Source organism: Pristiophorus japonicus, chromosome 11 (assembly GCF_044704955.1).
Source record: "Pristiophorus japonicus isolate sPriJap1 chromosome 11, sPriJap1.hap1, whole genome shotgun sequence".
Classification (NCBI taxonomy): Eukaryota; Metazoa; Chordata; class Chondrichthyes; family Pristiophoridae; genus Pristiophorus; species Pristiophorus japonicus.
Window position 1 is genome coordinate 128,811,694 of NC_091987.1, and position 851,429 is coordinate 129,663,122.

General features: G+C 45.2%; 7 protein-coding genes and 2 long non-coding RNA genes across 20 annotated transcripts in view; 3 read left to right on the plus strand and 6 right to left on the minus strand.

The window, feature by feature from the left end:
- fndc3a (fibronectin type III domain containing 3A) overlaps positions 1 to 8,134 on the minus strand; it is a 294,181-nt gene extending 286,047 nt beyond the window's left edge. Inside the window, exon 1 of the mRNA XM_070894043.1 lies at positions 7,990 to 8,134. The gene's annotated coding sequence lies outside the window, so the exon portion shown is untranslated. The remainder of the gene's footprint in view (positions 1 to 7,989) is intronic.
- Positions 8,135 to 130,249: 122,115 nt separating this feature from the next.
- On the minus strand, positions 130,250 to 131,608 carry LOC139275846 (cysteinyl leukotriene receptor 2-like). Its single transcript, XM_070893056.1, has one exon. It carries the CDS (start codon positions 131,567 to 131,569, stop codon positions 130,616 to 130,618), a length of 954 nt encoding a protein of 317 aa, XP_070749157.1. The 5' UTR covers positions 131,570 to 131,608; the 3' UTR covers positions 130,250 to 130,615.
- An 11,987-nt stretch (positions 131,609 to 143,595) lies between these two features.
- On the minus strand, positions 143,596 to 145,714 carry LOC139275847 (cysteinyl leukotriene receptor 2-like). The gene has a single exon (XM_070893057.1). It carries the CDS (start codon positions 145,673 to 145,675, stop codon positions 144,722 to 144,724), a length of 954 nt encoding a protein of 317 aa, XP_070749158.1. The 5' UTR covers positions 145,676 to 145,714; the 3' UTR covers positions 143,596 to 144,721.
- Positions 145,715 to 252,870: 107,156 nt separating this feature from the next.
- rcbtb2 (regulator of chromosome condensation (RCC1) and BTB (POZ) domain containing protein 2) lies at positions 252,871 to 323,712 on the plus strand. 4 transcript variants are annotated; one of them, XM_070894045.1, is made up of 12 exons: positions 252,871 to 252,970; positions 255,720 to 255,886; positions 257,053 to 257,203; positions 265,665 to 265,831; positions 268,016 to 268,174; positions 270,830 to 270,937; positions 273,644 to 273,786; positions 275,108 to 275,298; positions 302,532 to 302,658; positions 304,389 to 304,522; positions 318,331 to 318,461; positions 320,182 to 323,712. In XM_070894045.1, the coding sequence occupies exons 2-12, from the start codon at positions 255,761 to 255,763 to the stop codon at positions 320,320 to 320,322; spliced, it is 1,578 nt and encodes a 525-aa protein (XP_070750146.1). In that variant the 5' UTR covers positions 252,871 to 252,970; positions 255,720 to 255,760; the 3' UTR covers positions 320,323 to 323,712. The 4 variants fall into 4 exon arrangements, with proteins under 4 accessions (XP_070750146.1, XP_070750147.1, XP_070750149.1 ...); XM_070894046.1 differs by having other exon boundaries at positions 320,228 to 320,310; XM_070894047.1 differs by lacking the exons at positions 252,871 to 252,970; positions 255,720 to 255,886; positions 257,053 to 257,203 and adding an exon at positions 264,399 to 264,682.
- LOC139276287 (uncharacterized) lies at positions 258,120 to 260,497 on the plus strand. Its single transcript, XR_011595895.1, has 3 exons — positions 258,120 to 258,443; positions 258,573 to 258,735; positions 258,870 to 260,497. It is a non-coding gene; the product is annotated as an uncharacterized lncRNA (long non-coding RNA).
- Positions 323,713 to 326,531: 2,819 nt separating the features above from the next.
- On the minus strand, positions 326,532 to 783,143 carry rb1 (retinoblastoma 1). 9 transcript variants are annotated; one of them, XM_070894049.1, is made up of 46 exons: positions 782,944 to 783,143; positions 735,762 to 735,888; positions 725,917 to 726,020; positions 722,429 to 722,563; positions 717,184 to 717,222; positions 717,031 to 717,095; positions 695,672 to 695,755; positions 687,371 to 687,481; positions 676,118 to 676,263; positions 672,512 to 672,589; positions 656,591 to 656,700; positions 654,856 to 654,933; positions 653,495 to 653,572; positions 644,774 to 644,851; positions 643,648 to 643,725; positions 638,902 to 638,979; positions 636,318 to 636,395; positions 634,949 to 635,026; positions 633,599 to 633,676; positions 620,940 to 621,017; positions 619,003 to 619,080; positions 612,817 to 612,894; positions 610,643 to 610,720; positions 607,225 to 607,302; positions 599,824 to 599,901; positions 594,369 to 594,446; positions 586,015 to 586,092; positions 584,638 to 584,715; positions 582,677 to 582,754; positions 581,394 to 581,471; positions 576,091 to 576,178; positions 574,054 to 574,170; positions 573,897 to 573,953; positions 572,304 to 572,335; positions 572,130 to 572,212; positions 552,090 to 552,292; positions 377,270 to 377,388; positions 376,921 to 377,072; positions 372,970 to 373,121; positions 369,130 to 369,234; positions 367,309 to 367,422; positions 366,560 to 366,723; positions 360,824 to 360,854; positions 359,845 to 359,987; positions 359,597 to 359,649; positions 326,532 to 328,930 (listed from the first exon to the last, which is right to left on the minus strand). In XM_070894049.1, exons 1-46 carry the CDS (start codon positions 783,006 to 783,008, stop codon positions 328,857 to 328,859), a joined length of 4,233 nt encoding a protein of 1,410 aa, XP_070750150.1. In that variant the 5' UTR covers positions 783,009 to 783,143; the 3' UTR covers positions 326,532 to 328,856. The 9 variants fall into 9 exon arrangements, with proteins under 9 accessions (XP_070750150.1, XP_070750155.1, XP_070750154.1 ...); XM_070894054.1 differs by lacking the exon at positions 695,672 to 695,755; XM_070894053.1 differs by lacking the exon at positions 638,902 to 638,979.
- Positions 469,005 to 471,682, plus strand: LOC139276290 (lysophosphatidic acid receptor 6-like). The gene is made up of 2 exons (XM_070894059.1): positions 469,005 to 469,257; positions 469,341 to 471,682. Exon 2 carries the CDS (start codon positions 469,566 to 469,568, stop codon positions 470,601 to 470,603), a length of 1,038 nt encoding a protein of 345 aa, XP_070750160.1. The 5' UTR covers positions 469,005 to 469,257; positions 469,341 to 469,565; the 3' UTR covers positions 470,604 to 471,682.
- LOC139276291 (uncharacterized) lies at positions 682,132 to 683,807 on the minus strand. Its single transcript, XR_011595896.1, has 3 exons — positions 682,793 to 683,807; positions 682,516 to 682,677; positions 682,132 to 682,277 (listed from the first exon to the last, which is right to left on the minus strand). It is a non-coding gene; the product is annotated as an uncharacterized lncRNA (long non-coding RNA).
- Positions 783,144 to 817,946: 34,803 nt separating the features above from the next.
- On the minus strand, positions 817,947 to 844,406 carry itm2bb (integral membrane protein 2Bb). The gene is made up of 6 exons (XM_070894060.1): positions 844,190 to 844,406; positions 834,909 to 835,043; positions 828,269 to 828,460; positions 827,758 to 827,868; positions 822,842 to 822,992; positions 817,947 to 818,526 (listed from the first exon to the last, which is right to left on the minus strand). The coding sequence occupies exons 1-6, from the start codon at positions 844,274 to 844,276 to the stop codon at positions 818,438 to 818,440; spliced, it is 765 nt and encodes a 254-aa protein (XP_070750161.1). The 5' UTR covers positions 844,277 to 844,406; the 3' UTR covers positions 817,947 to 818,437.
- Between the last annotated feature and the right edge of the window lie 7,023 nt (positions 844,407 to 851,429).

The following is an 851,429-nucleotide window of genomic DNA, read 5'->3' on the forward strand; positions in this document are numbered from 1 at the left end:
GGAGGAGGCCAGCATTACGAGAGCGGAGCAGGAGTACCAGGGCGGCGGCTGCTTGAAGCAGCGGCAGTCGGGTGAGTGGAGCAGGCGCAGGATTACAAAGGGCGGCGGCAGCTTGGAGCAGTGGCAGTCGGGAGAAGGCCAGCTGCAGCAGGGGCAGAAAGTAAACAAAGAAGTAAAAAGAAATCGAAGTGTGACCTCACAGCCAGGCGGGGTAAGTGATTGGCTGGTGGATTGGTGAGTATTTTATCTTTTTCTTTTCTTTCGGTAGGAAACATTTGGCATTGTTGCAAGTAAGAAAGAATTGGAAGTAAATATATGTGACCATTATTATCTAAGGAGAACCAGTTCATTAGATCAGCTGTTTACTGAGTAGTTGATGGGTGTGTTTTGCTAAGGTTTAGAGTTTAGTTCTACTTGATAGTTGTGAGGGTAACTAAAAGGATGGCAGTACAGCTCAGTCACGTGGATTGTACATCCTGTGGCATGTGGGAAATCCTGGATGCTTCATGCAGCCAGCACGACCACGTGTTCAGGAGGTGTCTCCGCTAGCTGCACCAACTCAAGCTCCGTGTTTCAGAGCTTGAGCGGCAGCTGGGGTCACTGCGGTGCATCCGCGAGACTGAGAGCTACATGGATAGCACGTTTCTAGAGCCGGTCACCCCACAGCTTAAGAGTGTGCAGGCAGATCGGGTGTTTGGGTGACCCCTGGACAGAAGAGGAGGACTAGGCAAGTAGTGCAGGAGTCCCCCGAGTCCATCTCGCTCTCCAACTGGTATTCTGTTCCGAGTGCCGGTAGGGGCGATGGTGGCTCTGGGGAATGCAGCCAGAGCCAAGTCCACGGCACCACAGGTGGCTCAGCTGCACGGCTCGGGGGAGGGGAGGGGAGGGGTGAGGAAAAAGAATGAAAGAGCTAGGGGGATTCCATAGTCAGGGGAGCAGACAGGCATTTCTGCGGCCGCAGACGTGACTCCATGGTATGTTGCCTCCCTGGTGCTAAGGTCAAGGATGTCACTGAGCGGCTGCAGGGCATTCTGGAGGGGGGGGGCGGGGATGAGGGTGAACAGCGAGAGGTCGTGGTCCACATCGGTACCAATGACATAGGTTGGAAGAGGGATGAGGTACTTCAGGCATAGTTTAAGGAGCTAGGAGAGAGAGTAAAAAGCAGGACCTCAAAGGTAGTAATTGCCGGATTACTCCCAGTGCCACGAGCTAATAAGTACAGAAATAGGAAGATAGAGCAGATGAATACATGGCTGGAGAGATGGCGCAGGCGGGAGGGCTTTAGTTTCCTGAGGCATTGGGACCGCTTCTGGGGAAGTGGGACCTGTACAAGCCAGACAGGTTGCACCTCAACAGAGCCGGGACCAATATCCTCGCAGGGGGGTTTGCTAGTGCTGTTGGGGAGGGTTTAAACTAGCTTGGCAGGGGGGTGGGAACCTGAGAGTAGATTCAGTAGGGAGGGGAGAAAAGCTGGAATTAGAAAGCAAAAATATAGAAAGTGAGTTTGAAGGAGAGAGGAAACAAGCAGGAAAAAAGGGTAATAAAACAAATTTAAAGGCAGTTTCTCGAAATGCACATAGCATTTGCAACAAAATAGATAAGGCGACGGCACAAATTGAGACAAATGGGTATGATCGGATAGCCATTATAAGAGACGTGGTTGCAAGGTGTCCAGGACTGGGAATTAAATATTCAGGGTACTTGACAATCTGGAAGGACAGACAGAAACAAAAAGGAGTGGGGTAGCTCTATTGATAAAGGATGAAATCACTGCAATAGTAAGAAACAATATTGGCTCAAATGATAAGGGTGTTGAAACAGTTTGGGTGGAGATAAGGAACAATAAAGGGAAAAAGTCACTGGTGGGTGTAGTCTATAGGCCCTAACAGTAGCAACTCAGTTGGTCAGAGCATAAACCAGGAAATAGTGGGGGCTTGTAAAAAGGGAACAGCAATAATCATGGGTGATTTAACCTCGATATTGATTGGACAAATTAAATTCATCAGGGTAGCCTTGAGGAGGAGTTCATACAGTGCATAAGGGACAGGTTCCTTGAGCAGTATGTAACGGAACCAACCAAGGGGCAGGCTATCTTAGATCTGGTCCTGTGTAATGAGACAGGATTAATAAACAATCTCCTAGTAAAGGATCCCCTCGGAATGAGTGATCATAGCATGATTGAATTTCAAGTTCAGATGGGCGAGAAAGTTGAATCTCTAACCAGCGTACTAAGCTTAAATAAAGGAGACTATGAAGGTATGAGGGCAGAGTTGGCTAAAGTGGACTGGGAAAATAGATCACATTGTAGGACGGTTGATGAACAGTGATGTACATTTAAGGAGCTATTTCACAACCCTCAAGAAAAATATATTCCAATGAGGAGGAAAGGGTGTAAGAGAAAAGATAGCCATCCGTGGCTAACCAAAGAAATAAAGGACGGTATCCAATTAAAAACAAGGGCATACAAAGTGGCCAAAACTAGTGGGAGGACAGAAAACTGGGCAGCTTTTAAAAGCCAGCAAAGAACGACTAAAAAAATGATTAAGAAAGGGAAGATAGACTATGAAAGTAAACTTTCAGAAAATATAAAAACAGATAGCAAGAGTTTCTATAAGTATATAAAAAGGAAAATAGTGGCTAAAGTAAAGTAGACGAGACTGGGATATTAGTAATGGGGAACATGGAGATGGCAGAAAATATTTTGTATCAGTCTTTACGGTAGAGGACACTAACAATATTCCAACAGTGGATAGTCAAGGGGCTATCGGGGGGAGGAACTTAATACTATCACAATCACTAAGGAGGTGGTACTCAATAAGATAATGGGACTAAAGTCAGATAAATCCCCTGGACCTGATGGCTTGCATCCTAGGGTCTTAAGAGAAGTGGTGGCAGGGATCTTGGATGCATTGGTTGTAATTTGGCAAAATTCCCTGGATTCTGGAGAGGTCCCAGCAGATTGGAAAACTGCAAATGTAACGCCCTATTCAAAAAAGGAGGCAGACGAAAAGCAGGAAATTACAGACCAGTTAGACTAACTATTGTGGTTGGGAAAATGTTGGAGTCCATTATTAAAGCAGTAAATGGACATTTGGAAAACCAAAATTCGGTCAGGCAGAGTCAGCATAGATTTATGAAGGGGAAGTCATGTTTGACAAATTTGCTGAAATTCTTTGAAGATGTAATGAACAGGGTGGATAAAGGGGAACCAGTGGATGTGGTGGATTTGGACTTCCAGAATGCATTTGACAAGGTGCCACACAAAAGGTTACTGTACAAGATAAAAGTTCACAGGGTTGAGGGTAATATATTAGCATGGATTGAAGATTGGCTAACAAACAGAAAACAGAGAGTCGGGATAAATGGTTCATTCTCTAATTGGCAATCAGTAATGAGTGGGGTGCCGCAGGGATCAATGCTGGGACCCCAACTATTTACAATCTATATTAACGACTTGGAAGAAGGGACTGAGTGTAACGTAGCCAAGTTTGCTCACGATATAAAGATGGGAGGAAAAGCAATGTGTGAGGGGGACATTAAAAAGCTGCAAAAGGACATAGACAGGCTAAGTGAGTGGACAAAAATTTGGCAGATGGAGTATAGTGTTGGAAGTGTGAGGTCATGCACTTTGGCAGAAAAAAATCAAAAAGAGCAAGTTATTATTTAAATGGAGAAAGATTGCAAAGTGCCACAGTATATACAACGGGACCTGAGGGTACTTGTGCATGAAACACAAAAGGATAGTATGCAGGTACAGCAAGTTATCAGGAAAGCCAATGGAATCTTGGCCTTTATTGCAAAGGGGATGGAGTATAAAAGCAGGGATGTCTTGATACAGCAGTACAGGGTATTAGTGAGGCCACACCTGGAATACTGCGTGCAGTTTTGGTTTCCATATTTACGAATGGATATGCTTGCTTTGGAGGCAGTTCAGAGAATGTTCACTAGGTTGATTCCGGGGATGAGGGGGTTGACTTATGAGGAAAGGTTGAATAGGTCGGGCCTCTACTCATTGAAATTCAGAAGAATGAGAGGTGATCTTATCGTAATGTATAAGATTATGAGGGAGCTTGACAAGGTGGATGCAAAGAGGATGTTTCCACTGGTGGAGATGGCATGATATTGGAATAAGGGCCGCCCATTTAGAACTGAGATGAGGAGAAATTTCTTCTCTTAGAGGGTTGTGGATCTGTGGAATTCGCTGCCTCAGAGAGCTGTGGAAGCTGGGACATTAATAAATTTAGACAGAAAGAGACAGTTTCTTAAACGTTAAGGAGATAAGGGGTTATGGGAGCTGAGTCCGAGATCAGATCAGCCATAATCATATTGAATGGCGAAGCAGGCTCGAGAACTGCATGGCCTACTCCTGCTCCTATTTCTTATGTTCCTATGTCCTCTCCCCATCCCCGTTCCCCATCACGCTCCCCTGTCCCCTCTTTCTTCCCTCCCTCCTCCCCAGGTCTCACTCTTTCCCCCCCTCCCCCCAAGGTCTCACTCTCTTTTCTTCCCCCCCCCAGGTCTCACTCTCTTCCCCCCCCCCAAGGTCTCACCTCTCTTTCCCTCTTTCCCCCCCCCCCCAGGGTCTCACTCTCTTTCCCCCCCCCCCCCCCAAGTCTCACTCTATTTCCCCCCCCCCACTACTCTCACTCTCTTTCTCCCACCCCCACTACTCTCACTCTCTTTCTCCCACCCCCACTACTCTCACTCTTTCTCCCCCCCCACTACTCTCACTCTTTCTCCCCCCCCACTACTCTCACTCTTTCTCCCCCCCCACTACTCTCACTCTTTCTCCCCCCACTACTCTCACTCTTTCTCCCCCCCCACTACTCTCACTCTTTCTCCCCCCCCACTACTCTCACTCTTTCTCCCCCCCCACTACTCTCACTCTTTCTCCCCCCCCACTACTCTCACTCTTTCTCCCCCCCCACTACTCTCACTCTCTCCCCCCCCCACACTCTCACTCTTTCTCCCCCCCCACTACTCTCACTCTTTCTCCCCCCCCCCCACTACTCTCACTCTTTCTCCCCCCCCACTACTCTCACTCTCTTTCTCCCCCCCCCCACTACTCTCACTCTCTTTCTCCCCCCCTCCACTACTCTCACTCTTTCTCCCCCCCCCCACTACTCTCACTCTCTTACCCCCCCCACTACTCTCACTCTCTTACCCCCCCCCACTACTCTCACTCTCTTTCCCCCCCCACTACTCTCACTCTCTTTCCCCCCCCCACTACTCTCACTCTCTTCCCCCCCCCACTACTCTCACTCTCTTCCCCCCCCCACTACTCTCACTCTCTTCCCCCCCCCACTACTCTCACTCTCTTTCTCCCCCCCCCACTACTCTCACTCTCTTTCCCGCCCCCACTACTCTCACTCTCATCCCCCCCCACTACTCTCACTCTCTTTCCCCCCCCCCACTACTCTCACTCTCTTCCCCCCCCCCACTACTCTCACTCTCTTCCCCCCCCACTACTCTCACTCTCTTCCCCCCCCCACTACTCTCACTCTCTTTCTCTCCCCCCCCCACTACTCTCACTCTCTTTCCCCCCCCCACTACTCTCACTCTCTTCCCCCCCCCCACTACTCTCACTCTCTTCCCCCCCCCACTACTCTCACTCTCTTCCCCCCCCCCCACTACTCTCACTCTTTCTCCCCCCCCACTACTCTCTCTTTCTCCCCCCCCCACTACTCTCACTCTTTCTCCCCCCCCCCACTACTCTCACTCTTTCTCCCCCCCCACTACTCTCACTCTTCTCCCCCCCCACTACTCTCACTCTTTCTCCCCCCCCCCCACTACTCTCACTCTTTCTCCCCCCCCACTACTCTCACACTTTCTCCCCCCCCCACTACTCTCACTCTTTCTCCCCCCCCCCCACTACTCTCACTCTCTTTCTCCCCCCCCCCCCACTACTCTCACTCTCTTTCTCCCCCCCCACTACTCTCACTCTCTTTCTCCCCCCCCCTACTCTCACTCTCTTTCTCCCCCCCCCCACTACTCTCACTCTCTTACCCCCCCCCCCACTACTCTCACTCTCTTACCCCCCCCCACTACTCTCACTCTCTTTCCCCCCCCCCCACTACTCTCACTCTCTTTCTCCCCCCCCCCACTACTCTCACTCTCTTCCCCCCCCACTACTCTCACTCTCTTCCCCCCCCACTACTCTCACTCTCTTCCCCCCCCCACTACTCTCACTCTCTTCCCCCCCCCACTACTCTCACTCTCTCCCCCCCCCACTACTCTCACTCTCTTTCTCCCCCCCCCCACTACTTCACTCTCTTTCTCCCGTCCCCACTACTCTCACTCTTCCCCCCCCCACTACTCTCACTCTCTTTCTCCCCCCCCCCCCACTACTCTCATCTCTCTTTCTCCCGGCCCCCACTACTCTCACTCTCATCCCCCCCCACACTCTCACTCTCATCCCCCCACTACTCTCACTCTCTTTCCCCCCCCCACTACTCTCACTCTCTTTCCCCCCCCCACTACTCTCACTCTCTTCCCCCCCCCACTACTCTCACTCTCTTCCCCCCCCCCACTACTCTCACTCTCTTTCTCTCCCGCCCCCACTACTCTCACTCTCTTTCCCCCCCCCCCACTACTCTCACTCTCATCCCCCCCACTACTCTCACTCTCTTTTCCCCCCCCCACTACTCTCACTCTCTTCCCCCCCCACTACTCTCACTCTCTTCCCCCCCCCCCACTACTCACACTCTTTCCCCCCCCCACTACTCTCACTCTCTTCCCCCCCCCACTACTCTCACTCTCTTCCCCCCCCCACTACTCTCACTCTCTTCCCCCCCCCACTACTCTCACTCTCTTTCCCCCCCCCCCCACTACTCTCACTCTCTTCCCCCCCCCCCACTACTCTCACTCTCTTCCCCCCCCCACTACTCTCACTCTCTTCCCCCCCCCCTACTCTCACTCTCTTCCCCCCCCCACTACTCTCACTCTCTTCCCCCCCCCACTACTCTCACTCTCTTCCCCCCCCCACTACTCTCACTCTCTTTCCCCCCCCCCTACTCTCACTCTCTTCCCCCCCCCCACTACTCTCACTCTCTTTCCCCCCCCCCCCCCCCAAGTCTCACTCTCTTCCCCCCCCCACTACTCTCACTCTCTTCCCCCCCCCCTACTCTCACTCTCTTCCCCCCCCCACTACTCTCACTCTCTTCCCCCCCCCACTACTCTCACTCTCTTCCCCCCCCCACTACTCTCACTCTCTTTCCCCCCCCCCTACTCTCACTCTCTTCCCCCCCCCCACTACTCTCACTCTCTTTCCCCCCCCCCCCCCCCCAAGTCTCACTCTCTTTCCCCCCCCCCCCAAGTCTCACTCTCTTTCCCCCCCCCCCAAGTCTCACTCTCTTCTCCTCCCCCCCCCAAGTCTCACTCTCTTCTCCTCCCCCCCCAAGTCTCACTCTCTTCTCCTCCCCCCCCCCCCCAAGTCTCATTCTCTTCCCCCCCCCCCAAGTCTCACTCTCTTTCCCCCCAAGTCTCACTCTCTTTCCCCCCCCCCCCAAGTCTCACTCTCTTCCCCCCCCCCCCCCCAAGTCTCACTCTCTTCCCCCCCCCCCCAAGTCTCACTCTCTTCCCCCCCCCCAAGTCTCACTCTCTTCCCCCCCCCCACCCCCCAAGTCTCACTCTCTTTCCTTCTCCCCCCCCCAAAGTCTCACTCTCTTTCCTTCCCCCCCCCAAAGTCTCACTCTCTTTCCCTTCCCCCCCCCCCAAGTCTCTCTCTCTTCCCCCCCTCCCTCAAGTCTCACTCTCTTCCCCCCTCCCTCAGTCTCACTCTCTTTCCCCCCTCCCTCAGTCTCACTCTCACCCCCCTCCCTCAGTTTCACTCTCTCTCCCTCTCCCCCCCCTCAGTCCCTCTCCCCAGTCTCTCACTCTCCCCCTCAATCTCTCACTCCCTCTCTCCCGTCTCTCCCTCTCAGTCTCTCACTCCCTCCCCCTCTCCCCAGTATCTCGCTCGCTCGCTCGCTCGCTCTCATCTTCACTTACCCGCATTAGCAGAGCCCGGCCGAGTTGCGCTCAGACGCCGCGCAGGCTGGAGCGGGCTAGCCCTCGATGCCGCCTCATCGCCTGGGCGGTGAGTCCGCCGCTGGCAGCGCTCGCGCTCTCCGGCCGGCCCCAACCGTCAGTACTATAGCCATCTTCCACCATGCGCTTGCGCGCCGCTCGGTCCGACCTGGCCCGGGGACCGCCAGTAAAACCTGGATCAGGGAGTCTGGAACTGGAAGGAATTGCTGCTGGGAGCAGTCAAAGCCCTTAAAGAAATAAATTGTAATTAAAAAGCGCCTTTCCGGACCCCAGGATGTCCCAAAGCACTTTACAAACAATGAAATGCTCTTGAGTCACTGTTGTAATGTAAGAAACGCAGCAGCCAATTAATGCACAGCAAGCTCCCACAAACAGCAATATGATAATGACTAGATAATCTGTTTTAGTGATGTTGATTAGTGAGGGATAAATATTGACCAGGACACTGGGGAGGACTCCCCTGCTCTTCTTCGGAATAGTGCCAAGGGATCTTTTACGTGCACCAGGGAGGGCATCCGCAGGTTAATGTATCATCCTGAAGATAGCACCTCCGACAGTGCAGCACTCTCTCAGTACTGCACTGAAGTGTAAGCCTAGATTTTTGTGCTCAAGTCCCTGGAGTGGGAATTAAACCCACAACCTTCTGACTCAGAGGCAAGGGTGCCACTGGCTGACACAAATGACCAGATCCGTTTTAGTGATGTTGACTGAGGGATAAATATTGGCCATAACATAAGAACATAAGAAATAGGAGCAGGTGTAGGCCATTTGGCCCCTCGAGCCTGCTCCGCCATTCAATAAGATTATGGCTGATCTGATCATGGGCTCAGCTCCACTTCCGAGCCCGCTTCCCATAACCCTTCACTCCCTTATCGCTCAAAAATCTGTCTATCTTCGCCTTAAATATATTCAATGACCCAGCCTCCACAGCTATCAGCCACTGGGAAAGTTGTCGCTAGAGTCCTCCTCAACTGTCTTCTCCCTGTGACCGAGAAGCTCCTCCTGGAGTCACAGTGCGGATTTCGTCCCCTGCGGGGGACAACGGACATGATCTTTTCAGCGCAACAGCTGCAGGAAAACTGCAGGGAGCAGCACCAGCCCTTAATAATGGCCTTCTTCGACCGTACAAAGGCCTCTGACACTGTCAACTGTGAGGGTCTATGGAGCGTCCTCCTCCATTTCGGATGCCCCCAAAAGTTCGTCAACACCCTGCTCCACGACAACATGCAGGCCGTGATCCTTACCAATGGATCCATTACGGATCCAATCCACGTCCGGACCAGGGTCAAACAAGGCTGCGTCATCACCCCAACACTTTCCTCAATCTTCCTCGCTGCCATGCTCCACCTCACAGTCAACACGCTCCCCGCTGGAGTGGAACTAAACTACAGAACCAGTGGGAAACTGTTCAACTTTCGCCATCTCCAGGCCAGGTTCAAGACCATCCCAACCTCTGTCGTCGAGCTACAGTATGCGGACGACGCCTGTGTCTGCGCACATTCAGATGCTGAACTCCAGGACATAGTCGAAATATTTACTGAGACGTACGAAAGCATGGGCCTTTCGCTAAACATCCGTAAGACAAAGGTCCTCCACCAACCTGTCCTCGCCGCACAGCACTGCCCCCCAGTCATCAAGATTCATGGCATGGCCCTGGACAACGTGGACCATTTCCCATACCTCGGGAGCCTCTTATCAACAAAAGCAGACATTGATGAGGAGATTCAACACCGCTTCCAGTGCATCAGTGTAGCCTTCGGCCGCCTGAGGAAAAGAGTGCTCGAAGATCAGGCCCTTAAATCTATCACCAAGCTCATGGTCTACAGGGCTGTCGTAATATCCGCCCTCCTGTATGGCTCAGAAACATGGACCATGTACAGTAGACACCTCAAGTCGCTGGAGAAATGCCACCAACGATGCCTCCGCAAGATCCTACAAATCCCCTGGGAGGACAGACACACCAACATTAGTGTCCTCGACCAGGCCAACATCCACAGCATTGAAGCACTGACCACATTTGATCAGCTCCGCTGGGCAGGCCACATTGTCTGCATGGCAGACAAGAGACTCCCAAAGCAAGCGCTCTACTTGGAACTCCTTCATGGCAAACGAGACAAAAGTGGACAGAGGAAACGTTTCAAGGACACCGTCAAAGCCTTCCTGATAAAGTGCAACATCCCCGCCGAAACCTGGGAATTCCTGGCCAAAGACCACCCTAAGTGGAGGAAGTGCATCCGGGAGGATGCTGAGCGGCTCGAGTCTCACCGCATGCACAAAACAAGTGCAGGCAGCGGAAAGAACGTGCGGCAAACCAGTCCCACCCTCCCTTACCCTCAACGACTATCTGTCCCACCTGTGGCAGGGACTGTGGCTCTCGTATTCAGCTACCTAAGGACTCATTCTAAGAGTGGAAGCAAGTCTTCTCGATTCTGAGGGACTGCCTATGATGATGATATTCAATGACAGCCTCCACGGCTCTCTGGGGCAGAGAATTCTACAGATTTGCAACACTCTGAGAGAAGAAATTCCTCCTCATCTCAGTTATAAATGGGCGACCCCTCATTCTGAAACTATGCCCCCTAGTTCAAGATTCTCCCATGAGTGAAAACATCTTCTCTGCATCTACCTTGCCAAGACCCCTCAGTAGCTTATGTGTTTCCATAAGATCACCTCTCATTCTTCTGAATGCCAATGAGTATAGGCCCAACCTACTCAACCTTTCTTTATAAGTCAACACCTTCATTTCAGGAATCAACCTAGTGAACCTTCTCTGAACTGCCTCCCATGCAAGTATATCCTTCCTTAAATAAGGAGACGAAAACTGTATGCAATACTCTAGGTGTGGCCTCACCAATACCCTGTAGAGTTGTAGCAGGACTTTTCTGCTTTTATACTCCTTGCAATAAAGGCCAACACTCCATTTGCCTTCCTGATTACTTGCTGTACCTGCATACTAACTTTTTGTGTTTCATGCACAAGGACCCCAGGTCACTCTACTGTAGCATATTGTAATTTTTCTCCATTTAAATAATTTGATTTTTTATTTTTTCTGCCAAAGTGGATAACCTCACACTTTCCCAAATATTTGTCCAGTCATTTAGCCTGTCTATCTCCCTTTGCAGATTTTTTGTGTCCACCTCACAATTTGCTTTCCCACCCATCTTTGTACCATCGGCAAACTTGGCTACATTACACTTGGTCCCTTCATCCAAATCAGGGAACTCCACAGCGAGCACCCAGGCATCGTGCTAATGAAGGCCATTGCCCGGTCACATGTATGGTGGCCAGGAATTGACTCAGACCTGGAACACTGTGTTCGCAGGTGCACGACGTGTGCTCAGCTGGGAAATGCCCCTAGGGTGGCCTCCCTCAGCCCGTGGCCCTGGCCCACCAAGCCATGATCACACATTCATGGAGACTACACGGGCCCGTTTATGGGAAAAATGTTCCTGATTGTTGTCGATGCATACTCGAAATGGATCGAGTGCATCATATTGAATTCGTGCAAGACATCCACCACTGTGGAGAGTCTGCGCATGGTATTTGCGACCCACGGCTTGCCAGACATCCTAGTTAGCGACAATGGCCCGTGCTTTTCTAGCTATGAATTCCAGGAGTTTATGTCGGGTAATGTTATCAAACACGTCAGGACAGCGCCGTTCAAGCCGACTTCCAATGGCCAGGCGGAACGTGCGGTTCAAATCATAAAACAGGGCATGCTCCGGATTCAAGGACCCTCTCTTCAGTACCGCCTATCGCGCCTCCTGCTGGCCTATAGGTCCCGCCCACATTCGCTTCCTCATTCATCCTGCTCTGTCGGACATTGTTGAGGGCAAGCGCCAGTCCCAAATCGAGTGCCATGATCGCAACTCAGTGGGGAGATGCATAGAAATCAATTACCCTGTATTCGTTCTTAATCACGCATTGGGACCCAAGTGGCTTGAGGGCACTGTAATAGCAAAGAGGGAATAGGGTCATAGCGGTCAGACTAAACAATGGGCAGATATGCCGCAAACATCTGGACTAGGTAAAGAAAAGGTTCAGCATGGACACTGAGGAACCTGAAATAGACCATGGGATGTCAACCACACCACTGCCAGTGAACGAGCAACAAGGACATTGAACAGCATGCACAGTCCCTGCGGCCAGCCCGGACAGGCCGGAACCAACTCAGGCAACAGAGACGCAAGCCACGGCTCAACCACCAGAGCCACAACTGCGGCGCTCCACGAGAGAGCGTCGACCGCCTGAAAGACTCAATCTTTGACCCAAAGACATTAGCGAGGAGGTGATGTCATGTTTGTAACCTTCACATAACTGTAACCAATATGTAACAACACTGTACACTGTATACAACTGTGAAATACACACCTTGACCACAGGGGGTGAACTTGTGGGAGACACTTCTCACCTGGTCATCCAGGTACTTAAAGGGAGGTCCCACGCAGGCTCAGCACTCCTTGGTCTTGAGAATAAAGGTGCAGGTCATGAGTGACCTTGTCTGCAGTATATGCTTCGTGTGACTTTATAATAGAATGCAGAGACACTGCAAAGATGGCTAAGTTAAGCAGCATGCAGCACACAACAGTGAACTGATTGACAATCTCAGGGGAGTATAGCAAGTAGCCTCCGGAATGGTATTACTACAGCCCGTAGACCATGAGCTTGGTGGCAGATTTGAGGGTCTTCTCTTTGATCACTCTTTTCCTCAAGCGGCCGAAGGATGCACTGACGCACTGGAGGTGGTGTTGAATCTTGTCATCAATGTCTGCTCTTGTTGATAAGAGGCTCCCGAGATATGGGAAATGGTCCACGTTGTCCAGGGCCGCGCCTTGGATCTTGATGACTGGGGGGCAGTGCTGTGCGGCGAGGACAGGCTGTTGGAATACCTTTGTCTTACGGATGTTTAGCGTAAGGCCCATGCTTTCGTACGCCTCAGTAAATACGTTGACTATGTCCTCTGTATGTGCACAGATGCAGGCGTCGTCCGTGTACTGTAGCTCAATGACAGAGTCTGCGGTGGAGACAGCGAAGGTTGAACAGGTTCCCACTGGTTCTGTAGTTTAGTTCCACTCCAGTGGGGAGCGTGTTGACTGTGAGGTAGAGCATGGCAGCGAGGAAGATTGAGGAAAGGGTTGGGGCGATGATGCAGCCCTGTTGACCCCGGTCCGGACGTGGATTGGGTCTGTAATGGATCCATTGGTAAGGATCACGGCCTGCATGTCATCGTGGAGCAGGCGGAGGATGTTGACGAACTTTTGGGGACATCCGAAACAGAAGAGGACGCACCATAGGCCCTCGCGGTTGATAGTGTCAAAGGCCTTTGTCGTGCTGCAAAAATCATGTCCATTGTGCCCCGTAGGGGCGAAATCCGCACTGTGACCCCGGGAGGAGCTCCTCGGCCACAGGGAGAAGAGGGTTGAGGAGGACTCTAGCGCCAACTTTCCCAGTGGCTGATAGCAGGGAGATTCCTCTGTAGTTGCTGCAGTCAGACTTGTCCCCTTTCAGTTAAAGGGGAGGGCCGCTGCAAAATTTGCAGCCACTTTAGTGGCAAACACTGGGCCACCAGGAAGGGTTTCAGCCAGGCCAGCGGCCTGGCATCCAAGAGAGGGTGCCAGGCTGCCTGTTGGCGGCCCAGCCGAACCCGTGGCCATAATTGGCAGTTGGCCAATAAAATAATTAACATGGCGGCCGCGGCAGTGCGCCCTCCCCTTTAAGGATGGCCGCGCCGCAATGGCACAGAGTGTGTACCCTCAGCAAAAGATGTCGAGGGCATTGACCTGCGGCGTGGCCGCTCCTGCGTGGTAATTTTGAAAAGGGGCAATTTCCCGGTGGAAATTTTGCAAGGGGGTTGCCGCCAGTCAAAAAGGGGTCGGCACGTGCGCAGGAAAAGGGGTGGAGCGGCCCCGGACATCTGAGGTAGGGCAATTTACAAAATGGCAGCCCCTCCGCGGAGAGTCGGCAGCTATTCCTCGCGGCCCCATGGCCGCCACTTTCAAGCGGCCAGAGGCCTTATTGGGAGGGGTAATTTTGGCACTAATTGCTTTGGACTTCCCAATATTTAATTGGAGAAAATTTCTGCTCATCCAGTACTGGATGTCGGACAAGCAGTCTAACAATTTAGAGACCATGGAGGGGTCGAGAGAAGTGGTGGTGAGGTAGAGCTGGGTGTCGTCAGCGTACATGTGGAAACTGACGCCGTGTTTTTGGATGATGTCGCCAAGGGGCAGCATATAGATGAGAAATAGGAGGGGGCCAAGGACAGATCCTTGGGGAACCCCAGAGGTAACGATATGGGATTGGAAAGAGAAGCCATTGCAGGTGATTTTCTGACTACGATTAAATAAGAATGGAACCAGGCAAATGTAGTCCCACCCAACTGGACGATAGTGGAGAGACCTTGGAGGAGGATGGAGTGGTCATCCGTGTCAAAAGCTGCTGACAAGTCAAGAAGGATGAGGAGGAATAGTTTACCTTTGTCACAGTCACAAAGGATGTCATTTGTGACGATTGATGAGAGCAGTTTCAGTACTGTGGCAGGGGCGGAAACCGGATTGATGGGATTCAAACATAGAGTTCCAGGGAAGAAAGGCACAGATTTGGGAGGCAACAACACATTCAAGGACTTTGGAGAGGAAAGGGAGGTTGCAAGCACAGTGGGTCAAAGGTTGCTTTTTTGAGGAGATGGGTGATGACAGCAGATTTGAAGAAGAGGGGGATAGTACCTGAGGAGAGAAAACTGTCAATAATGTTGGCTAACATGGGAGCAAGAAAAGGAAGTTGGATGGTCAGCAGTTTAGTGGGAATAGGATCAAGGGAGCAGGAAGTGGGTCTCATGGACAAGATGAACATGGAGAAGTCAAGAGGGGAGATCAGCGAAAAACTGGAGAAAGATGTGAGTTTAGGGTTAGGGCAGGGGGAACTTCAGAGGAAATTTGGCCCGGTGGGCTAGAGGAAGGAAGGGAACTCGCAGAGGCAGCTGATTGGATGGTCTCAATCTTTGAGACAAGGAAGTCCATGAGCTCCTCGCACTTGTTGTTGGAGGTGAGTGTGCTGGAGACGAGTGTGGTGGAGACAGGGTAGAGGGGTTTAAGGAGACGGTTAGCAGTAGAGAATAGTAGCCGGGGGTTATCTTTACATTCCAGAATGATCCTGGAATAGTGAACAGTTTTGACAGACATGAGTAGGACCCGATAATGTTTTATGTGGTCCAGCCAGAACTGGCGGTGAATGCCTAAACCATTGTCTGCCATATCCGTTCAAGTCTAAACATACCATAAAGGCTAACATACCAATTGCTTTCCTAATTGCTTGCTGTACCTGCATGATAACTTTCAGTGATTCATGTACAAGGACACCCAGGTTCCTCTGAATACTAATATTTCCAAAATACACACCATTTAAAAAATATTCAGCTTTTCTATTTTTACGACCAAAGTGGATAACTTCACACTTCCCCACATTATACTCCATTTGCCATGTTCTTGCCCACTCACTTATCCGTTGCAGCTTCTTTGCACTCTTCGCACAACGTACTTTCCCACCGAGGTTTGTATTGTCAACAAACTTGGATACATTACACTCTGTCAACTCATCTAAATCATTGATATAGATTGTAAATACCGAAGGCCCAAGCACTGATCCTTGTGGTACCCCACTAGTTACAGCCTGCCAACCCAAAAATAACCTGTTAATTGATACTCTCAGTTTTCTGTCCGTTATGCTGAATTTAGGGAGCTAGGAGTTAAATTAAAAAGTCGGACCTCAAAGGTAGTAATCTCAGGACTGCTACCAGTGCCACGTGCTAGTCAGAGCAGGAATCGCAGGATAGCTCAGATGAATACGTGGCTTGAGGAGTGGTGCAGAAGGGAGGGATTCAAATACCTGGGACATTGGAACTGGTTCTGGGGGAGGTGGGACCAGTACAAACCGGACGGTCTGCACCTGGGCAGGACCGGAACCAATGTCCTAGGGGGAGTATTTGCTAGTGCTGTTGGGGAGGGGTTAAACTAATATGGCAGGGGGATGGGAACCTATGCAGGGAGACGGAGGGAAGTAGAATGGGGGCAGAAGCAAAAGATAGAAAGAAGAAAAGTAAAAGTGGAGGGCAGAGAAACCCAAGGCAAAAATCATAAAGGGCCACATTACAGCAAAATTCTAAAGGGGCAAAGTGTGTTAAAAAGACAAACCTGAAGGCACTGTGCCTCAATGCGAGGAGTATTCGTAACAAGGTGGACAGGCAGCAATAATGAGTATGATATAATTGGCATCACGGAGACATGGCTTCAGGGTGACCAAGGCTAGGAACTCAACATCCAGGGGTATTCAACATTTAGGAAGGATAGGCAGAAAGGAAAAGGAGGTGGGGTAGCGTTGCTGGTTAAAGAGGAAATTAACGCAATAGTAAGGGAGGACATTAGCTTAGATGATGTGGAATCTGTATGGGTGGAGCTGCGGAATACCAAAGGGCAGAAAACGCTAGTAGGAGTTGTGTACATACCACCAAACAGTAGTAGTGAGGTTGGGGACAGCATCAAACAAGAAATTAGGGATGTGTGCAATAAAGGTACAGCAGTTTTCATGGGTGACTTTAATCTACATATAGATTGGGCTAACCAAACTGGCAGCAATATGGTGGAGGAGGATTTCCTGGAGTGTATTTGGGATGGTTTTCTCGACCAATATGTCGAGGAACCAACTAGGGAGCTGGCCATCTGAGACTGGATGATGTGCAATGAGAAAGGACTAATTAACAATCTTGTTATGCGAGGCCCCTTGGGGAAGAGTGACCAAAATATGGTAGAATTCTTTATTAAGATAGATCGTGACACAGTTAATTCAGAGACTAGTGTCCTGAACTTGGGGAAAGGTAACTTCGATGGTATGAGACGTGAATTGGCTACTATAGACTGGCGAATGATACTTAAAGGGTTGACGGTGGATAGGCAGTGGCAAACATTTAAAGATCACATGGATGAACTTGTACATCCCTGTCTGGAGTAAAAATAAAATGGGGAAGGTGGCTCAACCGTGGCTAACAAGGGAAATTAAGGATAGTGTTAAATCCAAGGAAGAGGCATATAAATTGGCCAGAAAAACATAGAAACATAGAAACATAGAAAATAGGTGCAGTAGTAGGCCATTCGGCCCTTCGAGCCTGCACCACCATTCAATAAGATCCTGGCTGATCATTCACCTCAGTACCCCTTTCCTGCTTTCTCTCCATACCCCTTGATCCCTTTAGCCATAAGGGCCACATCTAACTCCCTCTTAAATATATCCAACGAAACTGGCATCAACAACTCTCTGCGGTAGGGAATTCCACAGGTTAACAACTCTCTGAGTGAAGAAGTTTCGGTCCTAAATGACTTACCTCTTATCCTAAGACTGTGTCCCCTGGTTCTGGACTTCCCCAATATCGGGAACATTCTTCCTGTATCTAACCTGTCCAATCCCATCAGAATTTTATATGTTTCTATGAGATCCCCTCTCATCCTTCTAAACTCCAATGAATAAAGGCCCAGTCGATCCAGTCTCTCCTCATGTCAGTCCAGCCATCCCGGGAATCAGTCTAGTGAACCTTCGCTGCACACCCTCAATAGCAAGAATGTCTTTTCTCAGATTAGGAGACCAAAACTGAACACAATATTCCAGGTGAGGCCTCACCAAGATCCTGTACAACTGCAGTAAGACCTCCCTGCTCCTATACTCAAAACCCCTAGCTATGAAGGCCAACATACCATTTGCCTTCTTCACTGCCTGATGTACCTGCATGCCAACTTTCAATGTCTGATGTACCGTGACACCCAGGTCTCGTTGCACCTCCCCTTTTCCTAATCTGCCGCCATTCAGATAATATTCTGCCTTCGTGTTAATGCCCCCAAAGTGGATCACCTCACATTTATCCACATTATACTGCATCTGCCAGGCATTTGCCCACTCACCTAACCTGTCCAAGTCACCCTGCAGCCTCTTAGTGTCCTCCTCACAGCTCACACCGCCACCCAGCTTAGTGTCATCTGCAAACTTGGAGATATTACAATCAATTCCTTCATCTAAATCATTAATGTATATTGTAAATAGCTGGGGTCCCAGAACTGAGCCATGCAGCACCCCACTAGTCACTGCCTGCCATTCTGAAAAGGACCCGTTTATCCCGACTCTCTGCTTCCTGTCTGCCAACCAGTTCTCTATCCACGTCAGTACATTACCCCCAATACCATATGCTTTAATTTTGCACACCAATCTCGTGTGGGACCTTGTCAAAAGCGTTTTGAAAATCCAAATACACCACATCCACTGGTTCTCCCTTGTCCACTCTACTATTTACATCCTCAAAAAATTCCAGAAGATTTGTCAAGCATGATTTTCCTTTCATAAATCCATGTTGACTTGGACCGATCCTGTCACTGCTTTCCAAATATGCTGTTATTTCATCTTTAATAATTGATTCCAACATTTTCCTCACCACTGATGTCAGGCTAAGCTGCCTGCAAGAAGCAGCAAACCTGAGTACTGGGAGAAATTTAGAAATCAGCAGAAGAGTACAAAGGGTTTAATTAGAAGGGGGAAGATAGAGTATGAGAGGAAGCTTGCTGGGAACATAAAAACTGACTGTAAAAGCTTCTATAGATATGTGAAAAGAAAAAGATTAGTGAAGACAAACGTAGGTCCCTTGCAGTCAGATTCAGGTGAATTTCTAATGGGGAACAAAGAAATGGCAGACCAATTGAACAAATACTGTGGTTCTGTCATCACGAAGGAAGACACAAATAACTCTCCGGAAATACAAGGGTACCGAGGGTCTAGTGAGAAGGAGGAACTGAAAGAAATCCTTATTAGACGGGAAATTGTGTTAGGGAAATTGATGGCATTGAAGGCCAATAAATCCCCGGGGCCTGATCGTCTGCATCCCAGAGTACTTAAGGAAGTGGCCCTAAAAATAATGGATGCATTGGTGATCATTTTCCAACTGTCTATCGACTCTGGATCAGTTCCTATGGACTGGAGGGTAGCTAATGTAACACCACTTTTTAAAAAAGGAGGGAGAGAAAAAACGGGTAATTATAGACCGGTTAGCCTGACATCAGTAGTGGGGAAAATGTTGGAATCAATTATTAAAGATGAAATAGCAGCGCATTTGGAAAGCAGTGACAGGATCAGTCCAAGTCAGCACAGATTTATGAAAGGGAAATCATGCTTGACAAATCTTCTGGAATTTTTTGAGGATGTAACTAGTAGAGTGGACAAGGGAGAACCAGTGGATGTGGTGTATTTGGACTTTCAAAAGGATTTTGACAAGTTCCCACACAAGAGATTGGTGTGCAAAATTAAGACACATGGTATTGGGGATAATGTACTGACGTGGATAGAGAACTGGTTTGCAGACAGAAAGCAGAGAGTCGGGATAAACGGGTCCTTTTCAGAATGGCAGGCAGTGACGAGTGGAGTGCCGCAGGGCTCATTGCTGGCACCCCAGTTACTTACAATATACATTAATGATTTAGATGATGGAGTTGAGTGTAATATCTCCAAGTTTGCAGATGACACTAAACTGGGTGGCAGTGTGAGCTGTGAGGAGGACGCTAAGAGGCTGCAGGGTGACTTGGACAGGTTAGGTGAGTGGGCAAAATGCCTGGCAGATGCAGTATAATGTGGATAAATGTGCGGTTATCCACTTTGGGGGAAAAAACACGAAGGCAGAATATTATCTGAATGGCGGCAGATTAGGAAAAGGGGAGGTGCAACGAGACCTGGGTGTCATGGTACATCAGTCATTGAAAGTTGGCATGCAGGTACAGCAGGTGGTGAAGAAGGCAAATGGTATGTTGGCCTTTATAGCTAGGGGATTTGAGTATAGGAGCAGGGAGGTCTTACTGCAGTTGTACAGGGCCTTGGTGAGGCCTCACCTGGAATATTGTGTTCAGTTTTGGTCTCCTAATCTGAGGAAGGACGTTCTTGCTATTGAAGGAGTGCAGCGAAGGTTCACCAGACTGATTCCCGGGATTGCAGGACTGGCATATGAGGAGAGACTGGATCAACTGGGCCTGTATTCACTGGAGTTTAGAAGGATGAGAGGGGATCTCATAGAAACATTAAATTCTGACGGGACTAGACAGGTTAGATGCAGGAAGAATGTTCCCGATGTTGGGGAAGTCCAGAACCAGGGGACACAGTCGAAGGATAAGGGGTAAGCCATTTAGGACTGAGATGAGGAGAAACTTCTTCACTCAGAGAGTTGTTAACCTGTGGAATTCCCTACCGCAGGGAGTTGTTGATGTCAGTTCATTGGATATATTCAAGAGGGAGTTAGATATGGCCCTTATGGCTAAAGGGATCAAGGGTATGGAGAGAAAGCAGGAAAGGGGTACTGAGGTGAATGATCAGCCATGATCTTATCGAATGGTGGTGCAGGCTTGAAGGACCGAATGGCCTACTCCTGCACCTATTTTCTATGTTTCTATGTTTCTATGTTAACCAATCCTCAATCCATGCTAATATTTTACCCCCAATCCCATGAGCCCTAATTTTGTGTAATAACCTCTTTTGTGGCACCTTATCAAATGCCTTCTGAAATCCAAATACACTACATTTACTGGTTCCCCACTTATCTACCCTGCTAGTTACAACCTTTCATAAATCTCTGTTGACTCTCCCCAACAATTTTATGATTTGCTAAGTGCCCTGTTACCAATCTTTAATAATAGATTCTAGCATCTTCCCTACCACTGATGTCAGGGCTAACTGGTCAATAGTTCCCTGTTTTCCTTCTCCCTCCTTCCTTGAATAACGGGGTTAGATTTGCTACCTTCCAATCTGCAGGTGAGTGCAGTGCCACCCAGCTGGATGATGGAGGAGAGGCTTTGAGAGAGGATGGTGTGGTCAACTGTGTCAAAGGCTGCAGACAGGTTAAGAAGGACGAGGAAGGATAGTTTCCCATGGTCACTGTCATATAGAATGTAATTTGTGACTTTGATATGGTCCGTTTCAGTTCTATCGCGGGGCGGAAACGTGATTGGAAGGATTCAAACATGTAGTTCCATAGTTGGATGGGCATGGATTTGAGAAGCAACAGCATGTTCAAGGACTTTGGAAAGGAAAGGGAGGTTGGAGAAGGGGCGGTAGTTTGCAAGATCAGAGCGATCAGGGGTGTTTTTTAAGGAGGGGTGATGACAGCAGATTTGAGGGGAGAGGGATAATATCTGAGAAGAGACAACCATTAACAATATCAGCTAACATTGGGGCCAGGAAGGGAAGTTGAGTGGTTAGAATTTAGGTGGGAATAGGGTCAAGGGAGCAGGAGGTGGGTCTCATGGACATGATGAGCCCAGAGAGGGTATATGGGGAGATAGAAGAGAAACTAAAGAAAGATGCGAGTTCAGGGCTCGGGCATGGGGGAACTTAGAGAGAGTTAGGCCTGGTGGGCTAGGGGAAGAGAAAAAAGTGGCAGAGGTAGTTGACCGGATAATCTGAATCTTAGTGACTAAGATGTCCATGAGTTCCTCGCACTTGTTGGAAGAGGCAGTGGAGAAGGGTTTAAGACGACGGTTTGTAGTGGAGACAACAAGTCGGGGATTATCTTTGCATTCCAGGATTATCCTGGAATAGTGAGGAGTTTTGGCAGAGAAGAGCAAGACCTGAAAATGCTTTATGTGATCCAGCCAGATCTGACGACGAATGCTTAAGCCAGTTGTATGCCATTAATATTCAACTCTAGGAGACGTCAATCAGATCTTTTTAAATTGCTTTTAAATTGGCTTCAAATTTTACTTGTGAAGCATGAGTTTCAGGAAACAGACCAATGAAATCTTCTTCTTAGGCAGTCCCTTGGAGTCAAGGATGACTTGCTTCCACACCAATATGAGTTCTCAGGTGACTGATGAGTCCAATGCAGGACCTACAGTCTCTGTCACAGGTGGGGTAGACGGTGGTTCAAGGGACAGGTGGGTGGTGTGCTTGGGTTGCCACGCACTCCTTCCACTGTTTGCGCTTGGCTTCCGCTTGCTCCTGGCGAAGAGACTCGAGATGGTCAGCGCCTTCCTGGATGCTTCTCCTCCACTTGGAGCGGTCTTCGGCCAGGGATACCCATGTGTCAGTGGGAATGTTGCACTTTTACAAAGATGCTTTGAGGATATCCTTGAAGCATTTCCTCTGCCTACCTAGGACTTTTGGGAGTCTAGGATCGGGCATGTCCGTCCATCGGAGGAGGAGAAGGAAGATGGGGCAGCAATATCGCCAGACCAGCTGCTTATATTGCTGCCCTAATATTATGATGGTTCACCTAGTGTGACACATAACAAATTAAACCCTGCGGTCTGCTCACAACTCCGGCACCAACACCGCAGCTACCACTCGCCACCCCCCCCCCCCCCCCCCCGCCAACCCCGGCTCCGCCACCAACCTTTACACTAGTCTGTAACAAAATAGATGAATTGATGGCACAAATTGAGACAAATGGGTATGATTTGATAGCCATGACAGAGACGTGGTTGCAAGGTGACTAGGACTGGGAATTAAATATTCAGGGGTACATCACAATCCGGAAGGACAGACAGAAAGGAAAAGGAGGTGGGGTAGCAAGAAACGATATTGGCTCAAATGATAAGGGTGTTGAAACAATTTGGGTGCAGATAAGGAACAATAAGGGGAAAAAGTCACTGGTGGGCATAGTGTATAGGCCCCCTAACAGTAGCAACTCTGTTGGTCAGAGCATAAACCAGGAAATAGTGGGGGCTTGTAAAAAGGGAACAGCAATAATCATGGGTGATTTTAACCTCTATATTGATTGGACAAATCAAATTGGTCAGGGTAGCCTTGAGGAGGAGTTCATACAGTGCATAAGGGACGGGTTCCTTGAGCAGTATGTAACGGAACCAACCAGGAGGCAGGCTATCTTAGATCTGGTCCTGTGTAATGAGACAGGATTAATAAACAGTCATCTAGTAAAGGATCCCCTCGGAATGAGTGATCATAGCATGGTTGAATTTCAAATTCAGATGGAGGGTGAGAAAGTTGGATCTCTAACCAGTATACTAAGCTTAAATAAAGGAGACTATGAAGGTGTGAGGGCAGAGTTGGGTTAAGTGGACTGGGAAATAGATTAAAGTGTAAGACGGTTGATGAACAATGGTGTACATTTAAGGATATATTTCACAACTCTCAAGAAAAATATATTCCAGTGAGGAGGAAAGGGTGTAAAAGAAAAGATAGCCATCTGTGGCTAACTAAAGAAATAAAGGACCGTATCCAATTAAAAACAAGGGCATACAAAGTGGCCAAAAACTAGTGGGAGGACAGAAGACTGGGCAGCTTTTAAAAGCCAGCAAAGAACGGCTTAAAAAATGATTAAGAAAGGGAAGATAGACTTTGAAAGTAAACTAGCAGAAAATATAAAAACAGATAGCAAGAGTATCTATAGGTATATAAAAAGGAAAAGAGTGGCTAAAGTAAATGTTGGTCCCTTAGAAGACGAGATGGGGGAATTAGTAATGGGGAACATGGAGATGGCAGAAACTATGAACAAATATTTTGTATCAGTCTTTATGGTAGCGGACACTAACAATATTCCAACAGTGGATAGCCAAGGGGCTATAGCAGGGGAGGAACTTAACACAATCACAATCACTAAGGAGGTGGTACTCAATAAGATAATGGGACTAAAGGCAGATAAATCCCCTGGACCTGATGGCTTGCATCCTAGGGTCTTAAGAGAAGTAGCGGCAGGGATTGTAGATGCAGTGGTTGTAATTTAATAAAATTTCCTGGATTCTGGGGAGGTCCCAAGAGAATGAAAAACTGTAAATGTAACACCCCTATTTAAAAAAAGGAGGCAGACGAAAAGCAGGAAACTATAGACCAGTTAGCTTAACATCTGTGGTTGGGAAAATGTTGGAGTCCATTATTAAAGAAGCAGTAGCAGGACATTTGGAAAAGCAAAATTCGGTCAAGCAGTGTCAGCATGGATTTATGAAGGGGAAGTCATGTTTGACAAATTTGCTGGAGTTCTTTGAGGATGTAACGAACAGAATGGATAAAGGGGAACCAGTGGATGTGGTGTATTTGGACTTCCAGAAGGCATTTGACAAGTGCCACATAAAAGGTTACTGTGCAAGATAAAAGTTCACGGGGTTGGGGGTAATATATTAGCAAGGATAGAGGATTGGCTAACAGAGAACAGAAAGTCGGGATAAATAGTTCATTCTCTGGTTGGCAACCAGTAACTAGTGGGGTGCCGCAAGGATCAGTGGTGGGACCCCAACTATTTACAATCTACATTAACGACTTGGAAGAAGAAACTGAGTGTAACGTAGCCAAGTTTGCTGACAATACAAAGATGGGAGGAAAAGCAATGTGTGAGGAGGACACAAACAATCTGCAAAAGGACATAGACAGGCTAAGTGAGTGGGAAAAAATTTGGCTGATGGAGTATAATGTTGGAAAGTGTGAGGTCATGCACTTTGGCAGAAAAAAAAAATCAAAGAGCAAGTTATTATTTAAATGGAGAAAGATTGCAAAGTGCCAGAGTACAGTGGGACCTGGGGGTACTTGTGCATGAAACACAAAAGGATAGTATGCAGGTACAGCCAGGAAGGCCAATGGTATCTTGGCCTTTAATGCAAAGGGGATGGAGTATAAAAGCCGGGAAGTCTTGCTACAACTATATGAGGTATTGGTGAGGTCACAATTGGAATACTGCGTGCAGTTTTGGTTTCCATATTTACAAAAGGATATTCTTGCTTTGGAGGCAGTTCAGAGAAGGTTCACTAGTTTGATTCCGGGGATTAAGGGTTTGACTTATGAGGAAAGGTTGAGTAGGTTGGGCCTCTACTCATTGGAATTCAGAAGAATGAGAGGTGATCTTATCGAAACATGTAAGATTATGAGGGGGCTTGATAAGGTGGATGCAGAGAGAATGTTTCCACTGAAGGGAGAAATTAGAACTAGAGGGCACGATCTTAGAATAAGGGGCCGCCCATTTAAAACAGAGATGAGGAGAAATTTCTTCTCTCAGAGGGTTGTAAATCTGTGGAATTCGCTGTCTCAGAGAGCTGTGGAAGCTGGAACATTGAATAAATTTAAGACAGAAATAGATAGTTTCTTAAATGATAAGGGGTTATGGAGAGCGGGCAGGGAAGTGGAGCTGAGTCCATGATCAGACCAGCCATGATATTGAATGGCAGAGCAGACTGGAGGGCCCATATGGCTTACTCTGTTCCTATTTCTTATGTTCTTATCTCCATCAAACATGCATCCATCCATTGCACATCTGCCCAATGGGTCTCGTCTTGTATCAACATTCATCACGCAACAAGTGAAAACATAAGTTGGCACTTGGGATACAATAATGGGCAAGATATGGAAGTGGTGCAAATCAATACATTTTATGTGACATTCTAAAAAAAGGCACAGGCATCTTCCACTTCGCTAATATGAAGTTCGGGACCTGGAACGTCAGGACTCTCATGGACAATTCCAACAGCAACAGGCCGGAACGTCGCATCGCCATTGTTGCCCGGGAACTTAGACGTTTTGACATTGACATCGCTGCCCTAAGCGAGACCCGGTGGGCAGGGGAAGGCCAGCTCAAGGAACAAGGCGGAGGTTACACCTTTTTCTGGAAAGGAAAACCAGAGGAAGAACGCTGCCTTCATAGAGTCAACTTCGCCGTTAAAATGAACTGGCCGACCACCTCAAAGACTCTCCCTGCGGGGTTAACAAACACCTCATGACTCTTTGCATTACCCTATCCCGGAACCAATGCGCCACAGTCATCAGTTCGTATGCCCCAACACTCGATGCAACGGATGAGGCTAAAGAGGGTTTTTATTCCAAACTCGAGACATCCCTGTCCCGCATCCCCACGGGCAACAAATTGATCCTCCTGGGTGACTTTAATGCCAGGGTCGGCAAAGACACAGCCCTCTGGGGAGGCGTGATTGGCAGAGAGGGGGGTAGGGAAAGCCAACTCCAGCAGTACCCTACTCCTGACAAAATGTCTAGAACACAAACCCCTCATCACCAACACCCTGTTCCACCAGAGGGACAAATACAAGGCATCGTGGCAACAACCTTGCTCCAAACACTGGTACCTGCTCGACTATGTCATCGTCCGAGCCAGGGATTGCAAGGATGTGCGCATCACCCGCGCCATGACAGGAGCTGATGAGTGCTGGACAGACCATCGCCTAATCCAATCCATCATCAATATAAACATAGCCCCAAAGCAGAGGGGGCAGCAGAAGCAGTGCCACAAAAAAGTTAATGCCTGGGCACTTAAAGGTCCAGCTAAGAGAGCCCTATACAGCCAGCGCCTCACAGCTAATCTGGCATGCCTTGATGACCCTGAGATGTTGAATGCTCACAACGGTTGGTCTGTCCTCCGGGTCTCCATAACCAGTGCCTGTGAAGAGACACTTGGTTTCTCAACCAGAAAAGACCAGGACTGGTTTGATGAAAATGATCAGGAGATCCAAGAACTAATAGATCGTAAGCGCAGAGCATTTCTGAGCCTCAAGCAACAACCCAACTCCGGAGCTGCAAAGCAACGTTACAGATGGCTCAAGGCTGAGGTCCAACAAAAAACCCGGGACCTAAAGAACAGCTGGTGGATGGAGAAAGCACAGGAGATACAACAACTGGCCGACAGCCACGATATGCGAGGATTCTTCATTGCAGTCAAGGCCACCTACAGTCCAAACTCCCAAGGCTCCACCCCACTCCTGGCCAAGAACGGGGAACCACTCATCAAGGCCGCTGGAAGGAGCACTTGAAGATCTCCTCAATCGAGACTCTGCCTTTGACTCAACTCCATCCCGCAGTATGCGACTCGCCACCACTTCAGTGAAACCCCAATGCTGCACGAGATAAGCAAAGCCATAAAACAGCTCAAGAATAACAAGGCGGATGGAATTCCTGCTGAGGTGCTAAAGTATGGCGGAGGGGCGCTGTTGGCGTGGATACATGACCTCATCTCTCTCATTTGGAGGAAGGAGAGCATGCCGGGAGATCTCAGAGATGCAGTGATCGTGACCATCTTTAAAAAGGGGGACAAGTCCGACTGCGGCAACTGCAGGGGAATCTCCCTGCTACCAGCCACCGGGAAGGTTGTTGCTAGGATTCTCCTCAGCCGAGGAGCTCCTCCCAGAATCACAGTGCGAATTTCGTCCCCTAGGGGCACAACGGACATGAGCTTTGCAGCGAGACAGCTGCAGGAAAAATGCAGGGAACAGCGCCAGCCCTTATACGTGGCCTTTTTCGATCTTACAAAGGCCTTTGACACTGTCAACCATGAGAGCTTATGGAGCATCCTCCTCCGTTTTGGATGCCTCCAAAAGTTTGTCAACATCCTTCGCCTGCTCCACGACGACATGCAGGCGTGATCCTTCCCAACGGTTTCATTACAGACCCAATCCACGTCCGGACCGGGGTCAAACAGGGCTGCGTCATCGCCCCAACCCTCTTCTCAATCCTCCTCGCTGCCATTCTCCACTTCACAGTCAACAAGGTCCCCTCTGGAGTGGAACTAAACTATAGAACCAGTGGGAAGCTGTTTAACCTACGCCGCCTCCAGGCCAGGTCCAAGATCACCCCAACCTCTGTCGTTGAGCTGCAGTATGCGGATGACGCCTGCGTCTGCGCACATTCTGAGGCTGAACTGCAGGATATAGTCGATGTATTCACTGAGGCATATGAAAGCATGGGCCTTACTCTTAACATCCGTAAGACAAAGGTCCTTCACCAGCCTGTCCTCGCTGCACAGCACTGCCCCCCAGCCAACAAGATTCATGGTGTTGTGTCCTTACACTCTACTGTAAATCAACACGAGGCACATACTGGAGACAAGATCACTCTGTGACCTGTACCTTTATTCATAGGACTAAGGAGTCCTGACCCTGCATGGGACCTCCCTTTATATACCTGGATGACCAGGTGAGGAGTGTCTCCCACAAGTTCACCCCCTGTGGTCAAGGTGTGCATTTCTTAGGTGTATACAGTGTACAGTGTTGTTACATGAAGGTTACAGTTACATGAAGGTTACATACATGACATCACCTCCCCCCCAACGTCTTTGGGTCAAGCGGTCGACGCTCTCTCGTGGAGCGCCGTAGTTGGGGCTCTGGTTGTTGAGCCTTGGCATGTGTCTTTGTCACCTGTGGTGATTCCAGCTCGTCCGGGCTGGCCGCAGGGACTGTGCATGCTGCTGAAGGTTCTTGCTGCTTGTTCACTGGCATCTCATGATTTTCCTCAGGTTCCTCAGTGTCCATGCTGAACCTTTTTTATACTTGGTCCAGATGCTTGCGGCATATCTGTCCATTGTTAAGTCTGACCACTATGATCCTATTCCCCTCTTTACCAATTACAGTAGCCTTAAGCCACTTGGGCCCCAAAGCGTGATTAAGAACAAATACAGGGTCATTGATTTCTATACATCTCCCCTTTGAGTTATGGTCATGGCACTCATTTTGGGATTGGCGCTTGCCCTCAACAATGTCTGACAGGACTGGGTGAATGAGGGACAGCCGAGTTTTAAGTGTGCATTTCATGAGTAGTTCCGCTGGCGGGACTCCCGTGAACGAATGCGGTCGGGAACTGTAGGCCAGCAGGAGGCGCATCAGGCGGCATTGAAGGGAGGGTCCTTGAATCCGGAGCACGCCTTGTTTTATGATTTGGACTGCACGTTCCGCCTGGCCATTGGAAGCCGGCTTAAACGGTGCTGTCCTGACATGTTTGATGCCATTACCCGACATGAACTCCCGGAATTCATAGCTAGTGAAGCACGGGCCGTTGTTGCTAACCAGGATGTCTGGCAAGCCGTGGATCGCAAAGACCGCACGCAGACTCTCCACTGTGGTGGATGTCGTGCACGAATTTAATATGATGCACTCGATCCATTTCGAGTACGCATCAACAACAATGAGGAACATTTTCCCCATGAACAGGCCCGCATGGTGAATACGTGACCATGGCTTGGTGGGCCAGGGCCACGGACTGAGTGGGGCCTTTCTGGGGGCATTGCCCAGCTGGTCACATGTCGTGCACCTGTGAACACAGTGTTCCAGGTCTGCATCAATTCCCGGCTACCATACTTGTGACCGGGCAATGGCCTTCATTAGCACAATGCCTGGGTGCTCGCTGTGGAGTTCCCTGATGAATGCTTCCCTTCCCTTCTGGGGCATGACTACCCGGCTGCCCCATAGTAGGCAGTCGGCTTGGATGGAGAGTTCATCCATCCATCTGTGAAACGGTCTGACCTCTTCAGGGCATGCTCCGTGTGCGGGCGCCCAATCCCCAATCAGGACACATTTCTTAATCAAGGATAGGAGGGGATCTCTGTTTGTCCAGGTTTTGATCTGGTGGGCTGTGATGGGGGAGCCTGCGCTGTCGAAAGCATCGACAGCCATGACCATCTCAGCGCTTTGCTCCGCTGCCCCCTCAGTGGTCGCCAGTGGGAGCCTGCTGAGCGCGTTAGCGCAATTTTCGGTGCCTGGCCAGTGCCGTATGGTGTAGTCATACGCAACCAGCGTGAGAGCCCATTGCTGTATGCGAGCTGATGCATTGGCATTGACAGCTTTGCTGTCGGACAACAGGGATGTTAACGGCTTGTGATTCGTTTCTAACTCGAACCTTCTGCCAAAAAGGTACTGGTGCATCTTTTTCACCCTGTAGACACATGCGAGTGCTTCCTTTTCAACCATCCCATATTCCCTTTCTGCTTGGGAGAGCGACCTGGAAGCATAAGCCACAGGTTGGAGTTGGCCCTCATCATTATTCTGCTGCAACACGCACCCAACCCCATAGGATGATGCATCGCATGTCAAAACCAATTTCTTACAGGGGTTGTACAGGGTCAACAGCTTATTAGAACAAAGCAGGTTCCGCGCCCGATTGAAAGCCCATTCCTGACAGTCCACCCAAAACCAATTGCAACCCTTACGCAGGAGCACGTGTAGCAGCTCCAACAATGTGCTTAAGTTCGGCAGAAAGTTCCCGAAATAGTTTAATAGTCCCAGAAACGAACGCAACTCCGATGTGTTGCCGGGCCTGGGCGCACGACGGATCGCCTCCGGTTTGGATTTGGTAGACCGGATCCCATCTACGGCAACCCTCCTGCCCAAAAACTCGACCTCTGGGGCCAAAAACACACACTTGGACTTCTTTAGTCGCAGGCCTACCCGGTCCAGTCGGCGTAGCACCTCCTCCAGGTTGTGGAGGTGTTCCTTGGTGTCTCGACCCGTGATAAGGATGTTGTCCTGAAATACGATTGTTCCGGGGATGGATTTGAGCAGGCTTTTCATGTTCCTTTGAAAGATAGCGGCTGCTGAATGAATGCCAAATGGACACCTGTTGTCAACAAAAAGCCCCTTGTGTGTGGTGATGGTGGTCAGTAGCTTGGATTCTTCGGCCATTTCTTGGGTCATGTAGGCCGAAGTGAGGTCCAACTTGGTGAACAGCTTGCCGCCTGCCAGTGTGGCATAAAGGTCCTCCGCTCTCTGTAAAGTCCTGTCCCTGCAGTACAGACTCACACCAGGCACATGCTGAAGTCAAGGTCACTCAGGACCTGCACCTTTATTTCACAGCTCTCAAATGCCACACTTGTCTGAGACCTGTCTTTACATACCTGTGTGGAATCCCTGCTGGTAAGGAATGCTTGTGGTTACAGGTCATTATTAGTTACAGTCATGTATAGCATGGTAAGATACAGTTAGCGGGTATTGGTCTTGTAGTGACACTCGGTTGATGGTGGCCTTGTAGTCGCCACAGACCTTGACCGAGCCATCCATTTTTAGGACAGGGATGATGGGGCTTGCCCAGTCGCTGAATTCAACGGGCGAAATTATGCCCTCTCTTAGCAACCTGTCCAACTCACTCTCAATTTTCTCCCGCATCACATATGGCACAGCTCTGGCTTTATGGTGCAGTGGTGTGGCGTCCGGGGTGATGCGTATTACTATTTTTGTACTTTTGAAAGTCCCGACACCAGGTTGAAATAGTGACTCAAACTTTTGTAGGACCTGTGAGCATGAACTTCGCTCCACAGATGAAATGGCGTGCACATCCCCCCATTTCCACTTCATCTCGGCTAGCCAGCTCCTTCCCAAAAGCGCGGGATCATTTTCCGGGACAATCCAGAGTGGCAACCGGTTCTCTGATCCATTATGTGTGACCACCAACATTGCACTGCTTAGCACTGGGATGATCTCTTTGGTGTACGTCCGTAATTGCATGTCAATGCTTTCTAGTTTGGGTCTGCTAGCTCTGAGTGGCCATAGTTTCTCGAATTGTTGGACACTCATAAGTGACTGGCTGGCTCATGCGTCCCGCTCCATGAGTACCGGGATGTCGTTTAACAGTACTCTCATCATCATAGGTGGCGTCTTTGTGTATGAGCTGTGGATGTTTGCCACCTGAACCCGCTGAACTTCAGCGTCCATTGCTGTGTCCCAAGCATAACCCTGCCTTGCAGACCCCTCTTGTGGTTCATCCGCTTCGTAAACCAGCCTTGCTGCAGGCTTCCTGCACATTCCGGCTAAATGTCCACTGAAGTTACAATTTCTGCAGACAAATTGTTGAAACTTGCAGGTTTTCGCACCATGTCTGCCCCCGCACCTCCAGCATGAGCGGAGATTGTTGTGAACAAAGCGCTGTTACCAGGCATTCCTCTCTGATTGTCGCTTTGATTACTCTTGAGCACTCTGTTAGTGGGTGTCAATAGCCCCATCCCGGGACATATTGTCCCTTGTGATGGTGTAGATGTCTGTTCAACCTGCCATTGTCTCTGTTGAGGACCCAATCTAGAGTCTGTTACTGCCTGGTTGGTGTCGAATTGCCCTTGCCTGCCTGCAGGGTTCTGAGTCGCGTTTACCATGTTAACTCCCTGCTCCATCGCCACGTTGGGAGCAGAGTTGCGCGCGTATATGACCTTGGTTTCCTCCTCCCCCGCCATGAAGGTTTGAGCCATCAACGCCGCTGCTTCCAAGGTCAAGTCCTTGGTCTCAATTAGCTTCCTAAAAATCCCGGCATGACCAATGCCCTCAATGAAGAAATCCCGTAACATCTCCCCCCTGCAGGTGTCTGTGACCTTACAGAGGCCGGCCAAGCACCGAAGGTCTGCAACGAAGTCCGGTATGCTCTGCCCTTCCTGATGTCAGTGCGTATAGAATCAGTGTCGGGCCATGTATATACTGTTCGCCAGTTTGAGGTGCTCACTGATCAGTTTGCTGAGCTCCTCAAAGGTCTTGTCCACCAGCTTCTCGAGTGCGAGCAGGTCTTTCATCAGCGCGTACGTCTTAGGTCCACAGCTGGTCAGTAGATGCGCCCTTCACTTGTCAGCCGCTGCCGCTCCCAGTCAGTCCTTCGTGACAAAGCTCTGCTGGAGCCTCTCAATGAAATCGTCCCAGTCCTCACCAACACAGTACCGTTCTTCTGTGCTACCAGTGGCCATTCTCGTGAGTCGTTGATTCCCGTTTCTCGTCGCCAAATGTTGTGTCCTTACACTCTACTATAAATCAACATGAGGCACATACTGGAGACAAGGTCACTCTGTGACCTGTACCTTTATTCACAGGACCAAGGAGTCCTGACCCTGCATGGGACCTCCCTTTATATATCTGGATGACCAGGTGAGGAGTGTCTCCCACAAGTTCACTCCCTGTGGTCAAGGTGTGCATTTCTTAGGTGTATACAGTGTACAGTGTTGTTACATGAAGGTTACTGTTACATGAAGGTTACAAACATGACACATGGCACGGCCCTCGACAACATGAACCACTTCCCATACCTCGGGAGCCTTTTATCAACAAAGGCAGACATTGATGTGGAGATTCAACATTGCCTCCAGTGCACCAGTGCAGCCTTTGGCCACCTGAGGAAAAGAGTGCTCGAAGACCAGGCCCTCAAATCTACCACCAAGCTTATGGTCGACAGGGCTGTAGTAATACCCGCCCTCCTGTATAGGCATGGACGATGTATAGAAGGCACCTCAAGTCGCTGGAGATATATCACCAATGATGTCTCTGAAAGATCCTGGAAATCCCCTGGGAGGACAGGTGCACCAACATCAGTGATCTCGCCCAGGCTAACATCTCCAGCTTTGAAGCATTGACCACACTCGATCAGCTTCACTGGGCAGGCCACATAGTTCACATGTCAGACAAGAAACTCCCTAAGCAATTGCTCTATGCATTGCTCCTTCATGGCAAACGAGCCAAAGGTGGGCAGCAGAAACGTTACAAGGACACCCTCAAAGCCTCCCTGATAAAGTGCGACATCACCACTGACACCTGGGAGTTCCTGGCCGAAGACCGCCCTAGGTGGAGAAAGTGCATCCGGGAGGGCGTTGAGCTCTTCAAATCTCAACGCCGCGAGCGTGAAGAGGTCAGACGCAGGCAGCGGAAGGAGCGTGCGGCAAATCAGTCCCAACCCCCCTTCCCCTGACGAATATCTGTCCCACCTGTGACAGGGTCTGTGGCTCTGGTATTGGACTGTTCAGCCACCAAAGGACTCACTTTAGGAGTGGAAGCAAGTCTTCCTCGATTCTGAGGGACTGCCTATGATGATGATAAAAAAAGGAAACGTAACGATATAAGATTTTTGTCAAACACCCATGTGCATACCCTTGGTGAAATACAATTTCTTCAACTCACGCTTCCTTCTTCTTTTACATGGTGATCCCCTGTGATCAGCAAAAGTAGAGGCAGGCTGCTCAGATCACGGTCCTGGCTGCTGAGATGCTCTTGGCCGATGACCTCTGGGTTTTAGAGCCCCCGAGGACCCTGCCAAAGACTGTTCCACCTGCACATGTGCAGAGGCAGATTCGGGCATTGGGAGTTGAGGCAACATGTTGGGTACTGGCTGGGAGTATGGACGGCGGGTGAGAAGTGGGTGCGCTTTGAGTGGCGTTCCCACATCCATGTTCCCATTTCCCATCATCCCTCTCCTGGATCAGCGCCACAACACTCCTACCACTCTGCTGGAGAGTACCTTGGTGCAGATTAAATGATGCGTTGTAAGGCCACAGATAAGGGGCTCAATTTTCCCCAATGCCATTTTTTGGGGGCCCAACCCCCAAAAAAAAAGTTAACGTCTCCCCGTTGTGATTTTTGAAATTGGCACCGTGTAGCCTGTCCTTTAGCTTTGGGGGTGGAGCCTAAGGTCTGCACCAAAAAAAATAGGACCCCCCACCTTCTGTGCATGCACAAAATTTTTTTACATTTTCTACGTGATTGCTATGGGCGTGCATGCCCAGTACACCTCCCGGTCTGCATTCAGCCATTTTTAAAGAGCCAGTTGTGTGAGAACTTTAATTCTGAGTGGAAAAAAATCAGAGCTGTGATATACAACCTGGCTCAAGGACCAAGAATTTCTCACAGAATGAAGTGGATGCCCTGGTTACTGTAATTGAGGCCAGATGGCACGAGCTGGACACCAGCAGAGGTCAAATAAAAGTTTCACCAAAAGAAATGAAGAAACACTGGAACCAACTTGCAGAAGATTACTGTGCAATGATGACCACCCCAAGGTCCAGAGGCCAGTGCAAAAAGAAGTGGTAGGACCTTGGTCAAGCAGTTAGTGTCAATAATATTTTCATTTATTCATTGGAATTGCAATTGGAAATGTGACTATCTGTATGTCGCACCCAGCAGAAAGACACCCTCTCTAAAAAGTTCTATTTTCATATTTGCAGAGGAAGGTCCCCCACAACAAAAGAGAGAGAACTGGAGGAGGCCTGGCAAATCTGCACCCACTGACACCATTGGAAGAGAGGGTCGCTGCTTTGATGGGTCTGCCTGGAGAAAAGCAACCACCACTGCACAAGCTGGGCCCACACTCGAGGGAGAGGGTATGTCCTGCAAATTCCAGAGTCTGGCTTTCCTAAATGCTTCGGTTGATGCAATGTACTATTATTCATTGCGGTCCTTGAAATGAGCCTGCTGCCTGCGCTGTGTGAGCCTACTCCTGCCACCCACCCTGCCCCCTCTTCTGTTCCTAACCATTTGTCTGTTCTGTTAAATTTTACAGAACTTGAGGCCAACCCTGACGAGGCTGAAGCCAATGCAGAAGAAGATTCCGACGCGGCTGAGCCTGAAAAGGAGAACATCTTCCAATCTGACCTTCCAGACCAAGAGCATGTGCTGAGGGTGAAGCCCCCACTGTTGTACTCTGCAGGAAGTGCTGGTACCGCCCATTGAGGTGTCAGCCCCTTTCCTGAGTGGTACAAGTGTTGGGACATTTCATGGTTTCACACTGTCCGAGGCTGGGGGTCCCAGTGGGGTGCAGCGAGGCACACCCAGGGCCCCACCGTCTGAGGCTGCAGGTTCCAGTGGGATGCAGCGAGCCACATCCAGGGTGAGGAGAGGAACAAGAGCTCGACAGCGCTGTCCTGAGATGCAGGATGTAACAGATGTGGTTCAGATCATGGCAATGAGTGGGGAGAGCATTGACCTTACGTGATCACTCCTGGACACCATCAGTGGGGTGGGTGATGAGTATCAGGACTGTCGGGAGAAGTAACAACACTCTCACGAGAAATGGGGACACTGCCCGGGCACATGGGGGAGGAAATATCTCAAGTAGTTGATACACTGTCAGTGAACATGAGGAAGGGAATGTCACAAATAGCTGATACACTGTCGGTCAACATGAGGGAGGGAATGGCGGAGGCAGCTTCTGAATAAGGGAACACGCCCTGACCCCGCGGCCATTGATGGAATCAACTGCCACTCCCAGTCCAATCCCCAGACCAGCCTCTGACGAGGCCCAAACCGGGTCTTCCACATTACCGGCTCCCCATGTCCCCCAACAAGAAATGCGCATCACCCGAGATGCTAGAAAGAATAAGCTTGGTACCAACCCGAGAAAGGCTGCGCCACTGCCTGTGGGCAGGGGTGGAGTCACCGAGACCAAGTACAGCAGGTGGTTTTAGAATAAGGTGGAGGAGAGATGGGTGCAGCCATTCTTTGCTGCTGTTGTTGTTATTATTATTGTTGTTACTGTTGTGACTGTTCTCAAATTAAAAGTTTCTTGTAAGTGATGTAAATTTACAAGTTTAAAAGTTTGTAAATGATCTTAAAGTTTGTAAGTGATCTTAAAATTTGTAAGTGATCTTAACTGAATTGTTTAAAGTTTGATACAAGAATATTTGTATTAAAGTTAAGTACAAACATTTTGAATAAAATATAGTTTAAATTATAACTGAATCATTTACATTATTTGTTACATTATTAACACAACTTTTTGAATTAAAGAAGAATCATTTGCATTATATGTTCCATTATTAACACAACACAACAGTATGGAACAGGTCCAAACAGTAAACATGGTCCATTTGGAATAGTTGCCGCTGAGCCTTCAGGCAGCAAAGCGTTCATGGATGAGCTGCTGGCACAAGGCTTGAGCAATTGTTAAAGGGACACGACGGCACGCCCTCCTCTGCTGTTGTGCTCTGGGTTCAGGTGGTTGCATGCCTTCCTCGTCCTCCTCCTCCTCGTCATCTGCATCTTCCTCCTCATCATCAGCCACTCTCACCTCAGATGGGTCTTCTACTAGCAGCTGCTCTTGCCTTATGATGGTTAAGTTATGCAGCATGCAGCAGACAACAGTGAACTGACTGACAATCTCAGGGGAGTATTGCAAGTAGCCTCCAGAATGGTCCAGGCATCGGAACCATTGCTTTAAGATGCTAATGCTGCACGTCGCAATGTGTGACATGTTCTATTCCTGCTCAGCTTCCGTCCGGGTTACGCGTAGGGGCGTCATGAGCCAGGTAGTGAGGCCGTACCCTTTGTCTTCCAGCAGCCAGTTCTGCCCTTCTGAAATATTGCAGATATAGCGCTCTCGTGCAGGATGAAAGCATCATGGGTACTCCCAGGGAATCTCGCATCAACTGCCATGATGCGAATGCATGTCATCACGCATGAGCTGCACGTTCTGGAGTGGAAGCCTTTTCTGTTCCTGTACATCTCAGAATCCTCCAAAGATGCTCGCAAGACGGTGTGGGTACAATCAATGCAGCCCTGTACCTTGGGAAAGCCAGCAATCCTGGAGAAGCCCACAGCTCTGTCACGCATTGTCTGGGTGGTCATGGGGAACTTTATGTAGTCATTCCTCCGGGAATATGCTGCAGCAGTCACCTGATATATGCTGCATGTTGAGAAATGGCACACAAATCCCCAGTTGTGGCCTGGAATGATCCAGATGCATAAAATGAAAGTGCAGCTGTAACCTTTACTTCAACTGACAAAGCAGTCCTCCTGACGCTTCTAGGGTGCAGGTCTGCTTTTATTAACTCAAAGATCTCGGCTACAACTTCTTTGCAGAAATGCAGCCTTCTCGCACAGTCTGCCTCACTCAGGTACCAGTATGAACGACTGTCTTGATATATCCGATGTGGGTAAGGCCTCCTGCCCATCATCTTACATGCTGAGGTTCCTTAGCTAATGCTGTCTAATCAATCTTCTCCTCCACAGCACCATCATGCAGAAGGTTTGCACAAGGTAATGGCATTGTCAATATTGCCCCCATAATTAAATTGTAGCTTTGCAACAACCTCAAAACAGCAGGACAAAGCACTCACACCTTTCCTCTCTCTCTCCAAAGTGGATGCCCGAGTATGGGTCACACCCTGGTCTGCGCATGCGCAATAGATTAGCTTAGAATGGGAAGCTAGGCATTCAATGAAGACATTTAGGGCAACAAAGGGGACCGAGGAGAGGAAGGGATAGAGCAGGGAGTGGTGGGAGAGCAGAGAGGGGACGTGGAGGAGGGGTAATAGAGAGGGAATGGGGAAAGAGAGCAGTAAATGGATAGGGAGGGAGAGCAGAGAGGGGGTGGGGAATCACAGAGAATGTACTGGAAGGGAAGGGGGTGTTACTTCTCTTTCCTGAAGGACATTAGTGAACTGGTTGGGTTTTTACAACAATCCTGCAGCTTTCATCCCCACATTTCCTGGCCTCATCTCACAAATTACCACATTTATTGAATTCCATTACATACTTTGCCACGGTGGGATTTGAACTTATGAACCATGACTAGGCTGGGTTGGACATCTGTGTCATTTGTACAGTGTCTGATGTCCTATTGCCAAATTATTTCTGTGGCTCTATGGTACAACTACACCTTGGTTTGTGCTTTCTTTTAAGAGTGTCATACATCAAAACAGGCCATGTTGTTGGATCAAAATGTCTGATGCTCAATTGTAGAAAGTGTCCACTTGGGCAGGTCAGGAAAACGAGTGATTGTCTGTCGTGCTGAGTGACACTTACTCCAGTAAATAACTAACCGGTGAAGGGCAAACGTGCTCATTGACACAAGGGGAAGAACGTGTGTTGCCGGTAATGTATATGAGACATGCGTGGCACAAATATAGAACATACATCCGAACCAGCACACAACACAGTTTGTTCCAAGTACACCCTGGAGGGCATGATTCATTGTGGCAGAAAGGTATAGAAATCAGCTTGGAAATTTCCACTTGTTTACCTGCCCCCAACACTCTGACTCATCAGTGAGGTTTGTGAACACGTAAAATACATCCTTGGAGGGGTTTGAAAATCTATTATCTCGTCTTACACAAAATTAGATATTAAAGCCCAAGGCTTCAATTGCTGCAAAATTTGAGAAATAAATGAAATTGTAATGTCAGGTAATTTATTGACAAATATTAAGATGCCCAAAATATGTGTGACAAACTATACTATGTAGCTGTGTCCTCCTAAACTGATCTGGGAGGAAAAGAAAACGAAGTGCCACGTCACAGCAAGAGGTTCGGGGACGTCGGAGCGGCCTATAAAGGCCCAGCGGCAGTCGAGAGGCGGGAGTTCGGGGGCGTCGGAGCGGTCTATAAAGGCCTGCTGGTGCAGCTGCAGCAGGGAGAGAAGGCAAAAAGAAGTAGAAAGAAATCGAAAGGTGACGTCACAGCCAAAGGGATAAGTGATTGGTTGGTGATTGGTGAGTAGTTTTTCTTTTTCTTTTCTTTATCAGCAAGTAACCTTTAGCATTATTGTTGCCAAATTAAGTTCATCTAGGGGCTAAGTCATGGCAGGAGAGCTTGGACATGTGTTATGCTCCTCCTGTACTATGTGGGAAGTCAGGGACGCTTCCGGTGTCCCTGACGACTATATATGCGAGAAGTGTATCCGGCTGCAGCTCCTGACAGGCCACATTGTGGCACTGGAATTGCGGGTGGATTCACTCTGGAGCATCCACAATGCTGAGAATGACATGAATAGCACATTTATTGAGTTGGTCTTACCGCAGGTAAAGGTTACACAGCCAGACAGGGGATGGGTGACTAACAGGAAGAGCAGTGGAAGGAAGGTAGTGCAGGGATCCCCTGCGGTAATCCCCCTGCAAAACAGATACACCGCTTTGGGTACTGTTGAGGGGGATGACTCACCAGGGGAGGGCAGCAGCAGCCAAGTCCATGGCATCATGGGTGGCTCTGCTGCACAGGAGGGCAGGAAAAAGAGTGGGAGAGCTATAGTGATAAGGGATTCTATTGTAAGGGGAATAGATAGACGTTTCTGCGGCCGCAACCGAGATTCCAGGATGGTATGTTGCCTCCCTGGTGCAAGGGTCAAGGATGTCTCTGAGCGGGTGCAGGACATTTTGAAGGGGGAGGGTAAACAGCCAATTGTCGTGGTGCATATAGGTACCAACAATATAGATAAAAAGTGGGATGAGGTCCTACAAGACAAATTTAGGGAGCCAGAAGCTAAATTAAAAAGTAGGACCTCAAAAGTAGTAATCTCAGGATTGCTACCAGTGCCACATGCTAGTCAGAGTAGGAATCGCAGGATAGCTCAGATGAATATGTGGCTTGAGGAGTGGTGCAGAAGGGAGAGATTCAAATTCCTGGGACATTGGAACCGGTTCTGGTGGAGGTGGGATCAGTACAAACCGGACGGTCTGCACCTGGGCAGGACCAGAACCAATGTCCTAGGGGGAGTGTATGCTAGTGCTGCTGGGGAGGGGTTAAACTAATATGGCAGGGGAATGGGAGCCTATGCAGTGCGTTGGAGAGGCAGTAGATCACTGAGGCAGGCTTATAAAAGGCCCAACGCGGCGGCAGTTCGGGGAGTGCATTGGAAAGGCGTGGCTTGTGCAGCTGCAGCTGGGTGAGAAGGCAAAAAAGAAGTAGAAAGAAATCGAAAGGTGAGGTCACAGCCAAGGGGGTAAGTGATTGGCTGGTGATTAGTAAGTAGCTTTTCTTTTTCTTTTCTATTTCAATAAGTAACCTTTAGCCTTGTTGTTGCCAAATTAAGCTAATCTAGGGGTTAAGTCATGGCAGGAGAGCTCGGACACGTGTTATGCTCCTCCTGTACCATGTGGGAAATCAGGGACGCCTCCGGTGTCCCTGACGTCTACGTGTGCGGGAAGTGTATCCGCCTCCAGCTCCTGATGAAACGCGTTACGGAACTGGAGCTGTGGGTGGATTCACTCTGGAGCATCCACGATGCTGAGAATGATGTGAATAGCACATTTAGTGAGTTGATATTACTGCAGGTAAAGGGTCCACAGCTAGATAGGGAATGGAAGACCAACAGGAAGAGCAGTACAAGGAAGGTAGTGCAGGGGTCCCCTGCGGTCATCCTCTTGCAAAACAGATACACCGCTTTGAGTACTGTTGGGTGGGGATGACTCATCAGGGGAGAGCAGCAGCAGCCAGGTTCATGGCACCGTGGGTGGCTCTGCTGCACATGAGGGCAGGAAAAAGAGTGGGAGAGCTATAATGATAGGGGATTCGATTGTAAGGGGAATAGATAGGCATTTCTGCGACCGCAACCGAGACTCCAGGATGGTACGTTGCCTCCCTGGTGCAAGAGTCAAGGATGTCTTGGAGCGGGTGCAGGACATTCTAAAAAGGGAGGGAGAACAGCCAGTTGTCGTGGTGCACATAGGTGCCAATGATATAGGTAAAAAAACGGAATGCGGTCCTACGACATGAATTTAAGGAGCTAGGAGCTAAATTAAAAAGTAGGACCTCAAAAGTAGTAATCTCAGGATTGCTACCAGTGCCACGTGCTAGTCAGAGTAGGAATCGCAGGATAGCTCAGATGAATATGTGGCTTGAGCAGTGGTGCAGAAGGGAGGGATTCAAATTCCTGGGATATTGGAACCGGTTCTGGGGGAGGTGGGATCAGTACAAACGGGACGGTCTGCACCTGGGCAGGGCCGGAACCAATGTCCTAGGGGGTGTGTTTGCTAGTGCTGTTTGGGAGGAGTTAAACTAATATGGCAGGGGGATGGGAACCTATGCAGGGAGACAGAGGGGAATACAATGGAGACAGAAGCAAAAAATAGAAAGGAGAAGAGTAAAAGTGGAGGGCAAAGAAACCCAAGGCAAAAATCAAAAAGGGCCACTTTACAGCAGAATTCTAAAGGGTCAAAATGTGTTCAAAAGACAAGCCTGAAGTCTCTGTGCCTCAATGCGAGGAGTATTCGGAATAAGGTGGATGAATTAACTGCGCAGATAGCAGTTAACGGATATGATGTAATTGGCATCACGGAGACATGGCTCCAGGGTGATGAAGGGGTATCTAGGAGTATTCAGCATTTAGGAAGGATAGACAGAGAGGAAAAGGAGGAGGGGTAGCGTTGCTGGTTAAAGAAGAAATTAATGCAAGAGAAAGGAAAGACATGGGTGGAGCTGCAGAATACCAAAGGGCAGAAAACGCTGGTGGGAGTTGTGTGCAGGCCACCAAACAGCAGTAGAGAGGTTGGGGACAACATCAAACAAGAAATAAGGGATGTGTGCAATAAAGGTACAGCAGTTATCATGGGAGACTTTAATTTACATATAGATTGGGCTAACCAAACTGGCAGCAATGCGGTGGAGGAGGATTTCCTGGAGTGTATTAGAGATGGTTTTCTTGACCAATATGTCGAAGAACCAACTAGAGAGCTGGCCATCCTAGACTGGGTGATGTGTAACGAGAAGGGACTAATTAACAATCTTGTTGTGCGAGGCCCCTTGGGGAAGAGTGACCATAATATGGTAGAATTCTTCATTAAGCTGGAGAGTGACACAGTTAATTCAGAAACTAGGGTCGTAAACTTAAGGAAAGCTAACTTCGATGGTATGAGACGTGAATTGGCTAGAATAGACTGGCGAGTGATACTTAAAGGGTTGACGGTGAATAGGCAATGGCAAACATTTAAAAATTACATGGCTGAACTTCAACAATTGTACATCCCTGTCTGGAGTAAAAATAAAACAGGGAAGTTGGCTCAACTGTGGCTAACAAGGGAAATTAAGGATAGTGTTAGATCCAAGGAAGAGGCATATAAATTGGCCAGAAAAAGCAGCAAACTCGAGGACTGGGAGAATGTTGTAATACATCAGAGGAGGACAAAGGGTTTAATTAGGAGGGGGAAAATAGAGTATGAGAGGAAGCTTACTGGGAACATAAAAACTGACTGCAAAAGCTTCGATAGATATGTGAAGAGAAAAAGATTAGTGAAAACAAACGGAGGGCCCTTGCAGTCAGATTCAGGTGAATTTATAATGGGGAACAAAGAAATGACGGACCAGTTAAACAAATACTTTGTTTCTGTTTTCACGAAAGAAGACACAAATAACCTTCCGGAAAAACTAGGGGACCGAGGAGGAGTGAGACGGAGGAACTGAAGGATAAAGCGGGAAATTGTATTAGGGAAATTGATGGGATTGAAGGCCGATAAATCCCCGGGGCCTGATAGTCTGCATCCCAGATACTTAAGGAAGTAGCCATAGAAATAGTGGATGCATTGGTGATCATTTCCCAACAGTCTATCGACTCTGGATCAGTTCCTATGGACTGGAGGGTAGCTAATGTAACACCACTGTTTAAAAAAAGAGGGAGAGAGAAAACGGGTAATTATAGACCGGTTAGCCTGACATCAGTAGTGGGGAAAATGTTGGAATCAATTATTAAAGATGAAATAGCAGCTCATTTGGAAAGCACTGACTGGATCGGTCCAAGTCAGCATGGATTTATGAAAGGGAAATCATGCTTGAGAAATCTTCTGGAATTTTTTGAGGATGTGACTAGTAGAGTGGACAAGGGAGAACCAGTGGATGTGGTCTTTGGACTTTCAAATGGCTTTTGACAAGGTCCCATACAAGAGATTGGTGTGCAAAATCAAAGCACATGGTATTGGGGGTAATGTACTGACGTGGATAGAGAACTCGTTGGCAGACAGGAAGCAGAGAGTCGGGATAAACGGACTCAGAATGGCAGGCAGTGACTAGTGGAGTGCCGCAGGGCTCAGTGCTGGGACCCCAGCACGTTACAGTATACATTAATGATTTAGATGAAGGAATTGAATGTAATATCTCCAAGTTTGCAGATGACACTAAACTGGGTGGCGATGTGAGCTGTGAGGAGGATGCTAAAAGGCTGCAGGGAGACTTGGACAGGTTAGATGAGTGGGCAAATGCATGGCAGATGCAGTATAATGTGGATAAATGTGAGGTTATCCACTTTGGGGGCAAAATCACGAAGGCAAATTATTATCTGAACGGCGGCAGATTAGGAAAGGGGAGGTGCAACGAGACCTGGGTGTCATGGCTCATCAGTCATTGAAAGTTGGCATGCAGGTACAGCAGGCAGTGAAGAAGGCAAATAGTATGTTGGCTTTCAATGCTAGGGGATTTGAGTATAGGAGCAGAAAGGTCTTACTGCAGTTGTACAGGGCCTTGATGAGGCCTCAGCTGGAATATTGTGTTCAGTTTTTGTCACTTAATCTGAGGAAGGACGTTCTTGCTGTTGAGGGAGTGCAGCGAAGGTTCACCAGACTGATTCCTGGGATGACGGGACTGACATATGAGGAGAGACTGGATCAACTGGGCCTTTATATACTGGAGTTTAGAAGAATGAGAGGGGATCTCATAGAAACTTATAAGATTCTGACGGGACTGGACTGGTTCGATACGGGAAGAATGTTCCCGATGTTGGGGCAGTCCAGAACCAGGGGACACGGTCTTAGGATAAGGGGTAGGTCATTTAGGACTGAGATGAGGAGAAACTTCTTCACTCAGAGAGTTGTTAACCTGTGGAATTCCCTACCGCAGAGAGTCGTTGATGCCAGTTCATTGGATATATTCAAGAGGGAGTTAGATATGTCGTTAACAGCTAAAGGGATCAAGGGGTATGGAGAAAAAGCATGAAAGGTGTACTGAGGGAATGATCAGCTATGATCTTATTGAATGATGGTGCAGGCTCGAAGGGTCGAATGGCCTACTCCTGCACCTATTTTCTATGTTTCTTTGTTTCTAAAGAACAATTTGGTACATTCCGCAAGTGGATAATACACTGTACAATCTTACTTCAATGTCACTTAATTTGAATTACTGGATGATTAAAACTTGACTTGTGCTAAAATGTCTCCAGTGTTATTTTACCCCAGTTGCTTAATTCAAATTACTGGATAAGTCAATTTTTTAATGCAAATAAAAACAATTAACAGGAGTAGACTGTGGGTAGTTTTATGCACAGAGCATTAGTTAAAATGTTTTCACTCTTCAACAAACCCTTTCTGTGGTTTCATTTTGTCGGTGTTTCATTTTAGAAGGAAAGTAGCTTTACAAATAACACTTGGTCCATGTGATCTCCTGGACTGGTTTTGATTGGTCGACGGGTCAGAGAGCAGTTTTCCACAGTATTTTTTTCCCTCTTTGGCCCTGGGTTTTTCACAGTTTTCTTTGCTTCGCCCAGGTGATCACATGGCTGCGGAGAGAAATGTCCAGTTACGATACTCCAGCATGGGGCAGGCTTGATGGATCAGTTGCCCTTTTCCTGCCCGTCATTTTCTTTTGTTTCAACAGTTCATATTGTAGCCAGCATATCTAAGGCTGCATTTTACATAATTAAGTATATTTCAATGTGCTGCAGTGAACTTCAGGACTCTTTATTTGCTGCTCTACTCCCCTTGCTTTCTTTCCTCATCTGTGCACTGTATCAATAAAATAATTCAAAAGTGAAAAAAATTGAGAGCCGCTGTTCGAAAAATACTTAAAGATGTTTTTGTTTTTCATTTGCTGCAGTTTCTGCACAGTTGATGTTTGAGGATATCATGTAACATCCCATAATCCCAGTCCTCTCTGTGATGTACTGCCAACCAGTGAATACAGGCCCAGTCGATCCAGTCTCTCCTCATATGTCAGTCCAGCCATCCCTGGAATCAGTCTGGTGAACCTTCGCTGCACTCCTTCAATAGCAAGAATGTCCTTCCTCAGATTAGGAGACCAAAACTGAACACAATATTCCAGGTGAGGTCTCACCAAGGCCCTGTTCAATTGCAGTAAGACCTCCCTGCTCCTAAACTCAAAACCCCTAGGTATGAATGCCAACATACCATTTGCCTTCTTCACTGCCTGTTGTACCTGCATGTCTACTTTCAATGACTGATGTACCATGACACCCAGGACTCGTTGCACCTCCCCTTTTCCTAATCTGCTGCCATTCAGATAATATTCTGCCTTCGTGTTTTTGCCACCAAAGTGGATAACCTCACATTTATCCATATTATACTGCATCTGCCATGTATTTGCCCACTCACCGAACCTGTCCAAATCACCCTGCAGCCTCTTAGCGTCCTCCTCGCAGCTCACAACGCCAACCAGTTTAGTGTCATCTGCAAACTTGGAGATATTACACTCAATTCCTTCATCTAAATCATTAATGTATATTGTAAATAGCTGGGGTCCCAGCACTGAGCCCTGAGGCACCCTACTAGTCACTGCCTGCCATTCTGAAAAGGACCCATTTATCTCTGCTTCCTGTCTGCCAACCAATTCTTTATCCACGTCAGTACATTACCCCCGATACCATGTGCTTTAATTTTGCACACCAATCTCTTGTATGGGACCTTGTCAAAAGCCTTTTGAAAGTCCAAATACACCACATCCACTGGTTCTCCCTTGTCCACTCTACTAGTTACATCCTCAAAAAATTCCAGAAGATTTGTCAAGAATGATTTCCCTTTCATAAATCCATGTTGACTTGGACCGATCCGATCACTGCTTTCCAAATGCGCTGTTATTTCATCTTTAATAACTGATTCCAACATTTTCCCCACTACTGATGTCAGGCTAATCGGTCTATATTTACCCGTTTTCTCTCTCCCTCCTTTTTTAAAAAGTGGTGTTACATTAGCTACCCTCCAGTCCATAGGAATTGATCCAGAGTCGATAGATTGTTGGAAAATGATCACCAATGCATCCACTATTTCTAGGGCCACTTCCTTAAGTACTCTGGGATGCAGACTATCAGGCCCTGGAGATTTATCGGCCTTCAATCCCTCAATTTCCCTAACACAATTTCCCGCCTAATAAGGATATCCTTCAGTTCCTCCTTCTCACTAGACCCTCGATCCCCTAGTACTTCGGAAGGTTATTTGTGTCTTCCTTCATGAAGACAGAACCAAAGTATCTGTTCAACTGGTCTGCCATTTCTTTGTTCCCCATTATAAATTCGCCTGAATCTGACTGCAAGGGACCTACGTTTGTCTTCAATAATCTTTTTCTCGAGAAAATTTCTATAGAAGCTTTTGCAGTCAGTTTTTATGTTCCCGGCAAGCTTCCTCTCATACTCTATTAACCCACTCCTAATTAAACCCTTTGTCCTCCTCTGCTGAATTCTAAATTTCTCCCACTCCTCAGGTTTGTTGCTTTTTCTGGCCAATTTATATACCTCTTCCTTGATTCCCTTAATATCCAAAGATCTATCGATCTCTGTCTGAGCCTCCACAGCCCTCTGGGGTAAAGAATTCCAAAGATTCACCACCCTCTGAGTGAAGAAGCTTCTCCTCATCTCAGTCCTAAATGGCCGACCCCTTATTCTGAGACTGTGAACCCTTGGTTCTAGACTCCCCAGCCAGGAAAAACATCCTCCCTTGCAACTACCGTCAAGCCCTGTAAAAATGTTGTACGTTTCAATGAGATCATCTCTCATTCTTCTAAACTCTAGAGAATATAGGCCTAGTCTCCTCATAGGGCAACCCCCCCGCCACCCCACCACATCCCAGGAATCAGTCTGGTGAACCGTTGTTTCACTCCCTCTAGTTGCAGCCCACAAATGACCAGATTTATTGAATTTGGTTTCACGACTTGTTTTGCTGGGATTTTCACTCACCACCTCTAGGTTGCTAGTGCAGCACCATAAACACTAGGCTTCCTTCGTGACCCCTCTGCACTCCCTCTGCTTCTCTAGCCCTGGACCTGTCCTCACTCCCTTTTCTCCACCATCAGCAACTGCTTGCTCAGCCGTTACCTTACAACTTTCTGGAACACTCTGGCAAGTATCTTTGTTTTGTCACTTCCTTCCCTGCTTTCATAAACATTTTTATTCAACCTACTCTCCCCATTCCCCTTCCTTCCCTCATGCTCAGCCTCAGGTCCACTGTTAGAGAGGCCTAGGTGCAGGAAGACCACTAAGGAAACATGGGGCGAAGCCCTGGAGTAATTTTGTCTGTTCCTGGAACAAGGGCAATACTGGCAAAGCCGCACTTATTGCCAATCCCTAGTTATCCTGAGAATAGGGCTGTCAACTGTGGTTGGAGGTATTCCTGCAGATTTGATCATATGACATTCTGACCACGTGACATCTGCAAATATTATTGCATTTACCGTATAAATGTTGCGAGTATCTTTGCTTGTGGTTTCATGGCAGCAGCTGTTGTGCGAGAAGATCTGAGTACCAAGAGGCCCCCTCCATCTGGTACTCGAAACTTCTCGCATAACAGCTCCTGACCAGCAGGTGAAGAAGAAAAATAGAGAAAAAAAAGACTTGCATTTATATAGCGCCTTTCACGACCACCGGATGTCTCAAAACGCTTTACAGCCAATGAAGTACTTTTGCAGTGCAGTCACTGTGGTAATGTGGGAAACACGGCAGCCAACTTGTGCATAGCAAGCTACCACAAACAGCAAAGCGATAATGATTAGATAACCTATTTTTTTATGATGTTGATTGAGGTATAAATATTGATCAGGACACCGGGGATAACTCCCCTGCTCTTCTTCAAAATAGTGCCATGGAATCTTTTATGTCGACTTGAGAGAGAAGACGGGGCCTCGGTTTAATGTCTCATCTGAATGACAGCACCTCCAACGGTGCAGCACTCCCTCAGCACTGCAGTGGAGTGTCAGCCTAGATTCTTTTGTACTCAAGTCCCTGGAGTGGGACTTGAACCCACAACTTTCTGACTCAGAGGCGAGAGTGCAACCCACCAAGCCACAGCTGACACTGCGGAGAAAGCGAGAAAGGGAGTGAAAGAGAGAAAAGGAGAGCGGGGAAAAAAATGAGAGAGAAAAAAAAAATCATCAGTCTGAAAAGAAAATGAATACCCAAAAATAACTCTGGTATGGGGGGTGGTGGGGGCTCTGTGGATAGAATTATACATTCCGTCATCTACTCCCCCCCCACTGACCAGAATCTTAGAAAACAGCCCAGGCCAAACAATGCCTCAATTACGTCTTCATCCTGTAACATACACTTGATCAATGGGTCTAACCTTAATATAGTTTGATGCGCATTTAAAACCTGTAGATTGTATTTATTTTTAAAATTCTCCCCTTTGCTTCACTCTGTGAACCCTCTGGACTACCCCTTGCTAAAAATTCCATTTCAAATCAGTTAGTCTCCCAAGCCACAGTCAGCAGGACTGTAAAGTTGGATAAAGAAAAAACCAGACCCTTAGTGACCAGCATCACTAGAAACACAGAGAATGGGAGAGTAGTGTGGATTACTCAACGAAACAGCGTTTCACAGAGCTTCGGGCAAATCAGCACAATGATCAGGAACTGCTCCACAATGTTACTCAGTTACACCCACTGCACGGTGACGTGCGTGGGGACAGGAATGACGACAGGCACAACATAAATTAGGATAGATTACCCATTTCTGAGTTGCCGATAATACATGTATATGTGCAAATATTCTGGGAACTAAATTATTAAAGGGTAACCCTGCTCGTTAATGAGACAGTTAAATCAGTGTTTTAGCAATTGATACACCTGTATTGATATACACAGTGAAACCTGCAAATTACAGACACCTAAGGGGCTGGCATCAGCTGTCCCTTTTATTGCAGGTATCCTTATTTTCAAAATGGTCATTGTATGTAGTGTAAAAATTATCCCAATCTTGAAGAACCAACTGAGATTACGATCAGCACCTAATCAGCTGCAACAATGTTAAGAACTGGGGCTAGAACCTCCACTTTTTTTGCCTGCTTAACGCCCGCTTAACGCCCATTTTACCGCTGAAATTATGTAAGAGCCATATGTTCTTATGTTCTTATTAACGTTGGGGAAGTCCAGAACCAGGGTCACAGTCGAAGGATAAGGGGTAAGCCATTTAGGACCGAGATGAGGAGAAACTTCTTCACCCAGAGAGTGGTGAACCTGTGGAATTCTCTACCACAGAAAGTTGTTGAGGCCAATTCACTAAATATATTCAAAAAGGAGTTAGATGTAGTCCTTACTACTAGGGGGATCAAGGGGTATGGCAAGAAAGCAGGAATGGGGTACTGAAGTTGCATGTTCAGCCATGAACTCATTGAATGGCGGTGCAGGCTCGAAGGGCTGAATGGCCTACTCCTGCACCTATTTTCTATGTTTCTATGTTTCTATGTTTCTATATATTGCCCATTTTGGCACAACTGACGGGCATTTTTAGGAAACTTATCACCAAGCTTTACTTTCCCCATGTGCTTAACGCCGGGAAAAAATATTACCGCCTACCCACTTTATTTGGGTGGAATCAGCAGAATGGGTGAAATCAACACCCATATCGCCCAGTGTTACTTTCCGCACAGAATTAACGCCGAGATTCAATATGAACTCCTGCCTACTGTTTTTTGTTGTAAAGAGCATATTTACCCAAACTAGCGGCCATGGAGATCGCCCATCGTCAATTTCACACACATATCGGCCACAATATCGCTCACTCAAAAAACCGCCCACAAAAAGTGGAACTAACTGGAACGAAAGTCAAAGGTGTGTGTGGCGGGCATTTGTTAAATCCCACTCTTATGTGAGGAGCTGATATCTGAAAGATTTGCCTGAAAGAGCGCTGATGTGAGTGACAACGCTGACACACTGTTGTGTGTGTGCAGCTCAGACATCAATGGTGCCCATCATCTTGGTGCCAGTTAAAGTTTACGTTGATTGATGTTAAGTTGTATTTAACCCTTTCATGTTAAGGGATCACCAGTGTGTAACGGTCCAGCTGTCTGAGACAATGCACAACAAGGTTATGCTCAATAACAAAAATTTAATACCAACATTGGACTGAAATCATAAGTATCACAGCCAATAACACCCAAACCCACCCACAGCCCACTTTTTCCACTATTGACATAAATCACATGTTCAACATGTCCAGCAACACAGAATACAAAGGCAAAGCGTGGTCCCCAGCCTCCATATATTGCAACAAATTGCATACACCCAGATGAAGATATAACACAGCCATCACCTGCGCACATGCACCTCACTTTCCTTCCTCCCTCTCCTTCTTCTCCCCACATCTACCCCTTCCCCTCCTCGTTCCACGGCGCCTGGCCGAGGAGCTCCTCAGGCAGTACCTCATTGGGGGGGGGATGAAGGCAGATGCGGTCATTGCATTGGTATGCGAGCGGGGGATCCTGCTTCTGCAACATTCTCTGATGCAGAAGCAGGATCTTGGTTATCGCATTCAGGGACCGCCATGCGCGGAATATACTCGGTCATGGTGGCCAGCTGTCGGGATGTGCCCCCCAATGCTTCGATGAGCTGGTTACCAATGTCTACAGTCCTCCTAGACAACTGTACCATCTCTCCGCTGTCATGTTGCCCTCGTGGAACAGACCTGGCGTGTCCATGAGGTCTCCGCGGGGTCGGCACTGCCCTGTGGAGAGGTGCTTGGGGCCGGTACCTCCAGAGGTGGGAGGTGGGAATGACCAGAGGACCACTAGATGGCCTTGGGGTGGAATGGCTTCTGGAGTATGGTGATGCAGGTTCTTCAAAGTCTGCGCGCTCTCATCCGTCGAGAACAGACCCAGCGGATTGACATGCAGCCTCTTAGCGTCCTCACAGCTCACACCGCCACCCAGTTTAGTGTCATCTGCAAACTTAGAGATATTACACTCTATTCCTTCATCCAAATCGTTAATATATATTGTAAAGAGTTGGGGTCCCAGCACTGAGCCCTGCGGCACTCCACTAGTCACTGCCTGCCATTCTGAAAAGGACCCGTTTATCCCGACTCTCTGCTTCCTGTCTGCCAAGCAGTTCCTGATCCACATCAGTACATTACCCCCACTACCATGTGCTTTGATTTTGCACAACAATCTCTTGTGCGGTACCTTGTCAAAAGCCTTCTGAAAGTCCAAATACACCACATCCACTGGTTCTCCCTTGTCCATTCTGCTAGTTACAGCCTCAAAAAATTCCAGAAGATTCGTCAAGCATGATTTCCCTTTCATAAATCCATGCTGACTTGATCCGATCCTGTCACCGCTTTCCAAATGCGCTGCTATTTCGTCCTTCATCATTGATTCCAACACTTCCCCACCACCGATGTCAAGCTAACAGGTCTATAATTACCCGTTTTCTCTCTCCCTCCTTTTTTAAAAAGTGGTGTTACATTAGCTACCCTACAGTCCATGTTGATAGACTGTTGGAAAATGATCACCAATGCATCCACTATTTCTAGGGCCACTTCCTTGAGCATTCTGGGATGCAGACTATCAGGCACCGAGGATTTATCGGCCTTCAATCCCATCAATTTCCCTAACACAATTTCCCGCCTAATAAGGATATCCTTCAGTTCCTCCTTTTCACTAGACCCACTGTCCCTTAGTACCTTCGGAAGGTTATTTGTATCTTCCTTCGTGAAGACAGAACCAAAGTATTGGTTCAATTGTTCTGTCATTTCTTTGTTCCCCATTATAATTTCACCTGAATCCGACTGCAAGGGACCTACGTTTGTCTTTACTAATCTTTTTCTCTTCACATATTTATAGAAGCTTTTGCAGTCAGTTTTTATATTCCCTGCAAGCTTCCTCTCGTACTCTATTTTCCCCCTCTTAATTAAACCCTTTGTCCTCCTTTGTTGAATTCTAAATTTCTCCCAGTCCTCAGGTTTGTTGCTTTTTCGAGCCAATTTATATGCTTCTTCCTTGGCTTTAACACTATCCTTAATTTCCTTTGTTAGCCATGGTTAAGCCACCTTCCCCGTTTATTTTTTACTCCAGACAGGGATGTACATTTGCTGAAGTTCATCCATGTAATCTTTAAATGTTTGCCATTGCTTATCCACCGTCAACCCTTTTAGTATCGTTTGCCAGTCAGTTTATTCTCGCCAATTCATGCCTCATACCGTCGAAGTTACCTTTCCTTAAGTTCAGGACCTTAGTTTCCGAATTAACTTTGTCACTCTCCATCTTAATAAGGAATTCTACCATATTATGGTCACTTCTCCCCAAGGGGCCTCGCACAACAAGATTGCTAATTAGTTCCTTCTCATTACATAATACCCAGTCTAGGATGGCCAGCTCCCTGAGTGGTTCCTCGACATATTGGTCCAGAAAACCATCCCTAATACACTCCAGGAAATCCTCCTCCACCGCATTGCTCCCAGTTAGGTTAGCCAAATCAATGTGTAGATTAAAGTTGCCCATGATTACTGCTGTAACTTTATTGTACACATCCCTTATTTCTTGCTTGATGCTGTCCCCAACCCCACTACTACTATTTGGTGGTCTATACACAACATCCATAGCGATTTCAGCCCTTTGGTATTCCGCAGCTCCACCCATACCGATTCCACATCATCCAGGCTAATGTCCTTCCTTACAACTGCATTGATTTCATCTTTAACCAGCAACGCCACCCCGCCTCCTTTTCCTTTCTGTCTATCCTTCCTAAATGCTGAATACCCTTGGATGTTGTGTTCCCAGCCTTGGTCCCCCTGGAGCTATGTCTCCGTGATGCCAATCACATCGTGTCCGTTAACTGCTATCTGCGCAGTTAATTCATCCACCTTATTCCGAATTCTCCTCGCATTGAGGCATAGAGCCTTCAGGCTTGTTTTTTTAACACACTTTGCCCCTTTAGAATTTTGCTGTAATGTGGTCCTTTTTGTTTTTTGCCTTGGGTTTCTCTACCCTCCACTTTTACTATTCTCCTTTCTATATTTTGCTTCTGCCTCCTTTTTATTTCCCTCTATCTCCCTGCATAGGTTCCCATCCCCCTGCCATATTAGTTTAAATCCTCCCCAACAGCACTAGCGAACACTCCCCCTGGGACATTGGTTCTGGTCCTGCCCAGGTGGAGACCATCCAGTTTGTACTGGTCCCACCTCCGCCAGAACCGGTTCCAATATCCCAGGAATTTGAATCGCTCCCTTCTGCACCACTCCGCAAGCCACGTATTCATCTGAGATATCCTGCGATTCCTATTCTGACTAGCACGTGGCACTGGTGGCAATCCTGAGATTACTACTTTTTAATTTAGCTCCTAGCTCCCTAAATTCATCTCGTAGGACCTCATCCCGTTTTTACCGATGTCATTGGTACCTATATGCACCACGACAACTGGCTGTTCACCCTCCCTTTTCAGAATGTCCTGCACCCGCTCCGAGACATCCTTGACCTTTGCACCAGGGAGGCAACATACCGTCCTGGAGTCTCGGCTGCGACCGCAGAAACGCCTATCTATTCCCCTTACAATTGAATCCCCTATCACTATCACTCTCCCACTCTTTTTCCTGCCCTCCTGTGCAGCAGAGCCAGCCACAGTGCCATGGACTTGGCTGCTGCTGCTTCCCCCCTGATGAGTCATCCCCCTCAACAGTACTCAAAACGGTGTATCTGTGTTGCCGGGGGCTGACCGCAGGGGACTTCTGCACTACGTTCCTTGCACTGCTCTTCCTGTTGGTCTTCCATTCCCTATCTGGCTGTGGACCCTTTACCTGCGGTAAGACCATAAGAACATAAGAACATAAGAATTAGGAACAGGAGTAGGCCATCTAGCCCCTCGAGCCTGCTCCGCCATTCAATAAGATCATGGCTGATCTGGCCGTGGACTCAGCTCCACTTACCCGCCCGCTCCCCATAACCCTTAATTCCCTTATTGGTTAAAAATATATCTATCTGTGACTTGAATACATTCAATGAGCTAGCCTCAACTGCTTCCTTGGGCAGAGAATTCCACAGATTCACAACCCTCTGGGAGAAGAAATTCCTTCCCAACTCGGTTTTAAATTGGCTCCCCCGTATTTTGAAGCTGTGCCCCCTAGTTCTAGTCTCCCCGACCAGTGGAAACAACCTCTCTGCCTCTATCTTGTCTATCCCTTTCATTATTTTAAATGTTTCTATAAGATCACCCCTCATCCTTCTGAACTCCAACGAGTAAAGACCCAGTCTACTCAATCTATCATCATAAGGTAACCCCCTCATCTCCGGAATCAGCCTAGTGAATCGTCTCTGTACCCCCTCCAAAGCCAGTATATCCTTCCTTAAATAAGGTGACCAAAACTGCATGCAGTACTCCAGGTGCGGCCTTACCAATACAAATCCCTATACAATTGCAGCAGGACCTCCCTGCTTTTGTACTCACCAACTCACTAAGCTCACTAAACGTGCTATTCGCGTCATTCGCAGCATCGTGGATGCTCCAGAGTGAATCAACCTTCAGCTCCAATTCCGCAACGCAGTTCGTCAGAGGAGCTGGAGGTGTCCCTGATTTCCCACATAGTACAGGAGGAGTATAACACGTGTCCGAGCTCTCCTGCCATGACTTAACCCTTAGATTAACTTAAATTGGCAACAACAGTGCTAAAAGTTACTCACTGATATAGAAGAGAAAAAAGAAAAACTACTTACCAATCACCAGCCAATCACTTACCCCCTTGGATGTGACGTCACCTTTCTATTTCTTTCTACTTTTTTTTTGCCTTCTCCCTGTAGCTGCACAAGCACGCCTCTCCGACGCACCTCCCGAGCCTCTCACGGCCTTTTGTAGGACTCTCGCCGACCCCGGACTCACACCGCAGCGACGCATCTCCCGACTGCTCAGCTCACGGCCTTTATAGGTCTCTCGCCGGCCCCGGACTCACGCCTCAGCGACGCACCTCCCGACTGTTGAACTCGCGGCCTTTATAGGCCTCTCGCCGACCCCAGACTCACACCTCAGCGACGCACCTCCCGACTGCCAAGGAGGAGAGTGTGGTACAGCGACCACCCCCACCAGATAATGGCCGAGCAGCCCAGGAGGCTGCCTGCAGCGGAGGCAGATGCTGGGCAGCACCAGCCTGCAGAGTTGGAGGAGGCAGAACAGCAGCAGGGAGCAGCTAATGAGCCACCTCGCATAGCAAGACGGCCACACAGAAGTGGGGGCAAGAGGGCATATCCCGTCTTCCGCCATCAATTTGCATATACTGATATGAGTGATGATCAGTGCCTCCAGATTCCGGAAGGATGTCATCACTGAGATCTTTAATCTCCTGCAGCCGGTGTTGGAGCCGCAGACACGGGTCAGGACAGCCCTGAGCATGGCATTTAAGATCACTATAGCCTTCAACTTCTATGCCACAGGGCTCTTTCCAAGCTGCCACTGTGGACATCTGTAACATTTCAGTTTGCAGCCTACACAGCAATATGTGTTCACAGATGCTCTTTATAGGAGGAGGGCCGACTACATCTCCATCTCCATTACCAGGGAAAAGCAATTGGAACTCCAGACTGCGTTCATGCGCATTGCGCACTTCCCCAGGGTCCAGGGGGTGATTGACTGCACCCATGGAGCTCTCAGGGCACCACACCAGGCTGCAGAGCAATTCAGAAACCGCAAGGGCTTCCTGTACCTCAATATACAACTAGTTTGTGACCACAACCGCAAGATAATGCACGGGGATGCCCGGTACCCTGTCAGCGCCCACGACTCATTCATTCTGCGCCAGAGCGGTGTGCCACGCATCTTCACTTGTCCCAATGAACATTGCGGCTGGCTCCTGGGTGTCAAGGGCTACGCGCTGAGCACTTGGCTCATGACTCCTCTGGGCAACCCGAGAACTGATGGGCAGGTCACGTACAATGAGAGTCTGACGGCTACCAGGGTAATCATCGAACACACTATAGGCATTCTGAAGCAGAGGTTCCGTTGCCTCGACCACTCAGGGCTGGGCTGCAGTAATCACCTGAGCGTGTCCCCAGATTTGTGGTGGTGTGCTGCATGTTCCACAATCTCACCATCATGAGGGCGCAGACATTAGAGGACGATGCAGCAGTAGCAGCTGTGCAGGAGGAGGAGGAGGCCCATGAAGAGGAGGAGGCTCAGGAGGAGGAGCAGGAAGTGGGTGGGCAGTCAAGCACAAGGTGGCACCCCATCCTAACCCTGCAAAGGAAGCACAATGCCATCTTATAGCTGCCCACTTCACATCAGTCAATATCCACTTAAGCCATGGGCCAACCTGTGAACCCTCTCAGAAATCATTCCCAAACACTGAAACATAGAAATATAGAAATCTACAGCGCAGAAGGAGGCCATTTCGGCCCATCATGTCCGACAAAGAGCCACACGGCCCTCGGTCAGCAGCCCTGAAGGTTACATATTGACCTAGGAACAATGAAGCAGTCCGCCCCACACAACTGCGATACCCCATGTATCGCAACATTTTACACTCCACCCCACTTGGTGCCTTGCGATTTCCTGGGAGAGGCAAAAAAACAGATAAAAACCCAGGCCAATTGGGGAAATAAAAATCTGGGAAAATTCCTCTCCGACCCAGCCAGGTGATCGAAACTAGTCGAGGAGATCACTCTGGCCGTATTAGATTCCATGATGTATTTACCATCGTGTCTGCGCCAGCAAACAAGAGGTTATCCAGTCTAATCCCACTTACCTGCTCTAGGTCCGTAGCCCTGCAGGTTACGGCACTTCAAGTGCACATCCAAGCACCTTTTAAATGTGGTGAGGGTTTCTGCCTCCACCACCCTTCCAGGCAGTGAGTTCCAGACCCCCACAGCGTAAAGAAATTTCCCCTCAAATACCCTCTAAACCTTCCACCAACCACCTTAAACCTATGCCCCCTCATAATTGACCCTTGCACCAAGGGAAATAGGCCCTTCCTATCCACTATGATTATACAATTCAGCACAGACCGGGCACCGAAAACTGCGCCGATGCACTCAGCAGGCTCCCACTAGCCACCACTGAAGGGGCTACCGAGCATGCTGCTGAGATGGTCATGGCTGTTGAAGCTTTCGGAAGCGAAGGCTCACCCGTGACAGCCCGTCAGATTAAAGTCTGGACAAATAGAGACCCGCTATTGTCTCTAGTCAAGAAATGTGTCCTGAATGGGGACTGAGCAGCCACGTACAGGGCATGCCCTGAGGAATTTAAACCATTTCACAGGCGCAGGGATGAACTCTCGATTCAGGCCGATTGCCTACTGTGGGGAAACCGCGTAATCATGCCCCAGATGGGCAGAGAGGTGTTCATCAGAGAACCCCACAATGAGCACCCGGGCATTGTCATGATGAAGGCAATTGCCAGGTCACACGTTTGGTGGCCAGGGATAGACGCAGATCTGGAACTTTGTGTTCACAGGTGCAACATGTGTGCCCAGCTGGGCAATGCGCCCAGGGAAGCCTCCCTTAGCCCCTGGCCATGGCCCGCCAAGCCTTGGTCACGCATCCATGTGGACTACGCAGGTCCTTTCATGGGGAAAATGTTTTTGGTTGTAGTAGACGCCTACTCCAAATGGATCGAGTGTGACATTTTAAATTCATGCACATCCTCTGCCACGGTAGAAAGTCTACGGGCAATGTTCGCCACCCACGGTCTACTGGACATCTTGGTCAGCGACAATGGCCCGTGCTTCACAAGCACTGAATTCCAGGACTTCATGGCAGGCAATGGAATTAACCATTTCAGAACGGCACCGTTCAAGCCGGCCTCAAACGGCCAGGCAGAATGAGCAGTGCAGATAATCAAACAGGGGATGCTCAGAATCCAAGGGGGTTCCCTACAAATATACTTATCACGCCTCCTGTTGGCCTATAGATCCCGACCACACTCGCTCACAGGGCTGCTAATGAAAAGGACGCTCAAAACCCGGTTATCCCTTATACACCCCACCATGAAAGAAATTGTCGAGAGCAGGCGCCAGCCACAATATGACTACCATGACAGGAATGCGAGGGCGCGATGTATTGTTGTAAATGATCCTGTTTTTGTCCTCAACTACGCTGCAGGGCCCAAATGGCTTGCAGGCACTGTGATTGCCAAAGAGGGAAATAGGATTCTGGTAGTTAAACTTACCAATGGACAAATCTGCCGCAAACACGTGGATCAAACAAAAAGGAGGTTCAGCAACCCCATAGAAGAAGCAGAGGAAGAACACGATGTAGAGTTCACTCCACCACAGGTGACCGAACACCGGAACCAAGTGGAGGAGAGCCCAATCACTGTGGGCAGTCTGGATAGGCCTGAAGCACCGCAAACAGCAGACACTTAGGCCAGCGCCCAACAACCGGAGCTCCAACTCAGGCGGTCTACAAGAGAGCATAAACCACCAGAGAGACTTAACCTGTGATCCCAATAAGACTTTGGGGGGGAGGTGATGTCATGTATTCAACCAGCATTGTAACCCATGTATAATCTGACCTAAGTTGTACACTGTGAGAACAATGACCACTAGGTGGGAGACACTCCTAACCTGGGCCTTCAGGTACAAAAGGGGAAGCTCCACCCACCTTCATCACTTGGAGTGCTCAGGAATAAAGGACAGGTCACAGACTTACCTTCTCTCAAGCATGGGCCTCGTGTGCATTTATACTGTATAGTAAGGACCTATCAGAATAACTGCTGGATCAGTAATGGGAAGTGATGCAGAGCAAATAAGAGAAGTTAGCATAGGGAAAGCATCCAAGCAACAGTGATCACAACATAATAAGGTTTAAGATAATGAATGAGAAAGACAAAGACCAAAGTAATGGATTAGAAAAAAGCTAATTATGAGGAGTTGAGGATGGAACTGGGGAAGGTAAACTGGAAAAAATATTGGGCACAGTGTATGTGTCGGATCAGGTTCGCAGGGGTTTTGGGGCAGGGTGGAGGGAATCTGGACCAGAGGAAGCCTAAATGTTTCTTGGTGTGGACCTCTTGCAGCCTCTTCTTTCCAGCAGGTCTTGACTGGCCTTCCTGGAGCGCGAAAGGATGCAGGCAGGGCGGTAGTGATGCAGCGCTGCACAATGTCCCATTCTGGAGGGGGTGCAGTGCAGATTCACCAGAATGATACTAGGCCTTAAATGGTTAAATTATGAGGACAGGTTAAACATACGAACATAAGAAATATGGCCCTCGAGCCTGCTCCGCCATTTAATACGATCATGGCTTGCCTTGTATTCCATTGAATATAGAAGGTTGAGGGGTAATCGAACTGAGGTCTATTTCCTCTGATGGGGGAATCCAGAACAAGGGTGCCAGGCCACTCAGGAGGGAAATCAGGAAGTACTTTTTCACACAAAGCTGGTGGGAATCTGGAATTCTCTCTCCCAAAAGGCTGTGGATGCTGGGTCAATTGGAGCTTTCAATACTGAGAGTGACAGATTTTTATTAGTTAAGTGTATCGACCAATATGGAGAAAAGACAGGTAAATGGAGTTGTGGTACAGACCAGCCTTGATCTAATTGAATGGTAGAACATTCAAGAGGACCGAAATTGCTCCCCCCCTGCCCGAAACGGGGCGCACGCACCGCATTTGACTGTCCGTTACCGTCGACATGGATGCGGTGTTAATAAGATAGAAATTGCCCTTTATTGTTGCTGAAATGGAGAGGAGTGTTAATTCCAGGTGGTAAGGGCTGGTTTCAGTGGTGTGCCTGCGGAGTGGAGTTTGGACTATGAAATTCCTCTCTTATCTATTTGATGCAAACCATCATGCTAATGATGCAGCTGCTCCCAGGCCTTCTTAAAGGGCAGGTTTTGCAGCTGTGTCTTGAGTTCGTCTTGACTTTTCTTTGCACAGGATGGCCGCTGCCTTGGAAGCTCTCGTGCACTCTGGGCAACAGGCCATGGAGCGTCTGACTGCTTTCGTCTCTGATGGCTTCCAGAGTGTGGCTGCTGTCATGCAGTCTCAGCTGGACACTACGCGACATCTGACTGCTGCCATTGTGGCTGACTCCACCACGGTCTACCGGGGATCTAACGGTGCCACCACATCCCGCCGACCCGTGCTCCGGCAGCTTGGTGGTGGAGATGGGGTGCTGCCCTGGGGAGTGGTGTTGGCTCCTCGGACCAGGATACTGATAGTGCCTCTCTGGTTCACATCAACCCTGAGCCCAGAGCTGCCAATGTGCAATTGCTGCCAACCATGGCTTCGCCCCAGCTACTTCCGACTGAAGGCGCACAGGAGGATGCGGCCCAGTCTTCAGCTGGCCCTTCCAGGGCCAGAGCTGGTTGAGGGCGTCCGAGAAGGACATCTGCAGCCTCCTCTACACACACACAGCCGCCTTCCTAAAGCCATGCAGCAGCCACAGGGGAGACAGTGCAGCGTACTGTAAGGATAGGTCTGCGTAAGCGGGGTAAGAAGGAGTTAGACGCGGGTGATAATGGATGATGTGAGTGTTTTGGAGACCCATTGTTTGGGTTGCAATAAATCTTTATTTAGTGTTTGGAATTTGTGATCAGGTCTGTCATGTCTTTTCCTGTTTCCAGTTGGGTCCAGGGCAGGTGGAAGTTCCTCCCTGCCGACCTCCGGGCCTCCCGCTCCTCGCCGACCTCCGGGCCTCTCACAGCCGAGTGCGTTGTTCCGTTTGCTGCGTTTCCGACATCTGCCCGCTCACAGCTCTTGTCCGGGCAGGTAAGTGATTGGCTGTTTGATTGGTAAGTTTCTTTCTCTTTTATAATCAGATAAGTTTAATTAGAGGGATGGCAGAGCAGCTCAGTCCTGTGGAGTGCATGTCCTGAGGCATGTGGGAAGTCCTGGACGTTTTGTGCGCCCTAGACAGCCATGTGTGCAGGAGGTGTCTCCAGCTTCAAGTATTTGAGCTCCGCGATTCGGAACTTGAGCGGCAGTTGGAATCAATACGGTGCATCCGCGAGGCTGACACCTAGCACGCTTCAGAAGGTGGTCACCCCGCAGCTTAAAAGCATGCAGGCAGAGGGGCAGTGAGTGACCACCAGACGGAGGAAGAACGCTAGGCAGGTAGTGCAGGAGTCCCCTGGTGAGTCCATCTCGCTTTCCAACCGATATTCTCTTCTGAGCACTGATGAGGGCGATGGTGCCTCTGGGGAATGCAGCCAGAGCCAAGTCCAAGGCACCACAGGTGGCTCAGCTGCACAGGGGGGAGGGACAAAGAATAAAAGAGCTGCAATGGTAGGGGATTCAATAGTTAGGGGAATAGAGAGATGTTTCTGCGGCCATAGATGTGACTCCAGGATGGTATGGTGCCTCCCTAGTGCCAGGGTCAAGGATGTCACAGAGCAGACGCAGGGCATTCTGGGAGGAGAGGGTGAACAGCTAGGGGTCGTGGTCCATCGGAACCAATGACATAGGTAGAAAGAGGGATGAGGTCCTGCAGGCAGAATTTAGGGAGCTAGGAGAAAAGTTAAAGGGTTGGACCTCAAAGGTAGTAATCTCCGGGTTACTACCAGTGTCATGTGCTAATGAGTACAAGAATAGAAGGATAGAGAGGATGAACGCGTGGCTGGAGAGTTGGTGTAGGAGCGAGGGCTTTAAATTCCTGAGGCATTTGGACTGCTTCTGGGGGAGATGGGACCTGTACAAACCGGACGGGTTGCACCTGAACAACATCGGGACCAATATCCTTGTGGGGAGATTTGCTAGTGCTGTTGGGGAGAGTTTAAAATAGCTTGGTGGGGGATGGGAACCTGAGAACAAATTCAATAGGGAAGGAAGTAAAGCTGAAATTGCAAAGCAAGAATGTAGAAAGTGAATTTGTAAGACAGAGGAAACAAGGGTTAGTAAGTAGTAATCAAGGAGGTCTTCCTGTGCTAAATGGTATATACTTCAATGCAAGGAGTACAGCGAATAAGGCGGATGAGCTGAGAGCACAGGTAGATACTTGGGCGTATGACATTATAGCCATTACAGAGATGTGGCTGAATGAGGGGCAGGTTTGACAGCTCAATATTCCTGGTTACAGGATTTTTAGACAGGACAGAGAGGGGGGTAAAAAGGAGGTGGGGGATATTGATTAAAGAAACTATTGCAGCTGTAAGGAGGGATGATATGTTAAAGGGATCATCAAATGAAGCCATATGGGTCGAACTGAAAAATAAAAAAGGGGCGATCACACTGCTGGGACATCGCCACCCTAAGCGAGACCCGGCAGGCAGGGGAAAGCCAGCTCAAGGATTAAGGTGGAGGTTATGCCTTCTTCTGGAAAGGCAAACCAGAGGAAGAAAGTCGCCTCCACGGAGTCGGTTTCGCTATCAAGAACGAGCTGGTCAACCGCTTCAGAGACTCCCCCTGTGGGATTAGCGAACGTCTCATGACTCTCCGACTCACCCTATCCTGGAACCAGTGTGCCACAGTCATCAGTGTGTACACCCCAACACTCGATGCAACAGATGAGACCAAAGAGGGTTTTTACTCCAGCCTCGGAAAATCCCTGTCCCGCGTCCCTACGGACGACAAACTGATCCTCTCCGCGACTTCAATGCCAGGGTCGGCAAGGACACAGATCTCTGGGGAGGCATGATCGGCAGAAAGCGGGTAGGGAAAATCAATTCCACTGGTACCCTGCTCCTGACAAAATGGCTTTGACCATCATTTTCCAGTCCTTTTTGAATTCAGGCATGATGCCGGAGGACTGGAGGACTGCTAATGTGGTACCCTTATTTAGACGGGAGAAAGGGATAGGCCAAGTAATTACACACCTGTCAGCCTAACCTCAGTGGTGGGAAAATTATTGGAAAAAATTCTGAAGGATAGATAAATCTACATTTGGAAAGGCAAGGATTAATCAGGGGCAGTCAGCATGGATTTGTTAAGGGAAGATCGTGTTTGACGAACCTGATTGAATTTTTCGAGGAGGTAACCAAGAGGGTCGATGAGGGTAGTGCGTACGATGTAGTATATATGGACTTTAGCAAAGCTTTTGATAAGGTCCCACATGGTAGACTGGTCATGAAGGTAAATGCCCATGTGATCCAGGTCAAAGTGGCAAGTTGGATCCAAAATTGGCTTAGAGGTAGGAAGCAAAGGATAATGGTTGATGGATGTTTTTGTGACTGTAAGGATGTTTCCAGTGGGGTTCTGCAGGGCTCAGTACTGGGCCCCTTGCTTTTTGTGGCATACATCAATGATCTAGATTTGAATATAAGGGGTATGATTAAAAAGTTTGCAGATGACACTAAAATTGGCTGTGCTGTTAATAATGAGGAGGAAAGTCATGGACTGCAGGAAGATATCAATCTACTGGTTAGGTGGGCAGAACAGTGGCAAATGGAATTTAATTCAGAGAAGTGTGAGGTGATACACTTTGGGAGGACGAATAAGGAAAGTGTATACACATTAAATGGTTGGCCACTTAATAGTGTAGATGAACAAAGGGACCTTGGAGTGCTTGTCCACAGTTCCCTGAAAGTAGCAGGCCAGGTGGATAAGATGGTTAAGAAGACATACGGAATAAGAACATAAGAACATAAGAATTAGGAACAGGAGTAGGCCATCTAGCCCCTCGAGCCTGCTCCGCCATTCAAAAAGATCATGGCTGATCTGGCCGTGGATTCAGCTCCACTTACCCGCCCGCTCCCCATAACCCTTAATTCCCTTATTGGTTAAAAATCTATCTATCTGTGATTTGAATACATTCAATGAGCTAGCCTCAACTGCTTCCTTGGGCAGAGAATTCCACAGATTCACAACCCTCTGGGAGAAGAAATTCCTTCTCAACTCGGTTTTAAATTGGCTCCCCTGTATTTTGAGGCTGTGCCCTCTAGTTCTAGTCTCCCCGACTAGACCTCTCTGCCTCTATCTTGTCTATCCCTTTCATTATTTTAAATGTTTCTATAAGATCACCCCTCATCCTTCTGAACTCCAACGAGTAAAGACCCAGTCTACTCAATCTATCATCATAAGGTAACCCCCTCATCTCCGGAATCAGCCTAGTGAATCATCTCTGTACCCCCTCCAAAGCTAGTATATCCTTCCTTAAGTAAGGTGACCAAAACTGCATGCAGTACTCCAGGTGCGGCCTCACCAATACCCTGTACAGGACCTCCCTGCTTTTGTACTCCATCCCTCTCGCAATGAAGGCCAACATTCCATTCGCCTTCCTGATTACCTGCTGCACCTGCAAACTAACTTTTTGGGATTCATGCACAAGGACCCCCAGGTCCCTCTGCACCTCAGCATGTTGTAATTTCTCCCCATTCAAATAATATTCCCTTTTACTGTTTTTTTTCCCAAGGTGGATGACCTCACATTTTCCGACATTGTATTCCATCTGCCAAACCTTAGCCCATTCGCTTAACCTATCTAAATCTCTTTGCAGCCTCTCTGTGTCCTCTACACAACCCGCTTTCCCACTAATCTTTGTGTCATCTGCAGATTTTGTTACACTACACTCTGTCCCCTCTTCCAGATCATCTATGTATATTGTAAACAGTTGTGGTCCCAGCACCGATCCCTGTGGCACACCACTAACCACCGATTTCCAACCCGAAAAGGACCCATTTATTCCGACTCTCTGCTTTCTGTTAGCCAGCCAATTCTCTATCCATGCTAATACATTTCCTCTGACTCCGCGTACCTTTATCTTCTGCAGTAACCTTTTACGTGGCACCTTATCGAATGCCTTTTGGAAATCTAAATACACCACATCCATCGGTACACTTCTATCCACCATGCTCGTTATATCCTCAAAGAATTCCAGTAAGTTAGTTAAACATGATTTCCCCTTCATGAATCCATGTTGCGTCTGCTTGATTGCACTATTCCTATCTAGATGTCCCACTATTTCTTCCTTAATGATAGCTTCAAGCATTTTCCCCACTACAGATGTTAAACTAACCGGCCTATAGTTACCTGCCTTTTGTCTGCCCCCTTTTTTAAAGAAAGGCGTTACATTAGCTGCTTTCCAATCCACTGGTACCTCCCCAGAGTCCAGGGAATTTTGGTAGATTATAACGAATGCATCTGTTATAACTTCCACCATCACTTTTAATACCCTGGGATGCATTTCATCAGGACCAGGGGACTTGTCTACCTTGAGTCCCATTAGCCTGTCCAGCACTACCCCCCTAGTGATAGTGATTGTCCCAAGGTCCTCCCTCCCCACATTCCCGTGACCAGCAATTTTTGGAATGGTTTTTGTGTCTTCCATTGTGAAGACCGAAGCAAAATAATTGTTTAAGGCCTCAGCCATTTCCACATTTCCCATTATTAAATCCCCCTTCTCAACTTCTAAGGGACCAACATTTACTTTAGTCACTCTCTTCCGTTTTATATATTGGTAAAAGCTTTTACTATCTGTTTTTATGTTTTGTGCAAGTTTACTTTCGTAATCTATCTTTCCTTTCTTTATTGTTTTCTTAGTCATTCTTTGCTGTCGTTTAAAATTTTCCCAATCTTCTAGTTTCCCACTAACCTTGGCCACCTTATACGCATTGGTTTTTAATTTGATACTCTCCTTTATTTCCTTGGTTATCCACAGCTGGTTATCCCTTCTCTTACCGCCCTTCTTTTTCACTGGAATATATTTTTGTTGAGCACTATGAAAGAGCTCCTTAAAAGTCCTCCACTGTTCCTCAATTATGCCACCATTTAGTCTGTGTTCCCAGTCTACTTTAGCCAAGTCTGCCCTCATCCCACTGTAGTCCCATTTGTTTAAGCATAGTACGCTCGTTTGAGACACTACTTCCTCACCCTCAACCTGTATTACAAATTCAACCATACTGTGATCACTCATTCCGAGAGGATCTTTTACTGGGAGATCGTTTATTATTCCTGACTCATTACACAGAACCAGATCTAAGATAGCTTTCTCCCTTGTAGGTTCTGTAACATACTGTTCCAAGAAACAATCCCGTATGCATTCTATGAATTCCTCCTCCAGGCTACCCCGTGCGATTTGATTTGATCAATCGATATGTAGGTTAAAATCCCGCATGATTACTGCCATTCCTTTTTCACATGCCTCCATTATTCTCTTGATTATTGTCCGCCCCACCGTGAAGTTATTATTTGGGGGTCTATAAACTACGCCCACCAGTGACTTTTTCCCCTTACTATCTCTAATCTCCACCCACAATGATTCAACATTTTGTTCATTAGAGCCAATATCATCTCTCACAACTGCCCTGATATCATCCTTTATTAACAGAGCTACCCCACCTCCTTTCCCTTCTTGTCTATCCTTCCGAATTGTCAGATACCCCTATATGTTTAATTCCCAGTCTTGGCCACCCTGCAACCACGTTTCTGTAATGGCCACCAAATCATACCCATTTGTAATGATTTGTGCCGTCAACACATTTACTTTATTTCGAGTGCTGCGTGCGTTTAGGTAGAGTGTTTTAATACTGGTTTTTAAACCATGATTTTTAGTTTTGACCCCTTCTGCAGCCCCCTTATATTCATACATATTGTCCCTTCCTATCACCTTATGGTTTACCCTTACCCCAGTGCTACTCTGCTCTGTTGCCTCCTGCCTTTTGCATTCTTTCTTGGGGTCCTGTTCATCTGAGCTCTCACCCACTCTAACTAGCTCAGAGCCCTCTCCTGGGTTCCGAATACTCCTCGCATTGAGGCACAGAGCTTTCAGGCTTGCCTTTATTGCTTGCCTTTATTGGCTGAGGCATAGAATACAAGAGCAGGGAGGTTATGCTTAAATAGTATAAAACACTGGTTAGGCCACAGCTGGAATACTGCGTGCAGTTCTGGTCGCCGTATTATAGGAAGGACGTGATTGCATTGGAAAGGGTGCAGAGGAGATTTACAAAGATGCTGCCTGGAATGGAGAATCTTAGCTATGAGGACAGATTGGATAGGCTGAGTTTGTTCTCCTTGGACAAGAGGAGGCTGAGAGGAGACCTAATTGAGGTGTATAACATTTTAAGGAGCCTTGTTGTCAGCCAAAAGGGACGTTAGGGGTTTGTGATCTGTCTCCGGCTCAAATTTCTTGCCAAACAGGTACTGGTGCATTTTCTTTACAGCATATACACATGCGAGCGCCTCCTTTTCTACCATACCGTAACCCCTTTCTGCCTGGGACAGACTCCTGGAGGCATAAGCTACCGGCTGTAACTGACCCTTGACATTGACATGCTGCAACACACATCGACACCATAGGATGACGCATCGCACGTTAACACAAGTTTCTTACATGGGTCGTATAGTGTTAACAGAGTGTTGGAACATAACAAATTGCATGTTTTATTAAAAGCCCTTTCCTGGCTGTCCCCCCCAGACCCATTTGCGACCTTTGTGTAGGAGCACGTGTAGCGGCTCTAGCAGCGTGCTCAATTTGGGAAGAAAGTTACCAAAATTGTTCAGGAGCCCCAGGAACGAACGCAGCTCTGTCGTGTTACAGGGTGTGGGTGCTCACTGGATCGCTTCCGTCTTGGACGCAGTAGGGCTGATCCCGTCTGCTGCTACCCTCATCCCCGGGAATTCTACCTCTGGAGCTAGGAAGACGCACTTCGCCTTTTTCAGTCGCAGCCCTACCCGGTCCAGTCTGCGTAGCACCTCCTCCAGGTTGTGGAGGTGTTCTTCAGTATCGTAACCCGTGATGAGGATGTCGTCCTGAAAAACTAGCGTCCCTGGAATCGAATTGAGGAGGCTTTCCATATTTCGTTGGAAGATCGCGGCGGTCGAGTGAATCCCGAACGGACATCTGTTGTACTCAAACAACCCCTTGTGTGTCGTGATGGTGGTCAGCTTCTTCGACTCACTCGCCAGCTCCTGGGTCATGTAAGCTGAGGTCAGGTCCAATTTTGAAAAAAGTTTGCCACCAGACAGCGTCGCAAAGAGGTCCTCCGCTCTCGGTAGCGGGTACTGGTCTTGGAGTGACACCCGATTGATGGTGGCCTTGTAATCACCACATATCCTGACCGACCCATCCGCCTTGAGCACTGGCACGATCGGGCTCGCCCAGTCACTGAATTCGACTGGCGAGATGATGCCTTCCCTCAGCAGGTGGTCCAATTCGCCTTCTATCTTTTCCCACATCATGTACGGCACCGCTCTGGCCTTGCGGTGTACTGGCCTGGCATCCGGGTTTATGTGAATCACTACCTTGGCCCCCATGAAAGTGCCGATGCCGGGTTGAAATAGTGAGTTAATTTGTCCTGGATCTGTGAGCATGATACTCGCTCTACAGAGAAAATTGCATTGACGTCGCCCCATTTCCAGTTCATGACTGCAAGCCAATTCCTCCCCAGTAGTGCGGGACTGTCCCCTGGGACAATCCAGAGTGGCAACCTGTTCTCCGAATCTTTGTGGGTCACGACTACCATGGCGCTGCCTAGCACCGGAATGATCTGCTTTGTGTAAGTCCGTAGCTGTGCGTCAATCGGCGATAATTTTGGCCTCCTGGCCTTGGATGCCCACAACTTTTTGAACTGTTTGATACCCATCAGAGACTGGCTGGCCCCCGTTTCTAGCTCCATTGATACTGGGATGCCATTGAGGAGCACTTTCATCATTATCGGTGGCATCCTGGTGTATGAACTGTATACATGCTCCACATGAACTCGCTGAACTTCAGCTTCTAGCGATTTCCCCCAGCGTTCATTTCTGCAATTTCTGCAGGTATTTTGCTCATCTCTGCAAACTCCGGCTGAGTGTGTGCCTCCACGCCTCCAACATGAGCTGTTGTTAGAAACAAAAGATCCCTTGCCAGTCGATCGTCCCTGACTGCCCCTGTTATTGTCCTTGAGTGCGCCATTAACAGGTGTTGATGGCCCTATTACTGGCTGCATTGTCCCTTGCAATGGCGTGAATCGCCGTTCAGCTTGCCATTGTCTCTGTCGAACTCCCCCTCTGGGTTCGACTACATGTTGGGGCATGCCCGATTGCCCCTGTCTGCCTGGAAAACTGTGTGCTGCTGTTGAATCTCTGTCCCAACCATTCCTTAACACAGTACCTCTCGTCTGTTCTGCTAGTGGCCATGCTCGTGTGGTTTAAATCCCAGTTTCTCGTCGCCATTGATAGGTCCTTAATATACAGTATAAATGCACATGAGGCCCATGCTTGAGAGAAGGTCAGTCTGTGACCTGTCCTTTATTCCTTAGCACTCCAAGTGATGAAGGTGGGTGGAGCTTCCCCTTTTGTACCTGAAGGCCCAGGTTAGGAGTGTCTCCCACCTAGTGGTCATTGTTCTCACAGTGTACAACTTAGGTCAGATTATACATGGGTTACAATGCTGGTTGAATACATGACATATTCCTCTCTTGTTAGGCTTCTTATGTACTGGGTAAGAAAGGAGTCCTGTACACGCTGTAAAATCTCCGTTCCCTTTCCCCCTTCCACTATCTCTTCTTGCCAGTTTATTTGGGGATAGCTGAAATCTCCCATAATTATTATTTTATAGTTCTGCTCATCTTGTCTCACTCTTCTATGTCTCTGAGACATAGAAAAAAATCAACGTCAATGGCACTATATAAATGCAGGTTGCTGTTTCCTGGGGAATATTCACTTGCATGATCTTATTTTGATGGTCACAGACAAGATGATGGGATGGAAGCCCTGTGCTTCACAAAGGTAAAGGAATTGTATGCAGGAGCCTTTCAAGTCAGTGGTTGCACTCACAGCCTGAGTTAGAAGGTTGTAGATTCAAGCACCACTCCAGAAACACAAGAACTTAAGAATTAGGAGCTTTAGCGCAGAATATAGATTTGCACTTCAGTGCAGAACTGAGGGAGTGTTGCATTGTTGATGCTGCCATTTTTTGGATAATACATTAAACCAAGGCCCTGTCTCAGGTGGTCATAAAAGATCAGCCTTGATGCCCAGCCCCAACCACCGACACAGACGCCCATGATCCTCAATCACCGAAACATAGGCCCTGACACCCGACCGACACACTGACCTCCGACCCAGGCCCCCATTCTAATCACTGACCATTTTGGACAAAATGACATTGGAGTCATTTTGTAAAACAAGACCCCCATGTCAAGGCTCTTCGCGTGAAGCGCTGCTGGATAGGAGTGTGGCTCGCAGAATCCATCCCATCGCCGACTTGTGCTCTAGCAACACCTCACTTCAGAAACAAAGCTTTGCAAACTTGCTCCTGAAAGGTCAGTGCACTCAGCTTCTTGGAGGGAATTACCACCTGACAGAATGGGGGTAATTTTCACTTTGAGCAATAGTGTAAAATGGGCGATATTGATTCAGCCGCCCGTTATATATCTCGATCGATTTTCATTTCCATTGAAGTCAAATCAAGAGAGATATATAACAGGTGGCTGATCAGATATCGCCCGTTTCACACTATCGGCCTTTCTTCCTTTTACACCACTCAGCACTAGATCGTTTATCTTCTTTTTGGTGCTTTTATTAATTCATGATCAGAAGAAAGAAAATTAAGTAACTCATAATTCGAACCTTTACTTCATTAGTCATTCATCATTCTTCAGTTGTATCATTAATTGTAATAACATATATTCTCACATACATTTTATGATATAAATACAAAATGTTCACTTTCTTAAAGGAAATGACAACCATGCTGAGGGAATTAATGTTTAAAAGGGCATTGCAGTAGAGTAAACTGCCACCTCACTGACTCACTAGCATGATGAACGAGAATGGAACTTGAGAATACAGGTGAGTCACAGGATGAATAATGGGAATGGAAAGTGCGCTGTATCTAGGCAAAGTCCTATAGTCAAACACAGTGGCACATTGTTTACTGATTGCATGTGAAAATTGAAGTATATTAAATAGCAATATTCATTTTGTAGGTTTAAAGAACTTGCACTCATTACGGGTTGGAAGAACATTTTCCATACTGCAGAATTATATTATGTTTTATTACTGTAATGAGGGGTGGGGGGAGGGGGTGGAGGAAGGGAGGAAGAGGATAGGCCAGGAGCTTGAAGGGAACGGTGGGGGGCAGGGTTGATCATCAATGGGAGGCCTTCAAAGAGGAGATAACTCAGGTAGAGAGTAGACACATTCAGTCAGTCAATCATAGGCAGTCCCTCAAAATCGAGGAAGACTTGGCTCCACTCTAAAAGTGAGTTCTCAGGTGACTGAACAGTCCAATATGGGAATTACAGTCTCTGTCACAGGTGGGACAGGCAGTCGTTGAAGGAAAGGGAGGGTGGAGAGTCTGGTTTGCCGCACGCTCCTTCTGCTGCCTGCGTAGACCCATTACCATAAGGATGAAAGGATGGGCATCGAAAGCTAGAGCTCCCTGGATAAATAAAGATATAGAGAATAAAATGAAACAGAAAAAGGAGGCTTATGATAAATGTCAGGTTCATAATGCAATAGAAAACCAAGCTGAACATAGAAAGTACAGAGGGGAACTGGAAAAGCAACTAATAGGGACAAAGAGAGTGTGACAAAGAGATTAGCAGATAACATAAAAGGGAACCCAAATTTTTTTAATAAATATTTAAATAGTAAAAGGGTAGTCAAAGGAAGTGTGGGGCCAATTAGGGACCAAACAAGAGATCTTTTTGTGGAGGCAGACGGCATGGCTCAGGTACAAAATGAGCACTTTGCACCTGTCTTCACAAAAGAAGAGGATGCTGCCAATGTCACAGTAAAGGAGGATGCAGTAGAAATATTGAATAGGATAAAAATAGATAGAGAGGTATTTATAAGGTTGGCAGCACTCAAAGTAGAAAAGTCGCCTGGTCCAGATGGAATCCTAGGCTGCTGAGGGAAGGGTGGAAATTGCAGAGGCTCTGGCCACAATCTTCCTTGTTTATTGGGGTGGTGCCAGAGGACTAGAGGATTGCAAATGTTACACCCCTGTTCAAAAAAGGGGAGAGGGATAAACCCAGAAACTACAGGACAGTCAGCCTAATGTCGGTGGTTGGAAACTTTTAGAGATAATAATCAGGGACAACATTTATTGTCATTTGGAAATATGCGGGTGAATAAATGACAGCCATCATGGATTTGTTAAAGGCAAATCGTGTTTGACTAACTTCATTGAGTTCTTTGATGAAGTAACGGAGAGAGTTGATGAGGGTAGTATGGTTGATGTTGTGTATATGGACTTTCAAAAGGCATTTGATAAAATACCACACGATAGATTTGCTAGCAAAATTGAAGCCCATGCGATTAAAGGTGCAGCATGAATACGAAATTAACTAAGAGATAAAAAGCAGAGAGTAGTGGTGAACGGTTGTTTTCAGACTGGAGGGAAGTGTGCAGTGGTGTTCCCCAGGATTAGTGTTGGGACCACTGCACTTTTTGATATATATTGGGTATACAAAGTTTGCAGGAGACAGAAAACTCAGAAAAACAGTAAATAGTGAGGAGGATAGTAATAGACTTCAGGGCAACATAGACAAATTGTTAAAATGGGCAGGCACATAGCAGACACAATTTAACACAGAGAACTGAGGTGATACATTTTGGTGGTAAGAATGAGGAGAGGCAATATAAATTAAATGGTACAATTTTAAAGGGGTGCAGGAACAGAAAGACTTGGAGGTGTATATACACAAAACTTTGAAGCTGGAAGGATAAGTTGAGAAGGCAGTTAAAAAGCATATGGGATCCTTGGCTTTATAAACAGAATCATAGAGTACATAAGCAAGGAAGTTATACTAAACCTTTATAAATCACTGGTTAGGCCCAAGCTGGAGTATTGTGCTAATTCTGGGCACCAAACTTTAGGAAGCATGCTAAGGCCTTAGAAAGGGTACAGAGGAGATTTATTAGAATGGTACCAGGGATGCAGGACATCAGTTATTTGGAAAGACTAGAGAAGCCGGGGCTGAAACTCAGCTCTCCAAAAAGGCCATTTACCGCCAGAAAGCAGTGGCCAGGGGTGGAGTCGAGTGGCCGCTGACTTCCGGCCCAATGGCTGCCAACAGCAAAATTCACCTCGGGGATTTTTCTGGCTGCTGCTGACCGTCCGAAGTACATCATCATAAGAACATAAGAAACAGGAGCAGGAGTAGGTAATATGGCCCCTCGAGCCTGCTCTGCCATTTAATACGATCATCAACTCAGGTCCACTTCCCTGCCCGCTCCCTATAACCACTTAATCCCTTATCGGTTAAGAAACTGTCTATCTCTGTCTTAAATTTATTCAATGTCCCAGCTTCCACAGCTCTCTGAGGCAGCGAATTCCACAGATCCACAACCCTCAGAAAATAAATTCCTCCTCATCTCAGTTTTAAATGGGCGGCCCCTTATTCTAAGATTATGCCCCCTAGTTCTAGTCTGCCCTATCAGTGGAAACATCCTCTCTGCATCCACCTTGTCAAGCCTCCTCAATCTTATACGTTTCGATAAGGTCATCTCTCATTCTCTGAATCCCAATGAGTAGTGGCCCAACCTACCCAACCTTCCCTCATAAGTCAAACCTCTCATCTCCGGGATCAACCTCGTGAACCTTCTCTGAACTGCCTCCAAAGCAAGTATATCCTTTCATAAATATGGAAACCAAAACTGTATGCAGTATTCCAGGTGTGGCCTCACCAATACCCTGTATAACTGTAGCAAGACTTCCCTGCTTTTATACTCCATCCCCTTTGCAATAAAGGCCAAGATACCATTGGCCTTCCTGATCACTTGCTGTACCTGCAGACTAACCTTTTGTGTTTCATGCACAAGTACCCCTAGGTCCCACTGTACTGCAGCACTTTGCAATTTTTCTTCATTTAAATAATTAACTTGCTCTTTGATTTTTTTTCTGCCAAAGTGCATGACCTCACACTTTCCAACATTATACTCCATCTGCCAAATTTTTGCCCACTCACTTAGCCTGTCTATGTCCTTTTGCAGATTTTTTGTGTACTCCTCACACATTGCTTTTCCTCCCATCTTTGTATCGTCAGAAAACTTGGCTATGTTACACTCAGCCCCTTCTTCCAAGTCGTTAATATAGATTATAAATAGTTGGGGTCCCAGCACTGATCCCTGTGGCACCCCACTAGTTACTGATTGCCAACCCGAGAATGAACCATTTATCCCGACTCACTGTTTTCTATTAGTTAGCCAATCCTCCATCCATGCTAATATATTACCCCCAACTCTGTGAACTTTTATCTTGTGCAGTAACCTTTTATGTGACACCTTGTCAAATGCCTTCCGGAAGTCCAAATACACCACATCCACTGGTTCCCCTTTATCCACTCTATTCGTTACATCCTCAAAGAATTCCAGCAAATTTGTCAAACATGACTTCCCCTTTATAAATCCATGCTGACTCTGCCTGACCGAATTAAGCTTTTCCAAATGTCCAGCTACTGCTTCTTTAATAATGGACTCCAACATTTTACCAACCACAGATGTTAGGCTAACTGGTCTTTTGTCTGCCTCCTTTTTTAAATAGGGACGTTACATTTCCAGTTTTCCAATCTGCTGGGATCTTCCCAGAATCCAGGGAACTTTGGTAAATTACAGCCAATGCCTCCACTATCCCTGCCGCTACTTCTCTTACGATGCTCGGATGCAAGCCATCAGGTTCAGCGGATTTATCCACCTTATCTTACTGAGTACCACCTCCTTAGTGATTGTGATTGTGTTAAGTTCCTCCCCCCGCTATAGTCCCTTGACTATCCACTGTTGGGATATTGTTTGTGTCCTCTACCATAAAGACTGAAACAAAATATTTGTTCAGTTTCTGCCATCTCCATGTTCCCCATTACTAATTGCCCGTTCTCGTCCTCAAAGGGACCAACATTTGCTTTAGCCACTCTTTTCCTTTTTATATACCTATAGAAACTCTTGTTATCTGTTTTTATATTTTGTGCTAGTTTACTTTCATAGTCTATCTTCCCTTTCGTAATCATTTTTTTAGTCATTCTTTGCTGCCTTTTTTAAAGCTTCCCAACCGCCGATCCCCCGCACCACCATCACATCTTCCGTGAAATTTAGGTCCAAAAATCCACAATCCGCTGCGCGGTGCCCCCGACAGCTTTTTCTGTCGGTGCACCTTGCTTTCACTCTGTGAACCACGGCAGTGCGGCGGCCCTTCAAGGGGAGGGCACACTGCCGCGGCTGCCATTTTTTTTTGTTGGCCGACTGCCAGGTTGGGCTGACAATGAAGCCCCCGGGTTTGGCCGGGCCGCCAACAGGCAGTCTGGCACCCTCTCTTGGATGCCAGGCCACTGGCCCGGCCGAAACCCTCCCTGGTGGCGCAGTGAACCAAAGTTTCTAAATGCCGAAGGCTCTCCCCTTTAAGTGAAGCGGAGTGCGTGGTGATGCACACGCGTCGTGACGTCATCTCCACTCCGCTGCTGACTGACAGCAGCAGAGTCTCCATCCCGCCTCCACTTCCGCCCCTCTACAGTACTTATCGCCCCACTTCCTCCCCCATTATGACCGACTTCCGGTGTGCCGGGAAAAAAAACCGACAAAGAGCTGAATTTACCTCAAGAGTCAACCTCATCCCGCTCGGCGGAAAAAACCTGCAGCAAAAGGTGCGGCCCGTTTCGGGTGAAGGTAAATTTCAGCCCCGCTCTGTTTGTTCTCCTTAGAGCAGAAAAGTTGAAGGGGATATTTAATGGAGGTATTCAAAACCATGAATGGTTTTGATAGAGTAAATAAGGAGAGATTGTTTCCAGTGGCAGAAGGGACGGTAACCAGAGGACAAAGATTTAAGGTAATTGGTAAAAGAACCAGAGGCAAGGTAAGGGGAATATTTTTTTACGCAGCGAGTTGTTATGATCTGGAATGCACTCTCTGAACATGAAAGTCAAAAGGCAATGGGATAAATAGTTGACGGGTAAAAATTGCAGGGTTATGGGGGAAAGGGTAGAGAGTGGGACTAATTGGATAGCTCTTTCAAAGAGTCAGTGCAGACACGATGGGCCGAATGGCCTCCTTCTGTACTGTATGATTCTATGATTCTTTCGACTCGGAGGCGAGAGTATTACCATTGATCCACAGTTGAAACATATATTACTTAAAAAAGCAATTGAATTAAAAAAATATATAATGATGTATTAGTTGAGGAACACCAGACATTGTCCCCTGGTGAACCACATTATTCAGATTTTTTTTTACATGTTGCACTGGAAGATTATTTAATATAGTCGATTCTCTTGGGCAACTGGTGCACAGACAAATAAGTTATTGTATTCCCATTTCCCATAATAATGTTGTTCTATAGTTAAACTTCCCCGAAAACACGTGGGTTCAACTGTTTTCTGGCTTCAGACCATTGTGTGATGAAAGAAAATAATCCTTACATAATTCAGCAAGTAGCGACTGCCAAGAAAGTTGACCTTGAGTGTGAGCCACAACAAATTTGTTAAAGTACAGGACCATCCCGCTACAGGCAGTATGCTGTGATCGGTGCCAAGTTAGTCGGTCTCAGTATGAGTGTTACAAATAGCCTCAGCAACCTTGGGTTAGGGAGGTGAAAAGCAACCTGGATCCTTAGCCTCAATTCTTCTCATAGAATCATACAGCACAGGAGACCATTTAGCCTATTGTTCCTGTGCCGGCTCTTTGAAAGAGCTAGTCAATTCGTCCGACTCTCCCGCCCTTTCCCCCATAGCCCTGCAATTTTCCCCCTTGTATTATTTATCTAATTCCCTTTTGAAAGTTATTATTGAATATGCTTTCACCACCCTTTCAGGCAGTACATTCCAGATCATAATAACATGCTGTGTAAAAATATATTTTCCCCATGCTGCCTCTATTTCTTGGGCCAATTATCTTAAATCTGTGTCCTCTGGTTATCCACCCTCCCGTCAGTGTAAACAGTGTATCCTTATTTACTCTATCAAAACCTTTCATAATTTTGAACACTTCTATTAAATCTGTTCTTAACCTTCACTCTAGTGATATCTGTGGAAAATGCACAGATCCGATGGGAACAGATCGGGCTCGGCTGTGATGTGCTCCATAGTCAAAAAAACTTGCCGCGACTCACTGGCTAGGTTCACAGATGAAAGATCTCAACCAGAGCAAGGTGGTAGAGGGTGACTGGTCCTCATATCACCATGCCCAGCATGGGATCATCAGAAAAGGCGGAAGGGACAAAATTGTCAGCAAACCGACACAAAGGATAAAAATCATGTGATATAAGGAACAGGAGCAGGCCATTCAGCTCCTCGGACCTGCTCCGCTATTCAATTAGATCATGACTGATCGGTACCTCAACATCTTCATTGAGGCGTACGAAAGCATGGGCCTTACACTAAACATCTGTAAAACAAAGGTCCTCCACCAACCTGACCCCACCACACAGCACTGCCCCCCAGTCATCAAGATCCACGGCACGGCCTTGGACAACATGGACCACTTTCCATACCTCGGGAGCCTATTAGCAGCAAGGGCAGACATCGACAACGAGATTCAACACCACCGCCAGTGCGCCAGCGCAGCCTTCGGCCGCCTGAGGAAAGGAGCGTTCAAAGATCAGGCCCTCAAATCTGCCACCAAGCTCATGGTCTACAGGGCTGTAGTGATACCCGCCTTCTTGTATGGCTCAGAAACGTGGACCATATACAGTAGACACCTCAAATCGCTGGAGAAATACCACCAACGATGTCTCCGCAAGATCCTGCAAATCCCTTGGGAGGACAGCCGCACCAATGTTAGCGTCCTCGCTCAGGCCAACATCCCCAGCATCGAAGCACTGACCACACTCGACCAGCTCCGTTGGGCAGGCCACATTGTTCGCATGCTTGACACAAGACTCCCAAAGCAAGCGCTCTACTCGGAACTCCTACATGGCAAGTGAGCCCAAGGTGGGCAGAGGAAACATTTCAAGGACACCCTCAAAGCCTCCTTGATAAAATGCAACATCCCCACCGAGACCTGGGAGTCCCTGGCCAAAGATTGCCCTAAGTGGAGGAAGTGCATCCAGGAGGGCGCTGAGCACCTCGAGTCTCGTCACCGAGAACATGCAGAAACCAAGCGCAGGCAGCAGAAGGAGCGTGCGGCAAACCAGGCTTTCCACCCACCCTTTCCTTCAACCACTGTCTGTCCCACCTGTGACAGAGACTGTAATTCCCATATTGGACTGTTCAGTCACCTAAGAACTAACTTTTAGAGTGGAAGCAAGTCTTCCTCGATTTTGAGGGACTGCCTATGATGATGATGACTGATCCGTACCTCAGCTCTATTTACCGCCTTTGATGCATATTAGAAACATAGAAACATAGAAAATAGGTGCAGGAGTAGGCCATTCGGCCCTTCGAGCCTGCACCGCCATTCAATGAGTTCATGGCTGAACATGCAACTTCAGTACCCCATTTCTGCTTTCTCGCCATACCCCTTGATCCCCCTAGTAGTAAGGACTACATCTAACTCCTTTTTAAATATATTTAGTGAATTGGCCTCAACAACTTTCTATGGTAGAGAATTCCACAGGTTCACCACTCTCTGGGTGAAGAAGTTTCTCCTCATCTCGGTCCTAAATGGCTTATCCCTTATCCTTAGACTGTGATCCCTGGTTCTGGACTCCCCAACATTGGGAACATTCTTCCTGCATCTAACCTGTCGAAACCCATCAGAATTTTAAACGTTTCGATGAGGTCCCCTCTCATTCTTCTGAACTCCAGTGAATACAAGCCCATTTGATCCAGTCTTTCTTGATATGTCAGTCCCGCCATCCCGGGAACCAGTCTGGTGAACCTTCGCTGCACTCCCTCGATAGCAAGAATGTCCTTCCTCAAGTTAGGAGACCAAAACTGTACACAATACTACAGGTGTAGCCTCACCAAGGCCCTGTACAACTGTAGTAACACCTCGCTGCCCCTGTACTCCAATCCTCTCGCTATGAAGGCCAACATGCCATTTGCTTTCTTAACCTCCTGCTGTACCAACATGCCAATCTTCAATGACTGATGTACCATGACACCCAGGTCTAGTTGCACCTCCCCTTTTCCTAATCTGTCACCATTCAGATAATAGTCTGTCTCTCTGTTTTTACCACCAAAGTGGATAACCTCACATTTATCCACATTATACTTCATCTGCCATGCATTTGCCCACTCACCTAACCTATCCAAGTCACTCTGCAGCCTCATAGCATCCTCCTCGCAGCTCACACTGCCACCCAACTTAGTGTCATCCACAAATTTGGAGATACTACATTTAATCCCCTTGTCTAAATCATTAATGTACAATGTAAACAGCTGGGGCCCCAGCACAGAACCTTGCGGTACCTCACTAGTCACTGCCTGCCATTCTGAAAAGTCCCCATTTACTCCTACTCTTTGCTTCCTGTCTGACAACCAGTTCTCAATCCACGTCAGCACACTACCCCCAATCCCATGTGCTTTAACTTTGCACACTAATCTCTTGTGTGGGACCTTGTCGAAAGCCTTCTGAAAGTCCAAATGCACCACATCAACTGGTTCTCCCTTGTCCACTCTACTGGAAACATCCTCAAAAAATTACAGAAAATTTGTCAAGCATGATTTCCCTTTCACCAATCTATGCTGACTTGGACCTATCATGTCACCTCTTTCCAAATGCGCTGCTATGACATCCTTAATAATTGATTCCATCTTTTTACCCACTATCGATGTCAGGCTGACCGGTCTATAATTCCCTGTTTTCTCTCTCCCTCCTTTTTTAAAAAGTGGGGTTACATTGGCTACCCTCCACTCCATAGGAACTGATCCAGAGTCTATGGAATGTTGGAAAATGACTGTCAATGCATCCGCTATTTCCAAGGCCACCTCCTTAAGTACTCTGGGATGCAGTCCATCAGGTCCTGGGGATTTATCTGCCTTCAATCCCATCAATTTCCCCAACACAATTTCCCGACTAATAAGGATTTCCCTCAGTTCCTCCCTCTGACCCCTTTTATATCCGGAAGGTTGTTTGTGTCCTCCTTAGTGAATACCGAACCAAAGTACTTGTTCAATTGGTCTGCCATTTCTTTGTTCTCCGTTATGACTTCCCCTGATTCTGACTGCACTAACCTTTGTCTTTACTAACCTTTTTCTCTTTACATATCTATAGAAGCTTTTGCAGTCCGTCTTAATGTTCCCTGCAAGCTTCCTCTTGTACTCTATTTTCCCTGTCCTAATCAAACCCTTTGTCCTCCTCTGCTGAGTTCTAAATTTCTCCCAGTCCCTGGGCTCACTGCTATTTCTGGCCAATTTGTATGCCACTTCCTTGGCTTTAATACTATCCCTGATTTCCCTTGATAGCCACGGTTGAGCCACCTTCCCTTTTTTATTTTTACGCCAGACAGGGATGTACAATTGTTATAGTTCATCCATGCGGTCTCTAAATGTCTGCCATTGCCCATCCACTGTCAACCCCTTAAGTATCATTCGCCAATCTATCCTAGCCAATTCACGCCTCATACCTTCAAAGTTACCCTTCTTTAAGTTCTGGACCATATTACTTGATACCTTAATCGAATAAAAATCTATCAAGCAGTCTTCAAAATTTCAATTGACCCCTAGCATCCACAAGAGTTCCAGATTTCCACTAACCTTTGTGTGAAGAAGAAGTGAATTCATGACTTTGCGCTCCCAGGCAATGCGGGTGGGAGATTCAATTATAAATTTGTAACTACAATTCTCTGATCCACATGCCCGGCAGGGAGCTCTGGTTTCCCTTTGTACCTAGGTTTGTGCTTCTCTTTCTGCCCTATCATTAAGAATTGAAATCATTTCCTTTGCCTTCCATCCTCTCCTTTGAATTCAATTTATTCACACAGAGCACAAAAAAGGGATACCATGTTGCTGTTGCTTTTTCCTTGCTATTAGTTCAGCATGGACAATCCTACCCTTTTTTTCAGGATTTAAATTTTTAAACTTGACAGAATTTATCTCCGACAGTTAAGTATCAAATTGTCGAAGGAATACATCAGCTTTGTTAGGTAATGGTATCGGGGGATATGGAGCAAATACGGAAAATGTCACTGTGGTGCAATCAGCCATGATCACATGGAATGGTGGAACAGGCCCGAGCAGCGAAATGGCCTACTCTTGTTCCTAGTGTTCCCTAATCAAAATATTGTCTTACTCACCATATCGGCAGTGTTGAGCCAGTTAAGAATAGAGTACATAAGGTCAGTCACTGCAAAAATATAATTAACATGGCAAATTTGCAACCATTTGAGATGAATAGGATCCCTTCATCAAGTGAGGAAACTTCTCTGTGACTCTCGTCAATTTTACCTGGAGTCTCCAGGAATTGAAGATTAATCTCCAGGACAATCCTGGAGAAAAATCATCAGGACGTTAAAAAAAAAATGTGTTCTTTCTAAAATTTTCTTTGAAAAATTTTGCTTCTTAGTTCTAAAAACCATCGGAGATGGGGAAAAGGGCTGTGTGTCTTACGTCGAGAATCGTCCAGTTGAGTAATGACAGTTCGCTTCTCAATTGGACATGGGAAGACGGTGTGCCACAAGGATGGATGTGTTGGTAGACCAATGGTGGGGTCGGGGCAGAGGGAGCAGGAGGTCATGTGATGAAGCCTCCAGGAATAGGTCCAACCACGGTTAGCAACCCGAACTGCTGGTGCTGCATTGGTTAATGCACCGACTTCTGCTGATCAGGTGTGCCAACCTGAGCAATCTGCACTCCCATTGAGTGAGACTCTGCACTGAAGCCGGGCCCCTCAGAATTTACCTCTTATCGTCTTATTGTGTATCGCTTTGGTGTGTCTGTTTCTTTGAAGTGTGTGTCCGTGTGATTGGTGCAAGGAGCCATGTGAAAAGGATTACTTCAATAAGAGCTCTGTGCATTGCCTGATAGAATGTGGTGATCACATAAGAACATAAGAAATAGGAGCAGGAGTAGGCCATATGGCCCCTCGAGTCTGCTCCACCATTCAATAAGATCATGGTTGATCTGATCACGGAATCAGCTCCACTTCCCTGCCTGCTCCCCATAACCCCTTATCCCCTTATCGTTTAAGAAATTGTCTATCTCTGTCTTAAATTTATTCAATGTCCCAGCTTCCACAGCTCTCCGAGGCAGCGAATTCCACAGATTAACAACCCTCTGAGAGAAGAAATTTCTCCTCATCTCAGTTTTAAATGGGCAGCCCCTTATTCTGAGATCATGCCCTCTAGTTCTAGTCTCCCATATCAGTGGAAACATCCTCTCTGCACCCACCTTGTCAAGCCCCCTCATAATCTTATACGTTTCGATAAGATCACCTCTCATTCTTCTGACTTCCAATGAGTAGAGGCCCAACCTACTCAACCTTTCCTCATAAGTCAACCCCCTCATCCCCGGAATCAACCTAGTGAACCTTCTCTGAACTGCCTCCAAAACAAGTATATCCTTTCGTAAATATGGAAACCAAAATTGCACGCAGTATTCCAGGTGTGGCCTCATCAATACCTTATACAGCTGTAGCAAGACTTCCCTGCTTTTATCATCCCCTTTGCAATAAAGGCCAAGATACCATTGGCCTTCCTGATCACTTGCTGTACGTGCATACTATCCTTTTGTGTTTCATGCACAAGTACCTCCAGGTCCCGCTGTACTGCGGCACTTTGCAACCTTTCTCCATTTAAATAATAACTTGCTCTTTGATTTTTTTCTGCCAAGGTGCATGACCTCACACTTTCCAACATTGTTCTCCATCTGCCAAATTTTTGTCCACTCACTCAGCCTGTCTATGTCTTTTTGCAGATTTTTTGTGTCCTCACACATTGCTTTTCCTCCCATCTTTGTATCGTCAGCAAACTTGGCTACATTAGACTCAGTCCTTCTTCCAAGTCGTTTATATAGATTGTAAATAGTTGGGGTCCCAGCACTGATCCCTGCAGCACCCCACTAGTTACTGGTTGCCAACCCGAGAATGAACCATTTATCCCGACTCTCTGTTTTCTGTTAGTTAATCAATCCTCTATCCATGCAAAAATATTACCCCCAACCCCGTGAACTTTTATCTTGTGCAGTAACCTTTTATGTGGCACCTTGTCAAATGCCTTCTGGAAGTCCAAATATACCACATCCACTGGTTCCCCTTTATCCATCCTGTTTGTTACATCCTCAAAGAACGCCAGAAAATTTGTCAAACATGACTTCCCCTTCATAAATTCATGCTGACTCTGCCTGACCAAATTTTGCTTTGCCAAATGTCCAGCTGCTGCTTCTTTAACAATGGACTCCAACATTTTCCCAACCACAGATGTTAAGCTAACTGGTCTATAGTCTTCTGTTCAGTCCCCAGACATGCTAGGTTTTATCACATTGCCGGATTCTCCAAAATTCTTGGAGCTATCAGATGCACCCATGTAACCATCCAGGTTCCTAAATACAATGATATGCTTATAATACCCAAAAGGGGATTCAAGTCCCACTCCAGAGACATCAGCATATAGGCCCCAAGTTTTGGCCCGCATCGAAAACGGCGCACCTCCGAGCTGGACACCTGTTCTTCGCGCCTAAAAATGCGCTAGAAAAAAACTTCGATATTCACCGGCTCCTCGGAGCTCGATCTCAGCTTGGCGCGGCTCGCTCTTCACAGCGGGGGGCGGAGCCAAACACTCGCGCCGATTCTGTAAGTAGTGGGGGGCGGGTCCAATTTAAATGAGCCAACGTGGTGCCGGCAACCCTGCGCGTGCGCGTTGGAGCGTGTGCGCAAGCGCAGTGTCAAACATACATTGGCACTCGGCCATTTTTAAAAGGACTCGGCTGCCGTCGAGCCACTGACACTGCCCCTTAAGCGTGGCCGAATGGCCTCAACCCCCTTGAAAAGCTGCGTGCGTCTGGTGTTGATCCTTCGGCTGCCGGCCAGCCACTGATGCCGCTCCTATCCCATGGCCGAATGGCCTCAACCCCCTTGGAAAGCTGCGTGCGTCCGGTGTTGATCCTTCGGCTGCCGGCCAGCCACTGATGCCGCTCCTATCCCATGGCCGAATGGCCTCAGCCCCCTTGAAAAGCTGCGTGCGTCCGGTGTTGATCCTTCGGCTGCCGGCCAGCCACTGATGCCGCTCCTATCCCATGGCCGAATGGCCTCAGCCCCCTTGAAAAGCTGTGTGTGTTGGTGTTGATCCTTCGGCTGCCGGCCAGCCACTAACAGAATGAAGGCCTGCCTGCAGCACAGCAGCTCAGCTCGAAGGCTGCTTGCTGCCGCTGTTGGGGCTGCCGTCGAGACACTGACACCACACCCCTGCCTGTCTCCAACATGGAAGGCCTGCCTGAAGCACAGCAGCTTGAAGCTTGCTGATGTTTCACACAGGTAGGAACATGGTTTATTTAATCTTTTCTTTGCTTATAAATTTTTATTCAGGTTGGATTTATTTGGATAATATTTGTATAAGTATAACTAAGGATTGATTGTAGAATTTAATGACTTCCCTTCCCCCCCTCCCCCTCCCCCATTCCCTACGCCTAATTTGTAACCTACGCCTGATTTTCTAAAGTGTAGACAAGGTTTTTTCGAGCGTACAAAAATCTTCACTTATTCCATTCTAAGTTAGTTTGGAGTAAGTTTTCACTGACGAAACTTTGAAAACAGGCGTAAGTGGCCGGACACGCCCCCTTTTGAAAAAAAATTATTTTCCAAAGTGAAACTGTTCTAACTGACTAGAACTGGAGCAAACTAAATGCCGAGAATTTGAATTTCTAAGATACTCCGTTCTACACCAGTTGCTCCAAAAAATCAGGAGCAACTGAGGCCGAGACTTGGGCCCATAATCTCGGCTGACTCTCCAGTGCAGTACTGAGGGAGTGCTGCACTGTCTGAGGTGCCACTTTCGGGTGAGACATGAAGCCAAGGTCCCATTGCCCTCTCAGGTGGATGTAAAAGACCCCATTACACTATTTGAAAAAAAGTAGGGGAGTTGTCCTGGTGTTCTGGTCAATATTTATCCCTCAAGCAGTACCACTAAAAAGAGCTTCATTGGTCATTTATCTCAATGCTGTTTGTGGGACCTTGCTGTGCATAAATTGGATGTTAGGTTTTCCAACATTACAATAATAACCAACTTCACAACAACAACTTGCATTTACATAACGCCTTTAATGTAGTAAAACATCCCAAGGCACTTCACAGGAACATAATCAGACAAAAATTAACACTGAGCCAAAAAAAAAGTTATTAGGACAGGTCAAAGAGGTAGGTTTTAAGGAGTGTCTTAAAGGAGAGAGAGGTGAAGAGGTGGAGAGATTTAAGCAAGGAATTCCAGAGCTTAGGACCTAGATGGCTGAAGGCACGGCTGCCAATAGCGGGGCAAATGAAGTAGGGGATGCATAAGAGGCCAGAGTTTGAGGAATGCAGAATTCTTGGAGGGTTGTAGGAAAGTAATTTATTGGCTGTGAAGCACTTTGCGACATCCTGATGTCGTGAAAGATACTATATAAATTAACGTTCTTTCTTTCAGTCTAAGTATGGTTCCTCAGTGATCAAGGTTACTGCCAGGAATAGATAATCACATCCTAGTACCAGACACTCACAGCAGCAGGATACAGATACTATGGTAGGCATGGCGATACTGGGATCTGAATGGAGCGTACTACTGACATCCTGAGACAGCGCTGGTCTAGAAGTGTGTTACAGTACATCCCTTTTGAATCACCAGGATCATCATTGACTGATGCGCACTGCATTACAAACAGGTTTAATCACGGAGGGGAAGGTAACCACAATGTAGGGTCGAGCAAGAGCCAGATAATGAGTGAGAGGATATCACTGCAGAAGCAACTTTGTGGCCATGAACGCTATCCTGCCAGGTTCTCATATAGAACAATGTGAGCTAAATGACCAAGCGGACCTTTTAACCAACTGGGAGAGAACAGCCCAAAGACAACAGGGATGGCTGCTAATGTGACGGACTAGAATTAGTACTAATCCAAGGTCAGTGCTGAGTGCAGGAATCACTTTAATTGGAGAGTGCACCAGTTGTGAAGCAGTAGCCCCCAATGTTAGGAGCAGTACATAGAGTGGGTGTTCCTTCAGTAAGTGGCACTGTTCTCTGGGCTGAAGGGGTTTCTCCAGTGAGTCGTTGGTCTTAATCTGTTCATTGAGTTACGAGAAGCTGGTTGAACTGATTGGAAACTTTAACAGGAAAAGGTAAAGTAGATTAAGCTTAGTCAGAAAAATAAATTGTGGCAACGAACGATGATGACCTCTGGATTATGCTTGACTAGATATTGGGCAATAAAAAGTACATTCCTGTTGTGTCCTTAGATGCTCTAGTAATGACTACACAAGGCAATGTGTTGTACTTGAACTGTAGTGACCTTAGTCCTTTATTAGTTAACTCCAGAGTGAGGATCACACCTGGTGGCCTGCCTTTTATACTAGGCCAGGCACACCTGTACAGGTAACCTACAAGTCTCCCACTGCTGTGCCCTCTGGTGGCACACCTTGTGATAGTACCAACAGTAGCCATGTAGGATACATGACATCACTCTCCCCCAAGCCTTTAGTGCAAATCGCCTCTGCATTGACTGTGCTCTGGGCTTATTTCTATGTGAGCTCTGTCTGGTTGACCCTTGGCAGGTCATTTCAATCTTGGGTGAGTGGTTCGTGCTAGTGGTTGCTGTTTGTGCGTGTGTGTGTCCCTGACCACTCCATCTTCCACCCCCAACACCCCCGCCCCCCCACATTGATTATGGCGGGGGTTCCTGGCATTCATGGACATTCAAGTTCAGGAAAATGGGTTTTGCATTATATTTGTGGTTCCGTGGTGTGACAAGTACGTTAGATGCCTTATCGATGCAGTGACCGGTATGTGAGGACAAGCTAGTTCCGGAGCTGCTGGGTTGTGTCCCTGCAGTCTGGTGGTGGCTCAGTGCCCAGTGCTGTCAGTGGGAACCCGGTTGGCTCGCGTAGCCTGCTCTCAGGGCTGTTGCCTTGGTCCCTAGCGCTGGGCCGGTTCACAGATGCCTGTGACCTCCCTGCCCTTTCTTTGCTCCCTGGGTTGCTGCTGCTCCCTGAGGAGCTGTTGTCTAGCAGTGCACAGGGAACTGCTGACTCGCTGGCCTGGGCGTTGTTTGGTTTGGGATCCAGGCTGGTGCCTGTTTCCTTTGGGGGAACTGTGGCGGGTGACCCTACATCTACGGGTGCGGTCTTGGTGGCGATGGGGTTTGGGGACTGCGCCTTAGTGCAGTCTGCTCCTTCAGGCTCGTGGCAGCTGGTGCCATCGGATGCCTGAGAGGTGAAGCCGATCAGGGGCATGGTATCGATACCGGTTCCATTGCCTTGCTGAGGTCGCTTGCTCTGCAGCTCGTGTGTGTTGGCTGTGATACGTCCTTAATATACAGTATGAATGCACACGAGGCCCATGCTTGAGAGACCTGTCCTTTATTCCTTAGCACTCAAGTGCAGGAAGTGGATGGCTTTTCCTTCTATTTCTGAAGGTCCAGGTTAGGAGTGTCTCTCACACGTTCACCACCTAGTGGTCATTGTTCTCACAGTGTACAACTTGGGTCAGATTATACATGGGTTACAATGCTGGTTGAATACATGACATCACCTCCCCCCCCCAAAGTCTTATTGGGATCACAGGTTGAGTCTCTCTGGTGGCTTATGCTCCCTTTTAGAGCGCCTGAGTTGGGGCTCCGGTTGTTGGGCGCTGGCCTGAGTGTCTGCTGTTTGCGGTGCGTCAGGCCTATCCGGACTGCCCATAGTGACTGGGCTCTCCTCCCTTTGGTTCCTGTGTTCGGTCACCTGTGGAGGAGTGAACTCTATATTGTGTTCTTCCTCTGCTTCTTCTATGGGGTTGCTGAACCTCCTTTTTGTTTGATCCACATGTTTACAGCAGATTTATCCATTGGTAAGTTTAACTACCAGAATCCTATTTCCCTCTTTGGCAATCACAGTGCCCGTGAGCCAGTTGGGCCCTGCAGCGTAGTTGAGGACAAAAACAGGGTCATTTACATCAATATATCGCGCCCTCGCATTCCTGTCATAGTAGTCATATTGTGACTGGCGCCTGCTCTCGACAATTTCTTTCATGGTGGGATGTATAAGGGATAACCGGGTTTTGAGCATCCTTTTCATTAGCAGCTCTGCGGGTGGAACCCCTGTGAGCAAGTGTGGTCAGGATCTGTAGGCCAACAGGAGGCCAGATAAGCGTCTTTGTAGGGAACCCCCTTGGATTCTGAGCATCCCCTGGTTGATTATCTGCACTGCTCGTTCTGCCTGGCCGTTGGAGGCCGGCTTGAACGGTGCCGTTCTGACATGGTTAATTCCAGTGCCTGCCATGAAGTCCTGGAATTCGGTGCTTGTGAAGCACGGGCCATTGTCGCTGACCAAGATGTCCAGTAGAACGTGGGCGGCGAACATTGCTCGTAGACTTTCTACCGTGGCAGAGGATGTGCTTGAATTTAAAATGTCACACTCGATCCATTTGGAGTAGGCGTCTACTACAACCAAAAACATTTTTCCCATGAAAGGACCTGCGTAGTCCACATGGATGCGTGACCAAGGCTTGGCGGGCCAGGACCAGGGGCTAAGGGGGGCTTCCCTGGGTGCATTGCCTAGCTGGGCACACGTGTTGCACCTGCGAACACAAAGTTCCAGATCTGCGTCTATCCCTGGCCACCAAACGTGTGACCTGGCAATTGCCTTCATAATGACAATGCCCGGGTGCTCATGTGGAGTTCTCTGATGAATACCTCTCTGCCCATCTGGGGCATGACTACTCGGTTTCCCCACAGTAGGCAATCGGCCTGAATCGAGTGTTCATCCCTGCGCCTGTGAAATGGTTTAAATTCCTCAGGACATGCCCTGTACGTGGCTGCCCAGTCCCCATTCAGGACACATTTCTTGACTAGAGACAATAGCGGGTCTCTATTTGTCCAGACTTTAATCTGACGGGCTGTCACAGGTGAGCCTTCGCTTCTGAAAGCTTCAACAGCCATGACCATCTCAGCAGCATGCTCGGTAGCCCCCTCAGTGGTGGCTAGTGGGAGCCTGCTGAGTGCATCGGCACAGTTTTCAGTGCCCGGTCTGTGCCAAATTGTATAGTCATAGGCGGCTAACGTGAGTGTCCACCTCTGTATGCGGGCCGATGCATTTGCATTTATGGCCTTGTTGTCGGCCAAAAGGGACGTTAGGGGTTTGTGATCTGTCTCCAGCTCAAATTTCCTGCCAAACAGGTCCTGGTGCATTTTCTTTACCGCATATACACATGCGAGCGCCTCCTTTTCTACCATCCCGTAGCACCTTTGTGCCTGGGACAGACTTCTGGAGGCATAAGCTATCGGCTGTAACTGACCCTTGGCATTGACATGCTGCAACACACACCCGACACCATAGGACGACGCATCGCACGTTAACACAAGTTTCTTACATGGGTCATATAGCGTTAACAGATTGTTGGAACATAACAAATTGCGTGCTCTATTAAAAGCCCTTTCCTGGCTGTCCCCCCCAGACCCATTCACAACCTTTGCATAGGAGCACGTGTAGCGGCTCTAGCAGCATGCTCAATTTGGAAAGAAAGTTACCAAAATAGTTTAGGAGCCCCAGGAATGAACGCAGCTCCGTCGTGTTACAGGGTCTGGGTGCTCTCTGGATCGCTTTCATCTTGGACGCAGTAGGGCTGATCCCGTCTGCTGCTACCCTCATCCCCAGGAATTCTACCTCTGGAGCTAGGAAGACTCACTTCGCCTTTTTCAGTCGCAGCCCTACCCGGTCCAATCTGCGTAGCACCTCCTCCAGGTTGTGGAGGTGTTCTTCAGTATCGTAACCCGTGATGAGGATGTCGTCCTGAAAAACCACCGTCCCTGGAATCGACTTGAGGAGGCTTTCCATATTTCATTGGAAGATCGCGGCGGCCGAGCGAATCCTGAACGGACATCTGTTGTACTCAAACAACCCCTTGTGTGTCGTGTTGGTGGTCAGCTTCTTCGACTCACTCGCCAGCTCCTGGGTCATGTAAGCTGAGGTCAGGTCCAATTTTGAAAAAAAGTTTGCCACCGGATAGCGTCGCACAGAGGTCCTCCGCTCTTGGTAGCGGATACTGGTCTTGGAGTGACACCAGATTGATGGTGGCCTTGTAATCACCACATATCCTGACCGACCCATCCGCCTTGAGCACCGGCACGATCGGGCTCGCCCAGTCACTGAATTCGAACGGCGAGATGATGCCTTCCCTCAGCAGGCGGTCCAATTCGCCTTCTATCTTTTCCCACATCATGTACGGCACCGCTCTGGCCTTGTGGTGTACTGGCCTGGCGTCCGGGTTTATGTGAATCACTACCTTGGCCCCCATGAAAGTGTCAATGCCGTGTTGAAATAATGAGTCAAATTTGTCCAGGATCTGTGAGCATGATATTCGCTCCACAGAGGAAATTGCATTGACATCGCCCCATTTCCAGTTCATGACAGCAAGCCAACTCCTCCCCAGTAGTGCGGGACCGTCCCCCGGGACAATCCAGAGTGGCAACCTGTTCTCAGAATCTTTGTGGGTCATGACTACCGTGTCGCTGCCTAGCACCGGAATGATCTCCTTTGTGTATGTCCATAGCTGTGCATCAATCGGCGATAATTTTGGCCTCCTGGCCTTGGATGCCCACAACTTTTCAAACTGTTTGATACTCATCAGGGACTGGCTGGCCCCCGTGTCTAGCTCCATTGATACTGAGATGCCATTGAGGAGCACTTCCATCATTATCGGTGGCGTCCTGGTGTATGAACCGTATACATGCTCCACATGAACTCGCTGAACTTCAGCTTCCAGCGATTTCCCCCAGCGTTCATTTCTGCAATTTCTGCAGGTATTTTGCTCATCTCTGCAAACTCTGGCTGAGTGTGTGCCTCCACGCCTCCAACATGAGCTGCTGTTGGAAACAAAAGGTCTCTTGCCAGTCGATCATCCCTGCCTGCCCCTGTGATTGTCCTTGAGTGCGCCATTAACAGGTGTTGATGGCCCCATTACTGGCCGCATTGTCCCTTGCAATTGCGTGAATCGCCGTTCAGCTTGCCATTGTCTCTGTCGAACTCCCCCTCTGGGTTCGACTACATGTTGGGGCATGCCCGATTGCCCTTGTCTGCCTGGAGATCTGTGTGCTGCTTTAACAATGTTGAATCTCTGTCCCAACCATTCCTTAACACAGTACCTCTCGTCTGTTCTGCTAGTGGCCATGCTCGCGTGGTTTAAATCCCAGTTTCTCGTCGCCATTGATACGTCCTTACTATACAGTATAAATGCACACGAGGCCCATGCTTGAGAGAAGGTCAGTCTGTGACCTGTCCTTTATTCCTTAGCACTCAAGTGCAGGAAGTGGGTGGCTTTCCCTTCTATCTCTGAAGGTCCAGGTTAAGAGTGTCTCCCACACGTTCACCACCTAGTGGTCATTGTTCTCACAGTGTACAACTTAGGTCAGATTATACATGGGTTACAATGCTGGTTGAATACATGACAGGCTGCTTGTGGCCACACTCCATGGTGCATGTCTCTGGTCCCCGGGACATCGGCTACAGCATTGGGTAGCTCGCTGGACCTGTGTGCTCCCGATGGGTGTCTGCCTGCTGCATTGGCTGCAGCAGTTGAAACCCTACATCGCACAACTTTTCATTACTTATGCTGGACACACTGTGGGTCCGCTTGCAATCGCGCGACTTTTTCTCGCTGGTTGCATGTACACAGTTTAGATCATCAACTACACATTTTACATAATCGCGCGACTTTTCCTTGCTGGTTGTGTATATACAATTCAGATTATCAGTTGCATAATTTACATGATCAATTACACTTTTTTCCTCTGACTTACAATTACTATTACATTGCTTAAGTGTGTGGAACTGTCCCTTTAATTGTGGTGGGTTGCAGGCCTCCTTTAAGAGAACCTTGCTTTCTTTACCCCAATCCGCTTCCCCGTTTGGTGCCATGTGTTGCTCCATCAGCGCTGTACCTCATGGTCTGGCCGCGGCCATCTTTGTCTTCAGCGCCTCACCTTGGCCGCCATCTTTCCTCCGTCCACAATGTCGACTGCGGTGATCCTCCTCCCCACCGGGTTCTTCCTCCGAAACTGGGGAGTCACCTTTGGATCCGATGTTATACCTCCGTAGTCCTGCCACTGGAGCCTGGAAGGTGCGTTCGGGTCGTCTCAGCTGGATCATCTCTGCGCAGTCATGCTGAGCGGTCTGTGCCTCGGGTGCTGTGCTGGTCTGCTCTCCGGGGCCGGGTCCACTCTCAGGTGAGGGCTTGCTCTGTCTCTGAGCGCAGAGGACTTCCCATTTCCACCTTTTGCCAAGCAGTGTTGGTCCATCACCTGCAACAATCCACAGAGGTAACTTGTGTACCGCGCCATCATGGAGTACCTTTACATTCGCGCTACCAACGACTGGGATAATTTCATCAGTGTAAGTATGCAGCTTTGCCTGAACCGGGACCAACTCGATTCAGTTTGATTATCCCATAGCTTCTCAAAGGCTCCTTGATTCATCACTGACTGGCTCGCCCCGTGTCCACTTCCACGAAGACTGAAACACCCTCTATCTCGACTTCCCTCTTCAGCGGGGAACACTCGGTGGTGCAGGTAAACATGATATGCACCTCCCCGTGGGACTGGGCTGCCTCTCTGCCTATCGATTCATAATCCGCGCTGGATTCATGGCCATCTGCAGACTCTTCATCGACACAGTGAGTCCTATTTCTCTTACACATCCACTGGAGGTGGCCCGTTGTGCTGCAGCCTTTGCATACATAGTCTTTAAAGCGGCACTGGTGAACCCTGTAATTCCCTCCGCAACGCCAGTATGGTGCTACTCGATTAGCCCCCCTTGGCGGACTCTGAGTTAAAGGACTCGGGGCCTGTTCTCTCTTCCCTGAGAGGATTCGCACTCTACAGTCCAGCCTCTAAACGGCGCCACTCTGTACACAGTACCTGCCGGGTTTGAGTCCTGAGGGTGAGACATCTGCCTAGAGCCGCAGGTTGAGGTAATGAATGATTGACTCACAGAGATGGCCTTCTGCAGTGTGACTGTGGTATCGGCCGACAGTAGCTTGTGAAGAAGGCCTTCATGGCCAATTCCAATGACAAAAATGTCCCGCAGCACTTCGTTGAGGTGGTCACCGAACTCACACGATCCCGCCAGCCTTCTGCAGCGTACTTCGCGATTTCCTGGCCTTCGGGCCGTTGGTGGGTATAGAACCGGTGTTTGGCTGTGAGGATGCTCTCCTTGGGCTTGAGTTGCTCATGGATCAGGGTTACGAGCTCCTTGTACATCTTGGTCATTGTCTTCGCTGGTGCCAGCAAGTCCCTGACGAGGCCATAGACAGTGGGCCTACAACTGGTTAGCAAGATAGCTCAGCGCTTGTCAGCCAGTGTGGCCGGGTCATCTCCTGCCAGGTCGTTTTCTGTGAAGAAATGTTCTGGCCTCTCCACAAAGGTGTCCAATCACCATTGACGAACTGCTGCAACGTACCAAGGGTAGCCATTTTCGCGTGAAAGTTCGTAATCTCGTCGCCAATTGTTGTGTCCTTAGATGCTCTAGTAATGACTCCACGAGGCAATGTGTTGTACTTGAACTGCAGTGACCTTAGTCCTTTATTAGTTAACTCCAGAGTGAGAATCACACCTGGTGACCTGCCTTTTATACTAGGCCAGGCACACCTGTGCAGGTAACCTACAAGTCTCCCACTGCTGTGCCCTCTGGTGGCACACCTTGTGATAGTACCAACAGTAGCCATGTAGGATACATGACAATTCCTAATTCAAACATAACAGAGACTTTCATTTTGGAAGGAAGAATGAGGAGAGGCAATATGAACTAAACAATACAATTTTAAAGCAGGTTCAGGGACAGAGAGACCTGGGGGTATAGGTAGACAAATCTTTGAAGGTGGCAGGACAAATTGTTAAGGCTGTTTAAAAAAGGCATATGGGATCCTGGGCTTTATTAGACATAGGCCCCGTAACTGGAGAAATGTTGTTTTGCAGTGAGTTGTTATGATCTGGATTGCACTGCCTGAAGCAGATTCAATAGTAACTTTCGAAGGAGAATTGGATAAATACTTGAAAAGGAAACATTTACCGGGCTATACGGAAAGAGGAGGGGAGTGGGACTTAGTGTATAGCTCTTCCAAAGAGCCGGCATAGGCATGATGGGCCGCATTATTCTTTTAACACAGACTTCTTTGTGTGTGTACAGGTATTCTTCAGAGATTTGAATAAAGAAATAACTTGCATTTATATAACACCTTTCACAACCTCAGGATGTCCCAAGATTACAGCCAAGATTTTGAAGTGTAGTCACTGTTGTAATGTAAGAAATGCAGCATCCAATTTGCGCACAGCAAGGTCCCACAAACAGTGATGATAATGACCAGATAATCTTATAGTGATGTTGGTTGAGGGATGACTATTGTCCAGGACACCAGTAAGAACTCCTGTGCTCTTCTTTGAAATAGTGCCAGTGGGATATTTTATATCCATCTGAGGGGGCAACAGTGCAGCACTCATTTAGTACCGTACTGAAGTGAAGTGTCAACTTAGATTTTGTGCTCAAGTCTTTGGAGTGAGGCTTGAACGCACAGCTTTCAGACTCTGAGGCAAGAGTACTACATACTGAGCCACTGCTGACATCATAAGTTGCCACTATTAAAGAAGCTTTGTACAGATAACTAAAAAAAACTGCAAGTGCTTGAAATCTGAAAAAAAAAGTTTGCAAATATACAGGAAGTCAGTCAGCAACTGTAGAAAGTACCTACAGGTCAACATTTCAGTATGAACTTTCCTCAAAGCTGAAAACTGGCCAATAAGAAAAGTCCCAAAATAATGTTGAGGGGAGAGGAAAAGTTCTGATGAAGAGTTATTGCTAAAACATTAACATATCCTTCTGTTTTACAGATACAGCACTTGCACATACCATTCTTAGTGAGGTTTTCCCCATTTTTGTTTTTAAAGCATGTCCCAAGGGCATACTGCCTTCATTTAAAGTGACAGGCCTTAATTTACTATTAATCAGCATCACTGCAACTTGTCGTAAAGTTTCTGCTTCGGATAACATATCTCCATCTCTCTTTATCCCATCTCGGTCTGCGAGCTGGGAACTGCAAGTGCGGGCAGCGGGGGCTGGGAGCTGCAGGAGCAACACGAGGGAGGACAGAGTGCTAGCCGGTGAGGAAGAGCTGCCATCACAGGGCCCGCAGAGGCAGCCGAGTAACAATACATGAAACAAGGGGAATAAACTCGGCCCCCAACTCAACATGTTAAAATACTCCAAATACCTAAACCGACGAAAGGTCATCGAATTGAAACGTTAGCTTTGTTTCTTTCCCCACAGATGCTGCCTGACCTTGCCGAGTATTTCCAGCATTTTCTGTTTTTATTTCAGGTTTCCAGCAGTATTTTGCTTCTGTGTTAAAATATTCACTAGAACCAGCAGGTGGCGCTCCATACAGCCAGTTTCTGCAGGAAGCGGCCTCTGCTGGTGGAGGAAGGTGTTGCCGTAGATACCTGAAAATTGCTATTACAGCGCCGCCTACTGGAAAACTATAGCGATTTATGGACCTTCTAATCTGAAAATCTCCATGGGAAATGCTCACAGGATCAGCGATTGACCCTCCTCATGTCTCCTTCTTTTCTTCAGGGTAAATTTATGGCCAGTTACGCTCCTGTGCAGCGCCTTGCAAGGCTTTCCTACGTTAAAGGCGCGATATAAGTGCAAGTTGTTGTTGACCCACATACTGTAGAGGGAGGGGTACTAGTCCTGGTTTTGGAAATATTGGGGATAGAGAATCTGTGATGTGAAGGGGGATGGAGGGCATAGTGCGGTGAGACAGTTCCTTAAGTACTTCTAAGTACATTTGCCCACAAATGACTTTGAATGTCTAGCATGGCTTTCACAATCTGGGTAAGGGTTGAGGAACATGAGGCAGGACTCTGAACTGCCAGGTCTCCAACGCTTCTGACGGCTGCAAAAAGCTCTGCAGGAAGTGGGGATGACGCTTCTTGTACCCGGGCCTCCTCCTTGGCAGCCACACTAGAAAAGGCAGGATAAGTGGGACGACGCCTGGCACCCTAAATCCTGCCACTTTCGCCTCCATTGTTCCCACTGCCCCCCCCCATCACCTCCTCTCAATGAATGAAGTAGGCCTACAGGCCAGGACAAATGCCTGGCAGAAATGAGACCCATCTGTTCTTTGAAAGTCAGTGGCTCTGCTGGGTGGTCCTGCTCACTGTCTGGCTCAGCTTGCCTCTGGGACACTGTAGCAAGTTGCCAGAGAAAAATTCACCCCTTCCCTGGCTCGAGCAGGTGCCCCAGTTTTGCGGAAATGACCTACCCAAAATATGCAGATTAGGCTGCCGCTGGGTCTTCGGATGGGGTCAGATGTTGGGGTATCACTCTGTCTGCACCACTATGGCCCACCAGGAATTTTGGGGCTATTCAGCAAAATTCTGAGGCCTCCCACTCGGCGGCAAAGAGGCATCAGCACTCCGAACATCATGAGCAGGAACTTACTGCCCCGTTCTGGCCCCCACATTCTGGTTCCAGGATTCCACTGTAGCCACAGCCATTTTGCTTGGGTCCTTGGAATAGGTGGCCTGGATGGCTGCCTGAAGAGGGATTTAAATCGGGAGCTGGCAACATCAATAACTCCTCCATACTATTTTAGAATCATAGAATAGTACAAGCACAAAAGGAGCCAATTTGTGCATATCAAGCTCCCACAAACAGCAATGTGGTAATGACCAGATAAACTGTTTTTGTTATGGGCGACATTTATTGCCCATCACTAGTTGCCCTTTGAGAAGGTGATGGGCCTTCTTCTTGAACCGCTGCAGTCCATGTGGTAAGGTACTCCTACAATGCTGTTAGGGTGTCCCAGGATTTTGACCCAGTGACGATGAAGGAACGGTGATATATGTCCAAGACGGGAGGGGAACTTGGAGTTGATGGTGTTCCCATGCAGCTGCTGCCCTTGTCCTAGGTGGTATAGATTGTGAGTTTGGTACCTGGTTTCATCTGCTGTTCATAATTGCAAGGCATTTCAACCAGTGTTTGGTGCTAATACACACGTAAGATATTTAATACACTATAGAAAAACCAATACTACCTTGTTTATCTGTCAACAATAGTAACGTGTATTTATATAGTGTCTTTAATATAGTTAGACGTCTCAAGGCACTTCACAGGTGTGTAATCAGATGAAATTTAACACCAAGCCCCACATAAGAAGATATTAGGACAGGTGACCTAAAACTTAATCAAAGAGCTAGGTTTTAATAAGTGTCTTAAAGGAGGAGAGAGAGGTGGAGAGTTTTAGGGAGGGAATTCCAGAGCTCAGGGCTTAGACAGCTGAAAGCATGTCCATCAATGGTATTTATGAAAAGTAGTACGATATGTGTTTCTTTGCTAGTTGCACGCACTGTAAAGCATTCTACTCCCTTCATTCATTCATCCAGCTCTATAACCAGGCCTTAACTGATACTTCAAGTTCAAGGTTGTTCCATATGATGATGTTCACAACCTCCATTCAAACAACTGACCACAATATCCCTACCTAATATTGTCATGCCAGCGTAGGCATTCCTACTAATTATAAACTGGTAATGGGATGGAATTTGGAGAGTCTGTTTCTTTGGGAAGTTGGAGGGGCTCAAGTGTCTCTAGAAACTAGGGCAAGGAAGGCGAGAAGTTGGAAATAGAAGACAAACTGACTGGGGAAACAATGGTCTGTTGAAAACCATGGGCATTTGACTTTTTTCTTTTTTTTAAGGTTACAAATCTAACAATTGTGAAGTATAGGATTGTAAAGAGATTAGGTAATGTCGACCATGATAAGCTGCTTCACCTTGTCCAGAACAATAGAACCAGAGGACACGGCCTGCACTTGAAGGGGGATAAATTCAAAATGAATCTGCAGAAACAATATTTCAGTGGTAAATTTATGGAACAGGCTCCCTCGGGAGCTAGTGGAAATAGTATTGATTAATTCAAATGCAAATTAGATAGATTTCTTTCAGAAAAAAAACATTTTGGGATACAATATATGAATCCACTGAGTAAGTGAAGCATGCTTGGGAGGAATCTGCTTCCAGTGCCTTTTCAGATCCTGACCACTGCCTGAGTGAAAAAAATTCTCCTCTAGATCTTTTGCCCATGATTTTAAATCTATGACCTCTGGTTATTGACCCACTCGCCCCAGTGGGAATAGTTTTTCTCTGCCTATTCTATCAAAACCTCTCATCATCTTGAAAACCTCTCTTACATCAACCATCTCTGTTCCAAGAACAGTCCTAACACTTCCAACCTCTCCTCATAACTGAAGTCACTCATCCCTGGTCATCATCATAGGCGGTCCCTCGTATCGAGGATGACTTGTTTCCATGCCAAAAAAGGGATGAGTTCACAGGTGTTCCAATGAAGGACCTAAAATTCCAGGTCTCGAACCACATCCTGTAGATTGGAAGATCCTGTGCGTGGATTTTTTTTAACGTGTGGTGGCTGTTGCACACCAGCCAGCACACGGGCTTGACAGAGCTAGGTCTTGGTCCAGTGGCAAGGGTTAACCAGGACGACTAGAGACCAGCTCTGCTGCACAGACCAAGCGCGCACACATATCGCAGTGTGGACTGGCCCATGCTGCCGATGGCCCGTGATGCCCCTGGCCCCGAACTCCCTGGTAACATCCTGGTAAACCTCCTCTGTACCTTTTCTAAGGCCTTTACATATTTCCTGAAGTGTGGTGCACAGAATTGTTCACAATATCCCAGCTGAGGCTTAATCACTGATTTTAGAAGTTCTAACATGATCTCTTTACTTTTATATCCAGCCTGACCTCGCCGGACAGCACTGCTCCCCAGTCATCAAGATCCATGGCGCAGCCCTGGACACCGTGGACCACTTCCCATATCTCGGGAGCCTCCTATCAACAAGAGCAGGTATCGACGATGAGATCCAACAGTGCGCCAATGCAGCCTTCGACTGCCTGAGGAAAAGAGTGTTTGAAGACCAGGCCCTCAAAATTGCCACTAAGCTCATGGTCTACAGGACTGTAGTAATACTTGCCCTCCTGTATGGCTCAGAGACATGGACCATGTACAGTAGACACCTCAAGTCGCTGGAGAAATATCACCAATGATGTCTCCGCAAGATCCTACAAATCCCCTGGGAGGACAGGTACACCAACATCAGCGTCCTCATCCAGGCTAACATCCACAACGTTGAAGCACTGACCACACTCGATCAGCTCCGCTGGGCAGGTCACATAGTGTGCATGCCAAACACAAGACTCCCAAAGCAAGTGTTCTGCGCGGAGCTCCCTCATGAACATAAGAACTTAAGAACATATGTTCTTATGTTCATGGCAAATGAGTCAAAGGTGGGCAGTGGAAACGTTACAAGGACACCCTCAAAGCCTCCCTCATAAAATGCAACATCCCCACTGACACCTGGGTGTCCCTAGCCAAAGACCGCCCCAAGTGGAGAAAGTGCATCCGGGAGGGCGCTGAGCACCTCGAGTCTCAACGCCGAGCGCATGCAGAAATCAAGCGCAGGCAGCGGAAAGAGCGTGCGGCAAATCAGTCCCACCCACCCCTTCCCTCAATGACTATCTGTCCCACATGTGACAGAGTCTGTGGCTCTCAAGGTCTCTCTGTTCATCTATACTTTTCAAAATCGTGCCATTTATAGCAGACTGTCTTTCCACATTTGTCTTCCCAAAGTGCATCACTTCAAACTTCTTCACATTTAGCTCCATTTGCCATGCTTCTGCCCATTTTACCATCCTATCTATGTCATCCTGAAGCCTATAACTATCCTCATCAAGATCAACTACTTTGCCAAGTTTCGTATCATCATCTGCAAACTTTGTAATGCTGCTCTCTACACCCGAGTCTAGGTCATTTATAAAAATTGAAAAGAGTAACAGACCCAAAACTGACCCTTGAGGAACACCCGTGCAAACCTCCCCACAGTCTGAAAAACATTTGTCCACCACAACCCTTTGCTTCCTGTCACTGAGCCAATTTTATATCCATACCACCACTTACCCCTGAATTCCATGGTCTTCCATCTTCTTAATAAGCCTTCTGTGTGACATTTTGTCGAATGCCTTTCTCAAAGTCCATATATACAACATCTACTGTACTACCTTGATCAACCTTCTCTATTACCTCATCAAAGAAATCAATCAAGTTATTCAGACGCGTTATCTTTAACAAATCCATACTGGCTGACTTTGATTAACCCATGCCTTTCCAAATGAAAGTTTATTTTGTCCCTGATAATGGTTTCCAATAACTTCACCACCACTGATGTTACCTGACTAGCCTATAGTTTCCCGGTTTATCCCTCGCCCCTTTCTTTAATAGTGGTGGAACATTACCAACCCTCCAGTCCTCCAGCACTATTCCTGTATCTAACGAGGATTGAAAGATTATGACCAATGCCTCTGTGACCAGTACCTTTGCTTCTTTCAGCAACCTAGTATGCATTCCATCTGGACCAGGTGACTTACCACCTTTCAATAATGCTAAACTTTAGTATGTCTTCTTTATCTATTACTATCCTGTCTATTACTTCCCTCTCCTCTTTAAGTGTAACCTTCATATCATCCGCTTCCTTTGTAAAGACAGATGCAAAACACTTATTTAATACTTTCGCCACATCCTCTGCCTCTACATGAAGATTTCCCTTTGATCCTTAAAATGACAACTTTTGCCCTGTAACTGTAAAAAAGGAATTGATTCTGAAAAAAAATTAGCAGAACTCAAGTTAGGTAGGTCACTGGGTCCAGTTGGCTTGAACCCTAGGCAGTTGATTGATGTCAGAGAAGAAAAAGAAGAGGCTCTAGCCACAATTGTTTAGTCCTCCTTGAATATACAAATTGTGCCATTGGACTGGAGACTGGCTGATGTAGCACCTTTCTTCAAGAGAGAAGAAGCGGAGAAGCAGGGCAACTGTAGATGAGATGGTCTAATGTCAGTACTGGATAAACACTTTAAGATAAAATTAGTGAGCTTTTAGAAATGTTTAATAAAGAACAGTCACCACAGATTTATGAAAGGCAAATCACGATTGTCAAATTTCATAGAATTGTTTTGAAGAATTGGTTGAGCGGATAAGTAAAAGGAATGCAGTAGTTGCAGTCTATATGATGTTTCAGAAGGCTTTCAATATTGTGCTTCAGAGGTAAAATCCAGGTGTATGTGGAAATGTAGGAGCATGGATAGAATGTTTGTTGATGAACAGAAAACAAAACGTTCGAGTAAATAGATGTTGCTTGGACTAGAGAAGGGTTGGAAGTGGTGTATCCCAGGCCCTGGTGCTGGGTCTATTTTTGTTTTCAGTATTTCAAAGTGATTTGGACTCGGCTATAGGGGGCACAATCTTGAAATTTGCTGATGGCACAAGAACAAGGGATTTAGCAAACTTTGAGGAGGATTGTAAAGGACTTCAGCAAGTGATAGACTGATTAGCGGATAGTTGGCAGATGCATTTCAATATGGATATTGTGAGATAATCCGTTATGGAATAAAAAAAAGAAATGGAAGCATACATTCAATGGGAAGGAGCTCAAAAGGTATGGATGAACAGAAAGACCTAGGGGTTCAAATGCATAATTGTAGCCACCCAGGCTGGTGGGACAGGAGTTCCCCTTGCACCAGGGGGCCAAAACTGAGAAATGAGCAGTTGTCTACTGGTGCAGGAATTCTTTAGTTATGTCTAATGGTAAACGGTTACATTCCATTCCATAAAGTGCCCATGAGCAAGTAGTCCTGACCACACATACCCACTGAACTAGCCCAACAAGCACATTGTTACCCTCTGTTTGATATCATCCACAAAGCACATGCTTCCACTTTGTGAGTGCAGCCTATTGTCTAGTCTTGCACTTCTTCTAGATGGCAGAAAGAAGTGCAGTGGTCAGCTGATGGATGATACATGGGCTCCTGCTCTTCTTCTGTTGGAACAGATGATGATCTTGCTGTTTCTGATGTCACCTTTGATACTATAGTGACTGCTTTCCAATCAACTTGGGCCACTTGATTGCATAGCTGAGTGGCATCAATTTCAGTCAAACCTCAAAGATAGCTTCCTCACACAATAATTGTGAAGAGATTGGTGAGGTGGACTACATTTGAGGCGCCCTGACATGGCTATGTATTTGATCGCTCTGCATTCCAAAGCATGAGTCAATGAGCACCTAGCGTGCCAGTGGCTGCTGGTGATAACACCGTTATGAAGTTTTGTGATAAGTGAGCCACATTTTTAGATAACTGGAAATTCGAAGGCATATCATGGAGGTATATGGGTTGCTTGTGATTCAGAGAATGATACGGCACAAAAGGAGGCCATCCGGCCTATCGTGCCTGCTCTTTGAAAGAACTGTACAATTAGTCCCACTCCCCTCTTTCTCCAAATTTTTCCATTTCAAGTATATATCAACTTCTCTTTTGAAAGTTACGATTGAATCTGCTTTCACCACCCTTTCAGCCAGTGCATTCCATTAGTCGCTGTGTAAAATAAAGTTCTAATTCCCCCTCTGTTTTTTTTGCCAATTATTTTAAATCTGTGTCCTCTGGTTATCGACTGTTTGGTCAGTAGAAACAGTTTATCCTTATTTACTTTATCAAAACCCCTCATGATTTTCAACACCGCTATTAAATCTCCCCTTAACCTTCTCAGCTTGAAGGAGAACAATCCTAGCTTCTCTAGTCTTTCCATGTAATTGAAGTCCCTCATCTCTGGTGATTGTGTGAGAAAGGCTTGAGGTTTTCCAACTGAACATCGTGCATCCAATGCCAAGAAGTAGTTGGTTGAGGTGAAAGCGAGTGTCACCGGTGTAGCATTGCTCGAAGCAATTACATTCAGGGAACACTTTGGTAAGCTTCTTCCTCCCACTTAAGAACATAAGAAAGAACATAAGAAATAGGAGCTGGAGTAGGCCATTTGGCCCCTCGAGCCTGCTCTGCCATTTAATAAGATCATGACTGATCTGATCTTGGTCTCAGCTCCACTTCCCTTCCCGCTCTCCATAACCCTTCCCTCCCTTATCATTCAAAAATCTGTCTATCTCCATCTTAAATATATTCAATGACCCAGCCTGCACAGCTCTCTGGGGCAGAGAACTTCACAGATTTATGACCCTCTGAGAGAAGAAATTCCTCCTCATCTCAGTTCTAAATGGGCGACCCCTTATTCTTAAACTATGTCCCCTAGTTCTAGATTCCTTCACGAGTGGAAATATCCTCTCTGCAGCTACCTTGTCGAGCCTGGCCAAGGCACTTGCCTGGATAAGATTCAATAACAAATGTAAATGGTGGGGCAAAGAGATGGACATCTTCACCCTGTCCCTAGTTAGGGAGGGAGGCCGCAGAGTGGAGGCCCCGACCTGCGTGAGAACACCAGTGGCAGGTCGGGGCCATAAAAGGAGCGGAGGTGCGGCGGTCCGGGAGCAGCGTGGAGGCATACTACTTCAGGGAGTAACGCGAGCTGGTGCAGGAGGGTGACGGCAGCGAAGGGATACGTCATCAAGGTCCAGGTCGGTGATTGGAGCATGGGCAGATAAAGCAGGAGCGGCGAGGTTGGGGCAAAGGAGCGGCGAGAGATTGTAGAGGGACGTGATCGGGGCCTAGAGGAGGCATGAGTTCAGGGCCAGGGGCCCAGGGGCAGCATGGGCCAGCCCACACTACGATATGTGCGCACACTAGGTCCATACAGCAGAGCAGGTCTCCAGTCATCTTGGGTAACCCTTGCCACTGGAACAAGACCTAGCTCTGTCAAACCCGTGTGGTGGCTGGTGTGCAACGGCCATCACATGTTAAAAAAATCCTCGCACAGGCATCTTCCACCCTTCAGGATGTAGTTCAGGACCTGGAATATTAGGTCCTTCATTGAAACACCTGTGAACTCATCCCTTTTTTGGCGTGGAAACAAGTCATCCTCGATACGAGGGACTGCCTATGAGTGAGTGAGTGAGTGAGTGAGTGGGTCCCTCTAGTAAGACCCAAGTTTGTGAAGGCCATACCGTTAACCTTTACTATAGTTTTTATTTTTGAGTTACATTTTTACAAATGGATAACATTGTACTTTTAATATAAAAGTAGAAAGCAACATTATAATTGCAGTAAAATATTGCAGCATTCAAGGTACAGATACAAAGTGCACACTTATGAAACAAATATTTTAGTATTTTACATAACTATATATGCCAAAAGGGTTCAGACATTGAAAAAAACTTTACTTGATATGTGCAAACATCAATTTTGTAAGATAAAATATACCACTCAACATATCGATGTCATCATCATCATAGGCAGTCCCTCGGAATCGAGGAAGACTTGCTTCCACTCTTAAAATATGGGTCCTTAGGTGACTGAACAGTGCAATATGAGAACCACAGTCCCTGTCACAGGTGGGACAGATAGTCATTGAGGGAAAGTGTGGGTGGGACCTGTCATGTATCTTACATTATTATATATAACTGTATCCTAACATGCTATACATGACTGTAATAAGATATGATCTGTAACCACCAGCATAACTTACCACCAGGGGTGCACTTGCAAGAGACAGGTATATAAGGACAGGTCTCAGGCAAGTGCAGCATTCCAGAGCTGTGAAATAAAGGTGCAGGTCCAGAGTGACCTTGACTTCACTACATGCCTCATGTGAATCTGTACTGAGGGGACAGGACTTTACAGTGGCGACGGGTTGCAGGATTACAGAATCCACAGAATGGCGAACAACGGATAAGGTGAAAAGTACAATGCGGGAGACAATTGGGAGGACTTTATAGAAAGGCTCCAGCAAAGCTTTGTAACCAAAGACTGGTTAGGCGACGATAAGGCAGACAAGAGAAGAGCCCATCTCTTGACCAGCTGTGGCTCGAAAACATACGCTTTAATGAAGGATCTGTTGACACCCGAGAAACCAGCAAGCAAGTCGTTTGAAGAATTGAGCACACTGGTAGAGACCACTTGAAGCCAGCGAGCAGCCTACACATGGCCAGACACAGGTTCTACAACGACAGACGCTGTGTGGGCCAGAGCATACCCGACTTCGTGGCGGAACTTCGGAGGTTGGCTAGTTTATGTGAGTTCTCCGATGAACTGAGGAGAGAAATACTGAGAGACTTTTTCATTGACGGAATAGGCCATGCAGGCATATTCAGAAAGCTCATAGAGACCAAGAACCTGACCTTAGAGACAGCAGCACTGGTTGCACAGACATTCTTGGTAGGGGAAGAAGAAACGAGGTTGATTTACAATGCAGGTACGACAACTAACGAAATATCGGAAGAAGAAGTTCACAGCACTAAACAAGCTGTAACCCTACACACAGACAAAACCGGGAGAATAGGCTCTCGACAGCAGGCAGAAGCCATCAAGGGCCACAGGAACGGCCGTTCACACCTCATCAACCCACAATGCGAGCAATCAACTACAAACTGAGAGAAGTTCAAGAGAGATCAGCCAGACGCAGCTCATTCTTTGGGAACTCTTTGAACAATGGAACAGGTCTGTGCTGGAGGTGTGGGGGTGGGCACTTGGCAAGGGGATGTCGATTTCAGCAGGCTGTTTGCAGAAATTGTGAATATACAGGGCATTTGGCCCGCATGTGCAAAAAAACGGCAGCTCGGCTGGTATACGAATCGGATGGGTCGGAAAGTGGACCAGAAGATGGTGGGGACAGTACCCGGGACACCGGTGTACAGCGGGTCAACACGATCAATGGCCGCTGCTCCTACAACAGGACGCCTCCTATAATGATGAGGGTCCTACTCAACGGGATATCTGTCAACATGGAGCTGGATACGGGAGCGAGTCACTCTCTCATGGGCGCTCAACAATTTGAACCGCATGTGGCCGCATAAAAGAGACAGACCAAAACTCACAAGGGTCGACACCACACTAAGGACCGATACCAAAGAAATCGTACCAGTCTTTGGCAGCGCCATGCTCTCTGTCACACACAAAGGGACAGTGAACTGACTTCCCCTGTGGATTGTCCCCGGAGACCCCCCAGCACTGCTGGGGAGAAGCTGGCTGGCAAAACTAAACTGGAAATGGGATGATGTCCATGCCATGTCATTAGAGAAACAGACCTCCTGCTCAACAGTTATAAAGCGATTTGAACATCTCTTTCAGCCAGGTGTGGGCACTTTCAAAGGGGCCAAAGTCAAAATATACATTACACAGGATGCTAGACCGGTCCATCACAAGGCCAGAGCTGTACCCTATGTGATGAGGGAAAAGATTGAACACGAACTAGACAGGCTTCTGCGGGAAGGCATTATATCACCTGTGGAATTTAGCGACTGGGCAAGTCCCATCGTCCCAGTCATGAAGCCTGATGGATCCGTACGAATCTGTGGGGACTACAAATCTACCATAAACAGAGTCTCCTTACAGGACCAGTACCCGCTGCCCAGAGCGGAGGACTTATTTGCCACATTGGCTGGAGGTAAACTTTTCTCAAAATTAGACCTCACATCTGCGTATATGACGCAAGAATTGACCGAGGAATCCAAGCTACTCACCACCATCAACACACATCGAGGCCTTTTCATGTACAATCGATGCCCATTCGGCATCAGGTCGGCAACTGCCATATTCCAGCGTAACATGGAGAGTCTGCTCAAGTCCATCCCGGGGACGGTTGTATTTCAAGACGACATACTTATCACGGGCAGAGACACCTACTCCCATCTCCGTAATTTGGAGGAAATACTAAAGCGGTTGGATCGGGTAGGCCTACGAGTCAAGAAATCCAAGTGCCTGTTTCTCACACCCAAGGTTGAATTTTTGGGCAGAAGGATTGCAGCTGATGGAATCCGCCCAACAGAGTCCAAAACAGAAGCAATTCGCCTGGCACCCAGGCCCCGAATGTCTCAGAACTGCGTGCTTTTCTCGGGCTACTCAATTACTTTGGGAACTTTATGCAGAACTTAAGCACGCTGCTGGAGCCTCTCCACGTGCTACTCAGGAAGGGGTGCGATTGGTTTTGGGGGGACGCCCAGGAACGCGCCTTCAATAAGGCACGCAACCTTCTGTGTTCCAACAGTGTTTTGACTTTCTTTGATCCAGGTAAAAAGCTAGTTCTCACATGCGATGCGTCAGTGTATGGGGTCACGTGCGTTTTGCAACATGTCAACAGTGCAGGCAAATTACAACCCATAGCTTATGCCTCCAGGTCACTTTCGCGGGCAGAGCGCAGGTACGGAATGGTAGAGAAGGAGGCGCTCACGTGCGTGTATGGTGTCAAAAAGATGCACCAATACCTTTTCGGGGCCAAGTTCACGTTAGAAAACGACCACAAGCCCTTCACGTCCCTCCTATCCGAGACAAGGCAATAAACGCCAACGCCTCGGCGCGAATTCAACGGTGGGCACTCATGCTGGTGTCCTATGACTACACAATAAGGCACAGACCAGGCACAGACAACTGTGCCGACGCGCTCAGCAGGCTACCCCTGGCGGCCACGGAAGGGTCTGACGAACAGGACTGTGAGATAGTCATGACAATCAATGCCTTTGAGTCCACAGGTTCACCCATGACGGCTCACCAAATCAGAGCCTGGACAGCCAGCGACCCCACGTTATCCTTCGTAAAAAGATGTGTCCTAACCGGTGACTGGGCAGAGGCTCGCGATGCCTGCCCCGAGGAATTAAAACCCTTTCACAGGTGCATGCATGAGCTATCACTATAAGCAGACTGCCTGATGTGGGGCAGCTGAGTAGTCATGTATCTGCGAGGCAGAGAGGCATTTGTCCAAGAGCTCCACCGCGAGCACGGGGGGATCGTTCTCATGAAGGCCATAGCCAGATCCCATGTCTGGTGGCCTGGTATTGACGCAGACTTGGAGCTCTGCGTCCGAAGGTGCACCATTTGTGCCCAACTCAGCAATGCCCCCAGGGAGGCTCCACTGAGCCCCTGGCCCTGGCCTACCAAACCGTGGTCGCGGGTGCACGTAGACTATGCAGGCCCATTCATGGGCAAAATGTTTCTCGTAGTTGTGGATTCATTTTCAAAGTGGATCGAATGCACCATTTTAAACTCGAACACAACCTCCACCACTGTGGAGAGCCTCGCAACCATGTTTGCAATGCACGGAATCCCTGACATATTGGTCAGTGACAATGGTCCGTGCTTCACCAGCGCAGAATTCCAAGACTTTATAATTGACCACGGCATAAATCACCTCAAGACGGCACCGTTCAAGCCGGCCTCCAACGGCCAGGCAGAGAGAGCAGTGCAAATCATTAAACAAGGCATGCTTAAAATCCAAGGTCCCACGCTGCAGGGTCGCCTGTCGCGACTGCTGCTGGCATACAGATCTCGTCCGCACTCACTGACTGGGATCCCCCCCGCGCAACTGTTGATGAAAAGGACTTTAAAAACAAGGCTCTCATTAATCCTCCCAGACATGCACAAAATCGTTGAGGCAAGGCACCATAAGCTGACTGAGTACCATGACAGAAATTCGAGGGGGAGATGGAATGAGATAGGGGACAAAGTGTTTGTACTAAACTATGGCAGGGGTCCCAAATGGCTTGCAGGGACAGTAACGGGCATGGAAGGAAACAGGCTACTGGTAGTACAAATGGACAATGGCAAAACCTGCCGGAGGCATGTAGACCAAGTCAAAAGCAGATTTACCAACAACACTGCGGAACCAGAGGCAGACTACAATGTGGAACTCGCACCACACCTGGTGGACAGACAGAGGGAACAACCTGAGGAAAGGGCAATCCCAACAGACAGCCCAGGCGAGTCAACAACAATCACAACAATCGAAACAGACAGCCCAGGTGAGATACCAGCAACCACACCCAAAGAAAAACAGACACCAAGGCAAACAACTGAACCACAACTCAGACGCTCCACACGAGAGCGTAGACCACTTGGGAGACTGAACCTATAAAGACAATAAGACCTTGGGGGATGGTGATGTCATGTATCTTCCATTATTATATATAACTGTATCCTAACATGCTATACATGACTGTAATAAGATATGACCTGTAACCACCAGCATACATTACCACCAGGGGTGCACTTGCAAGAGACAGGTATATAAGGACAGGGCTGTGAAATAAAGGTGCAGGTCCAGAGTGACCTTGACTTCACTACATGCCTCATGTGAATCTGTACTGAGGGGACAGGACTTTACAGGACTGGTTTGCCATACGCTCTTTCCGCTGCCTGCGCTTGATTTCTGCATACTCTCGGCGGTTAAACTTGAGTTGCTCAGCGCCCTCCCGGATGCACTTCCTCCACTTAGGGCGGTCTTTTGCCAGGGACACCCAGGTGTCATTGGGGATGTTGCACTTTATCAGATAAGCTTTGAGGGTGTCCTTGTAACGTTTCCTCTGCCCACCTTTGGTTCGCTTGCCGTGAAGGAGTTCCGATCATCATGTATTTCAGCAACATTAGCAGTAATTGAAACAAGGTAACTCTGGTATAAACTCAATGGATTTCTGGATCACAGCACATTGAACTGAACCAGGCATCAACAAACTATGCCAGGCTACAAGGTGGATCAGTGGTGGATGCCGCAATATAAAGTGATGGGATGTGGATTCATGCTTACAATTCCCAGCTGGTGTGATCCTGTCTCATTTGAGCCAACAGGGAGAAACACAAAACACTTTTGCCCATTTGGATGAATAAAATTCTAGCATGCAGCTACGGAGTGTAATTGGGCAAAAGCTGGAACCAGCTTCCTTGCCTGGCTTGGATTGGTGTGTGGTATCGAAAAAACAATTATTGATGATTCAAGATATGGCCATGGTCAATAGGTGATTTAATAATGGCCAATCAGTGACTCAATTACAAGAACAACTTCCATTAGTACAGCACTATTAAGGTAATAAAACAACCCCAGATGTTACATATAGGAGAGAGACAGATCAAGGAATGGAAGATTTAGGAGAGTGGCTGAAGGCACCTGAAAAAAATGAGTTTTTGAGAGCTCGGCAGAGTTAGGGACGAACTCCAGAGGGTGGGGCCAATACAATTGAAAGCTCTACTTGAAAGTGAGGAGTGCTGCGAGGGGAATGTAGTCAGAGGACCCGTGGATGTGGGCTGGGACACAAGGCTGAATGAGATTGCAGAGGTAGGGTGAGACAAGGCCCTGGAGGGATCTGTAAACAAGGGCAAGGATTTTGAATTTGGTGCATTGTTATACAGAGCCATTGGAGGCCAATGAGGTCAGAGATGATGGGTCAACTAGACCTAGTGCAAGACAGGATGTCGGAGGTGGAGGTGGAGTTTTCAGAAAGAGGAGACTGGGAGGCCAGCAAGGAAGGTGGTTGAGAAGTTGAGTCTCGAGGTATCAAAAGCATGGATAAGGGTTTCAGTGGCAGGTAAAAAGAAAGAAGAACCTCAGGATGTTGTTCCACATCCAGTGAAATACTTTTGAAGGGTCAAAGTGTAATAAAAAGGCAAGCATGAAAGCTCAGTGCCTCAATGCAAGGAGTATTCAGAACCCAGGAGAGGGCTCTGAGCTAGTTAGAGTGGGTGAGAGCTCAGATGAACAGGACCCCAAGAAAGAATGCAAAAGGCAGGAGGCAACAGAGCAGAGTAGCGTTGGGGTAAGTGTAAACCACAAGGTGATAGGAAGGGACAATATGTATGAAAATAAAGGGACTGCAGGAGGGGTCAAAACTAAAAATCATGGTTTAAAAACTAGTATTAAAACACTCTACCTAAATGCACGCAGCATTCGAAATAAAGAATTAAACATACAGGGGTATCTGACAATTCTGAAAGATAGACAAGGAGAGAAAGAAGGTGGGGTAGCTCTGTTAATAAAGGATGGTATCAGGGCAGTTGTGAGAGACGATATTGGCTCTAATGAACAAAATGTTGAATCATTGTGGATGGAGATTAGAGATAGTAAGGGGAAAAAGTCACTGGTGGGTGTAGTTTATAGGCCCCAAATAATAATTTCACGGTGGGGCGGGCAATGATCAAGGGAATAATGGAGGCATGTGAAAAAGGAACGGCAGTAATCATGGGGGATTTTAACCTACATATCGATTAATCAAATCGCACGGGGTAGCATGGAGGAGGAATTCATAGAATGCATACGGGATTGTTTCTTAGAACCTACAAGGGAGAAAGCTATCTTAGATCTGGTCCTGTGTAATGAGACAGGAATAATAAACAATCTCCTGGTAAAAGATCCTCTCGGAATGAGTGATCACAGTATGGTTGATTTTGTAATACAGATTGAGGGTGAGGAAGTAGTGTCTCAAACGAGCGTACTATGCTTAAACAAAGGGGACTACAGTGGGATGAGGGCAGACTTGGCTAAAGTAGACTGGAAACATAGACTAAACGGTGGCACAATTGAGGATCGATGGAGGACTTTTAAGGAGCTCTTTCATAGTGCTCAACAAAAATCTATTCCCGTGAAAAAGAAGGGCGGTAAGAGAAGGGATAACCAGCCATGGATAACCAAGGAAATAAAGGAGAGTATCAAATTAAAAACCAATGCGTATAAGGTGACCAAGGTTAGTGGGAAACTAGAAGATTTGGAAAATTTTAAACGACAGCAAAGAATGACTAAGAAAGCAATAAAGAAAGGAAAGATAGATTACGAAGGTAAACTTGCGCAAAACATAAAAACAGATAGTAAAAGCTTTTACCGATATATAAAACGGAAAAGAGTGACTAAAGTAAATGTTGGTCCCTTAGAAGATGAGAAGGGGGATTTAATAATGGGAAATGTGGAAATGGCTGAGACCTTAAACAATTATTTTGCTTCGGTCTTCACAGTGGAAGACACAAAAACCATGCCAAGAATTGCTGGTCACGGGAATGTGGGAAGGGAGGTCCTTGAGATAATCACTATCACTAGTGGGGTAGTGCTGGATAGGCTAATGGGACTCAAGGTAGACAAGTCCCCTGGTCCGGATGGAATGCATCCCAGGATATTAAAAGAGATGGCGGAAGTTATAGCAGAAGCATTCGTTATAATCTACCAAAATTCTCTGGACTCTGGGGAGGTACCAGCGGATTGGAAAGCAGCTAATGTAACACCTCTGTTTAAAAAGGGGGGCAGACAAAAGGCAGGTAACTATAGGCCGGTTAGTTTAACATCTGTAGTTGGGAAAATGCTTGAAGCTATCATTAAGGAAGAAATAGCAGGACATCTAGATAGGAATAGTGCAAGCAAGCAGACGCAACATGGATTCATGAAGGGGAAATCATGTTTAACTAATTTACTGGAATTCTTTGAGGATATAACGAGCATGGTGGATAGAGGTGTACCTATGGATGTGGTGTATTTAGATTTCCAAAAGGCATTCGATAAGCTGCCACACAAAAGGTTACTACAGAAGATAAAGGTACGGGGAGTCAGAGGAAATGTATTAGCATGGATAAAGAATTGGCTGGCTAACAGAAAGCAGAGAGTCGGGATAAATAGGTCCTTTTCGGATTGGAAATCGGTGGTTAGTGGTGTGCCACAGGGATCGGTGCTAGGACCACAACTGTTTACAATATACATAGATGACCTGGAAGAGGGGACAGAGTGTAGTGTAACAAAATTTGCAGATGACACAAAGATTAGTGGGAAAGCGGGTTGTGTAGAGGACACAGAGAGGCTGCAAAGAGATTTAGATAGGTTAAGCGAATGGACTAAGGTTTGGCAGATGGAATACAATGTCAGAAAATGTGAAGTCATCCATCTTGGAAAAAAAAACAGTAAAAGGGAATATTATTTGAATGGGGAGAAATTACAACATGCTGCGGTGCAGAGGGACCTGGTGGTCCTTGTGCATGAATCCCAAAAAGATAGTTTGCAGGTGCAGCAGGTAATCAGGAAGGCGAATGGAATGTTGGCCTTCATTGCGAGAGGGATGGAGTACAAAAGCAGGGAGGTCCTGCTGCAACTGTATAGGGTATTGGTGAGGCCGCACCTGGAGTACTGCATGCAGTTTTGGTCACCTTACTTAAGGAAGGATATACTGGCTTTGGAGCGGGTACAGAGACGATTCAGTAGGCTGATTCCGGAGATGAAAGGTTTACCTTATGATGATAGATTGAGTAGACTGGGTCTTTACTCATTGGAGTTCAGAAGGATGAGGGGTGATCTTATAGAAACATTTAAAATAATGAAAGGGATAGACAAGATAGAGGCAGAGAGATTGTTTCCACTGGTCGGGGAGACTAGAACTAGGGGGCACAGCCTCAAAATACGGGGGAGCCAATTTAAAACTGAGTTGAGAAGGAATTTCTTCTCCCAGAGGATTGTGAATCTGTGGAATTCTCTGCACAAGGAAGCAGTTAAGGCTAGCTCATTGAATGTATTCAAATCACAGATAGATAGATTTTTAACCAATAAGGGAATTAAGGGTTATGGGGCGCGGGCGGGTAAGTGGAGCTGAGTCCACAGCCAGATCAGCCATGATCTTGTTGAATGGCGGAGCAGGCTCGAGGGGTTAGATGGCCTACTCCTGTTCCTAATTCTTCTGTTCTTATGTTTTTGTGTAAGTGTAGTCACTGCTGTAACGTAGAAAATGTGGTTGTCAAGTTGCACACAGCAAGGTCCCACAAATTGCAATGAGATTAATGATCAGGTAATCTGTTTTGTCAGTTGAGGGATATATGTTGGCCAGGATATTGGGAGAACTCTCCTGCTCTTCTTTGAAATAGTGCCATGCGATCTTTTACATTCACTTGCGAGAGCAGATAGGACCTTGGTTTAACGTCTCAGCTGAAAGACGGCACCTCCGACAGTACAGCACTATCTCAGTACTGCACTGGAGTGTCAGCCTGGATTATGTGCTCAAACCTCTGGATTGAGGCTTGAACCCAAAACCCTCTAACTCAGAGACTGTGCCAAAGCTGACATTTGGGCTATGATGGAGGCAAAAGCAGGCAATGATGTCCGTTAGAGAGGTGTTGGGAAGCCTTTTGTTTAATGATATGCAAGACCTTGTAATAACCCAATAAGACAACAGGAAGTTCCAATCAGCAGGGTGAAACCACGTGCAGTAGGAAAGGTAATTACAAAATATAAAGCAAGTTCAGTAGCCTAATGGAAAAGTGCTATTTATAATCAGCCTAATGGAAAAGTGCTATTTATAATCCTTACCATCACTATGATTCTCAACACCAACCCTCATATCACTTCACCTGAAGGCATGTCAAAAGCGTGATCCTCATATATAACATTACTTTCACATTCAGCTACAATTCTGTATATGAATTGCAACATGATCTGGATCTCATAATTTTGTTGTGTTATGTATACAATAGCTGGACAATTAATTCATCCATTTAACATTTTATATTTACATATACTTTCTCTTTTCCCCTACTGTCTATCTTAGCCTCTATCCAATCTCTTTTAGCTGGCAGAATTCACTATGTGCTCATGCTTCCAATATCAACTTCATACTCAAGTAAGAGCTGTGGAAAAGTCACTTCTTAAGTACATTCACATTTGGAACATAAGAATTAGGAGCAGGAGTAGGCCATGCAGCTTCTCGAGCCTACTCCGCCATTCAATGAGATCATGGCTGATATCTAAAAATCTAGCGATCTCTGTCTTGAATACACTCAAAGACTGAACCTCCACTGGGGTAGAGAATTCTGGAGGTTCACCACTCTCTGAGTGAAGAAGTTTCTCCTCAACTCAGTCCTAAATGACTGACCCCTTATTCTGAGACTATGACCCCTGGTTCTAGACTCCTCAACCAGAGGAAACATCCTCATAACATCTACCCAGTCACACCCTGTAGGAATTTTGTACGTTTCAATGAAATCATCTCTCATTCTTCTAAACTCTTGAGAATATAAGCCTAGTCTACTCAATCCCCCCCATCCAAGAAATCAGTCTCATGCACCTTCGTTGCACTCCCTCAATGGCAAGTATATCCTTTCTTAGGTAAGGAGACCAAAATTGTACACAGCACTTATATAGGGCCTTGGTGGTTGCAGTAAGATGTCTTTACTCTTATACTCAAATGTAATAAAGGCTAACATACTATTTGCTTTCTTAATTGTTTGCTGTATGTGCATGTTAACTTTCAGTGATTCTCACCATTTAAAACATACTCTGATTTTCTAGTTTTCCTTCCAAAGTGGATAACTTCACATTTCTCCACACTATGAGCCCAAGTTTCGGCCTCAGTTGCTTATGATATTTTGGAGCAACTGGTGTAGAACGGAGTATCTTAGAAATTCAAATTCTCGGCATTTAGTTTGCTCCAGTTCTAGTCAGTTAGAACAGTTTCACTTTGGAACAGAATTTTTTTTTCAAAAGGGGGCGTGTCCGGCCACTTACACCTGTTTTCAAAGTTTCGGCAGTGAAAACTTACTCCAAACTAACTTAGAATGGAGTAAGTGAAGATTTTTGTACGCTTGAAAAAAACCTTGTCTACACTTTAGAAAATCAGGCGCAGGTTACAAATTAGGCGTAGGGAACGAGGTGGGGGGGGGGGGGGAAAGGGAAGTCATTAAATTCTACAATCAATCCTTAGTTATACTTATACAAATATTATACAAATAAATCCAACCTGAATAAAAATTTATAAGCAAAGAAAAGATTAAATAAACCATGTTCCTACCTGTGTGAAACATCAGCAAGCTTTGAGCTGCTGTGCTTCAGGCAGACCTTCCATGTTGGAGACAGGCAGGGGTGTGGTGTCAGTGTCTCGACGACAGCCCCAACAGCGGCAGCAAGCAGCCTTCGAGCTGAGCTGCTGTGCTGCAGGCAGGCCTTCCTTCTGTTAGTGGCTGGCCGGCAGCTGAAGGATCAACACCGGAGGCATGCAGCTTTTCAAGGGGGCTGAGGCCATTCGGCCATGGGATAGGAGCGGCGTCAGTGGCTGGCCGGCAGCCGAAGGATCAACACCAGACGCACGCAGCTTTTCAAGGGGGTTGAGGCCATTCGGCCACGCTTAAGGGGCAGTGTCAGTGGCTCGACGGCAGCCGAGTCCTTTTAAAAATGGCCGAGTGCCAATGTATGTTTGACACTGCGCTTGCGCACACGCTCCAACGCGCATGCGCAGGGTTGCCGGCACCACGTTGGCTCATTTAAATTGGACCCGCCCCCCACTACTTACAGAATCGGCGCGAGTGTTTGGCTCCGCCCCCCGCTGTGAAGAGCGCGCCGCGCCAAGCTGAGATCGAGCACCGAGGAGCCGGAGAATATCGAAGTTTTTTTCGAGCGCATTTTTAGGCGCGAAGAACAGGCGTCCAGCTCGGAGGTGCGCCGTTTTCGACGCGGGCCGAAACTTGGGGCCTCTATTCCATTTGCCATGTTCTTGTCCATTCACTTAGCCTGTCTATATCCCCTTGAAGTGTCTTTGCATCCACCTCACAACTTACATTCCCACCTAGCTTTGTATCATCAGCAAACTTGGATATATTACATTTGGTCCCCTCATCAAAATCACTGATATAGATTGTGAATAGCTGGAGCCCAAGCAGCGATCCTTGCGGCACCCCACTAGTTACAGCCTGCCAACCTGAAAATGACCTGTTTTTTCCTACTCTGTTTTCTGTCATTTAACCAATCCTCAATCCATGCCAGTATGTAACAGAACCTACAAGGGAGCAAGCCATCTTAGATCTGGTCCTGTGTAATGAGACAGGAAAAATAAACGATCTCCTCGTAAAAGATCCTCTCGGAATGAGTGATCACAATATGGTTGAATTTGTAATACAGATTGAGGATGAGGAAGTTGTGACAGAAACGAGCGTACTATGCTTAAACAAAGGGGACTACAGTGGGATGAGGGCAGAGTTGGCTAAAGTAGACTGGAAACAAGGACTAAACGGTGGCACAATTGAGGAACAGTGGAGGACTTTTAAGGAGCTCTTTCATAGTGCGCAACAAAAATATATTCCAGTGAAAAAGAAGGGCGGCAAGAGAAGGGATAACGAGCCGTGGATAACCAAGGTAATAAAGGAAAGTATCAAATCAAAGACCAATGCGTATAAGGTGGCCAAGGTTAGTGGGAAACTAGAGGATTGGGAAAATTTTAAGCAACAGCAAAGAATGACTAAAAAAGCAATAAAGAAAGGGAAAATAGATTACGAAGGTAAACTTGCGCAAAACATAAAAACAGATAGTAAAAGCTTTTACAGATATATAAAATGGAAAAGAGTGACTAAAGTAAATATTGGTCCCTTAGAAGATGAAAAGGGGGATTTAATAATGGGAAATGTGGAAATGGCTGAGACCTTAAACAATTATTTTGCTTCCGTCTTCACAGTGGAAGACACAAAAACCATGCCAAAATTTGCAGGCCACAGGAATGTGGGAAGGGAGGACCTTGAGACAATCACTATCACTAGGGGGGTAGTGCTGGACAGGCTAATGGGACTCAAGGTAGACAAGTCCCCTGGTCCTGATGAAATGCATCCCAGGGTATTAAAAGAGATGGCGGAAGTTATAGCAGATGCATTCGTTATAATCTACCAAAATTCTCTGGACTCTGGGGAGGTACCAGCGGATTGAAAAGTAGCTAATGTAACGCCTCTGTTTAAAAAAGGGGGCAGGCAAAAGGCAGGTAACTATAGGCCGTTTAGTTTAACATCTGTAGTGGGGAAAATGCTTGAAACTATCATTAAGGAAGAAATAGCGGGACATCTAGATAGGAATAGTGCAATCAAGCAGACGCAGCATGGATTCATGAAAGGGAAATCATGTTTAACTAACTTACTGGAATTCTTTGAGGATATAACGAGTATGGTGGATAGAGGTGCACCGATGGATGTGATGTATTTAGATTTCCAAAAGGAATTCGATAAGGTGCCACACAAAAGGTTACTGCAGAAGATAAAGGTACGGGGAGTCGGAGGAAATGTATTAGCATGGATAGAGAATTGGCTGGCGAACAGAAAGCAGAGAGTCGGGATAAATGGGTCCTTTTCCGGTTGGAAATCAGTGGTTAGTGGTGTGCCACAGGGATCAGTGTGGGATCACAACTGTTTACAATATACATAGATGACCGAGAAGAGGGGACAGAGTGTAGTGCAACAAAGTTTGCAGATGACACTAAGATTAGTGGGAAAGCGGATTGTGTAGAGGACTCAAAGAGGCTGCAAGGAGATTTAGATAGGTTAAGCGAATGGGCTAAGGTTTGGCAGATGGAATACAATGTCGGAAAGTGTGAGGTCATCCACCTTGGGAAAAAAAACAGTAAAAGGGAATATTATTTGAATGGGGAGAAATTACAACATGCTGTGGTGCAGAGGGACCTGGGGGTCCTTCAGCATGAAACTCTTTTTGAGTTTATCTGTGAACATAAAAAGACATTAAACCGTGCCACCCGCCCTGGATGACACAGCAGACATTTACAAGGCCCCTTTTTTTTTCTTCTTTTTTTTTTGGGGCGCTAAAATCAAATTTTTTCCAGTGCCCCCTATAAAAGGGGAGGGGGACACTAAAAGCACCGGCAATTAAAACAAATTAAACTTTAAAACGTAAAATCAAATTAAAATTTGGTTGCCGGGCGTGATGATGCACTCCAGTCCCTCCGGTGCCTACCTCTCGCGGAAGGCCGCGAGCGTACCGCGTGCTCCATCTCCAAGGACACCCTGGACTGGATGTAAGAGCGGTCCTTCAGCATGAATCCCAAAAGGTTAGTTTGCAGGTGCAGTAGGTAACCAGGAAGGCAAATGGAATGTTGGCCTTCATGGCAAGAGGGATGGAGTACAAAAGCAGGGAGGTCTTGCTGCAACTGTATAAGGTATTGGTAAGGCCGCACCTGGAGTACTGCGAGCAGTTTTGGTCACCTTACTTAAGGAAAGATATACTAGCTTTGGAAGGGGTACAGAGACGATTCACTAGGCTGATTCCAGAAATGAGGGGGTTACCTTATGATGATAGATTGAGTAGACTGGGCCTTTACTCCTTGGAGTTCAGAAGGATGAGGGGTGATCTTATAGAAACATTTAAAATAATGAAACGGATAGACAGGATAGAGGCAGAGAGGTTGTTTCCACTGGTGGGGGAGACTAGAACTAGGGGGCACAGCCTCAAAATACGGAGGAGCCAATTTAAAACCGAGTTGAGAGGGAATTTCTTCTCCCAGAGGGTTGTGAATCTGTGGAATTCTTTGCCCAAGGAAGCAGTTGAAGCTAGCTCATTGAATGTTTTCAAGTCAAAGATAGATAGATTTTTAAGCAATAAGGGAATTAAGGGTTACAGGGAGAGGGCGGGTAAGTGGCGCTGAGTCCACGACCAGATCAGCCATGATCTTATTGAATGGCGGAGCAGGCTCGGGGGGCTAGATGGCCTACTCCTGTTCCTAATTCTTATGTTCTTATGTTCTTAAATTACCCCCGATGCCATGAGGCCTAATTTTGTTCAATAACCTCTTGTATGGCACCATATTGAATGCCTTCTGAAAATCCAAATACACCACATCCACTGGTCCCCCCTTATCTATTCTGCTAGTTACAACCTCAAAAAACTCTAAGGGCTGGATTTTACACTTTTGTGTAGATCGCCCAAAAATGGGCGTTATTTCTGGCGTAGACGATAAAAATGGGTTTTCAGATCGCCGGCTTGTTGCCCATTCTCAAAGCCCCTCGTCTCCATTTTTGAAATTGGGCGTTACCGCGAGCGATACGAAATGGGCGTTAGCGTTAAATCTCTTTGACCTTCTGCCGTAAAGTGTCACCGTCCTTAGCTTTTGTCGTGTATATGTTGTGTGTAGTGCTGGACTCACCTTGTGACCCAAGCACCCCCTTCTCCTTTAATAACTTCATTTGTGTTTTGCAGCTCAGCCAGCAGCACACCCCAAGGCAAGACCACAGAGGCCAGAAGGTGGGGGCGCGGGGCCGGACTCGCCAGGTGATCCTACATCTGGTGCTGAGGAGCTCCGATTCTCACCCGTCAATCCGCTGGGTCTGTTCTCTACGGATGAGAGCGTGGACTTCAAGGATCCTGCATCGCCAGGCTCCACCTAAAGGCCATCTAGTGCTCCTCCGACCATTCCCGCCTCCACTCTGGAGCACCTCGCTACAGGGCACCCCATTTGTCTCCAGGACGGCGCCGACCCCATGGAGGTTTTGTGGACGCGGCAGGTCTGGTCCACGAACACCACATGAGAGCGGAGAGATGATACAGTTGTCCAGGAGGACTGTAGAGATTGGTGACCAGCTCCTCGATGCATTGGGGAGCATATCCCGACAGCTGGCCACCATCTCTGGCACCATGACTGAGTACATTCCGCAGATGGCGGAGGCCCTGGAGGTGGTAGCCGGGAACACTGCTGGCACAAGCTTCCACCCCTAGGTTCCGCACCACCAGTGCCAACGACACGAGAGGCAGGACCAAGATCCTGCTTCTGGATCCGAAAATGTTTCCACCTCGGCACCCCCACTCCCTCCCGTACCCGTGCAACCACCGCCTCTGCCTTCATCCCCCCAATGAGGCATCACCTGAAGAGCTCTTCGGCCAGGCACCGTGGAGCGAGGAGGGGAAGGGGTGGAGGTGGGGAGTAGAAGGGGAGGGGGGAAGGAAAGTGAGGTGGATGTCCGTAGGTGATAGCTGTGTTGTATCTCCATCTCGCTCTATGCAATTTGTTGTAATGTATGAGGGGAGGGGGCCACCCTCCTGCTTTGCATTTGTATTCTGTTGCTGAACATGTTGACCATTTGATTGATGTCAATGGTCGAAAAAGTGAGGTGGGGGTGGGGTGTTTTTGCCCGTGATACTTATGATTTCAGACCAATGGTCATATAAAATGTTTTTTATTGACAAAACTTTGTTGCGCATTGTCTCAGATAGCTGGACCGTCTCACACTGGTGATTCCGTAACATGAAAGCGTTCAATAAAACTTAACTTGAATCAACTTAAACTTTAACTGGCACCAAGGTGATGCCCACCATTGATGTCTGAGCTGCACACACAACAGCAGTGTGTCAGCTTTGTCAATTACAGCAACGTTCTTTCAGGCAAATCGCTTATTTATGAGCTGCTGACGTAAGAGTCTTGCAGCTATGTAGCCACCATGGGCCCTTTTCTGCGGTCTGGAGAGGGGCGTGGGCATGGTTGTATAGTCAGCCTGATTGTTTGACCCTAGCTCAGCGTCCAGCCCCTCTTCTTCCTCTTCCTCTCTCTCCTGAGGTGGACCATCAGGCCCTTCTGGCAATTCTTGTCCCCTCCTGATAGCCAGGTTGTGCAGCACTGAGCACACGACCATGAATTTAGCTACTTGCTCAAGGTTGTATTGTAGCTCCCCTCCTGAGGATAATGCGTCGAGGCATCTAAAGCGCTGCTTAAGCACAGTTATTGTTTTCTGGACCACATTGCGTGTGTCTCTGTGGCTCTGGTTGTTTCGCTTCTCGGCCTCGGTGTAGGTGTCACGCAGGGAGGTCATCAGCCAAGTGGCTGGGCCATATCGGTTGTCACCAAGCATTCAGCATTGTCCTTGTGGCTGACACTTAAACATGTCAGAGACAGCGCTCTCACACAGGATGTGAGCCTCATCGAAGCTGCCCGGACATTTGGCATTCACTGCCATTATTATCTGGTTGTGGTCGACAACTAGTTGGACCTTCAGGGAGTGAAATCCTTTTCTGTTACGAAAAAGCTCTGGGTCCTGAGAAGGTGCCCGCATGGCGATGTGAGTACACTGTTTTGCTCCATGCACCCTGGGGAACTTGGCAATGTGGTAGAATGCTCCAGCCCTGTCAGTCTGAGCCTCCATGGTCATGGGGAAGCTGATAAAGTCCATCCTACATGCGTACAGGGCCTCCGTGACCTGTCTAATGCAGCAATGTGTGGCATGGTGAGACAGAGGGGCAATCTCGACCGCGGAGACCCGAAAGGAACCAGACGTGTAGAAAGACAGTGCCGCGGTGACCTTGACCTCAACGGACGGTGATGTCCTGATGGCAGGTTGCATATCTGGCAAATTTCAGTGATCACCACTTTGTGGAAGTGCAGTCTCCAAAGGCAGGTGTGCTCAGACCCGTCAAGGTAAGACCTCTTCTCCCTGTAAGTGCGGGTTGTGTATGGTCTGGACCTCCTGCTCAGTCTGGCACATCTTAGATTGGGCACATAATGATGTGCATTAGACGTTGTGCCATTTGCACTCTGCAGCATCTGCATGTTAATCGATGCAGGCTGACAAATGGCTGGCCCCATTCTAATTAAATATAATAGCGAATGATCAGAAGCAATAATTTCCACACTAAAAGACACCTACAGTAAAACCCAATCGTTCAGAGTCTGAAAAGATGTCTATTGAGATGGTTACTTCATCTGAGAAGAAACATAGAAACATAGAAACATAGAAAATTGGTGCAGGAGTAGGCCATTCAGCCCCTCGAGCCTGCACCACCATTCAATAAGATCATGGCTGATCATTCCCTCAGTACCCCTTTCTTGCTTTCTCTCCATACCCCATGATCCCTTTAACCATAAGGGCCATATCTAACTCCCTCTTGAATATATCCAACTAACTGGCATCAACAACTCTCTGCGGTAGGGAATTCCACAGGTTAGCAACTCTCTGAGTGAAGAAGTTTCTCCTCATTTCAGTCCTAAATGGCTTACCCGTTATCCTTAGACTATGTCCCCTGGTTCTGGACTTCCCCAACATCGGGAATATTCTTCCTGCATCTAACCTGTCCAGTCCCGTCAGAATTTTATATATTTCTATGAGATCCCCTCTCATCCTTCCAAACTCCAACAGGCCCAGTCGATCCAGTCTCTCCTCATATGTCCATCCTGCCATCCCGGGAATCAGTTTGGTGAACCTTCGCTGCACTCCCTCTACAGCAAGAACATCCTTCCTCAGATTAGGAGACCAAAACCGAACACAATATTCCAGGTGAGGCCTCACTAAGGCCCTGTACAATTGCAGTAAGACCTCCCTGCTCTTATACTCAGCTATGAAGGCCAACATACCATTTGCCTTCTTCACCGCCTGCTGTACCTGCATGCCAACTTTCAATGACTGATGTACCATGACACCCAGGTCTTGTTGCACCTCCCCTTTTCCTATTCTACCGCCATTCAGCTAATTGTCTGCCTTTGTGTTTTTGCCACCAAAATGGATAACCTCACATTTATCCACATTATACTGCATCTATCATGCGTTTGCCCAATCTGTCCAAGTCATCCTGCAGCCTCTTAGCGTCCTCCTCACAGCTCACACTGCCACTCAGCTTAGTGTCATCTGCAAACTTGAAGATATTACACTCAATTCCTTCATCTAAATCATTAATGTATATTGTAAAGAGCTGGGGTCCCAGCACTGAGCCCTGCAGCACCCCGCTAGTTACAGCTTGCCATTCTGAAAAGGACCCGTTTATCCCGACGGTCTGCTTCCTGTCTGTCAACCAGTTCTCTATCCACATCAGTACATTACCCCCAATACCATGTGCTTTAATTTTGCACACCAATCTCTGGGTGGGACCTTGTCAAAAGTCTTTTGAAAGTCCAAATACACCACATCCACTGGTTCTCCCTTGTCCACTCTACCAGTTACATACTCAAAAAATTCTAGAAGATTTGTAAAGCATGATTTCCCTTTCATAAATCCATGCTGACTTGGACTGATCCTGTCACTGCTTTCCAAATGCGCTGCTATTTCATCTTTAATAATTGATTCCAACATTTTCCCCACTACTGATGTCAGGCTAACCGGTCTATAATTCCCCGTTTTCTCTCTCCCTCCTTTCTTAAAAAGTGGTGTTACATTAGCTACTCTCCAGTCCATAGGAACTGATCCAGAGTCGATAGACTGTTGGAAAATGATCACCAATGCATCCATTATTTCTAGGGCTACTTCCTTAAGTATTCTGGGGTGCAGACTGTCAGGCCCTGGGGATTTATTGGCCTTCAATCCCATCAATTTCCCTAACACAATTTCCCGCCTAATAAGGACACTGCTGTGATTAGTTCAGAACAGTTCCCCTTTTTTAGATGGTGAAAGTGACCCTGGGCGATATACTGAGCATTAGTTTCGGCAAATGTGATCTTTACACAAAAAAATGTGGGCGGTTGGTATTATTGAATCTCGGCATTTATTAAGTGTCAAAAGTAACGCTGGACGATATTATGGCCGTTGGTTTCGCCCATTCAGATGATTCCGGCCAAAAAATGTGGGCGGGCGGTATTATTTTTTTCCGGCGTTACGTACATGGCGAAAGTAATGCTCAGCGATAAGTGTCTGAAAAATGGGCATCAGTTTCCGTTTTGTGGCTAAATGGATGATATCTGGGCATTACGTCTCATTTCAACATTAAAATGGACATTAAGTGGGCATTTTGCATGCAAAAATAATGGAAAATCTAGCCCCGGAAGATTTGTCAAACATGAGAAGTAGTATAAGGTGTCCCACTTACATGCCTATTATGAACTGACAAAACATCAAATCTATAGCCAGTGTGGTGATAAGGAATCATCTGAACTGGTACAGAATGAAAGCTACTGCTTATACCAATTCAAATTGTAATGTGTTTATTGTACATATCCAAAATAGGATATGCCATTTCCCAGGCACTTTTATAGATACTATATCATTGCAATTTGTTCCTATGTTCCTACAAAACCATCCCATGATAAAACATCTGAAGCACCTCAGTCAGTCACATCTAATCTGAAGTTAATTCATCACCTGGTCGTGATTGGCGGAGTCACCGACCATAAAGCTCTGTAGCAGGACTATGGATTGAATTCATCCTCATACACTAGTTCTGAAATCTTTCCACAGCCCTCTCTGATCTTGTTACAACATATAATTCTCAGGTTTGATTCGATTGCCTCTTTTACTGAGGGTCGTATTATTGAACCATTCTTGCCTATTTAGATTTTTTCTTTTTTTATTCATTCCTGGGATGTGGGCATTGCTGGCAAGGCCAACATTTATTGCCCATCCCTAATCGCCCTTGAGAAGGTGGTGGTGAGCCACATTCTTGAACTGCTGCACTCTGTGTGGTGAAGGTATTCCCATAGATCTGTTAGGGAGGGAGTTCCACGGGAGATCTCATATTGAAATTGGTCAACGTTACGTTAATGGGAATAAGAGTCAAGTCCAAATTACAAGGAGTTTTAGATGAATGGTGCTCTGAACTAAGCTGGTCGTAGTTCCTTGTTTCTGAGCAGCTTCAGCAAAATATCCCTATAGGACAAAACCAAAATGTGATGGGCCCGATTACAAATATTGGACCACATCTTTTCATCCTCTTTTCATCCTTTTTCTTCATTTGTTCACAGAACATATCAAAACATTGATTGAGAAAAGTCCATTCACAGTTCATTAACTAACTCTCCACATACCTTATGTAACTTGCCATATCATGAACCAATTACCTCAATTGCTAAGGTAAGGTATTGCACAATGTCTTTTTCATACAGAGGACATTGGGTCAATTGAAATTTTTAAGTTTTTTGTTGCGTAAGAGTATCAAGAGATATGGAACAAGGGTGGGTAAATGGAATTGAAGGACAGATTTGACATGATCTAATTGAACAGCTGCACATGCGCAGAGAGCTAAGGTGTCCACCTGTATCAAAGCCATAAGGTCCATTCTAGAGATGAGCACATAATCCAGGGTGACACCTCAGTGGTGCCGTCGTTTGTATGAGACATTAAACTGAAGGACCGTCTGCTCCCTCAGGTGGATGTCAAAGATCCAATGACACTATTTAAAGAGTAGGGGAGTTGCCTTAGCCCATGTTTTTCCCTCAACAAACATCACTAAAAACAAACAGATCATTTATAGAGGTCAATTATCTCCTTGGTGTTTGAGGGATCTTGCGGTGCAGAAATTGGTTACTGCATTTCCCTACTTTACAACATTGATTATACTTCAAAAAGTGCTCTATTGGCTGTGAAGCGCTTTGGGATGTCCTGAGGTCATGAAAGATGCCATATAAATGCATTTTTATTGTGTAGACACCTCTGAACCCAAATTAGGTTAAATTTGTATATTTGTGAATAAACTTGAAATTCTTCTTGATTCAATTTTCTCTTACTCCTTCCACAAAGGAATGACTTACACTGGTGTAACAAGGTCAAAAGCACTGGCAGCCTTCCAAAATGCTCATTCCTCGTGTGTGAATGCAGGGCTTGATTGTTGGCAGGTTATTTAACTGTGATGGGTAGCACTGCTCACCACCATATATCTACACTACAAGCACACATTTACAATTGAGATCACTGTGTACCTTCACAATATTTTCTCCCTCCACTGCCGAGAGGGAATTTAGTACAACCACGAATGTACGGCGACACATTTCACATTTTCAAGTCACTTCAAATCTGATTCCTGTGCTCTTTAACATCCCTACTGAGGGATTATGGACTTTTAATACTTGTTTTTAAAAGAGGACAACTAAAATAATGGACTTGGAACCCTTGATTACTTGGTCAAAGAACACAGAATTATCAACTTGAGCAAAATCAGAAAGCTAGGAAATTAGGTAATTGAAATGTCCTGAAAAGGAGAATGGATTTGTTTACTACTTACTGGCAGGGTGTAGTTTTGCTAAGACAGTAGGTATGTCAGCAAGACAGGCCTCGGTAAGTTTCATGACCTGAGGAACTGATAAGAAACAATGTTCACAGTTGCAGGAATAAAATCTGCAAAAGGACATAGACAGGCTAAGTGAGGGGGCAAAAATTTGGCAGATGAATAATGTTGGAAGTGTGAGGTCATGCATTTTGACAGAAAAAAAAATCAAAGAGCAAGTTATTATTCAAATGGAGAAAGATTGCAAAGTGCTGCAGTATAGCAGGACCTGGGGGTACTTGTGCATGAAACACAAAAGGATAGTATGCACGTACAGCAAGTGATCAGGAAGGCCAATGGAATCTTGGCCTTTATTGCAAAGGGGATGGAGTATAAAAGCAGGGAAGTCTTGCTACAGCTATACAGGGTATTGGTGAGGCCACACCTGGAATACTGCGTCCAGTTTTGGTTTCCATATTTCCAAAAGGATATACTTGCTTTGGAGGCAGTTCAGAGAAGGTTCACTAGGTTGATTCTGGAGATGAGGGGGTTGACTTATGAGGAAAGGTTGAGTAGGTTGGGCCTCTACTCATTGGAATTGAGAAGAATGAGAGGTGATCTTATCAAAACGTATGTGATTATGAGGGGGTTTGACAAGGTGGATGCAGAGAGGATGTTTCCACTGATGGGGGAGACTGGAACTAGAGGATCTGATCTTAGAATAAGGGGCCGCTCATTTAAAACTGAGATGAGGAGAAATTTCTTTTCTCAGAGGGTTGTAAATCTGTGGAATTCGCTGCCTCAGAGAGTTGTGGAAGCTGGGACATTGAATACATTTAAGACAGAAATAGACTGTTTCTTAAACGATAAGGGGATAAGGGGTTATGGGGAGCGGGTGGGTAAGTGGAGCTGAGTCCATGATCAGATCAGCCATGATCTTATTGAATGGCAGAACAGGCTCGAGGGGCCAAATGGCCTACTCCTGCTCCTATTTCTTATGTTCTTACGTTCTTACGTTCTTATAACTAGGCGCAAGGAACTGATAAGACATTCTTTAGTGTAAGAATTGAAAATAACCCAAATATGGTATTATGTTCAACAACAACAACTTGCATTTATATAGTGCCTTTAACATAGTACATCGAACAACAGAGGAGATATTAGGGCAGGCGACCAAAAGCTTGGTCAAAGAGGTAGGTTTTAAGGAATGTCCTAAATGAGGAACGAGAGGTAGAGAGGTCGAGAGGTTTAGGGAGGGAATTTCACAGCTTAAGGGCTTAGCAGCTGAAGGCACGGCCACCAATGGTGGAGTGATTAAAATCAGGGGTGCGCAAGAAGCCAGAATTGACAGAATGCAGATATCTTGGAGGGTTGGAGGGTTGGAGAATACAAACAGCAGGTTTGAAGGGACATGTGATATATCCTTACAACATCACTAACAAACACACTCTACAAGATGACTCTTAACCAGAAAACTATCATGTAACTTTTCCACATGACCCTTTTATTATTTACATCAGTAGTTGCATTTCCACAGTAGTCCACTAGGGGGAGTTATATTACACTTCTCCCTCCTTATTGAAGACGTAATCATAACAAAAGAATCATTATACATAACTTGCATGGTTATACACAACAAAAATATGGACTTATTTTTCCATGTTTACAAATCAAACTTAACCACTGGTTCTCTGTTTCAAAGAGGATACTTTAGCTCTTGAACAGAACTTCCCAAATATGGTGTCAAATTTAGACTCATTGTAGGCTGAGCCTGAGGAGAGTTTTTCTCCAAGGATAACCCTGGATCTGCAGTTTGACTCCAAAACTTCAGACCGTTTGTCTGCCTGACTTGGACTCAGACTTAAATTCTGACTTTCTCTTGGACTTGTTTCTAGTACATCTGATGTAGGATTTGCTACTGGTACTCTACTTGTAACAAGACTATCTGACTCATCAGAAATAATCAAATCCTTCCAACTTTCAACTCCTTCCACATCTGTAGGTAAGATATGATCAATGTGAACAAACCTAACCTTTCCATGATCAAACATCTTGACCAAATAAGTGTGAGGATCACATATCTTCACCACTCTACCTGGTAACCACTTTAACCATTTTGGTGATGGTTCGTCACTCTAACCTTCTGATTCAATTTCACACTTCTCTCTCTTACTCTACCTCTATCATGATTCTCTTTCTGTCTTAATTGTTTCTCTTCTACTGACTGTGCCAAGTTTGGCTTTAACAATGAAAACCTGGTTCGTGGTTGTCATTTGAGAAACAACTCTGCTGGTGTTCTACCAGTAGTTGTATGAGGAGTATTATAATAAGTAATTAGAAAATGTGCTAGTTTGTGATCCAACAACAACCGTCGTTTCTTTGGATTTGGAACAAACATTTGCTTGATGAGGGCATGTTTTACTATTCATACTGTGTGCTCTGTTGCATCATTTGAAGCAGGATGGTATGGTGGAAGTTTGGTATGTTTCACACCATTTCTGCTCATGAACTGCAAATTCTTCTGAACAAAATTACAGCCCATTATCAGACACAATTTATTCTCTTTTGGGTGTAACTTGTGATGGGGATGGCAACCTAGACATAGCATCAGCATTACCATCTGACTTAGGTACAAATAATGGGTGTTGCCCAATTATTTAGATCTACCTTAGAAATAATGTTCTCAGTTTCTAGTCTTTTGAGTTCTTGCTCAACTTTCTACTTGGGTGCGTATGGTACAGGACGTGGCTTGAGTAAACTGATCTTGCGTCCTTCTGCACTCTGGCACTCGCCTTGAAGTCTTGGATCGGACTGCCTGTTTCACAGAACACCTTCGGATACTGCTTGATGACATCATCTTTCGATGCAAATTTCATTTCTACATGAAAAATCTAATTCCAATCCAGCTTCAGTGATCCCAACCAATTTCTACCTATCAAGGCAGGCTTGTCTCCTGCCACAACTATGAGAGGCAAGCCCTGAAACTGATCCTTGTGTTTCACCAGTACGGTGATGCACCCTACAACAGGAATTTGTTCTCCTGAGTAGCCTTGCAGCTCTATCTTCGATTTCTCCAGGGAAAATCACACAACTTATTGAGATATAGCGATTCCAGTACTACGGGATGCACCACTGTCATTTTCCATGGGTATCCTGGTATCCTGGTTCCTGCAATGTCTACTTGGATGATGATACATCATGAATCGCTGTTAGATACCTTTGTTGACCTGTACCTCCAGAACCTCCTCGTCCTGTTGCTTCTCTTCAATGCTATTTAGTCTCTAATTCTAGCATTGTTTACTCTTCAGTCGGCATGCCTTTGCAAGATGCTCAGTTTTCTTGCAAAAGAAACACTCTTCCTTCACATATGGACAGCTTTGAGCAATGTGTTGCCCCAGGCACCGATAGCACAACTTCAATGCGCTCTTAGCATGGCCAATTGCTGAGGCCTTGGGACCTTTTACTTTTTACCAGCAGACGATTCACCTCGGTTGTCTGACAACTGGAAATGGCTCAAAATCCTCGGGAGTATTGGTCAGCCAAATCCTTCGATATATCTGTCTGACAAGCTAAATCAAAAGTCAAGTTAGGGGCTGTCAACAATTTTTTTCTGATTGCTTCAGATTTCATCCCACAAACAAAGCGGTCACGCAATGCTCGGTCCTGAAAGTTTCTGAAACGACAGTGAATGGATAGCTTTTTTAAAGCTATAATGTACTCACTGATTCTCGTGTCAATTAATTGATCTCATTTTCCAAAACGTTAACTTTCAGCAATTTCCAGGGGCTCAGGATTGTTGTGCTATTCTCTCCATCAGTGGCAAGCGTTGCATTACCACAGTAGTCCACTAGGTGGAGCAGTAGTCCAGTAGGGGGAAGCTATATTACAGGAAACATATAAAGTAGCCCATTCTGCAAGGGTTTTCAAAAGAACCACATATGATGTTGGAACAAAACAATGTAAGAGAGGAACCTTCTTATTCTCCCAAGAGGAAAAGGACTTGATCAATCCTTCGGTCTGGAGCTGTACTTGCTAGAAAAAGGATGTATAAGAAGCTACTACTTACTTTGGGTGAAAACTCCAATTAAATTGTTTAAAGTTAGAAAATAACTAGTGTCTCACTTGATCCTCTTTTCTGAACATGAGAGGAGAAATCCTGCATCCGATCAGTCTTACAGCAATAATTAGACATGCAAATGAATTGTAGGAGGGAGTCAGGTTTGATGCACCAGGGCGAGAGTGCCTCCGAGTGGGATCCTTTGTGAGTTTTTCAACTTGCCCCTGAAGGTCTCTGCTGCAAAGTAATATAAAAGAGGGTCCAAACAGGAATTGATCACTGCACCACACAGGGTAACTACCACGGTTTTCTGAAAAAAACATGTGTTTTCTGTGTTCCCCTTTGTGGCAAGGTGAACAGTTCGTACAATGTGATAGGGCAGAAAACTGGTTAGAAATATAACCATTACAATAATAATCATGGCAATAGCTTTTCTGTGGGAGCTATTTTGCTTGTGATGCTTTGCCTTTGAGGTTAGCAAGGTTTTAACAACAAATATGTAACAGATGGTGATAGTAAAGAAGGGAATAATGCAGCCCACGACCAGGGAAATTAAATTCATGACATATATATTAGAGTGAGTCTCATCTTTGGGATCAAAGCATTTTGTTACATTATTTTCATTTGTGTAACTACCGTTTTTCAGAAAAGGACTGGCTAGTACTCCCACAAACACCCATATTGAGATGCATATGATTTGCACATTTTTGATACTTCTATACTTCAAACCTTTAAATGGATGAACTATGGCAAAGTAGCGCAAGATGCTCATCAGAGTCAGAAAGTAGATGCTGCAGTACATGTTCAAATACAGGGCATAAGAAAGGAATGCGCAGAAGTGATTAGAAAGGTTCCAAGTTCTGCCTTGCCAATAATAGTGCACGCGCCAAGGTAACGTGCACACAAACAGCAGATCTGCGATTGCCAGGTTCACCATGACAACGCTCGATGCAGTCTTCCTTTTGTATAGCTTTAGGAATACATATAAACAGAAAATATTTTCAATAGATCCCAAAATAAATACAATGATGTAAGTTGGCGGGTAGGCGTTAGTTTTGAAGTCGTCGATGTCCCCACACGAGTCACTGTCCGGGAATTTGGTGCCATTCATTCTCTTCTTTGAGGAAATCTGCGCACTTGGGCGTTTCTGGAGAAGGAAACCACTAAATTTAGTGACAGAAAATGGAAAAGTTAAACAGATGTACACATCGCCTTGATTTAAAATTGTGAGTGTAACATGCTTTGATTACATTCACAGCCACTTGAGCATAATTAATGGCATTATTCTTCCTTTCATTGCCATCTTTCAAAAGTCAATGTTTAGGTTGTTTTGATATTTTTATGCAAAATAAAAAGTACACAGTCCTATTAATGGCTTCCTGGCTTTGTAACCTTAGCCCGCTTCCATCAAAGGACAGGAATAAGAGTGAAGGTCATAAAATGTTGTCCAAATTAAACCATGTTCTGTGAATCACCAGACTCTGCATCTCCCTCCAGAATGTCCGTTCCCTTGTAAACAAAGCCCTTGTCGTCCATGATTACATTGACATCATGGCCTTGACAGAAACTTGGCTCATAGGTGATGACACCTTCCTTCTTACTAAAGCCTCCTGCCTGCCTAGAACTTCCACCACCTGCCCTGCCCTGCCCAAACTGCCTAGATGGTATTGTAGCACCAAATCCCACCTTGGTCTCTCCCAGTTACTCCTCTGGTACCTTCTCCTCCTTTGAGTACATCACCTTGTTCCACCTTTCTTGCCTTCTGATCATTCCCCCTGGCATGGCCCGCACCTCCAGTCTATTAAGTGTAAGGACGCAGATCTGAACATTTATGGCGGATAGCTGGTTTAACTATTCATCACCAGATCTGTCTGGGCCTCATAAAGCGCTATTGGGTCTTGCTTTCCTCTGCCAAAATTGTTCACTACTCCCGGATTCTCCTGGAATGCAAAGTTAACCTCCATCTTCTCTTCTCCACTATCAACCCTCCCCCCCTGCCCTTCTCCATCCTCAAATAAGGAGAATTAGGGTTGTTAGGACATGGAATGTCCAACCATAAACAATGGCAGTAGAAGAATCCATAACAGCTTTTAAAAGGGGAGTGATAAATACTTGAGAAAGAAACAGTTGACAGGAAATAGGGCACGGGAATGGAAATGGGATAATTGGACAGCTCTTTCAAAGAGCCAGCATAGAAACATAGAAACATAGAAAATAGGTGCAGGAGTAGGCCATTCGGCCCTTTGAGCCTGCACCACTATTGAATATGATCGTGGCTGATCATTCACCTCAGTACCCCTTTCCCGTTTTCTCTCCATACCTCTTTATCCCTTTAGCCGTAAGGGCCATATCTAACTCCCTCTTGAATATATCCAATGAACTGGCATCAACGACTCTCTGCGGCAGGGAATTCCACAGGTTAACAGCTCTCTGAGTGAAGAAGTTTCTCCTCATCTCAGTCCTAAATGGCCTACCCCTTATCCTAAGACTGTGTCCCCTGGTTCTGGACTTCCCCAACATCGGGAACATTCTTCCCACATCTAACCAGTCTCGACCCGTCAGAATCTTATACGTTTCTATGAGATCCCCTCTCATCCTTCTAAACTCCAGTGAATAAAGGCCCAGTTGATCCAGTCTCTCCTTATATGTCAGTCCAGCCATCCCTGGAATCAGTCTGGTGAACCTTCGCTGCACTCCCTCAATAGCAAGAACGTCCTTCCTCAGATTAGGAGACCAAAACTGAACACAATATTCCAGGTGAGGCCTCACCAAGGCCCTGTACAACTGCAGTAAGACCTCCCTGCTCCTATACTCAAATCCCCTAGCTATGAAGGCCAACATGCCATGTGTCTTCTTCACCGCCTGCTGTACCTGCATGCCAACTTTCAATGACTGATGAACCATGACACCCAGGTTTCGTTGCACCTCCCCTTTTCCTAATCTGCCGCCATTCAGATAATATTCTGCCTTCGTGTTTTTGCCACCAAAGTGGATAAACTCACATTTATCCACATTATACTGCATCTGCCATGCATTTGCCCACCTCTCTTAACCTGTCCAAATCACCCTGCAGCCTCTTAGCATCCTCCTCACAGCTCACACCGCCACCCAGTTTAGTGTCATCGGCAAACTTGGAGATATTACCCTCAATTCCTTCATCCAAATCATTAATGTATATTGTGAAGAGCTCGGGTCCCAGCACTGAGCCCTGCGGTATTCCACTAATTACTGCCTCCCATTCCGAAAAGGACCCGTTTATCCCGACTCTCTGCTTCCTGCCTGCCAACCAATTCTCTATCCACGCCAGTACATTACCCCCAATACCATGTGCCTTGATCTTGTACACCAATCTCTTATGTGGTACCTTGTCAATGGCCTTTTGAAAGTCCAAATACACCACATCCACTGGTTCTCCCTTGTCCACTCTACTAGTTACATCCTCAAAAAATTACAGAAGATTGGTCGAGCATGATTTCCCTTTCATAAATCCATGCTGAATTGGACCAATCCTGTCACCGCTTTCCAAATGTGCTGCTATTTCATCCTTAATAATAGATTCCAACATTTTCCCCACTACTGATGTCAGGCTAACCGGTCTATAATTACCCGTTTTCTCTCTCCCTCCTTTTTTTAAAAATGGTGTTACATTAGCTACCCTCCAGTCCATAGGAACTGATCCAGAGTCGATAGACTGTTAGAAAATGATTACCGATGCATCCACTATTTCTAGGGCCACCTCCTTAAGTACTCTGGGATGCAGACAATCAGGCCCTGCGGATTTATCGGCCTTCAATCCCATCAATTTCGCCAACACAATTTCCCGCCTAATAAGGATATCCTTCAGTTTCTCCTTCTCACTAGACCCTCGGTCCCCTAGTACATCCGGAAGGTCATTTGTGTCTTCCTTCGTGAAGACAGAACCAAAGTATTTGTTCAATTGGTCTGCCATTTCTTTGTTCCCCATTATTAATTCACCTGAGTCCGACTGCAAGGGACCTACGTTTGTTTTCACCAATCATTTTCTCTTCACATATCTATAGAAGCTTTTGCAGTCAGTTTTTCTGTTCCCGGCAAGCTTCCTCTCATTCTCTATTTTCCCCCTCCTAATTAAACCCTTTGTCCTCCTCTGCTGAATTCTAAATTTCTCCCAGTCCTCAGGTTTGCTACTTTTTCTGGCTAATTTATATGCCTCTTCCTTGGATCTAATACTATCCTTAATTTCCCTTGTTAGCCACGGTTGAGCCACCTTTCCCGTTTTATTTTTACTCCAGACAGGGATGTACAACTGTTGAAGTTCATCCATGTGATCTATAAATGTTTGCCATTGCCTATCCACCGTCAACCTTTTAAGTATCATTTGCCAGTCTATTCTAGCCAATTCACGCCTCATGCCATCGAAGTTAGCTTTCCTTAAGTTTAGGACCCTAGTTTCTGAATTAACTGTGTCACTCTCAATCCTAATAAAGAATTCTACCATATACTGGTCACTCTTCCCCAAGGGGCCTCGCACAACAAGATTGCTAATTAGCCCTTTCTCATTATACATCACCCAGTCTAGGATGGCCAGCTCTCTAGTCGGTTCCTCCACATATTGGTCAAGAAAACCATCCCGAATACACTCCAGGAAATCCTCCTCTACCGCATTGCTGCCAGTTTGGTTAACCCAATCTATATGTAAATTAAAGTCGCCCATGATAACTGCTGTACCTTTATTGCACACATCCCTTATTTCTTGTTTTATGCTTTCCCCAACCTCACTACTACTGTTTGGTGGCCTGTACACAACTCCCACCAGCGTTTTCTGCCCTTTGGTATTCCGCAGCTCCACCCATACCGATTCCACATCATCCAAGCTAATGTCCTTCCTTACTATTGCATTAATTTCTTCTTTGACCAGCAATGCCACCCCATCTCCTTTTCCTCTCTGTCTATCCTTCCTAAATGCTGAATACCCTTGGATGTTGAGTTCCCAGCCTTGGTCACCCTGGAGCCATGAATCTGTGATGCCAATTACATCATATCCATTAACTGCTATCTGCGCAATTAATTCGTCCACCTTATTCCGAATACTCCTCGCATTGAGGCACAGAGCCTTCAGGCTTGTCTTTTTAACACACCTTGCCCCTTTAGAATTTTGCTGTAATGTGGCCCTTTTTGTTTTTTGCCTTGGGATTCTCTGCCCTCCACTTTTACTATTCTCCTTTCTATCTTTTGCCTCTGCCTCCCTTTTATTTCCCTCTGCCTCCCTGCATAGGGTCCCATCCCCCTGCCGTACTAGTTTAACTCCTCCCCAACAGCACTAGCAAACACTCCCCCTAGGACATTGGTTCCGGTCCTGCCCAGGTGTCGACCGTCCATTTTGTACTGATCCCACCTCCCCCAGAACCAGTTCCAATGCCCCAGGAATTTGAATCACTCCCTTCTGCACCACTCCTCAAGCCACGTATTCATCTGAGCTATCCTGCGATTCCTACTCTGACTTGCACGTGGCACTGGTAGCAATCTTGAGATTACTACTTTTGAGGTCCTACTTTTTAATTTAGCTCCTAGCTCCCTAAATTCGTCTCGTAGGACCTCATCCCGTTTTTTACCTATATCATTGGTACCTATGTGTACCACAACAACTGGCTGTTCACCCTTCCTTTTCAGAATGTCCTGCACCCCCTCCGAGACATCCTTGACCCTTGTACCAGGGAGGCAACATACCATCCTGGAGTCTCGGTTGCGGCACAGGCACAATGGGCCGAATAGTCTTCTTCTGTGCTGTAAAATTCCATGGTTCCAACATCCTTTTGACCATTCATGCTCCAATCAACACTTGCTGAATTCACAGATGAAATACTGAGAGCTGTTTACACAAATTATGAAAGCGTTTAAAACTTGTGGCATATGTGGAACATATTTGATTGTATCTCTGGCTTAAAATATTTGAACAAGAGACTTTAAAAGCCATGAGCCTAAATATGGAAGTGGTTTGTTTATTAATGTATCAACCATCAAGCCATTTAAAAAAAAAATTAGATCACACTTGGCTCTGACTTTTCAGCCTGTAATCTGGTGTTTGTAAAATCATAGATTAGCCTTGTATTCCATTGAGTATTGGAGATTAAAGGGATATCTAATGAGAAGTTCAAGATGATTAAAAGATTTGATAGGGTAGATAGAGAGAAATATTTCCTCTGGTGGGGGAGTCCTGAGCAAGGGGGCATAACCTTAAAATTAGAGCTAGGCCGTTCAGGGATGACGTCAGGAAGCACTTCTTCACACAAAGGGAAGGAAAAATCTGGAACTCTCTCCACCAAATCACTGTTGAGGCTGGGTCAATTGAGAATTTAAAGACTTGAGATTGATAGATTTTTGTTAGTTAAGGTTATTAAGGGATATGGAACCAAGGTGGGTATATAGGCCCCAAGTTTCCACACGCGGCAAAACAGGCGCCCCTCCGAGCTGGGCGCCCGTTTTTCGCGCCGAAAACGGCGCCTGAAAAAAAACGCGCTATTCTCGAGCGCTTTGCAGCTCAATGTCTGCTTGGCATGGCGCCCAGGGGACGGAGCCTACCACTCGCACCGATTTTGTAAGTAGGAGGGGGCGGGTACCATTTAAATGAGTTTTTTTCGTGCCGGCAACCCTGCGCATGCGCGTTGGAGCGTTCGCGCACGCGCAGTCTGAAGAAAACATTGACACTCGGCCATTTTAAAAAGTGCTGCAGAAAAAGTGAAAATTTATTTATTGAACCCTTGCAAAGGCTTGTATTTTAATTTTCTTGATATTTCTGTGTGTGAGGGTGAGGGAGTGCATTCTGTAATTAAAGATAGACTGTGATAAACGGGACACATGCACTTGTTTGAGACTATTCAAATTCTTTGTAGCTGTTCAATTTTTAACATTTTTTAATAAAACCACATTGCCCTTCCATGATCAGCACTGAGGCTTCTTGCAGCTTTCTTCCCCTGCTGTCCGTCGGGCCTGACGGCAAGCGGCTGCCTCAAGTAATGAGGCTTCCTGCAGCCTTCTCCCTGCCTCCCCCCCCTGCCGTCGGGAACGGCTGCCTCAAGTAATGAGGCTTCCTGCAGCCTTCTCCCTGCCTCCCCCCCTGCCATCGGGAACGGCTGCCTCAAGTAATGAGGCTTCCTGCAGCCTTCTCCCTGCCTCCTCGCCCCTGCCGTCGGGAACGGCTGCCTGCCTGCTCCTCCCGTCGTCGGGACCGACGCCACACCGCTGACTGAAATGCCTGCCTGAAGCACTTTCACACAGGTAGGAAACATAGAAACATAGAAACATAGAAAATAGGTGCAGGAGTAGGCCATTCGGCCCTTCGAGCCTGCACCGCCATTCAATGAGTTCATGGCTGAACATGCAACTTCAGTACCCCATTCCTGCTTTCTCACCATACCCCTTGATTCCCCTAGTAGTAAGGACTTCATCTCACTCCTTTTTGAATATATTTAGTGAATTGGCCTCAACAACTTTCTGTGGTAGAGAATTCCACAGGTTCACCACTCTCTGGGTGAAGAAATTCCTCCTCATCTCGGTCCTAAATGGCTTCCCCCTTATCCTTAGACTGTGTCTCCTGGTTCTGGACTTCCCCAACATTGGGAACATTCTTCCTGCATCTAACCTGTCTAACCCCGTCAGAATTTTAAACGTTTCTATGAGATCCCCTCTCATTCTTCTGAACTCCAGTGAATACAAGCCCAGTTGATCCAGTCTTTCTTGATAGGTCAGTCCCGCCATCCCGGGAATCAGTCTGGTGAACCTTCGCTGCACTCCCTCAATAGCAAGAATGTCCTTCCTCAGGTTAGGAGACCAAAACTGTACACAATACTCCAGGTGTGGCCTCACCAAGGCCCTGTACAATTGTAGCAACACCTCCCTGCCCCTGTACTCAAATCCCCTTGCTATGAAGGCCAACATGCCATTTGCTTTCTTAACCGCCTGCTGTACCTGCATGCCAACCTTCAATGACTGATGTACCATGACACCCAGGTCTCTTTGCACCTCCCCTTTTCCTAATCTGTCACCATTCAGATAATAGTCTGTCTCTCTGTTTTTACCACCAAAGTGGATAACCTCACATTTATCCACATTATACTTCATCTGCCATGCATTTGCCCACTCACCTAACCTATCCAAGTCACTCTGCAGCCTCATAGCATCCTCCTCGCAGCTCACACTGCCACCCAACTTAGTATCATCCGCAAATTTGGAGATACTACATTTAATCCCCTCGTCTAAATCATTAATGTACAGTGTAAACAGCTGGGGCCCCAGCACAGAACCTTGCGGTACCCCACTAGTCACTGCCTGCCATTCTGAAAAGTCCCCATTTACTCCTACTCTTTGCTTCCTGTCTGACAACCAGTTCTCAATCCATGTCAGCACACTACCCCCAATCCCATGTGCTTTAACTTTGCACATTAATCTCTTGTGTGGGACCTTGTCGAAAGCCTTCTGAAAGTCCAAATATACCACATCAACTGGTTCTCCCTTGTCCACTCTACTGGAAACATCCTCAAAAAATTCCAGAAGATTTGTCAAGCATGATTTCCCTTTCACAAATCCATGCTGACTTGGACCTATCATATTACCTCTTTCCAAATGCACTGCGATGACATCCTTAATAATTGATTCCATCATTTTACCCACTACTGATGTCAGGCTGACCGGTCTATAATTCCCTGTTTTCTCTCTCCCTCCTTTTTTAAAAAGTGGGGTTACATTGGCTACCCTCCACTCGATAGGAACTGATCCAGAGTCAATGGAATGTTGGAAAATGACTGTCAATGCATCCACTATTTCCAAGGCCACCTCCTTAAGTACTCTGGGATGCAGTCCATCAGGCCCTGGGGATTTATCGGAATTCATTCCCATCAATTTCCCCAACACAATTTCCCGACTAATAAGGATTTCCCTCAGTTCCTCCTCCTTACTAGACCCTCCGAACCCTTTTATATCCGGAAGGTTGTTTGTGTCCTCCTCAGTGAATACCGAACCAAAGTACTTGTTCAATTGGTCCGCCATTTCTTTGTTCCCCGTTATGACTTCCCCTGATTCTGACTGCAGGGGACCTACATTTGTCTTTACTTGCTCCATTCTAAGTTAGTTTGGAGTACGTTTTCACTGTGGAAACTTTCAAATCAGGCGTCAGTGGCCGGACACGCCCCCTTTTGAAAAAAAGTGAAACTGTTCTACCTGACTAGATGGTATATTTAATCTTTTCTTTGCTTATAAATTTTTATTCAGGTTGGATTTATTTGTATAATATTTGTATAGGTATAACTAAAGATTTATTGTAGAATTTAATGACTTCCCTTCCCCCCCCTCCCCCCCCCACCTCATTCCCTACGCCTAATTTGTAACCTGCGCCTGATTTTTTAATGTGTAGACAAGGTTTTTTCAAGCCTACAAAAATCTTCACTTGCTCCATTCTAAGTTAGTTTGGAGTACGTTTTCACTGTGGAAACTTTCAAATCAGGCGTCAGTGGCCGGACACGCCCCCTTTTGAAAAAAAAATTCAGTTCCAAAGTGAAACTGTTCTACCTGACTAGAACTGCAGAAAACTTAAATGTGGAGAATTCCGATTTCTAAGATACTCCGTTCTACACCAATTGCTCCTAAAAATCAGGAGCAAATCATGTGGAAACTTGGGGCCATAGAGTTAAGATACAAATCAGCCATTGATGGCAGAACAGGCTTGAGGGGCTGAATGAACTACTTCCTCTGTTCCATATGTGTTGACTTGCACACAAACATTTGGGGAGAAGGAATGAGGGGCATTGCACATGCACACATGCAAATCTGAGTTGAGAACCAACACTACCAAAGGGCAGGCCCAGTTATTTTAAACCTCCTACAAGCATGTTTGCCAAGTTCAAAGGAGAATATCGGATTCAGAAGCAGTTAATTATATATTCTCTGTGCAGAACTCTTAATGTTAATATAACCATTATTTTTTTTATTCGTTCATGGGATGTGGGTGTTGCTGGCAGAGCCTGCATTTATTGTCCATCCCTAATTGCTCTTGATAAGGTGGTGGTGAGCCTTTGTGGCGAAGGTACTCCCACAGTACTGTTAGAGTGGGAGTTCCAGGATTTTGACCCAGCGACGATGAAGGAACGGCGATATATTTCCAAGTCAGGAATGGTGTGTAACAAGGTGATGGTGTTCCCATATGCCTACTGCCCTTGTCCTTCTAGATGGTAGAGGTCGCGGGTTTGGGAGGTACTGTCGAAGAGGCCTTGGCGAGTTGCTTCTGTGCATCTTGTAAATGGTACACACTGCAGCCACGGTACACCAGTGGTGGAGGGAGTGAATGTTTAAGGTGGTGGATGGGGTGACAATCAAACGGGTTGCTTTGTCCGGCATGATTTCGAGCTTCTCAAGTGTTGTTGGAGCTGCACCCAGGGGAGTCAGGAGGTGACACACTCGTCGCAGAATACCCAACCTCTGACCCGCACTTGTAGCCACAGTATTTATGTGGCTGGTCCAGTTAAGTTTCCCACAGGACCCACAGGGTGTTGATGGTGGGAGATTCAGAGATGGCAATGCCATTGTATGTCAACGGGTGGCGGTAGACACTTGTTGGAGATAAGGTAGCAGGACAGGTCGATAAAGTAGTTAAAAAGGCTTTCCTTTATTAGCCAAAGCATAGAATACAAGAGCAGGGAAGTTATGCTAGAACTGTATACAATACCAGTTAGGCCACAGCTTGAGTACTGCGTGCAGTTCTGGTCACCACATTATAGGAAGGATGTGATTGCACGAGAAAGGGTGCAGAGGAGATTTATGAGGATGTTGCCAAGACTGGAAAACTTTATCTATGAGGAAAGATTGGATAGGCTGGGGTTGTTTTCCTTGAAACAGAGAGAAGATTTAATTAAGCTGGGACATTGAATACATTTAAGACAGAAATAGACTGTTTCTTAAACGATAAGGGGATAAGGGGTTATGGGGAGCGGGTGGGTAAGTGGAGCTGAGTCCATAATCAGATCATCCATGATCTTATTGAATGGCAGAACAGGCTCGAGGGGCCAAATGGCCTACTCCTGCTCCTATTTCTTATGTTCTTACGTTCTTATAACTAGGCGTAAGGAACTGATAAGACATTCTTTAGTGTAAGAATTGAAAATAACCCAAATATGGTATTATGTTCAACAACAACAACTTGCATTTATATAGTGCCTTTAACATAGTACATCGAACAACAGAGGAGATATTAGGGCAGGCGACCAAAAGCTTGGTCAAAGAGATAGGTTTTAAGGAATGTCCTAAATGAGGAACGAGAGGTAGAGAGGTCGAGAGGTTTAGGGAGGGAATTTCACAGCTTAAGGGCTTAGCAGCTGAAGGCACGGCCGCCAATGGTGGAGTGATTAAAATCAGGGGTGCGCAAGAAGCCAGAATTGACAGAATGCAGATATCTTGGAGGGTTGGAGGGTTGGAGAATACAAACAGCAGGTTTGAAGGGACATGTGATATATCCTTACAACATCACTAACAAACACACTCTACAAGATGACTCTTAACCAGAAAACTATCATGTAACTTTTCCACATGACCCTTTTATTATTTACATCAGTAGTTGCATTTCCACAGTAGTCCACTAGGGGGAGTTATATTACACTTCTCCCTCCTTATTGAAGACGTAATCATAACAAAAGAATCATTATACATAACTTGCATGGTTATACACAACAAAAATATGGACTTATTTTTCCATGTTTACAAATCAAACTTAACCACTGGTTCTCTGTTTCAAAGAGGAAAACTTAGCTCTTGAACAGAACTTCCCAAATATGGTGTCAAATTTAGACTCATTGTAGGCTGAGCCTGAGGAGAGTTTTTCTCCAAGGATAACCCTGGATCTGCAGTTGGACTCCAAAACTTCAGACTGTTTGTCTGCCTGACTTGGACTCAGACTTAAATTCTGACTTTCTCTTGGACTTGTTTCTAGTACATCTGATGTAGGATTTGCTACTGGTACTCTACTTGTAACAAGACTATCTGACTCATCAGAAATAATCGAATCCTTCCAACTTTCAACTCCTTCCACATCTGTAGGTAAGATATGATCAATGTGAACAAACCTAACCTTTCCATGATCAAACATCTTGACCAAATAAGTGTGAGGATCACATATCTTCACCACTCTACCTGGTAACCACTTTAACCATTTTGGTGATGGTTCGTCACTCTAACCTTCTGATTCAATTTCACACTTCTCTCTCTTACTCTACCTCTATCATGATTCTCTTTCTGTCTTAATTGTTTCTCTTCTACTGACTGTGCCAAGCTTGGCTTTAACAATGAAAACCTGGTTCGTGGATGTCATTTGAGAAACAACTCTGCTGGTGTTCTACCAGTAGTTGTATGAGGAGTATTATAATAAGTAATTAGAAAATGTGCTAGTTTGTGATCCAACAACAACTGTCGTTTCTTTGGATTTGGAACAAACATTTGCTTGATGAGGGCATGTTTTACTATTCGTACTGTGTGCTCTGTTGCATCATTTGAAGCAGGATGGTATGGTGGAACTTTGGTATGTTTCACACCATTTCTGCTCATGAACTGCAAATTCTTCTGATTGCAGCCCATTATCAGACACAATTTATTCTCTTTTGGGTGTAACTTGTGATGGGGATGGCAACCTAGACATAGCATCAGCATTACCATCTGACTTAGGTACAAATAATGGGTGTTGCCCAATTATTTAGATCTACCTTAGAGATAATGTTCTCAGTTTCTAGTCTTTTGAGTTCTTGCTCAACTTTCTACTTGGGTGCGTATGGTACAGGACGTGGCTTGAGTAAACTGATCTTGCGTCCTTCTGCACTCTGGCACTCGCCTTGAAGTCTTGGATCGGACTGCCTGTTTCACAGAACACCTTCGGATACTGCTTGATGACATCATCTTTCGATGCAAATTTCATTTCTACATGAAAAATCTAATTCCAATCCAGCTTCAGTGATCCCAACCAATTTCTACCTATCAAGGCAGGCTTGTCTCCTGCCACAACTATGAGAGGCAAGCCCTGAAACTGATCCTTGTGTTTCACCAGTACGGTGATGCACCCTACAACAGGAATTTGTTCTCCTGAGTAGCCTTGCAGCTCTATCTTCGATTTCTCCAGGGAAAATCACACAACTTATTGAGATATAGCGATTCCAGTACTACGGGATGCACCACTGTCATTTTCCATGGGTATCCTGGTATCCTGGTTCCTGCAATGTCTACTTGGATGATGATACATCATGAATCGCTGTTAGATACCTTTGTTGACCTGTACCTCCAGAACCTCCTCGTCCTGTTGCTTCTCTTCAATGCTATTTAGTCTCTAATTCTAGCATTGTTTACTCTTCAGTCGGCATGCCTTTGCAAGATGTTCAGTTTTCTTGCAAAAGAAACACTCTTCCTTCACATATGGACAGCTTTGAGCAATGTGTTGCCCCAGGCACCGATAGCACAACTTCAATGCGCTCTTAGCATGGCCAATTGCTGAGGCCTTGGGACCTTTTACTTTTTACCAGCAGACGATTCACCTCGGTTGTCTGACAACTGGAAATGGCTCAAAATCCTCGGGAGTATTGGTCAGCCATATCCTTCGATATATCTGTCTGACAAGCTAAATCAAAAGTCAAGTTAGGGGCTGTCAACAATTTTTTTCTGATTGCTTCAGATTTCATCCCACAAACAAAGCGGTCACGCAATGCTCGGTCCTGAAAGTTTCTGAAACGACAGTGAATGGATAGCTTTTTTAAAGCTATAATGTACTCACTGATTCTCGTGTCAATTAATTGATCTCATTTTCCAAAACGTTAACTTTCAGCAATTTCCAGGGGCTCAGGATTGTTGTGCTATTCTCTCCATCAGTGGCAAACGTTGCATTACCACAGTAGTCCACTAGGTGGAGCAGTAGTCCAGTAGGGGGAAGCTATATTACAGGAAACATATAAAGTAGCCCATTCTGCAAGGGTTTTCAAAAGAACCACATATGATGTTGGAACAAAACAATGTAAGAGAGGAACCTTCTTATTCTCCCAAGAGGAAAAGGACTTGATCAATCCTTCGGTCTGGAGCTGTACTTGCTAGAAAAAGGATGTATAAGAAGCTACTACTTACTTTGGGTGAAAACTCCAATTAAATTGTTTAAAGTTAGAAAATAACTAGTGTCTCACTTGATCCTCTTTTCTGAACATGAGAGGAGAAATCCTGCATCCGATCAGTCTTACAGCAATAATTAGACATGCAAATGAATTGTAGGAGGGAGTCAGGTTTGATGCACCAGGGCGAGAGTGCCTCCGAGTGGGATCCTTTGTGAGTTTTTCAACTTGCCCCTGAAGGTCTCTGCTGCAAAGTAATATAAAAGAGGGTCCAAACAGGAATTGATCACTGCACCACACAGGGTAACTACCACGGTTTTCTGAAAAAAACATGTGTTTTCTGTGTTCCCCTTTGTGGCAAGGTGAACAGTTCGTACAATGTGATAGGGCAGAAAACTGGTTAGAAATATAACCATTACAATAATAATCATGGCAATAGCTTTTCTGTGGGAGCTATTTTGCTTGTGATGCTTTGCCTTTGAGGTTAGCAAGGTTTTAACAACAAATATGTAACAGATGGTGATAGTAAAGAAGGGAATAATGCAGCCCACGACCAGGGAAATTAAATTCATGACATATATATTAGAGTGAGTCTCATCTTTGGGATCAAAGCATTTTGTTACATTATTTTCATTTGTGTAACTACCGTTTTTCAGAAAAGGACTGGCTAGTACTCCCACAAACACCCATATTGAGATGCATATGATTTGCACATTTTTGATACTTCTATACTTCAAACCTTTAAATGGATGAACTATGGCAAAGTAGCGCAAGATGCTCATCAGAGTCAGAAAGTAGATGCTGCAGTACATGTTCAAATACAGGGCATAAGAAAGGAATGCGCAGAAGTGATTAGAAAGGTTCCAAGTTCTGCCTTGCCAATAATAGTGCACGCGCCAAGGTAACGTGCACACAAACAGCAGATCTGCGATTGCCAGGTTCACCATGACAACGCTCGATGCAGTCTTCCTTTTGTATAGCTTTAGGAATACATATAAACAGAAAATATTTTCAATAGATCCCAAAATAAATACAATGATGTAAGTTGGCGGGTAGGCGTTAGTTTTGAAGTCGTCGATGTCCCCACACGAGTCACTGTCCGGGAATTTGGTGCCATTCATTCTCTTCTTTGAGGAAATCTGCGCACTTGGGCGTTTCTGGAGAAGGAAACCACTAAATTTAGTGACAGAAAATGGAAAAGTTAAACAGATGTACACATCGCCTTGATTTAAAATTGTGAGTGTAACATGCTTTGATTACATTCACAGCCACTTGAGCATAATTAATGGCATTATTCTTCCTTTCATTGCCATCTTTCAAAAGTCAATGTTTAGGTTGTTTTGATATTTTTATGCAAAATAAAAAGTACACAGTCCTATTAATGGCTTCCTGGCTTTGTAACCTTAGCCCGCTTCCATCAAAGGACAGGAATAAGAGTGAAGGTCATAAAATGTTGTCCAAATTAAACCATGTTCTGTGAATCACCAGACTCTGCATCTCCCTCCAGAATGTCCGTTCCCTTGTAAACAAAGCCCTTGTCGTCCATGATTACATTGACATCATGGCCTTGACAGAAACTTGGCTCATAGGTGATGACACCTTCCTTCTTACTAAAGCCTCCTGCCTGCCTAGAACTTCCACCACCTGCCCTGCCCTGCCCAAACTGCCTAGATGGTATTGTAGCACCAAATCCCACCTTGGTCTCTCCCAGTTACTCCTCTGGTACCTTCTCCTCCTTTGAGTACATCACCTTGTTCCACCTTTCTTGCCTTCTGATCATTCCCCCTGGCATGGCCCGCACCTCCAGTCTATTAAGTGTAAGGACGCAGATCTGAACATTTATGGCGGATAGCTGGTTTAACTATTCATCACCAGATCTGTCTGGGCCTCATAAAGCGCTATTGGGTCTTGCTTTCCTCTGCCAAAATTGTTCACTACTCCCGGATTCTCCTGGAATGCAAAGTTAACCTCCATCTTCTCTTCTCCACTATCAACCCCTCCCCCCCTGCCCTTCTCCATCCTCAAATAAGGAGAATTAGGGTTGTTAGGACATGGAATGTCCAACCATAAACAATGGCAGTAGAAGAATCCATAACAGCTTTTAAAAGGGGAGTGATAAATACTTGAGAAAGAAACAGTTGACAGGAAATAGGGCACGGGAATGGAAATGGGATAATTGGACAGCTCTTTCAAAGAGCCAGCATAGAAACATAGAAACATAGAAAATAGGTGCAGGAGTAGGCCATTCAGCCCTTTGAGCCTGCACCACTATTGAATATGATCGTGGCTGATCATTCACCTCAGTACCCCTTTCCCGTTTTCTCTCCATACCTCTTTATCCCTTTAGCCGTAAGGGCCATATCTAACTCCCTCTTGAATATATCCAATGAACTGGCATCAACGACTCTCTGCGGCAGGGAATTCCACAGGTTAACAGCTCTCTGAGTGAAGAAGTTTCTCCTCATCTCAGTCCTAAATGGCCTACCCCTTATCCTAAGACTGTGTCCCCTGGTTCTGGACTTCCCCAACATCGGGAACATTCTTCCCGCATCTAACCAGTCTCGACCCGTCAGAATCTTATACGTTTCTATGAGATCCCCTCTCATCCTTCTAAACTCCAGTGAATAAAGGCCCAGTTGATCCAGTCTCTCCTTATATGTCAGTCCAGCCATCCCTGGAATCAGTCTGGTGAACCTTCGCTGCACTCCCTCAATAGCAAGAACGTCCTTCCTCAGATTAGGAGACCAAAACTGAACACAATATTCCAGGTGAGGCCTCACCAAGGCCCTGTACAACTGCAGTAAGACCTCCCTGCTCCTATACTCAAATCCCCTAGCTATGAAGGCCAACATGCCATGTGTCTTCTTCACCGCCTGCTGTAACTGCATGCCAACTTTCAATGACTGATGAACCATGACACCCAGGTTTCGTTGCACCTCCCCTTTTCCTAATCTGCCGCCATTCAGATAATATTCTGCCTTCGTGTTTTTGCCACCAAAGTGGATAAACTCACATTTATCCATATTATACTGCATCTGCCATGCATTTGCCCACCTCTCTTAACCTGTCCAAATCACCCTGCAGCCTCTTAGCATCCTCCTCACAGCTCACACCGCCACCCAGTTTAGTGTCATCGGCAAACTTGGAGATATTACCCTCAATTCCTTCATCCAAATCATTAATGTATATTGTGAAGAGCTCGGGTCCCAGCACTGAGCCCTGCGGTATTCCACTAATTACTGCCTCCCATTCCGAAAAGGACCCGTTTATCCCGACTCTCTGCTTCCTGCCTGCCAACCAATTCTCTATCCACGCCAGTACATTACCCCCAATACCATGTGCCTTGATCTTGTACACCAATCTCTTATGTGGTACCTTGTCAATGGCCTTTTGAAAGTCCAAATACACCACATCCACTGGTTCTCCCTTGTCCACTCTACTAGTTACATCCTCAAAAAATTACAGAAGATTGGTCGAGCATGATTTCCCTTTCATAAATCCATGCTGAATTGGACCAATCCTGTCACCGCTTTCCAAATGTGCTGCTATTTCATCCTTAATAATAGATTCCAACATTTTCCCCACTACTGATGTCAGGCTAACCGGTCTATAATTACCCGTTTTCTCTCTCCTTCCTTTTTTTAAAAATGGTGTTACATTAGCTACCCTCCAGTCCATAGGAACTGATCCAGAGTCGATAGACTGTTGGAAAATGATTACCGATGCATCCACTATTTCTAGGGCCACCTCCTTAAGTACTCTGGGATGCAGACAATCAGGCCCTGCGGATTTATCGGCCTTCAATCCCATCAATTTCGCCAACACAATTTCCCGCCTAATAAGGATATCCTTCAGTTTCTCCTTCTCACTAGACCCTCGGTCCCCTAGTACATCCGGAAGGTCATTTGTGTCTTCCTTCGTGAAGACAGAACCAAAGTATTTGTTCAATTGGTCTGCCATTTCTTTGTTCCCCATTATTAATTCACCTGAGTCCGACTGCAAGGGACCTACGTTTGTTTTCACCAATCATTTTCTCTTCACATATCTATAGAAGCTTTTGCAGTCAGTTTTTCTGTTCCCGGCAAGCTTCCTCTCATTCTCTATTTTCCCCCTCCTAATTAAACCCTTTGTCCTCCTCTGCTGAATTCTAAATTTCTCCCAGTCCTCAGGTTTGCTACTTTTTCTGGCTAATTTATATGCCTCTTCCTTGGATCTAATACTATCCTTAATTTCCCTTGTTAGCCACGGTTGAGCCACCTTCCCCGTTTTATTTTTACTCCAGACAGGGATGTACAACTGTTGAAGTTCATCCATGTGATCTATAAATGTTTGCCATTGCCTATCCACCGTCAACCTTTTAAGTATCATTTGCCAGTCTATTCTAGCCAATTCACGCCTCATGCCATCGAAGTTAGCTTTCCTTAAGTTTAGGACCCTAGTTTCTGAATTAACTGTGTCACTCTCAATCCTAATAAAGAATTCTACCATATACTGGTCACTCTTCCCCAAGGGGCCTCGCACAACAAGATTGCTAATTAGCCCTTTCTCATTATACATCACCCAGTCTAGGATGGCCAGCTCTCTAGTCGGTTCCTCCACATATTGGTCAAGAAAACCATCCCGAATACACTCCAGGAAATCCTCCTCTACCGCATTGCTGCCAGTTTGGTTAACCCAATCTATATGTAAATTAAAGTCGCCCATGATAACTGCTGTACCTTTATTGCACACATCCCTTATTTCTTGTTTTATGCTTTCCCCAACCTCACTACTACTGTTTGGTGGCCTGTACACAACTCCCACCAGCGTTTTCTGCCCTTTGGTATTCCGCAGCTCCACCCATACCGATTCCACATCATCCAAGCTAATGTCCTTCCTTACTATTGCATTAATTTCTTCTTTGACCAGCAATGCCACCCCATCTCCTTTTCCTCTCTGTCTATCCTTCCTAAATGCTGAATACCCTTGGATGTTGAGTTCCCAGCCTTGGTCACCCTGGAGCCATGAATCTGTGATGCCAATTACATCATATCCATTAACTGCTATCTGCGCAGTTAATTCGTCCACCTTATTCCGAATACTCCTCGCATTGAGGCACAGAGCCTTCAGGCTTGTCTTTTTAACACACCTTGCCCCTTTAGAATTTTGCTGTAATGTGGCCCTTTTTGTTTTTTGCCTTGGGATTCTCTGCCCTCCACTTTTACTATTCTCCTTTCTATCTTTTGCCTCTGCCTCCCTTTTATTTCCCTCTGCCTCCCTGCATAGGGTCCCATCCCCCTGCCATACTAGTTTAACTCCTCCCCAACAGCACTAGCAAACACTCCCCCTAGGACATTGGTTCCGGTCCTGCCCAGGTGTCGACCGTCCATTTTGTACTGATCCCACCTCCCCCAGAACCAGTTCCAATGCCCCAGGAATTTGAATCACTCCCTTCTGCACCACTCCTCAAGCCACGTATTCATCTGAGCTATCCTGCGATTCCTACTCTGACTTGCACGTGGCACTGGTAGCAATCTTGAGATTACTACTTTTGAGGTCCTACTTTTTAATTTAGCTCCTAGCTCCCTAAATTCGTCTCGTAGGACCCCATCCCGTTTTTTACCTATATCATTGGTACCTATGTGTACCACAACAACTGGCTGTTCACCCTTCCTTTTCAGAATGTCCTGCACCCCCTCCGAGACATCCTTGACCCTTGTACCAGGGAGGCAACATACCATCCTGGAGTCTCGGTTGCGGCACAGGCACAATGGGCCGAATAGTCTTCTTCTGTGCTGTAAAATTCCATGGTTCCAACATCCTTTTGACCATTCATGCTCCAATCAACACTTGCTGAATTCACAGATGAAATACTGAGAGCTGTTTACACAAATTATGAAAGCGTTTAAAACTTGTGGCATATGTGGAACATATTTGATTGTATCTCTGGCTTAAAATACTTGAACAAGAGACTTTAAAAGCCATGAGCCTAAATATGGAAGTGGTTTGTTTATTAATGTATCAACCATCAAGCCATTTAAAAAAAAAATTAGATCACACTTGGCTCTGACTTTTCAGCCTGTAATCTGGTGTTTGTAAAATCATAGATTAGCCTTGTATTCCATTGAGTATTGGAGATTAAAGGGATATCTAATGAGAAGTTCAAGATGATTAAAGGATTTGATAGGGTAGATAGAGAGAAATATTTATTTGTATAATATTTGTATAGGTATAACTAAGGATTTATTGTAGAATTTAATGACTTCCCTTCCCCCCCCCCCCCCCCCCACCTCGTTCCCTACGCCTAATTTGTAACCTGCGCCTGATTTTTTAATGTGTAGACAAGATTTTTTCAAGCCTACAAAAATCTTCACTTGCTCCATTCTAAGTTAGTTTGGAGTACGTTTTCACTGTGGAAACTTTCAAATCAGGCGTCAGTGGCCGGACACGCCCACTTTTGAAAAAAAAATTCAGTTCCAAAGTGAAACTGTTCTACCTGACTAGAACTGCAGAAAACTTAAATGTGGAGAATTCCGATTTCTAAGATACTCCGTTCTACACCAGTTGCTCCTAAAAATCAGGAGCAAATCATGTGGAAACTTGGGGCCATAGAGTTAAGATACAAATCAGCCATTGATGGCAGAACAGGCTTGAGGGGCTGAATGAACTACTTCCTCTGTTCCATATGTGTTGACTTGCACACAAACATTTGGGGGAGAAGGAATGAGGGGCATTGCACATGCACACATGCAAATCTGAGTTGAGAACCAACACTACCAAAGGGCAGGCCCAGTTATTTTAAACCTCCTACAAGCATGTTTGCCAAGTTCAAAGGAGAATATCGGATTCAGAAGCAGTTAATTATATATTCTCTGTACAGACCTCTTAATGTTAATATAACCATTATTTTTTTTTAATCGTTCATGGGATGTGGGTGTTGCTGGCAGAACCAGCATTTATTGCCCATCCCTAATTGCTCTTGATAAGGTGGTGGTGAGCCACCTTCTTGAAACGCTGCAGTCTTTGTGGCGAAGGTACTCCCACAGTACTGTTAGAGTGGGAGTTCCAGGATTTTGACCCAGTGACGATGAAGGAACGGCGATATATTTCCAAGTCAGGATGGTGTGTAACAAGGTGATGGTGTTCCCATGTGCCTACTGCCCTTGTCCTTCTAGATGGTAGAGGTCGCGGGTTTGGGAGGTACTGTCGAAGAGGCCTTGGCGAGTTGCTTCTGTGCATCTTGTAAATGGTACACACTGCAGCCACGGTACACCAGTGGTGGAAGGAGTGAATGTTTAAGGTGGTGGATGGGGTGACAATCAAACGGGCTGCTTTGTCCTGCATGATGTCGAGCTTCTCGAGTGTTGTTGGAGCTGCACCCAGGGGAGTCAGGAGGTGACACACTCGTCGCAGAATACCCAACCTCTGACCCGCACTTGTAGCCACAGTATTTATGTGGTTGGTCCAGTTAAGTTACCCACAGGACCCACAGGGTGTTGATGGTGGGAGATTCAGAGATGGCAATGCCATTGTATGTCAACGGGTGGCGGTAGACACTTGTTGGAGATAAGGTAGCAGGACAGGTCGATAAAGTAGTTAAAAAGGCTTTCCTTTATTAGCCAAAGCATAGAATACAAGAGCAGGGAAGTTATGCTAGAACTGTATACAATACCAGTTAGGCCACAGCTTGAGTACTGCGTGCAGTTCTGGTCACCACATTTTACTCGGGCTCCTTGATGCCACACTCGGTCAAATGCTGCCTTCGATGTCAAGGGCAGTCACTCTCGCCTCACCTCTGGAATTCAGTTCCTTTGTCCATGTTTGGACCAAGGATGTAATGAGGTCCAGAGCCTAGTGGTCCTGGCAGAATCCAAACTGAGCATTGATGCGCAAGTTATTGATGAGTAAGTGCCACTTGATAGCACTGTCAACGACACCTTCCATCACTTTGCTGATGATTGAGAGTAGACTGATGGGGCAGTAATTGTCCTGATTGGATTTGTCCTGCTTTTTGTTGTCAGGTCGTACCTGGGTGTCAGCTGTGACTCAGTGAGTAGCACACCGATCTTTGAATCAAAAGTTGTGGGTTCAATTTCCACTCCATGGGACTTGAGCACATAAATCCAGGCTGAAACTCCAGTGTAGTACTGAGGGAGTGCTTTACTGTTGGAGGTGCCATCTTTTGGATAAGATGTTAAACTGAGGTCCTGTTTGCCTTCTCAGGTGGATGTAAAAGATGCCAAGGCACTATTTCGAAGAAGAGCAGGGAAGTTATCCCCCGAAGCCCTGGCCAATATTTATTCCTCAATCAACATAACAATAACAGATTTTCTGGTCATTACAACAGTGACTACACTCCAAAATAGTACTTAATTGGCTGTAAACTGCTTTGAGATGTCCGGTCATGAAAGCCACCATATAAATGTAAATCTTTCTTTCCTTTCTCCAGCATGGTTGGTGGTAATCAGCAGGAAGTTTACTTGCCCATGTTTGACCTGAAGCTATAAGACTTAAATGTTGAGGACTCCCAAGACCACTCCCTCCTGACTGTATATCACTGTGCCACTACTTCGGGTGGGTTTGTCCTGCTGGTGGGACAGGACATACCAGGAATGGTGGTGGAGGAATCTGGGACATTGGTTGAAAGTTATGATTCTATGACTATGTCAGGCTGAATCTTGACTAGTCTGAGGACAACTCTCCCAATTTTGACGCAAATCCCCAGATGTTAGTGAGGAGGACTTTGCAGGGTCGTCTGGGCTGGGTGTGCCATTGTCGTGTCCGAAGCCGGTGCCAAGGTCGATGCTGAGTAGTCCATCCGGTTTTATTGTTTAGTGCAGTTTGCTACAACTGAGTGGCTTGCGAGGCCATTTCAAAGGGGAGTTAAGAGTCAACAACATTGCTGTGGGTCTGCAGTCACATGTGGGCCAGACCAGGCAAGGACAGCATATTTTCTTCCCTAAAGGACATTAGTGAACCAGATGGGTTTTTACGACAATCCGGTAGTTAAATGGTCACCATTACTGATACTAGCTTTTTATTGCATATTTATTTAATTAAATGAATTTAAATTCTTCAGCTGCCATGGTGGGATTACTAATCCAGTAACATAGCCACTCTACTACTCTTCCTAAATCATTTATTGAGTAATAATGTTAACTAATTATGAGAATTTGTGAATGTCATTCATAACACTGTTGAAACACAACATAGAAACATCTTCACTCAAATTAAAAACTTTTATTACTTTCCTTTTATCACAAAGAGTACTTTAATTCTGTGTATTGTGTCACGTAGTCTCCCTCTGTTGCAAGAAGCAGAGTTGAATAAATATGTTATGTGTATGTGTTTCAAAGTGAGGTTTTCTCTCTCATCAACTTCCCAGAAGTTTTTGCGAGGGGGGCTTTGTTGGGTACCTTTTCCGAACAGTATTTTCATTGCGAATCTGCACTCTGGGGATTAACCAGTACCCCCAATTACAATAATCTTTTTCACTGGATTTTATAGAATACCACAGCAGAATCTTTGCCCACAATTTTTCCCCACATAAGCACCTCATCTAATTTCACATTCCTGCTCACTTCTCATATCCTTTAATATTCCTGTTTATTCAAGCAACTATCTTAATTTCCTTTTACAGGAACTTACGGGCTTTGTCTCTGGTTGTAGATTGGGCTAGAGGTGCTGGAAGGAACAAGTGAAAATAAAGCAACATTTGTTGAGGGGGGTAGTAAGAGAAGGAGGTTGAGTTAGCACATGTGGTACTGTCATAATCTGTAACTACATACCCAACATATTTCTCACTCTACCATTACCATCAAGCCAGGGGACCAACCCTGGTTCAATAAGGAGTGTAGCAGAGCTTGCCAGGATCAGCACCAGGCATAGCTAAAAATGAGGTGCCAACACTGGCATCTACCCAACAATGTGGAAAACTGCCCAGGTATGGCCTGTCCAAAAAAAGCAGGACAAACCCAATCCAGCCAAGTACCACCCCATCAGTCTACTCTTAATCATAAGCCAAGTGATGGAAGGTGTCATCAACAGTGCTATCAAACGGCACTTACTCATCAATGACCTGCTTGCCGACGCTCAGTTTCGGTTCCGCCAGGTCCACGTGGCTCCAGACCTCATTACAGCCTTGGTCCAAACATGGGCAAAAGAGCTGAATTCCAGAGGTGAGGTGAAAGTGACTTCCCTTGACATCAAGGCCGCATTTGGCCAAGTGTGGCACCAAGGAGTTCTAGTAAAATTGAAGTCAATGAGAATCAGGAGAAAATGGTGTGATTGTTGGAGGCCAATCTTCTTAGCCCCAGGACATTGCTGTAGGAGTACCTCAGGGCAGTGTCCACAGCCCAACCATCTTCAGTTGCTTCATCAATGACCTTCCCTCCATCATAAGGTTGGAAGTGGGGATGTTCGCTGATGATTGCACATTGTTCAGTTCCATTCGCAATTCCTAAGATAATGAAGTAGTCCATGCCCGCTTGCAAGAGGACCAGGGCAACATCAAGTGAAAAATAGCATTCTGACCACAAAAGTGCCAGGCAATGACTATCTCCAACAAGAGCGAATCTAACCACGTCCCATGACATTTAATGGCATTGCCAGAATCGAATTCCCCATCATCAACATCCTGGGGGTCACCATTGACCAGAAACGGAACTGAACTAGCCACATAAATACGTTGGCTACAAAAGCAGGTCAGAGGCTGGGTATTCTGTGGTGATGACTCACCTCCTGACTCCAAAAAGCCTTTCCAATATCTACAAGGTACAAGTCAGGAGTGTAATGGAACACTCTATAGTTACATGGATGGGTGCAGCTCCAACAACACTCAAGAAGTTCAACTCCATTCCGGACAAAGCAACCTACTTGATCAGCATCCCATCCACGACCTTAAACCTTCACTCCCTCTACCACCGGCGCACATTGGCTGCAGTATGTACCATTTAAAAGATGCACTGCAGCAACTCACCAAGGCTTCTAAGGCAGCACCGCCCAAACCTACAACCTCTACCACCTAGAAGGACAAGGGCATGGGAACACCACCTCCAAGTTTCCCTCCAAGTCACACACAATGGTGACTTGGAAATATATCACCATTCTTCATTGTCACTGGGTCAAAGTCCTGGAACTCCCTACTGAATAGCACTGTGGGAGTACCTTCACCGCACAGACCGCAGCACCACCACCTTCCTAAATTCATTCACAAGATGGGCAATAAATGCTGGACTTGCCAGCTATGCCCACATCCTGTGAATGAATGTAAAAAAATCTGAACCAGCGGAGATGCACAAGCACATTCAAGGAAATGAATGAGGAATCAGGTTCAGAGTAATATATTTAAGGCCTCCATAAATGCAAGAGAATGTCCTGAGGACATACTGGTCAGAAAGCGTTAGTAAATGGAGAATGGTCAGGGAGTGCCAGTCACCAAAATTGGAAGATTACAGAAGGTTATCTAGACAATCAAAAAATGTAGTAAGACATGGATTTGAGAAGTCTAGGTAAGTTAACCAAATATTCACATTGATAACATCCTCTGAAGCATTTTACCCAATGTTGATTTGAAGAGTTCAGAAGCTATCAGGATTGTTTCAGAAGCAGTGGGTTCGTCCCCATGAATACGGACTGTATTACAACAGGATTTTTTGGTTTCGTGTGGCTAGAAAAGATAAGTTTCACACAATTAGCTAACCTTTAATTTTGATGCCTAAAATCAGGAGGAAAACCCAAGTGATGCATAGTACACAGATACAGAATTGCATTTCTGACTGATTCAAATGTGCTCCTGTGGACTTGGTTTCACCTGTTGCGGGCATAAGTCTCCAATGATGGAGCAGACAATTTCTGTGCTGTATTCCCACAACTTCCATAATTTTTGTGAGACATCTTAGAACATAAGAACATCAGAAATATGAGCAGGAGTAGGCCATTTGGCCCCTTAGCCTCAACTCCACTTTCCTGCCCGCTCCCCATAAACCTCGACTCCCCTAGCGTTCTAATTATTAAAATTCTAAACACATTCATTATATATACAAATAGCAAACAGAGGGAACCTTCCCCAAAAAGGAAGTCAAATACGCAATTTCGACCTTTTTAAAACTATGCAAGAACAGTAGGGCTGGAATGAGGTTTGAGAACCTGTGCTTCCAATGAATGCAAGTGAATGGGGAACACCCACATATTCAGCTATTTTTTTTTAAACACAAATAGTGTTGCTCATATATAATTGACTCTTAACTCTGTAGGTCTTCCACTCTATCTTTTTTATTAACTTCCTCTATCCTTCATTATGTTTGCCTTTGTATTCCACAGTGTGCCTCTTTCTCTGTATGTCTCTGCACACTTGTTTGTTTACTATCTCTCTCTCTCTCTTTCTGTAAGTTTCTGCTTTTCTCAGTTTACTACATGAATCTCTCTCTTATCTGTACACTCTCTACCTTACATACAGACCTGAACCAGACCGGGGCCCAGCCTTCTGATAATGCCAGGAGTGGTATCTGCTCATGATAGAGGGAGTGGAGGGGCAGTTGGAAGGAAGTAAGTTCAACCTGTCAGGGTGCAGAAGGCTGTGACCTGAGTGGAAGAAGGGCTGAGAATATACCTCTACCCTAGATCAAAGGATCTTCCTGTGAGTTGTCATGCTGGATTCAGATCTATGGCTCTCTTTAGTCCTGGTGGATCCAGAATCCTGGGCAGGAGTGAGGCCAATAGTGGTGGACTGGTGCTTCGTAACCACATGATCAATACAAAATAAAAACATAAAAACTAAAATTTTCCACATATTTCTCTATCAGGTACAGTTCAAAAGTATTGATTAACAACATATTAAAAAGCTGTCAATTACATGGCGACCAAACCAGTACGGTTACTTCTCATTGCTATGTCATAATAGAAAAAGTTGTCATTTTTACTTTTGTGATGTTGCATCAAAGATCTGAACATTTAATACTCAGTAGATGGTGCAAAAAATCACAAGCATTAAAATTGATGACAGTATACTGTTGTTCAATAACTTTTCTGTGACGAGAGCAATGGCAGGGAGGTAGAGATGAGGGCATCTAATATGACATCCTCACCAAAACTCATCATCATCATCATCATCATCATAGGCAGTTCCTCGAACGAGGATGACTTGCTTCCACATGAGTTCACAGATGTTTCAATGAAGGACCCGATGTTCCAGACCTGAACTCCAATTGAAGGGGTGGAAGATGCCTGTGCGTTGATTTTTTTAACGTGTGGTGACCGTTGCACACCAGCCGCCACATGGGCTTGACAAAGCTAGGCCTTTATCTAGTGTCAAGGATTAACCAGGACGACTGGAGACCTGCTCTGTTGCATAGACCTAGGGCCCAAGTTTCCACAAGAAAAAAAACGGGTGCCCCTCCGAGCTGGGCGCCCGTTTTTCGCGCCTAAAACGGCGCCTAAAAAAATCCTCGGTATTCTCCACCTACTTACAGGTCCTCTGGCCCTTGGCGCAGCCAGCACGAGCTGTGGGGGGGGGCGGAGCCAGGTCCCGGCGCTGAAAACAGTGCCGGGACCTCGGCACATGCGCGCTACAGTCGGCACGCAAGTGCAGTAGCTCCAGGCGCCGAACTGTGTGGGAGGGGCCCGAAGCATGCAGCCCCTAGCCCTGGCTGAATGGCCTCACTGGGGCTGCGTGGATAAGGCTCCTCCCACGGCCAGCTCCTGCTCCCCGCCCCCGACAAGACCCGACACCCGCTCCCCCCCACCCGCCGACCAGACCCGACCCGACACCCGCTCCCCCCCCCGACCAGACACCCGCTCCCTCCCCCCGCCGACCAGACCCGACCCTACACCCGCTCCCCCCCCCACCCCCCCGCCGACCAGACCCGACCCGACACCCGCTCCCCCAGCCGACCAGACATCCGAGCCCCCCCCCCCGCCCCGACCCGAGACCCGAGACCCGCTCCACCCCCCCCGACTGACCCGCGCTCCTGTTCCCCGACCCGACCCGCCCCCCCCCCCCCCCCACACTGGACCCGACTCCCGACTCCCGACTCCCGGATTGGATCCGATCCGACCTGACCTCTCCCTTCCCCACACCCCCCCCCCGGTCTCTCCCCCCCCCGCTCTCTCTTCCCCCCCCGCTCTCTCTCTCCCCCCCCCGCTCTCTCTCTCCCCCCCCCGCTCTCTCTCTCCCCCCCCCCCCGCTCCCCGCTCTCTCTCTCCCCCCCCCGCTCTCTCTCTCCCTCCCCTCTCTCGCTCTCCCTTCCCTCTCTCTCTCTCCCTCCCTCCCTCCCTCTCTCTCTCCCTCTCTCTCTCTCCCCCTCCCTCCTCCCCCTCTCTCTCCCTCCCTCACCCCTCCCCCTCTCTCTCCCTCCCTCCCCTCTCTCTCTCTCCCTCCCCTCTCTCTCTCTCCCTCCCCCTCCCTCCCTCCCCCTCTCTCTCTCCCCCTCCCTCCCCCCTCTCTCTCTCCCTCCCTCTCTCTCTCTCTCTCTCCCTCTCCCCCTCCCGCTCAGCGGCACGAACGGCTGCAGAATTCTCCCTGGCTGAAGCACTTTCACACAGGTAGGAAGATGGTTTATTTCATCTTTTCTTGGCTTATAAATGTTTATTCAGGTTGGATTTATTTGTATAATATTTGTAGAAGTATAAATAAGGATTTATTGTCGAATTTAATGAGTTCCCTTCCCCCCCTCCCCCTCCCCCCCACCTCGTTCTGGACGCTTAATTTGTAACCTGCGCCTGATTTTTTAATGTGTAGAACAGGTTTTTTCAGTTCTACAAAAATCTTCACTGGCTCCATTCTACTTTAGTTTGGAGTACGTTTTCACTGTGGAAACTTTCAAATCAGGCGTCAGTGGCCGGACACGCCCCCTTTTGAAGAAAACTAGAACTGTTCTACCTGACTAGAACTGCAGAAAAAAAAATGTGGAGAATTGCGATTTCTAAAATAGTCCGTTCTCCACCAGTTCTCCTAAAAATCAGGTGCGAATCATGTGGAAACTTGGGCCCCTAGTGTGCACACATATCGCAGTGTGGGCAGGCCTGTGCTGCCCCTGGGTCCTCGGCTCTTCTGGGCCCCGTACCCTCATTCACCGCACCTCCGTCACGATCTCTCACCACTCCTCTGCCACAAGCATTCGCCGCACCTCAACCACGATCCCTCACCGATCCTCCGCCACAAAAACACTCGCTGCACCTCCGCCACGATCTCCCGCCGCACCTCCGCAACAAACATCATCGAACCGCCATCACGAGCACCCAGCAAAGCTCAGCCACGATCCTTCATCACTCCTCCGCCCCGATCACTCATCGCAAGTCCACCACGACCTTCCCGCTCCTCTGCTGTACCAGGGCCCCGACAATGTTCCTGCCCACGCTCCAAACGGCGACCTGGGTCCTGATGACATCACCCTGTCGCCCACTTCAAAGCCGTTGCACATTTGTGTCGGCTCGCACTGAAGCTGCAGTGGCATGCTCCAACTCTTTTTATAGCCCCAACCTGCGGAGATGTTCTCTCACAGGTCGGGGTGGCCCACAATGTTCCACTGTAACGAACTGTTGTCCAAGTATTATAGTAGTGAAAGATATTTGAATGATTTCATTGGTTCCCTTCTTCTTTGTAGTTGCTTTATTGGTAGCTGCTTGCTGACTGCAGATCCTTGATCAATAGTTTTCATGACTGCTTGCTGATTGTTCATCGATAGGTTTCCAACCTGTTTAGCTGTGATCTTATACAGTTTTCTGAGTAAGAAATTTGAAGAATCAGGTGCAAACATGGCATGCATATGCATGTGATAGGTTTGAGATCTGACTTATTGCATTTGATAATATATTAAGCCTCACAAAAGACAAATATCTATCTATATTGAAACAATGAGAGGAAAAGGAAACACAAATTATGTAGAATTACTGAATTACTTTATGTATTTCTTACTAACACATGAAAACATGAAACAGGATAAGGCTATTCAGGATTTCCAGCCTAATCTGATGTAAACGCCTTTATGCATAGTGTGGCTTAAAGTCCAAAATATTATCAAAATGTAATCTAATTATAAATAGTGAGTGTGTGAGTAAGAGGGTGTGAGAGTAGAGTATGCACAAGACGAGTGCATGTATGCCTTTCAAGAATGATGGTCACAGGTACTTTAAATTAAATAGAGGAGGAAAGTAGCTCATCATTCAGTGTTATAGATGCAGACTATAGATCTACTCCCTGTGTAGTCATTGTATGGTTGCATAAGATGGAGACTTGTTACCTGATGTACTATCAATAAGGTTTACACTGTGTATATACTATGCTGGAACCACTAGAGGGTGCAACTGATGGAGACCAGGGTTTTCTGCCCCTGTGGCAGAAGCTGTCCACCAGAGGGTACTGCAGTGGGAGACCTGAGGGTCACCTGCATAGGTGTGCAGGGCCCAGTATAAAAGGATGCCCATCATGCTTGTGCCTCACTCTGGAGCTACAAATAAAGGACCAAGGTCACTACAGTTTGAGTACAACACATTGCCTCGTGAAGTCATTCATAAGTGCATTACAGACATAACATTCAGGATGTATTGTTACATTAAAGCTGCTGTAGAATTTGCCATTCATCCACATTTGTTTTCTGCTGACCCAACAATGCAAACAGCTGGACATGAAAATTTAACCCATTAAAAGTGATGTTTATAATAAATTATATTTAGCATTGAAAAAGGGGGATTTGAATGAAAATGTGGGCAACATTACCTTCTTAACATAGCCTGAAAGACTTAAACATTTAATGAAATAGATTAACATGATTGCTTATTTCACATTTACTTCACATTTACCTTATTGGCTTCATTAAATGAATGGGTGAACCCAATCTATTACATGTGCCTGGAAAGCACTTTTGGTAGTATTCAGTGCACCAGAGTCTGACAGGTGGTTAACTGTTTTTACGCAAAAAGGGACTGAAGAGAGCGCAGTGGATGGATACCTGCAGAAATGGCACAGCCCGAGGGTACAAGGTCACTGATGCTTTTTCTTTCCTCCATATCCCACCTCCCCTTCCTGCATCAAATCTCAAATCACCTGAGAATTTTCACATAATAGACGTTTATAGACATAGAAACATAGAAAATAGGTGCAGGAGTAGGCCATTCGGCCCTTCGGGCCTGCACCGCCATTCAACAAGATTATGGCTGATCACCCACCCCAGCACCTCCCCCCCATGCCCCCTCCACACCCCCCAGGCCCTCCCAGCCGCAAGGACCACATCCAACTCCCTCCCGAACACATCCAATGAACTGGCATCAACAACTCTCCGCGGCAGGGAACCCCACAGGCCAACAACTCTCCGAGTGAAGAAGTCTCTCCCAATCCCAGCCCCAAACAGCCCACCCCTCAATCCCAAGAGCATGCCCCCCACCGGCTCCGGACCCACCCAACACCGGGAACACTCCCCCCGCACCCAACCCGCCCCGTCCCGTCAGAATCCTTCCCCAATGCCGAACACCCCCGGATTTCGAGCCCCCAGCCCCGGCCACCCCGGAGCCACGCGTCCGCAACGCCAACCACACCACACCCACCAAAAGCCATCTGCGCAGTCAACCCGTCCACCCCACTCTGAACACTCCCCGCACCGAGGCACAGAGCCCCCGGGCCCTCCCCTCCAACACACTTCGCCCCCACTAGACCTCCGCTGCAATGTGGCACCTCCTGTCCCTTGCCCTGGGTTTCTCCGCCCCCCAACTCCACCATTCTCCCCTCCATCCCGCGCCTCCGTCTCCCCTCAACTTCCCTCTGCCTCCCCGCACAGGCTCCCATCTTGGGGGCGGTAACCTTCTGGGGCAGGTAATTTTAGCCCCCAGCGTGGAAGTCCCGTTCCCGCCGCAGAATTGGCTTTACCACCCCTCAATGGAAGTGGAGTGCAATTTCTCACACTCCACTTCCTTTGGGGCCAGTTACCGGGGCACGGCTGGATGCTCCTGTGACAGTTTGAACTGGTGCTCTCCATTCTCCCGTCCTGTGACAGTTGGAACTGGTGCTCTCCACTCTCCCGTCCTGTGACAGTTGGAACTGGTGCTCTCCACTCTCCCGTCCTGGGACAGTTTGAACTGGTGCTCTCCACTCTCTGTCCTGTGACAGTTGGAACTGGTGCTCTCCACTCTCCTGTCCTGTGATAGTTTGAACTGGTGCTCTCCACTCTCTGTCCTGTGACAGTTTGAACTGGTGCTCTCCACTCTCCCGTCCTGTGACAGTTGGAACTGGTGCTCTCCACTCTCTGTCCTGTGACAGTTGGAACTGGTGCTCTCCACTCTCCCGTCCTGTGACAGTTTGAACTGGTGCTCTCCACTCTCTGTCCTGTGACAGTTGGAACTGATGCTCTGCACTCTCCCATCCTGTGACAGTTGGAACTGGTGCTCTCCACTCTCCCGTCCTGTGACAGTTGGAACTGGTGCTCTCCACTCTCCCGTCCTGTGACAGTTGGAACTGCTGCTCTCCACTCTCCCATCCTGTGACAGTTGGAACTGGTGCTCTCCACTCTCCCGTCCTGTGACAGTTTGAACTGGTGCTCTCCACTCTCCCGTCCTGTGACAGTTTGAACTGGTGCTCTCCACTCTCCCATCCTGTGACAGTTTGAACTGGTGCTCTCCACTCTCTGTCCTGTGACAGTTGGAACTGGTGCTCTCCACTCTCCCGTCCTGTGACAGTTTGAACTGGTGCTCTCCACTCTCCCGTCCTGGGACAGTTGGAACTGGTGCTCTCCACTCTCCTGTCCTGTGACAGTTTGAACTGGTGCTCTCCACTCTCTCTCCTGTGACAGTTGGAACTGGTGCTCTCCACTCTCCCGTCCTGTGACAGTTGGAACTGGTGCTCTCCACTCTCTGTCCTGTGACAGTTTGAACTGGTGCTCTCCACTCTCCCGTCCTGTGACAGTTTGAACTGGTGCTCTCCACTCTCCCGTCCTGTGACAGTTTGAACTGGTGCTCTCCACTCTCTGTCCTGTGACAGTTTGAACTGGTGCTCTCCACTCTCCCGTCCTGTGACAGTTTGAACTGGTGCTCTCCACTCTCTGTCCTGTGACAGTTTGAACTGGTGCTCTCCACTCTCCCGTCCTGTGACAGTGGGAACTGGTGCTCTCCACTCTCTGTCCTGTGACAGTTTGAACTGGTGCTCTCCACTCTCTGTCCTGTGACAGTTTGAACTGGTGCTCTCCACTCTCCCGTCCTGTGACAGTTTGAACTGGTGCTCTCCACCCTCTGTCCTGTGACAGTTTGAACTGGTGCTCTCCACTCTCTGTCCTGTAACAGTTTGAACTGGTGCTCTCCACTCTCTGTCCTGTGACAGTTGGAACTGGTGCTCTCCACTCTCCCGTCCTGTGACAGTTGGAACTGGTGCTCTCCACTCTCTGTCCTGTGACAGTTTGAACTGGTGCTCTCCACTCTCCCGTCCTGTGACAGTTTGAACTGGTGCTCTCCATTCTCTGTCCTGTGACAGTTTGAACTGGTGCTCTCCACTCTCTGTCCTGTGACAGTTGGAACTGGTGCTCTCCATGCTCCCGTCCTGTGACAGTTGGAACTGGAGCTCTCCACTCTCCCGTCCTGTGACAGTTGGAACTGGTGCTCTCCACTCTCCTCTCCTGTGACAGTTGGAACTGGTGCTCTCCATGCTCCCGTCCTGTTACAGTTGGAACTGGTGCTTTCCATGCTCCCGTCCTGTTACAATTGGAACTGGTGCTCTCTACTCTCCTGTCCTGTGACAGTCTGAACTGGTGCTCTCCACTCTCCCGTCCTGTGACAGTTGGAACTAGTGCTCTCCATGCTCCCGTCCTGTTACAGTTGGAACTGGTGCTCTCTACTCTCCCATCCTGTGACAGTTTGAACTGGTGCTCTCCACTCTCTCTGTTGACTTGATCTTCAATTTAAATGTGGCAAGTAAGAGTTTGATCTTCCGTTTATGGTCAAGAGGAATGGAAATCATGGATTGAGATGATTTCCAACGGGAACCTGATTTTGCTCAATTATTTGAATGGTCTTTGTTATACAAATGAGATTATAAAGGCATGGAATTATTGATTTGGTGGATTTCCTTTGGTGTTTTATCACTTAAAGAATAAGCCTCTGGCGTTCCTATAGCTCTCCTGGTTTGTCAGTCTCACATTAAGCAACATCCACAGATTTTCCAAATTTGCCATATGATTCAGAGAGCAAGTGAGTTTCAAATAGGAAGCAATAACTGTTTGGGGACATGAGGGTTTTTAAAAATTCATTCTCAGGATGTGGCTTTCCCTGGCAAGGCCAACATTTATTGCCCATCCCTAGTTATGCTTGAGAATGTGATGGTGAGTCTTCTTCTTGAACCGCTGCAGTCCATGTCGTGAAGGTATTCCCACATGTCGTTAGGTAGGGAGTTCCAGGATTCTGACCCATTTTAAAGGGCCTTCTTCAGGGCGTATGTAGGATGCTTGGCATTTCCAGCTGCAATTTGTCTAATAGTAAACTATCCAACTGCTAGTTAATGATTTTAGTTTTTTTCATTTCAGCAAATCGAGCTGCCTATTTTATAATTTTCAAGGCAGAGATTGACAGATCTTTGTTAGGTAAGGGTTATCAAGGGTTAAGGATCAAAGGCAGGTAAATGGAATTAAGCTGCAGATCAGCCATGATTTAATTAAATGACAGAACAGTCTCGAGGGGCTAAATGGCCTATTCTTGTTCTGAAAATACCCTTTCCGGGTTTTGTTATTTCTTGAACAGCTAGTCTGTTTCAATTGCAACAGCAGCTGGCTGTGAAACAGAGCCAAAGGGGCCATAAAATGAATTAGTTTATGACATATAGTTGAGTTTAATTGCAGTTAGTCGCTTTACAATATTTAAATTTATTCTAAGTTTGTACTTTCAAATACAACTTGATACCAAACATCGTTTTGGTTCAAAGCACTAAGCAGATTTCAAAACGTAAGAGCAGGAAAGAATTGAGGGGTTTGGTGTGGTGCCAATCTGGATTCCTGCCCTCCTACATCCCTCCTTTCTCTCATCATTCACTTAACAGGGTGATAAATTAATCAGTGGTCACCACAGCCATTCACCGTGCACCACTGGTGGCTGCAACTCATTTCTTCCACTCCCGATGCTGGTAGGTGAGCAACTGTGTTAAAGTTTACAGTGAGCTAGTTGAGGAACTGTGTATGGGTTTATAGTGTAGCCTCCCTGATAAAGTGCAACATCCCCACCGACATCCCCACCCTAAGTGGAGGAAGTGCATCCGTGAGGGCGCTGAGCACCTCGAGTCTCGATTCCGAAGGACTGCCTATGATGATGATATAGTGTGGTAGGTAAGGAACTAGCATATCATTCCCACCCCCTCTCCTTTACTTCTCTATTCTTCCTGAATACATTGTAGCCAGCAATGTTGCCCTTGTTTGAGTCAGATTTCTGTTATTGCCACTATATCATGTGGCAACTTGTGCCTGCAACTCACCAACCTTACTTGACACATACTGTGCGTTTATACACAAACATTCCAAATACGCCTGCGTCTACTTAGCATTGCTCTCCTGACTGATGCCTCCTATTTTTGGACTACTCGAGTGAAAATTGAAACTGGGGAGAAAGGTTCTCTGTAATATGATTGATTGAGAACACAAGTAGAAATTAATCAATTAGAAAGGAGTAAAACAGGCGAGTCATGAATGTATGCAATGTGATACCAGCATTCAAACACTGAACACTCAAATGAAATTCATGTGCATTTTTAATGGAGGCTTAATCCATAATTTTAAAGCCAGATAAACATTTAACCAATAAGGAACAAAACTATCTGACAACTCGTAGATCACAACATTTTGCATAATAAACGCATAATGTTGTTATAATTATAATATAATTATAATTATTATAACCTATTTTGCCTGATGGTTGACTCCTTTCCAACTTTGATACCTTATTTGGGAGACATGCAGCAGGCTACTGGGGAAGGAAAGATGGGGGAGCGGTAAGCGGCTCGGGGCAGGACTTCCTACACCTGACGCGGAAGTCCCGTCCCTGCTGCGAAATTGCAGTTACCGACCCTCAGAGAAATTTTTTTTAATTCTTTCATGGGATGTGAGCACTGCTGGAGGCCAGCATTTATTGCCCATCCCTAATTGCTCTTGAGAAGATGATGGTGAGCCGCCTTCTTGAACCGCTGCAGTCCGTGTGGTGAAGGTACTCCCACAGTGCTGTTACGGAGGGAGTTCCAAGATTTTGACCCAGCGATGATGAAGGAACGGCGATATACTTCCAAGTCAGGATGGTGTGTGACTTGGAGGGAAACTTGCAGCTGATGGTGTTCCCATGCGCCTGCTGTCCTTGTCCTTCTAGGTGGTAGAGGTCGCAGGTTTGGGAGGTGCTGCCAAAGAAGCCGTCGTGAGTTGCTGCAGTGCATCTTGTAGATGGTACACACTGCAGCCACGGTGCACCAGTGGTGGAGGGAGTGAATGTTTAAGGTGGTGGATGGGGTGCCAATCAAGTGGACTGCTTTGTCCTGGATGATATCGAGCTTCTTGGGTGTTGTTGCAACTGCATTCATCCAGGCAAGTGGAGAGTATTCCATCACGCTCCTAACTTGTGCTTTGTAGATGGTAAAAAGGCTTTGAGGAGTCAGGAGGTGAGACACTTACTGAAGAATACCCAGCCTCTGACCTGCTCTTGTTGCCACAGTATTTATGTGGCTGGTCCAGTTAAATTTCTGGTCAATTGGTGACCCCCAGGATGTTGATGGTGGGGAATTCGGTGATGGTAATGCCGTTGAATGTCAAGGGGCGGTGGTTAGACTCTCGCTTGTTGGAGATAGTTATTGCCTTGCAGTTGAGTGGCACAAATATTATTTGTCACTTATCTACCCAAGTCTGACTGTCATCCAGGTCCTGCTGCATGTGGCATAGACTGCTTCATTATCTGTGGAGCGCAATCTCACGCGCTCCACTTCCTCTTGGGGCGGGTCCCGGGGTGATGTTGGGACGTGATCGGCAGCGCTACATGGATGCTCCACATTGCACTGATGCTGTTCAACGCCCCTCCCTTTGCTTAAAGAGAAAGGCCGCTGCGCATTCTGCACGGCCTCTGATGGCCTCCACTGGGCCACCAGGGCAGCGTGGTGCCGAGGCCGCAGCCCAGCACCCAAAACAAAGTGCCGGGCTGAACGAATGCGGCCGAACGGGTGAAGAAGTCGGGCTGACTGGTGAGTCACAAAATGGCCAAGATGGCAGTTTGGGGCGCTCGCAACCTCCCCTTTATAACTTCTACCCCGCGAGCGGATGTTGGCCCGGTTCACAACCCACAAGGCTGGCGATGACACCGCTCACGTCAGCTTCGCAGGGCGCAGGACAAAATCCGCCGCAGGGCGCAAAGGGGTAGCCGCGCACAGCGATGTCATCGGCGGTTTTGCGTTGACTTGGGACGCTACCGGCGAGGCGCGGTGCTACCGTGGCAATGCCTCCGCTAACTTCCGCGCAATTTCACGGGCAAAAAGTGTTTTGTGCCCCATTAGCACCCCCGGAGGCGTTAACGGGCGTCACAAAAAGGGACAATTTCGATCGCAATGTGTCTTATTAGGCAAGTGAAGTACTTGACGCATTCTTTCCTCATTAGTTGCCACTTATTGATTATACCTTTTCAATATGATCACGGGCGTAGTTATACTGCACATTTGTTGAATGCAGTGCGATTCCGGGTGTGGATTGACACACAGAGTGGCAGCATAACTCAGGTGGCCAGTCTTGATCACACTCTCAAACTCACTACATTAAGCGGTGCGAGAAGAACTTCGAGGATACCGTCTCACGCCACTTATCGAGTTCACAGCTTGCCACAGAGTATAACCCCAGTCCAACACCAAGTGCCGAGGCGGCTCATTGGAAACTTTACATGGAATCTCTGTGGCGGGAGGAGAACAATGAACAGTTAGTTCTCTTGGTACTGTCCTGAGTTAGCTGACGGGGAAAGGGCTTCGCTCTGGCACTCGTCTCTATAACTGGAGTTAGCAGATACCAGTGTTACATCAACTCAAGTTTTTCCAACTCCCTTCACTGAAAGAGTAACGCTAACATCGTCTATGAACTAAACGTAAAACTCAAGTTATTTCAACAAGTTTAGTTTGAACAAATAACTTTAAAACAAATTACTTAGGGACTCAATTCTGCCTGGGTCTTTAAAAAAAAACAAGAGGCAAATTTTGATAGTTAACAAATTTTCTTCAACAAAGCAGAGGAAAAGAGTGACAATCTTACCTGCCCGAAAACAGCCTTCAAAGTGCACTGTACACGGCAGTGCCAATTGGACGAAACCAGCAGCAGTCTAGGTGGAAATGACATCAACAAATGCTTTTGAGTCATCAGCAGCAGGAGGCTAAATATGTGACTGAACTATTTATCAAAAAACACAACAACTTTATTTCAAATAAGCCAGTTTTCCTTGTATGATGCTTTAGGGACTCTTGTCTGCAGATGTGCTGTAGAAAGTTCTCTTGTTTGGTTTGTACAGTTACCAGCAACGCAATTCGACAGTATTAATCAGCTACCTTCAATCTTACAGGGCTGGACATGAAAAGCTGTGAAATGATAGCTTTGGGGTGGTCCTTCGCAAGGATTCGGTTTGGAGCCCCTACATGTTACTGGACAATGATAGTAAATACTACCAACGTAAACTGTGGTCAAACCTGTACAGGTATGATCGCGAAAAGTAAATGCAGCAACTTCACGCCATTCATATATTTCGATGGCGCGTCTCTCGGCGAGATACTGTAATCGCGCAACTTTTGGAGGGGCAGGGCATAAGAACATAAGAAATAGGAGCAGGAGTAGACCATACGGCCCCTTGAGCCTGCTTCGCCATTTAATACAATCACAGCTGATCCGATCATGAACTCAGGTCTTAACAGACAGTTTCTTAAATGATAAGGGGGTAACATGTTGACTTATGAGGAAAGGTTGAGTAGGTTGGGCCTCTACTCATTGGAATTCAGAAGAATGAGAGGTGATCTTATCGAAATGTATAAGATTATGAGGGGGCTTGACAAGGTGGATGCAGAGATGATGTTTCCACTGATAGAGGAGACTAGAACTAGAGGGCATGATTTTAGAATAAGGGGCCGCCAATTTAAAATGGAAATGAGGAAAGATTTCTTCACTGGGTGTTGTGAATCTGTGGAATTCGCTGCCTCAGAGAGCTGTGGAAGCTGGGACATTGAATAAATTTAAGACAGAAATAGACAGTGTCATGTATCTCACATTACTGTATATAACTGTATCTTACCATGCTGTACATGATTATCTGCACTGCTCATTCCACCTGGCCGTTTGAGGCTGGCTTGAACGGTGCCGTTCTGACATGGTTGATTCTATTGCCTGCCATGAAGTCCTGGAATTCAGTGCTTGTGAAGCACAGGCCATTGTCACTGACCAAGGCATCTGGTAGAACATGGGCGGCGAACATTGCCCGTAGACTTTCTACCATAGCAGAGGATGTGCTTGAATTTAAAATGGCGCACTCAATCCATTTGGAGTAGGCGTCTACTACAACCAAAAAAATTTTTCCCATGAAAGGACCTGCGTAGTCCACATGGATGCATGACCATGGCTTGGCGGGCCAGGACCAGGGGCTAAGGGGGCTTCCCTGGGTGCGTTGCCCAGCTGAGCACATGTGTTGCACCTGTGAACACAAAGTTCCAGGTCTGCATCTATCCCTGGCCACCAAACGTGTGACCTGGCAATTGCCTTCATCATGACAATGCCCAGGTGCTCATTGTGAAGTTCTCTGATAAACACCTCTCTGCCCATCTGGGGCATGACTACTCAGTTTCCCCACAGAAGGCAATTGGCCTGAATCGAGAGTTCATCCTTGTGCCTATGAAATGGTTTAAATTCCTCAGGGCATGCCTCGTACATGGCTGCCCAGTCTCCATTCAGGACACATTTCTTAACTAAAGACAGTAGCGGGTCTTTATTTGTCCAGACTTTAATCTGACAGGCTGTCACAGGTGAGCCTTTGCTTTCAAAAGCTTCAGCAGCCATGACCATCACAGCATCATGCTCAGTTGCCCCCTCAGTGGTGGCTAGTGGGAGCCTGCTGAGTGCATTGGCGCAGTTTTCAGTGCCCGGTCTGTGCCGAATTGTGTAGTCATAGGCGGCTAACATAAGTGCCCACCTCTGTATGCGGGCCGATGCATTCGCATTTATGACCATGTTGTCGGCGAAAAGGGACGTTAGGGGTTTGTGATCTGTCTCCAGCTCAAATTTCCTACCAAACAGGTACTGGTGCATTTTGTTTACTGCATATACACATGCTAACGCTTCCTTTTCTACCATCCTGTAGCCCCTTTCTGCCTGGGACAGACTTCTGGAGGCATAAGCTACCGGCTGTAACTGACCATTGGCATTCACATGCTGCAACACACACCCGACCCCATAGGACGATGCATCGCACGTTAAAACAAGTTTCTTACATGGGTCATATAACGTTGACAGTTTGTTGGAGCATAACAAATTGTATGCTCTATCAAAAGCCCTTTCCTGGCTGTCCCCCCAGACCCAATCGTGACCTTTGCGTAGGAGCACGTGTAGCGGCTCTAACAGCGTGCTCAATTTGGGAAGAAAGTTACCAAAATAGTTCAGGAGCCCCAGGAATGAACGCAGCTCCATCGTGTTACACGGTCTGGGTGCTCTCTGGATCGCTTCCGTTTTGGACGCAGTAGGTCTGATCCCGTCTGCTGCTACCCTCCTCCCTAGGAATTCTACCTCTAGAGCTAAGAAGACGCACTTCGTCTTTTTCAATCGCAGCCCTACCCGGTCCAGTCTGCATAGCACCTCCTCCAGGTTGTGGAGGTGTTCTTCAGTATCACGACCCATGATGAGGATGTCGTCTTGAAAAACCACCGTCCTTGGAATCGATTTGACAAGGCTTTCCATATTTCGCTGAAAGATCGCGGCAGCCGAGCGAATCCCGAACGGACATCAGTTGTACTTAAACAACCCCTTGTGTGTCGTGATGGTGGTCAGCTTCTTCGACTCACTTGCCAGTTCCTGGGTCATGTAAGCTGAGGTCAGGTCCAATTTTGAAAAAGGTTTGCCACCGGATAGCGTCGCAAAGAGGTCCTCCGCTCTCGGTAGCGGGTACTGGTCTTAGAGTGACACCCGATTGATGGTGGCCTTGTAAACGCCACATATCCTTACCGGCCCATCCGCCTTGAGCACCGGCACGATCGGGCTCGCCCAGTCACTGAATTCGACTGGCGAGATGATGCCTTCCCTCAGCAGGCGGTCCAATTCGCATTCTATCTTTTTCCGCATCACATACAGCACCGCTCTGGCCTTGTGGTGTACTGGCCTGGCGTCCGGGCTTATGTGAATCACTACCTTGGCCCCGATGAAAGTGCTGATGCCGGGTTGAAATAATGAGTCAAATTTGTCCAGGACCTGTGAGCATGATATTCGCTCCACAGAAGAAATTGCAGTGACATCGCCCCATTTGCAGTTCATGACAGCAAGCCAACTCCTCCCCAGCAGTGCGGGACCATCCCCCGGGACAATCCAGAGTGGCAACCTGTTCTCCGAATCTTTGTGGGCCACGACTACCGTGGCGCTGCTTAGCACCGGAATGATCTCCTTTGTGTATGTCCGTAGCTGTGCGTCAATCGGCAATAATTTTGGCCTTGGACACCCACAACCTTTCGAACTGTTTGATACTCATCAGGGACTGGCTGGCCCCCGTGTCTAGCTCCATTAATACTGTGATGCCATTGAGGAGCACTTTCATCATTATCAGTGGCGTCCTGGTATATGAACTGTGTATGTGCTCCACATGAACTCGCTGAACTTCAGCTTCCAGCAATTTCCCCCAGTATTCATTTGGCCTCGTAGGGCTTACATCGGGCTCATCCTCCTCGTACCTAGCTGCAGGCTTCCTGCACATATGCGCCAAGTGACCGCTGACATTGCAGTTTCCGCAGGTATATTGCTGATACCTGCAAGCTCTGGCTGGGTGTTTGCCTCCACACCTCCAGCATGAACTGGAGGCCCCGTTGTTGGAAACAAAAGGTCCATTAAGCGCACCATTAACAGGTGTTGATGGCCCCATTACTGGCCGCATTGTCCATTGCGATGGCATGAATCGCCGTTCAGCTAGCCATTGTCTCTATTGAATTCCCCCTTTGGATTCGACTACATGCTGGGGCATGGCCGATTGCCCTTGCCTGCCTAGGGAACTGTGTGCCATATTAACAATGTTGACTCCCTGGTCTTTTTCCGCATTTGAGCCAAGATTTTTGTCATACATCATTCTGGTTTCTTCCTCCCCTGAGATAAATGTCTGGGCTATCATAGCCGCCGCTTCCAAGGTCAAGTCTTTGGTCTCAATCAGTTTCCTGAAAACCCCAGTGTGCCCGATGCCCTCAATAAAAAAGTCTCGCAGCATCTCCGCTCTGTATGCATCTGGGAACTTACATAGGCTCGCTGGTCGCCAGAGATCTGCCACGAAATCTGGAACGCTTTGCTCTTCTCGCCACCGGTGCGTGTAAAACCGGTGTCTCGCCATGTGCATGCTGCTCGCCGGTTTAAGGTGATCGCCGATCAATTTACTGAGCTCTTCGAACGTCTTGTCTGCCAGCTTCTCTGGCGCTAGGAGGTCCTTCATCAGGGAGTACGTTCTGGATCCACAAACCGTCGGGAGATGAGCCCTGCGTTTGTCGGCCGAATCCTGTCCCAACCATTCCTTAGTGACAAAACTTTGCTGTAGTCTCTCAATAAAGTCGTCCCAATCATCACCAACACAGTACTTCTCTTCTGTGCTGCTCGTGGCCATGCTCGCGTGGTTTAAATCCCAGTTTCTCGTCGCCAATAATATGTCCTTACTATACGGTATAAATGCACACTAGGCCCATACTTGAGAGAAGGTCACTCTGTGACCAGTTACCTTTATTACCAAGACCTCAAGTGATGAAGATGGGTGGAGCTTCCCCTTTTATACCTGAAAGTCCAAGTTAGGAGTGTCTCCCACAAGTTCACCCCCTTGTGGTCAATGTTCTCAAGGTGTACAACTTAGGTCAGCTTACACATGGGTTACAATGATAGTTGAATACACGACAGTTTTATAAACACATTATTAAAGGGGAGACCCTATTGAGGTGTATAACATTATGAGGGGTCTAGATTAAGTGGATAGGAAGGACCTAGTTCCCTGAGCAGAGGGGTCAACAACCATGGGGCATAGATTTAAAGTTATTGGTAGGTTTAGAGGGGATTTGAGGGGAATTATTTTCATCCTGAGGGTAGTGGAACTCACTGCCTGAAAGGGCGATAGAGGCAGAAACCCTCACCACATTTTAAAAGTACTTAGATGTACATTTGAAGTGACATAACCTACAAGGTTATGGACCAAGAGCTGGAAAGTGGGATTAGGCTGGATAGCTTTGTCGGCTGACGCGGACATGATGGGCCAAAATGGCTGCCTTCCGTGCTGTAGATTTCTATTAAGAGCAGGAGAATAACTAAAGAAAAAGTAGGGCCTATTAGAGACCATAAAGGTAATGTGTATAGAGGCGGAAGACGTGGGTATCATTCTTAATGAATGTGTGGCTGTTTTCACAAGAGAGGGGTTTTGCAGACATTGCAATGAGGGAGGAGGAGTGTGAAATATTAGGTGAAATAAACATAGTGAGAGAGAAAGTATAAAAGGGTTTAGCATCTTTGAAAGTGGATAAGTCCCCAGGCCTGGATTAAAGGTATCCCAGGCTGTTAAAGGAAGTAAGAGAGGAAATAGCAGAGGCTCTTACCATCATTTTCCAATCCTCTGTGGTGCTAGAGGGCTGCTAATGTTGTACTGTCGTTTAAAAAGGGATAGACCGAGTAATTACAGGCCAGTCAGTCTAATCTTGTTGGTGGGAAAATTATTGTAAAAACTTCTGAGCGTCAGGATAAATCTTCAATTAGAAAGTAACGGATTAATCAAGGACAGTCAGCATGCATTTTTTAAGGGAAGGTCGTGTCTGACTAACTTGATTGAATCTTTTGAGGAGGTAACGATGAGGGTAGTGCATTTGATGTAGTCTATATAGATTTTAACAAGGCTTTTGATAAGGTCACACATGGCAGACTGATCACAAAAGTAAAAGCCCATGGGATCCAAGGCAAAGTGGCAAGTTGGATCCAAAATTGGCTCAGAGGCAGGAAGCAAGGGTTTTGGTTGATGGATGTTTTTGTGACTGGAAGGCTGTTTCCAGTGGGGCTCCGCAGGGCTCAGTACTAGGTCCCTTGCTTTTTGTGGTATATATCAATGATTCAGATTTGAATGTAGGGGACATGATTAAACAGCTTGCAGATGATACAAAAATTGGCCATGTGGTTGATAATGATGAAGAAAGCGATAGACTGCAGGAAGATATCAATGAACTGGTCAGGTGGGCAGAACAGTGGCAAATGAAATTCAATCCTGAGAAGTGTGAGGTAATTCATTTGGGGAGGGCTAACAAGGCAAGGGAATACACATTAAATGATAGGACACTGAGAAGTGCAGAGGAACAAAAGGACCTTGGAATGCATGTCCACAGATCCCTGAAGGCAGCAAGACAGGTAGATAAGATGGTTAAGAAGGCATACAGAATACTTGCCTTTATTAGCCGAAGCATAGAATACAAGAGCAGGGAGGTTATGCTTGAACTGTATAAAACATTCATTAGGCCACAGCTAGAGTACTACATGCAGTTCTGGTCACTGCATAATAAGAAAGATGTGATTGCATTAGAGAGGGTACAGAGGAGATTTACGAGGAAGTTGCCTGGACTGGAGAATTTTAGCTATGAGGAAAGATTGGATAGACTGGGGTTGTTTTCTTTGGAACAGAGGAGGCTAAGGGGAGACCCTATTGAGGTGTATAGAATTATCAGGGACCTAGATAGAATGGATAAGAAGGACCTATTTCCCCCAGCAGAGAGGTCAACAACCAGGGGGCATAGATTTAAATTGGTAGGCGGTCTGGAGGGGATTTGAGGGAAAATCTTTTTACCCAGAGGGTGATGGGGGCCTGGAACTCACTGCCTAAAAGGGTAGTAGAGGCAGAAACCCTCACCACATTTAAAAAGTACTTGGATATGCCATAACCTACAAGGCTACGGACCAAGAGCTAGAAAGTGGGATTAGGCTGGATAGCTCTTTGTCGGCCGGCATGGACATGATGAGCCGAAATGGCCTCCTTTCATGCTGTAAATTTCTATGATTCTTCTATGATTCTATAACACTTTGCATTGAAACCCCCTTTCAGGTTCCTCCACAAAACTAACCTGAGTTGCAACCGCTTCGGGTCGTTCCCATGTTCCAGCCCAGAGTCCAATTCCACACACAATTATCACCGGTACGTTTTTATCGTCGCCAACATCTTGGCTTCCCGTGGTTGCAAACATTGCGAATATGCAATCTCCAGAGAATACAACCGCTACACCAGGAAAGACATGCCGATCCAGGCCGACTTGAACAACCTATCACCAATCCATCTCAAATCTAGAAGGCCATTTTGGACTGTTGCCGAAGTCTTTAAGTGATCTCCCCTCAACCTTGATGGCCGATGGCCAAATGCTTATAAGAACTGCGACATACAGAATGGATTCCTTATAGAGGACCCCACAGTACAATCTGTAGAATCAAACCTTCCTCGCAAACAGTGGACCACCATCAACTGCCTCAGAATTGGTCATGGTAGATGCTGCCACCTTCTCCATAGCTGGAAGATTAAAGCATCTTAATCATGCGACTGTGGAGCTTCTAATCAGACCCTGGAGCACATCAGTGAGCACTGCCCTCAAAGGAAATTTGCAGCAGTCTACAAGATATCCACGCTGTTACACCGGAAGCTTTGGCCTGGATATCCAACTTGGATATTGACGTTTGATTTGCTTTTCCACTACCATACGAAAGAAGAAGACTCACAACCAGCCGGCCTGATGCAAATGAGGCTGGCCCTCAAAATGCATCAGGCTTGCCGACTGCACGATCTGGTAGTCAGCCGGCGTGTTATCGGGTGTTCAGCCCGTGTGCTATCGAGCGGTTAGCCAGCATACTATCGGACAGTTAGCCTGCTCATTCCACCGATCAGCCACCCGTTAGTTGAAATTTACCTCTTGGAATCCACAGTCTAACAAAGGAATCATTTTTCCCACATACAGCACCATGTCATTGCAGATCTACAGATGAGTGTTTCATCCAAAAATTTAATTGCATTGCAAACAGTGTAAGAAATATGGAAAGGATACTATAATTCTTTGTAGGCTGATTCTATCTTTGCTGTTTTCTAAGCCTTTGTGCCATCAGTATCTTGCTGTCACTTCTTACATCAAGTAATTCTATTTCTGTAAAGAAACTGATTTTTAGTTTTAACCTAAAAGTAATGGCCTGATAGTGTGGTATTTATCATTTTTTGGTGAATCTGATGAGCATCTCATGAGATCTCCAGTACATTGCTATAATTAACTGATAATTGTTAGTTGCATGGCTTGTTTTCCAACTCACTACACATATTTTATGGAGAGCGCAGGTTGATAAGAAGTATTGTGGGCTTATAGAAACCTTTTTTTCTGTGAACGCGGGTTAAAAGAGTTGGGAGAAAGTTCCAACCATAGCAATCATAGCCTTGCCTATAGGGATATGGTTGACTCCAAATACTTTTGGTATCCTGGCAGCATGTCAGAACAGTGCTTTCACTCACTGGTGTTATCATTTGTCTCAGGCCACACAACTCTTTGTTGGTGTATTGGGTCATCATATCAATGACAGAGGTCGTAACAGAGGTATAAAATCAGTCATCTCAATCTGTGGTTTTGAAACTTCTCCAAATTCATGAATCTAAATGATTATTTCCCTTTGAAACCACTAATGGCTTTAAAAAACCCACAATACAAATTACTTATAATTTGCACTCCATGTACCAAGGCTACTTTGCATGCAATTACAAATTATATGACTAGATGGAGGCCTATTGTAATTGTCTCAAACAGAATAAAACCATTGTACAAATCCTAAAATAAAACATTCAAACCACCACTAACCACACTGATATAAATAGAGTGTCAGGTGTTAAGCCTACCTTTCAGGTTCAGGCCACATGATAGGAAATAGAACAGTTTGTAAAACGGTTGAATTTTAAATCCCATCCAGCAACAACAACAACTTGTATTTATACAGCACCTTTAACGTAGTGAAACATCCCAAGGCGCTTCGCAGGAGTAAAATTTGACATCGAGCCACATAAGGAGAAATTATAGAAACATAGAAACATAGAAAATAGGTGCAGGAGTAGGCCATTCGGACCTTTGAGCCTGCACCGCCATTCAATAAGATCATGGCTGATCGTTCACTTCAGTACTCCTTTCCTGCTTTCTCTCCATACCCCTTGATCCCTTTAGCCGTAAGGGCCATATCCAACTCCCTCTTGAATATATCTAACGCACTGGCATCAACAGCTCTCTGTGGAAGAGAATTCGACAGGTTAACAACTCTCTGAGTGAAGAAGTTTCTCCTCATCTCGGTCTTAAATGGCTTACCCCTTATCCTTAGACTGTGACCCCTGGTTCTGGACTCCCCCAACAACGGGAACATTCTTTCTGCATCTAACCTGTCCAGTCCCGTCAGAATTTTATATGTTTCTATGCGATCCCCTCTCATTCTCCTAAACTCCAGTGAATACAGGCCCAGTCGATCCAGTCTCTCCTCATATGTCAGTCCTGCCATCCTGGGCATCAGTCTAATGAACCTTCGTTGCACTCCCTCAATAGCAGGAACGTCCTTCCTCAGATTAGGAGACCAAAACTAACACAATAACTCACCAAGGCCCTGTATAGCTGCAGCAAGACCTTCCTGCTCCTATTCTCAAATCCCCTAGCTATGAAAGCCAACATGCCATTTGCCTTCTTCACCACCTGCTGCACCTGCATGCAAACCTTCAATAGCGGATGTACCATAACATCCAGGTCTCGTTGCACCTCCCCTTTTCCTAATCTGCCGCCATTCAGATTGATAGAGAATTCAAGCAGGCTACAAGGGTCTGTGAGAAAACACAGACCCCAGTCACAGACTCCTGCCTACGTGAGAGATAGCACGATGCCTTAAGCATCAATCAACTTGACATTTCAGGACTTTAGGCTGGGAGCCAATTATGGGTTAACAACACAGACTGTTGAACCAGTTGAGCCAATAAGGTCAAAGGAGGTGAGCTTACTATTGTAAATTGATCCAGGTATAAGTACAGCCATTTTAAGCCATGTGCTTCAGAACAAAGAGCTGGAACCCTGCCAAGGTTCTGTTGCTGCTGCTGGAATAAAGTTACGCTAAACTATCACCGGAGTTCGAATCTCATTGAAAATTAAGAGATCTAACAATTTTGGCATCACGAGCAGGATCGCTGAGGGAAGAAACTGAATTCTGGACATCGGACCTACATACTGAGGTAAGGACTCCTTTTTATAAAAGTCCTCGTCAATTGTCTAAATTCACCTTCCCTTCTATGCGATTCCGAAAGCCTCCAGTTTGCGAACTCTCCGGTTGGTAATCGACTCGAGGTCTCATAGACGTCTAAACTTTAGCGGTGTGTTAGTTAATTCATCACCGACCCACTGATTCGGTTGGAAAGCCTACAACTCGAGACCCCAGTAAAGAAATTAATACTATGGCAGCAGGAGATAAGAGCAAAGAATTGCCTACAACTGTTAAAGGCGGGCGGGCACCACCTGAGGTTTCGATAGACGAAATCCTCGAACAGTTGAAAGAATACATAGAGCAACAATTTGACTTATCTAAAACCTGTATTAAGATCGAATGAAAGTACGGTATCTCCAAAGGACAATGGTCCTTGGACAAGATCAAAAGGGTCTGGGGAAAAATGACCTGTATGAAAAATAAAGAACGAACCAGATGGTCCCTAGCCGTTATGGGACAGGTCCGACAGTGGAATGAGATTATGACGCTATCCCAACATGATAGGGACATGACCAGTACAAAGGACCAATTGCAAACAGTTTGTGAACAACTGAGACAGAAAAAACTTGAACTTGAAAAGTCGGAAGCGGAAGTTAAAGATTTTAAAGGTGAAATTAAAGAATGGAAAAAATCATTAGGTCAAGAGACAGTAATAGGAAAAGGGAAATGTATCGGTCAATTCTCAGGGTATCCATGTTTGGATAAATTAAAAGCGCAAACCCAAAGACACGACCAAGGAATAGATACGGATTCTGAGTCCTCCGACGATACAGGGTCGGAGGATGAAGAATTAGGGATGCGCTTTGCCCCGATTAAAAAAAGACAAGTTGTAGTCAAATCAGAAGAGACTGCGGATGAGGGCGGAACCAAAAAAACAAAGAAAAGGGTGTATTAAAAATACTTATTCATGATCTGGCAGACCCAGAAAAAATTGATAAATGGTCCAAGGAGTTGCCCAATCCAAAGAAAGAGGGAGTGAAAAAGTGGGACCAATTGGGCCGCTTAAGAAATATATATCAACTTCATCCCTGGGACGGAGTGCAAATTTTGACCATAATGGTGCCAAAAACACAAGGAAGAAAATTGTACGACAAGGTAGAAGAAGCTTTGGGGCAGGATGAGCAAGAATTAAATACAGGGTGGGAGGCGATTAAACACTGGCTGCAAGCCTTCAGTCCAGCTAAGACAGACTGGGGAAAAATTGCAGCCTGCCAAAGGAACAGAGGAGGTCCTGGAGTATGACGAGCGGTTTAGATGCACGTGGCTAGAACATTCGGGTATGAATAATACGGATGAGGAAATGGATGAACAATTGTTTGGACCCCTGAAAGCAGCTTTCGTGTCAGGTCTAAAGCCAGAACTGTCCAAAATGTTTAAGGCGGTGTTACCGGACTGGGAAGGTAGAGGAACTACCTTTGTAGCGTTGGTGGATCGATGTAACCAATTAGACAGGGATATGGGAGCTAAAGTCCGAGCTGTGCAGGCTATGGGATGGAAATCCCAGGATTCCGATAAACAGTCATTTGGAAAATGAACCGGAAAATGTCATTATTGTGGGAAAGAAGGTCACTGGGCCAAGACGTGCAGGGCAAAACAGCAAGGTCATGGCTGGGGAAGAGGACGCAGCCAGGGATACAATTCAGCCAACAAACCAGGCTTGTCACAAGATAACGACCTCATGGAAGCATTTAAGCGACTGACAATACAACAACAGAAGGAGTTACTTGGGATAGCAAAAAATGATTAGAGCCCGCCCTGGCCCCACTCCTTGCACTAATACAGGGGAGATGGGCTATATATAACTGTGAGGGTGGGCGATAAGGATGTGGACTGTCTTTTAGAGACAGGGGTGGAATTAACATGCAATACGGAGACTCTTTGCCGTTGGATGGTAGGGCACGTACAGTCTATGGAGTTGGGGGTCATAAAATGGAAATTAAAAGGACAACACCGGTACTTATAGGGCTGGGTCCACATGAACTAACCACGCCGGTCTGGATAGGCCCAGTAGATCAACCCCTTTTGGGAATGGACGTCCTAATCCAAGTAGATTCATCGTTGCATTTCGAGGATGGTCGGGTGACATGGTCAATTAGAATTTTGAAGAATGAAGAATTGAAGGAACACCCGATATGGGCTAAAGATAAAAATGATTGTGGCCTACTCCAGATGGAGCCTGCGTCATTTACCGGGACCAAGCCTCCATGCACTAAACAGTATCCTATCAGTCCAACTGCCATTGCGGGAATCCTACCTGTTATTCAGCAATTGGAGAAACAAGGGGTGCTTATTAAAACGCATAGCTCCTCCAATAGCCCCATGTGACCGGTACAGAAATCTAATGAGACTTGGCGTTTGACCGTCGATTATAGGAAAGCTAACCAGTGTATTGATCAAAAAGCTCCTTTGGTCGCAGATCCTTCCACCATTTTTAATGTCCTCAAACCGGAACATAAATATTTCTCGGTTACAGATATGGTCAACGGATTTTGGTCGGTGCCTCTGGCACCAGAGGTTCGACACTGGTTTGCTTTCACGGTCTAAGGACAACAGTATACTTGGACCCGGTTACCGCAGGGTTTCCACAACAGCCCTATGGTATTCCACATGGCTTTACAAAGCCATTTGCGAGAATTACCTCCCCTGTGATCCACAGTCATCCAACATGTAGACGATATCCTGCTAGCTTCAAACATGGAAGAACAGCATGAACAAGATTTACGAGCTCTGCTGGACCACCTTTGGCTGAAAGGACATAAAGCCAGCATTGACAAAGCACAAATATCCCAAGAAGAGGTTGTATGCCTGCAACAAAAGATTTCACAAGGAAAGAGAGAACTTACCCAGGATAGAACTGCAACCATTCGGGCTGCTAAAAAAAAACACCACTATTCAGGAACTACGGTCTTTTTTGGGATTGTGTAACTTTAACAGAAATTGGATTGACTCCTTCACACAGCTTGCTCAGCCACTGAATGATATTTTAAAGGGGAAACGTGCCTCTAAAGAAGCCACCACCCTCACTAAGGAACAGCAAGAGGCCTTCCTGAGTTTGAAAAAGACCTTGTGTTCGGCACCGGCTCTGGGAATCCCCAACAGTGGTAAGCCATTTACCCTGTTTGTCCATGAGAAAGAAGGATATATGACAGCTATACTGACACAAGAACATGGGGATCCGCAAAGACCTATTTGCTATTATTCGGCAAAACTGGATGCAGTAGCCCTCAGATGGGGAAGTTGCCTAAGGGCCATGGAAGCTACATGTCGAGCAGTAATGATCACTGCGGGTCTAGTCCTCGACCAAAAGCTGATGGTCAAGTGTCCCCACACCGTACACGCTTTGCTGTCTATGAATAGAATGTCTCAGGTAACGGCAGCTAGATGGACCCGCTGGACAGCAGTTTTGGAAGCTCCTAATCTCAATATCGACCGGGCCAGCCCGGTTACGCTTGCAACTATGCTCCCGATGTCAGAATCAAGGGAGCAAGAGGGGGGAAAATGTGAAGAGCATGACTGCGAGCATGACTGCGTGGAGATTTTAAAAGAAACAGAAGAAGCAGCCTTAGCAGCAGAGGAGTCTCTACACAATCCAGACCTCATCCTGTTTACAGATGGTTCCTCCATTGTGGACAATGGTACCAGAAAAGCAGGATGGGCAGTTACAACCTTATATGAGGTAGTGGCAAAAGAATGATTACCCTCAGGAACATCAGCACAACAGGCCGAGTTACGGGCCCTGTCAGAAACATGTCGAATAGCAGAAGGACAGAAAGCTAATGTATACACAGATTCGTGTTATGCTTTTGGAGTCGCTCACAGCTTTGGTCTGTTATGGCGGGAAAGAGGATTCCTCACTGCTGCTGGTACACCTATCCGAAATGGAAAAGAAGACCGAGACTTACTAGAGGCCATACAATTACATCTGGAAGTGTCCATCCTGAAGTGTAAGGCCCATACCAAGGAAAATACCACAGAGGCACAGGGAAATGCCCTAGCCGACCAGGCAGCTAAAGATGCCGCCTCACAGGGCACTCCTCCAGAAGAACCAACACAGATGTGCAGATTGAAAGCACTCAGGACTCTGACACGAGACCTTCAAACAATGCAAGGCGAGTGCTCCTGAGAAGAAAAATGAACATGGATTGAGGCAGGAATTAAGCTATGCGAAGACAAAGAGTTACCGACAAGCCAGTCGCGCCACAAGCGCTTATGCTTTTTTTTAGCCCAACAGATCCACTCATGGGGACATTTGGCCTCACAACAGATGATGGCATGGTTCCAGAAAACTGGTGGGGTCGGGGATTTAAAAAACACGCCCAGCTGGTAGCAGACCATTGTGTGGTCTGCCAGAAAAATAATTCTGGACCCATCACGGTAATGCCCCAACTGAGGCCCCCTGCCCCTGTCGGACCATTCCAGCATCTGCAGGTTGATTATATATCTCTTCCTTCATGCCAAGGATACACTAACATTCTTGTCATGGTTGACAGATTCTCTCGATGGGTAGAAGCTGTCCCAACTAAAAGAGCCACAGCCAATCACACTGCAAAGATCTTGTGTAAGGATTACATTCCCCGATGGGGAGTCCCGAGCAGATTGACTCAGATCAGGGAACACACTTCACAGGTGTTGTCTGCCAAGAAGTCTGTAGGTTACTGAACATTACGTGGGATTTACACTGTACTTATCACCCACAATCATCAGGACAAGTAGAGCAAATGAATCGAACTCTGAAACAACGGCTTGCCAAATATCACCAAGAAGGAACACCATGGCCCCAGGCACTACCAATAGTGCTATGTAGCATTAGGACAACCCCAAACAGAACTACAGGTCTAAGCCCATTTGAAATTATAACAGGAAGACCCATGTCGCTGCCAGGAACTATTGATTTACGCAAAGCTGATGTTCACTTAATGAGTGACACTTTGTTATCATACTGTCAGAACCTAACCAATGCTATTAGTTCTGTTTCCCGACAGGTATCGGCAGCTTGGGGTAATCCACCCGAAGGAGGACATGACATCATCCCGGGAGTCTGGGTGTATGTGAAAAAGTTTCATAAAGAACCTTTGGGTGCCAAGTGGGAGGGACCTTACCAAGTGTTATTGACCACCCAGGCAGCTGTTAAAGTCCAAGGAAAGAAAGCCTGGATCCATGCCTCACACGTTAAACGAGCACCCGTAACTGAAGCTGAAATCTGATAAGGACAATTACTTCTTGCCAAAATGTATACATTTACTGTACTACTGACTGTCGGTATTCTGGGCATTTGCCTACTTCCTACTAGCCGACCCTCTGCACCAAAGGGAAATAGTAGAGTACCCAGGGAATTACATGTAAATACGTTTTTACATATGTCATATGTTTATGCCAAACAAGGTAACATTTCTAGTTGTTGGGTGTGTGCGTATATTCCTATTCACTCAAAGGGAGGGATTCCCTTGAGGCCAATTCCCTTGAATATCTTGGAAATGGCTGAGTGGATAATTAATCAAAACAAAACAGGCAATGCGTTTCAGGATATGGAAGACTGGGCACGTAAATGGAAGTCAGCAGGTTACAATCTGACTACCTTTGAAGGGGGGTATCAACTGTGCTACAATAATTCCAAACGGCCCCATTTTTTGTTATCACTAATACAATGGGGGTAGGAAGACCGGGGGAATCAGTCTGTCTGATTAGAAACATGAAGGGAGGCCAAAATATGGGGTACAGTAACTGCTCCCGGAATTATAATGTAATCAAGCCACGGAACCGTCCAAACTGGGCCGACGTGGGAGTTCTTAACGTAACAGGGATTCTGAATAAAACAGATGGAAAAGCCTGTACAGGCCCCGGAGTGTTGCTGACAAAGAAACAGCTAACATTCATTGCCTATAATGGTACCTATTGGGTGTGTGGCCACAAGGCCTACCCTTGGTTGCCCCAGAATTGGACGGGATCCTGCTATTTAGCCAACATTGTGCCATATTTGTATCATATAAAGTCACTGTCGGAACATTTACGCCGTCCTAAGAGAGCTATCACAGAAACAGAGAGGTTCTTTGCCATTCTGATCCCTGGGTATGGGACCGCCAAACTGGCAAGGGAATCCATTAACATGGCATCCGTTGTGAAACGGGTAGCCAATGATACTTCAGAGGCCCTAGTTAAAATCAATGCAGAAATGGTAGCAATCCGCACAGTAGCCCTACAGAATAGACTGACCCTTGATTACATCCTGGCTGAAAAGGGAGGTACTTGTGCCCTACTCGGAACTGAGTGTTGCACATATATCCCAGATAGCTCCGAAGAAATTACCCACTTAGCGGAGCATATCCAAAAGGAGGTAGAAAAACTTAAGCAACCCCCATCATTCACTTTGTGGAGCGGGGCCACTGAATGGCTAGGTTCAATAGAAACTTCATTGGTGGAAGGTTTAGTTCTATTCATTGTAATTATTTTACTTTTATATTGTTTGTTTATGTTGATTAAATGTTGTTGCAACCAGGCGGCTGTAGCTGCTGTCCCGCAGGTGAGACACCTTGCAGGTCCCAGCAGACCGTCTGTACGTGGCACAGGGGTATGTTATGTTTAAGGGAAGGTTGTTTACTGGTTGAATTAAGATATTGGGCCCAAGTTTCCACACGATAAAAAACGGGCGCCCCTCCGAGCTGGGCGCCCGTTTTTTACGCCTAAAACGGCACCGAAAAAAAAATGTCGCAATTCTGGAGCGCCCTGCAGCTCCTTGTCTGTTTGGCATGGCGCCCAGGGGGGGCGGAGCCTACACTCGCGCCGATTTTGTAAGTGGGAGGGGGCGGGTACTATTTAACAGTTTTTTTCCTGCCGGCAACGCTGCGCATGCGCGTTGGAGCGTTCGCGCACGCGCAGTGTGAAGGAAACATTGGCACTCGGCCATTTTTGTAGTTCTTTGTAGCTGTTTAGTTTTTGAACATTTTTTAATAAAAGCACATTGCCATCAGCACATCAGCAGTGAGAAGGCTGCAGGAAGCCTCAGAAAGTTGAGGCAGCCGTTTCCCGACGACCTCCCCTTTTGCCGTCGGGAAATGGCTCCTCAATTTCTGAGGCTTTCTGCAGCCTTCTGTCTCCTTCCCTCCCGCCATCTGGAACGGCTTCCTTCCCCCCCCCCCCCCTCCCGCTGCGTTCGGTTGGTCGGTCGGGCCCGCACTCCCCCCCCCTTCCCCCGCTCGCCCGCCCGGAACGGCTCCCCCCCCCGCCCCCTCCTCCCTGCGTTCGGTCCCTCCCCGCCGTCTGGAACGGCTTCCTTTCCCCCCTCCCCCACCCCGCGTTCGGTTGGTCGGTCGGTTCCCTCCCGCCCGCCCGCCGGCCGTCTGGAACGGCTCTTTCCCCCCCCCCCACCCCGGTTCGGCCGGCGGTCGGTTCCCTCCCTCCCGCCGTCTGGAACGGCTTGCTCCCTTCCCCCCCCCCCCCCCCCCGCGTTCAGTCAGTCGGTCGGTCGGTCAGTCGGTCGGTCGGTCAGTCGGTCGGTCCCCTCCCGCCCGCCCGCCGGCCGTCTGGAACGGCTTCCTTCCCCCCCACCCCCCCCGCGTTCGGGAACGGCTGCCTTGTTTAGTGATGCTTGCTGCAGCATTCTCCCTGGCTGAAGCACTTTCACACAGGTAGGAAGATGGTTTATTTAATCTTTTCTTTGCTTATAAATTTTTATTCAGGTTGGATTTATTTGTATAATATTTGTAGAAGTATAAATAAGGATTTATTATAGAATTTAATGAGTTCCCTTCCCCCCCCCCCCCCTCGTTCTGGACGCCTAATTTGTAACCTGTGCCTGATTTTTTAATGTGTAGAACAGGTTTTTTCAGTTCTACAAAAATCTTCACTTGCTCCATTCTACTTTAGTTTGGAGTACGTTTTCACTGTGGAAACTTTCAAATCAGGCGTCAGTGGCCGGACAAGCCCCCTTTTGAAGAAAAAATTCTGTTCCAAAGTGGAACTGTTCTACCTGACTAGAACTGCAGAAAAAAAAATGTGGAGAATTGCGATTTCTAAGATAGTCCGTTCTCCACCAGTTGCTCCTAAAAATCAGGCGCAAATCATGTGGAAACTTGGGCCCATTAATTTGGATTAAATTGGAATGAGGTTAATTAACCTACTAAAACCAGACTTCCATTGTGGCCATGATGGAATTTGGGTTGGTGTAAATTTGTGTGGAAGCTACTAATCCGGACATGTGATGAAACACATCAACAAATTTTAGAAGGAAACTCCATTAACTTGTATGAAATTATTTTGTAGAATGTTTAACCAGTGATACCTGATGTTTTATGATTCAGTTTGTGAAAGAATCAAAGGGGGGATTGATAGAAAATTCAAGCAGGCAACAAGGGTCTGTGAGAAAACACAGACCCCAGTCACAGACCCCTGCCTACGTGAGACATAGCACAATGCCTTAAACATCAATCAACTTGACATTTCAGGACTTTAGGCTGGGAGCCAATTATGGGTTAACAACACAGACTGTTGAATCGGTTGAGCCAATAAGGTCAAAGGAGGTGAGCTTACTATTGTAAATTGATCCAGGTATAAGTACAGCCATTTTAAGCCAAGTGCTTCAGAATAAAGAGCTGGAACCCTGCCAAGGTTCTGCTGCTGCTGCTGCTGCTGCTGCTGCTGCTGCTGCTGCTGCTGCAGGAATAAAGTTACGTTAAACTATCACCGGAGTTTGAATCTCATTGAAAATTAAGAGATCTAACACAGTTAATATTCTGCCTTGATGTTTTTGCCACCAAAGTGGATAACCTCACATTTATCTACATTATACTGCATCTGCCATGCATTTTCCCACTCACCTAACCTGTCCAAGTCACCCTGCAGCCTCTTAGCCTCCTCCTCACAGCTCACACTGCCACCCAGCTTAGTGTCATCTGCAAACTTGGAGATAATACTCTCAATTCCTTCATCTAAATCATTGATGTATATTGTAAATAGCTGGGGTCCCAGCACTGAGCCCTGCGGCAACCCACTAGTCACTGTTTGCCATTCTGAAAAGGACCCATTTATCCCGACTCTCTGCTTCCTGTCTGCCAATCAGTTCTCTATCCACGTCAATACATTACCCCCAATACCATGTGCTTTAATTTTGTACACCAATCTCTTGTGTGGGACCTTGTCAAAAGCCTTTTGAAAGTCCAAATACACCACATCCACTGGTTATGATGGAGCGTCTTGAAGGAGGAAAGAGGGGTAGAGAGGTGGAGAGGTTTAGCCAGGGAATTCCAGAGCTTAGGGCCGAGACAACAGAAGGCACAACCACCAATGGTTGAGTGATTATAATCAGGGATGCTCAAGAGGGCTGAATTAGAGAAGCGCAGATATCTCGGTGGGTTGTGGAGCTGAAGGAGATTAGAGATAGGGAGAGGCAAGGCTATGGAGGGATTTGAAAACAGGATGAGAATTTTGAAATCGAGTCATTGCTTAACCAGGAGTCAATGTAGGTCAGCGAGCATAGGGTTGATGGGTGAGCAGGACTTGGTGTGGGTTATGAGACAGGCAGCCGAGTTTTGGATCATCTCTAGTTTACGTAGGGTAGAATGTGGGAGGCCAGCCAGGAGTGCGTGGAATAGTCAAGTCTAGAGGTACCAAAGGCATGGATGAGCGTTTCAGCAGAGGATAAGCTGAGGCAAGGACGAAGACTGGCAATGTTATGGAGGTGGAAATAGGCGGCCTTAGTTATGCTGCAGATATGTGGTTGAAAGCTCATTTCAGGGTCAAATGTGACAGTGTGGTTCAGCCTCAGACAGAAGTTGGGGAGAGGGATAGAGTCAGTGGCTAAGGAACGGCGTTTGTGGTGGGAACCGAAAAACTATGGCTTCTGTCTTTCCAATATTTAATTGGAGAAAATTTCTGCTCATCCAGAACTATATGTCGGATAAGCAATCTGACAATTTGGAGACCGTGGAGGGGTCGAGAGAATTGGTAGAGAGATAGAGCTGGGTGTCATCAGAGCACACGTGGAAACTGATGCTTTGTTTTCAGATGATGTCACCAAGGGGCAACATGTAAATGAGAAGTAGGAGGAGGCCAAGGATCGATCCTTGGGGGACACCAGAGGTAACGATGCAAAAGCAGGAAGAGAAGCCGTTGCAAGTGATTATCTAGCTTTGGCTAAATAGATAACAATGGAACTAGGCAAGTGCAGTCCCACCCAGTTGGACGATGGTGGAGAGGCCTTGGAAGAAGGACAGAGTGGTCAATCGTGTCAAACGCTGCAGACAAGTCAAGAACAACGAGGAGGGATAGATTGAACATAAGAACTTAAGAAATAGGAGCAGAAGTAGGCCATTTGACCCCTCGAGCCTGCTCCGCTATTTAATAAGATCATGGCTGATCTGATCATGGATTCAGCTCCACTTCCCTGCCCACTCTCCATTACCCTGTATTGCCTTATCACTCAAAAAGCTGTCTATCTCCACCTTAAATATATTCAATGACCCAGCCTCCACAACTCTCTGGGGCAGAGAATTCCACAGATTTACAACCTTCTGAGAGAAGAAATTCCTCCTCATCTCAGTTTAAATGAGTGGCCCCTTATTCTGAGACTATGCCCCCTGGTTTTAGTTTCCCCTATAAGTGGAAATATCCTCTCTGCATCCACCTTGTCGAGACCCCTCATTACCTTATATGTTTCGATAAGATCACCTCTCATTCTTCTGAACTCCAATGAGTATAGGCCCAACCTATTCAACCTATCTTAATAAGTCAACCCCCTCATCTCCAGAATCAACCTAGTGAACCTTCTCTGAACAGCCTCCAATGTAAGAAAATCCTTCCTTAAATACGGAGACCAAAACTGTACACAGTATTCTAGGTGTGACCTCACCAATACCATGTACAGTTGGAGCAAGACATTTCTGCTTTTATACTCTATCCCCCTTGCAATAAAGAACAACATTCCGTTTGCCTTCCTGATTACTTGCTGTACCTGCATACTAACTTTTTGTGTTTCATGCACAGGGACCCCCAGGTCTCTCTGTACTGCAGCACTTTGCAATTTTTCACCATTTAAATTGTAATTTGCTATTCTATTATTTCTGCCAAAGTGGATAACCTCACATTTTCCCACATTATACTCCATCTGTCAAATTTTTGCCCACTCACTTAGGCTGTCTATATCCCTTTGCAATTTTTTTGTGTCCTCCTCACAATTTGCTTTCCCACCCAGCTTTGTATCATCAGCAAACTTGGCTACATTACACTTAGTCCCTTCATCCAAACCATTAATATAGATTGTAAATAGTTGAGGCCCCAGTACTGATCCCTGCGGCACCCTACTAGTTACTGTTTGCCAAACAGAAAATTACCCATTTATCCCGACTCTATCCATGTTAATATATTACCTCCAATCCCGTGAACTCTAATCTTGCGCAGTAATCTTTTATGTGGCACCTTATCGAATGCCTTCTGAAAATCCAAATACACCACATCTACTGGTTCCTCTTTATCCACCCTGCTCGTTACATCCTCAAAGAACTCCAGCAATTTGTCAAAGGTGATTTCCCTTTCATAAAACCATGCTGACTCTGCTTGATTGAATTATGCTTTTCCATTATTACGCATCCTTAATAATGAACTCCAGCATTTTCCCAACGACAGATATTAGGCTAACTGGTCTATAGATTCCTGCTTTCTGTCTGCCTCTTTTTTAAAATCGGGACGTTACATTTGCAGTTTTCCAATCTGCTGGGACCGCCCCAGAATCTAGGGAATTTTGGTAGATTACAACCAATGCATCCACTATCTCTGCAGCCAGTTAGAAACATAGAAACATAGAAAATAGGTGCAGGAGTAGGCCATTCAGCCCTTCTAGCCTGCATCGCCATTCAATGACTTCATGGCTGAACATGCAACTTCAGTACCCCCTTCCTGCTTTCTCGCCATACCCCTTGATCCCCCGAGTAGTAAGGACTTCATCTAACTCCCTTTTGAATATATTTAGTGAATTGGCCTCAACTACTTTCTGTGGTAGAGAATTCCACAGGTTCACCACTCTCTGGGTGAAGAAGTTTCTCCTCATCTCGGTCCTAAATGGCTTACCCCTTATCCTTAGACTGTGACCCCTGGTTCTGGACTTCCCCAACATTGGGAACATTCTTCCTACATCTAACCTGTCTAAACCCGTCAGAATTTTAAACGTTTCTATGAGGTCCCCTCTCATTCTTCTGAACTCCAGTGAATACAAGCCCAGTTGATCCAGTCTTTCTTGATATGTCAGTCCCACCATCCCGGGAATCAGTCTGGTGAATCTTCGCTGCACTCCCTCAATAGCAAGAATGTCCTTCCTCAAGTTAGGAGACCAAAACTGTACACAATACTCCAGGTGTGGCCTCACCAAGGCCCTGTACAACTGTAGCAACACCTCCCTGCCCCTGTACTCAAATCCCCTCGCTATGAAGGCCAACATGCCATTTGCTTTCTTAACCGCCTGCTGTACCTGCATGCCAACCTTCAATGACTGATGTACCATGACACCCAGGTCTCGTTGCACCTCCCCTTTTCTTAATCTGTCACCATTCAGATAATAGTCTGTCTCTCTGTTTTTACCACCAAAGTGGATAACCTCACATTTATCCACATTATACTTCATCTGCCATGCATTTGCCCACTCACCTAACCTATCCAAGTCACTCTGCAGCCTCATAGCATCCTCCTCGCAGCTCACACTGCCACCCAACTTAGTGTCATCCGCAAATTTGGAGATACTACATTTAATCCCCTCATCTAAATCATTAATGTACAATGTAAACAGTTCTTTTAGAACCCTAGGATGCAAGCCATCAGGTTCAGGGGACTTGTCTGCCTTTAGTCCCATTATTTTACCAAGTACTACTTCTTTAGTGATAATGATTGTATTTAGTTCCTCCCTCCCTATAGCCCCTTGATTATCCACTACTGGGATGTTTTTAGTGTTATCTAATGTGAAGACCAATACAAAATATTTGTTCAACGTCTCTGCCATTTCTGTGTGCCCCATTATTAATTCCCCAGTCTCATCCTCTAGGGAACCAACATTTACTTTAGCCACTCTTTTCCTTTTTATGTACCTGTAGAAACTCTTACTTTCTGTTTTTATATTCTGTGCTAGTTTACTTTCATAACCTATTTTCCCTCTCTTTATTATTTTGTTCGTCGTTCTTTGCTGGCTTTTAAAAGTGTCCCAATCCTCTGGCCTCCCACTAGTCTTGGCCACATTTTATGCCCTTGTTTTCAATTTGATACCATCCCTTATTTCCCTAGTTAGCCATGGATGGTTATCCCTTCTCTTACAGTCTTTCCTTCTCATTGGGATATATTTTTGTTGAGAGTTATGAAATATCTCCTTAAACGTCTGTCACTGCTCATCAACTATCCCACACTCTAATATATTTTCCCAGTCCACTTTAGCCAACTCTGCCTTCATACCTTTGTGGTTTCCTTTATTTAAGCTTTGGACGCTGATTTGAGATCCAACTTTCTCACCCTCCAACTGAATTTGAAATTCAACCATGTCATGGTCACTCATTCCTGGAGAATCCATTACTAGGAGATCATTTATAATCCTGTCTCATTACACAGTACCAGATCTAAGATAGCCTGCTCCATGGTTGGTTCCGCAATGTATTGTTCAAGGAAACTATCCCAGATACACTCTATGAACTCCTCCTCAAGGCTACCCTGGCCAATTTGCTTTGTCCAATCAATATGAAGGTTAAAATCACCCATCATTATTGCCGTTCCTTTTTTACAAGCCTCCATTATTTCTTGATCTATACTCCGTCCAACAGTGTATCTATAGACTATGCCCACCAGTGACTTTTCCCCCTTATTATTCCTTATCTCCACCCAAATTGATTCAGCATCTTGATTTTCTGAGCCAATATCGTTTCTCACTAACGCACTGATCTCATTCTTTATTAACAGAGCTACACCACCTCCTTTTCCTTTCTGTCTGTCCTTCCGAATTGTCAAATACCCCTGAATATTTAGTTCCCAACCTTGGTCACCTTGCAGCTATGTCTCTGTAATGGCTATCTGATCATACCCATTTGTGTCTATTTGTGCCGTCAACTCATCTATTTTGTTACAAATGCCGTGTGCATTCAAGTAAAGAGCTTTGTCACAATCACAAAGGATGTCATTTGTGACTTTGATGAGAGCCGTTTCGGTACTGTGGCACGCGCAGAAACCGGATTGGAGGGATTCAAACATGGAGTTGCGGGAAAGATGGGCACAGATTTGGAAGGCGACAACATGTTCAAGGACTTTGGAGAGGAAAGGGAGGTTGGAGATGGGGCGGTAGTTTGCAAAGACAGAGGGGTCAAGGGTTTTTTTTGAGGAGAGGGGTGATGACGGCAGATCTGAGGGAGTGGGGGACAGTACCTGAGTAGAGAGAACCATTAACAGTATCAGCTAACATGGGAGCTAGAAAAGGAAGTTGGGTGGTCAGCAGTTTGGTGGGAATTGGGTCAAGGAGCAGGAAATGGGTCTCATGGACAGGATGAGCTCGGAAAGGTTATGAGGGGAGATCGGAGAGAAACTGGAGAAAGATGTGAGGTCAGGACAATAGCAGGGGGACCCAGAGGAAGTTTGGCCCGATGGGCTAGGGGAAGGAAGGGATGAGGCAGAGGCGGCTGAATGGATGATCTCAATCTTAGAGATCATTTATTGTCGGAGGTGAGGATGGAGTCCGGGGAGAGGGGTTTAAGAAGACGGTTAGCAGTGGAGAATAAAAGCTGGGGTTTACCTGTGCATTCCAGAATGGTTCTGGAATAGTGAGCAATTTTGGCAGATGAGAGCAGGACCCGATACTTGGACTTAAGGGAGCGAAGATCAGGGCTATACGAGGGTGAATGGCATGGGTGAGAGAGTCATTGTTTCAATAGGGACTAGGGCATAAAAAGTGGTGGTGAGGATGTGATTCAGCAAATCAGTAGCTGCAGAAATGTCGTGGTGAATGGATGGCCTAAGGCTGAACAGTTGGGAGTTCATAAGTGCAGTTGTAAGAGAGTCGAAAGAGTTTTTTTTCCGGGGCGGACACAGAAGGAGGTAGGGTTAGGGGCCGGGGTGTGGGGGGGGGGGGCTGCGGGGAGGAAGGGGCGGTGGAAAGGGGATTGGGTGAAGAGTGGTACAAGGAAGTAGTCAGGGATGGCCTTATCTCTGATTGACATGATGGGAGTAGCGAGGCCATGAGAGATGGCAAGGTCGAGGGGGAGGCCCTGAATATGGGTTGGGGAAGGAGAGATTAAGGGAGGATAGGAGGCTAGTGAACTCAGAGGAGAGAGAGCATGATGAATTGAGATGGAGGTTGAAATCACCAAGGATGAGAAGTCACTTGGTGCAGAGGCTGAGGGAGGAAAGCAGTAAAGAAATATTGGTAATACATTTTTTTATGGTACTTGGGTGGTCGCTAAAGAATGAGAATTTAAATGCGAGGTGAAGGGGGTGGAATAAGGTGAGATGCTCAAAGGAAGAGAAAGAGCCGGAGGGGTAGGGGGACAGACCAAGGTGCGATTTGCTGATGAGAGCCACACCGCTACCATGGCGATCTGAGCAGGGCAAGTGGTGGAAGTTATAGCCAGGTGGGGAAGCTTTATTTAAGGGTAAGGTATCATCGCCCCTCAACCAAGTTTCCATCGGAGCCATGTTGTCGAGGCAATCATTCACGATAAGGTTATGGATGGCAAGGGCCTTGCTCGCAAGTGAACGGACATTCTGGAGGGAGATGCGGAGAGGGTCAGTGATGGCTATCCCACTGCCAGCATCCACTGGGTCAGTGCAAGGGGGGAGGGGGCGGAGGGGGGGAATGGGGGGTGAGTTGGATGGGGAGGATATTAGCAAGATTAGTCCCCAGTGGGCGCGCTGGGCAGGAAGGTTGATGGGAGAGTTGGATGGGACTGTTGGGGTTGCTGCTCATAAGGAGGCAGTGCAGAGTGCCTCAATGGGCCCTTCATAGGATGCCGAGGAGCACAGAGGGAAGCTGTAAGCTTATTTAAGAGGGAGTCAAGCCTGGCAGGAGAGTAGTAAGGTCGAAGAGTATTGAAGGATTGGGGTAGGGATTTGGGAGGAAAGAGTATCTGAGAGAATAGAGATGAAAGGAGGCATGATGATAGGAGAGAATGGTCTGGGAGGGATAAAGAGAAAGGAAATGGGGAAAAAGTGGAAAAGTATTTAATGGCTCGGGTGTGGGGCAGCAGCCAAAGTGCGCATGTGAATGGACACAGGAAAAGCTCAGGTTACATAGACCTGTTTAAATGTAGTCGTTAATGGGATACAATAGTAGGGAGGTCCCTATAATTGTGTGTATTTTTAGGTTAACATCTTCCTGTGCTATTATTTTCTTACCCATTTCCAGTTAAGCATGTTGAGTTCTTTTTGAAATATTGCTCTTTGTTCTGATCATCCTTTCTTTGACAGCTCATAATTTATCAGTTTATTCTTTGAATATTTGCTTTTTTTTTAGCATTAGGTCCTTGCACCAAACATCTTAGCTATTAATTACAGACTGAATGTTTAGTTATCTATTGTGTTACTAAGTCACGCACAGCAGGAATGTCCCAGTTTCGATCCTGTAGCTGCTCTATAGTTGGCCTCAGGCAGGGAAAGATCAGGCAGAGTTTTCACTTCTAATACTATCCAGCAGCTCATAGAGTCATACAGTACAGAAGGAGGCTATACGGCCCATTGTTCCTGTCCAGCTCTTTGAAAAGGCTATCCAATTAGTCCCACTCTCCTGCTCTTTCCCCGTGGCTCTGCAAATGTTCCCTTTTCAAGTACAAATCTAATTCCCTTTTGAAAGTTATCTTTGCATCTGCTTCAACCACCCTTTCAGGCAGGGCATTCCAAATCAATACAACTCGCAACATAGATAAAAGAATTCTTCTCATCTCCCCTCTGGTTCTTGCTATAAAGTGGTCACACATGTAGTCACGGGTGTGTTTTTAAATATTTCTTCATGGGATGTGTATGTCCCTGGCAAGGCCAGCCTTTATTGCCCATCCCTAATTACCTTAATCATTTCAGAGGGCAGTTAAAAGTCAAACACATTGCTGTGGCTCTGGAGTCACATATAAGCCAGACCGGATAAGGGCGACAGATTTCCTTCCCTAAGGGACATTAGTGAACCAGATGGGTTTTTACGACAATCCGATAGTTTCATGGTTACCATTACTGATACCAGCTTTTTATTCCCAATTTATTTAATTAACTGAATTTAAATTCCCCAGCTGCTGTGGTGGGATTTGAACTCGCGTCTCTGGATCATTAGTCTTCTGCCCAAACCTGACCTCAGAGATTGAAAACCAGTTTTGTCGTGTAAGTAGACACCTTTAGTAATGACTCCACAAGGTAGGGTATGATACTAAAACTGTGTAGACCTGTAGTCCTTTATTTGAAGCTCCTCAAGTGAGGACACCAAGCTGTGAGCTCCTTTTTATAAGGTAACCCTTAGGTCTCCAGCAGCAGCACCCTCTGGTGTACAGGTAAGGTGTGTACAGTGTAAGGGTACATTCAGTGTTACATAATAGTGTTACAGACATCACACAATAAACAAGCATGCATATATAACAACACTCCCCACTAAGCATTTTTAATATCCTTATTGTCATGACCTGGGGAGGTGATCAGTAGTGGGCTATGGGAGGTTGTGGTGAGGGTTGTGTGGGGTGTGACCTCTGTGCTTGAGGCTGGCCTCATACGTTTCCCCTCCCTCACACACAGACCATGTGGGTGTCACTGTTGTGGGATCCCTCAGGGGTGTAACCACGGCAGCAGTGGGTGGGGTGTATACACTGTGATGTGGGTAATTGTGTGGTGGTGGGAAGGGCCACAGAACTGGGTGGGCTCCTTGTCCACCAATGGGGATGAGGGTCAAGTCACCCCAGGGTTTGCCAGGGAATCTGGAGGGTATTGGCCTCACGCTCCTGGTGTTGGCCCTGGTGGCCAGGAGTTGTAGGGCTGGTCTAGTGCAGGTTGCCATTGGTGGTGGCTGTGCTGCCCATTGACCACTGTCCCTGTAGTGGGTCTGCTCCCACTGGGTGTGAGTACATCCTTCAAGGGCCATCACATTTATTCCAAAGGTCCAGGCTACATGGTCAGGTAGTCTGCTGGACCTGGGGGTCTCCCACAGGGGGATTCCATTAGCATCAGCATAGTCCCTGTAGCACCCAATGTCCTTTAACAGTGTCCTACCAGTATACATGACACCTTGGCTCTGATCACACATAGTCGAACCTGCATTATACATTATGGCATTTGCATCACTTTTGGGTGTCATGGTCTCACCAGACATGGTTACATTAGGCATTTCAAACTCTCTCCCATAATTATCAAGCATAACAAACTTGTTCTTAACCTTACTGACACATGCATTCATCTCATTTGTCACATTGGTTACAACAGCATCACAATTCATGGTTACATTTCATACATTTTCATACTTGCACCCTTTTATTGCATCTTTAGCTTTAAAGTCCTCGTCCTCATTTAGTTGAAATTGTCCCTTTAAATTTCTTTGAATACCGGTCTTCTTTAAGAAAGCCTTCCAATCCGATTGGCCGCTCAGTGCCACGTGTCGCTCCTCCAACGCTGCCCCTCGTGGTATGGCTGCGCCATTTTGATTTCAGGTTCTTCTCCTCACGGTGCGGCCGTCATCTTCTGGCTCTCCTTCAGGTAGGCTGTGGTGGTCTTTTCTTCAGCAGGTTCGACCCTGGATACCAGGAATCCATTTCTTTTGACTATGTTCACCTCTTGGAGTCCTGCCCCAGCCCGGAAAGTGGAGTTTGGAACTTCAGTCCTGGAGATTTTGCTGTGGTGTTGTGGACTCATCGCCGCCCAGTTGAGCTGGATGGTGGGATCTCTAGACGCGGCGATGGATCCATGTTTGATGTCGATTGCTGGAGCCCAGAGGCCGTCACCACTTCGACTGATTTGGACCGGGTTCATCCAATTCCTTCGCAACAGCATGGGACTATCGCCGGCAATGATCCACAGGGGGAGTTTGTTCAACACGCCGCCCTGGGAGACCTGGACTTCGGCGCTGCCAATGATTTGGATTTTACGTTTATTGTAGGTGAGCAGCTGCGCTTGAACAGGAGACAGTTTTGGTCGATTGGCGGATTTATCCAAAATTTTTCAAAGGTCGTTTTGCTCATCACAGACTGGCTCGCCCCTGTGTTGATCTCCATGGAAACTGGGACCCCGTTGATGTCTACTTCCATCGTCCACGGAGAACTTTCGGTGGAGCAGGTATAAACTCCATACTCTTCTTCCAGGGTTTGAGCAACTTCACCTTCATCTGTGTCAGAGCCCAGTTGATCAACCAACTCATCAGAGACGTGGTGAGTACAGCTTTTCCTGCGCATTCTTTGAAGGTGCACTTTCTCTTTGCAGCCTTTGCATGCATAGTCTTTGTAGCGGCACACAGCGCCAGCATGGGGCCATCCGGTTTGCCCCATGTGGCGGGCTCAGGGTTGCTGGACTCGGGCCAGCCTTCCTGCCTTTCCAAGTATCCATGCGGTGCACTGCGCTCGCCGGTTTAGAGTCCTGGGTCAGTATTCGCCTGGAGTCGCCGGCCGAAACCATGTAAGCCTGGCTCACTTGAATTGCTTTCTGCAAGGTGACAGTGATGTCGGCAGAGAGCAACTTGTGCAGGAGGCCTTCGTGGCCAATTCCAATGACGAATATGTCCCTTAGTGCTTCATTAAGGTGGTCTCCAAAATCACACGGTGCAGCTAGTCTTCTTAGGTGTGCGGCATAGTTAGCAATTTCTTGGCCCTCGGGTCGTCGGTAAGTGTAGAACCGGTACCTGGCTGTGTGAATGCTTTCTTTCGGTTTTAGTTGTTCCTCTATGAATGTTACAAGTTCCTCATAGCTTTTAGTGGTTGTCTTCGCTGGGGCTAGGAAGTCCCTGACGAGACAATGAATGGTGTGCCCACAACTGCTAAGCAAGATGGCCCTGCGCTTGTTCGGTCGTGTAGCCGGTGTGTTCCCATTCAGGTCGTTGACTATAAAGAAATGTTCCAATCTTTCCACAAAAGCGTCCCAATCCTCCCCCTCTGTAAATTTCTGAAAGTTGCTGAAATTAGACATGCTGAGCGTGTAGTTCGTGACCTCATATCCTCATCGCCAGTTGTAGTGTATGTAGACACCTTCAGTAATGACTCCACGAGATAGAGTATGATACTAAAATTGTGTAGACTTTTAGTCCTTTATTTGCAGCTCCTCGAGTGAGGACACCAAGCTGTGAACTCCTTTTTATACTGGGCTACCTGCAGGGTGCAGGTAACCCTTAGGTCTCCAGCAGCAGCACCCTCTGGTGTACAGGTAAGGTGTGTACAGTGTAAGGGTACATTCGGTGTTACATAACAGTGTTACAGACGTCACACAATAAACAAGTATATATAATACAAGTTCATTGCTTATTTTTTGTTCCTCTAAATCTCTTTTTTCCTCCTGAATATATATGGGTAGGTACTTCAATCAGCAAGGTTCATGTATGAATACTAAACTTAGGGAACGGTAGCATAGTGGTTATGTTACTGGACTAGTCATCCAGTAATCCAGTAAGACCTAGTTCTGTCAAGCCTGTGTGGTGGCTGGTGTGCAACGGCCACCACACGTTAAAAAAATCCATGCACAGGCATCTTCCACCCTTCAACATGTAGTTCGGGATCCGGAATATTAGGTCTTTCATTGAAACACCTGTGAACTGATCCTTTTTTGGTGTGAAAGCAAGTCATCCTCGTTTCGAGGGACTGCCTATGATGAGTAATCCAGAGGCCTGGACTAATGATCCAGAGATAGGAGTTCAAATCCCACTATGGCAGCTGGTGAATTTAAATTCAGTTAATTAAATAAATCTGGAATTAAAAAAACTAGTATCAATAATGGTGACCATGAAACTACTGGATTGTGGTTGAAAACTCATTTAGTTCACTAATGTCCTTTAGGGAAGGAAATCTACCATCTTTACCCGGTCTGGCCTATATGTGACTCCAGACCCACAGCAATGTGGTTGACTCTTAACTGCCCTCTGTGGTTCAAGAAGGTGGCTCACCACTATCTTCTGAGGGCATTTTGGGTTGGGCAATTGCCAGCGACACCCACATCCTATGAAAGAATTATTTTTAAAAGCCTCTAACTGTGGAGAATACTACAGCATGATCTTTCCATCATCCAATGTGTACACACATTCACTTTCCAGCAGGTGAGATCAGGTGTGGAAATCCTGGGTGATAGAGGCATTAAAACCAGTTGTAGCTCTCAATTGCTACTCAGATTGAGATCAACTAACTGGGAGATCGAACCTAGGACCTCACTGATCTGTATGGCTCAGTTCCACCAGTGTACTACCCCAATAAACCATCAGAGGAGCTTCATTTTTCTGCTGTGATTTACCCTTCAAGTCTTGTTCCCCTGCTCCCCTGAAGGTCTAGTGGGTAAAGGCATTGCCCACTACAGCATCAGCAGAAGATCCCAGGTTTGATTCCCAGTTTGTGCTGAGCTAATTGACCTCAAGCCCTCCAATGTGGAAGCGAAGAAGATCGCCCAGGGTTCCAGCTCATGATTGATAGCTAGTCACCCCTGCTGGAAAGTCAATGTGCACATGGACATTTGATGAAACAGGATTGGACTTTTTTTTGGTGCCTGCACAGTTGAACTCACACCTGTCTCGGCTCGGATATGGAATATGGTAACTTTGGTGAGACACCAGAGACCTTCCGTGGAACCACACCTTAGAATGAGTCATTACTTGCAGGAAAGTTGGGGAGAAGATTGAAGGTAGGAATAACAGAGCACCTATGTGTACATGGTAGGTGATAAAAATTAGTCCTCAGCTATGTTATCCTCTGAGGTCATCTGCCAAACTGATACACGAAGAAAATACCACATGTGTGGGAAAAAAAGATTTGCATTTATATAGTGCCTTTCACAACCTCAGGACATCCCAAAGAGTTTTACAGCCAATGAAATACTTTGAAGTGTAGTCACTGTTGTAATGTAGAGAATGCGGTAGCCAATTGCACAGCATGGTCCCACAAACAGTAATGTGCTAATGACCAGATAATGGGCGAGAACCTCCACTTTTGAGCTTATCGCCCAAAAATGGACGTTATTTCTGGCATGGGCATTAAAAAAGGGTTTTCAGATTGCCGGCTTCTCGCCCATTCTCAAAACACCTAGTTTACATTTTTGAAAATGGGCGTTACCGCGAGCGATATCAAATGGGCAGTAACGTTAAATTTTTCTGACCGTCTGCCGTAAAGTGTGGTGGTCCTTAGCAACGGCATGGCAACACTCGATTCCCGCGATTCAGGAGGTCAAGGGTCTGCGGAGAAGAGGAGAGAGAGAGGGAGCTCAGAGGCACTGAAAGCGTGTGTGGCTGTGGTGTGTGCTTACTTAGCTGTTGTGGGACGAACGACAGAAATTCACCAGAAGCAAAAAGCCCACTAATCACCAAGAACATAGTTGGCACTGAGTTTTTGTCCAACCAAAAAGATATAACATGGAAGGGATGGAGGAGGCCCTGTAGCTGGTAGCCAGGAACACTGGTGGCAGAGGGCTCCCAGTGGTCCCGGAGCGCCGCACTGCACCCCAAGTTGTCGCACCCCGATTGCCAACCACACATGAGAGCCAGCAGCAATATCTTGCTTATGGCTCGGAGCACGCTCCCACCTCGGGACCATCCTCTCCCATATCTCTCCAAGCAGCACTTCATCCATCAGCTCCCCCCGCCCGCCCCCCGCCTGACAACCTCCTCAGCCAGGCGGCTTGGAGTCAGGAGGATAAGGGTAAGGAATAGAGGTGGGGAGTATTGTGTTCCTAACACAAATGAGGCTGCACACAGGGAGGTTAAAGTAACAGTGACCTCAGTCTTTAATAAGACACTCCAGAGTGAGGAACAGGCCTTAGGGGCCGACTTATATACAGTGCTCCCAAGGGATGCTGGGATCCCTTGGGACTTCAGGGGATGAACTCCCTGGTGGTGGAACATGGGAGTGCATGCTTTACAGATACACAACGTCACTCCTCCCCCAAATTCAAAGTGAAAACTATTGACAAGGTGAGGCGGTCAGGAGCCTTTCTTTTCCTGGTGGACCGCCTCGGTACAAATGTCTGTTCTGGCGTGTTGGCTGTGCCCTCGCTGGGTTGGCGTGTTGTTGGCCCTGCAGGGCTGCTAGGTGAGCCTGGCCTTGCTGGGCTGTTGGGCATGATGGGTGCGATTTCCTGGTCAGGCGTGGTGTCGTTGATCCTTTTGGGTGTGTGTTGTGGGCTCGAAAAAGGTGGTGTCTGCTGTGGGTTGTTCAGGGCAGTCTGTGAACCGCAGCCTCATTTGGTCCAGGTGCTTTCTGCAAATTTGTCCATTGTCTAGTTTGACTACAAACACCCTATTCCCTTCTTTAGCTATCACCGTGCCCGCGATCCACTTGGGACCATGTCCATAGTTTAGCACATACACAGGGTCATTCAGATCAATTTCCCGTGACACAGTGGCGCGGCCATCGTTTATATTTTGTTGCTGCCGCCTGCTCTCTACCGGATCATGCAGGTTGGGGTGAACCAGTGAGAGTCTGGTTTTAAGTGCCCTTTTCATGAGTAGCTCAGCCGGGGGCACTCCTGTGAGCGAGTGGGGTCTCATGCAGTAGCTGAGCAGTACTCAGGACAGGCGGGTTTGGAGTGAGCCTTCTGTGACTCGTTTAAGGCTCTGTTTGATGGTTTGTACTGCCCGCTCTGCCTGTCCATTGCAGGCTGGTTTAAACCGGGCCGAGGTGACATGTTTGATCCTATTGCGGGTCATGAATTCTTTAAATTCGGCACTGGTGAAACATGGTCCACTGTCACTGACCAGTATGTCAGGCAGACCGTGGGTGGCAAACATGGCCCTTAGGCTTTCAATGGTGGCGGTGGCGGTGCTTCCTGACATTATTTCACATTCAATCCATTTTGAAAAAGCATCCACCACCACCAGGAACATTTTACCGAGAAACGGGCCCGCATAGTCAACATGGATCCTCGACCATGGTCTGGAGGGCCAGGACCACAAACTTAGTGGTGCCTCTCTGGGCGCGTTGCTCAACTGAGCACATACGCTGCATTGCCGTACACAGGACTCTAAGTCAGAGCCGATACTGGGCCACCTCACGTGGGATCTGGCTATCGCTTTCATCATTACTATAACCGGGTGTGTACTGTGGAGATGCGAGATGAACGTCTCCCAGCCCTTTTTTGGTAGTACTACGCAGTTACCCCACAACAGGCAGCCTGCCTGAATAGACAGCTCCTTTCTTTCGCTGCTAGAACGGCTTGATTAGCTCTTGCATTTCAACGGGGATGCTGGCCCAGCTCCCATGCAGTACACAGTTTTTTTACTAGGGACAGCAGAGGATCTTGGCTGGTCCAAGTCCTAATCTGGCGGACCGTGACAGGTGATTTATCATTTCAAACGCTTCCATGACCATCAACCAGTCTGAGGGCTGCGCCACCATCAACAAGTTTGCAGGCTGCGCCATTTCCACCCCCGTGGTGGGCAATGATAGCCGACTGAGAGCATCTGCACAGTTCTCGGTGACTGGCCTGTGGCGGATGGTATAGTTATAAGCTGATAGCGTGAGTGCTCACCTTTGTATGCGAGCTGATGCATTAGTATTTATCCCCTTGTTTTCAGCAAAGAGGGATGTGAGGGGCTTGTGAACGGTTTCCAGCTCAAATTTGAGACCAAACAGATACTGATGCGTTTTCTTTACCCCGAACAGACACGCTAATGCCTCTTTCTCAATCATGCTGTAGGCCCTCTCGGCCTTGGACAAGCTCCTGGAAGCATAGGCGACAGGTTGCAACTTCCCTGCAACGTTAGAAACATAGAAACATAGAAAATAGGTGCAGGAGTAAGCCATTCGGCCTTTCGAGCCTGCACCGCCATTCGATAAGATCATGGCTGATCATTCCTTCAGTGCCCCTTTCCTGCTTTCTCTCCATACTCTTTGATCCCCTTAACCGTAAGGGCCACATCTAACTCCCTCTTGAATATATCCAATGAACTGGCATCAACAACTTTTTGCAGGGAATTCCACAGGTTAACAACTCTCTGAGTGAAGAAGTTTCTCCTCATCTCAGTCCTAAACGGCCTGCCCCTTATCCTAAGACTGTGTCCCCTGGTTCTGGACTTCCCCAACATCGAGAACATTCTTCCCGCATCTAGCCTGTCGAGTCCAGTCAGAATCTTATATGTTTCCATGAGATCCCCTCTCATCCTTCTAAATTCCAGTGAATAAAGGCCCAGTTGATCCAGTCTCTTCTCATATGTCATTCCAGCCTTCCCTGGAATCAGTCTGGTGAACCTTTGCTGCACTCCCTCAATAGCAAGAACGTTCTTCCTCAGATTAGGAGACCAAAACTGAACACAATATTCCAGGTGGGGCCTCACCAAGGTCCTGTACAACTGCAGCAAGACTTCCCTGCTCCTATACGCAAATCCCCTAGCTATGAAGGCCAACATACCATTTCCCTTCTTCATCGCTTGCTGTACCTGCATGCCCACTTTCAGTGACTGATGAACCATGACACCCAGGTCTCGCTGCATCTTCCCTTTTCCTAACTTTCCACCATTCAGATATTATTCTGCCTTCGTGTTTTTGCCCCCAAAGTGGATAACCTCACATTTATCCACATTATACTGCATCTGCTATGTATTTGCCCACTCACCTAATCTGCCTCTTAGTGTCCTCCTCACAGATCACACCGCCACCAAGTTTAGTGTCATCTGCAAACTTGGAGATATTACACTCAATTCCATCATCTAAATCATTAATATATATTGTAAAGAGCTGGGGTCCCAGCACTGAGCCCTGCGGCACTTCACTAGTCACTGCCTGCCATTCTGAGAAGGACCCATTTATCGCTACTCTCTGCTTCCTGTCTGCCAACCAGTTCTCTATCCACGTCAGTACATTATCCCCAATACCATGTGCTTTGATTTTGCACAACAATCTCTTGTGTGGGACCTTGTCAAAAGCCTTTTGAAAGTCCAAATACACTACATCCACTGGTTCTCCCTTGTCCACTGTACTAGTTACATCCTCAAAAAATTTCTGAAGATTTGTCAAGCATGATTTCCCTTTCATAAATCCATGCTGACTTGGACCGATCCTATCACTACTCTCCAAATGCGCTGCTATTTCATTCTTAATGATTGATTCCAACATTTTCCCCACCACCGATGTCAGGCTAACTGGTCTATAATTATCCGTTTTCTCTCTCCCTCCTTTTTTAAAAAGTGGTGTTACATTAGCAGCCCTCCAGTCCATAGGAACTGATCCAGAGTCGATAGACTGTTGAAAAGTTATCACCAATGCATCCACTATTTGTAGGGCCACTTCCTTAAGTACTCTTGGATGTAGACTATCAGGCCCTGGGGATTTAACGGCCTTCAACCCCATCAATTTCCCTAACACAATTTCCCACCTAATAAGGATATCCTTCAGATCCTCCTTCTCACTAGTCCTTCGTACCCCTAGGACATTTGTGTCTTCCTTTGTGAAGACAGAACCAAAGTACTTGTTCAATTGGTCTGCCATTTTTTTGTTCCCCATTATAAATTCACCTGAATCTGACTGCAAGGTACCAACACTTGTCTTCGCTAATCTTTTTCTCTTCACATACCTATAGAAGCTTTTGCAGTCATTTTTTATGTCGCTGGAAAGCTTCCTCTCGTACTCTATTTTCCCCCTCTTAATTAAACGCTTTGTCCTCCTCTGCTGTATTCTAAATTTCTCCCAGTCCTCCGGTTTGCTACTTTTTCTGGCAAATTTGTATGCCTCTTCCTTGGATCTAACACTATCCTTAATTTCTCTTGTTAGCCACGGTTGAGCCACCTTCCCCATTTTATTTTTACTCCAGACAGGGATGTACAATTGTTGAAGTTCATCCATATGATCTTTAAAGGTTTGCCATTGCCTATCCACCGTCAACCCTTTAAGTATAATTTGCCAGTCTAATCTAGCCAATTCGTACCTTATACCATCAAAGTTACCTTTCCTTAAGTTCAGGACCCTAGTTTCTGAATTAACTTTGTCACTCTCCATCTTAATAAAGAATTCTACCATATTATGGTCACTATTCCCCAAGGGGCCTCGCACAACAAGATTGCTAATTAGTCCCCTCTCATTACACATCACCCAGTCTAGGATGGTCGGCTCTCTGGTTGGTTCCTCGACATATTGGTCTAGAAAACCATCCCTAATACACTCCAGGAAATCCTCCTCCACCGCATTGCTACCAGTTAGGTTAGCCCAATCAATATGTAGATTAAAGTCACCCATGATTACTGCTGTACCTTTATTGCACACATCCCTTATTTGTTGTTTGATGCTGTCCCCAACCTTACTACTACTATGTGGTGGCCTGTACACAACTCCCACTAGCGTTTTCTGCCCTTTTAGTATTCCGTAGCTCCACCCATACCGATTCTACATCATCCAAGCTAATGTCCTTCCTTACAATTGCATTAATTTCCTCTTTAACCAGCAACGCCACCCCGCCTCATTTTCCTTTCTGTCTATCCTTCCTAAATGCTGAATACCCCTGGATGTTGAGTTCCAGCCTTGGTCACACTGGAGCCATGTCTCCGTGATGCCAATCACATCATACCCGTTAACTGCTATCTGCGCAGTTAATTCGTCCACCTTATTCCGAATATTCCTCGCATTGAGGCACAGTGCCTTCAGGCTTGTCTTTTTAACACACTTTGACCCTTTAGAATTCTGCTGTAAAGTGGCTCTTTTTGTTTTTTGCCTTGGGTTTCTCTGCCCTCCACTTACTTTTCTCCTTTCTATCTTTTGCTTCTGTCTCTATTTTATTCCCCTCTGTCTCCCTGCATAGGTTCCCATCCCCCTGCCATATTAGTTTAACATCTCCTAAACAGCACTAGCAAACACTCCCCCTAGGACATCGGTTCCGGTCCTACCCAGGTACAGACCGTCTGGTTTGTACTGGTCCCACCTCCTCCAGAACCAGTTCCAATGTCACAGGAATTTGAATCCCTCCCCTCTGCACCACTGCTCAAGCCACGTGTTCATCTGAGCTATCCTGCGATTCCTATTCTGACTAGCATGTGGCACTGGTAGCAATCCTGAGATTACTACTTTTGAGGTCCTACTTTTTAATTTAACTCCTAGCTCCCTAAATTCGTCTCGTAGGACCTCATCCCATTATTTACCTATATCATTGGTACCTATATGCACCACGACAACTGGCTGTTCACCCTCCCTTTTCAGAATGTCCTGCATCCGCCCAGAGACATCCTTGACCCTTGCACCAGGGAGGCAACATACCATCCTGGAGTCTCGGTTGTGGCCACAGAAACGCCTATCTATTCCCCTTACAATCGAATCCCCTGTCACTATTGCTCTCCCACTCTTTTTCCTGCCCTCCTGTGTAGCAGAGCCCACCATGGTGCCATGAACCTGGCTGCTGCTGCTCTCCCCTGATGAGTCATCCCCCTCAACAGTACCCAAAGCGGAGTATCTGTTTTGCAGGGGGATGACCGCAGGGGACCCCTGCACTACCTTCCTTGAACTGCTCTTCCTGCTGGTCTTCCATTCCCTATCTGGCTGTGGACCCTTTACCTGTGGTAAGACCAACTCACTAAACGTGCTATTCACGTCATTCTCAGCATCGTGGAAGCTCCAGAGTGAATCCACCCGCAGCTCCAGTTCCGCAACGCGGTCCGTCAGGAGCTGGAGGCGGATACACTTCCCGCACACATCGTCGTCAGTCCCTGATTTCCCACATGGTACAGGAGGAGCATAACACGTGTCCAAGCTCTCCTACCATGACTTAACCCCTAGATTAACTTAAATTGGCAACAACCGTGTTAAAAGTTACTCACTGATATAGAAGAGAAAAAAGAAAAACTACTCACCAATCACCAGCCAATCACTTACCCCTTTCGATTTCTTTTTACTTTTTGCCTTCTGTCCCCGCTGCAGCTGCACTGGTACGCCTCTCGCCGACCCCGGACTCGCGCTGCTCCAAGCTCCCGCCACCTCGACCGACTGCTCGAACTGCCCAACTCCCGCTGGCCTTTCACCTGTTGTAATACACACCCGACTCCGTACGACGACGCGTCACATGCTAGCACAAGTCTTTTACACGGGTTATACAATACAAGCAGCTTGTTGGAGCATAAAATGTTTCTGGCTTTCTCAAAAGCAATTACTTGGTTTTTTTCCCCATACCCAGTTCTCACCTTTGCGCAATAACACATGTAGGGGCTCTAAGAGGGTGCTTAACCCCGGTAGGAAGTTACCAAAATAGTTCAGAAGTCCCAGGAACGACCGCAGCTCCATGACGTTCTGTGGCCTGGGCGTGTTCCTGATAGCCTCTATCTTGGCGTCTGTGGGCCGAATGCCGTCCGTCGCGATCTTTCTCCCCAAAAACTCCACATCTGTTGCCATGAAGACGCATTTCGACCTCTTCAGCTGCAACCCTACACGATCCAGTCACTGGAGGACCTCCTCCAGGTTTTGTAGGTGCTCGACGGTGTCCCGACTCATGACCAATATGTCGTCCTGAAAGACCACCGTGTGTGGTACCGACTTGATTAGGCACTCCATGTTTCTCTGGAAGATCGCTGCAGCCAACCGAATTCCAAACGGGCATCTGTTGTAGATAAACAGTGTCTTGTGCATGTTGATGTAGGTGAGGCCCTTCGAAGATTATTCCAGCTCTTGCGTCATGTAGGTCGAAGTCAGGTCGAGCTTGGTGAACGTAGTCATGTATAGCATGTTAGGATACAGTTATATATAATAATGTAAGATACATGACATCAATTTGGGGGATGCCCAGAAACGCGCCTTCAATAAGGCACGCAACCTTCTGTGTTCCAACAGTGTTTTGACTTTCTTTGACCCAGGTAAAAAGCTAGTTCTCACATGCGATGCGTCAGCGTATGGGGTCGGGTGCGTTTTGCAATGTGTCAATAGTGCGGGCAAATTACAACCCATAGCTTATGCCTCCAGGTCACTTTCGCGGGCGGAGCGCGGGTACGGAATGGTAGAGAAGGAGGCGCTCACGTGCATGTACAGTGTCAAAAAGATGCATCAATACCTTTTCAGGGCCAAGTTCGCGTTAGAAAGCGACCACAAGCCCCTTACGTCCCTCCTATCTGAGAGCAAGGCAATAAACGCCAACTCCTCGGCGCGAATTCAACAGTGGGCACTCATGCTGACGTCCTACGATTACACAATAAGGCACAGACCAGGCACAGACAACTGTGCCGACGCGCTCAGCAGGCTACCCCTGGCGACCACGGAAGGGTCTGACGAACAGGACTGTGAGATAGTCATGGCAATCAATGCCTTTGAGTCCACAGGTTCGCCCATGACGGCTCGCCAAATCAGAGCCTGGATGGCCAGCGACCCCACGTTATCCTTAGTAAAAAGATGTGTCCTAACCGGTGACTGGGCAGAGGCTCGCAATGCCTGCCCCGAGGAATTAAAACCCTTTCACAGGCGCATGCATGAGCTATCACTACAAGCAGACTGCCTGATGTGGGGCAGCCGATTAGTCATGCCTCTGCGAGGCAGAGAGGCATTTGTCCGGGAGCTCCACCGCGAGCACCCGGGGATCATTCTCGTGAAGGTCATAACCAGATCCCACGTCTGGTGGCCTGGTATTGACGCAGATTTGGAGCTCTGCGTCCGAAGGTGCACCATTTGTGCCCAACTCAGCAATGCCCTCAGGGAGGCGCCACTGAGCCCCTGGCCCTGGCCTACCAAACCGTGGTCGCGGGTGCACGTGGACTATGCGGGCCCATTCATGGCCAAAATGTTCCTTGTAATTGTAGATGCATTTTCAAAGTGGATCGAATGCATCATTTTAAACTCGAGCACAACCTCCACCACTGTGGAGAGCCTCGCAACCATGTTTGCAATGCATGGAATCCCTGACATATTGGTCAGTGACAATGGTCCGTGCTTCACCAGCGCATAATTCCAAAACTTTATAATTGACTACGGCATAAATCACGTCAAGACGGCACCGTTCAAGCCGACCTCCAATGGCCAGGCGGAGAGAGCAGTGCAAATCATTAAACATGGCATGCTTAAAATCCAAGGTCCCACGTTGCAGGGTCGCCTGTCGCGACTGCTGCTGGCATACAGATCTCGTCCGCACTCACTGACTGGGATCCCCCCGCGCAACTGTTGATGAAAAGGACTTTAAAAACAAGGCTCTCATTAATCCTCCCAGACATGCACGAAATCATTGAGGCAAAGCGCCGTAAGCTGACTGAGTACCATGACAGAAATTCGAGGGGGAGATGGAATGAGATAGGGGACAAAGTGCTTGTACTAAACTATGGCAGGGGTCCCAAATGCAGGGACAGTAACGGGCAAGGAAGGAAACAGGTTACTGGTAGTACAAATGGACAATGACAAAACCTGCCGGAGGCATGTAGACCAAGTCAAAAGCAGATTTACCAACAACACTGCGGAACCAGAGACAGACTACAATGTGGAACTCGCACCACACCTGGTGGACAGACAGGTGGAATAACCTGAGGAAAGGGCAGTCTCAACAGACAGCCCAGGTGAGATACCAGCAATCACACTGAACGAAACAGACAGCCCAGGCAAGATACCAGCAACCACACCCAAAGAAAAACAGACACCAAGGCAAACAACTGAACCACAACTCAGACGCTCCACGCGAGAGTGTAGACCACCTGAGAGACTGAACCTATAAAGACAATAAGACCTTGGGGGAGGGTGACTGTCCACTCAGTACAGATTCACGCGAGGCATGTAGTGAAGTCAAGGTCATTCTGGACCTGCACCTTTATTTCACAGTTCTGGAATGCTGCACTTGCCTGAGACCTGTCCTTATATACCTGTCTCTTGCAAGTGCACCCCTGGTGGAAAGGTATGCTGGTGGTTACAGGTCGTATCTTATTACAGTCATGTATAGCATGTATAGCATATAAGGATACAGTTATATATAATAATGTAAGATACATGCCAAACGTCTTGCCTCCCGCCAGCGTCGCAAATAGGTCGTCTGCCTTAGGTAGCGGGTATCGGTCCTGTAGCGAGAAACGATTAATAGTTACTTTAGAATCGCCACAAATCCTGACCATGCCATCACTTTTGAGTACTGGAACAATCGGGCTGGCCCATTCGCTGAATTCCACTGGGGAGATGATGCCCTCGCATTGCAGCCTGTCCAGCTCGATTTCTACTCTCTGCCTCATCATGTGAGGTACCGCTCGCGCCTTGTGGTGAATGGGTCGTGCCTCTGGGACCAAGTGGATTCGCACCTTCACCCCCGGAAAAGTTTCCAATGCCTGGCTCAAAAAGGGAAGGAAATTTGTAAAGAACCTGGGTACATGAGGCCTCATCAACATGTGATCGCGCGTGGATGTCATCCCAGTTCCAGCAGATTTTGCCCAGCCAGCTCCTTCCAAGTAGTGTAGGGCCATCGCCTGGGACAATCCAGAGTGGCAGTTCATGCACCGTGCCCTCGGAGGTGACCTTGACCATGGCGCTGCCCAGGACAGTGATAAGGTCTTTGGTGTACATTCTCAGTTTCGTGTGGATGGGGCTCAGGGCTGGTCTGAATGCCTTGTTGCACCACAGTCTCTCAAACATCTTCTTACTCATGATGGATTGGCTACCACCATGGCTATGGGTAAGCCATTCAATTTTACGTTTAGCATTATAGGTGGACATTTCGTCGAAAATGTGTGCACCCCGTGTACTTCAGCATCTGCCTCCTCTCTCTGAGGCTCAAAATTGCTTTGATCCATCATGGACCGATCTTCCTCTGCCACGTAGTGGTTAGCAGGTTTTGCAGAGCTTGCAGCTTGTTTGCAAGCTCATTGGAGGTGCCCCATTGTTCCACAGCTCTTGCAAACATACCCTTTGAAGCAGCATGAATAGGCTGAATGGAAGCCTCCACAACGCCAACAAGGTGTGAATTGCAATGCATTCATCCTTTGTTGGGGACTCTGAGCCATCTGGGTCACCTGAGGCCAGCTGGCAGTTGCAGACTCGTGGGTTCTGCCCTGTACATTTCTGCTCGCAAACACAGTTTCAGTTAATTTATGAACATTGCTAGCACTTGTGTGCTGAGAGATTTGTTTGGTGTTATCACTGGTGGACATAAACCCCTGTGCTATTGCAATGGCCTTACTGAGGGTCAGTGTCTCTACAGGCAAAGGTTTTCATAGGATGGCCTCATGGCCAATGCCCAGTACAAAAAAGTCTCTGAGCATTTGCTCCAGGTAGCCATCAAACTCACATTGTCCTGCAAGTCACCTTAGCTCGGCGACGTAGCTCGCTACGTCTTGACCTTCATATCACTGGCACATGTAGAACCGATACCTTGCCATCAGCACGCTCTCCCTCGGATTAAGATGCTCCCGAACCAGTGTACACAGCTCCTCATACAACTTATCTGTGGGTTTCACCGGAGCCAGAAGATTCTTCATGAGGCTGTAGGTCGGTGCCTCGCAGACTGTGAGGAGGACCGCTCTCCTTTTTGCAGCGCTTCCTTCTCCGTCCAGCTTGTTGGCTACAAAGTACTGGTCTAGCTGTTCAACATAGGCTTCCCAGTCATCACCCTCCGAGAACTTCTCCAGGATGCCCACAGTTTGCTGCATCTTTGCGTTGGATTCGTATTCCCGTCGCCAGTTGTTGTGTTCCTAACACAGATGAGGCTGCACACAGGGAGGTTAAAGTAACATTGACCTCAGTTTTTAATAAGACACTCCAGAGTGAGGAACAGGCCTTAGGGGTCAGCTTATATACAGTGCTCCCAAGGGATGCTGGGATCCCTTGGGACTTCAGGGGATTCACTCCCTGGTGGCGGAACATGGGAGTGCATGCTTTACAGATACACATCAGGGAGGAGAAGCGCGAGAGCGGGGGAGTGGGAGGGTTGATTTGTACAGAAGTACTGATGATTTCCGACTAATGTTCGGTTTAAATGTTTTTTATTTAACAAAACCTTGTCGCACGTTGGCTCAGATAGCTGCACCATTACACACTGGTGATTCCTTAACATCAAAGGCTATAATCACACTTAACTTCAATCATCTTAAATGTTAACTGTCACCAAGATGATGCCCACCATTGATGTATGACCTGCACACCCAACAGTGTGTCAGCCTTGCAAATAACACCAACGTTCTTTCAGGCAAAGCAATCATTGATGAGCTCCTGACGTAAGGCTCTTGCAGCTATCATGCCACCATGGGCCCTTTCATGCAGTCTACAGGGGGACGGGGGCATGGCTTCAGTGTCAGCCTGATTGCCTGGTCCGATGTCAGCATCTGCCTCCTCTTCCTTCTCTTCCTCTCTCTGGTGAGGTGGACTTTCAGACTCATCAGGCAATTCTTGTCCCCTCCTAATAGCCAAGTTATGTAGCATGGAGCACACCACCACAAATTGAGCTACCTGCTCAGAGTGGTATTGGAGTTCCCCTCCTGAGTGGTCCAGGCATCTAAAGCGCTGTTTCAACATTCCAATGGTTTTCTCCACAATATTGCGAGTTGCTCTGTGGCTCTCGTTGTATCAGTTATGTATGCTAAACTCACCAATGAGTAAGACTTGCCACCAGGAGGCACACCTGTGGGAGACCTAAGGGTCACCTATGCACCCTGGGCAAGCAGGTATAAAGGCAATCTACCATGCTGCTTCCTCACTTTGGAGTTACATTAAAGAGACCACGGTCACAATGGTTTGAACTTACAACATAGTCGTGTGGAGTTATTCTGAACTTAACTGGCGACGAGTTACAGATCACGAACTTTCACGCGGTAATGGCTGTCGTTGGTATTCTTGAGAGCTTTGTTGAGGGTGATGATTGGGAAGCCTTCGTTGAGTGTCTTGACCAGTACTTCATGGCCAATGAGCTGGACACGGCTGAGACGGCGGTCAAGTGCAGGGCGTTTCTCACCGTATGTGGGTCTTCGATATATGGCCTCGTCAAAAATCTGCTGGCACCGGTCAAATGAACAGACAAGACTTACACAGAGCTGTGCACGTAAGTTCGGGAACATCTCAAGCCGAAGGAGAGCATCCTAATGGCCAGGTATCGCTTTTACACGCACCATCGCTCCGGGGGCCAGAACGTGGTGAGCTTTGTCGCCGACCTAAGACACCTTGCGGGACAGTGCGAATTTGCCGGATTTTGGGGGGAAATGTTGCAGGACGTTTTCGTGCTTGGAATCGACCACGGGGTCATTCTTCGCAAACTGCTGTCCCTAGATCTGAGCAAGGCCCACGATAGCCCAGGCTTTCATATCCACGAGCGACAATACGAAACAGATATCTTCACAGCATTGAAGTTCACCGGCAAGTACTGTGCATAAAGTAATGCCTTCAGCAGGCAGAACTGTACATGGCAGGGCCTACACAACCGCAGAGGCCAGGCCTAGGGTGACTCAGAGGCCGCTGTGGGGTGTGAATGCGTATCCATGTCGGCGCTGCGGGGGCAGTCATAGAACCCATCAATGTCGATTCAAGCACTATGTGTGCAAGGGCTGTGGAACAATGGGGCACCTCCAGCAAATATGCAAATGACCTCTGACTCACCACGTGGCAGAGTCAGCAGAGGACGACCGATCCAGCGCGGATCACGCTGAATGAGCAGGAGAGGCAACTTAACCTGAGGATGAAGAGGAAGTGTATGAGGTACACACCTTCACCACCAAAAGCCCTCCGATAATGTTAAAAGTTAAACTCAACGGCATTCCAGTCTTCATGGAATTGGACACGGAAGTGAGTCAATCAATCATGAGCCAGAAAGCTTTTGAGAAACTGTGGGGCAACAGGCACAGAAACCAAAACTGAGCCAGATTCACACAACGCTGCGCACTTACACCAAAGAACTCATACCTGTTATCGGCAATGCGGCAGTGAAAGTATCGTACGACGGAATGGTGCATGATTTACCACTATGGATTGTACCAGGCGATGGCCCAAAAGCTGTTCGGCAGAAGATGGCTAGGAAAGATCCGATGGAACTGGGACGACATCAAAGCACTGTCTTCGGTGGATGACACCTCATGCGCCCAGGTGCTAAACAAATTCCCGGCGTTATTTGAGCCAGGCATCGGCAACTTCACAGGTGCCAAGGTGCAGATCCATCTTGTTCCTGGGGCATGGCCCGTCCATCACAAGGCCCGAGCAGTCCCATATATGATGCGAGAGAAAGTCGAGATCGAGCTGGACAGACTTCAACGAAAGGGAATCATATCGCCAGTCAAGTTCAACGAGTGGGCTAGTCCAATTGTGCCAGTGCTAAAGAGCGATGGGACGGTCAGAATCTGCGGGGTCTACAAGGTAACGATCAACCGAGTCTCGTTACAGGACCAGTACCTACTACCCAAAATGGAGGGCCTATTCGCAACGCTAGCAGGGGGAAAGTCGTTCACCAAGCTAGATCTAACCTCTGCTTACATGACACAGGAGCTGGTTGAACCGTCAAAGAAATTGACGTGCATCAACACACACAAAGGACTGTTCGTGTACCACAGATGCCCCTTTGGGATTCGCGCGGCTGCGGCCATCTTCCAGAGGAACATGGAGATTCTGCTGAAATCAGTTTCATGCACCATGGTATTCCAAGATGACATCTTGATCGCTGATCGCAACACCACCAAACACTTGCACAACCTGGAAGAGGTTCCAAAGCGACTGGACAGAGTGGGACTCAGGATGAAATGCTCCAAGTGTGTTTTCCAGGTGCCAGAGTTCGAATTTCTGGGGAGAAAGATTGCGGCAGACGGCACCAGACCCACGGACTCCAAGACAGAAGCCATCAAGAATGCACCCAGACCACAGAATGTGATGGAGCTGCGTTCGTTCTTGAAACTCCTCAACTATTTTGGTAACTTTCTACCGGGATTGAGCACTTTGCTGGAACCCTTGCATTTGTTGCTACGCAAAGGTGACGACTGGGTTTGGGGTAAATCTCAAGAGACAGCCTTTAATAAGGCCAGAAACCTGCTATGCTCTAAAAAGTTACTCGTATTGTATGACATATGTAAACGTTTAGTACTAGCTTGTGATGCGTCGTCATACGGGGTCGGTTGTGTTACAGCAAGCAAATGTGTCAGGCAAACTGCAACCGGTTGCATATGCGTCCAGAAGTTTATCCAAGGCTGAAAGAGCTTACAGTATGGTTGAGAAAGAAGCGTTAGCATGTGTATACGGGGTTAAGAAAATGCACCAATGGCTATTTGGTCTCCGGTTCGAGCTCAAAACCGGCCGCAAACCGCTTACTTCACTGCTCTCAGAAAGCAAAGGTATTAACACCAATGCTTCGTCCCACATCCAAAGGTGGACACTAACATTGTCTGCGTATGATTATGTAATCTGCCACAGACCAGGCACTGAGAATTGCGCTGACGCCCTCAGTCGGCTACCATTGCCCACTACCGGGGTGGAAATGGCACAACCCGCAGACTTGCTTCTGGTAATGGATGCTTTTGAGAGCGAGGGGTCACCCGTCTCGGCTTGCCAGATCAGGACCGGGACTAGTCAAGACCCTGTGCTATCACTAGTAAAAAGCTGCATCCTTAAGGAGAGCTGGTCGGCGGTTCCCAGGGAAATGCAAGATGAAATTAAGCCGTTGCACTGATGTAAGGATGAATTGTCCATCCAATCGGATTGTCTCCTATGGGGTAATTGCGTGGTTTTGGCAAAAAAAGGCAGGGAAACATTTATACACGACCTACACAGTACCCACCCAGGCATAGTCATGATGAAGGCTATCGCCAGGTCGCATGTTTGGTGGCCCGGCATTGAATTGGAGTCATGCTTACACCAATGCAACAATTGCTCACAATTGAGCAACGCACCCAGGGAGGCTCCACTGAGCCTGTGGTCATGGCCCTCCAAACCTTGACCAGGGTCCACGTAGATTTTGCCGGCCCTTTTCTAGTAAAGATGTTTCTAGTAGCAGTGGAAGCTTACTCCAAATGGATTGAATGTATAATAATGTCATCATGTACGAACACTGCCACCATTGAAAGCATCCGGGCCATGTTCCCCACCCATGGTTTGCCCGACGTCCTTGTTAGTGACAATAGATCGTGTTTCACCAGCTCGGAATTCAACCAGTTCATGATCTGCAATGGCATTAAGCATGTCAGGTCTGCCCCATTTAAGCCCGCATCCAATGGTCAAGCAGAACGGGCAGTCCAAACCATCATGCAGAGCTTGAAACACGTAACGGACGGCTCTTTGCAGACCCGGTTACCTCGGGTCCTGCTCAGCTACAGGATGCGCCCCCACTCGCTCACCGGGGTTCCACCTGCAGAATTGTTAATGAAGAGAGCACTCAAAACTAGGCTCTCCTTAGTCCACCCGGATCTCAATGATCACGTAGAAACCCGGCGGCACCGGCATAACGTGTACCACGATCGCGCAGCAGCCTCGCGTGACATTGAGGTTAATGATCCTGTGTTTGTTCTCAATTATGGTCATGGTCCCAAATAGATTGCTGGCACTGTTTTAGCCAAGGAGCGGAAAGAGTGTTTGTTGTTAAACTGTTGAATGGGCAAACTTTCAGAAAGCACTTGGATCAGACCAAACTGCGATTCACTGACAACCAAGAACAGTTTGAAGAAGACTTTACCATCTATGATCCACCAACACATACCCAACCAGCAATCAACCTCACTATCAACCATGAGGATGAACCCACCATGCCCTACAGTCCGATCAGACCAGCCGCGCTGCCGTGCAGCAATGATCCGACCAACTCACCCATGCCAGGACTTCAACTCAGGCGATCGACCATGGAACACAGAGCTCCAGATCACCTCAACCTGTAAATAACTTGTACATAAGACTTTGGGGGGGAGTGATATTATGTATGCTAACCTCACCAATGAGTAAGACTTGCCACCAGGGGGCACACCTGTGGGAGACCTAAGGGTCACCAATGCATCCTGGGCAAGCTGGTATAAAAGGCAATCCACTATGCTGCTTCCTCACTTTGGAGTTACATTAAAGAGACCAAGGTCACAATGGTTTGAGCTTACAACACAGTCTTGTGGAGTTATTCTGAACTTAACAGTATCGCCTCTCGGCCTCGTTGTGGGTGTCATTAGCCAGGTGGCGAGGCCATATCCTTTGTCCCCAAGCCTCCAGCGTTGACATTGTGGCTCATTGTTAAACAAGTCAAATACAGTGCTCTCACGCAGGATGTGAGCATCATGGATGCTGCCCGGAAATTGAGCATTCACTGCCAGTATAATTTGCTGCTGGTCGAGAAGCAGCTGGACATTCAGGGAATGGAATTCCTTGCAGTTCCTGAAAACCTCAGCATCCTGAAAAGATGCCCACATCGCGATGTGCATGCAGTCTATTGTTCCCTGCACCTTGGGGAAGTTTGCAATTCTGGAGAATCCTAGAGCCCTCTCACTCTGTGCTTCCCTGGTCATGGGGAAGCTGATCAAGTCCCTCCTGCGTATGTACAGGGCTTCAATGATCTGTCTAATGCAGCGATGTGTGGCATGCTGAGAAAGTCCACAAATGTCGCCAGCTGCTACCTGAAAAGAATCTGAGGTGTAGAACGATAGTGCAGTTCTGATGGTGCTGGCAGGCTGCAGATCTGCCCTTATCAGCTGGCATACCTCAATGATAACTTCTTTGTGGAAGCGCAGTCTCCGAAGGCAGGTGGTGTTGGGCAAGTCGAGGTAAGAATGTTTCTCCTTATACTTGTGGGGGTGTAATGTCTGGTCCTCCTCATCTGTCTGTCACTTCGTACATTGGGCACATAATGTAGTGGAGCGTTCCTTTGGCGATGTCAAGTCTGCTGCATGTATTTGGTCACCAAGAGAGGGTGAGAAAGGACAGGCTCCATTGCAGTAGTTCTCTATTTTCCACGGATTGCTCACAAACAAGGAATGTCCCGACAAACACACCTCTTCAATTCCAATCGGTCAGTGTGGTCAAGATGTTTTTAGAGATGTTCACATCAACTCCAATGACCTGCAGAGTACATTCAAACTCCACCGAGGTTGAAGCACAGCAGCCTTTTAAAGGACGCGACACAGCATGGCGTCCATAACGCTGTGATTCATCCTGGTTAGTTCCACTTTTTGTGGGCGGTGTTTGAGTGAGCGATATTGTGGCCGATATGCGTGCGAGGTGGTGAAATTGACGATGGGCAATCTCCATGGCCGTTAGTTTGGGTAAATATGATCTTTACGACAAAAGTAGTGGGCGGGCGTCAATATTGAATCTCGGCGTTAATTCCGTGTGGAAAGTAATGTTGGGCGATATTATGGGCGTTGAATTCGCCCATTCTGCAGATTCCGCCCAAAAAAAGTGGACGGGCGGTCATATTTTTTCTCGCCATTAAGCACATAGGGAAAGTAATGTTCGCCGATAAGTTTCCGAAAAATGCCCACCAGTTTCCATTTTGTACCAAAATGGGCGATATATGGGCGTTGTACATCATTTCAGCGGTAAAATGGGCGTTAAGTGGGCATTAAGCAGGCAAAAAATGTGGAGGTTCTAGCTCAATCTGTTTTAGTGAACTTGGTTGATGAATAAATAGAGCTATGGATTGCCGTGACACGGTGGGAGTAGTGATTCTAGACCGATTCTAGAATGGTCCCAGCAGATTGGAAGGTAGCAAATATAACACATTATTCAAGAAGGGAGAGAGAAAGAAAAGAGGGAACTACAGGCCAGTTAGCCTGACATCAGTCGTTGGGAAAATGCTGGAATCTAGTATTAGGGAAGTGGTAATGGGGCACTTAGAAAGTCATCGTATGATTGGGCAGCTACCCCAAAGGACAATGAATGCTGAGTCATTTAGTATAACCTTGGTCGCCGTTTTGGAGCGTGGGCAGGAACATCGGCAGGGCCCAGGTACAGAGGAGTGGGAAGGTCGGGGCGGATGAGCAGCGAGTGTTTGTGGCGAGATGCGGTGAATGTTTATGGCGAAGGAGCGGCGAGAGATCGTGGAGAAGTTGCGACAGATGAGGGTATGGGGCCCAGAAGAGCCGAGGGCCCGAGGCAGCATGGGCCAGCCCACATTGCGATATGTGTGCGCGCTAGGTCCATGCAGCAGAGCAGGTCTCCAGTCGTCTTGGTTAATCCTTGTCACTGGACCAAGACCTAGCTCTGTCAAGCCCGTGTGGTGGTCACCACACGTGAAAAAAATTCACACACAGGATCTTCCACCCCCTCAATTGGAGTTCAAGACTGGAACATCGGGTCCTTCATCGAAACACTGTGAACTCGTGGAAGCAAGTCATCCTCATTCGAGGGACCGCCTATGATGATGATGATTCAAGGCTGAGATAGATAAATTTTGGGATTCTGGGGGAAACAAGAGAGATGAGGATCAGGCAGGAGTTGAGGTCAAAGATCAGCCATGATCTTATTGAATGGCAGAGCAGGCTCGAAGGGCCATAAGACCTACTCCTGCTCCTAATTCTATGTTCTTATGTTCTTGGAAGGACAAAGGCGACATCAGTAGGATGGAGCCAGCAAGGAGCATCGACGAACCGCTGTCGAAAGCAAGCAAGTGAAGTCCAGAAGCTATTTGAGGAGTAGAGAGTTCGAGGTTGGAGTCAGTAGCGGTGCAGAAAAATGAGGGTGAAGTTTGTAGGTTACCGTAGATCAAAGCAACAGAGTCGGGATAAACGGGTCCTTTTCAGGGAGGATACATATTGCTTATGTGGAGGATAAACATCAACACTGGTTGGGCTGAACCGCTTGTTTCCATGTTTCCAAGGTTACAGGACATCAAAGGAGGATAGTTGCACCTACCTAGGTTTTAAAAACCAGCAAAGGACGACTAAAAAAAAATAGAGAGAAGATTATGAGAGTAAACTAGCAAGAAATATAGCAAGAAAGCTAACTTTTTACTTCCAGGTTGTCCCTAGGGCATCAGTAATATCAACAAATCTGCTGTCAATATAAGTATTATGCAGGTGATCAACTCTTTGTTTGCAAGAAAAAACAAGCTTCATCACTTGCTCCATGTGTTGTGTATGGAGAAAGAGTCAGACTGAACACTGTGAGCTCAAAGTAAAGTGTGACCTTAGTCTTTTATTGCAGGTCTCCAGAGTGTCTCTCCAACCTGTGAAGCCTCCTTAAATACCTGTGCTCCCAAGGGATTATGGGATCCCTTGGGACTCCAGGGGATGAGCCCTCTGGTGGCTGTACAGAGTAAATACAAGTTTACATAGAAACAACACTCCCCTCCACCCCCTCAAAGTCAATAATGTAACTATTTACAATGTGAGTCGATCTGGGGCCTTTCTTGCCCTGGTTGATCGTCTCGGTATGAAAGCTGGTATTGTTGGATCATTTGTTGGACCCTCGCTGGGCTGCTGTGCAGCTGGCCTTGCTGGGCTGCCTGGTGTGTTGGGCCCTGCTGGGCTGCTGTGGATGATGGGCTCTGCTTCGTGGTCAACCGTGGTGCCGGTTGCCACTGGTGTGTATGTTGGGGGATCAAAAAAGGTAGGGTCCAAGGTGAGTTGCTCAGGATAGTCCGTGAATCTGAGTTTGATTTGGTCCAAGTGTTTCCGGTGAATGAGTCCATTTGAAAGTTTGACCCGAAACACCCTGCTCCCCTCTTTGGCCACGACAGTGCCGGGAAGCCACTTGGGACCTTGTCCATAATTTAATACAAATACAGGATCATTGATTTCAATCTCGCGTGACACATTTGCGTTATCATGGTATGCACTTTGTTGAAGCCGCCTGCTCTCTACCTGTTCATGTAGATCAGGGTGAACTAACGAGAGCCTTATCTTAAGTGCTCTTTTCATGAGCAGTTCAGCAGGTGGGATCCCAGTGAGTGAGTGGGGTCTCGTGCAGTAGCTAAGCAGGACTCGGGATAGGCGAGTCTGCAGTGAGCCTTCAGTTACCCTCTTCAAGCCTTGCTTGATGGTTTGCACTGCTCTCTCTGCCTGATCATTGGATGCTGGTTTAAACGGGGCAGGTGTGACATGTTTGATCCCGTTACAGGTCATGAATTCTTTGAACTCAGCACTGGTAAAACATGGCCCGTTATCGCTCACCAGGTAGGCCATGTGTGGCAAACATGGCCCGCAGGCTTTCAGTAGTGGCAGCGGACGTGCTAGCCGACATTATCTCACATTCAATCCACTTGGAGTACGCGTCTACAACCATTCGTCCCCTTTTCGTAGTAAGACATGCAGTGGTTCTAACAGTGTGCTGAGATCTGGTAAGAAGCTACCAAAGTAGTTCAGGAGTCCCAGAAACGACCGCAGCTCCGTCACGTTCTGTGACCCCGATGCGTTCTCGATTGCCTCCGTCTTCGAGTTGGTGGGCCTGATGCCGTCCGCCGCTATCCTCCTTCCCAGCAACGCCACTTCAGGCGCCAGGAAAACGCACTTCGATTATTTTAACCTGAGCTCCACGCGGTTGAGTTAACTAAGAACCTCCTCCAGGTTCTGCAGATGCTCGACTGTGTTCCAACCTGTCGTCCTGGAAGACCACGGTGTGCGGGACCGACTTCAGTAAACTTTCCATGTTTCTCCGGGATATCGCTGCCGCCGATTGGATTCCAAACGGGCATCTGTTCTAAACAAAAAGACCTTTGTGCTTGTTGATGCAGGTGAGGGCCTTCGATGATTCCTCCAGTTCCTGCGTCATGTAGGCTGAAGTCTGATCTAGCTTCGTGAACAGCTTTCCTCCTGCCAGCGTTGCAAAGAGGTCGTCGACCTTTGATAGTGGGTATTGGTCCTGCAGGGAGAAATGATTGATAGTTACTTTGTAATTGCCACAGATTCTGATGGTGCCATCTATCTTGAGGACTGGACGATAGGACTGGCCCACTTATTAAGCTCGATCGGGAAAATGATGCCTTCTCTTTGCAGCCGGTCTAGCTCGATCTCTACCCTTTCTCTCATCATGTACAGTACTGCTCTCGCCTTGTAATGGATGGGTCATGCCCCCAGAATTAGGTGCATCTGCACTTTTGCTCCTTGGAGTTTCCCAATGCCTGGTTTGAACAGCGAAGGAAATTTGTTTTAAGACATGGGCACACAAAGTGTCGTCAGCGGGCAATAGCGCTCGGACGTCGTCCCAGTTTCAGTGTATTTTTCCCAGCCAGCTCCTGCCGAGCAGCGTGGGACCATCGCCCAGTACCACCCAGAGTGGTAGCTTGTGCACCACTCCATCATAGGAGACCTTTACGGTAGCACTACCGACTACAGGAATCAGTTCTTTCGTATAAGTTCTTAGTTTCGTGCAAACTGGAGTTAAGACTGGCCTTGAGGCCTTATTGCACCACAACCTTTTGAAAGTCTTTATGCCCATGATGGACTGGCTCACGCCTGTGTCCAGCTCCATTGACACCGGGAGTCCATTTAGTTCAACATTCAGCATTATCGGGGGACAATACGTGGTGAATGCGTGCACCCATGTACCTCTGTCTCCTCGATCTGAGGCTCAGGTTCGTCGTGATCCTCCGTGGATCTGTCCTCCTCTGCAACATGGTGGTTTGCAGGTTTAACAGGCTTTGCAGCTCGCCTGCACACTCGTTGGAGGTGTCCGATTGTTCCACAGCCCTTGCAAATGTATTCGTTGAATCGGCATGAATGGAAATGATGATCACCCCCGCAGCGCCAACAAGGTGTTAATGGCCTTGCATTCATTGATGGTGGACTCTAAGACATCTGCGGATGTGTAGCTGCAGGTAAGTGTGACCTGCCCTGTATGTTACGATTCGAAGACAACATCACTTTGTTCACAGTACTTGTAGCAGCATTTGTGTGCTGAGAGATTTGCTTCGTATTGTCACTGGTGACAATGAACGCCTGGACTATCGCTATGGCCTTACTCAAGGTTGGGGTCTCTACAGTCAAAAGTTTGCGAAGTATGGTTTCATGGCCAATGCCAAGTACAAAAAAGTCTCTGAGCATGTGCTTCAAATGTCCTTCACTGCGCTGACACACTAGAGGCGATTTTGGACCTCGTCAGCGATGTCTGCCCTTGCTGATAGTAGGCTCCCGAGGTATGGAAAATGGCCCACGTTGTCTAAGGCCGCGCCGTTGATTTTGATGACCGGGGGGCAGTGGTGTGTGGCGGGGTCAGGTTGGTGGAGGACGTTTGTCTTACGGATGTTCAGTGTAAGGCCCATGCTTTCGTATGCCTTGGTGAAGATGTTGATGATGGCTTGGAGTTCGTCCTCTGAATGTGCACAGACGCAAGCATCGTCCGCATACTGTAGTTCAATGACAGAGGATAGGGCGATCTTGGATCTAGCCTGGAGGCGACGAAGGTTGAATAGTTTCCCGTTGGTTCTATAGTTTAGTTCCACTTTAGCGGGGAGCTTGTTGAGAGTGAGATGGAACATTGCAGCGAGGAAGATCGAGAAGAGGGTTGGCGCAATGATGCAGCCCTGCTTGACCCCGGTCCGGACATTAATTGGGTCTGTGGTGGATCTATTGGTCATGATCACAGCTTGCATGTCGTCATGGAGCAGGTGGAGGATGGTGACAAACTTTTGGGGCAGCCGAAACGGAGGAGGAAGCTCCATAGTCCCTCATGGTTGACAGTGTCAAAGGCCTTGGTGAGGTCAAAGAAGGCCATGTACAAGGGCTGGTGCAGTTCCCTGCATTTCTCTTGTAATTGCATTCAGCAAAGAGCCTTCAATGCCTCCAGCTCAACCTAGCTCTTGCAGGTGAGGTCATTTCAAACTGCTGCTGCTCATTTTCAGCATTGCTGCAGTTGAGTCAGACATCTCAGCAACTGAGGCACCTTTGTGTAATGGCTGGTGCGAATCCTGCTTCAAGGGAGAGGGCCACACGATTTAATAATGTGGCGCTAGACTTTGGTGGGGGCAGTGGAGAGAAGGAGGGAGTCGCTGTTCCCTCCATCTGGAAGGAGCCCATCTCCACAGGTATTCAGGACCATGTGGCAAGAGGTGGCCGAGAAGGTGTCGGCCAGCACGGTGGTAGACAGAACCCTCACACAGTGCCGAAAGAAATTCAACGACCTCAGTCAGGTGGTGAAGCTGAGTACATGCTTCTAGACCTCCTACATATCAGCCTCTGAAGCTCTGTCTGTGCACACTGGGCAAACCATCACTTCCCCACCAAGCATCTGCAGCTACTCATCCTCATCTTGTGCCTTGCCTACATTCACAGCTATTCAACCATGGCAGGCGTAATGTATGCACCTATGAGTATGCTCACAGGTTTGTAGAGCTGTTGCAAACTGAACCCCATCCGGACAGAATTCCTTGTCGGCGTCAAACCCTGAAACCTTCCTCGGGAGCTGGCGCCTTACAACTTGAGCCACCTCCGTGAAATCCCCTCCCGCCATTCACTTCTGCACGGAGGGATTCCTGTACGAGCTGCTCTTGAACACCCTCCATTTTGCCATCCTCGTCTGCCGTCCGGACATGCCATGGTGCACCATCTTGCAGTCTGGAGGAGGCAGGGGTTGTTCAGTAATAAAATTGATTCTGTGTATGTATAAATGTTGAAAGTGTAGATTAAACGAAAAGACAGTTTTGAAAGATTCAAAATGGAAGCTCACAGATCTCCAGCATGGTGGTTGTGTATTGTCTTAATTGGAAAGCCCTTAATTTAATGGCCAGTCCAGCAGACACACGAGTGAGGAGAGCCAATAAGGAACTGCCCTGGAACCAAAGTCCAATCCTGAGGCTTTCGGAGGAACAATGGATTTAAGGGATATAAAAACCCAAGGACAGACTGCTTTTTCTCTCCTTCTCTCCTGAGCACATGGCAGAACTCCTGCTGAAGACCAGCCGAAACAGCAAGCCGTGTGTTCAGCCAGCCAGCCAGAGGAAAGTGATGTTTACCTTTTTATAAATCATTATTGTAACATTGTATCTGTTGTAACTAAGTAAGATTCGTAGGGTAATGACGACTGCTGATAAATGTGTGTGTGTTGATAAACTGTTCCGAATTGTTTTAAAGGAATCCTATCGCTGTCAATTTAATGCCAGAGATTTAGAAATCTTACACTATGCATGACTTGGCCTGGAGGGTGTTGCACGGGGCTGTCATGTGCAATAAGTTTTTTAAGTCGGTTCACGGATTCCCAGGCTGCCCGCAATTTCTGCGGTCTGGAAGAGTCCGTGTTCCATGTTTATATAATATATGTGAGGTTGCAGCCCCTCTTCCATTATTTGAAGGGGCTACTCCTCGATTTTTGGCTGCACTTCAGTCCTACCCTCCTGATCTTTGGTCATCCTGTGCAGAGGGGATCGGGCAGGTCGGAGGGCCTCCTGGTAGAACTGTTCCTGGGCCTGGCCAAGGTGGCCATTAACAGGTCCAGGCAAAGGGCGGTCGAGGGGGTTGTTCAGACCTATTCTCTCCTCTCTTCCACGGTTACGTTCATGCCTTGCAGAATTGAGTGGCTGCCTCCTGTCCGCCGGCTTCTCTGGCACTAGAAGGTCCTTCATCAGGGAGTTCGTCCTGGATTCACAAACTGTCAGGAGATGAGCCCTGCGTTTGTCGGCCGAATCCTGTCCCAGCCATTCCTTAGTAACGAAACTTTGCTGCAGTCTCTCAATAAAATCGTCCCAATCATCACCAACACAGTACCTCTCATCTGTGCTGTTAGTGGCCATGCTCGCTGGGTTTAAATCCCAGTTTCTCGTCGCCAATGATATGTTCTTACTATACAATATAAATGCACATGAGGCCCATACTTGAGAGAAGGTCACTCTGTGACCAGTAACCTTTATTAGCCAGCACTGACGTGATGAAGGTGGGTGGAGCTTCCCCTTTTATACCTGAAAGTCCAGGTTAGGAGTGTCTCCCACAAGTTCACCACCTAATGGTCAATGTTCTCACAGTGTACAACTTAGGTCAGTTTATATATAGGTTACAATGACAGTTAAATACATGACATCACCTCAAAGTCTTAATAGGATCACAGGTTAAGTCTCTCTGGTGGTTTACGCTCCCTTGTAGAGCGCCTGAGTTGGGGCTCCGGTTGTTGGGCGCTGGCCTGAGTGTCTGCTGTTTGCGGTGCCTCAGGCCTGTCCGGACTGCCCACAGTGACTGGGCTCTCCTCCGCTTGGTTCCGGTGTTCGGTCCCCTGTGGTGCAGTGAACTCTACATCGTGTTCTTCCTCTGCTTCTTCTATGGGGTTGCTGAACCTCCTTTTTGTTTGATCCTCGTGTTTGCGGCAGATTTGTCCATTGGTAAGTTTAACTACCAGAACCCTATTCCCCTCTTTGGCAATCACAGTGCCTGCGAGCCATTTAGGCCCTGCAGCGTAGTTGAGGACAAAGACAGGGTCATTGACGTCAATACATCGCCCCCTCGCATTCCCGTCATGGTAGTCACATGGTGGCGCCTGCTCTCAACAATTTCTTTCATGGTGGGGTGTATAAGGGATAACCGGTTTTGAGCGTCCTTTTCATTAGCAGCTCTGTGGGTGGGACCCCTGTGAGCGAGTGTGGTTGGGATCTATTGACCAACAGGAGGCGTGATAAGCGACTTTGTAGAGAACCCCCTTGGATTCTGAGCATCCCCTGGTTGATTATCTGCACTGCTCGTTTCGCCTGGCCGTTTGAGGCCAGCTTGAACGGTGCCGTTCTGACATGGTTGATACCATTTCCTGCCATGAAGTCCTGGAATTCAATGCTTGTAAAGCACGGGCCATTGTTGCTGACCAAGACGTCCGGTAGAACATGGGTGGCGAACATTGCCCGTAAACTTTCTACCGTGGCAGAGGATGTGCTTGAATTGAGAATGTTACACTCGATCCATTTGGAGTAGGCGTCAACCACAACCAAAAATATTTTTCCCATGAAAGGACCTGCGTAGTCCACATGGATGCGTGACCATGGCTTGGCGGGCCAGGACCAGGGGCTAAGGGGGGCTTCCCTGGGCGCATTGCCCAGCTGGGCACACGTGTTGCACCTGCGAACACAAAGTTCCAGGTCTGCATCTATCCCTGGCCACCAAACGTGTGACCTGGCAATTGCCTTCATCATGACAATGCCTGGGTGCTCATTGTGGAGTTCTCTGATGAACATCTCTCTGCCCATCTGGGGCATGACTACTCGGTTTCCCCATAGTAGGCAATCGGCCTGAATCGAGAGTTCATCCTTGCGCCTGTGAAATGGTTTGAATTCCTCAGGGCATGCCCCGTACATGGCTGCCCAATCCCCATTCAGGACACATTTCTTGACTAAAGACAGTAGTGGGTCTCTATTTTTCCAGACTTTAATCTGACAGGCTGTCATGGGTGAGCCTTCGCTTTCGAAAGCTTCAACAGCCATGACCATCTCAGCAGCATGCTCAGTTGTCCCCTCGGTGGTGGCTAGTGGGAGCCTGCTGAGTGCATCAGCGCAGTTTTCAGTGCCCGGTCTGTGCCGAATGGTATAGTCATAGGCGGCTAACGTGAGTGCCCACCTCTGTATGCGGGCCGATGCATTTGCATTTATGGCCTTATTGTCGGCCAAAAGGGATGTTAGGGGTTTGTGATCTGTCTCCAGCACAAATTTCCTGCCAAACAGGTACTGGTGCATTTTTTTTACAGCATATACACATGCAAGCGCTTCCTTTTCTACAATCCCATAGCTCTGTTCTGCCTGGGACAGACTTCTGGAGGCATAAGCTACCAGCTTTAACTGACCCTTGGCATTAACATGCTGCAACACACACCCGACCCCATGGGACGACACGTCGCACGTTAAAACGAGTTTCTCACATGGGTCATATAGTGTTAACAGATTGTTGGAGCATAACAAATTTTGTGCTCTATCAAAAGCCCTTTCCTGGGTTCCCCCCAGACCCATTCGCGACCTTTGCGTAGGAGCACGTGTAGCAGCTCTAACAGCGTGCTCAATTTGGGAAAAAAGTTACCAAAATAGTTCAGGAGCCCCAGGAACGAACGCAGCTCCATCGTGTTACGGGGTCTGGGTGCTGTCTGGATCGCTTCTGTTTTGGACGGAGTAGATCTGATCCCATCTGCTGCTACCCTCATCCCCAGGAATTCTACATCTGGAGCTAGGAAGACACACTTCGCCTTTTTCAGTCGCAGACCTACCCGGTCCAGTCTGCATAGCACCTCCTCCAGGTTGTGGAGATGTTCTTCAGTATCACAATCCGTGATGAGGATGTCGTCTTGAATAACCACTGTCCTTGGAATCGACTTGAGGAGGCTTTCCATATTTCGTTGAAAGATCGCGGCGGCCGAGCGAATCCCAAACAAACATCTGTTGTATTCAAACAACCCCTTGTGTGTCGTGATGGTGGTCAGCTTCTTCGACTCACTCGCCAGCTCCTGGGTCATGTAAGCTGAGGTCAGGTCCAATTTTGAAAAAAGTTTGCCACCGCCGGATAACGTCGCAAAGAGGTCCTCCGCTCTCAGTAGCGGGTACTGGTCTCGGAGTGACACCCAATTGATGGTGGCCTTGTAATCACCACATATCCTGACCGATCCATCCACCGTGAGCACCGGCACAATCGGGCTCGCCCAGTCACTGATTTCGACTGGCGAGATGATGCCTTCCCTCAGCAGGCGGTCCAATTCGCCTTCTAACTTTTCCCGCATCACGTAGGCACCACTCTGGCCTTGTGGTGTACTGGCCTGGCGTCCGGGTTTATGTGGTCCCCATGAAAGTGCCAATGCCGGGTTGAAATAGTGAGTCAAATTAGTCCAGGACCTGTGAGCATGATATTCGCTCCACAGAAGAAATTGAATTGACATCCCCCCATTTCCAGTTCATGACAGCCAGCCAACTCCTCCCCAGCAGTGCGGGACCGTCCCCCGGGACAATCCAGAGTGGCAACCTGTTCTCCGAATCTTTGTGGGTCACGACTACCGTGATGCTGCCTAGCACTGGAATGCTCTCCTTTGTATATGTCCGTAGCTGTGCGTCAGTCGGCAATAATTTTGGCCTCCTGGCCTTGGATGCCCACAACTTGTCGAACTGCTTGATACTCATCAGGGATTGGCTGGCCCCCGTGTCTAGCTCCATTGATACTGGGATGCCATTGAGGAGCACTTTCATCATTATCTGTGGCGTCCTGGTGTATGAACTGTATATGAGCTCCACATGAACTCGCTGAACTTCAGCTTCCAGCGATTTCCCCCCAGTGTCCATTTGGCCTCGTAGGGCTTACATCGGGCCCGTCCTCCTCGTACATCAACCTGGCTGCAGGCTTCCTGCACATACGCGCCAAGTGACCGTTGACGTTGCAGTTTCTGCAGGTATATTGCTGATACCTGCAAGCTCTGGCTGTGAGTTTGCCTCCACACCTCCAACATGAGCCATTATTGGAAACAAAAGGTCCATTACCAGTCGATCGTCTCTGACTGTCTCTGTAACTATCCTTAAGCGCACCATTGACAGGTGTTGATAGCCCCATTACTGGCCGCATTGTCCCTTGCGATGGCATGAATCACCGTTCAGCTAACCATTGTCTCTGTTGAATTCTCCCTTTGGGTTCGACTACATGCTCGGGCATGTCCGATTGCCCCTGTCTGTCTGGAGAACTGTGTGCCGGGACAGGGACAATGTTGATTCCCTGTCTATTTGCTGCATTTAAACCAAGATTTTTGTCAAACATCATTCTGGTCTCTTCCTCCCCTGAGATAAATGTCTGGGCCATCAAAGCCGCTGTTTCCAGGGTCAAGTCTTTGGTCTCAGTCAGTTTCCTGAAAACCCCAGCGTGCCGTATGACACTCAATAAAAAAGTCTCACAGCATCTCCGCTCTGCAAGCATCTGGGAACTTACATAGGCTCGCCAGTCGCCGGAGATCTGCCACGAAGTCTGGAACATTTTGCCCTTCTCGTCGCCGGTGCGTGTAAAACCGGTGTCTTGCCATGTGCATGCTGCTCGCCGGTTTAAAGTGTTCCCCAATCAACTTACTGAGCTCTTCAAAAGTCTTGTCCACCGGCTTCTCTGGCGCTAGAAGGTCCTTCATCAGGGAGTACGTCCTGGATCCACAAACCGTCAGGAGATGAGCCCTGCGTTTGTCGGCCGAATCCTGTCCCAGCCATTCCTTAGTGACAAAACTTTGCTGTAGTCTCTCAATAAAATCGTCCCAATCATCACCAACACAGTACCTCTCATTTGTGCTGTTAGTGGCCATGCTCGCGGGGTTTAAATCCCAGTTTCTCGTCGCCAATGATATGTCCTTACTATACAATAGAAATGCACACGAGGCCCATACTTGAGAGAAGGTCACTCTGTGACCAGTAACCTTTATTAGCCATCACTGAAGTGATGAAGGTGGGTGGAGCTTTCCCTTTTATACCTGAAAGTCCAGGTTAGGAGTGTCTTCCACAAGTTCACCACCTAGTGATCAATGTTCTCACAGTGTACAACTTAGGTCAGTTTATACATGGGTTACAATGACAGTTAAATACATGACATCCTCAGTCGTTGCTACTCCTGCTCCTCCTCCTCCTCTTGCTCCTGCTCCTCTTGCTCCTGCTCCTCCTCCTCCTCAGCTGGTGCGGCTGTGCCTGCTGGCAGTTGCTGTGCCCTCATGATTGTCAGGATATGCAGCATGCAGTAGACGACGACGAAAAGGGACACTCGCTCAATCGAGTACCAGAGGACTTCTCCTGAGCGGTGAAGGCAGCGAAATCGTCTACTCAATGGTGTTCCTGGTGGCAGCATGGCTTTCATTGTATGAGAGCTGGGCAGGAGTGTTGGTGTTGTGGAGGGGAGTCATGAGCCACATGGAGAGCAGATAGCCCTTGTCTCCGAGCAGCCAGCTGTGAGCTTGATGTGGTAGCTGGAAGAGATCTGGCATAACGGCTGGTACATGATGAAGGCAACGTAGCTGCTGCCAGGATAATGGACATTGACGTTGAGGATTTGACGTGTGTGGTCACACACCAACTGCATATTCAGTGAGTAGGTAGCCTTTGCGGTTACAGAATACCTCAGAATTGTTATGTGGTGCCCGCAAAGCGACATGAGTGCAATCCAGGGCACCCTGTACCATGGGGAAGCCCGCTATCCTGACAAAGCCACATGCACGCTTGTGCTGTTTCTCTCTGGTCATGGGGAAGGAAATAAATCCCTTCTCCTTCTAGATAGAGTATCTGTCACCTCGCAGATGGGGCAATGGACAGCAAACTGGAAGATGTTGGAGATGCCTCCTGTTGCTCCCTGGAAAGATCCATTGGTGTGGAAATTGAGCACGATGGTGACCTTGACTGCCATTGAGAGAGCCGTCATCACCCTGCTCTGAGGTTCGAGATCTGGTTGCAGGAGATGGCAGAACTCAGTGATCACATCCTTGCTGAAGTGCAGCCTTCTCAGTGAAATTGATGTATCAGAACTGCTGCCAGAATACGCTGGAGGGTTAGGTCTCCTGTGGCCAGCCCTGTTGGGTCTTTTCTCTCTGGCCACATTTTGCTGCCTATTTCCCTGTTCTGTTCCCTGACCTTCTTCGTTCTGCTCCCTGTCCTGCTCCCTGTGCTGCTCCCTGTCTTTCTCCCTGTCCTTCTCCCTGTCTTGCTCCCTGTATTTCTTTCTGCCTTTCCAAGTGCATTTGTCTCTGCCTTTGTCTCCGCATAAGTAACCTCCAACGGTGATGTCGGTGCAGGAGGTCAAGTGCCAACACAGCTTCCATGAAACGATATCAATGTTGTCCTTTCAAATCTGCCTTCAATGAAACAAAGGAATAGTTAAGAAGCAGAACAGTCATTGAGGTGAAAATCGCTCAAATCTTTCCACCAGCCACTCTGCCTATGTGTTAACAAGCTGCACAGAGTAATGGCCGACAAAAATTGTTTGCAAAGGTGGTGCCTTTAAATAGCCCTACTCCAGCCGGCTCCCATCTGCAACTTGACAGCTGAAGCTGTTGATGTCAGCGCCAGGCGGTAAGTGATAGGGCGCGGCCGAATTTCTCTTCCGGGGCAGTACGCACTGCGATGACGTCATTACTGCCAGGCGCAAACAAGCGGGGCGCTACCTCTTAGCGCCTCTGCAAAACCCCTGTGCAATTTTGTGGGTGGCGCTGTTCTCGCAGGTGGACAGGAGCCCAATTTCGCCCCTGTGTGTCCTCCTCACAACTTACTTTCCCACATAGCTTTATATCATCACCAAACTTGGATACATTACACTTGGTCCATTCACCCAAGTCATTGATATAGATTGTAAATAGCTGTGATCCTTGTGGTACCCCATTAGTTACAGCCTGCCAATATGAAAACAACCCGTTTATTCCTACTCTCTTTTCTGTCCATTAACAATCCTCTATCTATGCTAATATATTACCCCCAATCCCATGAGCCCTAATTTTGTGTCAAAGCCTTTTGCGTGGCACCTTATGGCATGTTTATTGAAAATCCAAATACACTACATCCACTGGTTTCCCCCTTATCCACCCTGATAGTTACAACTGAAAAAAATTCTTGTCAAACATGATTTCCCATTCATAAATCCATGTTGGCTCTGCTTATAATATTTTGATTTTTTAAGTGTCCTGTTACAACTTCCCTAATCATAGATTCTAGCAATTTCCCTACTACTGATATTAGGCTATCTGGCCTATAGTTTCCTGTTTTCTCTCTCCCTCCTTTCTTGAATAGTGGGGTTATGTTTGCCACCTTCCAATCCATGGAGACCATTCTAAAATCTAGGGAATTCTAGAAGATCAAAACCAATGCATCCACTATCTCTGTAGCCACCTCTTTTAAAACCCGAGGATGTAGGCCATCAGGTCCAGGGGATTTTCGGCTTTTAGTCCTATTAATTTCTCCAGTACTATTCTTTACTAATATTATTTTATTTTAAGCTCCTCATTTTCATGAGAGTCTTGGTTCTCCACTATTTCTGGAATGTTTTTTGTGTTTTCTACTGTGAAGACAGATACAAAGTATTTGTTTAATGCCTCTGCCATTTCCTTATTCCCCATTTTAATTCCTTCTGTCTTCGCCTGTAAGAGACCCACGTTTACTTTTAACATAAGAAATAGGAGCTGGAGTAGGCCATTTGGCACCTCAGGCCTGCTCCGCCATTCTATAAGATCATGGCTGATCTGATTTTGGCTTCAACTCCACTTTCCTGCCCGTTACCCACAACCCTTGACTCCCCTGTGGTTCAAAAATCCGTCTATCGCCGCCTTGAATATATTTAATGACTCAGTCTCCATAGCTCTCTGGGGTAAATGTTCTTAGTGGTTGCAGATGCGTACTCCAAATAGATTGAATGTGTGATAATGTCGGCAAGCACGTCCGCTGCCACCATTGAAAGCCGACGGACCATGTTTGCCACACACGGCCTGCCTGATATCATTGTAAGTGACAATGGGCCGTGCTTTACCAGTGCCGAGTTCAAGGAGTTTCTGTCCCCCAATGGAATCAAACATGTCACATCTGCCCCGTTTAAACCAGTGTCCAACGGTCAGGCAGAACAAGCAGTTCAAACAATCAAGCAGAGCTTGAAAAGGGTAACTGAAGGCTCACTGCAGACTTGCTTATCCCAAGTCCTGCTCAGTTACCTCAGTCGCTCACTGGGGTCCCTCCCGCTGAACTGCTCATGAAAAGCATCCCCTGAAATCCCAAGGGAATCCCAGCATCCCTTGGGAGCACTGTATATAAGCTGGCCTCTAAGACAAGGCTCTCGTTAGTCCACCCTGACTTACACGACCAGGTGAAGAGCAGGCGGCTTCAACAGAGTGCATATCATGATCGTGCAAATGTGTCACGGGAAATTGAGATAAATGATCCTGTATTTGTGCTGAACTATGGACAAGGTCCCAAGTGGCTTCCTGGCACTGTTTTGGCCAAAGAGGGGAGTCGGGTGTTTGTGGTCAAACTCTCAAATGAACTCACCTGCAGGAAACACTTGGACCAAACCAAACTCAGATTTACGGACTATACAGAACAACCCACAATAGTCTCCACCTTTTTCGACCCTCCAACACACACACAAGTGGCAACCGATTCAGCAGTTGACCACAAAGTAGAACCCATCACCCGCAGCAGCCCAGCAGGATTCACCACCCCCAGCAGCCCAGCAAGGCCAGCTGTGCAGCAGCCCAGTGAGGGCATAACAAATGACTCATCAAAACCAGCATTTGCACCGAGACGATCAACCAGGGAAAGGAAGTCCCCAGATCGATTCACATTGTAAATAGTTACTGTTGTGTATCTGTAAAGCATGCACTCCCATGTTCCGCACCAGGGAGCTCATCCCCTGAAGTCCCAAGGGAATCCCAGCATCCCTTGGGAGCACTGTATATAAGCTGGCCTCTAAGGTCTCTTTCTCACTCTGGAGTGTCTTATTAAAGACTGAGGTCACTGTTACTTTAACCTCCTTGTGTGCAGTCTTATCTGTGTTAGGAACACAATAACTGGCGACAAGAATACGAATCCAACGCAAAGATGCAGCAAACTGTGAGCATCCTGACGAAGTTCTCGGAGGGTGAGGACTGGGAAGCCTATGTCGAATAGCTAGACCAGTACTTTGTAGCCAACGAGCTAGACGGAGAAGGAAGCGCTGCAAAAAGGAGAGCGGTCCTCCTCACAGTCTGCGGGGCACCGACCTACAGCCTCGAAGAATCTTCTGGCTCCGGTGAAACCCACAGATAAGTCGTATGAGGAGCTGTGTACACTGGTTCAGGAGCATCTTAACCCGAGAGAGAGCGTGCTGATGGCGAGGTATCGGTTCTACACGTGCCAGCGATCTGAAGGTCAGGAAGTGGCGAGCTACGTCGCCGAGCTAAGGCGACTTGCAGGACAATGTGACTTTGATGGCTACCTGGAGCAAATGCTCAGAGACTTTTTTGTACTGGGCATTGGCCACGAGACCATCCTACGAAAACTTTTGACTGTAGAGACACCGACCCTCAGTAATTGCGATAGTACAGGCGTTTATGTCCACCAGTGATAACACCAAACAAATCTCTCAGCACACAATGTTCATAAATTAACTGGAACTGTGTTTGCGAGCAGAAATGTACAGGGCAGAAACCACGAGTCTGCAACTGCCAGCAGGCCTCAGGTGATCCAGATGACTCAGAGTCCCCAACAACGGATGAATGCAAGGCAATTCACACCTTGTTGGCGTTGTGGAGGCTTCCATTCAGCCTATTTATGCCGCTTCAAAAGGTATGTTTGCAAGAGCTGTGGAACAATGGGGCACCTCCAACAAGCTGCAAGACCTGCAAACCACCACGTGGCAGAGGAAGATCGGTCCATGGTGGATCAAAGCAATTTCGAGCCTCAGAGAGAGGAGGCAGATGCTGAAGTACACGGCGTGCACACATTTTCAACGAAATGTCCACCTATAATGCTAAACGTAAAATTGAATGGCTTACCCGTAGCCATGGAACTGGACACTGGCGCTAGCCAATCCATCATGAGTAAAAAGATGCTTGAGAGACTGTGCAACAAGGCATTCAGACCAGCCCTGAGCCCCATCCACACGAAACTGAGAACGTACACCAAAGAGCTAATCACTGTCCTGGGCAGCGCCATGGTCGAGGTCACCTACGAGGGCACGGTGCATGAACTGCCACTCTGGATTGTCCCGGGCGATGGCCCCACACTGCTTGGAAGGAGCTGGCTGGGCAAAATCTGCTGGAACTGGGATGACATCCGAGCGCTATCACATGTCGATGAGGCCTCATGTACCCCGGTTCTTAACAAATTTCCTTCCCTTTTCGAGCCAGGCATTGGAAACTTTTCCGGGGCAAAGGTGCAGATCCACTTGGTCCCAGAGGCACGACCCATTCACCACAAGGCGCGAGCAGTACCTCACATGATGAGGGAGAGAGTAGAAATCAAACTGGACAGGCTGCAACGCGAGGGCATCATATCCCCAGTGGAATTCAGCGAGTAGGCCAGCCCGATTGTTCCAGTACTCAAAAGTGATGGCACGGTCAGGATTTGCGGCGATTATAAAGTAACTATTAATCGTTTCTCGCTACAGGACCAATACCCGCTACCTAAGGCAGACAACCTATTTGCGATGCTGGCAGGAGGCAAGACGTTTACCAAGCGTGAACTGACTTTGGCCTACATGACGCAGGAGCTGGAGAAGTCTCCAAAGGGCCTCACCTGCATCAACACGCACAAGGGATTGTTCATCTACAACAGATGCCCGTTTGGAATTCGGTCGGCTGCAGCGATCTTCCAGAGAAACATGGAGAGCCTACTCAAGTCAGTACCACACATGGTGGTCTTTCAGGAAGACAAATTGGTCATGGGTCGGGACACCGCCGAGCACCTACAAAACCTGGAGGAGGTCCTCCTGCGACTAGATCGCGTAGGGCTGCGGCTGAAGAGGTCGAAATTCATCTTCAGGCAACAAAAGTGGAGTTTTTGGGGAGAAAGATCGCCCACAGACGCCAAGACAGAGGCTATCAGGAACGCGCCCAGGCCACAGAACGTCACAGAGCTGCGGTCGTTCCTGGGACTCCTCAACTATTTTGGTAACTTCCTACCGGGGTTAAGCACCCTTTTAGAGCTCCTACATGTGTTATTGCGCAAAGGTGAGAACTGGGTATGGGGAAAAAACAAGTAATTGCTTTTGAGAAAGCCAGAAACATTTTATGCTCCAACAAGCTGCTTGTATTGTATAACCCGTGTAAAAGACTTGTGCTAGCATGTGACGCATTGTCGTACGGAGTCGGGTGTGTATTACAACAAGCTAACGTTGCGGGGAAGTTGCAATCTGTCGCCTATGCTTCCAGGAGCTTGTCTAAGGCCGAGAGGGCCTACAGCATGATTGCGAAAGAGGCATTAGCGTGTGTGTTCAGGGTAAAGAAAATGCATCAGTACCTGTTTGGCCACAAATTTGAGCTGGAAACTGATCACAAGCCCCTTACATACCTGTTCGCTGAAAACAAGGGGATAAATACGAATGCCTCAGCCCGCATACAAAGGTGGGCACTCGTGCTATCAGTGTATAACTATACCATCCGCCACAGGCCAGGCACCGAGAACTGTGTGGATGCTCTCAGTCGGCTACCATTGCCCACCACGGGGGTGGAAATGGCACAGACTGCAAACTTGTTGATGGTGGTGCAGCCCGCAGACTTGTTGATGGTCATAGAAGCGTTTGAAAATGATAAATCACCTGTCACGGTCCGCCAGATTCAGACTTGGACCAGCCAAGATCCTCTGCTGTCCCTAGTAAAAAACTGTGTACTGCATGGGAGCTGGGCCAGCATCCCCGTTGAAATGCAAGAGCCAATCAAGCCGTTCCAGCGGCGAAAGGACAAGCTGTCCATTGAGGCAGACTGCCTGTTGTGGGGTAACCGCGTCGTGCTACCAAAAAAGAGCAGGGAGACGTCCATCTCGGATCTCCACAGCACACACCTGGGTATAGTAATGATGAAAGCGATAGCCAAATCCCACGTGTGGTGGCCCAGTATCGACTCTGACTTAAGAGTCCTGTGTGCGGCAATGCAGTATTTGTGCTCAGTTGAGCAACGCGCCCAGAGAGGCACCACTAAGTTTGTGGTCCTGGCCCTCCAGACCATGGTCGAGGATCCATGTCGACTATGCGGGCCCGTTTCTCGGTACAATGTTCCTGGTGGTGGTGGATGCTTTTTCAAAATGGATTGAACGTGAAATAATGTCGGGAAGCACCGCCACCGCCACCATTGAAAGCCTGAGGACCATGATTGCCACCCACGGCCTGCCTGACATATTGGACAGTGACAACAGGCCATGTTTCACCAGTGCCGAATTTAAAGAATTCATGACCTGCAATGGGATCAAACATGTCACCTCAGCCCCGTTTAAACCAGCCTCCAACGGGCAGGCAGAGCGTGCAGTACAAACAATCAAACAGAGCCTTAAACGAGTTACAGAAGGCTCACTCCAAACCCGCCTGTCCCGAGTACTGCTCAGCTACCGCACGAGACCCCACTCGCTCACAGGGGTGCTCCCGGCTGATCTACTTATGAAAAGGACACTTAAAACCAGACTCTCGCTGGTTCACCCCAACCTGCACGATCAGGTAGAGAGCAGGCGGCAGCAACAAAATGTAAACGATGGTCGTGCCACTGTGTCACGGGAAATGTATCTGAATGACCCTGTGTATGTGCTAAACTATGGACATGGTCCCAAGTGGATCGCGGGCATGGTGATAGCTAAAGAAGGGAATAGGATGTTTGTAGTCAAACTAGACAATGGACAAATTTGCAGAAAGCACCTGGACCAAACGACGCTGCGGTTCATAGACTGCCCTGAACAACCCACAGCAGACACCACCTTTTTCGAGCCCACAACACAGACCCAAAAGGATCAACGACACCATGCCGGACCAGGAAATCGAACCCATCATGCCCAACAGCAAGGCAAGGCCAAGCTCACCTAGCAGCCCTGCAGGGCCAACAACACGCCAGCCCAGCGAGGGCACAGCCAACACACCAGAGCAGACATTTGTACCGAGGCTGTCCACCAGGGAAAGGCTCCCGACCGCCTCACCTTGTAAATAGTTTTCACTTTGACTTTGGGGGGGTGTGATGTGTCCTTGGGAGCATCCCTTGGGAGCACGGGAAAAAAGTCCCTGACACAAATCCAAAAGCAACACACCTTTAAGGAATGTAGCGGTGTGCATCAAGAAATATGCATCATCCAAAAAAAAAACAACTCTTGGCACCGCTGAACGGTTGGACTATTTTTATTGCGGAATGTCGCTTCCGGCCCGGGGCCTTGGTGGTGAGCAGCTCTGATGACCCACTTAGGATTACTGGCCAGCAGCGCAGCGGAAGTGAGGGGAAGCGGTGCAGTGATGGAAACCGCGGTAGGATAATTGGGCGAGCAGCAACCATTACTCATAAAGCTGGTGGCCACTCCACTCTGCAGCATGGTCGCCGATTTCTGGTGGTAACAGGCCTTAAGGTAAGGGGCAATTTCGACCCCTTTATGTCTTCCTCACCACTTGCTTTCCCACCTAGCTTGTATCTCCAGCAAATTTGGCTACAGTACACTCAGTCCCTTCATCCAAGTCATTAATATAGATTGTAAATAGTTGAGGCCCAGCGCTGATCCCTGTGGTACCCCATTAGTTACAGTTTGCCAACCTAAAATGATCCATTTATTGCAACTTTCTGTTAGTTAGCCAATCCTCTATCCATGTTAATATATTACCCCCAACACTATGAGCTCTTACCTTGTGCAGTAATTTTTTATGCGGCACCTTATCGCATCTACTGGTTCCCCTTTACCCACCCTGCTCATTATATCCTCAACGAACTCTAGTAAATTTGTCAAACACGATTTCCCCTTCATAAAACCATGTTGACTCTGCTTGATTTGTTAATCGTTTCCTTTTTACACACCTATAGAAACTTTTACAATCTGCTTTTATGTCTCTTTCTGGTTTACTCTCATTCTATTTTCTCTCAAAATTTGCTGAATTCTAAAATTGTCCCAATCTTCATGCTTACTACTCTTTTTGGCAATATTTTAAGCCTCTTCTTTTAATCTAATACTACCTTTAACTTCTCTTGTTAGCCACACTTGGACCACTATACCTGTTGGGTTTTTATTCCTTAAGGGAATGTATATTCATTGCGAATTATGAATTATTTCTTTAAATGTTTGCCATTGCTTATTGACCATCATATCTTTTAATCTAGTTTCCTAGTCTATCTTAGCCAACTTCTCCTCCTATCTATGTAGTTTGCTTTGTTCAGATTAAAGACCCTAGTTTCAAAATTAACTAAATCACTCTCAAACTCAATATAAAATTCTATCATATTATGGTCACTCTTCCCCAGAGGCTCCTTTACTACAAGATTATTAATTAACCCTGTCTCATTGCACAATACTAGATTTAAAATAGCCTGTTCCCCAGTTGGTTCCTCGACATTCTGATCTAGAAAACTACCTTGAATGCATTCCATGAACTCGTCCTCCACACTATTACTGCAAATTTGGTTTGCCCAGTTTATATGACTAAGTCCCCCATGATTACTGTATTACCCTTGTTACATGCACCTCTAATTTCCTCATTTATACTCTGTCCGACACTACAACTATTGTTCGGGAGCCTATAAATTACTCCTGCCGATGTTTTCTGCCCCTTGTTGTTTCTTAGCTCCATCCAAACTAATTCTACATCTTGAGTTTCCGAGTTAAGATTCTTTTTCTCTTTATCCCATCCTTTATTATCAGGACACCCGCCCCCCTCCAATTTTCAATTTTGCCTACATCTTCTAAAAGTCAAGTATCCTGGAATATTTCGTTCTCAACCCTAATCACTCTGCAACCATGTTTCCTTAATGGCTATTGGAGCAAACTCATTTATTTCTATCTGTATTATTAATTCATCTATTTTGTTGCGAAGGCTTCGTACATTTAGATATAGTGCCTTTAGCTTCAACTTTTTACTATTTTTCCCTGCTGTCACCTTAGTCACCAATGCCCTATTACCCTTGTTAAGCTCTCTGTTCCCCTTCCTTATCCACTCTGCTTATTTTCACCCAAATTGCTACTTTGCTCTACAATCTTGAATTTTTCTTTACTGCTTTTGCTTATTTTCACCCAAATTGCTACTTTGCTCTACAACCTTGAATTTTTCCTTGTTGCTTTTGAATTTACCATTTCCTGAATCCTCCCACCCTCCCTTCATTAGTTTAAAGCCACATGTACAACTCTAGTTATTCGATTCGCCACGACACTGGTCCCAGCCTGGTTTAAGTGGAGCCTGTCCCAACAGAACAGCTCCCTCTTTCCTCTGACCTGGTGCTGGTGCCCCATGAATCGAAACCCCTGCCTCCCACACCACTTTCAGTCATGCATTTAACCTTCTAATTGGTTTGTCCCTATGCCAATTTGCGCGTGACTCAGGTAACAATCCAGAGATTATTACCTGTGAGGGTCTGCATTTTAATTCGGAATCTATCTCCTCAAACTCTCTGAGCAGAACCTTTTTCATAGTTCTGCCTGTGGATAAAATGTTGTGTACATATATAACTATTGCTTTGTGTAAATAACTGAGACACCATATGGTTCAGCTATTAGTTTGAATTTATAGTTTGTTCGTTCCTGAAGCACTTCCTTATATGCTTTATGGATTTGTTAATAATTAAATTCTGTGCTCTTAATTATTTAAATAAAGTACATACATAACATTTCCTCCTATGACGTCAATGTCAGTTTGTCACTGCACTGCACTGACTCCTGATGGCACCTAGCTCTCATAAAAATGGCACTCATTCCCTATCTCTCTGGGACAATAAGCTGGCAAGTAGCCACACTGTCTCTCACACACAAGTTCTAGATGTTCCCATGGCCTTTATATGTCTGTCAGAGGATTGTTCACACCAAGTTGATAATTGAACTGCTGACGTTACAAGGGTCAGCTTCAATTAAAAAGTTCAGTGGTATACATATTTTTAATTCATAATCCAATATTCTCCATCATAGGTAAGCCTATATATAATAAATCAGGGGTTGTGCTAGTGGGTTGCAGTGTTATTATGGAGCAGTCCAGGCAGGATTGGACGATTGATCGATGTGCCCTTAAAACCAGGTTTTCCTGTTACAGCCCAAACTAGTGTATGATGTCAGTGTCAGACGTTTAGAAACATTTCTCCAAGCAATAGAGTTTAAAGGGGTTGGTCAACACCAAGGTGCTAGGATCTATCCTTAGCCCCCTCTTATCATTTACATGCTGAGCAGAAATTTCCTCCCAACTAAATATTGGGAAGACTGAAGCCATTGTTTCCATTCCCTAGCCATCAACTGCATCCCCCTCTCTGGCAACTGTCTGAGGCTGAACCAGACTGTTTGAACCTTGGTGTCGTATTAGACCCAAGATGAGTTTCCGACTGTCATGTTTATAACTACAATGTAACACCACTGTATTACTGTATACACTCAACTCAGATGCACACTTGACCACAGGGGGTGAACTTGTGGGAGACACTCCTTCCCTGATCACACAGGTATATAAAGGGAGGTCCCACGCAGGGTCATCACTTCTGGAGTCCTGTAATAAAGAGCAGGTCACAGAGTGGCCTTGTCCCTGGAATGTGCCTCGTGTGGTTTCATGCTGTAGAGTAAGGACTTTACATTGGCGATGAGAAACGGGAATTCACGACCCACGAGAATGGTCACCGGCAGCACAGATGAGCGGTACTGTGTTGGGGAAGACTGGGACGATTTTGTCGAGAGGCTTCAGCAAAGCTTCGTAACTAAAGACTGGCTAGGGGATGCAGCGGCCGACAAGCGACGGGCTCCTGACCAGCTGCGGGCCAAAGACTTATGCGCTCAAGAAGGACTTACTGGCACCCGAAAAGCCGTCGGACAAAACCTTTGAAGAGCTCAGCAAATTAATCGGGGAGCACCTCAAACAGGCGAGCAGCATACACATGGCTCGACACAGATTCTACACCCACCGATGTCGTGAAGGACAGAACATACCGGACTTTGTAGCGGACCTCCGGCGTTGGGCCAGCCTCTGTAAGTTCACAGACGCCTGCAGGGGGGAGATGCTAAGGGACTTCTTCATCGAGGGTATCGGTCATGCGGGAATTTTTCGCAAGTTAATTGAAACCAAGGACTTGACCTTGGAAGTGGCAGCGTTGTTAGCTCAATCTTTCATGGAGGGGGAAGAAGAGACGAAAATGATTTGCGCGCAATTCTGGATCAGGGAGTCAACATCATAAATGCTACTCAGAGCTTCGCAGGCAGGCAGGGGCAGTCCGACATTTACCAGGCAGCAATAGATCCCAGAGCAGGATCTCAACAGAGACAATGGCAGGCTGAACGGTCGTTCACGCCATAACAGTGGACAATGCGGCCCAGGATGGGGCCATTGACACCCACTAATAGGGTACTTAAAAGCAGTCAAAGGGACAGTCAGCGCGGAATTCCTGGCCATAGTCACTTTGTCCCCAACAATGGAAACTTTAACTCATGTTGGAGGTGTGGGGGAAAACACCCAGCCAGATCTTGCAGATTCCAACATTTTGTCTGCAGAAACTGCAATCTCAGTGGCCATTTAGCTTGAATGTGTAGAAAACCTGCAACCAGACTGATATATGAGACAGATGGACCAGAAAAGGGTTCTGTGAGGCAGGATGACTTTTGGGGCAAATCGATGGACGCCGAGGTTCAGCGGGTCCATGTGGAGAATATTCATAGTTCATACACCAAAACGCCACCAAGGATGATGAGGGTTTTGTTGAACGGTATCCCAGTACGCATGGAGCTGGACACTGGGGCCAGCCATTTACTCATGGGCGTTCAGCAATTCGAGAAGCTATGGCCACTCAAAGCCAGTAGACCCAAATTATAGAATGTATTGAGACACAATTACGGACTTACACCAAGGAAATCATTCCGGTGCTAGGCAGTGCAATGATGGCTGTCACACACAATGGGTCAGTGAACCGGCTGCCACTCTGGATTGTCCCGGGCAATGGTCCCGCACTGTTGGGGAGGAGCTGGTTAGCCGAGATGAACTGGAAATGGGGGGATGATCACGCAATGTCCTCGGTGGAGCGAAGTTCATGCTCACAAGTCCAACAACAATTCGAGTCATTATTTCAACTGGGCATCGGGACTTTCAAAGGCACTAAAGTTCTGATACACATCACGCAAGGCTAGTGCACCACAAAGCCAGAGCGGTACCGTATGTGATGCGGGAAAAAATCGAGTGCGAATTGGACCGGCTGTTGCGAGAGGGCAACATCTCGCCTGTTGAATTCAGCGACTGGGCGAGCCCCATCATTCCCATTCTAAAAGCGAATGGTTCTGTCAGGATCTGTGGTGACTACAAGGCCACCATCAATCGGGTGTCCCTAAAAGACCAATATCCGCTCCCAAGAGCGGAGGACCTCTTCGCCACGCTGGCAGGCGGCAAGCTGTTCACCAAGTTGGACCTCACTTTAGCCTATATGACCCAGGAACTGGCCGACGAATCTAAACTACTGACCACCATCACCACGCACAAGGGACTATTTGCGTATAACAGATGCCCGTTTGGCATTCGATCAGCGGCCGCGATTTTTCAACGTAACATGGAAAGCCTACTTAAATCCATTCTGGGAACAATCGTATTCCAGGACGACATCCTCATCACGGGTCGAGATACCGGGGAACACCTCCACAACCTGGAGGTGGTGCTACGCCGACTGGACCGGGTAGGCCTGCGACTCAAGAAGTCTAAATGTGTGTTTTTAGCTCCCGAGGTTGAGTTTCTGGGCAGGAGGGTTGCTGCAAAACAGAGGCGATTCGACGAGCACCCAGGCCCTGCAACACATCGGAGCTGCGTTCATTCCTGGGACTGTTGAACTATTTCGGAAACTTTCTGCCAAACTTGAGCATGTTGTTGGAGCCGCTACACATGCTCCTGCGTAAGGGTTATGATTGGTTTTGGGGGGGACTGTCAGGAACGGGCTTTTGATCGGACACGAAACCTACTGTGTTCAAACAAGTTATTGACCCTGTACGACCCCCGTAAACATTTAGTTCTGACTTGTGACGCATCGTCCTATGGGGTTGGGTGCGTGTTGCAGCAGGGTAATGCTGAGGGTCAGCTACAACCTGTGGCTTATGCCTCCAGGTCGCTCTCTCAAGCAGAACGGGGATATGGCATGGTTGAGAAGGAAGCGCTTGCATGTGTTTATGGTGTAAAAGAAATGCATCAGTACCTCTTCGGTAGGAAGTTTGAATAAGAGACAGACCACAAGCCACTCACATCCCTGTTGTCAGACAGCAAGGCTGTCAATGCCAACGCATCAGCTCGCATACAGCGGTGGGCCCTCACGCTAGCTGCTTATGACTACTCTATCCGGCACCGGCCCGGCACTGAAAACTGCGCTGACGCACTCAGCAGGCTCCCACTGGCGACCACCGAGGGGGCAGCTGAGCAAAGCGCTGAGATGGTCAAGGCTGTCGATGCCTTTGACAGTGCAGGCTCCCCCTTCACAGCCCGCCAGATCAAAATCTGGACAGATTCCCTCCTATCCTTGATTATGAAATGTGTCCTGACTGGGGATTGGGCGCCCGTACACGGAGCATGCCCTGAGGTCAGACCATTCCACAGGCGGATGGATGAGCTTTCCATCCAAGCCCTCCATCCTACTATGGGGCAGCCGGGTAGTCATGCCCCAGAAGGGCAGGGAAGCATTCATCAGGGAACTCCACAGCGAGCACTCAGGCATTGTGATGAAGGTCATTACCCGGTCACACGTTTGGTGGCCTGGTATTGATTCAGACCTGGAACACTGTGTTCGCAGGTGCACGACCTGTGCCCAGCTGGGTAATGCCCCCAGGGTGGTCCCGCTCAGCCCGTGGCCCTGGCCCACCAAGCCATAATCACGCATTCACGTTGACTACGCGGGCCCGTTCATGGGGAAGATATTCCTCATTGTAGTAGATGCGTACTCGAAATGGATCGAGTGCATCATCCTGAATTCATGCACGTCATCCACCACCGTGGAAAGCCTACGTGCGATCTTTGCAACCCATGGCTTGCCGGACATCCTGGTTAGTGACAATGGCCCATGTTTCACGAGCTATGAATTCCGGGAGTTTATGTTTGGCAGGACTGCGCCGTTCAAGCCGGTCTCCAATGGTCAGGCGGAACAGGCAGTCCAAATCATTAAGCAAGGTATGCTCAGGATTCAAGGACCCTCCCTACAATGCCGCCTATCGCGCCTCCTGCTGGCCTATAGATCCCGCCCGCACTCGCTCACGGGGGTCCCGCCCGCAGAGCTATTCATGAAACGACACTCAAGACTCAGTTGTCCCTCATTCACCTAGTCCTGACCGACATAGTTGAGGGCAAGCGCAAGTCACAAAACGAGTACCATGACCGTAATTCAAGGGGGAGATGTATAGAAATAAATGATCCTCTATTTGTCCTCAATCACGCCATGGGGCCCAAATGGCTTGATGGTACTGTAATTGGCAAAGAGGGGAATAGGATCATAGTGGTAAAACTCAACAATGGCCAGATATGCCGTAAGCATCTGGACCAAGTAAAAAAAAGGTTCAGCATGGACACGGAGGAACCTGAAGAAGACCATGAGATGGAGCTCACACTATCGCCAGCGAAAGTGCAACAAGAGCAATCGGAAGAATGCACAGTCTCTGAGGTCAGCCCGCTCAGGCCAGAGGTGACAGACACTCACATCAGCGTCCAACAACCAGAGCCCCAACTTCGGCGCTCCACAAGGGAGCGTAGACCACCTTACTATGATCCTAGTAAGACTTGGGTGGGGAGGGGGGGGAAAGGTGATGTCATGTTTGTAACTACAATGTAACACCACTGTATTACTGTATACACTCAACTCACATGCACACCTTGACCACAGTGGGTGAACTTGTGGGAGACACTCCTTCCCTGATCACACAGGTATATAAAGGGAGGTCCCACGCAGGGTCATCACTTCTAGAGTCCTGTAATAAAGAGCAGGTCACAGAGTGGCCTTGTCCCTGGAATGTGCCTCGTGTGGTTTCATGCTGTAGAGTAAGGACTTTACATCGACCATATATCTGCGCCATCACTAAGACTGCCTATTTCTACCTCCGCAACGTCCTTGCCTCAGCTCATCTGCTGCCAAAACCCTCATCCATACCTTTGTTAGCTTTAGACTAGACTATTGCAACACACTCCTGGCCAGCTTCCCACATTCTACCGTCTGTAAACTTGAGGTCATCCAAAAGTCTATTGCTATTCACCCATCAACCCTGTGCTGGCTGACCTACATTGGCTCTCGGTTAAGCAACACCTCGATTTTAAAATTCTCATCCTTGTTTTTAAATCCCTCCATGGCCTCATCTCTCCCTACCTCTGTAATCTCCTCCAGCCCTACAACCCTTTGCAATATCTGTGCTCCTCTAAATCTGGCCTCTTGAGCATCCCCGTTTTCAATTGCCCTATCATTGGCGGTCGTGCCTTCAGCTGTCAAGGCCCTAAGCTCTGGAATACCCTCCGCCTCTCTATCCTCCTTTAAGATGCTCCTTAAAACCTAGCTCTCTGACCAAGCTTTTGGTCATTTGCCCATATACCTCCTTATGTGGATCGGTGTCAAATTTTGTTTTAGAACGCTCCTGTGAAGCGCCTTGGGACGTTTTACTACATTAAAGGCGCTATATAAATACAAGGTGTTTTTGTCTTCCTGTATTATCAAACACAGCTAACATCTTCTGGCCATTGTTTGGAATCTGTTGAAAACAACTGCCCATGCTGCATTTTAAAGACCTGTCACCTGAATCTGCAGGTTCAGCCTAGCAGGAGGCTGTCCTGAAAGGCCAATACCTTTTAGGCATCTGTTGCTCAGATAACATTTTAAAATTGCTAATGTCCAAGTCTGTCCTCCAAAAGAAATGGCGATCATGGTGAGTGTTTTAGCTTGCCAGCTCTGGTCATTGAATTTCATACAGCACTGTTCAGTGATCCATGGGGGTCATAAAATTGGCACTTAGAGCCAGTGCCATCTCCTTTCAGGCAGCTTGGCCTTCCTGCTACTGAGCAGCCTGTTCCTCCTCAGCTTCACGAGGGCCTACAGATCTCCCTCTGAGAAATGTTTCCTCGCTGCTCTCTCCTCAGTGGACGTTTCTGTGAAAATGGAGATGCTGTTGAGTTATTGAAAACAAGTTATGAAGTCATTTTTATCAAAAAAGATAGAAGAGAAAACCACACTCCACTTAACTGCAACTCCCAAGTGACACTCTGAGGAATGACATCTGTTCTGACCCTTTTATAGTGCTGCCCACGTTTCCTGAGACTCACCATTACTTACGCTACTGCCACGCTTGTTTTTACACCAGTTTATACATTCTGGCGTGTGCTGATAAGATTCTCAGGAAATTTCCCCGTAAGTTGCCATTGGCAAGGTTGGCACAGGCATTGGCGCAAGTTTCGGTCTAACTTGTCGGTTATATCAATGCAGGAAATTCCGGGACAATAATTGGAAACAAAATGTGCCAAACAAATTAAAGGGAGGAGCAGTCTGACAGATAGTTCCAAGTTCCAAGCCTCACTCTGAAAAATGGTGTATGTTACCCGCTTTTATAGTGCTCCGCCGAGTTTCCTTGAGCCCCTGGTTATGCTGAATTTGCACATAATTTTTGACGGTTTTTACACTCCGGCGTAGACAAATAAGCTCCACAGGAAACTTGTGTGTCAATTACTGTTGGCACGATCTGCATAGGAAGCAACGTAAATATTGCTCTAATTTCAGTGTAAATATAATTGAGGAAATACCGGGCCTACATTTTCTATATTGTTATATTTGCCACACAGGGGCTCATTCCCCCATTGGGGGAGGGTGAAGATTAATGGCCTGAGCATTGATCCCTGCACAACTCTATTTGTAAACGGCCCTCATGCATAACCACTGCCATTAATAACAGCCTTCTGCCTATGAGAATGCAACCAATTCCTTCTCCAACCCAAAATCTCCCCACCAATCCCACAGATCCAGGACCTAGATCGAGCAATCTAGTAACTTCCTCAAATAAAATTTACACAGATGGTGAGAGTCTCCAATGATTTATAGAATCATAGACTGATACAGCATGGAAGGCCATTCGGCCCATTGTGCTTTTGCCAACTCTTTGGTAGAGCTATCCAATTAATCACACCCTTTCCTCTTTTCCCATAGCCCTGTAAATTTTCCCTTCTCTGTCAGTGTTTTTACACCACACTGTATCTCTAATGAGCCCTTCTAGCAACTTGCCTACAAAGCTCAAAGCTCTGTCCGTAGCTATGATGATCATAAAGATCGCTTTTATGGCACTGGATCATTTCAGGCAGCCACAGGAAATCAGTGGAATATTGGCTAGTGTGCCATTCGGACATGCACTTGTTAGGTGCCTTGACATTTTCTACAGAGCTGGGAAACTCAGCCATTCAGTTCTGCAATATGCTCCAGCTCCTGTATCCCACATAGTTGTAGCCTGCTGTGCCCTGCACAACTTTGTAAGTCAAAAAGGCTTAGACATGGACATTCCTGAGGGGGTGGCTCCTTGCTGCTTTGGATGCTGAACTACATGGAGGAGAACATCAGGATGATCGTCACAACAACTACTCCTCAGGTGATGACTGCATGGGGCATCACAGCACAATTGATTAATGAAGGGTTCCCATCTGTTTAACTACCTTTCTCACAACTCCCAGAATTATTTCCCCAAATTCAAATAAAGGACAAATCCTTCAATCCAATATCCATTCTAGAACATCACATCTGACCTCTTTGGCCCTACATGACCATGCAAATCTTAATAATCTGATTACGTCAGCACAAAATAAATACAACCTTTCCTGTACAACTATAACCTCCCCGAATAACAAAGCATGATATAAGTGCTTCATTAACAATAAAGTACTTTGGGACGTCTGGAGGTTGTGAAAGGCCTTACATAAATGCAAGTCATTCTTTCTTTCCGAGTGTGAGGAAGAGCAGAAAGGAAGTGTAGTAAACTCTTCCCCACTATCTAACCTGTGGAGGCAACCAATGAAGTGACAGTTTGGGGCACGGGGGAAGGATGGGGAGTGTACGGATCATGGCTCTTTAGTTGAAAAAGATGAACTGCAAGTGTTTCGTTGAAAAAGAAGAAATGCAAGTGGGATTTACGACCACATCACGGCTGGCCAGGCTACGGAATTTCTTTCTGCACGGCAGCCAGGTTCTGGGATATTCACCACTGGCATTGAGATGGCCAAAAACCTTCTTTCGCATCCTCTTTCCAACTCCCTGCGGGACATAGAAACATAGAAAATAGGTGCAGGAGTAGGCCATTCGGCCCTTCTAGCCTGCACCGCCATTCAATGAGTTCATGGCTGAACATGCAACTTCAGTACACCATTCCTGCTTTCTCGCCATATCCCTTGATCCCCCTAGTAGTAAGGACTTCATCTAACTCCTTTTTGAATATATTTAGTGAATTGGCCTCAACAACTTTCTGTGGTAGAGAATTCCACAGGTTCACCACTCTCTGGGTGAAGAAGTTTCTCCTCATCTCGGTCCTAAATGGCTTACCCCTTATCCTTAGACTGTGTCCCCTATTCTGGACTTCCCCAACATTGGGAACATTCTTCCTGCATCTAACCTCTCTAAACCTATCAGAATTTTAAACGTTTCGATGAGGTCCCCTCTCATTCTTCTGAACTCCAGTGAATACAAGCCCAGTTGATCCAGTCTTTCTTGATAGGTCAGTCCCGCCATCCCGGGAATCAGTCTGGTGAACCTTCGCTGCACTCCCTTCAATAGCAAGAATGTCCTTCCTCAGGTTAGGAGACCAAAACTGTACACAATACTCCAGGTGTGGCCTCACCAACGCCCTGTACAACTGTAGCAACACCTCCCTGCCCCTGTACTCAAATCCCCTCGCTATGAAGGCCAACATACCATTTGGTTTCTTAACCGCCTGCTGTACCTGCATGCCAACCTTCAATGACTGATGTACCATGACACCCAGGTCTCGTTGCACCTCCCCTTTTTCTAATCTGTCACCATTCAGATAATAGTCTGTCTCTCTGTTTTTACCACCAAAGTGGATAACCTCACATTTATCCACATTATACTTCATCTGCCATGCATTTGCCCACTCACCTAACCTATCCAAGTCGCTCTGCAGCCTCATAGCATCCTCCTCGCAGCTCACACTGCCACCCAACTTAGTGTCATCCGCAAATTTGGAGATACTACATTTAATCCCCTCGTCTAAATCATTAATGTACAGTGTAAACAGCTGGGGCCCCAGCATAGAACCTTGCGGTACCCCACTAGTCACTGCCTGCCATTCTGAAAAGTCCCCATTTACTCCTACTCTTTGCTTCCTGTCTGACAACCAGTTCTCAATCCATGTCAGCACACTACCCCCAATCCCATGTGCTTTAACTTTGCACATTAATCTCTTGTGTGGGACCTTGTCGAAAGCCTTCTGAAAGTCCAAATATACCACTGGTTCTCCCTTGTCCACTCTACTGGAAACATCCTCAAAAAATTCCAGAAGATTTGTCAAGCATGATTTCCCTTTCACAAATCCATGCTGACTTGGACCTATCATGTCACCTCTTTCCAAATGCGCTGCTATGACATCCTTAATAATTGATTCCATCATTTTACCCACTACCGATGTCAGGCTGACCGGTCTATAATTCCCTGCTTTCTCTCTCCCTCCTTTTTTAAAAAGTGGGGTTACATTGGCTACCCTCCACTCCATAGGAACTGATCCAGAGTCAATGGAATGTTGGAAAATGACTGTCAATGCATCCGCTATTTCCAAGGCCATCTCCTTAAGTACTCTGGGATGCAGTCCATCAGGCCCTGGGGATTTATCGGAATTCATTCCCATCAATTTCCCCAACACAATTTCCCGACTAATAAGGATTTCCCTCAGTTCCTCCTCGTTACTAGACCCTCCGACCCCTTTTATATCCGGAAGGTTGTTTGTGTCCTCCTTAGTGAATACCGAACCAAAGTACTTGTTCAATTGGTCTGCCATTTCTTTGTTCCCCGTTATGACCTCCCCTGATTCTGACTGCAGGGGACCTAAGTTTGTCTTTACTAACCTTTTTCTCTTTACATATCTATAGACATGGCGACCATCCCAGGTGAACAGGATGTCCATCCTCTTTCGAGCTTCGAGTAACAAGATGACCACAGTTCTGCCCAAAACCCCAGGCGCCCTGTGGTGGCTCATTGGCACAAACTTGCTGCTCCTATGTCAGTGGTGGGAGGGGTGCAATGTCCCTTTAGACTGCTGCAGCCCTTTAAAACTTGCTGCTGATCCCAAGCCTACACTATGTTACACTATATAAATAACGCCGAGCCTGCAGCCCGAGGGTGGGTTCAGCAACCGTTGGAGTGCGAACCACCGGCGCGCGCCCATTCAAAACGACCAGCTTCCAAACTCGGCACGGGCCGTTTTCCCGTCGCGCGAGAGTCGGACACTGGACTCTGATTGGTCCCCGCAAACCCATGCGCACTCGGTTCGCTCGACACTCATTAGCCACCCCTCCCTTTTGGAGACGGGAACAGGAAGAGGAGTCGAGTTGGTGACCAGGACCGGGCCTGTCTGCATCTGAACTGCTTACTTTATCCGAATGTAAGTTTTGGAATTGCAGTGCTGCAGGACTTGGCTGGATGCACACTTTCCATGGTTTAAAAAATGGGAAATCTTTTACTATATGTATTTATTAAGGATACAGTGTATACGTTCAGCTCAGGGGCCGAATAAAAGTGATTGTGATCAGTGTTTAGGTCGGAATTTCTGCCTGTCTTTATGTTTTTTTTTAAATGTAACTATTAACAGGACATATGTAGTCCCCACAGCTTCCAGAATGTTTACTGTGTATAGACTGCAGACTTTACACATACTTGGTCTTGGCACTTGATAATTTGTATTGGGCTAAGAGATTGATGTTTACTAAATTATTCGACCGGCTCTTAACATTATATCCTTCAAGTCCCTTTTTTTGTGAGTTTTCACATTTTTATTTTATAACTACCATACATCAAAGCATAGTACTACAACAGACCAATGTTCAAGATCTGCTCATAACCAGCATCTGAGGTGCCTCTAAATTGTTGGTCTTGGCGGTACGTGTATAAACAGAAGTGTCCAGATTCCATTTGTCATGTAAGATTCAACAAAGCCTGATCAGTACTGCATCTTCAGCAGTAGTTCACCTGTACCCCTGCCTCATCTTTCATATTTTACGCTGTCCAAACCCTCAGAAATCTCTCTGGACCACAGGTGGTTATGGCTGGTGATTTAATAGTCATGGTTTTGGCTAAATGATTGGAATGCAAAGTTTTAGGATGCTTCTGTCATATACCTCCCAATTGACCAGATCCAATGGTTGGCTGATCTGTGATTCTCTGCTAATTGGATAACCATGGCTCTGGCAAATGATCAATTAATCAGCTGGTGTTTGTATTACTTCTAGAATTTTTGAGACAAAATGATGGTACCTTGATAAAATTAGGGCTAAGAGGTAAGTGGGCATTTACAGTGTCCTGCAACAAAGCTTTTTTCCAACCATGGTTACATGTGCTCAATGGAGTGTGGAGTTGACCTGAGAAAGTGTGGAGTCTCGGATATGGTGGAGCTTTATTTCCAATGTTGCATCAAAGGAAAGAATTTGTTAAGAACAAGAAAATACTGGAAAGTGAGATGCACATGCAGATATTGGAAAAAGGATTGATGGAATAAAAAAAACATTTAATAAAAATGAGGAAAATCAGAAAAAAATAATAAGCAAAGTGCAAAACTGAAAGAAGCTGAGAAAGATATTACATCTCTTTCAGAGAGTTCTAAATCATAAATCCCCAGGACATTCTTGCAAAGAAGTTGGGTAGCTAGAGAAATAAGAGCTGGGAAAAAAAAAAGGAATTAATTGAACATGTGGGCAACAGAAAAGGGAGCATATCTTCAGATTGTCTTTTATGGTTCCACTATTGATGCTGCATAACTGGACATTGCATGTGTGAATCAAATAATTGATAAATGAAATGCAGTGAGAGTATATCCATCATCAAGAAGACCAAATATTAATGTAGCTGCAGAAATGTATTTTTTTCAAAGTATGAAATCCCAGTGGGATCATACCAATCTTACCAGATGTATTGCACTATGCAGTGTCATCTTGGCTCAGTGTTATGTCTAATTTCTCAGTCAGAAGATTGTAGGTTTAAGCTCCATTCCAGGACTGGAGTACATAATCTAGGTTGACATTTCAGTGCAACACTGTGCAGTATTAAATTGAGTCCCCATCTGCTCTCTCAGATGGATGTAAAATATTCCATTGCACTATTTGAAGAAGAGCAGGGGAGTTCTCCCTGTGTCTGGCAAATATTTATTCCTCAAATAACACCACTAAAACAGATTATCTGGTCTTTTTCACATTGCTGTTTGTGGATCCTGCTGTGTGCAAAATGGCTGCCGCGTTTCCCTACATTACAACAGTGATTACACTTCAAAAGTGCTTAATTGGCCGTGACGCAGTTTGGGACATCCTGGGAATGTGAAATGCAAGTTCGGTGTTTCTTTAACTGGTTTGAGTGCAGAGGTCATTCATTTGCATGAAATTCACATTGCTCTGCCATCTTTGGGCACATGTCAGAACAGTCATAAAGGAAGTTCATGGGCAGTGCTCTTCAGGAACAAAATGGAAGCAAAGGATAACCAGCCATTATTCCTCTGCATTGCATCCATTTTCTAGATGTTGTTTGGGAGCAGGGCAGTTGAAAATTGGCCCGATGATCTGTGGGCTTTCATCATATTTGTAAATGCATTATACAAATCGGGGCTTTAGGAGGGATGCAAAACAATTTAAACCTTTGAAGAAGTTTCATGGCTGTTTTCTCAGAACTAATAGATTTAGGACAAGTTATCTTTTTTTCTCATGTTACTTGCCTGAAAATGATCAATTTGGACCCACACCAAAAGTAGAGTCTAAATTGAATTTGGGTTGTTTTCTTGGTGTTTGCCTTTTCACTTTTTTGTCCCTTCTGGTCTTCCCAGGCGAGGCACAATCCGAAGCAGGAAAGTTGGCATCTGCCTGACTTCTCCCAATGCACCTACGGACCTGCCCACCAGAGGGTACTTTGAATGACCCTCTTAGTTCCTGTATCCCTTCTTGTGAGAGAGGCACCTGTCATTTGCTGAAAACCTCTCCACCTAATAGAGCTGCATTCAGGAAGTTCAGCAGAGTAGGGGGATCAAACCTATATCCAAGGCATAGACATTTTTCCCCCTCAGAATTTGCAAAAACGATCATGGTGAACTGAAAATAAGAGCAGTGTTGAGATCAACACTGGATGTTCATTTCTGTTACTTTGGTTCTTTCTAGGTCTTGTTTGTCACTCTGTGCTGCACTGAACGACTCTTGTCATGGTGGATGTTGGGAAGTGGCCATTATTTGCCTTGCTTCCACCACAAGACCTCTTTTCGATTCGTCGAGCCTGCATCTTTGGCACATCTGGTAATGAGACTCTATATGTCACAGAAAATGACGAGGTAATGAATGTCCTTTCTTTAGAAATCTCAAGCCATGCTCCCCGATTCTTAGTTATTGGAAACAAAATTGAATCAAATAACAGAAGTTGTTGTTCATAAAATAGGAATGCTACCTTAATGTTGAACTTCTGAATTTAAAAATATTCGCAATAATTTTTCAACCGTTCATGTGCTCCTGAATTTTGTGACCCCCCGTCCCAGTCTGCCAGCAGTGGTTTCTGAGCTTGCAGTCACCCTGAACTGGTTCTGATGAAGAGGTCATCGACCTGAAACATTAAACCTCATGTTTCTCTTTCCACAGATGCTGCCTGACCCTGCTGGGTGTTTTCAGCATTTTTTATGTTTTTATTTGCGACTTCCAGCAGCTGCAGTATTTTGCTTTTTGTTTTATGGATATCTGTCCTGTTTTCTGTGTTCCTTTAGCGGCAGGTACGGTGTGTGACACAATAGCGGGCAAAACATGCAGTCTAGACTACTACTTGAGCTGAAGTTTGTTGCGAAATAGCTGAGCTTCCATGGTGTCTGATGGTTCCAACAACATTTAAAAAAAAATATATATATATTTATGTTGTTAGCAGTAGAGTGGATTTAGCAATTCTGTAGTCAGCAATGTAAGCCAAGGGAGGGCAAATATACATGAGAGAACATTGGAATGTTTCTATCTACAAAAACTGAAATCTGCATAAGATGAAAATTTGAAATTAAATATGTTGGTGTACCAGGTGTAAAATTGTGCAGGTTGTTATTCTTTGAGATTGCACAAGAACATAAGAAATAGGAGCAGGAGTACGCCATTTGGCCGCTCGAGTCTGCTCCACCATTCAATAAGATCATGGCTGATCTGATCTTGGCTTCAACTCCACTTCCCTGGCCACTCCCCATAACCCTTGACTCCTTTATCATTCAAAAATCTGGCTATCTCCACTTTAAATATATTCAGTGACCCAACCTCCACAGCTCTCTGGAGTAGAGAATTCCAAAGATTCACGACTCTCTGTGAGAAGAAATTCCTCCTCATTTCCGTTTTAAATGGGCGACCCCTTATTCTAAAACTATGCCCCCTAGTTAAACTGTTCAATCTGTTACTGAGGAGCAATTTAAATTGTCAAGAATTCCAACACTAAATACAAAATGAGATTTGACTTTATTGTTTGTTTCTGCAATAGGTGTTTGCCTTTGGCACTAACTGCAGTGGCTGCTTAGGAACTGGGGATATTCAGAGCACAATTGAACCCAGGAAAATAGAGATTTTGTGTGGCAAGAAGATCATTCATCTAAGTTACGGGAGTGGACCCCACCTGGTGCTTACGACTTCAGGTAACGTATGCTACGATAAACAAAGGAACTTTGACCAATGCTGCTCAGCTCTACCATTTTAACAAATACTCTTGGTAGCTGCTGCAATTTAAAGTGGAGCTACCCCTGATGTACAAGGAGAGAGATGGGGTCTGGGGAATTCCTAGAGTGTCAACATTCTGGCCTGGTTTCAGGAAAGTAACTCCAGCTAATCCTAGATTTAATGACTGGGACTTGAGCAATTGAAGTTTCAATAAATCCTTGTTAAATCCTCAGCTCTTTTACTTCATCTAAACTAATATTCTTTAACAGCTATTGCACTTCCTAGTAACAATCCTTGGCAATTCCTGTAGAGTGGAATATAGTCTCCAGCTGGATGGAATCTGTGTACTGCCTATTATAATTCAAGCAGAGTTGCATATAAGGGGCTCAATTTTGGCCGAGCCTGTTTTTCAGCGTACTTACCGGAGTTGCGCCGCTTATGTATGTTCGGAGATGCGTCGGAAAAAAATGTTGCAACTTTGGCCGCTGTCTGGCCTTTCACTGCAGTCGCGCAGCGTGGACAATCGACGTGTGTGTGTGGGGGGCGGGGTGGGAACCTGCGTTCTGCGCTGGAAAATGTGCCGGGATGTCTGCACATGCGCAGTGGAGAATGGTGATGTCCGTGCATGCGCAGTAGCGCTGCGAGTTAGCAATCGGCCATTTTTAAAGAGCTGCTTGTGTTTTTGTGCCAGAAGGAGTGCTGTGGTAGGAAAATCACTGCTGAATGCAAGAAGCAGTGCGCTGTTTGGTAAAAGCAATGCTGCATGGCAGCAGAGGTGCCAGAAGGAGTGCTGTATTTGGAAAAATCATTGCTGCATGCAAAATAAGTATTGTGTGTTTGGAAAAATCACTGTTGCATGCCAGCAGGTAGGAGTGCTGTATTTGGAAAAATCAGTACTGCGTGTTTGAAAAAATCACTGCTGCATGCAAAATCAGGACTGCGTGTCTAAGAGCATTGGAAAAGTGCTGTGAGTGACTCCGAGCAGCAATGCAGCAATGTGGACGAAGAACAAAGAATTTCTTGCTGGAAGAAGTGGAGACACTAGTTAATGTCATTGATGGCAGGAGCTGGATAGCAGCAGAGGTCACACAAACGTGCCACCGAAAGAAATGAAGAAACGCTGGAACCAAGTTGCAGAAGATTTCTGCGCAGTGGTGAACACCGAGATCTGGAAGCCAGTGTAAAAGGAAATGGCAGGACCTTGGTCAAGTGATTAGTGTAAGTAATATTTTCACTTATTCAATGCAATTGCAATTGTAAATGTGACCAGCTGTATATGTCCCACCCAGCAGAAAGACACCCTCTCTTTTTAAAAAAAAAAAAAAAATTGCATTTTCATCTTTGCAGAAGAAATTGTCCCACAACAAAAGGGAAAGAACTCGAACAGGAGGAGGCTCGCCAAATCTGCATGCACTGACACCCTTGGAAGAGAGGGTCGCTGCTTTCTTTTTCTCCAGGCAGGACCCATCAATCACCACTGCACAAGCTGGGCCCACACTCGAGGGAGAGGGTAAGTCCTGCAAATTCATCATGGCCCTTCAAATCAACCTGCTGCCTGGCCTGCTATGTGTGCGCCTACTCATGCCACCCATCCTGCTCCCTCCTCTGCTGCTAACCATTTGATTGTTCTGTTATATTTTGCAGAACCTGAGGCCAATCCTGAAGATGCAGAAGAAGATTCAGACGCGGACGAGCCTGAAGGGGAGAACATCTTCCAAGCCGACCCTCCAGACCAACATTGGGGTGAGAGGGAGTTGCTTCAGCTGGATGAAGCTGCCACTTATCTACTGAATATGGAGCATGTGCAGTTGTTGGAGTTGCCAGCCCCTTCCCTGACTAGTGGTTTTAGTTCTGGTGGGACATCCCATGGTTTCACACATTTCCATGTTGCAGGTCCCAGTAGTGGGCTGCAGCAAGTAGCGCCCAGGGCCCCACCATCTGAGGCTGCGGCTCCCACTGGGATGCCGTGAGGCAGACCCAGGGTGAGGGGAAGGAGAAATCGACCACGCTCTCCTGAGATGCAGGATGCAACAGACGTAGTTCAGATCATGTCATTGAGTGCGGAGAGCATTGATCTTACCCGATCACTCCTGGACACCATCGGTGGAGTGAGTGATGATGTAACGGGACTGTCTGGAGAAGTAACAGCAAAGGCACGGGAAATGGGAACGATGTCCCGGAACATCAGTGAGGGAGTAGTGTCTATGAAGGAGGGAATATCAGAGGTAGTGGAAAGGCCAACACTGGCAATGACACAGCATTCAGGGAGGGAATGTTTCAGTCCGCTGAGACAGTGTCAGGGTGCATGAGGGAGTGCATGAATGAGTTAGCTGCTGCAATAAGGAAACACACCCAGACCCTGTGCCCATTGACAGAATCAACTGCCACTCCCACTGCAATCCCCACACCAGCCTCTGAAGAGATTCAAGCCGGGCCCTCCACATTAACACCTGACCGCCCCCCCCCCCCCATCAAGAAGTGCACATTAAACGAGATGTTAGAAGGAATAAGCTTGGTACCAAGCCCAAAATCACTGCACCACCGCCTGCGGGCAGGGATGGTGGAGAGTCCAAGATCAAGCACAGCCAGGCGGGTGGTGTTAGACTAAGGTGGATAAGAAATGGGTGCAGCCTTTCTTTGCTGCATGGTTTCATCATCCTCCTCCACCTCCTCCTGCATCTTCCGCATCATTATCATCAGCCACTCTCTCAGCAGCTGGGTCTTCTTCCACTACCAGCTGCTGCTGCCTCATGATGGCTAATTTATGCAGCATGCAGCACACAACAGTGAACTGCCCGACTATCTCAATGGAGTATTGCAAGTAGCCTCCGGAATGGTCTAGGCATTGGAAACGCTTTCAAGATGCCAATGGTTCTCTCTATGATGCTACGCGACATAATGTGCGACATGTTGTATTGACGGTCAGCTTCCATCCGGGTTACGCGTAAGGGCGTCATGAGCCAAGTGGCAAGGCCGTACCCTTTGTTTCCCAGTAGCCAGCTCTGCCCTTCTGGTTGCTGCTACTGCTCAAACATGACAGTTCTAACGCTGTCGCGTAGGATGAACACATCATGGGTGCTGCCAGGGTATGTTGCATCGACTGACATGATGCGATGCATGTTGTCACCCACGAGCTGCACATTAATGGATTGGAAGCCTTTTCTATTCCTGAACAGCTTGGAATCCTCCAAAGGTGCTCGCAAGGCTATGTGGGTACAATCAATGCAGCCCTGTACCTTTGGGAAGCCAGCAATCCTTCAGAATGGGACAGTTTAGAGGGAGCTTTACTCTGTATCTAACCCCATGCTGTACCTTCCCTGGGAGTGTTTGAATGGACAGTGTAGAGGGAACGTTACTCTGTATCTAACCCCGTGCTGTACCTGCCCTGGGAGTGTTTGATGGGACAGTGTAGAGGGAGCTTTACTGTGTATTAACCTATACACATTGGAGTTTAGGAGAATCTTAATGAGGCGTGGAAAATAGGTGCAGGAGTGGGTCGTTCGGCTCTTCGAGCCTGCACCACCATTCAATAAGGTCATGGCTGATCGTTCCCTCAGTGCCCCTTTCCTGCTTTCTCTCCATGCCCCTTGATCCCTTTACCCATAGGGGCCATATCTAAATCCCTCATGATCGGTCCAAGTCAGCATGGATTTATGAAAGGAAAATCGTACTTGACTAATCTTCTGGAATTTTTTGAGGATGTAACTCGTAGAGTGGACAAGGTAGAACCAGTGGATGTGGTGTATTTGGACTTTCAAAAAGCTTTTGACACGGTCCCACACAAGAGATTGGTGTGCAAAATTAAAGTACATGGTATTGGGGGTAATGTACTGACTTGGATAGAGAACTGGTTTGCAGGCAGGAAGCAGAGAGTCGGGATAAACGGGTCCTTTTCAGAATGGCAGGCAGTGACTAGTGGAGTGCCGCAGGGCTCAGTGCTGGGACCCCAGCTATTTACAATATACATCAATGATTTAGATAAAGGAATTGAGTGTAATATCTTTTTTCAGATCAGCCATGATCTTATTGAATGGCGGAGCAGGCTCGAGGGGCTAGATGGCCTACTCCTGTTCCTAATTCTTATGTTCTTATGTAGAATCCTACAGCCCTGTCATGGATTGCTTGGGCGGTCATTGGGAACTTGATGAAGTCATTCCTCTCCGTATACAGTGCACCTGTGACCTGATGAATGCAGACATATATTGCATGTTGAGAGATGGCACACACATCTCCAGTTGTAGCTTGAAACGATCCAGAGGCATAGAATGAAAGTGCAGCTGTAACCTTCACTTCAACTAACAAAGCAATCCACCTGATGCTTCTCTGCTGCAGGTCTGGTCTCAGCAACTCACACAGATTTAATGGATAACTTCTCTGCGGAAACGCAGCCTTCTGACATATTCTGCATCACTCAGGTGCAGATATGAATGCCTAACTCGAAATTGCTAACTCGGATGTGGGTAAACATAGAAACATAGAAAATAGGTGCAGGAATATGCCATTCGGCCCTTCGAGCCTGCACTGCCATTCAACAAGATCATGGCTGATCACCCACCCCAGCACCCCCCACATGCCCCCTCCACACCCCCCAGCCGCAAGGACCACATCCAACTCCCTCCCGAGCACATCCAATGAACTGGCATCTACAACTCTCCATGGTAGGGAACCCCACAGGCCAACAACTTCCCGAGTGAAGAAGTCTCGCCCCATCCCAGCCCCAAACAGCCCACCCCTCATCCCAAGACCGTGCCCCTTTTCCCCCCCCCCGGCTCTGGACACATCCAACGCCGGGAACACTCCTGTCCAGCAGTCTACGGGCTCTGATGTTCCTGATGTGATGAGCTCTAATCGATTGTCTCCTACGTAGCACAATGAAGCAGAACACTCGCACAAGGTATGTCATTGTCAGTATTGCCCCCATACTTAAAGTTAAACTTTCAAAGAAGGTCAAAACAGCAGGAAAGCAGGCAGAACAGGTTTGCAGTTCTCTCTCGCTCTCTATCCTCGCTCGCTCTCTATCCTCGCTCGCTCTCTATCCTCGCTCGCTCTCTATCCTCGCTCGCTCTCTATCCTCGCTCGCTCTCTATCCTCTCTATCCTCTTCATCCTCTTCCACCTCCCCCCCCCTGGTTCTGTATGGATGGACCATACCCAAAGGTCCTTTGTCCTCTCCTCCCTCTCCCACCCCTTGAGTCTTGTGACCTCCTTTCCCCCCCCCCCCCCCCCCCTCAGCCCCCAGCCTCTTTGTTGAATTGCAGCCTCTCCTTCTCTCTGACCCCCAATGCTTGCCAGGTCATGCCCTCTGCAGCTGCTCTGTGGGCCCTGATGCCGGCCTGTTCCATCGCTGCAGGCCGAATGGCCTCCCAGTGCGTTATCCCGCTCATAGCCCAGATTGAGTGGCCTCCTGCACCGGCCCGCATCCTTCCCGGACCGAGTGCAGAAAGGTGAATTGCAGTTTGAAGATGAAGGTAGGACTTTAATTTTTTATTTCTTATAAAATTGTTAGCAATGTTTGCAAACAAAAACTACTAAGGGTAAGGCTTGGTTGGTTCAGGTCCAGATCCAGATCCTCTCCGCTTCCCGCTCCTATCCGAGGCCGAATGGCCTCCGATGTACCTACCTACGCCGATTTCTTTAACTCTCCAAGGGTTTTCTGAAGTGACCATATATGCTGGCCTAAGTAGAAATGGAGTAACTATTAGCTGGACAAAATTGCCTAAATGGGCAGAACTGGCCTAGGTGGCTGGTAATGCCCCCTTTTCAGAAAAAAAAAACGAACTGAGTTACACTGGTGCAAATTGATTGGGGAAAGTGGGGATTTTTAAGTTACGCCAGAAAAAGTGGTCTCCTCCAAAAAAAAAATGGAGCAACTCCTGGCCAAAATTGAGCCCAATGAATGGACTTTTTAACCCTGAGCCTGTTGACAATCCAGGAAATAATTTATGTGCGTTAATCCGCAATGAATAAACATGAGTTTAATCTTGGATTTTAGAACATCAGTGTCTGCTTTGGTTTAAGTAAAAGTGGATACTAAAGCAGAATGTTATCTGACCAGGGAATACTACGTCATAGTCAACGTATTTACTGAGACGTACGGAAGCATAGGCCTTACGCTAAACATCTGTGAGACAAAGGGCCTCCATCAGCCTGTCCTCGTTGCACAGCACTGCCCCCACCCCCAGTCATCGAGATCCACTACGCAGCCCTGGATCATTTCCCATACCTCAGGAGCCTCTTATCAACAAGAGCAGACATTGACAATGAGATTCAACACCGCCTCCAGTGTGCCAGTGCAGCCTTGGCCGCCTGAGGAAAAGTGTTTGAAGACCAGGCCCTCAAATCTACCACCAAGCTTATGGTCTACAGGGCTGTAGTAATACCCGCCCTCCTGTATGGCTCAGAGACATGGACCATGTATAGTAGACACCAAGTCGCTGGAGAAATACCACCAACGATGTCTCCACAAGATCCTACAAATCCTCTGGGAGGACAGACGCACCAACGTTGGTGTCCTCGACCAGGCCACCATCCCCAGCATTGAAGCACTGACCACACTTGATCAGCTCCACTGGGCAGGCCACATTGTTCGCATACCAGACACGAGACTCCCAAAGCAAGCGCTCTACTCTGAATTCCTTCACGGCAAACGAGCCAAAGGTGGGCAGAGGAAACGTTACAAGGACGCCCTCAAAGCCTCCCTGATAAAGTGCAACATCCTCACTGACACCTGGGAGTCCCTGGTCAAAGACCGCCCCAAGTGGAGGAAATTCATCCGGGAGGGCACTGAGCACCTCGAGTCTCATCACCGAGAGCATGCAGAAATCAAGCGCAGGCAGCGGAAAGAGCGTGCGGCAAATCTGTCCCACCCACCCTTTCCCTCAACGACTATTTGTCCCATATGTGACCAGGACTGTGGTTCTCGTATTGGCCACCTAAGGACTCATTTTTTTTTTTTAAAAAGAGTGGAAGCAAGTCTTTCTCGATTCCAAGGGACTGCCTATGAGATATGACCAGGGGAATACAATTGCATTATATTTGCTTATTAATCTTGTATATTCTTGCCTGTAGTCATCTCAACTTCTGTGCAGTATTTCTGACATGAAATAAGATTTAAGCCAACATTACAGTAGTTTATGCATACAAAACTGAAGTATTTGGACAGTCATTCAAGCTGACAGTATGTTCTGTTTTAAGAACTTGTGGCTGGATTTTCGGGTGATTTGCGAATGGGTTTTTGCCATGTTTGACCCTCCGCGGCGAAAATCCAGTCGCTAAGCCCGGTCGCGATCCTCGATTCCTTTTTTGCAGCGGCGCATAGAAGTACCGCCGGGGAGAGCTGTGCCAGTGGTGGAACGACTCGGATTGCATTACCGTCCGAGTTTCGGCACTCACCCAACCCATACACCATGCCCAGAAGATAGGTTTTACCTGGCTAACGGTGCAGCCCGGCCGGCAGCGGTAAGTTGGAAAACCTGAAAAAAAAAGTAAGCTTTTATTTATTTTTTTTTGCAGCGATTTGTTAGCTAAGGGTCTTCTTTGAATTTCCCCCCCCCCGCCCCCCCCCTCTCAAGGCCTCTCTCTCTCTGCTCCCGGCCCCGCAATAAAGTTGGCAAGGATGGTGTTTTTGCATCCTGAATAATAGTGCAACACCTCCCTTTGCGCTGCGCCCCTGGCGCAGACCCCAAGTGCTGAAAGTTAGACCTTAAAATCGGTAACGTAGCGAAAACGGTAATTTTCATATTGCTTACGTTTTTGCCCCAAAATGGGAAAAAACAAAAATCCAGCCCTGAATGCGGTAGTCAGACTGTTGTGTACGAATGCCTTAACCGGATTCTTCTTTCCATTTTGTGCTTTTTATCTTGGTGGAGGCTTACAGCATTTAGCCGATTTCAGCAAGTAGCATCAGGGTGCTGCAATTGGCCGCAAAGCCTCTGGGTTCAGGAAGGGATAAAGCAGTTTTGATCTAACACAGTAACTGATGCTGGTAGTGTGGTTGGGTGGATGCCAGCCGGGACAACGTTGGGCTTCGAAGCGATGTGTACAGCAGTTGAATAGCCAGCTAACACTCTCTGTCAAGGCTCACATGAATAATGCTCACTAGGGCTTGCACCTGAGGATGTCCAGCACATGCAGAACTCTATTCTCGTGAGTGAGTTAGTGCCTTCAAGGGAACATTGGAAAGGAGATTTAAAGAAGAAAACATAGAAATGTTATACTCTAAAAAAGGAGAAATACTATTTGGGGGCAATAGCTGTAATTTGTGTAGTTTTATACGTTTTTTAAAAAGTGATCATGTTATTAATCCTTGTGTTATCCTGTGAAAATACATGGACCAATTATTTTCTTCAGATTTTATTCAAGAACAAATTACACATATTAAGAGAGTTAAACATTTTTGTGTGCCGAATCTAAATAGAAACTTGCTGTTATTGATTTTCAGATGGAGAAGTTTATGCCTGGGGGAATAATGGTTACAGTCAGCTTGGCAATGGAACAACTACTCAAGGATTATCTCCTTGTCAGGTTTCCACTAATCTGCTCCACAAGAAAGTAATCGAGGTGGCCTGTGGATCCCATCATTCCATGGTACTGACTTCCGATGGGGAAGTGAGTAAACTTTTTTTTGGAGATGGGAGATATTTATGAAGAAACAATTACTTATATATACCATAAGACTTTAAAGATCCCCATAGCATTTAAAGAATTCTTCCTTTTAAGAAAGCTCCTTTAAAACTCACCTCTTTGACCAAGCTTTTGGTCACCTGTCCTAGTGTCTCCTTCTTTGGCTCAGTGCCAATTATTTTGTCTAATTACGCTCCTGTGAAGCATCTTGGGATGGATTTACTAAGTTAAAGGTACTATATAAATGCAAGTTGTTGTTGTGTGAGACTTAATCTGCAGCACCGTTGGCCTGGATTTTTGGACAGCATTGCCAAACCTACCTTCCACTTTTGTATACACTGACCATTTATTCTAATTTTAGGACTGCAAACAAGAGACCAAGTTTAAAAAATGGAGACCCAGTTTACTGTTCATCGTCCTTGGCATTCTTTAGCTATCTCATCTCTTCTTACCGTGATTGGTTGACGTGAATGGTTTGGCCAGTTCCTTCACCATTGCTCTGGATGCCAGATATCCTGTTTGAGATGTGGAAAAAATTGCCCATCTGGGTGTTGAGATATTAGTTGAGGCAGAAACTTGTTTCTGTATGACATTTATTCAGTGGGAGGGTATTAGTTTTGTTAAGCTTACAATTCAGCAATGTAGTAGCGCTTAAAATAGATTTTATACAAATATAGAACTCGTGCACAGCTTGAAAGCTGGTTTATTTTCATGTGTAGAAAAATGCCAAGCTATTTGAATATATATTGCATTTGGTCTTTTGATATGACACGTTCTTGTAAAATCTTGTTTGAGAAGTGTAGAAATGCAATTAGTATAATGTTTATAGTGCCGAATCACTGTTGCTGCAGTATGGTTTGGGATCTCATATTTCGGTTCTCCCCATCTACATTGTGGGAAAGATTCAGAGGCTAATGACGAACCTGTATTGTGCAAGATTTGCATGTGTAGTTACTGTAAAGTTGCAGTTGTGACCTTTCAGTCCTAGTTGTGGATCTTGTCGTCAAGGAATAGTTTGTGCAGGCCAGCAATGTTAATAGCGCTTCATGGCTTGTATGGGTGCACACAGATGGCAGCCTGTGCATGATGAGAATAAAATGGTGATTGCAACATCATTTTCACCTGTCATCCGAGCAACTTGAGGCTGATTTCCTGATTGGGCAGTCCTAGCATGGAGCGGCACTTGGCTGGGAGCAGGAAATCACAGTCCCCAATTTTCTGTGATGGAAAATCAGTGGCTGCTGGCATTCCCTGTGTGTGCTGCCAAATGCTGGGAGCTCCCAAGCAGGGAATTGGCTCATCTCCAGAGGCAGGACTGTAATGTTACAGTACTCTGAGAATTGGTCAGTGAGCAGACTGAGATTAGGTCCCTTTCTGACAAAGGGTGTTGATTCCCATTGACTTGTGGGACATTTTCTATTGTTGCTTACAAGCTAAGCATTGCTTGATTAACATGATTTTTTTATCACCACAGCTAATATTTAATTATAACACCATCTCCTTTTTCAAATATAGTGACAAGTAGGGTGGGACATCAGAATATTTTCTCTGTTACAGTTTCATTCTAACTTGCTTCCCAAAAAATATATTAATGTTAGCATATTAAATATAATTTATTACAGGAAAAGCACATCCAACAATTTGCATTTGTGTAGCCTCTTTAATGTAGAACAACATCCCAAGGCACTTCACAAATGTGCAAAGAAAGTTGCTGAGCTAAAATAAGGAAACAATAGGACGGAAAGAGGTGGTTCTTGAGAGGGCGGTGTGAAGTGGAGGTGTTTAGGGAGGGAATTACAGATTGTGAGGCTGAGGCAACTTTAGGCACAGCAGTGAAGGGAGGAGGACGACACTGGAGCAAGAGATCAGAGGAATGAGGAGTGAGTATTGTATGTGTGTGTACATGTGCTTGTGTAGTCAATTAAAACAAAAAATGCTAAAATAAAAAAACAGTGTTTGTCTACCATCTCCACTGCCTTCATTGGGCCAACTGATAGAAATGAGCCTCAATCTTGTATATCTTTTGGTTTAGGGCCTTTTTTGTTATAAGCTCAATGCATGCTTTTTCATCCTTGATTCTTTAGGTTATTTTAATTGAGGATTGGCCCTTGCTGTTGTATACAGTTTGAACACTTTTTGTTAATAGGTTTATGTTACTTTTTATGCTAGGTTTATGCCTGGGGTTATAATAACTGTGGACAGGTCGGATCAGGGTCTACTTCTAATCAGCCAACACCACGAAGAGTGACCAGTTGCTTACAAAATAAGGAGGCCATCACTATTGCCTGTGGTCAATCATCCTCCATGGCAGTATTGGATAATGGAGAGGTGAGCAGTGTTATGTGATTAGCAAGAGTAAATTTCATGTTTAATCTTGTAATTTAAAATGTTTACACAGTCACCATTACACACTAGTACGTTTTATCTTGTTGAATTTCTTCATACTTACCAACCATCAACATTTCTGAGGATTGTCTGCTTGCTGACTGAGATCAACATGGGATTTGCATTTCTTACCTAGAATGCTGCGGGCTAAATCTGTTGTGAGCGGCTGTGAGATCCGGTGGCTGGTGTGCTGGGAAATAATTGGCGCCCTGCAGCATGTTGAGTACTTCACACTTTCAGGGGAAATGTAGTGCCTGAAATGGTTTAAAAAAAATATATATTAGTTAATAAACTCGGTAGAAGATTTTTAAGATCAGGTAAAAGATTAAAAGACTCTAGCACTGTTCTGAGTACTCTGTGAACAATTCAGTAGAACATATGAGCAAACCGTTCGCCATCTACCTTGTCAACATGTAACCTTGTTAGTAGAGTACGAGTCTGTAACGACGATGGTAAACATTCCTATAGTGTGCACATTTTAAATTTTTGGATCTCCACTCGATATTCTCTTTGGTGCCGTGTCACTGGTCACTCCATGAGCGGTCCCCACATCCGCTACAAACTGGAGAACACTTTTACTGCCCAGTATATAGTTAAATGGTAGTATGAGTTGAAGACTAACAATGAGACGCATTGTGTGTACTGGATGCTGTGATCTTGTCTGCACCGCCATATATATTCTCCTATCGAGATTCAATTAATTTTCTATCGCTTCCTGTACCACTGAAATAATAAAGTATGTGACCTTTCCCTTTTGATATGGACCTAACTCACTTTACAAGCTTAACTGTTTCTGAACTGATTGGCACAAGCCTTAAAAAGCAAGAGCTTCATGTCTCAATCTAACTGCCCCAAGTCCAGTTGCTGACTGTCTTTTCCCTACAGAAAGCCAAAGCCTGGCCTCTGATCCATTACCTCCTCTCTGGGTCAAGGATTGGCTTGCCAACGGGCAGTCAAAGCTACCACCTCGAATGAGAATTGGCACACGGGGCCCATTAGACACACTTCTGCTTTTCTCTGAGGTTGACCCCTTGTGTTACAGGTGCTTGTTTTATAAAGGTATCTCTAGTTTTGGAGTACACTTTCCCTGGAATCCAAATGTGGAGTACTTTTGAACCTGCTAAGATCTGGATGTTTTGTTCCTTTTGTCATTGTTTCAAGTGATTAGTGTAAAACTCGAATGTGAATGGGACAATCGCAATAAAACTTGAAGCACAATACACTTGAGTGATCAATCCATTCCTGCTTTTCTGGATTTTTTTCAGATGGCTTTCAGAAAGTTGACAGTAAAGGCTAACTAATAAGAAACCTTTAGCAGTTAAACTGGCTCAGGATGGCACTGTTTAAAATGATTGTTGTGTGAATCAGATCTCCTAGCTTCTGGATTTAATGGGGCTCCTGTAATTTGGAAAGGATTGAAGAGACCAAATGGATTTTATAAATTACTTGGTTTATCTTGGGTACAATATAGTTACTGTTGTAGCTAATACAATGGGCTGATTTTTAGACCGTCTTCACTCTAGATTTTTGCATTGTTGTATGATTTCCATGTACTTCACGTTTTGTTACCCTTATATCCTGCGTAGCAGAGAGGGTGAATCAGATTGCAGTAACTCACGAGCACACAAATATATCAAAATCAAAGATTCCTCCTCTTCCTCCTTCAGAAATTAGAAAATATATCTTGTCATTAGCATTTGCGTTCCCCCTTCATAGAAGGCAGCCATTCAGCCCATCACATACTAGCTCCTCCACTGGAACTATCTGTTCTAATCCAATTCCATTGCGCTTTGCCCTTACTTTTTTTTACATTCTTCCATTTTCCATTCTTCCATTCGTCTATTTTCTTTTTGAATTATTTAGTCTGTGTCTCAGTAGCCACCTTTGGTGAAGCATTCCATAGTCTAATAATTTTGTTAACTCCCTTTCATTCTTGAAGTTTTGCTCAACAAGATTTAAATAGGTTGCCTAAGTGTTTGCCTCATTTGATCTAAGTTTAATAATAAATGTACTGTTGTGTATATACTTTTTTAAAAAAAAACACAAGTAAAACATTTAAGGGTAAGAAAATGCAGCCTTGTATCTTGTAAAGAAAAATGTATGGTAACAATTATTGGAAGTTTTGCACTGGTCTGTGTTACCTTAAGTACAACCATAGCTCAATGTAACACTTGTCAGAAGGTTGTGTGTTCAAATCCCACTTCAGCACACTATCTAGACTGACACTTGAGTGCAGTACTGGGGGTGTGCTGTTTTCAGATGAGACATTAAACCAAATCCCCTCTGCTTGCTTAAATTGATTTTTTTTTTTAAATCGCATAGCCATATTTGAAAAAGAGTAGGGGAGTTCTTCCGGTGTCCTGGCCAACATTGATCCCTCAATCAACATCACTAAAGAAAATTATCTGGTCATTTATCTCATTGCTTTTTGTAGAATCTTGCTTGTGTAAATTGGTTGTCACATTTGCTGACTTGAAAACAATGACTGCACTTCAAAAGTATCTCATTGACGGTGAAGCACTTTGGAGCATCCTGGAGATATGAAAGGTGCTATCTAAATACAAGTTTGTTCTTTAACTGGTTTGCCTTGCATTGCAGGTGTATGGTTGGGGTTACAATGGTAATGGACAACTTGGATTGGGTAGTAATGGCAATCAACCGACCCCATGTAGACTGGCAGCATTACAAGGGACACACGTGTGCCAGGTATGTTTGCTATTATGTCTGATAATTAGTGGTAGGCTAAATGTCATCTTGGCTTGTTGGTAGCTAGAAGTTTGTGGGTTCAATCAAGCCCTACTCTAGGACATTATCGAGACTGACACTTCAGTGCATTGTTGCATTGTTGAAAAGAGCCATCTTTCAGCTAAGAGGTTAAACTGAGACCCGTCTGCCTGTTCAGGTGGACATAAAAGATCCCATGGAATGTTTTCCAAAGACATGCAGGGATTTCTCCTGCTGTTCTAACCAACCTCAAACAACCCCACCACAAACCGATTAACTAGGCATTGATTATTGCTGTCTGTGGACCTTTGGTGTACACACATTGAATGCTGTGTTTGCCTCCATAACAATGAAAACACACTTTAGAACTAATTCTGTGAAGTATATTGGGATAATCTGAAGACCTCCAAGATGCTATATAAAAGTTTATCTCCCTGACTATACTAGATCATTGGAGTGGTAAGTGATGGTGGGGAGGTTGTCGTATAAGACATTGTGGTGGATGCTACTGTAGCTCACATTAGAGTGCACATTCAGCTATTTCTGGCCTGTGTATTGTGGGCTGTCCAGTTCAGGCTTGTGGTCTTCCATTTGCTGCTCGTACATGCTTCTTATCTCCTGCTCCCTGTCTTTGCGCAACATTAATGGGACATGGAAGTCTGAGTGCATCAAGATCAAATTTCCTCTCTCTAGTGAGCCATGTTGACAGAGTGGACAACGTATATGTAGGCTATAGATTTGTTTGGTCTTAAAGCAGACGGGAGGCTTCGTCTTGTGCATGGGTCAACTTATGTATGATTGTATTTATTTGCAACTGGTGCTAACATGGTTGCTTTAGACATATGTGCTGAGCACCACTCCCAGCTGTTAAGTTTTAAATGTATTGTCAGTAGGAGTGTCCTCACTCCATTTCAATAAAATCTCGATAATTTTCCAACGATTGGTAAACTAATCTGTTGCCTCACTGGAGTCACACTCCCGTGTGGCATAAAATCCAAGTTGCTTGAGCCTGCCTCCTTTAGAAGAAGTTACATGTTGCTCCTCCTGAGGTTCAGCTCGGGACTTGACTCTGCAGTTTGCTACAACCTTGTGTATCTTTGGGCCCAAGTTTCCACAGGATAAAAAACGGGCGCCCCTCCGAGCTGGGCGCCCGTTTTTCGCGCCTAAAACGGCGCTAGAAAAAAAAACGCGCTATTCTCGAGCGCTTTGCAGCTCCTTGTCTGTTTGGCGCGGCGCCCAGGGGGGCGGAGCCTACACTCGCGCCGATTTTGTAAGTGGGAGGGGGCGGGTACTATTTAAATTAGTTTTTTTTCTGCCGGCAACGCTGCGCGTGCGCGTTGGAGCGTTCGCGCATGCTCAGTGTGAAAAAAAACATTGGCACTCGGCCATTTTTGTAGTTCTTTGTAGCTGTTTAATTTTTGAACATTTTTTAATAAAATCACATTGCCATCAGCACATCGGCTTCCCTTCTCACTGTCTCCTTCCCCTCCCTCCCCTCCGCGGCAACAAACGGCTCTCTCCTTTCCCTCCCCTCCCCTGCGCGGCAACAAGCCACTGTCTCCTTCCCCTCCCTCCCCTCCCTCCACGGCAACAAGCCGCTGTCTCCTTCCCCTCCTCCTCCCCCTCCCTCCCCTCCGCGGCAACAAACCGCTGTCTCCTTCCCCTCCCTCCCCTCTCTCCACGGCAACAAGCCGCTGTCTCCTTCCCCTCCCCTCCCCTCCCTCCACGGCAACAAGCCGCTGTCTCCTTTCCCTCCCTCCCCTCCGCGGCAACAAACCGCTGTCTCCTTCTCCCTCCCCTCCACAACAACAAACCGCTTTCTCTCTTCCCCCCCCCCCCCCCCCCCCCAGCGGCACGAACGGCTGCAGAATTCTCCCTGGCTGAAGCACTTTCACACAGGTAAGAAGATGGTTTATTTAATCTTTTCTTTGCTTATAAATGTTTATTCAGGTTGGATTTATTTGTATAAGTATAAATAAGGATTTATTATAGAATTTAATGACTTCCCTTCCCCACTCCCCCCACCTCGTTCTGGACGCCTAATTTGTAACCTGCGCCTGATTTTTTAATGTGTAGAACAGGTTTTTTCAGTTCTACAAAAATCTTCACTTGCTCCATTCTACTTTAGTTTGGAGTACGTTTTCACTGGAAACTTTCAAATCAGGTGTCAGTGGCCGGACACGCCCCCTTTTGAAGAAAAAATTCTGTTCCAAAGTGGAACTGTTCTACCTGACTAGAACTGCAGAAAAAAAAATGTGGAGAATTGCGATTTCTAAGATAGTCCGTTCTCCACCAGTTGCTCCTAAAAATCAGGCGCAAATCATGTGGAAACTTGGGCCCTTTGTGTGGAGGTAGTGCAAGACTAGCTTTACTACACTGCCAGTCGAAGACCAGCAGCTCCAGTAAGTTGTGTGCAGCTGGTAACACCCCATTTATACTATAGGGTTACAAACCTGCATTCCTATGCCTCAGGAGCTCTGGGTGCAAATGCACCCAAACATGGCTTACCTTGAAATAAAATCTGCACTTTCTGGTCTGGTGCAAGAATGAGCATATTGATGCTTATACCTGTGATCTGGTGCAAGAATGTGTTTAATACTAGCTTAACCAAGCTGTGGTTAGAATTTATTTTGTTTCAGCTTGGAGTTGCCTGATGTTGATGATTGTTACTTGTAACTTTACTTGCAGATTGTCTGCGGCTATGCTCACACTCTTGCATTAACTGATGAGGGTTTGCTCTATTCCTGGGGAGCTAACGCGTATGGCCAGTTGGGCAGTGGTGTTAAAAGCAACCAATCCTGTCCAGTACAGATCACTGTGGCCAGGGAAAGGTAATGGTTGTGGTGAAATCTCAGACATCATTCTATTAACATTAATAACTACGCTTTACATTAGCTATGGCAGCAAATCTGATGATTTTTTTTCATTTGTAATATCGAATTTCGTAAAAATATTTTTTTTTGCAATGACCTGTGCGAATGACTTCTACGACATGAGCTGCAAGTACACAATACATTATCTATGTTAACCTAAATAACATAGTTAACATAGATAATGTATTGTACTTGCAGCTGATTTTGTCACTAAATGGCATGTTAGCAGTGCCCCCTCAGTATTTATGTCCTAGCAGAGAATCGGAAGGAGGCTGATTGGCCTTTTGGGCCTGTGCTGACTCTCTCTGAAGGAGCTATCCACTTAGTTCTTGCCCTCTATTCATTTTTTTTTTCTTTTTCCAAATATTTATCCATTTTCCTTTAAAAGCTATTATGAATTCTGCTTCCACCACTGTTTCTGATCGGGCATTCCATGTTCTAGCAACCCCTGCTTTTTTTTAAAAAAACACTCATGGTGACCATCTTAAATTGTTGTCCTCTAATTTTTCAATTTACTTTATCAAAATGTCTCAATTTTGATCATTGTATTGTTAGAATGTTTCTGTCAATTTGTGTCATGTTTCCAGAAAATGATTGATTTACTGGGGTGTTAAATCCCTTGGCTAGGTACAATGATGGATCTGATTTTTTTTTTGCATTAGAGAGATTTAATTATCACAATAGAAAGTGCCTGGCTGCTGATCAGCTTTCCTTTGATGTTTTATATAGAGAGTTGAGAATGGGTTTTAAAATCTGGGAGGTTCTTTCCTTCCGCTGCTCTCCAGCAAAATACCTTTGGGGTGCCAAACTATACACAACATTACGTCTTTCAGTAAACAGTCCCATGAGCGTTGAGGATGTGGCATTTCCAATGACTAGATGGCTTGGTGTGTGATGGAAATAAAGTACAGTATCAGGCTGAGGCACTTCTGCTTTAGGTGCTTTCAAGTATCAGAAAGTCAAAAGAAATTCCTTTTTAGAGGAATCGTTAATCCCAATTTTTACGTGTTCTCATTTTTCTTTTTGTTAGTGACAATGCTTCATTGTACGAGCTGCAAAATCGCTCATTGAGCTAATGCAAAGTCAATAAAATATTAAGGCATCAATAAACCTTCTCGGCATGCAGCACATAAGTAACTGTTGTGCATCCAAACACCCATCGTAGAACTTCATGGGCAGTGCTTTGTACCAAAGGGTTTTGCATATGGTTCTGGTATGCTTTCCTCTGAAAAATATACTGTATTGTGTCTCTGTTTATTGCATTTTTCTTACTGTCTAGGATTGTGGAGATTGCAGCCTGCCATTCCACTCACACCTCAGCTGCAAAGACCCAGGGTGGTCAAGTGTACATGTGGGGCCAATGCCGAGGACAGTCGGTCATCCTCCCACACCTCACTCACTTCTCTTGTACGGACGATGTGTTTGCCTGCTTTGCCTCTCCTGCAGTTACGTGGCGCCTCCTGTCCATAGGTAAGATGATTTTTCTTGGACTATTTTCTATTGAATATTTAAGAGGACTAGGAGTTTGATTCATGAAAATTGATTGTTGCAAGTCACTATTTCAAAGTGCTGTAAGATTATAATCTGCAATGTCAGAGTAAATAATTGTGATAACTATAATCAGATCCTGATGTAATGTATCTGGGGTATGGTGATGTAGTGGTTAGAGAATGTGAGTTCAAATCTCACCATGGCAGTTTGAAGAATTGAATTCCGTTTATATAAAAATAAATCTGAAATAAACAGTTGGTATAGCAGTAAAAGTGACCATGAAGCTGCCGGACTGTCATAAAAATATAACTGGTCACTAATTTTCTTTTTCCAGTCCCACACCAGCGTGGTCGATTCTTAACTGCCCTCTGAAGTGGCCAAGCCACTCGGTTGTATCAAACAGCTATCAGGGCAACGAGGATTAGGCAATAAATGCTGGCCTTGCCAGCGATGCCCACATCCTAACACTCAATAATTAACAAAAGGGATTTCTAAACCATTAAAGATCCCATGCCAAGAGATTGTAGTCATATTGAAGTGAGAATTAAATGTAAAAATCTGCTGAACCCATAGTCTGGCAGTTCAGGCATTATATTGTTTGCCATCTAACAATTTTGACATTGGTTTGAATTGTATAGATGCTTATTATTTGATGCCTATTCTCCTGTTTGGGAGGGAATCTCATCTGTTTTTGAGTAGGTGGTTTACTGAACTGCCTAGTTGTAGTGGGATGCTTGGAAAGAGGAGGAGGAGAGGGGACCGGAAAATTGGCCATCTTTAGGTCCCTTCACTCCAATCACACCAACATTGACTGCAATCATGGAATGAATGGTCATGAATTGATCACCTCAGGCAATATAAATTCGTGTTTTGAAATTGCTGTAGTATAGCAACATTAGCACTCGGCATATCTTTGTGTATCGGTACGCGACTGAAAAGATCACACTGGCCAGTTTATTTTAATGTGTTGAAGTATGCTTCCCATCTGATGCTTTTAATTGCTTCAAATTGTTCACAGCGATAGTTTACCTTGATTAACTGAAACTTTCCTATAACCTGACCCGCTCAGTGAGAACGGGCATGTTTGGGTCTGACACTCCATTTACACCTTGCTCGATTTAGGCTCTGACTGAAACCTGCCCTGTTCTCATCTATGTCCTGGCCATTGTCCACTTCTTCTTCAAGGGAGGCTCAGGGATAGCATTACTTCAAGTGAAAAGGATTATTAAAAATTGTTACTATGGCTGAAAAGAGAGGGCCGATGCTTCCCTGAAGATCTTGATGGGTGCAGTGTAAGTCAGGAAGGATGTGTTGTTCCCACAAGTGGAAAGCAGAAACTTGCTGCCACAATGAAGAAGACCCGGATTGAGAGGTAACTGCGGAAGTTTGCAACAGGAGCGTGACGCCAAGCATCTGGATCCAGTGCAGGAAATGTTTCAGAGACCATCTATAGGTTCCTCTTTATCCATCTTCTGCAATGTACCTCCTTCCCTCCTTCCATCCTTTATGTGCCTCAGATACCATTCACACCACTCCTCACCCATGCATCACTTTCCTCACTTCCAACCACAATGGTACAGTGCATTACCTCTCATCCTTACTCCTTGCACATACTCAATTCTCAATAGCCATCAGAGGACGTTCGCCAAGAGTATCTAAGCAGGGAAGTCAGCAGGCTGCCTTTCCCTCTGCTGAAGCCACAGGGGTAGCACCATAGAAGCACGCAGAAGAGAAAGATGACACACAAGTAGATTCACAAGGGTAGCCACTTTGGTACTTTAGTCAATTTAATGGCAAGATTCCGTTACTGTATTGGCAACCATTAAAATCTTTATTTTCACCACTTTGCCATCTTGGACACATTTGTGTGTACCTTTGGAAGTGGTTTAGTGAGTTGCAGTGACTGGTGAGACATAACAGTACTCCCCGCAATGGTAGTCAGTGTCAAAAATTGGTTATTGTAGGGATCCTTTATGGTGTTACTGTGGGGTGGTGCCAACATGGCACAGCATGTGGTGGCCATATGGGTGTACAGCATTTAAGTTAAGTAAATATGGACATGATGAGGCCATTCTTGGCCTCCCAGGCAGCAATGTGCTCGGGTGCTGATGCCCTCTGTCCTGTGCAGCAGTGGTTGCGGAGAAGGTTGGTGGTAGTGCTGGTGTTGGGGCTCATTGTTGTCCAATTCTGCAGACCAAGGTGAGGCAGTGTAAATGGCACCCATGCTGATCGAATAGATGGCAGGTCAAGTATAGTTGACGGAAGCAATCTGTCACTGGTGAGGGAGATTCTACCAATGAGGTGACAGTGGATGGAGACTTTTCTGGAAACACTTGCAGCCTGCAGAAAGTTAAATCTGTGCTGGCAATGTAGTCAGCAACAGCTTTTGCTTGAGGAACGTGATCAGCGGTGAGGTTGGAGCTTTTATAGTACATTTGATCCTGTCAAGTAATCAGCTGAAATAATGGCCACTCAACTCCCGCCTCAGGTTGACAGACATGGTTCCTGAGCTGCGTGAACCCCGTGGCCATGCAGGGAAACTTGAAATGTAGTGGGGAGAAAGGCTCTTGAGTGTCTGACAATAAGCTTATTATAATTTCAATTAGGTCACCCGTCTCTGCCATTTGGGTTGCTGCTGCACTGGCAAACATGCCCGAGGGAAAGGTGCTTGGGGGTGGGATGACGGCAGGTTCCCGACCCGTTCTGACTTTTTTTTCAAATTTCCCACCCGACCCTCCTCCAATCGTGCCCGCACGCACCCCAGAAAATTCCAGCTATTATTCCTGGGGAAGTACCGTCACATGTTACATGAGTTGCAAGCACTGGGGCAGCAACTGTCATGTGGAGTCAGATAGATGGGCCGGCACCTGAGGAGTCTCAGCATAAGTGAGCAGGAGCAGACAGTGATGGTGGACTCAGCGGAGGAGAATACGTGCTGGAGGATGCTGTCCTCTCGGCTCAGCAGGAGAGAGATGTGGAACTCTGGGGGCTTTCCATGAAGGGGAGAATACTGGAGGCACAAGGACAAAAGTGTGAGGTGTGTTGGTAGTTCTGTCAGGCACTCACCAAACGCAATGTCTTGCTCACTCCGAACATTCATTCTCTTTAGGTTCCATCGATCAATCTGTATTGTGCAGTTAAGGAATCTACATAGGTAGGGCCTATTAGAGACCATGAGGGTGATCTTTGTGTGGAGGCGAAAGATGTTGGGAAGGTTCTTAACAAATACTTTGCATCTGTGCTCACAAAGGAAAGGGGCAATGTAGATACTGCTATTGAGGAGGAGTGTGATATTCTGGATGAAATAAATATAGTGAGAGAGAAAGTATTAAGGGATTTAGCAGCTTTGAAAGTATATAAGTCCCCAGGCCCGGATGAAATGCAGCCCAGGCTGTTGAGTGAAGTAAAAGAGGAAATAGCAGAGGCTTTGACCATCATTTTCCAGTCCTCTTTGGATTTGGGCATGGTGCCGGAGGATTGGAGGACTGCTAATGTAGTAGCCTTGTTTAAGAAGGGAAAAAGGGTATAGACCGAGTAATTACAGGCCTGTCAGCCTAACCTCAGTGGTGGGAAAATTATTGGAAAAAATCCTGAAAGACAGGATAAATCTACATTTGGAAAGGCAAGGATCAATTGGGGACAGTCAGCATGGATTTGTTAAGGGAAGATCGTGTTTGACTAACCTGATTGAATTTTTTGAGGAGGTAACTAAGAGGGTCGATGAGGGTAGTGTGTACGATGTAGTGTATGTGGACTTTAGCAAAGCTTTTGATAAGGTCCCATGTGGTGGACTGGTCACGAAGGTTAAAGCCCATGGGATCCAAGGCAAAGTGGCAAGTTGGACCCAAAATTGACTTGGAGGTAGGAAACAAAGGGTAATGGTTGATGGATGTTTTTGTGACTGGAAGGATGTTTCCAGTGGGGTTCCACAGGGCTCAGTACTGGGTCCCTTGCTTTTTGTGGTATATATCAATGATTTAGATTTGAATATAGGAAGTATGATTTAAGAAGTTTGCAGACGACACTAAAATTGACTGTATGATTGATAATGAAGAGGAAAGTCATGGGCTGCAGGAGGATATCAATCTACTGGTCAGGTGGGCAGAGCAGTGGCAAATGGAATTTAATTCTGAGAAGTGTGAGATAATACACTTTGAGAGGGCTAATAAGGAAAGGGTATACACATTAAGCGGTAGGCCACTTAATAGTGTAGATGAACAAAGGGACCTTGGAGTGCTTGTCCACAGATCCCTGAAAGTTGCAGGCCAGGTGGTTAAGAAGGCATACGGAATGCTTGGCCAAGACATAGAATATAAGAGCAGGGAGGTTATGCTTAAATTGTATAATACTTTGATTAGGCCACAGCTGGAGTACTGCGTGCAGTTCTGGTCGCCGTATTATAGGAAGGATGTGATTGCACTAGAGAGGGTGCAGAGGAGATTTACTAGGATGCTGCCTGGAATGGAGAATCTTAGTTATGAGGACAGATTAGATGGGCTGAGTTTGTTTTCATTGGACCAGAGGAGGTTAAGAGGAGAACTCATTGAGTTGTACAAAATATTGAGGTGCCTGGACATAGTGGATAGTAAAGGCCTATTTCCATTGGTAGAGGGCTCTATTACGAGGGGGGCATAGCTTTAAGGTGGTTGGTGGAAGATTTAGAGGGGATTTGAGGGGGCTTCTTTCCACAGAGGGTTGTGCGGATCTGGAACTCAACTGCCTGGAAGAGTGGTGGATGCAGAAACCCTCACCACTTTTAAGAGATGGTTGGATGGGCATTTAAAGTGCAGTAACCTGCAGGGTTACAGACCTAGAGCTGGTAATTGGGATTAGACTGGATAACCTTTTGTTGGCTGGCACAGATATAATGGTAAATACTGCAAGGAATAGAATGCGGCCGGGGTGATCTCCTGGACTAGTTTCGATCGCCTGGATGGGTCGGAGAGGAATTTTCCCAGATTTTTTTTCTCCCTAAATTGGCCTGGGCTTTTATCTGGTTTTTGCCTCTCCCAGGAGATCAAATGGCTCCTGTTGGGGTGGAGTGTAGAAGGTTTCAGTATAAGGGGTGTCGCAATTGTGTGAGGCGGAATGGTTGGGCTGAGTGCTCTTTGCCTTTCCGCCATTGTTTGTTGTTCGTAGGTTTATATGTAATCTTCAGGGCTGCTGACCGAGGGCTGTGCAGCTCTTTGTCGGCCGGTGTGGACACGATGGGCTGAAATGGTCATCTCCTGCGCTGTAAATTTCTATGTTTCTATCCAGGGTGAAACCACATACTGACTATGAACTCTCTGGAACATCATAGCTGCAATAGGCAGGTATCACTTATCCTAGAACAGCAATAGGGCTGTCCAGATTCCTTTATTCCCTCTAACTAGTATCTTCAGGTTCACAAATTCCTGGTGTACATCATCTTCCAACATATCTATTGCTTCCACTTTAAATACACCCATCAGTGCATCATCAGCCGGTAGCAATAGTATTGTCACTATCACAGGAACAGTTGCAAAATCATGTCATTTTTGCTTGCAAGGCTTCTGAGCATAACACACCAATCCAAATCTTCTCATCTTGTATCAATCCATATTCTTATGATTTCCAGGTTTTCATTTAATCTAATAAAATGTAATTATTTATAATATTTAACCCATCTTTGAATCGTAAGTAGATAAACCTCCATACATACTCTCCTTTTGAGATCTGTTGTTAAGTGTTTGTGGTTCTGAGAACATCCCCTGTTGCCTACTTATTTCTTTAAATAATCCCTTTAATTACTTGCGCCTTGCTTTACTATTTGCCCACATTTTTTAATGTAAATTCACCTGATTTTCTCCCCAAATTGCACTTAGTTAAATTGTGTACCATTTCTCTTAGCATGATTAAGTTTTATATCGGAAGTCAAAGATACAAGAAGGAACATTTCACAAAATAGGAAAATTCCAAAATCGCAAATTACTATTGCATGTGGCTGCCAGGTGAGTGCACTGGTGGAAGCTAACTGAACCTCGCTATAATGAGGTTCAGTTAGGTTCCGGGCAGCAATGTGTGCTGCTGCTGGTGCATTAGCCACATCACCTTCCTCATCCTCGCCCTCCTTCAAAAAAGTTGAGGGCAGTGGTGACGTTGACAGCCACTGGTAAAGCATGTCTTCCAGCAGGCTTTAAATGTCTGCCATCACCTGACATAAGACCCTGAAACACTGGTGTTTGGACATGTCTGGGAAGCTTATCCTCTGCCTGTACTCCCTGTCTTACGGGAATGGCCTCCTGTAAGCTGCACCTCTCTGCTGATCCCATCTCTCCTGTGGAGCGGCAGGTCTATGAGGAGCAGGCGGTTGCTGCTCCTGCTGTTGTTGTTCCTGCTGCTGCTGGTCACCTTGGTCCTCATCTGAGGTACAAAGTAAAATAGCATAAGTGGCACCCATGCTGATCTGATGGATCACAGCTGCAAGGTGGAGCTTGGACGCACAAACCCCAAAGTAGTGAAACTCGCCTCCACAGTTGTGAAAGTAACCTCTCAGGCTTTTGTTCACAGCACTTGTGCTTTCACTTAATCGGGCAAGAAAGCAGCTGAGAGTTTTAAGTACTTATTGGAGCATTTGCCTGTCATTTCTTCAGCCCCCTCAATTGCTACTGTTACTCGCCTTGCTTTCACTGGCGAGTTCCAGGAAGCTCGGGAAACCCGTGTACCCAGTTACATCCCAAAACCCATGTTAATATTGCCCTTAACGAGCTATTGCCAACCAACCTCTTAGGCTGTGCGCGAGCAACCCCCTCCTAATGTGCTGCAGTTAAATGTGGAAGTCGGTGGGGTGGAGCCGGTTTATGATAAGAACATAAAATAAGAAATAGGAACAGGAGTAGGCCATCCGGCCCCTCGAGCCTGCACCGCCATTTAATACGACCATGGCTGATCCGATCATTGATTCAGCTCCACTTCCCTGCCCACTCCCCATAACCCCTTATCGTTTAAGAAATTGTCTATTTCTGTCTTAAATTTATTCAATGTCCCAGCTTCCACAGCTCTCTGAGGCAGTGAATTCCACAGATTTACAACCCTCAGAGAAGAAATTCCTCCTCATCTCCGTTTTAAATGGCCGGTCCCTTATTCTAAGATCATGCCCTCTAGTTCTAGTTTCCTCTATCAGTGGAAACATCCTCTCAGCATCCACCTTGTCAAGCCCCCTCATAATCTTATACGTTTCAATAAGATCACCTCTCATTCTTCTGAATTCCAATGAGTAGAGGCCCAACCTACTCGACCTTTCCTCATAAGTCAACCCCCTCATTTCCGGAATCAACCGAGTGAACCTATTCTGAACTGCCTCCAAAGCAAAGTATATCCTTTCATAAATATGGAAACCAAAACTACACGCAGTATTCCAGGTGTGGCCTCACCAATACCCTGTACAGCTGTAGCAAGACTTCCCTGCTTTTATAATCCATCCCCTTTGCAATAAAGATCAAGATACCATTGGCCTTCCTGGTCACTTGCTGTACCTGCATACTATCCTTTTGTGTTTCATGCACAAGTACCCCCAGGTCCTGCTGTGCTGCAGCACTTTGCAATCTTTCTCCATTTAAATAATAACTTGCTCTTTGATTTTTTTTTTTCTGCCAATGTGCATGACCTCACACTTTCCAACATTATACTCCATCTGTCAAATTTTTGCCCACTCATTTAGCCTGTCTATGCCCTTTTGCAGCTTTTTTGTGTCCTCCTCGCACATTGCTTTTCTTCCCATCTTGCGCTGTCAATTTCTGTGCTCCCAAATCCACACGCTCCTTCAAGTAAAAAATCCCCTCCCATTGGATTTGGGGAGTAGTCATCCAGCACAGCAGCAGTTTCAGAATGCTTCAAAGTCAATTAAAAATTTTTAGAAAATGTTCAAACCAATTTTATAATTCTCCAAAGCTGCTTTCATCTTTTCATAAACAAACCTGCGTTTTAACAGTAATGTAATGTAAATTACAGTCAAAATAAAATCCATATCACATGTCTTCAACCCAAAAAGTATACAACCAAATACTTTTTATGAAAGCACCAAGCCTTTCTTAAATCTCCTATCTCTTTGGAGCCACAATCTTAAACTTACTGTATGTTCATTTTAGTTTAACAACTACATTCATGCTCTAATAACAACTCCATCACACTCCTTAATCGCACTCAATCATTCAGCCTTATTTTTGTCTTATCCACCTTAAAATCTTGATTCCTTGCTCTAGATTGATTAACTCAAAAGTGACAAATTTATGTAACACTCCCAAAGGATAACAACCTAGTTTAAATAACTACCATATATACTCGCGTATCCTACGATCTCGCGTATCATGCGACCCCTAAATTTTCGTCCCCAAAACATGATTTTATCATATATCTCATGTATCATGCGAGTCACTTTTTTGAGATACCAGATGACACTAGGCTAGGCTTTCAAACAAGTTTAACAAGTACCCAACACGTAACAAGCGGAACAAAGCAACAACGTTAAAGCTGCAAAGCTGTTTGGTGTCGGAGAAAGCTGTGTCCGAAACTGGAGAAAACAAAAAGAAAAATTGAAGGAAACTCCTTCCTATAAATGCGCAAATCGCGGGTCACGATCTAAAATAAGACTTTATGCTTTACGAGAAGCAAGAAAAATGGGCATTCGTGTGTTTACTGCAAGTCCCGGATGGTGTACGCGGTTCATGAAAAGACATGACTTTGTGTTAAGAAGAAAAACAAAAATTGCACAGAAACTCCCAAAAGAATTAGAAGAAAAAGTGACTAGTTTTCAAACATTGCAAAGCTAACAGCTATAAGTTATCGTGCATTGGAAACATGGATGAGACATCCGTGAATTTTGATATGCCATCAAACTCAACCGTTAAAGTCGGCGAGAAAAGTATTTTTATCAAAACTACAGGGCATGAAAAGACACATTTTACGGTTGTTTGGAAAGCTGATTTGGAAAGCGTAAACATTACGTGTGTATCAGCAAGTAAAACAGCAGTTTTATCAAAATCATCTTTACTTGATATACATATGTACTATTTGACTTACCGTAAATGGATACGGTCTGCTTAACAGCCTAACAGCCTAATCTTGACCAGCACTTCACACCCGCAAATTTTGTATCTCGTGTATCATGCTACCCCCCAAATTTAGGTTACAATTTAGGTCTTCAAAAGTCGCATGATACGCGAGTATATACGGTAGTTGTCTGTGGCCGTCCACAGAAAACAAGTTGTATTTATATAGCACCTATTAACGTAGTAAAACATGCCAAATATTCATCATTTAATAATTTGATCAGACACTTGGTCTGTTCATTTCAGTTTTCAAACCCAAAACCAGCAGAACTCTATCGCAAAAACAACACGTTTGTATACATATGCAGAGAAAACCATTAACAAACATAAGTCAGCATATGCTCATAGAAAACTCAGGATTCAAAGGCCCACGATGGGTTTCAGCACAAGATAAAAGCAAATGGTAGCACATATTTGGTGTTCTCGAGCTCAATTTATAATACAAAAACAGGACATTTGGCACAACAGGTCCATGTCAGTGTTTACGCTCCTCACGAGCCACCTTCCACCCTTTAGCTAACCCCATCAACATATCCTTCTATTCCTTTCTCCCTCATGTGCTTAACTAACTTCCCCTTAAATCTATCTATGCTATTCGCCTCAACAACTACTTGTGGTAGCGAGTTCCACATTCAAAGTACTCTGGGTAAAGAATTCCCTATTGGATTTATTCATGACTATCTTGTATTTATGACCCCTAGTTCTGGTCTCGTTTACAAGTAGGAACATCTTCTCCACGTCTACCCTATCAAACCCTTCATAATCTTAAAGACCTCTTGGGTCACCCCTCAGTCTTCTCTTTTCTAGAAATGACCCAGCCTGTTCAATCTTTCCTGATGGGTATAACCTCTCAATTCTGGTATGATTCTAGTAAATCTTTTTTGCACCTTCTCCAATGCTTCTATGCCCTTTTTTATAATATGGAGACCAGAACGGTGCCAAGTTTGGTCTAACCAAAGTTCTGTATAAGTTTAACATCACTTCTCTGCTTTTTAATTCTAGCCCTCTCGAAATGAGCCCCAGTGCTTTGTTTACTTTATGGCTGTGTCGTTACTTTTAGTGATCTGTGTATCTGTACCCCCAGATCCGTCTGTTCCTCTACGCCACTTGGGCATTTATTTTCCGAGGAGTATGTAGCCTCCTTATACTCTTCACACTTCTCTATATTGAAGTTTATTTGCTAATTACATGCCCATTGTGAAAGTTTATTAATGTTTTTTTGTATTTTGTCATAGTCCTCCTCTGTATTAACTACAACCCCAATTTGGTGTCCTTTGCAAATATTTGGAAATTGTACTTCTGCTTCCCAAGTCCAACTTGTTTATGTAAATGGTGAACAATGTGGCCGATCCTTATGGAACACCACGTCCCATCATTTGCCAATCTGAGTAACTACCTTTTAAAGCCCTACTCTTTTTTTGTCTTGTAGCCGGCTTGCTATCCATTCTGCTACTTGCCCCTGACTCCAGATGTTCTGACCTTAGTCATGAGGCTACTATATGGTACCTTATCGAAGGCTTTTTGGAAATTCAAATATATCGCGTCTACTGCATTACGTTTATCTACCCTTTCTGTTACTACTTCAAAGAATTTCCTTTTGGAATCATGCTGACTATTATGTTTTCAGTTCCTAGATGTTTTGCTGGTTTATCTTTGAGACGCAGAAGAACTGATCAAAATGCTTATTGCATTACTGTTAATAGCAACAACAGGGACTACAAAGGGTTAAACTGCTTTTAGTTCTGTAAGACTGCAACATGAAACAACCAAAGGAGGCACACATTTAGGAGACTACATGCAGCACAAAAGAAAGTCTGTTGGTCTTTTACTTCAATCCTGTTTTCGCTCAACAATTTCACACTGATATTTGATGTGAACTTTCAATTTCTTTCTCTCAAATCTGTTCTTGTTCTTCGCCTATCCAACTGCTTTCCAGCCTTTGTTTGCTACACAAGGGCTAATTGATCCTTTTCACTCTCGGTTTTGAGATATTCTCTTTTTGTACAAACTTTCAATGTGTCGAAACAAGCCACTGCTTGTTAGTCAACAATCTTATCATTTAATTTCTGAATTTCCTTCTTCTGAGTCGGAAGGCTGTGGATTCAAGTCCCATTCCAGGAACTTGAGCACATAAATCTAGGCTGACACTCCAGTGCTGCACTGTCTTTCAGATGAGACGTTAAAGCGACAGTGTAACTATTTGTACTGCACTTTTTTTTTTTGACAGACATGTCTCTCTTTCCCCCAACCCCCCCCCCCCAACCTGCCGCTCCCCCCCCCCCGCCGGTCACTCTGTCTCTGTCTCTTCCTCCTCCCCCCCCCCCCCCCCCCCCCCGGACTCTCTCTCCCCCCGTGTCTCTCACCCGACCCGACTCTCTCCTTTTCTTTCCCCCCCCCCCCCCCCAGAGGGGAGAGAGAGACACATTGCGGTTGGGGGGGGGGTTGGAAAAGAGAGAGACAGTGCGGGAGGGTAGCGGTGGGAGAGAGTGGTTGGGGGTGGGGGAAAGGAGAGAGAGAGCAACTTGGGGGAGAGGCTAGGGGAGGAGAGAGGGAGGGAGACGGGCGTGGGATGAGAGAGAGAGAAGCTGGGGGGTGGAGAGTGAGAGAGGCTGGGGGAGAGTGAGAATGAGGTGGGGGGCGCGTTGGGAGAGAGAGGTGGGGGAACTCTGGGAAGATGGATCACGTACTTTCAACCCCCTACAAGGGACATCATTGGAGTGGATGATATCCAGAAGTCACGACACTGTCACTATTCACTTCATACCCAATAAACCTGTTAACAATCCATACATCATGCCTGTCCCATCTATGGTGGGGAGGGGGGGAAGGATGCACTTCAGCTTGGGGAGGGTTGTAATAGGACTGGGGTATGGCACTTTGGCTGGGGAGGCATGCACTTGGACTGGAGTAAGGCACTTTGGCTTGCCCTTGCTGTCTCCTGGGGAGTTCTGTCACTTCAGGAAGTCAAAGTAGATCGAGTTACAATTTGCAGTCAGTGAGATCTTGGGATGGGCGGTTCCAGTTACACATTCCTGTGAAACGTTAGGATGTGGCTTATCCTCCAAGGGGACCAATCATAGATAAAGGGTGGAGCATGGTGGCCATTTTTGTAGTCGAAATAAGCGCATCCATATTTATCCCTCAACTTAACACAGGCAGTTTATTTGGTCATTATCACTTTGCTGTTTGTGGGAGTTGTGCCCTTTAAGGGTCTCTAGTCACGCAAAGATGATGCATTATGGCATAAGTGTTATTGTGAACAAGACTCCCAGAACTGAGGTAGTTCCTGCAAAACCTCCGGATGGCCAATCTGTTTACCATTAAGAATGTAACTAATCATCTTGGCTCCACTGCCTGTTTGCTTATCACAAGACTATCTTCTTTATTTTGTTTCACAATGTGGTGACCAAAAATAAGTCAGTCGCACAAATCTCACATCGTGCAACTCACATCCTGCACCTCAACAAGCTAAACGGTGCAGTCAGCTAAATTGTACACTGATCCATCAAACCCTAAAGTTCTGTGCCTGCCTTGTCATTGTCATAGACATATAAGTTGGTTCGATGTTTTCAAGATGACAAGTTGTAGGATTGTAAACCAATGGAGCGAAGGTTGCGCAACTGTTAGTGCAAGGGGGTCTGGTCACATAAGAGTGGTAGGAGAAAGGTCTCTAGGTGAAATGCTGCACTACGAGTGCATCCCTTGCATCTCTGACCACCAGCCACTCCTTGCATCATGCATCATTTCTGCACCATCCTCTTCCTCATCAGAGGATGAGCCCTGCAGGCTGCCTTGCTGCTGGACCTCTTTGTTGAGCAATGTTATGGAGACAGTTATTCTGGACACTCTGGCTTGTGAATATTGCAGGGAGTCTCCTGAATTATTAAGGCACCTGAACTTCAACTTCAGTATCCCAATGGCCTGCCAATAGCTAGCCAGTTGCAGTAATATACCAGGTTTTTGCTCCATTGGGAGAGCTGATGCACTTTGTACGAACCCCCACCCCCCCCAACTTTGCCACCTAGTGGCACAAGAGAAGTTCTTTATGAACTTCAGTATTACATAGGCAATGTTTATTTACATAGAATCTGCAGCACAAACAGGTCATTTGGCCCACCTGGTCTACTGGTGTTCATGCACCATACGAAACTTGTTCCTCTCTAATTGCCTCTTCCTACCTTGTGCTCGTATCCCTCTATTCCCTTCTCCCTCATGTATGTATCAATCCTTCCCTTAAATGTATTAACCACACCATGTGGCAGCATTTTCCACATTTTCACCACTGTCTCAAGAAATTCTTCCCAAATTCTGTATTTGTTCAGTTAGTGGTTCTCTTATATTTATGCCCCCTTGTTCTGGACTCCACGAGTGGAACCACATCTCCTACCCTATTGAACCTCTTCATAATTTTAAAGACCTCCATCAGCCCTCCTCTTTCTTAGTTTTCTCTTTTCCAGAGAGAAGAGCCACTGTCTGCTCAATCTGTCCTGATAATTGCATTCTCTCAATTCTGGTAACATCCTTGTCAATCTTTACTGCACTTTCTCCCAGAGCTTCACTGTCATTTTTAGTATGGAGACCAGAACTGTGCAGAGTACACCAAGTGTGGTCTAACCAATGTTCTATATAAATTTAACATGATATTATCTTGTGCTTTTGTATTCTTCCTCAAGCAATGAGCCACAGTACTTTGCACTCTTAATGGCCGTATTAACTTGTGTTGCTACTTTTATTGATTTATATATCTGTATTCACAGATCTTTTGCTCCTCTACCCTATTTAGTTTCTTACTTTCCTAGGAATAAGTGGTCTCCTTATCCCTCCTACCAAAATGAACCAGCTCACACTTCGCTATATATTGAATTTAATTTAATTTGCCAATCATCTGCCCACTCTGCAAACCTGTTTGTCTTGTATTTTGGTGCCATCTTCATTATTAGCTAAACCCCCAATTTGGTTTTGTCTGCAAATTTCAACACCATACCTCCAATTACTAGTCAACTGAGAGCAGCTTCCCCTCCTTGTTGGACAACTCTGATCCCTGCTCATTCACCGTTACCATAGCAGCGGCCATGTTGTCATACCTCTCGGCATGTCTGAACCTGTTTGGCAATCTCCGGATTACTGTTCGCCTGTTCAACCACCTACACCTGCTTGACCTGTTTGGTGTTCTCCGTGGTGTCAACTAGTTCTGGTGGGCATCGGTTTGTGCTGGATGTGTGCGCAGAGCTGGGCGAAGCTACTAATTTTTCTTTCGATCAGCTAGAGACTTTCATGTGCTTATTTGTTCATTCATTCTCCACACACTGTGCATATTCACCAAAGCCAGAAATATTTGGGCATCTCCCATTTTTTAAAGTAGATGGATAATCTTTGATCTGACTACCCCACCTCATCTTGTTGGCATTTGAGTTTAGATGCTTAAGTTCGTGTCAGCTGTGGCTTAGCATGATGATGATGATGAGTGGTAGCATTCTTGCCTCTGACTCAGAAAGTCGTGCGTCCCACTCGTGTTTTGAGTCTATATTCCAGGCTGGCAGTTCAGTTTAGTACTGAGGGAGTGCTGCACTGTTAGAGCTGTTGTCTTTTGGATGAGATATTAAACAGAGGCCCTGGCCTGCCCTCTTAGGTGGCCATATGCTGGCACTATAGCACGTATTATGGGACCATTTGAAAAAGAGCAGGGGCCTTCTCTCTGGTCTTCTGGATAATATTCCTCAACCAACACCAAAATATAGATGATCTGGTCATTGCTGTTTGTGGGACCTTGCTGTGCATAAATTGGCTGCGGTGTTTCCTACATTCCAACTGTGACCACACTTCAAAAGTACTTAATTGACTTTGAACGCTTTGTGATGTGCTGAGGTCGTGAAAGACACTATATAAATGCAAGTCTTTTTTTTTAAGTTTGCTTGAGTAGCTTTCAGTGCTGTGAAGGCAGACTTATGCCGTGTAATGGCTTTGAAGTTTGTGTAAACTACAGCAAGGCTTGTTTTCTGTAATCAAATGGTCATGACTGTAATCTTTGGTGGTATCTCCTCTTTGTAACCATTTTCAGGGAGCAAACAAAACAAAGTGATTCATAAAGCAGAAAGGCTATTTTTGGAAAGGGAGGGAGGTTGATTTGTGCTCATCAGTGCTGAGGAATTAAACACTCTGGTTAAACCTTTTCACTTTGTGCTATGGACTCAGGCCAACTGAGACTGCTCAAAATCTACTTTCAAGGACGCCTTTAATACTTCCCCTCTCACTATGTTTATCTGTCCAATATTTCACTATCTTCCTCCTGAACTTCAACGTCGGCATCATCCCCCTCTTGTGAGGACAGCTGCAAAGTATTCATTTAGTATCTTACCCACATCCTCTACCTCCACACACACATCACCATTTTGGTCCCTAATAGGCCCTACTCTTTCCTTAGTTATCCTCTTGCTCTTTGCCATTGTAAAACATCTTTGTTTTTTTTTTTGATTCTACTTGCCAATATTTTTTCGTGCGCTCTTTTTGCTTTCCTAATTTCCTTCTTAATTTCACCCCTGCACTTTCTATACTCAGCTAGGCTTTCTGCAGTATCTGAATGGACTTCCCTTTTTCTTTGTGGGAACAGGGAGCGAAGTCGGCAGAGACCTATAAAAGGTCCACACTTGAGCAGTCCGGGGAGGCGGGAGTCCAGGGAGCGAAGTCGGCAGAGACCTATAAAAGGTCCACACTTGAGCAGTCCGGGGAGGCGGGAGTCCAGGGAGCGAAGTCGGCACAGACCTATAAAAGGCCCACACTCGAGCAATCCGGGGAGTCGCTGAGGCGGGAGTCCAGGGAGCAGAGTCTGCGGAGACCTATAAAAGGCCCACACTCGAGCAGTCCGGGGAGGCGGGAGTCCAGGGAGCGAAGTCGGCACAGACCTATAAAAGGCCCACACTCGAGCAATCCGGGGAGTCGCTGAGGCGGGAGTCCAGGGAGCAGAGTCTGCGGAGACCTATAAAAGGCCCACGCTCGAGCAATCTGGGGAGTCGCTGAGGCGGGAGTCCAGGGAGCAGAGTCTGCGGAGACCTATAAAAGGCCCACACTTGAGCAATCCGTGGAGTCGGCGAGAGGCGTGTTGTGCAGCTGCAGCAGGGAGGCAAAAAGAAGTAGAAAGAAATCGAAAGTTAACGTTGTAGCCAAGGGAGTAAGTGATTGGCTGGTAATTGGTAAGTAGTTTTTCTTTTTCTTTCCTATATCAGTAAGTAACCTTTAGCATTGCTGTTGCCAAATTAAGTTTATCTAAGGGTTAAGTCATGGCAGAACAGCTCGGACACGTGTTATGCTCCTCCTGTACTATCTGGGAAGTCAGGGATGCTTCCAGTGTTCCTGATGACTGTGTGCGGGAAGTATATCTGCCTCCAGCTCTTGACGGACCGCATTGCGGCACTGGAGCTGCGGGTGGATTCACTCTGGAGCATCCACGATGCTGAGAATGACGTGAATAACACGTTTAGTGAGTTGGTCTTGACGCAGGGAAAGGGTACACAAGACCAATAGGAAGAGCAATGCAAGGAAGGTAGTGCAGGGGTTCCCTGCGGTCATCCCCCTGCAAAACAGATGCACCACTCTGGGTACTGTTGAGGGGGATGACTCATCAGGGGGAGCAGCAGCAGCCAAGTCCATGGCACCTTGGGTGGCTCTGCTGCACAGGAGGGCAGGAAAAAGAGTGGGAAAGCAATAGTGACAGGGGATTGTAAGGGGAATAGATAGATGTTTCTGCGGCCGCAACCGAGACTCCAGGATGGTATGTTGTCTCCCTGGTGCAAGGGTCAAGGATGTCTCGGAGCGGGTGCAGGACATTCTAAAAAGGGAGGGTGAACAGCCAGTTGTCGTGGTACATATAGGTACCAACGATATAGGTAAAAAATGGGATGAGGTCCTACGAGACGAATTTAGGGAGCTAGGAGTTAAACTCAAAAGTAGTAATCTCAGGGTTGCTACCAGTGCCACGTGCTAGTCAGAGTAGGAATCGCAGGATAGCTCAGATGAATACGTGGCTTGAGCAGTGGTGCAGCAGGGGGGGATTCAAATTCCTGGGGGAGGTGGGACCAGTACAAACCGAACGGTCTGCACCTGGGCAGGACCGGAACCAATGTCCGAGGGGGAGTTTTTGCTAGTGCTGTTTGGGAGGAGTTAAACTAATATGGCAGGGGGATGGGAACCTATGCAGGGAGACAGAGGGAAATGGAATGGAGACAGAAGCAACAGATAGAAAGGAGAAAAGTAAAAGTGGAGGGCAGAGAAACCCAAGGCAAAAAACAAAAAGGGCTACTTTACAGCAAAATTCTAAAGACAAGCCTGAATGTGCCTCAATGCGAGGAGTGTTTGGAATAAGGTGGACGAATTAACTGCGCAGATAACCGTTAACGGATACGATGTGATTGGCATCACGTAGACGGGGCTCCAGGATAACCAAGGCTGGGAACTCAACATCCAAGGGTATTCAGCATTTAGGAAGGATAGACAGAAAGGAAAAGGAGGTGTGGTGCATTGCTGGTTAAAGAGGAAATTAATGCAATTGTCAGGAAGGACATTAGCTTGGATGATATGGAATCGGTATGGGTGGAGCTACAGAATACCAAAGGGCAGAAAACGCTAGTGGGAGTTGTGTACAGGCCACCAAATAGTAGTAGTGAAGTTGGGGGACAGCATCTAACAAGAAATAAGGGATGTGTGCAATAGAGGTACAGCAGTAATCATGGGCGACTTTAATCTACATATTGATTGGGCTAACCTAATTGGTAGCAATGCGTTGGAGGAGGATTTCCTGGAGTGTATTAGGGATGGTTTTCTGGACCAATATGTCGAGGAACCAACCAGACAGCTGGCCATCCTAGACTGGGTGATATGTAATGAGAAAGGACTAATTAGCAATCTTGTTGTGCGAGGCCCCTTGGGAAAGAGTGACCATAATATGGTAGAATTCTTTTATTAAGATAGAGAGTGACACAGTTAATTCAGAGACGAGGGTCTTGAACTTAAGGAAAGGTAACTTCGATGGTATGAGACGTGAATTGGCTAGAATAGACTGGCGAATAATACTTAAAAGGGTTATAGGATAAGCAATGGCAAACATTTAAAGATCACATGGATGAACTTCAATTGTACATCCTTGTCTGGAGTAAAAATAAAACGGGGAAGGTGGCTCAACCGTGGCTAACAAGGGAAATTAAGGATAGTGTTAAATCCAAGGAAGAGGCATATAAATTGGCCAGAAAAAGCAGCAAACTGGAGGACTGGGAGAAATTTAGAAGTCAGCAGAGGAGGACAAAGAGTTTAATTAAGAGGGGGAAAATAAGAGTACGAGAGGAAGCTTGCTGGAAACATAAAAACTGACTGCAAAAGCTTCTATAGATATGTGAAGAGAAAAAGATTAGTGAAGACAAACGTAGGTCCCTTGCAGTTGGATTCGGGTGAACTTATAATGGGGAACAAAGAAATGGCAGACCAATTGAACAAGTACTTTGGTTCTGTCTTCACACAGGAATACACACAACCTTCTGGATGTACTAGGGGACCGAGGGTCTAGTGAGAAGGAGGAACTGAAGGATATCCTTATTAGGTGGGAAATTGACGAGATTGAAGGCTGATAAATCCCTAGGGCCTGATAGTCTACATTCCAGAGTACTAAAGGAAGTGGCCCTAGAAATAGTGGATGCATTGGTGGTAATTTTCCAGCAGTCTATCGACTCAGGATCAGTTCCTATGGACTGGAGGGTTACTAATGCAACACCACTTTTTTAAAAAAAGGAGAGAGAGCGAAAACGGGTAATTATAGACCAGTTAGCCTGACATCAGTAGTGGGGAAAATGTTGGAATCAATCATTAAGGATGAAATAGCAGCGCATTTGGAAAGCAGTGATAGGATTGGTCCAAGTCAGCATGGATTTATTGTTAGATCTCTTAATTTCCAATGAAATACGAACTCCGATTGTAGTTTTAATGTATCTTTATTTTGGCCGCAGTAACAAGCTCTTGGCTTTAAGCCAGGTCTTTGTCCTTCTGATATCACATGGTCAAAATGGCTGTATTTATACCGGGTTCAATTTACAGAAAAGAACTCGCCGCCTTTGACCTTATTGGCTCAATTAATAGTCTTTTAACCTTTTAATTGGCTCGCTACCCAAGGTCCTAAAATGTCAAGTTGATTGATGACTTAATGCAACATGCTCCCACTCACGTAGCATCTCTGACTTGGTGTCTGTGAATTTTCACAGCCTGTCTAAATGCAGCCTGTTTGAATTCTCTCTCATTTATGAAAGGGAAATCATGCTTGACAAATCTTCTGGAATTTTTTGAGGATGTAACTAATAGAGTGGACAAGAGGAGAACCAGTGGATGTGGTGTATTTGGACTTTCAAAAGGCTTTTGACAAGGTCCCACACAAGAGATTGGTGTGCAAAATCAAAGCACATGGTATTGGGGGTAATGTACTGACATGGATAGAGAATTGACTGGCAGACAGGAAGCAGAGTGTCGGGATAAACAGGTCCTTTTCAGAATGGCAGACAGTGACTGGTGGAGTGCTGCAGGGCTTGGTGCTGGGACCCCAGCTCTTTACAATATAAATTATTTAGATGATGGAATTGAGTGTAATATCTCCAAGTTTGCAGATGACACTAAACTGGGTGGCGATGTGAGCAGTGAGGAGGACGCTAAGAGGCTGCAGGGTGACTTGGACAGGTTAGGCGAATGGGCAAATACATGGCAGATGCAGTATAATGTGGATAAATGTGAGTTTATCCACTTTGGGGGCAAATACACAAAGGCAGAATATTATCTGAATGGCGGCAGATTAGGAAAAGAGGAGGTGCAGCGAGACCTGGGTGATGTGGTACATCAGTACTTGAAAGTTGGCATGCAGGTACAGCAGGCGGTGAAGAAGGCAAATGGTATGTTGGCCTTCATAGCAAGGGGATTTGAGTATAGGAGCAGGTAAATCTTACTGCTGTTGTACAGGGCCTGGGTGAGGCCCCACCTGGAATATTGTGTTCAGTTTTGGTCTCCTAATCTGAGGAAGGACATTCTTGCTATTGAGGGAGTGCAGCGAAGGTTTACCAGACTGATTCCAGGGATGGCTGGATTGACATATGAGGAGAGACTGGATCAACTGGGCCTTTATACACTGGAGTTTAGAAGGATGAGAGAGGATCTCATAGAAACGTATAAGATTCTGAAGGGACTGGACAGGATAGATGCGGGAAGAATGTTCCCGATGTTGGGGAAGTCCAGAACCAGGGGACACAGTCTTAGGATAAGGGGCAGGCCATTTAGGACTGAGATAAGGAGAAACTTCTTCACTCCGAGTTGTTAACCTGTGGAATTCCCTACCGCAGAGCGTTGTTGATAGTTCATTGGATATATTCAAGAGGGAGTTAGATATGGCCCTTAATGCTAAAGGGATCAAGGGGCATGGAGAGAAAGCAGGAAAGGGGTACTGAAGGAATGATCAGCCATGATCTTATTGAATGGTGGTGCAGGTTCAAAGGGCTGAATGGCCTACTCCTGCACCTATTTTCTATGTTTATCCTGAACTCCATGTACCTCCCTCTTAAATGCCTCCCACTGCTCTGGCACTGATTTACCTTCAAGTAACTGTTTCCAGTCCACTTTTGCTAAATCACTTCTCAGCCTAGTAAAAGTGGCCTTCCCCCAATTTAGAACCCTTACTCCTGTTTTTTCTTTGTCTTTATCCATAATTATGCTAAAACTAATTATTTTCACTGTCACAAAAATGCTCACCCACTGATACTCCTTCCACCTGCCCAGCTTCATTCCTGAACACTAAATCCAGAATTGCCCCCCCTCTTGTTGGGCTTGCTATGTATTGGCTAAAAAAGGTCTCAGAATGCAATTCTGTGGCCTCTATCTTTTGTACTGAGAGTATCCCAGTTAATGTAATGGTGCAGCAGAGATTATTTTCCCTCTCGATGGTAAGAAGACAGAGGGCTGGGTGAGCGTGACACGAGGTGCTAGATGCAGTGAATGTGGGTCTAGTGCTGCAAAAAAAATTCAACTATCTCACCAGGAGTGGAGCATGTACTTGTGTATTCTAATAATTCACTGCACTCACAACTCTGCAGCACTGTTCTCTTGTACTCCTGCATTTCTCTAACAAAGTGTTTAGCTTCTTGTGGGTTGCCTCACTTGTCAAACAACAATTCCTTAATTGTAAAACTGTACATAATTTCTGTCCAAATTCTTCTATGCCGAGACTCTGCATGCTATATGATTCTGACAGAGAATAACTATTACAGAACCCCCAGAGTTCTGGCTAACTGATGGTGACATGACTCAGATGGTAAAGAAGGAATAGAAGACAAAACTTGTACTTGTATTGCACCCTTAGCATCCCAGGCCGCTTCACAATTAAGCACAAGGAAAACAAACGGCAATCTGGAATAGAGAGATTAGGAGAGGTGACTGAAAGATTGGTCAAAGAGAGGGGTCGTGAGGAAGTTTGTAAAAGTAGAAAAGGAGGTGGACAGGTTCAGATAGGGAGTTCCAAAGAGTAAGACCAAGGTGGATGAATGCTCTGCCACCTAAGAGAGATGAGGGTGCAGAGGAGCAGAGTGGTTAGAAGGGATAACAGGCTGCAGGTGATTGCAGGGATAGACTTGTATTTTCTAGCGCCTTTCATGACCAGCGGACATCTCAAAGAGCTTTACAGCCAATGAAGTACTTTTGGAGTGTAGTCACTGTTATAATGTAGGAAATGTGGCAGCCAATTTGCACACAGCAAGATCCCTGAAACAACAATGTGATAATGAGGAGATAAACTGTTTTTGTTATATTGATTTTGGGATAAATATTGGCCAGGACACCGGGGATAACTCCCCTGCTCTTCGAAATAGTGCCATGGGATCTTTTATGTCCACCCGACAGCAGACGGGGCCTTAGTTTAACATCTCATCCAAAGGATGAAAACTCCGACAGTGCAGCACTCCCTCAGCACTGCATTGGAGTGAGAATTGAACCCACTACCTCTGACTCGGACGCAAGTGTACCGAGCCAAAGTTGACACATGTAGGGTGAGGCAAAGCCACGGAGGGATTTATAAATGAGGACAAGGTTTTTACATGTGATGCATAGTGGACTGGGAGCAATGAAGGACAGGTTGATGGGTGAGTGGGACAGGATTCTTGTGGCAGAGGTTTGGACAAGTTTGAGTTTATGGAGGATGGGAGTCCAGCTGGAGTAGTGGAGTCTGGGGGTGGTTCAGATGTGAATATGAGTCTTGCCAGCAGAAGATAAAGGAAGGAGCTGAGGCAGGCAGTGTCTTGTTGGATAGGATTGGAGTTTAAAGTTCAGCTTGTATGAGGAAAGGATTCATATTTTTGGCTAAGACGGGGAGTTGAGTGAGGATTTCAGTGAGAGAGCAGAAGGTCTGGATAAGATGAGCTTCAAGATGGCATTGCGAAAGATAGGTAAGACACTGCAGAGGTGGGTGGGTCCCAGGTTCGAGTGATTGTGAGTAAATGGGTAGTTAGCAGGAGGAAGTGGCTAAGGTGATCTTGGAGATAATGGGCTCAATTTTCCCCAAAGCTGTTTTTTGGCGTACTTGAAGAGTTACGCCGTTTTTGGGGGGGGCCCCCCAAGTACGGCAAAACAAAATCTTCCAAGTTTCCCCGTTCAATTTCTTCATTTTGGCGCCGCCTAGCCTGTCGTTTAGTTTTGGGGGTGGAGCCTTGATCTGCGCCAAAAAGATCGGGTTGCCACGGTAGCCAGGGACACAATGCGGGCTGAGGCTGGAAAGTGACACTTGCAGCCAGCTCACAGCAACCAAGCTCAAGCACACTACAGCAACTTACCTCCATTAAATTATTAAAGTTCTCTCCCTCCACCCACCCCCCCCCCCCCCCTGTCCTGGTCCCTGCACCTATCCCTGGCCGATTGGCCTCCCGGTGCCGGTCCCTGCACCTATCCCTGGCCGATTGGCCTCCCGGTCCCCTCACCTAACTATATCCAAAAAGCTCTCTCCTACCGCTCCCCCCCCCCCCCCCCCCGTCCCCCCTCTCCCACTCTCCCACTCTCTTGCCTCTCCTGCTGCTGCTGTCCGGGCATCTGCTGCGCCGATTTTCTTAACTCGCCAGAAGGTTTTTCTACAGAGATCACATACGCCGGCCTAAGAAGAACTGAAGTAACTCTGAGCTGGTCAAACTTGCCTAACTGACCAGAATTGGCACGGGTGGCAGGCTATGCCCTCTGACAAAAAAAAAACTAACCTAAAAAAATCTTAACTAACTGAGTTTGCTGGTGCATATTGATTGGGGAAACTTGTATTTTTTTAAACTTAGGACAAAAAAAAAGCGGTGCGCGCCAAAAAAAGGTGCAAATAACAAGGGAAAATTGAGGCCAATGAAATCTATGAACTCCTTACATTTGGTGCTTGAGGTGAGGTAGATGGGTGAAGGAGAGAGGTTCAAGAGGGTAGTTGGTTATGGAAAAATGGAGTGTGTGATTGTCTCTGCCTTCCAGGAGATCATGGAACAATAGGTGATTTTGGCTGTGGAGCAGACTACGCTGGTGCTTTGCGTGGTGAAGCCAGATCTGATGACTGATGGTGAGGCCATTAGAATTGCGTCCCTCCTACTTGAAGGGGTGAAGATGGGAGGGGAGAGATGTACTGGAGGGGGTGATGGGATGGAATACAGCGATTGATTTGCTGGGAACAAGAGCACGGAAAGTAGGGGGAAAAGGAGTGATTAATAGACTGAGAATGGCAGAGGTCTCATGAGGACCAAAGGTGAGGGAGTTGGGAGTTTCTAAGTTTGAAAGAGTTTTTTTTCAATAAGTGAATACATGTGTTTAACTATGTAGGAGAAGAATGTGCATAAAAGAGGCATCATCTCCCAGCCCAGTGAAGGAGGGCGAGCAGGAGGAGGGCTGGCACATCGAGGTCTCTTGGCTTTGAAGGAGCTGATCCAGTAAATTCGGGGCTGTGACTTGGCTGATTGGTGCCTGTGCCACTGGACTCCATATTGAATCCAGTGCAGAGGCACGAATTAAATGGACTGCTTAGTACTGGATGGTGTCAAGCTTCTTGAGTGTTGTTGCCATCCAGGTGAGTAGAGGCTTTAAGGACTCTGGAGGTAAAGCACTCGTCAGGGGAGTGCCCAGTCTCTGCCCTGTTATAGCTGCAGTGTTGATATATCTGGTCCAGTTAAGCTTCTGGCCGGTGGTGACCCCTTCAGGATGTTGGTGGGGTCTTGGTGATGGTGATGGTGATGCCATTGGCGTTTACAGGGAGATGGTTGGACCATTTCTTGTTGGAGATGGTCATTGCCTAGTGCAGATGTCTCTTTAATTCTTACACTGTTGCCAGGTTTGAACACAAACAGCGGTCTCCTGGGGTGAAGAGTTTGTTTATTTTCAGCTGACGCGTTGTGATGCTAAAATAAATATTACGAGCAAACTTGTATTTACATCAGCACGTCCCAAAGCACTTCATAACCAATAAATTACTTTTGAAGACTGGTCAATGTTGGTGTTTAGGCACACCATCTTGACTTCGAAATATTTTGCCCTTCTGCCCTTCCTTCATCTTTGCTGGGTCAAAATCTTGGAACTCTCTATCTAACAGCATTGTGGGAGCACCTTCACCACACGGACTGCAATGCTTCAAGAAGAGGGTAACCACCATCTTCTCAAGGGCAACTAGGGATGGGCAATAAATGCCGGCCTTGCCAGCGACGTCCACATCCTGAGAATGAATTTATTTTTAAAATGGCATTACTACAGTAATAAAGCTATTGAAATATTGCATAAGAACATAAGAACTAGGAGGAGGAGTAGGCCATTTGGCCCCTCGAGCCTGCTCCTCCATTCAATAAGATCATGGCTGATCTACCTTTAACTCCAGTTTCCTGCACTATCCCTTGATTATCTTGATAACCAAAAATCTATCGATCTCTGTCTTGAATATACTCGAAGACTGAGCCTTCACAGGCCTTTGGGTTAGAGAATTCCAAAGATTCACCACCCTCTGAGTGAAGAAGTTTCTCCTCATTTTAGTCTTAAATGGCCGACCTCTTAAAATAAGACTGTGAGCCCTGGTTCTAGACTCCCCAGCCAGAGGAAATATCCTCCCTGCATCTACCCTGTCAAGCCCTGTAAGAATTTTGTATGTTTCAATGAGATCACCTCTCATTATTCTAAACTCTAGAGAATGTAGGCCTCGTCTGCTCCATCTCTCCTCATAGGACAATCCCCCCCATCCCAGCCTTTGTTGCACACCCTCAATGGCAAGTATGTCCTTCCTTAGGTAAGGAAAACCAAACTCCAGGTGCGATCTCACCTGGGCCCTATATAATTGCAGTAAGATGTCTTTACTCTTATATTCAAATCCTCTTGTAATAAAGGCCAACATTCCATTTGCTTTCTTAAACTGCTTGCTGTACCTACATGTTAACTTTCAGTGATTCGTGTACAAGGACACCCAGATCCCTCTGAACACCAGCGCTTCCCAATCTCTCCGTTTAAAAAATACTCTGCTTTTTCCTACCAAAGTACATTGCATCTAGCCTTATCGCTGTAAAGTTAACCCATTTTGAAGATGTTTTTTTAAAAAGTTTTTGCGAACTGAAAACTGTCCAGGGGCAGTCAGTTCAAAGATCTGAAGTTTTGAAGATCGAGCTGGTTGCATCATTAAAGTGTGCAGCTGTACAACACTCGGAGAAGCAAATACAGTACCCGAAGGATAATAAAAATGGTTGATTAGACTGCGATTAGTATATTGGAAATGGTTACAGCTGGGAGTCGGCTAAATATAATCATGTCAATTTGCTTTTCATTAATTTCACGCTGTGCCAGAAATAGAACTCCTTCACGATACAATCTATTTGAAGTGATGAGAGAGAATGTGGGAGTGTAGACCTTATTGAATATTATCAAAAATACAACACGCATTCAGTCAGATATATAATTCATTTTACTTAATCTTTTATTGTCATTTATTGCATAAATGTATGAAATGGGATTTTCTTGATCTTTTTTAAACAATGATTTTCCTCCCTTCCTCTTTTCTCTGATCTGCTTGCTCCATGCTCCAGGTCTGGCTAAGTGGGAAGGCCAAGTGAAGGACTTGCTTTCAGGTCCCATACAGCATGGTGGTCTGTAAGAACAGCCTGTGCTGACTAACCCTCCACTCCGTGCCCTCACATCGGTTAAGATTGTGAACTCCAAATGAACACTGGCACAAGCTTGTGTTCCTCCTTGTGAAATAAATCATGATGTTCCTCAGGTTCCAGTGATCGAGGGATCTGGAACGAGGGAAACATCAATTTGAGATTAAGCACAAGAGATTTATTGACAGAGCAGGAGAAGTTTTGGATTTTTTTACAGTGGGTTGTGAGGCTGTGGAATGCACTATGGGAGTTGCCGATTGAAGCAGGGACCATGGCCCAGAATCTCCTCAGAGCTGCTCCCACTCCCTTGCCGTAACTTTGCCGAAAATGTGGGGAAAGCCCACTTGTATGCACGTAAGCAGGGTTTCCGTTGCACCTCTGGCAAAGTTACGGTGATGGAACAGAGGGGTCTGTGTCAACATTTAAGAATGGGTTAGATAGGTGGTTGGAGCAAAGGAAATGGGAGCTGCTGGTGTGGTAGATAAACACCAATAGCGTGTGTTTGGGCCAAATGACCTGTTTCCGTGCTACCTGTGAAGTTCTATCTATCTTCTGAAGCCTTGACGTAATTTCTGTCTGCGTGAAAATCTGGGATACCCGTGTGGCGTTTGAAATCTCAGAATTTTAAACAATAAACTTGTCCCAATAAGAAACTTTGAGTGGCCCTTTAACTAATAAAAGTAGAACAAATGATTTTGAAACAAGAGACCTTCAGTCTTGAGACCAGAGAGGGGAAGAGATCCTTTCCTACAATACTTCACAACAAGTTCTGGGGAAATAATTTTATTTTAAAACATTTGTAAACAAAACAGGAAAAAAGATATGAAAGTTATATCAAAAATAGTGTTGGATTTTGAATGTTCCATATGATAGATCAGCAAGATCGATATCTATATGTTCTTGTTTTACAAAAGAGTAATGAATTTGATTTTGTTCTCTGTTCTTTCCTTCACCTCTTCTTTTCCCCTTCCCCCATTCTATCCTTCTGACGCTGCAGAAAGTGACAATCACTTGACAGTGGCACAATCAATGAAGAAAGAGTTTGACAGCACGGCCACCTCAGATTTAAAGTTCCACGTGGATGGAAAGATTATCCACGCTCACAAATCTGTTCTCAAAATAAGGTACCGGCCCAAAATCCTCAGTCATGCACTCGTGTCCAGAATTGTTAATGCATGTGAGAAATCGTTCACTGTCCGAGAATTAATGAGGGATTTCCTTTAGGTTCAGAACTATTCTAAAATCTGAGTGCAATCCAGCTTTTTAAAGGGTTTGTAAATTGAACCATTATTCTGTAGATTAGATTTGTTAAATATTCAAGTTATTTGTTCTCCATAATGAATTCAGTTTTGTACACTGTGTGAAGCCCCTTACAGGCTGTGGATATTAAACCCCTGATTGTGTTTTAAAATTCCTCCATGGCCTCTCCCTATTTCAGTTACCTCCTCCAGCCCGACAACCCTGCGTTCCTCCAATTCTAGCCTCTTGACACATTCTCCACTTTGGGATCTGTGCCTTCAGCCATCTAGGCCCTAAGATCTGGAATTCTCCCTCAAAACCTTTTCGCCTCTCCACTTCTTTCTGCTCATATAAAGCGATGCTTAACACCTACCTGTTTTTGTTTATTTATATTTCCTTCCCCTCCATTGATTTTTTTGTACTAAATGAGGGTTACTTGCCAGACAGGAACTGGAGACGGTCACTTTACGGGTGTTGAACTTGCATTCTCTTCCTCCTCCACAAACCATTGGGCCCGTTTACTCGCCTCTGCACCTGGGATTGTGGAGGATTTTACTGGAAGTGGTGTTGACTCAAAGGGTTCAAGTTTCGGCTCGAGTTGCTCCTATTTTTTTGGAGCAACTAGTTTAGAATAGAGTATCTTAGAAATTGCAATTCTCGGCATTTAGTTTGCTCCAATTCTAATGAGTTAGAATAGTTTCATTTTAGAACAGTTTTTTTTTTCAAAAGGGTGTGTTACCAGCCACTTACGCCTGTTTTGCAAGTTTAGGCAGCGAAAACTTACCCCAAACTAACTTAGAATGGAGTAAGTGTAGATTTTTGTACGCTCAGAAAAACCTTGCCTACACTTATAAATCAGGTGTAGGGAACGAGAGATGGGGCAAGGGAGCGAAGTTTACAAGCATTAAACACTTCACTTTTACAAATAAAGGGCCATCATCAATAATCAATAAATAAATGATAAATAAACCAATAAATCAACCAATAAATCAATCAAAAGAAATTTAAAAAAAAATAATAAAAAATCAATCAATAAATAAAAATGAAGTTTCTACTCCCCACCTGCAGCACCGGGAGCCCTCCAACAGCATGCTGGGACAGGCCCAAACCCCCCAAGTGTGTCTCTGTCTCTGTCAGTGTCTCTCTTTCTGTCTCTGTCAGTGTCTCTCTTTCCGACAGGGAGGAGGGTGGGGGGGCGGGGAAGGAGAGGAAAGGGCTGAACAGGGGGTGGCGGTGGGTGGGGTGGGGGGGGGGGGGGGAGGCTGAACGGGGTGGGGTGGACCCATGGAAACTAACAAAAAAAAATGCTGCTCTGGAAAATAAATTTAAATTTAAAGCTAATTAACATACAGGCAAAGTAAATATACTTCTTGTGTTGCAGGTTCTAATTGGCCTTTTGACAGTTCAATTTCCTGAGAGTTGCTTTTTTAAAAAAATGCTTCCTTATCATGTTTTTTATGGTAGAAGTGACGGGATGAGAGTGCTGTGTTACAAAATCTGTTGTAATGGCCTTTGACCTTGAGTATCTTGTCCACTGTTGTCATTGGATTTCCTCTTGATATTTTCTATTTTACATTGTGAATTCATGTCTTAATATGTCTTCATTATCATGCAGGTGTGAACACTTCCGATCCATGCTCCATGATGATGAGGAGATTGAAATCGACCAGTTTAGTTATCCGGTGTACCGTGCCTTTCTAGAATACCTGTACACAGACTCTGTCAATCTACCTCCCGAGGATGCAATAGGTACCATGTACTGGCTATTTTACAGATATATAAATGTTCATTATTTTCTTATGTAATGTCACACACAGCAGGTGAGGAAGATTAGATCTGTAGATTTTGTTCTGCTAACGATAGCCTTTAAGGAGGATTTAAAAAAAATCACCTTTCAGGGTTACCAGCTTAACAATACTTTTATATTGTTTTCTGACTGCCAGCACTCAGGGGTTTCGCAGAACCAGTGACCATTGCCAGAGTTTTTAGCCTGAGGGTCAGGAAGACCTATTTATTTACTGGATTTTCCTGACACTGCTGCAGGAGCCACAGTGTGTTTCAGTGGTGGTCATGGGGTTGCATTGTAATGTCACACACAGGTATATTTATTATATAGGGGTGTGTTATACAGCTGTGTATTGTACAGGTGTGTTATACAGCTGTACACTTAGGCTGCTGTCTTAAGCACGGCCTATAACTTGAAAAGTGCTTTAGGTTTTATGTTCTGTAAATAGCAACCTTTTCATTATGGCTATTTCTGTAGAGAATATTAGATACTTGTTCTTTACTGGACAACATTTTATCTCATAATACTCCTGTGAAGCGCCTTGGGACGTTTCATTATGTTAAAGGCGCTATACAAATACAAGTTGTTGGGTGAAGGCGAGGCAATAATCCAAATGTGTGTGTTAGTTGATAATGTCCCATGGCATTGCTCAATGGAAAAAAAAACACCCATGGGTTTAAAAAGTACAGTATTTTGCACTGTAACCATGGGCTCATTCAGGCTTCAGAAGATGGAAAATTGTTCTGCATCTCCACCCAGTGGCCACAGCCTGCAACTGCACACAGACGCCACCAGCTTTTAAACTATTCCAGCCTTTCAGACTGTCACATTAATGGGAAAATCCTATTTAAAAACATTACAGGTGTCACCAGAAAAGTGCAACAAGTAGGTGTTAAAATGGGAAATCCTACAGATATGTTTGTATAGGTGTTTACAATAGAAGATGTGATCGATGTACTATACACCAAAGTCACTTTATCCATAAAACCCACTGGTTTGATGCCTCTTCTCTCTCAGCTTCTGACCACCCAACTTTCTGTCCTCAGCCCCTTGCTTGCTGACAACATCAGTCTATCGTTATCCTCTGGCACAGAGAGTGTGTGGTCTCTGTTACAAGTGATACTGCCTGGGACTCTGACTGCAGCTCACTGTTTCACCTCAGGAAAGTCAACACCTGGCTAAAGGAGGGGTTACATTTCATGGGATACTGGCTCCAATACTGAGGCAGGAAGGAGCTGTACCATTGGGACGGGCGGGTGGTGGTGGGGGAAGCATGGTAAAAATTACAGAAACTTAACAGTAGGAAGGATCAGGAAAAATCAGTAAAGGACAAACTAAAGGAAGGAATAAGGAAAGCATGAATGGCCAGAGATCTGATGAAGTCATAAAACATAAAGATAAATAACTACTGAAAAAGCAAAGAAAATAATAAAAACAATTTAAATTGTTGGTACAGCAATGTGCGGAGTATTCAAAACGAAATGGATGAACTGGAGCCAATATTGTAGATATGACTGGAGCATGGCTACATAGCGAACAGGTTTGGCAACTAATTATTGCTGGATATAACCCATATTATAGAGCAAATTGTGAAGACATGAGGATGGAACTAAAGAAGGTGAACTGGGATAAAATCTTGAAAAATAAAGTCAGAAAAACAGTGGGAAATCTTTAAAAGGGTAATCAATAGAGTTCGAGAAATATATTACACTAAATGACAAAAAAGCAAGCTAATTATGAGGCACTATGGGTGAATATAGAACTAAAGCGAAAAATGAATCTAAAGAAAAAGACCTTATAGGAAGTACTTGGATACTAAAAGGGAGGAGGACAAAAGGGAATATGAAGAGCTTCAGAGCAAAGTTAAAAACCATCAGGAAGGCAAAAAAAAATTACAAAATCAAATTATCAAGGAATATAAAACAAAATGATTAAGTGCTCTATAGACACAAATAATAAAAGTGAAATTAAAGTAGGGTTAGGGCCACTAAAGGATGAGCAGGATAAACTCTCAGGTAATAAATCCTAATTTAGTTATAAAAATAATTATCTGTATATTAATCCTGTATTGAACAAATGGTTTTATGTAGCATCTGCCTACACACTTTCTGTCAATATCATTGCTAAGAAGGTGGTCTTTAATGAACAGATAAATGGCAGAAGTGCTGAATCACAGCTTCACCTCAGTTTTTACTAAAGAGATTACAAAATAGACACTTCACTAGAAGTTGAGCTTAAAAAGATTAATACAATTGGAATAGAAAGGGAGAAAATAACAAACTAGCAAAACTGAGCGTATAAAACCTCAGGTCTGGATGGTGTGCACCCACACATACTCAAGGAAACTAGGGAGGAGATAGCAGAAATGCTAGCTTATATATACAAAAGTTCCATAGAAGAGGGAGGAGTGCCACAGGACTGGTGGACCACAAATGTTGTTCCTATATACAAAAAAGGAGATGAAACAAAACCTGGGAACTATAAACCAGTCAGTGATAGAAAAGATGCTGAAAGAAATGATAGAAGAGCATCTAGAGACAGAAAATATAATAGTCAGCATGGATTCCCAAAGGCTTTAAGTCATGCTTTAACTAATCTAATAGAATTCTTTGAAGAGGTAATGGAAAGAGCAGACAAGGGTAATGCAGTAGATTTCATATACTTGGATTGTCAAAAGGTACCACACAGTAGGCTCATGACCGGTTAGGTCATGTGGAGTAGGGGACAAATAGCTGACTCCACATGGACAGAAAATTGGCTAAAAAAAAAATAGAAAGCAGAGAGTAGGGGTAATGGTAGTTTAGTCAGATTGGAAGAAAGTAAAAAGCGGTGGTCCACAAGAATCAGTGCTGGGACCACTGTTAATGGCCCTGAAATTCCGAGGAGGGCTTCCCACGGATAAATCCTAAAAAAATAGAAATAAACTGTGCACTTACCTGGAGCTGCTGGGCACATTGGGACTTCCGATTCACAGGCCTCCTCTCCCAACGACGTGCAGCGTGTGCATGTCTGGATGTTCGCAGGAATCACGTGTGCCTCGACACCCAATCACGGGTAAGTATTTCTCATTCATAATAGATTCGATCTCCTATTACTATGAATGAGAAAAACCCCAAAACGCACAAACACTATACAAAATATTTATTAAAAAAAAACCTCACACAATAAACTAATAGAAATGAAAATGTTACACATGTCTTTTTAAATTAAAAAAATTTCCTGATCTTTTTTTAAAAAAAAAAAGTTAGGGTTAGGGTTTAAAATAAAATTATCTGAGTGGGCAGGGTTTTAACATGTGTTTTTAAAATTTTTATTTTAATCATGTTCTTTCTATGTTTTTAAATTCTTACGCCTGTAAAAGTAGGCTATACGCCTGCTTTTTCAGGTGAAGGATTTTAAATGATATTTGCAGGGCAAGATATTCGTAAATAATCAGAAATCTTGCCCTGCAAGTGTCCTTGCACCCGAGATACAAAGGATCTGTCAAGCCAGAAAATTGACAGATCGGAAAAGCCGGTTTTCAGCGCATGCGCATTTACACACTGAAAACCGGCTTTTCCGATGCCTTCCCGGGTCCGTAGAAACTTCGTATGGACCTGGGACATCGGAATTTCAGGGCCATTAATTTACATTAATGATTTGAATGTAGGAACAAGTAATTCAACATCCAAATTTGCAAACAATACTAAACTGGGGAGGGTGTATAGCTAACACTGAGGAAGAATGCAACACAATACACAAGACATTAGAAAACCTGCAGACTGGGCAGTTAAGTGGCAAATGAACTTTAACAGGTAAATGTGAGGTGATGCACTTTGGTAGGAAAATAGAAACATCACCTACACCTTAGAAACTAAGGCCCTGAACTTTGTGGAAGCTAAGGGCCCAAGTTTTGTGCCACGCCTAGAATGGCGCAGCCCCGACCTGGACGCCCGTTTTTCGCGCCACAAAGTGCGCCTAAAAAATACTTACCTATTCTCCAGCTCCCTGCAGGTCCTCTGGCGCTGAGCGCCACGCAGCATGAGTTGTGTGGGGCGGAGCCAGGTCCCTGCGCTGAAAAAAGTGCCGGGACCTCTGCACATGTGCGCTATAGTGGGTGCGTATGTGCAGTAGCTCCAGGCGCCCAAAACTGTGTGGGAGGGGCCCGAAGCACGCAGCCCCTAGCCCTGGCCAAATGGCCTCACTGGGCCTGCGTGGTTCAGGCTGCACCTCCCACGCCCAGTTCCTGATTCCACCTGACCCCTGCTCCCCCGCCCCCGGACCGGACCCCACCCCTGCTCTTACGCTCTGAATCTGGGCGGCAGCGGGCGGTAGCTCCCATTCTCGGCGACAAATGCCGTTGAGGATTGAGTCGGGTCCAGGGAGGGGGGAACAGACAGAAATATAGAAACATAGAAAATAGGTGCAGGAGTAGGTCATTCGGCCCTTCAAGCCTGTGCCACCATTCAATAAGATCATGGCTGATCCTTCACCTCAGTACCCCTTTCCCGCTTTCTCTCCATACCCCTTGATCCCTTTAGCTGTAAGGGCCATATCTAACTCCCTCTTGAATATATCTAATGAACTGGCATCAACAACTCTCTGCGGCAGGGAATTCCACAGGTTAACAACACTCTGAGTGAAGAAGTTTAACATAAGAACATAAGAATTAGGAACAGGAGTAGGCCATATAGCCCCTCGAGCCTGCTTCGCCATTCAATAAGATCATGGCTGATCTGGTCGTGGACTCAGCTCCACTTACCCGCCCTCTCCCCATAACCCTTAATTCCCTTATTGCTTAAAAATCTATCTATCTGTGACTTGAAAACATTCAATGAGCTAGCCTCAACTGCTTCCTTGGGCAGAGAATTCCACAGATTCACAACCCTCTGGGAGAAGAAATTCTTTCTCAACTCGGTTTTAAATTGGCTCCTCCGTATTTTGAGTCTGTGCCCCCTAGTTCTAGTCTCCCCCACCAATGGAAACAACCTCTCTGCCTCTATCTTGTCTATCCCTTTCATGATTTTAAATGTTTCTATAAGATCACCCCTCATCCTTCTGAACTCCAAGGAGTAAAGACCCAGTCTACTCAGTCTATCATCATAAGGTAACCCCCTCATTTCTGGAATCAGCCTAGTGAATCATCTCTGTACCCCTTCCAAAGCCAGTATATCCTTCCTTAAGTAAGGTGACCAAAACTGCACGCAGTACTCCAGGTGCGGCCTTACCAATACCTTATACAGTTGCAGCAAGACCTCCCTGCTTTTGTACTCCATCCCTCTCGCAATGAAGGCCAACATTCCATTTGCCTTTCTGATTACCTGCTGCACCTGCAAACTAACCTTTTGGGATTCATGCACAAGGACATCAGCCGGTCCAGGCAGCGGGCGGTCGAGGGGGTCGTTCAACCTGACTGCCTGCCTCTCTTCCGCTCTTACGTCCGGTCAAGGGTGTCCTTGGAGATGGAGCACGCGGTGTCCACCGGTACGCTCGCGGCCTTCCGCGAGAGGTGGGCACCGGAGGGACTGGAGTGCATCATCACGCCCGGCAACCAAATTTTAATTTGATTTTACGTTTTTAAGTTTAATTTGTTTTAATTGCCGGTGCTTTTAGTGTCCCCCTTCCCTTTTATAGGGGGCACTGGGGAAAATTGTGATTTTAGTGCAAAAAAAAAGAAAAACACAAAAAAAAAGGGGGGAAAAAAAAAAGGGCCTTGTAAATGTCTGGAGTGTCACCCAGGTCAGTTGGCACCGTTTAATGTTTTATGTTTTGCAGGTGAACTCCAAAAAGAGTTTCATGCACAAGGACCCCCAGGTCCCTCTGCACCACAGCATGTTGTAATTTCTCCCCATTCAAATAATATTCCCTTTTACTGTTTTTTTTTCCCAAGGTGGATGACCTCACATTTTCCGACATTGTATTCCATCTGCCAAACCTTAGCCCATTCGCTTAACCTCTCCAAATCTCCTTGCAGCCTCTCTGAGTCCTCTACACAACCCGCTTTCCCACTAACCTTAGTGTCATCTGCAAATTTTGTTGCACTACACTCTGTCCCCTCTTCCAGGTCATCTATGTATATTGTAAACAGTTGTGGTCCCAGTACTGATCCCTGTGGCACACCACTAATCACTGATTTCCAACCGGAAAAGGTCCCATTTATTCCTACTCTCTGCTTTCCGTTCGCCAGCCAATTCTCTATCCATGCTAATACATTTCCTCTGACTCCGCGTACCTTTACCTTCTGCAGTAACCTTTTGTGTGGCACCTTATCGAATGTCTTTTGGAAATCTAAATACACCACATCCATCGGTACACCTCTATCCACCATGTTCGTTATATCCTCAAAGAATTCCAATAAGTTAGTTAAACATGATTTCCCTTTCATGAATCCATGCTGCGTCTGCTTGATTGCACTATTCCTATCCAGATGTCCCGCTATTTCTTCCTTAATAGTTTCAAACATTTTCCCCACTACAGATGTTAAACTAACCAGCCTATAGTTACCTGCCTTTTGCCTGCCCCCTTTTTTTAAACAGAGGCGTTACATTAGCTGCTCTCCAATCCGCTGGTACCTCCCCAGAGTCCAGAGAATTTTGGTAGATTATAACGAATGCATCTGCTATAACTTCCGCCATCTCTTTTAATACCCTGGGATGCATTTCATCAGGACCAGGGGACTTTTCTACCTTCAGTCCCATTAGTCTGTCCAGCACTACCTCCCTAGTGATAGTGATCATCTCAAGGTCCTCCCTTCCCACATTCCTATGACCAGCAATTTTTGGCATGGTTTTTGTGTCTTCCACTGTGAGGACGGAAGCAAAATAATTGTTTAAGGTCTCGGCCATTTCCACATTTCCCATTATTAAATCCCCCTTTTCATCTTCTAAGGGACCAACATTTACTTTAGTCACTCTTTTCCGTTTTATATATCTGTAAAAGCTTTTACTATCTGTTTTTATGTTTTGCGCAAGTTTACCTTCGTAATCTATCTTCCCTTTCTTTATTGCTTTTTTAGTCATTCTTTGCTGTTGCTTAAAATTTTCCCAATCCTCTAGTTTCCCACTAACCTTGGCCACCTTACACGCATTGGTCTTTGATTTGATACTTTCCTTTATTTCCTTGGTTATCCACGGCTGGTTATCTCTTCTCTTGCCGCCCTTCTTTTTCACTGGAATATATTTTTGTTGCGCATTGTGAAAGAGCTCCTTAAAAGTCCTCCACTGTTCCTCAATTGTGCCACCGTTTAGTCCTTGTTTCCAGTCTACTTTAGCCAACTCTGCCCTCATCCCACTGTAGTCCCCTTTGTTTAAGCATAATACGCTCGTTTCTGACACAACTTCCTCATCCTCAATCTGTATTACAAATTCAACCATATTGTGATCACTCATTCCGAGAGGATCTTTTACGAGGAGATCGTTTATTTTTCCTGTCTCGTTACACAGGACCAGATCCAAAATGGCTTGCTCCCTTGTAGGCTCTGTTACATACTGTTCTAAGAAACAATCCCGTATGCATTCTATGAATTCCCCTCCAGGCTACCCCTTGCGATTTGATTTGACCAATCGATATGTAGGTTAAAATCCCCCATAACTACTGCCGTTCCTTTTTCACATGCCTCCATTATTCCCTTGATTATTGCCCGCCCCACCATGAAGTTATTATTTGGGGGCCTATAAACTACGCCGACCAGTGACTTTTTCCCCTTACTATCTCTAATCTCCACCCACAATGATTCAACATTTTGTTCATTGGAGCCAATATCATCTCTCACAACTGCCCTGATATCATCCTTTATTAACAGAGCTACCCCACCTCCTTTCCCTTCTTGCCTATCTTTCTGAATCGTCAGATACCCCTGTATGTTTAATTCCCAGTCTTGGCCACCTTGCAACCATGTTTCTGTAATGGCCACCAAATCATACCCATTTGTAATGATTTGTGCCGTCAACTCATTTACTTTATTTCTAATGCTGCGTGCATTTAGGTAGAGTGTTTTCATCCTAGTTTTTAAACCATGATTTTTAGTTTTTACCCCTCCTGCAGCCCTTTTATATTCAGTGGCCCTTTTTATTTCTTGCCTTTTGGTTTCTCTGCCCTCCACTTTTACTCATCTCTTTTCTGTCTTTTGTTTTTGTCTCCTTTTTGTTTCCCTCTGTCTCCCTGTATTGGTTCCCATCCCCCTGCCATATTAGTTTAACTCCTCACCAACAGCACTAGCAAACATTCCCCCTAGGACATTGGTTCCGTTCCTGCCCAAGTGCAGACCGTCCGGTTTGTACTGGTCCCACCTCCCTCAGAACCTGTTCCAATGCCCCACGAATTTGAATCCCTCCCTGCTGCACCACTGTTCAAGCCACGAATTCATCTGTGCTATCCTGCGATTCCTACTCTGACTAGCACGTGGCACTGGTAGCAATCCCGAGATTACTACTTTTGAGGTCCTACTTTTTAATTTAACTCCTAGCTCCTTAAATTCGTCTCGTAGAACCTTATCCCTTTTTTTTAACCTATGTCGTTGGTACCAATGTGCACCACGACAACTGGCTGTTCTCCCTCCCTTTTCAGAATGTTCTGCACTCGCTCGGAGACATCCTTGACCCTTGCATCAGGGAGGCAACATACCATCCTGGAGTCTTGATTGCGGCCGCAAAAACGCCTATCTATTCTCCTTATGATTGAATCCCCTATCACTATCGCTCTCCCACTTTTTTTCCTGCCCTCCTGTACATCAGAGCCGGCCACGGTGCCATGAACTTGGCTGCTGCTGCCCTCCCCTGATGAGTCATCTCCCTCAACAGCACTCAAAGCAGTGTATCTGTTTTGCAGGGGGATGACCAGATGGGACCCCTGCACTACCTTCTTTGTACTACTCTTCCTGCTGGTCTTCCATTCCCTAGCTGGCTGTGGATCCTTCTCATGCGGTAAGACCAACTCACTACACGTGCCACTTATGTCATTCTCGGCATCGTGGATGCTCCAGAGTGAATCCACCCTCAGCTCTAATTCCGCAAAGCGGTCCGTCAGGAGATGGAGGCGGATACACTTCTCACACACGTAGTCGTCAGGGACACCGGAAGCATCCCTGAGTTTCCACATGGTACAGGAGGAGCATAACACTTGACCAAGTTCTCCTGCCATGTCTTAACCCTTAGATACCCTTAAATTGGTAATAACAATGTTACAGTTTACTTACTGATATAAAAAGAAAAAGAAAAGCTACTCACCAATCATCAGCCAATCACCAGATGGGACCCCTGCATTGGCTGTGACATCACCTTTTGATTCCTTTCTACTTCTTTTTTGCTTTCTCTCCCGCTGTAGCTGCACCGGTACGCCTTTTATAGGCCACTCCAACACTGCTCCCACCTCTCACCAACTGCCGCTGACTCTCGAGCTCCCGCTGGGCCTTTTATAGGCCACTCCAACACTGCTCCCACCTCTCACCAACTGCCGCTGACTCTCGAGCTCCCGCTGGGCCTTTTATAGGCCACTCCAACACTGCTCCCACCTCTCACCAACTGCCGCTGACTCTCGAGCTCCCGCTGGGCCTTTTATAGGCCACTCCAACACTGCTCCCACCTCTCACCAACTGCCGCTGACTCTCGAGCTCCCGCTGGGCCTTTTATAGGCCGCTCCAACACTGCTCCCACCTCTCGCCAACTGCCGCTGACTCTCGAGCTCCCGCTGGGCTTTTTATAGGCCGCTCCGACGCTGCTCCCACCTCTCGCCAACTGCCGCTGACTCTCGAGCTCCCGCTGGGCCTTTTATAGGCTGCTCCAACACTGCTCCCACCTCTCACCAACTGCCGCCAAGTTTCTCCTCATCTCAGTCCTAAATGGCCTACCCCTTATCCTAAGACTGTGTCCCCTGGTTCTGGACTTCCCCAACATCGGGAACATTCTTCCCGCATCTAATCTGTCCCGTCCCGTCAGAATCGTATACATTTCTATGAGATCCCCTCTCATCCTTCTAAACTCCAGTGTATAAAGGCCCAGTTGATCCAGTCTCTCCTCAGATGTCAGTCCAGCCATCCCGGGAATCAGTTTGGTGAACCTTCGCTGCACTCCCTCAATAGCAAGAACGTCCTTCCTCAGATTAGGAGACCAAAACTGAACACATTATTCCAGGTGAAGCCTCACCAAGGCCCTGTACAACTGCAGTAAGACCTCCCTGCTCCTATACTCAAATCCCCTAGCTATGAAGGCCAACATGCTATTTGCCGCCTTCACTGCCTGCTGTACCTGCATGCCAACTTTCAATGACTGATGTACCATGACACCCAGGTCTCTTTGCACCTCCCATTTTCCTAATCTGCCATCATTCAGATAATATTCTGCCTTTGTGTTTTTGCCACCAAAGTGGATAACCTCACATTTATCCACATTATACTGCATCTGCCATGCATTTGCCCATTCACCTAACCTGTCCAAGTCACCCTGCAGCCTCTTGGCATCCTCCTCACAGCTCACACTGCCATCCAGTTTAGTGTCATCTGCAAACTTGGAGATATTACACTCAATTCTTTCATCTAAATCATTAATGTATGTTGTAAAGAGCTGGGGTCCCAGCACTGAGCCCTGCGGCACTCCACTAGTCACTGCCTCCCATTCCGAAAAGGACCCGTTTATCCCGGCTTAAAATTAAAAATTTTCCCAAAATAAAAAAAACCAAAACACTAGAAAACCTTCAGGGGAACCCAGCCACCTGAATTGTTGGAAAAAAAATAAAGAAAAGAAGTGTACTAACCTTTTTTGCAGGTCTTCATATTTGCTGTTGAGATTAGACCTGCCTCCACGTGGCGGTCCTTTCCCTTGCTGCAGCAGAGGACCGCGCAGACCAAACTGGCAACGCAGCGGGCGGGAGGACACCGACACCTCTTGCACGTCAGCAGGCGGTTCCCAGCAGTCTTCCCTCCCTGCCGGCGGGGAGACTGCCCAGAAAACACGGCGGCAGCAGGCAGTGAATCCACCAGGTTCAGCCCCTAAGAAACTGAATGGTGTAGAAAAGCAAAGGGATACAGGTGAACAGATCAATAAAAGCATCATTGCAGATCAGCAAAGCAATCAAAAATGCTAACAAAGCATTGGGATTTATTTCTAGGGGTATAAAATTCAAAAGTTAGTGAAGTATATTAAACTTGTATAGGACCCGATCAGGCTGTGCTTTGAGTACTGTACACAGTTCTGGTCTCCATACTATAAAAATGACAAAGAAGCGCTGGAGAAAGTGCAAAAAAGATTTATAAGGATGGTACCAGAACTGAGAGAGATTGAACAGGTTGGGGCTTTTTTTCTTCAGAAATGAAGTCTTAGAGGTGACCTGATAAAGGTCTTTAAAATGGGTTGGACACGGAAGATTTGGATTAAATGTTTCCACTTGTGGATTTGTCTTTGTCATGTCCCAATCCAATGCTTCGATTGATGTCAGGTGGTCTATCTATCCGGTTTTATTCTTTTTATACTCTGGCGTAACGGCTTGGTACAACTGAGTGGCATGCTTGGCCATTTCAGAGGGCAGTTAAGGGGTCAACCACGTTGCTGTGGGTCTGGAGCTGCTAGACCGGGTAAGGACAGCAGATTTCCTTCCCTAGTTTCATGGTCACTATTACTGATACTAGCTTTTTATTCCAGATTTATTTAATGAACTGAATTTAAGTTTCCCAGCAGGCGTGGTGGGATTTTAACGCTTGTCTCGTGTGGAACTAATACAAAAGGAAAATATTGCGGATGCTAGAAAGCTGAAATACAAACCGAAAATACTGGAAATACTCAGCAGGTCAGGCAGCATCTGTGCAGAGAGAAACCGAGTTAACGTTTCAGGTCAATGACCTCTCATCACAACTGCAAGATGTTGGATTTATAACTGGTTTTAAGCAAGGGCAGGGGGAGGGGAGGAAAGAATGAAAGGGAAGGTCTGTGTTATGTATGTAATAACTCGATAGACTGAATACTGTAAACTAGCACAGGTGCAAACCTGGCTCGGCTTTATTAGGGCCCAAAGTGATTACGTTACATGATGGCTGGCCTTTTCTACCTGGGCCCCGCACACGTGTGTACAGCCCAATGACCTCCGACAGTGATGCCACCTGGTGGCTAGTAACCCCAAGCATACATATATGACAGTCTGTGATAGGGTGGAAGACAGGAGTGATTAAATAACAAAAGGTATGATTGTACAAGCCAAAATGAGATAGTAATGAGACAAGTAAAGGAACAAAAGATGGGTCTAGAAGAGGTGTAAATGGGAACGCCAGAATTATCAGCAGCTGGAAAAATGGGGGCAGATGTTGTGATCTGTAATTGCTGTAAAGTGCCTAAATCGAAAGGTGGGGTGCTGTTCCTCGAGCTTGCGTTGAAACAGTGCAAGATGTCAAGGACAGAGAGGTCAGAGTGGAAATTGAGTGGAGAATTAAAGTGACAGGCGACCAGAAGCTTGGGGTCACGTTTGTGGACTGAACTGAGGTGTTCCACAAAATGGTCACCCAAACTGCGTTTGGCCTCCCCAATGTAGAGGTGACTGCACCGTGAGCAGCGAATACAGCCTAAATTGCAAGAAGTAGAAGTAAATTGCTGTTTCACCTGGAAGGAATGTTTTGGGCCCCTGGACGGTGGGAAGGAGACGGTAAAAGGCCAGGTGCTGCATTTCCTGCGCTTGCACAGGAAGGTGCTGCGGGAAGGGAGAGGCTGTTTAGGATGGTTGAGGAGTGGACCAGGGTGTAGAGTCCTTACAGGAAGTGGGGTGGGAGAAGTGTAGTCTAGGTAGCCTATCCCCAGAAATGGAGACACAGAAGTCGAGGAAGGGAAGAGTCGGAGATGGACCATGTGAAGATGAGGGAAGGGTGGAAATTGGAAGCAAAGTGAATGACCTGTTCCAGTTCAGGGCAAGAGCAGGAAACGGTACCGACATAGTCATCAATGTACCGGAAAAAGAGGTTAGGTAGTGTATCTGTGTAGGACTTGAACAAAGAATGTTCCACATAATCCACGAAAAGGCTGGCATAGCGAGGACCTATAGCAACACCTTTTATTTGGAGAAAGTGAGTGGAGTCAAAGGAGACGTTTTTCAATGCGAGAACAAGTTCAGGCAGGTGGTGGAGTGATTGATGTTCAAGGAAGAAGCAGAGCGCCCTCAGGCTGGCCTGGTGCGGGTTGGAGGTTTAGAGGATTGGACGTCCATGGTGATGGAGTGCATATTCAAGCTTATCAGAAGTATAGCTCGGGCTCAAACACAAACTGAGATTGTGAATATCCTGGTACAACCTGAGACAATGGCCAGGGGAGGGATAGAATTGTTTGTGGAGGGTATGAAGTATATAGACATAGAAAATAGGTGCAGGAGTAGGCCATTCGGCCCTTCTAGCCTGCACCGCTATTCAATGAGTTCATGGCTGAACATGCAACTTCAGTACCCCATTCCTGCTTTCTCGCCATACCCCTTGATACCCCTAGTAGTAAGGACTTCATCTAACTCCTTTTTGAATATGGGGGGGGCGCGCTGAAGACCCTTTGGTATTCCCGATGTTCAGCTGGTAATAAGTTGTGGTTCATCCAGGACGAGTTACTCTTGTCCATGAGCCTGACACGGTTGCAGGGGTTGAACAACATTGGTGACACTGCTACAAGGCCGGGGGATTTCCACTGATTTCAGTGACACACAGGTGTGATATATATACACACATCTAGACCATCTTTAAAATGTTACTTTAGATTTTGAAAGCAGAAAGTGCTCTTTCTTTTACAATACACTTGTGTTTTAAAAAGCCTACTAAATATCATTGCTTTTTGCATTACAGGCCTATTGGATTTGGCAGCATTTTATGGAGAGAACAGTTTAAAAAACCTTTGTGAGCAGACAATAAAACAGGGCATTTCTGTGGATAATGCGATCACTTTATTGTCGGCTGCAGTGAAATATCAAGCAAAGGTAAAGGACTGAGAACAAACTATGCATGTGTTTGCATGTTCGTTATAAACCTCCTGCCTGCTTCACTGAGTTTACAGAGTGAATGTCCTTTCAGCTCATGTTATCATAGTATGATGCAGCACAGAAGGAGACCATTTGGCCCAGCATGCCAGTGCCAGCTCTTTGGTAGAGCTATCTGATTAGTCCCACTCCCCGGCTCTTTGCTCCTAGCCCTGTCATTTTTTTTTTCCCTTCAAGTATACAATTCCCTTTTGAAAGTTACTGTTGAATCTGCTTCCACCACCCTTTCAGGCCGTGCATTCCAGATTATCATAACTCACCGTATAAATCTGTGTCCTCTGGTTCTCGACCCTTCTGCCACTGAAAACATTTTCTCCATATCTCTTCTATCAAAACCATTCATGATTTCGAACACCTCGATCAAATTTCCTCTCAACTTTCTCTGCCTTAAGGAGAATGACCTCAGCTTCTTCAGTCTATCCACGTAACTGAAGTCCCTCATCCCTAGAACCATTCTAGTGAATCTTTCAGCACCCTCTCCAAGGCCTTCATATCCTTCCTAAAGTGTGGTGCCCAGAATTGGACACACTATACCAGTTGAGGCCTAACCAGTGTTTGATAAAGGTTTAGCATAACTTCCTTGCTTTTGTACTCTATTAATAAAGCTAGGGATTGCATATGCTTTTTTAACAGCCTTCTCAACTTGCCCTGCCACCTTTGAAGATTTGTGCACATACATCCCCAGATCTCTCTGTTTATGCAGCCCCTTTAATATTGTACCCTTTAGTTCAGTTTGCCTCTCCTCATTCTTCCTACCAAAATGTATCACTTCACGCTTCTCTGCGTTAAATTTCCTCTGCCATGTGCCTGCCTATTTCATTAGTCTGTCTATATCCTCCTGAAGTCTGATACTATGCTCCTCACTGTTTACTACATTTCTTTGAATGTATTTAAGGTGGAGATAGACAGATTTATGAATGATGAGGATTATGGGGAGCGGGCGGGGAAGTGGAGTTGAGGCCAAAATCAGATCAGCTGTGATCTTATTGAATGATAGAGCAGGCTCGAGGGGCCAAATGGCCTACTCCTGCTCCTATTTCTTGTGTTCTTATGAACTGGTCCCAATGCCCCAGGAATCTGAAGCCGTCCCTCCTGTATCATTTTTCCAGCCACCCATTAACCTGTATTCCTCCTACAATTCCTATACTCAATAGCGTGTAGCAATGGGAGTAATCCACAGATTACTAATGTTTGAGGTCCTGCTCTTTAATTTCCTCCCTACTCCTGAAACTCTGACTGCAGGACCTCAATCCTTTTCCTTCTGATGTCATTAGTTTCCACATGGAGCATGACTTCTGGCTGTTCCCCTTCCCCACTCTATAGAACAATTTGAAATCCAGCAATAGAAGTGTTTCTCTTGCCCTCACCCATCATAACATTTGAGATGATTTTAATAAAACTGAGAATCAACACCCAATTCAGTAGTCAAAGATTGCAGCCAAATTTAGCTTTATTGGAACAGCTGCACAAACCGGCAACCTTGTTTAAATTGGATGTTGGTACATTTTCTTCCGTTAACTTTTCCTGAGATAGGTTAGCGAAAGGAACCCTGTGGTCGATATGCCAAGATGTCTCTAGCTGTGTCGCCTCTAAACAGAATGTTATGGGTAATTGTGTTGAATTGCCTTTGGGTAAATTAAGTGCTGAATTGTTTTTCCAGGGGTTGGAAGAGTTTTGCTTTAAGTTCTGTGTCAATCATTTGACAGCCGTGACGCAAACACAGGGCTTTGGCGATATGGACCATGAGCTCCTGAAGAATTTCATCAGCAAGGCTGGCAAGCACGGAGCATTCCGGAACTGAAGCAGGAACTCTCGTATCGAGCGAAGGTGATGGCTTGATTCGGAAACTGAATGCACCAGGGGTCTCCTGGTCACCTTGGGTAGTTTCTTTCCTCTCCTCTTCCTCATCAGTTTTTCTGCCCCTATACCTTCAGGCATCAGCCCTGGAGGGGGCACAGTTCCACATGTGCCAACTGTGACTCTGCCCAAGTGGCCATTATTTTTTTTAGTCTTAAACAGGCTATTCAACTAGGGAGGTATTACAGCTGAGCTCCTCGCTTGGCATCCAGAGGTGCACAGTTCCAGCAAGGGTTTGCTGGACATGATCTGGAGACGAGCCCTGTGTTGATTTCCTTGCCCTTGCCCTAACCCAGGCATTATGGCCAGTTGCAGCGCCCCCCCACCGCTACCCCAACTGAGACTTGTTAATTCAGCACAGACCAGCTATCACACCTGGGACCTTCCATGTCTGCATGGTTCAGCTCAAGGTGAAATGACAAAAGAACCAAAGGCAACATTAGAAAAAAACTTCTTTACACAGCGAGTGGTTAGGATCTAGAATGCACTACCTGAAAGGGTGGTGGAGGCAGATTCAATCACTGCTTTGAAAAGGGAGTTGGGAAGTATCTGAGAGGAAACATTTTGCAGGACTACGGGGAAAGGGCGGGGGGATGGGACTAGCTGAGGTGCTCTTGCAGAGAGCCGGCATATGCTCAACGGGCCGAATGGCCTTCCATGGTGTAACTATTCTATGATTCTAAGCTCGCTGAACCATTGGTGAATCTTTTTTTTCAAGAAAAGGGTTAGCATCAGTCACAAGAATAAAATGACAGATTATGAAAGACAATCTCCCAATATGTTTTGCACGGGAGTGCCTAGTTAGCTAGTGTGAAAGACATCTATCTAATGTGCAATTCAGAACTAAGCATCATGGTTTTGCTTTAGGAATATTCTTATGGTTTGTTTAGTCGATGGTTTCATATCACACATTGAATCAGTCATTGCATCTACTTTAAGATGAGTGACAAACCATCATGTTATTTTCGTGAGAATTTTGCAATTCTAAAGATGTAATGCTTTCTTGAATCAATACAATTTTTGTAACAGTGAAGGCAAAATGAAGGAAATCAGCATGTCCCAGGTGACTCAACAGATTAAAAGTTTACTAATCAGAGTAGTAGATGTGAAAACTAGATTGCCAGCAAAATCTGAATGCTGTATCGATAGACACAAAATAAGGAGCTGGATAAACCTATGATTAGCAATGGGATGGAGGGAGGGAGAAATAACACGATTGAATGTTTTATGGATACAATTAATCCTGTGGTTGCTGGGAATATAAGCTATGGAATATAATCAGGTCATTTAGAATAAGTGTGCTGGTATGTCAATCATGAGAGGTTTTACTAGATTAAAATGGGAGCTTGATTTTCTTCCAAGTTTTAGCACTTCCCACAGTTTAACTGAGCAGAGTAGAACTCCTGGGTTTTCTCTCAGACATAGCCAAGTATTGCAGCCCCCTGCAGATGGCAATTGGAACTTTCCATCTGATTGATACAGAAAGAGATATATTTCACTTGTCCAGCATTTTAAAGCAGTTTCTGTTCTGACTGAGGGAGGAGATTCCCTCACACTCTGGATCTTTAGCTTCAGCTCTATCCAGGCTACAGCACAGATACAGTATCTCCTAACACTGCAAATCAGTGAACAGATGACCTTTTTGAGAATAGTGGGTACCTTTATTACATTACATTACGTTATGCAGCAGAAAACCCCCAAACCATTGTACTTTAAATCCTCAGATGCAGAATGGCAAGTGAAAATTATTTCTTAAAAAAAAATTCACTCTCAGGATGTGGGCATTTATTACCCATCCCTAGTTGCTTCGAGAAGGTGGTGGGTCTTCTCTAAATCAGAATTGCTAATTTGTCAGTTTTGGTTCCTTGAAATTTGAAGGCAATCTGTGCAGTTTATTACTGGTCTGTCATGTATAATAGTGGGGTGCAGTACTGGTGGGTACAGGCCATTCACTGTATAACACTGGGGTACAGTGGTGATGGGTATAGGTCTTTCACTAATATGGGGGAACAGTACAGGTGGGTACCGGTCTGTTACTGTATAACAGTGGGGTGCAGTACGGGTGGGTACAGGCCAGTGATCTCACATTTGAATGTAGATGGATGATTCTGCTCTGATCACTTTATGTGGCATTAGGTAACTATGTGCATTAGGACAATTAAAACCTTACTACTCGAAGCATATCAAAAAATATATAATTACACCTACAGATTATAGGTGTTAGGCTGGGACATTCCTTGGAGCTGCTCCTGATTTCCCTCCGGTGCATATGGCTCTGAGGAATTTACATAGGATATACGGCACAGAAACAGGCCATTCGGCCAACCAGTCCAGGATCATACATTCTGCTAAAGCTATTATGTGAGGAAGGGATGAAGTGGCTGGACCCTTACTTAACTATTGTTCTGAACTATCTTCTCTCCTTGTTCCATCAAATGGAGGTCCATCTGAACCTGTCATTGGCTGCAATCCAGCTTCTGTTTTAGGCTAACGAGTAAATGATTTGTGCAACCAGTTTGTGTTGGTTTTAACCAGACTCACCTGAGGATAGGTGCAGATTTGAACACAGCAGTACAGAGGTGGACTTGCACTGAATTTGTTCCATAGTGTCCATCCCCAGTCTATCTGCAATCCATTATGGCCATCTTTATCTTATTTTCTAACACGTACAGTTAACAGGCCAGCTTCTCACACTGCATTTATACGGAGCTGACTCAGATTACAGCACTGGGTCTTCTCGATTCGATTAACATCTCAGTTTACTCATGGACAGTTATTATAACACTTTTTTAAGGGGTGTGTGTTGGGTGAACATTTGACCTGTGTGTATCAGACCCCAGTAGCAAAGACTTAATCATGTTTGTCATTGACAACAGGAAGCAGATGTATGTAATAAATGTGCATTCAAATCCTTCCAATAGTTCATGAACATGCAAATTTAACAATAAAATTTAATAACTGGAAAATGTATTTATAAACTAATTTAGAGAAATGAATCTACCTAAATGTTACTACCGCCCTCAGTTATGTTTTTTTGTCGAGTGCTGTATTGAAGTTTTTGTTACAAATAGTGACTTAATACTTTGTCAAACTTTTTTCCCCCTTCAGAACTGTGATTTTTATGTTAAATTGTTGCATTTAAATTCAAGAATACTGTATGCTAAAGTATAAAGTGTTCAATATAGTTGGTTTATTTACATTGAAGTTACATACCTGGCTATGAAACTGGATGTTGGTATTGAGACTGTAACTTGTTTAATTAAAATTAAAGCATCTGACACTTGTTTGACTTGTATTCTCATTACATTTAAAATAAAGGATTAAAAAGTTTCAAGGTGGGGATACTATCAATCATTTCAGTATTTCACCTGCCCTGCTGCTACAAAGCTGTAGGATAGGTCATTCACAGGCAGGTACCCCTCCTGCATTATTGGGCCTACAGACTAGCAACACACCCTAATATGGGCAGTCAGCACAAAGCATGTTGGGATCCTGGTACACTCTGTGCACAAAGCTCGTTGGAACCTGTAAAATGTATTTTGCAGCTGCCCCGGTATGAGACAAGTGCCTGAGCAGCACAGTGCTCTGGATCCATTTGGAACGGATACTGAAGTGAAAGGACCATGGCACCTCTACCCCAGTACTGAACAGGCAGCCGCCAGCCTATCACTATTCTGCTGGTGCCCAAAATATTTCCCCTGGAGCTTGCGGTGCACAATGAGCAGAGTGCCAGAAAATGATTCAAGCATGTTGAGTGGTTAGTGGATGAGATCAATTTATTCAGGCACAGGACTAGGACATACTAGCAACAGCAGCACTATGTGCAGGGGTCAGATTACATGCAAAATCAGGAGTTTCCAACATACAGAACACTTCCATCCACCAAGTTTGCTGTGCCAAGCCTCCTGGACAGAGAACTATGCTGTTAAATTTTGTGCTGCAGTAGTGTTCCTCTTTTACTCTGCAACATCCACTGAACAGAAAACTATGCTTGTGGAGCATAGACGTGTTCAATGAGTTCATGGCTGAACATGCAACTTCAGTACCCCATTCCTGCTTTCTCACCATACCCCTTGATTCCCCTAGTAGTAAGGACTTCATCTAACGTCTTTTTGAATATATTTAGTGAATTGGCCTCAACAACTTTCTGTGGTAGAGAATTCCACAGGTTCACCACTCTCTGGGTGAAGAAATTCCTCCTCATCTCGGTCCTAAATGGCTTCCCCCTTATCCTTAGACTGTGTCCCCTGGTTCTGGACTTCCCCAACATTGGGAACATTCTTCCTGTGTCTAACCCCGTCAGAATTTTAAACGTTTCTATGAGGTCCCCTCTCCTTCTGAACTCCAGTGAATACAAGCCCAGTTGATCCAGTCTTTCTTGATAGGTCAGTCCCGCCATCCCGGGAATCAGTCTGGTGAATCTTCGCTGCACTCAATGGCAAGAATGTCCTTCCTCAGGTTAGGAGACCAAAACTGTACACAATACTCCAGGTGTGGCCTCACCAAGGCCCTGTACAACTGTAGCAACACCTCCCTGTCTTTGTGTGGTTTGGCTTTGCAGACAGGCAGAGACCGAACAGAGAGTAGGGGTCATCCTTCTAAAGAACCACTGCGAAGGCTGCAGTCCATCTGAGAAACTAGTCTGAGTTTGTACGCTGTGAGGAAAAACTAGGAGCACACATGTTGCAGAAGGTCCTGAAACACATGCAGTGCCCTGCTTTGTATATTTAAATTGATCCAACATTGATGGGGACTCTTAAAAACCACAAGGACCAATATGGTCCTACATTACAAGTGACTACACTCCAAAAATACTTCATTGGCTGTAAAGCACTGAGAGACATCCAGTGGTCGTGAAAGGTGCTATATAAATGCAAGTCTTTCTTTATGGTGGCAGTTATGCTGCTGCAGATTAGATGCAGGTCTGTACACCGAGAAATTGCTATACATTGCACCCAATTTACACCAAAGAAACAAACCGGCAATACACATTCCAGTTTTTACCCCACTATGCTCCAATCACTTTTGGTGAAAGTGATCCACACAAGTGCCAGGATGTCATTTATAAAATGTGTTTCATCATCATCATAGGCAGTTCCTCATATCGAGGATGACTTGCTTCCACACCAAAAAAGGATGTGTTTGCCGGTGTTTCAATGAAGGACCTAATATTCCAGGTCCCAAACTACATGTTGAAGGGTGGAAGATGCCTGTGCGTGGATTTTTTTTAACGTGGTGTGGCCGTTGCACACAAGTCACCCACACGGGCTTGACAGAGCTCGGTCTTGGTCCAGTGGCAAGAATTAACCAAGACGACTGGAGACCAGCTCTGCTGTACGGACCTAGTGCACGCACACATTGCAGTGCCCCTGGGCCCTTGCCTCTTCTGGGCCCCAATTATGTCTCACCACTCCTGCGCCCCGACCTCACCATTGCCGCTGTACCTGCCCACACTCCAATCAGCAACCTGGATCTTGGTGACATCTAATCCAGTCGCCCTCTTCACAGTCATCGCTCTCCAGCACACGCTGTACCTTGAAGTAGTATGTTCCTTTGACAGCCCCAACCTGCTGATAGTCCTTGCAAGTCAGGGCTGCCGCACCGAATGCCGAGTCGGGTTGCACGTAATGTGTTTGATAACCCTGTGCTAAATAGAGATGGGCTTCTTATATGATGATTCTAACATTGGAGAATAGGCTAGGAAGAGGAGTCGGTCATTTGGCCCATTGAGATACTCTGCCATTTTGCTAACTAGGGCAAGTCCATCTTTTCAATCCCAATTTCCTGCCACATCTGTGGACTTACATCTCAACTTTAAAAAAAGGAGGGGAATAAATGAAGTGCATGGGGGCAGTGTTACATCACTGTGCTACTTCTGGTTTCATTATTTTAATATTTCACCTACTTGAAATGACATAGGTGAAACGGGCCAGACAGTTGGAATGTTCTGCTGTTGAGTTCTCACATCCCCGACTGGGAGGCAAATGTCATTGACAGCTTAGACATCGGCAGGAGTTCTTTTTTAAAAAAAGGATTGGCCAACCAACCTTGTGTTCCTGAATCTTCAGCTACAACAAAAAGCAATCTCGCAGACACTTTTTACAGATTTTTATTCACTATATATATAAAAAAAATCAATTTATAAAAACAGTACCTTAATCCATAATGTGCAGTACAAATAGATTTCTTGCTGAACAAAACATGAGTACAGACTATGCTTTTGACCAGAAATATGGAAAGATATTTAACCCACATACTGATTAACCATTTAAGTCCAATGACAGCTGATACCTATGGGTCAACTGTATGGATTTTGCAGAGCTGTTATAGACAGGAACAGTTTACAAGTTCTCACAGTCACCTGTCACAAACAAAGTAATCTGACATCAACACAGTGATCCCAACCATGAGTCATTAACACTGCCTCTTTCAGAGTGCAATTTTAGAAGCATTTACCACAAGCCTAGTATTACAGCACGGATCTTCACAATTTGTTCATCAAAATGTTTAAGAGACCTTCAGCAACATTTTGTTTTAGTAGTCTGCATTTCAATTGTGAAGGCTATGTCTTGTATATTTGAGGTATATAAGCCTGTGCTCAGTAGTGTGGCTTAATTTTCATGCCTTCGCACATAATGCTATTACACGTGCTGGTAACCTCTGCAAAATTAAATAGTGCATCAGTTTAAAACTCTGAAAAACATGAAGTCTGGTACCATTTCAATGCACAAATCAAAAGCAATAGTGCACTTTGCCACATCATTACATCTTACTCTTATAGGTATCAGCCATGGCTCAGTGATAGCACTATCGCCTCTGAGCCAGAAGGTCGTGTGATCAAGCCCCACTCGAGACTTGAGCACATAATCTAGGTTGGCACTTCAATGCAGTACTGAAGGAATGCTGCACTGTCAGAGGTGCCATCTTTTGGATAAAATGTTAAACTGAGGCCTTGTCTGCCCTCTCAGGTGAATGTAAAATATCCCACGGTACTAAGATCAGGGGAGTTCTCCGTGTCTTGGCCAACATTTATCTCTCAAGCAACAACTAAAATAGATGACCTAATCATTTATTTCATTACTGTTTGTGGGTCCTTGCTGTACACAAATTGGCTGCCACATTTCCTGCATCACAACCATACTTCAAAAGTACATTGACTGTAAAGCGCTTTAGGATGTCCTGAGGTTGTGAAAGGCGCTATATAAATGCAAGTTCTTTCTTATGTCTTATTGCAAACTTAAAGCATTTGTCTCAATACCAGAACCAAAATTTTGATAGGCACATTTGCTTGCAACGTGAAGACAATTCAACTACAGACAAACTTGCTTCTAGTTTGTAAAAAGTAAAATCTCAGACATAAATAAAAACATTAATAAAATTGAAACAGCACATTCTGTGCAAATGCTACATATTTAGGGCCATATTTTCCTCTTTTGTGAATTGCCTTTATTTCATTGGTTTTTACAGACCCAAATCAAAATGGCAGGTGTGCAGATGACTTCACGTAAAATAACGTGAAATAGTTACTGGAACTTAAAAAAAAAATGACCACTCTGAACACACCTTCAACAATGGGCCTTCTACATCTCAATTGGCACCAGTAGAAATGGCAAATATTTTGTGCATCTAACTGTAGAGTGTGCAAAACTTAAAAAAAATAACGCAAGTTGATGGAATTCCATTTCATTCACTGGGACACGGGGGTCCTGACTCACAGCATGTTTGAGAAATGCAAAGAACGTTTTGAAACAGGGCAGACCAAATTTCTGCCAGATACAAAAAGTGTAGCTGTGCATCACAGACTCAACCACCGAGAGGACCCAGCAGCAGCATCACAACTTGAACAGAGCATCAAGCTGAGGTCAGAATATCATCCTGTCTTTATATGGAAATGAAGGAAATATATAGGTAATGAATTTAAAAGAGGGAGTTGTTTTCTATAAGAACTGCAACATATCATTTAAAACAGCAGACTAATGCAAATTGCACTAGACATGCCAGAGAAAGAAGCACAGGCGAGTGGGGCTGAAGATTTAGCAGAGGTGGAGGTTGCTGAGGGCCAGCTAATAATACTTTGTGGAGGTCTGGAGTGCTGAATACCCCTTGTTCATTGCTGCAGGATTCAGATTATTCCAGGGGATCATTTTTGCAAATGCTCAGAGTAGTGGTAAAATCAGGAGAGGGGTACAATATTTTCTTCCATCAGTCCTGCCGTGTCGATTACTCAAACTTTTTATTAAACTTCACGAGGAGGAAAATATGACCCTTAAGGCATAGTGTTTAGCAAAACAATTCTCTAAAATGACTTAAACTCTCTAACTGGAGGTTATAAAAGGAAATAAACCCCTGATAAAACAAAATCTGGGAAAGGGAGGGGGAAAAAAAATCAGCCATGATCAGAATTGATGGAGATTCTGCCGCAGAGGATCATGCTCATGCAGTGCGGACGTATTCCTGAGTCAGATGAGGCGGCTAATGTCAGTTTTCCTCCCTCTCCACATCATCGTTCCCATCTTTCAGTTTCTGTTCTTGCATCTTAGTTCTTGTGGATGCTATACAGAGATATAAATGAAACAGAATGAATATTTTCTCGACCAAAGCGACAGAACCAGTTTAGTATGCTCAATATAGAGGAGTACTGGAATTTTAATACAGATAGAATTTATGATCTGAATTATACAGCAGCCATTTTAGCCACACCCATCACAGCTGAAAACTCACAGAATATATGTCATGTTAAATGACTGGACTTAACGGTTGTTGTTATTAGATTTCTGCTACATTGCTCTGCCTGACTAGGTGACCTACAAAGGCACTTTAAACCCAATACCTTATTATATGAGTCTATTTACCTTTTGGAGAAGGTTAAGCTGACTTACCCCATCTTTCCAATTCACTTGTTATTTGGACCCTTAAAACAACTTTTCATTAATTCTCTTTGTACATCTTGGATTGCGTCACTTCAAAGTCTCCTCAGTTCCAAACATACTATTGGACACTTATCCTATCAAATACTTTAATGTAACTCGTGCGGAGAACAATTTAGCAAAAGGGAAATAGAGTAAGGAAATAAAATCAAATGGACTAGTTATAAACGGGATAGACTGAAGTAATGGGAGGGGGTAGCTTAGACAAAAAAATACAGGAAAAGGAGCTGTGTTAAAGCAAAAAAAAAGGTTAAAATGCATGTACCGCAATCCACAGAGATTGGGAAATAAAATGGTGAAGCAAATATTTTACAGGAAGCATTAACAGAAACCTATTTGTAAACTGGATAAGAATGGAAAATAAACATGTCAGGATATAGGGGGGATTAAAAAGATAAAAGGAGATGGAGTGGCAATAATGGTTAGAGAGAGAATACATGTTGCAGGGAGAGATGATGTAGATGAGGAAGGGGTACAGACGCTGAAAGGTAAAAACAAGCTTGCTCTTTTTATACACATAAGTACACACCTCCAAATTATGGGAAAGAAATTTGTAGTCAAATTGGGGAGATGAGTAGGCATAACAAAATTGTTTCAGGAGATTTTAATTATCCACTTACCGAATGGGACAGAAAGAGGAAAGGGAATGGAATTCCTAATATGTATACAGGACTCCTTCCTCAAGCAGTGCATTTGGCTTATGAGGCCAGAGGCTTTGCTAGATGTGGTTATGAGTAATGAAATAGATCAAGTAGATGAGCTAAATGTGGGCAAACACCTTGGGAGTAATAACCACAATATGATGAGGTTAAAGGTTTAACTACTAAGAGGGAAAGTCAGTACAAAACCTATAACACCAGACTGGATTAGAGCAGATTTTAGAAAGCCTGAGGTGAGGTGGAAGGACAAACTGGCACACATGACTGTACAGCACTGGTGGGATGGTTTTAAAAAAGATTGCAAAGGTACAGAATAAATATATCCCATTAAAAATGAAACTACCAATACTTTTATGATCCATGGATAAACAAAGAGATTAGAAGTCAATTAAAATCGAAGTGACACATTTTGGTAGAAGAACGAGGAGAGGCAATATAAACTAAAGGGTACAATTCTAAAAGGGATCCATGAACAGAGAGACCTGGGGGTATATGTGCACAAATCGTTGAAGGTGGCAGGGCAGGTTGAGATAGTGGTTAAAAAAGCACACAGGAGATTGGGCTCCATAATTGGAGGCATGGAGTACAAAAGCAAAGAAGTTATGATGAACTTTTATAAAACACGGGTTCGGCCTCAACTGGAATAGTGTGTCCAATTCTGGGCACCGCACTTTAGGAAAGATTTGAAGGCTTTAGAGATGGTGCAGAAAAGATTTACAAAAATGGTTCCAGCGATGAGGGACTTCCATTACAGGGATAGACTGAAGAAGCTGGGGTTGGTCTCCTTGGAGCAGAGAAGGTTGAGGAGAGATTTGACAGAGGTGTTCAAAATCATGAGGGGTCTCGACAGAGTAGATACTGTTCCCATTGGCTAAAGGATTGAGAACCAGAGGACACAGATTTAAGGTGATTGGCAGAAGAAGCAAAGGCAACAAGAGGAAAAACATTTTTTACGCAGCAAGTGGTTAGGATCTGGAATGCACTGCCTGAAAGGGTGGTGGAGGCAGACTCAATCGTGGCTTTCAAAAGGGAATTGAATATAAATAGTTTCAGGACTGCGTGGAAAGGGCGAGCGAGTGGGACTAGCTGAAGTCCCTTACCGGCACGGGCTCGACGGGCCAAATGGCTTCCTTCTGCGCTGTAAGCATTCTATGAAAATTGATAAGGGCCTATTAGGACTACAAGAATAACAATAATGAAAAAAAAGAAAAGAGAAGAAAATAAAAGTAGAGGTTAAGAGCAAGAAAAGGAACACTAAAAGGGAGTAAGAGGAAAAGATTACAAAAATATCAAAAGGAATAGTGCATCAATAAAAAGAGTATTGTTAAAAGTGAGGTGGGACCCGAGAGGACCCGACTGTCAATTTGCAGAGGATTAGCAAAAAAATGCCAGATATAGTTCATAAATACTTTGCAGCCGTTTTTATTGAAGAGAAAGATATCGGTGAGGAGGTGAATTCTGAAGTGGTTGAGAACGAGATGAGTGATTTTGTGATATATAAAAAGGAAAATTTTATGTAAGTTAGACTAAAGGAAGACAAAGCACCAAAGCCGAAGGGATATATCCTGGGATCCGAAGGTGGAAATAGCGGAGTCCCTAGAAATTATATTTCAGGGCTCTATTGGGTGTGGATGCGTGCCAGAGGACTGGATAGAGGCCAATGTAGTACTCATTTTAAAAAAAGGAGAGAGAGCTGATTCTGGGTCATTACAGACCGTTAATTTAACATCTGTGGTTAGGGAACATTTGAGAGTCTGTAATGAAGAATTAAATGACCAGGTATCTAGATAAGAGAAAATAGAAGTAGCCAGCACAGATTTTAAAAAAGGACAATTTACCCTTCAGAAAACTCAGAATTCTCTGATGTGGTAACACACATGGTAGATGGGTGGAAATGGAGTGGATGTAGTATACATGGACTTCAGGAAAGCCTTTGACCAAATATCACACATGAGATTATTAGAAAAGATTAAAGAGTATGGAATTAGGGGGAGGATAGCAAACTGGATTTAAAATTGGTTAAAGGGGAGAAAACAGAGAGTAGGAGTTAAAGGCAGTGTTTCAGAGTGGTAGGAAATGGTGAGTGGTGTCCTGCAGAGTTCAGTTCTGGGGCCACTTCAGTTCACTGTGTATATCAATGATTTGCATATAGGCTGAAGGAAGTTGTTTTGGAACTGGATGATGATACCAAAATAGGAGGTATCGTTAATTCTTTAGATGATCAAAGGAAACTGTAAAGCAATATTGATAAAATAGAGGAATGGACTAAAAAGTGACAGATGGGATCCAATGCAAGTGTGAGATGATGCATTTTGGTAAAAGAATGAACAGCAGCAATTACACTCTGGATTGAAGTAGGCACAGTGCTGGGGAAGAGTACTGGGATTTGAAAATACAGGTTATAGAAACAGAAAAATCATAGAAATTTACAGCACGTAAATAAGGAGGCCATTTTGGCCCATCGTGTCCGCGCCGGCCGACAAAGAGCTATCCAGCTCCTGGTCCATAGCCTTGTAGGTTAAGGCACTTCAAGTGCACAGCCAAGTACTTTTTAAATGTGGTGGACATGAGGTTCACAGGACATTAAAGACAGCACCTCAGGGCGAAAATTAATTACAAATACGAAGAAAGTGTTGAAAATTTGTTTTGCTTCCCACTAGTTTGGCTGAATGGCTTGTTTCTGTGTTTTCATTTTTATGCATATAATTTGGTGGGGTCACATTAACATGGTACTCAGCGACAACGCAACCACTTTTGACCTGTATTCTATCCCTCCGATATGATGACCCACATTATTTTTTTTTTTAACTGTAGTGTCGCAATGGATAGCCGCTTCTTGAATTATCCACAGTAACACCAAGATTGATTAAATTAATTCTGTGGTTATTCTAAGTTTTGATTTGGATAAAGTACTTAAAAACAATGAAAATAAACGATAACTGGATAAATGATTATGATAACTAGATCGTAATCTTAACTAGGGGTTTTGATTAATCACAAGACTGAATGTGAACTCATCCTGAATTCCAAAAAATTCAGATACAGGGTAATTTACTTTTAAGGTTTATGCTTGAGAGAATGTTAGCCAAGGCCTGGTGAGAATGTACCGCATCACCAAATGACTACAAGGGTTGAGAAATAAGAGCATGTCTGGGCATCTCCTGTGGTACGTTATCACAAGAAATGACAGTCATACATAAACACATTGCAACTTGCTGACAGCATCACTGGGGTGGGAAGATAACCATTTCCTGAGGCTGGGAGGGACAGAAAAGTAAGTAATCTCAGGGGTTTAGTCAAACTATTCTTTATTTTGTTGTTGGTCTGCTCTCTGGGAGCCTTCCTGGGAGTGTCCTCCAGCTCTAACCAGCATTGTATAAGTCATGTGAATTCACCTGAAGTATAGGCAAGGTACTGTCACTGACTCACACTTTCCAAACTGATGCAGAGGATCATTTATTGTACTAGCAGGAAAGACTGATGAGGATGGGGCTCTTTTTTCTGAAAAAAAGAATGAGGGGAACCTGATAGAAGCCTTTAAAATTATGAAGGGGTTTGATAGGGTAGACAGAGAGGATGTTTCCACTTGTGGTGGAGTCCAAAACTAGGAGCCATCAATATAAGATAGCCATTAATAATCCAATATGGAATTCAGGAGAAACTTCTTTACTCAGAAAGTGATTAAAATGTGGAACTCGCTACCACACGGATTACTTGGTCGAATAGCATAGATACATTTAAGGGAATCTCGATAAATACATGAAGGAGAAAGGAATAGGCGGCTATGTTGATCGGGTGAGATGAAGTAAATAGAGTGGGAGGAGGCCCGTGCATAAATACCGTTGTGCCGAATGGCTTGTTTCTGTGCTGTTGCTATGTAATTATATGTGCTTACCACAAGTTTAAGCCAGTTTTAATTGTGGACTTACAAATGAAGGAGGTTTGGCTGGCTGTTATTTTAGCACCAACATATCATGTAGAGTACACATTCAAGATGCTAACTCACATTATGGGGTAGTATTTATGTCCATTTGTAAATTCTGACATGGGTTTAATATCAGTAAATTGGAAATCATCATGGAATAAAACAGCAACTGGGCCAATTATTAGGGGTAGGGAGGGTTGATCCCACTATTTAGCCATGGCCTAGCTAATTATCTTCCTGTAAATTCCATTATGTAGCGCACTCGATTGCTGTTGTAAGTAAACACAACAGACTGCGCATTAATCTACACTGGTGGCATAAAGTACCGTATATACTCGCGTATCATGCGACTTTTGAAGACCTAAATTGTAACCTAAATTTGGGGGGTCGCATGATACGCGAGATACAAAATTTGCGGGTGTGAAGTGCTGGCCAAGATTAGGCTGTTAGTCTGTTAAGCAGACCGTATCCACGCTGAATCTCGGCAGGTATCTCCTGGGCTGGATTGCAGCCTCTATTGTCGCTTGTACTGTATCGGGGGGGATATGAGAGAGTCGCGGAGGTCGGGGGGGGGGGGGGGAAGAGAGAGTCGCGGAGGTCGGGGGGGGGGGGGGGGAGGAAAGAGACCGGACCGGATCCGACCTGACCCCCGCTCTCCCTACCCCGGCGACCCGACCTCCACTCCCCCAACTCCCCCCACACCCGGCAACCCGACCTCCGCTTCCCCCCGGTGACCCAACCCGACCTCCTCTTCACCCCCCCCACCCCCCCGGCGACCCGACCTCCGCTCCCCAACTCCCCCCCCACCCGGCAACCGACCTCCTCTTCACCCCCCCCCCCCGGCAACCTGACCTCCGCTCCCCCAACTCCCCCCCCACCCGGCAACACGACCTCCGCTTCCCCCCGGTGACCCAACCCGACCTCCTCTTCACCCCCCCGGCGACCCGGCCTCCACCACCCACAACTCCCAAACACAGTAGAGGCTGTGGCTGAACGACGCTAGTCAAGTCAGCTGGAACGATTGCTGTATCGGTGTTCGATTCGCGAATAGCTTTCACAGCAGAATCCACTCGATGTTTCATGTTAAGGTCTGTATTCGATCTCAAAAAAGTGACTCGCATGATACATGAGATATATGGTAAAATCATGTTTTGGGGACGAAAATTTAGGGGTCGCATGATACGCGAGATCGCAGGATACGCGAGTATATACGGTAAGTATAATGGGAGACGCTACTAAAATTGTTTAGTCAGTCAGTCAAAGGAAACAGAAAATAGGAGCAGTAGTAGGCCATTCGGCCCTTCGAGACTGCACCGCCATTCAATATGATCATAGCTGATCCTCTATCTCAACACTGTATTCCCGCTTTTTCCCCATATGCCTTGATGTCTATTATTTCTAGAAAACTATCTCCCTCTTAAATATATTCAGTGACTTGGCCTCCATAGCGTTCTGTGGTAGAGAATTCCACACGTTCACCACCCTCTGAGTGAAAACATTTCTCCTTATCTCGGTCCTAAATTTCCTACCCCGTATTCGGAGACTGTGACCCCTTGTTCTAGATTTCCCAGCCAGGGGAAACATCCTCCCCGCGTCCAGTCTATCCAACCCTGTCAGAATTTTATACATTTCAATGAGATCCCCTCTCATTCTTCTAAACTCTAGTGAATATGGCCTAGTCGACCCAATCTCTCCTCATACGACAGTTCTGCCATCCCAGGAATCAGTCTGGTGAACCTTCGGTGCACTCCCTCTATGGCAAGTATATCCTTTCTTAGGTAAGGAGACCAAAACTGCACAGAATACTCCAGGTGCGGTCTCACCAAGGCCCTGTATAACTGTAATAAGACATCCTTGCTCCTGTACTCAAATCCTCTTGCAATGAAGGCCAACCTACCATTTGCCTTCCTAACTGCTTGCTACACCTGCATGTTTACTTTCAATGACTGGTGTACAAGGACACCCAGGTCCCTCTGTACATCAACACTTCCCAAGCCATCACCATTTAAATAAAGCAAGTGTACATTCCTGTGTCCTGGAGTGAGTGAGTCTATGTGGGATTGAAGGATAGTTCTACGTTATACAGATACAGTTCCATCTTTTACATCATGATTATTAGTTTGATATATTTTCCTGGCAGGATTGGCAGCAGCTTATGGAGTTGGTACGTGTGTGATGCAATGGAGTTGTTAAGTGCTGGCTTCTTTCTCCCACTTACTACTGCCGACATCACCCAGGGTCAAGACCATCCCTAAACTGGAGGACTGAGACATGAGCTATTTAATAATACAGCAGAATCCAGTTATTCTACCTGATTTAGCCAGTAATCCAACTGATCACTATGACTGATGGTGATCTCCAATGTCTATTGTAGCTGATTAATCAGTAGCTCAGTCTCTCCTCTGATGAATTGTTACGAATGATAATGCTTTCATCTTTCCATTCAATTTTGGCCCAAAACCGATACACTGAACACTTGGCAGCTGTGAGGTGCCAATGGATGTCTTACACTGGCTTTGGGCTGAAAATGAATGGAAAATAAAGCACTGAAGCTGTTTTTACAGAGCAGATGATTATTGGGAAGCGTCCTAATGGTGGGGCTCTCCAGCATGTACATTTGTGATTCGTGCAGCTAGACTCACTGGGGAGATAGAACTAAACCAGGGAGTTATAGACCGTTTAGCTTAACATCAGTGGTAGCAAAAACACTAGATCCCTTTAAAAGTTAAATAACAAAACATCTAGAGACAGAGATTATATATTTTGTTAAGAGTCAGCGTGGAATCTAAAGAGAGTCAGATTTAAGCAAACTTAACGAATTATTTGAAGGAGTAACAGAAAGAGTACACCAGGGTAATACAGTGGATGTGCTGCACGTGGATGTTCAGAAGACCTGCGATAAGGTCCCAGATAAGAGACTCATGACAAAGTGTGGAGTCAGGGATCAGGTAGCAGGATGGATTGAAAGAGGACTACAAAACAGAACACAGAGGGTGAGCGTTAAGGGAAGTTCCTCGGACAGGTAAAGAGTGTGAAGGTTTGTCCTGAAGGGGTCTGTGCTGGGACCAATGTTGTTCACCAAATACAGAAATGATTTGGAGTCAGCAATTGGAGGTATGGTGTTGAAATTTACAGATGATAGCAAATTGAGAGGACAGCTAATAATGAGGACGGCACCAAAATACAGGACAACATAAATAGGCTTCCAGAATGGGCAGATAAACGGCAATTACAATTCAATTTAGTGAAGTGTGAGGTGGTGTAGGATCCGTTCCTCCCCAACAGTAAAAATTGGACTATTGAATATAAAAACTCAGAACTGCATCACAGCTTGCAAAAAGAGCTGGGCAGGAAAGGATTAATTCTTACACGGTAGCTGTTGTGTATGGAGAAAGAGTCAGACGAAAGAGTCAGACTGAACACTGTGAGCTCAAAGTAAACTGTGATCATAGTCTTCTATTGCAGGTCTTCAGAGTGCCTCTCCAACCTGTGAAGCCTTAAATATCCATGCTCCCAAAGGATTATGGGATCCCTTGGGACTCCGTTGAATGAGCCCTCTGGTGGCTGTACAGAGTAAATAGAAGTCCACATATATAATAGTAGCCAAACCATCAAACATCATGAAGGACTATGATACAGGATATCTCTATCGACCTAAATCACCAGACAATGGCAGCAGGAGAGAGACATTCACACCTTAATGGTTTCCTGTTTGAAAAGATACAGGAACATTCATATATTCATTTACCTTAAGTGGTTACATTATTTAAAAAACGTACCCTGGATTGTGGGTACAGAAAGGCTGGCATCAGGATAGTCCTAGATAATGGACCGGACCCTGAGCCATTTGGATATGAATGCTACTAGAAACCAACAATTAAGTCACCTTGAGAAGGTTACTTTGTAAAGGACCTCACCCGACAGACAGGCGGGGGCCAAGGTAATCACGGACAATGACTCTAGATGAGGAACAATTAGCCATCAAGAGCTCACATTTGATGCAGCCATCGTGCTAAATCTGTTCCAAGATTGCAAGTTTTTTTTAATTTCAAAATATACTTTATTCATATAAAAAATTTGTACAGTACATTCAAAAGCAGTTCAGTACGTTTAGCTGCGGTCAGCAATCCCATACACTACATTTGGGTGCTGACGGCAGTTCCGTTCGATACATTTCCTTGCTTTTCAGTTCAAGTACAATTTGGTACAATACGGGATACCTTGTAGTACATTCAACAAAATTACATTCCATGTGTCACTATACATTACACGGAATGGGTGACGGTACATTTAAATTTTTTTTTCTTTTCAACGTACATTACGAAACAGACCTTACATTGTACATGGCACTACATAGGTGTTGACAGATCATGGTGCTCCATGTACACGAAAAAGAAGTTACAAGTACAGCCCGAGGGGAGTTTTGTACTGATTCCTGCCCCTGGGTTTACCATGGCAGAAGGGCTTTAAACTGTGGCCCTTCCCCACCGTGCCTTTGCGGCGACTGCATCAATTTTAAGTGCGTCCCTCAGCACGTAATCCTGGATCTTGGATTGCGCCAGTCTGCAACACGCAGACGTGGACATTTACTTGCTCTGGAAGACCAGCAAGTTTCGGCAAGACCAAAGAGCGTCTTTGACCGAGTTGATGGCCCTCCAGCAGCAGGTGATGTCTGTCTCGGTGTGTGTCCCTGGGAACAGCCTGTAGAGCACAGAGTCCTGTGTTACGGAGCTGCTTGGGATGAACCTCGACAGCAACCACTGCATTTTCTTCCAGACCTGCCTTGCGAAGGCGCAATCCTGAAGGAGATGGGTGACAGTCTCGTCCGCCCCGCAGCCGACTCGGGGGCACCGTGCCGTGTTGCTGAGACGTCGGCTGTGCATGAAGGCTCTGACGGGTAAGGCCCTCCTCACCGCCAACCAAGCTACGTCTTGGTGCTTGTGCGAAAGCTCTGGCGATGAGACGTTCTGCCAAATGAGTTCGACAGTCCACTCGGGGAACCACCCGACAGGGTCCACCCTCTCCTTCTTTCGTAGAGCGTCCAGGATGTTACGTGCTGACCACTGTTTTATGGCCTTGTGGTCAAAGGGGTTTTTTGTGAAAAACTTTTCCACAAAGGACAGGTGGACAGGCATGGTCCAACTGGTGGGGCCGTTTCGAGGCAGCATGGCCAGGCCCATCCTTCGCAACGCCAGGGACCGATAGAACCTCAGCACGTAGTGACACTTGGTGTTTGCGTACCGGGGGTCTGTGCACAGCTTGATGCAGCTGCACACAAAGGTGGCCCTCAGGATGAGGGCCACGTTCGGAACATCCTTTCCACCACTGTCCAGAGATTTGTGCATTGTGTCTCTGTGGACACGTTCCATTTTGGACCTCCAGACAAAGTGGAAGACGGCTCGGGTGACTGCCACGGCACAGGAGCGAGGGATGGGCCAGACCTGTGCCACGTGCAGCAACCCCAAGAGCACCTCACTCCTGATGACCAGGTTCTTTCCTGCCATGGAGAGGAAGCACAGCTTCCACCATCCCAGTTTTTTCTTCACTTTGGCGATACGCTCTTCCAAGTTTTTGGCACACGCCCCTTCCGCTCCGAACCATATTCCCAACACCTTCAGGTAATCTGGTTTCACGGTGAAGGGAATAAAGGATCGGTCGGCCCAGTTGCCGAAGAACATGGCCTTGCTTTTGCTGCGATTGACCTTCGCGCCCGAGGCCAGTTCAAACTGGTCGCAGATTGTGAGCAATCTGCGGACCGACTGCGGATCCGAGCAAAAGATGGCCACGTCGTCCACGTACAGGGAGATCGTGACCTGAGCGCCTCCGCTGCCTGGGATCGTCACCCCTCTAATGCCCGCATCCTTCCTGATGGACTCGGCAAAGGGCTCGATACAACACACAAACAAGACAGACGAGAGAGGACAGCCTTGCCTGACTCCAGATCTGATCGGAAAGCTTTCAGTTTCCCATCCGTTGTTCCAAGATTGCAAGTTGGTTTTTGGTATAAAGACGACCCATTTTCAAAGGCAAAGGGCTCAGCAGTACAGAAGCAGTACAGGAACAGCAACAGAAGCCAGACAGTCTTCGGGACACAAGCTGCAACCGAGGAAAGGGCCTACAGTCAACCTCAGAAGACAGCCGAGGAATATTTTGTTCCAGCCAAATCATAGAAGGGTTTTGTGTCTGGGTAACTATATGTAACAGTCAAATTGTGAACGAGTATAACTTGGTCAAGTTATGCCAATGCAAATGACCTTTTCGTAGGGTTTGTGTTTTGGGTGTGTTAGTCCCACATAGATAGTAGTGATTTATACTAGGGAGATAGTTGTGTGTTTATGTTCAATAAAATGAATGAATCTTGGTTGAGCCAAAAACCCTGTGCCATGTGTAATTTTGTTCTTATAAATCCTGACGTGAAAGAACCATGTAACGAGGGACTAGGCACTTTGTAACCCTTATAGTGGTTCATTTTGGTAGGAAGAATAAGGAGGCCACTTATTCCTTGGAAGGTCAGAAACTAGGAACTCAGAGAGCGCTGATGAGGCTGAGGGTCAGTTAAAAGATATAAAGGTGGCATACGGGGTAGCCAAAAACAGGGTTCATGAAGAGGCTGATCACAGGCCCTGTAATGAAAAAATCCGTTAGTTGACCCTAGCATTATCCGGGGCCAGGGGTATGGCTTGTCGCATGGCACTAGGGGAATGTGGGTAAACTGGGAAGGAGGAGGAGGAAAAGGAGCTTGATGATGGTCAGGGTCAGCCGGCTCCCGAAGCACCGGGACCAATGTGTCCCCGGCGACAGCAAAAGTTTGGTCCATCCCCACAAGGCGGTGGTCAGGGACCATTGCAGGGTGATTATGTGCTCCCATATACATCCCTCCAGTTGTAGGAAATGCTGGCCAGTGTGCCGAAACTGAAGAATGAAGGGGATGCCTCTGTTTATTTTGCCAATGTAGAGCAAATAGGGGATCAATAATTGTGACGACAATGAATTGAGAAAGATGATACTGTTCTCCCTAGATGATAAGCTGTACCAGGGTTTGTCAGCAGCCACTAAATTAGGAGGGGGTACTCTAGATGGGGTAAAGGATGAAATTTTAATGGCACTGGGACATAGCAAAGGCAGGTTCTTGCAGGTTGAGCAGACCAGACAGCTGGCTGGCGAGGCTCCGGATGCATTTGCAGACAGGTTATGGCCCGTGTATCTGAAGGCGACGGGGGGAAATCTAGCCCGAGCACAGTTGTTAGGGGCTCCCAGGAATCATTGGTTAAGGGCTCTAGTGGCCAACAGGGCTAGGGCGGAATCATGGTTTGACCCCGAGGATGTTAATAATACAGAGCCAGGCATGTTAAGGAAACTGACTCTGGCTTTTAAATCCGACCCGAGTGTGATGGCCGGGGGAGGGGGGGGGTAGATAATAGACAAAAAGGAAAAGTGCATGAGATGAAGGGAAACATGGATGGTAGAAAAGAATGGAAGCAGGAGGCGGGTAATTGATCAGATCCCAGGCGTGCTTTAGCTGTGAGAGAACGGGACACTGGGGCAAGAAGTGCAAATTCCCAAGAAAGTAAAGACCAGGACATAGGGAACCCTCTAGGTCAAAACCACGGGTAGTAGAGGCGGAGAGAGAGGGTAGAAGACCCGTTGGAACTTCGAGTGGCTGCATTACGGCAGGTTATGGGCAAGGATCAGGGAAAGCTGGATGCTGCCGTATGCAGCGAAAAGCCCAGTGCGCCCCTACTTCCCTCATGATTAGGACACGCCCAGCCCGAATATCTGTGCTGCTCACCTATGATGAGTGGGGCAGACCTTGTGTAAAAATCAAGTTAGAGACCACTTGGGGAAAGTATCTAGTGGACACCCGAGCTTCCAGTACAGTGGTTCACTCACCAAACCCCACTACTTCTCCATGGTCGAGCAGGGTCCCATTTAAGTTAGTGGGTTTCACAGGGAACGAGCAGGCTGCGGCAGTATCAAAACCTTTGTCTATAGGGTTAGGAGCCCTTGTCACCAAGTGGGAATGTGTACTGATGCAATGGGATCAGCCCAGCGCGGGGGTCCTCGGAGCTGATTTTATGCTGGCCCACTATGTGATAGTGGATATGAGGAACCACTGTCTATGGGGGGCAGTTGGTTCGGATAAACTTGAGGAAGTTTTAGTTATCCCCAAGGCAGAAAAGGTGAAAGGTAGCGCCTGTACTATGAAATCGAAGGGAAGCTATGACCTGGAACAATTGGTCCGTAGCATCTCGGAAAAGTATCGGGCATGTGTGAAGAATAATCTCGCCACTCACCGACATGACTGTGGTAGGGTAACGGGGTTAGATACACGGGGACCCAATTTTGTGACCTCAGAAACAGTATCGTTTTCCCCGGGAGACAGTGAAGGACTTGGAAACTGCACTGAACTCCCTGGTGGAACAAGGGGTACTGAGACCGATAGCGACCCATGTGGCCAGTTAAGAAGCCGATCAGTCATGGAGAGCCACAGTGGACTATCGGATTCTTAATAAAGGTATTCCAGCATGCGTGCCCAAGATAGCAGCAGTAACCGATCTAATAGGGAATATCCCTGTGGAGACAATGATGTTTCACTGTACTGGACATAGCTAACAGGTTCTGGTCTATCCTAGTAAGACGGAGGATCAGTCTAAATTTGCCCTTACATTCAAGGAGCAACAGTATATGTGGACGTGCCTCCCGCAAGGGTTTCATAACAGTCCCTCGATTTTCCATCAGTGTATGGCTGATGATTTAAAAAATTTTAGTCAGCCTAGCCAGTTGATCCAGTACGTGGTCGACCTACTATTATTCTCAAAGTGCAGAGGACCACGGGCCACTACTGACGAACTACTAAAGTTGTTAGGGAAGGCAGGATTTAAGGCAAACCCCAAGAAAGCCCAAATTGGACTGGAGGAGGTGAAATTCTTAGGACTGACGATTAGGGCAGGGGAAAGGGCTATAGACAAGGCAAAGAGGAAGGCAGTACAGGAACTACCTGCTCCAAAGAGTGTAACTGGGGTAAGATCTTTTTTTGGGTATGACTGGGTATTGCAGGGATTTTATTAAAGGCAGCCCCTTTGCTTAGACTCCTTAGGAAAGGAGTAGGATGGGAATGGGATGAGAGTTGTAAGGAGGCATTTACCTGCCTAAAGGAAGATTTACATACTGCTCCCGCCTGGAAGCAATAAATGGGAATGAGGACTTTTATCTGGAGGTAGCAACGACTGGGGATAGTTTGAGTGCAGTGTCGCTCCAAGAACAGCATGACAGGTGCCTTATGCCTCCCGAGTCCTGACAGATGTAGCGAGGGGTTACTCAAATTGCGAAAGACACCTTTTGGCGAGCTATTGGGCCGTAAAATGTTTCCAATTATTTACTGACCTGTCTCACACCGACACAGATGTTATTGGACGGGAGGATAAAAGATGGGATAGTGAGTAGCAATCGCCTTGCCTGCTGGACATTGCTACTCTCCCAGATGAACCTAAGGGTGGAAAGATTGACGGAACCTAAGCTGGCCCTGAATATGATTTATCCAGGGATGGATCATGTATGCTCGGTAGAAGGGGTATGGGATGTAGATGTGGGATTCCGGGCTGGGAACATCCGACAGGGAGAGAGATATATGTGGCTGGGTCCAGCTCGCTAACAGACGGAGAAGGTAGGACAGGGTGTGGAATTTATGACCCAGGGGCTGGAATAGAAAAACCATCAAACTCCCCAGCACACTGAGCGTACAACAGGCTGAGTTGGTGGTTGTAGCTTGTGTGGTCATGCACCCTGAGGAATTCCCAGCCCCCTACACCATATGCTCAGACTTGATGTTCACGTGCAATTCTTGCACTGAATATCTGGCAATATGGGCTAGACCAGGGTTCAAGTCTGCCGACAGGAAACTGCTGGTAATGGCCCCGCTGCTAAAAACAATCCTGGGCATTACGGGCAATAAAGGGGAGTATTGCATTCAGAAAGTAAAGGTGCACTCAAAACCGAGCCGAAATAGAAAGGTAACCAGAAGGCTGACGAGTTGGCAAAAAAGGGGGCCAGAGAGGGAATACTTTGGGACCGGTACCAATCTGGACAGATCGCAGCCATAAGGGATATGGAGGGCCCAGTGGGGTTGAAGTTGCCCCCAGACCGAACAGATTCAAGAACAAGATGCAGTGTTAAAAACCGTGATTAAGAAAAGGGTAGAAGGGGAACCAAATGAGGGTCCTTTTGGAGCAGCAGATATAGTGGTCAAAGAGGGGATGCTGTTTAAAGGGGAAAGGTGGATCGTGCCCACACAGTACCAGGAGTTTATGCAGCTAGCTCATGGGGGTCCGGGAACTGGACATCCAGGGCCGGAAACTACCTGGAAGAAAGTGGAGGAGGTGGGTTGGTGGCTTCATATCAGGGAAGAGATGAAGGAATATTGCAGTAATTGCCTAGTGTGCGCTGCGAATAATCCAGACCCCCACTGTAGAAAGTTGGGATACGTTAGGAGGGTAGAGGGACCATGGCGATCTATACAAATAGACTTTATCGGGCTGCTGCCCACCACAAAGGTAGGCAACAAATATTGTCTGGTGTTGGTGGACGTTTTCTCCAAGTGGGTTGAGGCCTTCCCTTGGCGATCAGCCACTGCATTCAACACAGCTAAGATCCTAATCAGGGACGTGTTCTCCCGATGGGGACTGCCCCAGATAATGGAATCAGATCAGGGGAGCCATTTCACGGGACAAGTCATGCAGACCAGCCTGAAACTTTTAGGGATACAGGGGAAATGGTATGTGGTCCACAACCCCCCAATCATCGGGTATAGTGGAAAGGATGAACCGGACCATAAAGGGAAGGCTTAAGAAGGAGATAGGGTAAGATTCAAAGAAATGGGATGAGGTCCTGCCTCTAGTTCTTATGAATATCAGGGCCAGCGTCTCCAAAACACAAGGCACTCTCTGTATGAGCTGATGACCAGAAGGACGATGTGGACCCCGACTCATGTGTTGGTACCGGTCCTGACCGAAGCTCAAATGTGGGAGGTCAACAGGGACAGGTTCGTAAAAGACCTGTATGAGACCTTGAGGAAAGTGCAATGGGAAGCCGTGAATAACATGGGAAGCCAGCACCAGAAGAATGGAATGCTGTTAGAGCCACAGAAAGTGCAGGAGTGGAAGGTAGGGGACCAGGTCATAGTGAGAAATTATGCCCGGGTAAGGGCATTCGAACCACTGTATATGGGGTCGTACAGTATAGTGGACAAGGCAAGCCCTATGGTTTACGCAGTGTGGTTGCCAAAACAGACAAAATGGTTCCATATTAATCAGTGCAAACTCTATGATCCAGGGAGAGAGGAATAAAACAAACCAGAATCCAGGGAACGATCATGAGTTTGACCAATGTAAGTTTTCCTCCCATATTGTGGGATGAAGAAGAAAACCCAGAGAGCGGAGCAGTAAGAAGGAGTCGGACACCCCAACCTAGGGTGCCTTGGACGCCTCCTCGCACACCAACCCCGAGCCGCAAGAAGCCCCAACCTGGTAGAAAGGAAAAGGGGATATGGTGATTGTAGCAATTACAGCATGTATAATATGTATATAACCTAAGTTTGACCTGTGGAGGAAAGACTCGGAGCAGTGCTATTCTTCTTTTCTTTTACTTTACTTGAAGAGGCGAAACGAACGGATAACGCAGGATGAAATGCGTTCTGTGGCTGAGCCTGTTGGTGATCCTGATCAGATCAGGACAGATGGAGAGAGGCAACATCAAGATGTCGCTTACTTACGGGTGTATGGTAGGAGCCGGGCCCACTGTAACATAGGGGGGTATAACATGGGGCACTGACATGATAGCTACAGACTTCCATCAGGAAAAGTGGCCGGGTTGGTTGGGGTCAAATTCCACTAAATATTCCAATCACACTGGTTACAAATTCGGTGAAGCATCGGTGCCCTGCCCCAAATTAAATATCACCACCAAAAAGGTTCTGGTGAACGAGGGAAGGCGAGTCTGCCTGGAATGCTGGGATGGTGGTAGTGGCTACGGAAGGCAAAGGGTAATGAATCCACGGATTGGGAAACGACTCATACAGATGGATTGTGGGGACAAAGGGGGGAGTGAAATTGTGTTGGGAAAAGTGCTGGAAGGAGGAACAAGGGGTTTGTGTGTGTGTGGGAGGATTGGAATGTAAATGCCAGAAGGGGGTGTCCATCGCTTTTAAATGGCAATAGACTGGACTCAGAGTTTCGATTTGTGTGTGGTCCCAGATCCTCCAAACATATCAATGCTACCGAGCTAGTAGCACATAAAAGGAAGCCCCTACCATCAGTCTCAAAGACACGGGATATAGAGGTTAAGTGCCCCATAATGACACCCGGACCTAGGAATGGGTTGGTGCTGATTCCAACTGGGAAAGTGTTGTACCATGATGTGCATTATGAGTTAGCATTATGAGTCCACAACAACAACCCGCTGTCTCCTTCCCCTCCCTCCCCTCCACAACAACAAACCGCTTTCTCCTCCCCCCCCTCCCGCTCAGCGGCACGAACGGCTTTCTCTCCCCCCCCCCCCTCCCGCTCAGCGGCACGAACGGCTTTCTCCCCCCCCCTCCCGCTCAGCGGCAACGAACGGCTGCAGAATTCTCCCTGGCTGAAGCACTTTCACACAGGTAGGAAGATGGTTTATTTAATCTTTTCTTTGCTTATAAATGTTTATTCAGGTTGGATTTATTTGTATAATATTTGTATAAGTATAAATAAGGATTTATTATAGAATTTAATGACTTCCCTTCCCCCCCCCACCTCGCTCTGGACGCCTAATTTGTAATCTGCGCCTGATTTTTTAATGTGTAGAACAGGTTTTTTCAGTTCCACAAAAATCTTCACTTGCTCCATTCTACTTTAGTTTGGAGTACGTTTTCATTGTGGAAACTTTCAAATCAGGCGTCAGTGGCCGGACACGCCCCCTTTTGAAGAAAAAATTCTGTTCCAAAGTAGAACTGTTCTACCTGACTAGAACTGCAGAAAAAAAAATGTGGAGAATTGCGATTTCTAAGATAATCCGTTCTCCACCAGTTGCTCCTAAAAATCAGGCGCAAATCATGTGGAAACTTGGGCCCTTAGTATTGTGTCCACATCACCGACCGGTATGTGGATTTGAATCTGAAAGCACACAACCGATCAACTGTACTATGGAGGTGATGGCTCAGAACCACATCCCACCCTAGGTTGCTTATGAGGGCAATGGAACCTACTATGTCACCACCAGTGCAATCAGTATAGCGTACACAATGATACCTGGTGTACAGTTCATGACTCAACCTTTTGTTTTAAACCCCTGATAGAGGTTCAAGTAGCACAGGAAAGGATTATCCCTATTTCAAATCACACCTCAGTAAATCTCACAGTGAGCGGTATTTTACCAAACCTCCAAGATTATGTATCACATTTTGGGTATGATATTTCGCCATTACCTGAGCATCTGACAAAACTGGTAAAGGATGTGGCGTGCTCCCAAAAACATTACTACACTCTCCAGCAGAAAACCAGAAAAACGCGAGAGGAGATCAGGGGAATGACCACCCCACCTTGGTGGGACATTGGGTTTAATATTGAAACCCCTCCCTGGATTCGAATTGCCTCACATGTATTGATAATTGTGCAATTAATTATGGTGTTGTATCTGTTCAGGTTGTCGTATAAAATGAACCGAAGGGCAAACTGGGAAAAGGAGGAAAAAATGTATAAAGGGGAGTTGGGGATTATGAAATCAAATGTTAGACTGTGTAAAAGGAATGTGAGATTTGATTGGGGCCGACAATGCAATCATCATGGCAGGAGAATGAACGGGAGTAATAGCTCTAATGTAAGAGATATTAAAGGGAGAGATGTAGGATCCGTTCCTCCCCCACAACGGTAAAAATTGGACTATTGAATATAAAAATTCTGAGCTGCATCACAGCTTGCAAAAAGAGCTGGGCAGGAAAGGGTTAATTCTTACATTGTAGCCAAACCATCAGACATCATGAAGGACTATGATACAGGATATCTGCCATCGCCCTAAATCACCAGACAATGGCAGCAGAAGAGAGACATAAGATCATAAGAACATAAGAATTAGGAACAGGAGTAGGCCATCTAGCCCCTCGAGCCTGCTCTGCCATTCAAAAAGATCATGGCTGATCTGGCCGTGGACTCAGCTCCACTTACCCGCCCGCTCCCCATACCCCTTAATTCCCTTTCACACCTTCAATGGTTTCCTGTCTGAAAAGATACAGGAACATTCATATATTCATTTACCTTAAGTGGTTACATTACTTAAAAAAGCATACCCTGGACTGTGGGTACAGAAAGGCTGGTATCAGGATAGGCTTAGATAATGGACCGGATCCTGAGCCATTTGGATATGAATGCTACTAGAAACCAACAATTAAGTCACCTTGGGAAGGTTACTTTGTAAAGGACCTCACCCTACAGACAGGCGGGGGCCAAGGTAATCACGGACAATGACTCTAGATGAGGAACAATTAGCCATCAAGAGCTCACATTTGATGCGGCCATCGTGTTAAATCTGTTCCAAGATTGCAAGTTGGTTTTTGGTATAAAGACGACCCATTTTCAAAGGCAAAGGGCTCAGCAGTACAGAAGCAGTACAGGAACAGCAACAGAAGCCAGACAGTCTTCGGGACACAAGCTGCAACCAAGGAAAGGGCCTACAGTCAACCTCAGAAGACAGCCGAGGAATTGGTGATTGTATGTTTTGTTCCAGCCAAAATCATAGAAGGGTTTTGTGTTTGGGTAACTTTATATGTAGCAGTCAAATTGTGTACGAGTTTAACTTTGTCAAGTTGTGCCAATTCAAAATAACCTTTTCATAGGCGTTTGTGTTCTGGGTTTGTTAGTCCCACATAAAAACATAGAAAATAGGTGCAGGAGTAGGTCATTCGGCTCTTTGAGCCTGCACCACCATTCAATAAGATCATGGCTGATCATTCCCTCAGTACCCCTCCCTTTCCTGCTTTCTCTCCATACCTCTTGACCTCTTTAGCCGTAAGGGCCATATCTAACTCCCTCTTGAATATATCCAATGAACTGGCATCAACAACTCTCTGCGGTAGGGAATTCCACAGGTTAACAACTCTCTGAGTGAAGAAGTTTCTCCTCATCTCAGTCCTAAATGGCCTACTCCTTATCCTATCCCCTGATTCTGGACTTCCCAAACATCGGAAACATTCTTCCTGCATCTAACCTGTCCAGGCCTGTCAGAATTTTATATATTTCTATGAGATCCCCTCTCATCTTTCTAAACTCCAGTGAATAAAGGCCAAGTCGATCCAGTCTCTCCTCAGGTGTCAGTCCAGCCATCCCGGGAATCAGTCTGGTGAACCTTTGCGGCACTCCCTCAATAGCAAGAACATCCTTCCTCAGATTAGGAGACCAAAACTGAACACAATATTCCAGGTGAGGCCTCACCAAGGCCCTGTACAATTGCAGTAAGACCTCCCTGTTCCTATACTCAAATCCCCTCGCTATGAAGGCCAACATACCATTTGCCTTCTTCACCACCTGCTGTATTTGCATGCCAACTTTCAATGACTGATGTACCATGACACCCAGGTACATGGTCTCGTTGCACCTCCACTTTTCCTAATCTGCCGCCATTCAGATAATATTCTGCTTTCGTGTTTTTGCCCCCAAAGTGGATAACCTCACATTTGTCCACATTATACGGCATCTGCCATGCATTTGCCCATTCACCTAACCTGTTCAAGTCACTCTGCAGCCTCTTAGCATACTCCTCACAACTCACACCGCTACCCAGTTTAGTGTCATCTGCAAACTTGGGAGATATTACACTCAATTCCTTCATCCAAATCATTAATGTATATTGTAAATAGCTGGGGTCCCAGCACTGAACCCTGCAGCACCCCACTAGTCACTGCCTGCCATTCTGAAAAGGACCCGTTTATCCCGACTCTCTGCTTCCTGTCTGCCAACCAGTTCTCTATCCACATCAGTACATTATCCCCAATACCATGTGCTTTAAATTTGCACACCAATCTCTTGTACGGAACCTTGTCAAAAGCCTTTTGAAAGTCCAAATACACCACATCCACTGGTTCTCTCTCCCTTGTCCACTCTACTAGTTACATCCTCAAAAAATTCTAGAACATTTGTCAAACATGATTTCCCTTTCATAAATCTATGCTGACTTGGACCGATCCTGTCACTGTTTTGCAACTGCGCTGTTATTTCATCTTTAATAATTGATTCCAACATTTTTCCCACTACTGAAGTTAGGCTAACCGGTCTATAATTACCTGTTTTCTCTCTCCCTTCTTTTTTAAAAAGTGGCGTTACATTAGCTACCCTCCAGTCCATAGGAACTGATCCCGAGTTGATAGACTGTTGGAAAATGAACCTTGGTTGAGCCAAAAACCCTGTGCCATGTGTAATTTTGTTCTTATAAATCCTGACATCAAAGAACCGTGTCACGGGGGACGAGGCATTTAGTAACTCTTATAGTGTTCACTTTGGTAGGAAGAATAAGGAGGCCACTTATTCCTTGGAAGGTCAGAAACTAAATGGGGTACATTAAAGAAATCTGGGATACTGTTACATAAATCACTAAAGTTAGCAACAGATGTTGATACGGCAATAAAAGAGTGCAAACAATGTTCTGGGTTCATTTCTAGAGGAACAGAATACAAAATTAGGGAGGTTTTATATTTAGATAGAACCTTGGTTTGATCACACTTAGCATACTCTGCGCAGTTCTGGTCTTCATACTACAAAAAGGACAATGAAGCACTGGAGAAAGTGCAGTAAAGATTTACAAGGATGGCACCAGAATTGAGAGAATGCAATTATCAGGACAGATTGTGCAGATTGGGACACTTTTCTCCAGATGTGGAGAAACTGTTTCCACTTGTGGGGAGTCCAGAACAAGGGGTCATAAATATAAGAGAACCACTAACTGTGAAGAAATTCATCTTAAATTCTGTATTTGTTCAGAGTGGTGAAAATGTGGAATTCGCTGCCACATGGAGTGGTTAATACATTTAAGGGGAGGCTTTATACATACATAAAGGAGAAGGGAATAGAGGGATACGATGGCAAGGTGGAAAGCGATAATTAGAGTGGGAGGAGGCCCGTGGGGAGAATAAACACTGGCTGGTTGGGCTGAATGGTCTGTTTCTATGCTGTAGATTATATGTAACTATTCTGCACATTTGCCATGCAGTTGTACTGATTGCTTTGCCAGCAGTTCCCCATTGCTGAAAGATATTTGCTTCTTTTTGTCAACCACGTTGGTGTGGAACTGGAGTCACATATAGGGCAGGCCGGGCAAGGACAGCAAGTTTCCTTTCCTAGAGGCCAGTTGAGTTTTTAAACCACAATCCACCAGCGGCAGTTGGTGAGAGGGGAGCGACCTGTCAAAAGCCCAGCGGGAGATCGAGAGCCAGCGGCAGTTGGTGAGAGGGGAGCGACCTGTCAAAAGCCCAGCGGGAGATCGAGAGCCAGCGGCAGTTGGTGAGAGGGGAGCGACCTGTCAAAAGCCCAGCGGGAGATCGAGAGCCAGCGGCAGTTGGTGAGAGGGGAGCGACCTGTCAAAAGCCCAGCGGGAGATCGAGAGCCAGCGGCAGTTGGTGAGAGGGGAGCGACCTGTCAAAAGCCCAGCGGGAGATCGAGAGCCAGCGGCAGTTGGTGAGAGGGGAGCGACCTGTCAAAAGCCCAGCGGGAGATCGAGAGCCAGCGGCAGTTGGTGAGAGGGGAGCGACCTGTCAAAAGCCCAGCGGGAGATCGAGAGCCAGCGGCAGTTGGTGAGAGGGGAGCGACCTGTCAAAAGCCCAGCGGGAGATCGAGAGCCAGCGGCAGTTGGTGAGAGGGGAGCGACCTGTCAAAAGCCCAGCGGGAGATCGAGAGCCAGCGGCAGTTGGTGAGAGGGGAGCGACCTGTCAAAAGCCCAGCGGGAGATCGAGAGCCAGCGGCAGTTGGTGAGAGGGGAGCGACCTGTCAAAAGCATACTGGTGCAGCTACAGCGGGAGAGAAAGCAAAATAGAAGTAGAAAGTAATCAAAAAGTGACGTCACAGCCAATGGGGTAAGTGATTGGCTGGTGATTGGTGAGTAGCTTTTCTTTTATTTTTTATATCAGTAAGTGAACTATAACATTGTTATTACCAATTTAAGGGTATCTAAGGTTAAGACATGGCAGGAGAGCTCGGTCATGTGATATGCTCCTCCTGTACCATGTGGGAACTCGGGGACACTTCCGGTGTCCCTGACGACTACGTGTGTGGGAAGTGTATCCGCCTCGAGCTCTTGACGGTCCGCGTTGCGGAATTGGAGCTGAAGGTGGATTCACTCTGGAGCATCCACGATGCTGAGAATGACGTGAGTATCACGTGTAGTGAGTTGGTCTTACCGCAGGAGAAGGGTCCACAGCCAGATAGGGAATGGAAGACCAACAGGAAGAGCAGTGCAAGAAAGATAGTGCAGGAGTCCCCTGTGGTCATCCCCCTGCAAAACAGATACACTGCTTTGAGTACTGTTGGGGAGGATGACTCATCAGGGGAGGGCAGCAGCAGCCAAGTTCATGGCACCGTAGGTGGCTCTGCTGCAAAGGAGGGCAGGAAAAAGAGTGGGAGCGCGATAGTGATAGGGGATTCGATGGTGAGGGGAATAGATAGGCGTTTCTGCGGACGCAACCGAGACTCCAGGATGGTATGTTGCCTCCCTGGTGCAAGGGTCAAGGATGTCTCGGAGCGGGTGCAGGACATTCTGAAATGGGAGGGAGAACAGCCAGTTGTCGTGGTGCACATTGGTACCAACGACATAGGTAAAAAAAGGGATGAGGTCCTACGAAAAGAATTTAAGGAGCTAGGAGCTAAATTAAAAAGTAGGACCTCAAAAGTAGTAATCTCGGGATTGCTACCAGTGCCACGTGCTAGTCAGAGTAGGAATCGCAGGATAGCGCAGATGAATACATGGCTTGAGCAGTGGTGCAGCAGGGAGGGATTCAAATTCTTGGGGCATTGGAACCGGTTCTGGGGGAGGTGGGACCAGTACAAACCGGACGGTCTGCACCTGGGCAGGTCCGGAACCAATGTCCTAGGGGGAGTGTTTGCTAGTGCTGTTGGGGAGGAGTTAAACTAATATTGCAGGGGGTTGGGAACCTATACAGGGAGACAGAGGGAGACAAAAAGGAGGCAAAAGCAAAAGACAGAAAGGAGATGAGGAAAAGTGGAGGGCAGAGAAACCCAAGGCAAAGAACAAAAAGGGCCACTGTACAGCAAAATTCTAAAAGGACAAAGGGTGTTAAAAAAGCAAGCCTGAAGGCTTTGTGTCTTAATGCAAGGAGTATCCGCAATAAGGTGGATGAATTAATTGTGCAAATAGATGTTAACAAATATGATGTGATTGGGATTACGGAGACGTGGCTCCAGGATGATCAGGGCTGGGAACTCAACATCCAGGGGTATTCAACATTCAGGAAGGATAGAATAAAAGGAAAAGGAGGTGGGGTAGCATTGCTGGTTAAAGAGGAGATTAATGCAATAGTTAGGAAAGACATTAGCTTGGATGATGTGGAATCTATATGGGTAGAGCTGCAGAACACTAAAGGGCAAAAATCGTTAGTGGGAGTTGTGTACAGACCTCCAAACAGTAGTAGTGATGTTGGGGAGGGCATCAAACAGGAAATTAGGAGTGCATGCAATAAAGGTGCAGCAGTTATAATGGGTGACTTTAATATGCACATAGATTGGGCTAGCCAAACTGGAAGCAATACGGTGGAGGAGGATTTCCTGGAATGCATAAGGGATGGTTTTCTAGACCAATATGTCGAGGAACCAACTAGGGGGGAGGCCATCTTAGACTGGGTGTTGTGTAATGAGAGAGGATTAATTAGCAATCTCATTGTGCGAGGCCCCTTGGGGAAGAGTGACCATAATATGGTGGAATTCTGCATTAGGATGGAGAATGAAACAGTTAATTCAGAGACCATGGTCCAGAACTTAAAGAAGGGTAACTTTGAAGGTATGAGGCATGAATTGGCTAAGATAGATTGGCTAATGATACTTAAGGGGTTGACTGTGGATGGGCAATGGCAGACATTTAGAGAACGCATGGATGAATTACAACAATTGTACATTCCTGTCTGGCGTAAAAATAAAAAAGGGAAGGTGGCTCAACCGTGGCTATCTAGGGAAATCAGGGATAGTATTAAAGCCAAGGAAGTGGCATACAAATTGGCCAGAAATAGCAGCGAACCTGGGGACTGGGAGAAATTTAGAACTCAGCAGAGGAGGACAAAGGGTTTGATTAGGGTAGGGAAAATGGAGTACGAGAAGAAGCTTGCAGGGAACATTAAGGCGGATTGCAAAAGTTTCTATAGGTATGTAAAGAGAAAGAGGTTAGTAAAGACAAACGTAGGTCCCCTGCAGTCAGAATCAGGGGAAGTCATAACGGGGAACAAAGAAATGGCAGACCAATTGAACAAGTACTTTGGTTCAGTATTCACTAAGGAGGACACAAACAACCTTCCGGATATAAAAGTGGTCAGAGGGTCTATTAAGGAGGAGGAACTGAGGGAAATCTTTATTAGTCGGGAAATTGTGTTGGGGAAATTGATGGGATTGAAGGCCGATAAATCCCCAGGGCCTGATGGACTGCATCCCAGAGTACTTAAGGAGGTGGCCTTGGAAATAGCGGATGCATTGACAGTCATTTTCCAACATTCCATTGACTCTGGATCAGTTCCTATCGAGTGGAGGGTAGCCAATGTAACCCCACTTTTTAAAAAAGGAGGGAGAGAGAAAGCAGGGAATTATAGACCGGTCAGCCTGACCTCAGTAGTGGGTAAAATGATGGAATCAATTATTAAGGATGTCATAGCAGCGCATTTGGAAAATGGTGACATGATAGGTCCAAGTCAGCATGGATTTGTAAAAGGGAGATCATGCTTGACAAATCTTCTGGAATTTTTTGAGGATGTTTCCAATAAAGTGGACAAAGGAGTACCAGTTGATGTGGTATATTTGGACTTTCAGAAGGCTTTTGACAAGGTCCCACACAGGAGATTAATGTGCAAAGTTAAAGCACATGGGATTGGGGGTAGTGTGCTGACGTGGATTGAGAACTGGTTGTCAGACAGGAAGCAAAGAGTAGGAGTAAATGGGTACTTTTCGGAATGGCAGGCAGTGACTAGTGGGGTACCGCAGGGTTCTGTGCTGGGGCCCCAGCTGTTTACATTGTACATTAATGATTTAGACGAGGGGATTAAATGTAGTATCTCCAAATTTGCGGATGACACTAAGTTGGGTGGCAGTGTGAGCTGCGAGGAGGATGCTATGAGGCTACAGAGTGACTTGGATAGGTTAGGTGAGTGGGCAAATGCGTGGCAGATGAAGTATAATGTGGATAAATGTGAGGTTATCCACTTTGGTGGTAAAAACAGAGAGACAGACTATTATCTGAATGGTGACAGATTAGGAAAAGGGAAGGTGCAACGAGATCTGGGTGTCATGGTACATCAGTCATTGAAGGTTGGCATGCAGGTACAGCAGGCGGTTAAGAAAGCAAATGGCATGTTGGCCTTCATAGCGAGGGGATTTGAGTACAGGGGCAGGGAGGTGTTGCTACAGTTGTACAGGGCCTTGGTGAGGCCACACCTGGAGTATTGTGTACAGTTTTGGTCTCCTAACTTGAGGAAGGACATACTTGCTGTTGAGGGAGTGCAGCGAAGATTCACCAGACTGATTCCCGGGATGGTGGGACTGACCTATCAAGAAAGACTGAATCAACTGGGCTTGTATTCACTGGAGTTCAGAAGAGTGAGAGGGGACCTCATAGAAACGTTTAAAATTCTGACGGGTTTGGACAGGTTGGATGCAGGAAGAATGTTCCCAATGTTGGGGAAGTCCAGAACCAGGGGTCACAGTCTAAGGATAAGGGGTAAGCCATTTAGGACCGAGATAAGGAGAAACTTCTTCACCCAGAGAGTGGTGAACCTGTGGAATTCTCTACCACAGGAAGTAGTTGAGGCCAATTCACTAAATATATTCAAAAGGGAGTTAGATGAAGTCCTTACTACTCGGGGGATCAAGGGGTATGGCGTGAAAGCAGGAAGTGGGTACTGAAGTTTCATGTTCAGCCATGAACTCGTTGAATGGCGGTGCAGGCTAGAAGGGCTGAATGGCCTGCTCCTGCACCTATTTTCTATGTTTCTATGTTTCTATTCATGGTCACTTCTGTTGGTACCAGCTTTTTATTTTTCAGATTTGTTAAAACTGAATTTAAATTCTAGAACTGCCATGACAGGATTTGAACTCACCTCCTCCAGAATTAGCCATGCCTCTAACCGAGCTGTTCTATTACAGTTACAACATTGGCATCTACCTGACAATGTGGAAAAGTGCCCAGGTATGACCTGTCCACAAAAGCAGGACAAATCTAATCCGGCTAATTACCGCCCCATAAGTCTACTCTCAATCATCAGCAAAGTGATGGAAGGTGTCGTCAACAGTCCTATCAAGCAGCACTTACTCACCAATAACCTGCTCACCGATGCTCAGTTTGGGTTCTGCCAGGACCACTCAGCTCCAGACCACACTACAGCCTTGCTTCTAACATAGACCAAAGGGAATTCCAGAGGGGAGGAGAGAGTAACTGCCCTTGACATCAAGGCAGCATGTGACTGAATGTGGCATCAAGGAGCCCTAGTAAGATTGAAGTCAATGGGAATCAGGGGGGAAACTCTCCACTGGCTGGAGTCATACCTAGCACAAAGGAAAATGGTTGTGGTTGTTTGAGGTCAATCATCACAGCCCCAGGACATCGCTGCTGGAGTTCTTCAGGGCAGTGTCTTCGGCACAACCATCTTCAGCTACTTCATCAGAGACCTTCCCTCCAGCATAAAGGTCAGAAGTGGGGATGTTCACTGATGACTGCACAGTGTTCAGCTCCATTCGCAACTCTTCAGATAATGAAGCAGTCCATGCCAGCATGCAACAAAACCTGGACAACATTCAGGCTTGGCCTGATAAGTGACAAGTAATATTCGCACCACACAACTGCCAGGCAATGACTATCTCCAACAAGCGAGAGTCTAAACACCACTCCTTGACATTCAACGACACTATCATCGCCGAATCCCCACCATCAACATCCTGGGGGTCACCATTGACCAGAAACTTAACTGGACCAACCACATAAATACTGAGGCTACAAGAGCAGGTCAGAGGCTGGGTATGCTGCGGCAAGTGTCTCATCTCCTGACTCTCCAAAGCCTTTTCACCATTTACAAGTCCTGGATGAGTGCAGCTCTAACAATACAAGAAGCTCGACACCATCCAGGACAAAGCAGCTCGCTTGATTGGCAGCCCACCCACCATCTTAAACACTCACTCCCTTCACCACTGACGCACGGTGGCTGCAATGTGTGCCATCTACAAGGCTTCTTCGGTAGCACCTTCCAAACCCACGACCTCTACCACCGAGAAGGGCAAGGGCAGTAGGCGCACAGGAACACCATCACCTGCAAGTTCCCCTCCAAGTTACACACACTTGGAAACATATTGACGCTCTTTCATAGTCGCTGGGTCAAAAGCCTGGAACTCCCTACCTAACAGCACTGTGGGACTTACTTCACCACGTGGACTGCAGTGGTTCAAGATGGTGGCTCACCACCATCTTCTCAAGGTCAAGTAGGGCTGGGCAATAAATGTTGGTCTTGTCAGCGACACCCACATCCCAGGAATGAATATAAAAGGCTCATTAATATGACCATTACACTACTGTACTCTTACAAAAATACATTAAAATAGTTTGATGCTATTAGCAATACACTCGGACTAAGCAACTGATTGAACAGCCGTTTACTGCTGAACTGTTTATGGTACCAGTAGAGTCTGGGTAGTGCTGAGTCAGCCTTCTGATCCCTTCAGAGACTAATTGCTGCAGATGAACATTCTAAACTGAGGCCATTGTTCTTCAGCAATGTGATGAGTACAACCGAACTGAATGGCTCTGATCAATCAATGAGGCTTCTACTGCCCGGCAATTCCATGACTGTGAAAATTAGCACTGCTGTGCAATGTGTCCCAACCAGATTCCCTTTACTTTCCTTCCCCTAGTGACTGATCACTACAAATGGCAATCACTATATCTAGTTTATGCTGTATTCTTTTTATATCTAGTCTCTTATTTTTAGTAATTATATATTTTTAATTTGCCTATTATAAACTCGTGTTGAAAATAGATTGCAATATAAAGCATACTACAGGTAATATGTTGCCAAATAGATATTAATGCTATCGCATGATGTGGGAGCTGAAGGTATATATTGCATAGATTCACCTTGATGCCTATCACCTTTAGTACCAAGCCAGGTGTACCACACCTGCTTTATTGTGCGCCAAATGTTCACTGAATAATGGTGTGAAGAGTGAAGACGGCAATCAAAGCCAATAGGTTAGATTGTGGTCAGCAAGGAAACAGATCTAGTTTGAACCCCAAAAAATGAAACACTGTGGATATTAAAACTTTCACATAAATGATTAAATTAAGAACACAGCTTGAACAAATAAAAGGCCTTTCCTCCTACGTAGACTGCTCCATCTACAGCCCATGCAGGACAACCTCAATCATGGAACTTTCCTCCTCCCAACCACACTCATTTCCAAGGACTAGATGACTACCCACAAAAACATACTCTGCAATATCTTGAGTACAACAGTCGTGCCTGTTCAATACTGTAACAATTCATGCAGCGAGGACTCTGACATCTCCAATAGGGTTCCATGATCTTGGGAACAAATTTGATGACCCAATATTATTTGTAGATTTAAAAACAATTGGTCATTGTGCCTTGTAAAAATCCATCTGTCAAAAGATGCTCCACAGTAAAGCATTGACAGTGTTTGCACTTATATAATAAGTGAATGTGCTGACCAGCAGCCAACAACGCACAGTTGAAATAGCTACCCTATGCTTATTTTAGCTGTAAGACTGCTACCCAGTTCCCTGCTTTACAATCTGAATTACTGCAATTAGTGAGATGATCCATCTTTGATTTCACTTTGACATCAAGGGGTATGGAGGGAAAGCAGGAATGGGGTACTGAAGTTGCATGATCAGCCATGATCATATTGAATGGCGGTGCAGGCTCGAAGGGCTGAATGGCCTACTCCTGTACCTATTTTCTATGTTTCTATAATGGGCCAAAAGCCACAAAATAGAAGGCCTACCAGTACCCATCCTTCCTGTGGTCTTAATTTTAAAAAGCCCAATTGTCTTACTATTTCACCTTGGAAAGTTTTCTGGCTGGGTCAACCTTAACATGGCTGTGAAAACCATTTTTGTTTCCAGTTTATGGCTTGGACATGCTTGTTCTTTCTGCAGAATATAAAACCAATGAACTCCTAAATGCCTTTCATATTCTGCTGGGTCTATTCACATCTGGTTTCATATAACTCCAAACTATCTCCCTATAACTGTGATGTAAATACTATTGCTATGGAAAATAATTTGATTTGGGGTTTCTACCTCTGAGGTTAGATGGCCTGCCTCAGCAAGTCATTCCTCTCTCGCTGGAGCAGGCCGAGAACTTACAGAACTCCTCCTCATCACAGCTGGTTAATTTGGGTGCTTGACAACCATAGGATATGAAAAATCACAACCACAAGATACTGAAGAGGGTATTGGAAGTGAATTGAAAGCACTTACTCATTTCAGCAATCTTCTGCTGCAGGAGTTTGGATTCCCCAGACAAGTGCTTGCTAAAAGGCAGAAACAAAAGTAAATTAAATCCAAATGAGTAAATATCTTAATAAATTAAATCATGTGGGTAAAGCTCTTGTGCTACAATCTGTGAAATAATTCTATTCTTGAAACAAAGTGAAAGCCTGATTTCTTTCTTTGCTGATTTGCGATCAGATACATTACGGAGAAGCACAGCCATCCTCATTGTTTACCTGCCGTCTGCCTCATCTTGTCCATCCATATCGAAGCGAAGCCTCTTCAGTGGTTTTGGCACGCTCCCCGTGTCTCCAGCCCGCTTCAAGTGCCGATCACTGCTGCTCACCAACTGATTGATCTTCTGGAATTTTTCTGGTGACTGAAACAATGACCATCAGTGTGGTGACAATTACCAGACAGATCACAGTCCAGCTTGGGGGGATAAGAATGCGTGTGTTCCCCTTTTCACACAATATTACTACTTTGCTTCTATTCTCAATTTACATACAAGAAACAATTCTCTGACCAATTCTCCATCTCCTCCATCATACCCCATTAGTTGTATACCTAGACCTGTTACTGTAAGCTGCATTTAGATGGGATACACAAGGGCAATTTATTGGCGCATTCCTGGTTATACTGGATAGGATCAGCTTTATTTATGTGTGTGTTACACACTCCATTACCACTCAGCCATTGGGGAGCTGACAAGCTTTGTAGTGACACTTACGGAGACTTGTGTAAGGAATTGAGTACTGCCATGAGAATTCCAGTTACACTGCCTGATTATTGTCATGAGCTAAAATAGAAACTGTCAAATCATGAATGGACATTGTTGAGCTTTCAGGTTTGTTGACTTGACCTGCAGAGTGGGATTCCAATACTGTTAGATGTATACTAGGTCATTAATGCACTAGATGTCTGACTTGAAAATCTTGTGTTAATATCTTTACTGAAATAACTAAAGTCAAATCATAATCATCAGGGATACAGAAATTACATCAGCTAATTGTGTGAATTGAGCAATCAAATAATTCTATAGTAAGCGCCTAGCTCAATATTAGTTTTGATTTGCAGAGAGTTCTAGGCATTTAAAGACATTCCAGATATTTTACATTTTAAGAAATTAATTTGGACACAATATAGCACAAAATATTTAAGAAGCTTTAATCAAGAGTTCTGCACACAAAATAGTTTTGAAAAAGTACCACTCACCCCAAATGGTTCACCAATAGACACCAAGATTCTGTGAAAGCAAATAATGGTTCAACAATTATGAAAAAGTGCAAATATATAGGAGGCATGAAATTATACATGGTATATAAAGAGCATATATAAAAATAAAGATAGTATACAGAAAGCATAAAAATATAGACAATATATAGAAGGTATGCAAATATAGATAGAATGTAAAGCAGCAATATAACATGAGACATTATATAGAGAGCATATTATAGATATTATACAGAGGGCATAAAAATACTGAAATAAAGTACTATATATATATATATATATTGTATATAATATATTTAAAAAAAAATATATTGTATATATCTAAAATATATACTATAAAGATGCTATATAAAAATATATAGTACATATAGAGCAATTCAAAACATCTAGATATCATACAGGCTATATAAAATAGAGAAAGTAAACAGTATAAAATACAAATAATATATAGAGGGTATATTGTGTTCCTAACACAGATGAGGCTGCACACAGGGAGGTTAAAGTAACAGTGACCTCAGTCTTTAATAAGACACTCCAGAGTGAGGAACAGGCCTTAGGGGCCGGCTTTTTTACAGTGCTCCCAAGGGACGCTGGGATCCCTTGGGACTTCAGGGAATGCGCTCCCTGGTGGCGGAACATGGGAGTGCATGCTTTACAGATACACAACATCACTCCCCACCCAAAGTCAAAGTGAAAACTATTTACAAGGTGAGGCGGTCGGGAGCCTTTCTTTCCCTGGTGGACTGCCTCGGTACAAATGTCTGTTCTGGTGTGTTGGCTGTGCCCTCGCTGGGCTGGCGTGTTGTTGGCCCTGCAGGGCTGCTAGGTGAGCCTGGCCTTGCTGGGCTGTTGGGCGTGATGGGTTTGATTTCCTGGTTCAGCGTGGTGTCGTTGATCCTTTAGGTGTGTGTTGTGGGCTCGAAAAAGATGGTGTCTGCTGTGGGTTGTTCAGGGCAGTCTGTGAACCGCAGCCTCATTTGGTCCAGGTGCTTTCTGCAAATTTGTCCATTGTCTAGTTTGACTACAAACACCTTAATCCCTTCTTTAGCTATCACCATGCCGGTGATCCCCTTGGGACCATGTCCATAGTTTAGCACATACACACGGTCATTCAGATTAATTTCCCATGACACAGTGGTGCGATCATCGTTTACATTTTGTTGCTGTCGCCTGCTCTCTACCTGATCATGCAGGTTGGGGTGAACCAACGAGAGTCTGGTTTTAAGTGTTCTTTTCATGAGTAGCTCAGCCAGGGCACCCGTGAGCGAGTGGGGTCTCGTGCGGTAGCTGAGCAGTACTCAGGACAGGTGGGTTTGGAGTGAGCCTTCTGTGACTCGTTTAAGGCTCTGTTTGATTGTTTGTACTGCCCGCTCTGCCTGCCCATTGGAGGCTGGTTTAAACGGGGTCGAGGTGACATGTTTGATCCCATTGCGGGTCTTGAATTCTTTAAATTCAGCACCGGTTGTCACTGTCCAGTATGTCAGGCAGGCCGTGGATGGCAAACATGGCCCTCAGGCTTTCAATGGTGGCGGTGCTTCCCGACATTATTTCAGACTCAATCCATTTTGAAAAAGCATCCACCACCACCAAGATCATTTTACCGAGAAACGGGCCCACATAGTTGACATGGACCCTCGACCATGGTCTGGAGGGCCAGGACCACAATCTTAGTGGTGCCTCTCTGGACGCGTTGCTCAACTGAGCACATACGCTGCATTGCCGTACACAGGACTCTAAGCCAGAGTCGATACCGGGCCACCACACGTGGGATCTGGCTATCGCTTTCATCATTACTATACCCGGGTGTGTGCTGTGGAGATCCGAGATGAACGTCTCCCTACCCTTTTTTGGTAGCACTACGCGGTTACCCCACAACAGGCAGTCTGCCTGAATGGACAGCTCATCCTTTTGCTGCTGGAACGGCTTGATTGGCTCTTGCATATCAACGGATGCTGGCCCAACTCCCATGCAGTACACAGTTTTTTACTAGGGACAGCAGAGGATCTTGGCTGGTCCAAGTCCTAATCTGGTGGGCCGTGACAGGTGATTTATCATTTTCAAACGCTTCCATGACCATCAACAAGTCTGCGGGCTGCGCCACCATCAACAAGTTTGCGGGCTGCGCCACCATCAACAAGTTTGCAGGCTGCGCCATTTCCACCCCCGTGTTGGGCAATTGTAGTCGACTGAGAGCATCCGCACAGTTCTCAGTGCCCGGCCTGTGGCGGATGGTATAGTTATACGCTGATAGCGCGAGTGCCCACCTTTCTATGCGGGCTGAGGCATTAGTATTTATCCCCTTGCTTTCAGTGAACAGGGATGTGAGGGGCTTGTGATCGGTTTCCAGCTCAAATTTGAGGCCAAACGGGTACTGATGCATTTTCTTTACCCTGAACACACACGCTAATGCCTCTTTCGCAATCATGCTGTAGGCCCTCTCGGCCTTAGACAAGCTCCTGGAAGCATAGGCGATAGGTTGCAACTTTCCCGCAACGTTAGCTTGTTGTAATACACACCCGACTCCGTACGACGACACGTCACATGCTAGCACAAGTCTTTTACACGGATTATACAATACAAGCAGCTTGTTGGAGCATAAAATGTTTCTGGCTTTCTCAAAAGCAATTACTTGTTTTTTTTTCCCATACCCAGTTCTCACCTTTGCGCAATAACACATGTAGCGGCTCTAAAAGGGTGCTTAACCCCGGTAGGAAGTTACCAAAATAGTTGAGGAGTCCCAGGAACGACCGCAGCTCTGTGACGTTCTGTGGCCTGGGCGCGTTCCTGATAGCCTCTGTCTTGGTGTCTGTGGGCCGAATACCGTCCGCTGCGATCTTTCTCCCCAAAAACTCCACTTCTGTTGCCATGAAGACGCATTTCGACCTCTTCAGCCGCAGCCCTTCGCGATCCAGTCGCTGGAGGACCTCCTCCAGGTTTTGAAGGTGCTCGGCGGTGTCCCGATCCGTGACCAATATGTCGTCCTGAAAGACCACCGTGTGTGGTACCGACTTGAGTAGGCTCTCCATGTTTCTCTGGAAGATCGCTGCAGCCGACCGAATTCCAAACGGGCATCTATTGTAGATGAACAGTCCCTTTTGCGTGTTGATGCAGGTGAGGCCCTTCGAAGACTCCTCCAGCTCCTGCGTCATGTAGGCCGAAGTCAGGTTGAGCTTCTTGCCTCCTGCCAGCGTCACAAATAGGTCGTCTGCCTTAGGTAGCGGGTATTGGTCCTGTAGCGAGAAACGATTAATAGTTATTTTATAATCGCCGCAAATCCTGACCTTGCCATCACTTTTGAGTACTGGAACAATCGGGCTGGCCCACTCGCTGAATTCCACTGGGGAGATGATGCCCTCACGTTGCAGCCTGTCCAGCTTTCCACTCTCTCCCTCATCGTGTGAGGTACTGCTCGCGCCTTGTGGTAAATGGGTCATGTCTCTGGGACCAAGTGGATCCGCACCTTCGCCCCGGAAAAGTTTCCAATGCCTGGCTCAAAGAGGGAAGGAAATTTGTTAAGAACCTGGGTACATGAGGCCTCATCGACATGCGATAGCGCTCGGATGTCATCCCAGTTCCAGCGGATTTTGCCCAGCCAGCTCCTTCCAAGCAGTGTGGGGCCATCGCTCGGGACAATCCAGAGTGGCAGTTCGTGCACCGTGCCCTCGTAGGTGATCTTGACCATGGCGCTGCCCAGGACAGTGATGAGCTCTTTGGTGTACGTTCTCAGTTTCGTGTGGATGGAGCTCAGGGCTGGTCTGAATGCCTTGCTGCACCACAGTCTCTCAAACATCTTTTTACTCATGATGGATTGGCTAGCACCAGTGTCAGTTCCGTGGCTACGGGTAAGCCATTCAATTTTACGTTTAGCATTATAGGCGGACATTTCGTCGAAAATGTGTGCACCCTGTGTACTTCAGCGCCTGCCTCCTCTCTCAGAGGCTTGAAATTGCTTTGATCCACCATGGACCGATCTTCCTCTGCCACGTGGTGGTTAGCAGGTCTTGCAGAGCTTGCAGCTCGTTTGCAAGCTCGTTGGAGGTGCCCCATTGTTCCACAGCTGTTGCAAACATACCCTTTGAAGTGGCTGAATGGAAGCCTCCACAATGCCAACAAGGTGTGAATTGCCTTGCATTCATCCTTTGTTGGGGACTCAGTCATCTGGGTCACTTGAGGCCTGCTGGCAGTTGCAGACTCGTGGTTTCTGCCCTGTACATTTCTGCTTGCAAACACAGTTCCAGTTAATTTATGAACGTTGCCAGCACTTGTGTGCTGAGAGATTTGTTTAGTGTTATCACTGGTGGACATAAACGCCTTTGCGATCGCAATGGCCTTACTGAGGGTCGGTGTCTCTACAGTCAAAAGTTTTCGTAGGATGGTCTCGTGGCCAATGCCCAGTACAAAAAAGTCTCTGAGCATTTGTTCCAGGTAGCCATCAAACTCACATTGTCCTGCAAGTCGCCTTAGCTCGGTGACGTAGCCCGCCACTTCCTGGCACGTGTAGAACCGATACCTCGCCATCAGCACGCTCTCCCTCGGGTTAAGATGCTCCCGAACCAGTGTACACAGCTCTCATACGACTTATCTGTGGGTTTCACTGGAGCCAGAAGATTCTTCATGAGGCTGTAGGTTGGTGCCCCGCAGACTGTGAGGAAGACCGCTCTCCTTTTTGCAGCGCTTCCTTCTCCGTCCAGCTCGTTGGCTACAAAGTACTGGTCTAGCCCTTCGACATAGGTTTCCCAGTCCTCACCCTCCGAGAATTTCTCCAGGATGCCCAGTTTGCTGCATCTTTGCGTTGGATTTGTTTTCTCGTCGCCAGTTATTGTGTTCCTAACACAGATGAGGCTGCACACAGGGAGGTTAAAGTAACAGTGACCTCAGTCTTTAATAAGACACTTCAGAGTGAGGAACAGGCCTTAGGGGCCAGCTTATATACAGTGCTCCCAAGGGATACTAGGATCCCTTGGGACTTCAAGGGATGCTGGGATCCCTTGGGACTTCAGGGGATGAGCTCCGTGGTGGCGGAACATGGGAGTGCATGCTTTACAGATACACAACAGGGTAGAGGTAAATAGGATATTTTATATCAAGCCAATTAAAAAATTAATTGTGTTACTTGATAAAGGAAATAATTTTAGCTATTTAAAAAATATAATGCAGCCCAATTATGTCAATTGCTTTTAATCAATAAAATCACACAAAGGAGGGATACCCATTATTCTAATGTCACCTGTGTAAAAAAAACTAGTGAGAGGGTTAAAAGACTTCTGCAACAAGAAAAATAAGAATGGCTGGTATCTATCTGTAGTTATATTCCTCAGTCTGTCCGAAAATTGTCCCCTGGTACTTTTCAAAACTTCTCAGTCGAGTGTCCCAGGTTCTTCATTTGCTAAGGCAATTATCTTAAACATTAAGCAAAACATTATTGGAGGCATTCTACCTTAAAGAAAGTGTGGTGGAGAAACCATTTGTGCTCATTTTAAAACCCTTAATGCAGTATGAACATAATTTGAATAAATCACTGCCTTACTTGCATGTTTACTTATCATGATAAAATGGTACAAAGAGAAAGGACAGACACTATTGGTGATGGCAATGCACCTTTAGTAAGACAGCAGTAACGTTACCTTTTGGGCTGCATTGGATCTCAGTATTCGAAACACAGACACGGTACAAGCTGCTGCCTATGTCCTGTGACTTGAAAGTTCAAAATATGCTCACCGTGCTCTTGGGGTCATGGGTTTGGGGGACAGCAATCCGTCAGTTTTGTATGGACTCTTCAGCGGAGACACGTAAATGTTGTTCCCACCAGGCACACGTAGTGGAGAGCTTGGAAAGCCAAACGAACTCCGAGGAACATGAGGAATTGGTGAGAGTGTCGGTGGCTGTTTGAAAGAGATATTAAAGAACAAGTTCACAAACAAATCTAGAATCATAAGAGAACAGAAGGAGGCCATTCAGCCCATCGTGCCTATGCCAGCTCTTTGAAAGAGCTATCCAAGTAGTCCTACTCGTTCCCGATGACCACATATGTGAACATTAAAAAAGTGCCATAATACTTAATCACGGTCATTTATTTATTAAGCTACATCCTTCAGAAGGATTTAGGTAGAGGTTTTGAAATCTAATATATCAATATTAATACAGATAAAAAACTATTATACCTTTATTAGCAATTCTTAAGTGGTTGAATCTAAAACTCTGTTGTATTATATTTAACAGCAAGTGGATGTAATAAAGTAAAAACTACTAAAGTAATGGAGTGATAATTTCTCACCAAATCTTTTGAAAGGTATTAGAAGTCAGTCCAGATTGCAATATTTCCTTATGTCATTTCATTCACTCACAATTATCAGGAATAGTATTGAAAATGTCAAGAATGATTAGCTACTCAGCTGATCCAGGCAAGTTCATGTAACGCCCTCCCCGCTATTCTGTGTAGAACTATATAGTATAACATAGTTACTTACGCGGGTCGAAGCATACTGTAGGATGTTGGTTTTCAGCCTCTGCATGAACACCAGGTTGTAGAAGCCTATAATGGAATCGTACTGCTCTTCTTTGATCAGCACGTGTTTGAAGGTCTTAATGAGAAAGAGAATGAATGATTTAAAAGTTTAACTTACAGAAATAGCTTATCTAAAAGTGCCATAGTCCTAATGCTTCAGTAGAATTTGTCAAGGCTAAATACTTCAAGAGTTAGCGTGAAGGGTTTGCTGAGAGAGGATCCATTGTTTTGAAGCAGATGTTATTCAGAGGTGAATCAGTTGACATCAAGGACACCAGATAAGGACAAGGTGAATTAGGTCATTAGCTGTCCTAGTTCCGCAATTTCACTCCGTGGCTGGAGAAACTAACCTCAACATTCAGCCAAAACATAACCAGCTGAACGATAAAGATGCTGCTGGGTCATTTTTAGCTTCTTGTAACCCATAAACTACAAAGATTAGATTTTGCACTGAATTAGAATGAGAAGCACATGAAAGCATTTTTATATTTTCTTGTACATTTGCTTTAAAGAGAGGGGACAATGAAAATGATTCCAGTCAAAGTACATTGCGATATGAAGATGGATATTCATTTTTTAAATTTTGATCCACTGACGAGGTATTGACTGAGAGAGGACCAAACTCAGGTCTTTAAGATTATTAAGGGCATTGATGACATTCAGGTTTATAGATTATTTGATATGATGGTTCCGGGTAGAACTAGGGACCACTCATTTAAATTGAGGAAGCAGGGAGTGAGGCTGGATATGTGCAAGTTTTATTCTTTCTCAGAGGGTGATAGACATGCGGAACAGCATTCCAGAGGTGGTAGTGAGGACTGACTCCTTGCAGTCCTTCAAGAAGGGAGTTAGATGAAGTTTTAGAAAACTGTGAGAACACAGCAGAGGGAAACATAGAAACATAGAAAATAGGTGCAGGAGTAGGCCATTCGGCCCTTCGAGCCTGCACCGCCATTCAATGAGTTCATGGCTGAACATGCAACTTCAGTACACCATTCCTGCTTTCTCGCCATACCCCTTGATCCCCCTAGTAGTAAGGACTACATCTAACTCCTTTTTGAATATATTTAGTGAATTGGCCTCAACAACTTTCTGTGGTAGAGAATTCCACAGGTTCACAATTCTCTGAGTGAAGAAGTTTCTCCTCATCTCGGTCCTAAATGGCTTACCCCTTTATCCTTAGACTGTGACCCCTGGTTCTGGACTTCCCCAACATTGGGAACATTCTTCCTGCATCTAACCTGTCTAAACCCATCAGAATTTTAAACGTTTCTATGAGATCCCCTCTCATTCATCTGAACTCCAGTGAATGCAAGCCCAGTTGATCCAGTCTTTCTTGATATGTCAGTCCCGCCATCCCGGGAATCAGTCTGGTGAACCTTTGCTGCACTCCCTCAATAGCAAGAATGTCCTTCCTCAAGTTAGGAGACCAAAACTGTACACAATACTCCAGGGTGTGGCCTCACCAAGGCCCTGTACAACTGTAGTAACACCTCCCTGCCCCTGCGATATTTTGAGTAATAACCAATGGCTCAGGCCCTCCTGGGGCTTGTCCAATCAGCTTTAAGGGCCTGGAGAAATATTTTTGACAGAGGATTCGTGAATCGGCTACAAGTCTCTGTTTTTCTCTCACTCGGGGGCGGGGGGAGGGAAGAGGAGGGGGACAAGTCCAGTAAGAAGTGGGGCAAGCACACATGGGCTTTTCTTGTCTTGGTTATGTAATTCTTTGGAAGAGGGGTTAAAGGGGCAACAAAATAAAAGGTCTGCAGTTTCTATGACTTACCTCTTGACTTGTATTTGGCAAATCCCTGTAGGCAGTAACGATAGTTTTGAACCTAAGGTCTATGCTCTTCACCTTGCAAATGGCATACATGGAACACATCATTATCTGTTAAAACAGTTAGGTTAGTTAATATACACAACACAACCCACAGGCAAGAAGCTCAAAACAAGCTTAGAACCTACATATTTCTCATCAAAATATATTTGATTTTTGGTTATATACATTGCTCCTTCGCTGTAACATGCTGTCAATGAGAAATACGGTATTATAGTGAGGGAGTAGAAGGAAATAACCCAGCAGCTTTTAGAGTCACCTCTGCTTAGTCCCCATTTTATTATGAATGTAGTGTATTATTACTGAAACAATTAAATAGTTTAAGTCAAATATTACATAATGTTTAAATGACCCAAATTCTCAGTTTTTGAGACCTGATCAGTCAATCCCCAGTGCAGTTCCATTAGAAGAGCCAGTGCAGTTCCGTTAGAAGAGGAAAATTAGATTTCTATTTAAACACTGCTTCCATAGAGATGTAAACTTATACAAGTCTCTATTTCCAGTAAGGATCAGTGGATGGAATCAGGAGCAGGACCACCCCCAGTAAACTACTCTTCTTCCAAACCTTGGGTGACTGAGGCCAACTGTAGCACCTCACTGCTGTGAAACTGAGGTAAAGCTAACTGAGCCAAGAGCAGAGATTAAACTCTGGGATCTTCCACAATACAGTCAACTGGAGCAAAAAAGGATAGAACAGAATACTTTCTAAATGGTGAAAGGCTAAAAACAGTGGAGCTCCAAAGAGACTTGGGGATCCAACAACATAGATCATTAAAATGTCACAAACGGGTACATAAAATAATCAAAGAAACTAATGGAATGCTGGTCTTTATATCTAGAAGACTAGAGGTTATGCTGCAGATTTACAAAACCCTAGTTAGGTCACACCTGGAGTACTGTGAGCAGTTCTGGGCACCACACCATAGGAAGGATATATTGGCCTTGGAGGGAATGCAGCGTAGGTTTACCAGAATGATACCCGGACTTCAAGAGTTAAGTTACAAGGAGAGATTACACAAATTAGGGTTGTATTCCCTAGAATTTAGCAAGTTAAGGGGTGATCTGATTGAAGTTTCCAAGATATTAAAGGGAACAGAGTAGAGAGAAACTATTCCCACTGGTTGGGGATTCTAGGACTCGGGGGATGGTCTAAAAATTAGAGTCAGACCTTTCAGGAGTGAAATTAGGAAACACTTCACAAAGGGTGGTAGAAGTTTGATACTCTCTTCCGCAAATGACAATTGATGCTAGATCAATTGTTCATTTTAAATCGGAGATCAATAGCTATTTGTTAACCAATGGTATTAAGGGATATAGGTCAAAGGTGAATATATGGAGTTAGGCTGCAGATCAGCTACAATCTCATTGAATGGCGGAACAGAATCGAGGGGTTGGATGGCCTACTCCTATTCCTATGTTTATCCACGGAGCTCATGTTATTAACTTGCATTCCTTACTGTTTACCAAATCCTGGTGTAATGTCACTCATTTGTTAAATAAATACCGTAAAATGGGGGAAAAGGCAACGAATTTAGAAAATGAATGTGTCAATCAATGTGCTTTAAAGTGCAAAAATTTACAAATTTAAGTCCTTACTTAAACAAAACATCGAAGCTTCTAGAAACCACACTACTTCAATGCAATACAGTAAAAAACACACCATACTCTATTCTTATTGACTTGCATGGTCACCTAATATTTTTACTGAAAGGTTGGGCCCATTAATTGGCCCCTATCGATTCAACCCCCACACCACACCAGATCTCTCCTGGCCGCTCTTCGATGTACCCCCAATCTCTCTTGGTTCCCCCCCACCACCCATCCCTCGATCTCTCCTGCCCCCCCGCCCCACCCCACACCCCATCGATATTCTCCTAATACCAGATCTCTCCTGGTCACTCCATCGATGTCCCCCCAAACTCCAATCTCTCCTGAGCTTCCCATTGATGTCTCCAACCTCCGATGTCCCTTGGGCTCCCCATCAATGTTCCCCAACCTGCGACCTTGCCTGGTCTCCCCAACCCCCAAATTCCCCATGTCACTCCATTGATGCCCCACAAACACTGCTCTCTCCTGGGGCTCCCATCGACGTCGCCCTCACCCGTGATCTCTCCTGGTCTCCCCCGATCTCCTGGTCCTCCTCCAATCTCTCCTGGCTCCCCCCGATCTTCTGGTCCTCCTCCAATCTCTCCTGGTCCCCCCCGATCTTCTGGTCCTCCTCCAATCTCTCCTGGCTCCCCCCGATCTCTCCTGGACCCCCCCCCCAACCTCCGACCTCTCCTGGTTCCCCCCAACCCCCCGATTTCTCCTGGTCCCACCCCCCCAACCTCTCCTGATTCCCCCCTCACCCCGACCTCTCCTGGCACCCCCCCCCCCCCGACCTCTCCTGGTCCCCGTCCCCCCCACCCGACCTCTCCTGGTTCCATCCTCCCCCGATCTCTCCTGGTCTCCCCCCCCCGACCTCTCCTGGTCCCCCCTCCCCACCTCTGCTAGTTCCCCCACCCCCCCCCCCACCTCTGCTAGTTCCCCCACCCCCCCCCACCTCTCCTGGTTCCCCCCTCCCCCCGACCTCTCCTGGTCCCCCAGACCTCTCCTGGTCCCCGTCCCCCGTCCCCCCCAACCGATCTCTCTTGGTTCCACCCCCAGCCCCCGATCTCTCCTGGTTCCACCCCCCTCCACTCCCCCCGATCTCTCCTGGTTCCATCCCCACCCCCTCATTCTCTCCTGGTCCCACCCCAGCCCCCCGACCTCCCCTGGTCCCACTGACCTCTCCTGGTCCCCCGTCCCCCGATCTCTCCTGGTTCCACCCCACCCCCCCCACCCCGACCTCTCCTGGTCCCCCCCCCCCACTGATCTCTCCTGGTTCACCCCCCTCCCCCCCCCCCCCGATCTCTCCTGGTTCCATCCCCACCCCCCCGTTCTCTCCTGGTCCCACCCCAGCCCCCCGACCTCCCCTGGTCCCACTGACCTCTCCTGGTCCCCCCACCCCCAATCTCTCCTGGTCCCACCCCCCCCCCCCCGATCTCTCCTGGTCCCACCGCCCCCCCCGATCTCTCCTGGTCCCCCCCCACCCCTCCCGATCTCTCCTGCCCACCCCCCCCGCCTCCAAACTCCAATCACTCCTGGTCCCCCCCAAAACTCTCCTGGTCCCCCCAAAACTCCAATCGCTCTTGGTCCCCCCCAAATTCTCCTGGTTCCCCCCCTCAACCTCCGATCTCTCCTGGTCCCTCCTTCGATGTCCCCTCGACTCTTTCCGCTAACATCAAGGCCAGAATCTTGAAAATGATAAATGTGTTTTCAACAATATTCTTTCGGGAGTATCTGAGCCACATGGGCCAGAAAGGTGCTGTGCTGTGCTAAGTTAGCTGATCTCAGCTAGGCATCAGAAGAAATGCCACAATAGGCGTCAGCACTCTTGGTTAGGGAGAGGGAACAATATCTGGGGCTCTCAATCCTGATCACCATCACGTTACACAGATTGTGTTTGGCTGTGATACCCCACAGTTGAATGATCTGCTAACCCTCACATCAAGTCTCATACATGCAGTAATTTCTGAGTGGATCAATGAGGACTCTTCTTGCAGTTCACCCTCTTGTATGGAAGCACGTGGCCTCTGCTCAGTGTTTCCCAACAGCAAGGAAGCAGCGATTGGGAGTTCAAAAGTGAGAAGCATTACTGGTACAAACCCATGTTCTCCACTCTGACATGGAATCAGTGTGCCAAGCACCACAACAACCCCAATGAAAGATAGTTCCACTTCAGATGAACTAAACAGCACACAGTACCTGGTCTAAATGTCTGTCTCTCATAAGTTCATGCTCATTTCTTAATGTGTGTTGAAAGAGTGTCCATATTAAAGCTTCCAGCTGAGGGTGGTCAGACTGTAGACGAAGATGATTGCAGAGTGTGTTCAGTCGAAGATATGCCAGTCGATATACTGCACAAATAATGCATAGCAAGAAAAAAGCCATTTTAGTTTAGTGCTTCCATCAAATATAACTTTTAATGTGTCTAGAATCATAACAAAACCACCAAAAATGTTAATGTAATTTAAAAAAAATGCGTTCATGGAATGTGGGTGTCGCTGGCAAGGCCAGCACTTGTTGCCCATCCCTAATTGCCCTCGAGAAGGTGATGGTGCGCCGCCTTTTTGAATCGCTGCCATCAATATAAGATAGTCACCAAGAAATCAAATAGAGAATTCAAAAGAAACTTCTTTACCCAGAGAGTGTTGAGAATGTGGAACTCACTACCACAGGAAGTGGTTGAAGCAAATCGTATAGATGCAGTTAAGGTGAGGCTAGATAAACATATGAGGAAGAAGAGAATAGAGGATTATGCTGATCGAGTTAGATGAGGAAAGACGGGAGGAGGTTCGAGTAGAGCATAAATGCCAGCATGGACTGGTTGGGCCAAATGGTCTGTTACTGTGCTGTATATCCTATGTAATCCTAGACCATGGCAGTTGTGGAATTTAAATTCAGTTAATTAAATAAGTCTGGAATAAAAAGTTAGTATCAGTAATAATGACCATGGGCCCAAGTTTTGAGCCGCGCCTAGAACGGCGCAGTTCTGACCTGGACGCCCGTTTTTCGCGCCACAAAGTGCGCCTAAAAAAACCCTCCGTATTCTCCACCTCCCTGCAGGTCCTCTGGCCCTCGGCGCAGCGCAGCAGGAGTTGTAGGGGGCGGAGCCAGGTCCCTGCGCTGAAAACAGGGCCGGGACCTCTGCACATACGCGCTACAGTGGGCACGCATGTGCAGTAGCTCCAGGCGCCCGAAACTGTGTGGGAGGGGCCCGAAGCACGCAGCCCCTAGCCCTGGCCGAATGGCCTCACTGGGGCTGCATGCATAAGGATCCTCCCACGGCCAGCTCCTGCTTCCTCTCGACCCGACTCGACTCCCGCTTCCCGCCCCCCCCCACCCGCCCCCGGACCGGACCCGACACCCGCTTCCCCCCCCCCGCCCCCGGACCGGACCCGACACCCGCTCCCCCGCCCCCGGACCAGACACCCGCTCTCCACCCCCCCCCCTCACCTCCGGACTGGATCCGACCTGACCTCCCTCTCCCTCCCTCCCTCCCCCCGACCTGAACCGAACCAACCTCCCTCCCACCACCCCCCTGACCCGACCCAACGCCACCTACCTGTAAATCTGGTGCTGGGGATGGGCCCTGCCCGAAGTCTCGGGCCCGGCCCGTTCAGCCTCCCTCCCCCTTCTCCTTCCACCCCACCCTCCCCCTTCTCCTCCCCCCCCATCCCCCCAATCTCCTTTCCCCCCCCCAATCTCCTTTCCCCCCTCCCAATCTCCTTTCTCCCCCCCTCCCCCCTCCCCCATCCCTCCCCTTCTCTCCCATCCCTCCCTCTGCTCCCCCCCCTCCCCTCGCTGTCAGAAACACAGACACTGACAGACAGAGAATGAGAGACACACAGACAGACAGAGAGATAGAGACACTGACAGAGACACACTGAGGGGAGCATCCCAGCATGCTGTTGGAGGGCTCCCGGTGCTGCAGTCAGTAAGTAGAAAATGTTTTATTTATTGATTTAAATTTTTTTTAATTTCTTATTAATTTTTTTTGATTGATTTATTGGTTGATTTATTGATGTATTTATCATTTATTATTGATGATAGCTCTTTATTTGTAAAACTGAAGTGTTTAATGTTTGTAAACTTCCCTTTAAACACCCCCCCCCAACCATTCCCTATGCCTGATTTGTAACCTACGCCTGATTTTCTAAAGTGTAGACAAGGTTTTTTTCGAGCGTACAAAAATCTTCACTTACTCCATTCTAAGTTAGTTTGGAGTAAGTTTTCACTCACGAAATTTTGAAATCAGGCGTAAGTGGCCGGACACACCCCCTTTTGAAAAAAAAAAATTCTGTTTCAAAGTGAAACTGTTCTAACTGACTAGAACTGGAGCAAACTAAATGTGGAGAATTCCGATTTCTAAGATACTCCATTCTACACCAGTTGCTCCTAAAAATCAGGAGCAAATCATGTGGAAACTTGGGGCCCATGAAACTAACGTCTTGTCGTTAAAAATCCATTTGGTTCATTAATAGAAAAGCAAAATACTGCAGATGCTGGAAATCAGAAATAAAAACAGAAAATACTGGAAATACTCAGCAGGTCAGGGAGCATCTGTGGAGCGAGAAACAGAGTTAACGTTTCAGGTCGATGACCCTTTGTCAGAACAGGAAAAAGTTAGAAATTTAACAGGTTTTTAAGCAAATGTAGGGGGCAGGGAACAGATCTAGCAGCTCAAAACTTGGCAACCATGAGGTGCTGTGGGCCATGAGCAGCAGCAGCAGCATTGTATTTCACCACAATCTGTAACCTCATTGACCGGCGTATCTCTCACTCTACCATTATCAAGCCAGGCGACCAACCCTGGTTCAATGAGGAGTATATTCGTTCCAGGGATGTGGACGTCGCCGGCAAGGCCAGCATTTATTGCCCATCCCCAATTGCCCTGGAGAAAGTAATGGTGAGCCACCTTCTTGAACTGCTGCAGTCCTTGTGGTGAAGGTATTCCCACAGTGCTGTTAGGGGGCTAGTTCTAGGATTTTGACCCAGTGACTATGAAGGAATGGCGATATATTTCCAAGTCAGGAGGATGGTGTGTAACTTGGAGGGGAACTTGCAGGTGGTGGTGTTCACATGTGCCTGCTGCCCTTGTCCTTCTAGGTGGTAGAGGTTGCGGGTTTGGGGGGGGGGGGGCTGCCAAAGAAGCCGTGGCAAGTTGCTGCAGTGCATCTTGAATAATTAACAAAAAATTCATGCTGTCGAGCCATACTGAAATGTTGTTCTGAGCAGTCGAAGGCACCAACTCATGATTCATAATGTAGCACTGTAACATCAATGGGAAGATAATTTATGGCAACAGGGCCAAACGAAGGTTGATCATCGTTCGTCACCACCTCTTCCAAAGCTCTCCTTCAATGTTCTTCGGTGGGGTTTCCACTGGATTTAAATCTTTTGGGGATAGTTGAAAAATCCTAACCACTTGTTTTTTCTTATGTCACCTCTGGTTCTTTTAAATCTGTGCCCACTGGTTATTGACCCTTCAGCCATTGGAGACAGTTTCTCTTAATTTACTCTATATAAACACCCTTTATGATTTTTTTTTTGTGTCTGTAATTTCCCCCCCCCCCCCCCAACAACTTGGAATCTATTTAGAACAGTAAAGAAAATGCCCGAAAAAGTCAGCCTCTAACTGCATTGCAGAACCACATGAAAACACCCACTCCCATTAGTGACTGCTGCCGTTAATGTTGGACCTGTGCCATAGTTTGTACTGCACATACTGATACAAAACAGCAACTAATGAAATATAAAAGAAGGCATTAGATGCATGTAAGGTAGGGACATTTTAGTTGAACATTAACCTTCCACCCAGTGTGACATGACATCACCAGGCAAAGGCACCAGCAATAAATAACTTTCAAGTGTTTACAATTCAATGAATAGGGAAAGAGCTTTCTCAATACCAAACTACTTTTAGCACATATATTATACAAAAAAAAAATCAAAAAAACGAAGTTATACAGTATAACTATTCTGCTATCACCTTAAGAATGGCAAAGCAGCCATTTGATTGAACTAAGGCTTATTTCCCCACCAGAACTATTACTAAAAGCCTATGAAGAATATTCATGCAAAAGCAAAATACTGTGGATGCTGGAAATCTAAAACAAAAATATTTCAGATAAGAATATTTATGCACTGACTTACCTTTTTTGAAGAAGAGGGAAAGTGAGGTAGATTTCTGAGGTTTTTGCTGAGGCTGGGGCTGAGATTGACCAGCTGCCTCGATTTTTGCTTGTGTGGGAGCTGTGTGTGTACTAGACGCTTTTTTCCGTGGGGATCTGACGGGGGAAAGGTAACTGGACAAACAGAAGATGCCAAAGATGACTGAGCTGCTCCACCAAAGGAGTAAAAAATAAATTCATGACAACAATGTATATATGTAATGAGAATACTTTAGATTACATGTCTGTGACCGTTTGTTTCTACGAATTCCAGCACTGAATACCAGTTATCAACAATAGCCAAGCAGCACATCCTCTGTATATATACTTACAGGTCTGCAGCCGTGTGGCTGTGCTGGAGAGGTTGTTTGAGGGTACTGGTGGGTTCAGGCTGATCTGGCTGATCTTCCTGTTCTTTTTGTTGCCTGAGTATGTCGAACAAAGGAGAGTCCTGAAAGTAACAAAAACAGAGGGTGCATGAAAAAAAATCTAAATCTAAACAAATCCCTAAATTTTTGCACAATTGCTGTTGAAATAGTGTGAGAATACAAGGTGGGAAGAACATTAAAGGGGGATGAGCAATGAGCGGGAGTGTGGGACTAGGTTAGGTGAGTCATCAAGAAAAACAGCAGCATAGATTGGATGAGCTGAACTGGACTGTAACATTCTATATGGGCTCAAGTTTCAGCCTGAGTTGCTCCTATTTTTTTGGAGCAACTAGTTTAGAATGGAGCATCTTAGAAATTGCAATTCTCGGCATTTAGTTTGCTCCAGTTCTAGGAAATTAGGATAGTTTCATTTTAGAACAGATTTTTTTTTCAAAAGGGAGTGTGTCCAGCCACTTACGCCTGTTTTGCAAGTTTAGGCAGCGAAAACTTACTCCAAACTAGGGCTAGGGGCGGCGTGCTTCGGGCACCTCCCACACAGCCTCGGAGCTACTGCACATGCGCGCACACTCGAGCGTGCATGTGCAGAGGTCCCGACACTGTTTTCAGCGCTGGAACCTGGCTCCGCCCCCGACCCCTTGTGCTGCACCACACGAGCACGAAGACATCCTGAGGCAGAAAATCGGTGCACCGTTCTTAGAGGACGGAAACTTGGGCCCATTCTTTCCAAACAAGAGAAACCCACTCAGCTTGCCCTGTTATTTAGACCCAACTCAGATTATTCTCATTAGCCTTGCACAATTAAACATTTACAGAAAAAAAACACTTTTAGCACAACAACAACAACTTTTATTTATATAGCACTTTTAACATAGTAAAACGTTCCTAGCCGCTTCACAGCAGTGCTATAAGACAAAACAGATAAATTTGACACCGAGCCACATAAGAAGAAATGACAGATGACCAAAAGCTTGGTCAAAGAGTTAGGTATTAAGGAGCGTTTTTAAGGAATAAAGAGAGGCGGAGAGGTTTAGGGAGGGAGTTCCAGAGCTTAGGGCCCAGGCAGCTGAAGGCACGGCCACCAATGGTTGAGCAGTTATAATCAAGGATGCTCAAGAGGGCAGAATTTGAGAGCTGCAGACATCTTGTGGGGTTGTGAGGCTGAAGGAGATTAGAGATAGGGAGGGGCGAGGCAATGGAGTGATTTGTAAACATGGATGAAAATTTTGAAATCGAGGCGTTGCTTAACCGGGAGCCAATATAGATCAGTGAGCACAGAGGTGATGGGTGATCGGGACTTGGTGCGAGTTAGGACATGGGCTGCCGAGTTTTGGATGACCCCAAGTTTACGTAGGGTAGAATGTGGGAGGCCAGCCAGGAGTGTGTTGGAGTAGTCAAGTCTAGACGTAACAAAGGCATGGATAAGGGTTTCAACAGCAGTAGAGGTTTTTTTTGGCAGATGGAGTATAATGTGGGAAAATGTGAGGTTATCCACTTTGGCAGAAATAATAGAAAAGCAAATTATAATTTAAAATGGAGAAAAATTGCAAAATGCTGCAGTAGAGAGCGACCTGGGGTTCCTTATGCATGAAACACAGAGCGAGTATGCAGGTACAGCAAGTAATCAGGAAGGCAAATGGAATGTTGGCCTTTATTGCAAGGGGGATAGCGTATAAAAGCTGAGAAGTCCTGCTACAACTGTACAGGGTATTGGTGAGGCCACACCTGGAGTACTGCATACAGTTTTGGTCTCCGTATTTAAGGAAGGATATACTGGCATTGGAGATTGTTTAGAGAAGGTTCACTAGGTTGATTCTGGAGATGAGGGGGTTGACTTATGAGGAGAGGTCAAGTAGGTTGGGCCTATACACATTGGAGTTCAGAAGAATGAGAGGTGATCTTAGTGACACTTGTAAGATAATGAGGGGGCTCGACAAGGTGGATGCAGAGAGGATATTTCGACTCAGAGGGGAAACTAAAACTAGGACATGGTCTTGGAATAAGGGGTCGCCCATTTAAAACTATGATGAGAAATTTCTTCTCTCAGAAGGTTGTAAATCTATGGAATTCTCTGCCCCGGAGAGTCGTGGAGGCTGGGTCATTGAATATATTTAAGGCAGAGATAGAAAGATTTTTGAGCGATAAGGGAGTAAAGGGTTATGGGGAGTGGGCAGGGGGGTGGAGCTGAGACCATGATCAGATCAGCCATAATCTTATTGAATGACGGAGCAGGCTCGAGGGGCCAAATGGCCTACTCCTGCTCCTATTTCTTATGTTCTTATGTTAGAGCTGAGGCAGGGGCGGAGGAGGGCAATGTTACGGAAGTGGAAATAGGCGGTTTTAGTTATGTCACGGATATGTGGCCGAAAGCTCATTTCAGGGTCAAATATGATGCCCAACGTTGCAAACAGACTGGTTTAGCCTGAGATAGATGCTAGGAAGAGGGATGGAGTCAGTGGTTAGGGAACATAGTTTGTGGCAGTAACCAAAGACAATGACTTCAGCCTTCGCAATATTTAATTGGAGAACATTTCTGCTCATCCAGTACTGGATGTCGGACAAGCAGTCTGACAATTTAGAGGCAGTGGAAGGGTTTAAAGAGGTGGTGGTGAGGTAGAGCTTGGTATATTCGATTCCCTTTTGACAGTTACTACTGAATCTGCTTCCAACATCCTTTCAAGCTATGAATTCTAGATCATAATAACTCGCTAGGTTAAAAAAATTCTAATTTCCCCCTAAATTTTTTGTCAATTATTTTAAATTGATGGCCTCTGGTTATTGACCTTCCTGCCTGTGGAAACAGTTTCTCCCGATCTACTCCAGCAAAACCCCTCATCATTTTGATCATCTCTATCATCCTTCCTTAACCTATTTTGTTCCAAGGAGAACAATCCCAGCTTCTTTAGTCTCTCCACATAATTCAAGTCCCTCAGCCCTGGTACTATTCTGGTAAAGCTACTCTGCACCCCCACCAAGGTCTTGAAATCCTTCCTAAAGTGTGGTGTCTAGAATTGGACACAATACTCTAGGTGAGGCCTAACCAAGATATATATAATCTTTTCCTCATGCAGCTCCTGGAAGCCAACTAACAGCTCCATTGATACAAGCTTGGAAGTAGGCTGTAAAAACAATGGTACCAATCTGTGTTTTAAATATACAAACCGATTTGTATAAATTGCTAGCTTTTATATTATACTGTTAATATGGTTGCAATCCTCCTTCTTCCATGTATTAATTTTATCTATACATAAATTTTAACTTGTTTTAGCTTATTCAGAAATGGTCAAGTAGTGTGATTATCATCTAGTCTTGTTAATTCAAAGTTATTTCAAATTAAAAAAAAAATCTAATTATCCAATAGTTCGTATTAAGTCAATTTAATAAAAAACACAGGAGGCATTTTTCACTGAATGTAAAAAATTGAATCATCATCATCATCATCATAGGCAGTCCCTCGGAATCGAGGACGATTTGCTTCCATTCCTGGAGTGAGTTCTTTGGTGACTGAACAGTTCAATACGAGAGTCACAGACTCTGTCACAGGTGGGACAGATAGTCGTTGAGGGAAGGGGTGGGTGGGACTAGTTTGCCGCATGTTCTTTCCGCTGTCTGCGCTTGATTTCTGCATGCTCTCGGCGTTGAGACTCGAGGTGCTCAGCGCCCTCTCGGATGCACTTCCTCCACTGAGGGCGGTCTTGGGCCAGGGACTCCCAGGTGTCAGTGGGGATGTCGAACTTTATCAGAGAGGCTTTGAGGGTGCCCTTGTAGCGTTTCTGCTGCCCACCTTTGGCTCGAATGTCATGAAGGAGCTCTGAGTAGAGCACTTGCTTTGGGAGTCTCGTGTCTGGCATGCGGACTATGTGGCCTGCCCAGCGGAGCTGATCGAGTGTGGTCAGTGCTTCAATGCTGGGGATGTTAGCCTGGATGAGCACCGCTGATGTTGGTGCATCTGTCCTCCCAGAGGATTTGTAAAATCTTGCAACAGATAATCTGAATGAAGCAACTTTGAATTAAGAGGTATAAACTATATTTTTCCACCTTTACAGGAGTCAGAAGAACATTGTGAGCATCCCAGGAATCTTCCACTAATGTTCCTAAAATTTGTTCACAGGATGTGGGTGTCATTGCAAGGCCAGCATTAATTGCCCATTCGTACTTGCCCTTGAAAAGGTGGTGGTGAGCCCCCTACAGTCCGTGTGGTGATACTTCTTTGAAGTGGCTTGGTAGTTCACAGTTCAGAGGATAGTTAAGAGTCAACCATATTGCTGTGGGTCTGGAGTCACATATAGGCCAGAGCAGGTAAGGATGGCAGATTTCCTTCCCTAAAGAACATTAGTGAACCAGATCGGTTTACACAACAATCCTGTAGTTTCATGGTCACCATTACTGATGCTAGCTTTTAAAAAAAAATTTCAGCTTTAATTAATTCGCTCAATTTAAATTCCCCAGTAACTTAACCACTATGTTACCGTTCCCAATATAGAGTGTAGAGAGTTAAAGATTAGACCTGGACTACACCAGCCCATACATGGCAGAGAATAAAGAAGCGAGTTATGGCTCAAATCTTTCAGGAACAGTATTTTAGCTGTAAACACAAGAAAAGTTCTTATGGAAAAAGTCCAACTTGGAACAACCAATTCATTCAAAGCAGCATTTTCTGGAGGTGGTGCTGGTAAGGTTATGTAATGCAGTATTGTGTAATTCATACAAGTTACAGCAAGAACAATGTACAATAAAATATTACAAACCAAAATCCTGAGTTACAAGCAAAATTTTCTGTACTTGGAATCATATTCAAACTAGATGATCACGAATTTCATCAAACTGTTGAAAACCAGCAGCACGCAACAGACAATGTCCTGAGTCCAAGTGCAAACATGGCCCAAAACTATCACATTTAGATACCATATTCAGCCTTCAGTCTCTGCATCTGTGCCACCTTCTTCCTCAAGGTGATCATGCTCATGTAGTAATAAAGAGCAACAGATTGTCAGGAAATAACCTATTGAGTAATACAGGTATGTCAAATATGTTACCTTCCCTCCTCATACCCATCTCCTGAAGCTAGTAACTCATGGTGGGAGACAGTTCCACCGGGGCTGTTGGCCCTCCAGTGGCCATTCTGTGTGTAGATCAAGATGCTAGAATAGAAAATAGTAAATGAAGGAGGGATGATCAGTGAGAGAGAGATGACCAGGGAGAGGCAAGTGTCAGAATTTGAAAAATGAAAGCAGTCCTGATCTAAAGAATAAACTACCACATAAACTAACCACAAGCTGGACCAATTGCTCTCTCTGCCTGAGAATAATTCCCCATTTTTGATCATTTATAAACACTTGCTTGCCAAACAGTAGATTTTGTTTTCCCATATAGGTTTAATGGGCTGTAATTTCTTCCTTCTGTGCTCACCAGCCCATGAGTTTCCACCCATTTATTTTAGGAGGAAAACCGCAGGCTGGCGAGCACACAGTGGGAAACCCTGGCCACGATGCTCAAAGGCCAGGATCGCATGTTCTACCCTGCCTCAGTCATGGAAAGTAAATATATCCAAGCAGTATCCAAAACTGCAAATGGAATGTTTAATGTTACATGTCAAATCAACATAAACAAGTAGTATCATGATAAACAGCAGATAACATGAACGGAATGCCCTCATCACAATAGTCAAACAGCTACTGAGCAGGAGCTGGCTCTAAGTGAACGAATCACACTGTCTCGGTCGTACAAACATCAACTATCTTCGAAAGTGGTATTAAATTCTTGGCCTTTCTTGCCCCCTTACCAATGCACTGAAGCAACTTACACCTGACAATATGGAAAATTCCAATTTTACATTGCATATAATTTTCATTTTTAATGCACTTTAATGTGAGCGTTACAGAAATCTGGGGAGTGCTGGATTTATGGATTCAAAACTGGACTGAAGTAACAACATTCGAGCTGTTGTGCACTCATTGACGATATTTTACTCATCTTGGTTTGCTGTTTACTTGACTTTCCACTGTGCTTTTTAATGCTAGTACTGGTTGGAGCATCAAGACTTGGAAGAGCAAACAAAGTCATAAGCCAGAAATTCCTGGGGCCCTGCTCGACTGCCAGAAGTGCAGCTGGGCAAGGCTTTCTAGCAACAAGTCTGCTGTGCCCCTGACACTGGGCATTTGCATGGGCCAGGCGGGGGGGAGGTGAAAGAGTGCATCTATACCATCTGCATTTTCCCAATGAATATGGACTGAGTCAAGTCTGCAAATAGGAAAGTTAATACTGCCTTTCTAAAACCTTAATTGGATGGCTATTCCATCAAGAAAGCCTGTTTCAAAAAGATTACCACAATGGTTAATCACACGCTGGTTGGTACATTTGCAATTTCTCCTTCAGATCGTAATTTGAGTCAACATGGAAGTCCTATCAAGACCTGTGTAAACCACACCACATCCTTTCAGAGAATAACAGGACCTTCAATTTCCAGCAGCAATGCCTCTGATATCGTTCCAGTAATTAAAGTGGTGTGTTTTTAAGTATAAAAATACTGGCCAGATCATGAGCAAGAAAGTATTTTAAAGCAGAAATAATTTGCAGGGCTCATCATGGATGTTAGGTTATTTGTGGTTCTTTTTCTTGTGGGTGTGGATCCGTTAAAAATGCAGCATTGCAAAATTGAATCTGATTACAACAGTAAAAAAGCAGGTCTCCCATTGGTACAGTAGCGTGGAGCTAAATCCGCTTCATTAAGTTTTTATTTTTAATCAAGCAAAAAACCATCTGGGCTTGATGCGCAAAAGGTCAGGGGGCGAAATTGCCCTCTGTCCCAAACGGGGCGGATAATTTGAATTAAATCATTATTCTCTGCACGAATTTTTGGGGCAGAGAACAGAGGTATTTTGTCCTCTTTTCGTGTGAGATTTCATGCGGCAGTGTTTCCAGCGGCGACGGAAGGCGGGCGGTGTCATCAACACCGCGCTGAGCATGTCAGCACGACGCTGATGACATTAGTGTGACGCTTAGCAACATCCCTCCACTTCAGTTAAAGGGGAGGGTCGCTGCGAGCTCTGCAGCCACTTTAGTAGTGCCCACTGGGCCACCAGGGGGGATTTCGGCCGGGCCAGCAGTCTGGCACCCAGGAGAGGGTGCCGGGCTGCCTGTTGGTGGTCTGGCTGAACCCGTGGCCGCCATTGTTGGGCTGACTTCGGAGTCGGCTGACAATTAAAATAAAATGGTGGCCACAGCGGTGCGCCCTCCCCTTTAAGCAGCCACTGGCAGCTTCCCACCGGGAAAACCTGTCAGGGGCGCCGTGTGGCTGCGGCTCCTTTTCCGTCGGGCACTTTCACTCACGGGGCGGAAAGGAGATGCCGCCGGGCGGTAAGAGTTTGGTGCGTGGCCGACGGGGCGGGAACATGGGCAGGGCGGAAACCCATTTCTGCCGCCCCTGGCTTGGGGACAATTTCTTAGAGGTGGTAATGGACCTTAAGGAGGGGGACAATTTCAGCCCCCAGGTCTCTAGAACCTGAATTTCAGTACTTGCAAAGGGGCACATGACATATAAAAATGAAGACAACCTTAAAGAACAGGAATGTACAAGTGTTTAATGGCAAATGACAATGTATTTGAATGTTGGGAAATCTGCAGTCTAATAAGGGAAGCCAGTTCATCTTGGAAGTGACACAAAATCCTTGAACTTCCAAAGCTTGCTGAGTTGGCATTGGCCATAGGAAGTTGACTGTACTGGAGACAACTGACAATCCTTAATAACCAAGGGAATGTAACATGTTCTGAAAAATGCTAGAAAAATACAGGAAAATATAAAATACGTATCTACAGAGCTGGGATTGGTGCAATCCAAATCCGTGCCCACCTATCCTCAACTCCATGTTTAAACTCGTCCAATCAGGTTTCTGCCCGTCACAGCAGTGAAACAGCCCTCATCAAAATCACAAATAACATACTCTGTGACTGTGACCGTGGTGAATTATTCCTCCTAATCCTGCTCGACCTGTGCAGCCTTTGACACGGTTGACCACACCATCCTCCTTCTAAGGCCTCGCCACCGTCGTCCAGCTGGGTAGAACTGCCCTCGCCTGGTTTCATTCCTGTCTGTCCAATCGTAGACAGAGAATCTCATGCAATGGCTTCTCTTCCCACTCCCACACTGTTAACTTTGGAGTCACCCAAGGATCTATCCTTGCTCCCCTCCTATTTCTCATCTACACGCTGTCTCTCAGCGACATCGGAAAGCACGTCAGATTCCACATGTACGCCGAGGACTTCCAGATCTATCTCATCACGAACTCGCTCGACCCCTCCACTACCTGTGATTTGATGCGTCGCTCGTCATACATTCAGTATTGGATGAGCATAAATTTCCTCCAATGAAATATTGGTAAGACTGAAGCCATCGTCTTCAGTCTTCGACACAAACTCCGTTCCCTTGCCCCCAGCTCCTTTCGGACTGTTCGCAACCTCGCCATCCTAAATGAACTTGAGCTGAGCTTTTGACCCCATATCCTCTCCATAACCAAGACCGCCAATTACACCTCCATAACATTGCCCTTCTCCGCCTCTGCTGCAACCCATCAGCTGCTGAAATTCTTATCCATGCTTTTGTTACCTCTCGACTCTACTATTCCAATGCACTCCTGGCTCGACTTCCATCTTCCAATCTCCATAAACTTGAGCTTATCCAAAACTTTGCTGCCCGTATCCTAACTCACACCAAGTCCCATTCAGTCATGACCCCTGTGCTTGATGACCTACACTGACTCATGGTCCAGCAATGTCCCGATTTAAAAATTCTCATTCTTATGTTCAAATTACTCTATGGTCTCATCCCCCAATAGCTCTGTAACCTCCTCCAGCCCTCCAACCCTCTGAGATCTCTACGCTCCTCCAATTCTGCCCTTGTGTATTCCTGATTTCCATACAGTGACTGCTGTTAATGTAGGTAAATGTAGCACTGATTTTACACACAGCATGAAGAAAGAAAAAAAGAGAGAAAGAAAGAAAAATGACTGACAAATGATGCTAAATTAGGGCAGTTTTGTGCTGGAGGCCCACTAGAAACTGGATTGAGACTTCCCAAACTTATTTCACATGGGACCCTTAAATAAAACGAACGAATGAGACTTTCATTCCAACAGTGTCAGCTGGATTTGAGACCAGCAGGAAGAGTAGTGCAAGGAAGGTAGTGCAGGGGTCCCCTGTGGTCATCCCCCTGCAAAACAGATACACTGCTCTGAGTGCTGTTGAGGGGGATGACTCATCAGGGGAGGGCAGCAGCAGCCAAGTTCATGGCACCGTGGCTGGCTCTGTTGCACAGGAGGGCAGGAAAAAGAGTGGGAGAGTGATAGTGATAGGGGATTCAATTGTGAGGGGAATAGATAGGCGTTTCTGCGGCCGCAACCGAGACTCCAGGATGGTATGTTGCCTCCCTGGTGCAAGGGTCAAGGATGTCTCGGAGCGGGTGCTGGACATTCTAAAAAGGGAGGGAGAACAGCCAGTTGTCGTGGTGCACATTGGTACCAACGACATAGGTAAAAAAAGGGCTGAGGTCATACGAAACGAATTTAAGGAGCTAGGAGCTAAATTAAAAAGTAGGACCTCAAAAGTAGTAATCTCGGGATTGCGACCAGTGCCACGTGCTAGTCAGAGTAGGAATCGCAGGATAGCGCAGATGAATACGTGGCTTGAGCAGTGGTGCAGCAGGGAGGGATTCAAATTCCTGGGGCATTGGAACCGGTTCTGGGGGAGGTGGGACCAGTACAAACCGGACGGTCTGCACCTGGGCAGGACCGGAACCAATGTCCTAGGGGGAGTGTTTGCTAGTGCTGTTGGGGAGGAGTTAAACTAATATGGCAGGGGGATGGGAACCAATGCAGGGAGACAGAGGGAAACAAAAAGGAGACAAAAGCAAAAGACAGAAAGGAGATGAGGAAAAGTGGAGGGCAGAGAAACCCAAGGCAAAGAACAAAAAGGGCCAATGTACAGCAAAATTCTAAAAGGACAAAGGGTGTTAAAAAAACAAGCCTGAAGGCTTTGTGTCTTAATGCAAGGAGTATCCGTAATAAGGTGGATGAATTAACTGTGCAAATAGATGTTAACAAATATGATGTGATTGGGATTACGGAGACGTGGCTCCAGGATGATCAGGGCTGGGAACTCAACATCCAGGGGTATTCAACATTCAGGAAGGATAGAATAAAAGGAGGTGGTGTAGCATTGCTGGTTAAAGAGGAGATTAATGCAATAGTTAGGAAGGACATTAGCTTGGATGATGTGGAATCTATATGGGTAGAGCTGCAGAACACCAAAGTGCAAAAAACGTTAGTGGGAGTTGTGTACACACCTCCAAACAGTGATATTGGGGAGGGCATCAAACAGGAAATTAGGGGTGCATGCAATAAAGGTGCAGCAGTTATCATGGGTGACTTTAATATGCACATAGATTGGGCTAACCAAACTGGAAGCAATACGGTAGAGGAGGATTTCCTGGAGTGCATAAGGGATGGTTTTCTAGACCAATATGTCGAGGAACCAACTAGGGGGGAGGCCATCTTAGACTGGGTGTTGTGTAATGAGAGAGGATTAATTAGCAATCTCATTGTGCGAGGCCCCTTGGGGAAGAGTGACCATAATATGGTGGAATTCTGCATTAGGATGGAGAATGAAACAGTTAATTCAGAGACCATGGTCCAGAACTTAAAGAAGGGTAACTTTGAAGGTATGAGGCGTGAATTGGCTAGGATAGATTGGCGAATGATACTTAAGGGGTTGACTGTGGATGGGCAATGGCAGACATTTAGAGACCGCATGGATGAACTACAACAATTGTACATTCCTGTCTGGCATAAAAATAAAAAAGGGAAGGTGGCTCAAACCGTGGCTATCAAGGGAAATCAGGGATAGTATTAAAGCCAAGGAAGTGGCATACAAATTGGCCAGAAATAGCAGTGAACCCGGGGACTGGGAGAAATTTAGAACTCAGCAGAGGAGGACAAAGGGTTTGATTAGGGCAGGGAAAATGGAGTACGAGAAGAAGCTTGCATGGAACATTAAGACGGATTGAAAAAGTTTCTATAAATATGTAAAGAGAAAAAGGTTAGTAAAGACAAACGTAGGTCCCCTGCAGTCAGAATCAGGGGAAGTCATAATGGGGAACAAAGAAATGACAGACCAATTGAACAAGTACTTTGGTTCGGTATTCACTCAGGAGGACACAAACAACCTTCCGGATATAAAAGGGGTCAGAGGGTCTAGTAAGGAGGAGGAACTGAGGGAAATCCTCATTAGTCGGGAAATTGTGTTGGGGAAATTGATGGGATTGAAGGCCGATAAATCCCCAGGGCCTGATGGACTGCATCCCAGAGTACTTAAGGAGGTGGCCTTGGAAATAGCGGATGCATTGACAGTCATTTTCCAACATTCCATTGACTCTGGATCAGTTCCTATCGAGTGGAGGGTAGCCAATGTAACCCCACTTTTTAAAAAAGGAGGGAGAGGGGAAACAGGGAATTATAGACCGGTCAGCCTGACCTCAGTAGTGGGTAAAATGATGGAATCAATTATTAAGGAAGTCATAGCAGCGCATTTGGAAAGAGATGACATGATAGGTCCAAGTCAGCATGGATTTGTGAAAGGGAAAACATGCTTGACAAAATCTTCTGGAACTTTTTGAGGATGTTTCCAGTAGAGTGGACAAGGGAGAACCAGTTGATGTGGTATATTTGGACTTTCAGAAGGCTTTCGACAAGGTCCCACACAAGAGATTAATGTGCAAAGTTAAAGCACATGGGATTGGGGGTAGTGTGCTGACATGGATTGAGAACTGGTTGTCAGACAGGAAGCAAAGAGTAGGAGTAAATGGGTACTTTTCAGAATGGCAGGCGGTTCTGTGCTGGGGCCCCAGCTGTTTACATTGTACATTAATGATTTAGACGAGGGGATTAAATGTAGTATCTCCAAATTTGCGGATGACACTAAGTTGGGTGCCAGTGTGAGCTGCGAAGAGGATGCTATGAGGCTGCAGAGTGACTTGGATAGGTTAGGTGAGTGGGCAAATGCATGGCAGATGAAGTATAATGTGGATAAATGTGAGGTTATCCACTTTGGTGGTAAAAACAGAGAGACAGACTATTATCTGAATGGTGACAGATTAGGAAAAGGGGAGGTGCAACGAGACCTGGGTGTCATGGTACATCAGTCATTGAAGGTTGGCATGCAGGTACAGCAGGCGGTTAAGAAAGCAAATGGCATGTTGGCCTTCATAGCGAGGGGATTTGAGTACAGGGGCAGGGAGGTGTTGCTACAGTTGTACAGGGCCTTGGTGAGGCCACACCTGGAGTATTGTGTACAGTTTTGGTCTCCTAACTTGAGGAAGGACATTCTTGCTATTGAGGGAGTGCAACGAAGGTTCACCAGACTGATTCCCGGGATGGTGGGACTGACCTATCAAGAAAGACTGGATCAACTGGGCTTGTATTCACTGGAGTTCAGAAGAATGAGAGGGGACCTCATAGAAACGTTTAAAATTCTGACGGGTTTAGACAGGTTAGATGCAGGAAGAATGTTCCCAATGTTGGGGAAGTCCAGAACCAGGGGTCATAGTCTAAGGATAAGGGGTAAGCCATTTAGGACCGAGATGAGGAGAAACTTCTTCACCCAGAGAGTGGTGAGCCTGTGGAATTCTCTACCACAGAAAGTTGTTGAGGCCAATTCACAAAATATATTCAAAAGGGAGTTAGATGAAGTCCTTACTACTAGGGGGATCAAGGGATATGGCGAGAAAGCAGGAAGGGGGTACTGAAGTTGCATGTTCAGCCATGAACTCATTGAATGGCGGTGCAGGCTAGAAGGGCCGAATGGCCTACTCCTGCACCTATTTTCTATGTTTCTATGAGACTAAGTTCCAGAGCTGAAGGCCCAACTTGTTGCTCAGTTGTCAGGTTGTTTTTTGCTAATCTCAAAGGTCAACCAACACAACATAGCCGTTTTATGAAGATCCCCAAAGACTGATAAGAAAAACTGCGACATCACACCTGCTGAAAACCTGCCAAAACATAAATTTTAAAAAACAACAAACTTGCTTTTACCTTGAGGCCTTGAGGTTACCTTCTAAAAGAACTTGGTATTTGATGACAGGAACCCTTCCAAACCAAATCAAATCACTTGTCAAGTCGACGAAAAGCTAATGAAGGATTTTTAAGACATTTCTGTGGTATAGCAAGTTATAGGGTATTCTGATAGCTCCAAGCGTATTTATTTTCTAAAGTAACCTCTGTCTATTCTTCCTTACAAAATGTAGTAATCCCATCTAATGATCTGCTATGTATGCATATTTTTCAGGTTTAAATTTATTTTACACATAATAAACAAAATAAATATAGATAAAGGCCTACGAAGGGGATTCTTCCTGCCTTTAAAAAATATGTATTTTAAGAGAACTGGAACATAAGGAGGACTGAGCTACATCATTTTTGTATTAGTGTGTATTCAGAGGAACTCCTCTAAAGTCTGACTGCTGCACAGTGAAATACTGTGCCATTTACCTGAAAGGACCTAGCTTCAATTCCTACTCTGTCCTGAGTAAGTTGACCTCTGCTGGAGTGACAGTGAAATGCCACAACAAGCCTAAGCATCCCTAGGCTAGGAAGGAGGGGGCAGGAAAAACGCGTGACTATTCAATTACTTGCTGCAGCTGTGTGCTAGAGGATCAGGCTTGATTATGATGCCCCCAATGCCAAATAGCCCATCACTATACAGTATCAGTCATTGCCATAGCCATTCACCGGAATTAATTCAAACATTATGCAATGTGCAAAAACTAGACTTAATGAGCACAATATCTGATTGTATTCATATGTCTGTTTGCCTCTTATTTTTCAGTTCTGTTCACACATAAATCTGCTTGTTCTCTCCACAGATGGTGGGTGTTTCCAGCATTTTTCTGTTTTTTACTTTTATTTCCAAATTCCACTATCTGCAGTATTTTGCTTTATTTTAAACATAATCTTTGTTGGCCACTCATTCTCGGCACACAAATGGATTATTGGCAAAATAGTGCTGAGAAATGGAGGCACACACTCCTATTACTTGCTGTTAAGACTTCCCCTGGAGCACAGCAGTACTCGTGTCCCGACCCAGCAGCAGTGAAGTTCTGAAAAATGGTGGAAATACAGGAGCAGGATTAACAGTTTGGGCCAGGCCCTTGTCAGAGCTGAAAGATGAACAAGCATTTTAACAGAATCAGAAATAGGGGGGTAGGGGAGGGGAAAGATACTTAAATACATACCAAGACAGAAGATGGTGTAAAAGGTTATCTCAGACAATAGAAAGAAACATTGAACAAATAAAAGACATTAAAGAAGCCAAGAATCTGCGAAGAGCTAACGCAATGGGAGGTGCACCGAAGGGGAAAGGCGAGTAAATGGGACAAATTGAGAACACAGAAAGCTTACAGATCAGGTCTGAAATTAACACAGAAACTACTGGCAAAACATTCCAGTCCTGGAGAGAGAGAGAGAGAGAGAGAGAGAGAGAAAAAAAGCAGGCCAACACCAGGGCATAGATTCCCAACCAGTTGTGCGCTCTTGGTTTCTTTAATGTCTTTCATTTGTTTAATGCTTCTTTCTATTGCCTGATTGAGATGATCTAACCTTTTCCTGCATTTCTTTTAGTATCTATTAGGAGCATTTATTCATTTCCTTCCCTCCTCCTCCCACCCACACCCCCCCCAAAATACCTTTTCTCGGATTCTATTAAAATGCTTGTTCAGCCTTCGTTCTTCAGTTCCAAGAGGATTTTGGCCTCAAATGCTCACCCTGCTGTGTGCTTCCAGAATTTCCTGTTTTGGTTTCAGAACTTCAGTGCTGTTGGGTCAGTACACTTAGATCTTGCTGTGTTTATGGGTGGTCTTTACAATATGTTTCCACCCCAAACATCTCCCCTGGACACAGGCAGACCCACCCCATCATTAAGGAGAGAAGCCTGGAGAAGTACATAATAATTAACAAACGCACAGAATCATAACAGCTTAAAATAACGCATCAAACGTATTTTACTGCACATAAATGCCACAAATTAAGCTCAGACAATTGCTGAAGGGGTTATGGTCAAACAGACATATTCTTGTGCACACTCTCATCTTGTCCTTGCCTTCAGTCTCTGTGCAAAGATTCTAGAGGTCACAAGTATGACTAGTCTCACAATCTACCCAGCCTCCACTGCATGTGTTCAGCTTGTGGGTTATGATGTGGTGATCATCTATAGGGTGCAGTCTCACATAGTTTGCCTGTTAATAGTAGGATGATGTAAGCATCAATTGTGACACAGCACAGTTCCTCCTGTTTAAACATGTGGACAAGATAATTGCGTGACATCTGTCAGCCAGAGCCGATGTTAATACGGGTTGCAGCTAGAAAGCTATCAAACTTTATTAGGGCCCTTCCTGTGTGCCCATCCCAGTAACATTCCCCTATCAATCTTTCATTTAACCAACCCAGATGGAGCAAGATCTCAGAAAGGACATCAAATTACCAGCTCCACTGAGAAATAGCCCTGAATAGAAAATAAGTAGCATGTAACCGTAGACATTCTGTAGCACAAATAAAAGGTTGTCTGCATCAACTATTTCCCAATGAATCCTTCTGCCCTTCTCCAACTTTAGCATTTCCATCTCTCAACAGCTTTTCTTGGCCAAAAGCAAGAGAAGACCTAAGCCACAGAGTTCTCCATGACCATCACTGGCCACATCCTACGATCCCTGATAATTGGGTGACAAACTAGAAAACTAGCAAAAGCTGCCCAACAGCTTCAAAATAACCGACAGCTCGAAAAGCTAGCAAAATAAGTAGACAGGTGGGCTTTGACCATCTTTTAAAAAGGGGACAAGTCCGACTGCGACAACTACTGATGAATCTCCCTGTTATCAGCCACTGGGAAGGTCATCACTAGAATCCTCCTCAATCGTCTTCTCCCTGTGGCTGAGGAAATCTTCCCAGAGTCAGTGTGGATTCCGTCCACTACGGGGTACAACAGACATGATCTTTACGGCGCAACAACTGCAAGAGAAATGCAGGGAACAGCACCAGACCTTGTACATGGCCTTCTTTGACCTTACAAAGGCTTTTGACACTGTTAACCGCGAGGGACTATGGACCGTCCTCCTTCGTTTTGGCTGCCCCCAAAAGTTTGTCGCCATTCTCCGTCTGTTCCACGATAGCATGGAAGCCATGATCCTGACCAACGGATCCACCACAGACACAATCAATGTATGAGCCGGGGTCAAGCAGGGCAGCGCCATCTCGCCAACCCTCTTTGTCAATCTTCCTCACTGCAATGCTCCATCTCACATTCAACAAGCTCCCCGCTGGAGTGAACTAAACAATAGAACCATGGGAACCTGTTCAACCTTCATCGCCTTCAGGCCAGATCCAAGACCATCCCATCCTCTGTTGTCGAACTACAGTGCGCAGACGACGCTTATGTCTGAGCACATTCAAAGGCTGAACTCCAAGTTACCGTCATCATCTTCACCAAGGCGGACGAAAGCATGGACCTTATACTAAACATCTGTAAGGCAAAAGTCCTCCACCAACCTGACCCCGCCACACAGCACTGCCCCCCAGTCATCAAGATCCATGGCGCAGCCCTGGACAACATGGACCACATTGCATACCTCGGGAGCCTATTATCAGCAAGGGCAGACATCGAGGACAAGATTCAACACCGCCTCTAGTGCACCAGTGCAGCCTTCGACCGCCTGAGGAAGAGAGTGTTCGAAGATCAGGCCCTCAAATCTGACACCAAGCTTATGGTCTACAGGGCTATAGTGATACCCGCCCTCCTGTATGGCTCAGAAATGTGGACACCTCAAATCGCTGGAGAAATACCACTAATGATGCCTCCGCAAGATCTTGCAAATCCCCATAAGAGGACAAATGCACCAACGTCAGTGTTCTCGACCAGGCCAACATCCCCATCATCGAAGCACTGACCACGCTCGACCAGCTCCGTTGGGCAAGCCACACTGTCCATGTGCCGGACACAAGACTCCCAAAGCAAGCGCTCTGTTCGGAACTCCTACACGGCAAGCGAGCCCCAGATGGGCAGAGGAAACGTTTAAAGGACACCCTCAAAGCCTCCTTGATTTAAGTGCAACATCCCCACCGACACCTGGGAGTCCCTGGCCAAAGACCGCCCTAAGTGGAGGAAGTGCATCTGGGAGGGCGCTGAGCACCTCGAGTCTCGTCACCGAGAGCATGCAGTAAACAAGTGCAGGCAGAAGGAACTTCCCCACCCACGCTTTCCTTCAACGATTATCTGTCCCACCTGCGACAGAGACTGTAATTCCCATATTGGACTGTTCAGTCACCTGAGAACTCACTTTTGGAGTGGCAGCAAGTTTTCCTTGATTTCGAGGGACTGCCTATGATGACACAACACTCCTTTACTTGTATTGGGTGGAAACAAGAAAATAACTCGTTTTGAGTCCGAAGGTTGTGGTTCAAGTCCCACTCCAGAGACTTTAGCACATAATCTAGGCTAACTCTGAAGTGGAGTACTGAGGGAATACTGCACTGCCAGAGGTGCTGCCTTTCAGATGAGATGTGAAACTGAGGCCCCCTGTGCACTCTCAAGGAGTTGTAAAATATTCCATGGTACTATTCAAAGAAGAGAGGGGGAGTTCTCCCAGTGTCTTGGACAATGTTTATTGTTCAACCAACATCACTAAAAATACAAATTATCTGTCATTTATTTCATTGCGGTTTGTGGAACTTTGTGTATAAATTGGTACGTTTTACAAAATTCACAAACAAAAATGGAAATCTGTGTTGGATTGGCCACCTTAAACCATGACAAAAACAAAGTAAGGCCACTTTTAACTTTCCATTTTAATCTCTGCTTTGACTAAGCATTTTAAATTCCTTTTAATTTGCACTGTATAGCACTGGTGGGCTGCAAAGCCTTATAGTTTGAGGTAGTGAAGGCTCAGCCTGCCCTGAGAATGGTGGCATACTCAGGGAAAATGGACACTGATTTGGCCTTTCTGCCTGGTTTTATAAAAGTAGAAGCATCAACTTTCACTAGCACTCCATTTTGCTTTTGCATCTCCCTCTCCAGATTTCTCTGAAGGTGCGAATTCATGCGGTAGTCTGGTTCTACAGTTAGTTGCAGCCCTCTGGTACCTTCGGGTGCTGTGTAAGGGAGGTCTTATTGCAGTTGTATAGGGCCTTAGTGAGGCCTCACCTGGAATATTGTGTTCAGCTTTGGTCTCCTAATCTGAGGAAGGACGTTCTTGCTATTGAGGGAGTGCAGCGAAGGTTCACCAGACTGATTCCCGGGATGGTAGGACCGACATATGAGGATAGACTGGATCAACTGGGCCTGTATTCATTGGAGTTTAGAAGAATGAGAGGGGATCTCATAGAAACATATAAAATACTAATGGGACTGGACAGGTTAGTTGCAGGAACAATGTTCCCGATGTTGGGAAGTCCAGAACCAGGGGTAAGCCATTTAGGACCGAGATGAGGAGAAACTTCTTCACTCAGAGAATTGTTAACCGGTGGAATTCTCTACTGCAGAGAGTTGTTGATGCCAGTTCGTTGGATATATTCAAGAGGGAGTTAGATATGGCCCTTACGGCTAAAGGGATCAAGGGGTATGGAGAGAAAGCAGGAAAGGGGTACTGAGGTGATGATCAGCCATGATCTTATTGAATGGTGGTGCAGGCTCGAAGGGCCGAATGGCCTACTCCTGCAGCTATTTTCTATGTTTCGGTGTCAGCCGTGGCTCACCTCTCACCCTTGAATCAGAATGTTGTGGGTTCAAGAACCACTATAGGGGCTGGAGCACGAAATCTCAGCTGATGCTCCAGTGCAGTACTAAGGGAGTTTCGAAGAAGAGCAGGGGAGTTTTCCCTGGTGCCCTGGCGAATATTTATCCCTCAGCCAATATTACTAAAACAGATGATCTGGTTAGTCATAGTGGGATCTTGCTGTGCGCAAATTGATTGCTGCGTTTCCTACATTACAACATTGACTACAATTCAAAAGTATTTAATTGACTGTAAAGCACTTTGAGACATTGAGGTCGTGAATGGCGCTATATAAATGCAAACTATTTGGCCTGCCCAGCGGAGCTGATCAAGTGTGGTCAGTGCTTCAATGCTGGGAATGTTGGCCTCGTCCAGGCCAACATTCGCAGCATTGAAGCACTGACCACACTTGATCAGCTCCGCTGGGCAGGCCAAATAGTTTGCATGCCAGATATGAGGTTCCCAAAGCAAGCGCTCTACTCTGAATTCGTCCACAGCAAACGAGCCAAAGGTAGGCAGCGGAAACGTTACAAGGACACCCTCAAAGCCTCCCTGATAAAGTGCAACATCCCCACTGACCTGAGAGTCCCGAGCCAAAGACAGCCCTAAGTGGATAAGTGCATCCGTCGAGAGCATACAGAAATCAAGCGCAGGCAGCGGAAAGAGTGTGCGGCAAACCAGTCCCATCCACCCCTTACCCTCAACGACTATCTGTCCCACCTGTGACAGTGGTTCTCGTATTGGACTGTTCAGCCACCTAAGGACTCATTTTTAGAGTGGAAGCAACTATTCCTCGATTCAGAGGGACTGCCTATGATGATGATAAATGCAAATCTTTCTTTCTCTCTCATCAAAGTGGCCATTCTTCAGCTTCAAATATGCCAACCATCAGTAGTCAGTCGCCATTTTGCACTCCAGGCTTCTCCACATCTCCCAGTAAAAATTGGCATGAACTTAAAACTTCCTGCTTTTCCCGCAGGTTATCCCATGAATCACTGCGCTTTGGTCTTCTGCACATGTGCAGAAGGCTCCTGTGATTGGAGGGGGACAGATTACAGTTAGGACACGTGTGGTGGACTGATTTGATTGTACTCTAGCTTTGGCAAGTTGGCAGCTAACCTCGGGCTGAGTTCAGCTACAAAACAACCACAGGTATTTCAGATTTATTTTTAAGACTTTGATTGACAGAAAATGTGAAGATGAGGCGGTGTTGAAATGCAAAGCACAATTTGTTTATATTGCCCCAAATCATACTCCTACATGTTTGTTGCAATTGCCAGGAGGTGGAGAGAGATGCTCGTCACTTTTGCACATTATTGAAGGAAGACAAGATAACTTTATACACTATGGGCACAGAACACGTTGATATTCAGCATGAACTACATATTCCTTTTCTCTCAGACCTATGCGTGTGAGTTGTCAACAGCTTGTGCCAATGTAGAAAATTGTGGATCTCTCACTTTCTGAAAATGCAAGAACTAAAGTTTTCTGGGGTTTGCCCCCTTAAAGAAGAAATCTTGTTCACGTCCCACTCCAAAGCTTTCCAAATCTGCCACTGAAAATAACATTTGTGAGTACTCCTTCTTCCTCACAATTCAATTAGTGACACTGGTATACGTGCAGGTTAAACTATAACAAACTAGATGCACTGCACTTTCAATGTAACAACTTATTGTCACAAGTCATAGGCCTCTCTTTAGGGCTTTTTTTGAAGCTGCTGGTTAGCTTTTTATTACTTTTCTACATTGGCATATCCGAGACAGTGAGCATCTGACCGTTATATGACTAGGGGTGGAAGGCAAGGTGTACAACAGCTGAGGCTGATCCTGCTTTCACCCCGCAGCTACATAAAAACAGAGCTGAGCCAAGACAACATAGCCCCAAGTGAACGGAGAGGAATGATCATCAACCACCATAGCGTTAAAAGGAATAGCAGCCCCTGCTCCTATTCAATGACCAACCAGCTCATTTTTAAATTGAGGCTATGAGGAAACTATTTCCACTGGTTAAAGAGTGAACATAATTGAAGATAGATCACCAAAACAACGAAAGGAGAAAGAGAGGAGCATGATTTATTTTTAAATGCAAAGTGTTATTAGGACATGGAATATCCTACCAGAAGCAGTGGTGGAAGCAGCGATAAATATTTGGAAAAGGGTGTGGGAATTGAGTCTAAATGGATAGCGCAGGTACAATTGGCTGAATGGCCTCTTGTGCTGTAAAATTCTACGATTTTTTAACAAATCACAATTTCTTAGAAATAGTACATTTTTGAAAGTAAATATAAGTGTTATGTCCAGAATAAAGTAATGTGATTGAGTACTGTAGACATGAGTAAGTGTGACCTTAGTCTCTTTATTCTAACTCCAGAGTGTTGGTACAGCATGGGAGACCTGCTTATATACAGTGCTCCCAAGGGATGCTGGGATCCCTTGGGACTCCAATAGATACACCCTCTGGTGGTGGTAGAATGCTGGTTACATTAGGATTGCATTCATAACATCACTCCCTCCCAAAGTCAATAGTACACTTATTTACAGGGTGAGATGAACTGGGGCTTTTCGCTCCCTAGTCGATCGTCTCGGTACAAACATAGGTGCAGGTGAGTTGGTTGGTTCTTCGCTGGGCTGCTGCGCAGCTGGCCTTGCTGGGGATAATGAGTTCAGCTTCGTGGTCAACTGTGATTTCGGTTGCCACTTGTGTTTGTCGGAGGGTTGAAGTTGGTGGTGTCCTCTTCAGGTTGCTCGTGGCTGTCTGTGAATCGCAGTTTGGTTTGGTCCAAATGCTTTCCGCAAGTTTGACCTCAAACACCCTACTTCCCTCTTTGGCTATGACAGTGCCAGCAAGCCATTTGGGACCATGTCCATAGTTGAGTACAAATACAGGGTCATTGACTTCAATATCGCGTGACAAATTTGCGCGATCATGGTACATGCTTTGTTGATGCCGCCTGCCCTCGACGTGATCATGGAGATCAGGGTGGACGAGAGAGACCCTTCTTTTGATCGCCCTTTTTATGAGCAGCTCGGCTGGGGGAACCCCGGTGAGCGAGTGGGGTCTGGTACGGTAGCTGAGCAGGACTTGGGACAGGCGGGTCTGCAGGGAGCCTTCCGACGCGCGTTTCAAGCTTTGCTTGATAGTTTGGACTGCCTGTTCTGCCTGGCCGTTGGATGCAGGCTTGAACGGGGCAGATATGACGTACTTGATCCCATTGCAGGTCATTAATTACTTGAATTCAGCACTGGTGAGGCACTGCCCGTTGTCGCTGACAAGGACATCAGGCAGGCCTTAGGTGGCAAACATGGCTCGTAGGTTTTCGATGGTGGCAGTGGACGTGTTTACAGACATTATTACACACTCAATCCATTTTGAATAAGCATCCACAACAACCAAGAACATTTTGCCTAGAAACAGGCCAGCAAAGTCAATGTGGATCCTAGACCACGATTTGGAGGGCCATGACCACAAACTTCGCGGTGCCTCACTGGGTGCATTGCTCAGTTGAGAGCAGGTGTTGCATTGGTGCACGCAAGACTCCAAATCTGAATCGATGCCGGGCCACCACACATGGGATCTGGCTATAGCTTTCATCATTACTATGCCAGGGTGGGTACTATGTATGTCACGTATGAACGTTTCCCTGCCTTTCTTGGGCAAAACCACGCGATTACCCCACAAAAGACAGTCCGCCTGTATGGACATTTCATCTTTACGCTGCTGGAACGGCTTGATCTCTTCATGCATTTATACCTGGGACGCTGGACCAGCTCCCATGGAGGACAGTGTTTTTTTTTAAACAAGGGACAGTAAAGGATCCTGGCTGGTCCAGGTCCTGATCTGGCAGGCCGTAACAGGTGACTTTTCGTTTTCAAATGCATCCATCATCAAGAGCAAGTCTGCAGGCTGTGCCATTTCCACCCCGGTGGTGGGCAATGGTAGCTTACTGAGAGCATCAGTGCAGTTCTCTCTGCCTGGCCTGTGGCGAATTACATAGTTATATGCAGACAGCGTGAGTGCCCATTTTTGAATGAGAGCAGAGACATTGGCATTGATACCTTTGCTCTCTGAGAATAGCGATATGAGTAGCTTATGGTCAGTTTCTAACTCGAACTTAAGCCCAAATAGATACTGAAGCATTTTTTTTACCCCGTAAACGCATTGCTAGAGCTTCTTTTTCAATCATGCTGTCGGCCCTTTCGGCCTTGGACAAGCTCCTGGACGCATAAGCGACCGGTTGCAATGTTCCCGATTCGTTTCCTTGATGTAACACACATCCGACCCCATACGAATACGCATCGCAAGCCAGCACGAAACGTTTACAGAACAAGCAGTTTGTTGTCTGCCTTGGGTAGCGGAACTGGTTCTGCAGCGAAAAACGATTAATCGTTACTTTATAGTCCCCGCAAATTCTGACCGTGCCATCGCCCTCGAGAACCGGAACAATCGGACTGGCCCACTCATTGAACTCCACCGGCGCGATGATGTCCTCTTGTTGCAGCCTGTCTAATTCGATCTCCACTTTCTCTCGCATCATGTATGGTACCGCCCGTGCCTTGTGGTGGATGGGTCCTGTACCGGGAATCAAGTGGATCTGCACCTTCGCCCCCGAGAAGCTTCGATGCCTGGCTCAAACAACAACGGAAAATTGCTCAGAACCTGGACACGAGGCGTCGTCGACTGACGAAAGTGCTCGGATGTCGTCCCAGTTCCAGCGGATTTTTCCCAGCCAGCTTCTGCCGAACAGTGTGGGGCCATCTCCTGGTACTATCCATAGTGGTAGTTCATGCACTGCTCCATCATAGGAGACTTTTACTGCTGCGCTGCCAATTACAGGGATCAGCTCTTTAATGTAAGTTCTCAGCTTGGTGTGGATGGGGCTCAAGCTTGGGCCTGTGTGTGCCTTGTTGCACCACAGCCTGTCGAAGGCCGTTTTGCTCATGATGGGCTGACTCGCACCAGTGTCCAATTCCATGGATACTGGAATTCTGTTCAGTTCACCTTTTAACATGATCGGTGGACATTTCGTGGTGAAGGTGTGTACCCTGTACAACTTCTGCCTCCTCGGTTTGAGTCTCTAGTTCAGTTTGATCCACCAAGGATTGGTCTTCCTCTGCAACGTGGCGGTTTGCAGCTCATTTGCACATTTGCTGGAGGTGTCCCATTGTTCCACAGCCTTAGCACGCATAATGGTTGAAGCGGCATTAATGGGCTCGATGATCACCTCCACAGCGTCAACAAGGTGTTAACTGCCTCGCATTAACGCTTGATGGCGGACTCAGTCATCTGAGGTCATGCAGCTGCAGGCGTATACGTTCTGCCATATGCATTCCTGCTTCAAAACGACATTACTTTGTCTACAGTACTTGCCGAAACATCTTTATGCTGCGAAATTTCTTTGGTGGTTATCGCTGTGGTCTTAAATGCCTGGGCTATCGTTATGGTTTTGCTCAGGTTCGGTGTTTCAACAGTCAATAGTTTGCGAAGGATAACCTTATGGCCAAGCATTTGCTCCAGGAATCCATCAAATTCGCAATGTCCTGCAAAGGCGCCTTAGTTCGGTGACGTAGCTCGCTACTTCCTGGCCTTCAGATCATTGACATGTGTAAAATCGATACCTTGCCATCAGAACGCTCTCCTTCGGATTTAGGTCTCCTGGACCAGCGTACGCAGTTCTTCATACGATTTGGTTGTTGGTTTCACCGGATCAAGAAGATTCTTCATGAGGCCATAGGTTGCTGCCCCGGTGAGGAGGATCACCCTTCGTTTGGCAGCGTTCACATTCCCTTACAGCTCGTTGGCCTCGAAGTATTGGTCGAGTCGCTCCACCAAGGCTTTCCCGATCGTCCCCTTCTGAAAATTTCTCCAGGATACCAACAGTTCTCTGCATTTTTGCGTGATGGTTCGTTATCTCGTCGCCAGTTGTTATGTCCAGAATAAAGTATGGTGACTGAATACTGTAGACATGAATAAGTGTGACCTTAGTCTCTTGACTGTAACTTCAGAGTATTGGTACAGCATTGGGAGGCCTGCTTATATACAGTGCTCCCAAGGGATGCTGGGATCCCTTGGGACTCCAACAGATACGCCCTCTGGTGGCGGTAGAATGCTGGTTACATAGGGTTGCATACATAACACTAAGGATATGCAAAATCACTACTCTAAATGTATATCTAAACTGACTGTAGAAAAAATATACAGCAATGCAGGAAGGGATGATTTAAAAAGAAAACAAAACTAATAATCGGATGGCGTGACAAAATTATACTCAAGAGTACAATCAGCTATCTGATGGTGATATATATCTGCTGTGGTGTCATGATATGGTGTGGTGCGAACATAATTTAAAAAAAATCTTAGTTTTAGAATGTTTCAGATTCTGTCAGATTCTTAGAATCTTACACCACTTAAGGAGGCCATTCAGCCTATCGTATCTGTACCGGATCTTTGAATGAGCTATCCAATTAATGCCACTCCCCTGCTCTTTCCCCATAGCCATGCAAATATTTCCTTTAGTATTTCTCCAAATTCCCTTCAGAAAGTGATTATTGAATCTGCTTCCACCACCCTTTCAGGCAGTGCATTCCAGATCATAACCACTCGCTGCATTACCCCAGGATTTTTTGACAATTATTTTAAGTAGTATAACAACATTATTATTTGTTTAAAATGAGCTGTTTGAAATCACTCAGTAATTAGATGAATGCTGACACCTGTGGAACGAACAAAAATGTCAAATACCGATTGAGTTAAAACAGTCATGCTAGATATCAAACGAATTACCAAGGAAACTTTGAATTTGCCCTCTTGGGCAGATTTGAGATTACTGGTAGCAACAGGAAAACAACCGCACTTGCAGATGCTATAGAGACAAAACATTTGTCCAGAAACCTAACCAGATATCTTGTACATAGCAACAGAAACCACAATGTCAACCTGTTGAGGCAAGCTGTGTGTTTCAGAAAAAACAGCACGGAGCAAAGTCAGTGGCACCTTCCTGTGTAAGCTGCCTGTGGTTCAGTGCTGTGTGAAATCCAAACCACTGTAATTGTATCGAGGCAAGGCAACCACTGGTGGGACAGCTGCAGTATTGATTTGGCATCTGATAGGGTAGTCCAACATGGGTATGTGGAAACAGAGCAGGGGAGTAGTAGTGATTGGATAGTTCTTTCAAAAGGGCCAACACAGGCACGGGGGGCTGTATGGCCTCCTTCTAAACAACTGGATCAGCTGAGCCAGACTGCATAAAATGTGCAACTTTTTAAATTGACCACAAAAAGCAAATTCGCTCCCCGTTGACTACATGTGAGCTAGCTGCAATGAAACACCATTTGCGCAATAGCATGGTTACAAGTCCAGTTCAAATGACCAAAGAGGTGCAGTTTCACTGAATCTGGCTTCTCCCCATTGTACCAACAGGCTGCCTACCAATAGGGGGCTATACAACTTCAATTTAACTGGGTGGTGTCTTCACTGACATGAAAAGCACAGAGTTTCACATTCCCAGTGCCATCCAGTTTCTATTAGCAGTGTAACCTTGGCATCGTTAACTTCAAACTATAATTGGGCAGACAGATCGGATATAAATCAGTGATCTGATTTAGTTTGCACTCGTAGAAAATGTTGTAATTACACTTCAGACTTGAGAAATATGACTGATAACACAACCGTTACTATGCTACGCAAGTCAGAACAGGAAGATTTGGATAGCAAAAACCTACTGATGCATCATAGAAACATAGAAAATAGGTGGAGTAGGCCATTCGGCTCTTCGAGCCTGCACCACCATTCAATAAGATCATGGCTGATCATGCACCTCAGTAACCCTTTCCTGCTTTCTCTCCATACTCCTTGATCCCTTTAGCTGTCAGGGACATAGCTAACTCCCTCTTGAATATATCTAACGAACTAGCATCAACAACTCTCTGGGGTGGAAAATTTCAGAGGTTAACAACTCTCTGAGTGAAGAAGTTTCTCCTCATCTCGGTCCGAAATAGCTTCCCCCTTATCCTTAGACTGTGACCCCTGGTTCTGGACTTCCCCAACATCGGGAACATTCTTCCTGCATCTAACCTGTCCAGTCCCGTCAGAATTTTATATGTTTCTATGAGATCCCCTCTCATTCTTCTAAACTCCATTGAGTACGGGCCCAGTCGATCCAGTCTCTCCTCATATGTCAATCCTGCCATCCCGGGAATCAGTCTGCTGAACCTTCGCTGCACTCCCTCAAACTGAACACAATATTCCAGGTGAGGCCTCACCAAGGCCCTGTACAATTGCATTAAGACCTCACTGCTCCTGCACTCAAATCCCCTAGCTACGAAGCCAACATGCCATTTGCCTTCTTCACTGCCTGCTGTACCTGCATGCCAACTTTCAATGACTGATGAACCATGACACCCAGATCTCGTTGCACCTCCCCTTTTCCTAATCTGCCGCCATCCAGATAATATTCTGCCTTCATATTTTTGCCACCAAAGTGGATAACCTCACATTTACCCACATTATACTGCCTCTGCCATGCATTTGCCCACTCACCTAACCTGTCCAAGTCAACCTGCAGCCTCTTGGCATCCTCCTCACAGCTCACACTGCCACCCAGCTTAGTGTCATCTGCAAACTTGGAGATATTACACTCAATTCCTTCATCTAAATCATTGATGTACATTGTAAATAGCTGGGGTCCCAGATCTGCAGCACCCCACTAGTCACTGCCTGCCATTCTGAGAAGGTCCCATTTATCGCTGCTCTCTGCTTTCTGTCTGCCAACCAGTTCTCTATCCACGTCAGTACATTACCCCCAATAACATGCGCTTTGATTCTCACACCAATCTCTTGGGTGCGACCTCGTCAAAAGCCTTTTGAAAGTCCAAATACGCCACATCCACTGGTTCTCCCTTGTCCACTCTACTAGTTACATCCTCAAAAAATTCTAGATTTGTCAAGCATGATTTCCATTTCATAAATCCATGCTGACTTAGACCGATCCTGTCACCTCTTTCCAAATGCGCTGCTATTTCATCTTTGATAATTGATTCCAACATTTTCCTCAGCACTGACGTCAGCCTAACCGGTCTATAATTCCCCGTTTTCTCTCTCCCTCCTTTTTTAAAAAGTGATGTTACATTAGCTGCCCTCCAGTCCATAGGAACTGATCCAGAGTCGATAGCCTGTTGGAAAATGATCACCAATGCATCCACTATTTCTAGGGCCACTTCCTTAAGTACTCTGGGATGCAGATTATCAGGCCCCGGTGATTTATCTGCCTTCAATCCCATCAATTTCCCTAACACAATTTCCTGACTAATAAGGATTTCCTTCAGTTCCTCCTTCTCGCTGGACCCTCGGTCCCCGAGTATTTCCAGAAGGTTATATGTGTCTTCCTTCGTGAAGACAGAACCAAAGTATTTGTTCAATTGGTCTGCCATTTCTTTGTTCCCCATTATAAATTCACCTGATTCTGACTGCAAGGGACGTACGTTTGTCTTCACTAATCTTTATCTCTTGACATATCTACAGAAGCTTTTGCAGTCAGTTTTTATGTTCCCAGCAAGCTTCCTCTCATACTCTATTTTCCCCCTCGTAATTAAACCCTTTTTCCTCCCTGGCTGAATTCTAAATTTCTCCCAGTCCTCAGGTTTGCTGCTTTTTCTGGCCAATTTATATGCTTCTTCCTTGGATTTAACACTATCCCTAATTTCCCTTGTTAGCCACGGTTGAGCCACCTTCCCAGTTTTGTTTTTACTCCAGACAGGGATGTACAATTGTTGAAGTTCATCCTTGTGATCTTTAAATTATGGTCACTCTTCCCCAAGCGGCCTCGCACAACAAGATTGCTAATTAGTTCTTTCTCATTACACGTCTTTGGGGGCAAAAACGCGAAGACAGAATATTATCTGAATGATGGCAGATTAGGAAAAGGGGAGGTGCAATGAGACCTGGGTGTCATGGTTTATCAGTCATTGAAAGTTGGCATACAGGTACAGCAGGCAGTAAAGAAGGCAAATGGTATGTTGGCCTTCATAGCAAGGCGATTTGAGTATAGGAGCAGGGAGGTCTTACTGCAGTTGTACAGGGCTTTGGTGAGGCCTCACCTGGAATATTGTGTTCAGTTTTGGTCTCCTAATCTGAGGAAGGACGTTCTTGCTATTGAGGGAGTGCAGCGAAGGTTCACCAGACTGATTCCCAGAATGGCTGGACTGACATATGAGGAGAGACTGGATCAACTGGGCCTCTCCCCAACAGCACGAGCAAACACTCCCCCCCCCCCCCCCCCGGGACATTGGTTCCGGTCCTGCCCAGGTGCAGACCGTCTGGTTTGTACTGGTCCCACCTTCCCCAGAACCGGTTCCATGTCCCGGGAATTTGAATCCCCCCCCCTCCTGCACCACTCCTCAAGCCACGTATTCATTTTAGCTATCCTGCCATTCCTACTCTGACTAGCACGTGGCACTGGTAGCAATCCTGAGATTACTACCTTTGAAGTCCTACTTTTTAATTTAACTCCTAGTTGCCAAAACTCAAAAATTATACATTTATATAATAAAAATTCAAAATACTTAACACAGAAGAAAATCATCCATTTCATATATCAATAAAATCCAGAATGTTGATAGTTTAATTAGTAAGTGAGTAGCATATTCTTTACTTTTTTTCCTCACTATTTATTAAAAAAAAGCAGCAGTATTTCAACTCAAAGGAATCTCAGAAGTTTCTATAAATCTTGGACTTGTCCAGCGCAATGTTCACCATCTCTAAAAACATCTACTAATTATTCAGTGGATAAAGGCACTGTCTAATGCTTTCAGACAAGAGGGCCCCAGTATAGATTCCCAGTTTGTGCTCGCTCATCTGACCTCAGCGATGGCAAAAAGGAGGGGAGATGAAAAAAAGAAATCAGCCAGGGTTCCAGTTAATAATTGCTGCCCAAAACCATGCTGCTGGAAAGTGTGTGTGTGTGTGTGTGTGTGTGTGTGTGTGTGTATAGTCGAGAGACTCTTTCACCACACAGGCTCATGTGTGAAGAGTGAATACTAGGCTGTGGCATCAGAGATCTGGTTGTATTCAATGAGAAAAAAAACACTTGTTCATAATTTGCAGTCAGCGGTGAAGCAAAGGCACTTGCCACTGGCCCCGAAGAAATCTGCCGATTGAGATCGCAAGAAGTTTGCCGTTTTCAATGTTCAATTGATTTCAGTACTCTGCAATGGGAATTCCGAGTGCAATGCTGCTGTGATGTTAACGAGCTGTTTAGGCAGCCAATCACATTGCAGAATTGTCAGTCAGGAAACCAGAAAATGAGAAGCTGTTTTTATAAGGACTTTAAAAAAATGTTAGAGCGAAATAAGGATTGGGACTCTCTCATGGTGATAAGGTAGAAGCTGAAATATCATGATCAAACTTTTGAAATTTAAAAAAAGTTAAAATTTTAAACAATGTGTTTATCATAATGGAGACGGTTGACACTCCACAAATATTTAAAACACTGTTTTTTAAGGCCATAACATTTGTTTTGCAGTTAATACCCTGTTAAAACCCCAGTTACACCTTTTCCAATAAGGGCTAACAGTTAATGGGGTAATTAACGATATTACCATGGAAACGCCCAAGTTTTCATCAGTTTCACTGATTACACTGATTGCCGGCTATGGGGGAGGGGGTTCCACGGCACAGCCAATGTCAGTGCAGTGAATGACTGACTGCAACTTCAGGATTTCTGCGTTGAGATGCGCATGCGCTAAATCCTGAAGTTGCGGTCAGTTTTGAAGGGGTAATGTGGAGGAATGCCGTTTGTTCGCCATCATTACCCACTGCAAATTCAGGGGCAATATAAGCTGATCAACTTCTCAAAGAAAAGTACCAGTTTAGCTGAAGGCCTTTCAAGTTCTTGCAGTGACATCACTGTACACACGTAGGGCTCAAAATTGCCCAGGAGTTGCTCCGTTTTTTTTTGGAGCAACTTGATTTTTCTGGAGTATCTTAAAAATCCCCATTTTGCACATTCAATTTGCGCCAGTGTAAGTGAGTTGGGATTTTTTTTTTTTAAATTTAGTTTTTTTTTCTAAAGGGGGTATTACCAGCCACCTACGCCCATTTTGGCCACTTTGGACAGCTAATGGTTACTCCAAACTAACTTAGGCCAGCGTATGTGGCCACTTGTGGCCGCACAGAAAACCCTTGCGGAGAGTTAAGAAATCAGCGCAGGTAGGTACTTAATGACTTGACTAAAGAATGTGAATAGGATCAAAAAGCTATCATCATCATCATAGGCAGTCCCTCGGCATCGAGGAAGACTTGCTTCCATTCCTGAAGTGAGTTCTTTGGTGGCTGAACAGTCCAATACGAGAGCCAGGTAGGACAGACAGTCGTTGAGGGAAGGTTTGCCGCATGCTCCTTTCGCTGCCTGCACTTGACCTCTGCACGCTCACGGTGTTGAGACTCGAAGGGTTCAACTCCCTCCCGGATGCACTTCCTCCACTTAGGGCAGTCTTTGGCCAGGGACTCCCAGGTGTCAGTGGGAATGTCGCACTTTATCAGGGAGGCTTTGAGGATGTCCTTGTAACGTTTCCACTGCCCACCTTTGGCTCGTTTGCCGTGAAGGAGCTCCGCATAGAGCACTTTTGCTTTTGGAGTCTCGTGTCTGGCCTGCCTAGCAAAGCTGATTGAGTGTGGTCAGCGCTTCAATGCTGGGGATGTTAGTCTGGACGAGGACACTGATGTTGGTGCGCCTGTCCTCCCAGAGGATTTGCAGGATCTTGCGGAGACATCGTTGGTGATATATTAGTCAGGAAATTGTGTTGGGGAAATTGATGGGATTGAAGGCCGATAAATCCCCAGGGCCTGATGGACTGCATCCCAGAGTACTTAAGGAGGTGGCCTTGGAAATAGCGGATGCATTGACAGTCATTTTCCAACATTCCATTGACTCTGGATCAGTTCCTATCGAGTGGAGGGTAACCAATGTAACCCCACTTTTTAAAAAAGGAGGGAGAGAGAAAACAGGGAATTATAGACCGGTCAGCCTGACCTCAGTAGTGGGTAAAATGATGGAATCAATTATTAAGGATGTCATAGCAGTGCATTTGGAAAGAGGTGACATGATAGGTCCAAGTCAGCATGGATTTGTGAAAGGGAAATCATGCTTGACAAATCTTCTGGAATTTTTTGAGGATGTTTCCAGTAGAGTGGACAAGGGAGAACCAGTTGATGTGGCAAATTTGGACTTCCAGAAGGCTTTCGACAAGGTTCCACACAAGAGATTAATGTGCAAAGTTAAAGCACATGGGATTGGGGGTAGTGTGCTGACATGGATTGAGAACTGGTTGTCAGACAGGAAGCAAAGAGTAGGAGTAAATGGGTACTTTTCAGAATGGCAGGCAGTGACTAGTGGGGTACCGCAAGGTTCTGTGCTGGGGCCCCAGCTGTTTATACTGTACATTAATGATTTAGACGAGGGGATTAAATGTAGTATCTCCAGATTTGCAGATGACACTAAGTTGGGTGGCAGTGTGAGCTGCGAGGAGGATGCTATGAGGCTGCAGAGTGACTTGGATAGGTTAGGTGAGTGGGCAAATGCATGGCAGATGAAGTATAATGTGGATAAATGTGAGGTTATCCACTTTGGTGGTAAAAACAGAGAGACAGACTATTATCTGAATGGTGACAGATTAGGAAAAGGGGAGGTGCAACGAGACCTGGGTGTCATGGTACATCAGTCATTGAAGGTTGGCAGGCAGGTACAGCAGGCGGTTAAGAAAGCAAATGGCATGTTGGCCTTCATAGCGAGGGGATTTGAGTACAGGGGCAGGGAGGTGTTGCTACAGTTGTACAGGGCCTTGGTGAGGCCACACCTGGAGTATTGTGTACAGTTTTGGTCTCCTAACTTGAGGAAGGACATTCTTGCTATTGAGGGAGTGCAGCGAAGGTTCACCAGACGATTCCCGGGATGGCGGGACTGGCCTATCAAGAAAGACTGGATCAACTGGGCTTGTATTCACTGGAGTTCAGAAGAATGAGAGGGGACCTCATAGAAACGTTTAAAATTCTGATGGGTTCGGACAGGTTGGATGCAGGAAGAATATTCCCAATGTTGGGGAAGTCCAGAACCAGGGGTCACAGTCTAAGGATAGGGGTAAGCCATTTAGGACCGAGATGAGGAGAAACTTCTTCACCCAGAGAGTGGTGAACCTGTGGAATTCTCTACCACAGAAAGTTGTTGAGGCCAATTCACTAAATATATTCAAAAAGGAGTTGGATGAAGTCCTTACTACTCGGTGGATCAAGGGATATGGCGAGAAAACAGGAAGGGGGTACTGAAGTTGCATGTTCAGCCATGAACTCATTGAATGGCGGTGTAGGCTAGAAGGGCCGAATGGCCTACTCCTGCACCTATTTTCTATGTTTCTATGTTTCCAGCAACTTGAGGTGTCTTTTGTACATCGTCCATGCCTCTGAGCCATATAGGAGGGCGGATATTACTACAGCCCTGTAGACTATGAGCTTGGTGGTAGATTTGAAGGTCTGGTCTTCGGCCGTCTGAGGAAAAGAGTGGTTCGAAGACTGCACTGGCGCATTTGAGGTGGTGTTGAATCTCCGCATCAATGTCTGCTTTTGTTGACAAGAGGCTCCCGAACAGCTATACAGGACATCATATGACAAACTTCGCAAAATTAATTTACTATTCAACAGAAGCATTCATGGAAGTTTAAACTACAAAAATAAAAGTTAAAAGTGACAAAACATATTTACATAATTTTTTCAAAATATCCAAATAAAAAATAGAAGTACCTCCTGCTCGTAATTCTTATGTTGGATAGTATTTTCATCAACAGGGTTAAGGAAAGTCTTGAGTAAGCTCATTAAAATTACTGGCTACACAGTTATCACCCTCCCCCACTGCCCTCAGGATCAAAACCCCGCCACCCTCCAATCAAACTTTTGAGATGGATTTCAAAAGACAATTCTACCTGAACCTTTGCATGGCAATGTACTCAAGTCTTCAAGTTGTGTGTAGAATATTGACATAAAGTGGCAATAACGCAGGCAGCCAACAAAAGAACCAAGTGCTTTAGAAGGCGGCAGGTTTCTCTCGTTACTGCGCGGCAGGCCACTCGGTTCGGGATAGGGGCGGGACGCATCGGGCCCCACGTTGCAGCACACATCATCATCATCATCATCATCAGAAGGAGCTACTGCGCATACGGACAGCTGCCGGCACTGTTTTTCACGCAGGGTCCTAGCTCCGCCCCCCCAATCGACTGGCCACGCTGCGTCAAGCCCCGGGAGAGTCAAAAGAGCGGCCAGAATCCGGGGAAATCTTTTTGCCGCCATTTTCAGCCTACGTAGTCGGTGCATCTCTGGTGAGTGCGCCGAAAAAGCGAGTGGACCAAATTTGGGCCCATAATCTTATAATTAGCTCGAGGATTTATTTATGAGCTGGGATTTGCACAATATATTTGTGGAGTAACTTATACAGTGTGATTAGCCCTGGTTTCCACAAAAATGTTATGACATCAACCTTCTGCAAGTTTTAGCATCTTTTAGCATGTGCTTCTGGAATTATTCACAATAATTTAAGTAAACTGAATTTTTCCAAATGAAGACTTAAAGCTCGGTTCATGAGTCATCTTGTTTATGCAAAACTGGGTGCTGGGGCCAATCCTGATTCCAGGCTTAAAAAAAGTGCACCCTTCTCCTCACCTCACACACCTGGCTCAGTAATTTAATCCAGTGAATAGCCAAGTCATACAGACCAGGAAGGTCCCAGGTTTGATCTGGGATCAATGGTGAGCTCCGTCTCAGATGGAACAACAATAAGAAAGTTACAATTGGCCTCAATGCTACTGGTCTTGTGTCTTTTACGACTTCAGGACCAGTGTTCCCTCTTTTTTTCCTGGGCGTGCGGCCCCATTACATTGAAAAAGCCAGACCTGAGTTGCGAAAGATTGGCAGAAAGGTGCGCAGTTATATGGAATATTGCTCAGGACGTGTCAAAACACTTCCTAATCAATGAAGTACTTTTGAAGTGTAACCACTGTTTTAATGTAGAAAACATGGCAGCCAATTTGCACACAGCACGGTCCCACAAATACCAATGAAATAATGACAAGATAATTAATATTAAGACACTAAGAGCTTTCACAAGGGTGATTCGTAATTCTTTGTCAACTGTTAGATAGAGATGGCATCGAGTTGTTTGATAAATTATTTTTGTCCTGAATTTGGTGTTTATATTTGAGTGAAGTGAGAGCAAGAGCCATAAGGCCGGACTGAAGGAAGGCAATGGGATGGTGGAACCATTGGTATGTTGGGGATGGGAGGGATGGTTCAGGTGAAGCGCTCTTGGATGAGCTGCACTCAAGACTACTGGCAGCGACAAGCACTGCTGGTCGATGCCACGCCTGCTCTTCATACTACTGCTCCTCTACCTGCCCCTGCTACACTTCATGCTGCCCAGGTGGTGTTAAGGGCTGGCCCCTCATGATGGAAATGTTTTGAAGCATGCAGCAGACAATCACAAATCTGGGCACCTGCCGGGGTTGTAATGCAAAGCTGCTTCCGAGTGGTTCAGGCAGCAGAAGCATTGCTCGAGCACGCCGTCTGTTTGATGAGGTTTGATGCAGCATGGCTCTCATTGTAGGCCCGGGTTCCTGACAGGAGTCATGAGTCATGTTCAGAGGGGATACCGCTCGTCGCAAAGCAGCTAGCCTGTAACCTAACAGCCTGGTTGAAATAAAGTCATGACTACTGCCAGGAAACAGGGAACAGACCTGCATAACACACTGCCCAGACAATGAGGGAATGGAAACCTGTTTAATTGATAAAGATGCCAAGCTGGTGATGTGGAGCATGTGGCAACGTGAATGCAGTCTTTCCCACCTTCTACCCAGGGGAAGTTTGTAAAGCGGATGAAACCTAATGCTCTTTCATCATGCTTTGTTCTGTCCATGGGGAAAGTAATGTAGCTGTTCCTCCTGGTGTAGAGAGCCTCAGTGATCTCCCCGATACCGTAGCGGACTGCAAACTGTGAGATGTCGCTGATATCACCTGTTGCAGCCTGGAACGAGCCCATGGCACAAGGTTAAGGACTACAATGACCTTGACAGCCACAGGCAGTGCTGTCCATGTCCTGGTGTGAGGTTCGAGTTGTGACTATCAGGTGACAGCCTCCTTTATGAAGTGAAGGCACATCAGGCATTGCTCCTCTGGTAGGAGAGGTGCTCCCTGAAGATCCGCAGATGGTAGGGAATCCTGACCTCGCCTCTTGCCCAAGCTGTTCCTGCTCTTTGCTGTCTGCTGTTTTTCTTGCAGCTACCCCCTTGTCCTCTAGCTGAAAGACTGCCCTAATAGACCATCCAATGGGCTCAAGTTTCGGCTCGAGTTGCTCCTTTTTTTGGGAGCAACTAGTTTAGAATGGAGTATCTTAGAAATTGCAATTCTCGGCATTTAGTTTGCTCCAATTCTAGTGAGTTAGAATAGTTTTGTTTTAGAACAGTTTTTTTTCAAAAGGGGGCGTTACCAGCCACTTACGCCTGTTTTGTAAGTTTAGGCAGCGAAAACTTACTCCAAATTAACTTAGAATGGAATAAGCGTAGATTTTTGTAAGCTCAGAAAAACCTTGCCTACACTTTATAAATTAGGTGCAGGGAATGAGAGATGGGGGGGGGGCAGGGGAAGGGAAGTTAGAGTGAAGTTAGGGGATTTTACAAGTATTAAACATTTCACTTTTACAAATAAAGAGCCATCATCAATAATAAATGATAAATAAATCAATAAATCAACCAATAAATCGATCTAAAAAATTAATGAAAAAAAATAATTAACAAATCAATCAAAAAATACAAAATTTAAAGTTTTTTCTCAACAACTGCAGCACCAGGAGCCCTCCAACAGCCGGCTGGGACTGGCCTCCCCCAGGAGATGGCAGGCGGGTGGGCCCAGCCGCCGCCGAGGACGCTGAAGACATCGGGCAGGGCCCGCCCCCAGGAGATGCCGGACCACCGCCCAGGACTTCGGGCGGGCCCCGCCGCCGACGAGGACGCCACTTCGGGCAGGGCCCGCCCCCAGCAGATGCCAGACCACCGTCCAGGACTTCGGGCAGGCCCCGATGCCACCGCCACTTCGGGCGGGACCCGCCCCCAGCAGATGCCCGCCGCCCAGAACTTCAGGCGGGCCCCGCTGCCACCACTGAGGAAGCCAAGGACTTCGGGCAGGGCCCGTCCCCAAAAAGATGCCAGGCGGGCCCCGTCCCCAGGAGATGCCGGGCAGGCCGCCGCGGAAGAGGTAAGAGCTGTCAGGCCACTCGGCCCAGGACAGGGGCGACGTCCCTTTGGCCAGGGATAGGGTCATCGCCCGGAGACAGGACGCGCTGGGAGGGCCAGGAGCTACTGCACACATGCGCAGCTGCCGGCACTGTTTTTGGCGCAGGGCTGTAGCTCCGTCCCCAGTAGCTCTTGCTGCGCCGCGCCGAGCTGGAAACAGGCCTACAGATATCGGAGAATCGCGAGGCAAGTATGCGCCGCAATTTCTGTTCTACAAATTAGGCAGGCTTCTCCGATGTGAACCGTTCGAGCAGGGGTCCGTAACTTGAGCCCCATACTCCAATACAACTGTGGTGAAGGCAGCCAAAAACAATGCAGCACCAGAAAAATCTCTTCCCTGTGGTCAGAATTAAGTTTTCAGAGTCAGAACACAGGCCAAAAAACACCCAGAGCTTAACCAGCAACCTCAAATGACAAACCAATAACTAATCTGAATGTAGTGGATAAGTCCTTTGAATAGCGTTACTGAAGAATCCTTCCTACTTGTTAGCACCACAAGGTGCCAAGCGAATTTATCACGTCACAAGTCAGGCACTGGAGTATGCACAGACTCTGAAGCTTTTCAAACATGGTGCTCTGGACTTAAGTCTATAACAACAACTTGTATTATGTAGCGCCTTTAACGTAGTAAAACGTCCCAAGGCGCTTCACAAGAGTGTTACAAGACAAAACAAATAAATTTGACACCGAGCCACATAAGAAGAAATTACAGATGACCAAAAGCTTGGTCAAAGAGGTAGGTTTTAAGGAGCGTCTTAAAGGAGGCAAGTGAGGCGTCGAGGTTTAGGCAGGGAATTCCAGAGCTAAGGGCTCAGGCAGCTGAAGGGACGGCCTCCAATGGTTGAGCAGTTAAAATCAGGGATGCTCAAGTGGGCAGAATTTGAGGAGCGCAGATATCTTGGGAGTTGTGAGGCTGAAGGAGATTACAGAGATAGGGAGGGGCGAGGCCATGGGGAGATTTGTAAACAAGGATGGGAATTTTGAAATCGAGATGTTGCTTAACCGGGAGCTAATGTAGGTCAGCGAGCACAGGGGGGATAGGTGAGTGGGACTTGGTGCGAATTTTGGATGACCTCAAGTTTATTTAGGGTAGAATGTGGGAGGCCAGCCAGGAGTAGTCAAGGCTAGAGGTAACAAAGGCATAGATGAGGGTTTCAGTAGCAGATAAGCTGAGGCAGAGGTGGAGACAGGCAATGTTACGGAGGTGAAAAGAGTCAGTTTTAGTTACGTTGTGGATATGTGGCCAGAAGCTCATTTTAGGGTCAAATATGACACCTAGGTTGCGAACAGTCTGGTTCAGTCTCAGACAGATGCTAGCGAGTGGGATGGAGTCGGTGGCTAGTGATCGCAGTTTGTGGCGGGGACCAAAGACAATGGTTTTGGTCTTCCCAATATTTAATTGGAGAAAATTTCTGCTCATCCATTCTGCTGTAACCCAAGTGTGTCGCAGTAAAATGTAGCAACACTGTGAAAAATAGCAGGCTACTGTACTGACTCATTGATATTTCTATACTTATGGTTCAGATCACCCAATGCCTCTCATTTGTTCAGGGTTTATTTTGTGTGCTCATTAGTATGCGTTAGTGATGCTCCCTTCTGCCATCTCAGTGACTGGTGCAGTCACACAACTTTAGCATCAGCAAAGCAATATCGGCTTTGGGCCAATGCTAAATTTGTGCAAATTGACTTGAACAGTCTTTGAATAAGAGTGGGAGTTTCACATTGCTTTGCTCTACTGTCAGGTTCAAACCACAATTTCAGTTTGTGTATATTTACACTTTTAGCCAATGCCAATGAATAGTTTGGGATAACATGAATTTAAGTAACATTGTATTAGATAACTGCATTATAGGAATGTTCTCTTCAACAGATACAATCTGTACTGAGAAAGACATATATTAACAGAAATGATTAAACAGTAGTCAATCTTCCATGGCATTGCTCATGGACACTAGTCAGGAGTGGAATCAGGGAACTTAGGATTCTGTATACGATCTGGGTTCCTATAAGGTGAGGGCAATGATTTTCAGAGGTGACAGGGCCAGGTCTGCACAAAGGCACTGACTGCCATTTGTTTCTACAAGCAGTTTCCCTTAAGTTATTTTACGCTTCAATTTTACTTTTTCAGAGTTCGAGGTTTTTTTTGCACAGAGTACTGAGGATCCTACATGGCACGTCATGCCTGTGAAAAGACTCTGATAACTTCAAAATGCAGATTCCCCTGTCTGTCATGTAACACGAACAGAAGTGACCCAAGGGTGGAGCCAAATTCTGCAGAAATAGTATTAATTTGGTTCATGTACGGTACAAAAGCATCTTAGTGAACAGTCACTGTTCATTTTTTACTCCACTGATGACAAGGGCTAGTCAAAAATATGTGGGCAATAATAAAGAAAAAGCAAAATACTGCAGATGCTGGAAATCTGAAATAAAAACAGGAAATGCTAGAAATACTCAGCAGGTCAGGCAGCATCTGTGGATAGAGAAGCAAAGTTAATGTTTCAGTTCTCCATAGTTGCTGCCTGACCTGCTGAGTATTTCCAGCACTTCTTGATAGTATTTCTTCATTCAACTGCTGCAAAATTCCTGGCAGCATTGTGCTGCTCTCAGGTGATGCTTATTGGCAGTTTCTCCAGTTGTACATGAAATATAGGGGTAAATGTTCACCTTTAGCACTCCTGGTGTGTGAAGCTCTGCACCAGGAGTGACAAAGACTAAAATTTACCTCATATATCAAGTGCATTTTCCTAAATTTGGATCATTTTTTTTTAAGGAATGCTTTTGTGTCTGCAAACCACAATTGCAGCATCCAGTTCATTAGTAAGTGAACTGAGAGAAGCATCATCTACAGCTTCTCCATTAACAGGCTTGATTTCACGAACATTCAATATAAGAAGCCAACAGAAATAGATTCTATGCTATTACATAGAAAATAGGTGCAGGTGTAGGCCATTCAGCTCTTCGAGCCTGCACCACCATTCAATATGATCATGGCTGATCATGCAAGTTCAGTATCCCATTCCTGCTTTCTCTCCATACCCCTTGATCCCTTTAGCCGTAAGGGCCACATCTAATTCCCTTTTGAATATATCTAACAAACTGGCCTCAACAACTTTCTGTGGTAGAGAATTCCACAGGTTCACAATTCTCCGAGTGAAAAAGTTTCTCCTCATCTTAGTCCTAAATGGCTTACCCCTTATTCTTAGACTGTGACCCCTGGTTCTGGACTTCCCCAACATCGGGAACACTCTTCCTGCATCTAACCTGTCTAGTCCCGTCAGAATCTTATATGTTTCTATGAGATCCCCTCTCATTCTTCTAAATTCCAGTGAATATAAGCCTAGTCGACCCAGTCTTTCTTCATATGTCAGTCCTGCCATCTCGGGAATCAGTCTGGTGAACCTTCGCTGCACTCCCTTCAATAGCAAGAATGTCCTTCCTCAGATTAGGAGACCAAAACTGTGCACAATATTCAAGGTGTGGCAAATTTTAGATGATTTCCAGATTTCAGTTCACTTTTCCATCATAAATAGTGGCTCATTCTCTTACTATTCTCCTTCCTTCTCCATGCACATACTTTAGTGGTTAAATACAAGACAAGTCTGGTACAGAGCCACAGAGACGAGGAAGGTCACAGGTTCAATTACTAGTCTTAGACTTGAGTAGAATTGAAGGTGCTAAAAGGGACCTTGATGTCCCTGGGCTGAAGGGGAGAAAAGTAGATATATTTGCAAGGGTCCTTCCTCCTGATCATCCTGCACCGCCCTCTGCTGCAGATGCACTTGTGTGGATGTTGGCTCAAATTAGAATTGGGTTGGCTGATATGACTTTCAAGGTGAAACGCCCGATTCTGATTTCAGTCAAGCCAACAATAGTGGTGCTATATACAATATGCCTCGACGCACTTGGGCTAGGGAGGGGAAAAATTCAGTCAAGGTACCCTCTTGTGAATTCTAATCAGTGAGTCCTGCTGGAAAGTACATGTGTTGACGTCAGGATTGAGACGGTGGTGATGGCTCACATCTGAAGAATGGTCTCTTAAAGGATGGTTGGAGCCTGTCAAACCTTACTCAAAATGTGTAAGCGTTATCAATAGAATAACGGAGGAACTGGAGGGAAATATTTTTGTGTATGCACAGAAACCATGCTTAATATTTGCTCTGTACAGGACTTCCTCTTTTTTCTACTTGCCAAACCATTTCCTGTCTCAATTCTGGAAGAATAAGCTGTGCATCGTATTAAAGGATAATGTGCGCTTAATAGAAACTAACTGGCATTAATAGCTATTTATGGAACAGAAGGTATTTATTTAGCAAAACTGCATTGTTTACAAACTTTTCTAAAGGCTGCATTTAGTTTTTGATAGTACACAGGACAGTACTTGAAGATGCAAGTGGTGTTCCCCAGGAAACTGTACTGGGGCCTCACCTTTCATCATAAATAATGACTTGCATATCACACACTTCCTTATCTTGTTACTTTGACAATGACTGTTCAACACACACAGAAGAAGATGTAGCACCACACATGACAAGTTCTTTCACCCTCCACCACACACAGTTGCTGCAAAACCATCATCATGAGCTATACTCACACACAAAGTCTGGTAGATAGCTGAAGGCTAAACAACAAACAAGAATGGAGATGATTTTCACTCCCTAAAGATGCATAACACAAAATGTATATACTTTTAATGCACGTGTTTTGTTCAAACTCTAAACCTCAATATCATTTGTTAAATTATTAAAAATATCTTCAAGAAACCTGAAAAAAGGTATGAACAGAGAGTTAAGTCTTGTTGGATAACAATGAATGTGATGGAAGAGCACAAGAAACACAGTTATAAGTGCACCAAGTTCTGGAGTCCATGTTGGATGAATATCATACTGAGCAGGAGCCTGACGGGTGGACTCCATTTAACCCACTTGCAGCTACAGTTAAATCTTAACTAGGATAAATTAAACTGAGTGTTCAGTACAGTAAAGGTCTGTTGTATGTTCTGCTTGTACACACAGATGTTTACCCTGTAGTCTGTAATATAATTTCCAGCTCGTACAATATTATTTTTAAACATGGTTTCCCGAGATCTATGAACATATACAGAGGGTGGTTTTTGCAGTGCACTGGAGCTATCACAATAAGAAAGAGATGACCATCCCTTGAAAGAGTACCATTTATGGATATCTTACAGTACATTCTCTGAATATACTAGAACATTTAAACCAGCTGCAAATTATTTTGCTACAGAAATGTTCCCACAGTCTTCAGTTGATAAGCTGCATTCATTTTTAGCACTGCATGTTAAATGACCTTTGTAACCAAATAGCGATAAAATTCAGCTTTGTTACTCCTAAAAGAATGAGCAACTGCAGTCACTGTTGGCTCTTTTAATGCATAAAAATTCAGATGCAAAGCCGAGATGTTCCAGTTATTGCTAACCCTTCATTTAAAATAGGTTGTCACATTTCAAGATAGTTTTGAACATTTTTTCCACAGAGAGGATTTGGGGAAAATTATTACATTTTAGCATTAGGTTTTTAAAACAAAGTGGATTCTCAGAGGTTTAAACAAGGTTACAGGCCGCAGGCATTTACCAAATGGTTATTACAGAGAGCTTGAGCACAGAGCTTGGAGACAGAGCTGGGAAAACGCAAACGGAGTGGATCGCAAGCAGAGTGGAAGAATTTGGTGGGAGTAGGAATCGATGGAGAGGAGATAGGTGGCAGAGAGGTCCAACTGAAAAGGAGTGGAGACACAGAACCCAAGGACTCAAAGATAATAGGCATGAGGGGGGACTTGCAGGGGAGTGAGAGGAGCCGCCGCAGCTAAAGGTAAGCCCAAGAGACCAGAGGGAGCGAGTTAAAAAACCTAAAGTGACGTCAGCACAAGGGAAGGAGCGGATTGGTGAGTAGTCTTGAGCTTATTTCTGTTAAGGTAGTTAATAGTCTGTTAAGTGGAGGCATGGCAGGGCAAGTCAGTCCTGTGGAGTGTACATTTTGTACCATGTGGGAACTGCAGGAAGCTTCCCGTGTCCTGGACAGCAGCTGGCATCATTGCGGTGTATCCGTGAGGCTGAGAGCAACGTGGATAGCACATTTCGCCCCGCAGCACAAGCGTGTGCAGGCAGAGAGGGAATGGGAGACCGTCAGACAGACGAGGAGGACCAGGCAGGTAGTGCAGGATTCCAGAGTGCATTTCACTCTGTAACCCGTACTGCTGAGGGCAATTGTTCCACTGGGCAGTACAGCCAGAGCCAATTCCACAGCACCATGGGTGGCTCAACTGTACAGGCGGGGGGGGGGGGGGGGGGGAGAAAGGAGCAGGAAGATCGGGAAAGCAATAGTGATAGGAGATTCGAAAGGTTTACTCTGCATGTGTGTAAATGCATGGAGCGTGGTAAATAAGGTTGCTGAGCTGCAGGCGCAAATAGCCAAATGGGAATTTGATGTTGTGGCGATAACAGAGATCTGGCTCAATAAAAGGGCAGGATTGGGTACTAAATATTCCAGGATACAAGGTGTTCAGGAAAGATAAGGAAGGAAAGAAAGGAGATGGGATGGCAGTAATGATTAAGGAGAATGTTACAATGCTGGAGAGAGAGGATGTCCTGGAGGGGTCAAGACAGAATCTATTTGGTTAGAGTTGAGAAACAATAGAGGTGCCATTACACCATTCTATAGGCCACCAACTAGTGGAAAGGATATAGAGGAGCAAATTTGCAGGGAAATTACAGAGAGGTGCAAGAACTATAGCGTAGTGATAATGGGGGACTCCAATTATCCGACTATAGACTAGGATAGTCAGTGCAAAGGGCAGAGAAGGGGGAAGAATTTCTGAAGTGCTTCAGGAGAACTTTCTTGATCAGTATTTTTCCGGCCCAATGATGAAGGAGGCTTTGCTGGATCTGGTTCTGTGAATGAGGTGGGTCAAGTGGAGCAAGCATCAGTAGGGGAACATTTAGGGAACAGTGATCATAGTATCATAAGGTTTAGATTAGCTATGGAGAAGGACAGGGAGCAATCTAGAGTAAAAACACTTAATTGGAGGAAGGCCAATTTTAGTGGGTTGAGAATGGATCTGGCCCAGGTAAATTGGAATCAAAGATTGGCAGGTAAAACTGTATTCGAACAATGGGTTGCCTTTAAAGAGATGGTTTGGCGTACAGTCTAGGTACATTCCCACGAGGGGGAAAGGTAGGGCAACAAGTCAGAGCTCCCTGGATGACAAAAGAGATAGAGAGTAAGATGAAGTAGAAAAAGGAAGTGCAACGATGTCAGGTTGAGAATACAAGTGAGAACCAGGCTGAATATCGAAAGTTCAGATGGGAAATGAAAAAGAAAATAAGAGGGGTAAAGAGAGTTTGAGAATAGATTGACAGCCAACATAAAAGGGAATATAAAAGTATTCTCTCTCATATAAATAGTAAATGGTAGTAAGAGGAACGGTGGGGCCAATTAGGGACCAAAATGGAGACTTACGCATAGAGACAGAGGGCATGGCTGAGATACTAAACGAGTACTTTGCATCTTTCTTTATCAAGGAAGATGATACTGCCAAATTCAGTGAAAGAGGAAGTAGTTGAGATACTGGATGGGATAAAAATTGATAAAAATTATGTACTAGAAAGGCTGGCTGTACATAAAGTAGATAATACTAGGGGACCGAGGGTAATCCTTATTAGTCAGGAAATTGTGTTAAGGAAATTGATAGGATTGAAGGCCGATAAATCCCCAGGGCCTGATAATCTGCATCGCAGAGTACTTAAGGAAGTGGCCCTAGAAATAGTGGATGCATTTTCCAACAGTCTATCAACTCTGGATCAGTTAATATGGACTGGAGAGTAGCTAATGTAACACCACTTTTTAAACAAAGAGGGAGAGAGAAAACGGGGAATTATAGACCGATTAGCCTGACATCAGTAGTGAGGAAAATGTTGGAATCAATTATTAAAGATGAAATAGCAGCGCATTTGGAAAGCAGTGACAGGATCGGTCCAAGTCAGCATGGATTTATGAAAGGGAAATCATGCTTGACAAATCTTCTAGAATTTTTTTGAGAATGTAACTAGTGGAATGTGGTGTATTTGGACTTTCAAAAGACTTTTGACAAGGTCCCACACAAGAGATTGGTGTGCAAAATTAAAGCACATAGTATTGGGGGTAATGTATTGACGTGGATAGAGAACTGATTGCCAGACAGGAAGCAGAGAGTCGGGATAAACGGGTCCTTTTCAGAATGACTAGTGTGGTGCCGCAGTGCTCAGCGCTGGGACCCCAGCTATTTACAATATACCGCAATGATTTAGATGAAAGAATTGAGTGTAATATCTCCAAGTTTGCAGATGACACTAAGCTGCGTGGCAGTGTGAGCTGTGAGGAGGATGCTAAGAGGCTGCAGGGTGAATTGGACAGGTTAGGTGAGTGGGCAAATGCAAGGCAGATGCAGTACAATGTGGATAAATGTGAGGTTATCCACTTTGGTGGCAAAAACAAGACGACAGATTATTATCTGAATGGCGGCAGATTAGGAAAAGGGGAGGTTCAACGAGATCTGGGTGTCATGGTACATCAGTCATTGAAATGTGGCATGCTGATACAGCAGGCGGTGAAGAAGGCAAATGGCATGTTGGCCTTCATAGCTAGGGGATTTGAGTATAGGAGCAGGGAGGTCTTACTGCAGTTGTACAGGGCCTTGGTGAGGCCTCACCTTGAATATCGTGTTCAGTTTTGGTCTCCTAATCTGAGGAAGGACGTTCTGGCTATTGAGGGAGTGCAGCGAAGGTTCACCAGACTGATTCCCGGGATGGCAGGACTGACATATGAGGAGAGACTGGATCGGCTGGGCCTGTATTCACTGGAGTTTAGAAGAATGAGAGGGGATCTCATAGAGATATATAAAATTCTGACAGGACTAGACAGGTTAGATGCAGGAAGAATGTTCCCGATTTTGGGGAAGTCCAGAACCAGGGGCCACAGTCTAAGGATAAGGGGTAAGCCATTTAGGACCAGGAGAAAGAGCAGGGGAGTGGGACTCATTGGATAGCTCTCTCTTTCAAAGAGCTGGCACAACCACAATGGCCAAATGGACTCCTTTCTGTGCTGTAAGATTCTACGATACCCCCTATAATCATCCTTGAGAGGAGTCTTCATTTCCCTGCATTGGTCTGTCACAAAATTGTTCACAACATGATCATGGCTAAAGATTAGACCACAGGACACAAAGAGCTCACCAATCTCAAATAGATTCAGTCCTATCATGTACATGATCAGAAGTAAACAAAGCATCCAAACTGTGGAATCCACACACCAATTCAACTGGTGGAAAGGTGGCAGAGGGCGATTCTTCCTTGTGAGTGAGGGGCATCAGAGGAATGCTCACAAGTGGCCCACTAAATCCTGAGGGTGGGGGGGGGGGTGGTTTGCTCTGTGGCTGGAACCGTTTTGAAGTGGCCAACATCCAGAGGGGTGGATGAGGTTGACCCCAACCGATATTACTTCAGAAGTGTCTGGATCACAAGGGCTTCAAGCAGGGTCTGGGGTAAAGAATCTGGTACTGAAAATACAAACTCTTCCCTCTCCTCCTAGATCCCAGTTTTTCACTCCTCTGCTGCACATGGTAACTCATGTTGGAGTATTGTTCCATGGTCACAATTCACTCAAACAGAATAGTTCAAGCACAGACTCCTGAGTGCTTGCAAGTTGTTGGATCTTGTGATCAACATTCACTGGGTAACAATCAGGGCAGGGAGTCCTGATAAATCTTTTGAGTGGCTTGGAACTTGGAATTGTGGTGTATGTAGCACACAAATCACTGACTCCACACGGTCTGGTGTTAATCTAACTGCTGTGACATTCGTCCTTTATTGAACAGCTCCAGAGTGACTCTCAGGTGTGGTGGTCAGCCTTTTATACTGCCTCTTGCATGTACTTTCAGGTCTCCCACCACAGCGCCCTCTGTGGTGTACCATTGTGCTTATTATACATTTAAGGTATGATAGAGTATTCAAACAGGCTCATTGAGACAGACTGTGAAAATTCACAGACCCCCAAGTCAAGGCTGCTACGTGCTGCTCAGCATGTTGCATTAACTCATCAATCAACTTGACATTTTCGGACCTTGGGTAGCGAGCCAATAAAACGTTAAAAGACTTTCAATTGAGCCAATAAGGTCAAAGAAGGCGAGTTCTTTTCTGTAAATTGATCCAGGTATAAAGTACAGACATTTTGACCATGTGTCTCAGTAAGACAAAGAAACTGGCAATCAGCCAGCAGTTTGTTGCTCTCTGCTAGTATTAAAAAGTTAAAACTACCATCAGAGTTCGTATTTCATTGGAAATTAAGAGATCTAACAATTTTGGCGCTGCGAGCAGGGTCGCTGAGGAAAGAAACTGAATTTTGGACATCGGACCTACATATAGAGGTAAGGACACCTCTTTTTTAAAAAAAAGTCCTCGGTCAAAGGTCTAAATTCGCCTCTCCTTCTACGCGATTCCGAAAGCCTCCGGTTTGCGAACCCTCCGGTTGGTAGTCGGCTCGAGGTCCCATAGACGTCTAAACTTCGGCGGTGTGTTAGTTAATTCATCACCGACCTATTGATCAGCTAGAAAGCTTACGACTCGAGACCCCAGTACAGAACTCAATATAATGGCAGCAGGAGATAACAACAAAGAATTGCCTATTACTGTTAAAGGTTGGCAGGCACCACCTCAAGTTTCTTTAGATTTGATTCTCGAACAGTTGAAAGAATACATAGAGCAACAATTCAACTTATCTAAAACCTGTATTAAGATCGAACAAAAGTATGGAACTTCCAAAGGACAATGGTCCTTGGACGAGATTAAAAGGGTCTGGGGAAAAATGACCCGTATGAAAAATAAAGAGCGAACTAGATGGTCCCTAGCAGTTATGGGCCAGATCCGAAACCGGAATGAAATTATAATGCATTCCCAACATGATCGAGAAGTGACCAGTACAAAGGATCAATTGCAAGCTGTTTGTGCACAGCTGCGACAGAAAAAGCTTGAACTTGAAAAGCTGGAAGCGGAAGTTAAAGATCTTAAAGGTGAAATTAAAGAATGGAAAAAATCATTAGGTCAAGAGACAGTAATAGGAAAAGGAAAATGTATTGATCAATTCCCAGGGTACCCATGTTTGGATAAATTAAAAGCGCAAACCCGAAGACACGACCGAGGAATAGATACGGTTTCTGAATCCTCCGACAATACAGTGTCGGAGGATGATGAAGAATTAGGGGTGCGCTTTGCCCCGCTTAAAAAAGACGAGTTGTAGTCAAATCAGAAGAGACTGCAGATGAGGGCGGAACCAAAAAAACAAAGAGAAGGGTGTATGCAGAATACTTAGTTCATGATCCGGCAGACCCAGAGAAAATTGATAAATGGTCCAAGGAATTGCCCAATCCAAAGAAAGGGGGAGTGAAAACGTGGGACCAATTGGACCGCTTAAGAAATATATATCAACTTCATCCCTGTGACGGAGTGCAAATTTTGACCATAATGGTGCCAAAAACACAGGGAAGAAAATTGCACGACAAGGTAGATGAAGCTTTGGGGCAGAATGAGCAAGAATTAGACGCAGGATGGGAGGCGATTAAACACTGGCTGCAAGCCTTCAGTCCAGCTAAGACAGATTGGGGAAAAATTGCAGCCTGCCAACAGAAAGGAACAGAGGAGGTCCTGGAGTATGACGAGCGGTTTAGATGCACGTGGCTAGAACATTCGGATATGAATAATACGGATGAGGAAATGGATGAACAAGTGTTTGAACCCCTGAAAGCAGCTTTTGTGGCAGGTCTAAAGCCAGAACTGTCCAAAATGCTTACGGTAGTGTTACCGGACTGGGAAGGTAGAGGAACTACCTTTGTAGCATTGGTGGATCGATGTAACCAATTAGATCGGGATATGGGAGCTAAAGTCCGAGCTGTACAGGCTATGGGATGGAAATCCCAGGATTCCGATAAACAGTCATTAGGAAAATTACCCGGAAAATGTCATTATTGTGGGAAAGAAGGTCACTGGGTCAAGACGTGCAGGGCAAAACAGAAAGGTCGTGGCTGGGGAAGAGGACGCAGCCAGGGATACAATTCAGCCAACAAACCAGGCTTGTCACAAGATAACGACCTCATAGAAGCATTTAAGCGACTGACAATACAACAGAAGGAGTTACTTGGGATAGCAAAAAACGATTAGAGCCCACCCTGGCCCCCCTCCTCGCACTAATACAACAGAGGAGAGATGGGCTATATGTAACTGTGAGGGTGGGCGATAAGGATGTGGACTGTCTTTTAGACACAGGGGCGGAATTAACATGCTTACCCCTACAATATGGAGACTTTTTGCCGTTGGATGGTAGGGCACGTACAGCCTATGGAGTTGGGGGCAATAAAATGGAAATTAAAAGGACAACACCGGTACTTATAGGGCTGGGTCCACATGAACTAACCACGCCAGTCTGGATAGGCCCAGTAGATCAACCCCTTTTGGGAATGGACGTTCTAATCCAAATAGATTCATCATTGCATTTCGAGGATGGTCGGGTGACATGGTCAATTAGAACTTTGAAGAAAGAAGAATTGAAGGAACACCCGATATGGGCTAAAGATAAGAACGATTGTCGCCTACTCCAGATGGAGCCTGCGTCATTTACAAGCCTCCATGCACTAAACAGTATCCCATCAGTCCAACTGCCATCGCGGGAATCTTACCGGTTATTCGGCAATTGGAGAAACAAGGGGTGCTTATTAAAACGCATAGCTCCTCCAATAGCCCCGTGTGGCCGGTACAGAAATCTAATGAGACTTGGCGTTTGACTGTCAATTATAGGAAAGCTAACCAGTGTATTGATCAAAAAGCTCCTTTGGTCGCAGATCCCTCCACCATTTTTAATGCCCTCAAACCGGAACATAGATATGGTCAACGGATTTTGGTCGGTGCCTCTGGCACCGGAGGTTCGACAGTGGTTTGCTTTCACTGTCCAAGGACAACAGTATACTTGGATCCGGTTACCACAGGGTTTCCACAACAGCCCTACGGTATTCCACATGGCTTTACAAAGCCATGTGCGAGAATTACCTCCCCTGTCATCCACAGTCATCCAATATGTAGACGATATCCTGCTAGCTTCAAACACGGAAGAACAGCATGAACAAGATTTACGAGCTTTGCTGGATCACCTTCGGCTGAAAGGACATAAAGCCAGCATCGACAAAGCACAAATATCCCAAGAAGAGGACAAAAGATTTCACAAGGAAAGAGAGAACTTACCCAGGATAGAACTGCAGCCATTCGGGCTGCTAAAAAACCCACCACTATTCAGGAACTAAGGTCATTTTTGGGATTGTGTAACTTTAACAGAAATTGGATTGACTCCTTCACACAGCTTGCTCAGCCACTGAATGATATTTTAAAGGGGAAACGTGCCTCTAAAGAAGCCATCACCCTCACTAAAGAACAGCAAGAGGCCTTCCTGAGTTTGAAAAAGGCTTTGTATTCGGCACCGGCTCTGGGAATCCCCGACAGTGGTAAGCCATTTACCCTGTTTGTTCATGAGAAAGAAGGATATATGACAGCTATACTGACACAAGAACATGGGGATCGGCAAAGACCTATTGGCTATTATTCGGCAAAACTGGATACGGTAGCCCTCGGATGGGGAAGTTGCCTAAGAGCCATGGAAGCTACATGTTGAGCGGTAATGATCACTGCGGGTCTAGTCTTTGACCAAAAGCTGATTGTCAAGTGTCCCCACACCGTACACGCTTTGCTGTCTGTGAATAGAATGTCTCAGGTGACGGCAGCAAGATGGACCCGCTGGACAGCAGTTTTGGAAGCTCCTAATCTCCATATCGTCCGGGCCAGCCCGGTTAATCCCGCAACTATGCTCCCGATGTCAGAATCGAGGGAGCAAGAGGGGGGAGAATGTGAAGAGCATGACTGCGTGGAGATTTTAAAAGAAACAGAAGAAGCAGCCTTAGCAGCAGAGGAGCCTCTGCACAACCCAGACCTCATCCTGTTTACAGATGGTTCCTCCTTTGTTGACAATGGTACCAGAAAAGCAGGATGGGCAGTTACAACCTTATATGAGGTAGTGGCAAAAGGATGTTTACCCTCAGGAACGTCAGCACAACAGGCCGAGTTACGGGCCCTGTCAGAAGCATGTCGAATAGCAGAAGGACAGACAGCTAATGTCTACACTGATTCACGTTATGCTTTTGGAGTCGCTCTCGACTTTGGTATGTTATGGCGGAAAAGAGGATTCCTCACTGCTGCTGGTACACCTATCCGAGACTTACTGGAGGCCATACAATTACCTCAGGAAGTGTCCATCCTGAAGTGTAAGGCCCATACCAAGGAAAATACCACAGAAGCACAGGGAAATGCCCTAGCCGACCAGGCAGCTAAAGATGCCGCCTCACAGGACGTTCCCCCAAAAGAACCAACACAGATGTGCAGATTGAAAGCACTCAGGACTCTGACACGAGACCTTCAAACAATGCAAGGCGAGTGCTCCCGAGAGGAAAAATGGACATGGATTGAGGCAGGAATTAAGCTATGCGAAGATGGTGTCTGGAAACAAAGAGTTACCGACAAGCCAGTCGCGCCACAAGCGTTTATGCCTTTTTTAGCCCAACAGATCCACTCGTGGGGACACTTGGCCTCACAACAGATGACGGCAATGTTCCAGAAAAGCTGGTGGGGTCGGGGATTTAAAAAATATGCCCAGCTGGTAACAGACCGCTGTGTGGTCTCCCAGAAAAATAATTCTGGACCCATCACGGTAATGCCCCAACTGAGGCCCCCTGCCCCTGTCGGAGCATTCCAGCATCTGCAGGTTGATTATATAACTCTTCCTTCATGCCAAGGATACACTAACATTCTTGTCATGGTCGACAGATTCTCTAGATGGGTAGAAGCTGTCCCAACTAAAAGAGCCACAGCCAATCACACTGCAAAGGTCTTGTGTAAGGATTACATTCCCCGATGGGGAGTTCTGAGTAGCATTGACTCAGGTCAGGGAACACACTTCACAGGTGCTGTCTGCCAAGAAGTCTGTTGGTTACTGAACATTACGTGGGATTTACACTGTCCTTATCATCCGCAATCATCAGGACAAGTAGAGCGAATGAATCGAACTCTGAAACAACGGCTTGCCAAATATCACCAAGAAGGAACACCATGGCCCCAGGCACTACCAATAGTGCTATGTAGCATTAGGGCAACCCCGAACAGAACTACAGGTCTAAGCCCATTTGAAATTATAACAGGAAGACCCATGTCGCTGCCAGGAACTATCGATTTACGGAAAGCTGATGTTCACTTAATGAGTGACACTTTGTTATCACACTGTCAGAACCCAACCAATGCTATTAGTTCTGTTTCCCGACAGGTATCGGCAGCTTGGGGTAATCCACCCGAAGGAGAACACGACATCATCCCGGGAGTCTGGGTGTATGTGAAAAAGTTGCATAAAGAACCTTTGGGTGCCAAGTGGGAGGGACCTTATCAAGTGTTATTGACCACCCAGGCAGCTGTTAAAGTCCAAGGAAAGAAAGCCTAGATCCACGCTTCACACGTTAAACGAGCACCCGTAACTGAAGCTGAAATCTAATAAGGACAATTCCATTTTTCGAAAATGAATAAATTTACTGTAGTATTGATTGTAGGTATTCTAGGCATAGGCCTACTTCTTACTAGCCGACCCTCTGCACCAAAGGGAAATAGTAGGGTAGCAAGGGAATTACATGTAAATATCTTTTACTTTTATATTGCTTGTTTATGTTATGTTTAAGGAAAGGTGGTTTACTGGTTGAATTAAGATATTGATTTGGATTAAATTGGAATAAGGTTAATTAACCTACTAAAACCAGACTTCCATTGTGGCCACGATGGAACTCGGGTTGGTGTAAATTTGTGTGGAAGCTACTAGTCCGGACATGTGGCGAAACACATCAACAAATTTTAGAAGGAAACTCTATTAACATGTATGAAATTATTTTGTAGAATGTTTAACCAGTGATACCTGATGTTTTATGATTCAGTTTGTGAAAGAATCAAAGGGGGGATTGATAGAGTATTCAAACAGGCTCATTTAGACAGACTGTGAAAATTCACAGACCCCCAAGTCAAGGCTGCTACGTGCTGCTCAGCATGTTGCATTAATTCATCAATCAACTTGACATTTTCGGACCTTGGGTAGCGAGCCAATAAAACGTTAAAAGACTTTTAATTGAGCCAATAAGGTCAAAGAAGGAGAGTTCTTGCTATTGAGGGAGTGCAGCGAAGGTTCACCAGACTGATTCCCGGGATGGCGGGACTGACCTATCAAGAAAGACTGGATCAACTGGGCTTGTATTCACTGGAGTTCAGAAGAATGAGAGGGGACCTCATAGAAACATTTAAAATTCTGATGGGGTTAGACAGGTTAGATGCAGGAAGAATGTTCCCAATGTTGGGGAAGTCCAGAACCAGAGGTCACAGTCTAAGGATAAGGGGTAAGCCATTTAGGACCGAGATGCGGAGGAACTTCTTCACCCAGAGAGTGGTGAACCTGTGGAATTCTCTACCACAGAAAGTTGTTGAGGCCAATTCACTAAATATATTCAAAAAGGAGTTAGATGAGGTCCTTACTACTAGGGGGATCAAGGGGTATGGCGAGAAAGCAGGAATGGGGTACTGAAGTTGAATGTTCAGCCATGAACTCATTGAATGGCGGTGCAGGCTAGAAGGGCCGAATGGCCTACTCCTGCACCTATTTTCTATGTTTCTATGTTTCTTTTCTGTAAATTGATCCAGCTATAAAGTACAGCCATTTTGACTATGTGTCTCAGTAAGACAAAGAAACTGGCAATCTGCCAGCAGTTTGTTGCTCTCTGCCAGTATTAAAAAGTTAAAACTACCATCGGAGTTCGTATTTCATTGGAAATTAAGAGATCTAACAAGGTACCAGGACGATACACACATCAATACATAACATCTCACTTCTCCCCCAGGACGCAGGACGATACACACATCGATACATAACATCTCACTTCCCCCCCCCCCCAGTCCCGAAGCCGTTGCCGGGGATCTCGACCTTGTTTGTCCAACGGACGGCAGGTATGCATAGACAGTGCGTTTGTATGGTACATGTTATCTGGTACAGATGTTGCGTCAACGGGTTGCGGGTACACTGAGCAGTTACATTAAAGAGTTATTAACTGGTAACGGATCCCTGATTTCCTTATTAGCTCTCATTAATTGTACTTCATATCCATTATTTTACACAAACCAGTGACCATTCAGCATTGAAATATTAATTCTTATTATAAATCCGTCATCTCACATTAACATAGCTCATCTTAGACTCGCTCTTGCCTTACAGAAGTCACTTTGTGGGGACCACCATGTGATAAGGCCCTTTTAAGACTCCTGGGTGCATTTCCTTTTTAAGGCGCCATCTTTGATGCAGCAGGATTCCACGAGGCTTCTCCTTGGGCGCCGCCATCTTTGATGCTCTGCTGCTCTGGACATGAGGCCACCGCCATCTTGCTCTCCGCCGCTCTGGATGCCCTCCGCCGCCACCTGACTTGCCGCCTCTCCTGCGGCCATCGTCATCGCTTCTCCGGCGGCCGTCGTGGCCTCTCCAGCCGCCGCACTTGTCACCTCCCCTGCGGCCTCCGTAGCAGCCACCTCTGCGGCCGTCGACCTCCAGCTGCTTCCGCCACCCGACTCTCTCTCTGCGTGGGCCCCTTGATCCGCCGGCCATCCTGGATCCTTCGCACCCCGCCCGCAGCGCCCCGCCGGCTCTCACCCCCCTCCCGCCCACTAGGCCCGCCTCTGCAGGGTTGCTTACCTGTGCGGGCTAAGGCTGCCGGATCTCTGTGGCTTGTGGTCCGGGGCTGGGGCTTGCTCTGCTTGCCTGTGGGGTCTAAGGCTGCCGGATCTCTGTGGCTTGAGGTCCGGGGCTGGGGCTTGCTTTGCTTGCCTGTGGGTGGATTGAGGCTGCAACTCCAGCTCGGTCGGCGCTGCTCTCTGGGAACTTGGGGCACGGCAGCACCCCAGGGAGCAGCAGCCTGAGGAGTGGTGAAGTCTTCCCAGCTCCCACGGACCGTCCCCATCCACCTCCGGCCCATCGCCTGCAACGACGCACAAAGGTAAAACCGTGCGCCTCGTCCCCGTGGGATACCTGTACCTCCGCTCTGCCAAGAACAGGTATCAAGTTCCCTGGTGTAGGTACGCAGCTTCGCCGTGACCGGGACCAGCTTGAGTTGTGCAGCTGGGTTAATCCACAGTTTATCAAAAGTTCTCGGGTCCGTCGTTGATGGATCAGAGACCGTGTCCACTTCCATACTCATAGGGACTCCGTTGATTTTTACTTCCATTATCACTGGGGGCGAATCGTCGGTGCACGTATACAGTCCCAACACCTTCTACAGCCTGCTCCTCACTGAACAGTGGATCATCCCCCATCTCCTCAGCCACATGGTGAGTCCGATTTCTTTTACACATACGCTGAAGGTGGCCTTTCAGGTGGCAGGTATTGCACGCGTACTCCGCAAACCTGCACCGGTGAGCCCCACGGCTTCCTCCGCAGCACCAGCATGGTGCTGCTTGATTGGCCCCCCTCAGCGGACTCTCAGTTCCAGGACCCCGAGGTCCGTGCTCTCTGCCCCGGGCAGAGCCACGTTCTGCAGTTTTGTCCGTGGTGGGTGCTATCCTGTGGACAGTGCCTGCCGGGTTCGAGACTGTGTGGATCATTTGTTTGGTGCTGCAAGACGAAGTCATATATGCCCAGCTGATGGCGATGGCCTTTGTCAGGATGACTGTGGGTTCCGTGGCTAGCAGCTGGTGAAGGAGGCCCTCGTGGCCAATCCCCATGACGAAAACGTCCCGCAACGCCTCGTTAAGGTGTGCGCCAAAATCACACGGCGCCGCAAGTCTCATGAGGACCACAGCATATTTGGTGACATCCTGGCCCTCGGGCCTGCAGTAATGGTAAAATTTGAATCTGGCCGTGAGGATGCTCTCCTTCGGTTTCAACTGGTCACGAATGAGTTCAGTCAGCTCCTCGTATGACTTGTCCCTGGCGCTCCCGGGTGCCAGAAAATCCTGACGAGACAGTAAACCTCATCTCCACAACTGGAGAGCAATATCGCCTTACGCTTATCTCTCAGTGCATCCGTGTCCTCCGTCAGGTCGTTTGCTGTGAAGTAGTACTCGAGCCTTTCCGTAAAGGCCTCCCAATCATTGCCCAATGTAAAACCCTTTTGCGAGCCCAGAGTAGCCATGGTTGCGTGGAATTCGTCCTCTTCCTTGTCGCCAATGTGGTGTATGCAGCACACAAATCACTGACTCCACACGGTCTGGTGTTAATCTAACTGCTGTGACCGTCGTCCTTTATTGAACAGCTCCAGAGTGACTCTCAGGTGTGGTGGTCAGCCTTTTATACTGCCTCTTGCAGGTACTTTCAGGTCTCCCACCACAGCGCCCTCTGTGGTGTACCATTGTTCTTATTATACATTTAAGGTATCAGGACGATACACACATCAATACATAACAGTAATAAACCCAGCAATTGTGCTGAAATAAGCATCTGGAACGTAGGCTCCATGCATCAAGCACAGTGAATCGATGTTACATGCATCATGCGTGCAAATGTTCTCAATTGAGAAAATCTGATATGGTGAGCATTCTGTGCAGTACTTAAAGCCCTTTTTTAAATCTGTGAATGTATTAGCTTACAGTGTCATTTATCAGTATAAAAACAAATTGAGTACAACACAAGTTAGAATGTATTACAAAGGGCAACACAGAAGGGTTCAGGTAACAAAATCTGTACCTCAAGCTACATCATGCCTTTGAAACATTGTTCCAAGCTGAGATATTCTGTTTGTAGACTAATTTATATCTTCATGCAATTTTAGTCAATTCAAGCTCAAAATCTGGACTCTTTCCTTACCAACACATTCGGTAATAGATGCTACCAATGGCACAGGGTGTTGGTGATCCAACAGGTAGTGCTACAGGGCAGCAAGGCATGGATTTGTGCCTGTATAGAGGGAAGGAAAAATTGAAAGGTGAGCTTTCCTTCATGCACCTCCTTGCAGTTAATTGCGAGGCCTCAGGACAGATCATCTGTCTCCCCACTCACAGGAGGAACTTAGCATAGCCCAGGGAAAATTAAAATCAAATCAAAAATGGGAAATAAATGAGTAATCTGGCAAATGACAAGTAGTTGGTAGTGGGAGGGAAAAGGTTCCATCCTTTATTTTGCTTAGTTGGTGATCTGAACAACAAAGATGTCCACAGGGAAATGAATGGCAGGGCCTTCTTACATGAATTGTCAGTGGTGAGTCCTGACTCACCCTCTCAATAGCAGGAGGCCCAGCAGAATCAAAGAGATGGATAATTTGAAAAGAAATGTAAAGATCACAGAAAGATTCCACAATCAGCAATGGGATGGAAGAAAAGTTAATCTCCTCTTGGTGGAAGGAGGAATGGTGTCCTGGAAACTGGAAGAACTGCTTGTTGTTCTTTGAACAATGCCACAGAATTATATTATACGTTACAAAATGAAATAAATAGCCATTGTAATGATATTAGTAATATTAGTAAGTATGCGTAGTATTGCATTATTTCACTACAAGACACACAAAATAAAGTTCAATTGCTGCATAAAGTTGCTTTTGACTTGCGTGTTCCATGTCTTAAATGTATTTACAAAATCTATAAAATGTTATACAAAATTCATAGTCCTCTTATGGTGCATCCAGTGCTTTAAAAGAACACTTTAGGGAAATTAGAATTTCTTCAAACCAGGTTTTTAATCCAAAGACTGAATTTTAGTGGAAACTGGTTAATAAAACGCAGACATCTATCATATTTGTACAACTACAGACTGAATCCAGCTCATAAAATCACAGCATATGAGAAGACAGGGTTATCACACAACTGCATAAATTAAAGTTTCGGTACAACTTCCTTTATGTATGCATTATTTTTAACTTCAGCTTTCGCATGTTCGGTCTTGACAGCACTTGTGCATCAGTAGGGTTGTCGTCATCTGCTCGTGACTGGCTCAACAGTTCATTGGTCATTTGTAATTACTGACTGATTGGTGTAACTGTCAAATAAACTAGTTCACCATTCGGTAGTAAAAGGATCAATCATTAGATTGATAAAGAGAATGCTGAACCAAAGCAGCTCAAGAACTCAAGAGTCCAGTAATGAGCTCCTATTCCAGTTAGCTGCCCATCCCATAATATTTGCCTGCTCAGGTTCGGGTAGGATTGGTCCACGGACCTAACTGCGTTGAGCTGGATCCGGATTAGTTTGTGGAGAACAGCGGACTTCGATTACCCCGACCCACAGCAAGCTACCAAGGGACAGAAGGACACACAACAAAAATCATTAAAATAGGCACCACCAGCCGTTATACAAATATCATTTAAGCTCTGGTCTATATTTGTGAAAATACAGTCATACCCAGTTCAAGTAGTTATCTGTAGAAAAATCTCTGTAAATTTCCAGACATTCTTTGCAAAGCATGTAACCTTTGTGCAGCAAAATCTATCTTAAGCCCTTACATGTCTGTGAGTACCCTGATAGCTGCCATAACCAGAAACAACAAACCTGTGTCAACCTTTACATGAACTCAGACACTTTTCCATGTAGAGGATCAATGGTGGAACAATGTTATAATAAAAAAAGGTTAGGGAACCTGTCCAGTATAAAAAAAAACATCTATTAGGTCATTGGCTCATCTGGGCTGATGTTTAACTCATGTAAAGAAACATCTCCACTGTACTGGCCCACAAACAGTTAACATTCCTAGAATGTGTTACACATTCTTCTATACACCCATGTTGAACCCAGCACACAATAGCTCTATCTGAAGGTACAAAATGAGTAACTACATGAAATAATACGCTGTAAAACACCAGTCCTCATCATTGTCTCATCAATAAAATAAATGATCAGATAACTGAGAATGGTACGGCCCCCTGACCAAGAAATGTTAAAAATAATTTTGCTAACCTATGCATATGCTACCTCAAATTGTTCAGATAACAAAACATTAAATTATAAATTTTGTTTCGAAGAGCAGAAATGCGTTATAATATGAATTTATGAACTATGGTAAGAAGCAGAGGAGGATAACATGTTCAACAAGTACCATTTCCTGGCTGCCTCACATGATCTCCATTCACCTCCCATCCAAGCACGTGTCACTTTTTACTCCTTGACAAAAAAAAGTTAACAGACAACCATCTGAAATGCTAATGAAGAAACATCCATCACTGATGTCACTTTAGGAAGTGACAAACTGAGCAGGAGGGAATCAAAATCCCAAGTTAACTTTCCCCTCCTGGTAGACACATACAATGGCATTGACACAATATACTGCTCATCACCTGGTAGCCTCTCAGCTGGAGAAGGATGCATTGGTTCAAGGGGACCCGAAGAACAGGTGAAAATGAAGCATTTATAAGTAAAATATATGAATGAAAATATCCAGTACTGAATGAACAAACAAATTGGGCTCAAAATTGACCCCTACAGATTTTTGCCGCACTCACCGGAGTTGTGCCACTTTTGTAGGATGAAAAGGGCGCTGAAAAAAAATGTCCCCCGATTCTGGCCGCTGTTTCTCCTCTCCTGGGGTTTGGCGCAGCGTGGCCAGTGGATTGGGGGCGGAGCTACTGTCCCGGCGCGGAAAACTGTGCCGGGACGTCTGCACATGCGCGTTAGAGTGTGCATGCATGTGCAGTAGCTTCTCGCCCCCAGCATGTCCTGCAGCTTGTGTGGGAGGGACCCGATGCTCACTGCCCTTACACCTGGCCGAGTGGTCTCCCGCACAGGCCGGGTCCGCACTGTGGAACGCACGGAGGCTGATCCCGAAGTGAAGATCCTTGGGACTGGAATCTGGACTTGCTGCATCGCTGGCAGGATTCATTCAGAAGCAATCCCCATTCTGGATCTTCATTTGGTTTGATAGATTGTCACTGGCTGCTGTCAGTGTTTATAGTAATCTGTAATGTTCCCCAACTGAAGATGAGCCTGTCAGTGAAATTGATTCCTGCAGCCAGCCAATCAGTCTGTGTGTGCTTCGATGTCGGTAGGCAGTTCCCTGTGCTCTCCTGGTCACCCCGCACCTATCCCTGGCCGAGTGGCCTCTCGCACCAGCCGGCCCGCTGACTTCCCAGGCCGAGTTTTGATATGAAGGCAGGACTTAGTTTTATTTTTTATTTCGTCTTGAATGTTTTTATGTCTTCTTGAATGCTTACTACTTGTTGTGCTTTGTTTAGTGCTTTGCAAGGTCCTCTCCACTTTCCTCCCCGCCCTATCTCTGGCCGAATGGTCTCCGATGTACCTACCTGCGCTGATTTCTTAACTCTCCGCAAGGGTTTTCTGTACGGCCACGTGGCCACATACGCTGGCCTAAATTAGTTTGGAGTAACTATTAGCTCTCCAAAGTAGCCTAAATGGGCATAGGTGGTTGGTAACGCCCCCTTTTTAAAAAAAAAAACTAAACTAAAAAAATCCTAACTAACTCACTTACACTAGTGCAAATTGAATGTGAAAAATGGGGATTTTTAAGATATTCCAGAAAAATCAAGTTGCTCCAAAAAAAACGCAGCAACTCCTGGCCAATTTTGAGCCCATTGAGCTAGGAATCTGTAGACATGGACTAATAATCCAGAAAAGGTGAATACAAATCCCACCACGGTAGTATTTTAATTGAATTTACAAAATCTGGAAATAAAAAACTGGTATCAGTAAAAGTGACCATGTTGTTGGATTGTCATGAAAATCCAACTGAATCCGTTGGGTCCTTTAGGGAAAGAAACCACCCTAGTCGATATTCAGTCCCACACCAATGTGGTTAATTCTTAACTGCCCTCTGAAGTGGCCTAGAAAGCCATTCAGTTGTATCAAACCGCTACAAAGAATTGCAGCTGTTCAAGAAGCAAGCCGACCACCATTTTCTCAAGGGCCACCAAGGATGGGCAATAAATGCCAGCCTGGTCAGTGACACCCACATCCTGAGAATGATTTTTTTTTAAATCAGCGCTGCTTCAGGCAGAATTCTTCAATTTTAACTGCTAGCTTTCTATCCTATGATTCACAACATTTTACGGTGCGAATTCTGCTCTAAGCACAGCAGAGATAACAAAATGATTAGCGTCAGTTCAAAATGTGACTGATGGCACCAGACCGGCAGCTGAACCTTAAGATAGTCAGATGAAGGGGATGTCACGTTTAACCAATTTGCTGGAGTTCTTCGAGGATGTACGGAACAGGGTGGATAAAGGGGAACCAGTGGATGTGGTGTATTTGGACTTCCAGAAGGCATTTGACAAGATGCCACATAAAAGGTTACTGCATAAAAGTTCACGGGGTTGGGGTAATATATTAGCATGGATAGAGGATTGGCTAACTAACAGAAAAGAGAGAGTCGGGATAAATGGTTCATTCTCTGGTTGGCAACCAGTAACTAATGGGGTGCCGCAGGGATCAGTGCTGGGACTCCAACTATTTACAATCTATATTAACGACTTGGAAGAAGGGACTGAGTGTAACGAAGCCAAGTTTGCTAATGATACAAAGATGGGAGGAAAAGCACAAAAAATCCGCAAAAGGACATAGACAGGTTAAGTGAGTAAGCAAAGATTTGGCAGATGGAGTATAATGTTGGAAAGTGTGAGGTCATGCACTTTGGCAGAAAAAAAAAATCAAAGAGCATTTAAATGGAGAAAGATTGCAAAGTGCCGCAGTACAGCGGGACCTGGGGGTACTTGTGCATGAAATGTAAAAGGATAGTATGCAGGTACAGCAAGTGATCAGGAAGGCCAATGGTATCTTGGCCTTTACTGCAAAGGGGATGATAAAAGCAGGGAAGTCTTGCTACAGCTGTATAAGGTATTGGTGAGACCACACCTGGAATACTGCGTGCAGTTTTGGTTTCCATATTTACGAAAGGATATACTTGCTTAGGAGGCAGTTCAGAGAAGGTTCACTCGGTTGATTCCAGGGATGAGGGGGTTGACTTATGAGGAAAGGTTGAGCAGGTTGGGCCTCTACTCATTGGAATTCAGAAGAATGAGAAATAATCTCATCGAAACGTATAAGATTATGAGGGGGCTTGACAAGGTGGATGCAGAGAGGATGTTTCCACTGATGGGGGAGACTAGAACTAGAGAGCATGATCTTAGAATAAGGGGCCACCCATTTAAAACAGAGATGAGGAGAAATTTCTTCTCTCAGAGAGCTGTGGAAGCTGGGACATTGAATAAATTTAAGACGGAAATAGACAAGTTTCTTAAACGATAAGGGGTAAAGGGGAGCGGGCAGGGAAGTGGAACTGAGTCCATGATCAGATCAGCCATGATCTTATTGAATGGCGGAGCAGGCTCGAGGGGCGGTCAAGTCTACTCCTGTTCCTATTTCTTATGTTCTTATGTGCAACTGATGCTGCAGGAGTCTATGCAAGTGCTAGTGGTCTCCAAAGGCATCTCTAGCTGCACAAATGGTGCAGAATGTGGCAGAACTGTAATGTTCTTCAGGGAATTCCCAAGCACATTGCCTGAAACATTGATTCCCTAGCTAACCTAGGCATATTTCTGTGTCTCTCTGCTTTACAATCCTTGTAATCAGGAACACCTTGCAGCAAATGAAATCAGTTGTGGCAATGCTGGTGTTGAGTTTTGCGCAGATTCGCAGCTTAAATGATAGTGTAAAAAAGGTTTCATACGAGTTGATCAGTGAGAATGGTTTGTAACATTCAAGACAGAAGTTAGAAACAGAACATATGGCATCAGCTTGTGGCCCAGGCAGTGTTGATTGGTCTGACTCACAAGTAAGTATAAGCCCGTGGTGGGCTAAAACCCAAAATGGCAATGGTGAAAGAGCATGTAAAACTTAGCAACTTTCAGATCACAAAGAAAAACTCAAAGATAATTCCTCTCTATTTGGTCAAGAATAGAAGACGACTAAATCACTCCCTTTCCCAATATTTTCTCTGCAATTCTTGAAGTTTATGGATCAGAAACACTGCCTGATGTTTTTCCAGTCCATAGCCTGAGGCCAGTTAGAGTGAAACTGTTTTTGACATAACAAAACAAATCCAATACCTAGTGAGTACTACTTTTTTGTAGAGAGAGGCACTTCATTTGTTGTGAATGATAGGAGAACATGAACTACTAAAGACACAAACCAGAATGAGGTGTTATATGCAGAAGAATAGGAAAGATTACCGGCACAGTGGTCAGAATTTCTTGGAAGGGTCAGTGTCCCATGTATTCCTTTTTGGGATAAAGACATTAAAATGAGTCAATTTCCTGTTTGCATGTTTTGGGTTTGGGAGGTATATAGTAGTCCATACAGATATTCATAGGGATTTTAACATTTGAGTCCAGAAAAATAAACTTGGAATTCACTAACTTTTACACAAACCTACGCAACTCTGAATCCTGATGTCAACCAGGAACACACAAATACTTAACCAGCCTTCCACTCTATCAACTTAGAGACATTGGGGGTAATTTTAAATTGGACGATAGTGTAAAACAGGTGATATCGGATCAGCCACCTGTTATAGATTTCTATCAATTTTCATTTCCATTGAGGGGCGGCTAACACCATCGCCTGGTCAAAATTACCCCCATTGAGTGTTCACTGGACTCCTCTAGAAGAAGCAATCCAAAATTCAGGTCGTGTAGAGCAGTGGAACCCCAGGCTCGGAAACATTCGCAGGAAGGTTTTCCAAAAACCCAGGCCCTTAAAATGGCCACTTTGTCATATGACACAATTAAACACAGGAACAACAGTGACATTCCCAAGCAAGTGGGGTGATGTATACATTTTAATCATCTACAAGCTAGTAGTCAGATCTCTCTATGGCTCTAAAATACTGGACAAAATATGAACTTTGCATGGAAACAGTTTGAATCCCAACCTGGTAAGTGGAACCAGACACGCTTTGTCTGTGGGAAACACTCAAGTTTAACAACGTCTGATGTCTCCCCAGCAACCTCCATTACTCATGTTCACTGTAGGAACCTACCATCGCACTGTCCCTGGATGCTGAAAAACATTTGACAGAGGAATAGCCTTCTGGGAATGGGCACAGTGGGTCAAATTGCCTCCTTCTGTATTCAAATTTCTACTATTTGAGGATGTGCTGGACATAACGAGCTTTAGAGATCTCTTCATTAAATGGATCACGTCCTTTAATTGAGCATCCACTAATGATCTAACCTCCCCAATCTTCAGTTTCACGTGAGCACACAGCAGCGACGTCCACTCTCCCCCTTACCATTATTTGCCACAGAATTCTGCACCCACTCAAACATTCGTGTGGCTGGTACCCAACAAATAATCTCGTTGTACACAAATGAGATTCTCAGTGATGCCACAGAATGCCTCATCTCAATAGCACAGCTTGCGTAAAACAATTTGGTTACAAAACAAACTGCACTAAAAAAAGAGGCTAGCCTGGGAGGTGAACAGTGAACCGTGGCCATCAAAAACTCCCCAGCGCTACACTCTACAAAACCAATTTCGACAATACTCAGTAGCATATCACTCTTAATCTCCCAACTGGGCAGACTCAATGTTTAGTGAAGATCTTACACAGCTAGATTCCTTCATATACTCCCAGTTAAGATCCTCAACTGATCTTTGCTGACCCAAGCTGCTGTATCAACAAATTTCTTTGGAAAGCCCAAAAAAAAACAGGACTAGCAATAAAAAAAAACTTCAGTTACACAAAAATAAATGACTCATTCTCTCCCCACCCCCCCGGCCACATTACCATTACGACTGCGTGGTACAAGTCCAGAAAATAGTACTGTGCCCACCAGATCATACCTATGTGAAGCAAATGTATTAACCTCTCCCCACTGTGCACCTCCCCACAGTGACTATTGCTCCAAAAGTACTTCACTGGCTGCAAAGCACTTTGAGACGTCTAGTGGTTGTGAAAGGCGCTATATAAATGTAAGCATTTTTTCCCCCCCTATGTTTTCATGCCCACAGACTCAAAGTCCTTTCCCTCTCACCAGCCAGTAAATTTAGTGAGATGCAAACCATTATACAGTTAATGATATCACCCATGTTACAAAACCATGGCATTCTACTGGCAGCTCCAAGTGGGCACTCAGGTCTTAGCATGCCAGGGGCTTCCAAAGGGTCCTTGACAATGGAATTATTAAATCCTCAATGCTCGTGAAATAAACTACAGCTGAAACAGATTGCTATCTCCCATTACTTGCAGATCAAAACTTCTCAAAAGATGACAAAATTAATCAGAATGCTCCAACCACCAACATAAAAACACCATCAATGTAATTTCTCAGGGATATACATGTGCTTGGACAATACAGATACAAAGATAGCCTGGAAGAGGAATCCAAACAAGCACTAAAGTGAGTGGGAATCCATTTGCAAAGCAGTGCAAACAGATTACCTGCAACAAATTTAAAAAGAGAGCAAATTAAAAATTGACGTAATGCACTACCCCCCCTCCCCCCCTACCCAAGTGCAAGCCTGAAGCTTTGGATAAAAGCTGGAGTGTGCACAATTTGCGCATTTTCTGGTCATGCCCAAAGATGGATCTCTACTGGCAAAAAACTGGGTTGATCGCAGAGCACGAGCACACCCTCAAGCCAAGGATACATTCACTGCTTTCTTGGTCTTTCCATAGTGATTCCCCTGGAGCACTGGCAAACTAGGGCGTCCTCCTAACTATAACCCGACAGTGCATCTCACTGAAGTGGAGGCAAGTGGATCCCCTTCTCCAGCTCGCTCTCAAAAAAGATACAAGTTTGAATTAGGAGACACTATTTAAAATCTGCTTTGCATTCTTGGTATACTAACAATGGCAGGGTTGCAGGTTGATAACTTCTCCATACAGCCCAGTTGCCGTAGGAGAGGGACATGCATTAATCCATCTACTTTTGGAAGTTCAGAAAGCTATAGTGATGCAGATAAACAATCCAACCTTTCTGCAGCAGCACAGCAGTAGCCTAAGAACCAATAACACGCATCAGAACCAGCCCCTGGGACTTCCGCAGCCTTCTCATACAACTTGCTCTCCATTACTCTGTCATGCACACTGAACCATGCTTTCTGCATACTATACAAACTATTTATAAATATATGTGTGTGTGTAATAATGAACAATCACAATTTTTATATTATATTTATAAATATATTATATATATATAAATATTGTTATATATAAATAATATATATATATAAATATATTACAACACACACATATAAAAATAAATATATCACAAATATAAATAGATTATATATAAATATATATAATAAATATTTATTTATATATTTATAATATATCATCATAGGCAGAACCTCGGAATCGAGGAAGACTTGCTTCCACTCCTAAAGTGAGTTCTTTGGTGGCTGAACAGTCCAATACGAGAGCCACAGATTCTGTCACAGGTGGGACAGATAGTAGTTGAGGGAAAGGGTGGGTGGGACTGGTCTCTGCCACACGCTCTTTCCGCTGCCTGCGCTTGATTTCTGCATGTTCTCAGCGTTGAGACTCGAGGTGCTCAGCGCTCTCTCGGATGCACTTCCGCCACTGACGGCGGTCTTGGGCCAGGGACTCCCAGGTGTCAGTGGGGATGTCGCACTTTATCAGGGAGGCTTTGAGGGTGTCCTTGTAACGTTTCCGTTGCCGTGAAGGAGCTCCGAGTAGAGCACTTGCTTTGGGAATTTCGTGTCTGGCATGCGGACTATGTGGCCTGCCCAGCAGAGCTGATCGAGTGTGGTCAGTGCTTCAATGCTGGGGATGTTAGCCTAAATGAGGACGCTGATGTTGGTGCATCTGTCCTCCCAGGGGATTTGTAGGATCTTGCGGAGCCATCGTTGGTGATATTTCTCCAGCGACTTGAGGTGTCTACTGTACATGGTCCATGTCTGAGCAGGTATTACTACAGCCCTGTAGACCATGAGCTTGGTGGCAACTTTGAGGGCCTGGTCTTCAAACACTCTTTTCCTCAGGCGGTCGAAGGCTGCACTGGCGCACTGGATGCGGTATTTAATCTCGTCGTCGATGCCTGCTCTTGTTGATAGGAGGCTCCCAAGACATGGGAAGTGGTCCATGGTGTCCAGGGCCGCGCCGTAGATCTTGATGACTGGGGGGCAGTGCTGTGCGGTGAGGACAGGCTGGTGGAGGACCTTCATCTTACGGATGTTTAGCGTAAGGCCCATGCTTTCGTATGCCTCAGTAAATACTATGTCCTGGAGTTCAGCCTCTGCATGTGTGCAGACGCAGGCGTTGTCCACGTTCTGTAGCTCGAAGATAGAGGTTGGGGTGGTCTTGGATCTAGCCTGCAGACGGCGCAGGTTGAACAGGTTCCCACTAGTTCTGTAGTTTAGTTCCACTTAGTTCCACACACACATATATAAAAAATCAAAAGGGCACATTCTGAAAGACTAACAGAACACTATTGGTGGGTGAGCAGGAATAAAAGAAAAACGCATTTATACCATAACTAACTCAGCACAAAGTAGTTTCCTTTCACACCAGCATTGCAGTTATAATGCAAATATAACTTAAACCCAGAATCAAAACCATACATGACACCAGAGCAAGAAATGCAATCTCATTCTGTTTCCATTCTGAGTCAGCTCAGGCCTCGACACCCATCTTACACTCTATAGTCTTACCACTTGTGTGAAGCTGAAATCCGTTCTACACATGTAGCATGGATAAAAGCAGAGAGCAGCGGCCCAAGGAGTCAGCATGCCTTCCCGAGCCGAGCTGTGAGGGAACAACACCGGCAGCAGCGGGGATAAAAGCAGGAGCAGCCATCCCCCACAGGGAGCAGCGTGAGCAGGTAAGAGAGGACGACAAAGGAGAACAGGGCGACTACATTCAACGTCACAGGAAGGCAGGGAAGTGACTGGTTGGTGAGTTTTTCTCTCTCTTTTCTTAATTTAAATTAAGAGCCTTAAATTAGGGGCCGGGATTAATAACTAAAAACAAAATCTAATTAATTAAATACATTAGAGATGGCAGGGCAGATGATGCGTCACTGCTTAACATGTGGTGGACGCCATTGAGGTCCACGGCGACCACATCTACAGCAAGCATCTGCAGCTCGAGGAACTTCGGCTCCGTGTTGATAAGCTGGAGTCCGAGCTGCGGACACTATGACATATCAAGGAGGGGGAGAGTTACCTGGACGCCGTGATCCAGGAGCTAGTCACACCAATTAGAGTAATTCAAATTCGATCAGGGACAGGAGGGTGTGACTACAGGTGAGGAAGGTATGGGGACTCAGGATGGAGTGATGGAGGAGCCTCAGCCCTTGCTCTTGTCCAACAGGTTCGAGGCTCTTGCTCCATGTGGACAAGAGCAGGGACTGCAGGGAGTATGAGCAAACTGACCACAGCACCATGGTACAGGGGACCATTCAAGTGGGGGGAGTAAAAAGAAACGTTGTAGTGGTAGGGGACAGTATCATTAAGGGGATAGATAAGGTTCTCTGCAGCTAAGAGCATTAGTCCCGAAGGCTGTGTTGCCTGCCCGGTGCCAGGGTTAAGGACATCTCCTCAGGGCTGGAGAGGAACTTGGAATGGGGTGGGGGGGGGGGGGGGGGGAAAGATCCAGTTGTCGTGGTCCACGTGGGTACCAACGACATAGATCGGACAAAGAGGTTCTGCTGCGGGAGTATGAGCAGCTAGGGGCCAAATTAAAAAGCAGAACCACAAAGGTAATAATCTCTGGATTACTACCTGAGCCACGAGCAAATTTGCACAGGGTAAATAAGATCAGAGAGTTAAACACATGGCTCAAAGGCTGGTGTGGGAGTGAATCTGGGATAGTTTCCTTCAACAGTATGTTGCAGAACCAACCAGGGAGCAGGCTATCTTAGATCTGGTACTCTGTAATGAGACAGGATTAATGAATGATCTCCTAGTAAAGGATCCTCTAGAAATGAGTGACCACAGCATGGTTGAATTTCAAATTCAGTTGGAGGGTGAGAAAGTTGGATCTCAAACCAGTGTCCTAAGCTTAAATAAAGGAGACTACAAAGGTATGAAGGCAGAGTTGGCTAAAGTGGACTGGGAAATAGATTAAAGTATGGGACGGTTGATGGGCAGACATTTAAGGAGATATTTCATAACTCGCAACAAAAATATATCCCAATGAGAAGGAAAGACTGTAAGAGAAGGGATAACCATCGGTGACTAACTAAGGAAATAAGGGATGGTATCAAATTGAAAACAAGGGCATACAATGTAGCCAAGACTAGTGGGAGGCCAGAGGATTGGAAAACTTAAATGCCAGCAAAGAACAACTAAAAAAATGATAAAAAGAGGGAAGATAGATTATGAAAGTAAACTAGCACAAAATATAAAAACAGATAGTAAGAGTTTCTACAGGTACATAAAAAGGAAAAGAGTGGCTAAAGTAAATGTTGGTCCCCTAGAGGATGAGACTGAGGAATTAATAATGGAGAACAGGGAAATGGCAGAGACATTGAATAAATATTTTGTATCGGTCTTCACGGTCGAAAACACTAAAAACATCCCAATAGTGGATAATTAAGGGGCTTATAGGGAGAGAGGAACTAAATACAATCATTATCACTCAAGTAGTAGTATTCGGTAAAATAATGGGACTAGTCCCCTGGTCCTGATGGTTTACATCCTAGTGTCTTAAAAGAAGTGGCTGCAGAGATAGTGAATGCATTGGTTGTACCTACCAAAATTCACTGGATTCTGGGGCGGTCCCAGCGGATTGGAAAACCGCAAATGTAACGGCGTTATTTAAAAAAGGCAGACAAAAAGCAGGAAACTTTATATCAGTTAGCCTAACATCTGTCACTGGAAAAATGCTGGAGTCCATTATTAAGGAAGCAATAGCGGGACATTTGGAAAAGCACAATTCAATCAAGCAGAGTCAGCATGGTTCTATGAAAGGGAAATCATGTTTGACAAATTTTCTGGAATTCTTTAAGGATGTAATGAACAGGATGGATATGGGGGAACCAGTGGATGTGGTGTATTTGGATTTCCAGAGGGCATTCGATAAGGTGCCACATAAAAAGTGACTGCACAAGATAAATGTTCACGGGTTTGGTGGTAATATATTAGCATGGATAGAGGATTGGGTAACTGACAGACAACAGAGAGTCGGGATTTTATTGAATGGTGGTGCAGGCTCGAAAGGCCGAACGGCCTACTCCTGCACCTATTTTCTATGGGATAAATGGGTAATTTTCCGGTTGGCAAACAGTGACTAGTGGGGTGCCGCACGGATCGGTGCTGGGTCCTCAACTATTCAAAATCTATATTAATGACTTGGATGAAGGGACCGAGTGTAATGTAGCCAAGTTTGCTGATGATATAAAGATGGATGGGAAAGCAAATTGTGAGGAGGACACAAAAAATCTGCAAAAGGATATAGACAGGCTGAGTGAGTGGGCAAAAATTTGGCAGATGGAGTATAATGTGGGAAATGTGAGGTTATCCACTTTGGCAGAAAAAAATAGAAAAGCAAATTATAATTTAAATGGAGAAAAATTGCAAAGTGCTGCAGGAGAGGGACACCTGGGGGTCCTTGTGCATGAAACACAAAAAGTTAGCATGCAGGTACAGCAAGTAATCAGGAAGGCAAATGGAATGTTGGCCTTTATTGCAACGGGAATAGAGTATAAAAGCAGAGTAGTTCTCCTACAATAGTACAGAGTATTGGTGAGGCCTCACCTAGAGTACTGCTTACAGTTTTGGTCTCTGTATTTAAGGAAGGATATACTTGCATTGGAGGCTATTCAGAGAAGGCTCACTCGGTTGATTCCGGAGATGAGGAGGTTGACTTAGGAAGATAGGTTGAGTAGATTGGGCCTATACACATTGGAGTTCAGAAGAATGAGAGGTGATCTTATCGAAACATGTAAGATAATGAGAGGGCTCGACAAGGTGGATGCAGAGAGGATATTTCCACTCATAGGGGAAACTAAAACTAGGGGACATAGTCTCAGAATATGGGAAAACTTGAGATGTGGAGGAATTTCTTCTCTCAGAAGGTTGTAAATCTATGTAATTCTCTGCCCCAGAGAGCTGTGGAGGCTGGGTCATTGAATATATTTAAGGCAGACATAGACAGATTTTTGAGCGATAAGGGAATAAAGGGTTATGGGGAATGGGCAGCAAAGTGGAGCTGAGTCCATGATCAGATCAGCCATGATATTAAATGGCGGAGCAGGCTCGAGGGGCCAGATGACCTACTCCTCCTCCTATTTCTTATGTTCTTATGTAAATGCACTGTACAATTAGTGCATTATTACCCGCAAAAATCGAATGGGAAGAGACAGGAGATGGAGTTGTCTTTTCCATATTTGCTGTATTTTTCATTTGATCAAGATGAGGGAAGGGACAGTGCAAGGCAGTATTAGTTTACCTATAATAGGTTATGGTCTTCCTCATAGATTAATAATATCAAACTCTACATACAAATTAAAACTTTTCTCTCAATATAGAGGTGAAAAAAAACAGATGCAGACACTATTTTTGGAGCCAGACAGGAACCAATTTGGCCAAGTGCTAATCAAGAATCTGCTAATACAAGGGCCTCATTCTAAAATGGGTCTTGGGTGCCAAGTCGAAGGGGGACCAGAGCCATCAGCGAAACAACAAAGTCGTCACAATACCCAAACGTTTTAAGTTCCAAGCTGTATCATGCCAGGAAGTTACTCAAGAGATAGGAAGGGAGAGGGAGCTTTGTGCATTGGTATTGCTGTACCATACGTTCTTGACTATCCTTGAACCTCCATTATCTACCTTGGATCCCCTACGCTTATTCAAAGAGCCATAAAAGCAGCTCCAATATATTCTCGTGACCTAAAGAAAAGCTCAAGATAATTTCACAACAGCTACGAGGTTGGCTAATGTTAGGTTGCTAAACTAACAGTGGCTGAGATGGCGCTAGTTCCACAGTTCTCAGAAGCATGGTTCTTGTGTTGCTTTCTGAACGTTAAACTGTTAGGACCTGTGAAAACTGGCCATCTGTGGCTCACTTTTAATGGCTCATCTAGCCACCAGTTTTAGCAAGGCCTGGATTTTTAAGAGCCTTTTTATATTGATTTAATTTTAGGTTAGATTCAGAGAGATGACGATTGGAGCCAGGTCCCACGAATCCAACTTAAAAGACCAATATAAAAGTGGGTGCTATATTTGAATAGTAGGCAGCAGTGCAAGATGCCTCCAGGACCTGGTAGCAGTAGCATGGGTGTTACACAATGTAAAAACAGCTAATTTAGGCGTAAATAGTAGAATCATAGAATCTTACAGTACAGAAGGTGGCCAATCAGATCTGTGCTGGCTCTCTAAATGAGCTATCCACAATCACATTTCTCTGCCCTTTCCACATACCCTTCCAATTTTTCATTTTCAAAATATTTATTTCCCTTTTAAAAGCTATCATGGATTCTTCTTCTACCACCATTTCTGGCAAGGGATTCCATGACCTAACAACCCTTTGTGTAAAAAAAAATCTTTCCTAATCCCTTTCTTCATAAATTGTTGTCCTCTAGTTAACAACTAGAATTGAACAGTCTACAACACAAAGTGTTTATGCTCCACACGAGTCTCCTTCCACCCCTCGTCATCTAACCCCATCAGCATATCTATCCCCTCCTCTACTTTCCCTGCCTCTGTATTTGCTTAAAACCTGTTGGATCTTGCACTTCTTCCATTTCTGATGGAAGGTCATCGGCCTGAAACGTTAACACTGTTTCTCGCTCCACAGATGCTGCCTGACCTGCTGAGTATTTCCAGCATTTTCTGTTTTTATTACAGCATATCCTTCTATTCCTTTCTCCCTCAGGTATTTATCTAACGTCCCTTTAAATGCAGCTGTCCTATTCACCTCAACTACCCCTTGTGGTGGCGAATTCCACATTCTCACCACTCTTTAGGTAAAGAATTTGCTCTTGAATTCCCTATTTGATTTCTTGGTGATTATCTTATATTTATGGTCCCTAGTTCTGGTCGCTTTCACAAGTGGAAACACCTTCTCTATGTCTACCTTATCAACCCCTTTCATAATTTTAAAGACTGCTAAAAGAGCCCCAACCTGTTCAGCCTTTCCAGATAAGTACATCTCCTCAGTTCTGGTATCATTCTTGTGAATCTTTTTTGCACCTTCTCCAGTGCCTCTAATTCCTTTTTATAATATGGAGACCAGAACTGTATGCTGTACTCCAAGTGTGGTCTAACCAAGGTTCGATACAAGTTTCCTCTAGAAATGAATCCCCGTGCCTGGTTTGCTTTTTAAAAAAATATAGTGCGTCAGCTGTGGCTCAGTGGGTAGCACACTCGCCCGAGTCAGAAGGTTGTGCGTTCAAGTCCCACTCCAGAGAATTGAGCATATGAAGCTAGGTTGACACTCCAGTGCAGTGCTGAGGTAGTGCTGCACTGTTTTTTCGGAGAACCCATCTGCCCTCTTAGATAGACGTAAAAGATCCCATGGCACTATTTCGAAGAAGAGCAGGGGAGTTATCCCCGATGTTCTGGCCAATATTTATCCCTCAATCAACATAACAAAAACAGATTGGGCTCAATTTGCGCCGTTTTTTTTTGGCCTAAGTTAAAAAACCATAGTTTCTCAGATCAATTTGCACCAGCTTAACTCAATTAGTTATGATTTTTTTTAGGTTAAGTTTTTTTTTCAGCCAAAGGGGGCAAAACCTGCCATCCACGCCAATTCTGGCCATTTAGGCAAGTTCGGCCAGCTGAGAGTTACACCAGTTCTGCTTAGACCAACGTATGTGGCTTCTGCAGAAAAACCTTCTGGAGAGTTAAAGAAATCGGCGCAGGTAAGGAAATTGGTGCAGGTAAATGCAGCAGATGCCCGGACAGCAGCAGCAGGAAAGGTGAGAGAGGGGGGGAGAGAGTGGTTGGGGAGGGGGGCGGCACCTTTCACGTATAGTTAGGTGCAGGGACCGGGATAGGAGCGGGGGAGTAGACTGGGAGACCACTCAGCCTGGGATAGAGGCAGAGGAGCAGACTGGGAGGTCGTTCGGCCTGGGCTAGGGAGCAGACCGGGAGGCCATTCGGCCTGGGCTAGAGGCGGTGGAGCGGTTCTGCAAGACACTCGGGGCCAGGATCGGTCCTGCAAGACACTCTGCGCCAAAATGAAAAAATCCAACGGGGGAACTTAGAACATTTTTTTTTTGGCATACTTGGGCCCCCAAAAAACGGGCGTAACTCTTCAAGTACGCCAAAAAAAAGCTTTGGAGAAAACTGAGCCCATTATCTGGTCATTATCACATTGCTGTTTGTAGGATCTTGCTGTGTGGAAATTGGCTGCCGCGTTTCTCACATTACAACAGTGACTACACTCCAAAAGTACTTCATTGGTTTTATTCTCATTCTATTCTTAGTAACATTTTGATACAACTGAGTGGCTTGCTAGGCCATTACAGAGGGCAATTAAGAGTAAACCACATTGCTGTGCGTCTGGACTCACACATAGGTCAGGGTAACAAGAACAGGTTGCCTTCTCTAAAAGGACATCAGTGAACCAGTTCGATTTTTATAACAATCCAATAGCTTCAGGGTCACTATTACCGATACTAGCATTTTATTCCAGATTTATTTAAATTTTTAAACTTCATTCAAGTTCACAAACTGTCACGATGGGATTTGAACTCCTGTCTTTGCATTACTCGTCCAGTAACATAACCATCATAGGCAGTTCCTCGAAATCGAGGAAGACTTGCTTCCACTCCAAAAGTGACTTCTTAGGTGACTGAACAGTCCAATACGGGAATTACAGTCTCTGTCATAGGTGGGTCAGGCAGTCGTTGGAGGAAAGGGTGGGTGGGGAGGCTGATTTGCCGCACGCTCCTTCTGCTGCCTGCACTTGTTTTCTGCATGGTCTCGGTGACGAGACTCAAGGTGCTCAGCGCCCTCCCGGATGCTCTTCCTCCACTTATGGCGGTCTTTGGCCAGGGAGTCCCAGGTGTTGGTGGGGATGTTGCATTTTATCAAGGAGGCTTTGAGGGTGTCCTTGAAATGTTTCCTCTGCCCACTTGGGGCTCACTTGCCAAGTAAGTAACATAACCATTACACTACTGTACCCAGTCTGATTCAATAAATTCCTCCCCAGACCAGGATTGTAATGCAGTAGCAACCCCATGGTTAATCACAATATTTTCTGATAATGAAGAATGCCGTAAATGCTTTAACTGCAACTGTTTCAAACGAATCTAGCATTCAATATTATGTCAAAGGCTACCACCATTAACTTCAAGATCAGTATACAGCATTAAGATGGAATCGTGTCTCCTACTATGGGGGCGACACTATTTGAGCCTCACAGACCTGCAAAGTCTGTTTTCAAAGGGAAGCATTCAGGAGAAGTCTTTCTGAAATTGGAACTGGGTGCCAGCAATCAATCAATGCAAAAGGTCTGATCAATATGTAGGAACCTTAAACTGTGCTAAGAAACTTTTAAACTTTAATTACAAAAGAACGTGCGAAATAAACACCACGAGAGCACCAACCACCATAAACCTTCAGTGTGACGCCATGCTTATCATATGGAGCTGATAAGTGCCACTGACTGAAAATGTCAACCCTAATATTCATAACTGTTAACCACAGCTGTCAAATAGACGCCAAATTGTTCAGCAAGTTGGGAAGTCACTACATAGCTAAACAGAGAAACAAACCAACCCTATTCTTGAAAACTGCACCCCCCACAGTTTATGGTTCCATATAGACATTAGGTAAGCACATTGGGAATGAAATTACTGTGAACTGAAGACTTCTGGTGCCAGTCATTTGTTTAGAACATACAATCTACACAGTAACCAGACCTGAGGCAGAGCCAGTGTCTGCCTTGAGGGAAGTACATACAGATAGCACTATTATCCTTGAATGCTGTAGAAGAGATAGGTAATGGAAGGTGTTCAGAGGTCGTTAGCTTGAACCTTAACGTCTTTCTGAACTAAATAACATTAAAAACAATCTCCTTTCGCATCATCTTAATTCAACATCACTTAAGGTGCTTTTATAAAATGGGGCTCGTTTAATTTAAATGCTGGAGACCAGCAGCAGTGTGATGATTCGTTGGATTTTCGGCTTTGCCGTTTACGCAGCGAAAACACAGGCGAGGCGGGAAATTTACCACCCGATTAATGTTTGCGTTTTGTGGAGCAACTCCATCATTTGGCCCTGCGCCAGGGGTGCAGCGTTAAGGGATGCATTGTACTAGTTTTGCGGTGCAAAAACGGGATCCTCGTCAACTTAAGAGCAGGGCTGGGAGCGCTCCGAGAGAGGTCTCGGGTGGGAAAAAAAAATTCACAAAAACTTTCAAAAACCATTGCCAACACCCTTACCACACAAATCGCTGCAAAACTATAAAAAAAATTAAAACTTTAACTTGCCGTTTTTAGTTTATCCAAATCACTGCCACCAGCAGGGCTGCACCGCTGTGATTTCCCTGGCGGTCATCGTTTCGGGGCGTACAAGATTGACGAAACTTGTGCCGGTGTTGCAATGAAAGCTGTTACACACTCGCCGCAACTCTCCCCGGCGGTGCTTCTAAGCGCCGCCGCAAAAACCGACCCAAGGATCGCGCCCGGACGGAAAACAGCTCACCGCGGAGGGTCAAAACGCACTGAAAACCCAGCCCCTTGTGTTTACACTAAATCAAACACGCTCATTCTGGTGGCAGAATCGTAGACTAATGAAAAAAATACTTTTAGATTGCAAACTAAATTAAAGCTATTCCTGTACATGAAATGAAAACGTGTTTATCCCTTTAAAAACATATCCGGGTATAAACTCTATCTTCTTTGGGCCTACTTCAGCAGAAAGTATCATGGATGATGACAGAATTGAGACAACCATGAATTCTAGCATGAAGTTTGGGAGTATTTTAAATGCATCATCATATAATTGCTCCACAATTGTTTCTAATGTACTCCGCCCGTCATCATTTCCACCATCTTTAAAGTTAATTATCTATTTCATCTACTAACCCCTTTTGACAGGCGGTTTATGCCCATCATTTAACATTTGCTCATCCACAACCCTATGTAGAGGCTAAAAGGACTGTTTGGAATTTTCTTACCATATGTTGGACTGCTTATACTGTTTCAGAAGCAACATGTTTATAAACACACATTGGAGATAAGACAAATGTAGTTAACAGCCCAAACCAGACCAGTTTTACATACACATTACATGATGCAATCTCAATTCTGGATAATATCACAAGGAAGCTTAAAGCGCCACTGTTCTGATTATTAAAAAGCAATGCAATGTGCTTTGCACAAAAACGTATTCCAAGGGGCAGCTTCTTGTATTTAATTCCACGATATTCTTTTCAATTTTGTACCCGTAATAGATTTGAAGAACTTTATTTATAGAATCATAGAATGGTTACAGCATGGAAGGCGGCTATTCGGCCCGTCGAGTCCTTGCCAACTCTCAGCTAGTCCCACTCCCCCATCCTTTTTCCCGTAGCCCTGCAAATTTTTTTCTTTCAGGTACTTATCCAACTCCCTTTTGAAAGCCGTGATTGAGTCTGCCTCCACCACCCTTTCAGGCAGTGCATTCCAGATCCTAAGCACTCACTGTGTAAAAAAGTTTTTTCTTATGTCGCCTTTGGTTCGTTTGCCAATCGCCTTAAATCTGTGTCCTCTGGTTCACAACCGGTCAATGGGAACAGTTTCTCTCTATCTACTCTGTCCAGACCCCTCATGATTTTGAACACCTCTATCAAATCTCCTCTCAATCTCTGCTCTAAGGAGAACAACCCCAGCTTCTCCAGTCTATCCATGTAACTGAAACCCTTCATCCCTAGAACCACTCTTGTAAATCTTTTCTGTACGCTATCTAAGGCCTTCACATCCTTCCTAAAGTGTGGTGCCTACAATTGGACCCAAATCTCCAGTTGGGGCCGAACCTGTGGTTTATGTAGGTTCGTCATAATTTACACACTTTGTATTCTGTACTATATACCTCTATTCATGAAGCCCAGGAGTCCGTAAGCTTTTTTCTCATCCTACCCTGCCACCTTCAACAATTTTTGCACATACATCCCTAGGTCTCTCTGTTCATGCACCCACTTTAGGATTGTATTCTTTAGCTTATATTGCCTCTCCTCATTCTTTCTCCCAAAATGTATCACTTCACACTTTTCTGCGTTAAATTTAATCTGCCACTTGTCCGACATTCCATCAGCCTATGTCCTCTGGATGTCTATCACTATCCTCCTCACTGTACACTATACAGGTGCAGCGTCCAAAATCCAGAGTTCCGGAATCCGGACCGATTGGTGGCAGGGTTGTCCGGAATCCGTAAAGTGTTCCGGAATCCGGACCCGCCGAACCTGCCGACTACGAGGTCCCGCCGCTGCCCAACCTCGGACCTCGCCTCACCGCCCCTCGACCTCAGGCCTCGCTGCCCGACCTTGGGACCCCCTCACCAGCTCGCACACCTCCTCCTCGGCGGGGCCCCGCCCAACCAGCTCCTCCTCGGCGGGGCCCCGTCCGACCAGCTCCTCCTCGGCGGGGCCCCGTCCGAACAGCTCCTCCTCGGCGGGGCCCCGTCCGAACAGCTCCTCCTCGGCGGGGCCCCGCCCGAACAGCTCCTCCTCGGCGGGGCCCCCCCCTGGCCAGCTCCTCCTCGGCGGGGCCCCGCCCGACCAGCTCCTCCTCGGCGGGGCCCCGTCCGACCAGCTCCTCCTCGGCGGGGCCCCCCCCAGGCCAGCTCCTCCTCGGCGGGGCCCCGTCCGACCAGCTCGTCCTCGGCGGGGCCGGCAACCCGAACAGCTCCTCCTCGGCGGGGCCCCGTCCGACCAGCTCCTCCTCGGCGGGGCCCCGTCCGACCAGCTCCTCCTCGGCGAGGCCCCGCCCGACCAGCTCCTCCTCGGCGGGGCCCCGTCCGACCAGCTCCTCCTCGGCGGGGCCCCGTCCGAACAGCTCCTCCTCGGCGGGGCCCCGTCCGAACAGCTCCTCCTCGGCAGGGCCCCGTCCGAACAGCTCCTCCTCGGCGGGGCCCCCCCCTGGCCAGCTCCTCCTCGGCGGGGCCCCGCCCGACCAGCTCCTCCTCGGCGGGGCCCCGTCCGACCAGCTCGTCCTCGGCGGGGCCGGCAACCCGAACAGCTCCTCCTCGGCGGGGCCCCGTCCGACCAGCTCCTCCTCGGCGGGGCCCCGTCCGACCAGCTCCTCCTCGGCGGGGCCCCGTCCGACCAGCTCCTCCTCGGCGGGGCCCCGTCCGACCAGCTCCTCCTCGGCGGGGCCCCGCCCGACCAGCTCCTCCTCGGCGGGGCCCCGTCCGACCAGCTCCTCCTCGGCGGGGCCCCGTCCGACCAGCTCCTCCTCGGCGGGGCCCCCCCCTGGCCACCTCCTCCTTGGCGGGGCCCCACCCAACCAGCTCCTTCTTGGCGGGGCCCCGCCCAACCAGCTCGTCCTCGGCGGGGCCGGCAACCTGGCCAGCTCCTCCTCGGCGGGGCCCCGTCCGACCAGCTCCTCCTCGGCGGGGCCCCCCCTGGCCAGCTCCTCCTCGGCAGGGCCGGCAACCTGAACAGCTCCTCCTCGGCGGGAACGGCGACCTGAACAGCTCCTCGACGAGCACCACACCCCCTCCTTTCTGACGTTCAGAAATACCCAAACCTGGGCTCGGGTGTTTCCGGATTTGTAACGTCAGAAAGATAGAAACATAGAAAATAGGTGCAGGAGTAGACCATTCGGCCCTTCTAGCCTGCACCGCCATTCAATGAGTTCATGGCTGAACATGCAACCTCAGTACCCCATTCCTGCTTTCTCGCCATACCCCTTGATCCCCCTAGTAGTAAGGACTATATCTAACTCCTTTTTGAATATATTTAGTGAATTGGCCTCAACAACTTTCTGTGGTAGAGAATTCCACAGGTTCACCACTCTCTGGGTGAAGAAGTTTCTCCTCATCTCGGTCCTAAATGGCTTACCCCTATCCTTAGACTGTGACCCCTGGTTCTGGACTTCCCCAACATTGGGAACATTCTTCCTACATCTAACCTGTCTAAACCCGTAAAAATTTTAAACGTTTCTATGAGATCCCCTCTCATTCCAAAGTTCGGAAAAACGTGGAATCCGGAACAGCCCCGGTCCCAGATTCGGGATGCTGCACCTGTACTTCCAAGTCTTCTGTCATCTGCAAATTTTGAAATTTTGCCCTGTACACCCACATCCAAGTTATCAATATACATCAAGAAAAGTAGTGGTCCTAGTACCGACACCTGGGGCACACCACTGTATACCTTTCTCCAGTCCGAAAAATAACCGTTCACCATTACTCTGTTTCTTGCCGCTCAGCCAATTTCGTATCCATGCTGCCACAGTCCCTTTTATTCTATGGGCTTCAGCTTTGCTGGCAAGCCTATTATGTGACACTTTGTCGAACGCCATATTTGGCGCCTTTCACACTGTTAGGACACCCCAAAGTGCTTCAAAGCTAATTAATTAATTTTGAACTGTAGTTACTGTTGTTTCTGTAGGTAAACACGGCCACTATTTTGCTCACAGAAAGCTCCCACAAACAACAAGAATCTAAATGCCCAGTTGATCTGTTTAGGTGGTGCTGCGAAGCGCCTTGGGACATTTTACTACGTTAAAGGTATTATATAAATATAAATTGTTGTTGTTCCAGACAGCTTCAAGTTCAAAGTATTTCATTTGTGTGATGGAAATAGGGCTCGCACATGGAAATAGGGTTGATGCTGCACTTGGTAACCATGTACAGAAGAGCTAGAAAATTTTCAGTACAAAATGGGCTGCTACAGGTTTACCGTGCCATACAATTGATGTTTTGGCGGAGTGAAATGTTGCAATTTTATACTGTTAGCGAAAGAAAAAAAAAACACCTAAAATTTAGAATTTTGTGAACTGGTCCCCCTAGAAAATGTAGCAAAGAGAAATTCATAGTCATTTATAGGACTGGATTGGGAAAGGGTTGGTGGCAAGTCAGCCTTCCTCCCCTCCCTACCTCTTCCGTTTCACCCACAGAATGGTGTATGGGACGAGAAAATCTGCCTTGAAAGCGGCTCCTCACTCTCTTCAGGGGAAGGACATGTGGCAGAACATCTTAAAATGATATCGTCCCTGTGATTTTCCTATTGATGGCTTGGGATGCAAATTAAAAAGGACATTGCAAATTACACAATGCAAAATTTAGGAAACACAATCTGATTTACCATTATAGGCACATTTTGCAGAAGGGAGTTCAAAAGTAATTAACTGTTTCTAAAAGAACAAGCAAATATCTTGTGGAGTTAGTCCAGGACATGGGTTGGGGAGAGGAGAAGCTGCACGGGGAACTGATCTGTGGAGACAGCTGAGCAATCAAGTGAGGAATGCAACGTAAGGCGAAGGCAATAGAGTGAACTGGGAGCTCGGGGCTCAAATTTTCCCAACCCCCTTTTCTGGCGCCCTCAGCTGAGGTGCACCGCTTTTGTCCGCCTCTAAGCACGCCGAAAATCTTCCTCCCGATTCTGGCCGCTCCCCAGCCTCTCCTCGATGGTGGCGTAGCAGGGCCCAGTGGATTGGGGATGGAGCCAGGTCCCGGCGCTGAACACAGTGCCGAAACTCCTCGAGTCTGCACGCATGTGCAGTAGCTCCTGGCAGGCCGAATCTGTGAGTACGTGCTGCAGGCTGTGTGGGAGGGACTTCTATTTTTTTATTTGTTATTTACTGATTGATTGATTGCTTATTACTTTGGTCTTGGTGCTTTGGTGCAAGGTTCCTTCTATTTTTTATTTGTTAATTAATTGTTTATTACTTTTTGTGCTTGGTACAAATGTGCTTTGGCACTCTGGAGTTTTATTAAAGAGACTAAGGTCATGTCAGTTTGAGCTTACAGTATACAGTCTTGTGGAGTTATTCTGAACATAACAATTGGCGACGAGTAACAATCACGAACTTTCACGCGGTTATGGCTGCCGTTGGTATTCTTGAGAGATTTGTTGAGGGTGATGATTGGGAAGCCTTCGTTAAGCGTCTTGACCAGTACTTCGTGGCCAACGAGCTGGATGAGGATAGTAAAGCGGTCAATTGCAGGGCAATTCTGCTCACCGTTTGTGGGTCGACGATATATGGCCTCATCAAAAATCCGCTAGCACCGACGAAACCAACGGAAAAGACATATGCAGAGTTGTGCACACCTCAAGCCGAAGGAGAGCATCTTAATGGCCAGGTATCGCTTTTATACGCACCATCGCTCCAAGGGCCAGATGTGACGAATTATGTCGCCAACCTTAGACGCCTTGTGGGACCATGCGAATTTGCTGGATTTTTTGGTGAAGTATTACGGGACTTTTTTGTGCTTGGAATTGGCCATGAGGTCATTCTTCGCAAGCTGCTGGTTGCCAAATCCCCAGATCTGAGCAAGGCCATCACGATAGCCCAGGCTTTCATGTCCATGAATGATAACACGAGCAGATATCTTCTCAGCATCGAAACTCACCAGCAAGTACTGTGCATAAAATAACTCCTTCAGCAGACAGAACTGTACATGGCAGGGCCTACACGCCTGCAGGTGCAGGGCCTGGGATGACTCAAGAGTCCGCTGTGGGGCGTGAATGCGAATCCATTAGCACCGTGTTGGCGCTGCGGGGGTAATCATCGAGCCCATCAATGTCGATTCAAACACTACGTGTGCAAGGGCTGTGGAACAATGGGGCACCTCCAGCGAGTGTGCAAACATGCTGCGACTCACCACGTGGTAGAGTCGGCAGAAGATGACCGTTCCGGCGCGGACCACGCTGAATGAGTAAGAGAGGCAACTCAACCCGAGGCTGAAGAGGAAGTGTATGGGGTACACACCTTAACCACCAAAAGCCCTCCGATAATGTTGAAAGTCAAATTAAATGGCATTCTAGTTTCCATGGAATTGGACACGGGGGCGAGTCAGTAAATTATGAGCCAGAAAGCTTTTGAGAAACTGTGGGGCAACAAGGCACAAAGGCCAAAACTAAGCCCGATTTATACAAAGCTGCACACTTACACTAAAGCGCTCATACCAGTCACTGGCAGTGCAGCAGTGAAGTTATCGTACGATGGAGCTCAGCTTGATTTATCACTATGGATTGTACCAGGCGATGTCCCAATGCTGTTCGGCAGAAGCTGGCTAGGAAAGATCCGATGGAACTGGGACGACATCAAAGCACTGTCTTCGGTGGATGACTTCCGAGGGTATTTGAACCAGGCATCGGCAACTTTACAGGCGTCAAAGTGCAGATCCATCTAGTCCCTGATGCATGGCCCGTTCATCATATATGATGTGGGAAAGTCGAGATCAAACTGGACAGACGTCAACGAGAGGGAATCATATCGCCAGTCGATTTCAACGAGTGGGCCTGTCCAATTGTTCCAGTTTTGAAAAGCGATGGCACAGTCAGAATCTGTGGAGACTACAAGGTAACGATCAACTGAGTCTCGTTGCAGGACCAGTACCCACTACCCAAAGAGGATTACCTGTTTGCAACGTTAGCGGGGGGGGGGGGGGGAAAGAGTGGGGTGCTGTTGTTCACCAAGTTGGATCTAACCTCTGCTTACCTGACACAGGAGCTGGCTGATTCTTCGATAAGATTGACGTGCATCAACACAAACAAAGGACCGTTCATATACCACTGATGCCCTTTTGGGATTCGCTCGGCTGCTGCCATTTTCCAGAGGAACATGGAGGGTCTGCTGAAATCAGTTCCGCGCACCGAGGTGTTTCAAGACGACACCCTGATCACCAGTCGTGACACCAGCACAACCTGGAAGAGGTTCTAAAGCGACTGGACAGAGTGGGACTCAGGCGGAAATGCTCCAAGTGTGTTTTCCTAGCGCTAGAGGTCAAACTTTTGGGGAGAAAGATTGCGGCAGACGGCATCAGACCCATGGACTCCAAGACGGAGGCCATCAAGAATGCACCCAGTCCACAGAATGTGACGGAGCTGTGTTCGTTCCTGGGACTCAACTATTTTGGTAACTTTCTACCAGGGTTGAGCACTTTGCTGGAACATTTGCATTTATTGCTACGTAAGGGTGACGACTGGGTTTGGGGTAAATCTCAAGAGACAGCCTTTGAGGCGGCCAGAAATCTGCTATGCTCTAACAAGTTATTTGTATTGCATGATCCGTGTAAACGTTTAGTGCTAGCTTGTGATGCATCTTCGTACTGGGTCAGTTGTGTGTTATAGCAAACCAATGTGCCAGACAAACTGCAACCGGTTGCATATGTGTCCAGAAGTTTGAAAGAGCCTACAGTATGATTGAGAAAGAAGCATTAGCATGTGTATACGGGGTTAAGAAAATGCACCAATACCTATTTGGACTCCGGTTCGAGCTCAAAAACGACCACAAACCTCGCATTTCATTTAGAAAGCAAAGGTATTAACACCAATGCTTCGTCCCGCATCCAAAGATGGGTACTAACATTATCAGCGTATGACTATGTAATCCACCACAGACCAGGCACTGAGAACTGTGCTGATGCCCTCATGGGTACCATTGCCCACCCCCGGGGGTGGAAGTGGCGCAACCCGCAGACCTGCTTCTTGTAATGGAAGTTTTTGAGAGCGAGGGGTCACCCGTCAAGGCTCGCCAGATCAGGACCTGGACAAGCCAGAACCCTGTGCTATCACTAGTAAAAAAACTGCATCCTTAATGGGAGCTGGTTGGCTGTTCCCGGGGAAATGCAAGACGAAATTAAGCCATTTTAGCAACGTAAGGATGAAATATCCATCCAATCGGATTGTTTCCGATGGGGGAAATCGCATGGTTTTGCCAAAAAAAGGCAGTGAAACGTTTATACGCGTCCTACACAGTACCCGCCCAGGCATAGTAATGATGAAGGCTATCGCCAGGTCGCACGTCATTGACTCGGAATTGGAGTCATGCGTACGCTAATGTAACACTTGCTCACAGTTAAGCAATGCACTAACGGAGGCCCCACTGAGTCTGTGGTCATGGCCCTCCAAACCGTGGTCCAGGGTCCACGTAGATTTCGCTGGCCCCTTTCTAGAAAAGATGTTCCTAGTAGCAGTGGCCGCTTACTCTAAATGGATTGAATGTGTAATAATGTCATGTATGTCCACTGCCATCACTGAAATCCTCCGGGCCATGCCCGACGTTCTCGTTAGTGACAATGGACCATGTTTCACCAGCTCGGAATTCAACGAGGTCATGACCCGCAATGGCATCAAACATGTCTGGTCTGCCCCGTTTAAGCCCGCATCCAACGGTCAAGCGGAATGGGCAGTCCAAACTATCAAGCAGAGCTTGAAACGCATGACGGATGGTTCCCTGCAGACCTGGGTATCTTGGGTTCTGCTTAACTACCGGATGCGACCCCACTCACTTACCGGGGTTCTCCTGGCAGAATTGTTAATGAAGAGAGCACTCAAAACCAGGCTCTCCTTAGTCCATCCGGATCTCAATGATCATGTAGAAACCCGGCATCACCGGCATAACGTGTACCATGATCGCGCGGCTGTATGGCGTGACATTGAGGTTAATGACCCCGTGTTTGATCGTAATTATGGTCATGGTCCCAAAATGGGTTACTGCCACTGTCTTAGCCAACGAGGGAAATAGAGTGTTTGTTGTCAAACATTTGAATGGACAAACATGCAGAAAGCATTTGGATCAGACCAAACTGCGATTCACTGACAACCAAGAACAGTTTGAAGAGGACACTACCATCATTGATCCACCAACACACACCCAACCAGCAATCAACCTCGCTGTCAATCACAAGGATGAACCCACTATGCCCGACAGTCCGATCAGATCAGCCGCACTGCAGTGCAGCAATGATCCAACCAACTCACCCATGCCAGGACTTCAACTCAGGCGATCAACCCGGGAGCGAAGGGCCACGGATTGCCTCAACTTGTAAATAACTTGTATCTAAGACTTTTGGGGTGGGCAGGAAGAGTGATGTTATGTATGTAAACTTTATAATTGTGTAAGACTTGCCACCAGAGGGCGCACCTGTTGGAGACCCAAGGGTCACCTGCACACCTCGTGCAAGCGAGTATAAAAGGTCGTCTGCCATGCTGCTTTGGCACTCTGGAGTTTTATTAAAGAGACTAAAATCACATCAGTTTGAGCTTACAGTACTCAGTCTTGTGGAGTTATTCGAACATAACACCAGGCACCTGAAAGAGCAGTAGCCTTGCATGAGAATGTTGTTGGACAGATTTCTGGATAGCTATTTGTCAGCCAGCGCAGACACGATTGGCTGAAATGGCCTCCTTCCGTGTTGTAAATGTCTATGATTCTATGATTCAATTTCAAGCTCGAATGTCAACTGTATGGGAACTTTTAATAATTAATGATGCCTTTGTTAACTCCAGACATGACTATTCCAATGTTCTCTTAGTCATCTTCCCACCTACCATTCTCCGTAAACTTGAGCTCATCCAAAACTCTGCTCTCTGTATTCTAACTCGCATAAAGTCCCGTTCACCCATCACCCCTGTACTTGCTGACCTGCATCGGCTTCCGGTCCTGCAATGCCTTGATTTTATAATATAATGACCCAAGCCATTCGCTTCTATTTCCACTTAATTCTCCCACTTTTTCTTTTTTCTCTCTCCCTCCCTGACCATTCTCTCCTGTCGTCATACCGCCTTCCATCTCTCCTCTCTGATACTCTGTCATCCAAATCCCTACCCCAACCCTTCATTACTTTCCGACCTTCCTACTCTCCTGCCGCCGCCCCAGGCTTGACCCCTTCAGACAGGGCTGCAGCTTCCCTCTGTGCCTCTCTTGGCATCCTCTGAAGGGCCCACCGTGGCACTTGTTGCTGTCTCCTCACGAGTAGCAACCCTAACTACTCGGTCACCGACATTGATGCCCAGCTTGCCCACGAAAGGCTAATCTTGCCAATCTTCTCCAAGCGCTGACCCTGTGTATGTTGGCAGTGGATCAGCCATCACCAATCCTCTTTGAATCTCCTTGCAGAATATCCGTTTGCTTGTGAACAATGCCCTTGCCATCCATGAGCTTATTGTGGATGATTGTATCGATATCATGGCCTCTACAGAAACTTGGCTGAGGGATGATGACATCTTACCTTTAAACAAAGCCGCCCCGCCTGGCTATACCTTCCACCACTTGTCCCGTACAGACCGCCATGATGGCGGTGTGGCTATCATCACCAAATCATACCTTGGTCTGTCCCCCTACTCCTCCGGCACTTTCTCCTCTTTTGAACATCTCAGCTTATTCCACCCCTCACATCTCATTTAAATTTTTCGTTCTCTACCGCCCAACCAAGTATGATAAAAATAGTTATCACCGAGATATCTTCACTACTTTCCTCTCTCAGCCTCTGCACCAAGTGACTTCTCATCCTCGGTGATTTCAACCTCCATCCCAATTCACCATGCTCTCTCTCCTCTGAGTTCACTACCCGCCTGTCCTCCCTTAATCTCTCCCTCCATGTGAACTCTCCAACCCATATTCACGGCTACCCCATTGACGTTGCCATCTCTCCTCGCCTCGTTATTCCTACTGTGTCAATTGCAGATAAGGCCATCTCTGACCATTCCTTGTATTGCTCTCCATCCACATCCCCCTTCCCCCACCCAACCCTACTCCCTTCTGCATCCGCCCCTGGAAATAGTTCTCTCCAAACTCCCTTAAAACTGCACTTATCAACTCCAAACTGTCCAGCCTTTAGCCCTCCTTTCACCATGACATTTCTGTAGCCACCGATCTGCTCAACCACACCCTCACCACCACCTTTGATGCCCTAGTCCCTATTAAAACCATGACTGACTCTCACCCTGGCCGTTCCCCCTGGTACAGGCCTCATCTTCGCTCCCTCAAGTCCAAGGGGCGCAGACTTGAACGGATGTGGCGGACAACTGGTTTAGGCATTCACCGCCAGATCTGGCTGGACCACAATAAAGCATTATCGGGTCGTACTCATGTTTGCCAAAACTGCTGACTATTCCAGGGTCATTCTGGAATAGAAAGAGACCCCCGGCGACTATTCTCTACTGCTAACCGTCTCCTTAAACCCCTCTCCCCTGACTCCACCACACTCACCTCCAACAACAGTGCGAGGAGCTCATGGACTTCTTTGCCTCAAAGATTGAGACCATCCGATCAGCTGCCTCTGCGAGTTCCCTTCCTTCCCCTCGCCCACCGGGCCAAACATCCTGAGGCTCCCCCTGCCCTAGCCTTAAACTCACATCTTTCTCCAATTTCTCTCTGATATCCCCTCTTGATCTCTCCACACTCATCTTGTCCAGGAAACCCACTTCCTGCTCCCTTGACCTTATTCCCACTAAACTGCTGACCACCCAACTTGCTTTTCTTGCTCCCATGTTAACTATCATTATGAACGGTTCTCTCTCCTCAGGTACTATCTGCCTCTACTTCAAATCTGCCGTCATTACCCCTCTCCTCAAAAAAACCCTTGACCCCACTGTGCTTGCAAGCAACCACCATTTCCAACCTCCCTTTCCTCTCCAAAGTCCTTGAATGTGTTGTCGCCTCCAAAATCCGTGCCCATCTTTCCCTGAATTCAATGTTTGAATCTTTTCAATCTGGTTTCCGCCCTGCCACAGTACCGAAACAGCTCTCGTCAAAGTCACAAATGACATCCTTTGTAACTATGAAAAATGTAAACAATCCCTCCTCGTCCTACTCGACCTGTCTGCAGCCTTTGACACAGATGACCACTCCATCCTTCTCCAATGCCTCTCCACCATCGTCCAGCTGGATGGGACTGCAGTCGCCTGGTTCCATTCTTATCTATCTAATTGTAGCCAGAAAATCTCCTGCAATGGCTTCTCTTTCTACTCCCACATCATTACCTCCGGTGACCCGCAGAGGATCTATCCTTGGCCCCCTCCTATTTCTCATTTATATGCTGACCCTTGACGATATCATCTGAAAACACGGTGTCGGTTTCCACATGTATGCTGACGACACCTAGCTCTACCTCACCACCATTGCTGTCGACCCCTCTACAGTCTCTAACTTGTCAGACTGCTTGTCTGACATCCAGTACTGGATGTGCAGAAATATTCTCCAATTAAATATAAGGATGACCGAAGCCATTGTCTTTGGTCCCCGCCACAAAATGCATTCCCTAGCATTGACTCCATCCCTCTCCCTAGCATTTGTCTGAGGCTGAACCAGACTGTTCACAACCTAGGGGTCATATTTGACCCGGAAATGAGTTTCTGGCAACATATCCGTGGCATAACTAAAACCGCCTATTTCCACCTCTGTAACATTGCCCATCTCCGCCCCTGCCACAGCTCATCTGCTGCTGAAACCCCCATCCATGCCTTTGTTACCGCAATCTGGATTCCGCCCCTGCCACAGTACCAAAACGTCTCTCAAAGTCACAAATGATATCCTATGTGACTGTGCTAAACTATACCTCCTCATCCTTCTTGGCCCCCTCCTATTCTCATCTAAACGCTGCCCTTGGCAACATCATCTGAAAACACAACGTCTGGTTCCACACGTATGCTGATCGACACCCAGTTCTACCTCACCACCACCTCTCTCAACCGCTCCACTTATCTGATTTGTCACGCTACTTATCTGACATTCAGTACTGGATGAGCAGAAATTTCATCCAACTAAATATTGGGAATATAGAAGCCGTTGTTTTCGGTCGCCGCCCCAAATGCCACTCCCTAGCCACCGCTTCCAACCCTCTCCCTGGCAACTGTATGAGGCTGAACCAGACTGCTTGCAACCTTGCCGTACTATTTGACCTCAAGATGAGCTTCCAAACACCCTCCCTCTAATTTATTTTGGTGCACGGTCCCTTTTTAAATTTGCTGCAGCAGCCGCACAAGCACGGTATATTTTCCAGCAGTAGCAGCATGACCTTCCAATTGGTGCGCAGCCGTGCACCTTAGGGGAAACATTGCCGACTACATATCCACTCCACATCACCAAAACCGCCTAACATTGCCAGTCTCCGCCCCTGCCTCAGCTCATCTGCTGCTGAAACCCTCATCCATGCCTTTGTTACCTCTAGACGCGACGATTCCAATGCTCTCCTGGGCGGCCTCCCATGTTCCACTCTCGATAAACTTGAGCTCATCCAATACTCTGCCAAGTCCCGTTCATGCATCACCTCCGTGCTTGCTGACCTATATTAGTTCCCGGTCTGGCAACACCGCAATTTTAAAATTCTCATCCTTGTTTTCAAATCCCTCCATGGCCTCGCCCCTCTCTATCCCTGTAACCTCCTCCAGCCCTAAAACCCTCAGATCTCTGCACTCCTCCAATTCTGGTATCTTGCACAACCCCAATTTTCATTACTCCACCATTGGCGGTCGTTCTTTAGCTGCCGAGGCCCCAAGACCTGGAATTCCCTCCCTAAACCTCTCCACCTCTTGCTGCTCCTTTTAAGACGCTCCTTAAAACCTACCTCTCACCTGTTCTATACCTCCTTATGTGGCTCGGTGTCATAAGTGCTGTGAAGCACCTTGGGACGTTTTACTACATTACAGACTCTATAAATGCAAGCTGGTGTTGATTCAGTCTTAACTATGTAATTCTAGTTATCTCAGAAACCATATTTTTAGTACTATGCACTAAGCTTATTGTCCAAGTATTATAGTGGTGAAAGATATTTGAAAGATTTCATTGGTTCCCCTTCTTCTTTGTAGTTGCTTTATTGTTAGCTGCTTGCTGATTCTTGATCGATAGTTTTCAAGTAAGATAGGATTCATGATTGCTTGCTGATTGTTCATCGATAGGTTTCCAACCAGTTTAGCTATTTTATACTGATTTCTGAGTAAGAAATTTGAAGAATCAGGTGCAAACATGGCATGTGATGGGTTTGAGATCTGACTTACTGCATTTGATAATATATTAAGCCTCACAAAAGACAAATATCTATCTATGTTGAAACAATGAGGGGAAAAGGAAAAACAAATTATGCAGAATTACTTTATGTATTTCTTAGTAACACATGAAACAGGATAAGGCTATTTAGGGTTTCCAGCCTAATCTGATGTAAACGCTTTTATGCATATTGTGGCTTAAAGTCCAAAACATTATCAAAATTTAATCTAATTATAAATTGTGAACGTATGAGTAAGAGGGTGGGAGAGTAAGAGTGTGCATGTATGCCTTTCAAGAATGGTTACAAAGACTTTAAATTAAAAAGGGGAGGAAAGTAGCTCTACATTCAGAATGTATTATTACATTAAAGCTGTTGTATGAATGCAAGTTGTTCATATGCAGTTAATTATCATCTCAAATCTAACTTCTTAGCAGAAAAGATTATTCAGCACTTAGATAGTTAACAGATCAGGAATCCTGTGCTGTTAAGTATTTACTAGCCCTGAATGTACTTGGTATGCACTCTGCCAAACACAGCAAACAAAATGGGTTGAGCTCGTTCTTCTTTGTCCGATTCCGTCCATCTTCCTGTGACATCATCCTATTTGCATGCTTAATGCTTTTTGTTCAACCAATGACATGTGCATCTGGGAGGAAAGTCAGCCAAGAACGATTTTCACAAGGTTGGGACATATTATCCGAATTCAGTTATTTCGTGCGGGCACTGTGGGGAGTTGAAAAGCCTGTTCGGCAACCAGCAGAGAGGTGGGTTTGCTTCAAGTTAATTGCTAAGGACCTTTGTGGCAGAAGTCTGAAGAAAGTGGAATATGATTTTCACCAGCTTTAGTTTAATATTTTTACAAGATACTGAACAACGAAGCTAACTACCTAGTGAGCAACTTGGACGGCCACGATTTATCGTTGTCTGAGTCTCAAGAACGGAATTCCTAACCCGGGTCAGTACAGCAATGCTCTTATACAAACAGATTTAACACCCGGGCTGTCCATTTTGTGTTTAAACATGTTTACTCGTCAGCAGAAATGGGTAACCGGCTTTAGTGGCGCTCAAACGAAACCAATGCTGAATGGATAACCTGGTGTCTACACCCTGCAATAAACGAATGCTCGCGTTAAAGATCAGCAAAAGAAGCCATTTCACAGCACCTTTTGCAAGGATGTATTCGCCGACGTAACTCGACCGTAAACCTAACCCAGGGGCAACATCTTCAGTGAGCCGAAAGGAAGCAAATCTTTACCAGGAGTAATGCCCACCATGGCAGCCTCGAACAGCACGATTTGCCACCCTAACGACACCTTTAAGTACATACTATACAGCAGCGTGTATAGCATGGTATTCTTCATCGGCCTCGTGTCAAACTGTGTCGCCCTGTACGTTTTGAGGTGTTCCATGAAACTACGGAATGAAACAATAACGTACATGACCAACCTGGCCGTGTCAGACCTGCTGTTTGTGCTCACACTGCCCTTTCGCATTTTCTACTATGTGACCAGGGACTGGCCCTTTGGGGATTTGCTATGCAAGGTTTCGGGCACGCTGTTTCTCTCCAACATGTACGGCAGTATTCTCTTCCTGACCTGCATCAGTGCCGATCGGTTCCTTGCTATCGTTCATCCTTTCAGGTCAAGGGCGGTGAGGACGAAAAGAAATGCTATCATTGTGTGTGTTGCCGTGTGGTTGACGGTGCTCACCGGAAGTGTGCCGGCAACCTTCTTGCGAACCACCAACGGCACAGCCAATCAGACTAAAACCTGCTTTGAAAACTTCTCCAACGACATCTGGAAGAACTTCCTGTCAAAGATTGTCATATTCATTGAGATAGTTGGCTTCTTTATCCCTCTGCTGCTGAACGTCATCTGCTTTTCAATGGTGCTGAAGACTTTAAGGCAGCCCATTACTCTGTCCCGCAGCAAGTTCAACAGGACCAAAGTCCTCCGCATGATTGTTGTCCATTTCCTCATTTTTATCTGCTGCTTTGTGCCGTACAATATAACCCTGGTGATGTATTCGCTGGTGAGGACGGGGGCAGTGAGGAACTGCTCTGTGGTAGCTGTCGTTAAAACAATGTACCCCATCACCTTGTGCATTGCCGTCTCCAACTGCTGCTTTGACCCCATTGTTTATTACTTCACTTCGGAAACCTTTCAGAATTCTATCAAGAGGAAGTCCAAAGCACTGAGGCTCGACTCGGAGTTCTCAGAAACCTTCCACACTGCAAGCTTCCTCACCAGTAACCTGCGGACACTAAAGTCCAAAATGCTCAATTCAGAGTCGTCCGTTTAAAATCTCTGCGGTTGTTTTTGTTACTGAATGTACTTTGAGACTAATTACATATTTCGAGACCTCAAACGTGTTTTTTTTATTATGCAAGCGCAGGATAAAGTTTCTGTGCGAGTATATAACCTGGTGTACTTGAAATCTGGAGCATTAATTATCAATGGGGTGTGGTTAATAGTCGAGAAACAGAATTAGAGAACCGAGAATAGGATTGAAAACTAATGTCCTCTGCAGCTAAACCAGGAAAAACAGAGGAAGCAGGGGTGAGAGAGGAAAAGGAACAGTTCCTGTTTCAGTTTCCCCATTTAATGCAGTGAAGAGGTGATTGATATAAAATAACCAATGTTCATTATTAATGTAACTGGTTTGTCAGGTACGAGAGGCACATACTTTAGATCCAAGGCATTATTTTACTGTGGGAGACTTACTAAATTTCTCGAGAAATGGAAATGTACAAATAATTAGTTAGAAAGGACATCTATATTTTTTAAACATTTGTATTGACATAAAATAAATCTAACATTCCAACATCTCATTTGTTGCATATCTGTGAACGTGTATGATGAATTAATGCAGTGCAGACTTTTTGGCCATAGCCAGGTAACTAGCAATGGTCATCTTAATGTTGGGGTATTGTCAAAGTATGAGCAATACAGGTTTAAATAATAGATAAGAGATCATCGTAGTAGCCTCTTCTCTTAAGCAGTCCCTCGTCATCAAGGATGATTTGCTTCCACACTAAAAATGAGTTCTCATGTGGCTGATGAGTCCTATGAGGGACCTACAGTCTCTGTCACAAATGGGGTGGTTGAAGGAACGGATGCTTGGGTTACCGTGCGCTCCTTCCGCTGTTTAGAGTTGGCTTCAGCTTGCTCTCGGTGTAGAGACTCTAGGTGTTCGGTGCCTTCCCAGATGCTTTTCCTCCACTTTGTGCGGTATAGGGCCAGGGATTCCCAGGTGTCGGTGGGGATGTTGCACTTTTTCAAGGAGGCTTTGAGGGGGTCATTTAAGCATTTCCTCTGCCCACCTGGGGCTCGCTTGCCATGTCTGAGCTCCGAGTAGAGTGCTTGTTTTGGGAATCTCGTATCGGGCATGCGAACGACGTGACCCACCCAGTAGAGTTGATAGAGGGTGGTCAATGCTTCGAAGCTGGGAATGTTGGCCTGAGCGAGAACGCTGTTGATGCGCCTATCGTGCCAATGGATTTGCAGGATCTTGCAAAGACAGCATTGGTGGTACTTCTCCAGTGCTTTAAGGTGCCTGCTGTGTATAGTCCATATCTCTGAGGCATACAAGAGGGCCATTATCACTATGCTCTGTAGACCATGAGCTTGGTGCCAGGTTTGAGATCCTTGTCTTCAAACACTCTCTCCCTCAGGCGAGCGAAGGCTGCGCTGGCACACTGGAGGCAGTGTTGGACTTCGTCATTGACGTCTGTCCTGTTGACAGTAGGCTCCCAAGGTATAGAAAATGGTCCACCATATCCAAGGCCTCATCATGGATTTTGATAACCAGGGGGGTGGGGTGGAGGTTGGTAGAGGACCTTTGTCTTACGGATGTTTAGTGTAAGGTCCATGCTCTCGTACGCTTCGGTGAAGGTATTGACTACGCCATGATCTTCACCGCATGGTGAATCTGTGGATCCAAGAGAAATGCAGGGAACAGCACTAACCCCTGTACATGGCCTCCTTTGACCTAACAAAGGCCTTTGACACTCAACAATGAGGGATTATAGAGCGTACTCCTCAAATTTGGCTTCCCCAAAAGTTTGTCACCATCCTTCACCTGCTTCACGACAACATGCAAGCCGTGATCCTGTCAAACTGATCCACCACAGACCCAATTCACGTTCGGACCGGGGTCAAGCAAAGCTGCGTCATTTCACCAACACTCTTCTCGATCTTCCTTGCTGCAATGCTCCATCTCACCCTCAGCTCCCCGCTGGAGTGGAGCTAATCTACAGAACAAACGGGAAACTGTTCAACCTCGGCCGCCTCCAGGCCAGATCCAAGGTCGTCCCATCCTCGGTCATTGAATTGCAGTATGCAGACGACGCCTGCGTCTACACACACTCGGAAGCCGAACTCCAAGCCATCGTCAACACCTTCACTGAAGTGTATTGAAGTACCATTCTGAAAATTACTCTTTATAATGCCTCATGGCTAAAAGAAAGCAGTTTACATTACAAACAATCGGGGCTAGAATGCTTGGAGCTTGCTTGCCTTTCAGATGTATTATCTGTCTGTGATGAGTACAGTACAATTGAGAGAAAAGTTTCTTTTATTTTCTCAAACACCTCTGTTCTGACATTAAGAACAAGGTAACTAGTTAGAGAAGCTTCTACACAGATCAAATGTAAATATCTCCTTCAAGTTTCCATTTAGAGAAATGTATAAAAAAGTAATGGCAAATTTCCTGTTAATTTATACCTGAACTTTTCTCAAAGGTATGGAGTTTCTAAAGTCAACGTAAACAGCTGACGCGCTCTTCTCCAGATAGGTAGATAACAGCCTAAGAGTAAATCAGTCACAGCACTCTCTCCTACTCCCAGTGACAAAAACAGCAACATATTATTCATGCTTACTTTCAGACAGACAATTAAACTTATTTTGCAAAGTTGAGCTATTCATGCAGATATTAGCACAAAACTAAAATAGAGATAAACACTCAGTAAGAGCGTTACGAGTCAGACAGGATTTGCTGCAGAGGAAACAATGTTTTTACTCATCATGATCTGTAGATCAAAACCTTGTTTAGTGCAAGAAGTAAGATTACTCGGATGAAAGAACTATTTCAGAGAAAATAAAAGACGTTTTGCATAACTTAATTTATACTTAATTCAAGCATTGAAAGCATTTAATCCAATTGTATATTTAGATACAACTGCCATGTTACTTGTGAGAATCCACTTTTAAAACAAATTTGGTCGAAAACTAATGCATCCACTTACTATTTGACCAAAAGTGGATAGCCTGAACTTGTATACACACATTCCCATACTTGACAATTGCCGCAATTCCACACTTTCAAGTCCTGATTTGCTTGATTTTAAAAGTTTAAGAAAACCTTCGATATCTTCCAACATATGATCATCTTGCATTTATATAGCACCTTTAACAAAGAAGTATGTGACCAAGGCGCGTCACAGACAAAACTGACACCGAGCCAAAGGAGATATGAGATTGGGTGGCTAAAGGCGTGGTCAAAAATGTAGGTTTTAAAGGAGAAAGGGGTTTAAGGAGGGAATTCCAGAGTTAAGGGCTTGGATGGCTGTTGGTACGGCTGCCAACGATCATATGAAGGAAGTGGGGAATGCACAAGAGGCCTGAATTGGAGGAATGTAGAGTTCTTGGGAGGTTGTAGGGCTGGAGATAGGGAAGGGTAAGGCCATGGAGGGACTTGAACAGAGAAGGCATTGGGAGACCGTGAACCGACGTAGGTTAGCAAGGACAGGGGTGATGAGCCACACTTGGAGCAGGTTAGGATACAGACAGCAGAGTTTTGGATGAGCTGAAGTGTATGGAGGATAGGATGCCAGCCAGAAGAGCATTGGAATAGTCAAGGCTTGAGATAATAAAGGCATGAATGAGGGTTTCGGCAGCAGTTGGGCTGAGACAGGGGCGAAGTCGAGTGATGTTACGGAGGTGGAAGGTGGTGGTCTTTCTGATGATGGGGATATTGGGTTGGTAGCTCGGGTCAGTAGCTCAGCGCGGAGTCAAGTGAAGTGAGAGAATAGGTAAAGCTAGATCCACCGTCCTACAGAATACTCTCAGCATGTAGAATAGGAGTCATACTACTGGACACAACACACAAGAACGAGTTTAGAAACACAGAAACATAGAAAATAGGTGCAGGAGTAGGCCATTCAGCCCTTCTCGCCTGCACCGCCATTCAATGAGTTCATGGCTGAACATGCAACTTCAGTACCCCCTTCCTGCTTTCTCACCATACCCCTTGATCCCCCGAGTAGTAAGGACTTCATCTAACTCCCTTTTGAATATATTTAATGAATTGGCCTCAACTATTTTCTGTGGTAGAGAATTCCACAGGTTCACCACTCTCTGGGTGAAGAAGTTTCTCCTCATCTCGGTCCTAAATGGCTTACCCCTTATCCTTAGACTGTGACCCCTGGTTCTGGACTTCCCCAACATTGGGAACATTCTTCCTGCATCTAACCTGTCTAAACCCATCAGAATTTTAAACGTTTTTATGAGGTCCCCTCTCATTCTTCTGAACTCCAGTGAATACAAGCCCAGTTGATCCAGTCTTTCTTGATAAGTCAGTCCCACCATCCCGGGAATCAGTCTGGTGAATCTTCGTTGCACTCCCTCAATAGCAAGAATGTCCTTCCTCAAGTTAGGAGACCAAAACTGTACACAATACTCCAGGTGTGGCCTCACCAAGGCCCTGTACAACTGTAGCAACACCTCCCTGCCCCTGTACTCAAATCCCCTCGCTATGAAGGCCAACATGCCATTTGCTTTCTTAACCGCCTGCTGTACCTGCATGCCAACCTTCAATGACTGATGTACCATGACACCCAGGTCTTGTTGCACCTCCCCTTTTCCTAATCTGTCACCATTCAGATAATAGTCTGTCTCTCTGTTTTTACCACCAAAGTGGATAACCTCACATTTATCCACATTATACTTCATCTGCCATGCATTTGCCCACTCACCTAACCTATCCAAGTCACTCTGCAGCCTCACAGCATCCTCCTCGCAGCTCACACTGCCACCCAACTTAGTGACATCCACAAATTTGGAGATACTACATTTAATCCCCTCGTCTAAATCATTAGCTTGGTGCTGATCCCCCACAGAGTCCGCACGCAACCTTAATCATAGAGTGGCATTGTGGTAAGAGCCACACTTTCACTTTCCTAAAGTCCTTTGAAAATTTGCTCTTCCAGTGGCAATGCGAGGGCTGTAGTCTGAGATGAGCACATTCATGACCAGCAGCACCGATACATTAATTCTATAAAATATAGGAACAGGAATAGGCCATTCAGCCCCCCCAAGCCTATTCCACTATTTAATTAGATATTGGCTGATCTGTACCTCAACTCCATCTACCCACCCTGGTTCTGTAACCTTTGATACCCTTTGCCTATCAAAATCTATCAATCTCAATTTTTAAATTTTCAATTGACCTGGGGGGGGGGGGGGGGGGGGAAGGGGAGGAAAGAGAGATTTCCAGATCTCCACTACCCATTGTGTGAAAAAGTGCTTTCTGACATCTTGCCTGAAGAGCCGAGCTCTAATTTTAAGGTTATGCACCCTCTCTCTCCCCCCCCCCCCCACCCACCCAACCCCACCTCCTCGCCCCAGCCTGGCTCTGGACTCTCCCACCAGAGGAAATAGTTTCTATCTACCCGATCAAATCCTTTTATGATAAACTCTTCAATGCGATCACCCCTTGAACTTCTATATTAAAAGGGGATACAAGCCTAGTCAGTGCAACCTGTCATACTAATTTAACCCTTTTAGTCCCTGTATCATTCTGGTGAATCTGCGCTGCACCCCCTCTAAGGTCAACATATCCTTCCTGAGGTGCGGTGCTCAGAACTGAATGCAGTTCTCCAGATGGAGTCTAACCAGAGCTCAGAGCTGTAACAACTCCCACCCCTTTGTATTCCAGCCCTGAGATATAAAGGCCAACATTCCATTAGCCTTTTAAATTATTTTTTTGTACCCCTGTCCACTAGCTTTCTGTTCATCCACAGTTCCTAGCTTATCATTTAGAAAATTCTCAGATCAATCTTTTTAAAGTCGAAAGTGAATGACTTTCCCACACTGAATGCCATCAGCCACAGTTTTACCCATTCACAATCTATCAATGCCCTTTTGAAACTTTCTGCTCCCATCTACATGATTTACTGCACCACCAAGCTTAGTATCATCAATAAATTAGATATATGGCTCTCTATTCTTTTGTCCAAGTCATTTATAAATTGAGTGAAAAGCTATAGCCCCAGTACAGATAACTGGGGGACATGCGTTGCAGCACTGGAGCTGCAGGTGGATTTACTCTGGAGATCCGCAATGCTGAGGATATCGTAAATAGCACGTTTAGTGAGTTGGCCACACCGCAGGTAAAGGGTACACAGCCAGATAGGGGATGGGTGATCAACAGGAACAGCAGTGGAAGGAAGGTAGGGCAGGGGTCCCCTGTGGTCATTTCCCTGCAAAACAGATACACCGCTTTGGATATTGTTGAGGGAGATGACTCATCAGGGGAGAGCAGCAGCAGCCAAGTTCATGGCACCGTGGGTGGCTCTGCTGCACAGGAGGGCAGGAAAAAGAGAGATAGAGCTATAGTGGTAGGGGATTCTATTGTAAGGGGAAGAGATAGATGTTTCTGCGGCCGCAATCGAGACTCCAGGATGGTATGTTGCCTCCCTGGTGCAAGGGTCAAGGATATCTCGGAGCGGTTGCAGGACATTTTGAAAGGGGAGGGTAAACAACCAGTTGTCGTGGTGCATATAGGTACCAACGATATTGGTAAAAAAATGGGATGAGGTCCTACAAGACGACTTTAGGGAACTAGGAGCTAAATTTAAAAAGTAGGACCTCAAAAGGTAATAATCTCAATATTGCTACCATTGCTAGTCAGAGTAGGAATCGCAGGATAGCTCAGATGAATACATGGCTTGAGGAGTGGTGCAGAAGGGAGGGATTCAAATTCCTGGGATATTGGAACCAGTTCTGGGGGAGGTGGGACCGGTACAAACCGGACGGTCTGCACCTAGGCAGGACTGGAACTAATGTCCGAGGGGGAGTGTTTGCTAGTGCTGTTGGGGAGGGGTTAAACTAATAGGTCAGGGGGATGGGAGACAGAGGGAAGTAGAATGGGATCAGAAGCAAAAGATAGAAAGAAGAAAAGTAAAAGTGGAGGACAGAGAAATCCAAGGCAAAAAGCAAAAAGGGCCACATTACAGCAAAATTCTAAAAGGGACAAAGTGTGTTAAAAAGACAAGCCTGAAGACTCTGTGCCTCAATGCGAGAAGTATTCGTAATAAGGTGGACGAATTAACTGCGCAGACAGCTGTTAACGGATATGATGTAATTAGCATCACGGAGACATGGCTCCAGGGTGATCAAGGCTGGGAACTCAACATCCAGGGGTATTCAACATTCAGGAAGGATAGACAGAAAGGAAAAGGAGGTGGGGTGGCATTGCTGGTCAAAGAGGAAATTAACACAATAGTAAGAAAGGACATTGGCTTGGATGATGTGGAATCTGTATGGGTGGAGTTACGGAATGCCAAAGGGCAGAAAACACACCACCAAACAGTAGTAGTGAGGTAGGGGGCAGCATCAAACAAGAAATTAGGGATGTGTGCAATAAAGGTACAGCAGTTATCATAGGCGACTTTAATCTACATATCGATTGGGCTAACCAAACTGCTAGCAATGTGGTGGAGGAGGATTTCCTGGAGTGTATTAGGGATGGTTTTCTAGACCAATATTTCGAGGAACCAACTAGAGGGTTGGCCATCCTAGACTGGGTGATGTGCAATGAGAAAGGACTAATTAGCAATCTTGTTGTGTGAGGCCCCTTGGGAAAGAGTGACCATAATATGGTAGAATTCTTTATTAAGGTGGAGAGTGACACAGTTAATTCAGAGACAAGGGTCCTGAACTTAAGGAAAGGTAACTTCGATGGTATGAGACGTGAATTGGCGAGAATAGACTGCCGAATAATACTTAAAAGGGTTGACGGTGGATAGGCAATAGCAAACATTTAAAGATCACATGGATGAACTTCAACAATTGTACATCCTTGTCTGGAGTAAAAATAAAATGGGGAAGGTGGCTCAACCGTGGCTAACAAGGGAAATTAAGGATAGTGTTAAATCCAAGGAAGAGGCATAGAAAAAGCAGCAAATCTGAGGACTGGAAGAATTTCATAATTCAGCAGAGGAGGACAAAGAGTTTAATTAGGAGGGGGAAAATAGAGTATGAGAGGAAGCTTACTGGGAACATAAAAAATGACTGCAAAAGCTTCTATAGATATGTGAAGAGAAAAAGATTAGTGAAGACAAACTTAGATCCCTTGCGTCAGATTCAGGTGAATTTATAATGGGGAACAAAGAAATGACGGATCAGTTGAACAAATACTTTGGTTCTGTCTTCACGAAGGAAGACACAAATAACCTTCCGGAAATACTAGGGTACCGAGGGTCTAGCGAGAAGGAGGAACTGAAGGAAATCCTTATTCGGCGGGAAATTGTGTTAGGGAAATTGATGGGATTGAAGTACGATAAATCCCCGCGGCCTGATAGTCTGCATCCCAGAGTACTTAAGCAAGTGGCCCTAGAAATAGTGGATGCATTGGTGATCATTTTCCAACAGTCTATTGACTCTGGATCAGTTCCTATGGACTGGAGGGTAGCTAATGTAACAGGACTTTTTAAGAAAGGAGGGAGAGAGAAAACGGGGAATTATAGACCGGTTAGCCTGATATCAGTAGTGGGGAAAATGTTGGAATCAATTACTAAGGATGAAATAGCAACGCATTTGGAAAGCAGTGACAGGATTGGTCCAAGTCAGCATGGATTTATGAAAGGGAAATCATGCTTGACAAATCTTCTAGAATTTTTTGAGGATGTAACTGGTAGAGTGGACAAGGGAGAACCAGTGGATGTGGTGTATTTGGACTTTCAAAAAGCTTTTGACAAGGTCCCACACAAGAGATTGGTGTGCAAAATTAAAGCACATAGTACTGGGGGTAATGTACTGACGTGGATAAAGAACTGCTTGGCAGACAGGAAGCAGAGTCGGGATAAACGGGTCCTTTTCAGAATGGCAGGCAGTGACTAGTGGGGTGCCGCAGGGATCAGTGCTGGGACTCCAGCTATTTACGATATACATTAATGATTTAGATGAAGGAATTTAGTGTAACATCTCCAAGTTTGCATTAAGCTGGGTGGCGGTGTGAGCTGTGAGGAGGAGGCTAAGAGGCTGCAGGGTGACTTGGACAGGTTAGGTGCAAGTATAATGTGGATAAATGAGTGGTTATCCACTTTGGTAGCAAAAACACGAAGGCAGGATATTATCGATGACACCACTAGTCACATCCTGCCAATTTGAGCACATACCCATTATCCCTACTCTGTTTTCTACCTCTGAACCAATCCCCTAGTTTGCCTCCAAAACCATGCTCTCTCATTTTTGTTAACAGTCACTTATGTTGGACCTTGTCAAATGCCTTCTGGAAGTTCATATAAGTAATATCCATAGCCACTCCATTATCTATCATGTTTGTTACCTCCTCAAAATATTCAACTAGGTTCAGTACCTCTTCAAAAAATTAGACATGACTTACCCTTTACACATCCTTGCTGGCTCTCTCTGATCAGCTCATATTTGGCCAAGTGCTCAGTCACTCTGTCCCCAATAATAGATTCTAGTAACTTCCCCACAACTAGCATTAGACTAATATTTAGTAAGTCTACTATTTCCTGATTTTCAATTACAATATCACTTGTGTCTGTCATTAAGGAGCCACATTACTTTTAGGCACCCTCCTTCTGTTAACATATCTGTAAAAAAACCTGTGTTGTCCTTGACATCCCGCGCAAGTTTTTTCTTGTATTCCTTTTTGCAGCTGTTATAATTTCCTTGGTTTTCCTTTGCTGTTCTTTATATCTCTCCTAGTCCGCAGGATTTCTACTGTTGTTTGCCTTTGAATAAGTTTTATACAATCTTTCACATCCCTTGTTGACCAAGAATTTTTAATTACAGAGCCCTTGCTCTTTAGGGATATCTATCGAACAGGGCCTTAGCTGCGAGATGGACTTGATAGATATTTCAAGGGAAATACATGAATAAGCTTGCATTTATTTATATACTACATTATCACAGCCTCAGGACATCCTACAGTACTTCACAATCAACGCAATACATTTGGAGTACAGTCACTATTAAATAGGGAAACACATAGCAATGTCCAACAAACAACAAATGAGATGAATAACTACTTAATCTGCTTTTGTGATGTAGGTTGAGGGAACAAATGTTAGCCAAGACACCAAAATTCTTGCTCTAAGTGCAATGGGGTCTTTCACGACCACCTGAATAGACAGACAGGGCTGCAATTTAACATATCAATTGGAAAAAAACGGCACCTATGACAATGCAGCACTCCCTCAGTACTGCACTGAAACACCAGCCTAAATTAGGTGCTCAGGTCCTGAAATGGGGTTTCAATCCATAACCTGCAACCGTCGGACTCTGATCGGGAGCGCTAGCAATTGAGCCAAGCTGATATTTCTTATTCACTATTGTGATATGTGTAGATGCACCAAAAACATTTAGGTCTTCAAGGTCGTAGTGTAGAGCTCATGAACTTTTATGCAGGTCAAATAGAGACAGAAAATCATGTTACAATTTCCTTAAAATTGGCATGTTCCGAGATGCCAGTACCCAGTACTATATTTTAACTCAATCACAAGTGCTACTTCAAAACAAATGTTCATTTACAATTGTTCCAGTGTTGCAGAATCCAACTTGCCAGGTAAATGGGGCAGATTTGGCAAACAAAGACTGGGTTACAAACCTGAAGTAGTTCTTCAATAGAAATAGGCACATCACCAGATATGGCTCAGGCCATTTAGTACCTGTCGTGGAAGAGCGAATGTGAAGCAGCTTTAGACCATGCAGTCCCAGGTGTGACAGACATCAGTCCAGCATAAATCATGGAGCAACCTGATCGGGGCCCAGGAGAGACGGGGGCCCAGGGGCAGCATGGGCCAGCCCACACTGCGATGTGTGCACGCACTAGGTCCGTGTAGCAGAGCTGGTCTCCAGTCGTTTTGGTTAATCCTTGACACTGGACCAAGACCTAGCTCTGTCAAGCCCGTGTGGTGGCTGGTGTGCAACAGCCACCACGTTAACAAAATCCACGCACAGGCATCTTCCACCCTTCAACATGTAGTTCGGGACCTGGAATATTAGGTCCTTCATTAAAACACCTGTGAACTCATCTTTTTTTGGCGTGGAAGCAAATCATCCTCGATACAAGGGACTGCCTATGATGATGATGAATGATGATAAATCCTAGCATTCTGGCACCAGTGAGGACAACATGTGCTCACAATGCAGTACTGATAGAGCATTTAGAATTTATGTTGGCATTATACTGCACAATTCATCTGGGCAATAAAGTAGGGAATTTGTTAGCTCGATGACTGCAGTAAGTAGAGGCAGCAGCAATCTCAACTATTAGGAACAGTTTGAGGACATTCTAGACAGAGAATTAAGATCAATAAAAAAAAATCTCTTTAGAACATTAGATTTTCAATCCATAGAATAAAATCGCAGCGCTCGAGGCCATTCGGCCCATGGTGCCTGTGCCAGCTCTTTGAAAGAGCTATTCTAATTAATATCACTCCCCTCCTGCACTCTTACCCCATAGCCCTGCAGATTTTTCCATTTCAAGTATTTATCCAATTGCTTTTTGAAAGTTACTATTGAGTATGCTTCCAGATCATAACTTGCTGCATAAAAAAAATCATTCCTCATCTCCCCATTGGTTCATTTGCTAATTATCAATTCTTCTCAATAAACTTCAGCTACCCAAGTTGACCAAGAAAACCGGGTCTCTGCATCCAACTGAGCTCACCAAATTGAGCCCTCAGTTCAGGGGATATTAGAGAGGAGGTTATTATTTGGGTCAGATGGCTTTACTGCAATGTTCCACAAGAAAGTCATAAAAAAGATAAAACCATTCTTGTTTTCAGTATATGAAGAAGCACAACTCTCTGGCTTCTCAGAGTTTATTAAACCAAATTGCTCAGCAAAAAAAAAGGGGAAGAATGCCGCTCATTATGGCAGCAATAACCATCTTGCTGCTGGATACAAATTACAAGACTTTAGCTAAGGGTCCTAGTGCATGTGATATTGCCACACGTTATACATATGTTTGTAAAGAGCAGATACACTTAAAGAACTTCTCAAGATCATCTCATGATAACATTTTATTACAATAAGTGGCCTTCTACTTTGCAGGAAATCTCCAACTTATGGTCACTGCTGTTCAAATTGTTCTTGTCCCTAACCCGATTTAATGCTGGCAGTCAAATGCTGGCAACACCATGACTCACTGTCCTACGCAGCAGAAATCAATGTTAAAAGTATACTGTACAGTGTGGCAGCTGGTTTAAAATGCATAAGGTGCTATGATACAAAACAAAAACTGTTCTTGAATAATACGTTTCAACATGTAAAAAGGCTTGGCTTCAGAAGTTGCTAAAGGTGAAGGGTGTAACTTAAGACTTCACGTGTCCAGATTTGTCAAATTGAGGATTGGAGCTTCAACCTTTACACTCAAACTATCAATTGTCGCAACATATTTCACATAAAAGTAAAAATATATCATAAACAAGCAATATGCACACAAAAAGATATTACGATGAATTAAACAATGCGTAAGCAGGAAGTTATGAAATAAATTAACTAATTTTTGCACCATATCAAAACAAGCATTAAACTCATAGCTTCCTGAAGTCTAGCACTTACAGAATCCATGTAAAATTTCCATCACGAATAGTAACTAGGAGCAATATTACCAGAGCACAGCAAGAGTTCAGAGAGATTGATAGGTCAGCTATCACACTGACCTAGCTACCCTCTAATTTCTGCTTTTGTACATCATTGCCTCAGGGGAGCAGACCAGACAGAAGCTGTTTTATCCCACCACAGTAGTTACTTCCTGCTATCTGGGTACTGCCACTTGGAAAACCGTGTAATGTTCTGTCTTTGATGGGCCATGTTGTGCAACGCATTTGCTATTCTGAAGGTGCTTTTATGCAAAAAGAATGATTGCAGAGTTGGTCTCACCATTCATGACAGGAACTATAATAAGCATTGCAACTTGTGTAAATTCATATTTGAATATTAAATCTGTGTCCTGAGCTCCCCAATGGATCAACTGGTAAATGTATTATGAGGTTTGGTACAGAGTCACAGACCAGGAATATCCCATGCCCATGCTAAGAACATAAGAAATAGGAGCAGGAGTAGGCCTTACAGCCCCTCGCGCTTGCTCCGCAATTCAATAAGATCATGGCTGATCATCAACCTCAACTCCACTTTCCTGCACTGTCCCCATATCCCTTGATTCCCCATGAATCCAAAAATCTATCTATCTCAGCCTTGAATATATTCAGAGACTCGGCATCCACAGCCCTCTGGGGCAGAGAATTCCAAAGATTCACAACCCTCTGAATGAAGACATTCCTCATCTCTACCTTAAATGGCCTACCCCTTATCCTGAGACTGTGCCCCCTAGTTCTAGACACTCCAGTCAGGGGAAACAACCTCTCAGCATTGACCCTGTCAATCCCCTTCACATGTGTCTGTGAGATCACCTCTCAATTCTTCTAAACTCCAGAGAGTATACACAATCTCTCATCATAGGACAGCCCCCTCATCCCAGGAATCAATCTAGTGAACCTTCGTTGCACCGCCTCCAAAACAAGTATATCCTTCCTTACATGAGGCCAGAACTGTGCAACTCCCTTGCAATAAAGGACAACATGCCATTTGCCTTTCTTATTGATTGCAGTACCTGCATGCTAGCTTTGTGTTTTTTGCACAAGGTCACCCAAATCTCTCTGAACACCAACATTTAAAAGTTTCTCACCATTTAAAATATATTGTTTCTCTATTCTTCCTACCAAAGTGAATATCCTCACATTTCCCCACATTATACTCCATCTGCCACCTTACTGCCCACTCACTTAGTCTATTTATATTTCTTTGCAAACTCTGTGTGTTCTCATAGCTTACTGACCCACCTAGCTTTGTATCCTCAGCAAGCTTGGATACATTACACTCGGTCCCTTCATCGAAGTCATTAATATAGACTCCAGGCCAGTTGAACCATATCACATCACCAATTACCATGCTGATCTAAGCCAGTGTGGTGGTGGCATTATAATTGGTCTTAGCATCTCTGGGCTAGTGAAGGGGAAAATGATAAGCAGTACAGGTATTCCCACTTCTGATTACTATACAATAATGTCTGAAAAACATGTGCGTGAGAACCTTAGCTAATGGCAGACACTGAAGAATGGCCATCCCAGGCTAGTAGAACTGTATCACACCACCAATTGCCACCTCCAGTACAGAAAGTGTCAGGGGTGACTAATTTGGGGAGGGCTTTCCAGCCACACTAACACCATTTATTATGCGGAATCCTGTGCCATAAGAGTTTTTCAATTTCCCTTCTGCTCTCATTGTGCTTTATAATATTTTGCATTTCTGCAAAACACAAATTTCAACTAAATGTTTTTCAGTCGTTAATGAATTAAACATTCAGGGAAAGTTAAATGGTTTAGAAATGTTCAGCCATATTGCCGATGACAAGTATACAGCTCACGGTTACCTTGTGCACGTTGTACTCTTTGCTTACTGTAAAAATGTTCACAATTAATTAAAAGGTAACAGAAAAAATATTCAGGGATCACAGTTCCCTTTCTTGAACTAAAAGTGCACATTATCATCCGATGAATCAGTCCTAGAAGGGGAGAAGTGCCGCGGCGCTCAATATTGAAACTGTGATCGGAACTCAGAAGAGACAGCCTTATAAGTTCAGAATTAAACACTTACAGATTTGGGGACACTTTCACTTATACTGTCCATCCCCCACTGGACACTCATCACATACAGACCTCATGAACTTCATATATTTACAGCTCAAGAATACAACAGGTGGTCCCTTCACCTACTAAACCATCAAATGAGCAGAGCCAATAGTTCCCCTTACATTTCTCTACATAAATCCAATATGCTCCCATATCTGATCATTTGTTCAGGCCAGAAATGGAGTCCTTTTCTCACAAATGTATCTTGTTCACTGTTCTCTGATAAATTAGTGAAATCCTATAAAACTTGTTCCGACAGGAATCGGTGATTTTCTGTTACCGGGCCAATAACGTCAAATGTCTGGGGCCTGATGCAGCAAAACAATTGTGCCACCACTGCGTTAAATGTTGAACAAATTAATGAGTTCCAATTTGCCTTTGCAACTCTTACAATACAATGCATAGGAAGTTAAATAACTGCAGAGGATTCTGTCTTGAAATTCATGAGTGCTGTACCAGAATCAGACAATTGTATGAAAGTATAGATTATACCTTCATCAACAATGACATGAATTGGGACACTGGTATAAAAATGTTCCTGTTATGTTTAGCATTTAAATTTCGGTAAATCCCACTGCAAGTCTTCCACCACTCATCATTAAAAAGGAGCACCAGAGAAGTGCTTCTGAATATATTTGTTGCATAAAACCAGACTCTTATGAGTGGTTTCAAAGCTATTCAAAGTTTTGCATGGAGCACACACTTGCAAATGCCACTCTTCAGCATATACCTACTCATTATGAGCATTGTCACAAGTGATTGATTGTCCCATTTTTATGAGATGGTCTATGTGACGGATTGTCCATCAGGGACAAAAGGAGGGGAAGGGAAAAGGAGGGATGATCAGGGAGGAAGACAAAGGACTGGGGGTGTGGGGAGAGAGGATCAGGGGAAGAGAGAGATGGGTGTTTGTGTGGGGGGGTGGGGGGGGGAGAGGGGGAAGGAAAGGGTGGGAGGGAGAGGGAGAAGGAAAGGGTGGGAGGGAGAGGGAGAAGGAGAGGGCGGGAAGGAGGGGAGCAGGAGAGAGCGAGAAGGGGAGAGGAGAGGGAGAGGGGAGAGGGAGAGAGAGAGAGGGGAGGGCTGGGCTGGAGAGGAGAGGGCTGGGCTGGAGGGAGAGGGGGAGGGCTGGGCTGGAGGACGAGAGGGGGGGACGGGGGAGAGGGGAAGGGGGAGGGGGAGAGGGGAGTGGGAGGGGAGTGGGAGGGCGAGAGGGGAAGGGGGAGAGGGAAGAGGGCAAGAGGGGAGTGGGAGGGGGAGGGGGAGAGCGAGAGGGGAGGGCGAAAGGGGAGGGAGGATGAGAGGGGGGCAGGGGAGAGGGGAGGGAGAGGGGAGCAGGGGAGAGGGGAGGGAGAGGGGAGCAGGAGCGAGGGAGGGAGCGAGGGCGGGGACGGCGGCAGTGGCGGGAGAGGGGAGCAGGGGCGAGGGATGGAGCGGGGGCGAGGGATGGAGCGGGGGGCGAGGGATGGAGCGGGGGGCGAGGGATGGAGCGGGGGGCGAGGGATGGAGCGGGGGGCGAGGGATGGAGCGGGGGGCGAGGGATGGAGCGGGGGCGAGGGATGGAGCGGGGGCGAGGGATGGAGCGGGGGCGAGGGATGGAGCGGGGGCGAGGGATGGAGCGGGGGCGAGGGAAGGAGCGGGGGCGAGGGAAGGAGCGGGGGCGAGAGAGAGGAGCGGGGGCGAGAGAGAGGAGCGGGGGCGAGAGAGAGGAGCGGGGGCGAGAGAGAGGAGCGGGGGCGAGAGAGAAGGAGCGGGGGCGAGAGAGAGGAGCGGGGGCGAGAGAGAGGAGCGGGGGCGAGAGAGAGGAGCGCGGGCAGGGGAGGGGAGGGCGGGCAGGGGAGGGGAGGGCGGGCAGGGGAGGGGAGGGCGGGCGGGAGGGAGTGGGGGCGAGGAGGGAGTGGGGGCGAGGAGTGGGGGCGGGAGAGAGAAGCGGGGGAGGAAGGATCGGGGAAGGGGTGGGAGAGGGGGTGTCATCGACCTAAAACATTAACTCTGTTTCTCTCTTCACAGATGCTGCCTGTCATTTGTACCTTTAACTGAAAAATTATCCTCCCTGCATCCCTGATACCACTTCTATCAATACAATGTTTAATTTGCAGGCAGTTTAAAGCTGAGATACTACATCAATGCTGGGGATACACCAGATACACACATAGTATAATCATTCCAAGCATAATGCCCAATCTGCTCCGTGGCACAAGTATCAGTTAGGTAGTTTAAATGACACGTGGAAACACAGCATACAACTAAAGTACATCATTGTAGATTGAATCTTTGAATGTAAAAAAATCTCTGGTTTAAGATTGTTGAAAGCTACAATGGAAGTTCTCTATTACATAAAATAAAGTTGTTTCTTCTTGATCTATGTAGAATATTAACTAACTACTTTGTTGTTTGAAGACTGATTTCTTCGCATCTCTTGTAACTCACTGCCTCACTAATACAGGTATAGCTGAAGTATATTGAGAGAAGTACCATCCAACTCTGAGAATTTTGTAACCAATGCAATTGCACCATGTTCTTCAAAGTACTTATTTACAAAGCCCCATGTTTTACTGCAACTGTTTGTTCAACCTTTGGGACAACCCAACTTCTGCTTGACTACTGTTCCTCCTCATTAATTAGAGCATCCAGTTTCATTTCATCACTATTGACCAACTTGAGTTCCTTCCTGTGTGCAAGGAAACAAACACAGGTTCCAAGTGTTTTGCACAGGGCAAAGTTCTATGTTGGTAACACAGTGAGACAAGCACTTAAAAGCTCAAAGTTCTGTGCCACTGAGTCATAGAATACAGGTCTGGACCGTACAGTTGCTGAACTCAGACCTTGTTATAATGAGGAGATATTCCGGAGGCCAAACATTTCTTCACAGGGAGAAGGGAAAAGAAGAGACAAAACAAGAGAGAGTGTCACAAGACCACTATTATAAACCTCCTAAGCAGCCAGGGTCTTGATAGCAGAGGCTTGAGAGCAGAACACCTACTCCTCGTCATGGTTGGAGATGGATGAATGGCATGGCAAGGGCACAGAAAGGAAGGAGAAAAGATTGCAAATGTTTTCTAAATTTTTCTAAATATAAATCTTTACAAATCCAAATGTGCCACTGTCCAAGATTCCCCATTACACAATTTCTTCAACAGTGAAAAAACAAACTGTTCCAACGTAGCATGTTTCTGAAACTCTCTGTCTAACTCAATTCTTCACACATGTAATTGGCTTACTTTAAAAAAAGACCAAAGTTTAACATGCCACATGATCAAAGTTGATGACATAAAGCCCAAATGTGACATGTTAGTAAGCTATGCACACAGTCCTCTCAATAAGACTTTCCACTTAGAACATGCCATCGTTAGGCAGCCATTGGTCTTAGCTCCCGCATTTCACGTGGCTACTGAACAATGAATACAGGTAGCAAAATAAAGCTTTGATTTTTTTTAAAAGCTTTGATTATCACATTGCTGTTTGTGGGAGCATGCTGTGCGCAAATTTGATGCCATGTTTCCTACATTACAACAGTGACTACAATTCAAAAGTACTTAATTGGCTGTAAAGTGCTTTTGGAAGTACTGAGGTTATGAAAGGTGCTATATACATACAAGTCCTTCTTTTAGATGGCTCACAGGATCATTATCAAACAAAGTTTGACACAAAGCCACATAAGGAGATATTAAGGTTAAGAGGTAGGTTTTAAGGAGCATTTTAAAGGAGGAAAAAGAGGCACAGAAGCCAAGAGGTTTAGGGTGGGAACTCCAGAGCTTATGGAATCGCAGGATAGCTCAGATGAATAAGTGGCTTGAGCAGTGGTGCAGTAGGGAGGGATTCAAATTCCTGGGGCATTGGAACCGGTTCTGGGGAGGTGGGACAAGTACAAACCGGACGGTCTGCACCTGGGCAGGACCGGAACCAATGTCCTAGGGGGAGTGTTTGCTAGTGCTGTTGGGGAGGAGTTAAACTGATCTGGCAGGGGGATGGAAACCAATGCAGGGAGACGGAAACCAATGCAGGGAGACAGAGGGAAACAAAAAGGAGACAAAAGCAAAAGACAGAAAGGAGATAAGTAAAAGTGGAGGGCAGAGAAACCCAAGGCAAAGAACAAAAAGGGCCACTGTACAGCAAAATTCTAAAAGGACAAAGGGTGTTAAAAAAGCAAGCCTGAAGGCTTTGTGTCTTAATGCAAGGAGTATCCGCAATAAGGTGGATGAATTAACTGTGCAAATAGATGTTAACAAATATGATGTGATTGGGATTACGGAGGCGTGGCTCCAGGATGATCAGGGCTGGGAACTCAACATCCAGGGGTATTCAACATTCAGGAAGGATAGAATAAAAGGAAAAGGAGGTGGGGTAGCATTGCTGGTGAAAGAGGAGATTAATGCAATAGTTAGGAAAGACATTAGCTTGGATGATGTGGAATCTATATGGGTAGAGCTGCAGAACACTAAAGGGCAAAAATCGTTAGTGGGAGTTGTGTACAGACCTCCAAATAGTAGTAGTGATGTTGGGGAGGGCATCAAACAGGAAATTAGGAGAGCATGCAATAAAGGTGCAGCAGTTATAATGGGTGACTTTAATATGCACATAGATTGGGCTAGCCAAACTGGAAGCAATACGGTGGAGGAGGATTTCCTGGAGTGCATAAGGGATGGTTTTCTAGACCAATATGTCGAGGAACCAACTAGGGGGGAGGCCATCTTAGACTGGGTGTTGTGTAATGAGAGAGGATTAATTAGCAATCTCATTGTGCGAGGCCCCTTGGGGAAGAGTGACCATAATATGGTGGAATTCTGCATTAGGATGGAGAATGAAACAGTTAATTCAGAGACCATGGTCCAGAACTTAAAGAAGGGTAACTTTGAAGGTATGAGGCATGAATTGGCTAAGATAGATTGGCTAATGATACTTAAGGGGTTGACTGTGGATGGGCAATGGCAGACATTTAGAGATCGCATGGATGAATTACAACAATTGTACATTCCTGTCTGGCGTAAAAATAAAAAAGGGAAGGTGGCTCAACCGTGGCTATCTAGGGAAATCAGGGATAGTATTAAAGCCAAGGAAATGGCATATAAATTGGCCAGAAATAGCAGTGAACCTGGGGACTGGGAGAAATTTAGAACTCAGCAGAGGAGGACAAAGGGTTTGATTAGGGCAGGGAAAATGGAGTACGAGAAGAAGCTTGCAGGGAACATTAAGGCGGATTGCAAAAGTTTCTATAGATATGTAAAGAGAAAAAGGTTAGTAAAGACAAACGTAGGTCCCCTGCAGTCAGAATCAGGGGAAGTCATAACGGGGAACAAAGAAATGGCAGACCAATTGAACAAGTACTTTGGTTCAGTATTCACTAAGGAGGACACAAACAACCTTCCGGATATAAAAGGGGTCGGAGGGTCTAGTAAGGAGGAGGAACTGAGGGAAATCTTTATTAGTCGGGAAATTGTGTTGGGGAAATTGATGGGATTGAAGGCCGATAAATCCCCAGGGCCTGATGGACTGCATCCCAGAGTACTTAAGGAGGTGGCCTTGGAAATAGCGGATGCATTGACAGTCATTTTCCAACATTCCATTGACTCTGGATCAGTTCCTATCGAGTGGAGGGTAGCCAATGTAACCCCACTTTTTAAAAAAAGGAGGGAGAGAGAAAGCAGGGAATTATAGACCGGTCAGCCTGACCTCAGTAGTGGGTAAAATGATGGAATCAATTATTAAGGATGTCATAGCAGCGCATTTGGAAAATGGTGACATGATAGGTCCAAGTCAGCATGGATTTGTGAAAGGGAGATCATGCTTGACAAATCTTCTGGAATTTTTTGAGGATGTTTCCAATAATGTGGACAAAGGAGTACCAGTTGATGTGGTATATTTGGACTTTCAGAAGGCTTTTGACAAGGTCCCACACAGGAGATTAATGTGCAAAGTTAAAGCACATGGGATTGGGGGTAGTGTGCTGACGTGGATTGAGAACTGGTTGTCAGACAGGAAGCAAAGAGTAGGAGTAAATGGGTACTTTTCGGAATGGCAGGCAGTGACTAGTGGGGTACCGCAGGGTTCTGTGCTGGGGCCCCAGCTGTTTACATTGTACATTAATGATTTAGACGAGGGGATTAAATGTAGTATCTCCAAATTTGCGGATGACACTAAGTTGGGTGGCAGTGTGAGCTGCGAGGAGGATGCTATGAGGCTGCAGAGTGACTTGGATAGGTTAGGTGAGTGGGCAAATGCGTGGCAGATGAAGTATAATGTGGATAAATGTGAGGTTATCCACTTTGGTGGTAAAAACAGAGAGACAGACTATTATCTGAACGGTGACAGATTAGGAAAAGGGAAGGTGCAACGAGACCTGGGTGTCATGGTACATCAGTCATTGAAGGTTGGCATGCAGGTACAGCAGGCGGTTAAGAAAGCAAATGGCATGTTGGCCTTCATGGCGAGGGGATTTGAGTACAGGGGCAGGAAGGTGTTGCTACAGTTGTACAGGGCCTTGGTGAGGCCACACCTGGAATATTGTGTACAGTTTTGGTCTCCTAAATTGAGGAAGGACATTCTTGCTATTGAGGGAGTGCAGCGAAGATTCACCAGACTGATTCCCGGGATGGTGGGACTGACCTATCAAGAAAGACTGGATCAACTGGGCTTGTATTCACTGGAGTTCAGAAGAGTGAGAGGGGACCTCATAGAAACGTTTAAAATTCTGACGGGTTTGGACAGGTTGGATGCAGGAAGAATGTTCCCAATATTGGGGAAGTCCAGAACCAGGGGTCACAGTCTAAGGATAAGGGGTAAGCCATTTAGGACCGAGATAAGGAGAAACTTCTTCACCCAGAGAGTGGTGAACCTGTGGAATTCTCTACCACAGAAGGTAGTTGAGGCCAATTCACTAAATATATTCAAAAGGGAGTTAGATGAAGTCCTTACTACTCGGGGGATCAAGGGGTATGGCGTGAAAGCAGGAAGGGGGTACTGAAGTTTCATGTTCAGCCATGAACTCATTGAATGGCGGTGCAGGCTAGAAGGGCTGAATGGCCTGCTCCTGCACCTATTTTCTATGTTTCTATGTTTCTGGAGAGGTACCAATGGATTGGAAAGCAGCTAATGTAACGCCTCTGTTTAAAAAAGGGGGCAGACAAAAGGCAGGTAACTATAGGCCGGTTAGTTTAACATCTGTAGTGGGGAAAATGCTTGAAACTATCATTAAGGAAGAAATAGCGGGACATCTAGATAGGAATAGTGCAATCAAGCAGACGCAGCATGGATTCATGAAGGGGAAATCATGTTTAACTAATTTACTGGAATTCTTTGAGGATATAACGAGTATGGTGGATAGAGGTGTACCGATGGATGTGGTGTATTTAGATTTCCGAAAGGCATTCGATAAGCTGCCACACAAAAGGTTACTGCAGAAGATAGAGGTACGCGGAGTCAGAGGAAATGTATTAGCATGGATAGAAAATTGGCTGGCGAACAGAAAGCAGAGAGTCGGGATAAATGGGTCCTTTTCGGGTTAGAAATCGGTGGTTAGTGGTGTGCCACAGGGATCGGTGCTGGGAACACAACTGTTTACAATATACATAGATGACCTGGAAGAGGGGACAGAGTGTAGTGTAACAAAATTTGCATATGACACAATAATTAGTGGGAAAGCGGGTTGTGTAGAGGACACAGAGAGGCTGCAAAGAGATTTGGATAGGTTAAGCGAATGGGCTAAGGTTTGGCAGATGGAATACAATGTCGGAAAGTGTGAGGTCATCCACCTCGGGGGAAAAAAAAAAACAGTAAAAGGAAATATTATTTAAATGGGGAGAAATTACAACATGCTGAGGTGCAGAGGGACCTGGGAGTCCTTGTGCATGAATCCCAAAAAGTTAGTTTGCAGGTGCAGCAGGTAATCAGGAAGGCGAATGGAATGTTGGCCTTCATTGCGAGAGGGATGGAGTACAAAAGCAGGGAGGTCCTCCTGCAACTGTATAGGGTATTGGTGAGGCCACACCTGGAGTACTGCGTGCAGTTTTGGTCACCTTACTTAAGGAAGGGTATACTAGCTTTGGTGGGGTACAGAGACGATTCACTAGGCTGATTCTGGAGATGAGAGGGTTACCTTATGATGATAGATTGAGTAGACTGGGTCTTTACTCGTTGGAGTTCAGAAGGATGAGGGGTGATCTTATCGAAACATTTAAAATAATGAAAGGGATAGACAAGATAGAGGCAGAGAGGTTGTTTCCACTGGTCGGAGAGACTAGAACTAGGGGGCACAGCCTCAAAATACAGGGGAGCCAATTTAAAACCGAGTTGAGAAGGAATTTCTTCTCCCAGAGGGTTGTGAATCTGTGGAATTCTCTGCCCAAGGAAGCAGTTGAGGCTAGCTCATTGACTGTATTCAAATCACAGATTGATAGATTTTTAACCAATAAGGGAATTAAGGGTTACGGGGAGCGGGCGGGTAAGTGGAGCTGAGTCCACGGCCAGATCAGCCATGATCTTGTTGAATGGCGGAGCAGGCTCGAGGGGCTAGATGGCCTACTCCTGTTCCTAATTCTTATGTTCTTATGTTCTTATGTCTTGGCAGCTGAAGGCACGGTTGCCAGTGGTGGAGCGATTAAAATCGAGGATGGTAAAGAGGCCAGAATTGGAGGAACGCAGATATCTCAGAGGGTTGGAAGAGGTAAGAAAGATAGGGAGGGGGCGACATCATGGAGGGATTTGAAAACAAGGATGAAAATTTTAAATTGAGGCATTGTTTAACTGGGAACCAATGTAGGCCAGCGCTCACAGGGGCAATGGGTGAGCGGTACTCGGTGAGAGTTAGAACATGGACAGCAGAGTTTTGGATGACCTCAAGTTTACAGAGGCTTAACTGGGACAAAATAAGCCAATTAAAAGGACATTATTTCCACCAGAGGGTGGAAGATGGGAGGCCAGCCAGGAGTGCATTAGAATAGTCACATCTAGAGGTAAAAAACGCATGGATGAGGGTTTCACCAACAGATGAATTGAGGTGGGGTGGTGTCAGACGATGTTACGGAGGTGGAAATAGGCGGTCTTAGTGATGGCGTGGATATGTGGCCCGCAACTCATCTCGGGGTCAAATATGACACCAAGGTTGCAGACGGTCTGGTACAGCCTCAGACAGTTGCCAGGGAGAGCATGGAGTCAGTGGCTAGGGAACGGAGTTTGTGGCGGGGACCGAAGACAATGGCTTCCGTCTTCCCAATATTTCGTTGGAAAAAATTTCTGCTCATCCGGTACTGGATATAAGACGATCAGTATGACAATTTAGAGACAGAGATAGTGGAAATCCCTGACCCAAGACCGCCCAAAGTGGAGGAAGAGCATCCAAGAGGGCGGTGAGCACCTCGAGTCTCGTCACCGACAGCATGCAGAAATCAAGCGCAGACAGTGGAAGGAGCATGCGGCAAAGCAGACTCCCCACCCACCCACCCTTTCCTTCAACCACTGTCTGCCCCACCTGTTAGAGACTGTAATTCCCACATTGGACTGTACAGTCACCTGAGAACTCACTTTGAGACTGGAAGCAAGTCTTCTTCGATTTCAAGGAACTACCTAAGATGAGTGGAGGGGTCGAGAGAGGTGGTGGTGAGGTAGACCTGGGTGCCATCAGCATACATCTAGAATCTGACACTGTATCTTCAGATGATGTCACTAAAGGGCAGCATGTTGATGAGAAATAAGAGGTAGCCAAGGATAGATCTTTGGGGGGCACCAGAGGGAATGGTGCAGGAGCGGGAAGAGAAACCATTGCAGGTGATTCTCTGGTTCCGACTGGATAGATAAGATTGGCAACAGACGAGTGCAGTCCTACCCAACTGCACGACGGTAGAGGCATTGGAGGAGCATGGTGTGGTCAACTGTGTCAATCACTGCAGACAGGTTAAGAAGGACAAGGAGGGATGGTTTACCACTTTCACCGTCACATAGGATGCCATTTGTGACTGGCCTCCCACATTCTACCCAGTGTGTTTCAGTACTGTGCCAGAGGCAGAAACCTGATTGGAGGGATTCGAACGTGGTGTTCTGCGAAAGCTGGGCACGAATTGTGAAACCTCAGCACGTTCAAGGACTTGAGAGGGAAGTAAGGTTGGAGATGGAGCAATAGTTTGCAAGGACGGAGGGGTCAAGGTGTTTTTTTGAGCAGAGGGATGGTGATGGCAGATTTGAAGGATGTGGAGACAGTACTCGAGGAGAGAGAACCGTTAACAATGTCAGTTAACATGGGGGCCAGGAAGGGAAACTGGGTGGTCAGCAGTTTAGTGGGAATAGGATTGAGGGAGTACATTGGACGGTATGAGCTCAGAGAGGGCATGAGGGAAGATAAGAGAGAAACTAGAGAAGGATGCGAGTTCAGGACTAGAGCAGGGAGAAACCTTCGAGGAAGTTTGGACCGATGGGCTAAGGGAAGGGAGGGAAGCGGCAGAGGCAGCTGAATGGATAGTCTCAATCTTCGGTGACAAAGAAGTTCATTAGCTCCTCGTACCCGTTGTTGGAGGTGGAGTGTGTCAGAGACAGGGAGAGGGGTTAAGAAGATGGTATTTGCAGTCGAGAAAAGCAGCCGGGGGTTATCTTTGCATTCCAGAATGATCCTGGCATAGTGAGCAATTTTGGCAGAGGAGAGCAGGACCTGATAATGTTTTATGCCTTTTATGACTTGATTTCTTCAATGCACTGCTGGCTGGCCTCCCACATTTTACCCAAGTAAACTTGAGGTCATCCAAAACTCAGCAGCCAGTGTCCTAATTCACACCAAGTCCCACTTACCCATCACCCCTGTGTTCGCTGACCTACATTAGCTCCCGATTAAGCAACACCTCGATTTCAAAATTCCCATCCTTGTTTCCAAATGCCTTTGTGGCCTTGTCTCTCCATATCTCTGTCATCTCCTTCAGCCTCACAAAACTCCCCCCCTGCCGCACCCCCACCCCCCCGCCAAATATCTGTGCTCTTTAAATTCTGCCCTCTTGAGCATCCTTGATTATAACTGCTCAACCATCGGTGGTCGTGCCTTCAGCTGACTAGGCCCCAAGCTCTGGAGCACCTTCTCTAAACGTCTCCGCCTATCAACCAAGACACTCCTTAAAACCTACCTCTTTGACCAAGCTTTAGGTCATCTGCAGTAATTGGCTCAATGTCAAATTAACTTTTTTATCCTATAACAATCCTGTGAAGCGCCTTGGAATGCTTTACTACGTTAAAAGGCGCTATATAAATACAAGTAGTTATTGTTATGTAGTCCAGCCAGATCTGACAGTGAATGGCTAAACTAGCTTTGTGCCATATCCGTTCAAGTCTGCGTCCCTTGGAATTAAGCAGAGATGAGGGCCGTACTAGAGAGAACAACCAGGGTGAGAGAGAGTAATGGTTTTAATAGGGACCAGGGCAAAGGTGAAGGTGAGGATGGGGTTGAGCAGATCACCAGCTGCAGAAATGTCGTGGTGAATGGATTTTGAAGCGTGGTTACAAGTGAATTGAGAGTTTTTTTCCAGGGGGAAACTCAGAAGGCAGCAGGGTTGGGAGCAGGAAGTGGGATGTCGGTGGTAGAGAGCGATACAAGGAAGTACTCAGAGATGGCCTTACCTGTGATTGCCACAATGGGAGTAGAGAGGCCATACGAGATGGCAAGGTCATAGTGGTGGCCTTGAATATGGATTGGTGAGTTTAAGGGAGGGAGAGATTAAGGGAGTATAGGAGGGTAGTGAACTCAGAGGAGAGTGAACATGATGAAGTCAGATGGAAGTTGAAATCAAGAATGAGAAATCACTTCGTGTGGTGGCTGAGGGAAGAAAGGAATGAAGATATCTTGGCGAGAACATTTTTATGGGACTTGGGTGGGCGGTAGAGAATGAGGATTTGAAATGAGAGGAGAGAGGGGTGGATCAAGGCGAGGTGCTCAAAAGTGGAGAAGTTGCCAGAGGAGTAGAGGGACAGACCAAGGTACGATTTGATGATAAGACCCACACCACCACCACGACAGTCTGGGCAGGACAAGTGGTGGAAAGTATAGCCAGGCGGGAAGACTTCATTTTGGGGGAAGGTGTCATCATCCCTTAGTCAGGTTTCCGTCAAAGCCATGATGTCGATGCAATCATCCACAATAAGCTCATGGATGACAAGTGAACGGACGTTCTAGAGGGAGATGTGAAGAGAGGCTGTGATAGCTGATCCAGCATTCGATCTCCTCAAATGTGGCAACTTGAATGTGTGACATGAGTGAAGTAACCACTCAAAAAAGCTAACAGATCTTAGACCTGTACCAACCCTCGATACTCTCAGGTCATTTGACTAAAATATATTAATGAAGATTATGCAATGATGGATACAGTGCAGAATTCCCACATAATACAGGATTCTCAAGCAAGTAGGACACAACTGTTTAAAATCTCTGCATGTGGACAAGTGTTTGTACTATCTGGTTAACTCGAGGGCAAAGGGTTGAAAATGGTCCAAAAATAGCTGTATTTGAAGCAAATTTAACTGAAGTGAACTGGCTTCCAGACAGCCATGGTGAGGACCGTCTTTGAAAGCTACATTTCATTGTTCTTTCTCCTCTGCCCCCCACAAAACAAAGAAAGTTACGCAGTTTACCACTTTCTTCATCCATGTGCTCACTCTTTTCTGTCTCTACTGCCCTTCTCTCAGAATCATACAGCACAGGAGACCATTTGGTCCCTCGTGCCGGTGTCGGCTTTTGAAAGTGCTATTCAATTAGTCTTACTCCCCTGCTCTTTCTCCATAGCCCTGATAACTTTTCCCTTTAAAGTATTTATCCATTTCCGTTTGAAATTTATTACAGGTGCAGCGTTCAGAATCCAGAACCCTCGGGACCGAGGCTGTTCCGGATTCCGCGTTTTTCCAGACCTTGGAACGTCTTTCTGACGTTACGAATCCGGAAAGATCAGAACCCAGGTTCGCATATTTCCGGATTTCAGAACGTCAGAAAGTTGGGGGAGGTGGGTGCTCACCGAGGAGCTGTTCGGGCTGCCGGCCCCGTCAATGAGGTCGGCAGGTGGGGCCCCGCCGAAGGGGAGCTATTTGAGCCGGCCCCGCCGCGGACGAGCCATTCGGGCCGGCCCCGTCGCAGAGGAACCATTTGGGCCGGCCCCGTCGCGGAGGAGCCATTCGGGCCGGCCCCGTCGCGGAGGAGCCATTCGGGCCGGCCCCGTCACAGAGGAACCATTTGGGCCGGCCCCGCCGTAGATGAGCCATTCGGGCCGGTCCCGTCGCAGAGGAACCATTTGGGCCGGCCCCGTCGCGGAGGAGCCATTCGGAAATGTCATGTATTCCACTGTCATTGTAACCCATGTATAAACTGACCTAAGTTGTACACCGTGAGAACACTGACCACTAGGTGGTGAACTTGTGGGAGACACTCCTAACCTGGACTTTCAGGTATAAAAGGGGAAGCTCCACCCACCTTCTTCACTTCAGTGCTGGCTGAAGGTTACTGGTCACAGAGTGACCACCTCTCAAGTATGGGCCTCGTGTGCATTTGTACTATATAGTAAGGACATATTATTGGCGACAAAAAACTGGGATTTAAACCATGCGAGCATGGTCACTAGCACCACAGACAAGAGATACTGTGTTGGTGATGATTGGGACGAGTTTATTGAAAGACTACAGCAAAGTTTTGACACGAAGGAATGACGGACAGGATTCGGCCGACAAACGCAGGGCTCATCTCCTGATGGTTTGTGGATCCAGGACGCACTCCCTGATGAAGGACCTTCTAGCGCCAGAGAAGCCGGCGGATAAGACTTTTGAAGAGCTCAGTAGTTAATCGGGGAAAACTTTAAACCAGCGAGCAGCATGCACATGGCGAGACACCGGTTTTACAGAGTGGAGATGCTGCGAGATATTTTTGTTGAGGGCATCAGGCACGCTGGGGTTTTCAGGAAACTGATTGAGACCAAAGACTTGACCCTGGAAACGGCGGCTTTGATGGCCAGACATTTATCTCAGGGGAGGAAGAGACCAGAATGACGTTTGACAAAAACCTTGGTTTAAATGCAGCAAATGGACAGGGAGTCAACATTGTTAACGCGGCACACATTTTTCCAGGCAGACAGGGGCAATCGGACATGCCCGAGCATGTCGTCGAACCAAAAGGGGGAATTCAACATAGACAATGGCTAGCTGAATGGCGATTCATGCCATCGCAAGGGACAATGCGGCCAGTAATGGGGCCATCAACACCTGTCAATGGTACGTTTAAGGACAGTTACAGAGACGATCGACTGGTAATGGACCTTTTGTTTCCAACAACGACTTATGTTGGAGGTGTGGAGGCAAACACATAGCCAGAGCTTGCAGTTTTCAGCAATATACCAAGAAACTGCAACGTCAGCAGTCACTTGACGCGTATGTGCAGGAAGCCTGCAGCCAGGTTGATGTACGAGGAGAACGGGCCCGATGTAAGCCCTACGAGGCCAAATGGACACTGGGGGAAATCGCTGGAAGCTGAAGTTCAGCGAGTTCATGTGGAGCACATATACAGTTCATACACCAGGACGCCACCGATAATGATGAAGGTGCTCCTCAATGACATCCCAGTATCAATGGAGCTCGACACGGGGTCCAGCCAGTCCCTGATGAGTATCAAACAGTTCGACAAGTTGTGGGCATCCAAGGCCAGGAGACCAAAATGAGTGCCGATTGACGCACAGTGACTGACATATACAAAGGAAATCATTCCGGTACGAGGCAGCGCCACGGTAGTCGTGACCCACAAAGATTCAGAGAACAGGTTGCCACTCTGGATTGTCCCGGGGGACGGTCCCGCACTGCTGGGGAGGAGTTGGATGGCTGTCATGAACTGGAAATGGGCCGATGTCAATGCAATTTCTTCTTTGCGACACTATCCAGTGGCGAATATTTTTCAAAATTGGACCTGACCTCAGCTTACATGACCCAGGAGCTGACGAGTGAGCCGAAGAAGCTGACCACCATCACGACACACAAGGGATTGTTTGAGTACAACAGATGTCCGTTCGGGATTCGCTTGGCCGCCGCGATCTTTCAAAGAAACATGGAAAGCCTCCTCAAGTCGATTCCAAGGACGGTGGTTTTTCAAGACGACATCCTCATCACGGGTTGCGATACTGAAGAATACCTCCACAACCTGGAGGAGGTGCTACGCAGACTGGACCGTGTAGGTCTGCGACTGAAAAAGGCGAAGTGCGTCTTCCAAGCTCCAGAGGTAGAATTCCTGGGGATGAGGGTAGCAGCAGACGGGATCAGACCTACTCCGTCCAAAACGGAAGCGATCCAGAGAGCACGCAGACCCCGTAACACGACGGAGCTGCGTTCGTTCCTGGGGCTCCTGAACTATTTTGCTAACTTTCTTCCCAAATTGAGCATGCTGTTAAAGCCACTACACGTGCTCCTACACAAAGGTCGCGAATGTGTCTGGGGGGACAGCCAGGAAAGGGCTTTTGATACAGCACGCAATTTGTTATGCTCCAACAATCTGTTAACGATATATGACCTATGTAAGAAACTTGTTTTAACGTGCGATGCGTCGTCCTATGGGGTCAGTTGCATGTTGCAGCATGTTAATGCCAAGGATCAGTTAGAGCCGGTGGCTTATGCCTCCAGAAGTCTGTCCCAGGCAGAAAGGGGCTACGAGATGGTAGAAAAGGAAGCACTTGCAATTTCTTCTGTGGAGCGAATATCATGCTCACAGATCCTGGACAAATTGGACTCACTATTTCAACCGGGCATTGGCAATTTCATGGGGACCAAGGTAGTGATGCACATAAGCCCGGACGCCAGGCCAGTACACCACAAGGCCAGAGCGGTGTCGTACGTGATGCGGGAAAAGATAGAAGGCGAATTGGACCGCCTGCTGAGGGAAGGCATCATCTCGCCAGTCGAATTCAGTGACTGGGCGAGCCCGATTGTGCCGGTGCTCAAGGCGGATGGGTCGGTCAGGATATGTGGTGATTACAAGGCCACCGTCAATCGGGTGTCACTCCAAGACCAGTACCCGCTACCGAGAGCGGAGGATCTCTTTGCGACACTATCTGGTGGCGAATCTTTTTCAAAATTGGACCTGACCTCAGCTTACCAGGAGCTGTATATGCAGTAAAAAAAATGAACCAGTACCCGTTTGGCAGGAAATTTGAGCTGGAGACAGATCACATAAGAATTAGGAACAAGAGTAGGCCATCTAGCCCCTCGAGCCTGCTCCGCCATTCAACAAGATCATGGCTGATCTGGCCGTGGACTCGGCTCCACATACCCGCCCATTCCCCATAACCCTTAATTCCATTATTGGTTAAAAATCTATCTATCTGTGATTTGAATACATTCAATGAGCTAGCCTCAACTGCTTCCTTGGGCAGAGAATTCCACAGATTCACAACCCTCTGGGAGAAGAAATTCCTTCTCAACTCGGTTTTAAATTGGCTCCCCTGTATTTTGAGGCTGTGCCCCCTAGTTCTAGTCTTCCCGACCAGTGGAAACAACCTCTCTGCCTCTATCTTGTCTATCCCTTTCATTATTTTAAATGTTTCTATAAGATCACCCCTCATCCTTCTGAACTCCAACGAGTAAAGACCCAGTCTACTCAATCAAATCATAAGGTAACCCCCTCATCTCCAGAATCAGCCTAGTGAATTGTCTCCATACCCCCTCCAAAGCTAGTATATCCTTCCTTAAGTAAGGTAACCAAAACTGCACACAGTACTCCAGAAACAGCCTCACCAATACAGTTGCAGCAGGACCTCCCTGCTTTTGTACTCCATCCCTCTCGCAATGAAGGCCAACATTCCATTCGCCTTCCTGATTACCTGTTGCAACTGCAAACTAACTTTTTGGGATTCATGCACAAGGACCCCCAGGTCCCTCTGCACCTCAGCATGTTGTAATTTCTCCCCAAATAATATTCCCTTTTACTGTTTTTTTCCCCCAAGGCGGATGACCTCACATTTTCCGACATTGTATTCCATCTGCCAAACCTTAGCCCATTCACTTAACCTATCTAAATCTCTTTGCAGCCTCTCTGTGTCCTCTACACAACCCGCTTTCCCACTAATCTTTGTGTCATCTGCAAATTTTGTTACACTGCACTCTGTCCCCTCTTCCAGGTCATCTATGTATATTGTAAACAGTTGTGGTCCCAGCACCGATCCCTGTGGCACACCACTAACCACCGATTTCCAACCGAAAAGGACCCATTTATCCTGACTCTCTGCTTTCTATTAGCCAGCCAATTCTCGATCCATGCTAATACATTTCCTCTGACTCCGCGTACCTTTATCTTCTGCAGTAACCTTTTGTGTGGCACCTTATCGAATGCCTTTCGGAAATCTAAATACACCACATCCATCGGTACACCTCTATCCACCATGCTCGTTATATCCTCAAAGAATTCCAGTAAATTAGTTAAACATGATTTCCCCTTCGTGAATCCATGTTGCGTCTGCTTGATTGCACTATTCCTATCTAGATGTCCCGCTATTTCTTCCTTAATGATAGCTTCAAGCATTTTCCCCACTACAGATGTTAAACTAATCGGCCTATAGTTACCTGCCTTTTGTTTGACCCCTTTTTTTTTTTAAACAGAGGCGATACATTAGCTGCTTTCCAATCTGCTGGTACCTCCCCAGAGTCCAGAGAATTTTGGTAGATTATAACGAATGCATCTGCTATAACTTCCGCCTTCTCTTTTAATACCCTGGGATGCATTTCATCAGGACCAGGGGACTTGTCTAGCTTCAGTCCCATTAGCCTGTCCAGCACTACCCCACTAGTGATAGTGATTATTTCAAGGTCCTCCCTTCCCACATTCCCGTGACCAGCAATTTTTGGCATGGTTTTTGTGTCTTCCACTGTGAAGACCGAAGCAAAATAATTGTTTAAGGTCTCAGCCATTTTCCCATTTCTCATTATTAAATCCCCCTTCTCATCTTCTCAGGTACCAACATTTACTTTAGTCACTCTTTTCCGTTTTATATATCGGTAAAAGCTTTTGCTATCTGTTTTTATGTTTTGCGCAAGTTTACTTTTGTAATCTATCTTTCCTTTCTTAGTCATTCTTTGCTGTCGTTTAAAATTTTCCCAATCTTCTAGTTTCCCACTAACCGTGGCCACCTTATACGCATTGGTTTTAATTTGATACTCTCCTTTATTTCCTTGGTTATCCACGGCTGGTTATCCCTTCTTTTATCGCCTTTCTTTTTCACTGGAATATATTTTTGTTGAGCACTATGAAAGAGCTCCTCAAAAGTCCTCCACTGTTCCTCAATTGTGCCACCATTTAGTCTGTGTTCCCAGTCTTCTTTAGCCAACTCTGCCCTCATCCCACTGTAGTCCCCTTTGTTTAAGCATAGTACGCTCGTTTGAGACACTACTTCCTCACCCTCAATCTGTATTACAAATTCAACCATACTGTGATCACTCATTCCGAGAGGATCTGTTACTCGGAGATCGTTTATTATTCCTGTCTCATTACACAGGACCAGATCGAAGATAGCTTGCTCCCTTGTAGGTTCTGTAACATACTGTTCTAAGAAACAATCCCATATGCATTCTATGAATTCCTCCTCCAGGCTACCCCGTGCGATTTGATTTGACCAATGATATGTAGGTTAAAATCCCCCATGGCTCGCAGGCATTGTGATTGCTGAAGAGGGGAATATGATTCTGGTAGTTAAACTTACCAATGGACAAATCTGCCGCAAACACGTGGATCAAACAAAACGGAGGTTCAGCAACCCCATAGAAGCAGAGGAAGAACACGATGTAGAATTCACTCCACCACAGGTGACCGAACACCAGAACCAAGTGGAGGAGAGCCCAGTCACTGTGGGCAGTCCGGGCAGGCCTGAGGCACCGCAAACAGCAACAGCGCTCAACAACCGGAGCCCCAACTCAGGCGCTCTACAAGGGAGCATAAACCACCAGAGAGACTTAACCTGTGATCCAATAAGACTTTGGCGGGGGGAGGTGATGTCATGTATTCAACTGTCATTGTAATCCATGTATAAACTGACCTAAGTTGTACACCGTGAGAACACTGACCACTAGATGGTGAACTTGTGGGAGACACTCCTAACCTGGACTTTCAGGTATAAAAGGGGAAGCTCCACCCACCTTCTTCACTTCAGTGCTGGCTAATAAAGGTTACTGGTCACAGAGTGACCTTCTCTCAAGTATGGGCCTCGTGTGCATTTGTACTGTATAGTAAGGACATATTAGGAAGGGCCGGCAAGGAGGCCCAGAGGTAAGGGCAGCGGCGGCGAGACGAGGGGCATTGAGGCGAGGCACGAGGTCAGGCAGTGGCTGGACCTCGAGGTCAGCGGGTCCGGATTCCGGAACATTTTATGAATTCTGGATGACCCTGCCACTAATCGGTCCAGCGTCCGGAACTCCGGACACTGCACCTGTATTGAATCTGCTTGCACTGCCCTTTCAGGCAGTGGATACCAGATCACAAGTCCCTGCGTTTAAAAAAAATTCTCATATCCCCTCCGATTCTTTTGCCAATTACCTTAAATCTGTGACCTCAGGTTATTGCCAGTGGAAACAGTTTCTCCCTATTTACTCAAAACTTTGAATGTCACTTTTCCTTATTCTTCCTTGATCCATATGTTTCTACTTTTCCCTCAACTTATCCCTTGGTTTTACTGAGCTCTACACTTTACCCAGTTCTCAACTTCGATTGGCAAGAAGCAGATTTAAGCAGTGATCAGTGGTGTGAGTACATTAAAAATTGCATTTCCAGTTATCAGTCCCAATGACCAAAAACTTAATGGCCCTGAATTTGCAGTTGGCATGACAGCAAACTGTCAGCATTCAGTCACACCACCTTTGAAACTGACCGCAATTTCTGGATTTCCGCATGCGCTTGCACAAACACTAAATCCTGAACTGGTGATCATCAAAAAGAACGAACGACTTGCATTTATATAGCGCCTTTCACGCCCATCGGACGTCTTAAAGTACTTTACAGCCAATGAAGTATTTTTGGAGCATAGTCACTGTTGTAATGTGGGAAGTTACGAATACACGGAGGCTTCGCTGCGTCTTCGCCTCCTGATGGAAAGCAACATGCTGGCGAAAAGTTGGGCTAAATGCCCACCTACTCCGAAGTAATTACGCTTTCAATTTTTAAGTCTTGTGCAAGCAGGCACTGGACACTTGTTGCACAGGATAAGAGGACCGGAAGAGTTCTAACACAATTAATAGCTACCATCGATTGTATATTGTACATAGCCCTGTTCGGCAGTGTATCCTGTAAGAAAATAGTTTACAATCAATCAGCAAATGCAAATTTAGATAATTATTATCTGAATGGTGGCAGATTAGGAAAAGGGGAGGTGCAACGAGACCTCGGTGTAATGGTACATTAGTCATTGAAAGTTAGCATGCAGGTATAGCAGGCGGTCAAGAAGGCAAATGGTATGTTGGTCTTAATAGCTCGGGGATTTGAGTATAGGAGCAGGGAGGTCTTACTGCAGTTGTACAGGGCCTTGGTGAGGCTTGACCTGGAATATTGTGTTCAGTTTTGGCCTCCTAATCTGAGGAAGGACATTCTTGCTATTGAGGGAGTGCAGCGAAGGTTCACCAGACTGATTCCTGGGATGGCTGGTCTGACATATGAGGAGAGACTGGATCGACTGGGCTTGTATTCACTGGAGTTTAGAAGGATGAGAGGGGATCTCATAGAAACATATAAAATTCTGACAGGACTGGACAGGTTAGATGCAGGAAGAATGTTCCTGATGGTGGGGAAGTCCAGAACCAAGGGACATAATCTGAGGATAAGGGATAAGCCATTTAGAACTGAGATGAGGAGAAGCTTCTTCACTCAGAGAGTTGTTAACCTGTGGAATTCCCTACCGCAGGGAGTTGTTGATGCCAGTTCATTGGATATATTCAAGAGGGAGTTAGATATGGTCCTTACGGCTAAAGGGATCAAGGGGTATGGAAAGCAGGAAACGGGTACTGAGGTGAATGATCAGCCATGATCTTATTGAATGGTGGTGCAGGCTCAAAGGGCCGAATGGCCTACTCCTGCACCTATTTTCTATGTTTCTACGTTTCTAGATTGTCATTTTTGTTTAAATTTAAATCATGAGAACTGAAGCATTTCTATTTTTAGCTGTCCCAAACATGTGTCAATAGATGGTATGTGTAATGTTATAATTACTGAGGAAATTGACCTAGATATTTTGTAGAATATACACAACTGAGGAGTGACTGCTTCACTATCGACAGTAACATAACCACATCACAATGATCGGGAGTCAGTCATTAACTCTGTTGTGCAAATGCGTCATTAAAGTTGAAAGCTGGCGAGACCTGAATGAATAGCTCATCGGCTAAGAATCATGAAGTAAAAGAACCACTGCCCCACGAGATCCCAGGTTCACATACGCACAAAGGTGCGCTTCTAGGATCCGTGGGGGAGTACACTGTGCGGAACTCTGCAACGTTTTAAAGGAAGCTTTCATGGGGGGGGCGGGTAGACAATAAAAAAAGAATCGCACGAGGAACGTGCTGATTTACTTGCGATGTCTGTGCGTACTTCTTAGCTTCGCCATCGACTGCAAATTCAGGCCCATTTTCTTCCCATCTAATCTGGTTAGGAATGTGGTTTATCCTAGGGCATTGTAGCTGATTGTGAACACAGTAGGGAAAGCCAGCTGAAGGACATGAGCAGACCCAAAAAGGCTGAAGAAGGAAGTGAAAGGAAATGCGAAGTGAAGGTGGAGAGCAAGAGAGTCTAGAAGGGAGTCTAAAGAAGGTAAGAGAAAGGCAGAAGTGGAGGGAAGTGGGGAAAGAGAGATTGACAGCCAGACACACACACCAAAGTAGAGTGGGGGGAGGAAGAGATCGAGAGAAACTGAAATTTTAAAAAACTGAAAGGGCGGGGGAAGGGGGGAGGAGGAGGAAGGGAGAGAAGAACAAATAGGAGATGGAGAAGAGAAATGGAGGGCAGAGAAAGATAAGTGGCAGGAGAGACAGACAGAGATAGAAGTAGTGGAGAAAGAGAGGGACAGATATGAAAGAGACAAATTGATGTGAAGGACAGACACAGAATCAAAGCAGATGAAAATGTTTTTTTTGCAAACTTATCACTGCTGTTACCTCAACAACAACTTGTATTTATATAGCGCCTTTAACGTAGTGAAACATCCCAAGGCGCTTCAGAGGAGTATTATGAGATAAAAAATTTGACACTGAGCCGCATAAGTAGAAATCAGCACAGGTGATCAAAAGCTTGGTCAAAGAGTTATGTTTGAAGGAGGGAAGAGAGGTAGAGAGGCAGAGAGGTTTAGGCAAGGAGTTCCAAAGCTGGGTGCCTAGCCTTGAGGGTCAGGAGAGGCCGAGAGGATTTTTGGGGGTTGGGGCTCAGTCGCAAAAAGCCGAAAGCAAAGGTAGGTTAAAAAAATACAAACATAAAATATTTTGCTCCAGAGCTGTAGAGATTTGTTTTAAAATTAGAGGTGCCCATCGCTGACCCATCTCCAAGAGATGTGGTGGTCACATTAACTGAGCTCACTTCCTTCTATTCTCCCACCCCTTCAATCCCACAATCCAATCCCAAACCCCAGTAATTCCCCATCTTGCCCACCCCCACTGATTACACAGACACCCCCACAAAATACTCTGACTGCCCAGTATCAAGATAAATGTTCCCACTCCTCCAAGTACTCCCAGAGACTATCCCCTTCCTCCCACACCACATCCCAATGACCCTCCAAGTGCACCAGAGCTTGGGGTACTGAGGAGAATGATCAGCCATGATCTTATTGAATGGTGGTGCAGGCTCGAAGGGTCGAATGGTCTACTTCTGCACCTATCTTCTATGTTTTTAACCACCCATAAATCCATCGATAAATCCCAACCATGTGAGTACATTGTCTCCATCGACCTGCATACTGTAGACCTTAAAGGGAAGGCAAGAGGCAGAGGTTGAGCATACAGGAAGAGCGTCTGAAATCCGGAAACCTTGGGATCGAGGCCTTTCTGACATCCTGAATCCGGAAACGTCTGGGCCGAGGTAAGGCGGGGTGGGGGTTGGGGCGACGGCCGCGGGAGCGGGTTGAGGTCGGGCGGCCAAGACCGAGGCGAGGTCGGGAGGCCGAGGCCGCGCGGCGGAGGCGGAGGCGGAGGGAGGTCGGACAGCCGAGGCCGAGACCGAGGCGGGGTGAGGTCGGGCGGCCGAGGCGGAGGCGGGGTGAGGTCGGGCAGCCGAGGCGGGGTGAGGTCGGGCGGCCGAGGCGGAGGCGGGGTGGGGTCGGGCGGCCGAGGCCGAGGCGGGGTGGGGTCGGGCGGCCGAGGCGGGGTGAGGTCGGGCGGCCGAGGCGGAGGCGGGGTGGGGTCGGGCGGCCGAGGCCGAGGCGGGGTGAGGTCGGGCGGCCGAGGCCGAGGCGGGGTGGGGTCGGGCGGCCGAGGCCGAGGCGGGGTGGGGTCGGGCGGCCGAGGCCGAGGCGGGGTGGGGTCGGGCGGCCGAGGCCGAGGCGGGGTGGGGTCGGGCGGCCGAGGCCGAGGCGGGGTGGGGTCGGGCGGCCGAGGCCGAGGCGGGGTGGGGTCGGGCGGCCGAGGCGGGGTGAGGTCGGGCGGCCGAGGCGGGGTGAGGTCGGGCGGCCGAGGCCGAGGCGGGGTGAGGTCGGGCGGCCGAGGCCGAGGCGGGGTGAGGTCGGGCGGCCGAGGCGGGGTGAGGTCGGGCGGCCGAGGCGGGGTGAGGTCGGGAGGCCGAGGCGGGGTGAGGTCGGGAGGCCGAGGCGGGGTGAGGTCGGGAAGCCGAGGTGGGCAGGGGTGCGGCAGGTCCGAATTTCCAAACGTTTTCGAGACGACCCAGCCACGGACTGGCCCGGTGTTCGGAACATTCCGAATTTTGGAACTCCTGATTTCGGACCTCAACCTGTACCATTAAAGAAACATGTGTGACAATCACATAAGACATACTGGAGATAGAAAATGGAGGAGGCAAAGGGAAGCTGAGACACACGCACAAAAATAATTGAAGAATTCACTGTGAAACATATAAAAGAAAGGAAAAATTTTCAATAAAATCTTTATTCTTGCTCATCGAGTTGCCTATATGGTGTTAAAAGTTGCAGGGGAAAGCTTTCTTGAAGACACCGACTCTGTCTCAAGAGCCCAAGACTAAATGTTGAATACTTGGCTGCAGCTCAAATAATTGGATTGGGTTTTGCCAATTGATTTCTTCTGTTACCCATTATTGTCGACTGTTCATGTTAATCACACCAAGGGCCTCGCTTGTTTATTTTGGCTCCAGAAGGCAGTTAGGTGTGCAGAGACTTGCTGGTTGCTGGCCCGTTTCCTCTTAGTTTCTCTGGAAATACCCGGAATCCTGTAAGGGAAGTGAATGTTTTTCTGCTCAGAAACAATGGGCCTGAATTTGCAGTCGGAGGCTTCATGCAGGCGGATGCCTCTGAGTGACAAAAAAAATCTACGAACCTACCTGATGGTCCTGGATCCACGGAGACTTGCGCCCTCCTGGGCATCTAAGCGTAGACATGCGTAGATGCACACGTATCCCAGGCGCGCATGCGGTTCGCAAGCACCCCTGGGATCACGACGGCCAGCACAACCAATGAAAGAAGGGAGATCCCCATTCAAGCATAAAAACACACATTAATGGAACAAATAAATAAAAAAAACATTAGATACATATTTAAAAGGAATAATACAATATAATGAAACATTTAAAACAAAATTTAGAACTTCACGGGCATTCGCTGGGCATTCATTGGGCAAATAGCCCAACTCTCCGCTCGCAGATGCCCTACTCCGAGGATGTGAATGATCGGTCAAGATTCTTGACAGCTCGCAAGTTCCGGTTTTTCGCGCATGCACTTCGCGGGCTGAAACCGGAACTTGTGCGGTCATTATGGGCGCGTAGGCACCTCGTACACACCCGTGGGGTCGCACAATACAAGCCAATGTAAACATTTGGACTTTTCCCAAAGTAAATTATATAAATAACTATATGCAATTTCTCAAAGTAGCCACATGATTATTTACTGTTCCTCCCTCAGTCAATTTACTCAACATAAAGCATAAACAAGGGTCGTTTATAGCATATAGTTTGTAATATATTCCAAATGTTTACAGCACCTGCCTTTTCAGAACTCAAAAAGAACACTTGTTCATATTAACAGGTTTATATAAATGGTATTTATTTACCTGCAGCGGATAAACTAAACACTTTTTATGTATTTTCCAGGAAGCAATTCAAAAATAAACATTTATTTCACAGCAGATCTCTTCTAAACTTTCTTTATCTCAAAATATCCACTTCCCTCCTTTCACAGCCCCTGACTCACCATAAGCAACAGTACAGGAGCTGTCGATAAAAATACATGCAGAGCCATCTTCCACCCTTCCAGATTTAGTTTGGGACCTGAAATATTAGATCCTTCATTGAAACACCTCTGAACTTTTTGACGTGGAAGCAAGTCATACTCGATTCCAGGGACTGCCTATGATGATGATACATTAAAACATAGAAACATAGAAAATAGGTGCAGAAGTAGGCCATTCGGCCCTTCGAGCCTGCACCACCATTCAATAAGATCATGGCTGAACATGCAACTTCAGTACCCCATTCCTGCTTTCTCGCCATACCCCTTGATCCCCCTAGTAGTAAGGACTACATCGAACTCCTTTTTGAATATATTTAGTGAATTCGCCTTAACAACTTTCTGTGGTAGAGAATTCCACAGGTTCACCACTCTCTGGGTGAAGAAGTTTCTCCTCATCTTGGTCCTAAATGGCTTACCCCTTATCCTTAGACTGTGACCCCTGGTTCTGGACTTCCCCAACATTGGGAACATTCTTCCTGCATCTAACCTGCCTACACCCATCAGAATTTTAAACGTTTCGATGAGATCCCCTCTCATTCTTCTGAACTCCAGTGAATATAATCGCAGTTGACCCAGTCTTTCTTGATATGTCAGTCCCGCCATCCCGGGAATCAGTCTGGTGAACCTTTGCTGCACTCCCTCAATAGCAAGAATTTCCTTCCTCAAGTTAGGAGACCAAAACTGTACACAATACTCCAGGTGTGGCCTCACCAAGGCCCTGCACAACTGTAGTAACACCTCCCTGCCCCTGTACTCAATTCCCCTCGCTATGAAGGCCAACATGCCATTTGCTTTCTTAACCGCCTGCTGAACCTGCATGCCAACCTTCAATGACTGATGTACCATGACACCCAGGTCGTGTAGCACCTCCCCTTTTCCTAATCTGTCACCATTCAGATAATAGTCTGTCTCTCTGTTTTTACCACCAAAGTGGATAACCTCACATTTATCCACATTATACTTCATCTGCCATGCATTTGCCCACTCACCTAACCTATCCAAGTCACTCTGCAGCCTCACAGCATCCTCCTCGCAGCTCACACTGCCACCCAACTTAGTGTCATCCGCAAATCTGGAGATACTACATTTAATCCCCTCGTCTAAATCATTAATGTACAATGTAAACAGCTGGAGCCTCAGCACAGAACCTTGCGGTACCCCACTAGTCACTGCCTGCCATTCTGAAAAGTACCCATTTACTCCTACTCTTTACTTCCTGTCTGCCAACCAGTTCTCAATCCACGTCAGCACACTACCCCCAATCCCATGTGATTTAACTTTGCACATTAATCTCATGTGTGGGACCTTGTCGAAAGCCTTCTGAAAGTCCAAATATACCACATCAACTGGTTCTCCCTTGTCCACTCTGCTGGAAACATGCTCAAAATATTCCAGCAGATTTGTCAAGCATGATTTCCCTTTCACAAATCCATGCTGACTTGGACCTATCATGTCACCTCTTTCCAAATGCACTGCTATGACATCCTTAATAATTGATTCCATCATTTTACCCACTACCGATGTCAGGCTGACCGGTCTATAATTCCCTGTTTTCTCTCTCCCTCCTTTTTTTTTTAAAAGTGGGGTTACATCGGCTACCCTTCACTCAATAGGAACTGATCCAGAGCCTATGGAATGTTGGAAAATGACTGTCAATGCATCCGCTATTTCCAAGGTCACCTCCTTAAGTACTCTGGGATGCAGACCATCAGACCCTAGGGATTTATCGGCCTTCAATCCCATCAATTTCCCCAATACAATTTCCCTACTAATAAGGATTTTCCTCAGTTCCTCCTTCTTACTAGACCCTCTGACCCCTTTTATATCTGGAAGGTTGTTTGTGTCCTCCTGAGTGAATACCGAACCAAAGTACTTGTTCAATTGGTCTGCCATTTCTTTGTTCCCCGTTGTGACTTCCCCTGATTCTGACTGCAGGGGACCTACGTTTGTCTTTACTAACCTTTTTCTCTTTACACATCTATAGAAGCTTTTGCAGTCCGTTTTAATGTTCCCTGCAAGCTTCCTCTCGTACTCTATTTTCCCTGCCCTAATCAAACCCTTTGTCCTCCTCTGCTCAGTTCTAAATTTCTCCCAGTCCCCGGGTTCACTGCTATTTCTGGCCAATTTGTATGCCACTTCCTTGGCTTTAATACTATCCCTGATTTCCCTTGATATCCACGGTTGAGCCACCTTCCCTTTTTATTTTTACGCCAGACAGGGATGTACAATTGTTGTAGTTTATCCATGCGGTCTCTAAATGTCTGCCATTGCCCATCCACTGTCAACCCCTTAAGTATCAATCGCCAATCTATCCTGGCCAATTCACGCCTCATACCTTCAAAGTTACCCTTCTTTAAGTTCTGGACCATGGTCTCTGAATTAACTGTTTCATTCTCCATCCTAATGTAGAATTTCACCATATTATGGTCACTCTTACCCAAGGGGCCTCGCACAACGAGATTGCTAATCAATCCTCTCTCATTACACAATACCCAGTCTAAGATGGCCTCCCCCTTAGTTGGTTCCTCGACATATTGGTCTGGAAAACCATCCCTCATGCACTCCAGGAAATCCTCCTCCACTGTATTGCTTCCAGTTTGGTTAGCCCAATCTCTATGCATATTAAAGTCACCCATGATTACTGCTGCACCTTTATTGCATGCACCCCTAATTTCCTGTTTGATGCCCTCCTCAACATCACTACTACTGTTTGGAGGTCTGAACACAACTCCCACTAACGTTTTTTGCCCTTTGGTGTTCTGCAGCTCTACCCATATAGATTCCACATCATCCAAGCTAATGTCCTTCCTAACTATTGCATTAATCTCCTCTTTAACCAGCAATGCTACACCACCTCCTTTTCCTTTTATTCTATCCTTCCTGAATGTTGAATACCCATAGATGTTGAGTTCCCAGACCTGATCATCCTGGAGCCACGTCTCTGTAATCCCAATCACATCATATCTGTTAACATCTATTTGCACAGTTAATTCATCCATCTTATTACAGATACTCCTTGCATTAAGACACAAAGCCTTCAGGCTTGTTTTTTTAACACACTTTGTCCTTTTAGAATTATGATGTAGCGTGGCCCTTTTTGTTTCTTGCCTTTGTTTACTCGGCCTTCCACTATTGCTTTTACCTTTCTACCATCTGTTTCTGACTCCATATTACTTCGCCCTGTCTCGCTGCATAGGTTCCCATCCCCCTGCCATATTAGTTTAAACGCTCCCGAACTGTATTAGCAAATGTTACCGCCAGGACATCAGTTCCAGTCCTGCCCAAGTGCAAACCATCCCTTTTGTACAGGTCCCACTTCCCCCAGAACTGGTTCCAATGTCCCAGGAATTTGAATCCCTCCCTCTTGCACCACTGCTCAAGCCACGTATTTATTCTAACTCTCCTGCTCCCTCTACTCTGATTAGCACGTGGCCCTAGTAGCAATCCAGAGATTACTACCTTTGAGGGCCTACTTTTTAATTTAACGCATAGCTCCCTAAATTTAGCTTGTCGGACCTCTTCCCGCTTCTTACCTATATCGTTGGTACCTACATGTACCAAGACAACTGGCTGTTCACCCTCCCTCTCCAGAATGCTCTGCAGCCGCTCTGAGACATCCTTGACCCTTGCACCAGGGAGGCAACATACCATCCTGGAGCCTCGGTTGCGGCGCAGAAACTCCTATCTATTCCCCATACAATAGAGCCCCCTCCCACTCTTTTTCACGCCCTTCTGTGAAGCCTTGCATATAGTGCATAATTTCGGCAAGAGGGTATAATTGCAGCATGACAAGTTTACACTTGCATAATAAATGTTGACATTGGAATTAGTAATTGAAATACAAAAATAAGGGCAGAATATAGGACTTCAAAATGTGAACGGAATTAAATCTACATGTCCTGACCTAATTATCCCCCATCTTCTAACCCCGCTTCATCTCACAACCACAGCTGGTCTCGACTCTGTGTATAATGCCACAGGAAGTCAACCAGTGCGAATAAAACAGGCTACACTCCAACATACCACAGGTAATTTAAAAAAAATTCATTCCTTGGATTTGGGCATCGCTGGCAAGGCCAACATTTATTGCCCATCCCTAATTGCCCTTGAGAAGGTGGCGGTGAGCCGCCTTCTTTACCCGCTGCAGTCCGTGTGGGTAAGATACTCCCACAGTGTGAGTTCCAGTACTTTAGACCCAGCGATGATGAAGGAACAGCGATATATTTCCAAGTCAGGATGGCGTGCGACTTGGAAGAAAAATTAGAAATGATGGTGTTCCTATGCGCCTTCTGGCCTTGTCCTTCTACATGGCAGAAGTCGCGGTTTGGGAGGTGCTGTCAAAGAAGTCTTGGCGAGTTGCTGCAGTGCATCTGGTAGATGGTACACACTGCAGACATGGTGCGGTGGTGGAGGGAGTGAAAGTTTAAGGTAGTGGATGGTGTGCCATTCAAGCGGGCTGCTTTGTCCTGGATGGTGTCGAGCTTCTTGAGTGTTGTTGGAGCTGCACTCATCCAGGCAAGTGGACAGTATTCCATCACACTTCTGACTTGTGCCTTGTAGATGGTGGAAAGGCTTTGGGGAGACAGGAGCTGAAAAACTTGCCACAGAATACCCAGCCTCTGACCTGCTCTTGTAGCCACAGTAGTTATGTGGCTGGTCCAGTTAAGTTTCTGGTCAATGTTGATCCCCAGGATGTTGATGGTGGGGGATTAGACAATGGTAATGCCTTTGAATATCATGGGGCGGTGATTAGACTCTCGCTTGTTGGAGATAGTCATTGCCTGGCACTTGTGTGGCACAAATGTTACTTGCCACTTATCAGACCAAGCCTGAAAGTCCTCCAGGTCCTGCTGCATGCGGGCATGGACAGCTTCATTATCTGAGGAGTTGCGAATGGAACTGAACACTCTGCAATCGTCAGCAAAACATTCCCACTTCTGACCTTATGATGAGGGAAGGTCATTGAAGAAGCAGCTACAAATGGTTGGGCTTAGGACATTGCCCTGAAGAACTCTGGCAATGATATGCTGGGGCTGAGATGATTGGCCGTCAAAAACCACAAGCATCTTGCTTTGTGCCAGGTATGTGATTCCCATCGACTTCAATTTTACTCGGGCTCTCGATGCCACACTTGGTCAAATGCTGTTTTGATGTCAAGGGCAATCACTCTCACCTCACCTCTGGAATTTAACTCTTTCGTCCATGTTTGGACCAAGGCTGTAATGAGGTCTGGAGCCAAGTGGTCCTGGCAGAACCCAAACTGAGCATCGGTGAGCAGGTTATTGGTAAGTGCCACTTGATAGCACTGTCGACGACACCTTCCATCACTTTTCTGATGATTGAGAGTAGACTGATGGAGCGGTAATTGGTCGGATTGGATTTGTCCTGCTTTTTGTGGACAATGTCACATGAGATCAGCTGGTACAGTAGATATATTTTTTCCCTACAGTGAATTTGTAATATTTCCCAAAAGCACAATTACTTTTATTTATTCTTCCTCAGTCCCTAAAACCTTTTTTCTGAGTTAGTTAACATAATGGGTGTTGTAATTCCACACTATCAGAGCAAAAAAATACAACTCTATGATGTATTTCTCTCTTTCTCTGCAAGAGGTACGAGTCACAGAATACCTACACAGCCGACTACATTTTTCTCTTAACTGCTCTCATTGCATCTACAATCTTGACATCGAGGGTTCAACAAATGAATAGTATCAATCAATCCTATTAAGAATTAACTGCGAAGCGTTCAACCATAGGACTTGAATTTCAGTCTACGGATATGTTTTACTAATTTTGACAGCCAAATTAGTGGGAATAGTGGGAAGAGTTATCCAAGCTTCAAATGCAGAAAGGATATAGGCTACAAGATATTGATTAAATATAACTGAAAAACAAATGAGGAAGAATCTAATTTGCTCATCAAATATATTTGTTGAATGTTCAACTGAATCACGTCAACAGGATTCAGGGCTGAGATAGAACAGGATCAACCACATTCTCGTTCACCACTCACAGAATCAGGTAGCAAGCTCCTCTGGCATGTTCATGCTTGTAGTTTTCAGCCAACCCTATCATTTTACTCTTATACTTTAAAAGTGGCTTATGAGTCAGCTTTGACAGTAACGCAGCACAATAAATGTACATTCATTAACCATTACTTCACTTGCAGTACAATTTTTCTTTTATAAACGATGATCTCATTTCCAGTACTGAAGAAAATTAAAGGAAAATATTGATATAAATTAAAGCAAACAAGGTATCCAACACTTTTGTAATTCAAATGACCAGCAACAATTCAAAGACATCTATCCAAGCTCCTTCAAAGGCTCAGCGACTTGTGCCAGCGATTAAGTCATCCAGACTAGGAAGGATCCAGGTTTGATCTCTGCTCTCTGCTAATGTAGCTAATCTCAGTCAAGGTATTGCTGGGGATGATACAATCAACTTCAGTATTTCAGATAACGAGGGGGAAAATTGGCCAAGGTTTGAGAGAAACAAGAAACAAGAAAAAAAGGGGGGGGAGGGGGGGGGGGAAGAGAAGTAAAGTAAAAAAAAGATGGAGGAGAAAAAAAAAATCAGAAAGAGAGAGAGAAAGGGGAAGAGAGAAAGAGAGAAAGGGGAAGAGAGAAAGAGAGCAAGGGGAGACAGAGAGACCAAGGTTTGGGGGGGTGGGTGGAGAGAAGAGAGAGAGCGCAAGGGGTGGGGAGGGGGGGAGAAGAGAGAGCAACGGGGAGAGAGAGAGAGAGGGGAGAAAGGGGGAGAGAGAGAGAGAGAGAGAGGAGAAAGGGGGAGAGAGAGAGAGAGAGAGGAGAAAGGGGGAGAGAGAGAGGAGAAAGGGGGAAAGAGAGAGGAGAAAGGGGGAGAGAAGAGAAAGGGGGAGAGAGAGAGGAGAAAGGGGGAGAGAGAGATGAGAAAGGGGGAAGAGGGAGGAGAGGCGCTAACTAACAGAAAGCAGAGAGTCGGGATAAATGGGTCCTTTTCGGGTTGGAAATCGGTGGTTAGTGGTGTGCCACAGTGATCGGTGCTGGAACCATAATTGTTTACAATATATAATATAAGGAAGAAATAGATAGGAATAGTGCAATCAAACAGACGCAACATGGATTCATGAAGGGGAAATCATGTTTAACTAATTTACTGGAATTCTTTGAGGATATAACGAGCATGGTGGATAGAGGTGTACCGATGGATGTGGTGTATTTAGATTTCCAAAAGGCATTCGATAAGGTGCCACACAAAAGGTTACTGCAGAAGATAAAGGTACGCGGAGTCAGAGGAAATGTATTAGCATGGATCGAGAATTGGCTGGCTAACAGAAAGCAGAGAGTCGGGATAAATGGGTCCTTTTCGGGTTCGGTTAGTGATGTGCCACAGGGATCGGTGCTGGGACCACAACAATATACACAGATGACCTGGAAGAGGGGACAGAGTGTAATGTAACAAAATTTGCAGATGACACAAAGATTAGTGGGAAAGCAGGTTGTGTAGAGGACACAGAGAGGCTGCAAGGAGAATTTAGATAGGTTAAGCGAATGGGCTAAGGTTTGGCAGATGGAATACAATGTCGGAAAATGTGAGGTCATCCATCTTGGGAAAAAAAAAAACAGTAAAAGGGAATATTATTTGAATGGGGAGAAATTATAACATGCTGCGGTGCAGAGGGACCTGGGGGTCCTTGTGCATGAATCCCAAAAAGTTAGTTTGCAGGTGCAGCAGGTAATCAGGAAGGCGAATGGAATGTTGGCCTTCATTGCGAGAGGGATGGAGTACAAAAGCAGGGAGGTCCTGCTGCAACTGTACAGGGTATTGGTGAGGCCGCACCTGGAGTACTGCATGCAGTTTTGGTCACCTTACTTAAGGAAGGATATACTAGCTTTGGAGGGGGTACGGAGACGATTCACTAGGCTGATTCTGGAGATGAGAGGGTTACCTTATGATGATAGATTGAGTAGACTGGGTCTTTGCTCGTTGGAATTCAGAAGAATGAGGGGTGATATTATAGAAACATTTAAAATAATGAAAGGGATAGACAAGATAGAGGCAGAGAGGTTGTTTCCACTGGTCGGGGAGACTAGAACTAGGGGGCACAGCCTCAAATTACGGGAGAGCCAATTTAAAACCGAATTGAGAAGGAATTTCTTCTCCCAGAGGGTTGTGAATCTGTGGAATTCTCTACCCAAGGAAGCAGTTGAGGCTAGCTCATTGAATGTACTCAAATTACAGATCGATAGATTTTTAACCAATAAGGGAATTAAGGGCTACGGGGAGTGGGTGGGTAAGTGGAGCTGAGTCCACAGCCAGATCAGCCATGATCTTGTTGAATGGCGGAGCAGGCTCGACGGGCTAGATGGCCTACTCCTGTTCCTAATTCTTATGTTCTTATCTAAAGGGGGAGAGAGAGGAGAAAGGGGGAGGGAGTGAGGAGAAAGGGGGAGAGAAGGGGGGAAAGAGAGAGAGAGGGGAGAGGGAGAGAGCGAGCAAGAGAGAAGGGGGGGGGAAGAGAGAGAGAGGAGAAAGGGAGGTAAAAAGGAGTGAAAGGCGAGAGAGAGAGGAGAAAGGGAAAGAGAGAGAGAGGAGAAAGGGAAAGAGAGAGAGAGAGGAGAAAGGGAAAGAGAGAGGGGGGAGGAGAAAGGGGGGGGGGGGGAGAGAAGAGAGAGAGAGAGAAAGAGAGAAAGAGAGAGAGAGAGAGAGAGAGAGAGAGAGAGAGAGAGAGAGAGGGAGAGAGAGAGGGGAGAGAGGGAGAGAGCGAGGAAAGAGGGGGTTAAAAAAAGAACGTGAGAGAGATGAGACATTAAACCGCGACCCCCATCTACCTGCTCAAGTTGACATAAAAAAATCCCACGGCACTATTTCGAAGAAAAGTAGGGGAGTTAAACAACACCACTAAAACTCATTGCTGTTTATGGGATTTTGCCGAGCACAAACTGACTGTTGTGTTTGCCTATATTACAACAGTGACTACACTTCAAAAGTACTCCATTGATTGTAAAGCCCTTTGGGACGTCCTTAGGTCAAGTTCTTTGCTATTAAACTGCCCAACACCAAATATCTCTCACAAAATGACTAGTGCCTTGAGACTACTTTTCTGCTAAACTGAGGGATGGGAAAAGAACTTGCTGATAATAGTCCGAAATTTACCTTTTACTAATTTGAACCCGTGACCCTTACTCTCCCATTTTAATTTATAAAGTATTTTTCTGGAAACACCTTTTTCATTCCAGTTATAATCTTGAAACAACTGTAAAATCACCCCTTCACATGCCTCCTTTCTAGGCTGAAAGCACAAGTTTTCCTCATAACTCAAAACGAACACCAGGGATGAGATTGAGGGTATTCGCTGTACTGCCTCCCGTACTTGAATGCCTCATTTCTGCCTCATTGGCAGTATTAAAGGTGCGGTCTGACCACAGGACTGTGAAATTTGATTCCTCTGATTTATAGTCTAATGTTTTACGTCAGCTGGAATTGAACTGGAATATGAGACATGAGTAGCATCCTTATTTATAAAACGCTAACCATCAACCAAGCTTTTAGCTACATATCTGCGAGCTAAAAGACAAGCAGAGCAGTGCAGTGGCTGCATACTGAACATAATTGAAAGGTTTTGTTATAGGAAAGTGAAACTTCAAATACCGGGAATCGTTAATAGCTTTAACAACCGGATATGTATCAGGCACTACGTGTTTCTTCTATCTGATGTCAGTAATCTCTATTAACTGCACCTTTACAGTGTGTTGGTTATTCATTATACAACCTGAGCTTCTGTACCATGATCAGTTCCAGTCATTTAATCATAGGTAAAATCATATTGCTCTCGAGAGGGTACAGAGGTGAGCAACAAACATGATCCCACGTATCAGGGATCGAAGCTATGAGAAATGCTAATTAAAGTTTCTAAGACTACATACAAGAAGAGAGCTGGTAAAACTGATCCAGACAAATTGTTCACTATGGTGAAGAATTCTAAAACCAGGAGACAGTTCAATCCCCAGGTTGGAACCTTGCTGTGCTCAAATTGGCTGTTGCATTTGCCTACAAAACAGTGACTTCATTTCAAAATCAATACAATGGCTGTGAAGCACTATTGGGGATGTCCTGAGGATGTGAAAGACACCACATACATGCAAGTTGTTTATTTTACTCAGTGGTCACCTGTGAGGCCCACATATCAAAAATGGTCACTTGAGCAAAGTATAGGAGGCTGGTCGACATTGTAGGAAACTACATCCCCAACAAAGCTGGAAAAAGTGAGAAGAAAATTCATTTTAAGTGTAAATTAAAAAAATTCAAGTCACAAATTGGAATGCTGAAAGTCAGATAGAACTTTTTCCACATAAAAAGCAATGAGAGATGTGGAGTAAATTATTAGGAAAGGCCAGTGAAGTGGACAGTATCAAGAGACAGATTCAAGAGACAACGAGGGAGATATTCAAAAGGTAGCCAGGTGGGAGTATCACTGATAAAGGGACAATCTTGCTGGGCCGAATGCAGCTCTTTTTCCTATTCTTTATAAAAATCTAGGTCGATATATATATATATATATTATATATAAACTGCAGTGTGTGTATTACAGTTGAGATGTTTATTTTTGGCAATGTGGTCTCTGCCTTAAAGGTAAATGCTATAAGCAGGGAATTGGAGGTAGTTATAAAGTGTGGAGGTTAATAAAAGGATAGTTGTTGCTACTTCAAGATTTGGGGATGGAAGTGAATGATGGTTTTCATCTTGTATGATTGAGCCAGGAAAGAAATTTCAGCTTTAATTCAAGTTGTAAAGTTATGCGATTAACACCAGAACATACTTCAGTTTATATGATTATTGGACAAACAGTGCTACAACATAGGAATTTGAGTGGTTATTCCAGGAAGCACACATTTGCATTGCAGTGTGCAGTTACCTGATGAATTCAGGTATTATTGTAGTTTGTGGTGACAGAAGAGGTATGTGGTAGAAGAGTAAGGTAGACTGTGGGTATCAAAGTGTTAACATTGTATTGAGAATGGAGTAGTATCTCAGAGGCCTGAGCATATTAGATGTGGATTGCATGTGCAGCTTGTTGGTGGGTCCAACCTCTGTTCTCTGCCATGGATCTGGTTTGCTTTAAGTGAAGTGGCTGTTTCAGAGCACATTGTAATGACAGTGGTGTTCTTGCCAGCCTGCGTGTTGTTCAAAAAACTGACATTTAACGTTGACCTCACTGGCTTGTATTAAACTTTTCAGTGAGTAGCAGGAAATTCTGCATGCACGCACAAGTTAAGTTGGAGCTCAGCAAGTTTGTTAGAACTGATTGCAGTGAGCGTTGGCAGACTATGTGTGCATGTGAGCAGAAGCAGCTGGGCTTCACTAATAGGTCTGTACATGTACCCATTGAATGCAAAAACCAAAGAACTGGCTGCAGGTAATTAGTGGAGAACGAGGCTGTCAAAAGGAGTAGGCTTCTCAGAGAAAACCTTTTCTCGGGCTTCGTAAGACAATAGATGTGTAATTTTTCTAAGTAGCTAAAAATTAAAGATGGCAGATGAAACCAACCACCGCTAATTTTTTTTGTCTGATGTGATTGGTACAATTTGCACTGTGTTTATTGGTAAATTGTCCTCGGTGCTCATGCCTGATTTGTTCCTTTATTACCAGGTTAGTAGGTTTGATTCATGCTTCTCTACCGCTTAAGTTCAGATTTCTTGATATTTCATAAACACAACACCAAAATTTGAGCCGAAATATGACACAGGAAGTATGACATGCTGGGCAGAAAATGCACAATTTCGTAATATTTTTAGACTGTTCTTCCAACCTTCTGCAGAGCAAGTCAGTTAATACAGGAGCGTTACACCATGTAATACACAATGTATTATTCTACTAAGGTGGAACTGAGTGCCTAAAGACCACAAACTCCAATTGTTAAGTAAACACAGCATCAGATCAACCAGAGCTTATTGCTGTTTGGTAAGGGAGCTTTGCAGATGGCAATGTGCTAGTTAGTTTCAGGCGCAGCTCAGAAATGCCCACTATTTTAAGATTTTTGGCATCAGTGACAACATGTAATGTCTGTATGCAGATGTTCCTTTTTTGATATATTACCAGGTGTCTCATGGGACACAAGAACACAAGAAATAGCCTGCTCCGCCATTCAATAAGAGCATGGCTGATCTTCGAGCTCACCAACACTTTCCAGCCCGATCCCCATAACCCTCGATTCCGCTAGAGTCCAAAAAAGTATCTATAATCGCAGCATTGAAGATACTCAATGACTCAGCATCCACAGCCCTCAGGGTTAGTGTTATGTATGCAATAAAGATACAAACTGAGTACTGTTTAACTGAACAAGGTACAACCTTGGCTCTGCTTTATTATGGTCCAAAGTGCCTGACTCACAAAATGGCTGGCCTTTTATACCCGAGCAGCACCATGTGCGTGCTGTTTAGTGGCCTCCAACAATGACACCATCTGGTGGCTACACACAGCATGTACATACATGACAATACCCTCCTCTGAGATCTTATCAAAGTCTTTCACAGGTTGAGATGGTCCGGTGCTTTACGCTCCCAGGTTGACCGTCTCAGTTCGATTCCAGCCTTGGGTGAATGTGCGGAGTCTGTTGTGGCTGGTGGCTGGATGGCTGACTTGTTGGGGGTGGCTGTGGCCATGTCAGGAATTGCAAGTCCATTTTTATTGAACAAGTCCGTGATGGAAATTCCGGGTTCACTGATGACCCTCGAGTCCACTGAAGGCTGTTGGGAGGTTAGTTGGTCGTCGACGGTTTCTTCGTCCAACTGCTCTGGCTCGTCTGTGTGCCTCAGCTTTGTTTGATCCATGTGTTTCCTGCAAGTTTGCCCATTCTTGTGCTTAATAACAAATACTCTGTTGTCCTCCTTGGCCATGACCGTACCAGCGATCCATTTGGGACCCTGACCATAATTCAACACATATACAGGATCATTAACAGAAATCTCGCGTGACACAGTTGCGCGATCATGGTACCCTTGTTGACTCGGTCTTCTGTATTCAACATGATTACTTAAATCCGGGTATACACGAGATAACTTGGTCTTAAGACCTCTATTCATCATGAGTTCAGCAGGCGAGACCTCAGAGTGTGTGGGGTCTTGTCTTGTAACTCAGCAGTATGCAAGACAAGCGGATCGGCAGTGACCCTTGGGTTACTCTCCTCACATTGCTTGATAATTTGTACTGCACGTTCTGCTTGCCCGTTGGACACAGGCTTGAATGGTGCTGACCTTTCATGTTTTATGCCATTGAGTTTTACAAACTCCTGACTGGTGAAGCACGACCCATTGTCACTCACCACTATGTCAGGCAGACCATGTGTCGCGAACATGACATTGAGATTCTCTATGGTTGCCGTGGACGTACTGGATGACATGATTATGCATTTTATCCACTTCGAATAAGCATCCACCACCACTAAAAGCATCTTGCCCAGGAAGGAACCTGCAAAATCTACATGGATCCTGGACCAAGGTTTGGATGGCTGTGACCACAGACTCAGCGGCGATTCCGCTGGTGCTTTGCTGAGCTGCATGCAGGCGTTGCACTGATGCATGCATTCTTCCAGCTCAGAATCAATTCCTGGCCACCATACGTGGGACCTGGTGATGGCCTTCATCATCACTATACCAGGATGTGCGCCGTGTAACTCACTTCTCGCTCTCTTTCTTAGGCATTACAACTCTTTGCGACGAATGTACGGTTTGGTCACCTCGCACATTTGCTTAGGTATGGCAGATCAATCCCCTTTGAGGATGCAACCCTTTACCCCCGATAATATCGGATCCTGGCTGGTCCAGGTCTTAACTTGTTGAGCCGTGACAGGGGTACCGTCACTCACAAAAGCATCCATGATTAACATTAAATCTGCCGGTTATGGCGTTTCCACCTCCAGTGTTGGCACGGCAACCGGCTCAAAGCATCGGCACAATTCTCTGTTCCAGGTTTGTGGCGAATGATATAATCATAGGCAGTTAATGTCAGCGCCCACCTTTGGATGCGGGATGAAGCATTGGTATTGATACTTTTGCTCTCGGAAAACAGCAGAATGAGCGGCTTGTGATCGGTCTCTAATTCGAACCTCAGACCGAACAGGTATTGATGCATCTTTTTAACACCGTACACACACGCAAAAGCTTCTTTTTCTACCATACTGTAGGCTCTTTCTGCGTTAGACAAACTTTTGGCTGCAGACGCGACAGGTTGGAGTTTCCCCGACTCATTGGCTTGTTGTAACACGCAACCAATTCCATATAACGATGCGTCACAGGCCAAAACTAAACATTTACATGGGTCATAATGTACCAGCAGCTTGTTCGAGCAAAGCAGATTGGTGGCTTTCTCAAAAGCTGTCTTGCAATGCGCCCCATACTAGGTGTTGACTTTTCTCAACAGCATGTGCAGTGGTTCAAGTAAGGTGCTCAATCCAAAGATTCACAATCCTGAGTGAAGAAATTGCTCCTCATCTCAGTCCTAACTGGCTGTACCCTTATCCTGAGACTATTCCCCCCAGTTCTAGACCTTCTAGCTAGGGGAAACAGCCACTCGGCATCTACCCTATCAGAATCATAGAATCATAAAATCAAAGAATGGTTACAGCAAAAAAGGAGGCCATTCGACCAGTCGAGCCCATGCTGGCTCTCTGCAAGTGTACTTCAGCAAATCCAACTCCCCCGCCCTTTCCCCATAGCCTTATAAATCATTTTCCATCAGGTACTTATCCAAATCCCTTTTGAAAGTCACGACTGAGTCTGCCTCCACCACTCTTTCAGGCAGTGTACTCCAGAGCTTTTTGCTGCATAAAAAAGGTTTTTTCTCAGTGTTTTATAAAGGTTCATCACATCTGCTTTTGTACTCTATGCCTCTATGAAGCCCAGGGTCCCGCATGCTTTTTAAATCGCTTTCTCAACCTGCCCTGCCACCTTCAATGATTTGTGCACATATACCCGTAGGTTTCTCTGTTCATGCACCCCCTTTAGGATTGCATCCGTTAGCACATATTGCCTCTCATCGTTCTTGCTACCAAAATGTGTCACTTTGCACTTTTCTGCGTTAAATTTCATCTGCCACGTGTCTGCCCGTTCCACCAGCCTGTCTATTATCTTCTTGAAGTGGACCACTATCCTCCTCAGTGTTCACTATATAGGTGCGACGTCCAAAATCTGGAAACCTCGGGACCGAGCCCATTCAGGATTCCTGGTATTTCCGGATTTCGGAATCTCTTTGCCTGGGCCAAGGTAGGTCGGGGAGAGAAGGGGGTCGGTCGGGCAGAGGTCGAGCAGGGCGAGACAAGGTAGGTCGGGGAGTCCGGATTTCGGAACATTTTATACAATCTTGGTTGATCCGATCATGGACTCAGGTACACTTCCCTGCCCGCTCCCCATAACTCCTTATTCCCTTATCGGTTAAGAAACTGTCTATCTCTGTCACTGATCGGCCCGGTGTCCGGATTCCGGAACTTTCCGAATTTCGGAACTCCGGATTTTGGGCGCTCAACCTGTGCTTGCAAGTTTTCTGGCATTTGCAAATTTTGAAATTGTATCCTGTACATCCAAGTCCAAATCATTAATATATATCAAGAAACGCAGTGGTCCCAGTATCGACCCCTGGGGAAGAGATTTGATGGAGGTGTTCAAAATAATGAGGGGTCTAGGTATACCTTCCTGCAGTCTGAAAACAACCGTTCACCACTACTCTGCCTCCAGTCACCCAGCCGATTTCATATGAATGCTGCCACTGTCAAATTTATTCCAGTGGCTTCAACTTTGCTGGCATTATATGCCCCTGTACACCAAGTCAACCGAATTGCCTTCATCAACCCCCTATGTTACCTCATCAAAAAACTCAATCAAGTTAATTAAACATGATTTAGACTTCAACAAATCCGTTCTGGCATTCCTTAATTAATCCACACTTGTCCAAGTGACTGTTAACTTTGCCCCTGATTACCATTTCTAAAAGTTTTCCCACTATCAAGGTTAAACTGACTGGCCTGTAGTTGCTGGGTTTATCCTTACACCCTTTTCTAAACAAGGGTGTAACATTCACAGATCTCCAGTCCTCTGGCACCACCCCCGTATTTAAGAAGGATGGGAAGATTATGGCCAGTACCTTCACGATTTCCTCCTTAAACTCCTACAGCATCCGAGGATGCATCCCATCTGGTCCTATTGACATCAACTTTAAGTACAGACAGCCTTTCTAGTATCTCTTCTTTTTAAATTTTTATCTCATTCAGTATCTCCACTAGCTCCTCTTTCACTATGACTTTGGCAACATCATCTTTCTTGAACACAGATGCAAAGTACTCATTTAGTACCTCAGCCATGCCCTCTGCCTCCATGCGTAGGTCTCCTTTTTGGTCCCTAATCGGCCCTACCTGTACTATTTATATGCCTATAGAGACTTTTGAATTCCTTTTTAAGTTAGCTGCCAATCTACTCATCATACTCTCTTTGCCCCTCTGATTACCTTTTTTTACTTTCTAAAAACTTTCTATATTCAGCCTGATTCTCACTTGTGTTCTCAACCAGACATCTGTCATACACGCTCTTTTTCTGCTTCATCTTACTCTCCATCTCTTTCAGTATCCAAGGAGCTCTGGCTTTAATTGCCCTACCTTTCCCCCTCGTGGGAATGTACCTCAATTGTACCCAAACCACCATCTCTTTCAAGGCAGCCCATTGTTTAATTACAGTTTTGCCAATCTTTGATTCCAATTTACCCGAGCCAGATCTGTTCTCAACCCACTGAAATTTGCCTTCCTCCAATTAAGTATTTTTACTCTTGATTGCTCCCTGTCCTTCTTCATAGCTAATCTAAACCTTATGATACGATGATCACTGTTCCCTAAATGTTCCCCTACTGACACTTGCTCCACTTGACTCACCTCATTCCCCAGAACCAGATCCAATAATGCCTCCTTCCTCATTGGGCCGTAAATTTACTGATCAAGAAAGTTCTCCTGAACACACCTCAGAAATTCTTATCCCTCCCTGCCCTTTACACTATGACTATCCCAGTCTATATTAGGATAATTGAAGTCCATTATTACTACTCTATAGTTTTTGCATCTCTCTAATTTCCCTGCAAATTTGCATCTCCATATCTTTCCCACTAGTTGGTGCCCTACAGACTACACCTAGCAATGTAATGTCGCCTCTATTATTTCTTAATTCCAACCAAATAGATTCTGTCCTTGACCCCTCCAGGATGCTCTCTCTCTCCAGCACTGTACTCCTTAATTAATACTGCCACCTACCTCCTTTCTTTCCTTCCCTATCTTTCCTGAACACCTTGTATCCAGGAATATTTAAAAACCAATCCTGTCCTTTTTGAGCCAGATCTCAGTTATCGCCACGACATCATATTCCCACGTGGCTAATCACACCTGTAGCTCACCAACCTTATTTACCACGCTGCGTGTGTTTACACACATGCACTGAAAACTTATCTTAGACCTTCTTGTATTCTCTTCGTCTGACCCCACCTAACACCTTACTATTTCTTACTCTAGCACTATCTGTCTCTCCCAATCCCTTGTGCACTTTGTTTCTCTCTTCTTATGCTACATCCTGGTGCCCACCCCCCTGCCAAATTAGTTTAAACCCTTCCCAACAGCATTAGCAAACTCCCCCGTGAAGACATTGGTTCCAGCTATGTCGAGGTGCAACCCGTCTGGTCTATCCAAGTTCCACCTCCCAGGAATCTGAAGCCCTCCCTCCTGCACCATTTCTCCAACCACACGTTCATCTGCATTATCCTCCTATTTCTATACTCACTAGTTCATGGAACCAGAAATAATCCAGAGATAACTACATTTGAGGTCCTGTTTTTTAATCTCTTTCCTAGCTCCCTAATATCTGCCTGCAGGACCTCATCCCTCTTTCCACCTATGTTGTTGGTACCAATATGGACTACAACCTCTGGCTGTTCATCCTCCCCCCTCAATGTTCTGCAGCCACTTAGTGACATCCTTAACCCCTTTAAAGGCAGGTATATCCTTGCTTTGGTAAGGAGACCAAAACTACTCGAGGTGTGGTCTCACCAAAAGTGCTCTACAATTGCATAAATACTTCCTTACTCTTGTACTCCAACTCCCTTGCAATAAAGGCCAACATGCAATTCGCCTTCCTAATTGCTTGCTATACCTGCATGTTAGCTTCCTGGGTTTTAAGTACAAGGACATCCATATCCCTCTGAACACCAACATTTAAAAGTTTCTCACTTAAAAAAAAATGGTTTTCTATTCTTCTGACAAAAGTGAATAACCTCACATTTCCCCCACATTATACTCCATCTGCCACCTTATTGCCCACTCACTTAACCTCTTTACATCCCTTTGGAGGCTCCGTGTCATCCTCACAACTTACTTTCCGACCTAACTTTATATCATCAGCAAACTTGTATACATTACCCTCCATTCAACCAAGTCATTAAAAGAGATTGTAAATAGCTGATGCACAAGCACTGATCTTTGCTGCGCCTCACTAGTAAACTTGGCAACGTGAAAATGACCTGTTTATTCCTACTCGTTTTCTGACCACTGGGACCATTCCAGAATCTAGGGAACCAATGCATCCACCTCTTTTAGAACCCTAGTATGTAGGCCATCAGATCCAGGGGATTAGTCAGCTTTTAGTCCTATTAATTTCTTCAGTACTAATAATTACTTTGAGTTCCTCATTCTGATTGGATCCTTAGTTCCAGTATTTCTGATGTTTTTTCTGTCTTCTACTATGAAGACAGATATAAAATATTGGTTTAGCGTCTCTGCCATTTTCTTATTCCCCATTACAATTTTTCCTGTCTCAGCCTCTAAGAGACCTATGTTTACTTGCGCTAATCTCTTCCTTTTTACATACTTGTAGAAGCTCTTACAATCGTTTTTTTATATTTCTTGCTAGTTTACTCTCTTATTCTATTTTCTCCCTGTATCAATTTTTATGGTCGTCCTTTGCTGGTTTCTAAAACTCTCCCAGTCCTCAGGCTTACTACCCTTCTTGGCAACATTACAAGCCTCTTCTTTTAATCTAATACTATCCTTAATTTATTTAGTTTGTGGTGGGGGGGCTGGACTGAAGGTTGATGTCAAACCGTACTTGGATCTAATTAGTATTTCAAATAGTTTATTTTGATATGGGGAGTCTGGCAGAGTGGGTGAGAGTTCCACAGGTTGAGAGTTCAAATACCACTTGGTTAAGTCTTTGAGTTTGAGTTTAATAAATTTGGTAATTTACAGATTGACGCTAGGGTAAAACAAATGGCCATAGGATGACTTATTATTGGTAGATTTTTGGATACTAAAGGAATCAAGGGATATAGGGATAGTGCAGGAAGATGGCGTTGTGGCAGATCAGCCATGATCTTATTGAATAGCAGAGCAGGCTCAGGGGGCTGCATGGCTTGCGTATGCCCCTATTTATTGTGTGCTTATGTTCTAGATTACTTGGAGTGCTCACAGTAAATAAGATAGATAATATACAGCTTTGTTATGGCAGCAGTACTATACCATGCAATACACAATGCGTTATTCTGTTGTTAAGGTGGAGCTTTGTTTAAACCAGCTGGCCCTTTAAAGCTAGAGAGTCTAACTGCCATAAGTAAGCACAACCCAAGATCATACAGGTTGGAAGGTGCTCAGATACAGCAAACATTTTAAGATTGTTTTGCATCTGTAACATGTGTGCGCACTGATACAATTTTGAATATACTAATAGATATAGATAGATTATAAATGTTTTTGATACACCCGTTATATTTCATATGCAACTTCCCATGCAACACTTTAAAGAAAGTGTTTAATAAAATTCAACAGATATTTCCAATCTACAGAGAAACTTCAACAGCAATAGAAAATATCTTCTAACTGATCGCAGGACTGGAAATCCCCAAGAGCAATTAGCCTCTAATTAACCTTAGGATGTGTCTGCAATTAGACTTTATGGCTATAAAGAGACAGGCCAAATGAGATGCAGCAAAATAATATATTTTTCTGTTCTTATGAATTAGCTTATCCTCCAACTTCTCAGGAAATGCCACTGGAAATCCATCAAATTTTTAAAGAAAAATTAAACTGGGATAGTATTGGTCAACTATCATTGGGTCTCCTGTGACAGTTCTCCACACCTCTTTATTCATAATGCATTGAGGCAGGGAAATGATCCCTGGTGTTGTTTTTCGCACTGTTGGTGGTTGCTCTTTCATTGTCTTGTTCTGCACTACGACTGCACCACGGATTGCAGATTGTAGATACCGTTGACTAAGTTAAGGATCAGCTCATCTGCCTTTTGCTGAAATTTCCTCCATCGAGGGTCCAGCTCCCCCTCCAGACGCTCAAACACCTGACGCGGCTGGCACTTTCTGTACGTGTCTGGGTTACTTAACTGCCACCCAGCACTTGGTGCTGACCAGTCACAGATAGTACTGTATACTGTCAGGTTTAACACCCAACCTGACTAAGGCACGGCAGGCTGGATTTTTTTGTACATGGCGGAGCAGGAAGAGATTTGGATTTTTGGTGTATGGGGTGAGTGTTTGGATTGTGTGTGGGGACTTGCATTCTGCGTAATCATACGTGTCTCATTAACCAGCTCAGATATATGTATCCAGCTCCTAGCTCCAAAAAGGTTAACCATCCCTGTACTAAATTAGTTGAAGCTTGGATAGGGCTATGGGGTGAGGAAAATAACATTTCCATTCAACATTTTGCTTTTTCTGTTCACTCCTACTTCACAAGAAAAGCCCAGAGAGGAAGAGAGCATTTTCAGAAGTTTAACATCCAGATTATGTACTCCAATAAAACCAATTAACCCCATTTTAATTTTGTGGTTTATGCACATCACCATTGATATACTTAAGAAATATACAAAATGCCAATACACAACAAAAAACACAGAACAATGGACTACATGAGAAACAGAGAGGCACTCCAGGCCTCAATGCCCTTATTGAATTGAAATACGTTCTACAATGCCCAACCCACTAACATAATCAGTCATGAACTACAATTAGGTAGAGTGGGACTTGTTCTACAAGGTTATTAAACCCCCCTACCCCCGACTCAGCTGTCTGCAGGCTATATTTTCTTTGATATTGTTTTGGATTAGGTAAGCTGGCTTGCTCCTACAGTTTACATTGCTTTTCATTGCAGACGAGTGACCCAGTTTTATCTGCTTCTAAGAGTCCGTCACGCCGCTATAGAAAACTGACTTAGCAGCATTTGCATTGGAACAGACAAGCTTCCGGAATCCAAATTAAAATTTGCCAGTAATCTACCAATGAATGTAAAGTTCAGATTAAGTACACAAGAACAGTCCAGGTAACTCAATGCCATGTATTTGGAACATGACCCAAAAACTATTACATGACATTATGCGTCAAAGCTAAATAAAATAAAGTTACATCAATAATATGGAGTACGATTATAGATACTTACATCTATCTCTATTATGAAAACAAAACGAAGGAAGGAAAAACATTTTTTTTTAAACCATTTATCCATTTGATACACTGAAAAAATGGAAGAATTCAAAATCTGAAGCTGTTACACATTTATTCACGTAGAATGAAAAAATGCTCTTGACGTAGTTGAAAAACATGGCCTGAACATGCGTGTGATGAATGGAGACCCAACTTTAAGTATAATTTCTCTCTTCCCCATTTCTAAAATTACTTGAATCTGTTTTTACCCTCTGATGAGTCACTGCAAACATCTCTACACATTTACTCTCGCTGCCTTGTGGTTAGTGATGTGGCAATACTGAAGAGCAGTGTCAGGTGAAAACACAGCCAAAGTTCCTTCCCTTCCATCACTTTAGGCAGCTCTCCTCAATTCACGATTGTGACTGTTGACCTACTCGACAATGACAACTCCTAATCAGGAAGCAGAGTACGAAATATAGCTTAGGGCAGGATTCAAACCCAGATGTTACAGCCTATGATGCACCATGTCATCCTGTTGTGCTACCAGACCACAAAAGCACATTAAAACCACAGATATAAGTTAAAGAATAGCCTGCCAAGTTTGCATGGTCGTAAACTGAAGTAACATCTGAAAACCATAAATAATGTATTAAAATAAGGATTAGTGAAAAACAAAAGAACCTGTGGGAATAAAAATTAGATGACAGGGAAGGTCAAGTAGGAATTTTAAGTTATCCGTATTTGAATGCAAACTGCGACATTGCCAGGAAGTCTGTACAATAGGGGGGATGACATAAGATTTAAAAATAGGATGTCTGCTACTTGTTTTGTAGATTCAAACTATGATGAACATTTTGTGTTCTCTGCAATCAAAATAGCATTTGCAAGTATTTCAGCTCCTCTGATGGCTCAATGGATAAATGAATAAAGAGTGAAAATTACAGGTTCAATTCCTAACTTTTGACAAGATAACTAATCTCTGCCAGGGTAAAGCAGTTTATAATGGGTATCAATATCCTGGAGCCAGCGAAGGTTTTCTGGCCCTGCACATTGCATTAGGGAGCTCTGCTCAAAGTGCAGGAGGAGGGAGGCTTGACTCCGCTACGCCCCATAGTAAAACAAGTTCAAACATGAACAGGCTGTTCCATTAGAACAGAGGAGATCAAAGGGTACTGAATAGAGGGGTTTAGAATTATGAAAGAATAGGGCAGAGCAGAAGAAGCCATTTTTGGTGATTGAAGAGCCTAGAATGAAGGGACATGTAAACAAGATTAAATACAAGAGATTTAGAATGAAGAGCAGAAGAAGCCTTTTACAGAGGATTGTGAGGTTGTAGAATGTACTCAGAGTTAATGATTGAAGCAGAGAAATGTCAACATTTAACAATAGGGTAGGTGGTTGAAGGAAAGGGATATGGGAACAGAGAAGGCACATGGGATTAGAACTACTGCTTATGCAGAGGATAAACACTAACATGGATGGTTAGGCCAAAACCGCCTGTTTCCGCTGTTTCCATGTTGTAATTTCTATGCAACAGTCAATTGGTTAAGGGCTGCTGGTACCCCTGGAGTCATACTCCAGCACATCAGCACTCTTGGGAGGAATGTAAAAGATTTTCCCTGCACCATAATTGTACTAGAAAACATAAGAGTGAACATTGGACCAGACTCCTAATCAGAAGATTTGGGATTTGGATATGAAGGTTTTCCTGACTGAACTCACCCATGTTTGATATTGCATGTCAGGACAAGAAAAAGACTGGTAGATTCCAACTTAATTGGACCTCCTGTTGGCTTATCACAAAGTAGCATTTACAAGAGTGGTAAACAGAGTGGTTCCAAATTGATCAGATTTAAAAGTAAACGAGTATTGCATTTATTAAAAGGTAATTAAGAATCAAAGAGTTATTTGCTCTATGAGCAGATAATAGTTACTCAGGTCATTATGATTTGTTTAATAAGTAGTAGATGACAAACAAAAGTGGAATTTTAAAGAGCGTGGACATTTTGCACTGAACTGAACTATTAAATTGAGATCCAATTATATTATGTTCCAAAATATTAGTTATCACAAATTATACATTACAATCAGGCATATATCTTAGTCACAATACAATTCTGGTGCATTATCACCAAGTTATACGATTGATGGCACAGGAAACTTTGGTATAAAACTACAGGAAAATTATGGTTTCAAAAGATGATGTCAGTGCTGACCAGATTTTCATATGGAGACAAATGTAATATAACAAAGATCTGTGATTATGTTTCATAAACTTTAGGCAAACAGATGACTCAGTACACAGGAACAGTACCTCAAGGGATATTAGAACAACTTATATTTATATAGCATCTTTAACACTGAAACATGCAAAAGTATTATGAGACAAATAAGAATTTACACCAAGGCACATAAGGAGAAATTAGGGCAGGTGACCAAAAGCTTAGTCAAAGTAGTAGGTTTTAAGGAGCGTCTTGAAAGAGGAAAGTGAGATAGAGAGGCGGAGAGGTTTAGGCAGGGAGTTCCAGAGCTTCGGGTCGAGGCAACAGAAGACATGGCCACCAATGGTTGAGCGATTACAATCAGGGATGTTCAAGAGGGCAGAATAAAAAGAGCTCAGACATCTCGGGGCGGGGCATTGTGGGGCTGGAGGAGATGGCAGAGATAGGGAGGGGCAAGGCCATGGACGGATTTGAAAACAAGGATGAGAATTCTGAAATCAAGGCGTTGCTTAACCGGGAGCCAATGTAGGTCAGCGAGCACAGGGCTGATGGGTGAGCAGGACTTGGTGTGAGGACTCCAAGGAGTTGGTAAAATTGCCTGAAGATGCACAAAGTAGGAAATGCTGATTGAAGGTATGCACGAATGGTGTGGAGTGAAGACACAAGTCCCCCTTGTTCAGTCATGGACCAAATCATGAACAAGGGATCAGGAAATAAATATAGTGAAGGCAGTGACCATCAAGGTGTAAAGGTAGGCCAGGACCTTTCAAACAACAAGATACAGGTGACATTCCAATTCTAACTAGATCCTAGGTTTTTGCTGTAACAAAAGAGGCTGGTGGTGAAAAAAAAGAAGTGGAGCCCCACCATTAGCTTCTAAAAGGCCCATGTTAAAAGGGAAAGCACAAAAGGATGAAACTGGACTGAAGAAAGTGGAGATCGATGTCGAGGTAGAAGTTCTTTGATGAGTTTACACATCAGAAAAGTTATATGCCTGAAAAGAGAATGAGGGGGAAAAAGGGATGAAGAAGCAGACTGCTGCAGCTGGAATTGTCTTTGTGGACTATGGAAATCACTCAAAGAGGAAAGATGTGTCATGGATGTGAAAGCAGAAGTGTATGAGGTTAACGTCCAGTAAACATTTCTGTATGGGGCGGAGAGTTAGATAAAGAAGCCTTTTGGAATGTGCTGTGCAAGGGTATGGGTGTCAGCCAGGAGGATAACATGATAACACGTTAGTAAAGAGGGACATCCTGTGACAAGGCACATTATGAGGAAAAGATTGTAACGTCCAGGATGTGTGTGCCACATGGTTGGAGATCAACACCATCAAATACTGGAAAGGGTGCCAGCTAAGAAAAGACTGTGTGGAACAGCAGGCTGAAATGGCATGGCTATATACTTAACCACAGGCAGACAGTTGGGTGAGCTGGCAGAAGGATGAGTGAGATGACAAGGTCTTGTGGCAAACACTGCCAATCGAATTGAGAACTGACTTGGTAAACTCCACCCCACCTCCCCCACTCGCCCCCCGCCCCCATCAGTTGCACCTCAAGATGTACGAACTTTTTCCAAACAGAAATACTATCTTATATGAATTTGTGAAGTCCATAATAAATTTGCAGCAAGTATGTATGTTATAGGTGATTTGGCAGTCAGGTTACCACTCAAATTTCACTTTAAGGTTAGGAACATTGCAGATGTTTGACCAGCACTAGTACTGCAGGCTCACAAACAAGATAACAAATTTATGCCACTTTTAAACTATTTCAAGACTTGGAGTAATATTTTGGCTAAAAAGACCAATTATCAGGAAGCATTTGATTTCATTTCTAGAATATTTTATACATAATAAAAATCTACAAAACACATTCAGAACCTATAGAATATCATTTTTACGTCACTTAAGAAATTCAATTTCCACGATGCACTTTTGATGGCTCAATGGATTTACATATTCAGCTGAGTGATAAACTTTCGATTCCATCTCCGGTGATATAGAGTGTCAATTGTCATGTCTCTCAGAGAGAAATTGGCCAAGATTACTGCTCCTGATCATTATCTAGTGGCTTATGGTGGAAGTGCACGTGGGTTAGGGTCATCAACCTTCCAAGATTAATTCCTGGAGACTCCAGGAGAAAGATAAATCTCCAGTGAAAAAGAAGGGCGGTAAGAAAAGGGATAACTAGCCGTGGATAACCAAGGAAATAAAGGAGTATCAAATTAAAAACCAATGCGTATAAGGTGGCCAAGGTTAGTGGGAAACTAGAAGATTGGGAAAATTTTAAACGACAGCAAAGAATGACTAAGAAAGCAATAAAGAAAGGAAAGATTGTGGAATTCTCTGCCCAAGGAAGCAGTTGAGGCTAGCTCATTGAATGTATTCAAATCACAGATAGATAGATTTTTAACCAATAAGGGAATCAAGGGTTATGGGGAGCAGGCGGGTAAGTGGAGCTGAGTCCACGGCCAGATCAGCCATGATCTTGTTGAATGGCGGAGCAGGCTCGAGGGGCTAGATGGCCTACTCCTGTACCTAATTCTTATGTTCTTATGTTCTGACACTGCTGTAAATGCAGGAGAAAATTCACAGGGGAATTAAAAAGTGATTTTTAAAAAATTTTCTTTGAACACTTCAATTTATTAGTTTTAAAAATACTGGAGATGGGGGAAAACGATTGTTTAAGTAGGTGGGGCAGTTGGAAGCACGAAGTCATGTGATGAAGGCTCCAGAAATACGCCCAACCAGAGTTGGAAATTCCAGTAAGTGTAGATCTCGGATTAGGGCAAACTGAACTTAGTTATGATACACCCTATGGTGGATTAATCTGCTGATACTCACCACCAAGGCTTATGCATAATGACCATTTGGAAAGTTATTTAAGAGTGACCAGCATTCCCGGACCACCTGTGCCCAAGCAGAGGGCCAACACCTTTATGAGAGGTGTGTAGAGGAGAAAACTGGGAGGGCAAAAAGTTGGTATCAGAATTATTGCAATATGTAGAATTTTTTTTCAAATGTCATGCATTCCACACCAACAGGAAAGCATGGCTGCAGGAAAGTAAGTGACTGGATTTCCCATGCGAGAGAAAAAACAAATCCACGGACAACTCCGCTGCCTACATCTGCATTGACATTTATTGGCCTTGGTATGTTAAGTACTTTTTAAACTTACAAAGCCATTATTGGTCTATTGAATCTGGCCAATTGTCAGCTCATCACTTTAGTTGACTGGTGATAAGTTCCAGGAAACCAAACACTTATCTTTGAACCTACTGTGAATATGCTGTATTTGTACAAAACACTTAAAAAAAACTTATTTTGTCTCAATTTGACCTTCATAAAAAAAAGTCGACAATTTAAAATTCTCATATTCATGTTTAAATCCCTTCCTGATCTCTGTAACCTTCCCTATCTCTACAAGGGCAGAGCAGTGGCAAATGGAATTAAATCTGGAGAAGTGTGAGGTAATACATTTGGAGAGGACTAACAAGGAAAGGGAATAAACATTAAATGGTAGGACACTGAGAAGTGCAGAGGAACAAAGGGACCTTGGAGTGCATGTCCACTGATCCCTGAAGGTAGTAGGCCAGGTAGATAAGGTGGTTAAGAAGGCATACGGAATGCTTGTCTTTATTAGCCGAGGCATAGAACACAAGAGCAGGGGGGGTTATGCTTAAACTGTATAAAACACTAGTTAGGTCACAACTAGAGTATTTCACGCAGTTCTGGAAAATTACAGGAAAAATGTGATTGCACGTGAGAGGGTACAGAGAAGATTTACAAGGATGTTGCCGGGAGTGGAGAATCTTAGCTATGAGGAAAGATTGGATAGGCTGGGTTTGTTTTCCTTGGACAGAGGAGGCTGAGGGGAGTCCTTATTGAGGTGTATAAAGTTATGAGGGGCCGAGATAAAGTGAATAGAAAGGACCTATTTTCCTTAGCAGAGGGGGCAAAAACCAGGTGGCATAGATTTAGAGTAATTGATGGAAGGTTTAAATGGGATTTGAGGGGAAATTTCTTCACCCAGAGGGTCTGGAACTCACTGCCTAAAAGGGTGGTAGAGGCAGAAACCCTCACTACATTTAAAAAGTACTTGGATGTGCATTTGAAGTGCCATAACATAGAAACATAGAAAATAGATGCAGGAGTAGGCCATTCAGCCTTTCGAGCCTGCACCACCGTTCAATAAGATCCTGGCTGATCATTCCCTCAGTACCCCTTTCCTGCTTTCTCTCCATACCCCTTGATCCTCTTAGCCGTAAGGGCCATATCTAACTCCCTCTTGAATATATCCAATGAACTAGCATCAACAACTCTCTGCGACAGGGAATTCCACAGGTTAAGAACTCTCTGAGTGAAGAAGTTTCTCCTCATCTCAGTCCTAAATGGTTTACCCCTTATCCTAAGACTATGTCCCCTGGTTCTGGACTTCCCAAACATCAGGACATTCTACCTGCATCTAACCTGTGCCGTCCCGTCAGAATCTTATATGTTTCTATGAGATCCCCTCTCATCCTTCTAAACTCCAATGTATAAAGGCCCTGTTGATCCAGTCTCTCCTCATATATCAGTCCAGCCATCCCGGTAATCAGTCTGGTGATTCCCTCAATAGCAAGAACGTCCTTCCTCAGATTAGGAGACCAAAACTGAACACAATTCCAGGCGCGGCCTCACCAAGGCCCTGTACAACTGCAGTAAGACCTCCCTGCTCCTATACTCAAATCCCCTAGCTATGAAGGTCAACATACCATTTGCCTTCTTCACTGCCTGCTGTACCTGTATGCCAACTTTCAATGACTGATGAACCATGACACCCAGGTCTCGTTGCACCTCGCCTTTTCCTAATCTGCCGCCATTCAGATAATATTCTGTCCTCGCGTTTTTGCCCCCAAAGTGGATAACCTCACATTTATCCACATTATACTGCATCTGCCATGTATTTGCCCACTCACCTAACCTGTCCCAGTCACCCTGCAGCCTCTTAGCCTCTCCTCACAGCTCACACCGCCACCCAGTTTAGTGTCATCTGCAAACTTGAAGATATTACACTCAATTCCTTCATCTAAATCATTGATGTATATTGTAAAGAGCTGGGGTCCCAGCACTGAGCCCTGCGACACTCCACTAGTCACTGCCTGCCATTCTGAAAAGAACCCGTTTATCCCGACTCTCTGCTTCCTGTCTGTCAACCAGTTCTCTATCCACGTCAGTATATTACCCCCAATACCATGCGCTTTGATTTTGCACACCAATCTCTTGTGTGGGACCTTGTCAAAAGCCTTTTGAAAGTCCAAATACACCACATCCACTGGTTCTCCCTTGTCCACTCTACTAGTTACATCCTCAAAAAATTCCAGAAGATTTGTCGAGCATGATTTCCCTTTCATAAATCCATACTGACTTGGACCAATCCTGTCACTGCTTTCCAAATGCGCTGCTATTTCATCCTTAGTAATTGATTCCAACATTTTCCCCACTACTGATGTCAGGCTAACCGGTCTATAATTACCCGCTTTCTCTCTCCCTCCTTTTTAAAAAAGTGGTGTTACATTAGTTATTCTCCAGTCCATAGGAACTGATCCAGAGTCGATAGACAGTTGGAAAATGATCATCAATGCATCCACTATTTCTAGGGCCACTTCCTCAAGTGCTCTGGGATGCAGACTATCAGGCCCCGGGGAATTATCTGCCTTCAATCCCATCAATATCCCTAACACAATTTCCCTCCTAATAAGGATATCCTTCAGTTCCTCCTTCTTACTAGACCCTTGGTTATTTGTGTCTTCCTTTGTGAAGACAGAACCCAAAGTATTTGTTCAATTGGTCTGCCATTTCTTTGTTCCCCATTATAAATTCACCTGAATCCGACTGCAAGGAACCTACGTTTGTCTTCACTAATCTTTTTCTCTTCACATATCTATAGAAGCTTTTGCAGTCAGTTTTTATGTTCCCGGCAAGCTTCTTCTCGTTCTCTATTTTCCCCCTCTTAATTAAACCCTTTGTCATCCTCTGCTGAATTCTAAATTTCTCCCAGTCCTCTGGTTTGCTGCTTTTTCCAGCCAATTTATATACCTCTTCCTTGGATTTAACACAATCCTTAATTTCCCTTGTTAGCCACGGTTGAGCCACCTTCCCCGTTTTATTTTTACTCCAGACAGGGATGTACAATTGCTGAAGTTCATCCACGTGATCTTTAAATGTTCGCCATTGCCTGCCCACCGTCAACCCTTTAAGTATCATTTGCCAGTCTATTTTAGCCAATTCACGCCTCAAACCATCGAAGTTACCTTTCCTGAAGTTCAGGACCCTAGTTTCTGAATTAACTGTGTCACTCTCCATCTTAATAATAAAGAATTCTACCATGTTATGGTCACTCTTCCCCAAGGGCCCTCACACAACAAGATTGCTAATTAGTCCCTTCTCATTACACATCACCCAGTCTAGGATGGCCAGCTCCCTAGTTTGTTCCTCAACATATTGGTCTAGAAAACCATCTCTAATACACTCCAGGAAATCCTCCTCCACCGCATTGCTACTAGTTTGGTTAGCCCAATTATTTTGTAGATTAAAGTCACCCATGATAACTGCTGTACCTTTATTGCATGCATCCCTAATTTCTTGTTTGACGCTGTCCCCAACCTCACTACTACTGCTTGGTGGTCTGTACACAACTCCCACTAGCGTTTTCTGCCCTTTGGTGTTCCGTAGCTCTACCCATTACGATTCCACATTATCCAAGCTAATGTCCTTTCTTACCTACAGGGCTATGGACCAAGAGCTGGAAAATGGGATTAGGGTGGATAGTTCTTTGTTGGCTGGCACGGACACGATGATCCAAAATGGCCTCCTTCCGTGCTGTAACTTTCGATGATTCTATGATTCTAACCCTCCCCTGAATGCTCCGTTTCTCCAACTTTGGCTTCATCCTTTCCTTCCTTTTGACCCACTATTGGCAGTGTGCCTTCAGTTATCTCATCCCAAATGCTTCTGGAATTACCTCCCTACATCTCTCCATCTCCCTTTCCTCATGTAAAGCCCAGCTTAAAGCCCACCTTTTGCCCAAGCTTTTGGTTTCCCCGTCTAATGTCTTTTCTTTGGCTCAGTATCCGTTTTTGTCTAATTGCACTTCTGTGAAGAGCTTTAGGATATTTTGTATTTTAAACCTAAAATTATTGTTGATGTTGCTGCTATTGTGCTACTAAACTAAACTGCCTAGATTGGCAAATAGCTATAGATCTGTTTGGAAAGAAAGCCGAGGTACTACAGCCGCGGTACTACAATGATCAAGCAAATAGGATAGCTTTTAAAGTAAGGAACTTAATATTAGGTTTCAAAGTCAAACAGAAGCCTGTGAGGAATAAAGCATTCTTACTGTGTGTTACTGGATTAATGATTGGTTAAGATGTCCTTGTCATCAAATTTTCATCCTTGTTTACAAATCCCTTCATGGCCTCGCCCCTCCCTATCTCTGTAATCTCCTTCAGCCTCACACCCCCCAATCCCCCCCGCATCCCGAGATGTCTGCGCTCCTCAAATTTTGCCCTCTTGACCATCCCTAATTATAACTGCTCAACCATTGGTGACCATGCCTTCAGTTGCCTGGGCCCTAAGTTCTGGAACTCCCTCCGTAAACCTCTCCACCTCTCTTTCCTCTTTTACTGCCGTAATTCTTACGGTGGTTCGGTGTCAAATTTATTTGTATTGTCTTACAACGCTCCTGGGAAGCGCCATGGGACATATCACTACGTTAAAGGCGCTATATATAAATACAAGTTGTTGTTGTCCTTCACACATCTGCACGATATAGAGTGAATTCAGTCATCCTGCACTCCTAGTGGGCAGCTATGCTCAACTGCAGCACAGATCGAAGGGCTACAACACTGTGGTGATAATTCTCTGACCCTGCTCCAATCAAGCATACCTCCCCCTGCTTAGAGCATTGAATTTACCCTTGCATGCCAAATGAATTTCTTTCCAAGAGCAGATGATGGGCTATAATGGCTGTGACTAAACAACAGACCTTGAGAGAGGAAAGGAAAAGTGAAGTCGAACAACCAATTAGAACATCCTAAAAGGACTCTGCTGTCAACAGATAGACATTTTCTTTTTGACATTGTGTACTTTGAAGGTTAAAAGTTTCCTAGACGTTATTAGTGTGAGCATAAGGACATATCTATAGCCATATAACTATTAATTAAATAGAAAGTGAGAGTGTAGGTAGATAAAGGCACCCCCAAAAAGGACAATGTTTTGGATTTTATAAATAGAGACAATAAGCCCCAGTTTGCCCATCCGGTTAAAAAGGTGCGCCGACTTTGTAGACGAAAAACGGCGGCGAAAACATACCTCAGTATTCTCCCTGCTCTTTGGAATGTCGCAGGCCTTGGCATGGCGCAGCACAAGCAGTGGGGGGGGGCGGAGCCAGGTCCCGGTGCTGAAAACAGTGCCAGGACCTCTGCACATGTGCACTAGAGTGTGCACGCATGTGCAGTAGCTCTTCGCCCCCACAATCTCTGCTTGTGCTCTGTAGGCTGTGTGGGAGGGGCCCGAAGCACGCCACCCCTAGTCCTGGCCGAATGGGCTCCCTCATCGGCGGCCCGCTGCCTTATCCAGCCACACCAGTAAAAGGAGGTCTGAGAGAACCAGAACCCCAGCAGGTTGTCGGTGAAACCCTGCAGCTGGTTAGTATTCTGATGTTTTCCACAAGGAAATCAGTTTAGAAGAAGTAGATTGGGTTAGGTTAGGTGTCCAATGTCTGAAACAAATGGAAAGCATTGAGACAAATCATGCTGGCAATATTCACAAGGTGACACAATGGATGGAGTAAATGCACTGCACTTGGTCTATACACTGTGCTGAGTATTTATATGCCATTGGTTAGAATAAAGTAGGAGCCAGCAAAAGAATGCTATTGAAGGTACTGAAAGGGACTGTGTAGGATAGTTTGGACAAGGTTACTTTGTTTTTATTTGTTATTGATTGCTTATTACTTTGGTCTTGGTGCTTTAGGTGCAGGGTTCCTTCTATTTTTTATTTGTTAATTAATTACTTATTACTTTTTGTGCTTTGTTTAGTGCTTTGTAAGTCTTGGTGCAAGGTGCAGGTATTCTCAGCTTCCTTGTATTTTTTTATGTTATTGAATGCTTATTTTTGTGCAAGCTGTCTAATCTTGCTTAAATGGCCAAAACAGGCGTAAATGGCTGGTAACGCTCCCTTTTGAAAAAATAACTAAACTAAAAAAAAAACCTAACTAACTCACTTACAGTGGAGCAAATTAAAGGGGCAGAATTGTGATTTTTAAGATACTCCAAAAAAAAAATCTAGTTGCTCCCAAGAAAATGGAGCAACTCCTGGGTAAACTTGGGCCCACAGAGTGCAAGAATAAAGAAGCAATGATAAAGTTATACAAGGCAATGGCTCGGCAACAGTTCGATTATTATGTATAGTTTTAGGCACCCCATTATAGGAAAGACATTAAGTCCATAAAAAACCTATAGCAGGAATTCATCAAGATGATGCCAGAGATGGAAAACTTGTTAGGAGGACAGATTTGAGATACTAGGACTTTTTCCACTGGAACAAAAACTAAGAGGAGGTTTAAGGGAGATGTTAAAATTATGAAGGATTTTGGAAAGGTAAATAGGGAAAAATTATTTCCTCCGGTTGGGGAGTCAGTGACAAAGCGTCATCAATTTAAACTGTCACCAAAAAATGAGAAGAGTTTAACATAAATTTCTTTATGCATTGCATGTTGAAGCAATGGAATACTCTGCCACAGGGAGTACTTGAGATGGAAACCATTATATCTTTCGAGGAAAAATGGAATAAGGGGAAAAAGGAGGGCAGTGGGGTTAGTTAGTAAAAAACTGGTTCAGACAAGATGGAGCACATGGCCTTCTGTGTTGTAAACTTGTACACGTTTAGCGCTCGAAATCCAGAGTTCCAAAATTCGGAATGTTCCGGAATCCGGACACTGGGCCGATCCGTGGCGGGGTGGTCCGGAATCCGGGAAATGTTCCGAAATCCGAATATTTTTATAAACCGATTACCGCTGCGAGTTGGGCCTAGGCAAGGAGAAAAAACCCAAAAATTCCAAAAAAAACAAACAATAAAAGTTCACAAAACATTCACAAAACCCTACAAAAACTACTAAATCGCTGAAAAAGAATTAAAAAGTAAAAACTTTAACTTACCTTTTTTGCAGGTTTTTCTCAGCTGCCGATCCCTGACATGGAACCACTGACCACCCCCCCCGCGCTCTATCTCCGATCCGATGCCGCTGACCCCTGACTTTCTTACCTCAACCTCACCTCGGCCTGGGCGTTTCCGGATTTGGGACATCGGAAAGACGTTCCGAAATCCGGAAATACCTGAAATCCGGTACACTCTCAGTCCCGACGTTTCCGGATTTCGGACGCTCTACCTGTACAATATGAAAAATTAGATGGAAGGCTCTAACACAAGTTATGTCAAACTGGCCCTCTAATTGCATATCAGGACTTGAGGGTATATTTAGTGATCATGCACTCCTAGTCATATAAGGCTTCTCACTGAATTTGCCCTATGGTTCCAAGAACTAAGTTTTCTTTGGACAGTATGGAGATAACAGGATTATTTGTTGTCTCTCCCAACACAAATGTGCAAGCAATCCTGGAAAATCATAAGAAACTGAAGGAATACATATCGAAAGATATATAGGTTTACAACAGCTCATCCATCATCGAGTGAATACAAGATTTGAGGGTGTGGAGGGGGCTGGCGAGAGAGAAACAGATCAAACACATTGAAGCAAGGAAGAGGAGGTAAATACATCTGTCAAAATACAAACAGAGGCACCATTAAGGTCGATGTACTTTACCCCTGCTCAAGTAATCAGATGTGACATTCTGCACCCGAGAAACTGAGCAGAAACCATAGAGGTTTTGGCAACACAACTGTCAATTCAATGTTCAAAATAAGGCAGGAAAGCGGTGCTGCTTGCTTGTTCACTCTACATCACTGCTATTGTCTGACATGACTTTTCATAGTTGGTTAGTGTTCAAACATCCTTTTTTCACATGCAACTCTAAAAACAGACAATGACACATGGAGATGGGGGAAATAAGGTCAAGACTGATCCTATCCACACATACACATGCTGTGCAGCATTGGTTATTGGGTGGTGATTGGAAATGGGAACCTAGCTGTTTTTTCCCTCCTCCAAAGCAGAGAATCATTAAGGCAACTTGTAGTACCCCTACAGTTCCTGGGCTGAGGCCCACTAATTCACCATAGAGTTGGAATCAAACTTCCCTGGTCTATATGGCTCAATACAACACTAGGCAGAGTATTTATAACCTGACCATCAGGGGATGTCTGGTCACACCAGTTTAAATTCATTCTTTGTTTGAGCCTACACGTGAGTATCTGCACGGTATGAAATTATGGAGATGGGTGGTGGGATATTGTGGTCAAGCTCGATTTCCATCCTCATCCAATGTTCACACATGTACAATTTCAAGGCACAGGACAGTGATCTGGAGAGAGTACCCTTGCTGATTTTTGCCTCCTTAGCCTGGGGAACAGCAAAGCCATTTGCAGTGGTCCTACTTCCATTCTGATTGAGATCAGCTAATTCAGTACAAAACAGGGATCAAATGTGAAGCGTCACTCAATTATTGTGGCAATAAAATAAATGCAGCTAAAGGCTATAAGTCAGCTGTGGCTCAGTGGGTAGCACTCTCTGAGTCAGAAGGTTGTGGGTTCAAGACCCACTCCAGGGACTTGAGCACAAAAACCAAATCTAGGTCAACACTCCAGTGCAGTGCTGAGGGAGCGCTGCACTGTTGGAGGTGCCGTCTTTCGGATGAGACGTTGGCCCCAAGTTTCGTCCCGCGGCGAAAACGGCGCACCTCCGAGCTGGGCGCCTGTTTTTCGCGCCGAAAACTGCGCCTAAAGAAAAGTCCGATATTCTCGAGCTCCAATGTCTGCTTGGCGCGGCGCACTCTTCGCAGCAGGGGGCGGAGCCTAACACTCGCGCCGATTTTCTAATTAGTAGGGGGTGGGTACAATTTAAATTAGCCTTCGTGGTGCCGGCAACGCATGCGCAGTCTCACACAAACATTGGCACTCGGCCATTTTTAAAAGGACTGCAGAAAAAGTGAAGATTTGTTTCTTGGACCCCTGCAAAGGCTTGTAATTTAATTTTTTTTGATATTTCTGTGTGTGAGGGAGTGCTTTTAGCAGCACTGCTGAATAAATCACCTGCTGAAATCAGTGAGTTCAGCTTTTCACTGCTAAACTTGCAGAACCGGTGCTGCATTGGTGCATGCAAATTAAGGACTGTGTGTTTGGAGAAATAAGAGTGCCAATTCAACTTTGCAATGGATCAACGTCCACCAAGAACAAAGAATTTCTTGCATGAGGAAGTGGAGATATTAGTCAACGTAATTGAGCAGAGATGGCAGGAGCTAGATACCAGCAACAGAGGTCGCATAAAAGTGCCACCAAAAGAAATGAAGAAACGCTAGAACCAAGTTGCAGAAGATTACTTCGCAGTGGTGCATACCAGGAGATCTAGAAGTCAGCGTAAAACCATTGCATGATACGTGGTGTTGACAATGCAGCACCCATTCTGCAAATTTAAATATAAAACTGTCGATGTGGCTGCCTCTCCCTGTCCAAATGGCCTCAGTCCCCCTCACAGCTCGAAGGCTGCTGTTGTATCTTCGGCTGCCGTTGAGCCACTGACGCCGCCCCTAAAGCGTGGCCGAATGACCTCAAGCACCATAAAGAGCTGCGTGTGTCAGGTGTTGATTCTTCGGCTGCCGGCCAGCCACTGACGCCGCTGATATCCTATGGCCGAATGGCCTCACGTCGGTCCACTGCTGATTCTTCGGCTGCCGGCCAGCCACTGACGCCGCTGATATCTCATGGCCGAATGGCCTTGGGTCCATCCGGTGCTGCTGCTTCGCAGCCAGCCACGAAGAGAATGAAGGCCTGCCTCAAGCACTGCAGCTCAGCTCGAAGCTTGCTGCCGCTGCCGTCGAGACACTGACGCCACACCCCTACCTGACTCCAACATGAAAGGCCTGCCTGAAGCACAGCAGCACGAAGGCTGATGCTATTTCACACAGATGGGAACATGGTTTATTTAATCCTTTCTTTGCTTATAAATTTTTATTCAGGTTGGATTTATTTGTATAATATTTGTATAAGTATAACTAAGGATTGATTGTAGAATTTAATGACTTCCCTTCCCCCCCTCCCCGCCCACCTCGTTCCCTACGCCTAATTTGTAACCTACGCCTGATTTTCTAAAGTGTAGACAAGGTTTTTTCGAGCGTACAAAAATCTTCACTTACTCCATTCTAAGTTAGTTTGGAGTAAGTTTTCACTGACGAAACTTTGAAAACAGGCGTAAGTGGCCGGACACGCCCCCTTTTGAAAAAAAAAATTCTGTTCCAAAGTGAAACTGTTCTAACTGACGAGAACTGGAGCAAACTAAATGTCGAGAATTCCGATTTCTAAGATACTCCGTTCTACACCAGTTGCTCCTAAAAATCAGGAGCAAATCATGTGGAAACTTGGGGCCGTTAAACCAAGGTCTCGTCAGTTCTCTCAGCTGGACCTAAAAGATCCCATGGCACTATTTTGAAGACAATTATCCCTCAATCAACATACCAAAAGCAGATTATCTGGTCCTTATTACATTGCTGTTTGTGGGAGCTATCTGTGCAGAAATTGACTGCTGCGTTTCCCACATTACAACAGTGCCTACACTCCAAAAGTACGTAATTGGCTGGAAAGCGCTTTGAGACGTCCGGTAGTCGTGAAAGGCACTATACAAATTCAAGTCTTTCTTTTCATCCCCTCTGCAATTGTTTTTGTTTTGCAGAGCCCTGCTCCCATCATTCATCGCTGGAGCCCTGTCCTGAGAAGGCATGTTCTGGCAGCAATCATTGTAGCCAGTTCAAAAAAAATACTGAACTGCACATCTAGTTCCTACATACTACCCTTTCTTTTGTCTCCATAGAATCCAAGAAAAACAGCCACTCTACTGCTTAAACGCTACTCAGCAAACATTCAGGTATTCAAAAGTCGCTGTTAACTGGTGGATTTTTCCAAAACTTTATAGTTAAACGTAAACTTTAAAAAAAAAAATGCATGAAAGTTATTTTCAAGTGAAAACTAGGTATGTGAATAATTTAATGTACTTGAATACTCACTATAACACATACTCCAAGAACCAGTTAACTTCCATGTAATTACTTTCAGCTGACAGGCTTACAAATGCCCTCAATTTCCACTTGAGGTGGCCTGAAAATTTGCCTCAGTTGGTAAACCGGACATGAAGCTGCGCCATAGACCATAAGGGCCCACATTAGGCTCTTAGTTAATGCTGCGTTAGTGACAGATGAGATCCTACAATTAGACTTTGCGCCCCTGGTCTACACAAGAGAAAATTAGCTGGTCTTCCCACTCCTGATTGTTATTCAGTGATGACTTACTGATCTGCCCAAGTGGAGTCAAAAGGTTGTGGATTCAAGTCCCACTCCAGGGACTTGAGCACATAAATCTAGGCTGACACTCCGTGCAGTGCTGAGGGAGTGCTGCATTGTCGGAGGTGCTGTCTTTTGGAAGATGCGTTAAACTGAGGCCCTATCTGCTCTCTCAGGTGGATGTAAAAGATCCCATGGTACTATTTCGAAGAGCAGGGGAGTTGTCCCCAGTGTCCTGGCCAATATTTATCCCTCAATCAACGTAACAAAAACAGATTACCTCGTCATTATCACATTGCTGTGTGTGGGAGCTTGCTGTGCGCAAATTGTCTGCCGCATTTCCCACATTACAACAGTGATTACACTTAAAAAAAAAAGTACTTAATTGGTTGTAAAGCGCTTTGAGATGTCCAGTGGTCATGAAAGGCGCTATATAAATGCAAGTTTTTCTTTCTTTCAATAGTCACGTCGTCAGCCAATAATTACCAGTGTGACATTGAAATGTGACATATGAGAAATGCAGCATGCTTGTGAAGAAAAGGTCACTTTATATCTATGATTCCCAAAGCTTTCCACCACTGATGGGTTTTCCTTACCTCATGTTTTCATCAGTTGCAGACTAATTGATAAGAGATTGATTGCTATGATTAGCCAACACCTCCATTATCATCATTGTATCATGCAACTGCCAGGGTGATAGTAGGCGAACGAGATGGACCTTGGTCTTTTTTCGTCTAACAACTCCTATGCACCTATCAGGGCTTGTACACGAGGGACCAATACCATAGGTGATAACATCGGAAGGGTGCAGGGTAAAAGAGAGGTTGTAGCTATGCAGGTAAGAATCAATGCCAACAGGAGAGGAGGAGGACAAAAAAATTGGGCAGTGTGCTGAAATGCTATATTTCAGGATGTAAATGTGAAAACACAGAAGAGGTTGTGACCTCAAAAATTAATAATCTACTGCATGGCCAGTTTAAAAAAATTGCTTGTAATGATTCGTTTAAAAAATTGATATTGGCGGTGCTTTTCAGACAAATATTCCAGGGCAAGGTTTTTGTATTGCCTTAGTAAGTCTCCTACTCATAACAGGATGAACCAACAGTGAATCAATGTTGTCATTTAGCTCTACGTGAATTCAGCTTCAAAAATATCAAAAACAGTAACCGCTCCAAGCTAGTCCCCAAAGTTTGGCTACCAACACGTGTCTTATTTTCCAATGCGCAAGTCAGTTCTCAGCAGGCCTAGCTGCCTCCAAGAGCGACCTATACTCTCACTCATGGATCGGCCTTGACTGTTGCCAGGCTATACCTTTGCTCTCTGGGACCAAAGACACAGGCCCCAAGTTTCCCCAACCCCTTTTTCCAGCGCACTTACCCGTGGTGCGCCAACTTTCTACTCCAAAAACGGCACCAAAAATGTAGCTGCTGATTTCTCCCCACTCTGTGGACCGTGGATTGCGGCATGGCGGAGGGGGGGGGGGCGAAGCTACAACCCTGCGCCGTAAACAGTGCCGGCAGCTGTGCGCATGCGCAGTAGCTCCTCGCCCTCCCAATGCACCCCGATGCTCGCCGCCCCTGTCCCGGGCCGGGTGGCCTGCCACACAGGCTGGCCGCTGCCTTCCCGCCCCGTGGAGCTAATCTTGGAGCAGCACAATACAGTGAACCTGCCCCTCACCGGCAGCGCAGGGCACCGTCACTTTGCCCACACACACCGCATCGGCCCTCTGCTCCTCCTTGGCCTTCATAAAGATTGGAGGCGGGAATATGGCAAAATGGGAGGGAACCCGGGCCCCAGCTCGCTGTACAGACATTTGGGCTACTTCATCCTTGATGCACTCGATGTTGTCGCTGAGCTGCCGGAGTCTGGCCATCTGTTCCAGGAGTTGAGCCGCCGGACTGCCTCTTCCCTCTGTGGGCGCAGAACCAGGGGCTCGGTGAAAGATGACCCGAGCACTGATCTGCTGGAGGCTCTCCAGTAACTGGCTGGTCTTCCTGCTCAGAGCCCCGATTGCCGTGTCCTCCGCCTTCCCCTCCTTGGTCACCGACAGCTTCGGGACGTGGATCGAGGGGAGAGCCGCCAACTCGGCCCGCATCCAGGCAGCCTTTAGTTGGTTGTTCTCGTTCTTGAGTTCTTGAGTTGTTTGACAGAGAGTCGTCGATCCTCGATGTGCTGCAGCAGTAACAGCGAGTCCCTGATCTGCATCGGGCTGGAACCCCCCCGAAACCTGCACTGCCTTGGAGATCTCTCCTGCTGCTTGTTGCGAGCCTCCTGCCCGTAGCCCTAGCCGAAGGGCTTGCGATGCGTGCTGCAGTTGGCGAGGTAGGACTTTTTATTTTTTTAGTAATTGTTTTATTTTTCATTTATTATTGATGATGGTTTTTATGCTTCTTTAATGTTGTGAAGGTGTTTAGTGCTTTGCAAAATCCTCTCACTTTCCTCCCTCCCCCCTATCTCTGGCTACCTGTGCTGATTTCTTAATTTACCGCAAGGTTTTTCTGACCAGACACAAGTGGCCTCATACGCTGGCCTGTTAGTTTGGAGTAACTTTTAGCTGGCTAAACTTGCTTAAATGGCCAAAACAGGCATAAGTGGCTGGTAACACCCCCTTTTAAGATACTCCAAAATAATCTAGTTGCTCCAAAAAAAAAACGGAGCAACTCCTGGGAAAACTTGGGCCCATTGCGTGTGCCCCTGCAGGGAGAGAGTGTACATTCCAGATCAGGCAAACAAAAAAGACAGTGGGCAGATTTTTCAGTCTATTTTTTTTGGAGACTCAAGTAAGGCAATGGGTTTCTGCATGTCAGACACCCAACTGGCCAAAAAGAAAAACCTGTTAATACTTTCACTTCAATTTTACGAGTTGAATTAGTGCAACAATGTTCCAAGATAAGTAAAAACTTTTCAAAAGCAATGACCTATAAGTTCCAATATGCAACTTCTACTTGTTTTCTATGTTAGAGTTTAATGTGCAGTTTCAAACCCAATATAGTTCATCATTTTGAAAAGAAAAAAAGTTATACATCTTCAAGACAAAGCTAAACTTTGTATTCAACAGCCTGTCATTTTTAGCTGGTGTCTTCTCATGTTTACTAGTTCTTGACTCCTGATTGCAGTAATCATCATAAGCGGTAATACTCAATATATGAAACCAGTTTTAAAACCTTAGAGCTCTCAAACTTGCACAGAATTTAAAAAAAACATATCTCTGGATTTTTTGGACAACAATCTTTAAAACTGCAAATAGTTATTCACACTTTCCAACAACTACTGGTTTAAAAACAAAATCAGCAAAGTCGCTCCTCGATTTATCATCCTCAACCACAAGTGGAAAAAAAAACATTACTCACTGTCTGCCAGGCAATACACTCCATGATTCGATGTTCACACCTTTCCACATGCTTGATCATCTCTCTGGTTAGATTTGGTTCTGCTTTGATAAAACTCTCAATAACTTTATAAAAGTCATAAGCCTTTATATCAAACACACGAAGGATCCAGGGGAAGGAGAGGTTAGTTTCCGCTTGATTGCCACTCTTCAACGTTACGTTCCCTAAAAACAAAATTAAAAAGAGAGAAAGTTCTATATCCAATAATTCTGTCAAAACCAAACACAAGGTAAATATTTGAAGTTACATGATTCACTTTTGGTATGGTCTTCACTCTTTGAATCTAGTTTAATGTTCATGTAAAATAATGTTATCATTCAAATTGAGGAATGGGGAAGATTACTGGGACACTGTCCCTTTAAGAATCTGACACCTCACTAGCTACTTGGGAATGTGGATTGTCTCTAAATCCGGCTTATCGAAGGACTTGTTGGGATAGGGAGGACAAACTTTTGTTGAACTGCATTCAAAGAACAAGGAATAGTACTGAAGGACAATCCAAATTTATTCCTCATTTATTGAACTTCTACATACAAATACATTATTCTAATGTAATTCATGAAATAGAGATGGGAAGCTCTATTATCTAACTTGGGGTAGATCAGCACCAAAGAACTCCCCATCTTGAACTATCAGATCAAGACATAATGCTGTACAAAAGCATGCCCATCACTCCATATAGATGCCCTAAAAATACAGTGAACAGACCCCTCAGCATATTGACATCCTCATTCGAGGGACCGCCTATGATGATCTCATGAGATTAGCGACATTACCCTACCTGGTGGATCTTGACCTGGTAAAGAATGACTACTATTTAATTTCTTATCAAATGTAACAAATAAGAGACATCCTGGTTCACTGTATGTAGAAAGGGTTTTCACAATATCTCCAGAAAGAAAGCACAAAGTGGTGGATAGCATATTTGACACTGATTCCCAGAATGAAATTAAACTCACATGTAGCTTTGGGAGTTCCCTGTCTGAATGCCAACTATAACATGAATCTATCACAAGGGCACAAAACTCAGTAACTTTGCAAGCAATAATGCAATCTATGTAGTTTTCAATGTAAAGAATTATAAAAGGTAAAACTATGAAGTGCTTTAAACCTCAAGATCAGCACAGAGGACCTCGCATTTTGCAAAAAAAAACTCAATTAAGAATTCCATGGTAAAATTACATCATGTAATTTGGCCTATAACATTCATTGTGGTTAGGTCACACTACAGCAAGGCTGCCCATGGTTAGTTTTAAAAATAAGCATTTTGTTCGTTTTCAGATTTCATAACTTAAGTTGCTGAGCTTTGTGGAGGAAAAAAAGTAATGAGTGAGGAGGAGGTTAGGGCTGCTAATCAGTCTACTTTGGAACAGAAAGCAATTTGATGGCCTGGCTATAAATAATTAACTTTATTGACTGAATAAGTCAATGTTTGTATAATAATGCATCAAAATAGCAATTGACAACCTTTAAATAATAGTGGCAGACATAAAACAGGTTACATATACAATAACACCCCCACCCCGAATCATAGAATGGTTACAGCACAGAAGGCATGTCGAGCCCGTGCCGGCTCTCTGCAAGAGCACTTCAGCTGGTCCCACTCACCCGCCCTTTCCCTGCAGTTCTACAATTTTATTCCCCTTCAGGTACTTATCCAATTCCCTTTTGAAAGACACAACTGAATCTGCCTCCACCACCCTATCAGGCAGTGCATTCCAGATCATAATCACTCGCAGTTTTTCCTCATGTCACCTTTGATTCTTCTGCCAATCACCTTAAATTTGTGTCCTCTGGTTCGCGAGCCTTCCGCCAACAGGAACAGTTTCTCTCTATCTACTCTGTCTAGACCCCTCATGCTTTTAAACACCTATCAAATCTCCTCTCAGCCTTCTCTGCTCTAAGGAGAACCACCCCAGCTTCTCCAGTCTATCCCCATAATAGAAGTCCCTCACCCCTACAACCATTCTTGTAAATCTTTTCTGCACTCTCTCTCGAAGGCCTTCACATCCTTCCTAAAGTGCGGTGCCCAGAATTGGACGCAATACTCCAGTTGAGGCCAAACCAGTGTTTTATAAAGGTTCATCATAACTTCCTTGTTTTTCTACTCTATGGAATGAAGAAATGAAGGAGCTTTTACCACACCGAGTACATGCACTGTTCTGATCATCGAGCCTAGGCTACAGGCAGCAACGCCCAGCCAGAACATCAAGCCCCATCAATTGCTTTTGCAGATACTGATCTTCCCAGCTACATTACATGGCACTATAGCTTTGAAATAAGGCTCTAGTCTGCTGGTGCCAATATATTGGTAGGAATGAATGCACTTTAATTATGGACTTTCTGGTTGGTTCACCCGATTTCCCCCTATAGTATTTTAGCAACTGTTAAAAGTGATGAAACTGTAATATTGCATTTCAGAGTTGTTTGCTGCATAAGGACTTCAAATTCTCATTAATGTGCATAAAAAGTTTTATATGATTAATATCCAGGTCCTTGACATTAAAAATGTGCATTGTCGATGGTTAATCTTGAAATTGTGGTAGACAGTATGACAGTTATTAAAAGCCGACATGTTTGGATATAATGCGATTCAAAAACCAATCGGGCTGTGGTTGCTACACATTGTGCAATAGATGTGGAGATCCATTGTCAACGTATGGCATTAAAAGAGTAAAGGTTACCCTTGCACGAGAGAAATATTTTCCATTTAGTATGTATGTTTTTGAAGCCAATAGGCTACCCAGCCACAAGCAAGAAAACCAACTGGTTAAATTACTTTATTAATTTTCTTCCCTCCTTCTATCAAGGTACCGATTTCTATTGGGGTATCAGTCTGCAAGTACAAATCATCCCATCCCTATACCTTGCCTAAGTGGCTATTCTTCGTTAATGAGCTTACACACAATGGGCCCAAGTTTCGGCCTCAGTTGCTCCTGATTTTTTGGAGCAACTGGTGTAGAACGGAGTATCTTAGAAATTCAAATTCTTGGCATTTAGTTTGCTCCAGTTCGAGTCAGTAAGAACAGTTTCACTTTGGAACAGAATTTTTTTTTCAAAAGGGGGCGTGTCCGGCCATTCATGGCAGCAGATATTCTCTCTGGAGTTAGCAAAGGGCTTAAACTCCCATTATTGAACTGCTTGTTGCATTTATCATAGGCCTCCATCCAGCTTGTTTTGAATCAACTCATCACTTCAAACAGAACACCTGGGTTATTCCATATGAGGCAGATAGCTTTAAAATGCCAGCTGATACTCTATACTATCTGCAGTCATATGCTTATGATGGGATTTGATTTTGCTGAAACTGATGTGTCAGGGCTGACTAAATCCTTTGTTGTTTTTTTAAATATCAACCCTAACAGCCAGACCCATTTATTTGGCCAACCGACTCATTCACAGCTTGGTTATTTTCAAAGGAAAAAAACTCCCCATGATAAATGTAGCCAAGTTTGCTGGATACAAAGATGGATGGGAAAGTAAATTGTGAGGAGGACACAAAAATCTGCAAAGGGATATAGACAGGTTAAGTGAGTGGGCAAAAATTTGGCAGATGAAGCATAATGTGGGAAAGTGTGAGGTTATCCACTTTGGCAGAAAAAATAGAAAAGCAAATTATCATCCGAAAACACAGTCACTTTCCACATGTACGCAGATGACACCCAGCTCTACCTCTCCACCATTTCTGTCGACCCCTGCTTGGTATCTAAATTGTCAGATTGCTTGTCCAACATCCAGTACTGGAAGAGCAGCTATTTTTTCCAATTAAATATTGGGAAGTCCGAAGCCATTATCTTTGGTCCCGGCCACAAACTGCATTCCCTAACCACTGATCCCATCCCTCTCGCTAGCATCAGTCTGAGGGTGAACAAGACTGTTCGCAACTTGGGGGCCATATCTGACCCTGAAATTAGTTTCCAGCCACATATCCACAGCATAACTAAAACCGACTTTTTCTACCTCCGTAACATTGCCCGCCTCCGCCCCTGCCTCAGTTCTTCTGCTGCTGAAACCCTCATTCAAGTCTTTGTTACCTCTAGACTTGACTACTCCAACTCACTCCTGGCTGGCCTTCCACATTCCACACTATGTAAACTTGAAGTCATCCAAAACTCAGCAGCCCGTGTACTAACCCACATCAAGTCAAGATCACCCATTACCCCTGTGCTTTCTGACCTACATTGGCTCCCAGTTAAACGACGCCTCAATTTCAAAATTCTTATTCTTGTTCATGTATCACTCCATGGACGTGCCCCTCCCCATCTCTGTAATCTTTTCAGCCACATGATGTCTGCGCTCGTCAAATTCTGGCCCCTTGAACATCCCTCATTATAACTGCTCAACCATTGGTGGCCGTGCCTTCAGCTGCCTGGGCCCTAAGCTCTGGAACTTCCTCCCTAAACCTCTCCGTCCCTCTACCTCTCTTTCCTCCTTTAAGACGCTCCTTAAAACCTATTTCTAAACAAGCTTTTGATCATCTGCCTTAATTTCTTCTGTGGCTCGGTGTCAAATTTATCTTTGTCTGTAACACTATTGTGAAGCGCCTTGGGATGTTTTACTATGTTAAAGGCACTATATAAATAAAAGTTATCTAAAAGTGTCACATCCACTCATGTCGATGCAATAGAGTGCAGCTCAGAAAAGTGGTTATGACATTGTATCATACACCTAGAATGAGTGAACATAGACGTTTATAGCAAAGGAGGCCATTCAGCTCATGGTCTTATGTGCCAGCTCTTTGCTAGAGCAATCCAAAATTGATCATCCCTGCCCTGCAATCTCCCCATAGCCCTGTATATTCATCTGCTTTAAATATTTATTCAATTTCCACTTTAGAGCCAAGAGTCATGACTAGGCATGGACAATGGTAATATGTCAGATGTCATATATCTTGTTTTTCAGAAAATATTTCATAAGGTGCCTTACTAACGTCTTGCAGCAAAAGCAAAAAAAAGGCCTTTGTCTGGTGATGGTGCAAAAGTGAATAGGAAGCAAAGAGTAATAACAGCTCAAAGAGTGTGTATGTAATTTTGTAAGTTCAAGTCTCAAATAAAAATTGGTGTTGTCTTAATTGTTTCCGGTGCTTCCTTCATAAAAGAAATTAATTCAAGTAATATTCTAACAAGAAAAGATAGATGATTGCAATTGCGGATAAATGAACATGTAGAGATTGATTACAAACTTGAATATAGAAAATGTTGCAGTCTATCCAAAATTGGTGAGATTTCATGAGAAGTAGTTCATGGCCCCCCCCCTGGACAACAGAAGATAAACATAATCCATTTAGGATTGTATGCCCCATTCCTGGATGCATTATAATGTCCAGTATTCAAAGATCTGTCTCCCATTTTCACCACCAAGTCCCCTTGCGATACAAACACAAGGCTAATTATAATTTTATAAATGTTATTGATTCGCATTAGCACAGATTCGTCAGTCAGGACCATTTATACTTAAAATCAAGTTTTTTCACATTCAGAGGAAATGTTCTATGATTCTATGAATGTCCTAGGTACCTCAAACTTTAAAGCTCAGCTCTCACAATGTTGGCTGTTAGAATCAAAGGGCCGAAGTTTCGGGCCGTGCCGAGAACGGCGCAGCCCCGAGCTGGACGCCTGTTCTTCGCGCCCAAAAGTGTGCAGGAAAAAAACTGCGAGATTCTCCGGCTCCTCGGAGCTCTAACTCAGCTTGGCTCGGCACACAGATCACAGCGGGGGGCGGAGCCAGACACTCGCACCGATTCTCTAAGCAGTGGGGGGCGGGTCTAATTCAAATGAGCCAACGTCGTGCCGGCAACCCTGCGCGTGCGCGTTGGAGCGTACGCGCATGCACAGTGTGAAACAAACATTGGCACTTGGCCATTTTTAAAGGGACTGGAGGAAAAGTGAAGATTTGTCTCTTGGACCCCTGGAAAGGCTTGTGATTTAATTAGTGTGATATTTGTGTGTGTGAGGGAGTGCTTTTAGCAGCACTGGTGAATAAATCACCTGCTGAAATCAGTGGGTTCAGCTTTTCACTGCTAAACTTGCAGAACCGGTGCTGCATTGGTGCATGCAAATTAAGAACTGTGTGTTTTGAGAAATAAGAGTGCCAATTCAACTTTGCAATGGATCAGCGTCCACCAAGAACAAAGAATTTCTTGCATGAGGAAGTGGAGATATTAGTCAACGTAATTGAGCAGAGATGGCAGGAGCTAGATACCAGCAACAGAGGTCGCATAAAAATGCCACCAAAAGAAAAGAAGAAACGGTGGAAACAAGTTGAAGATTACTGCGCAGTGGTGCATACCATGAGATCTGGAAGCCAGCGTAAAAAGAAATGGCACGAACTTGGTCAAGTAGTTAGTGTAAATAATATTTCCCATTTTTAATTTAATCGTAATTGTAACCTGGCTATCTGTATGTCCCACCTTGCAGACTGACACACACTGTAAAAAGTTATATTTTACTCTTTGCAGAAGAAATTGGCCCACAACAAAAGGGAGGCAACTCGACAGGAGGAGGCACGCCCAATCTGCATCCACTGACACCCTTGGAACAAAGGGTAGCTGCTATGATGAGTCGTACATGGAGAAATGCAATCAGTACAGCACAAGCTGGGCCCGCACGCGAGGAAGAAAGTAAGTCATGAAAATGCATCGTGGTCCTTTAAATCAACCTGCTGCCTAACATGCTATGTGTGAGCGTACTCATGCCACCCATCCGGCCTCCTCCCTTGCTGTTAAACATTTGACTGTTCTGATGTATTTTGCAGAACATGATGATGATGATGATGATGATGTTGATGATGCTGCTGCTGCTAACCCGGAGGATCCTGAGGGGACAGAACAAGAACCAGTACAACCAGATGTGGACGAACCAGACTGGATGATGGCAGCGATGACTGAAATGTCTGCAGGGGAGAGCTTCCAAATTAATGTTTATGAACCCCCAGCAAGGGGCATCAGAGTTTCAACTCCTAGCATAGGTCTTGGTTCCACCTTCCATGATTTTGATTCCGATGTTGCGGGTCCCAGTGGTGCTGCTGGTGGGGCGGGGGGGGGGGGGGGGGGGGGGAAAGGAGATGGGGGGGGGGAGAAAGGAGATGGGGGGAAAGGAGATGGGGGGGGAGAAAGGAGATGGGGGGGGAGAAAGGAGATGGGGGGGGAGAAAGGAGATGGGGGGGGAGAAAGGAGATGGGGGGGGGAGAAAGGAGATGGGGGGGGAGAAAGGAGATGGGGGGGGGAGAAAGGAGATGGGGGGGGAGAAAGGAGATGGGGGGGGGAGAAAGGAGATGGGGGGGGAGAAAGGAGATGGGGGGGGAGAAAGGAGATGGGGGGGGAGAAAGGAGATGGGGGGGGGAGAAAGGAGATGGGGGGGGAGAAAGGAGATGGGGGGGGAGAAAGGAGATGGGGGGGAGAAAGGAGATGGGGGGGGAGAAAGGAGATTGGGGGGGAAAGGAAAGAGAAGGGGGAGAAAAGGAGAAGGGGGAGGGAGGCTGAACTGGCTGGGCCCGGCTGGGCCCGAGACTTCGGGCAGGGCCCGTCCCCAGCACCAGATTTACAGGTAGGTGGCGTTGGGTCGGGTCGGGTCGGGATCGCGGGTCGGGTCGGGAGGAGCGCGGGTCGGGGTCGGGGGGGTGGTGGGAGGGAGGTCGGTTTGGTTCGGCTCGGAGGGAGGGAGGGAGAGGGAGGTCAGGTCGGGGGGAGGGAGGTCAGGTCGGGTCCAGTCGGGGCGGAAGTGAGATTCGGGTCGGTGTCGGGTCCGGTCCGGAGGCGGGGGGTGGAGTCGGGCCGGTGTCGGGTCCGGAGGGCGGGGGGAAGCGGGAGTCGGGTCGGTTTCGGGTCCGGTCCAGAGGCGGGGGGCGGGAAGCGGGAGTCGGGTTGGGAGGAAGCAGGAGCAGCCTTATTCACGCAGCCCCAGTGGAGGCCATTCGGCCAGGGCTAGGGGCTGCGTGCTTCGGCCCCTCCCACACAGTTTTGGGCGCCTGGAACTACTGCACATGCGTGCCCACTGTAGCGCGCATGTGCAGAGGTCCCGGCACTGTTTTCAGCGCAGGGACCTGGCTCCGCCCCCTACAGCTCGTGCTGGGCTGCGCCGAGCTGCAAACGACCTGCAGGGAGCTGGAGAATCTGGAAGTTTGTTTTAGGCGCACTTTGTGGCGCGAAAAACGGGCGTCCAGGTCGGGACTGCGCCGTTCTAGGCGCGGCTCGAAACTTGGACCCAATAGCCCAACAGTGGATAGCCAAGGGGCTATGGGGAGGAGGAACTTAACACAATCACAATGACTAAGAAGGTGGTACTCAGTAAGATAATGGGACTAAAGGCGGATAAATCCTCTGGACCTGATGGTCTTAAGAGAAGTAACGGCAGGGATAGTGGATGCATTAGGTGTAGTTTACCAAAATTTCCTGGATTTTGGGGCGGACCCAGCAGATTGGAAAACTGCAAATGTAACGCCCCTATTTAAAAAAAGGAGGCATACAAAAAGCAGGAAACTATAGACCAGTTAGAACAACATCTGTGGTTGGGAAAATGTTGGAGTCCATTACTAAAAAAGCAGTAACAGGACATTTGGAAAAACATAATTCAGTCAGGAAGAATCAGCATGGATTTATGAAGGGGAAGTCATGTTTGACAAATTTGCTGGAATTCTTTGAGGATATAACGAACAGGGTGGGTAAAGGGGAACCAGTGGATGTGGTGTATTTGGACGTCCAGAGGACATTTGACAAGGTGCCACATAAAAGGTTACTGCACAAGATAAAAGTTCACGGGGCTGGGGGTAATATATTAGTTAGCCAATCCTCTATCCATGCTAACAGAAAACAGAGAGTCGGAATAAATGGTTCATTCTCGGGTTGGCAATCAGTAACTAGTGGGGTGCCACAGGGATCAGTGCTGGGACCCCAACTATTTACAATCTATATTAACGACTTGGAAGAAGGGACTGAGTGTAACGTAGCCAAGTTTGCTGACAATACAAAGATGGGAGGAAAAGCAATGTGTGAGGAGGACACACAAAACCTGCAAAAGGACATAGACAGGCTAAGTGAGTGGGCAAAAATTTGGCAGATGGAGTATAACGTTGGAAAGTGTGAGGTTATGCACTTTGGCAGAAAAAAAAATCGAAGAGCAAGTTATTATTTAAATGGAGAAAAATTGCAAAGTGCTGCAGTGCAGCCGGACCTGGTACATGAAACACAAAAGGTTAGTATGCAGGTACAGCAAGTGATCAGGAAAGCCAATGGAATCTTGGCCTTTATTGCAAAGGGGATGGAATATAAAAGCAGGGAAGTCTTGCTACAGTTATACAGAGTATTGGTGAGGCCACACCTGGAATACAGCGTACAATTTTGGTTTCCATATTTATGAAAAGATATACTTGCTTTGGAGGCAGTTCAGAGAATGTTCCCTAGGTTGATTCCAGAGATGAGGGAGTTGATTTATAAGGAAAGGTTGAGTAGGGTGAGCCTCCACTCATTGGAATTCAGAAGAATGAGAGGTGATCTTATCGAAACGAATAAGATTATGAGGGGGCTTGACAAGGTGGCTGCAGAGAGGATGTTTCCACTGATGGGGAGACTAGAACTAGGGGGCATAATCTTAGATAAGGGGTCATTCATTTAAAACTGAGATGAGGAAGAATTTCTTCTCTCAGAGGGTTGTAAATCTGTGAAATTTGCTGCCTTAGAGAGCTGTGGAAGCTGGGTCATTGAATAAATTTAAGACCGAGATGGACAGTGTCTTAACCGATAAGGAAATAAGGGGTTATGGGGAGCGGGCTGGAAAGTGGACCGAGTCCATGATCAGATCAGCCATGATCGTATTAAATTAAATGGCGGAGCAGGCTCGAGGGGCTGTATGGCCTACTCCTGCTCTTATCTCTTATGTTCTTAAGAATTTATTTAATTAACTGAATTTAAATTCCCCAGCTGCCGTGATAGGATTTTAACTCATGTCTCCGGATCATATGTCCAGACCTCTGGATTACTAGTCCAGTAACATAACCACTAAGCTACTGTTCCTGACTAACCACTATGCTACTGTTCCCGATGGTATCATCATGATGGGTTACTGCAAAGGTCAACTCCATCAACTGGCCTGATAGAGTGCTTGAGCAGTTTCTCAATCTGTTGACCACAGAACAAATGTGGCAATGAGCACAAGAAAATTGTTAACAACAGATTTCACACTTGCCTATGTGCCGAAAAGAAAGTTTGGATGGTAATATAAAGGTTTTTAAATTATGGAAAAGACAGATGGACGAAAGACTGGTAGTAGAGATTTGTATATATATTCAATTGTAGTCATTGACCAAACTAATTTTACCCATGATTCTCTGTGGGCAAGGAAATGTTAGAGGCTGCTCAAATGTATGCAAAGGCAGTCAAAAAGCAGTTTTGACTAAGCTCAGATATCAACCACAGGCTGCTAGTGAAGATAAAATTGTTAAATAACATGCAGAGTAGAAATCAGAATTCGTTTAATAAAACTAATTACAAAGATAGTTGAACTATAGTTAGCATAAAGAAACATAAAATAAGGCAGATCATTAGAGTTATGGTACCTATCTGATCGATTAAAGTGAGAGAGTCTGGACACCATCGAAGACTAGAGACAGTTTGAAATAGGCCAATGGTATCAGACCGGGTACTGCTTGTTAGGAGTAAGAGAGATAAGGTGAATTCCAGTGAGGTAAAAGAATGTATAACATGGACAAAGGAGGGCTGATGGAAAATTAGTGGAGGCAGGAGTGGCCAAGATACTACCTCGGGTCTAAGTGACAATGGTATTTTGACCACTAGAACCAATTAAAAAAGGTGATTTTGTTAAAAGACCATATATGGATAATGGCCAAACGAACATTTGATAAGAAATTGGTTAAAACATCGATACTCAAAGAATAGCTTCACACAGAGACTACTAGGAGACTAACGAACAGACTGAAGACGATGTCACCTATGTCCAAGAGATTCCAGAGACCAAGGGCTGCAAACTTTTATTCAATTGTCGCCTTTTGTTAAGTATACTATGCTGTAAGTTTAATAAATCTAGATCTATTGCTCAAACATACTGACTGCTGCCTATTGGTGTCTTGTCCAAGAACTTTTAAAAAGTTCAACACAGGTTAATGTTTACAGATAGCAGCACAACGTATTTTCATCTATTAGAAGAAACATAGAAAATTGGTGCAGGTGTAGGCCATTCGGCCCTTCGAGCCTGCACCACCATTCAATGTGATCATGGCTGATCATGCAACTTCAGTACCCCATTCCTGCTTTCTCTCCATACCCCTTGATCCCTTTAGCCATAAGGGCCACATTTTACACCCTTTTGAATATATCTAACAAACTGGCCTCAACAACTTTCTGTGGTAGAGAATTCCACAGGTTCACAATTCTCTGAGTGAAAAAGTTTCTCCTCATCTCCGTCCTAAATGGCTTACCCCTTATCCTTAGACTGTGACCCCTGGTTCTGGACTTCCCAACATCGGGAACATTCTTCCTGCATCTAACCTGTCCAATTCCGTCAGAATTTTATATGTTTCTATGAGATCCCCTCTCATTCTTCTAAATTCCAGTGAATATAAGCCGAGTCGATCCAGTCTTTCTTCATATGTCAGTCCTGCCATCCTGGGAATCAGTCTGGTGAACCTTCGCTGCACTCCAATAGCAAGAATGTCCTTCCTCAGATTAGACCAAAACTGTACACAATATACAAGATATGGCCTCACCAAGGCCCTATACAACTGCAGTTAGACCTCCCTGCTCCTATACCCAAATCCTCTTGCTATGAAGGCCAACATGCCATTTGCCTTCTTCACCGTCTGCTGTACTTGCGTGCCAACTTTCAATGACTGATGTACCATGACACCTCCCCTTTTCCTAATCTGTCACCAGATAGTATTTTGCCTTCCTGTTTTTGCCACCAAAGTGGATAACCTCACATTTATCTACATTATACTGCATCTGCCATGCATTTTCCCACTCACCTAACCTGTCCAAGTCACCCTGCAGCCTCTTAGCATCCTCCTCACAGCTCACACTGCCATCCAGCTTAGTGTCATCTGCAAACTTGGATATTACATTCAATTCCTTCGTACAAATCATTAATGTATATTGTAAATAGCTGGGGTTCCAGCACTGAACCTTGCGGTACCCCACTAGTCACTGCCTGCCATTCTGAAAAGGACCCATTTACTCCTACTCTTTGCTTCCTGTCTGCCAACCAGTTCTCTATCCACGTCAATACATTACCCCCAATAACATGTGTTTTAATTTTGCACACTAATATCTTGCGTGGGACCTTGTCAAAAGCCTTTTGAAAGTCCAAATACACCACATCCACTGGTTCTCCCTTGTCCACTCTACTAGTTACATCCTCAAAAAATTTCAGAAGATTTGTCAAGCATGATTTCCCTTTCATAAATCCATGCTGACTTGGACCGATCCTGTCACTGCTTTCCAAATGTGCTGCTATTACATCTTTAATAATTGATTCCAACATTTTCCCCACTATCGATGTCAGGCTAACCGGTCTATAATTCCCTGTTTTCTCTCTCCCTCCTTTTTTAAAAAGTGGTGTTACATTAGCTACCCTCCAATCTATAGGAACTGATCCAGAATCTATAGAATGTTGGCAAATGACCACCAATGCATCATGAGAAGATAATGCACAATAAATACACTGAAGTCTAGTTAAAATTGAAGACTCCAAGTATGAAAATTTAACTTGTAAATTCCAAGCAGTAATCCTGCATACTGTGCACATAATTTAACCCAAGTGCCACAGTGTTACACTTCCACAATGGGGTCCTTGGTTAAAATTGAAGCCTGATTGCCCAAGATCAATACAGATGAGAGGAGCCATTTGGCCAATCAATCTCATCCTTCCATTGAATCTGAAAATCCTTCCCATTGTCTAATTGCCACCTTAATGACTCAAATTTTTGCTTTCACTATCTCAACCAGAAGATTATTCTAGGCGCTGGTCACTCTGTGAAGTAGTATTTCCTGCCATCAGTCCTGTACTTGTCCTTTTCTAGTATATGGCTCTATCCCCTTATCCTGCAATTGAAATACTGTTCAGGATTAAACTTTTCTATTGCACTTAGTATCTTCTTGTACACCAACTGGTGGAGAACGGACTATCTTAGAAATCGCAATTCTCCACATTTTTTTTTCTGCAGTTCTAGTCAGGTAGAACAGTTCCACTTTGGAACAGAATTTTTTCTTCAAAAGGGGGCGTGTCCGGCCACTGACACCTGATTTCAAAGTTTCCACAGTGAAAACGTATTCCAAACTAACTTAGAATGGAGCAAGTGAAGAATTTTGTAGAACTGAAAAAACCTTGTCTACATATTAAAAAATCAGGCGCAGGTTACAAATTAGGCGTCCAGAACTAGGTGGGGGGGGGAGGGGGGGGGGAAGGGAAGTCATTAAATTCTATAATAAATCCTTATTTATACTTCTACAAATATTATACAAATAAATCCAACCTGAATAAACATTTATAAGCAAAGAAAAGATTAAATAAACCATCTTCCTACCTGTGTGAAAGTGCTTCAGCCACGGAGAATGCTGCAGTCAGCCTCACAAGTTGAGGCATCCGTTCGTTCCCGTGGGGTGGGGGGGGGGGGGGGAGGCTGCAAGATGCCTCAGTGCTGATGTGCTGATGGCAATGTGCTTTTATTAAAAAATGTTCAAAAATTAAACAGCTACAAAGAACTACAAAAATGGCCGAGTGCCAATGTTTCCTTCACACTGAGCATGCGCGAACGCTCCAATGCGCACGCGCAGTGTTGCCGGCAGGAAAAAAACTAATTTAAATGGTACCCGCCCCCTCCCACGTACAAAATCGGCACGAGTGTAGGCTCCGCCCCCCTGGGCGCCGCGCCAAACAGACAAGGAGCTGCAAAGCGCTCCAGAATTGCGCGTTTTTTTTTCCGGCGCCGTTTTAGGCGCGAAAAACGGGCACCCAGCTCGGAGGGGCGCCCTTTTTTATCGTGTGGAAACTTGGGCCCATTGGATCAGCATCAACATCTTTCTCTGCACTTTGCGCAAGGCTTCGATATGGCCCTTGTGCCTGTAATGTATTTGCTTCATGGGTTCTTTGCTTAAGAATTCATAGCAACACATTGCTATTAAGAACTAGTTGGTTTATTGACAAAGTTTTAACAATCACACTATACATTACCAGTTCCTCCACTAGGCTCACAACTGCATACCTCATCGTGGATGACCTAGACCCAACTGACTGGGGTTTTATTGAGTCTTGTGAACATCACGTGATTGGCTACGCCAGTCACAATGCAACAGGTCTACAAACCTGAGAGCATATGCACAGTGGCATAAATTACACTGCTTCCCTTTTTTTTTTAAAAGAAGCAATGTATTTATATATTTCAAAAGATTACTCATGATTACAATTTTATAAATTTGACTACTGAGCCTGAGCATTTTGTTTAATTTTGATTTTAGCTTCCTCCTGCTCCAACCTCCATTTCTTTGCAATTGGCTAGCTATGCTAATTTTCTATATTCTTATTTGACTCAGGAGACTGTCTTGTCGAATTTCTGTTTTCAGGGCTTGTAGCCCAGGATTCCTGACCTCTATCTTCCCTGTGTTCTCTTGAGTTTCTTTGAAACTCTTAATCAGTCCTAGTGTTAGCTTTCTTCCCAAGATCTTGATATTCCCAGTAATGAACATCCTGTCTAGTCGGTTTACATTTCCTCATTGATCTTCTCAACTGAACCCCAACTCCACCCTCAGAAGATATAGAATCTCTGCGAGATTGTCCCATACCCGCAGAACCGCCTTCAGTCGGTTGCATCGGAGTTGGTAGGGATATGGACGTTGTGACTGTTGTGTCCGTTGAAGTACTTGGACCTGCCAACTCACTCTGATCATCATCCAAGTCAGGTTCAATCATCTACTCGTGGTACCGAAGATGCATTTCCTTGCTAGAAACATTTGATCCACATGATCCTTCCTGATGTATTCACCAATTTTTACCAGGTAGTGCTTGCTGCCACATAACCGAATAATTGTACCGACGTCCCATTTGCATGAGACAGCCCTTTTCGACAGTCTGAGGACTATGGCCTGAGAACCCTTCTGAAAGCACCGCTCTTCAATACCAGAAGAAGATAGAGCAGGCATAATCGGTGCAGAAACATCATCATCAGACAAGTTTGGTTGCAATAAACTGAGACATGTCCTCAGCCTACGCTTCATCAATAATTCAGCAGGTGTGCACCCTCTTGTAGAACCGTAGTTCTGTATTTGAAAAGAAAATTTGCTAACCTATACTTCATGCGCACCGATGATCCAGTCTGTAAAACTTGTTTCCGCAAAGCCTCCTTGACAATCCTGACCGACCGTTCAGCTGCACCATTCGAAGCAGGATGATATGGTACAGATGCTTGGACAAACGGGAGAAGGACATTCGCGCGGGTGAACTTGGACTATTTGCCCAACTCATGTCCAGCGAATGTCGTTCAAACTCTTATGCCTGGTGAAAGCAGGCACATAGCCTAATTTTACCAGCATAAGAGTTTTAAAACACATAAAAATTAAATTTAAAACACTTTACGTTAATAATCCTGTCCACTGAATTAAATTTATTTTAAACCGTATTAAAACACATGAAAAAAAAATTTCAAAAAATATATATTTTTTCTAAAACATTTAATTAACTTTAATTTCAATTAATTTTAAATATTTGAGGTGCTTTATTTATTTATCATGTTGTGTTTCTTGTTTTAGGGGTTTATTCTCATTGATAATAATGGGAATTCGTAAAAACAGAGCTCCCATTATCAATGAGAATACTGCAGAGTGATTGATTGGTGGTCCAGGCACACGTGATTCCAGCTTTTTCGCACGTAAGGGGAAGTCCTCTCCCCCTACTCTATGCATCGAATGAAGGCCTCCGACCGCAATCGAAGGCGCCCCTGGGACCACCAGGTACTTATGCAAAAAAATTTCGGGTCGGAGGCGTCCGTCTGAAGGAAGCCTCCGACCAGAATTTTAGCCCCATTATGTAATCTTTGGAATGGTCTCATTGGCCAAGTCCATGTTTGCAGCGGCGTTCGTAGCTTGCAGGGCCCTGCAGTCTTGACAGATGGCACACTTACATACGAGTACTTCTAAGTCTTTATGCAACCCAGGCCAATAAACAAAACTTTGGGCCACCGCTTTCATGCCTACAATGCCAGTATGCTCACCGTGAAGTTCCATCGAGACTTTGGGCCATTGTGCACTGGGAGTGACTACTCTCAGGCCCCATTTTAGACATCCCTGCTCAGATGTTAATTTGTGCCGACGATGATAAAAGGGCTATCCCCTCACCTAAATGCGTCTGATTTTCAGAGGCCCGTTGCAACGTGGTATCTCTCGTGTGTGCTCTGCAATAACCGAGGCAATGAATGGAAAGTCCTCATCAATGACATCTAGAGTCAAGATTGACTGTTAGAGGCTAATTTCAGAATCTTCATGAGGCATTCTGCTTTGACATACAATACTTGATTTTGTAATCGCACTGAGATAATTTATTAGCTCATCTTTGCATCCTGGAAGTCGCCATAGATGGAATTGCCGCCTTTGGGCCTAGGATAGCCAGTGACAGTTTTTGATCGGTTACTAGCGTGAATTAGCGTCCAAAGAGAAACTGGTGAAACTTTTTAATACTAAATATAATTGCCAAGGGCTCTTTTTCAACCTGGGCATAATTTTGTTCGCTTTTGTTGAGCGTACACGATGCAAAGGCAACCGGGTTTTCCTGCCCACCATTCATAACATGGCTGATCACTGCTCCCACACCATACCCAGAGGCATCACATGTGAGTCTTAGTTCACGAGTCAGATTATAATGGACAAGAAGAGTACTACTGCTCAAGCGTTGCTTGCATGTGTCGTATGTATTCTGTTGCTCTTTGTCCCATATCCAACGTACACCTTTCTTTAATAAATAAAGGAGTGGTGCAAGTCCAGGAAGGAAACGAGCATAATATTGGACCATGCCTAAAAAGGATTGAAATTCACAAACGTTTTCAGCTCCGAAGCCACCATGATGGCTTGCACTTTCTCCATTATGGCTGGAGATCATTTTCATCTCTTCGCAATCCTAGATAAACTATCTCACGCCGTATGAATGCACATTTACTCCTCTTCAGCTTCAGATTATGGTCATCGAACTGTTTGAATACTTCTAAGATTTCCCTTCTCTGTGTCAGTGGCTATCAACACATCATCTTGATTACACAAACAGTGATTTATTCCCTGTAAGATCTGATCCATGGTAGCCTGAAATATCTTTGGTGAGGGCTTGATACCATAGGGCAACTTATTCAACACACACAAAGGTTTATATTCATAGTCAGATACTGCTGACTATCCTCGTCAACATGGAGTTGAGTATAGGCATGGGAAAGATCCAGTTTTCTTAAGATTTTGGTTCTCACCAGTTCTGCATTCGGGTCCTGTAATGTCGGTAAAGGGTACTGTTCATCATCAACTGCTCAATTCTGGGTCATTTTATAATCCCCCACAGAGCCGTACCGTTTTGTCTGCCTTTGGAACGACAACTAATGGGGTGACCCAGTCATTCCGATCAGCCCTCACTAAAACTCCTTTTTTCTCCAACTTATCAAGCTCTTGCTCAACCTGTGATTTTAATGTATATGGTATCGGACTTGGTCTAGAAAAAATAGTTTTGACATCTGACCTAATCCAAATCTGTGCATTGTATCCCTTGATGCCCTCGTATGAGTCCTCAAACATGTTTGCATATTTCTGAAGCAGAGTATCTAGCCAAGACAACCATTTCTGTACTACAAATGCTGTACCAATCCAAACAAAGCACTCTTAGCCAATCTTTGCCCATATGTGTCGACCGATTGACACTTTTCGCTGTAATAATACGTAATCTTGCTTGTTGCCTCTGGTATTGTACTATACACTCCATTTGTCCAAGCATCTGCAGGTTCTCCCCTGAATATGTTTTCAGCTTCGCTAAGTTCACCTTTAGTGATGGGCCCCTGAAATTCTTGTAATACACATCCTGATTCATTATTGAGCAATCAGCCACTGTATCTATTGTCATATTAATCCATCGATTATTAATCAGTACTAACATTGTGAAATCCTGACAATTAATTTATGAATTGTCTTTCCCTTCACTGCATATACACCAAAACTTACACTGTTCTGATCGGTTTCCACCCAGTGAAGTCTTTGATTATAATGGACCTGTCCTTGGATTTATATGCGGCTGCAATGGGTCCCCTTACTTGGCACAGGTAGCATCTTGCCCACTTGAACCGACACTGTTGTGGGGTATGGTTGCCATTACACCTCTAACATCTATTCTTCTTGGTTTGATAACTCTCCCACCGACTAACGCTCACAATCTCCTGTAGCTGTGAACTGCTGCTACTGCCGGTAATGGGTGAAATTCCTTAATATATTTTTCTGCCATTTCCATGGAGGTGGCCATCTTGCAAGGTCGCTCAAAAGAGAGATCATCCTTATCTAACAATTTTGATTGGATGCGTTCATCCGTTAATCCACAAACAAATTTATCTTGAAGAGCCTGTTTAGGAATCCTCCAAAATTGCAGTGTCGAGATGATTTTCTTATGACAACAATGAATTCACTGATGGCTTCATTAGGCCTTTGGTTTCTCATTGCAAACTTATAGCTCTCCGCTATTTCTAAAGGCTATGGTTAAAATGGTTCTCCAATATCTGTAGTACGTCTGAGAATGAAGCATCCTTAACCTTTCTTGGGGTTAACAAATTCGCAAACATACTATAATTCTCTGCTCCAATCATGACTGATAGAATAGCTTTCATCTTCTCCTGAACTGCTTGATTCCTTAATTGCGAATTTGCCACACCTGCTGGGACTTCATTGACATCATTAGCTCTAAAAATAAATTGCATTCTTTCTTTGTAGGATGTAAACGATTCCTTATTCTTATCAAAAGCTCCCAAATTACTGACATAACTCATTGTCACATCCATGTTGCCTTCTTCGCTAAATAGTCATTAATCACTCCCAATAATCTTGAATTGCTTTTCAAAGACTCTAAATGGCTTTCCACAAGCACTTTTTGTCAGTTCCATACTGTTCACTACTCATTAAAAATAAAATGGTACTGTCAGACTCTCATTCAGGAACCAATCTGCCGGTATATCATCTTGCTGTGCTTCACTTGCATTTGCCTTCAAAAGGAAATTCCACCAAAGTTTCTTCATGAAGAAAGTCCCACTATCGTCGCCATTTTGTAATGTATTTGTTTCATAGGTTTTTTGCTTAAGAATTCATAGCAACACATTGCTATTAAGAACTAGTTGGTTTATTAACAAAGTTTTAACAATCACACTACACATTACCAGTTCCTCCACTAGGCTCACAACTGCATACCTCATCGTGGGTGACCTAGACCCAACTGACTGGGGTTTTATTGAGTCTTGTGAACATCACATGATTGGCTACGCCATTCACAATGCAACAGGTCTACAAACCTGTGAACATACTCACAGGTGCATACATTACAGAACCCTGGTAACCAGAACTGAATACAACATTCAAGATGCGACCTGATCAGAGCACAATCGGCTTTGAAGGCCTTAGACTTAAACTTGATTGACTGTGCTATACTGTTCAGTATTCATTTCACTTTTTAAAAATGCTACTCTGCAATGATTGGACATCATTAGTATAGACTTCACCACCACGCCCACATATTAGCCTTGAAGGTAGCCATTTTAAAGTTGAACTGATTTATCACCAATGGGCAAATTTTGCGAGCTCCAGCTGCCAGATGGAGTGCTTCAATGGCAGCAAGAGACACAAAACAAAAAAGTTTAAAAAAAAAACCCAGAGAACACCAACCAACCTGCTTCGCTGAAATTGACGGGAGAGTCAAGAAACAGGAATGAAAATGTACCACGGTAAAATTGAAGTGCTGATGATAAAATATGTCAAATTTGAAGCCTCATTCATGTACTTACAGGTAGTACCATATGTAGTCATGACAACCTCCATAGCACAGGCAAGTAGGGATCCATGAAAGGTAGCATCGTTCAACAACTTGCTACAAAGAGAGTGAAAGAGATCATTTAAAAATATGTTTATATAAAACTGAATAGATTTTCAAGTCATTTGAAGAAAATTTATAAATTTACCTAAAATTATGGACAGAGAGACGCTCTTCTTCCTGCAAATACAATTCACACCAGAGATTAAACAAACGAATGCCGAGAACACAGCTTTCCTAAAGCATTAATAAAGCAATTATCCCAAGGAGATGCAGTTGAATCAAACAATGTAGAACAGGATACAAAGCTTGAAAGCCCGTACAAAGCAATACAAGTTATCTTGACTCAGTTGGTCACACCATCACCTCAAGGTCGTAAGCCGGTTCGTTTGAACTCTACACCGTATTTGGTCCCACAATCTAGGCTGTCAATCTGGAGCACTGAGTACAAGGTAGAATGACACTTCAGTGCCATGCTTTAGATGAGATGTTCAACAGATCCCATGACACTATTTGAAGAGTTTAGGGAGTTCGGTCAAAAGTTCTGGCTAACAATCTTCTCTCAACAATACCACCAAAGAAACATATTAACCAGTCATTCATTTTATTGCAGTTTATGGCACATTTCTGGCACAGAATGCACAAACACTTATGGTATGGTACTATATAAAAATACAAGCTAAATTATACGCCACAAAAATGCTTTTCTATTCATTAACAAATCCATCAATAGAAGTTATTTTAAAATGTCTTACTGCTTATCCAGTGACCCCTGTGGAACAGAGTGTGTGGCTGTTGCCTGCTGCAGTTAAATAGCCTAACATTTAAGTTCCAGATGCATACAGGAACAATGGTCACTTGGATGAGGTACTGGAGAGTAAATAGGGCCCGTGGAGCCTTACCTTAGCAAAAAATGCCTCGAGTAGTACAGGGGTAAAAATGTTTTTAAAAATTTTTTAAATAATTATTGCCTAGAAAAACATACCGTTACCTAAGATTGCTCGCTTTAAGTATATTATCTGCATTAAGTACTTACACGAGCAATAATTTTGAAATAAAACTTGTGTGGTATTCTACTCATGTCCAATTCATTTCACTTTACAGCTGAGCCAGATTTATTTGGAGTTGACAAGGCTACATCACAAACTACACCAGATACCATCAACAAATCTACATAATTATACAAGGACCAGCTCAGATGCTGTGCTTCCAAAGGCTCTTGTCTGCCAGCAGAGCCTAAACCTTGTAATAAAATGGTTCCCCATTAGGTCGAGGTTGGACAACTCGATCTGTAAATCTTTTTTTCCCTCAGATAAGGTCTTCTCCCGATACTTCCCTGCTTGTCCAGTTAAACCTCCAGTTCGTCCTCTAAGAGGACACAGCCACAATAGGGCCAAATGCCAGGTTTAAATTCTTCCTCCTGGGTTCTGGCTCCAAGTGTGATTCTTAATTTAATGTGTGTAGATCACTTAATCTTTTGAAAAATGCAGCATGATGCCATATCACACAAACCCATGCGGCACCCAAGTTATGCTGTCCAATGTCGTTAAATTGATTATACACATTTCACCACCAACTTGAGATGGTTACATTCAAATAAAATACAGTTGGAAAAGTACATACACTTACAACTCCATCGAATTTTTTCACATTAAAAAAAAGTATACTGAAATTCTTTTAGCCCATCTCTTTTACATTTCCCCATTAACAAAATCCTGCCTGTGCAGCAATTGAAACTTACCGATTTCAACATAGATTCCATAACCCTGTAGTATAACCGCACGCCAAGTCTATATCTCTGAAGGAAATAGAATATGATGAGGACAAGAAATTAATCAATTTGAAGTACATCAGGTAAATAATCATAACATGCTGAAAGCAACCAAAAAAATACATACCTGAGATCCAATCTCTGCCCATCCTTCTCCCACAGCCTGAGCAAAATTCTCCTGAAACTTCTGGCTGAGATTCTCCACTCTACCAATAATGCCACTGGCAGGGTTCACTGTACAATTCTGAAAAAGTATAAACATTTTCAGACTAATAATGGAAAACAAAAGTACATGCATAAGTCTTGAAATGTGGGGCTTTTCATATACACTAAATTAAGACAATCAGAAGGGAGGGACCAAATGGAAACCACCACAGCCTCTCGGGTCATGCAAATCACATGTAAAGTGGATAGTCTTGTTCTCCCCATTGGAGGGAATCACTTTAATGCATAGAAGCAGAAGTTTATCTTGGGGGAGGGGGGGGACGCAAGTGCCAAGGAAAGAAATATCAACAATCCTTCTACACTACCAGAAAGTCTAAGCAAATGCACAATTCTCGATTATTTATTTTAAATGAAGAGGATTCAAATAAAATATCCATCTGGTCAGACAAAAAATTCATGATATATGAAGTTATTCATTACAATTCTACAGGTTTTTAAAAGCTGCAGTATGAATATATAATAAAAATCAATACAAAGCAAGATGAAGTAATTGTAATATTTTTTAAAGATTTCATAAGAAAATATATGCAAAGACATTGTGTGACATCTATATTTGTACCAGTCACAGTTTTACCCATATTACTAGAGAAGTGACTTACACAAGTGGAATGTGAAAGAAGCTTTCCACGTGCCATAATCAAAGATTATATTTAATCTAGAATTTTAATAGAATTTAGCAATAAAATTTCCACTTTGGAGGATATTTGGTCTAAAGACGTGCGATGCAGTGTTATAATTGCACATCCAGGTACATGACAGCACATTTTTTAATAACAGCAAAAATTGCAAAGAATGTTTTTCTTAAATGCAAGTTAAGCACAAAAATTGCATTATCCAGCTCATCATCATCTTAGGCAGTCCTTTGGAATCGAGGAAGACTTGCTTCCACTCCTGAAATGAGTTCTTTGGTGGCTGAACAATCCAATACGAGAGCCGCAGACAGTCGCCGAGGGAAGGGGTGGGTGGGACTGGTTTGCCGCACGCTCCTTCCGCTGCCTACGCTTGACCTCTTCACGCTCTCGCCGTTGAGACTCGAAGTGCTCAGCACCCTCCCGGATGCACTTTCTCCACTTAGGGTGGTCTCTGGCCAGGGATTCCCAGGTGTCAATGGTGATGTCGCACTCTATCAGGGAGGCTTTGAGGGTATCCTTGTAACGTTTCCTCTGCCCACCTTTGGCTCGTTTGCCGTGAAGGAGCTCCGCATAAAGCACTTGCTTTGGGAGTCTCGTGTCTGGCATGCGAACTACGTGGCTTGCCCAGCGAAACTAATCGAGTGTGGTCAGTGCTTCAACGCTGGGGATGTTAGCCTGGATGAGGACACTGATGTTGGTGCACCTGTCCTCCCAGGGGATTTGCAGGATCTTACGGAGACAGCGTTGGTGATATATCTCCAGCGACTTGAGGTGTCTTCTGTACATTGTCCATGCCTCCGAGCCACACAGGAGGGCGGTTATTACTACAGCCCTGTAGACCATGAGCTTGGTGGTAGATTTGAGGGCCTGGTCTTCGAACACTCTTTTCCTCAGGCAGCCGAAGGCTGCACTGGCACACTGGAGGCGGTGTTGAATCTCTGCATCAATGCCTGCTTTTGTTGATGAGACTCCCGAGGTATGGGAAATGGTCCACTTTGTCGAGGGCCGCGACCCTGCTACCTTGCAGCTACCCTGCACACTAAATACATATTTTCTATTAGTTGCAAAGTAATTCAGTATATTTGAAATCCTATACAGTGTGACAGTTCTCCATCAATTTCCATCGATCTATGCAGTCTCCAGAAATGACAGCATAACACACAGCAATGTCAAAACTGCTGTTGATAATGAAATGTGCTTAGTGTTTGATTATATTGCAATTTTTGAACCTGTCTTTATTTGCATTGAAAGGAAAATTTCTGATTTTATACAGCTCTCTTTCCTGCCTCACCCAAACACCCACATACCTTAAAGTATGCTTCAAGAGCATCCGAAGGTTTGTCATCAGCTGTATTTAAAATTGTCTGTAACTGCTGGATGGTGTTCATTGCAGTCCTGCGTGGGAAAAACAGATCAATATCAAGCAAGAGTTAGGGAGCCCTGTGCGATGAGTACTTAATCACAATGAAACCATAAAGTAAACATTCTACATATCTAATGATATCCTGTTAATTTGTTCACCTCAAATTTCCTGAAATACATGTTAACTCAGCTGACTTCTACCACAGGTATTTAGCTTTACTTTGAAGGATTCCTTTATGGAAACAACATATAATTACTCTCTACCACAGCTATTTTTTTGAATGATTACTTTACAGAAACGTACTAAATGGAAAGAAGAGTATAATCCACAAGACATATACAGTTCACAATATTCGTAAAATAATTTTATTTGATCTACATAATATCACTCTCAAAGCAGCTGCAGAATGGAATCGGCTGTGTAATTCTGCTTCAGGAGAATGGGAGGATGACAATTGCTTGTTGCAAATAAAGTTGAAAAATTATCTTCCAAGAAATACTTAGAATGAGATCTTCGAACAATTCAATCATGCCATATCAGGTATGTCTTTGATCACTAATATCTGGAGTTACCAGAAACTTGTGCTATCAGGGAGGCTGTTTTCTATATTAGAAATGTTGTCTTATACGAATGCAAGAGTTCAAAGGGACAGTTGTCAATCTTAAGAGTACTGGGATTAAGCCATACAGAAGATTAGACTTCAATATAAACAGATGCTCTCCCAAGAATCAGGAAAGAAACAGTAACTGCAACAGATATAATTATTGAAAGAACTTGCCTTGAGACTTAAGTTGAATTGACGAGAATAGCTCACCAAACAGATTTGACAATTTAGGGTATGTTTTGTTCATGCAAGCGAGAAAGGTATATATCTAAAACTAGAAATTAGCATTTGTCTAATAATCATCTTTCATTAGCTACTCTGTCAGAGGAAAGAAAGTATGTTGATTCCAGATGAAGAATACATGCTGATAAGTGAGATAGTAGTTCCATTATGCAGGATATTGACAAAACATCAGCACTCTTCAACAGCTAAATATCTAAACAAATTCAAAGGATGTTACCAGAATTACTGACTGATTCTGTAATAAGAGGAAATGAATGAAATGTATAAAGAAACATTTGCTTTCAGCAGAATTACAGTTTTTCCAGCACCTATGCTACCTTTTCTTAATTCTCCAGAGAATATAACAATTATTGATCACTGATGCAAATAGATATGCTTCTGCACAACTGCAAGTCTGATTAAGCTACAAGTGAATTATCCATTTACATTATTATATATAAAGGTCCTAGCTTAGAGTTAATTATTACAATGTCCACACCAACCATGTTGAGAGGCTGACTGCGTGGTTCTAATACTGGTGGCCTTTAGCAGTTCATCCTGGCATAGGGATTAAAAAGGTTTCTCCTTCCTGGTTGACAAAGTAGACCACCATGATGTCCTCAGTCCAGTGACGGACCAACTGGACTTTTAAACTCTGGTAGAATGCTAATTTGGCTGCTCGTGTTTCAGAGGCCGAGTCCAAGTCATGTTCGCAATTATTGGGGCACTGAACTCAGGTGACGGTGAACTGCAATCTGAATTTTGACATAATATTTGGATCTAGGGTCCAACATCTGAGATCCAGGTCACATGTCAAATCTAGTGTCACTGATGATCACCAAAAATGAGAATTTAGTTGCAACAATCTAAAAGAATCTTGCATGCATGGTCACAAAAATGGTGCACCATGAAGACCGGGTGCCTTCTGCTGAGGAGGGGATACATCGCCTTCTTCCAAGAGAAAGTAGTTTAAACAGTAGGGAGGAAAGCAAGCACCTGAAAAAGTTCTGATTGGACTCCAATTGAGATTCCTTGCAACAGAAGGAAATATAGTTGTGGTTCAACGACATGGCATTCTGACAAACCAAATGTCTAGCTTGGGATGTGAGGTCCAAATTTCTGTATCTTGAATTGAAATATCAGTAATAATTTTTTTAAATTATTCGTTCCGGGATGTGCGCGTCGCTGGTAAGGCCAGCATTTATTGCCCATCCCTAATTGCCCTCGAGAAGGTGCTGAGCCGCCTTCTTGAACCGCTGTGGTGGAGGTCAGGGAGGGAGTTCCAGGATTTTGACCAAGCGACAAGGAAGGAACGGCAATATATTTCCAAGTCAGAATGATGTGCGACTTAGAGGGGAACTTGGAGGTGGTGGTGTTCCCGTCTGCCTGCTGCCCTTGTCCTTCCAGGTGCTAGAGGTCGCAGGTTTGGGAGGTGCTGCTGAAGAAGCCGTCGCAAGTTGCTGCAGTGCATTTTGTAGATGGCACACACTGCAGCCACGGTGTGCCGGTGGTGGGGGAAGTGAATGTTTAAGGTGGTGGATGGGGTGCCAATCAAGCGGGCTGCTTTGTCCTGGATGGTGTTGAGCTTCTCAAGTGTTGATGGAGTTGCAGTCATCCAGGCAAGTGGAGAGTATTCCATCACACTCCTGATTTGTGCCTTGTAGATGGTGGAAAGGCTTTGGGGAGTCAGGTGGTGAGATACTCGCCGCAGAATACCCAGCCTCAGCTCACTTCTGGAATTCAGCTCTTTTGTCTATGTTTGGACCAAGGCTGTAATGAGGTCTGGAGCAGAGTGGTCCCGGTGGAACCCAAACTGAGCATCAGTGAGCAGGTTATTGGTGAGTAGGTGCCGCTTGATAGCACTGTCAATGACACCTTCCTTCACTTTGCTGATCATCAAGAGTAGACTGATGGGACAGCAATTGGCCAGAATCGATTACCTAGGCATTTTTCCACATTATCAGGTAGATGCCAGTGTTGTAGCTGTACTGGAACAACTTGGATCGAAGAGTGTCAAGTTCGGGAGCACAAGTCTTCTGCACAACTGCTGGATATTGTCAGGGCTCATAGCCTTTGCTGTATCCAGTGCGTTCAGCCATTTCTTGTTATCACGTGGAGTGAATCAGAAGACTCAATAATGTTGTGGGAAGACCGACAATTGCATTAAAAAAATCTTTGAAATCTACTGCAGCCATCTAAAATTGTGCAGTTTACTTAAATAATATTACACATTGAAATATTTGAGAATGTTGTCCAGTGAAACATTTCCCCAAAATGTTTTGCTGGCCACAATGAAAATTTCTTCTCAATGCAATATCTTCTGTTGTTTTCAAGTATAGTGCATTTTGGTTATTGGTATCTATTTACAGGATTACTTTGATGCATTTCTCATGACTTCCAACTTGAAATATAAAGGGTATATTTATTCTGTGGTTGTTATGTCTTTGGATGCTCTGAAAGTGACACCACGAGGAAATGTCTTGTACTTGAACTGTAGTGACCTTAGTCCTTTATTAATAGCTCCAGAGTGAGGATCATACATGGTGGCCTGCCTTTTATACTAGGCCAGGCACACCTGTACAGGTAACCTACAAGTCTCCCACTGCTGTGCCCTCTGGTGGCACAACTTGTGATAGTACCAACAGTAGCCATGTAGGATACATGACAGTGGTCTCTAGTTGCTGTGAGAGAGTTAGGGCTCAACCAAGAAATTTACACTTTTTATCCACCTGAGCAGGTAGATGGGGCCTCAGTGAAACACCACATCCAAAAAATGAGTGCACCTTGGAAGGACTTCTGATAAGTCACTAGCTTGAACTGAAGATAGGCCTTTAATTGCCAAGCAGGATCACAAAGATAGAGAGCCGAAGAAATGTAACATTCCAAAATGCTACAGTTCAAAGGGATTATAAGTTAAGTGATTAAAAAGAAAAAAAATCAGCCCCAACCCCATTAAGCTGAAACCTAATCACCGAATTACAGATGAGAAAATCGTTGAAAGAAATGTAGAGACGTAGGTTTCCACATGATTTGCGCCTGATTTTTTAGGAGCAACTGGTGGAGAACGGACTATCTTAGAAATCGCAATTCTCCACATTTTTGTTTCTGCAGTTCTAGTCAGGTAGAACAGATCCACTTTGAAAAATAATTTTTTCTTCAAAAGGGGGCGTGTCCGGCCACTGGCGCCTGATTTCAAAGTTTCCACAGTGAAAACGTACTCCAAACTAACTTAGAATGGAGCAAGTAAAGATTTTTGTAGAACTGAAAAAACCTTGTCTACACATTAAAAAATCAGGCGCAGGTTACAAATTAGGCGTCCAGAACGAGGTGGGGGGGGGAGGGGGGGGGAAGGGAAGTCATTAAATTCTACAATAAATCCTTATTTATACTTCTACAAATATTATACAAATAAATCCAACCTGAATAAACATTTATAAGCAAAGAAAAGATTAAATAAACCATCTTCCTACCTGTGTGAAAGTGCTTCAGCCACGGAGAATGCTGCAGTCAGCCTCACAAGTTGAGGCATCCGTTCGTTCCCACGGGAGGGGGGGGGGGGGGAAGGAGGCGCCCGTTCGTTCCCGCGGGGGGGGGGGGGGGGGGGAGGCGCCTGTTCGTTCCCGCGGGGGAGGGGGGGGAAGGAGGAGGCGCCCGCTCGTTCCCGCGGGGGAGGGGGGGGAAGGAGACAGTGAGAAGGCTGCAAGAAGCCTCTGTGCTGATGGCAATGTGCTTTTATTAAAAAATGTTCAAAAATTAAACAGCTACAAAGAACTACAAAAATGGCCGAGTGCCAATGTTTCCTTCACACTGAGCGTGCGCGAATGCTCCAACGCACACGCGCAGCGTTGCCGGCAGGAAAAAAACTAATTTAAATGGTACCCGCCCCCTCCCACTTACAAAATCGGCGTGAGTGTAGGCTCCGCCCCCCTGGGCGCCACGCCAAACAGACAAGGAGCTGCAAAGCGCTCCAGAATCGCGCGGTTTTTTTCCGGCGCCGTTTTAGGCGTGAAAAACGAGCGCCCAGCTCGGAGGGGCACCCATTTTTTATCGTGTGGAAACTTGGGCCCGTAATTTCTATGATGGCCCAAGGAGGAAATCAGGATGATTCTGACACACATGATCTGGCAGACCTGAATCTCTCACTCTCGAAGGCAGTGGTGTGTATCGGTTGGGGGGGGGGGGGGGGGGGGGGGGGGGGGGGGGGGGAAGAAAGAGAACAGGAAACCAACACAACAGGAGCTATTTAATTGGCAGACCATGAGACAACAACCTATGGAAGCTTGCATTTTTATTTCTGATTGAGCTCCAACTTCAGTGCACACCAATAACTTAAGATGTTAATTGTGAACAATAGATGGCACATCTTAGTCAACATGTGGACATAAAAATGTAAAGTAGAAAAATGAAGAGAAAGTTTGTACCTAACAGGAGTCTGTGGAGGAATAACTGTCTGACTGTCTTCAGTGTGAGGTTTCCTTGGAGTTCGCTCAAGTTCACCTCTATAAGGAACATACTTTAATAAATCAAAAATCATGTAATAGCAATTTTTAATGTAAACATTATTCGATAAAATAAAGCATTGTGGGAAGTTATCTTATCCCACTCAAACATTTTATTGAATCCAAATTATCCCGGAACATTGAGGTTTTCTTTATTTTATAGAGCCTGTAATAAAGGCACGCATTTTTGCTATAGATTTTAATGATGTATTAAACACAATGTATTACAGCAGTGGTCATCAAACTGGGATCCGCAGAGACTTTCCAGGGGGGCGTAAAATAACGTGTAAGCACAGCTAGAGGTAGGCTACGTGCGAGCCAGGAGGCAGGAGCTAAGTGTGACAGCCACATGTACAGTGCAGAATAAACTGGCTGTCTCATCTTGGAGGGGAGATGCCTGAAGGTCATAAGCCCATTAAGAATCAATTCCCAAATTGTTGTTTACCAACAAAATAGCTGTTCTAGCTGTCAGGGCTAAAAAAAAAAGTACACTGCTTAGCTTCAGGTTCCAGTTGAGAGATTATCCCTTAAATCTGAGGACTATGGCTAAAAGATTCATCAGTTCGCAAGTATCTTCCCTGGATAAAAGGCTGTGCCATTTTACAAAGGAAGGAAAATAGACAGAATTAGAACTCAACCAAGAAGTTTACACTTTCTATCCACCTGAGCAGGTAGATGGGAGCGCAAAGATTAAGAGCCATAGCAATGTAACACTCCAAAATGCAACTGTTGAAAGGGATTTAAATTAAGTGACTCAAAGGGGAAAAAAAATCCCCACCTCAGGAGAAATCCAATCACCCATTTACAGAGGAGGAAATCGTAGAAAGGAATGTAGAGACATAAGTTCTGTGATGGCCATCCCAGCTGAGGTGGCATTGAGGTATAGACAAAGACACAGGAAGGAAACCAAGATGATTCTGACAAACATGATCTGGCAGACCTGAATCTCTCACTCTCGAAGAAGGCGGTGTGTATCGGTAAGGGGAGAGGGGGAGGCAGAGAGAGAACGGAAACAAACTCAACAGGAGCTATTTAATTGGCAAATCATAAGACAACAACGTATGAAAGCTCGCATTTTTATTTCTGACTAAGCTCCAATTTAATTGCACACCAGTAACTTAAGATGTTTATTTTGAAAAAAAGATAGCATATCTAAGTCAACATGTGGTCATAAAAATGTAGACAATTGAACAGAAAGTTTGTACCTAACAGGAGTCTGTGGAGGAATAACTGTTTGACTGTCTTCAGTGTGAGGTTTCCTTGGAGTTCGCTGAACTTCACCTCTATAAAGAAGATACTTTAATAAATCAAAAATCATAATAACATTTTTTACTGTAAACATTATACAATAAAATAAAATGGTGTGGAATGATATCCTATCCCACTCCAATATTCAATTTAATCCAAATTATCTTGGATCATTTTGAGGAGCCGAGTGTGACAACCACATGTACAGTGCAGAGTAAATTGGCTGTCCCATCTAGGAGGGGAGATGCCTGAAGGTCATAAATCCATTTAGAATCAATTCCAAAATTGTTGTTTCCCAACAAAATAGCTTTCCTAGTTGATTAGGCTAAAAAACAGTAGAATGTTTAGCTTCAGGTTGCAGTTTAGAGACCATCCCATCCCTTAAATCTGAGGGGTATGGCTAAAAGTTTCATCAGTTCGCAAGTATCTACCCTCAATAAAATGCTATGCTATTTTACAAAGGAAGTAAAATAGACCGTATCAACTAACACACTGGAAGATCACAGACTTTGCAAGGACACAAAGTAGTGTGTGGTCAAAATCATGCCAACTTCTAAATACAGTAGGCACTAAGTCTCCTTAGCATTGCTATACAAACTTTTTCAGGAAACACTGTAGTAGAGTTTAAGCTGCAAAATTAGGGACACTTTCTCTACCTCACCTGGAGAAAAACATCACACCAAGGATAGACAGACTGCAACGAGAAGCAGGCAATATTACACATTGAAATATTGATGAGAATTTTGTTCAGTCAAACAATTCCCCAAAATGTTTCGATGACCACGATGAAAGAATGAACATTTCTTCTTAAGGTAATATGTTCTGTAGCTTTCAAGTATAGTGCATTTTGGTTATTGGATATCTATTTACAGGATTAATTGATGCATTTCTCGCGACTTCCAACTTGAGATATAAAGGGTAGATTTATTCTGTGGTCTCCCATACCCAAACAACTTCAGTGAAGCCACTGCATCGTGTTTCAAAATCTGACAGTAGTGGCCCCCAGAAACATAGAAAATAGGTGCAGGAGTACGCCATTCGGCGCTTCGAGCCTGCACCACCATTCAATAAGATCATGGTTGATCGTTCACCTCAGTACCGCTTTCCTGCTTTTTTTCCAAACCCCTTTAGCCATAAGGGCCATATCTAACTCCCTCTTGAATATATCGAACGAACTGGCATCAACAACATCCTGCCACTTGAATCTCTAGTTGCTACAAAAGAGTTAGGACTCAACCAAGAAGTTTACACTTTTTATCCACCTGAGCAGGTAGATGGGGCCTCAATGTAACACCTCATTGAAAAAATGAGAACACCTTGGAAGGACTTCTGATAAGGCACTAGCTCAAATTGAAAAAGGCCTATAACAACCAAGTGTGATCACAAAGATAAAAAGCAGAAGAAATGTAACACTCCAAAATGCTGTTGAATGAAAGGGATTATAAGTTAAGTGACTAAAAAGAAAAAGAAAGCACCAACCCCACTCAACAGAAATCTAATCACCCATGTACAGATGAGGGAATCGTAGAAAGGAATGTAGAAGCGTAATTTCTGTGATGGCCATCCCAGTTGAGGTGGCATTGAGGTACAGACAAAGGCACAAGGAGGAAACCAAGATGATTCTGACACACATGACCTGGCAGACCTGAATCTCTCACTCTCGAAGGCGGCGGTGTGTATCAGTAAAGGGAGGGCAGGGAGGGCCGGAGAGAGAACGAAAACCAATTCAATAGAAGCTATTTAATTGGCAGATGATAAGAAAACAACCCAGGAAAGATCGCATTTTTATTTCTGCTTGAGCTCCAATTTAATTGCACACCAGTAACTCAAGATGTTTATTGTGAAAAATAGATGGCACGTCTTAGTCAACATATGGTCGTAAAAATGTAAAGTAGCCAAATGAACAGAAAGTTTGTACCTAACAGTAGTCTGTGCTGGAATCACTGCCTGGCTGTCTTCAGTGTGAGGTTTCCTTGGAGTTCGCTGAACTTCACCTCTATAAAGAAGATACTTTAATAAATCAAAAATCATGTAATAACATTATTAAATGTAAACATTATTCAATTAAAAAAAATGGTGTGCAAAGTTATCCTTTCCGACTCCAACATTCAATTGAATCCGAATTATCCTGGATCATTTTGAAGTTTTTCTTATTTTAGAGCCTTTAATAATGGCACGTATTTTTGCTAGAGATTTTAATTACGTCTAAACACAATGTATTACAGCAGTGGTCACCAAACTGGGGTCCGGAGAGATTTTCCGATGGGGGGCGGGGGGGGAGAATAACGTGGAAGCAGGCTTGGTGCGAGCCAGGAGGCAGGAGCCGAGTGTGACAGCCACATGTACAGTGCAGAATAAACTGGCTGTCCCATCAAGGAGGGGAGATGCCTGAAGGTCATAAACCCATTTAGAATCAATTCCCAAATTGTTGTTTACCAACAAAATAGCGGTCCTAGTTGTCAGGACTAAAAACAGAGTAGACTGCTTAGCTTCAGGTTCCAGTTTAGAGACCATCCTTTAAATCTGAGGGCTATTGCTAAAAGATTCATCAGTTAGCAAGTATCTTCCCTAGATAAAAGGCTATGCCATTTTAAAAAGGAAGGAAAACAGACGGAGTTAGGACTCAAACAAGAAGTTTACACTTTCTATCCACCTGAGCAGGTAGATGGGACCTCAGTGTACCACCTCATCCAAAACATGAGAACACCTTGGAAAGACTTCTGATAAGGCACTAGCTCAAACTGAAGATATGCCTATAACAGCCAAGCGGGATCAAAAAGATTAAGAGCCAAAGCAATGCAACACTCCAAAATGCAACTATTGAAAGGGATTCTAAACTAAGTGACTCAAAAGAAAAAAAAACACCCCGCCTCAGGAGAAATCCAATCATCTATTTACAGAGGAGGAAATCGTAGAAAGGAATGTAGAGACATAATTTCTGTGATGGCCATCCCAGCTGAGGTGTAAACAAGGACACGGAGGAAACCAGGAGGATTCTGACACACATGATCTGGCAGACCTGAACCTGTCACTCTCGAAGAAGGCGGTGTGTATCGGTAAGGGGGGCGGGGGGGGGAGGGGGAAAGAGAGAACGGAAACCAACTCAACAGGAGCTATTTAATTGGCAGATCGTAAGACAACAACCTATGGAAGCTCGCATTTTTATTTCTGACTGAGCTCCAATTTAATTGCACACCAGTAACTTACGATGTTTATTGTGAAAAATAGGTGGCACATCTTAGTCAACACATGGTCATGAAAATGTAAAGTAGACAAATGAACAGAAAGTCTGTACCTAACAGAAGTCTGTGGAGGAATAACTGTCTGACTATCTTCAGTGTGAGGTTTCCTTGGGGTTCGCTGAACTTCACCTCTATAAAGAAGATACATTAATAAATCAGATCATGTAATAGCATTTTTAAATGTAAACATTATTCGATAAAATAAAATGGTGTGAAAAGTTATCGAATCCCACTCCAACATTCAATTGAATCCGAATGATCCTGGATCATTTTGAGGTTTTCCTTATTTTACAGAGCTTGTAATAAATGCACACATTTTTGCTTGCGATTTTAATAATGTATTACAGCAGTGATCGTCAAACTGGGGTCTGTGGAGACTTTCCAGGGGGGCATGAAATAACGTGGAAGCAAGAGTTGGAGGCAGGCTTGGTGCGAGCCAGGAGCCGAGTGTGACAGCCACATGTACAGTGCAGAGTAAACTGGCTGTCCCATCTAGAAGGGGAGATGCCTGAAGCTCATAAACCCATTTATAATCAATTCCCAAACTGTTGTTTACCAACAAAATAGCTTTCCTAGTTGACCAGGCTAAAAACACAGTAGACTGCTTAGCTTCGGGTTGCAGTTTAGAGACCATCCCTTAAATCTGAGGGGTATGGCTAAACGTTTCATCAGTTCGCAAGTATCTTCCCTGGACAAAGGAAGAAAACAGACTGACCCAGCTAACTCACTAGAAGAACCCTCTTTACAACAGATCACAGTCTTTGCAATGACACAAAGTAGCGTGTGGTCAAAATCATGCCACCTTCTAATACAGTTGGTGCTGAGTGCCCTTAGCATTGCTATACAGACATTTTCAGGAAACACTGTGGAAGCACCAAGCTGTGGAATTAGGGACACTTTCTCTACCTCACCTGGGGATAGACAGACTGCAGCGAGAAGCAGGCAATATTACACATTGAAATATTAAGGAGAATTTTGTTCAGTGAAACATTTCCCCAAAATGTTTTGAAGACCACAATAAAACAATGAACATTTCTTAATGAAATATCTTCTGTAGTTTTCAAATATAGTGCATTTTGATTATTGCGTATCTACTTATAGGATTACTTAAATGTATTTCTTGCGACTCCCAACTTGAGATATAAAGGGTAGATTTAATCTGTAGTCTCCCATACCCAAACAACTTCAGTGAAGCCCCTTCCATTGTGCTTCAAAATCTAACGGTAGTGGCCCCTGCCACTTGAATCTGTAGTTGCTTCAAGAGTTAGGACTCAACCAAGAAGTTTAAACTTTTTATCCACCTGAGCAAGTAGATGGGGCCTCAGTATAACAACTCATCCAATGAATGAGAACTCTTTGGAAGGACTTCTGATAAGGCACTAGCTCAAAATGAAATTGGCCTATATCATAATCATCATCATCATAGGCAATCCCTCGGAATCGAGGAAGACTTACTTCCACTCTTAACATGAGTCCTTAGGTGATTGAACAGTCCAATACGAGAGCCACAGTCCCTGTCACAGGTAGGACAAATAGTCGTTGAGGGAAAGGGTGCGTGGGACAGGTTTACTGCACGCTCTTTCCGCTGCCTGCGCTTGATTTCGGCATGCTCTCGGCGATGAGACTCCGAGGTGCTCAGCGCCCTCCTGGATGCATTTCCAAGACTTAGGGCGATCTTTGGCCAGAGACTCCCTGGTGTCAGTGGGGATATTGCACTTTTTCAGGGTGTCCCTGTAAAGTTTCCTCTGCGCATCTTTGACTCGTTTGCCGTGAAGGAGTTCTGAGTAGAGCACTTGCTTTGGGAGTCTCGTGTGTGGCATGCGAACTATGTGGCCTGCCCAGCGGAGCTGATCAAATGTGGTCAGTGTTTCAATGCTGGAGATGTTGGCCTGGTCGAGGATGCTAATGTTGGTGCGTCTGTCCTCCCAGGGGATTTGTAGGATCTTGCGGAGGCATCGTTGGTGGTATTTCTCCAGCGACTTGAGTTGTCTACTGTACATGGTCCATGTCTCTGAGCCATACAGGCTTATTACAGCCAAGTGGGATTACAAATATAAAGAGTCAAAGAAATGTAATGCTCCAAAATACTATAGCTTGAAAAGGATTATAAGTTAAGTGACTAAAGAAAAAAAACAGCACCGATCCTACTCCCAACAGAAATCTAATCACCTATGTACAGATGAGGAAATTGTGGAAAGGAATGCAGAAGCATAATTTCTGTGATGGCCATCCCAGTTGAGGTGGCATTGAGATGTACACAAAGACACAGGAAGGAAACCAAGATGATTCTGACACACACGATCTGGCTGACCTGAATCTCTCACTCTCGAAGAAGGCAGTGTGTATCGGTAAGGGGAGGAGGGGAGAAGGAGAACGAAAACCAACTCAACAGGAGCTATTTAATTGACAAATCATAAGACAACAACCTGTGAAAGCTCGCATTTTTATTTCTGACTGAGCTCCAAGTTAATTGCACACCAGTAACTTAAGATGTTTATTGTGAAAAATAGATAGCACGTCTTAGTCAACATAAGAACGTAAGAAATAGGAGCAGGAGTAGGCCATTTGGCTCCTCGAGCCTGCTCCGCCATTCAATAAGATCATGGCTGATCTGATCATGGACTCAGCTCCAATTCCCTGCCCACTCTCCATAACCCTTTACTCCCTTATCGCTCAAAAATCTGTCTATCTCCGCTTTAAATATATTCAATGACCCAGCCTCCACAGTTCTCTGGGGCAGAGAATTCCATAGATTTAGAACCCTCTGAGCGATGAAATGTCTCATGTAAGATTTAAATGGGCAGCCTCTTATTCGAAGACTATGTCCCCTAGTTTTAGTTTCCCCTGTAAGGGGGTAAAGTATAAAGTGGACAGACAGTTGGTCAGCAAAGTGGGTACTGAAGGTAGTGAATTGATCGGACACGTGAGATGGTTCAGATTAAAAGGGCTTATCAGTATTAGGAGGTTGTGAGGAGTCGGGAGTTCCTCCACCTCAAGCCAGGGATTGTAATATGTCGCCTATTGACAGATTGTATGTAAAACTCGCTTACAAATGATAGAAAAGGGCCGTATAACATAAAATGAAAACGTTACATATTCAGTAGATTTAAGGGAACAAAGAGCAGAGTTGACACCGACTAATAAATCTCCAAGGAGAGTAGGGAGTAAGCTGTCTGGAAACAGATAGGATAATACTATTGTAGCAACATTTAACTCATGGGAAAGGGATAGCTTGCTGAGCTCATGGGAAAGGGATAGTTTCGTCTGATAAGAAACCAGGTGCAGAACTAGCCGTGGGAAACCAAGGCAACGTTGAACAACACGCCATGGGAAACCAAGGCAAGGTTAACACTGTAGAACAACATATTCCAGAAGGCGGAGATGCTATGGGAGATAGAGAGGTTGAGAAACCACTCAGCAGCCAGTCTCATAAGGGTCAACGGCTCAATGAAGCTCCGCTGATAAGCCGCATGCCAACTGGTGGTCATAGAAGGTTTTGTAGGAGGGTCGCACAGCTCAAAAGCTGCAAAACTGTGCATTTAGAACTCTTGTTTAAAGGATCATTCCTGAACACTTCCCCTGCATATGCCTGAATAAAGATCGGTTGAACTAAGGTTTCGTCTGAGTGATTCTGTGGTCGTTATGGTTAAAGAGGAAATTAATACAATAGTAAGGAGGGATATTAGCCTGGATGATGTGGAATCGGTATGGGTGGAGCTGCGGAATACCAAAGGGCAGAAAATGCTAGTCGGAGTTGTGTACAGACCATCAAACAGTAGTAGTGAGGTTGGGGACAGCATCAAACAAGAAATAAGGGATGTGTGCAATAAAGGTACAGCAGTTATCATGGGCGACTTTAATCTACATATCAATTGGGCTAACCAAACTGGTAGCAATGTGGTGGAAGAGGATTTCCTAGAGTGTATTAGGGATGGTTTTCTAGACCAATATGTCGAGGAACCAACTAGAGGGCTGGCCATCCTAGACTGGGTGATGTGTAACAAGAAGGGACTAATTAGCAATCTTGTTGTGCGAGGCCCCTTGGGGAAGAGTGACCATAATATGGTTGAATTCTTTATTAAGATGGAGAGTGACACAGTTAATTCAGAAACTAGGGTCCTGAACTTAAGGAAAGGTAACTTCGACGGTATGAGGCGTGAATTGGCGAGAATAGACTGGCAAAGGACACTTAAAGGGTTGACGGTGGATAAGCAATGGCAAACATTTAAAGATCACATGGATGAACTTCAGCAATTGTACATCCCTGTCTGGAGTAAAAATAAAACGGGGAAGGTGCCTCAAACGTGGCTAACAAGGGAAATTAAGGATAGTGTTAAAACCAAGAGGCATAGAAATTGGCTAAAAAAAAGCAGCAAACCTGAGGACTGGGAGAAATTTAGAAATCAGCAAAAGAGGATTAAGGGTTTAATTAAGAGGGGGAAATAGAGTATGAGAGGAAGCTTGCAGGGAACATAAAAACTGACTGCAAAAGCTTCTATAAATATGTGAAGAGAAAAAGATTAGTGAAGACAAACGTAGGTCCCTTGCAGTCGGATTCAGGTGAATTTATAATGGGGAACAAAGAAATCTGTCTTCACGAAGGAAGACACAAATAACCCTCCGAATGTACTAGGGGTCAATGGGTCTAGTGAGAAGGAGGAACTGAAGGATATCATTATTAGGTGGGAAATTGTGTTAGGGAAATTGATGGGATTGAAGGCCGATAAATCCCCGGGGCCTGATAGTCTACATCCCAGAGTATTTAAGGAAGTGGCCTTAGAAATAGTGGATGCATTGGTGGTTATTTTCCAACAGTCTATCGACTCTGGATCAGTTCCTATGGACTGGAGGGTAGCTAATGTAACACCACTTTTTAAAAAAGGAGAGAAAACGGGGAATTATAGACCGGTTAGCCTGACATCAGTAGTGGGGAAAATGTTGGAATCAATCATTAAGGACGAAATAGCAGCCCATTTGGAAAGCAGTGACAGGATCGGTCCAAGTTAGCATGGATTTATGAAAGGGAAATCATGCTTGATGAATCTTCTGGAATTTTTTAAGGATGTAACTAGCAGAGTGGACAAGGGAGAACCAGCAGATGTGGCGTTTTTGGACTTTGAAAAGGCTTTTGACAAGGTCTCGCACAAGAGATTGGTGTGCAAAATCAAAGCGCATGGTATTGTGGTTAATGTACTGACGCGGATAGAGAACTGGTTGGCAGACAGGAAGCAGAGAGTCGGGATAAATGGGTCCTTTTCAGAATGGCAGGCAGTGACTAGTGGAGTGCCGCAGGGCTCAGTGCTGGGACCCCAGCTCTTTACAATATACATTAACGACTTAGATGAAGGAAGTGAGTGTAATATCTCCAAGTTTGCAGATGACACTAAACTGGGGCGGCGGTGTGAACTGTGAGGAGGACAACAAGAGGCTGCAGGGTGACTTGGACAGGTTAGGTGTGTGGGCAAATGCATGGCAGGTGCAGTATAATGTGGACAAATGTGAGGTTATCCATTTTGGGGGCAAAAACACGAAGGCAGAATATTATCTCAATGGTGGCAGATTAGGAAAAGGGAAGGTGCAATGAGACCTGGGGGCGTCATGGTACATCAGTCATTGAAAGTTGCCATGCAGGTACAGCAGGTGGTGAAGGCGGCAAATGGTATGTTGACCTTCATAGCTAGGGGATTTGAATATAGGAGCAGGGAGGTCTTAGTGCAGTTGTACAGGGCCTTGGTGAGGCCTCACCTGGAATATTGTGTTCAGTTTTGGTCTCCTAATCTGAGGAAGGACATTCTTGCTATTGAGGGAGTGCAGCGAAGGTTCACCAGACTGATTCCAGGATGGCTGGACTGTCATATGAGAAGAGACTGGATCAACTGGGCCTTTATTCACTGGAATTTAGAAGGATAAGAGGGAATCTCATAGAAACGTATAAGATTCTGACGGGACTGGACAGATTAGATGCGGGAAGAATGTTCCCGATGTTGGGGAAGTCCAGAACCAGGGGACATAGTCTTAGGATAAGGGATAGGCCATTTAGGACTGAGATGAGGAGAAACTTCTTCACTCAGAGTTGTTAACCTGTGGAATTCCCTGCCGCAGAGAGTTATTGATGCCAGTTCATTGGATATATTCCAGAGGGAGTTAGATATGGCCCTTATGGCTAAAGGGATCAAGGGGTGTGGCGAGAAAGCAGGAAAGGGGCACTGAGGTGAATGATCAGCCATGATCTTATTGAATGGTGGTGCAGGCTCGAAGGGGCGAATGGCCTACTCCTGCACCTATTTTTTCTATGTTTCTAGGTTTCACACTATATTTGTCCCAATCAATAATAGGAGAGTTAATATCCCCTATTACTACCCTATGGTTTTTGGACTTCACAGCAATTTGCCTACATATTTGCTCCTCGATCCCCCTCCCACTGTTTGGGGGTCTATAATACACACCCAGCAGTGTGATCGTCCCTTTTTTATTTTTCAATTCGACACATATGGCCTCGTTGGATGATCCCTCTAACATATCATCCCTCCTCACCACTGCAATAGTTTCTTTAATCAATACCGCGAACCCCACCCACCTTTTACCCCCCTCAATGCTTTGTCTAAATATCCTGTAACCGGTAATATTGATCTGCCAAACCTGCCCCTCTTTCAGCCATGTCTCTGTAATGGCTATAATGTCATACTCCCAAGTATCTACCTGTGCTCTTAGCTCATCCGCCTTAGTCGCTATACTCCTTGCATTAAACTATATACCATTTAACACAGGAAGACCTCCTTAATTACTACTTACTAACCCTTGTTTCCTTGGACTTACAGATTCACTTTCTAAATTCTTGCTATCCAATTTCTGCTTTACTTCCTTCCCTACTGAACTTGTTCTCAGGTTCCCACCCCCCTGCCAAGCTAGTTTAAACTCTCCCCAACAGCATTAGCAAAACTTCCCATGAAGATATTTGTCCCGGCTCCTACACTAACTCTCCAGCCACGCGTTCATCCTCTTTATCCTTCTATTCTTGTACTCATTAGCATGTGGCACCAGTAGTAACCCGGAGATTACTACCTTTGAGGTCCTACCCTTTAGTTTTCTTTCTAACTCCCTAAATTCTGCCGATAGGACTTCATCCCTTTTGCTACCTATGTCGTTGGTCCCGACATGGACCACGACCTCTAGCTGTTTACCCTCTCCCCGCAGAATGCCCTGCGTCCGCTCTGTGACATTCCTGATCCTGGCACCAGGGAGGCCACACTTTCTGGCGGCCGCAGAAACACCTCTCTGTTCCCTAACTATAGAATCCCCTATCATTAGGGCTCTATTATTCTTCGTCCCTCCCTCCTGTGCAGCTGGGCCACCCGTGGTGCCTTGGAATTGCTCTGGCTGCACTCCCCAGAGGCACCATCGCCCTCACCGATGCTCAGAAGTGAATATCGGTTTGACTTCCCCTCGGGAAGACTCCTGCACTACCTGCCAAGCATTCTTACTTCATCTGGTGGTCACCCACTTTCCCTCTGCCTGCATGCTTTTAGTCCCATTATTTTACCCCGTACTTCTTCATTAGTGATAGTGATTGTATTAAGTTCCTCCCTACCTATAGCCCCTTGATTATCTACTAATGAGATGTTCTTAGTGTCTTATACTGTGAAGACCGATACAAAATATTTGTTCAATGTCTCTGCCATTTCCCTGTTCTCCATTATAAATTCCCCAGTCTCATCCTCTCGGGGACCAACATTTACCTTAGCCACGCTTCCTTTTTATGTACCTGTAGAAACTCTCACTATGTTTTTATATTTCCTGCTAGTTTACTTTCATAATGTATCTTCCCTCTCTATCATTTATTTAGTCGTTCTTTGCTGGCTTTTAAAAATTTCCCAATCCTCTGGCCTTCCACTAGTCTTGGCCACACTGTAAGACTTTGTTTTCAGACATTTCCTTAGCTAGCCACGGATGGTAATCCCCTCTCTTACAGTCTTTCCTTCTCATTGGGATCTCTTTTGTTGCTCGTTATGAAATATCTCCTTAAATGTCTGCCATTGCTCGTCAACCATCCCATTCTTTCATCTATTTTCAGAGTCCACTTTAGCCAACTCTGCCCTCATACCTTTGTAGTCTCCTTTATTTAAGCTTCAGACCCTGGTTTGAGAACCAACTTCCTCACCAACTGAATTTCCAATTCTACCACATTATGGTCACTCATTTCTAAAGGATCTTTTACTACAAGATCATTTATTAATCCTGCCTCATTACACAGTACTAGATCTAAAATAGCCTGCTGGTTGGTTCCGCAACGTACTGTTTAAGGAAACTATCCCAGACACACTATGAACTCCTCCTCAAGGCTACCTTGGCCAATTTGAACATGTGGACATAAAAATGTAAAATAGACAAAAGAACCGAAACTTTGTACCTAACAGACGTCTGTGGAGGAATAACTGTCTGACTATCTTCAGTGAGAGGTTTCCTTGGAGTTCGCTGCAGTTCACCTCTATAAAGCAGATACTTCAATAAATCAAAATCATGTAATAACATTTTTTAATGTAGACATTATTTGATGAAATAAAATGGTGTGGAAAGTTACGAAGTTACGAACAATGACGGACAGGTAAAGACCATTTGGTTCATCGATTCTGTCCCACACAATTGCGATACCTTGTGCATTACAACTTATACACTCCACTCCACCCGAAACCCTGTGACCATATCATCTCCTGCGAGAGGCCAAAAAAGATATTAAAAAAAACAAGGCCAATTAAGGAAAAAAATCTGGGAAATTCCTCTCCGACCCATCTAGGCGATCGAAGCTAGGCCAGGAGATCATTCTGGCCATTACATTCCCTGCAGAACATACCTTCTATAAGAGGTGATCTCTGCTGCAGCCAGAAACAAATCCAGCTTTTGCCTGATGGAGTTCAGTGATTATGCATCCACCACACAAGAGCGCAGCTTGTTCCAGAGATATACTGTTCTCTGTGAAAAGAACCACCTCCTGACATCCTAGCTAGATCTAGCCTTATGCAACTTAAATGTGTCTCCCCTGGTCCTGCCTAACCTATTTAATTGAAATAAATGATCAGCTGGAACACTGTCTATTCCCTTCATTATCATAACCTCAATCATATCCCTCCAAAGTCTATGTTGCTCTAAGGTAAAGAGTCGCAACACTTTTAACCCATCTTGATAACCAAGATGCTTTAGACTTGGAATTAGTCTAGTGGCCCTCTTCTGCACCCATCAATTGAGATCACCAAATCTGGGCACAGTATTCTAAGTGCAGCCTGACTAAAGTCTTGTACAAGGACAAAACAGTACGCCTCGTCTTATACTCAATTGTCCTATGGATACATCCCAACACCCGATTTGCTCTAGCTATTGCTGCACGGCATTGCTCGTGTACCTTTAAAGATGTCTGCACTAGAATGCCCAAATCTCTTTCTATCTCCACCATCTTTAATGCCTTTCCCTGGAGGATGTATGAATGTTGAGCATTTGCCCTTCCCACATATGTAACACTGCACTTATCTAAGTTATACATGATTTTCCAGTCACGAGCCCAGTCTCCCAACACATTAAGATCTGCCTGAATCCGGTGAGTCTCTTCCACAGTTGTCGCACTTGCACAGATCTTTGTATCATGTGCAAATTGTACTGCCAACCTCTCAATCCAGAGCATTAATAAAAATTGTAAAAATCAACGGTCCCAACACTGATCCCTGCAGGACACCACTGGTGACCGGTCTCCAAACAGATCCAAATCCGTCTATAACTACTCTTTGCCTGCATCCTGCCAGCCAGTTCTGTATCCACCTCAATATATTTTCACTAATATTTCCCTCAAATCTGCCACCAAGCTCATGGTCTACAGGGCTGTAGTAATACCCGCCCACCAGTATGGTTCAGAGACATGGACCATGTACAGTAGACACCTCAAGTCGCTGGAGCAATACCACCAATGATGTCTCCGCAAGATCCTACAAATCCCCTGGGAGGACAGGTGCACCAACATTAGCGTCCTCGACCAGGCCAACATCACCAGCATTGAAGCACTGACCACACGTGATCAGCTCCGCTGGGTAGGCCACATAGTTCGCATGCCAGACACGAGACTACCAAAGCAAGCGCTCTACTCGGAACTCTTTCATGGCAAACGAGCCAAAGGTGGGCAGAGGAACCGTCACAAGGACACCCTCAATACCTCCATGATAAAGTGCAACATCCCCACTGACACCTGGGAGTCCCTGCCAAAGACCGCCCTAAGTGCAGGAAGTGCATCCGGGAGGGCGCTGAGCATCTCGCGTTTCATCGCCAAGAGCATGCAGAAATCAAGCGCAGGCAGCGGAAAGAGCGTGCGGCATCCCTGTCCCACCCTGCCTTACCCTCAACGACTATCTGTCCCACCTGTGACAGGGACTGTGGCTTTTATATTGGATTGTTCAGCCACCTAAGGACTCATTTTTAGAGTGGAAGCAAGTCTTCCTCGATTGTGAGGGACTGCCTGTGATGATGATTTCCACAAGTACAGAGGCTCCGATCGCAGACCTCTTATGTGGTATCTTGTCAATAGCTTTTTGGAAATCTAAGTAGACAATGTCTACTGGGCTTCCCTCATGCACCAATTTTCTAACTTCTTCAAAAAATACAATTATATTTGTGAGACATGACCTCTTTTTTATGAAGCCATGTTGGGTGTCCCGAATATGTCCCACCCTATCCAAATATTCATATATTGCATCTGTTATGATTTTATCAAGCATCTTCCTTATTACTGATGTTAAACTGATGGGCCTATAGTTACCCGGGTTCTGCCTTGTCCCCTTTTTTAAAAATGGGGACTACATTAGCCTCCTTCCAATCTGTAGGAACAATTCCAGGTTGCAGTGAGCTATTAAAAATACAGGCCAGGGGCTCGCACAGCACATGCCCCATTTCGGGTGGATATCGTCTGGCCCTGCTGCTCTATCTATTTTTAAGTTCTTAATTATTTCTAAAACAATATGCTTATCTATGTTAATGTTACTAGCAGTAAAACCAGTTTCATTAACTTCTAATATTTGAGCATCATATTCAAGGGTGAATACTGATGCAAAGTACTCATTTAATATTTCTGCCATACTCAGTGAGTCATTTGTAACCTGTCCTTGAACACTCTTCAGTGGCCCAATACAGTCTTTGATAGTTCTCTGACACTTCACATAACTAAAAAAGCTCTTCCCACTACTGCCACAGTTGTCTATAATCCTTTTTTCCATTAGTCTTTTTGCTGTTCTAATGGCAGCCTTAGTTTTCTTTAGTTGTTCTTTGTATTCAACCCGACTTATTTGAGTGTTAAATTTCTTTAATTTATAGAAACATTTCTGTTTACATCTTATTTGTCTTTGTACATACCCAGTTAGCCACCTCAACTTTTTCTTACCACATTTCCTTTTTTTGATTTTGGGTACATGTTTGTTTACATTTTTAATCTGATTCTTAAAAGCTTTCCATTTATGTTCAACATTGGTCACATCACCACTGAGGTGGGTTAGCCAATTTACGTGTTCCAAATCATCTGCCATTTTGGAGAAGTTGGCCCTTCTGAAATCCGGTACGAGTTGCAGGTTCTCAGTACCTTTATTTTCAGTAGCCAGTTGGAACCCAATAATGATGTGATCACTGTTGCCCATATGTTCCCCCACATCGAGGCCTGATATGAGGTCAGGCCCACGACTAAACACCAGATTCAATATATGATTTTCCCTAGTTAGTTCATTAAAACGTTGAGTTAGGAAACAGTCCTGTATACTTTCAGTACATTTTTCAGCTGCACTTCCCACCACAACAGCATGTAATCCCAAACTATCGTGCTACTGAATGCCAGGAAAATTAAAATCACCCATCAGACAAAGGTGGCATTTTATATTAAAAACATCAGTGATATGTTTCCATAATAACTCATCACGTTCAAGTGTCTGACCTGGGGGCCTACAACAATTACCAAAAGATTAATCCCTACCCATGAGGCTGGTCCACTTGACCCCCGATAGGTTCACCTGAACCTGATGAGGCAATATCAAGTATCGCTCTAGCTGTTAGATTTTCACTGATAAAAAGTTATCCTTTCCGACTCCAACATTCAATTGAATCCGAATTATTTTGGATCATTGAGGTTTTCCTTATTTCATAGAGCCTGTAATAAAGGCACGCTTTTTGCTAGAGATTTTAATTATGTATTAAACAAAATGTATTGCAGCAGTAGTCAAACTGGGATCCGCACACACTTTCCAGGGGGGCGTGAAATAACGTGGAATCACAGCTGGAGGCAGGCTTGGTGCGAGCCAGGAGGCAGGAGCAGAGTGTGACAGCCACATGTACAGTGCAGAGTAAACTGGATGTCCCATCTAGAAGGGGAGATGCCTGAAGCTCATAAACCCATTTAGAATCAATTCTCAAATTGTTGTTAAAATAGTTCTCCTAGGTGACCAGGCTGAAAAAACAGTAGAATGCTTAAGCTTTAGGTTGCAGTTTAGAGACCATCCCTTAAATCTGAGAGGTATGGCTAAAGGTTTTATCAGTTCGCAAGTATCTTCCCTGGATAAAATGCTATGCTATTTTACAAATGCAGGAAAACAGACCAACCCAGCTAATCCACTAGAAGAATCCTCTTTACAACAGATCACAGTCTTTACAATGACACAAAATCATGCCAACTTCTAAATACAGTTGGTACTAAATGTTCTTAGCATTGCTATACAAACATTTTCAGGAAACACTGTGGTAGAGTTTAAGCTGCAGAATTAGTGGCACTTTCTCTACCCCATCTGGGGAAAAACATCACACCAAGAACAGACAGACTGCAGCGAGAAGCAGGCAATATTACACATTGAAATATTGAGGAGAATTTTGTTCAGTGAAACATTTCCCCAAAATGTGTTGATGATCACAATGAAACAATGAACATTTCTTGTTAATTAAATATCTTCTGTAGTTTTGAAGTATAGTGCATTTTGGTTATTGTGTATCTACTTATAGGATTATTTAGATGCATTTCTCGTAACTTCCAACTTGAGATATAAAGGGTAGATTTATTCTGTGGTCTCCCATACCCAAACAAGTTCAGTGAAGCCCCTGCCACTTGAATCTCTAGTTACTGCAAAAGAGTTAGGACTCAACCAAGAAGTTTACACTTTTTATCCACCTGAGCAGGTAGATGGGCCCTCAGTGTAACATCTCATCCAAAAAATGAGAACCTCTTGGAAGGACTTCTGATAAGAACATAACATAAGAAATAAGAAATAGGAGCAGAAGGCCATACGGCCCCTCGAGCCTGCTCAAACTAAAATAGGCCTATAATAGCCAAGCAAGATCACAAAATAAAGAGTCGATGAAATGTAACACTTCAAAATGCTATAGTTTGAAAGGGTTTATAAGTTAAGTGACTCGAAACAAAAAAATGCACCTCCCCCACTCCTGACCGAAATCTAATCACAGATGAGGAAATCGTAGAAAGGAATGTAGAGACGTAATTTCTACGATGGCCATCCCAGTTGAGGTGGCATTGAGGTGGAGACATAAGACACAAGGATGGAAACCAAGATGATTCTGACAAACATGATCTGGCAGACCTAAATCTCACACTCTCGAAGAAGGCGATGTGTATCGGTAAGGGGAGGGGGATGAAAGAGTACAGGAAACCAACTCAACAGGAGCTATTTAATTGGCAGATCATAAGAAAACAATCTATGAAATGTCGCATTTTTATTTCTGACTGAGCTCCAATTTAATTGCACAAAAGTAACTTAAGATGTTTATTGTGAAAAATAGATGGCACATCTTCGTCAACATGGTCATAAAAATGTAAAGTAGACAAATGAACAGAAAGTTTGTACCTAACAGAAGTCTGTGGAGGAATAACGGCCTGACTGTCCTCAGTGTGAGGTTTCCTTGGAGTTCGCTGAACTTCACCTCTATAAAGAAGATACTTTAATGAATCAAAAATCATGTAATAGCATTTTTTAATGCAAACATTATTTGATAAAATAAAATGGTGTGGAAAGTTATCCTATCCCACTCCATCAATCAATTAAATCCGAATTATCCTGGATCATTTTGAGGTTTTCCTTATTTTATAGAGCCTGTAATAATTAATGCCATACATTTTTTCTAGAGATTTTAATGATGTATTAAACATGGGGTCCATAGAGACGTTACGGGGGAGGGGGGAGAGCAAAATAACATGGAAGCAGAGCTGGAGGCAGGCTTGGTGCGAGCCAGGAGGCAGGAGCTGAGTGTGACAGCCACATGTACAGTGCAGAGTAAACTGGCTGTCCCATCTAAGAGGGGCCGACGAAATGTAACACTCCAAAATACTATCATTTGAAAGGGATAATAAGTTAAGTGATGAGGAAATCGTAGAAAGGAATGTAGAAGCATAAGTTCTGTGATGGCCATCCCAGTTGAGGTGGCATTGAGGTGTAGACAAAGACACAAGGAGGAAACCAAGATGATTCTGACAAACATGATCTGGCAGACCTGAATCTCACTCTCGAAGAAGGCGGTGTGTATCGGTAAACGGAGGGCAGGGCGGGAGAAAGAGAACGGAAACCAACTCAACAGGAGCTATTTAATTGGCAGATAATAAGACAACAACCTATGAAAACTCGCATTTTTATTTCTGACAGAGCTCCAATTTAATTGCACACCAGTACCTTAAGATGTTTGTTGTGAAAAATAGATGCCACATCTTTGTCAACATAAGAACATAAGAAATTGGAGCAGGAGTCGGCCATTTGGCCCCTCGAGCCTGTTCCGCCATTCAATAAGATCATGGCTCCTGTCAGCTCCTATTCCCTGCCCGCTCCAAATATCCCTTTACTGCCTTATCGCTCAAAAATCTGTCTATCTCTGCCTTAAATATATTCAATTATCCAGCCTTCACAGCTCTCTGGGGCAGAGAATTCCATAGATTTACAACCCTCAGAAGAAATTTCTATTCATCTCAGTTTTAAATGGGCGGCCTCTTATTCTAAGACTATGTCCCCTAGTTTTAGTTTCCCCTATGAGTGGAAATATTATTTCTGCATCCACCATGTAGAGACCCCTCATTATCTTATATTTCAATAAGGTCACCTCTCATTCTTCTGAACGCCAATGTGTATAGGCCCACCTACTGAACCTATCCTCATAAGTCAACCCCCTTATCTCCGGAATCAACCTAGTGAACCTTCTCTAAACAGCCTCCAATGCAAGTATATCTTTCCTTAAATACAGAGACCAAAACTGTACGCAGTACTCAAGGTGTGGTCTCACTAATACCCTGTACAGTTGTAGCAGGACTTCTCTGCTTTTAGACTCTATCGCGATTGCAATAAAGACCAACATTCCATTTGCCATCCTGATTATTTGCTGTACCTGCATACTCACTTTTTGTGTTTCATGCGTAAGGACCCCCAGGTCTCTCTGTGCTGCAGCACTTTGCAATTTTTCTCCATTTAAATTATAATTTGCTTTTCTACTATTTCGGCCACAGTGGATAACCTCACATTTTCCCACATTATACTCCATCTGCCAAATTTTTGCCCACTCACTGAGCCTGTCTATATCCCTTTGCAGATTATTTTGTGTCCTCCTCACAATTTGCTTTCCCATCCATCTTTGTATCAGCAGCAAACTTGGCTACATTACACTTGGTCCCTTCATCTCAGTCATTAATATAGATTGTAAATAGTTGAGAATCCCAGAACCGATCCCTGCGACCCCCCACTAGTCACTGTTTGCCAACCGGAAAATGACCCATTTATCCCGACACTCTGTTTTCTGTTAGTTAACCAATTGAGCTTTTATTGTGCAGTAACCTCTTATCAAATGCCTTCTGGAAATCCAAATACACCACCACATTCACTGGTTCCCCCTTATCCACCTTGCTCCTTACATCCTCAAAAACTCCAGCAAATTTGTCAAACATGATTTCCCTTTCATAAAACCATGCTGACTCTGTTTGATTGAATCATGCTTTTCCAAATGTCCCGCTACTGCTTCCTTAATAATGGACTCCAGCATTTTCCCAACAACAGATGTTAGGCTAACTGGTCTATAGTTTCCTGCTTTTTGTCTGCCTCCTTTTTTATTATCTTTGCGGTTTTCCAATCTGCTAGGACCGCCCAGAATCCAGGGAATTTTGTTAAGATTACAACCAATGCATGCACTATCTCTGCAGCCACTTCTCTTAAGACCCTAGGATTTAAGCCATCAGGTCCAGGGGACTAGTCCGCCTTTAGTCCCATTATTTTACCCAGTACTACTTCATTAGTGATAGTGATTGTATTAAGTTCCTCCCTCCCTATAGCGCTTTGATTATCCACTATTGGGATGATTTTAGTGTCTTCGACCGTGAAGACCGATACAAAATATTTGTTCAACGTCTCTGCCATTTCCCTGTTCTCTATTATTAATTCTCCAGGAGACCAACATTTACTTTAGCCACTCTTTTCCTTTTTATGTACCTGTGGAAACTCTTACTATCTGTTTTTATATTTTGTGCTAGTTTACTTTCATAATCTATCTTCCCTCTCTATCATTTGTTTAATCGTTCTCTGCTGGCTTAAAAAAATTTCCCAATCCTCTGGCCACACACTCGCCTTGGCCACATTCTATGCCTTTGTTTTCAGTTTACATAACAACATATCTCATAAGAAATAGGAACAGGAGTGGGCTATACGGCCCCTCGAGCCTGCTCCGCCATTCAATACGATCATGGCTGATCTGATCATGGACTCAGCTCCACTTCCCTGCCTGCTCCCCATGACCCCTTATCGTTTAAGAAACTGTCTATTTCTGTCTTAAATTTATTCAATTTCCTAGCTTCCACAGCTCTGTGGCAGCGAATTCCACAGATTTACAACCCTCAGAAGAAATTTCTCCTCATCTATGTTTGAAATGGCGGCCCCTTATTCTAAGATCATGCCCTCTCGTTCTAGTCTCCCCCATCAGTGGAAACATGCTCTCTGCATCCACCTTGACAAATCCCCTCATAATCTTAAACGTTTTGATAAGATTACCTCTCATTCTTCTGAATTCCAGTCAGTAGAGACCCAAACTACTCAAACCTTTCCTCATAAGTTAACCCTCTCATCTCCGAAATCAACCAAGTGAACCTTCTCTGAACTGCCTCCAAAGTAATTATATCCTTTCGTAAATATGGAAACCAAAACTGCACGTAGTACTCCAGGTTTGGCCTCACCAATACCCTGTATAGCTGTAGCAAGATATCCCTGCTTTTATACTCTATCCCCTTTGCAGGTACCATTGGCCTTCCTGATCACTTGCTGTACCTGCATACTATCCTTTTGTGTTTCATGCACAAGTACCCCCAGGTCCCGCTGTACTGCGGCACTTTGCAATCTTTCTCCATTTAAATAATAGCTTGCTCTTTGATTTTTTTTCTGCCAAAGTGCATAACCTCATACTTTCCAACATTATACTCCATCTGCCAAATTTTCCCACTCACTTAGCCTGTCTATGTCCTTTTGCAGATTTTGTGTCCTCCTCACACATTGCTCTTCCTCCCATCTTTGTATCATCAGCAAACTTGGCTACGTTACAATCTATATTATCGACTTGGATGAAGGGATTGAGTGTAACTAGTTGGGGTCCCAGCACCGATCCCTGCGGCACCCCACTAGTTACTGGTTGCCAACTCCGTGAGCTTTTATCTTGTGCAGTAACCTCTTATGTGGCACCTTATCAAATGCCTTCTGAAAGTCCAAAACCACTGGTTCCCCTTTATCCTGTTCAAAGAATTCCAGCAAATTTGTGAAACATGACTTCCCCTTCATAAATCCATGCTGACTCTGCCTGACCAAGTTTTGCTTATCCAAACGTCCTGCTACTGCTTCTTTAATAATGGACTCCAACATTTTCCCAACCACAGATGTTAGGCTAACTGGTCTATAATTTTCTGCTTTTTGTCTGCCTCCTTTTTAAAATAGGGGCATTACATTTGCAGTTTTCCAATCTGCTGGGACCTCCCCAGAATTCAGGGAATTTTGGTAAATTACAACCAATGCATCCACAATCCCTGCCGCTACTTCTCTTAAGACCCTAGGATGCAAGCCATCAGGTCCAGGGGATTTATCTGCCTTTAGTCCCATTATCTTACTGAGTACCACCTCCTTATTGATTGTGATTGTGTTAAGTTCCTCCACCACTATAGCCCCTTGACTATCCACTATTGGAATATTGTTAGTGTTCTCTACCGTAAAGACTGATACAAAATATTTGTTCAGATTTTCTGCCATCTCCATGTTTCCAATTACTAATTCCCCGGTCTCGTCCCAGTTTGATACCCTCCCTTATTTCCTCAGTTAGCCACGGATGGTTGTCCCTTCTCTTAGTCTTTCCTTCCCATTGGGATATATTTTTGTCGCGAGTTATGAAATATCTCCTTAAAGGTCTGCCACTGCTCATCAACTGTCCTATTCTTCAGTCTATTTTCCCAATCCACGTTATCCAACTCTGCTCTCATACCTTTGTAGTCTCCTTTATTTAAGCTTAGGACCCTGGTTTGACAACTAACTTTCTCACCCTCCATCTGAATTTGAAATTCAATCATATTATGGTCACTCATTCCTAAAGCATCTTTTACTACGAGATAATTTATTAATCCTGCCACGTTACACAGTACTAGATCTAAGATAGCCTGCTCCCTGGTTGGTTCCGCAACTTACTGTTTAAGGAAACTATTCCGGACACATTAGGGATGCATGCAATAAAGGTGCAGCAGTTATCATGGGCGACTTTAATCTACATATATACTGGGCTAACCAAACTGGTAGCAATGTGGTGGAGGAGGATTTCTTGGAGTGTATTAGGGATGGTTTTCGAGACCAATATGTCGAGGACTGGCCATCCTAGACTGGGTGATGTGTAATGAGAAAGGACTAAATCAGTAATCTTGTGGTATGAAGCCCCTTGGGGAAGAGTGACCATAATATGGTAGAATTATTTATTAAGATGGAGAGTGACACAGTTAATTCAGGGCCTAGGGTCCTGAACTTAAGGAAAGGTAACTTCGATGGTATGAGACGTGAATTGGCTAGAATAGACTGGTGAATTATACTTAAAGGGCTGATGGTGGATAGGCAATGGCAAACATTTAAAGATCACATGGATGAACTTCAACAATTGTACATCCTTGTCTGGCTCAACCGTGGCTAACAAGGGAAATTAAGGATAGTGTTAAATCCAAGGAAGAGGCATATAAATTGGCCAGCAAAAGCAGCTAACCTGAGGACTGGGAGAAATGTAGAATTCAGCAGAGGACGACAAAGGCTTTAATTAGGAGGGGGAAAATAGAGTATAAGAGGAATCTTATCGGGAACATAAAAACTGACTGCAAATGCTTCTATAGATATGTGAAGAGAAAAAGATTAGTGAAGACAAACATAGGTCCCTTGCAGTCAGAATCAGGTGAATTTATAATGGGGACAAAGAATGGCAGACCAGTTGAACAAATACTTTGGTTCTATCTTCACAAAGGAAGACACAAATAACCTTCCGGAAATACTAGGGGACCAAGGGTCTAGTGAGGAGGAGGAACTGAAGGAAATCCTTATTAGGCGGGAAATTGTGTTAGGGAAATTGATGGGATTGAAGGCCGATAAATCCCCAGGGCCCGATAGTCTGCATCCCAGGGTACTTAAGGAAGTGGCCTTGGAAATAGTGGATGCATTGGTGATCATTTTTCAACAGTCTATCAACTCTGGATCAGTTCCTATAGACTGGAGGGTAGCTAATCTAACACCACTTTTTAAAAAAGGAGGGAGAGAAAATGGGGAATTATAGACCGGTTAGCCTGGCCTCACTAGTGGGGAAAATGTTGGAATCAATTATTAAAGATGAAATAGCAGCGCATTTGGAAAGCAGTGACAGTATCGGTCCAAGTCAGCATGGATTTATAAAAAGGAAATCATGCTCGACAAATCTTCTAGAATTTTTTGAGGATGTAACTAGCAGAGTGGACAAGGGAGAACCAGTGGATGTGGTGTATTTGGACTTTCAAAAGGCTTTTGACAAGGTCCCACACAAGAGATTGGTGTGCAAAATTAAATCACAAGGTATTGGAGGTAATGTGCTGACGTGGATAGAGAACTGATTGGCAGACAGGAAGCAGACAGTCAGGATAAACGGGTTCTTTTCAGAATGTCAGGCAGTGACTAGTGGAGTGCCGCAGGGCTCAGTGCTGGGACCCCAGCTATTTACAATATACATCAATGATTTAGATGAAGAAATCGAATGTAATATCTCCAATTTTGCAGATGACACTAAGCTGGGTGGCGGTGTGAGCTGTGAGAAGGATGCTAAGAGGCTGCAGGGTGACTTGGACAGGTTAGGTGAGTGGGCAAATGCATGACAGATGCAGTATAATGTGGATAAATGTGAGGCTACCCACAAAAACACAAAGGCAGAATATTATCTGAATGGTGGCAGATTAGGAAAAGGGGAGATGCAACGAAACCTGGGTAACATGGTACATCAGTCATTGAAAGTTGGCATGCAGGTACAGCAGGCGGTGAAGGCGGCAAATGGTATGTTGGCCTTCATAGCTAGGGGATTTGAATATAGGAGCAGGGAGGTCTTACTGCAGTTATACAGGGCCTCACCTGGAACACTGTGTTCAGTTTTGGTCTCCTATTCTGAGGAAAGACTTTCTTGCTATTGAGGGCGTGCAGCGAAGGCTCACCAGGCTGATTCCCGGGATGGCAGGACTGACATATGAGGAGAGACTGGATCATCTGGGTCTGTATTCACTGGAGTTTAGAAGAATGAGAGGGGATCTCAAAGAAACATATAAAATTCTGACGGGACTGGACAGGTTAGATGCAGGAGGAATGTTCCCGATGTTGGGGAAGTCCAGAACCAGGGAACACAGTCTAAGGATAAGGGGTAAGCCATTTAGGACTGAGATGAGAACAAACTTCTTTACTCAGAGTTGTTGACCTGTGGAATTCTCTACCGCAGAGTTGTTGATGCCAGTTCATTGGATATATTCAAGTGGGAGTTAGATATGGCCCTTACAGCTAAAGGGATCAAGGGGTATAGAGAGAAAGCAGGAAAGGGGTACTGAGGTGAATGATCAGTCATGATCTTATTGAATGGTGGTGCAGGCTCGAAGGGGCGAATGGCCTACTCCTGCACCTATTTTCTATGAATTCCTCCTCAAGACTACCCTGGCCAATTTGAACACGTGGACATAAAACTATAAAGTAGACACATGAACAGAAAGTTTATACCTAATAGACGCCTGTGGAGGAATAACTGTCTGACTGTCTTCAGTGTGAGGTTTCCTTGGAGTTCGCTGCAATTCACCTCTATAAAGAAGATACTTTAATAAATCAAAAATCATGCAATAACATTTTTTATTGTAAACATTATTCGATAAAATAAAATGGTGTGGAAAGTTACAAAGTTACGAACAATGACGGACAGGTAAAGACCATCTGGTCCATCGAGTCCGTCCCACACAATTGCGATACCTTGTGCATTACAACTTATACACACCACCCCAGCCGAAACCCTGTGACCATGTCATCTCCTGGGAGAGGCAAAAAAAGATATAAAAAAAGCACAGGCCAATTTGGGAAAAAAAAAATCAGGGAAATTCCTCTCTGACCCATCTAGGTGATCAAAGCTAGTCCAGGAGATCACTCTGGCCATTAAATTCCCTGCAGAACCTATCTTCTGTAAGAGTCAATCTCCGCCGCAGCCTGAAACAAATCCAGCTTTTGCTTGATGGAGTTCAGTGATTCTGCATCCACCACACGAGGGCAGCTTGTTCCAGAGGCCTACTATCCTCGGTGAAAAGAACCACCTTCTGACATCTACCCTTATAGAACTTAAATTTGTGCCCCCTGGTCCTGCCTAACCTATTTCATTGAAATAAACGGTCAGCTGGAACACTGTCTATTCCCTTCATTATCTTATAAACCGCAATCATATCCCCCCAAAGTCTATATTGCTCTAAGGTAAAGAGTCCCAACACTTTTAATCTATCTTGATAACTAAGATGCTTTAGACTTGGAATTAGTCTAGTGACCCTCTTCTGCACCCTTTCCAGAGCCTTAATGTCACCCATCATGTGAGACCACCAAAACTGGGCACAGTATTCCAAGTGCGGCCTGACTAAGGTCTTGTACAAGGACAAAACAGTACGCCTCGTCTTATACTCAATTGTCCTATGGATACACCCCAACACCCTATTTACTCTAGCTACCGCTGCACGACATTGCTTGTGTACCTTTAAGGATGTATGCACTAGAATGCCCAAATCACTTTCTATCTCCACCATCTTTAATGCCTTTCCCTGGAGGGTGTATGAATGTTATGCATGTGGGCAGGGTAAATGCTCAACACTGCACTTATCTAAATTATACATGATTTTCCAGTCATGAGCCCAGTCTCCCAACACATTAAGATCTGCCTGAATCCGGTGAGCCTCTTCCACAGTTGTAGCACTTGCACAGATCTTTGTATCATTTGCAAATTGTGCCGCCAAACCTGAATCCAGATCATTAATAAAAATTGTAAAAAGCAACAGCCCCAACACTGATCCCTGCAGGACCCCACTGGTGACCAGTCTCCAAACAGATCCAAATCCATCTATAACTACTCTTTGCCTGCATCCTGCCAGCCAGTTCTGGATCCACCTCAATATATTTCCACTAATACCAGAGGCTCTGATCCTAGAGAAGCCTCTTATGTGGTACCTTGTCAAAAACTTTGGAAATCTAAGTCGACAATGTCTACCGGGCTTCCCTCATCCACCGATTTTCTAACTTCTTCAAAAAATACAATTAGATTTGAGAGACATAACCTCTTTTTTATGAAGCCATGTTGGGTGTCCCGAATATGTCCCACCCTATCCAAATATTCATATATTGCATCCCTTATGATTCTTTCAAGCATCTTCCCTATTACTGATGTTAAACTGATGGGCCTACAGTTACCTGGGTTCTGCCTTGTCCCCTTTGTTAAAAATGTGGACTACATTAGCCTCCTTCCAATCTGTAGGAACAATTCTAGATTGCAATGAGCTATAAAAAATACAGGCCAGGGGCTCTCACATCACATGTCCCATCTCCCAGTGGACCCTCTGGTGGATATTGTCCAGCCCTGCTGCTCTATTTTTAAGTTCTTAATTCTTTCTAAAACAATATGCTTGACTATGTTAATGTCACTAGTAGTAAAACCAGTATCATTAACTTCTAACATTTGAGCATCATCCTCAAGGGTGAATACTAATGAAAAGTACTCATTTAATATATTCGCCATACTCAGTGAGTCATTTGTAACCTGTCCTTGAACACCCTTCAGTGGCCCAATACAGTCTTTGATAGTTCTCTGACTCTTCACATAACTAAAAAAGCTCTTCCTATTACTGCCATGGTTGTCTATAATCCTTTTTTCCATTAGTCTTTTTGCTGTTCTAATAGCAGCCATGGTTTTCTTTAATTGTTCTTTGTATTCAACCCAATTTATTTGAGTGTTGAATGTCTTTAATTTATAGAAAAGTTCTGTTTACATCTTATTTGTCTTTGTGCATACCCAGTTAGCCACCTCAACTTTTTTTTTTTTTTAAAAAGCTTTCCATTTATATTCAAGATCGGTCACATCACACCGAGGAGGGTTAGCCAATTTACATGTTCCAAATCATCTGCCATTTTGGAGAAGTTTGCCCTTCTGAAATCCGCCACAAGTTTCAGGTTCTCAGTAGCTTTACTTCCACTAGCCAGTTGGAACCGTATAATGATATGATCAGTGTTGCCCAGATGTTCCCCCATATGGAGGCCTGATACGAGGTCAGGCTCACTACTAAACACCAGATCCAATATATGATTTTCTCCAGTTAGTTCATTAACATGTTGAGTCAGGAAATAGTCCTGTATACTTTCAATACATTTTTCAGCTGCATTTCCCACCACAACAGCAGGTAAACCATGCCAGGAAAATTCGATTCACCCACCAGGCAAAGTTGGCATTTTATATTAAAAACATCAGTGACTTGTTGCTATAATAACTCATTATGTTCAAGTGTCTGACCTGGGGGCCTATAACAATTACCAAAGATTAATCCCTGCCCATGAGGTTGGTCCACTTGACCCCAGGTAGGTTCACTTGAGCCTGATGAGGCAATATCAAGTCTCTTTCTCTCGCTGTTAAGATTCACACTGATAAAAAGGTATTCCCCTCCAACATTCAATTGAATCAGAATTATCCTGGATCATTGAGGTTTTCCTTATTTTATAGAGCCTGCAATAAAGGCACGCATTTTTGCTAGAGATTTTAATTATGTATTAAACACAATGTATTACAGCAGTGGTAGTCAAACTGGGGTCCATAGAGACTTTCCAGGGGGACACGAAATAACGTGGAAGCACAGCTGGAGGCAGGCCTGGGTGCGAGCCAAGAAGCAGGAGCTGAGTGTGGCAGCCACATGTACAGTGCAGAGTAGAACGAAAACCAACTCAACAGCAGCTATTTAATTGGCATATCATAAGATAACAACCCATGAAAGCTCGAATTTTTATTTCTGACTGAGCTCCAATTTAATTGCACACCAGTAACTTAAGATGTTAATTGTGAAAAATAGATGGCACATCTTATGCAACATATGGTCATAAAAATGTAGAAAAATGAACAGAAAGTTTGTACCTAACAGAAGTTTGTGGAGGAATAACTGCCTGACTGTCTTCAGTGTGAGGTTTCCTTGGAGCTCGCTGAACTTCACCTCTATAAAGAAGATATTTTAATAAATCAAAAATCATGTAATAATTTTTTTTTACTGTAAACATTATTTGATAAAATAAAATGGTGTGGAAAGATATCCTATCACTCTCTAATATTCAATTGAATCCAAATTATCTTGGATCATTTTGAGGAGCCGAGTGTGACAACCACATGTACAGTGCAGAGTAAACTGGCTGCCCCATCGAGGAGGGGAGATGCCTGAAGGTCATAAACACATTTAGAATCAATTCCCAAATTGTTGTTTGCCAACAAAATAGCTTTCCTAGTTGATTAGGCTAAAAAACAGTCGACTGCTTAGCTTCAGGTTGCAGTTTAGAAACCATCCCTTAAATCGGAGGAGTATGGCTAAAAGTTTCATCAGTTCGCAAGTATCTTCCCTGGATAAAATGCTATGCTATTTTAGAAAGGAAGGAAAACAGACCGACCCGGCTAATCCATTGGAAGAATCCTCTTTACAACAGATCACCGACTTTGCAATGATACAAAGTAGTATGTGGCCAAACTCATGCCAACTTCTAAATACAGTTGGTACTAAGTCTCCTTAGCATTGCTATATAAACATTTTCAGGAAATACTGTGGTAGAGTTTAAGCTGCAGAATTAGGGACACTTTCTCTACCTCACCTGGGGAAAAACATCATATCAAGAATAGACAGACTGCAGTGAGAAGCAGGTAATATTCACATTGAAATATTGATGAGAATTTTGTTCAGTCAAACATTTCCCCAAAATGTTTTGATGACCACAATGAAACAATGAACATTTCTTCTTAATTAAATGGCCCAGAAATCGTGGCCTCCCCGAGTCCGTACGGAGTTTTTCATTATACTTTACAATAAACTTACCATAGTGGGGAGGGTTTTTAACAATAAAATGTGTTTTTATAACTTTATTTTAAAATGTTTTCATGTATTTTAAAACTCTTACGCCTGTAAAAGTAGACTATGTGCCTGCTTTCATCAGTCGCAAGAATTTTGAGGGCATTTGCTGGGCGAAATAAGCGTAAATCCTGCAATTTTGCCCTTGCAAATGTCCTTGATCCCGATCGGCCATGTGACTCCAGCTCCAGGCCTGTGCACGTCCTGACATGCACACGCTGCGCAGTCATGAGGGGCCTCAGGACCGGGATCTCGCGTGGCCGCAGCAGCTTTAGGTATGTGGGCATCTTTTTTCTAAAATCTATTCGAACACCCGCGGGAAAGAGAAACCGGGATTTCTGCACCAATATCTTCTGTAGTTTTCAAGTGTAGTGCATTTTAATTATTGGATGTCTATTTACAGGATTACTTAGATGCATTTCCAACTTGATATATAAAGGGTAGATTTATTCTGTGCTCTCCCATACTCAAACAACTTCAGTGAAGCCCCTCCATTGTGTTTCAAAAGCTGACAGTAGTGGCCCCTGCCACTTGAATCTCTAGTTGCTGCACTTTTTAATCCACCTGAGCAGGTAGCATCAGTGTAACATCTCATCCAAAAAATGAGAACATCTTGGAAGGACTTCTGATAAGGCACTAGCTCAAACTGAAATAGGCCTATAACAGCCAAGTGGGATCACAAAGATAAAGAGCCGACGAAATGTAACACTTCAAAATGCTATAGTTTGAAAGGGATTATATGTTAAGTGACTAGAAAATAAAAAAAAGCACCTCCCCCACTCCTTACAGAAATCTAATCACAGATGAGGAAATCGTAGAAAGGAATGTAGAGACATCATTTCTGTGATGGCCATCCCAGTTGAGGTGGCATTGAGGTACAGACAAAGACACAAGGAGGAAACCAAGATGATTCTGACAAACATGATCTGGCAGACCTGAATATCTCACTCTCGAAGAAGGCGGTGTGTATCGGTAAGGGGAGGAAGGGAGAGAGAGAATAGAAACCAACACAACAGGAGCTATTTAATTGGCAGATCATCAGACAACAACCTATGAAAGCTCGAATTTTTATTTCTGACTGAACTCCAATTTAATTGCACAAAAGTAACTTAAGATGTTTATTGTGAAAAATAGATGGCACATCTTCGTCAACACATGATCATAAAAATGTAAAGTAGAAAAATGAACAGAAAGTTTGTACCTAACAGTCGTCTGTGCAGGAATGACTGTCTGACTGTCTTCAGTGTGAAGTTTCCTTGGAGTTCGCAGAACTTCACCTCTATAAAGAAGATACTTTAATAAATCAAAAATCATGTAATAGCATTTTTTAATGTAAACATTATTTGATAAATTAAAATGGTGTGGAAAGTTATCCAATCCCACTCCAACATTCAATTAATTCCAAATTTTCTTGGATTATTTTGAGATTTTCTTTATTTTATAGAGCCTGCAATAAAGGCACGCATTTTTGGAGATTTTAATTATATATTAAACACAATGTATGACAGCAGTGGTTGTCAAACTGGGGTCCATAGAGTCTTTCCAGGGGGACGCGAAATAACGTGGAAGCACAGCTGGAGGCAGGGTTGATGCGGGCCAAGGAAGGAGCAGAGTGTGACAGCCACATGTACAGTGCAGAGTAAACTGGCTGCCCCATATAGGATTGATTTAGAATCAATTCCCAAATAGTTGTTTACCAACAAAATAGCTTTCCTAGTTCACCAGGCTAAAAAAAAAAACAGTAGAATGCTTAGCATTGGATTGCAGTTTAGAGGTCATCTCTTAAATCTGAGGGGTACGGCTAAAAGTTTCATCAGTTCGCAAGTATCTTACCTGGATAAAATGCTATGCTATTTTACAAAGGAAAACAGACCGACTCAGCTAATCCACTGGAAGAACCCTTTTTACAACAGATCATCATAGGCGGTCCCTCGGACGAGGATGACTTGCTTCCACAGGAAAAGGAATGAGTTTGCAGAAGTTTCAATGAAGGACCCGATATTCCAATCCTCAACTCGAGGGGTGGAAGATGTCTGCGTGGATTTAAAAAAAAAAAATGTGTGGCGACCGTTGCTCATCAACCACCACACGGGCTTGACAGAGCTAGACCTTTATCCAGTGGCTAGGGTTAACCAGGACAACTGGAGACCTGCTCTGCTGCACGGACCAAGCGTGCACACATATTGCAATGTGGGCTGGACCAGCTGCCCAAGGGCCCATGGCACTCCTGGGCCCCGTACGCCATTTGCAGCACATCCACCACGATCTCTCGCCGCTCCTCTGCCACAAATATTCGCCGCACCTCTGCCACAATCACTCACTGCTCCTCCGCCATGATTCAACTTTGCAGAGACCGGCCTCAAGATCACAGTCTTTGCAATGACACAAAGTAGTGTGTGGTCAAAATCATGCCACCTTCTAAATACAGTTGGTGCTGAGTGTTCTTAGCATTGCTTTACAAACATTTTCAGGAAACACTGTGGTCGAGTTTAAGCTGCAGAATTAGGAACACTTTCTCTACCTCACCTAGGGAAAAACATCACATCAAGGATAGACAGACTGCAGTGAGAAGCAGGCAATATTACACATTGAAATATTAATGAGAATTTTGTTCAGTGAAACAGTTCCACAAAATGTTTTGATGGCCACAATGAAACAATGAACATTTCTTCTTGATGAAATATCTTCTGTAGTTTTCAAGTACATTGTATTTTGGTATTGGATATCTATTACAGGATTACTTAGATGCATTTCTCGCAACTTCCAACTTGAGATATAAAAGGTAGATTTATTCTGTGGTCTCCCATTCCTAATCAACTTCAGTGAAGCACCTCCATTGTGTTTCAAAATCTGACGGTAGTGGCCCCTGCCACTTGAATCTCCAGTTGCTGCAAAAGAGTTAGGACTCAACCAAGAAATTTACATTTTTATCCACCTGAGCAGGTAGATGGGGCCCCAGTGTAACACCTCATCCAAAAAATGAGAACACCTTGCAAGGACTTCTGATAAGGCACTAGCTCAAACTGAAGATAGACCTATAACAGTCAAGCAGGATCAGAAAGTTAGAGAGCCGAAGAAATGTAACCCTCCAAAATGCTATAGTTTGAAAGGGATTATAAGTTAAGTGACTAAAAAGAAAAAAATCCCACCTGCCCCACTCCCAACAGAAATCTAATTACAGATGTGGAAATCATAGAAAGGAACTTAACATCCAGAGGTATTCAACATTCAGGAAGGATAGAATAAAAGGAAAAGGAGGTGGGGTAGCATTGCTGGTTAAAGAGGAGATTAATGCAATAGTTAGGAAAGACATTAGCTTGGATGATGTGGAATCTATATGGGTAGAGCTGCAGAACACTAAAGGGCAAAAATCGTTAGTGGGAGTTGTGTACAGACCTCCAAACAGTAGTAGTGATGTTGGGGAGGGCATCAAACAGGAAATTAGGGGTGCATGCAATAAAGGTGCAGCAGTTATAATGGGTGACTTTAATATGCACATAGATTGGGCTAGCCAAACTGGAAGCAATACGGTGGAGGAGGATTTCCTGGAGTGCATAAGGGATGGTTTTCTAGACCAATATGTCGAGGAACCAACTAGAGGGGAGGCCATCTTAGACTGGGTGTTGTGTAATGAGAGAGGATTAATTAGCAATCTCATTGTGCGAGGCCCCTTGGGGAAGAGTGACCATAATATGGTGGAATTCTGCATTAGGATGGAGAATGAAACAGTTAATTCAGAGACCATGGTCCAGAACTTAAAGAAGGGTAACTTTGAAGGTATGAGGCGTGAATTGGCTAGGATAGATTGGCGAATGATATTTAAGGGGTTGACTGTGGATGGGCAATGGCAGACATTTAGAGACCGCATGGATGAATTACAACAATTGTACATTCCTGTCTGGCGTAAAAATAAAAAAGGGAAGGTGGCTCAACCGTGGCTATCTAGGGAAATCAGGGATAGTATTAAAGCCAAGGAAGTGGCATACAAATTGGCCAGAAATAGCAGCGAACCCGGGGACTGGGAGAAATTTAGAACTCAGCAGAGGAGGACAAAGGGTTTGATTAGGGCAGGGAAAATGGAGTACGAGAAGAAGCTTGCAGGGAACATTAAGGCGGATTGCAAAAGTTTCTATAGATATGTAAAGAGAAAAAGGTTAGTAAAGACAAACGTAGGTCCCCTGCAGTCAGAATCAGGGGAAGTCATAACGGGGAACAAAGAAATGGCAGACCAATTGAACAAGTACTTTGGTTCAGTATTCACTAAGGAGGACACAAACAACCTTCCAGATATAAAAGGGGTCAGAGGGTCTAGTAAGGAGGAGGAACTGAGGGAAATCTTTATTAGTCGGGAAATTGTGTTGGGGAAATTGATGGGATTGAAGGCCGATAAATCCCCAGGGCCTGATGGACTGCATCCCAGAGTACTTAAGGAGGTGGCCTTGGAAATAGCGGATGCATTGACAGTCATTTTCCAACATTCCATTGACTCTGGATCAGTTCCTATCGAGTGGAGGGTAGCCAATGTAACCCCACTTTTTAAAAAAGGAGGGAGAGAGAAAACAGGGAATTATAGACCGGTCAGCCTGACCTCAGTAGTGGGTAAAATGATGGAATCAATTATTAAGGATGTCATAGCAGTGCATTTGGAAAATGGTGACATGATAGGTCCAAGTCAGCATGGATTTGTGAAAGGGAAATCATGCTTGACAAATCTTGTGGAATTTTTTGAGGATGTTTCCAGTAAAGTGGACAAAGGAGAACCAGTTGATGTGGTATATTTGGACTTTCAGAAGGCTTTCGACAAGGTCCCACACAAGAGATTAATGTGCAAAGTTAAAGCACATGGGATTGGGGGTAGTGTACTGACATGGATTGAGAACTGGTTGTCAGACAGGAAGCAAAGAGAAGGAGTAAATGGGTACTTTTCAGAATGGCAGGCAGTGACTAGTAGGGTACCGCAAGGTTCTGTGCTGGGGCCCCAGCTGTTTACATTGTACATTAATGATTTAGACGAGGGGATTAAATGTAGTAATTCCAAATTTGAGGATGACACTAAGTTGGGTGGCAGTGTGAGCTGTGAGGAGGATGCTATGACGCTGCAGAGTGACTTGGATAGGTTAGGTGAGTGGGCAAATGAATGGCAGATGAAGTATAATGTGGATAAATGTGAGGTTATCCACTTTGGTGGTAAAAACAGAGAGACAGACTATTATCTGAATGGTGACAGATTAGGAAAAGGGAAGGTGCAACGAGACCTGGGTGTCATGGTACATCAGTTATTGAAGGTTGGCATGCAGGTACAGCAGGCGGTTAAGAAAGCAAATGGCATGTTGGCCTTCATAGCGAGGGGATTTGAGTACAGGGGCAGGGAGGTGTTGCTACAGTTGTACAGGGCCTTGGTGAGGCCACACCTGGAGTATTATGTACAGTTTTGGTCTCCTAACTTGAGGAAGGACATTCTTGCTATTGAGGGAGTGCAGCGAAGATTCACCAGACTGATTCCCGGGATGGTGGGACTGACCTATCAAGAAAGACTGGATCAACTGGGCTTGTATTCACTGGAGTTCAGAAGAATGAAAGGGGACCTCATAGAAACATTTAAAATTCTGACGGGTTTAGACAGGTTAGATGCAGGAAGAATGTTCCCAATGTTGGGGAAGTCCAGAACCAGGGGTCACAGTCTAAGGATAAGGGGTAAGCCATTTAGGACCGAGATGAGGAGAAACTTCTTCACCCAGAGAGTGGTGAACCTGTGGAATTCTCTACCACAGAAAGTAGTTGAGGCCAATTCACTAAATATATTCAAAAGAGAGTTAGATGAAGTCCTTACTACTCGGGGGATCAAGGGGGTATGGTGAGAAAGCAGGAAGGGGGTACTGAAGTTTCATGTTCAGCCATGAACTCATTGAATGGCGGTGCAGGCTAGAAGGGCTGAATGGCCTGCTCCTACACCTATTTTCTATGTTTCTATGTCTATGTTTCTATGAATCGAGACACATAGGGCCCAAATTTGGCCCACCCGTTTTTTGTGCCGACTTCGTAGGCTGAAAATGACGGCAAAAAGTTTTCCCCTGATTCTGGCCACTATGTTGACTCTCCCAGGGCTTGGTGCGGCATGGTGGAAGCTAGGGCCCTGCGCGAAAAATAGTGCCGGCAGCTGTCCGCATGCGCATTAGAGCTTCACGCATGCGCAGTAGCTCCTGCCGATGATGATGAGTGCTGCAGCGTGGGACCCGATGCGTCCCATCCCTATCCCGGGCCGAGTGGCCTGCCACACAGGCCGGCCCGCTGCCTTCCCGCCCCAAGGCTACAACAAACAGGTTGGGGAGAGTTTTGATCGGGGGGGTGGGGGGCGGGGGTAGGGGAGAGGAGGAGAGTTTTGATCGGGGGTGGCGGGTTGATCCTGGGGAGGGGGCCGGGGGTGATAACTGTGTAGCCAATCATTTTAATGAGCTACTCAAGACATTACTTAACCCTGTTGATGAAAATACTTTCCTACATAAGAACATAAGAATTACGAGCAGAAGGTATTTCTATTTATTATTTGGATATTTTGAACAAAATTATGTAAATATGTTTTGTCTCTTTACTTCTTTTATTTTTGTAGTTTAAGCTTCTCTGAATGCTTCTGTTGTATAGTAAATTAACTTTTGCAAAGTTTGTCATAGGATGTTCTGTATAGCTGTTTGATCCTATTCACATTCTTTAGTCGTCATTAGTACATACTTGCGCTGATTTCTTAACTCTCGGCAAGGGTTTTCTGTCCAGCCACAAACGCTGGCCCAAGTTAGTTTGGATTAACTATTAGCTGTCCAAAGTGGCCAAAATGGTCAAAACGGGCATAGGTGGCTGATAACGCCACCTTTAGAAAAAAAACGAAACTAAAAAAAATCCTAACTAACTCACTTACACTGACGCAAATTGAATGTGCAAAATGAGGATTTTTAAGATACTCCAGAAAAATCAAGTTGCTCCAAAAAAAACGGAGTAACTCCTGGGCAATTTTGAGCCCATAATTTCTGTGATGGTCATCCCAGTTGAGGTGGCATTGAAGTGTAGACAAAGACACAAGGAGGAAACCAAGATGATTCTGAAACATATGACCTAGCAGACTTGCATCTCAGTCTCGAAGAAGGTGGTGTGTATCGGTAATGGGGGGGGGGGGGGGGGAAAGAGAAAGAGAATGGAAACCAACTCAACAGGAGCTATTTAATTGGCAAATCCTAAGACAACAACCTATGGAAGCACCCATTTTTATTTCAGACTGAGCTTCAATTTAATAGCACACCAGTAACTTGAGATGTTTATTGTGAAAAATAGATGGCACATCTTAGTCAACATGTGGTTATAAAAATGTAAAGTAGAGAAATGAACAGAAAGTTTGTACCTAACAGAAGTCTGTGCAGGAATAACTGTCGGACTGTCTTCAGTGTGAGGTTTCCTTGGCGTTCGCTCAACTTCACCTCTATAAAGAAGATACTTTAATAAATCAAGAATCATGTAATGATATTTTTTTAATGTAAACATTATTCGATAAAATAAAATGGTGTGGAAAGTTATCCTATCCCACTCCAACATTCAATTGAATCCGAATTATCCTGGATGATTTTGAGGTTTTCCTTATTTTACAGAGCCTGTAATAAATGCACACATTTTTGCTAGAGATTTTAATTATTTATTAAACACAATGTATTATAGCAGTGGTCGTCAAACGGGCCCATAGGGTCTTTTCGGGGGGGGGGGGGGGGGCAAAATAACGTGGAAGCAGACTTGGTGCGAGCCAGGAGGCAGGAGCCGAGTGTGACAGCCACATGTACAGTGCAGAGTAAACTGGCTGTCCCATCTAGAAGGGGAGATGTCTGAAGATCATAAACCCATTTAGAATCAATTCCCAAATTGTTGTTTACCAACAAAATAGCTTTCCTAGTTGACCAGGCTAAAAACAGTAACTGCTTAGCTTCGGGTTCCAGTTTAGAGACCATCTGTTAAATCTGAGGGGTATGGCTAACCGTTTCATCAGTTCGTAAGTATCGTCCTTGAACAAAAGGAGGAAAACAGACCGACCCAGCTAACTCACTAGAAGAACCCCCTTTATAACAGATCAGTCTTTGCAATGACACAAAGTAATGTGCGGACAAAATCATGCCACCTTCTAAATACAGTTGGTGTTGTGTCCTTAGCATTGCTATACGAACATTTTCAGGAAACACTGTGGAAGCACCAAGCTGTGGAATTCGGGACACTTTCTGTACCTCACCCGAGGATAAACATCACGCCAAGGATAGACAGACTGCAGTGAGAAGCAGGCAATATTACACATTGAAATATTGAGGAGAATTTTGTTCAGTGAAACATTTCTCCAAAATGTGTTGATGACCACAATGAAACAATAAACATTTCTTGTTAATGATATTATCTTCCGTAGTTTTCAAGTATAGTGTATTTTGGATTTGCATATCTACTTACATGATTACTTAGAAGCATTTCTCATGACTCCAACTTGAGATATAAAGGGTAGATTTATTCTGTGCTCTCCCATACCCAAACAACTTCAGTGAAGCCCCTCCATTGTGTTTCAAAATCTGACGGTAGTGGCCCCTGCCACATGAATCTCTAGTTGCTGCAAAAGAGTTAGGACTCAACCAAGAAGTTGACACTTTTTAATCCACCTGAGCAGGTAGATGGGGCCTCAGAGTAACACCTCATCCAAACAATCAGAACTCCTTGGAGGGACGTTTGATGAGGCACTAGCTCAAATTGAAGATAGGCATATAACAGCCAAGCAAGGTCAGAGAGAAAGAACCGAAGAAATCTAACACTCCACAATATTATAGTTTGAAAGGGATTATAAGCTAAGTGACTAAAAAGAGAAAAAAAAGCACTTCCCCCACTCCCAACAGAAATCTAATCACCTATTTACAGATGAGAAAATCGTAGAAAGGAATGTAGAAGCATAAGTTCTGTGATGGCCATTCCAGTTGAGGTGGCATTGAGGTGTAGACAAAGACACAAGGAGGAAACCAAGATGATTCTGACAAACATGATCTGGCAGACCTGAATATCACACTCTCGAAGGCGGCGGTGTGTATCGGTAAGGGGAGGGGGGGGGGAAGAAAGCGAAGGGAAACCAACACAATAGGGACTGTTTAATTGGCAGATCATAAGACAACAACCTATGAATGCTCGCAGTTTTATTTCTGACTGAATTCCAATTTAATTGCACACCAGTAACTTAAGATGTTTATTATGAAAAATAGATGGCACATCTTCGTCAACACATGGTCATAAAAATGCAAAGTAGACAAATAAACAGAACGTTTGTACCTAACAGACATCTGTGGAGGAGTAACTGTCTGACTGTCTTCAGTATGAGCTTTCCTTGGAGTTCGCTGCAGTTCACCTCTATAAAGAAGATACATAATAAATCAAAAATCATGTTATAACATTTTTTATTGCAAACATTATTCGATTAAAAAAAAGGTGTAGAAAGTTACGAACAATGACAGATAGGTAAAGACCATCTGGTCCATCGAGTCTGTCCCACACAACTGCGATACCTTGTGTATCGCAACTTATACACTCCAGCCCACCTGAAACCCTGTGACCATGTCATCTCCTGGGAGGCAAAAAAACATGTATAAAAAAAACTCCAGGCCAATTTGGGAAATTCCTCTCTGACCCATTTAGGCGATTGAAGCTAGTCCAGGGGATTACTCTGGCCATTAAATTCCCTGCAGAACCTACCTTCTGTAAGAGTTAATCTCCACCACAGCCAGAAACAAATCCAGCTTTTGCTTAATGGAGTTCAGTGAGTCTGCATCCACCACATGAGAGGGCAGCTTGTTCCAGAGGTCAACTATTCTCTTTGAAAAGAACCACCTTCTGACATCTATCCTTATAGAACTTAAATTTGTGCCCCCTGGTCATGCCTAACCTATTTCATTGAAATAAACAGTCAGCTGGAACACTGTCTATTCCCTTCATTATCTTATAAACCTCAATCATATCCCCCCGAAAGTCTACGTTGCTCTAAGGTAAAGAGTCGCAACACTTTTAATCTATCTTGATAACTAAGATGCTTTAGACTTGGAATTAGTCTAGTGGCCCTCGTCTGCACCCTTTTCAGAGCCTCAATGTCACCCACCATGTGAGACCACCAAAACTGGACACAGTATTCCAAGTGCGGCCTGACTAAGGTCTTGTGCAAGGACAAAATAGTATGCCTCGTCTTATACTCAATTGTCCAAAGGATACACACCAACACCCGATTTGCTCTAGTTATCACTGCACGGCATTGGTCTTGTACCTTCAAGGATGTATGCACTAGAATGCCCAAATCTCTTTCTATTTCCACCATCTTTAATGCCGTTCCCTGGAGGGTGTATGAATGTTGAGCATTTGCCCTGCCCACATGCATAACACTGCACTTATCTAAGTTATACATCATTTTCCAGTCATGAGCCCAGTCTCCCAACACATTAAGATCTGCCTGAATCAGACGAGCCTTGCACTTGCACAGATTTTCATATCATCTGCAAATTCGCAAATTGTGCCACCAACCCTAAATCCGGATCATTAATAAAAATTGTAAAAAGCAACAGTCCCAAAACTGATCGCTGCAGGACAGCACTGGTGACCGGTCTCCAAACAGATCCAAATCCATCTGTAACTACTCTTGGCTTGCGTCCTGCCAACCAGTTCTGTATCCAGCTTAATATATTTCCACTAATACCAGAGGCTCTGATCTTAGAGAAGCCTCTTGTACGGTACCTTGTCAAAAGCTTTTTGGAAATCTAAGTGGACAATGTCTACTGGGCTTCCCTCATCCACCAATTTTCTAACTTCAAAAATTACCATTAGATTTGCGAGACATAACCTCTTTTTGATGAAGCCATGTTGGGTCTCGAATATGTCCCACCTTATCCAAATATTCATATATTGCTTCCCTTATGATTCTTTCAAGCATCTTCCCTTTTACTGATGTTAAACTGATGGGCTTATAGTTACCCGGCTCTGCCCTGTCACCTTTTTAAAAAATGTGGACTACATTAGCCTCCTTCCAATCTGTAGGAACAATTCCAGATTGCAGTGAGCTATAAAAAATACAGGTCAGAGGCTCTCACAGCACATGTCCCATCTCCCAGAGGACCCTCAGGTGGATATCGTCTGGCCCTGCTGCTCTATCTATTTTTAAGTTCTTAATTCTTTCTAAAACAATATGCTTATCAATGTTAATGTTACGAGCAGTAAAACCAGTATCATTAACTTCTAACATTTGAGCATCATCTTCAAGGGTGAATACTGATGCTAAGTACTCATTTAATATTTCCGCCATGCTCAGTGAGTCATTTGTAACCTGCCCTTGAACACCCTTCAATGGCCAAATACAGTCTTTGATAGTTCTCTGACACTTCACATAACTAAAAAAGCTCTTCCCACTACTGCCACAATTGTCTGTAATCCTTTTTTCCATTAGTTTTTTTGCTGTTCTAATAGCAGCCTTAGTTTTCTTTAGTTGTTCCCTATTTATATGAGCATTAAATTTATTTAATTTATAGAAACATTTCAGTTTACATCTTATTTGTCTTTGTACATACCCAGTCAGCCATCTTGACTTTTTCTTACCACATTTCCTTCTTTTGATTTTGGGTACAAGTTTGTTTACCACACTTTTAATCTGATTCTTAAAAGTTTTCCATTTATATTCAACATCGGTCACATCACTACTGAGGAGGGTTAACCAATTTATATGTTCCAAATCATCTGCCATTTTGGAGAAGTTTGCCCTTCTGAAATCCGCTACAAGTTGCAGGTTCTCAGTACCTAGCCAGCTGGAACTGTATAATGATGTGATCACGGTTGGACAGATGTTCCCCCACATGGAGACCTGATATGAGGTCAGGCTCACTACTAAACACCAGGTCCTAAACTTAAATAAAGGAGACTACAAAGGAATGAGGGCAGATTTGGCCCAGACAGTTGAGGAGCAGTGGCAGACATTTATGGAGATATTTCATAACTCGCAACATAAATGTATCCCAATGAGAAGGAAAGACTAAGAGAAGGGATAACCTTCCATGGCTAAGTAAGGAAATAAAGGAGGGTATCAAATTGAAAACAAGGACATACAATGTGGCCAAGACTAGAAGATTGGGAAACTATTAAAAGCCAGGAATGATAAAGGGAGGTAAGATAGATTATGAGAGTAAACTAGCACGAAATAGAAAAACAGATAGTAAGAGTTTCTACAGGTACAAAAAAAGGAAAAGAGTGGCTAAAGTAAATGTTGGTCCCCTGGAGGATGAGACTGGGGAATTACTAATGGAGGAGAAATGGCAGAGACATTGAACAAATATTCTGTCTCGGTCTTCACGGTGGAAGACACCTAAAAACATCCCAATCGTGGATAATCAAGGGGCTCTAGGGAGGGAGAAACTTAATACAATCACTAATGAAGTAGGACTAGGTAAAATAATGGAACTAAAGGCAGTCAAGTCCCCTGGAACTGATGGCTTACATCTTAGGGTCTTAAAAGAAGTGGCTGCAGAGATAGTGGATGCATTGGTTGTAATTTACCAAAATTCCCTGGATTCTGAGGAGGTCCCAGCCGATTGGAAAACCGCAAATGTAATGCCCCTGTTTAAAAAAGGTAGATAGAAAGCAGTAAACTATAGACCAGTTAGCTTAACATCTGTCGTTGGGAAAATGCTGGAGTCCATTATTAAGGAAGCATAGCAGACCATTTGGAAAAGCATAATTCAATCAAGCAGAGTCAGCATGGTTTTATGAAAGGGAAATTATGTTTCACAAATTTGCTGGAGTTCTTTGAGGATGTAAGGAGCAGGGTGGATAAAGGGGAACCAGTGGATGTGGTGTATTTGGATTTCCAGAAGGGAGTCGATAAGGTGCTACAATAAAGGTTACTGCATAAGATAAAAGTTCACGGGGTTGGGGGTAATATATTAGCAAAGAAAGAAGATTGGCAAACTAACAGAAAACAGAGAGTCAGGATAAATGGGTCATTTTCCTGTTGACAAACAGTGACTAGTGGGGTGCCGCAGGGATCGGTGCTGGGTCCTCAACTATTTACAATCTATATTAATGACTTGGATGAAGGGATCGAGTGTAATGTAGCCAAGTTTGCTGATGATACAAAGATGGGTGGGAAAGCAAATTGTGAGGAGGACACAAAAAATCTGCAGAGGAATATAGACAGACTAAGTGAGAGGGCAAAAATCTGGCAGATGAAGTATAATGTGGGGAAATATGAGGTTATCCACTTTGGCAGAAAAAAATAGAAAAGCAAATTACCATTTAAATGGAGAAAAACTGCAAAGTGTTGCAGTACAGAGAGACCTGGGGGTCCTTGTGCATGAAACACAAAAAGTTAGTATGCAGGTGCAGCAAGTAATCAGGAAGGCAAATGGAATGTTGGCCTTTATTGCAAGGGGGATAGAGTATAAAAGCAGAGAAGTCCTGCTACAACTGTACGGGGTATTGGTAAGGCCACACCTGGAGTATTGCGTACAGTTTTGGTCTCCGTATTTAAGGAAGGATATACTTGAATTGGAGGCTGTTCAGAGAAGGTTCACTCGGTTGATTCTGGAGATGAGGGGGTTGACTTATGAAGATAGATTGAGTAGGTTGGGTCTACACACATTGGAGTTCAGAAGAATGAGAGGTGATCTTATCGAAACACAAGATAATGAGGAGGCTCGACAAGGTGGATGCAGAAAGAATATTTCCACTCATAGGGGAAACTAAAACTAGGGGACATAGTCTTAGAAAAACTGAGATGTGGAGAAATTTCTTCTCTGAGGGTTGTAAATCTTTGGAATTCTCTGCCCCAGAGAGCTGAGGACGTTGGGTCTTTGAATATATCTAAGGCAGAAATAGACAGATTTTTGAGTGATACGGGAGTAATGGGTTATGGTTCGTGGGCAGGGAAGTAGAACTGAGTCCATGATCAGATCAGCCATGATATTATTGAATGGCGGAGCAGGCTCGAGGGGCCAAATGGCCTAATCCTGCTCCTATTTCTTATCTTCTTATGTAATGTATGATTTTTCCTTGTTACTTCATTAACATGTTGAGTCGGGAAACAGTATACTTTCAATACATTTTTCAGCTGCACTTCCGACCATGACAGCAGGTAAACCATCGTGCCACTGAATACCAGGAAAATTAAAATCACCCACCAGACAAAGGTGGCATTTTATAATAAAGACATCAGTGATCTGTTTCCATAATAACTCATCACGTTCAAGTGTCTGATCTGGGGACCTATAACAATTACCGATAATTAATCCCTACGCGTGAGCTTGGTCCACTTGAACACAGATAGGTTCACCTGAGTCTGATGAAGCAATATCAAGTCTCTCTCTAGCTGTTAGATTCTCACTGATAAAAAGCTATTCTATCCCACTCCAACATTCAATTGAATCCAAATTATTCTGGATCATTGAGGTTTTCCTTATTTAATACAGCCTGTAATAAAGGCACGCATATTTGCTAGAGATTTTAATTATGTGTTAAACACAATGTATTACAGCAGTGATCGTCAAACTGGGGTCCGTAGAGACTTTCCAGGGGGACACGAAATAACGTGGAAGCACAGCTGGAGGCAGGCTTGGTGCGAGCCAAGGCAGGAGCCGAGTGTGACAGCCACATGTACAGTGCAGAGTAAACTGGCTGTCCCATCTAGGAGGGGAGTTGACTGAAAATCATCAACCCAATTTAGAATCAATTCCCAAATTGTTGTTTACCAACAAAATAGCTTTCCTAGTTGACCAGGCTAAAAACACAGTAGACTGCTTAGCTTCGGGTTGCAGTTTAGAGACAATCCCTTAAATCTGAGGGGTATGGCTAAAAGTTTCATCATTTCGCAAGTATCTTCCCAAGACAAAGGAAAGAAAACAAACCGTATCAGCTAACCCACTCGAAGAACCCTCTTTACAACAGATCACAGTTTTTGCAATGACACAAAGTAGTGTGTGGCCAAAATAATGCCACCTTCTAAACACAGTTGGTGCTGAGTGTCCTTAACATTGCTGTACAAACATTTTCAGGAACATAAGAACATAAGAATTAGGAACAGGAGTAGGCCATCTAGCCCCTCGAGCCTGCTCCGCCATTCAACAAGATCATGGCTGATCTGGCCGTGGACTCAGCTCCACTTACCCGCCCGCTCCCCATAACCCTCAATTCCCTTATTGGTTAAAAATCTATCTATCTGTGATTTGAATACATTCAATGAGCCAGCCTCAACTGCTTCCTTGCGGAGAGAATTCCACAGATTCACAACCCTCTGGGAGAAGAAATTCCTTCTCAACTCGGTTTTAAATTGGCTCCCCCGTATTTTGAGGCTGTGCCCCCTAGTTCTAGTCTCCCCGACCAGTGGAAACAACCTCTCTGCCTCTATCTTGTCTATCCCTTTCATTATTTTAAATGTTTTTATAAGATCACCCCTCATCCTTCTGAACTCCAACAAGTAAAGACCCAGTCCACTCAATCTATCATCATAAGGTAACCCCCTCATCTCCGGAATCAGCCTAGTGAATCGTCTCTGTACCCCCTCCAAAGCTAGTATATCCTTCCTTAAGAAAGGTGACCAAAACTGCACGCAGTACTCCAGGTGCAGCCTCACCAATACCCTATACAGTTGCAGCAGGACCTCCCTGCTTTTGTACTCCATCCCTCTCGCAAGAAAGGCCAACATTCCATTCGTCTTCCTGATTACCTGCTGCACCAGCAAACTAACTTTTTGGGATTCATGCACAAGGACCCCCAGGTCCCTCTGCACCGCAGCATGTTGTAATTTCTCCCCATTCAAATAATATTCCCTTTTACTGTTTTTTTTCCAAGGTGGATGACCTCACATTTTCCAACATTGTATTCCATCTGCCAAACCTTAGCCCATTTGCTTAACCTGTCTAAAGCTCTTTGCAGTCTCTCTGTGTCCTCTGCACAACCCGCTTTCCCACTAATCTTTGTGTCATCTGCAAATTTTGTTACACTACACTCTGTCCCCTCTTCCAGGTCATCTATGTATATTGTAAACAGTTGTGGTCCCAGCACCACCGATCCCTGTGGCACACCACTAACCACCGATTTCCAACCCGAAAAGGACGCATTTATCCCGACTCTCTGCTTTCTGTTAGCTAGCCAATTCTCTATCCATGCTAATACATTTCCTCTGACTCCGCGTACCTTTATCTTCTGCAGTAACCTTTTGTGTGGCACCTTATCGCATGCCTTTTGAAAATCTAAATACACCACATCCATCGGTACACCTCTATCCACCATGCTCGTAATATCCTCAAAGAATTCCAGTAAATTAGTTAAACATAATTCCCCCTTCATCAATCCATGTTGCGTCTGCTTGATTGCACTATTCCTATCTAGATGTCCCGCTATTTCTTCCTTAATGATAGCTTCAAGCATTTTCCCCACTACAGATGTTAAACTAACCGGCCTATAGTTACCTGCCTTTTGTCTGCCCCCTTTTTTAAACAGAGGCGTTACATTAGCTGCTTTCCAATCTGCTGGTACCTCCCCAGAGTCCAGAGAATTTTGGTAGATTATAACGAATGCATCTGCTATAACTTCTGCCATCTCTTTTAATACCCTGGGATGCATTTCATCAGGACCAGGGGACTTGTCTACCTTGAGTCCCATTAGCCTGTCCAGCACTACCCACCTAATGATAGTGATTATCTCAAGGTCCTCCCTTCCCACATTCCTGTGACCAGCAATTGTTGGTATGGTTTTTGTGTCTTCCACTGTGAAGACCGAAGCAAAATAATTGTTTAAGGTCTCAGCCATTTCCACATTTCCCATTATTAAATCCCCCTTCTCATCTTCTAAGGGACAACATTTACTTTAGTCACTCTTTTCCGTTTTATATATCTGTAAAAGCTTTTGCTATCTGTTTTTATGTTTTGCGCAAGTTTACCTTCGTAATCTATCTTTCCTTTCTTTATTGCTTTCCTAGTCATTCTTTGCTGTCGTTTAAAATTTTCCCAATCTGCTAGTTTCCCACTAACCTTGGCCACCTTATACGCATTGGTTTTAATTTGATACTCTCCTTTATTTCCTTGGTTATCCACGGCTGGTTATCCCTTCTCTTACCGCCCTTCTTTTTCACTGGAATATATTTTTGTTGAGCACTATGAAAGAGCTCCTTAAAAGTCCTCCACTGTTCCTCAATTGTGCCACCGTTTAGTCTGTGCTTCCAGTCTACTTTAGCCAACTCTGCCCTCATCCCACTGTAGTCCCCTTTGTTTAAGCATAGTACGCGCGTTTGAGACACTGCATCCTCACCCTCAATCTGTATTACAAATTCAACCATACTGTGATCACTCATTCCGAGAGGATCTTTTACAAGGAGATCGTTTATTATTCCTGTCTCATTACACAGGACCAGATCTAAGATAGCTTGCTCCCTTATAGGTTCTGTAACATACTGTTCTAAGAAACAATCCCGTATGCATTCTATGAATTCCTCCTCAAGGCTACCCCGTGCGATTTGATTTGACCAATCGATATGTAGGTTAATATCCCTCATGATTACTGCCGTTCCTTTTTCACATGCCTCCATTATTCCCTTGATTATTGTCCGCCCCACCGTGAAGTTATTTGGGGGCCTATAAACTACGCCCACCAGTTACTTTTTCCCCTTACTATCTCTAATCTCCACCCACAATGATTCAACATTTTGTTCATTCGAGCCAATATCGTCTCTCACAACTGCCCTGATATCATCCTTTATTAACAGAGCTACCCCACCTCCTTTCCCTTCACTGTGGATTTAAGCTGTGGAATTAGGGACACTTTCTCTACCTCACCTGGGGATAAACATCACGCCAAGGATAGACAGACTGCAGTGAGAAGCAGGCAATATTACACATTGAAATATTGAGGAGAATTTTGTTCGGTGAAACATTTCCCTAAAATGTTTTGACAACCACAATGAAACAATGAACATTTCTTCTTAATGAACTATCTTCTGTAGATTTCAAGTATATTGCAGTTTGGTGATTGCATATCTACTTAAGAGGATTAGTTAGATGCATTTCTCCAACTCCCAACTCGAGATATAAAGGGTAGATTTATTCTGTGGTCTCCCATACACAATCAACTTCAGTGAAGCCCCCTCACTGTGTTTCAAAATCTGACGGTAATGGCCCCTGCCACTTGAATCTCTAGTTGCTGCACAAGAGTTAGGACTCAACGAAGAAATTTACACTTTTTAATCCACCTGAGCAGGAAGATGGGGCCTCAGAGTAACACCTCATCCAAACAATCAGAACTCCTTGGAGGGACTTCTGATAAGGCACTCGCTCAAACTGAAGATAAACTTATAACAGCCAAGCAGGATCACAAAGATTAAGAGCCAAAGCAATGCAACACTCCAAAATGCTATTGTTGAAAAGGATTAGCAATTAAGGCCCCAAGTTTCCACACGCGGCAAAACAGGCGCCCCTCCGACCTGGACGCCCGTTTTTCGCGCCGAAAACGGCGGCAAAAAAAAAACCGCGCTATTCTCGAGCGTCTTGCAGCTCCATGTCTGCCTGGCGCGGCGTGCAGGGGGCGGAGCCTACCACTCGCGCCGATTTTGTAAGTGGGAGGGGGCAGGTACCATTTAAATGAGTTTTTTTTGTGCCGGCAACCGTGCGCGTGCGCGTTGGAGCATTCGCGCAGTCTGAAGTAAACATTGGCACTCGGCCATTTTTGAAAGTGCTGCAGAAAACGTGAGGATTTGTTTCTTGGACCCCTGCAAAGGCTTGAATTTTAATTCTCTTCATATTTCTGTGTGTGAGGGAGTGCTTCTAGCAGCATTGCTGATTAAATCACCTGCTGAAATCAGTGAGTTCAGCATTTCACTGCTAAACTTGCAGAACCGGTGCCTGCAAATTAAGGACTGTGTTTGGAGAAAGAAAAGTGCCAATTCAAATTTGTAATGGATCAATTTCAACCAAGAACAAAGAATTTCTTGCATGAGGAAGTGGAGATATTAGTCAATGTAATTGAGCAGAGATGGCAGGAGCTAGATACCAGCAACAGCGGTGAGCTCTAATCAATTCTCTCCTATGCAGTGAATTGATGGCAAACCATTGCATAATATGTGGTGTTGACAATGCAGCACCCATTCTGCAAATTTAAATATAAAACTATCTATGTGGCTGCCTCTCCCTGTCCAAATGGCCTCAGTCCCCCTCACAGCTCGAAGGCTGCGGCTGTATCTTTGGCTGCCGGCCAGCCACTGATGCCGCCCCTAAAGCTCCTCCCGTCGGGACCGATGCCACACCACCCCGCTGTTTGAAAGGCCTGCAGCTCAAGTGGAACGCTGCTTGCTGCCTGCCTGCCCCTCCCTCCCGTCGGGACCGACGCCACACCACCCCGCTGTCTGAAAGGCCTGCAGCTCAACTTTCACACAGGTAGGAACATGGTTTATTTAATCTTTTTTTTGCTTATAAATGTTTATTCAGGTTGGATTTATTTGTATAATATTTGTATAAGTATAACTAAGGATTTATTGTAGAATTTAATGACTTCCTTTCCTCCACCCCCCTCCCCCTCTCGTTCTGGACGCCTAATTTGTAACCTGCGCCTGATTTTTTTTTAATGTGTAGAACAGGTTTTTTCAGTTCTACAAAAATCTTCACTTGCTCCATTCTAAGTTAGTTTGGAGTATGTTTTCACTGTGGAAACTTTCAAATCAGGCGGCAGTGGCCGGACACGCCCCCTTTTGAAGAAAAAATTCTGTTCCAAAGTAGAACTGTTCTACCTGACTAGAACTGCAGAAAAAAAAATGTGGAGAATTGCGATTTCTAAGATAGTCCGTTCTCCACCAGTTGCTCCTAAAAATCAGGCGCAAATCATGTGGAAACTTGGGCCCATTGAGTTTCCACATGATTTGCTCCTGATTTTTAGGAGCAACTGGTGTAGAACGGAGTATCTTAGAAATCGGAATTCTCCACATTTAGTTTCCTCCAGTTCTAGTCAGGTAGAACAGTTTCACTTTGGAACAGAATTTTTTTTTCAAAAGGGGGCATGTCTGGCCACTGACGCCTGATTTGAAAGTTTCCACGCTGAAAACGTACTCCAAACTAACTTAGAATGGAGTAAGTGAAGATTTTTGTACGCTTGAAAAAACCTTGTCTACACTTTAAAAAAAATCAGGCGCAGGTTACAAATTAGGCGTAGGGAACGAGATGGAGGGGGGGGGGGGGAAGGGAAGTCATTAAATTCTACAATCAATCCTTAGTTATACTTATACAAATAAATCCAACCTGAATAAAAATTTATAAGCAAAGAAAAGATTAAATAAACCATGTTCCTACCTGTGTGAAAGTGCTTCAGGCAGGCCTTTCAGGCAGCGGTGTGGCGTCAGTGTCTCGACGGCAGCGGCAGCAAGCAGCCTTCGAGCTGAGCTGCAGTGCTTGAGGCAGGCCTTTCATGTTGGAGACAGGCAGCGGTGTGGCGTCAGTGTCTCGTCTCGACGGCAGCGTCAGGCAGCAAGCAGCCTTCGAGCTGAGCTGCGGTGCTTGAGGCAGGCCTTCATTCCCCGCGAAGATGTAGCACCCGGACGGACTTGAGGCCATTCGGCCATGGGATTTCAGCGGCGTCAGTGGCTGGCCGGGAGCTGAAGAATGAACACAGGACACACGCAGCTGCAGATTTAAAATTCTTTAGGCCGTTCGGCCACGCTTATGGGGCGGCGTCAGTGGCTCGAAGGCAGCTGAAGAATCAGGAGCGGACGTGAGGTCATTCGGCCATGGGATTGCAGCGGCGTCAGTGTCTGGCCGGGAGCCGAAGAAAGAACAGCAGCAGCCTTCGAGCTGTGAGGGGGACTGACTGAGGCCATTCGGCCATGGGATTGCAGCGGCGTCAGTGGCTGGCCGGGAGCTGAAGAAAGAACAGCAGCAGCCTTCGAGCTGTGAGGAGGACTGACTAAGACCATTTGGACAGGGAGAAGCAGCCACATCGACATCTTTATATTTAAATTTGCAGAATGGGTGCTGCATTGTCAACACCACATATTATGCAATGGTTTGCTTCCTCATGCAAGAAATTCTTTGTTCTTGGTGGACGTTGATCCATTGCAAAGTTGAATTGGCACTTTTATTTCTCCAAACACAGTCCTTAATTTGCAGGCACCGGTTCTGCAAGTTTAGCAGCGAAAAGTTGAACTCACTGATTTCAGCAGGTGATTTATTCAGCAGTGCTGCTAAAATCACTCCCTCACACACAAAAATATCAAGAAAATTAAAATACAAGCCTTTGCAGGGGTCCAAGAAACAAATCTTCACTTTTTCTGCAGTACTTTTAAAAATGGCCGAGTGCCAATGTTTACTTCAGACTGCGCATGCGCGAACGCTCCAACGCGCACGCGCAGGGTTGCCGGCACCAAGAAGCCTCATTTCAATTGTACCCGCCCCCTCCTACTTACAAAATTGGCGCAAGTGGTAGGCTCCGCCCCCTGTGTGCCGCGCCAAGCAGACATCGAGCTCCAAGGAATACCGCACTTTTTTTCTAGCGCCGTTTTCGGTGCGAAAAACAGGCGCCCAGCTCTGAGGTGCGCCTTTTTCGCCGCGTGTGGAAACTTGGGGCCATAATTTCTACAATGCCATCCCAGTTGAGGTGGCATTGAGGTGTAGACAAAGACACAAGGACGGAAACCAAGATGATTCTGACACACATTATCTGGCAGACTTGTATCTCTCACTCTCGAAGAAGGCAGTGTGTATCGGTCAGGGGAGGAGGGGGGAAAAAAAACGAAAACCAACTCAACAGGAGCTACTTAATTGGCAGATCACAAGACAACAACCAATAAAAGCTCGCATTTTTATTTCTGACTGAGCTCCAACTTAATTGCATAAAAGTAACTTAATATGTAAATTGTGAAAAATAGATGACATATCTAAGTCAACATATGGTCATAAAAATGTAAAGCAGAAAAATGAACAGAAAGTTTGTACCTAACAGAAGTCTGTGAAGGAATAACTGCCTGACTGTCTTCAGTGTGAGGTTTACTTGGGGTTCGCTCAACTTCACCTCTATAAAGAAGATACTTTAATAAATCAAAAATCATGTAATAGCATTTTTTAATGTAAACATTATTCAATGAAATAAAATGGTGTGGAAAGGTATCCTATCCCACTGCAACATTCAATTAAATCCGAATTATCCTGGATCATTTTGAGGTTTTCCTTATCTTATAGAGCCTGTAATAAAGGCATGCATTTTTGCTAGAGATTTTAATTATGTATTAAATATAACGTATTATGCAGTTGCTGTCAAACTGGAGTCCGTAGGGTCTTTCCGGGGGGGAGCGGGTGAAATAACGTGGAAGCAGACTTGGTGCAAGCCAGGAGCAGAGTGTGACAGCCACATGTACAGTGCAGAGTAAACTGGCTGTCTCATCTTGGAGGGGAGATGCCTGAAGGTCATCAACCCATTTAGAATCAATTCCCAAATTGTTATTTATCAACAAAATAGCTTTCCTCGGTGACCAGGCTAAAAAAAAAACAATAGACTGCATAGCGTCAGGTTTAGAGACCATCCGTTAAATCTAAGGGGCATGGCTAAAAGTTTCATCAGTTCGCAAGTATCTTCCCTTTTTAAAATGCTATGCTATTTTACAAAGGAAGAAAAACATCCCAAGTTGGGACTCAACGAAGAAGTTTACACTTTTTATCCACCTGAGCAGGTAGGTGGGAGTTCAGTGCAACACCTCATCCAAAAAATGAGAACACCTTGGAAGTACTTCTGATAAGGCACTAGCTCAAACTGAAGATAAGCCTCTAAGAGCCAAGCAGGATCACAAAGATTAAGAGCCAAAGCAATGCAACACTCCAAAATACTATTGTTGAAAGGGATTATAAATTAAGTGACAAATGAAAAAAAAGCCCCCTCCCCAGGAGAAATCTAATCACCTAATTAACAGATGATGAAATCAGAGAAAGAAATGTCGAGGCGTAATTTCAATAATGGCCATCCCAATTGAGGTGGTATACAAGGAGGAAACCAGAATGATTCTGACACATATGATCAAGCAGACCTGAATATCTCACTCTCGAAGAAGGCGGTGTGTATCGGTAAGGGGAGGGGGTGGGGAAGAGAGCTTGAAAACCAACTGAACAAGAGCTATTTAATTGGCAGATCATAAGATAACAACGTATGAAAGCTCGCATTTTTATTTCTGAATGAGCTCCAATTTAATTGCACATCAGTAACTTAAGATGTTTATTGTGAAAAATGGATGGCACATTTTCGTCAACACATGGTCATAAAAATGTCAAGTAGACAAATGAACAGAAAGTTTGTACCTAACAGTATTCTGTGGAGGAATAACTGTCTGACTGTCTTCAGTGTGAGGTTTCCTTGGAGTTCGCTCAACTTCACCTCTATAAAGAAGATACTTTAATAAATCAAAAATCATGTAATAATATTTTTTAATGTAAACATTATTCAATGAAATAAAATGGTGTGGAAAGGTATCCTATCCCACTGCAACATTCAATTAAATCCAAATTATCCTGGATCATTTTGAGGTTTTCCTTATCTTATAGAGCCTGTAATAAAGGCATGCATTTTTGCTAGAGATTTTAATTATGTATTAAATACAACGTATTATGCAGTTTTGTCAAACTGGAGTCCGTAGGGTCTTTCCGGGGGGGGGGGGGGGCGAAATAACGTGGAAGCAGACTTGGTGCAAGCCAGGAGCAGAGTGTGACAGCCACATGTACAGTGCAGAGTAAACTGGCTGTCTCATCTTGGAGGGGAGATGCCTGAAGGTCATCAACCCATTTAGAATCAATTCCCAAATTGTTGTTTATCAACAAAGTAGCTTTCCTCGGTGACCAGGCTAAAAAAAAACAGTCGACTGCTTAGCGTCAGGCTTAGAGACCATCCGTTAAATCTAAGGGGCATGGCTAAAAGTTTCATCAGTTCGCAAGTATCTTCCCTTGTTAAAATGCTATGCTATTTTACAAAGGAAGAAAAACATCCCAAGTTGGGATTCAACGAAGAAGTTTACACTTTTTATCCACCTGAGCAGGTAAATGGGAGTTCAGTGCAACACCTCATCCAAAAAATGAGAACACCTTGGAAGTACTTCTGATAAGGCACTAGCTCAAACTGAAGATAAGCTTATAAGAGCCAAGCAGGATCACAAAGATTAAGAGCCAAAGCAATGCAACACTCCAAAATACTATTGTTGAAAGGGATTATAAATTAAGTGACAAATGAAAAAAAAGCCCCCTCCCCCAGGAGAAATCTAATCACCTAATAAACAGATGATGAAATCAGAGAAAGAAATGTCGAGGCGTAATTTCAATAATGGCCATCCCAGTTGAGGTGGTCTTGGGATGTAGCCAAAGACACAAGGAGGAAACCAGAATGATTCTGACACATATGATCAAGCAGACCTGAATATCTCACTCTCGAAGAAGGCAGTGTGTATTGGTAAGGGGAGGGGGTGGGGAAGAGAGCTTGGAAACCAACTGAACAAGAGCTATTTAATTGGCAGATCATAAGATAACAACGTATGAAAGCTCGCATTTTTATTTCTGAATGAGCTCCAATTTAATTGCACATCAGTAACTTAAGATGTTTATTGTGAAAAATGGATGGCACATTTTCATCAACACATGGTCATAAAAATGTCAAGTAGACAAATGAACAGAAAGTTTGTACCTAACAATATTCTGTGGAGGAATAACTGTCTGACTGTCTTCAGTGTGAGGTTTCCTTGGAGTTCGCTGAAGTTCACCTCTATAAAGAAGATAATTAAATAAATCAAAAATCATGTAATTGCATTTTTTAATGTAAACATTATTCGATAAAATAAAATGGTGTGGAAAGTTATCCTATCCCAATTCAACATTCAACTGAATCTGAATTATCTGGGATCATTTTGAGGTTTTTCGGATTTTCTAGAGCCTGTCATAAAGGCACGCATTGTTACTAGAAATTTTAATTATGTGTGGACCCCAAGATTGGTGAAAGCTAAGTTCCACCCAAGTACCGTCGAAAGTATCACTAAGATGCTGACGGTACTTTGGGCAGAAGTTTCATGGAAAAATTTGGGAAAGACTGCCCAGCGGCAAAAATGGGCCTTGGCCCGCCAACTCTGGGCGGCAGCAGGTGGTAGCTCCCATTCTGGGCAGTAAATACAATCCTCAGCCAAGTACCGCCGAGGATACAGGCGGGTCCAGGAAGGGGGGAGCTGATAACATGAAACATTTTCAAAACAATAAAAAAACAGAAATCCTTCAGAGAACGTCATCCTCCTAAATCCCTGCAAAAGAAAAAAAAAGTGGACTAACCCTTTTTTGCAGATCTTCATACTTACCGTTGTGGTACGACTTGCCTCCAAGCGGCAGTCTTTTCCCCTGTTGGAGTGGAGGACCGACCGGACCAAACTGGCAACGCAGTGGGTGGGAGAACTCGTCTGGGCGAGTTGAACACCGGCGCACGCCACTGTACAGCACCCAGCGGACTTCTCTCCCCGCCAGCGGGAGGACGTCATCAAACTCGCTCGGCAGGGAGAGCACTCAGAATCTAGGGAGACTGCCGAGAAAACTCGGCGGCAGCGGATAGTAAGTCTATCGATTTCGGGCCCCATGTGTTGTAGAAGTGGTCGTCAAAATGGGATCCGTAGAGACTTTCTAGGAGGGGTGCGAAATAACGTGGAAGCAGAGCTGGAGGCAGGCTTGGTGCAAGCCAGGAGGCAGGAACAGAGTGTGACAGCCACATGTACAGTGCAGAGTAAACTGGCTGTCTCATCTAGGAGGGGAGATACCTGAAGGTCATAAACCCATTTAGAATCAATTCATAAATTGTTGTTTACCAAGAAAATAGCTTTTCGAGTTGACCAGGCTAAAACAAAAACAGTAGACAGCTTAGCTTCAGGTTGCAGTTTAGAGACAATCCCTTAAATCTGGGAGGTATGACTAAAAGTTTCATCAGTTCGCAAGTATCTTCCCTGGATAAAATTCTGCGCTATTTTACAAAGGAAGGAAGACAGACTGACCCAGCTAACCCACTGGAAGAACCCTATTTACAACAGATCACAGTCTTTGCAATGACGCAAAGTAGTGTGCGACCAAAATAATTCCACCTTCTAAATACAGTTGTTACTGAGTGTCCTTAGCATTGCTATACAAATATTCAGGAAACATTGTGGTAGAGTTTAAGCTGCGGATTTAGGGATACTTTATCTCACCTGGGGAAAAACATCACATCAAGGATAGACAGACTGCAGTGACAAGCAGGCAATATTATATATTGAAATATTGATGAGAATTTTGTTCAGTGAAACATTTCCCAAAAATGTTTTGATGGCCACAATGAAAATTTCTTCTTATTGAAATATCTTCGTAGTTTTCAAGTATAGTGCATCATGCTTATTGCATTTCTATTTACAGGATTACTTAGATGCATTTCTCACGACTTCCAACTTGAGATGTAAAGGGTAGATTTATTCTGTGGTCTCCCATATCCAATGAACTTCAACGAAGCCCCTCCATTGTGTTTCAAAATCTGACGGTAGTGGCCCCTGCCACTTGAATCTCTAGTTGCTGCAAAAGAGTTAGGACTCAACCAAGAAGTTTGCACTTTTTATCCACCTGAGCAGGTAGATGGGGCCTCAGACTAACACCTCATCCAAAAAATGAGAACACCTAGGAAGGACTTCTGATAAGGCACTAGCTCAAACTGAAGATAGGCCTATAACAGCCAAGCAGGATCACAAATATTAAGCGCTGAAGAAATGTAACACTCCAAAATGCTATAGATTGAAAGGGATCATAAATTAAGTGACTAAAAAGGAAACAAAAAGCACCGACCCCACTCCCAACAGAAATCTAATCACCTATTTACAGATGAGGAAATCGTAGAAAGGAATGTAGGAGCATAATTTCTAGTTGAGGTGGCATTGAGTTGTAGACAAAGACACAAGGAGGAAACCAAGATGATTCTGACACACATGATCTGGCAGATCTGAATCTCACACTCTCGAAGGCAGTGGTGTGTATCGGTAAGGGGTGGGGGAGGGGGAGGGGGTAGAAAGATAATAGAAACCACCTCAACAGGAGCTATTTAATTGGCAGTTCATAACAGAACATCCAATGGAAGCATGCATTTTTATTTCAGACTAAGCTCCAATTTCATAGCACACGAGTAACTTCAGATGTTTATTGTGAAAAATAGATGCCAGACCTTAGTCAACATGTGGTCATAAAATTGTAAAGTAGAAAAATGAATTGAAAGTTTGTACCTAACGGAAGTCTGTGGAGGAATAACTGTCTGACTGTCTTCAGTGTGAGATTTCCTTGGAGTTCGCTCAACTTCACCTCTTGAAGATAATTTAATAAATCAAAAATCATGTAATAAAATTTTTTTATGTAAACATTATTCAATAAAATAAAACGGTGTGGAAAGTTATCCTATCCCACTCCAACATTCAATTGAATTCGAATTATCCCAGATCATTTTAAGGCTTTCCTTATTTTATAGAGCCTGTAATAAAAGCACACATTTTTGCTCGAGATTTTAATTACGAATTAAACACAATGTATTACAGCAGTGGTCGTCAAACTAGGGTCCATAGAAACTTTTCAGGGGGGCGCGAAATAACGTGGAAGCACAGCTGGAGGCAGGATTGGTGCAAGCCAGGAGGCAGGAGCAGAGTGTGGCAGCCACATGTACAGTGCAGAGTAAACTGGCTGTCCCGTCTAGAAGGGGAGATGCCTGAAGGTCATAAACCCATTTAGAATCAATTCCCAAATTGTTCTTAACCAACAAAGTAGCTTTCCCAGTTGACCAGCGCTAAAACAAAAACAGTAAAATGCTTAGCTTCAGGTTGCAGTTTAGAGACCATCCCTTAAATCTGAGGGCCGTGGCTAAAAGTTTCATCAGTTCGCAAGTATCTTTCCTGGATAAAATGCTATGCTATTTTACAAAGGAAGTAAAACAGACCAACCCAACTAACCCACTAGAAGAACCCTTTTTACAACAGATTACAGTCTTTGCAATGACGCAAAGTAGTATGCGGCCAAAATTATGCCACCTTCTAAATACAATTGGTAGCGAGTGTCCTTAGCATTGCTATGCAAACATTTTCAGGAAACACTGTGGTCGAGTTTAACCTGCAGATTTAGTGGCACTTTCTCTACCTCTCCTGGGCAAAAACATCACAAACAGGATAGACAGACTGCAGTGAGAAGCAGGCAATATTACACATTAAAATATTTGAAAATTTTGTTCAGTGAAATAATCCCCCAAATGTTTCGATGACCACAGTGAAACAATGAACATTTCTTTTTAATGAAATATCTTCATTATTAAAGAAGCAGTAGCAGGACATTTGGAAAAACATAATTCAGTCAGGCAGAGTCAGCATGGATTTATGATGGGGAAGTCACATTTGATAAACTTGCTGGAATTCTTTGAGGATGCAACGAACAGGGTGGATAAAGGGGAACCAGTGGATGTGGTGTATTTGGACATCCAAAAGGCATTTGACAAGGTGCCATATAAAAAGGTACTGCACAAGATAAAAGTTCACGGGGTCGGGGGTAATATATTAGCATGGATAGAGGATTGGCTAACTAACAGAAATAGAGAGTCGGGATAAATGGTTCAGTCTCAGGTTGGCAATCAGTAACTAGTGGGGTGCCGCAGGGATCAGTGCGGGGACCCCAACAATTTACAATCTATATTAACGACTTGGAAGAAGGGACTGAATGTAACGTAGCCAAGTTTGCTGACGATACAAGATGGGAGGAAAAGCATGTGTGAGGAGGACACAAATAACCTGCAAAAGGACATCGTCAGGCTAAGTGAGTGGGCACAAATTTGGCACTTGGAGTATAATGTTGGAAAGTGTGAGGTTATGCACTTTGGCAGAAAAAAAAAATCAAAGAACAAATTATTATTTAAATGGAGAAAAATTGCAAAGTGCTGCAGTGCAGCAGGACCTGGGGGTACTTGTGCATGAAACACAAAAGGATAGTATGCAGGTACAGCAAGTGATCAGGAAGGCCAATGGTATTTTGGCCTTTATTGCAAAGGGGATGGAGTATAAAAGCAGGAAAGTCTTGCTACAGTTATACAGGGTATTGGTGAGGCCACACCTGGAATACTGCATACAGTTTTGTTTCCATATTTAAGATAGGATATACTTGCTTTGGAGGCAGCTCGGAGAAGGTTCACTAGGTTGATTCCAGAGATGACGGGGTTGACTCATGAAGGAAGGTTGAGTAGGTTGGGCCTCTACTCACTGAAATTCAGAAGAATGGTGGTGATCTTATCGAAACGTATAAGATTATGACCGGGCTTGACAGGGTGGATGCAGAGAGGATGTTTCCACTGATAGGGGAGACTAGAACTAAGGGGCATAATCTTGCAATAGTGGCTGCTCATTTAAAAGTGAGATGAGGAGGAATTTCTTCTCTGAGATGGTTGTAAATCTGTGGACTTTGCTGCCTCAGAGAGCCGTGGAGGTTGCGTCATTGTAATAAATTTAAGACAGAGACAGACAGTTTCTTAGGCGATAAGGGAAAAAGGGGTTATGGGGAGCGGGCAGAGAAGTGGACCTGCTCACATCAGCCATGATCATATTAAATGGTGGAGCAAGCATGCGGTGCCGTATAGCTTACTCCTGCTCCTATTTGTAATGTTCTTATGTTCTATAGTTTTCAAGAATAAGGCATTTTGGTTATTGGATATCTATTTACAGGATTACTTCAATGCATTTCTCGCAAGTTCCAACTTGAGATATAAAGGGTAATTTATTCTGTGGTCTTCCATACCCAAACAACTTCAGTGAAGCCCATCCATTGTGTTTCAAAATCTGACAGAAGTGGCCCCTGCCATTTGAATCTCTAGTTGTTGCAAACGAGGTAGGACTCAACCAACAAGATTAAATTTTTATCCACCTGAACAGTTAGATTAGGCCTCAGTGTAACACCTCATCCAAAAAATGAGAACATCTTGGAAGTGTTATGTATGTAACCCTAGGTAACCTGCATCATACCACCACCAGAGGGCCTACCTGTTGGAGTCCCAAGGGATCCCAGCATCCCTTGGGAGCATTGTATATAAGCAGGCCTCCCATGCTGTAACAGGACTCTGGAGTTTGAATAAAGGAGCTAACGTCACACTTGCTCAATGTCTACAGTACTCAGTTGCATCACTTTATTCTGAGCACAACAGGAAGGACTTCTGATAAGGCACTAGCTCAAACTGAAGATAATCCTATAACAGCCAAGCAGATCACAAAAATTAAGAGCCAAAGCAATGTAATACTCCAAAATGCTATTGTCGAAAGGGATTCTAAATTAACACAGTGACTATGTCGTAATTCGCACATGCGCAGAAGTGAGTTAGGACAAATAGTCGTCCCCCCCTCCCGCCAATTTACACTATGCCTTTCCTGTGCATGCGTTGCCTGCTGAGCCACCAGGCCGCACCGAGCTCCCCGCTGGACTGCACCGAGCCCTCAGCGGCAAGGGGGATGAAGAACAGTGGGCAGAGAGAGCCGGCAGGCAAAAGGAGGAGAGGGGGGGGGGGGGGGTGGGGAAGAGAGAGAGAGAGAGAGAGAGAGAGAGAGAGAGAGAGAGAGAGAGAGAGAGAGTGAGTGAGTGTGTGTGCGCGTGTATGCGCCTGCTTTGAAGCAGAGGGGAAGAGAGCTGGTTTTGGAGAGGGGGGGTGAAAGAGTGAAAGAGAGCCTATTTCAGGGAAGGGGCGGGGGGGGGGGAAGGAAGAGAGGCTGGTTTGGGGGTGGGGGGGAAGAAAGCATGTTCAAGGGTGAGTGGAGATGGGGGGTGGGGTGAAATAGAGACAGCCTGTTTGAGGGGTTGGGGGGAGAGGGAAGAGAGAGCCTGGGAGTCGGGGGAAAGGAAGAGAGCCTGTTTGGGGGTGGGTGGGGAGAGAGAGGGGGAGAGAGAGAGAGAAAGAGAGAGAGAGCCTGTTTTGGGAGGGGGGGGGGAAAAGAGAAGAGAGAGAGCCTGTTTGAGCAGGGGGGTGGGAATGGGGGAGAAGAGAGGGAACTCAGGGAAGTCAAATCACGTTCTTCCAACCTCCTTTAAACCCAAACTCGACATCGGTGGCGTGGATGAAATCCAAAAGTCACGACACTGACAATTCATACCCAATAAACCTGCTAACAATCCGCACAAAATGCTCCATCTACACCCGGTGGGGGGGGGAGGGGGGAAACAGAGCCTGTTTGAGCAGGGGGGGGCGGGGGGAGCGGGGTAGTGGTTAGGTCATGCACTTCCGCTTAGGTAGGGGACTTAGGCTGGGGGAGGGATGCACTTGCTCCGCGGTAAGAAGTGACTTCAGCTGGGGGAGGGATGTGTCCTTTGACTTCTGAAATCCAAATGGATCATGTTATAATATAAAAAGTTAGGCTGGGCGGCTCTATTTACACATTCCAGAGAAACTTCACGGTGTGGATTATCCTCCAAGGGGACCAATCAGCAATAGGTCATGTGATAATGGAGGGCCAGAGAAACAGCTGCAATTCCGTTCGTACAAATAACCGATCCATAAATAGTGACTGAAAAGAAAAAAAAAATATGCTCCCCCCCCAGCAAAAAGAAATCTAATCACCTATTTACAGAGGAGGAAATCATAGAAAGGAATGTAGAAGCGTAATTTCTATGATGGCCTTCCCAGTTGAGGTGGCATTGAGATGTAGACAAAGACTCAAGGAGGGAACCAGGATAATTCTGACACACATAATCAAGCAGACCTGAACCTCACACTCTCGAAGAGGGCTGCGTGTATCAGTAAGGGGGTGGGGAGGAGAGAGAGAACGGAAAGCAATTCAATAGGAGCTATTTAATTGGCAGATCATAAAACAACCTATGAAAGCTCGCATTTTTATTTCTGACTGAACTCCAATTTAATTGCACACCAGTAACTTAAGATGTTTATTGTGAAAAATGGATGGCACATCTTAATTAACACACGGTCAAAAAAATGTGAAGTAGAAAAATGAACAGAAAGTTTGTACCTAACAGTAGTCTGTGGAGGAATAACTGTCTGACTGTCTTCAATGTGAAGTTTCCTTGGAGTTCGCTGCAGTTCACCTCTATAAAGAAGATACTTTAATAACTCAAAAATCATGTAATACTTGTTTTAATGTAAACATTATTCAATGAAATAAAATGGTGTGGAAAGTAATTCTATCCCACTTCAACATTCAATTGAATCCAAATTATTGTGGATCATTTTGAGGTTTTCCTTATTTTGTAGAGCCTGTAATAAAGGCCGCAATTTTGCTGGAGATTTTAATTACGAATTAAACACAATGTATTACAGCAGTGGTCGTCAAACTGGGGTCCATAGAGACTTTCCGGGGGGGGGGGGGGAAATAACGTGGAAGCAGAGCTGGAGGCAGGTTTGGTGCAAGCCAGGAGGCAGGAGCCGAGTGTGGCAGCCACATGTACAGTGCAGAGTAAACTGGCTGTCCCATCTAGAAGGGGAGATGCCCGACGGTCATAAACCCATTTCGAGTCAATTCTCAAATTGTTGTTAACAACAAAATAGCCTTTTTAGCTTCGGGTTGCAGTTTAAAGACCATCCGTTAAATCTGAGGAGTATGGCTAAAAGGTTCATCAGTTCACAAGTATCTTCCCTGAATAGAATGCTCTGCTATTTTACAAGGGAAGGTAAACAGACCGAGTTAAGTCTCACCCAAGAACTTTACACTTTTTATCCACCTGAGCAGGTAGATGGGGCCTCAGTGTAACATCTAACCCAAAAAATGAGTACACTTTGAAGGACTTCTGAGAAGGCACTAGCTCAAACTGAAGATAGGCCTATAACAGCCAAGCGGGATCACAAAGAGAAAGGGCCCAATCCTGGCCATGACTTGCATCAATTTTTTTGGAATCTCACAATCCCAAAGAAAGCGGTGTGGAAAGAGAGAGCGAACAGAAACCAACTCAACAGCAGCTATTTAATTGACAGATCATAAGACAACAAGCCGTGAAAGCTCGCATTTTTATCTCTGACTGAGCTCCAATTGAATTGGACAGCAGTAACTTAAGATGTTTACTGTGAAAAATAGATGGCACATCTTAGTCAACACATGATCATAAAAATGTAAAGTACACAAATGAACAGAAAGTTTGTACCTAATACAAGTCTGTGGAGGACTAACTGCCTGACTGTCTTCAGTGTGAGGTTTCCTTGGAGTTCGCTGAACTTCACCTCTATAAAGAAGATACTTCAATAAATCAAATGCAATAACACTTTTTAATGTAAACATTATTCGATGAGATAACATGGTGTGGAAAATTATCCTATCCCACTCCAACATCCAATTGAATCCATATTGGCCTGGAGCATTTTAAGGTTTTCCTTATTTTATAGAGCCTGTAATAAAGGCTTCATTTTTGCTAGAGATTTTAATAATGTATTAAACACAATGTATTAGAGCAGTGGTCGTCAAACTGCAATCCGTAGAGACTTTCTAAGGGGGGGGCGGGGGCGCGAAATAACGTGGAAGCAGAGCTGGTGGCAGGCTTGGTGCGAGCCAGGAGCAGAGTGTGACAGCCACATAGAAACATAGAAAATAGGTGCAGGAGTAGGCCATTCGGCCCTTCGAGCCTGCACCGCCATTCAATGAGTTCATGGCTGAACATGCAACCTCAGTACCCCATTCCTGCTTTCTCGCCATACCCCTTGATTCCCACTAGTAGTAAAGACTATATCTAACTCCTTTTTGAATATATTTAGTGAATTCGCCTCAACTACTTTCTGTGGTAGAGAATTCCACAGGTTCACCACTCTCTGGGTGAAGAAGTTTCTCCTCATCTCGGTCCTAAATGGCTTACCCCTTATCCTTAGACTGTGACCCCTGGTTCTGAACTTCCCCAACATTGGGAACATTCTTCCTACATCTAACCTGTCTAAACCCGTCAGAATTTTAAACGTTTCTATGAGATCCCCTCTCATTCTTCTGAACTCCAGTGAATACAAGCCCAGTTGATGCAGTTTTTCTTGATATGTCAGTCCTGCCATCCCGGGAATCAGTCTGGTTAACCTTCGCTGCACTCCCTCAATAGCAAAAATGTCCTTCCTCAAGTTAGGAGACCAAAACTGTACACAATACTCCAGGTGTGGCCTCACCAAGGCCCTGTACAACTGTAGCAACACCTCCCTGCCCCTGTACTCAAATCCCCTCGCTATGAAGGCCAACATGCCATTTGCTTTCTTAACCGCCTGCTGTACCTGCATGCCAACCTTCAATGACTGATGTACCATGACACCCAGGTCTCGTTGCCCCTCCCCTTTTCCTAATCTGTCACCGTTCAGATAATAGTCTGTCTCTCTGTTTTTACCACCAAAGTGGATAACCTCACATTTATCCACATTATACTTCATCTGCCATTCATTTGCCCACTCACCTAACCTATCCAAGTCACTCTGCAGCCTCATAGCATCCTCCTCGCAGCTCACACTGCCACCCAACTTAGTGTCATCCGCAAATTTGGAGATACTACATTTAATCCCCTCGTCCAAATCATTAATGTACAATGTAAACAGCTGGGGCCCCAGCACAGAACCTTGCGGTACCCCACTAGTCACTGCCTGCCATTCTGAAAAGTACCCATTTACTCCTACTCTTTGCTTCCTGTCTGACAACCAGTTCTCAATCCATGTCAGCACACTACCCCCAATCCCACGTGCTTTAACTTTGCACATTAATCTCTTGTGTGGGACCTTGTCGAAAGCCTTCTGGAAGTCCAAATATACCACATCAACTGGTTCTCCCTTGTCCACTCTACTGGAAACATCCTCAAAAAATTCTAGAAGATTTGTCAAGCATGATTTCCCTTTCACAAATCCATGCTGGGACTTGGACCTATCATGTCACCTCTTTCCAAATGCGCTGCTATGACATCCTTAATAATTGATTCCATCATTTTACCCACTACTGAGGTCAGGCTGACCGGTCTATAATTCCCTGTTTTTTTTCTCCCTCCTTTTTTAAAAAGTGGGGTTACATTGGCTACCCTCCACTCGATAGGAACTGATCCAGTGTCTATGGAATGTTGGAAAATGACTGTCAATGCATCCGCTATTTCCAAGGCCACCTCCTTAAGTACTCTGGGATGCAGTCCATCAGGCCCTGGGGATTTATCGGCCTTCAATCCCATCAATTTCCCCAACACAATTTCCAGACTAATAGGGATTTCCCTCAGTTCTTCCTTCTTACTAGACCCTCTTACCCTTTTTATATCCGGAAGGTTGTTTGTGTCCTCCTTAGTGAATACCGAACCAAAGTACTTGTTCAATTGGTCTGCCATTTCTTTGTTCCCCATTATGACTTCCCCTGATTCTGACTGCAGGGGACCTACATTTGTCTTTACTAACCTTTTTCTCTTTACATATCTATAGAAACTTTTGCAGTCCATCTTAATGTTCCCTGCAAGCTTCTTCTCGTACTCCATTTTCCCTGCCCTAATCAAACCCTTTGTCCTCCTCTGCTGAGTTCTAAATTTCTCCCAGTCCCCTGGTTCACTGCTATTTCTGGCCAATTTGTATGCCACTTCCTTGGCTTTAATACTATCCCTGATTTCCCTTGAGAGCCACGGTTGAGCCACCTTCCCTTTTTTATTTTTACGCCAGACAGGGATGTACAATTGTTGTAGTTCTTCCATGCGGTCTCTAAATGTCTGCCATTGCCCATCCACTGTCAACCCCTGAAGTATCATTCGCCAATCTATCCTAGCCTATTCACGCCTCATACCTTCACAGTTACCCTTCTTTAAGTTCTGGACCATGGTCTCTGAATTAACTGTTTCATTCTCCATCCCAATGCAGAATTTCACCATATTATGGTCACTCTTCACCAAGGGGCCTCGCACAACGAGATTACTAATTAATCCTCTCTCATTACACAGCACCCAGTCTAAGATGGCCTCCCCCCAGTTGGTTCCTCGACATATTGGTCTAGAAAACCATCCCTTATGCACTCCAGGAAATCCTCCTCCACCGTATTGCTTCCAGTTTGGTTAGCCCAATCTATGTGCATATTAAAGTCACCCATGATAACTGCTGCACCTTTATTGCATGCACTCCTAATTTCCTGTTTGATGCCCTCCCAACATCACTACTACTGTTTGGAGGTCTGTACACAACTCCCACTAACGTTTTTTTGCCCTTTGGTGTTCTGCAGCTCTACCCATATAGATTCCACATCATCCAAGCTAATGTCCTTCCTAACTATTGCATTAATCTCCTCTTTAACCAGCAATGCTACCCCACCTCCTTTTCCTTTTATTCTATCCTTCCTGAATGTTGAATACCCATGGATGTTGAATTCCCAGCCGTGATCATCCTGGAGCCACGTCTCCGTAATCCCAATCACATCATATCCGTTACCATCTATTTGCACAGTTAATTCATCCACCTTATTAGATACTTCTTGCATTGACACACAAAGCCTTCAGGCTTGTTCTTTTAACACCCTTTGTCCTTTTAGAATTATGATGTAGTGTGGCCCTTTTTGTTTCTTGCCTTTGTTTACTCGACCTTCCACTATTGCTTTTTACCTTTCTACCATCTATTTCTGACTCCATATTACTTCGCCCTATCTCGCTGCATAGGTTCCTATCCCCCTGCCATATTAGTTTAAACACTGCTGAACTGCATTAGCAAATATTACCCCTAGGACATCAGTTCCAGTCCTGCCCAAGTGCAGACCGTCCCTTTTGTACAGGTCCCACTTCCCCCAGAACGGTACAGGTCCCACTTCCCCCAGAACATGTACAGTACAGAGTAAACTGGCTGTCCCATCTAGAAGGGGAGATGCCTGAAGGTCATAAACCCATTTAGAATCAATTCCCAAATTGTGGTTGACCAACAAAATAGCTTTCCTAGTTGATCAGGCTAAAATACAGTATAATGCTTAGCTTCAGGTCGCAGTTTAGAGACCATCCCTTAAATCTGAGGGGTATGACTAAAAGTTTCATCAGTCCGCAAGTATCTTCCCTGGATGAAATGCTATGCTATTTTAGAAAGGAAGGAAAACAGACCGACCCAGCTAATCCACTTGAAGAGCCCTCTTTACAACAGATCATAATCTTTGCAATGTCACAAAGTAATATGTGGTCAAAATCATGCCACCTTCTAAATACAGTTTGTAACAAGTGTCCTTAGCACTGCTATACAGCACAAACATTTTCAGGAAACACTGTAGTAGAGTTTAAGCTGCGAAATTAGGGACGCTTTCACTCCCTCACCTGGGGGGAAATATCACACCAAGGATATCTCTGCAGTGAGAAGCAGGCAATATTACACATTGAAATTATTGTGTTCCTAACACAGATGAAACTGCACACAGGGAGGTTAAAGTAACAGTGACCTCAGTCTTTATTAAGACACTCCAGAGTGAGGAACAGGCCTTCGGGGCCGACTTATATACAGTGCTCCCAAGGGATGCTGGGATCCTTTGGGACTTCAGGGGATGCGCTCCCTGGTGGCGGAACATGGGAGTGCATGCTTTACAGATACACAACATCACTCCGCCCCCCCACCCCAAGTCAAAATGAAAACTATTTACAAGGTGAGGCAGTCAGGAGCCTTTCTTTCCCTGGTGGACCACCTTGGTACAAATGTCTGTTCTGGTGTGTTGGCTGTGCCCTCGCTGGGCTGGCGTGTTGTTGGCCCTGCAGGGCTGCTGGGTGAGCCTGGCCTTGCTGGGCTGTTGGGCGTGATGGGTTCAATTTCCTGGTCCGGGGTGGTGTCGTTGATCCTTTGGGTGTGTGTTGTGGGCTCGAGAAAGGTGGTGTCTGCTGTGGATTGTTCAGGGCAGTCTGTGAACCTCAGCCTCGTTTAGTCCAGGTGCTTTCTGCAAATTTGTCCATTGTCTAGTTTGATTACAAACACCCTACTCCCTTCTTTGGCTATCACCGTGCTCGCGATCCACTTGGGACCATGTCCATAGTTTAGCACATACACAGGGTCATTCAGATCAATTTCCCGGGACACAGTGGCACGACCATCGTTTACATTTTGTTGCTGCCGCCTGCTCTCTGCCTGATCATGCAGGCTGGGGTGAACCAGCGAGAGTCTGGTTTTAAGTGTCCTTTTTATGAGTAGCCCAGCCGGGAGCACCCCTGTGAGCGAGTGGGGTCTCGTGCGGTAGCTGAGCAGTACTCGGGACAGGCGAGTTTGGAGTGAACCTTCTGTGACTCGTTTAAGGCTCTGTTTGATGGTTTGTACTGCCCGCTCTGCCTGCCCATTAGAGGCTGGTTTAAACTGGGCCGAGGTGACATGTTTGATCCCATTGCGGGTCATGAATTCTTTAAATTCGGCACTGGTGAAACATGGCCCGTTGTCACTGACCAGTATGTCAGGCAGGCCGTGGGTGGCAAACATGGCCCTCAGGCTTTCAATGGTGGCGGTGGCGGTGCTTCCCGACATTATTTCACATTCAATCCATTTTGAAAAAGCATCCACCACCACCAGGAACATTTTACTGAGAAACGGGCCCGCATTGTCGACATGGATCCTCGACCATGGTCTGGAGGGCCAGGATCACAAACTTAGTGGTGCCTCTCTGGGCGCGTTGCTCAACTGAGCACACATGCTGTATTGCCATACACAAGACTCTAAGTCAGAGTCGATACCGAGCCATCACACATGGGATCTGGCTATCGCTTTCATCATTACTATACCCGGGTGTGTGCTGTGGAGATCCGAGATGAACGTCTCCCTGCCCTTTTTGGGTAGCACTATGCGGTTACCCCACAACAGGCAGTCTGCCTGAATGGACAGCTCGTACTTTCGCCGTTGGAACGGCTTGATTAGCTCTTGCATTTCAATGGGGATGTTGGCCCAGCTCCCATGCAATACACAGTTTTTTACTAGGGACAGCAGAGGCTGGTCCAAGTCCTAATCTGGCGGGCCATGACAGGTAATTTATCATTTTCAAACGCTTCCATGATCATCAACAAGTCTGCGGGCTGCGCCACCATCAACAAGTTTGCAGGCTGCGCCATTTCCACCCCCGTGGTAGGCAATGGTAGCCGACAGAGCATCCACACAGTTCTCGGGGCCTGGACTGTGGCGGATGGTATAGTTATACGCTGATAGCGCGAGTGCCCACCTTTGTATGCGGGCTGAGACATTAGTATTTATCCCCTTGTTTTCAGCGAACAGGGATATGAGGGGCTTGTGAACGGTTTCCAGCTCAAATTTGAGGCCAAACAGGTACTGATGCTTTTTCTTTACCCCGAACACACACACTAGTGCCTCTTTCTCAATCATGCTGTATGCCCTCTCGGCCTTAGACTGGAGGCTTGGACGACAGGTTGCAACTTCCCCGCAATGTTAGCTTGTTGTAATACACACCCGACTCCGTACGACGACATATCACATGCTAGCACAAGTCTTTTACACGGGTAAGACAATACAGCAGCTTGTTGGAGCATAAAATGTTTCTGGCTTTCTCAAAAGCAATTACTTGTTTTTTCCCCCATACCCAGTTCTCACCTTTACGCAATAACACATGTAAGGGCTCTAAGAGGGTGCTTAACCCCGGTAGGAAGTTACAAAATAGTTGAGGAGTCCCAGGAATGACCGCAGCTCCGTGACGTTGTGTGGCTTGGACGCGTACCCGATAACCTCTGTCTTGGCGTCTGTAGGCCGAATGCCGTCGATCGCGATCTTTCTCCCCAAAAACTCCATTTCTGTTGCCATGAAGACGCATTTCAACCTCTTCAGTCGCAGCCCTACACGATCCAGTCGCTGGAGGACCTCCTCCAGGTTTTGTAGGTGCTCAACCTGTGACCAACATGTCGTCCTGAAAGACCGTGTGTGGTACTGACTTGAGTAGGCTCTCCATGTTTTTCTGGAAGATCGCTGCAGCCGACCGATTTCCATAAGGGCATCTGTTGTAGATGAACAGTCCCTTGTGCGTGTTGATGAAGGTGAGGCCCTTCGAAGACTCCTCCAGCTCCTGCATCATGTAGGCCGAAGTCAGGTCGAGCTTGGTGAACATTTTGTCTCCTGCCAGTGTCGCAAATAGGTCGTCTGCCTTAGGTAGCGGGTATTGGTCCTGTAGCGAGAAATGATTAATAGTTACTTTATAATCGCCGCAAATCCTGACCGTTGCATCACTTTTGAGTACTGGAACAATTGGGCTAGCTGATTCGCTGAATTCCACTGGGGAAATGATGCTCTCGCGTTGCAGCCTGTCCAGCTCGATTTCCACTCTTTCCCTCATCATGTGAGGTACCGCTCGCGCCTTGTGGTGAATGGGTCGTGCCTCTGGGACCAAGTGGATCCGCACCTTCGCCCCGGAAAAGTTTCCAATGCCTGGCTCAAAAAGGAAGGAAATTTGTTAAGAACCTGGGTACATGAGGCCTCATCGACATGTGATCGCGCTCAATGTCATCCCAGTTCCAGCGGATTTTGTCCAGCCAGCTCCTTCCAAGCAGTGTGGGGCCTTCGCCCGGACAATCCAGAGTGGCAGTTCATGCACCGTGAGGAGGACCGCTCTCCTTTATGCAGCGCTTCCTTCTCCGTCCAGCTCGTTGGCTACAGAGTACTGGTCTAGCCGTTCGACAAAGGCTTCCCAGTCCTCACCCTCTGAGAACTGCTCCAGGATGCTGCATCTCTGCGTTGGATTCGTATACTCGTCGCCAGTTATTGTGTTCCTAACACAGATGAGATTGCACACAGGGAGGTTAAAGTAACAGTGACCTCAGTCTTTATTAAGACACTCCAGAGTGAGGAACAGGCCTTAGGGGCTGGCTTATCTACAGTGCTCCCAAGGGATGCTGGGATCCTTGGGACTTCAGGGGATGTGCTCCCTGGTGGCGGAACATGGGCGTGCATGTTTTACAGATACACAACAGAAATATTGATGAGAATTTTGTTCAGTGAAACATTTCCCCAAAGTGTTTTTATGACCACAATGAAACAAGCAACATTTCTTCTTCATTGAATATCTTCTATAGTTTTGAAGTATAGTGCATTTTGGTTATTGCATATCTATTTACAGGATTACTTAGATGCATTTCTCATGACTTCCAACTTGAGCTATAAAGGGTAGATTAATTCTGTGGTCTCCCATGCTCAATCAACTTCAGTGAAGCCCCTCCAGTGTTTCAAAATCTGACGGTAATGGCCCCTGCCACTCGAATCTCTAGTTGCTGTAAAAGAGTTACGACTCAAACAGGAAGTTTTATCCACCTAAACAGGTCGATGGGGCCTCAGTGTAACACCTCATCCAATAAATGAGCGCAGCTTGGATGACTTCTGATAAAGCACTAGCTCAAACTGAAGATAGGCCTATAACAGCCAAGCAGGATCACAAAGAGAAGAAATGTTAACACTTGAAAAGATGATAGCATGAAAGGGATTATAAGTGAAGTGACTAAAAAGAAAAACAAAACTCCCCCACACCCAGCCCAAGGAGAATTCTAATCACCCATGTACAGATGAGGAAATCACAGAAAGGAATGTAGAAACGCAATTTCTATGATGGCCATTCCAGTTGATGTGGTATTAAGATGTAGACAAAGACACAAGGAGGAAACCAAGATGATTCTGACACGCATAATCAAGCAGACCGGAATCTCACAATCTCGACGAAGGTGGTGTGTATCGGTAAGGGGGGGGGGGGCGAAAGAGAGAGAACGGAAAACAACTCAACAGCAGCTATTTAATTGGCAGATCATAAAATAACAACCTATGAAAGCTCGCATTTTTATTTCTGACTGAACTCCGATTTAATTGCACACCAGTAACTGAAGATGTTTGTGAAAAATGGATAGCACATCTTAATCAACACATGGTCAAAAATATGTAAAGTTGTAAAATGAACAGAAAGTTTATACCTAACAGTAGTCTGTGGAGGAATAACTGTCTGACTGTCTTCAATGTGAAGTTTCCTTGGAGTTCGCTGCAGTTCACCTCTATAAAGAAGATACTTTAATATCTCAAAAATCATGTAATACTTGTTTTAATGTAAACATTATTCAATGAAATAAAATGGTGTGGAAAGTTATCCTATCCCACTCCAACATTCAATTGAATCCAAATTATCGTGGATCATTTTGAGGTTTACCTTATTTTATAGAGTCTGTAATAAAGGCTCGCATTTTTGCTGGAGATTTTAATTATGTATTAAACACAATGTATTACAGCAGTGGTCGTCAAACTGGGGTCCATAGAGACTTTCCGGGGTGTGGAGGCGGTGGGAATAACGTGGAAGTAGAGCTGGAGGCAGGAGCCGAGTGTGACAACCACATGTACAGTGCAGAGTAAACTGGCTGTCCCATCTAGGAGGGGAGATACTTGAAGGTCATAAACCCATTTAGAATCAATTCCCAAATTGCTGTTTACCAACAAAATAGCTTTCCTAGTTGATCAGACTAAAAAAAACAGTAGACTACTTAGCTTCAGGTTGCAGTTTAGAGACTATCCCTTAAATCTGAGGAGTATGGCTAAAAGTTTCATCAGTTCACAAATATCTTCCCTGGATAGAATGCTCTGCTATTTTACAAAGGAAGGTAAACAGACCGAGTTAGGACTCATCCAAGAACTTTACACTTTTTAATCCACCTGAGCAGGTAGATGGGGCCTCAGTGTTACACCTCATCCAAAAAATGAGAACACCTTTGAAGGACTACTGATAAGGCACTAGCTCAAACTGAAGATCGGCCTATAACAACCAAGTGTGATCACAAAGAGAAAGAGCCGAAGTAAAGTAACACTCCAAAATGCTACTGTTGAAAGGGATTATAAATTAAGCGACTAAAAAAGAAAAAAAAGCACCCCCACCCTGCCCCAGGAGAAATCATATAATGAAATGTAGCGGCATATTTCTGTCATGGCCATCCCAGTTGAGGTGGCATTGAGGTGTAGACAAAGACACAGGGAGGAAACCAGGATGATTCTGACACACATGATCTGGCAGACCTGAATCTCATAATCTCGAAGAAAGCGGTGTATCGGTAAGGTGGGGGGGGGGGCGAGGAAAGAGAAAGAGAACACAGAAACCAACTCAACAGCAGCTATTTAATTGACAGATAATAAGACAACAAGCCGTGTAAGCTCATATTTTTATGTCTGACTGAGCTCCAATTTAATTGCACAGCAGTAACTTAAGATGTTTATTGTGAAAAATAGATGGCACGTTTTAGTCAACATGTGGTCATAAAAATGTAAAGTAGACAAATGAACAGAAAGTTGGTACCTAATAGAAGTCTGTGGAGCAACAACAGTCGGACTGTCTTCAGTGTGAGGTTTCCTTGGAGCTCGCTCAACTTCACCTCTATAAAGATAGTTTAATAAATCAAAAATCAAAAATAGCTTTTTTTAATGTAAACATTATTCGCTAACATAAAATGGTGTGGACCGTTATCCTATCCCACTCGTAACATTCAACTGAATTCGTATTATCCTGGATCATTTTCAGGTTTTCCTTATTTTACAGAGCCTGTAATAAAGGCACGCATTTTTGCTAGAGATTTTAATTATGTAGTCAAATTGGGGTCCGTAGAGACTTTCCAGGGGGGCGCAAAATAACGTGGAAGCAGAGCTGGAGGCAGCGTTGGTGCGAGCCAGGAGCCGAGTGTGACAGCCACATGTACATTGCAAAATAAACTGGCTGTCTCATCTAGGAGGGGAGATGCCTAAAGGTCATAAACCCATTTAGAATCAATTCCCAAATTGTTGTTTGCCAACAAAATAGCTTTCTTAGTTGACCAGGTTAAAACACAGTAGACTGCTTAGCTTTATGAGTTGCAGTTGAGAGACAATCCCTTAAATCTGAGGGGTCCAGCTAAAGGTTTCATCAGTTCGCAAGTATCTTCCCTGGACAAAGGAAGGAAAACAGACCGACCCAGCTAACTAACTAGAAGAACCCTCTTTACAACCGATCACAGTCTTTGCAATGACACAAAGTAATGTGTGGCCAAAATCATGCCACCTTCTAAATACAGTTGATGCCGAGTGTCCTTATCATTGCTATACAAACATTTTCAGGAAACACTGTGGTAGAGTTTAAGCTGTGGAATTTGGGACATTTTCTCTCCCTCACCTGGGGAAAAACATCACATCAAGGATAGACAGACACTGCAATGAGAAGCAGGCATATCTCTGATATCTAAGTAAATTCTTGTTTTCTTAAAAGCATTATTAAAACATTTTTCACATTATGCACTCTTATATTGAGTATTATTTGGTATTATAATTGAGATGGGGGTTGGTCCGTGATTATTTATCCAATTAAAAAGGGATGCTTCAACCAAAAGAGTTTGAGAACCACTGTATTATAAAACCCAACACCAAACAAATTCAAATAAATACTGTTAAGCCTTTTATTATGACATGACTAGCAATATCAGAAATTTGTCAGACAATTTATTTCTAAATTTGGTTGTACATTTTTCTTGTTACAATTGATTAAGACTTGCTCTAGTAAAAGTTTTATCCCCTTCCAGAAAGCCCCCCCTGTGTACCAAATTTGTTCAAACAAAACAAACTTTATTTTGGCTTGATAAACTGGATAGTTTATTTTTTCTTCTAGGAACTATGCAATTAACCAGATCATAAAATGCTCAGTGGGTTAACAGTTTCAAATTTACAATATCTGTCAGCAGTGGAAAAGGTCAAAAAAGGTTATACACTCAAACTAATGAGTCGGGACCATGCTGATTGTGCAATGGAATAATCGGGGATAGATATATGCTCACTAATCTCTCTATGGCAGATACCTAATTGAAGGTAGATATTAAACAGGAAAAAAAAAGTTTGCTAAATAAAAAATGAACCCTCGACTGAGCTACCCTGAAATTTTATCATACTTTACTAGTGTCCAGCTCAATAGAGAAGAGAGCAAGCTGCTTATCAACAGGAGAATATGTAATGCCATGAGAGGGGAGGGGAGTGTGATTAAAATAGGCAGTGACTCCTTAAAGAAGTATTACCTTTCTTCTGGGTCCATCTGCAGAGTTTTGTCATGCTCAAGGAACAATCTCCCATCAAAATCTTTGTTCTTGCGGTAAAGCTCTTCATATTGTCTTGAAAGTGACTCAATCTGTACAAACGTTGCAATAACACAAAACAAAGAATTATATTGAGAATATTATGTATCCAGTTTTGAATAACTTTACATAGAACATTAGTGCAGCTCATGTTATTGACATGCTTCAGATCTAATTTCGGGGCTCACAAGTTCAATACAACAAGAACAGATTGATCTGATTATAACATTGGTTATTTGTTCTTGGTGATGTTGACAAGCCCTTATTTATTGCCTATCTCTGAGGACGTAGTGGTGAGGTTTCTGCTTGAACAACTCCCACAATAATGTTAGGCGAGAAATCCAGTCACATTGACCCAGCGACAATGAAGGAACAGTGTGTGACTTGGAAAGTGAACTTCGAAATAGTGGTGTTCCGACAGCATTGTTGCTCTTGTCCTCACTGGTGATAAAAATTGCAGGGGAGGAAGGTGCCATCGAACTACAGTTGGCAAGTTGCTGTGGATCATGCACTCGGCTGTGACAACGCACCAGTGATGGAGTGGGTGGATATTGAGCTGTCCAGCTTTCTAAGTATTGTTGCAGCTACACCCATTCAGACGAGTGGCAAGTATTCCATCACACTCTTGACTTGCTCTGTAGATGGTGAAGCAGCTTTGATGGGTTGGATCATCGCAGAGTACCCAGTCTCTGTCCTACTCTTGTCGCCACGGTGACGTTTATATAGCTGGTCTAGTTATGTTTCTGGTCAATGGTGACCTGCCGCCCCCCAGAGTGTGTATGGTGGTGCCATTGAAGGTTAGAGAGATGTCTGGGTTTCTCTTATTTGAAATGATTACCTGGCACAAACCTTACCAAATGCTTGTCAGCCCAAGCCTGAATGTTATCAAGGTCTCACCTGTAGGCTGGCAAGGGTTGCTTCATTATCGGAAGTTGCAAATACAGCTGAACACTGTAGAATAGTCAGCAAACAACCTTACTCCTGGCCTTCTTGACAAAGAGGTTATTGCTGAAGCAGCTCAAGATAGTTGGGCTGAGGAACTCCTGCAGTTATGTTCTCAGGCTATGGTGACTCGCTGCCAACAATTGCAACCACCTTTCTTCCTGTCAGGTATCAATGTAGCCACTGCAGCGTTTTTCATTTGATCCCTACAGACTTCAGTTTTGCTCAGGCTCTCAGATGTTAAATGCTCTCTTGATGTCGAGGGAAGTTAGTCTAATTTCTCCTCTGGCATTCAGCTCTTCTATGTCTGGACCACGGCTGTAACAAGGTCTGGAACAAAGCAGTTCTGACCGTACCCAAACGGAGTATCAATGAAGAGGTTATTGATGAGTAGATATTGTTGGATGGTACCATTGAGGAATTCCTCCATCACTTTTATGAGGACTGATGGCAGTAATGGTCTGGTTAGATTTAGCCTGCTTTGCTGTGACTCGGACATACCTTCCTAATTGTCAGGTCATAGCTGTTCTGGCAGAACATAGGGCTCAATTTTCCATAGTGAACTGCGCGCCACTTTTTTTGGCGTTAATTAAAATCTCCCAGTTTCACCAAAGTTTCTGTGCCAGCGTAACTCAGTTAGGTACGATTTTTTTATGTTAGTATTTTTTTTTGCATCATGGAATCGTAAGCTGATGTCTGAGCCAGTTTTTCACATTTAAGCAAGTTTGGCCAACTTACATTTTTCCTAGGATGGTGTATGTGCCCACTCCCAAAAAACCTTCTGGGCACTTAAGAAAAAATAGCGCACATTAAAAAAATCGGCGCAGAAAACCGCCACTGTTTTTAGGTTAAGTTTTGGAGGAAGTCAAGAAGACAAGTAATATGCATTTCAAAGTCAAAAGGGAGAAAATGGAAGCCTAAGGCAATTCTTTATTTTTGGATTTTTTCCGAAGTACCACACCATCACCGAACGTCTCCTCACCGGGCTCAAGGGCAGGAGTGTCGGCTGGCACAATCACTCCCTCTCGCGGACGCAGGGCTCGACTTCTAAAGAAGCCAGGGGTAGGGCGTTGGACACCAAGCCAGTGTCTGGGCAAGGGAGCGATTCTACCGGCCGACCCGCGAGCCCGGTGAGGAGATGTTCTGTCAGTGGTGGGTGGTACTTTGAAAAAAAAAATCAAAAGTTAAAGAATTGCATTCGACTTCGTTGCCCCAACTGTCCTCATTGAATACCTAGCTTCCCATTCTAAGCAAGCCTATTGTGTATGCACAGAATAGGGTGTGATCCATACTAGGGTGTCGACTTTGGGGAGAGGGAGGAAAGAAGGTTTGAGTGCTTTGTCGTGCTGTTTTGCGCTTCTTGCAAAGCTACAATTTAATTACGGGGACAATACCATACCACGTGCAAGGCTTCTGCATGATTGTGCTGCAGAGAAGACTGATTAGACATCATCGCATGAGGAACCTCAAAGCACGTAGGATGATGAGCAGGAGGCCTTACCCACATCGGGTACATCGAGACAGGCATTCATACCTGCACCTGAGTGATGCAGACTGTGTGAGAAGGCTGCGTTTCCACAAAGAAGTTGTAACCGAGATCTGTGAATTAATAAAAGCAGACCTGCACCCTAGAAGCATCAGGAGGACTGCTTTGTCAGTTGAAGTAAAGGTTACAGCTGCACTTTCATTTTATGCATCTGGATCATTCCAGACCACAACTGGGGATGCGTGCGCTATTTCTCAACATGCAACACATATCTGCATTCGGCAGGTGATTGCTGCACTATATGTCCAGAGGAATGACTGCATAAAGTTCCCCATGACTGCCCAGGCAATGCGTGACAGGGTTGTGGACTTCTCCAGGATTGCTGGCTTCCCAAAAGGTACAGGGCTGCATTGATTGTACCCACATTGCCTTGCGAGCACCTTTGGAAGATTTCGAGATGTACAAAAACAGAAACATTCACTCTGTGAATGTGCAGCTCATCTGTGACGACATGCATCGCATCATGGCAGTTGATGCAAGCAAGATACCCTGGGAACACCCATGATGTGTTCATCCTACGCGAGAGCACTATATCTGCCATGTTTCAGCAGCAGCTAGAAGGGCAGAGCTTGCTGCTGGGAGACAAAGGATACGGCATCACCACCTGACTCATAATGCCCCTACGCCTAACCCAGACGGAAACTGACCGGGAATACAACATGTCGCACATTGCGACGTGCATCATAATAGAGAGCACCATTGGCATCCTGAAGCAGCATGTCCGATGCCTGGACCATTCCAGAGGCTACTTGCAATACTCCCCTGAGATTGTCGGTCAGTTCACTGTTGTGTGCTGCATGCTGCGTAACTTAGCCATCATGAGGCAGCAGCAGCTGTTAGTAGAAGACACACCTGAGGTGAGAATGGCTGATGAGGAGGAGGACGAGGAGAAGGAAGCCATGCAACTACCTGAACCCAGAGCATGACGGCGGAGGAGGGTGGGCTGTCGTGCCCCTTTAATGATTGCTCGAGCCTTGCTCATCTGTAAACGCTTTGCTGCCTGAAGGCTCAGCGGCAACTATTCCAAATGGACCATGTTTACTGTTTGGACCTGTTCCGTAATGTTGTGTTGTGTTGTGTTAATGGAACAAATAATGTAAATGATTCAGTTATAATTTAAAATATATTTTATTCAAAAGTTTAACACTTGTTTGTATTTAATTTAACTTTAATAATCATATTCTTGTATCAAACTTTATAGTTTTCAGTTAAGATCATTTACAAACTTTTAAACTTGTAAATTTACATCACTTACAAGAAACTTTTAATTTGAGAACAGTCACAACAGTAACATCAATAATAGCAGCAAAGAAAGGCTACACACATCTCTCCTCCACCTTATTCTAAGATGACTCCATCCCTGCTCGCAAGCGATGGCGCAGCATTTCTCGGGTTGGTACTAAGCTTATTCTTTCGAGCATCTCGGGTAATGCGTACTTCTTGATGGGGGGCATGGGCAGGCAGCAATGTTGAAGGCCCGGCTTGGGCCTCTTCAGAGGCTGGTCTGGGGATTGGAGTGGGAGTTGCAGTTGATTCCATCAATGACCACGGGATCTGGGCATGTTCCCTTATTGTAGCAGCTAACTCCGACATTCCCTCCCTCATGTTCACCGACAATGTATCAGCTACCTGCGACATTCCCTCCCCATGTGCCCGGACAGTGTTCCCATTTCTCGTGAGAGTGTTGTTACTTCTCCCGACTGTCCCAATACCTCATCACCCACCCCACTGAAGGTGTCCCGGGGTGATCGGGTAAGGTCAATGCTCTCCGCACTCATTACCATCATCTGAACCACATCTGTTAGACCCTGCACCTCAGGAGCGCGCAGTCAAGCTCTCTTTCTCCTCGTCTCCCTGGGTGTGGCACACTGCATCCCACTGGGACCAGCAGCCTCGGACGGTGGGGCCCGAGGTATGCCTTGCTGGACCCCACTGGAACCCCCAGCCTCGGACTGTGTGAAACCATGGAATGTCTCAACACTCGCACCACTCAGGAAAGGGGCTGGCACCTCAATGGGCGGCACCTGTATCTCCTCCAGAGTGAGTACAACAGTGGGGGCTTCATTCCCCGCCCCCCGCCCCTTCCCCTCCCCCAGGCTCTTGGTCTGGAGGATGGGATTGGAAGACGTTCTCCTCTTCAGGCTTATCGGCGTCTGAATAATCTTCTGCACTGGCTTCAACTTCGTCAGGGTTGGCGTCAAGTTCTGCAAAATATAACAGCACAGACAAATTTTTAGCAGCAGAGGAGGGGGCAGGGTGTAGGCAGCAGGCTCATTTGAAGGACCACAATGAATGATAGCACACTGCATCAACCGAAGCGTAGCTGACGGAGACATCCCCATGAACCGAAGCATAGCTAACCCGTGCAGTACTTGACTTTTAGCAAAGCCAGAATGTGGAATTAGCAGGACTTACCCTCTCCCTCGAGTCTGGGCCCAGCTTGTGCAGTAGTGGTTGCTTTTCTCCAGGCAGGACCCATCAATGCAGCACCCTGTCTTCCAAGGGTATCAGTGGGTGCAGATTTGCTGAGCCTCCTTCTACATAAGAACATAAGAATTAGGAACAGGAATAGGCCATCTAGCCCCTCGAGCCTGCTCCACCATTCAACAAGATCATGGCTGATCTGGCCGTGGACTCAGCTCCACTAACCCGTCCGCTCCCCATAACCCTCAATTCCCTTATTGGTTAAAAATCTATCTATCTGTGATTTGAATACATTCAATGAGCTAGCCTCAACTGCTTCCTTGGGCAGAGAACTCCACAGATTCAGAACCCTCTGGGAGAAGAAATTCCTTCTCAACTCGGTTTTAAATTGGCTCCCCCGTATTTTGAGGCTGTGTCCCCTAGTTCTAGACTCCCCGACCAGTGGAAACAACCTCTCTGCCTCTATCTTGTCTATCCCTTTCATTATTTTAAATGTTTCTATAAGATCATCCCTCATCCTTCTGAACTCCAATGAGTAAAGACCCAGTCTACTCAATCTATCATCATAAGGTAACCCCCTCATCTCCGGAATCAGCCTAGTGAGTCATCTCTGTACCCACTCCAAAGCTAGTATATCCTTCCTTAAGTGTGACCAAAACTGCACGCAGTACTCCAGGTGCAGCCTCACCAATATCCTTGTACAGTTGCAGCAGGACCTCCCTGCTTTTGTACTCCATCCCTCTCGCAATGAAGGCCAACATTCCATTCACCTTCCTGATTACCTGCTGCACCTGCAAACTAACTTTTTGGGATTCATGCACAAGGACCCCCAGGTCCCTCTGCACCGCAGCATGTTATAATTTCTCTCCATTCAAATAATATTCCCTTTTACTGTTTTTTTTCCCCCAAGGTGGATGACCTCACATTTTCCGACATTGTAGTCCATCTGCCAAATCTTAGCCCATTCGCTTAACCTATCTAAATCTCTTTGCAGCCTCGCTGTGTCCTCTACACAACCCGCTTTCCCACTAATCTTTGTGTCATCTGCAAATTTTGTTACACTACACTCTGTCCCCTCTTCCAGGTCATCTATGTATATTGTAAACAGTTGTGGTCCCAGCACCACCGATCCCTGTGGCACACCACTAACCACCGATTGCCAACCCAAAAAGGACCCATTTATTCCGACTCTCTGCTTTCTGTTAGCCAGGCAATTCTCTATCCATGCTAATATATTTCCTCTGACTCCGCGTACCTTTATCTTCTGCAGTAACCTTTTGTGTGGCACCTTATCGAATGCCTTTTGAAAATCTAAATACACCACATCCATCGGTACACCTGTATCCACCATGCTCGTTATATCCTCAAAGAATTCCAGTAAATTAGTTAAACATGATTTCCCCTTCATGAATCCATGTTGCGTCTGCTTGATTGCACTATTCCTATCTAGATGTCCCGCTATTCCTTCCTTAATGATAACTTCAAGCATTTTCCCCACTACAGATGTTAAACTAACCAGCCTATAGTTACCTGTCTTTTATCTGCTCCTTTTTTAAAGAGGCGTTACATTCTGTTCGAGTTCTCACTCTTTTGTTCTGTGCCACCTTCCTCTGCAAAGATGAAAATATAACTTTTTAGAGAGGTGTCTTTCTTCTGGATAGGACATACAGATGGTCAAACTTACAAGTGCAATTCCAGTGTATAAATGAAAACATTACTTACACTAACTACTTGACCAAGGTCCCGGCACTTCTTTTTGCACTGGCCTCCAGAACTTGGGGTGATCACCATTGCACAGTAATCTTCTGCAAGTTGGTTCCAGCGTTTCTTCATTTCTTTTGGTGAAACTTTTGTGACCTCTGCTGGTATACAGCTCATGCTATCTGCCCTCAATTACAGTAACTTGTGCCTCTACTTCATCCTCTGAGAAATTCTTGGATCTTGAGCCACGTTGCATATTGCAGCTCCGATTTTTCCACTGAGAATTAAAGTTCTCACGCACAACTGGCTATTTAAAAATGGCCAAATGCAGACCAGGTGGTGTACTGGGCATGCGCACCCCTAGCAGTCACGTAACAAAAACATCATTTTTTTTTCGCACATGCACAGCGCAGACATTAGGCTCCACCGCCTGAAGCTAAAGGACAGGGTGCAGAGCGTCAATTTTAAAAATTAGAACAGGGAAATTTGCAAGTTTTTTGGGGGGGGGGAGTAGTCGGGGCCAAAAAAAACAGGTGTAACACTTGAAATACGCCAAAAAACAGCATTGGGAAAAATTGAGCCCATAGATAGGGGAGATCGGGTAATGCCAGACCAAAGATTTCCTGCACCCCCTTAAAAAATGGCAAACTCCAATAACCGCACCACAGTGCTGCCAAATTTCAGGACCCCCTACTCTAACTGCAAAAACCCAGGATCATGACCAACTGCTACCAAAGGCTCGGATCATCCCTGTCCAGCTAAATCCCACTCAGGACTGCTATCTATCAGATAATTATATCCAACTGCTGCATATTGCATACCTACTTGCTAAATATTCTCAAGTTTAAAATTGGTAATACAAATAAAAATTTTGCATAAAGGATTAACTAAAATAAAAGCCACTCATTTATGGGTTTCAGAGATTAATTTGGACTCATGCAAATAGATCCCAAAATTACTGGTATTTCAGATTGGTTTCTGAAAAATAAACGAGCAGTATTTTCCTTACCTACTGTTGTATAAATAAAAAGCTTATTCCTACACCTAAATATATCTGCGTGCAATATGGGGGAAGTAGCCTTCACCCTAAATATATCCCTGCGTGCAATATGGAGGAAGTAGCTTTACTGTCTATCTGCTTGGGTTTTTAAGAGCGAATAGCAAAAAATATCTAAAACATTCCTATCTATCGTTTGCAACAGTACAACCAGTACTGGTCCAATGTCCCCAATCTGGAATTCTAAAAACCGGATTTGTCTGAAACCGGACATTTTGCAGATCGCAGGAGTCGTCATCTGGAATCAGGAAATATTTCCCGAAAACCGGGCATTTAAAGAAAAAGTCGCATTACCGACCTGCCATCAGTCTAAGCCTTTCGGAATGCCCCACGACACCGACCCACACGTGACCCAAGCCCACCTGACCTAACCCACGTGTGACCCGAGCCCACCCAACCTGACTCAAGCGCTGTGATGTTTTTTCCGATTTAAAAGGTATTGTGAACGTGTGTTATTTGCCATTGCAACCATGTCAAAAAGGTCAACAGATACCCCAATGGGTAATAAAGGTAGTGCAAAGAGGAAGCATAATTCATTATCAATTGCCAAGAAACTGGAGTTACTCCAGAGATTAGATAAAGGTGAGAAGACTGAGTGAAGAGTATGGTGTTGGAATCGCCACCATTTATGATATAAAAAACAGAAATAACAGATTAAGTTTTATGTAGAAAGTGACGTTCAGAAAGAAATGAGTAAGAGAAAAGCTATGCATAAGCCGAAAAGTGATGAGTTGGATCGAATCATGATGGAGTGGTGGCGACAGAGGAGAAGTGAAAAAATTCCTTTGTCTGGCCCAAAAGGTGATGCAACAAGCCAAGATATTCCATGCAGAACTGGAGATTGAAACTCCATGCGAGTACTCTTCAGATTGGCTAACCAAATTTAAAAGGTGGCATGGTGTCAAGCAATTGAAAGTGTGTGATGAAAAAGCCTCAGTCGATCATGAGGCAGCTGAAGGTTATATGGATGAGTTTGTTAAACTCCGATGAGACAGCACTGTTTTGGCGCTATATACCGAGAAACAGAAGAAGAATCGCAGCCAGCAGGTGCAAAAGACGCCAAAGATAGACTGTGCTTGCTTGTGCAAATGCAGCTGGGACACAAGTGTAAAGCTTATGGTCATCGGGAAAAGCCAGCGTCCAAGATGTTTCAAGGGCTTGAGAGTATTCCCAGTGCATTATTATGCTAATAAGAGAGCACTGGTAACCAGGGTAATCTTTCTGAACTGGTTTGAGAAGCATTTTGTTCCATAAGCACGTGTTCATTGCACGGCAGCTGGCCTTGAAGAAAACTGCAAAATATTCTTGCTGTTCGACAATTGCTCAGCACATCCTGATGCTGAGCTTCTAGTAAAGGATAATGTCCATAGAATCTATTTACCTCCCAATGTATCTCTGGTACAGCCAATGGACAAGGAATTTTGAGATTAATGAAGTGTCTCTACAAAAACAAATTCATGAAGTGTTTGCTTAGCGCTGTGAACAGAGGCATGGGAATAACAGTGTTCTCATACGGTTTCTCTGTGAAGGATGCCACATGGGCAGCTGTGGATGCATGGAATGAGGTAACTAGAGACACCTTGGCCGATGCCTGGCATAACCTCTGGCCAGCAACTATTGTAAGATATCGCCAATTGACAGATATTAGAAATTAGAATTAAGAAGCTTATTTTACACATCTTTAATTAATGAATAACCTTTATGTTTGTAACTTCCTTTATATGCACTGATTGTATGTAAAACTCATTTATAAATGATTGAAAATGGCCGTATAACATAAAATAGGTTTTAAAATGGAGGAAGGCTGAGAAGCAAAGCTTGATGGTAAATGAACCATCCTAAGTAACCAAAGCAATGTGTTGAACATTAGTACAGAATAATAAAGAACATCAGGTTCTGCTTAGCTCGACATACCTTATAAGCAGAAAGGCTGTATATCTTGAGAATGTTTAGGCTTGTGCGAGGTACGGAGATTAGCAGGACTGCTTAGGAGATGGAAGGTACCCTTTCCAAGGTTTCAAAGCTCAGACATTGAAAACATGAGATATACCAGGACTCATTTTGCTAGCTTGCCACGTTGGCACAAAAAGGGTATAAAGAAAAACTCTTCCACTCAGAAGGCAGTGCGAATCAAGACAACAGGAAGAAGGAATCTTCAGAAGGAAAAGAGGAGAAGGAGTCGGCACCACAGCTGCTCGAGAGGACGCTATCGAGAGTCAGGCTGTAACTATCATTTGTTAAGTATTACTTTTTGTAACAGAACGTAATTTACTTGATAATCTCTGTTGTTTTTATTCAATATACCTGTATTAAAAGCATTTGTTATAATTTGAACAAGTGTCTCCTAGTTTGAATTAAATATAAAACCGGAGAATAATTGAATTGCTACAATTAGCAAAGCGACAAAAAGCTGCTAAGTAGTTAAAAACTACACTATATTTAGTGAAGATGACGACGATGCTGATGACGACTTTGAAGGTTTACATGTGTCCAGGGAGAAGGAAATGATTGCTGAACTTTTAGAATACACAAAAGGGCTAACGTGCGAAGCTGCACTAGAATTGAATGAAGATGATGTCACAGAAGTCATGGACATGGGCCCGTTGTGCATGCACAGAAACATAGAAACACAGAAGTAGGCCATTCGGCCCTTCGAGCCTGCACCACCATTCAATAAGATCATGGCTGATCATTCACCTCGGTACCCCTTTCAGCTTTCTCTCCATAACCCTTGATCCCTTTAGCCGTCAGGGCCATATCTAACTTCCTCTTGAATACATCTAACGAACTGACATCAACAACTTTCTGCGGTAGAGAATGAGAGAGGTTAACAACTATGAGTGAGGAAGTTTCTCCTCATCTTAGCCCCAAGTTTTCACATGATTTGCTCCTGATTTTTAGGAGCAACTGGTGTAGAACGGAGTATCTTAGAAATCGGAATTCTCGCTATTTCTTCCCTCCTTCTATCAAGATACCGATTTCTATTGGGGTATCAGTCTGCAAGTACAAATCATCCCATCCCAATACCTTGCCAAAGTGGCTATTCTTCGTTAATGAGCTTACACACAATGGGCCCAAGTTTCGGCCTCAGTTGCTCCTGATTTTTTGGAGCAACTGGTGTAGAACGGAGTATCTTAGAAATTCAAATTCTCGGCATTTAGTTTGCTACAGTTCTAGTCAGTTAGAACAGTTTCACTTTGGAACAGAATTTTTTTTTCCAAAAGGGGGCGAGTCCGGCCACTTACGCCTGTTTTCAAAGTTTCGTCAGTGAAAACTTACTCCAAACTAACTTAGAATGGAGTAAGTGAAGATTTTTGTACGCTCGAAAAAACCTTGTCTACACTTTAGAAAATCAGGTGTAGGTTACAAATCAGGCGTAGGGAATAGTGGGGGGGGGGGGGGTTTAAAAGGGAAGTTTACAAACATTAAACACTTCAGTTTTACAAATAAAGAGCCATCATCAATAATAAATGATAAATACATCAATAAATCAACCAATAAATCAATCAAAAAAAATTAATAAGAAATAATTATTTTTTTTTAAATCAAGAAATAAAACATTTTCTACTAACCGACTGCAGCACCGGAAGCCCTCCAACAACGTGCTGGGATGCCCCCCTCAGTGTGTCTATCTCTCTGTGTGTCTCTCATTCTCTGTCTGTCAGTGTCTGTGTTTCTGACAGCGAGGGGGGGGAGCAGAGGGAGGGAGGGGGGATAAAGGGGAGATGGGGGGGATAAAGGGGAGGCGGGGGGGGGGGGGGGAAGGAGATTAGTGGTGGGGGGAATGGAGATTGGCGGGGGGGGGGGGGGAGGAAGGAAGGAGATTGGCGGGGCGGGGGGGGGGAAAGGAGATTGGCGGGGGGGAGGGGAAAGGAGATTGGCGGGGGGGGGGGAGAAAGGAGATTGGCGGGGGGGGGGGGGAGAAAGGAGATTGGGGAGGGGGTGGGGGAAGGAGATTGGGGAGGGGGTGGGGGAAGGAGATTGAGGGGGGGGGGTGGGGGAAGGAGATTGAGGGGGGGGGTGGGGGAAGGAGATTGAGGGGGGGGGGGTGGGGGAAGGAGATTGAGGGGGGGGGGTGGGGGAAGGAGATTGGGGGGGGGGGGGGTGGGGGAAGGAGATTGAGGGGGGGGGGGTAGGAGAAGGGGGAGGGAGGCTGAACGGGCTGGGCCCGTCCCCAGCACCAGATTTACAGGTAGGTGGCGTTGGGTCGGGTCGGGTCGGGGGGGTGGTGGGAGGGAGGTCGGTTCGGTTCGGGGGGAGGGAGGTCAGGTCGGATCCAGTCCGGGGGGGGGGGGGGAAGCGGAAGTCGGGTCCGGTGGTTGAGGCGTGGGGCGGAGGGTGGGTGTCGGGTCCGGTCCGGGGGCGGGGAGGCGGGTGTCGGGGAACGGGTGTCGGGTCCGGTCCGGGGGGGGGGGGGGGGTAGAAGGAGCGGATGTCGGGTCCGGTCGGGAGGAAGCAGGAGCTGGCCGTGGGAGGAGCCTTATTCACGCAGCCCCAGTGAGGCCATTCGGCCAGGGCTAGGGGCTGTGTGCTTCGGGCCCCTCCCACACAGTTTCGGGTGCCTGGAGCTACTGCACTTGCGTGCCCACTGTAGCGCGCATGTGCAGAGGTCCCGGCACTGTTTTCAGCGCAGGGACCTGGCTCCGCCCCCTACAGCTCCTGCTGCGCTGCGCCGAGGGCCAGAAGACCTGCAGGGAGGTGGAGAATCTGGAGGTTTTTTTAAGGCGCACTTTGTGGCGTGAAAAATGGGCGTCCAGGTCGGGACTGCGCCGTTCTCGGCGCGGCTCGAAACTTGGGCCCCTTGGTCCTAAAAGGCTTACCCCTTACCCTTAGACTGTGATGCCTGGTTCTGGACTTCCCAAACATCAGGAACATTCTTCCTGCATCTAACCTGTCCAGTCCCATCAGAATTTTATATGTTTCTATGAGATCCCCTCTCATTCTTCTAAACTCCAGCGAATACAGGCCTAGTCGATCCAGTCTCTCCTCATATGTCAGTCCCGCCATTCTGGGAATTAGTCTGGTGAACCTTCGCTGCACTCCCTCAATAGCAAGACTGTCCTTCCTCAGATTAGGAGACCAAAACTGTACACAATATTCAAGGTGTGGCCTCACCAAGGCCCTGTACAACTGCATTAAGACCTTCCTGCTCCTTTATTCAAATCCCCTAGCTATGAAGGCCAACATGTCATTTGCCTTCTTCACCGCCTGCTATACCTGCATGCCAACTTTCAATGAATGATGTACCATGACATCCAGGTCTCGTTGCAACTCCCCTTTTCCTAATCTGCCGCCATTCAGATAATATTCTGCCTTCGTGTTTTTGCCACCAAAGTGGATAACCCCACATTTATACACATTATACTGCATCTGCCATGCATTTGCCCATTCACCTAACCTGTCCAAGATACCCTGCAGCCTCTTAGCATCCTCCTCACAGCTCCCAGCTTAGTGTCATTTGCAAACTTGGAGATATTAAATTGAATTCCTTCATCTAAATCATTGATATATATTGTAAATAGCTGGGGTCCCAGCACTGAGCCCTGCAGCACCCCACTAGTCACTGCCTGCCATTCTGAGAAGGACCCGTTTATCCCTACTCTCTGCTTCCTGTCTGCCAACCAATTCTCTATCCACGTCAATACATTACCCCCAATACCATGTGCTTTAATTTTTCACACTAATCTCTTGTGTGGGACCTTGTCAAAAGCCTTTTGAAAGTTCAAATACACCACATCCACTGGTTCTTCCTTGTCCACTCTACTAGTTACATCCTCAAAAAATTCCAGAAGATTTGTCAAGCATGATTTCCCTTTCATAAATCCATGCTGACTTGGACCGAATCCTGTCACTGCTTTCCAAATGTGCTGCTATTTCATCTTTAATAATTGATTCCAACATTTTCCCCACTACTGATGTCAGGCTAACCGGTCTACAATTGCCCATTTTCTCTCTCCCTCCTTTTTTAAAAAGTGGTGTTACATTAGCTACCCTCCAGTCCATAGGAACTGACCTAGAGTCGATAGACTGTTGAAAAATGCATCCACTATTTCCAAGGCCACTTACTTAAGCACTCTGGGATGCAGACTATCAGGCCCTGGGGATTTATCGGCCTTCAATCCCATCAATTTCCCTAACCAAATATCCCGCCTAATAAGGATTTCCTTCAGTTCCTCCTTCTCGCTAGACCCTCGGTCCCCTCGTATTTCCGGAAGGTTATATGTATCTTCCTTCGTGAAGACAGAACCAAAGTATTTGTTCAATTGGTCTGCCATTTCTTTGTTCCCCATTATAAATTCACCTGATTCTGACTGCAAGGGACCTACGTTTGTTTTCGCTAATCTTTTTCTCTTCACATATCTATAGAAGACTTTGCAGTCAGTTTTTATGCTGCCAGCAAGCTTCCTCTCATACTCTCTTTTCTCCCTCCTAATTAAACCCTTTGTCCTCCTCTGCTGAATTCTAAATTTCTCCCAGTCCTCAGGTTTGCTGCTTTTTCTGGCCAATTTATACGCCTCGTCCTTGGATTTAACACTATCCCTAATTTCCCTCGTTATCCACGATTGAGCCACCTTCCCCATTTTGTTTTTACTCCAGACAGGAATGTACAATTGTTGAAGTTCATCCATGTGATCTTTAAATGTTTGCTATTGCCTATCCACTGTCAACCCTTTAAGTATCATTCACCAGTCTATTCTAGCCAATTCATGTCTCATACCATCTCGTCTCAATCAGTAACAGAAGAAATAATTGTGGGCATGGTTTTGCATCCAGAGGAAAAAGGATGAAAGCAGTGAGGATGACGATGCTGATGTTGGTAATCAAGCCGAAAGTGTGTCCATTGACAAAGCAATCAATCTTTGTCAAGAATTAATTAATGCCCTATAGCATCAAAACTGCAAAAGTGAAGAGGAAATAATGCAGGTGTATAAAATTCAGGTAAAATTAATCAACAAAAGCCCAAATTACTTAAGCAATTAATATTGGTCAATATGTTTCAAAGGATATCGCAGCAGAGTGCCCAAGACCTACAGCCTGCAACCACATCAGCAATTTCCACATTTGAAAATCCTATTGCGGGCCCATCTTCAGCCCCAGACATCACAGCTGATCCCTCTACCTCAAACACAACCTCCAGCCAATTTTAACCTGTACCTATTTCTGTGCAGCTTACTTAGGAAGTGGCTTACAGAAAGGAAGATTCTTCTTCTTTATACATTACAGGGTACTTGTATTCTGTTTCATACCTGTACTCTGTTTACCAAATAAAAACCTTTACTTATTATATTTCATGCTTTGAGTACATTCTTTTTCATATTTTAAGTACATTTTAAGCTGTACATAGCTTTTCAAAGATAAATCTGGAAAAATACGCAAACCGGCCAGCCCAACGTCGAGGTTGCCGGATTCGGGCCGTTGGATTTTCTACTCCAAAATCCGGAAATACCTGAAATTCGACCCAAGGATTTCCGAACTCAGGACGTCGGATTGTCTTCAAAATCTGGAAATACTCGAAAATCGTCCATGAGGTTGCCGGATTCGGGACATGGGATTTTCTTCTCCGATATCCGAAAAAACCCGAACAGCCTCGGTCCCGAGGTTTTTGGATTCGGGATGTTGTACCTGTACTTGCATTTATATAGTGCCTTTAACATAGTAAAATTGTGCTAGTACAGTGTTACCAAAAATAAATTAAATGTTTAACTTCAGGAGTTGATTCAAAATATGTCCTTTTGAATTTGAACAATGGAAATCTTTCCCAAAATTGCTGCTGTTTAGATGAACAACCAGCACATTGGCCACTGTCAGCTAATGAATATAAATCCTTTTACACAAAAAATTGTGTCACCGAGTGAAATTTCAGAAACTCCCCAGAGCTACCTATTGGCCAAAGTCTGCAACTACATTATGACAGCTGACAATAGTAAAACTGAATAGGAAGTGTCGACACAAAGTATGTCCAAAAATCTTGACAAATGGATGTATGGTTTGTGGACAAGAAGGGCATGTCCTACACAAGATTGTTGATATATAGAAGGCTGTTTCTAAATTCTGACAAAAGAAATGGAATTTATGTAAACACATTAGGATACATTACAAAATGTGAAGACTCATTCCATTATTTCGGATAAGTTTTTAGCATTTCAAAATACTATTATACTTCACCATGGATGAAGCATATTTTCTTGCTTACCTCAGGAAGTCCACTTGAAGAGGATATTTTAATGTGATCCAAGAAAGGAAGAAAGGTTTTCAAATAAATGCTTTTCACCTAGAAAAAATAAAACACAAGGTTCATTATCGCACATCTAAAGATGTGGTCATAAACACTATTTCAGTTATTCTAACACTTTAAACCATATAGAGGAAAAGAAAAAGTACTCTTCTTTTGTTATCTGAGAAGTACACTCATTTCTCACCAGAGCTGTGATCTGTGAGCAGGAAGTTCTTCTCCTTCTGCATGTAATCATATCCAACATAAACCCTGACCTTGCATGATATACTGCCAACATATCAAAGTGGTTTGAGGGTGCTTTGTGCTAAAGGACTAATTGAAGTAATTAAAAAATAGTTTGATGTCCTGGACGTTTGAATGCGAGAAGTTGCAGTTTCTTTTACATTTTTAAAGCCATTAGCAAGTGTTGAAAAAAATAAACTAAGTAGTAACAGAACAAAGATTATATTGTGTACTTTACCCCACTGACTCAAATGCTAGTAATTTCACTATAGGACAAATCTCTCCTCTAAAAAGGTGCTTCTACACTGGGCTTACAGGGGTGCTGATGCACCTGACAGCAATCCCACTATAAAAAATACCAGACACGTTTGGACTGGGCGACACCAAGATACGGTTTTCCAGCAAGTTTATACTGGGTTGCCACAGGGTGTGCCAGACCCACAAGTCAGGTACTGGTGGCACAAGTCAATGAACTTTATATAAAATATATTTAGGCAGAGAGGGCAGTGAAAACAGGGAAACATAGAAAATAAGAGCATAGCAGGCCATTCAAAGCAAAAAGACAGCAAGAAACTAGAGATCAGATTATCACACTGTATCTGTATATCGTATACAGTTGATATTAAAAAAAACCTACCCAAATTAAAACTGATGTAAATTAGGAAAAAATAATGTTAGTTCAAATTGGTATTGGTTATCATCTCACGAATAGATTACCTATCTTTGATGTGCTCCTCACAAAAATAAACTGTTGTCAAAACAAAAGAAAAAGAAAAGGAAAAAGGAGGAAAAATGTGGTCCCCCTCCATTCTCTCAAAGAAGCAGCAGAAGAGACGAAGTTGAGAGAGACAATTGTTTGCAAGAAATGCTGGAGCTGCAAGCACTCCAGATGTGAGGGACAGAGTGGAATTTTGTACATGGAGGATGAACATGACTTATACTTGGTATGGAATGTTCTCTCATTTATTCTCCACATACAAAATCATGGTGAGATAATTTTAAAAACAGAGGTGAAACTTAAGGCTGGAGCAGGGGCCAAAAGTACCAAATATTTTACATTGAGTAGCCAGATCAAAACAGGAATGCTTAGCCAAAACATACCTGTAAAAGATTATGGGCTCAATTTTGACCCAGCCCGTTTGTCGGCGCACTTACTGGAGATGTGATGCTTTACTTCGTTCAGAAGTGCGCCGAAAAATATCCTTCCCACTTTGGCCGCTGTCTGGCCTCCTCACTGTGGTCGCGCAGCGTGGCCAGTCGAGTCGGGGCTGGAGCCAGCGTCCTACGGCGAAAACAATGCTGGAACGTCTGCACAGTGGAGTGTCCACGCATGCGCAGTAGCTCCTCGCCCCCAGCCTCTCCGTGTCTTGCTGCAGTTGCTGCGTGGGACCCAATGTCGGCCAAATGTTGTTGTGAGTAGGGGTAGTTGATTTGAAGCTTTAATATCTTAGAAATCGCAACGGGAGGCCACTCAGCCAGGGCTAGGGGCAGGCGGGCAGGAGAACGGATAGTGCTCCTGCCTGAATAATTTCTATCAGTTCTCCTGCCCGCCTGCCCCTAGCCCTGGCCGAGTGGCCTCCTGGTGCGATCGATCCAGTATAATCATTGCAAACAAATAGTTGTTTAAATTAGTTGAGAGATATGGGCAATTTAATTCAACTATCTTTTACTACTTTTATTTTTGTAGTTTAAGCTTCCATGAATGCTTCTGTTGTATAGTAAATTAACTTTGCGAAGTTTGTCATATGATGTCCTATACAGCTGTTTGATCCTATTCACATTCTTTCGTCATTAAGTTTCTTTATTAGTGACCAAATTAAATTTTAGTCTTTTGAAACTCACTCGACCAGGGCTCGGGGTGGGAGGCCAGCAGAACTGATAGAAATCATCCAGACAGGAGCACTATCAGTTCTGTTGGCCTCCCGCCCCTATCCCAGGCCGAATGACCTCCGATGTACCTACCGGCGCTGATTTCTTAACTTTCCGCAACGGTTTTCTGAAGTGGCCACATACGCTGGCCTAAGTAGATTTGGAGTAACTATTAGTTGGCCAAAGTTGCCGAAATGGGCAGAACCGGCGTAGGTGGCTGGTAACGTCCCCTTTTGAGAAAAAAAATCTAAACTAAAAAATTGCAACTAACTCACTTACACTGGTGCAAATTGTGGATTTTTTAGTTATGCCAGAAAAACCAAGTTACTCCAAAAAAACGGAGCAACTTCTGGCCAAGATTGGCCCTATAAAACAATTGATCATTTTGAAATTTAAGAATATTGCTTGCATTGAATTAAGATTCTATTTCCAAATGTCAGTTTCTCACTATATTAAGTTTAACAAATGAATGCATTTTAATGCTTTTATTTCATTACTGAAAAAATGCACAAATAGAAGAAAATTGATCGACAGATTGCATTCCTGTTCAACATCCCGTCCCTCCTAAAAAATTGATTTGGATTTCCATCCTGGGAATGAATGAAAAGATTTGCATCTGTCAAAATGAGAGATTTCGGTCATATGATTTCAGATAGTAGTTAATGGAATAAATCTTTGCTTCAGCGAATGGTTTCTGGTCAAAGCTCATTGTTCATGTGGCATGGGTGACCAACGCACATTTGGCTGCACCGATGGTGGCAATGGGAGACACCTATTCTGGATGAATTCACTGTGTCAACATCTCTGCTCAGAAAGTAACAACATTAGAAGTCACTTGATGGCTAGATCTAACTGTTCGATGGGTTAACATATGTGGATGAATAGACTGAGGAATAGTTGAATTCAACTGCTGATATTACAGGACGATTAAAAGGAAAATATTTGGAAGACAGTCTGATTCTAACATTAACAAGCCACACTCATCGACAACATACTAGTACATCTCCACGAGATTGCAAAAGCCAGTCACTTTCTCTCCCATCATCGACAGAGGCCTTCACTCGCATTAACCAACTGTTGGGAGTGTTTAAAGTGATTCAGAATGGCTGCTATGCCATTCTGGTCCTTAAAAGCTCAAACTCGCCATCTGCTCTTTGCATCCTGCCTTCCAATCTGTCAATTTCTACACTGCTTCAAGACCTGTACTTGGCATATTTTATATACAAAATTAACAAACTCAACAGCATGTTTAAAGTCTGTGACATTGTTCATTTCCATTAAAAATTTAGTGACATTCCACATGCTATGAAATTAGTACTCCAATTACAAGATGCCTTTGTTGATAAGTTTATTCAACATATGGGTTATGAAACATTCTTCGGTTATGGAATAAATTTAGAACACTATCATTTTGTTCTGCGCATCTTCTATTTTTCCATTCCGTCTTCAATGGTAATTAAAATATTAACTTACCTCATTCACATTGCATTCATTTTCCTGACAAAGGATTTCCATGACTCTGAGGTCTATCTCAGCTGAATTGCCTGTCTGTGTAGCTCTATTCTGACTTCGTCTAGAAGCTCGAGATGGGCCACTGGAAACTGTATTTGCAGCAGTTCCTATAAGAAAAATAGCGGTTTAAATAAATACCTGCACCGTTCACACATGAAGCAAAATTCCTCGTAGTTCCCAGATCCTGAGCAGCGTTTTCCTGTACAACATGCTGTCCCAGTATTTCACTGATTTTCCTATGGATTCAAGAGAATGGCAGCACATAAATGTGCAAGTATACAATACAGTCAAGACAGCAAGAAATGCAACAGTTACACTTGGGTGAGAATAGCAAACCCACAAGTAGTGTTTGCAGTGTGGGCCCAGCACTGCTTAAAATGCTGTATTTTAAATGGTTGTACAGAACTCCTTATACCAGATTTATTTGAGAGACTGTTAAACCCCCTTTCATTTGGAATTCGGTTTTCCTGTTGATTGAAAAAAAATCATTTAGTTATAACTATAATCTTCAGTTCCAGGTGATATATATATCCACAGTAGGGCAGTTCTATTGTTCTTGGTGAGTCAGAGAACACACTTTATTACAAGAAGAGTGTAGGAGATAATACCAAGACAATGCATGTGTATTTCCTCAATCTCTCCGAAAGTATACCGAGTTATCAGTTGGCAAGGATAAGCTTGATATGAATTGTTAAGTTGCTTTGTTGCACCTTGAAATTAACATACAGAGTAACAGTATTAATCCAATCAGTACACGTTATCTTCACATAATGATACAAAATAAATATGCCACAATACCTCACATCAGGAGGGTTATCTTTCTTAACTCAAACCAGTCTTTCAACAGCTCTTGCAGCAATTCACAACAGGCTAGCACAGCTCTCCTAACAAAATCTGACATCATCATCATCATAGGCAGTCCCTCAGAATCGAGGAGGACTTGCTTCCACTCCCAAAGTGAGTTCTTTGATGGCTGAATATTCCGATACGAGAGCCACAGATCCTGTTATAGGTGGGACAGACATTAGTCGAGGGAAGGGGTCGGTGGGGCTGGTTTGCTGCGTGCTCCTTCCGCTGCCTGCGCTTGGCCTCTTCATGATCTTTGCGTTGAGACTCGAAGAGCTCAATGCCCTCCCGGATGGACTTTCTCCACCTCGGGCGGTCTGCGGCCAGGGTCTCCCAGGTGTCAGTGGTGATGTCGCACTTTACCAGGGAGGTTTTGAGGGTGTCCTTATAACGTTTCCGCTGTCCTCCTTTGGCTCGTTTACCATGAAGGAGCTCCGCATAAAGCATTTGCTTAGGGAGTCTCGTATCTGGCATGCGTACTATGTGGCCTGCCCTCACAGCCTCGAGCTTGTATCTCTTCTCATAGTCAGAGATCAAAGGGCTTTCGAACAGATTGGGTGCGAGACGTATTCTAAATATCCAGGCAAGCCAACAAACTACTTATTTGCTTAGTCTCTGTGAAAACTTTTACTTGTTTAGTCTGTTTTGTTAATCATATTAATCACCTTTTGTCTAGGTACCTTTTCCTTTAAACTTGAGAATAGAAATTACCAAGGAACACGAAGGGTAGGAAATTCGCCAACCTTGCGCCCGGTTTTTCAGCGCTTTTTTGCTGTTTTTGGCGAAAAATGGCGACCTGGGAAATTCCGAGAAATCTTGCGCCAGCAGTTTTTAAGTACCGCTGGGGAGCGGACCACTGGCGTGCAAGACTCGAAATAGCTCTTTCACCCAAAATTTGGCTTACAGTTAAGACGAAAAAAAACGACCAGGAAAAACCTGCGTTGTAGCCCTTGGAACAGCTGTAGGTATGCAAACCTGCAAAAAATGTAAGTTAAAGTTTTTTGTTGTTATTTCTTTTGCAGCGATTAGTTAGTCAAGTATCTTGTGAATGTTTTCTGATTTTTTTTTTTGTGTTTTCCCCCTCCCTAGGCCCAACTCGCAGTGGTATCAGCCTTGGAGAAAAGTTGCAGAAAATTCGCGGTGTGTTCTATGAATCCTCGTGCAATGGCGATTTTTACCGCTGGACGCATTTGAGCCCGAATTTTAGGCCTCATAGCGGTAGCGGAGTCATAGCGGTATTTTTGGCGAAAAAAATACTACTATGACCAAAAATGGAATTTCTAGTCCTAACTCGTTTTCAAAATCTTTTCTGTAAAAAAAAAAATGGTTAAAACATTCTGAAATATGATTGAGACAATCCTGGGCTGTAGTAGCACTGGGGTGAGGGTTATGGGTTTGGCAGTACTGCAGTGGGGCTGTGGTGTTTTGGCAGTATCAAAGGATTCTGTTGTCCAACCTCTTTATGGAGGGAAAGCACATTAAGCTAGTCTGTACAGCTTATTAACAGAGTTAGCCACAGCCAGCCATTTCGGCAGCTTTGCTTTACAGATTTCTGAAGCAATTCTTTGCATTGACACATGAGTTGCCCAATAACTTGGGTGGAACAATCTTTTACTTCTAGCAATTCTACACATGCCACCAACTAACTAGCAATACACTGCTTTGAAATAAGATTACCAAAAATGAACAGCTGACAACAGTTACATAAATCTATGGCCAAAATGACAATATACAAGGGCTCCAGATACATTGTCACATGAAATCTCTGTGGGGAAAACTTGCAGCATCTTGAAACTCAAAGAAAATAAACTAAATCACAAATTTTGGATGGAGTCAGCCAATCCAAGAACCAAAAAAAAGAACCAATAAACTTAGGGCTTGAAGCCAATCAACTCAACATGCAAAAACCAGCTTTAAGACTTAACCCGTGTCACTTGCTGGTAAATAATTTTCACCCAATGGACGTGGAATACATGGAAACATGGAACATCACATGGTTCTCGAGGCTTTTGAGAAAAGGACTTAAGAATTCTGGGCTCAAATTTCCCCAGTGATTTGCTGTTTTTTTGGCACGCGCTGCTTTTTTGGCCTAAATTTAAAAATCCAAGTTTCCCCAAAGATTGTGCGCCAGCATAACTCGGTTAGGTACGATTTTTTTTGGTTAGTTTCTTTTTGCGTCATGGAGGGCAGAACCTGATATCTGTGCCAGTTTTTCACAATTATGCAAGTTTAGCCAATTACATTTCTGCGAGGACGGCGTATGCGACCACTCCCAAAAGACCTTCTGGGCACATAAAAACCAGCGCACATCAAAAAAGTCGGCGCAGAAAGACGCCATTGTTTTTAGGCGACGTTTTGGAGGGAGTCAAGAACACAAATATGCATCATCAAGCTTAAAGTTTTCCAACTGAAAATGGAAGCTTCATGCAATTCTTTAAGTTAAAATTTTTTTAAAATAAAAGTGCCAAGCCACCACTGAACGTCTCCAAACCAGGCTCGAGAGTCGGAGCGTCAGCCTGTAGAATCGGTCAATCGCCCGCACATGGACTCGGCTTGAAAAGAAGTCCGGAGGGGTGGAGCCAACTGAAGGGATGAGAACTCTTACACTATGCCACTATGCATAAAAAGAAGCCCGTGGGGGCTGGGTGGAAGCCGAACTGAAGGCATGAGCAACCTTACATTATGCAGCAAGCAGCATCAAATGAAGCCGGGGGCAGGGGTTAATCTCGATCTTTGCAAGCCCATTGCACGTGCTCAGACCTGGGTGTGGTCCATACTAGGGCGTCGACCTTGGGGCGAGACTTAAAGAAGCTTGTCCTGCCTGCCGTTTTGAGCTCCTTGCAAAGGTACAATTTAATCATGGGGGCAATACTGACAATGCCATACCTCGTGCAAGCCTTCTGCATGATGGTACTGCGGAGGAGACATTTGATTCGTAGTCATCGCATGAGGAACCTCAGAGCACATAGGATGATGAGGAGGCCTTACCCATGTCAGGTATATCGAAACAGGCGTTCATACCTGCATCCGAGTGATGCAGATTGTGTCAGAAGGCTGCGCTTCCGCAAAGAAGTTGTAACTAAGATCGGAGAGTTAGTAAAAGCAGACCTGCAGCCTAGAAGCGTCAGGAGGACGGCTTTGTCAGATGAAGTGAAGGTTACAGCTGCACTTTCATTCTTTGCATCTGGTTCGTTCCAAGCCACAACTGGGGATTTGTGCACTATTTCTCAACATGCAACACATATCTGCATTCAGCAGGTGACTGCTGCACTATATGCTCGGAGGAATGACTACATAAAGTTCCCCATGACTGCCCAGGTAATGCGTGACAGGGTTGTGGGCTTCTCCAGGATTGCTGGCTTCCCAAAGGTACAGGGCTGCATTGATTGTACCCACATCGCCTTGCGGGCACCTTTGGAGGATTCAGAGATTGTACAGGAACAGAAAAGGCTCCCAGTCCATTAATGTGTGCGACGATATGCATCGCATCATGTCAGTTGATGCAAGATTCTCTGGGAGCACCCATGATGAGTTTATCCCACACGAGAGCGCTATATATGCCATGTTTCAGCAGCATCCAAAAGGGCAGAGCTGGCTACTAGGAGAAAAAGGGTACGGCCTCGCCACCTGGCACACGACGCCCCTACACGTAACCCGGACGGAAGCTGACCGGGAATACATGTCTCTCATTGCGATCCACAGCAGAAGAGAGGACCATTGGCATCTTGAAACAGCGTTTCCGATGCCCGGACCATTCCGGAGGCTACTTGCAATACTCCCCTGAGATTGTCGGTCAGTTCACTTGTGTGCTGCATACTGCATAACTTAGCCATCATGTAGAAGAGTGGCTGATGATGAGGAGGAAGATGCAGATGTCGAGGAGGAGGAGTAGGAGGAGGAGGACAACGATAACGAAGCCATGCAACCACCTGAACCCAGAGCATGACGGCAGAGGAGGGCAGGCCGTTGTGACCCTTTAACGATTGCTCGAGCCTTGCGCCAGCAGCTCATCCGTGAACACTTTGCTGCCTGAAGGCTCAGAGACAACTATTCCAAATGGACCATGTTTACTGTTTGGACCTGTTCCCTAATGTGTTGTGTTAATGGAAATGATTCTTGTTTATTTCAGAAAGTTGCGTTAATAATGGAACAAATAATGGAAATGATTCAGTTTATAATTTCAAATATATTTTATTCAAAAGTTTAACATTTGTTTGTACTTAATTTTAATAAAAATATTCTTGAATCAAACTTTAAAAGTTTTCCATTAAGATCACTTACAAACTTTTAAACTTGTAAATTTACATAACTTACAAAAACATTTTCATTTGAGAACAATTACAACAGTAACAATAATAATAACAGCAAAGAAAGGCTGCACCCATCTCTAATCCGCTTTATTCTAAGACCGCCCACTGCGCTTGGCCTTGTTGACTCCACCCCTGCCTGCAGGCGGTGGCGCAACGTTTCACAGGTTCTCACCAAGCTTATTCTTTCGATCATCTCGGCTAATGCGCACTTCTTGATGTGGGGTGGGGGGGGGGGGGGGGGGGGGTGGGGGGGGCGGTAATGGAGAAGGCCTGGCTTGGGCCTCTTCAGAGGCTGGTCTGGGGATTGGAGTGGGAGTGGCAGTTGATTCTGTCAATGGGCACGGACTCTGGGCATGTTCCCTTATTGCAGCAGCTACCTCCGACATTCCCTCACTCGTGCCCTTACAGTGTCTCAACTACCTGCGACATTCCCTCCCTCATGTTCACCGACAATGTTCCCATTTCTCATGAGAGTGTTGTTACTTCTCCCGACCCCTCATCACCTATCCCACTGATGGTATCCAGGAGGATCGCGTAAGGTCAATGCTCTCCGCACTCATTGCCATCATTTGAATCACGTGTTACATCCTGCACCTCAGGAGAGTGCTGTCGAGCTCTCCTTCCCCTCCTCACCCTGGATGTGGCTCGCTGAACCCCTCTGGGACCCGCAGCCTCGGACGGCGGGGCCCTGGGTGTGCCTCGCTGCCACTGGAATCTCCAGCCTCGGACTGTGGGAAACCATGGAATGTTTCAGCAGTACTCGTACCACTCAGGAAAGGGACTGGCACCTCAATGGGCGGCACCTGCACCTCCTCCAAAGTGAGTATAACAGTGGGGACTTCATCCATCCCCTCACCCTCCTCCCCACCCCCCATGCTATTGGTCTGGAAGGTGGGATCGCAGGATGTTCTCCTCTTCCAGCTGATCTGCGTATGAATAATCTTCTGCAGGGTTGGACCCAAGTTCTGCAAAATATAACAGAACAGACAAAATGGTTAGCAGCAAAGGAGGGGGCAGGGTGGGTGGCATGAGTAGGCTCACACAGTGCAGGCAGCAGGCTGATGTGAAGGACCCTGATGAATGATAGCACACTGCATCAACCGAAGCGTAGCTGATGGAGACATCCCCATGAACCAAAGCATGGCTAGCCCGTGCAGTACTTAACATCTAGCAAAGCCAGACTGTGGAATTTGCAGGACTTACCCTCTTCCTCGAGTGTGGGCCCAGCTTGTGCAGTGGTGGTTGCTTTTCTCCAGGCAGGACCCATCAAAGCAGCGACCCTGTCTTCCAAGAATATCGTGGGTGCAGATTTACCGGGCCTCCTCCTGTTTGAGTTCTTTTCCGTTTGTTGTGTGCAACCTTCCTCTGCAAAGATGAAAACATAACTTTTTAGGGAGGGTGTCTTTCTGCTGGGTGGGACATATATAGCTGGCCACATTTACAATTGCAATTCCATTGAATAAATGAAAATATTATTTACACTAACTACTTGACCAAGGTCCTGCCACTTCTTTTTGCACTGGTCTCCAGACCTTGTTGTTCAGCACTGCACAGTGATCTTCTGCAAGTTGGTTCCAGCGTTGTTTCTGTTCTTTGGGTGGAACTTTTATGTGACCTCTGCTGGTGTCCAGCTTGTGCCATCTGGCCTCAATCACAGTAACTAGTGACTCCACATCATCCTGTAAGAAATTCTTGGTCCTTGAGCCACACTGCATCTTGCATTGCAGCTCTGATTTTTCCAATGAGAATTAAAGTTCCAACACACAACTGGCTTTTTAAAAATGGCCAAATGCAGATCAGGAGCTGTACTGGGCATGCACGCCCATAGCAATCATGTCAAAAATGTCCTTTTTTTTCACGCATGCTCAGAAGGGGGTGCACTGAAGCTACAGGACAGGCTGCACCATGCCAATTTCAAAAAATAGAACGGGGAAACTTGGGGCCCAAGTTTCGGCCTCAGTTGCTCCTGATTTTTTTGGAGCAACTGGTGTAGAACGGAGTATCTTAGAAATTCAAATTCTCGGCATTTAATTTGCTCCAGTTCTAGTCAGTTAGAACAGTTTCACTTTGGAACAGAATTTTTTTTTTTCCAAAAGGGGGCGTGTCCGGCCACTTACACCTGTTTTCAAGTTTCGGCAGTGAAAACTTACTCCAAACTAACTTAGAATGGAGTAAGTGAAGATTCTTGTACGCTCGAAAAAACCTTGTCTACACTTTAGAAAATCAGGCGTAGGTTACAAATCAGGCGTAGGGAATGGAGGTGGGGAGGGCTTAAAGGGAAGTTTACAAACATTAAACACTTCAATTTTACAAAAAGAGTCATCATCAATCAATAAAAAAAAAATTTATAAAAAATAAATTTTTAAAAAAATCAATAAAACAAAACATTTTCTACTTACTGATTGCAGCACCAGGAGTCCTCCAACAGCGTGCTGGGACGGCCCCCCGCCCCCGTGTGTCTCTCACTCTCTGTCTGCCTGTGTCTGTGTTTCTGACAGCGAGAGAAGGAAAGAGAGAGAGAGAGAGAGAAGGAAAGAAAGAGAGAGAGAGAGAAGGAAAGAAAGAGAGAGAGAGAGAAGGAAAGAAAGAGAGAGAGAGAGAAGGAAAGAAAGAGAGAGAGAGAGAGAAGGAAAGAAAGAGAGAGAGAGAGAAGGAAAGAAAGAGAGAGAGAGAGAAGGAAAGAAAGAGAGAGAGAGAGAAGGAAAGAAAGAGAGAGAGAGAGAAGGAAAGAAAGAGAGAGAGAGAGAAGGAAAGAGAGAGAAGGAAGGAAAGAAGGAAGGACTGAACGGGTCGGGCCAGGCTCAACACTTCGAGCTTAGACTTACCGGATTGACAGGTAGGTGGCGTCGGGTCCGGGGGGGTCGGGAGCCGCAGATCGGGGGGAGCGCGGGTTGGGGCGGAGGGGTCGGTCGGTCGGGGGGGGGGGAAAAAAATCGGTCGGAAGCGGAGGTCGGAGGTCTGGAGCGGGGGAAGCGGAGGACGGGTCGGGGCGGGTGGTCCGGTGGGGAGAGGAAGCAGGAGCTGGGCATGGGAGGCAGCTTTATGCACGCAGCCCCAGTGGGGCCATTCGGCCAGGGCTAGGGGCTGCGTGCTTCGGGCCCCTCCCACAGTTTTGGGCGCCTGGAGCTACTGCACATGCGCGCCCATTGTAGCGCTGTTTTCAGCGCAGGGACCTGGCTCCGCCCCCTACAGCTCGTACTGCGCCGCGCCGAGCTGCAAACGACCTGCAGGGAGCCAGAGAATCTGGAAGTTTTTTTTAGGCGCACTTCGTGGCGCGATAAAGGGCGTCCAGGTCGGGACTGCGCCGTTCTAGGCGCAGCCCGATTCTTGGGCTGTTGGTATTTGTTTTTTTTTGAGTAGTTGGGGCCAGAAAAAAACAGGTGTAACTGGCAATACAGCAAAAAAATGGCATTGGGGAAAAATTGAGCCCTCTGTCTTACTCGCCACCTGTCAAGTCAATTGTCAAAGGTTCAAAACATCCACTCGGCTGAAATAAACAACCAGTTGATCCAGGAGAAGCCCTCTTGCAGTAGAACATTCCAGCGTCTTTTCCAGTCCTGGATGTTGCATCCATCCTGAGCAGTCAGTAATAGACCATTTGAAATAGCCTAGCATATAGCATTGCTTGCTCTGCACTGAATGGTTACATTACTTAAATCAGCATGGAAGCTAAAAGGAGGATGCAAATCCATATTACCGCCCAACTGCTTACTAACAGACATAGGGCTCGACTTTACTTTTCAGCGGTTTTCTCGGCGGTACTGCTCTTTTTCGGCGGAAAACCATCCAGCGAAAGTTTGAACTTCATTTTTCTTTTAAAGTTCCATCGATATTTTCAAAATATCGCTGGGGAGCAGACCGCCCACGTGCACCTGCGTGCATCGCCGAGAAAACCGCCACCGTCCAGGTTTTGCCTTAGCAATGACCCGTAGGCAAGATCGAAAAAAACACCCACAAAAACCTGCCGAATAGCACCCTGCAAAGAAAGGTAAGTTAAAGGTTTTTTTTTTATAATTATTTTTAAATTCTTTCACGATGATTAAGTTAAAAGGTTCTTGAGAATGTTTTCTAAATTTTTACTTTTTGTTTCATTGAAAAATATCTCGAGTTTTCTGCCCTCCCTAGGCCCAACAGCAGCCTCGGTCTAAATTTGAGTACTTACCACCCATTCTGGTTAAGAATCGCCCATTTTGCCAAGGAAAACGTTTAACCGTCGAGAATCTACGTGCAAGATCCATTTTCTCGCCAGGTATAGTTTCCTTTTTTTTTTAAAAATGGAATTTTGCGCCAGTGTTATTTGAAGAATCTTAGCGGTCATTTTAGGCGGCAATCCGGTGGTAGGGGGCTTTAGGGAAAGTCTAGCCCCTTCGAACATAAGAAATAGGGGTAGGAGTAGGCCATTTGGCCTTTCGAGACTGCCAAGCCATTCAATAAGATCATGGCTGATCTGATCATGGGCTCTGCTCTACTTCCCTGCCCGCTCCCCATAACCCTCGACTCCATTATCGCTCACAAATCTGAATATCTCCGCCTTAAATATATTCTTTGACCCAGCCTCCACATCTCTGTGGCAGGTAATTCCACAGATTTACAATCCTCAAAGAAATTTCTCCTCATCTCAGTTTTAAATGGGCAACCCCTGATACTGAAACTATGCTCCCTAGTTCTGGATTCCCCCGTTCGTGGAAACATCCTCTCTGCATCCACCTTGTCGAGCCCCCTCATTATCTTGTATGTTTCAATAAGATCACCTCTCATTCTTCTAAACTCCAATGAGTACAGGCCCAACCTACTCAACCTTACTTCATAAGTCAAACCCTTCATCTCAGGAATCTAGTGAACCTTCTCTGAACTGCCTCCAATGCAAGTATATCCCTCCTTAAATAAGGAGGCCAAAACTGTACGCAGTAGTCTCGGTGTGGCCTCACCATTACCGTGTACAGATGTAGCAGGATTTCTCTGCTTTTATACTCTATCCCCCTTGCAATAAAGGCCAACATTCCATTTGCCTTCCTAATTACTTGCTGTACCTGCATACTAACTTTTTGTGTTTCATGCACAAGGACCCCCAAGTTCCTCTGCACTGCAGACCCACCATTTAACTTAACTGAGCAACTCTCTGGGCTGAGACACCCAATATTGTATAGCTCCAGAAAACTGCTGACAATTAACAATAATATGTATTGATGTCATATCATCCAACTTTTACATTAAAAGTACTCACCAGTATAGTAATGCTTCCCGTTTCATTTTGTTTCCCACTTTATCACCAGATTTGCTATATCCAAGTTTGTCTTAAAACTAAAGAATTGTGCTTAATTGCACAGGTAGACAGGAATTTAGCTAATTACAATGTTTGATTTAAAGGTATGTTACAGTAGAATTGCAAGGCCCCATTCTGTAGAGTACGCAAGTTCCATTCCTTGTTTCTTTTCTTTTTCTGCCAATTTCCTCCTGAAGGTGCTGGCCCTTGATGGGATCTGGTTCCACAGGCATTGGATACCCTCTGGTAACATCACCCAAGTGGACATTACTCAAGTGCATCTGGATAGGGAATGTTGACACATGTTTGGCACAGGAAACATGTCAGCCAAATCAGTTCATGTCCTCAACAGTACCACATGCATGTATTTTCAGCAGGGGCTCACTGGACAGCAATCTGCAACTGCAACCCTGGCCAATTTCTCCCTCCCTAGCCCAGGGGGCAGGGGCAGGGGGGGGGTGAAATCAGCATATAATGCCCTCATCACTCCCCCAGCTAAGATCAATGAACTAACCACAAACCAGATAAAATGTGGGACCTTTTTAGACTATGTGGCCTAGCTACTCACTGCCACCAAGGGAGCATATAGGTTATAATTTAACTTCCATTTACTGTCAGTACTGCACTATAGTTTTCAAAAAGCCAACTTAAAACAGAATCATTAAGCACTGATATATAATAAACATGCACTTATCTTTTTTCACAATCAAATTTAACCTTTCTGGGAGCTAATAAAGGCATTTTTTTTAATAAAGCAATTGAATTTGATTTCCATTGTTATCTTTGAAAACCTACTGTAAGGCTCCTTAATCATTGCAGAGGGCGAGATCTTGATAAAGTACTCCAACACACAAAGCAACAACTGGAAAGAGAGCACAAGGTCATCTTGCATCTGCAGCAGCTTTCCTGAAACCAGAGTATAAATAACACGAAAGGCAAAAAATTAAAGTCTGCTTTGTTCCATTTCATTCCATTTGAACTATAAATGTACATACATAAAGATAAAAAGAATATACCTTTTGTTTGCAAAACCACTTAAAAAAGGTCTTTTGTTTTCCAGTTACCCACATAACCAAAATTAGGTTCAGTGCATTTTCCTGTACAAACTCAAAACACATCCCAAGTGGTTTAAAAATCACACAGATGGCAAGTGCTTTTTTTTTCTTCAAATATAAATATATCTGAAGTTTTTAGAAATATTGAAATAGCATCTAAGCTTGAAAAGTTATTTAGGGATTTTAAATTTTTATCAAAAAGAAAACTTGAAGACCAGCATACATATTCTGATTTACCTAATTTTTTAAGCATACGCACAAATATTTTGAGTGGCTGTTGTTTACACCGACCGAGCAGTCACCACCTCCCTTAATCAATTTGCATTTATTTGAAGTGCTAATTACTGTGAAAACTGCCACCACTGTACATTAGTAAAACCTGCCACTGAAATTTGTAGTTTACAGCATATCTACAGAACACAAATTGGCTGCAATAACGTCATCATCTCCAAATGAACTGAACAAAGGAGATACAACAAAACCCTCTGGTGGCAGGATATAGCATTTCATGCTGAATTTCTCCACAATGCGAACGGAAATTGTTTTAAGTACTGGGATTTACATATGATATTTTCATATCAGGTTGGCTGAGTCTGTGACACTCTTGTCTTGGAGTCCGAAGGTTGTGGGTTGAGTTCTACACCAGGAGGTTGGGACTCCGGGCCAGCATTGTGGGAGATCGAACGGGGGAGTGAGGTCGGAGGTGTTAATGGTAAATGTGCACGGCCATTAGTAAAGACCCAGCGGCCAAAGCGTGAGCAGCTAAAGAGCAGGAAAAAGTGCAGCAGAGCCTGCGAATGGAGAGCAGCGTGCTGGAACTGGAGCTGGGGGGGCCCAGGGTACAGTGCTAGTATTTTATGGATAAACTCAAGCTGTTCCAATGTTAATGTGCTACACTGCAATGGGTGTGGGTGTGGGTGTACACACTGGGCCCATGCAGCAGAGCCTGGTCTCCAATCATCTTGGATCCCCTTGCCATTGGACCAAGACCTTGGTCTGTCAAGTTCGTGTGGTAGCTGGAGTGCAACGGCCACCACAATTGAAAATAATTCATGCACAGGCATCTTCTGTCCTTTAAAATGAAGCTCTAGACCTGGAACGTCAAGACCCTCATGGATAACCCCAACAGCGACAGACCTGAACATCGCACTGCTATCATTGCCCGGGAACTTGGACGCTTCGACATGGACATCGCCACCCTGAGCAAGACACGGCAGGCAGTAGGTCAACTCAAGGAACAAGGTGGTGGATACTTCTGGAAAGGCAAAACAGAAGAAGAACGCCGTCTCCATGGGGTAATGAACTAGCTTGCCGTTTGAGATTCCCCTTGTGGGATAAATGAACGCCTCATGACCTTCGGCTCACTCTAACCCTGAACCAGTCAGTCAGTGTGTACGTCCCAACCCTGGAAGCTACATACGAAGTCAAAAAGGAATGGTCTTCCAGCCTTGAACAATCCCTGTCCCAAGTTCCAACGGGCAACAAGTTGATTCTGCTTGGCGATTTTAATGCTAGAGTTGGAAAGAACAGAGACCTCTGGAGAGGTGCGATTGGCAGGGAAGGAGTAGGGAAAACAAACACCAACGGTATCCTCCTCCTGATAAAATGCTTAGAACATGGTCTTGTCATAACCAACACCTGTTTTGTCAGAGAGACAAGTACATGGCAATGACAACACCCTAGTTCTAGGCATTGGCATGTTAGATGACATCATCGTCCGAGCGAGGGACCACAAGAACGTCCGCATCACCCGCGCCATGACAGAAGCTGACGACTGCTGGATTGACCGTCGCCTAATCCGCTCTGTTATTTCCGTCAACCTAGCCTCAAAATGGTGGCAGCAACAGAAACACTGCCATAGAAAAATCAATGCTGAAGCACTCAAAGACCCTGCAAAGAAAGCCCTATTCAATCAATGCCTCACAGCCAACCTGACGACTTCCAATCAACCGGAGCTGCAGAGTATCCACAGTGCCTAGTCTGCCCTCAAGTCCAAGAGATTGGTTACTTTACCAGAAAGCATTAAGACTGCTTTGATGAGAACGACCAGGAGATCCAGGAGCTAATAAATCAAACGCAAGGCTTTCTTGCATTGGAAACATCATCACGCCTCGAGAGAAAGAAAACAGATCTACAGACAACTGAAGACCGAGGTCCAACAAAAAACTCGTGACCTAAAGAACAGATGGTGGGTGGGAAGAGCGCAGGAGATCCAGCAACTACCCGACAATCACGATGTGCATGTATTTTTTAGTGCAGTCAAGACCTCCCGCGGCCCAAGCACTCAAGGACCTATCCCACTGAGAGCCAAGAACGGGGAACTGCTCATCAAGGACAGAGAGGCAGTCAGTGCCCACTGCAAGGAGCATTTCAAAGATCTCCTTAACCAAGACTCTGTCTTTGACACGAGTGTCCTTGACACCATCCTACAGCATGCTACCCGCCACTATCTCGGCACAATCCCAGCCCGGCATGTGGTTGTAAAGGCCATTCGACAGCTTAAAAACAACAAGGCTTCCAGAGCAGATGGAATCCCTGCTGGAGCACTAAAGCATGGCGGAGAAGTACGCTTGGCGCAAATCCATGAACTCATCTCTCTTATCTGGAAGGAGGAGAGCATGCCAGAGGACTTCAGAGACGCCGTAACCGTGACAATCTTCAAGAAAAGGGACAAGTTTGACTGCAGTAATTACAGGAGTTTCCCTGCAAGACATTCTGAGGGGGGGGGCGGAGGGGGAAGGGTGAACAGCCAGAGGTCGTGGTCCATATTGGTACCATGACATAGGTAGAAAGACAGGGGAGGTCCTGCAGGCAGAATTTCAGGAGCTAGGAGATTAAAAAGCAGAACCTAAAAAGGTAGTAATCTCTGGGTTACTGCCAGTGCTACGTGCTAGTGAGTACAGAAATAGGAGGAGAGAAAGATGAATGCGTGGCTGGAGAGAAAGTGCAGGCGGGAGGGCTTTAGATTCCTGAGGCATTGGGACCTGTACAAGCCGGACGGGTTGCACCTCAGCGGGAGGGTTTGCTAGTGTTTAAACTAGCTTGGCAGGGAGATGGGAACTGGAGAATAGATTCAGTGGAGAGAGGAGCAAAGCTGGAATTGGGCAGCAGAAAAGTAGAAAGTGAATTTGGAAGACAGAGGAAACAAGAGCTGGAAAATAGACAACAAGGGAGTTTGGCACCACTAAATGGTATATACTTCAATGCAAGGAGTATTGGGAATAAGGCAGATGAGCCGAGAGCAAGATAGACACTTGGCAGTACGATATTATAGCCATTACTGAGACATGGCTGAAAGGAGGACAGGTATGGCAGCTCAACATTCCTGGTTATAGGCTTTTCAGACGGAATCGAGAGGGGTAAAAAAGGAGAGGGGGGGGCCGAGGTTGCAGTATTAAATAAAGAAACAATTACAACAGCTGTGAGAAAGGATGATATGTTAGAGGGGTCATCAAATGAGGCCATATCGGTTGAATTGAACAAAAAAGGGGCAATCGCACTACTGGGAGTGTACTACAGACTCCCCCCCCCCCCCCCCCCCAAACAGTCAGATGGAGATAGAAGAGCAAATATGTGGACAAATTGCTGCGAAGTGCAAAAACTATAGAGCTGTAATAGTGGGGGATTTCAACTACTTTAATATTAACTGGGAAAAAAAGCAGTGTGAATGGTGCAGAGGGTGTGGAATTCCTAAAATGCATTCAGGAGAACTTATTTAGCCAGTATGCAACAAGCCCAACAAGGGAGGTTGCGGTTCTGGACTTGGTTTTGGGGAATGAAGAGTGGTAGGTATCAGTGGAAGAGCATTTTGGTGCTAGTGATCTTAATTCAGTAAGATTTAGGGTAGTTATGGAAAAGGACAAAGGTGGACCAGGGAAAAAAGTTCTCAATTGGGGTAAAGCCAATTTTGCTGAGCCGAGATGGGATTTGGCCAAGGTGGACTGGAAACGGCTACTTGATGGTAAATCAGTGTCAGAGCAGTGGGAGGCATTCAAGGAGGAGATCCAGAGGATACAGAGCAAGTATGTTCCCTTAAAAAAAAGTGGGGCTAACAAATCTAGAGCCCCCTGAATGTCCAGGGACATACAGGGTAAGATAAAGAAAAAAAGGGAATCAATTGACAGATTCCAGGAACTCAATACTGCAGAGACTCTAGAGGAGTATAAGAAGTGCAGGGGTGCAATTAAAAAGGAAAGCAAAGAGAGCATGAAAGAATGTTGGGAAGTAAAATCAGAGAAAACCTAAAAGATGTTATAAATACATTAAGAGCAAGAGGATAACTAGAGAAAGAGTGGGGCCTATTAGAGACAACAAAGGAAATGTGTTTGTGGAGGCAGAAGACGTGGGTATGATTCTTAATGAATACTTTGCATCTGTTTTCACAAAAAAAGAGGGGCGATGTAGACTTTGCAATGAGGGAAGAGGAGTGTGAAATAATAGACAAGATAACCAGTGAGAGAGGAAGTATTAAGGGGCTTAGCAGCTTTGAAAGTGGATAAAATCACCAGGCCCAGATGAAATGTATCCCAAGCTGTTAAGAGAAGCAAAAGAGGAAATAGTCCTCTCTGGCTACAGGTGTGGTGCCAAAGGACTGGAGGACTGCTAATGTTGTATCTTTGTTTAAAAAGGGAGAAAGGGATAGACCAAGTAATTCATCATCATCATCATAGGCAGTCACTCGAGGTCGAGGGTGACTTGCTTCCACACTAAAAATATGAGTACTCAGCTGACTGATGAACTAATTTTAAACGGTGGAAGATGCCTGTGTGTGAATTCTTTTAATGTGGGGTGGCCATTGCACACCAGCCACCACATGGGCTTGACCGAGCACGGTCTTGGTTCAGTGGCAAGGGGATCCAAGACGACTGGAGACCAGGCTCCGTCGCATGTGCCAATACATATACACAAACTCAAACATACTCCTACTGTCCTCCTTCCTTCCCACAGGCCCTCGCTCTACGTGGAATTCAGTAAGCAATGTGAGCCTGACAATCTCTCAGCCTCACTATTAGCCCGTGCTGTGCCTTCCCTTGGTCTTGTCCATGCTGCTCCACCTCTGGGCTCAGACCTCTCCGCTCCTCCGTGTCTCGTCCGTCTTCTCCCTTCCACTTCCGATCTCCGCTCCTCGCCAGTCCCTCCCTCCGCTCTTTGCCGGTTCCGAACCTTGGATCCCATGCGCTTATACTTTCATGACCAGTCTGCCATGTGGGACCTTGTCAAAAGCTTTGCTAAAATCCATATACACTACATCATACGCATTGTCCTCATTGATTACCGAGTAATTACAGGCCAGTTAACCTAACCTCAGTGGTGGGAAAATTAATGGAAAAAATCCTGAGGGACAGGATAAATCTTAATTTGGAAAGACATGGATGAATGAAGGACAGTCAGCATGGATTTGTTATGGGAAGGTAGTGTCTGACTAACTTGATTTAATTTTGAGAGGATTAACCAGGACCATCAATGAGGGCAGTGCGTATGATGTAGTGTATATGGATTTTAGCAAAGCTTTTGATAAGGTCCCACATGGCAGACTGGTCACGAAAGTAAAAGCGCATGGGATCCAGGGCAAAGTGGTAAGTTAGATCCAAAATTGGCTCAGAGGCAGGAAGCAAAGTATAATGGTTGATTGGTGTTTTTGTGACTGGAAGGCTGTATCCAGTGGGGTTCCACAGGGCTCAGTGCTGGGTCCCTTACTTTTTGTGGTATATGTCAATGACTTGGACTTTAATTTTGGGGGTATGATTAAGAAGTTTGCAGGTGACTGTGCGGCTGATAATAAAGAAGAAAGCTGTGTATTGCAGGAAGATATCAATGTACTGGTCAAGTAGGCGGAACAGTGGCAAATGGAATTCAATCTAAGTGTGAGGTTAGACCTCCCAAAATGCATTACAAGGCAAGGGAATACACATTAAATGGTATGGCGCCGAAAAGTGTAGAGGAACAAAGGGACCTTGGTGTGCAGGTCCACAGATCCCTAAAGGTAGCAGGTCAGATAGATAAGGTGGTTAAGAAGGCATATGGAATACTTGCCTTTATTAGTTGAGGCATAGAATTCAAGAGCAAGGAAGTTATGCTTGAACTGTAAAAAAAACACTGGTTAGGCCGCAGTTAGAGTACTGCGTCACCACATTACAGGAAAGCTGTGATTGCACTGGAGAGGGTGCAGAGGAGATTTACAAGACTGTTACCTGGACTGGAGAATTTTGGCTATGAAGGAAGATTGGAGATGCTGGGTCTGTTTTCTTTGGAACAGAGGCGGCTGAGGGGAGACCTGGTTGAAGTGCATAAAATTATGAGGGGCTTGGATAGAGTGGATAGGAAGGACATGTTTCCCTTGGCAGAGGGGTCAACAACCAGGGGGCATAGATTTCAAGTAATTGGAGGAAGGTTTAGAGGAGAAATGAGGGGACATTTCTTCACCCAGAGGGTAGTGGGGGTCTGGAACTCACTGCCTGAAAGGTAGAGGCAGAAACCCTCACCACATTTAAAAAATACTTGAATGTGCACTTAAAGTGCCGTAACCTACAGGGCTATGGACCAAAAACTGGAAAGTGGGATTTGGCTGGATAGCTCGTAGTCGGCTGGCGCGGACATGATGGGCCAAAATAGCCTCTTCCCATGCTATAAATTTCTATGATTCTATGATTTGCCACAGGGAAAATCATCGCAAGAATCCTCTTCAATTGTTTCCTCCAAGTGGCTGAAGACCTCCGCCCAGAGTCGCAATGCAGATTCTGACCACTAAGAAGCACAACGGACATGATTTTCACCGCGTGACAAATTCAAGAAAAATGTAGGGAGCAGCATTAACCTCTGTACATGGCCTTTTTTAACTTCACAAAAGGCCTTCAACTATCAACCGAGAGGGATTATGGAGTGTCCTTCTCAAATTCGGCTGTCCTCAAAAGTTTGTCACCATCCTCCGCCTGTTTCACGATGACATGCAAGCCGTGGTCCTTACGAACGGATCCACCACAGATCCAATACAAGTGCAGACCGGGGTCAAGCAAGGCTGTGTAATTGCACCAATGCTCTTCTCAATCTTTCTCACTGCAATACTTCATCTCACCTTTAACAAGCTCCTCACAGGAGTGGAGCTAATCTACAGGACGAACAGGAAATTTTTCAATCTCCGCCACCTCCAGTCCAGAACCAAGATTGTTCCAACCTCTGTCACTGAATTGCAGTATGCAGACGACACTTGCGTTTGTGCACACTTGGAGGCCAAACTACAAACCATCGCTGACACCTTCACTGAAGCGCATGAGACACTAGGCTTTACATTAAACATCCGTAAGCAAAGGTTCTCTACCAACCTGACTCTCTCCCCGACCCCACTCCCCCCTCTTCCCGACCCCTCACTCTCCTCCCCACTCCCCCCACACCTCTCTCTCTCTCTCTCTCTCTCTCTCTTTTCCTCCTCTCTCCGACCTCCCCCACTCCGTCCCCTCCTTTCTCCTCTCTGTCCACTTTCCCTCCCCTCTATCCACTTTTCCTGCACTTTTCGTACTCATCCTCAGTGGCTCAATGGTAGCACACTCATCTTGGATTCAGAAGGTTGTGGGTTCAGCCCCACTCCAGGGCCTTGAGCACAAAAATCTAGACTGACACTCCTGTGCACTGCTGAGGGAGCGCTGCACTGTTGGAGGTGCCTTCTTTCGGATGAGACGTTAAACCAAGGCCCCGTCAGCTCTCAGGTGGACGCAAAAGATCCCATGGCACTATTTCGAAGAGCAGGGGAGTTATCCCCGGTGTACTGGCCAATATTTATCCCTCAATCAACAAAACAAAAACGGATTATCTGGTCACTATCACATTGCTGGAGCTAACTGTGCGCAAATTGTCTGCCGCGTTTCCCACATTAGAAGTGACTACACTCCAAAAGTACTTAATTAGTTGTGAAGCGCTTTGAGACGTCGGGTAGTCGTGAAAGGCACTATATAAATGTAAGTTTTTCTTTCTTTTCCCCGCCGTACAGCACTGCCCCGATTATCAAAATCCATGCGAGACCTTGGACAGCGTGGACCACTTTCCATACCTTGGAAGCCTTCTGTCAGCAAGCGCAGACATGGATGACGAAATCCAACACCGACTTCAGTATGCCACTGCAGCCTTCGATCGCCTGAGGAAAAGAGTGTTTGAACACCAAGATCATGGTACCAAGTTCATGGTCTACAGAGCAGTAGTGATACCCGCCCTCCTATATGCTTCAGAGACATGGACAACGTACAGAAGGCACCTCAAAGCACTGGAGAGGTACCACCACCGCTGCCTCTGCAAAATCCTGCAAATCCATTGGCAGGATAGGTGTACCAACATCAATGTTCTCTCTCAGGCCAACATCCCCAGCATCGAGGCGTTGATCGCACTCAATCAGCTCCAATGGACAGGCCACATTGTCCACATGCCGGATACAAGACTCCCGAAACAAGCACTCTACTCCAAGCTTCGTCACGGCAAACGAGTCCCAGGACGGCAGAGAAAACACTTCAAGGACACCCTCAAAGCATCCTTGAAAAATTGTAAAATCCCCACCGACTCTTGGGAATCTCTGGCCCAAGACCGCTCAAAGTGGAGGAGAAGCTTTCGAGAAGGTGCCGAACACCAAGTTTCTTCGTCGGGGGCACGCGGAAGCCAAGTACAAACAGGGAAGGAGCCCACGACAAACCTAGCACCCCATCCACCCGCCCCTTCAACCATCACCTGCTCCACCTGTGACAGAGACTATAGATCCCGCATAGGACTCAGTCACCTTAGAACTCACTAGTGTGGAAGCAAGTCATCCTTTGACTCTGGGGGACTGCCTAAGAAGACACCAGGAACTGGCGACACTGTGGTGCAATACTGAGAGAGTGCTACACTGTCAGAAGTGTCTACGCTAAATCAAGGTATTGTCTGCCTGTTCACGTGGAAGCTGATGATTCATTCCATGGCACTATTCAAACAGTTCGAGTTGTTCAACTCAACATTTACCCATCCAATACCAGCACACAAAAACAACAGGCTAACTGATTATTTACCTCCAGCTGTTTCTGGGACCCAAGCTAGTTAACATTTTTGCTTACAAAAGTAATTCATTAGGTGGTGTTTCCAGAATCCACCATCTACATGTATAAATTATGTTGGCAATAAGCTAACTTTTGTAAACTAGTAGCTACTTTCCCATTTCATTAACCCATTTTCAAATATTGTATCTGGCCATATTTATTACCAAACTATTTTAGTGCTGTTATTTAGTAGAATATACTGGTTTACTGTTCAATTAAATTGAAAACATTAATTTCACTAATGTAATTTAGCTTTCTTCAATACATTAAGACTAGCGTTTCAGTCCAAGGAAAAAAATGTCTCATCTCTTTATCTTGACCTTCAGGTGTTATTTCAGTTATAGTCTTCAGCAGAACTGGAGTCATAATTTTAGCTTTCCCCCAGAATGTTATTTTTACTTCATACTTACTACTTTCAGAAATTATCAAAAATTATGCTAAATACACTGCAAATTGTTTTGCTTCTGACACTACTTACAAAGCCATAATGAAATTTGAAAATAATTAACTGGGTCTTGAATGACAAAAGAAGACAGGATTTAACAATTTCCAACATTGGTTCTTAAAGTTGTGGACCACATAAGGACATAAGAATTATGAACAGTAGTAGGCCATTCGGCCCCTCAAGCCTGCTCTGCCATTCAATAAGATCATGGCTGATCATCTACCTCAACTCCACTTTCCTGCACTGTCCCAATATCCCTTGATTCCCTTAATATTCAAAAATCTATATCTGTCTTGAATATATTCAATGACTGAGCATCCACAGCCCTCTGGGGTGGGAAATGCCAAATATTCACCACCGAGTAAAGAAGTTTCTCCTCATCTCAGTCCTAAATGGCTGACCCATTATTCTGAGACTGTGACCCCTGGTTGTAGATTCCGCAGCCGGAGGATACATCCTCCCTGCAGCTACTCTGTCTAGCCCTGTAAGAATTTTGTATGTTTCAATACGATCACCTCTCAATCTTCTAAACTCCAGAGAATATAGGCCTAGTCTGCTCAATCTCTCCTCATTGGACAATTCCCACATCCCAAGAATCAGACTGGTGAACCTTCGTTGCACTCCCTCTATGGCAAGTATATCTTTCCTTAGGTGAGGAGACCAAAACTGTACACAATACTCCAGATGCGGTCTCACTAGGGCCCTATATAATTGCAATAAGATGTCTCTACTCTTATACGGAAAAGCCAGGAGATTAAAAGAACAACCAGCGCGAGCAGCCGGGAGATTAAAAGAGCGCTGACCAGCGTGAGAGCGGGAGAAGCCGACAGATTAAAAGAGCTAGCCCGGAGCAGCGCAAATAGACCAGTGAGGGGGAAAAAATAAAAATAAAAAAAAGTGTTAAGTCACAGGAAAGCAGGTAAGTGATTGGCTGGCAAGTATTTCTTTTTTTCTCAACTTGGACATTGATTTAAAGAGCAGTGATCACAGATTAAAACTACACATAGATAATTGAAATTTCAAAACTTGAAAACCCAATTAGTTAAATAAAATACATTAGGAGATGGCAGGGCAGGCAATGTGTTGCAGCTACTCATGTGGGAGCTGGTGGAGACCAGGGTGATCCACAGCGACCACATCTGCAAGTGTTGGCTGCTCGAGGAACTTCGCTTCAGAATTGAAGAGCTGGAGTCTGAGCTTCAGACACTGCAATACATCAGGGAGGGAGAGTTTTACCTGGACACTTGTGTTCTAGCAGGCAGTCACACCCTTAGGTTAAATAATTCCAATTTGATCCGTGGTCAGGGACAGGCGGGTGTGACTACGAGTGAGGCAGGTTTGGAGATCCAGAAGGTAGCATTGGAAGAGCCTCAGACCTTGCACTTGTCCAACAGGTATAAGGTTCTTACTTCGTGTGGACGAGAGCAGGGACTGCAGGGAGGATGTGCAAACTGACCAGAGCACCGTGGTACAGGGGGCCATTCAAGTTGGGGGGAGTAAAAAGAAATGTAGTAGTGGTAGGAGACACTATAGTTAGGGGGATAGATACTATTCTCTGCAGCTGAGAGAGTGAGTCCCGAAGGCTGTGTTGCCTGCTCAGTGCCAGGGTTAAGGACATCTTCTCTGGGCTGGAGAGGAATTTGGAATGGGAGGGGGAAGATCCAGTTGTCGTGGTCCACATTAGGTACAAACGACATAGGTAGGACAAATAAAGAGGTTCTGCTGAGGGAGTATGAGCAGCAAGGAGCTAAATTAAAAAGCAGAACCGCAAAGGTAATAATCACTGGATTATTACCTGAGCCACAAGCAAATTTGCACAGGGTAAATAAGATCAGAGAGATGAATGCATGGCTCAAAGATGGTATGGGAGAAATGGGTTTCGATTCATGGGGCTCTGGCACCAGTACTGGGGTAAGAGGGAGCTGTTCCGTTGGGACGGGCTTCACTTGAACCATGCTGGGATCGGTGTCTTGGCGCATCGAATAACTAGGACTGTAGACAGGGCTTTAAACCAAATAAGGGGGTGGGGGGCAGCTCAGGTGAGTAGAAATTTAAAAAGTCAAAGAGAAAGGAGAAGGCAATAGTACAGGGTAGCGATAGAGGTCATGATAACCAGGAAGGGACAGATTGTATAAACATAAGAGTGCATCAGAAAATGGAATCAGATTAGAGAAAAATGGTAAAAAGGCAAAATTAAAAGCTCTTTATCTGAATGCACATAGCATTCGTAACAAGATAAATGAATTGATGGCACAAATAGAAATAAATGGGTATGATCAGATAGCCATTGCAGAGATGTGGTTGCAAGGTGACCAAGGCTGGGAACTGAATATTCAGGAGTATTTGACATTTCAGAAGGACAGACAAAAAGGAAAAAGAGGTGTTAACAAAGGATGAGATCAGTGCAGTACTGAGAAATGATATTGGCTCAGCAAATCAAGATGCAGAATCAGTTTGGGTGGAGATAAGAAATAATAAGGGAAAGAAGTTACTTGTGGGAGTAGTCTTTTGGCTCCCTAACAGTAGCTACACTGTAGGACACACTATAAATCAAGAAATAATAGAGGCTTGTTAGAAAGGTACTGCAACAATCATGGGCGATTTTAATCCTTATATAGATTGGACAAATCAAATTGGCAAATGTAGCCGAGAGGAGAGTGTATTCAGTATGGTTTCGAAGAACAATATGTTGTGGAACTAACCAAGGAGCAGGCTATTTTAGATCTGGTAACATGTTATGAGATAGATCCCATTGTAAAGGATCCTCTAGGGAATAGCATGTTAGAATCTTAAATTCAGTTTGAGGGTGAGAAACTTGGGTCTCAAACTAGTGTCCAGAACTTCAATAAAGGCAATTACAAAAAGTATGAAGACAGAGTTGGCTAAAGCGTAACACGATAGATACACAGTGGCTGACATTTACGGAGATATTTCATAACTCTCAGCAAAGATATACTCCAGTGAAAAAGACTAAGAGAAGGATGAACCATCTGTGCTTAACTAAGAAAGTTAAGGATGGTATCAAATTGAAAACCAAGGAACACAATGTTGTGAGAATTAGTGGTAGGCCAAAGGATTGGGATATTTTTTAGAAAGCAGCAAAGGACGACTTTAAAAAAAATAATAGAAGATAGATATGAGAGTAAACCAGCAAGAAATATAAAAACAGCCAGCAAGAGCTTCTACAGGTATATAAAAAGGAAGAGTAGCTAAAGTAAACATTGGTCCCTTAGAGGATGACACTGGGGAATTAATAATGGGAAACGGAAATGGTAGAGGCTTTGAACAAATATTTTCTATCGGTCTTCACGATGGAAGACACTAAATGTACTAAAGACACTAATAATAGATAATCAGGGGGGTTATAGGGAGGGGGGTACTTAAAACAGTCACTATCACTAGTGAAAAAGTACTGGGCAAACTAATGGGACTAAAGATGGACAAGTCCCCTGGACCTGATGGCCTGCATCCTAGGGTCTTAAAAGAAGTGGCTGCAGAGATTGTGGATGCATTGGTTGTAACCTATCAAATTTCCCTGGATTCAGGAGAGGTCCCAGCAAATTGGAAATCTGCAAATGTCACAACCCTATTTAAAAAAGATGGGAGACAGAAAGCAGGAAACTACAGACCAGTTAGCCTAACAACTGTCATTGGGAAAATACTGGCGTCCATTATTATATAGTAGTAAGACGTTTAGAAAATCACAATACAGTCAAGCAGAATCAGCATGGTTTTATGAAAGGCAAATCACGTTTGACAAATTTGCTAGAGTTCTTGAAGGATGTAATAAGCAGAATAGATAAAGGGGAACCAGTATTTGGATTTCCAGAAGGCATTTGATAAGGTGCCACATAAAAGGTTACTGCACAAGATAAGAGCTCACAGGGTTGGGGGTAATATATTAGCATGGATAGAGGATTGGCTAGCTACCAGAAAACAGAGTTGCGATAAATGGGTCATTTTCAGGTTGGCAAACTGTAACTAGTGGGGTGCTACAGGAATCAGTGCTAATGTCTCAACTATTTACAATCTATGTTAATGACTTAGATGAAGGGATCAAGTGTAATGTAGCCAAATTTGCTGATGATGCAAAGATAGGTGGGAAAGCAAGTTGTGAAGAGGACAGAAAATCTGCAAAGCGATATAGATAGGCTAAGTGAGAGGGCAAAAAATTGGCAGATGAAGTATAATGTGGGAAAATGAGAGGTTATCCACTTTGGCAGTAAAAATAAAAAGCAAATTATTATTTAAATGGAGATTACAAAATGCTGCATAACAGAAGGATCTGGGGATCCTTGTACATAAAACACAAAAAGTTAGCACTCAGGTAACAACAGGTAATTAGGAAGGCGAATGGAATGTTGGTTTTTATTGCAAGGTGGATGGAGTATAAAAGTAGGTAAATCTTGCTGCAACTTTACAGGCCGTTGGTGAGACCACACCTGGAGTACTGTGTACAGTTTTAGTCTTATTTACAGATATACTTGCATTGGAGGCAATTCAGAGAAGATTCACTAGGTTGATTCCTGAGATGAAGAGGTTGTCTTATGAAGAAAGGTTGAGCCTATACTCATTGGTGTTTAGAAGAATGAGAGGTAATCTTATTGAATCGTACAAGATTGAGGGGGCTTGACAGGGTAGATGCAAAGAGGATGTTTCCCCTCGTGGGGGAATCTAGAACTAAGGGGCATAGTTTCAGAAGGGGTCGCCCACTTAGAACGGATATGAGGAGGAATTTCTTCCTCAGAGGGTTGCGAATCTTTAGAATTCTCTGCCCCAGAGAGTTGTGGAGGCTGGGTCATATTTACGGTGAAAATGGACAGATTTTTGAACGATAAAGGGAGTCAAGGGTTACGGAGAGTGGGAAAGAAAGTGGAGTTGAGGTCTAGATCAGATATGTTCTTGTTGAATGGTGGTGCAGGCGCGAGGGGCTAAATGCTCCTATTACTTATGTTCTTATACTCAAATACGCTTGTAATGAAGGCCAACATACCATTTGTTTTATTAATTGCTTGCTGTACCTGCATGTTAACTTTGCGATTCATGCACAAGGACACCCAGGTCCCTCTGAACACCAATGCTTCCCAATCTCTCACCATTTAAAAAATACTCCGCTTTGCTATTTTTCCTACCAAATTTCTCCACATTATATTCCATTTGGCATGTTCACTTGGCCTGTCTATATCCCCTTGAAGCCTCTTTGCATCCTTCTCACAACTTACATTCCCACCTAGCTTTGTATCAACAAACTTGGATATATTACATTTGGTCCCCTCATCCAAATCATTGATATAGTTTGTGAACAGCTAGGGTCCCAAGCTCCAATCCTTGCAGCACCCCACTAGTTACAGCCTGCCGACCCAAAAACACCACATTTATTCCTACTCTTCTATTTTCTGTCCATTAACCAATCCGCAATCCATGCTAATATATTATCCCCAATCCCATGAGCCCTAATTTTGTTTATTAACCTCTTGTGTGGCACCTTATAGAATGCCTTCTGAAAATCTAAATATACTACATCCACTAGTTACCCCTTATCTATTCTACTAGTTATAACCTCAAAAAACTCATGTCAAACATTATTTCCCTTTCATAAATTCATGTTGACTCTACCCAATACTATTATTATTTTCTAAGTGCTTGGTTACCACGTCTTTAATAACAGATTCTGGCATTTCCCTTCTACTGATGTCAGGCTAACTGGTCTGTAGTTCCCCGTTTTCTCTCTCCCTCCTTTCTTCAATAGCCAGGTTACATTAGCTACCTTCCAATCTGTGGGAACCGTTCTAGAATCTATTGAATTTTGATGACAACCAATGCATCCACTATCTCTATCGCCATCTCTTTCAAAACCCTAGGATGTAGGCCATCAGGTCCAGAGGATTTATTGGCTTTCAGTCCCATTAATTCCTCCAGTAGTATTTTTTTTTTACTAATACTACTTTCTTTCAGTTCCTCATTCTCGCTAGACCCATGCTTCTCCACTATTTCCAGGAGGTTTTTGTGTCTTCTTCCGTGAAGGCAGACACAAAGTATTTGTTTAATTTCTGTCATTCCCTTATTCCCCATTATAGTTTCTCCTGGCTCAGCCTCTAAAGGACCTACATTTACTTTTGCTAATTTTTTCCTTTTTACAAACCTATAGAAGGTTTTACCATCTGTTTTTATGTCTCTTGCTAGTTTACTCTCAATTTCTTGTTCCTCCTTTGCTGAATTCTAAAATCCTCCTAATCTTCAGGTTTACTGCTCTTTTTGGCAATATTATAAGTCTTTTCCTTTGACCTAATATCACCTTTAACGTCTCGTTAGCCACGGTTGGACCATTTTGAATGTTTTGTGGCGGAGGAGCGGTGAGAGATCGTGGCAGATGTGCGACAAATGGGGTACGGGCCCAGAAGAGCAGATGACCCAGGGACAGCACTGGCCAGCCCGCACTAGGATGTGTGTGCACACTCGTTCCATGCAGCAGAGGTTTCCAGTCGTCCTAGTTAACCCTTGCCACTGCACCAAGACCTAGCTCTGTCAAGCCCGTATGGTGGCTGATGTGCAACGGTCACCACACGTTTAAAAAAATCCATGCACAGGTACCTTCCACCCCTCGAGTTGAGGACTGGAATATCAGGTCCTTCTTTGAAACATCTGCAAACTCATTCCTTTTGGTGTGGAAGCAAGTCATCCTCGTTCGAGGGACCACCTATGATGATGATGATGATGGTGATGGATTTTTCCTGTGGTGTTCGTGTCTTAAAGGAATGTATGTTTGTTGTAAATTATGTATTAATTCTTTAGATGCTAGCCATTGCTTGTCTACCGTCATACCTTTTAATGTAGTTTCCCAATCTACTTTAGCCACATCGCCCCTCATACCTACTTAGTTTGCTTTGTTTAGAATTAAAACCCTAGTTTCAGATTTAACTAAATCACTTTCAAACTCAATATAAATTTCTATCATATTATGGTCACTCGTCCCGAAAGGCCCCTTTACTACAAGGTTATTAATTAACCCTTTCTCATTGCACAATACTAGATCTAAAATAGCCTGTTCCCTCGTTGGTTCCTCAACATCGTGATCTAGAAAACCATCTTATATACATTCCATGAATTCGTCCTCTACACTATTACTGCATATTTGGTTTGCCAGTCTATATATAGATTAAAGTCCCCCTTGATTACTGTATTACCCTTGTTACATGCACCTCGAATTTCCTGATTTATACTGTGCCCGACATTTTTCTGCCCTTTGTTGTTTCTTAGCTCCATCCAAAACTGATTCTACTTCTTGATTTTCTAATCCAAGATCCTTTCTCCATACTGTCTTTATCCCATCCTTTATCAGGGCTACCCCTCCTCCTTTTCCATTTTACCTATCTATCCTAAAAGTTAAGTATCCTGGAATATTTAGTTCCCAACCCTGGTCACCTTGCAACCACGTCTCCATAATGGCTATTAGATCAAACCTATTAATTTCTATCTGCGCTATTAATTCATCTATTTTGTTGCGAATGCTTCGGCATTCGGATAGTGTTTTTAGCTTTGACTTTTTTCTATTTTACCCTGATGTTACCTTAGTCAGTGATGCCCCATTACCTTTGTAACTCTCTCTGGGTTGGAATTTGATCAGCATTTCCACCCAATTTCTTGGCGGTATTCCTATTTTTTGGTTGAAAAGCATCTGTTGCAAGTTCCATCAAAGTGCTCCGCCGGCGGTTTCGAAATATCACTGGGGTGCGGACCACTGGCGTGCAACAACTGAAATAAACGCCACCACCCGAGTTTGGTGGTAGCGGTGTTCTGTAGTTGCTGAAAAAAACACCGCCCAGGAGAAACCAGCCGGAGTAGCGACGGTAGGTATGAAACCCTGCAAAAAAAGGTAAGTGAAAAATTTTTTTTTTTTACACATTCTTTTGCAGCGATTCACTGAAAAGTGAATGTTCTCTGATTTTTGTTTTTTGGAAAAATAGTGTGTGTGTTTCCCCCCCTCTTGGCCCAACTCGCAGCCTCGGACTAAATTTTGATTAAGTACCGCTCAATTTGACCAGGATCACATTCAAGACCAATTTTTCCCACCAGGCGGAATTTTTTCCATTTTTTGATCAATTTTCCGATGGCCTTAATTGAATAATCTTAACGGCAATCCGAAAATGGCGGTTTTTGATCAACTTCTAGCCCTCAGTCCCTTACTGACCCATGCTGCTTATTTTTACCTAAAACTCTGCTCTAGAGCCTTGACACTTCTCTTGCAGCTTTTGAATTTACTTTTTCCTGAATCCTCCCACCCCCCACCTTTATTAGTTTAAAGCCCTGTCTACTGCCCTAGCTATTCGATTCACCAGAACACTGGTTCCAGCCCGGTTCATGTGGAGCCTGTGCCAACGGAACAGCTCCCTCTTTTCCCAGTACTGGTGCCATGAAGCAAAACCTATGCCTCCCACGCCAATCTTTGAGCTATGCATTTAACTTTCTAATCTGCTTGTCCCTATTACAACTGGCGTGTGGTTCAGGTAACAATCCACAGATTATTACCTTTGAGGTTCTGCTTTTTAATTTGGACCCTAACTCCTCAAACTCTTTCAGCAGAACCTCAGTCCTAGGTCTACCCAAGTCGTTGGTTCCTACATGGACCACGACAACTGGATCCTCCCCTTCCCACTTTAAGTACTTCTCCAGCCGCAAGAAGTCGTCTTTAACCCTGGCACCGGACAGACAACACAACCTTCGGAACTCCCGGTCGCGGCTGCAGAGAACTGTAGTTATCCCTCTGATTATACTATCCCGGACCACAACTACATTCCCTTTCACTCCCCCCACTTGAATGGTCTCCTGCACCATGGTGCCATGGCTAGCTTGCTCATCCATCCTGCAGGCTTTTCCCTCATCCACACAGGCCACAAAAAACTCATACCTGTTGGATAAGGGCAAAGGCTAAGGCCCCTCCAGCACTTCACTGGGGGTCCCCTTATCTGCCATCACACCTGGTACACGCATAATAAAGGATGAAACAGAGTACTGTGTACAATGAGCAAGTGTGACCTTAGCTCCTTTAATAAGATTCCAGAGTGCAGGTACCTCGTGGGTGGCCTGCTTATATACTGTGCTCCCAAGGGATGCTGGGATCCCTTGGGACTCCAACAGGTGGGCCCTCTGGTGGTCAGGTGTCATGCAGGTTACAAAGGGTTAAATACATAATATCACTCCCCTGTGAAGTCAACAGTACACTTATTTACAAGGTGAGACGATCTGGGGCTCTGCGCTCCCTTGTTGATCGTCTCGGTACAAATGCGGGTGTGGGTGGGTTGGTCAGTTCTTCACTGGGCTATTGGGCAGCCGGCCTTGCTGGGGATGATGAGTTCGGTTTCGTGGTCAACCATGATGTCAGTTGCCATTTGTGTGTGTGTTGGAGGGTCAAAGTTGTCGGTGCCCTCTTCGGGTTGTTCGTAGCTGTTGGTGAACCGCAATTTGATTTGGTCCAAATGTTTTCTGTGCGTTTGTCCATTGGCCAATTTGACCTGAAATACCCTACTCCCCTCGTTGGCTGTGACCATGCCAGCGAGCCATTTGGGACCATGTCCATAATTGAGCACAAACACGGGATCATTGATCCCAATATCACGTGACAAATTTGCATGGTCATGGTATACACTTTGTTGATGCCGCTTGCCCTCCACGTGATCATGGAGATCAGGGTGGACAAGAGAGAGCCTTGTTTTAAGCACCCTTTTCATGAGCAGTTCGGCTGGGGGAACCCCGGTGAGTGAGTGGGGTCTGGTGTGGTAGCTGAGCAGCACTCGCAGCAACCAAGTCTGCAGGGAGCCTTCCCACACGCGTTTCAGCTTTGCTTGATGGTCTGAACTGCACGTTGAATGCGGGCTTGAACGCGGCAGATGTGACGTGTTTGATCCCATTGCGGGTCATGAATTCCTTGAATTCAGCACTGGTTAAGCACAGCCCATTGTCACTGACTAGGACATCGGGCAAGCCATGCGTAGCAAACATGGCTCGTAGGCTTTCAAATGATGGCCGTGGACGTGCTTACAAGCATTATTGCACATTCAATTCATTTTGAGTAAGCGTCCACGACAACCAAAAACATTTTGCCCAGAAATGGGCCCGCATAGTCTACATGGATTCTCGACCACGGTTTTGGAGGGCCACGACCACAAACTTAGCGGTATGCCTCTCTGGATGCATTGCTCAGCTGAGAGCAAGTGTTGCACTGGCACACGTATGACTATAAATCTGAGTTGATGCCGGGCCACCACACATGGGATCTGGCTATGGCTTCCATCATTACAATGCCTGGGTGGGTGCTGTGCAGTGCAGTTCACATATGAAGGTGTCTCTGCCCTTCTTGGGCAAGATCACGCGATTGCCCCACAATAGACAATCCGCCTGCAGGGACAACTCGTCTTTGAGGCTGTGGAACGACTTAGTCGCCTCCTGCATCTCCACTGGACCGGCTTCCATGGAGGACAGAGTTTTTTTTTAAACCAAGGACAGTAAAGGATCCTGGCTGATCCAGGTCCTGATCTGGCGGGCCATAACGGGGGATTTCTCGTTCTCAAATGCCTCTCTGACCATGAGCAAGTCTGCTGGTTGTGCCATTTCCAATTCCATGGTGGGTAATGGCAGCCGACAGAGCATCTGCGTAGTTCTCTGTGCCGGATTACATAGTTGCATGCAGACAGCGTGAGCGCCCTTCTTTGGATGCGGGCAGAGGCATTGGTATTAATCCCTTTGCTCTCCGAGAACAGCGATATGAGTGGCTTGTGGTCAGTTTCAAGCTCAAACTTGAGGCCAAATAAGTACTGGTGCATTTTTTTTTCTCTGTTGACACACGCCAGAGCCTCTTTCTCAATCATGCTGTTGGCCCTTTCTGGACGCATAAGCGACAGATTGCAAAATCTCCCGATTCATTAGCCCGTTGTAACACACACCCGACCCCGATAACGATGCATCACAAGCTAGCACTAATCGTTTACAAGAGTTGCACAGGTCAAGCAGTTTGTTAGAAAACAGATTTCTGGTTTTCTTAAAGGCAGCCTCTTGTGAATTCCCCTATACCCAGTCGTCTCCCTTGCGCAGTAGCGCATATAGGGGTTCTAGCAGGGTGCTTAACTCGGATGGAAATTACTGAAATAGTTTGGGAGTCCCAGGAACAACCGCAGTTCCGTCACGTTCTGTGGTCACGGCGCGTTCTTGATGGCCTCCGTTTTGGCTTTGGCGGGTCTGATACCATCTGCTGCGATTTTCCTTCCCAAGAACTCGACGTCCTGTGCCAGGAAAACACACTTCAAGCGTTTCAACCTGAGTCCCAAGCGATCCAACCGACTAAGAACCTCCTCCAGATTCTTTAAGTGCTCCATGGTGTCCCGACCTGTAACCAATATGTCGTCCTGGAAGACCACTGTGCAGGGAACTGACTTTACCAGGCTCTCCATGTTCCGCTGGAAGATCGCCGTGGCCGACCGAATCACAAACAGGCACCGGTTGTAGATAAACAGACCTTTTTTGCGTGTTGATGCAGGAGAGGCCTTTCGAAGACTCCTCCAGCTCCTGCGTCATGTAGGCCGAGGTCAGGTCCAGCTTGGTGAACGTCTTCCCTCCAGCCAGGATCGCAAATAGGCCGTCTGCCTTGGGTAACGGATACTGGTCCTGTTACTTTATTGTCCCCACATATTCTGACCGTGCCGTCCTCGAGTACCGGGACAATCGGACTGGCCCAGTCGTTGAATTCCACCGGCGCGATGATGCCTTCACGTTGCAGCCTGTCCAGCTCAATTTCTACTTTTGAACGCATCATGTACGGTATGGCCTGAGCCTCGTGGTGGATGGGTCGCGTACCGGGAACCAAATGGATCTGCAATTTCGCCCCCAAAAAACTTCCAATGCCTGGCTCGAACAATGATGGGAACTTGCTCAGAACCTGGGTACACGACGCGTCGTCGACGGACGAAAGCGCTCGGATGTCGTCTCAGTTCCAGCGGATTTTTCCCAGCCAGCTTCTGCCAAGCAATGTGGGGCCATCCCCTGGTACAATCTACAGCGGGAGTTCGTGTACTGCTCAGTCATCGGAGACTTTGACTTCTGCACTGGGAATTACAGGGATTAGTTCCTTGGTTTGGTGTGAATGAGGCTGAGCTTGGACCTCTGTGCCTTTTTGCCCCACAGCCTGTCGAAGACCTTTTTACTCATTATGGACTGACTTGCCCGTGTCCAGCTCCATAGATACTGGAACACCGTTCAGTTCAACTTTCAACATTACTGGTGGACATTTCGTAGTGAATGTGTGTACCCCGTACACTTCTGCCTCCTCAGTACGAGTCTCCAATTCAGCCAGATCTACAGCAGATGGATCTTCCTCTGCAACATGGTGGTTTGCAGGGTTTGCAGCTCACCTGCTCATTCGTTGGAGATGTCCCATTGTTCTGCAACTATTGCACGCATAGTGCTTAAAGCGGCATTGATGGGGCCGATGATCACCTCCGCAGCGCCAACAGGGTGTTAACTGCCTCGCATTAACAAATGATGGCAGACTCTGGGTTATCTGAGGTCGGGCCACAGCAGCCGGCATGTACATTCTGCCATGTACATTTCTGCTCGAGACCAACTTTACTTTATGCACAGTACTGGTCGGAACTTCTTTATTCTGCAAAATCTGCTTGGTGTTGTCGCTGGTGGACATAAATGCCTGGGCTATCGTTATGGCTTCACTTAATTCGGAGTTTCTACAGTCAACATTTTGCGAAGTATTGTCTCAATACCCAGTACAAAAAAAGTCTCGAGCATTTGTTCTAGGAATCCCCCAAATTCACAATGTCCTGCGAAGCGCCTTAGTTCGGCGAAATAGTTCGCCACTTCCTGGCCCTCCGATCGTTGACACGTGTAGAACCAATAGCTCGCCATCAAAACGCTTTCCTTAGGATTTAGGTGCTCCCGGACTAGCATACACAATTCTTCGCAGGATTTCTGTTGGTTTTGCTGGGGCCAGGAGATTCTTCATGAGGCCACAGGTTGTTGCCCCACGACAGTTAGGAGGATCGCCCTTCGTTTGGTAGCGTTCTCATCCCCTTCCAGCTCGTTGGCCACGAAGTATTAGTTGAGTCTCTCCACGAAGGCCTCCCTTCTGAGAACTTCTCCAGGATGCCGACTGTTCTTTGCATTTTCGCGCGGTTGTTCGTTACCTCGTCGCCAATTGGTACTCTCATAATAAAAGGTGGAAACTGAGTACTGTGTACAATGAGCAAGTGTGACCTTAGCTCCTTTAATAAGATTCCAGAGTGCAGGTACCTCGTGGGTGGCCTGCTTACATACTGTGCTCCCAAGGGATGCTGGGATCCCTTGGGACTCCAACAGGCAGGCCCTCTGGTGGTCAGATGTCATGCAGGTTACAAAGGGTTAAATACAGATAACACTCATCTGTTCCTGACCACTAACCAGACCTGTACCACTACCTAACATAAGGGGTGTGACTGCCTCCTGGGCAAAGTCTCCAGGTAACTCTCCCTCTTCCTAATGCATCACAATGTCTGCAGCTCGTACTCCAGCTCAACAACTCAGCTGAAGTTCCTCGAGTTGCAGACACTTACTGCAGATGTGGTTGCTCAGGATCGTGATGCTGTCCACCAGCTCCCACATACTGCAGTTACGATTCACCATCTGCCCTGCCATCTCTAACCTTGTTTTATTTTTTTTTAAATCGATATTTTAGTATTGTTTAATTATTTTGTGTTTTAAGTTATTAATTTAATAAATACTAGCAAGTTCGTTTCTCAGCTCTTAATTTAAACCCTCTTCCCTAACTTAGAAAGCAATAGGTGTTATACTTACCAACCAATCACCTACCCGCTCTCCTGTGATGTCATTCTTGAATTTTTTTTTCGCCGCGCTGTTTTTAATTGCCCGCTCTGGCTACGGATCCCGCTCTGGCTCTGACTCCCACTCCGGCTTTTTTTAAACTGCCAAGTGGTATCTTAGTCTCATCTCTGTATCTCCAATTCCCACACCAGAGACTTGAGCACAAAAATCTACGCTGACAATACAGTACAGTGCTCCACTGTTGGAGGTGCCGTTAAACGTCTGCTCTCAGGTGGACACAAGAGATCCCATGGCACTATCTCGAAGAGCAGGAGAGTTATCCCCGGTATCCTGGCAAATATTTATCCCTCAATCAATGTAACAAATACAGATTATCTGGTCATTATCACATTGCTGTTTGTGGGAGATTGTTCTACGCAAATTGGCTGCCGCTTTTCCTACATTACTACAGTGACTACACCTCAAAAGTGACTGTAAAGCGCTTTGGGATGTCAGTGGTTGTGAAAGGCACGATATAAATGCAAGTTTTTTTTCTTTTTCTTTTCTTATTCTGGTTAACAGTAATAAGACATTCTCCATGAAAATACAAGGACCATTTTCCTCTTCATTTTGGTCCAAAATTCATGAAAAACTGCAACGACACACTTGAATAAAAATAGTGCGTGTACCGTCTCTACTAATTAATGAGGATGTACATTTTAAGTACTACGGAAGAGAGTTACAAAAGGGTTGTAGATAGGGCTTTCAACTAAATAGTTGGGGGTGGGGGTGGGGAGGGTTCAGGTGAGGGGAAATTTAGAAAGTTAAAGAGAAAGGACAAGGTGCAGGTAGTGATAGAGGTAATGATAACCAGAGTGTGACAGGAAGGGCAGAGTATACAAACACAACAGTGCACCAGAAAATAGGGTGAGAGTAGGGAAAAATGGTAGAGACAAAATTAAAGGCTCTTTATCTGAATGCATGCAGCATTTGTAACAAGATAGATGAATTGACTGTGCAAGTAGAAATAAATGGGTATGATCTAATAGTAATCTAATTACAGAGATATGGTTGCAAGGTGATCAAGGTTGGGAACTAAATGTTCCAGGGTACTTGCCGTTTCGAAAAGACAGGCAGAATGGTGAAGGAGGGGGGTGGCCCTGATAATAAAAAATGACGTATGTACAATAGAGAGAAAGGATCTCGGCTTGGAGGATCAGGAAGTAGAATGGGTGGAGATAAGGAATAACAAGGGACATAAAATACTGGTGGTAGTAGTATATAGGCACCCCTAACAGTAGCTATACTGTTGAGACAGAATATTAATCAAGAAATAGTAGGAGCTTGTAACAACATTAATACAATAATCGTGGGGAACTTTAATCTTCATGTAGACTGGACAAATCAAATTGGCAAAGGTAGTCTGGAGGACAAGAACATGGAATGCATTCGGGACAGTTTCCAAGAACAACATGTCATGGAACCAACCAGGGAACAGGGTATTGTGTAATGAGACACGGTTAATTAGAAATCTCATAGTAAAGGATCCTCTGGGGCAGAGTGATCATAATACGATAGAATTTCACATTACCTTTGGGAGTGACTTGCCCAAATGTGAAACTAGAGTCTTAAACTTAAATAAAACCAATTACATAGGTATGACGAGCGAGTTGGCTAAGGTAGATTGGAAAAATAGATTAAAAGGTGTGGCAGTAGATAAGCAATGGCTATCAATTAAAGAAATATTTCATAATTCTCAATAAAAATACATTCCATTGAGAAACAAAAAATCCACAGGAAAAGTGATCTACCCGTGGCTAAAGAAGTTAAGGATAACATTAAATTGAAAGAATCTTTTAACGCTGTGAAGAATAGTAGTAAGCCTGAGGATTGGGATAGTTTCAGAAACCAGCAAAGGATGACCAAAACATTGAAAAAAAAGGGAATTTGAGAGAGAAAACTAGCAAGAAATATTAAAGCAGATTGTAAAAGCTTCTACAAGTATGTAAAAAGGAAGAGAGTAACAAAAGTAAACATTGGTATCAAAGGATGAGGCAGGAGAAATTATTATGGGGAATAAGGAAATGGCAGAAACGTTAAATAAATATTTTGTATTTGTTTTCACAGTAGAAGATGCAAAAAGCATAACTGAAATGGTGGGGAATCAAGGGTCTAATGAGGGTAAGGAACTTAATGTAATAAATATAACTAGAGAAAAAGTACTAGAGAAATTAATGGAACTAAAAGCCGACAATTCCTTGGACCCGACGGCTTACATCCTAGGGTTCTAAAAGAGGTGGCTGCAGAGATAGTGGATGCATTGGTTTTGATCTTTCAAATGTGTGAGGAGGACACAAAAAACCTGCAAAAGGACTGACAGGCTAAGTGAGTGGGCAAAAATTTGGCAGATGGAGTATAATGTTGGAAAGTGTGAGGTTATGCACTTTGGCAGAGAAAAAAAAACGAAGAACAAGTTATTATTTGAAAGGAGAAAAATTGCAAAGTGCTGCAGTACAGCGGGACCTGGTGCATGAAACTCGGGTTAGTATGCAGGTACAGCAAGTGATCAGGAAGGCCAATGGAATCTTGCCCTTTATTGCAAAGGGGATGGAGTATAAAAGCAGGGAAGTCTTGCTATAGTTATACAGGGTATTGGTGAGGCCACACCTGAAATACTGCGTGCGGTTTTGGTTTCCATATTTAAGAATATACTTGCTTTGGAGGCAGTTCAGAGAAGGTTCACTAGGTTGATTCCGGAGATGATGGGGTTGATTTATGAGGAAATGTTGAGGAGGTTGGGCCTCTATTCATTGGAATTCAGAAGAATGAGAGATGATCGTATCGAAACGTACAAGATTATGAGGGGGCTTGACAAGGTGGATGCAGAGAGCATGTTTCCACTTATAGGGAACACTAGAACTAGGGGGCATAATGTTAGAATAAGGGGCCGCCCATTTAAAACTGAGATGAGGAGGAATTTCTTCTCAGAGGGTTGTAAATCTGTGGAATTCGCTGCCTCAGAGCTGTGGAAGCTGGGTCATTGAATAAATTTAAGACAGAGATAGACAGTTTCTTAACTGATAAGGGAATAAGGGGTTATGGGAAGCGGGCAGGAAAGTGGACTCGAGTCCATGATCAGATCAGCCAAGATTGCATTAAATGGCGGTGGAGGCTCGAGGGGCTGTATGGCCTACTCCTGCTCCTATTTCTTATGTTCTTATGTAAAATTCTCTAGATTCGAGAACGGTCCCAGCGGACTGGAAGGTAGCATATATAACACCATTATTCAAGAAAGTAGGGAGAGAGAAAACAGGGAACTACAGACCAGTTAGCCTGACATCACTCATCAGGAAAATGTTGGAATCCTTTGTTAAGGAAGTGGTACCAGGGCAGAGTCAACATGGTTTTATGAAAGGGAAATAGTGTTTGAGAAATTTATTAGCGTTTTTTGAGCATGTAACTAGCAGGGTAGATAAAGGGGAACCAGTGGCTGTAGTATATTTGGATTTCCAAAAGGCATTCGATAAAGGTGCAACATAAGGGGTTATTTCACAAGATAAGGGATCATGGGATTGGAGGTAATATATTAGCATGGATAGAGGATTGGTTAACAGACAGAAAACAGAGTGTAAGGCTAAATGGGTCTTTTTCAGGTTTGCAGGCTGTAACTAGTGGAGTGTCGCAAGGATCAGTGCTGGAGCCTCAGCTATTTACAATCTATATTAATGACTTGGATGAAGGGACCGAGTGTAATGTATCCAAGTTTGCTGACGATACAAAACTAGGTTGGACAATAAGCTGTGAGGAGAACACAAAGTGTCTGTGAAGGGATATAGATAGACTAAGTGAGTGGGCAGTAAGGCAGCAGATGGAGCATAATGTAGGGAAATGTGAGGTTATTCACTTTGGTAGAAAGAATATAAAAAGAGTATTTTTTTTAAATGGTGAAAAACTTTTAAATGTTGGTGTTCAGAGAGATTTGGGTGTCCTTGTACAAGAAACACAAAACTAGCATGCAGGTACATCAAGCAATAAGGAAGGGAGATGGCATGCTGTCCTTTATTGCAAGGGGGTTGGAGTATAAAAGTACAGAAGTCTTGCTACAATTGTACAGGGCCTTGGCGAGACCACACTTGGGGTACTGTGCACAATTATGGTCGCCTTATCTAAGGAAGCATATACTTGCCTTGGAGGTGATACAACAAAGATTTGCTGGATTGATTCCTGGGATGAGAGGGCTGTCCTATGATGAGATTGTGTAGAATGGGCCTATACTCTCTGGAGTTTAGAAGAATGAGGTGTGATCTCACAGAAACATACAAGACTGTGAAGGGGATTGACAGGCTAGATGCTGAGAGGTTGTTTCCCCTGGCTGGAGTGTCTAGAACTAGGGAGCACAGTCTCAGGATAGGGGGCAGGCCATTTAAGACAGAGATGAGGAGGAATTTCTTCACTCAGAGTTGCAAATCTTTGGAATTCTCTGCCCCAGAGGGCTGTGGATGCTGAGTCTCTGAATATATTCAATGATGAGATAAGATAAGAGTATTGGAGTCATGGGGAATCAAGGGATTATGGCGATTGGACGGGAAAGTGGAGTTGAGGTCAATGATCAGCCATGACTGTATTAAATGGTGGAGCAGGCTCGAAGGGCCATATGGCCTACTCCTGCTCCTATTTCTTATGTTCTTAAAATCTATTGCAATGTTGAGCCACTCTATTTGCCTGTATCTTCCCTGTAGTGATTTCGATATACATATTTCACTTTGTTGGAACCTTTTCATACATTCTAGCTCAATAAGTAGTCAGATTCACATTCATACTGCACTACAAATCTTTTTCAGACTAAAATTAATGCCTTGTGCCCTGCACTTGGTCTGATCTGCTGCTTCGCTCTGCCCAATGTCCTCATTTCTGATGTCTGGTGCACATCTTATAAGTCACAGGATTGTTTTTTTAAATGGAATATAATGTGGAGAAATGTGAAGTTATCCACTTTGGTAGGAAAAATAGAAAAGCAGAGTATTTTTTTAAATGATGAGAGATTGGGAAATGTTGGTGTTCAGAGGGACCTGGGTGTCCTTGTACAAACATCACTGAAAGTTAACATGCAGGTACAGCAAGCAATTAAGAAAGCAAATGGTATGTTGGCCTTTATTACAAAAGGAATTGAGAATAAGAGTAAAGACGTCTTACTGCAATTATATAGGGCAGTGGTGAGACCATACCTGGAGTATTATGTACAGTTTTGGTCTCCTTCCCCAAAGAAGGATATACTTGCCATTGAGAAAGTGCAACGACGTTTCACCAGTGATTCCTGGGATGGGGGAGGGGGGGAAATTGTCCTTGGAGGAAAGATCAAGTAGACTAGGCCAATATTGTCTAGAGTTAAGAAGAATGAGAGGTGGTCTCATTGAAACATACAAAATTCTTACAGCTTGACAGGGTAGATGCATGGAGGATGTTTCCTCTTGTTGAGTCTAGAACAAGGGGTCATGGTCTCAGAATAAGGGGTCAGCCATTTAGGATTGAGATGAGGAGAAACTTCTTCACCCAGAGGGTGGTGAATCTTTGGAATCTTCGTCTTTGAGTATATTCAAGACAGAGATCGCTAGATTTTTGGATGTTAAGGGAATCAAGGGATATGGGGATACTGCAGGAAAATAGAGTTGAGGTAGAAGATCAGCCATGCTCTCATTGAATGGAAGAGCAGGATCAAGGGCCAAGTGGCCTACTCCTGCTCCTAATATTTATGTTCTTATGTTCTTAAATGTCATGAATGTGGTGGTTTGAAAAGGTCTGTTATGTAAAGTTAGTAATTATATATTTTCTGTTTTTTGTCATACTAGCACTTAGAGAGGGTGGTGTTTGAGGTCACTCTGTCTAATGGACAGGGCGAGGACTGATGGACCTGATGATCTCTTGCCACTTTTTCTTATGAAGGAGCGGCAGTGAAAACCGTACAAAATTCCAACACACAAATCCAGGGTCGTACAAAATAAGAGTCACTGGAGAGAATCACTAGGATTTCTTGGGTTTCGTTTGGACAACTGAGAATTAAAATATAAAGTCAGTTCTCAAAATAAAAAAAAAACGGATTATTTAACAAACCTGTTGCCAGTAGAAATGTAATCCAACAGATTTTCATCACTGGTTTATAAGTTTCTGATGACGCCCTGGTTGACAAATTAAACAAAGTCAAAATGATGACATTATTCTAAAAGTTTTCAAGAAAAAGACCTAACTTATTAATTGAAAACTTACTGGTTACTTGGTGACTCCTCAAATGTCTTTTCAGATATCCTGTAAATTTAAAAAAGCCAACTCTTAGTACACTTTCAAATAGTGTCAGTTGCACCTTTCAAAACACACTTTATTTTCACCTTTGCAAAACACTATGGGACGCTAAAGGCAGTATAAAAGTGCAAGTTGTGATTTAAATGCAACAGCTGCAGCAGGACTTTCTCTGTATTTCTAATACAAAATAGATGGAAGAGTCAGAAATAGGTTGATAACAATTACTACATATTTTCTTTTTGTTGCAGTGCAAGCCTCAGAGGTGTAAAAGCTCCACATAAAGTGAGCTTACTTAAAAGGGTTGGACTATGACAAATTTGCTGGAGTTCTTTGAGGATGTAATGAGCAGGGTGGATAAGGGGGAACCAGTGAAAGTGGTGTATTTGGATTTCCAGAAGGCATTCGATAAGGTGCCACATAAAAGAAGGTTACTGCACAAGATAAAAGTTCATGGGGTTGGGGGGAATATATTAGTATGGTTACAGGATTGGCTAACTAACTGAAAACAGAGAGTCAGGATAAATGGGTCATTTTCAGGTTGGCAAACAGTGACTCATGGGGTGCCACAGGGATCGGTGCTGGGTCCTCTACGATTTACAATCTATATTAATGACTTGGCTGAAGGGACAGAGTGAAATGTAGCCAAGTTTGCTGATGATACAAAAATGGGTGGGAGAGCAAATTGTGAGGAGGACACAAAAAATCTGCAAAGGGATATAGACAGGCTAAGTGAGTGGGCAAAAATCTGGCAAATGGAGTATAATGTGGAAAAATGTGAGGTTATCCACTTTGGCAGAAAAAAATAGAAAAGCAAATTATAATTTAAATAGAGAAAAATTGCAAAGTGCTGCAGTACAGAGGGACCTGGGGGTCCTTGTGCATGAAACACAAAAAGTTAGTATGCAGGTCCAGCAAGTAATCAGGAAGGCAAATGCAATGTTGACCTTTATTGCAAGGGGGATAGAGTATAAAAGCAGAGAAATCCTGCTACAACTGTACAGGGTATTGGTGAGGCCACACTTGGAGTACTACATGCAGTTTTGGTCTCCGTATTTATGAAAGGATATACTTGCATTAGAGGCCGTTCAGAGAAGGTTCACTGGGTTGATTCCGGAGATGAGGGGTTGACTTATGAAGATAGGTTGGGCCTATACTTATTGGAGTTCAGAAGAATGAGAGGTGATTTTATCGAAACATAAGATAATGAGGGGGCTCGACAAGGTGGATGCAGAGAGGATATTTCTACTCATAGGGGAAACTAAAACTAGGGGACATAGTCTCAGAATAAGGAGCCGCCCATTTAAAACTGAGATGAGGAGGAATTTCTTCTGAGGGTTGTAAATCTATGGAATTCTCTACCCCAGAAAGCTGTGGTGGCTGGGTCATTGAATATATTTAAAGGCAGAGGTAGACAAATTTTTTGAGCGATAATGGAATAAAGGGATATGGGGAGCGGGCAGGGAAGTGGAGCCGAGTCCATGATCAGATCAGCCATGATCTTATTGAATGGCGGAACAGGCTTGAGGGGCCAAATGGCTTACTCTTGATGTTCTTATTACATATTTGAACTAAAACTTGGGATGGTTTAAAAAAAAAAGGCTAACTGAAATCGTAAGTCAGAGTGATGGCAGTGGGCAACATAATTTCTCAACAGCTCAGATGTGTGTGATGTCAGCTGACGAATAAAATGTTTCAGTGCATTTTAAAATGGATAAAAAGATTGAAATAAAATTTGATGCAATCCAAAGTTACAACAAATAGTGACCGAAATACACCGATGATGAAATGGCTGCAATCCCGCAGCCAAAAGTTGTAGTCAGTGGTTGTGAATCAGCCTGGAGGCAGGTTGCTACTGGTGTCCCCCAGGGATAGGTGTTAGGCCCACTATAGTTCACTGTTTTTATTAATAACCTGGACAGTGGTGCTGGGTGTATGGTCAGTAAGTTTGCAATGGATACTAAAATTTGTACAAGGGTTAAGACTGTAGGAGTACAATCGTCTGCAAAAAGATTTAGATGCGCTAAAGGGAATGGGCCAAACAATGGCAAATGGCAACTAACCTAGATAAATGCAGTGCCATGCATGTGGGTAGGACCAACACAGAATATACTTATATAATGAACTGAAAGCGGTCGAGAAAAGGATCTAGGTATTATTGTGCACAGATCAGTGAATCACAAAGAATGCAGAAAAGTCGTAGCCAAAGCAAACAGGGTATTTGGGCGGTATTAACAGAACCATTCGAAACAAATCAAAGGACACCATTCTGTCATTATACAAGTCGGTGGTTCGACTGCATCTAGAGTACAGTTTTGACCCCCTCACATGGTGGGTGATATAGTGGCCTTGAAAAAGGTTCAGAGGAGAGCTATAAGAATGATTCCTAGCTTAAAGAACCTTAATTACTCAGTTAGGCTTAAAGGGGTAGATCTCTTTACTTTAGAGCAGTGTATACTTAGAGGCAATCTGATAGAGGTATATAAAAAAAAATGAAAGGGCTATCGATAAAGTATTCCAGCTTGATAGATTGGGGAAGACCAGAGGACATGTGTCTAAACTACACAAGCGTAGGAATAGACTGGCAGTTCATATTTTCCCAGAGAATAGGGAGCCTCTGGAATATGTTGCCAGCTTGTGCAGTGTGTGTTAACTCTCTACATGCTTTCAAGAGGGAGCTGGAACAGTGATTGCATCATATAGAAGGTAAATAGATTAACAGATAACATTCACATGGTCCATGTGATTTACTGGACCGGTTTTGATCACCTAAGGTCGAATAGAAATTGTCCAGAGTTTCTTTCCCACCACCCCCCCCACCCCTCAATTGGCCTTGGGTTTCTTCTGTTCCTTTGACTCGCCCAGGAGATTACATGGTTGCGGAAGGGTAGGAAGTGTAGTCTTGATATTCCAGGCATCATGAATGTGAGGCAGGTTGGATGGACACGATCTTTTCCAGCCCGTCGCAACCTTAGTGTCATAAATGAGCATCCGCCCACATGTCCTCAGCATAACTAAAACCGCCTATTTCCACCTCCGTAACATCTCCGCCCTTGCCTCAGCTCATCTGCTGTTGAAGCCCTCATCCATGCCTTTGCTACTTCTAGACTTGACTATTCTAATGCACTCCTGATGGCCTCCCATATTCTACCCTACGTAAACTAGAGGTGATCCAAAACTCGACTGCCCGTGACCGAACTGGCACCAAGTCCCGCTCACCCATCACCCCTGTGCTCGCTGACAGACATTGGCCCCCTGTTAAGTAACGCCTCTATTTCAAAATTCTCAACCTTGTTTTCAAATCCCTCCATGGCCTCGCTCCTCCCCATCTCTAATCTCCTCCAGCTCTCTCCCTTCCGCTTCCCCTCCCCTATATCTGCCCTCTTGAGCAACCCCGCTTAGCCATTGGTGGCTGTGTCTTCTGTTGCCTAGGCCCAAAGCTCTGGAATTCCCTGCCTAAACCTCTCTGCCTCTCTTTCCTCCTTCAAGATTTTTGAGGATGTTTCCAGTAGAGTGGACAAGGGGGAACCAGTTGATGTGGTGTATTTCAGAAGGCTTTCGACAAGGTCCCACACAAGAGATTAATGTGCAAAGTTAAAGCACATGGGATTGGGGATAGTGTGATGTGGATTGAGAACTGTTTGGCAGACAGAAAGCAAAGAGTAGGAGTAAATGGGTACTTTTCAGAATGGCAGGCAGTGACTAGTAGGGTACCGCAAGGTTCTGTGCTGGGGCCCCAGCTGTTTACATTGTACATTAATGATTTGGATGAGGGGATTAAATGTAGTATCTCCAAATTTGCAGATGACACTAAGTTGGGTGGCAGTGTGAGCTGCGAGGAGGATGCTATGAGGCTGCAGAGTGACTTGGATAGGTTAGGGGGCAAATGCATGGCAGATGAAGTATAATGTGGATAAATGTGAGGTTATCCACTTTGGTGGTAAAAACAGAGACAGACTATTATCTGAATGGTAACAGATTAGGAAAAGGGGAGGTGCAACGAGACCTGGGTGTCATGGTACATCAGTCATTGAAGATTGGCATGCAGGTACAGCAGGTGGTTAAGAAAGCAAATGGCATGTTGGCCTTCATAGCGAGGGGATTTGAGTACAGGGGCAGGGAGTTGTGCAGGGCCTTGGTGAGGCCACACCTGGAGTATTGTGGACAGTTTTGGTCTCCTATCTTGAGGAAGGATATTCTTGCTATTGAGGGAGTGCAGCAAAGGTTCACCAAACTGATTCCCGGGATGGCGGGACTGACATATCACGAAAGACTGGATCAACTGGGCTTGTATTCACTGGAGTTCAGAAGAATGAGGGGATCTCATAGAAATGTTTAAAATTCTGATGGGTTTAGACAGGTTAGATGCAGGAAGAATGTTCCCAATGTTGGGGAAGTCCAGAACCAGGGGTCACAGTCTAAGGATAAGGGGTAAGCCATTTAGGACCGAGATGAGGAGAAACTTCTTCACCCAGAGAGTGATGAAACTGTGGAATTCTCTACCACAGAAAGTTGTTGAGGCGAATTCACTAAATATATTCAAAAAGGAGCTAGATGTAGTCCTTACTACTAGGGGGATCAAGGGGTATGGCGAGAAAGCAGGAATGGGGTACTGAAGTTGTATGTTCAGCCATGAACTCATCGAATGGCGGTGCAGGCTCGAAGGGCCGAATGGCTTACTCCTGCACCTATTTTTCTGTTTCTATGATGCTCCTTAAAACCTCTCTTTGATCAAGCTTTTGGTAACCTGCCCTAATTTCTCCTTAAGCTGCTCGGTGTCAAATTTTTTAATCCCATAATGCTCCTGTGAAGTGCCTTGGGACATTTCACTAAGTTAAAGATGCTATATAAATACAAGTTGTTGTTGTCCTTTCTTGTATGTTCATAAACATCTGAGCTGTACCTGATTGGATTGTTTATAATGCACTAATTTATTTCAGTAATATAAAACTCAAGATTGTAATACATTTTCAGAATGATTCTATCATTTGATACCTAACCACCGATTATCACTATTGCCCAACTCACTTAAGTTAACACATAAAATACAATCTCTTTTCGCAATATTTTCCTGTAAAACATTTTTAATAGCACTGTGTAAAAAAGAAACTTGTAAAGCTACCTTTGCACCTTTCCTCACTGTAAATGGATCCACATTTCTTATTGAAAGCTTAGAGGCCATCAGGTAACATCATATATAGTATAAAAAAATTACCTCTTAAATTTTTTGAAGAGTGCAGTGAAAACAAGGCACTTCTTTTCCAGTTTCACCACCACTGAATTTACTTTAGTGCTAATGGTGACCAAGTTCCCATCCATTTTCTTCAGCAACTGGAAGAACTCAGTCACACTTTAGGAAGGAGAGAAAAAAAATGTTAAATATCACTTCTACCTATGCCATTCATTCTGTGCTGTTATCACTCATTTTGAAATAGCCTACTCCTGGTAAATCTAAAAATGTTGAATTATCTAGTAATTCAAATTAAGTCATTTGAATTAACAGAAATTGCTATCACATGTATGATGCTCTAGCAATAAAACAGAATCCACAAAAGCAAATTATTTAATGTTTTTTCTGATTTTTGATTAGCTTGTTGTGGTAGTTGTACTCTTTAAATGATTAAAACGATAATTGAAATAAAGTGTGCATCAAAATACTATTTAGGCCTCATCTAGGTCAAGTTCACTCACTTAAAATGATCAAATCAATGCACACACATCAGGATGCCAGAGTATCCTTTTCCCTACTACTTCATTTCTCAAGGAGTGTTCTCCACCTGCAGAGGACAAGTTTCAGACATGATTAAGCAGGCTTGAAGACATTCTTAAGCCAGATTAAGATGTTCACACTCCAGATCAGTAGGTTACAGCTGTAGATGTTGGTAAATGCTAGAGCACTGTCCCAGTATTTAGACTATCAAACTTGCGTGACGATTTCTCAGTCTTTGAATTAGCACACCATCATTCTTGTCTTCTTTCCTTCATACCCCCTCCTTTCTACAATGTTATTTTCCTCATTTAGGAGCCCCTTTCTATCCATTACCACCTTCCCCAAACAAGAGGGTGGGCAGCTAACTTGAGCCCAGGAATCTTTATCAACCACTAGGAGGTTCAGGACATGCTCACTGATGTTTTTCCCTTGTAGGGATGGACCTAGCCTTTACTCTCATAAATCCAAGACTGACAAGTGAGGACAGCACAAGTACACATTCCCATTTTACCAACCTTAATGGAGCATTAATTCACATTGGTCATAGAGTTCAACCACTTGTTCCAGCTTTGCATCTTTTTTCTTTAAACTCAGCTTACTAATCAACTGCACCTTTGTTTGCCTATTGGGCTGTGTTTTGTTGCCTTTCCTTATTTATCCTTTTTATAATTTCATTAGATTTTCATCACTTGTTACAATGCCTGCTATTGCCCATGAATGCAATCTGACAAATTACATTCTGATGCTCAACAACCTCAATTGGTTAAGCTACAGCTCTAAATTACTGCAGCTTAACCAAATATTCTAATAATGGCCTCGAAATCCCAGTTGAAGTCTTCCCGCGGGCGAACGACTGAAAGAGAGAAAAAAGATGCACACTTTTCCTGCGCCCACGAGAGATCCCGGTCCTGAGGCCTCCACTCACTGCGCATCGGAGTGCGTGCACATCTGGACAGACGCAAGTTAGAGCTGCCGTCATATGGCTCTGGGCAGCCAAAGTACAGTATTTTCCGTAAGTAGGAGTTCCCATTATTATGATTGAGAAACACCCCCCAAACACAAACACTAATAAAAATAGAAAAAAATACACTGCATATTTAAGATTAATTTAAATTAAAGTTATTAATGTCATAAAAAAATATATATTTCCGATTTTTTAAATTATGGTTTAAAATAAACTTACCGTAGTGGGCAGGATTTATAAACAATAAAATGTGTTTTTAAAATTTTACTTTGTTATGTTTGTGTGTTTTAAAACTCTTACGCCTGTAAAAGTAGGTTATGCGTCTGCTTTTATCAGGCGCAAGTGTTTTCAGGACATCTGCTGGGCAAGATATGGGTTAATACCCATGTGAATGTCCTGGCCGCTGAGACAAGGAGGATCTGTCAAGCTGGACCTTGACAGATCGGAAAAGCTGGTTTTCAGCGCAGGTGCATTGTGGGCTGAAAACTGGCTTTTGCAGTGCCTTCCTGGGCCTGTACACACTCAGTACGGGCCCGGGGAGGCCGGGATTTCTAGGCCATTGTGTCCTGAACATGGAGTACACATTAAAATGTGGCTACTCTGCATAAGTGTTTGCACGTCCAGGATGAATTCAATGCAACAAAGCCAGACATCCAGACATAGAAACATAGAAACATAGAAAATAGGTGCAGGAGCAGGCCATTCAGCCCTTCTAGCCTGCACCGCCATTCAACGAGTTCATGGCTGAACATGAAACTTCAGTACCCACTTCCTGCTTTCACGCCATACCCCTTGATCCCCCGAGTAGTAAGGACTTCATCTAACTCCCTTTTGAATATATTTAGTGAATTGGCCTCAACTACTTCCTGTGGTAGAGAATTCCACAGGTTCACCACTCTCTGGGTGAAGAAGTTTCTCCTTATCTCGGTCCTAAATGGCTTACCCCTTATCCTTAGACTGTGACCCCTGGTTCTGGACTTCCCCAACATTGGGAAAATTCTTCCTGCATCCAACCTGTCCAAACCCGTCAGAATTTTAAACGTTTCTATGAGGTCCCCTCTCACTCTTCTGAACTCCAGTGAATACAAGCCCAGTTGATCCAGTCTTTCTTGATAGGTCAGTCCCACCATCCCGGGAATCTTCTGGTGAATCTTCGCTGCACTCCCTCAATAGCAAGTATGTCCTTCCTCAAGTTAGGAGACCAAAACTGTACACAATACTCCAGGTGTGGCCTCACCAAGGCCCTGTACAACTGTAGCAACACCTCCCTGCCCCTGTACTCAAATCCCCTCGCTATGAAGGCCAACATGCCATTTGCTTTCTTAACCGCCTGCTGTACCTGCATGCCAACCTTCAATGACTGATGTACCATGACACCCAGGTCTCGTTGCACCTTCCCTTTTCCTAATCTGTCACCATTCAGATAATAGTCTGTCTCTCTGTTTTTACCACCAAAGTGGATAACCTCACATTTATCCACATTATACTTCATCTGCCACGCATTTGCCCACTCACCTAACCTATCCAAGTCACTCTGTAGCCTCATAGCATCCTCCTCGCAGCTCACACTGCCACCCAACTTAGTGTCATCCGCAAATTTGGAGATACTACATTTAATCCCCTCGTCTAAATCATTAATGTACAATGTAAACAGCTGGGGCCCCAGCACAGAACCCTGCGGTACCCCACTAGTCACTGCCCCTGCCATTCTGAAAAGTACCCATTTACTCCTACTCTTTGCTTCCTGTCTGACAACCAGTTCTCAATCCACGTCAGCACACTACCCCCAATCCCATGTGCTTTAACTTTGCACATTAATCTCCTGTGTGGGACCTTGTCGAAAGCCTTCTGAAAGTCAACATCAACACTACACCAACAGAGTGATCAATCCTTGCAACAATAAAAGTTCAACTTGGTGTTCATTTAACCTGGTTGGAAAAACTCCTGAACCTCAGCAAAAAAAACACTTCTGTGATTGAATAACAGTTTCCAATGGCAAATAATAAAACAGAACAATAAATAAACCTACTTCAGATCCAAGGTTTTCTGCAACTCTGTCACGGTGAAGGAACCTCCATTCAAGTCTACAGCTGCAATGAAGATACAGATACCCCAACACTTTTTTATGGTATCCTGGAAGAAAAAAAGCATTCAATCTTCAGATTTAACTTGTTAAAATGTTACTGAATAAAAAAGTGTATATCTAAACATAAATGGAAATATGTAGATCTGTATATAAATGTATATCTGAATATAAATGGATTGTGAGCTAGCAAGAAATATAAAAACAGATAGTAAGAGCTACTACAGGTATATAGGGCCCAAATTTGGCCAGTAGAGATTTCTGGTGCACTCACCAGAGGTGCGGCACTTTTCTACATTGATTAGGGTGCCAAAAATCTTCAGGCCGACTTTGGCAGGTCCCCAGCCTCTCCTCAATAGTGGCATAACGTGGCCACTGGATTCGAGGGCGGAGCCAGATCCCAGCATTGAAAACAGAGCCAGGAGCTCTGCACATGCGCACAAGAGTGCGCGCGCATGTGCAGTAGCTCCTCGCCCCCAGAATCTCTGCATGTGCTCTGCAGGCTGTGTGGAGGGGCCAAAGCATGCTGCCCCTATCCCTGGACGGACAGATGTGGTCCATTTTTCATTTTACTTTCTGGGTTGCACGAGATCTCGAGACCCCAGTTTAAGTTCACTAAAGAGATTCTGAGCTTTCTCAGAGTTTCAACTGCACATGCATGCAAGTTGAGTTGCAGTCAGTAAGGAGGTTGAGGGCATATCACCGGGATCAGATCTACATAGTGAGAATGAACCGATTTGCCGACCTTTTTAATTTGTTATTGATTGATTGCTTGCTTATTACTTTGGTCTTGGTGCTTTAGGTGCAGGGTTCCTTCTATTTTTTAATTTGTTAATTAATTGCTTATTACTTTTTGTGCTTTGTAAGTCTTGGTGCTAGGTGCAGGTCCTCTCAGCTTCCTTGTATTATTTTTAAAATTTGTTATTGATTGCTTCTTCTTGTACTTTGTTTAATGCTTTAAATGTACTTACCTGCACTGATTTCTTAACTCTCCACAAGGTTTATCTGTGCAGCCACAAGTGGCCACATATGCTGGCCTAAGTTAGTTCGGAGTAACTATTAGCTGTCCAAACTAGCTTAAATGGCCAAAATAGGCATAGGTGGCTGGTAACGCTCCCTTTTGGAAAAAAAACTAAACTTAAAAAAAAATCCTAACTAACCTCACTTACACTGGAGCAAATTAAATGTGCAGAATGGCGATTTTTAAGATACTCCAAAAAAAACAGAGCAACTCTTTTTATGGGCCCAAATTTAGGCCCATAAAAAGAGCCAGCAGCTAAAGTAAACGTTGGTCCCTTAGAGGATGAGACTGGGGAATTAATAATGGGGAACAGGGAAATGGCAGAGACATTGAACAAATATTTTGTATCTGTCTTCACGTAGAAGACACTAAAAACATCCCAATGATAGATAATCAAGGGGCTATAGGGAGGGAGGAAACTGAAAACAATCACGAAAGAAAAAGCACTCAGTAAAATAATGGGACTAAAGGTGGATAAGTCCCCTGGACCGGATGGCCTGCATCCTAGGGTCTTAAAAAAAGTGGCTGCAGAGATAGTGGATGCAATCTACCAAAATTCCCTAGAGATAGAGAGGTGCCAGCAGATTGGAAAACTGCAACTGTAACACTCCTATTTAAAAAAAGGAGGCAGACAGAAAACAGTAAACTATAGACCAGTTAGCCTAACATTTGTCGTTAGGAAAATGCTGGAGTCCATTATTAAGGAAGCAGTAGCAGGGCATTTGGAAAATCCTAATAGAGTCAAGCAGAGACAACATGGTTTTATGAAAGGGAAATCATGTTTGACAAATTTGCTGGAGTTCTTTGAGGATGTAACGAGCAGGGTGGATAAGGGGGAACCAGTGGATGTGGTGTATTTGAATTTCCAGAGGGCATTCAATATGGTGCCACATAAGAGGTTACTGCACAAGATAAAAGTTCACGAGGCTGAGGGTAATATACTAGCATGGAGAGAGGATTGGTTAACTAACAATAAAAACAGAGTCGGGATAAATGGGGCATTTTCCAGTTGGGAAATGGTAACTAGTGGGGTGCCACAGGGATCGGTGCTGGGGCCTCAACAATTTATAATCTATATTAATGACTTGGATGAAGGGACTGAGTGTAATGTAGCCAAGTTTGCTGATGATACAAAGATAGGTGGGAAAGCAAGTTGTGGGGAGGACACAAATAATCTGCAAAGGGATATAGACAGGCTAAGTGAGTTGGCAAGCATTTGGCAAATGGAGTTTAATGTGGGAAAGTATGAGGTTATCCACTTTGGTAGGAAAAATAAAAAAACTAATTATTATTTAAATGGAGAGAGATTACAAAATGCTGCAGTACAGATGGACTCAGGGGTCCTTGTGCATGAAACACAAAAGGTTAGTATGCAGGTGAAGCAGGTAAGCAGGAAAGCAAATGGGATGTTGGCCTTTATTGCAAGGGGGATGGAGTATAAAAACAGGGAAGTCCTGCTACAACTGTACAGGGCGCTGGTGAGACCACACCTAGAGTACAGAGTACAGCTGTGGCCTCCTTATTTGAGGAATATGCTTGCATTGGAGGCAGTTCAGAGAAGGTTCACTAGGTTGATTCCTGAGATGAAGGGGTTGTCTTATGAAGAAAGGTTGAGCCTATATTCATTGGAGTTTAGAAGAATGAGAGATGATCTTATTGAAACATATAAGATACTGAAGGGGCTTGACAAGGTAGATGCAGAGAGGATGTTTTCATTCGTGGGGGAATTTAGAACGAAAGGTTAGTGTTTCAGAATAAGGGGTCTCCCATTTAGAACTGAGATGAGGAGGAATTTCTTCTCTCAGGGTCGTAAATCTGTGGAATTCTCTGCCCCAAAGAGCTGCGGAGGCTGGGTCATCGAATATATTTACATAAGAACATAAGAATTAGGAACAGGAGTAGGCCATCTAGCCCCTCTAGCCTGCTCCGCCATTTAATAAGATCATGGCTGATCTGGCCGTGGACTCAGCTCCACTTACCCGCCCGCTCCCCGTAACCCTTAATTCCCTTATTGGTTAAAAATCTATCTATCTGTGATTTGAATACATTCAATGAGCTAGCCTCAACTGCTTCCTTGGGCAGAGAATTCCACAGATTCACAAGCCTCTGGGAGAAGAAATTCCTTCTCAACTCGGTTTTAAATTGGCTCCCCCCGTATTTTGAGGCTGTGGCCCCTAGTTCTAGTCTCCCCAACCAGTGCAAACAACCTCTCTGCCTCTATCTTGTCTATCCCTTTCATTATTTTAAATGTTTCTAGAAGATCAGCCCTCATCCTTCTGAACTCCAACGAGTAAAGACCCAGTCTACTCAATCTATCATCATAAGGTAACCCCCTCATCTCCAGAATCAGCCTTGTGAATTGTCTCTGTACCCCCTCCAAAGCCAGTATATCCTTCCTTAAGTAAGGTGACCAAAACTGCACGCAGTACTCCAGGTGCGGCCTTACCAATACCCTATACAGTTGCAGCAGGACCACCCTGCTTTTGTGCTCCATCCCTCTCGCAATGAAGGTCAACAGTCCATTCGCCTTCCTGATTACCTGCTGCACCTGCAAACTAACTTTTTGGGATTCATGCACAAGGACCCCCAGGTCCCTCTGCACCTCAGCATGTTGTAATTTCTCCCCATTCAAATAATATTCCCTTTTACTGTTTTTTTTTTCCCCCAAGGTGGATGACCTCACACTTTCGACATTGTATTCCATCTGCCAAACCTTAGCCCATTCGCTTAACCTATCTAAATCTCTTTGCAGCCTCTCTGTGTCCTCTACACAACCCGCTTTCCCACTAATCTTTGTGTCATCTGCAAATTTTGTTACACTACACTCTGTCCCCTCTTCCAGGTCATCTATGTATATTGTAAACAGTTGTGGTCCCAGCACCGATCCCTGTGGCACACCACTAACCACCGACTTCCAACCCGAAAAAGACCTATTTATCCCGACTCTCTGCTTTCTGGTTCGCCAGCCAATTCTCTATCCATGCTAACACATTTCCTCTGACTCCACGTGCCTCTATCTTCTGCAGTAACCTTATCGAATGCCTTTTGGAAATCTAAATACACCACATCCATCGGTACACCTCTATCCACCATGCTCGTTATATCCTCAAAGAATTCCAGTAAATTAGTTAAACATGATTACCCTTTCATGAATCCATGCTGCGTCTGCTTGATTGCACTCTTCCTATCTAGATGTCCCGCTATTTCTTCCTTAATGATAGCTTCAAGCATTTTCCCTACTACAGACGTTAAACTAACCGGCCTATAGTTACCTGCCTTTTGTCTGCCCCCTTTTTTTTTTTAAAAACAGAGGCGTTACATTAGCTGCTTTCCAATCCGCTGGTACCTCCCCAGAGTCCAGAGAATTTTGGTAGATTATAACGAATGCATCTGCTATAACTTCCGCCATCTCTTAATACCCTGGGATGCATTTCATCAGGACCAGGGGACTTGTCTAACTTGAGTCCCATTAGCCTAAGGTGGAGATAGACAGATTTTTGAACGATAAGGGAGTAAAGGGTTATGGGGAGTGGGCAGGGAAGTGGAGCTGAGCCCAAGATCAGATCAACCATGATCTTATTAAAAAGGCAGAGCAGGCTAGAGATTCAAAATGGTCGACTCCTGCTCCTATTTCTTATATTTATGAAACAGAGCACTTTAATGAATAAGTAAATAATAATTAAAGGAATTGAAAAGTGCCGATTAAGCTTCAAATTGATTGTGACTCCAGTAAGTCTCCCACCAAGAGGTGCTGGGGGAGGGAATTATTATTTTTTTTTAAATCATACATCTCTTTACTTCATTTACCCTTTTTTATTACTGAGAACACAAATTGAGCTGCAAAGGTCCACAGTGCAGGAGACTACCAATATTAAAGAGAGTTTTTTTTTTAAAAAGCACAATTAAAAAAAACAAGGTAATGATTAGATGGTGCCAAATTGGGTTTTAAAAAGGCTGAAGGTAGCAGGATAAAGGAAAGACTTCTATGGTTGAGGTCCTGGGAAAGAATAAGACGTTTGTATAATGCTTTCAACAGTGTGGATCCAGGGAGTTGGAGTATAGTATATACAGTGTAATAACAGCTAAGGAGGAACAAGAGGGCAATTCAGAAAAATATTGACAATATAGTAAAAAATATACAAACAATAAAGGTTGTGACAGACAGGCAGACAGAGAAAGGTAGGTTAGAAGCTAGAGCTGAAAGTGTTTATTTGTCAGACAATTCCTCTCTTCTGCATCCTGTCTAGGAAAGCTAGAGCAGTTAGAAAAGCCTCCCCAGATAGGGGAAAAAATTCATGCTTCGGAGTGACTTGGGCTTTATAGAGAGTGGCGAGTTGATAAGGGAAAAGTACAGAAGAGCAACCGAGGCTTCTTGGAAGCAACTTTAGCAACAGCAGATTTTTGGGAGTTCTTTTGACACAAGAGGTAAACCAAAAACATTGATAAATAAAAGTATTTGAAATAACCACTCTCAAAAAAAGGTAAGAGTAAGAGATGGTTATTTCTTGAAACTGATTATTTCTTCGTACTGATTGTTTAAATTCTTCAAAGACTAACTTTACAAACAAGATTTTCAATGTCTCAGCAATCAACCCCCCTGTCAGAGACGTGTCTATCCACGATAGTACTAGTAGGCATGACCACTGTTGACTTTGTGAAGACAAGTTCTCATTTTCATCTGAGGAATTTTTTCACATTCTCACCCTTCATCATGTAGTGTGGCACGACCATCGGGCTAAGTGGGACAGACTTAAAACCGGTCTGACAGCCCCAAATTGCATGCCCATGAGGCACCATGGGTCAGCAGCAGCAGAATTGTATACAACCACAATCTGCAACTTCTTGTCCCTTCATCTTTCATCACCATTAAGCTGAGAAACAAACCCTGGTTCAATGCAAAGTGTAGAATGCTATTTTGAGGGCACCTCATAATGAGGAACCAATCTAGTGATGTTGCTGACAGTCCCAAAGATACAGAAATTGCCAGCCCACACAATCTTCATACCCATGAGAATAGTCCAGATCAGAGGAGGTACTGGACAGAGGGGCAGAACTTTACCCCCATTGTGCAGGCGAGAGATAATCTTGATCAATCACTAATGGGGTGAGATGGTGGGGCACTGGACTGCACAACTAATATATGGATTGGTTCTACACAGCAGTAGGTAAGGAAGGCAAGTGTGCTTGTATTTTTGTGCAGCAGCAATCTTTTGTTTTTTTTTACTCTGGGCTTCACTCTTCTTGATTAATCAGGTGAATATTTATTTCTTCTAAAAGCAGTCACTAAATGTAGCTCAACAAAAAGAAAATCAATTGGAATCAACCAACAAGTAGAAAAGCTGATCATTATCTAAAATAGATCATAACTGACTTTGCCTCCACTTACAACAGTAGGGAGGTTGAACAGCTGATTCTTTACATTTAAAAAGGTAAGCTGGTAGTTTAGGAGAAAGATATAAAAAAAACTGCTCTGATTAAATGGGAAGAAAGTCGCTATTTGGTTGCTGTAAGAATCCTACATGAAATGAACTCCCGCAGTTTCAATACAGTTCGTAGCTCGTGGGCTCACAGCAAAAACTGTTCTTGAACTGACACCAATGGTGATCTGAGAGAGAGCACAGAGCAGATGGTTTGAAAAAAAAAGAGATCACAATGGTTGCTCTTTGGAACTGAGGCGCAATTAGGGAGCAGAAGAGGAAAACAATTTACTTGGCATCTAACCATTCAATGTTGCCCAAGAGTGCTTTCTAGCTATATGTCCCAGTCATTCCATTCCCCAATTCTGGATTTGCATTGCTCTCCTGTCCCTTTACTGCATCACGAGGCTGAATCTTCAGCAATTACTCCTCTGTCCACAAGAATTCTCTCTTCTTGCCTTTAAAATTGAACTTCAATTGCCTTCAGTCTCCCTTTGTAAAACTCCTTGACTTCTGCTCAGTGACGAACTCTCCCTTTTCTCAACCATTTAGGTGTTCTTTTATGTGCAGAGAACTGGATAAATGTACCGTGTTTTTTTGCAGCTGACAATGGGTGTTTCGTTCCCCAATATTAAGATTTCTCACCTTTATGAGCACAAGTCACAAATAAAGATTCAATTAAAAAAAACTACCCCTCAAGAATGGAATTATTGTATTCAATGGGTTTTGATAGCGTCCACAAAGAGCTGCAACACCATCTAGAGACAATGCAATGTACATTTGATGCTGCAATATGATGATGACCAGATTACCACATTAGGTATGTCAGTAAATGAGACTTTGAGAGCTTAGACTTTCCATAAGTGTACAAGAGCAAATTATTAATTACAGCAAAAATATCTGTCACTACAACCAAATATTTTGGGAAATCATCAAAACAGTTGGTTACATACAGGTTCAGCAACTGAAAGTGATTGGCTGAAACACATGCACTGTCTCTTCCAAATCTGCATGGGCCAAATTGGAAACTTGGACCTATATCCATGCATTACAGCACTAGTTCAAGAGCTGTAGCATTGCACGTTAGAAAAAGACAAGAATTGTTTGTCTTTTCCTCAAGTGGTCACTCTTGTTCTTTAGTTTTTCTGCATCATTCTGTCTTTGTCCATCTTCCATACTTTTCTTACTGTGGTGCTCAAGTGTATTTAGTTCAAATTCTTTCACTATGCCTTTTCTTTCTCTCGCTCTCTTATCTCAATCTCGTTCAGGAAAAATATCTGGGGACATGGTGTGCTCAACAGTGACTGTCACATGACCGCAAAACAGCAATCAACAAAATTGATAGGATGCTAAACTATAGAGCCAAATCAGTTGGCTGCAAGTTTGAGGCAGTAATGTTAAAAATGGACAGTACTCTGATCAATGGAAAAACCTCTTAAATGGACAAATTTCTTTGAAAAAAAAGTTTGACCAGTGTGCTGGCAGATCATCTAATCACAATAATACCCCAGGACAAAAGCGATTGATTGTTCAGGAAGAGCAAAATGGTGCTGAAGGACAATGTAGTATGAAATTGCCCAGGACGAGGCCTCTATCATTGTATAGGCAATGACCCAAGGGTAATAAAACACCCAAAGATAACTTTAGCAAGAATTAGACAATGAATGCTTGTTTTTGTTTTAAAAATGGTACAAAGAGATACTAAGCAAATTTCAGTAGGGACTTTAGCTACCTGTCCCACTCCAGGAACTTGAATACACAAAAAATTTAGGCTGATACTCCAGTGCAGCACTGCACTGTCGGAAGTGCCGCCTTTCGGATGAGACGTTAAACCAAGGCCCTGTCTGCCCTCTCAGGTGGGCATAAAAGATCCCACGGCACTATTACGAAGAAGAGCAGGGGATTATCCCTGGTGTTCTGACCAATATTTATCCCTCAATCAACAAAATAAAGAGAGATTATCTGGTCATTCTCATAGGCAGTCCCTCGGAATCAAGGAAAACTTGCTTCCACTCTTAGCATGAGTTCTTAGGTGGCTGTACAGTCTAATACGAGAACCACAGTTGCTGTCACATGTGGGACAGATAGCCATTGAGGGAAAGGGTGGGCAGAGAGCCTGGTTTGCCGCATGCTCCTTCCGCTGCCTGCGCTTGATTTCTGCATGCTCTCGGCGACGATACTCAAGGAGCTCAGCACCCTCCCGAATGCACTACCTCCACTTAGGGCGGTCTATGGCCAAGGACTCCCAGGTGTCAGTGGGGATGTCGCACTTTATCAAGGAGGCTTTGAGGGTGTCCTTGTAATGTTTCCTCTGCCCGCCTCTGGCTCGTTTGCCATGGACAAGTTCCAAGTAGAGCGCTTGCTTTGGGAGTCTCGTGTCTGGCATGCGAACTATGTGGCCTGCCCAGCAGAGTTGATCAAGTGTGGCGAGTGCTTTAATGCTGGGGATGTTGGCCTGGACGAGGACGCTAATGTTTGTGCGTCTGTCCTCCCAGGGAATTTGCAGGATCTTGCAGAGAACATCGCTGGTGGTTATTTCTCCAGCGACTTGAGGTGTCTACTAAACATGGTCCACGTCTCTGAGCCATACAGGAGGGCGGGTATTACTACAGCCCTGTAAACCATGAGCTTGGTGACAGTTTTGAGGGACTGATCTTCAAATACTCTTTTCCTCAGTCCCTCATTATCCCACTGCTGTTTGTAGGAGTTTGCTGTGCGCAACTTGGCTGCCATGCTTCCCACATTACAACAGTGACTACACTCCAAAAGTATTTCATCGGCTGTAAAATGCTTTGAGACGTCCGCTGGTCGTGAAAGGCGCTATATAAATGCTAGTCCCTCTTTTACCTTCAAGGCAAGGTATCGTGAACAAGCCTGGATTGTCATCGCTCACAATTACCCCGGGATGTTCTTTACACGCAAGTTTCTAGAAGTAGGAATGTGTGTATTGCTCTGTATGTAGTCTTAAGATAAATGTTTTGGAACAATAATAAATGTAGTCATTGTCGGACATATTACTGTCACTAGCTTCTTGAATCTGTTATTATAAAAGGAAAAGGATCATCAGTACCAGGTGATGCAGAGGAGATCAGAGTCAGAGAAAAGGGCAAGGGATGGGATGCAAGGCTGGAGGTAAGGTGGGCAGAGGCCATGGATTTCAAAAATACATTTTGCCAGTTAATTAGAAGTGGAGCTGCACCTTCAGTAAAAGATCAAAGTTTTCACTATTATCACAATTTAGGTAACACGCACACACTACTTAACCTGCAGCCAATTAGAGAATAGATGTAGATTTTTATTAGTCTGTAAAGCTAGAGTACAAAATGAGATGTCAAATAAATTAAAATACTTACGAATACAATGCCATCACCAAAAAGTGCAGATACCGACTCCCAAATCTTCCAAGCCCTCTCATTCACTTTCTCTCCTACCTTAAGGCGCTGACACAGTGCAATAAAGTCTGTATCTTTGTGGTCATCTCTGAAAATATGAGAATACATACAATAGAAAGGGGTCAATTCAAATTTCACAAATGACTCTCTGATTATCTGTGGTACTCAGCCATTAGTAACAATTTATTTTTAAGAATTAAGAGTTAGAGTTCTATTCTCCAGCACAACAGATGTAATAAATGCAGAACAATGGATCCTATTTATTGTAATATTAAATTCACAGGATATAGAGTGCAGGCGATGGAGAACACAACACAGCACATGTGGTAATGAGTGATCTTTGCTGAATAGCTTGGGTTGCAGACAACCAATTCCACAGTGGTAGCAGTGTTAGTTATGTTATGTACTGCTGTTTATCCACTGTATCAGTGCCTGCTGGCCACTGGACAAAATATATATGATAGAGATAGAGAGAGATATATAGATATAAAGATATAGAGACCTTGGTGTGTCGGATTCACATGGGACTGACTGTCCGGGTGCTCAGCAGTGGACTAGATTTTGAAAATCCCTCATTTACTCAGGGTGCACATGACTTTCTTGCAGTGGGTTATTTTCCATTGGGTCTTATTTGGGTCCATGTCTCAGTGAGGTTGCAGTGAGGAATTTTTTTTTTTTGCAGAGAGCTGGATCGTTGGGAAACTGACCAGGAAATGTAAAGGATTGCACCTTCTCCACCAGCACCTGCCATGACTTTGGGCTCTACCTCAAATTAGAATTGTCCAGTGTCTGTCATGAGATCAACTTACAAATATTTTACAAACAGAGGTTCCTGACCTCAGATTGCCATCACTGCCTTCTTTGCAGACAAGATATTTCCCCTTTTGAAAAAAATGTAAATTAACTTTAACATGAGAGCAAGTCAATCTGAGCCAGTCTAACAAGCCTCCTGGATGATGGGTAAATTATGGCACTGGCAGAATCCCAGTCCTTGCTAGCTACCGGACAAAATATATATATTTTTTTAAATATTTAAATGGGACTGGGGCAGATTCTGTCCATTGTCTATTTTCTTTAATTTGTCAATCCCCTGTAACACTGCACAAGCAGTTGTGACCAGGGGGTACAAGGAAGGGAAAGAGGAGAAGGGAGGGGTGAAAGGGGGCGGGAGAAACTGAGAAACAGGAGTAGGCCATTCAGCCCCTCGAGCCTGTCCTACCATTCAATTAAATTATGGCTGAATGGTACCTCAATTTCATTGAGAGGGGGAAAGGGGGAAATCGCAAAGGGAGAGAAGGGATAAGTAGTAAAGGGGAATTAGCTTTAAATCAGTATTAGTGTGGCGCAGACCGAAATCACCAAATTGGCTGACAATCAAAGCATACACTGTAATGTTTCATACATTTGCTCCTCTGGCTTGTACTGATCTTGGATGCTCAGTACAGCAATTTATTTCAGACATTAAATATTTCTGGGGAAGGCTTAAAGTAGCGTTCGGTGTCATTCTACAATTTATAATGGGTTCCGTAATGTTACTTTGACATCACCTACTGGTGCAGTGCCATTAGGATGTGAAGAATAGTAATTTTTTCGATCAAATGAATAGATCCATTTGTTTTTAAAAACAAATATAATTCCCAATAAAAAATTTCAAGTCAGTCCCCATGCCTCATCATAAAGACTTGTGTAGGAGTGGGGGTGGAGGAAGGAAAGAGATCCATCCCAATCTTCTCTCTTACCCCATGCATTAGCAGACCCAGAGCTCAACTCTGTTCCACATAATTGATCGATAAATAAAATGCACACCAAAATTAAACTGGATTTTCACCTAATATTGTTATCATGAAAATGCCAGAATCTTTGGATTCCACTGACATAGACATGCAAGAAAGCATGCGGATTGAGTCAACCATTTGTACTTATACTGAACACAAGCAACCATCACACAAGGGAAATGTAAATTCAGAGAAAACTGCCAGGTCTGCATTATTCAAGAGAAATCCTAGGAACTATATTTAAAATCAGTATCTATGGAAATATTAAAAACAAATCAGTGCTTAACAACCAAATCGCAAACATCAGTGAAACAATTGTAGAGATAATGGAATTACATTATAAAAATAAAGAAATTAGGTAGGTACACTGTTGATACAAGTGGTCAGATACATTATGACATTTGGCAAAAAGGTTATGTTATCTCAAAGCAGCCAGAAAACATAATTTTCTTCTATTTCAACAACAAAAACTTATGTTTACATAGCGCCTTTAACTGCACAGGAACATTGTAAAACAAAATTCAACACCGAGCCACATAAGGAGAAATTAAGGCAGTGACCAAAAGCTTGGTCAAAGAGGTAGGTTTTAAGGGGCATCTTAAAAAAGGAAGAATTAGAGGTAGAGAGGCAGAGAGGTTATGGGAGGGAATTCCAGAGCTCAGGGCCTAGGCAACTGAAGGCACCAATGGTTGTGAGATTAAAATCAGGGGGGCTCCAGTGGCCAGAATTAGAGGAGCTCAGATATCTGGGAGGGTTGCGGGGCTGGAAGTGATTACAGAGACCATGGAGAGATTTGAAAACATGGATGAGAATTTTAAAATCTAGACACTGCTTTACCTGAGCCCATGTATGTCAGTGAGCACAGGGGCGATGGGTGAATGTGCCTTGGTGCGAGTTAGGACACGGGCAGCAGAATTTGGGATGACCTCAAGTTCACGTCGAGAAGAATGTGGGAGGCCAGCCAGGAGTGTATTGGAAGAGTCAAGTCCAGAGGTAACAAAGTCATGGATGAGGGTTTCAGCAGCAAATGAGCTGAGGCAGGGGTGGAGTGAGCCGGTGTTACAAAAGGTGATAATAGGCGGTCTTGGTTATAATAACTTTTATTTATATAGCGCCTTTAACATAGTAAAACGTCCCAAGACGCTTCATAACAGTGTTACAGACAAACAAATAAATTTGACACCCAGCCACAGAAGAAATTAAGGAAGATGACCAAAAGCTGTGTCAAAGAGGTAGGTTTTAATGAGCGCCTTAAAAGGAGGAAAGAGAGGTAGAGATGCATAGAGGTTTAGGGAGGGAGTTCCAGAGCTTGGGGCCCAGCCACCGATGGTTGAGCGATTATAATGAGGGATGTTCAAGAGACCAGAATTTGAGGAGCACCGACATCTTGTGGGATTGTGAGGCTGAAAAAGATTACAGAGATAGGGAGGGGCAAGTCCACGGAGTTATTTGTAAACAAGGATGAGAATTTTGAAATCGAGGCGTTGTTTAACTGAGAGCCAATGTAAGTCAGAAAGTAGAGGGGTAATGGGTGATCTTGACTTGGTGCGGGTTAGTACACGGGCTGCCGAGTTTTGGATGACTTCAAGTTTACGTAGTGTGGAATGTGGAAGGCCGGCCAGAAGTGAGTTGGAGTAGACGTCTCGAGGTGACAAGGGCATGAATGAGGGTTTCAGCAGCAGAACAGCTGAGGCAGGGGCGGAGGCAGGCAATGTTAGAGGTGGAAAAAGGCGGTTTTAGTTATGCCGCAGATATGTGGCTGGAAACTCATTTCACGGTCAAATAGGACACCTCGGTTGCAAATAGTCTGGTTCAGATTGATGTTAGGGAGAGGGATGCAGTCCGTGGTTAGGGATCGTAGTTTTTGGCAGGGACCAAAGATAATGGCTTCGGTCTTCCCAATATTTAATTAGAGAAAATGGCACAGATGTGTGGTTGGAAGCTCATTTCAGGGGCAAATATGGAGTCAATGGTATAAAAAAAATCAGAGATTAGAAGAGAATTATAAGAATTATAAGCAGCAGTAAGCCATTTGTCCCCTCGATCCTGCTTCACTAATCATTATTCACAGACAAGCATTTCTGCTGCCGCAGACGTGATTCCAGGATGGTATGCTGCCTCCCTAGTGCCAGGGTCAAGGATATCACTGAGTGGCGGCTGCAGAATATTCTAAGGGGGAAGGCTGGTCCATATCGGTATCAACGACATAGGTAGAATAAAAGGTTCAGGTCATGCAGGCAGATTTTAGGGAGCTAGGAATGAGATTAAAAAGCAGGACCTCAAAATGTAGTAATCTCCAGATTACTCCGTGCCACGAGCAAGCAGGGTATAGAAATCGAAGGATTCAGCAGATGAATGTGTGACTGGTAAGATGGTGCAGGAGGATTTCTGGGACATTGGGAATGGTTCTGGGATCTGTACATGCAGGATGGGTTCCACCTCGACAGAGCCGGGACCAATATCTATCATGTATTCAACCAGCATTGTAACCCATGTATAATGACCCAAGTTGTACACTGAGAACACTGACCACTAGGTGGTGAACATGTGGGAGACACTCCTAACCTGGACCTTCAGAGATAAAAGGGGAAGCTCCACCCACTTCCTGCACTTGAGTGCTAAGGAATAAAGGACAGGTCACAGACTGACCATCTCTCAAGCATGGGCCTCTCGTGTGCATTTATACTGTATAGTAAGGACCTATCAATGGCGACGAAAAACTGGGATTTAAACCACGCGAGCATGGCCACTAGCAGAACAGACGAGAGGTACTGTGTTAAGGAATGGTTGGGACAGAGATTCAACATTGTTAAAGCAGCACACAGTTCTCCAGGCAGACAAGGGCAGTCGGGCATGCCCCAACATGTAGTCGAACCCAGAGGGGGGAGTTCGACAGAGACAATGGCAAGGTGAATGGCGATTCACGCCATTGCAAGGGACAATGTGGCCAACAACACCTGTTAATGGCGCACTCAAGGGCAATAACAGGGGCAGTCAGGGACGATCAACTGGCAATGGACCTTTTGTTTCAAACAGCAGCTCATGCTGGAGGCGTGGAGGCACACACTCAGCCAGAGTTTGCAGAGATGAGCAAAATACCTGCAGAAATGAACGCTGGGGGAAAATCGCTGGAAGCTGAAGTTCAGCGAGTTCATGTGGAGCACGTATACAGTTCATACATCAGGATGCCACCAATAATGATGAAAGTGCTCCTCAATGGCATCCCAGTATCAATGGAGTTAGACACGGGGGCCAGCCAGTCCCTGATGGTTTTCAAACAGTTCGAAAAGTTGTGGGCATCCAAGGCCAGGAGGCCAAAATTATCGGCGATTGACGCACAGCTACGGACATACACAAAGGAGATCATTCCGGTGCTAGGCAGCGCCACGGTAGTCGTGACCCACAAAGATTCGGAGAACAGGTTGCCACTCTGGGTTGTCCCGGGGGACGGTCCCGCACTACTGGGGAGGAGCTGGCTTGCTGTCATGAACTGGAAATGGGGCGATGTCAATGCAATTTCCTCTGTGGAGCGAGTATCATGCTCACAGATCCTGGACAAATTTGACTCATTATTTCAACTTGGTATTGGCACTTTCATGGGGACCAAGGTAGTGATTCACATAAACCCGGACGCCAGGCCAGTATACCACAAGGCCAGAGCGGTGCCGTACGTGATACAGGAAAAGATAGAAGGCGAATTGGACCGCCTGCTGAGGGAAGGCATCATCTCGCCAGTCGAATTCAGTGACTGGGCGAGCCCAATCGTGCCGGTGCTCAAGGCGGATGGGTCGGTCAGGATATGTGGCGATTACAAGGCCACCATCAATCGGGTGTCACTCCAAGACCAGTACCCGCTACTGAGAGCGGAGGACCTCTTTGCGACGCTATCTGGTGACAAACTCTTTTCAAAATTGGACCTGACCTCAGCTTACATGACCCAGGAGCTGGCGAGTGAGTCGAAGAAGCTGACCACCATCACGACACACAAGGGGTTGATTGAGTACAACAGATGTCCGTTCAGGATTCGCTCGGCCGCCGCGATCTTCCAGCGAAATATGGAAAGCCTCCTCAAGTCGATTCCAGGGACCGTGGTTTTTCAGGACGACATCCTCATCACGGGTTACGATACTTAAGAACACCTCCACAACCTGGAGGAGGTGCTACGCAGACTGGACCGGGTAGGGCTGCGACTGAAAAAGGCGAAGTGCGTCTTCCTAGCTCCAGAGGTAGAATTCCTGGGGATGAGGGTAGCAGCAGACGGGATCAGCCCTACTGCGTCCAAGACGAAAGCGATCCAGAGAGCACCCAGACCCCGTAACACGACGGAGCTGCGTTCATTCCTGGGGCTCCTAAACTATTTTGGTAACTTTCTTCCCAAATTGAGCACGCTGCTAGAGCCGCTACACGTGCTCCTACGCAAAGGTTGCGAATGGGTCTGGGGGGACAGCCAGGAAAGGGCTTTTAATAGAGCACGCAATTTGTTATGTTCCAACAATCTGTTAACGCTATATGACCCATGTAAGAAACTTGTGTTAACGTGCGATGCGTCGTCCTATGGTGTCGGGTGGGTGTTGCAGCATGTCAATGCCAAGGGTCAGTTACAGCCGATAGCTTATGCCTCCAGAAGTCTGTCCCAGGCAGAAAGGAGCTAAGGGATGGTAGAAAAGGAGGCCCTCACATGTGTATATGTGGTAAAGAAAATGCACCAGTACCTGTTTTGCAGGAAATTTGAGCTGGAGACAGATCACAAACCCCCAACGTCCCTTTTGGCCGACAAGGCCATAAATGCAAATGCATCGGCCCGCATACAGAGGTGGGCACTCACGTTAGCTGCCTATGACTACACAATTCTGCACAGACCGGGCACCGAAAACTGCGCCGATGCACTCAGCAGGCTCCCACTAGCCACCACTGAGGGGGCTACCAAGCATGCTGCTGAGATGGTCATGGCTGTTGAAGCTTTCGGAAGCGAAGGCTCACCCGTGACAGCCCGTCAGATTAAAGTCTGGACAAATAGAGACCCGCTATTGTCTCTAGTCAAGAAATGTGTCCTGAATGGGGACTGGGCAGCCACGTCCAGGGCATGCCCTGAGGAATTTAAACCATTTCACAGGTGCAGGGATGAACTCTCGATTCAGGCCGATTGCCTACTGTGGGGAAACCGCGTAGTCATGCCCCAGATGGGCAGAGAGATGTTCATCAGAGAACTCCACAATGAGCACCCGGGCATTGTCAAGATGAAGGCAATTGCCAGGTCACACGTTTGGTGACCAGGGATAGACGCAGATCTGGAACTTTGTGTTCGCAGGTGCAACACGTGTGCCCAGCTGGGCAATGCGCCCAGGGAAGCCCCCCTTAGCTCCTGGCCATGGCCCGCCAAGCCTTGGTCACGTATCCATGTGGACTACGCAGGTCCTTTCATGGGAAAAATGTTTTTGGTTGTAGTAGACGCCTACTCCAAATGGATCGAGTGTTACATTTTAAATTTAAGCACATCCTCTTCCACGGTAGAAAGTCTACGGGCAATGTTCGCCACCCACGGTCTACCGAACATCTTGGTCAGCGACAATGGCCCGTGCTTCATAAGCACTGAATTCCAGGACTTCATGGCAGGCAATGGAATTAATAATGTTAGAACGGCACCGTTCAAGCCGGCCTCAAACGGCCAGGCAGAACGAGCAGTGCAGATAATCAAACAGGGAATGCTCAGAATCCAAGGGGGTTCCCTACAATGCCGCTTATCACGCCTCCTGTTGGCCTACAGATCCAGACCACACTCGCTCACAGGGGTTCCACCCGCAGAGCTAATGAAAAGGACGCTCAAAACCCGGTTATCCCTTATACACCCCACCATGAAAGAAATTGTCGAGAGCAGGCGCCAGTCACAATATGACTACCATGACAGGAATGCGAGGGCGCGATGTATTGATGTAAATGACCCCGTTTTTGTCCTCAACTACGTTGCGGGCCCAAATGGCTCGCAGACAGGGTGGTTGCCAAAGAGGGAAATAGGATTCTGGTAGTTAAACTTACCAATGGACAAATCTGCCACAAACATGTGGATCAAACAAAAAGGAGGTTTAGCAACCCCATAGAAGAAGCAGAGGAAGAACACGATGTAGAGTTCACTCCACCACAGGTGACCGAACACCGGAACCAAGTGGAGGAGAGCCCAGTCACTGTGGGCAGTCCGGACAGGCCTGAGGCACTGCAAACAGCAGACACTCAGGCCAGCGCCCAACAACCGGAGCCCCAACTCAGGCGCTCTACAACGGAGTGTAAACCACCAGAGAGACTCAACCTGTGATCCCAATAAGACTTTGGGGGGGGGGGGGGGGGGGGGGAAGGTGATGTCATGTATTCAACCAGCATTGTAACCCATGTATAATCTGACCTAAGTTGTACACTGTGAGAACACTGACCACTAAGTGGTGAACTTGTTGGAGACACTCCTAACCTGGACCTTCAGAGATAAAAGGGGAAGCTCCACCCACTTCCTGCACTTGAGTGCTAAGGAATAAAGGACAGATCACAGACTGACCTTCTCTCAAGCATGGGTCTCGTGTGCATTTATACTGTATCGTAAGGACGTATCAATATCCCTGCGGGGGCTGGGGGGAGGGGGGTTGCTATCACTGTTGTGGAGGTTTAAAACTAATTCAGTAGGGGGGTGGGCACCAAGATGTAGCATTCAAAAAGAGAAACAAGGTAAACAAAAGGATTGGGAGAGACATAACATTAGAGTAAGAAATAGTACGGTATTGGGTGGGGTCAGACAGAGAATACAAGGTGGTCGAAGATAGGTTTACAGAGCGGGAGTGTGAACGCACAAAGCATGGTAAATAAGGTTGGTGAGCTGCAGGTGCAAATAGCCACATGGGAATATGGGGCCCAAGTTTCCACACGATAAAAAACGGACGCCCCTCCGAGCTGGCCTAAAAAAAACTCGCAATTCTGGAGCGTTCTGCAGCTCCTTGTCTGCCTGGCGCGGCACCCAGGGGGGCGGAGCCTACACTCGCGCCGATTTTGTAAATGGGAGGGGGCGGGTACTATTTAAATTAGTTTTTTTCCTGCTGGCAACACTGCGCGTGCACGTTGGAGCGTTCGCACATGCTCAGTGTGAAAAAAACATTGCCACTCGGCCATTTTTGTAGTTCTTTGTAGCTGTTTAATTTGTGAACATTTTTTAATAAAAGCACATTGCCAACAGCACATCAGCACTTGCAGCCTTCTCACTGTCTCCTTCCCCCCCCTCCCCGCGGGAACAAAACGACTGTTCCCTTCCCTCCCCCTCCCCTCCTCCACGGGAACGAAACGACTGTTCCCTTCCCTCCCCCTCCCCCTCCCCTCCACGGGAACGAACGCCTGCAGCATTCTCTGTGCCTGAAGCACTTTCACACAGGTAGGAAGATGGTTTATTTAATCTTTTCTTTGCTTATAAATGTTTATTCAGGTTGGATTTATTTGTATAATATTTGTAGAAGTATAAATAAGGATTTATTGTAGAATTTAATGACTTCCCTTTCCCCCCCCCCACCTCGTTCTGGACGCCTAATTTGTAACCTGCACCTGATTTTTTAATGTGTAGAACAGGTTTTTTCAGTTCTACAAAAATCTTCACTTGCTCCATTCTAACTTAGTTTGGAGTACATTTTCACTGTGGAAACTTTCAAATCAGGCGTCAGTGGCCGGACACGCCCCCTTTTGAAGAAAAAATTCTGTTCCAAAGTAGAACTGTTCTACCTGACTAGAACTGCAGAAAAAAAAAATGTGGAGAATTGCGATTTCTAAGATAGTCCGTTCTCCACCAGTTGCTCCTAAAAATCAGGCGCAAATCATGTGGAAACTTGGGCCCATGATGTTGTGGCGATAACGAAGGCCTGGCTCAAAATCGGAGCAGATTGGACACTAAATATTCCTGGATACAAGGTGGTCAGGAAAGATAGGGCTGGAAAGAAAGAAGGTGGGGTGGCTGTATTGATTAAGGAGAATGTTAGTGTTGGAGAGAGAGGATGTCTGGAGGGGTCAAGGACAGAATCTATTTGGTTAGAGTTAAGAAACAAGAGGTGCCATTACACTACTAGGTTTATTCTATAGGCCACTAACAAGTGGGAAGAATATAGAGAAGCAAATTTGAAGAGAAATTACAGTGGGGTGCAAGAATTATAACGTAATATAGACTGGGAATAGTAATAGCGTAAAGGCCGGGGGGGCGGGGGGGGGGGTGCAGAAGAATTTCTGAAGTGTGTTCAAGAGAATTTTCTTGATTAGTACATTTCCGGCCCAACGAGGAAGGAGCCATTGCTGGATCTGGTTCTGGGGAATGAGGTGGGTCAAGTGGAGCAAGTAAGGGAACATTTAGCAAATAGTAATCATAGTATCATAAGGTTTAGATTAGCTATGGAAAAGGACAGGGAGGAAGGCAAATTGGAAGAAGGCAAATTTCAGTGGGTTGAGAAGGAATCTGGCCCAGGTTAATTGGAATCAAAGGCAAAACTATAAATCGAACAATGTATTGCCTTTAAAAAGAGATGGTTTGAGTTACAATAGGACAACCAAAGTTAGAGCTCCCTGGATGATGAAAAAGATGAGAGTAAAATGAAGCAGAAAGGGGGGGGGGTTTGACAGGTTGAGAATGCAAGTGAGAACCAGGCTAAATATAGAAAGTTCAGAGGGGAAGTGAAAAGGGAAATAAGAGGGACAGGGAGAGTATGAGAATTAGCTTGGCAGCTAATATAAAAGGGAATCCAAAAGTCTTCAATAGGAATATAAATAGCAAACAGGTAGTAAGGAGGTGTGCGGCCGATTAAGGACCAAAATGGAGACCTACGCATGGAGGCAGAAGGCAAGGCTGAGATACTAAGGGCCCAAGTTTCCACATGATTTGTGCCTGATTTTTTTTTCTGCAGTTCTAGTCAGGTAGAACAGTTCCACTTTGGAACAGAATTTTTTCTTCAAAAGGGGGCGTGTCCGGCCACTGACGCCGGATTTGAAAGTTTCCACAGTGAAAACGTACTCCAAACTAACTTAGAATGGAGCAAGTGAAGATTTTTGTAGAACTGAAAAAACCTCGTCTACACATTAAAAAAATCAGGCGCAGGTTACAAATTAGGCGTCCAGAACGAGGTGGGGGGGGGGGGGGGGGGAGGAAGTCATTAAATTCTATAATAAATCCTTATTTATACTTACACAAATATTATACAAATAAATCCAACCTGAATAAACATTTATAAGCAAAGAAAAGATTAAATAAACCACCTTCCTACCTGTGTGAAAGTGCTTCAGCCAGAGAATGCTGCAGGCGGGGGGGGGGGTGGGGGGAGGAGGCAGCCGTTCGTTCCCGTGGGGGGGGGGGGGGGGGGGGGGAGGAAAGAGGAGGAGGGAAACGGCTGCCTCAACTTTGAGGCTTCCTGCAGCCTTCTCACTGCTGCAAGAAGCCTCTGTGCTGATGACAATGTGCTTTTATTAAAAAAATTTCAAAAATTAAACAGCTACAAAGAACTACAAAAATGGCCGAGTGCCAATGTTTCCTTCACACTGCGCGTGCGCGAACGCTTCAACGCGCACGCACAGCGTTGCCGGCAGGAAAAAATCTAATTTAAATGGTACCCACCCCCTCCCACTTACAAAATCTGCGCGAGTGTAGGCTCCGCCCCCCTGGGCGTCACGCCAAGCAGACATGGAGCTGCAGGGCGCTCCAGAATCGAGCGCTTTTTTTCCGGCGCGAAAAACGGGCGCCCAGCTCGGAGGGGCGCCCGTTTTTTATCGTGTGGAAACTTGGCCCTAAATAGCAGCGAACCTGGGGACTGGGAGAAATTTAGAACTCAGTAGAGGAGGACAAAGGGTTTGATTAGGGCAGGGAAAATGGAGTACGAGAAGAAGCTTGCAGGGAACATGAAGGCGGATTGCAAATGTTTCTATAGGTCTGTAAAGAGAAAAAGGTTAGTAAAGACAAACGTAGGTCCCCTGCAGTCAGAATCAGGGGAACAAAGAAATGGCGGACCAATTGAACAAGTACTTTGGTTCGGTATTCACTAAGGAGGACACAAACAACCTGCCGGATATAAAAGGGGTCAGAGGGTCTAGTAAGGAGGAGGAACTGAGGGAAATCCTCATTAGTCGGGAAATTGTGTTGGGGAAATTGATGGGATTGAAGGCCGATAAATCCCCAGGGCCCGATGGACTGCATCCCAGAGTACTTAAGGAGGTGGCCTTGGAAATAGCGGATGCATCGACAGTCATTTTCCAACATTCCATTGACTCTGGATCAGTTCCTATGGAGTGGAGGGTAGCCAATGTAACCCCACTTTTTAAAAAAGGAGGGAGAGAGAAAACAGGGAATTATAGACCGGTCAGCCTGACCTCAGTAGTGGGTAAAATGATGGAATCAATTATTAAGGATGTCATAGCAGCGCATTTGGAAAATGGTGACATGATAGGTCCACGTCAGCATGGATTTGTGAAAGGGAAATCATGCTTAACAAATCTTCTGGAATTTTTTGAGGATGTTTCCAGTAAAGTGGACAAAGGAGAACCAGTTAATGTGGTATATTTGGACTTTCAGAAGGCTTTCGACAAGGTCCCACACAAGAGATTAATGTGCAAAGTTAAAGCACATGGGATTGGGGGTAGTGTGCTGACGTGGATTGAGAACTGGTTGTCAGACAGGAAGCAAAGAGTAGGAGTAAGCGGGTACTTTTCAGAATGGCAGGCAGTGACTAGTGGGGTGCCGCAAGGTTCTGTGCTGGGGCCCCAGCTGTTTACATTGTACATTAATGATTTAGACGAGGGGATTAAATGCAGTATCTCCAAATTTGCAGATGACACTAAGTTGGGTGCCAGTGTGAGCTGCGAGGAGGATGCTATTAGGCTGCAGAGTGACTTGGATAGGTTAGGTGAGTGGGCAAATGCATGGCAGATGAAGTATAATGTGGATAAATGTGAGGTTATCCACTTTGGTGGTAAAAACAGAGAGACAGACTATTATCTGAATGGTGACAGATTAGGAAAAGGGAAGGTGCAACGAGACCTGGGTGTCATGGTACATCAGTCATTGAAGGTTAGCATGCAGGTACAGTAGGCGGTTAAGAAAGCAAATGGCACGTTGGCCTTCATAGCGAGGGGATTTGAATACAGGGGCAGGGAGGTGTTGCTACAGTTGTACAGGGCCTTGGTGAGGCCACACCTGGAGTATTGTGTACAGTTTTGGTCTCCTAACTTGAGGAAGGACATTCTTGCTATTGAGGGAGTGCAGCGAAGATTCACCAGACTGATTCCCGGGATGGCGGGACTGACCTATCAAGAAAGACTGGATCAACTGGGCTTGTATTCACTGGAGTTCAGAAGAATGAGAGGGGACCTCATGGAAACGTTTAAAATTCTGACGGGTTTAGACAGGTTAGATGCAGGAAGAATGTTCCCAATGTTGGGGAAGTCCAGAACCAGGGGTCACAGTCTGAGGATAAGGGGTAAGCCATTTAGGACCGAGATGAGGAGAAACTTCTTCACCCAGAGAGTGGTGAACCTGTGGAATTCTCTACCACAGAAAGTAGTTGAGGCCAATTCACTAAATATATTCAAAAGGGAGTTAGATGAAGTCCTTACTACTCGGGGGATCAAGGGTTATGGCGAGAAAGCAGGAAGGGGGTACTGAAGTTTCATGTTCAGCCATGAACTCATTTTTTGGCGGTGCAGGCTAGAAGGGCTGAATGGCCTGCTCCTGCATCTATTTTCTATGTTTCTATGTTTCTAAATGAGTACTTTGCATCTGTCTTCATCAAGGAAGAAGATGCTACCGAAGTCATGGTGAAAGAGGAGGTAGTTGCGATACTGGATCGGACAAAAATTGATAAAGAGGAGATACTAAAAAGGCTGGCTGTACTTAAATTTGATAAGTCACTAGGACCGGATGGGACGGATCCTTTGACGCTGAGGGAGGTTAAGGAGGAAAGCGCGGAGATATGGCCATAATCTTCCAATCCTCCGTAGATATCGGGGTGGTGTCAGAGGACTGGAGAACTACAAATGTTACACCCATGTTCAAAAAAAGGGCGTAAGGATAAACAGGCTAGTTTAACCGCAATAGTGGGGAAGCTTTTAGAAACGATAATCCGGGACATAATTAACAGTCACTTGGATAAGTGTGGATTAATTTTAAAAAGCCAGCACAGATGTGTTAAATGCAAATCATGTTTAACTAACTTCACTGAGTTTTTTTGATGAGGTAACAAAAAGGGTTGACGAAGAGCAATCCGGTGGGCGTGGTGTATGTACATGGACTTTCAAAAGGGTGTTTGGTAAGGCGTCACATAATAGGCTTGCCAGCAAAGTTGAAGCCCAAGGAATAAAAGGGACAGTGGCAGCATGGATACAAAATTGTCTAAATGACAGGAAACAGTAGTGGTGAACGGTTGTTTTTCTGACTGGAGGAAGGTATACAGTGGTGTGCCCCAGGGGTCAGTACTAGGACCACTGCTTTTCTTGATATATATTAATGACTTGGACTTGGGTGTACAGGGCTCAATTTCAAAATTTGCAGATGACACAAAACTTGGAAGTATAGTGAACAGTGAGGAGAATAGTGATAGACTTCAAGACAGACAGACAATGGGCAGACAATTGGCAGATGAAACTCAATGCAGAAAAGTGCAAAGTGATTCTTTCTACCAAAATGTATGAGGAGAGGCAATATAAATTAAAGGGTACAATTCTAAAGGGTGTGCACGAACAGAGAGACCTGGGGTATTTGTGCACAAATCGTTGAAGGTGGCAGGGCAGGCTGAGAAAGCAGTTAAAAAGGCATACGGGATCCTAGGCTTCATAAATAGAGGTAAGAGTACAAATGCAAGGAAGTTATGATGAACCGTCATAAAACACTGGACTGACCACAAGTATTAAGTCCAATTCTGGGCACCACACTTTAGGAAGGATGTGAAGTCCTTAGAGAGGTAGCAGAAAAGACTTACAAGAATGGTTCCAGGGATGAGGGAGAAACTGGGGTTGCTCTGCTTAGAGCAGAGAAGGTTGAGGAGATTTGATGGAGGTGTTCAAAATCGTGAGGGGTCTGGACAGAGTAAATAGAAACTGTTCCCATTGGCGGAAGGGTCGAGAACCAGAGGACACAGATTTAAAGGTGACTGGTAGAACCAGCAACGGTGACATGAGGAAACACTTTTTTTACGCAGCGAGTGGTTAGGATCTGGAATGCACAACCCAAGAGGTTGGTGGAAGTAGATTCAATCGTGGCTTTCAAAAGGGAATTGGATAAGTACCTGAAGGAAAAAATTAGCAGGGGAATGGGTCTAGCTGAAGTGCTCTTGCAGAGAGCTGGCATGGGCTTAATGGCCTCCTTCTGTGCTGTGACCATTTTATGATTCTATAAGCATCCAGTAGTGTCAACTTACCAAATGCAATACCAATGTATTTGTTTTAGTCTAAAAAAGCTTCCTTGTCACATTTTATAAAATATACGGCGAATTCAATTTTGGAAAAAAAAATTAAATAAATTTAAAATCTTGTGCATACTTTCTGTTGTTATGCTTTTATGTCAAGGTTGAACATTGAAAATTGCCCTTGTAAACATTTAGAATGGAAATTCTGTATGTATGTAGTTACAAATCCTGGCCAGTAGGTGGCGCCATAGAGCACATTCCTGAAGCCTTTTCCCAACTCATTCAGTAACTGGTAAATTGCCTGTTGCATTGTCCAAGGTCAGTTTGAAACATCTGTGGCTATTTTAATCAGGAGTTGAACAATGCAGGCTATGACACAATCCGACTCGGGCTGAATTGGAGTTTAAGTGTCCTTTTCGTAATTTGTATATGTGTGTGTGTGGAAGAAATTCAGTGTTGAGGCTACTTCAATTTACACACTTGGTGTCAGCGAACACTCTGGTCAGATCCTGCACAGGTGCAAAATAAATTTCCCTCTACCCTGCCCCAACACACTAGTCTCACTGGACTTCATTTTCAGCACAGGATTTCTTTGACCAAGACTGCCAATTCAGTATCAAATTATGAGGAGTTTTGTGCAACATGTGGCCACTGAGAATGAGCTTATTTTGTTTAGGATTATTACAGCCAGAAGAGGGGGAATACTTTCATCCCATCAGTCTGGGTTAGATTTGAGCCCTGGTGCTAAATCCCTGCACAAACAATTCCATCCTCCGATCAGTTCCTTCATATATAGCTCGTCACAAAAGCAAGTGTGGTTATTCCAAATTAATTCTATCCCTATTATATCAAACACATGCTGATATTTTCCAGATACACAATTAGTGCTGTTGAAAATATATATTTTGAAGGCTCCTAAAAGGAAACAGGCAACTTTATTTAATTAATGCACAAGCGGTAAGACCGTATCGTCAAGATTTTGCATCCAACTCTGTACTGTTGTTGGTGACAGAAATTCTGCAAACTACTCAGCAGTCAGAACAGAAAACCATTAAAACTGGAGACAAGACCTTCATGTTACAACTGTTGCTTCCAGCTCCAATTCAAAACAATTCCTCCATGACGCATAGATCATTCAAGTAAAGGGCTGTACCAGCTACAAAGGAAGTTCCACTTACAATTACAGGAATACAATCAACAGAAGGATATGCTGATGGGGACAGATTCATGTGGAGCATAAACACTGGCATAGACAAGTTGAACTGAACGGCCGATCTCTGCTCTGTAAATTCTACGCAATTCAATGCAAATACTGCAAAAAATAATATTGTAAATGCTAGAAATCTGATTTGAAAAAGGGAAAAATCAATACATTTTATACTGGAGTCAAATGAACTGTAAACTACTGAACTTGAAAACTTCAACATTGGCTTGTCAGTAGTAGTCACTGATACAAATCGTATAATAATCAGTATCGCCAGAGGCAAAAGGGAGATTCTGAAGTGTGCAGAATAAAGTAAATGCTGAGCTGCAGTAGTGAGGGACTGGAGACAGTCAGAAAGTATCTGGGAAAGTGTAACTGTTCAAAGATTGCCATGATTTATCACCTCCACTAACACATTAATAGTCGGACATTTTTTTTCTTGCAACCAAACTTCACGCAAATCGTTTGCGATATGTAGCAGCATGAAATACCACTTTTAAAACATTTCAAGTGGAGTCTGAGGCAAGATATGATGCACAAACTTAAATTAGAAATCAGCATCTGTGGAGAGAACAGAAAAGTTAATGGTTTTTAATGTTTTTTTAAAACCACAATCAGGAGGTTGCATTTAGCGAATCCTGCTGGATTACATCAGGATTGCTAGCAGCTGCATTACACACTACCCCCCAAAAATTGGTTATTCATTCCCTTGCTGCTGTATACAAAAACAGCGACAACAGGACTCTTGATTCAGAGTTAATTGGCTTGAAATGCACAAGATGATTGCATGGTGTCAAAAGCTGATCAAACTCTGCAAGTTATACCATAAGTATATAATAGAGACCACTTCACTCGTCTTTGCTGCAACAATGTATTTTAATGTTAGGGAGTACACAAATTATTTTGAACTGTTTTGACGATGGAAAGGATTGGGGAATGACTTACAAAGGGATGATTTTACTTAGTGTGCCCACAAAGTTTGAAGCAGATGTGTATTCAGACCAGGCAAGTACATTTATTTACTGTTTTTTCTTAACCAGCGACAATAAGTTACTCGTTATCTTAATTCTCATGAGGCATTTACATCCGAGCTTGGAACATACAAACTTCATGCATACTTAGCATGAGTTAGTCTGCTCTATAACACTGCTGTCTCTGCCGCTATCTCAGCCTCCTGTCACTGAACGCATTCATGTCTGTGTCAAGTCGAGGATCAATTAAAAAGTAGGACCTCAAAAGTAGTAATCTCGGGATTGCTACCAGTGCCACGTGATAGTCAGAGTAGGAATCGCAGGATAGCGCAGATGAATACGTGGCTTGAGCAGTGGTGCAGCAGGGAGGGATTCAAATTCCTGGGGCATTGGAACCGGTTCTGGGGGAGGTGGGACCAGTACAATCCGGATTGTCTGCACCTGGGCAGGACCGGAACCAATGTCCTAGGGGGGAGTGTTTGCTAGTGCTGTTGGGGAGGATTTAAACTAATATGGCAGGGGGATGGGAACCAATGCAGGGAGACAGAGGGAAACAAAAAAGGAGGCAAAAGCAAAAGACAGAAAGGAAATGAGGAAAAGTGGAGGGCAGAGAAACCCAAGGCAAAGAACAAAAAGAGCCACTGTACAGCAAAATTCTAAAAGGACAAATGGTGTTAAAAAAACAAGCCTGAAGGCTTTGTGTCTTAATGCAAGGAGTATCCGCAATAAGGGGGATGAATTAACTGTGCAAATAGATGTTAACAAATATGATGTGATTGGGATTACCGAGAAGTGGCTCCAGGATGATCAGGGCTGGGAACTCAACATCCAGGGGTATTCAACATTCAGGAAAGATAGAATAAAAGGAAAAGGAGGTGGGGTAGCATTGCTGGTTAAGGAGGAAATTAAGGCAATAGTTCGGAAGGACATTAGCTTGGATGATGTGGAATCTATATGGGTAGAGCTGCAGAATACCAAAGGGCAAAAAACGTTAGTGGGAGTTGTGTACAGACCTCCAAACAGTAGTAGTGATGTTGGGGAGGGCATCAAACATGAAATTAGGGGTGCATGCAATAAAGGTGCAGCAGTTATAATGGGTGACTTTAATATGCACATAGATTGGGTTAACCAAACTGGAAGCAATACGGTGGAGGAGGATTTCCTGGAGTGCATAAGGGATGGTTTTTTAGACCAATATGTCGAGGAACCAACTAGGGGGGAGACCATCTTAGACTGGGTGTTGTGTAATGAGAGGATTAATTAGCAATCTCGTTGTGCGAGACCCCTTGGGGAAGAGTGACCATAATATGGTGGAATTCTGCATTAGGATGGAGAATGAAACAGTTAATTCAGAGACCATGGTCCAGAACTTAAAGAAGGGTAACTTTGAAGGTATGAGGCGTGAATTGGCTAGGATAGATTGGCAAATGATATTGAAGGGGTTGACTGTGGATGGGCAATGGCAGACATTTAGAGACCGCATGGATGAACTACAACAATTGTACATTCCTGTCTGGCGTAAAAATAAAAAAGGGAAGGTGGATCAACCGTGGCTATCAAGGGAAATCAGGGATAGTATTAAAGCCAAGGAAGCGGCATACAAATTGGCCAGAAATAGCAGCGAACCCAGGGACTGGGAGAAATTTAGAACTCAGCAGAGGAGGACAAAGGGTTTGATTAGGGCAGGGAAAATGGAGTACGAGAAGAAGCTTGCAGCGAACATTAAGACGGATTGCAAAAGTTTCTATAGATATGTAAAGAGAAAAAGGTTAGTAAAGACAAATGTAGGTCCCCTGCAGTCAGAATCAGGGGAAGTCATAACGGGGAACAAAGAAATGGCAGACCAATTGAACAAGTACTTTGGTTCAGTATTCACTGAGGAGGACACAAACAACCTTCCGGATATAAAAGGGGTCGGAGGGTCTAGTAAGGAGGAGGAACTGAGGGAAATCCTTATTAGTCGGGAAATTGTGTTGGGGAAATTGATGGGATTGAAGGCCGATAAATCCCCAGGGCCTGATGGACTGCATCCCAGAGTACTTAAGGAGGTGGCTTTGGAAATAGTGGATGCATTGACAGTCATTTTCCAACATTCCATTGACTCTGGATCAGTTCCTATGGAGTGGAGGGTAGCCAATATAACCCCACTTTTTAAAAAAGGAGGGAGAGAGATAACAGGGAATTATAGACTGGTCAGCCTGACATCGGTGGTGGGTAAAATGATGCAATCAATTATTAAGGATGTCATAGCAGTGCATTTGGAAAGAGGTGATATGATAAATCCATGCTGACTTGGACCTGTGAAAGGGAAATCATGCTTGACAAATCTTCTGGAATTTTTTGAGGATGTTTCCAGTAGAGTGGACAAGGGAGAACTAGTTGATGTGGTGTATTTGGACTTTCAGAAGGCTTTCGACAAGATCCCACACAAGAGATTAATGTGCAAAATTAAAGCACATGGGATTGGGGGTAGTGTGCTGACATGGATTGAGAACTGGTTGTCAGACAGGAAGCAAAGAGTAGGAGTAAATGGAGACTTTTCAGAATGGCAGGCAGTGACTAGTGGGGTACCGCAAGGTTCTGTGCTGGGGCCCCAGCTGTTTACATTGTACATTAATGATTTAGATGAGGGGATTAAATGTAGTATCTCCAACTTTGCGGATGGCACTAAGTTGGGTGCCAGTGTGTGCTGCGAGGAGGATGCTATGAGGCTGCAGAGTGACTTGGATAGGTTAGGTGAGTGGGCAAATGCATGGCAGATGAAGTATAATGTGGATAAATGTGAGGTTATCCACTTTGGTGGTAAAAACAGAGAGACAGACTATTATCTGAATGGTGACAGATTAGGAAAAGGGGAGGTGCAACGAGACCTGGGTGTCATGGTACATCAGTCATTGAAGGTTGGCATGCAGGTACAGCAGGCGGTTAAGAAAGCAAATGGCATGTTGGCCTTCATAGCGAGGGGATTTGAGTACAGGGGCAGGGAGGTGTTGCTACAGTTGTACAGGGCCTTGGTGAGGCCACACCTGGAGTATTGTGTACAGTTTTGGTCTCCTAACCGGAGGAAAGACATTCTTGCTATTGAGGGAGTGCAGCAAAGGTTCACCAGACTGATTCCCGGGATGGCGGGACTGACCTATCAAGAAAGACTGGATCAACTGGGCTTGTATTCACTGGAGTTCAGAAGAATGAGAGGGGACCTCATAGAAACGTTTAAAATTCTGACGGGGTTAGACAGGTTAGATGCAGGAAGAATGTTCCCAATGTTGGGGAAGTTCAGAACCAGGGGACACAGTCTAAGGATAAGGGGTAAGCCATTTAGGACCGAGATGAGGAGGAATTTCTTCACCCAGAGAGTGGTGAACCTGTGGAATTCTCTACCATAGAAAGTTGTTGAGGCCAATTCACTAAATATATTCAAAAAGGAGTTAGATGTAATCCTTACTACTAGGGGAATCAAGGGGTACGGTGAGAAAGCAGGAATGGGATACTGAAGTTGCATGTTCAGCCATGAACTCATTGAATGGCGGTGCAGGCTAGAAGGGCCGAATGGCCTACTCCTGCACCTATTTTCTATGTTTCTATGTCTATGTTTCTATGACTTGCTTCCACACTAACAAGTTCTACGGTGACTGATGAGACCAATGCAGGGTCGACAGTCTCTTTCACAAGTTGGGGGATGGTCGATTTGTCGTATGCTCCTTCCACTGTTTGTACTTGGCTTCCGCGTGCTCTCAACAAAGAGACTCAAGACATTTGGTGTCTTCTCGGATGCTTCTCTACTTTGAGCGGCCTTGGGCCAGGGATTCCCAAGAGTCGGCGGGGATGTTTCATTTTTTCTAAGGGTGTCCTTGAAGCGTTGTCTCTGCCCTCTTGGGACTCGCTTGCCGTAGCTTGAAGTAGAGTGCTTGTTTCGGGAGTCTAGTATCGGGCATGCGGACAACGTGGCCCGTCCATTGGAGCTGTTCGAGCGTGGTCAATGCCTCGATGCTGGCCTGAGAGAGAACGCTGACGCTGGTGCGCCTATCCTGCTAATGAATTTGCAAGATTGTGTGGAGGCAGCATTGGTGGTACTTCTCCGGTGCTTGGAGATGCCTACTGTACATAGTCCACGTCTCTGAAGCATATAGGAGGGCAGTTATCACTATTGCTCTGCAGACCATGAGTGTGGTGCCAGGTTGGAGATCCTGGCCTTTGAACACTCTTTTCCTCAGATGACTGAAGGCGATGACTGTCCTTGCTGATAGTAGGCTCCCAAGGTATGGGAAGTGGTCCACATTGTCCAAGGCCTCGTCATGGATTTTGATAATCGGGGAGCACTACTGTGTGGCAGGGGCAGGTTGGTAGAGAACCTTTGTCTTACAGATGTTTAATGTTCGGCCCAGACTCTCGCATGCTTCAGTGAAGGTGTCAACGATGGTTTGGAGTTCGACCTCAGTGTGCACAAATGCAAGCATCATCTGTATACTGTAATTCAATGACAGAGGTTGGAACAAACCCTGGATCCGGACTGGAGGCGACGGAGGTTGAATCATGGCAGGAGAGCTTGGTCACATGAAATGCTCTTCCTGTACCACGTGGGAACTCAGGGACACTTCCGGTGTGCGGGAAGTGTGTCCGCCTCCAACTCCTGACGTTCCGTGTTGCGGAATTGGAGCAGAGGGTGGATTCACTCTGGAGCATCCACGATGCTGAGAATGACGTGAGTAGCACATGTAGCGAGCTGGTCTTACCACAGGTGAAGGGTCCACAGCCAGCTAGGGAATGGAAGACCAGCAGGAAGAACAGTGCAAGGAAGGTAGTGCAGGGATCCCCTGCGCTCACCCCCTGCAAAACAGATACACCGTTTTGAGTACTCTTGAGGGGGATGACTCATCAGGGGAGGGCAGCAGCAGCCAAGTTCATGGCACCGTGGCTGGCTCTGCTGCACAGGAGGGCAGGAAAAAGAGTGGGAGAGCGATAGTGATAGGGGATTCGATTGTAAGGGGAATAGATAGGCGTTTCTGCGGCCGCAACCGAGACTCCAGGATGGTATGTTGCCTCCCTGGTGCAAGGGTCAAGGATGTCTCGGAGCGGGTGCAGGACATTCTGAAAAGGGAGGGTGAACAGCCAGTTGTCGTGGTGCACATTGATACCAACGATATAGGTTAAAAAAAAGGGATGAGGTCCTACAAGACGAATTTAAGGAGCTAGGAGCTAAATTAAAACATAGGACCTCAAAAGTAGTAATCTCAGGATTGCTACCAGTGCCACGTGCTAGTCAGAGTAGGAATTGCAGGATAGCTCAGATGAATACGTGGCTTGAGCAGTGGTGCAGCAGGGAGGGATTCAAATTCCTGGGGCATTGAAACCGGTTCTGGGGGAGGTGGGACCAGTACAAACCGGACGGTCTGCACCTAGGCAGGACCGGAACCAGTGTCCTAGTGCTTGCTAGTGCTGTTGGGGAGGAGTTAAACTAATATGGCAGGGGGATGGGAACCAATGCAGGGAGACAGAGGGAAACAAAAAGGAGACAAAAGCAAAAGACAGAAAGGAGATGAGTAAAAGTGGAGGGCAGAGAAACCCAAGGCAAAAAACAATAAGGGCCATTGAATATAAAGGGGCTGCAGGAGGGGTCAAAACTAAAAATCATGGTTTAAAAACTAGTATTAAAACACTACCTAAACGCACGCAGCATTCGAAATAAAGTAAATGAGTTGACGGCACAAATCATTACAAATGGGTATGATTTGGTGGCCATTACAGAAACGTGGTTGCAGGGTGGCCAAGACTGGGAATTAAACATACAGGGGTATCTGACAATTCGGAAAGATAGACAAGGGAAAGGAAGTGGGGTAGCTCTGTTAATAAAGGATGATATCAGGGCAGTTGTGAGAGATGATATTGGCTCTAATGAACAAAATGTTGAATCATTGTGGGTGGAGATTAGAGATAGTAAGGGGAAAAAGTCACTGGTGGGTGTAGTTTATAGGCCCCCAAATAATAACTTCATGGTGGGGAGGGCAATAATCAAGGGAATAATGGAGGCATGTGAAAAAGGAACAGCAGTAATCATGGGGGATTTTAACCTACATATCGATTGGTCAAATCAAATCGCACGGGGTAGCTTGGAGGAGGAAATCATAGAATGCATACGGGATTGTTTCTTAGAACAGTAGGTTACAGAACCTACAAGGGAGCAAGCTATCTTAGATCTGGTCCTGTGTAATGAGGAAGGAATAATAAATGATCTCCTAGTAAAAGATCCTCTCGGAATGCTTGATCACAGTATGGTTGAATTTGTAATACAGATTGCGGATGAGGAAGTAGTGTCTCAAACGAGCGTACTATGCTTAAACAAAGGGGACTACAGTGGGATGTGGGCAGAGTTGGCTAAAGTAGACTGAAAACACAGACTAAACGGTGGCACAATTGAGGAACAGTGGAAGACTTTTAAGGAGCTCTTTCATAGTGCTCAGCAAAATATATTCCAGTGAAAAAGGGTGGTCAGAGAAGGGATAACCAGCCGTGGATAACCAAGGAAATAAAAGGAGAGTATCAAATTAAAAACCAATGCATATAAGGTGGCCAAGGTTAGTGGGAAACTAGAAGATTGGGAAAATTTTAAACGACAGCAAAGAATGACTAAGAAAGCAATAAAGAAAGGAAAGATAGATTACGAAGGTAAACTTGCGCAAAACATAAAAACAGATAGCAAAAGCTTTTACAGATATATAAAACGGAAAAGTGTGACTAAATTAAATGTTGGTCCCTTAGAAGATGAGAAGGGGAATTTAATAATAGGAAATGTGGAAATGGCTGAGACCTTAAACAATTATTTTGCTTCGGTCTTCACAGTGGAAGACACAAAAACCATGCCAAAAATTGCTGGTCACAGGAATGTGGGAAGGGAGGACCTTGAGACAATCACTATCACTAGGGGGGGTAGTGCTGGACAGGCTAATGGGACTCAGGGTAGACAAGTCCCCTGGTCCTGATGAAATGCATCCCAGGGTATTAAAAGAGATGTCAGAAGTTATAGCAGATGCATTCGTTATAATCTACCAAAATTCTCTGGACTCTGGGGAGGTACCAGCGGATTGGAAAACAGCTAATGTAACGCCTCTGTTTAAAAAAGGGAGCAGACAAAAGGCAGGTAACTATAGGCCGGTTAGTTTAACATCTGTAGTGGGGAAAATGCTTGAAACTATGAATGAAGAAATAGCGGGACATCTAGATAGGAATAGTGCAATCAAGCAGACGCAACATGGATTCATGAAGGGGAAATCATGTTTAACTAATTTACTGGAATTCTTTGAGGATATAACGAGCATGGTGGATAGAGGTGTACCGATGGATGTGGTGTATTTAGATTTTCAAAAGGCATTCGATAAGGTGCCACAGAAAAGGTTACTGCAGAAGATAAGGGTACGTGGAATCAGAGGAAATGTATTAGCATGGATAGAGAATTGGCTGGCTAACAGAAAGCAGAGAGTCGGGATAAATGGGTCCTTTTCGGTTTGGAAATCGGTGGTTAGTGGTGTGCCACAAGGATACCGGTGCTGGGACCACAACTGTTTACAATATACATAGATGACCTGGAAGAGGGGACAGAGTGTAGTGTAACAAAATTTGCAGATGACAAAGATTAGTGGGAAAGCGGGTTGTGTAGAGGACACAGAAAGGCTGCAAAGAGATTTGGATAGATTAAGTGAATGGGCTAAGGTTTGGCAGATGGAATACAATGTCGGAAAGTGTGAGGTCATCCACCTTGGGAAAAAAAAACAGTAAAAGGGAATATTATTTGAATGGGGAGAAATTACAACATGCTGCGGTGCAGAGGGACCTGGAGGTTCTTGTGCGTGAATCCCAAAACGTTAGTTTGCAGGTAATCAGGAAGGCGAATGGAATGTTGGCCTTCATTGCGAGAGGGATGGAGTACAAAAGCAGGGAGGTCCTTCTGCAACTATACAGGGTATTGGTGAGGCCGCACCTGGAGTACTGCGTGCAGTTTTGGTCACCTTACTTAAGGAAGGATATACTAGCTTTGGAGGGGGTAGAGACGATTCACGAGGCTGATTCCGGAGATGAGGAGGTTACCTTATGATGATAGATTGAGTAGACTGGGTCTTTACTCGGAGTTCAGAAGGATGAGAGGTGATCTTATAGAAACATTTAAAATAATGAAAGGGACAGACAAGATAGAGAGGTTGTTTCCACTGGTCGGAGAGACTAGAGCTAGGGAGCACAGTTTCAAAATACGGGGGAGCCAATTTAAAACCGAGTTGAGAAAGAATTTCTTCTCCTGGAGGGTTGTGAATCTGTGGAATTCTCTGCCCAAGGAAGCAGTTGAGGCTAGCTCATTGAATGTATTCAAATCACAGATAGATAGATTTTTAACCAATAAGGGAATTAAGGGTCATGGGGAGCAGGTGGGTAAGTGGAGCCGAGTCCACGGCCAGATCAACCATGATCTTGTTGAATGGCGGAGCAGGCTCGAGGGGCTTAATGGCCTACTCCTGTTCCTAATTCTTATGTTCTTATATTCTTATGAATAATTACTCGCTTGTTCTGTAGATTAATTCCACTCCAGTGGGGAGCTTGTTAAAGGGGAGATGAAGTATTGCAGCAAGGAAGATTGAGAAGAGCATTGGTATCATGACACAGCCTTGCTTGTATTGGGTCTGTGATGGATTCGTTGGTTAGAATCACGGCTTGCATGTCATCGTGAAGCGGGTGGAGGGTGGTGACAAATTTTTGAGGACTGCTGAATTTGAGAAAGACACTCCATAACCCCTCACGGTTCATAGAGTCGAAGGCCTTTGTGTGGTCAAAGAGAGCCATGTGCAGAGGTTGATGCTGCTCCCTACATTTCTCTTAGATTTGCCGCACGGTGAAGATCATGTTCGTTGTGCCGCTTAGTGGGCGGAATCCGCATTGCGACCTTGGGAGGAGACGATTGAGGATGATTCTTGATGATTTTCCATGCAGCAGACAGCAGGGAAATTCCTCTAATTACCTCAATCAGACGTCACCTTTCTTGAAGATGGTCACAATTATGGCATCTGAGATCCCCTGGCATGCTGCTCTCCTTCCAGATAAGAGAAATGAAGTCATGGATTTGCACCTAAAGCACTTCTCTGCCATGCTTTAGTGCTTTGCCAGGAATTCCATCTGCTCCTGAGGCCTTGTTTTTCCAGTTGTCGGATGACCGTTTCAACCTTATGTCGGGCTGGGATTGTGCCAAGGCGGGTAGCATATTATGGAATGGAGTCAATGACACTGACATCAAAGACAGAGTCTTGGATAAGGAGATCTTCAAAGTGTTCCTTCCAGTGGGCACTGACTGCCTCTCTATCCTTGATGAGCACCTCTCCGTTATTACCTCTCCGTGCAACAGGACCTCGAGTGCTTGGACCGTAGGTGATCTTGACTGCACTAAAAAATACACGCACGTCGTGATTGTCAGGTAGTTGTTGGATCTCCTGCGCTTTTTCCACCCACCACCTGTTCAAGTCACAAGTTTTTTGTTGGACCTCGGCCTTCAGTTGTCTGTAGATCTGCTTCCTTTCACTCAAGTTGACATCGACATCGCCGCCCTGAACGAGGCGCGGCAGGCAGGAGGTCAGCTCAAGGAACAAGTTGGTGGATAAACTATCTTCTGGAAAGGCAAACCAGAAGAAAAACACCATCTCCATGGGGTTGGCTTTGCCATCAAAAATAAGCTAGTTTGGCATCTTAGACATTCCCCTTATGGGATAAAGGAACACCTCATGATCCTTCGGCCCACTCTAACCCAGAAACAGTATGCTACGGTCATCACTGTGTATGCCCCAACCCTGGTAGCTAGGGACGAGGCCAAAGAGGAAATCTACTCCAGCCTTGAATAATCTCTGTCCCGAGTCCCAATGGGCGACAAGCAGATTCTCCTTGGCAACTTTAATGCTAGAGTTGGAAAGGACATAGACCTCTGGAGAGGCATGATTGGTAGGGAAAGGGTAGTGAAAACTAACTCCAATGGCATCCACCTCCGGACTAAATGCTTAGAACATGGTCTTGTCAGAACCAACACCTTGTTTCGTCAGAAAGACAAGTACAAGGCCTCATGGCAACACCCTCGTTCCAGGCACTGGCATCTGTCATTATCCGAGCGAGGGACCGCAAGGACGTCCGTATGATAGGAGCTGACTACTGCTGGACCGACGACCGCCTAATCCATTCCGTTATCTCCATCAATGTAGCCTCAAAACAGCAGCAGCAACAGAAACGCTACTGCAGAAAAATCAACGCTGAAGCACTCAAAGACCCTGTAAAGACAGCCTTAGTCAGCCAACACCTCACAGACAACCTGACAACTCCGAATGAACCAGAGCCACAAAGTGTCCATCGTTCCTGGTCTGCCCTCAAGTCCACCACAATTAGCACCTGTGAAGAGACTCTACCAGAAAACATCAAGACTGGTATGATGGGAATGACCAGGAGATAATAAACCACAAACGCAAGGCATGTTGGAATTGGAAACACCACCACAATGACTATTCCAGTACTTCTTCCATCCTGCATTCCCACTGTAAACTTCAGCTCACTCAAATCTCTGCTGCCTGTATCTTATACCTCACATTTTATAAATCTGATTCACGTATCTAAATCTCTTTATGGCCTCACCCAGTCTTATCTCGAACCTCCAACACTATACTCCCCCCACATCCCCATGAATGTTGTTCCCGATTCCAGCCTGTTATGCATCCCCACCTATCATTAATGGCCTTGCCTTTGGCCACCTACACCCCCAAGCTCTGAAATTCCTCCCAAACCCCTCCAGCTCCTCCTCCTCCTTTAGAGCCCTTCTTAAAACCTACTTCTTTGACCAAACTCATAACTTCCTTATAGCTCCTTTGGTTTTGGCATCTATTTTCTTCTCGCACCTCTGAAGCACATGGAACATAATTCTACATTTAGGACAGTGCATCAGTACAGGATGTTGCCGAGAACCCCCTCCAGGAGGTGAGAGCTGGATTCACTGGTAGGCCGGTCAGCCAATCGCTGATCAGGAGAGAAGTTGGAATGATAGCCCTTCAAATTTTAGTTCCTGCAAATACAGGAATTAAAATGACAAAGGGACCACCGTTGAAGGTCAGTTCTAACAAAGGCTGCAAAGCACGACCTTGGCTGGAAACAGCTAGTCAGTTTTTGCAGCTAGAGGCAGACTCGAAAAAGGATCATTCTGAAATGTGAGCATCCAGCACACCAATCAGCACTGTGTACCACGGTTTTGTGTTAAAATTAAAGATCTGGAAACACTGGCCTGCCCAGTCACATGTATTCCATGTGGTTTCTTACTAAAGTATTGTTCGGTCCACTTAGCAAAAGATTGTAGAACCGAATGTGCAAGAGAGTTCAGATCATAACGAGGTACTCTTATTGCACTCCAGATTACAATAGTATACAAGTCGGCATTGGGCAGTATCTTGAATGCAAGATACAATGACCAATTACAACAACAACAACAACAACTACTTATAAAAGGCAAGGGGAAGGCTACAATGCCCAAGAAGACGTCGGTTGAACAGCAAATGCCAAGAAGACGTCGGTTGAACAGCCAAAGAACAGCAAGTGGCAACGTGCAATCCTCATAGGAGACTCGATCATCAGGCACACAGATAGCACCCTTTGTAGAGGAAAGGCTCTGTCAAGAGCAGTTTTCCATTTCACAGGAGCCAAGGTAGCTGATCTCCGGGATCGTGTGGATAAACTGATGAGGAGGAGTGTAAAGATACTGTAGTAGGCTTACATACTGGCACTAATGGTATTATGAATAGAAGACCATTTCTTTTACAGGATACCTACAAAAGCCTCATTGATGCCCTTCAGCAAATGGGTGCATGTCCAGATTGATGGAGAGGAATAACCGAGTTGTGGGATTCAACAATTGGCTTCGGCACCTCTACAAAAAGCTGCTGCTTCACTTCATCGTCAATTGGGAGGTGTACGCTGGAAAAGGCAAGTTGTTTAGGAGCGACGGTCTCCATCTTAATTTCGTGGGAATAAAATGGCTGGCAGAGTGTGGTGAGCATGCTTTCAGAAAGCATTTAAACTAAGTCAGAACAGGGATAATGCAGATCAGTTCAAAATTACTGATAACTACATAGATGCTTTGCATGAAGATGAACCAGGTAGGAAGCAAAGAAGAATTAATAACTTTAAGAAGCTAGATGGGAGATCTTTAAATTGCTTTTATGTAAATACAAGGAGTGTTGGAAGCAAATTGTTAAGACTTGCAATCCTATGCGGTGGAGAATTTAAATGTACTGTGTATTTCTGAGACATGGCTAGATGACAATGATGACACAGAAATTCACCTACAGGGCGACAGGGGTTTCAGAAAGGATAGGGTAGGTCAAAGGGGAGGTGGGGTTGCTATTTTTACCAGTAAGAATCTAACAGCCAGAGAGAGACATCATATTGCCTCATCAGGCTCAGCTGAAGCTATCTGGGTTCAAGTGGACCAAGCTCACGGGCAGGGATTAATTATCGGCAATTGTTATAGGCCCCCGGTTCAGACACTTGAACTTGATGAGTTATTATGGAAACATATCACTGATGTTTTTAATATAAAATGCCACCTTTGTCTGGTGGGTGATTTTAATTTTCCTGGCATTCAGTGGCACAATGGTTTACCTGCAGTTGTGGTGGCAAGTGCAGCTGAAAAATGTATTTAAAGTATACAGGACTCAGCATGTTAATGAAGTAACTAAGGAAAATCATATATTGGATCTGGTGTTTAGTAATGAGCCTGACCTCATATCAGGCTTCCATGTGGGAGAACATCTGGGCAACAATGATCACAACATTATACAGTTCCAATTGGCTAGTCGAAGTACTGAGAACTTGCAACTCGTACCAGATTTCCGAAGGGCAAACTTTTCATAAATGGCAGATGATTTGGAACAGGTAAATTGGCTAACCCACTTTGGTAATGATGCAACCGATGTTCAATATAAATGGAAAGTTTTTAAGAATCAGATTAAACATGTACCCAAAATCAAAAGAAGGAAATGTGGCAAGAAAAAGTCAAGATGGTTGACTGGGTATGTACAAAGACAAATAAGATGTAAACAGAAATGTTTCTATAAATTAAAGACATTTAGCACTCAATCAATAGGGTTGAATATAAAGAACTAAAGAAAACTAAGGCTGCTTTTAGAACAGCAAAGAGACTAATGGAAAAAAAAGATTGTTGACAACAGGCAGTAATGGGAAGAGCTTTTTTAGTTATGTGAAGAGTCAGAGAACTATTAAAGACTGTATTGGGCCACTGAAGGGTGTTCAAGGACAGATTACAACTGAATATGGCAGAAATATTAAATGAGTACTTTTCATCAGTATTCACCCTTGAAGATGATGCTCAAATGTTAGAAGTTAATGATACTTGTTTTACTACTAGTAACATTAACATAGTCAAGCATATTGTTTTAAAAAGAATTAAAAACTTAAAAATAAGTAGAGCAGCAGGGCCGGACAATATCCACCAGAGGGTCCTCTGGGAGATGGGACATGTGCTGTGCGAGCCTCTGGCCTGTATTTTTTATAGCTCACTGCAATCTGGAATTGTTCCTACAGATTGGAAGGAGGCTAATGTAGTCCACATTTTTAACAAAGGTGACAAGACAGACCCAGGTAACTAGAGGCCCATCAGTAATAGGGAAGATGCTTCAAAGAATCATAAGGTATATAATACATGAATATTTGGACAGGGTGGGACATATTCAGGACACTCAACATGGCTCATTAAAAAAAAAGTCACGTCTCACAAATCTAATTGTATTTTTTGAAGAAGTTACAAAGTTGGTGGAAGAGGGAAGCCCAGTAGACATCGTCTAAGATTTCCAAAAAGTTTTTGACAAGGTACCGCACAAGAGGCTTCTCTATAAGATCGGAGCCTCTGGTATTAGTGGAAATATATTGAGCTAGATACAGAACTGGCTGGCAGGATGCAGGCAAAAAGAGTAGTTATAGATGGATTTGGATCGATTTGGAGACTGGTCACCGGTGGTGTCCCGAGATCAGTGTTGGGATCGTTGCTTTTTACTATTTTTATTAATGATCTGGATTCAGGGGTTGGCAAATTTGCCGATGATATCAAGATCTGTGCGAGTGCTAGAATTGTGGAAGAGGCTCGTCTGATTCAGGCAGATCTTAATGTATTTGGAGACTGGGATCATCACTGGAAAATGATGTATAACTTAGATAAGTGCAGTGTTATGCATGTGGGCAGGGCAAATGCTCAACATTCATACATCTTCCAGGGAAAGGCATTAAAGATGGTGGAGATAGAAAGAGATTTTGACATTCTCGTGCATATATCCTTAAAAGGTACATGAGCAAGCCATGCAGTGATAGCTAGAGCAAATAGGGTGTTGGGGTGTATCCATAGGACAACTGAGTATAAGACGAGGCGTACCGTTTTGTCCTTGTACAAGACCTTAGTCAGGCCGCATTTGGAATACTGTGCCCGGTTTTCGTCTCCTCATATGGTGGGTGACATTGAGGCTCTGGAAAGGGTGCAGAAGAGGACGACTAGACTAATTCCAAGTCTAAGGCATCTTTGTTATCAAGGGCTCAAAATTAGCCCCAGCAGATTTTTGCCGCACTCACTGGAGTTGCGCTGCTTTTGTGGGATGAAAAGGGCGCCGAAAAAATGTCCCCCGATTCTGACCGCTGTGTTGCCTCTCCAGAGGCTTGGCGTGGCATGGCCAGTTGATTGGGGGGCGGAGCTAGGACCCTGCACGAGAAACAGTGCCGGCAGCTCTCCACATGCACATTGGAGCACGCGCGGATGCGCAGTAGCTCCTCGTCCCCAGCGCATCCTGCAGCTTATGTGGGAGGGACCCGATGCTCGCCGCCCCTATTCCTGGTCGAGTGGTCTCACACACCGACCTGGCCCGCTGTGGAACGCATTGAGGCTGATCCCAATGTTTACAAGTGTGAGGGTTGTGAAGCCCGGTGCTTTCTTCATAACAGAAGGTCAAGTCAGATATGAAAAACAATGCCACAAAAGTGTTTCAAATGAAGACTTCATCAACATTCCTCATTCCTTAAACAAAAAGTGCCAGGCAAGACATCCTAAAGCTAGCTTTAGATAAGCTGAGTAGGAACAGGAGTGGGGTCAGACAGAGAGGATTCTTTGGGAAGGGATTGGAGCTGGGACTGAGATAGGGCATCCTGGGACTGGAATCTGGACTTACTGCATCGCTGTTCCCGGGCTGACGATGAAAGTAGGGTGGGACTTACTTCTGTTGCACCGGCTGGCCCGCTGACTTCCCGGGCCGAGTTTTGATATGAAGGTAGGACTTAGTTTTATTTTTTATTTCTTCTTGAATTTTTGTGTGTCTTCTTGAATGCTTACTACTCGTTGAGTTTTGTTTAGTGCTTTGCAAGGTCCTCTCCGCTTCCTTTCCCGCCCCATCTCTGGCCGAATGTTCTCCAATGTACCTACCTGCGCTGATTTCTAAACTCTCCACAAGGTTTTTCTGTGCAGCCACAAGTGGTCACATACGCTGGCGTAAGTTAGTTTGGAGTAACTATTAGCTGTCCAAAGTGGCTTAAATGGCCAAAATGGGCGTAGGTGGCTGGTAACGTCCCCTTTTGAAAAAAAAAATGAAACTAAAAAAATCCTAACTAACTCACTTATACTGGTGCAAATTGAACGTGCAAAATGGGGATTTTTAAGATAGTCCAGAAAAATCAAGTTGCTCCAAAAAAAAAACGGAGCAACTCCTGGCCAATTCTGAGCCCCAAGATAGGTTAAAAGAGTTGGGACTCTTTACCTTAGCGCAACGTAGGCTTTGGGGGGATATGACTGAGGTTTATAAGATAATGAAGGGAATAGACAGTGTACCAGCTGACCGTTTATTTCAATTAAATAGATGAGGCAAGACCAAGGGACACAAATTTTAGTTGTATAAAGCTAGATCTAGGTTAAATGTCAGGAGGTGGTTCTTTTCACAGCGAATAGTTGACCTCTGGAACAAGCTGCCCTCTCATGTGGTGGATACAGATTCACTGAACTCCATCAAGCAAAAGCTGGATTTGTTTCTGGCTGCAGCAGAGATTAACTTTTGCAGAAGGTAGGTTCTGCAGGGAATTTAATGGCCAGAGTGATTGCCTGGACTGGTTTTGATCGCCTATTTCTCAGACTTTTTTCCCCATGGTCACAGGGTTTTGGGTGGGATGGAGTGTATAAGTTGTGATACACAGGTATCGCAATTGCGTGGGACAGGCTCGATGGACCAGATTGTCTTTACCTGTCCGTTGTTGTTCGTATGTTTGTATATAGCACCTTACAGGAGCAAAGCCAAGAGAATATCTAAGACAGACCCAAAATCTGTAACAGGGACATGCAGTCACAGGTAAAATAAATAAATAGTTACTTCGATATTTGATTTAATCAAGTATGATGGGCAAGCCTAGTTTCAAAGGGAAAGTATCCTCAAAACTTGGTGGTGATTGTAATCGTCCAATTACTGTTGCATTCTAAACATGTCAGAAAGAGCTAACAAATGCCTGTTAGGTATATTCCCATAAAGGATGTCACCACAATCAAATACATTGCTGCTATAGAGATCATTGCAGCATTTGTACTGAAATAGACTACATAAGGTTACTTTACAAAAGGAACAGCAGTCAAACATTTTAATGGATTCAATATGGGGGTTTATACAAGTATACTGTATAGTATTGCCTAGTTCATACATTACTGCATATTTGTTTGAATAGAGAGCGATTTTAACCTGTAAAACTCCTGTCCCAAGTACTCAACAACAACTTGCATATAGCGCCTTCAGTGTCAGCTGTGGCTCAGTGGCTAGAACTCTCTCCTCTCAAGTCAGAAGGTTGTGGGTTCAAATCTCACTTCAGAGACTTGAGCACAAAAAAAAAAATCTAGGTCGACACCCCAGTGCAGTGCTGCCTTTCGGATGAGACGTTAAACCGAGGCCCCGTCTGCTCTCTCAAGTGGACCTTAAAGATCCCACGGCACTTTTTCGACGAGGAGCAGGGGAGTTATCTTCGGTGTCCTGGCCAATATTTATCCCTCAATCAACATTAAAAAAATATAGATTATCTAGTCATTATCATACTGTTGTCTGAGAGAGCTTGCTGTGCGCGCATTGGTTCCCACATTACAACAGTGGCTATATTTCAACAGTACTTCATTAGTTGTAAAGCGCTTTGAGATGTCCTGAAAGCGTGAAAGGCGCTTTATAAATGCAAGCCTTTCTTTCTTTTAATGCAATTAAAATGCCCCAAGGCACTTCCCAAGAGCCTAATCAGATAAAAATTGACACCAAATCAAAGGAGGAGATATGGGGAGCGAGAAGACGAGGGAGGAGGGGAGCGAGAAGACGAGGGAGGAGGGGAGCGAGAAGACGAGGGAGGAGGGGAGCGAGAAGACGAGGGAGGAGGGGAGCGAGAAGACGAGGGAGGAGGGGAGCGAGAAGACGAGGGAGGAGGGGAGCGAGAAGACGAGGGAGGAGGGGAGCGAGAAGACGAGGGAGGAGGGGAGCGAGAAGACGAGGGAGGAGGGGAGCGAGAAGACGAGGGAGGAGGGGAGCGAGAAGACGAGGGAGGAGGGGAGCGAGAAGACGAGGGAGGAGGGGAGCGAGAAGACGAGGGAGGAGGGGAGCGAGAAGACGAGGGAGGAGGGGAGCGAGAAGACGAGGGAGGAGGGGAGCGAGAAGACGAGGGAGGAGGGGAGCGAGAAGACGAGGGAGGAGGGGAGCGAGAAGACGAGGGAGGAGGGGAGCGAGAAGACGAGGGAGGAGGGGAGCGAGAAGACGAGGGAGGAGGGGAGCGAGAAGACGAGGGAGGAGGGGAGCGAGAAGAGGAGGGAGGAGGGGAGCGAGAAGAGGAGGGAGGAGGGGAGCGAGAAGAGGAGGGAGGAGGGGAGCGAGAAGAGGGGAGGGGTCGGGGAACAGGAGCGGGTGTCATGTCGGGGGGAGCGGGTCTCGGGGCGGGGGAGCGGGTGTCGGTCGGGATGGGGGGGGGGGAGCAGGTGTCGGGTCTGGGGCGGGGGGGGAGCGGGTCTCGGGTCTCGGGTGTGGGCGAGTGTCGGGTCTGGTCGGGCAGGGAGCAGGAGCTGGCCGTGGGAGGAGCCTCATTCACGCAGCCCCAGTGAGGCCATTGGGCCAGGGCTCGGGGCTGCGTGCTTCGGGCCCCTCCCACACAGTTCGGCGCCTGGAGCTACTGCACTTGCATGTGCAGAGGTCCCGGCACTGTTTTCAGCGCAGGGACCTGGCTCCGCCCCCCCCACAGCTCGTGCCGGCTGCGCCGAGTGCCACAGCACCTGAAAGTCGGTGGAGAATACCGAGGATTTTTTTAGGCGCGAAAAACGGGCGCCCAGCTCGGAGGGGCGCCCGTTTCTTTTCTTGTGGAAACTTGGGCCCATTCAAAGGGAAGCAATGTTTAAAAAGCCTAAATGGCGTCAATATACTTCAAATAAAGCCATACAAATTTTAGAATGACAGTAATACGGAGTAGGAATTAAGAATGTTTTACAGGTATGTTATATGATGTGGATTTGGTTTGAACGGTGCACATAATGGGCCCTATTTTCACCACCATTCTGCGCTAATTTGGGTGTTCGCTGTTTTTTTTGGGAGCAAACTAAAATCTGCAAGTTTCGCCAAGGTTTCTGCGACATCGTAAACTACTTAAGGCCGATTTTTTGATATCAATGGGGGTGCCGGCTGCCGGCAATGCCATTTCTGGTCATTTAAGCGAGTTTGGCCAATTAGGATTTTTTTCAAAAATGGCAGTGCACCATTGTGAAAAACCTGTGTGACTTAAGAAAATAGGCACAGAAGATCTAGATCCATGGCCCGCGATTGCTTATGTCTTGCTGAATCTTGTATGTTTCACTTTGCAGTCCCATTTGGAAAAGCAAAATTTGGTCAGGCAGAGTCAGCATGGATTTATGGCAGGCTAAGTGAGTGGGCAAAAATTTGGCAGATGGAGTATAATGTTGGAAAGTGTGAGGTCATGCACTTTGGCAGAAAAAAAAAATCAAAGAGCAAGTTATTATTTAAATGGAGAAAGATTGCAAAGTGCTGCAGTACAGCAGGACCTGGGGGTACTTATGCATGAAACACAAAAGGATAGTATGCAAGTGATCAGGAAGGCCAATGGTATCCTGGCTTTTATTGCAAAGGGGATGGAGTATAAAAGCAGGGAAGTCTTGCTAATTATACAGGATATTGGTGAGGCCACACCTAGAATATTGCATGCAGTTTTGGTTTCCATATTTACGAAAGGATACACTTGCTTTGGGGACAGTTCAGAGAAGGTTCACTAGGTTGATTCTGGGGATGAGGGGGTTGACTTCTGAGGAAAGGTTGAGTAGTTTGGGCCTCTATTCATTGGAATTCAGAAGAATGAGAGGTGATCTTATCAAAACATATAAGATTATGAAGGGGCTTAACAAGGTGGCTGCAGAGAGGATGTTTCCACTGATGGGGAGACTAGAACTAGAGGGCATGATCTTAGAATAAGGGGCCACCCATTTAAAACAGATGAGGAGAAATTTCTTCTGAGGGTTGTAAATCTGTGGAATTCGTTGCCTCAGAGAACAGTGGAAGCTGGGACACTGAATATATTTAAGACAGAAATAGATAGTTTCTTAAGCGATAAGGGGATAGGGGGTTATGGGCAGTGGGCGGGGAAGTGGAACCAAGTCCATGATCAGATCAGCCATGATCTTATTGAATGGCAGAGCAGGCTCAAGGGGCCGTATGGCCTACTCCCGTTCCTATTTCTTATGTTCTTATGTTCTCAGCCCTTCAGTGTGTCCCTCGTTACCCTGGCAACCTCAGTTTTTTGGCACAGACCTTAAGCTTCACCCACAGAGCTTAATGACAATCTACACCACTCTAAAATGAAAGTTTATTCCGGCGAAACTTGCAACTTTTTTTTGGCGCAGTCGGCCATTAAAAAAAAAAAATCGGACGTATCTCTGCAACTGCGCCAAAAATGGGTAATGCAGAAAATTGGCCCCAATGTCCTTAAGAACCCAAGGAATTAAATACTTCAAATACAACAAAATACACTGCTGGATAATCACCTCAGGAAAGCAGACTTCTAAGAATCCCGATCATAACTTCCAATTGAATAGCAACTACCCAAGAGAAACAGTGCTATCACAGCAGAAAATGTTTATTGGTGCACAATGAATCTAATGCTAATAAATCTACAAATACAGAAAGACAATGAATTTTAGACACTGTGCTCGCAGCACACAATAAATCTAGCCAAGACAAACAAATTGCACGACCCACCCATCCACCAAACCAAAAGAGATTGCCTCAGCCCAATCTGTTTTTAGTAAAAACACCATAAACTTGCACTAGTTCACTAAGTGTGGAAAGCGTAGAACATTTAGCGATTACATTATCAGATAAATGCCATTTACTTTACAAGAATATGGCCAAACAAGGCCATTGCAGGAACATATCAATGGTGGCAGAAAGGTGGCAAATGAAATTCAATCCAGAGAAGTGTGTGGTAATGCATTTGGGGAGGGTTAACAAGGCAAGGGAATACACAATAAATGGTAGGATATTGCAAAGTGTAGAGGAACAAAGGGACCTTGGAGTGCATGTCCACGGATCCCTGAAGGTAGCAGGACAGGTGGATAAGGTGATTAAGAAGGCATACAGGATACTTCCCTTTTTTAGCTGAGGCATGGAATATAACAGCAGGGATGTTATGCTTCAACTGTATAAAACACTAGTTCGGTCACAGCTAGAGTACTGTGTACAATTCTGATCACGACATTACAGGAAAGATGTGATTGCACTCGAGAGGGTACAGGGGAGATTTACGAGGATGTTGCCAGGACAGGAGAATTTTAGCAATGAGGAAAGCTATAGGCTGAGGTTGTTTCCTTTGGAACAGAGGAGGATGAGAAGAAACTTGATTGAGGTGTAAAAATTATGAAGGACCTAAATAGAGTGGACCTATTTCCTTTAGCAGAGTGGTCAATAACCAGGGGGCATAGATTTAAAGTGGTTGAAGGATTAGAAGGGAGTTGAGGAGAACTTTTTCACCCAGAGGATGGTGGGCATTTGGAACTCTGCCTGAAAAGGTGGTAGAGGCAGAAACCCTAATTACATTTAAAAAGTACTTGGATATGCACTTGAAGTGCTGCAACCTACAAGGCGACAGACAAAGAGTTGGAAGATGGGATTAGGCTGGATCGTTCTTTTTTTGGCTGGCAGACACGATGGGCTGAATGGCCTCCTTCGGTGCTGTAAATTTCTATGATTCTAATAGGCTTTCTTTGCAGTATCAATTGAAGGGAGTGCCAGGCTCATGGTATTTCAATCCTTTGTACCAGGAGCACTAGTTCAGATTAGGTAGAGTACTATAAAAATCAAATGCTGCAAATAAAGAAAAAAGACTTCGATTTATATAGCGCCTTTCATGACCACCGGACGTCTTAAAGTGCTTTACAGCCTATGAAGCACTTTTGGAATGGAGCTACTGTTGTAATGCTAGAAATACATAAATCAGTCAACATCTGTAAGGAGGAAAGACAGGTTATGATGTTTCAGATATTTATCCGTCATCAGACTGAAACATCAATCTGTCTTTTCTTTTTGCAGATGCTGACTGCTGAGTATTTCCAGCATTTGCTGTTTTTATTCCAGTACAATAGTACCGTACATATATCTGGAACACTAGTAGATCTCCCAGATATTAGTCATACTCAAAATGAGTCAGAAGATACACTGTCTTATAACAAATGTGGCTTGTTATCAATATTGTGCGACAATGAACGGGTTACAGGATGCGGGCGAGACATTTATGGGACGTCAATGCTATATGCAAGACTGATAATATATTATAAATACAGATACTTTGCGTGTTCATTGACAAGCCCCTCAGTTATTTGCTCACTCTTTAAGCTGCAAACACCTCATATGGGCCCAAGTTTCCACAGGATAAAAAACGGGCGCCCCTCCAAGCTGGGCGCCCGTTTTTCGCGCCTAAAACAGCGCAAGAAAAAAAACGCGCTATTCTCGAGCGCTTTGCAGCTCCTTGTCTGTTTGGCGCGGCGCCCAGGGGGGCGGAGCCTACACTCGCGCTGATTTTGTAAGTGGGAGGGGGCGGGTACTATTTAAATTTTTTTTTTTCCTGCCGGCAACGCTGCGCGTGCGCTTTGAAGCGTTCGCGCGTGCTCAGTGTGAAAAAAAACATTGGCACTCGGCCATTTTTGTAGTTCTTTGTAGCTGTTTAATTTTTGAACATTTTTTTATAAAATCACATTGCCATCAGCACTGAGGCTACCCTTCTCACTGTCTCCTTCCCCTCCCCACCCTCCGCGGCAACAAACCGCTGTCTCCTTCCCCTCCGCGACAACAAACCGCTGTCTCCTTCCCCTCCGCGACAACAAACGGCTGTCTCCTTCCCCTCCGCGACAACAACCCGCTGTCTCCTTCCCCTCCGCGACAACAACCCGCTGTCTCCTTCCCCTCCACAACAACAAACCGCTGTCTCCTTCCCCTCCCTCCACAACAACAGACCGCTTTCTCCTCCCCCCCCCCTCCAGCTCAGCGGCACGAACGGCTTTCTCTCCCTCCCCCCACCCCCCACCCCCCTCCTCCCGCTCAGCGGCACGAACGGCTTTCTTTCTCCACCCCCTCCTCCTCCCGCTCAGCGGCAACGAACGGCTGCAGAATTCTCCCTGGCTGAAGCACTTTCACACAGGTAGGAAGATGGTTTATTTAATCTTTTCTTTGCTTATAAATGTTTATTCAGGTTGGATTTATGTGTATAATATTTGTAGAAGTATAAATAAAGGATTTATTGTAGAATTTAATGAGTTCCCTTCCCCCCCCCCCCCCTCGTTCTGGACGCCTAATTTGTAACCTGCGCCTGATTTTTTAATGCGTAGAACAGGTTTTTTCAGTTCTACAAAAATCTTCACTTGCTCCATCCTAACTTAGTTTGGAGTAAGTTTTCACTGTGGAAACTTTCAAATCAGGAGTCAGTGGCCGGACACGCCCCCTTTTGAAGAAAAAATTCTGTTCCAAAGTAGAACTGTTCTACCTGACTAGAACTGCAGAAAAAAAAAATAGTGGAGAATTGCGATTGCTAAGATAGTCCGTTCTCCACCAGTTGCTCCTAAAAATCAGGCGCAAATCATGTGGAAACTTGGGCCCATTATGCTGCTAGCATTAATTAAGCCTTTGGTTAAAACACAAGGACAAAGCTCCCCTTTCTCTACTGATAACGCGGTCACCCTGCATCATAACGACCATTGCCACGGTCCAGCGCCACAACGACTACCGACACAGCTGGCCCGGTGTCGCGCTATTGACACCATGTGATTTGGGGAGGGTTCATGGTTAGGGGTTGGTGCTAGGGTTAGAAACTGTTAATACCAACACGCTGTCAACAGCAGAGTCGGTTGCTGACAATGCTTTTGTCACTAGGTACATTCTTCAATAAATAAATAGCTATAAAGCAACCGTTAATGCCACTATTCCCCAATGCACTGCTCAGCTGCTTACAGCGGCAGTTAGATGAGCATACTATCAATCAGAACATCTGTCCACTGTGTGCTCTGCTGCACAGCGCATTGGGAAGGAGGCACATCCAATTAATTCTTCAGTAGTATGATTATCCTAAATTTCCTTACTAACTTGAAGAAAGCTTAAAAACATTTCATGTACTCGGCCTCAAACATTAAAAAAAACGTCTTTATCTAGCTGTCATTTAACTCCGTCTGCCGTGAGATAGCTAGGTGTTATAGTAAATGGTAGCCACTCACTTTAACAACCAAAGAACAAAGGAATTTAATAGAAGTGAATAGCAATTGGATTTACAAACCCAGCTACGTAAACCAAAGTATAGTTATAAATGAGAAAAAAATTAGAAAAAAATTATATTATAAAAAAATAATGTAACAAAATGTCATACGGCATTTAACAAAGGTGAAACACAGACACCGCGCAGCGAAGTCAAACAGGTCGTTTTTTTTTTAAAAAGGGGACATTTGAAGGTATGGAGAGGGTGCTACAAAACAGAGGGATTTAGGGAAAGCATTCCAGTTTGTGCGGCCAAGAGGACTCAAAGTCAGGTCAGGAAAGGTGAAGGGCGAGAGGGGATGCAAGACCATGAGTCTCGGAAGAACAAAGGATACATACTATACAAAAAATGCTGGAAATCTCAGCGGGTCAGGCAGCATCTGTGGAGAGAAAGTAGAGTTGACGTTTTGGGTCGATGACCCTTCGTCAGAACTGGAGAGTGCGTTCAGAAAGAACGGATTCTTAACCACTGAAAGGGGGAGGGGAAGAAAGAACAAAAGGAAAGATTCAGGATAGGTTGGCAGACAGGAGAGATTAGAGAGAGACAAAAGGGATGATGCCCAAATTCAAATGGTAATGCCAGAAGTTAGAAAAACATTAGTCAAGATAGGGTGTGAATGGCAGGATAATGATCAGCTGCCATTAGAGACAAGGAGAAAAAAAGAAACAGGCTGGGGAGGGGGGGGGGGGGGGCGGTGGTGGGGAGAAAGAGAGCCATAGATTGGCAGCGGCGACACTCTAAAATTGCTGAACTCGATGTTGAGTCCAGAAGGCCGTAAAGTGCCTAAACAAAAGATGAGGTGCTGTTCCTCGAGCTTGCATTAGCTTCGTTGGAACAGTGTAGGAGATCGAGGACAGAGAATGGAGTGGAGAATGAAAGTGACAGGCGACTGGAAGCTCAGGGGCACACTTGCGACTGAACAAAGGTGCTCCGCAAAGCGGTCACCCAATCTATGCTTGGTCTCCCCAATGTAGAGGAGACCACATCGTGAGCAGCGAATACTGCACACTAAATTGAAAGTACAAGAAAATCGCTGTTTCACCTGGAAGGAGTACTTGGGGCCCTGGATAGTGGGAAGGGAGGAGGTAAAAGAGCAGGTGTTGCATCTCTTGCGCTTGCACGGGAAGGTGCTGTGGGCAGGAGAGGGGTGCCTGCAGAATGGACCAGGGCGTCACGGAGGGAACGGTCCCTTCGGAATGCTGAGGGGAGGGGAAGATGGGATTGGTGGTGGGATCACATTGGAGGTGGCAGAAATGGTGGAGGATGATCCGTTGAATGTGGAGGTTGGTGGGGTGAAAGGTGAGGACAAGGGGAACCCTATCGTGGTTCTGAGAGGGAGGGGAAGGGGTGAGAGCAGAGGTGCGGGAAATAGAACGGACACGGTAGAGGGCCATGTTAACCACGGTGGAGGGGAATCCTCGAGGAAAAAGGAAGACATTGAAGAGGCACTAGTGTGAAAGGTGGCGTCGTCAGAGCAGATGCAATGGAGATGCAGAAATTGGGAGAATGGAATGGAGTCGTTGCAGGATGCAGGGTGGGAGGAAGTGTAGTCCAGGTAGCTGTGGGAGTCAGTGTGTTTATAGTGGGTACTGGTCGAAAGCGTATCCCTAGAGATGGAGACAGAGAAGTCGAGGAAGGGAAGAGTTTGAGATGGACCAAGTGAAGGTGAGGGAAGGGTGGAAATTGGATGCAAAGTGAATGACATTTTCAAGTTCGGGGCGAGAGCAGGAAACGGCATCGATGTACCGGAAAGAGAGAGAGGTGAGGAGGGGACCCGAGTAGGACTGGAACAAAGAATGTTCCACATATCCCACAAAAAAGAAAGCATAGCTAGGACCCATGAGGGTTCCCATAGCAACACCTTTAATTTGGAGGAAGTGAGTGGAGTCAAAGGAGAAGTTGTTCAATGTGAGAACAAGTTCAGCCAGGCGGAGGATGGTAGTGGTGGATGAGGACTGGTTGGGCCTCTGCTCGAGGAAGAAGCAAAGCGCCCTCAGACCATCCTGGTGGGGGATGGAAGTGTCGAGTAATTGGACATCCATGGTGAAAGGAAGACAATTGGGCCAGGAAACTGTTAAAGTGACAGAGGGTGTCGGAGTCGCCGCTGATGTAGGTGGGAAGAGAGTGCACAAGGGGAGAAAAGAGAGTCGAGATAGGAAGAAATAAGTTCTGTGGGGCAAGAACAGGCTGAAACGATGGGTCTACCAGGGCAGTCCTGTTTGTGGATCTTGGGAAGGAGGTAGAAGAGGGCTATGCGGGGCTGGGGAACTATGATTTAGATGAAGGAATTGAGTGTAATATTTCCAAATTTGGAGATGGCACTAAGCTGGGTGGCGGTGTGAGCTGTGAGGAAGATGCTAAGAGGCTACAGGGTGACTTGGACAGGTTAGGTGAGTGGGCAAGTGCATGGCAGATGCAGTATAACATGGATAAATGGGAGGTTATCCACTTTGGTGGCAAAAACAGGAAGACAGAATATTATCTGAATGGCGGCAGATTAGGAAAAGGGGAGGTGCAACGAGACCTGGGTGTCATGGTTCATCAGTCATTGAAAGTTGGCATGCAGGTACAGCAAGCAGTGAAGAGGGCAAATGGTATGTCGGCCTTCATAGCTAGGGGATTTGAGTATAGGAGCAGGGAGGTCTTAATGCAGTTGTACAGGGACTTGGCGAGGCCACACCTGAAATATAGTGTTCCGTTTTGGTCTCCTAATCTGAGGAAGGACATTCTTGCTATTGAGTGAATGCAGCGAAGGTTCACCAGATTGATTCCCGGGATGGCAGGACTGACATATGAGGAGAAACTGGATCGACTCGACTGTATTCACTGGAGTTTAGAAGGATGAGAGGGGATCTCATAGAAACATATAAAATTCTGAATGGACGGGGCAGGTTAGATGCAGGAAGAATGTTCCCGATGTTGGGAGAAGTCCAGAACCAGGGGACACAGTCTAAGGATAAGGGGTAAGCCATTTAGGACCAAGATGAGGAGAAACTTCTTCACTCAGAGTTGTTAACCTCTGGAATTCTCTACCGCAGAGAGTTGGTGATGCCAGTTCGTTAGATATATTCAAGAGGGAGTTAGATATGGCCCTGATGGCTTAAAGGGATCAAGGGGTATAGAGAGAAAGCAGGAAAGGGGTAAAACATAGAAACATAGAAAATAGGTGCAGGAGTAGGCCATTCGGCCCTTCTAGCCTGCACCGCCATTCAATGAGTTCATGGCTGAACATGCAACTTCAGTACCCCAATTCCTGCTTTCTCACCATACCCCTTGATTCCCCTAGTAGTAAGGATTACATCTAACTCCTTTTTTAATATATTTAGTGAATTGGTCTCAGCAACTTTCTGTGGTAGAGAATTCCACAGGTTCACCACTCTCTGGGTGAAGAAATTCCTCCTCATCTCAGTCCTAAATGGCTTACCCCTTATCCTTAGACTGTGTCCCCTGGTTCTGAACTTCCCCAACATTGGGAACATTCTTCCTGCATCTAACCTGTCTAACCCCGTCAGAATTTTAAACGTTTCTATGAGGTCCCCTCTCATTCTTCTGAACTCCAGTGAATACAAGCCCAGTTGATCCAGTCTTTCTTGATAGGTCAGTCCCGCCATCCCGGGAATCAGTCTGGTGAACCTTCGCTGCACTCCCTCAATAGCAAGAATGTCTTTCCTCAGGTTAGGAGACCAAAACTGTACACAATACTCCAGGTGTGGCCTCACCAAGGCCCTGTACAACTGTAGCAACACCTCCCTGCCCCTGTACTCAAATCCCCTCGCTATGAAGGCCAACATGCCATTTGCTTTCTTAACCGCCTGCTGTACCTGCATGCCAACCTTCAATGACTGATGTACCATGACACCCAGGTCTCGTTGCACCTCCCCTTTTCCTAATCTGTCACCATTCAGATAATAGTCTGTCTCTCTGTTTTTACCACCAAAGTGGATAACCTCACATTTATCCACATTATACTTCATCTGCCATGCATTTGCCCACTCACCTAACCTATCCAAGTCACTCTGCAGCCTCATAGCATCCTCCTCGCAGCTCACACTGCCACCCAACTTAGTGTCATCCGCAAAGTTGGAGATACTACATTTAATCCCCTCATCTAAATCATTAATGTACAATGTAAACAGCTGGGGCCCCAGCTCAGAACCTTGCGGTACCCCACTAGTCACTGTCTACCATTCTGAAAAGTACCCATTTACTCCTACTCTTTGCTTCCTGTCTGACAACCAGTTCTCAATCCATGTCAGCACACTACCCCCAATCCCATGTGCTTTAACTTTGCACATTAATCTCTTGTGTGGGACCTTGTTGAAAGTCCAAATATACCACATCAACTGGTTCTCCCTTGTCCACTCTACTGGAAACATCCTCAAAAAATTCCAGAAGATTGGCTACATCGGTCCCTTCATCCAAGTCATTAATATAAGATTGTAAATAGTTGAGGACCCAGCACCAATCCCTGCAGCACCCCACTAGCCACTGGTTGCCAACTGAAAAATGACCCATTTATCCCGACTCTGCTTTCTGTTCGTTAACCAATCCTCAATCTATGCTAATATATTTCCCCCAACCCAGTGAGTTTTATCTTGTGCAGTAACCTCTTATGTGATACCATATTGATTGCCTTCTGGAAATTCAAATACACCAAAATCCACTGGTTCCCCCTTATCCACTCTGCTCCTTACATCCTCAAAGAAATCCAGCAAATTTGTCAAACATGATTTCCCTTTCATAAAACCATGCTGACTCTGCTTGATTGAAGCATGCTTTTCCAAATGTCCCGCTACTGCTTCCTTAATAATGGACTCCAGCATTTTCCCCAATGACAGATGTTAGGCTAACTGGTCTATAGTTTCCTACTTTTTGTCTGCCTCCTTTTTTAAGCAGGAGCATTATATTTGCAGTTTTCCAATCTGCTAGGACCACCCCAGAATGCAGGGAATTTTGGTAGATTACAACCAATGTATCCACTATCTCTACAGCCACTTCACTTAAGACCCCAGGATGTAAACCATCAGGGCCAGAGGGCTTGTCCACCTTTAGTTCCACTATTTTACCTAGTACTACTTCATTCGTGGTAGTGACTGTATTAAGTTCTTCCCTACCTATCCTTGATTATCCACTATTGAGATGTCCTTAGTGTCTTATACCGTGAAAACCGATACAAAATATTTGTTCAACGTCTCTGCCATTTCCCTGTCCTCCATTATTAATTCCCCAGTCTCATCCTCCAGGGGACCAACATTTACTTTTGCCACTCTTTTCCTTTTTATGTACTTGTAGAAACTCTTACTTACTATCTGTGTTTATATTTCGTGCTAGTTTACGTTCATAATCGGAGGTCGTGAAAGGCACTATATAAATGCAAGTCTTTCTTTTTTCAAGGGAAATTCTAAGAATTAAAAGACTGGTGCCAATCAATAGTGCATTATACTGTATTTTAGATATTATTGATTATCCCTCATTTAAAGCTATTAACAACACTGCATGTACTGTGCATCGAAACAGAAGATAGCAGCAAACAGCCTGCTGCAACTATCATAGCAGCAAAAAACAGGCTTGAAATACATAATTGGTCCAACAAAGTTAGGATGACAGCACGGGAACCCTGTCACTACAATGACAGCATCAGTGTGAGTGAGAAAGAGATCAATACAGAGCGCCGCAATCACACCGAAAGCTTCCGGGACGATGCACACAATGAAGAGCAGCGGCTGGCACGCAGTGAAGAGCCAAAAGCACCACTCAGCGTTGAAGCTGAGCCAGCAGAATCGAGTGAAGGGAAGGGAGGTGAAGCGCGACGCGGGTTTCTCCGCTCAGGCGGGGCCCGGGCAGCTTCTTGGAAGCCGCTTGTTGGTAAACACCGAGCACGGGGCCCCGGATTCCTGCTGCGGCGGTGGTGGTCAGGCCGCCGCGAGCACCCACCGAGCGGATCTCGGTCCTTACCTCTCCGGAGAGTTGCTTTCCTCAGAGTCATACACGACCATTTTCCTCGGGTGCTTGGGCGGCATGGCGCGAGGTGGGGGGGTGAAGGGGCAGCAGCCGTTTGGCTCGAGCCCAGTAGCCGGTTTCGAATCTTTAAATCTTCGAATCTCCGCACTCCAACACCGACCGCGCCAAACTCGCGCCGCTTCCGGCTTGTGCGTCACCGCCGCCGGCTGCGCTCTCGCTGCGTCACTTCCTTAGCACCGCCGGGAGGGCAAGGACAAGCCGGCTCGAATTGAAGCGCTTTGTCGTCTGAAGTATCCATCAATATTTGGCACCAGTAAGGCTTTACACATCATATGTTGCACGTAGCGTTGTAATAGTTAATTTAGAAAAGAAAAGGTCGGTGCACGCACGTCGTCGACCATTTTACATGTATGGAATGCGTCCTTCCCTAAATCCATAGGAGCAGCGAGTGAAAATATGACCCCATGCTTGTAACCCTACAGAAAATAAAGTGGTATTTATGTCGTCGTCCCCCCTTTTTTGATCCATCCCATTGGCTGTCGGATCTGCCAGTATTGCTGTTCAATGTTTTAAATTTTAAACATATCTCGATAACTCCTATACTGTTCGTGTTAGGGTTAGAAACTGCTCTTGATTAACGCCGTTATCACTCGGCGCTTCCATTTGCATTGCCTGTTATAGTTAAGGTTTTGTTGACTGATTCAAAATTCAGACGTGACATCAGAACTGAACTGGTCAGGATCATATGAATAAAAAGCAGTTAGAAAACGTCCAATGAGAAACGACTAAGTACTTATAAATGCAAACAATTCTGAACCTTAAATGACCAATCTGGAGAACCGTCAAATACAAAACAGGAGAAGGCAGACCGATCAAATCACTCAATATATTATTTTCCAAAACTCTTTGAGCCATAATAAGTCAGCTCAGTTATCGCACAGCTAGAGGAAAATCCACCAATAAAAGAACAGAAACAAAACCATTCAACTTGTTCAAAATCTTCTTTCAAAAGCCTTTGGCCAACCTTTGGGGGAGAGATCTACAAGAAATTAAGCCAGCCTAAGTATAAACAAAACAGGAAAGGAAAGCATAGGAAAGAATAAAGTAAGGGAGGACATTGATAGCCAGGGAATAAATAGAGTTACAGAACAGGAGTGCAAAAAGATGGTTAAAAATAAAGATGAGAGGAACTGCTATTAAAAATGAGTTAAACTGTCTGCACAGCAATGCACACAGTGTCCATAATAAATCAGGGGAGTTGGAGGGTGCGAGGAATCAGACATGGAGATCACAGACATATGGCTGTAGAAAAATCAAGACGGGGGATTAAACATTACAGGGTATAACATTTAGAAAAATATAGAGGAGAAAAGGGGAAGTGGAGTAGCTGTATTTATTAGGGATGGCAGTAGAAAAAAAGTGATGCTGCTATCAGCAAGTCAAAAATAAAGTCAGGATAGAGATAAAGGATTAATCACACTAATAGGGTTAGTCTATAGACTACTTAATAGTGGAAGGGAGATGGAGGATGAAATATACAAACAAATTAGGGAAATTAGTAAAAAAACAGAATAATAATCATGGAGGGTTTCAACTACCCTGATATTAATTGGACAGAAGAGGAAGGTAAAGGGGATAAGGGAATGGAGTTCATACGATGTGTACAGGACTCCTTTCTAAATCAATATGTAAAAAGCCTAACAAGGGAGAATTCGCCATTGGATCTAGTAATGGGGAATGAACCAAAGCAGATAAGGGAAGTAAAAGTAGAGGAACATCTCGGCAATAGTGACCATAATAACTTTAAGATAGGACATACATATGAAGAAGACCAGGTTAATAGATTGGAGAAAAGCTGATTTTGAGGAGCTAAGAATATAAATTGGGAAAATAAAATGGACAACAATATTGGCAAACAATGATGTTAAACAGCAATGGGAAACATTTAAAACTGTGTTCAAAAGAGTCCAGGAAAAATATATTCTGCTAAAAAAAAGCACACACTAAACACTAATGAGACTCCATGGATGAATAAAGCCATAAGGGAAAATTGAGGGGAGCTGGAGGATGCGAGGAACAAGACATAGCGATTACAGAAACATGGCTACAGAAAAATCAGGACGGGGAATTAAACATTACAGGGTATAACATTTAGAAAAGGATAGAGAGGGAAAAAGGAGAAGTGGAGTAGCTGTATTTATTAGGGATAGTATGATGAGGGAGAATTCAAAGAGTTAGGAGAGAAGTAAAAAAAAAACAATTAGGAAGGCAAAGAGGAACTATGAAATTAAATTATCAAGCAACATAAAACAAAATAGTAAAATATTTTACAGGCACATAAATAAAAAAACGAATGTCAGGATGGGAATAGGGCCTTTAAGGGATGGACAGGATAATACCACAGGCAATGATAGAGAGATGGCAGAAATAGTAAATAATTACTTTGCTTCAGTATTTACCAGGGAGATAGAACAGGTGGACATGACATTGGATGATGAGTTTAGTAATGAAATAACTGCATTTAAAACAAGAGGAAGTATAATAAATAAACTAATCAAACTCAAAGAGGGTAAACCCTCTAATGTATTTGCTTCATGGGTTCCTTACTTAAAAATTCATAGCAACACATTGCTATTAAGAACTAGTTGGTTTATTAGCAAAGGTTTAACAATCGCACTACAACTCTTTTAGTTGTGATCAATTAATCAAGTGCCCCCTGATTAAAGGAGGGGGACACATCAAACATTTTCAAACAAGTGCCCCCCCCCTTTTTTTGTTTTTTTTGGGGCACTGAAACACAAATTATACAAATGCCCCCTGGTTAAAAGGGGGGGGGGGAGCACTAAAACCGGTGGCCACCTCTCGTGGAAGGCCGCGAGCGTACCAGTGGACACCGCGTGCTCCATCTCCAGGGGCACCCCGGCTCGGATGTAACCGCGGAAGAGAGGCAGGCAGTCGGGCTGAACGACTCCCTCGACCGCCCACTGCCTGGCCCTGTTAATGGCCATCTTGGCCAGGCCCAGGAGCAGTCCTACAAGGAGGCCCTCCGACCTGCCTACTCCCCCCACCCGCACCGGGTGCCCAAAGATCAGGAGCGTGGGGCTAAAGTGCAATCAGAAATCGAGGAGCTGCCCCTTCAAATAATGGAAGAGGGGCTGCAACTTCAGGCACTGTATAAAAACACGGACTCCTCCAGACCACAGAAAATACAGGTGGCCTGGGAGTCCGTGAACTGACTTAAAAACTTGCTGCACAGGACTGCCCCAAGCAACACCCTCCAGGCCAAGTCCCCAATAGATAAAGGGAGGCCTCCATTGGGGACCTCTACCTCCTCCGGACGGCAAGATGGTACGTCATAGCATGTCCAGACAGCAGACAAGAATGGCAAAATGGTGGGTGTACAAGAACAGCCCAAAGAGGAATCCCCTCCGCACAGAACTGAAAAGCACGGAAGGGATTTCCCAGAGGCAGCTGAAGTTGTGAGAGAGCTTTCGGGGCTTGGCGCAGAAGAGAAATTCCGTCCGGACAGGGTCAATTCGGATGGGATCGCCCCACGTGCTTGAGCCCCCTCGACACACCTAGTGGAGTCAGGACCCAGTACCACTTTTAGTGACTCGATGGTTTTGGCTGCAAGTCGGATGTCGGCCCAGGAGAGGCACTGCACCAGCTCCTCTGGCGCCATCCAACCCGCTCCTCTGCCATCCCGTAGATCCTTGACTCTGGTCACCTTGCCAAACACAGCTTTCTCCTCCTCCTGCCACCTAAAACCACGGTCATGGAGGTATGGATTCCTAAGCAGCGACTCCCAAAGGACAGCTGCCACTCCAGATGGGGAAGAACTGTGTCTGCAGATGACCTTGTTGCAGACCCTTCCTGGTAAAAGACAGGCAGCCCCCGTGCATGGCGGTCCTGATGCATCACAGGCTCACAAACAGGAGCTGCATGTCATAATTGAGGCTGTACTGCTGGTGGAAAAAATATGTCGCCAGCACACACCATCTAGGAGGATGCTCAACGTACAGGTATCTCTGCAGGGTTTGAAGATGGAAAGTCGCAACCTGGGTGCACACGCACACCAGCGCCTGACCGTCCTCCCTAAGCGGGAGACTCAGAGCCACAGCAAAGACCCAATGTTTCCTTTTGTCCCAGAAGAAGTCAATGAGCTTCTTCTGTATCTTGGTGACAAGCGCAGGGGAAGGGATCAAAGTGACCAACCGGTACCACAGCATAGCGGCCACCAGCTGATTTTCAGTGCTGCAGGCAAGCAGTGACTTTGGCCTCCAGCTCTTACCAGTTCACGGGCCAGGCTTCCTCGGCATGGCTAAGGTAGACTCCCAGGTGGAGAAGATAAGTCGTGCTCCAGGCAAAAATCCTGAACTCCTCTCGCATGGAGTCCGCCCACCACTGACCCACCAGGTGTCCGGAACATTTCTCCCAGTTGATCCTGGTGGAAGACGCAGCCAAGTAGATCTGTTGGCACTCGCGCATCCTTCGCAAGCCAAGTGGATCTGTGACCATGAGAAGCACGTCATCGGCATAAGCCGAGGTGACGACTTCCACGCCCGGCCCTTGCAGAGCCAGTCCCGACAACCTCTTCCACAAGAGGCGCAGGAAAGGCTCTACGCAGATGGCATATAACATGGGGCAGCTCTGACGCAGCCCTCTCCCGAAGCGAAGGGGCACCATCAAAGACCCGTTAACCTTAAACAGACGCTTCATGACGGCGCACAGAAGTCGAATAAGAGCAACAAAATGCATCCCGAACCCAAAAGCACACAAAGTCCCAAAGAGATATTCGTGGTCCACCCTGTCGAATGCCTTCTCCTGATCCAGGGAAAGGAAGGTGACCGATAGACCAGCCCTCTGGGAATGGTGGACCAGGTCCCAGACCAGATGGATGTTATCGTAGATTGTCCAGCCCGGGACCGTGTAGGACTGGTCAGGGTGGATCATGTGGACCAGCATGGTGCCAAAGCGAGCAGACATGGCCCTGGAAAAAAAATTGTAATCCGTGCTGAGGAGGGAGACCGGGCGCCAGTTCTTAAGTAGGCAGAGATCGCCTTTCTTAGGCAGCAGAACGATGACTGCCCTGCACCAAGAGAGGGACTTCTCCCCGGTTGCCAGACTTTTCCCCAGGACCCACGCATAGTCGCCCTCCAAGATATCCCAGAATGCCCCGTGGAACTCAACAGTCAACCTGTTGAGCCCCAGGGACTTGCCCTTTGAGAGCTGGTCAAGGGTACCAGTCAGTTCCGCCAGGTTTAGTGGAGCATCCAGCTTTTCGGCGCACATCCTCGCTGGATGGATCCGGAGAGAACAGAGCCTCGTAATAGGCCCGGGCCTCGGCCTTGATGCCCTCCGGATCCGAGACCAGAGATCCGTCATCGGCCAACAGCCCCAAGAGCTGATTATGGACCACCTGTCTTTACCAATGAGTAGAAGAAGGGAGAGCCGCGGTCCAGGTTCCAAAGGAACCGGATCCACGATCTCACATACCCGACTCAGGACCCAACAATCTGCAGGTCTTTCCGCGCGCCCTTCTTTCTGTACACTGTCCGCAGGGCTGGGTCTTCGACTACTTCACCGAGACGGGACTCCAGGTCGCGCACCTCCTTCTCCAGGCGTCCAACCCGGGTGGGCCTCCCACCTCTTGGTCGACCCCTTCGCGTACTCCTGACAAAAAAGATGGATGTGAGCCTTGCCCACGTCCCACCATAGTCTCAAGGAGGGGAAGCCCTCCACCCCCCCACCCCCCACTGCTTCCTTCTCCAGTCGTCCCAGAACCAACAGAACGAATCCCGGAACCGCTCGGCCTCCAGCAGCAGGTTGTTAAAATGCTAGTACACCGATCACCCCACTTGAGCGAAGCAAGCTCCACCCACACCAGGTGGTGGTCCGAGAATGGCACCAGCCACATGGAAGCCACCAGAACGCAGCAGATATACGCCCGGGAAATGTAAAGGCGGTCTATTCTGGACTTTCTTCCTCCAGACCTCACCCAAATGAAGGCATTGGAGTCGGGATGGAGATTTCGCCAGACGCCTACCAAGTCAAAGGACCTCAACTTGCGGGGTATTGGAGCGGTCCCTCGCCTCGAGGGTGCAGTTAAAATCCCCCCCAAGGACAATGCAATCGCCAATGTCGATGGAGCCGAAAAGAGCGGACACTTCAAAGAAGTGCACTTGCTGCGATCACCAAATGGAGCGGCACATCCCCCAGGTGAACAGTGACATGGAGCAAGTGGCCTGGCACAGGCTTCTTGACCCCCAGGATCTCCGGCTGAAAATGTGGGGCCAGCAAGATAGCCAACCCACAAGAAGTGGTGGTGAAGTGGCTCATGCGGACCTCTCATTACCATTCCAGGAATCACGTAGCCTTGTCTCCTGGAACAGTGTGGGTTTCCTGCAGGAAGCACACCGCATATTTCTCCTCTTTTAGCATCGAGAAGTTATTAAATCTGCGGCATGCCTCTCTACTACCGTTGATGTTGAGGCTGGCTATGGTTATCTTCATGACAAGATCATAGTGCAACCTGTACCTATCTACTGTGGGGAGGGAGTGGAGTCACATGTTGTCCTCCAATCCCTCAGCAGCCCAATAAGGAACACCTTGAACAGGTGCAACTTGCCATGGCTCGCATCCTTGTCCACGCCCACGGTTTTGATGACGGCGCGGGCGGATCTGATGAGCAGCACCGACTCCGACCATCTGTCGAGAGCCAGCTGGATCTTCTCATGACCACCCTGGCATTCTGCCCCTACAATTCCCAGAGTTCCACAACAGGGATGAGGGGAGACTCGGTAGAGGGCACGAGGGCATCTACCGCCTCGCTGATGATGGAATCCAAATTGTCCCCAGTGCACACCACCGAGCCCCCGTCCTCCTGTGGGAGGTCATCGCCAGCGGCCGACCCGTCAACCACATAGGGTGCGGCGAACAGCCTGGCTGCACCATCCGGCCCTACCTCTGTCATGTTCCCTCCCCCACGATCGATGGCAGAGGAGTCCTGCCTGGGATCCTCCGGGGGTACCAAAGGCGGGGAGGCCCCCACCCGCCTCTGCCACCGGGGAGAACATCATCTCCAACTCCTCCAACACATCCAGCACCACGTCAGAGATGGAGATAGGGGGCCTTCCCCCTCCCCGCCACCAGCCTCTGACCCAGCGGGCAAGGTTTCTTGATAAATATTTTCCACCAGGTCGAGCAGTTCCTGGGAGATATTGAGGTGTGACTGGGCGGATTCGAGCTCGCCCACCTCAGTCCTCAGGACACCCGACCCGGCGACGATCAATGGTTCTGGAACTCTGATCGGTTCCGCGGCCCCTGCAACTTTCTTCCTCATCCCCAGGAGGCACAGGCTGGACAGATGTAGCTGTCTCACCCTCCTGAGGGACGGGCAACTCACGCCTACAGCGCATGTTGGAACCAGTGGGGGGGAGGGGGAGGGGGGGGAGCAGGTGGATGGGTTGGCGGGACCCACGCCAGGTGCCAACCCCCAGTTGCATGGAGGGACCTCATTCCTCCTCCGCTTACAAGGAGCAGCGCCTCCTTTTTTGTCCAGAAGGATGCAGAGACAAGGGGACCTCCATATCCGCTGAGGCCTCCACCCTCTCCTTCCGTTTTTGTTCCCCGAGACCGACCACAGGCAGCAAATTCTCCGAGGGAGCGGGTGTGGTCACGGGCTCGTGTCCCTCGTGCTCACGGTCGGCAGTATTGTGTCAGGGCCGAGCATGGTAATGGGGTCATTTGAATATTCAAGGGGACTCGAGATGTTTTTTTCTTTCTCTGCGCCTTCCTTCTGCTCGAACACGCACCCTCCTCCTACGCCGGAGGCCATGATGACATTGGCCTCCGACGTCGCCTGCGCATCTACTGTTTCTGACACGGGGAGAGGAGTGGAGGCGGCACCAGCCTCGGACGCTTTTGTTGTTTTAGTGGCCTTGGAGACGGGGAAGTTTTCACGAACATGCCCCACCTCCTTACAGACTGTCCGACTTCCAGTAGACGCGGTAGGCTGTCCCATCATGTTGCTCATAAGAACATAAGAACATAAAAATTAGGAACAGGAGTAGGCCATCTAGCCTCTCTAGCCTGCTCCGCCATTCAACAAGATCATGGCTGATCTGGCTGTGGACTCAGCTCCACTTACCCACCCGCTCCCCATAACCCTCAATTCCCTTATTGGTTAAAAATCTATCTATCTGTGACTTGAATATATTCAATGAGCTAGCCTCAACTGCTTCCTTGGGCAGAGAATTCCACAGATTCACAACCCTCTGGGAGAAGAAATTCCTTCTCAACTCGGTTTTAAATTGGCTCCCCCGTATTTTGAGGCTGTGCCCCCTAGTTCTAGTCTCCCCGACCAGTGGAAACAACCTCTCTGCCTCTATCTTGTCTATCCCTTTCATTATTTTAAATGTTTCTATAAGATCACCCCTCATCCTTCTCAACTCCAACGAGTAAAGACCTAGTCTACTCAATCTATCATCATAAGGTAACCCCCTCATCTCCGGAATCAGCCTAGTTAATCGTCTCTGTACCCCCTCCAAAGCTAGTATATCCTTCCTTAAGTAAGGTGACCAAAACTGCACGCAGTACTCCAGGTGCGGCCTCACCAACACCCTATACAGTTGCAGAAGGACCTCCCTGCTTTTGTACTCCATCCCCCTCGCAATGAAGGCCAACATTCCATTCGCCTTCCTGATTACCTGTTGCACCTGCAAACTAACTTTTTGGGATTCATGCACAAGGACCCCCAGGTCCCTCTGCACCGCAGCATGTTGTAATTTCTCCTCATTCAAATAATATTCCCTTTTACTGTTTTTGTTCCCAAGGTGGATGATCTCACACATTCCGACATTGTATTCCATCTGCCAAACTTTAGCCCATTCGCTTAACCTATCTAAATCTCTTTGAAGCCTCTCTGTGTCTTCTACACAACCCACTATCCCACTAATCTTTGTGTCATCTGCAAATTTTGTTACACTACACTCTGTCCCCTCTTCCAGGTCATCTATGTATATTGTAAACAGTTGTGGTCCCAACACCGATCCCTGTGGCACACCACTAACCACCGATTTCCAACCCGAAAAGGACCCATTTATCCCGACTCTCTGCTTTCTGTTAGCCAGCCAATTCTCTATCCATGCAAATACATTTCCACTGACTCCGCGTACCTTTATCTTCTGCAGTAACCTTTTGTGTGGCACCTTATCGAATGCCTTTTGAAAATCTGCCAGTAAATTAGTTAAACATGATTTCCCCTTCATGAATCCATGCTGCGTCTGCTTGATTGCACTATTCCTATCAAGATGTCCCACTATTTCTTCCTTAATGATAGTTTCAAGCATTTTCCCCACTACAGACGTTAAACTAACCTGCCTTTTGTCTGCCCCCTTTTTTAAACAGAGGCGTTACATTAGCTGCTTTCCAATCCGCTGGTACCTCCCCAGAGTCCAGAGAATTTTGGTAGATTATAACGAATGCATCTGCTATAACTTCCGCCATCTCTTTTAATACCCTGGGATGCATTTCATCAGGACCAGCGGACTTGTCTACTTTGAGTCCCATTAGCCTGTCCAGCACTACCCCCCTAGTGATGGTGATTGTCTCAAGGTCCTCCCTTCCCACATTCCTGTGACCAGCAATTTCTGGCATGGTTTCTGTGTCTTCCACTGTGAAGACTGAAGCAAAATAATTGTTTAAGGTCTCAGCCATTTCCACATTTCCCATTATTAAATCCCCCTTCTCATCTTCTAAGGGACCAACATTTACTTCAGTCACTCTTTTCCGTTTTATATATCTGTAAAAGCTTTTACTATCTTCTTTTATTTTTTGCGCAAGTTTACCTTCGTAATCTATCTTTCCTTTCTTTATTGCTTTCTTAGTCATTCTTTGCTATCGTTTAAAATTTTCCCAATCTGCTAGTTTCCCACTAACCTTGGGCACCTTATACGCATTGGTTTTTAATTTGATACTCTCCTTTATTTCCTTGGTTATCCACGGCTGGTTATCCCTTCTCTTACCGCCCTTCTTTTTCACTGGAATATATTTTTGTTGCGCACTATGAAAGAGCTCCTTAAAAGTCCTCCACTGTTCCTCAATTATGCCACTGTTTAGTCTGTGTTTCCAGTCTACTTTAGCCAACTGTGCCCTCATCCCACTGTAGTCCCCTTTGTTTAAGCATAGTACGCTCGTTTGAGACACTACTTCCTCAACCTCAATCTGTATTACAAATTCAACCATACTGTGGTCACTCATTCCGAGAGGATCTTTTATTGGGAGATCGTTTATTATTCCTGTCTCATTACACAGGACCAGATCTAAGATAGCTTGCTCCCTTGTAGGTTCTGTAACATACTGTTCTAAGAAACAATCCCTTATGCATTATATGAATTCCTCCTCCAGGCTACCCCGTGCGATTTGATTTGACCAATTGTTATGTAGGTTAAAATCCCCCATGATTACTGCCGTTCCTTTTTCACATGCCTCCATTATTCCCTTGATTATTGCCCGCCCCACCGTGAAGTTATTTGGGGGCCTATAAACTACGCCCACCAGTGACTTTTTCCCCTTACTATCTCTAATCTCCACCCACAATGATTCAACATTTTGTTCATTAGAGCCAATATCGTCTCTCACAACTGCCCTGATATCATCCTTTATTAACAGAGCTACCCGACCTCCTTTCCCTTCTTGTCTATCTTTCCGAATCGTCAGATACCCCTGTATGTTTAATTCCCAGTCTTGGCCCCCCTGCAACCACATTTCTGTAATGGCCACCAAATCATACCCATTTGTAATGATTTGTGCCATCAACTCATTTACTTTATTTCGAATGCTGCGTGCATTTAGGTAGAGTGTTTTAATACTAGTTTTTAAACCATGATTTTTAGTTTTGACCTCTCCTGTAGCCCTTTACATTCAGTGGCCCTTTTTGTTTTTTGCCTTGGGTTTCTCTGCCCTCCACTTTTACTCATCTCCTTTCTGTCTTTTGTTTTTGTCTCCTTTTTGTTTCCCTCTGTCTCCCTGCATTGGTTCCCATCCCCCTGCCATATTAGTTTAACTCCTCCCCAACAACACTAGCAAACACTCCCCCTAGGACATTGGTCCCGGTCCTGCCTAGTGCAGACCGTCCGGTTTGTACTGGTCCCACCTCCCCCCAGAACCGGTTCCAATGCCCCAGGAATTTGAATCCCTCCCTACTGCACCACTGCTCATGCTTGTTAAAGGCTCCCTTTGTGTCCTCTTCCTGCACCAGCTGAACGAAAAGCTGCCGCTGGAAGGAGAAAACATGATGGAAACTGGCCTCCCTGAAGCTGAGTTATCCCTGGCCTCACCTCCCCAGTTGACATAGGTGGAGGAGGAGGATCTCACTGGGGACAAAGGGCCAGATGTTGGAAATGACTATTCTCTGCGCAGTGGCCTCAAGGGGATCCACCAGCAGGAAGGTCCCACCCACCGTGAGCCCCTTATTAAGGGCCAAGGACACCATCCGCTCCGACCCCAGGAAGAACACAGCTTTTCCGTACATCTTGGAGGTAGTGACAATGGCCAAGGGGCCGACAACCCCAGCCATTGCTTTAACGCACACCTCGATGGCCATGTTGAGGTGAGGGTAGCTCTTGACCACATGTTTTTTGTTATTAGTCTGATTGGTGTCGGGGCAGCAGGAGCAGTGGGAGTAGCTGTGGCTGCCATGCCCATGTATGTCCTGGCTGGCTATGCCACCAGCAAAGATGGACTCGCCATAGCAGGGTGCTTTTAGAGCTACACTCACCCCAAGTCTCAGGCCTGCTGTCCTGTAAGGACTCCATTCCACTCTTCCAGTTTCAGCATCTCCATCGCATCTGCTCTGACGATGACACCTTCCACACTAGTGCCTCTGATATGTCTTCCTTTTTCCTCAACCGAGGATTCCCCTCCACCATGATTAACATGACCCTCGACCGTGTCCATTTTATTTCCCGCACTTCTGCTCTCACACCTTCCCATCCCAGTCGCCTGTCACTTTAATTCTCCACTCCACTCCGACCACTCTCCATCCTCGGCCTCCTACACTGCTCCAGTGAATCTCAACGCAAGCTCGAGAAACAGCATCTCATCTTTTGTTTAGGCACTTTACAGCCTTCTGGACTCAACATCGAGTTCAACAATTTCAGATCATAATCTCTGCCCGTATTTTTTTGCCCTTTCCTTTTTTTAAACTGCCCTCACCCACCCACACTTTTTTTCTCTTTCCCACAGCAGCTGGTAATCATTCTGCCATTCATACCCCATCTAGACTCATCTTTTGTTTCCTAACTTGTGCCATTACCATCTCATTTTTGCCCATCATCCCTTTTGTCTCTTAAATCACTCCTGCCTTCCACACTATCACAGACCTTCCCTTTTGTTCTTTCCTCCCCTCCACCTTTCGTTCTTTCCTCCCCTCCACCTTTCACTGCCTCTGCACTTCCTTAAGAATCTGCTGCATCTTGAACTTTTCCAGTTCTGACGATGGGTCACAGACCCGAAATGTTAACTCTGTTTCTCTCCACAGATGCTGCCTGACCTGATGAGATTTTCAACATTTTCTGTTTTTATTTAAGTCTTATTCTAATGTTCTTCTGGTGGGGGGAGAAGATGTCTTCACCTGGGATGACTGGAACTACCCAAGCACAGTCCTCCACCAGGTCTTTAACGATGGGATTAAGAAAACAAGACTTCACCCAGGCAGCTCCAGCAATGGGGGAGGGGTGTTTTTGTGGTGTATGTGGCCGAGTTATCAACAAGAGCCTCACACACACACACACACACACACACCCACGATGTTCCAGCCGCCTTCTTTTTCTTTCCTCTCCCCACCTACAAATCAAAGTCTTTTTTGGAGAGTGCACCAAAGCACCCACCTGTCGATCTTTAAATGGCTCTCCCTCCTTCCACATAGATGATGGTGTTCTATGCTATGGCAGCTTCTTTGCCCCTCTCTCAAACTCTGTAGCAGTCATAACTAACAGGCAGCTCTTCCTCTCCCCCTCTCTAGGCACCTCTGTAGCAGTAGTAGTCATCACCTTGTCTTCCTTCTCTCTCACAGAGACTCACTCTCTCTGTAATTGTAATTGTATGAGCACCAGTTCATTCACGAGGCAAACAACTGCACACCAGTTCATCCACCAGGCTCACAACCACATGCCTCATCATGGATCCCCTAAATCCAACTCGCTGGGGTTTTATTGAGTCTTGTGAACATCATGTGACTGGCTAAGCCATTCACAACTCAACAAACCTGTGAGATAACAGAGGCATTACTACACTGTTTAGTAATACATTAGAAAAAGGTGTCGTGCCAGAGGACTGGCGGATAGCAAATGTAATACCTATATTTAAGAAGGGAGATAGAACATGTCTAGGGAACTACAGACCAGCCAGCTTAACATCAGTGGTGGAGAAAATAATGGAATCCTCCCTAAAGGAGAAAATAGAAGAACATCTAGAAACCAAAAATATAATAATGAATAGCATGGATTTCAAAAGTGAAAGTCTTGATTCACCAACCTCATTAAATTTTTTGAGAGGTAACAGAGAGAAGAGTAATGTAGCAGATGTAATTTATCTTGATTTTCAAAAGGCCTTCAATATGGTACCACATAATAGACTAATGAACAAAGTCAGAGAATACGGAGTCAGGGGACAAATAGCACAATGGATATCTAGCTGGCTTCAAGACAGCAGAGAGTAGGGGTGAAGTGTAGCTATTCACAATGGCAGAAGATGGATAGTGGTGTCCCATAAGGATCAGTGCTGGGACTGTTTATATTAATGATTTAGACACAACACTCCCAAAGCAAGCGCTCTACTCGGAACTCCTTCACGGAAAACGAGCCAAAGGTGGGCAGAGGAAACGTTACAAGGACATCCTCAAAGCAACTCTGATAAAGTGCAACATCTCCACTGACACCTGAGAGTCCCTGGCCAAAGACCGCCCTAAGTGGAGGAAGTGCATCCGAGAGGGCGCTGAGCACCTCGAGTCTCATCGCCGAGAGCATGCAGAAATCAAGCGCAGGCAGCGGAAAGAGCATGCGGCAAACCTGTCCCACCCACCTTTTCCCTCAACAACTGTCTGTCCCACCTGTGACAGGGACTGTGGCTCACGTATTGGACTGTTCAGCCACCTAAGGACTAATTTTTAGAGTGGAAGCAAGTCTTCCTCAATTCCGAGGGACTGCCTATGATGATGATCACAATTTATATTAATGATTTAGACTTTGGAATCAAAAACATCATTTCTAAATTTGCGGATGATATCAAATTGATAGTCAATACTGAAGAGGACTGCAACAAATTACAGGAAGACATTAATAAACTTGCAGAATGGGCATATGATTGGCAAATAAATTTCAACAGATAAATCTGAGGTATTACATTTTGGTAGGAAGAATAAGAATGTCACTTATTACTTGGAGGGTGCGAATCTGGGTGGGGTAGAGGAGCAAAGGGATCGGAGTACAGTAAGTGCAGCAGCACAGAGTGGGAAACTTGAGTGGTTGAGTGGTGACATACCTGAGCGGTAGCAAACCGAGGCCTAAGAGTGAGGATAAAAGCAGCAGCAGGCCTGCAACTGCATACGGCCAGTATGATCTCCTGGACTAGTTTCCATCACCTGGATGGGTCGGAGAGGAATTTTCCCAGATTTGTTGCCCAATTGGCCTGAGATTTTGCCTCTCCCAGGAGATTGCACGGCTTCGGGTGGGGAGACCTCTGCAGTGTGACATCACAGGTAAGATAGGTAAGTGATTGGTAGTGATTGTAGGCTAAGTTTTTCTTTTAAATTAACATATAGCATATAACTAAATTCTAAAAACGAACCTTTATTTATCTAACTAATTTAATAAACTATATAAGGTAAATACTTTGATTAACATGAAACTAATTAATTTAATTAAATAATGGGAGAACAGGAGGTGTGTTGCTGCTGCAATATGTGGGAGCTTCTGGACATTTTGGTCCAGGGCGTCGATGTCTGCGGTAAGTGTCTGCAGCTTGACAAACTTCGGCTCTGAGTTGAGGAGCTGAAGTCTGAGCAGCAGATATTAAGAGACATCAGGGAGGAAGCAAGTTACCTGGACCTTTTGCTCCAGGAGGCAGCCACACCCTCTAGATTAAATACTTGAGAATTGACACATGGTCAAGGACAGGAGGTGTGACTGCGAGTGAGGCAGGTATGGGGATCCAGGAGGTAGTATTGCAAGAACCTCAGTCCCTGCACTTGTCCAATAGATTTTGAGGTTCTTGCAACTCTTGTGGACAAATGTGCAGACTGCGGGGCGCACAAGCAGACTGACCAAGGCACCGTGGTGCAGAAAGCCATTCAAGTGGGGGGAGTAAAGAGGCAGGTGGTTGTAGTAGGGGACAGTATAGATAGGGTTCTCTGCAGCCGAGAGCATGGGCCCCGAAGGCTGTGTTGCCTACCCGATGCCAGGGTAAAGGACATCTTTTCCAGGCTGGAGAAGAACTTGGAGTGGGAGGGGAAGGATCCAGTTGTCGTGGTACACGTAGGTACCAATGACATAGGTAGGACTAAGAGGTTCTGCTGAGAGAGTTTGAGCAGCTAGGGACTAAATTGAAAAGCAGAACCACAAAGGTAATAATCTCTGCATTATTACCTGAGCCACGAGCAAATTGATATAGGGTCTATAGAATCAGGGAGATGAATGCTTGGTTCAGAGATTGGTGTGGGAGATGTGGGTTTCGATTGGTGTGGCACTGGCACCAATACTTGGGAAAGAGAGAGCTATTCTGTGGGGACGGACTACACCTGAACTGTGCTGGGACCAGAGTTCTAGCGAATCGAATAACTAGGGAGGTAGACAGGGCTTTAAACTAAATAAGGGGGGGGGGTGGGGGGCGGCGGGAGGAGGAGGGTCCCAGTGGAGAGAAATCTAGAACGCTAAAAAGAAAAGAAAGCAATGCAGGAAAGTGATTGTGGTAAGGATAACCAGATTATGTCAGGAAGGGACAGAGCATACAAACAAAAGAGTGCACTAACAAATAGGGCCCAGGTAAGAAAAAGTAGGGATAAGACAAATAGGGCTACAGTACAAAATAATGTTAAGATGTCTAATAATGTTAAAAAGACAAATCTAAAAGCACTGTATCTGAATGCATGAGGCATCTGTAATAAAGTAGACGAATTAACAATGCAAATAGATGTAAACAGATACGATATAGTTGCAATTACGGAGACATGGTTGCAGGGTGACCAGGGTTGGGAACTGAATATCCAAGGATGTTCGATATTTAGGAAAGACAGGCAAAAAGGAAAAGGGGTTGGTGTGGCGTTATTAGTAAAGGATGAAATCAGCAATAGTGAGAAAGGATATTGGCTCAGAAAATCAAGATATAGAATCAGTCTGGGTGGAGCTAAGGAGTACCAAGGGGCAGAAAACATTGGTAGGAGTTGTCTATCGACCTCCAAACAGTAGCAGTAATGTAGGGGACGGCAGCAAACAGGAAGTTAGAGATGCATGTAACATGGGTACTACAGTAATCGTAGGTGACTTTAATCTACATATAGACTGGCCAAACCAAATTAGTAATAATACTGTGGAAGATGAATTCCTGGAGTGTGTAGGATATGTTTTTTTAGACCAGTATGTTGAGGAGCCTACTAGGGAACAGGCTATCCTAGATTGGGTATTGTGCAATGAGAAGGGGTTAATTAACAGTCTTGTCGTGCAGGGTCCTTTAGGGAAAAGTGACCATAACATGATTGAATTTTTTAAGATGGAAAGTGAAGTATTCCAATCCGAAACTAGGGTCCTAAATCTAAACAAAGGAAACTACGAAGGTATGAGGAATGAATTGGCTATGACAGATTGGGAAGATTCATTAAAAGGTATGATGGTGGATAGGCAATGACTAACATTTAAGGAACAAATGCATGAATTGCAATAGTTATACATTCCTTTCTGGTGCAAAAACACAAAAGGAAAAGTGGCCCAACCTGGCTAACAAAAGAAATGAAGGATAATATTAGATCCAAAGAGGAGTTAAAGAAAGTTGCCAGAAAAAGTAGCAAGCCTGAGGATTGGGAGCAGCTTAGAATTCAGCAAAAAATGACCAATAGATTGGTTAAGAGGGGAGTATGAGAGTAAACTTGCAAGGAACATAAAAACCAACTGCAAAAGTTTCTACAAGTATGTAAAAAGAAAAAGATTAGTGAAGACAAATGTAGGTCCTTTACAGTCAGAAACGGGAGCATTTATTATGGGGAACAAGGAAATGGCAGAACAATTAAATAAATACTTTGGTTCTGTCTTCATTGAAGAGGACACAAATAACGTCCCAGAAATGCTAGGGAACCAAGGGTCTAGTGAGCAAGAGGAATTAAAGGAAATGATTATTAGTAAGAAAATAGTGCTGGAGAAACTAATGGGACTGAAGGCAGATAAATCCCCAGGGCCTGATGATCTGCATCGCAGAGTACTAAAAGAGGTAGCTATGGAAATAGTGAATGTATTGGTTGTCATCTTCCAAAATTCTATAGATTATGGAACAGTTCCTGCAGATTGGAGGGTGGCAAATGTAACCACACTATTTTAAAAAGGAGAGAGAAAACAGGGAACTACAGACTGGTTAGCCTAACATCAGCAGTAGGGAAAATGCTAGAGTCTATTATAAAGAATGTGATAACGGGACACTTAGATAATATCAAGGGGATTATAGACAAAGTCAACATGGATTTATGAAAGGAAAATCTTATTTGACAAACCTACTGAAGTTTTTTGAGGATGTAACTGATAGAATAGATAAGGGAGAACCAGTGGACGTAGTGTATTTGGATTTTCAGAAGGCCTTTGATAAAGTCCCACATAAGAAGTTAGTGTGCAAAATTAAAGCACATAGGATTGGGGGTAATATCCTGGCATGGATAACATAAGAAGTTAGTGTGCAAAATTAAAATACATAGGATTGGGGGTAATATCCTGGCATGGATTGAAAATTGGTTAACTGACAGGAAACGATAGGAATAAACTGGTCTTTTTCGGGGAGGCGGGCAATGAGCAGTGGAGTATCACAGGGATTAGTTTTATATATAAATGATTTGGATGAGGGAACCAAATGTAATATTTCCAAGTTTGCCGATGACAAAAAACTAGGTGGGATTGTGAGTTGTGAGGAGGATGCAAAGACGCTGCAAGACGATTTAGATAGGTTAAGCAAGTGGGCAAACACATGGCAGATGTGGATAAATGTGAAGTTATCCACTTTGGTAGGAAAAACATAAAGACAAAGTATTATTTAAACAGTGATAGCTTGGGAAATGTTGATGTACAAAGGGACCTGGGTGTCCTTGTACATCAATCATTGAAAGCGAACATGCAGGTGCAGCAAGCAGTTAGGAAGGTAAATGGTATGTTGGCCTTCATTGCAAGAGGATTTGAGTACAGGAGCAAAGATGTCTTACTAGTTATACAGGGGCTAGGTGAGACCACACCTGGAATATTGTGTACAGTTTTAGTCTCCTTACCTAATAAAGGATATACTTGCCATAGAGGGAGTGCAGCAAAGGTTCACTAGACTGATTCCTGTGATGGCAGGACTGTCGTATGAGAAGAGATTGGGTCGATTAGGCCTGTATTCACTAGAGTTTAGAAGAATGAGAGGGGATCTCATTGAAACATAAAATTCTGACTGGGTTAAACAGACTGGATGGAGGGAGGACGTTTCCCCTAGCTGGGAAGTCTAGAATAAGGGGTCACAGTCTCAGGATACGGGGTAGGAAATTTAGGACTGAGATGAGGAGAAATATCTTCACTCAAAGGGCCCAAGTTTCCACAGGATAAAAAACGGGCGCCCCCCCAAGCTGGGCACCCGTTTTTCGCGCCTAAAACGGCGCCAGAAAAAAACGCGCTATTCTCGAGCGCTTTGCAGCTCCTTGTCTGTTTGGCGCGGCGCCCAGGGGGGCGGAGCCTACACTCGCGCCGATTTTGTAAGTGGGAGGGGGCGGGTACTATTTAAATTAGTTTTTTTCCTGCCGGCAACGCTGCGCGTGCACGTTGGAGCGTTCACGCATGCTCAGTGTGAAAAAAAACATTGGCACTCGGCCATTTTTGTAGTTATTTGTAGCTGTTTAATTTTTGAACATTTTTTTAATAAAAGCACATTGCCATCAGCACTTGCAGCCTTCTCACTGTCTCCTTCCCCTCCCCACCCTCCACGGCAACAAACCGCTGTTTCCTTCCCCTCCCTCCCCTCCGCGGCGGCAAACCGCTGTTTCCTTCCCCTCCCTCCCCTCCGCGGCAACAAACCGCTTGTTTCCTTCCCCTCCCTCCCCTCCGCGGCAACAAACCACTGTCTCCTTCCCCTCCCTCCCCTCCGCGGCGGCAAACCGCTGTTTCCTTCCCCTCCCTCCCCTCCGCGGTGGCAAACCGCTGTCTCCTTCCCCTCCCTCCACTCCGTGGGAAAGAACGGGTGCCTCCTCTCCCCTCCGCCCCCCGCGGGCAGAATGGGCGCCTCCCCCCCCGCGGGAAAGAACGGGCGCCTCCTCTCCACTTCCCCTCCCCCCCCCCCCGCGGGCAGAACGGGTGCCTCCCCCCTCCCCCGCGGGAAAGAACGGGCGCCTCCTCTCCCGCCCCCCCGCGGGAAGAACAGGCGCCTCAGGCTGACTGCAGAATTCTCCGTGCCTGAAGCACTTTCACACAGGTAGGAAGATGGTTTATTTAATCTTTTCTTTGCTTATAAATGTTTATTCATGTTGGATTTATTTGTATAATATTTGTAGAAGTATAAATAAGGATTTATTGTAGAATTTAATGAGTTCCCTTCACCCCTCCCCTCTCGTTCTGGACGCCTAATTTGTAACCTGCACCTGATTTTTTAATGTGTAGAACAAGTTTTTTCAGTTCTACAAAAATCTTCACTTGCTCCATTCTACTTTAGTTTGGAGTACGTTTTCACTGTGGTAACTTTGAAATCAGGCGTCAGTGGCCGGACACGCCCCCTTTTGAAGAAAAAATTCTGTTCCAAAGTAGAACTGTTCTACCTGACTAGAACTGCAGAAAAAAAAATGTGGAGAATTGCGATTTTGAAGATAGTCCATTCTCCACCAGTTGCTCCTAAAAATCAGGCGCAAATCATGTGGAAACTTGGGCCTAAAGGGTGGTGAACCTGTGGAATTCTCTACCACAGAAATCTGTGGACGCCAAGTCACGGAATATATTTAAGGAGATAGATAGATTTCTAAACACAAAAGACATCAAGGGGTATGGGGAGAAAGCAGGAATATGGTGTTGAGATAGAGAATCAGCCATGATCATATTGAATGGCGGTGCAGGCTTGAAGGGCCAAATGGCCTACTACTGCTCCTACCATAGGGCCCAAGTTTCGAGCCGCACCTAGAACGGCGCAGTCCCGACCTGGACGCCCTTTCTTCGCGCCACAAAGTGCGCCGAAAAAAACCCTCCAGATTCTCCACCTTCCTACAGGTCCTCTGGCCCTCGGCGCGGCACAGCAGGAGCTGTAGGGGGCGGAGCCAGGTCCCTGCGCTGAAAACAGTGCCGGGACCTCTGCACATGCGCGCTACAGTGGGCGCGCAAGTGCAGTAGCTCCAGGCGCCCGAAACTGTGTGGGAGGGGCCCGAAACACGCAGCCCCTAGCCCTGGCCGAATGGCCTCACTGTGGCTGCGTGAATAAGGCTCCTCCCACGGCCAGCTCCTGCTTCCTCTCGACTCCTGCTTCCCGCCCCCCACCTCCAGACCCGACCCGACCCGCGCTCCCCACCCCCGCCCCCGGACCGGACCCAACTCCCGCTTCCACCCCCCCCCCCCCCCACAAGACCGGACCCGACTCCCGCTTCCTCCCCCCCGGACCCGACCCGACCCCCGCTCCCCCCCCCCCGCCTCCGGACCTGACCCAGTACCGCTCCCCCATCCCCTCTCTCCCCTTCCCCCATCTCCTTTCCCCCTTCCCCCCATCTCCTTTCCCCATCCTTCCCCCCATCTCCTTTCCCCATCCTTCCCCCCCATCTCCTTTCCCCATCCTTCCCCCATCTCCTTTCCCCATCCTTCCCCCCATCTCCTTTCCCCATCCTTCCCCCATCTCCTTTCCCCATCCTTCCCCCATCTCTTTTCCCCATCCTTCCCCCATCTCCTTTCCCCATCCTTCCCCCCATCTCCTTTCCCCATCCTTCCCCATCTCCTTTCCCCATCCTTCCCCCCATCTCCTTTCCCCATCCTTCCCCCATCTCCTTTCCCCATCCTTCCCCCCATCTCCTTTCCCCCCTCCCCCATCCTTCCCTCCATCTCCTTTCCCCCCCTCCCCATCTCCTTTCTCCCCTCCCCCATCTCCTTTCTCCCCTCCCCATCTCCTTTCTCCCCTCCCCATCTCCTTTCTCCCCTCCCCCATCTCCTTTCTCCCCTCCCATCTCCTTTCTCCCCCCTTGCCCCATCTCCTTTCTCCCCCCCATCTCCTTTCTCCCCCCCATCTCCTTTCTCCCCCCCCCATCTCCTTTCTCCCCCCCCCATCTCCTTTCTCCCCCCCCATCTCCTTTCTCCCCCCCATCTCCTTTCTCCCCCCTTTCCCCATCTCCTTTCTCCCCCCCATCTCCTTTCTCCCCTCTTTCCCCATCTCCTTTCTCCCCCCATCTCCTTTCTCCCCTCCCCCATCTCCTTTCTCCCCTCCCCCATCTCCTTTCTCCCCCCTTTCCCCATCTCCTTTCTCCCCCCTTTCCCCATCTCCTTTCTCCCCCCTTTCCCCATCTCCTTTCTCCCCCCTTTCCCCCCCCTTTCCCCATCTACTTTCCCCCCATTTTCCCATCTCCTTTCCCACCCCCTTTCCCCATCTCCTTTCCCCCCCTTTCCCCATCTCCTTTCCCCCCCTTTCCCCATCTCCTTTCCCCCCTTTCCCCATCTCCTTTCCCCATCTCCTTTCCCCCCATCTCCTTTCCCCCCCATCTCCTTTCCCCCCCCTTTCCCCATCTCCTTTCCCCCCATCTCCTTTCCCCCCCATCTCCTTTCCCCCCCATCTCCTTTCCCCCCCATCTCCTTTCTCCCCCCATCTCCTTTCTCCCCCCATCTCCTTCCCCCCCCCCCATCTCCTTTCCCCCCCATCTCCTTTCCCCCATCTCCTTTCTCCCCCCATCTCCTTTCCCCCCCCATCTCCTTCCCCCCCCATCTCCTTTCCCCCCCATCTCCTTTCTCCCCCCATCTCCTTTCTCCCCCCCATCTCCTTTCTCCCCCCCATCTCCTTTCTCCCCCCATCTCCTTTCTCCCCCCATCTCCTTTCTCCCCCCATCTCCTTTCTCCCCCCTCCCCCTCTCCCTCTCCCTCTCCCCATCCCTCCTGCTCCCCCCCTCTCTCCCTCTACCCCCCCTCTCTCCCCTCGCTGTCAGAAACACAGACACTGACAGACAGAGAATGAGAGACACACACAGACAGACAGAGAGATAGAAACACTGACAGAGACACACTGGGGGGGGGGGGGGGGGGGGCATCCCAGCACGCTGTTGGAGGGTTCCCGGTGCTGCAGTCGGTAAGTAGAAAATGTTTTATTTATTGATTTAAAAAAAAAACATTTATTTCTTATTCATTTTTTTTGATTGATTTATTGGTTGATTTATTGATGTATTTATCATTTATTATTGATGATGGCTCTTTATTTGTAAAACTGAAGTGTTTAATGTTTGTAAACTTCCCTTTAAACTCCCCCCTCCCCCATTCCCTACGCCTGATTTGTAACCTACGCCTGATTTTCTAAAGTGTAGACAAGGTTTTTTCGAGCGTACAAAAATCTTCACTTACTCCATTCTAAGTTAGTTTGGAGTAAGTTTTCACTGACGAAACTTTGAAAACAGGCGTAAGTGGCCGGACACGCCCCCTTTTGAAAAAAAAATTCTGTTCCAAAGTGAAACTGTTCTAACTGACTAGAACTGGAGCAAACTAAATGACGAGAATTCCGATTTCTAAGATACTCCGTTCTACACCAGTTGCTCCTAAAAATCAGGAGCAAATCATGTGGAAACTTGGGGCCTGTGTTTCTAAATACACAAATCACGAAAAGTAACTACACAGGTTAACAAGGCCATAAAAAAAGCAAACCAAGCACTATGGTTTATTTCTAGAGGGTAGAATTGAAAAGTAGTGAAGTTATGCTCAACGTTGGTTAGACCACACTTGGGAGTACTGTATATAATGCTGGTTGCCATATTATAAAAAGGATATAGAGGCACTAGAGGGCATAGATTTACAAGGATGATACCAGAAATGTGAGGGTATACCCTATCAGAAAAGGATGAACAGGCTGGGTCTCTTTTCTCTTGAAAAAAAGGAAGGCTGAGGGGTGACCGAATAGTGGTCTTTAAAATTATGAAGTGTTTAGATAGTGTGGATACAGAGAGAATGTTTCAATTTGTGGGGAAGATCATAACTAGATCTTCCATCAGATATCTCCATCAGTTAACTCTATTAATTCCCACAAAGTCACCGTCTACGTTTGTGCAGCGTATCTCAAGATACACCAGTATGATTCTCAGTCGAACTTTTTTTTTCCAGTTCATAACAGTATTTATAAAATAGTCACCAGGAAATCAAATAAGGAATTCAGAGGAAACTAATTTACCCAAAAGAGTGGTGAGAATGTGGAACTTGCTACTGCAGGGAGTGGTTGAAGCAAATAGTATAGATGCATAGTGGCTAGATAAACACGAGGGAGAAGGGAATAGAGGGTTATGCTGATAGTTAGATTAGGAAAGATGGAAGGAGGCTCGAGTGGAGCATAAATGCCGGCAGGGACTGGTTGGGCCAAATGGCCTGTTTCCATGCCTTATATCATATGTAATCCTTTGTAATTTTTCCTTCGCAAACTGAAAGATTCTTGGTTCAAAAAAGCAAGATAGAAAATTGGAAGAAAACATTCCTATAGAATACCATTATGAAGCTTTGAATGCCTACTTGTTTGGAGGTCCCAGTCTCCAAAGTCTGGAGTCGATATTCTTGCCACAGATATCTCCATCAGTTAACTCTATTAATTCCCACAAAGTCACCGTCTTCGTTTGTGCAGCGTATCTCAAGATACACCAGTATGATTCTCAGTCGAACTTTTTTTTCCAGTTCATTACAGTATTTATGTTTTTCTTGGATGAATTCAAACCAGCCTTGACAAAGCTTCGAGATTAAAAAAAAAACATGAAAGCAAAAATGTTTATTTTTTTTTACATAGTGGTAGTTTGAATGACTGAGCGATATTATCATCATAGGACTTGCTTCCATGCCAAAAAGGGAAGAATTCACAGGTGTTTCAATGAAGGTTCCAGTCCTAAACTACATCTTGGAGGGTGGAAGATGTCTGTGCTTGGATTTTTTTTTAAACGTGTGGTGACTGTTGCACACCATTCACCACACGGGCTTGACAAAGCTAGGTCTTGGTCCAGTGGCAAGGATTACTCAAGACGACTGGAGACCAGCTCTGGTGCACGGACTGAGCGCACAAACTTATAGCAGTGTGGGCTGGCTCGTGCTGCTCCTGGGCCCTCGCCTCTTCTGGGCCTCAGACTCACTCCTGAGCCCCGGTCACCTCCATCTACAAACTCTTGCCGCTCCTTCGCCCCTCCTGCTGTGCCTGCCTGCACTGCAATCAGCGACCTGGCTTTGCAGCAGTCGCCCTCCTGCAGCAGCACGCGCTGCTCCCTGCAGTGGTGTGCCGTCACACGCTGCTCCCCGTGATGGCCCCGGCCTGCTGATGGTCTTGCAGGCTGGGTCTGTGCCGATTTTCGGGCCGGGCCGCCACTCCCCCCAGCCTGCCAATGGTCCTGCACGCCCTTCCCCCCGATGGCCATGGCACGCTTTGTACTGTCCAGCACGCCGGGGCCATCAGAGGGAACAGCATGCGGCAGCCCAGCCCAGAAATCAGTGCGGTCCCAGCTCGCAAGACCATCAGCAGGCCAGGACCACCAGAGGGAGCAGCGCTTGGAGGCCCAGCCAAGGCTGAGGGGGTGACCTAATAGTAGTCTTTAAAATTATGAAAGCGTGGATACAGACTGTTTTAATTTGTGGAGAAGATCATAACTAGAGGCCATCAATATAAAATAGTCACCAAGAAATCAAAGAAGGAATTGAGGAAATTTATTTACCCAAAGAATGGTGAGAATGTGGAACTTGCTACCGCAGGGAGTATTTGAGGCAAATAGTATAGATGCATTTAAGGAGTGGCTAGGTAAGCACGAGGGAGAAGGGAATAGAGGGTTATACTGATAGATTAGGAAAGATGGACGGAGGCTCGAGTGGAGAATAAATACCAGTGGAGAATAAATAAGGCCTGTTTGTGCCTTATATCATATGTAATCCTTTGTAATTTTTCCTTCGCAAACTGAAATATTCCTGGTTTAAAAAAACAAGGTAGAAAATTGAAGAAAACGTTCCTATAAAATAGCATTATGAAACTTTGAATGCCTTCATTAAAGGTACTTGTTTGAAGGTCCCAGTCTCCAAAGTCTGGAGTTGATATTCTTGCCAGATATCGCCATCAGTTAACTCTCAATTCCCACAAAGTCACATTTAGCATTTATGCAGTATATCCCAAGATACACCAGTATGAGTCTCAGTCGAACTTTTTTTCCAGCTCATAACAGTATGTTTTTTTTGGATGAATTCAAACCAGCCTCGCCAAAGCTTTGAGATTTAAAAAAACGAACATGAAAACAAACATAGAATGTTTATTTTATTTTTTTTAAGAACAGTGGTAGTCTGAATGACTTGAGCAATATAGGCACAGAGACAAAGGCGTGATTAGCAACCTGCTTCATTTACAACACATTTTCATATTGCAACACAATTATTGTTTGTAGCAAGATAATTAGAATTTGGAAAGAATAATTCTTTACAGAAAATGCATTTTCCATAGGGTAGAAATCTTGTTATACTGTAATATGATTCCTCAGTTGCTTTGTTTTTCTAAATGATTTGAAGAGGCTACAAGATGAATTGTAAACGATTTTACAGGTAAAGTTTGAGTTTCATAGGAACACACAGACATACATGGAGGCACAAAGGATGCTCAGCTGTGTTCATTTCTTTGAAATTTGGATAGATGCTGGAAGCCCCTTTTAGTGCTGTCCAGGAATTCCCCAGTGAGGGACACCCCATGTTCCACTACTCAGTCTGCCATACACCAGTTTCCCTTTTTGCACTAATGCAAAGCCACAGGATCTTCCCCAGTGGCCTGACCCTCACCCAGTGATGTCTGGCACCATGACCATCCCCTCAGCCCTATAACCGTTTCAGAACCCCTCTCGCATTTTTGCAAAAGCCGACAAATACTCCTTCAGTTGTGCCGAACCACAGGACTACCACTAACATGGTACTAAATGCCAATACATCCCCTCGCATCCTGTGAAACCTCCCTCTTCCGAGTGCTGCTAAACACCAGGCATCTTGGCTAACGTGGTTCATGTTGCCTACTATATTGCTATGTATTTTTCTGCATGAAAATGATAAAAATTAAATACATAAGTAAACAAATAAAAATCAAATTTGCAGTTTTTATGCCAAAATAGAATTGTGGTATTTGATCCTCAAAACAGTGAAAATCTCAAAATACCATGTATTGAACAGTTATTTATTCAGTTACCATAAATCAGTAGCCCTGATAATACATTGTGCCATAACACCCCTATAAACCAAGAGTAGCCTCTGATTCAGTCGGCGAGAGGCGGGAGCAGCGTGGTGAGGCCTATAAAAGGCCCAGCGGGTGTTCCATAGGCAGCGGCAGTCGGCGAGAGGCGGGAGCAGCGTGGTGAGGCCTATAAAAGGCCCAGCTTGTGCAGCTCCAGCCAGGAGAAAAAGCAGAAAAGAAGTAGAAAGGAATCAAAAGGTGACGTCACAGCCAAAGGGGTAAGTGATTGGTAAGTAGTTTTTCTTTTTTCTTTTTTATATCAGTAAGTAACCTGTTAACAGTGTTGTCACCAATTTAAGTGTATCTAAGGGTTAAGTCATGGCAAGACAGCTCGGTCACATGATATGCTCCTCCTGTACCATGTGGGAATTCGGACGCCTCTGGTGTCCCTGACGACTACGTGTGCGGGAAGTGTATCCGCCTCCAACTCCTGACGGACTGCGTTGCGGAATTGGAGCTGAGGGTGGATTCACTCTGGAGCATCCACGATGCTGAGAATGACGTGAGTAGCACGTGTAGCGAGTTGGTTTTACCGCAGGAGAGGGGTCCACAGCCAGCTCGGGAATGGAAGACCAGCAGGAAGAGCAGTGCAAGGAAGGTAGTGCAGGGGTCCCCTGCGGTCATCTCCCTGCAAAACAGATACACTGCTTTGAGTACTGTTGAGGGGGATGACTCACCAGGGGAGGGCAGCAGCAGCCAAGTTCATGGCACCGTGGCTGGCTCTGTTGCACAGGAAAAAGAGTGGGAGAGCGATAGTGATAGGGGATTCGATTGTAAGGGTAATAGATAGGCGTTTCTGCAGCCGCAACCTGGACTCCAGGATGGTATGTTGCCTCCCTGGTGCAAGGGTCAAGGATGTCACGGAGCGGGTGCAGGACATTCTAAAAAGGGACGGAAAGCAGCCAGTTGTCGTGGTGCACATTGGTACCAACGACATAGGTAAAAAAGGGATGAGGTCCTACGAGACAAATTTAAGGAGCGAGGAGCTAAATTAAAAACTCGGACCTCAAAAGTAGTAATCTCGGGATTGCTACCAGTGCCACGTGCTAGTCAGAGTAGGAATCGCAGGATAGCGCCGATGAATACGTGGCTTGAGCAGTGGTGCAGCAGGGAGGGATTCAAATTCCTGGGGCATTGGAACCGGTTCTGGGGGAGGTGGGACCAGTACAAACCGGACGGTCTGCACCTGGGCAGGACTGGAACCACTGTCGGAGGGGGAGTGTTTGCTAGTGCTGTAGGGGAGGAGTTAAACTAATATGGCAGGGGAATGGGAACCAATGCAGGGAGGGAAACAAAATGGAGACAGAAGCAAAGGAGATGAGTAAAAGTGGAGGGCAGAGAAACCCATGGCAAAAAACAAAAAGGGCCAAAGTACAGCAAAATTCTAAAAGGTCAAAGTGTAATAAAAAGGCAAGCCTGAAAGCTCGGTGCCTCAATGCGAGGAGTATTCAGAACCCAGGAGGAGGGCTCTGAGCTAGTTAGAGTGGGTGAGAGCGCAGATGAACAGGACCCCAAGAAAGAATGCAAAAGGCAGGAGGCAACAGAGCAGAGTAGCACTGGGGTAAGTGTAAACCACAAGGTGATAGGAAGGGACAATATGTATGAAGATGAAGGGGCTGCAGGAGTGGTCAAAACTAAAAATCATGGTTTAAAAGCTAGTATTAAAACACTCTACCTAAATGCACGCAGCATTCGAAATAAAGTAAATGAGTTGACGGCACAAATAATGACAAATGGGTATGATTTGGTGGCCATTACAGAAACATGGTTTCAGGGTGGCCAAGACTGGGAATTAAACACACAGGGGTATCTGACAATTCGGAAAGATAGACAAGAAGGGAAAGGAAGTGGGGTAGCTCTGTTAATAAAGGATGATATCAGGGCAGTTGTGAGAGATGATATTGGCTCTAATGAACAAAATGTTGAATCATTGTGGGTGGAGATTAGAGATAGTAAGGGGAAAAAGTCACTGGTGGGTGTAGTTTATAGGCCCCCAAATAATAACTTCACGGTGGGGCGGACAATAATCAAGGGAATAATAGAGGCATGTGAAAAAGGAGTGGCAGTAATCATGGGGGATTTTAACCTACATATCGATTGGTCAAATCAAATCGCACGGGGTAGCCTGGAAGAGGAATTCATAGAATGCATACGGGATTGTTTCTTAGAACAGTATGTTACAGAACCTACAAGGGAGCAAGCTATCTTAGATCTGGTCCTGTGTAATGAGACATGAATAATAAACGATCTCCTAGTAAAAGATCCTCTCGGAATGAGTGATCACAGTATGGTTGAATTTGTAATACAGATTGAGGTTGAGGAAGTAGTGTCTCAAACGAGCATACTATGCTTAAACAAAGGGGACTACAGTGGAATGAGGGCAGAGTTTGCTAGAGTAGACTGGGAACATAGACTAAACGGTGGCACAATTGAGGAACAGTGGAGGACTTTTAAGGAGCTCTTTCATAGTGCGCAACAAAAATATATTCCAGTGAAAAAGAAGGGTGGTAAGAGAAGGGATAACCAGCCATGGATAACCAAGGAAATAAAGGAGAGTATCAAATTAAAAACCAATGCGTATATGGTGGCCAAGTTTAGTGGGAAACTAGAAGATTGGTAAAATTTTAAACGACAGCAAAGTATGACTAAGAAAGCAATAAAGAAAGGAAAGATAGATTCCGAAAGTAAACTTGCGCAAAACATAAAAACAGATAGTAAAAGCTTTTACCGACATATATAAAAAGGAAAAGAGTGACTAAAGTAAATGTTGGTCCTTTAGAGGATGAGAAGGGGGATTTAGTAATGGGAAATGTGGAAATGGCTGAGACCTTAAACAATTATTTTGCTTCGGTCTTCACAGTGGAAGACACAAAAACCATGCCAAAAATTGCTGGTCATGGGAATGTGGGAAGGGAGGACCTTGAGACAATCACTATCACTAGGGAGGTAGTGCTGGACAGGCTAATGGGACTCAAGGTAGACAAGTCCCCTGGTCCTGATGAAATGCATCCCAGGGTATTAAGAGATAGCAGAAGTCATAGCAGATGCATTCGTTATAATCTACCAAAATTCTCTGGACTCTGGGGAGGTACCAGCGGATTGGAAAGCAGCTAATGTAACGCCTCTGTTTAAAAAAGGGGGCAGACAAAAGGCAGGTAACTATAGGCCGGTTAGTTTAACATCTGTAGTGGGGAAAATGCTTGAAGCTATCATTAAGGAAGAAATAGCAATAGCGGGACATCTAGATAGGAATAGTGCAATCAAGCAGACGCAACATGGATTCATGAAGGGGAAATCATGTTTAACTAATTTACTGGAATTCTTTGAAGATATAACGAGCAGGGTGGATAGAGGTGTACCGATGGATATGGTGTATTTAGATTTCCAAAAGGCATTCGATAAGGTGCCACACAAAAGGTTACTGCAGAAGATAAAGGTACGCAGAGTCAGCGGAAATGTATTAGCATGGATAGAGAATTGGCTGGCTAACAGAAAGCAGAGAGTTGGGATAAATGGGTCCTTTTCAGGTTGGAAATCGGTGGTTAGTGGTGTGCCACAGGGATCGGTGCTGGGACCACAACTGTTTACAATACACATAGATGACTTGGAGGACGGGAAAAAGAGTAGTGTAACAAAATTTGCAGATGACACAAAGATTAGTGGGGAAGCGGGTTGTGTAGAGGACAGAGAGAGGCTGCAAAGAGATTTAGATAGGTTAAGCGAATGGGCTAGGGTTTGGCAGATGTAATAAAATGTAGGAAAATGTGAGGTCATCCACCTTGGGAAAAAAAAAACAGAAAAAGTGAATATTATTTGAATGGGGAGAAATTACAACATGCTGCGGTGCAGAGGAACCTGGGGGTCCTTGTGCATGAATCCCAAAAAGTTAGTTTGCAGGTACAGCAGGTAATCAGGAAGGCAAATGGAATGTTGGCCTTCATTGCAAGAGGGATGGAGTACAAAAGCAGGGAGGCCCTGCTGCAACTGTACAGGGTATTGGTAAGGCCGCACCTGGAGTACTGCATGTAGTTTTGGTCACCTTACTTAAGGAAGGATATACTAGCCTTGGAGGGGGTACAGAGACGATTCACTCGGCTGATTCCGGAGATGAGGGGGTTACCTTATGATGATAGATTGAGTAGACTGGGTCTTTACTCGTTGGGAGTTCAGAAGGGTGAGGGGTGATCTTATAGAAACATTTAAAATAATGAAAGGAATAGATAAGATAGAGGCGGAGAGGTTGTTTCCACTAGTCGGGGAGACTAGAACTAGGGGGCACAGCCTCAAAATACGGGGGAGCCAATTTAAAACCGAGTTGAGAAGGAATTTCTTCTCCCAGAGGGTTGTGAATCTGTGGAATTCTCTGCCCAGGGAAGCAGTTGAGGCTAGCTCATTGAATGTATTCAAATCACAGATAAATACATTTTTAACCAATAAGGGAATTAAGGGGTATGGGGAGCAGGCAGGTAAGTGGAGCTGAGTCCACGGCCAGATCAGCCATGATCTTTTTGAATGGCGGAGCAGGCTCGAGGGGCTAGATGGCCTATTCCTGTTCCATGTTCTTATGTTCACCGTGAGCAATGCCACAAGAGATATGCTTGTAATATTATAAAAAATTAATTATTCACATTTCCTGTATCACTTCGCAAATGTTCATCATACTTCAATGATGCAACTTTGTCACACTTTGCCAATCTATCATGCTTCAGTTTAACTTTCTAGCAGCTGAGATGAAAACTTAGTCAGTGTTCAAAATTCAATTCAAATTTCTTCAACCTAATTAACTGATTTGCAAATATTCTATAACTCAATTTTATTTGGCTAATATAATTTGGCTATATGAAAAAAAAATATATTTTTTTTTAAGGGAAAAAGCCAACAAACCATTCAAATTTTTAAAAAATGCCTCAGTCTACCAATACCTCTTCAAAAGGATTTTGAGTAGTATATCTCTTTCGTCTTCCACAAACTGAAGACAAGTAAGTCACATCAGGGCATGTATTATATCCAGTAAAGCTGCTCAGACTCCTGGGCTTGTTACATTTACCTAGATGTTGGGCAGGTAAAGGCACACTCTGGATCATAGGGTATGGGGGCTTACTTATAGGAGTAGTCTGTGGCACTGAACACAAGAAAAGAGAGAGTGTAAAACTCAAAAATGTAATATTTTATACTAAATTGGTTGGGCCTTTGCTTGTTCGAGATAGTCATTGTTTGGCATTTATGTGGTGTGAATATTACTTGTTATGCCCAAGTGTAAATTATATATAATATAAAGGAACTGTGGGCATAGCACTAACCAATGGGTTACACTGCTTTCAACTCTTCTCCAATCCAAACTACATCCATAAACCCTAACCTTTTGATTCAACCCTGTGTCAACCAACTTTCTAACCATGCTGCGACACTTATTCTTATACCATAAGCTTGAATCTTTGCAAAAGGCCTCACGAGCCACCTTATTGAATGCCTTCTGAAAATACATACACTACATTGGCACTACCTCCTCTGTAAATTAGCTAAAGGACTGGAGAATTGTAAATGTTACACTTGTTCAAAAAAGGGTGCAAGGATACACCCAGCAAATACATACCACTCAGTTTAACCTCTAGTGAGGAAGCTTTTAGAAATGATAATCGGGGACAAAATCATCACTTGCACAAGTTTGGGTTAATTAAGGAAAGCCAACACAAATTTGATAAAGGCAAATCTTGTTTAACTAACCCGAGAGTTTTTTGATGAGGTAACAGAGGGCTGATGAGGGAAATGCAGTTGACGTGCTGTACATGGACTTCCAAAAGGCATTTGATAAAGTGCCTCACAGTAGGTATGTTGGATAAGTACCTGAAAGGAAATAATCTGCAGGGCTATGGGGAAAGGGTGGGGGAGTGGGCTAGTTGAAGTGCTCTTGCAGGGAGCCAGCACAGGCGCGACAGACCGAATGGCCTCTTACTGTGCAGTAACAATTCTATGACATCCCTTTCCCAAAAATATGTTGGCAATCCTCGATTATCTTATGCATCTCTAAATACTCACTAATTTTATCTTGAATTATGGTTATAAAGTGTTTACTCACAACTGATACAGACTAGTCTATAGCCCAAGTTATTCTCTTCTCCACTTAAAATATCCATAGCAGGATTCCAATCAAGCCAGGCAAGTCTAGGGATGAAAGACCCCAAAAGTTGTTTAGCACTTTTGGCATTGCTCCTCTTGAACTGTTTACGTGGAAAAAGGGAATGGTCCAAAAGGAGTGGTTGTGAGGAGCTTGACAGTATGCAAATAATGATAGGAGTGGTTATAAAATGGTTAGATGCTTTTAAAGTGCACAAAATACTTTGTCTAGAAAAGGAGACAACGACATACTAGTTGAACGTTAAAAATTTTTTTTGAGATTTCTAAAGATTGGCACGTGGTTAACACACGAGTCGAGATACTTGGAAACTATAGACCAATAATTTTAACATTGTTCTGAAAAGTTTTGAATGTGATTATTTTGTTCTTGGGATGTGCGCGATATTGGTAAGGCAATATTTACTACCCATTTCATAGTTACCAGAGCATTAAGAATCAACCATATAGTGTAGGACTGAAGTCACATGTAGACCAGGCCAGGTACAGGAAAGCAGGTTCCCTTCCCATTGGGCTTTTCCAACAATCTGGCAGCTTTCATTCCAGCCCACAAATTACCAGGATTTATTGAATTTAATTTCCACCATTTGCCATGGTGGGATTGTAATTCACAACCTCTGGGTTAACAGTCCAGTACAATAACCAGAAGGCTACTGTACTAATCTTACATAGTTGAAACATTTAGAAAAGCCTTGAGATCCAAAAGAAATTGGGCAATTATTTTTCCCTTTAGTTTTTGCTGTCTCTTCCAAGCTGCTGTGCCACTAATGGGAATGGGGAAAGGGTGCTGATGATACACTGACTGCACCATGGCTGGGTGGGGCAAGTTTGATGCACCAGGTGGCCTCTTCTGCTTTATTTTAAATCTTCAGAACATGTTTAAAAAGTCAACACGAAATTAGAAAATGGTGTCAAATTTAACTAACCTGCTAGTATCCCCCCCCCCCCAAAAAAAAATAGTGGATAGAGAAATTGTATGCATGAATATACTTGATTGTCAGAAAGCTTTTGAGAGTGTTCATAGTGACTTATGGTGAAGGGGTCCAGTTGGTCTTTTCCTCCATTTTTCATATATTCATACAATTTAAATGTGAAATAATTAGCAAGGAAACAAAACACATGTAGGTGGAAAGAGTGTTGATTAGGAGAGATCCAGTGTATAGTGTATTAAATCAATGAAAAAGTAGGTAAAGCTGCTTGAAAAATGGACAAACTCTATTCGGTTACATTAACACATAAGGGTTGCAAAGTTGCTGTACGAGGTGTTGATCAGGTATTCTAAACCAGATCGTGTAAAACTTTAGCATTCTGTTCAACCCTGAGCTGAGCTTCAATCCCCACTTCCCATTAAATCACCAAGAATACTTCATTCCACCTCCACAACAATGTCCTCTCCCACCTCAAAACCTGATTTCTCCACAATGTCCTCCCATCCTGGATAACTCCAACTTGTCCAAAATGCAGTTTCCCATATATCCCACACTAGGTGCTGCATTCCCATCCCCTCATCCACTCACCCTCACCTCAGCCCCCCGCCCCCACCCTTACTGACGACATCCGTTACCCAATGAATAGTAAAATTTTAAATCCTTATTTTCACGTCCCGCACTCCCACATCATCGCTGCAACTTCCTTCCAGTCTGATTGTTTTCCACATCCATTGATTGATCTTAAGATTTCATTGCATTCCCTCTCCCTTCTCCCCACTACTGGTACCACCTCCAATTGTCTTGGTCACTTTCTCAAACTCCCTTCTTAAACTTCTGTGCCTTTACACCTCAAGAATTTTCTCAAAATCCATCTTTTGGCCAGCCATCCAATCTCTCCCTCAGTGGTTCAGCATCAGTTCCTCCACTTTTTCTCCATTTGCAAAATGCCTGAAGATGTTCTTAGGTGTATTGTGCACAGTGCTGGTCACCGAATCACCAAGAATATTACTGAAAGTGTGCCAAGGTGATTCAGGTATCAGAAAGTTTAGTTATTTAGAATGACGAGTGGTGGTGGTGGTTTTGGGGGGGGGGGGGGGGGAGGGGGGAAGTAACCTCAAATTTAATTCTCAAAATTGCAAGAGTATGAAAAGAATTGATCAAATCAATCTCTCTCTCCTCGTTTAAGATACTCATTAAAACCAATATATTCTGTGTCTCACCACCTTGGGATGTTTCTCTACATTAAAGGCGCTAGGCAAATAAAAGTTGTTGTACATTCCCACAAAACAATTTTGAAAGATTTTATTTTGTTATCTTTTACCTTACATAGGTTATATACACAAACTCAGCACGGCTTTACGATGATATACCATGTTCTCTTCCACCCTACCCCAGTATCTTGGTGTATAGATTAATACAGCAGGTTCTTGAAATGAAAAAAATTAAGGTGGGAAAATCTCCAGTTTCTTCCCACCCAGGTCAAAGAAAGTGTTAATTTTAGTGAATTAAATTCCAGTCTAATATAATACAGCCCACTATTGAAACAAACAGAAATCTTGCCGTTAGCCTTTTTTCAAGCTACCATTGCACCTTTAAAAGTCTTAAATCTTAACACTTCCAATAGTATTTAAGCTGAGATGAAAATTGCAGATGTACAAAATAAACCCTGTTTACAACACTATATTAAAAAAAAAATTGATAAATGCATTGCACACCAGGAAAAAAAAAGTGTGATCTTGTGGGCCCAGCACGGAGCTGCACTGGATAGTCTTCTGCAATTATTGTTTACAGATGAGAGTTTCAACTGCAACACGGCTTTCAAAATGGCGAATCTTGAAACATTCTACCACCTCTCGCTTTTGGATACCTGGAGAAGAGAAGAAATTTATTAAATAGAACATTTTTATCTGCAGAATGGCCTGCATCAATCGAGGCAACATATTGAACAAAAACTAGTAATTTTGAATTATGTATTTAGATCAAAAGCAAAGTTCCATACAATGGTGGGGTACAGATTTACATATCTAGTTTCTACAGCCAGTTTGTAATCCTTTTTCATTGAGCAAAGAGAAAGTGTATTTCCCCAAAACAGAAGAAAAACAAGTCCACCTGACCACACTCAGTCACCTGAGAAACACAGCACGAAGCGCGAAGTTAAGTCATCCAACCAAAAATTGACTACTGGACATAGGTGATATGAACATAATTCAAAGACCAACATACTTTAATACTACATGTCCTCTGCAGTTGACGTGCAGAGCCTTGGAATCATCTTGGTATGGGGTCAGCTTCTATATGTATGAAGATGAAACGGAGCTCTACTTCATCACACTTGACTTTGAGCAATGTGCTGTGACGTTGTAGATGGGCATTTTCTCCAAATTAGATTGGCACGGTTCAAGCTATTCGGTTTGGCTCCCACTAAACCGTACCAATTCCTCGCCCTAGCTGCTTGCTCAAGCCGAATACAATGGTATGCCAACTTTGTGTCCCATTTAGCTTTGGGTTGAGTTTCAACCCTATCAAGACTGCCTTTCTGCAGTCAACTCCCTCCCCAATTATCACCCTCCTCCCCAAAACACTCATCCATGGCCATCACCTCAATGTTCAATTTCTCCAACGTTTTCTTCGCCATTCTCCTTGGCTCCTAGGTAAATCGTAACTTATCCAAAACTCTGCTGCCCACATCCTATCCTTCCCTATTGCTCCTGTACTAGCAACCAAAATTTAAAATTCTTAACCTCATTTACAAGTCTCCATGTTATGTCTAAATCTGCACCTTCCTCCAGCCATTAGGGACAACACAACCTCTGCCCTTCCCAATGCCTGCTGCCTCCTCTCTACTTCTGATGGCAGAATCTTCAATCATCTTGATCCCACAAACACTTTCCCTTAACCTCTGCCATGCTAACTGACTCCCATTCAAAAGCTTTCTCAAAACCTACCTCCAACCATGCCTTCAGTCACCTCCCACAATGGTTCTCTCCCAACGCTCCGCCTCAGTTTGTGGCAATTCCATTTAATTCACCATAAATGTCAGTTGTTGTATGCTACTATACAGCCTGACAATTCAGCAGAAGCAAACAACCCATCTGCAACATACCGACTCAAAAGAGCAGTTGGGTTAACTGTTTGCAGGAATGCACTTTCACTTTCCAGCTAAAATCAAGGATTTGCGAGAGAAACCAGATGTAGCTATGTAATTGTACATCTGTTTGGCGCTTTTAAATTCCCTAGAGTTCATCTTCAATGACGAGCAGACATAGGACATATTTTTGCAGTTAAACCAATTCAAACCCACCTTTATAAAATTAGTTGACTCAACTTAAATCCCCAGTAAGTGTTAGACAGGAGTTATATTCCACATTCAATAAAAAACTGGAGTGTGCCCATGCTAAATGAATATTTTTGTAACAGTCATAAGAAAAAGATTGCCCCCCTCTACTTGAAGCTGCTGGTATCTCTGCAGTAACCTCATCCAAATGGCCATTTCACATGTTAGCCTAGACATCGTGTCAACAGACTATTCAATCTGGAACAGAAGCACAATCGATCCTGTCCTCATTGGACATCCACTTTCCAGTGAAAGACCAGTGAACAGTAATCAGCACAAACTGTGAATGACTTCCACCTCCTCCAGAGCCCAGGAGAACTGGCACCAATGTCATCCCCAACTACTATAATCAGCTAATGCAGCACAGACTAGGAATCAAAACTAGGACTTCATGATCGGACATTACCAAACAACATGGTACATTGTCCCACTAAACCAAATGTTGGGACAGAGCAGGAGTTACACTTTATATTTAACCAATGCAGTGCCGAACACCAACACTAAGAAGTCAGCAGATCGATCGGTCAAAATGCACATGGACAAAAACCACTAAGTGTGTGAAGTGAATGTTCATTTTTGATACAGAGCAAAACAAACATGTTAGAATAGTTGGGGATGTATTCTGTAGACTGGCAAATGATACTTAAAGGGTTGACGGTGGATAGGCAATGGCAAACATTTAAAGATTACATGGATGAACTTCAGCAATTGTACATCCATCTGGAGTAAAAATAAAACAGGGAAGGTGGCTCAACCGTGGCTAACAAGGGATATTAAGGATAGTGTTAAATCCAAGGAAGAGGCATATAAATTGGCCAGAAAAAGCAACAAACCTGAGGACTGGGAGAAATTTAGAAGTCAGCCGAGGAGGACAAAGGGTTTAATTAAGAGGGGGGAAAATAAAGAGAAAGAGAAGAAGCTTGCTGGGAATATAAAAACTGACTGCAAAAGCTTCGACAGATATGTGAAGAGAAAAAGATTAGTGAAGACAAACGTAGGTCCCTTGCAGTCGGATTCAGGTGAATTTATAATAGGGAACAAAGAAATGGCAGACCAATTGAACAAATACTTTGGTTCGGTCTTCACAAAGGACCTTCCGAAAGTACTGGGGGACCGAGGGTCTAGTGAGAAGGAGGAACTGAAGGATATCCTTATTCGGCGGGAAATTGATGGGATTGAAGGCCAATAAATCCCATGGGCCTGACAGTCTGCATCCCAGAGTACTTAAGAAAATGGCCCTAGAAAGTGGAAAATGATCATCAATGCATCCAACAGTCTATTGACTCGGGATCAGTTCCTATGGACTGGAGGGGAGCTAATGTAACACCACTTTTTAAAAATGGAGAGAGAAAAAGCGGGTAATTATAGACCGGTTAGCCTGACATCAGTGGTGGGGAAAATGTTGGAATCAATTATTAAAGGATGAAATAGCAGCGCATTTGGAAAGCAGTGACAGGATCGGTCCAAGTCAGCATGGATTTATGAAATGGAAATCATGCTTGACAAATCTTCTGGAATTTTTTGAGGATGTAACTCGTAGAGTGGACAAGGGAGAACCAGTGGATGTGGTGTATTTGGACTTTCAAAAGACTTTTGACAAGGTCCCACACAAGAGATTGGTGTGCAAAATCAAAGCACGTGATATTGGGGGTAATATACTGACGCGGATAGAGAACTGGTTGGCAAACATGAAGCAGAGTCGGGATAAACGGGTCCTTTTCAGAATGGCAGGCAGTGACTAGTGGAGTGCTGCAGGGCTCAGTGCTGGGACCCCAGCTCTTTACAATATATATCAATGATTTGGATGAAGGAATGGAGTGTAATATCTCCAAGTTTGCAGATGACACTAAACTGGATGGCGGTGTGAGCTGCGAGGGGGACGCCAAGAGGCTGCAGGGTGACTTGGACAGGTTAGGTGAGTGGGCAAATGCATGGCAGATGCAGTATAATGTGGATAAATATAAGGTTATCCACTTGGGGCAAAAATGCAAAGACAGATTATCTGAATGGTGGCAGATTAGGAAAAGGGGAGGTGCAATGAGACCTGGGTGTCATGGTTCATCAGTCATTGAAAGTTGGCATGCAGGTGCAACAGGCAGTAAAGGCAGCAAATGGTACGTTGGCCTTCATAGCTAGGGGATTTGAGTATAGGAGCAGGGAGGTCTTACTGCAGTTGTACAGGGCCTTGGTGAGGCCTCACCTGGAATATTGTGTTCAATTTTGGTCTTCTAATCTGAGGAAAGACATTTTTGCTATTGAGGGAGTGCAGCGAAGGTTCACTAGACTGATTCCCGGGATGGCCGGACTGACATGAGGAGAGAATGGATCAACTGGGCTGAGAGGGGATCTAATAGAAACAGACAAGATTCTGACGGGACAGGACAGGTTAGATGCGGGAAGAATGTTCCCGGTGTTGGGGAAGTCCAGAACCAGGGGACACAGTCTTAGGATAAGGGGTAGGCCATTTAGGACTGAGATGAGGAGAAACTTCTTCACTCAGAGTTGTTAACCTGTGGAATTCTCTATGCAGAGAGTTGTTGATGCCAGTTCATTGGGAGTTAGATATAGCCCTTATGGCTAAAGGGATCAAGGGGTATGGAGAGAAAGCAAGAAAGGGGTACTGAGGGAATGATCAGCCATGATTTTATCAAATGGTGGTGCAGGCTCGAATAGCCTACTCCTGCACCTATTTTCTTTGTTTCTATGGAACCTCATGCATGGATGTAATTTTGGTACTTTACCACGGAATATTAAACTGCTCAAAGGTAAAATTGGATCATAGTTTAAGAAGCATCTTTAAATCAAAGCTGTGTAAAACTAAAGACATTGCGTATTTTTAAAAAATGACCTTTTTCAAAATCTCTGCGTTGAAGCTTGAAGGTTTCCTTTCCACGGCAAAGGCGAGAGATAAAGTATCCAAGCTCATCCACATTTTCAATGCGATCAGTAACCACCATCTCTTCATGGATCAAGTAAGATTGGGGCAAGTAGGTACCAGCCTGTTAAAAAGTTAATTGAGGACTTGTTTAAATTGTAAAACAAAAAAAAAAAGTGCTGTATTTCTATGCAAGACACTTTTTGATAGTCTCAAAATTTTCTGCACCTCTTCACTATTCAGTGACCGTAACTGGAAGTGTGTGCGTGGATATCAGATGAGAACAGGATTGGACACTGCCACAAGAATATCAAGACTTGCATGCAAGTGAAATAACAGTGAATCCACAACCCCAACCCATGGAACCACACCTCAGCAAAGAGGTAACATCTTCAGAAGAGAGAATAAAATGGTGTCACCTGCATAAAGTTTCGCATTTCACATTGCAGCATCATCTCTCCACTTGGTCCTATAATGTTCTTGAAAAGGAGATCTAACAGTATTGCTTATTAGGTCCAAGAAGCAACTTCGAATTTTATTCAAAAAGCATTCTAAATAGCCACTTGATGTAAAGCATCCCACGTTTTAATAATCCCAAGTGAAAAACATTCTAATTTCCCCTTCCATGCTTCTGGTGATAATCCTTAGTCTACTCCCCCTTATTATTAGTTTGTTAATCAATGCAAACAACCTTTAAAATTATTTACAAAGCAGGAGTTGATAAGGTATTGATTGGCCAAGTAATTAACAGGGCATTACTCTACGTCTTGCAACCCCACAAAACAGTTTGTTTCAAATGCAGTATTTTAAATTTAATTGCTACCAAACTAGCACACAGAACAAGACCACAAAGGAGTCTACTCAAACCAGTGAAAAGCAACTTTTAAAAAAAAAGTTTATTAAAAGTCCAGTGGATTACCTGGACTTTAAATCTTGGGGAAAAAAAAGAGCCAAAACTAAAAACGGCTCTTTTCTACCCTACAAGCTCAATTTACTTGTGAGCATACTTGATTCTGCATGTTAGGTTTAACACCATACACACACTATCCCGGACTAGAGACTGGCATGATCACTCCATACGGTCCCCTTGCACTACTGTAAAGGAAGGCACACACATTCCATTAAAGGGACCAGTACACCATCATTTCTGCATCAATGCAAAGTGGAAGTCCTTTCAAAATATCTTAATACGAAGATGACAATGTTTCTAGGATCAGGTCTGAATCTCACACTCAAATGCACTAAAGCCGAGACATGTGATACCCTTATCGGTGCTCTGGCCAGTTTCAGCAGCCAAGTGGTTGAGTGGAACTCAAGTACTTTACATGCAAAAGTTACCTCTGACTCAAACATCAGTGGAAAGTGGAACTCCCAACCACACCCCAATTGTTAAAAATAGCCCATTGGGAAGCAGATTTCTGTGCAGGCAGGCAGGCAGGCAAACAAACACAACTAGAGCTCTTTTGTTGTGAAATATAGTACAAATTACATGTAGCGGTATTACTCCAGTCTACACACCAACAGCAATCTGAAACCGGTAGTTGCAGTGTAAGGGTAGTCCAAAACAAGAATATTCAATCACAGAAATCCACTACCATAATACAAGCCCCTAAAGACCCTTTTTAACTGGTACCAAAAACATTCTGGATTTTTGATACCCATGAGTAGCTCTAGCTGGAACTGCATACTGGAGTCAGTACATTTAATGGAGGATCAAGTCAATGACAAAAGAAAGCATTTAAAATCCGTCAAAACATTCTGCAACAGTGATTAATTAAAATCTCATCATGCAAAATGACAAGTCCCAAACTCTCAGCTGCATGGAGAGTAGTAGTGTTCACTTGGAGTGCAAGAGTTTCTAGAAATTAAAGGCATGTTCCTTAGGATCTAAACTAACTTACATACAAAGTAGTGTTTAAAAGCCCTCCATAGACTTTGAATTTAAATTTACAATATACACCCAACTCTATATTTACCTCAAGCAAGTTTGCACAAGTGAGACAGTCATTTAGTTGATATTATGGGTATTATGCCTTAATCAGTAACATCTTTGGTGTATCAAGAGACATCAAATACAAAACCTAATTGGCGAAATTAATTAGCAATTTCTTCCTTACAGGCACATTTGACAATACAATTCTTCATCATTTGCCATTTTTATTACCTAATGTACAGTAGTTGGATTTCGTAACTTCATCAGGTAATGTTACCAGATCACTAACCTGCTCGACCACAATCCACCTTGAGAAACTGCTCTTTTACAGCAAGATTACACTCTTCTCCAAACAGTTAGTTTTTCTTGAGGGAAAAACCCAGTTTCACCTAATCACTACTTCCTGATTTACCTAATCTTCTCTTGCTCTTTACTACTGGAGTCTTGCACTGTAGACCTTGGTCCTTACCAAAGTTTCTCAAAACAACTCCTGTTCTTGGCATCTGCAAGGTTGCTGGTTTTTTTTTTTTAAATATAAAAGTTCACAAAAAATCTCCCAGAACATTTTTACAGTTCATAACAAAATTAGGCACATACCAGAAAACCTACTGACTAGAATTGAGCGGGGTGGGAGGGGGAAAAAAAACAAGTCCGAAAACGGTTGATAGGAAATGGAAAAAAAAAATTATTGGGGTGCCATTCAATGTATATGCATGCTTATAAGTTATGCATTAACCAATCACCCACAAAATGCACATGTCCTCAATACACTAATATTGGGACAATCAAATTAGGATCGATGTACTGATAACTGACATTATGGCATGGTTCAATAGTTGCCAGCTCTCTTCAATTAAATCTCCATCACTTGGCCCAACAGTAAGAAAATAAACCTATGGGTGCTTCAACCAGCATCCACAATTACACTCCCAGTAGTCAACGACAGATAGTTATCATTTCCTCCTTTCTCTTGTTCCCCTCCCTCAAGTCTGACGAAAGACCAACTATAGCACTACTATTGCTATCGACCCAGATTACCCAAGGAGTCAAACCCTGGGTCTGCCAGTTTCGTGCCACAGCACATAGTCCACGCTCCAACAGCTGCACCTCCAATGCTATCCTAGTCACGGTTGTTCTGGGCCACATTAAGCAGGGGTGAAAGCCAAGAACTATCTTGTGGAGTGTCATACCATCTAACAGCAGAATCAGGAGCTTGGATACATTTTCCACACTAAGCACCTATTAAGATTCCAAATGCCCTGCGCTACATAGAGAATCTGTGGGCCCAAGTTTCCGATGCTGGAGAAAACGACACACCTCCAAGATTTACATGACTTGTCTGGGATAAAAAGCACGCTGAAATCCTACTGGGTAATTCTCCAGTCATCCTGAAACGTGGCGTGACGCAGCGGAGTCTCCCTGGGACGGAGCAAGTCGATCCCAGCCTGCAGGAGGGCGGGGCTAACGCCCTGCGTGTTTTTCCACAGTCGGCACCCTTGTGCGTGCGCGTTACAGCGTGCGCGCATGCGCAATGGCTCAGCAGGAAGTGTTTTTCTTTTGAAAATGATGGCTACTCCTTTTATGGAATGTATTTTCACTGGTTTTGGTGTATAGTGTAGTATTACCTAAGAACATAAGAATTGGGAACAGGAGTAGGCCATCTAGCCCCTCGAGCCTGCTCCACCATTCAAAAAGATCATGGCCGATCTGGCCGTGGACTCAGCTCCACTTACCCGCGGACTCAGCTCCACTTACCCGCCCGCTCCCATAACCCTTAATTCCCTTATTGGTTAAAAATCTATCTATCTGTGATTTGAATATATTCAATGAGCTAGCCTCAACTGCTTCCCTGGGCAGAGAATTCCACAGATTCACAACCCTCTGGGAGAAGAAATTCCTTCCCAACTAGGTTTTAAATTGGCTCCCCCTTATTTTGAGGCTGTGCCCCCTAGTTCTAGTCTCCTCGACTAGTGGAAACAACCTCTCTGCCTCTATCTTGTCTATCCCTTTCATTATTTTAAATGTTTCTATAAGATCACCCCTCATCCTTCTGAACTCCAATGAGTAAAGACCCAGTCTACTCAATCTATCATCATAAGGTAACCCCCTCATCTCCGGAATCAGCCTAGTGAATAGTTTCTGTACCCCCTCCAAGGCTAGTATATCCTTTCTTAAGTAAGGTGACCAAAACTGCACGCAGTACTCCAGGTGCGGCCTCACCAATACCCTGTACAGTTGCAGCAGGACTTCCCTGCTTTTGTACTCCATCCCTCTTGCAATGAAGGCCAACATTCCATTCGCCTTCCTGATTACCTGTAACCTGTATTGAGTTCTAGTAATCCGTTTTGCATTATTGTTTATCTCCAGTCTGTCTTTGAATGGTGTGGGGACCGGAGAAGTGATCGGTGGGAGGAAAAGGGAAGGCCGGCGGAGCGAGCAGAGGTGCCTATACCTATTCGGGGAGGGGAGGGGCCAGGAGCAAGAGTCTGCGTATTATAATAATCATCATTCGTTCAGCCTCCGTTCTCGCTCGCTCTCTCTCTGCAGGGGGGGGGGGGGGGGGGGGGGGGGGGGGGGGGAAAGAGAGAGATTCCCTTCACATAAAGGACTTCTACTTTTTATTTGTTATTGATTGGTTGCTTATTACTTTGGTCTTGGTCCTTTCAGTGCAGTGTTCCTTCTTTTTTTTTATTAATTAATTGCTTATTACTTGCAAAACAGGCCTAAGTGACTGGACACACCCCCTTTTGAAAAAAAATATACCTGAACTAAAACGAACCTAAACTAACTCACTAGAACTGGAGCAAACTAAGTGCCGAGAATTTCTAAGATACTCCAAACTAAACTTGGAGCAACTCCACCCGAAACTTGGGCCCACTTTTTGTGTCACTGTTCGCATTAACAAATTTGCTCAGACCTAGAAAGTAAATAGCCGTCAATTTTGACCTTTACATACCTTGATGTTGATCAGCAACTCAAATAAGCTGCGTGGTGGCATGACAATAGATGAATTTAATGGAATCACATAGCATTTGTTCAAAGTGAGATCCAGGTACGCTGTCAGACCCTAGGAAAGAAATTTATTTAAAGTACTGAAGTCAACTTAATTCTGATTCATTATGTGCAAACCATTTTAGATTAGCAGGGCAACCAGACTGACAAACACCATGTTTTGTTAAATCATAATTAGTTGGGAGTTTAGCACCAAAGCAACACAATCTCCTACTTACCAGAACTAATGTGTTTATATTTGGACTCGCTCAACACAGATTTTTTTTTAATTTTTAAAAAAAGGCTCAAAATGGAGCAGCATGTTTGCATGTCATTAAAAAAATATCCAATCAAAAAAGTTAAAAACGAATGAAGTGTACCATGGAAAGTACATTTTTTTTTAAAGTTTGTGGAATAAATCAAAACATAAGTTTTAAAAAAAAATGAAGCATGTCGATACAGGGGTGAATACATACTCTGTGGAAATCATGGACAATATCTGCTGGATCGCCATCATCAAATTCTGGTACAAGAACAGTCATCAGTTCAACGCCATCATCCTCCAGGATCCGAATCTTTTCTTCAATTAATTGGTACGAAGCTACTTCTGGGACAAGATAGTCTTTAGGATCACTGTACTTGAGGCCACAAAAGAAAGCTTCACCTTCCTGGAAGAAATTAACATGAGAAACCTAATGTTAAAGTTCCATCGTAATCGTATTAAAATTAACTGCAGGTTTTATTATTTTTGCCAGGGAAAGGAGGCAACCAGAAAGCAAGTGTTCGAGAACATTCAATGGAATTCAAAGAAACCCAAACCATTTCTGGAGGAGTGTTACAGCTGAATAAACCACCAATAGGAAAATTCTAGTAGAGTCTAGTTCCTATTATGGGGTCCTCTTTTGTCTCAAAAGGGACATGATTAAAGTCAGAAGTTAACTGTCGTAGGAGATACATGTAGAGACCAAACGGAAATATTAAATTGCATCATTTAACAGCTGAAATATGATCAAACTAACTGGAAGCAAGTCTCAAGTTTCCAACAACTTGCATAATTCAGCCACAAACAAGATGTGTTCACCCTTTTGACTGTTGATGAAATGCTGAACTAGAGTGGTTAGGAGATGCAGATGCATTGTAAGCCATTAGTACGAACATCTCTACCGTTCATACTGGTCACTACTCATTATGCTTTTCTTTCCATTCATACTAAAATGTGGATGTGTGTGGAGGAAATCATACCCCAGTACAAGGAGCTTGTGTTGCAAAATGTACCAATAGTTCTATAACTCCTATGGGGAAGACAGAAAAGATATAATTTCGCCATACTGAAGACTTCAGCTCAGTGAAAGATTTTAAAACATAAGAACGTAAGAAATAGGAGCAGGAGTAGGCCACCTGACCCCTCGAGCCTGCTCCACCATTTAATAAGATCATGGCTGATCTGATCATGGACTCAGCTCCACTTCCCTGCCTGCTCCCCATAACCCTTTACTCCCTTAAATCGCTCAAAAATCTGTCTATCTCCGCCTTAAATATATTCAATGACCCAGTCTCCACAGCTCTCTGGGGGCAGAGAATTCCATAGATTTACAACCCTCAGGAGAAGAAATTCCTCCTCATCTGTTTTAAATGGGCAGCCCCTTATTTGGAGTCGATTGTGCACAGTTTTTTGGCACCCAAACATTTTTTGGCATGAAAAACTCACCAACTTTTGCCACGTTTGGACGTCGGCGCCGACCATGTAGGCCCATTTAAAGATTTTTGGTGCAGACAAGAGTAAAAACAGGATTGGGTGCCATTTTTGTGGACTTAAGATCTTTTCGGCACAGCACACACTGCCTAAAAGCTCCGCCAAAACAAGCCATACGTTAACTTAAGGAATCAGTGCGGCGCACAAGAGGACAGGAGCGAGGTAATAAGAATACAAAAAATACCTTCCCCCCCCCCCCACCCCCACCGGGAACTCTTTTTGGAGACTTGAAGCTCCACCCAGACTAACTTCACAGAGCACTGTGCCAAATTCAAATATTTCTTTGGTGAAAGTCAATTTTTTTTCCTGGCACAAGTATACAAAAAAAATCATACGTTAACATGTGCGGGCGCCAAAAATCCAGCAAGTGGAAAATAGGGGCCTATGTCCCCTAGTTTTCGATTCCCCTACGAGTGGAAATATCTTCTGCATCATCTTGTCAAGTCCCCTCATTATCATATATGTTTCGATAAGATCACCTCTCATTCTTCCGAACTCCAATGAGTATAGATCCAACCTTCATAAGTCAACCCCCTCATCTCCAGAATCAATCTTGTGAACCTTCTCTGAACTGCCTCCAATGCAAGTATATCCTTCCTTAAATACGGAGACCAAAACTGTATGCAGTACTCCAGGTGTGGCCTCACCAATACCCTGTACAGTTGTAGCAGGACTTCTCTGCTTTTATACTCTATCCCCCTTGCAATAAAGGCCAACATTGCATTTGCCTTCCTGATTACTTGCTGCACCTGCATACGAACTTTGTGTTTCATGCACAAGGACACTCAGGTCCCTCTGTACTGCAGCACTTTGCAATTTCTCTCCATTTAAAATTACAATTTGCTTTTTTATTTTTTCTGCCAAAGTGGATAACTTCACATTTTCCCACATTATACTCCAACTGCCAAATTTTTAACCACTCACTTAGCCTGTCCATATCCCTTTGCAAATATTTGTATCAGCAAACTTGGCTACATTACAATTGGTCCCTTCATCCAAGTCATTAATATAGATTGTAAATAGTTGGAACCAGCACCGATTCCCGCGGCACCCCACTAGTTACTGTTTGCCAACCGGAAAATGACCCATTTATCCTGACACTGTTTTCTGTTAGTGCTAATATATATTACCCCCAACCCCGTGAGCTTTTATTTTATGCCGTAACCTTTCATGTGGCACCTTATCGAATGCCTTCTGGACATCCAAATACACCACATCCACTGGTTCCCCTTTATCCACCCTGCTCGTTACATCTTCAAAGAATTCCAGCAAATTTGTCAAACATGATTTCCCTTTCATAAAACCATGCTGGCTCTGCTTGATTATGTTTTTCCTAATGTCCCACTACTGCTTCCTTAATAATGGGCTCCAGCATTTTCCCAACTACAGAGGTTAGGCTAACTGGTCTATAGTTTCCTGCTTTTGTCGGTCTCCTTTTTTAAAATAATTTCCTTCCATCAACAACAGAAGTGACCATTGGTGCAACAAATCTTACTCTGCCCAAGTTTTCCTGCTCAAATATTAGTGTCACTCAAAATAGCAATTTCCATATTCAAAATATGCAATACAACCATATAGTATTGCAATATGCTGGGCAGACACTGTTCAAGCAAAGTTGAGCATACATGACGAAGTCCTTCCTTTGCTTATTTGTTGAAATGCAAACCTCAATTACCGAGGATTGTTGGCAGGTTATCGTGGGTTGGAAAATTCAACCTGAACCTCGCCTGCTCCATTTGTACAGCACCTGATTTTCCAAAGTGCAAGTTGGGCAAAAAAGTTAGGATCATTTAAATATTAAAATTTAAACAAAATCCCTCCTGGAGCAGCAAAGGTGCCCTCATTATGCAGCAGTCTACAATATCCATGTTACTTGAACAACAATTGAGTAAACAGCTTTTGAGAACAGGGCTATGCTCTGCATCGACAGTTGCCGTCACCACTAAAATCCCCCAACAGCAGAAGAGTACCACGCCTGAACACATCAGCACACGCTTGCTGTTTCCAGTTGCAACCTGCAAGAAATGTGCTTTACAGCTCTGGCACAATGAAAGTGTATGCATGAAAGGACAATGATTGTATACAATGCTTAAAATGATACCTCCAAGAGGGTGCAGCACTTCACAAGCTCTGGAAAAGTGTGAAGTTATCCACTTTGGTAGGAAAAATGGAAAAGCAGAGGTTTTTTTTAAAATGGTGAGAGATTGGGAAATGTTGAGTGTTCAGAGGAAGCTGGGTATCCTTGCACATGAATCACTGAAAGTTAACATACAGGTACAGCAACCAATTAAGAAAGCAAATGGTATGTTGGCCTTTATTACAAGAGGATTTAAGTAGAAGAGTAAGGATGTCTTACTGCAATTAAAGAAGGCCCTGGTGAGACCACACCTGGAGTATTGTGCAGAGTTTTGGTCTCCTTACCCAACCAAGGATATTTTTGCCATAGAGGGAGTACAGCAAAAGTTCACCAAACTGATTCCTGGGATTGGAGAGGAGGGGGGAGGAAATTTTCCTGTGAAGAGAGATTGAGTAGACTAGACCTATATTTGAGTTTAGAAGAAAGAGGTGATCTCATTGAAACATACAAAATTCTTACACAGCCTGACAGGGTAGATGCAGGGAGGACGTTTCCCCGACTGAGTCTAGAACCAGGGGCCACAGTCTCAGAATAAGGGTTGGCCATTTAGGACTGAGACAAAGAGAAGTTTCTTCACTCAGAGGGTGGTGAATCTTCAGAATTCTCTACCCCAGAGGACTGTGGAGGCTCAGTCATACATTCAAGACAGAAATTGATAAATTTTTGATTATGAAAAGGGAATCAAGGGATATGGGGCTAATGCAGGAAAGCAGAGTTGAGGTAGATGATCGGCCATAATCTTATTGAATGGTGGAGCAGGCTCAAGGGGCCGAATGGCCTATTCCTGCCCCTATAATCTTATGTACCAGTGTCCCACAAAAACAAGTGAGCAAAACCAAGTAATTAACTTTCTCCAGCCGATATTCAATTGGGCCCCTATCTGGGCAATTTACATAAGAACATAAGAAACAGGAACAGGAGTAGACAATACGGCCCCTCGAGCCTGCTCCGCCATTCAATATCATGGCTGATCTGACTCAGCTCCACAGCTCCTTATCCCCTTATCGTTTAAGAAACTGTCTATTTCTGCCTTAAATGTATTCAATGTCCCAGCTTCCACAGCTCTGAGGCAGCGAATTCTGCAGATTTACAACCCTCAGGAAAAATTTCTCCTCATCTCAGTTTTAAATGGGTGACTCCTTTTTCTAAGATCATACCCTCTAGTTCTAGTTACCCCCATCAGTGGAAACATCCTCTCTGCATCCACCTCATCAAGCCCCCTCATAATCTTTTAAGTTTCAATAAGATCATCTCTCATTCTTCTGAACTCCAATGAATAGAGGCCCAACCTACTCAACCTTTCCTCAGAAGTCAACCCCCTCATCTCCGGAATCAACCTAGTGAACCTTCTCTGAACTGCCTCCAAAGCAAGTACATCCATTCGTAAAAATGGAAACCAAAACTGCATGCAGTATTCCAGGTATGGCCTCACCAATACCCTATATATCTGTAGCAAGACTTCGCTGCTTTTATACGCCATCCCCTTTGCAATAAAGGCCAAGTTTCCATTGACCTTCCTGATCACTTGCTTTACCTGCATACTATCCTTTTGTGTTTCATGCACAAGAACCCCAGGTCCTGCTGTACTGCAGCACTTTGCAATCTTTCTCCAATTAAATTATAACTTGCTCTTTGATTTTTTTTCTGCCAAAGTGCACGACCTCACACTTTTCAACATTATACTCCATCTGCCAAATTTTTGCCCACTCACTTAGCCTGTCTATGTCCTTTTGCAGATTGTGTGCATGTCCTCCTCACATTGCTTTTCCTCCCATCTTTGTAACATAGCCAAGTTTGCTGATGATACACTCAGTCCCTTCTTCCAAGTCGTTAATATAGATTGTAAATAGTTGGGGTCCCAGCACTGATCCCTGCGGCACCCACTAGTTACTGGTTGCCAACCAGAGAATGAACCATTTATCCGTTAGTTAGCCAATCCTCTATCCATGCTAATATATTACCCCCAACCCCGTGAATTTTTATCTTGTGCAGTAACCTTTTATGTGGTACCTTGTCAAATGCCTCTTGTACATTGATTGTAAATGACTTTGCATTCCTCACTAACCACCAACAACTTTGTATTACTGATTATGGGAAGTGAAGCCAGAATTTTAACAAAAAAGCTTTTTTTTTTTTTTAAATGGTTATTTCGCTTCCTTTCCCCGATCCCAGGGAATATCTTAACAGCTACTGGTCCAATATAAACTGTTTGTAGCATGTGTCACATTTTAAATGTGTCCCTATCATTAAACCATAAATGTGTAATGCTTTTGATTAGCTCGAATTTCCCAGCAACCACTTGATAAAGACCACCCCACCATTTAGAATTATAGAATGATAAAAGCACAGGAGGCCATTTGGCTCATCGTGACTGCCAGCTGTTTGGTAGAGCTAGCCAATTAATCCTGCTCTTTCCCCATAGCCTTGTAACTTTCCCTCCATTCAAGTATTTATACAATTCCCTTTTTGAAAGTTACGGTTGAATCTGCTCCCACCAACCTTTCAGGCAATGCATTCCAAATCACAACTTGCTGTTTAGAAAAAAATTTAATCCCACATCCCTGGAACCATTCCAGTAAATCTCCATGTCCTTCTTAAAGTGCGGTGCCAAAAATTAGACAATACTCCAGCTGGGGCCAAATTAGTGTTTTATATAGGTTTAACATAACTTCCTGGGTTTTGTGCTCTGTGTATAAAGCCAAATGCTTTATTAACTGCTCTGTAAACTGGTCCTGCCAACCCCCCCGCAGGTCTCTGTTCCTGCATCCCATTTAAATTGTACCATTCAGCTTGCATTGTCTCGCCTCATCCTTCCTACCAAAATAGATCACCTCACTTTCTGCACTGAATTTCGTCTGCCACATGTCCGCCCATTCTATGTTCTCTTGATGTCTATTACTATTTTTCCAAACCTAGTTTTAAAATTTTTTTAAATAAATATACAATAAGATTTAAGTTTCAAATTGCAGCACACCAATGAAAGACACTCTACAAGTCTTGCATAACATGAAAATTTGCTCAAGCAAGTGTGTAGTTTATGTTATGACTCAAGTTTATTCACCCAGAAAAATTCAGCTTAGCTGGAGAAGTTAATGCGCAAAATAAATTTAAATCTTAATACCCAGTCACCCTTGCATTTAAGAACATCGCAGACATTTAAGAGTCAAAGCACAATATCAAATGTTTCTTTAAAAAAAAAAATGAATTCCATTTCGCATTCTCCTACCTGCAAGATAAAATATCTGTAGAGATATGCACCGCCAACCACCACACCAGACAGCATGAGAGCTAGTCCGAGACACATGCACCAGCACCAGACACGTGACTGGTGTCTAAATGGAACAACAACATCCTCTGGATCCTGTATTTTAAAAAAAAATAGATGTTACTTCAGTATCACATCAAGTACCAGCAACAGTGCAAATCTACAGAATTCTGTTCTTAATTTCATATCTAACTCTCCATATTTCAGTTGCCATTGATCCAAGTGCATTAATATATGACTAGATGTTTACAATCAAGATCATATCCTCGACAGCTATATTATATAATTTCAGTTTGACCCGCATTCTTTGTGAATGTCACAGCTCTACCAGCACTTACACCACAAGTGACAAACTCATTCTCAATGCAGGATAGTGATGAACCCATAGCAGTGCAGCAGTATTCAAAGGAAGCACTATCCACATAACATTGAATTTTCCTTCCCATATGAATTGTCACATTGCCCCATTTTTCATATTACTGTAGATGAGAAGCACTAAAATACCAATTGACTTCAGTTTCATCTCAGTGCTTCAGGCATGAGAAACTGCAAGATTTCAGGCTTTAGAATTCCCTGTGCATCCCCCCACAAGTTAGCCCTGATCCTGGCCACAGACCAACTAGATTTAATAAATTGATGCTCAACACCGAGTAATAATGTTATGAGGTAGATATTACACTGAATTTAAAGCTGCTTCATTCACATTATTGGTTAATTTATTCCTCCCCTCCCAAGTACAAAGAGAGACTTGGAATTATAAAGGAGACCAATCACACAGAGCAGATTCCTTCCTAGTTTTTAAAAACAATGAAAACTGCAATAATAGTTTGATGTATATAATGTAGCATCTATCCCACAAGAGGGAGATTAAACAAGTATTTATTTGGTTGGTGCATAGTATATTGCACTATTTTCAGAAAATTGAAGTTGCAATTTTCTACTTGTTTAAGAGCATGGAACTAATGAGACCGGAGAGAGATTGAACATGAAAGTAAGTTTATTTTTTTTTAAATCAGGCCTTTACTCAAGTAAGATTTTAATATCTATAGAAATTTTTTTTTCCATATTTAAGAGTCAGGAGGTGTAAACCTTACAATACAGCATAGAAAATATTTTAACAGCAGAGTATTTTTGGGATCATTTAAGACTAAATACTCAATGTGTGGATAAAATACCAGGTTTAATGGTTTTGAAACTCAACGTTACCATCTTAAACCTCATCTCTCTCCAGAAGAGAAAGAAATGGAAGAGTTGGTTATTTGCATCTACTGTTATCAATGGGAGTATTTGAGAAACCAAATAAAAAGGTGCAATATTCCCTCAAGCACTTTTCAGAGAAAGCACCATTTTACCTGATGAGTGTTTTTTCTGCATTGCAAAAGTGCACCAAAGAATAGCTAAACTGCACTGTTGTGCTACGTAGAGGACATTCGAGAGTTAAATATGAGAAGTCATTTTTGGTACATAAAAAATTGAATTATCTAGTAATTTGAATGGCAATGTTATCACATTCTATTTGTTTAGGTCCATTTAATTGCAACATAAAAAGGCTTATGGGTTAGGTTGGGGTGGGGCAGAGGACAAAGAGATGAGTCTTTATCCCATGCATCAGGAGGCCATCAAAAAAAAGAGTTGGTTCAGATACAGCCACATTCCTACGAGGGAGAACAGAAGGACATCCAAAGCTAGAGCACCCTGGATGACTAAAGATAGACAGGTTGAAATGAAACACAAAAGTGAGGCTTAGGACAATTGCAAGGTTCATAATACAGTAGAGAACCAAGCAGAATATAGAAAGTACAGAGTAGATCTAAACATAGAAAATAGGTGCAGGAGTCGGCCATTCGGCCCTGCACCGTCATTCAAGATCATGGCTGATCATTCCTTCAGTACCCTTTACTGCTTTCTCTCCATACCCCTTGACCCCCTTAACTGCAAGGGCCATATCTAACTCTCTCTTGAATATATCCAGTGAGCTGGCATCAACAACTCTCTGCGGCAGGGAATTCTTTGTGAAGAATTATAATATAGCTGTCGCGTATATGATCTGGAGTGAAAAAAAAAGGGAAGATGGGAAAGAGAAAGTATGAGAATAGATTAAAAGGGAAGCCAAAAGTCTTTTATAAAACACGAATAGTAAGAGGGTAGTCAAAGGAAGGGAGGAGCTGATTCGGGACCAAAAAGGAGATCTTATGGAGGCAGAGGGCATGGTTGAGGTACGAAATGAATACTTTGCATATCTTTACTAGATTAGAGGAGGTTTCCGAAACTCGGAAATGTAGTAAACAATGAGGATAGTGACCGACTTCAGAAGGACATAGAGTGGTAAAATGGCAGACGAAATTGAACACAGAAGTGTGAAGTGATACATTTTGTCAGGAAGAATGAGGCGGCGCAATATGAACTAAATGGTAACATTTTAAAGGGGATGCAGGAACACAGATTTGGGGATGCATGTACACAAATCTTTGTAAGTTGCAGGACAAGTTGAGAAGGGTGTTAGAGTAAATAAGGAGAAACTATTTCCAGTGACAGAAGGATCAGTAATCAGCAGACAGAGATTTAAAGGCAATTGGCAAAACAACCAGGTTACACGTGGTGTATTTTCTTTTTAAAAACACAAGTTATGATCTGGAATTCACTGCCTGAAAGGCTGGTGGAAGCAGATTCAATAGTAACATTCAAAAGAGAATTGGATAAATACTTGGAAGGACAAAAATTTACAGGGCTACAGGGAAAGAGTTGGCACGTGAGACTAACTATATAGCTCTATCAAAGAGCCGACACAGGCACGATGGGACAAATGGCCTACTTCTCTGCTCTATCAGTTTAGTTGAAAAGATAAGATTAGAAAATGTGTTTATTAAAAAATGAGAATTGGAGTGGTGAACTGTGATTCAGAATGGGGAAGGCAGCTGATGGAGGAGAAAGATTATGCAGTGGGAGCAAAGGTCAGGGACAAGAGAAGAGACGTATGGCTGGTGTAGCTTGCAGAGGCAAAGTGGTGCACAGCTGTGGAGAGATTTAAGGGGGCAGATTTTCAATTCAATAAATTGAGAGCTCAGACCGGGTCAATCTGCAGACGAGTTTTGAACAGGTTTGCAGGATGGGAAAACAAGAAGGATGTTGGGGGGAAAAAAACGAGCCTGGTGGTGACAAAAACATGCACAAGGATTTTGGCCACAGCCAGGCAGGCTGAAAGTGGGCAATGCTGTTCAGGATGGAATTAAGCAGCATTTAATTTTACATCTATGTTCCTTTGTTCTAAACTCTTCAGATAACTGGAAACAGTCTATTTTTACTGACTTCGCCTCATCCCTCAATAATTTTAAACATGTTTATCAAACAATTAAAAATATTCCCAATTTTCCAAGTTGTTCTTTGTATTTCCTCAGACCAAACAGCATCCTAGGCGGTACCCTCCATTGTCCCAATAGCCTTCATCCATTCCAACACGGAGCCTAAAACTGTACAGTACTCCAACTGTGGTGCAAGACTACAGCATTTGGATGGCCGAACCTACAAATTGACTAAATTCTTATAAGCCAGTATACCTTGCAGGTCAAGAAACCTTTTGTTGAACTTTAAGAAATGCAGACAAGCGAAGTAACTGTCCCATGTGAGAGAAGAAACCCTGCCTAAGTAACTGTCCCATGGATTGATAAGAGAACCAACTAAGCTCACAGAAGTTACATAGAAAATAGGTGCAGGAGTATGCCATTCGGCCCTTCGAGCCTGCACCGCCATTCAATAAGATCATGGCTGATCTGGTCGTGGACTCAGCGCCACTTACCCGCCCGCTCCCCATAACCCTTAATTCCCTTATTGGTTAAATTGGACTGGAACATAAATCTTTTTGATGTTCCAGACTATGCACGCAGTAGGCAGATAGAAAATTTTCTAAGTATAATTACAGTGCAAAGTCTGTCGTCAAAGGTCTGCAGTCCAAAGAAGTGGTAACCTGATAAATTACTAAAGGGAATCAAGGTGTTATTTTCCGATCACTGATCACGGCTGGAACTGGCTGTGTGATCTTTCTATTAATCGGGATTGGTTGGTAAGCTGATAATTATGAAAGTATTGTGCATTGCTTGTATTTCTTTTGATTATTCTAATAAAAGATTGAACCCCTGAATTGGGGTGACACCTGTGCCTGCATTATTTTGTAAGTTCGAACTCTGAAAGTGTAGAGTCAAGTCGTAAATAAATTTTGACTGTCCTAATTAAGACACGTTTTACATTAGTCAGGTTGTAAATAATCTTGCCTCTGAATAAGTTTTACATTTGTCAAGTTGTAAATAAGTCTTGACTGTCTTAATTTAGGAGATAAGTTTTAGTGGGCTATGGTTTTACATAGATTCACCATTATAAATTTGGTATAGGATGTAATCTTCATAATGTTCCTTGTAAAATTGAGTCAAATTAAAAGAACTCCCAACATTGACCGCAAAAGGTGTTTACAATGCAGCTCAGTCATTTACATAATAATATGTAGAGATAGAGAGTATACAAAAACAAGGTGATGATGAACCTTTATAAAAGCATGGGTTCAGCCTCAGCTGGAGTATTGTGTTCAATTCTGGGCACCACTCTTTGGGAAGGATGTGAAGACCTTAGAGATGGTGCAGAAAAGATTGATAAGAATGGTTTCAGGGATGAGGGGCTTCAGTTAAGTGGATAGACTGGAGAAGATGGGGTTGTTCTCCTTGAAGCAGAGGTGGTGATTTTAATATAGGTGTTCAAAATCATGAAGGGTCTAGACAGTAGATAGAAGAAACTGTTCCCATTGGCAGAGGGGTCAAGAACCAAAGGACACAAATTTAAAGTAATTGGCAGAAGAACCAAAGGCAACAAAAACACAGCAAATGGTTAGGATCTGGAATTTACTGCCTGAAAGGGTGGTGGAGGCAGATTCATTCGTGGCATTCAAAAGGAAATTGGATAAGTACCTGAAGACTGTTTTTTTTGCAGGGCTACAAGGAAAGGGCAAGGGAGTGGGACTAGCCGAAGTGCTCTTGCAGAGAGCATGGGCTCAACAGCCTCCTTCTGTGCAAGAAACATTCTATGATTCTAACAAACCTAGATGCTATTATGACACTGAAATTTCAACTAGCATTGATAAAAACACACAGGAGTCCCAAGTTCAAACTATGTTTTGTGTCCAGTTACCAGATCTCAGCAAAAGCAGTGGTGCCATAACCTCCTGCAATTGGGCTTTTTGTTTTTTTTTTGGGGGGGGGGGGGGGGGGGGGGGGGGGAAAAGAGAGACAGAAGAAATAAACAACCAGGGAACCTGTCAGTGATAACTAATTGAGCAAACCCTCCAAGAAAAAGCAGATGTGTTTTGCCCTTAAGGTGGTGGTGGCCTTCTTGAACTGTTGTAGTACTTACATTGTAGCAGGTAGCAGTTTTTGCAGTACAACTGCATGCCTTGCTAGGTCATTTCAGAGGGCAGTTAAGAGTCAACCACTTTGCTGTGGGTCTGGAGACACATAAGCCAGACGAGCAGATTTCCTTCCCTAAAAAGGACCTTAGGGAACCAGATGGGTTTTACGACAATCCAGTATAAGTGTTTTAATCCAGATTTATTTAATTAACTGAATTAAAATTCCCCAGCTGCCATGGTGGTATTTGTACACACCTCTCTGGTTTATCAGTCCAGGCCTCTGGGATTACTAGCCCAGTAACATAACTACTCTGCTACCGTACCCTCATGTATATTAGATGAACACAGGATTAGCTCTGGTGTGAAGCCACTGCATTAAAATAGCATGATGGCATTTGCTGGAAGCTCACACAAGAAGCTTGTAGACTGGGAAAGTTACTTTAGAGCTGCTGGTAACCCTATGGCAAGTCACCATCTACAGAAGGGGGAAGAAAGGAAAACACTTGAAAAATAATTGAAAGATACCCAAACCATGAAATCCAGAGTCTTTAAAAAGAGTCACAATTTCAGTCATACCTCACTGTTTTAGCATCAAGGAGGATCAGTTAAACACAAGTGCAAAAAAGACTTACAAGGATGGTACAACTGAGAGATTACAGCTATCAGGAAAGATGGAACAGGTTGGGACATGAAATGACCTGATAGAGGCCTTTAAAATTATGAATGGGTTTGACAGGGTAGATATGGAGAGAATGATTTCACTTGTGGGAGAATTCAAAACGAGGGATAAATACAAGAAATTTACTAATAAATCCAACAGGAAATGAGGAGAAATGTCTTTATTCAGAGTGTTTACAATGTGGAACTCGCTACCATTAAGTGGTTGAGGAAACTAGAGTACAAGAGAAAGGGAAATAGAAAAATATGCTATGGGAAGAGACAAGGAGTATAAACTAGTTGGGCCAAATGGCCTATTCCTGTGCTGCATATTCTATAAGAAAGACTCACGTGCCATTATACAGCACTATCAGATTGGTGTGTTGACATTTGGGCTGGCAGATTTTAATGCTAGTCTGAAATGGTTAATGGATATTACAGCATTAAAAGAACTAAATCTTCTTGGGATGTTACTCCTTTCGTGGGTTTCCCATTGAGTTAAATTCTTCTGAGCTATTGTTTACAGATTCCTTCAACTCAGTTTTACATTCAAGCTTTCACAAGAATTTCCACTGCACTTTATTGTGCAACAACATTGTCCGCATAACATTGCCCACAAGTAACAAAAGACTTGGAAATGAAGCCTGCATTCAATTATAGATTAGTAGATCTCCCAGGGTGTCGCGGACAACAAACCAGAGATCACATTAACTGCAACAGAAAGTCCGAGGCTTACAGGCAGTGCATGGCTTACACAACAATTTTAGACAAAATCTCCTATAGAATTTCTCAAGTTAGAAACATAGAAAATAGGTGCAGAAGTAGGCCATTCGGCCCTTTGAGCCTGCACTGCCATTCAATGAGTTCATGGCTGAACATGCAACTTCAGTACCCCATTCCTGCTTTCTCACCATACCCCTTGATCCCCCTAGTTGTAAGGACTACATCTAACTTTTTTTTGAATATATTTAGTGAATTGGCCTTAACAACTTTCTGTGGTAGAAAATTCCACAAGTTCACCACTCTCTGGGTGAAGAAGTTTCTCCTCATCTCGGTCCTAAATGGCTTACCCCTTATCCTTAGACTGTGACCCCTGGTTCTGGACTTCCCCAGCATTGGGAACATTCTTCCTGCATCTAACCTGTCTAAACCCATCAGAATTTTAAACGTTTCTATGAGATCCCCTCTCATTCTTCTGAACTCCAGTGAATACAAGCCCAGTTGATCCAGTCTTTCTTGATATGTCAATCCCACCATCCCGGGAATCAGTCTGGTGAACCTTCGCTGCACTTCCTCAATAGCAAGAATGTCCTTCCTCAAGTTAGGAGACCTAAACTGTACCCAACACTCCAGGTGTGGCCTCACCAAGGCCCTGTACAACTGTAGTAACACCTCCCTGCCCCTGTACTCAAATCCTCTCGCTATGAAGGCCAACATGCCATTTGCTTTCTTCACCGCCTGCTGTACCTGCATGCCAACCTTCAATGACTGATGTACCATGACACCCAGGTCTCGTTGCACCTCCCCTTTTCCTAATCTGTCACCATTCAGATAATAGTCTGTCTCTCTGTTTTTAACCACCAAAGTGGATAACCTCACATTTATCCACATTATACTTCATCTGCCATTCATTTGCCCACTCACCTAATCTATCCAAGTCACTCTGCAGCCTCATAGCATCCTCCTCGCAGCTCACACTGCCACTCAACTTAGTGTCATTCGCAAATTTGGAGATACTACATTTAATCCCCTCGTCTAAATCATTAATGTACAATGTAAACAACTGGGGCCCCAGCACAGAACCTTGTGGTACCCCACTAGTCACTGCCTGCCATTCTAAAAAGTACCCATTTACTCCTACTCTTTGCTTCCTGTCTGCCAACTAGTTCTCAATCCACGTCAGCACACTACCCCCAATCCCATGTGCTTTAACTTTGCACATTAATCTCTTGTGTGGGACCTTGTCGAAAGCCTTCTGAAAGTCCAAATACACCACATCAACTGGTTCGCCCTTGTCCACTCTACTGGAAACATCCTCAAAAAATTCCAGAAGATTTGTCAAGCATGATTTTCCTTTCACAAATCCATGCTGACTTGGACCTATCATGTCACCTCTTTCCAAATGCACTGCACTTGCACTTTTGTAAAAGCAGGGCACCAATAAAGTATGCCAAGGAAAGTGAGACAGGAAGTATGTCACTGATAAAGTACACATTATACTTGATGTGCTTGATTAATATATTACATCCCACTCACCAATCCCCCCCCCCCCCAATCCTTGTTGATGCACATTAGCTCCTAGTCCCCCCAATGCAAAATTCCTGTTCCCCCCCCACCCAGATTCTGTTCCTCGGACTCCAGCCTGTTGAGCAAACTCCCTTCACCCTGGGCACAGGCGTGCTTTCAGCTGCATAGGTGCCACGTTCTGGGATTCCCCTCCCTTAAACCCCATTAAAGACACTTCTTGAAAATCCAACTCTTTGACCAAGCTATTGGTCACCACTGCTAATCTCGCCGCCTCTGTCTTGCTGTGTTTTTCTCGCACCTTTATGAAGCACCGTGGGACATTTTATAAAAAAGGTACGATACCTATATGGATAGAAGATTTAACTAGATTATAGAGACAGATATACTAATACTCTTGTCTCGAAGTTGGGGAGTCCATTGACTTCCTATATAAAACAAACACTGCCACTAGTTTAAAAGTAATGTTAAACACCATCTCATCTGTTCAAGAAACATTCCACACTTTCAGATCTGATTAAGTTTGCCGGAGACACCCAATGTGAAGTCGAGGCCATTACTTGCACAGTCCAGCTGCGGAGCCAGGAGTTTCCCGGCAGTAGCTCTCCCAGTGACGCCGCTTCCTCCCGGGAGAAGAACCAATGAGCGATGAGAAGGAGGACGGCCCGAGCACTTCGTCAGCCATTTTATAGCCGCCGCTCGAACGGCCAAAGTCTGTTCTCTTCTCCATCCGAGATTCGGGGCGAATACCAGGCCCGTCTCCCCGGGCTCGGGGCGTGAGGCCACCAAAAGGTCGCGCTCCGGGTTATAAAATGGGAGCCGAAAGCCCGACCTGCGGCTCACCAACACCCGCATTCACCGCCCAAAACAAGCCGCACCAACTCCTCTGTTATAGAGGGCCCGGGACGGCCTGTAAATGTCGGACAACCCTCTCTTCCCCATAGCAGAAACGTACCTTCTCGGGGATGATGAGCGTCTCGCTGTTCTCCTCCTTCTTTGGCTCCTTCTGACTCAGCGCCGAGTTAAAGGATACTTTCACCATCGTCGGAACTGGGCAGCGCACTTCCAATAGCTCGGATCACTCGACCACCTCACTCACTCCGTCTAATCGTCTGCCTGACGCAGCTCGCAAATAAGACAATGTCCGGCGACGCTCGAGTAACAGAAATCGCCTTGCCCCGCCCCTTCGAGTGCTCGGGACCCGCAGCCCCGCCCCCTCTGGAACTATCGCCCCGCCCCCTGCGGGCGCTCGGCAATCTTATCCCGCCCCCTGCGGGCGATTAGGAGACTGTCGCCCCGCCCCCTGCATGCGCTCGGCAATCTTACCCCGCCCCCAGCGGGCGCTCGGCAATCTTACCCCGCCCCCTGCGGGCGATCTGGCATCTGTCGCCCCGCCTCTTGCCGGCGATCAGGAGTCTCGCCCCGCCCCCTGCGAGCGCTCGGCAATCTTACCCCGCCTCTGAGGGCGCTCGGGAATCTGTCACTCCGCCCCCTCTGGAACTATCTTCAAGGTGAAGAGCTTCCCTACAACCCAACCAAGATAGACTTCCAATCGAATGTCCAATCAACAAAATCATTTATGTAGCACCTTTAACGTAATTAAACTTCCCAAAGTGCTTCATAGGAGCATTATCACACATAATTTGACAACAAGCAAAGAGCTATTAGTACTGGTGCCCAAAAGCTTAGCTAAAGGTTTGAAGAAGCGAATTAAAGGAACGTGGAGAGGCTGAGAGGTTTGGGAAGGGAATTCCAGAGCTGAAGGCACGGTCGCCAATGATGGGGCGAAGGAAATCAGGGATGCATAAGAGACCAGAATTGGATGAACAGAGTTCTCAGAGGGTTGTAAGGCTGGAGGAGATTACAGAGATGAGGTGGGGAGGAGGGTGGTGAGGCAATGGAGGGATTTGAACATAAGGATGAGAATTTTAACTTTGAGGGTGTTGCTGGACCAGGATCCAGTGTAGTACTTTTAATGTATATGAAAAAGAGTTATTTTAAGGCTTGTATCCTAGGGTCTTAAGAGAAATAGCGGCAGGGATAGTGGATGCATTGGTTGTAATTTACCAAAATTCCCTGGATTCTGGGGAGGTCCCAGCAGATTGGAAAACTGCAAATGTAACACCCCTATTTTAAAAAGGAGGCAGACAAAAAGTGGGAAACTATTGACCAGTTAGCCTAACATCTGTGGTTGGGAAATGTTGAAGTCCATTATTAAAGAAGTAGTAGCAGGACATTTGGAAAAGCATAATTCGGTCAGGCAGAGTCAGCATGAATTTATGAAGGGGAAGTCATGTTTGACAAATTTGCTGGAATTCTTTGAGGATGTAACGAACAAGGTGGATAAAGGGGAATTAGTGGATGTGGCGTATTTAGACTTCCAGAAGATATTTGACAAGGTGCCACATAAAAGGTTACTGCACAAGATAAAAGTTCACGGTGTTGGGGTAATATATTAGCATGGATAGATGATTGGTTAACGAACAGAAAACAGAGAGTCGGGATAAATGGTTCATTCTCGGGTTGGCAATCAGTAACTAGTGAGGTGCCGCAGGGATCAGTGCTGGGACCCCAACTATTTACAATCTATATTAACGACTTGGAAGAAGGGACCGAGTGTAACGTAGCCAAGTTTACTGATGATGCAAAGATGGGAGGAAAAGTAATGTGTGAGGAGGACACAAAAAAATATGCAAAAGGACATAGACAGGCTAAGTGGGCAAACAATTGGCAGATGGAGTACTTTGGCAGAAAAAAATCAAAGAGCAAGTTATTATTTAAATGGAGAAAGATTGCAAAGTGCTGCAGTACAGTGGGACTTTGGGGGTACTTGTGCATGAAACAGAAAAGGTTAGTATGCAGGTACAGTTAGTGATCAGGAAGGCCAATGGAATCTTGGCCTTTATTGCAAAGGGGATAGAATATAAAAGCAGGGAAGTCTTGCTACAGTTATACAGGGTATTGGTGAGGCCACACCTGGATTACTGCGTGAAGTTTGGTTTCCATATTTACGAAAGGATATACTTGCTCTGGAGGCAGTTCAGAGAAGGTTCACTAGGTTGATTCCGGAGATGAGGGGGTTGACCTATGAGGAAAGGTTGAGTAGGTTGGGCCTCTACTCATTTGAATTCAGAAGATTGAGAGGTGATCTTATCAAAACGTACAAGATTATGAGGGGGCTCGACAAGGCGGATGCAGAGAGGATGTTTCCACTGATGGAGGAGACTAGAACTAGGAGGCATAATCTTAAAATAAAGGGCTTCCCATTTAAAACTGAGATGAGGGGAAATTTCTTTTCTCAAAGGGTTGTAAATCTGTGGAATTCGCTGCCTCAGAGAGCTGTGGAAGCTGGGACATTGGATAAATTTAAGGCAGAGATAGACAGTTTCTTAACTGATAAGGGGTTATGGGGAGTGGGCAGGGAAGTGGACCTGAGTCCATGATCGGGTAAGCCAACATCGTATTAAATGGCGGAGCAGGCTCGAGGGGCCATATGGCCTACTCCTGCCCCTATTTCTTATGTTCTTATGAGATGTCCAGTGGTGACAGGCGCTATATTAATGCAAATCTTTCTTTTCTTTTAATGTCAGCAGTGAGATCAGAGAAGTGCCAACAGATAATTGTCTGCAACGCAGTCCTAATTGTTTGGAGATACATTTGGAGGAGAAAAACGGGGGAGACAATGGAATTGTTTGTTAAGCAGCATGATCTATTTTGCTGACATGTAATGTGGGTACAGTAGGAAAAGGAGACTATCATTGTGAACCTGCAGCTGACACTTGACATTCTACTTCACTCTGACACCCTGTATCCAAACCATGATCTGTAAAATTTTCCCCTCTTAAGTTTGAGAGGGCTGTTCTCTTTCTGTTGATATGGGCTGCATTCTCCTTCAAAAAAATGTAAAAGGTGAAATAGCAGGCACCAGGAGCGAGAAGCCAGAAAGTCCCCCCTTTGAGTTCTTTTAGTGGAGTGATTGCATATAAGGCTGCCCAACTGCAGACATTGCAGGCATTTTTTAAGTGCACAAATGTTTCATCATCATCATCATAGGCAGTCCCTCAGAATCGAGGAAGACGTGCTTCCACTCCTGAAGTGAGTTCTTTGGTGGCTGAACAGTCCAATACGAGAACCACAGACTCTGTCACAGGTGGGTCAGATAGTCATTGAGGGAAGGGGTGGGTGGGACTGGTTTGCCGTAACAATTATGGGGTAGTGTTCTCTTAAGCTGCTGTAAGCCTTTAAATCCTGTATCAGGAATATTGCCAATTACAATCTTAAGGAATAGTTTCAAACAGGTTCCGATTCCGCAGCGCTACCGATTGCAATCTTCAGGAGAGAGTTACCTACTTCCACCTTCATAATGTCAAATTTTTGTCTTATAATAGTCCTGTGAAGCACTTTGGGACATTTTACTACGTTAAAGACGCTATATAAATACAAGTTGTTGTTGTTGCCTGTCTCTGCCCGTCTCAGCTTATTTGCTGCTGAAACCCTCATCCTTTTGTTCGTCCCACCATTGGTGGCCGTGCCTTCAGCCATCTAGGCCCTAAGCTCTGGAATTCCCTCTCTAAACTTCTCCACCTCCTCTAAGATCCTCCTTAAAATAACACATGAGCCATGTACAGTAGACACCTCAAGTCGCTGGAGAAATACCACCAATGTTGTCTCCGCAAGATCCTACAAATCCCTGGGAGGTAGAAGCACCAACATTAGCGTCCTCGACCAGGCCAACATCCCCAGCATTGAAGCACTGACCACATTTGATCAGCTCTGCTGGGCAGCCCACATTGTTTGCATGCCAGATACGAGACTCCCAAAGCAAGCGCTCTACTCAGAACTCCTTCACAGCAAACGAGCCAAAGGTGGGCAGAGGAAATGTTACAATGACAGCCTCAAAGCCTCCCTGATAAAGTGTAACATCCCCACTAACACCTGGCAGTCCCTGGCCAAAGACCGTCCTAAGTGCATTCGGGAGGGCACTGAGCATCTCAAGTCTCATCACCGAGAGCATGCAGAAATCAAGCGCAGGCAGCAAAAAGAGCGTGCGGCAAACCAGTCCCACCCTCCCCTTCCCTCAACAACTATCTGTCCCACCTGTGACATGGACTGTGGTTCTCGTATTGGACTGTTCAGCCACCTAAGAACTCATTTTAAGAGTGGAAGCAAGTCTTCCTCTATTCCAAGGGATATTAGTTACGTGCGAGTTTTGCTTAAAATTGCTTAAGTATAAAGTAAATGAATTGCAAGTAAATTAAGTCTTACAGGGTAAGTCTATACAGTAACTGTTGTGTATTGATGCTATTGGATTGTTACTTGTACTCTTTTATTGAACTTTAAGTAAAGATTACCCCATGAGGGGAAACGGGATATCCCATGTCCGTATTGTTCTGTCTCACAAGTCCGACCCCCTGTAAAGTGTAGAGTCAAGATAAGATCTCACAGGATAAAAACCTGTTTTATTAAGATAAGTCTTGATTGTTTAGTGAAAAGAAAAAGACAACATTTTACAGGATTAAAACCTGTTCTTATAAAAGATAAGTCTTACACAGTGCAGCACTTCCTCAGAACTACACTGGAGTGTCAGCCTAGATTTATATGCTGAAGTCCCTGATGCAGGACTTGAACCCACAATCTTCTGACTCAGAGGCAAGTGTGCTACCCGCTGAACCACTAGCATTAGATCTGCTTCCCCACAGATCAGGAGCCATGAGGAATCGGTTCACAATAGTAGTGGCATAGCAGGAAAAGGGAATGCTGCTATCCCAGGATGGCTTATCTCAGTCCCAAGAGGGATCTGTGTGAACACCACAGCCAACCACATCACATACTCCTGCTGCTCAGCTAGCACCTAGGAGAAGCACAAGGATAGGTTTAAGTGCTCACACACCACACACTGGCATCACAGGGAAGCATGGGGGTAGTATGAGTTTTTATTGAAATTATTGTTGCACTAAGGTCATTGCGTGTGCAGATATTGTTCTTTGCAAGGATTGGAATTGGCTTGCATCAGATGGTACAAAAAGAAATCTGCGTGAGTTGATGCATGTTGATGATGGCATATTTGTGATTCTTCCTCCTCCAACAAAAAGGTGTACCAAACATTTTTTCATGACTAAATATATTGATCCTATTTAAGAAAAAATCTTTCATTTACAGGGCACTTTATCATGTCCCAAAACACTTCACTTTCAATTAATTATTTTTCAGTGTTGGCACTGTGGTTATGCCAGCTGTCATGTATGTAACCAGCATACTACTGTAACCCTTATACAATTGTAACCCTCATGTAACCACTACATACTGTACATACTTACTAGAAATGCACACCTTGACCACAGAGGGTATACTTGTGGGAGACACTCCTTACCTGGAGATTCAGGTATATAAGGGGAGGTCCCTCGCAGGGCCAGCACTCCTTGGTCCAGGTAATAAAGGTGAAGGTCACAGAGTGACTGTGTCTGCAGTACGTGCCTCGTGTGATTATGTTTAAGAGTTAAGGACCCAACACCAACAAATGCAGCAGCCTATTTCACACCGTATCAAACAGCATTCAAGATGAACAACTAGTTAATTAATTCCTCGTTTTAGTGGCATTAAGTAAGGGACAATTCTCTGCTATTCTTCTTGCCCTTCTGGGATCTCTTACATCCACCTGAATAGACAGGACCTTGTTTTAAAGGCCCACCTGAAACACAGGGGCCAAGTTTCAGCCTGAGTTGCTCCTATTTTTTTGGAACAACTGGTTTAGAATGGAGTATCTTAGAAATTTGAATTCTCGGCATTTAGTTTGCTCCAGTTCTAGTCAGTTAGAACTGTTTCACTTTGGAACAGAATCTTTTTTCAAAAGGGGGCGTGTCCGGCCACTTACGCCTGTTTTCAAAGTTTAGGCAGTGAAAACTTACTCCAAACTAACTTAGAATGGAGTAAGTGAAGATTTTTGAACGTTTGAAAAAACCTTGTAAACACTTTAGAAAATCAGGCGTAGGTTTCATATTAGGCGCAGGGAATGGAGGGGGGGTTTAAAGGGAAGTTTACAAACATTAAACACTTCAGTTTTACAAATAAAGAGCCATCATCAATAATAAGTGATAAATACATCAATAAATCAACCAATAAATCAATCAAAAAAAATTAAGGGGAGGGGGCGGAGGAGAAGGGGAGAAGGCGAGAAGGGGAGGGAGAGAAGGGGAGAAGGGGAGGGAGAGAAGGGGAGAGGGGGAAAAGGGGAGGGTGAGAGGGGGAGAGAGGGGGAGGGGGAGAGGGGGGGAGAGGGGGAGGGGGAGAGGGGGGAGGGGGGGAGGGGGAGGGGAGGGGGGAGGGGAGGGGGGAGGGGAGGGAGGAGAGGGGGAGAGGGGGAGAGGGGAGAGGGGGAGAGGGGGAGAGGGGGAAAAGGGGAGGGTGAGAGGGGGGAGAAGGGGAGGGTGAGAGGGGAAGAAGGGGAGGGTGAGAGGGTGAGAGGGGGAGAAGGGGAGGGTGAGAGGGGGAGAAGGGGAGGGTGAGAGGGGAGAAGGGGAGGGTGAGAGGGGGAGAAGGGGAGGGTGAGAGGGGGAGAAGGGGAGGGTGAGAGGGGGAGAAGGGGAGAGTGAGAAGGGGGAGGGTGAGAGGGGGAGAAGGGGGGGGAGAGGGGAGAAGGGGAGGGTGAGGGGGAGAAGGGGAGGGTGAGAGGGGGAGAAGGGGAGGGTGAGAGGGGGAGAAGGGGAGGGTGAGAGGGGGAGAAGGGGAGGGTGAGAGGGGGAGAAGGGGAGGGTGAGAGGGGGAGAAGGGGAGGGGTGAGAGGGGGAGAAGGGGAGGTGAGAAGGGGGAGGTGAGAGGGGGAGAAGGGGGAAGGGGAGGGAGGAGAAGGGGAGGGGAGAAGGGGAGGGGGAGAAGGGGAGGGGGAGAAGGGGAGGGGGAGAAGGGGAGGGGGAGAGGGGGAGAAGGAGAAGGGGAGGGGGAGAAGGGAGGGGGAGAAGGGGAGGGGGAGAAGGAGAGGGGGAGAGGGGGAGAAGGGGAGGGTGAGAAGGGAGGGGTGAGAGGGTGAGAGAGGGAGAAGGGGAGGGTGAGAGGGGGAGAAGGAGAGGGGGAGAAGGAGAGGGGGAGAAGGGGAGGGTGAGAGGGGGAGAAGGGAGGGTGAGAGGGGGAGAAGGGGAGGGTGAGAGGGGGAGAAGGGGAGGGTGAGAGGGGGAGAAGGAGAGGGTGAGAGGGGGAGAAGG

Excerpts from the sequence above, each read along its gene's own strand:
- LOC139275847 (XM_070893057.1), bottom strand. The coding sequence starts at position 145,675 with ATGAATGGCACCAAATTCCCGGACAGTGACTCGTGTGGGGACATCGAC.
- rcbtb2 (XM_070894045.1), top strand. The coding sequence starts at position 255,761 with ATGGTGGATGTTGGGAAGTGGCCATTATTTGCCTTGCTTCCACCACAA. Across the intron at positions 270,938-273,643 it reads AAGGGACACACGTGTGCCAG|ATTGTCTGCGGCTATGCTCA; the intron begins GTATGTTTGCTA and ends CTTTACTTGCAG. Across the intron at positions 273,787-275,107 it reads ATCACTGTGGCCAGGGAAAG|GATTGTGGAGATTGCAGCCT; the intron begins GTAATGGTTGTG and ends CTTACTGTCTAG.
- LOC139275846 (XM_070893056.1), bottom strand. The coding sequence starts at position 131,569 with ATGAATGGCACCAAATTCCCGGACAGTGACTCGTGTGGGGACATCGAC.
- itm2bb (XM_070894060.1), bottom strand. The coding sequence starts at position 844,276 with ATGGTGAAAGTATCCTTTAACTCGGCGCTGAGTCAGAAGGAGCCAAAG. Across the intron at positions 828,461-834,908 it reads ACAGATATTTTATCTTGCAG|GAAGGTGAAGCTTTCTTTTG; the intron begins GTAGGAGAATGC and ends AATTTCTTCCAG. Across the intron at positions 827,869-828,268 it reads TTGTCCATGATTTCCACAGA|GGTCTGACAGCGTACCTGGA; the intron begins GTATGTATTCAC and ends TTTCTTTCCTAG.
- rb1 (XM_070894049.1), bottom strand. The coding sequence starts at position 783,008 with ATGCCGCCCAAGCACCCGAGGAAAATGGTCGTGTATGACTCTGAGGAA. Across the intron at positions 687,482-695,671 it reads GCTGACAGAAGGCTTCCAAG|GAAAGCTGCTGCAGATGCAA; the intron begins GTATGGAAAGTG and ends CTCTGGTTTCAG. Across the intron at positions 584,716-586,014 it reads CCTCCACAGACTTCTGTTAG|AGGTGAAGTTCAGCGAACTC; the intron begins GTACAGACTTTC and ends TCTTCTTTATAG.
- LOC139276290 (XM_070894059.1), top strand. The coding sequence starts at position 469,566 with ATGCCCACCATGGCAGCCTCGAACAGCACGATTTGCCACCCTAACGAC.